The sequence below is a fragment of the Scyliorhinus torazame genome, chromosome 3, assembly GCF_047496885.1.
Source record: "Scyliorhinus torazame isolate Kashiwa2021f chromosome 3, sScyTor2.1, whole genome shotgun sequence".
NCBI classification, from domain to species: domain Eukaryota; kingdom Metazoa; phylum Chordata; class Chondrichthyes; order Carcharhiniformes; family Scyliorhinidae; genus Scyliorhinus; species Scyliorhinus torazame.
In genome coordinates this window covers 139,767,760-140,866,540 of record NC_092709.1, presented here as the reverse complement: position 1 = coordinate 140,866,540, position 1,098,781 = coordinate 139,767,760, and the positions used below count along the sequence as shown (strand labels likewise).

At 48.4% G+C, this 1,098,781-nt stretch overlaps 3 protein-coding genes and 1 non-coding gene across 26 annotated transcripts; 3 read left to right on the top strand and 1 right to left on the bottom strand.

The window, feature by feature from the left end:
* The first annotated feature begins 323,067 nt into the window (after positions 1 to 323,067).
* On the top strand, positions 323,068 to 425,837 carry LOC140408707 (sodium-dependent organic anion transporter-like). The gene is made up of 6 exons (XM_072496293.1): positions 323,068 to 323,866; positions 371,577 to 371,725; positions 399,730 to 399,818; positions 404,897 to 405,072; positions 417,474 to 417,628; positions 425,178 to 425,837. Exons 1-6 carry the CDS (start codon positions 323,481 to 323,483, stop codon positions 425,246 to 425,248), a joined length of 1,026 nt encoding a protein of 341 aa, XP_072352394.1. The 5' UTR covers positions 323,068 to 323,480; the 3' UTR covers positions 425,249 to 425,837.
* Positions 425,838 to 452,369: 26,532 nt separating this feature from the next.
* On the top strand, positions 452,370 to 616,895 carry LOC140408705 (transmembrane protein 144-like). 8 transcript variants are annotated; one of them, XM_072496288.1, is made up of 14 exons: positions 492,095 to 492,168; positions 492,801 to 492,874; positions 510,637 to 510,896; positions 510,985 to 511,158; positions 538,447 to 538,569; positions 539,997 to 540,096; positions 543,808 to 543,888; positions 545,712 to 545,808; positions 564,792 to 564,880; positions 572,764 to 572,882; positions 576,097 to 576,216; positions 583,615 to 583,700; positions 608,921 to 608,974; positions 614,512 to 616,895. In XM_072496288.1, the coding sequence occupies exons 3-14, from the start codon at positions 510,797 to 510,799 to the stop codon at positions 614,605 to 614,607; spliced, it is 1,239 nt and encodes a 412-aa protein (XP_072352389.1). In that variant the 5' UTR covers positions 492,095 to 492,168; positions 492,801 to 492,874; positions 510,637 to 510,796; the 3' UTR covers positions 614,608 to 616,895. The 8 variants fall into 8 exon arrangements, with proteins under 8 accessions (XP_072352388.1, XP_072352389.1, XP_072352386.1 ...); XM_072496285.1 differs by having other exon boundaries at positions 583,603 to 583,700; XM_072496287.1 differs by lacking the exons at positions 492,095 to 492,168; positions 492,801 to 492,874 and adding an exon at positions 452,370 to 452,433 and having other exon boundaries at positions 583,603 to 583,700.
* On the top strand, positions 575,530 to 575,600 carry trnag-gcc (transfer RNA glycine (anticodon GCC)). Its single transcript has one exon. It is a non-coding gene; the product is annotated as a tRNA-Gly (tRNA).
* A 3,966-nt stretch (positions 616,896 to 620,861) lies between the features above and the next one.
* Positions 620,862 to 1,032,108, bottom strand: ptpn13 (protein tyrosine phosphatase non-receptor type 13). 16 transcript variants are annotated; one of them, XM_072496268.1, is made up of 49 exons: positions 1,031,794 to 1,032,105; positions 973,891 to 974,013; positions 942,859 to 943,028; positions 938,054 to 938,119; positions 917,450 to 917,635; positions 916,935 to 917,022; positions 895,845 to 896,381; positions 858,768 to 858,863; positions 856,482 to 856,581; positions 850,350 to 850,569; positions 845,679 to 845,753; positions 843,903 to 844,077; positions 833,916 to 834,066; positions 827,176 to 827,314; positions 822,397 to 822,549; positions 819,166 to 819,348; positions 817,979 to 818,141; positions 815,581 to 816,013; positions 810,676 to 810,785; positions 806,559 to 806,615; positions 804,343 to 804,432; positions 803,364 to 803,474; positions 801,119 to 801,268; positions 798,014 to 798,480; positions 795,132 to 795,275; positions 792,887 to 792,980; positions 786,929 to 787,014; positions 781,330 to 781,513; positions 759,079 to 759,290; positions 752,323 to 752,418; positions 747,461 to 747,837; positions 742,522 to 742,732; positions 742,085 to 742,243; positions 725,669 to 725,840; positions 719,410 to 719,620; positions 715,359 to 715,450; positions 712,278 to 712,339; positions 711,674 to 711,829; positions 697,614 to 697,788; positions 694,817 to 694,930; positions 689,467 to 689,597; positions 675,870 to 675,955; positions 672,320 to 672,423; positions 655,561 to 655,709; positions 649,175 to 649,265; positions 645,769 to 646,106; positions 644,133 to 644,348; positions 626,914 to 626,976; positions 620,862 to 621,651 (listed from the first exon to the last, which is right to left on the bottom strand). In XM_072496268.1, exons 2-49 carry the CDS (start codon positions 974,003 to 974,005, stop codon positions 621,565 to 621,567), a joined length of 7,845 nt encoding a protein of 2,614 aa, XP_072352369.1. In that variant the 5' UTR covers positions 974,006 to 974,013; positions 1,031,794 to 1,032,105; the 3' UTR covers positions 620,862 to 621,564. The 16 variants fall into 16 exon arrangements, with proteins under 16 accessions (XP_072352369.1, XP_072352368.1, XP_072352374.1 ...); XM_072496267.1 differs by having other exon boundaries at positions 973,891 to 974,010; XM_072496273.1 differs by having other exon boundaries at positions 747,461 to 747,798; positions 973,891 to 974,010.
* Positions 1,032,109 to 1,098,781: the final 66,673 nt, after the last annotated feature.

Here is a 1,098,781-nt window from a genome sequence, read left to right as displayed (position 1 = left end):
GCTGGAATACGGAGACTGGCAGTGTTCAGGCTGGAATACGGAGACTGGCAGCGTTCAGGCTGGAATACGGAGACTGGCAGTGTTCAGGCTGGAATTCGGAGACTGGCAGTGTTCCGGCTGGAATACGGAGACTGGCAGCGTTCGGGCTGGAATACGGAGACTGGCAGCGTTCAGGCTGGAATACGGAGACTGGCAGTGTTCAGGCTGGAATACGGAGACTGGCAGCGTTCGGGCTGGAATAGGGAGACTGGTAGCGTTCGGGCTGGAATAGGGAGACTGGTAGCGTTCGGGCTGGAATAGAGTGGCAGCGTTCGGGCTGGAATACGGAGACTGGCAGTGTTCAGACTGGAATACGGAGACTGGCAGTGTTCAGGCTGGAATACGGAGACTGGCAGCGTTCGGGCTGGAATAGGGAGAGTGGTAGCGTTCGGGCTGGAATAGGAAGACTGGTAGCGTTCGGGCTGGAATAGAGTGGCAGCGTTCGGGCTGGAATACGGAGATTTGCAGCGTTCGGGCTGGATTACGGAGACTGGCAGTGTTCAGGCTGGAATACGGAGACTGGTAGCGTTCAGGCTGGATAAGGGAGACTGGTAGCGTTCGGGCTGGAATACGGAGACTGATGCGTTCGGGCTGGAATAGGGAGACTGGTAGCGTTCGGGCTGGAATACGGAGACTGATGCGTTCGGGCTGGAATAGGGAGACTGGCAGTGTTCGGGCTGGAATACGGAGACTGATGCGTTTGGGCTGGAATAGGGAAACTGGGAGTGTTCAGGCTGGATTATGGAGACTGGCAGTGTTCGGGCTGGCATATGGAGACTGGCAGTGTTCAGGCTGGAATATGGAGACTGGCAGTGTTCGGGCTGGAATACGGAGACTGGCAGAGTTCGGGCTGGAATACGGAGACTGGTAGTGTTCAGGCTGGAATACGGAGACTGGCAGTGTTCGGGCTGGAATACGGAGACTGGTAGCGTTCTGGCTGGAATACGGAGACTGGCAATGTTCGGGCTGGAATACGGAGACTGGCAGTGTTCAGGCTGGAATACGGAGACTGGCAGTGTTCGGGCTGGAATACGGAGACTGGTAGCGTTCTGGCTGGAATACGGAGACTGGCAGTGTTCAGGCTGGAATACGGAGACTGGCAGTGTTCAGGCTGGAATACGGAGACTGGCAGCGTTCGGGCTGGAATACGGAGACTGGCAGTGTTCTGGCTGGAATACGGAGTCTGGTCGCGTGCGGGCTGGAATACGGAGACTGGCAGTGTTCTGGCTGGAATACGGAGACTGGCAGTGTTCAGGCTGGAATACGGAGACTGGCAGTGTTCAGGCTGGAATACGGAGACTGGCAGCGTTCGGGCTGGAATACGGAGACTGGCAGTGTTCTGGCTGGAATACGGAGACTGGTCGCGTGCGGGCTAGAATACGGAGACTGGCAGTGTTCAGGTTGGAATACGGAGACTGGCAGTGTTCAGGCTGGAATACGGAGACTGGCAGTGTTCCGGCTGGAATACGGAGACTGGTAGCGTTCGGATTGGAATAGTGAGACTGGTAGCGTTCTGGCTGGAATATGGAGACGAACAGTGTCCAGGCTGGAATACGGAGACTGGTAGCGTTCGGGCTGGAATACGGAGACTGGCAGCATTCGGGCTGGCATATGGAGACTGGCAGTGTTCAGGCTGGAATATGGAGACTGGCAGTGTTCGGGCTGGAATACGGAGACTGGCAGAGTTCGGGCTGGAATACAGAGACTGGTAGTGTTCAGGCTGGAATATGGAGACTGGCAGTGTTCGGGCTGGAATACGGAGACTGGCAGAGTTCGGGCTGGAATACGGAGACTGGTAGTGTTCAGGCTGGAATACGGAGACTGGCAGTGTTCGGGCTGGAATACGGAGACTGGTAGCGTTCTGGCTGGAATACGGAGACTGGCAATGTTCGGGCTGGAATACGGAGACTGGCAGTGTTCAGGCTGGAATACGGAGACTGGCAGTGTTCGGGCTGGAATACGGAGACTGGTAGCGTTCTGGCTGGAATACGGAGACTGGCAGTGTTCAGGCTGGAATACGGAGACTGGCAGTGTTCAGGCTGGAATACGGAGACTGGCAGCGTTCGGGCTGGAATACGGAGACTGGCAGTGTTCTGGCTGGAATACGGAGACTGGTCGCGTGCGGGCTGGAATACGGAGACTGGCAGTGTTCTGGCTGGAATACGGAGACTGGCAGTGTTCAGGCTGGAATACGGAGACTGGCAGTTTTCAGGCTGGAATACGGAGACTGGTAGTGTTCGGGCTGGAATACGGAGACTGGTAGCGTTCTGGCTGGAATACGGAGACTGGCAGTGTTCAGGCTGGAATACGGAGACTGGCAGTGTTCAGGCTGGAATACGGAGACTGGCAGCGTTCGGGCTGGAATACGGAGACTGGCAGTGTTCTGGCTGGAATACGGAGACTGGTCGCGTGCGGGCTGGAATACGGAGACTGGCAGTGTTCAGGTTGGAATACGGAGACTGGCAGTGTTCAGGCTGGAATACGGAGACTGGCAGTGTTCCGGCTGGAATACGGAGACTGGTAGCGTTCGGATTGGAATAGTGAGACTGGTAGCGTTCTGGCTGGAATATAGAGACGAACAGTGTCCAGGCTGGAATACGGAGACTGGTAGCGTTCGGGCTGGAATACGGAGACTGGCAGCATTCGGGCTGGAATACGGAGACGAACAGTGTCCAGGCTGGAATACGGAGACTGGTAGCGTTCGGGCTGGAATACGGAGACTGGCAGCATTCGGGCTGGAATACGGAGACTGGCATCGTTTGGGCTGGAATACGGAGACTGGCAGCATTCAGGCTGGAATACGCAGACTGGTAGCGTTCGTGCTGGAATACGGAGACTGGTAGCGTTCGGGCTGGAATACGGAGACTGGCAGTGTTCGGGCTGGAATACGGAGACTGGTAGCGTTCGGGCTGGAATACGGAGACTGGTAGCGTTCGGGCTGGAATACGGAGACTGGTAGCGTTCGGGCTGGAATACGGAGACTGGCACTGTTCGGGATGGAATACGGAGACCGGTAGCGTTCGGGCTGGAAAACGGAGACTGGCAGCGTTCGGGCTGGAATAGGGAGACTGGCAGCGTTCGGGCTGGAATAGGGAGACTGGTAGCGTTCGGATTGGAATAGGGAAACTGGTAGCATTCGAGCTGGAATACGGAGACTGGCATCTATCGGGCTGGAATACGGAGACTGGCAGCGTTCAGGCTGGAATTGGGAGACTGGTAGCGTTCGGGCTGGAATACGGAGACTGATGCGTTCGGGCCGGAATAGGGAGACTGGGAGTGTTCAGGCTGGATTATGGAGACTGGCAGTGTTCGGGCTGGCATATGGAGACTGGCAGTGTTCGGGCTGGAATACGGAGACTGGCAGTGTTCAGGCTGGAATACGGAGACTGGCAGTGTTCGGGCTGGAATACGGAGACTGGTAGCCTTCTGGCTGGAATACGGAGACTGGCAGTGTTCAGGCTGGAATACGGAGACTGGCAGTGTTCAGGCTGGAATACGGAGACTGGCAGCGTTCGGGATGGAATACGGAGTCTGGCAGTGTTCAGGCTGGAATACGGAGACTGGTAGCGTTCGGCTGGAATACGGAGTCTGGCAGTGTTCGGGCTGGAATACGGAGACTGGCAGTGTTCAGGCTGGAATACAGAGACTGGCAGTGTTCAGGCTGGAATACGGAGACTGGCAGTGTTCAGGCTGGAATTCGGAGACTGGCAGTGTTCCGGCTGGAATACGGAGACTGGCAGCGTTCGGGCTGGAATACGGAGACTGGCAGTGTTCAGGCTGGAATACGGAGACTGGCAGTGTTCAGGCTGGAATACGGAGACTGGCAGCGTTCGGGCTGGAATAGGGAGACTGGTAGCGTTCGGGCTGGAATAGGAAGACTGGTAGCGTTCGGGCTGGAATAGAGTGGCAGCGTTCGGGCTGGAATACGGAGACTTGCAGCGTTCGGGCTGGATTACGGAGACTGGCAGTGTTCAGGCTGGAATACGGAGACTGGCAGTGTTCAGGCTGGAATACGGAGACTGGTAGCGTTCAGGCTGGATTAGGGAGACTGGTAGCGTTCGGGCTGGAATACGGAGACTGATGCGTTCGGGCTGGAATAGGGAGACTGGCAGTGTTCGGGCTGGAATACGGAGACTGATGCGTTCGGGCTGGAATAGGGAAACTGGGAGTGTTCAGGCTGGATTATGGAGACAGGCAGTGTTCGGGCTGGAATACGGAGACTGGCAGTGTTCGGGCTGGAATACGGAGACTTGTAGTGTTCAGGCTGGAATACGGAGACTGGTAGCGTTCGGGCTGGAATACGGAGACTAACAGTGTCCAGGCTGGAATACGGAGACTGGTAGCGTTCTGGCTGGAATACGGAGACTGGCAGTGTCCAGGCTGGAATACGGAGACTGGCAGCGTTCGGGTTGGAATACAGAGACTGGCAGCGTTCAGGCTGGAATAGGGAGACTGGTAGCGTTCGGATTGGAATAGGGAAACTGGTAGCATTCGAGCTGGAATACGGAGACTGGCATCTATCGGGCTGGAATACGGAGACTGGCAGCGTTCAGGCTGGAATTGGGAGACTGGTAGCGTTCGGGCTGGAATAGGGAGACTGGGAGTGTTCAGGCTGGATTATGGAGACTGGCAGTGTTCGGGCTGGCATATGGAGACTGGCAGTGTTCGGGCTGGAATACGGAGACTGGCAGTGTTCAGGCTGGAATACGGAGACTGGCAGTGTTCGGGCTGGAATACGGAGACTGGTAGCCTTCTGGCTGGAATACGGAGACTGGCAGTGTTCAGGCTGGAATACGGAGACTGGCAGTGTTCAGGCTGGAATACGGAGACTGGCAGCGTTCGGGATGGAATACGGAGTCTGCCAGTGTTCAGGCTGGAATACGGAGACTGGTAGCGTTCAGGCTGGAATACGGAGACTGGCAGTGTTCAGGCTGGAATACGGAGACTGGCAGCGTTCAGGCTGGAATACGGAGACTGGCAGTGTTCGGCTGGAATACGGAGTCTGGCAGTGTTCGGGCTGGAATACGGAGACTGGCAGTGTTCAGGCTGGAATACAGAGACTGGCAGTGTTCAGGCTGGAATACGGAGACTGGCAGTGTTCAGGCTGGAATTCGGAGACTGGCAGTGTTCCGGCTGGAATACGGAGACTGGCAGCGTTCGGGCTGGAATACGGAGACTGGCAGCGTTCAGGCTGGAATACGGAGACTGGCAGTGTTCAGGCTGGAATACGGAGACTGGCAGCGTTCGGGCTGGAATAGGGAGACTGGTAGCGTTCGGGCTGGTATAGGGAGACTGGTAGCGTTCGGGCTGGAATAGAGTGGCAGCGTTCGGGCTGGAATATGGAGACTGGCAGTGTTCAGGCTGGAATACGGAGACTGGCAGTGTTCAGGCTGGAATACGGAGACTGGCAGCGTTCGGGCTGGAATAGGGAGACTGGTAGCGTTCGGGCTGGAATAGGAAGACTGGTAGCGTTCGGGCTGGAATAGAGTGGCAGCGTTCGGGCTGGAATACGGAGACTTGCAGCGTTCGGGCTGGATTACGGAGACTGGCAGTGTTCAGGCTGGAATACGGAGACTGGCAGCGTTCAGGCTGGAATAGGGAGACTGGTAGCGTTCGGGCTGGAATACGGAGACTGATGCGTTCGGGCTGGAATACGGAGACTGGTAGCGTTCAGGCTGGATTAGGGAGACTGGTAGCGTTCGGGCTGGAATACGGAGACTGATGCGTTCGGGCTGGAATAGGGAGACTGGCAGTGTTCGGGCTGGAATACGGAGACTGATGCGTTCGGGCTGGAATAGGGAAACTGGGAGTGTTCAGGCTGGATTATGGAGACAGGCAGTGTTCGGGCTGGAATACGGAGACTGGCAGTGTTCGGGCTGGAATACGGAGACTGGTAGTGTTCAGGCTGGAATACGGAGACTGGTAGCGTTCGGGCTGGAATACGGAGACTAACAGTGTCCAGGCTGGAATACGGAGACTGGTAGCGTTCTGGCTGGAATACGGAGACTGGCAGTGTCCAGGCTGGAATACGGAGACTGGCAGCGTTCGGGTTGGAATACAGAGACTGGCAGCGTTCAGGCTGGAATAGGGAGACTGGTAGCGTTCGGATTGGTATAGGGAAACTGGTAGCATTCGAGCTGGAATATGGAGACTGGCATCTATCGGGCTGGAATACGGAGACTGGCAGCGTTCAGGCTGGAATAGGGAGACTGGTAGCGTTCGGGCTGGAATACGGAGACTGATGCGTTCGGGCTGGAATAGGGAGACTGGGAGTGTTCAGGCTGGATTATGGAGACTGGCAGTGTTCGGGCTGGCATATGGAGACTGGCAGTGTTCGGGCTGGAATACGGAGACTGGCAGTGTTCGGGCTGGAATACGGAGACTGGCAGTGTTCAGGCTGGAATACGGAGACTGGCAGTGTTCGGGCTGGAATACGGAGACTGGCAGCGTTCGGGCTGGAATACGAGACTGGCAGCGTTCTGGCTGGAATACGGAGACTGGCAGTGTTCAGGCTGGAATACGGAGACTGGCAGTGTTCAGGCTGGAATACGGAGACTGGCAGCGTTCGGGATGGAATACGGAGTCTGGCAGTGTTCAGGCTGGAATACGGAGACTGGCAGCGTTCAGGCTGGAATACGGAGACTGGTAGCGTTCAGGCTGGAATACGGAGACTGGCAGTGTTCAGGCTGGAATACGGAGACTGGCAGCGTCCAGGCTGGAATACGGAGACTGGCAGTGTTCGGGCTGGAATACGGAGTCTGGCAGTGTTCGGGCTGGAAAACGGAGACTGGCAGTGTTCAGGCTGGAATACGGAGACTGGCAGCGTTCAGGCTGGAATACGGGGACTGGCAGTGTTCAGGCTGGAATACGGAGACTGGCAGCGTTCGGGCTGGAATACGGAGACTGGCAGCGTTCAGGCTGGAATACGGAGACTGGCAGTGTTCAGGCTGGAATATGGAGACTGGCAGCGTTCGGGCTGGAATAGGGAGACTGGTAGCGTTCGGGCTGGAATAGGGAGACTGGTAGCGTTCGGGCTGGAATAGAGTGGCAGCGTTCGGGCTGGAATACGGAGACTGGCAGTGTTCAGGCTGGAATACGGAGACTGGCAGTGTTCAGGCTGGAATACGGAGACTGGCAGCGTTCGGGCTGGAATAGGGAGACTGGTAGCGTTCGGGCTGGAATAGGAAGACTGGTAGCGTTCGGGCTGGAATAGAGTGGCAGCGTTCGGGCTGGAATACGGAGACTTGCAGCGTTCGGGCTGGATTACGGAGACTGGTAGTGTTCAGGCTGGAATACGGAGACTGGTAGCGTTCGGGCTGGAATACGGAGACTGATGCGTTCGGGCTGGAATAGGGAGACTGGCAGTGTTCGGGCTGGAATACGGAGACTGGCAGCGTTCGGGTTGGAATACAGAGACTGGCAGCGTTCAGGCTGGAATACGGAGACTGGCAGCGTTCAGGCTGGAATACGGAGACTGGCAGTGTTCAGGCTGGAATACGGAGACTGGCAGTGTTCAGGCTGGAATACAGAGACTGGCAGCGTTCGGGCTGGAATAGGGAGACTGGTAGCGTTCGGGCTGGAATAGGGAGACTAGTAGCGTTCGGGCTTGAATAGAGTGGCAGCGTTCGGGCTGGAATACGGAGACTGGCAGTGTTCAGGCTGGAATACGGAGACTGGCAGTGTTCAGGCTGGAATACGGAGACTGGCAGCGTTCGGGCTGGAATAGGGAGACTGGTAGCGTTCGGGCTGGTATAGGAAGACTGGTAGCGTTCGGGCTGGAATAGAGTGGCAGCGTTCGGGCTGGAATACGGAGACTTGCAGCGTTCGGGCTGGATTACGGAGACTGGCAGTGTTCAGGCTGGAATACGGAGACTGGTAGCATTCAGGCTGGATTAGGGAGACTGGTAGCGTTCGGGCTGGAATACGGAGACTGATGCGTTCGGGCTGGAATAGGGAGACTGGCAGTGTTCGGGCTGGAATACGGAGACTGGCAGCGTTCGGGTTGGAATACAGAGACTGGCAGCGTTCAGGCTGGAATAGGGAGACTGGTAGCGTTCGGATTGGAATAGGGAAACTGGTAGCATTCGAGCTGGAATACGGAGACTGGCATGTATCGGGCTGGAATACGGAGACTGGCAGCGTTCAGGCTGGAATTGGGAGACTGGTAGCGTTCGGGCTGGAATACGGAGACTGATGCGTTCGGGCTGGAATAGGGAGACTGGGAGTGTTCAGGCTGGATTATGGAGACTGGCAGTGTTCGGGCTGGCATATGGAGACTGGCAGTGTTCGGGCTGGAATACGGAGACTGGCAGTGTTCGGGCTGGAATACGGAGACTGGCAGTGTTCAGGCTGGAATACGGAGACTGGCAGTGTTCGGGCTGGAATACGGAGACTGGTAGCCTTCTGGCTGGAATACGGAGACTGGCAGTGTTCAGGCTGGAATACGGAGACTGGCAGTGTTCGGGCTGGAATAGGGAGACTGGTAGCGTTCGGGCTGGAATAGGAAGACTGGTAGCGTTCGGGCTGGAATAGAGTGGCAGCGTTCGGGCTGGAATACGGAGACTTGCAGCGTTCGGGCTGGAATACGGAGACTGGTAGCGTTCAGGCTGGATTAGGGAGACTGGTAGCATTCGGGCTGGAATACGGAGACTGATGCGTTCGGGCTGGAATAGGGAGACTGGCAGTGTTCGGGCTGGAATACGGAGACTGGCAGCGTTCGGGTTGGAATACAGAGACTGGCAGCGTTCAGGCTGGAATACGGAGACTGGCAGCGTTCAGGCTGGAATACGGAGACTGGCAGTGTTCAGGCTGGAATACGGAGACTGGCAGTGTTCAGGCTGGAATACGGAGACTGGCAGCGTTCGGGCTGGAATAGGGAGACTGGTAGCGTTCGGGCTGGAATAGGGAGACTGGTAGCGTTCGGGCTGGAATAGAGTGGCAGCGTTCGGGCTGGAATACGGAGACTGGCAGTGTTCAGGCTGGAATACGGAGACTGGCAGTGTTCAGGCTGGAATACGGAGACTGGCAGCGTTCGGGCTGGAATAGGGAGACTGGTAGCGTTCGGGCTGGAATAGGAAGACTGGTAGCGTTCGGGCTGGAATAGAGTGGCAGCGTTCGGGCTGGAATACGGAGACTTGCAGCGTTCGGGCTGGATTACGGAGACTGGCAGTGTTCAGGCTGGAATACGGAGACTGGTAGTGTTCAGGCTGGAATACGGAGACTGGTAGCGTTCGGGCCGGAATACGGAGACTGATGCGTTCGGGCTGGAATAGGGAGACTGGCAGTGTTCGGGCTGGAATACGGAGACTGGCAGCGTTCGGGTTGGAATACAGAGACTGGCAGCGTTCAGGCTGGAATAGGGAGACTGGTAGCGTTCGGATTGGAATAGGGAAACTGGTAGCATTCGAGCTGGAATACGGAGACTGGCATGTATCGGGCTGGAATACGGAGACTGGCAGCGTTCAGGCTGGAATTGGGAGACTGGTAGCGTTCGGGCTGGAATACGGAGACTGATGTGTTCGGGCTGGAATAGGGAGACTGGGAGTGTTCAGGCTGGATTATGGAGACTGGCATTGTTCGGGCTGGCATATGGAGACTGGCAGTGTTCGGGCTGGAATACGGAGACTGGCAGTGTTCGGGCTGGAATACGGAGACTGGCAGTGTTCAGGCTGGAATACGGAGACTGGCAGTGTTCGGGCTGGAATACGGAGACTGGTAGTCTTCTGGCTGGAATACGGAGACTGGCAGTGTTCAGGCTGGAATACGGAGACTGGCAGTGTTCAGGCTGGAATACGGAGACTGGCAGCGTTCGGGATGTAATACGGAGTCTGGCAGTGTTCAGGCTGGAATACGGAGACTGGTTGCGTTCAGGCTGGAATACGGAGACTGGCAGTGTTCAGGCTGGAATACGGAGACTGGCAGCGTTCAGGCTGGAATACGGAGACTGGCAGTGTTCGGCTGGAATACGGAGTCTGGCAGTGTTCGGGCTGGAATACGGAGACTGGCAGTGTTCAGGCTGGAATACAGAGACTGGCAGTGTTCAGGCTGGAATACGGAGACTGGCAGTGTTCAGGCTGGAATTCGGAGACTGGCAGTGTTCCGGCTGGAATACGGAGACTGGCAGCGTTCGGGCTGGAATACGGAGACTGGCAGCGTTCAGGCTGGAATACGGAGACTGGCAGTGTTCAGGCTGGAATACGGAGACTGGCAGCGTTCGGGCTGGAATAGGGAGACTGGTAGCGTTCGGGCTGGAATAGGGAGACTGGTAGCGTTCGGGCTGGAATAGAGTGGCAGCGTTCGGGCTGGAATACGGAGACTGGCAGTGTTCAGGCTGGAATACGGAGACTGGCAGTGTTCAGGCTGGAATACGGAGACTGGCAGCGTTCGGGCTGGAATAGGGAGACTGGTAGCGTTCGGGCTGGAATAGGAAGACTGGTAGCGTTCGGGCTGGAATAGAGTGGCAGCGTTCGGGCTGGAATACGGAGACTTGCAGCGTTCGGGCTGGATTACGGAGACTGGCAGTGTTCAGGCTGGAATACGGAGACTGGTAGCGTTCGGGCTGGAATAGGGAGACTGGCAGTGTTCGGGCTGGAATACGGAGACTGATGCGTTCGGGCTGGAATAGGGAACTTGGGAGTGTTCAGGCTGGATTATGGAGAGAGGCAGTGTTCGGGCTGGAATACGGAGACTGGCAGTGTTCGGGCTGGAATACGGAGACTGGAAGTGTTCAGGCTGGAATACGGAGACTGGTAGCGTTCGGGCTGGAATACGGAGACTAACAGTGTCCAGGCTGGAATACGGAGACTGGTAGCGTTCTGGCTGGAATACGGAGACTGGCAGTGTCCAGGCTGGAATACGGAGACTGGCAGCGTTCGGGTTGGAATACAGAGACTGGCAGCGTTCAGGCTGGAATAGGGAGACTGGTAGCGTTCGGATTGGAATAGGGAAACTGGTAGCATTCGAGCTGGAATACGGAGACTGGCATCTATCGGGCTGGAATACGGAGACTGGCAGCGTTCAGGCTGGAATAGGGAGACTGGTAGCGTTCGGGCTGGAATACGGAGACTGATGCGTTCGGGCTGGAATAGGGAGACTGGGAGTGTTCAGGCTGGATTATGGAGACTGGCAGTGTTCGGGCTGGCATATGGAGACTGGCAGTGTTCAGGCTGGAATACGGAGACTGGCAGTGTTCGGGCTGGAATACGGAGACTGGCAGCGTTCGGGCTGGAATACGAAACTGGCAGCGTTCTGGCTGGAATACGGAGACTGGCAGTGTTCAGGCTGGAATACGGAGACTGGCAGTGTTCAGGCTGGAATACGGAGACTGGCAGCGTTCGGGATGGAATACGGAGTCTGGCAGTGTTCAGGCTGGAATACGGAGACTGGTAGCGTTCAGGCTGGAATACGGAGACTGGCAGTGTTCAGGCTGGAATACGGAGACTGGCAGCGTTCAGGCTGGAATACGGAGACTGGCAGTGTTCGGGCTGGAATACGGAGTCTGGCAGTGTTCGGGCTGGAATACGGAGACTGGCAGTGTTCAGGCTGGAATACGGAGACTGGCAGCGTTCAGGCTGGAATACGGGGACTGGCAGTGTTCAGGCTGGAATTCGGAGACTGGCAGTGTTCCGGCTGGAATACGGAGACTGGCAGCGTTCGGGCTGGAATTGGGAGACTGGTAGCGTTCGGGCTGGAATACGGAGACTGATGCGTTCGGGCTGGAATAGGGAGACTGGGAGTGTTCAGGCTGGATTATGGAGACTGGCAGTGTTCGGGCTGGCATATGGAGACTGGCAGTGTTCGGGCTGGAATACGGAGACTGGCAGTGTTCAGGCTGGAATACGGAGACTGGCAGTGTTCGGGCTGGAATACGGAGACTGGTAGCCTTCTGGCTGGAATACGGAGACTGGCAGTGTTCAGGCTGGAATACGGAGACTGGCAGTGTTCAGGCTGGAATACGGAGACTGGCAGCGTTCGGGATGGAATACGGAGTCTGCCAGTGTTCAGGCTGGAATACGGAGACTGGTAGCGTTCAGGCTGGAATACGGAGACTGGCAGCGTTCAGGCTGGAATACGGAGACTGGCAGTGTTCGGCTGGAATACGGAGTCTGGCAGTGTTCGGGCTGGAATACGGAGACTGGCAGTGTTCAGGCTGGAATACAGAGACTGGCAGTGTTCAGGCTGGAATACGGAGACTGGCAGTGTTCAGGCTGGAATTCGGAGACTGGCAGTGTTCCGGCTGGAATACGGAGACTGGCAGCGTTCGGGCTGGAATACGGAGACTGGCAGCGTTCAGGCTGGAATACGGAGACTGGCAGTGTTCAGGCTGGAATACGGAGACTGGCAGCGTTCGGGCTGGAATAGGGAGACTGGTAGCGTTCGGGCTGGAATAGGGAGACTGGTAGCGTTCGGGCTGGAATAGAGTGGCAGCGTTCGGGCTGGAATATGGAGACTGGCAGTGTTCAGGCTGGAATACGGAGACTGGCAGTGTTCAGGCTGGAATACGGAGACTGGCAGCGTTCGGGCTGGAATAGGGAGACTGGTAGCGTTCGGGCTGGAATAGGAAGACTGGTAGCGTTCGGGCTGGAATAGAGTGGCAGCGTTCGGGCTGGAATACGGAGACTTGCAGCGTTCGGGCTGGATTACGGAGACTGGCAGTGTTCAGGCTGGAATACGGAGACTGGCAGCGTTCAGGCTGGAATAGGGAGACTGGTAGCGTTCGGGCTGGAATACGGAGACTGATGCGTTCGGGCTGGAATACGGAGACTGGTAGCGTTCAGGCTGGATTAGGGAGACTGGTAGCGTTCGGGCTGGAATACGGAGACTGATGCGTTCGGGCTGGAATAGGGAGACTGGCAGTGTTCGGGCTGGAATACGGAGACTGATGCGTTCGGGCTGGAATAGGGAAACTGGGAGTGTTCAGGCTGGATTATGGAGACAGGCAGTGTTCGGGCTGGAATACGGAGACTGGCAGTGTTCGGGCTGGAATACGGAGACTGGTAGTGTTCAGGCTGGAATACGGAGACTGGTAGCGTTCGGGCTGGAATACGGAGACTAACAGTGTCCAGGCTGGAATACGGAGACTGGTAGCGTTCTGGCTGGAATACGGAGACTGGCAGTGTCCAGGCTGGAATACGGAGACTGGCAGCGTTCGGGTTGGAATACAGAGACTGGCAGCGTTCAGGCTGGAATAGGGAGACTGGTAGCGTTCGGATTGGTATAGGGAAACTGGTAGCATTCGAGCTGGAATATGGAGACTGGCATCTATCGGGCTGGAATACGGAGACTGGCAGCGTTCAGGCTGGAATAGGGAGACTGGTAGCGTTCGGGCTGGAATACGGAGACTGATGCGTTCGGGCTGGAATAGGGAGACTGGGAGTGTTCAGGCTGGATTATGGAGACTGGCAGTGTTCGGGCTGGCATATGGAGACTGGCAGTGTTCGGGCTGGAATACGGAGACTGGCAGTGTTCGGGCTGGAATACGGAGACTGGCAGTGTTCAGGCTGGAATACGGAGACTGGCAGTGTTCGGGCTGGAATACGGAGACTGGCAGCGTTCGGGCTGGAATACGAGACTGGCAGCGTTCTGGCTGGAATACGGAGACTGGCAGTGTTCAGGCTGGAATACGGAGACTGGCAGTGTTCAGGCTGGAATACGGAGACTGGCAGCGTTCGGGATGGAATACGGAGTCTGGCAGTGTTCAGGCTGGAATACGGAGACTGGCAGCGTTCAGGCTGGAATACGGAGACTGGTAGCGTTCAGGCTGGAATACGGAGACTGGCAGTGTTCAGGCTGGAATACGGAGACTGGCAGCGTCCAGGCTGGAATACGGAGACTGGCAGTGTTCGGGCTGGAATACGGAGTCTGGCAGTGTTCGGGCTGGAAAACGGAGACTGGCAGTGTTCAGGCTGGAATACGGAGACTGGCAGCGTTCAGGCTGGAATACGGGGACTGGCAGTGTTCAGGCTGGAATACGGAGACTGGCAGCGTTCGGGCTGGAATACGGAGACTGGCAGCGTTCAGGCTGGAATACGGAGACTGGCAGTGTTCAGGCTGGAATATGGAGACTGGCAGCGTTCGGGCTGGAATAGGGAGACTGGTAGCGTTCGGGCTGGAATAGGGAGACTGGTAGCGTTCGGGCTGGAATAGAGTGGCAGCGTTCGGGCTGGAATACGGAGACTGGCAGTGTTCAGGCTGGAATACGGAGACTGGCAGTGTTCAGGCTGGAATACGGAGACTGGCAGCGTTCGGGCTGGAATAGGGAGACTGGTAGCGTTCGGGCTGGAATAGGAAGACTGGTAGCGTTCGGGCTGGAATAGAGTGGCAGCGTTCGGGCTGGAATACGGAGACTTGCAGCGTTCGGGCTGGATTACGGAGACTGGTAGTGTTCAGGCTGGAATACGGAGACTGGTAGCGTTCGGGCTGGAATACGGAGACTGATGCGTTCGGGCTGGAATAGGGAGACTGGCAGTGTTCGGGCTGGAATACGGAGACTGGCAGCGTTCGGGTTGGAATACGGAGACTGGCAGCGTTCAGGCTGGAATACGGAGACTGGCAGTGTTCAGGCTGGAATACGGAGACTGGCAGTGTTCAGGCTGGAATACAGAGACTGGCAGCGTTCGGGCTGGAATAGGGAGACTGGTAGCGTTCGGGCTGGAATAGGGAGACTAGTAGCGTTCGGGCTTGAATAGAGTGGCAGCGTTCGGGCTGGAATACGGAGACTGGCAGTGTTCAGGCTGGAATACGGAGACTGGCAGTGTTCAGGCTGGAATACGGAGACTGGCAGCGTTCGGGCTGGAATAGGGAGACTGGTAGCGTTCGGGCTGGTATAGGAAGACTGGTAGCGTTCGGGCTGGAATAGAGTGGCAGCGTTCGGGCTGGAATACGGAGACTTGCAGCGTTCGGGCTGGATTACGGAGACTGGCAGTGTTCAGGCTGGAATACGGAGACTGGTAGCATTCAGGCTGGATTAGGGAGACTGGTAGCGTTCGGGCTGGAATACGGAGACTGATGCGTTCGGGCTGGAATAGGGAGACTGGCAGTGTTCGGGCTGGAATACGGAGACTGGCAGCGTTCGGGTTGGAATACAGAGACTGGCAGCGTTCAGGCTGGAATAGGGAGACTGGTAGCGTTCGGATTGGAATAGGGAAACTGGTAGCATTCGAGCTGGAATACGGAGACTGGCATGTATCGGGCTGGAATACGGAGACTGGCAGCGTTCAGGCTGGAATTGGGAGACTGGTAGCGTTCGGGCTGGAATACGGAGACTGATGCGTTCGGGCTGGAATAGGGAAACTGGGAGTGTTCAGGCTGGATTATGGAGACTGGCAGTGTTCGGGCTGGCATATGGAGACTGGCAGTGTTCGGGCTGGAATACGGAGACTGGCAGTGTTCGGGCTGGAATACGGAGACTGGCAGTGTTCAGGCTGGAATACGGAGACTGGCAGTGTTCGGGCTGGAATACGGAGACTGGTAGCCTTCTGGCTGGAATACGGAGACTGGCAGTGTTCAGGCTGGAATACGGAGACTGGCAGTGTTCGGGCTGGAATAGGGAGACTGGTAGCGTTCGGGCTGGAATAGGAAGACTGGTAGCGTTCGGGCTGGAATAGAGTGGCAGCGTTCGGGCTGGAATACGGAGACTTGCAGCGTTCGGGCTGGAATACGGAGACTGGTAGCGTTCAGGCTGGATTAGGGAGACTGGTAGCATTCGGGCTGGAATACGGAGACTGATGCGTTCGGGCTGGAATAGGGAGACTGGCAGTGTTCGGGCTGGAATACGGAGACTGGCAGCGTTCGGGTTGGAATACAGAGACTGGCAGCGTTCAGGCTGGAATACGGAGACTGGCAGCGTTCAGGCTGGAATACGGAGACTGGCAGTGTTCAGGCTGGAATACGGAGACTGGCAGTGTTCAGGCTGGAATACGGAGACTGGCAGCGTTCGGGCTGGAATAGGGAGACTGGTAGCGTTCGGGCTGGAATAGGGAGACTGGTAGCGTTCGGGCTGGAATAGAGTGGCAGCGTTCGGGCTGGAATACGGAGACTGGCAGTGTTCAGGCTGGAATACGGAGACTGGCAGTGTTCAGGCTGGAATACGGAGACTGGCAGCGTTCGGGCTGGAATAGGGAGACTGGTAGCGTTCGGGCTGGAATAGGAAGACTGGTAGCGTTCGGGCTGGAATAGAGTGGCAGCGTTCGGGCTGGAATACGGAGACTTGCAGCGTTCGGGCTGGATTACGGAGACTGGCAGTGTTCAGGCTGGAATACGGAGACTGGTAGTGTTCAGGCTGGAATACGGAGACTGGTCGCGTTCGGGCTGGAATACGGAGACTGATGCGTTCGGGCTGGAATAGGGAGACTGGCAGTGTTCGGGCTGGAATACGGAGACTGGCAGCGTTCGGGTTGGAATACAGAGACTGGCAGCGTTCAGGCTGGAATAGGGAGACTGGTAGCGTTCGGATTGGAATAGGGAAACTGGTAGCATTCGAGCTGGAATACGGAGACTGGCATGTATCGGGCTGGAATACGGAGACTGGCAGCGTTCAGGCTGGAATTGGGAGACTGGTAGCGTTCGGGCTGGAATACGGAGACTGATGTGTTCGGGCTGGAATAGGGAGACTGGGAGTGTTCAGGCTGGATTATGGAGACTGGCATTGTTCGGGCTGGCATATGGAGACTGGCAGTGTTCGGGCTGGAATACGGAGACTGGCAGTGTTCGGGCTGGAATACGGAGACTGGCAGTGTTCAGGCTGGAATACGGAGACTGGCAGTGTTCGGGCTGGAATACGGAGACTGGTAGCCTTCTGGCTGGAATACGGAGACTGGCAGTGTTCAGGCTGGAATACGGAGACTGGCAGTGTTCAGGCTGGAATACGGAGACTGGCAGCGTTCGGGATGTAATACGGAGTCTGGCAGTGTTCAGGCTGGAATACGGAGACTGGTTGCGTTCAGGCTGGAATACGGAGACTGGCAGTGTTCAGGCTGGAATACGGAGACTGGCAGCGTTCAGGCTGGAATACGGAGACTGGCAGTGTTCGGCTGGAATACGGAGTCTGGCAGTGTTCGGGCTGGAATACGGAGACTGGCAGTGTTCAGGCTGGAATACAGAGACTGGCAGTGTTCAGGCTGGAATACGGAGACTGGCAGTGTTCAGGCTGGAATTCGGAGACTGGCAGTGTTCCGGCTGGAATACGGAGACTGGCAGCGTTCGGGCTGGAATACGGAGACTGGCAGCGTTCAGGCTGGAATACGGAGACTGGCAGTGTTCAGGCTGGAATACGGAGACTGGCAGCGTTCGGGCTGGAATAGGGAGACTGGTAGCGTTCGGGCTGGAATAGGGAGACTGGTAGCGTTCGGGCTGGAATAGAGTGGCAGCGTTCGGGCTGGAATACGGAGACTGGCAGTGTTCAGGCTGGAATACGGAGACTGGCAGTGTTCAGGCTGGAATACGGAGACTGGCAGCGTTCGGGCTGGAATAGGGAGACTGGTAGCGTTCGGGCTGGAATAGGAAGACTGGTAGCGTTCGGGCTGGAATAGAGTGGCAGCGTTCGGGCTGGAATACGGAGACTTGCAGCGTTCGGGCTGGATTACGGAGACTGGCAGTGTTCAGGCTGGAATACGGAGACTGGTAGCGTTCGGGCTGGAATAGGGAGACTGGCAGTGTTCGGGCTGGAATACGGAGACTGATGCGTTCGGGCTGGAATAGGGAACTTGGGAGTGTTCAGGCTGGATTATGGAGAGAGGCAGTGTTCGGGCTGGAATACGGAGACTGGCAGTGTTCGGGCTGGAATACGGAGACTGGTAGTGTTCAGGCTGGAATACGGAGACTGGTAGCGTTCGGGCTGGAATACGGAGACTAACAGTGTCCAGGCTGGAATACGGAGACTGGTAGCGTTCTGGCTGGAATACGGAGACTGGCAGTGTCCAGGCTGGAATACGGAGACTGGCAGCGTTCGGGTTGGAATACAGAGACTGGCAGCGTTCAGGCTGGAATAGGGAGATTGGTAGCGTTCGGATTGGAATACGGAGACTGGTAGCATTCGAGCTGGAATACGGAGACTGGCATCTATCGGGCTGGAATACGGAGACTGGCAGCGTTCAGGCTGGAATAGGGAGACTGGTAGCGTTCGGGCTGGAATACGGAGACTGATGCGTTCGGGCTGGAATAGGGAGACTGGGAGTGTTCAGGCTGGATTATGGAGACTGGCAGTGTTCGGGCTGGCATATGGAGACTGGCAGTGTTCGGGCTGGAATACGGAGACTGGCAGTGTTCGGGCTGGAATACGAAGACTGGCAGTGTTCAGGCTGGAATACGGAGACTGGCAGTGTTCGGGCTGGAATACGGAGACTGGCAGCGTTCGGGCTGGAATACGAAACTGGCAGCGTTCTGGCTGGAATACGGAGACTGGCAGTATTCAGGCTGGAATACGGAGACTGGCAGTGTTCAGGCTGGAATACGGAGACTGGCAGCGTTCGGGATGGAATACGGAGTCTGGCAGTGTTCAGGCTGGAATACGGAGACTGGTAGCGTTCAGGCTGGAATACGGAGACTGGCAGCGTTCAGGCTGGAATACGGAGACTGGCAGTGTTCGGGCTGGAATACGGAGTCTGGCAGTGTTCGGGCTGGAATACGGAGACTGGCAGTGTTCAGGCTGGAATACGGAGACTGGCAGCGTTCAGGCTGGAATACGGGGACTGGCAGTGTTCAGGCTGGAATTCGGAGACTGGCAGTGTTCCGGCTGGAATACGGAGACTGGCAGCGTTCGGGCTGGAATACGGAGACTGGCAGCGTTCAGGCTGGAATACGGAGACTGGCAGTGTTCAGGCTGGAATACGGAGACTGGCAGCGTTCGGGCTGGAATAGGGAGACTGGTAGCGTTCGGGCTGGAATAGGGAGACTGGTAGCGTTCGGGCTGGAATACGGAGACTGGCAGTGTTCAGGCTGGAATACGGAGACTGGCAGTGTTCAGGCTGGAATACGGAGACTGGCAGCGTTCGGGATGCAATAGGGAGACTGGTAGCGTTCGGGCTGGAATAGGAAGACTGGTAGCGTTCGGGCTGGAATAGAGTGGCAGCGTTCGGGCTGGAATACGGAGACTTGCAGCGTTCGGGCTGGATTACGGAGACTGGCAGTGTTCAGGCTGGAATACGGAGACTGGTAGCATTCAGGTTGGATTAGGGAGACTGGTAGCGTTCGGGCTGGAATACGGAGACTGATGCGTTCGGGCTGGAATAGGGAGACTGGCAGTGTTCGGGCTGGAATACGGAGACTGATGCGTTCGGGCTGGAATAGGGAAACTGGGAGTGTTCAGGCTGGATTATGGAGACTGGCAGTGTTCGGGCTGGCATATGGAGACTGGCAGTGTTCAGGCTGGAATATGGAGACTGGCAGTGTTCGGGCTGGAATACGGAGACTGGCTGAGTTCGGGCTGGAATACGGAGACTGGCAGTGTTCAGGCTGGAATACGGAGACTGGCAGTGTTCGGGCTGGAATAGGGAGACTGGTAGCGTTCTGGCTGGAATACGGAGACTGGTAGCGTTCTGGCTGGAATACGGAGACTGGCAGTGTTCAGGCTGGAATACGGAGACTGGCAGTGTTCAGGCTGGAATACGGAGACTGGCAGTGTTCAGGCTGGAATACGGAGACTGGCAGTGATCTGGCTGGAATACGGAGACTGGTAGCGTTCTGGCTGGAATACGGAGACTGGCAGTGTTCAGGCTGGAATACGGAGACTGGCAGTGTTCTGGCTGGAATACGGAGACTTGCAGTGTTCTGGCTGGAATACGGAGACTGGTAGCGTTCGGGCTGGAATACGGAGACTGGCAGTGTTCAGGCTGGAATATGGAGACTGGCAGTGTTCTGGCTGGAATACGGAGACTGGTAGCGTTCGGGCTGGAATACGGAGACTGGCAGTGTTCCGGCTAGAATACGGAGACTGGCAGAGTTCAGGCTGGAATACGGAGACTGGCAGTGTTCGGGCTGGAATACGGAGTCTGGCAGTGTTCGGGCTGGAATACGGAGACTGGCAGTGTTCAGGTTGGAATACGGAGACTGGCAGCGTTCAGGCTGGAATACGGAGACTGGCAGTGTTCAGGCTGGAATACGGAGACTGGCAGTGTTCCGGCTGGAATACGGTGACTGGCAGCGTTCGGGCTGGAATACGGAGACTGGCAGCGTTCAGGCTGGAATACGGAGACTGGCAGCGTTCGGGATGCAATAGGGAGACTGGTAGTGTTCGGGCTGGAATAGGGAGACTGGTAGCGTTCGGGCTGGAATAGAGTGGCAGCGTTCGGGCTGGAATACGGAGACTTGCAGCGTTCGGGCTGGAATACGGAGACTGGCAGTGTTCGGGCTGGAATACGGAGACTGGCAGCGTTCGGGCTGGAATACAGAGACTGGCAGCGTTCAGGCTGGAATAGGGAGACTGGTAGCGTTCGGGCACGAATAGGGAGACTGGTAGCATTCGGGCTGGAATACGGAGACTGGTTGCATTCGGGCTGGAATACGGAGACTGGTAGCATTCGGGTTGGAAGACGGAGACTGGTAGCGTTCGGGCTGGAATACGGAGACTGGCAGTGTTCGGGCTGGAATACGGAGACTGGCAGTGTTCAGGCTGGAATACGGAGACTGGTAGCGTTCAGGCTGGAATACGGAGACTGGCAGTGTTCGGGCTGGAATACGGAGACTGGCAGTGATCGGGCTGGAATACGGAGACTGGTAGCGTTCGGGCTGGAATAGAGAGACTGGCAGCGTTCGGCTGGAATACGGAGACTGGCAGTGTTCTGGCTGGAATACGGAGACTGGCAGTGTTCAGGCTGGAATACGGAGACTGGCAGTGTTCCGGCTGGAATACGGAGACTGGCAGCGTTCGGGCTGGAATACGGAGACTGGCAGCGTTCAGGCTGGAATACGGAGACTGGCAGTGTTCAGGCTGGAATACGGAGACTGGCAGCGTTCGGGCTGGAGTAGGGAGACTGGTAGCGTTCGGGCTGGAATAGGGAGACTGGTAGCGTTCGGGCTGGAATAGAGTGACTGGCAGCGTTCGGGCTGGAATACGGAGACTGGTAGCGTTCGGGCTGGAATACGGAGACTGGCAGCGTTCGGGCTGGAATACGGAGACTGGCAGTGTTCTGGCTGGAATACGGAGACTGGCAGCTTTCGGGCTGGAATACGGAGACTGGCAGCGTTCGGGCTGGAAAACGGAGACTGGCAGCGTTCGAGCTGGAATATGGAGACTGGCAGCGTTCTGGCTGGAATACGGAGACTGGCAGCATTTATGCTGGAATACGGAGACTGGCAGCGTTCGGGCTGGAATATGGAGACTGGCAGCGTTCGGGCTGGAATATGGAGACTGGCAGTGCTCGGGCTGGAATACAGAGACTGGCAGCGTTCGGGCTGGAATACGGAGACTGACAGCGTTCGGGCTGGAATACGGAAACTATCAAGATGTGAAGACTGGCAGCATTCGGGCAGTATGTGAAGACTGGCAGCTGCGCATGAATCCCTCTGACACCTTTAGTGCATGTGGTGGGGAATTGGTGAAGGGAAGGTCTCACTCACACCGGACACTTTTGATTTGTTTTTATGACGTTAAGGGATGCCTTGCTGATACTGCTGAGAGTTTGAATGGATGCTTTCTTTCTCAGATACTAGGAGAGCAAAAAACACACTGAAGTCAGATAATAATAATCTTTATTATTGTCACAAGTAGGCTTACATTAATACTGCAATGAAGTCACTGTGAAAATCCCCTGGACGCCACACTCCGGCGCTTGTTTGGGTACACTGAGGAAGAATTCAGAATGTCCAATTCATCTAACAGTACGTCTTTCGGGACTTGTGGGAGGAAACCGGAGCACCCGGAGGAAACCCACGCTGACACGGGGAGAATGTGCAGACTCCGCACAGACAGTGACCCAAGCCAGGAATCGAACCTGGGACCCTGGCGCTGTGAAGCAACAGTGCTAACCACTGTGCTACTGTGCATAAAGTGGTTAATTGTTAACTTCAAGTTCCAGCTCAGCTATGTTTAAATTGATGCTTGGACTTATTGACAGAGGTACCCAAGCTGACTGCAAACGTTTATGAAAGACTTTCCAATCCCCTTTTTAACTGGAGCATCAGTAGAAAGAGTGGCATGTTTTCACCTAATAACCCATTTATTGGCTCAGTGTTATATTTTCGTAAAGAGATAGGAACTAATTGTTGTGCAAATATGCACCCACTGTGATACATGTACTGCTTCACTGAAGTCAGGTGTTGAGCAACACTGTCTCAGGCTATCAACCACATGGAAAGTGTAAGAAATACACCAAACTTCAGCATTTTAACTCGAACTGTGTTATTTTTTTTAACTTATGGGAACCAGAAGACAACCTGGTACCAGCAGGTGTCGGTCTGCAACACACACATTTAAAAAAAATTTAGAGTAGCCAATTATTTTTTTTTCCAATTAAGGGGCAATTTAGTGTGGCCAATCCACCTAACCTGCACATCTTTGGGTTATGGGAGTGAAGCCCACGCAGACAAGGGAAGAATGTGCAAACTCCACACGGAGAGTGACCATTCATACCCTAAGTTTGAGAATACGTTTGACATGAAATGAAATGTCACCACAGTCCCAGAGGACCATTGGCTGCTCTCCCCTCTGAGAGAGAGTTGACTGGCCGTGATTCAACCAGTGTCACCACACCTCAAGTGAGGGGCAAGGCTGAGAAGACGGGACCTTCATGAATAACCTCAGCCGGTATGGGAATTGGCGCCGCTCCGTATCATGACCCAGTTGTCCAGCTGACTGACCCCTACATTTGACACAGGAACCATACAACTGCACAAAATGTCTGGAGGTGACCAGAAAATAAATTCACGCAAACATTCAGACTAGTAAGTGGGTGAGAGATAAGCCCACAACCATAAATCTGAAGCTGAAGATTGATACTGGAGAACAGAGTAACATCAACCCACTCAGATTCTGCCAGAAGATCTCTCCAGAAAATTTGGAAGAAAATGGTTACGCAAGGATAGTTGGTCTGAAACCGAACAACATCATACTAACAGCATAGGGGGAAACTGTGATTAATACCTGGAAACATCCAAAGTCATAGTGACAGACAAAGAAAAATATGTTAATTGTAGATATTTCATGACTGAAACAGGTGGTCCCTGGGGTTAAGCATTTGCAAAGGGCTGCATCTCATCTCAGTAAACCAATGAGATGAAAGAGGCAGATCTGAAGATTGAAGGTATAGGTACATGGTCCCAAATCCAGCACCCTCGGCAATGTAAATGTGCCAGATTTCAGATTTTCCCAGATGACCAACCTGTACAGTGCACTAATAAAGACCCTGAATATAATAACAAAAACATGAAGCAAATACTGAAGATATTGTGATCCCGATTAATCCAAAGTAGATGCTGCCCTCCAAAGCTCCCTTGAGCCCTGGGCCCTACCTCGCCAGAAATGTCTTACTACAGACAAAGCAGCAGTTCCATGAAGCTGATCACCCTCCCTGGGCAGTGCTGCAAATGCCAGTAGTGATCCTGAGGCTGGCGAAGCCACATCACATTATTCAGCAGTTGTGCATTTCTCGCACCCAATCGCCATCTATTCACCCACATTTGTGTGCTGCCTGGTGGAGAAGGACAAAAACCAAGCAAAGCCAAGGAAAAGATTCCCATGTAAGACTGGGCGAACAATTCTGTTGCACAACAGGAAACAAATGGTAGCTCCTCTTTCTGAGAGACTGTCTGGACACAGCAAAGGGGAAGGAAGTAGACCACCCATTCCATGGCATACTGTGGGAACCAATGTATTCACAAATAGTCAAGAATGTTGTTTCATTGTTGTAAACTACTACTGAAAGGTGAAAGATTTGAGAGCTACAAGAATCAATGCAGCAATACATGTTCAGTTCACTGTGCAAGGGCTTCCCTGTGACACTAGAACCCAACTCTTCTCCAGAGAATTGAAGTGATTCACTGAACTGTATGAATTTAACATCATCACCTCACCTCTACACTACCCATGGAGACACAGATTTATGGAAAGACACATCCAGACGATCAAAATAACTCTCTTGCAATGTTGGGAGTCAAAGGATCACCCAAACCCTGCCTTATTGTCACTCCGATCTATACCTCTCAAGGCTGACATGAAATCACCTACAGAGCTGTTGAAATGGAAGAAAAGACCACACCAGCAAGCACGATACTCCCTCCAAGTGCCCGAGAGGAAGTGAATCAACAACTCACTGATGCACTGAGGCTAACACTTCAACAAGCATACTAAATCTCTGCCTGAACCATTGAAAGGACAAACTGTACATGTACAGGAACCAATCATGAAAACCTGAACCCAGAAGAAATGGTTGCTGAAGCTGAGACTCCAAGGTCATACATACAAACATATGCTTTAGGAGCTGAAGCAGGTCGGAATGCCCCTCAAGCCTGCTCATCCATTCAATAAGATCATGGCTGATCAGCTATTTGTGTTTCAAATTCCACATTGCCATCTACCCCTGATAACCTTTGATTCTCTTGCCAAACAATAATCACTCTACCTCAGCCTTAAAAACATTAAATGACTCCCCCCCGCCCTCCTCCCGCCACCATCCCCCGCCGCCTTTTGAGGTAAAGAGTTCCAAAGTTGCACAGCCCTCTGAGAGAGAAAAAATCTCCTAATCTCTGCCTTAAAATGGTGACCTCTCATTTTAAAACAATGCCCTTTAGTTCTGTATTCACCCACAAGAGGAAACATTCTTTCTGCATCATCTTAGTCGGGAACCATTCAGAATCTTGCACATTTCAATCAAGTCACCCCAAGTCTTTAACAATTTGCAGAATCACAGGTTTGGGCATGCATGCTGCTGCTTACATGTAGATAGGCTGCTTCAAAAGTGTTCTCTTGGAGTCTATGACCATGCGTCACCATACACCATACCATGGGTGGTGCTATTCTCCAGACCCATGTTAACCCTTGCTGTGCCGAGCACTTTTACAGTATACTGGCTTAAAGGCACCACCACAATAGGCATGGTTGGATCTCTGATCCTGTCCACTCATTTCATGGGGAATCTTTTCCTGCCAGCAGAATGCACCCATACTGGATTCGAACTTTACCCTTTGTTAAAAGTTAGTGTTTTGGGCAGCACGGTGGTGCAGTGGTTAGCACTGCTGCCTCACGGCGCCGAGGTCCCAGGTTCGATTCTGGCTCTGGGTCACTGTCCGTGTGGAGTTTGCACATTCCCCCTGTGTTTGCGTGGATTTCGCCCCCACAACCCAAAGATATGCAGGGTAGGTGGATTGGTGACACTAAATTGGCCCTTAATTGGAAAAATGAACTGGGTACTCTAAATTTTTTTTAAAAAATAAGTTAGTATTTTGTCACATGTAATGTTCTGATTCTTTAAATACGTACTGGCATTCACATTCATAATGATATTAAAATATAATTCCTACACACATATTTTGTAGATCAGCTGGAACAACCACTTTAACTATGACCAGTATGTGGCTATTTCTTCTTCTCTGTGAACACAGTGGAGTGAAAGCATGCTCACTACCCTGTAAATAATTTACTCACACATAAAGCCAGCTGCACTCAGTTGAACAATATGCCCCAAAATTGATTATTTTGCACAGCAATACTCACAGTGAAGATTTTTGGCCCTGGTCAATAGAGGAGGAAGGGGAAACGTTCTGTCTTGCAATAGCAAAGTGATGCTATGACAACATGTGTGATGTTAACTTCTTGAGGAGAGGGTCAGCGGGTCACTGACATCAAAATGACAACAATTGATCTTGCGTGTTACTGTAGAAAGATCTGATTCTTTTTGCAGGATGTGCTGTGCTACAGACTACGGTTGGATCAACATGTAAATAAACAAAAAAGAAAGGTTTGTGTTTAATAGGTTGTACCTCTCACAACCTCAGGATATCCCAAAGCACTTTACAACCAATGAAGTGTAGTTGCTGTTGTAATGTAGCAAATGTGGCAGCCAATTTGCACATGGCAAAGTCCCACAAACAGCAATATAATAATGCCCAAATAATCTTTTTCGGTGATGTTGGTTGGTTGAGAGATAAACACTGGTCAGGACACCTGGCGGGACCTCTCCGGCTTGTTATCTAATAGCAGCACGAGGATCCTTTGCATCCACCATGGAGGGCAGATGAGGCTTCAGTTGAACATCTCATTCCATTGTACTGCGCTGGAATGTCAACCTGCATTATGTGCTTTAAGCCTACAGACGGAGATTTGAATCCATAACTTTCTGACCCTGGGTGGAATTTTCTGGCCTCACCCGCTGTTGGGATCGTCTGGTCCCACTGCAAGTCAGTGTACTTTTGGCTGGGCCACCAAATCTCCCAAGGTGGATCCTGGGTGTAGATTGGGGAAGGAGATCCTTAGGGGAGTGGAAGAGTTTTCAATTTGCATCACAGAAATAACCTTTTGTGGCATCATCTTAAATTACATCACAAAGAATGTGTTTTGTGGGCAACACGGTGGCGCAGTGGTTAGCACTGCTGCCTCATGGCGCCGAGGATCCAGGTTTGATCCGGGCCCCGGGTCACTGTCCGTGTGGGGTTTGCACACTCATGTCTGCGTGCGTCTCATCTCCACAACCCAAAATAATGTACAGGGCAGGTGGATTGGCCACGCTAAACTGCCCCTTAATAGGAAAATAATAATTGGATACTCTTAAAAAAAAATGTTTCAAATAAATAAATGAAAAGAATGGATTTTTAAGCTCTGAAGCATCTCCAATGTCTTCCTAAATTATAGGTGTCACATAAATGAAAGTTGTTATTAATTGTTAGCAGAAGTCCTTCCATAAGGGGCTGGCAGGGAGGTTGGGGGTGGAGGGCACAGAGGAAGGGATGTCTTAAGATTGTCCCAATCACACAAATCTCAGTCCAATAAAAATAATTACCCACTTGCCTTCATTGTCATATTCTTTCTGAAGTCCCACCTTAAGGTTATATCGAATTCCATTCACCCCACCATCAATTCTGTTCTTGTTCACATTTACACAGCTGTTAGTTAAATGGGAATTCTAGAAATATTAAATAAGCCAGAAAATACCAAATGCATACAAAAGGTCAGTTAGCATATGAAAATGAGAAGAGGGGGAGGGAGAGTAACCTTTTGTTTCGACCGTTGTATCTTCTGCACCTGGTGTTCAATTGTGCAGAATTATTGGTGAAAATGTGTAAGCGGATGCCCTAAAGAATGGGAGCCTTTCAACATTTAAATCCCTGAGAAGAAGCATTTAAACCACTAATATTTGTATATTTAAACTTGTATTAACCCTCATGAGAGGGGCGGCATGGTGGCCCAGTGGTTAGCACTGCTGCCTCATGGCGCCGAGGTCCCAGATTTGATCCTGGCCCCGGGTCACTGTCCGTGTGGAGTTTGCACCTTCTCCCCCTGTCTGCATGGGTCTCACACCCACAACCCCAAATGATGTGCAAGGCAGGTGGATTGGCTACACTAAATTGTCCCTTAATTGGAAAAACAAATAATTGGATACACTAAATTTAAATAAAAACTCTCATGAAGGCCACAGGGGATCACAAATTGATCTCCCCGTGGGGCTCGTGGAGTATGGGTTTCTGTGGGTGGAGACGAAGACCCGCTCAGCTGGGATTCATTAGTGAGGCCTTTAATTGCTACTCCCAGACCCACTCTGGGGTTCCAATTGCCCCGGGCTGGGACATTTGTGTTGAACGCTGTGGCAGTGGCAATATCATTTGAGTTAAAATAACTGTTTCGTTGCCTTCTTTGTGTCTCCTGGATTGCTACATTGGCGATGAGGATCACGTACGAGATTCTAAGGGCAGCACGGTGGCGCAGTGGTTAGCACAGCTGCCTCATGGCGCTGAGGTCCCAAGTTCGATCCCGGCTCTGGGTCACTGTGTCGAGTTTGCACATTCTCTCCGTGTTGCGTGGGTTTCGTCCCCACAACCCAAAGATGTGCAGGGTAGGTGGATTGGCCACGCTAAATTGCCCCTTAATTGGAAAAAATTAATTGGGTTCTCTAAATTTATTTTTAAAAAGGTACGAGAGTCTAGAGAGCCTTCCTTGAAACTCCGGTAAGGAATAAAGTGTGAGGATAACCCAGAAATGCCTCAATTCTGAAAACGCGAGCCACATGATGAGGGCATATAGGACTGACCCCAGTATAGAAAGTGATAACTGGCACAAGGTAATCCTTCTGAGTACTTGTGGAGCCCCGAAAATTGGCATCATTAAGAGTTTGACATACCCTTTAACAAACTGGTAGAGTTAGTGGCAAAGCACTCTGACCCAAGACCATTGATACTTCTCCAGCATTACAAATTTAACACGACTGGAAGGACCTCTGGATAATCCATGACAGAATTCCTGGCCAGGCTCAGGAAACTGGCAGAACACTGTGAGTATTGGGCCATCCCTGCCTGAAATGCTACGGGACCAAATGGAATGTGGGATAAACAACGCTGCGACACAGAGAAAACTATGAGCAGGATCCATCCTAGCCCTTAAAAGAGCATAGATCTGGTTGTTGTCTCTGGAGAATGCCAGGAAAGGAGCCAAGGAAATGCAAGGGTCAATGGACCATAGCATCCTTAGTGTATGGTCACCCCCATTGAGATCATTAACATGCCCCCACCTGCCGCCTGTTTGTCACTCAGTCAAGGCACTCATGAATATGAATGGCGGCCGCAAAATCCCAGATCTTATAAGGGAAGCTTCCCCAGTGGACTTAAGGGGCGGGATTCTCCGAAATGGAGGCAGAGTGTTCGCGCCGTCATGAACGGCGTCGAGGTTCACGACAGTGCGAAACAGCCCCTATCCTGACCGATTCAGGGCCCGATAATGGGCTAGGAGCGGTGCCACGTCATTTACGTGCGCCAGGCCTTGGCGCCGTGTAAAGGCGGCGCCACATACATGACGCGGCCGACACCGCATAACTGCCGTCATCCACGCATGTGCGGGTTGGCTGGTGCCAACCCGCGCATGCGTGGTTGCCGTCCTCTCCGAGTCCGCCCCGCAACCCGCAAGAAGATGTCTGACGGATCTTGCGGGGCTGCGGAAGAAAGGATGTCCTCCTTCAGAGAGGACGGCCCGACGATCGGTGGGCACTGATCGCAGGCCAGACCCCATTTGAGGCCCCCCCCCCCCCGTTGCAGGATTCCCCCCCCCCGCAGGCCGCCCCCCAGTGTTCCCGCGCTGTTCCTGCCGGCAGCGACCAGGTGTGGACGGCGCCGGGGGGGGGGGAACCTGCCGTTTTGGGCAGGCCGCTCGGCCCATCCGGCAGTGAGAATCGCGGGGGTACCAGTGAATCGCCATTTTGGCTGTCTCGGGCGATTCACTGGACCGTGCCACGCAAAACGCGATTGTGCTGATCTGGCCGCTTCCGTGAATCGTGGGAGGGCATCGGACCAGCGTGGCGGGAATATTTGGCGACCCAGGCGATTCTCCAAACCGGCGCGGGAGCGGAGAATCGCACCCAAGGTTACAGTCGCAAGACTGACGGCTGTAGCTGTGGCTGACGGACACACCCAAGGCAAGGCTGCCAGAATCAACATTACATGTGCCGCACAGGCCAGAAGCCAAAGCCAACTCAGACACAGGCCTTACAACTTCACCAACCCGAACAGGATGAAATGATACAGTTGAACTGTATCACTGCCTCCAAGGTTGCCCCAGTGAAAACTAAACTCCATGTCAACGGTCACTCCCTGGAAATGGAAATGGGCACAGAAGCCACCATCCCCATTATTCTGGAACAGACATACAGGTGTGTCCGAATGGGCATTGTCCCCCTGGGCCTGCGAGACACCGGAGCCAGGTTGGCCACATATACGGGGGAACCTCTATGGATTGTAGGAACCACTGTGACCCGGGTTACCCAGGAGTAGCAGACAATCTGAATCCCTCTGATAGTCGTATGAGGACCAGGGCCTAGTCTTCTGGGCAGAGCTTGGCTTCAACGGATCAGTTTGGACTGGTAGCAAATTTTCAAAATGGCTACTGGCGGTTTATACGAGATCATCGGAAAATAACCTGTGGTATTTCAGGAAGGCCTTGGTAAAATCATGGGAGCAAAGGCAAAAATCTATGTAGACCCCTACCTAAGTATTTCAGGGCATGACCAGTCTCCTATGCCTTGCTCACCAAGGTAGAGACCGAACTCGAGCGATTAGAGAGTTTTGGCATCATACACGCAATGCAATTTGTGGAATGTGCTGCACGAGGAAACCTGGTCCTCAGGCCCAACAAGTCAGTCCGCCTTTGTGGGGTCTATAAACTAACTGTTAAAAGAGTCTCTCACCTAGACTGATACCCCATGGCGTGCATTGAGGACCTCTATACAAAACCAGCTGGAGGCCACACATTTATCAAACTTGACGCGAGTCACGTGTATCTCCAACTAGAGCTCGATACGGCATCCAGAAAATATGTAACTATCAATACCCATAAGAGCTTGTATGAGTATACCTGCCTGCCTTTTGGAGACTTGTCGGTGTGTGCCATTTTGCAATGCGTAATAGAAAATATCCTTCAAGGGTTGCCTAGGGTGGCCATGTACCTAGATGGTATGTTAATCGAAGAAGCCACCGAGAAAAAACATGTAGCAAACCTGGAGGAAGTCCTACGATGATTCTCTAACGTGGGCATCGATCTCAAGCAGGAAAGTGTATGCTCCAGGTGGGTGAGGTAACATCCCTTGGGTACCACATTGTTAAAGTCAGCCTGCACCATGTAGAGGACAAAGTGAAGGCCATAAGAGGTGCACTGACTCCACAAAACATGACTGAACTGAATTCGTTCGTCAGCCTCATAAATTTCATCCCCCACTCGGCTAAGTTACTGGCACCTCTACGCGAACTGTTGGAGAAGCACCAGAAATGGTCATGGCAGTGCCACAGCACAAAGTATTCACCAACGTGACAACAATTTTCACAGTAACTTCATTGTAAACCTACTTGTGGCAATAAAGATTATTATTATAGCTGCTCTAATTCAATTTCTTGCCGCATCACGATCCCACAGGACAGCTGGTACTAACACGGGAAGCCTCTCCCATCGATGGTATGATGGCACCGCGTGATCAATTGTATATGCATCATGAACGTTGGCAAATGTGGAATGACATAATATCCAAATCGAAAAAGAGGGACTGGCCATTTGGAGCAAAGGAATTCCATCCGTACTTCTACAGCTGGCACTTTACGTTAATCACGGACCATAAACCCCTTTTGGACCTTTTTAATGAGGACAAAGTGACCCCCCCATCGCCTCAGCTTAGGTCCAATGTTGGGCACTATTGTTGTCTGCCTATGAGTAATCCTTCGACCACCGCCCTCACACACACATCACCAACGCTGATACCCTGAGTCGCCTACTGCTGCCCACAAGCTTGGCCTCTCCTCTGGTAATGGAGGAAGTCATAATGACACAAACGTCTTTGATACCCTGCCTGCACCTGCAAAACAAGTCCAGGCGTGGACTCAGAATGATGCCAAGCTGGCAAATCTGCATCATATGCTCCTAAGTGGCAGGATTCGAGGACACCCCACAGAGGATATGAAGCTCTTACTATCAAAATGGCAACAATTGAGCAAGGTAAGATGGCATCATCCTTTGGGGAGCACAAGTGGTTGCCCCCTGGCCAGATCAGCGTTCAATCTTGACAGAGCTACACAACGATCACCCAGGGTTTTCAAAGATGAAGATGTTCTGGTGGTCCGGGCTTGACACTGACATTGGGAACTTGGTGCAACAGTGCCCTTGTGTCAGGAGAACAAGAAACCTCCACCTTTGGCCTCCCTGCACCAATGGGAATGGTCAGGGAGACCTTTGGTGCAGGTACATATAGAGCTCGCCGGGTTGTTCATGGGATCGATGTTCTTTTAATAAAAAAAAAAATTTAGAGTACCCAATTCATTTTTTCCAATTAAGGGGCAACTTAATGTGACCAATCCACCTTTGGCACATCTTTGGGCTGTGGGGGTGAAACCCACGCAAAAACGGGGAGAATGTGCAAACTCCACACGGACAGTGACCCAGAGCCGGGATCGAACCTGGGACCTCGGCGTGCGTGAGGCAGCAAGGCTAACCCACTGCGCCACCGTGCTGCCCTTAGGGGATCGATGTTCTTAATCTTGGTTGATATCTATTCTAACTGGATGGGCATACACCGGATGTCCTCCACGATTTCCAACATGAGCATAGAGAAACTTCGGAAATCATTTTGTGTTCATGGGATACCGCAGGTTCCCGTGTCAGGAAACAGGAATACCTCACCAGCGCAGAATTACAGGCATTTGTGAAGTCCAACAGGATTAAACGTATCCAAACGGTGTCGTACCACCCATCCTCCAATGGCTGTTTAAGAATGGCGTTGATTCTCTAGACACCAAACTGGCCCGGTTCCTCTTTGATTACATGATGGTGCCACACAATATAATGGGAGTTGCAGCGGCAGAGCAGCTGATGGGCCGCCGACTCCGGACCAGACTCAGTCCATTGTTCCCCAATCCAGGGGGAAAGGTGAAGTCCAGATGAGAAGCCCAGAAAATAAATTGTGATACCTGCAGGCCTGACAGGACCTTCAAGACGAGAGTCACAGTCTATGTCCGCAACTTTGGAGAGGGGTCTCCTTGGATCCCAGGATTTATAGTAGAACAGATTGGCCCTGTTATGTACAAGATCAAGACTAAAGAGAAGGCCAAGAGGAAACACGTGGACTGTCTTAGGAGCAGGGAACCGTCCCTGTCTAAACAACTCTGGATAGGGCGACGCCCTCAATGTCCTATGCACTCACATCCAGGCAGAGGACTCATTCCATCGAGGATGGAGACTTGGGGGTCACCATTTGATCTCCCCATGGAGCCCGTAGAATTCAAGTTCCCGTGAGAGCGGGCAGAGGCCTGCACAGCTGGGACTCATTAGTAAGCTCTTTAAATGCTGCTCCCAGTCCCAGACCAGGAAGTGTACACCGCAGCAGCGGCTTTATCTTTTACGTTAAAATAAACAAGTTTAGCCTTCTTCTTCGTGTCTCCTGGATAACTGCATAAATAGAAAACAAGATTGGTATAAATTTCACGAATTGGTATTCGATCATGATAAACACAGTCCTTTTTGAAACATATTTCTAGAAAAGGTTTGATTTTGACTTGCCTTGTTTTGGGTGGAGAGAGAGAGAGAAAAAAGCACTTGCAGCTTCAAGCCAGATCTATTCCTTCCTGGCTTACAAAGAAAACTAGATCAGATTTCCTGCAGTTTTAATTTACCTGACAATTTAATTTACCGGGCACAAAGGAAGATGCTTGTGGTGGTTGGAGGTCAATCACCTCAGCTCCAGGACATCACTGCAGGAGTTCCTCAGGGTAGTGTCCTCGGCCCCACCATCTTCAGCTGCTTCATCAATGACCTCCCTGCCATCATAAGGTCAGAAGTGGGGATGTTTGGGGATGACTGCACAATGTTCAGCACCATTCACAACTCCTCAGATAATGAAGCAATCCATGTCCAATTGCAGCAAGACCTGGACAAGGCCTGGGCTGACAAGTGGCTAGTTGCATTTGCGCCACACAAGTGCCAGGCAATAACCATCTCCTACAAGAGAGGATCTAAACACCACTCCTTGAAATTCAATGGCATTACCATTGCTGAATCCCCCATAATCAACATCCTGGGGTTACCATTGATCAGAAACTGAATTGAGCTAGCCACATTAATACCGTGGCTACCAAGGCAGGTCAAAGGCTAGGAATCCTATGGCGAGTAACTCACTTCCTGACTCCCCAAAGCCTGTCCACCATCTATAAGCCACAAGTCAGAAGTGTAATGGAATACTCTCCACTTGCTTGAATGAGTGCAGCTCCAACAACACTCAAGAAGCTTAACACTATCCAAGACAAAGCAGCCCACTTGATTACTCCCTCTGCCACAAACATTCAAATCCTCCACCACCGACGAACAGTGGCAGCCATGTGTACCATCTACAAGATGCACTGCAGTAACTCAGCAAGGTTCCTTAGAATAGACAGCACTTTCCAAACCCGCAGCCACTACCATGCAGAAGGACAAGAGCAGCAGATACCTGGGAACCCCACGACCTGGAGGTTCCCCTCCAAGTTACTCACCAACCTGACTTGGAAATATATCGCCGTTCCCTCACTGTCGCTGGAGCAACATCCTGGAACTCCCTCCCTAACAGCACAGTGGGTGAACCTACACCTCAAGGACTGCAACAGTTCAAGAAGGCAACTCACCACCATCTTCTGAAGGGCAATAAATGCTGGCCTAACCAACAATGCCCACATTCTGTAATTGAATTCAAAAAGTAATTTTCTTTTTCCCTATCTTGGAATTACAAATGTGAGGCCATTTATGAGAATGCACTGTGCACTGCACCAATGCTGTTTTATGTTGTTGTAATGGAGCTCTCCTGATCAGACTGTGTGTGATTCTGAGAAATACAGAGCAGGAAGGTCCTTCATTGATTCCCCAAAATATCCTGAATTATTATATTCTTAAATATCCTGAAATAGCTAACCGCTGCGAGGCCAGATTGATAGCTGGGGAGAAGACATTTTAGTTGGCTGAATGTTCTTAGCCAGCTGGGAAACATTTGCTTGGAATCCACTACTATCTGCTGGAAAGTGCATGTTTGGCAATGTTGGGTGATATATGCTCAAACATGGCTGTGCTGGCTGCATAGTTGAATTGCTTGCAACTATACATTAATGTTATTATTCAATAGTCAATGCGGATGTGGAATTATGCTCCATAATTTGAGAAAAGTTATTCACGGCGAGTTGTTGAGGCAATGGTTCGAGAGCCTAAAGTAACGATCAGTAGCTGAATGTGAGTTTGGGGAATGTTTTTTATGCAAATTGAGTGTAAGAATAGGGAATTTGCTACTAGTAAAGTCACCATAGTCCCAGATGACCATAGGCTTCTTTCCCCTTTGAGGGAGAGAGCTGACTGGTGGTGGTTTAATCTGAGGGTCACCAGTTTGAGAAGGCAGGGCCTTCATAAATAAACGCAGCCAGTACGGGAATTGAATCTGCACTGTTGGCCTTGCTCTGCATCACAAACTAGTCGTCCAGCCAACTGAGCTAAGCCAGCCCCAAATAGGAAATCTGCTACAAGCAACAGGGGAAATGAATAAATATTTGAAGAACAAAATTTTGAAAGGGCATGTGGAAAGAAGAGCGTAATTGAGTAAACAGATAGCTACTCCAGAGAGCAAGAACAGCCATTATGGGCCAAATGTCTCCTTTAGTTCTGTAAAGCACAAACACCTTCAGTATAAGAAAGAAGGGGAGGTAGATTCGTACTAGGGCACTTTTATTTTTCTGGATTTAACATCGACATAGAACATGCAGTGCAGAAGGAGGCCATTCAGCCCATCAAGTCTGCACCGACCCAATTAAACCCTCACTTCCACCCTATCCCCATAACCATATAACCCCTCCTAACCTTTTTGGTCACTAAGGGCAATTTACCATGGCCAATTCCAACTAACCTGCACATCTTTGGACTGTGGGAGGAAACCGGAGCACCGGAGAAAACCCACACAGACACGGGGAGAATGTGAAAACTCCACACAGACATTGACCCAGCGGGGAATTGAACCTAGGACCCTGGCGCTGTGAAGCCACAGTGCTATCCACTTGTGCTACCGTGCTGCCCACCCAAATTAAAGTGCAAGAATTTGGGCCCATTTTGTTTTGAAGTGGTGCTGTTTGCACCAACTAAAGGGTTGAAAATCATTGCTGTGGATTAAACGTTGTAAGGCTCGCAACATGGTTTTGAAAATATACATCTGTCACATTTTGCAATTCACAATAATTTTGGCATGATACAAAAAATAGCAATAAAATCAGAGCAGGCTGGAAATACACAACAGGTCTGGCAACAGTGGTAGGAAGAGGGACGGTAACATTTTCAACTAATTCTGACACTTTGCCAGAATGGCACATATTCTGATGAAAGGTTACCAACCTGAAAGATTGGGCGGAATTTTCTAATATTTTTCGAAGTGTTGGTTTCGGTGAGAAAACCGGAGAGGAAATTCGGCGCATATTCAGCCTCTTTTAAAAAATTTTTGTTTAAAGTGCCCAATTCTTTTTTTCCAATTGAGGGGCAAATCAATGTGGCCAATCCACCTACTCTGCACATCTTTGGGCTGTGGGGTGAGACTCACACAGACGCGGGGAGAATGTGCAAACGCCACAAGGACAGTGACCCGGGACTGGGATCGAACCCGGGTATCAGCGCCGCGAGGCAGCGGTGCTAGCCACTGTGCCACCGCGCTCCTCATATTCAACCTCTTTATGGAATTTCTTTTTGACGTGGTATTGTGCCACGCCACTGACTCTCTCACCTTGCTACAACTTAATCTCCACAATCAGTGCGGCACACCATTTAAAAGCCTCCCCAGCACTTGTTCCAAGTCCAATCGGGGTGACGGCGGGGGGGTGGGCAGGGGAATGGCTGCCAGAAAGACTGCACCACATTTTACAGAGGGAGCCCTCAGCAAACTTTTCAACGGGGTTGGGTGGAGACAGGAAACCCTCTACCCACGGCCATGCAAATGTCCAGCCAGCATAGTGAACAACCCCGCCTGGGAGGCTGTGGTCGCGATTGTAAGTGTCAGCGCACTCCATAAGCGGATGGGGCAGCTTTGCCAGTGTCTCCCGCAGCATCCCTTAACACAGCCCTCACATCTCCATGGTGACCTCACTCCCACCCACCTTGAGGGGTCGCAGCACTTGTCTTGTGACCCCCCCCTCCCCACAATCCCCCCGAGTAGCTCCGGTGCTCCTCACATCGCTGCTCCCACTCTCCTCGCATGCAGACTTCATTCCCATCCAACGTGGCAGGCCTCTGCCGACACTCTCTGCACCTGTCTCATTGCAGGACAAACTCGAGCACAACAGGCATGAGTGGCACAGCCGGCTGGAGTGATACTGGAGCACAAGACCCTAACCCCATTCAAGGAACGACCCTGAGCATGCCTGTGATGAACAGGACTGTTCTTGTTCAGAGGACAAGGTCAGGGCCAAAGACACAAGTGAGAACCCTCAACATATCCAGCCACTGCCAAGCCTCAGGTGAGTGACCTTTCGCCTATCAGTGTTGCCCTGTCCCGCACCAATGCCATCGCCCTTCCATTGCAGGTCAATCAGCAGACCAGCCTGGACCATCCTCATGGCCCCTGGACACCAAGACCTGAGCATCTCTGACACCTATCACCTGCACCCTCCACCACCGCAGATACTCGCAATTCGGTGGGATTAAGAAGTAGGCAGGCTTCTGGGTCACTCACTGGTGAAGGCCTCACACCTGATAATCCACAGCTGGTGGAGGCAATGACATCCCAGGGATCTGGCACTGGGATGCCAGAGCCCAGGACTTTACTGAGCAGCAGGGTGATGGCGTGTCCCTGGGTACGGTCATCCCGGAGCTGCTGTAGCTGCAAAAGCAGAGTCGCGAGCAGCAGGAAGGGATTACAGCAAGCCTCCTCGGACTGCAAGGCCGACTGGAGGAGTCCCTTGCCTTCTGTCCGAGGAGTTGGTGCCATCACTCCAACACAAGGCCAACACTGCGAGGGTGGCGTCAACAGTGGAGACCTTGGTGCAGGACGTGCATTCCATGGCAGGGGATGACCATTCCATGGTTCAGGTCATGACCTGAGGGCATGAGCTCCATGGTGCAGGACTTCAACTGCATGGTGCAAGCGCGTGTGATAATCCATGGGTGTCAGCAGCAGAGGAGGCTCCCTCCCTCTGAATGACACACCTCCAGCCCTGCACACCGAGAAGGGCACTGCAACTGCTGCCCGAAAGCAGGCCGGGAGCCTCACCCAAGGAATGCCCGCCAAGGTCATCTCAGGCAGCAGGGCGTGGAGGACAGCAGGCCACTCAATCTCAACTGTAAATCCTGGAGATACACTTAGACGTAACAGGAGAGTGAGGAAGACTAAGAAACAATAGGCATCTAGTGGGAAAGGGTGGCACTAATAGAGAAAAGTCACCATTGTAATAACTAGCCAGCATTAAACTTCACTTTGATCACTCATAAAGAGCCTCCACATTGTCATGTCACGGTGCCATGCTTTGGAAACACTGCACTTCTTCCCTATGCAGTGTGAGAATGGCAGCGCTATGTCTCTCCCATCTAATACACTGATGAAGCAGTAATGCCACGCATCTCCTAGCGTGGGCACCCCAACCCACCCCTCCAACCCCCCCATCCATGGGAATGTTCCTCACCCCACCCAGGCCACCAACACCCAGGCCCCTCATGTCTGCCATCATTCTCTAGTTATGTGGGTGTCATCGGCTGACATCTTGTGAGAGCTTGCTCACCTCATCAGTAGGTGGAGAAACACAAAGTGACCCCAGACCTTGGAGGAGTCACTAGCAGCTGAGATGTGTCATTCAGCCTCTCTGAGCCCCAAGATAAGACCTTTCATTGGCAGGTCGCGTTCAGGTGTCAAACATTTTGCAGAGGATAAGATGAGCATCTGTCCTCACTGCAAATCACCATCATTCTCCTGCAGCGTCCAGTCAGTCGCTTTAGCGCCCTACTCATGAATGGAGCGACCATGACGATGACCTCCCGCAGGCCCCACAGTAACGAGAAGATGTGAGACTCGATGATAGGAGCGATCTTGACGCCCTAATCCTGGTCTTCCCAAACCACGAGGCAATGAGGGTGTCCACGGACCTGTGCCCATGCTGGCCCTGGCCATTGCCCGAGGTCCTTCGTCCGCCACCCTACAGGTTTCCCGTCGCCACCCTCCACAACCTTCTCCACATCCGAGGAGATGTGGCGCTCTTCCATCTTCTCTTGGTCCAGTTGCTTTCCTCACTGCAGTGCCAGGTTGTGCAGAGCGCAGCAGACCATTAGGATGCAGGATACCCTCTGGGAGGCCAACCCCGATGGGTCCAGGCACCGGAACCACATCTTAAGCTGGCCAATCACTTGCTCGACCAACACATGTTTAACGCATGAGTCTCGTTGTAGCGAGTCTCAGTTGGGTGTTAGTGGCCTCCCCACTGGCATCATCAGCCACTTTCTGAGAGGGTACCTTTGTCCCCAAGGAACCATCCCTGCAGCTGCTGCTCTCCCCAAAAAAGGCTGGGATCTGCGAGCATCCAAGAATGTAGCTGTCACAAACACTCCCCAGGAAATGGGCACATACCTGCATAATAAGTCTGGCGTGATCACACACTATCTAAACTTTGAGGGAGTGGAATCTCTTACAGCTCACGGATCTCTCCAGCATCCCCCGGGATAGACGTAGCTTTCTCTGGCACTGGACCCCTGATATCTGGAGGTAGGAAGTTCTCCGGCGGTAGACTTATGGCTGGTAATGCCTCCTCTGAGGCTCTGCCATCTGTAGCACTGCTCCCAGAAGATCAGCGGGCCCTGCTTCACCCTCCTCTATAGGCGCTGGTCCTGGCCACATGGAAAGGCACATCGATGTTGCAGCTGCTGCTGCACAGTTATCAATAGACACTGTGGCACAGTGGTTAGCACTGCTGCCTCGCAGAACCAGGGACCAAGGTTAGATTCCGGCCTTGGGTGACTGTCTGTGTGGAGTTTGCACTTTCTCTCTGTGTCTGCATGTGTTACCTCCGGTGCTCCGGTTTCCTCCCACAGTCCAACGATGTGTAGGCTAGGTAGAATGGCCATGCTAAAATTGCCCCTTAGTCTCCAAAGATGTGCAGGTTAGGTGGGGTTACAGGGATAGGGTAGAGAAGTGCGCCTAAGTAAGGTGATCTTTCAGAGGGTCAGTGCAGTCTTGATGGGCCAAATGTTCTCCTTCTGCACTGTCGGGTTTCTATGGAATAGAACTGCCAGCTTGACTTGCTCCATGATTCTCTTGAATCAATAACTGAAAGTAAGACAACATAAAAGTAAACTTTGAGCAGTCCTGACAATGCCCTGACCCATAGTCCTCTCATGATCCATGCACACCCCCCTCGTGAGCATCTTTCAATGAGCCTCACTTCCTCCCCTCAATCTCCCACAATTGTCCCTCTCAAATGCGCCTGACAAAAGTATCTATACCCTTCAGAGTGTCTTCACCCACATGCCCCTGTTAATTTGGGGCTGTTGACTGTGTTCAATCGACCAGTATTCCAACCTCATGGGTGAACGAGATGCTGCCACCCCACCTGTCCTTTCCTGAACGAGGTGCTTGATGAGCGCTCTACCTTCCCGCCTTGCGTTAGCGACGCTATGTGTGACACCTCGCTGTCATGGATAGGTGGGTGTAAGCCTTGGTGTTCAGCTCTAAGAGTGTTAACCATTGGGTGCCAATCAGTGGCACACTCAAGCATTGCAACACTGATTAAACTGGCACAATTGACTCTTCAGTGAAGGGTCATGGAAGTGACCAGGTAGCTGGCTTCCCCATGTGGCAGGCGAGGCACACTTGGTTCATGTTGCAGTTTCTCCTGTGGCCTTGTGGTCTAGGTCACTGGTAAGCCACAAACCTAGAGCAATGTTCTGGGATTCCAGGCTCGATTCCCACCAGGGTCGATGGTAAAAATTGTCCTGTGGTAGGCTTGGGGGGAGCTGAAAGATCTTAATCTTTAGATTGCACCCCATTCCTCCAGCTCTCATGGGTTATGGATTAAATTGCCTGCATTGTCTTCGATTCAAGAGCAAAAACAAAGAAATTCTCCATAAAGGAGAAAGGGCGTTGTAAGGATTAAGAGAAGGGCAAAGTACTGCATATGCTAGGGCAGCGTGGTGGCGCAATGGTTAGCACTGCTGCCTCACGGCGCTGAGGACCCAGGTTCGATACCAGCACTGGGTCTCCATGTGGAGTTTGCACATTCTCCCCGTGTCTGCGTGGGTTTCACCCCCACAACCCAAAAGATGTGCAGGGTAGGTGAATTGGCCATGCTAAATTGCCCCTTAATTGAAAAAAAAGAATTGAATACTCTAAATTTATCTTTTTATAAGTACTGCAGATGCTGGAAATCCAAAATGTAAACAGAAAATGCTGGAAACACTCAGTAAGTCTGCCAACATCTATGGAGAGAGAACTGAGGTACAGGTGGACTTTTGAGTCTGCGTTAGCCGTCAGAAAAACGGCGATGTGGGATGCAAAGTGTATCCTCAGTCCATGAGTTGTCTGGAAGGGAAAAGCCACTGGTTTTGGAGGCCTGGCCATCAAAAACTAAAGTCAGAGTGAATGGAGATCCGGCGGAGTCAGATGTCGGGATGAGGGTCCGGACATTAGGGGGGACATTGGACATCGAGGGGACATGGGAGGAGTTGGAAATTGGGTGGTGGTGGGTTCGGATGGAGATCGGGAGGGGTTCAGACATCTGTGGGGGGAAGACGAATATTGTGAGGGGTGTCATAATATACACCAGTATATTATGATGCAGACACACACACTGATGGACACACAGTGGGACCAATCAACATACACAACACCGCAGCCAATCACCAGTTAGAGCACACACACTATAAAGACAGGGGGCATCAGAGTTCCCGCTCATTCGAGCTGCAGCTTCCTAGTAGGACAGAGCTCACAGCCTGCAGCACAGACATTCACCATGTGCTGAGTGCATCGACTGGTTAGGACAAGGCAAAGGTCTTTAGTGAAATCTAGTATCGTGTTAACCCACAGTGACAGTATGTTAAACTGTTAATGACTCAATAAAATAGTGTTGCACTATTTCAACTGTTGGTGACCTGTATGTGTTCCACGGATCCAGAGCGCCCAACCCAACATGATACCAGGAGTTGAGGGCTATTAGCACTTCTTAGACCTACCTGCACGTGATCTACCTTCCGCCAGCCTTCCGTCATCCTGCAACATGGACAACATCTGCCCGCCGCTGCCGCTCCGCATCGCCGGCAACCTAGGAGCCAACTGGAAGATATTCAAACAGCGCTTCCAGCTCTTCCTTGAGGCCACAGACAGGGAGGAAGCCTCGGATACCAGGAAGATTGCTCTCCTCCTATCCACGTCCGGGGACCATGCCATCCACATTTTCAATTCTCTCACCTTTGCGGATGATGAAGATATAACAAAGTTCAAGACGGTCCTCCTCAAGTTTGACACTCACTGCAGCATAGAGGTGAATGAAAGTTTTGAGCGCTACGTGTTCCAACAGCGTTTGCAGGGTAAGGATGAACTTTCCAATCCTTTCTCACTCACCTCCGCATCCTTGCGCAGTCTTGCAGCTATGGGCCCACCTCCAACTCCATGATACGCGACCAGATCGTTTTCAGTGGTCAGTCAGACCCCCTACGACAGCAGCTCCTCAAAGTAAAGCAGCTCACCCTAGCGACCGCCATTGAGACCTGTGTCCTACACGAAAATGCCACGAGTCGGTATTCCCACATCCAAGTGGATGAAACGGCGCGGCAAGGTCCCCACGAGGCGGAACGGGTCCAAGCAATTGAGCAATTCCAGGGCCTCAGCCGGGATGAGGGCAGCCATTTTGCGAGCTTTTCACGGACTCCCGCGCTTGTGCGCACCAAACGAGGGGACGGCGATGTCGAAGAACGTAATGCGCAGTCGCGCACCACGCACGACCGCACCGCGCATGTGCGGTGGCGCAGCGAACGTGCTGACGCTACGAAGTGCGGCAACTGTGGCTCCGCCCATTTAAAACGGCAATGCCCTGCCAAATCTCGACAATGCCTAAGATGTGGCAGACTTGGCCACTATGCTGCTTTATGCCGAGCAGCTCAACCTGCCAATCCATATCGCTTCAGCCAGCCTCGCAGGAATGTCCGGGCAATTCAACCCACGGTCACCGAGTCCGATGCAGACCTCCTACACAGCAGTGACACCGTGGACCCGAAGGCGCCTTTTCGAGTCGGTATCGTGACAAAAAACAGGGTGTCCCCGAAGCAAAGACACCAGCCGCTGTCGGTATACAGCATCGATCCAGACGATGAGTGGTGTGCCACCCTGACGGTCAACTGCTCCCAAATATGATTCCGCCTGGACACTGGTGCCTTCGCCAATCTCATTTCGCGATCTGACTTCCAAAGCCTTCGGGTCAAACCAGCCATCCTTCCATCAGCCTGCCACTATTGGATTACAATGGCAATGCCATTGAAGCCAGCGGCTCGTGCCAACTTGAAGTGACGCACAGGTCACGCAAAGCCATCCTTCCTTTTGAAATCGTAGGCTCCTCGAAAGCCTCCCTGCTTGGCGCGCAGGCATGCAAGCTGTTGAACCTAGTTCAGAGGGTTCACTCTCTCTCTCCTGATGACACGTCTGCCTTTCAGGACACTGACGTCAGGGCGCAACTCGACGACATCATCAACCAGCACCATGACGTCTTCAAAGGCATGGGCATGCTCCCATATACCTACAAGATCTTATTGAAACAGAATGCCACGCCTGTGGTGCACGCACCTCGCAGGGTGCCAGCACCCCTTAAGGACCACCTCAAGCAGCAGCTGCAGGACCTCCAGGACCAAGGAGTGATTTCCAGAGTCACGGAACCAACCGACTGGGTCAGTTCCATGGTATGTGTAAAAAAGCCTTCCGGCGAATTGAGAATTTGCATTGATCCCAAGGATCTAAATCGCAATATCATGAGGGAGCATTATCCAATTCCCAAGCGCGAAGAGATCACATGCGAGATGGCTCGCGCCAACCTCTTCACCAAACTCGACGCCTCAAAAAGATTCTGGCAAATCCAGCTCGACAAATCCAGCAGGAAACTGTGTACATTTAATACCCCGTTTGCAAGATATTGTTACAACAGGATGCCGTTTGGGATCATATCTGCTTCAGAAGTGTTCCATAGGATTATGGAACAAATGATGGAAGGCATTGAAGGTGTTCGCGTCTATGTCGACGACATAATTATTTGGTCCACCACCCCGCAGGAGCATGTCAGTCGCCTCCAGCGTGTATTCAGACGTATACGTGAGCAGGGCCTCCGCCTCAACAGGGCCAAATGCTCTTTTGGTCAGACGGAACTCAAATTCCTCGGGGACCACATCTCCCAGTTGGGTGTGCGGCCAGATGCGGCCAAGGTGGCTGCTATCACAGCCGTGAAAACGCCAGAGGACAAGAAGGCGGTCCTCTGATTTCTGGGCATGGTCAACCTTTTAGGGAAGTTCATCCCTAACCTCGCCTCTCATACCACGGCTCTCAGGAACCTGGTCAGGAAGACGACAGACTTCCAATGGCTCTCTGCCCACGAGCGCGAATGGAGAGAACTCAAAACCAAACTCACCACAGCCCCGGTCTTAGCTTTCTTTGATCCAGCAAAAGAGACCAAAATTTTGACCGATGCCAGCCAATCCGGCATTGGGGCAGTGCTCCTGCAACGCGATGAGACCTCATCATGGGCCCCCGTTGCATATGCGTCACGCGCCATGACCCCCATGGAGCAGCGCTACGCGCAGATAGAAAACGAGTGCCTAGGCCTTCTAGGGCGAGGCGACAGTGGAGGATGACGTAGCGAGCGTGGAACGAGACGAAGGGTGCGTCGATTGCGGCGCAAAATGGAGCCATCCAGTAGACGAACCAGGAACGAGCGGGGGGCCACCTGCCGAAGGACAACAGCGGTTGCAGACCAGCCGCCATCCGGAAGATGGACACGGACATTGTCATCTGGAACCAGAGCAGGAAGATCAACTGCACAGGAGTCATGAGCCGCCTTGTGCTGCGCACGAGACAGCTGCATCCGGCGAAGGGCCGGAACATGGTCGAGGTCTGGGACGTGAATGGACGGCACCGTCGTCCTCAGGGTGCGACCCATGAGCAATTGGGCTGGTGACAGGCCAGTGGACAGTGGGGCGGAGCGATAGGCCAGCAAGGCGAGGTAGAAATCGGACCCAGCATCGGCAGCCTTGCAGAGGAGCCGTTTGACTATATGGACTCCCTTCTCCGCTTTGCCGTTGGACTATTCGTGTGGTTAAGTTTCACGATTATGTGTACGGACTTCCTCAATTCACCGTTGAGACCGACCATCGCCCGCTGGTCAATATAATACAGAAAGACTTGAACGACATGACGCCTCGCCTCCAGCGTATTCTTCTCAAGCTCCGGAGATATGACTTCCAGCTGGTATACACCCCAGGCAAAGACCTCATCATTGCTGACGCTCTCTCCAGGGCAGTCAACACTCCATGTGACCCAGTGGGATTCGTCTGCCAGGTTGATGCCCATGTGGCCTTCGTTGCCTCCAATCTACCTGCCACGGATGAACGCCTCGTCCAAATTCGCCGCAAGACGGCGGCTGACCCTTTGCTACAGCGTGTCATGCGCCACTTAACAGACGGGTGGCTCAAGGGCCAATGCCCTCAGTTCTATAATGTCAGAGATGACCTGGCGGTAGTAGACAGGGTTCTTCTGAAACTGGACTGCATTGTCATCCCGCATAGCATGCGCCAGCTCGTCCTGGAACAGCTACACGAGGGCCATCTTGGCGTGGGAAAGTGCCACCGGCGGGCCCGAGAGGCAGTGCACTGGCCTGGCATTAATGAAGACATAGCCAACACAGTGCTCAACTGCCCCACTTGTCAGCGCTTCCAGCCGACCCAACCACGTGAGACCCTGCAGCCCCATGAGTTGGTCACATCACCATGGACCAAGGTGGGCTCCTCTGCAAGGCTGCCGATGCTGGGTCCGATTTCTACCTCGCCTTGCTGGCCTATCGCTCCGCCCCACTGTCCACTGGCCTGTCACCAGCCCAATTGCTCATGGGTCGCACCCTGAGGACGGCGGTGCCGTCCATTCACGTCCCAGACGTCGACCACGTTCTGGTCCTTCGACGGATGCAGCTGTCTCGTGCGCAGCACAAGGCGGGTCATGACTCCCGTGCAGTTGATCTCCCTGCTCTGGTTCCAGATGACAATGTCCGTGTCCATCTTCCGGATGGTGGCTGGTCTGCAACCGCTGTTGTCCTTCGGCAGGTGGCCCCCCGCTCGTTCCTGGTTCGTCTACTGGATGGCTCCATTTTGCGCCGCAATCGACGCACCCTTCGTCTCGTTCCACGCTCGCTACGTCATCCTCCACTGTCGCCTCGCCCTCCTGCTGACCCTGCCATGGACTATGCAGAGATCCCTGTCACTCTGCATCCTCCTCACTCTGACGCATTCCAGCCCGCTCCTCAGCCGACGGCTCCCGGCCCACCCTTGAGGCGGTCATCCAGAATGCGTCGCCTGTCATGATATTCAAACACACACATCATGATGGACACACTAACAGGCAAATCAGAGTACACAACACCACAACCAATCACAGACAAGAACACCAACCACATAAAAAGCACGAGCACGACACCTGGAGGTCAGTAGGTCTGGGGAGAAGGAAACAAGAAAGAGCTGTTGAAACACCACAAGCAGGGAGCCCCCCACGTGCAGAGTGCAAAGACCAAGTTGTAAATAGTGAGTTTAAATAAAGAAGCGTTGTACCACATGCAACTGTGTTGGCTCTTCTGTGTGTCAGAACACCCAACACCACATGGTACAGGAGTGGATCGATACCTGCCTACTAACCTGCCATTCTGGACATGGACCACACCGGCAAACCGCAGCCGATGCAAGTCACGGGGAACCTAGGCACCAACTGGAAGCTCTACAGGCAGCGATTTGACCTGTACATCCGTGCCACCGAAAAACAGAATGCCTCGGATGATTCGAAGATTGCAATGCTCCTCTTCTACGCAGGCCCCCACCCAAACGATGTCTTTAATTCACTGGTGTTCGAGGAAGGCGAAAACCAGGCCAAATATGACACGGTCATCCTCAAAATGGACCAGCACTTTCAAACTGAAGTAAACGAAAGTTTCGAAAGATACATCTTTCAGCAACGCCTGCAAGGTAAGGAGGAGCTTTTTCAACCCTTTTTGACGCACCTCCGGATTCTAGCGCAGTCCTGTGGTTACGGCACCACTACAGAGTCCATGATCAGGGACCAGATTGTTTTTGGCGTTGCCTCTAGTGGCCTACGCCAGCAGCTTCTTAAAATAAAGAGCCTCACCTTAGCGTCTGCTGTGGAAGCCTGTGTCCTCCATGAAAATGCTACCTGCCGTTTTGCCCGATTTCAGGCGTCCGAGTTGGCACGGAGGGGGTCCCCAGCCGTCGAATCGGCAAGCCAGGCCGCCCACGACGTTGAACGCATCCAGGCCGTCGATTTCTTCCCGCCCCACGGCCCGGACGACAGCGGCCGCTTCCCGCGCTTTTCGCGGTCTCCCGCGCAGGTGCGCGCCAAAAATAACGGCCACAACGAGGGACGCACTGCGCAGGCGCGCCCACCGCAAGATCGCACTGCGCATGCGCAGTGGCGCAACGAACGTCGTGACGTCATGACGTGCAGCAATTGTGGAGGTCTACACTTAAAAGGGCAATGTCCTGCAAAATACCGACAGTGCAACAGATGTGCCATGGTAGGCCACTACGCAGCCCGCTGTCGTGCGGCTCAACCCATGGATCCGGCGCATCCTCGACAACCTCGCACACGAGTCAGGACCGTCCAGCCCACGCATCACGACTTCCAGTTAAGTGATGCAGATGACCAGGATGACTTCCGAGTTGCCGTCATTGATGTCAACAAGGTCAATGCCATCAATCCAGACGATGAGTGGTGTGCCACCCTGACGGTCAACCGATCGCGCGTCGCCTTCCGTCTGGACACCGGCGCATCCGCCAACCTGATTGCTTACTCTGCAGTCCAGGCCATGAAGGTCAAACCACCCATCACACCATCCCGGCTTAAGATGGTTGACTATAACGGGAACGTTATCCCGTCCGTAGGATCTTGCCAGCTACAGGTGACTCACAAGAGGTACACGGCCACACTCCCCTTCGAAGTTGTGGGCTCATCAAAGGACTCGTTACTGGGCGCACAAGCGTGTAAGGTCCTTCACCTGGTACAGCGCATCATGTCTCTCTCTCCAGATGAGATATCCGACTTCCCGGATGCTGAGTTCCACGCGAATCTTCATTCCCTCCTCGCTCACAACCAGGAGGTTTTTGAAGGCATGGGGACATTGCCACACACGTACAAGATTCGACTCAGACCGGACGCCATCCCTGTCGTTCACGCACCTCGCAGGGTTCCTGCGCCTCTCAAAGACCGCCTCAAGGCACAACTGCAGATTCTTCAGGACCAAGGGGTCCTATCCAAGGTCACGGAGCCCACGCCATGGGTCAGCTCCATGGTCTGTGTAAAGAAGCCCTCTGGCGAGCTCCGTATATGTATAGATCCAAAAGATCTGAACAACAACATCATGCGGGAACACTATCCCATCCCGAAACGAGAAGACCTCACCAGCGAGATGGCGCGAGCCAACATATTCACTAAATTGGATGCGTCCAAAGGATTCTGGCAGATCAAACTGGACCCGGCCAGCCGAAGACTATGCACATTCAACACCCCTTTTGGCAGATTCTGCTACAACCGGATGCCATTCGGCATCATTTCGGCATCTGAAGTATTCCACCGCATTATGGAGCAGATGATGGAAGGCATCGAAGGGGTACGTGTATATGTGGACGATATCATCATTTGGTCCACCACTCCGCAGGAACACATGCATCGTCTTCGACGTGTCTTCACCCGCATACGGCAAAATGGCCTGCGTCTCAACCGTGCGAAGTGTGCTTTCGGCCAGACGGAGCTGAAATTCCTCGGGGACCACATCTAAAGGTCCGGGGTCCGTCCCGATGCAGACAAGGTTAGCGCCATCACAGCCATGCCACGACCGGCTGACAAGAAGGCTGTCTTAAGATTCCTGGGCATGGTCAACTTCCTTGGGAAGTTCATTCCCAACCTGGCTTCTCATACAACAAACATGCGCCATCTCGTAAAAAAATCGACGGAATTCAACTGGCACCAGTCGCATCAGCGGGAATGGGAGGAGCTCAAGCACAAACTGGTCACGGCACCAGTGCTGGCCTTCTTTGACGCGACTCGCCCTACAAAGATCTCAACAGACGCCAGCCAATCTGGTATTGGAGCGGTACTCCTGCAAAAAGACAGCACGTCATCATGGGCCCCGGTTGCGTATGCCTCACGAGCCATGACCCCTACCGAACAGCGCTACGCGCAAATCGAAAAAGAATGCCTGGGCTTGTTAACTGGACTGGACAAGTTCCACGACTATGTGTATGGCCTGCCACGATTCACGGTCGAAACTGACCACCGCCCCCTGGTCAACATCATTAACAAAGACCTGAACGACATGACTCCTCGCCTCCAGCGCATCTTACTTAAACTCAGGAGGTACGATTTTGAACTGATCTACACTCCGGGGAAGGAACTCATAGTGGCGGACACTCTTTCCCGAGCAGTGAGCACACCACCAGATGCGGAGGGGTTCGTGCGTCAAATTGAGGCACACGTGACTCTGACAGCAGCAAATATGCCAGCTGATGATCCTTGTCTGGCCCACATACGCGCAGAGACGGCGACTGACCCTCTGCTGCAGCGAGTGATGCGCCACATGACGGAAGGGTGGCTAAAAGGGCAGTGCCCCCAGTTTTATAATGTGCGAGATGATCTCACCAATATAGACGGGGTCCTTATGAAATCGCATAGGATCGTCATTCCACACAGTGTGCGCCAGATGATTCTTCGTCAACTACACGAAGGCCACTTGGGCGTCGAAAAATGCAGACGAAGGGCCCGGGCGGCGGTATATTGGCCGGGTATTAATGAAGACATAGCCAACATGGTGCTCAACTGCACAACCTGTCAGAGGTTTCAGCCAGCGCAACCTCCGGAAACACTTCTACCACACGAGATGGTGACGTCCCCCTGGGCGAAGGTGGGTGTTGACCTATTTCACGCGCTCGGCAGAGATTACATTGTTATTATAGACTACTTCTCAAACTACCCGGAAGTCATGCCTCTCCATGATCTGACGTCGTCCGCAGTCATTGGGGCCTGCAAGGAAACGTTTGCTCGCCATGGCATTCCAAGGACTGTCATGTCAGACAATGGACCTTGTTTTGCCAGCCGTGAATGGTCGTCCTTTGCCGCAGCATATGGTTTCACTCATGTGACATCCAGCCCTCTGCATCCACAATCGAACGGGAAGGCTGAAAAGGGTGTCCACATCGCAAAGCGGCTCCTGTGCAAGGCGGCTGATGCCGGATCGGACTTTAACCTTGCCTTGCTGGCCTATCGATCGGCCCCGTTATCCACGGGCCTCTCGCCAGCGCAGCTACTAATGGGTCGCTCCCTCAGGACGACGGTACCTTCCGTCCTGGCACCGACAACAGACCATGAGGCGGTTCTTCGGAACATGCAACTGCAGCGTGATCGCCAGAAAGGTCGGTACGACACACGAGCGACGGACCTGCCCCCCCTGTCCTCCGGAGACAAAGTACGCGTCCATCAACCGTATGGTGGCTGGTCAGCACCGGCCGAAGTCCTCCGACAAGTGGCTCCCCGCTCGTTCCTGGTTCGCATGCCGGATGGTTCCGTGCGTCGCCGCAATCGGCGCGCCCTTCGCCGACTTCCACGCTCACAGCCACACAACACGCCAGATCCTCAACAGGCTTCCGAGGATGACTTTGTGGAGCTGCCGCACATCACGCCCTTTCCATCGCCACCCATGGCCATGCCTGCACAGCAGCCGGTGGTTCTTGATCCACCCTTAAGGCGGTCAACCCGAATTCGTCGCAAACCCATTAGAATGGACTTATAATACAGTTCATATGTTTAATAAGTTGGACAATTTTACATGATAACCTGTTGTTGTTTATCGTTCCAGATGTCGTCTGACTGGACAACTGTTAAATTTTTTTTTTCTTCTTCTCTCGTTCGCATTTCTGTTATGTTATGGTACAACTGGATTCATGTGACGCACTCGACATCGCCCCATGTACATAGTTCCGTCATAGACACATGCTGCACACGACACACACACACTCTTAGATGCACTCACGTCACGATCATATTTATTACCACGTAGGCACATATCTTTGTAAAAAGGGGGGATGTCATGATATTCAAACACACACATCATGATGGACACACTAACAGGCAAATCAGAGTACACAACACCACAACCAATCACAGACAAGAACACCAACCACATAAAAAGCACGAGCACGACACCTGGAGGTCAGTAGGTCTGGGGAGAAGGAAACAAGAAAGAGCTGTTGAAACACCACAAGCAGGGAGCCCCCCACGTGCAGAGTGCAAAGACCAAGTTGTAAATAGTGAGTTTAAATAAAGAAGCGTTGTACCACATGCAACTGTGTTGGCTCTTCTGTGTGTCAGAACACCCAACACCACATGAGGCGGTCATCCAGAATGCGTCGCCCACCTCAGAGACTTAATTTGTGAACTTTGTGGACTTATAGACTTCTGAATTGTTCTGTCTTCTGTTTGATCGTTTACATGGTTTGTATGTAGTGTTCATTTCGTTATTCTTGTTGCATACTGTTTTTCTGCACCAGGCACCTTCCCATGTAAATAGCTTAGTTCTCATGTACATAGTCCTGTAAATATGTCTTTCGCACACACGTAGTTAGGGACATTCTCACCATACACTATTTATTGCCACACATGTACATTCTTTTATAAAAGGGGGGGAAGTCATAATATACACCAGTATATCATGGTGCAGACACACACACTGATGGACACACAGTGGGACCAATCAACACACACAACACCGCAGCCAATCACCAGTCAGAGCACACGAACTATAAAGACAGGGGGCATCAGAGTTCCCGCTCATTCGAGCTGCAGCTTCCTAGTAGGACAGAGCTCACAGCCTGCAGCACAGACATTCACCATGTGCTGAGTGCATCGACTGGTTAGGACAAGGCAAAGGTCTTTAGTTAAAGCAAGTATCGTGTTAACCCACAGTCAGAGTATGTTTAACTGTTAATGACTCAATAAAATAGTGTTGCACTATTTCAAGTGTTGGTGACCTGTATGTGTTCCTTGGATCCAGAGCGCACAACACAACAAGAGGGTTTTGGATCTCGGGGGGAGGGAGGGAGGAGTCAGGCATTGGGATAGTGTGGTTCGGGGTGGATGTGGCCGTGTCGGTTCGGTGGGGGTGTGGGTGGTTCAGGTCAAGGGGTTGTGGAGGCAATGGAGATTTGGGCCTGGTCGGCTCGGCGGGTCAGGTTGAGGGGGGATTGGGTAATCTTGTGCGGGTGGGATTGGGGAATACAGTGGGGTGCTGAGTTGGGGGAGTTGTGGGGGATCGGGAATGTTGGTGGTGTCGCGTGTGGGCATGGTCGGAATCTTTAAATAGTTACACTCAAGTTACAAGTATTTTTATTTCTTCTACTTCTTTCAAAGTTAGTGATTTAAATCGCTTTGTCGGATGGTTCTCAACGTGGCACAATTGTCCAGGGGAAGTTAGCCCTTCTGGTCAATTGCCAGATAAACTCTTCCCTGGGTACTTTTGAGAGGGATTCCCCAGTGCATATTTGGGGTACCCCCAAATCTGACGCTGGGGAGCCAGGAAGTCACGGCCCACTAATCGTCCATTCACGGTTGCCCTGAGCACATTGAGTCAACCATGTTGAATGGGACTGTAATATAGACCAGACTAGATAGAGATGGCAGTTCACTTCTCTGAAAGACTTTAGCAAACTAGTTGCATTTCTCATATTAAGTATCATACTTATTAGTATTGTGCCTTTTAGTCATTCTGTAAATAATCAATTTATTTTAGATAAAGCTGTTCTCCAATTCACCCTAAGAAACCTAACTTTGCCTGAATAAATAGCAGATGCAGTGGACGCCTTGCATAGTCTTCACTTTATTATAACCTGGGTAAATTGTTGAATTTGGCCTCAGCTAACTCGGTGGACTATCAAGCAGTGACTCCTGTTGCCATGAGACTCTGACTGCTGACAGAAAGTGTTGTCAACTTGTTCACACAAGGAAAGGTGTTGGCGCTTGGAGAGAAATCTGAGTGCAGCTGTCACTCGTAATCATGAACAGAAATCTTGGCTGATGACTGATTTTCGCTCTCAGTAGCTTGGGGTCATTGAGGCCAACTGTTATGTCCTGAAATCAGTGATCTACGGGGGTGAACCGGGATTCATGGCCTCACTGACACATTTACTGACAGACATGAGGGTCTATGTAAACCATTCTAATCAAATGTATTGCTGAGAAATTCCTGAAGTTGCGTAGTGGAGTGCGATTTAAACTCATGCCGTCTGAAATAAGGAACACCACAGAATTTAGCTTTGTGTTATATGTACAATGTACTATCCTACCACCCACCAATCAGGCAGCTCTCCAGCACTTCAGGACACAGGTGTGCAGCATTGGATCAGGATTTGGTTTGGTGTTAACGCTGGCAGGCTCTGGTGAGGAGGTTGTGGCAAGGGGGGTAAGGGCAGTGGGGAGGGGACTAGGATATGAGAGACCACAGAGGGAGGGAAGGCTTGGTGGGGGGAGGGGTTGGAGTCAAATCTTGGGGGTTCCTTCGATAGGTTCAGCAGGCCCATTAGGGAGGCCCCCCTTCCCACCCTGCCCACCACCAGCCAGGTTGGTCACTATGTGTGGTGATGGGATGAGGCCCTTTCAGGGCACAATTGACCCACTGGTAGTTGTGTCGCCTGCCGATGCCCCTACCAGTGATAAATTTGCGCTGGGGGTATGAGTGGACAGGTAGGCCGCAGGCAGATTGATGATTCCAATACATGGGGTCTCTCAGCACATCTCAATCCTGTATTGGTACGATTTTACATTTGCATTCCAGTGTTACTGATGGAGCACAGACTGGGGCATATCCGGCACAGAACTGGTTCAAACATTCCTCACTAGAATTGGCTACCTCACATCAAGGACAGAATTTATAGGCCCCACTGGTGTCTTCGCAAGCAGGGGATGGGGTCCTGTAAAGTACTCCAGGTGGCTTTCCTGCTGTCTAACTGCATGCCCCTTGTTCTGATTGAGCCTCTTATGCTGCAAATTATTGGCCACTTATGGGCCATTTCCCACTCGGCAACAGTTTTGAAGTTGGCGAAAGGAGATCAGGAATGGTGCCAGGTGCCTGGTAGTTAACGCTGCATGGTCTTCAGATGGGGAAATGGGGGTTGTTGCTTCCATCACTGGCTCCTTTTCCCTATCAGACCCCCCCCCCCCCCCCCTGCTCCCTCAAATGTGTCCTTTCCCACCGAGGCCTTTCCAACATGAGTCCCAAAACTGTTATAACCTGCTTGCTTACCATTGGCTGGGGACTAATGACAATCCCACAATCCTGTGGGAGTATGAGCTTCCTCAATGAGGGGGGGCGGAGAAACCATTAGTAAACTCCAAGCATAAATAAAGCTGGCCAGTTTGGAACCAGCAGGAAGGAGTGTGCAGCAAGGGAAGTTGCTGCTGCTGTTACACATATATATATATATATATATATGTATGTTATTGTAAATAAATGTTATTACTTTGTATCCTTAAAACTCATGCTGGATTCTTTGTGGCCCTCACAAAAAAAACCCTCACCCGTCCTCAGGGCCTCATCTCCTGTCTATATTACAAGACCTATGATCTTTGTCCTCGGCTCGCAGCATTATTGAGGCTGCCTATAGTCCGACAAGTGGCTTCCACTCCTATTGGAGCTAAAAGGAGGCAGGACTTCCTCCCAAATAAGGGGCGGAAGTCCTCTCCCCAGGATTAAATAGCTTTGGGTCCACGAACGCATTCCTGCCAACCTCCACCTGTCACCTCCCATCAACTTCAGCTCAATCAAGATTTTGCTTCCCGGATCTTATCCTGTGCAAAACCTGCTTACCCACCCCACACTGATCAGTATTGGTTCTAATTCCCCCATGTCTCAAATTTTAAAGCCACGTGTCAATATTCAAATCCCTTCACAGCCTTGCACATTTGTACTGTGATCATGTGCTGCCCTCCAACTTGCAATGTTCCTCCAGCTCTGACCTCCTCTGCAATCCAACATCCTCCACCCCACCTTTAACAATCATGCCTTCATGTCCAAGCCCAAAACTCTGAGATTCACTCCCCAACCCTTGCTCCCATTCCTACCTCCTTAAAATGTTGATCATGAATATCTTGGCTGATCTCACCTCGGCCCTCTCCAGTTGCCTGAAGAAGCCAATTGTATTTCAGCTTTTTTGTTTACAAAAATATACTTTATTTGTAAAATATCTGAAAGAATATTACAAACATTTCAAAGTGGTCATCACACAAATTGCAATGACATTCATGTTTTCTACATAGATAAAGTTGCATTCTGAGGTGCATCAATATAATTGTGATTCATGTAATATTCACCGTATACATTCAATGTGAGTCATCCAGCCCGAGGAGGTTCCATACAATTCCACTTCCCTCAGTTCACTATGGATGAAAGATCTTAGACAGTGACCTTGCCCCATTGTGCTTCTGCGGCGGCTGCCACAAGCTTTAGTGCATCCCTCAGCACTGCCTGATAGATTTGTGGTCAAAGGTGTTTCTCTGCATACAGTTTTTGATGATGAACAGGTTGTACAGTCCAACTACCTGGAATGGTAGCATGGCCAGGCCTATCCTTTGCAGCACTGGAGACAGAGAGAACCCCAGCATGTAGTAACACTTGGTGTTTGCGTATCGAGGATCTATGTACAGCTTGATGCAACCACACACAAAGGTGGCCATCAGGATTAGGGCGATGTTGAGCACTTTTTCTCCCTTTGTCTCAAGGTTTATACATCACCTCCTTTCAAATGCGGTCTATTTTTGACCTCCACGTGAAGCATAAAATGGCTGGGGTAATCGCCACAGTGCAGGAGTGAGGAATGAGCCAGACTTGTGCCACATGCAGCAACACCAAGAGTGTCTCACACCTGATGACCAGGTGCTTACCTGCAATGGAGAAGGAGCGTCTCTGGAGGGGGTGCGGGTGGTACTTGTGAACATATATGCTCCAAATTGGGACGATGTGGAAGTTATGAGGCGGGTGTTAGGGAAGATCCCAGACTTAGTCACATAATCTGATCATGGGATGAGACTTTAACACAGTCATTGATCCAGCATTGGACCGGTCAAAATCCAGGACAGGGAGGAGGCAGGCTGCGGCAAAGGAATTGAAGTGGTTTATGGAACAGATGGGGGAGTAGACCCATGGAGGTTTGCACGGCCAAGGGCGAAGGAGTTTTCTTTTTTCTCACATGTCCACAAGGCATACTCTTGCATCAACTTCTGTGTTCTGAGCAGGGCGCTAATACCGGAGGTGGTGGATACTGAGTACTCGACAATCGCAGTGTCGGATCATGCCCCACATTGGGTGGATCTACGGGTTAGTGTGGAGAGAGGGCAACGCCCGCTGTAGAGACTGGATGTGGGGTTGTTAGCGGACGAAGCGATCTGTGGGCGGGTTAATAAGTCCATCCAGAAATAAGCCCATCCAGAACTACCTGGAAACAAATGATACGGGAGAGGTCTCTGCAGCAACGGTTTGGGAAGCTTTGAAGGCTGTGGTCAGAGGGGAATTAATCTCGATACGGGCCCACAGAGAAAAGGTGGAACGGGCTGAGAGGGATAGATTAGTGGAGGAGATACTCCAGGTGGACAGGAGATACTCGGAGGCCCCGGACGCGGGGCTACTGAGGGAGCGGCGGAGGTTACAGGCGGAGTTTGGGCTGTTGACTACAGGGAAAGCGGTGGAACAGTTGAGGAAGGTAAGGGACTTATGAGGACTTATGAGTACGGGGAAAAGGCAAGCAGAATGTTAGCGCACCAGCTCAGGAAAAGGGAGGTGGCCAGGGAGATAGGGAAAGTAAAGGGTAGAGGTGGGAATACTGTCCTGGACCCAGTGGTGCTGAATGAGGTGTTTAAGGACTTTTACAGTAAATGAGTCGGAACCCCCAGCGGGGGTGAGGGGATGAGGCAGTTTTTGGATCAGTTGAGGTTTCCGAGGGTAGATGAGGATCTGGTGGAAGAGCTGGGAGCCCCAATTGAGATTGAGGAAATAACTGAGGGGATGGAGAGCATGCAGTTGGGCAAGGCCCCGGGGCCTGACGGCTACCCGGTGGAATTCTATAAGAGGTTTTCAGAGATATTGAGCCCACTGCTGGTGAGGACATTTAATGAAGCAAGAGAGAAGGGAGTTCTTCCCCCAACAATGTTACAGGCCTCGATTTCATCCTCCTGAAACGGGAGAAGGATCTGGAGCAATGGGGGTCTTACAGGCCAATTTCTTTATTGAATGTGGATGCCAAGCTGCTGGCTAAGATACTGGCCACAAGAATAGAAGACTGTGTCCCGGGGGTGATAGGGGAAGACCAGACGGGATTTGTAAAGGGCAGGTAACTCAAGGCCAATGTTCAAAGGCTTTTAAATGTTACCATGATGCCCTCAGAAGGAGGGGAGGTGGAGGTGGTGGTAGCGATGGATGCGGAGAAGGCTTTTGATTGGGTGGAGTGGAATTACCTGTGGGAAGCGCTGGGAAGGTTTGGGTTTGGTGAGGGCTTTATTGACTGTGTGCGGTTGCTCTATCAGGCACCAGTAGCGAGTGTGCGTACGAACTGGCTGAGGTCAGGGTATTTTAAACTACGCCGAGGGACGAGGCAAGGGTGCCCCCTCTCCCCGCTACTGTTTGCTCTGGCCATAGAGCCATTGGCCATGGCGTTAAGAGCCTCTAGGAACTGGAAAGGACTGGCTCGGGGTGGGGGGTGGGTGGAGCATCGGGTTTTGCTTTACGCAGATGACCTGCTCTTGTATATTTCAGACCCGTTGGAGGGGGTGGGGGAAGTTATGCAAAACCTGGGGGAATTGGCAATTTTTCGGATATAAATTGAACATGGGGGAAAAGCAAGATGTTCGTGATCCAGGCAAGAGGGCAGGAGAAGAGACTGGGAGAGCTGCCACTTAGAATGGTAGGAAAGAACTTTCGGTATCTGGGAATCCAGTTGGCCTGGGAATGGGAGGCACTGCACAAGTTAAACCTGGTAGAACAAATGAAAGGGGACTTTAAGAGATGGGACATGCTCCCACTATCACTGGCGGGGAGGGTACAGACCGTGAAAATGACGGTCCTCCCCAAATTTCTGTTCGTCTTTCAGTGCCTCCCCATCTTCACCCCAAGGGCCTTTTTCAAGCAGGTGAATAAGGTTATTTTGGGCTTTGTGTGGGCAGGTAAAACCCCGCAAGTGAAGAATGTGTTGCTGGAGCACAGTCGGGGGGACGGTGGGTTGGCACTGCCGAACTTCTGCAATTACTACTGGGCGGCTAATATAGCCATGATTAGGAAGTGGGTAGTCGGGGAGGGGTCAGAATGGGAGCAGATGGAGGCGGCATCATGTAAAGACACAAGTTTGGGAGCACTGCTAACGGCACGTCTTCCGTTCTCGCCGGCCCGATACTCCACAAGTCCGGTGGTGGTGGCAGCTCTGAGAATCTGGGGGCAGTGGAGGAGATATAAGAGAGTGGAGAGAGCATCGGTTTGGACCCCGATTTATAATAATCATCGGTTTGTACCGGGTAGGCTGGATGGTGGGTTCCGGTGATGGCAAAGGGCAGGAATTAGAAGGATGGGGGATCTATTTATAGATGGGAACTTCCCCAGCTTGAAAGCCTTGGAGGATAAATTTGAATTGCCAGCAGGCAATGGGTTCAGATATTTGCAGGTGCGAGACTTCCTGAGAAAGCAGGTTCCGTCCTTTCCGCTGCTGCCACCATGGGGGATACAGGATAGTGTAGTCTCCAGTACCTGGGTGGGGGAGGGGAAGGTATCAGATATTTACCAGGAGCTTTCGGAGCTTCCAGTGGAGGAGCTCAAGGGCAAGTGGGAGGACGAGCTGGGAGGAGAGATAGAGGCGGGTCTGTGGGCGGTTGCCCTAAGCAGGGTTAATACATTCTCATCATGCGCCAGGCTTAGCCTGATACAATTTAAGGTAGTCCACCAGGCACACATGACAGTGGCTAGGATGAGCAAGTTTTTTGGGGTAGAGGACAGGTGTGTGAGGTGCGTGGGATGCCCAGCAAACCATGTCCACATGTTGTGGGCATGCCCGAATCTTAGAGGGTTTTGGCAGGGTTTTGCTGCGGCAGTGTCCATAGCACTAAAAACACAGGTGGTGTCGAGTCCGGAGGTGGCGATCTTTGGCGTGTCGGAAGAGCCGGGAGTTCAGGGGGTGAAAGAGGCCGACGTCTTGGCCTTGGCCTCCCTGGTATCCCGGAGACAGATCTTGTTATGTGGGGGAACCCGAAGCCCCCGCGTGTAGAGACCTGCATTAGTGACATGGCTGAGTTTCTCAGTCTTGAGAAGATAAAATTCGCCTTAAGAGGGTCAATGGTCGGGTTCACCCGGAGGTGGCAGCCGTTTGTCGACTTTCTCGGGGACAATTAAACTGTCAGCAGAAGCAGAATTCCAAAGGGGGGGCGGGGGGGGTGGAGAGGGCCGAATTGTTGTTTTATGGTTGGGGTGTGTGAAGATTGTGATGGGGGTGGAGATGTTTATTGCACCATGTTTATGTCATTGTTATTGTTGTTATTATAAAAACTTTCAAATACCCGAATAAAAATATTTTTTCAAAAATAGAGAAGGAGCGTCCTCCCACAAACCCAGTTTTTGGTTCATAAAACCTACTCGCTCCTTGCAATTTCTAATGGTCCCTTGGAACCATATCCCCAATACCTTCAGGCCGTCTGACCTGACGGTGAAGGGGACAAAGTATTGGTTAGCCTCGTTCCCAAAGAACATGGCCTCGCTCTTGCAACGATTGACCTTGGTACCCGAGGCCAATTCGAACTGGTCGCACATGTTGATCAGTCTGTGCACCGACAACAGATCCAAGCAGAAGACGGAATGTCGTCCATGTACAGAGAGGCTTTGAATTGAGTGCTTCCATTGCCAACAGTATGGGAGAGAGAGGGCAGCCCAGCCTGACTCTAGATTTAATTAGAAACTTTCCGATTCCAGCCCGTTGATTGAAAGTGCACTACTGATGTTTGTGTTGAGCAGTTGGACCAATTGCAAATGACCTCCCCAGACCAAATCATGTAGGTTTGCGATATTCCTTAAAAAATTTTTTTTTAGAGTACACAATTCATTTTTTTCACAATTAAGGGCCAATTTAGTGTGGCCAATTCACCTACCCTGCACATCTTTGGGCTGTGGGGGTGAGACCCACGCAGACACGGGGAGAATGTGCAAACTCCACACGGACAGTGACCCAGAGCCGGAATTGAACCAGGTCCTCAGCACCGTGACGCAACAGTGCTAACCACTGCGTCATCGTGCCGCCCCAGGTTTGTGATATTCTGTCAAAGGCCTTCGCTTGATCCAGGTTGATGATGCAGGCAGCACGATAGTGGTTAGCACAGTCGCTTTACTGCTCCAGGGTCCCAGATATTCCCAGCTTGGGTCACTGTCTGTGCGGAGTCTGCACGTTCTTCCCGTGTCTGCGTAGGTTTCCCCCGGTTTCCTCCCACAGTCCAAAGATGTGCAGGTTAGGTGGATTGGCCATGCTAAATTGCCCTTAGTGTCCAAAAACGTTATGTGGGGTTACGGGGATAGGGTGGAGGTGTGGGCTTAAGTGGGGTGGTCTTTCCAACGGCCAGTGCAGACTCGATGGGCCAAAGGGTCTCCTTCTGCACAGCAAATTCTATGATTCTATGATATGATTCTAGGTATCCACACCCCTGCACTACACATAGGCAATCACATCCCTGAGCAGGGCGAGACGATCAGAGATCTTCCCGCTGGGTACAGAGAAGGTCAGGTTGGGTGGATCACTGACTCCAGAGCAGACTTGGTCTGATTGGCGATTTTATAGTCCATATTCAACATTGAAATGGGTCGCCAATTTCTAATTTCTTCCCTTTCCCCCTTCCGCTTGTAATGCTGCTTATTCTCATGGACTCTGACATACTCTTGGCCAGAAGCATACTCTCAGACTCTGAACAGACCGTAACCCAAGCTGGAAATCGAACCCAGGCCCTGGCGCTGTGACGCAACAGTGCTAACCACTGTGCTACCGTGCCGCCCATCCTCAATGTTATCTGGGGGCAACAGTTTCACATTCAGCTTCCATGTTCCTCTGCCAAACCTCTGGCCCTCCTTTCAGCCAGTACGAGGCAGTTGATCTGACTGTGAAAGCTCTGGACACAAACAGGAAGTCTTTTCAAAAAAATGATGCCATCCTTAAAGTTACAAAGCCAATGCTCAGAGTGGACAGGGCAAGCCCCTAATCCACCTCATTGCTTGCCCCAAAATCCAATTCAGATTCAAATTGAATCCAATTCATGGTCTCCACAATGGAGGCATACAAGATCTAAGCTGACAAGAAAAGGCATTGCCTCCTGAGCTTGATCTGACGCTTGATCTTAACCAAAAGGCTGAGAAGCGATACAAACAGGAAGTTTATCTTGAAGTGGGCAGACCCTGCCTGAGATCAGATAGTTTCAGATACACCAGGGAGCAAAGCTGTTACTTTTTGGTCTATACTCAGTTTCTGACACACCGTAGGGTGAGACTACTTCTGAGCCTATGGGAAAATTAAAGTGTTTAATTCATGTAACCCACATTAAACAATGTATCTGTAAATGCAACGTGCCGAAGCTGTTAATTGCTCCAGATTTGCATAGATTTTTCAGGGCCTCAATTCTTGCTGCTTCCCTCTTGCAGCTGTTGTCCTGAGACTGCAAGTTTATCGGAACTTCCTTCAAATTGATCTTTTGTTGGCCACCTGATTTCAAGTTTGCATTTGCAATTTCTGTATTTGATCCATTCTCAGTCCAATTCTGCCCCTTTGCTTTGCTGCAATTTAAATGCCGTTTGCCTGAATTGAATATCCCATTCCATAAACAAAATCCATAAACATTTAACACTGTGGATTCACAAGGATAACAGCAGGAGCGTAGGCTCAGAAGAAACTCGGTAGAGGTTTCAAAAATACGGAAGGGTTGTGATGTACGGTGGAGGAAGAGACTAGACTATGGGTGGAATCTTCCTTTCTGGAGTACAAATTACGTGGCAGGAGCGGAAACGAGAGTGATTTCTGTTCAGGGTCATTTTGGCTGGCCCCACGCGATAACATGCAGTTCAGCTTATTATATATACACGCGTGAGGAGCGTGGTGAGTCTTGTAGTGGGGCAGGCAGGATGTTGCTGCCGTGCCTTTACCTCATGGGGGGGCAAAGGTCCTGGCACCATATTTAAAGGTTGCCCAGACCGCCATCCACTCACTGAAAACCAGGAGCATCTGTCGTTTCAGATCATTTTCTATTTATTTTTCTAATTAAGGGGCAATTTTAGCGTGGCCAACCCACCTACTTTACATATCTTGGGTTGTGAGGGTGAGACCCACGCAAACACGGGGAGAATGTGCAAACTCCACACGGACAGTGACCCGGGGCTGGGATCGAACCCAGGTCCTTGGCGGCGTGAGGCAGCAGTGCTAACCACTGCGCCACCGTGCCGCCCAACTGTCATCAATTTCAAACGGTTAAAACAAAGAAATATTTGCACTTTGGATGCAGGGTGAGCTCACGGCTCTCACAGTCAATGTTGTGGTCAACATGCACCTCATTTCACTTGCTCTTGCTTTACGTGCGTATCACTTCAGTCATACCGGTAGGAAAAAAACTACGCAGACAGAAATCAGTGGAATATAGCAACTCTGCGAGTGGGCAGCAGTCAACAAAATGGCTCGTGGGCTGGACTTAGAATCCAGATGAGCCGCATGTGGCCCACAGGCTCTGGTTGCCCACCCCTGATTTAAATCCATCTTTTAGCGGTCCAAATGAAGCCTCAAAAACAGCAAAGTTATCACCTGGAAACACAACTTCCAATAGCCATGATAGCAGCACTCAAGGCAGCCTGAATTGCTGAGATCAAATAAGGACCCAGCTGGCAATCTTTAACCTGCCTTTACAATCTTTCAGTGAAATAAATTACATCCCCACCTGGTGTGGTTCACACTCTCTAAACATTTTATTGCTCCCTGCATGTATTATTCCAATAAATTGCAACAGCAACAAACTTATCAAAACAATTAAATTCAATTTGAATAAGATGGGCAGCCTCCCAATTTTTAGGTCCACCCACTTACCTAATAATACATTGGTGTGGGGTGATACACGGTTCTGTGATGTCTCCTTGCAGATTCCCTTTCAGGCACTCCAGGAAGGGCGGGAGGTCCTGTTTCCCAGAGATGCTAGCAGGAGGCCCGCCCAATCAAGGCAGCCTGAAGGGCGGTCGCATCGGAGGTTTATGTCTGTGGGGCCCACTCCAGAACCGGTTGGCATTGTTGTAAAAAGATGAATGATCTGCTGAGCTCCGCCAGGGTAAGTGGAATGGTCAATCATTCAAAGTGACGCCCATAAAAGCATCAGACAGTGTAAGTGTGCAGGTGCACAGGGATATCGGGCAGCAGGTGACCAGCAGATGAGTCATGTGCTCTGAATGTGTGCCAGGCACTTCAAGCACTCAATGTTCTATTGTTTGCAGGGTATCCTGTTTGTTCATCACTTCCTGGTGAGGGCTCAGGAGCTGGCATGGGCATGCAGGCTCCTAAACTGCTCATGCATCTATTGGAATGGCACTTAAAACCTTCTGTCCGTCCGAAGGACATAAAAACTCACAGGAGGAGGTCACATAACTAGCCAGGGAGGGCTGGGACTGTGCCTGCACTGAAGATGAGACAGGACTCCCCCAAAAAGCAAGTTGTCAGATGCACTGACAGATTGAGACATTCTTTTTTTGAAAAAGTATTTTATTACAAACATGTGTAAAAACAGTAACATACGCAACAACACCTCATAATCTCACAATCCACAGTTTGAACATTTTCTCCCCTTTTTACCCCCCACCCTACCCACCCCTCCCCATCCTCTGCGACAAACAGTTCCTCAAATATTATTATGAACAACCCTCACTCAAAGCCCTCCTCCGACAGCCTCAACTCAAATTTGATCCTTTCCAACCGGAGAAAGTCATACAAGACCCCTTTATTGCAAAGTCCCTCGCCTGCACATATCTAAATTCACTCCCCCTCGGCATCTCAAACCTCTCCCACAACTCATCCAGACCTGTAAATTGCCCTTCCAGATACAAATCCCTCACCCTCTCCAGCCCCGCCTCCCTCCACTTCCCGTACCTCCCTCCATCTCCCCTGGCTTAAACCTGTGGTTCCTGCACAGTGGCGTCAACACTGACATCCCCTCCAACTGAAGTCTCTCCTCAGCTGATTCCACATCCTGTACCACCAGGCTCCCCGTATATTCCTGGAGCTAATGGCAGCGGAGTTGTCACCATGGCCCTCAGACTTGATCCCCTACAGGGCTCCTCCTCCATCCTAACCCACTCCGTCCCCTTCCTCTCCCCCACCATCACCTCACCTTCTCCATGTTCGCTGTCCAATAGTATTGCAGCAGGTTCGGGAGCACCAACCCCCCTTTCTGCATCTGCCTCTGCAGCAGGGCCCTCTTTCCCCTCAGCACCTTCGCTGCCCATATAAACTCTGAGATCACCGCTTCCAATTTCTGAAAGAAGGCCTTCGGGAGAAAGATCAGGAGGATCTGAAAAACAAACAGGATACTTGGCAGGACATTCATTTTCACAACCTGCACTCTCCCTGCCAATATCAGGTTAAGGTACCCTCAATAATGATGCTTAGAGATTAAACTGTAAAGAAGGCTTTATTAGGCTAATAACTGTGCTACAGATTTGGACGAGAGCTGACTGCTATACAGACCATGAGGCAGGCCTTTATGTATGGCTCCCAGATGGGCGGAGCCAGAGGCGGAGTCCCCAGGGTTCCAAGCCTGGTCTTAAAGGGGACATCACCTTACATGATGATAAGGCAGTAACCGTTCTCACATTCACCCCCTGTTTAAAAAGGAGTCCGGCAGGGGTGAAGTGCCATCATAGACCCCGGAGGTAGACTTCCTGGGGAAGACAAACAATCGGTTGTGAGGGGTCTCATTTGTGGCCGTGCAGAGGAGTGACCTAATGGAGTGTAGGGCATCGGGTAGGACCTCCTGCCTGCGGGTGGTTGGGAGATTTCTCGACCGCAGGGCCAGAAGGACAGCCTTCCACACGGTCGCGTTCTCCCTCTCCACCTGCCCGTTTCCCCGTGGGTTATAGCTGGTCGTTCTGCTCGAGGCGATGCCTTTGCTGATCAGATACTGATGCAGTTCATCGCTCATGAACGATGTACCCCGGTCGCTGTAGATATAAGCAGGGAAACCGAACAGGGTGAAGATGCTGTGCAGTGCCTTAATCACCGTGGCTGAGGTCATGTCGGTGTAGGGAATGGCGAATGGGAAACGGGAGAACTCATCGATCACGGTGAGGAAATAGGCATAACGGTTGGTGGACGGGAGGGGCCCCTTGAAGTCCACGCTCAGTCGCTCAAAGGGGCCCCGAGGCCTTCACGAGCCGAACCTTGTCTGGCCGATAGAAGTGCGGTTTGCACTCCGCACAGACCTGGCAGGCCCTGACCATGGCCTTGACCTCCTTGGTTGAGTAAGGTAGGTTGCAGGACTTGATGAAATGGACGAGCCGGGTAACCCCCGGGTGGCAGAGGTCATTGTGGATGGCTTGCAGGCGGTCCTCCTGCGCGTTGGCGCATTGCCGCGGGACAGGGCATCTGGGGGCTCGTTGAGCTCCCCTGGACGATACTTGATATCGTACGAGTAGGTGGAGAGTTTGATCCTCCACCTCAAAATTTTATCATTCTTTATTTTGCCCCGTTGCGTGTTATCGAACATATAGGCGACCGACCATTGGTCGGTGACGAGGGTAAACCTCCTACCGGCGAGGTAGTGTCTCCAGCGCCGCACAGCCTCCACAATGGCTTGTGCCTCCTTTTCGACTGCAGAGTGTCGAATCTCGGAGGCGGTGAGGGTTCAGGAGAAGAACGCTACTGGTCTGCCTCCTTGATTGAGGGTAGCAGCCAGGGCGATGTCTGATGCATCGCTCTCTACCTGGAAAGGGATGGTTTCGTCCACCGCGTGCATGGCGGCCTTGATGATGTCGGCCTTGATGAGGTTGAAGGCCAATTGGGCCTCAGCCGAGAGGGGAAATGTGGTGGTCTTTAGGAGTGGGCGGGCTTTGTCCGCATACTTGGGGACCCACTGGGCGTAATAGGAGAAAAGCCCCAAGCACCGTTTGAGGGCCTTGAGGCTGCGGGGGAGAGGGAGTTCCTTAAGGGGGCGCATGCGGTCGGGGTCGGGACCTAGGACCCCGTCTTCCACGACATAGCCGAGGATGGCCAGCCGGGTGGTGTGGAAAACGCATTTGCCCTCGTTATAGGTCAGGTTAAGGGCTCGGGCGGTCTGGAGGAACTTTTTGAGGTTAGCGTCATGGTCCTGCTGATCATGGCCGCAGATGGTGACATGGTCCAAGTACGGGTATGTAGCCCGCAAACCGTACTGGTCCACCATTTGGTCCATCGCCCTTTGAAAGACGGAGACCCCATTTGTGACACCAAAGGGGACCCTGAGGAAGTGGAAGAGCCGGCCGGCTGCTTCGAAGGCAGTATAGGGGCGGTCTTTTGGTTGGATGGGGAGCTGATGGTAGGCAGATTTGAAGTCGACCGTGGAAAAGACTCGGTATTGGGCGATCCGATTTACCATTTCCGCGATGCGAGGAAGGGGGTACGCATCAAGCTGCGCGAATCGGTTTATGGTCTGGCTATAATCCACGACCATCCGTTTCTTCTCCCCGGACCGGACTACCACCACTTGCGCTCTCCAAGGGCTGTTGCTAGCCTCGATGACCCCCTCTCCCAGTAAACGCTGGACCTCTGACTTGATAAAAGCCATATCTTGGGCACTGTAGCGCCGGCTCCTGGTGGCGACGGGCTTACAGTCAGGAGTGAGGTTAGCGAATAGCGAGGGGGGTGCGACTTTCAGTGTCGCAAGGCAGCACACCGTAAGGGGGTTCAAGGGTCCGCCGAACTTCAGTGTCAGGCTTCGGTGGCTGCACTGGAAATCCAGTCCGAGCAGCAGGGGGGCACAGAGGTGAGGGAGGATATAAAATTTCAAACGGGTGTATTTGGCACCCTGGATCGAGAGATCCGCAATGCAGTACCCCGTGATTTGTACCGAGTGGGACCCAGATGCGAGGGCTATGGTTTGGGATGTGGGATGGGTGCGTAGGGAGCAGCGCCTTACCGTTTCAGGGTGGATAAAGCTCTCCGTGCTCCCGGAGTCGAAGAGGCATGCAGTGTCGTGCCCGTTGACCTGGACCTGCATCATGGAGTCCTGCAGGTGTTTTGGCCGAGTTTGATCGAGGGTGACCGCACCCAGTCGCTGGTAGTCGGAGTCGTAAAATGGCCGCTGCCGTTGGTCGCATGTGTCGGGTCGAGAAGATGGCCGCTCCCATGATTCGCATGAGGCTGATGACGCGTCAGAAGAGGACGTGTCGGGTCGGTGCGCAGCAGCATTGCGAGGCCTTTGTTCTTTGTTTTTCTGGCCCCTGGGTCTGGCCAGGCAGACCCTCACAAAGTGCCCTTTCTTAACGCAGTCGCTGCAGATCGCGGAGCGGGCTGGGCAGCGTGGGCGTGGGTGCTGGCCCTGCCCGCAGAAGTAGCAAGGTGTGCCCCCATGGTGAGCGGGTCGCCGCGTGGCGCAGGCCTGTAATACGGGCGAGTCTGAGGAAGTCCGGGGGGGGCTGGCAGAGTCCGCGGGGTACGTACCCAAGTTGTGTCGGGCCACCTCCAGCGAGGAGGCGAGCGTTAGCGTCTCCTGGAGGTCTTTTGCCCCATTTTCGAGCAGTCGCTGCCGGATGTAGGTCGAGCGGATGCCAGACACGAAAGAATCTCTGATGTGCAGGTTCATATGGACTTCCCCTGTCACATCCTGATGGTCACAGTCCCTGACCAGCGCGGTGAGTTTCTCAACAAACTCGTCGAGCGATTCCCCCGAGCGCTGCCGGCAGGTAGAGAGCAGATGCCGGACGTGCACCTCATTGACGGGTTTGACAAACCACTTGCGGAGCAACTCAATCGCTTCCTCATAAATCGTCGTCTTTTCGAGCGTGGCGGAGATTCTGTGACTCACCCGGGCGTGGAGTAGACGCAGCTTGCGTGGCCCCAGGATGGGAGTCTCTGCGGAGTCCAGGTAGGCCTCGAAGCACCGCAGCCAGTATTTTAAAATTTCCTTTGCCTCCGGCATTCGTGCTTCCAGATTGAGCTTCTCTGGTTTTAGGCCTGCGTCCATCCTGAATCTAGTTTAGCCTAATAAATTGAGGTATCCTCAATAATGATGCTTAGAGATTAAACTGTAAAGAAGGCTTTATTAGGCTAATAACTATGCTACAGATTTGGACGAGAGCTGACTGCTATACAGACCATGAGGCAGGCCTTTATGTATGGCTCCCAGATGGGCGGAGCCAGAGGCGGAGTCCCCAGGGTTCCAAGCCTGGTCTTAAAGGGGACATCACCTTACATGATGATAAGGCAGTAACCGTTCATCACACAGGTGTAGTGTGTCCCACCTTTTAAAATCCCCCCTAATCTCCTCCACCAACATTGTCAAACTTGAGCATCGTATCCCATTCCCTCATCACCTGAATTTCCGAGTCCCTGAACCTTTCCCTAGCTACCTTAAATAGCAACATCCCTAAGTTGGCCCCAGCCCCGCCTCACTCACCGGAAACACCTCGCTTTTCCCAAACCTCTCCAATATTCCCATGATCCTACACATACTCTCCAGCGGGTCCGACACAAACAACAAAAAATCATCTATGTGCAGTGACACCCGGTGCTCCTTACTCCCTCTCACAATCCCCTGCAACTCCAGTGGCCCCTAAGGGCCAACGTCAAGGGCTCAATCACCAGCACGAAGAACAACGGTGACAGCGGACACCTGTCTTGTACCACTGTGCAGCCTAAAACTTGGTGAACTCGTCCCATTCGTAACTACACATGCCACCAGGGCTACATACAACAAGCGCACATACGCCACAAACGTTGGCCCAAAGCCAAACCTACCCAAGATCTCAAATAGATACCTCCACTTCACCCAATCAGATGCCTTCTCTGCATCCATAGAGACAATAACCTCCGGCACCCGCCCCACTGATGTCACCATTACTACATTTAACAGCCTCCTGATGTTACTGGAGAGATGCCTGCCCTTTACAAAGCCCGTTTGGGTCTCCGCCACCACCCCTGGCACACATCCCTCCATTTTTCCCGCCACCAACTTAGCCAGCACTTTCACGTCAGTGTACAACAGCGAAATGGGCCAATATGACCCACACTTCTACGGATCCTTCCCCTTCTTCGGATTCGATGCCTGTATCAGTGTCTCTGGCAGCTCCTCCTTTTCCATGCCTCACTAAAAGTCCCCAGCAAATGGGGCGTCAACTCTGTTGCAAACGCCTTACAGAACTCTGCATGAAAGCCATCTGGCCCCGGAGCCTTCACGACTTAATTCCCTAATGCTATCAATTACCTCCCTCAGCTTCAGCGGCTCCTCCAGTGCCTGCCTCCTCTCTTCCTCAAACCTTGGAAACTCCAATCCGTTCAGGAACCATCCCATATCCCCTTCCTCTCCACCTGTCTCCGCCCTGTATAACTTCTCATAGTACCCCGGAATACCTCGGCTCTGACACTACCTCGCCTTTCTCCGTCCGCACCTTTAAAATTTCCCTGGACGCAGCCTTCCTCCTCAGCTGATATGCCAGCATAGGGCTTGCCTTCTCACTATATTCATATTGCACCCCCCCTTGCACTCCTTAGCTGCCCCGCCTTCAACCTATTGAACTACCTTTGCAGCCTCTTAACTCCGCCATCAACTCTTTAGTGGGGGCCCCCGCGTATCTTCTGTCCACGTCGACTATCTCATCCAACAGCCGTCAATGCTCCTCCCTCCTCCTCCTGTCCCTGTGTGCCTTGAAGGAGGTAATCTCCCCTCGGACTACCGCCTTCAATACCTCCCAGAATATGGCCGCTGACACCTCACCGTTCTGATTGATTTCCACATACTCCCCGGTTGCTGACCCCACTTTTCACAGAACCCCTTGTCCGCCAACAAACCCGAATCCAGCCTCCATCCCGGCCTCTGCTCCTGCCCCTCAACTCCAACCAATGCACCGCATGAACGGATATCAAAATTCCTGCATACTCTGCCCCCACCATTCCAATGAGACATTCTTTTGACAAGGGAGTCTGCTTAGGTACCTACTAGATATTTCTCTTATCCACTCACAGGTACCAGCAAGAAAAGCAGGAGGAAATAAAGACAGCCCACCGTCAGCTCCAGCTTCAACCCCCATCTCTGTGGACGATGACTTATACTGTTCTTCCCTGTGCATCCATGTTTCAGATTCTGCCTGAAAGAGCTCTCTGCAAGGACTACTCCCCACTCAGAGCAGGTGTGAGGGTGACATACATCCCTGCCAAGATAAGAAATCATGTTGCTTTCAACGTGTCATGCATACAAACTCTATGAGGGCATGGGAAAAATGTAATTTCTACTTGCAGATGCCTGAGGTTGTGGGAGAATGGAGTGCTGTGAGGATCCTGATGTACATGCTTTGCACGAGGGGTCTGTATATCAGCACAGTTTGGCGCATGCAAAGGATCACACCACAATTTAATTTGGCTGTCATAAATTAAGGTATGTGAAAGTAAACTATAATCTGTGTTACAAATAAAGAAGGAGCCATCACCTGCCAGCCAGCCGAGAATTGGAAGCAAAATGATAATCGATCAGAATCGGCAGCTTACTCTGCCTGGAATCTGCTGGCTATTAAATTGTCATGGCTCTGTGTGCCATGCTGTACTTGCGAGACCCTGTCCCTCATCATCACCATCGCTTTCCAAACCCTGATCCAAATCCACCCTCTGACTGTCACTGTACCCTCTGCCTCCTAGTATCCTCATTCGGACAAAGATTTTTTAAAAAATTTAGAGTACCCAATAATTTTTTCCAATTAAGGGGCAATTTAGCGTGGCCAATCCACCAAACCTGCACATCTTTGGGTTGTGGAGGTGAGACCCATGCAGACACGTGGAGAATGTGCTAACTCCGCACGGACAGTGACCTGAGGTCGGGATTGAATCCGGGTCCTCAGCACGGTGAGGCAGCTGTCCTAACCACTGTGCCACCGTGCCAACCAGGACAAAGCTTTTGATATCACCAACTCCAACCTTTAGCCCCATATCTCCACGAAGCTCACTACCCAGAAAGCAACCACCTACCTACAACAGGACCAAGGCAGTGTCATGTCCATAAGACACGAAAGAGGTCATAACTGTTTAAATCACACCGTACTTACTGCTTACTTAGAAAATGGACTTTGCTGGGTCAAAAAAATGGCTGCTACCGGTCACATGATTCAAAATTTGGCTACAGTTCTGATAACCTCTAACTGCAATTACAGGGTCGGCATTGTGGCACAGTGGTTAGCACTGCTGCCTCACATCGGCAGGGACCCAGGTTCGATTCTGGCCTTGGATGATTGTCTGCCTGGAGTTTGCACATTCTTTTTTTAAAATAAGTTTAGAGTGCTCAATTCATTTTTTTCCAATTAAGGAGCAATGTTGCTTGGCCAATCTACCTACCCCGCAGATCTTTGGGTTCTGGGGGCGAAACCCATGCAAACCCAGGGAGAATGTGCAAACTCCACACGGACAGTGACCCAGAGCTGGGATCGAACCCGGGACCTCGGCGTCATGAGAAAGCAGTGCTAACCACTGCACCACCGTGCTGCCCGAGTTTGTACATTCTTCCTGTGTCTGCGTGGGTTTCCTCCCACAGTCCACAGATGTGCAGTTTAGGTGGATTGTCCATGCTAAATTGCCCCTTTGACTCCCATTCGAGTACTATACATTTTGCCCCCTTTCTCAGTATCAAGAGTTGTTTTCTCTTGAAAACACACATAATTAATGTAATAAGGATCTTGTGTGACTGAAATGCCCAAAATAATCAGGGGAAAGAAGGTGGAAAGCTGAAGTTTGTCGACGGAGTCTAAGGCCTCTCAGTTCATCGGCTGGTAAAATTGGCAGAGTCAGCCTCTGGTGCCCCGGGCATTCCACGAACGGCTTCCTAGTACCTTGATGAAGGAATTCGAAAACACTGATGAATTGTGTCAGAGGACCTTCAGAAATCAATGGAAGAGGCCTTGACCTCCATTCGAGCAGCTCAGGGGAAAACCAGTGAAACCATGGAAGCCCACGGAGCCACGGTCAAAAATATGGAGGTGGACCATTCGAGCCACTGTGATCGGATGGCCTTGTTGGAATCGGAGATATCTTCCATGGTCGAAACGAACAAATCATTGAAGGCCAAGATGGATGACCTAGAGAATAGGACCAGGAACAAAATAGTTGAATTGTGGGGCTGCCAGAAGGGGTGGAAGACCCAATACCCACAGAATACTTTGCTGATATGTTCGGTATGTTGGTGGGTGAGGGTGGATTCACATCCCCTCCTGAGTTGGACATAGCCCATTTTGCACATCGGCTGAAGCCTCCTCCTGAGGAATCACTGGCCGGGATTCTCCGACCCCGCGCCGGGTGGTGAATCCCCGGGGGGGAGGCGAGAATCGCACCCCACCGCCCCGTCGCCGGCTTCCCAATTCTCACCCGCGATTCTCGGGCGCCCGCGGGATTCCCGCCGCGCTGGTCGGGGCCATCGAAAACGCCCCCCCCCCCGGGCCCCGATGGGCCGAGTGGCCACCGAGTTTGGCCGAGTCCCGCCGGCGTGCGTTACTCACGTCCCACACGGCGGTACTTGGAAGGTGGCTCTGCGGGGGCTGTCTTGGTGAGGGGCGGGGGATCCATCCCCGGGGGGCCCCCTACGGTGGCCTGGCACGCGATCGGGGCCTATCGATCGGCGGACGGGCTGGTTCCGTGGAGGCCTATGTTCGTCTGCGCCGGGCCCCTGTAGGGCTCCGCCATATTTCTCGGGAGCCAGCACGGAGAAGGGAACCCCCCGCACATGCACGGAATGACGCCGGCCGTTCCACACATACATGGAAATACGCTGGCCAGTCTGCGCCGGCTGGAGCTGCGGGGACCACTCCGGTGCCGACCTAGCCCCCTAGGAAGGGGAGCATTCCCCAATATTGGGGACCTTTGATGCCGGAGTGGTTGGTGCTGCTTTTCACGCCGGCGTGGGGACATAGCCCCATTATTGGAGAATCCTGCCCACTGTGTCTGGTGACAGTGATGTTTCACAGCTGCAAAGAGAAAGAGAAAGAGAGAGTTCTAAGATGGGCGATGGAACGCCGTGACCTTAAATGGGAAGGCCACACCGTCAGGTTCTATCAAAATGTGGGGTGCGGAACTGGTGAAGAAGAGAGATGCCTTCAATAAAGCCAAGGCCGCCCTGTATGAAAGTGGAATTCGTTTTTAGTGATCTACCCTGCTCGGCTTAGAGTAATTTACTCAGTTACCAGACTCCTGAATGACCCTCATATGGACTGACCTGATCTCTGTATACATCTTCTCTACTGAGTAATACTACACTCCGTGTGCTTCACCTGATGTCTATGTATTTACATTGTGTATTTATCATATGTCCTATGTTTTTCATGTATGGAATGATCTGTCTGGACCGTATGGAGAACAGTACTTTTCACTGCACCTCGGTACACGTGACAATAAATCCAAATCCTAATCCAGACTTTTGAAGGAAAAGACTTTATTTGACACGGATTCTTTTGTTAAAAAATACAAGTTGGGCACGGTGTAATTGAGTTTTTGGTGCTGTTAACGGGCATGTTGACTTGTTGGGGCTTTCATGTTTGTTCTTGTATTTTCTGGTTCTTGTTGGGGTTGAATTTTTAGTTTTTGTTTCAATTTGGGGTTTAACTCTATGTGGGGCTCTGTTTGTTATGATAATGTATAGCTCCCTTTCAGAGCGCTAGGTTTTGTATTTTGTTGTCTGTAACCATTTTTCTGATCTCTAGTCGTGAGCCTCCCTGCTAACCTAAGAGTTAGTTAATAGGAACAATTTTGAAGGGTTGGCTGTAGCTCAAAATCGTAATTTTTGTTTAGATTATTAGCTTGGAGTTCTTGTTTTGTTTAGGCTTGTTAGAAGTAGATTTTAGATTCTGTGTTTGCATTGTCTCTGATTGTATTTACATTTGGGTGTGGTTGTATCAAGGACGATGGCATTGAGGGGAGGGGATAGTTCACTGATAGTGTCTGCAGATTTCCTTGTCCAGTCTTTTGATTTGGTCGAATGGCCATCTTGGGTGGGCCTGTTTGCTGCACATTTTAAGTTTCCTTTGGGTAATCTCTCTTGGTAGAAATGGCTGACTCTGGATTGGGGGGGTGGGTTGGGGGGGGGGGGGCAATTCATTTGGTCACTTGGAACATTAGGGGTTTGAATGACTCAGTGAAAGGATCGTGAGTATTTGCTCACCTTAAGTGCTTAAACTCTGTTGTGGTGTTTTTGGAGAAGACTAATTTGCGGGTCAGAGAGCAGACAAGGTTGCGAAAGGGATGGGTAGGGCAGGTCTTCCACTTGCGGTTTAAGAACATAAGAACATAAGAACTAGGAGCAGGAGTAGGCCATCTGGCCCCTCGAGCCTGCTCCACCATTCAATAAGATCATGGCTGATCTTTTGTGGACTCAGCTCCACTTTCCAGCCCGAACACCATAACCCTTAATCCCTTTACTCTTCAAAAAACTATCTACCTTTATCTTAAAAACAATTAATGAAGGAGCCTCTACTGCTTCACTGCGCAAGGAATTCCACAGATTCACAACCCTTTGGGTGAAGAAGTTCCTCCTAATCCCAGTCCTAAATCTACTTCCCCTTATTTTGAGGCTATGCCCCCTAGTTCTGCTTTCACCCGCCAGTGGAAACAACTTTCCCGCATCTATCCTATCTATTCCTTTCATAATTTTATATGTTTCTATAAGATCCCCCCGCATCCTTCCAAATTCCAATGAGTACAGTTCCAGTCTACTCAACCATTCCTCGTAATCCAACCCCCTCAACTCTGGGATTAACCTAGTGAATCTCCTCTGCACACCCTCCAGCGCCAGTACGTCCTTTCTCAGGTAAGGAGACCAAAACTGAACACAATACTCCAGGTGTGGCCTCACTAACACCTTATACAATTGCAGCATAACCTCCCTAGTCTTAAACTCCATCCCTCTAGCAATGAAGGACAAAACTCCATTTGCCTTCTTAATCACCTGTTGCAGCTGTAAACCAACTTTTTGCGACTCATGCACTAGCACACCCAGGTCTCTCTGCACAGCAGCATATATTAATATTTTATAATTTAAATAATAATCCCTTTTGCTGTTATTCCTACCAAAATGGATAACCTCACATTTGTCAACATTGTATTCCATCTGCCAGACAATAGCCCATTCACTTAACCTATCCAAATTCTTCTGCAGGTTTGATGGTGGGACCAGGGGTGCAGCGATTTTAATTAATGAAAGGGTTCAGTTTTCTGCCGCTAAGATTTTGGATGACGCTAACAGTAGACATGTTATTGTCTGTGGTTCTCGGTGATTCTGGTTAACATTTACGATACAAATTTTATTAATATCCTGCTGGCCTCCCTCTTCAATTTAAACTTGCATCTGCTCATTTTGGGGGAGAACCTGAACTGTGTATTGGGCCCTAGATTGGATCGTTCCAAGCCCAAATCACTTACTCGGTTAGGGGTGGTCAGGGCTTTCGGGGTAGATCCCTCGCGCTTCTTGCACCCAGCCAAAAAATATTTTTTGTTTTCTCACATGTGCATCAGTTTTGAATTATTTTTTGTGGTAGATAGGCCTCTATCTCCTCCCTTCATTGGTAGTGGCTGAGCACTCAGCAATTATGAATTCTGAACAAGCTCCACACTTTGTTGATTTGTTGCTCGAATCAGGTCCCTCCCAACGTCCGGTTTGGAGGTTGGACACAACATTATTCGCGGAAAGGGGATTTTGTGAACACATGTGCATTGTCATAGAGGACTAATTAAAATTGAATAAAAACAAGTCAATCTCACCTTCCACGTTGTTGGAGGCCCTTAAGGTGGTCCTCGGGGGGTTGGGTGGTTGGGGGCGGGGATAATCTCCTATAAAGCAATTTGGTGAGGACAGCGAGGGTAGAGCAGAAGAGGCCGGTGGGCTCCATTCTTGAGGTGGACCACCAGTACTCACTTGCCCCTACCACGGAGCTGTTGATGAGTAGGAAAAAGCTGCAAGCACAGTTCAAACTACTGTCGACTGGCAGGGTGGTGGGCCAGTTACTACGCTCAAGAGGCATGTTTTACGAATACGGGGAGAAGGCCAGTCGCCTTTTGGCTCACCATCTTAAATAGCAATCAGTCTCCCGGGAGATCACACAGATACGCAGATATGTGAATAGCGAGTGAGGCCAAAAACGAGAACCGCTAATCAGGTTGCAACCGGCCCATTCCTTTAGGTGAAATCGGGATCTCGCCGTAGTGTGGTGAGAAACCAATTATCACCACTTAAGCCCTATTTCCATGCAATTAACGGGAGCCACGCCATATCCAATGGCCTCCCGTCATTCATAGGCTTCCCCAGCAAGTGCTCGCGCTGGTGCCGATTAGTACTCCTTTCTAAAATGTGAACCTGGTGGAAGGGCTTCTGTGGGAGCCGAGGAAGTGAGTAGCCATCTTTGCTCGCAGGCAAAGAGCCTGGGGTGCTGGGCTTGCCACCCCAGAGCTCGGTGAAGGGTGTGGGGACCCTTGATTGGGGGTTGGGGGGAGACACCCCGGCTGGGATGGGCCGACATGGCGGGGGGGGGGGGGGGGGGAGAGGCACTGGGGGGCAACCACTCGTGGCACCGTCATGCCAACCCCTGGATCATGTTTACCCATTCCGGGGACAAATATTGTCCCTGCCGGTCAGGCCCACCGACCACCCATAACCCCCACCGATTGCTGAGGCCTCTGGCTATGCTGAAGGCTATTGCTGATAAGGAATTGGCAATCGTGGTTAAGTGAGCACTTCAAAAATGCCCAAGTCGATTCCTGGGAGTGGGTGGGCATGTGAGAGCCATTGCCTAGCAACCCCAATCAGATCTTGATGCCTGGACACTGTACCTGAGCACTGCGAGAGGCAACACCACACACGCAGCATCCAACATCCAAACACCCAGGGGGTGGGACACATCTCTGGGAGGCATGTCCACGGCCGGAGGCTGGGTGAGTGCCACTGGGAGGGGGGTCAGAGCCAGGTCCAGGTGACATTGTGAGCTGGTGTCCGGGTTACAGGGTCTGGGGTACCGTGAGGGGGGCCCGCCGTGACCGGGAGTGCATCGGCAGGGCGTTCCAGATAGAGGGGTGGGATCGATGGGGGAATGGAAAGTCCAGGGGTGGGAGCCACCACTCTTTGTCAGTCTAATACCCTCTCCCAATACCCTACAGATATTGAACAGTATGCATGCTATTTTGGAACCCGCAGAACGTGCCCTAGTGATGCTGTTGCTAGGCCAGGCGGCCAAATGCTGGAGACGGCGGCAGCAGCAGCGCCTGCAGATGCTCGAGGCAGCGGCCCATCTGTCAGATCCCATCCCACACCCTGAGGACCCGGTCAACCACTAGGCCGGGAAGGGACCCAGATGTGGAGTTCTGCATCAGCCCAGGGTGTGTACATGTCGCTGATCCTTTGAACAGATGCCAGACAGCGCATGCCACAGGAGGCTCCGCCTCAACAAGGAGACGGTGCAACACCTGTGCCATGTCCTTGCAGACTTGGCACTACGTGGAGGAGGGGGACACCCGCTCTCGGTGGCTGTCAAGGTCACTGCAGCTCTGAACCTTTACGCCTCGGGATCATTCTAGGGCTCAAGCGGGGAGCAATGTGGCATCTCGCAGGCCACAGCCCACAGGTGCATCCGACAGGTAACAGATACCCTGTTTGCCCGGGCGGAAAACGACATCAGTTTTGACATTGGCCCACCCCAGCAAGATGCCCAGGAGCAGGTTTCTCTGCCACCGCTGGGAGCCCCAGGTCCAGGGGGTAATAGATGCCATGCATGTTGCCCTGTGCTCGCCAGGCCACCTGGGAGTGACCTATATGAACAAAAAGGGGTTCCACTCCCTCAACATACAGCTCGTGTGCGACCACCAGATGCAGATAATGCACGCGTGCCCGCTTCCCGGAGAGTCCGTGACAGCTACATCCTGGGGCATTCGGTCATCCCCAGCCTCTTCAAGGATCACCCCAGGATGGGTGGTTGACTCTTGGGGGAAAAGGGGTACTCACTGAGGACCTGGCTTACGGAGTGATGTGACCATCAATTCACACAAGACGGAGAGTTGAAGTGAACAGTGGTTTTAATAAGCTAGAACTGTGCCTGTCTGCGACTGCTCTGTACTGAGTGCCGCCTACGGACTGCAGCTCTATATACCTCCCCCGAGGGGGCAGAGCCACAGGCGGAGCCCACAAGGGCATCAACATAATACAATACAATGTAATGTAATACAATGGTGATTGGTAGTAGTAATACATTCACCACATTCACCCCCTGTTAAAAATTGAAGTCCAGCAGGGGTGGAGTGGGCTCACAGATCGAGTCTGTCCAGCGCCTTGATCGTTCGCTGAAATCGCCTGAGCTCTGAGTTCCCTGCGGGCACGAGTGTTAGATTCGTTGCTGCGGGCACGGGTGTTGAGCTCGTTGACTCCGGAAGCGTGTCGTCTGGAGCTTCATCCCTGTAGGTCAGTGATGGGGGGGGGGGGGGGGGGGGGGTGTAGGTCATGTAGGGGCGGGGGCAGTGTTCTGTGTAGGGTGGGGAGGGGTAGGTGATGGTCGCAGTGGAACCAGCAGGTGCCAGGTCCCAGAGGGAGACTGTATCTTGTCGGCTGTCGTGGTTCGCCACGTAGGCATACTGGAGGGTTGGCGTGAAGGAGCTGGACCCTCTCAATCAGGAGGTCGGACTTATGGCTCCTCATGTGCTTTCGGAGGAGGACAGGCCCCGGTGTCATCAGCCAGGACTGATGCGAGACCCTGGAGGTGGACTTCCTGGGGAAGAGAAACAGGCGGTCATGAGGGGTCTCGTTCGTGGCTGTGCAAAGGAGTGACCTAATGGAGTGGAGCGCGTCGGGGAGGACTTCCTGCCAGCGGGAAACTGGAAACATGGAAACATGGAAACTCCTAGACTGTAGGGCCAGAAGGACGGCCTTCCATACCGTCACGTTCTCCCTCTCCACCTGTCTATTGTAGCTGGTAGTCCTGCTCAAAGCAATGCCCTTACCGAGCAGGTACTGATGCAGCTCGTCGCTCATAAATGAGGAGCCCCGGTCACTGTGGACTGTAGTGGGGAAACCGAACAGGGTGAAGATACTATGCAGGGCTTTAATAACAGTGGCCGCGGTCATGTCGGGGCAAGGGATTGCAAAGGGGAAACGGGAGTACTCGTCAGCGACGTTAAGAAAATACGTGTTGCGGTCAGTGGCGGGGAGGAGCCCTTTGAAATCGATACTGAGGCACTCAAAGGGCCGGGATGCCTTTACCAGGTCGGCCTTATCTGGTCGATAGAAGTGCGGCTTACATTCCGCACAGATTTGGCAGTCCCTGGTCATGGCCCTGACCTCTTCGGTGGAGTAGGGCAGGTTGCGGGCCTTGATAAAGTGGAGAAGCCGGGTGACCCCCGGGTGACAGAGGTCATTGTGGATGGCCTGGAGTCGGTTATCCTGCGCGGTGGCTCACGTGCCGCGGGACAGGGCATCTGGAGGCTCGTTGAGCTTCCCTGGACGATATACAATATCGTAGTTATAGGTGGAGAGTTCGATCCTCCACCTCAAGATTTTATCATTCTTGATCTTGCCCGCTGTGTATTGTTGAACATGAAGCCAGGTAGAGCCTCCAGTGCCGCACAGCTTCCACAATGGCTTGAGCTTCTTTTTCGACTGAGGAGTGTCGAATCTCGGAGGCGTTGAGGATACGGGAAAAAAAGGCTACAGGCCTGCCTGCCTGGTTAAGGGTAGCGGCCAGGGCAACATCTGACATGTCGCTCTCCACCTGGAAGGGGTTGGACTTGTCCACCACGTGCATTGCGGCTTTGGTAATATCTGCCTTGATGCGGCTGAAGGCCAGGCGGGCCTCAGTCGCCAGGGTGAAGATGGTGGCTTTGATAAGCGGGCAGGCTTTGTCCGCATAGTTGGGGACCCACTGGGCATAATATGAAAAGAACCCGAGGCACCTTTTCAGGGCCTTGGGGCAGTGGGGGAGGGGGAGTTGCATGAGGGGGCGCAGGCGGTTGGGGTCGGGCCCTAGGACTCCAACTTCCATGACATAGCCGAGGATAGCCAGTCGGGTTGTGCGGACAACGCATTTCTCCTTGTTATAGGTGAGATTGAGGGCTTGAGCGGTTTGGAGAAACTTCTGAAGGTTGGCGTCGAGGTCCTGCTGATCATGGCCGCAGATGGTGACGGTACGGAAATGTGGCCCACAGCCCGTACTGGTCCACCATTCGGTCCATCGTTCTTTGGAAGACCGAGACCCCGTTGGTGACGCCGAAGGGGACCCGGAGGAAGTGGAAGAGGCGGCCGTCTGCCTCAAAGGCCGTGCAGTGGCGATCTTCCGGGCGGATCGGAAGCTGGTGGTATGCGGACTTCAGATCTACCGTGGAGAACACGCGGTAGTGCGCAATTTGATTCACCATGTCAGCTATCCGGGGAAGGGTGTACGCATCGAGGTGCGTGTACCGGTTTATGGTTTGGCTGTAGTCTATAACCATCCGGTTCTTTTCCCCGGTCCTGACGACCACCACTTGGGCTCTCCAGGGGCTATTACTGGCCTCGATGACCCCCTCCCTCAAGAGCCGCTGGACCTCTGATTTGATAAAAGTCCTGTCCTGGGCACTGTACCGCCTGCTCATGGTGGCGACGGGTTTACAGTCGGTGGTGAGGTTCGTGAAGAGCGGGGAGGGGTGACCTTAAGGGTCGCAAGGCTACATACGGTAAGAGGGGGTACGGGCCCGCCGAACTTCAGGGTCAGGTTCCTGAGGTTGCACTGGAAGTCCAGTCCCAACAGGAGAGAAGCGCAGAGATCGGGGAGGACATATAGTTTAAAATTGGCGTACTCGGCGCCCTGTATCGCGAAGTTCACGACACAGTACCCCCGGATCTACACTGAATGCGATCCAGAAGCGAGGGAGATTGTTTGGGATACGGGGGAAATTTGGAGAGAACAGCACCTTACTGTGTCTGGATGTAGAAAGTTCTCCGTGCTCCCAGAGTCAAACAGGCAGGGCGTTTCGTGCCCATTGACCCGGAAGGTCATCGTCGAGTTCCTGAGGTGCTTGGGCCGTGACTGGTCGAGGGTGACAGCGCCGGTGGTCGGAGGTGATGGGGTGGCCCCAAGATGGCGGCCCCATCGGTCGCACGTGTCGGGCGGCATTGAAGATGGCGGCCAAGATGGCGGCCCCCTTCGGTCGCACATATCGGGCAGCGTTGAAGATGGCGACTAAGAAGGCGGTCCCCATGAGTCGCACGTGTCGGGTAGGGTTAAAGATGGCTGCCCCCACGGACAGCACGAGGCTGATGACGCGTCCGAAGGGGGCGGTACCGGCAGGCACGCAGCCACACTGCGGGGTCTGCGGACCTGTGAGTCTGAAAGTCAGGCCTGTGATTTCGGAGCTTTGGATCTGGCCAGGCAGACTTTGGCAAAGTGATCTTTCTTGCCGCAGTCGCTACACGCCGTGTTCCGAGCCGGGCAACGCTGCCTGAGGTGTTGGTTCTGGACACAGTAATAGCAGGGCAGTCCCCCCGGGTTGGGCGGGCAGCCGTGCGGCACAGGCCTGGGACACCCTCTGGTCGGGTGTCCACGAGGGGATCGCATAGTCGAGGGGAAAGCGTTGAGGGTCTGAAAAGCTACTTCTAAGTAGGTGGATAGTTTTACCGTCTCTTCTAGGTCGAGGGCACCCTTTTTGAGCAAGCGCTGTCTGACGTAGTTGGACCAGACTCCAGCCACATAGGCGTCCCGGCCGGCGAGTTCCATGTGCTGTGAGGCCGTGACGTCCTTGTAGTTGCAGTTTCGAGCGAGTCCCTTCAGGTCGCGTAGGTATTCCTCCAGCGATTCCCCGGAGCGTTGACGACGAGTGGTGAGGAGATGCCGCGCGAACACTTCGTTCACCGGCCTCACGTACTGCCTTTTCAGGATCACAACCGCGTCTGCGTACATGGTCGCTTCCTCGATCTGCATGGAGATTCTGTGGCTCACCCGGGCATGGAGGAGACTCAGTTTCTGTTCCTCGGTGACGGTGGACAAGGTGACGGAAGGTACTTGCTCAAAACGGTTAGGCAGCACGGTAGCCTTGTGGATAGCACAATTGCTTCACAGCTCCAGGGTCCCAGGTTTGATTCCAGCTTGGGTCACTGTCTGTGCGGAGTCTGCACATCCTCCCCGTGTGTGCGTGGGTTTCCTCCGGGTGCTCCGGTTTCCTCCCACAGTCCAAAGATGTGCAGGTTAGGTGGATTGGCCATGATAAATTGCCCTTAGTGACCAAAATTGCCCTTAGTGTTGGTTGGGGTAACTGGGTTATGCGGATAGGGTGGCGGTGTTGGCCTTGGGTAGGGTGTTCTTTCCAAGAGCCGGTGCAGACTCGATGGGCCGAATGGCCTCCTTCTGCACTGTAAATTCTATGATTCTATGATTCTATGAAACTGCAACTACAAGAATGTCACGGCCTTGCAGCCTATGGAACTCGCCATCCGGGACACCTATGTGGCTGGAGTCCGGTGAGCGAGGAGGAGGCGGCGAGGTAGACCTCAAAACAGTGGAGCCAGTGTGAAAAAATTCCTTCGGCTTCAGCTGCCTGTGGGTCGAGTTCCAGTCGATCAGGTTTGAGGGCTGCTTCCATAGCGATATTGTAGCTGATTAAATTGATGCGACAATTCACATGAGACGGAGAGTTGAAGTGAACAGTGGTTTTAATCAGCTAGAACTGTGCCTGCCTGCGACTGCTCTGTACTGAGTGCCGCCTACAGGCTGCAGATCTATATACCTCCCCCGAGGGGGCGGAGCCATAGGCGGAGCCCACAAGGGCATCAACATAATACAATACAATGTAATGCAATACAATGGTGAATGGTAGCAATAATACATTCACCACACGGTATTACAGTCCGCGGACTGAAGCTGAGACCCGGTACAACGAGGCCCATGCGGCCACTTGGGCTGTGATTGAGCACTCCAGAACACCACCCGAAGGTCGCCACTTTGTGATGGTCAGTTGTTCCCTCCACAAACCCGCACAGCAGAGGTGACCAACTATCACCTGCTGGAGGTTGGTGATGAGGATAATGTGGCCACCACCGAGGAGGAGGAGGATGAGGATGACGAGGCGGCGCCAGACCAGCAGGGGCTGGAGGGAGAGGCCAGGGAGGAATCTGAGGGCCAGCCGGAGACTGCAGGACAGGCGGCAATAGCGAAGGTCCGGCAAGCCCAGAGGGCCAAGGAGGCTCTCATACTCCCCTGATTCGCTTAGGGCGTGGTCTGGTCCATCACCTCCCCACTCCATTTCCCACCCTCCCAGGGTATGCGTCACATCACTCCAGGGTGCTGGGACTGTGTCGGTAGCAGGTCACTGTCGAGGGCAGGGGTGGGTGAGAACCCGCAGAGAGCTGAGCGCAGGTGCTCCTCGATCTATGCCATAGTCTGACCCCTGCCTGTCTGCTGTCTATACTCGCTCACACCCATTACCTGCACGCGGTGTGCCCGGGATCGGGGAGGGATGCTTGGAGAGATAGGCCAAAGGTTCAGAGGTCGGCCCGCTTTGCGGAAGAAAGTGACAGAGGCGTCATACTGGTTGTGCTCAAGGGTGCTTATTGTGTTTTACAATTCCCCACTCTCCCTAGGGACGGAGGGGCAGCTGGATTGAGCCCTGGCTGCCCCTGCATCGTCTGGCTCTGCCAGCCCTGGCGGATCCCCATGACCTGCACCATTGTGTCAACGCCCTCGGCGATGCTCCTCAGTGACTGGGACATGCTCTGCGGCGCTTTGACAATGCCCATCTGAGAGTGGGACATGACCCGCAGAACCTCGTTAAGGTCAGCCTGGTACTGGGTGACGTCCCCCAGTGATGTGGACATTCTGTCGAGACCCTCAGCCATGGTCGTCACCCTAACCTCTCCACCTGTTCCGGGAAAACCTCTACAGGCTCAGCATCAAATTGGGACCCAGCTGGGTCCTGCGATCCAGCAGACCTCCAACGACTGTCTCACCTGGTGGTTCCTGCCTCCACCAGATGTACATCAGCAGCAGTGTGGTGCTCACCAGATTGTGCCCCAGAAGCCTGACCACTAACATTGCCCTCCGAGGTGATTGTATCTGAGCTGGTGGAGGGTGACAGCTGTGACGCGACGATTATGGTGGCATCCTCGGGGGTCTCCTCTGAGGTGGTCTCATGGGACACTGGGATGTGCTGGCACTGTCTGCTGGAGGACCTGCGGGAGAATGGACATGTGGTCACTGGGAGCGATGGTTCAGTCAGTAAGGCAATAACAACTTGCGTTTGACAGGTCCTCCGGGTGGGGCCCGGTGGTTCCCCATTTCTGCGGCATCCGCCAGCCTCCGCGTTGGTAACCGCCCTGTCCTCGGCCACACCAGTCACCTCCAGGGTTCGTTCCTTGAACAAGATGAGGATTCTGGGGCTGGATTCTCTGCCCCGCCGTGCCACATTTCTGCCCCGATCCGCCGCCGGGAGTCTCCGTAACACCGGCCGGTCAATGGGGTTTCCCATAGTGGGTCAGCCCCACGCCGCCGGGAAACCCCGGGCGCCGGCAAAACCGAGAACTCCGCTGGCGGAGAATCCCGCTGCTGACATCTGGCACGCCCCCGCTAGCCTGGGCCCTTGCCCAGCGATTGTGGGAGAGCTTTTCCTGAGGAGACTCAGAGAGGGCATCGTTAACCACACTATGGTTCACAGTGGTGGGAGGGGGATGTGAAGGGAGGATTGGGGGTTTGAATGGGGAGGGGTGGAGGAAGAGTTGGGGACTGAAGGGACAAGGGGTGTAGGGAGGGTTGGGGGTCGCATGGAGAGTTGGGGGGTGGATACTCCCATGGGGGCGGAAAGATCTTGTGGGGAAGAGGGTGGGGGGGAGGGGCATTGATGGCCACTCGTGCTGCCCAGTGTAGGTGGTTGACCTTCTTCCTGCACTGAGGGCCAGTCCTCCTGGTCACACTCCCCGAGTTCACTGCTGCCGCCCTGTGACTCACCCTTTTGGACCCTTGGGGAACAAGACATCCATCCCGGCCTCCACAGAGTCTAGCAGCCTCCCCAGATCTACGTCACTGAATCTTGGGGCCGGTCTCTTCGGCTCCATTGTTGCGAGCAGGCTGGGATTGGTTGAGCAAGTGCAGCTGCTTGACCTTGTTAGCAGTGGGATGGCGAGCGTAGTGCTGGCGAACCAGCTGGCGCGCCTTCATTTGTGGCGAGAAGCCTGTGAGGCCTCGTTAAGTGGACCAATTAATGTTGAATAGCATTGCCGGCCTCGCAGGGCCGAGCGCCAGGAAGCTCGTAGCAATTCCCACTCGCTACAACACTTAGAAATCTTTCCGGAGAATCGTGTCCAACGTACGACCAACCTGCACGGGATCCACCGGCCTCCCTCGATTCTTCAGCCGCCCCAGTAAGCCTCACTCTAATGTGCAGATTTCCGAGCGTAATGACTTAGATCAGGCCTTTGAGATTGGCCAATTAGAATAAGGGTTCCCTGATTAGTGGCCCAATTAGGGAACCTCTTTCTCTGTATATAACAGGGAGTGTCAGATTCTCTGCACTCCCAGCGCAGAAAGCAAGCTGAATGCACCTGGGTGTTCGGCTGTTGGTTTTGTAAATAAAAGGAATTATGGTGAAGGGACTTCTCCCTCCATGGACGTATTACACAGAGGTACCTGAGGCTTTGGGATTCGATCCCTTTGGTTTGGGGACCTTTGGATAGCGCTGTTCAGCACTGGTCCACACAAACAGGGACCAGACAGAACGACACCCATGGGGGTCTCCCAGGGGATTGGAAGCCTCCAGCTGCATGCCCTTTGGGCAGGGTGGTGCTGTGGCACAGCTTGTGCCATCTGGGTACCCTGGCAGTGCCACCTGGGTGCCTGCCTGGCACTGCCCAGGTGGCACTAGCAGGGGTGGTGCCAGGTTGGCCTCTTCTGCACGTGTGCGATTGGGCCAGGGTTGCTTAGTGTTGCGAGCGGGGGCACCTCCCCAAGAGAGGTGTTGCATTCCATATTGCGTTCGGGCTGGGGGAGAGGTCGGGGATTCTTTTGGGGGCCTCGGAGATCGCGACAATGGGGAGTTCCGGAGTTCCCAAAAGGGAACAAAGTTCTCCAGCACTTGTAGTGCCAAGAAACACGTGGCTACTCAACGCTATTTGTGGCGTTCCCCTGAACAGGGAACGCGTGGCTGAGGCCACACATAACCGGTTTTTACAACTTGGAGCTTAGCTCGCCTGAACTACCCGTTGTAGCGAGGGATCATTTTTAAATAGAGTCGCGATCTCCGAGACCAACGGAAACACGCGGCTAAATGCGCTTGCGAGAACACTTTGTTCCCTTTTGGGAAGATCACGCCCAAAGTCTCCTAGCATTACCGAGAAACACATGGCTATTCAACGTTACTTGCTTTGAATAGGGGCCTGAACAGGAAACGTGCAGCCGAGGCCGCACATTGCCCCGTTTGGTGCCTTGTGCCATTTGCAGTAAAGAAGCCCAAGATATTATATCATTATAATAACACGACACACCCTTCCCCACTGATCCTGCCTCCCATGTCCAGCCTCCATGCAGCTTGGACAATTGACACTTGACCTCAATCAAGATGCTGACATTTCTCAGAGGTCCCCTAAGAAGGATGAATTAGTGACTACTCATTCTAAAGCCCAGGAAGATGTCTACCTCACCAGGTACACGACACTCCTATACAGTCGTAAAGCTGAACACAAGCATTTGTCGCTGGTGGAAAACCTCATTTAGAAGGGGCACTGTTATAACCTGCCTACTGACGATTGGCTGGGGACTAATGACTATCCCACAATCCTATGGGAGTATGAACTTCCCCAATGAGGGGGGCGGAGAAACTCCTACTATAAATAAGCTGGCCAGTCCAGGAACCAGGAGGAAGGAGAAGGTAGCAAGGGAAGTTACTGCTACTGTTATGTATATATTGTTATAGTAAATAAACGTTATTATTTTGTATCCTTAAAACTCGTGCTGGATTCTTCGGGGCCCTTACAAAACTGGCGACGAAGGTAAAAGTGAATAGCTGTCTACACTGCTGAAGCCACCTCCCTGGATTTTTGTTGGATACAGGTTGGAAGTTGTTTTCTATTATACCATGCCTCTGTACGGACATTTGGATGTTTTTGATGCTTCACTGGAAAGCTGGAACCAGTACACACAACGGATGCGTTACTATTTCCGGGCAAACAATATCACTGAAAACGAGCGCCAGGTGGTCATATTGCTCACCGCCTGCGGCCCGCATACGTTTGGGGTGATTTGGAGCCTTACGTACCCAGCTGCGCCGGACACCAAAACGTTTGACGAACTTGTGAATATAGTGGGGCAACACTTTAACCCAACCCCGTCCACGATAATCCAGCGTTACCGGTTTAATACCGCTGAGAGGACCCCTGGAGAATCCCTTGCCGATTTTTTATCCAGGCTACGCGGGATTGCGGAATACTGTGACTACGGTGAGACCTTGTCAGAAATGTTACGCGACCGTTTGGTTTGCGGTATTAACAATGCGGCCACCCAGAGAAAGTTGTTAGCGGAGCCAACATTGACTTTTCAACAGGCAATACAAATAGTCTTGTCCCGAGAGAGCGCAGAGCGAGGAGTACAGGAGCTACAGGGAATGGAAGTGCATGCCTTGGGGCGCAACCCTTTCCGCCCAAAAACGTCCCCCCGCACTCCTGCGGTACCCTGGGCGAGGCAACGACCAGACCGACGCCAGTGGCCATCGGACATTCCTCCCCGAAGGGAGCCTTCTCCAGAGCCAATGGATGAGGAGCCATGTCCGTGTCAGACTTGTAGGCGCCGACCCCGTCGCGGACGGCGGTCCTGGGGACGCCAGAGGCGCCGTCGTTCCGACCGAAACTGGGAGCAGCCCAGGGGCCGTAACTGGGACCAGCCCAGAGGCCGTACCTTCCATGTTATGAACCTGTGGCGACCACTCCTGAGGACGTGGAGACGGAGGACGACTGCCTGCAGCTGCATTGTGTGGCAGCTCCCCGTGTGGCCCCCATTAAGGTGACAGTACAGGTCAATGGCCACCCGCTGGAGATGAAGTTGGATACTGGCGCAGCGGTCTCCGTGATCGCCCAGAGGACATTCAACCGCATCAAGCAGGGTATACAGACCCTTACATTAACTGACTCACAGGCCAGGTTGGCCACCTACACGGGGGAACCACTGGACATTGCAGGAACTACAATGACCCCTGTTGTCTATGGATGCCAGGAGGGGCGTTTCCCACTTATCGTAGTGCGTGGCCATGGGCCCAGCCTGTTGGGTCGGGACTGGTTGCGCCATTTGCGGTTGCAATGGCAGCACATCCTCCAAACAGTTTCTGGAGGGTTGACTGAGGTGCTAGGACGATACCCAGAGGTATTCCAGCCTGGTTTGGGGAAAATAAAAGGGGCCGTAGCCCGTATCCAAGTTGAACCAGGAGCCACGCCGCGCTATTTCCGGGCGCGCCCAGTGCCTTACGCCTTGCTCGAGAAGGTAGAAGGGGAGCTCACTCGTTTGGAGAGTTTGGGTATTATCAGGCCCGTCCGTTTTGCTGACTGGGCAGCACCAATTGTACCAGTAATGAAGCCAGATGCCACAGTTCGCTTGTGTGGCGACTATAAACTTACAGTGAATACAGTTTCCCGACTCGACCGATACCCAATGCCTCGCATAGAGGATCTCTACGCGAAACTTGCAGGCGGACTCTCATTCACAAAATTAGATATGAGTCACGCCTACCTGCAGTTGGAGCTGGACCCTGCCTCCCGACCATATGTAACAATTAACACACACCGGGGCCTGTATGAATATACACGGTTGCCCTTTGGAGTATCCTCTGCTTGCGCAATTTTTCAACGTGTTATGGAGGGCATTTTGAGAGGTTTACCACGTGTGGCTGTCTACCTAGATGACGTGTTGATTATAGGGACATCGGAGCAAGAGCATTTGGAAAATCTGGAGGCTGTCCTTAAACGCCTTTCGTAGGCTGGAGTCCGTTTACGTCACACAGTGCGTATTTCAGGCAAAAGAAGTAGTCTACCTAGGTTATCGGGTGGACCACGAGGGTCTGCACCCCGTCGCAGAGAAGGTGCGTGCAATTCAACATGCCCCCACCCCGACTGACACTTCGCATCTTCGTTCTTTTCTCGGTCTCGTAAACTATTACGGGAAGTTCCTCCCCAATCTGGCAACTACGCTGGCCCCCTTACACCTGCTGCTAAAGAAAAATCACACCTGGGTTTGGGGTCAGCCGCAAGAAACCGCTTTCCGGCGGGTAAAGCAACAATTGTCGTCGTCTGGGTTACTAACCCACTATGATCCGGGAAAGCCTTTGCTCGTCACATGTGATGCATCCCTGTATGGTATTGGGGCTGTCCTGTCCCACAAGATGGAGAACGGGGCCGAGCGACCGATAGCTTTCGCCTCCCGCACATTGACTGCAGCAGAGAAAAAGTACGCGCAGATCGAGAAGGAGGGCCTGGCTGTTGTTTTCGCGGTGAAACGCTTCCACCAATATGTGTACGGCCACCATTTCACTATCGTGACTGATCATAAGCCCCTGCTGGGACTCTTCAGAGAGGATAAGCCAATACCGCCCATTGCTTCTGCACGGATCCAGCGCTGGGCTTTGTTGCTTGCTGCATATGAGTATTCTCTGGAGCACAAACCAGGTACGCAGATAGCAAATGCCGACGCACTGAGCCGATTGCCTTTATCAACCGGTCCCATGTCGACCCCCACGACCGGTGAGGTGGTCGCAACCCTAAGTTTTATGGACACCTTGCCTGTCACGGCATCACAGATCCGTGAGTGGACCCAGACGGAGCCAGTCCTGTCAAAGGTTCGGCACATAGTCCTGTATGGTGGGCAGCATAGACAGCTCCCAGGCGAGTTGCGGGCATTTTCCTCCAAGCTGTCAGAGTTCAGCGTGGAAGACGGCATCCTCTTGTGGGGGACGCGTGTGATTGTCCCGGAAAAAGGCCAGGAGCTGATATTATCAGACTTGCACAATGGGCATCCGGGCGTGACCAAGATGAAAATGTTGGCCCGGAGTTATGTCTGGTGGCCAGGCCTTGACACCGACATTGAGAAGGTGGCCCAAAACTGCTCCATTTGCCAGGAGCATCAGAAGCTTCCGCCGGCCGCGCCCCTACATCACTGGGAATGGCCAGGGCGGCCTTGGGCGCGCTTACATGCAGATTTTGCAGGCCCTTTTCAGGGATCCATGTTCCTTCTACTAATTGACGCCCAGTCCAAATGGCTGGAGGTGCATAAGATGCAGGGGACAACGTCCTGCGCAACAATTGAAAAGATGCGTTTATCATTTAGCACGCATGGCCTCCCCAAGGTGCTGGTCACGGATAATGGCACTCCATTCACGAGTGAGGAGTTTGCTAGGTTTACAAAGACGAACGGCATCCGCCATATCCGCACTGCCCCTTACCACCCGGCTTCAAATGGGTTGGCAGAGTGTGCAGTGCAAACATTCAAAAGAGGCCTAAAGAAGCAGTCTTCCGGATCAATGGACACGAGACTGGCTCGGTTTTTGTTTACGTACAGGACCACCCCCCATACAGTGACTGGGGTAGCTCCCGCAGAACTCCTAATGGGCCGGAGACTTCGCACCCGCCTTAGTATGGTCTTCCCGGACATTGGCGCAAAAGAACGCCGCATACAAGAACGGCAGGGACCGGGATTGTCTCGGCATCGTCCGATTCGGCAGTTTGCGCCCGGTGACCCAGTATTCGTGCGGAATTTTGCTGGTGGTGCCCAATGGGTTCCGGGGGTAATCTTTCGCCAAACGGGCCCTATATCGTACCAAGTGCAAGCCCAGGGTCGTCTTCAGCGAAAACATGTAGACCACATCCGGTCCAGAAGATCATCCCCGCAAAAGATTCCCCGCCCCCGGAGCTCAGTTCAACAGCGGCAAAGACCAGAAACAAGGGAAGGTAGTCCTCCAAATCTTCCACTGGTGCCTCACTCGAAGCCTGCGCAGGTCGTGACGGGACCGAATGGGGATAGAGACACTGACATGACGGAGGCAGCAGACTCTGACTCCGAGATGGAGACACAGGATGAATCAGAGGGGGAATCCTCGGGTCCACAGGCCGTGGATGTACAACCGCGCCGTTCATCACGGAAGCGCCGGTCTCCGTCTCGTTATACGCCGCCTGATCCAGCGCCGCGTGCAAATGGCGTCCAGCCTGCGGCCAAACGAGTTCGACGCCTTCCTTCGCCAGGGCCTACGGTGGATTCCTTGGACTTTGGGGGGGAGGGATGTTATAACCTGCCTACTGACGATTTGCTGGGGACTAATGACTATCCCACAATCCTATGGGAGTATGAACTTCCCCAATGAGGGGGGCGGAGAAACTCCTACTCTAAATAAGCTGGCCAGTCCAGGAACCAGGAGGAAGGAGAAGGTAGCAAGGGAAGTTACTGCTACTGTTATGTATATATTGTTATAGTAAATAAACGTTATTATGTTGTATCCTTAAAACTCGTGCTGGATTCTTCGGGGCCCTTACAAAAGGCACTAATTCTGACGAGCAGGCTTTTTAATGAGCAGGCACGACATGCAAATGCCTGCAAAAGGATTTCCCAATGCAGTTTGTCGGGGAGCTCGACCCACCTTTGTAGATCTGAGAACTCAATTGCAAAAGTTAATCTCGCCATCGGGAAACAGAATATTTCTTTGCCTTCCACTAAATTAAGTTGCCCATTTAAAATGCTAAACTTAAGTCGGCACTGAAGTTACTTAAAAGTTTTGTTTCATTTAGGATTCCTGGAATAAAAACATCAATTGCAGAGCTTCATGACTAAGCCACATGCTTTTTATTCCTAGTCTTATGCCTCCATTAAGCCCCCTCCACGTAAATCTTGCAGCATGCTTATGTTAAGCCATACTCTAATTGAGTATGCAATCATTCAATCTCTTTAACTACTTCGGAAAAAGTAATTTTTGGTGCAGAGAGCAAACTCTGGAACAAGGGGTGTGTTCCTATTCATGTCAAGATAGATGTTGGTTTTGGCATTTACTAAATAACTTGATGTGGCTTTCGATTCAAATTTGATTGTTTAATCTGTTACAGAGGTGTGCCGATATCAAATTTAAATTTAAATTTAATCCACTGGACTCGCATATGGAACATTTTATAAAGGGAAGTTTCAATTATTAAAGCGCAAACACTGACCTAAAATGGCTACCAGAGATCACCTGGCACATCAGCAACTGCATGTTGGTCAAGTTTCTGGAAGTTTCCGATGTGGATTGCAACTCAGACATGTCCAGGAAATACTCCAATGAATTTCACTCCTACTGATTGTGGTATTATCAGGTATTGCTGTACCTAAGAGGCTGATGACCATTGGTTAAACCTAGGAGTTTACCATTGGCTGTTAATACGTAGCTCCGCCCTGACAGGCGGAGTATAAGAACCGGTGCCATCCCAGCAGCCTTCACTTTCTGTACCGAAGCTGCTGGGGAACAAGTTCTAGTCGATTAAAGCCTTCAGTTATGAAATCACTTCGTCTTGAGTGTAATTGATCGTGCATCAATTTAATCTACTAGACTTAAGCTGGAAGGATGGATCTCCGAATCAAACCGGAGTGCCTACAACTCAGCCCCCACGCGGAGAACTCGGCTGCAATATTTAAACACTGGCTGGCGTGCTTTCAAGGCTACCTTGAGCCGGCCGGAGGGACCCCCTCCAGAAGGACAGAAAATGAATCTCCTGCGCTCAAGGGTCAGCCATGGGATCTACACCCTTATCGAGGAGGCGGAGGACTATGATGCCGCCATCGAACTGTTAAAAGTACATTATATCCGCCCTGTAAATCAGGTCTACGCACGTCACCTGCTTGCAACTAGGCGGCAAAGCCCCGGGGAATCATTGGAGGATTTCTACCAGGCGCTACTGGTGCTGGGCCGAAACTGTGGCTGCCCGCAAGTTTCGGGGAGCAAGCACACGGAACTTTTAATCAAGGATGCCTTTGTAGCAGGTATGAGCTCCTCAGAGATTCGCCAAAGACTCCTAGAAAAGGACACCCTGGGACTTAGAGAGGCACGGGCCCTGGCAAGGTCCATGGACGTAGCCTCCCAAAACGCGCAGTCCTATGCGCCCGACCTCGCGGTGGCCCCCTGGGCTGCGTGGCACCCTGCAGCGGCAGCCCCACAGACCTTCACCCTGAACCCGCAGGCCTGCGGGCAGGCGAATCATCCCCGCCCATGCTGCCCGGCCTGCACCGCAACCTGCAAAGGGTGCGGCAAGAAGGGCTACTTTGTGGGGGTCTGCCAGGCCCGCGCCGTGGCCGCGGTGTCCAGCGACTCCGGACCGCCGCGACAACCCCCCCCTTCAGGCCCCGACCGGCCAGCGCTCACCGCCACCCCCCCTATCCTAGGGCCACGTGCGACCCACAGGCGCAGCGATCTTGCCTCCCGGACACCACGCTGGACGGGTGGGCGCCGCCATTTTGTCCAACCCCGCCGCCATCTTGTCCATCCCGGCCACCATGTGCGACCCATGGGAGACCACGGCCGACTACACGCTGCCCAATCAGAACTCGCATCTGCTTCATCTGGCCTCGGTGACACTGGACCAAAGTCGACCTCGGACACTCGCGACAGCAACAACGACGGTCTTCATCAACGGCCACGAGACGTCTTGCCTGATTGACTCTGGGAGCACGGAAAGCTTTGTTCATCCCGACACGGTAAGGCGCTGTTCACTTGTTACCCACCCTGTAAACCAAAGGATCTCCCTGACCTCCGGGTCACACTCGGTGGAGATAAAGGGGTTCTGCCTAGCGAACCTCACTGTCCAAGGCAGGAGATTCAACAATTTCCGCCTTTATGTCCTGCCGCACCTCTGCGCGCCTACACTCCTGGGGTTGGACTTCCAATGTAACTTGCAAAGCCTGGCCTTTATATTCGGCGGCCCTATAACCCCCCCTTACTGTCTGCAGCCTCGCGACCCTTAAGGTCGACCTGCCTTTCCTGTTTGCGAACCTCACACCGGATTGCAAATCCGTCGCCACCAGGAGCAGACGGTACAGTGCCCAGGACCGGACCTTCATCAGGTCAGAGGTCCAAAGGCTGCTGAGGGAAGGGGTCATCGAAGCGAGCAACAGTCCCTGGAGAGCTCAAGTAGTGGTGGTAAAGACCGGGGAGAAACATAGGATGGTCATTGACTACAGTCAGACCATCAACAGGTTTACGCAGCTGGACGCGTACCCTCTCCCCCGTATAGCCGACCTGGTAAACAGGATCGCGCAATACAAGGTCTTCTCCACGGTGGATGTCAAGTCCGCCTATCACCATCTACCCTTCCGTAATAGTGACTGCAAGTACACTGCCTTCGAAGCAGATGGGCGGCTCTATCAATTTTTACGAGTTCCCTTTGGGGTCACTAATGGGGGTCTCGGTCTTCCAGCGAGAGATGGACCGAATGGTTGACCGGTACGGCTTGCGTGCAACGTTCCCGTATCTGGATAACGTCACCATCTGCGGCCATGACCAGCAGGACCACGACACCAACCTCTGCAAATTTCTCCAGACCACGAAAATCCTTAACTTAACGTGCAATAAGGATAAATGCGTATTTAGCACCGACCGTCTAGCCATTCTAGGCTACATAGTGCGAAATGGAGTTATAGGCCCCGACCCTGAGCGCATGCGCCCCCTTATGGAGTTCCCCCTCCCTCATTGCCCCAAGGCCCTGAAGCGCTGCCTAGGGTTTTTCAGTTACTACGCCCAGTGGGTCCCTAACTACGCAGACAAAGCCCAACCCCTAATCCAGTCCACAACCTTCCCCCTGTCGACGGAGGCCCGCCAGGCCTTCAGCCGCATCAAAGCAGACATTGCAAAGGCCATGATGCGCGCCATCGACGAGTCCCTCCCCTTCCAGGTCGAGAGTGGTGCATCCGACGTAGCTCTGGTGGCCACCCTCAACCAAGCGGGCAGGCCCGTGGCCTTCTCCCGTACCCTCCATGCTTCCGAAATTCGCCATTCCTCGGTCGAAAAAGAGGCACAAGCCATAGTTGAAAGTGTGAGACATTGGAGGCATCACCTGGCCAGCAGGAGATTCAGTCTCCTCACGGACCAACGGTCGGTTGCTTTCATGTTCGATAATGCACAGCGGGGCAAGATAAAAAACGACAAGATCTTGCAGTGGAGGATAGAACTCTCCACCTTTAACTATGAGATCTTGTACCGTCCCAGGAAGCTAAACGAGCCTCCTGATGCCCTGTGCCGCGGCACTTGTGCCATTGCACAAGTGGACCGCCTCCGAGCCCTCCACGAGGACCTCTGCCACCCGGGGGTCACGCGTTTCTTCCACTTCATCAAGACCCGCAACCTAGCCTACTCCATCGAGGAGGTCAGGACAGTCACCAGGGGCTGCCAAATCTGCGCGGAGCGCAAACCGCACTTCTACCGGCCAGAGAGGGCGCACCTGATAAAGGCTTCCCGTCCCTTTGAATGCCTCAGCATGGATTTCAAAGGCTCCCTCCCCTCCACCGACCGTATTTCCTGAACGTGATTGACGAGTACTCCTGGTTCCCATTCGCCATCCCCTGCCCAGACATGACCGCAACCACCGTCAGCAAGGCCCTCCAGGGTATCTTTACACTGTTCGGTTTCCCCGCGTACATACACAGTGATGGGGGTCCTCCTTTATGAGCGACGAACTGTGTCAATTCCTGCTCAGCAGGAGCATTGCCTCGAGCAGGACGACCAGTTACAGCCCCCGGGGAAACGGACAGATAGAGAGGGAGAACGGAACGGTCTGGAAGACTGTTCTACTGGCCCTACGGTCCAGGAATCTCCCAGTCTCCCGATGTCAAGAAGTCCTCCCGGAGGCCCTCCACTCCATCCGGTCGCTGCTCTGTACAACTACCAATCAGACACCTCATGAACGTCTCCTTGTTTTCCCCAGGAAGTCCTCCTCCGAGACCTCGCTCCCAACCTGGCTAGCGACACCCGGACCCATCCTGTTTCGGAAGCACGTACGGGCGCACAAGTCGGACCTGTTGGTCGAGAGGGTCCAACTGCTGTATGCTAACCCCCAGTACGCCTACGTGGCGTTCCCTGACGGCCGGCAAGATACAGTCTCCCTTTGGGACCTGGCGCCCGTCGGAACCCCACGCGCACCCGAACCATTACCACCCCACCCACCCCCCCCCCCCCCCCCCCCCCCACCACAGCACCTCACTGGAGGGTCAGTACTCCCGCCGCTCCTGCCTAGGCCCGCCCACCCACCGACCCCCCCGACAGGCCCCCACCGACCCCGTGTCAACCGTTTGCCCCAACAGCGCCGCCTAGGGGTGACGAAGCTGCCAGGGAGGCCGAAACCAAGCTCCCGGAGTCGCAGCCACCTGGACCCCCAACAGAATCACCACCGAAGCACTGACGATCAGAAGGCTGACCAGGCCACCCGATCGACTAATTGCTTCGCTGTGCCTTTAACCGTGAACGAACAGTTTGTAAATATTCTCGACAGCCCTGTAAGGAGGTATCACGGTACCTCCATATCTGATCATACCATGTTAAAGGTGACTGTTACCACTGGCCACCACCCCCGCCGGACTCTCTTTTTAACAGGGGTGAATGTGGTATTATCAGGTATTGCTGTACCTAAGAGGCTGATGACCATTGGTTAAACCTCGGAGTTTACCATTGGCTGTTGATACGTAGCTCCGCCCTGACAGGTGGAGTATAAGAACCGGTGCCGTCCCAGCAGCCTTCATTCTGTACCGAAGCTGCTGGGGAACAAGTTCTAGTCGATTAAAGCCTTCAGTTATGAAATCACTTTGTCTTGAGTGTAATTGATCGTGCATCACTGATGTCATTAATTTCAAAGATTCACTGAAACTTAAAATACCTGTCAGCCATTTACATCGCTGTAATAGCCACATTCCATTCCTTTTAATTGGAGTGGAGAGTCTACCTTGGAGATGTTGATATGCTGTTGTTCCTGCCCCATTACATAGAAGAACGAATCAATCAGAAGTGAGGACTTGGATATTAAAAATTAATCACCTAGACCATAACACAATAGTCAACAAAAACAGACACTGTGAGAACAACTCAGCAGGTCTGGCAGAACCTGTAGAGAGAGAACTGTTGATATTTTGAGTCCCAATAGCAAATTCAAGTCACAATCGCCAAGTTCTGTCCAGGCATAAGCTAATCAATTACCTTCTGTGAAATAGTCAATCATCGTGGAGAGTGCGGTCATGTGATCTCAATCACCATTTTGAAATGTCTTTTATTCCAAAATCCTGTTTGTTTTGGAGCAGTCTGGAGAAAGAACATCTGAAAGCACCAAAAAGGCTGCTTGCCTTTCTTCCTCTTGCAACGATGTATTTGCTGACCACGAACAGCAGACAAAGAGATCGCAGAGAAAACTTAACTATCACAGCAGCGTTTCCAGGAGAGGTTGCCCCAGGTGTGTGTGTGTGCCAACCTGTGGTGATACACCACTGTACTTCCCTAGCATTGTACATAGTTATATAATAGTTGTGTGTAACGTGGCCCTGTAATCCTGTGTACTGTGTATTGTACTGTAGCTCTGTAGAGGTTCGGTCACCTGTATGTAACCTGACCTGGCCACGGAGAGCTCCGCCTTGGCCACTCCCCCGGGAGTAGGTATAAGACTTCTGAGACCTGACCCATTTTGTCTGGGGTCGTCTGTGTCGGGTAAGCTTCCTATGTAGTGTATTAAAGCCTTGGTTAAAGTCTCACATGTCTTTGTGGTTCTTGATGCTTAGTGCACCACAACCGTCAGGACATATGTGTACATTATTTCCATATTGTTACCTGGATGGGTTTGTAGCAATAAAAACCAACCCCTTATGTGTTTAAACTCAAGAAGTCTTGTCAGACTGAGTTCTTTGCAATCAGTACAATTAACTGCAGACTCTGAATTGCCGCATTCATCCTTTTAAATTTCAGCTTGTCAACTGAGGAATAGGAAGAAAAGTGAGAGTCCTTGCACCTTTCCCCACTTGATCAGAATGAATGCTTAATTACTGACACGCTTTTACACTTGGCCAGCAGCACTACCATATTTTGTAAATGAGCTTCAGAAATAAATAATAATAATAATCGCTTATTGTCACAAGTAGGCTTCAATGAAGTTACTGTGAAAACCCCTATTCGCCACATTCCACCAATAGAGCTGTTGTAACAGAGGTCAAAATTATATTCATGTCAGATAGCAGCTGTGTTAGAGAGTAGGTGTTTGAAATATAGAAGGATTGAGTGGGAGGTCAGTCCTCTTGATTTTGAGTGAGGCTGAATAGTAAATGCAAGAATCGAACTGCAAATCAAAAAATTCTTATGGAATCTTTAAGGCAAATTACTAAAATTTTCATTTGGATTTATGCCTGATGTTAAGAACAGTTCAGTGAGACAGAAAATGGACCTGCATTTTCAGGGAGGCGAGCGTTTGGTGCCCGTCATCTCGAGAGTTGGCAGAGAACGCAAACCCACCGACTCCAATAGGCCTGCTGCCATTTTACATTCTAATGAACGGCCATCTAATGATTGGCAGCAGGCAGGGTACTTCTGACTCCACTTGGAAGAAACTCCAGCCTTGGAGAGCTGTTGGCTAATCAGATGGACCGACAGCTCTCTACCCCATCCAGGCACAGCGCTGCACTGGCTGGAAGAGGTAATGCACCACCTTGCCTGAGACTAAGCTCCGGGAACTGCAGTGCTGGTAAGTACCGGGATTCCCAGGAAGGCGCAGGCAGGGTTGGAGATGGCCTGGTGGTCACTGGGGGGGGTTGGCGATCTTGCTGCCGGGGGTAGACAGGTGGGGAGGGTGGTCTCTGGTCCATGAGGGGAAGGTGCCACTAGTCTGAAACGACTTTCTGATGGAGGCAGCCCCCCACCACTTTATGATCAAGGGTGAGAACTTTCTTTGTCTCCCACTTTCAGTCACCAGGCACTCGCTAGTCTAAAATTGATGCTGGGCAGGAAAGATCCTTAACTGGCCAATAGTGGCCACTTATGGGACTATAGCTGGTCATGAGTTGGCTTCCCGTCTGAGACCCTATCTGCTCCAGTGTTCAAGCGCGTCTGGGATGGGATACCGGAGAGAATCCCGTCCACGCTCCGCTCAGAACCCACCTGGACGTGGAGTGGAGCAAGACTGTTACAATTCAACTCATAATGTTTATATATATCTGTGAGATTGAACACCTTAAATTAGTGTTCCTGTAGGCTTCATGCCTCTGTGTGAGGTATCATTCACAGTCGATGGAGTTAGAAATTTCTTTGCGAGCCAATCCATAGTCAACACAACAGCATATGGTCATGACATATTAATAGTATATTTTAATTCAGAAACTATTTGTGTTGATCTCACAAGAATATTATCAGCACAGCTATCAGTCTATTCGAAAGCAAAATGTTGTGGATACTGGAAATCTGAAATAAAAACAAATGCAAATCTTCAGCAAGTCAGGCAGCATCTTGTGGAGGGAAAAACAGAGTCAATGGTTAGAAATCTTCCAGAAAATGACCAAATGTCACTTGGTGGGGAGGGGGAAGTGTGGGGGGGGGGGGGGGGGGGGGGGGGGAGGACTGGTGGGAATCCCGTGAGCTGTTCCGGCACGATTCCCATCGCGATCCGGCCACACTCAGTCATTTTTTTGCAGCTTGGGGAGATTACAGCTGGAAAGAGATGTATGTGCAGGACCTAAGGACACTTGCCAGGCCGGCTCCTCGGGGATCACGGTGCCATTTTTAAAGTGCGTCCCACTCACCAGACAACCCTTCAGCCCCTTCCTACTCTGGGACTGAGACCCCCCCACCCCCTGCCATCAACCCCCAACCCCCACTCACAGGCATCAGGCCCACCTCATTCATTGATATCAGTGTCAAGTGACCAGCACCACACTATGGGGGTCACCAAAGACCGCCCTTTTTAGACCCTCCTGCTCCATGCTTCCCTTCAGGCCCCCATACATGTCCCCACGTAGGCTCTCCCTTCAAGCCGCCCCCTGCATGCCCCCCAACCCTGCTTTCATAGCCATGTCCAGTCTCAGGCCCCATCCTTTGACAGAGCCACTTGGCACCACGACACTGCCCTGGCACCCCAGTACCTGGGCAGTGACCTAGGCACCCTGGCGGTGCCAACCTGGCAGTGAAACCTGGTTGGCAAGACTGTCACTGCCAGGGTACTACCATGCCCTGTCCTGTCCCCGACCACCCGGGGTTCCAATGGCCTCCGAGTCCCCCGGTCGACTGCACCATTTCTAGATGGTGGAGGACATGAGTTTGGAAGGTGCGACATAAGGAGCCATACAACCATAGCATTCCTACAGTGCAGAAGGAGGCCATTCAGTCCATCGAGTCTGCATCAACCCTATTAAAGAGCACCCCAGCCAGGCCCATCACCCACCCTATTCCTGTAACTCCACCCAACCTACACATCCTTGGACATTAAGGGGCAATTTAGCATGGCCAATCCATCTAACCTACACATCTTTGGACGGTGGGAGGAAACCGGGGCACCCGGTGGAAACCTACGCAGACACAGAGAAAGAGCAAACTCCACACAATCATCCAAGGCCGGAATTGAACCCGGGTCCCTGGTCCTGTGAGGCAGCAATGCTAACCACTGTACCACCGAGCCTTGGTGAGCTGCCGCAGTGCATCTTATAGATGGTACACACTGCTCCTGCTTTATGTCAGTGGTCAGAAGGAATGGATGGGGTGCCAATCAAGTGGGCTGCTTTGTCCTGAATGATGTTGAGTTTCTTGAGTCTTGTTGGAGATGCACTCATCCAGGCAAGTGGAGAGTATTCCATCACACTCCTGACTTGTGCCTGGTAGATGGTGGACAGGCTTTGAGGAATCAAGGGTGAGTTACTTGTTGCAGAATGATGCCATGGTGGGATTCAAAACTGGGTCCCTAGAGCACTAGCCTGGTCCTCTGGATTCCTAGTCTGATGACATTACTACTACCCCTGCCTTCCCCATGCACATAAGACCAACTTATTTTGTGAAAAAAGTGCCTTTGCCACAGTAAAATAAATTCAGCTCATTGGTTGTGCAATTCCATCTCAGCGCCTTTCTGCTGGCAAATGTGTCCATGTTTGCACATGAGCAACACCCAGCACGGTAACAAGCCTTTACCTGTACTGTGCACACAATTTGAGTAATGTAAGTGCAAAATATTCCATTTCACCACTGTGTCAATATCTAAACACGTGCTAACATCAGTGAGTTTGTAGAACAAAGTAAACAGCAACAGAATGATAGCAACAGGCATGATATCTAAACTAAATCATTGAGATAATCAGCCACTTTGTAGAATAAAATGAAATCAATATAGCCTTTGTACAGCGGGTGCTCTTGCTGTTGCCTTGAAAATCCAGGACTCTGACTAAATGTCTCAAGTAGTTGTCTGAACAAATCTAAATCTAATTAGGATCGTGTATCAGCCGAGTTTAGTACAAACTGGATTAGATCCAAAAGATTATAAATGCAGTCTTTACCATCTTTTTCTTTGGACATTTATACTTTATTTACTGTATGCTTTCTAATACAAAGATAACAAATACTTTCATCTTTATATATTAATTCTTTTGTTTATTCCTATTGTTTGTTCATATCATTTGCCTTTTATTCTCTTGTTCATTCACAACGCTAATTTTTACTATCCTTCGTCGTCTAGCTTGCATTTTGGTTTGCTGTTCATATTACCTTAAAGGTATATCCTTTGCTGTGCACGTGATCGTTGACCTTTCCAATCTCTAAACGGTTCAGCTTGGCAACAATGTCACGAGGCACAGTGTAATGCACACTGATGATTTGGTGCATTTTACAAAGAGTTTCAATTTTACTTCCAAATATTAGATTTATATTAAGACCGTAACCAGCAAAATAACATCAGCATTTTGTTCTACTTTATTATATTTTTATTATAATGTAGATATTTACCAGCTGTAATTTACCAGTATTGTCTCGACTGTGGGCCATGGACTTTGAGGTTTCACATGTTTTATTGTTTTTAAATCAAACTTAAGTTTTCTTTTTTGAAGACAATAGCTGTTTCCCGTGAAGATTTACTACCTGTAATCTGATAGTTTACATTTCTCAATGACAAATATAATAGAAATACAGGAAATTGGAGCAGGAGTGGGCCATTTGGCCCCTCGAGCCTGCTCAGCCATTCAACCAGATCATGGCTGATCCTCTATGTTGGGAACAGTGACCATAGGACCATTGTCGACTGTTGCAAAAACCTACCTGGCTCACTAATGTCCTTTCGGAAGGAAAGAGGACAGTCTTACCTGGTTAAGACTTCATTTTACTGCACTACCCATATCCCATGATCCCTTTGATATCTAAAAATTTGTCAATTTCTGCCTTGAACATACTCAATAACTGAGCCTCTACAGCCCTCTAGGGCAGAAAATTCCAAAGATTCACCACCCTCTGAGTGAAGAAATTCATCTTCACCTTAAATTTTAAAAAAATTCATTGATGAGATGAGGGCATTGTTGGCTAGGCCAGCATTAATTGCCCATCCCTAGTTGCCCTTCAGAAGGTGGTGGTGAGTTGCCGCCTTGAACTGCTGCAGTCTCTGAAGTGTAAATACATCCACGATGCTGTTAGGTAGGGAATTCCAGGATGTTCACCCGAGAGTGAAGAAAAGGTGATATAATTCCAAGTCTGGATGGTGGGTGACTTGGAGGGAAACATCCAGCTGGTGGTGTTCCCATGTATCTGCTACCCTTGTCCTTCCAGATGGTTTAAAAAAAATTGTTCCTGGGATGTGGGTGTCGCTGGCTGGGCCAGCATTAATTGCCCATCCCTTTTTAAAAAAAATTTAGAGCACCCAATTATTTTTTGTCCAATTAAGGGGCAATTTAGCGTGGCCAATCCACCTACTCTGCACATCTTTTGGGTTGTGGGGGTGAAATCCACGCAGACACGGGGAGAATGTGCAAACTCCACACAGACAGTGACCAAGGTCCGGGATCGAACCCGGGTCCTCAGTGCCGTAGACAGCAATGCTAACCACTGTGCCACCGTGCTACCCCTATTGCCCATCCCCGAGAGCTTTTTAAAAAAATAAATAATATTTATTAAAGGTTTTCATAAAATATCAATAACAAAATGAGAAAGAAAAAAGAACCCAACAGGGTTAAGTACAAAACACAATCTAAAAAAGCAACCCCCCAAACTCCTCCCCCCCTGTACATAAATAATAAATTAACATTAACACCCCGACTTAACACAACAGGTATATACACCCCCTCAGACCCTCCAGTGTAAATAACATAAACAAAAATAAAGTAAACCCCCCCCCCGAGCTGCTGCTGTCATTGACCAATGTCTATCGTTCTGCCAGAAAGTCCAAGAACGGTTGTCACCGCCCAAAGAACCCTTGTACCGACCCTCTCAAGGCGAATTTCACCCTCTCCAATTTAATGAACCCTGCCATATCACTGATCCAGGATTCCACGCTTGGGGGCCTCGCATCTTTCCACTGAAGGAGAATCCTTCGCCGGGCTGCCAGGGACGCAAAGGCCAGAATTCCGGCCTCTTTCGCCTCCTGCACTCCCGGCTCCTCTGCCACCCCAAATATCGCGAGCCCCCAGCCCGGTTTGACCCTGGATTGTACCACCCTCGACACCGTCCTCGCTACACCCTTCCAAAATTCCTCCAGCGCTGGGCATGCACAGAACATATGGGTGTGGTTTGCTGGGCTCCCTGAGCACCTAACACACCTGTCCTCACCCCCAAAGAACCGGCTCATCCTTGTCCCGGTCATGTGTGCCCTGTGCAGCACCTTAAACTGTATGAGGCTGAGCCTTGCGCACGAAGAGGAAGAGTTCATCCTCCCGAGGGCATCTGACCACGTCCCCTCTTCGATCTCCTCTCCCAACTCCTCCTCCCACTTATCTTTCAACTCCACCACCGAGGCCTCCTCCTGCAACACCTGGTACGTTTCCGAGATCTTCCCCACTCCCACCCACCCCCCCGAGAGCACCCTGTCCTGTACTGTGTGTGGCAGTAGCCGCGGGAATTCCACCACCAGCCGTCTGACAAACGCCCTTACCTGTATGTACCTGAAGGTGTTCCCCGGGGGGGAGCCTGTACTTCTCCTCCAGCTCACACAAGCTCGCGAACTTCCCGTCCACAAACAGGTCCCCCAACTTTCGTATCCCTGCCCTGTGCCACCCCGAAAACCCTCCACCTGTTCTTCCTGGGGCGAACCGGTGGTTCCCCCGTAATGGGGTCCACGCCGAGGCCCCAACTTCCCCCCTATGCCGCCTCCACTGCCCCCAAATTTTGAGGGCAGCCACCACCACCAGGATCGTGGTATACCTTTTTGGAGGGAGCGGAAGCGGCACCGTTGCCAGCGCCCCCAGACCCGTATCCACACAGGACGCCGTCTCCAGCCTCTTCCATGCAGCCCCCTCCCCCTCCATCACCCACTTGCGCACCATCGTCGCATTGGCGGCCCAGTAGTACCCACAGAGGTTGGGCAGCGCCAGCCCCCCTCTATCTCTACTCCGCTCCAGGAACACCCTTCTCACCCTCGGAGTCCCTCGCGCCCACACAAACCCCATTATACTCCTGTTAACCCGTCTGAAAAAAGCCTTCGGGATAAACACGGGGAGGCACTGGAACAGGAACAAAAACCTTGGGAGCACCGTCATTTTGATTGACTGCATCCCCGAGAGCTTTTAAGTGCTCCACCTTGCTGTGGGTCTGGAGTCACATGTAGGCCAGACCAGGTAAGATTGGCAGATTTCCTTCCGTAAAGGACATTAGTGAACCAGATGGGTTTTTATGACAATTGCCAATGATTTCAGGATCATGATTAGACTTTTAATTCCAGATTTTTATTGAATTCAAATTCCACCAACTGTCCTGGTGGGATGAAACCCAGGTTTGCAGAGCATTGCCTTGGTCTCTGGAATACTAGTCCAGTGACAATTGTTGCTAACTTTTGGTTGGCTCTTTAATGTTGCTCGTTGTGTCTTTACTTAATTTGCTCTGTTTCTATAACCTTTGCTCTAGAGTCACCAGGTATCTTTATGATACCACCACGAGGTTCAAGTTCAAGTGCTGATCAATAACTCAATACACCAGTTAGTAAGATTCGAATCAAAACACATTTATTATACACAGTTTAGCCACCTGAGTTGGCCACTTCCCGACTTAAAATGGAGAACCGCAAAGGCTGAAGGGAAATTCAGCCAACACAGGCAAAAACTAGCAGGTGCACGTTTACTGTGTATTAGACTCTGCAGAAACCCAGACAGCATCGATACAAGCAGCCATCTGCATAGTAATGTAGCAGCCATCTACATAGTAATGAGCGATCCACGGGAACAATCAAAACATTTTAAGGTAAACAAAGCCAAGCCAGACTCCTCGGTGCCAGCAGGAGCCAACACAAAAGAGCTTAACGGAAACTTAAAGACCGCCCAACGATCAGGAAACAGCTCCAGTATTGGAGAAATCGAACCAGGCGATTGGAACAAAGTCAAATCACTTGAAACCAGGTACGGGGTCCGCCCCGAAGGGCGGGAAGCCCCTGGGGACTATAAAGTAAAGCCCCCAAGTTCAAATCGCTCTTCTTGACAGGGTCACTCAGCAACGCGAAGCAACCCCTGAGGGTGAACTGTCCGGCGGCCTCCAAGAAAATATGCCTCAAGTCAACGCTCACAAAGAGCGAACTTTTTGTGATGCACCCCGGGGAAAAGGGCAGGGGGATAGATGTTCTGCCGCTGAGGAGAGTAGCAAGGAATTTCCGATGCCTGGGGATTCAGGTGGCCAGGAACTGGGGAACCTTACATAAACTTAACCTGACGCGATTGGTAGAGCAGATGGAGGAGGACTTTAAGAGGTGGGATATGGTGCCCCTGTCATTGGCGGGCAGAGTACAGGCGGTCAGGATGGTGGTCCTTCCGAGGTTTCTTTTCGTGTTTCAGTGCCTCCCCATCCTGATTACAAAGGCCTTTTTCAAAAAAATAGACGGGAGCATTACGAGCTTTGTGTGGGTGGGAAAGACCCCGAGGGTAAAGAGGGGGTTCCTGCAGCGCAGTAGGGACAGAGGGGGATTGGCACTGCCGAGTCTGAGTGACTACTATTGGGCCGCCAATGTGTCGATGGTGTAAGTGGATGAGGGAAGAAGGTGTGGCGTGGGAAAGGCTGGAGATGGCGTCCTGTAAGGGAACAAGCCTAAAAGCGCTGGCGACGGCGCCGCTACCGTTCTCCCCGAAAAGGTACACCACAAACCCAGTGGTGGTGGCGACTTTGAAGATCTGGGGACAGTGGAGACGACACAGGGGAGTGACGGGTGCCTCGGTGTGGTCCCCGATAAGGAATAACCACAGGTTCGTCCCGGGGAGGATAGATGGGGGATTTCAATGTTGGCAGCGAGCAGGAATTAGGAAGCTGAAGGACCTGTTTGTGGACGGGACGTTTGCGAGTTTGGGAGCATTGGAAGAAAAATATAAGTTGCCACCAGGAAATGCTTTCCGATACATGCAAGTGAGGGCATTTACGAGGCAACAGGTGAGGGAATTTCCGCAGCTCCCGACGCAAGGGATCCAGGATAGAGTGATTTCGGGGGCATGGGTTGGAGAAGGTAAGGTGTCCGAAATATACAGGGAGATGAGAGACGAGGGGGAGGCGATGGTAGAGGAGCTGAAGGGAAAATGGGAAGAGGAACTGGGGGAAGAGATTGAGGAGAGGCTGTGGGCAGATGCCCTAAGTAGGGTAAATTCCTCGTCCTCGTGTGCCAGGCTTAGCCTGATTCAATTTAAGGTTCTACACAGAGCGCATATGACGGGAGCAAGACTGAGCAGGTTTTTTGGGGTGGAGGACAGGTGTGGGAGGTGCTCGGGAAGCTCGGCGAACCACACCCACATGTTCTGGTCGTGTCCGGCACTGCATGAGTTCTGGGAGGGTGCGGCAAGAGTGATCTCAAAGGTGGTGGGGGTCCGGGTCAAACCAAGCTGGGGGTTAGCTATATTTGGGGTTGCAGAAGAACCGGGACTGCAGGAGGCGAAAGAGGCCGACATTTTGGCCTTTGCGTCCCTAGTAGCCCGGCGAAGGATTCTACTTAAGTGGAAAGAAGCGAAGCCCCCGGGCGTGGAGGCCTGGATAAACGACATGGCAGGGTTCATAAGACTGGAGTGAATAAAATATGCGTTAAGAGGATCGGCCCAGGGGTTCACCAGGCGGTGGCAACCGTTCCTTGACTATCTCGCGGAACGATAATGGAAAAACAGAAAAGACAGCAGCAGCAACCCAGGGGGGAGGGGGGGGGGGGGAGTATTATTTCGTGTTTTTGTTTTTTTCTTTGCTAAGTTGTTGATATTCGCTTCTTGTGTATTTCTTTTTTTATTTGTTGTTAGTTTAATATATTATTTAAATAACGTTTAATGTATATTTCTTTATTAAGTTGTAAAAATGGAAAATCTTTGTTTGAAAAACTTCAATAAAATATATTTTAAAAAAAAAGTCAACGCTCGCTACGAGATAGGCGCTCCTAGCTACCAGTCCATACCAGCTTTTGAATCCTGCAGACTCAGGACCTGAACGAAAGGCCATTTGTTCCCCTGACCTGGTGGGCCAGTCCGAAGCTAAGTCTAGGCCTGTTAGTTATAGAAATAGCCTAGAAAGTAGAGTTTATGCATGAGTAGCGATTTACTGTGTATAATAAATGTGTATTGAATTGAATGTTACTAATTGGTGTGTTGAGTTATTGATCAGTACTTGAACTTGAACCTCGTAGCAGTATCATAAAGATACCTGGCGACTCCAGAGCAAAGGTTATAAAACAGAGCCAATTGAACCACCCAAAAATTAGCAACATATTACTGGCGACATCCTGACAGGACCCGATCTAGAAGTGGCTTAACCACTCCGGGAGAACTAAAATTTGAATTAGAAGTCCAATTGGGAACAAAAAAACCACAAGTGTTCAAGCAGTTCTGATCAATCCTCATAATTCGGAAATGTGTTAATGCATGCGTAACTAACAGGGCGATAAGGTAATACTGATAGATTTTTTTTGTTGCGAAAAAATTGTCGGGAGTTTGTATTCCGGAAAATAGCGAAAGCCGTACCCGTAATTACAGCACCGCCTTAATACCCCTTGTTCCAAATTTCAAGAGAAGTATTCAGAGAGGAAAGATGGCAATGCAGGCAATGCAATGCCTCATGAACCCCGAAGAATTTGTGGTCGCAGCGACCAGCAGGAGAGTAGGACAGTGTCCCATTTGGGAAGAGGAAATCAGAAAGTACCTCAAAGGGAAAGGATGGCCCCTTTGGAGCGAATTCTGTGAAAATGAGGAAACAGGTCCCGGGAGTATAGGACATACTTGGTGGGAGAACATGAGCGAGATTCACAAGAAGAGCTTAGGAAAAGCTCGCAAGCCGATGGCAATCGTGTCCTGTTTGGCACAATTGCGAGGCACAGAGGAGGTCGTTAGGACGCTCCGAAGAGAGATAGAAGGCATACATCGAATGAGCAAGGTCGATGTTAGTGAGGTAGAGAAAGAGAATGTAGAGTTAAGGAGGAAGTTAGCAGCAAAGGATGGAGAGGTGGATGATGCCAAGAGGGCACACCAGTCTTGTTTGGCGCACCTAAGCAGCTTCCAATCCCAGTACGAAAAGACCTATCAGGACACGCAACGTGCAGTCCTGGTACGAGAGGAAACCGAGAAGCAGGTAGAGGCATTGCAGAGGTAGTGTAGTGACCTGAAGGCAGCGTTAAGAGCACTCCATGCTGCCACCACAGAGCAAAGACAAAGCTCATTAGATCATGCAAAGTGCCGGAAGCAGATTGCAGAACTGCAATCTCTGCTTTCAGTTCAAAAAGGATTCCAGGAATCCTTTGGATCACAGTTAGATGAGGAAGACGGCCTTGATTGGGAAGAATTGAGTGAGACAGCGCAGAGATATGTTCAGGGAACATGTGCGCAGGGAAAGCCCCAGAAGAGAAAAGCACCTCAACCCGCCACAGAGCAGATAGTCCAGGCTCCAATGAACCCAGTCACCACCCACCACACAGCCTCATCGGACGACACGGAATTTCTGTACACCACCTTCTGAACAGTGACCCAATTATGGGACGCGTGCGAGAAAATCACACCGTTCCTCCTCACCTCACACCCCCACCACTTCTTTGCCAGAGTAAAACAGCAGGCCACCATGTACGGCCTGGATGAGCGAGAGCAAGTAAAGCTCACAGTTTTGAGTTTAGACCCTTCGGTCGTAGCAGCCCTTCCTGACCCACAGAATGTAGGAGGAGGCACCCTTGCAGAAATGCAAGGGTGCCTCCTAGACACGATCAGGTATAACAGGGGTGACCCCGTAGATGGTCTCAATAAGTGCAGGCAAAAGAAAACCGAGCACCCCACAGCATTTGCCTATCCCCAGGCAACAGGACTCACACCCAGCAAATCTGACCACGATTCGAGTGATCCCTTCCTCATCACGATCCTCAATAAACCCCAACACCGACCACCGACCTACGATTACGACCCCGATTCCATCCCCACAGACCTAGACACCACCTTTTGGCACCGAGATAATTCATACAGACTCGTCCGGAATGACGGGATGGACCCCAAATCGCACCATGCAGCCCTATCAGCCCTGATCCATTCCAGAGTTTGGCATCCTGGAGAAGATGACGACTTTGAGTCTGACTCCCAAAACGAGAACCCCTTTGCGACCCTGTTCGCAACCGATAACTGAGGTGTCCAGATGATGTTTTAAAAAGGAACCGCTTGGGAGAAAACGGTGTCCTTTCTGATGGAACCTGCAGCATGTTTAATGTTGTTTGTAGTGGTATTGTTAAGTGTTGTTTGTAAGATCGAAAAAAAAATTTCACGGCCCCACGCCACCACCCTTCTGACGCTCACTGGCAGTCAGAGAACTAGTTTGTCCCGAACGCTAGTTCAGAGGAACTAGTTTGTCCACAGAGACTTGTTAATGTCCCAGACACCAGTTCCGAGGAACTCGTCTGTTGACAGAAACACAGACCCCCGTTCATTTTTGCCCGTTCTTGTCGGTTGCTCAGGCAGTGGAGACATGGCATTGGGACCCGCCCTGCCTGAGGACCCCCCCTCTGATCAGCTACGCTCGGGTAGAGTACACACGGCATTGGTCGCCGTCCTGCCCGGGGACTCCATCCAAATCTTACCCGTCGCAGCCCATTTGCACCTCATTTCACCAAGTTTTGTTCAAAAAGTTTTGTTTTGTTTTCAGGCGACCCTTAGGTTGCCATCCCTATGCTATTTACATCCTCAAACATTTGGATGGTAAATCGCTCAGCCTGCGAGACGGCTCGCACTGTTTCAGTATTTGTTAAGTGTGTCTTGTCCGGAATATTCGGTTTAAAAAACAAATGAGGGAGTCACACATGGTGACAAATTGTAAAGGGAGAATTGGCACTGAAGGACAGAGGACAGACATACTAACTGACGAGATATTAAACCAAGATAGTAACAGACACTATGCTTGATCCCACAGAACTCCAGAAGCTCCAGCGAAGGGAAGAGAAAGAAGAAGAACCATGAGGACATCCTCCGTGTTGCTCATCACCCTAATGAACATTTGGTTGCGCGCGAACGCGAACCCCCTGACCCCAACACCCCCCAGACGTTAATGATTCACTTCCCCATAGTACCCAGAGCCCAGTCACAAGCGACACCACACCATCTTGGTGTGACAGGCTTATAACCTGGTACTCCCTGTCCTACTTAATGGAATCCCTATTAGTGTTGACGATACTCTGCAGCATCGTGCAGACTATCTGCATGAGGAAATGGAGAAGGACCGCCTACCGCGCTCGCACCCCGGTATATAGGATAAGATCCCCTATTTTCAGTTATGACCAGACCCCCGACCCCCGCGATCTATAATAAAGAACATTCGTTTGCGTTCTTTTTGTGAATAAAGAAATGTGTTTCATGAGCGATTGTACAATCCTGAGCTTGACTGCCAAGCCAGGAAAAATGTGAATAATGCTGCTATGATTTTGTTTGTATTGTTAAGGAAGTTAGTATGATTGAATGAGTGAGTGTAGTTTAGTGAGGACAGTTAGAGGTACCGTTTTTTTATTTTGGAATGCATGTCCCTGTTTTGACCTAGCGCCACTTACAATGTTAGTTAAAATTTTTCTTGCACAGTTATGGTCAGTGTAGAGGCCATAGAAGAATGCCCGCCGGGTCAGGGAATGAAGACAACGCAGTTATGTGATCCTTCACACTTCGCGTTAGGATCACAAGGAGGGGGTGTAGCCGCCTGAGTTGGCCACTTCCCGACTTAAAATGGAGAACCGAAAAGGCTGAAGGGAAATTCAGCCAACACAGGCAAAAATTAGCAGGTGCAAGTTTACTGTGTATTAGACTCTGCAGAAATCCAGACAGCATCGATACAAGCAGCCACCTGCATAGTAATGTAGCAGCCATCTACATAGTAATGAGCGATCCCCGGGAACAATCGAAACATTTTAAGGTAAACAAAGCCAAGCCAGACTCCTCGGTGCCAGCAGGAGCCAACACAAAAGAGCTTAACGGAAACTTAAAGACCGCCCAACGATCAGGGAACAGCTCCAGTATTGGAGAAATCGAACCAAGCGATTGGAACAAAGTCAAATCACTTGAAACCAGGTACGGGGTCCGCCCCGAAGGGCGGGAAGCCTCTGGGGACTATAAAGTAAAGCCCCCAAGTTCAAATCGCTCTTCTTGACAGTGTCACTCAGCAACGCGAGGCAACCCCTGAGGGTGAACTGTCCGGTGGCCTCCAAGAAAGTAAGCCTCAAGTCAACGCTCGCTACGAGATAGGTGCTCCTAGCTACCAGTCCATACCAGCTTTTGAATCCCGCAGACTCAGAACCCGAACGAAAGGCCATTTGTTCCCCTGACCTGGTGGGCCAGTCCGAAGCTAAGTATAGACCTGTTAGTTATAGAAATAGCCTAGAAAGTAGAGTTTATGCATGAGTAGAGATTTACTGTGTATAATAAATGTGTATTGATTTGAATCTTACTAATTGGTGTGTTGAGTTATTGATCATTACTTGAACTTGAACCTCATGGCGGTATCATAAAGATACCTGGCGACTCTAGAGCAAAGGTTATAAAACAGCCAATTGAACCAACCAAAAGTTAGCAACAACAGTCAATCACTACTCATGTAAAGAACTCCAATTACTAGACTATCTCTAACACTAAGAGGCCTATACTTAGCTTTGGAACTGGCCCACCAGGTCAGGGGAACAAATGGCCTTTCGTTCGATTCTGAGTCTGCGGGATTCAAAGCTGGTATGGACTGGTGGCTAGGAGCACCTATCTCATAGCGAGCATTGACTGGAAACTTACTTGGTTGGTGCAGCTACTAGGCAGGTCACGGTCAAGGGTTGTTTCGAGCTGCTGAGAGACCCTGCCAAGAAGGACCAATTGAACTTGGGGACTCTATTTTATAGTCCCCAGGGGCTTCGCGCCCTTTTGGGCGGACCCCATACCTGGTTCCAAGTGATTGGACTAAGTTCTGATCACTTGGATCGATTTCTCCAATACTGGAGCTGTTCCCTGATCGTTGGGCGGTTCCTAAGTTCCGTTGGCCTTCCTTTGTCTTGGCTCCTGCTGGCGCCGAGGAGTCTGGCTTGGCATTGTTTACCTTAACTGTTGCCAATTGTTCCCGGGGATCGCTCATCAGTATGTAGATGGCTGTTAGTTTCAGTGCTGTCTGGGTTCCTGCAAGTTCTGATATACAGGAAACTTTGCACCTGCTAGTTTTTCCTGAGTTTGACTGAATTTCCCTGCATTCTTAGCGGATCTCCATTTTAAAGTCGGGAAGTGGCCAACCCAGGTGGCTACACAACACACCACTGCCTCCCCAGGTGCAGCTTTCCAAAATGGCCAATTTCTTATTCTGAACTATGGCTCTTGGTTCTAGATTTCCCAGCCAGGGCATACATCCTTCCTGTATCTACCATGTTGAACCCTGTAAGAATTTTATACATTTGAATGAGGTCACCTCTCTAAACTCTAGAAAATACAGGTCCATCGCCACAATCCCTCCTCATAAAACAATCCCACCATCCAGGAATAAGACTGGTGAACATCCGTTGTACTTCTTCTATAACAAATATATCCTTCCTTAGGTAACAAGATCAAAACTGTATGCAATACTCCAGGTGTGGTATCACCAGGGCTTTGTACCAGTGATGGGCAGCCTAGGCTAGTGAGTGGGCTGCATGAGTAGCCCTCCTTCGCCTTAGTGGGCTGCAATATTGAAATCTAAGCATGTTCACTAACTATGACCCTTGGATAAGATTGAATACATTTAGTACATGCCAAATATTTCATAACAAGTTATAGAAAATGCTTAATCATCCGTATATTAATAGAACTGTCATCAACTTTACCTGGTAAAAAGTTTGGATGCAGTGTAGGGCTTTCACAGTCAATGGTGTGTACGCCTCACTTCACTTGGCCTTGCTTTATGTGCAAATCACTTCAGTCATACCGGTAGGAAAAAAACTACATGGATGGAAATGAGCAGAGTGTGGCAACTTGCGCGTGGCCAACAATCAACAAAATGAATCGTGGGCCAGACGCAGAACCCTGGTAGGCCGCATTTTCTCCCGGGCTGCAGGTTACCCACCACTGCTCTATACCGTTGCATTAAGACCACTTTACTCCGTACTTAAATCCTCTCGCAATAAAGGCTAACATACCATTTTGCCTTCTTAACTGCTGATAATAGATACAATATTGTTGAACTGAATGAATGCTGAAGAGCTGGCAAATAGGTGCAGGCACGTGGCTTCTTTCTATGCTGTAAATTCCAAATATTTCTGCGATCTTTCAATGAATACTGTACTAATGCCTCAGATTACATTGTCCAAACAGATCATGACTGACTGGCCAAACTGCTTTATTTATTATAACAACAATGCTATAAAACTGAGGCTAAATTCCTTCAATATCCTTTCTTTTCTTTTGGAAAATACAGTTTGGTTTTATTCAGCAGCTAATGGAATTGGTCTGAAAAAAATGTCCATGTGGCAATTCATGGTTTGTGGATCCTTTCCAGCTGTTCTGTGGCAGTGCATTGGGTTTAGAGAATACACAATCACACATTAAATGAAAACATTTATTAAAAACTGTTTTATTTCAATGAGAAACAGAATTGTTAACAATATAATTCAATAGAGCATCAAATTTGATTTGTTTTACCATTGGGCTTATTCTTCTCATGAAAGAAAATTGGGTTATTAATAGTAATAATAATCTTTATTAGGGTCACAAGTAGGCTACCATTAACATTGCAATGAAGTTACTGTGAATAGCCCCTAGTCGCCACATTCTGGCGCCTGTTCAGGTACATTGAGGGAGAATTCAGAATGTCCAATAACAAGCATATCTTTTGTAATTTGAAATAAATTCTGCCAATGGAACAGCAGATAAATGATTTGCTTGTTGCTGATGCAAGCTGACCAAGTTCCACTTCTGGGCCTGGATTTTCCATTCTGGAACCTAAGATTTTTTTTGGGTTGTGGGGGCGAAACCCACGCAAACACGGGGAGAATGTGCAAACTCCACACGGACAGTGATCCAGAGCCGGGATCGAACCTGGGACCTCGGTGCCTTGAGGTAGCAGTGCTAACCACTGCGCCACTGTACTGCCCTTCATTGCCCATTTCTAGTTGCCCTAAGAAACCGGTGGTGAGCCTTTTTCCTGAATTGCTGGCTTCCATATGGTGAAGATACTCCCACACTCCTTGGGTTGGGTATTCCAGCATTTTGATCCACTTAAGATGAAGAATTGATGATGACAATATGATACACAAACAAAAAATAATGGATAATCTCAGCAGGTCTGACAGCGTGTGTGGACAGAGAAAGGAGCTAACATTTCGAGCCTGGATGATTCTTTGGTCAGTATGATATCTGACTAGGTGGTAATGGTTAGTGTTCCTCTGTACCTGTTCTTATATCCTTCAGTGAAAATTGTGGGTTTCAGAGGTGCTGTCAAAGAAACGTTGTTAGGTTGTTGCAATGCTCTCTATGGTTTACCAATGGTGGAGGGACTGGCTGCTGATCAAGTGGATGGCTCTGTGGGAGATCAATTGGGGAGTATGGAGTGAGGCACTGCGTAGTGTAAACGGGATCTCCTCTTGTGCAAGGATGAGCCTGATGCAGTTTAAGGTGGTGCACAGGGTGCATATGACTCGGGCAAGAATGAGTGGGTTCTTTCAGGGGGTAGCAGATGAGTGTGAGAGGTGTGGGCGGGGGCCAGCAAATCATGGGCACATGCTTTGGGGTTGCGAAAAATTGGGAAGATTCTGGGCGGGGGTGTTTGCGGTTTTAGCCAGGATAGTGGAGGAGGAGGTGGACCCGAACCCTTTGGTGGCGATATTTGGGGTTTCAGGGAAGCCAGAGCTCATGGAGAGGAGGAAGGCCGATGTCTTGGCCTTCGCCTCTCTTGATTGCCACCGTGGCAAATTTTGCGGGAGTGGCGGTCGGCATCACCACCGGGGGTAGCGGCCTGGTTAGGTAACCTGTATGACTTCCTGCGATTAGAGAAGATAAAATATGAGTTAAGAGGCTCTTCGGGGGGTTTTGAGGAAAGGTGGAGGATGTTTGTGACTGTGTTTGAGGGGCTGTTCGTCGCGGGGGAGGGGAGTAGTGAAAAAGAGGAAAAATCTGTACAGACTGTATGGTTGATTGTTGGAAAGTATATTTCCCAGGGTGTTTATTCGCTGTAACCTGTTTTGATACATGTTTGTAATAAAATACATTTTAAAAAAAGTGGTTGGCTCTGTCCTGGACGGAGGAAAAATGGTGGCTTCCCGATGACGGGATGAAAGTTGGTTATTAATTCGGTGGTGGATTGTGGTTCCCGATGGTAAGTGGCAGGAATTTCTTTTTAATACATTAGCATCTCATTTAAACACAGCTTTACTAGATTAAGGGATACTTTTGGAATTGATTATGCAGTAAACGAGAAACATGTGTCCTTAGAGTCATGACTGGTTAAAGATGGTGTGCAGCAGGCGAAGTCGGGAGAGAAATATTGGGCCCTTTATTCCCAATACCCCCCCCCCCCCCTCCCCCCCACCCCCCACCACCCAAGCCCTGTTACCCTTCAATTTTCTTTCCAATTAAGGGGCAATTTAGCGTGGCCAATCCATCTACCCTGCACATCTTTGGGTTGTGGGGATGAAACCCACGCAGACACAGGGAGAATGAGCAAACTCCACATAGACAGTGATCCGGGGCCGGGATCGAACCCAGATCCTTGGCACCGTGAGGCAGCACCTGTCCCCCAATCATGCATGACATTCTTTCCCTTTTCAAGATTCATTAATCACAGAAAGTTCCGAGTTAAATAACAATGCCCAATATCTGTTTACAAATATTGCCTGATAAATATATATATGCAGTATGGGTCATTAATTTTAAAAGGAGCTATGATATATTGCAGTGTATGATTGTGTGCACCTTATAGTTGATCCCACCATGACTGTTGCGCTGGAGATCGCAAGGTTGGCCAAGGAGAGAGCAGTGACTGACAGCGAGGGTGGCCTGCACAAGAGAAATGAGGACCAACTGCACTTTCATTCAGGTGACCTGTCTCAAGTGAGTTATTGCTGTCCCAGACAATTATCCTTCCCTTCACTGAACCCATGTCCATTGCCTTGCAGGATCACCATCGGATGAGGCAGAGCCATCTGGAGTCACTGTTTCCCTGACAAGAGAACAAGAACACTGGTGCCGCACTGTTGCCCTGCTGAGACGCAGTCTTCTGCGGCACATGGTATCCGTCGTCTCATTGTAGGACCATTGACTCCTGTACACCCCTGCTGATCATTGGTCTCCCCTTCTGGCGCCCTCTTCAGTCTGATGGGTGGCCGCGTCTTGAGGATGTGTGGTGGCCATCTACAGAGGTGGTGCAGGCTCCAGTTTGCATTGGCCTTGATGCCTTTGGCGACATCCGCTGGCCACGGATACAACAAGTAGAACAAGGGCAATCTCTATGCGATCGACACCAACATTCATTTTTGTATTTGGAATGATTTGGAGAAGGAGAGCGACCGGCTAGCAGTTAGGTCTTTCATTCCGGGACACTCAAATCTCCCAAGCCTCCGCACCCTTACCATGGCTGTCCCGCCTTCTCTCAGAGTGTCATCAGCAAGTCAGTTGTGTTGGCAAATTTCGCCCGGCACACCCACTCCCAGTCAGAGCCCCTGGTGGGGAGAGCTCCGAGAGACCATTGAGGCATCACGGTTGTCACCCCCACCTTCCACCAGCGCAGAGACACACACCTCGGTGGGCAACATTAGTGGACAGGCTTCTGGGGCACAATCTGGCGAACACCACACAGTTGATGATGCACATCAGGTGGAGGCAGGAACATCCAAGGGTGTCAGCAGTCGGAGGCCTGTTGGATCCAAGGACTCAGCTGGGTCCAGTCAGATGCTGACAATGTTCTCCCAGAGCTGCTGCAGGTCGAGGGGGAATTACTCCGGATGGCCCAACCTCATCAGTTAGCGATCCTGCGAGACAAAGGAAATATGGTCAGTGAGAGGGAAGGATCATTTTGTCTGACATGAACAATTCACTTGTGGCAGGTCATCTGGTGAAGGGGCAGTGGATCCTCATCTCTACGCACAGGCCAGCCTCACTGTCAGTGGCTGCTCTCTCCTCAGTCAACCCCACAATTTCCAAGATCTGTTCTTCATCGGCTGTGAGGACTCGAATCTCTGGTACTCCGTCCCCATCTTGACCCTTTCCTGCTTATTATGGGTTATGTTCTCCTGCGGGGATAAAGAGCGGGCATTGTGAACCCCAAGCTTGATAGGTCGGGGGGTGGGAGTCTATAGCAGGTGGCATGTGAGGCCACCGCACCTGGACATGAAGGAGTTATGCTGGTGGATGCCAGTGGGTTCTGAGGAGCAAGCACCAAGATCGGATGTGGGGAGGGTGCGAGTTGTCAGCCAGTGATTGGGGGGCGGGTTGGGAATTTGAGGGGTGGCAGGCAGAACTGATGCCAGGATAGAGGTGGTAACTTATACTTGCAGCTTGGTGGAGATCGTTGGATGTTGGTCCTCCTGGTCACGCTGCCCGCACTGACAGCCGCTGCCACTGCCTCCCAGGTGCTATCAGTGATCCTGCGGCTGGTCTTCCAACCCCTTGGGGGGGACAGGATGTCTCTTCTCGCATCAACGACGTTGAGAAGCCTGGCGAGGCCAGCCTCCCCAAAGCGAGGTGCAGATCTGCAGGTTGCCATGTTTGTGTGTAGACTGGGAGTAATTTAAAACTAAGAGAATGAGTGAGAAGTTAGGAGATTTATTTTTCTACATAAGAGTTTTTGGAGTATGGAAATATTTGTCATATTGAATGGTTGAGGTACAAATCAGTGCACCCTTTCAGGAGAGTTTGGATAAATATTTAATGTTTTGTATTGATAATTATTTTTTTTTTTACAAATTTAGAGTATCCAATTAAATTTTTCCAATTAATGGGCAATTTAGTGTGGCCAATCCACCTATCCTGCACATCTTTGGGTTGTGGGGGCGAAACCCATGCAGACACGGGGAGAATGTGCAAACTCTACACAGACGGTGACCCAGAGCCAGGATCGAACCTGGGACCTTGGCGATGTGAGATAGCAGGGCTAACCCACTGAGCCACCGTGCTGCCCTTGCATTGATAATAATAATAAACACTTATTGTCACAAGTAGGCTTCAATGAAATTACTATGAGAAGCCCCTAGTCACCACATTCCGGTGCCTGTTCGGGGAGGCCGGTATGGGAATTGAACCCGCGCTGCTGGCCTTGTTCTGCATTACAAGCCAGCTGTTTAGTCCACTGTGCTAAACCAGCTCCTAATAACCCCTTATCACTGATTCCCCAAGCACTAAAATTTTAAATACTGACTATTGAATCTTCCCTCTGCCTCATGTGCCCAGTGGAAAAAATCCCAATGTCTCAAATTTCATCTCAAAACTGTAGTTTCCTCCTTGGCGTGCTGCAGGTTTACAACCCTTTTAATGCCATTTCTATAATGGAACATGTAAAATTGCACACAGCGCTGTACAACTGTGTGTCCTTGCCAATGTTCTGCACCAATTTATAATTACTTCTTTACTCTTATGGTCCTATTTATAAATTTCATGCTGTTGGCCTCATATCTTTGTCTCCCACTACTAGCAGTTTCAGGAAATTATGAGTTTGCATTTCAACGTTTTTTATTTATTCACACCCTTTAGTACCTTTCTATTGAAAGCATATTCCCATTTCTTGTTTTTTTCCTCCACAATTGCATTGCATCATAGCAATCCAACTTGAAATGTAGGGCGCTATTCTCCCCCCCCCCCCCGCGCCGGGTGGGAGAATCGCCGTGCGAATCGCGGCACGCTGCCCCGACCCCTGCACGCGATTCTCCCACCCCCCGGAAACCAGCGGCGCACAATTCGCACCGGGCCGCTCGGAGAACCGGCGAGCAGCGATTCTCCGGCCCGGACGGGCCGAGCGACCGCTAGGACATGACAGGTTCCCACCGGCGCCGTCCACCCCTGGTCACTGCCAGCAGGAACGCTGCGGGGGGGCGGGGGGGGGGGGCTGTGGGGGGGGGGGCAGGGGGGGAGGGGGGCTCCTTCACCGGGGTGGCCTCCGATGGGGTCTGGCCCACGATCGGGGCCCACTGATCGGCGGGCCGCCCCCCCCGGCCTACCTCCTTCCGCGTGCAGCCCCAGAACACCGGCTCCATGTTGGTGAGCGGCTGGCGTGCGTAAGACATACCCCGCGCATGCGCAGGATGGCGCGGCCCAACTGCGCATGCGCAGGATTGGGCTGTACCAACTGGGCATGCGCGGATTGGCGTGGTGCCCATTTGGCGCCGCGTAAGGACGCTGGAGCTGCATGAACCGCTCCAGCGCCGTGGGGACCAGTATAGGTCGTGTCCGGGCCCTGTTTGCGCCGTCGTGTAATGCGACGGCATTCACGACGGCGCGAACACTTGGCCTCAATATCGGAGAATCGCCCCCACAATGTCCACCTTTTGCCTGTTCCACTAAACTATCTATGCTGCCTGAAGTATTTTGCTTTGCCATTCCCCAATCAAACTTTCAGTAAATTTAAGATTATGCTCTCTATGCCCGTCCAAATTATTTATATAAACTAAGAACATCGGTGGACTCAACACTGACTGTCTCCTTTTGAGCACTGCGTTTTATTCTAACTTTCTCATTACCACTTTAAAAACCTCATTCCCTACGAAAACAATTTGCTTTACTGTTGCACCTTTAGCATCACAAAATATCCCGAGGGACTTCAGAGGAAAGTAATCAGACACTGAGCCTGTTATGTTCTTTGTTGTAGCTGCAAAGAGAAAGAATCAGAGGTGGCATGCGTCACGTTCGTATAACTTAGTGCAAGGGGTTTATTTACGAGAAGCTGCTCAAACAGGGTTCAATAGTGAACTCCACAAAAAAACAGCGAAACGCTCCAATGACATCATTGCACAACACGTGACATTACAACAGCCAATAGTGTTACTCTGATACATAACACCCCTCCCTCGTTACTCCTTTAGAATCCCAGGCATTTTTATTTAATCAAACACTTTAACACAGATCCGACACATTCTGCCATAACTAACATTGTTATTTTAAGGATATATATGCGCATTAGCAAGACAGTCTCTTGGGTGGATATCTGCCTCGTTTTAACAGAAGTCGACGTTCAGGAACTTGGCTCTTAGGGGTACTAGGAGTGTCTTCCTGCATACCGGTGGGTGTTACATCTGGTGAAACAACTCAGGAACTGTCTCTGGTTGTGTGGATGACTGTCGTAACAGATTCTGTCATTTCAGCAGGTGTAGTCTTCAAGTCTGCATGTCACTATCCACACTCTCTGTGGTGTAAACATCTGGTACAGATTCTCTCACTATGTGCAGACAATAATTGGTCAGCGTGCCAATGTCAAATTCATTAATCGTCAATTGTCTTTGGAAATTATTTTTATTACATTTTTAATATTTCATACTAAAGGATCTAAAAAAACATGAACCATTACAAACATTCTTTAACAAGATTCCATTAATAAACACTTTTTACAAAGACTCTCACCTTCAACCCCTCCCTCTGCCTCACCTGAGCTACCCCCTGTAAACAAATAAGTCCCCCACCCCGCCTAAACTCCAGCAGTGACCAATTCTTTGAAATAAACTATGGGCAGTTGCCATCTTCAATAAAACCCCTCAATTGACCCTCTCTTTTTTTAAAATTTAGAGTACCCAATTATTATTATTTTCCAATTCAGGGGCAATTTAGCGTGGCCAATCTACCTAGCCTGCACATCTTTTGGGTTGTGGGGGTGAAACCCACGCAAACACGGGGAGAATGTGCAAACTCCACACGGACAGTGACCAGTGACAGCGCCATGAGGCAGCAAGACTAACCACTGCACCACCATGCCATCCTTGTGGGCCCCAAAACTAAACAGACCCTTCACAGAGGCCCCTTAACTACAGGACTCCCCCAAAGACCCCCCAGAAAAAAGCCCCCAGCCTGGAACCTAGAGAGCTGTCCAGACGGAAGCAGTGACAGAAACTACAGCTGTAACACTTACCTGGAGGCACCACATGCCCATTCCTGGAAAGAGAAAAGCTGTGACGTGTGTTTAAACCCCTCAGATCCTGGAGCTGCAAGTCATTCATTCATTCCTTGTAGTGGGCTGTGATTGACAACTTCCACAAACAGCTGCAGTCTTAGAGTCACTCACCTATGAAAGGAGATGAATGAATCAAGGCTGCAAAAGTCTTTTTTCTAGGGCTCTGTGGGGGGTCCCTCTAGTTAGGGGGTCCCGTGGGGGCGGGGGGGGGGGGGGCTTCTAGTTAGTGGGTTCCTGTGGTGGCATTCCCTATTAAGGGGGTCATTTGGGGGGGTCCCGCTATTAGGTGGGTCCCTGTGGGGGGGGGGGGTCTCCCTAGTTAGGGAGTTCCTGCAGGGGGGACTGGGTCACCCCCATTCTTGGGGGAAGGAGGGCACCCAGAAAATCTGGGTGGGGGGGCCTGCTTTGCAATGTGGGGGGGCCTGCTTTGCAATGTGGGGGTGTGCTGATTTGCGGTGTGGTGGGGGGGGGGTGCTGATTTGCAATGTGGGGGGGGGTGCTGATTTACGGTGTGGGGGGATGCTGATTTGCAATGTGGGGGGGTGCTGATTTGCAATGTGGGGGGGTGCTGATTTGCAATGTGGGGGGGGGTGCTGATTTGCAATGTGGGGGAGGTGCTGATTGGCAATGTGGGGGGGTGCTGATTTGCGGTGTGGGGGGATGCTGATTTGCAATGTGTGGGGTGCTGATTTGCAATGTGGGGGGGTGCTGATCTGCAATGTGGGGGGGGTGCTGATTTGCAATGTGGGGGGGTGCTGATTTGCGGTGTGGGGGGGGTGCTGATTTGCAATGTGAGGGGGTGCTGATTTGCAATGTGGGGGGGGTGCTGATTTGCAATGTGGGGGTGTGCTGATTTGCAATGTGGGGGGTGCTGATTTGCAATGTGGGGGGGTGCTGATTTGCAATGTGGGGGGGGTGCTGATTTGCAATGTGGGGGGGTGCTGATTTGCAATGTGAAGGGGGTGCTGATTTGCAATTTGGGGGGTGCTGATTTGCAATGTGGGGGGGTGCTGATTTGCAATGTGGGGGGGTGCTGAGTTGCAATGTGGGGGGTGTGCTGATTTGCAATGTGGGGGGGGGTGCTGATTTGCGGTGTGGGGGGATGCTGATTTGCAATGTGTGGGGGTGCTGATTTGCAATGTGGGGGGGGGTGCTGATTTGCAATGTGGGGGGGGGGTGCTGATTTGCGGTGTGGGGGGGTGCTGATTTGCAATGTGAGGGGGTGCTGATTTGCAATGTGGGGGGGTGCTGATTTGCAATGTGGGGGTGTGCTGATTTGCAATGTGGGGGGGTGCTGATTTGCAATGTGGGGGGGTGCTGATTTGCAATGTGGGGGGGTGCTGATTTGCAATGATGGGGGGTGCTGATTTGCAATGTGGGGTGGGTGCTGATTTGCAATGTGGGGCGGTGCTGATTTGCGGTGTGGGGGGTGCTGATTTGCAATGTGGGGGGGGTGCTGATTTGCAATGTAGGTGGTGTGCTGATTTGTAATGTGGGGGTGCTGATTTGCGGTGGGGGGGGGGTGCTGATTTGCAATGTGGGGGGGGTGCTGATTTGCGGTGTGGGGGGGTGCTGATTTGCATTGTGTGGGGGTGCTGATTTGCAATGTGGGGGGGTGCTGATTTGCAATGTGGGGGGGGTGTTGATTTGCAATGTGGGGGGGTGCTAATTTGCAATGTGGAGGGGTGCTGATTTGCAATGTGGGGGAGTGCTGATTTGCAATGTGGGGGGGTGCTGATTTGCGGTGTGGGGGGTGCTGATTTGCAATGTGGGGGAGTGCTGATTTGCAATGTGGGGGGTGTGCTGATTTGCAATGTGGGGGGGTGCTGATTTGCGGTGGGGGGGGGGTGCTGATTTGCGGTGTGGGAGAGGTGGCCAGCTGCGGGACTTCGCTATTGAGACTTGCAAGAGTAGCTTCTAGGTTCTTTATTTACTCTACATCGTTCAAACCTGGAATCAAAATGTCATTCAGGTAGCATTACACATCCACTCAAGATTTGATCCATAGATCTTTGGAAGAGAATTTGAGCTGACATTGTTCCAAAAGGAAGCCTACGATACCGAAACAGACCCCTGTGTGTTATTTTGGTCAGTAAGGGTTGATGCTCACTAGCTACATTCATTTGCAGATAGGCTTGGGTGAGTTTGACAAAGAGTCATCGGACTCAAAACGTTAGCTTTTTTCTCTCCCTACAGATGCTGCCAGACCTGCTGAGATTTTCCAGCATTTTCTCTTTCGTTGGGAGAGGTAAATTTGGCTAAATGTTTGGCCACCTGAGAGTCCTGCAAGAAGCTCTTCGATAAGTGGTAAAGGGCAATGATTAGCACATAATTCAGGGTTGATAGTTGTTTTGAAATTCCCGCATATTCGAACTGAACCATCCCTCTTTAAGAAGAAGATGATTGAGGTTGTTCAATTGCAGGTGGTGAGTCTCAGTGACTCCTCTCTTCAGTAACCTCTCAGTTCTTCTTCCACTTTAGATCAAATAGTATCGGGGACAGTTCGTGCTTTCTAACACTTCGGCACGCTGTCCACCTTTATCTTCAGTTTCACTTCAACCCCAGTCATGGATCCAATGACGCCTCAAATACCTTTGCATACTTTATCAGAAATGGTTGAAAATCATCTGTAGAATCAACAAGTTGGTTCACGATGGCCCAGTTTAGCTTAATCTTCCTTAACCAAGATCTTCCAGAAGTTTTACAACACCAGGTCAAAGTCCAACAGGTTTGTTTCGAATCACTAGCTTTCGAAACACAGCTTGTGAGGAATTCACCTGAGGAAGAAGCTGTGTTCCGAAAGCTAGTGATTCGAAACAAACCTGTTGGACTTTAACCTGGTGTTGTAAGACTTCTTACTGTGCTCACCCCAGTCCAACGCCGGCATCTCCACATCAAGATCTTCCAAACAATGCTGCAAATTTTCCTTGAACAACATGAAGAGGCAACTCCACTTTCTGCTTGTGAACTTCCACAGTCACTAGGGATGGCACGGTGGTGCAGCGGTTAGCACTGCTGCCTCACGGTGACGAGGACCCAGGTTCGATCCCGGCCTCGGGTCACTATCTGTGTGGAGTTTTCACATTCTCCACGTGTACGCGTTTCACCCCCTCAACCCAAAGATGTGCAGGGTAGGTGGATTGGCCACGCTAAATTGCACTTTAATTGGAAAAAAATTATTGGATACTCTAAATTTATATTAAAAAAACTTCCATACACACCTTGATGAAGCCTTTCAGTGGCATTACTCAGTATTTGTCTTCAAGGCCACATCAGTGGCGGGATTCTCCGTTTCTGAGACTAAGTGTTGATGCCAACACAGAATTCGTGGACTTTCACGACAGCAAAACTGGCACCACACCTGGACCGATTCCATTACTGTTAAGGGGCTAGCACTTGGTGGACGGGGGGGGGAGGGGAAGTTCCACACTGGGGGTGTTCGATGGAGCAGCGGGAGTGGCCTGGGTCAGCAGGAGTCAGCTGACTTACGGGAGTGCAATGATGTGGAGATGCCGGCGTTGGACTGGGGTGAGCACAGTAAGAAGTTTTACAACACCAGGTTAAAGTCCAACAGGTTTGTTTCAAACCACTAGCTTTCGGAGCGCTGCTCCTTCCTCAGGTGAATGAAGAGGTATGTTCCAGAAACATATACATAGACAGATTCAAAGATGCCAGACAAGGAGTGCAATGGGGGGAGCAATGCAGCTAGTGGGGGACCGGGTTGCTGCTGGAATGGCCAAGGGGGACCTGGAGTTGGTAGAGGAGGTCGGGGTGGGGGTCTGACGCTGTGGGGAACGGGCCGTGCGGGGGGCGCGGGCACGTGGCTGGCCTAGGAAGGGATATGGCTAGTCGGCGGGGGAGAGGGGTGAGTAGCCCCCTGATCCGGCTGATAACCTGGAATGTAAGGGGACTGAATGGGCCGGTCAAGCGGGCCTGGGTGTTCGAGCACCTGAAGGGGCTGAAGGCGGATGTGGCCATGCTTCAGGAGACGCACCTGAGGGTGGCGGATCAGGTAAGGTTGAGAAAGGGGTGGGTGGGGCAGGTGTTTCATTTGGGTTTGGATGCAAAACATCGGGGGGTGGCGATCTTGGTGGGGAAGAGAGTGTCGTTCGAGGCGTTGAGCATTGTGGCAGACAATGGCGGTAGGTATGTGATGGTAAGTGGCAGGCTGGAGGGGGAGCGGGTGGTGTTGGTCAATGTATATGCCCCGAATTGGGACGATGCGGGGTTCATGCGGCGTATGCTGGGCCGGATTCCGGATCTGGAGACAGGGGGCCTGATAATGGGGGGGATTTCAACACGGCGCTGGATCTGACTTGGATCGCTCTAGGTCTAGGATGGGCAGGAGGCCGGCGGCGGCCAAGGTGCTGAGGGGGTTCATGGACCAGATGGGAGGGGTGGATCCGTGGAGGTTTGCGAGACCGGGGGCTAGGAAATTTTCATTCTTCTCCCATGTTCACAAGGCCTACTCCCGGATTGACTTTTTTGTCATGAGTAGGGCGCTGATTCCGAGGGTGGAGGACACAGAGTACTCGGCGACAGCCATTTCTGATCATGCTCTGCACTGGGTGGACCTCGAGTTGGGGGAGGAGAGGGACCAGCGCCCGTTGTGGCGCCTAGAGGTGGGGTTGCTGGCGGACGAGGAGGTGAGCGGGCGGGTGCGGAAGTGTATAGAGAGATACCTGGAGGCTAATGACAATGGGGAGGTGCAAGTAGGGGTGGTCTGGGAGGCGCTGAAGGCGGTGGTCAGAGGAGAGCTGATCTCCATTAGGGCGCACAAGGAGAGGGGGGAGAGAAGAGAGAGGGAGAGGGTGGTGGGGGAGATGGTGAGGGTGGAAAGGAGGTACGCGGAGGCCCCGGAGGAGGGATTGCTGAGGGAGCGGCGTAGCCTCCAGGCTGAGTTTGATTTGTTGACCACAAGGAAGGCGGAGGCGCAGTGGAGGAAGGCGCAGGGGGCGGTATATGAATACGGAGAAAAGGCGAGCCGGATGCTGGCGCACCAGCTTCGGAAGCAAGAGGCAGCTAGGGAGATCGGGGGAGTTAGGGATGGAGGGGGGAACACGGTGCGAAGTGCGGTGGGTATCAATGGGGTCTTCAGGGACTTCTACGAGGAACTGTACCGGTCTGAGCCCCCACAGGAAGAGGGAGGGATGGGTCGCTTTCTGGACCAGCTGAGGTTTCCGAGGGTGGAGGAGGGGCAGGTGGCGGGGTTGGGGGCGCCGGTTGGGTTGGAGGAGTTGGTCAAAGGGATAGGGAACATGCAGGCGGGGAAGGCACCAGGGCCGGATGGGTTCCCGGTTGAATTTTACAAGAAGTATGCGGACCTGCTGGGCCCGCTGTTGGTAAGGACCTTTAACGAGGCAAGGGAAGGGGGGGCTTTGCCTCCGACGATGTCTAGAGTGCTGATTTCCCTGATCCTGAAGCGGGACAAGGATCCCCTACAATGTGGGTCATACAGGCTGATCTCACTCTTAAATGTAGACGCAAAGTTGTTGGCGAAGATTTTGGCCTTGAGGATAGAGGACTGTGTGCCGCAGGTCATACACGAGGATCAGACGGGGTTCGTGAAAGGGAGGCAGTTGAATACCAATGTACGGAGGCTCTTAAATGTTATAATGACACCGGCGATGGAAGGGGAGGCGGAGATAGTGGCGGCGATGGATGCGGAGAAGGCTTTTGATAGGGTGGAGTGGGGGTACCTGTGGGAGGTGTTGGAAAGGTTCGGGTTCAGGGAGGGGTTCGTCAGGTTGTGAGGCTGCTGTATGAGGCCCCGGTGGCGAGTGTGGCCACGAACAGAAGGAGGTCAGAGTATTTCCGGCTACACCGGGGGACGAGGCAGGGGTGTCCCCTGTCCCCCTGCTCTTTGCACTGGCGATTGAACCCCTGGCCATGGCGTTGAGGGAGTCGAGGAACTGGAGCGGGCTGGTGCGGGGTGGGGAGGAGCATCGGGTGTCGCTCTATGCGGATGATTTGCTGCTATATGTGGCGGACCCGGTGGGGAGGATGCTGTAGGTGATGAGGACCCTTAGGGAGTTTGGAGATTTCTCCGGTTACAAGCTTAATATGGGGAAGAGCGAGTTGTTCGTAGTGCACCCGGAGGAACAGGAGAGGGGGATTGGTGAGCTCCTGCTAAAAAGGGCGGTGAGGAATTTCAGGTACCTGGGGGTCCAAGAGCTGGGGGGCCCTGCATAAGCTGAACTTCACGAGGCTGGTGGAGCAGATGGAGGAGGAGTTCAAGAGATGGGACGTGCTGCCACTCTCCCTGGCGGGTAGGGTGCAGTCAGTTAAAATGACGGTGCTCCAGAGGTTTTTGTTCCTGTTCCAATGCCTCCCCATCCTGATCCCTAGGGCCTTCTTCAGGCGGGTTAACAGGAGCGTTATGGGGTTTGTATGGGCACAGAAGACCCCGAGGGTGAGAAGGGTGTTCCTGGAGCGGTGCAGGGATAGGGAGGGGGGTTGGCGCTGCCTAACCTCTGTGGGTATTATTAGGCCGCAAATGTGGAGATGAGGCGGCATGGAAGAGGCTGGAGATGGCGTCCTATGTGGGCACGAGCCTGGAGGCGCTGGTGAGGCACAGCTGCCGCTTTCTCCAACGAGGTACACCATGGGCCCAGTGGTGGCGGCTACCCTCAAAATTTGGGGGCAATGGAGATATCACAGGGGGGAGGTGGGGGCCTCAGTGTGGTCCCCAATTCGGGGGAACCACCGGTTTGTCTTAGGGATGATGGACGGAGGGTTTCTGAGCTGGCACAGGGTAGGTATTAGAAGGATGGGGACCTGTTTGTGGACGGGAAGTTCGCGAGCCTGGGTGAGCTGGAGGAGAAGTTCAGGCTCCCCCCGGGGAACACCTGCAGATATATGCAGGTAAGGGCGTTTGTTCGGCGGCAGGTGGTGGAGTTCCCACTGTTGCCACCACGCAGGGTCCAGGACAGGGTGCTGTCGGGGGTGTGGGTTGGCGAGGGAAGGATCTCTGCAACGTATCAGGTGATGCAGGAGGAGGAGGAGGCCTCAGTGGAGGAGCTAAAGGGTAAGTGGGAGGAGGAGTTGGGTGAGGAGATTGACAAGGGGAGGTGGGCGGGTGCCCTGGGCAGGGTGAACTCTTCCTCTTCGTGCGCGAGGCTCAGCCTCATACAGTTTAAGGTGCTGCACAGGGCACACATGACCGGGACAAGGATGAGCCGGTTCTTTGGGGGTGAGGACAGGTGTGTTAGGTGCTCAGGGAGCCCAGCAAATCACACCCATATGTGCTGGGCCTGCCCAGCGCTGGAGGAATTTTGGAAGGGCGTAGCGAGGACGGTGTCGAGGGTGGTAGGATCCAGGGTCAAACCGGGCTGGGGACTCGCAATATTTGGGGTGGCAGAGGAGCCGGGAGTGCAGGAGGCGAAAGAGGCCGGAATTCTGGCCTTTGCGTCCCTGGTAGCCCGGCGAAGGATTCTCCTTCAGTGGAAAGATGCGAGGCCCCCAAGCGTGGAATCCTGGATCAGCGATATGGCAGGGTTCATTAAATTGGAGAGGGTGAAATTTGCCTTAAGGGGATCGGTACAAGGGTTCTTCAGGCAGTGGCAACTATTTCTAGACTTCCTGGCAGAGCGGTAGACAATGGTCAGCAGCAGCAGCAACCTGCGGGGGGGTTTGGTTAATTTTTCGTTTTTTCTTGAGTGGCCGTGTATTTTTGCCTTTGTGTTGATGAAAGCTGTTAATTTATTATTTATGTATACAGGGGGGGGGGGTTGTTCTTTTCTTTCTGTATTTTGTTGTTGATATATTGTGAAAATTTGAATAAAAATTATTTTTTTTAAAAAATGGTCTAGCACTGGCACCATGTGGAACACAATTGATTCTAATGAGAAACGGTGCTGGATTCGCTGGCTTCGCAATTGACAATCAGGAGGCTGACAAGCTGAAACTGCATATACACACTGCACTCCCCACACACACCACCTGGCAGATGTGTCGCATTGCCTCTTTGCTCAGCCACAGTCTAGGCCCAGTCCAGCAGGTCCTCGAATGACAGGCGGTGCCGGTACACACGAGGCCTCATGCGGCATCTCCTTTCCACCTTCTCCTCCTTGGCCTGCCTGGCAGCTCGCTCTCCATCCTGGGCGGCTATCTCCTGTTCCTCTGTGGCATGCTCTGCTGCTGCATGCTCCGTTGCTGCAGCTTCCTCCTCCTTGAGCAGCTCCAGCTCGTACAGCTACAGGGCATCTCCCAGGGCTGCGGCAACTAGCAGGAGGGCCACCATTGCTGGTGAATTCCAATATTCATTGTCTACAGGGGGTGAAAGGCAAGCATGTTACCGTGGTGCTTACCCCCGTGCCCGACCAGGTCCACCGGGCTACATCGTAGCCCAGATGGCACGGTGGAATCTGCCCTCACATGTCCCCTACCCCCACCCACAACCCCCATCCCTGCACTCCTGGCCCCACCGGTGGCCGGAACCATAGAGGCTTCTGGCCCTGGTGCCTATTCCTGATGCCAGAGCTACCATTGGCTGGCATTGCCCTCACCAACAATATGCACCGTGGCCTCCGTAGGGGCTACTATAGGTGTTGCCTGGGTCGGGTGGGCGGCGGGTGATGGCCAGGTTGGGGGGGGGGCGGGCGACGGTAGCGGATGTGCGGGAGTTGGGGGTTGGGGGCACCCATATGGCTGGTGTCACTCTGCAGAACCAGGGGCCCAGATGGGCTGTCAGTGGAGTGCGCAGCAAGATGGCCGCGGTAATGGCAGCCCGTGCCTGGACACCGCTCCAGTCCCGTGAGGGGGGTCACCCCAGCTGCTCGGCCATTTCCCCCCATCCATCCCCCTCCCCGGGCCCCCCCCCCCCCCCCCCACCCTAGCCAGCTCGGCCAGTGTCCGGACCGGCAGCCAACAGTCGCCCCTCTCTGTGTCCTACCTCCTCCCTCTCCTTCATCAGCCACAACGCTGGTTTCACCATTTTTGAAAGCACAAGAGAATTGTTCCATCAGGAACTCGGCCCATTGGAGGCGGAGCATCATGGAGGCTCCGGAGAATACAGGGTTGAGCCTGCTAATGATATGCAAATGGTGTTTACTGTCTGTGCGTTCTGGTACACATTGATGCCGCTGTTGATGTGATGGAGAATTGTGACTTGGCATCAAATTGGCACCCACTGTGATTTTTGCGTTGGAACCAATTCTCCGCCCAATCACGTTTTGCGATTTCGGCATCAGCCAATGCAGTATCCCGCCCCAGATGTTTGCAATGGCAGATATATCAAGTTTTGACAGTATATCGATTCAGGCATAAGTGATACCACAGTGGCCGTATCCACTTCCATCCGAGTAGTATTCCCATTTAATTTTGGAAAGACCAAAAATCATTGCTGGTCTCCTTGTCCTGCTTGAACGCCGAGCTTAAATTCCTTCAGCTGACTTGACACTTTGGTACTCAGTAAGTCTTCAGTTGGATCACTTAACTGGTAAACTTGTAGACTTTGCAGTATTTTTCTTGGTACACTTCATTTGTGCTGATGAAGGTTGACGTGACCAAGGGGCCTTGGCAATGTGACCAACGTTACCCCAGCTTTTGCATTTGTCCTCCAATAATCTCCAGTCCCACTTGATTGCAGCGATGACACGGTAGGTTCTTCGTGAAGCTGCTTCTCACAGACTCCATCAGGTGGACTTCAGCTCGAAATCCAATCAGCAAAGCCTCTCTTGCAGCAAGTTCCACAGTTGCGATTTCTATCACAAATTTTAGGGTGAATGCACCTACAGTCAACAATTTCCTGGCTTCATTGCTAGGCCACAAGCTAATTGGCCACAAAGTGTAGCATCCAAAGTCTGGCCAAATTCGCAGTGCTTTGCTCGCTTTCGGAGTGATGCAACAAATTGCAAAATGTTTTCCCCTTCCTCCTGTGCATGACGGTGGAAGTGGAATCGTTCAGCTATTAATAGTGGATGGAGAGAGAAATGTTCTTGTAAGACAGTCATTAACTTATTGTATGCCTTGTCTCCAGGTTTAGTTTTTAAAAAATAAATTTAGAGCACCCAATTTTATTTTTCCAATTAAGGGGCAATTTAGTGTGGCCAATCTACCTAGCCTGCACATCTTTTGGGTTGTGGGGGCGAAACCCACACAGACACAGGGAGAATGTGCAAACTCCACACAGACAATGACCCTGGGCAGGGATTCAAACCTGGGTCCTCAGCGCCGTAGGCAGCAATGCTAACCACTGTGCCACGTGCTGTCCTTGTCTCCAGGTTTAGTTGAGTGTGCGGAATTCTGTCGTAATATGAATGTGTTCCTCCCAACTGAGCTGATTTCCCACCATTTTGGGATTGCAGCTCCTTGATCTGTGCTCCTCACTCTTCAGCGTACCTTCCCTGTTGTTTATTTTCTGTCTGTTTAAAGCGGACAAACTCGCAGCACACATGCAGACTAGCTGTTTCTGTGCCTCGCTCTCGAATCCCAGGCGTAGGTTTGTGTTCCCGTGGCCCATTTCAGTGCCTCGGTCTCCACAGCTCTACCCACTCAACGGTATGTGTGTACTGAAAACTTTAAAAAAATATATATAAATTTAGAGTACCCAATCCACCTACCCTGCACAACTTTGGGTTGTGGATGCAAAACCCACTCAAACATGGGGAGAATGTGCAAACTCCACACGGACAGTGACCCAAGGCCGGGGTGGAACCTGGGACCTCGGCGCCGTGAGGCACCAGTGCTAACCACCGTGCTGCCCGTGTGCTGAAAACGTCTTTCCTCAGTTTGGAGTAAGCCCCAGTAACTCGCATTTGAAAGAGGTGAAAACCCTTTTACTAACACTAGCGGCTGTCACGATCAACCGGATGACTCACTACACACTGTACTGTGTCCCAGTATTTACTTGAGTTACTTTTACTTGCCACACTGATGGTTTTGCCTTGGAAATCGATGATTTTTTCCCCGACTCCACTCCCAATGGTGTGGCTCTCCATGGAAGATTCTTTCTTCTCGCTCACAAAATCATCGTCGAGAGTTGCTATTCTCCCTTTTTTTAACGGCTCAGAATCTCATCGCCTGTTTCTCTTTTGTTATGCTTTGTTGTAGCTGCAAAGAGAAAGAATCAGAGTTGGCACATGTTGATTTCATGCAACATAGTGCAAGAGGTTTATTTACAAGATGCTGCTCAGACAGGCTACAATGGTGAACTCGACAAATGCTCGCAAAATGCTCCGATTCCATCAGTGAGTAACACGTGAGATTGCACCAGCCAATGGTGTTTCTCTGATACGTAACAGAGCCAAAGGAAGTGACATTAGGACAGGTGACCAACTCATTGGTGAAAGAAGTTAGTTTTAAAGCAGGATCTTTAAAGATGGAGTGGTGAAGATTATTAGCGAGGAAGTTACAATGCCCAGCGCCAGGACAGCTGAAGGCACAGGGTCAATGGCGGGACAGAGGAAGGAGAGGCCAGAATTAGAGGAGTGAGGCTCAGGCCCCATCCTGTGGAAATCCCTTCCTGAACACCTACACCTCTCTCTCTCCTTTGATGCCCCTTGAAGCCCATATATTTGATCAAGCTTTTGGTCGCCCATTATAATAACTTCTATCTTTGGGCAGGCAGCTATTTATTGGGCTTTGCTTCTAAGAAGCACTTTGGAATATTTTACTATTTGTCAAAGGCACTATATAAATGCAAATTGTTATTGTTGATCTCAATGGCAAACCTTGGTTGCAAATGTTATAAATGTACTCATGGGGGCAGCATGCTGGCGCAGCGGTTAGCACTGCTGCCTCACGGCGCCGAGATCCCAGGTTCGATCCTGGCTCTGGGTCACTGTCCATGTGGAGTTTGCACATTCTCCCCGTGTTTGCGTGGTATCGCTGTCACAACCCAAAAGTTGTGCAGGGTTGGTGGATTGGCCAGACTAAATTGCCCCTTAATTGGAAAAAAAAAAGAATTGGGTACTTTAAATTTATTAATAAATAAATAAATAAAGTGCTCATGGGAATATTGAATAATATTAAACATCACGGGTGGATGGCACAGTAAATTAAAACTCTCTGCTTTCTTTTCTTAAGCCTTGATTCAAATTTAACCCAAACTGATGTTTTAATGATAGCCAAAGTAAGTTGAATCTACAACAGAAAACCATCAATCTTTCTAAATTAGTCATTAATAGCAAATTTGCGCAGGGAAGATTAGGCTGGCCGATTATGATTAGTTGAAACGTTCACCTAAACCCAGTCAGATGTGTTCTGCGATAAAAGCAAATTACTGCGGATGCTGGAATCTGAAACGAAAGAGAAAATGCTGGAAAATCTCAGCAGTCTGGCAGCAGCTGTAGGGAGAGAAAAGAGCGAATGTTTCGAGTCCGATGACTCTTTGTCAAAGAGTTGTTCTGTGAAAGTTGGGTTTAAAGGACTTGGGGTCTGAGAACAGGAAGCTTTACTCTATCTCCGACATGGTTATATTTGATCTAGAAATACTGAATTCTCACAAACTATGCTGAGAAAATTAAATAGGGTCTAACTCCCAAGAATACACATCTTTTACCTTGTTTTTCAAATGAATAAACACGTAAGCAGGAAGTTGATTTAGTTGAAGATCATGCCTTGAGGTAACACTGTAACAACCCAATAAATCCCAATGACCTGCCATCTGTAGTAATTGTAGCAGAAACATTGAAGTACACTGTGTGCACAAGCAACTCGGCTCACAATGACCTGGAATGATTTTTAATGAGGTTCCAGAATTGCCTTCCATTATGTAAAACCTTTACATCGAGAAAGCAAGATTAATGTAATGACTATATCTGATAAAGTGTACAGTTTTAAATTAATTTCCACCCATGTATTACATCCATTATTACATTATATGATGCTAATTTCACCGATATTTCAAAAGCTAAAGCTATTAACATTCTGTAGAAGGATCATTTAGATCCAAAGCATTAACTCGGTTTCTCTCCACAGATGCTGCCAGACCTACTACTGCGTTATCCAGCATTTTCTGTTTTTATTAACTTTAAATTGCGCTCAATCTCTTTTCCTCTTCCACCTAATTTTCTCCTGAAGGCAGAATGCTACAGGGAGTGACAGCTATCTGCTATTTTGTTTAACTAGATATCCTTAATGAATAACCCGATATAATGAGTGTCAGCAGGCTGTATTGGTCAGCCAGCCACTCAGTATATAACCTGAGCTGAAGAAGCCTCAATAAATATCTTTTGACTTTCTTTCTATTCCTCTTCTTTTTTAAAATAAATTTAGAATCCCCAATAATTTTTTTTTACCATTAAGGGGCAATTTAGCGTGGCCAATCCACCTAGCCTGCACATCTTTGAGTTGTGGGGGTGAAACCCACGCAGACACGGGGAGAATGTGCAAACTCCACACAGACAGTGACCCAGAGCCAGGATCGAACCTGGGTCCTCAGCGCCGTAGGCAGCAGTGCTAACCACTGTACCACCGTGCTGCCCCTGTTCCTCTCAGATAATGTGTTTTAACTTTAAAAAATGAGTGCGCTTCTTAAAAAGGTCTATATCATTCTTTGTTCTAGCTGCGAGTGCTCAGGAAGGTACACTCTTTTCTAGAATACTGAGGGTCGACGTTCCTGAGATATTTGGCGAAGGAAATTATTATCATCGAGCTAGTGCTGTGAAGACCAAAGGAAAGGGCCTCAGGAAAGTCCATGGGTCAGATTGGAGTTGTGGGATCAAGATCAGAGGTCGGGGAAACTGGAGTTGCGATTGCCAGGAGGGAAATTAGGGGTTGAGTGGATGATTGGGAATGGCTTCACAAAGTGCAGATTTCACAACAACTCTGTCGATAAGGAGCTCAACGCTATCTGCAGCAAACGCTCCATAAACTATATTTAGAGTCATCATCAATTGCTTTCAGATTAGTTGCTGATTGGTTTCTACTGGTTGTTGCTACAATTGTACAATTGCTCCTTTCTGGGGGAGGCTGCAGGCAGCTGTGTGACAGGAGCCCAGTGACTTTGCCCTGCCCTAAAGGCTTCTCACAAACCACTTACTCCCAGTCATGGTTACAGTAGCTGGCATTTCTCCTGGAAAGAAGCATGACTGGGAGAATGAGCAGAGGGCACAAGGAACGGGACAAGTTGCTCAGAAAATGAGGACGAGGACAGGGAGGAAGATGTAGGGGAGAGGACTCTCAGCAGCAAGCCACATCCATCCAGTTGTTCAGCAAACATTTTTCCTCCATGAATCTGTTTGTAGAGTCAGCATTTCAGTAAGGATGTCCTCTCTAAAATCTGGCACATATTACAGACACAACTGCAACCTCCAACAGGGCGAGGATGGCATTGCTGAGAGTGGCCATGCACTTTTATGTGCAGACTCCATCCATGCTAAAGCTGGCGATATTTCCAACAGCAATTTGTCACCCACTGTTGGAAAAGGATGGGGGGTCTGTATTGAAAGTGAGGAGATGACATTTAATCCCCTATTGCAACGCAGGCGGCCCCTTTCTGGCCGGGCTGTCCATGATTGGCACTTCAATAACAACACCAGTAAAGACAATCCCAATTCCCCATTCCTTACTTTGCTTTGCTACATACCATCGCAGTGTCGGCTTGGCTACAATGCAAAAATAAAAGTCACCACAATATAATTAATTCCAAATCAAAGTTGCAAATCAAGTTATATATTCCATACCGGGATTCTCCGAAATCCCGGCGAGGTGTTGACGGCGGCGTCAAAACCGGCCCAGTTATTCTCCCCGTCCTCGGGAGCTAGAATGATGAAAGCCGACTCGCCACAGCTGGCGCAGGTTCATGCATGCGTGCCACGGCTGGCGCGGGTAGGCGCATGCGCGCCACAGCTGTCTCCACGCCGGCCCGCGGGTTACATGGCGGAGCCCTACAGGGGCCCGGCGCCAGAATTAGCACGCCCGCCGATTGGTTGCCCCCGATCGCGGGCTTGGCCACTGTGGAGGCCCCCCCCCCGCCCCCCCCGGAGTCGGCTCCCCCCTGCCCCACCACCAGGACGGCCCCCCCAGCCAGAACACTGGGATCCCGCCAGGTAGGACCATACGCAAACGACGCTGGCGGGACTCGGCGGATCTTGGCGGGCACTCGGCCCGTCAAGCGTGCAGAACCACTGCGGGGGCCGCTGTCAACAGCTCCCGACTGGCGTGGAGGCGGCGCGATTGGCGCCAATTCTCCAGTCCCAGGAGAATTGGCGGCCCAGCGTGGCACGATTCGCGTGCCCCCCCCCTCCCCGGCGATTCTCCGACCCGGCGCGGGCTCGGAGAATCCCGGCCCTGCTCTCTCTTGTGCATTGCAGTACCTGTCTTCTGAAAAACAATGCCTGTTCCCGTGCTGCTACACAGTGCTACCCTAACATCTGCAACATGACTGATGGAAGGTTTTCCTTGAGGCAGAATGCAAATGGCCTCGGAGGGTGACCTTGTAAGTCCATCTTTGTACTGCGCCATTTCATTCTGGGCAACAACAAATACTCAGTGGGTTGGACAGCATCTGCAGAGAGAGAAACAGTTTCAACGTCACAGGTTAATGATCTTTCATCAGAACTGAGCTGATAGCAACAACAGCATTGGTGGACTGACAGCAGTGGGAGGACAAGTGCTTTCATCCTGAGAAGGAAGCAGGTTTGTGCGCCATGGGGTTCCTGCCACTCTTCCAGAACGTTGTTTGCAATATAGCATACCTTTATTTGTAACATCAATTGTAGTAGACCGATTACTAGGCAGCTGGGACACCTTGCAAGCCCCTTGAACTTGGGTATCTGCAGTTATGATGGCTGTAGTCTGCACTTGGATGACCTCAGGCACCGCAGGACCCAGGCGTTGATTGGCTTCTACTTGTTTACAATGGAAGCTTGAGATATTAATCATCAGATGCTGATCAAGGTTGGGTCCACGGTGTGCTGATAGAGTTGGGCAGCAGTTCTAAGCTGACAAGGATGTGTGCCAAGCTCTGCGCAAAGCCCAGTGCCAAGTTAGTGCCGGACTCCTCTATGCTATTCAACATTGCATTGAAGGGCTGGAAGCTTCACAGAATTCTCTCCGCCCCAGCACACATATATTAACCCCCATGGGCCTCCCTCTAGGGCCCACCCTTGGTACTGCCCCCCTCAGAGGTGGGCACTGACAGGTTTGCACTGCTAAGTTGGCACAGTGCCAATCTGGTCGTGCCAAGGGCAGTGCTAGGACACGGCCTGGTTCTCTCCCCTCACCCCCCTCCCCGGGGTCTGTATTTACCTCTGCACCCCCAGAGCGATCCCCTCGACTGATTCTCATTAGGCCAAATATTTTGTTATGTCGGTGAGGTATTCATATTTAATGAGGGGGGGAACATGTGGTGGGGGAGAGCCATTAGTGATATTTAAAAGAATTAAAATCCATTTGAGGGTTGGTGGGATGAGGGGATTGGTGGCTAGGGGATTGCCATTGTATTTGTTATTGTTAAATATTTGTTGTTGTAAATATGATGAAAATGTGAAAAAGGAGGACAATAAAAATATTTATTTTAAAAAATCCATTTAAATGAGGCTCCTGCCCTTTGCGGGTGTAAATCCCAAGGCATTGCCGGTGAGGTGTGAAGTGTAATATCCCACATTGGGCCTATGGGGTGGGGAATGCTTGTCTTCCACGTGCTCCTTGCTGAATACGAGCTCCCCTGCTAGGGGCGTGGTACCTCCAGTGTATATTAGGTCAGCCAGTAAGGCAGCGACCCAAGAAGCACCCGGTAGGGGTCGCCTGGGAGTGTAAATATACTGTTTGTAAATAAAACTTTGTTCTTACTTTTACTCGGTTTGAACTCTCCATGTCCTTATTTAACTGGCGACGAGGAGTACGCTGGCTTGCTGTAGATGCTGTGACATACTCGCTGAGCAACCTCCCTGAATTTCTGGACCCAGGTTCGGGTTTTTTGATTCACCATGCCTCTGTTTGGGCGGCTAGAGGCATTGGACACCGGTGTTGAAGGCTGGAACCAATACGCTGAGCGAATGTGTTATTTCTTCCAGGCCAATATCATGGAGAAATGGCATACTGTTGACGGCCTTGGGACTGCATACATTCGGGTGATTTGGAGTCTCATGTACCGGGCGACACCAGATACGCAAACATTCAACCAGCTCTTGACACTTGACCCAAACCCGGCGATAATCGTTCCAAGATAACGGTTTAACACGGCAGAGAGATCCACCTGTGAGTCCGTCTTCGAGTTCACATCTCGGCTATGGAAGGTAGCTGAGTCTTGTGAGTATGGAACTATTTTCCGATATGCTCCTCTACTGCTTGGTCTATGACATCAGCAAAATGGAAATCCAGAAAAAGCTTTTGGACGAAGTGTCCCTAACTTTTCAGCAGGCGTTGCAGATCTTCCTATCCCAAGAAAATGTGGAATGTGGCATCAAAGAGATACAAGGGACGGAGGTGGACGTTTTGGGGCGTCATCCCTCATGTGGTAACCCTGCAGCGGGACCAAACATTACTGCGAGTCTGGATTCTGGGTGAAGAGGCTGAAGGCCAGGCCTTACATCTGGATGACCCAGAAGAGGCCGACGATGAGGCTGAAGTGAAGCTGAACTCTTTGGCAGTGCCCCTATTTATGTTCTGATAAGGACATAAGAACTAGGAGCAGGGGTAGGCCAACTGGCCCTTTGAGCCTGCTCCGCCATTCAATGAGATCATGGCTGATCTTTTGTGGACTCAGCTCCACTTTCCCGCCCGAACACCATAACTCTTTATTCCTTTATTCTTTAAAAAACTATCTATCTTTATCTTGAAAACATTTAATGAAGGAGGCTCAACTGCTTCACTGGGCAGGGAATTCCATAGATTCACAACGCTTTGGGTGAAGAGGTTTCTCCTAAGCTCAGTCCTAAATCTGCTTCCCCTTATTTTGAGGCTATGCCCCCTTGTTCTGCTTTCACCCGCCAGTGGAAACAACCTGCTCGCATCTATCATAGAATCATAGAATTTTCAGAAGGAGAAGGAGAAGGAGGCCATTTGGCCCATTGAGTCTGCAGCGGCCCTTACAAAGAGCACCCTACTCAAGCCCACATCTCTACCCTATCCCCATAACCCAGCAACCCCCACTTAACCTTTTTGGACACTATGGGCAACTTAGCGTGGCCAATCCACCTAACCTGCACATCTTTGGACTGTGGGAGGAAACCGGAGCACCCGGAGAAAACCCACGCAGACATGGGGAGAACGTGCAGACTCCGTACAGACAGTGACCAAAGCGGGAATTGTGCCTAGGACCTTGGAGCTGTGAAGCAGCTGCGTTAACCACTCTGCTACCCTGCTGCCCATCCTATCCATTCCCTTCATAATTTTATATGTTTCTATAAGATCCCCCCCCGCATCCTTCTAAATTCCAATGAGTACAGTCCCAGTCTACTCAACCTCTCCTTATAATACAACCCTCTCAACTCTGGGATTAACCTAGTGAATCTCCTCTGCACACCCTCCAGTGCCAGTACGTCCTTTCTCAGGTAAGGAGTCCAAAACAGAACACAATACTCTAGGCGTGGCCTCACTAATACCTTATACAATTGCAGCATAACCTCCCTAGTCTTAAACTCCATCCCTCTATCAATGGACAGAACTCCATTCGCCTTCTTAATCATCTGTTGCACCTGTAAACCAATTTTTTGCGACTCATGCACTCAGACACCCAGGTCCCCTTGCACAGCAGCATGTTTTAATATTTTATCATTTAAATAATAATCCCGTTTGCTGTTATTCCTACCAAAATGGATAACCTCACATTTGTCAACATTGTATTCCATCTTCCAGACTCTAGCCCATTCACTTAAACCATCCAACTCCCTCTGCAGACTTCCCGTATCCTCTGCACTTTTTGCTTTCCCACTCATCTTAGTAATGATACAAGTTAATGGTCACATGCTCCAGATGGAGGTGGATACGGGAGCAGCCGTTTCGGTCGTGGTGCCGAGCTTATCACGCATACTTTGTCTTTGTCCCACACGACGGCTGGTTTGGCCACTTACCCAGGGGAAAGGTTGAATATCGTGGGGTCCACCCTCACTACAGTGGTTTATGGGCATCAGTCAGTGAGCCTTCCTCTCAGTGTTATGCAAGGAAATAACCTGTTGGGCCATGGTTGGCTGCACCAGCTGCGGTTGGATTGGCAGCATAGCCTCCAAGTGGGGTCTGACGAGTCGTGTACAGTTCTGAGCAAATTCCCGGAGATTTTCCAGCCTGGATTGGGCACCATTAAAGGGGCCGTGGCTAAAGTCCAGGTGAACCCGGAAGCCTACCACCATTTCTGTGCTTGCCCGGTTGCCTATGTTCCCGACATCCTCCGGTTGCTCCTCCTTCTCCGTCTCATCACTCATCGAGGGGGCCTTCGGACTTTGGAGGGAAAGAATGTAATATTCCACACAGGGCCTACAAGGTGGGAATGCTTGTCTTCCCCATGCTCCTTTCGGAGTGCGGGTTCCCCCGCTCGGGACGGGGTATCCCCATTACCCAATGTATATAAGGTCGGCCAGTAAGGCACCGACCAGAAGGAACCCGGTAGGGGTCTATCGGGGAGTGTAAATATACTGTTTGGGCATTGTTCTTTTACCCGGTTTGCTCTCTCCGTGTCCTTAATAAATGGGGAAAATCAGGAAACGCAATCTCTCCGGAGAGAATCGTGTTTCCTGATTCTCTCAAAATCGCCTGCAGACTTTCTGACAGGTTCGCTCAAACACCAAACATTTCATTGTCCACACCCATCAGCCTTCCAGTGTGCCCTCCGGATGAAGTGCTCATCGAATTATAGAATCCCTACAGTGCATAAGGAGGCCATTTGCCCTATCAAGTCTGCACCAACCATCTGAAAGAGCACCCTACCTTGGCCCACACCCCCGCCCTAACCCCGCAACCCCACCTTTCCTTTAGACACAAAGAGGCAATTTAGCATTGTCAATCCACCTAACCTGAACATCTTTAGACTGTGGGAGGAAACCGGAGCACCTGCAGGAAACCCACGCAAACACAGGGAGAAAGTGCAGACTCCACACACTCAGTAACCCAAGCCTGGTATCGAACCCGGATCCCTGACACTGTGAGGCAGCAGTGCTAACCACTGTGCCACCGAACTGACCTTAATACTACTTAATTACTATTTAATAATAATTTTTTGAATGCCTACAAACTATAAGTGCTGATTTGTAGACTGTATTTGCAGATTTAATATTTACATATGTGCAGCATGAATGCTCTTGTGTATATCCAGATCCGGCTCGGTCTGACAGGCAATCACAGTAATAGCTTTACTCTATCAGGCACGATAATACAGTAAACACTTCTCTGGTTGCTTACTACCAAGAAAAGCGCTTTGTGATGTTAAGCTGCCGACTGAGAATTTCAAATGTGACTGCTCTAAAATTAATAACCCTACCTGCCAGCTCAGGAAAAGGAGTACAGAAACACAATAGACCAGAATTGGAGGTGGTGGGAATAACATACCTAGGTCAGGGTGACCATCAGAAAGAGGCAAGGAGATGATTTGAATATGAGAGCAAGCAATTCAAACATATAAAGCAGCACATAACTGTCAAATGAAAGAAGTACTCAAGGCTGTACTTAAACATTTTAAGACTGCAGCTCTTAATGTATATCCGTGTATTTATTTTTAAAACTAAATCTCCACTGGAGCACCTATCAATGACAACATTTAATTGATTATTTTACAATTTATCGCAAAGGTAGAGATCTGAAAATATCAGTGTGATATTTGACAAGTAATTCAATGTAAATGTGATTGATCATTAATAATTGGATTATAACTGTTATTTCAATATTTCAATTCAGATCACTATATCATGTCAAAGAAACAGTTAAATGCAAACAAGCAAGGTGACTATAATAGTAAAAATAACATTTAAGGGTTGAGAAAGGCAATGGGTGAAATAAGGTGCGATAAATTATGGGGTAAATCTATGTTCCAGTAATGGGATCTGTTCAAGAAGGTAGTTAGTGGATTACAAAATATGCCCATGGTCTGAAAGGCAAGAAGAGGCGATGGAAGTGTGATCTATAAGAATAGTTGGAACAATATTAAAGAAAAGAAGAAGACAAATGTAATGACAAAGAACAATGACAGGAGTAACGACCAGAAAGATGATAAAAAGCAGCACAAGGAGATCAAGAAGAATAATGAGACCAGATAGAGTTTGGAAAGAGAAAATCCATGGGTGGTATCAAAGAATAATAGCAAAGATTTTCATAAGAACATCCAAAAAACAGCTGCTTTAGAAGGAGGCTGTCTATTAAAAGAGGTTTATGTAGGACAGTACTAGAAGACGATTAGTGTGAAATAAACACTTAGCTTTGGTCTTCAGAGTATAGTAGGAGAATACAGTCAGAGAGATACATGAAGCCTCGAGGTTAGTGAGCGGGTGGAATTTACAACAATTTGTATTTATATAACACCTTTAATGCAATAAAACATCCCAAGGCTCTTCACAGGAGTACCATAAAGCAAATTTTGACCGTAAGCCACATTAGCTGATACAGGGGCAGATGACCAAAAGCCTGGTAAAGAGGGTAGGTTTTAAGGAACACCGTAATGGAATAAAGTGACATAATGAGGTGTACAAAATTATGAGGGACAGCAAATAGAGGAATGCAGACCAAGAAAGGGCAAAATGTTTTTTTTTTTAGTTAGGGCATCATGATCGGCACAGGCTTGGTGGGCGGAACGACCTATTCATGTGCTGTACTTTTCTTTGTTATTCTTTGTTCTAAAAGGGATTGGTAAAGTAAAAGTAGACCAAATGTTCCCCATGTGGGGCAATCTAGAACGAGACGTCACAGATCTAGGTTGAGAGGCAGTAGATTTGGAACTCAGATGAGGAGGAACTACTTCTCGCAGAGGGTGGTGAATTTGTGGAACTTGCTGCCCCATAGTACGGTGGAATCTGAGTCCTTAAATGGTTTCAAGAAGGAGATAGATATATTTCTGATAAAAAGGAGTTAAAGGGATATGGGGAACAGGCAAGGAGGTGGATTTGAGGCCATGAAGCGATCAGCCATGATCTGATTGAACGGCGGAACAGGCTAGAGGGTCTGAATTGCCTACTTCTACTCCTAATTCCTATGTTCCTATGTCAGAAGTATCATTTTGGAAGGTCGGATGGGGGTGATTTTGGAGGGAACTCGACGATGGGCATTGGTTTGCAGAATGGAGGAATTAGGGGTCGTTTCTTTGAGGAGAGATGTAATGACGGGAAATTTAAAGGAGGGGGCAACAGATGAAGAGATGTCGCTGAAAAAATGGTAAAGTAGAATTTAATAGGTTAGTTTTTGTGAAAGGTTGATCATGTATATCAATGTGGATGATAATAATATGCTCTTTAATCGTTAAAAGTTAGCTGGCTGGTGCAAAAAAGTATCAGAACGGCTGATGGGATGGTGGGTTTTATTGTAAAAAAGTATAGAATATTGCCAGAATTATACAGAGTGCTACTCAGGTCTCATTTCAAATAAACATTGTTTTGAATGCCCACCCCTAAGAAGGATGTCCAGTGGCAAATTATTTAAATGAATAAATTGAATTTCTGAGGAGAGATTGAGTAACTAGGAAGAAGCTTCTGGTGTGGTGGAATGCAAGAGGGGCGTGGGGTCAGGAAAACACTGGTATAGGCATCTTAAATCATGAAAGTCGTTGTCAAGGGTGGGAGGGAAAGATTCTTCGCTCTGGTAGGTGAGTCCAGAATACAACTTAAAAAAAAAAAAATCTAGAGTACCCAATTCATTTTTTACAATTAAGGGGCAATTTAGCGTGGCCAATTCACCTACCTGCACATCTTTGGGTTGTGGGAGCGAAACACACGCAAATGTGGGGAGAATGTGCAAACTCCACACAGACACTGACCCAGAGCCAGGATCGAACCTGGGACCTCGGCGCCGTGGGGCAGCAGTGCTAACCACAATCCACCGTGCTGCCCCAGAATACAACTGATATACTTTCAATTCACCGAGAGGCAGAGAGAGCGAGTGAACATTAGGCTTTATTAGTCATGAACTTGCCTAGCCAGAGTCGGTTGTACAGATGAATGCCGCCAACAGGCGGCCGGTCTATATATGGCCCCGGTGAGGGCGGAGACAGAGGGGGAGCCCACCGGGGTTACAGTACAGTACCTGGAAGCAGCTCGTATTACCACTTCCAGGTCATAGGTCATAGGTTACAGTATCGTGCATGCATTAGGTGAATACATTCACCATAACAACTTAACTAGAGAACAACCAAAACAACTTCCACGAGAATCTGTTAAATTTGTCTACAAACAAATCGTTGCCGGAATGTGGAAGACCATAGATGCAAAGTCAGTCAGTGTGCATAAAATAAAGATAGATGTTTTGGAGTTGGGGCACTGTAGGAAATGGAAAAAAGTCAGGTACTGATATTAAAAGACTCGAGGGGGCAAGGATAACAAATAAGTGGGACAGGCTCAATGAGTTATGTTATGAGGATGCTAATTTTAGGGTGGGATTCTCCGACCCCCTACCGGGTTGGAGAATCGCTGGGGGTCATCGTGAATCCCGCCCCCGCCGGCCGCCAAATTCTCCGGCCCCCAAAAAATCCCCCCGACGTGAATCGCGCCGCCCGCCTCGGGGAATGGCGAGGACCGGCGCGACGCAATGGGCCCCGGTGCCGCCCGAATTCTCCGGCCTACGATGGGCCGAGCAGCCGCCCGTTTTAGGCCCGTCCCGCCGGCATAAATTAAGGTAGGTACTTACCGCCGTGACCCGGCTCTGCGGGTGGCCTCCGGGGTCCTCGGGGGGGTGCGGGGGATCTGGCCCCGGGGGTGCTCCCACGGTGCCTTGACCTGTGATCGGAGCCCACCAATCCGCGGGCAGGCCTGTGCCGTGGGGGCACTCTATTCCTCTGCGTCAGCTGCTGTGGACCTCCACGATGGCCGATGCGGAGAAGAACCCACTTGCGCATGCGCTGTGATGACGCCAGCACACGCTGGCGCCCCTGCGCATGCGCCAACTCGTGCCGGTCGGCGGAGGCCCTTCGGCGCCGGTTGTCATTGCGCCAAGCCCCTTTTGCGCCTACCGGCATGGTGCAAACCACTCCGGCACCGGCCTAGCCCCTGAAGGTGCGGAGAATCCCACCCATGAAGTCTTAACAGTGGAGCACTGCTGCTGCCTGTGATGTATTCCTTTGACAATTTTTTTGTTGCAAAAATATACTTTATTTATAAAATATATGAAAGAACATTTCAAAAAGGCCATCTCAGAAAGTGCAATGATATCCAAGTTTTTGCATAGATCATTTTGCATTCTGAGGTGCTTCACTACAATTGAGATACATGTAATATTCACTGTATACATTCAATATGGGTCATACAACCCGAGGAGTTCTATACAATTCCTTTGGCCATTTTACTCAGAGGAAGATAGGTAAAAGGAGAGTCTACCTTTGTTCAGACAGTGAATACTCAAGTTTGGAGAATGGGGCTGTTACCTGGCGTATAATGTGGTTGCTGCGCCAGAGGGGAGTTTTCTGACACTGGTCTCCTCGCGTTTTATAATAATAATCTTTATTGTCATAGTAGGCTTACATTAGCACCGCAATGAAGTTACTGTGAAAATCCCCTAGTCGCCACATTCCGGCGCTTGTTCGGGTACACAGAAGGAGAATTCAGAATATCCAATTAAGCTAACAGCACGTCTTTTGGGACTTGTGGGAGGAAAACGGAGCACCCACAGAAAACCCACGCAGACACGGGGAGAACGTGCAGACTCCACACAGGCAGTGACCCAAGCTGGGAATCGAACCTGGGACCATGGAGCTGTGAAGCAACAGTGATAACCACTGTTTTTGGGCTCAAGGCCTGGCACAATTCAAGTCGCAAGGATTTAATCTTTCAAATGAATTTTGTTCTCCTTGTGACGGAACCAAGGCCTGGCATAGCATAGATGCAAAATAAAGCTTATGCTATCCTATCCCAATGTTTATCAGTACCAACCTAAGAAGAGCACTCCCCCCTGCTGTACTAGTATGGTACTTATTTCCATTTTCAATCCCAGTTCCACCTGGGATGCTGCCAAAAAAAATAGGAACAATTTCTGTTGAGGACCATCATGTTTCCTTGAAACTATATTGGGATGCCACAAATTCAGCTCAAATAGAACTATTAGAGCCAGTAAATAATGAACACTTGCAACTCAGTCCTCAATTGAAAGCCCAGTGTCTATCCCACTGCACCACTCAGTTTCTCCTTGATTTTCTGGTTCGAAAACAGGATAGCCCGTTCCTGTAGTGAAGTTGGCATTAGCTAATCTCTGGAACTTTGTAGGTTCCATTTTATTGGTTCCATTTTGAAAAATCTCAGTAGGAGGTCCTCCATTTTGAGACACTCTCGCTGCAATATTAACAGTTTCACAGTAAAAAAAATACCTCATTAGGTTATACTTAATAAGCAGGCAGCACTTGATGGACTGCACATGGTCTTTACTTCTCTTGTATTCTGCTACTTCTGGTTTCCTCTTTCTCTTTTCTTCTTTCTTCTGTAAGGTAAAACTGTGCATAGAACTTCCCTGGAGGGCCCTTCTTATACTTCTTTAATTCTCACTTCCAGGATCTCCCCGACCATATTTGTTAAAGGTAAACAACTCTCACCTTTCAACTTAAATTTGGCAGGGGAATGGGAACCGGATTTGTAGTCCAGCAACTAAGGTAGCCGATATTCAGGACGCCAAAGCATGTAATGAGGCAGTGGGGAAGGGAACACTGACAAAGGAGAGTATTTGCAGGCACGGAGATGGGTTGAAGTGTGTATACTTCAACGCAAGAAGCATCAGGAATAAGGTGGGTGAACTTAAGGCATGGATCGGTACTTGGGACTACGATGTGGTGGCCATCACGGAAACTTGGCTAGAAGAGGGGCAGAAATGGTTGTTGGAGGTCCCTGGGTATAGATGTTTCAATAAGATTAGAGAGGGTGGTAAAAGAGGTGGGGGGGGTGGCATTATTAATTAGAGATAGTATAACAGCTGCAGAAAGGCAGTTCGAGGAGTATCACCCTATTGAGGTAGTATGGGTTGAAGTCAGAAATAGGAAAGGAACAGTCACCTTGTTAGGAGTTTTCTATAGGCCCCCCAATAGTAACAGAGATGTGGAGGAACAGATTGGGAAACAGATTTTGGAAAGGTGCAGAAGTCATAGGGTAGTAGTCATGGGCGACTTTAACTTCCCAAATATTGAGTGGAAACTCTTTAGATCAAATAGTTTGGATGGGGTGGTGTTTATGCAGTGTGTCCAGGAAGCTTTTCTAACACAGTATGTAGATTGTCCGACCAGAGGAGGGGCAATATTGGATTTAGTACTGGGTAATGAACCAGGGCAAGTGATAGATTTGTTAGTGGGGGAGCATTTTGGAGATAGTGACCACAATTCTGTAACTTTCACTTTAGTAATGGAGAGGGATAGGAACGTGCAACAGGGCAAGGTTTACAATTGGGGGAAGGGTAAATACGATGTTGTCAGACAAGAATTAAAGTGCATAAGTTGGGAACATAGGCTGGCAGGGAAGGACACAAGTGAAATGTGGAACTTGTTCAAGGAACAGGTGCTACGTGTCCTTGATATGTATGTCCCTGTCAGGCAGGGAAGAGATGGTCGAGTGAGGGAACCATGGTTGACAAGAGAGGTTGGATGTCTTGTTAAGAGGAAAAAGGTGACTTATGTAAGGCTGAGGAAACAAGGTTCGGACAGGGCATTGGAGGGATACAAGATAGCCAGGAGGGAACTGAAGAAAGGGATTAGGAGAGCTAAGAGAGGGCATGAACAATCTTTGGCGGGTAGGATCAAGGAAAATCCCAAGGCCTTTTACACATATGTGAGAAATATGAGAATGACTAGAGCGAGGGTAGGTCCGATCAAGGACAGTAGCGGGAGATTGTGTATTGAGTCTGAAGAGATAGGAGAGGTCTTGAATGAGTATTTTTCTTCTGTATTTACAAATGAGAGGGGCGATATTGTTGGAGAGGACAGTGTGAAACAGATTGGTAAGCTCGAGGAAATACTTGTCAGGAAGGAAGATGTGTTGGGCATTTTGAAAAACTTGAGGATAGACAAGTCCCCCGGGCCTGACGGGATATATCCAAGGATTCTATGGGAAGCAAGAGGTGAAATTGCAGAGCCGTTGGCAATGATCTTTTCGTCCTCACTGTCAACAGGGGTGGTACCAGGGGATTGGAGAGTGGCGAATGTCGTGCCCCTGTTCAAAAAAGGAACTAGGGATAACCCTGGGAATTACAGGCCAGTTAGTCTTACTTCGGTGGTAGGCAAAGTAATGGAAAGGGTACTGAAGGATAGGATTTCTGAGCATCTGGAAAGACACTGCTTGATTAGGGATAGTCAGCACGGATTTGTGAGGGGTAGGTCTTGCCTTACAAATCTTATTGAATTCTTTGAGGAGGTGACCAAGCATGTGGATGAAGGTAAAGCAGTGGATGTAGTGTACATGGATTTTAGTAAGGCATTTGATAAAGTTCCCCATGGTAGGCTTATGCAGAAAGTAAGGAGGCATGGGATAGTGGGAAATTTGGCCAGTTGGATAACGAACTGGCTAACCGATAGAAGTCAGAGAGTGGTGGTGGATGGCAAATATTCAGCCTGGATCCCAGTTACCAGTGGCGTACCACAGGGATCAGTTCTGGGTCCTCTGCTGTTTGTGATTTTCATTAATGACTTGGATGAGGGAGTTGAAGGGTGGGTCAGTAAATTTGCAGACGATACGAAGATTGGTGGAGTTGTGGATAGTAAGGAGGGCTGTTGTCGGCTGCAAAGAGACATAGATAGGATGCAGAGCTGGGCTGAGAAGTGGCAGATGGAGTTTAACCCTGAAAAGTGTGAGGTTGTCCATTTTGGAAGGACAAATATGAATGCGGAATATAGGGTTAACGGTAGAGTTCTTGGCAATGTGGAGGAGCAGAGAGATCTTGGGGTCTATGTTCATACATCTTTGAAAGTTGCCACTCAAGTGGATAGAGCTGTGAAGAAGGCCTATGGTGTGCTCGCGTTCATTAACAGAGGGATTGAATTTAAGAGCCGTGAGGTGATGATGCAGCTGTACAAAACTTTGGTAAGGCCACATTTGGAGTACTGTGTACAGTTCTGGTTGCCTCATTTTAGGAAGGATGTGGAAGCTCTGGAAAAGGTGCAAAGAAGATTTACCAGGATGTTGCCTGGAATGGAGAGTAGGTCTTACGAGGAAAGGTTGAGGGTGCTAGGCCTTTTCTCATTAGAGCGGAGAAGGATGAGGGGCGACTTGATAGAGGTTTATAAGATGATCAGGGGAATAGATAGAGTAGACAGTCAGAGACTTTTTCCCCGGGTGGAACACACCATTACAAGGGGACATAAATTTAAGGTGAAAGGTGGAAGATATAGGAGGGATATCAGAGGTAGGTTCTTTACCCAGAGAGTAGTGGGGGCATGGAATGCACTGCCTGTGGAAGTAGTTGAGTCGGAAACATTAGGGACCTTCAAGCAGCTATTGGATAGGTACATGGATGACGGTAAAATGATATAGTGTAGATTTATTTGTTCTTAAGGGCAGCACGGTAGCATTGTGGATAGCCCAATTGCTTCACAGCTCCATGGTCCCAGGTTCGATTCCGGCTTGGGTCATTGTCTGTGCGGAGTCTGCACGTCCTCCCCGTGTCTGCGTGGGTTTCCTCCGGGTGCTCCGGTTTCCTCCCACAGTCCAAAGATGTGCGGGTTAGGTGAATTGGCCAATGATAAATTGCCCTTAATGTCCAAATTGCCCTTGGTGTTGGGTGGAGGTGTTGAGTTTGGGTATGGTGCTCTTTCCAAGAGCCGGTGCAGACTCGGGGGGCCGAATGGCCTCCTTCTGCACTGTAAATTCAATGCTAATCTATGATTAATCTAGGACAAAGGTTCGGCACAACATCGTGGGCCGAAGGGCCTGTTCTGTGCTGTATTTTCTATGTTCTATGTTCTATGTTCTTTCATTTAAGATAAAAACAAATTACCGCAATGTGGTGGTCTGTATTAGGGGTATTAAGGTACCCTGTGATGCCGAGAGGCTATTGGTGGATAGACACTGGGTCCCGATTGGATCAGCCGCCTGCTGGCTCCACCCAGTAAGGCGGAGTATAAGAGCCCGGGTTCTCCCAGCAGCCGCATTCTGTAACTGTGCTGCTGGGGAACAAGTCTGCGTAATAAAACCATCGTTCGACTCCTTCTCATCTCGTCTCGTGAGTGATTGATTGTGCTACAATTTATTACGCAAACTTTAAAGGACATGGAGCTCTGAATCATTCCGGAGTGTCTGCGAATCAGCCCCCACGCGGCAAACTCAGCGGCCACTTTTAAACGTCGGTTAGCGTGTTTTTAGGGATACCTACGAACGGCCCCCGGCGTACCTACAGAAGACCAGAAAATGCAGGTCCTGCATGCCAGAGTGAGCCCTGAAATATACACTCTCATAGAGGATGTGGACGATTTCCAGGCGGCGCTCGCCATGCTGATAGGAATCTACATTCGGCCCGTCAACCAGGTCTATGCACGCCACCAGCTCGTGACGAGACAGCAAATCCCCGGGGAATCGCTGGACGAATTCTTTTTTTTAAAAAAAATATATTTTATTCAAGATTTTTGGCCAAACATAACAGTACGTAGTGTTTCTTTTACACAACAATAAAGCACTATAAATAACAGTGGCCAGTTTTAAACAAATAGATAAATAATATATAAACAAAAACAAAACCAAAACTGAATGGCAACTGCCTTGTCCAAAATAAATACTCTCCAAAAATACAATCCAGCAATCCAATACACAATTACCTATAACAACTACCTAGACATATTATACATATACAATAACATCTCTGAGAGTCCGTTCGATTCCTCCCCCCCCCCCCCCCCCCCGCCCTCCCCCCTGGGTTGCTGCTGTTGTCTACTTCTTTTCCATTCCCTCTATCTTTCTGTGAGGTAATCGACGAACGGTTGCCACCGCCTGGAGAACCCCTGAGCCGAACCCCTTAACACAAACTTAATCCGTTCTAACTTTATAAACCCTGCCATATCGTTTATCCAGGTTTCCACACCCGGGGGTTTGGCTTCCTTCCACATTAACAATATCCTGTGCCGGGCTACTAGGGACGCAAAGGCCAACACGTCAGCCTCTCTCGCCTCCTGCACTCCCGGCTCTTCTGCAACCCCAAATATAGCCAACCCCCAGCTTGGTTCGACCCGGACCCCCACCACCTTTGAAAGCACCTTTGCCACCCCCACCCAGAACCCCTGTAGTGCCGGACATGACCAGAACATGTGGGTGTGATTCGCTGGGCCTCTCGAGCATCTCGCACACCTATCCTCTACCCCCAAAAATTTACTGAGCCGTGCTCCTGTCATATGCGCCCTGTGTAACACCTTAAATTGTATCAGGCTTAACCTGGCACACGAGGACAATGAGTTTACCCTACATAGGGCATCAGCCCACAGCCCCTCCTCAATCTCCTCCCCCAGCTCCCCTTCCCACTTCCCTTTCAGCTCATCCACCATGATCTCCCCCTCGTCCCTCATTTCCCTGTATATGTCCGACACCCTACCATCCCCCACCCATGTCTTTGAGATCACTCTATCCTGTACCTCCTGCGTCGGGAGCTGCGGGAATTCCCTCACCTGTTGCCTCGCGAAAGCCCTCAATTGCATGTACCGAAATGCATTCCCTTGGGGCAACCCATATTTTTCCGTCAGCACTCCCAGACTCGCAAACGTCCCATCTACAAACAGATCTCTCAGTTGTACTACCCCAGCTCTTTGCCATGCTCCAAATCCCCCATCCATTCTCCCCGGGACGAACCTATGATTGTTTCTTATCGGGGACCCCACCGAAGCTCCCGTCCTTGCCCCATGCCGTCTCCACTGCCCCCAAATTTTCAATGTAGCCACCACCACCGGGCTTGTGGTGTATTTCTTTGGTGAGAACGGCAACGGTGCCGTCACCATTGCTTGTAGGCTAGTCCCCCTGCAGGACGCCCTCTCCAATCTCTTCCACGCCGCTCCCTCCCCTTCTCCCATCCACTTACACACCATTGAAACATTGGCGGCCCAGTAGTACTCACTTAGGCTCGGTAGTGCCAGCCCGCCCCCTGTCCCTACTACGCTGCAAGAATCCCCTCCTCACTCTCGGGGTCTTCCCAGCCCACACAAAACTCATAATACTCTTCTCGATTCTTTTGAAAAAAGCCTTCGTGATCACCACCGGGAGGCACTGAAACACAAAAAGGAATCTCGGGAGGACCACCATTTTAACCGCCTGCACCCTACCTGCCAATGACAGGGACACCGTGTCCCATCTCTTAAAGTCCTCCATCTGTTCCACCAACCGTGTTAAATCAAGCCTGTGTAATGTACCCCAATTCTTGGCTATCTGGATCCCCAAGTACCGGAAGTCCCTTGTTACCTTCCTCAACGGTAAATCCTCTATTTCTCTGCTGTGCTCCCCTGGATGCACAACGAACAACTCACTTTTCCCCATGTTCAGTTTGTACCCTGAAAAATCCCCAAACTCCCCAAGTATCCGCATTATCTCTGGCATCCCCTCCGCCGGGTCCGCCACATATAGCAACAAATCATCTGCATACAGAGATACCCGGTGTTCTTCTCCCCCCCCTGAGTACTCCCCTCCACTTCCTGGAACCCCTCAATGCTATGGCCAGGGGCTCAATCGCCAGTGCAAACAATAACGGGGACAGAGGACATCCCTGCCTCATCCCTCTATGGAGAGGAAAATAGTCAGACCCCCATCCGTTCATGACCACGCTCGCCATCGGGGCCCTATACAGCAACTGTACCCACCTGATATACCCATCCCCAAAACCAAATCTCCTCAGCACCTCCCACAAATAATCCCACTCCACTCTATCAAATGCTTTCTCGGCATCCATCGCCACCACTATCTCCGCTTCCCCCTCTGGTGGGGGCATCATCATTACCCCTAGCAGCCTCCGTATATTTGTATTCAGCTGTCTCCCCTTCACAAACCCAGTTTGGTCCTCATGAACCACCCCCGGGACACAATCCTCTATCCTCATTGCCATTACCTTGGCCAGAATCTTAGCATCCACATTCAGGAGGGAAATTGGCCTGTATTGCAGCGGGTCTTTTTCCTTCTTTAGGAGGAGTGATATTGTTGCCTCTGACATAGTCGGGGGCAGCTGCCCCCTTTCCCTCGCCTCATTAAAGGTTCTCATCACTAGGGGGGGGGGGGGGGGAGGGGGGGGGGGGGGAGGGGGGGGGGGGGAGGAATCGAACAGACTCTCAGAGATGTTATTGTATATGTATAATATGTATAGGTAGTTGTTATAGGCAATTGTACATTGGATTGCTGGATTGTATTTTTGGAGAGTATTTAATTTGGACAAGGCAGTTGCCATTCAGTTTTGTTTTTGTTTTTGTTTATATATTATTTATCTATTTGTTTAAAACTGGCCACTGCTATTTATATTGCTTTATTGTTGTGTAAGAGAAACACTACGTACTGTTATGTTTGGCCAAAAATCTCGAATAAAATATATTTTTTTTAAAAAAAGGTTCTCATCAGTAGCGGGGCCAGCAAGTCCATATATTTCCTATAGAATTCAACTGGGAATCCGTCTGGTCCCGGGGCCTTCCCCGCCTGCATACTCCCAATCCCTATCACCACTTCCTCCGTCTCAATCTGTGCTCCCAGTCCCACCCTCTCCTGCTCCTCCACCTTGGGAAATTCCAGCTGATCCAGAAAGCACATCATTCTCTCCTTCCCATCCGGGGGCAGAGCTTCATATAATCTTTCGTAAAATGCCCTGAACACTCCATTCACTCTCTCCGCTCCATCTCTCACCCCCCCCTATCTCCCTCGCTGATCCCCTTTTCCTCAGTTGGTGGGCCAGCAACCTGCTCGCCTTCTCCCCGTATTCGTACTGTACACCCTGTGCCTTCCTCCATTGTGCCTCTGCCTTACCCGTAGTCAACAAGTCAAATTCTACATGTAGCCTTTACCTTTCCCTGTACAGTCCCTCCTCCGGTGCCTCCGCATATTGTCTGTCCACCCTCAGAAGTTCTTTCAACAACCGCTCCCTTTCCTACCCTCCTGCTTTCCTTTATGTGCCCTAATAGATATCAGCTCCCCTCTAACCACTGCCTTCAGCGCCTCCCAGACCACTCCCACCTGTACCTCCCCATTATCATTGAGTTCCAAGTACCTTTCAATACACCCCCTCACCCTTAAGCACACCCCCTCATCTGCCAATAATCCCATGTCCATTCTCCAGGGTAGACGCTGTTGTTTTTCTCCCCTATCTCCAGGTCCACCCAATGTGGAGCATGATCCGAAATGGCTATAGCCCGTCACCTTTGGGATCAGTGCCCTTCCCAGAACAAAAAAGTCTATCCGTGAATAAACTTTGTGGACATAGGAGAAAAACGAAAACCCCTTATTCCTAGGTCTACTAAATCTCCAGGGGTCTACTCCTCCCATCTGCTCCATAAAGTCCTTAAGCACCCTAGCTGCAGCCGGCCTCCTTCCGGTCCTGGACCTCGATCTGTCCATCCCTGGGTCCAGCACCGTATTAAAATCTCCACCCATTATCAACTTCCCCACTTCTAGGCCCGGGATTCGTCCTAACATACGCCTCATAAAGTTGGCATCATCCCAGTTCGGGGCATACACGTTCACTAATACCACCGCCTCCCCTTGCAATTTCCCACTCACCATCACGTGTCTGCCCCCACTATCCGCCACTATAGTCTTTGCCTCAAACATTACCCGCTTCCCCACTAGTATGGCCACCCCCCTGTTTTTTGCGTCTAGCCCCGAATGAAACACCTGCTCCACCCATCCTTTGCGAAGTCTAACCTGGTCTATCAGTTTCAGATGCGTCTCCTGAAGCATAACCACATCTGCCTTAAGTTTCTTTAGGTGTGCGAGTACCCGTGCCCTCTTAATTGGCCCATTCAGCCCTCTCACATTCCACGTGATCAACCGGGTTGGGGGGGCTCTTTACCCACCCCCCCCCCCCCCCCCCCCTTGACGACTAGCCATCTCCTTTTCCAATCCAGCTCCTCACCCGGTTCCCACGTAGCCGTATCTCCCCCAAGCGGCGCCCCCCCCGCCCCGACCACCTCCCCCATACCAGCTCCCCCTTCTCCCCAGCAGCAGCAACCCAGTTAACCCCCCCCCTCCCTCGCTAGATCCAAAACTAGCGTAATTGCACCCCCCATGTTGCTCCCAGAAGTCAGCAAACTCTGGCCGCCCTCGGCTTCCCCCCGTGACCTCGGCTCACACTGTGCAAGGCACCCTCCTTCCTGCTTCCCTGTTCCCGCCGTGATTACCATAGCGCGGGAACAAAGCCCGCGCTTCCCTTTTGGCCCCGCCCCCAATGGCCGGCGCCCTCAGCTCCTCATCCTCCCTCTCCCACGACATGGGGAAGAGAGAAAAGTTACAGGGTCGCAGGATTAACAACTTGGGAAATCATCTCTTCCCTCTTTTTCCCCCCCTTCATCCCACATATTCACCCCCCCACTTTGTCCCAAACGTTCTTTTTATGGCCAGCTCACTCCAGTTTCTCCTCGACAATAAATGTCCACGCCTCATCTGCCGTTTCGAAGTAGTGGTGTTTCCCTTGATGTGTGACCCACAGTCTTGCCGGTTGCAGCATTCCAAATTTAATCTTCCGTTTGTGCAGCACCGCCTTGGCCCGATTAAAGCTTGCCCTCCTTCTCGCCACCTCCGCACTCCAATCTTGATATACACAGATCACCGCGTTCTCCCACCTACTGTTCCGAGTTTTCTTTGCCCATCTGAGGACCATCTCTCTGTCCTTATATCGGAGAAATCTCACCACTATGGCTCGAGGGATTTCACCAGCCCTCGGTCTTCGCGCCATAACTCGATAGGCTCCCTCCACCTCCAGCGGACCAGTCGGGGCCTCCGATCCCATTAACGAGTGCAGCATCGTGCTCACATATGCCCCGACGTCTGCCCCTTCTACACCTTCGGGAAGACCAAGAATCCTTAAATTCTTCCTCCTCGCATTATTCTCCAGCACCTCCAGCCTTTCCACACACCTTTTATGTTGTGCCTCGTGCATCTCCGTTTTCACCACCAGGCCCTGTATGTCGTCCTCATTCTCAGCAGCCTTTGCCTTCACGACCCGAAGCTCCTGTTCCTGGGTCTTTTGCTCCTCCTTTAGCCCCTCAATCGCTTGTAATATCGGGGCCAACAGCTCCTTCTTCATCTCCTTTTTGAGTTCTTCCATGCAACGCCGCAGGAACTCTTGTTGGTCAGGGCCCCATATTAAACTGCCTCCTTCCGACGCCATCTTGCTTTGTGCCTGCCTTCCTGGCCACTGCTCTAGAGGATCCACCGCAATCCAGCCACCTTCCTCTCTTTTCTCCATCTGTGTCCAGGGGGGATTCCCTTCTGGATTACAGCACAGTGATTTTTGCCGTTAAAATTGCCGTTGGGGCTCCTATTAAGAGCCCAAAAGTCCGTTCCACCGGGAGCTGCTGAAACGTGCGACTTAGCTGGTCATCGCCGCACCCGGAAGTCCCCGCTGGACGGATTCTACAGTGCGCTGTTAATACTGGGGAGAAACTGCAACTGCCCATCGGTTTCGGCCAACGAACACACAGAGCTACTGGTCCCAGATGCGTTCGTGGCAGGTATGCTATCATCCCAAATTCGCCAGCGATTGCTGGAAAGGGACACTTTTTAGCAGTGTGCCAGGCCCGGGGGGTAGCCGTAATCTCTGGGGGAGAACCCCAAACTCAAACCCCCCAGCGATCCATATGTGGCCAACGGGCGCCGCCATCTTGGGACCCGGACTCCATACGGGAGGGATGGGCGCCGCCATTTTGTGCTTCTTCGGCAACGTGCGATCCATGGGCGGCGCCATCTTGTCAACTCCCGACCGTGTGCGACCCGTGGATGCCACCATCTTGGCTGATGGCTAAGGACCCCAGGATGAACGGCCCCACGGGGCCTGAAGAAAACACCCCGATGCAGCAACTACGACTGGCTTCTGTGACCCTGGACCAGTCGCGGCCCCGAACGCTCCAAACAGCAACAACAAAAGTATTTATTAACGGGTACGAGACGCCCTGCCTGATCGACTCTGGGAGCACGGAGAGTTTTATACATCCCGATACGGTAAGACGCTGTTCCCTTCCGATCCACCCGAGTAATCAAAATGTTTTTCTGGCGGCAGGGTCCCATTCGGTAGAGATGAAAGTGTTCTGCATCGCGAACCTCACAGTGCAGGGGAGGGAGTTCAAGAACTACCTGCTTTACGTCCTTCCCCACCTCTGCGCTGCTACACTCTTGGGATTGGATTTTCAGTGTAACCGCCAGAGTTTAAAGTTTAAATTCGGCGGCCCTATACCCCCACTCACTATCTGCAGCCTCGCGACCCTCAAGGTCTATCCGCCTTCCCTGTTCGCGAACCTCACCCCGGATTGCAAACCAGTCGCCACTAGGAGCAGACGGTATAGCGCCCAGGACCGATCTTTTATCCGGTCAGAAGTCCAGCGGCTGCTGAGGGAAGGCATAATCCAGGCCAGCAATAGTCCCTGGAGAGCTCAGGTGGTAGTTGTAAAGACCGGGGAGAAGCAGTGGATGGTCGTAGACTATAGTCAAACCATCCCGGGGTCCTTAGCCGTCAGCCAAGATGGCGGCGTCCACGGGTCGCACACCGTCGGGGGTGGACAAGATGGCGCCGCCCATGGATCGCACGTTGACGGAGGAGCACAAAATGGCGGCGCCCATATCTCCCGCATCGAGTCCGGGACCCAAGATGGCAGCGCCCGTTGGCCGCACATGGATTGCTGGGGCAGCACGGTAGCATTGTGGGTAGCACAATTGCTTCACAGCTCCAGGGTCCCAGGTTCGATTCCGGCTTGGGTCACTGTCTGTGCGGAGTCTGCATATCCTCCCCGTGTGTGCGTGGGTTTCCTCCGGGTGCTCCGGTTTCCTCCCACAGTCCAAAGATGTGCAGGTTAGGTGGATTGGCCATGATAAATTGCCCTTAGTGTCCAAAATTGCCCTTAGTGTTGGGTGGGGTTACTGGGTTATGGGGATAGGGTGTAGGTATTGACATTGGGGAGGGTGCTCTTTCCAAGAGCTGGTGCAGACTCGATGGGTCGAATGGCCTCCTTCTGCACTGTAAATTCTATGATAATCAATAGGTACACGCAGCTGGATGCGTACCCTCTCCCCCGCATATCCGACATGGTCAATCGGATTGCACAGTACAAGGTCTTTTCCACGGTGGACCTTAAATCCACCTATCACCAGCTCCCCATCCGCCCGAGCGACCGCAAATACACTGCTTTTGAAGCAGCTGGGCGGCTCTATCACTTTTTAAGGGTTCCATTTGGCGTCACTAACGGGGTCTCGGTCTTCCAATGGGAGATGGACCGAATGGTTGACCGGTACGGTTTGCGGGCCACATTCCCGTCCCTCGACAACGTCACCATCTGCGGCCACGACCATCAGGACCATGACACCAACCTCCGCAAATTCCTCCAGACCGTGAACGCCCTGAATCTCACATACAACAGGGAGAAATGTGTGTTTAGCACCGACCGTCTAGCCATCCTCGGCTACGTAGTGCGAAATGGAGTGATAGGCCCAGACCCCGAATGCATGCGCCCCCTCATGTAGTTCCCCCTCCCCCACTGCTCCAAGGCCCTGAAATGCTGCCTGGGCATTTTCTCTTATTACGCCCAGTGGGTCCCCAACTACGCGGACAAGGCCCGTCCGCTAATCCGGTCCACGGTTTTTCCCCTGTCAACAGAAGCCCGCCAGGCCTTCAGCCGCATCAAAGCGGATGTCGCAAAGGCCACGATGCACGCGATCGATGAGTCCCTCCCCTTCCAAGTCGAGAGCGACGCGTCCGACATAGCTCTGGCGGCAACCCTCAACCAAACGGGCAGACCTGTGGCCTTTTTTTCACGCACCCTCCACGCTTCAGAAGTCCGCCACTCCTCAGTGGAAAAGGAGGCCCAGGCCATAGTGGAAGCTGTGCAGCATTGGAGGCATTACCTGGCCGGTAGGAGATTTACTCTCCTCATTGACCAACGGTCGGTTGCCTTCATGTTCAATAATGCACAGCGGGGCAAGATCAAGAACAAGATCTTGCGGTGGAGGATCGAACACTCCACCTGTAACTATGAGATCTTGTATTGTCCCGGAAAGCTGAACGAGCCTTCCGATGCCCTATCCCGCGGCACATGTGCCAACGCACAAGTGGACCGTCTCCGAACTCTCCACGAGGACCTCTGCCACCCGGGGATTACTCGGTTCACTTCGTAAAGACCCGCAACCTGCCCTATTCCATCAAGGTGGTCAGGACAGCCACCAGGAACTGCCAGATCTGCGCAGAGTACAAGCCGCATTTCTACCGGCCAGATAAAGCGCACCTGATAAAGGCTTCCTGTCCCTGTGAACGCCTCACTCTGGACTTCAAAGGCCCCCTCCCCTCCACCGATCGCAACACGTACTTCCTGAACGTGATTGACGAATACTCCCGGTTCCCTTTCGCCATCCCCGTCCCAACATGACCGCGGCCACGGTCATTAGAGCCCTCGGCACCATCTTTACACTGTTCGGTTTCCCCGCCTACATACATAGCGATAGGGGGTCCTCCTTCATGAGCGACGAATTGCGTCAATTCCTGCTCAGCAAGGGCATCGCCTCAAGCAGGACGACCAGTTACAACTCCCGGGGGAACAGTCAGGTAGAGAGGGAGAACGGAACGGTCTGGAAGACCGTCCTGCTGGCCCTAAGGTCCAGAAGTCTCCCAGTTTCCCGCTGGCAGGAAGTCCTCTCGGATGCCCTCCACTCCATCCGGTCGCTGCTGTGTACAACAACGAATCAATCACCTCACGAACGCCTCCTTGTCTTCCCTATGAAGTCCTCCTCCGGAACGTCACTTCCGACCTGGCTGGCAGCCCTGGGACCCATCCTGCTCCGACGCACAAATTGGACCCATTGGTCGAGATGGTTCATCTCCTCCACGCGAACCCTCAATACGCCTACGTGGCGTACCCCGACGGCCGACAGGACATGGTCTCCCTGTGGGACCTGGCACCCGCCAGAGCTCCACACACCCCCCCAACACCAGTCACCCCCTCTGGAGCTCCACACACCCCCCCAATACCAATAACCCTCTCCCTCCCACCGGCGCACCCCACAGCCGCCCCCTTCCCGGGTGGATCAGTCCTTCCCCCGGCCCAGAATAGGGGTATTGGAGCTGGAAGAGGCATTGCGACGCTCCCAGAGACGACGGAGCCCGAACCAGCGCCTGCATCACCACTGGAGCTAAAACGATCGGCGAGGATGACCAGGGCACCCATTCGACTCATTGAATCAGTATAGTAAAGCAAGAAATGCCTCTGTAAATAATTTTTTTGGGTTGCCCAGTAAAAGCGGCATTGTAAGTAGTACTAGTAGTTGATATCGGAGCATAGCCACCGTGTTAGCGGCATCCTAGGTACCGACTCTGTAAACTCCTACCACCATACGGCCCACTACCCCGCCGGGTTCCCTTTTAACAAGGGGTGAATGTGGTGGTGTGTATTAGGGCTATTAAGGTACCCTGTGATGCCGAGGCAGTATTGGTGGATAGACACTGGGTCCCGATTGGATCAGCCACCTGCTGGCTCCACCCAGTAAGGCGGAGTATAAGAGCCCGGGTTCTCCCAGCAGCTGCATTCTGTAACTGTGCTGCTGGGGAACAAGTCTGCGTAATAAAGCCATCGTTCGTCTCCTTCTCATCTCGTCTCGTGAGTGATTGACTGTGCTACACGCAATTGCTTGAATCTGAAACAAAAGCCAAAACTGCTGGGCAATCTCAACCGGTCTGACAGCATCTGTGGAAGGAGAACAGAGCTAATGTTTTGAGTCTCAATTATTCTCCGTCAGAGTCACACCGTCTGTCCCTCGATTTGAGGATGACATCTATTCAGGGTTGTGAGCTTCTGCTATGGGTCTTTGTATGACCGAAGAGACTTATTTAAAAAAAAAATTTTTTTTTTCCAATTAAGGGGCAATTTAGCGTGGCCAATCTACCTACTTTGCACATCTTTGGGTTGTGGGGGTGAAACCCACACAGACACGGGGAGAATGTGCAAACTCCACATGGACAGTGACCCGGGGCCAGGATTGAACCTGGGTCCTCAGCGGCGTGATGCAGCAGGGCCAACTGTGTAATCTGCAGCAGACTCAATCATTTTAAACTGTTCTTGTTTTCATTAAATCTTTCTGAATTTCTGGGCGAGATTCTCCGACCCTTGCCGGGGGCTGGCGTGAATCCTGCCCCCGCTGGTTGCCGAATTCTCTGGCACTGGATATTCGGCAGGGGCGGGAATCGCGCCGCGCCGTTTGGCGGGCCCCCCGGCGATTCTCTGGCCCGGATGGGCCGAAGTCCCGCTGCTGGAATGCCTGTCCCGCCGGCGTGGATTAAATCACCTCTCTTACCGGCGGGACACGGCGGCGCGGGCGGGCTCCGGGGTCCTGGGGGGGTGCGTGGGGCGATCTGGCCCCGGGGGGGTGCCCCCACGGTGGCCTGGCCCGCGATCGGGGCCCACCGATCCGCGGGCGGGCCTGTGCCGTGGGGGCACTCTTTTCCTTCCGCCTTCGCCATGGTCTCCACCATGGCGGAGGCGGAAGAGACCCCCTCCACTGCGCATGCGCGGGGATGCCGTGAGCGGATGCTGACGCTCCCGTGCATGCGCCGCACGGCAAAGTCAATTTCGCGCCAGCTGGCGGGGCACCAAAGGCCTTTCCCGCCAGCTGGCGGGGCGGAAATCAGTCCGGCGCGGGCCTAGCCCCTCAAGGTTAGGGCTCGGCCGCTCAAGATGCGGTGGATTCCGCACCTTTGGGGCGGTGCGAGGCCGGACTGATTCGCGCCATTTTTGGCGCCGGTCGGCGGACATCGCGCCGATTGCGGAGAATTCCGCCCCAGATCTTTGTTTCTATAAATGTCTAGATTCATGCTACCTGCTATCTCTCACTCATAATCAAAATATTGGGGCTGCAGAAAATTTGAAATAAAAAAAACATAGAACGCTTGAAGAACTCAGCAGATCAGGCAGCATCTGTGGAGAGAAAGAGTCAATGTTTCAGGTCGGTGATCGTCCATCAGTTCTCTCCACAGATGCTCTCTGATCTGCTGAGCTTTCCCCACATTTTTTGTTTTTTATGCAATCCTCAATCATCATGTGACATTCTTTACTTATGCCTAACCTAGTCAATGCAAACAGCTCTTCACATACCAGTGGTTAACTCTTTGCTTACCAACTGCCCAAACAAATATTTATAAAGTACAGTAACAAAAATATACAGAAAGAAAAATATATACATATAAAACCCATATTTCTTACAACATTGGGGTGCTGAAGCAATGCTTATATTGTCTGGACCACTCTGCAGGATTCGCCAGAGCTTTTGTCATGATCTACTTCACCCTGCACAACGTCACCACCATGAGGGCACAACCCTTGCCAACTGCCACATGGTGAGCAGCTAAGGAGGAGAAGGGAGATGAGGAGGAACGTAGGAACCAACTGACACATTTGCTTTTTGCCCGGGCTGTACGCAATCCACTTTTGTGACTGCTGGGCTTTGGACTGTATCACTTGAATATGGGTGACAGGTGTCTGGGCTGGTTGGCTGATGGGCAGCAGCAAGGCGGAGAGGAATGGGAACATTCTGAGAGGGGACAGCAGTATCATGCAGCATGGAGCCACTGCCACTCCAATAGGATGGTAGCAAGCTCGACTGGCATGACCAGTAGTCTGGGTCCCCACGGTAACAAAACTATCTTGCATGACGTCAGCCTGAGCTTTCAGTGCAGCACCTAGACATTGATTGGGTAGCCTCTGCTTGTGCTGCAGCGAAGCTGAGAAGCAGATACCACATCATGTTGGCTAATGGAGTTGGCCACCACTTCCACACCTAAAATGATAGTCTCAAAACACTGTGTAAAGCACGGTACCAAACCTGTTCAGACTCCTCCATGTTTCTTTACATCGACTGCAGCCTCGCAGGCTTTCTGGCAAACCTGCCCTAGTACACCAACCATTTTGTCATGCATCCCCCATCGGTCTTTTTACTGTATGCTGCCCCATTGGCTGCAGCAAACGTGTGCCTGATATCTTACCACATGCACAGTTATCCACTAAAGGGTGCACGCTTTTGGGCTGTGCCAGTGTCTGAGCTGGTGGTTGCCCGGCCGGGTTGTAGTCCTTGACTATTTTGGAAGGTGGAATGTTAGGTTTGTGGTGAGGAGAGTGATGGTGGGGTGGGGAGGGGGAGGAGGTGTGAGGAGAGGTAATACCTGCATGCTGACACCATCTGTAGTTTGTAAATCAGAACAGATGGTGGGTTGAAGAAAGCGTGGGACGTGAGAAGATTGTTATCTTCATGGTTTCAATGGCGCTGTTGGCCATGACTTCGACGTGGCTACTGCAATGATGGAGAGTGACTACTGCAATGATGGAGAGTGACTACTGCAATGATGGAGAGTGACTACTGCAATGATGGAGAGTGACTACTGCAATGATGGAGAGTGACTACTGCAATGATGGAGAGTGACTACTGCAATGATGGAGAGTGCTGTCTCTGCCTTCTGGCTAAGGACAAACAGCTGTGCCTACCCCCACTGGTTATGTCCTCTGGTTCATAGAATTATAGAACACAGTGCAGAAGGAGGCCATTCGGCCCATCGAGTCTGCACTGACCCTGGGAAAGAGCACCCTACTTCACCCCACACCTCCACCCTATCCCTGGAACCCAGTAACCCCACCCAACCTTTTTGGACACTAACGGCAATTTAGCATGGCCAGTCCACCTAACCTGCACGTCTTTGGACTGTGGGAGGAAACCGGAGCACCTGGAGGAAACCCACGCAGACACAGGGAGAATGTACAAACTCCGCACAGACGGTGACCCAAGTCGGGAATCAAACCTGGGACCCTGGAGCTGTGAAGCAACAGTGCTAACCACTGTGCTACCGTGCCGCCAATATACAAGAAAACTGTTGCAACTTTAAAATGGTTCTGCACCATCTTATCCTGCAAGAGAGATGGAGGTGTATCCGTGAAAGTGGCGCAATTGGGCAGCACGGTGGCACAGGGTTAACACTGCTGCCTCACAGTACCAGGGACCTGGGGTTGATTCTGGCCTTGGGTGGCTGTGAGGAGTTTACACATTCTCCCCGTGTCTTTGTGGGTTTCCTCTGGGTGCTCCGGTTTCCTCCCACAGTCCAAAGATGTGCAGTTTAGGCGGGGTTACGGGGAAGAGGAATGAGTCTCTGTAGGGTGCCCTTTTGGAGGGTTGGTGTAGACTCAATGGGCCGAATGGCCTCCTTTTGAATTGTAGGGATTCTATGGAGTGATGTTGCTGTCATGGGTGAACAGCTGGTAGCATGTGCCAGCTGCGAGATGTAGATGTGAGGCTCCCACACTGCTAAGTGTATTGTTACCATCAGGGGAGGAGAGGTGAACTGACTCTCTTTTTCCACTTCCACTTTGTTCTAATAGAGGTTTGAATTGAAAATGGATGGGATATTGCCAATTGAGTAGGTATTTCGCTGTGTTCAGTTTGTAAGAATTAAGCCAGACTGGTATTCTTGAGTTAAAATGTGAAGGGTTAGTTTAGAACCCACCCAGCTAAAAATATTTAAAATACGCAAATAAGTCCTTCACCTCACGAATGTGTGCAAACAAATACTCAAACTTCAAGTATGCAGAAAAACATACAACTTTATCAAGTATCAGATGTGACTTAGCCAGGTTAAAGTGCAGATTTAAATAAAGGAAAGTTGATAAAGATTCATTGATTGTGTCCGGACTCTGGTTCTTCACCGAAGCAGTGGCTTTTTCCAGTTGTGGCTGGTAGATGGATCCCCTTTTCTCTTGTTGAAAAAAATCCAACAGCTTTTTAGTCGAGTCTCTGTTTGCGGCAGGGATGTGAACACTTTTCTCAGCAAAACAAGGTGCAAACTTAAATGAAATGTTGGAAAGAAAGATGGGCATCACGGTAGCATTGTGGATAGCACAATTGCTTCACAGCGGTTCGATTCCGGCTTGGGTCACGGTCTGTGTGGAGTCTGCACGTTCTCCCAGTGTCTGCGTGAGTTTCCTCCGGGTGCTCCGGTTTCCTCCCACAGTCCAAAGATGTGCAGGTTAGGTGGATTGGCCATGCTAAATTGCCCTTAGTGTTGGGTGGGGTTTATTGGGTTATGGTGGAGGTGTTGACCTTGGGTAGGGCGCTCTTTCCAAGAGCCGGTGCAGACTCGATGGGCCGAATGGCCTCCTTCTGCACTGTAAATTCTATGAATAAATTCTATGAATAAATTCTATGATTAAATTCTATGAAAAAGATGGATACCTCATTACGGTAACCTGGGTCTCAGTTCAAGCATCTACACATGACCTGTCCCCATGTCAGTTGCGTATTCTAAAGAATAAAGAGGATTAGCTAACGCCTCATATTAACTTCCCTTTAACTGTGCTTAAAGCCCACTGTAATTATTTTGATTTAATGTCCCAGCCATTACCTTCTGAATGATCCATCTTCCATCTTGATGAGATAGGAATGAGTAGTTCACACCTCCAGTGGTGCCCTTATCTCTGTTAGTGCCTCGGTAGACTTTGTGTCCCCATGGAATAGAATGTCACTTCACAGGTGCAAATTAGAATCATAGAATCACAGAATTTACAGTGCAGAAAGAGGCCATTCGGCCCATTGAGTGCACCGGCCCTTGGAAAGAACAGTCTACTTAAGTCCATGCCTCCACCCTATGCCCGTAACCCCACCCAACCTTTGGACACTAAGGGGCAACTTAGCATGACAAATCCACCGAGCCTGCACATCTTTGGACTGCGGGAGGAAACCAGAGCACCCGGAGGAACCCATGCAGACACGGGGAGAAAGTGCAAACTCCGCACAGACAGTCACCCAAGGCCGGACCTGGGACCCTGGAGTTGTGAGGCAGCTGTGCTAACCACTGTGCCACCGTGCTGGCCCTTACTTCAAAACAGTGGTCTTTCAAAAGGGTATTTTTCTTCTAGAAGACTCTAGGAAGATGGGAACGCATGGTGGCACAGCGGTTAGCACCAGGTTTATTCCAACGTTGGGTGACTGCGTGGAGTTTACACATTCTCCCTGTGTCTGTGTGGGTTTTCCCGGGTTCTCCAATTTCATCCCACAGTCCAAAGATGTGCAGGATACACCTTCGGAACAGTGTGATGAGGTGAAGCTATGAATGTTCGATTTGAGTCCTGATTAATAGATAGGGCCATGGTGAGCAGAGTGTGTGGCTAGCGCTGCAGTTATGGCACTTGACGGTGCATTTACTGACCTTGACCACTTTTGTGAGGACATTGAACTTCTTGTCGTATTACCCAGGGCTTCACTCCTGACATGAACTTTTCTTACTCCCTTCTGAGAGTTTGTCCAGAGAGCCTCCCGGTCCACTGCTGGGGTAGGTGACATTTCTCCCCCGCTGTACCTCCTTGACCAAGGCTTCCAACACAGTTGGAAAATATTGGAACCCACCTCTGTCATATTGGGTGCGATTCTTTGGAAAAATTTCTAAATGTGGTAGCAAACAGAAATTGCAGTGAGCTTCCCGGCGCTGCCGTCCCGGCAATGCTATGGAAGGCTCGTCCGCTGATTCGCCGGGACCGTGCTCGCCAGCCCCCCCCCCCCCCCCCCCCCCTAACAAGGTCGAGCAGCATTTAAGCTGCACTTGCTCAGCCAACTCCAGCCAGCTCACAACAATGGCGCCGAGGAGACCAGACCCAAAATTTGGGAATGCTGACCTGGGTAGGCTCCTATACGCAGTGGAGGCCGAGAGAAATGTCCTGCTCCCCCGAGGGTCCCGGAGGGTGAGCCACAAGGCTGCCAGTGCTGCCTGGAATGAGGTGGTGACAGCTGTGACATTGGGGTGTGTGACCAGTAGGCCTCCAGTGCCGTACGAAGGTCAACGACCTACACCGGGCAGCACAAGTGAGTAGACACCGGTAGTTTGACTCCGGACATACTCTCAGAAAGGAGTAAGAAAAGGTAGCTCATGTCAGGAGTGAAGCCCTGATTAATACAACAAGAAGTTCAATTTTCTCAGAAAAGTGGTCAAGGGCAGTAACAACACCCTACAATCCTCGATACCCCCAGAGTTTATGAGCATGATTTGCTGGCTCCCTCCCACACTTCTCACACCCGTCTGCTACTCCTGGAAAAAACCCTGACGGGGTCATAATTACATTCAGTATCGACTCCTTTTGGTCTATAATTACATTCAGCAACTTCCTAATATTACTAGAGTGCAGCCTCCCCTTCACAAAGCCCGTTTGGTCCTCCAAAACCCCCCTCCGGCACACACCCCTCCAACCATCTCGCCAATACTTTTGCCAGGAGTTTCACGTCCGTATTTAGCAGCGAGGTGGCCCTTCGGCCCGGCCCTATACGGCCCATCATAAAATGCTTTGAACACCTTGTTTATCCTCTCCTGATCTTTTGTGAGGGCCATGAAGAATCCAGCATGCGCTTTGTTATGGGCCAGGGTTTAGAGAACCCCAAAATGTGTCATGGAGTTCACCTGACCCACAACTTTTAATAGATTGTGGTATGGGGAGCACACGGCCCACTCTACAGGTGTGGTACAGCGGAAATGGAAAAGTATTTTTTAAAGCAAAACAATGTTTATTCTATGAACTCAAGTTCATAGAATAAAATAGAATTTTTAAAACATACAGTAATCATCTTAACAACATCGATTCAAATACAACCACCAAAGAATACAACACTAAGTAATCCTTTAAGCTTCCTTTTAACATCCAGAAGACTTAAAAAAGCCCTTTAAAACAGAAGCACATCAGGTTAAAGACACTACTGAGAGCAGTTATTAGTTTTAAATCACCAAAGGATCGATTTACAGTCTTTAGATTACAGAGAGAGAGACTCATACACCTTCTGGCTGTGACTGCAGCTATCCAGATCTGGAAACGAAACTAAAACACACCCTGTAGCAAACAGCCTAAAACGAAAGTAAAACGCTGACAGACAGCCCAGCTCCACCCACACTCTGACATCATTAATAAACACCCATTTCTTAAAGGTACTCTCACATGACAGCTTGTAGAGTCAAACAGAAAGTAACTTTGTTTACAACAACATATACACAGGACCAATACTTCACCACTGGTTCCATCTCTAGCCGGTGCCACACTGGCCAAATCTATTTATACAACTGCACCTCTAATGATTGCCCCACTCTCCTCTCATTGGGGGAGCTCATATTCCCCAAGTATCGGCCTTTTGGCTAAGATGAACGTGAGATCAGGTGTAATGCCTGGATCTATATGTCTCTCTGGTGGGGGCCATAAATTGGATTCAATTTGAATTGGTTTTGGAGCAGGCAAGGAGCTGGATTAGGTGTTTGCCACTGTCCACACCCTGAGCTTTGTCTTTGTAACTCTGATAAACTAACACGGGGTAACCAATTGTCCCCAGCCAATTAGATTTGGGTAGGTTAAAACATGATCTGACACCACGACGCTGCCTGTCACTGCAGATGGTGAGCCAACATGCGACCCGCCTTGTCACCATACCCTTACTGCATCCCTCTAGCCCGCCATAACTGACCCACTGCCCTACCCGTCGTCAATCGGTCAAACCGCCCCTGCAACTTCTTTCTTTCCACCAATACCTCCTTCGTGGGAGCCACAGATGACCTCTTATCCACCTTCACTATCTCATCCAATAGTCGCTGATACTCCTCCCTCCTCATCCAATCCCTATGGGCCTTGAATGAAATAATTTCCTCCTGGACCACCGCCTTCAAGGCCTAACTAACGCGCACATCTGTGGGCTTTGAGAGGAAACTTGGAGCACCCAGAGGAAACCCATGCTGACATGGGAAAAGCATATAAATTCCACGCAGACAGTCAACCAAAACTGGAATTGAACTCGGGCCTTGATGCTGTGATGTAGCAGTGCTAACCATTGTGCTGCTCATGTTGCTCACACCCTTCTGCAACCATTTCCAGCACCTACTTCAGCCAGAATGCACTCCCCCTTAAAAGGAGCAAGCTGACTTTATAAGCAGTGCGAACCAGCTTTTAGTGGTGCTCGCCTGTCACAGTTTTGTACCCATTTCTCATGCATGCAGCTACTCAACAATGTGCTTACTACTGGCTGCAGTTTCCTCACACAGTCCAAAGATGCGTGGGTTAGGTGGATTGGCCATGATAAATTGCCCCTTTGTGTCCAGGGATGTGCAGGTTTGGTTATGGGACTACCGGTATATGGCGTGGTGGATGGGTGAGTGGGCATGGGTAGTGTTCTTTCGAAGGGTGGGTGGAGCATCAATGGGCCAAATGGCCTCCTTCTGCACGGTAGGGATTCGATGACTCAGTGATGTTGTACAACCCTATCTGGTTCACAAATGTCCTTTAGGGAAGGAAATCTGCTATCCATAACTTGTCTGGCCGACAGCATGGCCTGTGGCTGACTTATAACAGTTCTCTATAATGGCCCAGTAAATCAATCAGTTTAAGGGCAATTAGGGATTGGCAATAATCCAAAGTTCTGAGGAACAAATGGACCTTGGCATGCTTATCCCCAGATCTCTGAAGGCAGGTGGAGAAAACGGCATATGGGACACTTGCCTTTATCAATCGAAGCATAGATTACAAAAGCAGGGAGGTCATGTTGGAGTTGTATAGACTTTGCTGAAGTCACAGCTGGGGTACTGTGTGCAATTCTGGTCATCACATTATAGGAAGGATGTGATTGCACTGGAGCTGCAGAGGTGATTCGTCAGGATGTTGCCTGGGATGGAACATAGAACATAGAACATACAGTGCAGAAGGAGGCCATTCGGCCCTTCGAGTCTGCAGCGCCCCACTTAAGCCCTCACTTCAATCCTGTCCCCGTGACCAATAACCCCATCTAACCTTTTTGGCCACTAAGGGCAATTTATCATGGCCAATCCACCTAACTTGCACGTCTTTGTACTGTGGGAGGAAACAAAACCCACACAGACACGGGGAGAACGTGCAGACTCCGCACAGACAGTGACTCAGCGGGGAATGGAACCTGGGACCCTGGCACTGTGAAGCCACAGTGCTAGTCACTTGTGCTACCGTGCTGCCCATACCTTGCTGAAATTTAAGTTCTGAAGAGAGGTTGGATAGGCTTGGGTTATTTTCATTGGAGCAGAGAAGACTGAGGGGCAACCTGATCAAGGTGTATAAGATTATGAGGAACATGGACAGTGTGGATAGTGAGCAGCTGTTCCCCTTAGTTGATGGGTCAGTTAAGAGGCGACACAAGTTCAACGTGAGGGGCAGGAGGTTTAGGGAAGATTTGAGGAAAAAATGTTTTATCCAGAGGGTGGTGATAGTCTGGAACGCACTGCCTGGGAGGGTGGTTGTGATGAACGGTTACTGCCTTATCATCATGTAAGGTGATGTCCCCTTTAAGACCGGGCTTGGAACACTGGGGACTCCGCCTCTGGCTCCGCCCATCTGGGAACCATACATAAAGGCCTGCCTCATGGTCTGTGTAACAGTCAGCTCTTGTCTCCAGCTGTAGTATAGTTATTAGTCTAATAAAGCCCTCTTTACAGTTTAATCTCTAAGCATCATTATTGAGGGTACCTCAATTTATTATACTAAACTAGATTCAGGATGGACGCAGGCCTAAAACCAGAGAAGCTCAATGTGGAAGCACGAACGCCGGAGCAAAGGAAATTTTTAAATACTGGCTGCGGTGCTTCGAGGCCTACCTGGACTCCGCAGAGATTCCCATCCTGGGGCCACGCAAGCTGCGTCTACTCCACGCCCGGGTGAGTCACAGAATCTCCGCCACATTCGAAAAGGCGACAACTTATGAGGAAGCGATTGAGTTGCTCTGCAAGCGGTTTGTCAAACCCGTCAATGAGGTGCACGCCCGGCATCTGCTCTCTACCTGCCGGCAGCGCTCGTGGGAATCGCTCGACGAGTTTGTTGAAAAACTCACCGCGCTTGCCAGGGACTGTGACCATCAGGATGTGACAGGGGAAGTCCATATGAACCTGCATATCAGAGATGCTTTTGTGTCCGGCATCCGCTCGACCTACATCCGGCAGCGGCTGCTCGAAAACGGGGCAAAAGACCTCCAGGAGACGCTAACGCTCGCCTCCTCGCTGGAGGTGGCCCGACATAACTTGGGTACGTACCCCGCGGACTCTGCCAGCCCCCCCGGACTTTCTCAGACTCAACCGTATTACAGGCCTGCGCCACGCGGCGACCCGCTCACCATGGGGGCACACCATGCTACTTCTGCGGGCAGGGCCAGCACCCACGCCCACGCTGCCCAGCCTGCTCCGCGATCTGCAGCGACTGCGGGAAGAAAGGGCACTTTGCGAGTGTCTGCCTGGCCAGACCCAGGGTCCAGAAAATCAAAGAACAGCCGGTCCGAAAATCAGGCTCTCAGGCCCGCAGGCCTCGCAATGCTGCTGCGCACCGACCTGACATGCCCTCTTCTGACGCGTCATCAGCCTCGTGCGAATCATGGGAGCGGCCATCTGGTCGGTGGCCATCTTCTCGACCCGACACGTGCGACCGACGGCAGCGGCCATTTTACGAGTCCGACTCGGCTGACGACTCCGACTACCCGCGACTGGGTGCGATCACCCTCGATCAAACTCGGCCAAAACACCTGCAGAACTCCATGATGCAGGTCCAGGTCAACGGGCACGACACTGCATGCCTCTTCGACTCTGGGAGCACGGAGAGCTTTATCCACCCTGAAACGGTAAGGCGCTGCTCCCTACGCACCCATCTCACATCCCAAACCATAGCCCTCGCATCTGGGTCCCACTCGGTACAAATCACGGGGTACTGTATTGCGGATCTCTCGATCCAGGGTGCCAAATACACCCGTTTCAAATTTTATATCCTCCCTCACCTCTGTGCCCCCCTGCTGCTCGGACTGGATTTCCAGTGCAGCCACCGGCCCTGCCTAGTTCCTCTGCCCCGACCCGGACCGAAGCTCCGACCGCTGTGCTCCTGGATGTGCCCTCAACCGGGACGTCCGTGCCCGCCGCACCACCGCCCGAATAGAGGAGGTCGAGGAGGACGATCCGGCCACCGAGACGGATGGACCTATGATGGCACTTCACCCCCGCTGGACTCCTTTTTAAACAGGGGGTGAATGTGATGAACGGTTACTGCCTTATCATCATGTAAGGTGATGTCCCCTTTAAGACCGGGCTTGGAACCCTGGGGACTCCGCCTCTGGCTCCGCCCATCTGGGAGCCATACATAAAGGCCTGCCTCATGGTCTGTGTAACAGTCAGCTCTCGTCTCCAGCTGACGTATAGTTATTAGTCTAATAAAGCCTTTTTTACAGTTTAATCTCTAAGCATCATTATTGAGGGTACCTCAGTGGTAGAGGCAGGTTGCCGCACAGCCTTTAAAAAGTACCTGGATGAGAACTTGGCACATCATAACATTCAAGGCTATAGGCCAAGTGCTGGCAAATGGGACTAGGTAGGTAAGTCAGGTGTCTTTCATGTTTTGTGCAGACTCAATGGGCCTAAGGGCATCTTCTGCACTGTATTATTCTGTGATTCTGTGAATAATGCTGACCTGGCCAGCAACGCCCATAAAATAATAAATTTAAAATTAATTAGTTGCCATGGGAATTTTGATGGGTGAATACTCAGCGCCTGGTTGAGGTGATGCAGGTACCACACAAAGATCATGCTCCGTGCTCATTGCCATGACTACGATGTTCAGTCCAGTACTAACTGACTGTCCGTATGCTCCACAGGAGCCCAGGTTTGTGCGAGGTTACCTTGTACTTGAAGCCTGCACTTCTTAAAAGCAGCTTGCACCTTTTATAGAGGAGGTGCATCCTGCTGCAGTAGTTGCTGGATGTGGCTGGGAAAGGCTTTCTGAGACTGCAGAAACCACAGTAATGGAGTAACTGGTGACAGAGAGAGAGTTCCTAGCTTCTCAGATGTCACTCTGGTAGTCTTAGTATTGAAATTGGAGAGGAGAGAGTTCATTTTTCCACTTGGGCCAAGAGGCCTTCGAGATATACTTTTAGTAGGGAGTTAGAACAGGTGGATATGAATGTTAATGTCAGCAGCCTGGCGCCACAGACCTGGATATCGGCCTCACACAAATGGTCAAGATCAATAAATACATCTTTGAACGCTGAATTCTATTCAGCGCACCACCAACCTCACATACTGTTCACCACACCCTCGCACTCACCCAACAACAATCTCTCGCAATCAGGACTCATGCTCAACATTCATATGTTCTACGTTACTTCAGAAACTTTTAGCTGCTGTAAGCCTCTTATCTTGTGGCTTCCACACATTGCCATTTGTTCAGCTGTGATAAACACATCATCCAAACTCATTGCGAAACACCCACTGACACTCGACACTCTTTTGCAGAATAATGTAGCACATAACTGGAGGCAGAGCAAAGGACAGATAGGGGAAAGGAATTATTACTGCCTTTGGAGGAGAATGTGCTCCAAATTATTGGCCCAGTAATCATTGACGTTATGGCCCGCAGCATCGCTGAAATCATCCAGGGGGATGGGATCATCGTGCCTTATGCACCATCTCAAATCCCACTTCATCCTCCGCCCTCTCATATGAAGTACTAACGGCTGACAGTGTAACTGAGCACTGCTTACTGACCACCCAAACCCTCCTTCCCTCACCCCAACTTACCCCTTCTGCATTTTAAATATTTTTCATGAGTATTGCTGGAATTTATTACTTGTTCCTAATTGCTCTCGAGGAGGTGGTGTTGAGCCAACTTCTTGATCCGCTCAGTCCACATGTCCACAGTGTAGGTGCACTCACACTGTTTTAGGGAGAGAGATCCATGAGTTTGACCAAGCGACACTGAAGGAAAGTGTTATAACCTGCCTACTTACCATTGGCTGGGGACGAATGACTATCCCACAATCCTGTGGGAGTATGAGCTTCCCCAATGAGCGGGGCGGAGAAACCACTAGTCAACTCCTAGTATAAATAAAGCTGGCCAGTTCAGGAACCAGCAGGAAGGAGTATGTAGCAAGGGAAGTTACTGCTACTGTTATGTATATATGTTATAGTAAATAAATGTTATTACTTTGTATCCTTAAAACTCGTGCTGGATTCTTCGTGGACCTTACAAAACTGGCGACGAAGGTTAAAGTGAATAGCTGTCTACACTGCTGAAGCCACCTCCCTGGATTTTTGTTGGATACAGGTTGGAAGTTGTTTTCTATTATACCATGCCTCTGTACGGACGTTTGGATGTTTTTGATGCTGCGCTGGAAAGCTGGATCCAGTACACACAACGGATGCGTTACTATTTCCGGGCAAACAATATCACCGAAAACGAGCGCCAGGTGGTCATGTTGCTCACCGCCTGCGGCCCGCATACGTTTGGGGTGATTAGGAGCCTTACGTACCCAGCTGCGCTGGACACCAAAACGTTTGATGAACTTGTGAATATAGTGGGGCAACATTTTAACCCAACCCCATCCACGATAGTCCAGCTTTACCGGTTTAATACCGCTGAGAGGACCCCAGGAGAATCCCTTGCCGACTTTCTATCCAGGCTATGCAGGATTGCGGAGTACTGTGACTATGGTGAGACCTTGTCAGAAATGTTATGCGACCGTTTGGTTTGCGGTATTAACAATGCGGCCACCCAGAGAAAGTTGTTAGCAGAGCCAACATTGACTTTTCAACAGGCCATTCAAATAGTATTGTCCCGAGAGAGCGCAGAGCGAGGAGTACAGGAGCTAAAGGGAATGGAAGTGCATGCCTTGGGGTGCAACCCCTTCCATCCGAAAACGTCCCCCCACACTCCTGCGGTACCTTGGGCGAGGCAACGTCCGGACCGACGCCAGTGGCCGTCGGACATTCCTTCCCGAAGGGAGCCTTCTCCAGAGCCAATGGATGAGGAGCCATGTCCGTGTCAGACTTGTAGGCGCCGACCCCATCGTGGATGGCGGTCCTGGGGGCGCCAGAGGCGCCGTCGTTCCGACCGAAACTGGGACCAGCCCAGGGGCCGTAACTGGGACCAGCCCAGAGGCCGTACCTTCCATGTGGATGAACCTGCGGCGACTACTCCTGAGGACGTGGAGACGGAGGACGACTGCCTGCAGCTGCATTGTGTGGCAGCTCCCCGTGTGGCCCCCATTAAGGTGACAGTACAGGTCAATGGCCATCCGCTTGAGATGGAGTTGGATACTGGCGCAGCGGTCTCCGTGATCGCCCAGAGGACATTCGACCGCATCAAGCAGGGTATACAGACCCTTACATTAGCCGACTCACAGGCCAGGTTGGCCACCTACACGGGGGAACCACTGGACATTGCAGGAACTACAATGACCCCTGTTGTTTATGGACGCCAGGAGAGGCGTTTCCCACTTATCGTGGTGCGCGGCCATGGGCCCAGCCTGTTGGGTCGGGACTGGTTGCGCCATTTGCGGTTGCAATGGCAGCACATCCTCCAAACAGTTTCTGAAGGGTTGACTGAGGTGCTAGGATGATACCCAGATATATTCCAGTCTGGTTTGGGGAAAATAAAAGGGGCCGTAGCCCGTATCCAAGTTGAACCAGGAGCCACGCCGCGCTATTTCCGGGCGCGCCCAGTGCCTTACGCCTTGCTCGAGAAGGTAGAAGGGGAGCTCACTCGTTTGGAGAGTTTGGGTATTATCAGGCCCATCCATTTTGCTGACTGGGCAGCACCAATTGTACCTGTAATGAAGCCAGATGCCACAGTTCGCTTGTGTGGCGACTATAAATTTACAGTGAATACGGTTTCCCGACTCGACCGATATCCAATGCCTCACATAGAGGATCTCTACACGAAACTTGCAGGTGGACTCTCGTTCACAAAATTAGATATGAGTCACGCCTACCTGCAGTTGGAGCTGGACCCTGCCTCCCGACCATATGTAACGATTAATACACACCGGGGCCTGTATGAATATACACGGTTGCCCTTTGGAGTATCCTCTGCCTGCGCAATTTTTTCAACGTGTTATGGAGGGCATTTTGAGAGGTTTACCACGTGTGGCTGTCTACTTAGATGACGTTTTGATTACAGGGAAGTCGGAGCAGGAACATTTGGAAACTCTGGAGGCTGTCCTTAGATGCCTTTCGGAGGCTGGAGTCCGTTTACGTCGCACAAAGTGCGTATTTCAGGCAAAGGAAGTAGTCTACCTAGGTTATCGGGTGGACCGCGAAGGCCTGCACCCCGTCGCAGAGAAGGTGCGTGCAATTCAACATGCCCCCGCCCCGACTGACACTTCGCAACTTCGTTCTTTTCTCGCTCTTGTAAACTATTACTGGAAGTGTGGTAGTATGTATTGGGGGTCATGTGGGACTGGAAGCCCTAATGTCATTGGCTGACAGATCCCGGGTCCTGGTTGGCCGTTGACCTCATACTCCGCCCTGAAGGCGAAGTATAAGAAGCCGGTGCCTTCCCCGCAGGCCAGTTTACTATCGGGCTGCTGGGGAACAGACACGCTTAATAAAGCCTCATCGACTTCACTCTTTTCGTCTCATGGAGTCTTTGTGTGCTACAATTTATTAAGCGTGCCTAAAAAGGACTATGGAGCTCAGGATCATTCCAGAATGCCTGAGGATCAGCCCCCACGCAGTGAATGCGGCAGCAGCCTTCAAACACTGGCAGACTTGCTTCGAGGCCTACCTCAGACCGACCACTGGCCGGGTCTCAGACGAACAAAAACTGCAGGTCCTGCACTCGAGGGTGAGCACGGAGATTTTCACCCTCATTGAAGACAGCGACAGGGGGTCCTCTTTCATGAGTGACGAGCTGCGCCAGTTCCTGCTCAGCAAGGGCATAGCCTCAAGCAGGACGACCAGCTACAACCCCCGGGGGAACGGGCAAGTAGAAAGGGAGAACGGCACGGTCTGGAAGGCCGTCCTACTGGCCCTACGGTCCAGGGATCTCCCAGTTTCACGGTGGCAGGAGGTCCTCCCGGACGCTCTCCATTCCATCCGGTCGTTATTATGTACAAGCACTAATCAAACGCCGCACGAGCGTCTCCTTGTCTTCCCTAGGAGGTCCTCCTCTGGAACGTCGCTGCCAACCTGGCTGGCGGCCCCAGGACCCATCCTGCTCCGAAAGTATGTGCGGGCACATAAGGCGGACCCGTTGGTCGAAAGGGTTCACCTCCTCCACGCAAACCCCCAGTACGCCTACGTGGAGTACCCCGACGGCCGACAGGACACGGTCTCCCTGCGGGATCTGGTGCCCGCCGGCACCACGCACACCCCCCCGACACCATCAACCCAACCGCCCCCCTTCCTGCCACCGCCGCACCCCGCGACCGCCCCCTTCCCAGGAGGATCAGTCCCCCTCCCCTTTGCACCGACAGCTGAAACCGTGCGGCTCCCGGAGGCGACAACGCTGGTACAAGCACCACCACCACCGCGGGGGCCGAGGCGATCGACACGGACGACCAGACCGCCCGACCGACTCGTGGCGTCGATGTAAAATAAATATGGACTGTTCAATGAACATTTTGTTTTTCCTATACCCTCTGTAAATAGTTGTAACAGGACGATACTGTCCAATACTGTACTACCATGTAACGGTTCTATCCTCCCAGGACCAGCCCTGTAAACCCTTACCACCATACAAAGCATCACCCCGCCGGGTTCATTTTTGACAAGGGGTGAATGTGGTAGTATGTATTGGGGGTCATGTGGGACTGGAAGCCCTAATGTCATTGGCTGACAGATCCCGGGTCCTGGTTGGCCGTTGACCTCATACTCCGCCCTGAAGGCGAAATATAAGAAGCCGGTGCCTTCCCCCGCAGGCCAGTTTACTATCGGGCTGCTGGGGAACAGACACGCTTAATAAAGCCTCATCGACTTCACTCTTTTCGTCTCATGGAGTCTTTGTGCGCTACAGGAAGTTCCTCCCCAATCTGGCAACTACGCTGGCCCCTTTGCACCTTCTGCTAAGGAAAAATCTCACCTGGGTTTGGGGTCAGCCGCAAGAAACCGCTTTCTGGCGGGTAAAGCAACAATTGTCGTTGTCTGGGTTACTAACCCACTATGATCCTGGAAAGCCTTTGCTCGTCACATGTGATGCATCCCCGTATAGTATTGGGGCCGTCCTGTCCCACAAGATGGAGAACGGGGCCGAGCGACCGATAGCTTTCGCCTCCCGCACATTGACTGCAGCGGAGAAAAAGTACGCGCAGATCGAGAAGGAGGGCCTGGCAGTGGTTTTTGCGGTGAAACGCTTCCACCAGTACGTGTACGGCCGCCATTTCACTAGCCATTTCACTATCATGACTGATCATAAGCCCCTGCTGGGACTTTTCAGAGAGGATAAGCCAATACCGCCCATTGCTTCCGCACGGATCCAGCGCTGGGCTTTGTTGCTTGCTGCATGCGAGTATTCTCTGGAGCACAAACCAGGTACGCAGATAGCAAATGCCGACGCACTGAGCCGATTGCCTTTATCGACCGGCCCCATGTCGACCCCCACGACCGGTGAGGTGGTTGCATCCCTAAACTTTATGGACACCTTGCCTGTCACGGCATCACAGATCTGTGAGTGGACCCAGACGGAGCCAGTCCTGTCAAAGGTTCGGCACATAGTCCTGTATGGTGGGCAGCATAGACAGCTCCCAGGCGAGTTGCGGGCATTTTCCTCCAAGCTGTCAGAATTCAGCGTGGAAGACGGCATCCTCTTGTGGGGGACGCGTGTGATTGTCCCGGAAAAAGGACAGGAGCTGATACTAACAGGCTTGCACAATGGGCATCCAGGCGTGACCAAAATGAAAATGTTGGCCCGAAGTTATGTCTGGTGGCCAGGCCTCGACACCGACATTGAGAAGGTGGCCCAAAACTGCTCCATTTGCCAGGAGCATCAGAAGCTTCCGCCGGCCGCGCCCCTACATCACTGGGAATGGCCAGGGCGGCCTTGGGCGCGCTTGCATGCAGATTTCACATGCCCTTTTCAAGGATCTATGTTCCTTCTACTAATTGACGCCCAGTCCAAATGGCTAGAGGTGCATAAGATGCAGGGGACAACGTCCTGCGCAACAATTGAAAAGATGCGTTTATCGTTTAGTACGCATGGCCTACCCGAGGTGCTGGTCACGGATAACGGCACTCCATTCACGAGTGAGGAGTTTGCGAGGTTCACGAAGATGAACGGCATCTGCCATATCCGCACTGCCCCTTACCACCCGGCTTCAAATGGGTTGGCAGAGCGCGCAGTGCAGACATTCAAAAGGGGCCTAAAGAAGCAGTCTTCCGGATCAATGGACATGAGACTGACTCGCCTTTTGTTTATGTACAGGACCACCCCCCATGCAGTGACTGGGGTAGCTCCCGCAGAACTCCCAATGGGCCGGAGACTTCGCACCCGCCTTAGTATGGTTTTCCCGGACATTGGCGCAAAGGTACGCCGCACACAAGAACGGCAGGGACAGGGATTTTCTCGGCATCGGCTGATTCGGCAGTTTGTGCCCGGTGACCCAGTGTTCGTTCGGAATTTTGCTGGTGGTGCCCAGTGGGTTCTTGGTGTAATCTTTCGCCAAACGGGCCCTATATCTTACCAAGTGCAAGCCCAGGGTCGTCTCCAGCGAAAACATGTAGACCACGTTTGGTCCAGAAGACTATCCTCTCAAAAGATTCCCCGCCCCCGGAGCTCATTTCTACAGCCGCAGAGACCAGAGACAAGGGAAGGTAGTCCTCACAATCTTCCACTGGTGCCTCACTCGAAGCCTGCGCAGGTCGTTACTGGACCGAATGGAGATAGAGACGCTGACATGACGGAGGCAGCAGACTCTGACTCCGAGATGGAGACACAGGATGCATCAGAGGGGGAATCTTCGGGTCCACGGGCCGTGGATGTACAACCGTTGCGCCGTTCATCACGGAAGCCCCAGTCTCCGTCTCGTTACACGCCGCCTGATCCAGCGCCGTGTGCAAATGGTGTCCGGCCTGCGGCCAAACGAGTCCGACGCCCTCCTTCGCCAGGGTCTTCGGTGGATTCCTTGGACTTTGTGGGGGAGGGATGTTATAACCTGCCTACTTACCATTGGCTGGGGACTAATGACTATCCCACAATCCTGTGGGAGTATGAGCTTCCCCAATGAGGGGGGGGGGCGGAGAAACCATTTGTAAACTCCAAGTATAAATAAAGCTGGCCAGTTCAGGAACCAGCAGGAAGGAGTATGTAGCAAGGGAAGTTACTGCTACTGTTATGTATATATGTTATAGTAAATAAATGTTATTACTTTGTATCCTTCAAACTCGTGCTGGATTCTTCATGGCCCTTACAAAAGAAAGACAATTTATTTCCAAGTCAGGGTGGTGTACAACCTGGAGGGGCACTTGCGTGGTGGTGGTGTTGCCATGTATCTGCCGTCCTGTCCTTTTAGGTGGTAGAGGTCATGGGTTTGGAAGGTGCTGTCGAACGTTCCTTGGTGAGTTGTTGCAGCATATCTTGTAGATGGTACACAATGCTGTCACTGTGCAGCAGTGGTGAAGGGAGTGAATGATCAAGGTGGTGGATGGGGTGACAATCAGGCGGACTGCTTTGTCCCAGATGGTGTCAAGCTCCTTCTGTGTTGTTGGTGCTGCACTCATCCAGGCAAGAAGGGAATAATTGATCACACGCCTGTCTTGTGCCCTGTGGATGCTGAGCAGGTTGGAGGGAGCCAGGGAGTGAATTACTTGCGGCAGAATTCCCACTCTCCATTCTGTTCCTGCAGCCACAGTATTTATATGGCTTGTTCAGTTCAGTTTCTCATCAATGGTAACCCACAGGATATTGAGAGTGGGGGAATTCAGCAATGATCATGGAATTCCTACGGTACAGAAGGAGGCCATTCGGCCCATCCAATCTGCCCCGAACCTCTGCAAGAGCACCCTAACTAGGTCTACTCTCCCACCTGTAACCGTGTAACCCCACCTAACCTTTGGGCATGAAGGAGCAATTTAGCATGGCCAATCCACCAAACTGTACATCTTTAGACTGTTGGAGTAAACCGGAGCACCTGGAGGAAACCCTCGCAGACACGGGGAGAAAGTGCAAACTCCACACAGACAGTCACCCAAGGTTGGAATTGAACCCGGGTCCCTGCCGCTGTGGGGCAGCAGTTCTAATCACTGTGCCATCGTGTCATCCATAATCTTCCATTGATTGTTTAGGGGAGATGGTTGGATTCTCTCTTGTTGGAAATGGTCATTGCCAGGCACTAGTGTGGTGAAATGTTACTTGCCACTTATCAGCCCAAGCCTGGATATTGTCCAGGTCACAAATAGTGCTGAACATTGTGGAATCATCAGTGAACATTCCACTTCTGATCATATGATGGAATTACGGTAATTGATGAAGCAGCTGTAGATGGTTGGGCCTAGGACACTACTCTGAAATGCTCCTGCAGTGACATCCTGGAGCTGAGATGATTGATCTCCAAAAACCACAACCATCTTCCATTGTCCAAGGTCCAACTAATCGAAAGTATTCCCCTGACTCCCATTAACTTCAGTTTTATTAGGACCCCTTAAGGACACACTCAGTCAAATGCTGCCTTGATATTAAGGGCAGTCACTCTCACAGCACCTCTTAGATGCCCAAGGACTGCCGCTTGTCTAGCCAATGGTGCTAGGTGGGAATAGCAGGCACCTGGGGAAGAAGCACCGTCACATGATCTGACATTTGCAGCCACCAGCTCACATACTGGCCTGCACATACGTCAGAGGGCAGGAGGGAGATAGGATCTGCATGTGGTGAGTCAATGGGCACGAGTGGGCTGCAGTTTGTCCGGGCGAAAGGTGAGAGTGTGCGAAAGGTGAGATTGTGCAGGTCAGGGTATCGGAGGGCAAAGTGACAGATGAGTTGTGCACAGAGGATTTAGATGTAGACTTCAATGAAGTGGTGTTTGGAAAATGCACACGTTGGTGCATTGGTAGGCCTGTCAGAGGTCCTCTGTCAGAATTACGCAGTCAGACTCCAACTTCGCACAGGGCTTCATGCAGAGACTGAAGCCTATTATTTCCAGCATGGAGATGGTGATCAACTCCATGACAGCACTTGTGGACCCAACTGTGATACAGAGTCCGGTGGTCGCTGCCTCAGCTTCTCCTGCAGCACAGGCAGAAGCCACACCCATGTGCTGCCGTAAAGGTCCATCAGAGGTCAGGAGATCCATACTTATTGCCATGCAGGCTCAGACTACCACCTTCTGGTTACCAGTGTTCAAACAAATTTGCAGGTCCTCACAACAGTCTGCAGTCAACACATTCAGAAATCTGTGGCCATCAACAGCAACTGGAATTTTTGTGCATCTGTGGATGGCCTGGAGGAGGGTATGCAGTGACCCCTTGTTAAACCAAGGTGGGATCCGCTAGCTGGAGTCTGACATCTTAGACTTCTACGGTTTCCCTGTTATTCCCACAGAACGAAGGGATGACAATGGGCTCTTCTCCCCGGACCCTTGTGTTGGAGAACAAAAGATTTGCCTGCATGCCAAAGATTGAAATATCAACGTTTGCCTTAAATGTCTTCCAGACACAATGATGCAATCATCCATCTTGCTTTTTAAAAAAAATATTTTTATTTGAATCTTCACAATTAAACATATACCACACATAACATTTAGCAAATAACACTAACCCAAAATAAAACAAAACCTCTGGCATCTGCCCTCCCTCACCCCCCCACCCCCCGCACCAACACCCCCCTCTCCCCACTAGCAGCTCCCCAAAATGCAATATAAGCAAACCCTGGGCTGGATTCTTCTGCTCCGCCCACCGTAAGAACCCCACGGGCGAGATACCGACAATGGAGAAATCCACCTCAGGTGGGATTCTGCTGTCGCCGGACGGATGCGGCCGGAGAATCTTGTCCCCAACTCTCGTGGAACCCCTCACTCACCCCCCCTCAGAGCAAATTTCACCTTCTCCAAATACAAGAGTTCCTTTAGATCTCCCCGCCACACCGAGGCACAGGGTGGAGAAGCAGACCTCCACCCCAACAGGACCTGCCTGCGAGCGATCAACAAGGCGAAGACTAAAATATCTGCCCCACTCCCATCTTCAACTCTGGAAGTCCGACATCCTAAAAATGGCCCCCAGGAGACTGGGCTCTAAGTCCTTGTGTATAATTTCTGACATGGTGCTGAAGGACGACCCCTAAAACTTTTCTAACATCAGGCAGGACCTGAAAATATATACATGATTGGCTGGGCCTCTCCCACACCGTTCACAAATATCCTCCACCCACTCAAACAACCAGCTCATCCTCGACTTCATCAGGTAGCAGGGGAGCATCCATTAGCAGGGGAGACTAGGACCCGGGGGCACAGCCTTAGAATAAAAGGGAGTCACTTTAGAACCGAGATGAGGAGAAATTTCTTCAGCCAGAGAGTGGTGGGTCTGTGGTATTCATTGCCACAGAGGGCGGTGGAGGCCGGGACGTTGAGTGTCTTTAAGACAGAAGTTGATAAATTCTTGATTTCTCGAGGAATTAAGGGCAATGGAGAGAGAGCGGGTAAATGGAGTTGAAATCAGCCATGATTGAATGGTGGAGTGGACTCGATGGGCCGAATGGCCTTACTTCCGCTCCCATGTCTTATGGTCTTATGGTAGTGCTCTGTGCACTACCTTTAGCTTTATCAACCCCAGTCTCGCACACAAAGTTGAGGGATTCACTTCACAGCAAAGTCCCTCCTCCAGCGCCATTCCCAGCTCCTCTTTCCACTTGGCCTTAACCCCATCCAGAGACGTCCCATCATCCTCCAAAAACCTCCCATGTATTGCCGAGGTGACCCTTCCCTCCAACTCCACTACCGACAACACCCCTTCCAGCAACGAGGAGGGCGGTACCACCGGAAAGGTCGGACAGACCTTTTTCACAAAATCCCACACCTGCACTTGAAACTCTCCGCTTGCGGCACCCCAGACTTCGCTCTCAACTCCTTCAGACTCGCAAACCGTCCTTCTAGTGACAGATCCTTTATTTCCATCACCCTCGCTCCTCCCATCCTGGAAATCTTGCATCCATCCTCCCAGACTCAAACCCATGGTTCCCCCGAATCGGCATCAACTTCGACCCCGCCCCCAACTTAAAGTGCTGCCGAACCTGCCTCCATATTTTCAACGTGGACTCCCTGGGACAAATGGAAGCTGTTGCCAGTGCCCGCAACCTCGACCCCTTACAAAAACCTACCTCCATCTTCATACATGAAGCCTCTGTCTCCCTATTCCAGCTCTGCACCTTCTCAGCATTCGCCACACTGTAATAATACAACAAGTTCAGAAGGGGCAAGCCCCCCAACTGTTGCCCTCTCTGGAGCAGCGTCCTCCTAATTCTTGCTACCTTACCTGCCCTGACAAGCGGTGAAATCAGCCTCTCCACCCCCATAAAAAACATTTTTGGTAAAAAGATCAGCAGACACTGAAACAAGAATAAAAACCACAGCAAAATGTTCATCTTAACCTGCCAATGATAGGGGAAGGCTATCCCACCTCAGCAAATCCGCCTTAACCCTGTCCACCAAACTCATGAAGCTCAACATACGGAGCAAGCCCAGTCCTGAGCCACCTGCAGTCGCAGATACATGGGTGGGATTCTCCGACCCCCCGCCGGGTCGGAGATTCCCTGGGGGGCGGTGCGAATCCCGCCCCGCCGCCCCCACGCCGCCAGCCGTATTCTCCGGGCGGGGGCAGGATTCACGCCACACCGGTCGGGGGCCTTTGGCAGTGGCCATCCCGGCAATTCTCCAGGCCCCGATGGGCCGAGCGGCCGTCCATTTTTGGCCTGTCCCGCTGGCGTGAATCACTCAACTCAGGTACCAGCGGGACCTGGCAGGTAAGCTGGCTGGGGCGGTCCTCAGGGGGGCGCAGGGGGATCCGACCTCGGGGGGCTCCACACGATGGCCTGGCCTGTGATCACGGCCCACCGATCTGCGGGCGGGCCTGTTCCGTGGGGGCACTTCTTCCTTCCGCGCTGGCCCTGTCGGGCTCCGCAAATGGCCAGCGCGGAGAAGAGAACCCCCTGTGCATGCGCCATAATATGCTGGCCGGCCTGCGCATGCGCGGAACCACACAGGTGGTTTCATGTATGCGCGAGATCACACCGGCCCTTTGGTGCATGCGCGAACTCGCGCTGTCCCTTTAGTGCAGAGAATGCCGCACTTTCGGGGGCTGTTGACGCCAGAGTGGTTGCCGCCGGTCCTCCCGCCGGCGTGGGGACTTAGTCCCCAGAAGGGAGAACCCCGGCCCTAATGTGGGTTGTTGCCACCTTAAATGGCAAACCCACCACCCCAACTCCTGACCCTGGAGAAGATACCACAAAACTCTCGGATTTTCCCAAATTTAACTTGTATCCTGAAAACGCCAGGGCGCCAGGTTCGATTCCCGGCTTGGGTCCCTGTCTGTGTGCAGTCTGCACATTCTCCCCGTGTCAGCGTTGGTTTCCTCCAGGTGCTCCGGTTTCCTTTCACAAGTCCCGAAAGGCAAGCTGTTAGGTCATTAGGTCATTCTGAATTCTCCTTTGGTGTACTCGAACAGGCGCTGGAGTGCGGCTTAACAGTAACTTCATTGCAGTGAAAATGTAAGCCTACTTGTGACAATAATTAAGATTATTAAAAAAAATATTATTATTAAATGTCTTACTGCGTTTTCTATTTCAATTTCAATGCTTGCCAGTATTTTTAACTAAATCTTTTTTTCTGGACGTAGAGAGACTGATTAATTTGCGTGGGAATAATAGCCAGAATCCAGAAAACGGTTCTCCAGAAAGATCGCAGTCAGGAGACCTTGCACAAGCGAATGTTTTGTAATATTATTGGGCAGCAAATAATGAGAAGATGCAGGGATGCTATGGAGATTTGGAGGTATGGGTGCAGATGGAGTGAGGATTGTGTAGGAGGTCAGGGCTTTGAGTATTAGTAACAGCTGCCTTACCTGTATCTCCCAATAAGTATTCTAGAAACCTGATAGTAACCTCCACATTAAAGATATGGAGACAGTTTCACCAACACTTTAAATTGGGTGTGGTATCCAATCTGATGCCAATGAGTGCGAACCATATGTTTGAGTCGAGGAAACTTGACAGTAGGTTCTAGAGATGGGAGGAGAAAGGGGTGGGTGTAATGACAGATTTGTTTGTGGAGGGCTGATTTACGAACTTTTAAGAATTGGTAGCATAATCTGGGTTTTCACGAACAGAGAAATCTTTCCAGGTGTGTGACTTTGCAAAAAAGATTTTTCCATCTTCTCCGGGGTTGCCGCCTTCCTTGTTATTGGACAAGAGTCTATCGTTAACAAGGAAGAAGGAAGGCAACACGTCAGGGGTTTAAGGTCGAGGAGGCTGCATCCTTGATTGGGATCAAAACCAAGTGGGAAGAGGAACTGGGATTCGAACTGGAAGATGGGGTGCGAAAGGTGCAAATTTTTATGAAGTATAAATGCAACATCATCATATGCTAGATTAGGATTAATACAATTGAAGATTGTGCATAGAGCCCATTTGACCAAATCCAAGTTGAGTAGGATGTTTGTGGAAGTGAAAGATGAGTGCAAACAATGTGGAATCGGCCTGGCTGATCATGTACATATGTTTTGGGCATGTCATAAGCTTCTTTTTAAAACATATTTTTATTCTCCTTTTTCTCATTTTCTCCCAAATTTACACCCAACAATAAACAACTATCAGTAACAAATACAATGTCAATCCCCACATCAAAAACAACAATCCCATCCTCCCACCAAACCCCCAAACATTAGTCCGCATGTTAACATAAACAAATGATAAAAAGGAATCAGGAATCACCCATAGTCACCATTAACACAGACAGTTCCCCTCCCTCCATCCTTCCCAGCGCCCCCACTAATGTCCGATGTAATCCAATTCTCGAAAGTGCATAATGAATAATGCCCATGAATTGTAGAACCCCTCCATCCTTCCCCTCAGTTCAAACGTAACCTTCTCAAGAGTCAAGAATTCCAGCAGGTCCCCCCTCCATGCCAGGGCACAGGGTGGAGAGGCTGCTCTCCATCCCAACAGGATCCGCCTTCGGGCGATCAACGAGGCGAAGGCTACAACATCTGCCACCCGTTTCCAACCCCGTCTGGTCCGACACCCCGAATATGGCCTCCTGAGGGCCTGTGTCCAGTTTCACGTGCACCACTTTAGAGATTACCCTAAAAACCTCCTTCCAGTAATCCTCCAGCTTTGGACAGGACCAAAACATATGAATGTGGTTTGCAGAGCCCCCCGGCAACGTTCACACACATGTTCTCCCCCTCAAAGAACCTGCTCATCCTCGCCATTGTAAGGTGTGCTCTATACACCACTTTCAGCCGTATCAGCCCCAACCTCACACTTGAGGTGGAGGCGTTCACCCTCCGGATCACCTCACACCAAAACCCCTCCTTCATACCCCCTCCCAACTATTCCTCCCACTTTGCCTTGATCCCTTCCAGCGGTGCATTCTCCTCTTCCAAAATAGCCCCGTAAACTGCCGATACTACCCCCTTCTCCAGTCCCCCTGTCGTCAGCACCTCCTCCAGCAATGTGGAAGCCGGGTCTACTGGGAAGCTTTTGTGAGGGCCACGAAGAATCCAGCACGAGTTTTAAGGATACAAAGTAATAACATTTATTTACAATAACATACATACATACATACATACATACATATATATATATATATATAACAGCAGCAACTTCCCTTGCTGCACACTCCTTCCTGCTGGTTCCAAACTGGCCAGCTTTATTTATACTAGGGGTTTACTAATGGTTTCTCCGCCCCCCTCATTGGGGAAGCTCATATTCCCACAGGATTGTGGGATTGTCATTAGTCCCCAGCCAATGGTAAGCAGGCAGGTTATAACATCCCTCCCCCCCAAAGTCCAAGGAATCCACCGAAGACCCTGGCGAAGGAATGCGTCGGACTCGTTTTGCCGCATGCCGGACACCATTTGCACGCGGCGCTGGATCAGGCGACGTGGAACGAGACGGAGACCGACGCTTCCGTGATGAACGGCGTAACGGTTGTACATCCACGGCCCGTGGACCCGGGGATTCCCCCTCTGATGCGTCCTGTGTCTCCATCTCGGAGTCAGAGTCTGCTGCCTCTGTCATCTCGGCGTCTCTATCTCCGCGCGGTTCTGTAACGACCTGCGCAGGCTTTGAGTGAGGCACCAGAGGACGATTGTGAGGATTACCTTCCATTGTCTCTGGTCCCTGTGGCTGTAGCAATGAGCTCCGGGGGCGGGGAATCTTTGGAAGGGATAGTCTTCTGGACCGAACGTGGTATACATGTTTGTGCTGGAGACGACCCTGGGCTTGCACCTGGTAAGATATAGGGCCCATTTGGCGAAAGATTTCGCCAGGATGTGCTGCCATTGCAACCGCAAATGGCGCAACCAGTCCCGACCCAACAGGCTGGGCCCATGGCCGCGCACCATGATAAGTGGGAAACACCGCTCCTGGCGTCCATAAACAACAGGGGTCATTGTAGTTCCTGCAATGTCCAGTGGTTCCCCCGTGTAGGTGGGCAACCTGGCCTGTGAGTCGGTTAATGTAAATGTCTGTATACCCTACTTGATGTGGTCGAATGTCCTCTGGGCGATCACGGAGACCGCTGCGCCAGTGTCCAACTCCATCTCAAGCGGGTGACCATTGATCCATACTGTCACCTTAATGGGGGCCACACGGGGAGCTGCCACACAATGCAGCTGTAGGCAGTCGTCCTCCGTCTCCACATCCTCAGGAGTAGTCGCCGCAGGTTCATCCACATGGAAGGTACGGCCCCTGGGCTGGTCCCAGTTACGGCCCCTGGGCTGGTCCCAGTTTCGGTCGGAACGACGGCGCCTCTGGCGCCCCCAGGACCGGAGTCCGCGTCGGGGCCGGCGCCTACAAGTCTGACACGGACATGGCTCCTCATCCATTGGTTCTGGAGAAGGCTCCCTTCGGGGAGGAATTTCCGACGGCCACTGGCGTCGATCCAGACGTCGCCTCGCCCAAGGTACCGCAGGAGTGCGGGGGGACATTTTTGGACGGAAGGGGTTGCGCCCCAAGGCATGCACCTCCATTCCCTGTAGCTCCTGCACTCCTCGTTCTGCACTCTCTCGGGACAATACTATTTGAATGGCCTGTTGAAAAGTCAATGTTGGCTCAGCTAACAACTTTCTCTGGGTGGCCGCATTGTTAATACCGCAAACCAAATGGTCATGTAACATTTCTGACAAGGTCTCACCATAGTCACAGTACTCCGCAATCCTGCATAGCCTGGATAGAAAGTCGGCAAGGGATTCTCCTGGGGTCCTCTCAGCAGTATTAAACCGGTAACGCTGGACTATTGTGGACGGGGTTGGGTTAAAATGTTGCCCCACTAAATTCACAAGTTCATCAAATGTTTTGGTGTCCGGCGCAGCTGGGTACGTAAGGCTCCTAATCACCCCAAACGTATGCGGGCCGCAGGCGGTGAGCAATATGACCACCTGGCGCTCGTTTTCGGTGATATTGTTTGCCCGGAAATAGTAACGCATCCGTTGTGCGTACTGGTTCCAGCTTTCCAGCGCAGCATCAAAAACATCCAAACGTCCGTACAGAGGCATGGTATAATAGAAAACAACTTCCAACCTGTATCCAACAAAAATCCAGGGAGGTGGCTTCAGCGGTGTAGACAGCTATTCACGTGTATCTAAATATTTCCCACTGCTCCAGCCAATACTTCGCTCCCAGCTCCTTCAATCCTGCAAACCGACCCCCAAGAAATAAATCTTTTAGTGTCCTAATTCCTTTCTCCGCCCATCTCCGAACATTTCCATCCCACTTCCCTGGCTCAAATCTATTGTTGGGCATGTCATAAGCTTGTGGGATTTTAGGTTTCCATCTTCAGCCCAATGCCAGCCATTCTACAAGTCAATTTGAATTCCCAGTTCTCTAGTAGCCATAGTTGGGATGTCGGACTTGCCAATGCTGCGGACAAGCATGGGGTCAGATGGTTCTGCCTTTGCCTCACTGATTGCTTGAAGGCTGATACTAATGAGGTGGAGGCCATCTTCTCCGCCCAGTGCCTCAATATGGCTTGGAGATCTTATGGAATTTTTATATCTCAAAAAAGCTAAGTATACCATGAAGGGCTCAATATATGGGTTATACCGGAGATGGCGGCCATTCAGCCTACACATTAAAGAGGTGATAACCATTAGCTGTTAAATGAATGGGGGGAGGTTTGTTGTTACTGTGAAATAATTTGTTGTTGTTTGTGTTGATCAGTAATTTTTAAAGACTGGTTAAAAATATTTTTTGTAAATTTGCTTTAAAAGCCTTACATGATAATAATCTTTATTCGTGTCACAAGTAGGCTTACATTAACACAGCAATGAAGTTACTGTGAAAAATTTGGTTTAAAGATTAGGCTGGTTGCCTTTGAAATCTGGTGCCTGTTCCCGAATAGTCAGGAGATGGTGTGGACTTCCCAAACTGGAACAAAGTTACCTTCCTCTTATCCTCCCTCAGTCTCACACTGGAGCTAAACAGACATGAAAGAGGGAAGGGGAAGACAGAGAGATCATGAGGGGAAGAGAGAGGAGGGGGAGGAAAGGTGATTGGGACAGGGAAGGAGTTGGGGGAGAAGCAGTGAGTCCCACCGGGAGTCAGCTGGGAGGGAGGGTGGTTCTTTTTAAAGTGGAATTTGTCCATCTTTATTACCGACCTGGCTGAGAACTTTCAGCCCGTAAGGTTTAAGGCAATGTGCGGGTCATGGTTCTTGCGCCATCTAGTGTTTAGGGTGTCAATAAATGTTGTCATTCTCCTATCTGGAAAATAATGCCTTCTTTAAAATGTTTATATACAAAAAGTACAGACAGAAAAATAAAGCTCAGGTTCCCTCTTTCCAAAACCAGTAACACTGGTTGCATTGCTTCTCTCTCGCTGGTTACATTCTATCTCTCGGGTTACATTGATCTCTGTCTCTCTCTTTCCCTCTGGTTACTTAGCTATCTATCTTCCTCTCTCTCACTCTGGTTACATTGTTCTATCTGTCCCAATCTCTTGGGTTACATTGCTCTCTATCTGCCTCTCTCTCCCTTTGGTTACATTACTCTCTATCTCTCTCTCTCTGGTTACATTGCTCTCTATCTGACCCTCTCTCTCCTTCTGGTTATATTACTCTCTCTCTCTCTGGTTACATAAGAACGTAAGAACTAGGAGCAGGAGTAGGCCATCTGGCCCCTCGAGCCTGCTCCGCCATCCAATGAGATCATGGCTGATCTGTTGTGGACTCAGCTCCACTTTCCAGCCCGAACACCATAACCCTTAATCCCTTTATTCTTCAAAAAACTATCTATCTTTATCTTTAAAACATTTAATGAAGGAGCCTCTACTGCTTCACTGGGCAAGGAATTCCATAGATTCACAACCCTTTGGGTGAAGAAGTTCCTCCTAAACTCAGTCCTAAATCTACTTCCCCTTATTTTGAGGCTATGCCCCCTAGTTCTGCTTTCACCCGCCAGTGGAAACAACCTGCCCGCATCTATCCTATCTATTCCCTTCATAATTTTATATGTTTCTATAAGATCCCCCCTCATCCTTCTAAATTCCAACGAGTACAGTCCCAGTCTACTCAACCTCTCCTCGTAATCCAACCCCTTCAGCTCTGGGATTAACCGAGTGAATCTCCTCTGCACACCCTCCAGCGCCAGTACTTTCTCAAGTAAGGAGACCAAAACTGAACACAATACTCCAGGTGTGGCCTCACTAACACCTTATACAATTGCAGCATAACCTCCCTAGTCTTAAACTCCACCCCTCTAGCAATGAAGGTCAAAATTCCATTTGCCTTCTTAATCACCTGTAAACCAACTTTTTGTGACTCATGTACTAGCACACCCAGGTCTCTCTGCACAGCAGCATGTTTTAATATTTTATCATTTAAATAATTATCCCTTTTGCTGTTATTCCTACCAAAATGGACAACCTCACATTTGTCAACATTGTATTCCATCTGGCAGACCCTAGCCCATTCACTTAGCCTATCCAAATCCCTCAGTAGACTTCCAGTATCCTCTGCACTTTTTGCTTTACCACTCATCTCAGTGTCGTCTGCAAACTTGGACACATTGCTCTCGATGAACAATTGTGAACAATTGTGGGCCCATTGCTCTCGATCTGTCTGTCTGTCTGTTTCTCTCCCTGGTTACATTGCTCTCTATCTGTCTATCTCTCTCTCTCTCTGGTTACATTGCTCTCTATCTGTCTGTCTCTCTCCCTGGTTACATTGCTCTCTATCCGTCTCTCTCTCTCTCTGGTTACAATTCTTCTCCCTCTCTGATTAAATTCCTCCCTCTCTCTTTGTGATGCACCGTCAATTACCACAAGACGAGAATGGTGGAACAACTGAGGCTTTATTGAACGAGACGTTGTGCCGCCTGTAGCTGGAACCAGAATGGCTGCAGCGCAGGAGAGCACACACATTTATACGCTGCCTGCTGCAGGGATTTACCCTTGTACCTCTAATATACGGGCAGTGCCGTAATACAGATAATATACTACTAGGGGTGACTACCACATTCACCCCCTGTTAGAAAAAGAGTCCGGCGGGGGTGGTGGAAAACATTACAAATTAAGTCTGTCGGGGGCCGACTTCTGGTTGCGGCTATGCCTGGGTAGGTCGCACGTTCGGCAGCTCCCGCGTGAACGGACTTTTGGGCCCTTTTAAGGAGCCCCAGCAGCACTTGGACGATGATTCCCGGTGTGGGAAGGCAGCAGTGAGGTTCCCCCAGCACTGTATGGAGTGGACCAGGAGCGGAGCGGTCAAAAAAGCGGCACTGGAAAAGAGAGGAGAGCGGGTGCGGAAAAGCAAGATGGCGACGGGTGGAGATCAGTGTTCTCGGGAGCAGCAGGAATTTTTGAAAAGCTGCTTTGCGGAGTTGAAGGCGGAGATGTTGGCCCCTATGAAGGCGTTGATTGAGAGGCTGGTGGAGACCGAGAGGGCGCAGGGGACGGCGATTAAAGAGATGCAGCAGAATGCCTCTGACAACAAAGATGAGATCCTTGGCCTGGCGGTGAAAGTGGAGGTGCACGAGGCGCTGCACAAAAAATGGCAGGAGAAGTTCGAGGACCTGGTCAAGGTCAAGGAGGTGGAATCTATGGATTCTGGGTCTCCCTGAAGGCGTGGAGGGGTCGGATGTCGGGGCGTATGTAGCCACGATGCCGGGCACGCTAATGGGCGCGGGAGCCTTCCTGAGGCCCCTGGAGCTGGATGGGGCACACAGAGTCCTGGCAAGGAGACCGAGGGCGAATGAGCTGCCGAGGGCGGTGGTGGTGCGGTTTCTCCGTTTTACGGACAGAGAGTGTGTCCTGAGGTGTCCGCATCTACCAGGACTGGAGTGCAGAGCTGGCCAAGAAGAGGGCAGGATTCAACCGGGCCAAGGCGGTTCTCCATCGAAAGGGGGTGAAATTTGGGCTGCTGCAGCCGGCGTGGCTGTGGGTCACTTTTCAGGACTGACGCCATTATTTTGATAGGCCGGATGAGCCTGGACCTTCATCCAAAATGAAAAGCTGGACTCTAATTAATGGTTTGCTGCAGGTTGTGGGGATGCTGGGGAGTGGGAAGGGGCGATTTGATTTGATGTGTGTGTTTCCTGGGCATGTGTATCGATTTGGAGGGGCTGTTCCCCACACTTGAAGGGGGCAGGGGGGGTCCGGAGGCCATGGGCCGTTGGGAATTGGGGAGAGGCTGCAGGAGAAAGGAGCTGCGCCACAGGGGGCGGGGCCGGCCCTGGCAGAAAACGCGGGCGTTTTCCCACGCAAAAAGGGAGGGGGGGCGGGGCCCGACGGGTGGGCGGTGCCAGAGGGGAGCCCGCACTGGCTCGTAGGGGGAAGGGGTGGGGGGGACTTTGAGGGGGGAATTCAATTTTGAATAAACATATTTTTTTTTTAAAAGCCTGTCAGGGGCCTTGAACCTCCTCCGCGATCGCCTCTGTCCTGGTGGTGATGTGGGCACCGACTTGGTCACCTGCTACTCCGGGAGCATGTTGTCCTCGTCTTCGTCACCCCTGAGTGGATCCAGTGGGGGGACGAATCCTGCTGGGGTGGGGGCTGCGGTGAGGTTCGCTGGAGGGAATGTGAGTGGCGCAGGGGTGAATGAGGCAACTGGGAGGGGGGGGGAACTGTGTCAGGTCGGGGGTCGTGGGTGGGGGTCCAGCGGGTGCCAGGTCCCGGAGGGAGACTGTGTCTTGGTGCCCGTCGGGGTGTGCCACGTAGGCGTACTACGGGCTAGCATGTAAGAGGTGGACATTTTTGACCAAGGGATCCGACTTATGGGTCCGCACATGCTTCCGGAGGAGGACGGGTCCAGGAACTGTCAGCCATGTTGGGAGCGAGACCCCGAGGTGGACTTCCTGGGGAAGGCAAACACATGTTCGTGAAGGGTCTCATTAGTCGTGGTGCAGAAGAGCGATTGGATGGAGTGGGGCGCGTCGGGGAGGACCTCCTGCCAGCTGGAGACCGGGAGATTTTTAGACCGCAGGGCCAGCAGGAAGGCCTTTCAGATCATCCTGTTCTCCCTCTCCACCTGCCCATTTCCCCGGGGGTTGTAGCTGGTCGTCCTGCTGGAGGCAATGCCCTTGCTGAGCAGGAACTGACGCAGCTCATCACTCACAAAAGAGGATCCCCGATCGCTGTGGCTATAGGTGGGGAAACCGAACAGAGTGAAGATGCTGTGCAGAGCTTTGATTATCGTGGCAGAAGTCATATCGGGGCTTGGGATGGCGAAGGGGAACCGGGAGTACTCATCAATCACATTCAGGAAGTACGTGTTGCAGTCGGTGGAGGGGAGGTGCCCTTTGAAGTCCATGCTGAGGCCCTCAAAGGAGCAGGAGGCCTTCACCAGGTGCGCTCTATCTGGCCGGTAGGAGTGCAGCTTGCATTCTGCGCAGACTTGGCAGTCTCTGGTGACGGTCCTGACCTCCTCAATGGAGTAGGGCAGGTTTCATGGAAGAACCGGGTGACCCCCGGGTGGCAGAGGTCATAGTGGAGAACCTGGAGTCAGTCCACTTGTGCGCTGGCACATGTACCGCGGGATAGGGCATCAGGGGGCTCGTTGAGTTCCCCGGGCGATACAAGATCTCATAATTATCAATGGAGAGCTCGATCCTCCACCTCAAGATCTTGTTATTTTTGATCTTGCCCTGCTGTGTATTATTAAACATAAAGGCAACCGACTGTTGGTCAGTGAGGAGAGTGAATTTCCAATGTCGCACAGCTTCCACAATGGCTTGGGCCTCCTTTTTGACAGAGGAGTGCCGAATTTCGGAGGCATGGAGGGTGCGGGAAAAGAAGGCCACGGGCCTGCCCGCCTGGTTGAGGGTGGCGGCTAGAGCTACGTCCGATGCATCGCTCTCCACCTGAAAGGGGAGGGACTCGTCGATCGCGTGCATCATGGCCTTAGCGATGTCTGCCTTGATGCGGTTGAAGGCCTGGTGGGCCTCAGCCGTCAGGGGAAAAACTGTGGACTGAATGAGTGGGCGGGCCTTGTCTGCATAATTAGGGACCCACTGGGTGTAATAGGAGAAAAATCCCAGGCATCGTTTCAGGGCCTTGGGGCAGTGGGGGAGTGGGAGTTCCAGAAGGGGGCGCATGCGGTCAGGGTCGGGCCCTAGGACTCCATTTTCCAGTACATAGCCAAGGATGGCTAAGCGGATGGTGCGGAACACACATTTCTCCTTGTTGTATGTGAGGTTAAGGAGTTTGGCGGTATGGTGAAATTTTTGGAGGTTAGCGTCGTGGTCCTGCTGATAGTGGCCACAGATGGTGACGTTACCTAGGTAGGGGAAGGTGGCCCGCAGTCTGTAACGGTCAACCATTCGGTCCATCTCTCGCTGGAAGACCGAGACCCCATTGGTGACGCCGAAGTGAACCCTAATGAAGTGATAGAGGCGGCCATCTGCTTCGAATGCAGTGTATTGGCTGTCCTCCGGGCGGATGGGTGCTGGTGGTAGGCGGACTTCAAGTCTACTGTGGAAAAGACTCGATACTGCGCAATCTGATTGACCATGTCAGATATGCGTGGGAGGGGGTACGCGTCAAGCTGCGTGTATCGATTGATGGTCTGACTGTAGTCAATGACCATCCTGTGCTTCTCCCCAGTTTTCACTACCACTACTTGAGCTTTCCAGGGGCTGTTGCTGGCCTCAATGACCCCTTCCGCAGAAGCCGTTGGACCTCCGACCTGATGAAGGTCCTGTCCTGTGCACTGTACCGTCTGCTCCTAGTGGCGACGGGTTTGCAGTCCCGGGTGAGGTTTGCAAACAGGGAAGGTGGATCGACCTTAAGGGTCGTGATACCGCAGACGGTGAGGGGGGGTAGGGGTCCGCTGAATTTTAAAGTCAGGCTTTGGAGATGGCACTAAAAATCTAGGCCAAGTAACAGGGCAGCGCAGAGGTGGGGGAGGACGTAGAGCCGGACGTTGCTGAACTCTACGCCTTGGACGTTGAGGGTCGCGATACAGTACCCCCGGATTTCAACAGAATGGGATCCGGAGGCCAGGGAGATTTTCTGGGTGACGGGGTGTACCGGGAGGGAGCAGCACCTTACCGTAGTGGGATGGATGAAGCTCTCTGTGCTCCCGGAGTCAAAGAGGCAGGTCGTCTTGTGCCCGTTGATCTTCACCGTCGTCGTTGCGGTCGCGAGGTTGCGGGGCCGGGACTGATCCAGGGTGATAGAGGCGACCTGCTAAAGATGCTGGGAGGTCCCGGGTTGGTCAGCGGTGATAGCGGTAGGCAATGAATGGCCAGACGAGCAGTGGTCCTGAGACACGGTCCAAAATGGCGCCGAAGATGGCGGCACCCACGGGGCGCACATGGCGGGCGGCATCAAAGATGGCGGCGCCCATGGGCCGCACGTGGCTTGCGGTGAGGAAGATGGCGGTGCCCACGGGCCGCACGTGGCTTGCGAAGGGGAAGATGGCGGCGCCCCTGGGTCGCATGTGGGGGGCGTAGAAATGCCGGGCCTGGAAACAGCGGTGACCGACTGGGCCTGGCAAACAGAAACAAAGTGTCCTTTCTTCCCACACCCGTTGCAGGTTGCACTCCGCGCCGGGCAGTGTGCCTGGGGTGTTTGTTTTGTCCGCAAAAATAACACTTGGGCCCCCCAGAGTTGGCTGGCTGCCACGCGGCACAGGCTTGCGGTGAGCTGGAGTCGGCAGCTTGTGGGGCCCACGATGCCCATGAGGGTGCTACGCAGTCGGGGTGTAGGACTGAACGTTACGGGAGGCCACTTCTAACGAATTAGCGAGCTGCCTAGTCCCCGCAAGGTCGAGCGTACCCCCTTCCAGTAGCCGCTGGTGGACGTACGCAGACTTCATGCCCGTGACATAAGCGTCTCTAATTAAAGGTTCGGTGTGCTGGACTGCCGAAACTGCCTGGCAGTCACAGTTCCTACCTAGGACGTGCAGGGCACGCAATAAATCATCCAGAGTCTCCCCGGGGAGTTGCTGTCTCATGGCCAGGAGGTGCCTGGCGTACACTTGATTCACCGGTCAAACGTAATGTCCCTTCAGGAGTGTCATCGCTTCGGAGTAAGTGGGCGCATCCCAGATGAGGGGAAGAATGTCAGGGCCCAGCCGTGAATAGAAGACTTGGAGCTTCTGCGAGTCCGAGGGTTCTTCAGCGGCTGCTCTGAGGTAGCCTTCGAAGCAGGCTAGCCAGTGGTCGAAGGTGGACGTGGTGTTGGCTGCTTGAGGGATCAGCTGCAGCTGATCAGGCTTGATGCGGAGATCCATCGTTTAAAAAATCTCATTCAATAAATTGATGCACCGTCAATTACCACAAGACGAGAATGGTGGAACAACCGAGGCTTTATTGAGCAAGATGTTGTGCCTCCTGTAGCTGGAACCAGAATGGCTGCAGCGCAGGAGAGCACACACATTTATACGCCGCCTGCTGGGTGGAGCCAGCAGGCAGGGATTTACCATCATACCTCTAATACACGGGCAGTGCCGTAATACATATAATATACCACTAGTGGTGTTCACCACACTCTGGTTACATTACTCTCTATTTGTCTATCTCTCTCTCTCTGGTTACATTGCTCTCTCTCTCTCTCTCTCTGGTTACATTGCTCTCGATCTTTCTCACTCTCTCTCTGGTCACATTACTCTCTATCTATCGCTCCCTGTTGCTAACTTTTGGTTGGTTCTTAATTTGGCTCTATTTAATCATGTTTGCTCAAGAGTCGCCAGGTATCTTTCGACACCGCCACAAGGCTCAGAAACCGAATATTGATCAATGACTCGATACACCAGTTAGTAAGTTCAAAAGCAATGCTCATTTATTTACACACAGTCAAATCTACTCATGCATAAACTCTACAAACTAAACTACCACTATTACTAAGGCCTATACTTAGCTTCGGCGCCCACTCAGTCAGAGGAACAATGGCTGTTGCTCGGTTCTGAGGCTGCTGGGTTGAGCTGTTTACAGGGTAGCAACTAGGAGCGTCTATCTCGTAGCGTGCATGGACTTGGAATTTACTTGGTCTGCTGTAGCTGCTAGACTGGTCTCTCTCTTCGCTGAGAGCCAAAGCCAAAGGAGGAAGATTCTCCCTTGGGTGATATCTCTTGTACTGCAAAGGGCTTCGCGCTCTTTTGGGCGCGCCTTGAACTTGGCCTCAACTAATTGGGTCTTATCCAATCATCGGTTTCGATTTTCCTCCAATAGAGGGGTGGTTCCCTGATCGCTGGGCGTGTCCTGGTGACTGTCAGTCAGCTTTTTCTTAGCTTCTTCTGGCGCCGAGGAGTCTGTCCTAACATTGTGTATCTAAATGTTTCCCTTTTGTCCCCGGAGATGGCTCATTAATATGTAAATCGTTTGGTAGTTTCTGTCCTGTCTGAGTGTTTGAGGTTCTAATCAACAGACAGAGCTTGCACCTGCTTGTTTCTTAGCATTGTTCAATTTTCCCTGCAGTCTTTGCAAGTGTCCATTTTGTAATCGGGACGTGGCCATCCCAAATGGCTACATGCCCTCCTTGTGATCATCAACGCGAAGCGTGAAGGATCACATTACCATGGCGTCTTCATCCTCTGATCCCCAGGGCACCCATGCTTAGGCTCTACACTGTCCTATCCTATGCAACACAATTTTACCTAAACCATTTTAAATACATTAATTATCAAAAAATTCTACGGGGCATTATGACATTAATACATGCATTACAGAAAAATAAAAAACTGGAACCTCTAACTATTCTCAATAAGCTATCCTCATTCAAACAATCCAAAAATACAAACAATCCAAAAATAATCTGTCCAAAATAGCAGCACACAAATTTATCTTGCCTTGACAGTCAGACACAGAGGTTTACATCTCTTTATTCCATAGAATACATTAAACAAAATGGATGCTCTTTAATCCGTCCCAATGGGTTCGGGGGTCTGGTGAAATCCGAAAATGGGGACTCTAAATCTGTATACCGGGGTGCGAGAGCGATATGCTCTCTTTCGCCATTTCCTGACTCTAAACGTTTGCACGACACTGCAAAGTATCGCCAGCACTAAGAGTGCTTCGACTACATATGAGACTGAGTACCAGGTGATAAACTTATCACACCAGGTCGGGGTATTGCTAGCTGTCGCTGGGCTAGTTATCTCGGGGTTCCGTGTATTGTAGGGGTGAGAGTCATTTACGGTTTGTGTGTTAGGGGTCAGGGGGGTAGCGTCTGCGCGCAACTGAAGGGATCCTGCTAAGATTCATGTGAATACAAAGGCTGTCTTCATCTTTGTCGGACTTCTTCTTGTCTTCCTCTGGGGTTCCTGGGGTTCTGGAGTTCTGTGAACACAAGCATAATTTCTGTTATTATCTTGCTTAAGATCTTGTATGTCTGTCTGTCTGTCCTTTACTGCCAATATCCCTTTCTAATTGGTCACCATCTGTGACTCCCTCATTTAAAAAAAAACAAATATTTGGACAAGACATCTAAGAAAATACTGCCATACTGCGAGCCGTCTCGCAGCCTGTGTGATTTACCATCCCAGTGTTTGAGGATGTAAATAGCATAGGGAAGCAACCTAAGGGTTGCCTAAACCAAACAAAAGAATTTTGAAAGTAACGAGCCAAAATGGGGTGCGTATGGGCCGCGGTGGGTAAGAAATGGGTGGAATCCCCGGGTATGACGGTGATCAATGCTGTATGTGCTCTACCCGAGCATAGCTGACCAGAGGAGGGTCCTCAGGCAGGGCGGGGACCAATGCCATTTCTCCACTGCCTGAGCAACCGGCAAGAACGGGTAAGAATGTGGTTGTCGTGGGGGGCTGCCTCTCGAATTAGGAGAGCAACTATGAGTTGGATTCTGTCGACAGACTAGTTCCTCTGAACTATTGTCTGGGACAAACTTGTACCTTTAACAAGGTTCTGTCGACAAACTAGTTCCTCTGAACTATTGTCTGGGACAAACTTGTTCCGTTAACAAGTTTCTGGGGACAAACTAGATCCTCTAACAGCCATTGGGCGTCAAAGGGGGTGGCGACGTGGGGCCGTGAAAAAACTTTCCGAGTTTACACACAACACTTAATGATAACACGAACGAACAAACATTCAACAAACATGGTGCGGGTTTCATCAGAAAGGACATCGTATCTCTCCATCGGTTCCTTTTTTCTCCATCATCTAGACACCTCACTGCTCAATAGCGAACAGGGTCGCAAAGGGATTGGTTTGGTGGGAGTCAGACTCGAAGTCATCATCTTCTCCCGGTTGCCAAACTCTTGTCTGTAGTAACCGTGCTAAAGCTGCTTGGGGCGAATTGGGGTCTATCACATCATTCCGGATGAGCCTGAACGAATTGTCTCGGTGCCAGAATCGAGTGTCGAGGTTGGAGCTACTATGCTTCAATCCGTAATCGTCGGGCGGTGGGTCTGGGTCAGGGGCTTTGATATAAGTGATCTCAAATGGGTCGGTAGAATCATGCTCAGATTTGCTGGGAGTGGGGCCTGGTGCAGAGGTGTAGGCGTAACGTGGTGTGCTGTGGCTATCGTCATCTTGATCGCTATCACTGTCACTGTCGCTGCTGGTTGAGGGAAGGGAGAGGCGGAGTCGTGCCTCTGGGGGCGGAGTTGAAGTGTCTGAGGGCGGGCTGGAGTTGTGGGGGAGGGTAGGAATACGTCATCTGTGGGCGGGGTGTGTTCATTTGCTGCTGCGAGCAGGATGTGGTGTGTGTGGTTATTCTGTGAGCCGTAAGCCTTGAGCTGGTTTATATGAAACCACGTAGACTTACCATTGGGATAGGTTATTTTGTATACTGAGGGGCTGACTTTGTCCGAAATGGAGTACGGTCCGGAAAATTTTGGGGAGAGGAATGAACTGGGGTTGTAAAGGGAAAGCATAACTTGTTGCCCTACTGTAAACTCAGTGGCGTGTACTGTTTTATCGAAACAAGCCTTGCTCTGTTTCTTCCTGGTTCCAAGTCTCACTGCTGCGGCGAGTTGGGCTGTCTTTATGTTCTGTATTATTTGTGTAACCGCATTTTTCATGCGTGAGGGCTGTAACTGCGGGGCTGGCCAAATCCAGTTCGGATAAATACTCAATGCCTTTCATGGGGCGTCCGGTCATGAGGGTATGGGGGGTGTAACCTGTGGATGTAGATACCGTGTTTCTTAAAAACATCATAGCAAATGGGAGTACTGAATCCCAGGTGCTATTATTTTGCTGTACCATTTTCCTGAGGGTGGCTTTCAATGTCCTATTCATTCGTTCTACAATACCACTTGACTGGGGATGGTATGCAATATGGAACTTTTGTGTAATTCCGAAAATCGTGAGGACGTTTTTCATTACACGTCTGGCGAATTGGGAGCCTTGATCAGACTCTATACTGCGTGGGAGGCCCCATCTTGTAAAGATGTGGTGTGTTAATATTTTAGCCGTCACCTTGGCCGTATTAGTTCTTGACGGAAATGCTTCCACCCATTTTGTGAAGGTCTCTATGACCACCAACATATACTTGTAACCATTTCTGTACGGGGTAGGGGTCCGATATAATCTATCTGGAGATTTGTCCAGTGTCCATTAACGGGGCGGGTATGGCTAAGTTGAGCCTTTTTCGCATATCTGTCCGGATTGTTCTGGGCACAGATTAAACAATTCTCTACTTAGTCTGTGACATCGGTTTTTAAATCAGGCCATCAGCAAAGCGGTCTGAGGTGGGCTAGGGTGGGTTCAATTCCTTGGTGTGCATGATTGTCATGAAACTGACAAATTATTTGGTTCCTGTCCTGGGTGGGAACTATATAAAGGCCATCCTTTAAAATCACACCGTCATGTGTGGTGATTGAGTTTTTAAACTTGTCATACGGGGCTGGGAAGGTTCCCTTTAAAACTTCCCTGAGTTTCTCGTCCTCATTCTGGGCCTTCGCTAAATCCTGAATGTTGGTCTGTGACACCTGAACTGCGTGTACTGGGGTGCTTTCGGGGGGGTTCCAAAAATAACCATGCCTGGAGCCTGCCTTCGCTAGGGCGTCTGCTTTAACGTTTACAGGGGGGGGGAAGAATGGTGATGACTGCGAACCTTAATTATTCCGTATTTCCTATCCTTCGCTGTCTCTAAGATATGGCAGAGTAATGGGGCTGAGGGTAGGGATTTACCGTCCGCGGAAACAAATCCTCTTGTCTCCCAGAGTGGTAGGAACTCTGTCAAACTATTGCAGACATACTGTTTGAGTAGATGTCTGCTGGGGTCGGGAACGAGTCTGGGTGGTCTACAATATACGCAATTGCTGTCAGCTCTGCTGCCTGCGAGCCTAAGTGTACTGGTAACTTCAAGGAAATTTCATCTAGGCCGTATTAGTCCCTGCATGTCTTCCACATATACACCGCAACAGGTCATTCTTTTTCCGTTTAACACTGTGGATGAGCCATCCACATATATCTTCAGGGGTGTCTGTGGGCTGAGGTCTCTGGGGTGTACTACCTGTTTTCCTGGGGGGGGGGGGGGTTTGGGAATAAATGGGCCTGTGTTGTGTTTAGTGGTGATGATCTCACATTCGTGAGGGGTGCCTGCATACTGCAAGTTATCGGCAAGGAAGGTGTGGGTTTTGGTTCTCTTTATCGTGATGTCCCGTCCCTGCAAAAGAAGGGTCCAATGGGCTGCGTGGATTTGGCTGACTGTGCCATCTTTAAGTCGGCCGTCTAACGATAGCTGTGTCGGTGTGTGTTCTGTGAGGATGGTGAGGGGGTTGAGTCCTGTAATGTAGGCGAAGTATTGTACTGCCCAAAAAACTGCGAGCAGGTGCCTTTCACAGGCAGAAAATCCTTACTCTACGGGGTCTAACATGCATGAGGCGTATGCTACGGGGTAACTGGTCATGGCGTTCCTGAAGGAGCACGGCTGAAAGGGTTCGGTCGGTGCTGGCTACCTCTATAGCATAAGGGGAATGTGGATCTGGGATCTGTAGTGCGGGGGCTGTGCTGAGTGCTCTTTTTAAAGTGCCCACGGCATTTGTATGCTGTGGAAGCCATTCCCAAGGTGCCTGCTTCTTGAGAAGTTCGGAAAGGAGCGCTGCTTTAGTGGCGAAACCGTCAATATGGTTTCGGCAGTAACCAACTAGTCCTAAAAATGACCGGAGGGCTGAGACATTGTGGGGAAGGGGCAATTTGACGATCGAGTCAATTCTCTTGTGCTCAATCTCGCGTTTACCATGAGTGATCACTGTTCCCAAGTAAATCACTTTTTCTTTCAGAATCTGGGCCTTCTTGGGGTTGACTTTACAACCAATTTCATTTAGGAGTGCGAGGAGTTTGGCGAGAAGCAAAATGTGCTCTCCCTTTGTGTCTGTCTGTAGTAACAAGCCATCTACATACTGGATCAGACAATCGGGGCGGGAAAATTTGCTAATCCATTTGCCAGCTGTCGGTGGAAAATGGAGGGGGAGTTGTGGAAGCCTTGTGGAAGGCACTTCCACGTGTATTGTTGCCCTCGGAATGTAAAGGCAAATTTGTACTGGCACCCTTTCGCCAATGGAATGCACCAAAAGCCGTTACTAATGTCCAAAACCGAAAACATTTTGACTGGAGTCCCTGTTTGAGCATGGTCTCGGGACTCGTGACTATGGTGGGGGCTGCTGCTGGGGTTACTTTGTTCAGTTCCCGGTAATCAATGGTCAGTTGCCATGATCCATCCGGTTTCCTGACGGGCCAAATCGGTGCGTTGTTTGTGGAAGCAACTGATCTGAGTACGCCTTGATCCAAAAAACTCTCTATTACTTTGGAGATTTCTCCCTCTGCTTCCTGGGGAAATCCGTACTGCTTCTGGGGTTTAGGGTCGGGACCTGTAATGTTCACAAAGCCAGCCAAACTGCCACAGTCGTGCTTGTGCTGTGCAAATGCTGCTTTGTGTTCCTGCAGGACTGCCCTAACCTGTTTGTCTGCACTAGTGGCACGAGGGTCGAACCCGAAGTCTCCTACTGAGCTAATCCTATTTACGTATTCTCCTACTGTGAGCGTGGTGGGGGCTCGTGTTGCCTTTGCCATTTTCCATACACACTTGTTCACTGGGTCGAAAGAAAGGTTATGGGAGCTCATGAATTCTATCCCAAGGATATGTTCTGCTGTCTGGGGCAGATCAACTAAAACTATGGGGTGCTTGGTTGCGATGTTCCTTATCTGTATTGCTATAGGTGCCGTGATGTGCCCCTGTTGCAAATGGCCTGTAAAGCCGCCGAGTGTGATGGTGTCTGTTGTGGGCCACGTGCCTCGCTGGAACATTGTGGAGGAATCGAGTGTGGTGCGGGACCCTCCTGTGTTCCAAACAAATTCCACGGGTTGTCCCCGGACTTTGCCTGCTACTACCGGTCTACCGGACTTGTCCCAAAGTGTGTCGCAGACCCAAGTTGGGGAGCTCGAACACAGTCAGTCGGTGCCGTTCATGTCTGTACTCTCTGAACGGGCGCTAACGCTATGGATTGGCTTTGCCCTATTCTTGTTTAGGGTGCCTGTCTGTTGGTTTCTCTGCTGCTTCTGGGGCGCGTTGCACTCTCGTGCAAAGTGTCCTAGCTGTCCACAATTATAACATTCCTGAGCTTTGGGCTGCAGTTGGCTGTTCCTGCCCTCATTTACCCATGCGGGGTTCTGGTGTGCCTTAACTGGGTTAATTTCTACCTGCTCTTCATCGGGAGTTATAAATGCGGTTTTGCCTGCAATTGATTGCTCCCAAGCACGGGACAATCCCTTCAAAACCCATTTTTCATTGTGGGCCTCATCTGAGGGGTCATAATTTGCGCAAGCTTTTCGTTCTGCTTCTGTCGCGTGGGAGACTAGAATTCGGGTCCATTTGGCCATATTATCTGGGGACAAATGGGCGCAGGCTAACTCTCCAAAAACTGCGGTGAAGTGAATCCACAAACGTCCAGCAAACGCTGTGGGGTGCTCTGTCTTCTTTTGCCTACACTTATTTAGGCCTTCTACGGGGTCTACTCTGTTAAAGCCGATTGCATCAAGGATCGCAGTGGGCATCTCTTGGAGTGTGTCTCCTCCTACATTCTGTGGGTCGGGAAGGGCTGTTATGACTGAAGGGTCGAGGCTTAAAACTGTGAGCTTCACTTGCTCCTTTTCATCCAGGCCGTACATGGTTGCCTGTTGTCTGACTTTCGCAAAAAATTGGTGGGGGTCTGAAGTGGGAAGGAATGGTGTAATTTTTCCACACGCATCCCGTAATTGGGTCACGGTTAATGGGGTTGTGTAAAGGAAGTCTGCTTCTCCTTCTCCTGCAGCCCTGCGGTGTGTGGTCACAGGATTCATGGGGGTGTGTTCTGCCTGTTCGGTTGGGGGTTGGGGTGCTTTCCTTTTCTGAGGTTTTTCCTGCGTACATGTCCCATGTACGTATCTATGGGCAGTCTCGTTCAATTCCTGCCAATTGGGGCCGTTTTCTTGATCTAATTGAGGTCCGAATGTACTCTGAAAGCTATTTTGCACGGACAGCAGAGATTTCAATTCTGCAATTTGTTCCCGGCACTTTGCATGGTCTACGGAGCTCTGCCTTTGTTCTATTGTGGAAGTATGGAGTGCTCGTAGGGCTGCTTTTAAATCATTGCACTGCTTCTGCAATTTCTCAACTTGCTGTTCTGTTTCTTGTCGTACCAAGACCGCACGTTGCGTGTCCTGCTAGGCCTTATTATATTGTGTCTGAAAGCTGTTTAAATGCGCGAGACAAGACTGATGTGCCCACTTGGCATCTTCCACCTCTCTGTCCCTTGCCGCGAACTGCTCTTTCAAATCTCGATTCTCTTTCTCTACCTCACTCACATCTACCTCACTACTTCTGTCTCTCTCCTCTATCTCTCTACGGAGCGTCCTAATGACCTCCTCTGTGCCTTGCAATTGTGCCAAACAGGACACGATTGCCATCAGCTTGTGAGCATTTCCCAAGCTCTTGTGTGGATCTCTGACAGGTTCTCCCACCAAGTATGTCCTATACTCCTGGGTCCTGTTTCCTCATTATCACAGAATTCACTCCAAAGGGGCCATCCTTTCCCTTTGAGATATTTCCTGATCTCTTCTTCCCAAACGGGACACTGTCCTACTCTACTGCTGGTCGCTGCGACCTCGAATTCCTGGGGGTTCATAAGGCGTTCCATTGCCTTCATTGCCATTCTCTCTACTAGGATCTCTAACGAATTTGGAACAGGGGGTGATAAAGCGGTGATGTAAACTCGGCTTACGCTAATTTCTGGCCTACAAAACTCCCGACAGATTTTTGCAACAAAATCTCTCAGGTTTACCTTATATCCCTGTTAGTACACATGCATTAACACACTTCCGAATCTCAGAGGCTTGATCAGTATTGTTTTGACGCTTGTGGTTTTTCTTTCTGTTCCCAATTGGATTCTCAATTCAAATTTTGGGTTCTCTCGGAGTGGTTAGGCCACTTCTAAATCGAGTCCTGTCAGATGTTGCCAGTAAATGTTGCTAACTTTTGGTTGGCTCTTAATTTGGCTCGATGTAATCATGTTTGCTCAAGAGTCGCCAGGTATCTTTCGACACCGCCACAAGGCTCAGAAACCGAATACTGATCAATGACTCGATACACCAGTTAGTAAGTTCAAAAGCAATGCTCATTTATTTACACACAGTCAAATCTACTCATGCATAAACTCCACAAACTACACTACCACTATTACTAAGGCCTATACTTAGCTTCGGGCGCCCACTCAGTCAGAGGAACAATGGCCGTTGCTCGGTTCTGAGGCTGCTGGGTTGAGCTGTTTACAGGGTAGCAACTAGGAGCATCTATCTCGTAGCGTGCATGGACTTGGAACTTACTTGGTCTGCTGTAGCTGCTAGACTGGTCTCTCTCTTCGCTGTGAGCCAAAGCCAAAGGAGAAAGATTCTCCCTTGGGTGATACCTCTTATACTGCAAAGGGCTTTGCACGCTTTTGGGCGGGCCTTGAACTTGGCCTCAACTAATTGGGCCTGTCCCAATCATCGGTTTCGATTTTCCTCCAATAGAGGGGTGGTCCCCTGATCGCTGGGCGTGTCCTGGTGACTGTCAGTCAGCTTTGTCTTAGCTTCTTCTGGCGCCGGGGAGTCTGTCCTAACATTATGTATCTAAATGTTTCCCTTTTGTCCCCGGAGATGGCTTATTAGTATGTAAATTGTTTGGTAGTTTCTGTCCTGTCTGAGTGTTTAAGGTTCTAATCAACAGAGAGAGCTTGCACCTGCTTGTTTCTTAGCATTGTCCAATTTTTCCTGCAGTCTTTGTAAGTGTCCATTTTGTAATCGGGACGTGGCCATCCCAGATGGCTACATCCCTCCCTAGTTAAATTGCTCTCTATCGGTCTCTCCCTGATTACATTGCCTTCTATCTGTCTCGCTTTCTCCCTGGTTACATTGCTCTCTCTCTCTCTCTCTGGTTAGATTGCTCTCTATCTTTCTCACTCTCTCTGTGATCACATTACTCTCTATCGATCTCTCCCTTCCTAATTAAATTGCTCTCTATCTGTCTCTCTTTCTCTGGTTACATTGCTCTCTCTCGCTCTCTCTCTGGTTACATTGCCTTCTATCTGTCTCGCTCTCTCTCTGGTAACATTGCTCTCTATCCATCTCTCTCTCTCTGGTTACATTCCTCCCTATCTCTCTCTCTGGTTACATTGCTCTCTTTCTCTCTCTCTGGTTACATTGCTCTCTCTCTCTCTTTGGTTACATTGCTCTCTATCTGTCTCTCTCTCTCTCTCCCTCGGGTTACATTGCTCTCTATCTGTCTTTCTCTCTCTGGTTGTTACATTGCTCTCGATCTGTCTGTCTCTCTCTGGTTACATTACTCTCTATCTCTCTCTCCCTGGTTACATTGCTCTCTATCTGTCGCTCTCCCTCTCTGGTTACATTGCTCTCTATCTGTCCCGCTCTCTCTCTGGTCACATTGCTCTCTATCTGTCCCGCTCTCTCTCTGGTTACATTGCTCTCTATCTGTCCCGCTCTCTCTCTGGTTACATTGCACACTCTCTCCCTCTCTCTGGTTACATTGCTCTCTATCTGTCTCTCTCTCTGGTTACATTGCGCTCAAACCATCTCTCTCTTTCTGGTTACATTGCTCTCTATCTGTCTCTCTCTCTCGCTGGTTACATTGCTCTCTATCTGTGCCTCTCTCTTGTTGGTTACATTGCTCTCTATCTGTCCCACTCTCTCTGGTTACATTGCTCTCTATTTCTCTCTCCCTGGTTACATTGCTCTCTTTCTGTCCCTCCCTCTCTGGTCACATTGCTCTCTATCTGTCCTGCTCTCTTTCTGGTTACATTGCTCTCTATCTGTCTCTCCCTCTCTTTCTCGTTACGTTGCTCTCTATCTGTCTGTTTCTCTGGTTACATTGCGCTCAAACCATTCTCTCTCCATGGGTCCACTGCTCTTTATCTGTCTCTCTTTCTCTGGATACATTTCTCTCTGTCTGTCTGGCTCTCTCTGGTTACGTTGCTCTCTATCCAGCTCTCTCTCTGGTTATATTGCTCTCTATCTGTCTCTGGTTACATTTCTCTCTATCTTCTCTCTCTCTGGTAACATTGCTCTTTATCTCTCTCTTTCGTGTAGCCACCTGGGTTGGCCAATTCCCAATGTAAAATGGAGAACAGCAAAGGCGGAAGGGAAATTCAGCCAACACAGGCAGAAACTAGCAGGTGCAGGTTTACTGTGTATTAAACTCTGCAAAAGCCCAGACAGCATCGATACCAGCGACAATCTGCACAATAATGTAGCAGCCATCTACATACTAATGAGCGATCCCCAGGAACAATCGAAACATTTAAGGTAAACAAAGCCAAGCCAGACCCTCGGCGCCAGCAGGAGCCAACACAAAAGAGGTTAACGGACACCTAAAGACTGTCCATCGATCAGGGAACCGCTCCAGTATTGGAGAAATCGAACCAAGCGATTGGAACGAAGTCCAATCACTTGGAACCAGGTACGGGGTCCGCCCCGAAAGGTGGGAAGCCCCTGGGGACTATAAAGTAAAGCCCCCAAGTTCAAATCGTCCTTCTTGACAGGGTCACTCAGCAACGCGAACCAACCCTTGACAGTGACCTGTCCAGCTGCCGCCAAAAGAACGCAAGTCTCAAGTCAACGCTCGCTATGAGATAGACGCTCCTAGCTACCAATCCATACCAGCTTTGAATCCCGCAGATTCAGAACCCGAACAAAAGGCCATTTGTTCCCCTGACCTGGTGGGCCAGTCCAAAGCTATGTATTGGCCTGTTAGTGATAGAAGTAGCTTAGACAGTAGAGTTTATGCATGAGTAGATTTGACTGTGTGTAAATAAATGTGCTTTGATTTCAATCTTACTAATTGGTGTACTGAGTTATTGATCATTACTTGAACCTGAACCGCGTGGCGGTATCATAAAGATACCTGGCGACTCTAGAGCAAAAGTTATAAAACAGAGCGAATTGAACCAACCAAAAGTTAGTAACACTGGTTACATTGCTCTCTATCTGTCTCTGGTTATATTTATCTCTATCTTCTCTCTCTCTGGTAACATTGCTCTCTATCTCTCTCTCTCTGGTTACATTGCTCTCTATCTGTCTCTCACTCTGGTTATATTTCTCTCTATTTGTGTCTCTGATCACATTGCTCTCTATCTGTCACTCTCTCTCTGTCTTCTTCTCTGTCTCTTTCTCTCTCTCTGGTCACATTGCGCTCTATCTGCCTCTCCCACTCTCTCTGGTTACATTGCTCTCTATCCATCTTCCACTCTCTGGTTACATTGCTCTATCTCTCTGGTTACATTGCTCTCTGTCACTCCCTCTCTCTCATTACATTGCTCTCTATCTGTCTCTGGTCACATTGCTCTCAATCTGTCACTCTGTCTTTCTCTCTGGTTACATTGGTCTCTATCTGTCTCTGTCTCTCTCTGGTTACAATGCTCTCTCTCTCTCTCTCTCACTGATCACATTGCTGTCCACCTGTCTCTCTGGTTACATTGCTCACTGTCTGTCTCTAGCTCCCTCTGGTTACATTGCTGTCTATCTGTCTGTCTGTCTGTCTCTCTCTCTCTCTGATTACATTGCTCTCTATCTCTCTCTTTGGCCACATTGCTCTATCTCTCTGTCTGTCTCTCTCTCTGCCTTGCTCTCTCTGTGGCTACATTGCTCTCTATTGGTCTCTCTCTAACTCTGGTTACAATGATCTCTATCGGTGTCTCTGGTTACCTTGGTCTCTTTCTCTCTGCTGTTGTCAGAATGCTCTCTCTCGCTCTGGTTACATTGCTCTCTATCTGTCCCAATCTCTCTGGTTACATTGCCTCTCTATCTGTCTCTCACGCTGGTTACATTGCTCTCTGTCTCTCTCTCTCTCTGTCCAGTGGTCTATCTTTCTCTGATTATATTGCTCTCCATCTCTCTCAGTTGACAGTGCTCTCTATCTCTCTTTTTCTCTGTCTCTGGTTACTTTGCTCTCTCAATCTCTCTCTCGCTCTGTGATTCCAGTGTTCAGCATCTCTTTTTTTACATCCATCTATCTTTTTATCTATCTATCTAGCTACATTACTTTGAGACTATGTTACACACTGTCTATCTGGTTACATTACTATCTCTATTTCAGTCTCTCTCTAGTCACATTCCACTCTGGTCATGGCTCTCTCTCTCTCTGTATCTCTCTATCTGGTTACATTACTTTCTCTCTATTTCACTATCTATCTGTTTTTGTCTCTCTATATATCTGGTTACATCTTTCTTTCTGGTCATACTACTCTCTCTCGCTCCATGTATCTCTCTGGTTACATTACTCTCTATGTCGCTCTCTATCTGGTTCATTACTCTCTCTCACTATGTATCTCTCTGCTTACATTACTCTCTATGTCACTCTCTTGTCTGTCTCTATATCTGATTCATTACTCTATCTCTCTCTGCTTACATTACTCTATGCCACTCTCTCTCTCTGTCTCTATATCTGACTCATTACTCTATCTCTCTCTACTTACATTACTCTCTATGCCACTCTCTCTCTCTGGCGCTCTATCTGATTCATTACTCTATCTCTCTCTGGTTACATGTCTCTCTTCCGAGAATTGCAAGTCTGAAGAGTCTCACTGCCTGGGGACGCATGCGCGGATCTCTACTGCTGGGGGACGTACCGGGCTGGAGCTGGAATGTGAGACGAGAGTCATGGAGAAGGCGGCAGCCATATCGCCGCCAGAGTGAGGGAATGTACTCACAGAAAAGGAGCATAACCCCGTCAGCAAGTGTATCCGGGAATGAGGAGTTCCTACAATGTACAGGAGAGGTGGCAGGAGGCGCGCCTGGTGCCTATTACTCTGCTGTACTTTTCTCTCTCTGGTAGGTGAGATTGAGCTGCCGGAATCAGTAACTCACCTCCACTTCTTTGTGGTTCATATTTCATAAAGGACAGTTTCAGGCTAACACGTAAGCTTGATTTACCAATAACCCTTGTCATTGCTGCGAAGTTGGGCTAGTTTTGCTGCGGGTGAGAAGATAACTGTGGACCATTCACACCAAATGCTCTTTTAATCCCTCCATGAACCTCCCACATTTGTCGTCCATCTCTAATTACCCTCGGACAGAGTGGCTTGTTCACTGAGCATCAACCACATTGCTTTGGTCTGGGGTCAAATGTAGGTCAGACCAGGCAGGGATGGCAGATTTCCTTCCCGAAAGGGGCATTCGTGAACCAGATGGGTTCTTGACCATAATCACTGATTGTCATCATGTTTATATTCCATATTTATTAATTAAAATCCAAAGATTGGTGCGGTGGTTAGCACTGCCGCCTCACTGCCGAGGACTTTGGTTCGATCCCGGCCCCGCATCACTGTCCGTGTGGATTGGCCACACTAAATTGCCCCTTAATTGGAAAAATATAATTGGGTACTCTAAATTCATTTAAAAAATCCAAAAATTACTTACTGGTTTGCTGACACCACAACACCACCATTTTCAATGTGTTAGATTTCAATTTTAGAGCATATTATCCCCCCCCCCCCCATCATCATCATGTCAACAGCTGTTGCTTTTGTTAGACTGTGTTTGATCACAAGTTAGATTTAAGAATTTGTGTTTCTTTACCCCACAGCAGTGATAACAATTCAAAATGACTCCACGGGTTGCAAAGGGCTATGGGACATCTTGAGGAGGTGAAACGTGCTCTATAAATGTGCATTTGTTTTCTGATTGTTTACCTCCGAACCATTTTCAGCCAATTGCTTGTAGATATCAATCAGAAAACATTCCAGCTCCAAAGGAAAAGTAAGGAAACTTCCAGTGTTTGATTTTTTAAAATTCATTTATTACGTGATGTGGGCTTTGCTGGCTAGGTCAGCATTTGTTGGCCATCCCTAATTGCCCTTGAGACGGTGGTGGTGAGCTGCCTACTTGGACTGTTGCAGCCCATGTAATATAGGCACACCCACTGTGCCAATAGGGAGGGCATTCCAGGATTTTGATCCAGCAACACTGAAGGAACAGCATTATATTTCCAAGTCAGGATGGTGAGTGGCTTGGAGGGGAACCTCCAGGTGGTGGGCTTCTCAAGTATGTGCTGCCTTTGTCCTTCTAGATGGTAGTGGTCGTGGGTTTGGAAGGTGCTGCCTAAGGAACCCTGGTGAGTTCCTGCAGTGCATCTTGTAGATGGTACACAATGCTGCTATTGTGCATCAGTGGTGGAGGGAGTGAATGTTTGTGGAAGGGGTGCCAATCAAAGGGACTGATTTGTCCTGGATGGTGTAGAGCTTCTTGAGTGTTGTTGGAGCTTCACTCATCTAAGCCAGTAGGGAGTATTCCATCACACTCCTGACTTGCGCCTTGTAGATGGTGGACAGGCTTTGGGAGGTCTGGAGGATTCCTCGCCTCTGACTTGCTCTTGTAGCCACAGTGTTTATATGACTTCCAGTTCAGTTTGTGGTCAATGGTAACCCCCGAGCTGTTGGTAGTAGGGAAATCCAGTGATGCAGGGCAGAGGATACCGGAAGTCTGCAGAAGGATTTGGATAGGTTAGGTGAATGGGCTAGGGTCTGGCAGATGGAATTCAATGTTGCCAAGTGTGAGGCTATCCATTTTGGGTGGAATAACAGCAGAATGGATTATTATTTAAACGGTAAGATGTTAAAACATGCTGCTGTGCAGAGGGACCTGGGTGTGCTGGTGCACGAGTCGCAAAAAGTTGGTGTGCAGGTGCAACAGGTGATTAAGAAGGCTAATTGAGTTTTGTCTTTCATTGCTAGAGGGATGGAGTTCAAGACTAGGGAGATTATGCTGCAATTGTATAGGGTGTTGGTGAGGCCGCATCTGGAGTATTGTGTTCAGTTTTGGTCTCCTTACCTGAGAAAGGACATATTGGCACTGGAGGGAGTGCAGAGGAGATTCACTAGGTTGATCCCAGAGTTGAGGGGGTTAGATTATGATGAGAGGTTGAGTAGACTGGGACTGTACTCATTGGAGTTCAGAAGGATGCGGGGGGATCTTATTGAGACATATAAAATTATGAAGGGAATAGATGGGATAGATGCGGGCAGGTTGTTTCCACTGGTCGGGGAAAGCAGAACTAGGGGGCATAGCCTCAAAATAAGGGGAGGTAGATTTAGGACGGAGTGTAGGAGGAACTTCTTCACCCAAAGGGTTGTGAATCTCTGGAATTCCTTGCCCAGTGAAGCAGTTGAGGCTCCTTCTTTAAACGTTTTTAAGAAAAAGATAGATGCCTTTCTAAATAATAAAGGGATTCGGGGATATGGTGTACGGGCCGGAGAGTGGAGCTGAGTCCACAAAGATCAGCCATGATCTCATTAAATGGCGGAGCAGGCTCTAGGGGCCAGATGGCCTACTCCTGTTCCTAGTTCTTATGTTCTTATGATAATGCCATTGAATGTCATGGGGAAATGGTTTGATTCTCTCTTATTGGAGATGTTCATTGCCTGGCACTTGTGTGGCACTTGCCACTTATCAGCCCAAGCCTATATATTGTCCAGATCTTGCTACATTTGCACGTGGACTGCTTTAGTGTCTTAAGGAGCCACGAATGGTGCTGAACATTGTGCAGTCATCTGTGAACAACCCCACATCTGACCTTTTGATGGAAGGAAGGTCGTTGATGAAGCAGCTGAAGATGGTTGGGTCTAGGACACTACCCTGAGGAACTCCTGCCGTGATGTCCTCGGACTGAGATGACTGACCGCCAACCACCATAACCATCTTCCTTTGTGCCAGGTATGACTCCGATGTAATCAGATCCCATCGAAGTTGTGTTACGAACCCTGCTGATGTTAAATGCGAGAGTATCCCAAAATCCAGAAGGGTAACTTGGAAGCGGTCTTAGTGGTTTATATTTTCAATTTGGTACACTGTGAGAAAAATATGTGAACCAGGGAGGAGTAGTTCACTCATTGGGAAAACCATCTTCAGTTTCAGCAAAGGGCAAAACCTGCTCGATTTGGGTTTTTATCTTACCTGGCTGCATGTTTAGCAATAACTTGTTTGCAGGAGACTATTCCTGCAGCTGGGTGTAGCTGATGGTAGTTGTGGCTGTGTTTGTCTCTTTCTTCCTTTCCCCCCAGATGTCCTATGGATATACCATTTTCCCTTTGATGTTATCTACCCTGTGAAGTCAACTTTTTGCATATACGTGTCAATTTCCTTGCCCCTCCAAATTGAAATTACCTTTTTCCTTATTGTTTTCCTTTAGTCACCTAGCTAAATAATTGCTTTTCTCACTAATATGCTAATTTGCATCTCAACATCCCATCAGGCACCTCCCCGTTTATTTTCTTTTATCCAATTTTCTTTTTCAATCTTAATTTTCCCCAATTCTTAACCGTTGGTGTTCCGCCAATTAATTATCCCCGCTCTCGATTGCTCCTTGTCCTTTTCCATGGCCAACCTAAAACTTAAGATACTGTTCCTAAATGCACTCCCACTGTTACTTGATCCATTTGGGCCAACTCATTCCCCAGAACCAAGTCCAATCATGCCTGCCCTCTTGTGGAATGAAAACACATTGCTGGAGAAAAGTATTTTGAACACACTCCAGGAACTCTCACCTGTTGCAATATTCCCTTCCCAGTCTGTATTTGGATAATCAAGTCCTCCATTATAATTACTCTATAATTCTTGCACCTCTCTGCAATTTCTTTGCAAATCTCTTCCACTAGTTGCCAGTATATGTACTGTACTGATCACTGTTGTTGCACCTTTTTTTCATTTTTTTCAATTAAGGAGTAATTTAGCTTGGCCAATCCACCTACCCTGCACATCTTTTGGGTTGTGGGGGTGAGACCCACTCAGACTCCACACGGGCAGTGACCCGGGACGGGGATCAAACCCGGCTTCTTGCTGCCATGAAGCAGCAGTGCTAACCACTGTGCCGCCCTTTGCACCTTTATCATTCCTTACCTCTAGTTAGAGAAATTCCATCCTCGACCCCTCTGGAACATCCTCTCTCTCTAATACTGTAATACCATCTTTAATCAATATTGCCACTCGCCTGTCCCCCCAACTCTTTTTCTTCCTTTTCTGTCTCTCCTAAATATTTTGTACCCAGGAATATTTAACACCCAGCCCTGCCCTTCGTTGAGCCAGCCCTCTGTTATAGCAATAATATCATAATTCCATGTGTCAACCTGTGCCTGTAGTTGACCAATTGTATTAACCTCAAAGTATTCTATTTACCTTGTCTTTAGTTAAGTGATAGCATGCTTCAAGGAGTTGTAACATAGATCCAGTGTAATGTTTACTTCTTACTATGACCTTGCATGTGCTGTGATGCATACACTCCTGCTATTACAGAGGACAGAATGAAACACACTCATGTAAGGTACTGTTTTTTAAAAAAGAATTATGGGGCTCTGCTACTTTCCAGGCAAATTTCTCTTCTAACGTAGCTGGTTCTGGATTTGGGTTGCAAGCATTATGGAAGCTTTTGTATGTGTCGACTGGAGAGGGGGGGATCTCTGACGCCTATGTGTGTTTGGACAAAAACTTTTTTTGGGAAAATTAGTAATCAGTGCAAATTTCATCCATTTTGACAACTGAAGTAAATCGAACTGTATGATGCAAAATCAGAACTATATAAACTTCAAAAATTCTATTGTTTCTGTAATGGTTCCCACAGATAGGAAATAGCAAATGTAACCCAATATTTCAGAAAGAAGGGTGAGAGAAAATGGGGAACTACATATATTGGGAAAATGTGCGCATCCATTATAAAGGGTGTGATAACTGGACACCTAGAAAATAATGGTACGATTAGGCAGAGTCAACATGGATTTATGAAGGGAGAAGCATGTTTGACAAACCTGTTGGAGATTTTTGAGACTATTACTGGCAGAATAGATCGGGGGAACTAGTGGATCTGCTGTATTTTAATTTTCAGAAAGCTCTTGATAAGATCCCACACAAGAGGTTAGGAAGCAAAATTAGAGCACATGGGGGTAATATACTGGCATGGATTGAGAATTAATTAACAGACAGGAAACAGCATGAATAAATAGGTCATTCTCAGGTTAGTAGGCTTTGTCTAGTGGAGTACCACAAAGATCAGTACTTGGGCTTCAACTAATGATTTAGATATGAGGATCAAGAGAAATATTTGCAAATTTGCTGTTGACATACAACTAGGTGGGAATGCGAGTTGTGAAGAGAATGCAAAAAGACTTCAAGGGGATTCAGACAGGATTAGTGAGTGGGTAAGAACATGGTGGTTGGATTATAATGTGGAAAAATGTGAAATTAGCCACTTTGGTCGGTAAAGCAGAAATGGTGTTTCTTTTAAACAAAAAATAAATTTAGAGTACCCAATTCATTTTTCCCAATTAAGGGGCAATTTAGAGTGGCCAATCCACCTCCCCTGCACATCTTTGGGTTGTGGGGGTGAGATCCACGCAAACAAGGGGAAAATGTGCAAACTCAACAAGACAGTGACCTGGGGACGGGATCGAACCTGGGACCTCGGCGTCGTGAGGCAATGGTGCTAACCACTGTGCCATCGTGCTGTCCAGAAATGGTGTTTCTTAAATGGTGAGAGATTGGGAAGTGTTGATGTCCAAAGGGACCTGAATGTCCTTGTTCATAAGTCGCTGAACACTAGCATGCAGATGAAGTAAACAGTTAGGAAGGCAAGTAGTATGTTGGCCTTTATTGGAAGAGGACTTGAGTACAGGAGTATAGATGGCTTGCTGCAATTTGTATAGAACCTTGGTGTGACTACACCTAGTGTACTGTGTATAGTTTTGGTCCCTTTACCTAAGGATTGCCATAAAGGTAGTGCATTGAAAGTGCACCAGACAGATTCCAGGGATGGTGGAATTGTCCTATGAAGGGTATTGAGCCTATATTCTCTAGAGTATGGGTGACCAAGAGGTCACTTCATTCAAACATATAAAATTCTGACAGGGCTCGACAGAGTAGAGGTTGGAAGGATGTTGCCCCTGGCAGGAGCATCTGGTACCAGGGGACATAGCCTAAGAGTAAGAAGTAAACTATTTAGGACTGAGATGAGGAATGTCTTCACTCAGAGGGTTGAAAATCTTTGGAATCCTCAATACCAGAGGGTTGAGGAGGCTCAGCCACTGAGTATATTCAGGACAGGGTTTGACAGATTTTTAGATATTAATGGCATATAGGGGTATAGGACAATGTGGGAAAATGGCATTGAGTAAGTTCAGCCATGATCTCTTTGAATGGTGGAGCAGTCCTGAGGGGCCAAATGACCTACAACTGCTCCTATTTCCTATGAGCTCTAAATGTGTAATCTCTGCCTTTCCATTTGATTGTGGATAGCTTGGTGAGCTGGTGACAGGATTGAGATCATAATGTTGAATGAGGGATTGGAATTCTCTCATGTTAAGTGTTGGTCTATTGTCCCAACTAATCTCATTCAAAGTGCCATGAAGTGCAAAGTGAGCTTTCATGGTAGCTATGCCATTTTCATATTTGTAATCTGTTTATTATAAATGAAATCCAGTGAGATAAAACAGACACTCAGCCTTCTATGGAGCATGAAAGACCCCATCCCCCGTCGATTCACACCATCCTGAGACTTTAAAAATGTTTCTGAGATGAGACCTCAGAATGCACTTGCCTGTTCTGAAATACTAACTGCAGTAGACATGAACGAAGAATTTCTCTGGAATATACAACCAGCAAAGTACTTCAAGGGCCCCCTTACAAAGGAGGAGGTAGAGAACAAAAAACATGGCTGTACTGAACACAGGCTGTTTGAATCTGTGTGCCTTTTCTGCCTCTCTCGCTCCCTTTTAGAGGTACTTTGCAAATTAACCATCCTAAAAAGAGAAACCAACTCCAGGCTGCTATTCAGAAAAAACTAGGAAAACTGCTCCATACAACACATCAGGGAAGGCAGCTAAATTAAATGGCTGCAGCGTGGAACCACTGCATTAAGACCAGACAAGCTAACCTTTGTTACAGCTAAGTGAGGAGTGGTAAGAACGATTCCCGTAGTATCCAAGGCAGACCATAACATGGTTTGTTGTGAACTGGCAAGCTTTCTTGAGTTAAAAGCAAAAAGGGGTTAATTTTTACTGAGTTTAAAAGCCCACCTAGCTAAAGATATAAAATATTTTGAAAAGGTAAATCCTTGACTAACGCTTGCTCTCTTCCCCCCCCCCCCCCCCCCCCCCCGACACACACACACACACATGCGTTTGCAAAATTACAAGATATGCAGTTGGAAATTTCTTTATTAGCCAAATTAAGGTTCAATGCTAAAAGCTATAAAAAGAGAGTTCACGGTCATAAATCGTTTGCTGGTATCTGTGTCTCCAGCATATTTTTCTCCATGGTGACCTTGAAATTCCAGGAATTGAAACCCATGTAAATTAGAGACAATTGCTTTTCTAAACTGGATCTATCTTTTCCAGAAGTCGATGATTTTTTTTGCACCTGAGGTATCTTTCGATTGAAATTCTCTGGGTGCGATTTACTGGCTGTGTTGCGCTTAAGCGAGAGCGCGATACATCATGGGAGAGGCCAAAAATGAGAACCACGCTGGGCACCGATCGGTTTACGATCTAACCATTCTACTTCCGTTGGCAAAATCTGGAACCCGTGGTGGCATGGTGAGAAACCATTAATTACCACTTAAGGCCAATCTCCATACAATTAACGAGAGCGACTCCTTATCTAACGGCCTCCTGTGATTAACAGCCTCCCCAGCAAGTGATCACGCGGGCACCGATTAGTACACCTTTCTAAAAACTTGAAGCTGGTAGCAGGACTGCTGTTGGGATCCGGGGAGGTGAGTAGCCATCTTTGCTCCTGGGAAATGGGCCCGGGGTCACAGGGGCTGCACACCTGTGCCATGTTTTTGCGGACGTGGCACCATGTGGAGGAGGGTGATGCCCACTCCCAGTGGCCATCAAGACCACTGCAGCCTTAAACATCTACACCTCAGGATCATTCCAGGGCTCGAGTGGGGACGTGTGTGGCATCTCAAGCTACAGCCCACAAGTGCATCCATGAGGTGATGGATGTCCTGTTTGCCTGGGCAGCGAACTTTATGAAGAATGTTGGTATTGTAGGGACCGCTTCTGGGGATGTTCGTGAAGCTGGCCTATGGGGCCTGCAGTCTGATTAAAGAAGGCTAGAGATGCGGCTGTGATGATCTGGGCTGGGCTGGGCTGGTGAGGCAGCTCTCTGCAGTCTATTTGCTCTTGGCCTGCAGCTAGTGCTGTCGCAAGGCCAACATGGTGAGTTGAAGGGGAAGAGGATCCGTGAGAACCCTGAACGGGCTGTGAGGAAGGGGAAAAGGCCAGGTGGTTGGCGTTGGGAACCAGGGTCGGGGAACAGTGTGGCAGGAGTCGGTTGGCGGCGACTGGGTGATTGGTGGCTGGCTGGTGAGGGTCCTGTAGTGGGGCTTGGTAGAGAGATGAAGTGTTGGGGGCAGATGGTGGGACCGGCTGGTGGAGGCCGGGAGATAGGATTGGTGGACCAAGTGCCATGAGGGCTGGATCGGTAAGCTGATTAACCTGCTGTAGGTTAAACGTATCACCTGCTGTAGATAAACGTATCACCCTCCCTCTGCAGCTTCGGATACATTTTATTTGAACTGAGTGATCTTTTGAGCATTGCCAACCTTTTTAAGGACTTAATTTATCCACATTTATCTTGTCCAATATCTCTGCTACCTCCTATTTTACTGTGGCATTGGCCGCATCGTCATTAATGAGATTCTTTGTTGCCCACCCTTCTTTTGACTACCATTTTATTAATTACAAGTGACTTTTGGGTTCCCTTTTATGTTACTTGCCAATTGACTCTCGTATACTCTCTTTGGCCTTAATGCATAGTTCTGTTCTTCCCAGTACTTTTTCTATTCATTTTGGTTCTGTACTGTTTTATGAATCCAACATTTACGATAAGCTTCCTTTTCCTATTTCTTTTCAATCTCTGAAGCCATCCAGGGAGCTCTAGCTTTGGATGCCTTTCCTTTACTGTAAGCGTTTAATCTGTGCTCAAACCACAAGCTCTTAGAAGACCTTCCATATATATATAAATAAAAGTGGCAAGATACCTGTACTTGATTTGAATGGCTTGGGCACCTCCGTTGGATTTGTGGCCAAATGTAATGTCACTATTACACAGATATAGCTCTTGGGCTAAAGGGATCAAGGTATATGAAGGGAGGGGGGAGGGGGGGGGGGTGGGGATTGGACGGCAGGCTGGATCAGGTATTGAACTTGATTATCAGCCATGATAATGAATTGAGGAGCAGGCTCGCAGGGCCGAATGGCCTCCCCCAGCTTCCATTTTCTATGTGTATGTCTCTGTATGACCAAATCTGTAAATAACAATGCTCCTGCCCCTGAGCCTCCCATCCTCTACCCTCCATAATTGCAACTCATCTGAAATGCTGCAGCTCCTACTCCATCCACCCCAAGTTCTGCTTACCTCTTATCATTGTCCTCGCATTCATGGTAATCGAGGGCCATTCGGTTTTGTAGGGCTACGGTTCTTATTGCCACCATTTCATTATTTATCTCAGTCAATGCTTCAGTGGTGTCGTTTGCTACCTCCTCCAGGATTTTTGCTATCTTCCTTATTTCCTTTATTGCAAGAGCTACATCGATAGGGGGAAGCAGGATCCCAAAGTATCGTTGCGTTTTGGTTATTTCTCTCTTTTGTCGCTTCATCATTTGGTAATGGTCGCCTAAATTGGCGAGGTGGTGTATAAAGGGGACTACATACCCCAGATAACAGGATCCCGTCCAATTCTCTGGCAGCCAGGGATATGCCTTGTGGCCACAAATAAAGTACGCCCGATTGTATGAAGTGAGTTTGTCCACATCAAACCCTTGGGCCATCAGGGAGTACTTGAAGGTGCCTGTCCCATTTGCGTATGGGACGTCCAGTGTACACCCATAAAACTGAGGAGACGTATATACGGGATAGACCTCGGATATGTTGGCCACCACAAATCTGTGCTTGCATTGACTAGCACCTACAAATATCCCTTTAACCACATTCCTTACCAAACATATTATTCCCAGTGGTCTTCCCATGTTGGTGGTATTAGTGAGGGTAAGAAACGGAGGCTGGTGGGATTTGTTATAACTTGGTTGGTACCACATCTCAAAGGTGTTCATTGGATAGTCCCCCTCTTTCCAAGGTCTTGGGGATATGGGGATAAACTAGAAGCTGCCCCGCCGTCTGGGTGTCTTACCATAGATGCAATTCTTATAGTCCTGGGGGATTGCCGAGTACCATCCTGGTAAATATACCATTCTACTGTTTCTGACAGGTTAAGTGGAGCAGGTCTGAGGGGGATCCCTTCCTTAGCATGGGACGGGATATGTGTACATACCCAGCAACCAGAAACATTCATGTCCTTTGCGTACACATGACATATACAGATACGTGTTTACATGTAATTCCCTTTTCCCCCGCAGCCTTACCCTCCCTTGGTCAACGCATCCCAAGGGTAAAATCTTTTTTTTGTTTCTGCAGCTATAGTCCCATTTACAGTTGACCTGATGACAGGGTAGGTTGCCCTTCGTCACTCCACTGATGAGTATGGTCCGATTGCATCGTTGTACGTAGGCCGAACATCCGTCCGCAAGGGTCGTGTTCCAAGGTCCTTCTCCTGAGCCTTGACTGGTGCATTGTAAGGTGTCTCCTCGACAGAGGTGATGAGTCCGTCTTCCCTTGGGGCCACAGGTTCTTCGCTTGGCCTCTCCTCTCGTTTCCAAAAGTCCCAGCAGGGTTACGATAATAAGGCTGTCCATCATCCTTTAAGTGATGTCGGAGTTATTACCTAGGGCTTGAAACAGAGGGTTATTCTCTATTGCATTTTCACAACCTTACAATGGTGGATGTGAATCCAGGCATTTCTGCCTTCCACTTTTACAGCAGTGGGAGTAGTGAGTAGGGCCTGGTGTGGTCCTTCCCATCGGGGTTCTAATCCTTTCCTAACCCAATTACGAATCAGAACATACTCCCCCAGATTAATAGTGACAGAACTGGACAAGGGAGGTATCTCCTCCTAAGCGTCTCGTACCCGTGAATGGAGGCCCTTTAGTACTTTAGTCAAGGCTATCACATAGTTGGCCATTTCAGTGGTCATATGGTGAAACTGTACTTCCTTATGTTTCCCTTGATCCCAAGGAGTACGCAAGGGTTTTCCGCATAAAATTTCGGCGGGACTCTGTCGCGTCTTTCCAGCTGGGGTTGCACGTATTTGGAAGAGGGCAATAGGCAATAATTTGAGCCAAATGGCTCCAGTCTCTGCCTGTAGTTTTGCCAGTTTTGTTTTTAATGTCTGATTAGCCCTTTCTACTATTCCCGCTGCTTGGGGTCGGTATGCGCAATGTTATTGTTGTTTTATTCCCAGCTGAGTACAAAATTCCTCATTGATCTGTCCCACAAAATGAGGTCCATTATCAGAGCTTAATCGATATGGAATCCCAAATCTAGGAACAATTTCTCGCATCAAAACTTTTACTACCGTGGAAGCTTTGTTATCTACAGTGGGGTAAGCTTCTATCCATTTACTAAATACATCAACAATAACTAATACATGTTTATAACATTGGCACCTTTCCAACTCAATGTAATCCATCTGGAGTGTCTCAAAGGGACCTTCCGGTAGCGGGGTTTTACCCTTTTCGCAGGGTATTGCTTTTCCAGGATTATACTGCTGACATACTAGGCAATGACTGCTAATATTTTGCGCTATATCTTGCAGTCTCGGATGCCACCAAGTTTTGAGCAATACATCACCCGTAGCTCGCGCACCACAATGAGTTGCAAAGTGAACACATTTGGTGACCCAGGCTGCTAATGCATTGGGCATACAAGATTGCCCTGCCGGGGTGACCCACAATTTGTTTACAGGATCATAACAACATCCCAATTCTTCCCATAGTCTTTTTACACAAGCAGGAGCGTCCTCCTGTAACTGAATGACGTCAGTGATGGTCGGCATTGGCTTTTCAGAGGGAGACTGACCCTTAGAGCTTTTAGTCTGGCTCATCATTTTTGGTACCACCATGTCTTTTAAGCGAGAAGCCTCTTTGGCTTGGTGGTCCGCTTGCCAATTACCCGCGTCCACCAGTGTTTTGCCTGTTGTATGGGCAGCGCACTTTTTTACGGCTATTTGTTTAGGGAGCATTAAAGCCTGTAGTAATTGTGTAACTAACTGTTTGTGGGATATCTGAGTGCCTGCAGATGTAAGAAATCCCCTGTTCTTCCATAATTGACCGAAGTCATGTGTGTCTCCAAATGCATATCTGGAGTCTGTGTAAATGTTTATTTTCTTTTTTCTCTCCTAACACGCACGCTCGGATAAGTGCAAATAGCTCGGCTTGTTGGGCAGAGAACGGTGTTTCAAATGCTGCTGCTTCCAAGGTTTCTCCCTGCTGATTAACTATAGCGTACCCTGATAATCTATCCCACCCCTTTCGCCGACGGAAGCACTGCCGTCGGTGAAAACAGTTACGTCTACATCGGGCAGGGGAGTGTCGGAGGCTTCCTCTCTGAGGAGCGTCAGGCAATCGTGGCCTGGCTGTGAGCATTCCGAGGGTGGTTCAGAGAGAAAACTTGCTGGATTGATAGTGGTGCAGTGGTGAAATTGGAGCTTGGGATTATTCAGGAGATAAATCTCGTATGGAAGCTGTTGTAAATAGAAGCATGGATCTGAGTGCAGGCGGGATAGTCAAGAACTGTCAACTTAAGAGAACTGTCATTATTCTGAATATTGCTTTATTAATTTTAAGAAATTAACATATCTTGTTACTAGTGCTTTCTTTAATGGAATCGACAAATTCATCTACAGAAAACCAAGAGACAGCATAAGATTGGTTCAGTTATATATGTTTAATAAGTTATTGTGTTTGATATTTTAAAATAAATGTTTAGAATTAGCCTGGGAATTAAAATTTCAAACAATGTGGAAGCTGGTTTTAAAAAACCCAAAACAACTCTGATTAAAAAGAACAGATCGTTCAAGGACATTTGATAACGGGAATTTGGCAGCAATCCAACTTTTACGCCAAGTCCATTTGAGTGACAAATATTTTTAAAAAAAAGTTTAGAGATGCGAATGGCATCATTCCAAGCTATACGCCTCTTTTTGTCTCTGCAAGAAAATTAACCCTTTCAACAAGCTTTTGTGTACAATCCAGAAGATGTCAAAGTGCAGAATGTTGCACTTTCATTCCCAATAACTCTAAAGAAGTTAAAGATTATCCAAAAAGAAATCAAAAAACTTGATCCACCCCAATTTATCTCTCTCTGGGATAAAATTTGTGGGTGGCTTGGACACACTGGAATGTCCACAATAAGAATAATCCTATTCTCCTGTGTAGCTGTATTCATCATTTACATAACATACCAATGTGTTAAGTGCATAAAAAACTATTCGCTAAACGCAGGGGACCAACTATTAGAATGATTCAAACTAACCCAACTGTACCCCCAATCGATGAATTTGAGCTGAAATACTATTATTGAAATGTTACTGATCAATCAACTGTTTGACTATTATTAACATATTGTATAATTTATTAATACTGAATCAGTAGTATTAAATTTGATTAATTTATTAATTATAATAATTATTTTGAAATGCCTGGTTGTTGGGCCCCGGGGGTTGGCAGGGTTGTATGCTATATTGGGAACTTGCCGGACAGGGAACTGACACCGCGGCTGATAATCGTCTGGGTAATCAGGGAAATCCACCTCTGGTGCCCCCTCTTTTCCCAGGACTAACTCTTGATTCATCTGTGGGAATTGATTGGCATGGGTTTTAGAACGAGTGCGAGTCGTCGGACCTCCTTGCGACGGTGGAGGTGGTGATAGTGGCGGGGGTAGCGGTGGATAAAGGGCTTGAATGTAAGGTGGAGGCGGTCGTAGTGGCGGTGTAACGGTCGGTCGTCCCCTATATTGCCAATTTTCAGGGTCATCCTCATCGTCTCCCTCGGTCAAGGCAAGGCCGGCCATTTGACCGTATGGTCCTGATTTAGAAATGGGGGGTTTTACAGACTTAGGTCTTTTTCTATGGTGGGCACATTCCTTATTCAAAACCTCCGCAGTCTTAACAATTCCCCCTTCTGTTAATTCAATACCCAATTTTAAAGCGTTAGCCTGCCAACTAGCCAATAAAGATGTATCTTTTAATTTTTGGCAGTACTCCCGCCATAACTCAATCAATTTCTTAGCCGTGGAGCTACGGTTATGTTGCCAAATAATCTGCTGTGCCTCTATAACCGTAGGCTATTCCTTTGATCCTCCCAGGGGCCATTTCCCCTTTCCCAAATCCTTATGCAATTTTCCCGATAACTGCCGCAGCTGCTGAGAATGTTCCGGATACTGTTCACAAAGAGTTTGAAGCGCGCTTCCACTATCAGAGGTGCTATCCAGAGTATTACCCATTGTCTCCTATCCTCGGATGATCCTTGTGGTTACCTATTTAATTTTGGTAGCGATCCTAAATCGCCTATTCAATCAAGAATTTAAACGGGTTTATCCTGCCCCGTTACCCAATCAGGAGGCTTAGGAAATTGTTCGAAAGTGACGTTTAGAAGGTCAAAGTCTGGAAATGAAACATGAAAAGAGAGAGAGAGAGAGAGAGAGGACTGATTTAAACAGACTGACAGACTCAGGGAATCAAAGACAGAACTAACAGATTTAAGAAATTGTTCGAATGTTCCGACAGGGTACGGAACGGTCAAGCCCTGTTTATTATGTTTCCTTTAGGTGTTATCCGCACCACCATTAAAATTTTATAATATATAATTTGGACAGAGTTATCCGTACTCCGTAATATTCAATCTGATCAACCCGAAGTGTCGAACAAGTCTAGACACCGGTTGCTATACTTATTTATCGAAAACCACCTTTTAACGCGAAGGTGTTAGGCAACCCTAAGGATCATCGTCATTCAATCATCTTACTAATTTGGAGAGGATTCTAACCTCTCACGGGCTATTTACCCAGAGATTTAAGGAGGACTCTAACCTCCCAAGGTTTCCAACCCGGGACTTTAGGAAGGACTCTAACCTCCCAGGGACTCCAGCCCTGGACCTTTTAGGGAGGACTCTAACCTCCCAGAGTTTCCAACCTGGGACTTTAGGAAGGACTATAACCTCCCAGGGACTCCAGCCCTGGACCTTTTAGGGAGGACTCTAACCTCCCAGAGTTTCCAACCTGGGACTTTAGGAAGGACTATAACCTCCCAGGGACTCCAGCCCTGGACCTTTTAGGGAGGACTCTAACCTCCCAGAGTTTCCAATCCGGGACTTTAGGAAGGACTCTAACCTCCCAGAGTTTCCAACACGGGACTTTAGGAAGGACTCTAACCTCCCAGGGACTCCAACCCTTTCAACCCTTATTCGTAACGGGTTCGCCGGACTGTTTTGATTTCGTCAGAGTCTCCTCCGAAACCGAACAGCAGGGCGTGGCCACACTCTGGACAGCAGAGGGGGAAACCAAAGTGGTAACAAGGGTACTCGCGTTTGGTGGCCCATTCCCTCCTCCGCGTCCGAATGCGATCAGTCTGTTACGCTGTCAGGTTCCAGGGAGGCTCCTTGAAATCCCACTTCTGACACCAAATGAGGATTCTTTGCTGCCAGTCCGGATGAAATGATCAGTCGAACACCTCGTTACTTTAACATATGTTTATTTCTCGGCCGGTGCTAAGACCACTGTATCTCTTGAGAGTTACAACAGTAGCCAAAGTCAATACATCTAACAGCAGTTCATATACATTTTTGGTTCATTGCTGACGGCAGCCCCCTCGCATTCTATCTGTGCTTTTAGCTCAATTATAATTCAGCCCCCTCAATTATAATTATCTTTAAGGCTAGCGCAACCATTCGCAAGGCCGTTACTGCAATTTGTCTGGTACAAAAACAAGTGATTACAGCTTGCTACCAAAAAAGCCTGTCTTGACATTCCTTCACACAAAGCTTTATCTAACATTTTGTTTTCCCATAAAATTCCAATCCATCTTGAGCCAAACTCTCATTTATCCATCATCAGCCAAACTCTCACTGACTACACTTTTGGCTATAAAATGCTTTGAGATTCCCTGAGGTTGTAAAAAGGCGATCTATATATGCAAGTCTTTTATTTGTGTGTTTTGCCTCAGTTGCCTTGCCTGACTGACTATTCCAAATATTTATCATTGTACTTTAACATATGAGGTTGATAGTGGGGAGATGGAGGATGACAATTACAAGTGTGACAAGTTTACACTGTCAGGTCTCAGCATAAATGTGTCCATAGGAATATATATTAGAAAAAAAAGACAGTTTGTGAAAAGATGTGGGCTAGGATTCGTCATTTGAGCGACTCGAGTGCTGATGCCGGGACTGAATCGAGAGAGTTATACATTGACGAAAGCAGTGCCGGTCCCGGAGTCATTCAGGGCATGTTAATGGGCTAGTATCAGCGCCACGTGGAACTAGTGTAATTCCAACGAACGCCGGTATCTGATTCGCTGGGGCCAGGATTGGCATTGGAGAGCCTGTCAGGCTGCAGCCGCATATAACTATCCCACTCCCCACACTCACAGATTCCAGCTAAGGTGAAACCACCCTGAAGAGCGACCCCGAGATTTGCAGATGCGGAGCTGGTGACATTGTTGAATACCGAGGAGGAGAGGCGGGATACGCTGTTCCCGGGTGGGAAGAAGACTGCCACCTTTGCCCACAACTGCCCGCCCGACCTGTGTCCCCTCAGAGCAGAGGGCGTTGAACTTGGTCGGTGAGCCTGCCCGAGGCAGAGGTCTAGCAGGCGGCAGGAGTGGCAGCCCACAGCTGCATCTTTGGGAACATGTCTTACCTCCTCTCTCTCTCTCTCTCCTTCAACAGCCATGGTGCCTGTTTCCCGATTTTAAATACCACAAGTCAACCTTGCCATTGGTAATTCCTCCTGGCATAGGCAGAGCATCGTGGGAAGACCGGAGAATGCTGGAGCATGATATGGAGAATGATATGCCAACAGTGTTAACTGTGCAATCTGCGTGCCCACCTGGAGTGTGGCGTGGAACGCTTTCATGCCGCTGTTGCACTGGAGATGGCATTCTGTGCGACGCCTGGCGCTGGCCTCTATTTTTGGCTGACATGCGATTCTCCTCCCGATCGTGCTTCATGATTCCGGCGTAGCTGGACGGGAAGTCCTGCCCATGATATCAGTATACCAAGTGACCCAAAGAAGTTTAAAATGTTCACTAATGGGCTGTGGGTGTCGTTAGCTAGGCCAGCATTTACTGCCCATCTCTAATTGCCCTTGAGAAGGTGGTGGCGAGATGCTTCTTGAACCGCTGCAACCCATGTGGTGTGGATACACCACAGTGCACATAGATGTCAGATTTTTAATATAAATGGGCAGATATATGTGGTCATTATTGCTACAGTAGTTTCATTTGGGAGTACAGTGGTGTTCCCATGGAGTAGGTTCATAAACCTAAATGAGATTCTTGTCTTGTCATAAATCCTGAGAGTGTGTCGTTCCACCTTTAATATGCTTAGCAGAATGAATGTAGTAAAATGTTGGTGTGTCAGTATTTTTGCTCTTGATTTATATTTAACCTTGATCTGTCATGCAGGTTTGCTTACAGTTTTTTTTAAATGAGGTGTCCACTCCAATCTTACCTGGTCATGTGTACAAGAAGGACAGGGCTATTGTAAGTATTAGAGCTGCTTGGCGTATGAATTGCATTATTCATGAGTTGTCTAGTCATGAATGTCTATTAATGAAGTGCGTACATATTTAAACTAATGTTTATCTCTATCACTTGTAAGCAATCCACTTTGTGTCAAACACTTTTGTGAGTTTCCGAGAGATGTGATAAGGCACTGAAAGTGTAAGTTATTTTCCTCCAGGTTTCATTTGATGAGCTTTGATTTCCAAGGCAAATTGCTTAATTTTACAAGATTAATTCGCTTGAGTTCAACTTGGCTCTGTTGTATATAACAATGCAAAAACAATGAACATCCCCCACTACCCCACTTCACAGCATTACCTTGCTTGGCTTAAACTAATTTTCTAAATACTCTGTATGTTAATCAAAGTCATATGTGGCTCACTCAGTTTTCTTCAAACGTTTGTCCTTTGTTATCCATCTCTAAGGGACTGCTCTCTCCTGCTTTCTCTCCTATCTATTGTGCTGTAGCTACCTCATAAGCCTGAAAAGATTTCTTCCTGTGTTCTGTGAGGTAGGTCCTGTTTCCAGGCTTGGCTCCACTCTTTATTTACATAATTCCTCAGTGCTGTGATCTGGAAGTATGGAGTACCATTCACATGCTGTGCCTTGCAGTCTCCCCATTAACCCAGTGCAGATATTGTAACTGCCTGTTTGGAACTGAGCTAGATGAGATTAAACCTATTCCAAATTAATGTTAACAAAACTGAAACCATACTCTTCCATGCACACTCGTATACTGAGTATCCCCCCTCCACCATCCCCACCCATCTAACACCACTGGTTGAGCCCTGGCTTAACTTTGAACTTGACTTCCTTTCCATATCTGATCTGTCACCAAAACCATTTTCTGTCACCTCTGCAAGGTCTGCTCTGCCTCTACCTCCTGCTGCCATTTTGTACCATGGAGTGATTTGAAGGTGAGGATGAGAAAATTAGATGACTTTCGAAGGTACTGGAAACCAGTGAACTTGAGCGCAGAAGTAATGAGTTGGCACCTCACGTAATATAGATTTATTCAAATTAAATTTTTTTACCTTAAAATGAAAAGCAAAAGAGAGTTGGAAGATCAGCTGACATTTTCTTTTCTATCATGATACATGGAACTCCACAAGGTGGTGGAAGCTCACCTACATGTCCCAACCATTCTTTAAAATGCAGCAAATCTTTCCTGTGGATTAATGGCTGCCATTATCCAAATAATTATGGAAACCAGTTCATAATAGACTTTCAGACTTCTCAGCTTTGGAGTGGAACTCCATAGAATTGGTGTGAAGAAATCGTATTCTATCACAAGGATGCATGAACACTGTTATGCACTAGAGACCATTTGTGAAAACGGTGAAAAATAGATCTCTGTTCACCTGGAAGAAACCAGATTTCTGATGGGGAGCTTTTATAAGACATCAAAACATGGGGGCATGATGTCATTGCTGTCACCGAGATACGGTTATGAGAGGGGGAGGATTGGCAGCTCAATAGGATATAGATCTTCAGGCGAGACAGGGAAAGTGGCAACATAGGAGGGGGTGTCTCAATTTTTTTGGAAAATATTTTTATTATCCATTTTCACATTTTCTTCACAATTTACTCCCCACCAACAAACAGTAAACGAGAATGAATACAATGTCAACCCCCCAATCAACAACAACAATCCCATCCTCCCACCAACCCCCAAACAACGGCCCATCTGACAATATAAGCATCAAATAAAACTAAACCTCCCAAGGAGGAAAAAAGAAAAATGAATCGGGAATCGCCCCTGGTCATCGTTGACACATAGTCCACCCCCCCCTTAATATTCAAGGCCATCCAATCCCCGAAAGAGTACCGTGAATGGCACCCATGAATTGTAGACACCCCCCCCCCCCCCCTCCCAGACTCCTCCCCTCCACTTCCTCTTGTAAACTCCTCTCCCCCAACCTCGGTTCCTTCCCCCAACTTTTTACCCCGGCTAGACTCACCGAAACCTGTTCTACCAGGCTCTGATGGCCTCAGCCCCTCCCCCCACCTCACTCCCATTCATTGGCCGGCCTAAACCGGCCAACATGGATGCTCCTGCCCGGGACTCCTTCCCCCTTGCCCGGTCCCAGGAAAACCAAGAAATCCCCTTTAGCACACAACCGCAGCATACACACCCAAGCCCCAAAGAACCATCATTGCAAATGAAAATCGCAACTCTTCCCTTGTCCAAATATACAGCATCGACTTACTTAGTACATACACCAACACGCAGTGAAAAAAATAAAGTTACATGAGGCTATATCGGTACACGACGCGCTCTTAGTCCCATTTCTCAATTCTGCCACAGTCCTTCTGCCTTCGCAAACTCCTCCGCCACTTCCGCCGTCCCAAAATAAAAATCCTTGGATTTGTAGGTCACCCTCAACATTAAAAAATATATATTTTTATTCTCTTCCTTTTTCACATTTTCTCCCACATTTACACCCATCAACAATAAACAATAATCAGCAAGATATGTCAATCCCCATAATAACAACGATCCCATCCACCCACCAACCCCCAAACATCAGCCCGTATGTTTACATAAACAAAAGACAAAAAAGAATCAGGGATTACCCGTAGTCACCCTTAATCTACACAGCCACCCCCCCCCCCCACCACCCCTCCCCACCCCCAAACCCCCCAAACTAATGTTCGATGTTATCCAGTTATTGAAAGTGCATAATAAATAGTGCCCGTGACTTGTAGAACCCCTCCGAGCTTCCCCTCAGTTCGAACTTAACCTTCTCAAGGGTCAAGTATTCCAACAGGTCCCCGTGCCACGCCAGGGCACTGGGTGGGGAGGCTGCTCTCCATCCCAGCAGGATCCGCCTTCGGGCGATCAACGAAGGCTATGATAATATCTGCCTCCGCTCCCGTTTCCAATCCTGGCTGGTCCGACACCCCGAATATGGCCTCCTGGGGACCCGGGTCCAGTTTCACACGCACCACCTTGGAAATTACCCTAAACACCTCCTTCCAGTACTCCCCTAGCTTTGGACAAGACCAAAACATATGAACGTGATTCGCGCCCCCCCCCCCCCCCCCCCCGCAACGCTCACACATCCTCTACTCCTTCAAAAAATCGGCTCATCCTCGCCCTCGTGAGGTGCGCTCTATATACCACCTTCAGCTGTATCAGCCCCAACCTCACACATGAGGTGGAGGCATTCACTCTCCGTAGCACCTCAAACCATACCCCCTCCTCTATAACCTCTCCCAGCTCTTCCTCCCACTTTGCTTTGATCCCTTCCAGTGGTGCCTTATCCTCTCTTCCCCCTCCCCTCCCAAGAACCCCCCCTACAACAACATCCCCCAACATCCATCCCTCCACCCCCTCTTGCTCGCCTCGTAGGTCCATTGAAGCCTACTATCCAGGCTCCAACGTCCGCAATCCTCCTCTCACCTCACCCCCATTCACTAACTGACTTTAGTTAGCTAGCGCGGGTGGCTCCCCCCGCCAATACCTCTCGCCCCCTTTCGCCCAGTCCCAGAGAAAGAAACACCAAAACAAACCCAACAATCCAACCCCTACAATTCACTAACATAACATTTAACCGTCGCAACACAGAACGCCATTAACTTGAACCCTGTAACAATGCAAAGAGAAGTAAATTTCAATACAAATCAGTAAAAAGAAAGTTGTAACATTTGTACATTTTCCAGCAGCTCAAACACAGTCTACAGTCTCTCTTCCAGTTCCGCTCTTCACGTCTGTCCCAAGCCTTCTGCCCTCACGAACGCCTCAGCCGCCTCCGCTGTTGCAAAATAAAAGTGGCGTTATATGTTACTCTCAAACGTGGGGTGATAAATAGTGAGGAGGATAACCTTAGATTCCAGGAGGAGATAGATGGCTTTGTCAGATGGACTGATTAGTGGTAAATGGAATTCAGTCCGGATAAGTGTGAGGTGATGCACCTGGGCAGGACAAAAAAGGCAAGGAAATACATGATGAACGGTAGGACTCTGGGATGCACTGAGGATCTGAGGGACCTTGGTATACATGTGCACCAATCCCTTAAGGTGGCAGAGCAGGTGGATACAATGGTTTGGAGATTGAAATTATCTGAACGTAGTGAGTGCCACGTAAGTGTTGATTTGTGTACAAGATTGCTGATGGTAATGCACCTAAAATACAGCAGAGGGAGCACAATATCATTAAGGCATTCTGGATAATCAGTTTGCCACTTGGATTCAATTATATTTGTGCATTTATTATGGAAGATACTATTCTTCAGTTATTTGGGTTTACCTCCAGCTCAGACTGGATAGGATTTTGTTTTCTCTGCTAGTTTCATGAATTATTTTGCAGATGATTTGGATTGCTATAGTCTACTGAGGTGTGTTAATGGGGCATTTAATTGGAATTTTCCTGTATCAAGTCATAGACTTAATAATGGATGTAAAAGGCATGTCAAATAGATTACATTTCTTGCACTGAGATATCTCATTGGATTAACAGATTATTGTCCACCAACACCATTATGAAAATGACACAAAGTTTTTGAAAATATACTTTAAAACAATAACATAAAACTAGGATTATGCAAATAAATAGTTCTGGAAATTCAAAAGAAAATTGGAATTTTATTAAAATAATTGAATTTCTCAGACATTTAAGACAAAGCTGGTATTATATTTTTACAAACTAATATACATGCTAGTAAGAAAAATTAACCTTTCCAGTTGTAAAATTTGTACATTTAATTTCTTCTCAAATTCTGAGGGAAACATTTCCAAATCTTTTATTCTGAAGTATCAGCGATAGTTTCAGGAGTAAATTAGCACAAATTTTTCGTGTTTTATTTTCACCCCTGCTTCTCAAAGTTTTTGACAAATGTTGCTTGCAGTTCCATGGACACCAGCAATGCTGTGGCCACTTCCCCTACTGGCAGTTTTATGAATGATTCTATTTAATTTGATTCTATTTATTGCTCATTTAAGATGCATTTGAGGAAGAATTTCTTCTCTCAAAGAGTGGCAAATGTTTGGAATTCGTTACCCCAGGAAGCTGTGGAGTTCGAGGGTGCAATTTACAATGGGTCGGGACCCAGACTGGCATTGCTAAAAGTGATTTAATAATAATCTTTATTATCACAAGTAGGCTTAACACTGCAATGAAGTTACTGTGAAAAGCCCCTAGACGTCACATTCCGACACCTGTTCGGGTTCACTGAGGGAGAATTCAGAATGTCCAAATTACCTAACAGCACGTCTTTTGGGACATGTGGGAGGAAACCGGAGCAGCCGGAGGGAACCCACGCAGACACAGGGAGAACATGCAGACTCCGCACAGGCAGTGACCCAAGCCGGGAATCAAACCTGAGATCCTGGAGCTGTGAAGCAACAATGCTAATCACTGTGCTACTGTGCTGCCCTGCTTAAAATCTCACTTAGCTATGCTGCCGGCAGATCAAACGGTCACCCAGCACCTATTGGCCTCGCCGAGGAGACCACAGCCTGACGCTATTTAGCACTGGTCCAGACTAACGGGGACCAGGCGGAATGCCACTTGGGGGGGGTCTCCCAGTTGATTGGAGGCCCCTGGGTAGTCCGCCTTTGGCCAGACTGACAGCCTGGCACTGCCACCTTGACACTAGCACTGCCAGCCTGGCATCCTGACAGTGTCAGCTGGGCACCCTGGCAGGGGAACTGCCAGAGTGTCAGGCTAGCAATGCTAAAGTGCCAAGCTGGCTTTTTGTTTGTGCCGTGGATCGGGCCTGTGGGTGCCCTGCCGGTATGTGGTGGGGTGCGTAGGGGCTCAAGGACCGGCCAACAGATGACTGGGGGGTTTGGGGGGAGGCTCTGGGGGTCACGTTGGGAGGGGATGAGAGATCGGGGCGCCATTTTTAAATGGCGATCTGATCTCTATCTGCACCGAGGAGCACCGCCCGTCAGAGCACCTGAGTGCAGGATATGCGGTTGAGTGCAGCCTTGGCGAGGCATTCCCCGCCAGGGGTCAAAAAAGCCCCTGTACCGTTAGAAAGCCCTGAGATTCTCATCCAGCAGGGACTCTGTTTTATTTTAGTTAAATCGCACCCTGAGTCCTTGAACATTTTCACGGCTGTGGTCGATACGTTTTTAATCAGTAGGGGAATTAAAGGTTGCAGAGAGAAGGCAGGAAAGTGGACTTGATGAGTGTTTGATTAGCTATGCTCTTATTAAATTGTGGAGTTGGCACGAAGGGTTGAATGGCCTACTCCTGTTCCTATGTCTTATGGTCTATCTGAAATCTCTGCACTATTCCAATTGACTTCTTCCATACCCATTTTTTTTCGCTCCACTATTAATGACCATGCCTTTCGCTGCTTAGGCTTAAGGTTTTGGGACTTTTCACCCTACCTTTTACTTTTAAGTTGCTCCTTAAACCTACCTCTTTGATCAAACTTTTGGTCATCTGCCCTAATAACTTGCCAAATGGCTCGATGTCAAATTATGTCTGTTAACGCTCTTATGAAATGCATTGGGGCATTTTACTATGTTAAAGGTGCTGTGCAAATGCAAGTTCTTGCTGTTATTGCCTTCGCCTGATTTTAATGCACATAGACTTTCCATCAGAGGATAAGGAATATTACATAGGCTCAGCATTACTTTTAGATTTGATCCAAGAGATGGTCAGGACTGCGAATGGACTTGGGACTTCTGCTACTAAATGAATCCAAATACTAAATTATTTACTGTTACATTTTAGACAGAGACCCAATAAATATTCTAATTATTAGAACTGATTGTAAATAATTGTACAAAAGTGTTAGTAAGGAGAGTAAATCTAATAAGTGTTAAAGAATCATCCATTAGAACAGGGATTTTTCAATTATTTTGTCTTATCATCAGCCCTTCAGGAAGGGAGGTAAGGAATAACATTTATAGAGGGATACTTCTGATCTCCTGCCATAGATTACACTTTCTTCAGGATTTATGCCAATCTCCTACTAAAACTTCAGAGGATCAGGAGAAGCCATGGGGAAATTCCATGCCTGTTGTTGAAGCTGTTGGACTTTCCATTCCCACCCACATGTCCATTATTTTCTGGATTTGTCTTTGGATGTCAGCCTTGAGCTTTTGGAATGCTCCTGTCTTGATTTGCAATCTTGTTTTGTTCTGCCAGGCAATGAATGCTGCTTGTTTTTCTTTTAGGAAGTCACATATTTCATGTGTTGTTTTCATCAAACCAGCCATGGAGATCATGTTGCTAGAAACCAGTATTCTGGACATAGGAGACTAGTTCAACTGACTCTTTTTTTATATTTATTCATAGGAATGTAGGCATTGCTGGCTAGGCCAGCATTTATTGCCCATGCCTAATTGCCCCTGAGAAGCTGGTGATGAGCTGCCTTCTTGAACCACTGCAGTCCATGTGGTGTAGGTACACCCACCTTGCTTTTAGAGAGGGAGTTCCAGGCTTTTGACCCAGCGACACTGAAGGAATGGCGATATATTTCCAAGACACCCTGCCCATTCCTGATATTAGTCGAGTAAACCTTCTCTGAACTGATTCTAATGCATTTACATCTTTCCTTAAATATGGAGACCAATAATGTACACAATACTCCAGATGTGATCTCACCAGGGGCAGCACAGTGGCGCAATGGTTAGCACTGCCGCCTCAAGGCGCCAAGGTCCCAGGTTCGATCCCGGCTCTGGGTCACTGTTCGTGTGGAGTTTGCACATTCTCCCCATGTTTGTGTGGGTTTCGCCGCCACAACCCAAAGATGTGCAGGGTAGGTGGATTGGCCATGCTAAAATGCCCCTTAATTGGAAAAAATGAATTAGATACTCTAAATTTATTTTAAAAAAAAGGTGTGGTCTCATCAATGCCCTGTGCAACTGAAGCAAAACTTCCCAACTTTTGTGTTCAATTCCCCTCACAATAAGTGACAGCATTCTATTAACTTTTCTAACTACTTGCTGTACCTGCATACTGACCTTTTGTTATTCATGCAGTAGGACATCCTCTGCACCTCAGCGTTCTGCAATCTCTCACTATTTAGATAATATGCTTTTTTATTCTTCCTGCCAAAATGGACAATTTCATATTTGTCCACATTATACTCCATTTGCCAGATTTATCACCCTCTTGCACCTAATTTACAGTCCTACTTATCTTTGTCAGAAAATTTAGCAATCGTACCTTCAGTCCATTCATCCAAGTCTTTTATATAAATTGTAAAACGTTGAGATCCCAGTAGAGAGCCCTGTGGCACACCACTCATCACATTCTGCCAACCAGAAAAAGATCCATTTATGCCAACACTTTTAGCCAATCTTCAAGGCAGGTCTCACTGTGGGCAGCAATGTTAATTTGGAGTAAGTTCTTATCAGTCTTGGTCGATTATGTGATATGTTGATTATTCTTTCAGGACTGTCATTCTTGAGATTAGTCATGAGGGTTCTAACATTTCAAGTTGCAAAATTTAAAATTTTCTTCTGAGAATCACAAAGATAGTGGTCCCTCTGTGTGTGGTTCCCCCACCAGGGGACAGTGGGACAACCTATTTTTAGGACACCTTTTCTAGCCCCCTACCCATTTGGGGTGAGTAGAGGACAGCTCGGGTTTCGATTCTGCTACCCAAAGACAGTTCTGTCCCAAGACAGGTATCCCTGACTTTCATGCAGATTCTTGACTCCAAACGTCGCAGTCTTGTCCCTGCCGCCAATTCTCCAAAACCACAAAACTTGAAAAATAGATCCTGCTGGAAGGCTGCACTTGAATTTATTTAGCATGGAGACATTGAGGCACTGTCATTGCACACATGATTCTAATGGGTTGGTAATCAGATTTCATTGACATGTTGAACCACAATGATGGGAACCACATTGCTGCTGCTGCCACCTTCTTTCGTCCCAGCTGAAAGAAGGGTTTTTTTCAGAATGGAGATGTGTAATAGTGGTGTTCCACAGGAATCAGTGCTGGGACCACTGTTGTTTGTAATATATATAAATGATCTGGAGGAAAATATAGATGGTCTGATTAGCAAGCTGATGAGTCTTCCTTCGCCTATTCGGCTGTTGAGGAGTTTTTTGGATAGCGCTATGTCTGGCACCTCCCCATGACCTTGTTGCCATAGGTGGCCCTACGCAGAGCAAGGAGCTCCCAAAGGCATTGGTGAAGGAATCGGGGGGGGCGCACAAGCATCTTTCCCCCATGACCAGGCAGCGATCCACAAAGGGATGCTTGGATATACCTGCACAAGAACACTGATGTATCAAAACCTGAATCTTTATTGCCATTTACTCAGTAACCACTGGAGGCCAGTTTAGCTCAGTTGGCTGGATAGCTGGTTTGTGATGCAGAGCGAGGCCAACAGCGCCAGTTCAAATCCTGTGACGGCTAAGGTTATCCATGAAGGTTACCAATGTCTTCTCAACCTTGCCGGTTGCCTGAGGCGTGGTGATGCTCAGGTTAAATCGCCACCATTCAACCCTCTCTCTCAAAAGAGAAAGTAGCCTTTGGTCATCTGGGAATATGCCAACTTTACTTTCCTTAGTATGCTGTGAGTCAGTGGGTGTGTAGTCTTAATTGAGTTTTCTGATTAGGAGGGAGAGCTGGAATGAGCATAATCATTCTTCAAAACCTATCACGTTGTTTACTGACTGTCAAAGCGGGGCTGGAGGTTTTGTTGACTGGTACAAAAGGTAAAGTCACATGGGTGAGAGGGGGAGATTTGTGGGGAATGTTTTTCACGCAGAAGGTGGTTGGTACCTGGAACGTGTTGCCAGTAGAGGTGGTGGAGGAAGACACGATACCACATTTAAGAAATATCTTGATAGATACACGAATGGGTGGGGAATGGAGGGATACAGATCGCTTGGGCAATAAGTAGTAGGTCTAAATAAGGAATCTGGATTGGCGCAGGCTTGGTGGGCCGAAGGGCCTGTTCCTGTGCTGTAATGTTATTTGTCATTAAGGAAATTATACTGAAATATTAACGTTCAATAATTGCATTTAAGTTGTGGTATTTTGCATTCTTTACAGTACAAATCAAACCTCAGCCGTGTCAGCACCAGGCTGAAAACGCCCCAGTATGATGACACCTGCCCAGTTTTCAGGTTGCAGTCAGACAAAGAGAGACCCCAGGAGCAGGCTGCATGTCGTCGAATAGATTTTGTACCAGGTTCTTGCCGCATCATGAAAGAGTTGTTTGCTGACAAAAGAGCTGCTAACTGTTCATTCCAGTTGTCGAATGTGATTTGTGAGATTAAGGTAGGTATTTTTAATCGAGCATTTCAAAACCCTGTGGGTGCACCCACAAGAAATGTTTGAAAATAATATTTGTGTGGTAAAACTAATAAAATAAATAGTCAAGTTTGTATCGAATTTATTTTAGTCTTCGTGCAGGACAACAAAGATTGAAAATACTAAAAGAGTAGCTAAATTAATGGTTGGGCTGTATTGTAAATTTCTGAGAGTTTTAAAATGAAATGAAAATCGCTTATTGTCACAAGTAGGCTTCAAATGAAGTTACTGTGAAAAGCCCCTAGTTGCCACATTCCGGCGCCTGTTCGGGGAGGCTGATACGGGAAATCATGAAGATCACAGGATGAGAAACCGCTTAATGGAGTTATGTTCAGATGTTCTGGGGAAAAGATTAGTGGAGAGATTATACAACAAAACTTGATTTTGATATAAAATTCCCATCAGTGTTTGCTGCTGTGTGTCTGTGCAGACTGCATAGATGCACTGACCAACCTTTGGCTGCATTGTATTTAGTTAGAATGCACAAATGTGTAAACCCAGCTTTCGCAACACTGAGTGCACTGCCTGTGTCCACAACATTGTAAGAATCACCAGAGCCCTCAGATCCTTGATCTGTGCTGATCTTATCAAGGCCTTTAATAAGGAGGTGAGACAATTTCACCCAACATTCAGGTTAGAGAGGGCGCCACAAACCAGAGATTTCCCCCCTCTCTCTCTGCCTCTTGCTGCACCTGTTCCCATTTGCTGCCCACTATTTGGAATTGTGTGTATGTTAGGGTAAGTACAGGATTGCCCCTGCCATGTTCACCTGCAGGCTTATACATGAAAATTGACCATTTGACCTGCTGGTTGCCTCCACAGCCATAGGAGTGGAAATGAAAGTGGGATAAAAGTGTTTTCTCATGAAATATCTTTTCATGGTATTTGGTATGTTTCAAAACCAGTATATTAATTTAAGATGCGTGTTCTCCTTGCTCACAATCACATATTTTTTACCAATTTGCGCCACCTTTTTTATTCTCCTGAAATGATTGCTATCCCTCTGGGGTATGGCCCTCCCTCAAGTGGCTACTTGTAATGCATGAACTTGAAAGTGAGCCTGTAATATTTGGCTGCAGGGGCATCACAGTGTGACTCTGCTCTTGCCCTCCGTTTGGCATCCACATACATGTAAAGTATAATTTCTGTTGTCTGGCACTCTACGAACTGGAATACTCCATTTACTGGAACTCTGGGGTCAGGTCTTTTGGGTCTTGTTTTTTGACTGGAGATGTCAAACTCACCAGTGCTTGTTATCGATGGCTGTCCTCTCTCCGGTCACAATTCTCCACTGCTCTGTAGCACCATCTCCCCTCAGTGTTGCTCACTCAATTTGTGTGCTCCACATCTCTCTCAACCTCAACACCTATGTGATCATCCTGGAGCTTTCTGATTGAAGAAGAAAACTTGGAACTCACCTTGCATCTTAATTAACTGGCATAGTTGATTAACTGGCATAACCCATTCCCAGTTGCTGGAAAACAGATTTTCCTGTACTATCCACTATCTAGATTGGCACGGGCAGCAGGAACACCACCACCTGGAAGTCCCCTCCAAGCCACTCACTATCCTTTTTTTTTCTTTTAAAATTAGAGTATCCAATTCATTTTTTTTTCCAATTAAGGGGCAATTTAATGTGGCCAATCCACCTAGCCTGCACATCTTTGGGTTGTGGGGGCGAAACCCAGGCAAATACGGGGAGAATGTGCAAACTCCACACGGTCACTGAACCAGAGCCGGGATCGAACCTGGGACCTCGGCGCCGTGAGGCAGCAGTGCTAGCCACTTTGCCACTGTGCTGCCTTGGCCACTCACTATCCTGACTTGGAAATATATCGCCGTTCCTTCACTGTCACTGGGTCAAAATCCTAGAACTCCCTCCCTAACTGCACCATGGGTGTACCTACACCCATGGACTGCAGCGGTTCAAGAAGGCAACTCATCATCGCTTTCTCAAGGACAATTAGGCAATACATTTTGGCCTGACCAGTGAAGTCCACATACCATGAACGAATGAAAAACAAACAATGGGTAATGTTAAGGAATGGGAACAGTGGCTAATTTTAAATTCCACAATTTGAGGGCTCACACATTAAATGTTGCATCCCAACTGCTGTCCCACTGAGTTCAGCCAATTAAGCACAGAATGGGAACTAAACACTGGATGTTTCTGGTCTGCACAGCTCAATTGCTGTCTGCTTGATTTTTCGCAGAGTAACTTTGGAGTATTGATTATAATTCTTGTACTTGATTTTTTTTTTGTTGCTTTTTGTAAGAACTACGATCCAGAAAAACCCCAAATGACCTGTCGCCATGATCTATGCAATGAGTTATTCTCTGTAGCGATTGGATTATACAGTGAAGACATGGGTGTTAATCAGTGGAAGAAGTTTAAATCCACAGTGGAAGCCATGGTGTTCATTAATCAAGAACTGCTAACAGATTGGCGGACCTATCACCACGGTTACTGTTTTATACGCTGCCTTAGCCGCGATGGAAGAAAGATATCGCAGCTTCTCATTCTGCCTCCGGTGTTACGAGCTGATGTTAATTCTCCAAACAAACCAGCAAATGAACATGCACTGAATGTGAATATTTTACTTTTAGATTCTGTGTCCAGGCATCATTTTTACAGAGTTTTGCCAAAAACTATTGCTACGTTCATAAAGCTGAACACTAATGTGTTTAAGACTGGGCAAGTGTTTGATTTTGAGTTGGTTCAAGGCCTAAAAAGCAGAACATTTGAGTCTCTCCAAGCTCTCTTTGGTGGGGAGTCATTCAGTCCACATAAACCATTTAGTTCATTTGTCCTACCACCAAAGTCTGTGGATTTCAACAAGACATTTGGACATTTTAAAAAATGTGGATATGAGGTTTTATATTTGGAGGACATGTGTTGGAAGTGGGAATGGGGTTTGGTGAAGGAGCTGAGAGCACTTAACAAAAAGGCAACCTTTTCAAAAAGAATCAAATTGTTCTTGGAAGCGATCAAAAGAAGTGGAATTGATAGGGTGGATGTTTCATACTCTAGTTGTGATATTCTTCAAGAAAATGGGGTGAAGGATATGTTCCATGGACCTGCTGCTGTGTGTTACAATGGTATCCATCAACATACCTACCTCCTGCAGTACATTAAATACTTTATCACACGTTTCTCTTTTCTACAAAAGCCTCTGTTCAGTTTTCTCATGTTGGATACCAATCACGAAGATACAGGCCTTCGGTTAAAGCAAGTGGATGAAGATCTAGCCAAACATGTATCTTTCTTATCTGATCAACCAAACACTGTGTCCTTCATTCTTTCAGATCATGGCAATAATTACGGGCAGTTTGTGTCAATGACCACAGAATCCCAGGTCGAGGTATTCCACACCGCACTATTCATGATTGTCCCAGATACAGCAGCCGTTATACTGGGTGAAAAGAAGATTCAATCTTTGTATGCAAACCAGCACAGGCTGATCAGCCTTCTCGACATTCATCATACTTTACAAGGTCTATTGCCATCTGTTGGGGCTGAAAAAGGGAAAGATTTGAAATATGGAATGAATGCAGATGGGTTACTGAGCCCAGTTTCCCTAGATAGGACCTGCAATAGCATTCCCAGGATACCGCCAAGCTTTTGCATTTGCCAAGACTTTGAAAAGCCAGCGGTAAGCGATTCTAGTTTTGCACTATATGCTGAATTTGCACTTGGTCGGATGAACCATGAAATCCTTCAACAACAGAGAACTGGTAAAAACTCTCACAAAGGCTACAAGGCCTGTCAAAGATTAATTGGTGTTAGATTTGAAAATGTAAAAATTCACGAAGAACACAAAAATGAGACCATTGTGAAACTTGATCTCTATGTTAAGGCATCGGAAAGTGCAGGTCACTATGAAGAAAAGTATTTAGTGGTCATAGATTTTCGTTCTCAAGTGGATACTGCAATGACTTTAGTAGGCTTTGACCGCTTGACCCCGTACAGTCCTTATGAGGTTTGTGCTGATAATGACGTTGATTTGAGGTTATGCATCTGTGATTTAGAAAATGGTCATGAAGCATCAACTTCAGTTTGGAAGAATGTTTTGACCTCCTCAATCACTTGGACTGATACTAACTTCAGCTCAATTCATGAATCTTGTCTGTATCTCATCAAAAGACAGTATACTTCAGGCATTGTTCTGGCAGTGGGTAATGCTTGTCCACATATGCAGTATGACATTGAATTTGACTTCCTCACTGTTAATATGCACTCTTCATCTGTAATGCCTGTAAATGTGACACTTTGGCCAGGAACAGAAGAGCTCCTTACTGTTGGGTTTCAGAAAACTAAGCAAAAACCTTGGAAATATAAGTATTCTTTGAATTATCGAGCATTCCCGTTGTAGGAAAAGAACACATCGAGGTTAGGAAAAGAGCACATCGAGGTTAACTCTATACCTTCACTAACATGACAAGCTTCACTGCAGTCAAGTGATTGCCTGCAATGGCTATTGCGGGTCAAATGTGAATTCTAATGACTAATAGCTAGGGTTACCATTGGAACTATTGTATGATGTGCATTCTATCTTGGTGTTGAAGAAAAAATTCAAAGGCAAGATCCATGATATGGCAGGAAAGATTAAATGACAAGGGATGATAGTGTAAGACAAAAGAACATGGCAATAGTAGATACCAGACCTGGACTAAAGGTATGGATGTGCCCTTAAATAACGTAGAGCTTGGTTTTCTGAGATAGAGGCTGTAATTTTCTGCCCTGTTTTCGGTGGGTGGGAATGGGGGCAGGGCAGAAAATCCAACGGGGGTCCCAGATGCTTTTACACGGTCGGGATTTCTCATTCCAATTGTCCCCACCTCAATGGTGTAAAGGGGTTCCCACCATGAAGGATTGGGAACCCCACTACATACATTTTAATATAATTAGTGGGCTTTACCGCTCTATTATCCCCTCAACCCAACATCAGTTACTTTAGTCACCAGCCAAGCCTAATACTGTGTTCTTATGGCAACCCTCATCCCATGACCGAAACCTACTCACTGGCAACAGTCGATGCAAATGCTAGCTGCCTAGCAAGTGCCCTACCCCTAAATCTCTGTCCTGACAAATGTGCCCAACAAGTATTAAATGTCAATTGCTAATCCTTGGCAAATGCAAAGACCTCAGTGATCCAACCCTATTTTTATACCCCTTTAGCAGGTAGCTTGCAACATGTAGCCCAAGTACACATACCTGTCTCAACACAACCAACTCCTTCTGACCCAATATTTACAACTCCTGAGCATGGGAAGCATGCATCTCGCTTCCCCACATACCTCTTAACCTGAGATCCTCGAAACATCTAGTCCATAGAGTGTAAACCAATCAGCTTTGCACCTTTGGCCTCCCTTCTAACTGCTAAACTAAAAATTGTAAACTATAATCTGAAACCACCGTAGGCCAGATTCCTGGTCAGTCAACATAGCTGGATTCACTCAAGCCCAAGTGTGCAAATGTGTCTTGCCTATAACTCCAGTTCATTCAATTCTTAGAGCTATATCACGGTATTTGTCACTTAGAGATGCCAGCTTTAAGACTTTCTTAACATAGAATCATAGAATAGTATAATAGAATCCCTACAGTGCAAAAGGAGGCCATTTGGCCCATCTAGTCTGCACCAACCCTTTGTTTTGTTGAAAGATCAACCTACCTATGCCCAATCACCTGTCCTAATCCTGCAAACTCACCCTAAGGGGTAATTTATCATGGCCAATCCATCTAACCTGCACATCTTTGGACTGTGGAAGGAAACCGAAGCAGCCGGAGGAAACCCACGCAGACACTGGGAGAATGTGCAAACTCCACACAGTCACCCGAGCTTGGAATCGAACCCGCGTCCCTGACGCTGTGCGGAGCTGCGCTAACCACTCTGCCACCATGCCGCAGATGATATCTCAAAATTCACAAATCATCTGTAATATATACAAAATAAAAATTTTCAGACTGTACAATTTGACAAATTAAGTCTTAATAATTACACAAATGTGGCAACAAGATAAAATCTAAAGATATATTGGTATAAAATATTAGCCCTCGAGTGTTAGTTTCTACAACCCAGAAATACCTCTACAAAGTGGAGATATTTCAGTTTCCAAGTACCAGAAAAGTAATTTTTAAGCAAAGAAATCAGGACCAGGATCTTCTTAGTGTATCAGGGTGTCAAGTAATGACACTCTGGTGTCATTTGTAATCTTTAAAATTTCACATTCTGAGTTGGTTAAACTGAAACTGTTTACTTTGTGTGGAGTGACGTTCCATGAGAAAGTTCAAAAATCTCTAGTTACTGCATGCAGTGTGATTTGATACCTGCATCCCACAGTTTACATGGTACTCCTGAAGGCAGCGAGATACTTCAGAGTGGACCAATTCTCCCAAATTCCACCCCCCATAGCACTTGAGCTCATCCAAAATTCATACCAAGTCCCATTCACCCATTACCCCTGTGCTTGCTAATTGACAGTAGCTCCCAGTTCAGCTACACCTCAATTATCAAACAAAATCTCAAAATTATTTTCAAATCCTTCCATGGCCTTGTACCTTCTCTATTTATGTAACCTGTTCCAGCACTAAAACCCTCCGAGATATCCTTGCTCCATTGCATGCCTCCAGCTGTCGAGACTCTGAACTCTTTTTGTAATTTATCCAATTAAGGGGCAATTTAATGTGGCCAATCCACCTACTCTGCACATCTTTGTGTTTGTGGGGGTGAGACCCACGCAGACAAAGGGAGAATGTGCAAACTCCACACAGACAGTGACCCGAGGCCGGGATTGAACCTGGATCCTCAGCGCCGTGAGACTCTGAATTCTGCAATTTCCTACTTAACCCTCTGTCTCTCTACTTTGTTTTTCTCCTTCAAACCTATCTCTTTGACCAAGGTTTAGGTAATCTGTCCTGATATCACTTTATGTGGCTCGCTGACAAATTATATTTGTTAAAATTCCTTTGAAACACCTTGAAACATTTTACTAAATCAGAAGTGCTATATAAATACCATTTGTTGATATTGTTGTGTGGGCAAGGACACATTGGAGGGCAATTTGGATCAACTCCATAAAGAGCTCCCAGCAGCTGATAATTCAAAACAACAATTAATAGTCGATCACAAAACTGGAAGAGGAGTTGGCAAAACATAGTTTCACTCAAGCGAGAGCGCAACGAGGCCGGAGAATCGCGCCCTGAGAATTTCTTTCAGCACTGGGGAGCTGAATCAGAGATCGGTCCGCCATTTTGAAAGGGTGTCCTGATCTTTAAGAAAGTTTGTGGGTCCCCCACACCCTATATCCATGGGCAATGTCACCCCTCACACATATGGGAAATATTCCACAGCTCCCCAAGCCACCCCGCTATGGGGTCCATCCTCTTCAGGCCCCCCCCCACCCGTCCCCTTCCAGCCCACCCTTCCAGGACCCCCACCCATCACCCCCCCCCTCCCAAACCTCCCAGAGGCCCCTACTTGCCTGCCATGAACCGGGGGGGGGGGGGGATTCACCCTTCAAACCCCCCTTCCATCCTCCATCCTTCCATCCTCCTTTCATGGGCATGGTCCTCCTGAGCCTTGGCAGTGCCACCCAGGCACCTTTGCACTGCCACGCTGGCACACAGACAGTGCTCCTGCCAGTTTGACAGTGCCTAAGTGCCAGTTGGGCAGTGCCAAGCTGCCCACGTTCCAAGTGGTGGGTTAGGTAGCCACACTGGGATCACTGATAGCCTGGGAGACCACTCGGGTACCATACTGCTTGGTCCACGTTTGTGCAGACCAGTGCTGAATGGCGCCTGGCTGCGGCCTCGCTAGGGAGTCCGGTAGATCCCGGGAAACTGGTGGGTACCGGGTAAGCTCGCCGAAGTCGGTTTCAAATGGACTTCGGCAAGCACTTTTGGTCACCCTCTTTTGGGTGTGATTCTGACTCTGTGATTCTGACTCTAAAGCCTCACAGGATTTGGGTAGATCCCACAAAGCGTGAAGGCTGCCGGGAAACCCGCGGGAGGCCTCTCCTGGCATCCACCAGCCACACTGGAAATCCAAAGGAAGAGGCCAAAAATGCTACACAAAACATCTGGAATAAACAATAGTTGAATGTTTACATGTGAGCACTAAAGCAAGCCAGACGTATATCAGTTGCAACATCTTGATTCCCAATTATTTCTTGTTCTTCCGACATCCTTTCAAATAAGTATTAATAAATTTTATTGCTTAGATGTCCAGATAGTTGGCTATATAGAGTTTGTGAAGTAAAAGTATTAAGAGAACCAAAGGTGGAGCATTGAGAAAATGTTCGGACAATGGAGGCATTTTTACTGACCTGATCTGCAGGGAACGGGTCAGTCAGAAAGTCACGGGAAACCTAAAATTCCGGATTCCCTCACGCTATGTGGAGCTAATACCCGGCCTCCTTCTCGTGCAGGGAGCTGGTCAGTGAAGGCTGGGACAGGTAAGCCTGCACTGGTGAGGATGTGGTCATTGGGGGATTTGGGCAGTGTGGGGGGGGGGGGGAGGAGGGAGGAGGAGGGTGATCGGTTGGAGGTGGGACAGTGTGGAAAGAGGGTATTCAAATGGAGGGGGGTGTTTGTGAAAGGAGGTCTGATTGAAAGAAGGACTTGGATCAGAGGGATCGTTGATTGGGAGGAGAAGCCTCCTTGGTCTTTCCGGCTTTCGATAAAGCCAGAAATGGGTGGGATTGTGTCTAGAGGGATTTAACCCCCCTCCCACCCAACCCAGAACCGCCATTTTGTAGGTTTAAATTTTGCCCAATGTGTTTGCCAGATCTATGAATGTTTTTAAAGTAAAAACTGTAGTGAACAGTTGTTAAGCAAAAATTCAGGAAGGACATTAACCTGTTCACTTTCCATTTTGCACAGTTGTTTAGTGTTGCTCCTGGATGTACACTTCAAACAATGTTCCTCGGTTTTGGGTTCAGTGATACTTTATTTTTACCAACATTGTGTGCATAGATAACAAATTGAACATTCAAACAGTGCACATAAAGTCATTTTTTGATGACCATGCCCCAGTTCAGGCTGTTTAAACAGATTGCAAACTTCTATTCCAGTGTTTCAAAATTTTAATTGTCCACACTCCAACTTGAGGACTGAAATGGAAGTTGTACTATAGCCCTCCATGTTTACACCTTACGCTTTTGTGACAAATGTTTTCCGGGACAAATTTAAGAAAATCTCTTAAAGCAAGGTATATATTTTTTTGTTTTTGGAGGTTTCCAGTTGTGTATGGGGGGAGTGGGGGAAGAACCGAAAATGAGGGGGGAACTTGTAGGCACAGTGGGACTGGTGCTGAGGGGTGTGGGGGTGGCCCACCGATACTTCCGCGATGGTGAGGGGAACCCCCCATGATTGTCCATGGTGGGGGCCATTCAGATCTGATTGGGCGGCCTTTAAAGATAGCTCCCTGATCTCAGTGGAGTCGGGTGCCTGCTCCATCAGGTCCCGCCCTGCCAACGTGACAGGGTAAACCACACCCACTTATTTTTCTTTCTTTAAAATTGCTCAATAACTGGAGAGAAAACTGGAGTGTGCAGCTGAGGACTTATACGCCGGTTTTCATTCTGAGCCTGACACTTTGACAAAATGTGATAAGATTCTGTCCTGTGTTTTAATAATAATAATACTCTTTATTAGTGCCACAAGTAGGCTTACATTAACACTGCAACAAAGTTACTGTGAAAATCCCCAGTCGCCACACTCCGGCGCCTGTTTGGGTACACGGAGGGAGAATTCAAAATGTTCAAGTCACCTAACAAGCACACCTTGAGGGGGAAAACCGGAGTGCCCGGAGGAAACTCACACAGACACTGGGAGAACGTGCAGACTCGCACAGACAGTGACCCTGTAAATGCTCCACTCACCCACTGTGGTGGTGGTCTAGAGTCTGGGATTCCCGTTGGCCTGTATCCTGAACTCTGGAGGCAGCACCAGGCATTGTTCAGAAGAATCACAACATCTGTATGCTACATTGTTGAAATTGGAGGCATTTTTACTGACCTGATCTGCAATTGACGTGCTTTACCACTGGCGATGCAGAGAATTGTGTGGGTGGCTTACCCTTCAGCTGCATCCTATTAGTGGGATGCAAATGAGGTTCATGCCGGCCTCTAGTGGGTTTTTCGGTCTGCCAAGGCAGACGCCAATGGACGATCGTGTTGTAAGTTAACGCTGGCGTAAAAACAAACTTTTAGGCCTCCCAACAAATCCCCCCCCACGCAAACACCAGGACTTTGGGAGAATTCAGTACACTGACCTCAAACTGCCCCATTAACAAGTTTTCCACTCCACCCGCCCCACCCTATGCCCTGCCAGACCTTTCTCCAGCCCAAGCTCTGTGATCCTCTTGCACGTCCCTTCTCCACCATCTTGTAGCGCTCCCTGTTGGCAGAGCTTTTATCGAAGCCCCATCCTCTGGAATTGCCACACAAAATCTTATAACTTTTCTTCTCAATCTTTTCATTCATTTTGTTTTCTCCTGTCACCTTGGGATGTTTTGCTGCTTTGAATCATTCTGTCATCCCCAATCCTTGGCCCCCTCCAGTTTCTCATCTAAATGTTACCCTTCAGTGATGTAATCTTTAAAGAAAGGTCACTTTCCATAGTATGCTGATGACACCCAGCTCTGCTTCACCATCACGTCTCTCACTCCTGTTTATAAATTGTCAGCTTGCTTTTCCAACATCCAGTACTGAATGAGCAATTCAGCAATGAGCAAAATTAAATCTTGGGAAGCTAATGTCTTCAGTCCCCATCACTTCCCCTAACTGTCTGAAGCTGAAGCAGACTGTTTGCAATCTTGTTGTCATATCTGACCCCGAGTGTCTGACCACAAAGCTATGCCATCACTAAGATTGCCGATTTCCAACTGCATTACATCCCTACTCTGCCACTGCCTTAGTTAATCTGCTGCTGAAGCCCTAATCAATGCCTTTGTGTTTCCTCTAGATTTGTCTTTTCCAAAGTACTCTTGGCAGGCCTCCCAGGTCTCTTCCCCCATAACCTTGATGCCATTCAAATATCTCTGCTATTCATGTCCTAACTCACACTTTAAACCAGTTCACTTCTGATCCTGGTCATCACTGACTTGCGGTTAAACAAGGTCTCAATTTTTTACATTTTCATCTTGTTTTCAAATATCTCTGAGCTTGCCCCTCGATGTCTCTGTAATTTCCTCTGTCAAACAGCGTCTCTTGAGAACCCCAATTTTAATTGGTCCACCACTGGCTGCCTTGCCTTCTGCTGTCCATGCTATAAGCTCTGGAACTCCATCTCTAAACCTCTCCGCCTTTCTAACTCGCTCTCCTTTTTAAGGCACTCCCAAATCTTTAACTGTTTTGGCCATCTACCCAAATATCTCCTTACATAATTTGCTTTGTAATGATCCTGTAAAGCACCTTCGGACATTTTATCATGTTCAAGGAGCTATGTAAATATAAGTTGTTGTTGGTGAAGGTGCTATACAAATGCAAGTTTCTACATATTAAGAAACTTGTTTCATTAGGGGTTATCAATGTTAATTTTTACAAAATCAATGATGAAAGAATAAAACTTTAATGCTATTTGTGATTTTGTACAAATTACTTAAATTATTTTTCTTTTGGAAAAAGTATTGTATTTTTTCAAATGTAATATCAAATTTGGCTAGTGACTCCTATAATTGTACAACTGTTACAAACTGTTCTGTTGAAAATCTATTAACTTTTTATTGAAATTAAAGTTTGACTCATTGGACATATTTGTGAATAGTATCATTATTTGAAACATATAACAATTGTAAGCATTTGATTTTGTAAGTCAATACTCCATTCTGCAGAGCAGAAACCGTTTCAACCCTAATCTATCATAATGCTCAAATTATCGTTTAAAAAGTTCCAAGGAAACTTTTGATTGTTCTGGTAAACAAGCTGGGAACTCTCTAAAGCAAATATAGATACTACTTACTGCACAAGTCTATTGCCAAACAAACCATGCCATTTTATATACTTTACACTGAGACTGGTTATTCTTTTTATTGCAATCAAAACTAGAAAGCAGATTTGAAAGATTGCAGCATTGGCAATTGGCTTTTGCAGGAAACTAATTATCCTGTATATGCCAAAGATGCGAATGCAAAAACTAAGTCAGCAAAACATCACAAATTAGGTCTCCTGACTTCCGGGTGCGGCGATGACCAGCTGAGTCGCACGTTTCGGCAGCTCCTGGTGAAACGGACTTTTGGGCTCCAACGGCAATTTTGACGGCTAAAAACACTGTGCGGTAAACCAGAAGGGAATCCCCCCTGGATACGGATGAAAAAAGGAGGAGAAAGTGGCCTTTTGCAGTGGATCCTTTAGAACAGCGGCAAGGAAGGCAAGCAAAAACCAAGATGGCGTCGGAAGGTGGCAGTTTAACATGGGGCCCTGAACAACAAGAGTTCTTGAAATGCTGTGTGGAAGAGCTCAAAAAGGAAATGAAGAAAGAGCTGTTGGCCCCGATACTACAGGCGATCGAAGGGCTAAAGGAGGAACAAAAGACCCAGGAGCGGGAGCGTCGGGTCGTGAAGGCAAAGGCAGCCGAGAATGAGGACGACATACAGGGCCTGGTGGTGAAGACGGAGACGCATGAGGCACATCAGAAACGATGTGTGGAAAGGTTGGAGGCACTGGAGAACAACGCAAGGAGGAACAACCCGAGGATTCTTGGTCTTCCTGAAGGTGTGGAGGGAGCGGACGTTGGGGCATATGTGAGCACGATGCTGCACTCATTAATGGGAGCGGAGGCCCCGGCGGGTTCGTTGGAGGTGGAGGGAGCATACCGAGTGATGGCGCGAGGGCCGAGAGCAGGAGAAATTCCCAGAGCCATAGTGGTGAGATTCCTCCGTTTTAAGGATAGAGAAATGGTCCTTAGATGGGCAAAGAAAATGGGAGAACGCGGTGATCCTCGTTTATCAAGACTGGAGTGCGGAGGTGGCGAGAAGGAGGGCGAGCTTTAATCGGGCCAAGGCGGTGCTTCATAAAAAGAAGATAAAATTTGAAATGCTGCAACCGGCAAGACTGTGGGTCACATATCGAGGGAGGCACCACTACTTTGAGACGGCGGATGAAGCGTGGACTTTTATTGTGGAAGAAAAACTGGAATGAGCGGGTTATTAAAAAGAACGTTTGAACAAAGTGGTGGGGCGAATGTGGGGGGGCAAAGAGGGGGGTTAAAAAGGGGAGAAAGAGGAGTTTTATGTATTAATCCTGCGATGTGGTAACTTTTCTCTCTTCCACAGGTGGTGATGGGGGGAGGAGGGGAGGTGGAGGAGATGGGGCGTTGGCCATTGGGGGCGGGGCCAAGGGAGAAGCGCGGGCTTGGTTCCCGCGCTATGATAATCATGGCGGGAATAGAGAAGCAGGAAGGAGGGGGCGTCGCACGGTGCGAGCCGAGGTCACGGGGGGAAGCCGAGGTCGGCCAGAGTTTGCTGACTTCTGGGAGCAACATGGGTGGAGTAATTACGCGAGCGGGGGATCTAGCGGGGGGGGTGGGAGGGGGGAATTACTGGGTTGCTGCTGCTGGGGAGAGGGGAGAGCTGGTATGGGAGGGGATGGGCGGGGGGGCACTGCCTGGGGGAGATACAGCTGCGTGGGAACCGGGTGAGGAGCTGGAAAAAGGTGATGGCTAATCGACAAGGGGGGGGTAGGAAGCCCCCCAACCCGGCTGATCACGTGGAACGTGAGAGGGCTGAACGGGCCGATAAAGAGGGCACGGGTACTCGCACACCTTAAGATACTTAAGGCAGATGTGGTTATGTTACAGGAAACGCACCTGAAACTGATAGACCAGGTTAGGCTACGCAAAGGATGGGTGGGGCAGGTGTTCCATTCGGGGCTAGATGCGAAAAACAGGGGGGTGGCTATATTAGTGGGGAAGCGGGTAATGTTCGAGGCAAAGACTATAGTGGCGGATAACGGGGGCAGATACGTGATGGTGAGTGGCAAACTACAGGGGGAGACGGTGGTTTTGGTAAACGTATATGCCCCGAACTGGGATGATGCCAATTTTATGAGGCGGATGCTAGGACGCATTCCGGACCTAGAGATGGGAAAGCTGATAATGGGGGGAGATTTTAATACGGTGTTGGAACCAGGGCTGGATAGGTCGAAGTCCAGGACTGGAAGGAGGCCGGCAGCAGCCAAGGTACTTAAAGATTTTATGGAGCAGATGGGAGGTGTAGACCCGTGGAGATTTAGCAGACCTAGGAGTAAGGAGTTCTCGTTTTTCTCCTATGTCCATAAAGTCTACTCGCGAATAGACTTTTTTGTGCTGGGAAGGGCGTTGATCCCGAAGGTGAGGGGAACGGAGTATACGGCTATAGCCATTTCGGATCACGCTCCACACTGGGTAGACTTGGAGGTAGGGGAGGAAACAGGAGGGCGCCCACCCTGGAGAATGGACATGGGACTAATGGCAGATGAGGGGGGGTGTCTCAGGGTGAGGGGGTGCATTGAAAAGTACTTGGAACTCAATGATAATGGGGAGGTCCAGGTGGGAGTGGTCTGGGAGGCGTTGAAGGCGGTGGTTAGAGGGGAGCTGATATCAATAAGGGCACATAAAGGGAAGCAGGAGAGTAAGGAACGGGAGCGGTTGCTGCAAGAACTTTTGAGGGTGGACAGACAATATGCGGAAGCACCGGAGGAGGGACTGTACAGGGAAAGGCAAAGGCTACATGTAGAATTTGACTTGCTGACTACGGGCACTGCAGAGGCACAATGGAGGAAGGCACAGGGTGTACAGTACGAATATGGGGAGAAGGCGAGCAGGTTGCTGGCACACCAATTGAGGAAAAGGGGAGCAGCGAGGGAAATAGGGGGAGTGAGGGATGAGGAAGGAGAGATGGAGCGGGGAGCGGAGAGAGTGAATGGAGTGTTCAAGACATTTTATAAAAAATTATATGAAGCTCAACTCCCGGATGGGAGGGAGAGAATGATGGGCTTCTTGGATCGGCTGGAATTTCCCAAGGTGGAAGAGCAGGAAAGGGTGGGACTGGGAGCACAGATCGAGGTAGAAGAAGTGGTGAAAGGAATTAGGAGCATGCAGGCGGGAAAGGCCCCGGGACCGGATGGATTCCCAGTCGAATTCTATAGAAAATATGTGGACTTGCTCGCCCCGGTATTGACGAGGACCTTTAATGAGGCAAAGGAAAGGGGACAACTGCCCCCGACTATGTCTGAAGCAACGATATCGCTTCTCTTAAAGAAGGAAAAGGACCCACTACAATGCGGGCCCTATAGACCTATTTCCCTCCTAAATGTAGATGCCAAGATCCTGGCCAAGGTAATGGCAATGAGAATAGAGGAATGTGTCCCGGGGGTGGTCCACGAGGACCAAACTGGGTTTGTGAAGGGGAGACAGCTGAACACGAATATACGGAGGCTGTTAGGGGTAATGATGATGGCCCCACCAGAGGGGGAAACGGAGATAGTAGTGGCAATGGATGCCGAGAAAGCATTTGATAGAGTGGAGTGGGATTATTTGTGGGAGGTGTTGAGGAGATTTGGTTTTGGAGAGGGGTATGTTAGATGGGTGCAGCTGTTGTATAGGGCCCCGATGGCGAGCGTGGTCACGAATGGACGGGGATCTGCATATTTTCGGCTCCATAGAGGGACAAGGCAGGGATGCCCTCTGTCCCCATTATTGTTTGCACTGGCGATTGAGCCCCTGGCGATAGCGTTGAGGGGTTCCAAGAAGTGGAGGGGAGTACTTAGAGGAGGAGAAGAACACCGGGTATCTTTGTAGACCCGGCGGAGGGGATGCCAGAAATAATGCGGATACTTGGGGAGTTTGGGGATTTTTCAGGGTATAAATTGAACATGGGGAAAAGTGAGTTGTTTGTTGTGCATCCAGGGGAGCAGAGTAGAGAAATAGAGGCCATACCGTTGAGGAAGGTAACAGGGGACTTTCGTTACCTGGGGATCCAGATAGCCAAGAATTGGGGCACATTGCATAGGTTAAATTTAACGCGGTTGGTGGAACAAATGGAGGAGGATTTTAAGAGATGGGATATGGTATCCCTGTCACTGGCAGGGAGGGTGCAGGCGGTTAAGATGGTGGTCCTCCCGAGATTCCTCTTTGTGTTTCAGTGCCTCCCGGTGGTGATCACAAAGGCTTTTTTTAAAAGGATTGAAAAGAGCATCATGGGTTTTGTGTGGGCCGGGAAGACCCCGAGAGTGAGGAAGGGATTCTTACAGCGTAGCAGGGATAGGGGGGGGGCTGGCACTACCGAGCCTAAGTGAGTATTATTGGGCCGCTAATATTTCAATGGTGAGTAAGTGGATGGGAGAGGAGGAGGGAGCGGCGTGGAAGAGATTAGAGAGGGCGTCCTGTAGGGGGACTAGCCTACAGGCTATGGTGACAGCCCCATTGCCGTTCTCACCGAGGAACTACACCACAAGCCCGGTGGTCGTGGCTACACTGAAGATTTGGGGACAGTGGAGACGGCATAGGGGAAAGACTGGAGCCTTGGGGGGGTCCCCGATAAGAAACAACCATAGGTTTGCCCCGGGGGGAATGGATGGGGGATATGGAATGTGGCAAAGAGCAGGAATAACGCAACTGAAAGATCTGTTTGTGGATGGGAAGTTCGCGAGTCTGGGAGCGCTGACCGAGAAATATGGGTTGCCCCAAGGGAATGCATTCAGGTATATGCAACTGAGGGCTTTTGCGAGGCAACAGGTGAGGGAATTCCCGCAGCTCCCGACACAAGAGGTGCAGGACAGAGTGATCTCAAAGACATGGGTGGGGGATGGTAAGGTGTCAGATATATATAGGGAAATGAGGGACGAAGGGGAGACTATGGTAGATGAACTAAAAGGGAAATGGGAAGAAGAGCTGGGGGAGGAGATCGAGGAGGGGCTGTGGGCAGATGCCCTAAGCAGGGTAAACTCGTCGTCCTCGTGTGCCAGGCTAAGCCTGATTCAGTTTAAGGTATTACACAGGGCGCATATGACTGGAGCACGGCTCAGTAAATTTTTTGGGGTGGAGGATAGGTGTGCGAGGTGCTCGAGAAGCCCAGCGAATCATACCCATATGTTTTGGTCATGCCCGGCACTACAGGGGTTTTGGATGGGGGTGACAAAGGTGCTTTCAAAAGTAGTGGGGGTCCGGGTCGAACCAAGCTGGGGGTTGGCTATATTTGGGGTTGCACAAGAGCCGGGAGTGCAGGAGGCGAGAGAGGCCGATGTTTTGGCCTTTGCGTCCCTAGTAGCCCGGCACAGGATATTGTTAATGTGGAAAGAAGCCAAGCCCCCGGGGGTGGAGACCTGGATAAATGACATGGCAGGGTTTATAAAGCTAGAGCGGATTAAGTTCGTTCTAAGGGGGTCGGCTCAAGGGTTCACCAGGCGGTGGCAACCGTTCGTCGAATACCTCGCAGAAAGATAGATGGAATGGAAAAAAGAAGGCAGCAGCAGCAGCCCAGGATCGGGGAGGGGGGGGGGGGAAACCAGAAGGACTCTCAGGGTTGTTAATATATACTGTATAATATGTATAAGTCGTTGCGACAGATAATTATATATTGGACTGTTAAATTATATTTTTGGAGAGTGTTACTTGTGATAAGGCAGTTGCCAATTAGGGTTAGTTTTCATTTTTGTTATTTATTATTTATTCATTTTTTGTTTATAAAATAGGTCATTGTTATTTGTGTTGTTATAATATTGTGTAAAGGATGCACAATGTACTGTGTTGGTTGACCAAAAATTTTCAATAAAATATTTATTAAAAAAAAAACAAATTAGGTGTCCTATATTCATATGTTGATGCTTGCTTGGAAATTTCTGAAAATGGTGAATGCATGAGAAAGACGCCTCTTCCATGTGTTATACAGGGTATATAATAATAGATAACCTTTCTACTTTGGGTAATCAAATTAACAATGATTTCAAGATTGTCTTCAAGTTGCTGTATTTGGATTTCTTTGATTTTGTATTGTTTTTCTACATTAAAACAAAAGGGCATATGTTTTTTTTTTGTCTGCCTGAATTTGTTTTATTTCCTTTTAATATTTATATTTTCATGGTTAATTATGGTCTAGAAATCCAGAGGACTTGCTCATGTTTCAGCCTCATTGATTGCATGTTTTATTGTCAAATGGAATCATTAGGTACGGTTCATTAGTTATGGTAGTTAAAATCACTCGTGCCTTTTTAAAATAAATTTAAGTACCCGATTCTTTTTTTCCCCCCCCAATTAAGGAGCAATTTAGCACAGCCACTCCACCTACCCTGCTCATCTTTGGGTTGTGGGGCTGAGACCCACGCAGACACTGGGAGAATGTACAAACTGCGCACGGACAGTGACCCGGAGCCGGGACCAAACAGTGCGAACCATTGTGCCTCCATGCTGCCCTGTCTCTCGTGTCTTAACTTAAAGCAGGTCCCATTTCCTTATTGTTGACCTACATTGGCTCCCAGTCGAACAACATCTTGATTTTAAAATTCTCATCCTTGTTTTCAAATCCCTCCATGGCTTTGCCCCTCCCTATCTCTGTAATCTCTGCAATACCGCAACTCTCCATGATATCTGCACTCTAATTCTGGTCTCTGGCATTCACAAACATAATGGGCGGGATTCTCCGCCTGCAGGATTCTCCATTTTGCCTGGCGCCCGGGGGTTTCCCAACGGCGTGGTGCTGCCTCACAATGGGAAACCCCATAACCAGCCGGCGTAATGGAGAATCCTGCCGGCGGGTCGGGGCAAAAACATGGTGCCGCGGGACGGAGAATCCAGCCCAATTACTCCACCATTGGTGGCAACGCCTTCAGTTTCTGAGCTCTAGAAACGTACCCCTTTCCTACCTTGCTTTTCTCCTTTAAGAGACTCATTAAAACCTAACCCTTTGACCAAGCTTTTGGTAATCTGACTTAATACCTCCCTAGGTAGCTCGGTGTCATGCTTTTGTTTTGTAATGCTCCTGTGAAGCACCTCCGGATGTTTTATTATATCAAAGGCACTTTATAAACTCACTTCCACCAAAGAAAAGGTGTGACTATGAGTACCCGCATGGGCCACAGTTACACCTGCCTTTTGATGGGGCATATGGAACATTCCTTGTCCCAGTCCTCCTCAGATCCCCTCGCACAACTTTCTTTCTGGTATATCGTTGACTATATCGGTGCTGCTTCCTGCTCTCCTTCAGAACTGCTAAAATCAATCGATTTTGCTTTCAATTTTCATCCTTTTCTTACCATCTGATGATCCCTCCCTGATATATCCCGCCTCTGCATTTGCTTTTTTTTGTGAAAAATATTTTAATTCAAATTTTCAACATTTTAACACTTTTACAACAAATAAACCCAACCCCAATGCCCCCCCCCCCCCCCGCCCCTTGACGGCAACACCAGATCCCCAAAATGTAAGACAAACAAACCTCATCTCCGGTGGAACCGTCACCTGCCTTCTCAGAGCAAATTTCACCTTCTCCAAATACTGGGACTCCATTAGATCCCCCAGCCATGCCGAGGCATGGTGGAGGGGGGGGGGGGGGGGGGGGGGGGGCAGGTGGAGAAGCTGACCTCCATCCCACAGGACCCGCCTGCGAGCGATCAAGAAGGCGAAGGCTAAAACATCTGTCCCGTTCCCGTCTGCAACTCCAGCAGGTCTGACACCCCCAAAATGGCCCCCAGAGGACCCGATTCCAATTCCACGTGTAGAACCTCAAACATGGTGCTGAAAACAACCCTCAAAATTTCTCCAACTTCGCACAGGACCAGAACATATGAACATGATTGGCTGGGCCCCTCCTGCACTGTTTGCAGCTATCCTTCATCCCCTCAAACAGTCGGCACATCCTCACCTTCGATAAGTGCGCCCAATGCGCCTCTTTTAATTGAATCAACTACAGCCTTGCGCACGAGGTTGAGGCATTGACCCTTTGCAGCACTTCACACCATAATCCTTCCCGCAACACCATCCCCAACTCTTCCTCCCACTTGGCTTTAATACTTTCCATAGATTCCTTGTCCTCCTCTGTGAGCCTACCATAGATAGCTGAATCAACCACACTCCCAGTGACAGCACTTCCTCCAACAACGTGGAGGACGGTGCCACTGGAAAGTTCGGGAAGACCTTTCTTGTGAAATTACGCATCTGCATATACCTGAAACTCTCCTCAGGCTGGAGCCCACACTTCACCTCAACTTCTCCAAGCTTGCAAACCACCTCTCCAAAAACAGAAATCCTTCATCTCTTTCACCCCTTTCTCCTCCCATCCCTGGAACCTCACATCCATCCTCCCTGGCTCAAACCCACGATTCCCTCTTATCGGCATCATCCTCGAACCTTACCTCAACTTGAAGTGCTGTCAAATCTTCAGCATGGTTACTACTACAGGACTACCTGAGTACAAACCCGGGCGAAAGGTAGTGGCGCCATTGGCAGCACCCACAATCCTGATCCTTCGTAAGTACCTGCATCCATCCGATAACCACTCTAGCCGCGCACCGTTTCTGCATTCACCACCCAGCAATAGTGTAACAAGTTCAGAAGGGCCAACCCCCCCCCCCCCCTTTAGGAAGTCAGGTCCTTGTATAACAATTTCACCCATGCCATAAATTTAGGCCTAATCGCAAACTTCTCCAGCACTACAAACAAATAACTCCACTCTGTCAAACGCTTTCTCCACATCTAATGCCACCACCACCTCCAGCTTCCTTCCCTCTGCCGAGTCTGCTGGAGAAAGCACCACATTCAGCAGCTGCCCCACATTTGATGACAGCTGCGTGCCATTGACAAACGTCGCCTGATCCTCCCCCACCACCTCTGGAAGTCACTCCTCCAACACCTTCACCAATACCTTGGTATCCATGTTCAGTAGAGAAATGGGCCTGTACGACCCACATTCCATTGGATCCTCCTTTTTGAGTAATAATGAGATGGATGCCAGCCCCATCGTCTCAGGCAATACTCCCCTAACTATCGTGTCCGCAAACATTTCTACTATCAGGGGTTCCAACTTATGCCTCAATTTTAAAAATTCCATCGGGAATCCATCTGGCCCGGTGCCTTGCCCGACTGCATCTTCCCTATTGCTGCCTGCACTTTCTCCACCCCCATTGGTTCCTCCAGTCCTGCTCTCTTCTCCTCTCCCAAATCTGGACAGTTCAGTCGCTCCAGAAATTCCCTCATCTCCGACTCGTCCTCCGGCTGCTCCGACTTATACAAGCCCCTTATTCACCTACTCTGGCGCCACCACCAACCTGCCCGTTCCATCCCTAATCCGCACCATCTCCCTCGCTGCTGCTTGCCGACGGAGCTGGTCTTCTCACCATACTCATAGACAACCCTCCTTGCCCACCTCAACTGCCGAACCGCCCTGCCCATGGACAGAAGATCAAACCTCGCCTAAGTCCTTCCTTCTCACCAATTGTCCCGGCTCCGGGTCCTCTACATATCTTCCATCCACCTCCAAAATCTCCTCTATCAGCCACTGCCATTCCTCCCGTCCCTCCCTATCCACCTTTGCCTCGAATGAAATGACCTCACCCCTCATTACCGCCTTCAATGTCTCCCAAACCCACGATGGCAAGAGCTCCCCATTCTGGTTAAACTCCATATATTCCTCACTCACCTTCCCCATCCTCGTGAAAAAATTTGGGTCTGTCATCAAACTCACATTTAGCCTCCACGCTGGCTACTGGGCTGGACCCTTCTCCACGTCCACCCAGTGCAGAACATGGTCCGATATCATGATCGCTGAATACTCTGCCTTCTTTAGCCCAGCTAGCAACACCTTCCCCACCACAAAAAGGTCGATCCTGGAGTACACCTTATGCACCGGCAAAAAGAACAAATATTCCCTATCCCACGGAGTCAAAAACCTCCACGGATCCACCCCTCCAATCTCTCTGATGAGCCTGGCCAGCAACCCCCCACCCCCCCACCCCCTGAAGGGACCAGCGAGCATAGCCGGGACCTGTTCACCTTTGGGTCCAACATCAAATTCCAACCCCCCCCCCCCCCTCCAATATCAAATGGCGAGTATCCAAGTTTGGTATGGCCGCTAGCATTTTCTTCACAAACCGAGTGTCATTTCAGTTTGGGGCTAACCAGCACAACTAGCCTCCCAATGTCCCCGTCACTATCACGTACCTGCCCCCCTGGTCTGCCACCACCTTCTCCATTTGGAAACTCACCCGTTTACCCACCAGTATGACTACACCCTGCGCCCTGCAGTCGAAGCCCGAATGGAACACCTGAATCACCCAGCCCTTCCTCATCCTCATCTGGTCCTTTACCCATAGCTGGGCCTCCTGTACTAGCACGGCATCCGCTTTCAGGCCCTTTAAATGCGAGAAAACTCATGCTCTCTTCACCCGTCCCCCCAGCCCTCGCACGTTCCACGTCACCACTCTGACCACGGGTCTCTCACCCCACCCGTCCTTCCTACCCGCCATGACCATTCCCCCAGGCCCTGCCTAGCAGGTGAGACCCAGCACAAGTCACTGTCACCCCTCCCCAGAAACCCCTTCACCACTTCCTCTTGAAAACACCTCACCCAGTATCACGCCCACCCCACCACCATTCACACCTCCCAGGCCCATCGAAACCTGCCCATGCAGGTTCCAATGACCGTGGCCCCTCCCCCCACCTCGCTCCAATTCACTATGTTTGCTAGCGCAGCAGTTCCTGCCAGAGCCCCCTCCTCGACATTGAAAAAGCACACAAGCTCCAAAGCCCTCCACACCCACCTCTTCCAAACTCCCAAAACTCTATGTCCAAACAACCCCCAAAACCCAACCATCAATTCCAAGCGTTGTTCCCAACCCACCCTAGCTGAAACATCTAAAACACAAAATCATGAACCATAACATCCATAAAGGGAAAGAACAACATAAAGAAAACACCTAGTCAAAAACCGTCAAAGTTCAAATTCAGTCCAGTCCCAGGCCTTCTGCCTTTACAAATGCCTCTGCCACTGTCTCAAAGTAGTAGTCCTGCCATTGTGCATGACCCTCAGCTTTGCCGGGTAGACCACATGAAACGCACGTTACGTTTATACAATGACGCTTTAGCTCGACCGAAGGCCGCTCGTCTCCTCGCCAGCTCCGTCGTTAGATCCTGGTATATACATATACCATTGCCGTCCCACTCCAGCTCCCTCTTCTGCTTCACCCACCTCAGCACCTTCTCCTTCATTTGAAAATTGTGAAAGCAGATCACAGCTATCGGCGCTTCATTTATTCCCGGTTTCGGCTGGAGCGACCATGTGGGCCCTGTCCAATTAATACTGGGAGGGCCCCTCCACTTCGCCAGCATGTTGGCGAAGTACTCTGTAGACCTCTGGTCCTCGACTCCCTCAGGCACGCCCACAATCATTAGATTCTCCCTTTGTGACCTGTTCCCCAGGTCTTCTACTTTGGCTCTCAGCTCTCTGTTGATCTCTGCCACCTTCAGCAACTCCTCACCCATCAAGGTGAACTGGTCACTATACCGTGACAATGCCTCCTCCACCCCCTTCATTTTCTCTCCTTGCTCCTGCACTGCTGTCGAAGTATTCACCAACTCCTCTCTCATTGGGGCAAGGGTCTCACCAGCCCACTCCTTAAGCGAGATCATCATCTTTGTCCAATGCCTTTCAAAATGTTGTGAGAATAGCTGCTCAAACTCCCCGACCATCACTTCATCCATCTTTTCCACCGTGATGGGCGCGGCCCACCCGATGGGCTCTCTCCGGCCATCTTTATTCCCGCTGAACTCCTCGCCATGCTTGATGTGGACTTTTGCTCACTCCCTTTTCCCCTGGGTTCTTTTTTACAGTTTCTGATATTCTATAAATGCCTCAGACCTTCCCACAGATTTTCTCAAAGGATCTTCTCCAAAACTTGGTGTAAAGGGCCTAAGACTACTCTGGCAGGAGCCACCAAACATGCGACCTCCACATACATGCCACAATCGAAAGTCCTTTGACTTCATTTCCCGGGATAAACTGTCTACTAATATTCATTACAAACCCGACAACTCCCAACAGAGACCTTGACTGTACATCCTCACACTCTGCCCTCTGTAAAGATTCCATTCTATTCATCCAGTCTGTTGCTTCTGTTCTAATGATGTAGCCTTCCCAAAAGCACCTCTGAGGTCCTTTCACCACAACCAGGAATCCCCCTCCCCCTCCCCCTCCACCCCACCCACTGTGGTTGACAGGGCCATTCAGCCATGTCTGGCTCATTTCCTGCACGTCTATCCTTCCCACTTTGTTTAAAAAAATATATTTTTATTAAGGTTTTGCAGAACTTTTCATAATAAAATAGTAACAATAATAACAAAACAAACTAGAGTGAACATTAACATAGTGCAAAAAGAGAATATACAATAACAATTAAATAGACATTACCCCACGCGACTCAGTCTTCCCACACCATCCCATTGAAGCACTCACTCCCCGCTCCCCCTACGGATTGCTGCTGCTGCTGACATTTTAATTTTCTCCGAGAAAGTCGACGAACGGCTGCCACCTCCGAGAGAACCTCAGCGTGGGCCCGCTTAAGGCAAACTTTATTTTCTCGAGGCTGAGAAAGCCAGCCATGTCGTTAACCCAAGTCTCTACACTTGGGGGCTTCGAGTTCCTCCATATTAATAAAATCCGTCTCCGGACTACTAGGGAGGCAAAGGCCAAGACGTCGGCCTCTTTCGCCCCCTGAACTCCCGGGTCTTCTGACACTCCAAAGATCGCTATCTCTGGACCCAGCACCACCTGCGTGTTAAGCACCTTGGACATTGCCCTCGCAAACCCTTGCCAGAACTCTCCAAGCTCCGGACATGCCCAAAACATGTGGACATGGTTTGCAGGGCTGCCCTTGCACCTCATACAACTGTCTTCTACCCCAAAAAACTTGCTCATTCTCGCTGCCATCATGTGTGCCCGGTGGACCACCTTAAATTGAATTAGACTGAGCCTGGCACATGATGAGGAGGAATTAACCCTGCCCAGGACCTCTGCCCACAGACCCGCTTCCAACTCCTCACCTCGCTCCTCCTCCCACTTGCCCTTGAGCTCCTCCACTGGGGTTTCCTCCGCCTCCTGTAGTTCCTGGTAGATATCCGACACCTTCCCCTCCCCCACCCAGGTGCTGGAGACCACCCTGTCCTGTATCCTCAGTGGTGGTATTCTTCCCACTTTCAAGAACCATGATAGGGTTCCCGTTGTCACGCCACCAGCCTCCGCATGCAAAGGATCACCATTCCCCATTTCCGCCATTCCAGTATGATGCCACCACCAAACTCATCATCCCCTCCCCTGTCAGCATTCAATAAGACCATAAGATATAGGAGCAGAATTAGGCCACTCGGCCCATCGAGTTTATTCTGCCATTCAATCATGGCTGAGATTTTCTCATCCCCATTCTCCTGCCTTCTCCCCATAACCCCTGATCCCCTTATTAATCAAGAACCTATCTATCTCTGTCTTAAAGACACTCAGTGAATTGGCTTCCACAGCCTTCTGCGGCAAAGAGTTCCACAGATTCACCACCCTCTGGCTAACGAAATTCCTCCTCATCTCTGTTTTAAAGGATTGTCTCTTTAATCTGAAATGGAGTCCTCTGGTTCTAGTTTTTCCTACAAGTGGAAACATCCTCTCCACGTCCACTCTATCCAGGCCTCGCAGTATCGTGTACATTTCAATAAGATCCCCTCTCATCCTTCTGAACTCCAACGAGTACAGACCCAGAGTCCGCAAACGTTCCTCATATGACAAGTGCTTCATTCCAGGGATCATTCTTGTGAACCTCCTCTGGTCCCTTTCCAAGGCCAGCACATCCTTCCTTAGATATGGGGCCCAAAACTGCTCACAATACATGAAATAGGTTCTGACCAGAGCCTTATACAGTCTCATCAGTACATCCCTGGTCTTGTATTCTAGCCCTCTTGACATGAATGCTAACATTGCATTTGCCTTCTCAACTGCTGACTGAACCTGCACAAAGGTGATTTCCCTCTGTGATGGCTCACTCCGCTATCACCTCCCAACATCTCACCCCATTTCCACGGCACCATCGCCTGCAATTCCAGAAGGTGCAACATCTTCCCCTTTTACCGCCTCCCTCCTCACTGTCCAATGCCAGGTTGCCCAGTTGGCACCAGCCATGCCAGGATACCACCCTGCCCAAAGGGTATGCATCTTGGGCCTCCACCTCCTTGGGAGACCCCCTTTGTGGAGTATTGAACGGCGCTCACCCGAGATCTCCGCGGCAAGCGAGATTGATCCCATGATTCCGGAATCTGCACATTAAAGTGAGACTGGCGGACTTGCTTAAATATGCAGATTTGCTAAAACGTGATCCCACCCACAATGGGTGGGATTCACATTGTAACGGCTCACGAGGTCAAGTTAGATCTCGCAAGGCATTACGAGCCGGGTAGATCCCAGCAGCCATCTTCCATCCTGTGCAAATGCTCAAGCCAGTGAACTCATCTATGCGTGATGAAAAATAGCATGCATGGCATGTTTGCCTCAGAACAGGCAAGAACACAAGAGCTAGGACAGGAGTGGACTATATGGTCCATCAAACCTGCTCCACTATTCAAAACGATCTTGACTACCTCATTGGGGACTTTGTCTTTCCATGTGACGTCAAGGATGCTTTGTGGACACCAGGATGGCTGTTTTTGAGCCTTTGCTAAGTTGCCAGGTTTCATTGTCACTTGGCAATGTGCTCAATGATATAAGCATTGTAGATAAACTGTGTTCTAGCCAACACCACACAAAAATGATTACATTGCTGTTTCTGGGACCTTGGGCGCGATTCTCCACTCCCACGCCGGTTGGGAGAATCGCCTGGGCCGCCAACATTTCCGGGGACACCAGTCCGACGCCCTCCCGCGATTCTCCCAAGCGGTGGGAACGGCCCGGTCGAGTTTCGCGGGCCGCAGGCCGGAGAATCGCCGGAGACACCCAAAATGGCGATTCTCCGGGCTGGGGGGGGGGGGGGGGGGGGGGGGGGCGCGGCCTGTTGGGGGGGCGAGGGGGGATCCTGCACCGGGCTTCATCTGGAATGTGGGGTGGCCCGCGATCGGTGCCACCGATCGTCGGGCCGTCCTCTCTGAAGGAGGACCTCCTTCCTTCCGCGGCCCCGCAAGATCCGTCCCCCATCTTCTTGCGGGGCGGATTTGGACAGGACGGCAACCATGCATGCGCGGGTTGGCGCCGGCCAACCCGCAGATGCGCGGATGACGTCCGTTATGCGGCGCCGGCCGCGTCATCTATGCGGCGCCGCTTTTACGCGGGCGACAAGGCCTGGCGCGGGTAGATGACGCGGCACCGATACTGGCCCATTGTCAGGGCCTGAATCGGTCAGGACCGCGGCTGTACCGCGCTGTCGTGAACCTCGACGGCGCGGCCACTTCGGCGTGCGGGTGTAGAATCCCGCCCATTGTCTTTATTCCTACATTACAACAGTGACTAAAATTAAAAGTACTTAATTGGCAGTAAACTATTTTGGAATGCCTCGAGATTGTGAAAGCATAATATGAACATAAGTTTGGCCACTAACACTAAAGCAAAGTGCCTTGGGCGCTGGAAGTATGAAATAAAAACAGAAATGTTGAAATACTCAGCAAGTCAGTTCTAATGAATAGTTCTTGACCCGAATTATTTTTTTTTAGCTGGGATTACCTTTCCACAAACCTTGCCTGACCTACTGAATCGTTCCAACTTTTTCTGTCTTTTTGCATTTGAGCTCGGATCACAATGGGGCCTTAAAACCAAATAGCACAGGGCACTCCATCAACTTCTGTCTGGAATGAACGACGTGCACACATTATATCTATCTCTAGGTATAGATGATATATATTTAACACAATCTCAGCAACAGAGGTCCCCTGAAACGTCACAAGAGACCAGACTTATTGCGTTTGCTGTCCTAACTGAGGTAAGTTGTGGTGAAACAGGAGCTACCTCACACCACCTTAACAGATCATTCATTACTCTCCATGTACACACAGAAGCAGGGCAATGCTGGAAAATGTTACAGACACTTTTAAAGTTGCTTAGATACAGGAACAAAAGCTTTTCTGTTTTCCAGCGGCGCCGGAGCGTGTTGAGGAGATTAGCGAGGAGACCGAGAGACATGTCGATGCTCAGGGAGGAGATCCGAGTGTGAGCGGCGCCGGGATCGGAGGCAGAGAGCTCGGGGCTGGCCTGGAGGACCGGGCTCAGGGCCACACCGGGACAAGGTAGAGAGAGCCTGACGTCCAAAGTCCCGTGAAAGAAGCCACTAACTTTTCTGATTATTCCATTTAAACAGAAGGGAATTTGATAATGTCAAAACAGTGCCTAATAGTAATTTCCGCCCCTCCCCGTGCCCAGCGTTTTGTTCTTCTATTTAGTTGATTGCGCCCTAAAATTCAACAAGGCCTTTTCACCAGCTCCTCATATCCACCTTTAGTGCAGCAAACATGGACATTGTCAGGGGGGACAAATTGGGTGAATTAGTTTCATTTCCTGACATTGGAATTTTTTTCCTGGAATGCCTAATAGTAATTTCCGCCCCTCTCCCCGTGCCCAGCGTGGTAACCAGAAAATAGCTGAGCTAATCTGTGACATACCCATCTTCATTGCCCTCTGTCGCCCTCCCTGACTTGCATTGGCTTTAATCGGCCGGTTATGAATTTGGCGAGGAGTTTTCCTTCGGCTCATTTAATCTTGTGTTCCTCAATTTCCTCCAAGGACATTTGTGAGCATGTTGTTTTACTGTCGACTTCTGAGAAAACTAGATTTCTAAGAAATGGAGCCCCCCTCCCTGCCAGTGGTGTGTTGATTTTCTCTGGCTTTCTTTGGTTCGTAATTGCCTTGTTTGTTTCTGTGGGATGATTGGACTTTGGCAATGCACAGAATTTAAAAATAAACTCTTGATAAACGCTCGCTAATTTTGCAAGGCCCTTTTGGAGACACAGGACCTCGTGTGGAATGGGCATGGGCAGGAAAATGGATCAAAAGATGCAATCAACACACACTTTTCATTTGACCCTCAGTTGAGTTTTGGATCACATCTGTTACATCACTGACTTGACTACGCCCACCACTGGATTCCAACTTCACCTCAGCTCATCTGCCGCTCCATCTGTCATCCATCTGTTCCATTGGCAGCTCTCGACTTGATTTTTCCAATGCTCTCCCATCCCATCTCCCATTTTCCACCCTACATAAACTTGCGCTCATCCAAAACTCTGCTGCCCTTCTATTCATCTTATCTAAGTCTCACTCAACCATCACACCTTAATATAGAAGCAAAATACTGCAGATGCTGGAAATCTGAATTAAAAACAGAAAATGCTGGATAGACTCAACAGGTTTGGCAGCATCTGGAGGGAGTCACAGAGTTAACACTTCGGGTTCTAGATCTGTAGAAGGTGGACCAGAAATGAGTATTTTCTGTTTCTATCACACCTGTGCTTGCTGATCTGCAGGACTCCTGATCTGACAATGCCTCAGTTTAAGAAGCTTCGTCCTTATTTTCAAGTCCTTCGTGATTTTGACCCTCCCTTTCTCTGCAATCTCCTTTAACTGTACAGCTCTCCCATTCTGGTCTCTTTCACATCCCCAATTTTAATCATTCCACCATTGATGTTTGTGCATTTGGCAGCATTTAACCCTAAGCTGTGGAATTCCACCCCCCCCCCCCCAAAAAAAAACCCAACCTCTCCACCTTCCTTTCACCATGTAGCTTAAAGCCAACCTTTTTGACCAAACTTTTAGCCATGTGTCCTGATTTGGTCTGTGGTTAAGTTAAAAATCGAATATTTTTATTTTGCTTCTGTGAAGGCAGGTGATTAGATTTAAAATAAATGAAAGTTGTTAAATATTAACATTGCCGTTTTGCTGAGCATCATGACATTAGATATCTCCAAGTTATATCAGTGCAACCCAGATGGAATTGGCAAAACCAAGCCAAAAATCAGGGAATTTTAAACATGAATTAACCCCACTTCTGCTCATGGTTTTCTCAATTTCTTTGCTCAACATACACACACTCTCTCACTCACAACACGCTCTCTCACTCACAACACACTCTTTCACTTACAACACACTCAACAAGCTCTCTCACTCACAACACACTCACTCACAACACATACACTCACAACACACATTCTCTCTCAACACGCTGTCACTGACAAGACACCCTGTCACTCACAACATGCTCTCTCACTCCAACACACTCTCTCACTCACAAACTCACTCACAACACATCCTCTCTCACAACACGCTCTATCACTGATACACCCTGTCACTCACAACACACTCTCTCTCTCACAACACGCTTTCTCACTCACAACATGCTCTCTCACTGACAACACACTCACTCCAACACACTCTCTCACTCACAACACACTCACTCACAACACACCCTCTCTCACAACACGCTCTATCACTGATACACCCTGTCACTCACAACACACCCTGTCACTCACAACACACACTGTCACTCACAACACACTCTCTCACTCACAACACACCCTGTCACTCACAACACACACTGTCACTCACAACACACTCCTCACTCACAACACACCCTGTCACTCACAACACGCTCTCTCACTCACAACACGCTCTCTCACTCACAACATGCTCTCACAACACGCTCTGTCACTCACAACATACCCTGTCACTCACAACATGCTCTCACAACATGCTCTCTCACTCACAACACACCTCTCACTCACAACACGCTCTCACAACACACTCTCTCACTCACAACACACCCTCTCTCACAACACGCTCTGTCACTGACAATACACCCTGTCACTCACAACACACCCTGTCACTCACAACACGCTCTCACTCACAACACACTCTCGCACTCACAATATGCTCTCTCTCACAACACACCGTGTCACTCACAACACGCTCTCTCACTCACAACATACTCTCTCACCCACAGCACACTTTCTAACTCACAACACACTCTCACCCCGCACACTCTCTCACTTGCAACGTGCTCTCTCACTCTCAACATGCTCACTTGCAACCCGCTCTCTCACTCAACACGCTCTCTCACTCAACACGCTCATTCGCAACGCGCTCGCACTCTTAACACGCTCACTTGTAACACGCTCTCTCACTCACTTTAAAAAAAATATATATTTATTAAAGTTTTTTAACACAATTTTTCTCCCTTACAAACAATAACCCCCCCCCCACCCCGTAACAAAAAAAAAAATGAGAAATCGCGCAGAGCAAGATATATACATGGCAAAATGATATATTTACACAGCTTTGTACACTGGCCCTCACCCGTACGTGCCAGTTTCCCCAACCCTTCATGTTATCTCTTGCTCATCCACCCTCCCAGGCAGTCCCCCCTCTTCCCCCCCCCCCCCTCCCAGGACGTGTCCCCCCCCCCTCCCAAGGTTGCTGCTGCTGCTGACCGACCTTCCTCTAGCGCTCCGCGAGATAGTCTAGGAACGGTTGCCACCGTCTGTAAAACCCCTGCGCAGACCCTCTCAAGGCGAACTTAATCCTCTCCAACTTTATGAACCCAGCCATATCATTTATCCAGGCCTCCAGGCTGGGGGACTTCGCCTCCTTCCACATTAGCAAGATCCTTCGCCGGGCTACTAGGGACGCAAAGGCCAGAATGCCGGCCTCTTTCTTCGCCTCCTGCACTCCCGGTTCGTCCACTACTCCAAATATTGCTAGCCCCCAGCTTGGCTTGACCCGGACTTTCACCACCTGAGATATTGCTCCCGCCACTCCTCTCCAGAACCCCTCCAGTGCCGGGCATGACCAAAACATATGGACTTCTTGTGCCGGGAGCAACGGGAATTCCCTCACCTGTCGCCTCACAAAAACCCTCACCTGCATATATCTAAAGGCATTTCCCGGGGGTAACTCGAACTTCTCCTCCAGTGCCCCTAGGCTCGCAAACGTCCCGTCGATGAACAGGTCCCCCATTCTTCCAATCCCCACCCGATGCCAGCTCTGGAATCCCCCGTCCATCTTCCCCGGGACAAACCGGTGGTTACCCCTGATCGGGGACCACACCGATGCTCCCATTGCACCCCTGTGCCGTCTCAACTGGCCCCAGATCCTTAGCGTTGCGGCCACCACCTGGCTCGTGGTATACTTTGTCGGCGAGAGCGGCAGCGGTGCCGTCACCAACGCCCCCAGGCTCGTTCCTTTACAGGACGCCATCTCCATCCTCTTCCATGCCACCCCCTCTCCCTCCATAACCCACTTGCGGATCATCGCCACATTTGCTGCCCAGTAGTAGCTCCACAGGTTTGGCAGCGCCAACCCTCCTCGGTCCCTACTGCGTTCCAGGAACCCTCTCCTTACTCTCGGGGTCTTATTCGCCCACACAAACCCCATAATACTCCTGCCTACTCTCTTAAAAAAGGCCTCAGTGATCACGATGGGAAGGCACTGAAACACAAACAGAAACCTCGGAAGGACCACCATTTTGACCGACTGCACTCTACCCGCCAGCGAGAGCGGTAACCTGTCCCATCTTTTGAAATCCTCCTCCATTTGCTCCACCAACCTCGTCAGATTCAGTTTATGTAGGGTCCCCCAACTCCTGGCTATCTGGATCCCCAGATACCGAAAGCTCCCCTCCGCCCTCCTCAGCGGTAGGTCCCCTATCCCTCTTTCTTGGTCCCCCGCCTGTAATACAAAGAGCTCACTCTTCCCTACATTGAGCTTATAGCCCGAAAACTCCCCAAACTCCCTTAGAGTCTGCATGACCTCCACCACCCCCTCCATTGGATCCGCCACGTACAGCAATAGGTCATCCGCATATAGCGACACCCGATGCTCTTCTCCCCCTCGGACCAGCCCCTTCCATTTATTAGACTCCCTCAATGACATGGCCAATGGTTCGATCGCCAATGCGAACAACGGGGACAGGGGGCACACCTGCCTTGTCCCCCGGTACAGTCGAAAGTACTCCGACCTCCGCCGGTTCGTCACTACACTTGCCATCGGGGCTCTGTAAAGGAGCTTAACCCAATTGGTAAACCCGAACCCAAACCTGCGCAGCACCTCCCAGAGGTACTCCCACTCTACTCGGTCAAAGGCCTTCTCCGCGCCCATAGCTGCCACTATCTCCGCCTCTCCCTCCTCCGATGGCATCATTATCACGTTTAAGAGCCGCCGCACATTGGTGTTTAGTTGCCTGCCCTTTACAAATCCCGTCTGGTCCTCGTGGATTACCCCCGGGACACAGTCCTCGATCCTCGGCCAGCACTTTTGCCAGCAACTTTGCATCCACATTGAGGAGCAAGATCGGCCTGTACGATCCACATTGCAGTGGGTCCTTGTCCCGCTTTAGGATCAAAGAAATTGTCACTTCCGACATTGTCGGGGGCAGGGTCCCCTCCTCGCTTGCCTCATTAAAGGTCCTCACCAGTAGCGGGGCCAACAGGTCTGCGTACTTCCTGTAGAACTCCACCGGGAATCCGTCCGGTACCGGGGCCTTCCCCACCTGCATGCTCCCCAAACCCTTGCTCTGCTCCTCCAACCCAATTGGTGCCCCCAAACCAGCCACCTCTTGCTCCTCCACCCTCGGGAATCTCAGCTGATCTAGGAATCATCTCATCCCCTCTTCCCCCGCTGGGGGCTGGGATCTGTACAGCCCTTCATAAAAGGCCTTGAATACCTCGTTTATTTTCGTCGCACTCCGAAACGTGGCTCCCCTTCCATATTTGACTCCCCCTATTTCCCTCGCTGCCATCCTCTTACGGAGCTGGTGTGCCAGCATCCGACTAGCCTTTTCACCATACTCGTAGGTCGCCCCCTGCGCTTTCCTCCACTGTGCCTCCGCCTTCCCTGAGGTCAACAGGTCAAACTCTGTCTAGAGCCGTCGTCTTTCCCCAAGTAATCTTTCCTCCGGGGCCTCTGTGTAACTCCTGTCCACTCTCAAAATCTCCCCACTAACCTCTCCCTTTCCATACCCTCTGTCTTCTCCCTATGAGCCCTAATGGAAATTAGCTCTCCCCTGATCACCACCTTCAACGCCTCCCATACCACCCCCACCCGCACCTCCCCGTTGTCGTTGGCCTCCAAGTACCTTTCGATACACCCCCTCACCTTCCCGCACACCACCTCATCCGCCAGCAGTCCCACATCCAGCCGCCACAACCGGCGTTGGTCCCTCTCCTCTCCCAGCTCCAGTTCCACCCAGTGCGGGGCATGGTCTGAAACGGCTATAGCCGAATACTCCGTCCCCTCCACCCTCGGGATGAGCGCCCTACCCAGAACAAAGAAATCTATCCGGGAGTAGGCTTTGTGTACATGGGAGAAGAAAGAAAATTCCCTGGCCTGTGGCCTTGCAAACCGCCATGGGTCCACTCCCCCCATCTGATCCATAAACCCCCTAAGTACCTTGGCCGCCGCCGGCCTCTTTCCAGTCCTTGATTTGGAGCGGTCTAGTGCTGGATCCAACACTGTATTGAAGTCCCCTCCCATTATCAGGCCTCCTATCTCCAGGTCCAGAATGCGCCCCAACATGTGCTTCATGAATCCTGCATCATCCCAGTTCGGGGCATATACATTTACCAACACCACCCACATCCCTTGCAGCCTACCGCTCACCATTACATATCGCCCTCCATTGTCCGCTACAATAGTCTTGGCCTCAAATGACACCCGCTTTCCCACCAATATTGCCACCCCTCTATTCTTTGTGTCCAGTCCCGAGTGGAATACCTGTCCTACCCATCCCTTTCTTAGCCTGACCTGGTCCGCCACCTTCAGGTGTGTCTCTTGGAGCATGGCCACTTCCGCCTTCAGTCCCTTTAAGTGCGCGAACACTTGAGCCCTCTTCACCGTCCCATTCAGGCCCCTCACATTCCACGTTATCAGCCGGATTGGAGGGGCTCTCACCCCCCCCACGCCCCGCCGACTAGCCATCTCCTTTTCTGTCCCGTGTCCACGCCTCCCTCACCCTCCAGTCCCCCAGAGGGGGGATCCCCATCCCGACCACCTCTTCTGTGTGTCCCATTCCCTTTCGGCCAGTGCAGCAGCAACGCCCCCCCCCCCCCCCCCGCTAGAACCCTGACTAGCTTTTTTGCTCCCCCCATGTCACTCCCGTAAGTCAGCTGACGCCTGCTTCCCCCGGCTTCCCCCGCTGTCCCATTGACCTCCCCGCGTGGGAGTCTCCCAATCCATATGCATTCCTTCGTTCCCCTTCCCGCCTTTTATCCCGCGCGCGGGAAAACACCCCGCACTTTCCAAAGCCCGCTCCGCCCCCTCTGGCGCAGTTCCTGTCGCGGCTTTGTCTCTCTCCCCCAGCCCATGTAACATTTCCTGCGTGTGATTGACCCCCTATATACAACAACCATCACACATCAAACCTCAAACATCCCCCCTACCCTCACAAACCCTCAGTTAGAGTCCAACTTTTCGGCTTGTACAAAGGTCCACGCCTCCTCAGGCGTTTCGAAGTAATAGTGTTGGCCCTTGTATGTGACCCACAGTCGCGCTGGCTGCAGCATTCCGAATTTCACTTCTTTCCGGTACAACGCCGCTTTGACCCGGTTGAAATCCGCTCTCCGCTTTGCAACCTCCGTGCTCCAGTCCGGGTATATTCGGATCTCTGCATTGTCCCACTTACTGCTCCGCTCCTTCTTGGCCCATCTCAGGACCCACTCTCTGTCCGTGAACCAGTGGAACCTCACCACCATCGCCCTTGGCGGCTCATTTGCCTGGGGCTTCTTCGCCAGCACCCGATGTGCCCCGTCCAACTCCAGCGGCTTCGAAGGGGCCTTCGTGCCCATCATCGCCTCGAGCATCGTGCTCGCGTATGCCCCGGCATCAGCCCCCTCCACTCTCTCAGGGAGACCCAGGATTCGCAGATTCTTTCTCCTCGACCTGTTCTCCAGGTCTTCGAGTCTTCCCGCCCACCTCTTGTGTAGCGCCTCGTTCTGCTCCACTCTCACCGCCAGGCCCACAAGCTCATCCTCGTTCTGACTGACTCTTTTCTGTACCTCCTGTACCTCCTGGATCTTAGCTTCGTGGACCTTCTGGGTGATCCCGAGTCCTTCAATTGCCGAAAGCATAGGCGCCAACATCTCCTTGCGCATCTCCTCGCGCTGCTCCTCGAAGCAGCGCTTGATGAACTCCTGCAGCTCCCCTTTGTCCGTGGCCACCGCCATTTTGTTTTCTTTCCCTCGCTTCTCCCGTTGCTCCAGTGCCGCTCCTTTGGCCGTTACACTTCTGGTCCGTTTAAAAAGTCTATGGAGTCAGTTCCAGACGGGAGCTGCCGAATGCGCGACCTACTCCTCCATGGCCGCCACCGGAAGCCTCGTCCCTGCTTCTTCAATGGCCTTTGTAGATCTTTTCACAGTTGTTCCCTCTGCTGCTAGAATTCACCTTTGATAGAGTCAAGTCAGATTGCAGCTTTAAGCTTGCCCTTCCCCCGCCTGCATGCTGGAAGAGGCTTTTGTCTAAACCTGCAGCCAAAGCCAAATCTTTTACTGTTTCTGCCGGGTCTGGTAGCCAAAAGACAGAACATTCCTGGGGGACACTGCCAGGGGAATGCTGCAGTCTTCTTCCCACACCGGGAAATGTCAAACAAATGCCGTGGGGGTCCTGTAAAAGAGCCCAAAAGTCCGTTCCAAGCGGGAGCTACCGAATATGCGACCTAGCTCTGCATAGCCGCACCCGGAAGTCCCGCTCTCTCACTCATAGCACGCTCACTCACTCTCAACATGCTCACTCGCAACACGCTCTCTCACTCGCAACTCACACTCTCATGCACAATGCACGATCTCTCACTCGCAACGCACGCTCTCACTCGCAACGCACGCTCTCACTCGCAACATGCTCCCTCACTTGCAACTCCCACTCACAACACGCTCTCTCACTTGCAACACGCTCTCTCAATCGCAACACGCTCTCTCACTCGCAACACGCTCTCTCACTCGCAACACGCTCTCTCACTCGCAACGCACGCTCTCTCACTCGGCAACGTATGCTCTCTCACTCGCAACACTTATTTTTCCTTCTGCAGTCAAAAGCAACCAAACTGAAACTGAAACTGAAACCTCCTCTCACCTCACAGCCACAGCCCAGTTCCACCCACAAATGACATCACTGAAGCCATGCTACAAGTCGTGACAAAACAAAATCTTCCTTAAAGGGACACTCCCATGACAAGTGACAATACCACTACGCCACTGCCTACCTGTTGGAGGCCATGTCCAAAGTGGTGGAGGTGAAAATGGAGCCATGCCCTTTAATGTGTGTCTTTGCGGTGTTGAAGCATCCAGAACTCCTGGTGGGGAGAGGGGCAGATGGCCTGGCCTTTGCCTCCCTGATTGCTCGGCAGAGAATCCTGCTCAGATGGAGATCAGCAGCACCACCCAGGGTCACAGACTGGCTATCCGACCTATTGGTGTTCCTAACACTAGATAAAATAAAATTTGCCATTGGGGGATCAGAGGAAAGGTTCAACCACACATGGAAACAATTTGCAAGCCTCTTTGTAGAACTGTTCATGATCAGCAACTTGCGGAGGAGAACAGGGGATGGGGTTGGTGGGAGAGGAGGAGTAATTCGAGAAGGGAGGAGTGAGACGGGGGGTGGGGAGGAAATAGCTTCGACCTGGGGGAGGAGGGAACACCCACACCACAGTGAGGAGAAGGTGAAATATTCACAATACAGTGGGTGCCCATAAATGGCAACACAGCAATACTGTCATGTAAAGGGCGTAGCCACCGTGCTAGATCTCATCTGTTTTGCTTCTTCCTGGGGTGCGGTACTTGATGGGTATCCTCTGCCTCCGGCTGCAAAGGGGCAGCTCTGACTATATCTTTACCATGCTGGTTGCTACAATATAAATAGACCACTTTTTTCACACAAGCATAAATATCAACCCCATTTCGGGTATGTATTGCAAAACCTTCCTTAAAGGGACACTCCCATGACAAGTGACAATACCACTACGCCTCCGTTGGAGGCCATGTCCAAAGTGGTGGAAGTGAAAATGGAGCCATGCCCTTTATTGTGTGTCTTTGGGGTGTTGAAGCCAGGGGGGTGGGAACCAGAATGTGAGCTTAGAAGGTGTAATAACTGAAGGGGAAATAGAGAACTAAAATAAAAGAACAACATCATCCTCAGGCAGAGCAAAAAAAGTGACAAGTGTGAGAAGGGAGGTGGTCAATGCAGGACCGAGGGTGTTGTACCTAAATGCGCGCAGAATATGGAACAAGGTAAATGAGCTTGTTGCGCACATTTAAATTGCCCGGTACGATGTTGTGGGCGTCACAGAGACGTGGCTGCAAGGGGATTAGGGCTGGGATCCAAATATCCAAGGATATGTGTCCTATTGAAAGGACAGACAGATGGGCAAAGAAGGCAGGGTTGCATTGTTTGTAAGGAATGAAGTTAAATCGACAGCAAGGAGCGATATAGGATCAGAAGGCATAGAATCTCTGTAGGTAGGGTTGGGGAATCGCAAAGGTAAAAAAGACCCTGATGGGAGTTACGTACAGGCCCCTAGCAGCAGTCAGGATGTGGGGCAGAAAATAAATCAGGAGATAGAAAAGGCGTGTAAAAAAGGTAATATTACAATAATCATGGGGTACTTCAATATGCAGGTGGACTGGGAAAATCAGGTTGATAGTGGATCCCAAGAAAAGGAATTTGTGGAATGCCTAAGTGATGTTTTTTTGGAGCAGCTTGTGAGAGAGCCTACTAGGGAACAGGCAATTCTGGATTTGGTGATGTGTAATGAGGCAGACTTGATTAGGGAACTTAAGGTGAAGGAACCCTTAGGGAGCAGTGACCACAATATGAAAGAATTTACCCTGCAGTTTGGGAGGAGAAGCTGCAATCAGATGTAACGGTATGACAATTAAATAAGGATAACTGAAAAGACATGAGGGGAGAGGTGGCCAGAGTTGATTGGAAAAGGAGCCTAGCAGGGAAGACAGTGGAACAGCAATGGCAGGAGTTTTTGGGGGTTATTCGGGAGGCACAACAGAAATTCATCCCAAAGAGGAGGAGACATGCTAAGGGGAGGACAAGGCATCCATGGCTGACGAGGGAAGTCAAGGACAGCATAAAAGCTAAAGAAAAAGCATACAAAGTGGTGAGGAATAGTGGGAAGTCAGAGGATTGGGAAGCCTTTAAATGTGAGGAGAGGACAACTAAAAAAGCAATAAGGGGGGGAAGATGAAATATGAGTACAAACTAGCTAGTAATATAAAGGAAGATAGGAAGATTTTTTCAATATATAAAAGGTAAGGGAGAGGCAAAAATAGATATTGGACCACTGGAAAATGTGGCTGGAGAAGTAATAATAGAAAACAAAGAAATGGCAGACGAACTGAATAGTTATTTCACATCAGTCTTCATGGTGGAAGACACCAGTGGGATGCCGGAGCTCCAGGAGAACCAGGGGGTAGAGGTGAGTGCAGTAACCATTACTAAGGGGAAGATTCTGGGGAAACTGAAAGGTCTGAAGATGAATAAATCACCTGGACTGGATGGACTACACCCCAGGGTTCTAAAAGAGATAGCTGAGGAGATTGTGGAGGCATTGGGGATGATCCTTCAGGAATCACTGGAGGCGGGAAGGGTTCCAGAGGACTGGAAAGTCGCTAATGTAACACCATTGTTTAAGAAGGGAGGGAGGCAGAAGATGGGAAATTGTAGGCCGGTTAGCCTGACTTCAGTCATTGGTAAGCTTTTAGAGTCCATTATTAAAGATGAGATCGTGGAGTACTTGGAAGTGCATGGTAAAATAGGACTGAGTCAGCACTGCTTCGTCAAGGGGAGGTCATGTTTGACAAATCTGTTCTTTGAGGAGGTAACAAGGAAGTTAGACAAAGTGAACCAGTGGATGTGATTTATTTAGATTTCCAGAAGGCCTTTGACAAAGTGCCGCATAGGAGACTGTTAAATACGTTAAGAGCCCATGGTGTTCAGGGTAAGATCCTGGCATGGATAGAGGATTGGCTGACTGGCAGAAGGCAGAGAGTGGGGATAAAAGGGTCTTTTTCCAGGTGACTAGTGGTGTACCTCAGGGGTCGGTGCTGGGACCACTGAAGTCTCCTGAAGTCCAAAATATATTATACTCATGCCCAGAGACTTGCCTTCGCTTCTTTCATTGAATTGGGTATAACAATCATCCACAAAGTTATGGTGGATGATCAAGAGATCTTGTGTGTAAATTCAGCCTCATTGCCAACTCCAATTGAGGGAAATTGCTTGTTTGCAAGCCGGAGAAGTTGATTAAGATGTTTTGCTGTTGCATGAAATCTGAGCTGACATTTAGCTTTCTTTCCTGCCTAATGCAGATGCAAGTCATGCGATAAATATGCAAAGCTGTAGTTCTAGAAAACTTGAAATGTTTCCTTAGTATGGGAAAGTCAAATGCATTAGGATGATGCCAAATATTGTTATACTGTTTATCCGGGTACATAGGGACAGTTCATTTGTAATCCTTAGACTTGATATAGTGAAAAGCCATTCAAACGAACTGACTGAGAATTGTCTACTTCACCTTAACACACGTGGATAGAGTGCCCTCTCACTCGAAAATCAAGATCGGACCAAACGCTCAGAAATGGTAGGAAATTAGATTAATTGAAGCTGCAATTTCACTTCAGTGTCAATGAGACCATCAGTTTGGAATTTATTTAACATAGCAGCAGTGAACTGCACTTTCTGCCAATGAAAGTCTCAGAGGATTGCCTTGAATTCCTAAGCTCGTATGAAGAATTGGATGAAGTTAATGACCACTTGGATGATGCATGACGCTTTAATCGATAAATCGTCTGTTGTTTAACAATAAAAGTGTTGCGGTGCATATTTCTTAATCTTTGTCTTGAATATCGTTTAGAAACAGGTGGGTTGAAGAAAGTCAGAAGTGAGCATTGCCTGGCTGTGATTAGAGTGAGATTCAGTGCTACCACCACATGAATCGTGCAGCCGATTTGCTGCCATCTAAGACAAAACATGTCCTTTCAACACCTGATCAATTCAAATTGTAAGTAATAAACAGCATTAGAAATAAAGAATGTTGATAAAATTAATGTGACTATTGTTTAAAAAGGAAGAGAATTGTCCTTGACCAGACCACTTCACTAATTTATGCTGTTTATTGGGGAATCAAGGACATGGAGGCATTTACGTCTGCAATGAGCCAAACACTGGAGCTCTTCTTTTTTTTTTAAAGCATTTTTATTAAGGTTTTGCAAAATTTTTCATAATAAAACAGTAGTAACAATAATAACAAAACAAATTACAGTGAACATTAACATAGTGCAAAAAAAATACACAATAACAATTAAATAGACATTACCCCACACGACTCAATCTTCCCACACCATCCCAATGAAGCACCACCCCCCCCCCCCCCCCCCGCCCCCTACGGATTGCTGCTGCTGCTGACACTTTAATTTTCCCCGAGAAAGTCGACGAACGGCTGCCACCTCCGAGAGAACCCCAGCGTAGACACTCTTAAGGCAAACTTTATTTTCTCGAGACTGAGAAACCCAGCCATGTCACTAACCCAGGTCTCTACACATGGGGGCTTCGAGTCCCTCCACATTAATAAGATCCGTCTCCAGGCTACTGGGGAGGGAAAGGCCAAGACGTCGGCCTCTTTCGCCCCCTGAACTCCCGGGTCTTCTGACACTCCAGAGATCGCTATCTCTGGTCTCGGCACCACCCGTGTGTTAAGCACCTTGGACCACCTTAAATTGAATTAGACTGAGCCTGGCACATGATGAGGAGGAATTAACCCTGCCCAGGACCTCTGCCCACAGACCCGCTTCCAACTCCTCACCTCGCTCCTCCTCCCACTTGCCCTTGAGCTCCTCCACCGGGGTTTCCTCCGCCTCCTGTAGTTCCTGGTAGATATCCGACACCTTCCCCTCCCTCATCCAGGTGCCGGAGACCACCCTGTCCTGTATCCTCAGTGGCGGCAGCGTCGGAAAGGCCACTACCTGTTTTTTCAGGAAGGCTCATAGCAGCAGATTAAATTTGTCCTCTAGCGCCTTCAAACTGGGAAAGCTTCCATCTATTAACAGATCTCCCATCCTTCTGATGCCTGCCCTCTGCCAGCTCTGGAACCCACCATCCATCCTACCCGGGACAAACCTGTAGTTGTTACATATCGGGGTCCAGACCGACTTATACCTTTACATGACGCCGCCTCCAGCTGCTCCCGCGCCGCCCCCCCCCCCCCCCCCCCCCCATCGCCCACTTCCTAATCATGGCTATATTGGCCGCCCAGTAGTAGTTGCGAAAGTTCGGCAGCGCCATTCCCCCCCCGACTGCGCTCCAACAGCGATCTCCTTACTCACGGGGTCTTATTCACCCACACAAAGCACGAAATGATCCTCTTACCCGCTTAAAAAAGGCCTTAGGGATGAAGATGGAGAGGCACTGAAAGACAAACAAAAATCTGCGGAGGACAGTCATTTTCACAGTCTTCACTCTCCCTGCCAATGACAGCGGGAGCATGTCCCACCTTTTAAAGTTCTCTTCCATTTGCTCCACCAACCGGGTCAGGTTGAGCCTGTGCAGGGCATCCCATTTCCTGCCTACCTGTAACCCAGGTAACAAAAACGTTTCTCTACCATCCTGAGCGGCAGCTCTTTCAGTCTCTCCTCCTGCCCCTTGGCCTGGATCACAAACAGCTCGCTCTTTCCCATGTTCAGTTTGTACCCTGAAAAACTACCAAAATCCCTCAGGATCTGCAGAATCTCCCCCATCCCCTCCACAGGGTCCGAAATGTACAGGAGCAAATCATCCGCATATAGCGAGATCCGGTGTTCCACCCCCCCGAACCAGTCCCCGCCAGTTCCTCGAGGCTCTCAGCACCATAGCTAGTGGTTCTATAGCTAGGGCAAATAGTAATGGGGAGAGGGGACATCCCTGCCTCGTTCCTCGGTGAAGCTCGAAGTAACCCGACCTCAGCCGGTTTGTACATACACTTGCTACAGGCACCAGGTACAGCAATTTCACCCAGCCAATAAAGCCCTCACCAAACCCGAACCCCCCCAGTGTTTCCCACAGGAACTCCCACTCCACCCGGTCAAAGGCTTTCTCTGCGTCCATCGCTGTTACCAACTCCGCCTTCCCTCCCTCTGAGGGCATCATAATAATATTCAAAAGTCTCCGGACATTGGTATTGAGTTGTCTGCCATTAGCAAACCCAGTCTCGCCTTCCGCTGTCACCCCTGGGACGCAATCCTCAATTCTTGTGGCCAGAATCTTTAGCTAGCAATTTGGCTTCCACGTTTAAAAGCGAAATCGGCCTGTAAGACCCGCAATGTTCCGTCCGGGTCCTTCCCTCGTTTAAGAATGAGTGAGATCAAGGCCTGTGACATTGTTGGGGGGAGGGTTCCTTTCTCTCTAGCCTCATTGACGGTCCTCATCAGGAGTGGGCTCAGTATTTCCGAAAATTTCTTGTAGAATTCTACCTGGTAACTGTCCGGCCCCGGGGCTTTACCCGATTGCATGCCCTCTATACCCTTGACAATTTCCTCCAATTCAATCGGGGCCCCCAACCCTCCACCAGGTCCTCTTCCACCTTTGGAAACCTCAACTGGACCAAAAATTGCCTCATCCCTTCCGCTCCCGTCGGGGGCTCCGACTCGTATAGTTTACTATAGAACTCCTTAACAACTCCGTTCACCCCCCTGGATCCAAGACCATGTTACCCTCCTTGTTCTTTACTCCCCCGATTTCCCTGGCCGCCTCCCTCTTTCGCAGGTGGTGTGCCAGCATTCTGCTCGCTTTCTCCCCGTACTCATAGATTGCCCCGCTTGCCTTCCTCAGCTGTGCTACCGCTCTCCCTGTGGTCAGCAGTTCAAATTCCACCTGCAGACTCCGCCGCTCCCTCAGTAGCCCCGCCTCGGGGCCTCCGCTTATCTCCTGTCCACTCGGAGTATCTCCTCCACCAGTCTCTCCCTCTTCGCTCTTTCTCTCTTTTCCCTATGGGATCGAATTGAGATGAGCTCCCCTCTGACAACTGCCTTCAGAGCCTCCCAGAACGTTGCCGCTGCTACCTCACCCGTATCGTTTGTTTCCAGGTAATCCTGGATGTTCCTGCTAATCCGCCCGCAAATCTCTTCGTCCGCCAGCGGCCCCACATCCAGTCTCCAGAGTGGGCGCTGCCCTCTCTCCTCACTAAGCCGCAGGTCCACCCAGTGCAGGGCATGGTCCGAGACTGTGATTGCTGGGAAAGTTCTAAACCTCACACCAGTTGCAGTTTTACTGCGGTTAGTGTTAAGTTGAAGCAGTCCAAGTTTATGTCGAGGTGGTCTTGCATCACGTGCTTAATTCTGGTTTGGGGGACTTCAAGCTTGGATGACACCACAGTTTCTTCAATGTGTAGCCAATGGATCCATGCATGCTTTCTGGCATCACTTAATATTAAGAGCTAAAGAGAACACATTTGGTTTGCCACGTGCCGGTTTGGAGGTCATTCACTGCTTTTTATGTGTGGCCCATGCTGCCATCCATTCCCTTTTTAAAAAATATTTTTATTGGCATTTTCCAACACTAACAGTATAACAGTTTAACATATAAAGCACATGATATTTACAAAGTAGTAGCTCAAGTGTGTCTGATCTTTACAAGCAAGTTTGTGTCTTATGTACAGCGGGTTTTACAAGCGGTCCACCCCCCCCCTCCCCATTTTGGAAACATGTTCTGCATTTTTCCCTTTCCCCCCGCTGGTTTTTTTTTGTTGTTTGGTGTTGGGAGGGAGGAGCCTGCGTGGCCCTGCCCCTCCCCCCTTGCCCTCCCGTGCTTCGTTTTGTGCGTTCTTTGGGATCCCTTCCCTCCTCTCCACCCCCCCCCCCCCCTCCCCCTGCCCAAGTCTCATGTACGTGCCCTCCCTTGTATTTCTCTCTCTCCTTCACCACCACCCCCTTCACTTCCTAGTCACTATTTGCCTCAAATAGGTCTTGGAACAGGCTGATGAATGGCCCCCACACTTTGTGGAAGCCCTCGTCCGACCCTCGGATGATGCACTTGATCTTCTCCAGGTGGAGAAATTCCGCCAGGTCTTCCAGCCAGTCTCCAGCTGTGGGTGGTGCTGCCGATCGCCAGCCGAGCAGGGTTCTCCGGCGTGCGATTAAGGAAGAAAAAGCCAGGAAGTCGGCCCTCTTCTCCATGTGAAGATCTGGTTGATCCGATACCCCGCAGACTGCCACTCTCGGGCACGGTTCCACCCTCACTCCCACAACTTTGGACATCACCTCGAAGAAGGCTGTGCAGAACCCGACAAGTCTGGGCATGCCCAGAACATGTGGGCATGGTTGGCCAGACCTCCTTGGCACTGTTCACAATTGTCCGGGAAGAAACTGTTCATTCGGGTTCTGGTTAAGTGCGCTCTGTGCACACTTTAAACTGCATGAGGCTTAGCCTAATGCAGGAGGAGTTGGCCCTGCTCAGTGCTTCGCCTCAGAGTCCCCAACACATTTCCGTCCCAATTCGTCCTCCCATTTCACTCTATTTTCATTCAGTGGTAGCCTTGCCCTATCTAGCAAACACCCATATATGTTCCCACAGTTCTCCCCCTTATTGTCCGTATTTATTCTCCTTAAGGAGAGTGTCTCTCTTGGCCCGTGGGTAGTTTGCCATCTCCTTATGGAGAAAGTGCTTAATTTGGAGGTGCCTGAGTCCCTGTGCCGTCGGTAGGTCCAGGTTCTCCGTCAGTTCGCACAAGTTCGCAAGTCTGTCCCCTATGTAAAGGTCCCTAACCACTAGCGTTCCCCCGTCCTGTCTCGATTTTGTTACGGTGGCCTAAAGCATGCCAGGCGGGAATTTGTGGTTGCCGCAGATGGGGGCCATGGAGGATATCTCGGTTAGACTGAAATGCAGCCTCATTTGGTCTTCAATGTGACTACCACCACTGGGCTGGATGTGTGCGTTGATGGGGGGGATGGGAGCGCTGCTGTGACAAGTGCGCGGAGGGTCGCTCCCTTGTAGGAGGACTCCTCCAGCCCCACCCATTTCCACGTTGGGTTCTCGTATCCATCCCCTCACCCTCTCGGCTATGGCCGCCCAGTGCTAGTACTGTAGATTTGGCAAGGCTAGAACGCTCATGTTTTTCGTCCATTGCAGTGTCGACATAGGGATCCTCTGCTTCTTGCCCCACACACAAACGTCATAATCATTTTGTCTACTTTGTGGAAATAGGCTTGGAGATGAAGATCAGTATGGATCTCAACAGGAAGAGGAAGCTCAACAGTATGTTCATTTTGATCGTCTGCACGTTCCCGCCAGGGAAAGCGGGAGTACATTCCATCTCTGCAGGTCACTTTTTAACTTCCTCTGCCAGAACTGGTCAGAGTGCATTTGTGGATCCGTGACCAGTCATGGGCTATCTAGATCCCCAGCTAGCGGAATTTGTTTCGGGCTAATTTGAATGGTAATCCCTCCAGCTCTGTCCCTCCTCCGTTCGGGTTCACCGGGAATAACTTGCTTTTGCCCAAGTTGAGTATATAGCCCGAGAAGGCTCCAAACTCTCTCAGAAGCTGCATGATTGCTTTCAGGCCGCTCTGTGGGTCCGAGACGTACAGGAGCAGGTCATCCGCAGAGAATAACACTCTGTTCTCTCTGCCCCCTCTTTGTATACCCTTCCAGCTTTTTGCGTCTCGCAGAGTGACCGGCAGTGGTTCAATTGCCAGGGCGAACAGGAGTGGGAACAGTGGGCATCCCTGCCTTGTGCCTCTGTGCAGCTGGAAGTATTCAGAACTGATGGTATTGGTCCAAACCCTTGCCTTGGGGGCGTTGTACAAGAGTTTCACCCACGAGGTGAATCCTGTCCCTAGCCCAAACCGCTCCAGCACCTCAATGAGGTACTTCTATTCGGCTCGGTTGAAGGCCTTTTCCGCGTCCAGGGAGACGATCACTACTGGTGGCCTGATTTTCGCAGTTAGCTTCCTATCCTTGAGAAAACATGTCTGGTCCTCTGCGATCACGTCTGGTACGCAGTTCTCCAGTCTCTTGGCCAGGACATTTCCGAGTATCTTCACATCTACATTCAGCAGTGAAATGGGTCTATATGACCCACATTCCGTTGGGTCATTGTCTTTTTTGTATATCAACGATATCGTGGCCTGTGTTGCAAAGGAGGCAGGATGCCCCTCGCGAGCGAGTCTGTAAACATGTCCCGTAGGTCAGGGCCAGGCCAGTGCTGGTGCAAATTTCTTACAGAAGTGGGCCGGGAACCCATCGGGTCCCAATGCCTTCCCTGCCTGCATGGAGCTGATAGGCTCCATGATCTCTCCCAGTCCTCTATTGGTGCTTCCAGCTCCCCCTGCCTATCGTTCCCCCATGACTGGCATGTCCAGTCCATTAAGGAACCATTTAATCTTCGCATCCCTGTCGAAGGGTTTGGTGGTGTACAGCTCTTGGTAGAAGGGATCAAACTAGCCTTCACCTGCTCTCTCTCCCTCATGGCTGCCTGTTTTCTCAGCTGGTGAGCCAGTAGGTGGTTAGCCTATAAGGTCCCCCGTGTCTGGCGGAGTTGTTGCACTGGTGGATAGCAGATTAAAGTCCATTTATAGCTTTTTCTTCTCTACGGGGTATTTTCTGTTGACCTCCAGGATAGAGTCGATCAGTTGTTGCCTGGCCACCCTCTTATCCCTATCTCTATGTGCCTTGTTAGCTATAATCTCTCCCCTAATCACCGCTTTCAGTGTCTCGCAGAACGTGGAAGGTGAGACTTCCCCGTTCCGGTTATTTGAACATATTCGCCTATGGCTTGCGATATTTTTTGGCAGAAGACCTTATTGGTCAGTAGGTCTGTGTCCAAATTCCACGTGGGGTGTTGGTAACGGCCTGTCTCCTACCTCACATCCATGTAATGTGGAGCGTGGTCAGAGATAGCTATCGCGGAATATTCCGCTCTTACTATTCTTGGAAGCACCGCTTTTCCCACTGCAAAGAAATCTATTCTCGAGTATGCTTTGTGGACCGGTAAAAAGAATGAGAATTCCTTCTCCTGTAGGAACCACCATGGATCCACTGCCCCACCTGCTCCATAAATGTTTCCAGCTCCCTAACCATGCCTGTCCTTTTCCCCGATCTGGGGTTCGATCGGTCTGTCAGTGGGTCCTGTACACAGTTGAAGTCGCCCCTCATGATCAGCCACTGCGTGTCAATGTCAGGGATTTCCGCCATGGTCTATTTATAAAGCCAGTGTCATCCCAGTTGGGCTTATACACATTAACCAGAAACCGGTGCCCCGTCTAGAACATCGCTGACCATGACCTACTGTCTCCCTTGGTCCGTAACTGTCCTTGTAGCCTTGTCCTCTTCCTGATAAATATGGCTGCTCCCCTAGCCCTTGTCCCGTAACATGAGTGATGAGTGATATGTCTGTCCCACCCAGCCCTTTCTTACCCGCAGTCGGACCTTCTCTCTCAAGTGTGCCTCTTGCAGGTAGACTATGTCGGCTTTCAAGCTTCTCAGATGGGCTAAGACTCTGGACCCTTTCCCAGCTCATTTTTCCTACTCTGTTTCTTTTGTGTCCCTTTCCTCCCCCTTCCCTGCGTCATCCTTTCCCCATTTCCCCCTGTGCCCTCCACCCAGTGACCAGGCGCTCCCTCCGTGCTATGTGGTGATCCACTGTAAGAGGAGATGTAAGGTCGGACCTGCATTACAGGTTCGCCGGTATCTCCTGCCGGCTGGCTCCGCCCACGGAGAACCGTATAAATATGCATGACCTCCAGTGCCCTGCCATTTCGCCAGCTGCAGCAGGAGGCCACGCATCTGACTGTAATAAAGCCACAGTTGTACCCAACTTTAGTCTTTGTGCAATTGATCGTGCATCAATTTATTACAGTCAGATTTTCCACAGAACGGACTTCCGAATTAAGCCCGATTGCCTGCAGCTGGATCCGCACTCGCCCGACGCCAGAAAAGACTTTACTCACTGGCTAGCATGTTTTGAGGCTATATCAATGCGGCGGACCCCGCGCCAACGGAGGCTCAGAAGATAAACGTCCTGTACTCCAGACTGAGCTCCAGCGTGTTCCCGTTGATTCAAGACGCCTCGAATTACACAAAAGAAATGGAACTCCTTAAGGAACACTACACACAGAAGGCAAACACGCTCTTCGTCAGGCATGTACTCGCCACTCGCTCACAACTACCTGGTGGTGAGTCCATCGAAGACTTCTGGCGGGCCCTAACTCCACTTGTCCGGGACTGTGACTGTCAGGCCATTACGGCCGCCAAACACGCAAATCTCCTCATGCGCGATGCCTTCGTGACGGGGATTGCATCGGACTGCATCCGAGAATGATTACTGGAAGGGGCCACGCTTGAACTGGCGGAGACGAAAACCTTGGCGCTCTGCACGACGGTCGCATCCCGTAACGTACAATCGTACCCCTCCCGCCGCGCTGCCCACCCTTTTACTCCTTCCTACCCCTCCTGGACCCCACCGACGACCTCCTCAGCCGGGGCCCTGCCTTCACAATACGCCTGCGCCGCACGCCGATCCCCGCTGCTACTTCTGCGGTCAGCAGAAGCACCCCCACCAACACTGCCTGGCCCGCACTGCAGTTTGTAAAGCCTGCAGTAAAAAGGGTCACTTCGCGGCTGTGTGCCAGACCCGCGCAGTCGCTGCGATCGCACCCGCTATCGCGCCCTCCCCGATTCCAGACGCACAATGGGAGCCGCCATCTTCTCCTCCCGGGTCCATGTGCGACCAGTGGTCGCCGCCATCTTGTCCCCCTTCGGCCACGTGCGCCCCATGGGCGGCACCACCTTGTCCCGACCCCGCAATGTGCGCACCATGGCCGCCGCCATCTTGTCCCCCACAGGGTCTCCGGACATCCCGACATCGGAACCGCACACGCTTGCCACCCGAAGCATCCGATGGCTACCCGCAGCTCGCTTTGATGACGCTGGACCAATCTCGCCCGCACAACCTGGCCACCACGTCAATGACGGTTAAAATGAACGGCCACGCAACCTCGTGCCTGCTGGACTCCGGGAGCACCGAAAGCTTTGTTCACCCAGATACGGTAAGGCGCTGCTCCCTCGCGGCCCACCCTGCCAATCAAAGGATTGCCCTAGCATCCGGATCCCAATCCGTCCCGATCCGAGGCTTTTGCACAGTCACCCTCACGGTCCATGATGTAGAATTTAGTAACTTCCGCCTCTATGTCCTTCCTAATCTCTGCGCTGCACTCCTGTTCGGCCTGGACTTCCAGTGCAACCTCCAGAGCCTCACCCTCAAATTCGGCGGCCCTTACCCCCCCCTTACCATTTGCGGCCTCGCGACCCTCGAGGTTGATCCCCCCTCCCTTTTTGCCAGTCTAACTGCGGATTACAAGCCCGTTGCCACTAGGAGCAGACGGTACAGCACCCAGGACAAGACCTTCATCAGGTCCGAAGTCCAGCGGCTGCTTAAGGAGGGTATTATCGAGGCCAGCAACAGCCCCTGGAGAGCCCAAGTGGTAGTGGTTAAAACTGGGGAGAAACACAGGATGGTCGTGGACCACAGCCAGACCATCAATTGGTACACGCAGCCCGACGCGTACCCCCTCCCACGCATATCTGATATGGTCAATCAGATTGCGCAGTACCGGGTCTTCTCAACAATTGACCTGAAATCCGCCTACCACCAGCTCCCCATCCGGAAGTCGGACCGGCCATACATGGTCTTCGAGGCGGACGGTCGCCTCTACCACTTCCTTAGGGTCCCTTTCGGTGTCACAAATGGGGTCTCGGTCTTCCAAAGAGAGATGGACCGAATGGTCGACCAGTACGGTTTGCGGGCCACCTTTCCGTACTTAGATAATGTCACCATCTGCGGCCATGACCAGCAGGACCACGATGCCAACCTCGATAAATTCCTCCGCACTGCCACTCTTCTCAACCTGACCTATAACAAAGAGAAGTGTGTGTTCAGCACGACCCGGTTAGCCATTCTTGGCTATATAGTCCAAAACGGACTTCTCGGGCGCGACCCCCGACCGCATGCGCCCCCTCATGGAACTTCCCCTCCCCCACTGCCCCAAGGCCCTCAAACGCTGCCTGAGGTTCTTTTCCTGCTACGCTCAGTGGGTCCCAAACTATGCGGACAAGGCCCACCCACTCATTCAGTCCACCCAATTCCCCCTCGCGGCCGAGGCACAACACGCTTTCGCCCGCATCAGAGCAGACATCGCCAAGGCCGGGATGCGCGCAGTGGACGAGTCACTGCCTTTCCAAGTAGAAAGCGACGCTTCAGACGTCGCCCTTGCCGCCACTGTAAACCAGGCAGGCAGACCCGTGGCATTCTTTTCCCGCACCCTTCATGCCTCTGAAATTCGACACTCATCCGTCGAGAAGGAGGCTCAAGCTATTGTTGAAGCTGTGCGGCATTGGAGGCATTACCTGGCCGGTAAGAGATTCACTCTCCTTATGGACCAATGGTCGGTAGCCTTCATGTTCAATAACACACAGCGGGGCAAGATCAAAAATGATAAAATCTTGCGGTGGAGAATCGAGCTCTCCACCTATAATTACGAGATCTTGTATCGCCCCGGTAAACTCAACGAGCCCCCAGATGCCCTCTCCCGAGGTACATGTGCCAGCGCACAAGTGGACCAACTCCGGGCCCTACACGACAGCCATTTGTCACCCGGGGGGTCACTCGATTGTACCATCTGGTCAAAGCTCGCAATCTGCCCTACTCCGTCGAGGAAGGACAGTCACCAGGGACTGCCAGGTCTGTGCTGAGTGCAAGCCGCACTTCTACCGGCCAGACCGTGCGCGCCTGGTGAAGGCTTCCCGCCCCTTTGAACGCCTCAGCGTGGATTTCAAAGGGCCCCACCCCTCTACCGACCGTAACATGTACATTCTCAGTGTGGTCGATGAGTACTCCAGATTCCCCTTAGCCATCCCATGCCCCGATATGACGTCTGCCACCGTCACCAAGGCATTCAGCACCATCTTCGCTCTGTTTGATTTCCCCGCCTACATCCACAGTGACAGGGGATCCTCATTCATGAGCGATGAGCTGCGTCAGTTCCTGCTCAGCAGGGGTATAGCCTCCAGCAGGACAACCAGCTACAACCCCCGGGGAAACGGGCAAGCAGAACGGGAGAATGGGACGGTTTGGAGGGCCGTCCAGCTGGCCCTATGGTCCAGGAACCTCCCAGCCTCTCGCTGGCAGGAGGTCCTCCCTGACGTTCTACACTCCATCCGGTCACAATTGTGCACCGCCACTAATAACACACCCCATGAACGTGTTTTTACCTTCCCCAGGAAGTCCACATCCGGGGTGTCGCTCCCGATTTTGCTCGCTGCTCCAGGACCGGTCCTTCTCTGTGTTTATCAGGTCGGATATGCGGGGGAGAGGGTACGCGTCCAGCTGCGTAAACCTGTTGATGGTCTGACTGTAGTCGATGACCATCCTATGCTTCTCCCCAGTCTTTACCACCACTACTTGAGCTCTCCAGGGACTGTTGCTAGCTTCAATGACTCCTTCCCTCAGTAGCCGTTGGACCTCTGACCTAATAAAGATCCGGTCCTGGGCACTGTAGCGTCTGTTCCTGGTGGCGACGGGTTTGCAATCCGCGGTGAGGTTCGCAAACAGGGAAGGCGGATCGACCTTGAGGGTCGCGAGGCTGCAGACAGTGAGGGGGGTATAGGGCTGACGAATTTGAAAGTTAGACTTTGGAGATTGCACTGGAAGTCTAACCCTAGGAGTGTGGCTGCGCAGAGGTGGGGAAGGATGTAGAGCCGGTAATTTTTAAACTCCCTTCCCTGGACCGTGAGGTTTGCTACACAAAACCCCTTTATCTCTACTGAGTGGGAACTGGAGGCCAGGGAGATTTTTTGATGGACGGGGGGGGGGGGGGGGGGGGGGGGAACAGCGCCTTACCGTGTCAGGGTGTATGAAACTCTCCGTGCTCCCAGAGTCGTGCCCGTTGATTAGTACTGTTGTTGTAGCAGTTGGGAGTGTTCGAGGCCGGGACTGGTCCAGGGTCACCGAGGCTAATTGCGGCAGCAGTTGAGTTTTCTCTTCGCGCGGTGTGTGGTTAGCCGAACTGGGGTCCTGGGAGTCCATCCAAGATGGCAGCGCCCATGGCTGGGGGTGCACAAGATGGCGGCGCCTATCCATCGCACGTGGTGTCCGCGGGACAAGATGGCGGCACCCTGGGGCCGCACATGGCCCTGGAGGAGGAAGATGGTGGCGCCCGCTGACCGCACGGGGACCGTGGAGAGGGTTGTGGGTGGCGGTCCGCATTCTCCACCGGAGACCGCAGCGACCGCCCAGGCCTGGCATACCATCACGAAGTGGCCCTTTTCACCGCATCCGTTGCAGGTGGATGCGCGGGCTGGACAGCGCTGCTGGGGGGTGCTTGGCCTGCCCGCAAATGTAGCAGCGGGGCCCCCCGGGTTTGCGAGGCTGCCTTGCAGCACAAGCTTGTGGGGGGATGGGAAATGTCTCGGGGTCAGCCGCGGAGGGGTTCCATGCTGCCCAGGGGGCTGCTACGCGGTCGGGACGTAAGCGCGGGCGTTTCGGGAGGCCACATCCAGGGAGCCTGCAAAGGCCCGTGCCTCCTTGAGGCCTAGGGTGTCTTTCTCCAGCAATCGTTGGCGGATGAGGAGGACAGCATACCTGCAACAAAAGCGTCTCGGATCAAAGGTTCTGTGTGGTCGCTCCGCCGAAACGTGCGGGCAGCTGCAGTTTCTCCTCAACACCAGGAGCACACTGTAGAATGCTTCCAGCGATTCCCCAGGTATTTGTCGCCTCGTTGCTGGCAGATGTCGGGCATAGACCTGGTTTACCGGGCGAATATAATGTCCTTTTAGCAGCTCCATTGCTGCATTGAAGTCGACCGCGTCCTCGATGAGGGTGTAAATTTTTGGCTCACCCTCGAGTGAAGGACTTGCAATTTCTGTTCTCCCGTGGGTGTGTTTTCGGCCATTCCGAGATATCCGTTAAAACATGCCAGCCAGTGTTTGAAGGTTGCTGCTGAGTTTGCCGTGTGGGGGCTGAGTTGCAGACATTCCGGCTTGATTCGGAGCTCCATCCTTTTAAATCTAGCTTATTAAATTGATGCACGATCAATAACCACTAAAGCGAGGTTGTAGTCCAACTGAAGGCTTTAATAAGCTAGATGTTTCCCCCAGCAGCTCAGATACAGAAAGAAGGCTGCTGGGGAGGCACAGGCTCTTATACCCCACTTTTCAGGGCGGAGCTACCATATAGCTTGACCAATAGGAAACATACAATATCTACCAATGGTGTTCCAGCATTACCAGGTACCGTAATACCTCTACGCAGCCTACCACACTCTGGTCCGCCAGATCCCCGCACTTCTGTGACAGAGGCCGTGCCGTGCATGCGCACGGCGGCGGCCTCCAGCGGCCGTGCCGTGCATGCGCACGGCGGCGGCCTCCAGCGGCCGTGCCGTGTTCCATGGCGGACTCGGACCGCGGAGCCAAACTGAAGAAAGAGACCCCCGACCGGCCACTCGCCCGAGCCTCAACCCCTGCACATTAAATCCCCGGCTGGCTATAAGGCCACCCCTGGCCTCCGATCTGCCCACCCCCGACCAGGACGGCCACGGACTGAGTCCGCAGCCACCACGCGAGCATCCCGACCGGCAACAGGGGGTTAGTTCCATGCTGTCTGGAACCCGGCCGGGTCGGGAGCGGAGGATTGCTGAGCAGGCCTCTGGCAATGGCCGCCCGGCGGCGCGGTGCCCAGAGAGTCGCTGGATCGGCGCCGGGCACGATTACGGTGTCAAACTGGATTCTCCGCGCCGGCCGCGATTTCAGCATCGGGCTGCAGAGAATCCAGCCCAAAGTACGTGCTCGTGTTCTCAAAATGCCCTATTTTCAGAATGAAGAGTTCTGAAATGTGCAATTAATGTTGTTGTATCTTTAAAACCTCCGATGCGTTTGACCAATTTACTTAAACGTTTTACTCAGGTGCCCTTATTTGCAAGATGAACAAAGGACTAAACAGGTTCAGTTTAACACAATTTTATTCACAATTCTATGACTCAAGAAAATCTGACTCAGACTCACGGCTGAGCTTTGGGTTTTACCCACACTTCGTAAAGGGGGCTGGCAGGCTTCAATCACTCAATTTTGATGTCTTCTCTGGGTTTGAAATCCAGGGTCCTTTCTTCTTGCGGTGGTTGTGCCTCGGCAACTCCTAGGTTATCGCTCAAGATCTGTTTGATGCTGCTTTCTTTATACTGGGAAGCTTGGATTGAGTTATATGTATATGCCCACCACCGGCCATTGTCCTAGCCAGACCCCAACTGGTTAATCGGAAAGACTGTTTATCCATGGTGGTTTAATCAAGACCTATCGTCCTCTGAAACTCCCTTTGTCTGACCAGCCATCAGCTCATTAAGGAGTCTGATGGCTTCTTTGGTCTGTTTATCGTTATAGCACCCTCAATAACGACGCAAGAGTGTAGAACGGTAAAAGAAGGCTTTAGAATAAGCTGAGAACTAGCGTGATGCCGAGACGGGTGCTTACTGGGTGCCGCCTACAGAGCGGCCCCTTATATACGACTCCCTGGTGGGCGGATCCGAGGCAGAGACCCCCAGGGTTCCAAGCCCGGTCTTAAAGGGGCATCACCTACATGATGATAAGGGTACAGTAACAGTAATCATTCATCACATTCACCCCCTGTTTAAAAAAAACGCAAAGTCCGTCGGGGGTGAAGTGGAATCACATGTCTATTCATTTCGACGGCCTGATCGTCCTCGTCGACCTCCTCAGCTTGGGCGGTGGTACGGTGGACACGGACGTCTTTGGTGGGGGTACATCCGGGAGCACGGTGGTCGGAGCTTTGGTCCGGGTCGGGGGTCGGGGCGCAAGGGGAATAGCTGGGGCTGGGGGTAGCGGTGCCGGCGCCGGCGGGGAGTGTGGAGGGGGTGGCGCCAGGGGGCGCGCGCCATCGTGTCCACCGACAGAGAGGGGGACCGGGGGGGGGGGGGCATCGGTGGGTGCCAGGTCCCACAGGGAAACCGTGAGAGGTGGAGCGTCTGTCGTGGGGGAACTAGCGGGTGCCAGATCCCGGAGGGAAACCGTCTCTTGCCTGCCGTCGGGGTGCTCAACGTAGGCGTATCGTGGGTTTGCATGTAGTAGTCGGACCCTCTCGACCATGGGGTCCGTTTTATGGCTCCTCGCGTGCCTCCGGAGAAGAACAGGTCCCGGAGTCATCAGCCAAGGTGGAAGTGAGACACCGGAGGTGGACTTCCTGAGGAAAGACAAACAAGCGGTTGTGAGAGGTCTCATTCGTGCAGTGGAGCGACCTAATGGAGTGTAGGGCATCGGGTAGGACCTCCTGCCAGCGGGTGGTTGGGAGACTTCTCGACCGCAGGGCCAGAAGGACAGCCTTCCAAACTTTCGCGTTCTCCCTCTCCACCTGCCCGTTTCCCCGCGGGTTATAACTGGTCGTTCTGCTCGAGGCGATGCCCTTGCTGAGCAGATACTGACGCAGCTCATCGCTCATGAACGATGTACTCTGGTCGCTGTGGATATAAGTGGGGAAACCAAACAGGGTGAAGATTCTGTGCAGTGCCTTTATCACGGTGGCCTTTACAAGCCGAACCTTGTCTGGCCGGTAGAAGTGCGGTTTGCACTCCGCACAGATCTGGCAGGCCCTGGTCATGGCCTTGACCTCCTTGGTGGAGTAAGGTAGATTGTGGGACTTGACAAAGTGGGCGAGCCGGGTGACCCCCGGGTGACAGAGGTCATTGTGGATGGCCCGCAGGTGATCCTCCTGCGCATTGGTGCACCTGCCACGGGACAGGGCATCTGGGAGCCCGTTGAGCTTCCCTGGACGATACTTGATATTGTACATGTAGGTGGAGAGTTCGATCCTCCACCTCAAGATTTTTAATCATTTTTAATTTTGCCCCATTGTGTGTTATCAAACATGAAGGCTACCGACCGTTGGTAGCCACCGACTAGCCATCCTCGGCTACGTCGTGGAAAACGGGGTCCTAGGTCCCGACCCCGACCGCATGCTTCTGGTGGTGATGGGCTTACAGTCGGGGGTGATGTTCGCGAATAGAGAGGGGTGTGTGACTTTCAGTGTCACTAGGCTGCATACCGTGAGGGGGGGCAAGGGTCCGGCGAACTTCAGTGTCAGGCTTCTGTGGCTGCATTGGAAATCCAGACCGAGCAGCAGGAGGGCACAGAGGTGAGGGAGGATATAAAGTTTGGAATGAGCATATTCGGCGCCCTGAATCGAGAGATCCACGATACAGTACCCTGTGGTAGTCTGTATTAGGGGTATTACGGTACTTAGGTTGAGGCTGTGAGACCATTGGTGTGGGAGGTACCTGAGACATGAAGATCATTGGTGAAGCCTGCCTGCTGGTTCCGCCCAGTAAGGCGGAGTATAAGAGTCTGTGTCTCCCTAGCAGCTGCATTCTGTACCTGCGCTGCTGGGGGAACCATCTAGTCCAATAAAGCCTTCAATTGTCATCCAATCTCGCTTCTGGAGTTATTGATTGAGCATCATACCCCTTGATTTGGACTGAGTGGGACCCGGAGGCGAGGGCTATGGTTTGGGACGCGGGATAGGTGCGTAAAGAGCAGCGCCTTACCGTTTCTGGGTAGATAAAGCTCTCCGTGCTCCCGGGGTCGAAGAGACATGGAGTGTCGCGCCCGTTGACCTGGACCTGCATCATGGAATTCTGCAGGTGCTTTGGCCGTGTAGTCCGAGTCCTCAGCCGAGTCGGATTCACAAAATGGCCGCCGCCGTCGGTCGCACGTGTCCGGTTGAGAAGCTGGCCGCCGCCAAGATGGCCACCCCCATGATTCGCACGAGGCAGATGACGCGTCAGAAAGGGGCGTGTCCGGTCGGTGCGCAGCCGCGTTGCGAGGCCTGCCGGCCTGTAAGCCTGATTTTCGGGTCTGGTGATCTTTTTGTTTCTGGGCCTTGGGCCTGACCAGGCAGACCCTTGTGAAATGCCCCTTCTTCCCGCAGTCACTGCAGATGGTGGAACGGGCTGGGCAGCGTGTACGTGGGTGCTGGCCCTGCCCACAGAAATAGCATGGTGTGCCCCCGGTCTGGGCAGGTCGCCGCGCGGCGCAGGCCCGTAGCGTGGCCCAGCAGGGTCTGCGGGGTACGTGCCTAGATTGTGGCGGGCCACTTTCAGCGAGGTGGCGAGCGTTACTGTGTCCTGGAGGTCTTTAGCTCCATTTTCGAGGAGTCGCTGCCGGATATAGGTCGAACGGATGCCGGACAAGAAAGTGTCTCGGATGTGCAGGTTCATATGGACTTCCCCCGTCACATCCTGATGATTACAGTTCCTGGCGAGCGCGGTGAGCTTTTCCATGAACTTGCCTAGTGTTTCCCCTGAGCGCTGCCGACAGGTAGAGAGCAGATGCCGGGCATGTACCTCGTTTATGGGTTTGACGAATTGCTTGCGTAGGATCTCGACCGCCTCGTCGTAAGTAGTCGCCTTCTCAATCATGGCGGAGATTCTGTGACTCACCCGGGCGTGGAGTTGATGCAGCTTGCGTGGCCCTAGGACGGGAGTCTCTGAGGATTCCGGGTAGGCCTGGAAGCAGCGGAGCCAGTACTTAAAAATTTATTTTGCCTCTGGTGTCCGTGCTTCCAGGTTGAGCTTCTCTGGCTTGAGACTTGCGTCCATTCTAACGTAGTTCAGCTTATTAAATTGTAGTACCCTCAATGATGACACAAGTGTGTAGAACAGTAAAAGAAGGCTTTAATAAGCTGAGAACTAGCGTGATGCCGAGACGGGTGCTTACTGGGTGCCGCCTACAGTGCGGCCCCTTATATACGACTCCCTGGTGGGCGGAGCAGGAGGCGGAGTCCCCCAGGGTTCCAAGCCCGGTCTTAAAGGGGCATGACCTACATGATGATAAGGGTACAGTAACACAGTAACCATTCATCACAATCGTCCTGATGCAAAGTTGATCACCTGTGTCTGAAAGTTTGTTACATATTCATAGACTTGAAGTGGATAATCAAACTCCATATCGCAATAACAGGTCTATGCTTTGACATGAGTGCTTTTGCAGATGGCCAGTATCGATTCCAGCCAGGGTTTCATGAGGCAGTTTCTGTCCCAGGCCTCTATGTATCTTCTCAGCCTGTTTCAGTACCATATGGTGATTGAATGAATTCCTATGCCTAGCTCCACCTTTTCCCTTGATGTCTTGTCAATTTGCCTATTACTAGGCAAATGATGTTGGGTTGGAATTTTGACATCATCTTGTCTGCTTCTGTGTTTTGCTGTGGTCGGAACAAAGGTGAATGGGAATTTCCTTGGAACTGTCTGTCAGGTGGTTACCATATGCAAATAGTTAATTAACTGGTGTTTGAACAACCGTTGAGTCAATACACCTATTTCCCGAGCTGTCAGCAATTCACCAGTGTAATCATGTGAGTGCTCAGTAGGCAACTTTGTTTGTACAGTAAAAGTTAACAGGCTGGGAAGCTTTTGATCAGTGACACTGAAGAGCTGCAGCCATGGCCAAGTGGAAGGCCGCTGCTCCCAACACTCCTCAGAGAGTTGTTTCAATTCTTGATTACCAACTTTGCTTGTCTTGAACTTCATTCATTTTGATGAAAAGAAAGAGGTGCAGCAATATCAGCAGCACCTGCAGCGGGAGCAACAGACCCATCCCCCCCCCAACCCCCCAAAGGCTTCATTCACCTGAGGAAGGAGCAGCGCTCCGAAAGCTAGTGATTTGAAACAAACCTGTTGGACTTTAACCTGGTGTTGTAAGACTTCTTACTGTGCTCACCCCAGTCCAACGCCGGCATCTCCACATCATTAATAAGCTATTGAGCTTGTTGACCACCCAGCCGTCTGCAATTTTCCATTGCCATTGAATTTTCCCGGCGTCAGACATAAAACTGTTTGGCAATGTTTGACAGCAGCAATGTGAGGAGGCACAAGGGTGGAAGAAACTTCCTCACTGGGATCGAGCACAATGTAGCAACAGATTCTGCTGGTGAATGTGGCAGCGTCTGGATGATTTTTTCAAACTTCTGTTTTAGTTTTTTGGAGCATGTCATAAGAAATAAAGATCAAGAGACCAATCACCTTTTAAATTTGTATCCACGAACGACTTCTTGTTGACAGCATAATTCTCCCCCACCGCCCCACTAGCCCCGCCCCACTGAGTAATGTCCTTGTCTAGATTCCCAGTTGGGCATGGTGCCCCCCTTCACACTGTTAATTGACCACCGTCCTGCTATCGGGTAACTAACTGGCCGTCTGTTGCTTGATTTGACAGTCTGAGATGGTGGGCGAGGTAATTCAGTTTCCCGTCAGACTCCCTCACCCCGCCAACAAACAGAAAATCCAGCCCATGTTGCTCCACGGGACAGAGGGGATGGGCACGAAGATCCAACTCCAAGAAGATGAGACCCCCTAATACAGGGTTTACAGGCAGAGGATCAGCTCTCTCAACTTGTCTGAGCACCAGTACCTCTGGAGACGCGAGGCTTTTATGACAGTTTGGTGCTGACATCCACAGCCTCCTGCAACAAGGTCACTGCACTGTTCTGTGAGTGGAGTGGGCCGGGTGTGGACAGAAGACAGCTGTGCGAGCAGCTGCCCAAGGTAGAAAGGAGATTGGAAAGAACAAAACACGGGAAACAACCAACCAAGCTTGAATTTATTTCTCCCAGGTTTCTCATGGAAATCTCTGTGAATGAATTCTTAATTCCAGGAGATTCCCGAACAATCCAGTGAGGTTTACACCTTCCCTCAGAAACGGTTTCCTCAGAGTTCATCCAGATTTCACCATGTGATTCTTGTCAGCAAGTGAGAGTTTACCATTGCCCAGAAGCTGGAGGTGCCAGATTGGCATATTGGCAGGGTAAGTGAGTCAGGGAGAGGGAGTTGAGGCTGGTACAAAGCCCTCTGTCTCTGAAAAGGGGATCCCAGCGCTGTTAATGCTGCTGTGTACAAACAATTACAGATACCAATTCAACTTCAATTAGGCTGGGCAAAAGAAGGAGAGGTTCGTGGGAACATGGTGCGATGGTGCGAAGCGGTTTTCTACAACAGAGTGGGTTGCTAGCTCGCTTCACAAGGAAGGTAAGAGTCAACAACATTGAGTGTGAGAATGGAGCGACATAGAGACCAGACTGGGTACGGGTGACTGTTATCACCTTGAGGATATTAGTGAACAACTGAATTTCTACGACAGTTGACAGCATCATCCCACCTTACTGATGCCAGCTTTTACATTGAAGATTTTTTTAAAAACGTAGTCAAATTCTCAAACTGCAGTGTGGGATTTCAGTTTGTGTATTTGGATCACATGACCAGTGATATAACCACAACCCAAGTGCTTCAAACCCCAACTGCCATCCGTCCCATGACGGCCCCATGAAGTGACAGTATCAAGGGTGAGAGGGAAACCCCTTCGAGATCCGGTTCCCCCTCAGAGATCCGGTTCCCCATTTCCCCATCCCCTCCCACCACAATTTGCATTACAAACGAGGAGGGAGAAGCCATTGAAGAGTGAGGAGAGGGGCAGTGTAGGTAATGTAGCGATTCAGTTGTAGGCTTCACTGGTGAATTTTCCATCCCTCTTTGACGCTTTCTTGCATCACTTTAAACAGACTTCAGCCTCAATGCAGCTAAAGTTTAATGTTGAGTTTTATCACTTTATCCTTCTGGTTTTAAACTATTATTTCCTCTCCCTTTGTTAGCAATTCAGCTAATGATGAAACACGTTTTTGATGTCTGGCTTGAGCATGAAGTTGGATTAATATTAGCTGAAAATATAATTTAGATTGTACATTTTCTTGCAGTCAGAATCCGTGGGATATGGCGATGATGACAAAGTCCATAAAAGATGCAGATACTGCCAGGATGGAAGGATCAAAATTTCTAAATGAGATAACATTTTTCAATATTTGCTCACTCAAACATGTGGAAATTGAGAAAAAGCCCACAGTTCCTTTGCAAGGTCAGTTACCCATCTCATTTAGGATCGTCCCTGATCTTTATTAATAGTATACAACTTTTAGTTTGAATTCAATTTTCAAAAGTTCACATACAAACAGATATTTTGTGATGCTGTTGTTCATTTTGATTGCATGCTAAGAATGCATCGATGAATCAGCTTTCTTTGTACTGTGAGAGCAAAGAATATTTGAAGGTTGAGATAACGGGCCAAGCTTCTGATTTGTACTCTGGACATTGGGGTTCAAATATCAGAAATTCAGACATGTGCTCTGCGTGATTTTCCAACTACTTACTAGAAGGGTTCCAGGGATGAAAGATTACAGTTATATGGATAGGCTGGGGAGGCTGGGATTGTTTTCCCTATAGTAGAGAAGATCATGAGGGGATTTAATAGAGGTTTAAAATTATGAAGGGTTGAGATGGGGGAAATAAAGAGAAAATGCGAGCAGTGGGTGAGGGGATTGATTTAGGTGAGTGACAAAAGAACCAGACATTACAGGAGGAAAACATTCTTCTGCAACAGGTGATCAATACAGATTTATAGAATTGTTGAATAGTAACAGTACAGAAAGAGCTTCGGCCCCCACGCCATTGGGGACTATGGCCCATCATGTCCATGCTGACTCTGTGTAAGACCTATACATCTAGTCCTATTCCCCTGCCTTTTCCCCATTGACCTTCAAACGTTTTTTCTTCATTCAATTATCAAATTCCCTTTGAAAAGCCAAGATTGAATCTGCCTCCACCATAGCCTCAGGCAGTGCATTCCACTTGCCGTCGTGCAATCTGCATCCAACTCACGGGTTTCATCTCCAAACTCAATCTGGAGTCAGCATGGGTGTCGCCCTTCATTCTCATTTATTTCTCTAAATAGCACTTGAGATCCACCTTCCAGGCTTGATTCCTGCTGGAATCTGAATGGTTCCAAGGCTGAGGAATCTTTAACTCCAACGTTAGGTTAGAAATAACATATAAATGACTTGGATATTGGAATTTGGAATAAAATTTCAAAATTTGCCGATGCTACCAAACCTGCAGGTGCAAACAGTGAGGATGATACCAGTTGACTGTAACAACACAAAGGCTAGCAGGATTGACAGACATATGACATCTAATACAGGGCGGTGTGAGGTGCTGTTTCTTTGGCAGAAGGGGAGGTAAAATAAATTTAATTGCACAGTTTTAAAGAGAGTGCAGGGGTAGACCTGGGGGTTCATGTGAACAGATCTTTTAGGCAGTGGGACAGTGGGAATGGGCCACTGCCAGGAGTAATTCTGGCCCCTACAGGGGGCCAGCACGGTGCTGGGGCGGTTCACGTGAACTGTGCGCCGCGGGCTCCGCGCATGCGCAGTGGTGCCAACGCACACATGCACAGTGGCGCCAGTGCAACATGGCGCAGGAGTACAGGGGCTGTCGCGTAGGAAAAGAGGCCGTGGGACAGAGAGGCCGGCCTGTCGATCGGTGGGCCCCAATCGCAGTCAGGCCGCATCGGAGGCCCCCCCAGGGTCGGAGCCCCCCTCCCCACAGGCCGCCACCCGACCCTTGCACGCAGAGTTCCTGCTGGCTGTGTGGATGGCGCGCGGGACTCGTTTTTATTTTTACCGCCGCTCGGCCCATCCCAGCCGGAGAATCGGTGGGCCGGTCGTGTACAGCAGCCCGCGACTGGTGCCTCGCCAACCACGCCGGTGCCAATGGCGCCGATTCTCCGCTCTATGGAGAATCGGATGCCGGCGTCGGGGCAGCGTGGTCCAGTCGCGGGGATTCTCCGGCCCGGCCCAGGGCTGGGAGAATCCCACCCATTGAAAGAGTAATTGCAAAGCATGTGGAGCCTTAGAAAAATTGAGTGTGTCACCCTTGCAAAGTGGGTCGGGCCAAAAAGAAATAAAAGGTAGAAGAATCCAGAGGGATTTGGTAAGGGTTATTGAAATTTGCATTCCTTTACATCTAATAAAGAATGTTTTTGTTAATATATTAGATGCGATGAAGAATATATTGGAACAGTAGATCAGGAAACTCTGAAAGAGTGAGTTGATGCTGCGGAAGAGAGCTTGAGAATGCTCATGTGGCAATGCACAGGGTTGAACATGGTGTTGTCCAGAAATGATCAGACACATTGACTAGTTTATTATTAAAATATTTACCGAGGTGCCCTTACTTATGAGACGTACAAAGAACAGAAACAGGTTAATGGTTCAACCTGATTTTATTCACAATTCCCCGATTATTTTACTGTAACTCTGTTTTATTTGGGTATTACAATCTTCAACATCACCCACACAAAATATGACTCAGACTCACAGTCGAGCTCTAGATATTACCCACACTTAGTGAAGGAGGCTGGCCAGGTTATGATCACTCGATGTGGATAGCGTCTCTGGGCTCTGAGCCCAAGGCCCCTTCTATTTGTGATGGTTGTGCCTGGGGGATGCCCAGGTTATCGCTGATGATCTGTTCCAATATTCCTTCTTTTATATTGGTTCTGTTAGCACTGAGTCATAGGTGTATGCCCACATCTGGCCTGAGTTCTATTGTCCCATCTAGACTTAAACTCATTAATGGGAATGAACTGTTCAGCCACGGTGATTCAATCAAGATCCATTGTCCCCTGAGACACTTTTGTATGACCAGCTATTAGCCCATTATGGAGTCTGATGACCTCTTTGTTTGCCGTCTGTCCTGCTGCACCTCTGTCTGGAAGTTAGTTACATTTTTAGAGTATGGCCTTGTTCTTTTGTGTAAATGTGATACCTACTGTGAGTGAGTAACCACAAAGTCCATACAGCAATAATGGGATTCTGTGTTGACTTGAGTGCTCTTGCAGATGGCCAGTATCGATTCCAGCCAGGGCCCCATTTGGCAATTTCTGTTTCTGGCCTATGTGTTTTTTCCCCTCTTGCCAGCCTGTTTCCAGTGCCACAATGGATTTCAGGAATCCTTTGTCTAATTACCGATCTTTACACTCAGGAATATTTGGTTTGGCTATCATGATCATTGTCATATTTATGAAGAATGTAATTTATTTTATCCTCATTTATTTATTCAAATTTAATTGAGGTGCATACAATTATGAAGGGTACAATTATGAAGAGTCTAGAGGGAGTGGAAATGTAGGGCCTATTTCATTGAGCAAAGAAGTGTTATAGATTTAAAATAATTTGCAGAAGAGTTGAGAGGGTGGTGAGGAATCTGGAGCTTGCTGCCTGAAAGAATAGTGAAGGCAGAAATCCTCAATAATTTGGAAAATACTTGGATTTGCGTTTGAAATTCTGTAACCTGCAGGGCAATGGACCAAGAGCTGAAAAGTAGTATTTAAGCTAAATAGTCTAATTTTGTTTGATGGGCCACATGGCTTTCATCTGTGCTGGGTATCTTCTATGTTTCTAAATAAAGGAGTGCTTAATTGTTTTAAGTTTTAACTTCACATGGAATATGAACTCAAGATCCTACTTACCCAATCAGCTGCATGGTTATATTTTATTAGTACTATACCACTTGAAAGAAAGGGGCTATTTTCCCAGGGTCCTGACCAACATTCTTTTCTTAGCTAATACCACCAAAAGCAAAGACTCGATTGAAGTACTTAAAAAGAAGGAGGTATAATCAGCACGTTATTCCAGAGGGGGCATGCATCTTTCTTATAAAAGGATAATTCTTGCTTGGATGTTAGAGAGACGTTGACTTTGGAACAATTGTCAGTGTTTGCAATGGGTACAGATAAATAGTCAAATATCAACCTGCAGGAATTTGACTAGCTATTTTTTTGATTGTACTTCCTGAGGCATGAATGAGGTGTTGCTAGGAGCTCTCCAAATAAGTTTTTTTAAATAAATTAAGAAAATGTATGCTTTATTGGTGACCAGTGTGGGATGCTGAATGTTCTCGAGCAGGCTAGAGTGGTGGAAGCAGATTCAGTGGTACATTTTTGAAAAGGATTTAGGTGGATATTGAAAGAGAAATATTTGCAGATCCTCTTGTGCAAGGATGAGCCTGATAGTTTAAGGTGGTGCACAGGGTGCATATGACTCGGGCGAGAATGAGTGAGTTCTTTCAGGGGGTAGCAGATGAGTGTGAGAGGTGTGGGCGGGGGTCAGCGAATCACGGGCACATGTTTTGGGGTTGCAAAAAATTGGGAAGATTCTGGGCAAGTGTGTTCGCGGTCTTAGCCAGGATAGTGTAGGAGGACGTGGACCCTTTGGTGGGGATATTTGGGATTTCAGAGAAGCCGGAGCTCATGGAGAGGAGGAAGGCCTTCGCCTCGCTGATTGCACAGTAGCGAATTTTACTGGAGTGGCGGTCGGCATCGCCACCGGGAGTAGGGGCTTCGTTGGGTGACCTGTGTGACTTCCTGCGATTAGAGAAGGTAAAGTATGAGTTAAGGGGCTCTTCAGGGGGGTTTTAGGAAAGGTGGGGGATGTTTGTGACCGTGTTTGAGGAGCTGTTCATCACGGGGGAGGGGGGTGTGAAAAAGGAGAAAAATTTGTACAGACTGTATAGTTGATTGTAGGGAAGCATGTTTCCCGGGGTGTTTATTCGCTGTAACCTGTTTTGATACATGTTTGTAATAAAATACATTTTAAAAAAAGAAGTATTTGCAGGGCTATGGGGGAAGAGTGGGGTGTGGAGTAATTGGATAGTTCTGTTAAAGTGCTGTCACAAGCACAATGGGCTGAATGGCCTCCTTCTATTCCGTGTGGTTGTATGATTTAGTGAAGAGAGTGTCGGAAAGACAGAAACAAATACAGGGAGCAAGAGAGGTGGAAATGAAGGATGAAAGGGACAAAGTTAAAGAGTGAAGTGAAGGAGGAGCTGGTAGTTGAAGGTGAGTATAGAATACAGAAAAATAATAGCTTTTTTGGGAGTGAAAAGCCATATAATTGCCCAAATGGTGCAAGCCCACTCATTAGTTCCATTATAGGGATCCAACACAGTACTGCAAATGTTTGAATACTTATGTAGTGTTATAGCCTATAACCAATGTGTTACCAGACCAAGGTACCTTCCTGTGCTGGAGCTGCCCCCCCCCCCCCCCCCCCCCCCCCCCCCCCCCACTTCAGCAACCTGTAATCCATTGACACAAATTAACCTTTCCAATACTAATGTCCTGCACAAATTCCACTTAATCCTAACCAATGAAAATAAGAACTGGACGCAATGGAAAAATCAGGATTGAAAAACCTTCACTGGGCTTTGTGGTGGAGGATGTACCAGTGACCTCTGCTCCTGACTGCCAACAGAGTATTTAGAGTTGGAATGGGGTCACCTGAGTTCCACGCAAGTAATAGATTCGGGGGAGGCAGTGGCGTAGAGGTATTGTTGCTGGACTAGTAATCCAGAGACCCAGAGTCATGCTCTGGGGACCCGGGTTCGAATCCCACCATGGCAGATGGTGAAATTTGAATTCAATAAAAAGCTGGAATTAAAAGTCTGAAGGTGACCATGACTCAATTGTCGTAAAAGCTCATCTAGTTTGTTAATGCCCTTTAGGGAATGAAATCTTACATGTGACTTCAGGTCCACAGCACTGTGGTTGACTCTTAAATGCCCTCAGGGAAGGGCAATAAATGCTGTCCCAGCCATGAGTGAATGACCCCCCCATTGAGTGTGAAGACAAAGGACAGGATTGCTGGCGAGGAAGGCAGTGCAGACTCATCACTCTTTGGCAAAGCTCCAAACCTTTTAAGATTGCTGTCTAGTTGCTCTCTTTAATTTTAGTGAATGCAGCCAGAATTCTTCTGAGGCTTCTACTCCATGTGCACTTGCACAATTGAATAGATATGTATGTGGAATTCATTTTGTTTGGGGTCTTTGGATCAATCCAACAGCCATCCAAAAAAAGCTCAAGACACTTCTTCTTGGTCCTATCTCTTGCGGCTTATCCCCCATCCTCCTACCAGAACTGGGCCGAGCATAGGGTCTATGTGGCATTTCTTCTGGATTGTCCTCCAAAATGGCTGCTCGCCCTCTAGAATGATACTAGAATGAGTTGGAAGAGCTGGTTGTTTCGCATTGGCCCCCACACACCCCAACACATTGTTATAATTGTGCTTGATGTGGGTCAAGCTTCTCTTCCCACTCAAAGGACCCCCCAGACAAGGTTGTAAAAATGAATACGGTTACTACGTCAACTAAATGTAAAACTTGAAGTGCAATCCTGTCTTTGTATAAGTCATTGATCTTATCTCATCTAGATTACTGTGTCCAATCTTGGCCTTCTTACATAGCAAATGATATTAAGACTCAAAATGTCCAAAAGAAGACCACTGGATTGATACCTTGCTTAAGGGCCTTTACTTATGAGGGCAGACTTAGAGAACTTGGGCATTTTACTTTGAAAAGCATTTATTTTAAGGAGATATATTTGTGGTCCTAAAATAATTAAAGGATGGAAGTCTGTTTATCTAGATGGGTCATTTGAGTTTCTCAGACAGTGGTGGACAAAGAGGATTCAGTATAACTTACAAAAGTATAAAGCTAGATCAGATGTCAAAACACCTATCTTTTCATAATTGTCAGTCATTAATTTGGTTACTACTGTGCAGAGTAAATGTGGCTCTTAAAAGAGGGCAAGATGAGTTCTTGCGACCGGATGATAATCTGAGTTATAGGTGGTAAGTGGGTTTGTTGGGACAATCAGACACTTGGGCCTCTTTGCTTGATTGCCTTCCAGGTCCAGTAAGAAATGTTCCAGGAGATTTTGACGATAGGCAAGGCAGAGGCAGACAGAGTCAATGGTGTGTGTGTAGACAGCACTCCATCAGGCTTTTTACTTTTTACTTTACCCCGTCAGGCTTGATTGACTTGCTGCTTCTTTTCCTATTTTGTCTGATTTGGCTTAGCGAGCGTGTTTTCTATTGAAAAGAGGCACTGTGCTTACACCTTCCAGTGGAGAACAGCGAAACTTAACAACTTGTCACCTAAGGAGCACAGTTACATGTTGACAGTGTAGTAGATAATTTGGTGACGCACATTGTATCAAAGTCTTGGGACTGGATTCTCCGATACTGCGGCTTTGTCCGCCGGATCGGTCTGGTCCGACCAGACAGTCGACGCCGCCCCCGCTCCGATCCTCCACCTGGATACCGAGGTATCTAAAGCTCACCCCCATCATCCTGAACGGCAACTCCCCTAACCTTCTTTCCTGCCCCCTAGCATTAATTAGGAATGCCTCACTCTTTCCCATATTCAACTTATATCCCAGTGGGGGGGGCCTAGCAGCCACGCAGCATGAAGCGCCCGGCTTTACCCGTGGACACGGCACGAGAATGGCCGGGTCCGTGGCCACATATGCGCACGGCGGCGGCCTGCATGGCCACACCGTGCAACATGGCGCCCGCCGCGCGTCAACCCGGCCTGTCACAACTGCCCCCCTGTGATCAGCCTCGCCACCCCCGAACCATCTCCCACCAGTCCCTCCAGCCCCTGACAAAGGCCCCCCTGCCAGCAGAACGGCTCCCCCTGGACTGTGGCAGCATTGGACTCAGTTCACAGCTGCCATGCGAGGTCCCCGACACCCGGTGTCAGCACACGTGTCCCACGCTGACGAGGACTCGGCCCATCGGGGCGGAGCATTGGGGAGGGCCTCAGGTGACGTACTGAGGCCACCCATATGGCATCTAGTACGCCGCTTTTGAGGGAGCGGAGCATCACAAAAATGGCACGGCCCCGATACCGGCATAAACGGGGATTCTCCGGCCGATTGCCGAACGCAATTTCAGCATCAGTGATCGGAGAATCCCGCCCATAGTATTTATAAGATACGTTTTAAAGAGACGGTCCTTTCCATTACCATGCAGGATTTAATTCAATGCCATCCAATTTTCCTTTTCAGGTTGTTTGAGGTATGCAGTTTTTGATGATTGATAATTGTGCAGGCATGATTAATTATCAATGCTGAGAACATACCAAAAATATAACCAAAAACATTTGCTTTTTTTTATCAGCGATTGAAATTGAAAAAAACATCAACAGTCTGAGACTGGGGAAGATTTTCATAATGCGGAATAACCAATGGATTGAAACCCCACCAGCAGCGGTACCGGGGACAATCACAAGACACCCAAAACAGAAAAAAACAGAAGGAGAAGTAGCACTGCTGGAAACACATTAACTAAATGTGCAGCTTTAGTGAGTTGCCGCAGTGGATTCTTGATGCCTTTTCACATGTGCAACTGGAGAAGGACAAACAGGCTCAAGGCAGAGCAGCTCTTCTAGCTCCAGATTGAGAACTGACCTGGCTCCTGTTGGAACATTGTTTTGTACGTTTGGCTATTTTCCTCATTAAACCTCAGTTCTGAACTTCAATCTATGGTGCTTGATTCAGAGGTAGGTCTGCTTCCTCTGAACCCAAGTTGTGACCTATCCAAATGCCACTGCACTTTGAGTGCAGCCTCTCGTCTTCGTGTTTCCTAGGGAGTTTGCCCGGTGCCTGAGTCAGCTTTTTATGAATATTCTAGTTCGGCACATAGGATGCTGGACAATATCCACATTTCGAAAACCTCTTCCATCACAGGAGATTTTTTTTAGATTTCCTTCAGTTGTTTCCGAGACTTGGACAAATATTTTATATTTTTCCTATACCACTTTAAAGTACAGTCACCAGCAATCCAAACTATCATGCTGATCAATATCTGTGGTGGGATAGATTTTGCAGACTGTAATTTATGATGAAATTACCAGATATTTAGATAAAAACAGATAAAAATAAATTGGGAATTTTGAAATGGACCCTGCACTTCATGGTTTAAATACAGTGAATGTAGTGTATATAGAATTTAGAAAAGCCTTTGCAGAGGTACAATATCCTTTGCCAATCCCTCAGAGTCAAGGATGACTTGCTTCCCCTCTGGAAAAGTAGTTCCATTGTGGCTAAATAGACCAGAACTGTGGGAACATCTACGGACAGTTACTGGATAGGGCAAGACTGCCACTGGACGAAGCCAGCTGAAAATGGGAGGACGAACTGGGGACGGAAGTGGGTTGGGGACTCTGGGGCAAAGCACTGAGCAGGGCCAACTCCACCTCCTCCTGTGCAAGGCTCAGCCTCATGCAGTTTAATGTGGTGCACAGAGCTCACCTAACCAGAACCCGAATGAACAGGTTCTTCCCGGAGGTGGAGGATAGATATGAATGATTCCAGGGAGGCCCGGCCAACCACCTGGCATGTTCTGGGCCTGCCCCAGACTTGTCGGGTTTTGGACAGCCTTCTCCGAGGCAATGTCCAAGGTTGCCACCCAGGTTGATAGGGTTGTGAAGAAGGCCTATGGAGTGTTGGCCTTTATTGGTAGAGGGATTGAGTTCCGGAGTCGGGAGGTCATGTTGCAGCTGTACAGAACTCTGGTACGGCCGCATTTGGAGTATTGCGTACAGTTCTGGTCACCGCATTATAGGAAGGACGTGGAGGCTTTGGAGCGGGTGCAGAGGAGATTTACCAGGATGTTGCCTGGTATGGAGGGAAAATCTTATGAGGAAAGGCTGAATCACTTGAGGTTGTTTTCGTTGGCGAGAAGAAGGTTAAGAGGAGACTTAATAGAGGCATACAAAATGATCAGGGGGTTGGATAGGGTGGACAGTGAGAGCCTTCTCCCACGGATGGAAATGGCTGGCACGAGGGGACATAATTTTAAACTGAGGGGTAATAGATATAGGACAGAGGTCAGAGGTAGGTTCTTTACGCAAAGAGTAGTGAGGCCGTGGAATGCCCTACCTGCTACAGTAGTGAACTCGCCAACATTGAGGGCATTTAAAAGTTTATTGGATAAACATATGGATGATAATGGCATAGTGTAGGTTAGATGGCTTTTGTTTCGGTGCAACATCGTGGGCCGAAGGGCCTGTACTGCGCTGTATTGTTCTATGTTCTATGTTCTATGTTATGGGAGTGAGAGTGGAGCTGTGCCCGAGAGTGGCAATCTTCAGGGTATCAGAACAGCCAGAGCTACACCTGGGGAAGACTACCGGGGCCCTAATTGCACACTGGAGGATTCTGCTCGGTTGGCGATCGGCAACACCACCCACAGCTCCAGATTGGCTGGCAGACCTGCCGGAATTTCTCTATCTGGAGAAGATCAAGTTCACCATCCAAAGGTCGGAAGAAGGCTTCCTCAAAGCATGGGGAGGGGAGGTTCGGGTTCAGACAGGGGTTTGTGGTTTGGGTCCGGTTGCTATATAAGGTGCCGTTGGTGAGTGTGCGGACGAACCGAGTGAGCTTGGGGTACTTTGGGTTACACCGTGGGACGAGACAGTGGTGCCCGCTCTCCCCATTGCTTTTCGCCTTGGCGATAGAGCCACTGGTAATGGCGCTTCGGGTGTTGAGGGATTGAATGCGTGGAGGGGTGGGGGGGGGGGGGGGCGAGCATAGGGTTTCGCTGTATGCTGATGATCTGTTATTACATAATTCAGATCTGTTGGGCTGCATTGGGGGATTCTGGGGGAATGTGGCCAGTTTTGGGGATACAAGTTGAATACGGGAAAGAGTGAGGTGTTCCTAATCAAGGTTAGGGGAGTTGCCGTTCAGGATGGTGGGGGTGAGCTTTAGATACCTCGGTATCCTAGTGGTGTGGAGCTGGGCCCAGCTGCATAGTTTGAACTTGGCCCGATTGGTAGAGGGGATGAAGGGGGATTTTAGGCGATGGGCTGGTTTGCTGTTGTCGCCGGCAGTGCAGGTGCAGACAGTAAAAATGTCGGTACCGCCTCGGTTTTTATTTGTGTTACAGAACCTCCCTATCTTTGTCTCTGAGTCATTCTTCAGGAAAGTTAATGATCTCGGGTTTGTGTGGGCGGGGAAGGCCCCATGGGTGCGCTGAGCTTTTCTGGAACGAGATGGGAGGGGCTGGCGTTGCCGAATTTGATAAATTATTATTGGGCTACAAACATTGCGCAAGTGAGGAAATGATTTGGAGGTGGGTGGACATCGTGCAAGGGAACGAGCTTGAGAGTTTTGTTGTTGGTGCCACTGCCGTTCTCACCAGCCAGGTATTCTGTTAGTCCAGTGGTGGTGTTGGCGTTGAGGGTGTGGGGGTAGTGGAGGCAGCACTTGGGATTAGAGGGTATGTCGTTGTGGCCGCCTATTTGTGATAACCATAGGTTTATGCTGGTGAGACTGAATGGGAGGTTCCGGGGGTGGCGACAGGCGGACATTGAGTACTTCAGGAACTTTTTATAGGGGGCACATTTGCGGGGCTGGAGGCGTTGGGAAAGTGTGAGTTGCCTGAGGGGGAATGGGTTTTGGTAGCTGCAGGTTCGGGATTTTGTGAGGAGAGAGTTGCCGTCTCTCCTGAGATTGCCACAAGATAAGCTTCTGTCGGAGGATGAAATAGGGGAGGGGAAGGTGTCGGATATTTTCAAGGAACTGATGGAGTGAAAGGACGCCTTGGTGGAGGATGTTAAGCGCAAAAGGGAAGAGAAGTTCGGAGAGGAGGTGGGGGCTGGGACATGGACTGAGGCTTTGCGGAGGTGAATGCATCCTCATCGTGTGTGAGGTGAAGCCTCACCCAGTTTAAAGTGATGGTTGAGAGGAGGCTTTTGGAGGGGGTGGAGGATAGGTGTGGATGGTGCGCAGGGTGGGGGGGGGGGGGCGGTGGTGCATGAAGATTAAGTTTGCTCTGCGGGTGTCAGTGGAACGGTTTACTCGGAGGTGGAAACCGTTCATCTACTTCTTTAAGGGAGATTGAGTGGTCACGAGGAGTGTGGGGGGGTGGGGTAAGGGGGTTAAAATGAGGAAGGTGGGACGTGGTTGAGGATCGGTGTCAGGGAGGCTGTAGGGTTGGGGTTGTTTGCTGGGTTGATGTGATGTTCGTCTGATGCTCTTTGGTTGCCCTTTGGCTATTTTGTATGTTTAGATTTTGTTGAAAAGCCTTGAATAAAAATATTTTAAAAAAATAACCTGCCCATTCCAGGTATTAGTCTTGTAAACCTTCTCTGAACTGCTTCCGATGTATTTACATCCTTCTTTAAATTGGGTCACTGTCTGTGTGGAGTCTCCACATTCTCCCTGTGTTTGTGTGGGATTCCTCCGGGTGCTCTGGTTTCCTCCCATAAGTCCTGAAAGATGTGCTGTTAGGTAATTTGGACATTCTGAATTCTCCCTCTGTGTACCCGAACAAGTGACGGAATGTGGCGACTAGAGGCTTTTCACAGTAACTTCATTGCAGTTTTAATGTAAGCCTACTTGTGCCACTAATAAAGATTATTATTATTAAATAAGGAGACCAATACTGTATACAGTACTCCAGATGTGGTCTCATTAGTGCTCTGTTCAACTGAAGCATAACCTCCTTACTTTTGTATTCCATGCCCCTTACAATAAATGATAACCTTCTGTTAGCTTTCCTAATATAAGCCTACTTGTCATAGATCTCAGCCTGGTGTCATAGAATTTATAGTGCAGAAGGAGGCCATTCATTCCATCAAGTCTGCACCGGCTCTTGGAAAGAGCATCCCACTTAAGCCCACACCTCCACCCTATCCCCGTAAACCAGTAACCCCACCTAACCTCAGGGCAATTTAGCATGGCCAATCCACCTAACCTGCACACCTTTGGACTTTTGACAACAAAGATTATTTATTTATTTATAATTGTTTGCTGTACCTGTACAGCCTTTTGTGATTCATGCACTAGGACACCCAGATCCCTCCCTAGCCGAGCCTGAGCTCAGAATCTGAGCCATTTGTTCGTCTTGCAAACTTGATGCCGAAATGGGTACATCAAAACTATGCTGTGGGATAATGGCTACCCCAATCAGATCAGTATTTGCGCAAACTCACAAATGGCCCGAAGACTGCCATTTACGGTCCTGAAAAGTGCCCAGTCTGCCTCAGATTACCCTGAAAGAATTGCGTACCTCAAAAAATTGAGCAACAATGTGAAATCTGGGGCGAAATTCTCCCCCAATGGCGGGATGCCCGCCGACTGGCGCCAAAGCCGGCGCAAATCAGACGGGCATCGCGCCGGCAAAAAGGTGCGGAAGTCTCCGCATCTTTGGCGGCCTAGCCCCAACATTGAGGGGCTAGGCCGACGCCGGAGGGATTTCCGCCCCGCCAGCTGGCGGAAATGGCGTTTGTTGCCCCGCCAGCTGGCGCGGAAATGCGGCGCATGCGCGGGAGCGTCAGCGGCCGCTGTCAGTTTCCCCGCGCATGCGCGGGAGCGTCAGCGGCCGCCGAAAGTTTCCCGCGCATGCGCAGTGGGGAGAGTCTCTTCTGCCTCCGCCATGGTGGAGGCCGTAGCGGAGGCGGAAGGGAAAGAGTGCCCCCACGGCACAGGCCCGCCCGCGGATCGGTGGGCCCCGATCGCGGGCCAGGCCACCGTGGGGGCACCCCCCGGGGTCAGATCGCCCCGCGCCCCCCCCCCAGGACCCCGGAGCCCGCCCACGCTGCCTGGTCCCGCCGGTAAATACCAGGTTTGATTTACGTCGGCGGGACAGGCAATTCCTGGGCGGGACTTCGGCCCATCCGGGCCGGAGAATCCAGCGGGGGGTCCCGCCAACCGGCGCGGCTGGATTCCCGCCCCCGCCCAATCTCCGGGAGCGGAGACTTCGGCGGGGGCGGGGGCGGGATTCACGGCGGCCAACGGCCATTCTCCGACCCGGCGGGGGGTCGGAGAATGACGCCCAAGCTGTTTCACACTGCCATTGTGCAGTGGCAATAAAGCAGTATTCTCCACTAACAAGATGCTGCTGTCAAGCAAAAAGGATATACGAGATAAATGTATCTCATTTTTCAATGAAACTAAAGCTTGGGGGACAGCCATCCCCTAGTTCACTCCACATAGCATGCCTTTATCAATCAGAGTCGGCTTGACTTGCTTGCTTTGATGCCCTTCCACGGTCAGGATGCAAGAGAACAGCTGGTCACAATCTTTGCGTAAGTGACAGGATCGTGACAGGCATTTCAAGAGCACTGAGAAAATTGGAGATGAAATTCTTGAATCTTTATTTCAAGCGCTTAACATTTTAAATGTAATTCATGACTTCCGTTTTATTACAAACAACTTCATGTCTATTTGAGAAGGGAAGGCATGCGTGACCCGACATTTATGTGGGCAGCTGCCAATTAGGCAGGGACTCAAGAATTGAAATTTAAATTCCAGATTGGCTTCCCTATCCAAAGAATTTTCCGTGAAGAAAATGAATAAATCGATACTCAATTAAATAATCTGTGTAGAATTTTACCCCAGGTTCTTCCAACCTTTGGTGAATGATCATAGGAAACCCCCAAAGTGTAAATGGCCTTTGACGTTGGTGCGTTGGGTTTCTAAAAGATCTTAGTGAACCCACCAATACTATCACAACATGGCACCTCAAGCCTCTGAGACCTCTTCCCCAATCCTCCTCAAGCCTGTGCCTCAGGACTTCCCTAAATTTGCTGCAATATCCCAGAAGGTCCCCCCATCTCAGTATTTAAAAATCCTCTAGGCCACACTCCAATTGTTACCAGAGCCAAGACACCCCCAATGCACCCAGATTCCAGGGTCCATGCCATTTTACTTGAACACAGAAGTCAAGATTTTCAACCTACCAGTATCTATTACTGTGGAAGTAGGCAAGATGCAAGCTTCATGCTGCCTCCTCACCTACATGGTGGTAGTGTACAGCCCCACGCAACCCACAGTGCTGCTGCTGACTGCCCACACAAGAGGGAGCCAAAAAATGTGCAAGGTCAGAATGTGTTCCAGCTCTGAAAGGCACTCTGCACTTTTTAAAGGGAAGGAACAAGTCTGTTGCATATTGATCTTGGTTGCATGGAATATGGAGCACAAGGCCAGGGAGAGGGTTCATGGGTTCATAGACATTGGAGGCAGACAACAAGGTCATGTTTTTACTGAGGTGGGGTTAGGGAGTTTAATGGCGGTGGATAGGGTCCAGAAAGTCATCAAGACAAACCCACCAAAGGGAAAGGAAGCAGGTTGAAAGGTCTTTCCCAAGATGGCTGCCAATCAAAACTGCCGTTTTCTGCAGTTGCAAGCCTACCTTCGCCTCGTGGTGAGTATTAGCAGCTCTTTTACCGTTCTCTCTTGTGTTTTCCTCGTAGTAGTCTTCAAACTTGTCCAGGACTGTCTAGAAGTCTCTCTTGTCTTGCCCTTTGAATATTTGAAGGTCTGGAAAATTTCTGCTGCACTTGCACCCGCAATGGTGGGCAGAAGCTTTATTTTCTCTGCATCCGCCACGCCATCTAGGTCGGACGCTACCAGGTGGATCTCAAATCTCTGTTTGAATGCACGCCAGTTTGCACTGAGATTGCTGTGGTGCCTGAGCTGCTGTGGAACCAGAATCTCGAACATCTTGCCTGGGTGCTGTTGCTGGTAGTCATGGATCATGAGTTGAACTATGTAGATTTAACAGGCACTAACTGGTACCATGTTGTGTTATGCTTCTTCATGTAGAATAAGCTGCTTCCTTGATGTATGCTCTGACAAAGAAGGTTCAGACTTGGAGATAGGTTTAACACATTTATTAAACAGTTAACAATTCTCCGACTTGAGTTTGACTCTCCTGCTAATCTTGCTATAGTAACTCAATCTAACTAACCAGTCTGCTCTAAGCCACGTGGCGGGTGTGATGCTTCTGAGCTGCCCCTGTCCTACTCTCTAAGTGTCGCCTGTGGAAAGAGACAGAGCATGTGTGCCCTGTCCTTTTATATGGGTTGTGTAATGCCCCCTTGTGGTAGTGTCACCTCTTGACTGCCCATTGGTAGTGTCCTATCTTACTGACCTATTGGTTGAATGTCTGTGTGTCATGATGTCTCTGGTGCTCCCTCTAGTGTTTACTCAGTCCTAGTGTATCTACATTAACCCCTTGTGTATTTACAGTGATGCATATCACCACAGCAAGTAGGTGTTTAGTCTCTCTTGAAAAGAAACTGCACAGGTGAATCGAAAGCTACAAGCAACTGATATTGAAATACATTAGTCAGAGTGGGGGAAAATCAAACATCAGGCCAAGAATAGGGCTCCAAGATTTTCAGATGCTGCACGGATAGAGGCATAGATATTGGAGGTGGACTTGAATGGAGGGGTAATGTTTCCCCGGGGGTTATCTGGAAGCACTCGGTCCAGAGACTCAGAAGGGAATGAGAGCAGGTGTGCCAAAGGATGTCAATGTCCCTAGGCCATGACAACAACATCTGAGGACATTTAATGATGTTACAGCATGGTTAAGGTCAGTGAAGCATCTCCACATCGTCTCTCATAGTCATCACACAGCCTCTCAGACTTCTCAATGCACCGCACCCACGTCACTCATGTAGCAGCACTCGTTACTCATGTCTAACATTCACATAGTCAACCTCATGGACATACACTGGGTGGGATTTACCGGCTGTACATGCTGGCGGGAAATACCGGTCCTATGCCAAGGTATGGGTTTCCCGGCAGCGAGTGCTTCCGTTGACAATGGCGTGACCGGTAGATCCCGCTGGCAGGCTGCCTCCCCCACCGTAAACCCCTGGCGGGGTGGTTGGTAAATCTCGCCCACAGTCTTCTGGCTAGGCCAGCATTTGTTGTCCATCCCTAATTATCCTTGCGAGGTGTGGTGAGCCAGCTTCTTGAACTGCTGCAGGTCCATGTGGTGTATCTACACCCACAGTGCTGTTACGGAGGGCGATCAATCTCCAACACTGTCAGCATCACACTCACCTTTTGCTACCTACACATACCCCCAGCTAACTATACCTCCAGCTATTCAGCAAATGCAGGTGCACCACCCAAATACAACGTCACACAATCACTGTCTGTAAGGCCTCTGACTTGCAGGATCTGGTTGATATAACAGGTCAGAGAACTAGAGAAACAGAGCGGGTATGGCTGCAACTACATCCAATCAGTCCAGCGGATGAGCTGGTGATCGGGACTATGAGACCTGCTGCCACAGAGCCCAGGACATTCTCCTCCGCTGAGACTGTTGCACGTTCTGCCCCTTCTCAGCTCCCTGCTCACCCTCAACCTGAGATCTGACAAAAAGTGAAACCTGCAGAGGGTGTGACCATGGCCACCTCCTATTTTCCTCACCATCACCATTCACTCAATCCAACACTTGTTCTTTGCTCTGATGTCCTATGGAACAAGTTAAAACTCTGGGAGATAAAGGACATGGGTGAGTACTCTGATTGGATTGGATTTGGGTTTATTGTCACGTGTCCTGAGGTACAGTGAAAAGTATTGTTCTGCGTACAGTCCAGATAGATTGTTCCAAACATGAAAAACATAGAACATACGATACACAATGTAAATACGCAGACACAGACATCGGGTGAAGCATACGGAGTATAGTACTACTCAGTTGAGAAGATGCGTGGAAAGATCAGTTCAGTCCATAAGAGGGTCATTCAGGAATCTGGTAACAGTGAGGAAGAAGCTACTTTTGAATCTGTTAGTGTGTGTTCTCAGACTTTTAGTATCTCCTGCCCGATGGAAGAAGTTGGAAGAGTGAATAAGCCAGGTGGGAGGGGTCTTTGATTATGCTGCCCGCTTTCCCAAAGCAGTGGGAGATGTAAACAGAGTCAATGGTTGGGAGGTGGGTTTGTGTGATGGACTGGGGGGTGTTCATGACTCAGTATTTTCTTACGGTCTGGGCCGAGCAGTTGCCATACCAGGCTGTGATGCAGCCAGATAGGATGCTTTCTATGGTGCATCTGTAAAATTGGTAAGAGCCAATGAGGACAGTTTCCTGAGGAAGTATAGGCAAGAATGTTTGAAGTTTTCATTATGCACATATTTCATTGGCTGTTGATATCAAGTCAACATGAGCTCTGTATGCCATGTGGCTGTCTGCTGTTTAATTCTATTACCAGGTGGCTGGTAGGACCTCAATTCTCCATCACTGAAGGCGAGGTACATTGAGATTCCACCAAGCTCCGGTGCTTCTTTCCCTGCAAATACCACTTGCTGCAGGGCCATCTCTGGTTCTTTGTCTCTCTCTATGGGGTGTTTTGTGTTCTCTTCACCTGCAAGAAGGGAAAAGAAGAGACCACCGAGTGAGAGGAATGGGATATGTTCTCCTGATGGGATGGACGGTTATTTTCAAAACTCCTTTTATCAACCCCAAGCCTTTGACAAACTATGGCACATTTGCTCAGATCAAATTCAAATGGATTTAAGAGCAATCAGCGGAAGATCCTTCAGATCACTCCGGGAAGAATAGTGGTTCTCAAGTCGTTCTTCCAGTGTAGACAGCGTGTGTATGTGTACTGATGGATTATATTCATGTCCTTTATTAGAGTGTTTTCCCAGCATTTTTTTTTTCAGATGTAGGAAGTGAGTGTAGCCATATGAATGAAGGTAACTGAGTGGACATTAACTGCAGGCGACGTACAGACTTTCTTACATTAACAACTAGCGTATGCAAGAGGTGATTTATACCCTGCAATGACTTGTTTCACAAGTTCAGGTGACAACTGATGTCAATGAGGAAAGCCACATCCAAACCCAAGCTTACATCTTCTAACTCTGGGTATATTTGAGATTTCTGTGCAAGAAGCTACAGGATGTCGGGTAGAAGGGCCCAGGACTTTACCACGGCTTAACCAGTGCACTTTAGTGTGTCTGACAAGGTCTCCTTCAGTTTCAATTTGGTCCATAAGTTTCATGAATTGACAGTGATGCAGGACGCAAGCACATATGAAGCTAACTATCAGTAGCACTTTGTCCATTACACCTTTCAGTCTGTCTCCCTCGTCACATTTATCGCAGAGCACGTTTTGGTGTATTACGCGATGCACACTAAATATGTCAGGTACACAAGCTCTCAACCAAGCTACACATCCATGGTGTATTCCTGTCATGGAGGGGCACCCATCTGTTATAACTGAAACATTTTTCCCCAAAATTAACCTATACTGTTTAAGAGGGTGGCACAGTGGCGCAGTTGTTAGCACTGCTGCCTACGGCGCTGAGGTCCCAGGTTCGATCCCGGACCCGGGTCAGTGCCTGTGTGGAGTTTGCACATTCTCCCCGTGTCTGCGTGGGTCTCACCCCCACAACCCAAAGATGTGCAGGGTAGGTGGATTGGCCACGCTAAATTGCCCCTTAATTGGAAAAAAATAATTGGGTACTCTAAATATATAAAAAAACATAGATCAGAAAATCACGTAAAAAAACTTGTGCTGTTTAAAATAATCAGTAAATGCCTCACAACATACTGAGCCCCGTGCATTCCCGAGATCTAAAGCTTCTTTCTGTCACGTTCAGATCATTGTCAACACAATGAACCCAAATGCAGAGCTGAGCAACATTGTTAACATCTTCACACTCATCCAGTGCCACACTGATTGTCTCACTTGAATGTACAAGTCTGAAAAGCTGCTCTGCCAGATCCGTGGTGATTGTTTAAACTAGTGTTCTTCAAACTCTTTTTACGGGGACTATTTTTACCAACTGGCCAACCTTCGGGACCCAACCCGGCCGACCTTCGCGACCCACGCCGGCCGACCTTCGCGACCCACGCCGGCCGACCTGCGCGACCCACCATTTTCTCTTACCTTGTTTGCTGCTGACAAAAATGGAGGAAATGGTTTTGGGTCCCTTTGGCCCTCGTACACGCTCCTCCAATGGAACCTGTTGGATGAAGGTGAAGCCTTCTGGTGTCAGAAAGTATGGAGTCTCCAACCGTCCAAAGTTCTGCATTTGTTTCCTGTAAACTTTCATCAGATAAAACCCCCCCCGAACTTGTAAAAATAAATAAAAATAAAATGAATAAAATAAATGAATAACCCCCCCCCCCGAACTTGTAAAACAAAAAGCGGCGACTGTTTAAAAAAAAGCGGCCGAACTGCACATGCGTGCCCGATCATCGGAGTGCATGCGCATAGTTTTGCGCATGCGCGCCGATGATCTAGCACGCATGCGCAGTGCGGCCGTTTTTTTTTAACATGTTCGCGGCCATTTTGAAGGCCGTTTGCAGCCGCCGTTATTAACAGCCGGCTGCTGCGCGCAGATTTGCGCGATCGGGAGCGCCACGACGGATAGCTCCGCAACCCTCCCGACACCCGTGGGTCGCGCTCCCGAGTTTGACAATGCCTGGTTTAAACAGAAAAAAACTGAGCATCATGATCCTGGCATCAACTCTGGGCGTGTGATCCTGGTGGGAACTGTAGAAGCGCGTTCTGGTGTCAACTCGTATCAGCGTGTCCAGGCGTCAAATCAGGGTAGTGTGATCCTGGACCCAGAATGAAGGGTAGGAGTGCGATTCCTATGCATCGTAGCAATAGTCAATGGGCTGCACTCAGAGTCCTGACGGGCTGCAGGCGGTCCGCAGTTTGCCCACCACTGCCCAAGACCATATAGTTCATTAATATACATCAAAAAAGAAAAGAGAGCTGTCTGCCAAATTGTAAATTACTGAACAATGCAATTCTTTGTTTTAGAGATTTGAATCATCCGGCATAAATTGTGTTGATTAAAAACACCAGAAACTGGCAAGAATGTCATCCAGGTGACTAACAGTATTGAAGGTAACTGCAATGGATTCACACTGGTGTGAAATGCAACCAGATATTGAATAGAAAACAGAAAATGCTGGATAAACTCAGCAGGTCTGGCAGCATCTGTGGAGAGAGAAACAGTTAACATTTCGAGTCCAGTCGGATTCTTCGTAAAGCACAAAGCACAGACAGTTGAATAGGTTGTTGTGGTCAGCATAACTGATACCTGCCCATTTTTACACTTGGTTATACCCTCTTTAATCGGTTCCAATGTTTTGGTTCAGAGTTCATCATAAGTACAGTGTTTTTAGTCCTTAACAGGTTAATCGTATCATAATCATGTTAAATTTACTCTGTCCAATACCAACATGCACACCAGTCTTACGTAGAATGTCACCCTGGGGTGTTTCCATATAAGTCTCAAAGCCAGATTACACTGCTCCAGACAGTCAGTGCAAGTTGCAAAGCTGTGAAAATGAAAATGGAAAATTTCACAGACAGTCCAAAACTCTCCAGGAATACTACAAACAGGAGTGAAGAGCTGTACCAAAACAACATTGATAATGAGACTTTGTTGAACATTGTTAGTGTACCACTCTTTGCAGCACTCCTTTTGATTATGATTTCCATGGGCTGCACTGTTGACCTGAAGAAGCTGTGGGCTCATTTCAAAAGACCCGTGGCACTAGCTGTGGGCATGGTTTGCCAGTTTGGGCTTATGCCACTTGTTGCATTTACCCTTGCAATTTCTTTTGCGTTGGAACCTGCTTCAGCAATCGCTGTGCTTATTATGGGCTCATGTCCTGGTGGATCTATTTCAAATGTAATGAGCTACTGGACTGATGGGGACATGGATCTCAGGTAAAAATTTATATTGTTTCCCCTTGACATGTCGCTTATCAAGTTAAGCATTCTCTGTGCATCCTTTCAACATAACAAACTATTTAATTGTGGATTGAGAAAATCTATCTCTTCTTTGTTTCTTAATAATTCAAAAATGACCTGGATTTACTTTGTTACCATTTTCACAAGATGCTTTGAGTGACCCTTTTTCAAGCTTGTCTAACACTATGTATGCTCACTCCCTATATCACCTTCGCATTTAACCCAAGATCATTATACAAATGAATGCATGTAGGTCAAAGATCAGTGCTTATATTGTAAACTGGTCAGAAATATAGAGGAATATGGCTATACTTCAAACGTGCACATTTCTGAAAAGTTTTTTGTTTCATAACTTTCAAATTCATGTTAATTTATTTTGTCTTTAAAATGTTAAAGGATAGAAGCAGCAAAAATGTAATAACTTTATCTGAAGTTTTCCTGGTATTTCTTAGCTGCCTTCAATTACTGTGTTCATTATTCAAAGTGAAACTGAATGTCTTGTGTCAGGATTATTTTTTGCTTTTCTTGTGTTTGCCTTCAACTGTATTTGCAGCAATTTTCAACAAGAAAGTACTTAGTAACTCAATAATACCTAGCCACTGGGTTGTTCAAACTCCTTCACAAAGAGCTGAATTAGGTTCAAAACAATCTGACCAATTCTCTGTAAGCACTGCTGTACTCAGTGGACCTGTTACCTCCTGCAAAGTATATTGGAACCTGATCTCTCACCTCCTTTGCCATTCCAGGGGAAAAGAACCTTCATTTTCACCTGCAATTGTCACAGCATAACATCAACATATTATTAATCCTCTGTCCCTGAAACCTGTGACCTCATCTTCAACTTCTCTTTGCAGACTAAAGTCATTGAACGTGATTCAGTCAAAATATTTCCAGGTGTCATTTTGAGCGGGTTTGGCAGGGTGCTTCTCGCTGACTTTTTGGATGAGATCCAGACCTGGATTCACCCACACTTAAGACGTGATTTACCAGTCGCTTCCTGCTGGAATCAGAATGGATGCAGCCGGCAGACTCCAGGAAATAATTTCTGACAGCTGTCATGCCTCACAAGATTTAACCAGATCTTGCGAGACGTCGCAATCCTGATCCTGCCCACAATGGGCGGGACCCAGCCTTGCATGTTTTTTTACAAAAAATTTTGAGTACCCAATTAATTTTTTCCAATTAAGGGGCAATTTAGCATGGCCAATCCACCTAGCCTGCACATCTTTGGGTTGTGGGGGCGAAACCCACGCAAACACGGGGAGATTGTGCAAACTCCACACGGACAGTGACCCAGAGATGGGATCGAACTTGGGACCTCAGCGCCGTGAGGCTGCAGGGCTAACCCTCTGCGCCACCATGCTGCCCCCAGCCTCGCACGGTTAAGTGAGTTTAAAAACCCACTTAGCCGTGCTGGCGCTGGATCGAATGGTCACCCGCCATATTTTGGCCTCGCCGAGAAGACCCAAGCCCGGCGACCCAAGACCCATTTGTGGGGACCAGTACTGAATGGTACTTGGGGGCGGGTTCCCAGGTGATCAGAAGCCCCGGGGTGGTCAGGAGGCAGTGCCAGGCTGACAGGGACACTTCCAGGCTGGCAGTGCCAGAGTGCCAGGCTGCCATTTTTCCCACTCGGGATAGGGCCCAGGGGTGCCCTGCCCATGTGAAGTGGGGCACGGGGGGGGGGGGGGGGGTGGCCTGATGACCCCCTTATAGGTGAGTTGGAGCATTGGGGTGTCCTGCACCGGGGGCAAGTTGGGGAGGGCGGCGGTTGAGAGATTAGGGCACAATTTCTAAATGACATCCCAATCTCTTCCTGCACTGAGAAGCTCTGCTCGTTGGAGCTCCTCAGTGCAGGAAATGACCCTGAAGTGTAGCAGTGGTCGCTGGTGGGGCCTGAAATAGCAGCAGAGTGCTGTTAGATAGCGGCCCCGTTCCCGGCGCTATGTGCACGGAATGACCCCGCTAATCATGCCCAGAATAGACTATACTGTTTTGGTTAGATCGTGATCTTAGTCATTTTCTTGGGACTTGGGGAGTTTCTCCCCAGTCCAGCCCACACTGAGAAATGTTTGTGAACAATTTGTGAGCCCATTAATCAGAATTGAATGTTGCCAGAGGCCTCCAACACAAACGAGCACTTCAAATCCAGACCCTCCATTATACTGCAGTGGTATAAATTTAATTCGCCCATCAGGGACCCAGAGGGACAATTTTAGCATTTGTTGCCAGACTTTGCCAAATGAATTCAGCTCGCCATTAAACAACATGTTGCGCGGCCGCCTGATATGTGGTAGCAAAAACATCACAATGTACAAAGATGTTAGCCAAAATGAAAATATCCCATGATAAAGCGATAGAAATAGCTCAAGCCACTGAGTGTTTTGAAAAAGGCTCTTCAGAGCTAAAGTGTGGGCAGGAAGGCAAGTTAGATCAACTTTGGAGGTTAACGGCTGTCAGGCAAGCATCCAGAGTGACTGGCAGAGAGGAGGCTGAACAGAAATTCCAGGAACAGGATCGCAGTCAGAAGCAAAGAAGAAAAATGGGACGTCAGCCCAGGAATTCTGGTGAGTGTTACAGATGCAGGGGAGACCACACTCAAGAGAAGTGTGATTGTAAAGAATTAATCTGTTTTAGGTGCAATAGGAAAGGCCACATTCAAGCACATTGCTGTGCCAGTCTGAGTGCATCCACTTTTTAAAAAACACACCGCAACTCTAGTGCATAAAGTAGAGAAGAATCCCAAAGAGGAATCTTAGATTTACAGGTTAAATATGGTTAAAGTAAGCAAGACAGCTCCCATAGAAATAGTCCTTCTGGTTAACAGGTGACCATTAAACATGGAGGGCGACACAGGGGATTCGGCCCCAGTAATGGGTGAACAAACCTACAAATATCTTCGAGGAGGTGTCTAATTCTTGAGCCTAAGCAGCACGACTGCTACGTTGACAACAAACTCAGGGGAGGCCTTAATGATTGTGGGTACAGTGATGACTCAGGTGTCGTACCAACAAGAGTCTGCCCAGTTACCCATGACCGTTGTAGAAGGACAAGGACCAAACCTCATAGCACGAGATTGAATACATCAGCTAAAGCTAGAAACTAGAAATTCAGCCCTTTGAGCCTGCTCCACAATTCAATCAGATCATGACCAATCTCTTCCTGGTTTCAAATCCACCTCCCTATCTGTTCCCCCCCAAAATCTGTTTTTTATCAGAAATATATCAGGGACGAAATTCTCCTGAAACGGCGCGATGTCCGCCGACTGGCGCCCAAAACGGCGCCAATCAGATGGGCATCGCGCTGCCACAAAGGTGCGGAATGCTCCGCATCTTTGGGGGCCGAGCCCCAACATTGAGGGGCTAGGCGACGGCGGAGGAATTTCCGCCCCGCCAGCTGGCAGAAACGGCCTTTGTTGCCCCGCCAGCTGGCGCGGAAATGACATCTCCGGGCGGCGCATGCGCAGGAGCGTCAGCGGCCGCTGACAGTTTCCCACGCATGCGCAGTGGAGGGAGTCTCTTCCACCTCCGCCATGGTGGAGACCGTGGCAGAGGCGGAAGGGAAAGAGTGCCCCCACGGCACAGGCCCACCCGCGGATCGGTGGGCCCCGATCACGGGCCAGGCCACCGTGGGGGCACCCCCCGGGGTCAGATCGCCCCGCGCCCCCCCAGGACCCCGGAGCCCGCCCACGCCGCCTTGTCCCGCCGGTAAGGTAGGTGATTTAATTTACGCCAGCGGGACAGGCAATTTATCGGCGGGACTTCAGCCCATCCAGGCTGGAGAATCGAGCGGGGGGGCCCGCCAACGGCGCGGCGCGATTCCCGCCCCCGCCGAATATCCGGTGCTGGAGACTTCGGCGACCGGCGGGGGCGGGATTCACGCCAGCCCCCGGCGATTCTCCGACCCGGCGGGGGGTCGGAGAATGTCGCCCCTGATGTGTAATGTTCTTGTCGGATGGCCTGATTTATATTACAAGAACACTTGTAGCTAAAGCTTTAAACAATTTATTAACACTAACTGTGGGTAAACTATATACAAAACAACATAAATAACAGTAAGATCACGCACAAGCAACCTCTTTCCAGCTTCCTCCAGCTAGTCTGAGGCGTCACCTGACTCTAACATTCACTTATATACAAATGAGATTCCTAGTGGTCAGTCAGGGAATTACAACAGAACCATGGCATCACTACAGGCGGCGTTTTTCAAGAAGTCTTGTGCAAGTACAAAGATGTGTTTCAAAATGACCTTGGCTGAATACTAAGAGTAAAGGCCTAAATTTACATGAACCCTGAATCCACCCAGAAATCCTTCAGAGCTAGGCTTGTTCCACATGCACTACACCAGAAAGTCAAGGCCAAGTTAACACATTTGGAAGAATTGGGGATCATAAAACCTGTGCAGTTGTCTGAGTGGGTGGCCCCATTGTCCCTGTTTTAAAACCTGACTGCTCTGTCGGGATCTGCGGTGACTACATACTCGCCATAAACCAAGCAAGCCCAACTCAATAAGTATCCAATCCCTTGGATAGAAGACATTTATGCAAAGTTGGTGGGGAGCCTCACATTTACAAAGCTTGACTTCAATCACACTTATTTACAATATGAACAGGACGAGGACACCCGAAAATATGCAACCATCAACACGCACAAGGGACTTTTCCAATATACTAGGTTGTCCTTTGGTATATCGTCTGCTTGCACAATATTTCAGCAGACAATGGAGAACTAACTCCAAGGAATTCTGAAAGTCATGTTGTACTTAGACTCCGTCTTGATGGTGGGGACTTCGCATGAGTAGCATCTGGCGAGCTTGGAAGAAATCCTCAAAATGTTCAGAGATGCTGGCATCAGACTATAAAGAACAAAATACATATTTTGGGCCAGTAAGGTTATGTACTAGCGATTTGAGGTGGATTCAAAAGGCCTGCACCCTTCAAAAGACAAGGTGGAAGTCATCAAAGAGATCCCTGCGCTGAATAATGTTGCAGAATTGAAATTGTTTCTGGACATGGTAAATCACTATGGTCAGTTCATTCTTAATTTGGCAACTACATTAGCACTGCTGCACTTTCTTTAAAAAAAAAAGCACCAATACTGGTATTGGGAAAACCCACAACAAGCTTTCCATCAAGTCAAACAGGCCCTTCAGTCATCCATTTGTTGGTCCATTTCGATCCAGGCAAACAAATAATTTTGACCTGTGACGCTTTGCTTTATGAGATAGGAATAGTCCTGTCTCACAAGATGGTGGATGGTATAGTCAGGCCCACTGCCTTCGCCTCCCGAACACCCACCGATGCAGAACAAAAGTATGCACAAATTCAAAAAGAAGGCCTTGCTCTGATATACGGTGTTAAAAAATATCCACCAGTACACGTATGGCCGTCTTTTCACCATTGTAACAGACCGCAACCCGCTATTGGGGTTACTGCGCAAGGATAAACAAATTCCACCTATCGCTTAGGCCGGGTGCAGCAGTGGGCTTTGATATTGGCAGCCCATAACTACATTTTCCAGCATCGGCCAAGATGCAGATCTCCAATGCCGATGCCCTGAGGCAGCTCCCACTTCCTCAAAGTCTGGCACCGCCACCTGTGCCACAAGAGAATGACCTGGTGGTCGATTTTCTGGTCCCCTTGCTGGTCTTATCGACCCACATCAGGAACTGGACTCAACGTGACATGGTCCTCTTCAAAGTTAAATGAATGGTTCTAAGCGGATGGCACCAGGACTAGTCAGAGCATCTCAGACGTTACCAGTCGAGAGAGGATGAACTCACTTGTGAGGATGGAATTTTACTCTGAGGCTCCTGGGTGGTTGTGCCCCCAGCAAGCAAGTCCCTTTTGCAGGAGTTGCACAGTGCACACTCTGGCCAGACTAAGATGAAAGTGTTGGCCAGGAGCTACAGGTGGTGATTGGGTATTGACAAGGATATTGAGAATCTAATTGGTCAGCGCGACTTCTGTCAGCCACAGAAACCTTACTGCCTGCAGCCCACCTGCATCCATGGGAATGGCCTGGCTGTCCATGGACATCATCCATTGATTTTGCGGCTCCTTTCCTGGGCAGAATGTTCCTGATACTAGTGGGTGGAGCGGGCGGAAAGGTTAAGACTGATGGAGGCCATTTTGGCAGTAGGTCAAAAATTCTGTGTGAGGCCAAGGAGGTGCTGCTTAAGGAGCGACAGGGACTCCAAATGGGGTTTGGACTTGTGTCAACTGAGAAGGCGATGAGGCACTGCGCAAGGCGAGAGAGAAAGCAAGTAGGATGCTTGTGCATCAGCTGAGGACAGGCGGCAGCGAGTAAGATTGGTTGGATGAGAGATGGGGGAGGGGCAAACTGGTAATGGGACCAGAGGGAATTAATGGAGTATTTGAGGCCTTTTAGTCCTAACCAATGGTATCAGTTTGGAATACTTTGCATCGCAACGTGGGATGAGGCAGGGGTGCCCACTCTCCCCACTGATCTTTGCCCTGGTGATCAAGCCATTGGCGATGGCCGATGGCTCTTCAAGCCTCAAGGGAATGGAAGGGCATTGAGCGAGGGTTGGGGGTGGGGGTGGAGCTTGATCAGCCAGCAGCCCTACATCCATCCTCCACTGGGATCTCTGAGGGAACGCCGTCCCCATATGTGGATCCACCCAGTGCGACGTATGGTCTGACACCACGATTGGCGAGTATTCCGATCCAACCACCCTCATCAACAATGCCTTGTCCATGACAAAAAAGAGAATTCCCTCGCCCTTGGCCTCTCAAACCCATTTGCGCCATAAACCCCGACGGCGCCTTAGCCATTGTCGACAACTTCCTGGGGCTGGGGCATGACCGGGAGTCCAGCACCATATTGAAAATCCCCCCCCAGGATCAGCCTCTGCGTGTCCAAGTCCGGGATCTTCACCAGAACACGCCTCATGAACTCCACATCAACCCAGTTTGGGGCATAAACGTTGCCCAAAACCACTGAGATACCTTCCAGCCTCCTGCTCACCATAGCGAATCTACCACCCGGATCAGCCACAATCTTCCCTCTGCAAAGGCCACTCTCTTAGTAATTAGCCACCCTATCGTTTTCATCTCGCCCTAGTGGAAGACCTGGCCCACCCAACATTTCCTCAACCTCGTCTGATCCGCAACTTTCTGATGGGTTTCTTGCAGGAACACTACGTCCGCCCTTAATTTTGTTAAACGTGCGAATATGTCACCAACCGGGTCGGGGGCACCTCTCCCCCCCCCCCCACCACCCCACACACACACACTCAAATCTATCTTAGCCAGCTTCCCCAAGACATTATCAAAACGCAAACTTCAGATGGTTCTGACTGCGGTACATCTACAGTTACCCAGAAAATGTTAGAATTAGAATCATTTCTAGTTTTTGGCACTATTGTACATACCAAGGTGACGACCACTACACCCCCAAAAGTCCAGAGTCTCCCCTTCGCAAGGATTCCCGCCCAATCGCCCAAACACCAGCCCCCGCCCCGCGGCTACAATCTCCCCCGCCCCCTCCCTGTCATGTTGGGTGTCCTGATACACAAATGAGCCAACACGGCTGTAGATGGTACAACTTGATTTTATTATGTTAACTAACAGATGCAACAAACCATAGACTTGGGTACGTTCATTACCAGCTAACCTGTGGACCCAGCCCTATCACTAATGTTGGTGAGGCACTCAGCACATGGTCTATGTCTGAGTGTCACGCTGTGAGCTCTGTGTCCCGAGCTGTCTCCTACCAGAATGAGCGGGAACTCTCGTGTTCCCCCTTTTATAGTGCGTGTGCTCTTACTAGTGATTGGCTGCGATGTTGTGTGTGTGCTGGTTGGTCCAAATGCCTGTCCATCAGTGTGTGTGCGATTGCACCATGATATGCTGATCTGGATATCATGACATTCCCCACACCCCATAGGTTACCCCACCACACACCAACTGTCTCCCTCATGGGATTCCCCTGCCAAGAGAAACCCACATGCCAGCCCTAGACTGCCGGCCTCTCCCACCCCCCAAGGCCCCGTCACCCACCCCCACCAGGTCCAACTCCCATCCCCACCCTCCCCAATACCTGATCCCACCAGATAGTCCACCCCCAAGGTCTGCCCTGACTCTGATGAAATGAAATGAAATGAAAATCGCTTATTGTCACAAGTAGGCTTCAAATGAAGTTACTGTGAAAAGCCCCTAGTCGCCACATTCCGGTGCCTGTTCGGGGAGGCTGGTACGGGAATTGAACCGTGCTGCTGACCTGCCTTGGTCTGCTTTAAAAGCCAGCGATTTAGCCCAGTGTGCTAAACCAGCCCCAAATTCCGACCCACCCCCAGTTCTCCAGTGCGCAAACTGGCAACCAGCCTCCCATCGCCCCCGACCCACTCACAGGGCCCGACCCAACACTATCACCACCACCCCTAAAGGCCCAACCTGACACCACACCGAGCCCCTACCCTCACAAACACACATACAGGGCCTGACTTGACACCCTCATCCCTCCCCCACTTCCAGGAACAGGCCTGTTCATTGATTACTCCTGGGAAGATTGTACATGTAGGTGGAACTCAGACATCTTTGGTGTTGGGGCCTGCATATGGTCCTGAAGCCTGGGCATCTTCGATGACAAGATTCCACCCAACGTGCCAGCTTGTGTGTGCAGGTCTGTGGAATGAAATGAATTCACAACCTTCTGATTGAGAGAGAAGAGTACTGCCACTAAGTCACGAATGTCACTGGAAGATCAAAGCTATCATTTTGGGTCTTCACCACAAATTCCGTTATGTCACACCCTGATGCACTAAGCGTCAAGAACCACAAAGACATGTGAGACTTTAACCAAGGCTTTAATACACTACATAGGAAGCTTACCCGACACAGCCGACCCCAGACAAAAGGGTCCGGTCTCAGAATCTGGGTCTTATACCTAACTCCCGGGGGAGTGGCCAAGGCGGAGCTCTCCGTGGCCAGGTCGGGTTACATACAGGTGACTGAACCTCTACAGAGCTACAGTACAATACACAGTACAATACACAGGATTACAGGGCCACGTTACACACAACTATTATATAACTATGTACAATGCTAGGGAAGTACAGTGGTGTATCACCACACACCCTATTATCTCAGGTTGATCTAGACTGTTTGGATTTCAGTATTTTCTTTGATTATGGGCTGAATTCCCAACTCCACATTCACATCCAAGCTCCTGTGGCCAAACCCATATTTTTTTAAATTTTAGAGTACCCAAATATTTTTTTCCAATTAAGGGGCAATTTAGCGTGGCCAATCCACCTACCCTGCTCATCTTTGGGTCGTGGGGGCGAAACCCACACAGACACGGGAGAATGGGGCTGTTTAGCACAGGGCTAAATCGCTGGCTTTGAAAGCAGACCAAGGCAGCACGGTTCGATTCCCGTAACAGCCTCCCCGAACAGGTGCCGGAATGTGGCGACTAGGGGCTTTTCACAGTAACTTCATTTGAAGCCTACTTGTGACAAGCGATTTTCATTTCATTTTTTCATTTCATGTGCAAACTCCACACGGACAGTGACCCGGGGCCAGGATCGAACCCGGGTCCACAGCGCCGGAGGCAGCAGTGCTAACCATATTAATTTCCAATCAGCATGCATTGACCAACATTGGCTCCTGGTCGGCAATGCTTTCAGCTTCAAACAACGGGTCCTGATGGAATTCCTGCTCATACATGCAGATCCTGCATTATCAGCCAGGACCTCAGCGGGTACCCCTTGTCCTCCATGCACCAACCCGTGATCATGGAGTGGTCTTCGAAGACATTGGGGATCTCCGAGTGCCCCAGGGTGTAGTTGTCATGCATGCTCCCTGGATAACGGGCAAACACGTACATGATACGGAGGCGCTGGTCGCATACGATCTGAACATTTAGTGATTGGAACCCCTTCCTGTTAATCTAGGACACTCCCTGATGCCTCAGTGCTCGCAGGGTGACATGCACGTCATCGATTGCCCGCTGGACATGGGCATCCGGCGATTGCAGTAAATCCTGCAGCCCCGGCATGTTGGTGGGCCTGGTCTAGCTGGAAGTTGATATAGTTGGATGCCTTGCCATACAGAGCATCTGTCACCTCCAGGACGCACCAATGGGATGTAGATTGTGAAATGCCACACAGGTCCCTGCTCAAGTCTTGGAATGATCCTGTGTTATAATCTTTGAGGCCTGCGATGACCTTTAAAGCCATCGGGAGCGGGTGCCGCACTGTCTCCCTGCTGAGACGGAGTCTTTCGCAGCACATGGTATCCATCATCTCATTGAATGACCAATGACACCTGTACACCTTGGGCTGTCGCTGATCTTCCCTTCTGGGTCCCTCCTCAGCCTGATGGGCAGCAGGTGTTCAGGGTATGTGGCATCCCCCTGCATATGGAGTGCTGCCCATTGCTTGTGTGTCGCTGCTGCCTTCTCTGGTGACTGCTCGCCTTGGCTTCCACCAGCAACACGAGGGCAGCCTCTGCAGGATCGACACCATCAAACATTGTTTTATCTTGAACAAATTGGAGAAGGAGAGAGACCGACAATCTGTGAGGGCTTCCATCGCAGAACCCTCAAATCTCCCAAACCACCTCATCCTTACGTGTCCCACCTGCGCCCAGAGAACCATCCAGCGAGCCAGTTGTGCTCGCAAACCTTGCTCTGCACACTTACTCCCACCACAGCAGGAGCCCCCAGACCCAGACCCCAGACCTCTGCCGGGAACATTAGGGAGGCTGTGCTCAGCTGTCCTACCCTGATCCACACACTGACCCTTTAGTCTCGAGCAGACCCACAGTACTGAGCCCTGCTCGTTAGTGTTTGATTGTTGGCAGCTGCCTCTATGGTGCTGACGTTCCTTAATGTTCAGGCACACAGTTCAGGACTAAAGCCTGCTTGGCATGCTATGCACTAATCATCCTCTGAGACATGGTGGGCGGGATTCTCTGATCCTGAGGCCAAGTGTTGACGCCGTCGGAAACGCCGTTTCCGCAATTCTGGCCCCTACAGGGGGCCAGCAGGGCACTGGAGCAGTTCACTTCACTCCAGCTGCTGATCCGGCCATGGAATGGACGCCGGGGGATGCGCGCATGGGCAGTGGGTCCGGCGCGAACCCATGCATGCGCAGTCCCACTGGCGCGATTTCCACGGTGTCTCCCTTGTCCGCGCCTGCCCCGACCCAACATGGCGTAGGAGTACAGGCGCCGGTGTGGAAGAAAGGAGGCCAGGAGACAGAGAGGCAGGCCCGCCGATCGGTGGGTCCCGATCGCGGGCCAGGCCACATCGGAGGCCCCACCCGGGGTCGGACCCGCCCCCCAACAGGCCGCCACCCGTCTCTTCAATGCTGAGGTCCCGCCGGCTCAGAGCAGATTACAACGGTGCTGGCGGGACTTGTTTTTTTTATGGCCGCTCGGCCCATCCGGGCCGAGAATTGCCAGGGGGGGCCATGTAGAGCGGTCCCCGACTGGCGCCACGCTGACCACGCCGGCCCCAATGGCGCCAATTCTCCGCTCTGCAGAGAATCGCGTCCCGGCGTCTGGGCGGCGTGGCGCGATTCGCGCGGCCCCCCCGGCGATTCTCCGACCCGCGCGGGGTTGGAGAATCCCGCCTGGTATGTGAGCTCTTGAGGAGGCACTTGAGAGTTGAGGAGTGTGAAGAGCTATCACAACTAACAAGGCTAATTCCTCATTTTAAACAGCCTTCAGCTGTGGAGCTAGAGGCTGCTCATTGTCAAAGGGGGTGAAATTGAATTTCAGGATAGAAGCCATGGCTTGGCTTTGTCATGTAAGTGTTTGGTAGGACAGACAGGCTGCAACTGTGGTTGCCACTGATATGGGTCTCCACAATATTTAAAGATGGCTTGAAGGCCTCACAGATGCAAAGCCCCCCCCCAGGGGCAATCACCGACCTAGAATGCTTCAGCCCCCTGAACAACCCCAAACCCTCGTGGGCAGAGGCAGAAGGCCGCTCACATCAGAGGGGAAATCCTCTCAAAGGGCTGCAGGAATGGCCATTCATACCTACGACCCCCCTTTAGACATAATCACAATCAAACTGCTGGCAAGCTGGTACAATTGCCCCCTGATTATGACCTGGGTGATATAAATTGGCTGCTTGCTTCTATGATACAGGCACCCAACCAGCTTTCCTACCTGCCCTAGAAGAGTGCTCTGGTGCACCAGGGAACTGTCCTGACATTGCTCCTGGTAAATTTCCTGGGCTTCCCATTAGTCGGTGGAGATGTTTGACCTCTTTAGGGATGCTTTCAGGGCATGCTAAAGTGGTTCTGCTGTCTTGTTGGGAATTTCATGCCTCAACTGAGTTCCGAGTAGAGCTATTGCTTTGGGAGTCTGGTGTCAGACATACTAACAACATGGCCTGGTTTTGAGTGATTGGGCATGTTGGCCTGGGATAGGATGTTGCTGTTGGAACCATCTGTCTTGCCATTGGATTTAGAGGATTCTGTCACCACTGATGGTACAAATCCAGTGCTTTGAGATGCCAGTTCTGGGCTGTCCAAGCTTCTGAAGGATCCAGGAGCATGGAGATCAAAGATACACGGTAAACCTTTTTGAAAAAAATCTGGATTAATTGCTGATTGCAATCATTTGAACTTGCCTGGAGATGCATAAACAGACACCTTCAGGTTTGTGCTCAAATGTTGATGACATGACATTTACATGGAGCAGACTCCACTCAGCCACTTCCATTGAAAGGATGACCTGTGCTGGTTAGTATAGAACAATGCTGGGTGGCTCAGGGACTGAGAAGGGGGAGGGGGTGGGAGCAAGATCTTGGATAGGGCCCTGCAGGTCCTGTTGGAGAAGACCCAAAGAAGGAGAGATGTTCTGGCCCCATAGATGGTAAGAATATCACTGCACCCTCCTTGTCCTCCTCTCCTGCAGCAGATCATGGTGCACCCCTGCTGATTCTGCAGCCACCTAGCAGCATCTTCAAGGAAGTGCTGAGGGTTTTGGCCAAGGTTGGTATCATAACCAGTACAGGCTTGGAGGGCTGAAGGGCCTATTTGTGCTCTGTATTGTTCTTTGTTCTTCGTGGATGGCCAGAAAGCATGATGAGTAAGGTAACTTGGCTTACTTCCAGGGACTTGTCACGACATGTTAGATATCAGTAATGTAGCAGCAGCAAAAGAGAATCGAAATACACAAAAGCAAGGGCATGTGGAAGGCTAAGAATTTCAGTGTTTAAGAATTTTAAATGTTGCCCGAAGAAGTCCCATTTTGACATAAAGCTGAAACTTGAAAGAATTAAGAATTATGCTCATCAGTTTCAAAAGTCAAGGCTATTTACTGCTTTATGAAGGGAATACAGGGAAATATACGTCATAGGATTAGTTTTACAAAATGGCTCTCCTCAAGCAAATTAAATGATTGGTCTGAAATTAATGGTCCAAATGCATGTTTTTTTCAATGTGTATTCCATTCCAGTGGGCAACACTTACTGCTGGGACAGCAAAGGCATGACGTTTATCATGTAACGCGAATTCCTCGTCTGAGAGGTTTAATGGTCTTGGCTGTTATTGTTCCATTCTTGCTGTTGATTGCTTTTTGCCAGAATGAGAAGTGTAGTTAATCTGTGAAGGGTCAACAATGAAGGGCAAGAAATGGGGGTTCAAAAACATAATTCCCTGAAAGTGCATGTTGATAAAGTCAAATAAAGACCAATAGAATTTTGGTTTTATAAATCGAGATATTGGGCGAGATTCTCTGACCCCCCCCGCCGGGCCGGAGAATCGCTAGGGGCTGGTGTGAATCCCGCCCCCGCCAATTGCCGAATTCTCCGGCACCGGATATTTGGCGGGGGTGGGAATCGCGCCGTGCTGGTTGACGGCCCCCCCCCCCCGCGATTCTCCAGCCCGCATGGGCCGAAGTTCCGCTGCTAAAATGCCTGTCCCGCCGGCGTAGATTAAACCACCTACCTTACCGGCGGGACAAGGCGGTGCGGGCGGGCTCCGGGGTCCTGGGGGGGACGCAGGGCGATCTGGCCCCGGGGGGTGCCCCCACGGTGGCCTGGCCCGCGATCGGGGCCCACCGATCCGCGGGCGGGCCTGTGCCATGGGGGCACTCTTTTCCTTCCGCCTTCGCCACGGTCTCCACCATGGCGGAGGCGGAAGAGTCTCCCTCCACTGCGCATGCGCGGGAATGCCGTCAGCGGCCGCTAACGCTCCCGCGCATGCGCCGCCCAGAGATGTAATTTCTGTGCCAGCTGGCGGGGCACCAAAGGCCTTTTCCGCCAGCTGGCGGGGCGGAAATTCGTCCGGCATGGGCCTAGCCCCTTAAGGTTGGGGCTCGGCCCCCCAAGATGCGGAGCATTTCGCACCTTTGGGGCGGCGCGATGCCCGACTGATTTGCGCCGTTTTGGGCGCCAGTCGGCGGACATCGCGCCGATACCGGAGAATTCCGCCCATTGTGTACGAGAGTAAATAAGTTGTTTGTTAGCACAGATCTTGAGAATTAATGAAAGAAGAGACATGGGGCGAAATTCTCCGTTATCGGCGGAAAGTCCGCCGATCGGCGCAAAAAACGGCGCAAATCCCACTTGCGTCACGTCATAAAAATGGGCCGATAGTCTCCGGTCCGAAATGGGCTAGCAGCGACATGACGGGATCCGCGCTTGCGCAATGGTTCACGCCGTGCAGCGTCATACGCGCTGCACGGCGTGACGGCTCATAAGGCCGCGCAGCTCCCCCCCACCCGACCGGAACACCCGACCGCAACACCCGACTGGATGGCTAGCCGTCGCTCAGCCCCGAGGTTCGAGTCACGCGATGTGGAGGCGCTCCTGGACGCGGTGGAGCAGAGGAGGGACGCCCTGTATCCCGGGCACGGCCGCAGAGTTGCCCCACGCCACAGCCGGCGTCTGTGGAGGGAAGTGGCAGAGGCCGTCACCGCTGTGGCCATAACACCACGGACAGGCACCCAGTGCCACAAGAAGGTGAACGACCTCGTCAGAGCAGGCAGGGTGAGCCTCCCCCATATCCCCCATATCCCCCCTCCCCATATCCCCCCTCCCCCATATCCCCATATCACCCCCTCCCCATATCCCCCCTCCCCCATATCCCCATATCACCCCCTCCCCCATATCCCCCATATCCCCCCTCCCCCATATCCCCATATCCCCCCTTCCCCATATCCCCCCTCCCCATATCCCCCCGTCCCCCATATCCCCCCTCCCCATATCCCCCCTCCCCCATATCCCCCCTCCCCCATATCCCCCATATCCCCCCTCCCCCATATCCCCCCTCCCCCATATCCCCCATATCTCCCCTCCCCCATATCCCCCCTCCCCCATATCTCCCCTCCCCCATATCCCCCCTCCCCCCATATCCCCCATATCCCCCTCCCCCATATCCCCCCTCCCCCATATCCCCCATATCCCCCCTCCCCCATATCCCCCCTCCCCATATCCCCCATATCCCCCCTCCCCCATATCCCCCCTCCCCCATATCCCCCATATCCCCCTCCCCCATATCCCCCCTCCCCCATATCCCCATATCCCCCCTCCCCATATCCCCCCTCCCCCATATCCCCCATATCCCGCCCTCCCCCATATCCCCCCTCCCCCATATCCCCCATATCTCCCCCTCCCCCATATCTCCCCCTCCCCCATATCCCCCCTCCCCCATATCCCCCATATCCCCCTCCCCCATATCCCCCCCTCCCCCATATCCCCCCTCCCCCATATCCCCCCTCCCCCATATCCCCCCTCCCCCATATCCCCCATATCCCCCCTCCCCATATCCCCCATACCCCTCCTCCCCCGTATCCCTCCTCCCCATATCCCCCCTCCCCATATCCCCCCTCCCCCATATCCCCCATATCCCCCCTCCCCCATATCCCCCCTCCCCCATATCCCCCATATCCCCCCTCCCCATATCCCCCTCCCCCATATCCCCCACATCCCCCCTCCCCCATACCCCCCCTCCCCATATCCCCCCTCCCCCATATCCCCCCTCCCCATATCCCCCCTCCCCCATATCCCCCCTCCCCCATATCCCCCCTCCCCCATATCCCCCCTCCCCCATATCCCCCCTCCCCCATATCCCCCCTCCCCCATATCCCCTCCTCCCCCATATCCCCCATATCCCCCACCCCCATATCCCCCACCCCATATCCCCCTCCCCATATCCCCCCTCCCCCATATCCCCCCTCCCCCATATCCCCCCTCCCCCATATCCCCCATATCCCCCCTCCCCCATATCCCCCTCCCCATATCCCCCCCTCCCCCATATCCCCCCTACCCCATATCCCCCCTCCCCCATATCCCCCATATCCTTCTCCCCCATATCCCCCCTCCCCATACCCCCATATCCCCCCTCCCCCATATCCCCCCTCTCCATATCCCCCATATCCCCCCCTCCCCCATATCCCCCCTCCCCCATATCCCCCATATCCCCCCTCCCCCATATCCCCCATATCCCCCCTCCCCCATATCCCCCCTCCCCCATATCCCCCATATCCCCCCTCCCCCATATCCCCCATACCCCCCCACCCCCATATCCCCCCTCCCCCATATCCCCCCTCCCCCATATCCCCCATATCCCCCCTCCCCCATATCCCCCCTCCCCCATATCCCCCCTCTCCCATATCCCCCCTCTCCCATATCCCCCCCTCCCCCATATCCCCAAGTGAATCCAGCCCTAACCTTAACCTCTGCAATGCACGCGCAACCGATGGCGTGCATTCATATACCTGCCTAACACTGTTGCCTTTTACCCCTGCCACCACCCCCCCCCCCCCACAGGAGAAGCGCGCACACAACAATAGGGAGCATGTGAGGACTGGAGGAGGGCCCGCTGATGAGAGGCCACTGACCGTACACGAGGAAAGGGCCCTGGAACTGGCTGGCAGACCTGAGGACCGGGAGGTTGCTGATGCAGAGGTCGGGGCCCCACGAGCAAGTGAGCCACCAACAGCCCGTCCCCATATCCCCCCTCCCCTATATCCCCCTCCCCCGTATCACCTGATCACTGCCTGATGTCTAACCATGCATGCTTCATTGTGTATCGCAGGACCAAACGTCCAGGCACCCATCCCCACAGATGCACACCGCCCGCAGGATGCCCCTCGGAGACCACAGGAGACGGAGAGACCCGCACCCTCCAGCATGCGACGCCCGCAGGATGCCCCTCGGAGACCACGGGAGACGGAGAGACCCGGACCCTCCAGCATGCGACGCCCGCAGGATGCCCCTCGGAGATACGGGGGACGGAGAGACCTGGAGCAACAGGGAGACGACACCCCCGTCACGTGCGGGAGCGACCACCCAGCGATGAGGGGGGCAGCCACAGGCCCCCGTCACATCCGAGCCAGGACACCACTACCCAGGACACCACTATCCAGGACACCCCTACCCGGGACACCACTACCCAGGACACCCCTACCCGGGACACCACTACCCAGGACACCCCTACCCGGGACAGCACTACCCGGGACAGCACTACCCGGGACAGCACTACCCGGGACAGCACTACCCGGGACAGCACTACCCGGGACAGCACTACCCGGGACAGCACTACCCGGGACAGCACTACCCGGGACAGCACTACCCGGGACAGCACTACCCGGGACAGCACTACCCGGGACAGCACTACCCAGGACACCCCTACCCGGGAAGACGAAATACCGGACAGTGACTCAGAGTGGATGGGTGGAGACGAACCCCCACCCCAAAGTGCCATGGACTCAGAGTGGGACGAAGAGCACGACACAACGCCACTGCTGTCACCAACACCCTCCACCATCGCAGAAACACTCACCACGGTTGGGCACTTTAGTGATGAGGCATCTGGGACACTCACTGGTGCGCACAACACAGCCGTCCCGGTACAGCAGGTGGAGGTAGGAGCAGCAGAGGGACCGGGCGGTCGGAGGGCAGCCCAGGCCAAGCGAACATCTGCCCCCCAGATGGATCCCGGGTTCCTGCAGTTACCGCACCCACACATAGATCCGATGCAACCACCGACACGGAGACGAGCGAATAGGGTGACGGGTGGCTTGCGGCGGCTGCGGTCGCAGGTGGAGGAGTCCACCCGCGTCCAGGAGCTGGGAGTGGTCCCGGTCATGCGTGCCACCCAGGCTGACACCGCACGGGTGGCGTCCGCGGTGGAGGCAATGGGTGCGACGGTGTCAGACATGGGGAACGGTTTGCGAGGCCTGGGGCCTTCCGTGCAGGCGGCGTCTGTGGCCCAGGAAATGGCTGCCCTCTCACAGGAGGCCATGAGCCAGTGCCAGCGCCAGATGGCAGAGGCGCTCAACGCCATAGCCCAGTCTCAGCAGGCCATGGCCCAGTCTCAGCAGGCCATAGCCCAGTCTCTGCAGGCCATGGCCCAGTCTCTGCAGGCCATGGCCCAGTCTCAGCAGGCCATCGCTGAGGGCATCGGCGCCAGTGGCCATGTGCGAGCCGGCGTCGCACTGTCACAGACAGGGTTCGACAACCCCCTGGGCTCCATGGCTGCAAACCTGCAGACCCCTGTCGATACCAGCACGGGCCTCCAGGACTGGCAGCGCCAGATGTCGGGGGCGCGTCGGATGGCCAGTCCGTTCGCATCCCCCACCCATGTAGAGGCCTGGGGGCCATCGGGCACCCCGAGGGAGGAGGAGGTGGTGTGGTCCGTCCCGGCTCCCTCTGTAGGGGAGGTCCCGGTACACCGCGACACCTCGGACTCCCCCCCTTCCGTCCCAGGTGCATCGGGTGGGCAACGGGCAGGACAGGCTGGCAGCTCGCCATCCCAGTCGCCCGGGCCGCAGCCTGGCCCATCTAGGCCAGGACGCCCCAGGAAACGGCCGCCAAAGGGATCCAGTGTCAGAGGGCAGGAATCACAGGAGTCCACCTCCAGTTCTGCTGTACCGTCTGGGGAACCACGTAGACGTAGTCAAAGGGCCCGTAAGGCCAAACAATTAGACACTGAGTAAGTTGGCACGGGTGCAGGGCACAGATGAGTTTTAGGGGCTAGGGCACGTGCATGAACTCCTTTGGTTATTAAAGTCAATGTTACACCTACCGAAGCTGCCTTTGTGCTCTGTCCAAAGTGTGCGGGCGTGTCATGTACGTTGAGCGCAAGTGTGTGTGTGACGGGTGGTCTTACCTCAGCCCCAGGTGAGTCTGCCCCCTTCCCCCTGGGCCGCCATAAACATCCCCCGGGCAGAGGACGGGACCGTGCGCTGCAGTGTCACAGCCGCATGCAGGGATGGTCCGGGTGGATGGTGGTACTGTGGCCATGGGTCAGACATAGTCCAACGATGTAGAGCCAGGAGCTCATCGGAGGCGGGTTGTCATTATCCTCCATGGCCTGCGATAGACACGCGTCCACCCGCAACTGGGTGAGCCCGGCCCGTTGTGCCGCCGGTGGATCGGCAATTGGGGGGGGGGTGGTGTGCATGCGGGTGGGGTGTGTGGGGTTGGGGAGGGGGGTGAGGGTGCTGGGTGGGTGGATGGGTGGGGGGTGTGGGTGGTCGGCTGTTGTCATGGTGTGCGGTCTGTGGCCATACTACCCGATTCCCACGCCCATCTAGTCAGTGAAGCGGGCGTCTATCAGTCTGTCCCGTGCCCGCTGGGCCAGCCAGTAACGGTGGACAGCCACCCGCCTGTGTCTACCCAGTCTGCCCTGACCATTGCCCCCATCCCCCTCATCTGGGAGGACTGGGCCTCTTCCTGCTGCTCCTCCACTCCGCCCTCCTCTGCCTGCGGCACATCGCCCCTCTGCTGGGCTATGTTGTGCAGGACGCAGCACACCACAATGATGCGGCCGACCCTATCTGACCGATACTGGAGGGCGCCCCCAGAGAGGTCCAGGCACCTGAAACGCATCTTCAGCACGCCAAAGCACCTCTCGATCACTCCCCTTGTCGCTACATGGGCATCATTGTAGCGGTTCTCCGCCTCATTGCGTGGCCTCCGTATAGGCGTCATCAGCCACGATGGCAATGGGTAGCCCCTGTCGCCCAGCAACCAGCCCCTTAGCCAGGGATGGCGTCCCTAGTACATGCCGGGGATGGATGACCCGTGACAACACGAATGAGTCGTGTACACTGCCTGGGTGACGGGCGCAGACGTGCAGGATCATCATGCGGTGGTCGCAGACCACCTGTACGTTCATTGAATAGGTCCCCTTCCTATTAGTGAACACGGCCCTGTTCTCTGCAGGTGGCCGCACGGCGACGTGCATCCCATCGATCGCGCCCTGGACCATGGGGAACCCGGCAACGGCAGAGAAGCCCACGGCCCGGGCATCTTGGCTGGCCCGGTCCACGGGGAAGCGGATGTAGCGGTGCGCCATGGCATAAAGGGCATCTGTCACTGCCCGGATGCACCGATGCACCGATGTCTGCGATATGCCGGACAGGTCCCCACTCGGTGCCTGGAATGACCCCGTTGCATAAAAGTTCAGGGCCACCGTAACCTTGACGGACACGGGGAGAGGGTGTTCCCCCGCCAGTGCCACGCGGTGACAGGTGTGCCAGCAGGTGGCAGATGTGTGCCACGGTTTCCCGGCTCATCCGGAGTCTCCTCCTGCATTCCCGTTCCGTGAGGTCCTGGTATGACTGCCGGGGCCGGTACACACGGGGCGCCCTCGGGTGCCTCCGTTGCCGTGGGGCCGCGACGTCCTCCTCCCCCTCCTCATCCTGTCGGTCAGGTGTCCCTCCAGCCTGGGCGGCTGCCGCCTGCCCCTCTGCGCCGCCTCTCTGGCACGCTCCTCCTCCTCCTCATCCAGGGCAACATAGACATGAGCGGCTGCCACCACGGCGGCCAACATCGCTGGATGGTCTGAAAACATGACGGCCTGGTGGGGGGAGGGGAACGACGACATGTCATCATTGCCCATATCCCCTCCTCCCCCCAGCCAGGTGGCATGGACCGCATGGGTCCAACTGTTGGAGGCTGGCACCTGGCCAGGTGGACCAACTCATTTGCCCTCCCATCACCCACCCCGGCACGGACCCCCTCCCCAACCCTCAACCTCCACCCCAGCACGGACCGCCCCCCCAACCTCCACCCCAGCACGGACCCCCCCCCAACCTCCACCCCGGCACGGACCCCCCCCCCAACCTCCACCCCGGCACGGACCCCCCCCCCCAACCCCCAACCTCCACCCCAGCACGGACCCCCCCCCCAACCTCCACCTCGGCACGGACCCCCCCCAACCTCCACCCCGGCACGGACCCCCTCCCCAACCTCCACCCCAGCACGGACCCCCCCCCCAACCTCCACCCCGGCACGGACCCCCTCCCCAACCCCCAACCTCCACCCCAGCACGGACCCCCCCCCAACCTCCACCCCGGCACGGACCCCCTCCCCAACCTCCACCCCGGCACGGACCCCCCCCCAACCTCCACCCCGGCACGGACCCCCTCCCCAACCTCCACCCCAGAACGGACCCCCCCCCAACCTCCACCCCGGCACGGACCCCCTCCCCAACCCCCAACCTCCACCCCAGCACGGACCCCCCCCAACCTCCACCCCGGCACGGACCCCCTCCCCAACCTCCACCCCAGCACGGACCCCCCCCAACCCCCAACCTCCACCCCAGCACGGACCCCCCCTCCCAACCTCCACCCCGGCACGGACCTCCCCCCCAACCTCCACCCCGGCACGGACCTCCCCCCCAACCTCCACCCCGGCACGGACCCCCTCCACAACCCCCAACCTCCACCCCGGCACGGACCCCCTCCCGGCACTCCCCCGGAGCCCAGCCTACTCTAACCACCCCCCCCCCCCCCCCCCCCCCGCCGCACACACACACAAGCCGAGACACACCTCTCCTCACGCAATCAGTCTGCGGCCACGCCATTTCCTGCCCAGAGCCAACCCCCCAGGCCGTCACTCACCTCCTCGCTGGTCGGCGTGAGCCTGGAGCACCGGGTCACGCCGATGAAAAGGAGGTTTGATTCACGTCGACGTGAACGGTCATCACGTCGACGGGACTTCGGCCCATCCGGAAGGGAGAATATCGGCAGGCCGAAAATCGGCTGCCTTGCGCAGACCCGTGACATTCTCCGCAGCAGCGGCGCCATTAACGCCCCGCCGACTTTTCTCCCTTCAGAGACTTCGGCGGGGGCGGGGGCGGGATTCACGGCGGCCAACGGCCATTCTCCGACCCGGCGGGGGGTCGGAGAATGACGCCCATGTTGTCTACCGCCTTGCACCCATCAGGACAGAACTCAAAGTTACCAATAATGCAGGGAACAACAATTTATATTGCATGAGAGGAGAGTGTTGATTGGTTGTAAATAGACTCTGATTGGCAGAGGAATTATCATAGAGAATGCTGCAGGGAATAATTAACTGTCAAGCTTCTGTTCAAATCCAAACCTGGCAGGTTGATTATCGAATTGGTGAAGGCATTGTCTTGGGGAATGAACCAGAGGATGGTTGTCCCCCAAGTTTTTGTTCAGTTGAAAAAAGGTGCAATTTGTGGCCATGCTCCTTCTGCCTGCAAAGACCAGGGAGCAGTGCGTGGCTTCTGCCATGCATAAGTGAGCATTGCTGTAAGCTCGATTGATAATCTTATATTGGTTTTCAGTAGATTTCTTCGCACAATCGAGATTGTTGAGCAAGTATTGTCCAATCATGGAATCCCACCTAATATTGGAGACTATGTGATTTTCTGCTCCCATTTTTCTGAGGCAGGTTTGGTGATGGGAGCGGAAAATCTTGAGAGGCTCAAGTCGCGTTTTACATTGGCAGGAAGTCAGAAGTCTTCCTGTGATTGATCCCGTCTCCTGCCAGTGAGATAACTGGAATCCCGATGTTCAACATTGGGAAACTTTTATCATAAGCTAGAAGACAATTATCATTCCTCTACACCTGATCATCCCCCCCCGTTAGATAATTTATTCACATCAGCAGGAGAACACTTTAGCGTGAATAATGACTAGTCTTCTACGCAGTGCACCTGGTGGGCAGACATGCTGGAGGAGCTCAGGTGAGTGCATCACTCAGGGGGGAGAGGATCATGACCGGGCAGTACCACTAGTCCAGTGACAATACCACTGTGCCACAGCCTCCCCTACCACTGTATAGATTTCCCGTTGATGACAGTCAAGGGCATGGGGCTCAATAGCACAACCTCTGGAGAAGTGTGAAATCACTTGCAGCACCTTCAGGATTTCCATACTTTTCTGCATCTGGACAGACTCCAGAAGTTGTCCATTTCAATGAAGTAATAGCACGTTTCACGGTCATTACCAACGTACAATCTGGGCCATTGACAAATATGTTACAAAATTATTTGTTTTATATGTTGTGGTTTTCTTTGATCTTGGAAGTGACAGTCTTGTTGGTCCAGTGTTCATAATAATTACATTTATTTTGGAAAATTAGATACTTATGACATGGAAAGAACCACGGCATTTTAACTCCTCTTTTCAATCTAATCGGAGAAAATAGGAGATAACATATGGGTAATGTTCCAAATTTAGACCACATTGTCAGTCAAAGAGATGTACAGAGACACAGAAATTATCTGTTGATGTTTCCTGGTGATGTTCATATCTATGAAACAATGGTTGAAATTCCATGGCCTTGTCAGAATTTTAGGCTGTTATCTGGACATATGGTTCTATAATCTTTACCCAAGCAGCGTAAACCTACCAGTCAAACTTATTATTAGCTTAAAACATCAATTAAGAAAAACTTTTGATTATTAAAGGCACTTAGCTTTACCAGACATAGACTGGATCCTGAAATGAAATGTCCTCCCTCGTAGGAGTTTTCAAACCAGCAAAATTATCTCAGGGTAGAATATATCTGCAGGTATATTATAACAGAAACAATTCTTTTTAAGTTAACCAACATCACAACTTCGAATGCTAACTTAAGAATTCTAGGATATTGTTATCTATCTGATAACGATAGAGGTAAAAAAATGGGATGAGGTCCTACAAGCTGAATTCAGGGAGTTAGGAGTTAAACTAAAAAGTAGGACCTCAAGAGTAGAAATCTCAGGATTGCTACCAGTGCCACGAGCTAGTCAGAGTAGGAATGTCAGGATAGATAGGATGAATGCGTAGTTTGAGAGATGGTGCAAGAGGGAGAGATTAAAATTGCTGGGGCATTGGAACCGGTTCTGGGGGAGGTGGGATTAGTACAAACCGGAAGGTCTGCACCTGGGCAGGACTGGAACCGATGTCCTAGGTGGGATGTTTGCTCGTGCTCTTGGGGAGAGTTTAAACTAATGTGGCAGTGTGATGGGAACCGATGCCGGAGGTTGGAGGAAGTAAAACGGGGCCAGAAACAAAAAGCAGTAAGGAGAAAAGTGTAAGGCAGAGAAGCCATAGTCAAAAATCAAAAAGGGTCACAGTACAGGGTACAGTGACTGAGGAGAGTGTGAAAAGGGAGGTGGCCAATGCAGGATTGAGGGTGTTGTACCTAAATGCATGCAGTGTACGGAACAAGGTAAATGAGCTTGTTGCGCACATTGAAATTGGCCGATACAATGTTGTGGGCATCACAGAGACGGGGATGCAAGGGGATCAGGGCTGCGATCTAAATATCCAAGGATATATGTCCTATCGAAAGGACAGGCAGCTGGGCAAAGGGGGCGGGGTTGCACTGTTTGTAAGGAATGAAGTTAAATCTAGAGTGGAGGTACCTGTGGGAGGTGCTGAAGAGGTTCAGGTTTGGGGAGGGGTTTGTCTGGTGGGTTAGGCTGTTGTATGAGGTCGCGATGGCGAGTGTGGCCACAAATAGGAGGAGGTCCGAGTACTTTCAGTTGTACCGAGGGACGAGACAGGAGTGTCCCCTGTCCCCCCTGCTCTTCGCACTGGCGATCGAACCCCTGGCTATGGCACTGAGAGTCGAGGAACTGGAGGGGGTTGGTGCGGGGTGGGAGGAGCATAGGGTGTCGCTTTATGCGGACGACCTGCTGCTGTATGTGGCGGACCCGGTGGGAGGAATGCCAGAGGTAATGAGGATCCTTAGGGAATTCGGGGACTTTTCGGGCTACAAGCTCAATATGGGGAAGAGCGAGCTGTTCGTAGTTCAGCTAGGGGACCAGGAGAGGGGGATTGGCGAGCTCCCACTAAAAAGGGCGGAGAGGAGCTTCAGATATTCGGGGGTCCAGGTGGCCAGGAGCTGGGGGGCCCTGCATAGGCTTAACTTTACAAGGCTGGTGGAGCAAATGGAGGAGGAGTTCAAGAGGTGGGACGCGCTGCCGCTGTCCCTGGCGGGTAGGGTGCAGTCAATCAAAATGACGGTGCTCCCAGGGTTTTTGTTCCTGTTCCAGTGCCTCCCCGTGTTTATCCTGAAGGCTTTTTTCAGGCGGGTTAACAGGAGTATAATGTGGTTTGTGTGGGCGCGAGGGACTCCGAGGGTGAGAAGGGTGTTCCTGGAGCGGAGTAGAGATAGGGGGGGGCTGGCACTGCCCAACCTCTGTGGGTAATACTGGGCCGCCAATGCGACAATGGTGCGCAAGTGGGTGATGGAGGGGGAGGGGGCTGCATGGAAGAGGCTGGAGATGGCGTCCTGTGTGGGTACGAGTCTGGGGGCGCTGGCAACGGCGCCGCTGCCGCTCCCTCCAAGGAGGTATACCACGAGCCCGGTGGTGGTGGCGGCCCTCAAATTTTGGGGGCAGTGGAGGCGGCATAGGGGGGGAAGTTAGGGCCTCGGCGTGGAGAACCACCGGTTCGCCCCAGGAAGAACAGGTGGAGGGTTTTCGGGGTGGCACAGGGCAGGGATACGAAGGTTGGGGGACCTGTTTGTGGACGGGAAGTTCGCGAGCTTGGGTGAGCTGGAGGAGAAGTATGGGCTCCCCCCCGGGGAACACCTTCAGGTACTTACAGGTAAGGGCGTTTGCCAGATGGCAGGTGGTGGAATTCCCACGGCTACTGCCACACACAGTACAGGACAGGGTGCTCTCGGGGGGGGGGGGGGGGGGGGGGGGGGGGGGGGGGGAGTGGGGAAGATCTCAGAAACTTACCAGGTGATGCAGGAGGGGGAGGAGGCCTCGGTGGTGGAGTTGAAAGGTAAGTGGGAGGAGGAGTTGGGAGAGGAGATCGAAGAGGGGACGTGGGCAGATGCCCTAGGGAGGGTGAACTCTTCCTCTTCATGCGCGAGGCTCAGCCTCATACAGTTTAAGGTGCTGCACAGGGCACACATGACCGGGACAAGGATGAGCAGGTTCTTTGGGGGTGAGGACAGGTGTGTTAGGTGCTCAGGGAGCCCAGCAAATCACACCCATTTGTTCTGGGCATGCCCAGCGCTGGAGGAATTTTGGAAGGGCGTAGCGAGGACGGTGTCGAGGGTGGTAGGATCCAGGGTCAAACCGGGCTGGGGGCTCGCAATATTTGGGGTGGCAGAGGAGCCGGGAGTGCAGGAGGCGAAAGAGGCTGGAATTCTGGCCTTTGCGTCCCTGGTAGCCCGGCGAAGGATTCTCCTTCAGTGGAAAGATACGAGGCCCCCAAGCGTGGAATCCTGGATCAGCGATATGGCAGGGTTCATTAAATTGGAGATGGTGAAATTCGCCTTGAGAGGGTCGGTACAAGGGTTCTTTAGGCGGTGGCAACCGTTCTTAGATTTCCTGGCAGAACGATAGACATTGGTCAATGGCAGCAGCAGCTCGGGGGGTGGGGTTTACTTTATTTTTGTTTATGTTATTTACACTGGAAGGGTCTGAGGGGGTGTATACACCTGTTGTGTTAAGTCGGGGTGTTAATGTTAATTTATTATTTATGTACAGGGGGGGGAGGGGTTTGGGGGGTTGCTTTTTTAGATTGTGTTTTGTACTTAACCCTGTTGGGTTCTTTTTTCTTTCTCATTTTGTTATTGATATTTTATGAAAACCTTTAATAAAAATAATTTTTTAAAAAAAGGAATGAAGTTAAATCAATAGAAAGGAGCGATATAGCATCAGAAGGCATAGAATCTCTGTGGGTAGAGTTGAGGAATTGCAAAGGTAAAAAGACCCTGATGGGACTTATGTACAGGCCCCCTAGCAGTAGTCAGGATGTGCGGCAGAAAATAAATCAAGAGATAGAAAAGGCATGTAAAAAAGGTGATATTATAATAATCATGGGGAACTTCAATATGCAAGTGGACTGGGAAAATCAGGTTGGTAGTGAACCCCAAGAAATGGAATTTGTGGAATGTCTAAGAGTTGGTTTTTTGGAGCAGCTTGTGACAGAGCCTACTAGGGAACAGGCAATTCTGGATTTGGTGATGTGTAATGAGGCAGACTTGATTAGGGAACGTAAGGTGAAGGAACCCTTAGGGAGAGTGACCACTATATGATAGAATTTACCCTGCCGTTTGAGAGGGAGAAGCTGCAATCAGATGTAACGGTATTACAATTAAATAAGGATAACTACAAAGACATGAGGGAGGATCTGGCCAGAGTTGTTTGGAAAAGGAGCCTAGCAGGGAAGACAGTGGAACAGCAATGGCAGGAGTTTTGGGGAGTTATTAGGGAGGCACAACAGAAATTCATCCCAAGGAGGAGGAAACATGCTAAGGGGAGGACAAGGCATCCATGGCTGACGAGGGATGTCAAGGACAGCATAAAGGCTAAGGAAAAAGCATACAAAGTGGATTAGTGGGAAACCAGAGGATTAGGAAGCCTTTAAAAGCGAGCAGAGGACAACTAAAAAAGCAATAAGGGGGGAGAAGATGAAGTATGAGTGCAAGTTAGCTAGTAATATAAAAGAAGATAGGAAGAGATACTTTTCAATATATAAAAGGTAAGAGAGAGGCAAAAATAGACATTGGACCACTGGAAAATGTGGCTGGAGATGTAATAATAGGAAACAAAGAAATGGCAGAGGAACTGAATAGTTACTTTGCATCAGTCTGCACGGTGGAAGACACCAGTGGGCTGCTAGAGCTACAGGCGAACCAGGGGGCAGAGCTGAGTGCAGTGACCATTACTAAAGAGAAGGTTCTGGAGAAACTGAAAGGTCTGAAGCTGGATAAGTCACCTGGACCGGATGGACTACACCCCAGGGTCCTGAAATTGTGGAGGCATTAGTGATGATCTTTCAGGAATCACAGGAGACAGGAAGGGTCCCAGAGGATTGGAAGGTGGCTAATGTAACACCACTATTTAAGAAGTGAGGGAGGCAGATGATGGGAAATTATAGGTTGGTTAGCCTGACTTTGGCCATTGGTAAGATTTTAGAGTCTGTTATTAAAGATGAGATCGCAAAGTAAAATAGGACTGAGTCAGCACGGCTTTGTCAACGGGAGGTCAAGTATGACAAATCTGTTAGAGTTCTTTGAGGAGGTAACAAGGAAGTTAGACAAAGGAGAACCAGTGGACGTGATTTATTTAGATTTCCAGAAGGCCGTTGACAAGGTGCCACATAGGAAACTGTTAAATAAGTTAAAAGCCCATGGTGTTAAGGGTAAGATCCTGGCATGGATAGAGGATTGGCTGCCTGGCAGAAGGCAGAGAGTGGGGATAAAGGGGTATTTTTCGGGATGGCAGTCGGTGACTAGTGCCTCAGGGGTCTGTGCTGGGACCACAACTTTTCAGAACATACATTAATGATCTGGAAGAAGGTACTGAAAGCACTGTTGCTAAGTTTGCAGATGATACAACGATCTGTAGAAGGACAGGTAATATTGAGGAAGCAAGGGGGCTGCAGAAGGACTTGGACAAGCTAGGAGAGTGGGCAATGAAGTGGTTCATGAAATACAATGTGGAAAAGTATGAGGTTATGCACTTTGGAAGGAGGAATTTGAGCATGGACTATTTTCTAAATGGGCAAATGCTTCGGAAATCAGAAGCGCAAAGGGAATTGGGAGTTCTTTTCATGACTCTCTTAAGGTTAATGTGCAGGTTCAGTCGGCAGTTAAGAAGGCAAATGCAATGTTAGCATTCATGTCAAGAGGGCTAGAATACAAGACCAGGGATGTGCTTCTGAAGCTGTATAAGGCTCTGGTCAGACCCCATTTGGAGTAATGTGAGCAGTCTTGAGCCCCGTATCTAAGGAAAGATGTGCTGGCCTTGGATAGGGCCCAGAGGAGGTTCACAAGAATGATGCCTGGAATTAAGAACTTGTCATATGAGGAACTTTTGAAGTCTCTGGGTCTGACCTTTAGAGTTTAGAAGGATAAGAGGGGACCTTATTGAAACGTACAAGATACGGCAAGACCTGGATAGAGTGGACGTGGAGAGGATGTTTCCACTTGTAGGAAAAACTAGAGCCAGAGGACACCATCTCAGACTAAAGGGACGATTCTTTAAAACAGAGATGAGGATGAATTTCTTCAGCCAGAGGGTGGTGAATCTGTGGAACTCTTTGCTGCAGAAGGCTGTGGAGGCTAATTCACTGAATGTCTTTAAGACAGAGATAGATAGGTTCATGATTAATAAGGGGATCAGAGGTGATGGAGAGAAGGCAGGAGAATGGGGATGAGAAAATATCAGCCATGATTGAATGGCGGAGCAGACTCGATGGGCCGAGTGGCCTAATTCTGCTCCTATGTCTTATGGTCTTATGAGAGCTTGTGAGGATAGAAGAGAGTACAACTTTTTTGTACTTATGAATATTTATTATAACAATCAATTATAGATTACATTATAGTAATTATATCATATTAATTAAAGATAGTTATAACATGATAATTCTACTTGAAACTTACATAATTTTTAAATCCACCATAAACATTTTGAATATTCATACAAATATGAATTTGAGGATGATTATACTCACGATCCGCTATAATTTCTTAATAGCATGGATTGCCTTTGTCTCGATCTTTAAGGAGAGTTAATGGCAACCTCAACCCTTTGTCCGAAAGATGGCTGACCTACATCTCTGTTTTTGTGTTTGTGTGATTTTTAAAAAAAATATCTGGGGTGGGATTCTCCCTTACCCGGAGGGGCGTGGGGTCCCGGCACCGAGGAGTGGCATGAACCACTCCGGCGTCAGGCTGCCCCAAAGGTGAAGAATCACCCGCACCTTCAGGGGCTAGGCCGGCGGCGGAGTGGTTTGCGCCACGCCAGCAGGCGGGGAAGGGGCTTTGTGCCACGCCAACCAGCGCCAAAGGGCCTCCGCCGGCAGGCGCGAGTTGGTGCACGCGCGGGAGCGCCAGCATGTGCTGGCATCATCCCAGCGCATGCGCAGGGGGGATCTTCTTCGCGTCGGCGATGGCGGAGAACCACAGCGGCCGATGTGGAAGAATAGAGTGCCCCCACGGCACAGGCCCGCCCATGGATCGGTGGGCCCCGATCGTGGGCCTGGCCACCGTGGGGACACCTCCCAGGGCCAGATCCCCCCACGCCCATCCGAGGACCCCAGGTCCCGCCGGTAAGGACCTGCTCTAATTTACGCCGGCGGGACCAGCCAAAAACGGGCGGCCACTCTGCCCATCGCGGGCCAGAGAATCACCGGGGGGGGCGCTGCTAGCGGCCGCTGACCAGCACGGCGCGATTCCCGCCCCCGGCAAATCCCCGGCGCCGGAGAATTTGGCAGTTGGCGGGGGCGTGATTCATGCCGCCCCCCCGGCGATTCTCCGACCCGGCGGGGGGTCGGAGAATCCCGGCCATGGTCTCTACCTCTGTGAATGTTACAAAACAAACTGCTATTGTTCATTATTTCCTAATATCCCTGAGCCTGGTATTACTGACAGAGTCAAGGGTTAATCTATGGAACACCCATAGCTGAGTGAGATATCCTACAATACAAAGTTAGTTCACTTAAATATTTTTCTGATATTTTTGGCATTTAGTGGTTAACATCCTGGGAGTCCAGCCATGGTAGGTACAGTACGGAGTTCCCAGGAGCCAACAGCCAGTGATTGGTTACTCCACTAGTGGACCACTGACCTTAACTTCCTCATTAATATATATGGCATTGATTTGATTCATTGTGTCTTTAAAAGTGGATTGTGATGCATTGATAAGTTATGCTAGCTTCAAGGGTAGGGCAGCCGATACAGTATAGCACTTTATGATTGGTAATGGTCACACAGTGATCATGTTACAGGACAAGTGATCTGGTGACATGAGTTCAAGTCCCACAGCAGTTGGGGAATTTAAATTCAATTGATCAAATATGGACTAAAGAAGTAGCAGTAATCGTGACCGTGATACTGCTGGGTTGTCATAAGAATCCACCTGTTGCATTTGTGGCCTTCGGAGAAGCAATTTGACTGTCTTTAACTAGTCGGGCCAATGCAACTCCAGACCAACAGCTTTGTGGTTGACTGGAACTTGTCCTCTGAAATGATCTAGCAAGCTACCAGTTATTGAGAGGAAGGTTCACCAATATCTTCTCCATGACAATTAGGTATGAACAATAAATGCTTGCCTTGCTAATAACACCCACATCCTGTAAATTACTGAAACAAAAATAACTTGATTTCCAGCAACAATTCCTACTCCTTTATAGGTCCCAGAAATGTTTCTAACTTTGTTGTTGGAGATGACACAGAAGAGCATATCTAATCATCACCAACCTGGTCAGATAGAAAATGATTTGTGCAAAATTGAGTCTTAATTGCAAATCATTGGAGACAGTAGAGGATTGAGACCCATTTGCATTCATTTACACCCCCCCCCCCACTGGCACACAAACTACACCACACAATTCCCTAATTTTATCTTTAGCACAATTGAAAAACAAACTTCACAGCTACAGTTAAACTGTCCTTTGACATACAATTCTCCTGAAATCAGTCCAAAGTAATTATTAGCTCCTGAGGGTTTTTTCTGTTCTTTCCCTTTCTCAACCTGATAACTTACCAATAACCGTCCTTCATGATGAGATTATTCATGGAGAACCTCCCTCTAGTACAAACTAGGTGAATCTACCAGCCTCTTTTTAACACCTCACAAATTTAGCCTTTTCAATCCGAGTGCAGTCTTCCACCCACATTCTGGTGCAGTGAACTATCGGGACTTCTGGCCTCTAGCCACTCCCTCTCTTTCCAGGACCCTAGCAGACTAACTGTGTCTGTGAATTTCCAGGAGCATTCTCGAAACACTTCCACTCTCAGGGCTCATTTCCATGACAACATAAACCATTTGGATCTTGTGTCCAGGTAGAAATATTCCAAATTGACTGCATCAGCATTCAAAGAGATGTTCAGAGACACAGGAACTATTTGAGAGGATTTCCTGATAATTTCCATGTCTACGAAACAATGGTTGAAATTCCATGACCCTGTTAGCATTTTGGACTGTTATCGGGACATATGAAACGAGGGGCAACATAAATCATTTTTAAAAGTACCGTGGGCCAATTTAGTTCAGTTGGGTAGACAGCTGGTTTTGTGGTGCAGAACGAGGCCAGCACCGAGGGTTCGATTCCCGTACCGGCTGAGGTTGTTCATGAAGGCTTGCCTTCTCACCCTTTCCCCTTGCATGAGGTGTGGTGACCCTCAGGTTAAGTCACCACCAGACAGCTCTTCCCTCAAAGGAGAGAGTAGTCTATGGTCATCTGGAACGATGGTGACTTTTTTTTAAAGATTAGAGTACCCAATTATTTTTTTCCAAGTAAATTTAGTGTGGCCAATCCACCTACCCTGCACATCTTGGGTTGTGGGGGTGAGCCTCACACAGACACGGGGAACTATGGTGACTTTACCTTTACTGATTAGCTATCCTTGAGAGTCATAGCCTCTTTCATTTTTGCAATAAATAGGCAGTTTAAAGCACAACTGTTTCCAACCCAACATTCTCAACACTGTTCTCGGATTTTGGAGACTCCAATATTAGCACATTAGGGTGCCGCCATTGAGTAGAAATGTCTTGCAGCTTAGAATCATAGAATCCCTACAGAGCAGAAGTAGGCCTTTCAGTCCATCTAGTCTGCACTGACTGTCTGAAAGAGCACCCTACCTTGCCCACGCCCCCACCCTATCCTGGTAACGCCGTAACCCCACCTAACCTTCTGGGCGCTAAGGGGCAATTTAGCACAGACTTTGGACTGTGGGAGGAAACCGGAACATCCGGAAGAAACCCACCTTCTTCCCAGTAAAACCATAGTTTAACAAAAAAAATATTTTTATTCTCCTTTTTCACATTTTCTTCCAAATTTACTTCCACCAATAAACAATAAGCAGTAACGAATATACTGTCAATCCCCATATCAACAACAACAATCTCATCCTCCCACCAACCCCCAAAACAACTGCCCGCATGTTAACATAAACAAGTAATAAAACGGAATCAGGAATCATCCATAGTCACCATTAACACACATACAGTCCCCCTCCCGACGCCCCCCCCCCCCCACCCCACCCCCAATGTTCGATGTTATCCAATTCTTGAAAGTGCATAATGAATAACGCCCATGAATTTGTCGAACCCCTCCATCCTTCCCCTTAGTTCAAACTTAACCTTCTCAAGAGTCAAGAATTCCAGCAGGTCCCCCCGCCATGCCAGGGCACAGGGTGAAGCGGTTGCTCTCCATCCCAACAGCATCCGGCTTCGGGCGAACAACGAGGCGAAAGCTGCAACACTGCCTCCGCACCCGTTTTCAACCCCGGCTGGTCCGACACCCCGAATATGGCCTCCCGAGGGCCCGGGTCCAGTTTCATGTGCACCACTTTAGAGATTACCCTAAAAAACCCCTTCCGGTAATCCTCCAGCTTTGGACAGGCCCCAAAACATATGAACGTGATATGCGCACCCCCCCCCCCACCCCCCGCAACATTAACACACACCTTCTACCCCCTCAAAGAGGAGGCTCATCCTCGCCCTTGTGAGGTATGCTGTATATACCACCTTCAGCTGTATCAGACCCAAACTCGTGCACAAGGTGGAGGCGTTCACTCTCCGGAGCACCTCACACCAGAACCCCTCCTCCATACCCTCTCCCAGCTCTTCCTCCCACTTTGCCTTGATCCCTTCCAGTGGTGCCTTCTCCTCTTCCAAAATAGCCCTGTAGACTGCCGGCACTACCCCCTTCTCCAGTCCCCTTGTCGTCAGCACCTCCTCCAGCAATGTGGAGGCCGACTCCAACAGGAAGCTCTGTATCTCCTTCCTGGCAAAATCTCGAACCTGCATGTATCTAAACATTTCCCCGCTGCTCCAGCCCATACTTCGCTCCCAGCTCCTTCAGTCCTGCAAACCGACCCCCAAGAAACAAATCTTTTAGTGTCTTAATCCCATCTCCTCCCATTTCCGAAAATTCCCGTCCCACTTCACTGGCTCAAATCTGTGGTTCTCCCGAATTGGCATTTCCCTTGACCCTTTCCCCAACCCAAGTGTTGGCGAAACTGCCTCCAAATTGGTAAAATCATCTTAGCCCCCTTTAAACTCTAACAATTAAACCACCCATGCTTGGTGTCAGGTAGACCGCAGAACAGTTTGCTTGGCCTCCTTTATTTTACTTTAAGGACATAGTTCCAAAACATAACAACCATATAAACTTCATAATTGTAACACAATGGATGCTTCAGGAAAGGCCCATGAAATATTGATAAATTTTGCTCCCTCTTGGAGGTCCATCTATGAACATCGGAACATTAGGATCAGGCAGAGTAGGCCGTTCAACCTCTCAATCCTGCTCCACCATTCAATTAATCACGGCTAATCGCCGCCTCAACTGCACTTATCTGCCTATGATTCATATCTCTTGATGCCTTTACCTCAATAAAATCTATCTTGCTATGCTTGAGCAGGTTAGATGGCAAAGTGCCCTATCTTTGTTTTGAATTTTTTAGGGGCGGCGCATGTCGAAATGAAAATGAAATGAAAATCGCTTATTGTCACAAGTAGGCTTCAAATGAAGTTAATGTGAAAAGCCCCTAGTCGCCACATTCCGGCACCTGTTCGGGGAGGCCGGTACGGGAATTGAACCGTGCTGCTGGCCTGCCTTGGTCTGCTTTCAAAGCCAGCGATTTAGCCCTGTGCTAAACCAGTGGTTAGCACTGAGACTACGGCGCTGAGGACCCGGGTTACTGTGTGGAGTTTGCACATTCACCCCGTGTCTGTGTGGGTTTAAATTGCCCCTTAATTCGAAAAGAGAAATAATTGGGTACTCTAAATTTATTTTTAAAAAATCCTTGTTTTGAATTTTAAAAAAAATATATATTTTATTGAAAATTTTTGGTCAACCATCACAGTACATTGTGTATCCCTTACACAATAATATAACAGTATAAATAACATTGACCTGTTTTATAAACAAAGAATAAATAATATACAACAAAAACAAAAACGAAAGCTAAATGGCAACTGCCTTGTCTCAGATAAACACTCTCCAAAAATATGATTTAACAGTCCAAAATACAATTATTTATAGCAACGACCTATACATATTATACAGATATATTAACAACCCTGAGAGTCCTTCTGGTTCCTCCCCCCCCCCCCCCCCCCGCCCCCCTGGGCTGCTGCTGCTGCCTTCTTCTTTTCCATTCCCTCTATCTTTCTGTGAGGTATTCGATGAACGGTTGCCACCCCCTGGTGAACCCTTGAGCCGATCCCCTTAGGACGAACTTAATCCGTTCCAGCTTTATAAACCCTGCCATGTCATTTATCCAGGTCTCCACCCCCGGGGGCTTGGCTTCCTTCCACATCAACAGTATCCTGCGCCGGGCTACTAGGGATGCAAAGGCCAAAACATCGGCCTCTCTCGCCTCCTGCACACGCGGCTCTTGTGCAACCCCAAATATAGCCAACCCCCAGCTTGGTTCGACCTGGACCCCCACTACTTTCGAAAGCACCTTTGTCACCTCCACCCAGAACCCCTGTAGTGCCGGACATGACCAGAACATGTGGGTGTGATTCGCTGGGCTTCTCGAGCATCTCGCACACCTATCCTCTACCCCAAAAAATTTACTGAGCCGTGCTCCAGTCATATGTAACACCTTAAATTGAATCAGGCTTAGCCTGGCACACGAGGACGATGAGTTTACCCTACTTAGGGCATCCGCCCACAGCCCCTCCTCAATCTCCTCCCCCAGCTCTTCTTCCCATTTCCCTTTCAGCTCATCTACCATAATCTCCCCCTCGTCCCTCATTTCCCTATATATATCTGACACCTTACCGTCCCCCACCCATGTCTTTGAGATCACTCTGTCCTGCACCTCATGCGTCGGGAGCTGCGGGAATTCCCTCACCTGTTGCCTCGCAAAAGCCCTCAGTTGCATATACCGGAAGGCATTCCCTTGGGGCAACCCAAATTTCTCGGTCAGCGCTCCCAGACTTGCGAACTTCCCATCCACAAACAGATCTTTCAGTTGCGTTACTCCTGCTCTTTGCCATATTCCAAATCCCCCATCCATTCTCCCCGGGGCAAACCTATGGTTATTTCTTATCGGGGACCCCACCATGGCTCCTGTCTTTCCCCTATGCCGTCTCCACTGTCCCCAAATTTTCAAAGTCGCCACCACCACCGGGCTTGTGGTGTATTTCTTCGGTGAGAACGGCAATGGGGCCGTCACCATAGCTTGTAGGCTAGTCCCCCTACAGGACGCCCTCTCCAATCTCTTCCACGCCGCTCCCTCCTCTTCTCCCATCCACTTACTCACCATTGAGATATTGGCGGCCCAGTAGTACTCACTTAGGCTCGGTAGTGCCAGCCCCCCCCCTTTCCCTACTACGCTGTAAGAATCCCTTCCTCACTCTCGGGGTCTTCCCGGCCCACACAAAACTCATGATACTCTTTTCGATCCTTTTGAAAAAAGCCTTCGTGATCACCACCGGGAGGCACTGAAACACAAAGAGGAATCTCGGGAGGACTACCATTTTAACCGCCTGCACCCTCCCTGCCAGTGACAGGGATACCATGTCCCATCTCTTAAAGTCCTCCTCCATTTGTTCCACCAATCGCGTTAAATTTAACATATGCAATGTACCCCAATTCTTGGCTATCTGGATCCCCAAGTAACGGAAGTCCCTTGTTACCTTCCTCAGCAGAAAGTCCTCTATTTCTCTGCTCTGCTCCCCTGGATGCACCACAAACAACTCACTTTTCCCCATGTTCAGTTTATATCCTGAGAATTCTCCAAACTCCCGAAGTGTCCGCATTATCTCTGGCATCCCCTCCGCCAGGTCCGCTACATATAACAACAAATCATCCGCATACAGAGATACCCGGTGATCTTCTCCTCCTCTAAGTACTCCCCTCCACTTCTTGGAACCCCTCAATGCTATCGCCAGGGGCTCAATCGCCAGTGCAAACAATAATGGGGACAGAGGGCATCCCTGCCTTGTCCCTCTATGGAGCCGAAAGTATGCAGATCCCCGTCCATTCGTGACCACACTTGCCACTGGGGCCCTATACAACAGCTGTACCCATCCAACATACTCATCTCCAAAACCAAATCTCCTCAGCACCTCCCACAGATAATCCCACTCCACTCTATCAAATGCTTTCTCGGCATCCATCGCCACCACTATCTCCGCTTCCCCCTCTGGTGGGGGCATCACCATTACCCCTAGCAGCCTCCGTATATTCGTATTCAGCTGTCTCCCCTTCACAAACCCAGTTTGGTCCTCATGGACCACCCTCGGGACACAATCCTCTATCCTCATTGCCATCACCTTGGCCAGAATCTTAGCGTCTACATTTAGGAGGGAAATAGGTCTATAGGACCCGCATTGCAGCGGGTCCTTTTCCTTCTTTAGGAGAAGCGATATCGTTGCCTCAGACATAGTCGGGGGCAGCTGTCCCCTTTCCTTTGCCTCATTAAAGTTCCTCATCAGTAGCGGGGCGAGCAAGTCCACATATTTCCTGTAAAATTCAACTGGGAATCCATCCGGTCCCGGAGCCTTCCCCGCCTGCATGCTCCTAATTCCTTTCACTACTTCCTCTATTTCAATCTGTGCTCCCAGTCCCACCCTTTCCTGCTCCTCCACCTTGGGAAATTCCAGCCGGTCCAGAAAGCCCATCATTCTTTCCCTCCCATCCGGGGGTTGAGCTTCGTATAATTTTTTATAAAATGCCTTGAACACTCCATTCACTCTCTCCGCTCCCCGCTCCATCTCTCCTTCCTCATCCCTCACTCCCCCTATTTCCCTCGCTGCTCCCCTTTTCCTCAATTGGTGGGCCAGCAACCTGCTCGCCTTCTCCCCATATTCGTACTGTACACCCTGTGCCTTCCTCCACTGTGCCTCTGCAGTACCCGTTGTCAGCAAGTCAAATTCTACGTATAGCCTTTGCCTTTCCCTGTACAGTCCCTCCTCCGGTGCCTCCGCATATTGCCTGTCCACCCTCAGAAGTTCTTGCAGCAACCTCTCCCGTTCCCTACTCTCCTGCTTTCCTTTATGTGCCCTTATTGATATCAGCTCCCCTCCAACCACTGCCTTCAGCGCCTCCCAGACCACTCCCACCTGGACCTCCCCATTATCATTGAGTTCCAAGTACTTTTCAATGCACCCCCTCACCCTTAGACACACCCCCTCATCTGCCATTAGTCCCATGTCCATTCTCCAGGGTGGGCGCCCTTCTGTTTCCTCCCCTATCTCCAAGTCCACCCAATGTGGAGCGTGATCCGAAATGGCTATAGCCGTATACTCCGTTCCCCTCACCTTCGGGATCAACGCCCTTCCCAAAACAAAAAAGTCTATTCGCGAATAGACTTTGTGGACATAGGAGAAAAACGAAAACTCCTTACTCCTAGGTCTGCTAAATCTCCACGGGTCTACTCCTCCCATCTGCTCCATAAAATCTTTAAGCACCTTGGCTGCTGCCGGCCTCCTTCCAGTCCTGGACCTCGACCTGTCCATCCCTGGTTCCAACACCGTATTGAAATCTCCCCCCATTACCAACTTTCCCACCTCTAGGTCCGGGATGCGTCCTAGCATACGCCTCATAAAATTGGCATCATCCCAGTTCGGGGCATATACGTTTACCAAAACCACCATCTCCCCCTGTAGTTTGCCACTCACCATCACGTATCTGCCCCCGCTATCTGCCACTATAGTCTTTGCCTCAAACATTACCTGCTTCCCCACTAATATAGCCACCCCCCTGTTTTTCACATCTAGCCCCAAATGGAACACCTGCCCCACCCAACCTTTGCGTAGTCTCACCTGGTCTATCAGTTTCAAGTGCGTTTCCTGTAACATAACCACGTCTGCCTTAAGTTTCTTAAGGTGTGCGAGTACCCGTGCCCTCTTTATCGGCCCGTTCAGCCCTCTCACGTTCCACGTGATCAGCCGGGTTGGGGGGCTTTTTACCCCCCCCTTGTCGATTAGCCATCCCCTTTTTCCAGCTCCTCACCCGGTTCCCACGCAGCTGTGTCCCCCCAGGCGGTGCCCCCCCGCCCATCCCACCCCATGCCAGCTCCCCCCTCTCCCCAGCAGCAGCAACCCAATAATTCCCCCCTCCCACCCCCCCCGCTAGATCCCCCACTAGAACATAGAACATAGAAAATACAGCACAGAACAGGCCCTTCGGCCCACGATGTTGTGCCGAACCTTTGTCCTAGATTAATCATAGATTATCATTGAATTTACAGTGCAGAAGGAGGCCATTCGGCCCCCCGAGTCTGCACCAGCTCTTGGAAAGAGCACCCTACCCAAACTCAACACCTCCACCCAACACCAAGGGCAATTTGGACATTAAGGGCAATTTATCATTGGCCAATTCACCTAACCCGCACATCTTTGGACTGTGGGAGGAAACCGGAGCACCCGGAGGAAACCCACGCAGACACGGGGAGGACGTGCAGACTCCGCACAGACAATGACCCAAGCCGGAATCGAACCTGGGACCATGGATCTGTGAAGCAATTGTGCTATCCACAATGCTACCGTGCTGCCCTTAAGAACAAATAAATCTACACAATATCATTTTCCCGTAATCCATGTACCTATCCAACAGCTGCTTGAAGGTCCCTAATGTTTCCGACTCAACTACTTCCACAGGCAGTGCATTCCATGCCCCCACTACTCTCTGGGTAAAGAACCTACCTCTGATATCCCTCCTATATCTTCCACCTTTCACCTTAAATTTATGTCCCCTTGTAATGGTGTGTTCCACCTGGGGAAAAAGTCTCTGACTGTCTACTCTATCTATTCCCCTGATCATCTTATAAACCTTTATCAAGTCGCCCCTCATCCTTCTCCGCTCTAATGAGAAAAGGCCTAGCACCCTCAACCTTTCCTCGTAAGACCTACTCTCCATTCCAGGCAACATCCTGGTAAATCTTCTTTGCACCTTTTCCAGAGCTTCCACATCCTTCCTAAAATGAGGCGACCAGAACTGTACACAGTACTCCAAATGTGGCCTTACCAAAGTTTTGTACAGCTGCATCATCACCTCACGGCTCTTAAATTCAATCCCTCTGTTAATGAACGCGAGCACACCATAGGCCTTCTTCACAGCTCTATCCACTTGAGTGGCAACTTTCAAAGATGTATGAACATAGACCCCAAGGTCTCTCTGCTCCTCCACAATGCCAAGAACTCTACCGTTAACCCTGTATTCCGCATTCATATTTGTCCTTCCAAAATGGACAACCTCACACTTTTCAGGGTTAAACTCCATCTGCCACTTCTCAGCCCAGCTCTGCATCCTATCTATGTCTCTTTGCAGCCGACATCAGCCCTCCTTACTATCCACAACTCCACCAATCTTCGTATCGTCTGCAAATTTACTGACCCACCCTTCAACTCCCTCATCCAAGTCATTAATGAAAATCACAAACAGCAGAGGACCCAGAACTGATCCCTGCGGTACACCACTGGTAACTGGGATCCAGGCTGAATATTTGCCATCCACCACCACTCTCTGACTTCTATCGGTTAGCCAGTTCGTTATCCAACTGGCCAAATTTCCCACTATCCCATGCCTCCTTACTTTGTGCAGAAGCCTACCATGGGGAACTTTATCAAATGCCTTACTAAAATCCATGTACACTACATCCACTGCTTTACCTTCATCCACATGCTTGGTCACCTCCTCAAAGAATTCAACAAGATTTGTAAGGCAAGACCTACCCCTCACAAATCCGTGCTGACTATCCCTAATCAAGCAGTGTCTTTCCAGATGCTCAGAAATCCTATCCTTCAGTACCCTTTCCATTACTTTGCCTACCACCGAAGTAAGACTAACTGGCCTGTAATTCCCAGGGTTATCCCTAGTTCCTTTTTTGAACAGGGGCACGACATTCGCCACTCTCCAATCCCCTGGTACCACCCCTGTTGACAGTGAGGACGAAAAGATAATTGCCAACGGCTCTGCAATTTCATCTCTTGCTTCCCATAGAATCCTTGGATATATCCCGTCAGGCCCGGGGGACTTGTCTATCCTCAAGTTTTTCAAAATGCCCAACACATCTTCCTTCCTAACAAGTATTTCCTCGAGCTTACCAATCTGTTTCACACTGTCCTCTCCAACAATATCGCCCCTCTCATTTGTAAATACAGAAGAAAAGTACTCATTCAAGACCTCTCCTATCTCTTCAGACTCAATACACAATCTCCCGCTACTGTCCTTGATTGGACCTACCCTCGCTCTAGTCATTCTCATATTTCTCACATATGTGTAAAAGGCCTTGGGGTTTTCCTTGATCCTACCCGCCAAAGATTGTTCATGCCCTCTCTTAGCTCTCCTAATCCCTTTCTTCAGTTCCCTCCTGGCTATCTTGTATCCCTCCAATGCCCTGTCTGAACCTTGTTTCCTCAGCCTTACATAAGTCACCTTTTTCCTCTTAACAAGACATTCAACCTCTCTTGTCAACCATGGTTCCCTCACTCGACCATCTCTTCCCTGCCTGACAGGGACATACATATCAAGGACACGTAGCACCTGTTCCTTGAACAAGTTCCACATTTCACTTGTGTCCTTCCCTGCCAGCCTATGTTCCCAACTTATGCACTTCAATTCTTGTCTGACAACATCGTATTTACCCTTCCCCCAATTGTAAACCTTGCCCTGTTGCACGTACCTATCCCTCTCCATTACTAAAGTGAAAGTCACAGAATTGTGGTCACTATCTCCAAAATGCTCCCCCACTAACAAATCTATCACTTGCCCTGGTTCATTACCCAGTACTAAATCTAATATTGCCCCTCCTCTGGTTGGACAATCTACATACTGTGTTAGAAAAGCTTCCTGGACACACTGCACAAACACCACCCCATCCAAACTATTTGATCTAAAGAGTTTCCACTCAATATTTGGGAAGTTAAAGTCGCCCATGACTACTACCCTATGACTTCTGCACCTTTCCAAAATCTGTTTCCCAATCTGTTCCTCCACATCTCTGCTACTATTGGGGGGCCTATAGAAAACTCCTAACAAGGTGACTGCTCCTTTCCTATTTCTGACTTCAACCCATACTACCTCAATAGGGTGATACTCCTCGAACTGCCTTTCTGCAGCTGTTATACTATCTCTAATTAATAATGCCACCCCCCCACCTCTTTTACCACCCTCCCTAATCTTATTGAAACATCTATACCCAGGGACCTCCAACAACCATTTCTGCCCCTCTTCTATCCAAGTTTCCGTGATGGCCACCACATCGTAGTCCCAAGTACCGATCCATGCCATAAGTTCACCCACCTTATTCCTGATGCTTCTTGCGTTGAAGTATACACACTTCAACCCATCTCCGTGCCTGCAAATACTCTCCTTTGTCAGTGTTCCCTTCCCCACTGCCTCATTACATGCTTTGGCGTCCTGAATATCGGCTACCTTAGTTGCTGGACTACAAATCCGGTTCCCATTCCCCTGCCAAATTAGTTTAAACCCTCCCGAAGAGTACTAGCAAACCTCCCTCCCAGGATATTGGTGCCCCTCTGGTTCAGATGCAACCCGTCCTGCTTGTACAGGTCCCACCTTCCCCAGAATGCGCTCCAATTATCCAAATACCTGAACCCCTCCCTCCTACACCATTCCTGCAGCCACGTGTTCAACTGCACTCTCTCCCTATTCCTAGCCTCGCTATCACGTGGCACCGGCAACAAACCAGAGATGACAACTCTGTCTGTCCTGGCTTTCAACTTCCAGCCTAACTCCCTAAACTTGTTTATTACCTCCACACCCCTTTTCCTACCTATGTCGTTGGTACCAATGTGCACCACGACTTCTGGCTGCTCCCCCTCCCCCTTAAGGATCCTGAAGACACGATCCGAGACATCCCTGGCCCTGGCACCCGGGAGGCAACATACCTTCCGGGAGTCTCGCTCGCGACCACAGAATCTCCTATCTATTCCCCTAACCATTGAATCTCCTACAACTATTGCTTTTCTATTCTCCCCCCTTCCCTTCTGAGCCCCAGAGCCAGACTCAGTGCCAGAGACCTGGCCGCTCGGGCCTTCCCCCGGTAGGTCATCCCCCCCAACAGCATCCAAAACGGTATACTTGTTTTGAAGGGGAACGGCCACGAGGGATCCCTACACTGTCTGCCTGTTTGTTTTTTTCCCCCTGACTGTAACCCAGCTATTCTTGTCCTGTACCTTGGGTGTGGTTACCTCCCTGTAACTCTTCTCAATCACCCCCTCTGCCTCCCGGATGATTCGAAGTTCATCCAGCTTCAGCTCCAGTTCCCTAACACGGTCTTTGAGGAGCTGAAGTTGGGTGCACTTCCCGCAGGTATAGTCAGTGGGGACACCGGTGGTATCCCTCACCACCCACATCCTACAGGAGGAGCATGTAACTGGCCTAGCCTCCATCCCCTCTTACCTTACAGAATATAGCTGCTGTGTGGACTAACTAGATCTCCGCCCTCCGACTCTGCTACACTTCTTGTAAACTCCTGGCTCTCTTCGCACTCTTTGCGGAAACGTCGGAAACAAAATGAAAGGAGCACCTTACTCCCTCCTCACCTAACTCCCTCGGTCACCAAACTCTCACTATCGCACTCAAATGCACCAAATTCAGCACTCCCTCGGTCACCAAACTCTCACTATAGCACTCAAAAAGCACCAAATTCAGCACTCAGTGCAAACAAAGTCTGCACTGTAGGGGATCACTTTTATACTGTGAATCTAGCCTCTGAAAAACTGGCCTAATCCAATTAACTAATTAACAAGCTCCAGCTGCAAGTGCCTAGAAGTAGAAGCCTGTTTAAAGCTGATTGAAAATTCACCTTCTTCTAAATCAAACAGCAACTTTTAAGTTAATTAACTAAATAAAAGAAAGACTAAACTTTAGATAAAAATGAAGCCTTATACTCCCTCGGTCACCAAACTCTCACTATAGCACTCAAAAAGCACCAAATTCAGCACTCAGTGCAAATAAAGTCTGCACTGTAGGGGATCACTTTTATACTGTGAATCTAGCCTCTGAAAAACTGGCCTAATCCAATTAACTAATTAACAAGCTCCAGCTGCAAGTGCCTAGAAGTAGAAGCCTGTTTAAAGCTGATTGAAAATTCACCTTCTTCTAAATCAAACAGCAACTTTTAAGTTAATTAACTAAATAAAAGAAAGACTAAACTTTAGATAAAAATGAAGCCTTATACTCCCTCGGTCACCAAACTCTCACTATAGCACTCAAAAAGCACCAAATTCGACACACTAGCGTAGTTACACCCCCCATGTTGCTCCCAGATGTCAGCAAACTCTGGCCGACCTCGGCTTCCCCCCGTGACCTCGGCTCGCACCGTGCGACGCCCCCTCCTTCCTGCTTCCCTATTCCCGCCATGATTATCATAGCGCGGGAACCGAGCCCGCGCTTCCCCTTGGCCCCGCCCACAATGGCCAACGCCCCATCTCCTCCACCTCCTTTCCTCCCCCCACCACCTCCTGTGGAAGAGAGAAAAGTTACCACATCGCAGGATTAATAACATAATACTCCTCTTTCCCCCCTTTTTCCCCTCCTTTTTACCCCCCTTTTCGCCCCCATACTCGCACCACCACTTTGTTTCGAACGTTCTTTTAAAAAAAAAATAACCCGCTCATTCCAATTTTTCTTCCACGATAAAAGTCCACGCCTCATCCGCCGTCTCAAAGTTGTGGTGCCTCCCTTGATATGTGACCCACAGTCTTGCCGGTTGCAGCATTCCGAATTTTATCTTCTTTTTGTGAAGCACCGCCTTGGCCCGATTAAAGCTCGCCCTCCTTTTCGCCACCTCCGCACTCCAGTCTTGGTATACGCGGATCACCGCGTTCTCCCACTTACTGCTCCGAGTTTTCTTTGCCCATCTAAGGACCATCTCTCTATCCTTAAAACGGAGGAATCTCACCACTATGGCTCTAGGAATTTCTCCTGCTCTCGGTCCTCGCGCCATCACTCGATATTCTCCCTCCACCTCCAGCGGACCCGCCGGGGCCTCCGCTCCCATTAACGAGTGCAGCATCGTGCTCACATATGCCCCGACGTCCGCTCCCTCCGCACCTTCAGGAAGACCAAGAATCCTTAGGTTGTTCCTCCTCGCGTTGTTCTCCAGCGCCTCCAGCCTTTCCGCACATCGTTTATGGTGTGCCTCGTGCATCTCCGTCTTCACCACCAGGCCCTCTATGTCGTCCTCATTCTCGGCAGCCTTTGCCTTCAAGACCCGAAGCTCCCGCTCCTGGGTCTTTTGCTCCTCCTTTAGCCCTTCGATCACCTGTAATATCGGGGCCAACAGCTCCTTCTTCATTTCCTTTTTGAGTTCTTCCACGCAGCGTTTCAAAAACCCGTGTTGTTCAGGGCCCCATATTAAACTGCCACCTTCCGACGCCATCTTGGTTTTTGCTTGCCTTCCGTGCCGCTGCTCTAAAGGATCCACCTCAATCCGGCCACCTTCCTCTCCTTTTTTCATCCGTATCCAGGGGGGATTCCCTTCTGGTTCACCGCACAGTACTTTTAGCCGTTAAAATTGCCGTTGGGGCTCTTATTAAGAGCCCAAAAGTCCGTTCCACCGGGAGCTGCCGAAACGTGCGACTCAGCTGGTCATCGCCGCACCCGGAAGTCTTGTTTTGAATTTTTGATTAGAATTTTAAATGTTTGCAATTATCCATTAGGAAATGTAGATTGATGTGAGAGATGCTGCAAGAAACTAATTTAAGAGTAACTGCGGATGCCATTCATTTGCCTCTGATTGTAAAATCCAGTGTGATGAATATAAGAAATTGTCATATTTTACCTGTGCTGTATTGTTCTTTGTTCTTTATAATGTTATTAATGGATTAAAATGCACACAGACAGTATGACTGCTAGAGCAGTGACTAAAAGTGAAGTATTAGCATTCATTCAGCCATCTTGTCATGCCCGACTTTGTTTTGGGACGAATCTTGAGAGATTTGTGATGCTCGAAACATCTCACAAGATTCAATGAATCTCGCGAGACATCATGATTTAGATCTCGCCCTCACTGGGATTGACCCAAATCAGCATTTTTAAATGAGCTGTATGGGTCATTTAAAGATACGTTCACCGGATTCATCTGGCACTCGGGACTCAACAGCTATGCCTGAGAACTCGCCAGGGCGCCGTTTAGTATTGGTCCGCACAAATGTGGACCAGTTACAACGGCACCTGGGGAATCTCCCAGGCCATTGTAGACCTCCAGGTGGTCGGGAAAGGGCTGGGTGGCACCTTGGTTCTCCTGCAAGCAGTTGGGCACCATACTGGCACTACCAGGGTGTCTGGATGGCATTGCCAGGCTGGCAGGTGCACTGACAGGGCTCCAGGCTGGCAGTGCCAGGGTGCCCACATGCCAGGGTGGCACTGTCATGAATTGGGCCCGGGGGGGGGCCCTACTGGGTAGAGGGGGGGTGAGCGCGGATTCCCGGGGACCTTCCAGAGGTTGGGGGGATGGAGGTTAAAAGGTGGGGGTGGAGATTAAAAGGTGGGGGTGGAAGAACAGTGCAGCCTTCCAAAATGGTGCCCCAATCCGCGAGGAGCCTTTCCTTCTGGAGAACGTCAGCTGAGCTCGCCACCAGGAAATCCCTGTAAATGCGGCCTTGGCAGAGAGAATCTCCCTGAGGCCAAAAAATCATCAAAGTGCCATTGAATTTTAGTGGGTTGTTTTTCAGCCCTGCAGGCGCCAAGAAACACCTTGCCATCCAGCAGACTTTAACTCATGTCTGCTGAATCGCACACCTTATGTTTGGCCCTGGCTAAACAAGTCAGGGCACATCCTGTATCAAAAGAATGCTGTGTGCTTTGAATGTAATAAAATAGCTAATGGGAGATGTCAGATCTGTCCGAAAAGGCAGCTACCAACAGGATTCGAAACTGAGCAGAATTCTTTTTAGCTCGGTTCTGAAAGCTTTCTTTCTCCAAGGACTCTGCACCAAGATAAGCAAGTAAAACCTGGTTGTTCAGTGTATACATAAGTAGTACTTGAAATATAAGGAATTGCTTAATTGGAATGTCGAAGCAGTCTTCAGGAAGCAGTTAAGGTGCTGTAACTGTTAACTGTAAACCTATTTCTTTGTTGCTAATACGCCTAATTTTGTTTCCAAATTAAAGTTTGTTTTAAAATACAAGCTGTCTACTGGTTGGTGCTATTACTCCTGTGGTGCAGTAATATTCCCTCTCAGTTTTACCAAAAGCAAATAGCTGGGTTCTATTCCGGGATTTTAACAAAAATTGGGGTTCTGGTCCAGACCCATAACAGCAGCCTAATATTTTTTAACACAACTTGGTTACATGACACAGGTCTGTTTACTCATTCGCTTAATGGTTATTCTGATGGTCACTTGTGTGTCAAGCTATCCGTTTAAATGGGTAATATCTCAAGGTCAATTCTCTGCCTGTAGGGCATGATCACTTTGTTTGTTAGTTACTCACTACAAAATCCAGCCTTATATTCTTTAAATCAACATTCTTAAACAGGGATTGATCATCAGTATTTTCCTATTTTAAAAATAATAACCACTTTATTCTTTTCAGTGTCTCCATGACTGTCTGCTCCACAATCCTGGCCATTGGTTTCATGCCATTGAGTCTTTACATTTACTCAACGACCTGGACACAAGAATCGAACAATTCCAGTATTGCAACACACGCAAGCAACATCACAGTGCCTTATAAAGTGATAGGTGATCAAAAATATTTATTCATTCTTCTTCATCAAATGTTATGGGGCGTGGAATCATGTTGCTCTAATTTATTTATTGCACAACAGCACAATTTATTGATAACAGCAAGGGGCAAGGAGCTGGGGACAGGCAACTTGCTAAGTGACCTCGATGGCTGCTGGGGCATTTTGAGACTCCACGCTTCAGTTGGTTTTGTAAACATCTGAGCCATGTCTTGCTCTGTGCTGGGGATAATTAACCATCAAAGGGGAGAGGGCGGGAATGAATAGCTTTAGATTTGCCCATACTTTTATTTTGTTTTTAATTCTAAAATGAATGTAATTGGTTTTGATGTATTCATTAATTTGTCCCATTGGATTCAGACAGGATTTAACCAGAATTGTTTGGAAATGATTCACTGTAAGTCGGCATAAATCATTTAATGTTGTATCAGCTCAATGCAATTTTCTCTGCTTCTTTGGCTGGTTTGGAGCTATGTTTGGCACCAAATGGTGTTGGCTAAATGCCCGGATCTGTGTTGGAAACCAGCAATTTCACATTCCTTAAGGTCTTTTTAGTGTGATAGGAAATCTAATACTCTTTACTTCTAAAGAGCAGGCAGAATCCTTAATGGTTTTGAGAAATTAAACAAGCTTAAAAGAATAGTGTGAGGTTTCTCCTCTTTAGCCATTACTCTCACTGTCCTGTGACATGCATTTGGTAGACCTTCAACCCGATTGATTTCAGCTTAACTTATTGGAAGAGCCTAACTTATTCATTCAGCAGTATAAATGGGAAGGGGCTGGGGAGGGAAGTACACTATGTAATAAAATATGAATGGGAAGCGACTGGAGAGGGAGGTACACTATGGGTGCGATTCTCTGGGAAGATTCCTAAGCGTGATAGCAAGTGGAAACTGCCATGAGATTCCCGCCGCTCGGCCCAGCAAGGCTGTCCTGACAGATACCAAGGCTCGGTTAGCCATTTACACTGCTGAGTCATTGAAGATTTCACATATCACCATGACTCTGGTGATTTATGGACACCAAATGGTGCGCCTCCCGCTTAGTGTGGTCAGGGGCAGTGCCCAGGCTTGTTGGGCCGTGATTGGTTGAGCTTTATACAGCTAAATTGCCAATGCATCCTCCAGATGGGATCCGGGGCCAAAGCACTGTGCTGGGCAAGTACCCTAAAGTATTTAAACCTGGAATGGGAAAGATAAAAAGGACCATAGCTGACATTCATGTCAACTTGGGAGCCCAATCTTGGTATTTCAAGGCATGCCCAAGTCCCCTATGGGTTGTTGGAAAAAGTGGAAACTGAACTCAGTTTCGGCTAGATGAGTATCATCAGGCCTGTACTTTCTCAGATTGGGCAGCGCTCGTGGTGCCTGTGTTAAAATCAGACAAAGCAGTTCTGTTATGTTAGGAATATAAGCTGACAGTGAATACGGCTTCAAGGTTGAATCACTACCCCATGAAGATTGAAGCATTGAAGACCTTTATGCGAAGTTGGTGGTTAGACGCTCGTTCACTAAACTCGATATGTGCCACGCATATTCACAACTCGAGTTTGATGTGGCCTCCTGGGAGTTGAGGAAAAAAACTTTTACCCAGAGGCTGCCCGTGGGGCAGCATGGTAGCACAAGTGGATAGCACTGTGGCTTCACAGCGCTAGGGTCCCAGGTTTGATTCCCTGCTGGGTCACTGTCTGTGCGGAGTATGCACGTTCTCCCCGTGTCTGTGTGGGCTTCCTCCGGGTGCTCCGGTTCCCTCCCACAGTCCAAAAACATGCAGGTTAGGTGGATTGGCCATGATAAATTGCCCTTAGTGACCAAAAACAAAGTTGGGAGGGGTTATTGGGTTACAGGGTTAGGGTGGATGTGAGGTCTTAAGTGGGTCGGTGCAAACTTGATGGGCTGAATGGCCTCCTTCTGCACTGTATGTTCTAAGATGGTCTGGAACGCACTACCTGGGAGGGTGGTAGAGGCGGGTTGCCTCACACCCTTTAAAAAGTATCTGGATGAGCACTTGGCAATTCTTAGTTTTCGAGGCTATGGGCCAAGTAAGTGCTGGCCAATAGGATTAGGATTGGCAGATGAAATGAAATGAAATGAAAATCGCTTATTGTCACAAGTAGGCTTCAAATGAAGTTACTGTGAAAAGCCCTTAGTCACCACATTCCGGCACCTGTTTGGGGAGGCTGGCAGGGGGATTGAACCCGTGCTGCTGGCCTGCTTGGCCTGCTTTAAAAGCCAGCTATTTAGCCCTGTGCTAAACCAGCCCCATTGTGCTCAACCAGCCCCATAGATCAGGTGCCTTTCATGGTGGTGCAGACTCGAGGGGCCGAAGGGCCTTTTCTTCACTGTATTTTTCTGTGAACTATGTTGTAATCAATACACACAGCGGCCTTTACAAATACACCCGGCTGCCTTTTGGTGTGTCCTCTGCATGTGCTATATTTCCACGGGCAATGGAGAATATGGAATGGTTAGCACTGCTGCCTCACAGCACGAAGGACCTAGGTTCAATTCCAGCCTTGGGTGTCTATCTACGTGGAGTTTGCAAGTTTTCCCTGTGTCTGCGTGGATTTCCTCCAGATATTCCGGTTTCCTCCGATAGTCCAGAGATGTGCAGTTTAGGTGGGGTTACAGGGATGGAGCTGTGGCGTGGGCCTAGGTTGGGTGCTTTTTCAGAGGGTCGGTGCAGACTCGATGGGCCGAATGGCCTCCTTCTGCACTGTAAGGATTCTAATATCCTGTGAGGGTTGCCGTGTGTGATGGCACACGCAGATGATGTGCTGGTCATAGCAGTAACTGATCAAGAGCACCTGGACAACCTTGAAGCAGTGCTGAAATGGTTCACCGTGTATGGTGTCCATTTGCAGTGGGTGAAATGTGGCTTCCATGTAAGGGAGGTGGTCTATCTCGGTTACCAGGTGGAACGCAAAGATTTACACCCCGTCGCCAAAAAGGTGCCATTCAGCAGGCCCTCAGCCCAACAGATGCCACAGAGCTTGATTAATGTTTAGAACTTGTTAATTATTACAGCAAGTGGGCTTCTGGTGGCGGCCATGGAGTGAACGGTGGCACATTTGGTAGCTCCAGCTCAAGGTGGAATCTTTCAGTCCTTTCCCTGTCTGAGGGGGGAAATCTTTGGACGGAAGAGGTGTAGGAGTGCCAGGAGAAGGTGTAACTCCTCTGTGTGGCTAGCGGATGAATCCACAAACTAAGAGTGGGTCGAGAAGAAGGGAGTTGTTGGAGCAGGAGAGTGCGCCACAGGTTAAGATGGGGAGGGCAAAGGGCTTGTTCTTCCCACCCAATGGTCAACGGAGCAGCTGGTGGACTTTTTAAATGATAAGTTTAGCCAGCAGAGAAGGGAAGCCCTGGAGGACCTGGCCAAAGGGGTGGAGCCGCTCAAAGCAGAGATTGTGAGAGTGGAGCAGAGGTTGGAGTCCCAGGGCCGGGTGATCCAGAAAGTGGAGGAGGCGGTGGGGGAGCATGAGGAATCACTCGCCTCATTGGTGGCCGAATTGGGGGTGATGCGGATAACCCAAAAGAGGCTGAAGGAGAAGGTGGAGGACCTGGCGATGGTGGTGCTGTTACACTGCTTCTTCGGCAAGAGAAAATTCTTCGGTGGGCGCGGCAGACGAGGAGATGCACCTGGGAGGGGAACGAGGTGTGAAGGTACCAGGACCTGGGTGCAGAACTGCCGGAGAGGAGGGCCGGGTGTAACCGCCCTCTTCAATAAGAGGGTGAGGTTTGGAGTGCTGTACCCGGCCCGCCTCTGGGTGACTTTCCAGAACCGAGAATATTATTTTGATACGCCAAAGGAGGCGTTGGATTTTTTGAGGGACAATGGACTGGCAGGAGAAAGATGACATTGAACCTTTGAGTCAGTGTGAGGTGTTTTCTTTATCCAAGATCCCCCAAATCCCCCAATGGGCCCGAAATATATAACAACAGGTCATCTGCGTACAGTAAAAAGTTTGCTCGACACCCCCTCCTCCCTGCACAATCCTTCTCCAGTCCTTCATTGCTCTAACCGCCATTGCCAATGGCTCTATACCCAAGGCAAAAAGCAACGGGAGGAGCAGACACCCCTGCCTCATCCCATTTCTTTCCCTTTTGGTGGGTTTGGTGGCTGGATATTTGGGGGGCATCAAGGGTGAGAGCACCTTTTTTCTGTTTCTTTGTTTCTTGGGGGAGTGTGGATGGAGGGGAGGGGAATCAACTCATAGTTTGGCGGAGCAGGAGGTGCAGACGTTCAAAAGAGGTCTCAAGATCTTCCGAATCGGTGAACACAAGGCTGGCTCGTTTCTTATTTTGCCATAGGGCCACCCCATACACAGTGACTCGGGGCGTCCTGGCTGAAAGGGTGATGGGGCGCCGGCTGTGAACCCACCCTCGTGTGATTTTCCCTGACATAGGTGGAAATATGCACCACAACCAGGAGCTGCAAGAGCGTTGATCATTATCGAGTAAAATTCCAAGGTCGGATCATGCAAAAGCACCTTGATCACATTCTGTCCAGGCGACAAATGCTTCGTAAAAGTTTTCAATACCACAGCAGCCACCAGCGGAGCATCCACTGCGACGTTCCAGTCGGAAGCAGCGTTCGCCTTCCAGATTCATGACGCCTATCCGGCGCCTGGAGTGTGCAATGCCCAGTCAGATGTGAAGATAGTCCGCTGCCCTCCTTCTCAGCAGATGTCAGAGGATTCTTCGCATTTGGGGGGAGGAATGTTATAACACACAAGTATTTTACTGGGTGGGATCAATTAACTTCCCATGAACTTTGCGGAATATGAGCTGCCCCATTAAGGGGGCAGGGGACTTCTAAACAATGTACAGTTGTATGGTATATAAAGCCAGCTTGTTTGTCACCGGCAAGGCAGACCCAGTTGGAATCTGCCGTGTGATGTATATAATAGTTATTGTAAATAAATTAAGTTTTTTTGAATTGCTCGGTGTGGACTTCTTTGTGGCCTTAGGAAACTATGTAATAAAATATAAATGGGAAGGGTATGGAGAGGCAGGTACACTATGGCCGCGATCTAGCAGCCATGTTGGCTGTGATCTAGCGGCCATACTAGCCACATGCGTAAATCCCATAATGGCCACTAAATCCTACGGGAGCTCCAAAATGGGATTTACACCGGCGAGACCTTGGTTTGCTGAGATGAGTGCAGCTGGAACAAAACTCAAGAAGTATGACAGCATCGAGGTCAAAGTAGTCCACTTAATTGGCGCCTATGTCCACCACCTTCAGCATCCACCCCCGCCATCATCAATGCATAGTGGCAGCAGTGTGCCCCAGTGTGTCCCATCTACAAGATGCACTGCAGCAACTCACAAAGGCTCCACTGACAGCACCTTCCAAGCTTGCAACCTCTACCACCTGAAAAACAAGAGCGACAGACAGATGGGAACACCACCCACAACAAGGTTCCCTCAAGACCACAGATCATCGTGACTTGGGGCTATATTGCTGAGTCAAAAACCCAGAACTCCCTTACAGTGGCTGTACCTCCACCACAGGGACTGCAGAAGTTCAAGAAGTCAGCACAGTGGTTAGCACTGCTGCCTCACAGCTCCAGGGACCCAGGTTCGATTCCGACCTTGGGTGACTGTGTGTGTATATGTGTGTTTCCTCCGGGTGCTAAACGGTTTCCTCCCACAGTCCAAAGACGTGCAGGTTAGGTGGCTTGGCCATGATAAATTGCCCCTCCTTGTCTGGTTAGATGGGGTTATGGAATTGGGGTGGGGAATTGTGCCTTAGTGGGGAACTCTATCAGATGGTCGATGCAGACCCATTAAGCTGAATGACCTCCTTCTCTACTGTAGGGATTCTACGATCTTCCCCCTGCAACATGGCCCAAAACCTTGAATCTCCTCATCCTTGTACCATCAAGTATTGGAAACAGCTTTTAAAAAAAAGATATTTTATTCCAAACATATTCAACACAATAACACAACCCTAACATCCAACAGAGTATACAGTTTGTACAATTTTTCTCCATTTACTCCCCCCTCCCCCGTGACAAACAGCTCCTCAAATATAGCCATGAATGGCCTCCACCGACCACTTTAGGACAAATTTGATTTTCTCCAACCTGAGAAACATACAAGCCTCCCAACCATGCTGCAACCCCCGGCGGCATGGCCGACCTCCAATTCAAAAGTATCCACGCCAGGCAATCAGAGAGGCGAAGGCCATGACATCGGCCCCCTTCCCCTCCAGCAGCTCTGGCACCTCCGACACCCCAACAATCGCCACCATAGGGTCCGGCTTCATCTCATCTCTTGCAATCCTCAATAAGTTCCTGAACACTGCCTCACAAAAGTTATGCAACTCCTCACATCCTCAGAACATATGGGCATGGTTTGCTAGCCCCACCCACACCTCTTGCACCTGTCCACTACCTCCGGAAAAAATCCACTCATCTGAGCCCGAATCATGTGGACCCTGTGCACCATCTTAAATTGTATAAGGTTCATCCTTGCGCAGATGGCGGTTGAGTTCACCCGGCACACTTCTTCGCACCACAGTCCCCATCCTATCTCCCTTCCCAACTCTTCCTCCTATTTCCTCTTTATCTACTTCACTAAGGCTGTGCCTGGCTCTCCCAACTACCCATATATATCCCCACTCCTCGCATCTCCCCTCATCCGGGAGCAACATCTTCTCCAAAAGTGTATACTCTGGAACCCGAGGGAACAAAGGCAGCTCCTTGCGAGCAAATCCCCACACGTGTCAATATCTAAACTCATTCTCCCTTGGTAGCTCGAACCTCACCCACAGATTCTCTAGCCCAGTGAACTTCCCCTCTGAAAACATTTTTTCAAATTTAGAGAACCCAATTTTGTTTTCCAATTAAGGGGAAATTTAGCATGGCCAATCCACCTACACTGCACATCTTTGGGTTGTGAGGGTGAAATCCATGCAGTCATGGGGAGAATGTGTAAACTCCATATGGACAGTTATCCGGGGTCGGAATCAAACCAAGGTCCTCAGCGCCATAGGCAGCAGTGCTAACCACTGCAGCACCATTCTGCCTCCTCTCCAAAAACATGTCCCTGACCCTTACTAATCCCTCCTCCCATCATGTCCTATACATCGCATCCATTCCCTGGCATAAACCTAGGATTCCCACACAGAGGAGTCATCACCAACATGTACCCCAGTTAAAATGCTTCCTCAGCTGGATCGAAATTTTTATAGACGACTCCTCCACCGGACTCCTTGTATACTTCCTGAGGGTGAACGGCAGGGAGGCTGTCACCAGAGCCCTCAAGCTCGTACCCTTGTAAGACTCCTCCTCTAACCTGACCAATCTGCCCCTCCCCCTCCCACCTTTGTCTCACCTTCTCCATATTCACTGCCCAAAATTAGTGCAACAAATTCAAGAGCGTCAGCCCCCTTTCCCGCCTCTGCCTTCATAACAAAGCCCTCTTCACCCTCGGCACCTTCCCTGCCCACACAAATTGGCACTTCCATCTTCCAAAGAAAGGCCTTGCGGAGGAAAATCGGGAAGGACAAACACGAACAGGAATCTTGGCAATCTGTTCATCTTCACCACCTGCACCCTTCCCGTCAATGTCAGGTGCAGCGTATCCCACCTTTTAAGATTTCCCATAACCTCCTCCACTAACCCTGCCAAATTCCACCAATGCATCGTGGCCCACTCATGTGTTACCTGAATCCCCAGGTACCAGAACTGCTCCCTTACCACCTTAAATGGCAATGCACCCAGGTGTCTGTCCGTCCCACCACCCCCCTCCCCACACGCCCGCTGCATTCACCGGGAACACCTCATTTTTTCCCACATTCAATTTATAGCCTGAAAATGCCCCAAACCTCGCCAGTAAGCCCATAATTCAGCCCATGCTTTCTAACGGGCCCGTCCCGAACAGCAACAGGTCTTCGGCATACAATTACACCCGGTGCTCCCTGCCCTCCTCACAATCCCCAGACACTCAGCCGAAGCCCGAGGTGCCATCACCAACGTGAACAATAGCACCACTCCCCCAACCCCCCCACCCCCCCCAGACAGCGTCATAATTACATTCAACAACCTGCTAATATTACTAGAGAGGTGCCTGCCCTTCACAAACTCTGTTTGATCCTCCGAGACCTCCGGCACACACGCCTCCAACCTTCTCACCAATACTTTTGCCAGGACTTTCACATCCGTATTCAGCAGAAAGATGGGCCTATAGGACCTGCACTCCAATAGATCCTTCCCCTTTATCAGGATCAGCAAAATCGACGCCTGTGCCAACATAGCCGGCAACTCCCCCGTTTCCCCACTTCACTAAACATGCCCAAAAGGTGGGAGGCCAATTCCATCAGGAACTGCTTACAAAATTCCGCCAGGAAGCCATCGGCTCCGGTGTCTCACCCAATTGCATCATGCCAATGCACCACCCATCCCCTGAACATCTCATTTATCTTCTCCAGATCTGACACCACGTCCCCCCTCCGTCCATCTTCACCTGAACAATTTCCCTCACTGCTGCTTGTTGGAGTACCTGGTGGACCAGCATGTGACTCTTCTTCATAACCATACCCACCTCCCAGCCCCGCGCACCCTCCGCAACTGACCCACTTCGCCATCCCATCATCAACCTTGAACAAAATAATTTATCCCCCCACCCCCCCCACCCCAGACCACCGCCTTCAAGGCCTCCCAAAACGTGGCTGCCGATACCTCCCCATTCTGATTAAGGCCAACATAATTCTTAATCGTCACTGCCACCTTCCCACAGAACTCCTTGTTTACAAAAGCCCCGAATCCAACCTCCACCCCGGCCTCTGTGCCTGACCAGAATGAGTGCTCACATCTAGATAGTGCAGGGCAGGGTCCAAAATCACTATTCCCACATATTCTGCACCTTCTACCCCCATCAGCACTGCCCAGCTCACCACAAAAAAGTCAGTCCGGGAATATACTCTATACACATTCGAGAAGGAGGAGTACTCCTTCTCTCCTGGGTGCCCAATCCTCCACAGATCCACCATTCCCATCCTCTCCATAAACCCTCTCAGCTCTTACGCCATTCCTGACCTCCCAATCGATTTAGTGTTTGACTTGTCCACTCTCGGTTCCAATACACAATTAAAATCCCGCCATAATCAGTTGGTGAGAGTCCAAATCCTGGATCGCCCCTAATAGCCTCTTCATAGGCGAGATTCTCCGACCCCCCCGCCGGGTCGGAGAATCGCCGGGGGCTGGCGTGAATCCCGCCCCCACCGGTTGCCAAAGTCTCTGGCACCGGATATTAGGCGGGGGCGGGAATCGCGCCGCGCCGGTTGGCGGGCCCCCCCGCGCGATTCTCCGGCCCGGATGGGCCGGAGTCACGCCGCTAAAATGCCTGTCCCGCCGGCGTAGATTAAACCACCTACCTTACCGGCGGGACAAGGCGGCGCGGGCGGGTTCCAGGGTCCTGGGGGGGGCGCGGGTCGATCTGGCCCCGGGGGGTGCCCCCACGGTGGTCTGGCCCGCGATCGGGGCCCACCGATCCGCGGGCGGGCCTGTGCCGTGGGGGCACTCTTTCCCTTCCGCCTCCGCCACGGTCTCCACCATGGCAGAGGTGGAAGAGACTCCCTCCACTGCGCATGCGCGGGAATGCCGTCAGCGGCCGCTAATGCTCCCGCGCATGCGCCGCCCGGAGATGTCATTTCCGCGCCAGCTGGCGGGGCACCAAAGGCCTTTTCTGGCAGCTGGCGGGGCGGAAATTCGTCCGGCGCGGGCCTAGCCCCTTAAGGTTGGGGCTCGGCTCCCAAAGATGCGGAGCATTCCGCACCTTTGGGGCGGCGCGATGCCCGACTGATTTGCGCCGTTTTGGGCGCCAGTCGACGGACATCGCGCCGTTTCCGGAGAATTTCGCCCCATGAATCTGACATTGTCCTATTAAATCGCATAAACATTCGCCACACCACTGGAGTCCCCACTGGCACCCACTTGTAATCACAAACCTCCTCCCCCGCACCCTCCCCCCCCACCCCGGGTCCCGTACCCCCTTGCCCCCGTTTTCTTGTTCAACAGTATGGCGACCCCTCGACTTGGAGTCAAATCGCAACTGGAACACTTGCCCACCTACCTCTTCCTAAACCTCACCTGAGTTTTCACACGGAGGTGCGTCGAGTTTGGTAAACCTCAGGCATGCCCATCCAGGGGAGAACTAATCCCCCTCCACTGTCCACACAACTTTTCCACCGAAATTTCCCAAAGTTCCCGTAAAAGGGGCCAGAACGAACGCCTTCAAGCACGAGCCACCCTGTGTCCACTCACATCACCGCCATCGCTGGTCGTCCCGGGAACAGCTTTTTTGTTGTCCATCTTATCTTTACTTGTCATAATCTTGCACACCTCTAGAAAATCTCCCCTCAACATCATCTGGTCCAAGAACAATCGCAGCTCCTCCAACCTAAACTTGTCGTTAAAATCCCTCATCCCAGGTGTCAACCTGCTAAATCTCTTCTCAACAACACTCACTTTCTTCCTGAATTCTAATGACCAGAGCTGGCATAGTTGTGGCCGAACCAGAGTTTTATAAAAGTTCAACATAACCTTTCTGTTTTGTACTAAATACCCCTATTTCAGAAGCCCAAGATCCCAAATACTTTGCCAACTATTCTCAAATGTCCGACCACCTTCAAAGATCAATGCAATGAACTCCAGGTCTGTCTTTCTCGATCCTCTCTTTAGAACTGTTCCAGTAAATCAATGTTGTTTCTCCCTATCCCTTTTGCCAAAATGCGTTATCTCACACTTCTCTGCATTAAATTAATCTGTCTCTTATCTGCCCATTCTGCTAGACTTTCCTTGTCCTGTTACACCCAATTGGTATCATCCCCATTGTCAGTCACGCTTGCAAGTTTGGTGTAAGTGACAGATTTTCAAATCTTACTCTGTATTCCAGTAACTAAATCATATATGTATAAAAGCAATGTTCTTAGCATTGAGCCACGGGGAATAACATTTCTACCATCCTCCAGTCTGAAAAACAACCATTTATTATCACTGTTTTTTTCTGTACTTGAGCCAGGTTTTAACAATCCATGTGGACACTGACCCTCCTGTTTCTTTTTATGTGGTACTTTGTCAAATGCTTTCTGTAAACCTCGATATAATAATAATCTTTATTGTCACAAGTAGGCTTACATTAACACTGCAATGAAGTTACTGTGAAAAGCCCCTCGTCACCAAACTCCAGCACCTGTTTGGGTACACTGAGGGAGAATTCACAATGTCCAATTCACTTAACAAGCACGTCTATCGAGACTTGTGGGAGGAAATCAGAGTACCCAGAGGAAATCTACGCAGACATGGGGAGAACGTGCAGACTCCACACAGATAGTGACCCAAACCGGGAATCGAACCCGGGTCCCTGGCGCTGTGAAGCAACCTTGCTAACCACTGTGCTACCGTGCCGGGGATAGTACAGACAATGAAAATGAACGTGCTGCACAGGTTCCTATTCCTGTTCAGATCCCTCCCAGTATTCATCCCCAAGGCCGCTTTCACCAAAGTTGACATGTCGATCATGGCGTTTGGGTGTGTGTGTGTGAGTGGCGGGAGCAAGGAAGAGCCATAGGATCTGCAAGAGAATCCTACAGAAAAGGAGGAACATAGGAGGATGGCCCTTCCAAACCTTCAACTCAACCACTGGGCAGCCACCGCAGAAAGAGTATGGGGATGTGTCAAGGAGCCGGGAGCAGAATGGGTAAGAACAGAGTAGATCTCCTGTACAGGAATGTCATTCCGGCACCGACCACGGCCCCACTCTCATTTCCCCAGCCAAGTACTCAAGAAGCCCAGTGGTGGTGGCCACACGGCGAATGTGGAACCAACTCAGGCACCACTTTGGACTGGTAACAATGGCCCCCATCTGCAAGCACCATACATTTACCCTGGCGGAGTAGCGACCCTTGAGAAACTGACGGACAAGCTTCAGCTCCCAAAAGGGAAGGCGCTGCGATGTATACAATTAAGGAACTTCCGCCGCAAAGAGACAGCAATGCTCCCCCAGTTACCAGGACACTCACTACTGGGCAGTCCTCTCGGGGACAGTAACTGGGGGATGGTAACTGCGCTGACATGTACGGACAGCTGCTAACGGAGGTACGGCACCACTGGATAAGACATGAGACAAGAAATGGGAGTAAGCCAGGCATGATGGAGATAGGGGGAGGATCTCGAGCCAAGCATTGTATAGGGCAAACTCCACCGTCTCATGCGCAGGGCTGAACCTAACACAGCTGAAAGATGTGCACAGGACGCACTTGACAAGATCACGCATGAGTGCGTTCTTCCCGAAGGTGGAAGACAAATGTGAACGGTGCCAGGGACGCCCGGCCAACCACACTCACATGTTCTGGTCTTGTCCCAGACTTGGCGGGTACTGGACCGCCTTCTTCAAGGCTATGTCCAAGGCTGTGGGAATGAGGATAGAGCCATGCCCACTCATGGTGGTCTTTGGGCTACCGGAACAGTCAGAACTCTTTTCAGGGAGAGATCCCCGTAGAACAGCACTAGTCACACCTTTCCATTCATAAAAACACCCTTCTATTACTACCCTCTGCCTTCTGTGACCGAGCCAGTTCTGTGTCCATCTTGCCGTCTTACCTCTGTACCCATGTGACTCCACCTTTTGTACCAGTCTGCCATGAGGCACCTTGTCAAAGGCTTTACTGAAGTCCGTGTAAACAACATCCGCTGCCCTCCCCTCATCAATCATCTTTGTCACCTCCTCAAAAAACTTGATCAAGTTAGAGAGGCACGACCTTGCCTTCACAAAACCATGCTGTCTATCGCTAATGAGTCCATTTGTTTCTAAATGGGTATAAATCCTGTCCCTGAGAATTCTCTCCAATAATTTACCTACTGCCGGCATGAGGCTCACCGGCCTATAGTTTCCTGGGATATCCCTGCTACCTTCCTTAAACAGCGGTACCACATTAGCTATCTCCAGTCCTTTGGGTCCTCACCTGTAGCCAATGAGGATACAAAGATGTCAGTTAAGGTCCCAGCAATTTTCTCCCTTGCTTCCCTCAGTATTCTGGGGTAAATGCCATCCGGCCCAGGAGACTTATCTACCTTAATATCTTTTAAAACACCAATACCTCCTCCTTTTTGATGTCAATATGTCCCAGACTGTCCACACACCCTGCCCAAGAATCATCTTCCACAAAGTCCTTTTCTTTGGTGAACACTGATGCAAAGTACTTATTTAGTACCTCGCCCATTTCCTCTGCTCAACACAGATTCCCCCCACTGTTCTTAAGTGGTCCAATCTTTTCCCTGGCCACCCTCTTGCTTTTTACAGATGAATAAAAAGCTTTGGGATTCACCTTAATCCTACTTGCCAAGGACATTTCATGACCCCTCCTAGCCCTTCTAATGTCCCGCTTCAGTACCATCCTACTTTCTTTATACTCAATGGTCTTGCCTGTCCCCTCCCTTCTAGACCGTACAAAAGCCTCCTTTTTCTTTTTGACGAAGTTCACAATATCCCTCGTTATCCAAGGCTAAACTTCCCCTACGTATCCTTCGTTCTCTCAGGAACGTGACTTTCCTGAATCCTAATCAACTCGCTTGAAAGACTCCCACATATCCGATGTTGATTTACCTTCCAACAGCTGCACCCAATCCAAATTCTTCAATTCCTGTCTAATGTTATCGTAATTTACCTTTCCCCAGTTTAGCATCGTAACCCTATCCAAAAGTACCCTAAAACTTACGGATTTGTGGTCACTACTCCCAAAATGTTCTCCTACTGAAACCACAACCACCTGTCCAGGCTGATTCCCCAAAACCAGGTCCAGTACTACCCCTTCCCTCATAGAACTATCTACATATTACATCAAGAGGCCCTCATGGATGCACCTTACAAACTCTGCCCCATCCAAGCCCCTAGCCCAAGTCCCAGTTAATATAGGAGAAGTTAACTCCCCTACCACAAGAACCCTGTTTGTTTTGCACCTATCCAAAATCTCTCTACCTATCTGCTCCTCTATCTCTCACTGGCAGTTGGGGGGCCTGTAATAAACGCCCAACATTGTGATTGCCTCTTCCTATTCCTGAGCTCTACCCAGATTGCCTCATTGTATGAGCACTCCGTGGTGTCCTCCCACAGAATGGCTAGAATATTTTCCTGAACCAGTAATGATACTTCCGCCCCTCCAGTTTAAGTGGAACCCATCCTTCTTGTACAGGTCCCACCTGCCCCGGAAGAGATCCCAATGGTCCAGATATCTGAAACCCTCCCTCCTACACCACCAGTTTAGCCACGTGTTTAGTTGCACTATCCTCCTATTTCTAGCCTCACTGACATGTGACACAGGGAGTAATCCTGAGATTACAACCCTAGAGGTTCTGCTTTTTAGCTTACTGCCTAAATCCCTGAACTCCTTCTGCAGGACCTCATCACTCTTCCTGCCTATGTCGTTCATATCTATGTGTACTACGACCTCTGGCTGTTCACCGTCCCCCTTCAGGATGTCCTGTGTTCAGTGACTTCCTTGACCCTGGAACCAGGAAGGCAACATACCATCCTGGAGTCTCTTTCACTTCCACAGAAGCACCTATCTGTGCCCCTTACTCCAGAGTCCCCTATAACTATTGCTTTCCTGCACTTTGCCCTTCTCTGCTGAGCAACAGAGCAGTTGTGCTGCCACTGTTCTGGCTGCTGTTGTTTCCCCCTGATAGGCTATCCCCCACAACAGTATCCAAGACAGTATACCTGTTAGAGAGGGGGATAGCCACAGGAAATCTCTGCATTGACTACCTGCCCCTTCTAGTGGTCACCCATCTGTCTGCCAGCACTTTGGATGTAGCTACATCTCTAAAACCTCTATCTATGACGCCCTCCACTGCCTGCATGCTCCTAAGTGCATCCAACCAAACCACACAGTCTGTGAGGAGCTGCAATTGGGTACACTTCTTGCAGATGTAGTTGTCCAGAATGCCTGCAGCATCACAAATCTCCCACATCTGGCAATTGAAGCACTGCATCCCACTAATCCACATTTCTAGTTCTAATTAATTAATTAATTATTGACTAACCAGTAATTTAACACAGATTCAAATTTAATACAGACACAGATTCAAAGTTAGCAGATTCCCTCTTAGTCAATTAGATCACAGCCTTCCTATGAAGTCACCTCCCCCCCGCCACCCCCACCCCCCTCCCACAGTGCCCTCTGAGGGTCCCTGAGTGCCTTGGTGACCAAATCCAAAAGGGAAACTTGGCAATCTATCAGGACTGCTTTCAATTTGAAGATATGTGTACTGAAGTCAGGAGCCACACATTCCAATGCAATTTTGGAGATTTTAAATAGAAAACAAAAACGTTTATTACCAAAAGAAGAGAAAACTTAAACGCACAAGATTACACGTTAATCTTACGGAACTTCCTCCAAACGTCTCACACTTGGTTAGACTCACAAATAAGCACCCATTTAGGAAACAGTCCTTATTGATATTTCACCTTTAAAAAAAAAATCCAGTAATATTACCACAAGGCACCCACCATGGTTACTGTAGGAAAGAGGCATCACAGGGCTTCCACTTCTCTCCCACTCAGCTGTAGCAATTCAAGACTTTAGAATAACACCCTGCTTTCTGAAAGAACAGCCACTTTTCTGGATTGCTTGAAACTGCTTACTTTGCTTCTTTTCACAGCTCTCTCTCAGCACAGAGCACACTGCAGGAGGTCTTATATAGCCACTCCGCAACACACAGCTCCCAACCTCTCTTTAAATATACTTTTACTCTTTCATCTTTTCCTATTGTCCTTATCCTGCCCTGAAGTTTCCCTCTCCCAGGATATAGAACCCTTTATGTTGTCATTATGGCTGCCACCTTTGGGGGAAATAAAATGTAATATCTTTTCTTACTTATTCATATCTTCCCAGCTGTGAATCCCTTTTTACTCTCCTTTGAAATTTAACAACGGAACACAACAAACCTTTTTATCTCCTAATGCAAATTTTTACCATGTCTTATTTACCTGTGCAACATCCAACTTATCCCTGTTTTTCTTCAAGTGGCTGCCTTTCACACCTAGCCCCTTTGATATCTTTACCTTCGCAGACATTTAGTCCCTAGGTCAATTAGATTTGTCATGCACATACACACACATATACACAGCCCTCACAAGCCTGCTTCACAAAATATCACAGTAAACCCCCAAACTACTAAAAATTAATTACCCTTTCTTCACAATATCCAAGTGTGATGCTGTTGCAAAGCTAGGTGGGAAGGTAACAAGAACACAAAGAGCTGGAATTTATCAGTCCTCCGCGAATGGGCTGGGTAGCGGTGACGGTAGCAGGCCTGCAAAATGGAGAGTGCAGGAGGTGGATGAAGTGCCTGTCATCTTCTTGCCACCATGCAATGTTGGGGGAAAAGGGGAATGGCCATACCTCCCAATGCCCAATTGAGCCAGTTAAGTGGCCGATAAAAGGCCTCTTCCCATCTCTGCTGGGATTTAGCCAGGTTTGACTTTGATGATGTTGCAATTGCTGAGACCACACGTCACAAAAATCTAGTTGCATTTCTTGTGATGTTAAAGCCAGTGACACCCTAGCGATGTCAAAACAATGTCAAAGATGGTGCAGATCCTGACAAAGACAGAAGGAGGGAATGAGAGGGTCTGCCTGGTCAGAGATTGAGGTGCCAGATCCCGGGGGAGTGCAGTAACTGGGTTAATTCTTCTTCAACTCAAGCAGAAACGCTGTTTATAGATATCTTTGCTTAAATTCTCTGTTTTGCAATTTGATGACTGGGTCACAGTGGAAAAAAAAGAACCTTGAACTGAAGACGCAAACAATGCTTCATCAGTTTTCAGTGTCTGGAAATTTAAGCCTGCCAAATCAGCTATTGTAGCTCCAAAATATGATCCATGCATTATGACTGCTGTAGTCTTATTGCAGCTGCATGAAATGGGATTTGCAATTTCGAACTCGGATTTAAACCCAGAATGTGTTGGCCCGGGTAAAAGAGTCAGGTGCCCAGGCCAGGGGAAGTGAGGTGGAACCCGATAGATCGTGATTGGAAATAGTCAGAAATTGGAGCACTATGGAGGACAGACTGGGGGAGCTAGAAGCACCAATAGATCTGGGAGAAGTTATGGAGAGCATCAGCTCCATGCAGGCGGGGAAAGCACCAGGACCCGATGGGTTCCCGGCGGACTTCTATAAAAGATTTGCACCAGTCCTGGCCCCACACTTCAGGGACATGTTCGTGGACTCACTGGCAAGGGGCACCCTGCCCCCCCCACGCTAGCGCAGGCCACGATCTCACTTATACCTAAAAAGGACAAAGACCCGACAGAATGTGGATCATACAGACCCATGTCGCTGCTGAATGTTGATGCAAAAATACTTGCAAAGGTCCTGACCAAAAGGCTGGAAGGTTGCGAACCAGAGGTGGGCGCAGAGGACCAAACGGGCTTTGTCAACGGTAGGCAGCTCGCTGGGAACATCAGGCCGCTGCTGATGATAATGATCAGCCCCCGGGGAGAGAACACCAGAGGTGATCATCTCCCTGGATGCAGAAAAGGCCTTCCACAGAATCGAATGGAAGTACCTCCTTGAGGTACTGGAACGGTTTGGGCTAGGAGTGGGGTTCAGTGCCTGGGTGAGACTCCTATACAACGCTCCCATGGCGAGCGTTCGAACCAACACCACCAGCTCTGAATACTTCCAGCTACAAAGAGGCACAAGGCAAAGCTGCCCCCGTCCCCACTCTTGTTTGCGCTCATGATCGAACCCCTGGCGATAGCCCTGCGGGACACGAAAAGCTGGAATGACATCCAGAAAGGAGGCAGAGAGCATACAGTTTCACTCTTTGCGGATGACCTGCTCCTCTATGTCTCAAAGCTACAGGAGGGACTGAAGGCAATACTGCAGATCCTGAGGAGTTTGTAACCTTGTTGGGCTACAAATGTAACCTGGGCAAAAGTGAGGCATTCTCAGTGAACCCAAATGGGGGAGGGGCAAAGCTGGAGGGGCTCCCGTTTAAAACGGCCCAGAACAGATTACGTTACCTGGTAAGTGTGGTGATATACATCACTGTAAGTACACATAGGGTTAATGTACATACACTACACCTACCTAGACACTAGAGGGAACACCAGAGACATGACACACAGACAGTCAACCAATAGGTCAGTAAGATAGGACACGACCAACGGGCATTCACGATACACACAGAGGTGACATTACCACTGGGGGGCATTACACCAACCCATATATAAGGACACTGCACACATGGGGCGAAATTCTCCGGAAACGGCGTGATGTCCGCCGACTGGCGCCCAAAACGGCGCCAATCAGACGAGCATCGCGCCGCCCAAAGGTGCGGAATGCTCCGCATCTCTGGGGGCCGAGCCCCAACATTAAGGGGCTAGGCCGACGCCGGAGGAATTTCCGCCCCGCCAGCTGGCGGAAAAGGCCTTTGTTGCCCCGCCAGCTGGCGCGGAAATGACATCCCCGGGCGGCGCATGCGCGGGAGCGTTAGCGGCCGCTGACAGTTTCCCATGCATGCGCAGTTGAGGGAGTCTCTTCCACCTCCGCCATGGTGGAGACCGTGGCGGAGGCGGAAGGGAACGAGTGCCCCCACGGCACAGGCCCGCCCGCGGATCGGTGGGCCCCGATCGCGGGCCAGGCCACCGTGGGGGCACCCCCTGGGGCCAGATCGCCCCGCGCCCCCCCCAGGACCCCAGAGCCCGCCCACGCCGCCTTGTCCCGCCGGTAAGGTAGGTGATTCAATTTACGCCAGTGGGACAGGCAATTTATCGGCGGGGGGGGGCCCACCAACTGGCGCGGCGTGATTCCCGCCCCCGCCGAATCTCCGGTGCTGGAGACTTCGGCAACCGGCGGGGGCGGGATTCACGCCAGCACCCGCCGACTCTCCGACCCGGCGGGGGGTCGGAGAATGTCGCCCAAGATCTTCCTCTTTCCAATGGAGACACTCTGAGTACAGACACAGGGATGATTGAACATCACTCCCATCACATGGATTGTAGCAGACTGGTTAGTCAGTCTGAGTTGCTATAGCAGGATTAACAGTAGTGTCGAATCCAAGTAGGAGAATTGTTAATAGTTCAATAAACGTGTTGAAGCTATCTCCAAGTCTGAACCTTTATTTGTCAGAGTGCACATCAAGGAAGCAGCTTATGCTACGTCAAGAGCATAACAAAACAATAAGAACCCGAGAATTCCCAAACCGACATTGCAAAGAAGGAAAATCAAAGGGGGCTTGGCATTACTGAACCTACAATATTATCACTGGGCAGCAATGGCGGAAAGAGTGAGGGGTTGGGTACACAAACCCGTCTCAGAGTGGGTATGGATGGAGGAGGCCTCCTGTAAAGGAACAACCCTCTGGGCCCTGGCCACAGCAGCACTCCCATCCTCCTCAGCAAGATACACAACAAGCCCAGTGGTAGCGGCCACACTGAGAATGTGGGCCCAACTAAGAGTACTTCGGGCTGACTAACATGGCCCCCATCTGTGGCAATCACAAATTCCTCCAGCCATGCCAGACACCATCTTCAAGAGATGGAGACGGGATGGGACGGTCAGGGACTTTTACGTAGGACACAGATTGGCGACACTGGATGAACTGACAGAGAAGTGGGGACTGCCGACAGGACAAGAAATGAGACTCCTGCAAATAAAACACTTCCTACGCAAGGAGCCAGTAGGGTCCCCCGGGGCCCCAGAAACCACACTCTTAGAGGACCCGATAGGCACAAGCAGCAAAGAAGTGGGACTATGTGGGAATTTGTATGGGCAGTTACTGGACAGAGCGCGAACATCACTAGACGAGACCTAGGAGGAAATGGGAGGACGAACTGGGGACAGAGGAGGGATGGGGACTCTGGAGCGAAGCGCTGAGCAGAGTCAACTCCACCTTCTCCTGCTCAAGGCTCAGCCTCATGCAGCTCAAAGTGGTGCACAGAGCGCACCTGACCAGAACCCGAATGAGCAGGTTCTTCCCGGAGGTGGAGGACAAATGTGAGCGGTGCCAGAGGGGCCTGGCCAACCACACCCACATGTTCTGGGCTTGTCCCAAACTTGCTGGGTTCTGGACAGCCTTCTCCGAGGCAATGTCCAAAGTTGTGGGGGTAAGGGTGAAGCCATGCCCAATAGTGGCAATCTTCGAGGTATCAGAGCTACACATGGGGTAGGGGGCCAACACCCTCGCTTTCGCTTCCCTAATCGCACGCCGGAGAATCCTGCTTGGCTGGCGATCGGCAGCACCACCCACAGCTGCAGACTGGCTCGCTGACCTTTCGGAATTTCTCCACCTGGAAAAGATCAAATATGCCATCCGAGGGTCGGAGGAAGGCTTCCGAGATGCATGGGGGCAGTTCGTCAGCCTGTTCCAGAACCTGTTCGAGGCCAGCAACGAGGAGTAAGAGAGGAAAACGGGAGGAATAGGAAGAAAATGAGAAAGGAGAAAGGGGAAAATAAAGACAAGGGGTTGAACCATAGGAATACACAATCAGGGGTGGGGGGGGAGAGTAAGAGGAAAGGCTGGAATGTCACCAAAAAAGGGGAACAATGCCGGAGGGAGGGGGCAATATTTCCCCCCCCCCTCCCCCAAATCACAGGGCACACACAGCCAAAGTTGACGGGGAAGAAAAGAGAGGGAGGGAGGAGAGAAAGGGGAAGGACACAAAGGGGGGATGGGGGAGACGGGAGGGACTACAAGCCGAGCCAGAGGACGGCAAAATGTAGATAAAGTAAATTAAGGGAAGGACAGGATAAAGCTTTCTGGATACTACAATAAATTAACGCGGCAAACAATGTATAGAAGTGTTGATAAATGTGGAAAATGCCAATTTTAAAAAAATTGGAGCACCATACAGCACAGTGTGCAGGAGAGAGGCAGCAAAGGCTGGGGAGAGGGGCGAACAGGAATCAGAGAGAGAGTGGAACAGTGCAGCCTAGGTTGGCTCCATAAACTGCAGACAGCGAAAGGTGCAGGTGGAGTGACTGGCTGGCTGTTACCCAGTACCAGAAAGAGAGGGTGAGTGAATGCCCACACCACATACTGGTGCAACCAGCACTGGCAGCAGCTGACGGACAAACACCAATCACATCAGCAGGTAGAAGAAACTGCATGGTGGCTGGATCCACTTAATCATAAGAGAGGCCATGCACCAGCCTTTTAACAGAGGTGAAACCTCCCATGAGTAAGTCAGAGGGCAGAAGGGACTGATGTGAGAGGCTCACCCGCTTGTGGCAGGATGCCAATTAGGCTCCTTATGAGCCAACTGACACCAATTATCCCTGAGCCCACTGGAATGTTGCGGTGTCTCGGGGATTAAATGTGAGTCTCGCAGCTCTCTGATGTCTCCCAAAGGCTGCCGAGTAAACCATTTCAAGTCTATTTGCAGCTTCGGTGGGGGGCGTCTCTCATTGTCAGGTCCTCTGTTCCCGATTGAGAGACCCAGCAGTGGAGAGAGGAGGCCGCTGAAGACCATCTCCCTATCCTCATCTCCGACACCCCTGCCCTTTCTCCCGTGACGCCCATTTCGCCCTCGTGCACCTGCGCCCTGTGATTCAGCAATGATCATAGATTATCATACAATTTACAGTGCAGAAGGAAGCCATTCGGCCCATCGAGTCTGCACCGGCTCTTGGAAAGAGCACCCTACCCAAGGTCAACACCTCCACCCTATCCCCATAACCCAGTAACCCCACCCAACACTAAGGGCAATTTTGGACACTAAGGGCAATTTATCATGCCCAATCCACCTAACCTGCACATCTTTGGACTGACAAAGTCCTTGGAAAATGAATGGCAGCAGCCACCAGTCCCATGGACCCTGTCAGCAAAAGAGAGTTGTGGGCCAATTAGAGACTGGCAGCTATCGGGGTTAGGTTTTCCATCCCCGACTCCTTAATCCCAGGGAAGGCCCAATGCTGGCCAGTTCATTGGTTTGGACATTCACACTAGAAGCAATGGTGGTTCACCAACCAGTGAACAATACCCCCCCGCCACCCCCCCCCCCCCCCCCCCCCTCCCCACCAAGCAGGTTTCAGTGCAGCTATATTGCACCGTATCATCACAGCCCTTCGTAATTTTGCAATGCTCTACTAAAATTCCCTGTAATCTGCTCTCTCCGAAGGAGAAGAATCTGAGGCCTAATCAATGATTTATAAAGGTTTGACATAATGTCCTGGCATTTGTGCCGTATGCCTCTGATATAAATCTTGTTCTCCATACGTTTTTTGTTGAAAGTAGATGGAAAGTAGTTGAGCTGGCCTATCTGGCAAAATATAACTGCTACTAGCTTTAGAAACTTGGCACAGATCACGCAACAGATTTTTAAATGAGTCATACGGACTCGGAATATGAACTCTGTTTCTCACTCCACACATGTTGCAAGCCCTGCTGAGTTTATCCAGCATTTTCTGTTTCTATTTCAGATTTTTAGACTACAATTTTGGGGCTTATTATAGATTACCATGATTCACATGACTGGAGGCATTAAACAGATTTGTATATTTAACGCTGATGGTTGCTTGATATGACAGAGCTTGAGTACTGTTGAAACAAGAAACATATTGCTGGAACCTCTTGTTTTGTACTCATTGTACAATTCTTGCCAATCTGTCCTGATGAGTGCAAAATGAGGGGCAGTACGGTGGCACAGTGGTCAGCACTACTGCTTCACAGCACCAGGGACCGCGTTCGATTCCGACCTCAGGTCACTGCCTGTGTGGAGTTTGCACTTTCTCCCCGTTAGTGCGTGGGTTTTCTCCGGGTGCTCCGGTTTCCTCCCACAGTCCAAAGATGTGCAGGTTAGGTGGATTGATCATGCCAAATTGTCCCTTAGTGTCCAAAGGTTAACTGGTTGCAAGATTATGGGGATAAGGTGGGGGATTGGGCCTAGGTCTGGTACACTTTCAGAGGGTCGGTGCAGACCCGATGGGTAAAATGGTCTCCTTCTGTACTCTAGGTATGCTATGATTCTACAAAATGCTCCAACAACATGTCTCTTTTCTCAGCAATATTTACCATTGAAGCACTGCCTCAAAGTAATTCTCATGGAGAAAAGAATGTCACTTCCACCAATGTATTTCTGCTGAAGGTGTGAGGTGCACTAGCTGACAGACAATGACACCTATCAGATTGGTTCAGGGACCAAGGAAGTGGACCCACTGATTTGTAGAGGCAGCTCGGGAGGTTCCAGGGCCTAAATCATTGGTCAGGCCTCAGCTGGAGTATTGTCTACTTCTTGACAGCACGCTTTAGGAAGGATGTTAAGATCTTGGAGAGAGTGTACAGATACTGAGGAAGGTGGAGTTCTTCTTTGTATACAAAAGGTTACAGGGAAATTTAATAGAGATTTTCAAAATTATGAAATGTTGTGACAGAATAAATAAAGAGAAACGATGAGAGGAGGGTTGGCTTGGTAACCAATGGATACATATTTTAAGGCCATTCACACCTGAGGGGAGATAATAATTTTTTCATGTAGTGAGTGGCTTATGATCAGGAACGCATGGTCTGAAAGAGTGGTGGAATTTATACTTGGAAAAAAAAGATGGAGGGATTTGGGGAAAGGGAGGATTGCTTATTCAAAGAGCCGACACTGATGTGATGGACTGAATGGCCTCTTTCTGAGTTGTAAGATTCCATGACCTGGATGTTCTGGCCCCATCAATGACGGCAGGACAGGGAAATGTGGAGTGCGGTCCATCCCGCCCATAACTGTGTCAGCCTTTGGCGGGACTGGAAAATCCACCCCCCGCCACCATGATTCAAAAATAATTGCATGGTATCAAACTGGGTTCTGTTACTGTACAACTCACCCATGTGAACACCAAGGCTGCAGAATAGTTCAGGCACACCTCATCTGCCTTTCTCTGCAGGTGAATGATTACTGAGACATAAAGGAATGAGTAAAATTTTTAACAAGCTGCTATTTAGCAAACATATTCTCGCTTGTTTTCTCCGCATGGTGAAGGTTTATTTTGTAGCATTGCAACACCTAGCGCTGAATGTTAGGCAATAGATTTGGATGTGCTTGGTGGAGCGTTAAACTGTTTCAATAGTCCAAATTGCTGCATATGCTGAAAACATTATAAAAAAAGAATTACTGCAATCAAATGTGATTCTAAAAATTCAAAAACATTGCTTTTGATAAATAAGTCTTTGACTTGCACAATAGGTCCAGATAATTGGTGAGCAGCCCAACACTCATTATCGCACAATGAAACCGGCATTTAACCCAGAAGAAAACAAAAACAGTCCTGCGGGTTATGATGCAGCGCTCCTTCTGTACCAGATTAAAGAATCTGTACTGATTCCGCCTCCCACCACCCCCAATGGTATTACTGCATGATTGCACAGTAAACACCGTTTGCATATCTTTAGCAGGCCTGATCCGGTGTTCTCCGGGGCCTCCGCGATTCTCCGCCTCCGATTGGCTGAGATCTCTACGACGCGGTTCACTTGTGCTTTTAAAAATCATGAAAGCGGCCTGCACCCCCGCACCCCATCCTCCGCCATACTTTAGCCCCCCCACCCCCACCCAGCCGCCATCCACGCATCACGCCGCCCACTCAGAGGCAACGCGCACTGTAGCCCCTATGGGGGCACCGGACGAGGGCAGTGGCGCGTACCCCTGGCATGGGCACCACCAGCCAAAGGTTTCCCTGGCATCAGGGATGGGCACCAGGCCCAGAGGCTCCCATGGTGCCGGGCACCAATGGGGCCAGGGGTACTGAAATGGGGCGGAGGGAATGTGGGGACAGAGTCCGCAGTGCCAACCTGGGGCCACCATGTAGCCCAGTGGACCTGGTTGGGCACGGGGGTATGCACCATGCTAACATGTCGGCCTTTCACCTCCTGCAGACAATGGATATTGGAATTCAGCCAGTAATGATGGCCTTTCTGCTAGTCGCCGCAGCCCTGGGGGATGCCCTGCGACTGTACGAGCTGGAGCTGCTCGTGAAGGAGGAAGCTACAGCAGCGGAATGTGCCTCAGAGGAACAGGAGCCAACTGCCCAGGATGGAGAGCCAGCTGCCCATCAGGCTGAGGAGGAGAAGGTGCAAAGGAGTGCCGCATGAGGCCTTGCATGTACCTGCAGTGTCTGTCATTCGAGTACCTGCCGGACTGGGCATGCCGTCAAAGACACCTGTTGAACAGGGAGACATATCTGCCAGATCATGGCACACCTGGTACCATGGGGGTTTGGGGGAGGACACCCGCTCTCAGTGGCCGTCAAGGTGACGGTCGCCCTAAACATGTATGTGACGGGGTCCTACCAGGTGCCTAGTGGGGACCTGTCCGGGATTTCACAAACCTCGGGACACACATGTATCCGCGCCCAATATGCCCAATCGGCTCAATACATCCATTTCAATGTGGACCGAGCCCACCAGGATGCCCGGGCAGCATCGGCGGCATGCCCTTGTTCCAGAGGATGATCTACGGGATGCATGTCCCCCTTCGAACAACTGCAGATGACAGGCCGCTCTACACAAACTGAAAAGGCTTCCACTCGATGAACGTGCAGCTGATATGTGACCATCAGCTGTGCATTATGCACGTCTACGCCCAATACCCGGGCAGTGTGCATGACACCTTCATCCTTGCACATTCGACGCATCCTGACATGTTCGAGATGCCCCCCCCACCCAACTGGGGTGTTGGCTCCTGGACGACAGGGGTTATCCACTGCGGTCATGGCTGATGATGCCTATCCAGAGTCCACAGACTGACGTGGAGACCTGCTACAACGATGTCCGTGCAATGACCAGGAGCTTGATCGAGCGGTGCTTTGGCCCCCTGTGCCTGCACCACTCAGGAGGGGCCCTCCAGTATGATGCTGAGAGGGTCGCCTGCATCATAGCGGCCTGCTGCGTCCACAACATCGCAAAGCAGATGGGCGATGTGCTGGAGGAGGAGAATGAACGCAAGGAGGATGCAGGGGAGAGGGAAGGTGGGCAGGTCATGGTGCTCATGCAGGCACGGAGGCCACAGGACGTGTACGGCAGGGCGAACGCAGAAGGGATGCTCTGGTTGCCTCCAGGTTTACCGACTTGGGGGCGTGGGGGTACTGGCCAGAGGCACAGACATGCTTTCTGACCTTACGAGCCCTAACGCTACATCTAGGTGGATCCCCAGACGGTACATCAGGAATGGAGGTGGCCTGCTGTGATGCCCACCCTGTGACCTGTCCCCCACTACCTGGCACTGCCAGGCCTGACGCCCGCTCTGGTCTCGACCAGAGTCTGCATGCTCACGGCCATGGAGCACAAGGAGTGGACCATCGCTGTCTGGGACACTGCCACATGATGTTGCGACTGTGCCACCACCCTCTAGGTCTGTGCTACATCAGCCAGTGACTGCGCCATCTCCCTCTGCAACTGTGCCACCACCTCCTGTGCCTCCACTACGTCGGCCAGTGCCTGGGCAATGCCGCCAATGCTCTCAGCCACTGCCCGCTGTGACTGGATCACGCTGCAATGTCCAGGTGGCTTTGGCACATAGATGCCGCTGAGAGAGCAGCCCTGGCCTGGGCCTCAGCCGCTGCCTGCACAGATTGCCCCAGGCCTTGGACACGTTGATCGATAACTGAAGCTCTTGCCCTCAAGGCCTCCACCTTGGAGCCACCCGTGCGGAGTTGGCCTGGGCCGAAACCACCTCCTGCTCCTGCACGCGGTTGGACTCCTCCATCTGCACCTCCATTTATGTCGGACGGTCTAACCATGTTAGACTGTCCGATTCCCCATGTCCTGTCAATCCTCGCCCTCCCACGCATCCTCTACGTCGGTCAAAGCCTGGCATTCATCCTCCTCCTCCAGCACGTTGCCCCTCTGCTGTGCGATGTTGTGGAGGATGCAGCAGGCCACCACGATGTGGGCGACCTTCCCAGCACCATACCGCTGGGCCCCTTCAGAGCTGAAACGCATCTTCAGGATGCCAAAGCACTGCTCGATCATCCTCCTTGTCGCTGCATGGGCGTTGGTGTAACGGATCTTCACGTCGGCCTGTGGCCTCCGGATGGGTGTCATCAGCCATGACCGCAGTGGATACCCCCTGTCGCCCAGGAGCCAACTGCGCCTCGAATAGGCCGGGATTCATTGAGTGTGCCAGGATGAAAGCGTCATGCAAACTGCCTGGGTATTGGGTGCAGACGGGCATGATGTGCATCTGATGGTCACACACCAGCTGCACGTTCATGGAGTGAAACCCGTTTCAGTTTGTGTAGAGTGTCCTGTCATCTGCAGGTGCTCATTGGCCAACATGTATTCCATCGATCGTCAGAACCAATTCTCCACCCAATCACGTTCCCCAATTCCGGTGTCAGTCGAGGAGAATCCCACTCACTGCTTTTTGTGAACAAAGAAATCGCGCAGCATTACAATCAGAAAATGTCAATTCACATTATAACCCTGGTAAGTGAAACTCCGCATAGGAACTGCTACCTGGAAGGGGCGAAAGGGGAAGATCCAAAACTGGCCATAAACACTTTGGCATGTCCAGTGGAGAGTGAAAGGTGCTATATTAATGCAATTTAAATCATCTCTGAATGAACTCTCCCCCCGGCCAATGGCAAAGCTTGGCAGGCAAAGTACTGATCTTCGAGACTCCTGCTGAAACTGGGAGGGTTTGGGAGGGCACATCTGCCCCTGTGCCCTCCCAAAAATAGGAGCGCCCAAATTTCTGCCTGATCGTAATGAAATTTAAGAGGCAGATGAATATTTTGATATAGTGATCAGAAACTGTGAGGAAACAGGAAGTTTTGTCAGAACCTGATAGAAGGAAATTACAGGCCTAAATTGGATTCATACAAAACTCCTTCAGTATTGCAAAATTATACATATCGAGTGCATGTTATCTAAACATATATAGGGTGAAGAATATGACACAGAGCAGAAAGGAAATTGGAACAAAATATGTAATCATCTTCCACAACATGTGAATACAGAATTAAATGTTGACAAGTTACTTTAAACTGTTATTTTTGTTTCTGGAACAGGTATGTCATTGATTGGTTTGATCATCCCAATATCATTTGGAATTTGTGTGGCAAGGAAGTGGCCAAAACAATCAAAATTCATTGTGAAAGTAAGTGAGCACGTTTCTTCTGTTTGTCTAAAATATGTAGAATGCTCTCAAGTGAACAATGGAACAGGCCTGTGGGCGAGATTTTCCGATATTTACTCTAAATGCTGGCTCTGGCGACAAAACCAGCATGCAGCTCCCCGGCTGCACAGCCAGCGTTTAACACCAGATAATACAGCACTTAGAATGAATTGAAATGAGGTTCCCGAACCATTACGTCACCGGTGAGGGCCGGGAAAATCAGGAAAAGAGATCTCGCCCGTTGCAAACTCCATAATATTTCTTCTTCACAACAGGCTTTCCTTCCTATCTTTGTGTCATCTGAAATTTAGCTATATGTCTTCACTCCCCTCATGATGTTAATTGTAAAAAGTTGATACCCCAATGGGACTCCACTTGGCAAATACTGACAATCAGACAAAGACCCATTTTGGCAACTTACTGCTTTCTGCCAGCCAACCAAACTACTCTCCATGCTATTCATGTTACCCCCTATATCATGAGCCTTTATGTTTTGCAACAACCTTTGATGTGGCACCACATCAAATGCTTTCTGGAAATCCAAGTACTGCACGTCTACAGTACTGCCGGCCCCCGCGCAACACGGTGGAGCCCTACAGGGGCTCGGCGTGGTGGAACATAGGCCCTCCCGGAATGAACGCGCCCGCTGATCGGTAGCCCCTGGAGTCGAATCACCCTGCCCCCCCCCCCCATCAGACGGCCCCTGCAGCCAGAACGGCGAGGTCCCACCGGGTGGGACCACATGTGAACCAGGCTGGAGGGACTCAGCGGGCACTCGCCCCGTCGAGCGTGGAGAATCGCTGTGGGGGCCGCTTTCAATGGCCCCGACTGGCACCGCGTTGACCGCACGCGGAAAATCGCAGAAGCGCCATCTCACTGGATTTCCGGCATGGGCAGCTATTCTCCGGCCCCGCGCCTGGCACGATTCCGGCGCGGAGGTCGGAGAATCCCACCCAGGATTTTGTGCAAGAGATGCAGGGGGAACGTAAGGGAGAATGTCTTTACACAATATGTGATAACGACCCAAAATTCACTGTTCACTAGGGTGGCCAAAGCAGAGACAATCAATGATTCCAACTGGAAATTAGATAAGCACTTGAAGGAAATAAACTTTTAAGCGCGGGAACGGGATTGACTGGATTGCTCAACAAAGCCTTCTGTGCCGTAAATTACTCTATGGCATTATGATGACCTTTTGTCAGAACTGGAGCCATCAACATAAAACAGTAACTCTTCTTCACTCTCCACAGATGCAGTTTGACCTGCTGAATATTTCCAGTACGTTCGGTTTTTGTTACAGCAGTATTTTGCTTTTATATTGGGAAAATTAGAATTTTGTTTCCATAAAGTGCACAGCATAATATCAACAATAACCACAATGAACATGTTCAGACTGAATAACATCTGCTTAGCATGAACTTGGCCTGGAGTCTCTCTATGACTTCCGTATGAGTGTCACGATAGCCTGGTGGAAACAGTTTAAATATTTTTTTAAATCAAAGGAGTTTAAATATAAGTCAGCCGCAGTAATAAACATTTTTCACCGAAGCGTCCACATCTTTTCTGCTCATTCAAAAGCAGAACACACCCAGAAAACTGGCCGCACTTCCAAGTTGGATAGATGAGAATCTGCCGATTGTGCAGTGAAACTGCCTTTGGTGCACATTTTGGCAGATTACACTGCAAATCCTGAATGGAGTGTGGGGAATAGTGTGGAGGCCGGGAACACATGTCTTCCAAATCTCCCTTTGCCTTCCAGTTGTCTTGGAGCAAGCCTGAACTTCCCCAACGATTCACCCCACTTTGGTCTCTGAAGCCCACTAGATCCCACTAGGAGTAGGTGTTAGGATGGTTCCAAGCCGTTAGCAATCTCCAAAAATGGTAAGCAAAAGGAACCAACCTAAAAGAGGTCAATCAGTTTATGAATGCAGGCTCTAGGTTCATCGTAAAAATTCTTTTTTTCCCTGCTTTATTGAATGATAAAGACCTTGGGTTCCCCCCCTGCATTTGCTGTTCTCCAACCCGAACCCTAACCCTAATCCCCCCCACTGTTTCCACGCTGCCCCCCATCACTAGCCTCATTAGCTTCCTTTTTGCAGAAAGCACTTAGCTCCTTTGATGTGGTGAGGAGTTGTCAATCATAGCAAGAGTATCAAAGCAGGGTACCCACAGCCCTAGCACACCAACCCCATGTCCCTTGGGGAGCACCCCCCCACAGCCTGGCAGCAGCAGAGGGGCACATTATCAATGCCCAGACCGGACTTCTGGTAACAGTAATGTGCTGAACAGACGCACATCAGGTGGCTCTCCTCCAGAACACAACCGAAATCGGCATTTTTAGTCGAAATTAGCCCAAATATTTGGACTTATCTCACCCACAATTAAGAAAGGGAGAGGATAGGAACAACATGCCAGCAAATGGGAGCTTGAGAGGCCGCAGAGACAGCAGGTGCAGAGGGAAAAGCCACGTGCAGCGGCTGGACGAGTTGGTGGACTCACGAGGCGAGGGGTGCATGGCCACCCCAAAGAGAGGGAGACAGACAGCCCGAACAACGGCCTCCCCCGGCCCCTCCGGAGATGGATGGAAGAGTTTCCTGATGAAGGAACTGATGGCAATGAAGGAGGCGATACAAGTGGAGGTCCAGGTGGCAGTCAAGGTTGCAGTGATGGAGGCGTTGGTCGCCTTGCAGACAGCGAGGGATTGGGGAGGAAACTGGAGGCACAAGGGAAGACGATTATTGAGCTGGAAAAGGTGTCGACGGTCCAGGATTGTCGCTCTGGAGGCCGAAATCAAAAGGTTGGGGGCGCCCCAGGAGAGCCTGAAGAGGAAGTCGAGGATCAGGACGGGAGGTCACATTAGGTCCCGGCGGTAGAACATCCGGATCGTGGGCCTGCCGAATGTGATCGAGGGCAGGGTCCTGACGGACTATATGGCTCAGATGCTGGAGGGACAGCGTCCCCAAAACACAGAAGATCGAGAAGGCACACAGCTCACTCCGACCGAAGCCCAAGGCAGCCAAGGGCAATAATTGCCAAACACACACACATTAACTGTGTACAGGACCCATTGACAGACCGATCAAACCCCAGAACTGCGAAAAAGACAGGCATGACCAGGGAGCTGGGAGCATTCATGGAGCAGATGTGGGCAGTGGACCCATGGCGGTTCCCACCTGCTGAGAAGTAATTATCATTCTTTTCACTGGTACACAAGGTATACACCTGTATTGACTTCTTTGCAGTAGGGAAAATGCTTCCAGACATAGTAAGAGCTGAATACTCCGTGATTGTAATCTCCGACCATGCTGCACATTACATGGATATGAGATTGGAGACGGGCCGTGCGCGCATTGAGGTTGGACACAGACATCTTGGCCGACAAGGTCTTTTGCCAGAAAACATTACAGGCCATGGGCGACCACATTACTAACAACCAGAATGGGGAAGTCTCACCTTCCACGTTCCGGGAGGCACTGAAGGTGGTGTTTCGGGGCGAGATTATAACCTACAAGGCTCATAGAGACAGGGAAGAGAGGGCAGCCAGGCAGCAATTGATCAACTCCGTCCTGGAGGTCGACAGAATGTACTCCGAGGCCCCAACTATAGACCTTCTGGCAGATAGGAAAATGCTACAAAAGGACTTTAACCTGCTATCCACTAGGAAGGCAGTGCGCCAAGTCCTCCACACACGGGGAGATTTTATGAACACGGAGAGATGGTTAGCTGCCTGTTCGCTCACCAGCTGAGAAACTAGGCAGCTATGAGGGAAATAGCCCAGGTTGGACGGCATGGCAGCTCACTGGTTAGCACTGTTGCTTCACAACGCCAGGGTCCCGGGTGCGATTCAAACTTGGGACACTGTTTGTGCGGATTTTGCACGCTCTCCTCTTGTTTGCGTGGATTTCCTCCAGATGCTCCTGTTTCCTCCCACGAATCCCGAAAGATGTGCTGTTAGGTGAATTGGACATTCTGAATTCTCCCTCAGTGTACCCGAACAGGTGCCGGAGTGTGGCGACTAGAGGATTTTCACAGTAATTCCATTGCAGTGTTAATGTAAGCCTACTTGTGATTATTATTAAAAGACAGCAGAGGCGGACTGGTAGCCGAACCAAAAAAGGCCAAGCATTTGAGGCCTTCGACCGGGGACTGTACATGGTACTCTGAGCTCCCCCCGATGGGGACTCGGGGATGAAACGGTTCCTCGATTGACAAGACATGCCAATCATGAGGGACGATAGACAGAGGGAGCTGGAAGCACCAATAGGACTGGGTCAGGTCATGGAGAGCATCAACTCCATGTAGGCGGGGAAGGCGCCGGTACCCGATGGATTCCCGACAGACTTCTATAAAACATTTGCATCAGCTCTGGCCCCGCACATAGAGGAGGTGTTCGCCGACTCGCTAGCAAGGGGCCCCATGCCTCCTATGCTAACACAGGCCATGATATCGCTGATACCCAAGAAAGCCAAAGACCCAACAGGATGCAGATCATATAATCCATTTCGCTCCTTATGTAGATGCGAAAATACTCACTGAAGTCCCTGCCATGAGAAGAGAAAAAGGCAATGCTGGGAGCACCTTTGCATGTTCCGGGATGTGGTTTCTCATATCTGTCAGCTTCTCTAGTGCAAGCTGAAGCTGCAAAGACTCTGGAGGAATAATGCGGAGCTCCTGGCCTGCACTGAGTGAATGGTTGTCCAGGTTCCGTTTAAATATGGTGCCTGAACCTCCAATCCCATGAGGCAACAGCGGGGCGGATGACTTTCTGCCCATCCTGCCATTAAATGTGCTGAGCTCCTCAGTCATGCATAAATAAAAAGCTGACAAGCAGAAGATCACACATGTTCACCCAATAGGGATCACACCAACATCTCTGCCTGCCACAGCTCTCAGTCTCCACAATAGAAAATTCCACCAGTAAATCACGGATGCAAACTGCTTTTCCCACTGCTTCCTCTCATTTGTAATGTGATTGGTGATACAATGCACACTGCGCTGCCTTTAGAATGCTCTTTAATGGTGTGCTGACTTAAATAACCAATGTTTGTGTTTCTTCATAGATTGGAACAGTTGCAGGTGCATCCATATTAATTGTTATAGCAGTGGTAACCTCACTACTGTACAAAGGCTCGTGGAATGCAGGTTTACCATTGTTAATTATTGGAATCATCAACCCACTGATTGGTTACACAATTGGTTTTATTTTGGCTGGGCTTGTACAGCAATCATGGACCATGTAAGTTAACATTCTAACTCTGTATCTTTACAGTCTCACAGTCCTCATGCTGCAGACGCACCATGTTAGCTTGTTGGACTGCTCTTTCCAGTGATGTTCTGGCAATATTCAGATTCCCCTTAATAAATTGTGCTAAATGTGGCAAATGAATTATTGCTATTTTACGATCCCAGTTGATGTTTTAAATGGACAGGAACAGGGCAGCACGGCGGCACAGTGGTTAGCATTGCTGCCTACGACGCTGAGGACCCGGGTTCGAATCCTGGCCCTGGCCTACGACGCTGAGGACCCGGGTTCGAATCCTGGCCCTGGGTCACTGTCCGTGTGGAGTTTGTACGTTCTCCCTGTGTCTGCGCGGGTTTCACCCCCACAACCCAAAGATGTGCAGGTTAGGTGGATGGGCCACGCTAAATTGCCCCTTAATTGGAAAAAATAATTGGGTACTCTAAATTTTTTTTTTTTTTAAATGGACAGGTAGATTCCTGGCTGAAAAGACAGAAATGTTTACTTTTTTTAGAAACGTGGAGGAACTCAGTTTTTAACAAGAAACATTTTTTTTTTAAACATGGTAAGTTTATAATAATATATGGTAAACCACTGTATTGCGTTGTGTTGTGTTGTACATGCCTGGGCTTGTCCCGGCTGGCTCCGCCTGTGGCTCCTCCCCTCGGGCTCATGTATAAAGACGGCTAGTCTCCGCCTCTGATCCAATTCGGGATCCGAGGCCAGGAATCTTGCTGTTTAGTGTATTAAAGCCTTAGTTACGTTCATCACTCGTCGTGTGTTTATTGATGGCATATCAATTTAATACACTAAACTTCTAAGATGAACTCATCACTCAAGCCTGATCGCCTGGAGCTGGACCCACAGGCAGCCGACGCCACGGCAACATTCGAGCACCGGCTAAGCTGCTTCGAAGCGTAACTCGGATCCTTCACCGACCTCCAAAAGAAGCAGATCCTCCACGCACGGGTGAGCCCGCAAGTCTTTCTTCTCATCAGGGACGCCCCCTCGTATACGGAGGTGATAATGCTGCTGAAAGGACAATATGTGAAGTCTGTAAACGAGGTGTATGCTTGCCACGAGACGACAACGCCCTGGGGAATCACTAGCAGAATTCCTGCGTGCTTTGCGTGTACTCTGCCGGAACTGTGATTGCCAGGTGATATCGGCTACCCAGCACGCGGAGCTGCTGATCAGGTACGCTTATGTCACAGGCATGAAATCAAACTATATCCACCAGCGATTGCTGGAAGGGGGTATACTCGGTCTCCCAGAGACATTGCAACTCTCCAACTCTCTGGAGGTGGCCTCCCAGAACATGGAGGCCTACACCTCCGACCACGCAGCACCCTCGTGGACTTCGTGAGTGCAGCCATCATCCGACCCGGGTGCGACACAAGCCTGTGCCGCACAGCGATCCGCCAATGCCGAAGCCCGAGGTGCTACTTTTGCGGCCAGGGTAATCACCCCAGACACGGAACGTGACTTGCAACGGGTGTGGGAGGAAGGGCCACTTTGCAAAGTCTGCCAGGCCCGATCTCTCCCTAAAACTTCTAGGCCCAACAGCGCTGCCTACTGCCTGTTGGGGCCGCCCCAGCCGCCACGCCACCCGCCATGTGCGACCCGTGGGCGCCGCCATCTTCGCCGCAATCTTCAATTCCGGCCGCCATGTGCGACCCATGGGGGCCGCCATCTTTAACGCAATTTTGTTCTCCACCCGCCACGCGCGACCCATGGGGGCAGCCATCTTGAACGCCATCGCTGCTGCCACCCGCCACGCGCGACTCATGGGGGCCACCATCTTGGGACCACTCCGCAGCCTCCCGGGAGCCCAGCTCACCCGATCGTACACTGGCCGCCGCTACCTCCGACCAGCCTACCAACCGCCTTCCGAAGCTCGCCTCCATCACGCTCGACCAGTCCCAGCCCCATCACCTCACAAAGTCTACGATGACTGTCCGGATCAACGGGCACGAGGCGGCCTGTTTTTTCGACTCCAGGAGCACAGACAGCTTCATACACCCAGATATGGTAAGGGCTGCTCCCTCCCAATTTTACCCATGACCCAGAAAATTTCCCTGGCTTCCGGATCCCATGCAGTAGAAATCCGGGGGTACTGTGTTGCGACCCTTGCTGTACAAGGCATAGAGTACGCTAACCTCAAACTCTATGTCCTTCCCCATCTCTGTGCTGCCCTATTACTGGGGCTCGACTTCCAGTGCCACCTCCAAAGCCTTACTTTAAAGTTCGGTGGATCCCTGCCCCCCCTCACCGTCTGTAGCCTCGCGACCCTTCAGGTCGCTCCACCCTCGCTCTTCGCAAATCTCACCCCAGACTGTAAGCCCGTCGCTACCAGGAGCAGACGATACACTGCCCGGGACAGGGCCTTCATCAGGACGGAGGTCCAGCGACTCCTGCGAGAGGGGATCATTGAGGCTAGTACCAGCCCCTGGAGAGCCCAAGTGGTGGTCGTCAAGACTGGGGAGAAGCACCGGATGGTCATCGATTACAGTCAGATCATCAACTGGTACACGCAGCTCGATGCGTACCCCCTCCCCCGCATATCTGACAGGGTCAACCAGATTGCGCAAGTCTTCTGCACAGTTGACTTGAAGTCCGTGTACCACCAGCTCCCTCTCTGCCCGGAGGACCACCAATACACTGCCTTCGAGGCAGGTGGCCGCCTCTACCACTTCCTCAGGGTCCCCTTCGGCGTCACCAATGGGGTCTCGGTCTTCCAAAGAGAAATGGACCAAATGGTTGACCAGTATGGGCTGCAGGCCACGTTCCCGTACTTAGATAATGTTACCATCTGCGGCCATGACCAGCAGGACAATGACGAAAACCTCCGGCACTTCCTCCACACCGTTAAACTCCTGAACCTCACCTATAATAAAGAAAAATGCGTTTTCCGCACAACCCGCCTAGCCATCCGCGGCTACGTCGTGGAACACGGAGTCCTAGGGCCCGACCCCGACTGTATACCATAAGACCATAAGACATAGGAGCGGAAGTAAGGCCATTCGGCCCATCGAGTCCACTCCACCTTCAATCATGGCTGATTTCAACTCCATTTACCCGCTCTCTCTCCATAGCCCTTAATTCCTCGAGAAATCAAGAATTTATCAACTTCTGTCTTAAAGACACTCAACGTCCCGGCCTCCACCGCCCTCTGTGGCAATGAATTCCACAGACCCACCACTCTCTGGCTGAAGAAATTTCTCCTCATCTCTGTTCTAAAGTGACTCCCTTTTATTCTAAGGCTGTGCCCCCGGGTCCTAGTCTCCCCTGATAATGGAAACAACTTCCCTACATCCACCCTATCTAAGCCATTCATTATCTTGTAAGTTTCTATTAGATCTCCCCTCAACCACCTAAACTCCAATGAATATAATCCCAGGATCCTCAGACGTTCATCGTATGTTAGGCCTACCATTCCTGGGATCATCCGTGTGAAGTTCCGCTGGACCCGCTCCAGTGCCAGTATGTCCTTCCTGAGGTGTGGGGCCCAAAATTGCTCACAGTATTCTAAATGGGGCCTAACTAATGCTTTATAAAGCTTCAGAAGTACATCCCTGCTTTTATATTCCAAGCCTCTTGAGATGAATGACAACATTGCATTTGCTTTCTTAATTACGGACTCAACCTGCAAGTTTACCTTTAGAGAATCCTGGACTAGGACTCCCAAGTCCCTTTGCACTTCAGCATTATGAATTTTGTCACCGTTTAGAAAATAGTCCACGCCTCTATTCTTTTTTCCAAAGTGTAAGACCTCGCACTTGCCCACATTGAATTTCATCGGCCATTTCTTGTACCACTCTCCTAAACTGTCTAAATCTTTCTGCAGCCTCCCCACCTCCTCCATACTACCTGCCCCTCCACCTATCTTTGTATCATCGGCAAACCTAGCCAGAATGCCCCCAGTCCCGTCATCTAGATCGTTAATATATAAAGGGAACAGCTGTGGCCCCAACACTGAACCCTGCCGGACACCACTCGTCACAGGTTGCCATTCCGAAAAAGAACCTTTTATCCTAACTCTCTGCCTTCTGCCTGACAGCCAATCGTCAATCCATGTTAGTACCTTGGCTCAAATACCATGGGCCCTTATTTTACTCAGCAGTCTCCCGTGTAGGCACCTTATCAAAGGCCTTTTGGAAGTCAAGATAGATAACATCCATTGGCTCTCCTTGGTCTAACCTATTTGTTATCTCTTCAAAGAACTCTAACAGGTTTGTCAGGCACGACCTCCCCTTACTAAATCCATGCTGACTTGTCCTAATCCGACCCTGCACTTCCAAGAATTTAGAAATCTCATCCTTAACAATGGATTCTAGAATCTTGCCAACAACCGAGGTTAGGCTAATTGGCCTATAATTTTCCATCTTTTCCCTTGTTCCCTTCTTGAACAGGGGGGTTACAACAGCGATTTTTCAATCCTCTGGGACTTTCCCTGACTCCAGTGACTTTTGAAAGATCATAACTAACGCCTCCACTATTTCTTCAGCTATCTCCTTTAGAACTCGAGGATGTAGCCCATCTGGGCCTGGGGATTTATCAATTTTTGACCTCTTAGTTTCTCTAGCACTTTCTCCTTTGTGATGGCTACCATATTCAACTCTGCCCCCTGACTCTCCGGAATTGTTGGGATATTACTCATGTCTTCTACTGTGAAGACTGACGCAAAGTACTTATTTAGTTCCTCAGCTATTTCCTTGTCTCCCATCACTAGATTATCAGCGTCATTTTGGAGCGGCCCAACGTCAACTTTTGCCTCCCGTTTGTTTTTAATGTATTTAAAGAAACTTTTACTATCATTCCTAATGTTACTGGCTAGCCTACCTTCATATTTGGTTCTCTCTTTCCTTATTTCTCTCTTTGTTATCCTCTGTTTGTTTTTGTAGCCTTCCCAATCTTCTGACTTCCCAATACTCTTTGCCACATTATAGGCTTTCTCTTTTGCTTTGATGCATTCCCTAACTTCCTTTGTCAGCCATGGCTGCCTAATCCCCCCTCTGATAACCTTTCTTTTCTTTGGGATGAATCTCTGTACTGTGTCCTCAATTACTCCCAGAAACTCCTGCCATTGCTGTTCTACTGTCTTTCCCACTAGGCTCTGCTCCCAGTCGATTTTCGTCAGTTCCTCCCTCATGCCCCTGTAGGTACCTTTATTTAACTGTAACACCTTTACATCTGATTCTACCTTCTTTCTTTCAAATTGAAGATTGAATTCTACCAGATTATGATCACTGCCTCCTAAGTGCTCCCTTACTTTAAGATCTTTAATCAAGTCTGGCTCATTACATAACACTAAGTCCAGAATGGCCTGTTCCCTCGTGGGCTCCATCACAAGCTGTTCCAAAAAGCCCTCCTGTAAACATTCAATGAATTCCCTTTCCTTGGGTCCACTGGCAGCATTATTTACCCAGTCCACCTGCATATTGAAGTCCCCCATGATCACTGTGGCCTTGCCTTTCTGACATGCACTTTCTATTTCATGGTGCATTTTGTGCCCCCGGTTCTGACCATTGTTAGGAGGCCTGTACAAAACTCCCATTGTGGTTTTTTTTGCCTTTGTGGTTCCTCAACTCTACCCACACAGACTCCACATCATCTGACCCTATGTCGTTTAGTGCTATTGATTTAATTTCATTCCTAATTAACAAGGCAACCCCGCCCCCTCTGCCCACCTCTCTGTCTTTTCGATAGGTTGTGAATCCCTGGATGTTTAAATGCCAGTCCTGAACCCCCTGCAACCATGTTTCTGTGATGCCTACCGCATCATACCTGCCAGTCACAATCTGGGCTCATCTACCTTGTTCCGTACACTGTGCGCATTTAAATATAGCACCTTTAATTCTCTATTGACCGTCCCTTTTTGTTTTCTTAGTGTGGTGGACCTTGGTTTACTGAGCCTTTCCATACACTGTGTCATATTTTGTGGGATGGGGACTATCGTAACCTCTCCTGAGTTTTGTCTTTTCGTGCTTTTTTGTATTCCTAAGCAGCTACGCTTCCCACTGATTACTTCACCTCTTGGTTCCCTGACTTTCGCTTCCACCCCAATTTTAGTTTAAAGTCCTATTGACCACCCTATTTACTCTTTTCGCCAGAACACTGGTCCCAGCTCGGTTCAGGTGGAGACCATCCCAACGGTATAGGTCCCCCCTGTCCCAAAACTGATGCCAGTGTCCCATGAAAAGGAACCCCTCTTTCCCACACCACTCTTTCAGCCACGTGTTAACTTCCCTTATTCTTGCCTCCCTATGCCAATTTGCACGTGGCTCGGGCAGTAATCCGGAGATTATGACCCTTGAGGACCTGTTTTTTAATTTGAATCCTAGCTCTTTATAATCTCTAAACAGGTCCTCTTTCCTAGACTTGCCTATGTTGTTGGTACCGACATGGACCACAACAACTGGATCCTCCCCCTCCCTCTCCAGTATCCTTTCAAGCCTGTCAGAGATGTCCCGCACCCTAGCACCGGGCAGGCAACATACCATGCGGGACTCTTTATCCTGCTCACAAAGGATACTATCTATCCCCCTGATAATAGAATCCTCTACAACTACAACTTGCCTATTTACTCCCTCCCCTTGAATGGCCTGCTGAACCATGGTGCCTTGGTCAGCTGACTCATCCTTCCTGCAACCCTGTTCGCCATCCACACAGGGAGCAAGTGCCTCATACCTGTTGGACAGAGTCAAGGGCTGAGGCTCCTGAGTTCCTGACTGCTGGTTCCCTTTACCTGCCTGACTTGCAGTCACACCCTGCTGTCCCTGGCCACTAGCAGGATTTAAACTACTTACTCTGACAGGTGTGACTGCCTCCTGAAACACAGTGTCCAGGTAAGTCTCCCCCTCCCGGATGTGCCTCAGTGTTTGAAGCGCAGACTCCAGCTCATCAACTCTGAGCCGGAGCTCTTCGAGCAGCCAACACTTACTGCAGATGTGGTCGCTGCAGCTCGCAATGGGATCTGCCAGCTCCCACATCAAGCAGCTCAAGCACATCACCTGACCAGCCATCACTAATTAATTAATTAGTTTAATTTAAGTTTACGAGTTTAGCTGTGTTTTTTAAAAATTTGAGGCAGATTTGCTATCAACCACTCAGATGTCACTTTTGGAAAACAAAACTGGAAAACAGGAAGTTACCGTTAGGTTTTTATACTCACAGAGACTGCTCCTCCTCCTCCGAACGGCTCCCGAAATCAGGCCCGAAGAAAGAGAGAGAACAAAACAGTAGGGAAAAAGCACCTTCCCTCACTCTTCACCGAATTACCTCAGCGCACCAAATTACCAAATTCTCACTCTGTCTGTGTCTCACTCACTCAGGGGCCCTGGAACTCCCCCTCCCTCACTGCCCCAAGACCCTGAAGAGATGCCTGAGGTTCTTCTCATACTATGCCCAGTGGGTCCCCAATTATGCAGACAAGGCCTGCCCACTTATTAAATCCACCATTTTGCCCCTGACGGCTGAGGCCCGCATGGCCTTCAACCACATCAAGGCAGATATTGCCAAAGCGGCGATGCACGCTGTGGACGGGTCCATTTGATTCCAGGTGGAGAGCGATGCGTCGGACTTTGCTCTGGCCGCTACCCTCAACCAGGCGGGCAGGCCCGTGGCTTCCTTCTCCCGCACTCTCCATGCCTCCGAAATTCGACACTCCTCCGTCGAAAAGGAAGCCCAAGCCATCGTAGAAGCTGTGCGACATTGGAGGCATTACCTGGCCTGCAGGCAATTCACTCTTCTCACTGACCAACAGTCGGTTGCCTTCATGTTTAACAACACACAGCGGGGCAGGATCAAGAATGACAAGATTCTGAGGTGGAGGATCGAGCTCTCCACCTACAACTACGATATCTTGTATCGACCTGGGAAGCTCAATGAGCCCCCAGATGCCCGATCCCGCAGTACATGTGCCAGCGCACAAGTAGACCGACTCTGGGCCCTCCACAATGACCTCTGTCACCCGGGGGTCACCAGTTTTTTTCACTTTATCAAGGTTCGCAACTGCCTTACTCCATCGAGGAGGTCAGGACCGTGACCAGGGACTGCCAGGTCTGCGCGGAGTGCAAAATGCACTTCTATCGGCCAGACAGAGCGCACCTGGTAAAGGCCTCTCGCCCCTTTGAGCGCCTCAGCATCGATTTCAAAGGGCCCTTCCCCTCCACTGACCGTAACGTGTACTTCCTCAACATGGTTGACGAGTACTCAAGATTCCCCTTCGCCACCGTCATCAAGGCCCTGCACAGTCTTTTCACCTTGTTTGGGTTCCCCACCTACATCCATAGCGATCGGGGTTCCTCCTTCATGAGCGACGAGTTGCGTCAGTTCCTGCTCATCAAGGGCATCGCCTCCAGCAGGACGACCAGCTACAACCCCCGGGGAAACGGACAGGTGGAGAAGGAGAACGCGACGGTCTGGAAGGCCGTCCTCCTGGCCCTACGGTCTAGAGGCCTCCCAGTCTCCCGCTGGCAGGAGGTCCTCTCCGATGCGCTCCACTCCATCCGGTCGCTCCTGTGCACTGCCACCAACGAGATTCCTCACAAGCGTATGTTTGCCTTCTCCAGGAAGTTCAGCTCTGGGGTCTCGTTCCCGTCCTGGCTGGCAGTGCCAGGGCCCGTCCTCCTCTGGAAGCATGCGAGGAACCATAAATCAGACCCACTCGTCGGGAAGGTCCTGCTCCTCCATGCCAATCCACAATATGCCTACGTGGCACATCAGGACTGGCAACAGGACACAGTCTCCCTTCGGGATTTGGCACCTGCAGATTCCTCAGCGACCATCACCACCACCCCCGACCCAATACTGTCTTCCCCCACCTCTACCAACCTACCTCAAGAACTGGCACCCGCAGGCCCACCGGCGACCATTACCACCATCCCCGCCCATACACAGCCCCTCCCTCCACCGACTCAAAAACTGGGTGAAGAAGAGGACGACATGCTCCCGGACGCGCAGGTCTCGACACCGGTGCCCACACCACAGTCGCGACTGAGGCGATCAAGGCCCCCGACAGACTTGACCTTTATGCCCACTTCGCCCCCGCTGGACTTTTTTAACAGAGGGTGAATGTGGTAAACCACTGTATTGCATTGTGTTGTGTTGTTACGTGCCTGGGCTTGTCCCGGCTGGCTCCGCCTGTGGCTCCTCCCCTCAGGCTTATGTATAAAGGCGGCTAGCCTCCGCCTGTGACGCATTTCGGGGCCAAAGGCCAGGAGGCTTGCTGTTTAGTGTATTAAAGCCTCAGTTATGTTCATCACTCGTCGTGTGTTTATTGATGGCATATCAAAATACAAACTCCTTTGCTCCAACTTCACAAATATACACAGATTTTAAGGTTAACGTGGGTTCAAAGTATATCTTAGGCTATAACGTTCTCAATAGCACAAAGTTCCGTTAAACACATAGGCTGGATTTGGTCAGATACACTGCGCCCAGAGTGATTTTTTGTGGACTCCTCCTCAAAATTCCCCCATGTGATTCTTATACTATGAGCCATCTTGTCACACTGAACTCCATCTTCAACGCGAGCGATTTAAAGTTCCGCTTTCAAAAATACTTTCAAATCTTCTGCTTCCATCAAAGATTCGCTTCCAGGTTTTGTACCTCTACTTTCAGGATTCTTTTGGCTTGTCTGTTAAACAAACTCTTCACGATTGCTTTAAGTAGCGATTTCAAGACGATTTAGATGGCACCAAAATTTAGATTTACCTCTGAAGTCTGCTTTTCCACTTTAAATCTGGTTTCTGCCTCTGTCTCCTTTCTTTGCTTTTCCCTTGAATTTCCCTGAATTGTACCTTGTTCAACTTTTTGGTCTCTGTTCCCTTAACTTCAGTCTTCGTAAGACATTTTTTCTGTCCCAATTCCCTGGTTGCCTGGACTTTATCTGTTTTTTTGTGATGTCTGCCTTTTTGCAGCCCACATGTCCTGTCGAGCTTTTCTTCCAGCAGAACTCAGAGATGTTCCTCTCCGGCTTCCTATCTTCAACTGCAATATATCCATCTAAGAACTAAACTCAAACAGCCTTCTTAGTCAAAAGATGCTCCCAGTTGCTGAGCAATGACTTTATATTTCAGCCAAAGCTTGTTTGCTTTTCTTTTCTTCACTTTTCTTTTTAAGCACCTTTAGCTAAAGCCAAAACCCCGATGCAAACACCTTTGTCTAGCATGAATCCTTACACAGAAACACAAATTAAACCCACATAAACTATACCTCACCTCGAATATTTAAAAATACAAATATAAATCCCTTAAGACTACCTCTGTTTTCCTGCCTGTCTTTGTGCTTGTTCTCAGTGGGGATAACACTGGTCAGACTGTACTTATTGCTCAGGCTTAGTTGCCCAAAGAAGCTCCAATGCTCACAGTAATGGTGATCCTACAATAATATTAGGTAGGGAATTCCAGGGTTTTGACCCAACAACAATGATCGAACAGTGTTCTATGTCCAAATCAGGATGGTGTGTGAATTGGAGGAGATGACGTTATAGCTCTTGGTCCTCTTGATGATAGAGGTCACAGAAGAAGGAAGTGTTGCCCTTTGTTATTCCTTAAAAATGGCAGGACAATTTGAGGAGATTTGAGCAGATGGAATCCTAGGCTTTAAAACAGAGCCATATTGTACAAAAACAAGATTTCATTGGTTAGACACCAACTTGGGTAACATATACCAATACTGGACACCATCCTTTAGGAAGGCTATTCGGAATTCTGAAAAAGAATCATAAGGGCTCAAAACGTTAACTCTGTTGCTCTCTCCTTGGATGCTGCCAGACTTGCTTAGTTTTTCTAGCACTTTCTGCTTTTGTTTCAGATCTCCAGCAGCTGCAGTATTTTGCTTTTATTTCCACCTCAATGGTAGAAATGCCAGATGCTGCTCCTGCCATCCTCTCCTGCACTTGTCATTGAACCAGGGTTGCTTGTGTCTTGATGATAATGGTAGAGTGAGGAACATGCTGCACCGTGAGTTTACACATTCTGGTAGAGTATGGTTCTGCTGTCGCTAAATGGCTCATGGTGCCTCATGGATGCCCAGTTTTGAATGGCTAGATCTGCTCTGTGCCTATCGTAATTAGCACAGTGGTAGTACCACACAACACAATGAAGAGTGTTGTCAGTGTGCAAATGGTACTTTATCTCCCCAAGGATCATCTAGTGGTCACTCCTAACAATACCTATGATAGATGATTGGCGAGGATGATGTCTAGTAGATTTTTCTACTTCGTTGGTTTCCTCACCAACTGCCGCAAGTCCAGTTTGGCAGATATGTCCTTCAGGACTCAACCAGCTTGGTCAGTGGTGGTATTACCGAGCCACTCTTGGTGATAGACATTGAAGACCCCATCCAAGACCCCATCCAGAGTACATTCTGTGCACTTGCTAACCACAGTGCTTATTCCAAGTGTCCAGCTGGTGGGCCTGTTCTGCCAGTGGGACAAGACATATCCAGATGTCATGTGAGAGTACCTTTAAGAATGGGTGTTTATAAATGGAGGTCTATAAATATCTGTAGTGAGAGTGCCTTTAATAAATGGGTGTTTACCACTGCAGTGATGTCAGAGAGTGGGTGGAGCTGGGCTGTCCTGTCAGCTTTTTACTTTTGTTTTTGAGCAGGCTGCAGAGTGTGTTTTAGTTTCGTTTTCAGATCTGGATAGCTGCAGTCACAGCCAGAAGGTGTATGAATCTCTCTCTGTAATCTAAAGACTGTAAATCGATCCTGGTGATTTAAAACTAAGAACAGTAGTGACTTTAACCTAATGTGCTTCTGTTGAAAGGTGTTTCTTCTGTCTTCTGATGTTGTTTGGGAAGTTATGAAGCATTACTTAGTGTTGTATTCTTTGGGGGTTGTATTTGAATTAATGGTTGCTAAGATGTTCACTGTATGTTTTTAAAAGGTTAACTTGAGTTCATAGAATAAACATTGTTTTGCTTAAAAAAATACTTTTCCATTTCTGCTGTACCACACCTGTAGAGTGGGCCGTGTGCTCCCCATACCACAATCTATTAAAAGTTGTGGGTCAGGTGAACTCCATGATACACTTTGGGGTTCTCGAAACCATGGCCCATAACACAGATATGATGATGGAAATGACTAGGGTGTGGTCCAACAGACTCCATTCTTTGGGATGACCACGATAAGCTGTTTCTTGATTACCTTTCTGACTGAAAATATTATGAATTCCAATGAATATTTTACAAGGAAATAGTTTATTGGTATATAGTTTATTTAAGATTTTGGCTAACAAATATATTTAGGTGCATAGATCAAATAACTTAACCAGTTATTTAATAAACATGCTGTATAAATAAGAATGGTTCTTTCATTTTGAAGTTAGCTTAATTACATATTCAATCACTATTCTAATTTTATTTTTGTTTTGCTTTCTCTGACAGATGTCGAACTATAGCTTTAGAAACAGGAGTACAAAATGGGCACCTATGTTCAACAATCCTGATGCTATCCTTCAAGGACCAGCTTTCCTCCATGTTTGCATACCCTTTCATTTACATTTGCTTTCAAATCTTCCATGGATTAATGTTTGTAACAGGTAGGTGCACTTGCGAAATAATAGATGTGACTGTAAAGGTTTGGGCATGATACCCACCTTAGCAAGCATTTCCTGTTCGGCGGTATTACTACTCCTGACAGGACAGTTGTGTAGGGTGCAGGGAGGGGAGGAGGCCCAGGCGAAAGGCCATAGGGGGAGGAATTTGGCTGTGAAAAATTGAAATGTTCAGATTGTTATGACTCCCTTAAGGGCCAAGGAATATGCTCTAAATGACCCCCCCCCCCTCCCCCCCACCCTTCACCTCAGAATATGAACTCCCTCAGTAATTGGGGGCAGGGTTCCCCCTTAATAAGGGGGAACCTCTCAGTATAAAAACTCCGACCTGGGTGCAGATTGGGGAGGGTGGCCCTTCGAGGAAAGGAATTGCAGCTTTTATAATTATTGTGTATACCATAATAAACCTTTGTTCATTCTTATCCTACTGTGCATTCCTGCGTTTCTTCCGTTGGATTCTCTACTGGCGAAGTGGAGCTGCCGCAGCAATCGTGCATTATACTGCCAACCCACTTCGTCCAGGCACAGAGAGTTCTCCACTCTGAATGTGAGATGCCGCACAACGGAAACTTGATGCTGGTATAGATGACTGGATCCAGTACGTTGAACGGGTACGGTGTTTTTTTCAGTCCAACGCAATTGTTGGGGATGTCCACAGTCAGGGGGCCCGCCTATGCGCTCAACAAAAGCCTCACCCACCCGGACAGGCTGGACTCCAAGTTCTTTGCCACATTGGTGGCCCTGGTTGACGCACAACTTAACCCACAGCCCCTGATAATGGTCCGTCGGTTCTGTTTCCATATGGCCTCGCAGGCCCAAGGGGAATCCAATGGCGATTTTTTGGTGGGCTTGAGGATGCTCACCGCCCGTGGGTTCGGGGCCGCACTGTCCGTATCACGAAGGGGCTGTTTCGTCTATGGACTCCGAGACGCCAACACCCAGAGGAAACTCCTTATGGAGGTCCACTTAAACCTCCAACGGGCATTGGACATCACCATTTTCTGGGAGAGCGCGGAGCGTGGGGTCCAAGAGCTGCAGAGCTTGGCAGTTCTGAACCTCGGTCGCCGAAGCGACCTCCAACCAGCTGCAACTAGGCCCCAAAGACTTGAGTTTCCGCAAAGTTGGACCAACCGCTGGACCCAAAGCCGACACTATGGCGTACCCGGGCGCAACCAGGGAGACTCCCCTGAACCGGAGCAGCAAAGTGATGATCGTAGGCAGAGTGCCATAACCAGGGCCGGGAGGCCAGGTGGGCCGTGAAGGCGTTGTTCCATGCCCATCCCTCAGGCGTTACCGCCCCCCTAGAGGCCAAGCATATTATGTCGAGGACCAGGAGGACGTATACCAGCAACTGCATTGCATTACAGCCTCCAGGGTCGTGCCCATCCAGATTGCATTGCTCGACACCGGAGGAGCAGACTCAGTGATCAGCCACCGGACATTCGCCATGATCCATGCCGTTCTCCAGACCTTGTGCCTTTGGGACAGGATGCCTGGTTGGCTACAAACACTGGTGAGCCTTTGGCTATTGAGGGCACCACCTACGTGACCATGACATTTGGGGACAAGTCAGCATGTTTGCCCTTGGTGGTAGCCTATGGTGGAGGACCCAGGTAAGTGGCCACGATTGGCTACGCCTTTTAAAATTGGACTGGAAAAGCATCTGCCGCATGTACCCCCACAGCTCAGAAGTAGTGCTGGCAAAATTTCCTGGAGTCTTCACAGAAGTCCATAGCACGATAAAAGGCACAGTGGCCAAATTCAGTGTGGACGAAAATGCACAAACTCATTATTTCCGCACTCGCCCACTACCATATGCGCTCAGCCCCAAGGTTGATGCAGAGCTGGATCGCTTAGAGCACTTGGGCATCATCCGCCTTGCCCACTTGGCCGATTGGGCTAGGACAGAGGTCCCGATGTTTAAACCTGACGGGTCCGTGCATCTGTGTGTGAACTACAAGGTGACATTGAACTGGGTTTCTAGCCTCGACTGTTACTCGGTCCCTCGCATCGAGGACCTGAACACCAAACTCAGCGGGGGAACAACGTTCATAAACCGTGACATGAGCTATGCGTACCTACATCTGGTCCTAGGTCCAGACTCCCGGAGGCTCATCGCCATCAACATCCACAGAGAGTTGTACAAATACACCCAGCTGCCATCCGGGGTTTCATCGGCCTGTACGATTTTCCAGCGAGTGATGGAAAACATCCTGCGGGGCCGACCCAGGATGGCCGTACACCTGGTTGATGTACTCAACACCACGGCATCAGCGAAAGAGCATTTGGAGAACCTGGCAGAAGTCCTCCAGCGTTTTGAATGAGCCAGCTCCTGCCTCCACAGAGAGAAGTGTGTTTTTAACACCCCAAGCTCACCTATTTAGGGTACCAGGTAGACAGGCAAGGCCTTCACCCAGTGGAGGACAAGGTGCCGGCCATCCGGCAGGCTCCTATGCTTCGAGGCCTGACTGAGCTGCACTCTTTCTTCGGGCTCATAAATTACTCCGGGAAATTCATCCCAACGTAGCCATGCTGTTTAGCCCGCTCCACCAATTGTTGAAGAAAGGGAACCAATGGGAATGGGCTCCCGCACCAGGAAGTATTCCAAGAGGTCAAGCTGCGGTTGCCATTCGAGAAGCTGCTGACAGACTTTGAGCCTGAAAACCCACTTCTCCTAACATGTGACACTTCCCCTTACGGTGTGAGGGTAGTTCCCGCACACCGGATGCCCAACATCGGAGCAGCCGATCGCTTTCGCGTCTCGCACATTCGCCAACGCCGAATGGAACTGTGCCCAAATTGAAAAGGAGGGCCTGGCTGTCTTGTTTTGAGTGAGGAAGTTCCATCAGTAGGTCCATGGCTACGCATTCACGATCTCTACAGACTACAAGCCTCTGCTTGAGCTGTTCAAAGAAGACGAGTGATTTCCCCCGATTGTGTCCGCCAGGGTCCAGAGGTGGGCGTTACTTCTAATGGTGTATGAGTATACACTGGAACACCACCTGGGCACACGGATCCCACATGCCATTGAATTGAGCCACCCGCCCCTCTTCACGAGGCCGCTGGTATCTGACTCGGCCCCAGAAGTAATAGCGGCCCCCCACCTCATGGACTCTTTGCCGGTCACTACGGCTCGCATCAAAGAGTGGACCTAGACAGACCTGCAGTTATCCCGGGTCCGGTGCATGGTCAAGTAGGCACCCGAAGACAGAGCCCTGCCTGACGATCTGCGGACCTGTACGATGCAGCTCCTGGAGCTGGGCGTGGAGGACGGCGTTTTGTTGTGAGGGACACGGTGTTTTGTTGTGGGGGACACGGTGTTTTGTTGTGGGGGACGCGTTGTTTTGTTTGGGGGACACGGGAGCGGTTGTGCGCCTTTACTACAAGACCGTGGCCTGCAAAACCTTGACCCCACGTCTGCATAGACTTCACCGGCCCATTCCAGGGAGCAACATTCCTCGTCATAGTGGACGCCCACTTAAAGTGGCTCGAGGTCCACAAAGTGCAGACTGTGACCACGAAGGTGACCATAGACAGGCTGCGGCACACATTCAGTACCCATGGAATATCCGAAGTGTTGGTGTCCAATAACGGAGCGGCATTCGCCAGCAGACAGTTCAAGACGTTCGTGGCCTCGAACGGAGTTCAACACGTGTGGACTGCCCCGTATCACCAAGCCTTAAACGGGTTGGCTGAACGGGCAGTCCAAACCTTCAAAATGCCATGAAGAAACTGACCACCGGATCTTGGAGACACAGCTGGCCCAGACGACCCCTCATGCCACCATGGGAGTGGGAGCAGCAGAGTTGCTGATGGGACATCAGCTCAGGTCCCGCCTCAGTCTCGTCATCCCAGACATAGGTGGATGAATCTGCCAGCGACAGGACCACTCTGGACGGCGTATACAGCTGTGCGACTTCAAGCCGAGGGATGCTGTGCAGGTTCGAAATTTCAGCGCCGGCACCACATGGATCCTGGGCTTGGTGCTCCGGGCAGCTGGTCCAGTTTCCTATTCGGTCCGGGCACAGGGACATGATGCTAGTCCCCACCTGGACTACATCCGCTGCCACATGCAGGAACCTCCGTAGCAGGCTCAGGGTGCGGCAGTCCAGGTCCGCCTGCAGCCTCCATCAGAGCCTAGATTGGCCCCTAGCACATCACCCAGATCACCGCACTGATCAGCGCCGTCTCCACCCGTCGAGGCCCAGGAGGCTGTGATGCCCGACGCCTCCTTGGAAAACAACGACACCAATTCCGACATGGACACTGGCCCACCAGATGTAGTTGTCAGTCAGCCTTACCGACCACACTACTCCCGCCTCAACGCACTGCTCACAAATGGTGGCCACTGGTGCTCCCCAAGTGAACAAGAGGGCCTCTGCCTTGGCCAGTGGACATGGGTGTATCTCTAAGCTTGGCGGCGGGGGAGGTCCCCCTCGGAGGCCAAGGACTGTGCTTTATATGCTTCCCCCTCCTTCACCTCAGAGTATGAACTCCCTCCGTAATTGGTGGCGAGGTTTCCCCTTAACGAGGGGGAACCTTCAATATAAAAACCCTGACCTGCAGGAGGGGGCCCTTCGAGGATAGGAGTTGTAATCATTGTGTATATCGTAAAAACCGTTTGTTCATTCCTATCCTACTGTGCGTCTCTTCCGTTGGATTCTACAAAGAAAATCTCAAAACTCAAAATTGCAATACTAAATCGTACATGAGAAAATACATTTTTACTGGGGGACTAAAGCAAAGTTGCACAGTAATCTGACTATCAGTCAACAAATGGAATTTTAGTTGATGTGATTTTGAAACAAAAACGCTTTCAGCAAGTAAGAAAACCAATCTTGCTAGTCACCACATGATGCAAGATGACGCATTTTGCAAATAACACATATACACAAACTTAAACAAATACACATATACATAAATATACATACCTATATACATATAATTCAAGTTTCGCTGTACAGATCACTATGAATGCAAGCTAAAAGGAGGAGGTTTTAATGATTTTAACTCAAAGTGACGAACCAAATCCAGATGACTGAATTTGACATACCTCAAATTAAATTGGAAAACGAGGATGTTCTTAAAAATTGGGATAAATTGTTGAGTTACCTTCCAGAGGAAAAACAAACTGACCTGAAAGAGTTATTGATATCACATGGGCAAGTTTGTAGAGATACATTGGGAAGTACTAAAATGGCTATACATGATGTAGATGTGGGAAATGCTGTTCCAATCAAACAACATCCATACAGCCTTAACCCTTGAAAATTGGCACAGATTAACAAAGAGATTGAGGGTATGCTTAAAAATGGCATAATTGAAGTGGGTTGCAGCCAATGGAGCTCACCCTTGGCGATGGTACCAAAACCAGACGGTACCCAACGGTTGTGTGTGGGCTATAGAAAGGTTAATGCAGTTACAAAAATGGACTCTTATCCTATTACACGTTTGGAGGATTGCATTGAGAAGTTGGGACAATCAGCTTTTATTTCCAAACTGGATTTACTTAAAGGTTACTGGCAGGTGCCTTTATCCGAAAGGGCAAAGGAGATTTCAGCTTTTGTGACTCCAGATGGTATATACCAATTCAAAGTTATGCCATTTGGGATGAAAAACGCCCCAGGCACATTTCAACGGTTAACTAACAAATCGTTTCAAGATTACCCAATTGTGAGGTATACATCGACATCTGGTAATTTTCAGTCAGACATGGAAAGAACATTTAAAGCATCTGATGGAGTTATTCAATCGACTTCAGGAGGCGGGTTTGGTGGTAAAACTAGCCAAAGGTTAATTTGGAAAAGCCCAATTCCACTTTCCTTGGCCATACAATCAGACAGGGTCGAATGGTCCCACGGGATGTGAAAACAAAAGTTATTGGGGTGTTTCCAAAACCCTCGACATGAAGGGAAATAATGCGATTTCTTGGCATGAGTGGATTTTACCGGAAATTTGTGCCGAACTTTAGCAGTGTGGTCGCTCCACTGACGGACTTGCTAACAAAGCGTAGCAAAGTTCAGTGTACAGCGGAGTGTCAACAGGCATTTGACTGCCTGAAGGCTGTGGTAACCAATGCTCCTGTGTTGGAGAATTACAAGGGGCTCTGTGATCAGATTGAACTGAAGTATCTGACCTAAAAGAGAAATGCTGAGGCGTAGAGAAATGGATGGATCGTGCAGAGACCTTCTTGTCCAAAGAGACTGTCAATCAAGAGGGATTCCAGTTGGAGGAAGAAGATCTAAAACGGACTATGTTATTATAAATGTTTGCGTGTTTTGTTTTGTTAAACAAAAAAAGCATATTTACAGTCACTGTTGTTTAAAAGGAAAGTGAAAAGGTGAAAAATGAAACCATCTTGAAGTTGATGGTTTATTTGTCATGTGAGAGTCCCTTTCAGAAAACTGTGTTTTATCAAATGGCTGCAGTGATGTCATTGTGTGGGTGGAGCTGGGTTCTGGCTCTGCTTTTACTTTTGTTTTGAGCTGGAAGCTCTTTTTGGCTCAGCGTTTTAGTTTCGCTTTCAGTTGGAGAGCTGCATTCAAACCAAGCAGATGTATACTGGTCACTCCCTGTATGTTAAACAAGGTGTTCAGATCACTTGATAATTTAAAATTGATAACTGTTCTCTGTAGAGAATTCAAACCTACTGTCTTTGTTAAAAAGTGTTTTGGCTTATGGATGTTGTTAGGAAAGTTACTAAGGGTTACCTATAGAGTACTGCATCTTTATTTGGGGGGGGGGGGTTATCACTGTTGGTAGTTGGTAAGATGTTTACTGTGGGTTTATAAAATGTTAACTGGATCCATAGAATAAACATTGTTTTGTTTTAAAAATACTTAAGATCTCTGTTGCATCACACCTGTAAAGTGGTCCATTGTGCTCCCCATAACCAACATCTATTGTAAGTTGTGGGTCAGGTGAACTCCATGATATACTTTGGTGTTCTCTAAACCCTGGCCCATAACAAGACAGACACACAGGGTGAGATTTACTGATCACCCCGCCGAGAAACACGAGGAGGGGTAGGCGACCCGCAAGTAGGATCTACCGTCCCGTCATTGTCAACGGGATTTCTCTTGACAGCACCCCTCGTCACCGGCAAACCACACCCCCCCCCCTCCCCACTCCACTCAGTCAGTCTGCTAAGGTGTGCAAGTAACTCAACAGAGCATTTAAGCATGGGCTGCACAATACTATCATTTAAATTCTCAGGCAGCATAAAGTTTGCATGCTGCCTGCTGCCTATATTGCAATGAATGGGCATGGGGTAATTCCCTGGTTAACTGGCCTTAGCCAATTTTTCTCCCAAAGTCTTTTCAAGGCAATTATATTGTAGTTAAACTAATCATCAGTTGAGTGGAACAGCTGGTTCTGCTCAAGTCAACTTTCCCTTTGCTCTCAGAAGGCACGTAACTTTCAGAACGGGAATGTACAAATGCTAACAGATGTGCGGGCCCGTTGACAGCTGAAAATCATTTGGGGGTATGTTGTTGTATTTGCTTCTAATAATAGATTGTTTTGTTACAATCAGCTTACCAGATATACAAAAGATTTAAGAAGCCCTCTGCTGGACATATGGATTCACCTCAGTTGACAACATAGAAGAAGAATATCAAAGTCCAAAGCAGGGAAGACATGGCCTTGAGTCAATACACCAGGCAGATTCAAACGCTTCAGAGATCAGCAGATAATATAGACTGAGTAGATATCTTCCTGTAATACCTGCTGAGTATTTTCCAAGTGCCTTATGATTTCTGATATACTCTGTAGCCTCCTTTATCTTTTGCAACTTTGCTGGTATGATGCACAAGGGCTCTTGCCCTTCAAATTGCATTGCATTTCTAATCAAAAATGAACATTCAAACATTTTCCACCTCAAGTGGCAGTGTTATCGATGAGGTCAACTAGAAGTTCAGCAACTTAATATGCCAAATAAGTGATTGAATTAAACAATGACATAAAGTAAATCAGTGATTTTCCTAAATTTCTGAGAAAGATATTTGACATTTGCACATTAAGAGTTTGTACAAAAACATCTCTCCCCCCTGTAATTTGGGGGCTTATGACACATTGGCCTAATTTTGTAAGTATGTACTGGTGGCATAGAAAGTATGTACCAAGAAAAATTAGGCTAATAATAACATTTCTAAAATATATTATCCCTAAATCAACATGAGCTTAATGATAGAATAAATAATACCATCTATTATATGTCAGAAATATTGGACAGCATTTAGGGGAGCAGACAGGCAACTCACCCACTGGCTGGAGAGCCTGCAAAAGCCCCATGTCACTTTTTTTAGGCAAGGTCTGCCATATTAAATAACACTCAGGCACTTAACTTTGAAAAGGACCAGCCTTTGAAAAGGACCTTATATGTTTGCATGATCTTGCATAGTGAGCCCTCTGCTTGCCACTGGATGGATATCAGCACTGGGATGAGGCCCTTCAATGAGTATTAATTGCTCACTTGAGAGCCTCAATTAATGGTGGGGTAGGAGGCCCATCCATTTTAAAAAATGTATTTTATTCCAAAAATATTCAAATATACAAAAACATAAATAATCTGGGGAACATTCTCCCCAACTCATAATAATACATTCTGTACAAGTTTTCCCCTTTTTCACCCCCCCCCCCCCCCCCCCCTGCCAATGATGAACAATTCCTCAAACATGGTCACAAACAATCCCCACTGTGCCTCAAAGCCCTCAATTCAAACTTAATCCTCTCCAACCGGAGGAAGTCGTACAGGACCCCAAGTCAGGCCGCCACCAACGACAGCGTTGTCGACCGCCATTCCAGCAAAATCCTTCACCGGGCAACCAGAGAGGCGATTTCCATGACATCGGCCTTCCTCCCCTCCATCAGCTCCAGCATTTCGAATACCCCCAAAATCGCCACCCTAAAGTCAGCCTGACCTCTACCCCCACAATATTTGCTAGCATCCCGAACACACCTGCCCAGTATCTCTCTAACTTCTCACCCCGCCAAAACATAGGCACGTGATTTGCTTGCTGGTCCTCGCCCACACTCACACATGTCTGTTGCCCCCTGGAAGAACCCACTCATCCTCGCCTGAGTTATGTGTACCCTGTGTACCACCTTAAACTGAATCAAACTCGTCCTTGCACACAAGGAGGTCGAATTCACCCTGTGCAGCGCCTCACGCCACACTCCCCAACCTATTTCCCCCTCATTTACTCCTCCTATTTCTCCTTGATCCTCACCACTTGCGTTCCTCCTGCACCCCCAAGCCACCCATATATGCCCCTAATCTTACCCTCCCCTTCCATGTCCGGAAGCAGCAACCGTTCCAAAAGGGCATATATTGGCAGCCTGGGAAACCCTTTCCACACGTTCCGTGCGAAGTCCCTCACTTGTCAGTACCTAAATTTGCTTCCCTTCATTAGCTCTATCCTCTCCCACACCTCTTCCAGACTTGCCAACCTCGTCTCCAAATATAAATACCTTTCCCTCACCAACCCCACCACTCTCCACCTCCTGTACATGCCATCTGTCTCCCTCAGTTTGAACCCGTGTTTCACACACACCGGTGTTAACACCGACATCCTCTCCATCCTAAAGTGTCTCCTCAGCTGGTTCCGCACCCCAATCATGGACTGTACGACCAGGCTCTCCAATACACATTTGGGGTATTGTGAGCAGTTTTGGGCCCCATATCTAAGGAAGGATGTGCTGGCCTTGGAAAGGGTCCAGAGGAAGTTCACAAGGATGATCCTTGGGATGAAGAGCTTACGTATGAGGAACGCTTGAGGATGCTGGATCTGTACTCATTGGCGTTTAGAAGGATGAGGGGGGATCTTATTGAAACCTACAGGATACTGTGAGGCCTGGATAGAGTGGACGTGGAGGGGATGTTTCCTAGAACCAGAGATCACAATCTCAGACTAAAGAGACGGTCCTTTAAAACAGAGATGAAGAGGAATTTCTTCAGCCAAAGGGTGTTGAATCTGTGGAACTGTTTGCTGCAGAAGGCTGTGGAGGCCAAATCACTGAATGTCTTTAAGACAGAGTTAGATAGGTTCTTGATTAATAAGGGGATCGGGGTTATGGGGAGAAGACAGGAGAATCGGATGAGAAAAATATCAGCTATGATTGAACGGCGGAGCAGACTCGATGGGTCGAGTGGCCTAATTCTGCTCCCGTGTCTTATGGTCTTAAATGAACATTGAGCAATTGAGAAATAGATCACAGAGAAAGAGCTGTCAATTGATTCATGTTTTCCCTTGGGCGTAGATGATTCAACAGACAAATTAATGTCTGGACTCTCAGCCTAGAATACATACATTTGCACACATGACCTTGTTATTATAGGGTTAATAATAATAATAATCGCTTATTGTCACAAGTAGGCTTCAATGAAGTTACTGTGAAAAGCCCCTAGTCGCCTGTTCGGGGAGGCCAGTACGGAATTGAACCCGCGCTGCTGGCATTGTTCTGCATTGCAAGCCAGCTATTTAGCCCACTGTGCTAAACCAGCCCCAGTGGCTCTGTACAGAATGTAAACCAGGTAAATAGACATTGCAGTGTCATAGGTTGGCATGGAGGATATAAGAGGCCATTATGGGTGATTGGAGAGGCAGAGGCAGAGGATGGCATGAAGGGTGTGAGGAGCCATCAGTGATGGATGGGGGCATAAAACGGCTTGAGTTGGCATAAAGCGGGCATGGAGAATTTGGCAGTGAAGATGTATGAGGAATGAGGGCTAGAGAGCTGTTTTCTATTTCATTGTTTTTACTGTAACTGGGATGAACTCCTTGAGCACCAAGGTGCGTCTTTTAAACAACTCACCTCCGCACACGGCAGCCCCTGTGGCTGCCTCCATACTGTTTCTGGGGGCAATGGACCTGACTCCCATTAGCATCTCAGAATGAAAATCCCGCCTTTGCAGGCACTTTCCCTAAAAGTGGGCAGGCTTTTCCTAAAAGTGGACAGAAATTTCCCAACTCGTGCTACCCGCCCCTAGGATGAAATCCATCCCATGGTATAAAGACACGGTATCAGCACAGGATCATGTGGCCACTAGTATTTTATCAGCAAGGGCGACCCACATCACATGGCGAAGCTGTCAAGCATACCCTACCTGCAGGCTCAGGTGGTGCCCCCCTTGGCTTGAATGGCCCTGATGAGCCTCCCGGTTCGTGTCTATTGCAGTCCTAGCTGGGACTATTGCTCTTGGTGACAGTGAAGAGCTGCCAAACCCTTGTTTGGCTCTTGGAGGCAGGATATCCTGGGCGGGATTCTCCACTCCCACGCCAAAGTAGTTGCGCCGTCGTGAACGCCGTCGAGGTTCACGACGGCGTGGAACGGCCCCGGTCCTGACCGATTCAGGCCCTGACAATGGGCCAGGATCGGGGCCGTGCCATCTACATGTGCCAGGCCTTGTCGCCCACGTAAAAGTGGCGCCGCATAGATGACGCGTCCGGCGCCGCATAACGGGCGTCATCTGCGCATGCGTGGGTTGCCGTCCTCTCTAAGTCCGCCCCGCAAGAAGATGGCGGACGGATCTTGCGGGGCCGCGGAAGGAAGGAGGTCCTCCTTCAGAGAGGACGGCCCGACGATCGGTGGGCACCGATCGCGGGCCACCCCACATTCCAGGTAAAGCCCAGTGCAGGATTCCCCCTCGCCCTCCCACAGGCCCCCCCCCCCCCCCCCCCCCCCAGCATTCACGCACCACCCACGACTGCAGCGACCAGGTGTGGACGGCGCCGGGGGGAGCCCGCCGTTTTGGCCTGGCCGCTCGGCCCATCCGGGCCTCAGAATAGCGGAGGTGCCGGAGAATCGCCATTTTCGGTGTCTCCGGCGATTCTCCGGCCTGCGGCCCGTGAAACTCGACCGGGCCATTCCCGCCGCTTGGGAGAATCGGGGGAGGGCGTCGGACCGGCGTCCCCGGAAACTTTGGCGGCCCAGGCGATTCTCCCAACCGGCGTGGGAGTGGAGAATCGCGCCCCTGGTCTCAGTGCGGTGGAATACATGACTTCAGGCAATTTATTGCCTAAATCCCGCCCAAAGTTTTAATTTGACTGGGTCTCATTAGTGCACACTTAGCTTGGTCTTAGAGATTTAAAATAACATTTAGTTAATGTACTCCCAGAATGGGACTAAGTAAAGATAACAAAAATAAACAAGATTCACGAGCTGAGCTTTCAAGCCAACATGTTATTAATAAGAGATGTTAATTACCTTTTAGAAATCGTGGTTTGTTTAATAGTAATTTTTAAAAATGTTTTTCACTGACGAATGCACCAAGCCTATCCTCTATTAATGTAACTGCAATAATGCTTTTCTTTTATTTTCCGGACAGAGTGGAGAGAAAAAAAGAGAAAAAAGGGGAGAGTAGCCCCCCCCCCCCATTTCTTGTGGTTTCCCCACTTTCCTTCGCCCCCCCCCCCCAGGGTGGAGGGGGGGGGGGGAAGGGGGGGGCAACGGGGTAGGGGAGGAACCACAGACCGATCCAGAGGCAATGAAATGCACATGGGGTCGGTTAAACGAAGGACAAACTAAACCTCTCTGCATAATAAAGGAAATTAGCGCGGGCGAGAAAATGTGATGTGTATATATACAACTGTTTATGAATATGGGAAATGCAATAAAAAGCTGTATGTTAAAAAAAAACTGCAATAATATTCAATGTACAAATACTACCACTTGAGATTTTATGTGAGCCCATCTGTTAAGTCAGATTGTTTTTATCTGTGAATTATTTTACATTCCACATGTTTATGTCAATATTGCGACATTGGAAGAATTTCATTGGAATAAACATTTATTTTAATCTTGGATTTTAATTTACCGTGATGGCTGTGTCTTCAACTCTCAAAGCCAAAAGCACTGGAATTGGGCTGATTGGCAAAGATAAAATTAGAGCAGTGGAGTCTAGAGCTAGAATTCCAGGATCCGAGGTCTGAAAGAGAATTTCAGGAATGGGAGCAAGGCAGAACTTTCCAGATGGAGAGGCAGGAAAGGGAATTAACGCAGCTCAAAGTAAGGGCACCTCTTGTGAGGGAATTGACCCTCGCTCACGAGCGGGTGTTGAGCTCTTAAAATATTCCTAACTGATACTAGGGTTCAATTAGAGGGATGCGGAAGAATTTTTCATCTTATTTATAAAGCTCGGAAAGCAATTGAAATGGTCCGCAGAGTTTTGAACGCTTTTATTGCAAAGCAAATGAACAGGAAAGGCCCATGAGGTGTATTCCTTATTGTGTGACGAGAGTTCATCAAGCTATGAGATGACCAAAAGAGCTACATGAGCTTGCACCAAAGGCATACCTCTAAAAATTCTGAACTTTCTGAAAACGCCCCAAACCAGCTTGCATTGAGTTTGAAAGGATTAAGCAACTTGCTTTCGACTGGTGGGTATGGCCGCTTAAGATCGATGTTAGATACCACCAGATGTTAGTGAACAGCTGGATCTCCTAGATGATACCTAACGGGGATTTTGAAGGAAAAAGTCAGAAGCCTGAGGTTCTGAAACAACGCCTTCCTTATGCCAGACTCCCAGCCCACAAAAGAATTTAAAATTATGCCTCATCCAAAATTGGGTGAGGAGAAAATTTGAAATAAAAAGAGCAAAGCTATAGCAGTATGAAGTGCGTTTTTGAAGATGAATGTGTGTGTAAATTTTGTTTTATTAAAACCTTATAATAAAATTCTCCTGTAGTCGCATTTCATTCTGCATGGCGTGGAGGTGTTTCCTGTCAAATATTGATTTTTGATCCATCAGCTAGAAACCCAAACTTTAAAAAATAGAAGAGACTATTTAAAACAGAGTGTGATTGAGCTTGCAGTCAAAGATGACTACCCAATTTGCATCACTGCATCCTCCACATTCTGATCCATGGATTTAGAGATACAATTTCTGCAAAGCCTCATCGAGGACAGTGACATCAGGAGAATATGAACGAGCCTGTCCTCATTACCAATGCATCAAAGCAATCACTTAGGATATTCAACAGGGGTTTTTTAGACATGAACACTTCAAGCTCCAATGGAATACACGTTAAACCCAATCACTTGAACAATGGCTGAGAGAGGACATTCTCAGACAGGAACTGGTTAAATTGGAAGGGGGAATACACTAATAACAACCATGGGCAGGGATTCTCCGGTCCGTCAGCCACGTTTTCCGGCATGGCGCATCCACGCCGGCAGCAGGATTTTCCGTTCCCGCAGTCGGATGATTGTCTTTCCCCATTGTGGCCACCTCACGCCGTCGGGAAATCCACGGGAGAGGATCCCGCCTACAGAGAATCCCACTGCAGTCTGAATCACTGTGAGTTTATGTGACAGGTCCACACTTTGTGCAGTTAAGCTTCTGCTTTCTTTGCGTCAACAGGCCAAGCAGCTGAGACAGCGGATGAGATCTTCCAATTGTAGTCGCCAATTAAATGGGGCAGCACGGTAGCACAGTGGTTAGCACAGTTGCTTCACAGCTCCAGGGTCCCAGGTTCGATTCCCGGCTTGGGTCACTGTCTGTGCGGAGTCTGCACATCCTCCCCGTGTCTGCGTGGGTTTCCTCCAGGCGCTCCGGTTTCCTCCCACAGTCCAAAGATGTGCAGGTTAGGTGGATTGGCCATGATAAATTGCCATTAGTGTCCAAAAAGGTTAGGTGGGGTTACTGGGTTGCGTGGATAGGGTGGAAGTGTGGGCTTAAGTGGAGTGCTCTTTCCAAGACCCGGTGCAGAGTCGATGGGCCGAATGGCCTCTTTCTGCGCTGTAAATTCTATGGTTCAATGGGAGGCTGCGGCGGAATCTTCTGGTCCAGCCGATGGCAAACTTCTGCTGCGGGTCTCCCCGGCACGGGGTGGATTCAATAGGAAATCCCATTGACAGGAGCAGGACCAAAAGATCCCACCACCCCCAATGGCGGGCCACCTCCCACCACTGAGAAACAATGGCAGGGAGACCAGAGAATCTCAGCAATGATGAGACAGGACCCGAATGGGGTTGCTCCTTCCTCTCTCTCCATCTCATCTTTCAAGTTTCAAACCCTGTTTGCTGACCATATTACAGCATGCAAACAGTTAAACTCTCACTGAATTGGCAAGTATACGCTTTTCACAAAAGCCCTGGGCCGGATTCTCCAGTCTCGTCCATGGCATGTCCAGTTGCGAGCAAGAACGGAAAATTTGACGTTCCAGCCAAAGCCCCATTCACTCTCACTGGCACCAGAAAATCTCAGCCGCAAAAGAGGACATAAGGGGCGCGATCTACCAGCCATGCTGCGTCCTGAAGGCAGCGCAATGTGACCGGTAAAGGACGGGAGATCCCACTCCCGGGAACTACCCAGCTCGCCACGCCTCGAGGGATCTAAGGCGATCTTACAAGACAGCGCAGCGTGAAGCTGCCCATTGTGGGCGGGATCACTTTTTGGCAAATCTGTATATTAGGGCGAGACAGTTAGTCTCACTTTAATATGCAGTTCCCTGAGGTACCCAAGGTGTTGGGATCCATCCCCTTCGCCTTGGAGATCTTGGGTGAGCGCTGGTCATTCCTTAACTCCAAAACTGTGGGCCAGATGGGTTTTTTCTCTGCAGAGGAAGTTCTTGACCAGAGGGGGTCTCCGGGCAGGGTGGTACCCTGGCACTGCTGATGCTACCTGGACACCTTGGCAGTGCCAGCCTGGGATTCTGGCAGTGCCACCTGGGTTCTAGCCTGGCATGGCCCAGGTGTGCAGATGGCACTGCCAGCTGGGTGGGGCGCTGTCAGGGTGCCAGGCTGGCACTGCCAAGGTGGCATTTTTTGCTCAATGGTCATCGGGCCTGGGATGCTGTGCGTGGGTGTTAGGGGGGGAGGGTGTCCACTGGGACCCTCTTTCAGTGGGTTAGGGCTTTGGTGGGGGTTCAGGGATTGTGTCGGGGGCTTGAGAGATCATTTTCCCTAGGTTGCCCGCATCCAGCAGTTCTACTAGTGAGTGTCCTGGTATCTGGAGGTACGTCGTTGTTTCTCTGCTGAGGAAGTTCTTGACCTGAATGAATCTCAGATTATTTCCTCTTAGTAATTGGGAGCTCTCCGTGAGTTCCCCCGGGGGCACTACTCTATCGTCCGTGTATATGTCCCTAACCATCAGAGTCCCCTCATCTTATCTCCACCTTTTGAAGGTGGTGTCCATTATTGTGGGAGTGACCCTGTGGTTGATGCAGATGGGGGGTCATGGTGAACATTTTGGTTAGGCTGGAATGTTGCCTCATTTGGTACCACGTCCTGAGTGTGGTTACTTCCACTGGGTCCCTCAGGTATTTGGCTGGGGGGAGGGGATGGGGGGAATGGGAGAGCATTCCCCCCCCCACCCCCACCCCGCCCGCGTACACAAATGCCATGATTAGTTTGTTGTCTGTGTTGAAAAAGGCCTTGGGGATGTAGACCGGGAGGCATCTGAACAGGAAGAGGAACCTGGGCAGCACGTTTATTTTGATCTTCTGCATTCTCCCTGCGAGGGAGGGTGGGCGTGGGCCCCATCCCTGCAAGTTTTGACTTCCTCCACCAGACTCATCAGGTTCTATTTGTGGATCTGTGTCCAGCCGTGGGCTATTTGGATCTCCAAGCAGCAGGTCTGGACTTGCTTAAACAGTAGTCCTCCCAACTCTGTGCCTCCCCCCCTCGCTCTTGCTCAGGTTACGTTTGTAACCTGAGAAGGCTCCAAATTCCAAAGAATAGTTTCACTATCTGTTCCATGCTGGTCCAGGGATTTGAGATGTAGAGGAGCAAGTCATCTGCGTAGAGTGACACTCTATGATCTTAGTCCCCCCTTTAGATACCTCTCCACCTCTTTGCTTCTCTGAGGACAATCGCCAGTGGCTTCATCGCCAGGGCAAACAGCAGCGGGGATAGGCGGGCATCCTGCCTCGTGCCTCTGTGCAGCCGGAAGTATCTAGAGCTGGTGGTGTTTGTTTGTACACTCGAGATGAACCCAGGCCCAATCACAAACCATTCCATTAGCTCTATGAGACACTTCCATTCAACTCTGTCGAAGGCCTTTTCCTCGTCCAGGGAGATGACCACGTCTGGTGTTCTTTTCCCGGGTGGGGTCATTATCACATCCAGCAGGCGCCTGATGTTCGATGTTAGATGCCTGCCCTTGACAAAGCCCGTCTGGTCTTCCATGCCTACCTCTGCCCCTTGAAGGCATTCAGCTCCCTTGCCATATTCATTAGTTGCCCTGATTTTGGGCTGGATCTGTCTGTTCGTGGTTCTGTATGCAGTTAAAGTCCCTCACTATGATGAATCGATGCGCATCTGTGTCAGGAATTTGTGCCATGGTTTTCTTCATTAAATCCGTGTTGTCCCAGTTGGGAGTGTACACGTTTTCCAGGATCACTGGTACCCCTTCCAGGACACCACTAACCAAGATATACCGTCCCTCTAGGTCTGTAACCGTCTTTGTCGCTATGAAGCTGCCTTCTTGTTCCGTAGTATGGACACCCCCTAGCGCTCGTCCCACAACACGATTGGTACGGCTGACCCACCCAGCTCTTCCGTACCCGCAGTCGGTCCTTCTCGCTCAGGTGTGTATCCTGACCCAAATGAGCAGGTTCTTCCAAGAGGTGGAGGACAAATGTGAGCGGTGACAGAAGGGCCCGGCCAACCACACCCACATATTTGGGCTTGCCCCAAGCTTGCTGTGTTCTTGACAGCCTTCTCCGAGCAATGTCCAGGGTTGTGGGGGTGAGGGTGAAGCCATGCCCAATTGTGGCAATCTTCGAGGTATCGGAGCTACACATGGGGTAGGCGGCCAACGCCCTCGCTTTCGTTTCCCTAACCGGAGAATCCTGCTCGGCTGGCGATCGGCAGCACCACCCACAGCTGCAGACTGGCTCGCTGACCTTTCGGAATTTCTCCACCTGGAGAAGATTAAGTAGGCCACCCGAGGGTCGGAGGAAGGCTTCCTGGATACTTGGGGGCAGTTTGTCGGTCTGTTCCAAAACCTGTTCGAGGCCAACAATGAGGAATAACCTAATAAGAACTGAAAAAAAAACACCAAGATAGACGAGGTACCAAAGGACTGTGCAACCCGGCGTGGGGGGGGGGGGGGGGGGGGGGGGGGGGGGGGGGGGGAGGCGGAAGGAAGGTGGGGAAACCACGAGAGATGAGTGGGGGGGAGATGCCCCCCCCCCTTTTTTCCCATTCTGTCCGGAAAATAAAAGAAAAGCACAGCGTGATTAACACTCAGGAGGCTGACAAGCTGCAGCCGCATATACACACTTCACTCCCCACACACACCACCCCAGCCCACAAGATGGCTGGAGTACGCCCATCCCGCTGATGCGTCGGCTAGGGCCAGGGGGCACCTGGGGGGGAGGGGGGCTGGCCTGAGGGGACACGCAGCTGACCTGTGGCCCTAAGTTCACAGTGGGCAGTCACTTACATGGCTGCCTTGCAGGCTGCGGCAATGGTATTCTATGCCTGTCCACAATGACCCCACAGCCCAAATCCTGGCCACCCCTTGCTACTCCCCCCGGCCCTGGCAGAGGCTCCCTGGCCAGCGGCGCAACTGTCAGCAAACTATGGTGATGTTAGACACTTTCAGTACCCTCTCTCTCTCTCTCTCTCTCAGCAGCCACGGCACCTGTTTCACAATGTTTAATTACACAAGTGAACCTCACCGTCGGGAATTCCCCCCAGTGGAGGCTGGGAGTCGCGGAGGCCTCTGAGAATACTGGGTCAGGTCTGCTAATGTTATGCAAACAGCGTTTACTGTACATGCGGAGTGGATCGCACTGATGCCAGTGTCGAGGCATTGGAGATTGCGATTTGGCGTGAAACTGATGCCCGCCACGATTTGGGTGTCAAAACTGATTCTCCGCCCAATCGCATTTCCCGATTCCAACATTAGCCGATGGAGAACCCTGCCAGAGCTTTTCACTAGTCTGTTAAGGACGTTCCAGGTGAATATCCTGATAGGGGGTTTCTGCCCCTGCCCTCCTGTGGGGTCAACCATACTTATCCCGTGAATGCACCCCTGCACTCTGGGGTTTCCTTTTGTTTGGGGGCCATCCAAGATGGCCGCCTATACCGTATTCCCCCATGTAGCAGCATCCCTCTGCGTCAGGGTTTCCCTATGTCCAGGGGCCATCCAAGATGGCTGTCTTTACCATTGACTCTATGTGGCTGGGCCCCTGCACTCCAGGATTTCCCTTTGCTTTGGATCCAGCAAGATAGCCACTCTTGTTGTCATTGTTTTCGCTGCCACCATGTGTGACCTTCCGTTGTCAACTTTCTAGACATCCCGCCTCCTCCCCTGCCCTCCCCGGTTCCCCTTCTTGAGTCTGTCCTTCCCTCTTTCCCCCCCCCCCCCCCCCCGAACACCCATGCCCTAGTGGGCTCCCTTCCCCTCCCGCTCCCTCCTCCTGTCTTCCCCCCTTACCCCATTTTCTAATGCTCCCCCCTCTTCTGCTAGGCACTCACTCCCTGTCGAGTGCTGTGCCGCAGCCCTCCCCTTCACCGGTACTTCCCTGCACTGGCTTGCCTGCTAGCGTTGTCCTCCTGGGAGCGAGGCCTGTCTTCCTGCCCCCATTGTGTGTCCCCCCCCTCTCTGCCCTCACCTTTTTCTGCTCCTCTCTGCTCCCAACTCCTCCTTCCTGGGATTCAAACCTATGTCAAAAGTGAGGCAGTTTGTCCCATGCAAATGTCTTTCTTTTTAAACTGAGTTTGCCTTCACTGTTGGTGCAGTTACTGCTGCCTTCCTCGCATAAACCCATCCACCTCGGCCGTGCGGTAAAGTAGAATTCCTTCCCCTGGAAGGTTACTCACAGTTTGGCCGGGTACAGCATACCGATAGCACCCCACTCTTGTACATGGCCACCTTGGCTGTGTTATATTCAGCATGGTGCTTGGCAAAGTCTGCCCCAATGCCCTGGTAGACTCAGATTGAATGGCCCTCCCACTGTTAGGATCCAGTGTGCCTTGCCCAGTTCAGGATGTTCTGCTTCTACAGCCCTTGGCTGCTGCCCCGCTTTCAGTTTTGGCCGGAGTGACATGTAGGCTCTGTCTATCTCCAGGGGTTTGGCAAAACTCTCCCTTCTGACCAGGTTACTCAGCATCCGGGCTACATATTCCGTGGGGTTCCTGTCCTCGATGCCCTCTGGCAGGCCCACAATATGGAGGTTTTGGCAGTGAAAAACCCCTAGTTGCCACATTCCGGCGCCTGTTCGGGCAGAATTCAGAATGTCCAATTCACCCAACAAGCATGTCTTTCGGGGACTTGTGGGAGGAAACCGGGGAACCCGGAGGAAACCCACGCAGACATGGGGAGAGCGTGCAGACTCCGCACAGGCTGTGACCCAAGCTGAGAATCGAACCTGGGTCCCTGGCGCTGTGAAGCAACAGTGCTAACCACTGTGCTACTGTGCCGCCCTGTATTGTACCTTGATGAGGAGCACATCAGCTGTGAGTAGTTGCTGGTGACACAGTCAGCTCTGAGCTCTGCACAGTTAGACAGATTCTGCAGCCTCACAAGTCAAGGGAACCTTTGGAGCAGTAAGAGGAAATATTTGTGCTTCTGTCAGCATTTCAATGGGGTAGTGCACACGCTTGGATAGAGACTGAAGGTTTTAGCCTCTAGCGTGAGCGCCATGACATCTCAGAACTTTGCAACGGTGTTTACTTCCATACAAAGAGTGATCACCCTGCTGGTGTATGGAATGTGACGGGTAACTGAGTGCGTACTGGCTCCTGCCAATGTCCTGGACACTTTAACTGCCAGTTTTCACAGGTTGGAGAAAAGCCCATCTTGGTGGCTTGACTCCTCTTCATGCAGCTCGCCCACTCTGGGCTAGTAGGGGAGTGAATGTGGGCCATGACAAGGAAGATGGCAGCTAAGGTTATGCTCAAGGCTCTCCTACATTTCAGCCCTTACCCCCTTCAGGGAGCATCCTGCCTCCTGCTCCAATTATGAGGCTGCCCCTGTGCAGTTGCACGTCAGGCATCCTTTGGCTGAGCCCTCATGGGGTCCAATACCCAGGGGGCATCTGCCACAAGTATTATTACCACAAGTATCATTGCCACAAGTGGGAGCATAGTGGTTAAGGGGCAGCACGGTAGCATAGTGGTTAGCACAATTGTTTCACAGTTCCAGGGTCCCAGGTTTGATTCCCAGCTTGGGTCACTGTCTGTGCGGAGTCTGCACGTTCTCCCCGTGTCTGCGTGGGTTTCCTCCGGGTGCTCCGGTTTCCTCCCACAGTCCAAAGATGTGCAGGTTAGGGGATTGGCCATGCTAAATTGCCCTTAGTGTCCAAAATTGCCCTTAGTGTTGGGTGGGGTTACTGGGTTATGGGGATAGGGTGGAGATGTGGGCCTGGGTAGGGTGCTCTTTCCAAGAGCCGGTGCAGACTCGATGGGCTGAATGGCCTCCTTCTGCACTGTAAATTTTATGATTCTTAGATTCTATGAAGTACTGTGCCTCAGCACAGTGGCATGAGCAGCCGGCCTCCAGCTCAGCTGAAGCCACAGGGATCGCACCACGTAGGAATAGGAGGAAGCACATGAGATGCACAGGGAGATTCACATGGCTGCTGATACCAATGTTATTGTTTTACTGATGATCATTTCTCAATGACTTGATTTGAACTCCTTAGCCCTCCTCCCTCCCTCCGGTCAGTTTCCTTCCAGTGAACAATATAATCAACCTTGATAAAGGGGAAAGTGTGTTTTCAGGGTGATCGGTGCCTGTGATTAAACCTTGAACTCAGAGCACTATGATCAGCAACATCTGGAGAGCAGCCAGGGATACTCCAGCAGCTGCAGCTTGCAGAGCCCAGAAGGAAAGAACAGTTTGGACGAGTATTCCTAATTCCCCCTTTTCCTGTTTTTCCCTTCTGGTTGATGACCAGGGAAGCCATTGAACTTCAGCTCTTCCTTCTCTGCAGTTGTCAATTGTTAGATCTGTGGAAGATCATCTCTGGTTTCTTTTCGCTCCCTTGTGTCTTGCACTCTGTTCTGCGATGGGGAGAAGAGTGGGCCCATGACAATGAGGTCCATTTATCTGATGGATGCAATGTGTTTGGTGTGGGGTGCCTATGAGGGAGAGGCAAGGAATTTAAGAAGAACGAAAGTGAGCAGAAGCAGTGGATGGATTGATGGCGATTTGAGGAAGTTCATAGAAAGGGAAGGATGAGTATGCTTACAAGGTGAGTGGGTGTGAGGCCTAATGAGGATGAAGTGTGCTTGACAAGGCAGAGTGAGGGGTGAGGGTGTGATGCATGCAGCTGAATTTAAGTGAATGTGCAACTGTACTCACCTTTCCTTACCGGATTAGATCATTAAAGTAATGCCTGCACCAAATCCAGGAGCACGGCTGACTTAGAGCCTCCCCCAGTCACACCTATTACAATCCCAGACCAGTGGCTAAGTACTGGACAGAAAACCCAATATTGTATTATAATTTTGTAAGTCTGTGAGGAAAGGATACTTTCCTCTAAGAGTGATTTCACACAAAATAAGGATATGGTATATTAAAACAAACTTTATTACCAATGCAATATTAAATTATATTTAACACCACTCAAGAAAATAGCTTAGAATTACCCCTTCTACAATACTAATCAATACAGTGACACTATAACCCTTAACTGCTATCTTTATTTCCACTCAAACAACAAAACCATCTCAGCTCTTAATCCACTTTCAAATACAGTTAACACTCAAGTATACCTGCTGTACATGAGATGTTCTTTGTATGCTCTACTTTGAGAAAGAGAGATCTTTTGACACTGTTTTAAAGAAAAGACCTGAATCCTGTCAGAACCATGCAGAAACTCTGGCTGTATTTCTTCAGAAGCTGCTTCTTAGCTTGTTTCAGCTACCTTCTAACCACACATTTCTGAACTGCTTGGAAAGAAACTGCTAATATCTTTACAGACATATCTTTAACTGAACCGCAGTGAGGGCTTCTGCTCCATCCCAATCTAAAACTTAACTAAACTGCTTTTCTGCAAAATTCCTTCTTCCTTAGCTCGTCCCATTAATAACATTGTCTTACCAAGCTGAAATCTAATTAACTTCACAGCGAACCCCCTTAATCCAAGCAAAACTCCATTCGTCCAAAGTTTTACGATGCCCTAATTGCACCTCCGGCCCCAAAATCTTTTAAACAAGGATTATTGAAAAACACTACTGCAGCAGTCATACACATACTAATCCAGGCGTTTAACCCTTACTGTACAAGTACCTATAATACAATATATCTGAAATTCCTACATTCACCACACACCCTCTATGGAGCATTTTCTTGTTTCCCCTAGCTGAGGGGTCAATTACTAGGGGGAATAGATTTGAAGTGATTGGTAGAAAGTTTAGAGGGGGCAAGAGGAAAAGCTTTTTCACCCAGAGGATGATGGGCATCTCAACACACTGCTTAAGTTGGAGGTTGAAACTGAAATGCTCAATTCATTTAAAAGGTATCTCGGTCTGCATCTGAAGTGCACCTGCAAGGCTACGGAGCCAGGTGCTGGAAAGTGAGATTGAAATGAGTGGAGTTATAACTTGCATGGGATACATCCAGCTGGGGATGATTATTTCCCAGTACTCCTTAGTGCTTCAAGCGCCCCCCTATATGCGGGGTAGCTTAATAATTAGCACTGATATAAAAGTTCAGCCAGTGAGGGGCTGACCAGAAAGGCGAGGGGACCCGGTGAGGTGTACCGGGCCTCGGGTAAGTAATGTTGTTTGCTGAATAGAAAGACTTTTAAGAAACTTGCCAAACTCCCCTCGCTTTACTAAAAGTGGCTCGGTTCCTTTTCCTCTTTTTAGGCCGGTGCAGATATGATGGGCTGAATGGGCTCTTTCGGCACCATAACATTTCTATGTTTCTATGGAGCAGCTGCAAGCTCTTTCCTGCTATTCCTGGGGGACAGCATATCACTCTCTGGCTCATCGCTGCGCCCAACAGAACTTCAAGGGTGAAGGGATTTGACGTATTGACCACCCTGAATCCATTCTCAGTTTCCCTTCTCTTGCTTCCATCTTCCAGTCCCTCTGAATTCCATTCTCGGGTCAGTCCTTTAACTACTCTCGCTCAGTATACCTCCTCAACAGGCACTGGCTCCTGCCGTCAGCTGAAGCCTGAAGGAGCCATGTGTAATTTAACTTTCCACGTTTATTTAAAGTATTTAATTGGAAGCATAATTCATTAATTTGCCTCATGCGGTTGCTCAATTCTTCTGCTGCCATGGAATCAACACAACTCCTGAAAATAAGTTGATATGAGGGGCGTCATTCTCCGACCCCCCGCCGGGTCGGAGAATGGCCGTTGGCCGCCGTGAATCCCGCCCCCGCCGAAGTCTCCGAAGGGAGAAAAGTCGGCGGGGCGTTAATGGCGCCGCTGCCGCGGAGAATGTCACGGGGGGGGTGGGGGGTGGGGGGTGGTTAGAGTAGGCTGGGCTCCGGGGGAGTGCCGGGAGGGGGTCCGTGCCGGGGTGGAGGTTGGGGGTTGGGGTCCGTGCCGGGGTGGAGGTTGGGGGTTGGGGGGGGGTCCGTGCCGGGGTGGAGGTTGGGGGGGGGGGGTCCGTGCCGGGGTGGAGGTTGGGGGTTGGGGGGGTCCGTGCCGGGGTGGAGGTTGGGGGGGGGGTCCGTGCCGGGGTGGAGGTTGGGGGTTGGGGGGGTCCGTGCCGGGGTGGAGGTTGGGGGGGGGGGGTCCGTGCCGGGGTGGAGGTTGGGGGTTGGGGGGGGGTCCGTGTTGGGGTGGAGGTTGGGGAGGGGGTCCGTGCCGGGGTGGAGGTTGGGGAGGGGGTCCGTGCCGGGGTGGAGGTTGGGGGTTGGGGGGGGGGTCCGTGCCGGGGTGGGTGATGGGAGGGCAAATGAGTTGGTCCACCTGGCCAGGTGCCAGCCTCCAACAGTTGGACCCATGCGGTCCATGCCACCTGGCTGGGGGGAGGAGGGGATATGGGCAATGATGACATGTCGTCGTTCCCCTCCCCCCCACCAGGCCGTCATGTTTTCAGACCATCCAGCGATGTTGGCCGCCGTGGTGGCAGCCGCTCATGTCTATGTTGCCCTGGATGAGGAGGAGGAGGAGGAGGAGGAGGAGCGTGCCAGAGAGGCGGCGCATGCTGCCGCAGAGGGGCAGGCGGAAGCCGCCCAGGCTGGAGGGACACCTGACCGACAGGACGAGGAGGGGGAGGAGGACGTCGCGGCCCCACGGCAACGGAGGCACCCGAGGGCGCCCCGTGTGTACCGGCCCCGGCAGTCATACCAGGACCTCACGGACCGGGAATGCAGGAGGAGACTCCGGATGAGCCGGGAAACCGTGGCACACATCTGCCACCTGCTGGCACACCTGTCACCGCGTGGCACTGGCGGGGGACACCCTCTCCCCGTGTCCGTCAAGGTTACGGTGGCCCTGAACTTTTATGCAACGGGGTCATTCCAGGCACCGAGTGGGGACCTGTCCGGCATATCGCAGACATCGGTGCATCGGTGCATCCGGGCAGTGACAGATGCCCTTTATGCCATGGTGCACCGCTACATCTGCTTCCCCGTGGACCGGGCCAGCCAAGATGCCCGGGCCGTGGGCTTCTCTGCCGTTGCCGGGTTCCCCATGGTCCAGGGCGCGATCGATGGGATGCACGTCGCCGTGCGGCCACCTGCAGAGAACAGGGCCGTGTTCACTAATAGGAAGGGGACCTATTCAATGAACGTACAGGTGGTCTGCGACCACCGCATGATGATCCTGCACGTCTGCGCCCGTCACCCAGGCAGTGTACACGACTCATTAGTGTTGTCGCGGTCATCCATCCCCGGCATGTACGAGGGACGCCATCCCCGGCTGAGGGGCTGGTTGCTGGGCGACAGGGGCTACCCATTGCGATCGTGGCTGATGACGCCTATACGAGGCCACGCAATGAGGCGGAGAACTGCTACAATGATGCCCATGTAGCGACAAGGGGAGTGATCGAGAGGTGCTTTGGCGTGCTGAAGATGCGTTTCAGGTGCCTGGACCTCTCTGGGGGCGCCCTCCAGTATCGGTCAGATAGGGTCGGCCGCATCATTGTGGTGTGCTGCGTCCTGCACAACATAGCCCAGCAGAGGGGTGATGTGCCGCAGGCAGAGGAGGGCAGAGTGGAGGAGCAGCAGGAAGAGGCCCAGTCCTCCCCAGATGAGGGGGATGGGGGCAATGGTCAGGGCAGACGGGGTAGACACAGGCGGGTGGCTGTCCACCGTTACCGGCTGGCCCAGCGGGCACGGGACAGACTGATAGACGCCCGCTTCACTTACGAGATGGGCGTGGGAATCGGGTAGTATGGCCACAGACCGCACACCATGACAACAGCCGACCACCCACACCCCCCACCCATCCACCCACCCAGCACCCTCACCCCCCTCCCCAACCCCACACACCCCACCCGCATGCACACCACCCCCCCACCCCCAATTGCCGATCCACCGGCGGCACAACGGGCCGGGCTCACCCAGTTGCGGGTGGACGCGTGTCTATCGCAGGCCATGGAGAATGATGACAACCCGCCTCCGATGAGCTCCTGGCTCTACATCGTTGGATTATGTCTGACCCATGGCCACAGTACCACCATCCACCCGGACCATCCCTGCATGCGGTTGTGACACTGCAGCGCACGGTCCCGTCCTCTGCCCGGGGGATGTTGATGGCGGCCCAGGGGGAAGGGGGCAGACTCACCTGGGGCTGAGGTAAGACCACCCCTCACACACACACTTGCGCTCAACGTACATGACACCCCCGCACACTTTGGACAGAGCACAAAGGCAGCTTCGGTACGTGTAACATTGACTTTAATAACCAAAGGAGTTCATGCACGTGCCCTAGCCCCTAAAACTCATCTGTGCCCTGCACCCGTGCCAACTTACTCAGTGTCTAATTGTTTGGCCTTACGGGCCCTTTGACTACGTCTACGTGGTTCCCCAGACGGTACAGCAGAACTGGAGGTGGACTCCTGTGATTCCTGCCCTCTGACACTGGATCCCTTTGGCGGCCGTTTCCTGGGGCGTCCTGGCCTAGATGGGCCAGGCTGCGGCCCGGGCGACTGGGATGGCGAGCTGCCAGCCTGTCCTGCCCGTTGCCCACCCGATGCACCTGGGACGGAAGGGGGGGAGTCCGAGGTGTCGCGGTGTACCGGGACCTCCCCTACAGAGGGAGCCGGGATGGACCACACCACCTCCTCCTCCCTCGGGGTGCCCGATGGCCCCCAGGCCTCTACATGGGTGGGGGATGCGAACGGACTGGCCATCCGACGCGCCCCCGACATCTGGCGCTGCCAGTCCTGGAGGCCCGTGCTGGTATCGACAGGGGTCTGCAGGTTTGCAGCCATGGAGCCCAGGGGGTTGTCGAACCCTGTCTGCGACAGTGCGACGCCAGCTCGCACATGGCCACTGGCGCCGATGCCCTCAGCGATGGCCTGCTGAGACTGGGCCATGGCCTGCAGCGACTGGGCCATGGCCTGCAGTGACTGGGCTATGGCCTGCTGAGACTGGGCCATGGCCTGCAGAGACTGGGCTATGGCCTGCTGAGACTGGGCCATGGCCTGCTGAGACTGGGCCATGGCCTGCTGAGACTGGGCTATGGCGTTGAGCGCCTCTGCCATCTGGCGCTGGCACTGGCTCATGGCCTCCTGTGAGAGGGCAGCCATTTCCTGGGCCACAGACGCCGCCTGCACGGAAGGCCCCAGGCCTCGCAAACCGTTCCCCATGTCTGACACCGTCGCACCCATTGCCTCCACCGCAGACGCCACCCGTGCGGTGTCAGCCTGGGTGGCACGCATGACCGGGACCACTCCCAGCTCCTGGACGCGGGTGGACTCCTCCACCTGCGACCGCAGCCGCCGCAAGCCACCCGTCACCCTATTCGCTCGTCTCCGTGTCGGTGGTTGCATCGGATCTATGTGTGGGTGTGGTAACTGCAGGAACCCGGGATCCATCTGGGCGGCAGATGTTCGCTTGGCCTGGGCTGCCCTCCGACCGCCCGGTCCCTCTGCTGCTCCTACCTCCACCTGCTGTACCGGGACGGCTGTGTTGTGCGCACCAGTGAGTGTACCAGACGCCTCATCACTAAAGTGCCCAACCGTGGTGAGTGTTTCTGCGGTGGTGGAGGGTGTTGGTGACAGCAGTGGCGTTGTGTCGTGCTCTTCGTCCCACTCTGAGTCCATGGCACTTTGGGGTGGGGGTTCGTCTCCACCCATCCACTCTGAGTCACTGTCCGGTATTTCGTCTTCCCGGGTAGTGGTGTCCCGGGTAGGGGTGTCCTGGGTAGTGGTGTCCCGGGTAGGGGTGTCCTGGATAGTGGTGTCCTGGGTAGTGGTGTCCTGGCTCGGATGTGACGGGGGCCTGTGGCTGCCCCCCTCATCGCTGGGTGGTCGCTCCCGCACGTGACGGGGGTGTCGTCTCCCTGTTGCTCCAGGTCTCTCCGTCTCCCGTGGTTTCCGAGGGGCATCCTGCGGGCGTCGCATGCTGGAGGGTCCGGGTCTCTCCGTCTCCCGTGGTCTCCGAGGGGCATCCTGCGGGCGTCGCATGCTGGAGGGTGCGGGTCTCTCCGTCTCCCGTGGTCTCCGAGGGGCATCCTGCGGGCGTCGCATGCTGGAGGGTGCGGGTCTCTCCGTCTCCCGTGGTCTCCGAGGGGCATCCTGCGGGCGTCGCATGCTGGAGGGTGCGGGTCTCTCCGTCTCCTGTGGTCTTCGAGGGGCATCCTGCGGGCGGTCTGCATCTGCGGGGATGGGTGCCTGGACGTTTGGTCCTGCGATACACAATGAAGCATGCATGGTTAGACATCAGGCAGTGATCAGGTGATACGGGGGAGGGGGATATAGGGGAGGGGGGATATGGGGACGGGCTGTTGGTGGCTCACTTGCTCGTGGGGCCCCGACCTCTGCATCAGCAACCTCCCGGTCCTCAGGTCCGCCAGCCAGTTCCAGGGCCCTTTCCTCGTGTACGGTCAGTGGCCTCTCATCAGCGGGCCCTCCTCCAGTCCTCACATGCTCCCTATTGTTGTGTGCGCGCTTCTCCTGTGGGGGGGGGGGGGGGGTGGTGGCAGGGGTAAAAGGCAACAGTGTTAGGCAGGTATATGAATGCACGCCATCGGTTGCGCGTGCATTGCAGAGGTTAAGGTTAGGGCTGGATTCACTTGGGGATATGGGGGAGGGGGGATATGGGGGATATGGGGGAGGGGGGATATGGGGGATATGGGGAGGGGGGATATGGGGGAGGGGGGAATATGGGGGATATGGGGGATATGGGGGAGGGGGGATATGGGGGAGGGGGGATATGGGGGAGGGGGGATATGGGGGATATGGGGGAGGGGGGGATATGGGGGAGGGGGGAATATGGGGGATATGGGGGAGGGGGGATATGGGGATATGGGGGAGGGGGGATATGGGGGAGGGGGGATATGGGGGAGGGGGGGTATGGGGGAGGGGCGATATGGGGGATATGGGGGAGGGGGGAATATGGGGGATATGGGGGAGGGGGGATATGGGGGATATGGGGGAGGGGGGGATATGGGGGATATGGGGGAGGGGGGATATGGGGAGGGGGGAATATGGGGGATATGGGGGAGGGGGGATATGGGGAGGGGGGAATATGGGGGATATGGGGGAGGGGGGGATATGGGGGAGGGGGGGATATGGGGGATATGGGGGAGGGGGGATATGGGGGAGGGGGGATATGGGGGAGGGGGGGATATGGGGGATATGGGGGAGGGGGGAATATGGGGATATGGGGGAGGGGGGATATGGGGGATATGGGGGAGGCTCACCCTGCCTGCTCTGACGAGGTTGTTCACCTTCTTGTGGCACTGGGTGCCTGTCCGTGGTGTTAGGGCCACAGCGGTGACGGCCTCTGCCACCTCCCTCCACAGACGCCGGCTGTGGCGTGGGGCAACTCTGCGGCCGTGCCCGGGATACAGGGCGTCCCTCCTCTGCTCCACTGCGTCCAGGAGCGCCTCCACATCGCGTGACTCGAACCTCGGGGCTGAGCGACGGCCAGCCATCAAGTCGGGTGTTGCGGTCGGCTGTTCCGGTCGGGAGGGGGGGAGCTGAGCGGCCTTATGAGCCGTCACGCCGTGCAGCGCGTATGACGCTGCACGGCATGAACCACTGCGCAAGCGCGGATCCCGTTACGTCGCTGCTAGCCCATTTCGGGCCGCAGACTATCGGCCCATTTTTATGACGTGACGCAAGTGGGATTTGCGCCGTTTTCTGCGCCGATCGGCGGACTTTCCGCCGATAATGGAGAATTTCGCCCGAGGTGTCTAAGTTAAAACGTCAGAGGCAAATGCGCTGAATTTGCTTCTCGGTTTCTCACATGATAACAGACACCACCCCCCCTACTCAAACTGCCTCAGTTATTATTGGGGCCAATTTCGAGCTGGCAGATTATGCAGCAAAAAAAACCCTCTGAAATTGGGAAAATGGTGTTAGCCCAAGTGCCTTCAGTAATCGGAGAAAATTTCAAGTTTATCTGAGAACATAAGTAATGAGACCTTACATGATCAAGAACTTGCCGCAAACCAAATCCCTCATTCTAATCTATTGGATTCATTTTATTTCCAATTCTGCACTGCTGGTCACCTTATTCTGGTAGGAAATGTGTTTGAACTTCCAAATTCCAAGCAGACCCATACCGTTAGGTGAAACCCTGGGAATTAGAGCAGGACTTGGATACATATACCACAGTTATCCTGGAGAACCTCAAAGAGAAGTACAAAGAACAAAGAACAAAGAAATGTACAGCCCAGGAACAGGCCCTTCGGCCCTCCAAGCCCGTGCCGACCATGCTGCCCGACTAAACTACAATCTTCTACACTTCCTGGGTCCGTATCCCTCTCTTCCCATCCTATTCATGTATTTGTCAAGATGCCCCTTAAATGTCACTATCGTCCTTGCTTCCACCACCTCCTCCGGTAGCGAGTTCCAGGCACCCACTACCCTCTGTGTAAAAAACTTGCCTCGTACATCTACTCTAAACCTTGCCCCTCACACCTTAAACCTATGCCCCCTAGTAATTGACCCCTCTACCCCAGGGAAAAGCCTCTGACTATCCACTCTGTCTATGCCCCTCATAATTTTGTAGACCTCGTAGGGAAAGGCGAGGGAAAGTCCGGACCAGTAAAGCTGTCTGAAGGACCCTTTCAGATTATGCCCCCTAGTAATTGACCCCTCTACCCCGGGGAAAAGCCTCTGACTATCCACTCTGTCTATGCCCCTCATAATTTTGTAGACCTCGTAGGGAAAGGCGAGGGAAAGTCCGGACCAGTAAAGCTGTCTGAAGGACCCTTTCAGAGTCATTAATTACTTCTGCGTCCCTTACAGAGTTTACTTATTACTCTGGTAGTAGAACGTTGTATATCTTCTCAGCATTGCTCCTTGGAAAGTGTGCCATGGCCGTGGCTACAGAAGATAGCATCCTTCTTGTCTAACAGCCAGCCACATATACCAGCAGGACTCAGGAATTTGGCTGGCACAGATCATGAGAGCTGAACATTCTGCCATTCTTGGTAAGGCAGCTCTCCTATTGAAGTCAATAGTCATCTCATGCTTAGATTTGCAGTCCATTGCAATTTTAATACAGTTTGATGCTATTGCATCTGTAACATTTGATATGCTTCCTTATGTCAGCTATGTCTCAGTTGGGCTCTTTTGCACTCAGAAGATTTGGGTTCAAGTCCCGCTCCTGAGATGTGAGCAGAAAAAAATCTAAGCTGACTTTCCGGCATGGTTCTGTGGGATGCTGTATCATCAGAGATACCATCCTTTATAATGAGATGTTTAATTGGGACCCAGTCTGCCCTCTCAGGTGGATGTAAAAGATCTATTTTGAAGAAGAGCAGGGGGCTATTCTGATGTCCTGGCCAAGATTTATCCCTCAATAACATCACCAAGAAAAATGATTACCTGGTCATTATGACATTGGGTGTGATTTAATGGAAAAGAAACAGAATCCTGCTAGTAAACTGGTCTCTGCTTAATTTTTGGGCCTCGCCGAGGAATGCCTCGCCAAGGCCGCACTTAAACTCACAAAAATTAACGGCCTCGTCGTGTCCTGAGTTCGGCGTGACAAGGCCGGTATCTCGCACCCATTGCTTTTGCTGGGCAGCACGGTAGCACAGTGGTTAGCAATGTGGCTAATTTAGTGGAATTTTTTGAGGACATTACCAGTGCGGTAGATAACGGGGAGCCAATGGATGTGGTATATCTGGATTTCCAGAAATCCTTTGACAAGGTGCCACACAAAAGGTTGCTGCATAAGATAAAGATGCATGGCATTAAGGGGAAAGTAGTAGCATGGATAGAGGATTGGTTAATTAATAGAAAGCAAAGAGTGGGGATTAATGGGTGTTTCTCTGGTTGGCAATCAGTAGCTAGTGGTATCCCTCAGGGATCAGTGTTGGGCCCACAATTGTTCACAGTTTACATAGATGATTTGGAGTTGGGGACCAAGGGCAATGTGTCCAAGTTTGCAGACGACACTAAGATGAGTGGTAAAGCAAAAAGTGCAGAGGATACCGGAAGTCTGCAGAGGGATGTGGATAGGCTAAGTGAATGGGCTAGGGTCTGGCAGATGGAATACAATGTTGACAAATGTGAGGTTATCAATTTTGGTAGGAATAACAGCAAAAGGGAAATATTATTTAAATGATATAATATTAAAACATGCTGCTGTGCAGAGAGACCTGGGTGTGCTAGTGCATGAGTCGCAAAAAGTTGGTTTACAGGTGCAACAGGTGATTAAGAAGGCAAATGGAATTTTGTCCTTCATTGCTAGAGGGATGGAGTTTAAGATGAGGGAGGTTATGCTGCAATTGTATAAGTTGTTAGTGGGGCCACACCTGGAGTATTGTGTTCAGTTTTGGTCTCCTTACTTGAGAAAGAACGTACTGGCACTGGAGGGTTTGCAGAGGAGATTCACTAGGTTAATCCCAGAGCTGAAGGGGTTGGATTACGAGGAGAGGTTGAGTAGACTGGGACTGTACTCGTTGGAATATTTCTTATATAGAAACATGTAAAATTATGAAGGGAATAGATAGGATAGATGCGGGCAGGCTGTTTCCACTGGCGGGTGAAAGCAGAACTAGGGGGCATAGCCTCAAAATAAGGGGAAGTAGATTTAGGACTGAGTTTCGGAGGAACTTCTTCACCCAAAGGGTTGCGAATCTATGGAATTCCTTGCCCAATGAAGCAGTTGAGGCTCCTTCATTCAATGTTTTTAAGATAAAGATAGACAGTTTTTTGAAGAATAAAGGGATTAAGGGTTATGGTGTTCGGGCCAGAAGGTGGAGCTGAGTCCACAAAAGATCAGCCATGATCTCATTGAATGGTGGAGCAGGCTCGAGGGGCCAGATGGCCTACTCCTGCTCCTAGTTCTTATGTTCTTATGTTCACAGCGCCAAGTCCCAGGTTTGATTCCTGCCTTGGGTCACTGTCTGTGCGGAGTCTGCACGTTTTCCCTGTATCTGCGTGGGTTTCCTCCGGGTGCTCCGGTTTCCTCCCACAAGTCCCGAAAGACGTGCTGTTAGGTAAATTGGACATTCTGAATTCTCCCTCTGTGTACCCGAACAGGTGTCGGAATGTGTCTCCTGAATGATTTTCTTTTGCGATCTGAACATCCAGAGACATTACTCATCTATGAAACTTTAGAAGCTTGTCTCTGTACTTCTGGAGTTGTAGGAGAGGGAGATGTGGGTGTATGCAGATGCCTCTCTTGCTTCTTTCTCTTCAATTCTCGTCTTCCATATCCTCTGTAACAGTCAGGAATAATGGCATTCCTGCGGAAAGTTGTAATTGATTGGTTTCCTGGAAATGTTAGGGCGAGATAGGAAGCAGTGAGTTGAGGAGTCCAGTCCAATGATTGATCCTTTATAGCAAAACACCTAACACTGAATCTTCATTGTTAATGAGTCATCTATCGTGAAACTAAACGTAGGTGTAATCATGAGCTACACCCACAAACAATTGCACACTTTCTGGCCTCAGTATAATCATTCTTCTGTCACTGAGGCAATCTAAATCTAAATCTAAATATAAATAAAACATAAATAGGCACTGTAAATTCTATGATAATTAGTGAGTAATTTTCTGACATCACCCTTCCAGGAACCAGCTTCGCTTATTGAGAATTGTGATAAACATTTCGCCTGGAGAAAAAGAGAGAATTGTTGGCCAGAAGATTACAAATGCTTTCGGTTTATCATCTTGGGACAGATTTAAACCAGGATACCACAGATTAAAAACATCACCTCATAAACTTCACTCTGCCACCCCTCACCACCCTCCCTTGACCTAGAATTGACTGAAGGAATAGTATCATGCTTTTAGATTGGAGGCACTCAATCTTTCCAGGTTCACACACGAATATTAGGCAGTGGAATAAGACGGATGGAGGATGGACCATCAAACCCCCTTCTGCCTGAAGAAAGTTGATTCACAACAGGGGATGATGCTGTCCTTGACCAGTGTGTTCATGGGTTTTTCCCCCCCACCCTCACCCCCCATGCGCTCCCTCTGTTGGGATTATTCCGTGGGGAAAACCTTCCGAGGCGAGTTGGTGTGTGATGTTAGTTTGAAGCTGTGGTTTGACTCTGACTGAAGCAGCAGAGGTTATTGTGATGTAACAAGGGAGTGCTGAGATCAGAGCTGCTGTTGTGACATCATAAAAAAGTGTTACCCACCTGCGATGAGTCATCAAGAAGGGCTTCAATGGTTCGGACTGCCACAGCTGCATTATGAATGGCAGCAAGAGAAACAAAATACTGGAATAAATACAGGGGCTAGCTACAGTTCTTGTTGCTTCCAAAAAGCATTACCAACGTTGTGAGTATAAAATAATACTGGTAGAAAACATTTGTGCATTTTCATTAAAATGCAAATGCAGCGCAATTGAGTTGCCCATTAATGTAATTCCTCGAATTAACTTTTTCATGCTAAATTCTTTAGCCTCTGCACAGTGGCATTGAATTTTCTGATTTCCAGTCTGTAGATAATTTAGTGCATTGACTCTCTATTGCATGGCATTCCTGAGCAGTAAGGTGTAGGTTTGTGCTGCAGATTTCTCAGGCCATGAGTTCCCGTTCTCTGCGGTGATGCTGCACAATGTGAACTCATTCCAAATTGAATTAAAGAAATATTGCTTTTGGGGGGGGGGGAGTGGTAAAAGTGCCAATCATTTCAGCTCAGCAGTGGCACTGGTTTAAAAAAAAAACCATTGCAGTAACTGGACCGGAGCAGAATATAAAACAAACTGAAACTTTTACATCTAAATCATTACACCTGAACCTTTAACGTACTCTGAACAGCAGAGATTCCAAAGCAGGAACAGATGGTGCCAGCTTCAAAATTCTAACACTTCGGCAAAACCCCATTTTTATTGACCTTACTTTCATTGCTGCAGCAACTGCTATGTCCAACTGAAATGTGCTGCCAACACACTTCAGTGGCAATAACTGCGGTTGACTAATCAAAATAAGGCAGTTCTTTTAACATTTCCTCACACAGTCACAATGCATGTTAGATTCTTGTCCACTGCACCATCTGTTAATCAATCAAATTAATTTAATCAGCAGTGAACTTTGGTCATTTTTCTTATGATGTGCATTTGATAGTTATAAAGTGGAATAAACCAAAAGGCCGAACACTCAGGTGATATCTCGTTTGGTTTTTGCTGAGCATGTACTTTTATACATATGTGCACTTTAAGATATTAAAAGTGACTTGAACATGTTAGTTTTAATGGAGAGAATCATGGACTACCTTCTGAATATGAAGACAGGAATTACCAATGTAAGATACAGCTATAGTTGTAAGGGGCAGGGATCATCTTGTTTTTTAGGACTAGGGTGAATATGAACACATTTTCAATAGGGCAAGATAGATATGGAGTAAGATAACTGAAGTAGCATATACCCGGGGGACAAAATTCAGGCCCATGGCCTAATTATCGTCACAATTAGTGATATTCAACAACACTGGCATGGATAAAACTTACTGTCAGTTTTCATCAAAGAATAGAATTAGAGCCTTAGGTTTGAAAATGAGCAAATTAGCAGTGAAATTAGACCGAACCATTTCACCCAAAGGGAACCCATTGTAGGGAGAGGCATAAACAAGTTCATATCTTTTTGAAGAGGACATAGATGAATGAATACGGTGAGAAGATGTATAGCTGACATTTAAAAAAGAGGATACACTTATTCTTTAAAAAAATATTGTATTGAAGCATTTGTAATTTTAACAATTTAACATATTGACATTTCTAAAACAATCGCGCGGGTGGATGCACAAAATGCCCCCTAAAATAACAACATACAATAAACCACGTACCCCACTTCTCCGGCCCGATCCCCAATTACCCGTATACTAAATTCCCTGAGCTTATTTAACATTACCATGTCTCCTATTTTCCTCCCCCCCCCACTTTTTCCCTTGCCCCCCTTACTGCTGACATTCAGTTTTTGATGAAGAAATCGATGAACGGCCGCCAACTCTGGGCAAATCCCTATATTGATCCTCTTAAAGTAAACTTGATTTACTCCAGACTGAGAAACTCTACCATATCGCTGACCCACATTCCTGATTTCGGGGGCTCCGAGGCCCTCCATCTCAGCAAGATCTGTCGGCCACCAGGGAGGAGAAGGCCAGAATATCGGCCTCCCTCCCCACCTTTGCCCCAGGATCTTCCGACACCCCAAGTATTGCTAATTCTGGACTCGGAGTTACCCTACTTTCCAGGACTTCTGACATAACATCTGCAAATCCCTGCCAGAATTCCCTCAGTTTTGGACATGCCCAAAATATATGAACATGGTTTGCTGGGCTACCCCCACACCGCCCACATCTATCCTCCACCTCCTTGAAGAACCTACTCATCTGGGCTACTGTTCTGTGGGCCCTGTGGAAACCTTGAACTGAATCAAGCTGAGTCGAGCACAGGACGAGGATGCATTTACCCTTTTCAAGGCTTTTTCCCACAGTTCAGTTTCCAGCTCCCCTCCCAACTCCTCTTCCCACTTCCTCTTCATCTCTATGATAGGGGCTCCTTCCTACTATAACAATTCCCTGCATATGTCCGAAACCTTCCCACCTCCAACCCCTGTTTTTGACAGCACTTTATCCTGTAGTCCCCTCAAGGGGAGGCGAGGAAAGCTTAGGACCTGTCTCTGTACAAAGACCCGCACTTGACGATACCGAAACCCGTTCCCTCCCGGAAAGTCAAACTCCTCCTCTAAGGTCTCCAAGGTCGGGAAGCCCTCCTGGATGAATAGATCCCGAACCTCTCAATCCCTGCCCACTGCTATACCTTAAAGCCTCCATCCAGCCCCCCCAGGACAAACCGGTGATTGTCACAGATCGGTGACCACACTGACGCCCCCTCCAGTCTCATATGCTGCCTCCATTGCCCCCACACCCTCAGGGCTGCCCCAACACAGGCCTTGCGGATACTGAGCCGGCGAGAATGGCAGGGGCGCCATCAGTAAAGCCTCCAGACTCGAACCTTTGCAGGATGCTGCCTCCACCTGCTCCCAGACCGACCCCTCCCCCACTACCCACTTCCTGACCATCGATATGTTGGCGGCCCAGTAATAGTTAATAAAACTCGGGAGAGCCAATCCCCCTTCCCTGCAGGCCCGTTCCAGGAGTGCCCTCTTTACTCTTGGGGTTTTCTCCGCCCATATAAACCTCGATATCGCCACATTCATACTTCTGTAAAAAGCCTTTGGGTCAAAGATCGGGAGACATTGAGAAAAGAAAAGCAGTCTCGGAAGGACAGTCATCTTCGCCATCTGGACCCACCCCGCCAGCGTCAGTGGGAGCATGTCCCATTAACAAAAATCCCTTCTCATTTGATCCACTGCTTTGCCCAAATTTAACTTGTGAATCTGCCCCCAATCCTTGGCCACTTGAATCCCCAGTTACCTAAAACTCTTCCCAACCACTTTTAAAGGTAGCTCCTTCAGCCTCCTTTCCTGCCCCCATGCCGGAATCATGAACATCTCGCTTTTTCCCATGTTTAACCTACAGCCTGAAAATCGTCCAAATTCTCCTAATACCTCCATGATTTTGGTCATATCCCTCACCGGGTCCGTGATATAAAGCAGCAAATCGTCCACATAGAGAGAAACCCTGTCCTCCACCCCCCTCTCACTATTCCCCTCCAGGTATTCGCTGCTCTCAGAGCCATTGCTAAGCGTTCTGTGGCCATGGGAAACAGTAATAGGGAGAGCAGGCATCCCTGCCTTGTCCCCCGACGAGACTAAAGCGTTCTGACCGAACTCGGTTAGTTCTTACATTTGCCACCAGGGCCTGGTACAGTAGCCAGACCCACTCCACAAATCCCTGCCCAAATCCAAACCTGACTAAAATATCCCATAGATACTTCCACTCCACTCGGTCAAAAGCCATCTCCACGTCCATGGCAACTACCACCTCAGCCTCGCGCCCCTCCGCTGGCATCATAATTACATTAAGAAGCCGTCTAATGTTGGATGTCAGGTGCCTGCCCTTTACAAATCCCGTCTGATCCTCCCCAATTATCTCCGAGACACAATCCTCTATTCGAGTGGCCATCCTTGTCACGCTTCAGGATGAGAGAAATTGATGCCTGTGATAACGTTGGGGGGAATACTCCCAGCTCCTTGGACTCGTTGAAAGCCTTAACCAGGAGCGGCCCCAATAACCCAGAACTTCTTATAAAATTCCACTGGGAACCCATCAGGTCCCGTGGCTTTACCCGATTGCATCGCTCCGAGTCTATCTAACACCTCCCCTAGCCCAATCGGGCCCCCCAGGGCCTCCACCAGCTCCTCATCCACCTTCGGGAACCCTAGCCTCCGCAGGAATTGCTTCATGCTCTCCTCCCCATCCAGGGGGTTCCGGCTCATATAGCTGACAAATACATCTTGACAAATACACTTCATTCACTGCCCCCGGGTCTGTCACCGTCTTCCCCCTCAATTTATTTTCCCTATTTCTCTCGCCGCCTCTTGTTTCCTCAGCTGATGTGCCAGCATCCTGCTAGCTTTCTCCCCATGTTCATATATTACCCCTTTTACCCTCAGCTGACACTCCACCTTACTGTGGAAAGGAGCCCAAACTCCATTTGAAGTCTCTGACGCTCCTTCAGGAGCTCCTCATTTGGAGACTCCGAATATCTCCTGTCCACCTGTAAGATTTCTCCTACCAACCTGTCCAGCTCCGACTGCTCAGTTTTATCCCTGTGGACTCGAATCGAAATACATTCCCCTCTAATAACCGCTTTCAGTGCATCCCAGACCACCCCAGCCGCAGTCTCTCCCGTGTCATTGACCTTTATGTACCCCCGAATGGCCGCTCTCACTCGCTCACAGATCTCCTCATCCACTAACAGTCCTGTATCTAGTCTCCACTGTGGGCGCTGGGACATTCCCGTGTCTGCCCATAGGTCTATCCAGTGTGGTGCATGATCTGAGATCACAGTTGCTGAGTACTCAGTGTCCTCAACCCCTGCTAGCAGTGTTCTATCTAGCATGAAGAAATCTATCCTGGAGTACGCCTTATGTACATGGGAGTAGAATGAATATTCCCTGCACCTTGGTCTCTCAAATTTCCACGGATCCACCTCTCCCATGCGCTCCATGACCCCACGCAGTTCCTTTGCTGATAGCTTCCCCGAGCCAGCACTCGACCGGTCTAACCTTGGGTCCAGTTCCGTATTAAAGTCACCCCCCATGATCAGCCGGTGCGAGTCAAGGTCTGGGATCTTCCCAGCACGTTCCTGATAAACGCGCCATCATCCCAGTTTGGGGCATATATATTCACCAACACCACTGCCATTCCCTCCAGCTTCCCCCTAACCATAATAAATCTGCCTCCCGGGTCTACCTCTATCTTCCCCACCTCGAATGTCACCCTTTTGTTAATCAGGATAGCCACCCCTCTTGTTTTAAAGTCCAGTCCTGAATGAAACACTTGCCTGACCCATCCCTTCTTTAATCTAATTTGGTCTCCCAGCTTCAAGTGTGTCTCCTGTAACGTAGCCACGTCCGCTTTTAACTGTCTCAGGTGGGCAAACAGACGAGTTCTCTTAACCGGCCCGTTCAGTCCATGAACATGCCATGTAACCAGTCTGGTCGGGGTGGCTTTTGCTAGGCCAGCTTCTAGCCCGTGTTCCACACCTCGCTTGATCCGCCCTGCGGCGGCGACTGCCATCTGATCTCCATCTCCAGTCTCCTAACTGTCCCTTACCCGTCAGCAGTTCCTCATCTTTCCTCAGCTCTCCCCCCACTCTGCTCCCGTGAACCAGCTATCCAGCTAGCTCAGCCTCCCCCACCCTCTGGCGTCAAAAAGCCTGCTGACTGCCAGATTCTATCACACCTAAAAATAACACACGCACTCAACACAGTAACAACAATCCCAAAAAGCAAACATACCCTCCCCCAACGTGCAGGCAAAGAGGCAAACCCCTCCCCCTTTAACCAATTCTTATCAGTCCTATCACCTTCAAACAGAATCCAACACAAAGGAAGAAGCTTGAAGCAGCTTAAGTGAAATTATGCATGCAAGAATCAACCAGCATTCTTGCAGAAACTAAAACACCCCATCGCATCTTAAAAGTTCTTCCCTCTGTGATATCATACATAAAGCAGTAAATCAAAATCAAATTACACAAGAAGAGAGAAAAAAAACATTAAAACACCAAAACCCTTTTCTTCCCGAACATCGCAACTTATCTCACAGAATTAAAAGACCAAAATTTTAAACAAGACATAGCAAAACACAGAACCATTTTTCTCACCACCCCGCCATCCTGTCTCCTCCTCAAAATTCAGACCCCCACAGTTTGAGTTTAAAAGTCGCTACACCAGATTGCCAGGTTCTACCCCTCCCCCTCTGACCGATTCTTATCAGTCCCATCACTTTCAAAGAGAATCAAACAGAATAGAAGAAGCTCCAAGCAGCTTAATCAAAGTTATGCATGCAAGAATCAACCATCTTTGTTACAGAGACTAAATCAAAATCAAATTACACAAGACAAGAGAAAAGAAGAGAGAAAAAAATAAAAAATAAAAATAAAACACCCAAACCCTTTTCTTCCCGAACATCGCAACTTAACTCACAGAATTAAAAGACTGAAATTTTAAACAAGACAAAGCAGAACAGCGGGGGCGGGATTCACGCCAGCCCCCGCTGGTCGGAGAATCGCCGGGGGCTGGCGTGAATCCCGCCCCCGCTGTGTCCCGAAGTCTCTGCCACCAGAGATTCGGCGGGGGCGGGAATTGCGCCGCGCCGGTCGGCGGGGGCGGGAATCGCACCGCCGCCGATTCTCCGGCCCACTATGGGCCGAGGTCCCGCTGCTGGAATGCCTGTCCTGCCAGTGTGGATTAAACCACCTTTTGAACGGCGGGACAAAGCGGCGCGGCCGGGCTCCGGGGTCCTGGGGGGGGGGGGGGGCACGGGGTGATCTGGCCCCGAGGGGGTGCCCCCACGGTGGCCTGGCCCGAGATCGGGGCCCACCGATCCGCGGGTGGGCCTGTGCCGCGGGGGCACTCTTTTTCTTCCGCCTTTGCCATGGTCTTCACTATGGCGGAGGCGGAAGCGACCCCCTCCCCTGCGCATGCGCATGATGACGTCAGCAGCCGCTGATGCTCCCGCGCATGCGCCGACCGGCGTCGCCCGGCAAAGACCTTTCGGCCCCGACTGGCGTGGTGCCAAAGGCCTTTCCCGCCCGCCGGTGGATCGGAAACCGCTTTGGCGCGGGCCTAGCCCCTCAAGGTGAGGGCTTGGCCCCTAAAGGTGCGGAGACTTCTGCACCCTTGGGGTGGCCCGACGCCGGAGTGGTTCCCGCCACTTCATTACACCGGAACCCCCCGCCACGCTGGGTAGGAGAGAATCCCGCCCTAGGTTTCTCTCCTCCCCGCCACTCCATGCCGTTCCTCAAACTCAACCCACCACAGTTAGAATTTAAGAGTCCTTAATTTAAAAGTCCTTAAGCCAGATTATTGTCTTTCATGAAAGTAACCACCTCTTCCGGAGAATTGAAGTACAGCTCCAGGTTCTCGTAGGTCACCCAAAGACGTGCCGGGTATAACAGTCCGAATTTAATGTCTTTCTCAAGCAGGGCCGCCTTAACTTTTTTGAAACTTGCTTTCCTCTTTGCGAGTTCTGGTTCCCAGTCTTGGTACACCCGGATCTCTGATTCTTCCCACATGTACCGTTTCGTCTGCCTGGCCCACTTCATGATACGCTCTTTGTCGAGGAATCGACGTAGCCTCACCACCGTGGCCCTCGAGGGCTCACGACCCTGGGGTTTACGTGCGAGCACCCTATGCGCCGGGTCCACCTCCAGCGGCTCGTCAAACACATCGGCCCCGACCATCTCCTGCAACATCTTCCCCATATACGATCCCGCATCTGACCCCTCCTTCCCCTCTGGCAGCCCGACGATTCGGATATTTTGCCTGCAAAACCGGTTCTCCAAGTCTTCCACTTTATCTAGCAGTCAATTCAGGCTGTCTTGTAGTATGCTAATTTCCAAAGCCATTGCAGTGGACTCCTCCGCTCGTTCAGTCGCCAGTTCCTGCAACTTTAGAATCGCCTGTCCCTGGGTCGTCATTTACTCCTCCACCCGGTCAACCACCTCCTTAATCGAGGCTATCGCCTGGGTTACATCTTCTGCACACTCCTTACGATGCCGGGTGAACTTCTCATCCAGGTATTCGACCCATTGCTCCATCGACCAGTGAGCTGGTGTGGACACGCTTTGTCTCGTTTCCATTGCGCTCGATGACCTCTGATTCTTGCTTTCACTCATCCTTTGGTTTCTCCTTTTTCAACTCTTATTTGGACACGATTCCATTAATTGAGGGTCACCTCCTTTTCCTCCCCCTTCGATCAACTTATGTTAAGAAATTTTCTGAAAAATCCGGCTTAAACACCATTAAAAAAAACACTCAAGGTGAGAGCTGCTGAATGTGCGACCGTTTACTCCATGGCTGCCACCGGAAGTCCAGGATACACTTATTAAGCCAAATGGCCAACTCTCATTCCACAAATATTCTTGTATGTTTGTTGTATGTTTTTCCACCAAACTGCAAAGAGCCAACTTATGGGTAGTTTTCTGGTTTCATGCTACCAGTGAGGGCCACTCAACTGATGGACGTTGCATATTGGAAATTCAAGGAATTCAAAATATTGTTTGGAAAATCATGCGTCAGATGGAACGTGGGTATGCTAATAGTTAGAGGCTTCCACATGGGGGAAAGACTAGCGACACTGAACAAACTGATGGAGGACCTGGAACTACCGACAGGAACTTTGGTCTCCAGGTAAAGGACTTTCTCTGCACGGAGACAGTAGGATACCCCAGGGCCCCGGGAACCACATTACTTGAGGACCTGATAAACGCGGACAGTAAGGAAGGGGAAAACTGCTGGAAAATCTATGGACAGCCACTGGACACTGTGAAACTGCCACTGGATGAAGCTAGACGAAAATGGGGAGATGACCCGGGGACAAAAGTGGGCTGGGGAATCTGGAGCGAAGCACTGAGCAGGGCAAACTCCACCTCCTTGTGCGCAAGGCTCAGCCTCATGCAGTTCAAAGTGGTGCACAGAGCGCACCTAACCAGAGCCCAAACAAACATGTTCTTCCTGGAGGTGGAGGCAATGAAAGGCCCGGCCAACCACGCCCACATGTTCTGGGCTTGCCCAAGACTTGTAGGCTCCTGGACAGCCTTCTCTGAGGCAATGTCCAAGGTTGTGGGGGTGAGGGTGGAGCCATGTCTGAGAGTGGCAATCTTCGGGGTCTCAGAACAGCCAGAGCTACACCTGGGGAAGAGGGCCGATGCCCTTGCTTTCACTTCCCTAATCGCACGCCGGAGAATCCTGCTCGGCAGGCGATCGGCAGCACCACCCACAGCGGCAGACTGGCTGGCAGACCTGGCGGAATTTCTCCACCTGGAGAAGATCAAGTGCATCATCCGAGAGTCGGAAGAAGGCTCCTTTAAAGGAGCTCCTTTAAAGAACGGGGGCAGTTTGACGGCCTGTTCCAAGACCTGTTCGAGGCCAAAAACAACTAGGGAAAAAGCGAGAGACGGGAGCAAACAGACAGAGATACACAACTCTAAGGGGAAGGGGGATGGGAGAGCCAAGGAAACTTAGGGGAACTACAGGGATCAGCGTGGGGGAGGGGGGGTGAGAACCCCCCCCCCACCCCCGACTCCGAACCCACAAGTTAGGCAACAGAAAACACAAAGGGAAGGAGGGGACGGGGAGGGGTAGGAGCTAGGGGACAGAATACCCAGAATGAAAGAGGGGGATGCCAAGGAGGGGTCAGGGAGGGGGGGGAAGGGGAGGGCCGGAGGAAACATCAAGATCGATTGTATGTACATAAGAACTGCACAAGTGGTAAATATTGCGTGCAAAGATTTATTATGTATAATTGAAAATGCTAATAAAAATATTCCAAATAAAAGAAGAAAGTCATGCGTGTCATCTTCCTGAATAACCAGAATTAGTTGCTGGTAGGCAGGTCTTGTCCCCACTGGTACCACAAAGTCACAAAACTATTCGGTGAAAGTGATCATAATGAACTGTGTGGAACAGCTCTGGTATAACAGTGCCCTGCACAAGGTCACAGGCACAGTTTAGTTTGACATATTTGCAATTGCAAAGTAGGCACCCAAGTTGTAAAATGTTACAATTTTGAAGGATGGTTCAGTGGTGTCGTGGAGCAAAAGCAGATTTTGTCAAACCAGCAAGAGGGAAAAGGTCCTTCCTGCCACAGAGTTCTCTTTCAGGGAGAAAGTTGCAGCACGGTAGCACAGGGATTAGCACCAGGGTTACAGGTTCGATTCCCGCTTGGGTCACTGAATGTGCGGAGTCTGCACATTCTCCCCGTGTCTGCGTGGGTTTCCTCCGGGTGGTCTGGTTTCTTCCCCAAAATCCCGAAAGACGTGCTGTTAGGCAAATTAGACATTCTGAATTCTACCTCAATGTGCCTGAATGTGGCGACTGGGGGATTTTCACAGTAACTTCATTGCAGTATTAATGTAAGCCTACTTGTGACAATACTAAAGGTTATTATTAAATATTATCCATGTCATGTAACAATATCTCTTTGTTGATTAATGTAGTTATTGTAAGATGTTGTATGTAGTTCAATAGGTCTCACAAAGAGGTTCTGGGTGTTATGTAGTTTAACAATAAGCATTTCTTAACTACGAGTAACCATTTAGATATATACAGTATGTTTCCATGGCAGCCATGGTCACATATTTTGCGGCTCCCGCTCAAGGTGGATTTTTTTGGTCCTTTCCCGCCCAAATTGTGTGGTCTTTGATGGCAAAAAGGTTCACGAGTGCTGTGGGAATGTGATCCTCCTCTGGTGGGACTGGTTTATGGCTCATCAGTCGAGAATTACAACGAGGTAGAGACAGCAACTTTAGCAAGAAGGTTTTTGTGGTGCGACACAGGAGAAGATGGCGGAGAGCGGGGGGGGGGGGGGGGGGGGGGAGGGGGCAGTGCTGCCCGCCCAGTGGTCTACGGACCAGCTCGTGGAATTCCTCAAGGGAAAGTTTCCACAGCAGAGGAAAGAGGTCTCAGAGGACTTTGCCAAAGTGGTGGAGCCACTTAGAGCGGCGATTGAGCATATAGAGCCGAGGCAGGAGGCTCAGGGCCACCCTCAGGTGGAGGGGTCGGTGGGGGAGTATGAGGATCGGTTGACCTCGCTAGAGGCAGAGATAGGGATAGTGAGGAGCAGCCAGAAAAAGCTGAGGTGGAAGCTGGAGACCTCGAGAACTACTCCAGGAGGCAAAACCTGAGGATCGTGGGGTGCCTGAAGGCACTGAGGGCACGCTAGCCGGCAAGTATGTGGCGAGCATGCTGGAGAAGTTGATGAGGGAGGGGGCCTTGGGCCGAACTCTTGCGTTGGACCGAGCGCACAGGGTGCTCAGGAGGAGGCCAAAGGTGTGTGAGCTGCCGAGGGCGATGTGGTGAGGCAGCATCGGTTCCTTGATAAGGCCAAGATTTTGAGGTTTGGGATCAGAGTTGGCCAATTAGAGGGCTGGGTATAACTTGGTTAAAGCTACCCTCTTCAAGATGAGGTTCGGGGTGTTGTACCCACCTCACTTGAGGGTTACGCACCAGAAGCAAGAATTTTATTTTGACTCGCCGGGGGAGGCGATAGACTTTATGAGGGACCATGGACTGGGAGGAGTGTGAGGACATTGAACTTTGGAGTGGAGTTTTTTATGTAAAATGTGAAGCATATTGGTGGGTGGATTGGTGCAGGTTACGATGGGGGGAGCGATGATGGTGAGTGTGCCTTTTGTTTTTATTTCTATGTTGGTTGTTTGGAGGGAAGGGGAGAGGGGCGGATTGAGGAGATGGGGGGTCGTCAGAGGCCCCAGGCAGGGGCCGCCATGCTAGCTGGTTGGGCTGGTTAATGGGAGTGAAGTGGGATATTGTCAGGAGGAGGGTATGGGGGAGGGGGTAATGGGTTGGTTCTTTGTTTGGGTATGGGAGGGTTGCTGACATGGGTGTGGCTGGTGTAGCGCTATTGGGTAAGGAGGGATGGCGGCGGACATCTTGGGGCGGGCCTGGAAAAGTGCGAGATGCAGGCCAGGGGGAGCTGCTTAAAGAAAGGTTACGGTTGATCGGCAGGGGATGGGGCGGTGTGCTGGTTACGTGGAATGTGCCAGTGCTGAATGGACCGGTTAAGCGGTCTTGTGTTTTCCCGTACTTGAGGAGTCTGAAGGCAGACGTTGTGTTCTTGTAGGAGACGCACCTGAAGTTGGGAGATCAGACGAGGCTGAGGGAAGGATGGGTGGGGAAAGTTTTTCCACTTGGGGTTGGACATGAAGACGAGGGACTGGCGGTGCTGGTCAATACAAAAGTGGCTTTTAATGTGGGTAGTATTTTAGGCGACCGCAGGGGAGGTATGTGATGGACAGTGGGAAACTGGAGGGGATGCCGGTGGTCCTGATGAATATTTATGCCCCGAATTGGGACGACGTAGGTCCCGAAGCTGAAAACGCACCAGTTGATAACGGGGAGGCGATTTTAACACAGTTCTGGATCCGAGGATGGACTGGTCGTGTTCCACGTCGGCAAAGGTGTCAGCGGTGGCTAGGGAGTTGAGGGGTATCATAGAGCGCAGGGGGGGCGGGGGGCAGGGGACTGGTGGAGGTTTGGGAGGCCATGGGTGAAGGAGTTCTCGTACTTCTCACATGTGCACCGGCTATACCCCCAGATCTATTTTTTTCATGATGGATAAGGTGCTGCTGGCAAGGATGGCCGACTCTGAGTATCCGGCGAAAGTGGTTTTTGACCATGCGCCGCACTGGGTGGATTTGCGGGTGGCTCAGGGGGAGGCCGAACGGCCGCAGTGGAGGTTGGACTTGGGGTCGTTAACAGATAAGGGGGGGTGCAAGTGAGTGAGGGCTACTATTCAGGGCTATGTGGACCAGAATGACATGAGGGAGGTCTCAGCCTCCACACTGTGGGGGACACATAAGGCGGTAGTTAGGGGCAAATCTATCTCGATCCGGGTGTGTAGGGAGAGGGTGGAGTGAAAGGAGAGATCAAGGCTAATCGATGGGATTTTGAGGGTGGCTTGGATGTACTTGGTTGCGCTAGAGGAGGAGCTATTAAAGGAGAGTTAGAGACTCCCGATGGAGTTTGGGTGGGTGAACACAGGGTACGCAGTAGGGCAGTGGCAGAGGGCCAGAGGGGCAGTGTACGAGAATGGGAAAAAGGCGAGTAGGATGTTGGCCCACCAACTGAGGGAGCAGGCAGCGGTGAGGGAGATTGGTAGGGTCAGGGATGAGAGGGGCAAAGTGGTGTCAGACCCAGAAGGTGTGAATGGGGTATTTGAGGCCTTCTACAGAAGGGTTGGAGGAGGCGAGGGTGCCCCAATTGGACTGAGAGAGGTGATGGATGGCATTGGATTGAGGCAGGCAGGATAGGCCCCGGGCCAGATGGGTTCTTAACGGAGTTCTACAGGACGTTTGGCGCAGAGTTGGGGCTTCTGTTCGTGGGGATGTACAATGAGACAAGGGGTAGAGGGGAGCTCCCCACCCACATTATCCCAGGCATCCGTTTAGCTGATTTTGAAGAAAGATAAAGACCCAGAACAGTATGGGTCGTACTGCCCGATATCACTGGTTAATGTGGATGCAAAGTTGTTAGCGAAGGTGTTAGCGTCACGGATAGATTACTGTGTGCCGAGACTGATAGGGGAGGACCAGACAGGATTTGTGAAGGGGCTGCAGTTGTCAGCGAATGTGCATAGACTGCTTCATATTATTATGATGCTCTCGGAGGAGCAGGAGATAATAGTAGTGGCTATGGAGATGGAGAAGGCTTTTGATCGGGTGGAGTGGTCTTATCTGTTAGAGGTGCTGTGCCGGTTCGGGTTTGGTCAGGGGTTTGTGGATTGGGTTTGGCTGCTGTACAGGGCGCTGATGGCTAGTGTCCAGGTAAATAGGACAAGTTCCAGGTACTTTGTGCTGCATTGGGGATGAGGCAGGACAGCCCACTCACCCCACTGCTTTCCGCTTTGGCGATAGAGTCATTGGCAATGGCATATAGAGCGGCGAGGTGCTGGAAAGGGATTGAGCGGGTGGGGCCGAGCACAGAGTCTTGTATTTTGTTATACACCCGGTGGGAAGTTTTGAAAGGATCATGGAGATCCTGAGGGAATTTGGCTGGTTCTCAGGGTATAAACTGACCTTGGGGAGAGCGGGGTGTTCTGGATTAATGCTAGAATACAGGAGAGGAGGCTAGGGGAGTTGCCGTTCCGGGTGGTGGGGCGGGTTTTTGGTATCCAGGAATGCAGGTAGCACAGAACTAGGCGCAGTTGCATAAATTGAACTTGGCACGGCTGGTGGAGGGAATGAAGGCGGATTTGAAGAGGTGGGATGTGCTGCCGCTGTCACTGGCTGGGTGTGTGCAGACGGTTAAAATGACAGTGCTGCCCAGGTTCTTGTTTGTGTTCCAGAATCTTTGTTCACAAATCCTTTTTCAGAAAAGTGAACGTGATACTTTCAGGGTTTGTGTGGGCGGGGAAGATCACGTGGGTGAGGAGGGGTTTTTTGAAGCGAGGGCGCGGGGGGGTGGGGGGGGGGGGAGGGGGGGGCGCTGGTGTTGCCAATTTTGATGAACTATTATTGGGCAGCGAATATCGCAATGGTGAGGAAATGGGCAGTGGAGGAGGTATCGGTGTGGGAGTGGATGGAGGCAACGTCGTTAAGGGGGACAAGTTTGAGGGCATGGCTGTTAGCACCCCTTCCATTCTCGTCGGTCCAGTACTCTGTGAGCCCAGTGGTGGGATCAGCGTTGCACGTGTGGAGTCAGTGAGGGCATCACTTAGGGTTGGAGGGCATGGCGTTGTAGGTGCCAATATGTGATAACCACAGGTTTGTGACGGCGGGGCTGGATGCGAGGTTCTGGCGGTGGGGGCAGATGGGGATCGAGTACTATAGGGACTTGTTTATAGGGGGCAGGTCCGCAGGACTGGAAATATATGAGCTGTCGAAAGGAAATGATTTCAGATAACTGCAGGTGAGGGATTTTGTGAGGAGAGGGATGCCGTCCTTCCCTGGGCTGCCGCATCCAGTGTTGAGGAGGATGACATTGGGGAGGGGAGAGTCAAGTCCACATGTTCTGGGCGTGTCCGAAGCTAAGGGGGTTCTGGCGGGGGTGCTCGGATGTCATGTCCGAGATTCTGGGTGTGGGGATGGCACCGAGTCTGGAGGTGGTGATGTTCAGTGTGTCGGAAGATCCGGGAGTCCAGGTGAGGAGAGTGGCCGATGTTTTGGCCTTTGCCTCCCTGATAGCCCGGAGATGGATCTTGTTGTGCTGACGGGACTCGGAGCCACCAAAGGCAGGGGAGTGGATTCCTGCATTTGGAGAAAGTCAAGTTCTCCTTACAGGGGGCAGAGAAGGGATTTACCTGCAGGTGGAAACCGTTGATTGATTTCTGCAAGGTTAATTGAGGTGTGTGATAGGATGTTGGTACCAGGGGCTGCTGGGGGCCTCGTTCTCTGTTCCTGTTGATGTTTGGTCTTCTGATATTTTAATTTACATATGCAAAATGCCTTTAATGCTTCTACACACATCTCATCTCGGCCCTGTCCAACATTGCTTTCTAGACTTGGGTCATGTACTCCTTTACTTTATACTGTTTAATCCTTTCTTTTTTTTAAAAGTATGTTTAATAAGGTTTTACATTTTTGCAAACAACGCAACAAAACTTATAAAATGATACAGTACAGCAAGCAAAGGAAAACGGATCAACATACATGAATATAGAGGGGAACAGGAGAACAGCAGTGTAACTGGCTCGGTACAATCATTAGACATACCTGGATGCATCTAAAAGCCCCACCAGAGAACAAGGAGGACACTCAGGTAACCACCGTTTAGCGCCGCTGTGAGGAAGGCGCCTATCATGATATGCAGACACACACATAATGATATACAGACAAGCAGCTAATGGACACAGAGAACAGGACATGACCAATAAGCAGGCAGTACACTCAGGGGTGGGATCTGACTATAAAAGACACGAGGCACTCACACTCCGCCTCTTTCCACTGATGAACATCTAGAGAGTCAGTCATGGGTGTTGTTACAATCTCACACCTCCACCATGTGGCTAAGAGCTAGTCTGGTTCAGTCAGACAGAGTAACCACACTTATGTTAGCAGAGAGTCGAACTTACAGAGAACTGTGCTAACTGTGCTATTAGTTCAATAAACCTGATTGAACTAACTTCAAGGTCTGGAGTATCTTTCTGATCTAAGCTGCATCCAGTTGCAGCCAGTGTTAGACCAGTGGACCTAACACAACATGATACCAGGAGACTACTAATTTAAGGTGGCTTACCTCAGTCCGTTCCGTGACGACCAGCAAATGTATCCCAGCACCATGGAGAAGATTCAGGCTCCTCACCAGCTCAAGGACCTCCGGAAATCTCAGTTCCAACTGGCGGATATTCAAGAAAAGTTTCTGCTATACATCGAAGCCTCAGACCTCGAGGGTGCGTTTGATGCAAGAAAGATCGCGCTTCTCCTCTCAACAGCGGGTGATCAAGCCATCGAACTCTTCAACTCGTTTAACTTCACCGAAGGCCAGGACAAGACAAAGTTTCAGACCATCCTGGACAAGTTCGATAGTCACTGTGAAGTGGACACCAATGAAATCTTTGAGCGCTACATATTCAAACAACGTCTTCAAGGTAAAGATGAATCTTTCAATGCCTTCTTAACTAGCCGCCGCCTGCTAGCGCTGTCCTGCAGCTTTGGTGATATTGCTGACTCCATGATCAGAGACCAAATCGTGTTTGGAGTTCACTCTGATCCTCTGAGAGAGCAGCTCTTAAAAATCAAGCATATGACCCTGCCAGTCGCGATTGAAACATGTAAATTGCATGAGCACACAAAAAATCGGTATTCCCAATACAAATTGGCTGAAAATGAGAAACATGCCTCCCACGAGGCAGTGAGTGTGCAGGCCATCTCCCGGATGCAACGCCTCAGCATTGAAGACAGCGGCTTTTCCTGGAGCCCCACGCATGCATGATGCGAACGGGATAACAAAGCGGCTGACACCCACACTGCGCATGTGCGACAACGTACACCGCGTCACGACGCCGACGTCATGACTTGCCGTACTGTGGCAACGCCCACTTAAAGGGATACTGCCCTGCAAGAGGCAGGCGATGTTTAAACTGCGGGAAGCCTGGACACTATGCAGCCTTGTGCAGGTCTGCACCACCAGTCAGAGGGCAGCGCTCCCAATTCCGACGACGGCGCGTCCAGAATGTGCAACGACGATTACAGTTTTCTGATCCTAGCAGTACAACGGATCCAGAGGACGAGTGCCTGGAGTCCGCCTATCGAGTGGGCATCATTACCACACATGAACATGCCACACCTAACTCATCTCGCATTCAGTCCATCCTCGCTGTGGATTCGGAGGACGAGTGGCGTGCGGTGATGCAGGTCAACTGCTGCTCCATCCAGTTCAAGCTGGACACAGGTGGTTCTGCCAACCTCCTCTCACAGGCAGATTTCAAACGCATCAAGAAGCCCCCCAAGGTCCTTCCAGCAGCCTGCCAGCTCCTGGACTATAACGGTAATGCCATCACAGCACTGGGGTCCTGCCATCTACCCATCTCCAACCGGAGTACCCATGCACAGCTAAGGTTTAAAGTTGTCAAGCCGGACAGGGCATCCCTACTGGGCACGCATGCCTGCAAAAAGCTAAACCTGGTACAGCGGGTTTATTCAACGACATCCTCCAACGTGGATCTTCAAGCTGGCATTGACGACGTCCTCGCTCAGTATCCAGATGTGTTTGACGGGATGGACACTTTGCCATATCGGTACAAAATCCGACTGCGACCTGATGCCAAGCCAGTGGTCCATGCACCACGCCGGGTCCCGGCTCCGCTGAAGGAGCGCCTGAAGGAATAGCTCAAGGAGCTGCAGCAGCAGCATATCATTCAACACACCGTTTGGCAGGTACTGCTATAATCGTATGCCCTTCGGCATCATCTCGGCATCGGAGATATTTCATCGCATCATGGAGCAGATGATGGGGGACATCGAAGGGGTTCGTGTGTACATGGACAATGTCATCATATGGTCCACGACCCCTGACGAGCATGTTTCCCGTCTCCAGCAGGTATTCCGCCATGTCCACGCCAATGGCCTGAAGCTGAACAGGGCCAAATGTTGCTTTGGCATGTTGACTCTCAAGTTCCTAGGAGACCAGATCTCTCAGCAGGGCGTGTGCCCCGCCACAGACAAGGTCAAGACCATCGCAGCCATGAAGGACCCGGAAGGCAAGAAGGCGGTATTGCGCTTCCTGGGCATAGTCAATTTTCTGGGCAAGTTCATCTCAAACATGGCCTCACACACCACGGCCCTACGAAACCTAATGAAGAAGTCCACTGCCTTTGAGTGGAAGGCGGCCCATCAGGCAGAGTGGTTGGAGCTGAAAGCCAAGCTCACCACTGCACCCATATTGGCATTTTCCGACCCAGACAGGGAGATGAAAATCTCGACAGATGCGAGCCAGGATGGCATCGGTGCGGTCCTGCTGCAACACGATGACACTTCGTCCTGGGCACCGGTTGCCTACGCATCAAGGGTAATGACGCCCACCGAACAAAGGTATGCACAAACCGAGAAGGAATGCCTGGGCCTTCTCACTGGCATTCTCAAGTTTCACGACTATGTCTACGGCCTGCCGACATTCACAGTCGAGACGGATCACAGGCCCCTGGTCCACGTTATCCACAAAGACCTTAATGACATGACGCCTCGGTTGCAGGGCATCCTCCTCAAACTCAGAAGGTATGACTTTGACCTGGTCTACATGCCTGGCACGGAAGTTCATCATTGCCGATACACTGTCCCGCTCCATCACCGTGCCTAGTGAACCCTGAACGTCATCCGGCAAATTGAGTCACAGGTTGTGTCACATGTGCAGCTGTGTGCTAGCACCCTCCTGGCATCTGATGAGAAGGTGATTTGTATCCATGAGGAGACAGCCAAAGACTCCCCTCTTGCAGCGTGTTATGCAACACATAGCCAATGGCTGGCAAAAAGGGCAGTGCCCTCAATTGTTCAATGTAAAGGATGACCTGACGGTGATTGATGGTATCCTCCTCAAACTGGACCGGATTGTAATTCCACACAGTCTCCAGAGCTTGGTGCTCCGTCAAATCCATGAGGGCCACCTGGGTGTGGAAAAGTGCAGACGCAGAGCCAGGCAGGCTGTCTACTGGCCCGGGATAAGCCAGGACATCGCGAACATGGTCCTTAACTGTGCAACCTGTCAACGCTTCCAGCCAGCGCAGATGAAGGGTACACTTCAGCAGCATGAAATCGTAACCTCTCCATCGTCCAAGGTTGGCATCGACCTCTTTCATGCAAATGGTCGTGATTACGTGTTAATCATTGATTACTTTTCCAATTACCCTGAAGTCGTGAAGCTCTCAGACCTCACATCTCATCAAGGCCTGTAAGGAGACGTTCTCCAGGCATGGTATCCCACTCACGGCCATGAGTGACAATGGCCCGTGTGTCAGCAGCCATGAATGGTCTCTGTTTGCCCAGTCGTATCAGTTCAAATACGGTATTCCAGCCCACATTATCCGCAGTCAAACGGAAAAGTTGAGAAAGTGGTGCACATAGTGAAGCAGCTCATCTGCAAGGCCGCGGATTCTTTGGCATGTTGACACACGCTGCTTGTGTACAGGGCGACCCCACTGTCCACTGGCATGTTGCCGGCTCAACTCCTGATGAACAGGGACCTGCGAACAACACTTCCAGCCATACACGTGCCCGACCTGGATCACCTCCCAGTGCTGCAGAAGGTGCAGCAACTCTGAGACCGGCAAAAACAGGGCTACGATGCTCATGCCACCGATTTGCCAGTGTTATCCCTGTCAGACACTGTCCAGGTCAAGATCCCTGATGAAGGCTGGTCAGCTCCAGCTGTCATTGTTCAACAGGCTGCCCTCGCTCGTATGTCGTGCGTCTGGCTGATGGTTCTGTTGTGCGACGAAACAGACGGGCACTGCGCAAAGTTGCCTGCCCGCAACCACATTCTTCTCCGTTTCCTTCTGTTGTTTCGCCACCTCCTGATACCTCGACTCACGAGACCACCAGTCAGGCTTCAATCCCGCCCATCAAGGTGTCGTCCCCACCATCACCTTTCCGGCGGTCGACCAGGATCAGACGCAAGCCACAGAGACTGGACTTATGAACATTTGTTCTGTTTGCTATGTTCTGTGTTCTCGCATTAGACAGCTGTTTTCACATGTACATATGTTCACATCCATTGCATGTTTATATGTTAATATTGGCCTATTCTTGTAAATACGTTCACATATGTCATCCAAACATTAAAAAAGGGAGATGTCATGAAATGCAGGCACACACACACATAATGATATACAGACAAGCAGCTAATGGACACATTGAACAGGACATGACCAATGAGCAGGCAGGACACTCAGGGGTGGGTTCTGACTATAAACGACACGAGGCACTCACACTCCGCCTCTTTCCACTGATGAACATCTAGAGAGTCAGTCAAGGGTGTTGTTACAATCTCACACCTCCACCACGTGGCTAAGAGCTAGTCTGGTTCAGTCAGACAGAGTAACCACACTTAAGTTAGCAGAGAGTCGAACTCACAGAGAACTATGCTAACTGTGCTATTAGTTCAATAAACCTGATTGAACTTCAAGGTCTGGAGTATCTTTCTGATCTAAGCTGCATCCAGTTGCAGCCAGTATTAGACCAGTGTACCTAACATGACAGTGCCTATCTCCCCCATCAAACCTGTCCTTGCTGAGGGAAGGTCTCCAACAGCATAGAGGCCTGGCAAACAATCTCTCTCTTCAACAAACCAGCCAAGGATTAACTGAGCCCACCTTGGTGTGCGCACCATTCAGTTCCTCCCATTCTAATAACTCTAAAGAGAAAGACCCAAAGAAAAAACTCCAAGCTCAAGGAAACCTTCTGCAGTGTAGGAATTCATTGGTTCTATAGTTCCATGGAAAGGTCAGAAACAACCCAGTCTTCCACAGGACACATAGTCTGTCTTTGCCATCGAAAGATATTGCCACGGATTCTTAAAGTCAAAATAACAAAAAACAAAATAAAGACCTGGTCCAGTTAGCTGTAACTGGGGGGGGATGTCCTCAATCTCAGTTAGAACTGAACTAACCCTATCATCCAACTCTACCCCAACCATCCAACCACCACCCTGCCTTGGATCCACCCACCTTCATTATAAACGAGATAAGGGGTGTCAAACAGCACTCCCTTCCCATGACCACAAGGATTACTGCACATTGTGACAAAGAAACAAAGTAAAACTGCACAGCCCACATGCCACATAATTGATTCAATATGATTTTTGCTAGAACAGGGTCACAGACAGCACTCGCCCTTGTGCTCACACCTCACAGTCAATGCAGGAGAAAAGACAACAATAAATCGTCAACGACATAATCACAAGGGAGTGTAAGGTCCAGGATTATAGAAGATTTGCAGGATAATAACACCACCTATGATGCTTGAAAAGGCCAAAGTCAAGCCAGGATCAAAGAACACTCCTTAGGACCTCTCAAGGATTCCAATGAATGAAGGGCCATCACTTCCACCATGCCGCTGCTCCGGCACCCAGGCAACCACAGCCTAGGCACTGGCCAAGGGGATGACTCGGCCTGATCAGCCACCGCCAACTCCTCATGGCAAGCATCGAGAACAGGATAATATAGGGCCAGTGGGCGGGGAGACACAATCAACCCCAGGCTTTGAAGATCAGATACTCTATGCTCCATCAATGTCGATGCACCCAGCCTCCAAATCAACACAACCAAAGCATGATAACCAATTTTCAAACTCAATTGGGAACTCGCCCTTCAGATCTTGCCAGGCACCGGGCTCAACAACACTTCTTCTCCGGACCCTACCTCCCAATCCATGAGGATAGAAGACATGTCATGCAGCAGGATCCCAATGAATCAAAGGCGGGTCCTTAGCAGAGAAAGTGCTCCTTCGAATACAAAGATTCTCTCATGCATCTCCACTATTGCCCAAGGATATCTCGCAGATCCTCAGAGTGATCTCCAGTAACCTGCACCACAGAGCCGAGATCCTCACCCAAGAACAACATTCTCACTGGCGGCCATCATCCAGAAACACACAGCACTGCAGAGGCGAAAGCCCGCTCACCAGTGACAATGCCACTGCATGCTGGGCCCCAACCCAGCCCACTCTGACTGCCATGGTCAAATGAGGAATCTCTACGATTTATAATAACAATCTTTATCAGTGTCACAAGAAGGCTTACATTAACACTGCAATGAAGTTACTGTGAAAATCCCCTAGTCGCCAAATTCCGGTGCCTGTTCTGGTACACGGAGGGAGAATTCAGAATGTCCAATTCACCTAACAAGCACGTCTTTCGGAACTTGTGCGAGAAAACCGGAGCACCCGGAGGAAATCCACACAGATACAGGGAGAATATGCAGACTCCACACAGATAGTGACCCAAGCTGGGAATCGAACCTAGGACCCTGGAGCTGTGAAGTAACAGTGCTAACCACTGTGCTACCGTGCCCTTTTTGCAAAACTGCAGTCAGGGCCCTCCAGAGAAATAGCGCAAGACATATAGTCCAAAAAAAGGCAAGTATGAAATGTGCACCAGGATAAATTGAAAGATTAAAAGATGAGCAGAGCCAGAGCTCGTGGAAACACATCATGTGACCCCCATCTTAACCATTCTATGCCGGACCCTGATATCACACCTCCTCCCCACTCTCATTCCAACATATTTACAATGCATCCCTGCTGAACCAACATATTTACATTACTTCTACCATCCCTTCTCCTCCAATTCTCAAAGCTTATGGGTTCAGGCAGTCTGGAGGCTTTATGTTTCTCTCAGATCTTGGGCGGGATCTCCGTCTTGCCAGCCCCATTTTTAGGTGCAGCGAGATTCTTCGTTCCCGCAGCTGGCCAATGGGGTTTCCCATTGTGGGCCACCCCGCACCATTGGTAAACCCGCAGGCGTGTGTGAGCTGCCAGCAGGGTGAAGGATCCCGCCGACGGAGAATTCCGCAGATTGTCTTTACAGCAGTTGGAGGAGTTATAGATTCTGTTGAGATGGGTAAACATTGATAAATAGGAGGTTGTTTTGGATGTGGTTGGACTGGCATTTGGTTGTCTTCTTCAATATCTCTCCAATGTATAGTGGGAGGGCCACCTCGAGGGACAAGGTGAAGGCTCCTCTTGTTCCCCCTGACTCTAACTTCTGGAGCACTTGCCAGGTAGGAGGGTGGCTGGGTAGCATCTCTCTGGACAATAATGCCCTCTCTATCAAGGTCCTTAATATCAACTTGGTCATCCTTGTGTAAACGTGGCAAGTGTCTGATGTGGTACCTTATGTTACAGATGGAAGCCTGCTCCTGTCTGTAGAACTATTCTCTATCCTGGATGTTTTGGAATATTTGGCTGCCAACCCTGGTATCAGCTTCTTTGGCAGGGCAGGGTCCGAGCTTTCTGCCCATCAGATGTTCAGATGAGGCTAAGCCACATTGTAGCGGCTGTCGGTCAACAGTGTTGTTGGGAAGTTGTCAGTCTTCCTCGGGAGGGCTTTTAATCTGCAGACGATGCTTTCTGTCTCACTGTTCGGCTGTAGGTATCTAGGGGAGCTGGTGCAGTCCTGGAGCCGTAGGTGGTGGCAAAATGGGTGAACTATTGGTTTGTACGTTGTGGACTGTTATTTAGTCTGGGTTCTTCTCACCAACACCTCTGTGGGTGTCATGCACAATTTCACCTTAATCCATCAGAAGAAGTAATCCACACCAATGAGGAAGGCCACTGAAGACGAGTAAATTGATGGTCAACTGCTCCCACTGCCTGGTTTGGAACTGTGTGGGGATAAGGATGGGATTGGAAACTCATTGATAGCTTTTGATTCCTGTCAGTCCACCATATGATACCTTTATGGCTGATGTAGTGTCCTAAGATTCAAATTGAGGTCTTGGAGAATTTATGTTTCTCATTCAGTGTTAGCCTTCTTTCCTGCAGGCAATCTGGAGCTTGTGAGCCTTTTGTTGTGCCCTGGACCAAAATATCGTCCATATGGCAGATGACATCCCTTAGGTCTTGCAAAGTGGCCGAAACGTGCATTGAAAGACTTCCAGTGCGGAGGTGATACCAAATGGTAAGCGGTTGAAGCAGAATACTCCGAAGTGGGTGATGAATGTGGTCAGAAATCGTTTCATCGTGTGGAAGTTGCCAGAAGCTGCTGTTAGTGCAGAGCTTTGAAAGCACTGTGCTTGTAAAGAGTAAGGCTGTCATCCACTCTGGCCATCCACAAGGGCAACATGGTAGCATAGTGGTTAGCACAATGGCTTCACAGCGCCAGGGTCCCAGGTTCGATTCCCACTTGGGTCACTGTCTGTGCGGAGTCTGCACGTTCCCCCTGTGTCTGCGTGGGTTTCCTCCGGGTGCACCGGTTTCCTCCCACAGTCCAAAGATGTGCAGGTTAGGTGGATTGGCCATGCTAAATTGCCCCTTAGGTTAAATGGGGTTGCTGGGTTACGGGGATCGTGTGGAGGTGTGGGCTTAAGTAGGGTGCTCTTTCCAAGAGTCGGTGTAGACTCAATGGGCCGAATGGCCTCCTTCTGCACTGTAAATTCTATGATTCTATGACATCAGGTGGACTTCTCCCCCCCTGGCATTATTGAGCTGTACCAAATTGACACAGATATGGATGGACCCGTTCGGTTTTGGGTGTGGGGCCATCCCAGAACACCATTTAGTTGTCTGAATGATGGCGGAGATGACACTCATTTTTCTCATCCTGACCAGCTATTGCTGCACTTGTTTCATGAGTGAATGTGGCATTTTTTGTGGTGTGAACAGGTCCTCAGTCTTCACATCCTCCCTCAGTGTAATCTCAGTGTCGATGCTCCACAGTCAATGTACTCTGTCGATTATTCTTTTGTCTACTATGTACGTACTGTGTACGTTCCCTTGGCCGCAGAAAAATATTTTTCACTGTACTTCGGTACATGTGACAGTAAATATCAATCAATCTTGTATGTTGATCTCAGTGCCCCGAATCGAGTCGAGTTCCCAGAACGTTTAATAAAATGTGGAAGCAAGCCCTGGCTGGCTAGCCTCATCAATTTTATGTTGGACCCTGAGTTCGATGGAGGAATTTTGGCTTAAAAGGAAGCTTTCTTAGTTGTAGCCAACAAACAGGGTCTCTTGTATTCTTTGTCTGTGTACTCAAGTGTCACCTGCAGAGTACACTTCACCAGGAGCTTGATGCCTGATAGCTGTGTGACATCCGCCATTGGGTCAGAAGCCATGGTTCCTTGCTCAAGAGGACCATAACACTAGCTCCTGTGTCCAATTTAAAGTTTAAAGGTGACTATTGACCAAGATATCTGTGTTACGGAATGAAAATCCAAGATCCTTGACCTCACCCAAGAAGTTTGGGTGTCTTTCCTTTTGGTCTGGTACTCCGGTCTTGTGAATTATCTTGCAATCATCTGTCTGGTTATTTTATCTTTGCAAAGCTTTCTGAAGTGCCCTATGCAATTGCAATTAAAACACTGCACTGAAACTGCTGGGCATTGGTCACATTTGTGGGGTCGCTTGGCTCCACAGAGCTGGCATGGTCACCCACTCTCTAGTGGTCAGTTAGGGTATTGCTTCCTTTAGCCTGGAGTGTCCCTGCTCCACTGCTATTTCATTAGCTGGACAGTGGGGTTTACTCTGTCCCATGACTTGCTTTCACCCCTTAAGATGGATCTGTGCTGTAAACGGATTTTGGGTTGCCTGACAATCTGAGTTTAATTTTCAAGAATCAAATCTTCCTTAGTTTGAAACATGTCTGAGAATGCATCATCCACTGCTCTAAAAACATTCTGTCCTTGGTTAGCTCAGGTTGCAGGTCACAATAGTCACAGCCTTCAGTTGTTCTGTATGGCTCATTAATGAAGAACGGACAGGTTCTCCTGGCTCTTGGGCACTTTTGTTAAACTTTGCTCTTTCAAGGATCATGTTACAGCTCAGATTAAAGAATGTGTCAAATGATTTTAAAAGTTTGTTTCATTTTGCTGAGGAGTAATTTATTACTTGTCTAGCTATTATATCGTTGGCCATTGCACCTACCAAATAAAGCAGTGCGTTAGCCTGTTAAGCTTCTGTCTTTTGGTCTAGACCTGAACAGATCATGTATCTAAGAAATCTCTTCAGTCAAAGTACCCAATTCTGTGACTGGTCTGATCTTCGGATGAGTCCAAACTGATTTGGTATCAGTAATGCACTTCTGACATTTACAGTTTCTGTCCTTTAAATTGTCAGCAGTGACTCTTTGTCCAAACTTTCTAAGTCTTTCCCGCAATATCTGAGCATTCTCGGGTCTTGTAAGCATCAATTTCCAGTTTTGGCTGGAGTTTAAAATGTTGATTTCTTTTATTTAATATTTTTTAATTCAGAGCATGCTCAGTTTATTTGTGCCCAAGTGCTGACTTGGAACTCGGGGCCGTTACAGTGCTTTATAAATGGTAATTCTGTCTGCTGCTGACTTAAAAACTTTTTAAAGAATTGCTCTGGCCAGGATCATAAGTTTTTTAAAACTCCCGCTGCTAGGTCTTTTGACTGCATTCTCTGGATATTGAAATTGGACTTCCTCGAGATTCAACAGTTTTCCACAGCAGTGGAGTTTTATTTCTGCCATCTGTACCTGTTTCCAATCCTGCTTTGGAGCTTTCCTCTGACAACCTCCTTCTCACTTCTGGTGCTTTTCTGCCAGATCAGAATGCTGCTTTTTCAATCTGCCAGGTTTTAAATTTCTGCTCCAGCTTCTGTGAGGTTCTGGGTTGTTCCATTATGTACCACCATGTTGTGAGATGTTGGGTAGCTGTGAAGAGGTTCTGAGTCTTGTGCAGTCTAACAGTAAGTGTGAACTAACTTCTAGTAACTATAGACATACATACATACATATACAAATAAATATATCATAAGGTCTAAGTTAAAAACTGCTTCCAGGCTTGCCGTTATACATGTCTCTGTCCAGCCCAAGACTACCCTATAGATTCAGGTCCTGTGTTCTTTTACATCATAAATTGGGCAGTACTGTACCCAGTCTTTCATTAACCCTTGTGATGAATGTATGAATTTTATACATATATATATTATATATATATAGAATTCTATGTCTGTTGCAGTAATGTTATTAAAATATTTTTATCTTTTAATGCTAAAGATCTTAATGCTAAAGCTTTGATTAAGGGGTTAACAGCTAGGCAAGCTGGGATTTCATCATGGGAGGGTCTGGGTCTGTTCTTAGTTTCATTTTCAGCCCTGCCCTCTGCCTGTTGCTTTTAGATTTATTTTTAGAGTTCTGCTCTGGATTTTGAGGAAAAGAGGTCTGTTTCTCAGACTGACTTCTGAAAGCGTCTCTCCGAAAGACTTTGTGAATAAATCTGTAAACCAGTGAGTGTTAACTTTATTAATAGGTAGCAAATGACCTGTGTGTGTGGATTTTGCTTAATTGAAAGTTTAGAAGTAGACAGGAAAGTAAGCTCGAAGGCTTTTATTTTTTTTTAGAACTGTTTAACTGTTAATTGAAAAGCTGTTTTTCTCTTAATGGGACACATTCTGTGTCAATAAAAAGTTTGCTTCAATATAAAAGATCGGTAGGTGTCACTGCATCATTCTTGGATCAAAATATCCTTTCCTCACAGTTTACAAATTGCAAAATTGTTGGGGTCTTATCCGGTTTCCTAATATAGATTGGGGTCTGGTCAGGGTACCATAATACCCTTCCTATGCCAGACTTTTTTGTTACAATTGTCACTGAAAAGTGGTCTGTAAGACACTAACATAGATACTGGGCTGGATTGTCCGTTTTTGGGACTATGTCCCCATGCTGGCGTCAGAACTGTGGACTTTCACACCAGAAAAACTGGCATGAAAGGGCCACATATTCCTAGCCCTGCAGGGGGCTAGCAGGGACCCAGTGTAAAACTAGCAGTTTTTGCTGAAGATACGGCCCCCCACACTTCCGGGTCGGAGGCCGCGCATGCGCATGGCGGCAGCCTCCAGTGGCCGCGCCGTGCTCCATGGCGGACTCAGACTGCGGAGCCAGACCCTACAAATAACCCCACCCCCCGCAATCGGCTGCATGCCCGACCTGACCATCTGCACAAACATTGCCTGGCTACGAATAAGGCCCCCCCCCCCCCTCCCGGCCTCCGATTGGCTCGCCCCAGACCAGGGCAGCTGTGGACTGAGTCCGTAGCCACCACGCTAGTTTCCCGGCCGGCTGGACCACATTAGTTCCTGCTGTCGGGACTCGTGCCAGTTGGGGGCGGAGAATGGTGGGGCGGGCCTACAGCAATGGCCCCAGGTAGGTGCTGGGCAGCGCGGTGTACTCTCCAAGTACGCTGCTTTTCGACGCCCACAGATCGGAGAACCGGTGCCTGTCCCGATTTTGTGCGAGGAAATGGATTCTCCACCCCCGCGCCGGCCGCGATTTCCATGTCAGGGTGCGGATAATTCAGCCCACTTTCTATAAAACTAGATATGTGGTAAGGATAATAATCACATGAATGTGAAGTGATAATTTTTTATTATAACCTGCCCGGATCCTATTGGCTGCAGTCAATTGGTTATCCCTTGGTTCTTGAGGAATCTGAGCTCTGCCGATAAGGGGGCGGGGCAATCATTAACCTTTCAGCTGTATAAATAGAGCGGACAGTATGGTATTGGCTAGAGAGCGTTAGCCAGTAGTGAACTACTGGTGCTGTGTAAATATTGTTGTAAATAAAAGTTCCTTTCTGTTTAACTATACAAACTCATGCTGGACTCTTCGTGGCCCTCACAATTTTGTTTACAGCAACTTATGAAAATAGATCAATAGTGACATTTTGAAGCATCTGTAAATGTAGCTTGGAGAGGAAAAGAAAGATGTTTGTGGCAGAGAAAATGGCCATGCGCCAATTGTTAATGATGAAAGGATGATGTTGAGGAAATGAGAGGGAGAGATGGTTACGATATTGACCTTCAACCAACTCCCTGCAAAAGGCACCACAGCTTACAAGGCACTACATAATTTAAAGAAACAGGATATTAAATGATGTCTTCTGTTAGTTAGAATCGCCCCTGCCCATTTAGGCTTTTTAACGTTTTGCGTACTGATTGCTAAAACAGCAACTGATGACATGATGGAAACTGAATATCCTGGAGCTGAGTGAACAGAGCAAGCAACTATGTAACACTTTAATCAACCAGATCAAAGGATTAAGGAATAGAACGTACATGAAAATCTGAGTTGGAATGAATGAATTCAATGTCAAATCAGGTACAGAAAGAGAACTGCGGGATTTGAGGAGTATGTTATTCTCTAAGTCAGAATAAAGATTGTAGACTTCCAGTTAACACAAATACTTTATTCAGTGGGTTCGTTCTGTTTCCAGAGCTCAACTAGATATAATACAGTCTAGAGGTATGACCAGCCCTGTGCTTCTGAAAGAGGCGGATCCTCCCTTGGGCTGGACCCTTTATACCCGTCTCTGATGCTGCCCTCTAGTGATGCTGTGGCTGATATATCTGTGCTTTAGTCCCTGGTGTATGTGCAGATGTATGTACAGATGTACAGATCACTACATATATCACTACATACCTTTTATTTGACATGTTTTCTAGACTGGCCTCAAGAAAACTGTACAAGTGGTGAGAATATGCAAATCTGCACACTGTGAAAATGATAAAAGTAACACAGAAATAATTAACAGTGTTGTGAGTCCATCATGAGAAATGTCCATATTTGTCTTGTGCGTGTTGAAGTGTCGTTACAAATCTAGCCGGTCGGGTGCCTTACGGCTTCTGCTGGAGCGTTTTAACGGTGATAGTAGGGATGATGGTTTTATGTCATCAAGAGTACTGTCTGGCATTGTGTGGCAAGGAACGTCCTGTGGACAAATGGACTCAGTCAAGTCCAGTGTGGGAAATACTGGCGTTGTAGGTCGAATCTCTAATAGATCCCGGCGGTTACGGCGAAAAAGTACATCCGCTGACGAGTTGACAATATAGGACCGTGGTGGCTCCTGCCTGATCACCGTGGCTAGCTCAGACCATCCGCCTTCTGGGTCCCTGATCCTGACGATGTCACCTATTGTCAGTGGCTTGAATGGGATCGCATGTTGATCGTAGTATCGTTTTTGTTTGGAGCGGAGTGCCCGCATTTTGTCGAGAACCAGTGCGTTGCCGGGGTCTCGGAATTGCATTGCAGGTAGGGTTGTCTGGATGTCTTTGCCAAAGAGCATTTGCGCTGGCGACAGTCCTGAGCTCAATGGGGTCGCTCAGAATGATAACAGAGCTAGGTTGATGTCGGAACGTGACTCGGTTGCCTTGCTGATGAGTCGTTTAATGATGTCGACACCTTTTTCCCCTGTTCCATTTGATTGTGGGTAGCGATTCTGTGTCGCACCGTTGTCTGACCTCAACTTTTTCCTGTGTTTGTGGTATTGATGCTGTATGTCATCGTTCGTGAAAGCTGTTTTGCTTGATTGTTCTGGAGCAGATGTGAATTCGTGAGATTCTTTACCATGCCATGGCATGTTTGTAGTCTTGTCATTGTTTCGCAGTGTGCTGTGGCATTGTCCTTCACGTGCAGAGTTGTACCATGTTGCACAGGTCGTTGTTTCATTGTTGTTGTTTCTGTCGTTTCTGTCGTTGTTTTCGTTGTCGTTCTTGTTGTTTTTGTCGTTTCTGTCTTGGTTGTTTTCATTGGCTTTCTTGTTGTTGTCGTTATTGTTGTTCTTTTTGTCGCGCTTGTTGATTCTGTTTTCGTTGTTTTCGCTTTTATTCTTGTTCTTTTTCTTGTCATGCTTGTTGTTTCTGGGATGCTTCTTGTTGCTTTTGTCATTTTTGTTGCGCTGCATGTTGTTTTTGTTGTTGCTGTTGTTGTCCTTGTTTCTGCTGGGTTCTAGCGGTTTTTGTTGTTCTTGTTGCGCTCAATGAGTGTGCCATGTGGATGATTTGAGTCATTGTCACAGTTATTGGTGTCAGTGCCCTTTATGGTATCTGCTACATTGAGCATTTCTTCTTGAGAATTGTGAGAATGATCTGATGTTGCATTGATGTTGGTGACATCAGTCATTTGTGGTGGATTTGATTCCTCTTCTTTGCGTCCTTGGTACTCCTCTTCTTGAGTCATTTCTGGTTCACTTGAAGCATCATTGATTTCTAGGTGCTCCTCTTTTGGAGTTATCTCTGGTTCACTTGAATCATCATTGATCTCTTTGTGCTCCTTTTCTGGAGTCAAAATCTTCATGAGTTCATTTTGTTGTGGGTCGTGGTGCTCCGTTTCTGGAGTCAAAATCTTCAGGATTTCTATTGACGTGGTCTCTCTGGACTCTTGGTGCTCCTCTTCTGGAGTCAAAATCTTCACAATTTCATTTGACGTGGTCTCTCTGGACTCATGAGTCGCCGTCCTCTGATTGTTGAGTGCTTCTGCGCAGACGAGCTGAGATATGTCAAACTCGCTGTGATCCTGCACAGCCTGTATGGGAATTGTGATTTATTCGTCACTTGTCTCACATACAGTGGATAGACATTCAGTGTCTTCTTGTTGGTTAAATGAGCTGGGTAGACTTTCATAGTCTTCTTCTGGTGGCTCAAATAAACTTGATAGATCTTCATGGTCTTGTTCATGCATGGCGTTCACTATGGAATGTTTGCTTGCTTCCATTTTTGAATCTGTCACCAAGCTGTCTGTGGAGGCTTGCGTCACTCTTTTTGTGGAGGCTTGCGTCGCTCTCTTTGTGGAGGCTTGTGTCGCTCTCTTTGTGGAGTCCTGCATCGCTCTCTCTGTGCAGTTTGTCATCGCTCTCTCTGTGGAGTCTGTCATTGCTCTCCGTGTGGAGTCTGTCATCACTCTCTTTGTGGAGTCGTGCAGTGTTCTCGCTGTAGAGTCGATATGTGCTCTCTCAACGGAGTCATTCTGTGCTCTCTGTGTGGCGTCGTCTTCTTCTTGGGTATTGCTGTCATCCAATGTATCGACGATCTGCCATGGCACCGTGGTATTTGATTCATCTACCATGAGAAGAGTCGTGTTGCGCGTTTCAACCGTGTTGCTGATGCTGTGATCAGGATCTCCGAATAACGCAGCCATGTCTGAGCAGTATTGTGTGTATTGTTCGATAAACAAATCATCGCTTTTTGTTTCGGAGTTGTGATCATTCTCTTCATGTTCTTTTTTTTTAATTTTTAAAAAATTCTCCTCCATTTTCACATTTTCTCCCACATTTACATCCATCAACAATAAACAATAATCAGCAAGATACGTCAGTCCCCATAATAACAACGATCCCATCTACCCACCAACCCCCAAACCTCAACCCGCATGTTTACATAAACAAATGACAAAAATAAATCAGGGATTACCCGTAGTCACCCTTAGTCTTACACAGCTCCCACCCCCCCAAGCCCCCCCCCCATCCCAGGCCTCCAGCTCCTCCCGTCCACTGCCTCTTGTAAAACTCCTCCCCCTACCCTCGGTTCCTTCCCCCCCAACTTTCCACCCCGGCTAGACCACTCGGTCCGTGTTCTGCCAGGCTCCGATGGCCGCAGCCCCTCCCCCCACCTCACTCCCGTTCACTGGCCGGCACACACCGGCCAGCGTGGAGGCCCCCGCCCGGGTCCCTTTCCCACTTGCACGGCCCCAGGAAAGCCCAAGGATCCCCTTTTAGCACACAAACCCCGCATATCCACCTACACCCCAAAGAGCCCTCATTTCGAGTGAAAGTCCCGTCCCTTCCCTCGTCCAAATATATACCACCTTGGCTCCTTTAATCTCTACACCCGCGCGCAGTGATACAAAAAAGAAGAAAATACAGTCATGAGGTTACATCGGCACATGGCCATTCCTCAGTTTGTCAGTTCTGCCACAGTCCTTCTGCTTTCGCAAACTCCTCCGCTGCTTCCGCCGTTCCAAAATAAAAGTCCCTGAGCTTGTAAGTCACCCTCAGCTTCGCTGGATATACAATGCCGCACCACACCTTGCTAATGTACAGTGCCCTCTTCACCCGGTTGAAGGCAGCCCGCCTCCTTGCCAGCTCCACCGTAAAGTCCTGGTATACACGTATACCAGCTCCAGCCCACTGCACCACCCGCTTCTGGTTGGCCCAGCTCAGGACCTTCTCCTTCACCCTGTACTTACGGAAGCACAGAGTCACTGCCCTTGGCGGCTCACGCGCCTTTGGTACAGGCCTCCACGACCGGTGAGCCCGATCCAGTTCATATCGGGAGGGGTCCTCCCCCTCCCCCAGTAGTTTTGCCAGCGTCGCGGCAAAATACTCAGTCGGCTTCGGTCCTTCAACTCCTTCGGGCAGCCCCACAATCCTCAAGTTCTGTCGCCTGGATCTATTTTCCAGGTCTTTCATTTTTCCTCGCAGATCCTTGTTAGTATCCATCACCTTCTGCATCTCTTTCCCCATCGAGGCAAGTTGATCACCGTGCTGCAATAACGTCTCCTTCACTTCCTTCAGCGCCTCCCCTTGCTCTCGCACCTCCGCCACTGCGCTCGCCACCTCCGTCCTCACCGGGGAAACCGCCTCCCCCACCAGCACACTCAAAGCCTCCCTCATCTCCTTCCTCACCGTCTCCATGCATTTCGCAATCTGCGCCAACTGCTTTTCAAATTCCGCAGCCATCACCTTGGTTATTTCTTCAGCCATAAGCAGTGCGGCCTTCCCTGGTGCTCCAGCCTCCATTTTTCCTGGTGACCCCGTGGTGACCTTTCCACTCCCCGACGGACCTCCAGCTGGTTTTTTTTCGGCCGTTTTTCTGCTCACCCTCGACATTTTTCTTTGTTCTTTTTTTCCTCCTGTGTCTTCTCAGTGCCTCCTCCGTGCCTTCTCCCTTCTTCTGCCGCCTCCGCGGACCCTGGGACCGGGCTTAAAGCCCCGAAAATGCCGTTCCCAAGCGGGGGCTCTCCATTGTGCGGCCGCCTCCCGCCCGCCGTCACCGGAAGTCATCTTCGCTTCATGTTCAATGAACAAATCATCTTCTTGTGTGGAGGCTGGGACCCTTCGTGGTGCATGGACCACTCTCTGTTTCTTGGCGTCAGGCTGCAGCATAATCCTGCACTCACGAGTCGGGATGTCATATATGCTGGGCTGAAGATTCCCCAATCCGAAGAACTCATCGTCGGGGTCTTCACGGTACAACACGTCTAGTTGTGCTTCGGATTTGGTACTGCGGTAGCCATCTCCCAAGATGAAATCTTCGTCTGAGTCATAGTCTATGAGGACCATATCATTTTCTAGGGCGGTGCTAACTGCTTGTTCCAGGGTGTTGTGAAAGTTATTTTCAACTGCTGGAGTACGTTCGGGCATTGTTCTGACTTTTGAGGCAAGAAAATTGGGTTTTGCAGCTTTAAATTGTTTTTTGTTCATTTTTGTGCATTTCCCTTTTAAGTGGGCGTAGTCCTGGTCCTCTGACGTCATGGCACCCGTGATGTCATGCGTAGGACTCGATTGCCCATGCACACTCTGAGTTTCCTGTACTGTGCAACTGCGTATGTGCGGCTCCTTTCTCAAGATGGCTGCCAATCACAAAGTGCTGTTGCATCGAGTGAGATCCTGCCGCTGCCTACTGATGAGTTTTCGCGCCATTTTTACCGATTTTGTTTTCTAAATAATGATTCTGTGTTTGTAGAGACTCAAAGTATTGATTTTGTTTTTGTTCATAAGCAAGGCATTTTTGTATAGCGATTTCTAGAGTTAGATACTTATTTTGTGATAGTTCTTCCCTTAAATTTTTATCAGATAGTCCAGAAATGAATTGATGCATCATCACAGTGTCTCTGAAATCAGCATAATCACAGCCTTGTGGTATTAACTTGAGATTTGTAATAAAATCAGTGATGGGCCCTCCGTTTCTCTGGCATTTATGACAATTGTTAAATCTTTCCAGCATCTCACCAGAGTGATTCTTACAGCAAATGTTTTGAGTATTACTTCTATTTTGGTGTTGTCCTCACCTTCTAAGTAATTAAAGCAATTCTAGATTTCTCTAACTTCATGCCCTCCTGTTGAGAGTAGTAGGGCTACTTTCATTGCCTCAGAGGCAGTGCTTAAATCATTAGCTGTGATAAATATTTGGAACAGCTGTTCAAACATTTTCCAGTTATAACATAAATTACCGGTTGTTTCCAGCTGCCATGGAGTTCCAACACATTCCATCGAATCAGTTAGTCATTGAGGATCCATTTGCTGCGAAGTCTTCCCCAGTTGAATATACGGTTTTAGTTTTTCTTCTCTTGCTGGTGCCTAGCTAGCTTCTGAAATCACACCTGGTACCATATGTTATTCTCTAATTCTGAATAAAGATTGTAGACTTCCAGTTAACACAAATACTTTATCAAGTGGGTTCTTTCTGTTTCCAGAGCTCAACTAGACATAATACAGTCAAGAGGTATGACCAGTGAAGCTAAGGTAAACTGCCTATGCTGAGCTGTCTCTGTCTGCTGCTGCTCACTAGCCCTGTGCTTCTGAAAGAGGTGGATCCTCCCTTGGGCTGGACCCTTTATACCCGTCTCTGATGCTGCCCTCTAGTGATGCTGTGGCTGTTACATTTGTGCTTTAGTCCCTGGTGTATGTGCAGATGTATGTACAGATGTACAGATCACTACAAGGAGGACTTGTTCCAGTACAGCTACAACACTGGCATCCACCCGGCAATGTGGAAAATTGCCCAGGTGTGTCCTGTACACAAGAAATAGGACAAATCCAACCCAGCCAATTACCGCCCTATCAGTCAACACTCCATCATCAGCAAAGTGATGGAAGGAGTTATCAACAGTGCTATCAAGTGGCACTTACTCAGCAATAACCTGCTCAGTGACGCTCAGTTTGGGTTCCGCCAGGGTCACTCAGCTTCTGACCTCATTACAGCCTTGGTTCAAACATGGACAAAAGCGCTGAATGCCAGAGGTGAGGGGAGAGTGATTACCCTCGACATCAAGGCAGCATTTGAGTATGGCATCAAGGAGCCCTAGTTAAACTGGAGTCAATGGGTGTCAGAGGGAAAACTCCCACTGGTTGGAGTCATACCAGGCACAAATGTTTGGGCAGCACGGTAGCATTGTGGATAGCACAATTGCTTCACAGCTCCAGGGTCCCAGGTTCGATTCCGGCTTGGGTCACTGTCTGTGCGGAGTTTGCACATCCTCCCCGTGTGTGCGTGGGTTTCCTCCGGGTGCTCCGGTTTCCTCCCACAGTCCAAAGATGTGCAGGTTAGGTGGATTGGCCATGATAAATTGCCCTTAGTGTCCAAAATTGCCCTTAGTGTTGGGTGGGGTAGCTGGGTTATGGGGATAGGGTGGAGGTGTTGACCTTGGGTGGGGTGCTCTTTCCAAGGGCCGGTGCAGGCTCAATGGGCCGAATGGCCTCCTTCTGCACTATACATTCTATGATAATCTATGACAAATGAAGATGGTTGTGATGGTTAAAGGTCAATCATCGCAACTCCAGGACATCACTGTAGGAGTTCCTCAGGGTAGTATCCTAGGCCTAACCATCTTCATCTGCTTCATCAATGACCTCTCTTCCATCATAAGGTCAGAAGTGGGGATGTTTGTGGATGACTGCACGATGTTCAGCACCATTTGTGACTCCTCAGATAATGAAGCAATCCATGTCCAAAAGCAGCAAGCCCTGGACAAAATCCAGGCTTAGGCTGACAAGTGGTAAGTTACATTCATATTACACAAGTGCCAGGCAATGACCATCCTACAAGAGAGGATCTCACCACTGCCCCTTGACATTCAGTGGCATTACCATCACTGAATCCCCCATAATCAACATCCTGGGGGTTACCATTGATCAGAACCTGAACTGGACTAGCCATATGAATACTGTGGCTACCAGAGAAGGTCAAAGGCTAGGAATCCTACGGCGAGTAACTGATCTCCTGATACTGCCCCCCCCCCCCCATCCACCACCACCACCACCACCAAATGCCTGTCCACCAAAATGTGGGCTTGGGAGCAGGTGGGAAGTTAAAAGTGGCAAAATTGACAGCTCATGGGAGGCTATCTCTAACCTATCGATTTCCACACTTCACCCATGCATGTCAGCCTGAGTGCAGCAACCCCTTTAGGAAACGCAGATTGTCATTTATTATATGTCAATCGCTCAATTAGCATGGTATTGATGTGTGTTTAACTGTAACGTTGTGACTATGGGTTTCCCGGGCTTTTTGAAGCAAAGAGAAAACAAAGAGAGAGGGGTTGAAGCCATAGCAGAAAAAAGTGACAGGAAGTTGCCAGTACTCACAGCTACTTTCTTACTTGCTGCCTGTGGAAAAGGGTTTATTCCGAGTACTGAGAAGTTACTTTGCACACTTTGCATGTGTTATCTGGGGGAACTGATCAGCATGGGGCCTTATACTGCCTTAGATTGGCCATCAAGTGCAGATCAACAGCAGCAGCATCAGCAGACTATTGATGACAGGCCTGTAGTTCCAGAGGAGAGGTCCAGCTCACAAGGTGTACAGGAGAGAGGAAGATTCCTCAACAGTTCTCAGCACCAGTGCCCCAGGATGTTGTGTCACATGGCATTTGCTGCCAACTGGAGCTGACGGCCACACTTACCAGCGGACGTCCAAATCAGGGTCACCCTCAGCTTTTTTTTGCCCATGGACTCTTTGATGGCTCCTCTGGAGGCATTTGCCGGATTTCGCACTGGTGTCCACAAATGTATAAGACGTCTTCTTTGCCAGACCTGACAATGATATACCCTTTCCTGTGATTATTCCAGTCAGAATGAGCAGGTACCTGTGTTTGCAGATCTGGCTGGCTTCCCATGGGTACAAGATGTTATTGAGAAGGTACATTGCGATTAAAAGAGCCACAGATCACTGACCACAAGGATTTTCATTCCATCAATGTGAAGCTGCTGTCCAACCACAAAAAGAGCTTTATGCAGGTCTGCACAAGATTCCCAGGCAGCCTATTGTCTGTAAATTATCAGGCACTTCGACCGGTGGTTTATTATTGAAACGTTTACCCAGGTGCCCTTACTTACGAGACAAACAAATGGCAGAAACTGGTTCGCAGTTCAATCCAAATTGAATTCAATAAATGTTAACAAACAGTTACTATCCCCAAATGATCTTAACCTTATTTGCCCAAGATTCTAATACTACGCGTGCCGATGAACTGGATCGAATCACGGGTCCAAATTTCTGAGCCTCTCCCCTCTCTTCGAAGGTGATTCTTGTACGCCCTCTTCCGCCCATCTCTGGGTTGCTGCCATGTCTTGTCTGTCGTTTCCTTCTTTACGGGTCGTGCCGAGTCTTCACTGGGGATGGTCTTCAGGTGTCCCTTCTTACCCTCCTCTCTTTGCGCCATTCTCGAAGATTTTCTGACCTTCAGCCAATGAGGTCACTGGGTGGGGGTTGCAACACCCAATAGAGTTGCTGATTCCAAATCTGCAGGACATCAAGAACCCCTCCAGGGGAGCATCTTCAGATGCATTGTCCTCATGTAACCCTATTCCATATCAGATAACGTTGGGAATGTGAGGTGCCACAGAGTTTGCTGAAAAAGCAAGTGAACAAATCTGAATACGATAATCAGTAACATACCAATTAATAGAAGGTTATGACAGATATAGCCATCATTAAATTGTCTAAGAGAATAGAATCCTTGTCCACAGATTTTGACATCCATCACTTTCTCTGCAATGCCTTTTTCATCGGGGTGACTCAGTTTGGATTGTTCTGATTGATACAGAAAGTAATTGCGACATGATTCTCTCTTTATTAATGCGCCCCTGGGGAAGTTACGGGTTGTGAGCATGGAGGCGGCTGTTTACTTGGGCTATTTTATTACAAGTGAATGATTTGCCACATGTTTTCTTCGAATCCTAACTTGAATTATTGGCTGACTTCACAGCAGCTGGGATGCTCTTTAAATCCGTCTTTTCATCCTTTTGCACAAGAAAAAATGGGTGTCACGGTGGTTAGCACTGCTGCCTCACAGCACCAAGGACCCGGCTTTACTTCCAGCCTCGGGTGACTGTCTGTGTGGAGTTTACACTTTCTCCCCGTGTCTGCATGGATTTCTTCCAGGTGCTCCAGTTTCCTCCCACAGTCCAAAGATATGTAGGTTATGTGGATTGTGAGCACGGGGGCAGCTCTGTTTTTGTGGGCTATTTTATTACAAGTGAATTATTTGTCATAGATTTTCTTTGAATCCTAACATGAATTATTGGCCATACTAAAATTGTCCCTTAGTGTCCAAAAATGTGCAGGTTAGACATGATTATGAGGATAGGATGAGGGAGTGGGCCTAGCTAGGGTGCTCTTTCAGAGGGTCGGTGCAGACCCAATAGACCAAATGGCCTCCATCTGCACTGTAGGAATTCTATAGGTCTATGGCTCTATTAGAAATGTTGGAATATAGTTTCAATAAAGCAATGGAGAACAAAGACGGAGACTGTCTCAGACATGTCTACACATGAATCATATAAGAAAAGCTGACACTGCCAATTAAACAGAATTCTGTGGTGATGATCTCGCTGCCCATTGCTCACAGCATCCCAGTTGCTGTGAGATCAAACAATTATTCATGTACGGATTCAAAGAAAACTTATGACTACTAATTCACTTGTAACAAAAGCCAGAATTTTGTGCCTGTCTGGCCCACGAGGTCAACAGGTGCAGAAGAGGGTGTAGAATCATCTCCCAGGCGAAACGCAATTTCACATTGGGTGGCCAATTAAGGCCTGCCCAGCACATAGTCTGTCCTCCAATTGGCCTGACGGTGCAGGTAGGAGTGGGAACAAGTCGACTGCTGGATCCAATGGGGACTTGACAGGGATTTTAAAAAGCGTCCAGGCAGCTCCTTGAACACTGTCAGGCATTGTGGAGAAGCTAAGGGAGCTGGCAGCAACAATATAAGAAGGATTCTGTTCAGTGGCAGTAGCCTCAGCTACTCATGGAAGGTAGGCGAGCAAACCCGGTGGGCATTCTGTCCCCTGTTCCTGTGATGAGGTCAGTGGTAGGCGTGAAGCCCTGATGCCTATGGATGGTAAGAGGTGGCCACCACATCTAACAAAGGAGGCATGCACAGAGATGGCTGCCCCGGTCAGGGGGCACACTGTGGTGCGCCACAATTGGATACAGTGCCGAAAAAGGTTTAATGATTTCCAAGGGCAAGGGTGAGTTGGCATGGAACTGTGTGGAGACATGTAGTCAGGTGTTAAGTAATGGGTTAAGAGACATTCCAATTAGTTGTCTCATTTATGTTAAGTATCCAATAATTGACACTGATATATAAAGAGGCTTCAGGTGGCCTCTGTCAGGTGATGCGAAAATATACTTTTGTGCAGAGTCTGTTAAAGTGAAATAAAGGTGTTTGTAAAAAGGAGCAGTACCTTTGCCTCTTTATACAACAGCAGCTAAACTTCTAACAAATGGTAGCAGAGGATGGTTGCTGTGCAAATGTGAAGGGTTAACAACTTTTCCAGACCAAACCAAGGAGTGAGTGAGAAGAAAAAAAAAAGAAGATATATGGCTGAACCTAGGATAAAGATGACCAGATATGACTAACCCCCCCACCCTTATTTTCTGAAAGGGGATCGCACACCCAATGGAGAAGTGCAGCAGTTATGTGGACTAAAGTAACTGCCTTGGGAAAGAGAAAACAAGGTATGGCATTGGCTCTTTCTCTACCTTATGACAGTAAAATCCGAAGCAAAGTGTTTTCTGAGCTGGAGTTGGAAGAGTGAGACTGAAGAAGGTCTGGAGACTCTATTACGTGAGACGGATAAGATTTATAAAAAGGATGACTTGTTAAGTGCTTATGAAGCATGGTCAGATTTTGATAGGTTCTGGAAAATAGAGGATTTCTCCATGGAAGACTATATAATGGAATTTGACAGACTATATAAAAGGCTGCAAAAAAACAACCTGGAATTTCCACAGTCTGTGTTGCCTTTAAATTACTTGACTGTGCTAGAGTGAGCAACATGGATAGGCTCCTGGTTTTGACAGGAGTTCAGCTTGTGGATAAAGATACCTTATTCGATCAGATGACAGAAGCTTTAAAAATGTTTCTGGGGAAACATTTGATTCCGATGGCTCTGATGACCCAAATAGGTCAGTCTGTAATAAATTAGAATATGGAAGATACACTACTGATAGGATGGCAAAATCGCACGGCTACAAACAGGTTCCAATACTATAGGGTGGGAATCTCCGACCCCCTGCCGGGTCGGAGAATCAGCACGGGCGGCATGAATCCCGCCCCCGCCAGCTGCCGAATTCTCCGGCGCCAGGGATTTGGCGGGGACGGGAATCGCGCCGCGCCAGTCCCCGGCGATTCTCCGGCCTGCAATGGGCCGAGTGGCCGCCCATTTTCGGCCGGTCCCGCCGGTGTAAATTACAACAGGTGCTTACCGGTGGGACCTGGCTGCGCGGGCGGCCTCGGGGGGGGGGGGGGGGTGCGGGCAGATCTGGCCCCGGGAGATGCCCCCACCGTGGCCTGGCCTGCGATCGGAGCCCACCGATCTGCGGGAGGGCCTGTGTCGTGAGGGCATTCTATTTTCCCGCTTCGGCTGCTGTGGACATCCGCGATGGCCGGTGCGGAGATGAACCCCTCCTGCGCATGAGCTGGGATGACACCAGCACACGCTGGTGCTCCCACGCCTGCGCCAACACTCTCCGGTTGGCGGAGGCCCTTCGGCGCCGGTTGGCGTGGCGCCAAGCCCCTTCCGCGCCGGCCAGCGCAAACCACAAATCACTCCGGCGCCGGCCTAGCCGCCAGAGTGATTCATGACACTCCTTCACACCAGAGTTGCCTGCCCCACAGAATCCCACCCATAGAAGGAGATAGGGACCCGGAAATTATGAAGACAGAAACCCAGTTAGATCCTACAATAGGAAGATGAACCCCAGAAATGCACGGGGCATGATAAATCGATGTTTTCGATGTGACTCTCAATACCATTATGCTTTCAACTGTCCAACACGTTATAATAGAGTGTTTGAAGCGACACATGACATGGAAGAGTCAGAAGAGGAAAAAGATAGTGACCAGAAAGAAGGCATTGTCCTATTAACAAGCAGTTTTACGCCGGCAATGAGAGTGTCGGTTGCAGAATCCTTCAATTGTGCTGTATTGGACAGTGGCTGCACAGGTACTGTGTGTGGAATTGACTGGTTGAAATGTTACCTGGACTCTTTGAATGCTGAAAATCGTAACAAGGTTAAGGAATTTGAAAGTTCCACAAGTTTCAGGTTTGGGGATGATAATACTCTGAACTCGCTGAAAAGAGTGGTGATCACTTGCAATATTGCCGGAGTGAATCAGTTCATTAGCACGGATGTTGTATCAAGTGAGATACCTTTGCTTCTGAGCAGACCATCGATGAAGAAAGCACACATGAAACTGGATATGGAACAGGATAAGGCAACAGTTTTTGGAAAGACGGTGGACTTACAATTTACACAGTCGGGGCACTATAGTATTCCATTACTGACAAATAACATTTCAAGTACAGTTGTTTTTTTTTTAAGTATATTTTATTCAAGTTTTTTGGCCAAACATAACAATACGTAGTGTTTCTTTTACACAACAATAAAGCAATATAAATAACCGTGGCCAGTTTTAAACAAATAAATAAGTAATATATAAACAAAAACAAAAAACAAAAACAAAACTAAATGGCAACTGCCTTGTCCAAACTAAATACTCTCCAAAAATACAATCCAACAATCCAATGTACAATTACATATACCAAATACCTATACATATACAATAACATCCCTGAGAGTCCGTCCGATTCCTCCCCCCCCCCTAACCCCCCCCCCCCGCCTTCCCCCCTGGGTTGCTGCTGTTGTCTACTTCTTTTCCATTCCCTCTATCTTTCTGTGAGGTAGTCGACGAACGGTTGCCACCGCCTGGTAAACCCCTGAGCCGAACCCCTTAACACAAACTTAATCCGTTCTAACTTTATGAACCCTGCCATATTGTTTATCCAGGTCTCCACACCCGGGGGTTTGGCTTCCTTCCACATTAACAATATCCTGCGCTGGGCTACAAGGGACGCAAAGGCCAACACGTCAGCCTCTCTCGCCTCCTGCACTCCCGGCTCTTCTGCAACCCCAAATATAGCCAACCCCCAGCTTGGTTCGACCCGGACCCCCACCACCTTCGAAAGCACCTTTGCCACCCCCACCCAGAACCCCTGTAGTGCCGGGCATGACCAGAACATGTGGGTGTGATTCGCTCGGCCTCTCGAGCATCTCGCACACCTATCCTCTATCCCCAAAAATTTACTAAGCCGTGCTCCAGTCATATGCGCCCTGTGTAACACCTTAAATTGTATCAGGCTTAGCCTGGCACACGAGGACGATGAGTTTACCCTACGTAGGGCATCAGCCCACAGCCCCTCCTCAATCTCCTCCCCCAGTTCTTCTTCCCATTTCCCTTTCAGCTCATCTACCATGATCTCCCCCTCGTCCCTCATCTCCCTGTATATGTCCGCCACCTTACCGTCCCCCACCCATGTCTCTGAGATCACTCTATCCTGCACTTCCTGCGTCGGGACCTGCGGGAATTCCCTCACCTGTTGCCTCACAAAAGCCCTCAATTGCATATACCGAAATGCATTCCCTTGGGGCAACCCATATTTCTCCGTCAGCGCTCCCAGACTCGCAAACGTCCCATCTACAAATAGATCTCTTAATTGTACTACCCCAGCTCTTTGCCATGCTCCAAATCCCCCATCCATTCTCCCCGGAACGAACCTATGAGTGTTTTTTATCGGGGACCGCACCGAAGCTCCCGTCCCTCCCCTATGCCGTCTCCACTGCCCCCAAATTTTCAATGTAGCCACCACCACCGGGCTTGTGGTGTATTTCTTTGGTGAGAACGGCAACGGCGCCGTCACCATTGCTTGCAGGCTAGTCCCCCTGCAGGACGCCCTCTCCAATCTCTTCCACGCCGCTCCCTCCCCTTCTCCCATCCACTTACACACCATTGAAACATTGGCGGCCCAATAGTACTCACTTAGGCTCGGTAGTGCCAGCCCGCCCCCTGTCCCTACTACGCTGCAAGAATCCCCGCCTCACTCTCGGGTCTTCCCAGCCCACACAAAACTCATAATGCTCTTCTCAATTCTTTTGAAAAAAGCCTTCGTGATCACCACCGGGAGGCACTGAAACACAAAAAGGAATCTCGGGAGGACCACCATTTTAACCGCCTGCACCCTACCTGCCAATGACAGGGACACCGTGTCCCATCTCTTAAAGTCCTCCTCCATCTGTTCCACCAACCGCGTTAAATTAAGCCTGTGTAATGTACCCCAATTCTTGGCTATCTGGATCCCCAGGTACCGGACGTCCCTTGTTACCTTCCTCAACGGTAAATCCTCTATCTCTCTGCTCTGCTCCCCCGGGTGCACCACAAATAACTCACTTTTCCCCATGTTCAGTTTATACCCTGAAAAATCCCCAAACTCCCCAAGTATCCGCATTATCTCTGGCATCCCCTCCGCCGGGTCTGCCACATATAGCAACAAATCATCCGCATACAGAGATACCCGGTGTTCTTCTCCCCCCCTAGGTACTCCCCTCCACTTCCTGGAACCCCTCAGTGCCAAGGCCAGGGGTTCAATCGCCAATGCAAACAATAACGGGGACAGAGGACATCCCTGCCTCGTCCCTCTATGGAGCCGAAAATAGTCAGACCCCCGTCCATTCGTGACCACCCCCGCCATCGGGGCCCTATACAGCAACTGTACCCACCTGATATACCCGTCCCCAAAGCCAAATCGCCTCAACACCTCCCACAAATAATCCCACTCCACTCTATCAAATGCTTTCTCGGCATCCATCGCCACCACTATCTCCGCTTCCCCCTCTGATGGGGGCATCATCATTACCCCTAGCAGCCTCCGTATATTTGTATTTAGCAGTCTCCCCTTCACAAACCCAGTTTGTTCCTCATGTACCACCCCCGGGACACAATCCTCTATCCTCATTGCCATTACCTTGGCCAGAATCTTAGCATCCACATTCAGGAGGGAAATGGGCCTGTATGACCCGCATTGCAGCGGGTCTTTTTCCTTCTTTAGGAGGAGCGATATCGTTGCCTCTGACATAGTCGGGGGCAGCTGCCCCCTTTCCCTCGCCTCATTAAAGGTTCTCATCAGTAGCGGGGCCAGCAAGTCCAAATATTTCTTATAGAATTCAACTGGGAATCCGTCTGGTCCCGGGGCCTTCCCCGCCTGCATGCTTCCAATCCCTTTCACTACTTCCTCCGTCTCAATCTGTGCTCCCAGCCCCACTCTCTCCTGTTCCTCCACCTTAGGAAATTCCAGCTGATCCAGAAAGCACATCATTCTCTCCTTCCCGTCCGGCGGCTGCGCTTCATATAATCTTTCATAAAATGCCTTGAACACTCCATTCACTCTCTCCGCTCCCCGCTCCATCTCTCCCTCCTCATCTCTCACCCCCCCTATCTCCCTCGCTGCTCCCCTTTTCCTCAGTTGGTGGGCCAACAACCTACTCGCCTTCTCCCCATATTCATACTGTACACCCTGTGCCTTCCTCCATTGTGCCTCTGCATTACCCGTAGTCAACAAGTCAAATTCTACATGTAGCCTTTGCCTTTCCCTGTATAGTCCCTCCTCCGGTGCCTCCGTGTATTGTCTGTCCACTCTCAGAAGCTCTTTCAACAACCGCTCCCTTTCCCTACCCTCCTGCTTTCCTTTATGTGCCCTAATAGATATCAGCTCCCCTCTAACCACTGCCTTCAGTGCCTCCCAGACCACTCCCACCTGTACCTCCCCATTATCATTAAGTTCCAAGTACCTTTCAATACACCCCCTCACCCTTAAACACACCCCCTCATCTGCCAATAATCCCATGTCCATTCTCCAGGGTGGAAACTGTTGTTTTTCTTCCCCTATCTCCAGGTCCACCCAGTGTGGAGCATGATCCGAGATGGCTATAGCCGTGTACTCCGTCCCCGTCACCTTTGGGATCAGTGCCCTTCCCAAAACAAAAAAATCTATTCGTGAAAATACTTTATGTACATAGGAGAAAAACGAAAATTCCTTACTCCTAGGTCTACTAAATCTCCAGGGGTCTACTCCTCCCATCTGCACCATAAAATCCTTTCGCACCCTAGCTGCAGCCGGCCTCCTTCCGGTCCTGGACCTCGATCTGTCCAGCCCTGGGTCCAGCACCATATTAAAGTCTCCACCCATTACCAACTTCCCCACTTCTAGGTCCGGGATTCGTACTAACATACGCCTCATAAAATTGGCATCATCCCAGTTCGGGGTATACACGTTCACTAATACCACCGCCTCCCCTTGCAGTTTGCCACTCACCATCACGTATCTGCCCCCACTATCCGCCACTATAGTCTTTGCCTCAAACATTACCCACTTCCCCACTAGTATGGCCACCCCCCTGTTTTTTGCATCTAGCCCCGAATGAAACACCTGCCCTACCCATCCTTTGCGAAGTCTAACCTGGCCTGTCAGCTTCAGATGCGTCTCTTGAAGCATAACCACATCTGCCTTAAGTTTCATTAGGTGTGCGAGAACCCGTGCCCTCTTAATTGGCCCGTTCAGCCCTCTCACATTCCACGTGATCAACCGGGTTGGGGGGCTCTTTACCCCCCCCCCCCTTGACGACTAGCCATTTCCTTTTTCAATCCAGCTCCTCACCCGGTTCCCAAGTAGCTGTATCCCCCTCCAGGCGGCGCACCCCCGCCCTGACCCCCCCCCTCCCATACCAGCTCCCTCTTCTCCCCAGCAGCAGCAACCCAGTTAACCCCCCCACCCCCGCTAGATCCCAAGCTAGCGTAATTGCACCCCCCATGTTGCTCCCAGAAGTCAGCAAACTCTGGCCGACCTCGGCTTCTTCCGTGACCTCGGCTCACACTGTGCGAGACCCCCTCCTTCCTGCTTCCCTGTTCCCGCCATGATTACCATAGCGCGGGAACAAAGCCGCGCTACCCCTTTTGGCCCCGCCCCCAATGGCCGCCGCCCACAGCTCCTCATCCTCCCTCACCCCCTCCCCCACGACATGGGGAAGAGAGAGAAGTTACAGGGTCGCAGGTTAACAACCTGGGAAGTCCTCTCTTCCCCCTTTTCCCCCCTTCATCCCACAAATTCACCCCCCCACTTTTGTCCCAAACGTTCTTTTTCTGGCCCGCTCACTCCAGCTTCTCCTCGACAATAAATGTCCACGCCTCATCTGCCGTTTCGAAATAGTGGTGTTTCCCTAGATGTGTGACCCACAGTCTTGCCGGTTGCAACATTCCGAATTTGACCTTCCTTTTATGCAACACCGCCTTGGCCCGATTAAAGCTTGCCCTCCTTCTCGCCACCTCCGCACTCCAATCTTGATACACGCGGATCACCGCATTCTCCCACGACTGTTCCGAGTTTTCTTGGCCCATCTGAGGACCATCTCTCTGTCCTTGTATCGGAGAAATCTCACAACTATTGCTCGAGGAATTTCTCCAGCCCTCGGTCTTCGCGCCATAACCCGATAGGCTCCCTCCACCTCCAGCGGACCCGTCGGGGCCTCCGATCCCATTAACGAATGCAGCATCGTGCTCACATATGCCCCGACGCCCGCCCCTTCTGCACCTTCAGGAGTCGATTTCGGCGGCGTGAGAACAGCTGGTGAGTGGTGAGTCAGTTTCAGCGGGAGCATTGCGGAAGGAGGTTGCTGGGAGGTAAGTCAACCTTTAAAAGCACTTGTCTTTGCAGGGGCAGGCCAGTCGATTTCGGCGGGAGAACAGCTGGTGAGTGGTGAGTCAGTTTCAGCGGGAGCATTGCGGAAGGAGGTTGCTGGGAGGTAAGTCAACCTTTAAAAGCACTTGTCTTTGCAGGGGCAGGCCAGTCGATTTCGGCGGCGTGAGAACAGCTGGTGAGTGGTGAGTCAGTTTCAGCGGGAGCATTGCGGAAGGAGGTTGCTGGGAGGTAAGTCAACCTTTAAAAGCACTTGTCTTTGCAGGGGCAGGCCAGTCGATTTCGGCGGGAGAACAGCTGGTGAGTGGTGAGTCAGTTTCAGCGGGAGCATTGCGGAAGGAGGTTGCTGGGAGGTAAGTCAACCTTTAAAAGCACTTGTCTTTGCAGGGGCAGGCCAGTCGATTTCGGCGGCGTGAGAACAGCTGGTGAGTGGTGAGTCAGTTTCAGCGGGAGCATTGCGGAAGGAGGTTGCTGGGAGGTAAGTCAACCTTTTAAAAGCACTTGTCTTTGCAGGGCCAGGCCAGTCGATTTCGGCGGCGTGAGAACAGCTGGCTGGTTAGTCAATTTCAGCAGGAGCTGAGAATTTTTCTTTTTCTTTTTTTAAATTTTATTTTAAATTAGTTTTTTAGGCGGGAACAGGAAGTCGACCCGCGGACGTCTGGGAAGACCCTCCCCAATAAATTCTGGTGGAGAGGAAACCCGAGACATTACACGTGTAGTGTCTCCCACCCGCCCTCCTCCTCTAACCTAATAATAAAACCCATTGGTCTGAGGTAAGTACCATATTTTATTATATTATTATTATTTTTTAGCCAGATCTTGGTAGAAAGTTAGAGGAATGGCAGGGAAGGGAGTGCAATGTTCCTCCTGCAGGATGTTTGAGGTGAGGGATGCAGTTAGTGTCCCTGCTGATTTTACCTGCAGGAAGTGCTGCCATCTCCAGCTCCTCCAAGACCGAGTTAGGGAACTGGAGCTGGAGTTGGAAGAACTTCGGATCATTCGGGAGGCAGAAGGGGTCATAGATAGCAGCTTCAGGGAATTAGTTACACCAAAGATTGGAGATAGGTGGGTAACTGTAAGAGGGACTGGGAAAAAACAGTCAGTGCAGGGATCACCTGCGGTCGTACCCCTGAGAAGCAAGTATACCGCTTTGGATACTTGTGGGGGGGGGGACTTACCAGGGGTAAGCCATGGGGTACGGGTCTCTGGCACGGAGTCTGTCCCTGTTGCTCAGAAGGGAAGGGGGGAGAGGAGCAGAGCATTAGTAATTGGGGACTCTATAGTCAGGGGCACAGATAGGAGATTTTGTGGGAGCGTGAGAGACTCACGTTTGGTATGTTGCCTCCCAGGTGCAAGGGTACGTGATGTCTCGGATCGTGTTTTCCGGGTCCTTAGGGGGGAGGGGGAGCAGCCCCAAGTCGTGGTCCACATTGGCACCAACGACATAGGTAGGAAAGGGGACAAGGATGTCAGGCAGGCTTTCAGGGAGCTAGGATGGAAGCTCAGAACTAGAACAAACAGAGTTGTTATCTCTGGGTTGTTGCCCGTGCCACGTGATAGTGAGATGAGGAATAAGGAGAGAGAGCATTTAAACACGTGGCTCCAGGGATGGTGCAGGCGGGAGGGATTCAGATTTTTGGATAACTGGGGCTCTTTCTGGGGAAGGTGGGACCTCTACAGACAGGATGGTCTACATCTGAACCTGAGGGGCACAAATATCCTGGGGGGGAGATTTGTTAGTGCTCTTTGGGGGGGTTTAAACTAATGCAGCAGGGGCATGGGAACCTGGATTGTAGTTTTAGGGTAAGGGAGAATGAGAGTATAGAGGTCAGGAGCACAGATTTGACATCGCAGGAGGGGGCCAGTGTTCAGTAAGGTGGTTTGAAGTGTGTCTACTTCAATGGCAGGAGTATCCGAAACAAGGTAGGGGAACTGGCAGCGTGGATTGGTACCTGGGACTTCGATGTTGTGGCCATTTCGGAGACATGGATAGAGCAGGGACAGGAATGGATGTTGCAGGTTCCGGGGTTTAGGTGTTTTAGTAAGCTCAGAGAAGGAGGCAAAAGAGGGGGAGGTGTGGCGCTGCTAGTCAAGAGCAGTATTACGGTGGCGGAGAGGATGCTAGATGGGGACTCTTCTTCCGAGGTAGTATGGGCTGAAGTTAGAAACAGGAAAGGAGAGGTCACCCTGTTGGGAGTTTTTTATAGGCCTCCTAATAGTTCTAGGGATGTAGAGGAAAGGATGGCAAAGATGATTCTGGATATGAGCGAAAGTAACAGGGTAGTTATTATGGGAGACTTTAACTTTCCAAATATTGACTGGAAAAGATATAGTTCGAGTACAATAGATGGGTCGTTTTTTGTACAGTGTGTGCAGGAGGGTTTCCTGAAACAATATGTTGACAGGCCAACAAGAGGCGAGGCCACGTTGGATTTGGTTTTGGGTAATGAACCAGGCCAGGTGTTGGATTTGGAGGTAGGAGAGCACTTTGGGGACAGTGACCACAATTCGGTGACGTTTACGTTAATGATGGAAAGGGATAAGTATACACCGCAGGGCAAGAGTTATAGCTGGGGGAAGGGCAATTATGATGCCATTAGACGTGACTTGGGGGGGATAAGGTGGAGAAGTAGGCTGCAAGTGTTGGGCACACTGGATAAGTGGGGCTTGTTCAAGGATCAGCTACTGCGTGTTCTTGATAAGTATGTACCGGTCAGACAGGGAGGAAGGCGTCGAGCGAGGGAACCGTGGTTTACCAAGGAAGTGGAATCTCTTGTTAAGAGGAAGAAGGAGGCCTATGTGAAGATGAAGTGTGAAGTTTCGGTTGGGGCGATGGATAGTTGCAAGGTAGCGAGGAAGGATCTAAAGAGAGAGCTAAGACGAGCAAGGAGGGGACATGAGAAGTATTTGGCAGGAAGGATCAAGGAAAACCCAAAAGCTTTCTATAGGTATGTCAGGAATAAGCGAATGACTAGGGAAAGAGTAGGACCAGTCAAGGACAGGGATGGGAAATTGTGTGTGGAGTCTGAAGAGATAGGCGAGATACTAAATGAATATTTTTCGTCAGTATTCACTCAGGAAAAAGATAATGTTGTGGATGAGAATGCTGAGCCCCAGGCTAATAGAATAGATGGCATTGAGGTACGTAGGGAAGAGGTGTTGGCAATTCTGGACAGGCTGAAAATAGATAAGTCCCCGGGACCTGATGGGATTTATCCTAGGATTCTATGGGAGGCCAGGGAAGAGATTGCTGGACCTTTGGCTTTGATTTTTATGTCATCATTGGCTACAGGAATAGTGCCAGAGGACTGGAGGACAGCAAATGTGGTCCCTTTGTTCAAAAAGGGGAGCAGAGACAACCCCGGCAACTATAGGCCGGTGAGCCTCACGTCTGTAGTGGGTAAAGTCTTGGAGGGGATTATAAGAGACAAGATTTATAATCATCTAGATAGGAATAATATGATCAGGGATAGTCAGCATGGCTTTGTGAAGGGTAGGTCATGCCTCACAAACCTTATTGAGTCCTTTGAGAAGGTGACTGAACAGGTAGACGCGGGTAGAGCAGTTGATGTGGTGTATATGGATTTCAGCAAAGCGTTTGATAAGGTTCCCCACGGTAGGCTATTGCAAAAAATACGGAGGCTGGGGATTGAGGGTGATTTAGAGATGTGGATCAGAAATTGGCTAGCTGAAAGAAGATAGAGGGTGGTGGTTGATGGGAAATGTTCAGAATGGAGTACAGTCACAAGTGGAGTACCACAAGGATCTGTTCTGGGGCCGTTGCTGTTTGTCATTTTTATCAATGACCTAGAGGAAGGCGCAGAAGGGTGGGTGAGTAAATTTGCAGACGATACTAAAGTCGGTGGTGTTGTCGATAGTGTGGAAGGATGTATCAGATTACAGAGGGATATAGATAAGCTGCAGAGCTGGGCCGAGAGGTGGCAAATGGAGTTTAATGTAGAGAAGTGTGAGGTGATTCACTTTGGAAGGAATAACAGGAATGCGGAATATTTGGCTAATGGTAAAGTTCTTGAAAATGTGGATGAGCAGAGGGATCTAGGTGTCCATGTACATAGATCCCTGAAAGTTGCCACCCAGGTTGATAGGATTGTGAAGAAGGCCTATGGAGTGTTGGCCTTTATTGGTAGAGGGATTGAGTTCCGGAGTCGGGAGGTCATGTTGCATCTGTACAGAACTCTGGTACGGCCGCATATGGAGTATTGCGTACAGTTCTGGTCACCGCATTATAGGAAGGACGTGGAGGCTTTGGAGCGGGTGCAGAGGAGATTTACCAGGATGTTGCCTGGTATGGAGGGAAAATCTTATGAGGAAAGGCTGATGGACTTGAGGTTGTTTTCGTTGGAGAGAAGAAGGTTAAGAGGAGACTTAATAGAGGCATACAAAATGATCAGGGGGTTGGATAGGGTGGACAGTGAGAGCCTTCTCCCGCGGATGGATATGGCTGGCACGAGGGGACATAACTTTAAACTGAGGGGTAATAGATATAGGACAGAGGTCAGAGGTAGGTTCTTTACGCAAAGAGTAGTGAGGCCGTGGAATGCCCTACCTGCTACAGTAGTGAACTCGCCAACATTGAGGGCATTTAAAAGTTTATTGGATAAACATATGGATGATAATGGCATAGTGTAGGTTGGATGGCTTTTGTTTCGGTGCAACATCGTGGGCCGAAGGGCCTGTACTGCGCTGTATTGTTCTATGTTCTATGTTCTAAGACCAAGAATCCTTAAGTTCTTCCTCCTCGCATTGTTCTCCTGCACCTCCAGCCTTTCCACACATCTTTTGTGTTGTGCCTCGTGGATCTCCGTTTTCACCACCAGGCCCTGTATGTTGTCCTCATTCTCAGCAGCCTTTGCCTTCACGACCCGAAGCTCCTGTTCCTGGGTCTTTTGCTCCTCCTTTAGCCCCTCAATCGCTTGTAATATCGGGGCCAACAGCTCCTTCTTCATCTCCTTTTTGAGTTCATCTACGCAACGCCGCAGGAACTCTTGCTGGTCAGGGCCCCATATTAAACTGCCTCCCTCCGACGCCATCTTGCTTTGTGCCTGCCTTCCAGGCCGCTGCTCTTGAGGATCCACCGCAATCCGGCTACTTTCCTCTCTTTTTTCCATCCGTGTCCGGGGAGGATTTCCTTCTGGATTACCGCACAGTGTTATTTGCCGTTAAAATTGCCGATGGGGCTCCTATTAAGAGCCCAAAAGTCCGTTCCACCGGGAGCTGCCGAAACGTGCGACTTAGCTGGTCATCGCCGCACCCGGAAGTCTCAAGTACAGTTGTTAAGGATGTGTTAATGGCAGTTGAAAATGGGACTTTAGCGGATAAAAAGCTTGTTGTATTAAAACTGCATAAGCAATTTGCGCATCCGTCTCCTCGGAGGCTGAAAAAATTATTAAAGGATGCAGGGGTAAGGGATGAAGACTATATTAAACTGATAGAACAGGTTAGTGATCGCTGTGAAGATTGTAGGAAGTACAGAAGGACACCAGCACAACCGATAGTAACCCTAACTTTGGCCAGAGATTTTAATGACATCGTGGCCATGGACCTTAAGATCTGGGATAAAGCCAATAATATATTTATTTTGCATTTTGTAGATTTAGCAACCAGATTTAGTCAATTAACAATTGTACGAAGTAAAGAAAAGAGAGTAATTCTGGATCAAATCGTGGAAAAATGGATAGGGACAGGAATGGGCCCACCGGCAAAATTCCTTACGGACAATGGGGGAGAATTTGCTAATGATGAGTTTAGGGATATGTGTGAAAAAGTGAATATCACAATTATGAATATGGCTGCAGAAAGCCCATTTAGTAATGCTGTGTGTGAAAGAAACCATGCTTTGGAAAATTTTGGCAGATCGACCAAACTGCAAGCTAAATTCAGCTTTAGCATGGACAGTACATGCAAAGAATTCATTGCAGATGGTTGGGGGCTATAGTTCCTATCAATTAGTGTTTGGTAGAAATCCTAAAATTCCATCCATTTTATATGACCAGCCTCCAGCTTGGGAAGGGACTACAATTAGCTCTGCCTTTGCTGAGCATTTAAATGAATTACATAGCAGTAGAAAAGCTTTTTTGAAAGCAGAAGTCTCTGAAAGAATTCACAGAGCTTTAAGACATAATGTACGGCCATCAAATACCGTTTTTCAGCAAGGAGACATAGCATACTATAACGAATGGAAAGGCCCAGGGGAGATCATAGGCATAGATGGCAAAACTATTATTTTGCAACATGGCAATCAAACTGTTAGGGTACATTCATCAAGGATACAGATTACAAATTTTCAAATTTAGACAGAGCAGACAGAAATGACGAGGAACCAGAGTCATCTGGTACGCACACGTTACAGAACTAAGAGGACCAGTTAACTGATATAGACAGGGTTTCTGTAGAGGAACACAACAATTCTGATGAATTAGAACAGGCCATTTTTCCAAAAGGACAACTGGCAAAAGTTGGTACAAAAGTGACATACTTGCCTGAAGGGTCTAGTCAATGGAAGGATGCAACTGTTATTAGTAGAGCAAGGAAGGCCACTGGAAAATATAAACATTGGTTGAATGTACAGCATTCAGGGGAAGAATTTAAGGCAATGGATTGGGAACACGAAGTTCAGAAATGGAGGGCACAGAAACGCAGTGCCAGTTCTGATAGTACATTGGATAGTGAACAGGTCTGCAGGAAAAGGTTGAGAACTATTAAAAGGACATCCCACAGCAGAAGGGAAAGATCAAGCAGTAGCAGTACAGAACGAGATACCAGGCGGGAGAGGGGACGTAGTTTATCAAGATCTCAGAACATGAGTAAGACTACGAATACTAATAGGAGTAGAAGCCTACATGCACGTGAGATTTTGCTGGCTTCCAATAAATTAGATAAGAAGGTTATCAAAGATGCTAAACAGCAAGAACTGCATAGTTGGAGTGAATTTGGGATATATACACAAAAGTACCGGATAGGGGACAAAGAGCTCTATCCCACAGATGGATTTGCACAGAAAAGGTTCTTCTGGGTGGAACTTATAAATAAAGGTCAGGCTCTGCCATTCGGAGGACAACTGCCAAGGACATCATGACAGCAGAGTCAGCAGGCTGCCTCCAATGGCGCAACCAATGAGGGAGGGTTAGGGGGGTGGGGTGCAGGGGTGGGCGCCAAGATGCAGCACCTGCAAATGTAAGTTTAAGACACCTTGAGCATCACAGGGGATTCTGGCAGTTGGCATTTCTGTTCATCATTGTAAACGTTTTTTACAGTGTGAATGTGAAAACAAAAACATGCTAGGTTTGTTTTTCTTACTTTGATATGGGATAAAGATCAATTTAGATTCAATGGTATGAGTATGCTTAATGATTGTCATCGGTATAGGCAGAGCAGGGGCTTGAAATGAATTCCATAGGCTGTGAATGGACTTTGGGATCTGCCACTGGCTCATCACAAGTGTCTGGTAAGGAGGCTATGCCCTTGGCATGAAGTAGATTTGATATTTTGACAACTTAGCTCAAGGTGCGCAATATCACAGCCTCCCTGATTGTTCCTCACATCTGCCTCCACGTCCTCTCCCTGTGCCTCCCGAGACTCCCCAGATCCATCAGTATAATCATCTTTCGCAGCAACGAGAGCTGCCTCATTATCCTCAGCCTCCAGGGGTTTTGCCAGAGCCAGGTTGTGCAGAGCAATGATTATAAGTGACACACACTCTGGAGGATAAGGCAGGTATCTGAACCTCATCTTCAGCAGCCTAATGGTTCTCGCTACCACTGCCCTTGGGGAGGCATGTCTCCTGCTATACCTCTCCTCCGCCTCTTCTTGCATGCTGGTGTGGGGACCTGAACCACCTGTTCAAGGGTTTGCCCTTGTCATCCAGGAGCCATCCATCCAAACAAGCAGAAGCAACAAACAGCCTTGGCCCCTGTGAGTGTTGCAGGATTCACGACCTGGGCCTTGTGGTCGTAGATGATCTGCATGTTGAGTGGAACCCCTTTTCACTCAGGAAGGGTCCTGGTTCACTCACTGGCATTTTGATGGCCACGTGAGTCTGGCTGTTCAGGAAGGAATGTCAAGACCCTTCTGAAGAGGGTGTCAGTAATGAGGTCCATGTAACTGTGCGCAGCAGATTGTAACACACCTCACAGATCCTCAACTGACCCCTGGGAAGAACCAGTGGCAGAGAGGCTGAAGACCACTGTGACCTTCAGAGGCACAGGAGTATCATTTTTGATGCCGAAATCGTGGCGGGCGGCGGTTTCGCGCGAAATCACAATTCTCCGGTGCCTTGACAGCGGCGTCAATGCGTTCCGCATGTACAGTAAACGCCGTTAGCATATCATCAGCGGACCTGACCCGGTATTCTCCAGGGCCTCCGTGATTCTCCACCTCCACTGGGGCGAATTCCCGATGGCGATGTTCACTTGTGCTTTTAAAAATTGTGAAACAGGCGCCATGGCTGCTGAGGGAGAGAGAGGGGGTACGGAAATTGTCCAACATCATCATAGTTTGCTGAAAGCCATGCCACGGACTGGGGGGGCTTCTGCCAGGCTCGGGGGGAGTAGCAGGTGGGTGGCCAGGAGGTGAGCTGTGGGGTCGGGTTGGCTGGGCACGAAGCACCATTGTTGCAGCTGGCAAGGCAGCCATGTAGCTGAGCACTTTACTAACAGCCCACTGTGAACCTAGGGCCACAGGTCATATGGATGTCCCCCCAGGGCACCCCTCTAGGTGTCCTCTGGTCGCAGCCGACTCATTAGTGGATGAGTGCACTCCAGCGCAACCAGTGCCATTTCATTGGCTGGGATGGTGTGTGTGGGGAGTGAAGTGTGTGTATGCGGCTGCAGCTTGTCAGCCTCCCGAGTGTCAATCACGGACCCGGCGAATCCGACACCACTTCTCATTGGAATCAATTGTGTTCCACGCGGCGCCAGTGCTAACCCCTCCAAGGTCGCTGAATTGGTCCAGGTTCGTCACCAGTTTTGCTGTCCTGGAAGTCCACCAACCCTGCCCCGGTGTCAACACTTAGTCCCAGGAACGGAGAATCCTGCCGTATAAATTTAACAGCACTAAGCTGTCACCTAAACTGACCGTGACCATGCTCCAGAGGCCTTTTAATGTACCCTTGGATGAGAAATTAATGGAAACGTGTTTACCCGTAAATCGCTGTCAATAGAATCTTTAGTGGCCTTAATTGGCCCATTAACTGTCGGCGGACATGGTTCCGCCTCCCGCAAGGGCTGCCCGCTTTAATATTACACGCATGAAGGATAAAGCCAGGATGCACACCCAACACCTTCTCGCCACTTTCATGTGAGTTCAGGTTGGGTCGGGTGCCTGTTTGAATTACATCAAATTCTGGTCATAGACTTGACACGCAATTCAGGATGTTGTCCCTGTCATAAGTGTGTCGTATCAGCCAAATCTGAACTTTGACAGTTTCTGTCCTTCAAACTTAACTCTGCCCCTGCTGGCCAAGATCTTTTGGAAATCTATGTCAAAGCACAGCAAACTTTACATGGCAGTGTCCCTTAAATTGGAGTCCATCTTTTCACAGCTAGTGGACCACTACAGCAATTGTATGGTTTTGTAAAAAAAAGGATATGTTTCTTATCCATTTCCTATTTTGATGAGAACCTGTTTTCCTGGAGATGGTAAGTAACATTTTGGGCCGAGTAAGCCTTTATTACAAAATATGAATCATATGCGAACCTTGGTGGCTCGCTGGCACAATGGTTAGCACTACTGCCTCACAGTGCCAGGGACTCTGGTTCAATTCTGGCCTTGGGTGACTATCTGCATGGAGTTTGCATGTTCTCCCCGTGTCTGCGTGGGTTTCCTCCGGGTGCTTCAGTTTCCTCCCACAGTCCAAAGATCTGCAGCTTAGGTGGATTGGTCATGCTAAATTGTCCCTTAGTGTCCAAAAGGTTAGCTGAGGTTATGGGGATAGGGTAGGGGACGTGTACCAAGGTAGGGTGCTCCTTCGGAGGATTGGTGCAGACTCAATGAGCCGAATGGCCTCCTTCTGCACTGTAGGGATTCTATAATTCGGATCTATATAATCTACATTTGAACTTATTTCCTGCTCCCATTTAATGGATAATATAAATTATGCAGGCAAGTTGGTAACTGGGCAAAGGATGACCTTTGTAACAATCATACTTTGGTTGTATTTTGCAATTTTTAAATAAATTTCGAGTACCCAATTATTTTTTTTTCCAATAAAGAGGCAATTTAGCATGGCCAATCCACCTAACCTGCACATCTTTGGGTTGTGGGGGTGAGACCCATGCGGACACGAGGAAAATGTACAAACTCCACAGGGCCGGGATTCGAACCCGGGTCCTCAGCACCATGGGCAGCAGTGCTAACCACTGTGCCACATGCCACCCTCTTGTAATTTTATTTTTTGATGGGCAAGTGCTTAAGGGTCTGGGAGTAAATTGGTCAATGCCGATCATCACTTTACGAGGATTTTTCAGGTGTAACAACAAAGCTTAGCTCCAGGCTGCAATTTTCTAATTGAAAAGAAAGTTCAATTTTAGCATGGTTTCATTCAACCGTATAATTAAATTCAGCCTCGGGTCTGGATTTATTTTCATTTGTACTTATGAGCAACATCTTCTGTAAGATACAATTCAGCGTGAATATGCTTACAGCTTTAAAGTCCAATGGGTATTTCTTTGGCAGGTAATTTGCAAATAACCAATGACACCATAGGCTGAATAAAGACCCATATCAACACCTGTGAAAGGAGCACAACATTAGTTTTCCTCATGCCTGGTCACACCGTGAATCTCAGCTGCTGCGAGACTGATCGCTCCGGAACCGTGGCTCTCTGTCAGCCAGCATGTTCTTTAGCCTGAGATGGTCCCTGGTATCAATCTGCGTTGGGGCAGTGTATGTCATTGGATGCGATTCAGCAACCCACAAAAACAGTCTCAGCAACAGTAAGTTACATGTTGCACTCCTCTGGGTAAAAATTAACAGCGGTCGGGCAAAATATTCAAATTGTTCATCGCAATTTTCTTCCACAAGACAGGATACTGAAAAATGGCACTCTGGAGGAGCGATTTACTGATACAAAAGAAGCGATACCACAGAATGTTACTGGCACCTTGCCACTGGTTAAAGGCTTTGTAGCTACAGCAATTGCTGTGATTTGTTTTGGCAGCAATTTTGTTCCAGTGAAGAAAATTGATACAGGAGATGGTGAGTTTCCTTCCAATAAATTATTTTAGGTACTGATCGTTCGCAGATACCACATTGTTTGCTAAGTAAATCTCGGTTGCAATATACTTGTCATCACTTGAACATTCACATTGTGTTTATTTTTAATGAGCACTTTAACATTTTTTTGGAACAGATGTAATTGACTTCACATCATTGATCAACTCAGTGCATACCTTTTTTTCACGGAGACTTCGTTAAAATGTCACCTCTGTTGTTTTTCATTAAGAAGTCTTACAACACAAGGTTAAAGTCCAACAGGTTTGTTTCGATATCACTCGCTTTTGGAGCGCTGCTCCTTCCTCAGGTGAATGAAGAGGTATGTTCCAGAAACATATATATAGACAAATTCAAAGATGCCAGACAATGCTTGGAATGTGAGCATTAGCAGGTGATTAAATCTTTACAGATCCCCAGTCGGGGAACACTTCAGCAGTCAAGGGCATTCAGCCTCTGATCTCCGGGTAAGCGTTCTCCAAGGCGGCCTTCAGGACGCGCGACAACGCAGAATCGCTGAGCAGAAACTTATAGCCAAGTTCCGCACACATGAGTGCGGCCTCAACCGGGACCTGGGATTCATGTCGCATTACATTCATCCCCCACCATCTGGCCTGCAAAATCCTACCAACTGTCCTGGCTTGACACAATTCACACCTCTTTAACCTGGGGTTACCCCATCTCAAGATCTGTGAAGATTTAATCACCTGCAAATGCTCGCATTTCCAAGCATTGTCTGGCATCTTTGAATCTGTCTATATATATGTTTCTGGAACGTACTTCTTCATTCACCTGAGGAAGGAGCAGCGCTCCGAAAGCTAGTGACATCGAAACAAACCTGTTGGACTTTAACCTGGTGCTGGAAGACTTCTTACTGTGCTCACCCCAGTCCAATGCCAGTATCTCCACATCGTTGTTTCTCATAGATAACATGCAGGATGTTTTCCCATTGTTCAGCCTGCTCTACTGATAGCTGAAAGGCATGCTTACTGAGGATTGTCACCCTGGACTGTCATCCAGGTTGACCATTCTGGATGTCACACGCCAGGCAATAAGTGACAGTTAGCTTCTAAATTGATTGTTGTCCACGTGTATTGCACTAATCTTTGTACATCCAACATATTTAAGGGCCCCAGGAACAACTAAAGCAAGTGAGACCACTCTGTATTCATTTTTGCCTGGATTTGGCTAACTCTTATCTCCTGGATGGGCCCTCTGCATTTCGAGACCATGTGCCATGTACCCTGTTGGGTGTACACAGTGCTCCTTCTTCCGAAGTGGCAATAGTGGAGCCCAGATGTAGCACATGTGCCGTGGATCTCTGCACAGGTAACAATAAAACTTCAAGCAAGAGGTGTGTAAAATATTTCAGGAGTGCAAGTCAAGGTAATGAATTCCACAAGCTTTGTTCCTTCTTCCAATGTGTTCCGTACATTGGGCCGATTTTAAATACCGCCCCTGTGGCATATTTGTTGACAAGGTGGGCATTTGATCAGGCAGGAGGTTGCAAGGTGGGGATGCAGCTGCCTTCCTACCTCTGCCTGTGCCTGTGGGTGGCTTTGCTGCCCACTGCCAATTCAACCAGTGCAGGGCGGGACAGTCATCATGTGGAATCCTGAAAGTTACCTGGCATCAGCAGTGGGTGAGGAGGGGTGTGTGCAGGGACTGCCAAGAACCACTCCTTGTTCTTGCTGCCAACCCCCTCCTGTGCCTCTCTCACTCTCACTCACCTGCTTCCTCAGATCCTGGGCCTCTTGTGGGTTCATTGGTGGCAGCTACTGTTCCCACTTGCTCTGCCTGTAATGGACAGCTGCCAGCCTCTGAATGGCAGGCAGCCCCACGGGGAAGGGCTTGTTTTGTAGCCCTGAGGTCCTTAAGCCCTAGGAAGGTCTGCTGCTCGCCACATAGAGACCCCCATCACCTGCATTAAATACCACACAATGTATTTGCTCAGGGACATCAAGGTTCTGTCCTAGTACCACTACTCTCTTCTGGTAAATGATCACAAAAAAGATATTAGAACAAGAGAGAATGGCTTGAATTTATATAACACCTTTTGCGACCACAGGCCATTAAAAAGGTGCTTTGCAGCCAAAGAAATGCTTTTGAAGTGTGGCCGCTGATGTAATGTCGGAAGCATGAGAGCCAGTGCACTTAGCGTCTCCGAAACAGCAATGAAATGCTAACCATATAATCTGTTTTTTTACATTGGTTGAAGAATAAACATTGGCCAGGACTCTGGAGAGAGTTCCCCAGTGAAATATCCACCTTCTATGTCTACCATATAGGGCAGAAGCGACATTGGTTTTACATCTCATCCTAAGGCCTCACAACTGTGGGCGGCAGAATAGCACAATGGTTAGCACTGTTGCTTCACAGCTCCAGGGTCCCAAGTTCGATTCCTGGCTTGGGTCACTGTCTGAGCGGAATCTGCACGTTCTCCCAGTGTCTGCGTGGGTTTCCTCCAGGTGCTCCGGTTTCCTCCCACAAGTCCCTTAAAGACATGCTGTTAGGTAATTTGGACATTCTGATTTCCCCCTCAGTGTACCTGAACAGGTGCCGGAATGAGGCGACGAGGGGCTTTTCACAGTAACTTCATTGCAGTGTAAATGTAAGCCTACATGTGGCAATAATGATTATTATTAATTGCTAAATGTAGATACTAGTGTGTGAACATTTAACACATATTTGTATGAAAATGTCTTTGCCTGCTTTTAACAAAGATGTTAGACCTCTTTAAAATAACAATCGTTATCACACATGAGCATGTTTTTTTTACTCACTCATGGGATGTGGGTATTGTTTGCAAGGCTAGCATTTATTGCCCACCCCTAATTGCACTTGAGAGGTTTGTGGTGAGTCACCTTCTTGAACCTCTGCAGTTTATGTGGTGGTTACTCTCACAGCGCTGTAAAGAGGGGAGTTCCAGGATTTTCAGCCAGTGATGACAAAGGAACAGTGATTAGAGTTGAAAGTCAAGATGGTGAGTGACTTGGAAAGGAACTTGTTTGCAGGTGGTGGTGTTCCCAAGCACCATATTCTTCTGGATGGTAGAGATAGTGTGTTATGTATCTGGGAATACGTTCTGCTGATTATGCGTCACGCGATGTCTAATGACATCAGCAGAGTGTTTGCGCGGGCTTTGGACAGATCATCATCTTGATTGTAGGAGCGGGGGCGGCACGGTGGCACAGTGGTACTGGTTAGCACTGCTGCCTCACGGTGCCGAGGACCCGGTTCGATCCCGGCCCCGAGGACCCGGTTCGATCCCGGCCCCGTGTCACTCTCCGTGTGGAGTTTGTACATTCTCCCCATGTTTGCAATGGTTACACCCCCACAACCCAAAGATGTGCAGGTTAGATGGATTGGCAATGCTAAATTGGCCCTTAATTGGAAAAAAATGAATTGGGTATGAACAACACATCCTAATTCTTGTGTTTTACAAGAATCCAGAGTGTGGGCACCCCTATACCTTTTCTCTTTGCGGCAAACAAAGAAGTCTAACAGAAGAGAAAACTTGCGATGAGGATTGAGGCCGAAAATCGCTGGAAAGGAGATTTCATCGACTAACTGTGGGGTGGCATCGGGAGCAAAGGAAGATTCTCGAGAACGGACTCTCACACACAGACATCATGTGAAGCACTGTGGCCAATGCAGACAGTTTAAACACATTTTGACCCTAACCGTGAGTAAGAAGACCAAAGGTCGAGGAAGACTTGCTTGCGTTGAAGTGAGTGGCGTCTTTGATGCACGACACTTCTCCACTCAGTTGGCTGTAAAACATTTATGCTGATACAGAATCTAGTTCACCCTGAAAGATTTTGGTCCCACCGCAGTAGTCCGGAAGAAGGTGAAAACATTTTACAGTTTCTTTAGCATCTTTACGAAGATTAGCTGGATATTGTGAATTTGGTACAACACTTGATGACACACTTTGAGACAGGCTGGATTGTGGACTCTGCAGTGGAGCTATTCAGAGGAAGCTGTTTACTATAAGTGATTTAACTCTAAAAGCTGCTGTGGAAGTTGCCACATCTATGGAGCTGACTATGAAAGAAACTTCACAGATAGGAGCTGAAACGAAGATTCACAAATTGGATACCTCAAGGAACAAGGCTGCAAAGGTGCAACCATGTCACAAATACATACAAGAACTGTGGCAGAAGGCCCACGTTGCCAAGGTATGTTCAACTAAGGAAACTTCTTCTACACTCAGAAGGTGCAAGAAGAACAACACAGTTAAACAATCTAGTCGTAATGAAGCTCAAGATCACTCAAAAGGCAACACAACTGAGCTACTGCAAGGGCTGAAACTAGGTGTTTTGTCAATGCAGGACGATCAACAATGTTTTGGGGCATAAACAAAACTTGAAGGTCTTGATATTAAAATGGAGGTGGATACGGGCCCAGCAGTATCGCTAATACCTGAGAACAGGAACACTTGGAGAATTTGGAAGCTACCCTGAAGTTGTTGCATAGCCACAATCTGAGAGTTCGAAAGGAAAGGTGCGAATTTTTCAAGTCATCCATAAATTACCTTGGTCATATTATCGCCAAAGATGGTTTACACTTGGAACCAAAGAAAATGTCAGCAATCTTAGAAGCACCACATCCTCAAAATGTGACACAATGTTTCTTCTAAAAAAAATTTATTCGAATTTTTCCATTTTACAATAAATGTTACACCAAAACTCATTCACAAAACCAACATAATAAAAAAACAACAACTGTGCACTCTTCATCCACCCAGAGAAGAAGGAAAACAGAAAACAAGAAGAAACAAACCCACCCCACCCCCACAGTCCCCCTTTCCCTAGCAACTGATTGTGACTAATTCCTTAAAGTAGGTAAAAAATGGCTGCCATCTCCAGTAGAACCCCTCAACCGGCCTCCTAACGGTGTACTTGACTTTCTCCAGGTAAAGAACTCCAACTAGCCTCGAGGCAATCAACGAGGCAAAGGCAAGGACATCTACCTTCAGTCCCATCTGCAACATTGGCATGTCCGACACCCCCAAAAATAACCACCAGAGGGCAAAGCTCCAGATCGATATTCAGAATCACTGACATGGTGCTAAAGAAGGAGACCCAAAAGCACACCAGTGTGGGACAAGACCAGAACATGTGTGTGTGGTTGGCTGGCTCCGCAGAACACTGGTCAAACCTATCTTCTACCTCCGGACAGAAACCACTCAACTTAGCTTTGATCAGGTGTGCCCTATGCACCACCTTCAACTGGAATAGACCTAGCTGCGCACATGAAGACGTGGAGTTCCTCCTATGCAGTGCCTCACTCCACACCTCCTCATCCACTATAGGTCCCGAATCTCTCTCTCACTTCACCTTCACCTCATCCGCAGAGTCCGAATCCTCAGATAGAATTCGCCCGTAAATACCGGATGTGCTACCCTCCTCCAACCCTGCCAGCGAAAGGTTCCTTTCCATCAGAGACATCAGCCGAGGCGCGGAGAATGTTGGGAAGGCCACTCGTACAAAATTCTTTATCTGGAGGGTACCTGAACAAGTTTGACCCCACAAGCTCAAACTTCGTTGACAATTCCTCCAAGGTGGCAAACCGTCCCTCTACAAACAAATCCCCAAATCTCTCAAGCCCCTTCCCTTCCTACATCCCGAACGTGGCAACCAGTCTCGATGGCTCAAGTAAGTGATTAGCACAAATATTAGTCAATTTTGACTCGGATCCAAGCCTAAAGTAATGCCTGAGTTGTCTCCATATTATTGGAGAGGACACGACCACCGGGTTCGAGGAGTTCGGAGCCAGAGAAAACGGAAGTGAGGCTGTCACCAATGCACCCAGTCTAGACCCCCCAATCAACCTCACCTCCACCTGTCCCCATGTGGAATCCGGGTCACTGCACCACCACAGCACCTTCTCAGCATTGGCTGCCCAATAATATTAAAGCAAATTTGGCAATGTTATGCCCCCCAATTGACTATCCATTTGAAGAACTACCCGACGGATCTTTGGGTCTGGCCCACCCAAATAAAGGATGAGATCAACCTATTAATCCCCACAAAGAAAGATTTATGGAGAAAGACAGGGAGACGTTGAAACAAAAACAAAAACCGTGGAAGAATATTCATTTTAACAGACTGGATTCTGCCTGCTAGGGACAGGGGAAGATTGCCCCATTTTTGTAAATTGGACTTAGCCTTGTCCACCAGACTTGCAAAGTTCAATTTATGAAGCCGGTCCCAAACATGGGCCACCCAAAGACCCAGATACCTGAAGTTAGAGCTGGCCAAGCGAAAAAGCAATACTCCCAAGCTAGATCCCCTCTCTGGGGGGTTAACTAGAAAACACTTGCTCTTTTCTAGATTCAACTTGTACCCTGAAAATGAACCAAAGCTCCTCAGTAGCTCCATTATATTACCCAGGTACCAGGTCCATAACATGGAGCAATAGATCATCAGCATATAGGGACATCGTGGGCGGGATTCACTGATCCTGAGGCTAAGTGTTGATGCCTTCGTAAACGCTTTATGACGGCATCAACAGGCCCCCAGGATCAGCGATCCTGTGCTGCACAGGAGGCCAGCACAGCACTGGAGTGACTCGCGCAGCTCCAGCTGCCGATACTGGCGTCAAACGGGTGCCGTGGGTCTGCGCATGCGCATTACGACCGGCGCGAACCCGCGCATGCGCACTAGTTGCCTTCTCCGCGCCGGCCCTGACGCAACATGGCGGAAAGCTACAGGGGCCCGACGTGGAGTAAAATAGGCCCCACCAGGAGAAGCCGGCCCGCTGATCGGTAGGGCCAATCACTGGCCAGGCCATGGTGGTGGCCCCCCCCCCAGGGTCGGATCCCCCCACCGCCCCACCAGGCTGCCCCCCACAGAATGAATGGCGAGGTCCAGCCGGGTAGAACCACATGTGAACGGCACCGGCGGGACTCGGCCTATCTTGGCAGCCACTCGGCCCAATGCGCGCGGAGAATCGCCGGGGGAGCTGCGTAGAGTGGCAATGGCGCCGATTTGCCTGTCACCGGAGAATCGTCGGAGTGGCGTCGCGTGAATCATGCCCCCTCCCGCCGATTCTCCGACTCAATCGGGGGTCAGAGAATCCCACCCTCAATGTTCAGGGAGACAGGGCTCCAGCCTCAACACCAGCACCTTAGCCAGTATCTTAACGTCAATATTCAATAGCGAGATAGGCCGGTATGACCCACACTCCATGGAGTCCTTATCCTTCTTCAACAGAAGTGAAATAGAGGCCTGCGAGAGTGTAGCAGGCAGGGACCCTCTGGACAAGAATCATTAAACATATCTGCCAGCAATGGGATCAACCCATCAGCAAACATCTTATCGGTCTATCAGGCGCAGGAGCTTTATCCGATTGCATCCTCCCAATATCTATCAAAATCTCCTCAGGGCCTAACGGGGTCTCAAACTCTTCTTGTCTCTCATCCCCCACCACTGGGTGAAACTCCAACCCATCTAAAAAAGCCAACATGTCCATCCCCTCACCGAGGGCTCCGACCTATAATGATTCTTGTAAAAAGCCTCAAACGCAGCGTTAACTTTATCTCGGCCGGAAACCAAGCTACCACAAGAACCTGAATAATCTCACGGGAAGCTGCCTGCCGCCTCACAAGATGAGCTAACAGATGATTGGCTTTCTCCTCATAGTGGTAAAAGATCCCTCCCAAACACCGCCACCTTCACAGCTGAGGCTCGATGCAAAGCCTTTGAGTCGGTTGCAGAATTTCCATCCGCAGCCTTCTTAATTGTTGTCTTGATCGTTATATTTCTGCGATAGGCCACTTCTACTTTGTCATGGAATTTGTCCACCAAAAAAAACCTGGGGCAAAAAGGGGCAAAAAACAAGTACCCTGGCGGAAGTTCCTTGTGCACGACCTCCTCCTACTTGCCGCCACCGAATGTCAAAATGTGACACAACAAATGTCGCTTTTAGGTTTGATCAATTATTATGGTAAATTCATGCCAAATTGAGCACACGATTGAAGCTTTGCACACTTTGCTGTGTGTCAGGCAGGCATGGCACTGGGTCAGAAGAATGAGCATTAAGTGAAGTGAAGGAAGTTTTATTGAAGTCAGAGCTGTTGCCTCATTATAATTCCAAGCTGAAGTAGCAACCTTCTTGCGATGCCTCACCCTATGGGGTTGATGCAGCCGTCTCGCACATTGTGCCTTCAGGATAGGAATGAGCGATAACTTTTGCTTCACACACTTTTACTAGCGTGGAAATGAATTCCTCTCAGCTAGAAAAAGAATCCTTGAGCATCACTCTCTGTGTAAGAAGATTGCACCATTATCTTTATGGGTGTCTTTTTACCCCTTTGATGGATTATTGACCCTTGACTAGAATCTTTGGACTGTATAAAGGTGCACCTTTTTTGGCAGTTAGTTGATTGCAAAAGATGGTCATTGGTATTGTCGGTACATAAGCTATCCAATATCACAAGTCAGTGCAGAATGCTAATTCTGATGCTTTACCACGATTTCCGTTGCAAGTCAAGCATGACGCAAGAGAACATTTTGTCAATATTTTGTATTTCTCGCACGTGGATGGTGTACCTGTAACTTCATCTCAAGTTCAAAGGTATATAAGAGCCGATCCAGTGATGGGGAAAAGGTGATGGATTTGGCCCAAAAAGGAACACTGTCAGATGTTCATTGGAAAAATCCAGGCCTCAAGCCCTACATCACATGGAGACTTGAGTTGATGGTACAGAATGGAATTCTATTATGGGTAAAACATGTGATTATTACAGATGGACGATGAAAGAGTTTGGTGACATCATGCTGACCATGCACGAAGTGAGTTTGCAGAAACGTCTCCAGAGGTTCTACCTTTGGAAGATCTAAAGAGTTATACTTTGTAAGACCAGAGACAGTTGTAGTGATCTCTGTGTGTGCATGTACATAAGGGGTTAATGTGTAATCAGTAGCACCACGTGATCACTAGAGGGCCGGACCAACAGGGGTATAGAAAGCAACCACATTGTGTCTCTCTCTCTTTTTGGATGAACTGTCTCTCTTTTTGGATGGACTGTGACCAGGACAGGAGTATCAGATTAGCTCAGATGGTTAGTGGAGTTACGTATAGTTACTGTAGTTAGATCTTGTTAACCTTATCACGAGTATCAATATTAAAGTAAAGACCTCACACAATTACTGTTATAATTACTCACTAAACCTTTTGTTAATACTGGACGAGTTTGAGTCTTCTTCATCGAGATTCAGAAGACCTCAACAGTAACCAAGGTTTGAGTAACACAGATTGCACTCCGTAGTATATCAAAACACACAGAGAAGTGTAATCAAAGATAATACAGGAGCATAATAAAAGATGGTACCAGACGTATTGGCTTTAAAAGAACTAGTTCGATTAGGTTCGACAAAAAGAGAAGAAAATTCAAACCGGATATTCGACTGTGGAAGACTTTGCAGCAAATGGATCCTCAACGACTAACTGATTCGATGGAACTCGTTGGAGCTCCATGGCAGCTGGAAACAACCAGTAATTTAAGTTATAACTGGAAAATGTTTGAACAGCTGTTTCAAATATATATCATAGCTAATGATTTGAGCACGGCCTCTGATGCAATGAAAATAGCACTGCTACTCTCAACAGGAGGGCATGAAGCTAGAAAAATCTATAATTGCTTTAATTATTTAGAAGGTGAAGACAACACCAAATTAGAAGTAATACTCAAAATATTTGATGAACACAGTAAAAGTCAGTTTGGTGAGATCCTGGAAAGAGTTAACTTTTGTCATAGATGCCAAAGAAATGGAGAGCCCATCACTGATTTTATTACAGACCTCAAGTTAATAGCACAAGGCTGTAATTATGCTAATTTCAGAGACACTATGATAATGGATCAATTAATTTATAGACTATCTGAAAAAGATTTGAGGGAAGAACTTTCACAAAATAAGTATCTAACTCTAGAAATCGCTATACAAAAATGCCTTGCTTATGAACAAAAACAAAATCAATACTTTTGAGTCTTTACAAACAAAGATTCAGTATCTAGAAAGCGAAATCTGTAAAAATGGCACGGATACTCACCACGAGGCAGAGGCAGGATTGAAACAGAAGAAGACGGAAGTTTTGAGCGGCAGCCATCTTGCGCATGTGCAGTCTGACCAGCCCGCACATGCGCACTTCCCTAAAAGACACAAACCGGCAAAACAGTTGCGATAAGAGCGCACAGTAAAGGAAGCTCGGATTGCTCCTACGCATGACGTTGCGAGCATCATGACGTGAGAGGACCAGGACCGGCACTTAAAGGGGAAATGCCCAAAAATTGAACAAAAGAGTTTTAAAGCTACAAAACACAATTTTCTAACCTCGAAAGACAGAACAATGACTGAACTTCTACCAGCGGTTGAAAATAACCTTTGCAGCCCCCTGGAACAAGCAGTTTGCACCACCCAAAGTGAAGAGCACAATGACAAATCTGAAACCAAAGAAGATGATTTGTTCATTGAACATGAAAATGAAACGAAAATCGCTTATTGTCACAAGTAGGCTTCAAATGAAGTTACTGTGAAAAGCCCCTGAAGAGCATAATAACGAATGCAAAACAAAACAAGATGATTTGTATATTGAAGAATTCTACTCAGACATGGCTGAGTTCGGCTGAGTTCTTCGGATACGATGATCATAGCATCAGCAACACGGTGGAAAAGCTCAAGACGAATCTACTCGTGGTAGATTAATCCAATAACATGATGCAATGGCAGATTGTTGAAACATTGGATGACAGCAACCTGTTAATCAGCCAAGAAGAAAGCGACGCCACATGAGAGAACAGAACGACTCCGTTGAGAGAGCACAGATCGACTCCAAAGAGAGAACACTGCACGACTCCACACAGAGAGCGATGAAAGACTCCACACAGAGAGCGACGCAAGCCTCCACAGAGAGCTTGTAGACAGACTCCAGATTGAAAGCAATTAAAGACTCCAGAGCGACAACCGTGCATGAAGAAGACTATGAAGGTCCATCCACCTTGCCTGAGCAACCAGCAGCAGACTATGAAAGTCTACCAAGATCACATGAACAACAAAAAGACTATGAAAGTCTACCCAGCTCATTTAACCAACAAGAAGACACTGAATGTCTACCCACTGTATGTGAGAATAGTGACAACATGATCATGATCGACATGCAAGATCACAGCGAGACTGACAGATCTCAACTCATCTGTACAAAAGTACTCACCAATCAAAGTGAAACTACTCTTGAATCCAGTGAGACCAAGTCAATTAAAACCTCATCTACTCTAAACTACCTACAAGAAAATGAAATCTTGAAGATTTTGACTCCAGAAGAGGAGCACCAAGAAATCAAAGATGAGTTAAGTGAACCTGAAATGACTCCAAAAGAGGAGAACCAAGAAATCAAAGATGATTCACGTGAACCTGAAATGACTCCAGAAGAGGAGCACTAAGGAATCAAAGAGGAACCACATCAACCACAAATGACTGATGTCACCAAGATCAATGCAACATCAGATCATTCTCACAATCCTCAAGAAGAAACGCTCAATGAAACATTAGATACCAAAAAGGACACTGACACAAATAACTTTGAGAATGTATTGAATTATCCACACGGAACCGCATTGAGCGCAACAAGAACAACAAAAACCACAAGAAGCACAACAGAAACAAGAGCAACAGCAGCAACAACAAAAACAACAAGAAGCACAATAATACAACAAAAACTACAAGCACAACAATAAAAGCTACAAGAATAACAACAAAAACAACAACAATAAGCATAACAAAAGTGACAACAGCAACAACAAGCATGACAAAAACAACAACAAAAATAGAAACAACAAGCACGACAAAAACAACAATGGAAACAACAAAGACAATGGACAGAAACAAGAAAGACAACAACAATGAAACAACGACCTGTACAATATGGCACAACTCTGCACACGAAGGACAATGCAACAGCACAGTTCAAAACAATGTCAAGAGTACAAACATAACATGGCATGACAATGAATCTCATGAATTCATATCTTCCCTACAGCAAACAAGCAAACCAGCTTTCAAGAAAGATGACATGCAGAATCAATACTGCAAACACAGAAAAAAGTCCAGGTTAGACAACAAAGATGACATACAGAATCAACACCGCAAGTACAGGGGGACTTCCGGTGAGGGCGGGCGGGAGGCAGCCGCACATTGGAGGGCCCCTGTTCGGGAACGGTATTTTGGGGTTTAACGCCCGGTCCCAGGGGCAACAGAGGCGGCAAAAGCAGGGAGAAGGCACAGTGAAGGTAAATGTTGAAAATAAGTTAAAAAACGGCCATGGAAAAAGGCGGCTGAAAGTCCATCGGGAGTGGAAAGGTCACCGTGGGGACGGCAAGAAAAGTGGAGGCTGGGGCACTAGGGGAGGCCGCATTGCCCATGGTTGTAGAAATCACTCAGGTGATGGCCGCGGAACTCGAAAGGCAGTTCACAAAACACATGGAGGCGATGAGGAAGGAGATGGGGGCGGTATTGAAAGTGCTGATGGAGGAGGCGATTGCCCCGGTGAGGGTGGCGGTATTGAGCGCAGTGGCGGAGGTGCGGGAGCAAGGTGAGGCGCTGAAGGAAGTGGAGTAGACATTGTCGCAGCACAGTGATCAACTTACCTCGATGGGGAAGGAGATGCGGAAGGTGATAGAGATCAACAAGGATCTGCGAGCCAAAATGGACGACTTGGAAAACAGATCCAGGTGACAGAATCTGAGGATTGTGGGTCTTCCCGAAGGAGTGGAAGGCCTGAGGCCGACTGAGCATTTTGCCACGTTGTTGGCGAAACTATTGGGGGAGGGGGATGATCCCTCCCGATACGAACTGGATCGGGCTCATCGGTCGTGGAGGCCTGTACCAAAGGAGAGTGAGCCACCAAGACTAGTGACTCTGTGTTTTCGTAAGTACAGTGTGAACAAAGAACAAACAAGAACAAAGAAATGTACAGCACAGGAACAGGCCCTTCGGCCCTCCAAGCCCGTGCCGACCATGCTGCCCGACTAAACTACAATCTTCTACACTTCCTGGGTCCGTATCCCTCTATTCCCATCCTATTCATGTATTTGTCAAGATGCCCCTTAAATGTCACTATCGTCCCTGCTTCCACCACCTCCTCCGATAGCGAGTTCCAGGCACCCACTACCCTCTGCGTAAAAAACGTGCCTCGTACATCTACTCTAAACCTTGCCCCTCTCACCTTAAACCTATGCCCCCTAGTAATTGACCCATCTACCCTGGGGAAAAGCCTCTGACTATCCACTCTGTCTATGCCCCTAATAATTTTGTAGACCTCTATCAGGTCTCCCCTCAACCTCCTTCGTTCCAGTGAGAACAAACCAGGTTTATTCAACCGCTCCTCATAGCTAATGCCCTCCATACCAGGCAACATTCTGGTAAATCTCTTCTGCACCCTCTCTAAAGCCTCCACATCCTTCTGGTAGTGTGGCGACCAGAATTGAACACTATACTCCAAGTGTGGCCTAACTAAGGTTCTATACAGCTGCAACATGACTTGCCAATTCTTATACTCAATGCCCCGGCCAATGAAGGCAAGCATGCCGTATGCCTTCTTGACTACCTGAAGGAGAAGGTCCTGTGCTGGGCAAAGCAGAAGCGGATGGTGCAGTAGGCTGGAGCTGGTATACGCATATATCAGGACTATACGGTGGCGAGGAGGCGGGCTGCCTTCAGTCGGGTGAAGAAGGCACTCTACATCAGAACGATGCAGTGCGGCATAGTATATCCAGCTAAGTTGAGGGTGACCTACTAATTAAAGGATTTTTATTTCGGGACGGCGGAAGCAGTGGAAGAGTTTGCGAAGGCAGAAGGACTGTGGCTGAATTGAGAAATGGTCATGTACCGATGTAGCCTGATGTAATTGTATTTTTCACTGCGTGCTGGTGCATGTGCTAAATGAGCCAACGTTGTATATATTTGGACAAGGGAAGAGATGGGACTTTCACTTGCAATGATGGTTCTTTGGGGCTTGGGTGTGTATGCGGGGTTTGTGTGCTAAAGGGGATTTCTTGGTTTTCCTGGGACCGGGCAAGGGGGAAAGAGACCCACGCGGGGGCCACCATGCTGGACGGTTTAAGTCGGCCAGTGAACGGGAGTGAGGTGGGGGGAGGGGCTGTGGCCATCGGAGCCTGGCAGAACAGGTTCCAATGAGTCTAATCAGGCTGGAAAGCTGGGGGGGAAGGAACAGAGGTTGGGGGGAGGAGATTTGTAAGAGGAAGTGAAGGGGAGGGGTGGTTACAATTCATGGGTGTCATTTACGGTACTCTTTCGGGGATTGGATGGCATTGAATGTTAGCGGGGGGACTCTATAGGTCAATGGTGACCATAGGCGATTCCTGATTACTTTTTCTTTTTTTCCTTTGTTTTTCCCACCGTGGGAGGGTTTGTTTTATTTGATGCTTATATTGTCAGGTGGGCCGTTGTTTGGGGTGGTGGGAGGATGGGATCGTTGTTGTCGATAAGGGGATTGACTTTGTATTTGTTACCGTTTACTGCTTGTTGGTGGGGGTGTAAATTTTTATGAATATGTGAAAATGGAGAATAAAAATATTTTACAAAAAAAAAAATACCTCAAGCACAGGAAAATGTCCAGGTCAGACAACAAAGATGTAACACAGAATCGCTACCACAAGCATAGAAAAAAAGGTCAAAATCAGACAACAAAGCGATTTGACCAGTCGAACACCTCATGATGACTTCTTGGTTACTTAAACACAAGGACACTGATGATGTTCACAAAGAAATGACAACATCAACGACACCACTTCAACAACAGAAGAAAGCAACTCAACCGAATATATTCATAAAGTTTGGACTCATACATTTTCTTATTTAAGATTGGACATATAAGTATTATAATCATCACAACTTCTACATATCATCATTTATCTACCTGTTTCAAGCAAGAAAATAAAACCTAAAAGACTAAATGTATTAACATTTGACTGATTAACTCATTGATTTTATGTAATGCATTTGCAAACTGCATCCATTATGTTTGTTCAATTTTCTTTACAACATACAGAAAATATGTAACACAAGAAAAAAGGGGGATGTAGTGATCTCTGTATGTGCATGTACATAAGGGGTTAATGTGTAATTGGTAGCCCCACATGATCACTAGAGGGCCGGACCAAAAGGGGTATAAAAGGCAACTACATTGTGTGTCTCTCTTTTTGGATGGGCTGTGACCAGTGTCATGATATTTAGATCAGCATATCATGGTGCAATCACACACACACTGATGGACATGCAGTAGGACCAACCAGCACATACACACAACATCGCAGCCAATCACCAGTGAGAGCACACGCACTATAAAAACAGGGGACACTACAGTACCCGCTCATTCCAGCAGCAGCCAGCTCAGAGCAACGAGCTCAGGGACTGCCACTCAGACATTCACCATGTGCTGAGTGCTTCACCCAGATAGTGATAGGACAGGGTCCACAGATTAGCTGGTAATGCACGTACCCAAGTTAGCAGTGTGTTGTTACAGTTATGTAGTTAATAAAATCTCCAGCCGTGTTGGATCGTTTGTACATCAGAACACCCAACACAGGAGTATCAGATTAGCTCAGATGGTTAGTGGAGTTATGTATAGTTACTGTAGTTAGATCTTGTTAACCTTATCACTAGTATCAAAGTTAAAGCAAAGAACTCACACAATTATTGTTATAATTACTCAATAAACCTTTTATTACTATTGGACAAGTTTGAGTCTTCTTCATCAAGATTCAGAAGACCTCATCAGTAACCAAGGTTTGAGTAACATATATTACACTCCGTAGTATATCAAAACACACAGAGAAGTGTAATCAAAGATAATACAGGAGCGAAATAAAAGAAGAGTGACAAGTTCCGATTCTGAGAACTTTCCAATGCCTCTCGTGACAGAAACTGAAATAACTATTCCAGAAGTAGCCTCTGCATAAAGGAACAAGGACAATTCCAAGGTCTCAAGTAGCCAAGTTGAAGAATGCCAAATTCTACCAAAAAGGAATAGACCACAGAGCCATTTATGGTATATGTATAGAAATAATACATAAGATCTGTTGTATAAATGTGAATTGTTGTTGTTGCACTAATGAAGTAAAGGGGGAGGAGTGTTATGTATCTGGGAATACATTCCTGCTGTTTATGTGTCATGTGATGTCTTGTAACGTCAGCGGAGTGTTTGCTCGAGCGTTGAGCAGATCACCATATTTGATTGTCCAAGCAACACCTTTAATAAACCTCTCATCATGTTTTACAAGGATCCAGAGTGTGGGCACCTCCATACCTTTTCTCTTTGCGGCAACAAGGAAATATAACATAATGGATTTGGAAGATGCTGTCAAAGAGTTGCTTGGTGAATTGTTGCTGTGCATCATGTAGATGGCAGTGTCATGGTACCCCAGTGGTGGAGGAATGAATGTTTAAGGTGGTGAATGGGGTGTCAATCAGTAGGATTACTTTGTTTTGAATGGTGCCATACTTCAAGTGTTATTGGGGCTGTGGACTTCCAGGCTAGTGTGGAGCATTCTGTCACATTTCTGACTTGTGTCTTGTAAATGATGGACAGGCTTTAGGTATCGACCCAGGCACCGGAAATCACAACAGCAAACCCAACCCTGACAATTCTGTAAAGCCCTCGTTATGGACATCTGGGGGCTTGTGCCAAAGTTGGGAGCGCTGTCTCACAGACTAGTCAAGCAACAGCCTGACATAGTCATCCTCACAGAATCATACCTTACAGACAATGTCTCAGACACCACTATCACCATCCCTGGGTATGTTCTGTGTCGCCAGCAGAGGTGGCAGTCAGGAGGGAGTTGCCCTTTGATTCTTCAACATCAAATCTGGAGTCCATGAAGTTTCATGGCACCAGGTCAAACAGGTGCAAGGAAGCCTCCTGCTGATTACTCCTGTCAGCTGATGAATCAGTACTCCTCCATGTTGCAGGGTGCAGAATGTACTCTGGGTAAGAGACTTCAAAGGTCCATCACCAAGAGTGGCTCAGTAGTACCACCACAGCCTGAGCTGGCCAGGTCCCAATGGACATAGCTGCTTGACCGGATCTGCGGCAGGTGGTGAGGGAACCAACTAGAAGGAACAACATACCTGTCCTCATCCTCACCAACCTGCCTACCATAGTATCGGTAGGAGTGACCACCGCACAGTCCTTGTGGAGATGATTGTAGTGATCTGTACATCTGTACATACACCAGGGACTGCAGCACAGATGTAACAGCCACAGCATCACTAGAGGGCAGCATCAGAGATGAGTATTAAAGGTTGAGCCCAAGGGAGGATCCACCTCTTTCAGAAGCACAGGGCTAAGGAGCAGCAGCACACAGAGACAGCTCAGCATCGGCAGCTTACCTTAGCATCACTGGTCTTGCCTCTTGACTGTATTATATCTAGTTGAGCTCTGGAAACAGAACGAACCACTGAATAAAGTATTTGTGTTAACTGGAAGTCTACAATCTTTATTCAGACTTAGAGAATAACATATGGTACCCGGAGTGATTTCAGAAAGCTAGCTTGACACCAGCAAGAGAAGAAAAACTTAAACCGGATATTCGACTGTGGAAGACTTCGCAGCAAATGGATCCTCGACGACTAACTGATTTAATGGAACTTGCTGGAACTCCATGGCAGCTCCATGGCACCCGGTAATTTAAGTTATAACTGGAAAATGTTTGAACAGCTGTTCCAAATATTTATTACAGCTAATGATTTAAGCACTGCCTATGACACAATGAAAATAGCCCTGCTACTCTCAACAGGAGGGCATGAAGCTAGAGAAATCTATAATTGCTTTAGTTACTTAGAAGGTGAGGACAAATCCAAATTAGAAGTTGTACTCAAAAAATTTGATGAACACTGTAAGAGTCCGTCTGGTGAGATGCTGGAAAGATTTAACTCTTGTCAGAGAAACGGAGGGCCCATCACTGATTTTATTACAAACCTCAAGTTAATACCACAAGGCTGTGATTATGCTGATTTCAGAGACACCGTGATAATGCATCAATTAATTTCTGGACTATCTGATAAACATTTGGGGGAAGAACTATCACAAAATAAGCATCTAACTCTAGAAACTGCTTTACAAAAATGCCTTGCTTATGAACAAAAACAAAATCAATACTGTCAGTCTTTACGAACACAGAATCAGTGTCTAGAAAAGAATCTCGGAAAAAACGGCGCCAAAACTTACCACGAGGCAGAGACAGGATTGAAGGAAGTTCTGAGCGGCAGCCATCTTGAGAAAGGAGCCGCACATGCGCAGTTCCGAAAAGAGCGCACAGTACAGGAAACTTGAAGTGTGCATGGGCAATCGAGTCCTACGCATGACGTCACGAGCTTCATGACATCAGAGGACCAGGACCATGCCCACTTAAAAGGGAAATGCACAAAATGAACAAAAAGATATGTAAAGTTGCTAAACCCAATTCTCTTGCCTCAAAAGACAGAACAATGCCCGAACTTACACACCAGCAGTTGAAAATAACTTTCACAACACCCTGGAACAAGCAGTTAGCATCGCCCTAGAAGATGATATGGTCCTTGTAAACTACGACTCAGACGAAGATTTCATCTTGGGAGATGGCTGCCCCAGTACCAAATCCAAACTGCAACTAGAGGTGTTGTACCGTGAAGACCCCGACGATGAGTTCTTCGGATTGGGGAATCTTCAGCCCAGCATATATGACATCCCGACTCGCGAGTGCAGGATTATGCTGCGGCCTGACACCAAGAAACAGAGAGTGGTCCACGCACCACGGAGGGTCCCAGCCTTCACACAAGAAGATGATTTGTTCATTGAACATGAAGAGAACGATCACAACTCCAAAACAAAAAGCGATGATTTGTCCAATGAACAATACACACAATACTGCTCAGACGTGGCTGAGTTATTTGGATATGATGATCACAGCATCAGCAACACGGTTGAACAGTTCAATATGACTCTTCTCATGGTAGATGAATCCAATACAATGGTGCCATGGCAGATCGTCGATACATTGGATGACAGCAATACCAAAGACTAAGACAACGCCACACAGAGACCACAGAATGACTCAGTTGAAAGAGCACAGATCGACTCTACAGCGAGAACACTGCACGACTCCACAGAGAGAGCGATGACAGACTCCACAGAGGGAGCGATGACAGACTCCACAGAGAGAGCGATAACAGACTCCACAGAGAGAGCGATGACAGACTCCACAGAGAGAGCGATGAAGGACTCCACAGAGTGAGCGATAACAAACTCTACAGATAGAGCAATGAAGGACTCCACAAAGAGAGCGACGCAAGCCTCCATAAAGAGAGTGACGCAAGCCTCCACAGACAGCTCAGTGACAGACTCAAAAATGGAAGCAAGCAAACACTCCATAGCGAACACCATGCATGTACAAGACCATGAAGATCTATCAAGCTTATTTGAGCCACCAGAAGAAGACACTGAATGTCTACCCACTGTATGTGAGACAAGTGACGAAGAAATCACAATTCCCATACAGGATGTGCAGGATCACAGTGAGACTGACATATCTCAGCTCATCTGCACAGAAGCACTCAATAATCAGAGGACGGCCACCCATGAGTCCAGAGAGACAACGTCAATAGAAATCCTGAAGATTTTGACTCCAGAAGAGGAGCACCACGACCCACAACAAAATGAAATCGTGAAGATTTTGACTCCAGAAAACGAGCACAAACAGATCACAGAAGATTCAAATGAATATGAAATGACTCCAAAAGAGGAGCTCCAAGAACTCAATAATAATTCAAGTGAACCTGAAATAACTCCAAATGAAGAGCACCTAGAAATCAATGATGCTTCAAGTGAACCAGAAATGACTCAAGAAGAGGAGTACCAAGTAAACAAAGATGAGGAATCGAATCCACCACAAATGACTGATGTCACCAACATCAATGCAACATCAGATCATTCTCACAATTCTCAAGAAGATACGCTCAATGTAGCAGATACCACAAAGGACACTGACACCAATAACTGTGACAATGACTCAAATCATCCACATGGCACATTCATTGAGCACAACAAGAACAACAAAAATTGCAAGAAGCACAGCAGAAACAAGAACAACAACAGCAACAACAAAAACAACATGCAGCACAACAAGAACGACAAAAGCAACAAGAAGCATCCCAGAAACAACAAGCACGACAAGAAAAAGAACAAGAATAAAAGCGAAAACAACAAAAACAGAATCAACAAGTGTGAGAAAAGGAACAACAAGAACGACAACAACAAGAACGACAACAAAAACAACAAAGACAGAAACGACAGAAACAACAACAATGAAACAACTATCTGTACAACATGGTACAACTCTGCACGTGAAGGAAAATGCCACAGCACACTGCGAAACAATGACAAGACTACAAACATGCCATGGCATGGTAAAGAATCTCACAAATTCACATCTGCTCCAGAACAAACAAGCAAAACAGCTTTCACGAACGATGACATACAGCATCAATACCACAAACACAGGAAAAAGTTGAGGTCAGACAACGGTGCAACACAGAATCGCTACCCACAATCAAATGGAACAGGGGAAAAAGGTGTCGACATCATTAAACGACTCATCAGCAAGGCAGCCGAGTCACGTTCCGACATAAACCTAGCTCTATTATCGTACCGAGCAACCCCATTGAGCTCAGGACTGTCGACAGCGCAAATGCTCTTCGGCAGAGACATCTGAACAACCCTACCAGCAATGCAATTCCAAGACCCTGGCAACGCACTGGTTCTCGACGACATGCGGACAATATGCTCCAAAGAAAAACTATACTACGATCAACATGCGATCCCACTCAAGCCACTGACAATAGGTGACACCATCAGAATCAGGGACCCAGAAGGCGGTGGGTCTGAGTCAGCTACGGTGATCAGGCAGGAGGCACCGCGGTCCTACATTGTCAAATCGTCTGCGGGAGTACTTTTGTGCCGTAACCACTGGGATCTATTAGAGATTTGACTTACAACACCAGTGTTTCCCACACTGGACTTGACCGAGTCCATTTGTCCACAGGACGTTCCTCGCCACACAACGCCAGACAGTACTCTTGATGACATCAAACCATTATCCCGACTACCACCGTTTAGACGCTCCAGCAGAAGCCGTAAGGCACCCGAACGATAGATTTGTAACGACACTTCAACACACACACAAGACGCATATGGACATTTCTCACGATGGACTCACAACACTGTTAATTATTTCTGTATTACTTTATCATTTTTGCAGTGTGCAGATTTGCATATTCTCACCACTTGTTATGTACAGTTTACTTGCGGCCAATCTAGAAAACATACCAAATCAAAAAGGGGGGGATGTAGTGATCTGTACATCTGCACATACACCAGGGACTACAGCACAGATGTAACAGTCACAGCATCACTAGAGGGCAGCATCAGAGAAGTGTACAAAGGTCGAGCCCAAGGCGGGATCTGCCTCTTTCAGAAGCACAGGGCTAGGGAGCAGCAGCACACAAAGACAGCTCACCATAGGCAGTTTACCTCAGCTTCACTGGTCATATCTTTTGACTGTATTATATCTAGTTAAGATCTGGAAACAGAATTAACCTACTGAATAAAGTATTTGTGTTAACTGGAAGTCTACAATCTTTATTCAGACTTAGAGAATAACATAATGATATCCCGCCTTCACATTGAAGATGCCTTCCATCATGTTGTGTGACACTACCATCGTGCTAAATGGGACAGATTTCAAACAGATCTGGAAACCCAAGACTGTGCAACCATGTTGTACTGTGAATTATCATCAGCAGCCGAATTGGACTCAACCACCATGTCTTGGCCTGGCACATCCCCACTTTATCATTACTATCAAGCCAGGGGATCAAACCTGGTTCAAGAAAGAGTGCAGGAGGGCATGTGAGGAGCTCCACCAACCATGTGTAAATTCAACGTGTCAATCTGCCAAAGCAGGACTAGAGTCAGAGACATAGAATCCCTTCAGTGCAGAAGGAGGCCATTCAGCCCATCGTGTCTGCACCCCACCTAACCTTTTGGACAATCAGGGCAATTTTTAGCATGGCCAATCCACCTGCACATCTTTGGACTGTGGGAGGAAACTGGAGCATCCGGAAGAAACCCATGCAGACACGGTGGGAAAGTGCAAACTCCACACACAGTCATCCAAGGCCAGAATTGGACACGGGTCCCTGGCGCTGTGAGGTAGCAGTGCTAACCATTGTGCCACCCTGCCGCCTATTTGCATCCAAACAGAATAAACGGAGCTAAGTGATCCCACAACCAGCGGAACAGATCTAAGCTCTGCAGGCCTGCCACATCCAGTCGTGAATGGTGCTGGACAATTAAACAACTCACTGCAGGAGGAGGCTCCACAAATATCCCCATCCTCAATAGTGGAGGAGCTCAGCACATCAGTGCAATAGACAAGGCTGAAACATTCGCAATAATCTTCAGCCAGAAGTGCCGAGTGAATGCTCCATCTCGGTCTCCTCCAGAGGTTCCCAGTATTACAGATGCCAGTCTTCAGCCAATACAATTCACTCCATTTGATATCAAGAAACGGCTGAAGGCACTGGATACTGCAAAGGCTAGGGACACTGACAACATCACAGCAATAGTATTGAAGACTTGTGCTCTAGCATTTGCCGCACCGGCCAACCTGTTCCAGTATAGCTCCAACACTGGCATCTACCCGGGAATGTGGAAAATTATCCAGGTGTCCTGTACACAAGAAACAGGACAAATCCAACCCAACCAATTACCGCCCCATCAGCCTACTCTCGATCATTAGTGGCAGGAATCATCAAAGTGCAATCTCCCCGTGTCTGCGTGGGTTTCACCCCATAACCGGAAAGATGTGCAGGTTAGGTGGACTGACCACGCTAAATTGCCCCTTAATTGGAAAAAAATAATAATTGGGTACTCTAAATTTTTTAAAAACACTCACTGTGAGGGGCTAGGACCACGCCAGAGTGGTTTCCGCTCCACCGGCTGGCGTGGAAGGCCTTTGACGCCTTACCAGCCGGGGCTGAAAGGCCTTTGCTGAGCGGCGGAAGTCCGTGCATGCGTGGGAGCGTCAGTGGCCGCTGTCGTCATCCCCGCGCATGTGCAGGGGGAGGGGTGTCTCTTACGCGTCGGCCATCGCGGAGGCTGTGGCCGAGGTGGAGGGAAAAGCGTGCCCCCACGGCACAGGCCTGCCCGCGGATTGGTGGGCACCAATCGCGGGCCAGGCCACCGTGAGGGCACCCCCCCGGGGCCAGACCGCCCCGTGCCCCCCCCCAGGACCCCGGAGCCCGCCCGCGCTGCCTAGTCCCGCCAATAGAGAGGTGGTTTGATTCTCGCCGGCGGGACCGGCATGAGAGCAGCAGGACTTCAGCCCATCGTGGGCCGGAGAAACTCCCGAGGGGCCCGCCAACCGGCGCGGCGCAATTCCCACCTCCGCCGAATATCCAGTGCCGGAGAATTCAGCAACTGGCGGGGATGGGATTCACGCCAGCTCCCGGCGATTCTCCGACCCGCGGGGTCGGAGTGTTTGCACCAATCTGCAGCAATAGTGAATTGAAGGATAAATGGACAATGTCCTTTAAGATAAATGGCACAGGGATAACAGTCAAGTTCGACACCGGTGTGAGGGTCAACATCATCAACCTGCCCGACGCAAAAAAGCTGCGAATTGAACGAAAATAGTTAACAAAACTGTATAGTTAAGAGATTACAATGGTAACAAAATCTCATCGTTAGGAGCATGTGAGCTTGATGTTGATGTAAAAAAACAACATTCTCAAGTTGATATTTTCTGTGGTGGCAGCGGACGGGGAGTTTTTTATTAGAGGTGAGGCATCTTAAGAGCTACCGCTAGTCTAATGCGTCTATAGTGCAGACAGCACTGCAACTGGCCCTCATCCCACAGGAGACTCCACACTGAATGATTTCCCTGAAATTGTCCAAGGTTTTGGTATGTTACCATACAAGATTCAATTGAAGGAAGATGCAAAGCCTGTGATTCATACACCGAGATGTGTGTCTGCTCCATTAAAGGATAAACTAAAGGCAGAGCTAGAGAGAATGATTGCTATGGATGTCATTAAGCGTATTGAACTCCCTACAGACTGGGTTAATTCCATGCTATGTGTAAAGAAGCGCAATAAAAGAACTCTACAATGGATGACCTGTATTGATGGTGTAAAGCTAAGAGAAAAAACCAAGAAGGACCCAATGTTGCAGAAGGTGAGAAGATATCTTCGTGAAGGATGGCCCAGAGGATCCTTCTCTGGTTTCTACAACGTGAGAGCAGAGTTGAGTTTTGCAGATGGAGTTTTGCTGAGTAAAAGGAGAATAGTAATTCCGAAATCTTTAAGATCGGTCGTTCTGAGCCTTCTCCATGCAGAGCACAATGGAAAGGAAAAATATAAAAAGAGAACCAAAGACACGGTCTATTGGCTGGGTATCCTCCGGGATATAAGGAACTCAAAAATGGACGGAGGAGAGCAAGAAGGGGGCATGAAAAAGCCCTGGCGGGAAGGATTAGGGAAAACCCCAAGGCATTCTATACTTATGTGAGAACGAAGAGGATGATCAGAGTGAGAGTAAGACCGATCAGGGTTAGTGGAGGAAACTTGTGCCTAGAGTCTGAAGAGATGGGGGAGGCCCTAAATTAATACTTTGCTTCAGTATTCACTAGAGAGAGGGACCTTGTTGCCCATGAGAACAATGTGAACCAGGTTAATAGCCTCGAACAGGTTGATATTAAGAAGGGGGATGTGCTAGAGCTTTTGAAAAGCATCAGGATAGATAAGTCCCCTGGGCCTGACAGGATATACCCAAGGTTACTACGGGAAGTGAGGGAGGAGATTGCCGTGCTGTTGGCGATGATTTTTGTGTCCTCACTCTGCACTGGAGTAGTACCAGATGATTGGAGGGAGGCGAATGTTGTTGCCCTGTTCAAGAAAGGGAATAGGGAAATCCCTGAGAATTACAGACCCATCAGTCTTACGTCTGTGGTGAGCAAAATATTGGAAAGGATTCTGAGAGATAGGATTTATGATTATTTAGAAAAATATAGTTTGATTAAAGATAGTCAGCATGGCTTTGTGAGGGGCAGGTCATGCCTCACAAGCCTCATTGAATTCTTTGAGGATGTGACGAGACACATTGATGAAGGTCAGGCAATGGATGTGGTGTATATGGATTTCAGTAAGGCATTTGATAAGGTTCCCCATGGTAGGCTCATTCAGAAAGTTAGGGGGCATGGGATAAAGGGAAATTTGGCTGTCTGGATACAGAATTGGCTGGCCGAAAGAAGACAGCGAGTGGTAGTGGATGGAAAGTATTCCGCCTGGAGGTTGGTGACCAGTGGTGTCCCGCAAGGATCTGTTCTGGGACCTCTGCTCTTTGTGGTTTTCATAAATGAATTGGATAAGGAAGTGGAAGGGTGGATTAGTAAGTTTGCCGATGACACAAAGATTGGTGGAGTGGTAGATAGTGTTGAGAGTTGTTGCAGGTTACAACAGGACATTGACAGGATGCAGAGCTGGGCTGAGAAGTGGCAGATGGAGTTCAACCTTGATAAATGTGAAGTGATTCATTTTGGAAGATCGAATTTGAATGCTGAATACAGGGTTAAAGGCAGGATTCTTGGAAGTGTGGAGGAACAGAGAGATCTTGGGCTCCATGTACATAGATCCCTCAAAGTTGCCACCCAGGTTGATAGGGTTGTTAAGAAGGCGTATGGTGTGTTGGCTTTCATTAACAGGGGGATTGAGTTTAAGAGCCGCGAGGTTTTGCTGCAGCTTTATAAAACTCTAGTTATACCACACTTGGAATATTGTGTTCTGTTCTGGTCGCCTCATTATAGGAAGGATGTGGATGCTTTAGAGAGGGTACAGAGGAGATTTACCAGGATGCTGCCTGGACTGGAGGGCATGTCTTATGAAGAAAGGTTGAGGGGGCTAGGGCTTTTCCCACTGGAGCGAAGAAGGCAGAGAGGTGACTTGATAGAGGTGTACAAGGTGATGAGAGGCATGGATAGAGTGGATAGCCAGAGACTTTTCCCCAGGGCGGAATTGGCTGTCACGAGGGGACATAATTTAAAGGCGATTGGAGGAAGGTAGAGGGGAGATGTCAGAGGGTAGGTTCTTTACACAGAGAGTGGTGGGTGTGTGGAATGCACAGCCAGCAGAGGTGGTGGAGTCAGAGTCATTAGGGACATTTAGACGACTCTTAGACAGGCACATGGACAGCAGTAAATTGAAGGGGTGTAGGTTAGGTTGATCTTAGATTAGGATAAATGGTCGGCACAACACCGTGGGCTGAAGGGCCCGTACTGTGCTGTACTGTTCCATGTTCTATGTTCTATGTTCTATATCGGCACATTGGTACGAAACTGCACAAGGTGCAGGAGAGTGAACAGTGCGGGAAGCAAACAAAAGGCACACGGTGCTAACTGCTTCAGTTCCAAGTGCTGCGACAATCTCCTCATCCAGAAGCAGAGAGGCAACTACTCAGTCAAAAAAGGAGGCAAGGGAGAGATTTCAAGACAAATCCAAAAAGAGATTTGACGATGAATCTACCAAATGCCTCAAACCATGGTAATGCAACCACCAGAAGAAGCATGCAACAGTCCGAAAACATCTGAAGAACATATGGCACAAATACAGCATGAAGATGACAACAAGAGGGTGATACATCAATAAATGGAGATCATCAATTTCAAGCTACAAACACTGAAGTAAATGAAGAACCTTTTCAAGTTCAGGAGACACTGAGAATGTCTCCGAGGATAAGGTACAAGCCAGAAAGACTGAACTTGTGACAGACTGTAAAAAATTCTGAACATGCATATCCTGGTGAAATGTAAAAAATAATTGAATGTATGTAAATAATTTCATTTTCCAAAGGAAAGAGGATGTGATGGTACGCGTAAGCAAATCTGTACATAATGTTATGCATAACCTCCGACTACTAGGTGGCAGTGTAAACCTACCATGTGATCCTGTAGCTGGGGAGTTGGGAGTAGGTTGTGCTGGAGGATAGATGCATTTTGCAACAGCTCTACAATAGTTGTTAACTAGTGTTAGTAGTTTATTATTTTATTTTATCCTAGTTATCTTTATCATGCGTTTGTTATTTAAACTAAATGTTCAGTAGTCCATCATTCACTTTGGCCAGTCGAGAGAACATGACAGTCCTGAACTCTGTATTTTACAGGCCTATTTTTCCAGTGGATCTTTTGTACTGCAATATGGGTTGTCTCACTGGTGGTCCACCTAATCCAACAGTGCCCACAGTTCTGGCCCCTCACGATGCTGGGTGGATTTCTGTGGGCTACAGGTACGAGTAATTGCTAATTGATTTACTTACATGGATGGAACAAAAAATTATTTCCTTATGTGACAGGGATGTGGATGTGTTTCGAGATTGTGAATGGAAAGAAGAGAATGTTCTGTGTCCTTCTGAAACTATGGCTATCCATATAGAAGCTTGAAGTGTATAGATGCAGCAGTAAACAGGAAAGCGTGCTTTTCTTTGGAGCCAATGTAATAACTAACCCCTTGTGGCATGAGGAATTGGGTGGTAGAATACTGAAGTGACACATCACTGAGATAGGATTAAACACAAACTAGAGGGATAGGTTGAACATTTATTTTCTAAGTGCTGGCCGCAAAGCTTATTAGTGAAATATGTTTGGACAGTCTGACATCAGTTTAAATAAATTACCCATAAATCAGCACAAACCTAGTCGTCTGGGACACTTTTTGTACAAATTGGCCGCATTCGATGCAGGCTGTCTCTCACTGTAGATTGTGAATGCGTGGCTGTCATGAGATGCCAAGAGTGGAGACCCATTCCATTTCTTCAGCCCCAATGCTGCTTATTTTGATTTGTCACAGCCCCCAAAAGACACTCTTCACATTTGTTCATTTTGAACCCACATCTAATTTATCCACTTAACGTGGTTGGAAAATGAATGTCTGATTACAGAGTCGCTCAAATTCAGCGCCGAGAACATATGTGGTCACAAAATTCATTTTGACTGGGGAATGTGTGAAGCACATTTTGGAAAAAGACAGAATTTCCTCCTAAACATAGGTGAGATTTCATGACCCCCCAGCAATTGGGGGCAGCACGGTAGCATTGTGGATAGCACAATTGCTTCACAGCTCCTGGGTCCCAGGTTCGATTCCGGCTTGGGTCACTGTCTGTGTGGAGTCTGCACATCCTCCCCGTGTGTGCGTGGGTTTCCTCCGGGTGCTCCGGTTTCCTCCCACAGTCCAAAGATGTGCAGGTTAGGTGGATTGGCCATGATAAATTGCCCTTAGTGTCCAAAATTGCCCTTAGTGTTGGGTGGGTTTACTGGGTTATGGGGATAGGGTGGAGATGTTGACCTTGGGTAAGGTGCTCTTTCCAAGAGCCGGTGCAGACTCGATGGGCTGAATGGCCTCCTTCTGCACTGTAAATTCTATGAATTTTCTCTCCTTGAGACCAGCTGCATATCACGCGCAGAAAGCTCTTTAGCCCAGGCGATTCCTAATCCATTATTTATACACACGCACTTTCCAACAGGAGTCACTTACTTGTGGCCTGGAGTGAAACCACAGGTGAATTTCTTCCCTTCCTAGGACACTGAGGCCAGCAGTGACACTCTCATCTCGACATAGGGAACCAAATGAAGACTAATAGCAGCATATCAGAAATCTAGAATGAGTCATGTTTTTAAAAAATATATTTCCGATTCAAATTTGTCCATTTTATTTTAGGAAATATCACGGTTATTCCCATATTGAAAACAGTCGGGCTTGGCATGGGAGTTTTAATCTGGGCTACCTTTAGCCTTTTAATGGGCTGGGCGAGTTCAAGGTAAGTAAATGTCTTTATTTGTAACTAATATTCACTTTGCGCATCTTGTAATAAACAAGTTTTGAAAATGTATCTTATTGGCAAAGAATTCTGCAGTAACTACAGTACTCAATCATATAGGAAATTTAAAAAAAATACAATTTCAGAATGGCTTCAACTTGAGTTCAGCAACTTTAGACTGTGAACCTTTCTCTTCCATCTTAATCCCTTTTTAACAAAATACAATATATGATTTCCTCAATACAACCCCCCGCCCCTAGACACACACTACACACACTAGGTCACCTGTCTTCTGTTCTTAAGGTGGCTACATCTTGTTGCAAGCTCTCACAGTTACAGTTTAATACCTAGCATATTTCTCCTCTTTAGCTCTGATAAAGAGTCAAATGGACTCTAAACGTCAGCTCTGTTTTCTCTCCCTACGGATGCCGCCAAATCTGCTGAGTTTTTCCAGTATTCTCTGTGCTTGCTTCAGATTCCAACACTCACAGTATTTTGCTTATTTAAGAGTGGCTTTGACAGTGGGCAACAAATTAGGAACTGGTTAGGTTTCATGTAAGGCTCAAGGTTAGAAGTTTATTTTTCCTAAAAGAGTGATAGGCATGAGAAATGTACGTCCAGTTGAAGCTGTGACAAGGTGCTACTGTGAGGAAGCTTAGAGATCAGGAAATGGGTAGGCTTTCATTTTGATTCTTCTCTGCTCCACTTGTGAAAGTGGTCTTTTTAATCTCACCGCACCCAATCTAATTACCTGTCTGAGTCAGTCGAACACGCAGATGCACCAATGTAGATCAATTCCTTTCATACAAAATAATGGAGACAAAATTCCGTTGGCTAGCATTACTATTCCTAATTGTATAATTTTCTGCCACTGATCTTTGTCCATATCTCAGTATCTGGAGGCAGGTATTTGACCTATTTCACGGTATCTATGATCATGTAGACAAACATTGTACTCTGACTAGAGGGAAGGGAGATGGGAGCAGAAAATGGTATCATGCAGCTATTGTAGTATTCTGCCGATGGACCCACACCAAATGTTCCAGCACTCTAGGTAACCAGCCCTTAATGGCAAAATATTACTGAGGAGAAATTCAGGACAGTCCAGGTCATGACAATAGCCTGGAACCCTGGTGGGACCCAGGGTGGCATGGTGGCCCAGTGGTTAGCACTGCTGTCTCACAGCACCAAGGGCCTGGATTCAATTCCAGCCTGTCTGTGTGAAGATTGCACGTTCTCCCCATGACTGCGTCGGTTTCCTCCGGGAGCTCTGGTTTCTTACCAAAGTCCAAAGATCTGCAGGTTAGGTGGATTGCCATGCTAAATTGCCCATTAGAGTCCAAAGATGTGCAGGTTGGGTGGGGTTATGGGAATACACTGGGGGGGTGGGGTCTAGGTAGGCTGATCTTTCAGAGGGTTGGTGTAGACTCAATGGACTAAATAACCTTGATGTCAATTGCTGTTAGGCATTCTGATTGTTGGTGCATGTCGGTGGGATCGGGGTGTGGAGGCAGTGGATATTCAGGCTTGGCTTGGGTGGGCGGTGAGCCTCCTCACTGGCCTTGCTGAAGTTACAGCAGCTGATCAATGGAACATCGATGGAAAATTCTATCCCTAAGATAAAACTAAATGATAAACACTGACGAGCTGAGAAATGAGGAAAAGTGAAAAAGAATCACAATACACTTCAAATATGTTGGAAAGTACAACAAAATATATATGATTACATATCATTAACAGAATGCTAGGCAACTGCTGGTGCAAATAAACACATTGAAGCAATTGTATTTGCGGTATTTTTATATTATTTTTTGACAGGAAGAGCTGAAACAAATGTTTAACTACCTTGCCATTCTGAGTCAATATCAGTAACAAAGCTTAGCTTAATGCTGCCATTTCATACTTAAAAAGAAGACTTTTTTAAAATATAAATTTAGAGTACCCAATCATTTTTTCCAATTAAGGGGGCAATTTAACGTGTTCAATCCACCTACCTTGCACACCTTTGGGTTGTGGGGCCAAAACCCCACGGGGAGAATGTGCAAACTCCACACAGACAGTGACTCAAGAAGACTTCTCTTAACTGAAGAAGATTCATACGGACTCAAAATGTTGACTTTGGGTGGGATCTATCACACAACCCACCACATATTTCATGTTGCTGGAGGCGGTTCACTGTTGGCTGGCAGCTGGATCATCTGGTCCCGCTGTTGTCAGCGGGATTTCACATTGAATATAAACTTTGTTGCCGGGAAGCCCAGGCAGGGGTACACCATTGAAGGGACTGGAAGATCCCGCCAGCGTGAACGCCCGGAAAATTCCAGCCTCTGTCTCTCCCTCCGCAGACGTTGCCACACCTGCTGAGTTTTCCCAGCATTTTCTGTTTTTATTTCAGATGTCCTGCATCCGCCATATTTTGCTTTTATATCCTTACTTTAAAAAAAAAGTTTAGTGTACCCAATTCATTTTTCCCAATTAAGGGGCAATTTAGCGTGGCCAATCCACCTATCCTGCACATCTTTGGGTTGTGGGGGCGAAACCCATGCAGACATAGGGAGAATGTGCAAACGCCACACGGACAGTGACCCAGGGTTGGGATTGAAGGTCCACAGTTTTTACGACAGCCTGGGGACTTCCTCCCAAATACAGAGAATCCAGCCACTGAACTGCATCTAAAGAGCCCAATGGTTCTATTATTGTCTTGGTGGTGACGTGGCTCCTGTTGTGCCTCAACTGTGCTTCTCTGGTAGGGTTCCTCAGTTAGATCATCAACCAAGTCTTTAGTGGCTATCTCATGTGCTCCAGAAGCTAGCCACTGAGGCTGGTTGACGAAGGGAACACCTTCAGAAGTTGAAATTCTCAAAGGATGAAGAAGTCATGGCAGCTATCGGGGTACCTGGTGCAGATTTGCATAGTGTCCCAGCAGTACCCTTTTGGCATCACTGCATGAGCTTCCTCCATGCTCCTTTTTATGTGTAATACTTTACACTTGGCTTCATTAAATATCATCTGGCATTGTTCAGCTCACTGATGTACTTTGTTTCACTCAATCTGTAGTTTCTGAGTCTGGGTATTGGGTACTGAGAGTGTCCTGGAGTGAAGCCATCTCACACGATGGCGCGATGTGCCTAAAAAGACCTGTACAATGCCTCAATATTAATAGCTTATTTCAGAAGCAGGTCTGTAAAATTAATGCCACGGAATTCCCCATGGGCGGGATCCTCCGCTTTGTTGGCAACACACCCTCGCCCGTGGGTTTCCCAACGGCGTGGGATAGCCATAATTGGAAACCCCATAGGCTGGCTGCCGGAATGGAGGAACCCGCTGTGGTGGGGGCCCGCCACATCAGAAAACGGGGAAGGCAGGACGGAGAATCCCGCCCTGGTCTGTTTGGGTCCCAAGATATTACATTCATAACAGTCCAACAACAGTCTGTAAAGATAGGAAGATGATAAAATTCTAACATTTTTTTGGTTAATACCATCCTGAAGGCTATTTCTGGGAAATTGAAATGTTTAAATATTCTATGTTGACGATGTTTACGTAGAAATAGATTGCATTGCTTTCAAAAGTTTGCTTTTACATTAAACTGCTGGTTGCTTTTCTTTAACTAGATATATTATTATCTTTATTATATTGTGATTCAGTGATATACAAAAGAGGATACCGACTGTTTAATGCGATCAGATGTCTATAATGGTCTTTCTTCAGGTTTGGCTGGTTTGGATTGGATGTACAAAAAGTTCCAAGTCCCATCCTAAACTATATTGGAACAGCATTGGCAGCTTTAAGGTAATGACTCGCAGGTTCAGAGATATACAGAGCTGTATTGGCATTAAAGGGATATTTGTCCCCGCACAAAGCTGTCTGCATAGAGGTTGGAATCTATTTTAAACAGAACGGCGTGTAACCAAAGTGGCAATGGCAATTTACTAACAATGATCAATAGTTCAAATAGTATAACGAATCTGTTTGTATCAAGTTGAAATGTAAGATGCTTTTCTTCCTTTAAAGCTTCACCTTGAAGGTACTTTAGTGATGTTCTTTCAGATTCTTTTGTCCCCTAGTTACTGGCCATTTGCAACAATGGATCTTTGTTAACTCTTATCAAAAAAACCATCCATGATTTTGAACACCTATCAAATCTTCTCTTAACCTACTTTGTACACAGAGACAGCTCCAGATTCCTTAGTCTCTCCAAATAACTAGATGAAACAGAGGTCGCTTTCCTCTCTGTCATTTTTTGTATCATCTTTACATTCAGTGCTAGTGTATTTGGGCTTCTATTCGTTTAAAATAAGTTTTCCATCCTGTGACTTGGGGGTGTGATGGGGTGTGTGGACGAGGGGAGAGGGGGGCGATGAAGGGGACTTACGCAGGTGAAGGTTATATACTTCCTGTATGTACCCACCATGTCTTCTGGTGGAAGAAAGGTTTGTATTTATATATTGCCTTTTGTGACATCTGAAAAAAGTGCTTTACAGCCAATAAGTATTCACTCTTGTAATGCAGGAAAAATATGAAGAAAGTGAAATTAAAATATTTCCAGACCAGAGATTTCCTATCTAGATACCTCTAAAGTTTAAAAAAAAGACCAAGAGCTGTCAATATTAGCAAAATGCTTTTCATAATATGAACAGACTGACGGAATTAGTGCCTTTATCATTTTGCTTTGATAAGTTTCAAAGTAGTTCACAGCCAGTGCAATTAGTGTGCGTTGTCGTGTAGGCAAATCAGATTGTAAATCAATAAAAAAAATATGGAGATTGTTAATATTAAAAATGACATTATCAAAGTAAGTCATGCCTTGGAATTGATAATGTATGTTTGCTACATTCAATGAGGGAGAACGGCCTGGATTTTGCAGTCAGCAATGAGCAACCTGCCCTAGCTATTCATTACATGTCCAGAGACCCTTTATGGATTCTTGCACTGAAACCCACCGTGATTAGAAATCCACTTTGGTGCAACATCGCTCAATGATGGATCTGGACTGTGTGAACAGAGAAAATCAACCATCTCATTAACCAATTGAATTGATGAATCCTGCACCACTCAGAATCTGAACTGGGAAGTGTACATTTTAGATAGTTAATGCAAAATCAAATTGTGTACAGAAAGTAAAATAGAGGGAAGGAAAGAAAGGAGGGAAGGCAAGAGAGTGAGATAAAAGATACAAAAATAAATAATAATTGAAATGTGAATGAATGAGAGTCCACAATTGTAAACATTAATTTTCAAGGCCAGAGAAGTTGTTTATCCTTGACTTATCACACCACTAACAATTCACCCACATTGGAATGAACCAGCCTTAACGTTTTTTGTATCTTTAGTGGGCAAGTACCACAACTTCAGGTATTTCCATTTATTTGAATACAAAATCTACCAGCGAGATACTGATGTAGCGAAGCTTGTGGGGCAGTGTGGCAACTAGGACAGCAACCTCCCGATTTCTGTATTTAACTGCACATGTGCAGTTATCAGAACCCGCTGTCACTTTCAATCTTTAATAACAGCATTAGCCTCACCATAATTCTTACTGCAAAATCCAGGCCAAAGTCTTTGCAGGAGCAAATAATAGCAGGTTTCAATCCACTTATTCTATCTCATTTCAGTGCTGGAATTCTTATTTTTGTGAAAACTGAGAGTAAAGAACCAACGGCAGAAGAAAAATCGCCCTTAATACAGGACAAGGAAATGGAAGCCTTACAGGTTTGGCAAATGGACAAAAGTATGAGTGAGCAGCTTGTCAGATTAATTTTTGAATGCAAAACAAAAGAAGTTATGAAATAAAAAGCCCCAGAATTTCTTCAGGAAGCAGTGCAGGCAGATATAACAGGATAATGCTGTTCTGGTGCCTTCCAGTGCTGATTCCAAATCGCGAAGTGGACCCGAAGCTCGATGAGCAGCACCTCATTTTTCAAATAAGCACTTTACAGCCTTTCGGACTTAACTTTGAGTTCACCGATTTCAGACTCTAAGCTCGGGTCCCCCCCCCACCCATTTCGGAGACATGGATAGAGCAGGGACAGGGATGGTTGTTGCAGGTTCCGGGGTTTAGATCAGGGAAGGTGGTAAAAGAGGGGGAGGTGTGGCATTGTTAGTCAAGGACAGCATTACGGTGGCAGAAAGGACATTTGATGAGGACTCGTCTACTGAGGTAGTATGGGCTGAGGTTAGAAACAGGAAAGGAGAGGTCACCATGTTAGGGGTTTTCTATAGGCCTCCGAAAAGTTCCAGAGATGTAGAGGAAAGGATTGCAAAAATGATTCTGGATAGGAGCGAAAGCAACAGGGTAGTTGTTATGGGGGACTTTAACTCTCCAAATATTGACTGGAAATGCTATAGTTCAAGTAATTTAGATGGGTCAGTTTTTGTCCAATGTGTGCAGGAGGGTTTCCTGACACAGTATGTAGATAGGCCAACAAGAGGCGAGGCCACATTGGATTTGGTACTGGGTAATGAACCAGGCCAGGTGTTAGATTTGGAGGTAGGTGAGCACTTTGGTGATAGTGACCACAATTCGGTTACGTTTACTTTAGCGATGGAAAGGGATAGGTATCTACTGCGGGGCAAGAGTTATAGCTGGGGGAAAGGCAATTATGATGCGATGAGGCAAGACTTAGGATGGGGAAAGAAACTGCGGGGGATGGGCACAATTGAAATGTGGAGCTTGTTCAAGGAACAGCTACTGTGTGTCCTTGGTAAGTATGTACCTGTCAGGCAGGGAGGAAGTGGTCGAGTGAGGGAACCGTGGTTTACTAAAGTAGCTGAATCACTTGTCAAGATGAAGAAGGAGGCTTATATAAAGATGAAACGTGAAGGTTCAGTTAGGGTGCTCGAGAGTTACAAGTTAGCTCGGAAGGACCTAAAGAGAGAGCTAAGAAGAGCCAGGAGGGGACATGAGAAGTCTTTGGCAGGTAGGATCAAGGATAACCCTAAAGCTTTCTATAGGTATATCAGGAATAAAAGAATGACTAAGGTAAGAGTAGGGCCAGTCAAGGACAGTAGTGGGAAGTTGTGCGTGGAGTCCGAGGAGATAGGAGAAGTGCTAAATGAATATTTTTTGTCAGTATTCACACAGGAAAAAGACAATGTTGTCGAGGAGAATACTGAGATACAGGCTACTAGACTAGATGGGCTTGAGGTTCATAAGGAGGAGGTGTTAGCAATTCTGGAAAGTGTGAAAATAGATAAGTCCCCTGGGCCAGATGGGATTTATCCTAGGATTCTCTGGGAAGCTAGGGAGGAGATTGCTGAGCCTTTGGCTTTGATCTTTATGTCGTCATTGTCTACAGGACTAGTGCCAGAAGACTGGAGGATAGCAAATGTTGTCCCCTTGTTCAAGAAGGGGAGTAGAGACAACCCCGGTAACTATAGACCAGTGAGCCTTACTTCTGTTGTGGAAAGTCTTGGAAAGGTTTATAAGAGATAGGATTTATAATCATCCAGAAAGGAATAATTTGATTAGACATAGTCAACACGATTTTGTGAAGGGTAGGTCGTGCCTCACAAACCTTATTGAGTTCTTTGAGAAGGTGACCAAACAGGTGGACGAGGGTAAAGCAGTTGATGTGGTGTATATGGATTTCACTAAAGCGTTTGATAAGGTTCACCACGGTAGGCTATTGCAGAAAATACAGAGGCATGGGATTCATGGTGATTTAGCAGTTTGGATCAGAAACTGGCTAGCTGTAAGAAGACAGAGGGTGGTGGTTGATGGGAAATGTTCAGCCTGGAGTTCAGTTACAAGGATCTGTTTTGGGGCCACTGCTGTTTGTCATTTTTATAAATTACCTGGAGGAGGGTGTAGAAGGATGGGTGAGTAAATTTGCAGATGACAGTAAAGTCGGTGGAGTTGTGGACAGTGCGGAAGGATGTTGCAGGTTACAGAGGGACATAGATAAGCTGCAGAGCTGGGCTGAGAGGTGGCAAATGGAGTTTAATGCAGAAAAGTGTGAGGTGATTCATTTTGGAAGGAGTAATAGGAATACAGACTACTGGGCTAATGGTAAGATTCTTGGTAGTGTGGATGAGCAGAGAGATCTCGGTGTCCATGTACATAGATCCCTGAAAGTTCCCACCCAGGTTGAGAGGGTTGTTAAGAAGGCGCACGGTGTGTTAGCTTTTATTGGTAGAGGGATTGAGTTTCGGAGCCATGAGGTCATATTGCAGCTGTACAAAACTCTGGTGCGGCCGTATTTGGAGTATTGCGTGCAGTTCTGGTCGCCGCATTATAGGAAGGATGTGGAAGCATTGGAAAGGGTGCAGAGGAGATTTACCAGGATGTTGCCTGGTATGGAGGGAAGATCTTATGAGGAAAGGCTGAGGGACTTAAGGCTGTTTTCGTTAGAGAGAAGAAGGTTAAGAGGTGGCTTAATTGAGGCATACAAGATGATCAGAGGATTAGATAGGATGGACAGTGAGAGCCTTTTTCCTCGGATGCTGATGGCTAGCACAAGGGGACATAGCTTTAAATTGAGGGGAGATAGATATAGGACAGATGTCAGAGGTAGGTTCTTTACTCAGAGAGTTGTAAGGGCGTGGAATGCCCCGCCTGCAACAGTAGTGGACACTAAGGGCATTTAAATGGTCATTGGATAAACATATGGACGATAAGGGAATAGTGTAGATGGGCTTTAGATTGGGTTTCACAGGTCAGCGCAACATCGAGGGCCGAAGGGCCTATACTGCGCTGTAATGTTCTATGTTCCATGTTTTGTTCCTATTCCTGCCCCATTTCCATTCCTGTAAGATAAAGTCTTCTGTCATTTAATCACCCTTCAGACCTTTTATCTTTGTCCCATCCACTCCTTTTTCAAAAACTACTTCATTTCTAAAATTCCCCAGTTCTGATGGAAGTTCACGACCTGAAATATTGGGCACAATTCATCCCAAAAATTTCTAAGGTGTCATTTTGGGCGGGTTTGGCGGCGCGTTTCCTGCTGGGTTTTTGGGTGAGTTCCAGACCTGGATTCACCCACACTTAGGGTGGAATTCTCCGGCCGCACCTGCCTGGCAACCGGAAATTCCCATCCGATGTCAATGGACATTTACACGGTCCATGTCGCACCCATGGCGATCTTGTGGTGGACGGAGTGGAAGAATCCAACCCTTTGTCATTTTCTTGGGGCCTTGGAGAGTTTCTCCCTGGTCCAGCCCACACCTCAAAATGTTTCCAGCAGTGGGGAGCTGAATGTGCCGGTGGCACTGGCTCCTCAGAAACCGTGCACCATTTTGAAAGCATGCCTCAATCTCTAAGTGAACCTGAAGGTCCCCCACACCTCCCACCATGGGCATTGACACCTCCCGCAGACATGGGCATTACCCCCACTCCTTCCAAGTGAGAACACCGTGCTATGGGATCGCTGAGGTGCCCCCCCCTTTTCAGGCCCAACCGTCCCCTCTTTCGGGCCCCTCTTTCAGGACCCCCTTCTCCCCCCAACCTTTATTAGGCCCCATCATATCCCCACTTCACCCCCCCCTCATACCACCTTCGCCATCCCTTTCAAAGGCCTGGCCCCCACAGGCCCCACGCTTGGCAGTGCAAACCTGGCACTTGGGTACCCTGGCACTGTCAGTTAGTTACCTGGGAAGTGCTCCTGGCACTGTCACTAGGCACCCTGGCACTGGCAGGATGGCACTGCCAGGGTACTCAGGTGCCAGGGGAAGTACCATGGTACAACCCCACCCTGTCCCTGATCACCCAAGGAACTCCAATTGCTTCTGAGATCCTCCAAGCTGCCATCATGCCTAGTCCACGTTTGTGGAAATTTGTACTAATCGGCACCCGGTTGAGGCCTTGCTATGCAGTCATTGACACCTGGACGCCAGGTGAATGCAGTGTCGGGATATTTAAATAAGCCTGATGGCTCACTTAAATATCATTATCTGGATCACGCCCGGCGAGGGCGCAGTCCATATCGCACCGTGCATAGTGAGTCGGTTGACTTGTCAACGGCCCGACTCCAGTCACAAAACCCAAATTGGGGTTCTCCTGGGATTCACTCGTTGCACCCGGCTCTGCACCAGGCACAATGCGGTGGCTGAATCACGCCCATAACTCTGGTTCTCTCTCTACAGATGCTGCCCGACCTGCTGAGGATTTCCAGAACTTCTTGTTTTTCTGTCAGATTGCCAGCATCCGCAGTAATTTGCTTTTTGACCTGACATTATAGTACATTGGGGCGAATCATCTCCATTACCAGCAACAAATATTAGGCTGATATCTGCTAATCAAATAATTAAATATGTCTCATAACACAAGACGGTCATATTTTGAGGGACATCCAGTGACTGCTCGCTTTGCACAGACCAATTTATACCAATTTACAATTCACAACTGGAGTTATCAATATAAAAGCAAATTACTGCATTTACTGGAATGCAAAACAAACAGAGAAAATGCTGGACCAACTCAGCATCCGACAGCATCGGTGGTGAGAAAAGAGCTAACACTTCAAGTCTTCTTGGCTTTTTTGTCAAAGAATTATCAATCCTCTGCCCAGGAGTCACCTGTGTTGATAATTGGCTTGCTGGGTACGGCTCTCCTAACTCAAAAGAAGCACTTAGAAACCCCCCTGATTTTCACCCACCTGTTGATCACTGCCTGTCTGCTAATCACTGCATGTCTGCTGATCACTGCCTGTCTGTTGATCTCTGCCTGCCTGTTGATCAGTGCCTGCATGATCACTGCCTGTCTGCTGAGCAGTGCCTGTCTGCTGATCTCTGCCTGCCTGTTGTTCACTGCCTGTCTGCTGATCACTGCCTGTCTGATGATCACTGCCTGTCTACTGATCTGCGCCTGTCTGCTGATCTCTGCCTGTCTGATCACTGCCTGTCTGCTGATCACTGCCTGTATGATCACTGCCTGTCTGCTGATCACTGCCTGTCTGCTGATCACTGCCTGCCTGCTGATCCCTGCCTGTCTGCTGATCACTGCCTGCTGATCACTGCCTGTCTGCTGATCACTGCCTGTCTGATCACTGCCTGCAGTTCACTGCCTGTCTGCTGATCACTGCCTTCAGATCACTGCCTGTCTGCTGATCACGTCCTGCAGATTACCACCTGCTGACCACTGCCTGTCTGCTGATCACTGCCTGTCTGCTGATCACTGCCAGCCTGCTGATCACTCCTGCATGCAGATCACTGCCTGTCTGCTGATCACTGCCTGTCTGCTGATCTCTGCCTGTCTGATCACTGCATGACTGCTGATCACTGTCTGTCTGCTGATCACTGCCTGTCTGATGATCACTGTCTGTCTGCTGATCTCTGCCTGTCTGATCACTGCATGACTGCTGATCACTGCATGACTGCTGATCACTCCTGCCTGCTGATCACTGCCTGTCTGCTGATCACTGTCTGTCTGCTGATCACTGCCTGTCTGCTGATCACTGCCTGTCTGATGATCACTGTCTGTCTGCTGATCTCTGCCTGTCTGATCACTGCATGACTGCTGATCACTGCATGACTGCTGATCACTCCTGCCTGCTGATCACTGCCTGTCTGCTGATCACTGTCTGTCTGCTGATCACTGCCTGTCTGCTGATCACTGCCTTTCTGATGATCACTGCCTGTCTGCTGATCACTGCCTGTCTGATCACTGCCTGTCTGATCACTGCCAGTCTGCTGATCACTCCTGCCTGCAGATCACTGCAAGCCTGCTGATCACTCCTGCCTGCTGATCACTGCCTGTCTGCTGATCACTGCCTGTCTGCTGATCACTGATAATCTGATGATCACTGCCTGTCTGATCACTGCCTGTCTGATCACTGCCTGTCTGCTGATCACTGCCTGTCTGCTGATCACTGCCTGCTGATCACTGCCTGCCTGCTAATCACTGCCTGTCTGCTGATCACTGCCTGTCTGATCACTGCGTGTCTGCTGATCACTGCGTGTCTGCTGATCACTGCCTGCCTGCTAATCACAGCCAGCCTGCTGACCACGCCTGGCTGCTGATCACTGCCTGTCTGCTGATCACTGCCTGTCTGCTGACCTCTGCCTGTCTGATCACTGCCTGTCTGATCACTGCCTGTCTGCTGATCACTGCCTGTCTGCTGATCACTGCCTGTCTGATCACTGCCTGTCTGCTGATCTCTGCCTGTCTGCTGATCTCTGCCTGTCTGCTGATCTCCGCCTGCCTGCTGATCACTGCCTGTCTGCTGATCACTGCCTGTCTGCTGATCACTGCCTGTCTGCTGATCACTGCCTGTCTGCTGATCATTGCCTGTCTGATCACTGCCTGTGTGCTGATCACTGCCTGTCTGCTGATCACTGCCTGCTGATCACCACCTACTGATCACTGCCTGTCTGCTGATCTCTGCATGTCTGCTGATCTCTGCCTGTCTGCTGATCTCTGCCTGTCTGCTGATCTCCGCCGGTCTGCTGATCTCCGCCTGTCTGCTGATCACTGCCTGCCTGTCTGATCACTGCCTGTCTGCTGATCACTGCCTGTCTGCTGATCACTGCCTTCTGATCACTGCCTGCCTGCTAATCACTGCCTGTCTGCTGATCACTGCCTGTCTGATGATCACTGCCTGTCTACTGATCTGCTCCTGTCTGCTGATCTCTGCCTGTCTGATCACTGCCTGTCTGTGATCACTGCCTGTATGATCACTGCCTGTCTGCTGATCACTGCCTGTCTGCTGATCACTGCCTGCTGATCACTGCCTGTCTGCTGATCACTGCCTGTCTGATCACTGCCTGCCTGCTGATCCCTGCCTGTCTGCTGATCACTGCCTGCTGATCACTGCCTGTCTGATCACTGCCTGCAGTTCACTGCCTGTCTGCTGATCACTGCCTGCAGATCACTGCCTGTCTGCTGATCACGTCCTGCTGATTACCACCTGCTGACCACTGCCTGTCTGCTGATCACTGCCTGTCTGCTGATCACTGCCAGCCTGCTGATCACTCCTGCATGCAGATCACTGCCTGTCTGCTGATCACTGCCTGTCTGCTGATCTCTGCCTGTCTGATCACTGCATGACTGCTGATCACTGTCTGTCTGCTGATCACTGCCTGTCTGCTGATCACTGCCTGTCTGATGATCACTGCCTGTCTGCTGATCTCTGCCTGTCTGATCACTGCATGACTGCTGATCACTGCATGACTGCTGATCACTCCTGCCTGCTGATCACTGCCTGTCTGCTGATCACTGTCTGTCTGCTGATCACTGCCTGTCTGCTGATCACTGCCTTTCTGATGATCACTGCCTGTCTGCTGATCACTGCCTGTCTGATCACTGCCTGTCTGCTGAGCACTGCCTGCTAATCACTGCCTGTCTGCTGACCACTGCCTGTCTGCAGATCACTGCCTGCCTGCTGATCACTGCCTGTCTGCTGATCACTGCCTGTCTGATCACTGCCTGTCTGATCACTGCCAGTCTGCTGATCACTCCTGCCTGCAGATCACTGCAAGCCTGCTGATCACTCCTGCCTGCTGATCACTGCCTGTCTGCTGATCACTGCCTGTCTGCTGATCACTGCCTGTCTGCTGATCACAAATAATCTGATGATCACTGCCTGTCTGATCACTGCCTGTCTGATCACTGCCTGTCTGCTGATCACTGTCTGTCTGCTGATCACTGCCTGCTGATCACTGCCTGCCTGCTAATCACTGCCTGTCTGCTGATCACTGCCTGTCTGATCACTGCGTGTCTGCTGATCACTGCGTGTCTGCTGATCACTGCCTGCCTGCTAATCACAGCCAGCCTGCTGACCACGCCTGGCTGCTGATCACTGCCTGTCTGCTGATCACTGCCTGTCTGCTGACCTCTGCCTGTCTGATCACTGCCTGTCTGATCACTGCCTGTCTGCTGATCACTGCCTGTCTGCTGATCACTGCCTGTCTAATGATCACTGCCTGTCTGATCACTGCTTGTCTGCTGATCACTGCCTGTCTGCTGATCTCCGCCGGTCTGCTGATCTCCGCCTGTCTGCGGATCACTGCCTGCCTGTCTGATCACTGCCTGTCTGCTGATCACTGCCTGTCTGCTGATCACTGCCTTCTGATCACTGCCTGCCTGCTAATCACTGCCTGTCTGCTGATCACTGCCTGTCTGATCACTGCGTGTCTGCTGATCACTGTGTGTCTGCTGATCACTGCATGCCTGCTAATCACAGCCAGCCTGCTGATCTCTGCCTGTCTGATCACTGCCTGTCTCATCACTGCCTGTCTAATGATCACTGCCTGTCTGCTGATCACTGCCTGTCTAATGATCACTGCCTGTCTGATCACTGCCTGTCTGATCACTGCCTGGCTGCTGATCACTGCCTGCCTGCTGATCACTGCCTGCTGATCACCACCTACTGATCACTGCCTGTCTGCTGATCTCTGCCTGTCTGCTGATCTCCGCCTGTCTGCTGATCTCCGCCTGTCTGCTGATCTCTGCCTGTCTGCTGATCTCCGCCTGTCTGATCACTGCATGACTGCTGATCACTGCATGACTGCTGATCACTCCTGCCTGCTGATCACTGCCTGTCTGCTGATCACTGTCTGTCTGCTGATCACTGCCTGTCTGCTGATCACTGCCTGTCTGATGATCACTGTCTGTCTGCTGATCTCTGCCTGTCTGATCACTGCATGACTGCTGATCACTGCATGACTGCTGATCACTCCTGCCTGCTGATCACTGCCTGTCTGCTGATCACTGTCTGTCTGCTGATCACTGCCTGTCTGCTGATCACTGCCTTTCTGATGATCACTGCCTGTCTGCTGATCACTGCCTGTCTGATCACTGCCTGTCTGATCACTGCCAGTCTGCTGATCACTCCTGCCTGCAGATCACTGCAAGCCTGCTGATCACTCCTGCCTGCTGATCACTGCCTGTCTGCTGATCACTGCCTGTCTGCTGATCACTGATAATCTGATGATCACTGCCTGTCTGATCACTGCCTGTCTGATCACTGCCTGTCTGCTGATCACTGCCTGTCTGCTGATCACTGCCTGCTGATCACTGCCTGCCTGCTAATCACTGCCTGTCTGCTGATCACTGCCTGTCTGATCACTGCGTGTCTGCTGATCACTGCGTGTCTGCTGATCACTGCCTGCCTGCTAATCACAGCCAGCCTGCTGACCACGCCTGGCTGCTGATCACTGCCTGTCTGCTGATCACTGCCTGTCTGCTGACCTCTGCCTGTCTGATCACTGCCTGTCTGATCACTGCCTGTCTGCTGATCACTGCCTGTCTGCTGATCACTGCCTGTCTGATCACTGCCTGTCTGCTGATCTCTGCCTGTCTGCTGATCTCTGCCTGTCTGCTGATCTCCGCCTGCCTGCTGATCACTGCCTGTCTGCTGATCACTGCCTGTCTGCTGATCACTGCCTGTCTGCTGATCACTGCCTGTCTGCTGATCATTGCCTGTCTGATCACTGCCTGTGTGCTGATCACTGCCTGTCTGCTGATCACTGCCTGCTGATCACCACCTACTGATCACTGCCTGTCTGCTGATCTCTGCATGTCTGCTGATCTCTGCCTGTCTGCTGATCTCTGCCTGTCTGCTGATCTCCGCCGGTCTGCTGATCTCCGCCTGTCTGCTGATCACTGCCTGCCTGTCTGATCACTGCCTGTCTGCTGATCACTGCCTGTCTGCTGATCACTGCCTTCTGATCACTGCCTGCCTGCTAATCACTGCCTGTCTGCTGATCACTGCCTGTCTGATGATCACTGCCTGTCTACTGATCTGCTCCTGTCTGCTGATCTCTGCCTGTCTGATCACTGCCTGTCTGTGATCACTGCCTGTATGATCACTGCCTGTCTGCTGATCACTGCCTGTCTGCTGATCACTGCCTGCTGATCACTGCCTGTCTGCTGATCACTGCCTGTCTGATCACTGCCTGCCTGCTGATCCCTGCCTGTCTGCTGATCACTGCCTGCTGATCACTGCCTGTCTGATCACTGCCTGCAGTTCACTGCCTGTCTGCTGATCACTGCCTGCAGATCACTGCCTGTCTGCTGATCACGTCCTGCTGATTACCACCTGCTGACCACTGCCTGTCTGCTGATCACTGCCTGTCTGCTGATCACTGCCAGCCTGCTGATCACTCCTGCATGCAGATCACTGCCTGTCTGCTGATCACTGCCTGTCTGCTGATCTCTGCCTGTCTGATCACTGCATGACTGCTGATCACTGTCTGTCTGCTGATCACTGCCTGTCTGCTGATCACTGCCTGTCTGATGATCACTGCCTGTCTGCTGATCTCTGCCTGTCTGATCACTGCATGACTGCTGATCACTGCATGACTGCTGATCACTCCTGCCTGCTGATCACTGCCTGTCTGCTGATCACTGTCTGTCTGCTGATCACTGCCTGTCTGCTGATCACTGCCTTTCTGATGATCACTGCCTGTCTGCTGATCACTGCCTGTCTGATCACTGCCTGTCTGCTGAGCACTGCCTGCTAATCACTGCCTGTCTGCTGACCACTGCCTGTCTGCAGATCACTGCCTGCCTGCTGATCACTGCCTGTCTGCTGATCACTGCCTGTCTGATCACTGCCTGTCTGATCACTGCCAGTCTGCTGATCACTCCTGCCTGCAGATCACTGCAAGCCTGCTGATCACTCCTGCCTGCTGATCACTGCCTGTCTGCTGATCACTGCCTGTCTGCTGATCACTGCCTGTCTGCTGATCACAAATAATCTGATGATCACTGCCTGTCTGATCACTGCCTGTCTGATCACTGCCTGTCTGCTGATCACTGTCTGTCTGCTGATCACTGCCTGCTGATCACTGCCTGCCTGCTAATCACTGCCTGTCTGCTGATCACTGCCTGTCTGATCACTGCGTGTCTGCTGATCACTGCGTGTCTGCTGATCACTGCCTGCCTGCTAATCACAGCCAGCCTGCTGACCACGCCTGGCTGCTGATCACTGCCTGTCTGCTGATCACTGCCTGTCTGCTGACCTCTGCCTGTCTGATCACTGCCTGTCTGATCACTGCCTGTCTGCTGATCACTGCCTGTCTGCTGATCACTGCCTGTCTAATGATCACTGCCTGTCTGATCACTGCCTGTCTGCTGATCACTGCCTGTCTGCTGATCTCCGCCGGTCTGCTGATCTCCGCCTGTCTGCGGATCACTGCCTGCCTGTCTGATCACTGCCTGTCTGCTGATCACTGCCTGTCTGCTGATCACTGCCTTCTGATCACTGCCTGCCTGCTAATCACTGCCTGTCTGCTGATCACTGCCTGTCTGATCACTGCGTGTCTGCTGATCACTGTGTGTCTGCTGATCACTGCATGCCTGCTAATCACAGCCAGCCTGCTGATCTCTGCCTGTCTGATCACTGCCTGTCTCATCACTGCCTGTCTAATGATCACTGCCTGTCTGCTGATCACTGCCTGTCTAATGATCACTGCCTGTCTGATCACTGCCTGTCTGATCACTGCCTGGCTGCTGATCACTGCCTGCCTGCTGATCACTGCCTGCTGATCACCACCTACTGATCACTGCCTGTCTGCTGATCTCTGCCTGTCTGCTGATCTCCGCCTGTCTGCTGATCTCCGCCTGTCTGCTGATCTCTGCCTGTCTGCTGATCTCCGCCTGTCTACTGATTTCCGCCTGTCTGCTGATCACTGCCTGCCTGCTGATCACTGCCTGCCTGCTGATCACTGCCTGTCTGCTGATCACTGCCTGTCTGATCACTGCCTGTCCGTTGATTACTGCCTGTCTGATCACTGCCTGCCGATCACTGCCTGTCTGCTGATCACTGCCTGACTGATCACTGCCTGTCTGCTGATCACTGCCTGTGTGCTGATCACTGCTTGTCTGATCACTGCCTGTCTGCTGATTACTGCCTGTCTGCTGATCACTGCCTGTCTGATCACTGCCTGTCTGCTGATCACTGCCTGTCTAATCACTGCCTGTCCGCTGATTACTGCCTGTCTGCTGAACACTGCCTGTCCGCTGATTACTGCCTGTCTGATCACTGCCTGTCTGCTGATCACTGCCTGGCTGATCACTGCCTGTCTGTTGAACACTGCCTGTCTGATCACTGCCTGTCTGCTGATCACTGCCTGACTGATCACTGCCTGTCTGCTGATAACTGCCTGTGTGCTGATCACTGCTTGTCTGATCACTGCCTGTCTGCTGATCACTGCCTGTCTGCTGATCACTGCCTGTCTGCTGATCACTGCCTGTCTGATCACTGCCTGTCTGCTGATCACTGCCTGTCCGCTGATTACTGCCTGTCTGCTGAACACTGCCTGTCCGCTGATTACTGCCTGTCTGATCACTGCCTGTCTGCTGATTACTGTCTGTCTGATCACTGCCTGTCTGCTGATCACTGCCTGGCTGACTGGCTGATCACTGCCTGTCTGTTGAACACTGCCTGTCTGATCACTGCCTGTCTGCTGATCACTGCCTGTCTGATCACTGCCTGTCTGCTGATCACTGCCTGTCTGCTGATAACTGCCTGTCTGATCACTGCCTGTCTGCTGATCACTGCCTGTCTGCTGATCACTGCCTGTCTGATCACTGCCTGTCTGCTGATCACTGCCTTTCTGATCACTGCCTGTCCGCTGATCACTGCCTGTCTGCTGAACACTGTGTGATAGTACCAGCTATTGCGGTACCTGAGAGGCTGATGACCATTGGTTAGACCCAGGAGTCTACCATTGTCTGTATTACGTAGCTCCGCCCTGAAGGCTGGGTATAAGAGATGGTGCCGTCCCAGCAGCCTTCACTTTCTGTATCGAAGCTGCTGGGGAAAAGGTTCTAGTAGATTAAAGCCTTCAGTTATGAAATCACTTCATCTTGAGTGTAATTGATCGCGCATCAATTTAATCTACTAGACTTAAGCTGGAAGGATGGATCTCCGAATCAAACCGGAGTGCCTTCAACTCAGCCCCCTCGTGGAGAACTCAGCTGCAATTTTTAAACACTGGCTGGCGTGCTTTAAAGGCTACCTCGAGACGGCCGGAGGCACCCCCACAGAAGGACAGAAAATGCATCTCCTGCGCTCAAGGGTCAGCCCTGGGATCTACACCCTTATCGAGGAGGCGGAGAACTATGATGCCGCGATCGAACTGCTAGAAGGACATTATATCCGCCCTGTGAATCAGGTCTACGCTCGTCACCTGCTTGCGACTAGACGGCAAAGCCCCGAAGAATCATTGGAAGATTTCTACCGGGCGCTACTGGTGCTGGGCCGAAACTGTGGCTGCCCGCGAGTTTCGGGGAGTGAGCACACGGAACTTTTAATCAGGGATGCTTTTGTAGCAGGTATGAGCTCCCCTGATATCCGCCGAAGACTCCTGGAAAGGGACACTCTCGGACTTAGAGAGGCCCTGGCAGGGTCCATGGACGTTGCATACAGAAACTCGCAGTCCTATGCGCCCGACCGCGCGGCTGCCCCTGGGCTGCGTGGCACCCCGCAGCGGCAGCCCCACAGACCTTCCCCCTGACCCCGCGCTACGAGACGGCCCGCTAACGCCGCCGGGCCCCGCTGTCTCTTCTGCGGGCAGGCGAATCATCCCCGCCAGTGCTGCCCGGCCCGCACCATCACCTGCAAAGGGTGCGGCAAGAAGGGCCACTTTGTGGGGGTCTGCCAGGCCCGTGCATTGGCTGCAGTCTCCAGTGACTATGGCCCACCACGGCAACCCCCCCTTCAGGCCCCGACTGGCCACCGCCCACCGCTCACCGCCACCCCCCTATCCGAGCGCCACGTGCGACCCACGAGCGCGGCCATCTTGCCCCCCGGACACCACGCTGGATGGGTGAACGCCGCCATTTTGTCCATCACCGCCACCATCTTGTTCGTCCCCGGACTCCATGTGTGGCCCATGAGTGACGCCATCTTGGATGGGGCCCCAGGCCCCCAGCACGGCCGACTACAAGCTGCCCGATCAGAACTCGCAATTGCTGCATCTGGCCTCGTGACGCTGGACCAAAGTCGACCCCGGACACTTGCAACAGCTACAACGACGGTCTTCATTAACGGCCACGAGATGTCCTGCCTGATTGACTCTGGGAGCACGGAAAGCTTTGTTCACCCCGACACGATAAGGCGCTGTTCACTTGTAACCCACCCTGTAAATCAAAGGATCTCCCTGGCTCCCTGGCCTCCGGGTCACACTCGATGGAGATAAAGGGGTTCTGCCTAGGAACCGCACTGTCCAAGGCAGGAAATTCGACAATTTCCGCCTGTATGTCCTGCCGCACCTCTGCGCGGCTACCCTCCTGGAACTGGACCTCCAATGCCATTTGCAAAGCCTGACCTTTAAATTCGGCGGCCCTATATCTCACCTTAACTGTCTGCGGCCTTGCGACCTTAAGGTCGACCCGCCTTCCCTGTTTGCGAACTTCACCCCGGATTGCAAACCCGTCGCCACGAGGAGCAGGCGGTGCAGCGCCCAGGACCGGGCCTTCATCAGGTCAGAGGTCCAAAGGCTGCTGGGGGAAGGGGTCATCGAAGCGAGCAACAGTCCCTGGAGAGCTCAAGTAGTGGTGGTAAAGTCCGGGGAGAAACATGGGATGGTCATTGACTACAGTCAGACAATCAGCAGGTTTACGCAGCTGGGCGCGTACCCTCTCTCCCGTATAGCCGACCTGGTAAACAGGATCGCACAATACAAGGTCTTCTCCACGGTGGATCTCAAGTCTGCCTACCAACAGCTACCCCTCCGTAATAGTTACCGCAAGTACACGGCCTTCGAAGCAGATGGGCGGCTCTATCAATTTTTAAGGGTTCCCTTTGGTGTCACTAATGGGGTCTCGGTCTTCCAGAGAGAGGGACCGAATGGTTGACCGGTACGGCTTACGCGCAACGTTCCCGTATCTGGATAACGTCACCATCTGCGGCCATGACCAGCAGGACCACAACACCAACCTCCGCAAATTTCTCCAGACCGCGAAAATCCTTAATCTGACATACAATAAGGATAAATGCGTGTTTAGCACCGACCGTCTAGCCATTCTAGGCTACGTAGCGCAAAGTGGAGTTATAGGCCCCGACCCTGAGCGCATGCGCCCCCTTATGGAGTTCCCCCTCCCTCACAGCCCCAAGGCCCTGAAGCACTGCCTCGGGTTCTTCAGCTATTATGCACAGTGGGTCCCCAATTACGCAGACAAAGCCCGACCCCTAAGCCAGTCCACAACCTTCCCCCTGTCGATGGAGGCCCGCCAGGCCTTCAGCCGCATCAAAGCAGACATTGCAAAGGCCATGATGCGCGCCATCGACGAGTCCCTCCCCTTCCAGGTCGAGAGCGATGCGTCCAACGTAGCTCTGGCGGCCACACTCAACCAAACGGGCAGGCCCGTGGCCTTCTCCCGTACCCTCCATGCTTCCGAAATTCGCCCAGGCCATAGTAGAAGCTGTGAGACACTGGAGGCATTACCTGGCCGGCAGGAAATTCACTCTCCTCACGGACCAACGGTCGGTTGCCTTCATGTTCGATAATGCACAGCGGGGCAAGATTAAAAACGACAAGATCTTGCGGTGGAGGATAGAACTCTCCACCTTCAACTACGAGATCTTGTACCATCCGGGGAAGCTCAACGAGCTTCCTGATGCCCTGTCCCACGGCACTTGTGCCACTGCACAAGTGGACCGCCTCCGATCCCTCCACGAGGACCTCTGCCACCCGGGGGTCACTCGCTTTTTCCATTTTGTCAAGACCCGCAACCTGCCCTACTCCATCGAGGAGGTCAGGTCAGTCACCTGGGATTGCCAAATCTGCGCAAACCGCACTTCTACCGGCCAGAGAGGGCGCACCTGCTAAAGGCTTCCCGTCCCTTTGAACACCTCAGCATGGATTTCAAAGGTCCCCTCCCCTCCACCGACTGCAACATAATACAGCGTATTTCCTGAACGTGATTGACGAGTACTCCCGGTTCCCTTTCGCCATCCCCTGCCCAGACATGACCATAACCACCGTCATCAAGGCCCTCCAGGGTATCTTTACACTGTTCGGGTTACCTGCTTACATACACAGTGATAGGGGGTCCTCATTTATGAGCGACGAACTGCGTCAATTCCTGCTCAGCAAGGGCATCGCCTCGAGCAGGATGACCAGTTACACCCACCGGGGAAACGGGCAGATAGAGAGGGAGAACGGAAAGGTCTGGAAGACTGTTCTACTGGCCCTACGGTCCAGGGATCTCCCAGTCTCCCGCTGGAAAGAAGTCCTCCCGATGGCCCTCCACACCATCCGGTCGCTGCTCTGTATAAACATAAATCAGACACCTCATGAACATCTCTTTGTTTTCCCCAGGAAGTCCTCCTCCGGGACCTCGCTCCCAACCTGGCTAGCGACACCCGGACCCATCCTGCTTCGGAAGCACGTACGGGACCCGTTGGTCGAGAAGGTCCACCTGCTGCATGCTAACCCCCAGTACGCCTATGTGGCGTTCCCTGACGGCCGGCAAGATACAGTCTCCCTTCGGGACCTGGCGCCCGCCGAAACCCCAAGCGCACCTGAACAATTGCACCCCCCCCCCCCCCCCCTGCAGCACCTCACTGGGGTGTCGGTCCTCCCGCCACTCCTGCCTAGGCCATCCCACCCACCGACGCCTCCTACAGGCGCCCCCCCCGTGTCAACCTTTTGCCCCAACAGCGCCGCCTAGGGATGACAAAGCTGCCGGGGAGGACAAAACCACGCTCCCGGAGTCGCAACCACCGGGACACCCACCAGAATCACCACCGAAGCCCAGACGCTCCAGAAGGACGACCAGGCCACCCGATCGTCTGATTGCTTCGCTGTGACTTTAACCGTGAACTTTGTACATATCCTCGACAGCACGGTACCTCCATACCTGGTCACACCATGCGACTGTTACCGCTGGCCACCACCCCTGACGGACTCTTTTTTAACAGGGAGTGAATGTGTTAGTACCAGGTATTGCGGTACCTGAGAGGCTGATGACCATTGGTTAGACCCAGGAGTCTACCATTGGCTGTATTACATAGCTCCGCCCTGAAGGCGGTGTATAAGAGATGGCGACATCCCAGCAGCCTTCACTTTCTGTATCGAAGCTGCTGGGGAAAAGGTTCTAGTCGATTAAAGCCTTCAGTTATGAAATCACTTTGTCTTGAGTGTAATTGATTGCACTCACACTGCCTGTCCGCTGATCACTGCCTGTCTGATCACTGCCTGTCCGCTGATCACTGCCTGTCTGATCACTGCCTGTCCGCTGATCACTGCCTGTCTGATCACTGCCTGTCCGCTGATCACTACCTGCCAGCTGATTGCTGTGTCTGTTGGTCACTTGGTTCCTGCTGATTTCCATCAAACTGTCTCTTCTTTCCCGACTCCTTTCATTTGAATTGCAACGGCTCCCATAGTCAGTCCGTCATCGACCACACAGACATCGACGCCATAGAGCAGTTTCAGCGAATTGTGGTTGCCCAGCACTATCATTGCAGCATCCATGTTTTGTTAGAGACCAGGAGGGAGTTCCGTTTGCTAGGGGAAAAAACAGTAACTGCAGTTAAAAGGTGATCAACACTTATCTCTGGCTGAAAATCAAGGACTCACATTATCTCTAACACTCCTCCTACCCAGTAAGAAGTCTTACAACACCAGGTTAACGTCCAACAGGTTTGCTTTGAATCACTACCTTTCGGAGCACAGCTCCTTCCTCAGGGGAATGAAGAGCTGGGTTTAAGAAACATATATATATATCGACAAAGTCAAAGATGCAAAACGAAACTTTGAATGTGCAACCACCTACATTCTAAATAATCCAAAAACTCACAACACTCTCACAACACTCTTACCCACATTGTCTACATGGCCGCCCCCACCCACAACAACTCAACATGTCCCTTTGCACCAAACAATTCTGTTCTATGATTCCATGAACTAATTTGCCCTCAACAGTACTCAACCAATTCCAACAACTTTGAAACTCCTCCAGACTTGATTGAACAAAAGGTTCTCCACCTGATCATTGCCTTCCCAGTGTCTGTTATGTCCCTCTCAATTCAAAATATATTCCGATACTCTTTCTCCTGCTTGCATCCTCCCTGTGCTGAAAACAAGTCTTGTCTCTAGGTGTCCCACAGACTAATTCTTTCCCAGGCCCTGATTACTCTGGCAGTTCACAGCTGTAGTTTGCACACTGTGCACTTCGTTTGTCTGCTCCCGGGTGACCATCTTATTCCCAGAACTCCCAGCTTTTAAGTAAAGGGAGCCCTCTGCATACAATATAATTTGTAAATTGGTATCATGTGACCTAATGCCAGGATTAGGTGTGATGAGAGCTGGCAACCCTAGTCACAGAACCCTAATTGCAGAAGGGAATTATCTTCAGTGTTTTATTCTATTTTAATTATGTTATTGTAACGTTTTAGAGTGCAAAGCTGAGCCGTGATCAATGGAAATCCGTAAAACAGTGACTCAAAGTGGATCTGAAATAATCTGACCTTTAAAATCTGGATATGCTCAGATCCTCAAGCCACTATTAAACAGAGCATGTATGATTTATTTGGTATGTTTGTCTACTATTTACAGTTGCAACTCTGATGCAATGGAATAATGAATTTTAAAACAGGATTCAATGCTGGATTATTATGGATATTGGAATTGGCTTTCAGTCCATTGGGTGATTTTATTTTGCTCTGGAAAAAGTGTTTTCTTGCACAGCTGTGATCTTGTAATACAAAGAAGCTTCAGTTTTATCTGAATACAGTATTAAGGAAAAAGTAAAGGAAATCTGGAATATTGGAATGGCTACCCTACTTTCATCTTTTTGACAGCCTTCGTCAACATCATCAGAGGAGACTTCGACAAAACAAGGAGATGCTTGCTGGACTGATAAACTCAATCCACTACAAAAAAAACTGGTGTAAGTAAAATAATTCTTCGGCATAATAACACACACCCGAGCCTTAAGTGAGCCCTATGTACCACCTTAAGCTGGAACAGGCTGAACCGTGTACAGGAGTACGTGGAGTTTACCCTATGAAGGGCCTCACTCCACACTTCCTCATCCAAAATAAGTCCCAATTCCCTTCCCATTTCGCTTTCACTTCATTCACTCCACCAACAGGACCTGCCCGTAGACACCTGAAATAATCCCCTCCAGACCTGGCTAGGGCAAGACTCCTCCCCAGCAGGGATGACGGCAGTGCCAAGGGAAATGAGGAAAGGCTTTTCGCATAAAGTTCCGAATCTGGAGGTATCTGAACAGATTCGACCCAGAAAGTCCAAAATTTACCAACAGATCCTCCAGACTGGCAAACCATCCCTCAATAAATCCCCAAATCCTTCATTCCCCTTCCCTCCCCACAATCTAAACGTAGCGTCTAATCTCAACGGTTTAAATAGATGGTTATTGAAGAGCGGACCCAGCAATGACATGGATTAAAGCTTAAAATGCTACCTAAATTGCTTCCATATCCTTAGCGTAGACGCCACGATTGGGTTCAAAAAATATCTCGCCAGAGAAAATGGCAGCGAGGCCATTACCAGCGCACCCAAACTAGAGCCCCTACCCATCTCGCCTCCATCTGCCCCAATATGGGATTCGGATCGCTGAACCACCCCAATAATGCCGCATCCAACCTCCACGGTGGGCGCTGACTCCGACACCAAGTCTACAAAATGCGGAGCATGGTCTGAGATTACTTCGGACGACTCTCGGATGGGACCCACTGCCTCCTTGATCAACTTTCGGAGGATTTCGGACCTCACCTTCCACTGTTTCTCACATTGTTCATCAAACTCTGTTGCCAGTACGTCGATAAGCATGTCCAACAGGAGCGCCCTCAGCTGCCAATCCGCCTTCATCATTTTTTCTACTGAGGAGCCACGTGAAGCCTCCGAGTCTGTCAATGTTTTCCTGTCCGCACCTCCAGTCTTTCTGACATTCTCCAGATACAGGCTCCTTACATCTTCGGATGGATGGGTTTTTTCCACTAGAGCATCCCAGAAAGTGGGCAGAAAGGTCCAAGAATCAAATACCCTGGCAGGAGCTACCCAATCCACAACCTCTCCCTACATGCTGCCACTGGAACGATTGGCCTTTGTTAAAATATGTAATTGAAAATAGAGTACTTCTAATTGTAATTCTGAGTTTTTATATACAAAAGTGAGGAGGCCATATTTTGTGCAAGAGGTTGCTTAGGCGCCACAACTATATATAATTTTCACACTCCATCATAGGAATGATGTTAGAGTCATAGAAAAGGTGCAACATAAATTCAAGGGACTTGAACAATGAGGACTGTATTCGCCAGACCAGAGAAAGTTAAGAGGAAATATAATAGAGGCATTCAAGGTTTTGTGGTGGGATGTTCTGAAAGATAATTTCCACTGGTTAGTTAATTAGTAAAATGGAAAACAGTTTAGGATTAGTACCAAATTCATACAAGGAAGTTAGAAGAGTTATTTTATGTAAGGAATATCAGTAAATGGAATCCATTGCTACAAGGCAGGTCAATCATGGTTTGCAAATTATCTGTGTTGCTTGGGAATAGTGGGGCTGTAGTGAACTGTGTGTGTAAAGTAGACGTCTCTGATGCTCTTGCAGCCATTCTGCTACATTTCAGGATTATGGGGGGTGGGAGGAGTTAAATACGGGCTGCGGTGAAGTTGAGAAGCAGTGGAAAGCTTGGCTCCATGTGTCAGTAGGCATCAGTTCCCTCTGCAGGAGGCTGCAGATGTCTCAGACAGGTTGCCAGTCGAAGTCAATCCTCTTGCTTCTCACTCAAATTATGCGGGGCCCCACAAGGCTGCGTACTTAGCCCCCTACTCTACTCCCTGTACACACACGACTGCGTGGCAAAACTTGGTTCCAACTCCATCTACAAGTTTGCTGACGATACGACCATAGTGGGCCGGATCTCGAATAACGATGAGTCCGAATACAGGAGGGAGATAGAGAACCTAGTGGAGTGGTGTAGCGACAACAATCTCTCCCTCAATGCCAGCAAAACTAAAGAGCTGGTCATTGACTTCAGGAAACAAAGTACTGTACACACCCCTGTCAGCATCAACGGGGCCGAGGTGGAGATGGTTAGCATTTTCAAATTCCTAGGGGTGCACATCTCCAAAAATCTGTCCTGGTCCACCCACGTCGACGCTACCACCAAGAAAGCACAACAGCGCCTATACTTCCTCAGGAAACTAAGGAAATTCGGCATGTCCACATTAACTCTTACCAACTTTTACAGATGCACCATAGAAAGCATCCTATCAGGCTGCATCACAGCCTGGTATGGCAACTGCTCGGCCCAGGGCCGCAAGAAACTTCAGAGAGTCGTGAACACCGCCCAGTCCATCACACGAACCTGCCTCCCATCCATTGACTCCATCCACACCTCCCGCTGCCTGGGGAAAGCGGGCAGTATAATCAAAGATCCCTCCCACCCGGCTTACTCACTCTTCCAACTTCTTCCATCGGGCAGGAGATACAGAAGTCTGAGAACACGCACAAACAGACTGAAATACAGCTTCTTCCCCACTGTCACCAGACTCCTAAATGACCCTCTTATGGACTGATTTCATTAACACTACACCCTGTATGCTTCATCCGATGCCAGTGCTTTTGTAGTTACATTGTATATGTTGTGTTGCCCTATTATGTATTTTCTTTTATTCCCTTTTCTTCTAATGTACTTAATGATCTGTTGAGCTGCCTGCAGAAAAATACTTTTCACTGCACCTCGGTACACGTGACAATAAACAAATCCAATCCAATCCAATCCAAATCAGGAAAGTTACTGAGGACTTATACAACCTGTTTGTGAGGAATAGCTTCCCACCATCAACCCCATAACCTGGCATCTTCTAAGATGTGCTGCTTCTTGAGGACCCATGCCCCTAGCTTTCCAAGCTTCCCAAGGCCCCTGAAGGTCCTGATGCCCCTGAGCCACTGAGCTTTCTGATGTTCCTGGGGCCCTCCATCTAGAAGTGGCTGGACCCATGATAATTAGAGATACGTTTCTGTGATAAAATAAGAGGATTTGGCAGGGCGAGTGATGAGAGACTGTTTCCGCAGGCAGAAGAATTTAGAACAAGAAATTATAGTTTCAGGAAGAGGGGTTGACCATTTAGGGTAAAGTTGAAGAGAAATTTCTTCTCGGGTTGTGAATCTTTGGAATTCTCTACCCCAGAGGTCTGTGGAAACTCAGTCGCTGTGTATATTCACGACTGAGATGGATAGACTTTTGGATGCTAATGGATTTCAGGAATATGGGGATAATGCAGGAAGATGTAGCCGAGGTGGAAGGTAGGCATGATTTTATTGATTGCCAGTCACCACTGAATGGCCGCATGTGCTACTCCAGCTCCCATTTCTTTGCTCTTAAGGAAAAACATTGTGAAAAAGCATTGGACTAGATGGAAATACTTCTGACATTTTGATTCATTATTGAAGTTTTCTTTCCTTTCTTATTTCACCATGGGTTAACCTGTCCTGAATTCCCATTGTCTCCTGATGATACTGATCTAATATACAACTGCATCACTCTCTCAATGGCAGCAACTTAGAAGCCCACATTTGGTACTTCAAACTCAGTACGAGGAACAAAGGAACTTCAACTTCACTCATTTGTTGCTATGATAGCAGAGCTGTTTTATTTCAATTCAATGAGTTGGCTCCTAGCATCATCAGCAATAACAATTTGCACTGATAAAGCGTCTTTTTTTAAGGGTATTTTATTCCAAACAAATGTAACAACAGCAAAATATAAAATACACAATCCATAAAATCACAGTCCACAGTTTGTACAATTTTTTCCCTTCTATCCTCTCCCCTCCCCCCCCCCCCCCCCCATGAAGAACAGCTCCCCAAACAGCATCATGAACAGCCCCCACCGCAACTCAAAGCCCTCCGCTGACCCCCTCAACTCGAACTTAACCTTACCCAGCTGGACAAAGTCGGACAAATTCCCCAGCCAAACCCGGCAGTGTATCCGATTTCCCGTTCAACAGGATCCTTCGCCAGGCAATCAGAGAGACGAAGGCCACAACGTCGGCCTTTTTCCCCTCTAGAAGCTCCAGCACTTACAAAACCCCCAAATCCGCCACCATTGGGTCCGGCCTGACCTCCACCCCCACTATGTTAGATAACGTCCCAAACACCGCTTCCCAGTATCTCTCCAGCTTTTCGCAATCCCAGATCATATACGCAGGCTTGCCGGCCTCCATCCACACTTCTCACACCCATTGGTCACCTCCCCTCGAAGAACCCACTCATCCTCGCCGGAATCATGTGTACCCTCAGACCTTGAACTGAATCAAGCTCATCCTCGTACAGAAGGAGGTTGAGTTTATCCTCCGCATCGCCTCGCACCACAGTCCCCAACCTATTTCCTGTCCCAACTTCTCCTCCCATTTAGTCTTGATCCTCACCATCAGCTCCCCCAACCACCCATATATATCTCCAATCCTGCCCTACCCCAGCTCATCCAAGAGCAACAGTGCTCCAACAGTGTGTACTCCGGCAGTTTGGGACGCCCTCCACTCTTTCCGCATAAAGTCCCGCACCTGCGTATATCTAAACTCACTCCCCCTTGACTACTCAAACCTCTCCTGTAGCTCGTCCATCCAAATTCACAAATCCCCTCCTCCCAAAATAACACGGCAAAAGGTAGGGGAGGGAGAATGTGATTGCCCCCCTCCTACAAACTTACAACTCTCAAATACATTCCCACCCTTTGGTGACACAAAACAGCAATAATATCCAACTTTTGCAGACCGAACCCCTCCATCCCACACCAACCCTCAGTTCTCCCCCAGCTTATGGTCCCTTATAAAGTCATTTGCCTCCTCTGCAGTCTCAAAATAGCACTCCTGGCCATTAAAGCCTCGCCGTGCACAGCACCTCAAAGCAAATCTTCTGTCAATGCAACACCGCCTCGGCCCTATTGAGTCCCTCTTCGGCAGCTCCGCATCTATGTCCTGGTATATCTGTAGTTGATTACCCTCCCATTCGCAGTATCGTTTCGCCCTGGCCCAGCTCGGAATCTTCTCCTTATCCATGAACTTGGGCATCCACACAATCACCGCTTGTGGCAGCTTCCCTGCTCTCGGCTTTTGCCTCAAGGACTTGTGGGTCCTGCGCACTTCTGGGGCCTTGTCCAGCACCTTCTCCTCAACTAGCGCAGCCAACATCCTCGAAACGTTGTGGTACTCATTCCTTCCACGCCCTCTGGCAGACCCACAATTCGCATGTTCTGCCGTCTGGGCCTGTTCACCTGCTTCTCCACCTTCACCCGCAGCAATCCCCGCTTCCGCCTCCAGAGACACAATACGATCGCTCTGGCCGGACACCACCTTCTCCACCTCATGTATCACCGCCCTTGGCACGTTGAGGCAGTTCTCCACCCAGTGCAGCGACCCTTGCAGAGGTGCCACTGCTCCCTCAATCGCCTTCGACCAGTCGCTGTGCACCTCCTTCCTTTGCTAGCAAAATTCCTCCTTGATGAAGCTCAATAACTGCTCCATCTGGGGCTTTCCCACCGACAGCAACCCTTCCCCCCTCCACCATTCTCAAAATTGGTGCTGCGCCACAGGTCTCCCCCAACTCCTTAGCCAGGTCTTTAACTGTCTTCTGCCAGGTCTGATAGCTAGTAGACATGCCAATCCTGTGGAAAACCTCTTCTCCTGCATCTTCCGCACCACGTTTCTGCTGGAACTACCCAATTAGCGGGTGTAAAATATCCAAACAATGCCTTTGAGCCAGAGCTGCCTTGTGCGTGACTACTCACTCTATGGCTGCCATCGGAAGTTCGATAAAGCATCTTTAATGTGGTATAATGTCCCAAGACATATCACAGGAGCGCCATCAAACAAAACCTGACACTGAGCCACATACGGAGCTATTAGGACAGATGGTGAATGAGGTGCAGTTGGTTTTAAGGACTGTTTGAAAAGAAGAGAGAGTTGTGGAGTGGCAGAGACAGCTCTGGGTGCATTTCAGTCCTTCGGGGCTGAACAGCTGAAGGCACAATCACTATTGCTGCAGTTTGGAAACTGGGCATGCACAAGAGGCCAGGACTATAAGATTGCAGGCATCTCAGAGAGCTGTACAACATCTTCAAAAGACTGTGGACGTTTGATTAACTACTTGAGATTGGATAGTTTTTTGCTCGGTAGGGTTAATAGGGGATATGGAGTAAAAACTGATAAATGGCTGGGATAGTGGTAGAGGCGCAATGCCTCACATTATTTAAAAAGTACCTGGATAGGGCTGCATGGTGGCGCAGTGAGTTAGCACTGCTGCCTCATGGCGCTGAGATCCCAGGTTCGATCCCGGCTCTGGGTCACTGTCCGTGTGGAGTTTACACATTCTCCCCGTGTTTGCATGGGTTCGCCCCTCACAACCCAAAAATGTGCAGGGTAGATGGATTGGTCACACTAAATTGCCCCTTAATTGGAAAAAATGAATTGGGTACTCTAAATTTATTTTTAAAAAGTACCTGGATGAGCACTTGGCACGTCATAACATTCAAGGCTATGGGCCAAGTGCCGGCAAATGGGATTAGGTAGGCAGGTCAAGTGTTTTTTATGTGTCAGTGCAGATCCGATGGGTCGAAGGGCCTCTTTTGCACCGTATTATTATTCTGTGATTCTGAAATGCAGTTAAAGTACACATCAGCCATGACCTAAATGAATATTGGAGCAGGACCAAACAGCTCCCTCGGGTTCCTATTGTGACATTATACAAATGTATAGCATGTGAAGAGTTAATGTTATGTTAAGCCTAGCCACTAGAGGGAGCTAAGGAACAGTACTATGAATTGCACTGGCTCATCAGTTAGGGGGAGGAGTTTAGACTGGAGCTGAAGAAGATAAGGGGCGGGATTCTCTCAGCCCAAGCCGGGCTGGAGAATCGCCGGGCCAGGCGCGAATTGCGCGACGCCGGTCTGCCGATTCTCCGGAGAGCGCCACCCCCCCCCCTCCGATTTCCCGCCAAGGATGGGCCGAGAGGCCGCAAAAAAAATCCGAGTCTAGCCAGCGCCGTCCATGTGTTGTCTTACCCGGCGGGACCTCGGCGTGCTTCCATCCGGGGGCGGCCAGGTGGGGCAGGGGGGAAGGGCCTACCGATCGCCGGGCCGGCCTCTCGGGCCGGGGTACTCCTTTGCTCCGCGCCGGTCCCTGTAACCCTACGCCGTGTTGTGTCGGGGCCGGCGTGGAGAAGGGAGCCACCGCGCATGCGCGCAATCGCGCCGGTCGCAGCGCGCAGGCACAGACCCACGGCGCCCATTTGACGCCGGTGTCGGCACCTGGAGTGGCGTGGGTCGTTCCAGTGCCGTGCTGGCCCCCTGTAGGGGCTCGGAATCGCTGCTCCTGGGGGCATGTTGACGCCGTCGTGAAACGCGACGGCGTTTACGACGGCGTCAACACTTAGCCTCAGGATGAGAGAATCCCGCCCAAGATTCATGGAGCATTGCAGAGCTAGTTAAGATATAATAGTTAGAATTAGTAAATAGAGTTTGTGTTAGTGAGTGTAGTTTAATTCTTACATGTATGTTTGCTATTCAGAATAAGTGTGTATCTTTGTGATCACTACACCTTCCATTCTGGAAACCCCTCACAAAGATCACCACGCCTATGTTCCTACAACACTGCTAAATCTGTTTCACATAACCTGGCATCAAATTAAGAGACCCCCAAATCAAAGCTGAAGCAAGAGCTGGTATAACAGTGTATGCTATGATGTAAATAAGACAGTTTGTTTTCAGATCCTTGCCTAATTTGTTTTCTTATATTATTTCTCAGTGGCTGCAGTCTTGCTATGTGTGCAGGTTTACTGTACGGCTCCAGCTTTGTACCAGTCCTCTACATTAAGAACCATGCTGAAAGAAATGAAACCGAGTTTTTTGGTGCAAGTCAGTTTGGTAAGAAATTATTTCAAGCAGACTCAGTGATCAAACTGAAGAAACATCAATGCTACAGCAGAAGCTACACAGCAGAGGGAGACAGCCACACAGGTGTCAAGTCAGTGGACAGGTCAGTTTGCTGATGGGGCCATCAGGTCTTTGGAGGGAGTCAGGCTGGATTGGGGGGTGTTGGGCTATGGGGTGGGTGTTGGGCCATGGGGGTGTGTGGTCAGATTGGAAGGGGGCTGGGTCAGATCAGGATGGGAGGCAGTGTGTGGGGCGATCTGCTTAGGGGGTTCTGTATGTGCGGGGTGTCCTGTGCGAGGCTCAGTCTGCATGTTTAAATAGTTACTCTGAAGTTGGTGCTGATATTTTCCTTCTAGCTCCTTCAGAATGACTATCAGGATAAAACTGGCAGAACTTCAAAGTTAGTGATTTAAATCTCTTCCTCAAATGGTTCCCAGCCCAGCACAATTGGGCAGGGGAAGTTAGTGATACTGGACAATTGCTGGGGTATCCATGGGAACTTCTTAGAGAGATTCCCCAGTGCAGCATTGGAGTACCCACTAAATGTGACGCTGGGGAATCAGGACGTTATGGGCCAATGTGATAATCAGCCTCAAGTCTGTTGCTGTGATAATACTTCTTATAAAGGTGGTGGTACTGTGTGGCTGTCTCCCTCTGCTGTTTAGCTTCTGCTGTAACATTGATGTTTCTTCAGTTTGATCACTGAGTCTGTTTTGAGTCTAAAGCTGTGTGTAGTTTAACAAAAACAGGTTTAAAAAAGGACCTCAAAATGAAGAATATGCGGCATCCCTACCATTCAGATCTCTGAAGGCAGAAGGGCAGGTTAATAGGGTGGTGAAAAAGGCATATGGAACGCTCGCTTTTATCAAACGGGGCATAGATTACAAAAGCAGGGAGGTCATGATGGAGCTGTATAGAACTTTGGTGAGGCCACAGCTGGAGTACTCTGTGCAATTCTGGTCGCCACATTATAAGAAGGATGTAATTGCACTGGAGGGGGTGCAGAGAAGATTCACCAGGATGTTGCCTGGGATGGAACTTTTAAGTTATAAAGAGAGGTTGGATTGGTTTGGGTTGTTTTCCTTGGAGTAGAGAAGACTGAGCGTGACCTGATTAAGGTGTACAAGATTGTGAGGAGCATTAACAGGGTGTTAGGGAGCAGCTGTTTCCCTTAGTTGAAGGGTCAGTTACGAGGGGGACACAAGTTCAAAGTGAGGGTGGGAGGTTTAGGGGGGATTTTATGAAAAACATTTTTACCCAGAGGGTGGTGACGGTCTGGAACGCACTGCCTGGGATGGTGGTAGAGACGGGTTGCCTCACATACTTTAAAAAGTACCTGGCTGAGTACTTGCAACATCATGGGCCAAGTGCTGGCAAGTGGGATGAGGTGGGCATGTCAGGGCCTTTCATGCTTCGGTGCAGACTCAATGGGCTGAAGGGCCTCTTCTGCATTGTAATATTCTGAATTCTGTGATTTTGTTCTGGTCTCCTCAAGAGGTGGAGAGTAGACACTGTGTACAGGCTGCAATTACTGTATACAAATATTTACAGGTGAAGTGTAGAAAAGCCCTAAGATTGTCAAGATGTATTCAGAACAATATAAAACCTACACATCCATTGGCCTAATGTTGGCACATCAAGCTGTGTCAAAATATCTGGACCGGGATTCTGCAAAAATGCGGCTATGTGTTGACGCCAGCGTCAACACCGGAGTGTTTCATGCCGGCGTGAACGGGCCTCTTGGCCCAGCAATTTTGAAGCCCACAGGGGGCCAGCACAGCACCGGAGTGCTCCACGCAGCTCCGGCACTGATAGGCGGCCCTGCACTGCCAGCCGGGCCTGCGCAACATGGCGGAGCCACACATTGGGCCGGCGCGGAAGAAGGTAGGCCCCCCCGGAATGCGTGCGCCTGCCGATCGGTAGCCCCCGATCGCGGGCCTGGCCGTCGTGGAGGCCCCCCCCGCAGTCTGATCCCCCCGCCCCCCCACCAGGATGGACAGCACGGCCGCGAGTCCGAGCTCCCATTGGGTGGAACCATTCGTGAACCACGCCGACGGGAACTCAGCCGGTCGACTTCGGCCTCTTTCAACGGCCCCCGACTGGTGCCCCGTCGACCGTGCGCCGCGACTGGCGGCAATTCTCCGGTCGCCGGAGAATCGTGTCCCGGCATCAGACCCAATCACGGGTCTGAGGCCCCATTCTCCGCCACCGCGCTCGGAGAATCCTGGCCCTGATTTTATTTTTATTATATTTTTATAAAGAGCTAGGATTGTAATGGATTGTCCTTCACTAAGCTTCAGAACAGTAGGAAGTCTTACAACACCAGGTTAAAGTCCAACAAGAGTGTTTCAAATCACTAGCTTTCGGAGCACTGCTCCTTCCTCACCTGGGATGCTCGCCCCTGTCCAACACCGGCATCTCCACATCAAGTTTCAGAATGGAAGACAGGAGTCCAAATTTTTAAAGTTATTTGTCTCTATGAGGATCGTAACTAAGATCCCCTTACCTAAAGCTATTATGGTATCTAAGAAACCCTATCCAGGGCAGATGATTTAACTGCTTCTAATTTACGTTCACAGAACTTTTATTTAAATCAAAGTGAACTAAATGTAGCTTTATAACACTTTAATATAAATTTGCATTGGTGGTTCAGTGGTAGAATTCTCGCCTGCCACGTGGGAGGCCTGGGTTCGATTCCCGGCCAATGCATCGCAGCTCTTTGGGACTGGTTTAGCTCACTGGGCTAAATTACTGGCTTTTAAAGCAGACCAAGGCAGGCCAGCAGCACGGTTCAATTCCCGTACCAGCCTCCCCGAACAGGCGCCGGAATGTGGCGACTAGGGGCTTTTCTCAGTAGCTTCATTGAAGCCTACTCGTGACAATAGGCAATTTTCATTTCATTTCATTTCATTTTCTCATAAATTGTTTAAAATACCCTCCTTGCCAAAGAGTGAAAGACCTCAAAACCTTGACAGCTTTGAAAAGATAGAAAACATTTTGAATAGGTTGTTGTGTGGAGATTGTGTTACAAAGCTTTGCTATTTTTTAACCAATATGAGAACATAATCAATGTCATTATATAAATTTAAATATTATATAAAGGAGCTTTTCACAGTAACTTCATTTGAAGCCCACTTGTGACAATAAGCAATTTTCATTTCATTTCAAATACTCACATCTGACACTGTCTTCTCTTCTATTTTAGACATGGACTATGTTTTTGCATACTGCAGTGGGATTATTCTAACCAGTACAATCTATTTTCTCATATACTGTGCAGTGAAGAAAAACAAACCAAGTGTTTATTCAACAGCAATATTACCCGGTAAGGTGAATTGATGAACAGTCATAATGCCTGTAGAATGCTGTTAGTGAGGTAACTTTTAGCTATTTGGGTAATTTCAATAAAGTAGTTTTCGTGGTCCTTAGTAATGACTGTAAGGGTTCCCATACAATGTACCAATACTGCAGACCTTGGGCCAATCAACAGTAATTCCCAACTACCTGCACTGAATATAAAAAGATTGATTATCTGTTCGAAGTTTGCTGATCCAGGGGTATTAGTTTGCCCCTTTTAATGCCAGCAGTTAGCTGACGAGGAACTTTGAGTTCAGAAGGAGATATAGCTTAACTGTAGTTATACAGGGCCTTGGTGATACCACACCTGGAGAATTGTGGGCAGATTTGGTCTCCCTTCCTGAGAAAGGATATACTTGCCATAGAGGGAGTGCAGCAGAGGTTCACTAGGCTGATACCGTGGATGGCGGGACTGCTCTATGAGGAGAGTTTGGTTCAACTGACCTGTATTCACCAGAGTTTAGAAGGATGAGAGGCGATCTGATTGAAATGTATAAAATTTTAACAGGGCTCGATAGATGCAGGGAGAATGCTTTCCCTAGTTGGGGAATCTAGAACCAGGTACATAGTCTCAGGATATGAGGTAGGCCATTTAGGACTAAGATGAGGAAATATTTAGGGAGGGGGGCAGTAGCGTAGTGGTATTGTCACTGGACTAGAAATCCAGAGACCGAGGATAATTCTCTAAGGACCTGGGTTCGAATCCCAGCATGGCAGATGGGGAAATTTGAATTCAATAAAAATCTGGAATTAAAAATCTAATTATGACCATTGTTGATTGTCGTAAAAACCCACCTGGTTCACTAATGTCCTTTAGGGAAGGACATCTGTCACCCTTACCTGGTCTGGCCTATAAGTGGCTTCAGATCCACAGCAATGTGGTTGACTCTTAATTGCCCTCAGGAATGGGCAATAAATGCTGACCCAGCCAGTGACGCCTACATCCCATGAATGAACAGAAGTAAAATTTCTTTACTCACTCAAAGGGTCGTGAATCTGTGGAATTCTCTACCACAGAAGCCTGTGGAGGACAAGTCACTGAATGTATTCAAGAAAGAGATAGATAATTTTAAATATTTAAGGGAGAAAGCAGGAATATAACATTCAGATCGAGTATCAGGCATGATCATATTGAATGGTGGAGCAGGCTCGAAGGGGCAAATGGCCTACTCCTAGTTTCCATGTTTCTCGGTGAGGTCTTCCGGTGTTAAAAGAGTGTTTTTGATGGAGCATGAATTTTCAGTCAGCTGTGTGAATTAGCTAATGTGATGGAACTATAAGCAAAGAGCTTGAGCACAGCATTCAAGAGCCTTCGCAGGATGAAAAACTGGGGAAATGTTTTCCTCAAGTGTGATGTCAATCAGACTCTCAACAAAGTGTACCAACTGCCTCCTTCAGAAAAGAAAACATCTCGATCAGGAAAAATGTAAGTATATGGATAGACTGAGATGATCAAATATTGCACAGTACATGACCATTCTTATTCATGTGATGAATACGCTTCATTTGTTTTTTGCCATTTTTGGGGATTATTGGATCATTTATTTTTCACTGAAAGGGTTTGGGGTTGTGTCTTGTTTGCATTTTATTATAAAATATAATTTTTTTGAGGTTTTAAAAATGTCATAGTCTGCAAGAATGAAAAATGTGTATTAAAGCCGAATGGATCATTTGTAGAATGTTATTGTAATGATGCACATTCACAAACTTCATTCGAAACATGAAAGACATTTATTAATAAGAAAAATTGTACAGAGGCCAACAGCCCTACAGCTGCCCGAGAGCAGTCCATTAGCTGCACCAGTCTCTACATGTCTTCTGCCTAAGGGAGGACTCCACCCCCTGTGGTCATGACCCACTCTCAGTCCCAATTGGTTCCTCAAGCCAGGTGACTAGCCTCTGCCATGTTGCTCTTAAAGGGGCAATCACCACCATCCTCCCCCTTTAACTCCTTTATACAATCTGCAATAACCAAGTTACTGAAGTCCAAATTCTAACTTAAGATTATACACACGAGTTGAAAAATTATAAATCGAGTCTTTGAGGGTTTTTTCTGTTTCTTGTACAGCGGTATAATTCTGTAGTCTGAGATGTTTCCACCTGATCAACATTAATAGGAACTGCAAATACAGGGTACCTCTTCTGGTTTAGGCAGTTCATTCCTACTTGCTTTCATGTAGACATCAGTTAAGTCGATAACAAGGCAATCAGATACTCAGATACTTCGGTGCTTATAGGTTCAAACACATTTCTTGATGGCAACACTGACTTCTGGAGCACCGCTCTACCCTTGAAGTAATCCACATGTTTACAAGTGCTCCATCCCTCTACATCTATTGGGTGCGACAGGGGTGTGGTCTCAGAGACAATAATTCCAGGGATCTAACTTGATCCACTACCTAAGTTTCGTATTATTACACCATGCCAGATTATGTACTTAATTTGTTTTTTTATTGTTGCAATGGTGATGGCTCATTGGTGAGATCTTGAGACTTGTGCTTTTAAACATGAACACTTTTATTGGTGGCTTTAACTGTGTACAGTTACAAATATAGTTTTGCATGGAGCTGTTCCATGCAGGCTTGCTGTTTACTGAGTTCTGTCCCAGACTGTTCGCTGATCATGTGACTACACACTTCACTCTGTGGCCGCTGCCACTCCCCAGTCCCAGGTTGACCCTTGCTCTGCCGAGCACCTTACATTACAATGCCTGCAGACACAAATCAGCACAAGACAACAAAGTTTTAGGTCATGTCAATTCTTTCACAATCCTGGTCTGCCTGGTGTGAAGGATTGGTTATGGTACTCTGTTTCTGGTACTTAGGTCATGTGATACAGTTTCTTCTCTTTCCAGCATTTCAATTCAGCATATTTTTCTTTTTTTTAAATAAATTTCGAGTACCCAATTTATTATTTCCAATTAAGGGGCAATTTAGCATGGACAATCCACCTACCCTGCACATCTTTGGGTTGTGGGGGCGAAACCCACGCAAACACGGGGAGAATGTGCAAACTCCACACAGTGACCCAGAGCCGGGATTGAACCTGGGACCTCGGTGCCGTGAGGCAGCAATGCTAACCACTGCGCCACCGTGCTGCCCTTTTCAGCATCTCTTTCATTGACTATTTTATCATATTGGTTCTTGTGCCTTTCTACTAGTCTGACCATTTCAGCAATCCTGTTCTGGCACGGAATCTCACTTTCTTTCTCTGCCTGAAGTGCTGATTCTGCTGTCAATTGAAGTGATTTTACCTCTGTAATTAATTTCGCATTCCCAAGCTTCCCTTCTTCAAGCTCTTATTTCCTTTTTCATTGAACTTGGTCTTATTTTATCGTTGTTTTTGCACGGAGTTCAGCTGTACTCCATTGCCTCATTCAATCCTCCTGAACTTCCTTTTGTAGATTATTGCAGCTTTTTTTCCAAGTATATTGTCAGTCAGTTCAACTTGTTGTTTCCATGTCTTCTCGAGAGCTTTAATTCCTTTTCCTGATTTCTCTTCATGTTCAATATTTCCTCGTTTCATTTGAAGGCTTTAATTTCTGCATTTTTTCTGAGAGCGAGCCATCATGGCCGCGATTCTCCAGAATCCATTTAAAGTGTTGCCACCAGGGGGAAATCTGTGGGGTTCCCACTGGCGCTGGCAGTGCTGCTGCGGAGGGATTCAATGGCAATTTGAAACATTTATGGAGAGAGGCATATTTAACGTTGGCCATGAGAGGGGCGGGGCCTAGACTCGCTGACATGTTCCGCTCCTCAGGGATTGGTGTGCCATTTTTAAGGGCACCTGGGTCTCATAATAACATGGCCCCAATCACTGGCAAACCCACCCCCTGAAACACTTGCAAGCGATGCCCCTCCCCCCGAAGTGAGCAAAACCCTATTATGGCCTCGCCAAATGTCCCCCCCCTCTTCAGGCCCCACTCCCCTACTCCCCTTCAGGCAACCCCGTCCTCAGTCGTCCCCCCCCCCCCCCCCCATTCAGGCCCGCTCCATCCCCCATCCCCCCTTCCGGTCCCGCCCCCTGGTTGTGCTAAACTGCGTCTGTGGACTCTGGGGGAAGAGGGGGGTGACAATCCTCACTGCACTTACCTCCAAGGTGCCAAGGAGGGCCCTTCGGGGGGGGGCTTGGGTTGGGCTGGAAGGGCTCAGGTCAGGGGTCTTTCCCAGGAAGAGGGGTCATGTCGCAGATCTTCCCCCTGTAGCATTGAAAATAATTAAACTGTCTACGAGTATGGGGAGAAGGCGAGTAGGATGTTGGCGCACCAGCTGCGCAAGAGGGAGGCGGCTAGAGAGATTGGGGGAGTGCGAGATAAGGAAGGCAACATGGTTCTGAGCCCAGAGAGGGTCAATTAAGTCTTCAGGGAGTTCTACGTGAAGTTATACGAGTCGAAACCCCCTGGGGAGGGGGAAGGGATGAGGCAGTTTATGGACCGGTTGAGATTCCCGAGGGTGGAGATGGAGCGGGTGGAGGGATTGGGGGCCCCAATTCAGTTGGAGGAGGCAGTCAGGGGGCTGGCAAGCATGCAGTCGGGCAAGGCCCCGGGTCCGGACGGCTTCCCTGTAGAATTTTATAAGAAGTTCTCGGGGCTACTGAGCCCGCTCCTGCTAAGAACCTTCAATGAGGCAAAGGAGAGAGGGACCCTCCCTCTGACGATGTCGTAGGCATCGATTTCACTTATCTTGAAGAAGGAGAAGGACCCGCTTCAGTGTGGGTCCTACAGGCCGATTTTGCTCCTGGATGTAGACGCCAAACTGTTGGCAAAAACTCTGGCCACCAGAATAGAGGACTGTGTCCAGGGAGTGATTTGGGAGGACCAGACGGGTTTCGTTAAGGGCAGGCAGCTGAACACGAATGTGAGGAGGCCCCTGAATATTATCATGATGCCCTCGGAGGAGGGGGATGCGAAAGTGGTGGCTGCAATGGACGCTGGTTGAACCAAAATGGTTATCAACCCTTTACCCCTCGGATGGTCGATCTGCTTTCTGATGGTCTTCCCGTTAACATCGACCACATATTGCGAAATCCTACCAACTGTCCTGGCTTGAGACAATTCACACCTCTTTAACCTGTGACTTTCCCTCTCTTCAGTTGCTCCGCCTGGACCTGTAAAGATTTAATTCCCTGCAAAGACTCACATTCAAAGTATTGTATTGCATCATTGACTTTGTCTATATATATGTTTCTGGAACCCACCTCTTCATTCACCTGAGGAAGGAGATGTGCTCCGAAAGCTACTGATTCAAAACAAACCTGTTGGACTTTAACCTGGTGTTGTAAGACTTCTTACTGTGCTACTTTTTCATGGCATTCTTGAAATTTTCATCAGCCCTCTCAACCAGACCATTCAACGATGGGTTAGAGGGAACTGTCCTTGTGTGTTGTGTGCCATTTGCGATCATAAAATGCTGGTGATCATCACAGGTGAAGGGGGCGTCCAAAACAATTAACAGGGAAGTCCATAAATGGCAAACATTCGGCGCAAAGCATCTACCGAGGCTGCCGAGGTAGTGGTCCCCATCTCCTGGGCTGTTACCCACATAGAGAGGGCATCTACCAGCAGCAAATATCTGGTGTAATGGTGCCAATGAAGTGGCTAGATCCAAAATAAATCTTCTATAGTAATCGACCATAGCAAGGAAGGACTTAAGCTTGCTGATATTTTTGGCTGCAGTGACATTTCATATGGCCTTGATCTTTTCTTCCCTTAATCCGGCCCAATTCTTTGTGTATGACATCCTCAAACCTCCTTAAGACATCTTGCGGGATGCAGTCAGATTTGTTGAGGATTTCCAGCCAGTTGAGCTTAATCTTCTGCAACCAGTCTCTTCCCAACAGACTAGCTCTATGTCCTCCATGACAACCAAAGACAAATTGGCCCCCTGCCCTCCAAATGTCACCGGGATATTTTGTCTGTTTCGAGGCTTTTCAGAATCTCCCCAGTGTATGTCAAAAGCTTGGCTGTGGTACTCTTCAAGTATAAAGACCGTGTTCCTGCCCAAAGATACTGAAAGGTCTGCTCATCCACTATGGTCATCAAAGCCCCGGAGTCAACTTCCATTTTGAGGGTCTACCATTTATCCTTGAGCACCTTCAATCAGAGCTGTCTTATTCAATTGGGCTGCATTCTACTGATGCATTGCATGCTTTTCTTCAGAGCTCTCCTCCACTATGTTCAATGGTACTGTTGACTACTGCTGCTGTTGTTGTCTTGTTGTTGCATTGGTGCATTTTGCCTCGCGCAGTAACGTGTTTGAATGTGCGCCCTTCGGTTATAAATATTGGCTCAATAACAGGAAACAGAGTAGTGATGAATTTGGTTTTAGAACTGAAGGAAGGTATAAAGTAGGGTTCCCCAAGGGTCGACGTTAGGACGCCTGCTTTTCTTGATATATATTAATGACCCAGTCTTGGGTGTATTGGAAACAGGTTCAAAATTTGTGGATGACACAAAATGTGGAATTGTTGTGAATTGTCAGCAGGATAGTGATACACCTCAAGAGGACATAGATAGGTTTGTGGAATGGGCAGAAAAGAGGCAGATGAAATTTAAAGCAGAGAAGTGTGAAGTGATTCGTTTTGATTGGAAGAACGAGGAGAGGTAATATAAAAAGAACAGCATAAATACAAAGTGGATGAAGGAGTAGAGGAACTGGATATATACGTACATAAGTTTTTGATAATGTCAGGGCAGGTTGAGAAAGCGGTTAATAAAGCATACGGGATTCTGGTCTTTATAAATTGAAGTATTGTGTTCAGTTCTGGGCGCCATACTTTAGGAAGGAAGTGAAGACAATTAGAGAGGCTCCAGAAAAGATTCACGGGAACGGTTCCAGGGATGAGGAGGGAAGGCGATTGGCAAAAGAAGCAGCAGCAACATGAGGAAAACATTTTTACGCAGCGCATGGTTAGAATCTGGAGTGCAGTGTGTGAGAGTGTGGTGGAGGCAGATTCAAACAAGACTTTCAAATGAGAATTGGATAATTATTTGAAAAGAACAACATTGCTCAGTCATTCTGGTTATAAATGCCTAATTCTTTAAATTTGGTGAGCAGGCTCTACACTGGGAGCAGAGTCTCTCAAAATTTAGCTACTTATCAGCTACTGACACTAAAATCACAAGCAGCTCACACAGCCTTGGCTCTTAGCAATGTTGACACTATAAATATAACTGCTCACAACACCATTGTATTCCAAGGAGACACAGAGAATTATTTTTAATTCATTCTCAGGACATGGGTACCATTGGCAAGCTGCTCTGAGGAGGTGGTGGTGAGTCTTCTGGTATTTCCTTTACAGAAATCAGTTGTCCGCATGCAGACAATTAATGCTTCCCAATTTCTTTCATTCTTAGCTTTCTTTTCAGGCCTCCTGTGGGGGATAGCAAACAGTGCGTGGTTCCTGGCAAACTATTTCCTTGGTGCAGTTATCACCTTTCCTCTTGTTACTGCTGTGAGTATTGCTTATGTTTGTAACAGTGTCAAAGATAATGTAAAACAAAATGGAAAAATCTGAATTATTGTCGAACTTGGATTGGAAAGGCTTTGGGAATGCTGATCAGCTGCCGACATTAAAATCACAAGCAGAACACACAGCATAGGCTCTTTCAGCAAATTTCACCATATAAATATAACTGCTCGCAACATCATTCTAACCCCAGGTTTCACACAAGCGAGTGGTTTGCTAAGAAACGTCAGAGAGAGGTTATCCATGTCGGTGGAGGCTGGAATCACATTTGGTCAAACTGGGTAATAACGGCAGGCGTCTTCCCTAAAGGACATTAGTGAACCAGTTGGGTTTTTACCACAATAATTCCATTGCCACAACACATTCTGCCTTCTTGGTCACTGCTTTAAGGAAATTCATACAGGAGGAGAGAGAGAGAGGTTGTGAGGCTGAACGGCTTAGGGATGGAATTCCTGAAATTTGGGCCGAGGCAACAGAAAGCATGCTTGCCAATGATTGGCAAGAGGGAAGTTGGGATTATCCATGATTAGTTGTAGGATAACCTCTTGGGTTTCACTGAATGTGCTCCTGACCTTCTAACCTCTGACATCCATTCATGCACTTACGGAGTAGCCCACATCAGAATATAACAGCTACATACTAAAGGGAACTGATCAACATTCTTGAATACATTCCAATGTTCTCCCTCCCCAATCATTGGGCCAGATGGTGGAGTGCAGTTGAAGGCCTACTCTCAATATCCCTTCTGTGTACGGGGCTGCGTGTGCACACATCTTAAAGGGAATGTCGCTGTAAGATGCCTGTTTTTCCAATGTTCAATGAAATGAAAATCACTTATTGTCACAAGTTGGCTTCAAATGAAGTTACTGTGAAAAGCCCCTAGTCGCCACATTCTGGCGCCTGTTCGGGGAGGCTGGTACAGGAATTGAACCGTGCTGCTGACCTGCCTTGGTCTGCTTTCAAAGCCAGCGATTTAGCCCAGTGTGCTAAATCAGCCCCAATAACACTGATTTTGTTACACTCCTGGATGAGGAGGAATTAGCTATTTTATTCAACCCCTCACCCTCTTTGGTTGGTCGCAACAAGGTTAATTTAAAAGGGATCCCATCCCCATGGATACCGTTTCCCAGTCCAGATGTATTTACTTTTTAGAAGGAGATACATTTTCTGTGATTCTGTGAGGATGTATAAACTTAAGGATGCACCAGCAGATATGGTCAGACTTTGCACAAATGGTTAAAAGTCAGAAGGGGACTTCCGGTGGTGACATGTAGGAGGTGGTCGCATGTTGAGTAGCTCCCGCTACAGTTGTCGGTTTTTGGCCCTTTTCACCCCATTTCCGGGAGAATTTGTCAGCAAACTTGTCCCAGTTGAGACGTGGTTATTAAAGGATATCCAAAAACCAAAAAAAGAATATTGGGAAGAAAGCAGCGAACGCTAGCCCGCTGGCAGAGTCGAGCACAGTGGGGAGCTCATTGAGAGGGAAGATGGCGGGGGCAAGCTCGCAGGGTGGGGTGGTGCCCATTATGATGGATATGCTGGCAGAGGTGATGGTGACTGAATTTGAACGGCAATTCACCAAGCCTTTCAAACGACAAGGGAGGGAGATGATGGAGACTCTCAAACAGACGGTGGAGGACACACTAGTCCCAATGAAGGAGGCTCTTGAAAGGATGTTGGAGACAGTGCAGGAGCATGGTGAGGTGTTGAAGTGGGTGGAGGAAGCACTGTCGAAGCACAGTGACCAGTGCACCTTGCTAGAAGCAGAGTCCCTGAAGGAGGAGGATAGAAATAAGAGCCTGAGAGTGAAGGGTGTGGACCTGGAGACTAGGTCGCAATGGCAGAACCTTAGGATCGTGGGGATGCCTGAGGGAGTGGAGGGCCCGAGGCTGACAGAGTATTTTTGCGCTGTTTACGAAGCTGCTGGGGAAAGAGGTCAACGATCCCCTTCTGAGTTGAATAGGGCCCACCGGTCCCTCTGGCTGAAACCACAAGCAAATGCGCTACCAAGAGCAGTGATAATTTTCACAGCTATCAGATAATGGAGAAGGTTTTGAGATGGGGCAAGCAGAACGGAGAGGTGAGGTGGGAAGGCAGCGGTATTTCGAATATACCAGGATGTCACGGTGGAGCTGGAAAGAAGGCGATGGCCTTTCATATAATAATATAATAATCTTTATTGTCACAAGTAGGCTTACATTAACACTGCAATGACATTACTGTGAAAAACACGTAATAAGAGTGGAGTGTGTTTTGGGGTGGCCTACCGGGCGAGGCTGAGGGACCATTTCTTTGAGACGGCGGAGGAGGCAGAAGCATTCGTGAAGGCTGAAGGACTTGGACTGAACTGACATTGGAACAGGAGCTTTGTTGTTGTGGCTGGGGTGGGGTGGCTGAGGGACATTGTTATAACAGGTTATGTGTTTTCTTTTGGGGTGGGGTGGCTGAGGGACATTGTTATAACAGGTTATGTGTTTTCTTTTGTTTAAATTTTTGGTGCCCTTTATTCTCTTTGTACATAGTTGTGGTCAAATTCAAATTATGTTTGGGGTTCATCCTCTTTCTGTTTTGGTTGCTTCTCTCCTCCTCTTGAGTTTTAATGGGTTGGAGAGGGCTCATGAATACGGGGAGGGGAGTAGCATTTTCAGGATGGGGTAGGGGGCGGGCGAGTTTTGATACTTGAGGTGGATGGTTTGGGTGGGGAGGTTTCTTCGTGGGCTGTTGTGGATTTAGGTTATTCCGGACCTGATAATACTCAATTACTAACCTATGCCCTAGATTAACCTATTAAAAGAGGGAAACCTGTTTTCCTGCCAAGACTCAGAATAGATCTCACGAAGGGAGAATGCTTTTCCGGGTCTCAGACAGTTAAACAGGATTTCAGTTACTTTCTATAGGGAGAGTTCAGATACGTCACTCATAACTAAATCGATACCTCTTGAGGTCGTGGGTCCTATCGCCGACTTAGGCTTCCTAAATGAGTGTCTAGGAAATCAACCTCGAGATTAATTTTCACACAGTATGATTTTAATTAAAGTATCTTTATTGTGAAAATACTACCAATAGATACATACTGAATTGCAGAGTTAAAGTATAAGTGGACTAAACAGTCCTTCTAGCTATCTACTAATATATTAACTTCTCTCAATCGAATGAGATATCTAAACATGGAAAAATCCTGAAAGCATCTCTATCAGTTTCTTAGTACATTTCTAAGAAGTTATTGCAAAACCATACTTACAACAGGTTTTGTCCGATGAGACAAGCTTCCTGAGAACAGAACTGACTCTCGCCCTAAGAGGGGAGTCAGAATCAGAGAGATACTTCTGCTAAAATGCCTTCTCTTTTTATACATTAAACTTGCTTATCGGTTCAGGAAGGCATTTGTTACCTTGGCATTTATTTTGGTTAATTACCTGTAGCCAAATGGCTAATTGGATGTACTATTACTGATAGGTCTTATAATGGTTGTAGTGTCTGTGTAATTGTCCAGGGTTCTAAGATATATTGGCAAGGGAGGGACTGGTTGGTGCCTGCCTCTTGTCAGGGTGACATTCTTTCCAGATATCAAAACAGACACTTTTGTGAGGGTGTTATCCTAAGTGTCAAGAGGTATAGTTAGGGAAAGATTTGTGTATCTATTTATCTGGAGAATTCCCTGTCCTTATATTTTGAATACTTAAAGGTGCAGGGAGTGATCCCAAAGAATTTTATGTCTGTCAAAGAAGAGCTTCTAATTGTTTGATACTAATGAGTCCTTGGAACCAGCTTGGAGTCTCTCCCATCAGGTGGTAACCTCTATCTGACCTTTAGCTGGAGTGGTTTTATTCCATCTTGAATTAGAATGCTGTGTGTATTACTGCCTTATTTTTAATCCGAATTCTGCGGTGAACGTGATATCCATCATAGGGCGAGGGGGATTCTGCCAGGGGGACTGCCTCGCTACCAAACTGCAGTTGGCCAGTGAACAGGAGTGAGGTTGGGCGAGTGGCTGCGGCCCGTGTAGGCAGGTTTCCATGTGCCTAGCAGATGTGACTGGCGAGGGGGGGATAATGGAGAGAGGAGCCGTTTCAAGAGGAAGTTGCTGGGGGGTTTCTGGGATAGGGGAGGGGGGGGGGGGGGGCGGGCTAATTGAATGACAGTGACTGGGATTGTTCTTTGTCCCATCTGTTTGGTGGGGCTGGGTGCCATCTTGGGTGGGCTCTGGTTTTAGGAGTTTGGTGGGGGGATGGGAACATCCCTTATGGTGAAAATTGCTGATCTGAGGGAAGGGGTGAGAGACCCCCGATTTGGTTGGTAACATGGAATGTATGGGGCTGGGGAGGTCTGGTAATATGGGTGAGAATTTTTGCTTGGGTGAAGTGCTTGGGGCTGTTGCAGGAGACCCACTTGCAAGTGGTTTGCAGGTAAGGTTTCATTAGCATTGGGTAAGCCAGGTGTTCCACTTGGGTTTTGATAGTAGCGTCGGGAGGGGGAGCAATACCGATTAACAAGAGAGTTAAATTCCAGATGGAGAAGGTGGTGGCAGATCAGGAGGGTAGATTGGTCATAGTTATGGGATCATTGAAGGGGAGGCCGGTGGCTTTAGCTAATGTACATGCTCCTAATTGGGACGATGTAGCCTTTATGAAGAGGATGTTGGTGGTCATTCCGGGCATGGACATGCACCGGTTGATCTTGGCGGGACATTTGAATACAGTCTTGACTCCGAAAGTGGATCGTTCCAATCTGAAGTCACTGACCCCTTCGGGGGGTGCTTAAAGATGCTGGCAGCGTTCATGAAAGAGATAGGGGGAGCAAATCCATGGTGCTTTTTGCACCCGGGGGGCAGTGAATTTTCCTTCTTTCCATCTGTACATAAGGTTCACTCGCAGATCGATTTCATTATAATGGGGAGGTCTCTGTTGCCGGGGGTGAGGAAAGCGGAGTATTCTGTGATTGTTTTCTCGGACCATGCTCTGCATCTGATGCATGTGGTTTTGGAGAGGGGGCCAGTTCAATGGTCAGCATGGAGTTTAGATGTGGGGCTGTTAGTGGATCTGGGATTCTGTGTGAAGGGGGCAAAGATGATTGATGAATATGTGGCTTTCAATAAGAATGGGAGGTCTTGCCTTCAGTGTAGAAGGAGGCCTTGAAAGTGATGATAAGAGGAGAGATAATCTCGCATAACGCACAGGTCGATAGGGAGGCAAGGGTGGAATGCCAACGGATGGCAGATGACATTTTGGAGGTGGACAATAGCCTCATTCCAGAGCTTTTGGCCAGGAGGAAGAAACTGCAGATGCAGTTTGATCTTTTGTCCACAGTTAAGGATGGAGGTGAGCAAAGGGAGCAATGTGTAAATATGGAGAGAAGGCCAGTTGTTTATTGGCTGGCCAGCTGAGGCAGCAGGCTGCCTCCTGAGAGATTGTTCCGGTTTGGAATGGGGAAGGTGGGCTGAAGTCTGCACCGGATAAGGTGAATGGGGAATTTGAGGTGTTTTATAAAATGTTGTATAGGTCGGAGAAGCCGGAGGATGAATGGGATATAGCGGAGTTTTTGGAGGAATTTGCATAGAATTTACAGTGCAGAAGGAGGCCATTCGGCCCATCGAGTCTGCACCAGCTCTTGGAAAGAGCACCCTACCCAAGGTCAACACCGCCACCCTATCCTCATAACCCAGTAACCCCACCCAACACTAAGGGCAATTTTGGACACTAAGGGCAATTTATCATGGCCAATCCACCTAACCTGCACATCTTTGGACTGTGGGAGGAAACCGGAGCACCCGGAGGAAACCCACGCACACACAGGGAGGATGTGCAGACTCCGCACAGACAGTGACCCAAGCCGGAATCGAACCTGGGACCCGTGAAGCAATTGTGCTATCCACAAGGCTACCGTGCTGCCCACAGTGGAGGAGGAAGATAGGGGGGGTTACAAGAGCCATTGGGGGTTGAGGAGATCCTGATGGCTATAGGGAGAATGTAAACTGACAAGGCACCCGGGCCAGATGGTTTCCGGTGGAGTTTTATAAAAAAGCTTGCTGATCGGCCGCTACCATTGTTGATGGAGATGTTAGACGATTCGGTAACAAGGGGACGATTCGGTAACAAGGGGATGATGCTGACATCCATCTCGCTCCTATTAAAGAAAGATAAGGACCCAGTGGAGTTTGGGTTATAACAGCCGATCTCTTTATTGAATGTGGATGTCAAGATCTTAGCTAAGGTGTTGGCGCTCAGATTGGAGGAGTGTCTCCCTCAGGTTGTTGGTGAGAATCAAACAGGCTTCGTAAAGGGTCGGCGTTTGTCCTCTAACAGGCAGTGCCCATTGAGTGTGGTGCTATCCCCAGAGGAAGGGGGAACACAGGAGGTTATTGTGGTGTTGGATGTAGAGAAGGCTTTTGACAGGGTAGAGTGACGCTATTTGTTTGCGGTGTTGGAAAGGTTTGGAATAAATTTGTGTCGTTGGTCAAGTTGCTATATAAGGAACAAGGGGAACAAGGCAGTGATGCCATAAGTCCCCCTCCCTTTTGCGTTGGCGATAGAACCTTTGGCCATCGCATTGAGGAATTCAGATAAGTGGAAGGGAATAGTAAGGGGGGAGTGGAGCATAAGGTGCCCCTGTATGCCAATGATCTTCTCTTGTATATCTTGGATCTGGTTCCCACAATAGGGGATATAATGGGGTTTCACAGCATATAACTGAATTTGGAGAAAAGTGAGTGTTTTTCGATCTCTCCACCAGGGAACGGAGCTGATCTGGAAGTGTTGCCGATCTGTTTATCGGGCACTTACTTCAGGTATTTAGGGGTGCAGCTGGCTCGGGATTAGGCCCAGCTTTGTACATTGAACTTTACGAGCCTGGTGAGTAGGGGTAAGGCCGATTTACAGAGAAGGGACAGCCTCCCTCTGTCGTTGGTGGATCGACTTCAATCAGTGAAGATGAACATCCTACCACAGTTTCTTTGTGGGAGTAGAGAGATTGATCTTGTTTTTTATTTAGCTGGGCAAGATAGCCAGGATTCGGAAAATGGTTCTCCAGCGGGACGGGCAGTCAGGAAGCTTGGCGTTGCCGAGCGTGATTTACTACTGTTGGACAGCGAATGGGGAGAAGGTGATGGGCTGGTGTGGAGATCAGGAGGCAGTTTGGGTAAAGATGGAGTCAGGTTCATGTAGGGGGTCAGGGCTGCGGCCTTTGATGACGGCCTCACTTCCGTTCTCCCCAGAGAAATACTCGGGTAATCCGGTGGTGGTCGCCACATTGAAGATATGGAGACAATTTCGGCAGCACTTTAAATTAGGGGTGGTGTCAAAGCTGGTGCTGATTTGTGCAAACCATATGTTCGAACTGGCAAGATTAGGTGCCAAGTTTAGGGGCTGGAAGGACAAGGGGGTGGAAAGATTGAGATTTGTTTTTGGAGGGGCGGTTTGCGAGCTTGGAGAAGATGTCAGAGAAGTTTGAGCTGTTGCAATCAGAACCTTTTAGGTATATGCAGGTGCGTGATTTTGCAAGGAAGATTTTTCCGATGTTTCTGGTACTGCTGCCATCGTCATTGCTGAAGGTTCTGTCACTTGCGGGGATGGAGGAGGGGAGTACTTTGGGAATTTATCGGAGTGTGGTAAACCACTGTTGCACCTCTATTAGGTGATGTATGGTAGGACCTGTACTACAGGTACGTTGGTAGTCCCTGCCAGCTGGCTCCGCCCAGTAGGCGGAGTATAAATGTGTGTGTTCTCCATGCTGCAGCCATTTCGCTAGCTGCTGTGGGAGGCCACACATCTCAGAGCAATAAAGCCTCAATTATATCCAACTCAAGTCTTTGTGCAATTGATCGTGCATCAATTTATTGCTCTAAGATTTTCAAAAGATGGACCTCCATATCAAGCCGGATCGCCTGCAGCTGGATCCGCATTCAAGCGACGCCAAAAAGGACTTTAATCACTGGCTAGCTTGTTTCGAGGCGTACATCAACTCGGTGCCCAGCCCTGTTCCGGAGGCTCAGAAGATACAGACCCTATACTCAAGGTTGAGCTCCAACGTGTTTCCGCTGATCCAGGACGCCCCGAACTACACCGAAGCCATGACGCTTCTCAAAGAAAATTACGCTCAGAAGACAAACACGCTCTTCACCAGGCACGTACTCGCCTCTCGCTCTCAACTCCCTGGTGAGTCCATAGAAGACATCTGGCGGGCCCTAATCCCACTCGTCCGGGACTGTGACTGTCAGGCCGTTACAGCCATGGAACATTCAAACCTCCTTATGTGGGACGCGTTTGGGTCGGACCTCATACGCCAACAACTGTTAGAAGGGTCCACGCTCGACCGAGCAGAGACAAAGAAGCTAGCGCTCTCTATGACGGTCGCCTTTCGCAACGTTCAGGCCTACACCCCCAGCCGTGCGGCCCACCCCTCCTACGCATAGTGGATCCCACAGATGGCCGCCCCAGCGGGGGCCTTACCCAGCCAATACTCCTGCGCCACGCGGCAACCAGCGAACCCCAGGGGTCCACGATGTTACATTTGCGGCCAGCAGAAACACCCCCACCAACGCTGCCCGGCCCGCGCTGTTCTTTGTAAGGCTTGCGGTAAGGGGCACTTCGCTGCGATGTGCCAGGCCGTGCAGTCGCCGCTATCGCCCCCACCCCACTCGTTTACAGACAATGGGCGCCGCCATCTTTACCTTCTCGGACCACGCGCGGCCAGTGGGCGCCGCCACCTTCTCCCCCTCAGACCACGCGCGGCCAGTGGGCACCACCATCTTCCCCTCCGTGCAACACGTGCAGCCCATGGGCGCCGCCATCTTGTTCAATCACCGCCATGTGCGGCCCATGGGCACCGCCATTTTGTCCTCCTCAAGATCTTCAGGCGCCACCATCTTGTCTCCCCCATGGCACATGGGCACCGCCAGCATTCCAGGACCTGCGCCCCCCGGGCTCCCCATCATCCGACACCAGCGACGACCGACCACGAGTCGCCTCAGTGACCATCGACCAGTCTCGTCCGCACAACCTGGCCACCGCATTGACCAGCGTTAAAATCAAATCAACGGACACGTGACCTCTTGCCTGCTGGACTCCGGGAGCACCGAAAGCTTCACCTACCCGGATACGGGAAGGCGCTGCTCCCTCGCGATACACCCCGCCAACCAAAGAATCTCCCTGGCCTCCGGATTCCGTGGCGATCCGGGGGTACTGTACGGTCACACTCACGGTCCAGGGCGTAGAATTCAGCGGCTTCCGCCTTTACGTCCTCCCTAACCTCTCCGATGTCCTACTACTCGGCTGGACTTCCAGTGTAACCTCCAGAGCCTAACCCTGAAATTCGGCGGGGCCCTACCACCCCTTACTGTGTGCGGCCTCGCGACCCTAAAGGTCGATCCGCCTTCCCTCTTCGCCAATCTAACCTCGGATTGCAAACCCGTCGCCACCAGGAGCAGACGGTACAGCACCCAGGACAGGACCTTCATCAGGTTCAAGGTCCAGCGGCTGCTTCGGGAAGGCATCATCGAGGCCAGCAACAGCCCCAAGTGGTAGTCGTTAAAACTGGGGAGAAGCACAGAATGGCCGTGGACTACAGCCAGACCATCAATCGGTACACGCAGCTCGCGCGTACCCCCTCCCACGCATATCTGATATGGTCAATCAGATTGCACAGTACCAGGTCTTCTCAACGGTAGACCTCAAATCCGCCTACCACCAGCTCCCCATTCGTAAATCGGACCATCCATACACTTCCTTCGAGGCAGACGGTCGCCTCTATCACTTCCTCAGGGTTCCTTTCGGCGTCACCAACGAGGTCTCGGTCTTCCAAAGGGAGATGGACCAAATGGTCGACAAGTACAGCTTGCGGGCCACCTTTCCGTACCTAGACAACGTCACCATCTGCGGCCATGACCAGCAGGACCACAATGCCAACCTTGCCAAATTTCTCCACACCGCCACTCTCCTAAACTTCACCTACAACAAGGAGAAGTGTGTGTTTAGCATGACCCGCTTAGCCATCCTTGGTTTTATGGTCCAGAACGGAGTTCCAGGGCCCGATCCCGACCACATGCGCCCCCTCATGGAGCTCCCCCTTCCCCACTCCCCCAAGGCCCTCAAACGCTGCCTGGGGTTCTTTTCATACTACGCCCAGTGGGTCCCAAACTATGCGGACAAGGCCCGCCCACTCAAACAGTCCACCCATTTTCCCCTGAAGGCTGAGGCACAACAGGCCTTCACCCGTATCAGAGCCGATATCGCCACGGTCAGGATGCATGCAGTAGACGAGACACTGCCCTTTCTAGTAGAGAGCGATGCATCAGACATCGTCCTAGCCGCTGCCCTCAATCAGGCAGGCAGACCCGTGGCATTCTTTTCCCGCACCCTTCACGCCTCAAAGATTCGGCACTCATCCGTCGAAAAAGAGGCCCAAGCTATCGTTGAAGCTGTGTGGCATTAGAGGCATTAATTACCTGGCCGGCAGGAGATTCACTCTCCTCACTGACCAACGGTCGGTAGCCTTCATGTTCAGTAACGCACAGCGGGGCAAGATCAAGAATGATAAGATCTTGAGCTGGAGGATCGAGCTCTCCACCTACAATTACGAGATTTTGTATCGCCCCGGCAAGCTCAACGAGCCCTCAGATGGCCTATCCCGAGGTACATATGCCAGCGCACAAGTAGACCGACTCTGGGCCCTGCACGATGATGTGTTGGGTACTCTGGAACTGTGGAGACTGCGTTTACCTTAGCAGTAACATAGACAGGCTACCAACACTTGTAATAGTACAACTCTATTTTATTTAACTAAGAGCTGTTAAACATACTTGCACTGTGGGTCGACACTATGTTAGATTGACTGAAGACCTATGCCTAACCTGACCAGCCTATACTGCTAGCACATGGTGGATGTTTGTGCTACTGACTGCGGGCTCTGTCATCTCAGAGGCTGCATCCCGAATGAGCGGGAAAACTAATGCCCTCTGTCTTTATAGTGACCGTGCCCTAACTGTTGATTGGCTGCTGTGTTGTGTGTTGATTGGTCTTGCAGTGTGTCCGTCAGTGTGTGTCTCTGCACCATCATATACTGATGTGTATATTATGACACACGACAGCCTTTGTCACCCAGGAGTCACACGGTTGTACCATTTTATAAATGCCCACAATCTGCCCTACTCCGTCGAGGAAGTACGGACAATCACCAGGGACTGCCAAGTCTGCGCAGAGTGCAAGCCGCACTTCTACCGGCCGGACTGTGCGCGCCTGGTGAAGGCCTCCCGCCCCTTTGAGCGCCTCAGCGTGGATTTCAAAGGGCCCCTCCCGTCCACCGACCATAACACGTATTTTCTCAGTGTGGCCGATGAGTATTCCAGATTCCCCTTCGCCATCCCATGCCCCGACATGACGTCTGCCACCGTCATCAAAGCCCTCAACACAATCTTCGCTCTGCTCGGCTTCCCCGCCTACATCCACAGTACGAAGTCTTACAACACCAGGTGAAAGTCCAACAGGTTTGTTTCGATGTCACTAGCTTTCGGAGCGCTGCTCCTTCCTCAGGTGAATGAAGAGGTATGTTCCAGAAACATATATATATAGACAGATTCAAAGATGCCAAACAAAGCTAGGAATGCGAGCATTAGCAGGTGATTAAATCTTTACAGATCCAGAGATGGGGTAACCCCAGGTTAAAGAGGTGTGAATTGTACCAAGCCAGGACAGTTGGTAGGATTTTGCAGGCCAGATGGTGGGGGATGAATGTAATGCGACATGAATCCCAGGTCCCGGTTGAGGCCGCACTCATGTGTGCGGAACTTGGCTATAAGTTTCTGCTCGGCGATTCTGCGTTGTTGCGGGTCCTGAAGGCCGCCTTGGAGAACGCTTACCCGGAGATCAGAGGCTGAATGCCCTTGACTGCTGAAGTGTTCCCCGACTGGAAGGGAACATTCCTGCCTGGTGATTGTTGCGCGATGTCCGTTCATTCGTTGTCGCAGCGTCTGCATGGTCTCGCCAATGTACCACGCTTCGGGACATCCTTTCCTGCAGCGTATGAGGTAAACAACGTTGGCCGAGTCGCACGAGTATGTACCGCGTACCTGGTGGGTGGTGTTCTCACGTGTAATAGTGGTATCCATGTCGATGATCTGGCATGTCTTGCAGAGATTGCCATGACAGGGTTGTGTGGTGTCGTGGTCACTGTTCTGAAGACTGGGTAGTTTGCTGCAAACAATGGTTCGTTTGAGGTTGCGCGGTTGTTTGAAGGCAAGTAGTGGGGGTGTGGGGATGACCTTGGCAAGATGTTCATCGTCATCAATGACGTGTTGAAGGCTGTGAAGAAGATGACGTAGTTTCTCCGCTCCGGGGAAGTACTGGACGACGAAGGGTATTCTGTCGGTTGTGTCCCATGTTTGTCTTCTGAGGAGGTCGGTCCGGTTTTTCGCTGTGGCGCGTTGGAACTGTCGATCGATGAGTCGAGTGCCATATCCCGTTCGTACGAGGGCATCTTTCAACGTCTGTAGATGTCTGTTACGCTCCTCCTCGTCTGAGCAGATCCTGTGTATACGGAGCGCTTGTCCATAGGGGATGGCTTCTTTAATGTGTTTAGGGTGGAAGCTGGAGAAGTGGAGCATCATGAGGTTATCCGTGGGTTTGCGGTAAAGCGAAGTGCTGAGGTGACTGTCCTTGATGGAGACGAGTGTGTCCAAGAATGCAACTGATTTTGGAGAGTAGTCCATGGTGAGTCTGATGGTTGGATGGAACCTATTAATGTCATCGTGTAGTCGTTTCAGTGATTCTTCGCCGTGGGTCCAAAGGAAAAAAATGTCATCGATGTATCTGGTGTATAACGTCGGTTGAGGGTACTGTGTGGTGAGTAGGTCTTGTTCAAACTTGTGCATGAAGATGTTGGCGTATTGGGGTGCGAATTTGGTCCCCATGGCTGTTCCGTGCGTCTGGATGAAGAACTTGTTGTCGAAGGGGAAGACGTTGTGATCCAGAATGAAGCGGATGAGTTGCAGAATTGCGTCTGGAGATTGGCAGTTGTCGGCGTTGAGTACTGAGGCTGTTGCAGCAATGCCGTCGTCATGGGGGATGCTGGTGTAGAGTGCCGAGACGTCCATTGTGACGAGGAATGTTCCTGGTTCAACTGGTCCATGGGTGCTGAGTTTCTGTAGGAAGTCCGTCGTGTCGCGACAGAAGCTGGGTGTACCTTGTACGATGGGTTTCAAGATGCCCTCGATGTAGCCAGAGAGGTTCTCACACAGGGTCCCATTGCCTGAAACGATAGGGCGGCCTGGTGTGTTGGCCTTATGTATTTTCGGGAGGCAGTAGAGATCTCCAATGCGGGGAGTACGTGATCGCCGAGCAGAAACTTATAGCCAAGTTCCGCACACATGAATGCGGCCTCAACCGGGACCTGGGATTCATGTCGCATTACATTCATCCCCCACCATCTGGCCTGCAAAATCCTACCAACTGTCCTGGCTTGGTACAATTCACACCTCTTTAACCTGGGGTTACCCCATCTCTGGATCTGTAAAGATTTAATCACCTGCTAATGCTCGCATTCCTAGCATTGTTTGGCATCTTTGAATTTGTCTATATATGTGTTTCTGGAACAGACCTCTTCATTCACCTGAGGAAGGAGCAGCGCTCCGAAAGCTAGTGACATCGAAACAAACCTGTTGGACTTTAACCTGGTGTTGTAAGACTTCGTACTGTACATCCACAGTGACAGGGGATCCTCATTCATGACTGATGAGCTGCGTCAGTTCCTGCTCAGCAGGGGTATCGCCTCCAGCAGGACGACAAGCTATAACCGCCGGGGAAACGGACAGGTAGAGAGGGAGAACAGGACGGTATGGAGGGCCATCCAACTGGCCCTACGGTCCAGGAATCTCCCGGCCTTCCGCTGGCAGGAGGTCCTCCCTGATGCACTACACTCTATTCGGTCACTACTGTGCACCGCCACTAACAACACACCCCACGAACGTCTTTTTGGCTTCCCCAGGAAGTTCACATCCGGGGTGTCGCTCACGACTTGATTCGCAGCTCCAGGACCCGTCCTGCTCGATAGACATGTCCGACCCCACAAGGCAGACCCGTTGGTGGAGAGGGTGCAATTGCTCCATGCAAACCCCCAGTATGTCTACGTGGTGTACCCCAACGGCTGCCAGGATACTGTCTCTGGCCCGGCGCCACCTTCCCCTCCCCCGGCGCTCCCAGCAGCAATCCCCCCAGGACCATCCGTCCTCCCCCTGCCCACGCCCAAGAATGAAGAGGATTTTGGCACACTCCCGGAGTCACCGAACATCAGACCAGCATCTGCATCGCCGCCACCACTACGCCGCTCCCAGCGGCACATCAAGGCCCCGGACCGGGTAAACCTCTAACTGGTCCACTGGACTTCAAAAGACATTTTTTGTTCTCTCAAATATTGTAAATGTAAAACCCATTTGTTGTATAAAGTTCTCCACCACACCTGCCGGACTCAATTTTAACAGGTGGTGAATGTGGTAAACCACTGTTACACCTCTATTAGGTGATGTACGGTAGGACCTGTACTACAGGTACGTTGGTAGTTCCTGCCTGCTGGCTCCGCCCAGTAGGCAGAGTATAAATGTGTGTGTCCTCCATGCTGCAGCCATTTCGTCAGCTGCTGTGGGAGGCCACACATCTTAGAGCAATAAAGCCTCAGTTGTATCTAGTCTTTGTGCAATTGATCGTGCATCACGGAGGATCCTGGGGAAGATGCTGTGTCTCTGGAGAGGGTTAAGGCTAAGTGGGAGGAGGAATTGGGAGTGGAAGAGCAGGAGGGGGGGATGTTATGTGAAGTGGTGAAAAGGGTGAATGTCGCATTATCATGAGCGAGACTTGGGCTTATGCAGTTAAAGGTGATGAGTGTGAGGTGTAGGATGAGTCAGCTGTTTACAAGAGTTGAGGACAAGTGTGAGCGGTGTGTGAGGGGCCCTGCCAATCATAAACATATGTTCTGGTCATTCCCTGAGCTGGTGAGGTTTTGGGCTCCTTCTTCAGCGCTACGTTGTGATTCTACAAATCGATTTGGAGCCCAGTCCCTCAGGGGCCGTATTCAAGGTGTCGGACCTGCCGGAGCTGCAGATGGGAGCAGAGGCAGATGACTTCACTTTTGCCTCGTTGATTTGCTCGAAGGCAGGTTCTGTTAGGGTGGAGGTCAGCTTCCCCTCACTGTCCCTCAGGATAGCTGGGGGATCTTATGGATTTTTTTACACTTCAGGAAAGTTATGTTCACCATGAGGGGGGCAATAGAGGAGTTCTACAAAAGATGGCAGCTGTTTATTTTGTACTTCAAAGAGCTGGTCACTGTCAGCTGTTACGGAGGGTGGGCTGGGATGGGTTTTTTGAGGGTGTGGGGGGTGTGGACACTGTTTTTTTTCTTTGTTTTTCTGTTTAGTGTTGTGTATTTATCAAAAATTTATGAAATAAAAATATATAAGTCAGAATTATAGATCCTGTATCTGAATGTGCCCAGTGTTTGTAACAAAATGGTTGAATTGAAATAAGACTACAAATGTATTATCTGCTAATCAGAGACATGGCTGCAAGGTGACCAAGGTTGGGACCTAATTATTCAAGGCTATTTGGATAGGAAGCTGGGAAAAGTTGGTGGGGTAGCTCTGTTAATTAACAGTTAATTTTGCGTAGTAGTGAAAGATGACCTTAGTTCAGAGGATGAAGATGTAGAATCAATTTGGGTAGAGGTAAGAAATAGCAAAGCTAAGAACTCACTTGTAGAAGTAATTTATAGACCTGCTAACAGTAGCTACACTGCAGGATAGAGTATACAGGGGAAATAAAAGGGGCTTGTAAGTAGGCAACTACAAAATGCATGGATGATTCTAATCTTCATAGAGATTGGATGAATCAGGTTATTAAAGGTAACCTGGAAATGAGGTCTTAGAGTGTACTTTGAACAATTTCTTAGAGCAGTACTTTCTGGTATCAACCAAAGAATAGACTATTTTAGACCTGGTCATGTTCAATGAGACAGGATTAACTAATGACCTCATGGTAAAGGAGCCTCTCGATAACAGTGCTCATAACATGATATAATTTAACATTTGGTTTGAGGGTGAGAAGTTAAGACTAGTGTTTTAAACTTAAATAAAGGCAATTACAAAGGTACAAGGACAGAGTGAACTGGGAAATAGTTTAAAAAGTAGAGCAGTAGAGAAACAGTGGCAGACATTCCATAACTCTCAACAAAGATATATTCCATAAGTAAGAAAGACTCTATAAGATGGATACACCAACTATGGTTAATTCAGGAAGTTAAGACATGCATGAAAGTGGAAGGAAAAGTTTACAATGTTGCAAATATTAAAGGCAGATCAGAAGATTGGACAGATTTTAAAAATCAAAGAATGACTAAAAAATAATGAGGGAGAAATGAAAATATGAGAGAACGCTAGTTCAAAATATAAAATCAGATGGTAAGAGTTTCTAGAAGTACATAAAAAGGAAAAGGGTAGCAAAAGTGAGCATTGACCCTTACAGTGTGAGAATGACGATTCAATAATGGGAAACAAGGAAATGGCCAAAACACTGAACAGATGTTTTGGATGGATTTTCCAACCCTTCATTCCGGCGGGATCAGCCTATGTGAATGGAAATTTCAATTGCTCGCCAGCCCACCACAGAAGAGCCCACGGCGAGGGAGCTGGAAAACTCCTATCTTTGTGTCTGTGTTCACTGAAGAACACACAGAAAACCTACCGAGAATCAGCAGGGGGGGTTGGCGTTGCCGAACTTGCTTCATTATTATTGGGCGGCGAATGTGGATATGGTGCGGCGGTGGTGGGAAGGAGAAGGGGTAGAGTGGGTTAGGATGGAGGAGGAATCTTGTAAGGGGTCTAGTTTGAGGGCTGTGGTGACAGCAGCGTTGCCAATGGCTCTGAGTAGGTATTCAGGGAGCCCGGTGGTGCAGTCCACAGTGAAGATATGGAATCAGCTGAGGAGGCATTTTAGGGTTGAAGGGATGTTGGTGCTAATGCTGCTGTGCAAGAATCATGGGTTTGAGCCGGGAAGGATGGATAGTGTGTACAGGAGATGGAGGTAAGTGGGGCTGGTCAAGGTGAGGTATGTGCAGGGTTTCTTTTTAATTCACATTTTCACAAAATATCAAAAACAAAATATAGAAAGAAAAGAACAACCCCCCCCCATATACATAAATAATAAATTAACAGCCTTCATCAACACAAAGGCAAAAATACACGCCCACTCAAGAAAAACGACCCCCCCCCCGCCCCCCCCCCCCCCCCGCGGCGGGTTCCTGCTGCTGACCATCTTCTAACGTTCTGCCTGGAAGTCCAGGAACGGTTGCCGCTGCCTGAAGAACCCTTGTACCGATCCCCTTAAGGCGAATTTCACCCTCTCCAACTTAATAAACCCCACCATATCGTTGATCCAGGATTCCACGCTTGGGGACCTCGTATCCTTCCACTGAAGAAGAATCCTTCGCCGGGCTACCAGGGACGCAAAGGCCAGAATTCCGGCCTCTTTCGCCTCCTGCACTCCCGGCTCCTTTGCCACCCCAAATATTGCGAGCCCCCAACCCGGCTTGACCCTGGAATCTACGACCCGCGACACCGTCCTCGCTACACCCTTCCAAAAGTCCTCCAGCGCTGGGCAGGCCCAGAACATGTGGCCGTGATTTGCTGGGCTCTCTGAGCACCTAACACACCTGTCCTCGCACCTTGAACCAGCTTATCCTTGCCCCGGTCATGTGAGCCTTATGCAGCACCTTAAATTGTATGAGGCTGAGCCTCGTGCAAGAGGAGGAAGAGTTTACCCTCCCCAGGGCATCCGCCCACATCCCCTCATCAATCTCCTCACCCAACTCCTCCTCCTACTTACCCTTTAGCTCCTCCACCGAGGCCTCCTCTTCCTCCTGCATCACCTGATACGTTGCAGAGATCCTCCCCTCTCCAACCCACACCCCCGACAGCACCCTGTCCTGGACCCTGCGTGGTGGCAACAGTGGGAACTCCACCACCTGCCGCCGAACAAACGCCCTTACCTGCATATATCTGAAGGTGTTCCCCGGGGGGAAGCCCAAACTTCTCCTCCAGCTCACCCAGGCTCGCGAACTTCCCGTCCACAAACAGGTCCCCATCCTTCTAATACCTACCCTGTGCCAGCTCAGAAACCCTCCGTCCATCCTCCCGGGACAAACCGGTGGTTCCCCCGAATCGGGGACCACACCGAGGCCCCCACTTCCCCCTGTGGCATCTCCATTCCCCCAAATTATGAGGGTAGCCGCCACCACCGGGCTCGTGGTGTACCTCGTTGGAGGAAGCGGCAGCAGCGCCGTCACCAGCGCCTCCAGGCTCGTGCCCACACAGGACGCCATCTCCAGCCTCTTCCATGCCGCCTCATCCCCCTCCATCACCCACTTACGCACCATTGCCACGTTGGCGGCCCAATAATACCCACAGAAGTTAGGCAGCGCCAACCCTCCCCCCATCCCTGCACCACTCCAGGAACACCCTTCTCACCCTCGGGGTCTTCTGCGCCCATACAAACCCCAAAACACTCCTGTTAACCCGCCTGAAGAAGGCCCTAGGGATCAGGATGGGGAGGCATTGAAACAGGAACAAAAACCTTTGGAGCACCGTCATTTTAACTGACTGCACCCTACCCGCCAGGGAGAGTGGCAGCACGTCCCATCTCTTGAACTCCTCCTCCATCTGCTCCACCAGCCTCGTGAAGTTCAGCTTATGCAGGGCCCCCCAGCTCCTGGACCCCCAGGTACCTGAAAATCCTCTCCGCCCTTTTTTAGCGGGAGCTCACCAATCCCCCTTTCCTGGTCCTCCGGGTGCACTACGAACAACTCGCTCTTCCCCATATTAAGCTTGTACCCGGAGAAATCTCCAAACTCCCTCAGGATCCTCATCACCTCCGGCATTCCCCCCACCGGGTCCGCCACATATAGCAGCAAATTATCCACATAGAGCGACACCCGATTCTCCTCCCCACCCCGCACCAGCCCCCTCCAGTTCCTCGACTCCCTCAACGCCATGGCCAGGGGTTCAATCGCCAGTGTAAAGAGCAGGGGGACAGGGGACACCCCTGCCTCGTCCCCCGGTGTAACCAGAAATACTCTGATCTCCTTCTGTTCGTGGCCACACTCGCCACCGGGGCCTCATACAGCAGCCTCACCCACCTGACGAACCCCTCCCCGAACCCGAACCTTTCCAACACCTCCCACAGGTATCCCCACTCCACCCTATCAAAAGCCTTCTCCGCATCCATCGCCGCCACTATCTCCGCCTCCCCTTCCATCGCCGGCATAATTATAACATTCAAGAGCCTCCGTACATTGGTATTCAACTGCCTCCCTTTCACGAACCCCGTCTGATCCTCGTGTATGACTTGCGGCACACAGTCCTCTATCCTCAAGGCCAAAATCTTCGCCAACAACTTTGCGTCTGCATTTAAGAGTGAGATCAGCCTGTATGACCCACACTGTAGGGGATCCTTGTCCTGCTTCAGGATCAGGGAAATCAGCACTCTAGATGTCGTCGGGGGCAGAGCCCCCACCCTTGCCTCGTTGAAGGTCCTTACCAACAGCGGGCCCAGCAGGTCCGCATACTTCTTATAAAATTCAACCGGGAACCCATCCGGCCCCGGTGCCTTCCCTGCCTGCATGTTCCCTATCCCTTTGACCAACTCCTCCAACCCAACCGGCGCCCACAACCCCGCCACCTGCCCCTCCTCCACCCTTGGAAACCTCAGCCGGTCCAGGAAGCGACCCATCCCTCCCTCTTCCAGTGGGGGCTCAGACCGGTACAGTTCCTCGTAGAAGTCCCTGAAGACCCCATTGATACCCACCGCACTTCGCACCGTATTCCCCCCTCCATCCCTAACTCCCCCGATCTCCCTAGCTGCCTCTCGCTTCCGAAGCTGGTGCGCCAGCATCCGGCTCGCCTTTTCTCCGTATTCATATACCGCCCCCTGCGCCTTCCTCCACTGCGCCTCCGCCTTCCTTGTGGTCAACAAATCAAACTCAGCCTGGAGGCTACGCCGCTCCCTCAGCAATCCCTCCTCCGGGGCCTCCGCGTACCTCCTATCCACCCTCACCATCTCCCCCACATCCTCTCCCTCTCTCTTCTCTCCCCCCTCTCCTTGTGCGCCCTAATGGAGATCAGCTCTCCTCTGACCACCGCCTTCAGCGCCTCCCAGACCACCCCTACTTGCACCTCCCCATTGTCATTAGCCTCCAGGTATCTCTCTATACACTTCCGGACCCGCCCGCTCACCTCCTCGTCCGCCAGCAACCCCACCTCTAGGCGCCACAACGGGCGCTGGTCCCTCTCCTCCCCCATCTCGAGGTCCACCCAGTGCAGAGCATGATCAGAAATGGCTGTCGCCGAGTATTCCGTGTCCTCCACCCTCGGAATCAGCGCCCTACTCATGACAAAATAGTCAATCCGGGAGTAGGCCTTGTGAACATGGGCGAAGAATGAAAATTCCCTGGCCCCCGGCCTCACAAACCTCCACGGATCCACCCCTCCCATCTGGTCCATGAACCCCCTCAGCACCTTGGCCGCCGCCGGCCTCCTGCCCGTCCTAGACCTAGAGCGATCCAATGTCGGATCCAGCACTGTGTTGAAATCCCCCCCATTATCAGGCCCCCTGTCTCCAGGTCCGGAATCCGGCCCAGCATACGCCGCATGAACCCCGCATCGTCCCAATTCGGTGCGTATACATTGACCAACACCACCCGCTCCCCCTGCAACTTGCCACTTACCATCACATACCTACCGCCATTGTCTGCCACGATGCTCGACGCCTCGAACGACACTCTCTTCCCCACCAAGATCATCACCCCCCGATTTTTTGCATCCAAACCCGAATGAAACACCTGCCCCACCCACCCCTTTCTCAACCTTACCTGATCCACCACCCTCAGGTGCATCTCCTGAAGCATGGCCACATCCGCCTTCAGCCACTTCAGGTGCGCGAAGACCCGGGCCCACTTGACCGGCCCATTTAGCCCCCTTACATTCCAAGTTATCAGCCGGATCAGGGGGCTACTCACCCCCCCCCCCCCGCCGACTAGCCATATCCCTTCCTATGCCAGCCACTTACCCGTGCCCCCTCACGGCCCGTTACCCACAGCGGCAGACCCCCGCCCCAACCTCCTCTACCAACTCCAGCTCCCCCTTGGCCATTCCAGCAGCAACCCCCCCCCCCCCCCCCCCCCTCACCCCTGTCCCATCTAGGTCCCTCCCTAGCTGCATTGCTCCCCCCAATGCACTCCAGTAAGTCAGCTGACTCCTGCTGACTCCGGCCTCTCCCGCCGCTCCATCGACCCCTACCAGTGTGGAACTTCCCCCCCCCCCCCCCCCCGTCCACCAGCGGAATCTCGTCCATTCCACTCCCAGCGCGGGAGAGAAAGCCCGTGCTTCCCAGCTCCGGCCCCGCCCCTTCAGCCCTAAACGCGGGAAAAAATACCCGCGCTTCTCACTCGCCCGTCCCCGCCTCCCCTGGCGCAGCACCCTTTCCAGGCCCGGTCCCACTACCCCCAACTCAGGCCTCTTCCACCCCCCCCCGCGGGGCCCCATCTCCCCTACCGACCATCAACCCCCCAAGCAGCTTACCTACCCCCTCCCCCCACGACGGTCATGATGAAAACAATGCCCCATCAACCCCAAAAAACAAAGAACCCCCCTCGAACACAACCCAACAATCCCCAACCATCCCTCCACCGCGACCCCTCATCCCCAACCCTTAGTCTGAGTCCAGTTTTTCATCCTGAACAAAGGCCCACGCCTCCTCCGGGGACTCAAAATAGTGGTGTCGATCCTTATAGGCGACCCACAAATGCGCCGGCTGCAGCATACCGAACTTCACCCCCTTCCTGTGCAGCACTGCCTTCGCCCGGTTGTAACCGGCCCTCTTCATCGCCACCTCCGCACTCCAATCCTGGTAGATCCGGAACTCCGCTTCTCCCACCTGCTGCTCCGCTCCTTCTTGGCCCACCCTAACACACACCCTCGATCAGCAAACTGGTGGAACCGCATCAGCACCCCCCGGGGCGGCTCGCTGGTTTTGGGCCTCCTCGCCAGCACTCGGTGGGCCCCCTCCAGCTCCAAGGGCCCCTGGAAGGACCCCGCTCCCATCAACGAGTTCAGCACGGTGACCACGTAGGCCCCCACGTCCGATCCCTCCAGCCCCTCCAGGAGACCCAGGATCCGCAGGTTTTTCCACTTCGACCGGTTTTCCATCTCCTCGAACCTCGCCTGCCATTTCTTGTGCAGCGCCTCATGTGCCTCCACCTTCACCGCCAGGCCCATGATCTCGTCCTCGTTCTCCGAGACCTTCTGCCGGACCTCCTGGATCGCCGCCCCTTGGGCCGTCTGGGTCTCCAGCAGCTTATCGATTGAAGCCTTCATCGGCTCCAGCAGCTCTGCTTTTAGTTCCTTAAAACAGCGCTGAAGAAACTCCTGCTGCTCTTGCGCCCACTGCCTCCACGCTGCCTGGTCTCTGCCCGCCGCCATCTTGGTCCTCCTCCCTCGCACCTTTCTTTGCTTCAATACCACTTTTTTAAATCACCCCACTCCTGGTCCACTCCATCGGGGGAATGTTGCTATCCCCTTCCCACACCGGGAAACATCGAGCAAGCGCCGTTACGGGCCCTGAAAAGAGCCCAAAAGTCCGTTTTTAGCGGGAGCTGCCGAACGTGCGACTTAGCTCCGCATAGCCGCAACCGGAAGTCCCGTATGTGCAGGTTAGGTGGATTGGCCATGCTAAATTGCCCTTAGTGTCCAAAAAGGTTAGGTGGGGTTCCTGGGATAGGTGTCGGCTTAAATAGGGTGCTCTTTCCAAGGGCTGGTGCAGACTCAATGGGCCGAATGGCTTCCTTCTGCACTGTAAATTCTATGATAAATGTTAGCATTTATTGCAAGAGGAATCAAGTACAAAAGTAGGGAAATGTAGCTGGAGCTCAATTATTTTGTGCAGTTTTAATTTCCTTACTTAAGTTAGGATGCATAAGTAGTTCAGTCGAAGTTCACATGACTGTTTCCTGGGATGAAGGGATTATTTTATGAGAAAAGGTTGAGCAGATTGGGCCTATACCCATGGAATTTGGAAGAATGAGAGGTGATCTTATTGATACATTTACCAGCCTGAGGGGATATGATAGGGTGGGTTCTGAAAGCATGTTTCCCGCTGTGAGGGAATCTAGAACTGGGGGGTACTGTTTGAAAATTAGGAGTCTCCCAGTTAAGACAGAGATGAGGAAGAATGTTTTCTCTCAGTAGATCATTCAGCCTGCGTAATTCTCTTACACAGGAATCAGTGGAAACTGGGTCATTGAATATATTCCAGGTTGAGTGACATGGATTTTTGATCAACCAGTAAGTTAAGGGTTTGGAGGCAGACAGGAAAGTGGAATTAAGGCTACAATCAGATTAGCCATGACCTTATTGAAGGGCAGAGCTGGTTTGAGGGGCTGAATGGCCTTCTCCTGCCCCTAGCTCTTGTGCATTCTTGTGAGGCAGGGGTGAAATGAAGTGATGATATGGAGGTGATCATGGTGATGGAGTAGTTATGAGATCAGAAGCTCAACTCATGGTCAAGTCAGTCACCAAGGTCGTGAACAGGTTGGTTCAGCCTCGGGCAGTGCCATGCTTTAGCCAAAAGCTTTTGCCTCAGCAGCTTTGTTCAATTTAGAACGCAGGGGACAAGAGGCTGATTACTTAGGACTGAGATGAGGAGCAATTTCTTCACTCAAAGGCTTGTGAATCTTTGGAATTCTCCACCCTGGAGAGCGGTGGATTCTCCATCGTTGAATATATTGAAGGTTCAGAAAGCCAAACCGCGATTCTCCATTACCTTGATAGCAGCGTCAATTCGTACCGGAACGCACATACAGTGGACACCGTTTGCCTATCATTAGCGGGCCTAACCCGGTATTCTCTGGGGCCTCTACAATACTCCGCCTCTGATGGGCCGAGTTCCCGACGGCGAGGTTCATTTATGCTTTTAAAAATTGTGAAACCGCCTCCGTTGCTGCTGAAGGAGAGAGAGGGGGTTCAGAAAGTGTCCAACATCGCCATAGTTTGCTGACAGTTGTGCCGCTGGCCGGGGGCTTCTGCCAGGGCCGGGGGGAGTAGCGGGGGGCGGCCAGGAGGTGGGCTGTGGGGTTGGGGTGGACGGAAACGGAACACCATTGCTGCAGCCGGCGTGGCGGCCATGCAGCTGCACACTGACAGCTCACTGTGAACATAGGGCCACGGGCCGTATCAGTGTCCCTCCCGCATTCCATCCCCCCATGTGCTCTCTGGCCCCAGCCAATCTATCAGCCGTAAGGGTTGCAGCACAACCAGTGCCATCTTGTCAGCTGGGAAGGTCAGTGTGGGGAGTGTAATGTGTATATTTAGCTGCAGCTTGTCAGCCTCTCGAGAGTCAATCACAGACCCGACGAATCCAGCACCGTTTCTCATTGGAATCGATTGTGTTCCACATGGCGCCATGCCCTTTAACAGTAGTGGAATCGGTCCAGGTGTGCCGCTGATTTTAGTGTCGTGAAAGTCCACGAATTCTGGGTTGGCATCACACTTCGTCTCAGAAATGGAGAATCCCGCCCTATGTCTCTCAGCTGAGCTTATTGAAAGATGTTACAGGTTGAGTTTGCAGTTACATCGCCATCTTGTGTAGCCAGAAGTAATAACAGGTATTACTGTGCCGTAGCAGCAAACAATAACTCAAAATGCTAGAAACCCTCAGAAGGTCCAGCACTATTATTGATTTGAAACTCTAAATGCGCCTGATTGTAATTCTGTACGAGTGAATGGGTTTTGAGTGAAAATCTCACTCATTAACTCGGTTTCTTGCTCCGCAGGTGGCCCTCAGGCTGCAAGCTTCCAACATTTTCTGATTTACTTGTGATGTCCAGCATCCAGTGTTTTGCTTTAGTATTACCATTCCAGTGTTACCCAGTGATTTCAGTGTATTGTGGGAATGATGGTAGTATTATCAACTCAAGGATTTTAATGTGTTACAGATATGAGTTTAATGACATTTTAATGTCAAGGTAATACTTCAATGCTTTTTTCAGATGTGGAAGGTGTGTTGTGAGTGTTGGTCTGTTATGCAGTAATTGGATTTGAAGGATTAACTTCTACTGCTACAGTAAAAGTATAATTGCATTTTATTGTTAAAAAGATTATCCTAATTTTCTTTTTCACTTTTCAGGGTCCTGCTGTCATCTCTCTAACATGGGGAGTGTTTTACTTTAAAGAGATAAAGGTCAGTTCATATGAATTTTGAAGATAGGTTGAGAAGTCATGAATTGTTCAGTCTACAATAACCAGGAACTGGAACTATAGCGGCGAAAGGGTTATCACAGCATTACAGAAAAGTGGGCTGCAGGTTTAATCATCTCCAACATCATGTACAAGCTCAGCCAGACTGCCCCAGGTGAGCAGCAGTTCAAGGCTGCACTGTGGTGGCTCGAGACATACACAGGAGGCTTCCGGCAGTTACCAAAGGGGTTTATTGGTGGAAGGCAAAGGCAGTTAAATAACAAGCACAGGGCACAATATAACACATCTGAACATTTCAGCTCAGGGTCCACACTGCCAAGGCTCCTGCTCCCAGGGCCCTGCTCACACTCCCTATTGGCCGGGCTTCACATGTTCCCACATGACTGGCCCTGAGCCAGTAACATGGTCCATCAAGCCCGCCCCCTTAAAGGGGCTGCGCTACCACACATTATTTTGAGCACTATGGCTTGAAATCAAACCTCTGTCTCAGAACAGACTATAGAGAAATTATTTTTTTTTTAAATGACATATCACTCTTAAAAAAAATTGTTACAGACCGTATCTGCACTTCATAACCTTGTATAATTCAAAAGCAAATAAGTGATGAAAAAACTGTACAGAACTTTAGTTAGACCACAAGGTGAGCCCATTTCTGGGCTCTATGAGACACTGGAGAAGGTGCAAAATAGAGACACTGGAGAAGGTGCAAAATAATTTATCGAGATGATACCAGAACTATTGGCAACAATTGAAGAGGCTTGAGTTTGTTCCTCTGGAAAATAGAAAACTGACTTGATAAACTTTAAAATTTTTATAGAGCTTAATTTTGAAAGGGTTTTCATTCGTAGGGGAGTCCAAAGCTAAGAGCCATAAATATAAGACAGTCATTAATGAACCCAGTCAGGAATTCAGGAGAAATTTCATAACTTTCGGCTGTGGTGCAAATGTGGAACTCAACTGCTACATGAACAAGTCAGACATAGAACATACAGTGCAGAAGGAGGCCATTCGGCCCATCGAGTCTGCACCATCGAGATACTAAATGAATATTTTTCGTCAGTATTCACTCAGGAAAAAGATAATGTTGTGGAGGAGAATGCTGAGCCCCAGGCTAATAGAATAGATGGCATTGAGGTAAGTAGGGAAGAGGTGTTGGCAATTCTGGACAGGCTGAAAATAGATAAGTCCCCGGGACCTGATGGGATTTATCCTAGGATTCTCTGGGAGGCCAGGGAAGAGATTGCTGGACCTTTGGCTTTGATTTTTATGTCATCATTGGCTACAGGAATAGTGCCAGAGGACTGGAGGACAGCAAATGTGGTCCCTTTGTTCAAAAAGGGGAGCAGAGACAACCCCGGCAACTATAGACCGGTGAGCCTCACGTCTGTAGTGGGTAAAGTCTTGGAGGGGATTATAAGAGACAAGATTTATAATCATCTAGATAGGAATAATATGATCAGGGATAGTCAGCATGGCTTTGTGAAGGGTAGGTCATGCCTCACAAACCTTATTGAGTTCTTTGAGAAGGTGACTGAACAGGTAGACGAGGGTAGAGCAGTTGATGTGGTGTATATGGATTTCAGCAAAGCGTTTGATAAGGTTCCCCACGGTAGGCTATACGGAGGCTGGGGATTGAGGGTGATTTAGAGATGTGGATCAGAAATTGGCTAGCTGAAAGAAGACAGAGGGTGGTGGTTGATGGGAAATGTTCAGAATGGAGTACAGTCACAAGTGGAGTACCACAAGGATCTGTTCTGGGGCCGTTGCTGTTTGTCATTTTTATCAATGACCTAGAGGAAGGCGCAGAAGGGTGGGTGAGTAAATTTGCAGACGATACTAAAGTCGGTGGTGTTGTCGATAGTGTGGAAGGATGTAGCAGGTTACAGAGGGATATAGATAAGCTGCAGAGCTGGGCTGAGAGGTGGCAAATGGAGTTTAATGTAGAGAAGTGTGAGGTGATTCACTTTGGAAGGAATAACAGGAATGCGGAATATTTGGCTAATGGTAAAGTTCTTGAAAGTGTGGATGAGCAGAGGGATCTAGGTGTCCATGTACATAGATCCCTGAAAGTTGCCACCCAGGTTGATAGGGTTGTGAAGAAGGCCTATGGAGTGTTGGCCTTTATTGGTAGAGGGATTGAGTTCCGGAGTCGGGAGGTCATGTTGCAGCTGTACAGAACTCTGGTACGGCCGCATTTGGAGTATTGCGTACAGTTCTGGTCACCGCATTATAGGAAGGACGTGGAGGCTTTGGAGCGGTTGCAGAGGAGATTTACCAGGATGTTGCCTGGTATGGACGGAAAATCTTATGAGGAAAGGCTGATGGACTTGAGGTTGTTTTCGTTGGAGAGAAGAAGGTTAAGAGGAGACTTAATAGAGGCATACAAAATGATCAGGGGGTTGGATAGGGTGGACAGTGAGAGCCTTCTCCCGCGGATGGATATGGCTGGCACGAGGGGACATAACTTTAAACTGAGGGGTAATAGATATAGGACAGATGTCAGAGGTAGGTTCTTTACGCAAAGAGTAGCGAGGCCGTGGAATGCCCTACCTGCTACAGTAGTGAACTCGCCAACATTGAGGGCATTTAAAAGTTTATTGGATAAACATATGGATGATAATGGCATAGTGTAGGTTAGATGGCTTTTGTTTCGGTGCAACATCGTGGGCCGAAGGGCCTGTACTGCGCTGTATTGTTCTATGTTCTATGACCCACTTAAGCCCTCACTTCCACCGTATCCCCGTAACCCAATAACCCCACCTAACCTTTTTGGACACTAAAGGCAATTTAGCATGGTGAATCCACCCAACCTGCATGTCTTTGGACCGTGGGAGGAAACCGGAGCACCCGGAGGAAACCCATGCAGACACAGGGAGAACGCGCAGACTCCGCAGAGACAGCGACCCAAGCTGGGAATCGAACCTGGCAGCCATATCCCACCTACCCAACCATTTAACGAATAGCACAGATCCATTTAAGGAGGAACTATATAATTACTTGTGGGCGAAGGAACAGGAGGGTATGTTGAGGATAATCATAGAAGCATAGAATCTACAGTGCAGAGGAGGCCATTCGGCCCATCGAGTCTGCACCGGCTCTTGGAAAGAGCACCCTACTTAAGTCCACACTATCCCCGTAACCCAGCAACCCCATCTGACCTAAGGGGCAATTTAGCATGGCCAATCCACCTAACCTGCACATAAGGTGAGATAAAGTCGGATGGGAGGTGTGCCATATAAGCACTACTTGGAGCAATTGGGCTGAATGGTCCTTCCACTGTTAGAAAACTCAATATAATTCTATTCAATGTGATAATTGTATACAATGGTGTCTGACACCTTCCACAGCACAATAATATGCCAAATGATATTGATCAGTGCTGCCCAGTTCATGTGAATATTATGCAGTCATGTTACTTGAGTATTTGTTTTCAAAAGTTATATTTTTCAGAAAACTACTGTAATTGGACCCAAAACAACTCTCTCCTCTGGAACATAAGCTTTCAAAATAATTTACAGCTTACTCATATAATTATATCATATCACTGAAAGATACAGTGAAAATAATACTCTGTAAATTCGACAAGACCATTCCATTTACCCATCACTTATGGGGTCTGCTGCAGACTGAGTGGAAATCCAAATTAATGCTCTCTGCTCCTCCTGGTGTTGGGTCTTCATAAACTGCTGGCAGCTATTTGACTTTGATGATACATTGTAGTTATGCGCACATGAATGTATTGACAATAATGGCAATGTTGTAACAGAATTACAATGCAGATTATGGATTATCATGGCAGGTAAGAGAAGGCACTAAATTGACTGAGCTGCTTAAGAATTATAACATTTACAGAGGGGAAATTGAGAAATGGGCTTTTGGATGTTTTATGTGACTCAATCTAGATTGTTAAAAGAAAATTAAGGGTCTTGTATAGAATGAGTTTGGACAGCCCCATTTGAACGGATTGGTTATTTCTGGGATGTGGCCTAATAACTGAAAGCTATTCAGTTAAGCCCATTTTTAAAGAAAATTATTATAATTGGCTTCAAGTAATTTTCTCCATCATGAGATGATCAAGGCTCAGTCAAGTGTCTTTGGTTCCTGCCTCAGTACCAAAATGACTCTGATCAATGTCACAAGTGATTGTCTATGTTATTATGATTAAGGTAAACTATCGTTCATCATTCTTCACAACTTGTCTGCAGCCTTTGAGATGCTTGACCACACCATCCTCCTCCAACACCTGCACCGTTATTAGCTGGGTGAGATGGCCCTGGCCCATCTTTATTCTTAACTATCCAACTGTAGCCATAGAATTACCTGCAATGGCGTCTCATGTTGCTCCAACACCCATTGCCTCTGGTGTCTCACAAGGATCTCACCTTGGCCCCGTCCTTTTTCTCATCAACATGTTGTTTCTCAGCTATATTATCTAAAATGGGCCAGAACACACGTGTACATTGATGAAATCCAACTCTACCTCATCACCATCCTTCTCAACTCCTGCATTGACTCAGATTTGTCAGGCTGCTTGTTTGACACCCTCCACTGGATGAACAGAAATTTGCTCGAACTAAAAAAGCAGTTTTTCAGCTCACAGCTTCCAGGAAGCTAACCAAAACTGACTGCTACAGACCTGGCTGCTCCCATTACTTATATCATTACTTGATATAATGAGTGGAATATTTATCTTTATTCCACTCAAACCCCATGATCTACTTAAGTTTAAACACAATGTCCCTAATGATCTACTCCCCAGGAATCTCCAGAAATTACAACAAAATCCCATTAGGCCTCTCCTTGTAAACACATGCATGACTTGAAAGAAAAATGGCCTCACTTTTAGGACATCGTAATTGCACATATTATAGCCACATAATCTTGTCTTTTAAACCAGGATTTTACAAACTATTACTGCAGCAGGTATATACTCACCCTAACAATTCAGCTGTCCAAGAGAGGGCAATTGCAGTAGCACATTGTACATTTCAGTAAACCAACATACCGTGTCAAGCATTTGCTGTTTGATCTTTCTTGGTTTCCCTTAATTTCGGAATGTTTCGGACATACTCCAGTTCATAGTGGATGCATGGTCAATTTACTGGATTACTCTATGATACTAAATCAAATGAAAATTCTTGCATAATGCGCCCAAAAATTACCTTTTATTTTTTTACAGAGTGAGTAACTGCATGAAATAGTCCGTCATTTTACTAGGCCGAAAAAGCACAACCAATCACGTCTACTTAACAGGAGCTATGCTTCGGACATATTTACAAAATATACTACTTGTGAAGCTGTGCTGGATAGATACACATTTAATGGAATGAATGATTTAACATTTAACCATGCAAACTCTCCTCCACTACCAGAACTTTAAGAAAAGCAATTTAAAAAATATATTCATCTGTTTGGTGTAATTGCCTACCAATCACTAAATTCTCAGTAATTTAATCCGATGCATTGCTTAATTAAGATTTATTTTCTCCTTTTTAAAATAAAACCTATTCTGCCTCACAGGGTTTACAGAATTTCATAATACTGGCTGCTGTGCTTGCTGTCGCTCTTACTGGAACAATACTCATAGGCTTATCCAAAATAGAGGGAATCGCCTGATGCATATTGTGGAACAAAATAACAGAGTACCTACCATTTCTCAGAAGGAACAATAACCCTTCCGTATTGTACCTGATAAAAATTATAATAAATATTTGATTAGATCTTTATGTGCAATAGTATGTCATACTTCCAATTTGAGACGATCATAACATGGCGTCTCATACAGTTGAAGGACATTGATTTATTGATTACATAAAGTTTATTGGGTTAGAATGAAGTGAATTGTAAGCCAGTAATCTGGTAGCAAAGTATTGGTGTTATAATGGCGAGAGTTGTTCTCAGTTTGTTATCTGGGCTCCGATCCATGTTGCCCATGCATTTCCTTTCTAAATTAATATTTTTTGAGAGTTGTACTGTAGACAAATGAAAGGGGGCAATTTGAGTCTCAGCAGGATAGCAAACAATGACAGGAATTTGCTTACTATTAATATAGTGTACAAGAAATACCCCAAGTGCCCTTCTCTTTATGCCCTATTTAGCCTTTTTTGGGCTATCATTTTGGCTCCAATTTTGTGGGTTAAAACAATGGTGAAACTGATTACATAAGCCTCAAATACTCTGTGAAACTCTGTGCGGAGTCTGCCCATTCTCCCTGTGTATGCGTGGGTTTCCTCCGGGTACTCCGGTTTCCCCCCACAGTCCAAAGATGTGCAGGTTAGGTGGATTGGCCATGCTAAATTGCCCATTCGTGTCCAAAATTGCCCGTAGTGTTGGGAGGGGTTACTGGATTATGGGGATAGGTGGAGGTGTGGACCTTGGGTCGGGTGCTCTGTCAAAGAGCCGGTGCAGACTCGATGGGCCGAATGGCCTCCTTCTACACTGTAAATGTTATGACACTGAAGACAATATCTGACATCTGCACACGTGCAGAACCCAGAAAACGCTGCTGGTCATTTCCCACATCTCGCATGATGTTCCATTGAAGTCCCTGCAGATGGAAATGATCCAGAAATCACAGATTTGGTGTGAACCTTTACTTCTAATGCTATAAACCCTATGCTTGATTGAGGTATGGCTACGCTTTTAATGATGTGCTAAATCATAATGACTGAGGAACTTCTCTGGCCCTGAAAATCTAATCTTACATTTGTGCATTGCCAAATTTCTATATCATGATTAAAAAAAATTCAACTTAAATTCATTTTTAAATTTATGATATTTCACGTTTCCACCTCAATCCCATGTGTATTTCCCAATCATTATTTTGCTCCCTGTAAAATAATTAGAAGTGAAAGGAAATTAGTGCCTCCTATTTCCTGAGACTCCTTTAAAATGATTGCCTGTTCAGACTGTTTGATGATATCATTGCTGCTGGGTACTGGCGATCCCTGGTGCCAAAACGAGGGTAGCATTGAGAAAGGTGAAATTCATATCAGTGATTGCTGGATTGTTTCCGGGCAGCTTTCTTCGAGATCATGGTAAAACCACTAAATCAGGCCCTTTTGTAGTAATTCATTTCCTTCATTCCATTAGTCTTAAGCTAAGAGAGGGGCCACCGTAAATGAGATGGTATTAGCAGGTGAAAGGAAACAGTCACAAAAATAGAGCAGAGAGAATAACGGACACAAGATGACATTCAATAAAATTCAAAAGGGTGCTTCTAGCTAGCTATTAGGTTCAGGAGATTCCCATACATAGACTAGCAGTCCCCTAAAATATTGAATATTCTAACATTAACCAATCGCTGATAATATCAGATTATAAACACTACTGGATGAGGTCAAAGTGTTAATCAATTGCTGTTGAATTAGAATCTTAATCAGGAACTGATAGAATCTTGAGGGAAAACAGCTGAGATTAATTAGACAAATCATAGGAGACTTATCACAGGACCATGCACCACTCAATCTTGCACAACCTGGTGCTTTAGGCATTAATTTATTGATACAAGACAGATGCAAAAGGTTTAATAGGTGGACCAACATTCCCATTTAATGATGGTTAGTAAGAGACAGTGCAAATGCAAATTAATAACTAGGCCAAAGTAATGTCAAATGGTATTAAAAGGATAATTAGATGCTTTTATCACAGCAAATGAAGAGATAACAGAGCTACAGGGGATAAATAGTATTAGTGAATGTTTTATTTATGAAATGCAATGTCACCAATCAGAAGTGATGGTCTGTCTTCAACATGCAAGGTTTTACTGGAGAATATTCTTATTCAGAAATAATGCATTTAGATTGTAAGGTGAAACACCAGGGAATCATTAGAGCAAGTTTGATAGTTATATGGTAAATTGTTGTGTAGAAATGAAAATGTAAATAAAGATTACTTGAACATTTGATTATGCTGGAGTGTATTTATGTCATGGCTGTTCAAAGAAATGTTAACCCCTCCACATTGTTTAACATAAACAGTGAAGTGCAGTAGAACATTCTAGAATAGCTATACTCCTTTGAGTGAAGCAACAAGACACAATTAAATATCTATCACCATCATGAAGTATTTGCCTTGGTCATTTGGACCAGTATGCATAATTCCTGATGTAAAAGTAAAGCCAATAAATCAATATGGTTAGTCACACACAATTTAATTGAGACCTAAATACTGCAGGACAATAGTTATTCTTCTCTGAGGAGCTTACCTCAATCATCACCAGTGTGGCTCCTATGACCACAGGCATGATTTAACGAAAAGGGAGTCCTGCTTTGGATGTGAATAGCGTGGTGTTTCTCGGATACACCCCAGCGCCAAGAACGACCCCCACTGTCAAACGGGACTTTTTTTGGAGTTCTGTGGGGGAAAGCCTTGACAAGGCTGCACTTACATTCCCTGCACTGATGAGCTGAGCTCGTTTTTAAATGCCCATTTTTAAATGTCTCCCAGATCTCCTGACCCTTCGCTGTGGCCTCCGGACACCCCAACTTACCGATTAGGGGTACTCAAGCCCCCCATCACCCTACCTCATAAAGCAGGGCACCCCTGTGCCCAATCCCCGGTATGGGCAGCCTGGTAGTACCCCTACCAGTGACACCTGGGCATCCTGGCAGTCCCAGGCTGGTAGTGCCAAGGTGCCCAGGTGGCATCAGGGGTGCTAGGGTACCACCGTGCCCAGAGCCCGACTACCCAGAGGCCTCAGGTCACTCGAACATCTGGGAGAGGCCTCTCACGAGATTTAAGGGCCTCGACGCGCCACCGAGTCGGGCTCAACGATCGCACCCTACATTTGAATGTCAGATCACATACAAACTATAAATGGGGGATATCTGTAGGTGTGCATTTCTGAAGATTAGCACCCTTCAGAAGTGATGTAATAGACCATGTATTGTAAACCAAAGCTTAGATAATGGCACTGCATACCAGGGGGCCGGGAGTCCAAGTATGACAATGGAAAGATTCCTGGAAACTGGGAGAAATTGAGATTTGGTTGCATGCATGACCAGCGTGGTTATGATGGCTGATTAATTCGACCACTTGACCTCTTTTGTTGTTATGATTTCTGCAATTATCACCCATCAATAAAAATCAATGAGAAAGCACACCAAGTCCAGATTTATTTGAAGTTCTGGAATTTCCATTTGGTCGGGCCATCATAAACAAAACCTCTAAATGTGGCCTGGCAGTTCGATGGGTCTCACTGCATAAAAGCCTTAATGACCAGACCACCTATCGCTGACCCTCCACCAACCGCCCCCCCCCCCCCCACAACAGTATAAATCTAACCCATTTCCAGTTCCTTCCAGCTTTGAGAAAGGGTCATCCAGACTCAAAACGTTAGCTCCCTTCTCTCTCCACAGGTGGTGTCAGATCTGCTGCGATTACCGAGTATTTTCTGATTTTTGTTTCAGATTCCAGCATCCGCAGTAATTTGCTTCTATCTAAATGATCAGAATTGTCCACTTCCAAATGTTCCAACTGCAGTTATTGAAGAAGCAAGTGGATTTAAATAATTCCAACGTACAAGTTTGAAGACTTTCTTTTCTTTTGCTTTAAATGGATTACATGCAGACAAGTAATACTAATTGGCCACAACTTTAGGATTTAGCAGAAGGGCATATTTGTGCTGAATTGCTCAAGTTTCAGTCTGTCTGGTGAGAACTTTCCCTTTTTCCTCTCTCCTACATTTAGAAACCCCATAAAAAATAAGCCTTGTTGAATGAAGTGTAGCTGGGTATTAATGGTGATTTGAGTAATAACTACTGCGAAACAACTGAGCTGGCCCTGAAAAAAGTAAAATGGTGGTTAATATCTCCATTATGAATATTGACTAGATTTTTTAAAATTACAATTTAAAAAAAGGCTTTTTCATGGCATGACAGCTTCTGTCTTTACTTCATGTATATATTCTAATCCTTACTCTGCTCTCTGTTAAATTAAGTGATATGTCCCTGCTTTTCAATTTCTTTAATTGAATGCAACAATGCACATCACCCCTTTCCTCTGGCTCCTCTGGAACCCATCACCCCATCTAACAAAAACCCACATATTTGTTGAAACGATCTTCTTGAACACCACTTACCATTCTATGGTGACCTATTGAACCCACCTGACATCTTGGTGCCCCATATGGAGCAACCTTCCTGAGCAGACATCCTTTCGACAAGGATTGGGAAACACAGGAAGTTACTTACAATTTCCTTGTGACATACTATATCTGTTGAATGACAGACTTTGAATGGTCCTTGCTAATTCGGTTCAGGATCAGTCAAGGCCACTGTGCACCAAACCTCCACCACTAGGGCCTCAGTACAAACCCGTATGCACTTGCGGAGAGACACAAACAACGCCGCACATTACTGAGGAATGTACCCTCTTTAGACCAAGTGGTGGACTAATCACCTTAAACTCAGCAAATAAGAAGGCTATCACTTGGCTTTGGGGTCTTCCATTCGCTAAATTTCCTGGTTGGCTCTCTGGGAGAATTCTTTAATGTGTTGTGTTTGGATGGCTTGACAATATCGTTGCACCTCAATGCTGGGAATCCCCAATACAAAAACACTACAATCAGTTATATATAAAAAGAGAGTTAAAATTCTCACAGCATGGATCACTATATGTCTCGGTAAGGAAAAGCTCTTTACCAACAGTGCAATATATGGGTCATTGTTAGTATGTAATATGCTGCAAGTTCAACCTGACTGTGGCCAGAAAAAGTGTGACATGAGGGATTGAGTAACATTGGTGAGGATTCTCCATCGTCCATCACTGTTCTTGCTATGATTGACAGTCCTTTACCACATCAAAGGCAGCTAAGTGCATCCTGCTCTGAGAAAGAGGAACTCAAGTACATAGTTGCTTTTGATGTGTTGGGGGCTGTCAATTACAGCAAAAATGTTTATAAACATTGTGGCTAGCACCAAAGCAGGGGAATTCAAGTGTGATGGGAAAGATCAATGGACAATCCACCAAGCAGCTGTCTCGGGAGTAATAAAACTGTCAATCACTAGCTAATGATATGTATTGGTGTGTGAAATTGAATTGAAGATTTGCATTTCAAAGACTGTCAAGGGATTTCAAGCCCTTTGAAGTGTACTGGGCTTTCGAAGAAGCCTCTGACACTTGGAATAGCGGCTGCTTTGAACACGTTTTTCTGAGGGAGCAGATGTTAGGAAAGGATAAGTGAAAATGCAGTGATTTTTCAACTTACTGCCTGGACTGCTCTACAGCTTTCAAGCTGGGGTCTCTGATGGGGGTCGGGTCACTGTCACGCATGTGTGCTGTTGGGGAGGGGGGGGGGAGAAAGAAAGAGTGGGCAGCCAACGACCGTACCTTGGTATCAGGTCGTCCGCTCAAACTGGTGGCCTGATACCAGGATTCCTGCAAGCTCTCCTCCATGCATAAATTTGTATGGAGAAGGGAGTGAATCACTCTTGGGCGCTGCTCCTGGTGTCAGCGGAGAGCAGGAGTGATTCTACTCCGGTGGGAGCATTCAGTCTCCAGAATGGAGAATCCAGCCTGTTGTCTCCATTCAACAGCAATGGAACTAAACAGGCATTTCTTTCTTCAGGTAGTCTCTGCAAATGGAAATAGGTGGTTACTTGATTTTATTACAGCTTTGCTAGAGTTGGGTCTGGTTCCAGGAGCATTTCTGCAACTTAAATGCATGCAACTGGTAGAGCAGAACAGAAATGCAGCACTTCTCGTAGAATGGTCCATGTTTAAACTCTGACTAAAGAACTTAAAAACAACTAGTGTGCATTACTAATTTCAGAAAGAACCACTTATCCATAGGTCTCTTTGATCTATATGCTTATATCCTGTACAAACTGCAAATTAAGAAAAAAATAATCAGATTCCTTTTCAGCAAATATGATCCCAGAATAATAGATTTACAGATTATACTTTTTTTTTTTACAAGAAAGCACCCCCATTGGGGCATTTCCATATTTTATTTACAATTTTCGAGTATCCAGTTAATACATTTAGATATATCCAGATAGATTTGTTAAACATAATTATGTACAAGAAACATTATAGATGAAAAGGAATTTTAAAATTGTACATTATACAGGAACCCTTTCACTACCATTGTGAATAATTCTAAAGGCAAAAGATCAATACTGTTTTCATTTTTGTCTATACAGTGGTAACCGTACAATAATCAAGAAATAATGCATTGAACAGATCCAAACATATATTGCAATCTGTACTGTAAGCATTTATAACATGGTCAGCATTAGCAATTTATTTTTCAAATGCAGTTGCTGTCATAAATTCTTAAATATTACCACAGATCAACATCTGCATGAGGCATACTGAATTTGTAAGTTTGCATTTCCAGTTCGTAACAGATACCAGCAGCTACAAAATATTTAACTTTTGATAATGTTTTGCTTAATTCTGTATTTTGTCCTGAAGGCTGTTCTTTAGACATATTCACATTGTCTTTGTGGTCAGAATAATGACAATCATATATTTGTAGAATAAGGCTGATTGGTTGGTGATAAAGCAGTTTTGTTTTCTTCCTGTAGTAAGGAGACAACTTTCCAGTTATAACCATTTTGAAAGTCTTTATTGCGCCGTTGCCATTTCTTTTTCCTTCAGTTGAAGTTGTGTGAGAACATATAGGATGACTTGATAGCAGAATACATACTGAGCCTACACAAAGAAACAGTCTTTTTAAAAGGTTGTACTTTCTTGAACAGATAATTACTGAATTTTAAAAAAAAAAACTGATGTGGAGATGCCGGCGTTGGACTGGGGTGAGCACAGCAAGACGTTTTACAACACCAGGTTAAAGTCCAACAGGTTTGTTTCGAATCACTAGCTTTCGGAGCACTGCTCCTTCCTCAGGTGAATGAAGAGGTAAATGATACCTCTTCATTCACCTGAGAGCAGACACTATGCCCATCCAAGATGGCCCTGCCAAATCCCCCATCAAAACAGAAGAAAAATTTATAGCCACCGTCAGAGAACTAACCCTCCCTCTTCCCTCCCCACCTCCCACCAATGCCTCACCCAAATAACCCAGCAAACAATAACAAGAAAAACAAAGACTCCTACCCTTCCCCTCCCAACCAAAAAACAAAAATTCTAAGCTCATGCTTAAAACTCCCCCCATAGCATGAGTTAACAGGTACCCTCATTGCTCCGTTAACTAGCTATACAGCTAGCAATCGGCTCCACGCAAAGTAATAAACAAAACAAAAAACCATAACACCAACCAGCTCCCCGCTCAAATCCAACTTTTATTGTTCCAGAGAAAAAAAAACAAGAAACGAGAACACCCATCCCACAAAACCCACAGTAAAGATCTAAGTACAAAACCAAAAACCCCCAATACAGACTCCACAAAATTCCCCAAAACACACTCCCACCCCTTGACAGAGGGGGTGTCAAGGGGGTATCACCCAACCAATATAATTAACAGTTATATCGATTCCAGCCCATGCTTCTGCATAAATGTCTCTACCTCTTCCGAAGCCTCAAAGTAATAAGATTTTGATCAATAAGTCACTCTGAGACATGTCGGGTAAACCAAGTCAAATCAAACATTGTTCCTATATAGCACGGCCTTGGTCTTGTTGAATGCTGCACGCCTCTTGAAGGGAAACTGGAAAGAGCTGAAGACAGCCATCATCACAAGCTGTGAAGAAACCATCGGCTACAAGACCAGGAATCACCAAGACAGGTTCGACAAGAAGAGGAAAGCTCCCTGCGCCAGGCAAAATGACATAACCAGTAAGGTAAAGTGGAGAGCTCAAAAATCAGCCAAGGTGGATGTACAAAGAACTAGGGAATGCAAAAACCTATTATGGATTGAGAAAGCTAAGGAGCTGCAACGCCTCACTGACAAGCCTATCACCCTAGGCTTCTTCAGGGCCACCAAGGCAATATGCGGACCCAGCACCCTAGGCCTCAAACCGGTGCAGAGTAAGGATGTAACCCCCTTGAGAGACAGAGAAAATATCAGCCTTTGATGGAGAGAGCACTTCAAAGAACTCCGAAGCTGTAATACAATCATAGATGAGGACGTGTTTGAGGAAATCCTCCCAATTCTCCATCAATAGAACATAGAACATAGAACAATACAGCGCAGTACAGGCCCTTCGGCCCACGATGTTGCACCGAAACAAAAGCCATCTAACCTACACTATGCCATTATCATCCATATGTTTATCCAATAAACTTTTAAATGCCCTCAATGTTGGCGAGTTCACTACTGTAGCAGGTAGGGCATTCCACGGCCTCACTACTCTTTGTGTAAAGAACCTACCTCTGACCTCTGTCCTATATCTATTACCCCTCAGTTTAAAGTTATGTCCCCTCGTGCCAGCCATATCCATCCGCGGGAGAAGGCTCTCACTGTCCACCCTATCCAACCCCCTGATCATTTTGTATGCCTCTATTAAGTCTCCTCTTAACCTTCGTCTCTCCAACGAAAACAACCTCAAGTCCATCAGCCTTTCCTCATAAGATTTTCCCTCCATACCAGGCAACATCCTGGTAAATCTCCTCTGCACCCGCTCCAAAGCCTCCACATCCTTCCTATAATGCGGTGACCAGAACTGTACGCAACACTCCAAATGTGGCCGTACCAGAGTTCTGTACAGCTGCAACATGACCTCCCGACTCCGGAACTCAATCCCTCTACCAATAAAGGCCAACTCTCCATAGGCCTTCTTCACAACCCTATCAACCTGGGTGGCAACTTTCAGGGATCTATGTACATGGACACCTAGATCCCTCTGCTCATCCACACTTCCAAGAACTTTACCATTAGCCAAATATTCCGCATTCCTGTTATTCCTTCCAAAGTGAATCACCTCACACTTCTCTACATTAAACTCCATTTGCCACCTCTCAGCCCAGCTCTGCAGCTTATCTATATCCCTCTGTAACCTGCTACATCCTTCCACACTATCGACAACACCACCGACTTTAGTATCGTCTGCATATTTACTCACCCACCCTTCTGCGCCTTCCTCTAGGTCATTGATAAAAATGACAAACAGCAACAGCCCCAGAACAGATCCTTGTGGTACTCCACTTGTGACTGTACTCCATTCTGATCACCTCCCATCAACCACCACCCTCTGTCTTCTTTCAGCTAGCCAATTTCTGATCCACATCTCTAAATCACCCTCAATCCCCAGCCTCCATATTTTTTGCAATAGCCTACCGTGGGGAACCTTATCAAACGCTTTGCTGAAATCCATATACACCACATCAACTGCTCTACCCTCGTCTACCTGTTCAGTCACCTTCTCAAAGAACTCAATAAGGTTTGTGAGGCATGACCTACCCTTCACAAAGCCATGCTGACTATCCCTGCTCATATTATTCCTACCTAGATGATTATAAATCTTGTCTCTTATAATCCCCTCCAAGACTTTACCCACTACAGACGTGAGGCTCACTGGTCTATAGTTGCCGGGGTTGTCTCTGCTCCCCTTTTTGAACAAAGGGACCACATTTGCTGTCCTCCAGTCCTCTGGCACTATTCCTGTAGCCAATGATGACATAAAAATCAAAGCCAAAGGTCCAGCAATCTCTTCCCTGGCCTCCCAGAGAATCCTAGGATAAATCCCATCAGGTCCCGGGGACTTATCTATTTTCAGCCTGTCCAGAATTGCCAACACCTCTTCCCTACGTACCTCAATGCCACCTACTCTATTAGCCTGGGGCTCAGCAGTCTCCTCCACAACATTATCTTTTCCTGAGTGAATACTGACGAAAAATATTCATTTAGTATCTCGCCTATCTCTTCAGACTCCACACACAATTTCCCATCCCTGTCCTTGACTGGTCCTACTCTTTCCCTAGTCATTCGCTTATTCCTGACATACCTATAGAAAGCTTTTGGGTTTTCCTTGATCCTTCCTGCCGAATCCTTCTCATGCCCCCTCCTTGCTTGTCTTAGCTCTCTCTTTAGATCCTTCCTCGCTACCTTGTAACTATCCATCGCCCCAACCGAAACTTCACACCTCATCTTCACATAGGCCTCCTTCTTCCTCTTAACAAGAGATTCCACTTCCTTGGTAAACCATCAATGATGACCTTGGACTCCCACCAAGAATGGATGAAGTCAAAGCCACCATTAAACACGTAAAGAATGGAAAAGCTGCAGGGGTAGACGCGATTCCAGCAGAGATTTTCAAACTTGGAGGAGAAGAGATCTCCTAGCCCCATCAGCTGTTCCTGAAAATCTGGGACAGAAAAGAAATTCCTACCCACCTCAGGGATGTGTCATTGCCACCATCTTCATGAAAGGAAATAAAGTGGACTGTGCGAACTACCGAGGAATCTCCCTACTCTCCATCATCTGGAAGATCATCTCCCGAACTGCCGCGAGCCGCATTAACCCAGTCTCTGAAGAAATCCTTCTGGAAAGACAATGCGGCTTCTGACTAAACCGTGGAACAGCTTTCACTGCTCAGCAACTTCAATAGAAATGGCAGGAGCAACATCAACCACTCTACATGGTCTTCATTGATCTGACCAAGGCTGTTAACTCAGTCAATCGAGAAGTGCTACATTCTCAGACTCCTCTACGACAAGGTATCCGCGACAGTCCTCAACAATGGAAATAATACAGAAATCTACGACATCAAGACTAGAGTAAAGCTGGGATGTGTCATTGCCCCCACCTTTTTCTCCACTCTTTCACTACCATCTTTCACCTTGTTGAGAAAAAGCTTCCATGTGGAATGGACATCGTCTACAGGATTGATGGAAAACATTTCAACCTCATCCGGTTTAAATCCAAGAAGAATATGACACTGACGTTGCATGTGGAACTTCAGTATACAGATGAGATCGCCATCTTCACTGAATCTCCAAGCTATGTTTGGCACCTTCACAGAGGCATACCAAAGAATCGGACTTGGACTCACCCTCAAGAAGACACAAGTCCTTTGCCAACCCACCCTAGGGCATCTCCGTTCTCTCCCCTCCATCAAGATCAATGGAGAAACCCTCCCAAATGTGGAACATTTCTCCTACCTGGGGAATGACCTCACATCTAAGGCCGACATTGATACGGAGATCCAACATCATATCCAGTCCACAAGAGCCTCCTTCTGATGCCTGAGGACAGTCTTTGATGACCGCGACATCCCTGCTGACACCAAGGTCCTTGTGTACAAGGCAGTCATCCTACCAACTCTACTATAATGTTCAGAAACATGGACTTCGTCCAGATGGCACCTCAAGGCCCTGGAGAGGTACCACCAACGCTGTCTGAGATGGATTCTCTGCATCAGCAGGGAGGACAGGCATACTAACATCAGTATCCTTGAAGCAGCCAAGAGCACCAGCAGAGGCCATGATCATCCAAAACCAACTCTGTTGGGCCGGCCATGTGCTTAGGATGTCATGTCCCGACTGCCAAAGCAAATCTTCTTTGCTCAGCTCGAGGAAGGTTCCTGGACAAGAGGAGGGCAAAGGAAGCGCTTCAAAGACACCCTGAAGTTTACCCCAAGAAATGCAACATTGATATCAATGCCTGGGAGACCCTTTCTCAAAAGAGACCTACTTGGAGTAATCTCCTGATTGAAGGGACAATTCTTCAAGGACACACGATGGCAAGAGGTGGCCCAGAAATGGAGCCTGAGAAGAAGCAACAATGATCTAGAGTCCAAGAACTGATTCCACCTCCCAGAAACACCTGCCAAGTGCGCTATGGAAAATGTCGCTCTAGGATTGGGCTCGTAAGGCATGCAAGAACATATCACCAGTAACACGAGTTTCTTAAGTGGATAATCAGAAAAGAACTCTTGTTGCACACTTCCTCAAAATTAGTAGTTGTGTTCTTTCCTCCGGCAAGAAATTTCACCAGTTAAGGAGGTGGTATTGCAATGCACTAAAGAGTCTTTTCAACTCCGCAACAAAATGGATTTAATGTTCCAAAGAGCTTACCTCAGTCTGGATCATCCCATGTCTTTGGCATCTCATAGCTTCAACAATATGAGAAATGTCAAACTGTTGGCAAACAAAAGGCAGAATTAGAAAGTATGTAGCAAACAAATGAAAACAGATGCAATTACGGCCCATGCAACTTACAACAAGTTGAAGCCAACAAAAATCCATCCAAGGGAGCATTATCATCAAACTCTTGCTCAACTCTTTAATTTATGCTGGCCTTACATCCCATATATGAAAGCTACCTTCCAGTAGATCAGCCAAGCTGTCATATGCTCATGTCAAGTCAGGATGGTTGGCAGGTTGATTAACCATTCAATGCAGTTTCACAAGTATGGTGATCAGAAGCACAAACCCATGTGAATTCTCAAGAGGCAGCCCAGTAACTTTGATTGTTTATTTCAAACAATACAATAACCAAAAATTGAGTTCATTATATAATTTAAGACAAGCATGGTCAACTCAAGCCATTGCTCAAACCTAGATTTCACAAATGCATATGGCTGAGGTTCAATAGATGCTGAAAGGCAGGTAAGGATCAAAGGTAAAAGCAAATTACTGCGGATACTGGAATCGGAAACAAAAACAGAATACACTGGACAATCTCAGCAGGTCTGACACCATCTGTGGAGACAGAAGGGACCTAACGTTTCAAGTCTGGATGACTCTTTATCAAAGCTCAAAAGGTGCTTCTGCTTTTTTCCCAGTTTCCCTGTGGAGAACAAAGTGATTGGTAGAAATCTTAATTTCTTCCAACCTTTGCATTCATGCCATATATAATAAATGGAATGCACATTGTGGCTTTCATTGGCAATATCACACGGATTACATGACATACTTGTTGATTTTGGGTCCACTTTTGTGATGAAGTCCGAGGTTCTGAAATGCATTTCCTAATAACGTGGCATCAAAATATCTTGTGTTAAGTTAATGCCTTTAATGTAGTGATACATCCCAGACACATCATAGGTGAGATTATCAAACATAATTTGACTCTGAGTGACATAAGGTGATATTATGACAGATGCCCAGCAGCTTTGTCAAAGAAGTAGGTTTTAAGGAGCATCTTAAAGGGGTGGCGAGGTTTATGGTGGAAGTTCCACAATTTAGAGCCTCAGTGTAAGGCAATGCCACCAATGGTGGAGCAACTTCAATCGTGTTCGCTAAAGAGACTAGAGTTGGAGAGGCATGGGTAGATCAGAGGATTATAAGGCTGGAGGAGATGATAGGGAAAGGGAAGGATGAAGTCCCAGAGGAATTTGAAAACAAAGGATGATCATTTTAAAATCACAAATTTACCAAACTGGGAGACAGTGGGAGAATTGAGAAATCAATCAGCACTGGGGCGATGGGCGATTGGGATTAAGTGTGAGTTTTATACAGGCAGCAGAGTAATCAAATTGTTTTGGTGCAGTAATGAAACTTTTTCTATTTAAGTTTGAATTGCCACACAATAAACCAACTTTGAACCAAAAAATGTAGATTGAAAATCTCAGAATAATTGAATGGTTACAGCCCAGGAGGAAGTCATTACGTTTGGCTGGCTCTCTGCAGGAGCAATGCAGCTAATCCCACTCCCCCACTCTTTTCCTGGAACACTGATAAACCCAACTGTATACCTTTCTCCAGTCTACAAAACAACTATTCATCACTACTTTCAATTTTTTAAATCACTCAGCCAACTTTATATCTATGCTGCCACTTTCCTTTTGGAAGTCCATATGGAACATACCAACTGCATAACCGTCGCTAAGTATCTGTTACCTCAGTAAAAATAGTCAGTCAAGTTTGTTAAACTCAAATTGCCTTCGATAAATCTGTGCTGACTATAGCTAATCAATCCACACATGTCCAAGTGATTGTTTCCAAAAGCTTTTCCACCATTACATTTAAACTGACTGGCCTGTAGTGATGGGTTTAGCCGTACATCTTTTTAAAACCAGGGTATAATATTTGCAATTCTCCTGTCCTTTGGCATCATCTCCGTAGCGAAAGAGGACTGGAAGTTTATTCCTTGGTAAACACAGAATGCAAAGTACTAATTTAGTACCTCAGCTCTGCCCACTGCCTCCATGCGTAGGTCTCAGCTTTGGTCCGTAATCAAACCTCCCCATCTGCTCTTACTGTACTATTTAGATGGTTATAGACTTTTGGATACCTTTTATGTAAGTAAGCTGCCAGCCTCTTATGCTCACTCTTTGCCTCTCTAATTTATTTTTCAATTTCTCTTTGACATTTCTGAAATCAGCCTGGTTCTCACTTGCATTATAACTCTTTTTTAAAAAGAATTTAGAGTACCCAATTCGTTTTTTCCAATTAAGGGTCAATTTAGCATCGCCAATCGACCTACTCTGCACATCTTTGGGTTGTGGGGTCGAAACCCACGCAAACACGGGGAGAATGTGCAAACTCCACATGGACAGTGATCCAGAGCTGGGATTGAACCTGGCGCCGTGAGGCAGCAGTGCTGCCACTGCGCTACCGTGCTGCCCGTATTATAACTCTGACATCGGTAATAGCATCCCTTTTCGTGCTTCATCCAACTCTCTGTCTCTTATATTCCTGGGATCTCTGGCCTGTCCTGCCTTCCGCCCAGACTGCGCGAATGTACCTCGACTATACCTGAACCATATCCTTGTTTCTATTCATTTAATTGGTGCAAGATTAGATTGGATATTGCAAAGTACAATTTCCCTAACGTAAAGTACACTGACAGTAGGCAACAGAAACACACCACCTAATTACATCCAGATTTAATCTGCTGACCGGAAAAAAAAACTTTTTATAGTTGGCCGTTTGTTAAATTATGAGTTTGTCCCTCGTTCTTTAGAACAAATGCTTTTGCAGGTGGGAGGGAGCAGAGAAATTATTAAAGTAAGAAAAAAAAATTCCTGACCATTTGAACGAATTGTAAACATTATATTGTGAAGAGCTTGAGGATTTATTTTAAGGTGAGGGATTCAATGTGTTGAATTAGTTACTTTACTCACTACATCACCTTCCCTGAGCTTGTCACTGCTAAACTTAATCTTCATAATTACAAACTGTTGAAAATTAAAACATCTCGACATATCCTTGTATTCAGGGTCTACAGTAGAACTTGCTACAATGTTTGTTTGAGTGATAATAAATAAAATGGTCAATTTTTTTTATTGCTGTTGGAAGAACGCTTTTTACTGCTGAATGTAAGCATCAAAGCATCATATGCATACCACCTGGATCGTTAAGCTCCTTTTGAAGTAGACATCTACCAGACGAGAGAGTGCCAAGGACCAGTTCGAATCAAAACATGCTGTCGTGTTCAAGATATAATAAGAAACATGCTTTCTGCAGGTATAGTCAACCAAATTAAACACAGAAGAAAAGGTAAGGTTTCCATTTATCTTCCTCTGGAAGACTTCATCGCTTGCTGGGATAATACAGGCACCAGCAGTCCTCAAGAACGCATATACGGGGCCAAATTCCAAACAACAGCTCAGTTCGTGAATGTCTGCAGACAATTTGAATGCACTAAACAGGCAAGCCAGATCTTATTCTAAAAAAAAATCATTTCTATAAACATCTTTCACAACTGCAGGATATCCAAAAGCGCTTTACAGCCATGAGGTCCAGCAGATTCCCACAATCAGCAATGTAGCAGTGACCTGATTATCTGTTTCATGATTTTGATTGAGGGATAAATATTTGTCAAGACACCAAGGGTAACTCTCCTTCGAAATAGTGCTCTGTGATCCTTTACATCCAACAGAGATCGGATTGTTCGAAGTCTCATCCAAACGATGGCACTTCTGGCATTATAGCACTCGTCATCCTCGATCTTTCTGCTCATGTCAAGAGAGTGAGAGATGTATCGATGGCCTTCTGAATTAGTGGCCAAGATGCTACCAACTAAGCCATGGTTGACACTGCCTGATATATCGCCTGATATTTATATTTGTGTAGTCACATAAAGTGCTTGGGAGTTAAACGTTGGCTGAACTTTCCCTTCTCTAGCTTAGAGGCGCCAAAGTCAATTATAGTCTGCAACTGCTGCCATGACTTACCTCAGCTAATGCATCACAGTCCAGGGAGCAAACCTGGTTTGCATAGTTCATTAGCACATTGAGCTGTTCATTTCATTCATTGACCACAATAGACCCATTGAAGAGTCACCAGTTTAGCTGAAGATAAAAACATTCTCTTTTGTACCTGTCCTGAATGACAGGATGAGCAAATAGCTTTAATTTCCATCAAGTTTAAAGACAACTATCTAACAGGAATTCTACCTGTCAATATTTTCTATTACTGTTCTATTTTCTATTCTAAAGCATCTACTAGTGACAATTAACTTCAGTTTCACACCATCTGCTCATGTGCAGATCTATTGTATAACTGCCTTGAGGTTTCATTTTAGTCACACCTCCCATTGGAGAACGTAGCAACTATTTTCTGAAAGTCAAAGTATACTACGAACAAGTATTAATAATTGATGTTTCCGTTCTTGGTCAGCTGATCCTTATGCACCAGAGGGAAGAAAAAAGATGCCATACTTACTAACCATTAGGCCCAGTAATTCTGCTGAGTACATTGAATTAAACCGTAAATTCCTAAATATAATTTGGATTTATTTCCAAAGTCAGTAAATTTAAGGAGTCAGACAGGTTTTTAATTAGTCATGGGGTGAAGGGTTATGGAGAATGGGCAGGATGGTGGAGTTGAGGCTATGGTGAGATCAGTCATGATTGCATGGCCGTATTGAACGTTGGAGCAGGCTAGAGAGGCTAAATTGCCTACTCTTGCTCCTAGTTCTCATGTTCTATGAAAGAACTATTCTGCTAATTCCACCTTCCAGCTCTTGGTCTGTAGCCCTGTAGGTAACAGCACATCAAGCACAAAATGGTGTTCTTGATTAATAAGGGGATTTCTTTATTCAGCCCGATTTGTCCCAGTGTCACTTTCCTAACCATAGTCTGCATCCCAATAATGGCTTGGGATGTGGGAACTCTTTGAGCTCATGCAACCTCTTACGATGATGGCTTTGTAAAAGGTGCAAATGCATGCCCCACAGGGCAAGTCTTTGGCGTAAGCTGAGATAGTCCATTAAAAATTTTTTTTTAATAAATATATTTTATTCAAAACTTTTGGCCAACCATAACAGTACATTGTGTATCTTTTACACAGTAATATAACAATATAAATAACAATGGCCAGTTTTTTAAACAAGAAATAAGTAATATATAAACAACATCAAAATTAAAAACAAAACTAAATGGCAACTGCCTTGTCCCAAATAAATACTCTCCAAAAATACAATTCAGCAGTCCAGTATACAATTACCTATAGCAACAACCGATACATATTATACTTATACACAAACATCCCTGAGAGTCCTTCTGGTTCCTCCTCCCCCCCCCCCCCCCGCCCCGGTTGCTGCTGCTGTCTTCTTCTTTTCCATTCCCTCTATCTTTCTGTGAGGTATTCGACGAACGGTTGCCACCGCCTGGTGAACCCTTGAGCCGATCCCCTTAGGACGAACTTAATCCGTTCCAGCTTTATAAACCCTGCCATGTCATTTATCCAGGTCTCCACACCCGGGGGCTTGGCTTCCTTCCACATCAACAGTATCCTGCGCCAGGCTACTAGGGACGCAAAGGCCAAAACATCAGCCTCTTTCGCCTCCTGCACTCCCGGCTCTTCTGCAACCCCGAATATAGCCAACCCCCAGCTTGGTTCGACCTGGACCCCCACCACCTTCGAAAGCACCTTTGTCACCCCCACCCAAAACCCCTGTAGTGCCGGACATGACCAGAACATGTGGGTGTGATTCGCTGGGCTTCTCGAGTATCTCGCACACCTATCCTCTACTCCAAAAAATTTACTGAGCCGTGCTCCAGTCATATGCGCCCTGTGTAACACCTTAAATTGTATCAGGCTTAGCCTGGCACACGAGGACGATGAGTTTACCCTACTTAGGGCATCAGCCCACAGCCCCTCCTCAATCTCCTCCCCCAGCTCTTCTTCCCATTTCCCTTTCAGCTCATCTACCATAATCTCCCCCTCGTCCCTCATTTCCCTATATATGTCTGATACCTTACCGTCCCCCACCCATGTCTTTGAGATCACTCTGTCCTGCACCTACTGCGTCGGGAGCTGCGGGAATTCCTCACCTGTTGCCTCGCAAAAGCCCTCAGTTGCATATACCGGAATGCATTCCCTTGGGGCAACCCATATTTTTCGGTCAGCGCTCCCAGACTTGCAAACGCCCATCTACAAATAGATCTCTCAATTGTGTTACTCCTGCTCTTTGCCATGTTCCAAATCCCCCATCCATTCTCCCCGGAGCAAACCTATGGTTACTTCTTATCGGGGACCACACCGAGGCTCCCGTCTTTCCCCTATGCCGTCTCCAATGCCCCCAAATTTTCAGAGTAGCCACCACCACCGGGCTTGTGGTGTATTTCTTCGGTGAGAACGGCAACGGCGCCGTCACCATAGCTTGTAGGCTAGTCCCCCTGCAGGACGCCCTCTCCAATCTCTTCCACGTCGCTCCCTCCTCTTCTCCCATCCACTTACATACCATCGAGATATTGGCGGCCCAGTAGTACCCACTTAGGCTCGGTAGTGCCAGCCCCCCACTATCCCTACTACGCTGCAAAAATCCCTTCCTCACTCTCGGGGTCTTCCCGGCCCACACAAAACTCATGATACTCTTCACAATCCTTTTGAAAAAAGCCTTCGTGATCACCACCGGGAGGCACTGAAACACAAAGAGGAATCTCGGGAGGACTACCATTTTAACCGCCTGCACCCTCCCTGCCAGTGACAGGGATACCATGTCCCATCTCTTGAAGTCCTCCTCCATCTGTTCTACCAACCGCGTTAAATTTAACCTATGCAATGTACCCCAATTCTTGGCTATCTGGATCCCCAAGTAGTGAAAGTCCCTTGTTACCGTCCTCAGCGGTAAGTCCTCTATTTCTCTGCTCTGCTCCCCTGGATGCACCACAAACAACTCACTTTTCCCCATGTTCAGTTTATATCCTGAAAATTCTCCAAACTCCCCAAGTATCCGCATTATCTCTGGCATCCCCTCCGCCGGGTCCGCCACATACAACAACAAATCGTCCGCATACAGAGATACCCGGTGTTCTTCTCCTCCCCTGAGTACTCCCCTCCACTTCCTGGAACCCCTCAATGCTATTGCCAGGGGCTCAATCGCCAGTGCAAACAATAACGGGGACAGAGGACATCCCTGCCTCGTCCCTCGATGGAGCCGAAACTACGCAGACCCCCGTCCATTCGTGACCACGCTCGCCACCGGGGCCCTATACAGCAGCTGTACCCATCTAATATACTCATCTCCAAAGCCAAATCTCCTCAACACCTCCCACAAATAATCCCACTCCACTCTATCAAATGCTTTCTCGGCATCCATCGCCACCACTATCTCCGCTTCCCCCTCTGGTGGGGGCATCATCATTACCCCTAGCAGCCTCCGTATATTCGTATTCAGCTGTCTCCCCTTCACAAATCCAGTTTGGTCCTCATGGACCACCCCCGGGACCCAATCCTCTATCCTCATTGCCATTACCTTGGCCAGAATCTTAGCGTCTACGTTCAGGTTGGAAATAGGCCTATAGGACCCACATTGTGGCGGGTCTTTTTCCTTCTTTAGGAGAAGCGATATCATTGCCTCTGACATAGTCGGGGGCAGCTGTCCCCTTTCCCTCGCCTCATTAAAGGTTCGCATCAGTAGCGGGGTGAGCAAGTCAACATATTTCCTGTAAAATTCAACTGGAAATCCATCCGGTCCCGGGGCCTTCCCCGCCTGCATGCTCCTAATTCCTTTCACTACTTCCTCCATTTCGATCTGTGCTCCCAGTCCCACCCTCACCTGCTCCTCCACCTTAGGAAATTCCAGCTGGTCCAGAAAACACATCATTCTCTCCTTCCCATCCGGGGGCTGAGCTTCATATAATCTTTCATAGAATGCCTTGAACACTCCATTCACTCTCTCCGCTCCCCGCTCCATCTCTCCCTCCTCATCCCTCACTCCCCCTATTTCCCTCGCTGCTCCCCTTTTCCTCAATTGGTGGGCCAGCAACCTGCTCGCCTTCTCCCCATATTCGTACTGTACACCCTATGCCTTCCTCCACTGTGCCTCTGCAGTACCCGTTGTCAGCAAATCATATTCTACGTGTAGCCTTTGCCTTTCCCTGTACAGTCCCTCCTCCGGTGCCTCCGCATATTGCCTGTCCACCCTCAGAAGTTCTTGCAGCAACCGCTCCTGTTCCCTACTCTCCTGCTTTCCTTTATGTGCCCTGATTGATATCAGCTCCCCTCTAACCACTGCCTTCAGCGCCTCCCAGACCACTCCCACCTGGACCTCCCCATTATCATTGAGTTCCAAGTACTTTTCAATACACCCCCTCACCCTTAGACACACACCCTCATCCGCCATTAGTCCCATGTCCATTCTCCAGGGTGGACGCCGTTCTTTTTCCTCCCCTGTCTCCAAGTCCACCCAGTGTGGAGCGTGATCCGAAATAGCTATAGCCGTATACTCCGTCTCCCTCACCTTCGGGATCAACGCCCTTCCCAAAACAAAAAAAGTCTATTCGCGAATAAACTTTGTGGACATAGGAGAAAAACGAAAACTCCTTACTCCTAGGTCTGCTAAATCTCCATGGGTCTACTCCTCCCATCTGCTCCATAAAGTCTTTAAGCACCTTGGCTGCTGCCGGCCTCCTTCCAGTCCTGGACCTCGATCTGTCCAGCCCTGGTTCCAGCACCGTGTTAAAATCTCCACCCATTACCAACTTCCCCACCTCTAGGTCCGGGATACGTCCTAACATGCGCCTCATAAAGTTGGCATCATCCCAGTTCGGGGCATATACGTTCACTAAGACCACCGCCTCCCCCTGTAGTTTGCCACACACCATCACGTATCTGCCCCCACTATCCGCCACTATGGTCTTTGCCTCAAACATTACCCGCTTCCCCACTAGTATAGCCACGCCCCTGTTTTTCGCATCTAGCCCCGAATGAAACACCTGCCCCACTCATCCTTTGCGTAGTCTAACCTGGTCTATCAGTTTCAAATGTGTCTCCTGTAACATAACCACATCTGCCTTAAGTTTCTTAAGGTGTGCGAGTACCCGTGCCCTCTTTATCGGCCCGTTCAGCCCCCTCACATTCCACGTGATCAGCTGGGTTCGGGGGCTCTTTAACCCCCCCCCCCCTTGTCGATTAGCCATCCCCTTTTATCCAGCTCCTCACCCGGTTCCCACGCAGCTGTGTCCCCCCCAGGCGGTGCCCTCCCGCCCCGCCCACCCCACACCAGCTCCCCCTTCTCCCCAGCAGCAGCAACCCAGTAAATCCCCCCTCCCACCCCCCCCGCTATATCCCCCACTAGCGTAGTTACACCCCCCATATTGCTCCCAGAAGTCAGCAAACTCTGGCCGACCTCGGCTTCCCCCCGTGACCTCGGCTCGCACCGTGCGACGCCCCCTCCTTCCTGCTTCCCTATTCCCGCCATAATTATCACAGCGCGGGAACAAAGCCCGCGCTTCCCTTTTGGCCCCGCCCCCAATGGCCAACGCCCCCAGCTCCTCCAACTCCCTTCCTCCCTCCCCCACAACCTGTGGAAGAGAGAAAAGTTACCGGGTCACAGGATTAACAACATAAAAATCATCTCTCCCCCCTTTTCCCCCCCTCTTTGCCCCCCATATTCGCCCCACCACTTTGTTTCAAACGTTCTTTTTAATAACCCGCTTATTCCAATTTCTCTTCAACAATAAATGTCCACGCCTCATCCGCCGTTTCAAAGTAGTGGTGCTTCCCTTGATATGTGGCCCACAATCTTGCCGGCTGCAGCATTCCAAATTTAATCTTCTTTTTATGAAGCACTGCCTTGGCCCGATTAAAGCTCGCTCTCCTTCTCGCCACCTCCGCACTCCAGTCTTGATATACGCGGATCACCGCGTTCTCCCACCTACTGCTCCGAGTTTTCTTTGCCCATCTGAGGGCCATCTCTCTGTCCTTAAAACGGAGGAATCTCACCACTATGGCTCTGGGAATTTCTCCTGCTCTCGGTCCTCGCGCCATAACTCGATAGGCTCCCTCCACCTCCAACGGACCCGTCGGGGCCTCCGCTCCCATTAACGAGTGCAGCATCGTGCTCACATATGCCCCGACGTCCGCCCCTTCTGCACCTTCAGGAAGACCAAGAATCCTTAAATTCTTCCTCCTCGCATTATTCTCCAGCACCTCCAGCCTTTCCACACATAGTTTATGGTGTGCCTCGTGCATCTCCGTCTTCACCACCAGACCCTGTATATCGTCCTCGTTCTCGGCAGCCTTTGCCTTCACGACCCGAAGCTCCCGCTCCTGGGTCTTTTGCTCATCTTTTAGCCCTTCAATCGCCTGTAATATCGGGGCCAACAGCTCTTTCTTCATTTCCTTTTTAAGCTCTTCCACGCAGCGTTTCAAAAACTCGTGTTGTTCAGGGCCCCATATTAAACTGCCACCTTCCGACGCCATCTTGGTTTTTGCTTGCCTTCCTTGCCATTGCTCTAAAGGATCCACCGCAATCCGGCCACTTTCCTCTCCTTTTTCCATCCGTATCCAGGGGGGATTCCCTTCTGGTTTACCGCACCGTGCTTTTAGCCGTTAAAATTGCCGTTGGGGCTCTTATTAAGAGCCCAAAAGTCCGTTCCACCGGGAGCTGCCGAAATGTGCGACTTAGCTGGTTATCGCCGCACCCGGAAGTCGAGATAGTCCATTTACCAGCCATCCTAATATATTCTTACCAAGGTTATGGTGGACATGGGTGGCATGGTGGCACAGTAGTACTGCTGCCCAACAGCACCTGGGACCTGGGTTTGATTCTGACCACAGGCGATCGTCGGTGTGGTGTTTGCACATTCTCCCATGTCTGCGTGGGTTTCCTCTAGGTGTTCCAGTTTCCTCCCACAGTCCAAAGAAGCGCAGGCGAGGTGGATTGCCATGCTAAATTGCCCCTTAGTGTGCAAAAGGCTATGTGGGATGACGGGAATAGGGCAGGGGAGTGGGCCTATGTAGGGTGATCTTTCGGAGGGTTGGTGCGGAATTGATGGGCCGAATGGCCTCCCTCTGCACTTTAGGGATTCTATAATATATACCAATGCTCCCTGCAAATTGCTCATGCAACCTATCCAAGTCATTAGAAGTTGGTCCCTTTAAGATACTGTGTGTGGCGTTGCAAATAAATTGAGGGTATCATGCATTCAAATATGTTGTGTACAATAAAATATATTTAGTGCTGACATAGGCGTAACTGCAAAAGAATGTGAATTTTCAGCCACACATGGCAAGGCTGAGGGGTTTAAGACACTTTTGTAGTGATTTTAATTAATGTGCAACCCATGGCATTCAACTTGATTTTGACTCTATTCTTCACTTTTATTAAAACATTAGCACTACCTCACTGCTTAACAAAACCAAAATACCACTACCAATTTTTCCCAGTTTGCATGTGGATTGCAGAAATCAATTTTGCCAAATTATTCAATAGCCAGATTCATGTAATTCTTTTGCATATCATGTATCTTTGCATAATATGCACCTGAGATTGAAGATTTTTTCAATGTAAAATGGTTTGTTATATGCAAAATGGTGGCATGCCTTTGCATCAAGATTCAGTGCTGATGATTTTGCTGGACAAAAATATAAAGAAAGAAAGAAATTGTATTGCGATAGCACCACCTGTCACATTCTCAGGAAATCTAAGTGTCAATGAGTTACTTTTGAATTGCTGTTTTACAGGCAAGCATGCAGCTAATTAGCACACAGCCAAGCCCCCACAAACAACAATGAGATAAATTACCCATTAATCTGTTTTAGAATGTGCTAATAGAGGGATAAACGTTAATTCCCAAAATAAGATAAGTGTTCCAAGTGTTAGCCAGGGCACCTCTTCCTTGAATAGTGCCATGGTGTTTTTTATGTCCAAAAACTTTGGGCCCTCAGTTTTCTGTCTCATCTTAAAGATAATGAGGGGATTTAAAAAAAAAAGACAAAGTATCATTTTTGGCAAGATAATCCATGCGATTCCTGCCGACCCTGGCGGTGTGATCCGGACAGCAATTTTCAGGCATTTAGAAAATATATTTTTTCCAAATGTGAAAAACTCTGCGCCTGAGGTGCAGAGCGTCTGATTTTCCGCCCCGTGGGTCATCTGAGCACTTCAGAGAAGGGGGCGCTACATCAAAACGGCTCCTCAGTACTTGCTCTCATTCAAGCCAGGGGGATGGCAGCAAGGTGTAGCCACCTGGGTTGGCCAACTCCCGACGTAAAATGGAGAACAGCAAAGGCTGAAGGGAAATTCAGCCAACACAGGCAAAAACTAGCAGGTGCAAGTTACTGTGTATTAGACTCTGCAAAAGCCCAGACAGCATCGATACCAGCAACCATCTGCACAATAATGTAGCGGCCATCTACATACTAATGAACGATCCCCGGGAACAATCGAAACATTTGAGATAAACAAGGCCAAGCCAGACTCCTCGGCGCCAGCAGGAGCCAACACAAAAGAGGTTAACGGACACCTAAAGACCGCCCATCGATCAGGGAACCGCTCCAGTATTGGAGAAATCGAACTAAGCGATTGGAACAAAGTCCAATCACTTGGAACCAGGTACGGGGTCCGCCCCGAAAGACGGGAAGCCCCTGGGGACTATAAAGTAAAGCCCCCAAGTTCAAATCGTCCTTCTTGACAGGGTCACTCAGCAACGCGAAGCAGCCCTTGACAGTGACCTGTCCAGCTGCCGCCAAAGAACGCAAGTCTCAAGTCAACGCTCGCTACGAGATAGGCGCTCCTAGCTACCAGTCCGTACCAGCTTTTGAATCCCGCAAACTCAGAACCCGAACGAAAGGCCATTTGTTCCCCTGACCTGGTGGGCCAGTCCGAAGCTAAGTATTGGCCTGTTAGTGATAGAAACAGCTTAGAAAGTAGAGTTTATGCACGAGTAGATTTGACTGTGTGTAAATAAATGTGCTTTGATTTGAATCTTACTAATTGGTGTACTGAGTTATTGGTCATTACTTGAACTTGAACCTCGTGGCGGTATCATAAAGATACCTGGCGACTCTGGAGCAAAGGTTATAAAACAGAGCCAATTGAACCAACCAAAAGTTAACAACTAAGGAAACCAGTTCCACGGTTTACAGAGGGGGCCCTCACTATTTTGCTGGATACCGTGGAGGAGAGGCGGTTTACAATATACCCTCGGGCTGGCAGGAGGCCCTCCAGCAAGCCAGGGTACCTCTCCTCTTTGAATAGTACCATGTTGTTTTTTATAGCCACCTGAACAAACTCTGACCATATGCTGCACTGGGTGGATTTGTGGGTGATGCAGGGGGAGGCTCAGCGGCCGCAGTGGAGGTTGGATGTAGGTTGCTGGTGGACAAGGGGGTCTGTGAGAGGGTGAGGGTGGCCATCCAAAATTATGGTGAGCTGAAGGGGGAGGTTTCTGCCACCATGTTGGCGCTGAAAGAGATAGTAAGGGGCGGGGGGGGGGGGGAATTTATATTGATTTGGGTGCAGAGAGAGAGAGAGAGAGAGAGGAGTGGGTTGTGAGGATGAGGTTGATGGAGGACATTCCGAGGGTGGACTGGAGATATGCGGTGGCGCCTGAGAAGGCGTAACTGAGGGAGAGGCAGAGGCTCCAGATGGACTTTAGGCTTGTGTCCACTGGAAAGGCAGTGGGACAATTGTGTAGAGCCAGAGGGGTTTATGAAAGCGAGTAGGATGCTTGTGCATCAGTTGAGGAAGCAGGCAACGGCGAGAGAGATTGGGAGGGTGAAGGATGAGAGGAGTACTGTGGTATCAGAGCCAGAGGGGGTGAATGGGGGTTTTGAGGCCTTTTATCGGAGGTTGTATGACACCCAGTCTCCTGTGAGAGATGAAAGGATGAAACTGTTTTTGGACGGGTGGGAGCTCGCGAGGTTTGAAAGTGCAGGGTTTGGGGACCTGATTAGGCTGAGGGAGGTGATAGATTGCGTTGGGTCAATGCAGTTGGGTAAGGCCCGGGTGCCGGATGGATTCCCAGTCGAGTTTTATAAGATGTTTGGGTTGGAGCTGAGGTCCTTGCTCGTTGGGATGTATAATGAGTCGATGGTGAGGAGGGAGCTCCTCCCAATGCTGTCACAGGCCACTATATTGCTCATTTTAAAGAAGATCAAAGGCCCTGAGCAGTGTGGATTGTACTGTCCAATCTCAATGTTGAATGTGGACGCAAAGTTGTTGGTGAAGGTAGAGGGTTGCATGCAGGGGGTGATTGGAGAGGACCAGACGGACGGCAGCTATTGGCAAATGTATGGAGGCTGCTTAATGTTATTATGACACCCTTGGAGGATCATGATGTGGAAGTGGTGGCGGCAATGGGTGCGGAGAAGGCGTTCGATCAAGTTGAATGGACATATCTGTTTGAGGTGTTGGGTTGGTTCGGGTTCGGGCAGGGCTTTGTGGATTGGGTTCGGCTGCTGTACAAGGCATCTAAGGCAAGTGTTCGGACAAACAGGGTTAGTTTGGATAACTTTGGGTTACCCAGGAGACGAGACAGGGGTGCACACGCTCCCTGCTGCTCTTTGCCCTAGCGCATTGGCGATGGCACTTAAGAGGATTGGGGGGGGGGGGGGGGGGGGGGGTAATGGTTTGAGCCCCGAGTTTCTTTGTACGCAGATGACCTCCTTTTGTATATTTCGGACCCGGTGGGGAAAAGCAAGGTGTTCCCAATTAATGCACCAGGCCAGGGGAGGAGGCTGGGGGAATTGCTGTTTTGGATGATGGGGGTGAGCTTTCACTATATTGGGGTACAGGTGGCGAGGAGTTATAGTTCAGCTGCATAAGCCGAACTTGGCGCGGCTGGTGGAGGGAATGAAGGCGGACTTCAAGGTGTGGGACGTGCTGCCATTGTCTTTGGTGGGACGGATGATGATGGTGAAGATGGTGGTGTTACTTAAGTTTTTGTTTGTATTTTAGAACCTCCCGATTTCTGTTTCCAAGTCCTTTTTTAGGAAGATGAATGGGCTGATTTTGAGATTTGTGTGGAACGTTCCTCGGCTGAGGTGGGTGCTCTCAGCGAAGGACTGACAGGGGAGGGGAGATTATCTTTTGTCCTGGGATAACATTGGGTTGGGCAGGGTGGTGGACATGTATGGAGTGCTGATAAAGAAGGCGTGCGCTCCCGTGAACGTCAGGCGCAAGTGGGAGTAGGGGTAGGGGTTGGGGGGCGTTGTGGGGCCGGAGTGTGAAGGGAAGCTTTCCAGAGGGTGAATGCATCCTCATCATGTGCTAGATTAAGTCTTATCCAATTTAAGGTGGTGCATAGAGCCCACATGACAGTGTCCAGGATGAGTCGGTTCTTTTTGGCGGGTGGAGGATAGGTGTGGGCGTCGTGCACATGTTTTGAGTATCCAAGGTTGAGGTAGTTACGGAAGGGATTTTTGGACGTAATGTCAAAGATTTCAGGGATAGAGGTAGCTCCTCTGGGGTGTCGAAGGATCTGGGAGTTCAGGTGGGGAGTGAGGCTGGTGCCTTGGCCTTTGCCTCCCTCATAGCCCGGAGACGGATTTTGCTAGTTTGGCAGGACTCTGAGCTGCCAAGGACAGGGGTATGGGTCAGTATTTTGGCAGAGTTTCTGCATTTGGATAAAATTAAGTTTGTTATGAAAATGAAATGAAATGAAAATCGCTTATTGTCACAAGTAGGCTTCAATGAAGTTACTGTGAAAAGCCCCTAGTCGCCACATTCCGGCACCTGTTCGGGGAGGCTGGTACGGGAATTGAACCGTGCTGCTGGCCTGCCTTGGTCTGCTTTCAAAGCCAGTGATTTAGCCCTGTGCTAAACAGCCCCATTCAAGGGCTGGTACTGGGGTGTCAGGGGCTGAGTGGGGGTTGTGGTTGGAGGGGGATGCGGGGATGGAAGGATTTTGTTACCTGTTGCCGGGGTTCGTTTTTGTATTTTTGTGAATATGTATATATTTAAAATGCCTGCAATAAAGTTTTTTTTTAAAAAAAGGGTCAATGAAGCACCCTAGACACTGTGCTCCTTGAGTTTGAGACTGTGGACAGCTGACAATGTTAAGGGTAACTCTTGATGGCCAATTAGTTTGACGAGCACAAGTTTCAGGAATGTTCGAGGGCACAATTGCTTTCTGCTTCAGCGATGGGCAAAACGTATAGGCACCCTTCTTACTCAGGCTGCATCATTCCGAGATCTCATCGATGTGTCACGCCTCGACACAAGACTCCTGGGCAGCCACCCGCCCACGCAGGCTGGGTACGCAGTTGCCTTCTCTTTGGGGGGAGGGGGGTGTCTCACCCAGCCAACGCATTAGTCCCGGCAGTTTGACTCACATCACACCTCACCCCATACCACAGAGATCAGACTAACACAGCCCTCTAAGAACTTATAAACAACAGTCAGCAGACTACACGTCTAATAAGAACTTTTAACAACAGACAGCAGACTTCAGGACCACCCACACCAACTGCTGCCCCCATCCCGGGACCCCCCAGGTCACGGACCGCCCCGTCCCCCCCACCCCACCCCCTCCCCTCTCTCAGAGCTGGCCAGTGGGCTCTGACTCCCTGGTGGTAGGTGGAGACCATGGTGCTCACCTCCTTCCTCCTTCTCAGAGGTCATAGCTTCTTTTTCTAGTTTTTAAATCTGTCTATATACATGTTTCTGGAACATACTTCTTCACTCACCTAAGGAAGGAGCAGCGCTCCGAAAGCTAGTGACATCGAAACAAACCTGTTGGACTTACTGTGCTCACCCCAGTCCAACGCCGGCATCTCCACATCCTAGTTTTTAAAAAGTAGCAATTCGTGCTGTCGTGACTTTGCGTCGGTGGGTGGGAAGATTCAATGAGAGCTGAAGATGCGACATTAAGATGCGCTACGTATATTATAATGGATTCAAATTCCGATTGGGTCATCGGGGAGGGCCCGGGAAGACCGCACTCCAAAATCTCATCAGAGCAAATCCCGTTTTTGGCTTCTCGCGAGATTTAGTGGCCATTACGGGATTTGTGCCTGCGGTAACGGGCCCGCTAAATCACACCCAACAACTTCAACAATGCAGCAATGTCTTGGAAATGCACTGATGTGCAAGCCAAGATTATGTGCTCAAATCCCTGGAATGATACATTGAGGAGGAGTTCATATAAATTAATACAGTGGAAAATACTTACATCAAGTCCTTTGCTGATGAATGTCAACACTGCATCTAGACAAATAAGGGTCCCAGAACGACCAATTCCTGCACTGCAGTGAGTAATTATGGGGCCAGAACGTTTGATATGCCTCATGTAGCTGAGAAAAATGACTAATTGTTCTGGTTGTTCTGGAGTCCCATGGTCTGGCCAGGCAGTAAAGTTCAGATGGGTTACTTGTCGTGACTCGCCACTCTGTACAAACAAAAGAATGATTTTTGTCACAGAACATAAACCGCAACAATCCCTGCCCTGAAATATTAAATAAATACTCAGATGGAGATGTGAAGACGGATTTTCCTATAGTTCCTGAGCCTGGGTGTGCTGCAATTGCATTAGTCTAAACCCATTCCAGGGCCAAATGCCCAGAGGTAGGGGAGGAAAGTCAGTTATTGAGGTTGTCATTAAACAGCAGACAGAATTCTGTCACCGTCAACCCTTGAGTTGATGGCCTTGCAAAATCATTAAAAACAGATTTTCCTAACTGTTTTGCTCCCTACCCATTTCTAATCAGAAATGGGCGAGCAAAGGATCCAAGGACTACTTTTTCCATGTACTCTTCAAAATCAGAGACAATTTGGAGGATATTGAGGCAGAGGATGAGGAACACCTCCTTCCACCTCAATAAAATGACTGTCCAGAATCAGTGCCTTTTGCAGCCAGTTGCACAAAAACATTTTTTTGCAAGAAATATTTTATTTAGGAATTTGCATAAACAAACAACACGAATGAAAGCAGAACTAAAGTTATACAACGTAACAAATAACCAAGACCCAGTCCACCCCCCTCACCCTCCATACCCCCTCCTCCCATCCTGCCTTCCCCATTATTTTAACCCCCTTACCCCCTCCTCTGCTGACACCTCAATCCTTCTTAAAGAAGCCAATGAACGGCTTCCACCTCTGTGCGAACCCATCAGCCGACCCACTCAGGACGAAATTGATCATCTCCAGTCTCAGGAATTCCGCCAAGTTACTCATCCAGACCCCTTTTGGTGGCTCCGAGTCCCTCCACCCAAGCAAAATGGGTCTTCGAGCTATCAGGAAGGCAAAGGCCAAAACATCAGCCTCTCTCGCCGCCTAGACTCCTGGGTCTTCTGACACCCTAAATATCGCTACCTCTGGACTCGGAGGCACCTTTACCCCCAACATCTTGGACATTACGTCCACAAACCCCTGCCAGAACCCCTTCAGCTTTGGACATGCCCAAAACATTTGGACATGATTCATGGATTTCCCTGCACATCGCCCACACATATCCTCTACTCCCTCAAGGAACCTACTCATCCTTGCCACCACCATATGCGCCCTGTGAACTGTTAAATTGAATAAGACTGAGTCTAGCACACGGTGAGGATGCATTCACCCTCTGCAGAGCCCCCCCCCCACCTCCTACTTGCACTTAATGTCCCCCATCACGGCCCCATTCCAATCCATCAGCTCCATAGTTGCACACACTGACCAATTGATCCCTCTGCCAATGGTCTAGCCAACAGTGTGACATAAATATACAAATAATTATATATTTTAGCACTTTGTGGCATAGTATCTATTGGCACAGTATACCAATTGTACCGTTGAAAATATCATAATTTAGCTAATCTAGTTGCACGTACCTTTATGTCAATCATCTCAATTTTCCGAATAATGAAGTCTTCCAATGGCTGACAACTTTGAAGGATTATCTTAATCTTGTCATTTACTATTATTGACTTTCCCTGAAGTTCTGGCCAGTATCTTTGACATTTGATCTTTCCTCCTTCGACCTCCAGAGTCATCATAGCAATGACATTACACTCCTGTTCCCAAACCATTTGCCAAAAGTCTGCCTGTGTATGAGGTAGAGGTCCTTGACATGCAATGTATGTATAGTCTTTCTTATCCACTGGTATTTTTATAAAGCTGGCATTAATGTATCCTTGCTCTTCTCCGAGAGGAACTCGTGTGCCATCATCTGCAATTAATACATAATTAATTGTGTATCTACATTAACTTTCACATCTAATATCCATCTGTCATATCGTTATATTTATGTGAATACTCAACAGGAAGCATAGAAAATTATAGACATCCTGGTTTTAAAAAGTGGTGTAAAAGGATTGCCAGAGTTATGAATTAAATACTGAACTCTACATGTTTCCTTCGACATGAGGATTAAATAAGTATGCTGCTCTTTAAAAGCAATGCTTTTGTGAATAGAGGATGAAACTGAGACCAGAGGCCGAGCTATAAAAAGGTTGTTTTCATACCTAACCTCGGACATGTATTAAGTATGCAAGTAACAATCAACATTTGCTCATTTATTTTGTGTGTTCCATCCAGAAATATGCTTCATCACCTGATTAATTGAAAATGGGATTAAATATTTTGATGACACACCCTAACTTCCAGAGGTAACCTTGCAATACTCCAGGTAATGAAACATTGCAATGCACGCTATTCATCCTCTTGTCTTACTGAAGACATTTCTATGGTTTAAGAGCACAGAAGCAGTAATGATCCAGTGTGTCAGGAAGCTAGTGATTCCCAGTTAGATCGTTAGTTGCCTAAATTTCATGCTTTAAATGAACGATACAGGGCATTGACCTTACATTACAGCCAGTGCTGTCTAAATATGTTAAGACCAATAAGAAATAGGAGCTGGGTTGGCCATTTGACCTTTCAAGTCTGCTCTGCAATTTAATAAGATCATGACTGATCGTCTACTTCAACTCCACCTCCTTGCACTATCCTCATATCCCGCAATTCCCTTTGTACCCAAATATCTGGCAACCCCTTTCTTTGAAAATACTTAATGACTGAACATTCATAGCTCTCTGGGATAAATAATTTCAATGATTCACAATCAACACCTTCCTAATTGTTTGCTGTACTTGCATGTTAACTTCATGTACAAGGACACCCAGGTCCCTGAAAACTTTCCCCAGTATCTCACTGTTCAAAATGATTTCTGCGTTTCCATTTTTCCTCCCATAATGGACAACTTCACACTTTGCCACACTGTATTCCATTTGCCATATTCTTGCCCACTCACCCAAAGTATCGATATTCCTCTGCAGCGTAATTGCATACAATTTCTCACCTAGCTATGTATTGTCAGTAAACTGGATACGTCACATTCGGTCCCCTCATCTCTGTCATGAATATAGATTGTAAATAGCTCAGGACCAAGTATTCAGCCTTGTGGTACCCTACTAGTCTTCCAACATAAAAATGTCTCATTTCTGCCTACTCTGTTTACTATTAATCAATTCCCAATCCGTGCAACGTATTACCCCCGAACCAATGATTCTTTATTATTTGTAATAGCCCCTTGTGTGACACCTTATTAAATACTTGATAAAAATGCAAATAAACTATATAATTATCCGTCTTACTAGCCACATCTTCAAAAACCTCTTGACAGGTTTGTCAAACACTATTTCCCTTTCATAAATGATAGTGCCCGTTACCATGCCCCTACTGACAGATTCTAGTACCTTGCCTACTACTGATGTTAGGCTAACTGGCTTATAGTTCCCAGTTTTTTCTCTTCTTACTTGCTTACATAGCAGGGTTATATTTGCTACTTTTCAATCCTTGAGAACTGTTCTAATATCTAAGGAATTCTGGAAGATCAAAACTAGCATGCCCACCGCCTCTGCAGCTTCCTCTTCTAAAACCCCCACTGTCTGCGTGGGTTTCCTCCGGGTGCATCGGTTTCTTCCCATAAGTCACAAAAGACGTGATGTTAGGAAGTTTGGACATTCTGAATTCTCCCTCCGTGTAACCCAAACAGGCGCCGGAATGTGGCGACTGGGGGATTTTCACAGTAACTTCATTGCAGTGTTAATGTAAGCCTACTTGTGACACTAAAAGAGATTATTATTTTGGACTTGACCAAATCACTTTCAACTCAATATAAAATTCTATCACACTATGGTCACTCTTTCCTATCAGGCCCCTTTACTGCAAGGTTATTAATTAACCCTTTCTGACTGCATAATGCTAGATTTGAAATAGCTTGATTTCTAGTTGGTTCCTCAACATCCTGATCGAGAAAACTATCTTTTGCACTTTCCATGAACTCACTGTTCGCACGATTACAGCAAATCTGGGTTGTTAGGTATTACCCTTAATTACATGCACTTCTAATGTTCTATTTCTACTCTGCCTTAAACTAGAACCACTGTTGAGGAATCTAGAAGCAGCTCCCACCAATGTTTTCTGCCCCACTGCGGTTTCTTAGCTCCACTCCAATAGATTCTACTTCTCGATTTTCTGAGCTATATCCTTTCTCTCCACTGTCTTTATCCTATCCTTTATCATCAGGACTGCCCCTACCCCTCTTTCATTTTGGATATCTCCTCTAAAAGTTAGAAGAGGTGTCAGGGAATATTTGATTCTTATTACAACTACAAAGAAAGATTGAAGAAATGTTGTTTATTTTTGTTCTCTACCATGTTATTCCTGTAAATTGGACCAGCCCAAGCTGCAGGCGGGTGAGGGGGCAGTTGTCTTAGCCATCGCCGCGCTAATCACTCGTAAGTGGCTCTTGTTGGGGTGGAGGTCAGCATCCCAACCTGTGCCTCAACATGGCGGGGGGACCTACTGGAGCTTTTGATCGTGGAGAAGGTGACGTTTTGAGCTGAGGGAGGTGAAGGAGTGGTTCTACAATTGTTGGGGTTTGTTCATCATTCACTTTTGGGAGTTAGTTACTGTTGATTATTGTTGTGGGAAAGTGTTCTTTAGTTGGGTTGTTTTTGTATTGTGAAAATGGTGAAAATCTGTCGACAAAAATACTTTAAAAAAAATTCTTCTTGTTTTTAAATATTGAAATTAAATTAAAGTGAACACAATTTGCTTTCTTTTTTTGAGACATCAGCCTTTTGACATTTTAGTTTTACCAAGCATTGAATGCCGGCATGCTTCGAGATGCAACATCTTTGTTGTGTTTCGAACAAGAGCATTGTAGGAATGTTCAATTAACATAAATAAAATGAAATTGCTTCTCTTAAAAAAAACTTACATCATAGTACTTACAAGGGAGTATATTTTTATATCTGTTCTTCCTCCGATTGTCTTTTGTTTGTCCAATCAAACATTCATCCAAAGGTTTTAGATCTTGCAGATGCTATTAAATCATATACATTATAAAACTAGAAGAACTGGCTGGCTCTTGTACAAAACATTGCCATACACCTTGAGATACACATGATGAAAAAAAATCAAATGCAAAATACTGCAAATATTGGAAATCTGAATTAAAAACAAAGGTTAGAAATATTAAGCAGGTCTGGCATTACTTATGGAGATAAAAACCAAGGTAACTTTTAAATTGATTCCCTTCATCAGAACTGGAGGAAGTTAGAGCTGTACAGGTTTCAAGCAAATGTAGAGACAGCGAAAGGTGGGTGGGTGGATGGAGTGTGGTGCGTGTCGTGTTGGGTGCTCTGCTACACAGACGAACCAACACGGTTGCGGAAGGTACAACTCAGTTTTATTACTAACAAATATTAACATTTGTAAACTGGTTTCTGTGGTTCGTTCATTACCCTCTAACCTGTGAACCCAGCCCTAACACTATCTTGGAGAGGCACTCAGCACATGGTGGATGTCTGAGTGGCTTGCTGTGAGCTGTGTGCCCTGAGCTGTCTCCTGCTGGAATGAATCGGAAGTGTCATGTTCCCCGTTTCATAGTGTGTCTGCTCTTGCTTGTGACTGGCTGTGATGTTGCGTGTGTATTGATTGGTCCGTTGATCTGTCCATCAGTGTGTATGTGTGTTTGCACCATGATGTTTATCTGAATATCATGAAATCCCCCCTTTTTTTACAAGAATATGTGCCTATGTGGTAATAAATGTAGATATGTACTGAGTGCAGCTGACTGTGTGTGTGTGCACAATATCTACAACATGTACATGAGGCTAAACTATATACATAGGAAGGTGTCGGGTGCAACATAGCAACGAGGTTGTACCATCAACAAAACAAGTGTAAACATCAATCATCAAAGCGAACTCCTGTAACGACAAAAGAGAAACTTATTAACATAGTGGCATAAAACTTTTAGTGAGTCCAATGTTCAAACAGGCTCATAAGTCCAGCCTAGTAGGTGGGTGACGAATTCGGGTTGACCGCCTCAAGGCCCCTCTGGGGCAGCACGGTAGCCTTGTGGATAGCACAATTGCTTCACAGCTCCAGGGTCCCAGGTTCAATTCCAGCTTGGGTCACTGTCTGTGCGGAGTCTGCACATCCTCCCAGTGTGTGCGTGGGTTTCCTTCGGGTGCTCCAGTTTCCTCCCACAGTCCAAAGATGTGCAGGTTAGGTGGATTGGCCATGATAAATTGCCCTTAGTCTCCAAAATTGCCCTTAGTGTCCAGAATTGCCCTTAGTGTTGGGTGGGGTTACTGGGTTATGGGGATAGGGTGGCAGTGTTGACCTTGGGTAGGGTGCTCTTTCCAAGAGCCGGTGCAGACTCGATGGGCCGAATGGCCTCCTTCTGCACTGTAAATTCTATGAAAGGGTGGGTCAGGAACCACCGGCTGAGGAATGGCCCTGGCCACAGGCAGCAGAGGAATGGGCATGGTGGCAGGAAGCTCCACGAATTCGACATCAGGAACAACAGGAGGGCGTGGCACCGTTGTATGATCGCGTAGCGAGCGTGGAAGCAGGCGAAGAGGCCGGCGATTGCACCGGCGAATGGAGCCATCAGGCATGCGAACCAGGAACGAGCGGGGAGCCACGCGTCAGAGAACTTTGGCAGTTGCCGACCAGCCACCCTCTGGTAGGTGGATGCGGACGTTGTCTCCAGACGCCAAGGCAGGAAGATCAGTTGCCAGAGTGTCGTGTGCCACCTTCTGCTGAGCACGCTGCTGTCGCATCCTTCGCAGTACTGGAATGTGGTTGAGTGGAGGGACAAGAATGGATGGCACAGTGGTCCTGAGGGCGTGACCCATCAACAGCTGGGCTGGTGAGAGGGCAGTGGCTAGTGGGGCCGAGCGATAGGCCAGCAGGGCAAAGCAGAAATCCGATCTGGCATCAGCAGCCTTGCAGAGGAGCCGCTTGACGATATGAACGCCCTTTTTTGCCTTGCCATTTGACTGGGGATGCAGAGGGATGGACGTTGCGTGTGTGAAGCCATACGAAGCAGCAAAAGAAGACCATTCTTGGCTTGCAAAACAGGGCCCATTGTCCGACATGACAGTAATCGGAATGCCATGTCGAGCGAAGGTGTCATTGCAGGCACTTATGACAGCGGATGATGTTAAATCGTGCAGGCGTATGACCTCTGGATAATTTGAAAAGTAATCTATGATGATTAATTACTCCCTGCCAAGCGCATGAAAGAGGTCCACACCCACCTTCGCCCAGGGGGACGTCATCAACGCATGGGGCTGAAGCGTCTCGGGGGGTTGCGCTGGCTGAAACCTTTGGCAGGTGGGGCAGTTGAGCACCATGTTGGCAATGTCATCGCTGATGCCCGGGCAGTATACAGCTTCTCGGGCCCGCCATCTGCACTTCTCAACCCCGAGATGGCCTTCGTGCAGTTGGTTGAGGACCAGCTTGTGCATGCTGTGTGGAATCACAATCCGGTCCAGCTTTAGGAGGACACCGTCAATGACGGCCAAGTCGTCCTGGACATTGTAGAATTGTGGGCACTGTTCTTTGAGCCACCCTCCCGTCATGTGGCGCATCACACGTTGTAGAAGGGGGTCAGCCGCAGTCTCCCGGCGAATACGGGCCAGACTTGAATCGTCAGCTGACAGATTGGCCGATGTGAAGGCCACATGCGCTACGACTTGACAGGCGAACCCTTCCAAATCGGGCGGTGTGCTTACTGCTCTGGATAGGGCATCTGTAATGATGAGGTCCTTACCCGGGGTGTCGACCAGTTGGAAGTCGTACCTCCGGAGTTTCAGCAGGATGCGCTGGAGGAGAGGGGTCATCTCGTTCTGTTCTTTATGTATGATGCTGACCAGGGGACGATGGTCGGTTTCCACGGTAAACTGGGGGAGACCATACACGTAATCGTGGAATTTATCTATTCCGGTCAACAAACCCAGGCACTCCTTCTCGATCTGCGCATAGCGCTGTTCTGTGGGGGTCATGGCCCGCGAGACATAGGCGATGATGCAGTGTCGTCCCGTTGCAGGAGTACCGCCCCAATGCCGGACTGGCTGGCATCAGTCGAGATCTTCGTATCCCGAGAGGTGTCGAAGAACGCCAATACCGGGGCGGTGGTGAGCTTAATTTTGAGCTCCTCCCATTCCTCCTGGTGTGCGGACAGCCACTGGAACTCTGTGGACTTCTTATCTAGGTGAAGAAGAGCCGTTGTGTGGGAGGCAAGGTTGGGAATGAACTTCCCCAGGAAGTTGACCATGCCTAGAAAGCGTAGCACTACTTTCTTGTCTGCCGGCTGCGGCATGGCTGTAATGGCGCTCACTTTGTCTGCATCCGGACACACTCCCAACCGGGATATATGGTCCCCCAGAAGATTTAGCTCAGTTTGGCCAAAGGAGTACTTTGCTCGGTTGAGGCGTAGGCCGTGTTCCCGTATCCGCGCGAAGACACGCTGGAGACGACTGATGTGCTCCTGTGGTGTGGTGGACCAGATGATGACGTCGTCAACATAGATGCGCACCCCTTCAATGCCCTCCATCATCTGTTCCACGATTCTGTGGAATACCTCGGATGCAGAGATGATGCCAAACGGCATTCTGTTATAGCAGAACCTGCCGAAAGGAGTGTTGAAGGTGCACAGCTTTCGGCTGGACTGATCCAGTTGGATCTGCCAAAAACCCTTCGAGGCATCAAGCTTTGTGAAAATGTTAGCCCGGGCCATTTCGCTCGTGATCTCCTCCCGTTTGGGTATGGGGTAGTGTTCCCTCATGATGTTGTTGTTCAGGTCTTTCGGGTCGATGCAGATCCAGAGTTTGCCAGAGGGCTTTTTAACGCACACCATGGAGCTGACCCATGGCGTGGGCTCCGTGACCCGGGATAGCACTCCTTGGTCCTGGAGATCCTGCAGCTGCTGCTTGAGGCGGTCTTTGAGTGGTGCTGGGACTCTACGAGGTGCGTGAATGACCGGGGTGGCATCCGGTTTGAGCCGTATTCTGTAGGTATAGGGCAGTGTGCCCATGCCTTCGAATGCCTCCTGGTTGTGGGCGAGGAGCGAGTGGAGCTGTGCCCTAAATTCAGCATCCGGGAAGTCTGACATGCCTTCTGGAGACAGAGCGTGTACCCGCTGAATGAGGTGGAGAACCTTGCACGCCTCGCAGGGAGTCCTTTGATGAACCAACAATCTCGAAGGGCAGTGTGGCCGTGTACGCATTGTGCGTCACCTGGAGCTGGCAGGATCCCTTGGCCGGGATAACGTTTCCGTTATAGTCGACCATCTTACAACGGGATGGCTGAATTGGTGGTCTGACCTTCGAGGCGTAGAAGGCTGACCATGCTATCAAGTTGGCGGAGGCACCAATGCCCAGACGGAATGTGATTGGTGATCGGTTGACCGTTAGGGTGGCACACCATTCATCATCCGGATTGACACTGTTCACTGGCATCGGCTGGTGGGTGCTGCTTGGAGACATCCGGTTCCTGTCGATGACCACAACGCGGAAGGCTTCCCAGTCGTCGTATCGCCGGTCTCTATATCGTCCGTGTATGATTCGGAGTACGGAGGCTGAATGGTCCCTGCGAGGCTGTCGGAATTGGGGAGCGTCGGCAGGTTGAGCTGCTCGGCAGCAGGCAGTATAGTAGCACATCTTGCCACAGCGGAGGCATTGTCGGTTCTTTGCTGGACATTGCCGCTTTAAATGTGCGGATCCACATTTGCCGTACGTCGTGACGTCATGGCGTTCGTTGCGCCATCGCGCATGCGCAGTTCTGTCCTGCGTAGAGCGCGCCTGCGCGTCACGTCCCTCTGCGTCTATTTCTCTTTTGGCGCGTACAAGCACGGGAGGCCGCGAAAAGCGCGCGCAATGGCCGCCCTCGTCCGGGCCACGGGCCGGGAGGAACTCGATGGACTGGACTACTCGGCCTCGTAGGACCCCTGCCCTGCCGATTCGGCCGCTTGGAATTGGGAGTAGCGGCTGGTTGCGTTTTCATGGAGGACACAGTCTTCGATGGCGGTGGCTGGGGTGAGACTTTTTAATCATGAGGAGCTGCTGGCGTAGGATGCCCAAGGTGACCCCAAAAACTATCTGGTCCCGAATCATGAAATCGGAGGTGGCCTCGTAACCGCAGGACTGTGCAAGGATACGGAGGTGTGCAAGGAAAGATTGAAAAGGCTCATCCTTACCCCGCAGGCGCTGCTGGAAGAGGTACCTCTCGAAACTCTCATTTACCTCGACGCTGAAATGTTGCTCGAGTTTGAGAAGGACCGTCTTGTACTTAGTCTTGTCCTCACCTTCCGTGAACACCAGGGAGTTGTAGATGTAGATGGCGTGTTGCCCTGCCGTGGAGAGGAGGAGGGTGATTTTCCTGGTGTCCGAAGCATTCTTCCTTTCTGTGGCTTCTAGGAAGCACTGGAAGCGCTGTTTGAACAACTTCCAGTTAACGACGAGGTTTCCAGCGATTTGGAGCGGCTGCGGCGAGCTGATGGTGTCCATGGCGCAGGATGGCGGATTCTGAGGATGCGTAGGTAGGTCTCACAGGTACTGGGTTCCAATCCTGGTACTATGTCGTGTTGGGTGCTCTGCTACACAGACGAACCAACACAGTTGCGGAAGGTACAACTCAGTTTAAATACTAACAAATATTAACATTTGTAAACTGGTTTCTGTGGTTCGTTCATTACCCTCTAACCTGTGGACCCAGCCCTAACACTATCTTGGAGAGGCACTCAGCACATGGTAGATGTCTGAGTGGCTTGCTGTGAGCTCTGTGCCCTGAGCTGTCTCCTGCTGGAATGAATCGGAAGTGTCGTGTTTCCCGTTTTATAGTGTATCTGCTCTTGCTTGTGATTGGCTGTGATGTTGCGTGTGTATTGATTGGTCCGGTGATCTGTCCATCAGTGTGTATGTGTGTTTGCACCATGATGTTTATCTGAATATCATGACAGTGCACATCAAGGATAAAGTCTGTGATAGTGTGGAAGACAGGAGAGATTAAATGACAAAAAAGATGTTACAAGGCAAAAGGAGATGATATGAGATAATTATAGAAATAAAAACAAGAAACGAGGGTAAGTGTAAATGGGAATAGCTAAATTATCAACACAAAGAAAAGCAACATTTAAGTGCAGGCTTAAATGCATACTGCAACATCTGATTAACATTATATTTGGGAAATGGTCTATTTTGGATTCAATAAATTATATAGAGCAGTTTAGCTGTAAATCATTGCATCATAATTAGTATACAGTGCAGCCAAGAACTAAATTTTCTGCATTTACTAATAGCTGAACACACAATTTTAGCATATACCTCAAACTCCTGCGATGGAATGTGCTGTTCCAGTAGTCCTTGCAATGTTTTAATAATTGCATCCAGTTTGGTGCCTGTGTACTGGCTTGCTGGGGGCACCTTTACAACCAAAAGTGTGGCAAGCTTCTCTTCTGTTACTGGCCATTCATCTACAATGGTTAAAACATTAAAATCGATGAATAAAACAAAATACATTATTGATTAATAATAGATATTCAATAATAAGACATAATTAAACTAGAACTCAGATCAAAACTATATTCCCACCAGTTTTTAGTGCAGTTCTCAAGTACTAGGCAAAATAATTGAACTTCGAACAATTTAAAGTTTGCTGTATTAAATCAAACACAATTACACAAACTGACACGCATACATTAAACTACATCATTATTTGCCAGCTATGGGCTTGAAATCCCTCCCCAGCCACTTGTGCTGCTCCTCGTCTTACTGGGGATAAGTAGAGGCTCTGCCTCTTACAAGGCCTCAACGTGAGGGCATTATCCAATAAATCCCATGTGCTTGATCTAATTCCCACCAGAGTAATGAAGGAATGCACTGCCAGGGCGCAAAACTTTCACCCGTTATGGTCTACCAAGACAGTATCTCAGTAATTATTTGTAGAATGATTTGGATTAAACTCAGACTGCACAGTAAAATAGAAGACTGACATGAATATAAGTCAAACTCATTTTTAGAACTATTTAGTAGAATATCTTCAGTTTCCATGTGAAGCTTGCAAAAAAAATCCTACCCATAAACTTCTCACTGATTTATAGACATTTGTCGTACAGAAGAAAGCCATTTGGCTCATCATGTCCATCCATGACGGTCAACAAGGATCTGAATAATCCTGTTGTCCAGTGCTTGGCCCACAACTTTGGAGTTTATGGCAGTGCAAGTGAATATCTAAATGTTTTTTAAATATTACAAGAATTTCTGACTCAATCACCTCACTCTTTAAGCAGTGAGATCAGACTCCCACAACCCTCTGAGTAAAAAGATTTGTCCTCAACTCCCCTCTTAGTCTTCTACCTTTTACATTAAATCTATGCCCCCTGGTTATTGACCCCTCTACTAATGGAAAAAGTGCCTTCCTATCCATGTCCCTCATAATCCTATATAGCTCAATGAAATCCCCTCTCAACCTCTGCTGCTCCAAGGAAAACAGCCCCAGCCTATTTAATCTTTCTTCATAGCTCAGACCCTCAGGTCCAGGCAATATCCTGGCAAATCTCCTCCTCATAGTAATAATCTTCTCAGAACTAAACATTACCTCTAAAATTTTAACATGATCTAGATGTTCACAACATCAAATACATTACATAAGAACTAGGAGCAGGAGTAGCCTATATGGCCCCTCGAGCCTGCTCCGCCATTCAATGAGATCATGGCTGATCTTTTGTGATCTTTTCCGACCCGAACACCATAACCCTTAATGTCTTTATTCTTCAAAAAACTATCCACCTTTATCTTAAAAACATTTAATGAAGGAGCCTCAACTGCTCCAAAGGGCAAGGAATTCCATAGATTCACAACCCTTTGGGTGAAGAAGTTCCTCCTAAACTCAGTCCTAAATCTACTTCCCCTTATTTTGAGGTTATGCCCCCTAGTTCTGCTTTCACCCGCCAGTGGAAACAACCTGCCCGCATCTATCCTATCTATTCCTTTCATAATTTTATATGTTTCTATAAGATCCCCCCTGATCCTTCTAAATTCCAACAAGTACAGTCCCAGTCTACTCAACCTCTCCTTGTAATCCAACCCCTTCAGCTCTGAGATTAACCTAGTGAATCCCCTCTGCACACGCTCCAGCGCCAGTATGTCATTTCTCAGGTAAGGAGACCAAAACTGAACACAATACTCCAGGTGTGGCCTCACTAACACCCGATACAATTGCGGCATAACTTCCCTAGTCTTAAACTCCATCCCTCCAATTGCGGCATAACTTCCCTAGTCTTAAACTCCATCCCTCCAGCAATGAAGGACAAAATTCCATTTGCTTTCTTAATCACCTGTTGCATCTGTAAACCAACTTTTTGTGACTCATGCACGAGCACACCCAGCTCTCTTTGCACAGCAGCATGTTTTAATATTTTATCATTTAAATAACAATCCCTTTTGCTGTTATTCCTATCAAAATGGATAACCTCACATTTGTCAACATTGTATTCCATCTGCCAGACCCTAGCCCATTCACTTAACCTATCCAAATCCCTCTGCAGACTTCCAGTATCCTCAGCACTTTTTGCTTTACCACTCTGTTATAACCTGCCTGCTTACCATTGGCTGGGGACTAATGACAATCCCACAATCCTGTGGGAGTATGAGCTTCCCCAATGAGGGGGGTGGAGAAATCATTAGCAGACTCCCTATATAAATAAAGCTGGCCAGTTTGGAACCAGACAGGAAGGAGTGAGCAGCAAGCGAAGTTGCTGCTGCAGTTGTATATATATGTTATTGTAAATAAATGTTATTTCTTTGTATCCTTAAAACTTGTGCTGGATTCTTCGTGGCCCTCACAAAACTGGCGACGAGGGTTAAAGTGAATAGCTGTCTACACTGCTGAAGCCACCTCCTTGGATTTTTGTTGGATACAGGTTGGAAGTTGTTTTCTATTACACCATACCTCTGTACGGACATTTGGATGTTTTTGATGCTGCGCTGGAAACAATATGCACAACGGATGCATTACTATTTCCTGGCAAACAACATCACTGAAAACGAGCGCCAGGTGGTCATATCGCTCACCACCTGCGGCCTGCATACGTTTGGGGTGATTAGGAGCCTTACGTACCCAGCTGCGCCGGACACCAAAACGTTTGATGAACTTGTGAACTTGGTGGGGCAACATTTTAACCCAACCCCGTCCACGATAGTCCAACGTTACCGGTTTAATACCACTGAGAGGACCCCAGGAGAATCCCTTGCCGACTTTCTATCCAGGCTACGCAGGATTGCGGAGTACTGTGACTATGGTGAGACCTTGTCAGAAATGTTGCGCGACCGTTTGGTTTGCGGTATTAACAATGCGGCTACCCAGAGAAAGTTGTTAGCTGAGCCAACATTGACTTTTCAAAAGGCCATTCAAATAGTATTGTCCCAAGACCGCACAGAACGACGAGTGCAGGAGCTACAGGGAATGGAGGTGCATGCCTTGGGGCGCAATCCCTTCCATCCGAAAACATCCCCCCCGCACTCCTGCGGTACCTTGGGCGAGGCGACGTCTGGATCGACGCCAGTGGCCGTCAGACATTCTTCCCCGAAGGGAGCCTTCTCCAGAACCAATGGATGAGGAGCCATGTCCATGTCAGACTTGTAGGGGCTGACCCCGTCGCGGATGCCGGTCCTGGGGGCGCCAGAGGCGCCGTCGTTCCGATGGAAACTGGGCCCAGCCCAGGTGCCTTCCATGTGGATGAACCTGCGGCGACTACTCCTGAGGATGTGAAGACGGAGGACGACTGCCTGCAGCTGCATTGTGTGGCAGCTCCCCGTGTGGCCCCCAATAAGGTGACAGTTACGGGTCAATGGTCACCCGCTTGAGATGGAGTTGGACACTGGCGCAGCAGCCTCAGTGATCGCCCAGAGGACATTCAACTGCATCAAGCAGGGTATACAGACCCTTACATTAACCGACACACAGGCCAGATTGGCCACCAACACGGGGGAACCATTGGACATTGCAGGAACTACAATGACCCCTGCTGTTTATGGACGCCAGGAGGGGCGTTTCCCACTTATCGTGGTGTGCGGCCATGGGCCCAGACTGTTGGGTCGGGACTGGTTGCGCCATTTGCGGTTGCAGTGGCAGGCAGCACATCCTCCAAACAGTTTCTGGAGGGTTGACTGAGGTGCTAGGACGATCCCAGATGTATTCCAGCCCGATTTGGGGAAAATAAAAGGGGCCAATGCCTGTATCCAAGTCGAACCAGGAGCCACGCCGCGCTATTTCCGGGTGCGCCCGGTGCCTTACGCCTTGCCCGAGAAGGTAGAAGGGGAGCTCACTCGTTTGGAGACTTTGGGTATTATCTGGCCCGTCTGTTTCGCTGACTGGGCAGCACCAATTGTACCTGTATTGAAGCCAGATGCTACAGTTCACTCGTGCTGCGACTATAAACGGAGTGAATACGGCTTCCCGACTCGACCGATATCCAATGCCTCGCATAGAGGATCTCTACGCGAAGCTTGCAGGCGGACTCTCGTTCACAAATTTAGATACGAGTCATGCCTACCTACAGTTGGAGCTGGACCCTGCCTGCCGACCATATGTAACAATTAATACACACCGGGGCCTGTATGAATATACACATTTGCCCTTTGGAATATCCTCTGCCTGCGCTATTTTTCAACGTGTTATGGAGGGACATTTGAGAGGTTTACCACGTGTCGCTGTCTACTTGGATGACGTTTTGATCACAGGGACGTCGGAACAGGAACATTTGGAAAATCTGGAAGCTGTCCTTAGACGTTTTTCAGAGGCTGGAGTCCGTTTACGTCGCACAAAGTGCGTCTTTCAGGCGAAGGAAGTAGTCTACCTGGGTTATCGGATGAACCGCAAAGGTTTGCACCCCGTTGCAAAGAAGGTGCGTGCGATTCAACAGGCCCCCGCCCCGACTGACACTTCGCATCTTTGTTCTTTTCTCGGCCTCGTAAACTATTACGGGAAGTTCCTCCCCAATCTGGCAACTACACTGCTAAAGAAAAATCACACTTGGGTTTTTGGTCAGCCGCAAGAAACCGCTTTCCGGTTTGTAAAACAACAATTGTCGTCGTCTGGGTGACTAACCCACTGTGATCCTGGAAAGCCTTTGCTCGTCACATGTGGTACATCCCCATATGGTTTTGGGGCCGTCCTGTCCCACAAGATGGAGAACGGGGCCGAGCGGCCGATAGCTTTCGCCTCCGGCACATTGACTGCAACGGAAAAAAAGTACGCGCAGATCAAGAAGGAGGGCCTGGCAGTGGTCTTTGCAGTGAAACGTTTCCACCAGTACGTGTATGGCCGCCACTTCACTATCGTGACTGATCATAAGCCTCTGCTGAGACTTTTCAGAGAGGATAAGCCAATACTGCCCATTGCTTCTGCACGGATCCAGCGCTGGGCTTTGTTGCTTGCTGCATACGGGTATTCTCTGGAGCACAAACCAGGAACGCAGATAGCGAATGCCGACGCACTGAGCTGATTGCCTTTATCGACCGGCCCCATGTCGACCTCCACGACCGGTGAGGAGGTTGCAACCCTAAATTTTATGGACACCTTGCCTGTCACGGCATTACAGATCAGTGAGTGGACCCAGACAGAGCCAGCCCTGTCAAAGGTTCGGCACATAGTCCTGTATGGTGGGCGGCATAGACAGCTCCCAGGCGAGTTGCGGGCATTTTCCTCCAAGCGGTCAGAATTCAGCATGGAAGACGGCATCCTCTTGTGGGGGACGCGTGTGATTGTTCCGGAAAAAGGACAGGTGCTGATACTAAGAGACTTGCACAATGGGCATCCAGGTGTGACCAAAATGAAAATGTTGGCCCGGAGTTATGTTTGGTGGCCAGGCCTCGACACCGACATTGAGAAGGTGGCCCAAAACTGCTCCATTTGTCAGGAGCATCAGAAGCTTCCACCGGCCGCGCCCCTACATCACTGGGAATGGCCAGGGCGGGTGTGCTTCGCCGGCCCTTTTCAAGGATCCATGTTCCTTCTATTAATCGATGCCCAGTCTAAATGGCTAGAGGTGCATAAGATGGTAGGCACAACTTCCTGCGCAACAATTGAGAAGATGCGTTTGTCTTTCAGTACGCATAGACTCCCTGAGGTGCTGGTCACGGATAATGGCACTCCATTCACAAGTGAGGAGTTTGCGAGGTTCATGAAGATGAACGGCATACGCCATATCAGCACTGCCCCTTACCACCCGGCTTCAAATGGGTTGGCAGAGCGTGCAGTGCAGACATTCAAACGAGGCCTATAGAAGCGGTCTTCCGGGTCAATGGACACGAGACTGGCTCGCTTTTTGTTTTCGTATAGGACCACCCTCCATGCGGTGAGGGGTAGCTCCCACAAAACTCCTAATTGGCCGGAGACTTCGCACCTGCCTTAGCATGGCTTTCCCCGACATTGGCGCAAAAGTACGCTGCACACAAGAACGGCAGGGACATGGTTTTTCTCGGCATCAGCCGATTCGGCAGTTTGCACCCGGTGACCCAGTGTTCGTTCGGAATTTTGCTGGTGGTGCCCAGTGGGCCCCTGGCATAATCTTTCGCAAAACGGGCCCTATCTCTTACCAGGGTCGTCTCCAGCGCAAATATGTAGACCACGATCGGTCCAGAAAACTATCCCTTCCAAAGATTCCCCGCCCCCGGAGCTCATTTCTACAGCCACAGAGACCAGAGACAATGGAAAGTGGTCCTCACAATCTTCCTCTAGTGCCTCACTCAAAGCCTGCGCAGGTCGATACAGAACCGCGTGGAGATAGAGACGCCAAGATTACGGAGGCAGCAGACTCTGACTCCGAGATGGAGACACAGGACGCATCATAGGGGGAATGCTCGGGCCCACGGGCCGTGGATGTATAACCGTTACGTCGTTCATCACGGAAGCGCCGGTCTCCGTCTCGTTACACGCCGCCCGATCCAGCGCCTCGTGCAAATGATGTCCGGCCTGCGGCAAAACGAGTCCGACACCCTCCTTCGCCAGGGTCTTCGGTGGATTCCTTGGACTTGGGGGGGGGGGGGGGGGGGGGGATGTTATAACCTGCCTGCTTGCCATTGGCTGGGGACTAATGACAATCCCACAATCCTGTGGGAGTATGAGCTTCCCCAGTAAGGGTAGGGCGGAGAAATCATTAGCAGACTCCCTGTCTAAATAAAGCTGGCCAGTTTGGAACCAGCCAGAAAGGAGTGAGCAGCAAGCGAAGTTGTTGCTGCTGTTGTACATATATGTTATGGTAAATATATGTTATTTCTTTGTATCCATAAAACTTGTGCTGGATTCTTCGTGGCCCTCACAAAACATAGAACATAGAACGATACAGCGCAGTACAGGCCCTTCGGTCCACGATGTTGCACCGAAACAAAAGCCATCTAACCTACACTATGCCATTATCATCCATATGCTTATCCAATAAACTTTTAAATGCCCTCAATGTTGGCGAGTTCACTACTGTTGCAGGTAGGGCATTCCACGGCCTCACCACTCTTTGCGTAAAGAACCTACCTCTGACCTCTGTCCTATATCTATTACCCCTCAGTTTAAAGCTATGTCCCCTCGTGCCAGCCATTTCCATCCGCGGGAGAAGGCTCTCACTGTCTACCCGATCTAACCCCCTGATCATTTTGTATGCCTCTATTAAGTCTCCTCTTAACCTTCTTCTCTCCAACGAAAACAACCTCAAGTCCATCAGCCTTTCCTCATAAGATTTTCCGTCCATACCAGGCAACATCCTGGTAAATCTCCTCTGCACCCGCTCCAAAGCCTCCACGTCCTTCCTATAATGCGGTGACCAGAACTGTATGCAATACTCCAAATGCGGCCGTACCAGAGTTTTGTACAGCTGCAACATGACCTCCTGACTCCGGAACTCAATCCCTCTACCAATAAAGGCCAACACTCCATAGGCCTTCTTCACAACCCTATCAACCTGGGTGGCAACTTTCAGGGATCTATGTACATGGACACCTAGATCCCTCTGCTCATCCACACTTCCAAGAACTTTACCATTAGCCAAATATTCCGCATTCCTGTTATTCCTTCCAAAGTGAATCACCTCACACTTCTCTACATTAAACTCCATTTGCCACCTCTCAGCCCAGCTCTGCAGCTTATCTATGTCCCTCTGTAACCTGCTACATCCTTCCACACTGTCGACAACACCACCGACTTTAGTGTCGTCTGCAAATTTACTCACCCACCCTTCTGCGCCTTCCTCTAGGTCATTGATAAAAATGACAAACAGCAACGGCCCCAGAACAGATCCTTGTGGTACGCCACTTGTAACTGAACTCCATTCTGAACATTTCCCATCAACCACCACCCTCTGTCTTCTTTCAGCTAGCCAATTTCTTTTTTAAAAAAAAAATATATTTTATTCAAGATTTTTTGGCCAAACATAACAGCACATAACGTTTCCTTTACACAGTAATAAAACAATATAAATAACAATGGCCAGTTTTAAACAAGTAAATAAATAATATATGAACAAAATCAAAAATAAAACTAAATGGCAACTGCCTTATCCAAGATAAATACTCTCCAAAAATACAATCCAACATACAATTACATATACCAAATACCTATACATATACAATAACATCCCTGAGGGTCCTTCTGATTCCTCCCCCCCCCCCCCCCCCCCCGGTTGCCGCTGCTGTCCTCTTCTTTTCCATTCCCTCTATCTTTCTGTGAGGTATTCGACGAACGGTTGCCACCGCCTGGTGAACCCTTGAGCCGACCCCCTTAGAACGAACTTAATCCGTTCCAACTTTATAAACCCTGCCATGTCATTTATCCAGGTCTCCACACCCAGGGGCTTGGCTTCCTTCCACATTAACAATATCCTGCGCCGGGCTACTAGGGACGCAAAGGCCAAAACATCAGCCTCTCTCGCCTCCTGCACTCCCGGCTCTTCTGCAACCCCGAATATAGCCAACCCCCAGCTTGGTTCGACCTGGACCCCCACCACCTTCGAAAGCACCTTTGCCACCCCCACCCAAAACCCCTGTAGTGCCGGGCATGACCAGAACATGTGGGTATGATTCGTTGGGCTTCTCGAGCATCTCGCACACCTATCCTCTACTCCAAAAAATTTACTGAGCCGTGCTCCATTCATATGCGCCTTGTGTAACACCTTAAATTGTATCAGGCTTAGCCTGGCACACGAGGACGATGAGTTTACCCTACTTAGGGCATCCGCCCACAGCCCCTCCTCAATCTCCTCCCCCAGCTCTTCTTCCCATTTCCCTTTCAGCTCATCTACCATGATCTCCCCCTTGTCCCTCATTTCCCTATATATGTCTGACACCTCACCGTCCCCCACCCATGTCTTTGAGATCACTCTGTCCTGCACCTCCTGCGTCGGGAGCTGCGGGAATTCCCTCACCTGTTGCCTCGCAAAAGCCCTCAGTTGCATATACCGAAATGCATTCCCTTGGGGCAACCCATATTTTTCCGTCAGCGCTCCCAGACTCCCAAACGTCCCATCTATGAACAGATCTCTCAATTGTGTTACCCCTGCTCTTTGCCATGCTCCAAATCCCCCATCCATTCTCCCCGGAACAAACCTATGGTTATTTCTTATCGGGGACCGCACCGAGGCTCCCGTCTTTCCTCCGTGCCGTCTCCGCTGCCCCCAGATTTTCAGTGTGGCCACCACCACCGGGCTTGTGGTGTATTTCTTTGGTGAGAACGGCAACGGCGCCGTCACCATAGCTTGTAGGCTAGTCCCCCTGCAGGACGCCCTCTCCAATCTCTTCCACGCCGCTCCCTCCTCTTCTCCCATCCACTTACACACCATTGAGATATTGGCGGCCCAGTAGTACTCACTTAGGCTCGGTAGTGCCAGCCCCCCCCCTGTCCCTACTACGCTGCAAAAATCCCCTCCTCACTCTCGGGGTCTTCCCGGCCCACACAAAACCCATAATACTCTTCTCAATTCTTTTGAAAAAAGCCTTCGTGACCACCACCGGGAGGCACTGAAACACAAAAAGTAATCTCGGGAGGACCACCATTTTAACCGCCTGCACCCTCCCTGCCAGTGACAGGGACACCATGTCCCATCTCAAAGTCCTCCTCCATCTGTTCCACCAACCGCGTTAAATTTAGCCTATGCAATGTACCCCAATTCTTGGCTATCTGCATCCCCACGTACCGAATGTCCCTTGTTACGTTCCGCAACAGTAAGTCCTCTATTTCTCTGCTCTACTCCCCTGGATGCACCACAAACAACTCACTTTTCCCCATGTTCAATTTATACCCTGAGAAATCTCCAAACTCCCCAAGTATCCGCATTATCTCTGGCATCCCCTCCGCCGGGTCCGCCACATATAACAACAAATCATCCGCATACAGAGATACCCGGTGTTCTTCTCCTCCCCGGAGTACTCCCCTCCACTTCCTGGAACCCCTCAATGCTATTGCCAGGGGCTCAATCGCCAGTGCAAACAATAATGGGGACAGAGGACATCCCTGCCTCGTCCCTCTATGGAGCCGAAAATATTCAGAACCCCGTCCATCCGTGACCACGCTCGCCATCGGGGCCCTATACAGCAGCTGTACCCATCTTATATACCCATCTCCAAAGCCAAATCTCCTCAGCACCTCCCACAAATAATCCCACTCCACTCTATCAAATGCTTTCTCGGCATCCATCGCCACCACTATCTCCGCTTCCCCCTCTGGTGGGGGCATCATCATTACCCCTAGCAGCCTCCGTATATTCGTATTCAGCTGTCTCCCCTTCACAAACCCAGTTTGGTCCTCATGGACCACCCCCGGGACACAATCCTCTATCCTCATTGCCATTACTTTGGCCAGAATCTTAGCGTCCACGTTCAGGAGGGAAATAGGCCTATAGGACCCGCATTGCAGCGGGTCTTTTTCCTTCTTTAGGAGGAGCGATATCGTTGCCTCTGACATAGTCGGGGGCAGCTGCCCCCTTTCCCTCGCTTCATTAAAGGTCCTCATCAGTAGCGGGGCCAGCAAGTCCACATATTTCCTATAAAATTCAACTGGGAATCCGTCTGGTCCCGGGGCCTTCCCCGCCTGCATGCTCCGAATTCCTTTCACTACTTCCTCCGTTTCAATCTGTGCTCCCAGTCCCACCCTCTCCTGCTCCTCCACCTTAGGAAATTCCAGCTGGTCCAGAAAACACATCATTCTCTCCTTCCCATCCGGGGGCTGAGCTTCATATAATCTTTCATAGAATGCCTTGAACACTCCATTCACCCTCTCCGCTCCCCGCTCCATCTCTCCCTCCTCATCTCTCACTCCACCTATCTCCCTCGCTGCTCCCCTTTTCCTCAGTTGGTGGGCCAGCAACCTGCTCGCCTTCTCCCCATATTCGTACTGTGCACCCTGTGCCTTCCTCCATTGTGCCTCCGCATTACCCGTAGTCAGCAAATCAAATTCTACATGTAGCCTTTGCCTTTCCCTGTACAGTCCCTCCTCCGGTGCTTCCGCATATTGTCTGTCCACCCTCAAAAGTTCCTTCAGCAACTGCTCCCGTTCCCTACCCTCCTGCTTTCCTTTATGTGCCCTGATTGATATCAGCTCCCCTCTAACCACTGCCTTCAGCGCCTCCCAGACCACTCCCACCTGGACCTCCCCATTATCATTGAGTTCCAAGTACCTTTCAATACACCCCCTCACCCTTAGACACACCCCCTCGTCCGCCAATAGTCCCATGTCCATTCTCCAGGGTGGACGCTGTTCTTTTTCCTCCCCTATCTCCAAGTCCACCCAGTGTGGAGCGTGATCCGAAATAGCTATAGCCGTATATTCCGTCCCCGTCACCTTCGGGATCAGCGCCCTTCCCAAAACAAAAAAGTCTATCCGTGAATAAACTTTGTGGGCATAGGAGAAAAACGAAAACTCCTTGCTCCAAGGTCTACTAAATCTCCAGGGGTCTAACCCTCCCATCTGCTCCATAAAGTCCTTAAGCACCCTAGCTGCTGCCGGCCTCCTTCCGGTCCTGGACCTCGATCTGTCCAGCCCTGGTTCCAGCACCGTGTTAAAATCTCCACCCATTACCAGCTTCCCCGCCTCTAGGTCCGGGATACGTCCTAGCATGCGCCTCATAAAGTTGGCATCATCCCAGTTCGGGGCATATACGTTCACTAAGACCACCGCCTCCCCTTGTAATTTGCCACTCACCATCACGTATCTGCCCCCACTATCCGCCACTATGGTCTTTGCCTCAAATATTACCCGCTTCCCCACTAGTATGGCCACCCCCCTGTTTTTTGCATCTAGCCCCGAATGAAACACCTGCCCCACCCATCCTTTGCGTAGTCTGACCTGGTCTATCAGTTTCAAATGCGCCTCCTGCAGCATAACCACATCTGCCTTAAGTTTCTTTAGGTGTGCGAGTACCCGTGCCCTCTTTATCGGCCCGTTCAGCCCTCTCACATTCCACGTGATCAGCCGGGTTGGGGGGCTCTTTACCCCCCCCCTTGTCGACTGGCCATCTCCTTTTTTTATCCAGCTCCTCACCCGGTTCCCACGTAGCTGTGTCCCCCCCAGGCGGCACCCCCCCGCCCCGCCCACCCCACCCCATAGCAGCTCCCCCTTCTCCCCAGAAGCAGCAACCCAGTTAACCCCCCCCCCCCCACTCCCCCCACTAGATCCCTCACTAGCGTAACTGCACCCCCCATGTTGCTCCCAGAAGTCAGCAAACTCTGGCCGACCTCGGCTTCCCCCCGTGACCTCGGCTCGCACTGTGCGACGCCCCCTCCTTCCTGCTTCCCTATTCCCGCCATAATTATCATAGCGCGGGAACAAAGCCCGCGCTTCCCTTTTGGCCCCGCCCCCAATGGTCGACGCCCCCAGCTCCTCCACCTCCCTCCCCCATAACATGGGGAAGAGAGAAAAGTTACAGGGTCGCAGGATTAACAACTTAAAAATCATCTTTCTCCCCTTTCCCCCCCCCTCTTCGCCCCACAACTTTGTCTCAAACGTTCTTTTTTATAACCCACTTATTCCAATTTCTCTTCGACAATAAATGTCCATGCCTCATCTGCCGTTTCAAAGTAGTGGTGTTTCCCTTGATGTCTGACCCACAGTCTTGCCGGCTGCAGCATTCCAAATTTGACCTTCCTTTTATGAAGCACCGCCTTGGCCCGATTAAAGCTCGCCCTCCTTCTCGCCACCTCCGCACTCCAATCTTGATATACGCGGATCACCGCGTTCTCCCACCTACTGCTCAGAGTTTTCTTTGCCCATCTGAGGACCATTTCTCTGTCCTTATATCAGAGAAATCTCACCACTATGGCTCGGGGAATTTGCCTTCACGACCCGAAGCTCCTGCTCCTGGGTCTTTTGCTCATCCTTTAGCCCTTCAATCGCCTGTAATATCGGGGCCAACAGCTCCTTCTTCATCTCCTTTTTAAGTTCTTCCACGCAGCGCTTCAAGAACTCGTGTTGTTCAGGGCCCCATATTAAACTGCCACCTTCCGACGCCATCTTGGTTTGTGCTTGCCTTCCTTGCCACTGCTCTAAAGGATCTACCGCAATCCGGCCACTTTCCTCTCCTTTTTCCATCCGTGTCCAGGGGGGATTCCCTTCTGGTTTACCGCACAGTGTTTTTAGCCGTTAAAATTGCCGTTGGGGCTCCTATTAAGAGCCCAAAAGTCCGTTCCACCGGGAGCTGCCGAAACGTGCGACTTAGCTGGTCATCGCCGCACCCGGAAGCCAGCTAGCCAATTTCTGATCCACATCTCTAAATCACCCTCAATCCCCAGCCTCCGTATTTTCTGCAATAGCCTACCATGGGGAACCTTATCAAACGCTTTACTGAAATCCATATACACCACATCAACTGCTCTACCCTCGTCTACCTGTTCAGTCACCTTCTCAAAGAACTCGATAAGGTTTGTGAGGCATGACCTACCCTTTACAAAGCCATGCTGACTATCCCTGATCATATTATTCCTATCTAGATGATTATAAATCTTGTCTCTTATAATCCCCTCCAAGACTTTACCCACTACAGACGTGAGGCTCACCGGTCTATAGTTGCCGGGGTTGTCTCCGCTCCCCTTTTTGAACAAAGGGACCACATTTGCTATCCTCCAGTCCTCTGGCACTATTCCTGTAGCCAATGATGACATAAAAATCAAAGCCAAAGGTCCAGCAATCTCTTCCCTGGCCTCCCAGAGAATCCTAGGATAAATCCCATCAGGTCCCGGGGACTTATCTATTTTCAGCCTGTCCAGAATTGCCAACACCTCTTCCCTACGTACCTCAATGCCATCTATTCTAATAGCCTGGGTCTCAGCATTCTCCTCCACAACATTATCTTTTTCCTGAGTGAATACTGACGAAAAATATTCATTTAGTATCTCGCCTATCTCTTCAGACTCCACACACAACTTCCCATCCCAGTCCTTGACTGGTCCTACTCTTACCCTAGTCATTCGCTTATTCCTGACATACCTATAGAAAGCTTATGGGTTTTCCTTGATCCTACCTGCCAAATACTTCTCATGTCCCCATCTTGCTCGTCTTAGCTCTCTCTTTAGATCCTTCCTCGCTACCTTGTAACTATCCATCGCCCCAACTGAAACTTCACACCTCATCTTCACATAGGCCTCCTTCTTCCTCTTAACAAGAGATTCCACTTCTTTGGTAAACCACGATTCCCTCGCTCTACACCTTCCTCCCTGCCTGACCGGTACGTACTTATCAAGAACACGCAGTAGCTGATCCTTGAACAAACTCCACTTATCCAGTGTGCCCAACACTTGCAGCCTACTTCTCCAACCTATCCCCCCCAAGTCACGTCTAATGACATCATAATTGCCCTTCCCCCAGCTATAACTCTTGTCCTGTGGTGTATACTTATCCCTTTCCATCACTAACGTAAACGTCACCGAATTGTGGTCACTGTCCCCAAAGTGCTCTCCTACCTCCAAATCTTGGGGATTGGCGAGCTCCCACTAAAAAGGGCAGAGCGGAGCTTCAGGTATTTGGGGGTCCAGGTGGCCAGGAGCTGGGGGGCCCTGCATAGGCTTAATTTCACAAGGCTGGTGGAGAAAATGGAGGAGGAGTTCAAGATGTGGGACGCGTTGCTGCTGTCCTTGGTGGGTAGGGTGCAGTCAGTCAAAATGGCAGTGCTCCCAAGGTTTTTGTTCCTGTTCCAGTGCCTTCCCGTGTTTATCCCGAAGGCCTTCTTTAGGCGGGTCAACAGGAGCATAATGGGGTTTGTGTCGGCACGAGGGACTCCGAGGGTGAGAAGGGTGTTCCTGGAGCGGAGTAGAGATAGGGGGGGGCTGGCGCTGCCCAACCTCTGTGGGTACTACTGGGCCGCCAATGCGACGATGGTGTGCAAGTGTGTGATGGAGGGGGAGGGGGCTGCATGGAAGAGGCTGGAGACGGCGTCCTGTGTGGGCACGAGTCTGGGGGCACTGGCAGCGGCGCCGCTGCCGCTCCCTCCAAGGAGGTATACCACGAGCCCAGTGGTGGCGGCTGCCCTCAGAATTTGGGGGCAGTGGAGGTGGCATGGGGGGGGGGTTAGGGCCTCGGCGTGGACCCCAATACGGGGGAACCACCGGTTCGCCCCAGGGAGAACAGGTGGAGGGTTTCAGGGTGGCACAGGGCAGGGATACGAACGTTGGGGCACCTCTTTGTGGACGGGAAGTTCGCGAGCCTGGGTGAGCTGGAGGAGAAGTACAGGCTCCCGCCGGGGAACACCTTCAGGTACTTACAGGTAAGGGTGTTTTTGCCAGGCGGCAGGTGGTGGAATTCCCGCGGCTACTGCCGCACACAGTACAGGACAGGGTGCTCTCGGGGGGGTGGGTGGGAATGGGGAAGATCTCAGAAACTTACCAGGTGATGCAGGAGGAGGAGGCGGCCTCGCTGGTGGAGGTGAAAGGTAAGTGGGAAGAGGAGTTGGGAGAGATCGAGGAAGAGACGTGGGCAGATGCCCTAGGGGGGGGGTGAACAAAACACTCACCTTAGTGTCGTCTGCAAACTTGGACACATTGCCCTTGGTCCCCAACCCAAATCATCTGTGTAAATTGTGAACAATTGTGGGCTGAACACTGATCCCTGAGGGACACCACTAGCTACTGATTGCCAACCAGAGAAACCCCCATTAATCCACACGCTTTGCTTTCTATTAATTAACCAATCCTCTATCCATGCTACTACTTTACCCTTAATGCCATGCATCTTTATCTTATGCAGCAATCTTTTGTGTGGCACCTTGTCAAAGGCTTTCTGGAAATCCAGATATACCACATCCATTGGCTTCCCCGTTATCTACCGAACTGGTAATGTCCTCAAAAATTCCACTAAATTAGTTAGGCACGACCTGCCCTTTATGAACCCATGCTGCGTCTGACCAATGGGACAATTTTCATCCAGATGCCTTGCTATTTCTTCCTTGATGATAGATTCCAGCATCTTCCCTACTACCGAAGTTAAGCTCACTGGCCTATAATTACCCGCTTTCTGCCTACCTCCTTTTTTGAACAGTGGTGTCACGTTTGCAAATTTCCAATCCGCTGGGACCACCCCAGAGTCTAGTGAATTTTGGTAAATTATCACGAGTGCATTTGCAATTTCCCTAGCCATCTCTTTTAGCACTCTGGGATGCATTCCATCAGGGCCAGGAGACTTGTCTATCTTTCACCCCATTAGCTTGCCCATCACTACCTCCTTAGTGATAACAATCCACTCAAGGTCCTCACCTATCATAGCCTCATTTCCATCAGTCACTGGCATGTTATTTGTGTCTTCCACTGTGAAGACCGACCCAAAAATCCTGTTCAGTTCCTCAGCCATTTCCTCATCTCCCATTATTAAATCTCCTTTCTCATCCTCTAAAGGACCAATATTTACCTTAGCCACTTTTTTTTGTTTTATATATTTGTAGAAACGTTTACTATCTGTTTTTATATTCTGAGCAAGTTTACTCTCATAATCTATCTTGTGGGCAGTTACAGAGAAAAAAAAACTTTGGAAACTTGTGTCATCTCTCAATGATATCTATTTATAATCCTAAGCAATTGCTGAAAATTAAATATCTTGATCAAATTTATTTTTTTGTTTTACCTATGGGTGAAGGATTCTGCTGCAAAGTATCGATCGGAAGTTCATCATTCCCCCAAGTAATCTCACCCTCCTCGGTGTTCGCCATGTGTGGCAGGCTGGATACCCTGTCAGAATTGAACAAATATACTGCCGCTATTTAACATGGTATTGTCAGCACAAATCTGTACTTAGCACGTAAATAAATAATTAAATAACCATATTATAGGAATAGGTGTAGATGTTAAATTGGCAACACAAATTTGTGGATTTGAGCTATTACTGAAGTACTATCAACCGACCGCAGCAGGAGCATAAATCATAGTCTATAAAGGCCAGGTATTTTTCATTCAAACAATGGGCTTTCATAACCAATCATTCCTGGCATATAATGATTGCAATTGATATGGATGTTAAATATGAAGGTTATGCTATTTGTACTGAGGTCAACATTCAGACAAAAACTCTTTAAGAATAAAAATAAGAAGGTCAATTAAGTGTTAAGTTTATCATAGATTACGGTGTATAAATCTCTATTTGGTGCTTTAAAAAATCCTTCCAAAATGTGGGGGGGCGATCTACGAGCCCCACGCCGGGCCAGAGAATCGCCGCAACACGCCATGAAGCCCCGACGCCGGCGCGCGATTCTCCGAGGTGCGGAGAATCGGCGCCATTTGTGCCGGTGCGTTTGACGCGGCGCCGGCTGTGGGCCGCTAGAATTGGCCTGGCCATCGATTCTCCAGCATTGATGGGCCGAGCGGCCGCGCGGATATGACAGAGCCCGCCGGCGCCGTTCACCCCTGATCGCTGCGAGTGGGGACTCTGTGCGAAGAGTCGGGGGGGGCGGCCTGTGGGGCGGGGAAAAGCGATCCTTCACCGAGAGGGGCCTCCGATGGGGTCTGGCCCGCGATCGGGGCCCACCGATCGGCTGGCCGGCCTCTCTCTCCACCCCCCCCCCCCCCCCACCCCGGGCCTACATTTTTGCGCAGCCGGCCCCTGAACCCGGCGCCATGTTAAGTCGGGGCCGGCGCGCTAAAGAAGTTCTCCGTGCATGCACAGGTTGGCGGGGCCCAACTGCGCATGCGTGGGTTGGCGCGGCGCCGGGAAAGGAGGCTGGAGCGGCGTGAACCACTCCAGTGCCGTGCTGGCCCCCTGTGGGGGCCAGAATCGTTCGTCCCTGTGCCCGTTTCACGCCGTCGTGAAACGTGACGGCATTCACGACGGCGCCAACATTTGGGGTCCATTTTGGAGAATCGCCCCCGTGAGTCGGCTTATAGGCCAAGCATAAAATGTGAGCCCTGTGTTAGTGCAGGGGGACCCATTACGGTTTATGGACCGCCGTGTGCGATCGGCTCTGTCTTAATCTCAGATTAATCTTCTTGGCAACACATCCCACATCATCAGCTTGATCCCATGTGCCAACTTATAAAATGAGTAACCCTAATCATACAATTCCGAGCTGAAAACTTGAGACCAACACCCAAACAGAGTAAATCCTCAGTCAACTTCCTAATGCGTTCTTTAAAGGGCGACTTTAAACGAAACAATATTAAGCAAATCAGATTTTCCATGAGAATTAATGTATAATCTAGAGTTAGGTTTCACAATGGGTTTCCAGCTAGCTCTCCTCTCATAAGATCATAACAGGAGCAGAATTAGGCCACTCGGCCCATCAAGTCTTCTCCGCCATTCAATCATGGCTGATATTTTTCTCATCCCCATTCTCCTGCGGATCCTCAGCCACGCTCCCCCCACCCATCTCCTCAATCCTCAGCCAGGTTCACTGGCCCTGTGCCTTTCCCACACCCCTGATCCCCAGATAGAGCCTCCCCCCAATTCCCAGTCAGGTGGTGACCCCCCAGCCCACCTCGGATCCCCAGCCAGGCTCTCCCGCGAATCCCCAGATGGCCTCTCCCGATGGATCCCCAGCCTGCCTCTCCCACCGGATCCCCAGCCGGCATCTCTCACCGTGCTGAGACAGCCTCTCCTGTAGATCCCGAGCCAGGTTCTCCCCCTCATCCCAAGGCAGGCTCTCCTACAGCAAGTGGGGCAGAAGCGGCAAGCAGGGTGGGTGGGAATAGGTGGTGAGCAGAGTGGGTGGGAGTGAGGCAGTGGGCAAGGCGGTAGCGTGGGAGAGACGGCGAGCAGAGTGGGAGAGAGGCGGCAGAGTGGGAGAGAGGCGGCAGAGTGGGAGAGAGGCGGCAGAGAGGGAGAGAGGCGGCAGAGAGGGAGAGAGGCGGCAGAGAGGGAGAGAGGCGGCAGAGAGGGAGAGAGGCGGCAGAGAGGGAGAGAGGCGGCAGAGAGGGAGAGAGGCGGCAGAGAGGGAGAGAGGCGGCAGAGAGGGAGAGAGGCGGCAGAGAGGGAGAGAGGCGGCAGAGAGGGAGAGAGGCGGCAGAGAGGGAGAGAGGCGGCAGAGAGGGAGAGAGGCGGCAGAGAGGGAGAGAGGCGGCAGAGAGGGAGAGAGGCGGCAGAGAGGGAGAGAGGCGGCAGAGTGGGAGAGAGGCGGCAGAGTGGGAGAGAGGCGGCAGAGTGGGAGAGAGGCGGCAGAGTGGGAGAGAGGCGGCAGAGTGGGAGAGAGGCGGTAGAGAGGGAGAGAGACAGCAGAGAGGGAGTGAGATGATGAGCAGAGTGGGAGAGAGACGGCAGAGAGGGAGTGAGACGGTGAGCAGAGTGGGAACAGGGCTGATCTGGGCAGCTCTCAAGCCAACTCTCGAGTTTGCAAGGCAAACCTCCCAACAATGTTGTTCCATTGCTCTGGCAACAGCGATGTTGATGCATAATTCTGATACCAACGACTCACGGAAACATTGTAAAAATGAAATTGGCAATGCAAATCGAAAAAAGGGCCTTACAGAATATACTACTTTAAAATGAAACAATGTTAACTGGAGTGACTTTAAGCAAAGACTTACTGTATAGCCCTAAATATACATGTATTAGTTGAAAACTGAGGGGGGTTTACTTTATATTGAGTAGAGTCCCTAACATGCATTGTGGTGGTCCAAAAATGCAGTTGTCGTAAGACCCAGTCTAATTCCAATCCACAACCGTAGTTGACATTTGCCTAATGAATCGGTGATTGTATTCCTGTAATGTTGTGAATGGTGTTATTTTGAGGGCCAACTTGTAAGTAAGAACATTCATACAAATATCACACCAAAAATGTCATGTGGCTTTGAAATAGTTCCTGAAATGTTATTGCGACAATATCTGCGTGTTCACTTCACTGATATGTAATTGCATTGTGCAAAGGTTACTGGACTCGGAGGACAGTAACCGCAAGTTCAGAAATTCATCTATAAAATAGGTACGTTCTTAAATTAAAAATAGCAAGCACCTCCAGTGAATTTGCAGGTAGCCTTTAACTATTACTCATCTAACAATTATTCACCATTATTTTTGAGTCATTAAATGCACAAAGCATATTAATTTACAATAATGACATATTCAAGAATCTGAACCGACTATGTGTAGTATTACAATTTAACTATTTTGAGCAGATGGGTGTGGCCAGGATCCATATTATCCAGCAGTTTAGCTCATAATATTCTTCATATCTGTTGGGGCAGATTACCTTTCGGATGTTGTATCTTCAACAGAGAATGCTTGAATTGCTTTCTCTATGTTAGTTGAGAAGTGGTAACCATTCTTTCTGGACAGCTGTATAATTAATAAAAAATATTTTTTTTATTATTGACCAGTAATGACAAATGGCAAAGAAAACTTTAACAACAGGCAGGATTCTATAAAGAAAGATGCCTTGCATTTTCAATATCAAAAGATGCTGACAATGTACTGTAAATTAATCTTTGCAAGTGCAGCAGGTATAATGAACCGATCACGTGGGCGAGGCTCAACTATTGGTGCCTGATTTTAAAGGGGGTTCCAATGACATCATCTGGCATATCTGAATATTTAAAGAGGAATTTTGTATCCTTCCTGTAGGTGCCTTGCTCGCCAACTCAAAAAAAAACAGCTTAGCGTTGGGACACAGTGGGAAAGCAAAGGGATAAGAGGGAGTAAGCAACTAGATTCATTTTAGCTGTTCCCTCTTGTCTTTGTCAGGTAGGGAAGTTAAAATCACTGCCGTTGCTTTTAATGTACGCAAGTTCATAAAATTTAACTGACAAATCTTTCAAATTATACCTCACATTAACTGTGATAACTATCTGAATTGATTTGGCTCACACATACGGCATTATTGCCATGTGACCACACAGCTCAAAGAGTAGAATGGTATGAACCTCGTATAGCCTGAGAAAACAAAGGAAACAAGCAGGTGTCTCCAGTCTAAGCAGTATGAACATGCTTGCAATGTAAGGGGCATGAACAAACAAGATTCTATTTAAATTTAACTGGGCTCATTCTATTGAGGAGGCTGGGGTAGGGACCGGGCCAGACTATGCTCGTTTAACAACAATCAGTGCCACGGCACAAAAGCTGTAGTCAGTGGTGTAGCCAGCTGCCCAAGCGCTCAAGGGACAGGATTTTCATTCTCAGGGCTTGATCTTGCCATCAGGAAGAAATGTGGTCGGTGGGAGCCAGAGGACAATTTTGGAGATATGACCAACAAAGTAGTTGTCTCCGAGTGGCCCATTAAATTCGGGACGGTGGGAGGGCTTTTGACACTGAAGGGCCAACAGGAGGCTGTGCAGCATTGAAGAATTGACACCCCCGCCACCATCAGAAGTGGGCGCTGCTGAACAATATAAGCGGCATCACAAATGGGGTAAAATGAGAGGAGCAGAAGTGTTGGGGCTATCGGACATGAAGTGGATGGCGTCCTGCAGTAATAGACACTGCTGCGCTTACGGCCGTAAAATGGAGCGGTCTCATCCGTGCTGAATGGAGCTTCTGGCTCCAATTCCGACCCAGCATGCCACCATTTCACAGGTGGCCACCTGGCCCTGTCTGCCACCTCTATACCCACTCCCATTAGGCCTAAAAATTCAGTCCCTTGCTTTGAGAGAGAGTTTTCTTCAAGTTATCCCAAAGCACCTCACAGCCAATGAATTATTTTGAAATGCAATCACTTGTGTTAAGTATACTAGCTGCATAAATTACACAGAAACAGGTCACAAACATCAACAACATAAATGATTAAATCATCTGTTTTTATAGTTTTGTTTGAGGGGAAAAATACCAATCACTACACCAGAACTGAAAGCCTTTCTTTGAATAGTGTTGTGGGATTTTCACAGTAACTTTATTGCAGTGTTAATGGAAGCCTACTTGTGACACTAATAAAGATTATTATTAGGACTTGAAGCTACATGTTTTTAAACTCGGGGACAAGAATGTTGCCATTAAGTCAAACAGATACAGCAAATATGAACAGCTGTGATAGCCCACAATGAACTTTGGCCATATGTAGATTGAGCACTCACCATGCTGTTTGGGGGAGACAACACAGAAGCAAGGGAAGGGCTGGAGGGCAAAAGCTTCACTGGGGAGGGGGGGGGGGGGGGGTATACTCCTCCAGGAAGCTGGGATGAATTTCCACAGACACACAGGGAGGATTGAAGCTGGTCTGGGAATAAAACTGGAGCACTACCATTTTACAGAAAGAGATCCTTTGGAGGCTGATGTCAATCATGTCTTTCCTTCAATGTTTCTGCAGAGAGGAAACCTTCAGGAAGATGGAGGATACATTTAATGGATTGGATTGGTTTATTGTCACGTGTACTGAGATACAGTGAAAAGTATTGTTCTGCGTACAGTTCAGACAGATTATTCCATACATGAAAAAAATACATAGGGCAAACTTAAATACACAATGTAAGTACATAGACACAGGCATCGGGTGAAGCATACAGGAGTGTTGTACTATTCAGTAGAGAAGATGTGTGAAGCGATCAGATCAGTCCATGAGAGGATCGTTTAGGAGTCTGATAACAGCGGAAAGAAGCGGCTTTGAACCTGTTCGAGCGTGTTTGCAGAGTTTTGTTTCTCCTGCCTGATGGAAGAAGTTGGAAGAGTGAGTAAGCCGGTGGGAGGGGTCTTTGATTATGCTGCCTGCTTTCCCAAGGCAGCGGGAGCTGTAGATAGAGTCAATGGATGGGAGGCCGTGTGATGGACTAGGCTGTGTTCGCGACTCTCTGTAGTTTCTTACGGTCTTGGGCTGAGCAGTTGCCATACCAGGCTGTGATGCAGCCAGACAGGATGCCTTCTATGGTGCATCTGTAGAAGTTGGTAAGTCAATATGGACATGTTGACCTTCCTGAGTAAGTATAGGTGCTGTTGTGCTTTCTTGGTGGTAGCGTCGACATGGGTGGACCAGGACCGATTGTTGGTGATGTGCACACCTAGAACTTTGAAGCTGTGATTCATCTCCACCTCGGTTCTATTGATGCAGACAGGGGTGTGTACAATACTTTGCTTCCTGAAGTCAATGACCAGCTCTTTAGTTTTGCTGGCATTGAGGGATAGACTGTTGTCGTTGCACCACTCCACTAGGTTCTCGGTCTCCCTCTCCTGTATTCTGACTCATCGTTGTTCGAGATCCGACCCACTGCAGTTGTGTCATCAGCAAACTTGTAGATGGAGTTGGAACCAAATTTTGCCACGCAGTCATGTTTAGTAGGGAATATAGTAGGCGGTTCAGTATGCAGCTTTGCGGGGTCCCGGTATTGAGGACTATCGTGGACGAGGTGTTTTTGTTTGCTCTTACTGATTGTGGTCTATGAGTCAAAAAGTCAAGGTTCCAGTTGCAGAGTGAGCAGTCAATTCTTAGGTTTTGGAGTTTTGATATGAGCTTGGCTGGGATTATGGTGTTGAAGGCGGAGCTGTAGTCAATGAATAGGAGTCTGATGTAGGAGTCCTTGATGTTGAGATGCTCCAGGGATGAGTGTAGGGCCAGGGAGATGGTGTCTGCTGTGGACCGGTTGCAGCAGCATGTGAATTGCAGTGGATCTAGGTATACTGGGAGTATGGAGTTGATGTGCCTCATGACCAACCTCTTGAAGCACTTCATTATGACCAATATCAAGTCCACCGGACGATAGTCGTTGAGGCATGTTGCCTGGTTCATCTTTAGCACTGGTATGAAGGTGGTCTTCTTGAAGCAGATGGAGCCCTCGGAACGGAGTAGGGAGAGGATGAAGATGTTTGCGAACACATCTGGAAGCTGATCTGCGCAGGATCTGAGTGCACAACCAGGGACCTCGTCAGGACCTGTTGTTTTCCGAGGGTTCACTTTCAGGGAGGCCAATTTGACTTTGGAAGCTGTGATGGCGTTTGTTGGTGTGTCCGAGGCTGTTGACAGCAGTTTGATGGTTTCCTTCTTGAACAGAGCATTGAATGCATTGAATTCAATGGGGTAAGCTGCTGCCGGAGATTCTACTCGGCTTCGCTTTGTAGCAATGGCAGGGGGAGATGTGGAGAAGAGTGCTACGGGGGCGCCAAGCTCGCAAAAGGGAGGAGCCACACCCTGATGAGCATCAGGCAGCAGGGCCCGGCCAAACCCAGAGGATGAGGCTCACACAAACGTTGCATGTCGGTGCCTCTCAAGACCGAGGGCGCACAGGAGATACATGCCTTTTCTGCAGATGAGGGAGACACAATGTCAACAATGCCTCTGCATGTCCAAGGATCTGGTGTCTCAGATCTGCGACATTCTCCACGAGTTGATGCTGTGGGGACTGAGAGGTCTTTTGCCAGAGGCTTTGAAAGTCACCATCACTCTTAACTTTTACACAAGTGTAAAGCCTCTATGTCCACTGTAAGCACTAATGCATTGAGTTCAGGATATTTTCCACTGGGTAGGGGTGCATGGCAGGGGTACCTATTGTCATCGCTCCCCTTCGCGCTAGCAATAGAACCTTTAGTTATAGCGCTGAGGTCTTCAGACGAATGGAGGGGCAGAGATAAGGCAGAGGGGGAAGGGAGCATAGGGTATCTCTATATGCCAATGACCTGTTCCTCTATGTCGCGGACCTGGCCTTCTCTATGGATGAAGTTATGAAGCTACGGAGGGGCTTTGGCTCCTTTTCGTGCTGTAGGTTGGACCTGGGGAAGAGTTAACCCCCCCCCCCCCCTTCCCCGGGAGGGGAGCCAATGTGGGGGCACTGCCTTTCCATCTTGCCATAGGCAGCCTCCGGTATCTGGGTATCCGAGTGGCCCACTATTGGTCCATGCTTCATAGATTAAACTATACAAGTCTGGTGAGTAGGGTGGGACAACCTTTCGCTGTCCCTGGTGGGCTAAGTTTTTTTTTTGCCATGGTAAACAAGTTGGTGACTGCTTTTATTTGGGAGTTAAGTCACCAAGAATTCATAGGGTCCACCTTCAGAGGGACTGTCAGTCATGGGGCCTGGTGCTACCCAATTTTCTCCTTTATTATTGGACGGCCAATGTTGAGAAGGTGCTGGGGTGGTTAGGGGGTCAGACTCCATATGGGGAGGGGATGGAGATGAATTTGTGTAAGGGTTCAGGTTTGTGAGCTTTGGTTATGGCTTTGCTCCCATTCTCCCCAGCGAGATTATCCTCGAACCCAGTGGTAATGTCCACGTTAAGGATATGGAGGCAATTTAGGCAGCAATACAAGCTGAATGCCATTTCATTTCTGGCCCCCATAAGTGGTAACCATTTGGTTGTGTCGTCGGGGTTCGATGCGAAGTTTAAGTCGTGGGAAGGAATATTATGGATTTGGAGTGCTTTTGGGATCTGTTCATGGAGGGATGGCTTGCCAGTTGGGAGGAGTTCTCGGCAAAATTACAAGAGTCAGGGGCATACTTGTTTCGATATCATCAGCTACGTGATTTTATCTGTAAACCTTGTCCTACACTTCCCTTAGCGCTGCAACCCTCCCTGCTGGGGAGAATTCTGGGAGGTAATTTTCTCCTTTAAAAACACTTACCTTCACAGGAGCAGGCCTTGGGAATTCGGAGGGAGCGTTGCGCAAGTGATTTCTGGGAGGCAAGTTTCTCCTTTAAAAACACTTACCTAGTCCCGTTTCTGTTCTTCTTTTCTGTTTTATTTTTTATTTTATTTTTTAATATAAGGCGGGAACCGGAAGTTCGACTTCTGGGAAGGCACCCCCCCCCCCCCCCACCTAACCAATAAATTCTGGTGGAGAGGAAACCCGAGACACTACACATGTAGTGTCTCCCACCCACCCTCCTCCTCTAACCTAATAATAAGATCCATTGGTGTGAGGTAAGTGCCATATTATATTATTATTATTAGCATTATTATATTATATTATTAGCATTGCGCAGGTCAAGGAGACACAGCCTGAGTGAGAGAGATACAGACAGTGAGAATTTGGTAGTTTGGTGCAGTGAGGTAACCAGGAAAGGTAAGTGGTTAATCTAATTGTGCTGTTTTTCAGTTAAAAGTGCAGTGTAGATTAGTGTCTGATTGGCTGAAGCTGCCCCCACCATAAACTTAAATTAAACTAATTAATTAATTAGTGATGGCTGGTCAGGTGATGTGCTTGAGCTGCTTGATGTGGGAGCTGGCAGATCCCATTGCGAGCTGCAGCGACCACATCTGCAGTAAGTGTTGGCTGCTCGAAGAGCTCCGGCTCAGAGTTGATGAGCTGGAGTCTGAGCTTCAAACACTGAGGCACATCCGGGAGGGGGAGACTTACCTGGACACTGTGTTTCAGGAGGCAGTCACACCTGTCAGAGTAAGTAGTTTAAATCCTGCCAGTGGCCAGGGACAGCAGGGTGTGACTGCAAGTCAGGCAGGTAAAGGGAACCAGCAGTCAGGAACTCAGGAGCCTCAGCCCTTGACTCTGTCCAACAGGTATGAGGCACTTGCTCCCTGTGTGGATGGCAAACAGGGTTGCAGGAAGGATGAGTCAGCTGACCAAGGCACCATGGTTCAGCAGGCCATTCAAGGGGAGGGAGTAAATAGGCAAGTTGTAGTTGTAGGGGATTCTATTATCAGGGGGATAGATAGTATCCTTTGTGAGCAGGATAAAGAGTCCCGCATGGTATGTTGCCTGCCCGGTGCTAGGGTGCGGGACATCTCTGACCGGCTTGAAAGGATACTGCAGAGGGAGGGGGAGGATCCAGTTGTTGTGGTCCATGTCGGTACCAACAACATAGGCAAGTCTAGGAAAGAGGACCTGTTTAGAGATTATAAAGAGCTAGGATTCAAATTAAAAAACAGGTCCTCAAGGGTCATAATCTCCGGATTACTGCCCGAGCCACGTGCAAATTGGCATAGGGAGGCAAGAATAAGGGAAGTTAACACGTGGCTGAAAGAGTGGTGTGGGAATGAGGGGTTCCTTTTCATGGGACACTGGCATCAGTTTTGGGACAGGGGGGACCTATACCGTTGGGATGGTCTCCACCTGAACCGAGCTGGGACCAGTGTTCTGGCGAAAAGAGTAAATAGGGTGGTCAATAGGACTTTAAACTAAAGATTGGGGGGGGAAGGGAAAGTCAGGGAACCAAGAGGTGAAGTAATCAGCGGGGTGCGTAGCTGCTTAGGAATACAAAAAAAACACGAACAGACAAAACTCAAGTGTGGTTACGATTGTCCCCATCCCACAAAATATGACACAGTGTATGGAAAGGCTCAGTAAACCAAGGTCCACCACACTAAGAAAATAAAAAGGGTAAATAGAGAATTAAAGGTGCTATATTTAAATGCGCGCAGTGTACGGAACAAGGTAGATGAGCTTGTGGCCCAGATTGTGACTGGCAGGTATGATGTAGTAGGCATCACAGAGACATGGTTGCAGGGAGTTCTGGACTGGCATTTAAACATCCAGGGATTCACAACCTATCGAAAAGACAGAGGTGGGCAGAGGGGGAAGGGGAGGGGGAGGGGGAGGGGGAGGGGGAGGGGGAGGGGTTGCCTTGTTAATTAGGAATGAAATTAAATCAATAGCACTAAACGACATAGGGTCAGATGATGTGGAGTCTGTGTGGGTAGAGTTGAGGAACCACAAAGGCAAAAAAACCAGAATGGGAGTTATGTACAGGCCTCCTAACAGTGGTCAGGACCGGGGGCACAAAATGCACCACGAAATAGCAAGTGCATGTCAGAAAGGCAAGGTCACAGTGATCATGGGGGACTTCAATATGCAGGTGGACTGGGTAAATAATGCTGCCAGTGGACCCAAGGAAAGGGAATTCATTGAATGCTTACAGGAGGGCTTTTTGGAACAGCTTGTGATGGAGCCCACGAGGGAACAGGCCATTCTGGACTTAGTGTTATGTAATGAGCCAGACTTGATTAAAGATCTTAAAGTAAGGGAGCACTTAGGAGGCAGTGATCATAATATGGTCGAATTCAATCTCCAATTTGAAAGAAAGAAGGTAGAATCAGATGTAAAGGTGTTACAGTTAAATAAAGGTAACTACAGGGGCATGAGGGAGGAACGGACGAAAATCAACTGGGAGCAGAGCCTAGTGGGAAAGACAGTAGAACAGCAATGGCAGGAGTTTCTGGGAGTAATTGAGGACACAGTACAGAGGTTCATCCCAAAGAAAAGAAAGGTTATCAGAGGGGGGATTAGGCAGCCATGGCTGACAAAGGAAGTTGGGGAATGCATCAAAGCAAAAGATAAAGCCTATAATGTGGCAAAGAGTAGTGGGAAGTCAGAAGATTGGGAAGACTACAAAAAGAAACAGAGGATAACAAAGAGAGAAATAAGGAAAGAGAGGATCAAATTTGAAGGTAGGCTAGCCAGTAACATTAAGAATGATAGTAAAAGTTTCTTTAAATACATTAAAAACAAACGGGAGCCAAAAGCTGACATTGGGCCGCTCCAAAATGACGCTGGTAATTTTGTGATGGGAGACAAGGAAATAGCTGAGGAACTGAATAAGTACTTTGCGTCAGTCTTCACAGTAGAAGACATGAGTAATATCCCAACAATTCCGCAGTGTCAGGGGGCAGAGTTGAATATGGTAGCCATCACAAAGGAGAAAGTGCTAGAGAAACTAAGAGGTCTAAAAATTGATAAATCCCCGGGGCCAGATGGGCTACATCCTAGAGTTCTAAAGGAGATAGCTGAGGAAATAGTGGAGGCGTTAGTTATGATCTTTCAAAAGTCACTGGAGTCAGGGAAAGTCCCAGAGGATTGGAAAATCGTTGTTGTAACCCCCCTGTTCAAGAAGGGAACAAGGAAAAAGATGGAAAATTATAGGCCAATTAGCCTAACCTCGGTTGTTGGCAAGATTCTAGAATCCATTGTTAAGGATGAGATTTCTAAATTCTTGGAAGTGCAGGGTCGGATTAGGACAAGTCAGCATGGATTTAGTAAGGGGAGGTCGTGCCTGACAAACCTGTTCTTTGAAGAGATAACAAATAGGTTAGACCAAGGAGAGCCAATGGATGTTATCTATCTTGACTTCCAAAAGGCCTTTGATAAGGTGCCTCACGGGAGACTGCTGAGTAAAATAAGGGCCCATGGTATTCGAGGCAAGGTACTAACATGGAATGACGATTGGCTGTCAGGCAGAAGGCAGAGAGTTGAGATAAAAGGTTCTTTTGCGGAATGGCAACCGGTGACGAGTGGTGTCCCGCAGGGTTCAGTGTTGGGGCCACAGCTGTTCTCTTTATATATTAACGATCTAGATGACGGGACTGGGGGCATTCTGGCTAAGTTTGCCGATGATACAAAGATAGGTGGAGGGGCAGGTAGTATGGAGGTGGTGGGGAGGCTGCAGAAAGATTTAGACAGTTTAGGAGAGTGGTCCAAGAAATGGCTGATGAAATTCAACGTGGGCAAGTGCGAGGTCTTGCACTTTGGAAAAAAGAATAGAGGCATGGACTATTTTCTAAACGGTGACAAAATTCATAATGCTGAAGTGCAAAGGGACTTGGGAGTCCTAGTCCAGGATTCTCTAAAGGTAAACTTGCAGGTTGAGTCCGTAATTAAGAAAGCAAATGCAATGTTGTCATTCATCTCAAGAGGCTTGGAATATAAAAGCAGGGATGTACTTCTGAAGCTTTATAAAGCATTAGTTAGGCCCCATTTAGAATACTGTGAGCAATTTTGGGCCCCACACCTCAGGAAGGGCATACTGGCGCTGGAGCGGGTCCAGCGGAGATTTACACGGATGATCCAAGGAATGGTAGGCCTAACATACGATGAACGTCTGAGGATCCTGGGATTATATTCATTGGAGTTTAGGAGGTTGAGGGGAGATCTAATAGAAACTTAGATCATGAATGGCTTAGATAGGGTGGATGTAGGGAAGTTGTTTCCATTAGCAGGGGAGACTAGGACCCGGGGGGACAGCCTTAGAATAAAAGGGAGTCACTTTAGAACAGAGATGAGGAGAAATTTCTTCAGCCAGAGAGTGGTGGGTCTGTGGAATTCATTGCCACAGAGGGCGGTGGAGGCCGGGACGTTGAGTGTCTTTAAGACAGAAGTTGATAAATTCTTGATTTCTCGAGGAATTAAGGGCTATGGAGAGCGGGTAAATGGAGTTGAAATCAGCCATGATTGAATGGTGGAGTGGACTCGATGGGCCGAATGGCCTTACTTCCACTCCAATGTCTTATGGTCTAATTCTATTGCTGGCGTGGTCTGTGGAGGGGAGCATTTCAAATATTTATGGGCAGATCATGTCAATGGAAGCTGCACCGCTGGAGCGGGTGAGGGCAAAGTGGGAAGAGGAGCTGGGACCCCTTCTGGTTGAGGGTGTGGGGAATGAGGCCCTTTGTAGGGTGAATTCCATCTTCTCCTGCACGTGGCTCAGCTCGATTCAGATAAAAGTGGTTCATAGGGCTGACCTAACCAAGGCTACGCTGTGTAGGTTCTTTGAGGAAATGGAAGGTAGGTGTGAGCTGTGCTCTCATGGGCCCATTCACCACACCCACATATTCTGGTTGTGCCCAAGGATGTAAGCTTTTGGGTCTCCTGTGAGGCATTAGCAGCCACCAGATTCCAGGATGATGATGGGGAGTGACAGTACTTACCCTGTTAGACCAGTGCCCTCCATGATGGGCCCACATCACCACCAGCATGGCTAGTCTTCGCAACCATCCCCATCGTTCTGAGATTGAGTATTTACAAATTCGACTCAGTATGTCCTCATCCTTTTTAGGATGATGAAGCCTCAGGGATATGTATTCTTGCTGGGTGAGGTACCAACTGCAGGAGGTTGTTCTGGCATCACACGGGCCGAGGGTGCTGCCTCTCCGAGCACCTCTCCAGCATCCCTGGCACTAAGCACACGAGTCAAGAGTTGTTCTCACTGGACCAGTGGTTGTGTGCCTTCAGTCTGACAAAGCGCCAAAAGCAGATCTATCTCCAGTACGGATTAACACCTTTGTGTGCAACTTGGATCGTTCTATTGCTAAGTGAGACTTAGACCAAGGCAGATCAGGACATTCAACTGGTGTTAAAATGTGTTCAATGCATTCAGTCCTCAGCATTACCCTAATCCCCAATACACTGAGATTCTCCATTCTTAGTTAGGGCTCCAGTTAGCCTGATCTTTCAATGGAACACCTCACATTGGCCATCTTCACTAATTTGCCTGAGAGATGAAAACGCCTCCTTTCCACACCATCAGTTTCCCATAATGGCCTTTGTGATGTTGAAAAGGCAGACATAACATGGAACCCTCAAGGTTCCATTTCATTGAGAAGAAGGAGCACGCATCAGCTACGCCTAGCTCCTAGCCAATTTCTGCCCTCAGCATTGTATTGCCATCAAGCTAACAAAGGAGGATCAAGACCATGCTCAACATTTCGACTGACCGCAACACATAACCACATGGATGTAGCATCACTGAACTTGGCAGGTGTTCAGGGAAGAGCAGTCTAAGCAGAATGAATAGGCTAGCACTGCAGCCCTTCTTTTTGATGTTTGCTATGTGCGCCTTATGCAGACAATTGCAAGGTGGAAAATGGTTAAAGCTGTAGCTTTGAGTGCCAGGACAAAATTGTGCTCGTGTGGGTCAGAGCACTGGCACATTGAGGTGGAAAGGTGTGCAAACATATTAGTCAGCTTAGCAGATGTACAGAGTCAACAATGCGCAAGGCTGGTAGGAGTGTACATGGTCTCAGAGAATGGGCATATAGATTGTAAAACTCGTGGATGGCAGGCAGAGAGATGCCTGGCGTAACCACTTCTTGCATGGTAGGTGAGGCATCACTGATGCCGGAAATGAACTGAGAAGGGATACACACTGTGATAAGATAGTTGAACACAACATCAACCAAAGGCAGATGGTACAAAATCAATGATATGTGGGGGGAGGGAACATGGTGTAACAACTGATCAAGCATATCACAACTCAGCATACAGAGGAGGCATCCACAAGAGGATATGTGGAATGGCTGTCATTTTAATAACATTGGTGCAAAGTACACATGTGGTGAACACCCATGCCACCATTATACTCCATCTTTGGAGTACCGGATCTTTGCCCACTCACTTAACCTATCTTTGTCCCCGTGTAGTCTCCTTATGTTCTCTTCCTATCTAACTTGTGTCATCAGCAAACTTAGCAACTATACTTTCGGTCCCTTTATCCAAGTTATTTGTATAAAATTGTAAAACGTTGAGGCCCCAGCACTGATCCCTGTAGCACACCACTTGCTACATCTTGCCAATCAGAAAATGGTTGTCCAGATGTTCTTAGTCAAAAACAGTCGGCCCCTTATCTGGAGACTGCGCTCCGTGTCTTGGATTTTATTTTTGCTCTTCTCGATTGCAAGAATTTCTGGGCTATTATCTGCTGCTACAGTGCAGTTTTCACCCTCATACGAGTGATAACCATCTCCACTATGATTCACGATACCACAAACACCATGTTGTCGCACTGTTTATCGTAAGCTGTAAATGAGCTACAATTTATGATTAAACATTGGGAAAACTGAAACCATCTTATTCAGCTCCACTGAAAACTGTAAGTGTAAAGTCACCATAGTCCCAGATGACCACAGATTGCTTTCCCCTTTGACAGGGAGAGCGGACTGGTGGTGATTTAACCTGAGGATCACCACACCTCAGGCGAGGGGCAAGGTTGAGAAGGTGGGGTCTTCATGAATAACGTACAAGTATGCTTTAGCCCTCACACCCTATCCATCATTAACTGCGTATTCCAGCACTGCAACATTATGACCCTTTTCACTCCATCGTCACATAATGTTCAGATTTCTAAACATTCTACTCCCAAGATAAACCCAACTCATCACCCTTAGCTGCTTTTGCTCATTCATAAGCTGCACCTTCAAGATCCTTTGTTGGTTGTCCATTTCCCAACAAGAATATCCTTCTCATTACTCACAAATCTCAATGGCCTCAACTTCCTCCAGCCTACACATTTCAAGTGAAATGTTAAATTCTCTGGCCTCTTACGTGGTTATAACAATCCCGTGGTACTAAAGAAGAGTAGGAGAACAGTTGTCCCTTCTGTCCTGGCCAATATTCGTCCCTCAGCCAATATCACAAAAACAAATTATCTGATCATTACATGTGGCTGTTTCTGGCTGCTTGCTGCACATAAATTGGTTGTTGCACTTTCTACATTACAATAGCGACTAAGCTTCAGAAATATCTCAATGACTGTAAATTGCTTTGAGACTTCTGGTGGTTGTAAAAAGGCACAATACAAGTTATTTTTTCTTTTTAACTATTATCAATGATGAATAACAGTACTTGATAAGAAACAATGCCATAAGAAAGGAAGAAGAAGTAACTTGTATTTAAATGACAACCTCGGGTCTTCCCAAAGCACTTCATAGCCACAAAGTAATTATGAAGTCTAGTCATTGTTGTAATGTGGAGAAACTTATCAGCTATTTTTTATACAGCAAAGTACCAACAACTGTAAGATAAATGACTAGATAATCTGTTTTCATTGATGGATACATGTAAGTAAGCCATTTGGCTAATAGAAGTACCCTGCTCTTTTTTGAAAAGTAGCACGAGGTAGCAGATAGGCCTTGGCTTAATATATCATCTGAAAGGCTGCAAATCTTAACAGGACTTTTTTAGTACCTATAAAGAAATGTCAGCCTAGATTGTGTGTTCAAGTCCAGGAGTTGGGCTGGAACCTAAAGTTTTCTGACTCCAGCACCGAGTGTTACACGGAGGTAAATCTGACATTCATCTGCCTCCCAGAGGTCAAAGTCTAAAGACTTTTTTTACATCTGAGTAAAGTGTGCTAGATGTAGCCTGTACAATATGTTATCACTGCTATCAGTCTCATTTGTACGAAATGGGCTCAAACTGATTTGTTAATTACCTGAGGGGAGTCTTCAGGCAATGAAAAATCTTCACAGTCTGTATCCTCGGATTTAACAGACTGCTCTTCTTTGTTCAGTTCATCTATGCATTGAGTAGTATCAGGTCCCTTCACAAAATTTGCATCTTTTTCTGTCCAAGAAATATAAAATTATCAGTGTTTCCATTGAAACATCAATATTCAGTACAATGAGGCTTTAGACACTCTTAATTGCCCTTTCATTTCTGTGGCATGTCCAGATTAAAAGGACAGGTTTCACTCCTCTGATAGCTGCAGTCCTACAGTTAACTTCTTTTGAGCAGTACACACCTGCTAATCAGAATGGCTATTCCACATTTATTTGGATGAGAGTAAAAGGCTACTTTCCCACTAAACTTTCTTGCTTTAATTGTTCTGATAGCTATTTAAAAAATGTAAGGGCTGTGAGAATGCCCTTGAATATCTTTAAAAAACATTTTTTATTCTTTATCTAAAGATTTTTGAATACATTTTAAACACGGAGGCTAAAATCTTTTCATAATATATTTAGCTTGTATATTATATATTTCAAAGCACTGTACACAATTTTTCACCCAACAAATGCTGGCCTCTTGACATGCATTACTTGTATTTTTAAACATACAAGTGAGGGGCAGCAAAGTACTAAGCACATTCAAGCTTCTGACAAGCATCCATTAAAGCAAAGGAACTATTACACAAAGAGCATTCCATGACGCAATAACATTTTAGAGTGCAGCATCACTAAGATTCTGAAGGGAAAATATTGCCGTTCAAACATTTTTGAGCTTTTTGTGCTTAGTCAGTTAAAGAGTTTTTAGTGGGTACCTGAAGCATATTCTACTTTCTGCAATAATTGTGCAGTCCTTGGTCAAATTTAGGGTAAGCTAACTACAGAATGAAACGCTCCTTTCCATTCTCACAAATGTGACTCAGCCACAATCTGGGAAGAGCTATTTGTATATTTGTATTGTACCAGTGCAAATTTTCAATTCAATTTTCAACAGCTGATTTATGCTTTGGACCCTCATCCAGCAGGTTTACACATAATCCACAACACAGATATAGGCTTTTGATTCAACTGTGTTGATCTTAATGCTCCAAATCAGCCTCCCATTCTTCCCACCATGACACTATTTATTTTAATAGCTTCTGCCTTGTATATCAATCAAACCTCTCTAGAGGAGAAAATTCGAATGTGCTTTATATCTGAAAGCAAAATAACACAATTTTGAAACTACCAGGCCCAATCTCCTCACACTTCAATTTTGCCCCTCTACAATCTACTTAAATATATTCCTAGGATTTTGTCCTGCAGTATAAAATTCAATAGTAACATGACTTTACGTTTCCAGAATCCGTGTATTTGCACCATTATGGGAATCACATTTAAAGTGGGTGGTACAGTAGCACAGTGGTTAGCGCTACTGCTTCACAGCTCCAGGGTCCCATGTTCGATTCCCGGCTTGTATCACTGTCTGTGTGGAGTCTGCACGTTCTCCCTGTGTCTCCGGTTTCCTCCCACAGGTCCCGAAAGACATGCTGATAGGTAATCTGGACATTCTAAATTCTCCCTCTGTGTATCCGAACAGGTGCCGGAATGTGGCAACTAGGGGCTTTTCACAGTAACTTCATTGCAGTGTTAATGTAAGCCTACTTGTGACAATAAAGATTACTAAAAATTAAAGGGATGATTCAGACTAGGCAGTTTGTTCTTCACAAAGCACAAAATGAATGTGAGACCTACCATTCCAACCAAACTCTTTAAAGACTGATGTACAATGGAACTTGTGATGCATTAATCAATGAATAAGACTGCTCCTAACAAGAGAAATGAACAACATTTTCAAAATGACAGTGTCCCATTTTCCCTTAAGTCCCTCCATTGGGGCTTCCTCTGCCTCCTGTAGTTCCTGGTAGATGTCCGACACCTTCCCCTCCCCATGTGCCGGAGACCACCCTATCTTGTATCCTGCATGGGGGTAGCTGCGGAAATGACACCACCTGTTTTTTCAGAAAGGCGCATACCTGAAGGTATCTGAAATCATTTCCAGGGGGCAAACTGAATTTCTCCTCCAGCGCTTTCAGGCTGGGAAAGGTCCCGTCTATGAACAGGTCCCCCATCCTTTTAATGCCTGCCCTATGCCAGCTTTGAAACCCTCCGTCTATCTTGCCCGGGACAAATCTGTGATTGTTACGTATCGGGGTCCAGACTGAGACTCCCTCCACCCGCCAGATCTTTAATGCCGCCACCACCACCGGACTGAAGGAGTAGCGGGCCGGCGAGAACGGCAGAGGTGCCGTTACAAGTGCCCCTAGGTTGGTACCTTTACATGAGGCCGCCTCGAACTGCTCCCACGTTGACCCCTCCCCCAATACCCATTTCCTAATCATGGCTATGTTAGCCGCCCAATAGTAGCTGCAAAAAGTTCGGCAGCGCCAGCATCCCCCCCCCCCCCCCACTGCGCTCTAGATGGTCTCTTTACTCGCGGGGTCTTATTCACCCGCTTAAAGGACTTGGGAATGAAGATGGGAAAGCACTGGAAGACCAACAGGAATCTGGGGAGAACCGTCATCTTAACGGTCTGCACCCTCCCCGCTAAAGATAGCCTTATTCTGGTCATATCCTCAGTTCATTTCTCTTGTTAGGTGCAATCTTATTCATTGATTAATGCATCACACCTTTTGAAGTCCCCCTCCATCTGCTCTACCAGCCGAGATAGATTAAGCTTGTGGAGTGCATCCCACTTTCGAGCCACCTGTATCCCTAGGTACCGAAAGCTCTTCTCGACCATCTTCAGCGGAAGCTCTCCCATCTCTTTTCCTGCCCCTTAGCTTGGATCACAAACATCTCGCTTTTCTTCTCGTTTAGCTTGTACCCCGAGAAATTGCCACAGTCCCTCAGAATCTGCATGACCTCCCCCATCCCCTCTAGTGGGTCCGAGATGTACAGGAGCAGTCATCTGCGTAAAGCGAGACCCGAAGCTCCTCCCCCCCACGAACCAGCCCCCGCCAGTTCCACGAAGTCCGCAGCGCTTTAGCCAGCGGCTCTATCGCAAGGGCGAATAGTAACGGGGAGAGGGGGCACCCCTGCCTCATCCCCGGTGGAGCCTAAAGTATTCCAACCTCACCCTGTTCGTGCACACACTTGCCACGGGGGCCTGGTAGAGTAGCTGGACCCAGCATCTGAACCCCTCACCGAACCCGAACCTTCTTAGCGCCTCCCACAAGTTCTCCCATTCCACCCGGTCAAAGGCCCCCCCCCCGACTCTCCCTCTGTTCCCCCATGTTGGCTCCTTTTCTGTCAGCAAAGCAGCATCCCATTCCCCCCCCCCCCCTTAGCAGCCCCGTTATCCCAAACCCCCAAGTTAAGCACCCGCTTGACACTGGCTCTCCCCCCATTACGCTTCCGTGAGTCAGCTGACCCATGCTGACCCCGGCCGCTCCCGCCTCGGTCTCCGATTATTCAGATGCCTAATTTTTTCGGGCCCCTCCCTCCCTGTGGAAAGCCCAACGTGTCTGCTTCAACGGCCCCCAAAGAACATTTCCCGCCCCCCTCTCCCCATGAAACAAACAACAAACCCCGGCCACAAACCCAACCCCACAAAAGAAACGGCTCCGGCTGCCAGGAGAGCAGCCCGAAGTGTAGGCCCCTCTCCTCCCTCTGCGGTCGAGCTCTACAAAAGCCGAAAACATGGCCGAAGACACAGGGAACAAACAAAAATAAGAGGGAACAACATAATGTCGCTTCTTCCGGCTACTCAGCAATTACCATCCCCACCAGAATAACGTCCCAGCGTGGCTATCCTTTAGGTTGAGTCCAACTTTTCTTGCTTGATAAAGTTCCATGCCTCATCCGGTGTATCAAAGTCATGATGGCAATCTTGATACGTGATCCACAGCCTCGCCGGATGCAACAGCTTGAACTTCACCCCTTTGCTGTGGAGGGCCGCCTTAGCCCGCTGGAATCCAGCGCGCCTCTTGGCCAGTTCTGCTCCCAGGTCCAGGTAGATGCGGATTATGCTGTTCGCCCACCTGCTGCTCCACTCCTTTTTAGCCCATCGCAGGACTCGTTCCTTATCCGAGAAGCGGTGGAACCGTACCACCATGGCCCTCGGCGGTTCATTCGTTTGGGCCTCCTTGCAAGGACTCTGTGCGCCCCATCCAGTTCATAGATAGATAGAATTTACAGTGCAGAAGGAGGCCATTCGGCCCATCGAGTCTGCACCGGCTCTTGGAAAGAGCACCCTACCCAAGGTCCACACCTCCACCCTATCCCCATAACCCAGTAACCCCACCCAACACTAAGGGCAATTTATCATGGCCAATCCACCTAACCTGTACATCTTTGGACTGTGGGAGGAAACCGGAGCACCCGGAGGAAACCCACGCACACACTGGGAGGATGTGCAGACTCCGCACAGACAGTGACCCAAGCCGGAATCGAACCTGGAACCTGGGACCCTGGAGCTGTGAAGCAATTGTGCTATCCACAATGCTACTGTGCTGCCCCTCCAGAGTTCCAGAGGCCAAGGGAATGCTCCTGGCCCCATCAGGGTCCCCAGTAAGGTGGTCACGAATGCGCTCGCGTCCGACCCCTCCGCACCCTGAGGTAGGGCCTAAATGCGCAGGTTTTGCCTCCTGGACCTGTTTTCAAGGTCTTCCAGCCTCTCCTGCCACCTCGTATGTAGGGTGTCGTGCGCCTCCACCCTGACGGCCAGGCCTATTATCCTCGTCCTCATTATCCGAGACCTTTTTCTCAATCTCCTTGATCGCCTTCTCCTGCATTTTCTGGGTCTCAACCATTTTCTCCATTGAGGCCTTCATTGGAGCCAGCATCTCCATTTTCAGGTCAGCAAAGCAAGTTTGAAGGAACTCCTGCTGTTCCCGCGACCACTGGGCCCACGCTGCAGATCCGAGCCGGCTGCCATTTTCTGTTCCCGCGCCCGTTCCTGCCGCTTCTCGTTGCTCATTTGTTTGGCCGTCCTGCTCCTGGTCCCATCCATAAACTACTGTGGGGAGCCTTCTAGCGCCGTTTGCCTGCCGATTTGTGCCGAAAAGGGGCGTCAAAGCTCCTTGAAAGTTGGTCTGTTAGCGGCGGGAGCTGCCGAAAATGTGACCTACACACGCATGGCCGCCACCGGAAGTCTGCAGAATACTTCTTAAAAGTAGAAAAACCCTATCAATGGTACTTAATAACCCATTTCCTTTTCTAGAAATGGACAAATATAATACCAGATCTGAACTAAACAGGACTTGGAATGAGCTGATGTGTATTATAGGGGAAAAAAAGACCGAAATTGTAAAAAAAAAAAAAAAAGTAAATGACTGCCCCACAACCTCAAGAGGTTACCTGGAGTATCTTGTGGTGTAGAGTTTGTTGGATTCAAAAAAATATATTTATTGACTTCCTGCTGAACAATATCACTCAGAGACTGCAGAACGTCAGCTTCTCGGTCAGTAATATCTGCAATAAACACATTTGAAGAAAAAGACAGATTTAGTAGACCTAGTGGTAGAATAGTACTGGGCTATGCAGTGGTTTTGTTTTATGGCTACATCCCAGTCCTGCTGCCATTAAACCAAACGGTTCATGTCACAGTTAAAACAGCTGCCCATCCTGTGTACAACTACCTTACTCAGTGCTGCTATCTTCCCCACAGGATTGCCAATGATATATAATGGGTAAATGTAAGGAAACATTGATATTTCCCTTATGGTTTTGACTATGTGACTCACCAATGGGCCTGTTTTTTGACTGTCTGTCGCCAGATGCATTTACTTCATGAAGCGCAGCTCAGCAATTCTGCCTGAAGAGGTGTTGCAGCAAAGTGATAAATTTAAGCAGAGGCGAGGATTTTAACAATGATTGAAGGGATACTTTAGAATGAGAATGTTGAAGATCTGACAGGGATAAAATCTGATGTCACAGTGGGAGAATAGAACAAAGCAAGAAAGGTTCTTTACCCGAATCATCAAGATTAGAACTGGGGGTTAAAAATGAAACAAAAATAGCACCTCTTTAGTACAGCCAACAATTGAACTATCAAATATAAAGGGAGGGAGGAAGAAAGGAGTATCAGAAAGTCGGGCAGAATTTTACTGTTTTACGCAGCAGGGTTGCAAGGTGGAGTGACTAGTAAAATGCAGTATCTGGCCTGCCTGAAGAGAAGATGAGGGAGAGGTGGGGTGCAGTGGGACTGATGAGCTGGACTTCATAAAGTAAATGTGCCTGGCCGCTTAAGTACCTCATTCCACCCTCCATGCTATTTTACCCACAACGGGAGAGAGCTGTGCCAACTGTGTGGGGTGGTATCAGGCAAGAGGGAGGGTACCTTCTTTTGGGATCGCCTATGCTTTTTGGAAGTACTGAATGACTTGAAACTAAAGGAACAATTCCCTTGGTGCTAGGAAACAGAAGGAGTGCAACTTTTTCATTTGTCCCAGGATTCTGCTTCATGACCGCAACTTCGATTGGCTATTCTACTGCTCGGTTAGATTTGGAATCTGGCTTCTATTGCATTTCTGGGCTCTGCTGTTTATTGCAGAAAGCCAGAGTACTGACATAGACCATGGAAAAAGGCTCCTTTATCCAATGGAACATTGGTCTAAAATTGCAAAGACGTCCAGAAATATTGCCGCTTTATAAAGTGCAGTTTGAGGACGTTGAATTACACAGATGTCGGCATATAAGACAATCCTTGAAGCCTTCAAAATTCCTTCTAAAACTGGGGGATTGATGCACTGACTATGAACCACTGTGAAGTGGTCTCCATTTTGAAATGTGAAGAAAAAACATAATACTGGTAATTAATATTAATGTGGCACATTTTATTGAATAAATCAAGTGTAAAATGATAACTTTAAGCACATTGAAAGGTTTTAAAACGCATCAAATTGTTATTCTCCTTTGACCTTTAAACTGTCCATCAACTTCCAAGAAAAAGAGAATAGGGTTCTCAAGCATAGCTAATCAGAATTTCTACCTGGATACAAAACCTCTGCTGTTTGCATGGAGATAGCCTTTTGAAACAGAAGAGTTTCTAACTTATCTCTGGAATTCAATCACAGGCAGTCTGTCAGCATCTGGGAGAGGGCGAAGGCAGGGACCAAAAGTCTCTATGGTTCACTGCATAGGAATGAGTTGGGCCCGACCTGTGCTTGGGTTGAAAAGTGCATATTTGAGAGGACTTGAAATAAGTTTAAAAGATTTGCCTAGCTTGAACTAGAGGGAAAAGCTCCAAGAAAAACCCTCACCATGGAAGACAGTTTTGGGATTAAAAGTTACCAGACTGGAAAAGGAAATGAACAGAAGTAAATCCTCAGAGTTAAGAATCACTTTGGGCTGGGTTCAAGATTGGTCATTGGTCAGGAAAATCACAGAATACCTACAGTTTAGAAGAAGGCCATTTCACCCATCGAGTCTGCATCAACCCCTCAAATGAGCACTCTATTAATACCCATTTCCCCCTATCACAGTGTGCTAATTTGCACATCCCTGAACACTAAGGGACATTTTTATCATGGCCAATCCACCTAACCTGCACATCTTTGGACTGTGGAAGGAAACTGGAACACCTGGAGGAAACCCACGCAGACACAGGGAGAATGTACAAATTCCACACAGATAGTGACCCACGCCGGAATTGAACCCAGGTCCCTGGTGCTGTGAGACAGCAGTGCTAACCACTGTGCCACCATGCCGCAGCCGCCCCCGACCCCAATCGAGGGATAGTGTAACATATACCGGTGAAGTGGTTTCTTTAATGGTGTTAAAAGTTGGAAGCTCAAATTTATTTTGAAAGGTCAACAGTCACTCTGGAGATCATATCAAAGTACCTAGCTGCTTGTTTGATTAGGTATGCACAGTACCATTTTTGAGTTAGTTAATATGAAGCGTTCAACAAAAATAAATTACAAACACAGATCTTCACTGTGGCAAATGTGAATCAAAAATCATTCCAACTCACAAAATTTGATCAGTTTACCTAATAGCATGCTAGTTTAACATTATACAATTGGTTCCAATAATGCTTTCAGTTCAGTCAGTAGGGTCAGTAGTTACTTGTAACATGTTTGTGCAAAAACAGTAGTGTTTAGATCAAAGAATTTCATAAATTGAACTCAATCACGCTTGGTTTTACTCATACCTGCTTCACACTGCACTTTGGTGAAAGAGCGCATGGTATCAGCATCCTCATTTGTTCTTTTCACTTTGCTGGAAGCTTTAGTTCTAGAGACAGTTAAATTCACCAATCCTTTGGCTCTGCGGGTGGTTGTCACTGCTTTTGTGTGGGAAACTCCAAATACACATTCCCCATTTACCTGTGATTGAAGAATATAGATAATGGCAGAAATCTGCAAGTTACTGCTGCTGCTGTTCCCGTACCAGCCTCTCTGAACAGGCACCGGAATGTGGCGACTAGAGGCTTTTCACAGTAACTTAATTTAAAGCCTACTTGTGCCAATAAGCGATTTTCATTACATTAAGACCGTTGATCACGAGCAGACGTTTTACTGTTTTATATGGTTACTTTGTACAAGAATAAGCAAAGGTTGAAAAAATTGTGATGAAGTGTGACTCTGTGAACGCAACAGTATTATTAAAGGCAATTAATTTTTTTTAAAGTGCTAAATATGCACTACAATTTTGCATAATGTTTTTCTATTTCAAACTGCACTCAAAGAAAAAGGATACATTGGTATCCATATCTTTACAAATAGATTGGGTAAAATCGTTTGCCCTTTATTGCAAGGGGATGGAGTATAAAAATATGGAAGTCCTGCCACACCTGTACAGGACATTGGTGAGACCAACAGGTAGATTTTTGATCGCTAAAGGATTTAAAGGTTGTGGGAGGAAGGCAGGCAAATGGAGTTAATGCCATAATCAGATCAGCCATGATCATACTGAATGGCAAACCAGGCTCGAAGGTCCAAATGGCCTTCGCCTGCTCATATTTTTATGTTCTCATGTTAAAATTGTTTGTCATTTAACAATTCACCCCTTCCCCCAGCAACAATACTACTTGCTTCCCGGAAATAAAGATTACAAAAAAAACATACAAAATTTGTGTGATTTGATGTCAATCATTTCCCTTTTTTTTAAACCTTGAAGAGAAATGTAGAACTACTGACATAGGGTAAAAAACAGGTTGCAACATAATGATGCATTCTATTTTGCCCTGTCTTAAGGCAATTAAGTTGTTAATATTCGTTATATATTTGAATGAAAAAGCTTTCATAACCAATAGTAATTTATTTGGATCATTAAACAGTTGTGTCAGTCCGATATATATCGACTTAGTTTAACCCAATTGGTGGGAAGCATGTTGTATTATTGGTTACTGTGAGCTAATCAGATCATATTACAAAACAGCCACATTTGATCCTACACCAGCTTCCCTGCTCCTTGCAACTATCCTAACACTTTGTCTTTTTCCAGCCCAATTGTACTATCATCCACTTTCCCCTTCTCTCAAGACAAGTCAGCAGACACCCTCTATATTCACCAGCTGACCATCCCTCCCAAAACCCAGTGAATCTCAGAGCGAGTCTACTACCTCGATTCCAATCCGCCACACTTACACCAACCCAGATCGGAGAAATATTTCCCACCGCCTATTTGCATCCCACTGTTGCCCCAACACTTGGAACATGCCACGTCACAAACTGGGATCCAGCCTCAATCTCTCCACCATCCCCCTCGCCACTCCCCCTCTCCCCCACCCCCTATCTCACCCTGAATTGTAGTCAATTCCTCAACCCCAGCTGAAGGTGAACCCACTCAAGAAAACAAGCCTGAGGGAGTAAAAATTGCAAATGCAAATTAGTTATATCTAGCATTCAAACATAAAAGCTGAAAAAAAAAGAGAAATGTATTTATTTTGCAATACGAACAGAGTAGAACCAGGGTAGGGTGGGTTACAGGAGCATACGTCACAATGAACTGCATGGAAGATAAGCCAACATTATCAATCTCAGAAATTGTAACTTATATTTATGTCAATATGTTGCTACATAGAAGTGCAACTCGACTTGCTGAATAATGAGCATGGAGGTGACCTAAAAATACAAGAACATTTGGGATACTGCAGCCACAATATAATTATGCTTGGTTTAAGAATAAAGGAAAAAAATATAGAAATGACGTAAAGAGGGACCTTTTCCAAATTAAATGAAAGAAAATTGACAAGGGAACCATAAATCAGCAAAAGGGAATAATTAAACTGGAAATCAAACGTGTACGCCAGCAGCAACAAAGTCCATCGGAGGCTAGAGTTTCATGGATTAAAAAAGGATATTAGATTCAACTTCAAATTAAAATCAATTATTTGGCATTTACAGGACAGATGAAAAATAAGAACAGAAATAGATTGCACATCAATTAGAAATCAATTAGATTATGTTAGGAAAGCTAAAAGGAAGTATATGAAAAAATTAGCCAAAGGCAAAGGGCAATAATAAAGCACTCTAAAGGTACTTTGTACAAATGTATTCAAAGGCTAGGACGACTGGAGATGAAGGCAGCAAGCTTATATTGGTGAGCAAGTGCATGGCAACCAGACCAACTCAGCACTTTGCTACAATTTTCACAGAGGATATATATTTTGGGACTAATAGGGAAGTATAAACTGCAGTTAATGGAGGTCAGATTTCAAAGAAATTATACAAGAGATGAATCAAACTTAAAAGGTACAAAGAAAAGCCACCAGGCATTGATGGCTTACTACCAGGGTCCTGAGGGAAGCTATGATAGAAACTAGCAGAGCATCCGACTATAATTTCTGCAGAAAGGAACCTTGTACCAGAGGGCACCAAATTTGACAGCCTTCCTCGAAGAAAAAAAACCAATAAGCCAATTATATTGTAGTTTGTCAGTTAGTCAGCTATAGCTAACCAGTTAGTCTTTACTGGTTGGGTAAGCAAGCTACTGCAGTCTCCAATGTGAGAAAGTTACAAAGCATTTTCAGAAATATCTCAACCCTTGATTTTGTAGCTTGTTCCATAAAATACAGTGACAAGTAGATAGTGCTGACCTTGTAAAAGATTTTTGTTATGTCACAGTTGGAGCATTATGTACAGTTTGGGGCATTTTATTAAAAGAGAGGACTATAAAAGCAATGGAAATACTGCAGTGTGAATTCACTGGGATATTGGGTGGAGCTTACCAATTTATTTTCCCAAAGTGTCAGCTCGGGTGGGAAAAGTGGAGTGTAGCCTGTGACTGTTCCAGTCATATTTTTGGACTCTTTTGGGAAAATAAAAATGAAGCGGCAGGCCCAATGACGGCTTGCTGGCAGAACCCACCCCGCCAGCAATTTAGGCTTTTAAAAGATCTTAAATTTTTAAAAGACCAAAATAAAAAAAGGAACATCCCATAGAACTACCCCGGAACTCTCTCTCCTCTGCCGCCCCACCACGGAACCCCCTGACCGCCACCATGGAATCACTCCCTGCACCACCCCTTGGCAATGTGAGCACTGCCTGGACATGACCCCCATGTCCCGGGGGTTGCATGCGTCTGTGCGTAAGCAATAGGAACAGGAGTAGGCCAGTCGGCCCCTCAAGCTTACTCCGATAGGATCATGGCTAATCCGATATTCCTCGCATCCAATTTCCTGCCCTTTTCCAATAACCTTTGATTCCCTTGCTGATCAGGAATCTATCTATTTCAGTCTTAAATATACACGGGTACTCAGTCCCCACAGCTCTCTGTGGCAAGGAGTTCCAAAGACACAACCCTCAGAAGAAATTCCTCCACATCTCAGTCTTAAATGGCACTCCTTTATTTTGAGACAATGCCTTCTGGTCCTAGACTCGCCCATGCGGGGAAACATCTTCTCATCATTTACACTGTCAAGTCCCTTAAGAATCTTATGGCTGTGATTCTCCCAAAAGAGAACAAAATTTCCTAGCGAGCGCGTTTAGCCATGTGTTTCCTGGCACCCGCAGTGCCGAGAAACACATGACTGTTGAACTCGACTCGCGTTGATTACGGGGCCTGAATGGGGAACGCATGGCCAAGGCCGCACATAGCCCCATTTGGTACAGAGGGGAGCTCTGCTCATAGGAACTCCCCAATGTAGCAAGTGATCGGGATGCCATTTTTAAATGGCGCCCCGATCTCCAAGGCCTCCGAAACAATCCCCTTCCACCACCCCTCAGCCCGAACGCACTACAGGAGGGTCCCTGGCCCCCAACATGCACGTCAGGCAACCTCGGCCCGATCACGTGCGTGCAAAAAAAATGTCAGCTTGGCAGTGCCAACCTGGTACCACCCATGCCAGCTGGTAGTGCCACCTGCAATATCTTTCCTTAAATAAGGAACCAAAACCACTCACAGTACTCCAGATGTGGTTTCACCAGTATCTTGTACGGTTGCAACAAGACTTCCCTACTCTTGTGCTCCAATTCTGTTGAAATAAGGGCCAACATTCTATTAGCCTTCCTGATTACCTGCTGCATCTGTATGCTAGCTTTCTGTGTTTCGTGCACAAGTACCACCCAGTCTCTGTGTCATGGCTTTCTGCAGTTTTTCTCCGTTTAAATAATGTTCTTTGTTTTCCCTTCCAAAAATTAACAACTTCACATTTTCCCACATTATACTCCATTTACCTACTTTTTTGCCCACTTATTTAGGGACCGTCCCTGAAGCGACCCCTGGACGTGGAAACTCCCCTGTTGTGGTGGTGGTGGGGGGTCCTTGTGCCTCCTGCACCCCACCTCAAATGGGCAGGGCAGCCCCGTGCCCAATCCTGGACCAAATGCTAGCCGGGCACCATGGCATTGCCAGCTTTGAACCCTGGAAGTGCCAGGCTGGCACCCAGATGACTGCCAGGGTGCCAGGCTGGCAGTACCATGATGCCTGGGAGGCATCAGCAGTGCCAGCGTGCTACCCTGCCCAGGTAACAGCCACCCAGGGGAATCCAATCGCCTGGGAGACCCCGCCCCCACCACCACAAATGCAGGTACGCCTGGTCCCTGTTTATGGGGACCAGTTTTAATTTGCACTCGGCCGGGGTCTCCTCGGCAAGGCTGGTAGATCCTGGGGGTCAGTTCAATCTGGTGAAGGCAGAGTTAAGTGAGTTTTTACTGAGCGAGTCTGGGTCCGCCCATTGTGAGCGGGACCCAGATCGCAATGTCTCGCGAGATCTCGTGATGCATAGCGGCCATCAGGAATCCAGGGAGAAGCCACTACCGGGATCTACCGGCCATGTCCCGTCCCACCTCTCCCAGAACCGATTCCAATATCTCAGGAAATCAGAAACCCTTCCCCTTGCATCAGCTTTCCACCCATGTATTCATCTGATATATCCTGCTGTTTCTACACTGACTAGCCCCTGGCACTGCTAGTAATCCAGAGATCACTACCTTTGAGGTCCTACATTTCAACTTCTGCCCAACTCCTGATATTCGTCTTTTAAGACCTCACTCTTTTTCTAAACCTATGTCATTGGTACCAGTGTGTTCCACCACCACTGGCTGTTCACCCTCCTCCTTCAGAATGTCCTATAGTTGATCTGAGACATCCTTGACCCTAGCACCAGGGAGGCAACATACCATCCTGGAGTCTTGTTTGCAGCCACAGAAACACCTATCTATGTTCCTTACAACTGAATCCCCTACATTCCCACACGTTTTACTCTACTCTATGCAGCAGGATCAACCCTGATGTAACAAATTTGGCTGTTGCTGCTTTCCTTGGAGAGGCCATTCCCCTCAACAGTATCTAAAGTGGTATATCTGTTTTGCAGGGAAACAGCCACAGGCGATAACTGCACTGCCTGCCTAGTCCTCTTGCTTTGCCTGGTGGTTATCCATTCCATTCCTGCCTGTAGACTCAGCCTGTGGTGTGACCACCTCTTTTTGTGCTATCCACGATACTCTTTGCCAGCGGATGCTGCACAGAATCACCAGCCACCGCTCTTGCTCTGAAACCGGAGTTTCCAGGACCTACAGCTGGAAACACTTACTGTATGCATTCTAGGCTTGGGCACTAGAACTGTGCCCAGCTTCCCACATAGAACAGGATGAGCAAACCAAGATTTTGAGCTCTCCTGCCATGACGTACCACTTTGGATTAAACCTTTAAAGGGCTCTTCAATCAAATAAGATCAATCACTTTAGGCCCTACTTTCCTTGACCTCGTTAATCCAGAATATAACCCATACAAACTATAAACCACAAAATAAATGTGTGGCACGGTGGCACAGTGATTAGCACTGCTGTCTCGCAGCTCCAGGGATCCACATTCAATTCCAGCCTTGGATGGCTGTCTGAGTGGAGTTTGCACATTCTCCCCGTGTCTGCGTGGGTTTCCTCCGGGTGCTCCGGTTTCCTCCCACAGTCCAAAGATGTGCAGGTTAGGTGGATTGGCCATGATAAATTGCCCTTAAGAGGGGTTATTGGGTTACGGGGATAGGGTGGAAGTGGGGGCTTACGTGGGTCGGTGCAGACTCTGTGCATATTCTATGTTCTATGCTGGGTTGCTCCTTTTAAGGTTTCCCCACTGCTCTGCTCAGCTGCTCCTCACCAAACCCACTCTCCCCTTGACCTCCGGTGCTCTGTACAGTCAGGGCTATTTAAAGTCCCTCTTTCTCCTTATGCTCCAAATTCTCTATGACCGTGGGCTGGATTCTCCCAAAATGGTGCTCTGTCCCCATGCCGGCGTAAAAACGCTGGTGTTTCACTCCCGAGTTTCCTCTAAAAAATATAAGCTAATTCACTCACCTTCAGGGGGCTAGCAGGGACCCGGAGTGATTCACGCACTTCCGGTCTGGAGTCCGTGCATTCCCAGGGCGGCGGTCTCCAGCAGCCGCGCCGAGCGCCATGGCGGACCCGGACCACGGAGGCAGCTGGAAAATGTAGGCTCCCCCGATCGACTGCGTGCCTGAAGATCCGCCTGGCCCAATCTGTCGCCGCCGGGAGCTCGGCCGGCTGGAAGAAAATCGCTGGGCAGGCCTCTAGCAATGGCCCCCCCAGCCGCGCGGAGTAATCCGCAGGATCGCCGATTCTCGGGTCCTGGAGAATCACTGGACCGGCACCGGGCCTGATTTCGGCTCGAAAGTTGATTCGCCGCCCCCGTGCCAAACGTGATTTCTGTGCGGGGCTGCAGAGAATCCAGCATTTTACTTTCATTTTCAAGAGCAAGTATACTCACCAATCCTACTCATCAATTAGAGAAAATAAGGGACTGATCACCACCTCCCTCTTTCACCTAACTCCGTGATGTGTTAGGCCGGTTGGTTCGACGTGGACTGCACTCGATGCAGGGAAGTTAAAAACAGAGAAGATCCAACACTGTTTTATTCAGCTAGATGAACTGTTGTACATATTCAGCTGTGGGTCGACACTATACTGATCTGACTAGTGATCTTGTAATAGCCTGACCAGACTTACTAGTTAAGTCTACAGATTCAGTCTTTGTGGCAGGCGACAAATTCTTGTCGATCGCCGCAGAGGTGGATCAGGAGCCGCCTGCATGTGGAGGTGGGATCGCTGCCATTGCGGTTGTCGCATGGGCCAGCAGGATCGCTGGCAGATGGGTGGCCTCGTGGCAGGGTACGTCCAGAGGAAGCATGATAGCCGGCGGAGCACTGCGGTCAGGTGGTGTGCATTGAACTCTTCGCAATGCCCATCTGTTGCGCCGTAGCAGGGAGCCATGAGCCACGCGAACAATGAAAGACCTCGGGTCAACTTGTTTGACAACAACAGCTGTGGCTGACCAACCGCCCTCAGGCAACTGGATGCGAACATGATCAGCTCAGGTAATATGTGGCCTTCTGTTGGGCCCGGGACTGCTGCACCTTTTGTAGTACCGTGAGGTGGTCAAGGTCTGGAACATGAATGGCTGGAACTGTGGTCCTCAGATAGCGGTTCATGAGCATCGGCGCTGGAGACAACCCAGTGGACAATGGGGTTGCCCTGTATGCCACCATTGCCAGGTTGAAGTCGGAGCCTGAGTCTGCAGTTTTGCACAGCAACCGCTTGACAATATGGACTCCTTTCTCGGTCTTCCCGTTTGATTGTGGGTAGTGGGGACTGGAGGTAACGTGACGGAAGTTGTAGGACTGTGCAAAATCAGACCATTCTTGGCTGTAAAAGAATGGACCATTGTCGCTCATTACCGTGAGTGGCATCCCGTGCCTGGCGAATGTTTCTTTGCAGGCTTTGATGACCGCCTTCGACGTGAGGTCGGACAGTTTCACCACTTCTGGGTAACTGGAGAAGTAGTCGACGGGGAGTACGTAGTCACGCCCCTTGGCGTGAAAAAGGTCTACACCTACTTTGGACCACGGAGAGGTCACGATCATTTGCTGTTGCAGTGTTTTCTTGGGTTGAGTCGGTTGGAACTTCTGACAGGTGGGGCAGTTGAGGACCGTGTTGGCAATATCCTGGTTAATGCCGCCCCAGTAAACCACCTCCCGAGCTCTGCGTCGGCATTTCTCGACTCCAAGGTGACCCTCATGGAGTTGACCCAGCACCATAGCCTGCATGCTTTGAGGAATAACGATCCTGTCGAGTTTCAGAACGATTCCTTCCACAACCGTCATCTCGTCTTTAACATTAAAGAATTGGGGACATTGTCCCTTCTGCCAACCATGGGTAAGGTGCTGCATCACATGCTGCAGTAAAGGATCCTTGGCCGTTTCTTCACGAATTTGGACCACCCATTCATCAGAGGCTGGGAGTTTGGTGGCACACAATTGCACTTTCGCTTCTATGTGGCAGATAAAGTCACCTTGTTCACACGGTGTGGTGATGGACCAGGATAGGACATCTGCAATGATCAGCTCTTTGCCTGGCTTGTAGACAAGTTTGAAGTCATAGCGGCAGCATCGAAGAAGAATTCGCTGTAACAGAGGTGTCATGTCATTTAAATCCTTCTGGATTACGTGGACTAGAGGCCTGTGGTCCATTTCCACCGTGAATTTCGGCAGGCCGTAAACGTAATCATGAAACTTGACTATTCCTGTCAGGAGACCCAGACACTCCTTTTCGATTTGGGCATACCGTTGCTCAGTGGGCATCATGGCCCTGGAGGCATACGCCACTGGAGCCCAGGACGAGGAGTCATCTCGCTGGAGGAGCACCACCCCAATGCTGTCCTGGCTTGCATCAGTTGATATCTTGGTTTCCTTGGTTGGGTCGAAGAATGCTAGAACTGGGGCTATGGTGAGCTTTGCCTTCAGCTCACGCCATTCCGTTTCATGTGTGGGCAGCCACTGGAATTCCATTGACTTCTTGACGAGAAGGCAGAGGGCCATGGTGTGGGATGCCATATTGGGAATGAATTTCCCGAGAAAGTTGACCATCCTGAGGAAGCGGAGGACTGCCTTCTTGTCCTCCGGGGTCTTCATGGCGTTGATCGCCAAGACCTTGTCGGCGTCTGGCCGTACACCCTGCCGCGAGATGTGGTCGCCTAGAAACTTTATATCAGACTGACCAAATGAGCACTTGGCCCTGTTGAGCTGGAGATCATGTTCATGAATTCGCTGGAAGACCTGCTTGAGGCGAGCGATGTGTTCCTGGGGCGTTGTGGACCAGATGATCACGGCGTCCATGTTTACTCGTACCTCCTCGATGCCCTCCATCATCTGCTCCATGCTGCGATGAAACACTTCGGAGGCAGATATGATACCGAAAGGCATGTGGTTGTAACAGTAGCGGCCGAACAGTAGTGTTGAACGTGCACAGCTTGCGACTGGACGCGTCCAGCTGTATTTGCCAAAAACCCCGGGAGGCGTCCAGCTTAGTGAAGAATTTGGCATGCGCCATATCACTGGTTAACTCGTCACGCTTCGGGATCGGGTAGTGCTCCCGCATGATGTTGCGGTTTAGATCCTTGGGATCAATGCAAATGCGGAGCTCCCCTGATGGCTTCTTTACGCATATCATGGAGCTGACCCAGTCTATTGGCTCCGTGACCTTCGAAATGATGCCCTGGTATTGGAGGTCCTGTAGTTGCTTTTTCAGACGATCCTTGAGGGGCGCTGGCACCCAGCGTGGTGCATGGATTACAGTGGTGGCGTTCGGCTTGAGCAGTATTTTGTATCGGTACGGGAGCGTACCAATTCCATCGAATACACTGTGGTACTGCGTGATAATGTCGTCTGTGTCGGCTTGCAAATTTCCATCGGGCGAGGCCGTTGCTGGTGACGATGGCATGGTGTGGACTCGCTGAACCAGGTTCAGGAGCTTGCAGCTGCGAGCACAGAGCAGGGACGCCCGGTCAGGCCTGACGATTTCAAATCGTAACGTTGCCTTGATCGCCTTGTTGGATACCCCTAGTTGACACAAGCCACTGGCAGCTATGGCATTGCCATTGTAGTCAAGGAGCTGGCAGGCTGGTGGAGGAATGCTTGATCGGGCCCGGATGGTGTCGAGGTCGGATTGTGAGATGAGGTTCGCAGACGCGCCAGTCTCCAGTTTAAATCGGATGAGAGCCTTGTTAACTGTGAGGACAGCACACCACTCGTCGTCGGGATCCACACTGAGGATCGAGAGGTGTTGCGCAGGTGTCGTAGACGCCAGCTCAGGTGTGGTTATGATGCCCACCGAGATGGAGACTTGAGGCAGTCAGCATCAGAGTCCGGTGGGCTGTCAGGATCAGAATCTGGCATGCCTTGTTGTATAGAGCGGATACTTCTGCGCCGCAGCTGGGATCGCTGGCTGCTGAGCGGTGGAGCGGATTTGCAGAGGACTGCGCAGTGGCTAAACTTGCCACACTAGAGACATCGGCGTCTTGCCGGACATTGCCGTTTTAAGTGGGAGGAGCCAAAATTCGGACACGTCATGACGCTGACGTCAGCGCGATCCGTGCGCCATCGCGCATGCGCAGTGCGGTCGGCCAACGCACGCACCTGCGCAGTCGGGTTCTCGGTCTCGTCGTCCACTCGGTCGTGGCGCGCATGCGAAGGGATCCGAGAAAAGTGCGTGAAACAGCCACTCTTCTCGATGCTTAGGCCCTGCATCTGTGCAATGGCCTGCACCCTTTCTGCCTCGTGGGAGGACAGCTTTGCAGTTTCTGCCGCCCTGACGTGGGAGTAACGATTCTTGGCATGCTCATGGACAACGCATGTCTTGATAGCGACAGAGAGGGTCAACTGTTTGATTTTAAGGAGCTGCTGCCGCAGGGAGTCGGAGTGGAGCCCGAAAACCATCTGATCCCAGATCATGGAATCAGCCATTGAGTCATAGTTACATGACTGCGCTAGGGTGCGGAGATGGGTCAAGAAGGACTGAAAAGGTTCATCCTTACCCTGAAGCCTCTGCTGGAAGATGTACCGTTCAAAGCTCTCATTCACCTCAATGTCGCAGTGGCTGTCGAACTTCAGCAGGACTGTTTTGAGTTTTGCTTTGTCTTCGCCGTCGGCGAACGTAAGGGAATTGTAGATATGGATGGCATGGTCCCCTGTAGTGGAGAGAAATAGCGCGATCTTCCTTGCATCCGATGCTGCCTCGAGGTCGGAGGCCTCGATGTACAAGAGGAACTTTTGCTTGAAGATTTTCCAGTTGGCGCCGAGGTTGGTGGAGATGCGGAGTTGCGGAGGAGGCTGGATGTTTTCCATTTCGCTGGATGGCTGCTTGCTGGTCGATGCTGATTCACTTGAGGTAGGTCCGTCAAGATCAATATCACTCTGGTACCATGATGTTTTAGGCCGGTTGGTTCGATGTGGACTGCACTCGATGCAGGGAAGTTAGAAACAGACGTCTAACACAGGAGAAGATCCAACACTGTTTTATTCAACTAGATGAACTGCTGTACATATTCAGCTGTGGATCGACACTGTACTGATCTGACTAGCGACCTTGTAGTAGCCCGACTAGACGTACTAGCTACCGCATGGTGTTTGTGCTTGCTAGCTCGTGGACTGTCTCAGTAGCTGGGTCCCGAGAGAGAGCGGGAAACCTAGTGCCCTCTGGGTTTATAGTGGTAGTGTCCTATCTGGTGATTGGCTGTGCTGTGTTGTATGCTTACTGGTCATCCTGTGTGTCAATCACTGCCTGTCTGCATCTCATTATATACATGAGTGGATATTATGACACCCTGTTTCACCAAACACCAGCTTCACTTGTAATACAACAAGATAGCACTCCAGTGCTCTGTTCGCCAGGAGCATGTCGTGGTGAACATGTCGTGATTACGTGGTGTGATGTGAATGGACAGCCTAATGTGGGGGTCAATTAGGTGTAAATGCCTGATGTACATACTGAAGTAGATATAAATGGGGATCCTGACTCAGTTACCTCAATGGCAGGGACAACTGAGCAGGGAACTCCCCCGGCGTAAAAGCCATTTTGGGTCTCGCGCTCGATTCTCTGCCTCCTCCGCTGTGGGGGCGGAATATCCTGGCTGTTACCAGAGATATGTGGGGTGGGTGTTTACAGTTATGAAGAGACACCAGAAGTTGGTGATTTCTCATGGATCTGTTACAGGTATAACAAGATTATGGAGGATTATAATAATGGAAATCGCAATATATTATTTCCACTGGTACATGAGATAATAAGTGAAGAGGGCATAATAAGGCTATGAGGTGACATAGATAGGTTAAGTCAGTGGCAAATGCAGTATAATGTGGGGAAATGTGAAATTGTCCATTTTGACATGAAGAATAAAAAAGCATTTACATCTAAATTGTGAGAGACTGCAGAACGCAGATTCAGAGGGATCTGGGTGTCCTGGTGCATGAATCACAAAAGGTTAGTATGCAGTACAGCAAATAGTTAGGAAAGCTAATAGAATGTTATAGTTAACTGCGAGGAGAATCAAATATAAAAGTAGGGAGGTTATGCTTCAGTTGTACAGAATGTTGGTGAGATCACATCTGGAGTAGTGTGTACAGTATTGGTCTCCTTATATAAGGAAGGATGCAAATGCATTAGCAGAACTTCATGTCAGGAATAGGCAGGTTTTTCTTAGGAGGAAAGATTGGACAGGCTATTCTTGTATCCACTGGAGTTTAGAAGAGTAAGAGGTAACTTGATTGAAACATATCCTGAGGGGTCTTGACAGGGTGGATGCGGTAAGGATGTTTCCTCATGGGTAGAATCTAAAACAAGGGGTCATTGAGAGATGAGAAAAAAAGGTTCTCTGAGGGTAGTGAGTCGTCACAACCCCTTTCCTCAAAAGGCACTGGAAGCTGAGTCTTTGAATGTTTTCAAAGCAGAGCTAGACAGATTCTTGATAAACAAGGGGGTGAAAGGTTATCGGGAGTAGGCAGGAGGTTATTCAGGTCAACCATGATCTTATTGAATGGCAGATCAGGCTCAAAGGGTCCAGTGGCCTACTTGGCTCCTAACTTGCAAGACAGAACTAACTTAAGATGTTTGCAAACAAAGGTTAGAAAGTAAAAGCTTTAGACAGATGATTGTTAAAATGTAGAATTCTCTGCCATAAACTTAACTAACGCAAAGTTCATGGTTTGCTTAAAAGGAAACTCAATGGCTGTGTGGTTATTTTCAAAATCATACTGCAGTCAAACCGTAGGAGGTCTGTTGTTCGTAGACCAGATCGAGACAGACTTTCCGTCACCGAGTATCTACTGTTCCTAATATGGGAACAGGTCATGTGCAGCCTACTCCACCAGAGATGGGACACCTGGGCGGGCTCAGGTGGCCTGTCAAACGGTCATCAACCGGACCATTGGCTGCTGGGAACCCCACCTGAGACCTCATTGGCCAGAAGCCAGAGAAGTTTCCGGAAAAGGCGGGGAGGGGGATAAAAGTAGGCATCTCAGAGACACCAGTAGCAGAAGACTCGCAGAAGACTACCTGGTGTGTGAGGTGACCCTGACCAGACCAGACCAGAAGGAAGGAAGCAAGTAAGCAACAGCCAGCGAGAATCACCTTTGCAAAGGGGAACCAGAGGGACTCAGGGATCGGATTTACAACTTACCAAACCACCTTTGCGGGTAGTATAGTTGAATCCTGGGTGTTTCTCGTATGTATAGTGGGTAATTTGCAGGTTAACTATATTTAATAAAAGGTGTAGCATTATCTCCCTGACTGTACTTGGTTCTACTCATGAATAAAGATATCTGGGTAAACTAATTCCGGAGCTGGTTGAAGTATCTGAATTGGACAGATACAACAGCTACTTGACAAAGGAAGAACGCAATTAGATTTGTGGAGAAAAAGGAGGCCAGATGATGGGCATTATTTTTGCGTTGCAATGTTCTACGATTCTAGGAAGCAAACTTGCCTGAAGTAATCGGTCACCAACTTGCAGCCTTCCATCCATTGCAGCTGCACCGCCAGGATGTACACTCTTAACAAAAATGCCACTCTCGCCACCTATTAAGGAGAATCCTAATCCTCCTGAGAGGGGCTTCTGTAGATTAAAGTGCATCACATGATTCTATGGAGAGAGAGAAATAAAGGATCTGAATTTCCCTATGCAACACTGATTGCATTTGAAACTTATTTACTGTAAGTGATTCTATAAAAGATCCTATAAAATTGCAATTCTTTTTCATTTGTTGAGTTTTGATGTTCCCCTGGCACTTGCCATTGCACAAACTAATTCCTAAGATATCAGAAGTTGCAAGAGCAATTAATGTCCCAAATTCTTAATTTTGAGAAAATACATTTCAGCCAATCTCACATGAATATAGTTGCTCTGTTTTTTACTGGATGTAATATTCACAGGAAACCAAGTTCCACAGCAAAATTATCTATAAAAAGCTTAATGATCAAAAAATGATTTTATGTTGATCAAATATAAAAATAATTTGTACTTCATAATCATTAATTTCTACAAAAATGATTTTCCCACTAATGCATATAGTGATAAAATTTAATCTTACCTCTGATATCTTTACGTCAGACAGTGGATTACATTCACTTGGCCTATTCCCATACAGATGCCCTGTAGACAAAGTGATACTTGGATATTAAACTCAAATCAGGTTCACAACATCAAAAAGAAAAATCAGAATAGAACAGGAAACTACATTCGATGGAGAAAAAGCATCTGGACAAATCTATTCTTTGGAATTAGCTTCAGTGGATCTGAAATTTGACTGAATAAATTCTGGATTAAGGAACCGTCAAATAAAAACAAAGTGCTGGAAAACTTTGCAGGTCTGGCAGCATTGGTGGAGATAGGACAGGGAACGATCGGCACTTGCTTCACAAACTCTTACTAGTGCTGAAACAAATTATGCTCGGCTACATAAATATACTTTGAGCATCATTTTCAGGGTAAGAAGGTGCCACCATTCCTTTTATGGGTGTCATTGTACTCTTTTGATGGATCATTGACCACTTGATGACAATCTTTGGGCCGTATAAAAGGTATTCCTTCTTTAGCAGCCAGTAAGTTACAAGGTTGGTCTTTGATATTATTGGCTCAGGGTGCTGTAAGACTGTGGAGCTGTTGGTAAGGGTCCTCTTTGCGGTTATCGACATAGTACACCCTTATTTCATGTATGATATCCAACATCATAAGTCACTGCAACACGTAAATGCCAATGCTTTGTCAAGATTGCCGTTACAAGTCAATCTCAGAAGAATATGTAATCAACATCCTGCATTTCTCACTCGTGGATAATGTGCCTGTGACTTCAGCTCAAGTTCAGTGATGCACAAGGACCAATCCAATGATGGGGAAGGTGATGGACTTGGTCCAAAAAGGAATGCCGTCAAGACTTTCATCGGAAAAATCCAGGCCTCAGAGGCCTACATCACATGGAGACTTGAGTTGACAGTCAGAATGGGGTTTTATTATGGGGAATACGAGTGATTACTTCTTGGTGCTTGTGTAGTAAAGTCCTTAACCAACTACACGAGGGACATCCTGGTGTGGAAAGGATGCATGTGTTTATGGTGGCCAGGATTAGATACACAAATCGAAGAGAAAGTGGAGCAACATCAGTCCTGTGCAGCACTAAGAAACACTCCACCACTGTAACCATTACATCCGTGGGAATGGCCGTCACAGCCATGCCAGAGAATGCACATAGACAATACTGGCCCAGCGGAGGGTCACATGTTCCTTTTGATTGTGGATGCACACTCCAAGTGGCCAGAAGTCATGATCATGAAATCTAGTGTGACAGGACAAACCATTGAGAAGCTAGATGAAACATTTGCAAGATTTGGAACTTCGGAGCATATCGTAAGTGACAATGCTACTTGGTTCACTTTGAAGAAGTTTGAGGACTACCTGAAGAAAAGTGGTATACACCACATTAAGTCAGCTCCTTATCACCCTGCAACAAATGTGTTGGCCAAACATTTATCCAATCATTGATGCATTCCTCAAGACATAGAAGGACACAGATTCAATTCCAGCCTTGGTTGACTGTGTGGAGTTTGCATGTTCTCCCAGTATCTGTGTGGATTTTCTCTGGGTGCTCCAGTTTCATCCCACAGTCCAAAAGATGTGCAGATTAGGAGGGGTTACAGGGCTATGGGGATACAGCTGGCCTAGGGAGAGAGTGTTCTTTCAGAGGATCCGGACAGACTCAATGGGCCAAATGGCCTCCTTCCGCACTGTAGGGATTCTTTGGTTCTATGATTCTATACATTGGCAAGAGTGAACAAATTCTTAAATGTCCCATCGGAAAACCGTGCACGAAACACCATAGAGTTCACCACCAATGCTGCTGTTCAAAAGGAAAATGCGAACACAGTTTGCTTTGTTAATTTCACCTGATACTTCAGAGATTATCAACTGACAACAAGTACAAATTGCTAGGGGTAAAACTTTTCGAAGTGAGTATTGGATCAAACCAGAAGCTACACCACAAATGAGAAATGGGCACCTGCTCTCATCCAGTCTAAGATAGGTCCAATATCATACACACTGTGCAGACAAATGATGAGAGAGCTGACAACATCATGCTGACCAGCTACTGTGAAATCAAAGTGAAATCGCAGAAACGTCTCAGGAAGTATTTCTCTTGAAAAATCCAGACAGCAATACTTCGGAATGAGACCAGACACAAGTTCAGATTCTGCTGCTGAGGACTTTCCACTACCTATAGAGAAGAATACTGGAGTAAACTCTCAGGAGGTACCACCTACTGAAAGGAAAGTGAAGACTTTCAAGGTCTTGAGTAGCCAGGCTCCAGAACTTCAAATAAAACCTAAAAGGAATAGACGCCCACTTGAGAGAGTGCCCTATTAAGTTGTATATATGTATAGAGATAATGCGCAAGTGGTTCTATTGTATAAAGGATAAGTCATTTTCATTGTAATGAAGTAAAGGGCGGGTGGTGGTGTTTTATGTATCAAAGAATACATCCCTGCTGGTGAAGAGTCACATGATCTGGACTGATATCAGCAGTGTGTCTGAGCGGACCTCAGTTACAATCTTAGATTGCATGAGCAACACCCTGAATAAAACCTCTCATCGTGTTTGTAAGAATCCAGAGTATTGACACCTCCAAAACCTTTCTCTTTGTGGTAAATAACACGGGCTGGTTTAGTACAGTGGGCTAAACAGCTGACTTGTAATGCAGAACAAGGCAGCAATACGGGTTCAATTCCCATACCAGCCTCCCCGAACAGGCGCCGGAATGTGGCGACTAGGGGCTTTCCACAGTAACTTCATTGAAGCCGACTTGTGACAATAAGCGATTATTATTAAATTAAGAGATATAACACACACTTGATGATCTCACTGAACAGATTGATACAATCAGAGCATCTTCTGACAACAATTGAATAAAACTAGTCACCTACATTCAAAAATATTTTAAACAGCTTGAATTCAAATTTCTAAATGAGGTTGCTCTTTGCAAAAGTCTTGTGTATCCTTCTATGCTTGATTAGCAGCTATCAGCATGATTTTAAATCAATCAGTAATCAAAAACAAAATTGGAGTTTCAAATCAATAAAGGATCCAGAGTAGTTTAACGTTATTTAATTAAAAAGCTTACCATTAATTGCAACAGATTCATCAAGTTTTATACATTTGTCATTGCACTGAATGGTAGAGTCCACTACTTTTGCAAATACAGGCTCTCCATCCCTGCAAAATAAAGAAACAAAATCCCCAAGATTAAATAGAGCAAACATTTTGGAGATTTATCTAATGCCTGTCCACCACATTAAAAAACACACCTATTCAATTACATGTTTTTTTATTGGTGTTGAGTAAGGTTACATTGAACATGGCACAGCAAAAACTACATTTACTCTGTATTTGCCAAAACAAATATACTTTTCTGCAACAAATTTACCTTTCCTGGTTGATAAATCATTTTGTTTTGGATAGCTATCTTTTTGTTCAGGGGTGACCGATTTAAGATTTCTGACCCGGATGGCTAATCTCAACAGACTGCTTCTGAATAAGCCACCGAAAGAATGAAAGCAATCTTCCTAGATGGAACAATGAGTGCTCTCACTGTGGGGAGATAACCTTCAGTGTCCTGAATAGTTAAAACGCTACCAGTTACGTTCTCGTGGGGATTGTTCAGGTAAGTCACTCAAACTAAATTGTTAATTTTTCATTAAAAAAAAATCTTATTCTCCTCATTTTCAAGACTTTCATCAAATAAACAACAAAACAAAAAACAAAAACAAATACAATAACAATCCCCCAAACAAAAACAGCACCCTGCTCACTATACAGACCAAAACATCCAACTGTACATTCCAGGTAAAAAAAAAAAATTAACAGTCAATCAGTAAACAGTGTAATCAAAGACAACACTAACCCCAACCCCCCACCCTGTACCCCTCCCTAATGTTCGATGGCAACCAACCAATTCTCGAAAGTGCACAATAAACAATCCCTGTGAATTGTAGAACCCCTCCTGCATCCTCCTCGGATCGAATTTCAACTTCTCAAGGGTCAAAAATTCAAGTAGGTCCCCGCCAAGCCGAGGCACAGGGTGGAGAAACTGACCTCCACCCCAACAGACCCGCTTCTTGGCAATCAGGGAGGCGAAAGCTAAAACATCTGCCCCTGCACCCGCCTACAGTCAGACACACTGACAATGGCTTCCAGGGGCCCTGGTTCCAAGCTATGTGCACTACCCTCGCAATGACACTGTAAACCTCCCTCCATAACACCTCCAGCTTCAGCAGGACCAAAACAGGTGTACGTGGTTTGCGGGGCTCCTCCCACAACGCTCATATAAGTCCTCCACCCCCTCAAAGAGTCGGCTCATCCTCGTGAGGAGCGCCGTACATAAGAGTTTCAGCTGTATCAGCCCCAACCTCTTGCATGAGGTTGAGGAGTTCACCATCTGGAGCACCTCACACCACAAACCATTTTCCATAGCCTCCCCCAACTCTTCCTCCCACTTGGTTTTGACCCCCGTCCTCCCTCAATATCCTCCTGTAGATCGCCGAGACCACCTCCTTCTCCATTCCCCCTGCCATCAATACCTCATCCAACAATGAGGTGGTCGGCGCTATCAGGAAGCTCTGAACCTCCTCCCTAACAAAGTCTCGGAACTGCAGGTCTAAACCCTTCCCCTAGCCGCAGTCCATATTCTGCCTTCACAAACGCCTCTGCCGCTTCCACCGTCTCAAAATAAAAGTCTTTGGAGTTGTAGGACACTACGCCGAACCTCACACCGCTGTTATACAGTGCCATCTTCACTTGGCCGAAGACTGCCCGCCTCCTCGCCAACTCCACGATTTAAGTCCTGGTATATACATATACCAGCTCCAGCCCATCACACCTTCTGCTTTGCCCCACTCAAGACCTTCTCCTTCATGTGGTACCTATGGAAACACATAATCACCGTTCTTGATGGCTCATTTGCCTTTGCTCTAGGCCTCAATGACCGATGAGCCCGGTCCAGTTCGTACCAGGAGGGATCTTCCCCCTCCCCCAACAGCTCCACCAACATCTTGACAAAGTGCTCCATCAGCCCCGGGCCCTCCACCCCTTCGGGCAGACCCATGATCCTCAGATTCTGCCACTTAGACCTGTTTTCCAGGTCCTCCACCTTCGCTCACAATCCTTTGTTGGCCTCCACCCCCTCTGTAACTCCTCATCCATTGAGGTGATCTGATCGCTGTGTTATGACAAGGCCTCTCCACTCCCTTCAGTTTCTCACTCTGCTCCCACAACTCGGCTGATGTCTTCGACACCGCCACCTTCACTGGGGCAATCGCCTCCTCCACCAGCACCTTCCATGCTGCCATCATTTCCTTCCTCATCACCTCCATGTGTTTAGCAAACTGCTTTTCAAATTCCAAAACCATCACCACAGTCATTTTTTCTGCCGTGAGCAGTGCAGTCCCACCCAGCGCCATTTTTCCAGATACTGAAATCGCGTTCGCCGATCGATCGGAGAATATGAGTTCCCGGCCAAGTCAGGGGCGGCGCCGCTTTCACGATGCTCGGCCCCCTCCAAAGCTACGCCATGTATCGACGGCCTCAGGACATTGCCTGAGGCCCGTCCCCCGATGCTCCGCCCCGAACCGGCTGAGTTCCCGGAGGCGTGGGTCGGGTGTGGTTTCACCCGTCGGGAACACAGCATGGAGGCTGCGGACTCAGTCCAGCGCCGCCACAGTCGGGGGAGGGCCAATCCGCAGGCAGGGGGGACATTCCGGGGCGTATCGGCAGCTAGACCCGGGTACTTTACGCTGCCGGCCTACTAGCCCCCAGCAAAACAGGGAAATCAGTGGCCGATTTGCTCCATTTATTCTGGCGTAAAACGCCACTGTTCCCACACTGGCGTGGGGACATAGCCCCAGAATCGGAGATTCCAGCCGATTCTCTTTGTTATGTTTGTTGTTTTCGTGGTTTGAACTATTTAAGTCTTATTTATAATTCTATTTGTTATGTTTCTTTCCCAATGAGTAGTAGGGATTCTGGAAGACACTTGTATTATATTGATTTTACTTTACTTGTGTTGCACACGCTGTGTGCCAGTTTCAACTCCTGGCCATGAATTTGATTCTTACAATCTTTTATCTCATACTGGGTAGCTACCCTTCTAGCTTCTTCACAGTAAAAAATTTAGGAGGTGCAGTCATGGACACTGTGCGGTGAAACATTTGAACTGCAATGTGAAGGCTAAAATTTATTCCACATGTTAGATAGTGACATCTCAAAAATCCAATAACACTCCCAATTTCTGAGAACAACTATAACCGTGGCTGGAAAACAGGCATGAAATGAGAATACAGGGACACAAAAGAAAAGCCAGAAAAGATTAATCGATCCAGCAAACCTGCCAGATCCCAACACGCTGTTACCTTCATACACCACCAATCTTTTCTCTGGCCTCTCCCAGATGATAGTGAGACAGTTAATAAATGGTGACTATGTGGGGGCGGGGGAGGGGCAGCAGTTATACAATCTCTTCGGTCAGTGGAGGAAAAACATCTATGGATAATTTTGACTTTGGGTAATGGTGTAAAATGGAGGATATGGATTCAGCCACTTGTGATACAACTCTCTTGATTTTGACTTGTGTTGCAATGTATGATTTGGAAGATGCACAGCAATGGAGATAGCAGAGGAGAGGGATTAGCTTTCGATTGCAGTAGCACTGACACAATGGGCCAATATTTTCCTTCTGTTTAGTAAATTCCTTGTGCGATATGTTTCTTGAGCTTAGGATGAAGGCAGCCATGACATAGTGGAGGAATACAGGTGGAAGGTGACAGGGAGGGGCAGTGGAAGGCAGCAATGAGGAGGCAGAATCTGGAGTCCAACTAATGGAAATCCAAGCTAGAGGATACTATTACCCCTCTTGCAGATACAGCTGTTACAACAGAGAGGCAACAGTGCCATCTACCTAGCATGGCAGAAAATAGGTGGAGTAGGAAAATGTTAGAGGAAGTATCTGACATTGAACACAACATGCTCCACAAGAGTTAAATGTGGTTATGGTGTAGAGTTCCTTCCAGTACAACGAAAAGAACATAAAAGAGGAGCCGTTAAATTATTACGATACATTTTGCAATGCTACAATGTGCAACAAGAGGACCAATTGTACTATGTGAACAACCTCACAGTACCTTGTAACTTTTAAGGTGATGGCAGGACCTGCATTTTGAAGAGTTTTCCTTGCCTCATCTGTTGTCATTCCATGTGTGCTAATGCCATTAATATGATGGACAATGTCCAGTGGTTGCAGACTTCCTTCCATATCAGCAGCCGAACCTGGGGCGATGCCACTTATGTAAATTGTCTGATAAGCAGTGTCACTGCCTCCTGCCACAGACAGGCCTGCATAAAAAAGCTTTATTTAGTTATACACTCAACTGCTCAATGCTGGGACGTATTTACCTCTACGATTGTCTACATTATGTAAAATACATGTTTCAAATTAATACATTGTGATTTTTAAAAGATCGGTTATTTTGACGAATATGCAATAGTGGAAAATGGGCAGCAATAAATTTTACGTCCCCCACCCTCAATTATTGTTTCATTTGAAATCAAACTGACCCCATTTATATAAAGTGCCCGGCACCTGATCTCTGATGCGAGTGGACAGCAGCCAATACGGCTTAAAGTGAAAGTGCATTTTTGTAAATAATAATTTTGCTAGCTATTTCAAATTTTTTCTTATACATACATGACATTACATATATTTAACTAACATTTACTAATCCCTTCCTCAACCCGAAAATAATTAATTAACTAACTACTCCCCTCCCATTTTAGTTGCTGACTGAGGTAAATTCCTTAAAGTGAGATATAAGACACCATCTTTTCATTCCCTCAAATTAAATTTAACCTTCTCTAGGCTTAGAAACTCCATTAAATCTCCTGGCCATACTGAGGCACAGGTTGGAGAAACTGACCTCCACCCTAATAAGATCCACCTCCTCACCACCAATGAGGCAAGGAGCTCTGGCATTTCCGCCATCCCGAAAATGGCTCCAAGGGACTGGGTTCTAGGTCCAACTGTAATACTGCCGACATGGTGCTAAAGGTGTTCCAGAATTTCCTAAGATTCAGGCATGACCAAAATGTGTGCATATGATTGGCCGGCCCCTTCTGCCACAAATGTCCTCAACCCCTCCAAATCTGAAACTCATTCTCTACCTCATTAAATGTGTTTTGTGAACTACCTTCAGTTGTACTCGTGCCAACCTCATACACGAGGTTGATGCATTTATCCTCCGTAAACGTTTGTAGCAAAGTCCTTCTTCCAACATCTCCACCAATTCCTCCTCCATTTGGCCATAACCCTATCCAGAGATTCTGATCTTGCTTCCATAATTTTTCTATAAATAGCAAAGGTAACTCTCCCTTCTAACCCCAACATCATTACCTCCTCCAGCAAAAAAGGCATAACATTGGAAACGTCATAGAGGTTTACAGCATGGAACCAGGCCCTTCAGCCCAACCTGTCCATGCAGCCTAGTTTTTAACCACTAAGATAGTCCCAGTTGCCTGCATTTGGCCTATATCCTTCTATACCCATCTTACCCATACAACGGTTTAAATGTTTTTTAAAAAAAACAAAATTGTACCCGCCTCTACTACTGCCTCTGGCAGCTTGTTCGAGACACTCACCCCCTCTATGTGAAAAAATTGCTCCTCTGGACCCTTTTTTATCTCTCCCCCTCACCTAAAACTTAGGCCCTCTAGTTTTAGACTCCCCTACCTTTGGGAAAAGATGTTTACTATCTCCCGTATCTATGCCCCTCATTATTTTATAGACTTCTATAAGATCACCCTTAAGCCTCCTACGCTCCAGGGAAAAAAGTCCCTGCCTATCCAGCCTCTCCTTATTACTCAAACCATCAAGTCCCAGTAGCATCCTAATATAATAATAATCTTTATTGAGGGCAGCACAGTGGCACAGTGGGTTAACCCTGCTGCCTCACGGCGCCGAGGTCCCAGGTTCGATCCTGGCTCTGGGTCACTGTCCGTGTGGAGTTTGCACATTCTCCCAGTGTTTGCGTGGGTTTCACCCCCACAACACTAAAGATGTGCAGGGTAGGTAGATTGGCCACACTAAATTGCCCTTTAATTGGAAAAAAATAATTGGGTACTCTAAATTTAAAATAATAATAATCTTTATTGACACAAGCAGGCTTACATTAACATTGCAGTGAAGTTACTGTGAAAAGCTCCTAGTCCTAGTAAATCTAGTACAAAAAGGGTTAAAATATATATTAAAATCTAACTATCAAATCCTTAGCTAAAGAAGAGTTTTCATATGGAGACAAATGCACTGGAAGGTTAGTTAACTCATTATATTCCTCTATTTTTGGTATCTGGTTCAAGGATGCCACCTAAAGAATAGTGCATATTAGGAGCGACTCTAACATAGCGAAAAAACAAGTAACAAAATTATGGTGAAAAGGGAAAAAGTTTAATGAAACATGTTAAGGATATCCTTTACGAAAGCCTGTAGCTGTTTATATCTGAAGGCCTCCCTTCCTTGCGAGTTTATATTTCTCTCTCAATTCTTCAAATGTTGCAAAATGACCTTAAAGAAACAAGCCTTTCAATGTGGTCACACCTTTTTCCTCCCAGTCTTCAAACCTAGCATCTATTCTTGCAAGTTTAAACAGATGTTTTTCTCAGACTAGCATTAGTTTCGACCCTGCCCCCAATTTAAAACGTTTGCTGCTTCCATATCTTCAGTACTGACACTGCAACTGGGCTCTTTGAGTATTTCCGTGGCATTAATGGGAGTGGCGCTGCAGCCCCGAACCTTTACATGCCCCTTCCTTCATCTGCACCCATACCGTATCGGGTTCCCTAACCAGCATCCAACCTGCTCAGCACTTGCCACCCAGTAATAGTGCCCCTAAGATTCAGCAGTGCTAGTCCGCCCGATTGTCTCTCCCTCTGAAGTAACGATTTACAAATCCTAGGAACCCCACCAGCCCATATAAACGAAGAGATCAATCTTTCTACCCTCATAAAAAAAGCTTTAGATAAAAAGACCGTGAGGCGCTGAAATAAAAACAAAAACCGTGGCACAACATTCATTTTTACCTCTTGCAGTCGGCCCGCAAGCAATAGAGGCAGACTATCCCATTTTTGTAATTCTTCCAGAACACTTGGTGTTAGGGTTGTAAAATTTAATTTATGGATCTGAGCCCAGCCTCGAGCTACCTCTACCCCGAATTACCTAAAGTGGTTTGTTTGATATATCTAAATATATATATATATATATTCTGAGCTCATTTCATTCATTCGCAGACTCGCTCTCAGATCTGCGTACAATAATTTGACCCAAGCAGCGTACTTAGGCCCAATTCCAAACTGTTCTAATAGTGGGGAGGTCTTGCCCTCACTGGTTTGGGAATTATGGAAACAAATATTTCCATTCAACTCTATCGAACGCCTTCTCTGCATCTAATGCCAGTATCACCTCCTGTTCCTTCCCCTCTGCTGAAGTCAAAACCACATTTAACAGGCGTTCTATATTTAAAGCTAACCATCTCCCCTTTACGAACCCAGTCTGGTCTTCCCCTACTATCCGCGGCAGGAATTCTCCAATCTAAGAGCTCATACCTTTGTCAATATATCAACATCCACATTTAATAATGATATTGGTCGATATGACTCACTCCATCGGATCTATATCTGTTTTCAACAATAGTGAAATTGAAGCTTGCTTCATCGTCTCTGGAAGCATCCCCCTCTTTACTGCATCTTCAAACATTATTACCAATAGTGGAGCCAGCTTATCCATAAATTTCTTATAGAACTCCACCAGGAATCCATCCTGTCCTGCTGCCTTACCCGTTGCAATATGGATTTCCTCAACCTCTATGGGCCCCTCCAGTCCGGCCTTATCTTAATCTAGAATAGGAAATTTCAATTCCTCGAAAATATTTGCATATCCCACACAATCCCCATTTCTATAAAACTTTTCAAACACCTTATTCACCTGTTCTGGTGCTGACACCAACCTCTCTGTTTCATCCCGGACCTATATAATCTCCCTCGAGGCCGTCTGCCGCCTAAGTTGGCTTACCAATATCCGACGAGCTTTGTTCCCATATTCAGACACCGCCCCTCTAACTCGTTTTAACTGTCGTATCGCTTTCCTAGTCATAACAAATTAAACTTAATCTGACAGGAGAAGCCTTCCACTTCCCATTTAACTGCTTCAACCATTACATTATATTTAATCATATCACTTCCTCCTCACACACAACAGTTGTTTAATACATTTTTCTTCACCACAAATAAATATTTGCAGTGAAATGAGGGCAAGATTCATAAAATTGGACTGAAGTAAGACAACCAGATGGCAATAGTAAGGGCAGTGGTGAACTCACAAGGCTCCTTAAGCCGCACCTTCCAAACCCACGACCACTATATCTAGAAGGACAAGAACAGCAACTACATGGGAACACCAACACCTGGAAGTCCCCTTCAAGTCACTCACCATCCTGACTTGGAAATACATTACCATTCCTTCAGTGTCACTGGGGCAAAATCATGGAACTTCCTCCCTAATAGCACAGTATGTGTACTTGCATCATCTGTACTGCAGCGGTTTAAGAAGGTAAATCACCACCAACTTCTCAAGGGCAATCAGGGATGGGCAACAAATGCTGGCCTACCCAGCAAAGCCAACATCCCGTAAGAAATGAATTTTTAAAAAAAGATAAGGGTTGTAGAACTGTTGGTGTCTTAGGAATTGTTCTTACTCTTCATGCTGCTCAGGTGGTGGTAAGGCTGGTCACCCAGGAGGGAAAGGTTATGGAGCATACAGCAGAGGATTGCAAATCTGGATACCCTCTAAGGGCTGTACTGTATAAATCCCGCCAATTGGCCAGGCAGTAGTGCAGTCGGACTGGAAGGAGACTGTAGCATAAAATGTCAGGTTCATGGTCAGCTCGACAGCTAGAGTGTGCTGTGTATGCCTTGGTGTGTGATTTGTGCTTTGGATACTGACGGAGCAGCCCAATCCAGTAAGGCAGATAGCATACTTCCACTTGGTAATAAGCCCACCATGTTTGATGCATAGTTGCCTGTTTTGCACTCAGTGCCATCGGGTTTCTAGATTTCCGTGATTCATCAATTTAAAAACTCCAATCAAATTGGTAAGACAACAGTTCCTCTTCCAGAGAACATAACTGCGTCAGCTGTGGCTCAGTTGGCTCTTACCTCGGAGTCACAAGCTTCCAGGTTCAAATTTCACTTCCGGATTTCAACATTACCACAAAGGCTGACACTCCAGTACACTAGTGGGGAGTGCTTTACTGCCAGAGAGGCTGTCTTTCAGATCAGTCATTTAAGGTCCTGTCTGCCATGTGGGAATAAAAGTCCCATTGGCATTATTTTGAAGAATAGAGGAGTTACCTCCAGTGCCTGGGCCAATCTTTATCCCTTAATTAACATCACAAAACAGATTACCTGGTCACATCTCATTGTGGTTTGTGGGAGCTTGTTGTGCACAAAATGGCTACCTCATGTCCCACGTTACGACAATGGCTACACTTCCAAAATACTTAATTGGCTGTAAATTTCTTTGAGACACCCAATAGACGTGAAAAGTCATGAAAAATAAATATGATTTTTTTTTTCTAATATATTCTAAGCAAGTTAAAACACGAATCTATAGCTTCTTGATTCTGACTTGCTGCCCTTTCTAAACAGAGACACCACTTGGGCCTCTCGCCAGTCAATGGGAACAATCAAAGACTTGCCGAATTTCTTGCCTGTTATTTTTGACTCTCCGCAATGTATCAAAATAGAAACTGACATTTTGGCAACTTTCTCTGATTTTGCCTAGGTTTACTGGAGTCCAATTTCCCCTCTTAATCTCCCTTGGTTTGACAGGGAGGAAAAAAACCTTGTAAAATACTCAAACAACAGGCTTTAAATTGGCAAGAAGCTTTAATGATCCCTAAACTTATATTAAAAAAGACTTTTTTCAACTTGGTTTTAATTTTGGATCCAGCATGTATCACAGGAAAATCTATAACAAAACACCCTCATAACAGGTTGCACCTTTTTATCTAAATAAAATTTGTTTAGTCACTCTACCATTATTATTTTAACACATGCATTTCTTTTGAAGTCTTGTTTTTAATTTACAGTATTAACGCTAGACAACCAAGTTTGTGGCACCATTCTAAATTACAAACCAGCATATGCTAAGGTAGCGGTACACATTCCCTATGACAGGCTCAGATCCAGGTCCAATCCACAGTTTGAGAGACAGAAAGGACAGATGTCTTAGTAACATTGAGAGTATCTCAATTAAGTTTGGTCACCATATATGCTGTTCAAATCGTGAACTACTATTACAAATATAATAAAGCAGAATAGCTTAAAAAGCTTTACCTAGTTCATGCTCGTGGCACTTCATTGTGATATCTGGGAGCATACGAGCATTTGCTGGAAACTCTGGTACTTCCAGGATCCGTCCAATTACTAAACTGACTGTGTCTGGGATAGATCGAAGAAAATCCACTGCTTCTGTATGACTCATGCTGGTGATGTCAAAGCCATTCACCTAAGACGAGCAGTGGCAAAAGAACTAAAGCTATTATCATGTAGGACACATCTTCCAAATAAATGAGTCATCCAACTGAACTCCCATTCGCACGCTTACTGTATCTCTGTTTGTGCTTGGACTCGTTTTGTCTGAAAGGTTTTGCTCATATGAAGCCAAATTTGCAATCTTATTCTGTTGGATATTCAACTGAGAATATGAAACATTGTACCTATTAATTGTTAAACTCTAATTGGTTCAGAGATACCTTAAGACTATCAGCACATCAAATGCGGTATAAAAATGTCCATCAATGTTTTTTTATGAAGTACTTTGTTGCATTTTTAAAAGTACTGCCAGTATAGACTTGCTCTGGCAAAATAGTTGAAGCCATTAGGCCACTTTACGGGCAGGGTATCCAGGAATTAGCACACTAATCATTTGGGTTTTAACCATTTATAGGAACGCTACTATATACTGGGTGAGGGATTTGGAAATCAGGCTATTCTTATTTTCATTCTTTTTAAATTGCACTGAAAATAAAACAATTGAACACTTGGATCAATGCCATAACATAACACTGCTAGTTCAGTCATTATGCTGCAGAGAAGAAAAAAATAACTGGGACAAGCGGAGATGATGGACCAGTCACTTAACACAATCATTGAGTCTTGTTTTACCAGGTCACAAGATAATTACAGAAAACAAAAGCAAAATACAGTTGAGATTAAAATAAAAACAAAAAGCGCTGAAAAAATTTAACAGGTCTGGCAGCACCTGTAGAAAAAGTAACATTAATGTCTTGAGTCCAATATTTCCAATATCCGAAGAAGAGCCATACTGGACTCGAAACGTTACCTCTTGTTGCTCACTTCACAGATACTGCGAGACCCGCTGAGTTATTACAGCATTTCCTGCTATCATAAAAAATTACACATTGAGAGGTCGTCTGACTCAAGATAATTACAGATTAGATGACTGTTGACTCATCTTAGTTCATCTGTATAGAAAAACTCCGATCTCTCCATTTCATCACTGTAAATGATTCTCAGATTTCACCCTTCACTACTCTAGTGAAATCTATTCCAAATGCTCCCTTATGCCAGTCATTTATGCTTTACTACTTTTGAACTTGCATTCACATGTCCCACAGTTTTTAATATTCCAGATTTATTTTTTCCAATTTCCTTAGCTAACTTATACAATGTTGATGTGGCGATGTCGGCGTTGGACTGGGGTGAGCACAATAAGAAGTCTTACAACACCAGGTTAAAATCCAACGGACTTCCGGTTGCAGCGATGACCAGCTAAGCCGCACGTTTTGGCACCTCCCGTTTCAACGGACTTTTGGGTTCTTATCGGGAGACCCAACGGAAATTTTTTACGGCCAAACCCAGTGTGAGGTGACAAAAGAAGAAGTCCCCCCGGGTGTGGATGGAAAGGAGTGACAGCAGTGTCCAGATTGTGGAGGATCCTCTGAAGCAGCGGCAGGGAAGAGAAGGGAGAAGCAAGATGGCGGCTGAGGGAGCCCAGATGGTATGGGGCCCGGAACAGCAGGAGTTCCTCCGACGATGTGTGGAGGAGCTCAAGAAAGAGGTGCTGGCGCCGATGTTACTGGCAATCGAGGGATTGAAGGAAACACAAAAGGTCCAGGCGATGGAGCTCTGTGGAGTGAAGGCAAAGGCAGCCGAGAACGAAGACGAGTTACAGGGCCTGGTGGTAAAAACGGAGATGCACGAGGCACTACATAAGAGGTGCATAGAAAGGCTGGAAACCCTGGAGAACAGCTCGAGGAGGAAGAATCTAAGGATTTTAGGTCTCCCTGAAGGGACAGAGGGGGCTGATGCTGGGGCGTGAGTGAGTACAATGCTCCATACTCTAATGGGAGCTGAGGCCCCAACGGGCCTCCTGGAAGTGGAGGGAGCGTACCGGGTCCTCGTGAGAAGACCAAAGGCAGGGGAAACACCACGAACAATAGTGGTGAGGTTCCATCGCTACAGGGACAGGGAGATGGTCCTGAGTTGGGCTAAGAGGACACGGAGCAGCAAGTGGGAGAACGCGGTGATACGCGTATATCAAGATTGGAGTGCGGAGGTGGTGAGAAGGAGGGCGAGCTTCAATCGGGCCAAGGCGGTGCTCCATAGGAAGAAAGTCAAATTTGGGATGCTGCAGCCGGCAAGATTGTGGGTCACACACCAGGGCAAACACCACTACTTCGAGACGGCGGAGGAGGCATGGACATTCATTCAGGAAGAGAAATTGGGCTAGACTTGAGAAATTGATAATTGATGTCTGGAGAGAGGTAGCGAGGTGGTGGCACAGAAATGTAAAGTGGGGAGAGGGGAGGGCTAATACGTAAGAATGTTGGACGGGGAATTTTTTCTCACCCCCCCCCCCCCCCCTTGGGGGGGGGGACACACAAAGAAATGTGGGCGCCGGTGGAAAAGGGGACAGGGAAGGGGAATGAGGGAACTGCGCCATTCGGGGCAGGGCCGAGAGGGAAGCGCGGGGTTTTTTTTCCCCCGCGCTATGGAAATTGAGGCGGAAAAAAGGGCGCAGGAAGGAAGGGGGCCTCACACGCAGGGAGGTCAAAGGATAAAAGGGGGAAGCCGAGGTCAGCCAGAGTTAGCTGACTCCCAGAAGCAATATGGGGGAGCAATCAAGCTAGAGGGGAATCTAGCGGGGGGGGGGGAGAATTAACTGGGTTGCTGCTGCTGAGGGTAAGGGGGAGCTGATACGAGACGAGGTGGTCGGGACGGGAGGGCGCCGTCTGGGGTACAGACGGGTGCGTGGGACCTGGGTGAGGAGCTGGCTTAAAAAAGGGGACGGCTAGTCGACGGGGGGGGGGGGGGTAAATGGCCCCCCAACCCGGCTGATTACGTGGAATGTGAGAGGTTTAAATGGGCCGATTAAGAGGGCAAGGGTGTTTGCGCACTTAAAGAGACTGAAGGCGGATGTGGTTATGCTCCAGGAGACGCACCTGAAATTGGCGGATCAGGTTAGACTGAGGAAAGGATGGGTGGGACACGTATTCCACTCAGGGTTAGATGCGAAAAACAGAGGGGTGGCAATACTGGTGGGGAAACGGGTATCGTTCGAGGCCAAGACCATAGTGGTGGATAGTGGGGGCAGGTACGTGATGGTGAGTGGCAGATTGCAAGGTGAGGCGGTGGTACTGGTGAACGTATTGTAGCGCACAAAGACTCCGTGAGACGAATAGAGTGAAGTCGATGAGGCTTTATTAAGCGTGTCTGTTCCCCCGCAGCTCGATAGTAAACTGGCCTGCGGGGGAAGACTCCGGCTTCTTATACTCCGCCTTCAGGGTGGAGCTTGAGGTCAACGGCCAACCAGGACCCGGGATCTGTCAGCCAATGACATTAGGGCTTCCAGTCCCACATGACCCCCAATACATACTACCACATTCACCCCTTGTCAAAAATGAACCCGGCGGGGTGATGCTTCGTATGGTGGTTAGGGTTTACAGGGCTGGTCCTGGGAGGACAAAACATTCACATGGCAATACAGTATTGGACAATTTCGTCCTGTTGCAACTATTTACAGAGGGTATAGGAAGAAAAGCAAAATGTTCTTGTGAACAGTCCATATTTGTTTTACATCGACGCCACGAGTCGGTCGGGCGGTCTGGTCGTCCGTGTCGATCGCCTCGGCCCCGGCGGTGGTGGTGGTGCTTGTACCAGTGTTGTCGCCTCCAGGAGCCGTACGGTTTCAGCTCGGGCTTGATTCTTGGTCGGTGCTGAGGGGAGGGGAACCGATCCTCCTGGGAAGGGGGCGGTCGCGGGGTGCGGCGGTGGCAGGAAGGTGGGGGGGTTGGGTTGATAGTGTCGGGGGTGTGTGCGTGTTGCCGGCGGGCGCCAGATCCCGCAGGGAGACCGTGTCCTGTCGGCCGTCGGGGTACTCCACGTAGGCGTACTGGGGGTTCGCATGGAGGAGGTGAACCCTGTCGACCAACGGGTCCGCCTTATGTGCCCGCACATGCTTTCGGAGCAGGATGGGTCCTGGGGCCGCCAGCCAGGTCGGCAGCGACGTTCCAGAGGAGGACCTCCTAGGGAAGACAAGGAGACGCTCATGAGGCGTTTGATTAGTGCTCGTACATAATAACGACCGGATGGAATGGAGAGCGTCCGGGAGGACCTCCTGCCACCGTGAAACTGGGAGGTCCCTGGACCGTAGGGCCAGTAGGACGGCCTTCCAGACCGTGCCGTTCTCCCTTTCTACTTGCCCGTTCCCCCGGGGGTTGTAGCTGGTCGTCCTGCTTGAGGCTATGCCCTTGCTGAGCAGGAACTGGCGCAGCTCATCACTCATGAAAGAGGACCCCCTGTCGCTGTGGACGTATGTATGCGGGGTAACCGAACAGTGTGAAGATGCTGTTCAGGGCTTTAATGACTGTGGCCGCAGTCATGTCAGAACAGGGAATGGCAAAAGGGAAGCGGGAGTATTCGTCCACTACATTCAGAAAATATGCGTTGCGGTCGGTGGAGGGGAGGGGCCCTTTGAAATCGAGGCTGAGGCGTTCAAAGGGGCGGGAAGCCTTAATCAGGTGCACTCCATCTGGCCTGAAAAAATGCGGCTTGCATTCCGCGCAGATGTGGCAGTCCCTTGTGACTGTACGGACCTCCTCTAAAGAGTATGGGAGATTGCGGGACTTTGATGAAGTGGTAAAACCGAGTGACCCCCGGGTGGCAGAGGTCCTCGTGGAGGGTTTGGAGGCGGTTAATTTGTGCGTTGGCACATGTGCCGCGGGATAGGGCATCGGACGGCTCGTTCAGCTTTCCGGGACGATACAAAATCTCATAGTTGAAGGTGGAGAGCTCGATCCTCCACCTTAAGATTTTGTCGTTTTTGATTTTGCCCCGCTGTGCACTATCGAACATGAAGGCTACCGACCGTTGGTCCGTGAGGAGAGTGAATCTCCTGCCGGCCAGGTAATGCCTCCAATGTCGCACAGCTTCCACTATGGCTTGGGCTTCCTTTTCTACTGAAGAGTGGCGGATTTCTGAGGCGTGGAGGGTCCGGGAGAAAAAGGCCACGGGTCTGCCCGCTTGGTTAAGGGTGGCCGCTAGAGCTACGTCGGAGGCGTCGCTCTCGACCTGGAATGGGAGGGACTCGTCGATGGCGCGCATCGTGGCCTTTGCGATATCCGCTTTGATGCGGCTGAAGGCCTGGCAAGCCTCTGTCGACAGAGAGAAGGTCGTGGTCTGTATTAGGGGGCGGGCCTTGTCTGCGTACTGGGGGACCCACTGGGCGTAGTACGAAAAGAACCCCAAGCAGCGTTTCAGGGCTTTTGGGCAGTGCGGGAGGGGAAATTCCATGAGTGCGCGCATACGTTCGGGGTCGGGGCCTATTATCCCATTGCGCACTACGTAGCCCAGAATGGCTAGCCGGTCGGTGCTAAAAATGCACTTGTCCTCGTTGTACGTGAGGTTCAAGGCTTTGGCGGTCTGGAGGAATTTTTGGAGGTTGGCGTCGTGGTCCTGCTGATCGCGGCCGCAGATGGTTACATTGTCGAGATACGGGAACGTGGCCCGCAACCCATGTTGATCAACCATTCGGTCCATCTCCCATTGGAAGACCGAGACCCCGTTTGTGACGCCAAAAGGGACCCGTAGGAAATGGTATAATCGCCCGTCTGCCTCGAAGGCTGTGTACTTGCGGTCACTTGGGCGGATGGGGAGCTGATGGTAGGCGGACTTGAGGTCCACGGTGGAGAAGACTTTATATTGGGCAATCCGATTGACCATGTCGGATATGCGGGGGAGAGGGTACGCGTCTAGTTGTGTGTACCTGTTGATGGTCTGGCTATAGTCAATGACCATCCTTTGTTTCTTTCCTGTCTTCACTACTACCACCTGCGCTCTCCAGGGACTATTGCTGGCCTGGATTATGCCCTCCTTTAGTAGCCGCTGGACTTCGGACCGAATGAAGGTCCGGTCCTGGGCGCTGTACCGTCTGCTCCTAGTGGCGACGGGTTTGCAATCCGGGGTGAGGTTCGCAAACAAGGACGGGGGTTGCACCTTGAGGGTTGCGAGGCCGCAGATAGTGAGTGGGGGTATGGGGCCACCGAATTTGAACGTAAGGCTCTGTAGATTGCATTGGAAATCTAATCCCAGCAAGTTGGGGGCACAAAGATGGGGAAGGACGTTTAGTTGGTAGTTTTTGAACACCCTCCCCAGCACCGTTAGGGTAACTATGCAGAATCCCTGGATCTGTACGGAGTGGGATCCTGCAGCTCGGCAAATCTTTTGTGCGCTGGGATAGGTGGTCAAGGAACAGCGTCTTACCGTGTCGGGGTGTATAAAGCTTTCCGTGCTCCCGGAGTCGACTGGGCATGGCGTCTCGTGGCCGTTTATTAATACCGTTGTCGTCGTCGTCAGGAGTGTCCGGGGCCGAGCTTGATCGAGCGTAATCGAAGCGAGCCGTGGTTGTAGTAGTGGAGTGGGGTCCGTTGTTGCCGTCCAAGATGGCGTCGGGGATGAACAAAATGGCCGCCCCCATACATCGCACGTGGCTGGGGGGTCACAAGATGGCGGCGGGGGTGGACAAAATGGCCGCCCCCATGCGTCGTACAGGTCTGGGGCGGTCCAAGATGGCGGCGCCCCTCCTCCCCTCGTGGTGGCCGGGACCCAAAATGGCGGCGTCTGCGGGTCGCACATCGGCGCCCCTCCTCCCCTCGTGGTGGCCGGGACCCAAAATGGCGGCGTCTGCGGGTCGCACATGGTGTGCTGGGGGGGCTGGGGAGCGCTAGGACTGCGAGCGCTAGGACCGCGAGCGCTAGGACCGCGCGGAGCTCCCTCACCGGGGACAGCGGTGGTCGGGGCCCAAGTAGGTGGCGCCGGCGGGTCAGGCGTGGGGCGCGGGGTGGGGGTTAGGGTGGCGTTAGGGACGCGGAAAACTCCCTCCTCTCCGTGGAGAGTGTTGGCCGGGACCCAAAGCGGTAGCGCCGGCGGCGGGTCATACATGGGCTGCGGGGAGGGGGGTTGGGGAGCGTAGGCAGCGTGCAGGGCTCCCAGTTCTCCAGGGACCGCGGTGGTCGGGACCCAGAGCGGCTGCGCCTGCGGGTCGTACATGGCGTGCTGGGGGGGTTGGGGCGCGTAAACTGCTTGCAGGGCTCCCTGTGCTCCCGGGACGGCGGCGACCTCGCGGGACCGGCTCACAACCGCATAATGGCCCTTTTTCCCGCAGCTTTTGCAGATAGCTGCGCGGGCCGGGCAGCGCTGTCGGGGGTGTTTCGCCTGGCCGCAGAAGTAACAGCGGGCGCCCCTGGTGCGACTCAGCGTTTGGACCGCGCGCAAGCCTGTGGGGTGTCCAGGGGGGGTAGGGGGTTTGCCGCGACGGGTACGTACGGGGCCCAATGAGTTGCCGCGCGGTCGGGGCCGTAGGCGCGGGTATTACGCGCGGCCACGTCTAGGGAGGCTGCTAGGGCCCGGGCCTCTGAGAGTCCTAGCGACTCTTTTTCTAGAAATCTTTGGCGGATTTGGGAGGATTGCATACCTGCCACAAAAGCATCGCGCATTAACATGTCCGTGTGTTCGTTTGCGTTCACCGACGGGCAGCTGCAGGCTCGTCCCAAAATCAGCAGCGCGGCGTAGAACTCGTCCATCGATTCTCCGGGAGCTTGCCGTCTCGTCGCGAGCTGGTAGCGAGCGTAGATTTGGTTAACAGGGCGGACATAGAGACTTTTCAGTGCTGCGAATGCCGTCTGGAAATCATCCGAGTCTTCGATGAGGGAGAAAATCTCCGTGCTCACCCTCGAGTGCAGGACCTGCAGTTTTTGGTCTTCTGAGACTCGGCCGGTGGTCGTTCTGAGGTAGGCCTCGAAGCAAGTCTGCCAGTGCTTGAAGGCTGCTGCTGCGTTCACTGTGTGGGGGCTGATCCTCAGGCATTCCGGAATGATCCTGAGCTCCATAGCCCCCTTTTTTTTTTAGGCACGCTTAATAAATTGTAGCGCACAAAGACTCCGTGAGACGAATAGAGTGAAGTCGATGAGGCTTTATTAAGCGTGTCTGTTCCCCCGCAGCTCGATAGTAAACTGGCCTGCGGGGGAAGACTCCGGCTTCTTATACTCCGCCTTCAGGGCGGAGCTGGAGGTCAACGGCCAACCAGGACCCGGGATCTGTCAGCCAATGACATTAGGGCTTCCAGTCCCACATGACCCCCAATACATACTACCACACGTATATGCCCCGAACTGGGATGACGCGGGATTCATGAAGCGAATGCTGGAACGTATCCCGGACCTGGAGGCGGGAAGCTTGGTAATGGGGGGGGGGGGGGGATTTTAACACAGTGCTGGGCCCAGGGCTGGACCGGTCCAGATCCAGGACCGGGAGAAGACCAGCAGCGGCCAAGGTGCTTAAGGGATTTATGGAGCAGATGGGAGGGCTAGATCCGTGGAGATTTGCTAGTCCGATGAGTTTTCCTTCTTCTCCCATGTCCATAAAGTATACTCCCGGATGGACTTTTTTGTCTTGGGAAGGGCGCTGATCCCGAAAGTGGCAGGAACGGAGTACTCGGCTATAGCCTTTTCAGATCACGCCCCACATTGGGTGGATCTGGATCTAGGAGAGGAAAAGGAGCAGCGCCCACTTTGGAGATTAGAAATGGGACTACTGGCGGACGAGGGGGTATGCGGAAGGGTGAGGGGATGTATCGAAAGATACCTGGAGGTCAATGATGGTGGGGAGGTCCAGGTGGGGGTAGTATGGGAAGCGCTGAAGGCGGTGGTTAGAGGAGAGCTGATTTCCATTAGAGCCCACAAGGGGAAACAAGAGGGTAAAGAAAGAGAGAGATTGGTTGGGGAAATTCTGAGGGTAGATAGGCAGTATGCGGGGGCCCCAGATGAAGGGCTATACAGGGAAAGACGAAGACTACAGACGGAGTTTGACCTGCTGACCACGGGAAAGGCTGAGACGCAGTGGAGGAAGGCACAGGGAATACAATATGAATATGGGGAAAAGGCGAGCCGGCTGCTGGCCCAACAACTTCGAAAGAGGGGGGCGGCGAGAGAGATCGGAGGAGTTAGGGATGAAACGGAAAAGATGGAGCAGAGAGCAGGGAAAGTGAACGAGGTGTTCAAGACATTTTATGAGAGGCTGTATAAGTCCCAACCCCCGGAGGGGAAAGAGGGAATGATACACTTTTTGGACCAGCTGGAGTTCCTGAGGGTGGAGGAGCAGGAGGTGGCAGGTCTTGGGGCGCAGATTGAGGTGGAGGAGGTGATCAAAGGAATTGGGAATATGCAAGCAGGGAAGGCCCCGGGACCAGATGGGTTCCCGGTGGAATTTTACAGGAAGTATATGGACCTGCTGGCCCCGCTTCTGGCGAGAACCTTCAATGAGGCTAAGGAAAGGGGGGCACTACCCCCGACAATGTCGGAGGCGACGATATCGTTAATTCTGAAATGAGACAAAGACCTGCTGCAGTGCGGGTCATACAGGCCCATCTCCCTCCTAAACGTAGACGCCAAACTGCTGGCCAAAGTGATGGCGACAAGGATAGAGGAGTGCATCCCAGGGGTGGTACATGACGACCAGACAGGGTTTGTTAAAGGGAGACAATTGAACGCCAATATACGAAGGTTGCTGGGGGTGATGATGATGCCCCCACCGGAGGGGGAGGCAGAGATAGTGGTGGCGATGGATGCAGAGAAGGCATTCGATAGAGTGGAGTGGGACTATTTGTGGGAGGTGCTGAAGAGATTTGGGTTCGGGGAGGGGTTCATTAGAGGGGTTAGGCTCCTGTACGGGGCCCCGGTGGCAAGCGTTGTTACAAATAGGCAAAGATCGGGGTACCTCCGATTACATAGGGGTACAAGACAGGGGTGCCCCCTGTCCCCGTTACTGTTCGCTTTGGCAATTGAGCCATTGGCCATAGCGCTGAGGGACTTTAAGAAGTGGAGGGGGGTGCTTAGAGGGGGAGAGGAACATCGAGTGTCACTATATGCAGACGATTTACTGCTATATGTGGCGGACCCAGTAGAGGGGATGCCAGAGGTAATGCAGATATTCAGGGAGTTTGGAGAGTTCTCGGGATATAAATTAAATATGGGAAAGAGCGAACTTTTATGTGATGCACCCCAGGGAACAGGGCAGGGTGATAGATGCTTTGCCGCTGAAGAGAGTGACAGGGAATTTTCGATACCTGGGGATTCAGGTGGCCAGGAACTGGGGAACCCTACACAAACTTAACCTGACGCGACTGGTAGAGCAGATGGAGGAGGACTTTAAGAGGTGGGATATGGTGCCCCTGTCATTGGCGGGCAGAGTACAGGCGGTCAAGATGGTGGTCCTTCCGAGGTTTCTTTTCGTGTTTCAGTGCCTCCCCATACTGATTACTAAGGCCTTTTTAAAAAAAATAGATAGGAGCATTACGAGCTTTGTATGGGCGGGAAAGACCCCGAGGGTAAAGAGGGGGTTCCTGCAGCGCAGTAAGGACAGAGGGGGATTGGCACTGCCGAGTCTGAGTGACTACTATTGGGCCGCCAATGTGTCGATGGTCCGTAAGTGGATGAGGGAAGAGGAAGGTGCGGCGTGGAAAAGGCTGGAGATGGCGTCCTGTAAGGGAACAAGCCTGAAAGCGCTGGCGACGGCGCCGCTACCGTTCTCCCCGAAAAGGTACACCACAAACCCAGTGGTGGTGGCGACCTTGAAGATCTGGGGGCAGTGGAGACGACACAGGGGAGTGACGGGTGCCTCGGTGTGGTTCCCGATAAGGAATAACCACAGGTTCGTCCCGGGGAGGATAGATGGGGGATTTCAATGTTGGCAGCGAGCAGGAATTAGGAAGCTGAAGGACCTGTTTGTGGACGGGACATTTGCGAGTTTGGGAGCATTGGAAGAAAAATATAATTTGCCACCAGGGAATGCTTTCCGATACATGCAAGTGAGGGCATTTACGAGGCAACAGGTGAGGGAATTTCCGCAACTCCCGACGCAAGGGATCCAGGATAGAGTGATTTCGGGGGCATGGGTTGGAGAAGGTAAAGTGTCGGAAATATACAGGGAGATGAGAGACGAGGGGGAGACGATGGTAGAGGAGCTGAAGGGAAAATGGGAAGATGAGCTGGGGGAAGAGATTGAGGAGGGGCTGTGGGCAGATGCCCTAAGCAGGGTAAATTCCTCGTCCTCATGTGCCAGGCTTAGCCTGATTCAATTTAAGGTTCTACACAGGGCGCATATGACGGGAGCAAGACTGAGCAGGTTTTTAGGGGTGGAGGATAGGTGTGGGAGGTGCTCGGCGAACCACACCCACATGTTCTGGTCGTGTCCGGCACTGCATGAGTACTGGGAGGGTGCGGCAAGAGTGGTCTCAAAGGTGGTGGGGGTCCGGGTCAAACCAAGCTGGGGGTTAGCTATATTTGGGGTTGCAGAAGAACCGGGAGTGCAGGAGGCGAAAGAGGCCGACGTTCTGGCCTTTGCGTCCCTAGTAGCCCGGCGTAGGATTCTACTTATGTGGAAAGAAGCGAAGCCCCCGGGCTTGGAGGCCTGGATAAACGACATGGCAGGGTTCATAAGACTGGAGTGAATAAAATATGCGTTAGGAGGATCGGCTCAGGGGTTCACCAGGCGGTGGCAACCGTTCCTTGACTATCTCGCGGAACGATAATGGAAAAACAGAAAGGACAGCAGCAGCAACCCAGGGAGGGGGGGGGGGGGGGGGGGGGGTATTATCCTGGGTTTTTGATTTTTGCCAGTTGTTGATATTTGCTTTGTGTTTATCTCTTTTTTCATTTGTTGTTAGTTTAATATATTATTTAAATAACGTTTAATGCATATTTCTTTATTATGTTGTAAAAACGGAAAATCTCTGTTTGAAAAATGTCAATAAAATATATATTAAAAAAAAAAAAATCCAACAGGTTTCTTTCGAAACACTAGCTTTCGGAGCACTGCTCCTCCCTCAGGTGAATGAAGAGGTGGGTTCCAGAAACATATATATATATATATATATATATATATATAGACAAAGTCAAAAATGCAAGACGCCACTTTGAATGCGGGACTTTGCGGGTAATTAAGTCTACAGGTCCAAACAGGTTAAAGAGGTGTGAATTGTCTCAAGCCAGGACAGTTGGTAGGATTGTTGGTAGGATTTCGCAAGCCCAAGCCAGATGGTGGGGGGGGTGAATGTAATGCGACATGAATCCAAGGTCCTGGTTGAGGCTGCACTGATGTGTGCGGAACTTGGCTATACGCTTCTGCTCGGTGATTCTGCATTCTCGTGCGTCCTGAAGGCCTTGGAAACGCTTCCCCGAAGATCAGAGGCTGAATGCCCTTGACTGCGGAAGTGTTCTCCGACTGGAAGGGAGCATTCCTGCCTGGCGATTGTCGCGCGATGTCCGTTCATCCGTTGTCGCAGCGTCTGCATGGTCTCGACAATGTACCATGCTTCGGGACATCCTTTCCTGCAGCTTATGAGGTAGACAACGCTGGCAGAGTCGCACGAGTATGTACCACGCACCTGGTGAGTGGTGTTCTCACGTGTAATGGTGATACCCATGTCAATGATCTGGCATGGCTTGCAGAGATTGCCATGGCAGGGTTGTATAGTTTCGTGGTCGCTGTTCTGAAGGCTGGTAGTTTGCTGCTAACAATGGTTTGTTTGAGTTTGCGCGGTTGTTTGAAGGCAAGTAGTGGGGGTGTGGGGATGACCTTGGCAAGATGTTCAGCTTCATCGATGACGTGTTAAAGGCTGCGAAGAAGATGTCGTAGTTTCTCCACTCCAGGGACGTTCTGGACGACGAAGGGTACTCTGTCGGTTGTGTCCCGTGTTCGTCTCCTGAGGAGGTCGGTGCGGTTTTTTTGCTGTGGCGCATCAGAGCTGTCGATCGATGAGTCGAGTGCCATATCCCGTTCGTACGAGGACATCTTTCAGTGTCTATCGATGTCTGTTATGCTCCTCCTCGTCTGAGAAGATCCTGTGTATACGGAGAGCTTGTCCATAGGGAATGGCTTCTTTAATGTGTTTAGGGTGGAAGCTGAAGAAGTGGAGCATCGTGGGGTTATCCGTGGGCTTGCGGTAAAGTGAAGTGCTGAGGCGACCATCCTTGATGGAGATGAGTGTGTCCAAGAATGCAACTGATTCTAGAGAGTAATCCATGGTGAGTCTGATGGTGGGATGGAACTTATTGATGTCATTGTGTAGTAATTTCAGTGATTCTTCACCGTGGGTCCAATGGAAAAAAAATGTAATTGATGTTCAATGTACATCGATGGTCAAGCAAATTCACACTGGGGAGAGGCCATTCGCCTGTGCCAAGTGTGTAAAGGGATTCACTCAGTCATCTGCCCTGCAGAACCACCAGCAAATTCACACTGGGGGGAGGCCATTCGCTTGCTCCAAGTGTGGGAAAGGATTCACTCAGTCATCCAACTTGCAGAAGCACCAGCGAATTTACACTGATGAGAGGCAATTCCAATGTCCAGACTGCGGGAAATGTGACAACATTTCTGGGGAACTGATGCTCCATCAACGTGTTCACACTGACGAGAGACCGCTTAGGTGCTCTCACTGAGGGACTGGGTTCAGACGATCATCTGACCTCACTGTATTGTACATCAGCGAATTCACACTGGGGAAAGGCTATTCGCCTGCTCCTGTTGTGGGAAGGGATTCACTCAATCATCTGACCTGCAGAAGCACCAGCGAATTCACACTGGGGAGAGGCCATTCACCTGCTCCAAGTGTGGGAAGGGATTCACTCAGTCATCCGCTCTGCAGAGGCACCAGCGAGTTCACACTGGAGAGAGACCGTTCACTGCTCCAAGTGTGGGAAGGGATTCACCGCTTCATCCCACCTGCTGACACACCAACGAAGCCACAGAGCAGATACATTAACGGCGTTCAAAAGTCATCTTGACAAACACGCGGATAGGATGGGTATAGAGGGATACAGCACAAGGAAGCGTTGGTGCTTTTGGCCAAGGTTAGTATCATGACCGGTACAGGCTTGGAGGGCCATATGGCCTGTTCCTGGTCTGTATTGTTCTTTGATGTATCTGGTGTATAACGTCGGTTGAAGGTCCTGTGCGGTGAGGAGGTCTTGTTTAAACTTGTGCATGAAGATGTTGGCATATTGTGGTGCGCATTTGGTCCCCATGGCTGTTCAGTGTGTCTGTATGAAGAACTTGTTGTCAAAGGTGAAGACGTTGCGATCCAGAATGAAGCGGATGAGTTGCAGAATTGCGTCTGGAGATTGGCAGTTGTCGGTGTTGAGTACTGAGGCTTTTGCAGCAATGCTGTCGTCATGGGGGAGTGCCGAGACGTCCATTGTGATGAGGAATGTTTCTGGTTCAACTGGTCCATGGGTGCTGAGTTTCTGTAAGAAGTCCGTCATATCGCGACAGAAGCTGGCCGTTTCTTGGACGATGGGTTTCAAGATGCCCTCGATGTAGCCAGAGAGGTTCTCACACATGGTCCCATTGCCTGAAACGATAGGACGGCCTTGTGTGTTGGCCTTGTGTATTTTTGGGAGGCAGTAGAGATCTCCAACGCGGGGAGTAAGTGGGATGAGAACACGTAGGGTGCTCAGAATCTGGATCCAAGGTCTTGATCAGTCTGTTATGTTGGCGGATGTGTTCCTTGGTCGGATCTGCGAGTAACTGTCTATAGTGTTCCTGGTTGTCGCATTGTCGGTACAATTCTTTGCAGTAGTCTGTTCTGTTCAGTATGACAGTGGTCCTCCTTTATCTGCTGGTTTGATAACGATGTTGCGGTTGGACTTGAGAGAGCGGATAGCGTTGAGTTGTTCTTGAGTGATGTTCGGGGCTCGTGAATGCAACTGATGAATCTGGCATTGACGCGACTCCCGACAGCTTGAGCATGCATGTTCCGCACACGTGAGTACGGCCTCAACCGGCACCTTGGATTCATGTCGCATTACATTCACCCTCCACCATCTGGCCTGAGCTTGCGAAATCCTACCAACTGTCCTGGCTTGAGACAATTCACACATCTTTAACCTGTGATTATCCCTCTCTCCAGTTGCTCCGTCTGGACTTGTAGACTTAATTACCTGCAAAGACCCGCATTCAAAGTATCATCTTGCATTTTTGACTTTGTCTATATATATGTTTATATAGTGTTGTCAGACCACCTCTCGGACACATCTTTCAGTAGAGGAAAAGCACAGATTTTCCCTAGTCCTTTTTCATAATCAGAGAATTTACAGTGCAGAAGAGCCCATCAAGTCTGCACCAGCCCTTGAAAAGAGCACCCTATTTAAGCCCACACCTCCACCCGTAACCCAGGAACTCCACCTAACCTTGTTTTGGACACTAAGGGCAATTTAGTATGGCCAATCCACCTAACCTGCACATCTTTGGACTGTGGGAGGTAACCAGAGCATCCGGGGGAAACCCACGCAGACATGGGGAGAACGTTCAGACTCCGCACAGACATTGACCGAAGCCGGGAATCGAACCCAGGTCCCTGGCGCTGTGAAGCAACAGGGCTAACCACTGTGCTAGCGTGCTGCCCCCGGTCTCTGACACCAGCAATCAGCCTCATGGTGCACCATGGCACTTCCTTGCGCACTTGAATGTCTCCTTTAGATCTCAAAAATAAAACTGAGCACTCATGGTGTGGGCCAACTAAAAAAACTGTGCAAATTGACCAGGACATCCACTGATTTGGCTATGCAGTTCACTATGTTATTGGCTTTATTGTTTGTTGTTCTGTAATGCTTATGCCTGTTGAGAACTGAATCTACCAAGACTCCTCTGTCACTGTCAACTTATTTCCTGAGCTATTTTCAACAACATTCATGCAGTAAATGTGCCTCTCACGTTTCCCTCCTAGATGTAATAAACTTGCTCGTCAGCATTAAATTTCATCTGTCATTTTTTTTACGCATGTATCTATTCTCTCAGTCTCGTTCTTCAATTTCCATGCTGCTTCCTTTGATTCCCCTGCTCCTTTCCTTTGGAATCATCTGCAAATTTTACTAATCTGCATGCAGTTTCTGAATCCAAATCAATTAGAAACAGGAGTAGTCTTGGTTACAGATTTGATTTCAACAGATAACCACATGTGTGAAGCCTTCTTGATGTTAAGGTACATCATGTTGCACTTTGAGGAAAGCTCATGAACCTTAAACATGAGCTGTTTCTCACTCCACAGATACTGCCTGATCTGCTAAATATTTCCAGCATCATTTGTTTTTATTTCAGGTTTACAACATTCGCAGTATTTTGCTTTCTGACGTTATGCCAATACCTATTTAGGGTAATTACTTCTGTTGGGCTTACCGTTATCAATCTGTCACCAGGTCTTAGTCTTCCATCACTTTTTGCAGGGTCCTGGATTATGTCATGTATGTAGCAACCAATGTTCGCATCCCCTTTCGTGACAGTGAATCCCAGACTCCCCTTTTCTGATTTCTTCAAAGTAACATGCATTTCTGCTTCCTGTGACAAAGGAAATTGTTGATTACGTTACAGCAGACACTGACACAGAAAAACAAAAATCTACCTGAATTCTCACCAGACTAACCTATCTTGTACATTAAAAAAAGTCTGAAATTAAACAAGTGAACACATTTTAATTGTAGTGAGTTTTCATTCTCTGTTCAAACAACAAGATGGTAATGGACAAATCAACCACAAATTAAACCCATTGTAGTCATTACTTCAAACTGATTATTCTGTCAAAAAATTGTAGCAAGTAACCAATCATTAATATTTACAGGCTGTAATTCAGCTTCTTCCTCCTCCCCTTCAAGGTCCTGATGCGGTGCTGACGCAGTTACTCTATCTAAAGAGGCTGAAGATTCCATTTCAGATCTCGAACTGGAACTAATGCACTTCTCGTCCACTGGGGTGGGAGAGGGAACCTCAGGTTCAAGTCTGAAGCCTTGCGGCGGCACAAGGTCTAGAAGCATTGGTGAAGGTGGCTTTCTAGAATATAAATAGGATCAAAAACAACTTAAACAGGGGAAGTCTACATTAATCATCAAAATCACAAGTAAACTTTATTCAATAAAAGGTGCATCTTTAGTGTTATATGTCTTGTTATTTTTCTAATTGCTTAGATTAAATCAGACTTTTTTGAAAAAAATGACATGTAGAGATGTCTATTGATGACCTGATCATTCGATACATTAGCACTAAATTCCACCTTCCAATAATCTAATGGAAACATTAACCTATTAAGTGTTCATATTGTCTGATCCCACATCTGTTCCGACACCAAGTAATATCTTTGTTGCTGGTGCAGAAAAATAGTTGACAATTTCCACCCAATGGATAACGGATAACAAAATCTTGGATAGAAATGAGAGCCGAAGAGTAGAATTAGCCCCACCACTCTTGTGGCCCTGGGACCGTGCGCGGCCCCGGCATCTTGCGTGGCCCCGGCATCTTGCGTGGCCCCTTCCACAAGCTAATTGTACCTGAACTGTGTGTACCTTTGTGTTGGTGAACATGAATATCTATCTTCCTTTATCACCTTTTACACAGGAACAGAATAGAGTTTACTGCTTTTCACTTAGAAATAAAAGGATTTTCCATTCAAAAAACACCTTTAACAATCCTGAAAATGCCCCAAATTTTCCAATTAAGTATAATTGAGGTGCTTTCAATGTGATAACATAGGAAAACACAACAGCCAACTCGCACAACAACCCTTCAAATGGCAATGAGGTACCCTGATTCATTCAGTGATACAGGGTGACTGGTTCAAGTTGGTGAGGTCACTAATAGGACTTTCCTGCATTTCTTAAAATCGCACTGTAGGGTCTTTTATGTCTACCTGGGACAGCAGATGGGATCTCTGTTAATTATCTCATGTGAAATATTCTAGACTTGAAAGTTTTAGGCTCAAATCCTGCTTCAAGATCTCGGCACATATTTTAGGCTTAAACCTCAGTGGGGTAAAGAGGGGATGTTGCATTGCCAAAGCTGCTATCTATTAGCTGAGATGTCCATCAGTTGTAGGGGATATAAACAATCTCAGTGAAGGGAATTCGCCCATTGCCCTGGTTCAATTTTCTTTAGCAGAATCATTATCACCACCAAAAACAGATTATTTGCTTATTCATCTCAATTAGCATACATAATTGATTATTGCCTACAATCACCAATAGAGAGAAAAGCAAAACTGTACGACTGCATTTTGTTTTTAGTTTCAATGAAATTAGACTAAAGTAGAAAAAACAATATTAGACAAAATGAAGTTGGTTTCATACTTAAATTGAGAATGAACCAGGAGGCCTTCAAACAAATCAAAAATCCTATTCAATACAGAGACACTGAATGAAGCAGCTAGTTAAGGCAAACTGCACTAAAATTCAATGAGGGTGCTTCCAGCTCCTGCTGTAATAGCATGGGAAACTGGCAAAAACTTAAGAAAAAAAGGTCTGGAAATGATTTATACCACTTTAATGAGGGCTCTGCAGACCACCTGCTGAAATTATGACAAACAATTTAGGTAAAATTTCCAGACCTCTCCCCTACATCCAGACTGGAGTTCAATCCAAAACAAATTAAATGAAAAGCATTCATCACTCGGTTGGTTGCAAAGTTATCAAGAATAATAATTATATGCAGTTTCAACCCTTGTAGGTAAGGTGCCGTAGCAATAGCTCAAAAGAACTAGACTCAACTTGCAATTCTACAGAGAAAAGTTATAAGCATGGATGGTATGAAGTGGCAAACTCAAACTGCTGCCACTCCATGGCTTCATCCCTCCCAATCGCTAATCTCTTTCAGTTCTATAACCCTCTGAAACGTATGTGATAGAGATCCCTCAACCAATGGATTAGATCTAAGCTCTGCAGTCCTGCCACATCCAGTTGTGAATCGTGATGGGCAATTAAACAACTGATGGGAGAAGGTGGCTCCAGAAATATTCCCATCCTCAATGATGGGGGAAACCAGATGTCAGTGCAAAAGTCAAGGCTAAATTTGCAACCATCATTAGCCAGAAGTGCAAAGTGAATGTTCCATCTTGGCTTCCTATCAACATCTCCACGATCACAGATGGCAATTTTCAGCTAATTTGATTCACTCCACAAGAAATCAAGAAACAGCTGCATGATCTGGATTCTGCAGGATTTGGCCCTGACTACATTCCAGCAATAGTATCAAAGACTTGTGCTCCAGAGCCAGCTGCGCCCATAGCCAAGCTGCTCCCATAGCCAAACTGCTCCAGAACAGCTACAATGCTGCTTCTACCAAAGAGAGTGGCAATTTGCTCTCTGTTAAGTCCTGAACAGAAAAAGCAGGACAAACCAAACTAACCAATTACCATCCCACAATCTACTGTCAATCATCAGCAAAGCAATAAGCGTTGTTGTTGACATTACTATCAAGTGGCACTTGCACAGCAGTAACCTTCGCATTGATGCTCAGTTTGGGATCTGCCAGGGCCACTCTGTTTCAGACCTAATTACAGTCTTGGTCCAAACATGGACAAAAGAGCTGAATTCAAGTGGTGTGGTGAGAATGATTGTCCTCGACATCAAGTCAGCATTTGATGGAGTCTGGCATCAAGAGTCCCGAGCAAAACTGGAGTCGGAAGAATTGTTGGCGGGGGGAGAAAACACTTCAGACTGGTTATAGTCATATCCAGCATGAAAGGAAAATGATTGTGGTTGTTAGAGGTCAATCATTGCAGCTCCAGGACATCACTTCAAGGATAGCATCCCAAGTCTCATCATTCAATTGCCCAATCATACGGTCAATAATGGGGACGTTTGCCAATGATTTTACAGTTTTTAGCACCATTTGCAACTCCTCAGGTACTAGAACAGTTAGTGACCACTGTTGCAAGATCTGACAACATTCAGGCTTGGGTTGATAAGTGGCAAATAACATCCAAGCCACACAGGTGCCAGGTAATGACCATTTGCAATAAGTGAGAATTAACCAATTTTCCTTGACATTCATTGACACAACCATTTCCGAATCCCCCACCTTCAACGTGATTGTGGCGGTCATTGACCAGAACCGGAACGGTTCAGATTCAAGAGCAGGTGGAAGGCTGAGAATTCTGAAGCAACTATCTCACCTCCTTACTCCCCAAACCCCGTCTACCATCTACAAGCTACAATCAGGAGTGCTGGATACTCTCCACTGGCCTGGGTGATTGCAGTTCCAACAACACTCAAGAAGTTCAATACTATCCAGCACAAAGACCACCACTTAATCAGCATCCCATCCACCCTATTTAAATATTCACTCCCTCCACCACCGACAGACAAGTGGTAGCACTGAGTACCAAAAACAAAGGGTGGGATTCTCCCAGCCCCGCGGCGTGCTGGAGAATCCCCACAACCGCGCCATGCCGCCGGCACGCGATTCTCCGCGCAGTGGAGAATCGGTGCCATTGGCGCGTTTGCTCTGGCGCCGGTCGCAGGCCACTCTACACGGCCGGGCTGCCGATTCTCCGGCCCGGATGGGCCGAGAGGCTGCTCTAAAAAGACAGAGTCCCACCGGCACCGTTGACACCTGGTCGCAGCCAGCAGGAACTCTGCGCGCAGGGTCGGGGGGCCTCCGAATGGGGCCTGGCCCACCAATTGGTGGGCCGGCCTCTCGCTCCCAGAGCCTATTTTCTTACGCGCCGGCCCCTGAACTCCTGTGCCATGTTGCGTCGGGGCCGGCACGTTGAGGGAGGCCACCGCGCATGCGCGGGTTGGCACCGGCACCACTGCACATGTCTTCGTTGACGCCGGTGCCACTGCGCATGCGTGGATCCCGCGGCGCACAGTTCGCACCAAGATGGGAGGCTGGAGCAGCGTGAACTGCTTCAGCGCCGTGTTGGCCCCCTGTAGGGGCCAGAATCGGTACTCCCAGCGGCCCGTTCATGCCGTCCTGAAACGCGATGGCGTTTCCGACGGCGTGGACACCCTGCCGCCGATGAGAGAATCCCGCCCAAGATTTACTGCAACAAGTTGCCAAGCCTCCTTCAATAGCACATTCCAAACTAGTAGAGTATACCATCTAGGAGGAGAAAGAGTGTAGGTGCATGGGAACACCACCACCTGTAAGTATCCCACCAACCGACACATCACCCTGACTTGGAACAACATCACCATTCCTTCACCGTCACTGGGTCAGAAACCCAGAACTTACATCTGAACAGTACCTACACTTAATGGACTGCAGCAGTTCGAGAAGGTGGCTCACCATCACCTTTTTGAGGGAAATTAGGAATCGGCAACAAATGCTGGTCCAGTCAGCGACACTCACACCCCATAAAGAATAAAAAATGATCCTCCAATTCTGGCTTAAGTACCCCTGATTTTAATTGCTTCCATTGGAGATCCCAAGTTCTGGTATTGCCTTCTTAAACTTTTCTATCTCTCTTTGCATCTTTAAGGCATGCCTTAAAAACTATCTATTCAACCAAGTGTTTGGCATCTATCCAAATATCTCCTTTGTGGTTTGGTCATCAATTTTTCTTTGATAATGTTCTCATGAAATGTCTGGGCCTTTTACTACATTAAAGGTGCTATATAGATGTTATTTCTGCTCTTGCAAGGATGTTTGGTCATTATACCACAGAAACTTTAAACCCTGATACTTTTAATTTGACCATATAGGTTGATCATTTAATCAAAATGAAACAGAAAATGTTGAGAGGAGATAAAATGCTGAATTCAATGTTACAAAACCAACACCAACCTGTTGATTAGTTCATGTTTAGAAGAGCTTTGTGGAGAAAAGGAAATATCTTGGATGGTTTCCTCCTGGCTGCATGGCATTTCATACTGGTTCCTGGAGAAAGATATCGAAGCCCCGGATATTTGGCAAACGGCGATCATTTTGTTGTGACTCGCATCATCTTTTAACATGGAATGCTTATCAACATTATCACAATCTGAGCTGTCACTATAGCTATCCCTTCGAGAAGGAGACTTCAATCTTGGATTTTGAAATTCATTTTCAATTTCTACGTCATCTGTATCCGCAGTACTGTCATTCATTGTTCCAGATATCAGCGAGCTGCCCAAGCACGGTTTCTGTAATTTAGTCCCATAAGTCAGGGAATCATCTACACTCTGTAACAATCAGACTGTCCTTTAGTCAAATTACATTGATACACTTTCAAAAGCATTTTCCAACTTTTGTACAATATAAAACTTTTAAGAGATTGCATTCTCTTGTAATTTTTTTGCCATCCACATGATTAAATTTAAGGCAGAAATTCCTTAATTTCAAATGCTTCATGGATACAATTGTAGAGAAGTCTCCTTATCTACAAGCATTAGCTTTTTTTGGCGAGAAGACTTATAAAGAAAAATGGGGAAGGGATACTTATGAAGCAAAATACTGTGGATGTTGGAAATTTAAAATGACAAGAATCGCCCGCACAAGGGTCCCTGGCTGCAGCATCCAGCGCAACAGCATGTCAATTTGGCCAATTGTTGGGAGAGAAATGAAACAAAATAATAATTGGGTCCGATCCTTAAATCTGGCAGGGCCCATATGCCCTCAACCTTGCAGGATTTTGTCCATGCTACTGCACAATCTTCCCAACTCCCTGTAAATATCAGGTCCTAGGAACACATACATTCAAAATACACCTTCCATTCTACCATTCATGCAGAAAATGCATGCCAAAACCTAATACAGAAAGAGAGCTGCTGGTTTGTCTGGAAGCTGCGAGGGGAGGGATAGGTGTATTTGCTGATAGCACCATGCTGGAAGTGGTGGAATCAAGAATGATCCATTGCATTAGGTAGCTGGTGGGTGGAAGGTGAAGACAAGGGGAACACCACTGGAGTTCTGGGAGGTGGGCAGATGGGTGAGTGGAGGAAGCAGGGAAAGCATTTGGCCAAACACCCCGGCAAATATACTGGGGGGAAATCTTTGATTGAGGAAATAGGAAGACCTATCAGAAGCTCTAGAATGGAAGGCTGCACCATCAGAGTAGATGTGATAGAAACAGAGAAGCTGGAGAAAAGAATGGAGTCCTTACAGGAATCAGGGTGTCAGCAGTGTAGTGGAGGTAACCGTGGGAGTCATAAAGCTGATAGTGAATTGTTGCTGAAGGCCTATCCCCAAAAATAAACACCGAAAAGTCGAGGAAGGGAAGTTGCCTTCAAGTTGGACTGACTGTCTTGGGGTATCGTTTCAGCCTATTCTTGCTTCTCATGCCCTTTTGTTGTCTTGTCTCTATTTTCCGTACTTGACATTTTCCATTACTTTGGTGGTTTCTAAACTTTTGATTAAAGGGGAAAAAAATGCCCGTTCCATTTTAATTGAACATTACATGGAACTGCTGAGGTACACATTGACGTCTAAGATGCCCAGGCAAACATGCCCAGGCAAACAAAGTAGTTTATTTACCAGCTTTAGAAAAAAAATGGAATCCTATCTCAAGCACAACCCGAATGCCACTCTTTCAAAAAAACTGCAGTTCACAGCAATAGAAAGCTGGTGTTCAGCAGTGTCACGAAGCAAATGCAATTCCAGGTTCAGCACAAGGCTTCCATATAAAACTGTTTAAAGACTATTATTCCTCATCAAATTGAATGTAATCCCTTTGGAATTGCCATATAAATAAAGCATAAAACATTTTTGAACCTTTTGGAGTTCTCTGTGGTGAGCAATGATTCAGTGCTCCAAAGGGGCTGTTAAGCATGCAGAAACATGTGCTGGACTTACTGAATTGCGTTATCATCAGATAGTTTAAAGTAATAAGTGCTGACGGACTTGATAGCAAATTATTTTTTCCAGGCACAGGTATGGTTGTGGGATCAATATACTGATTGTTTCCTATATTTTCTGCTGATCTCCAAAAAGAACCACAAGTCTAATAAGTTACTTAACAATTTTAGCAAAAATCTAATTTTCTTTTCCAAAAACCAATTCAAATTGAATCCAATTCATGGTCCTACAAGAGAGACACATCAGATCCAGGCATTACACCTGACCTCACGCTCATCTTAGCCAAAAGGCCGAGAAGTGCCCACGCAAACTGGAGGAACAACACCTTGTCCTCCAATTAGGCACTTTACAGATATCTGGGCTCAAACAAAAGAGAAAATGCTGGAAAATCTCAGCAGGTCTGACAGCATCTGTAGGGAAAAGAGCTAACGTTTCAAGTCCGATGACTCTTTGTCAAAGCTAACAGACAGAGAAAGTGGGAAATGTTTATACAGTGGAGTGAGAATGAAAGATGAGTCATAGCCACAGAAACCCAGGGAAACCGGGTGCGAATGGCCACAGAGACCAAGGGGAACGAATGTTAATGGCAGTCCCCAGAGCCAACAAAAGATGTGAAAGGCCAAACAGCAGAGAAACTAACATCAGAGGATGAACTGTAGATGTGTGGGAGGGGAAGGGGGAAACAAAGAGGAGAACGGGTAAAGAAAGGTGGATAAGATGGGGGGGGAGTTTAACATATATTAAGAAAGACAAGAAAGAAAGAAATGGTAAAAGACAGTTAAAATGAAATAGGATGGGATGAAAACAAATGGGTCGAAGTGGGGTAGAGCTAATCATCTGAAGTTGTTGAATTCAATGTTGAGACCGGAAGGCTGTAACGTGCCTAACCGGAAGATGAGATGTTGTTCCTCCAATTTGCGTTCAGCTTCACTGGAACATTACAGCAGGCCAAGGACAGACATGTGGGCATGGGAGCATGGTCTTTTATTAAAATGGCAAGCAACGGGAAGGTCAGTGTCCTGAATGCGCACAGACCGAAGATGCTCAGCAAAGTGATCACCCAGTCTGCGTTTGGTCTCTCCAATATAGAGGAGACCGCATTGGGAGCAGCGAATGCACTAGACCAAATTGGAAGAGATGCAAGTGAAACGCTGCTTAACCTGGAATGAGTGTTTTGAGTCTGGGATGTGAAGCTTCTGGGTTCAACATTGAGTTCAACAACTTTTGACTGTGACCGTTTCCCACACATCTCCCACATGGCCACCTGTCCCTTGTTGTTCAGTTTTGCTCCCATTAACGCATTCTGCTATCAAACCTTATGCCACTATTAGCACTCATTATCGCCTTAATAGCACCATTAACACTCCTTTGTTTGACATCTAAGACATCTTTGTTAATCTCTCCTTTGCCTCGACCTATCCCTGTTCCTCTATTCTGCCCCACCTCCTCCAACCACCTCCCCTATTGTATAATTCTTTCCATTTTTACCTTTGTTCAGTTCTATTGAAGGGTCATTTGGACTTGAAATGTTAACTGTTTCTCTCCACAGATGCTGCCAGACCTGCTGCGTTTATCCAGTATTTTCTATTTTTATTTCAGAATACCAGCATCCACAGTATTTTGCTTTTATTTAAATAAAAATGTTGCTTTACCCCAACATGAAAGTTGGGACATATTTACAAGGTCTGAATATTTAAAGCTGACACAGAAGTGCACATTGATTCACTGCTCATGTGGCAACATTAACCAGCTCAGATTGAGGACTCATGGGGGGGAAATCGAGTTCTGAGGGAGATCGGGAGATAGGATCAGAAGCAGCAGCGATCAGTTCCTACATTGTGGGGTCAGGAAAAGAACTGCTGCTCCTCTGAGCCCCACATTCAGCCAAGTTACACCCTATCTAGGTTGTGCAGGTTATCTCTCAGCTTCGACTCTAACAACGCAAATTCCCTCAGGGCCAACCAATTTCATCGAGGTGAGCTTAAACAGGCGCTAATATAGAAATCTTCAAGGTGCATCACAAATGTTGGCTGTGATCTAATGGAGAAGTTTCTAAGTGCCATTTGTGTCAGGTATTGCTGGGAATTTCACGGCGGCTCTGTCGGCGAATTCCCCACCACTATGCAACCACACTTAGACACTTTTCTGGGCCCTAGGGCAATTCAACACGTAGAATTCTTTTTATCACTGGGGAGCTGAACTCACTGGCTTAATCGGTTCCTCAGAGATCGGACCACCACTTTGAAAGGGCGCCCCGATCTCCAAGAGCTTGTGGATCCCTCACACCCCCAACCATGGGCAGGGGTGCATTGCGGGTAGAGGTCAGGATTGTACAATTTGGAGGTTACATGACAGGAAGACGAGAAGCCATTAACAAATTTAGTTTTGAACTTGAGATGCTTAGGGACCAGGAGGCATGGGCTGCATGGTGGCACAGTGGTTAGCACTGCTGCCTCACAGCGCCAGGGACCCAGGTTCAATTTTGGCCTTGGTTGACTGTGTGGAGTTTGCACTTTCTCCCTGTGTCTGCTTGGGCTTCCTCCAGCTGTCCAGTTTCCTCCCACAGTCCAATGATGTGTAGGTTAGGTGGATTCACCATGCTAAATTGCCCCTTCGTGTCCAAAGATCTGTAGGTTAAGTGGGGTTACAGGATAGGGCGGGGAAGTGGGCCTGGGAAGGGTGCTCTTTCAGAGGGCCAGTTCAGACGTGATAGGCTGAATGGTATCCATTTGCACTGTAGAAATTCTGAGATTCAAAGAAAGTCAGTCAGGATATCAGCGATAGGCGAGTGGGACTGGATAGCATATGCGCAGCAGGGCTTTGGATGAACAGTTCTGCAATTGCAACCGTGAAGTTCTAGCAGTGGAACTCACCAAAGAGGAATCAATATCTGGCAACATACCAGATTCAGGTCTGAAAAGTGACAGAATGACTTCTTGAGATGTCCGTCTGAGAACAGACACTATTTCCTGCAGAAAGAGGAAAACATTAAAATCAATAGGAGCAAATGTGTGCTCATCAAGATCAGAAGTGGCTTCGTTAACCCACCGCAACAACGCACCTCAGCCTCAAGAGCACCCTGAGCAGTTTGTTTTATGCTTTCTAGCTAAATAAATTTCTTAAAGATCTCTTGCAGCAACTAAGTGGCAGAGACTTTCATCCCATTACAAAAGGACAGTGGGCGCGATTCTCCGACCCCCCACTGGGTCGGAGAATCGCCGGGGGCTGGCGTGAATCCCACCCCCGCTGTGTCCCGAATTCTCCGCCACCAGAGATTCGGCGGGGGTGGGAATCGCGCCGGTCGGCGGGAATCGCGCCAGTCGGCGGGCCCACCCCCGGCGATTCTCCGGCCCGCGATGGGCCGAAGTCCCACCGCTGTCAACCCTCGCCCGCCGGCGTGGATTAAACCTCCTTTTGAACGGCGGGACATGGCGGCGCGGGGGGCAGGCTGCGGGGTCCTGGGGGGGGGGGGGGGGGGGCGGCGCGGGGCAATCTGGCATCGGGGGATGGCCCCACGGTGGCCTGGCCCGCGATCGGGGCCCTCCGATCTGCGGGCGGGCCTGTGCCGTGGTGGCACTCTTTTTCTTCCGCCTTCGCCATGGTCTTCACTATGGCGGAGGCGGAAGAGACCCCCTCCCATGCGCATGCGCGGGGATGCCGTGAGCGGCCGCTGACGCTCCCACGTATGCATCGCCCAGCGAAGACCTTTCGGCGCCGGCTGGCGTGGCGCCAAAGGCCTTTCCCGCCAGCCGGCAGAGCGGAAACCACTCCGGCGCGGGCCTAGCCCCTCAAGGTGAGGGCTTGGCCCCTAAAGGTGCGGAGAGGCCCGATACCGGAGAGGTTCCCGCCACTCCATTACGACAGAACCCCCCCCGCCCCGCTGGGTAGGGGAGGATCCCGCCCAGTATCTCAACCTACTCTAGCTTAAACCGTCAAACTAGACAGGCTTTAATATGCCCCAGCAATACATGGATATCTCTTCCCTTATAGCAATGATTCTAGAGATTGGGGACTCACTGGAACTCACCACATAAAATGACACAATGCCTATGCTATTAATAATCTTGGAACAGACATGCAAGTTCAAACACAACATGCACATTCAGTCCTCAATATAAGCATTTATACATTCCAGAACTCTGGCTTTGGACCTGTTCTAACTTAGAACAAAGTTAGATGCATTTCTAAACATCATATGAACCAATGATTATATTGCAGTCACCATTTTCTTGATGCAGGTTAGGTTAGCTTGACGACAGCAAAAAGCTGACCTGACCAAATGAGACAAGGAAATTGGATGGGTAAATCTTAAAATTGTTGCATCTTAGAGGTATATATTTCTATTTCGATTCCCAATCATATTTGAAGGGAATTTTTTTTTTAAAAAAAAGCTACTTTCGATATCTTTCATAGAATTTACCGTGCATTCGGCCCATCGAGTCTGCAACAGGCCTTGGAAAGAGCACCTTACCCAAGCCCACACCTTCACCCCATTCCTGTAATCCCATCTAACTTTTTGAACACTAAGGGGCAATTTAGCACATCAAATCCACCTAACCTGCACATCTTTGGACTCTGGGAGGAAACTGGAGCACCTGGAGGAAACCCACGCAGACACGGGGAGAAAGTGCAAACTCCACAAAGACAGTCACCCGAGGCCTGAATTGAACCCGGGACCCTGGAGCTGTGAGGCAGCAGTGCTAACCACTGTGCCACCGTGCTGCCCTAATGTTAAAATGGAAATTATACTTGCAGCTAAGGATGGAATACTTGAGTGACACAACAGTTCATGTTCGCATTGCATATTCAACATGAGGATCGGCATCAGAAATGGAATTGGCTGACAAACCAGGAAGAGCGGTGACAGAAAACTTAATGAAAAGATGGGTTTTGAAAGCATAACTAAAATATCTTTTGAAAAGGTACAGAGTTCCAGGAAGGGAATTATAGAAGGGTGGTTCAAGGTAACAAATATGGACGGCCTCGGGAGCACAGTGGTTAGCACTGTTGCTTCATAGTGCCAGGGACCCAGGTTCAATTCCAGGCTTGGAATTCCACTGTCTGTGTGGAGTCTGCATGTTCTCCCCATGTCTGCGTGGGTTTACTCTGGGTGCTCCGGTTTCCTCCCACAAGCCCGAAAGACGTGCTGTTAGATGATTTGGACATTCGGAATTCTCCCCCGGTGTTCCCGAACAGGCACCGTAGTGTGGCAACTAGGGGATTTTCACAGTAACTTCATTGCAGTGTTAATGTAAGCCTACTTGTGACAATAATAAAGATTTTAATGGTGGGACAAAGAGGAGAAAGGCAGACTCAGAGTAAAGGAATGTTTGGAGGACATTCCAGACCTAAGACGGAGCAACACCATGAAGAGATTTACAAGAGGGGCTGTTTAGCACAGGGCAAAATCGCTGGCTTTGAAGGCAGACCAAGGCAGGTCAGCAGCACGGTTCAATTCCCGTAACAGCCTTCCCGAACAGGCGCCGGAATGTGGCGACTAGGGGCTTTTCACAGTAACTTCATTTGAAGCCTACTTGTGACAATAAGCGATTTTCATTTCATTTTTCCCCCAGATGTTTTAAGTCAACATACTGAGTGATGGGGAGATCATGTGTATTGGTGAAAATGTGGATGGTCGATGAATAGGAGATATTGTGGGGCATAATATGAGCTTGAATTTAGATACTTTGGAGTTTGGAATAGCTGTCTGGAAGGGAAAAAGGCATTAAGGTTTCAGTGGTGGAATGCTTGACATCAGGTAAAACACCTGGCAGAATGGAAGCAATTGAATGGTAATCAAAAGCAGTGGAGAGAGCTGGGCGTCATCAGCATACATGTGGGAGCTACCCCTGTGTGATCTATGACCTTCAGAATAACTTTAAATTAGCAATGCTTTTGGCCGGATAGTGAGGCATGGTTTTGCTGGATTTAGTCACATCAGTACTAACGATTGGCGCCTGGCCACTTATGCGTCCCTGACATCAGGCAGTCACTAACAAATATTATTATTATGGGGGTTGGGAAAATGCCTAATAGAAAGGCATAGAGACATTCCACAAGGATGTGTTGAGCTTCAATGGAATGGTGTAGGGGGTCAAGGCAGAGGGGTAAGAGTGGAAGTGGGGCACAGAATTAAAAAGGCAAATGACTAGAAGCTCAGGTACAAACTCAGGCTGAATGGAAGTGTTCAATAAAGTGGACATACAACATGTAGATGTTTTCTGCAGTGTAGAAGGGGCCACACTGCCCAGCAAATAAAAGTAAACTAAATTGATACTGGCATAAGTAAAACAATGTTTCACCTGGAAGGAATGTTTGGGCCCCTGAACGGAGGGAAATCTTGTTGTGGTATCAAAAAGGGAGGGAGGCAGAAAGCAGGAACATACAGACCAGTTAGCTTATATCTGTCATCGGGAAAATGTTAGAAACCACTGCTAATGATGTTTTACCAAGGCACTTGGGGAAAAAAAAAATCAGGATAATCAGGCAGAGTCAACATTATTTCTTAATGCAAGAGAAACTATGTTTAACCAATTTATTGGGGTTCCTTTGAAGAAATAACGTTGTAGATAAAGAGGAACCAGTGGATGTTCTGTATTTAGATTTTCAGAGGGCATTTCATGAAGTGTCACATCAAAGGTTATTGCAAAAAATAAAAGTTCATGGTGTAGTGGGTAACATATTGGTGTGGATAGAAGGTTGGCTAGCTAACAGGAAACAGAGGGTAGTGTCATGTGAGAGTACCTTTAAGAAATGGGCGTTTATAAATGGGTATGTATATAAATATCTGTAGTGAGAGTACCTTTAAGAAATTGGTGTTTACTACTGCAGTGATGTCAGAGTGGGTGGAGCTGGGCTGTGTCAGCTTTTTACTTTCATTTTAGGCTGTTTGCTGCAGGGTGTGTTTTAGTTTTGATTTCAGAGCTGGATACCTGCAGTCACAGCCAGAAGGGGTATTAGTCTTTCTCTCTGTAATCTAAACACTGTAAATCAATCCTTTGGTGATTTAAAACTAATAACTGCTCTCAGTAGTGACTTTAACCTGATGTGCTTCTGTTAAAGGTTTTGTTTTTAAGTCTTATGGATGTTAAAAGGAAAGCTTAAAGGATTACTTAGTGTTGTAGTCTTTGGGGGTTGTATTTCAATTAATGGTTGCTAAGATGTTCACTGTATGTTTTATAAAGGTTCACTTGAGTTCATAGAATAAACATTGTTTTGCTTTAAAAAATACTTTTCCATTCCTGCTCTACCACACCTGTAGAGTGGGCCATGTGCTCCCCATACCACAATCTATTAAAAGTTGTGGGTCAGATGAACTCCATGATACACTTTGGGGTTCTCTAAACCCTGGCCCATAACAGTAGGCATGAAGGATGTTTCTGGTTGGCAAGATGTAATGAATGGTGTATCAAAGAGATCAGTGCTGGGACTTCAAACTTCTTACAATTTATTTAAATGACTTGGATGAAAGAATCAAAGGAATAGTTGCTAAATTTGCTGATAACAAAGTTAAGAAGGATATTAAGATATGAAGAGGACATAAAGGGATTGATCAAGGTGTGGCAAATGCAGTATAATGTGAAAAAGTGAGAAATTGTCCATTTTGACAGGAAAAATGAAAAAGAAGCATATTATGTAAATAGTGAGAGATTGCAGCGGGATCTGGGTGTCCTAGACAATGAATCCCAAAAGGCCAGTATGCAGGTACAGAAAGTAATTAGGAAAGCTATTAAATGTTGTTATTTGTGAGAAGAGTTGAATACAATAGTCGGAGGCTATGCTTCGGTTATACAGGGCATGGTTGAGACCACATCTGGAGTATTGTGTACAGTATTGGTCTCCTTATTTAAGGAAAGCTATAAATGAGTTGAAGTAGTTCAGAGAAGGTTTACTAAACACAAACCTGGATTGGGCCGGTTGTCTTTTGAGGAAAAGTTGGATAGGCTTGGATTGTGTTCCTCGGGAGTTTAGAAGAGTAAAAGGTGACTTGGTTGAAACATACAGCATCCTGAGAGTTCTTGACAGGGTCGATGTCGAGGGGATGTTTCCTCTTGTGGGAGAATATAATAATTGCATGGAATGGTTTTCGTCCAGAATCCTAACCGCCCCAACGCAATCTTAAGGTAGGGCAGACAGGGCCTCGGATAGGAAGCCCGCCCCTATTAAGGCCAAGAGCCTTTTCCCGCCCCGCCTCAATTTTTAGGCTGCTTGGCACCACGCTGAATCAGGGTGCTGAATAGAAAAAGTAAACATTCTTGATCGTGGGTGGGAAGGGGAGGGGATGTCCCTTAATCTGAAGGCTTCTTCAGTTTTGGTGTGCCCTTCCCTCAGGAATCTGGGAGCTCTGCCCCTTGCTCCCCCCCCTCAACCCAGCACCAAGACGACCCACTTATGGACCCCATAAGTGCATCGCCTACTCTCCTTCTCCCAGGATCCTTGGTACTTACCTGAAATGTGGTCCTGGGGCTTAGGCTCTTCTAGCCACTGCAGCGCTATGCCTGGCGGGGCTGAAGAGCTGTCAGCCAATCTGACAGACTGACAGCCCTCTAAGGCGAGACTTCCGTCCAAGTGCAGATGGAAGTTCCATCAGCTGCCAATAAATGCTCAATTGAGCGTAAAATAACACCGACCACGCGTCACGCTGAAAATTCAGGCCTTGGAATTCAACCTCAGTAAAGTACATGGGCAGCACGGTGGCGCAGTGGGTTAGCCCTGCTGCCTCATGGCGCCAAGGTCCCAGGTTCGATCCCGTCCCTGGGTCACTGTTCATGTGGAGTTTGCACATTCGCCTCGTGTCTGCATGAGTTTCGCCCCCACAACGCAAAGATCATAGATCATAGAATTTACAGTGCAGAAGGAGGCCATTCGGCCCATCGAGTCTGCACCGGCTCTTGGAAAGAGCACCCTACCCAAGGTCAACACCTCCACCCTATCCCCATAACCCAGTAACCTCACCCAACACTAAGGGCAATTTATCACGGCCAATCCACCTAACCTGCACATCTTTGGACTGTGGGAGGAAACTGGAGCACCCGGAGGAAACCCACGCACACACGGGGAGGATGTGCAGACTCCGCACAGACAGTGACCCAAGCCGGAATCGAACCTGGAACCCTGGAGCTGTGAAGCAATTGTGCTATCCACAATGCTACCGTGCAGGGAAGGTGGATTGGCCACGCTAAATTGCCCCTCGATTGGAAAAATGAATTGGTATTCTAAATTTATGAAAGAAAAGTAAAGTACAGCAACGTACAACAACAGCGCCACCTTTGTCAGCAGATTTAATGACAAAGCTTTGTCACACTTTTATATTAATATGTATAAAACATGATGAGTATTACTGGCTACGTATTAAAAACATTACAAAATGTTCGTCCTGCGTTAATGCAAAACAACACTATGATGAGCAATTCTTACAATAGTAAAACTAAATTGGCACGATTTGACTCTGTTCACATGTCTTTCATTGATATTTGTATCCAGGTGAATTTCAGGTCATCAGTTTACAAATTAGATACTTCCACTTCACTATTCAAAACACACCCAAATAGTAACAAATTATTTACATTATTAAAAAGTCAACCAGTTCATATCATATCTGATTAAAATTATTTCCAGTTTTAACATACCTGTTTTGACAGTCCTTTCAAAGGAATGTCATTCACCTGCAATATGACATCTCCAACATTAATCTTCCCACATTCTGCTGCTGGTTGCCCAGGAAATAGTTTCTTTATTTTCACTACAGTTTTGCATCGTTCAGGATCAGAGTCATTACCTTCAGCAAAACTAAAACCCAACCCAGAGGAATTTTTGATTAACTTCACCTTAAATAGGTTATCTGCAAAAGATGAAAAATAATTTTTATTTAAAATGGCTTTGAAATATCAGGTCACGGGGTAAATTTGTATTCTAAAAGGACTGAACTACACTTATAGAATTAAAGAAGAGTAGCCCCCAGGATGTCATTTGGCCCGTTGAATCTGCACTGGCTCTTTCACAGAGCAATTCAGTTAGTCTCACTCCTCTATTGTTTCCCCCACATCACTCCAATTGTTTCACGTCAGGTATTTATCCATGTTCCTTTTGAAGGCTATCTTTGTATCTGCATCCTCAACCCAATCATCCAAATTCTAAACAATCAAAGTGTAAAATGTTACCCTTCTATGTTTCCTCTACTGCTTTTGCCAATTAGCAGATATCTGTGACCTCAGATTATCGACCCTTCAGCCATTGGAAACAGACTCCCCTCATATACTTGAAATCTTTCATGATTTTAAACACCTCTATCAAATCTTCTCCTGGTCTTCTTTGCTCTAAATGTAACTAACGTCGCAGTGCCGAGAACCATTCAAGTCAATGTTTTTTGTACCCCTCCGAATCCTTCACATTCTTCCTAAAGTGTAGCGTTGAGAATTGGAAACGATACTCCAGCAGGGGCCAAGCTGCTGTTTGAAATCGGAGTTTAGTAAAACTCCTTGGCTTTTTGCACTCTGCACCTCTAGGTATAAAGCCCAGGATTCCAAATGCTTTTATTAGCTGCTTTGATTAACCGGTCCTGCCACCTTCACCGATTTGTGCACAAACAGTCCCCTGGTTTCTCTGCCCTTGCACTTTAAAATTGCACCATTTTGCCTGGCAGATCATGGTCCGAGGGGTCTAGCCGGGGTGGAAAGTTGGGGGGAAGGAACCAAGGTTGGGGGGAGGAGTTTTACAAGAGGAAGTGGAGGGGAGGAGTTGGGGAGGTTTACAACTCTTGGGTGTCATTTACAGTACTCTTTTGGAGGTTGGATAGCATGGAGTGTTGTCGTGTGGGGGGGGGGGGGGGTGGACTCTATAGGTTAATGATGGCCATGGGCGATTCCGGACTCCTTTCTCTTTTTTGCCTTTGTTTTTTTTCCCACCGTAGGATGGTTTGTTTGATTTGAGGCATATATTGACAGTTGGGTGGGGTGGTGGGAGGATGGGATCGTTGTTGATGTTAAAGGTATTGACTTTGTATTTGCTCCCATTTGTTGCCTGTTGGTGGGGTATAAATTTTGAAGGAAAATGTGAAAATGGAGAATAAAAACATTTTTTTTTTTAAATAAAAAAATTGCACCATTCAGCTTGAATTGCCTCTCCTTGTTCCTCCTTCCATAATGCATCACCTCACACATTTTTACATTGAACTTCATCCCCCATTTGTCCAACTATTCCACCAGCTTTATCTCTTACATTCTTTTGTATATCAGCTGTTACTACTCCTTTTATTCCAAGAGCTTCAATTTCATCAGAAAGGCTAATATGTGGTATTTTATGGAATATTTTTTGAAAGTCCGTATACACAACACAAACACGAGAATGCCTCCATTTCAAGGTGCTCTCACAGGGTGGCACAGGGTTCTTTTTCCTTGTTGAGGGCTAATAGGCTGGGCCTGATGATTGGAATAGAAATCCAGCAGCTTTGCTGAATATCTCTATTCAGTCCACAAGAATGACCCTGAGCTTCCAGATGCCTATCATTTTAATTCCTCACGAGCAGCAGTGGTCATTGTTACTTGTGGTCCCCTCCTGGGGCCATGGATTCTCTGTCTCCAATGGTCCCTCTCTGGAAAGCCACTTCATACATATGCTGGCCTCCCCACACAGAGGGGCACTGTTCTGCCACTAGTAAAACCTCGGTGGCCTAGGACATGGCCCATAATTAGGTTTTTAATTATTCAAATTGGCCATCTGCCTCTGGTCAGCAGGCATCCAGGTTGCTGCCAATCCTGCTGTTGGGAAACCTCCGCAGCAGCACAACTGCATTGGAGGTCCGCCCGGACCGGGCTGCTTGGTATTTTACTGGTTCACTTACTTCCCGGCCCGTTGCCTCAGGGCCAGTAAAATCCTGTCAATGTTTCACATTTGTAACCTTCCATCAGCATTTGGAAAAATTGTAAATGGCTTTGAGCAAGTGAAAGAGTGGAGGGTGATAAGAAGAACAAAAGGGGATATCTGTGCTAGGGTAGAGATCAGGAAACATTAAAAGGACAAAAGATTTCATGGTCCAAGGCGAAAGGAAGTGGTAATGGGACAAGTAAAGAAACAAATAATGTGCCCAGAGCAGGTACGAATGAAAGAATATGTGCTGGTCAAATTGAAGAGATAAAGAGGGTAAAAAAATAAACCAGCAAAGTAACATTTTTTAAAAATAAATGTTTGTTATTGGGTTTTTGAACAAAGTACATTTACCGTTATGTACACAGGATAAGAAATATATATACATACACATATATAGAAGAGAAGTGCACACCCAAACATACCCCCAAAAAAATGTAATAATAAAAAATAAAATAGAATAACTGGTAGGTATAGTGCACCAGCTCAACAGCAGCAACTCTATACAACTGGCAAAATTATTTGCAACACATAAGTAGGCGACTGTTTGTGTGTGTGTGTGTGTGTGTGTGTGTGTGTGGGGGGGGGGGGGGGGGGGGGGGGGGAGGTAAATATACATTTGGGTGCCGGAGAAACAATTACAGTGGGCAATACTCAAATGGGTTTGGTGTTGGTGTTGTCACTTGCTTCTCTCGGACGGGTCTCGCTGCCGTTGTCGTCTCGCGCTCACCTCCGCTTCAGCCGTTCCTCCCATCTTTCACGTGTATTCTCCTTGTTCTCTGTTCCTGGAGATGCCAAGTTTGTTATCGTATCCCGTGCCCTCCTTCCGGCTGTCATTTCCCTGTCTCCCCCCCACTTCCCTGGTTCTCCTCTCTTGTTCCCGGTCCCTTCCCTCTCCTCTCTCCCCTACCCCCCCCCCCCCCGTGGGTGGGTCGCGGAGCCGTCCTTTGCGGCGCTCCCGATCGCGCAAAACCCCGCACAGCAGCCGGCTTTTAATAACGCCGGCTGCAAGCGGCCTTCAAAATGGCCACGAACATGTAAAGAAAATTAGGCCGCATTGCGCATGATTGGCGATTGACATGGATTGACGATTGGCTGCCAGGCAGAGATTTGGGATAAAAGGTTCTTTTTCGGAATGGCAACCGGTGACGAGTGGTGTCCCGCAGGGTTCAGTGTTGGGGCCACAGCTGTTCTCTTTATATATTAACGATCTAGATGACGGGACTGGGGACATTCTGGCTAAGTTTGCCGATGATACAAAGATAGGTGGAGGGGCAGGTAGTATTGAGGAGGTGGGGAGGCTGCAGAAAGATTTAGGCAGTTTAGGAGAGTGGTCCAAGAAATGGCTGATGAAATTCAACGTGGGCAAGTGCGAGGTCTTGCACTTTGGAAAACAGAATAGAGGCATGGACTATTTTCTAAACGGTGACAAAATTCATAATGCTGAAGTGCAAAGGGACTTGGGAGTCCTAGTCCAGGATTCTCTAAAGGTAAACTTGCAGGTTGAGTCCGTAATTAAGAAAGCAAATGCAATGTTGTCATTCATCTCAAGAGGCTTGGAATATAAAAGCAGGGATGTACTTCTGAAGCTTTATAAAGCATTAGTTAGGCCCCATTTAGAATACTGTGAGCAATTCTGGGCCTTACACCTCAGGAAGGACATACTGGCACTGGAGTGGGTCCAGCGGAGATTCACACGGATGATCCCAGGAATGGTAGGCCTAACATACGATGAACGTCTGAGGATCCTGGGATTATATTCATTGGAGTTTAGGAGGTTGAGGGGAGATCTAATAGAAACTTACAAGATAATGAATGGCTTAGATAGGGTGGATGTAGGGAAGTTGTTTCCATTAGCAGGGGAGACTAGGACCCGGGGGCACAGCCTTAGAATAAAAGGGAGTCACTTTAGAACAGAGATGAGGAGACATTTCTTCAGCCAGAGAGTGGTGGGTCTGTGGAATTCATTGCCACAGAGGGCGGTGGAGGCCGGGACGTTGAGTGTCTTTAAGACAGAAGTTGATAAATTCTTGATTTCTCGAGGAATTAAGGGCTATGGAGAGAGAGCGGGTAAATGGAGTTGAAAGCAGCCATGATTGAATGGCGGAGTGGACTCGATGGGCCGAATGGCCTTACTTCCGCTCCTATGTCTTATGGTCTTATGACCATCGGCGCACATGCGCAAAACTATGCGCATGCGCGCCGATGATAGGGCACGCATGCGCAATGCGGCCGCTATTTATTTTTTTTAAACGGTCGGAGCTCTTTGTTTTACAAGTTCAGGATTTTTTTATTCATTTAATTTTTATTTTTTTCATTTATTTTATTTATTTTATTTTTTACAAGTTCAGGAGGTTTTATTCATTTAATTTTTTTTTTCATTTATTATATCAATATATATTTTTTTTACAAGGGGGAGTTTTATTTGATAAAATTTTACAGGAAAAAAAAAAATGCAGAACTTGGGACAGATGGAGACGCCATACTTTCCGACACCGGAAGGCTTCACCTTCATCCAACAGGTTCCATAGGAGGAGCGTGTACGAGGGCCAATGGGACCCAAAACCATTTTTGTCAGCAGCAAATAAGGTAAGAGAAAATGGTGGGTCATACAGGTCAGCCGGCGTGGGTCGTGAAGGTCGGCAGGGTTGGTTCCCAAAGGTTGGCAAAAATGGGTCCCCGGAAAAAAAGTTTGAAGAACACTGGTTTCGCTGTTCCCCCCCCCCCCCCCCCCCTCTCCCGTTCTATCCCTCCCTCTCATGCTTTGGCTACTTTCCCCTGATTATTGGCTACCTGGCTATTCTTCTGCTTGTTCGTTGGCCACAAACAATTGGTCCCAGAACAATTGGGTGAATGGCTCCTACGTTTTGTTGAAGCCGTCGTCTGACCCTCGGATGGCGAATTTGATTTTCTCCATTTGGAGAGATTCCGAGAGGTCGGACAGCCAGTCTGCAGCTTTGGGTGGTGCTGCTGACCGCCAGCCGAACAGGATTCTATGGCGGACGATCAAGGAGGCAAAGGCAAGGGCGTCCACCTTCCTCCCCAGGAATAGATCTGGCTGGTCTGAAACCCCGAAGATCGCCACTTTCGGGCATGGCTCCACCCTCATCCCCACCACTTTGGACATTGCCTCGAAGAAGGCTGTCCAGTACCCCGCAAGTCTGGGGCAAGACCAGAACATGTGTGCGTGGTTGGCCAGGCCTCCTTGGCACCGTTCACATCTATCCTCCCCCTCCGGGAAGAACCTACTCATACGGGTTCTTGTTAAGTGGGCTCTATGTACCACTTATAGCTGAGTCAGGCTGAGCCTTGCGCACGTGGAGGTGGAATTGACCCTATGCAGCGCTTCGCTCCAGAGTCCCCACCCTATTTCAATCCCCAGGTACTCCTCCCATTTCTTTCTTGTTGCGTCCAGTATGGTGTCGACCCTCTCTACCAGTCGGTCATACATGTCGCTACAGTTTCCTTTATCTAGTATGCTAGTAACTCTTCCAGTAGTGTCTGTCATGATGGTTGTGGGTACGTCCTTGTCTCCTTTCGTAGGAAGTTTTTGAGTTGTAGATACCTTAGCTCGTTCCCCCTGGCAAGCTGGAATTTCTTTGTCAGTTTGTCCAGTGTTGCGATCCTGCCGTCTGTGTACGGGTCCCTGACTGTCAGTGTCCCTCCGTCCTGCCCCCACCTATTGAAGGTGGCGTCTGTCAGTGCTGGTGTGAACCTATGGTTGTCGCAGATGGGAGCTTTGTCCGACATTTTGGTCAGGCCAAATTGCTGCCGTAGTTGGTTCCAGGATTTGAGGGTGGCTATCACCACCGGGCTGCTGGAGTGTTTTTTGGGTGGGGATGGGAGTGCTGCCTTGGTGAGGGCCCGGAGGGAGGTCCCCATGCAGGAGGCCTCTTCCGCGTGCATCCACTCGACTTCTGGTTCCTTGATCCATCCCCTTATTCGCTCGGCCGTCGCCGCCCAGTGGTAGAATTGTAGGTTTGGGGGTTTGGGAGGGCCAGCCCCCCCCACACTGGATTTTATTTTTTGTAGGACCTTCTTCGGGATCCTAGCATTCTTCCCGCCCCCCCCCCCCCCATACGAACGCCATGATTTGTTTGTCCAGCGCTTTGAAAAAGGCCTTGGGGCTGTAGATCGGAATGGATCTAAGTAGGAAGAGGTACTTGGGCAGGATGTTCATTTTGATCATCTAGACTCCCCGCGATTGAGAGTGGGAGTGTGTTCCATCTTTGCAGGTCCTTTTTTACTTCCTCTGTCAGACTGGTGAGGTTCCATTTGCGGATCCCTTTTCAGTCATGGGCTATTTGGATCCCCAGGTAGCGGAATTTGTCTCGGGCTTGTTTAAACGGCAGTCCCGTTAGTGTTGCCCCCCCCCCCTACTTGTGGGTGTACTGGGAAGATCTCGCTTTAGCTCATGTTGAGTTTGTAGCTCGAGAAGGCACCAAACTCTTTCAGGAGCGCAATGATTCCGCCCATGCTGCTTTGTGGGTCCGAAATGTAGAGGAGCAGGTCATCCGCATAGAGTGAGAATCTGTGCTCTCTGCCACCCCTTCGGATCCCCCTCCAGCTTTTTTGCTGCTCTGAGCGTGATTGCTAGTGGTTCGATCGCTCGAGCGAACAGCAACAGGGACACTGGGCATCCTTGTCTGGTGCCCCTGTGCAGCTGGAAGTATCGGGAGTTGGTGTTGTTGGTCTGTACGCTCGCCATGGGAGGGTTGTATAGCTTTACCCAGGAGGTAAATCCTGTTCTAAGCCCGAAAGGCTCCAGTACCTCTAGGAGGTATTTCCATTCAACTCTGTCGAAGGCCTTTTCTGCATCTAGGGAGACAATCACCTCTGGTGTTTCTCCCCGGAGGGGGTCATTATCACGTTCAGCAGGCACCTGATGTTCGAAGTAAGCTGTCTACCTTTGACAAAGCCCGTCTGGTCCTCTGCGACCATCCCTGGTACACAGTCTTCTAGCCTTTTGGCTAGGATTTTGGCCAATAGTTTGGAATTTGCGTTCAGCAGTGAGATGGGTTTGTATGACCCACATTCCGTTGGGTCTTTGTCTTTCTTAGGTATCAGCGAGATTGAGGCCAGTGCTAGCGTGGGCGGCACTGTGCCCCTAGCTAGCGAGTCTGTGAACATCTCCCGCAGGTGCGGGGCCAGTGCTGTCGCAAATTTTTTGTAGAAGTCCACCAGAACCTGTCTGGTTCCAGCACCTTCCCCGCCTGCATGGAGCTAATGCTGTCCATGATCTCTCCCAGTGCTAGTGGTGCTTCCAGGCCCCGTTTTCTGCCCTCCCCCACGACTGGAATGTCCAGTCCATCAAGGAACCGTTTCATCCCGGACTCCCCCATTGGGGGCTCTGAGGTGTACAGCCCTTGGTAGAAGGTCTTGAAGGTTTTGATGATCATTTCTGGTTCTGTTTCTCATGTGCCTCTGGTATCCCTGATTTGTGCAATTTCTCTTGTGGCTGCCTGCTTTCTCAGCTGGTGTGCCAACAGGCGGCTGGCTTTGTCTCTGTGTTCGTATAGGGTCCCATGTGCCTGGCGGAGTTGGTGCACTGCTTTCCTGGTGGAGAGCAGATCAAAGTTCCTTTGTAGCTCTTTCCTCTCCCCCAGGAGCTCTACGGTCGGGGCCTCGGAGTATTTACGGTCTACCTCCAGTATGGAGTCGACCAGCTGTTGCTTAGCTGCCCTTTCCTCCCTATCTCTTTGTGCTTTGAAAGCGAAGATTTTCCCCTCTTAGTATGGCCTTTAGCGCTTCCCAGAACGTGGAGGGAGAGACCTCCCCGTTCTGGTTGTTCTCCGTGTACTCTGCTACAGCCCGCGATATCTTTTCGTTGAAGGCCTTGTCAGACCAGCAAAGAAACATGAAGCGAAATGGGAGAGATGTTATGAATGAAAAGTGTTACACTCAGTGTTGAGTCCAAAAGACTGTTCGGTGTCCAGTCGAAAGATGACGTGCTGTTCTTTGAACTTGCACTGACCTTTACTAGAATTTCAGGAGTCCAAAGATAGTCAGAGTGGAAAAAGGAGAAGAATTCAGCTGGAAAACGGGGGCCATAGATGGTGAGAATGAAGGACATAAAAGGGCAATGATGTTGCAATGAAGTGAGGAGAGCTGTTTTTCCTGGCAGCTTTGCACTGGAGGTGGCGGAAATGACAGCGGATGATGAACTAAGTCAATAGGAATCAGGGCAAAACGCTCCATTGGTTGGAGTCATACCTAACACAAAGAAAGATAACTGTGGTGGTTGGAGATCAATTATCTCAGTCCTGGGACATTGCAGTAGAGATTCCACAGGATAATATCCTAGGCCCAACCATCTTCAGCTGTTTCATCAGTGACCTTCCCTCCATCCCCTTAAGGTCAGAAATGGAGATGTTTACCCATTGTTCAGCACATTCACGACTCCTCAGATACTGAAGCCATCGGTGTCCATATGAAAAAAACCTGGACAAGATTCAGGCTTGGGCTGATAAGTGGCAAATTACATTTACATCACACTCGTGCCAGGCAATGACTATCTCCAACAAGAGAGAATCAAACCATCTCCCTTTGGCTTTCAATGACATTACCTTCGCTGAATCCTCCACTGTAAACATCCTGGGGGTTACCACTGACCAGAAACTGAACTAGACCAACCATATAAATACTCTCCACTTGCATGGATGAGTGCAGCTCCAACAACATTTAAAAAGCTCAACATCCTCCAAAGCAGCTTGCTTGACTAGCACCCCATCCACAACCTTCTAGGTTCACTCCTTCCATCACCGATGCAGAGTAGCAGCAGTATACCGTCTACAAGATGCACTGAAGTAATGTACAAAGACTACTTTGACAGCACCTTCCAAATGTGCAGCCTCCATTACCTCGAAGGACAGAGGCAGTAGATGTATGGGATTACCCCGCCTGTAAGGTCTCCTCCAAGCCACACACCATGCTGACTTGGAACTATACTGCCATTCTTTCATTGTTGTGGAGTCAAAATCCTGTAATGCCCTGTTGCTAACTTTTGGTTGGCTCTTAATTTGGCTCTCTTTAATCACGTTTGCTCAAGAATCACCAGGTATCTTTTGATACCGCCACAAGGTTCAGAACCGAATACTGATCAATGACTTGATACACCAGTTAGTAAGTTCAAAAGCAATGCTCATTTATTTACACAGTCAAGCCTACTCGTGCATAAACTCTACAAACTAAACTACTGGTAATTGACTTCAGGAAGCAAAGTACTGTACACACCCCTGTCAGCATCAACAGGGCCGAGGTGGAGATGGTTAGCAGTTTCAAATTCCTAGGGGTGCACATCTCCAAAAATCTGTCCTGGTCCACCCACGTCGACGCTACTACCAAGAAAGCACAACAGCACCTATACTTCCTCAGGAAACGAAGGAAATTCGGCATGTCCACATTAACTCTTACCAACTTTTACAGATGCACCATAGAAAGCATCCTATCAAGCTGCATCACAGCCTGGTATGGAAACTGCTCGGCCCAGGGCCGCAAGAAACTTCAGAGAGTCGTGAACACCGCCCAGTCGATCACACGAACCTGCCTCCCATCCATTGACTCCATCTACACCTCCCACTGCCTGGGGAAAGCGGGCAGTATAATCAAAGGTCCCTCCCACCCGGCTTATTCACTCTTCCAACTTCTTCCATCGGGCAGGAGATACAGAAGTCTGAGAACACGCACGAACAGACTCAAAAACAGCTTCTTCCCCACTGTCACCAGACTCCTAAATGACCCTCTTATGGACTGATTTCATTAACACTACACCCTGTATGCTTCATCCGATGCCAGTGCTTTTGTAGTTACATTGTATATGTTGTGTTGCCCTATTATGTATTTTCTTTTATTCCCTTTTCTTCTCATGTACTTAATGATCTGTTGAGCTGCTTGCAGAAAAATACTTTTCACTGTACCTCGGTACACGTGACAATAAACAAATCCAATCCAATCTTACTAAAGCCTATACTAACCTGCTGGGTTGAGCTGTTTACAGGGTAGCAACTAGGAGCGTCTATCTCGTACCGTGCGTTGACTTGGGACTTACTTGGTCTGGTGCAGCTGCTAGGCAGGTCTCTCTCTTCGGTGAGAGCTAAAGCCAAAAGGAGGAAGATTCTCCCTTGGGGGATACCTTTTATACTAAAAAGGGCTTTGCGTGCCTTTGGGCGGGCCTTGAACTTGGCCTCAACTAATTGGGTCTTTCCAATCATCTGTATCGATTGTCCTCCAATAGAGGGGTGGTTCCCTGATCGCTGGGTGTGTCCTGGTGTCTGTCAGTCTGCTTTGTCTTAGCTTCTTCTGGCGCCGAGGAGTCTGCCTTAACATTGTGTATCTAAATGTTTCCCTTTTGTCCCCGGAGATGGCTCATTAGTATGTAGATTGTTTGGTAGTTTCTGTCCTGTCTGAGAGTTTAAGGTTCTAATCAACAGACAGAGCTTGCACCAGCTTGTTTCTTAGCATTGTCCAATTTTCCCTTCATTCTTTGCAAGTGTCCATTTTGTAATTGGGACGTGGCCATCCCAGATAGCTACAGCCCTTCCCAATGGCAATGTGGATGTGCCTGATGTGTTAGCTGAGTTGGTTCAATATTGATTGCAACTGGATGCAGTGAAACTAGAAACAGGCTTCCGACACAGAAGATGGTCCAACACTGTTTTGTTGAACTTGCTGATTGCTGTACATAATCTGCTGTGGGTTGACATTCTATTAATCTAACTGATAACTTCCTACTGGCTTGATCAGACTAACTCTCTACCACATGGAGATGGTGCTTACTGGCTTGTGCACTCTAACTATCTCAGTAGCTGTGTCCTGTGAGAGAGAGAGAGTCTTAATGCCCTGTGGGCTTTATAGTGATGGTGACCTGTCTGGTGATTGGTTGTTCTATGTCGTGTGTGTTCATTGGTTATCCTGTGTGTCAATCACTGCCTGTCTGCATCTCATTATATACATGAGTGGATATTATGACATCTCCCCTTTTTAAAATAAATTTTGGAACGTGGCGGTATATACATGCATGACTATGTACAAGTGGTGAATGAATGAACAAATGTACACGGGAAGGTGTCTATCGTGCCGATACAGAGCAAACTGAACAAAATTTACAAGATTTAAGTCTATAGATTCAGTCTTTGTGGCGGGCGCCAAATTCTTGTTGATCGCCTCCGAGGTGGAGGGGGGGGGGACGCCGGCACCTGGACAGGCGGGATTGCTGCCATTTCAGTGGCCTCGTGGACAGGTGGGATCGCTGCCAGATCGGTGGCCATGTGGGGCAAGATGTCCTGAGGCGGCATGATGACATGCGGAGAAGTGTGGTCAGGTGGTGGGCAGGGAACTTTGCGCAGCGCCCTCCTGTTGCGCCGTAGAATGGAGCCATCAGCCAGTTGAACAATGAAAGACCTGGGGGCAGCCTGTCTGACGACAACAGCTGGGGATGAACAGCCTCCCTCAGGCAACTGGACGCGAACAACATCTTCTGGAGCCAGCGCAGGCAGATCCGTGGCATGAGCATCATACGTGATCTTCTGCTGGTCCCTGGATCACTGCACTTTCTGCAGCACCGTGGAGATGGTCAAGGTCCGGAACATGGATGGCTGGAACAGTCATCCTCAGGTTGCGGTTCATGAGCAGCTGCGCCGGAGACAAACCAGTCGACAGAGGGGTTGCCCTGTATGCCAACAGCGCCAGGTTGAAATCTGAGGCTAGTCTGCAGCCTTGCACAGCAACCGCTTGACAATATGGACACCTTTTTCGGCCTTCCAGTTTGATTGCGGGTAATGGGGACTGGATGTGATATGCCTTAAGTGGTAGGATCGTGCAAAGTCGGGCCACTCCTGGCTGTAGAAACATGGACCGTTGTCACTCATTACCGTGAATGGTATCCCCTGCCTGGCAAATGTCTCTTTGCAGGCTTTGATGACTGACTTGGACGTGAGGTCCGACAGTTTCACCACTTCCGGGTAGCTGGAGAAGTAGTCGACCAAGAGCATGTAATCACGCCCATTTGCGTGAAAGAGGTCTATCCCCACCTTGGACCACGGAGAAGTCACGATCTTGTGCTGTTGCAGTGTTTCCTTGGGCTGAGCTGGTTGAAACTTCTGGCATGTTGTGCAGTTGAGGACCGTGTTGGCAATGTCCTGACTGATGCCAGGCCAGTAAACTGCCTGCCGAGCTCCGCGTTGACATTCCTCGACCCCAAGGTGACCCTCATGGATCTGTCTGAGCACCATGGTTTGCATAGTTTGGGGAATGACGATTCTATCTAGTTTAAGAAGGATCCCCTCAACAACCGTTAACTCGTCCTTAACGTTGAAGAACTGGGGGCACTGCCCCCTTTGCCAGCGATGGCGAGGTGTTGCATCACGCGCGGCAGTAGAGGATCTTTGGCAGTTTCTTCGTGTATTTGGACAGCTCGTTCATCAGTGGCTGGGAGGTTGCTGGCACACGACTGCATCTGTGCCTCAAGGTGGCGAATGAAGTCGCCCTGTTCACACAGGCGTGGTGATGGATCGGGATAGGGCATCTGCGATGATCAGCTCCTTACCCGGTGTATAGATGAGTTCGAAGTCATATCGGCGGAGACGAAGAAGAATTCGCTGCAGCCGAGGTGTCATGTCATTTAAATCCTTCTGGATTATGTGGACTAAAGGCCTGTGGTCTGTTTCCACCGTGAACTTTGGCAGACCGTATACGTAGTCATGAAACTTGACTATTCCTGTCAGGAAACCCAAGCACTCCTTTTCGATCTGGGCATACCGTTGTTCGGTGAGAGTCATGGCCCTGGATGCATATGCCACTGGAGCCCAGGACGAGGAGTTGTCTCGTTGGAGGAGCACAGCCACAATGCCATCCTGGCTTGCGTCTGTGGATATCTCGGTATCCTTGGTTGGGTCAAAGAACGCCAGTACTGGGGCTGTGGTGATCTTCGCCTTCAGCTCAAGCCAATCCGCTTTATGTGCGGGAAGCCACTGGAACACTGTCGACTTTTTAACGAGATGCCGGAGGGCCATGGTATGGGATGCCATGTTGGGAATGAATTTTCAGAGAAAATTTACCATCCCAAGGAAACGGAGGACCGCCTTTTTGTCCTCTGGGGTCTTCATGGCATTGATTGCCAGCACCTTGTCAGTGTCAGGTTGCATACCCTGCTGTGAAATGTGGTCACCCAGAAACTTGATAGTGGACTGCCCAAATGAGCATTTGGCCCAGTTGAGCTGGAGGCCATTTTCATGAATGCTCTGGAGGACCTGTTTGAGGTGATCAATGTGATCCTCGGGCGTCGTGGACCAGGTGATCACATCGTCCACATAGATTCGCACCCCCTCGATGCCCTCCATCATTTGCTCCATTATGCGATGAAATACTTCCGAAGCTGAGATCATACCAAAACCTATGCGGTTGTAGCAACACCTGCCGAACGGAGTGTTAAATGTGCACAGCTTTCGACTGGAGTCATCCAGCTGTATCTGCCAGAAACCGCGGGAGGCGTCCAGCTTGGTAAAGAATTTGGCATGAGCCATCTCACAGGTTAATTCTTCACGCTTCGGGATCGGGTAGTGCTCTCGCATTATGTTGCGATTCAGGTCTTTGGGATCAATGCAAAGGCGGAGTTCACCAGAGGGCTTTGGCGCAGACCGTGCAGCTGACCCAGTCTGTTGGTTCCGTGACGTTTGAGATGATGCCCTGGTCTTGGAGCTCTCGTAGCTGCATTTTCAGACGATCCTGGAGGGGAGCCGGCACCCGGCGTGGTGCATGGATGACTGGGGTGGCATTCGGCTAGAGTAGTATCTTGTAGCGATATGGGTGCGTGCCCATCCCATCAAACACATTGTCGTATTGCGTGAGAATGTCGTCTATCTCAGCCTGGAGATTCGCATTGGGCGAGGCAGTCGCCGGTGTCGAGGACATGACATGGACTCGCTGGACCAGATTTAGGAGTTTGCATGCACGAGCACTGAGCAGGGATGCCTTGTCAGGCTGGACGATCTTGAATCTTAAAGTCGCCTTGATTGCCTTGTGAGATACACCTAGCTGACACGATCCACTGGCAGCTATGGCATTACCATTGTAGTCAAGGAGCTGGCAGGCTGGTGGAAGAATGCTAGGTTGGTCTCAGATGATGTCGAGGTCCGATGGTGATATGAGGTTTGCAGACGCGCCAGTGTCCAATTTGAATCGGATGCGAGATTGGTTGACTGTGATGACAGCACACCACTCGCCGTCAGGATCCACACTCAGGATTGAAAGGCGGTTTGCAGGCGCGGTGGAGACCAGCTCGCGTATGGGGATGATGCCCACCCGATATGGAGACTCGAGGCAGTCCGCATCGGGGTCCGTTGGGCTGTTGGGATCAAAATCCTGCATGCCTTGTTGTACGCAGCGGACACGTCTGTGCTGCAGTTGGGATCGCTGACTGCTGCTCGGTGGAGCGGACCTGCAGAAGGCCGCGCAATGCCCAGGCTTTCCACACTGTAGACATCGCCTTCCTTTGACTGGACATTGCCGCTTTAAATGGGCGGAGCCACAATTTGGACACATCATGACACTGACGTCAGCGCATTCTGTGCGCCGTCGCACATGCGCAGTGCGGTCGGCTGACGTTCGCACATACGCATTAGGGTCTTCGGCCTCATCGTCCACCCGGTCGTGGCGCACATGCGTAGGGACCCGGGAAAAGCGCGCGAAGCGGCCACTCTCCTCGATGCTCAGGCCTTGCATTTGTGCGATGGCCTGTGCCCTTTCTGATTCGTGGGAGGCCAGTTTTACCGTTTCTGCCGCCCTGATGCGGGAGTAGCGATTTCTGGCATGCTCATGGACAACCCACATTCCGACGGCGACGGAGAGGGTCAACTGTTTGATTTAGAGGAGCTGCTCCGCAGGGAGTCGGACTGGACCCTGAAAACGATCTGATCCTGGATCATGGAATCAGCCGTCGAGTCATAATTACATGACTGCGCTAGGATGCAGCGATGGGTCAAGAAGGACAGAAAAGCTTCATCCTTACCCTGAAGCCTCTGTTGGAAGATGTACCGTTCAAAGCTCTCACTCACCTCAATTTCGCAGTGGCTGTCGAATTTCAGCAGAACTGTCTTGAACTTCATCATGTCTTTGCCATCGGCAAACGTGAGAGAGTTATAAATATGGATGGCTTGATCCCCGCAGTCGACAGGAACAGCTCGATCTTTCTGGCATCCGATGCCTCGAGGTCGGAGGCCTCGATGTACAGGAGGAACTTCTGTTTGAAGACTTTCCAGTTGGTGCCGAGGTTGTCGGAGATCCGGAGTTGCGGCGGAGGCGGAATCTTTTCCATGCTGCTGGATGGCTGCCTGCTGGTTGTTGCAGATTCACTCGAGGTAGGTTTGTTAGAATTAATAGATCCCTGGTACCATGATGTGTTAGTTGAGTAGGTTCAACGCTGACTGCAACTGGATGCAGTGAAACTAGAAACAGGCTTCCGACACTGGAGATGGTCCAACACTGTTTTATTGAACTTGCTAATTGCTGTACATAATCTGCTGTGGGTTGACACTCTATTAATCTAACTGATAACCTTCTACTGGCTTGACCAGACTAGCTCTCTACCACATGGAGATGGTGCTCACTGGCTTGTGCACTCTAACTATCTCAGTAGCTGTGTCCTGTGTGAGAGTGAGAGAGAGAGAGAGAGAGAGAGAGAGAGAGAGAGAGAGAGAGAGAGAGAGAGAGAGAGAGAGAGAGTGAGAGTGAGAGAGAGAGAGAGAGTCTTAATGCCCAGACATATAATGCCTGCTGAAATTCAATGTGCATTTCCACAAAGGCGAACAGAAACTAATTGACAATGGTTTTCATAGAATTTACAGTGCAGAAGGAGGTCATTCGGCCCAACGAGTGCACCAGCCCTTGGAAAGAGCAACCTAACCAAGCCCACACCTCCACCTTACCCCCCGTAACCCAGTAACCCCACCCAACCCAACATTTTTGGACACGAAGGGCAATTTATCATGGCCAATCCACCTAACCTGCACATCTTTGGACTGTGGGAGGAAACCGGAGCACCTGGAGGAAACCCACGCAGACACGGGGAGGATGTGCAGACTCCGCACAGTCAGTGACCCAAGCCGGCAATCGAAACTGGGACCCTGGAGCTGTGAAGCAACTGTGCTAACCACTGTGCTATTGTGCTGCCCCTTTTATACCTTTATATGGAGGTATACCTGTTCCTATCTCACCAAACCTGGAACAATAGGAGTCATTCAAGTTAATAGTTGAGACATTTAAAAGGTTAATTACCTCAGCTAAAAGACAATGGATGGGGCTATGCCCCTAGATCTGGGCTAACCCAATATCTAAAATGGAAGCCTGATTCGACGTTTGGGATAACAGCCATTTTAAGTTTGAACTGTATAAAGTCTGGCTGAGAACAGCCACCTTGTGCAGAGAACCAAGGCAACCTCTGTAAGACAGTTCTAGCCCACCGCCCTCAGTAAATTAACTGTGGAACGCATGCGAGAGCTGGGATTCTCCTGTACTGGGAGTCACAGACGAAGTTGTCCAGACATCCTCATTGTTTTGCTGAAAAATGAATCCAGGCAACCTTTGAGTGCCGTGCTGCAGACCCAGTAAAGAAAAGGGACCTCCACTTGTTCCCAAAGCTACTCTACCTGCTGAGTCCGTCTGAAAAGGCAAACACCGACCATTCAACTACAGAAGCCATCAGCTGCTGAACGCAACTCTTTAACTTGAACCCTTCACTCCAGATAACCAACAGATCAACTGTGAGCTACAGACCCGCAACAATATCTTAAAGGACTGAACTGAATTTCACCTTTAGAAGAAATAAGAACAGAAAGTGCTGGAGAAACTCAGCAGGACTGGCAGCATCAATTGAGAGAAACTGAGTTTCTGTTTCGAGTCCAATATGAGTCTTTGGGACCCATCTATATAAGTATCTTTTATTAATCTGCATTTAATTAGTAACTTTATTATTTCTATTTAAGTTACTTTTGGATAGTCAGAGGCTTTTCCCCAGGGTAGAGGGGTCAATTACTAGGGGAATAGGTTTAAGGTGAGAGGGGCAAGGTTTAGAGTAGATGTATGAGGCAAGTTTTTTTTTTTTTTTTTTTTTTTTTTTTTTTACACAGAGGGTAGTGGGTGCCTGGAACTCGCTACCGGAGGAGGTGGTGGAACCAGGGACGATAGTGACATTTAAGGGGCATCTTGACAAATACATGAATAGGATGGGAAGAGAGGGATACGGACCCAGGAAGTGTAGAAGATTGTAGTTTAGTCGGGCAGCAAGGTCAGCACGGGCTTGGAGAGCCCAAGGGCCTGTTCCTGTGCTGTACATTTCTTTGTTCTTTGTCTTTTGTTACAGCAATAATTTTGTAATAAGTGAACCTTTATCTTGTTTAAGATTAAAGCTTTGCTACTGGGTATTTTTAAATTGAACCATTCGCAAATTAAAAGTGGGCGACATATAAACACACATAAAAAGTTAACTCATGGACCACTTTGAGGAAATGCCTTTTTACACGGCCGTGACAGAGTGGGTGGAAAGGTCAAGACTAGAGCATACCGATTTAAAGTGATTAGCAAAAGAAGCACAAGTGACACGAGGAAAAACTTTTTATACAGCAACTGATAAGGATCTGGAATTCACTGCCTGAGAGTGTGGTGGAAGCTGATATAACCATGATTTACAAAAGGGAATTGGTGAAGCACTAAATGGAAAAGAAATTGCAGAGCTAAGGGGAAAGTGCGGAGGAGTAGGCCCGGACTCGATGGGTTGAACAATTTCCTTCTATGGTGTACCGTTCTATAGTTTTAAGGCAACAACTGAATTCCATTTTAAACAAGTCTCCAATCCTCTCTCAGTCACTTTGCCTGACTTATTTCCTCCTCTTACACTTTTCAGTGTTTTTTATCTTTATCATGATTCGCCCTTATATTTTTAAGCTGGTTGTCATGTCATATACCCTTAAACCTATTAACTCCTTCATAATCCAACAACCATTGTTTTAATGATCCTTCCCTTTCCTGTTGATAGGTATAGAACATAGAACATAGAAAATACAGCACAGAACAGGCCCTTCGGCCCACGATGTTGTGCCGAACCTTTGTCCTAGATTAATCATAGATTATCATTGAATTTACAGTGCAGAAGGAGGCCATTCGGCCCTTTGAGTCTGCACCAGCTCTTGGAAAGAGCACCCTACCCAAACTCAACACCTCCACCCAACACCAAGGGCAATTTGGACATTAAGGGCAATTTATCATTGGCCAAGTCACCTAATCCGCACATCTTTGGACTGTGGGAGGAAACCGGAGCACCCGGAGGAAACCCACGCAGACACGGGGAGGACGTGCAGACTCCGCGCAGACAGTGACCCAAGCCGGAATCGAACCTGGGACCCTGGAGCTGTGAAGCAATTGTGCTATCCACAATGCTACCGTGCTGCCCTTAAGAACAAATAAATCTACACTATATCATTTTACCGTAATCCATGTACCTATCCAATAGCTGCTGGAAGGTCCCTAATGTTTCTGACTCAACTACTTCCGCAGGCAGTGCATTCCATGCCCCCACTACTCTCTGGGTAAAGAAACTACCTCTGACATCCCTCCTATATCTTCCACCTTTCACCTTAAATTTATGTCCCCTTGTAATGGTTTGTTCCACCCGGGGAAAAAGTCTCTGACTGTCTACTCTACCTATTCCCCTGATCATCTTATAAACCTCTATCAAGTCGCCCCTCATCCTTCTCCGTTCTAATGAGAAAAGGCCTAGCACCCTCAACCTTTCCTCGTAAGACCTACTCTCCATTCCAGGCAACATCCTGGTAAATCTCCTTTGCACCTTTCCAAAGCTTCCACATCCTTCCTAAAATGAGGTGACCAGAACTGTACACAGTACTCCAAATGTGGCCTTACCAAAGTTTTGTACAGCTGCATCATCACCTCACGGCTCTTAAATTCAATCCCTCTGTTAATGAACGCGAGCACACCATAGGCCTTCTTCACAACTCTATCCACTTGAGTGGCAACTTTCAAAGATGTATGAACATAGACCCCAAGATCTCTCTGCTCCTCCACATTGCCAAGAACTCTACCGTTAACCCTGTATTCCGTATTCATATTTGTCCTTCCAAAATGGACAACCTCACACTTTTCAGGGTTAAACTCCATCTGCCACTTCTCAGCCCAGCTCTGCATCCTATCTATGTCTCTTTGCAGCCGACAACAGCCCTCCTTACTATCCACAACTCCACCAATCTTCGTATAGTCTGCAAATTTACTGACCCACCCTTCAACTCCCTCATCCAAGTCATTAATGAAAATCACAAACAGCAGAGGACCCAGAACTGATCCCTGCGGTACGCCACTGGTAACTGGGATCCAGGCTGAATATTTGCCATCCACCACCACTCTCTGACTTCTATCGGTTAGCCAGTTCGTTATCCAACTGGCCAAATTTCCCACTATCCCATGCCTCCTTACTTTCTGCATAAGCCTACCATGGGGAACTTCATCAAATGCCTTACTAAAATCCATGTACACTACATCCACTGCTTTACCTTCATCCACATGCTTGGTCACCTCCTCAAAGAATTCAATAAGACTTGTAAGGCAAGACCTACCCCTCACAAATCCGTGCTGACTATCCCTAATCAAGCAGTGTCTTTCCAGATGCTCAGAAATCCTATCCTTCAGTACCCTTTCCATTACTTTGCCTACCACCGAAGTAAGACTAACTGGCCTATAATTCCCAGGGTTATCCCTAGTTCCTTTTTTGAACAGGGGCACGACATTCGCCACTCTCCAATCCTCTGGTACCACCCCTGTTGACAGTGAGGACGAAAAGATCATTGCCAACGGCTCTGCAATTTCATCTCTTGCTTCCCATAGAATCCTTGGATATATCCCGTCAGGCCCGGGGGACTTGTCTATCCTCAAGTTTTTCAAAATGCCCAACACATCTTCCTTTCTAACCAGTATTTCCTCGAGCTTACCAATCTGTTTCACACTGTCCTCTCCAACAATATCGCCCCTCTCATTTGTAAATACAGAAGAAAAGTACTCGTTCAAGACCTCTCCTATCTCTTCAGACTCAATACACAATCTCCCGCTACTGTCCTTGATCGGACCTACCCTCGCTCTAGTCATTCTCATATTCCTCACATATGTGTAAAAGGCCTTGGGGTTTTCCTTGATCCTACCCGCCAAAGATTGTTCATGCCCTCTCTTAGCTCTCCTAATCCCTTTCTTCAGTTCCCTCCTGGCAAACACATCAGTTCCCTCCTGGCAAACACATCTCCCTATGTGTTTAGACTTGTACCCAAACCAACTCTTCTTTGCAGGACACCCATTGCTTCATTGGCAAATGGAAATTTAATCTTTTATTTCAAATTACTCCAGGCAGATATCCCTTCAATTCACCGAAAGGATTCCTCATGCAGTTTTAATATTTGTTTTTAATCTTCGATTTCTCTTAATCTGGACCATATTATACTATGATCATTATTTCCAAGATGCTCCCTCACTGTGAATTCCTCTGCTTGAGCCACATCATTCCCCAGAGCTAGATCCAGCAATGCCTCCACCCCCGGTGGGCAGGAAACATACTGATCAAGAAAATCCTTCAGGGGTCTTTACCCTCACTAGCATTGAATGCTGAATAGCACTTTGAAAATCCTGCACTCCTGGAGGAGTCCTGCACTGCCTGCCTCTTCCGACTCTTCTGGATGACCACCCCCACTTATAGTTCAGAGGTCAAGCTGTTTGTGCGGTGACCACCTCCTGCAACCCTGGAAATATTCAGCCACCCCATAATGCCCTGGAGGGAACCCCAGATTCCTTAATGATGCATCCATCGTTATATTATGATGGAGTTGAGTCTTGCATCACTGCAATGGCAACTGTATTTGGCAGGTCAAAGTTTACCATGTTAAAATATCCAATAGCTCATTAATGTGTGTTTTTGTTTATTCACAAATCATATGGGAATGGGGACAAAATGAACTCACATAGAACAGGGGAACTTCGGAGAGCATGGGCAAGATTCTCCGCAGCCTGACGGCGAAATTGTGATCGGCAATCGGACAGAAAATGGGCTCCGACACGGAAATCAGGGTCACCGCCGGTTTTGACACCAGTCTGCCATGCTACGCCCCGTCCAAAATGGTGTCATCGTGACACGCGCCGTTGGCCGGCCCACCTGCGATGCTCTGCCCCCGATGGATCGAGTTCCCAATGGCACGGGACACGTGGTCTGAGCCAGCGTGCCAGCTGCGGTCTGTGTCCAGCACCACCACAGTCGGCTGGGATCCATGCCGCTGGCAGGGTGGGGGGGGGGGGCATCTGCTAGGGCTGAGGGGGGTTACGCGCACGGCCAGCGCCATGTTGTACGGCGCAACTGGTACAGGTCGTCAGCCGTGCGCATGTGCGGCCTGGGACCCGCCCATTCTCCGCCCGTTTTCGGTGCGGGCGACGGGGGGTTTCAGTCAGCGCCGGTGCTAGCCCCTCACCGGTACCGGAATCGGTGAGGGGTCGACGCCGAATTTCCTGTTGTGAAAGTCGACACATGCTACACTGGTGTCAGCACTTAGTCTCCAGAACGGAGAATCCAGCCCCATGTTATGTCTAGGATTGAGATACATGGAAAAATTTGTCTTTAAAGCCACTAAGAAAATGGAAGAAAAAAAACATACCCTTGCTTCTTCAACAGCATGTTTTAATTTAGCCTCAGTAAAATATCACATAACTGCACCTGCAAACAATTTTCCAACCTGAAGAGCCATATTCAAAGCTACTATTCCCTTCCTAAGCCAAATATATTGACCCAATTGGCACTCCATTAAAATCAGCTACAGGATACAATAGAGGCCAGAGACCATTATTGTTGCTTTTGTTTTAACTGCTCACTACCTTAATTGGCTGAACCATCAGCCATATCTGCAAATGTTCCTTTTACAACACAGCTATGTCTCAACAATTTTAAACATCACAGTTTCTAAAAAATGTTAAACATCATAGTTTCTTACCATCATTGTCAGAGGTGTAATCTTTAGCAATTGATGACATGGGTTTTGAGCCTTGCTCTTTTTTGTCAGGTGACTCACATGGTTCGTTTGGATTGGCTGCACTTGGAGGTGTGCACTGTGGAGTGACTGGAGCATGAACATTGGCTGCAGGGAGCTGGCCCTTCTCCAGTAACAGATTAACAACCTGGAAAGAAGGATATGCTCGATACATTTTTGATTTAATATTTAATTTACAATGCAGTTTGTATGCAGTGAGTGTGCCTGTAACACAATAAACAAAAAGTTTGAACCCCACTCCCCCAACCCAGACATTCCCAGGTAAGAATTGTATCGCAAAGGCAAATGGCTGGGAAGTTCAAACCTTTGACGGGCTGTACTGGGACACGCAATTTAAATCGCAAAGTGCGGATAGTTCTGACTGTCTTACAGCAACAGTTACCCAGAAAAAGTTAGAAGACTTAAAACCACTTCTAGCTTCTGGTTAACTATTGTACTGACTTCCCGGGACTCCACATGGGACCTCCGCCTAATCCCCACAACCTCTCTACACACAGCAACTCCATGGTGCATCCCCACACTCCCAAGGGATCCCTGATTACCCAATTCCTCACTAGTCCCATCCCATCCCGCACAAGACCCCGCCTGACTGACAATGGGACCCCACCCCTGAATGTCCCCCCTCAATCAAAACCACCCATTGATGACTCAGCCTCCAGCCCCTGACTGTGCGCCCCCCGAGAAAATGGAAGAAAAAAACATACCCTTGCTTCTTCAGCAGCATGTTTTGACATGCCGAACTGCCCACTCCCACGCAAATGTCCACCCACCATCCTGCCCAGTCTGGCCCCCACCCCAATGACCACCTGGCCCCAACCCAACAATTTACCACCAAAACACTGACCCCAACACCTCCAGACCAACTTACCTCCCTCCACCACCACCATTGGTCACTTCACCAATCCTGACTGACAGCACCACTGACCACCTAGCCCCCCAACACTTACCACTCCACCACCCCACTCCCCCTCTCCACTGACCATCCTAACCCGAAGTGACTACCTGGCACCCTGCCCCAAACAAACAGACCCCACTGATGATTACCTGACGAACCTACCCGATCCCTAGCTCAAATACCCATGTGATTCCCTCCACTCCCTGAAGATCAAACTCAAGGGATGTACCCCCCGCCCCCGAACCCGGTGATTTCCCCCAACCCCAGGCCTGACTCAATTTCCCCTAATCTACCCACCCAACTAACCACCCAATTACCCCATTCTGACTGTCCGATCTCCTCCCCGTTCTCTCCCCAAACTCTAACCACCTACCGGACTAGCCTATATTCTCCCTGGCTTGGAAGTGGCTGGACCTTTAAACTTACCTGATTTACAGCCAGTGCTGTTAAAAAAAAAAGGGGTGGCTCTCCTTAAGTCTACTGTGCAGACTTTGACTGAAAGCCCCAGGACGTCACTGGTCTACAAAATTCTCCCCCGGCCTGGACCTGAGCATCAGGCGAGTAAAGGGATAGCATGGAGGCACAATGGTTAGCACTGTTGCAAGGACGAGGGTTCAATTCTGGCTTTGGATGACTGTGTGGAGTTTGCATATTCTCCCCATCTTCAAGGGTTACCTCTAGGTTCTCCGGTTTCCTACCACAGTTCAAAGTTGTGCAGGTTAGGTGGATTAGCCATCATAAAATTGCCACTTAATGTGTAGGGATGTGCGGGTTAGCTGGGATTACAAGGAGAGCTCGGCGTGGGCGGGGAGCTCGAGGCGGGGGGGGGGGGGGGGAGCTCGAGGCGGGGGGGGGCTCGAGGCGGGGGGGGGGGAGGAGGTCGACGGGGGGGGGGGGAGGAGCACGACGCCGGGGGGGGGGGGGGGGAGGAGCTCGACGCGGGGGGGGAGGGGCAGGGCGCGGGAGGAGGGGCGGGGCGCGGGGGAGGGGCGGGGCGCGGGGGAGGGGCGGGGCGCGGGGGAGGGGCTGGGCGCGGGGGAGGGGCTGGGCGCGGGGGAGGGGCAGGGCGCGGGGGGAGGGGCAGGGCGCGGGGGGAGGGGCAGGGCGCGGGGGGAGGGGCAGGGCGCGGGGGGAGGGGCAGGGCGCGGGGGGAGGGGCAGGGCGCGGGGGGAGGGGCAGGGCGCGGGGGGAGGGGCAGGGCGCGGGGGGAGGGGCAGGGCGCGGGGGGAGGGGCTGGGCGCGGGGGGAGGGGCTGGGCGCGGGGGGAGGGGCTGGGCGCGGGGGGAGGGGCTGGGCGCGGGGGGAGGGGCTGGGCGCGGGGGGAGGGGCTGGGCGCGGGGGGAGGGGCTGGGCGCGGGGGGAGGGGCTGGGCGCGGGGGGAGGGGCTGGGCGCGGGGGGAGGGGCTGGGCGCGGGGGAGGGGCTGGGCGCGGGGGAGGGGCTGGGCGCGGGGGAGGGGCTGGGCGCGGGGGAGGGGCTGGGCGCGGGGGGAGGGGCTGGGCGCGGGGGGAGGGGCTGGGCGCGGGGGGAGGGGCTGGGCGCGGGGGGAGGGGCTGGGCGCGGGGGGAGGGGCTGGGCGCGGGGGGAGGGGCTGGGCGCGGGGGGAGGGGCTGGGCGCGGGGGGAGGGGCTGGGCGCGGGGGGAGGGGCTGGGCGCGGGGGGAGGGGCTGGGCGCGGGGGAGGGGCTGGGCGCGGGGGAGGGGCTGGGCGCGGGGGAGGGGCTGGGCGCGGGGGAGGGGCTGGGCGCGGGGGAGGGGCTGGGCGCGGGGGAGGGGCTGGGCGCGGGGGAGGGGCTGGGCGCGGGGGAGGGGCTGGGCGCGGGGGGAGGGGCTGGGCGCGGGGGGAGGGGCTGGGCGCGGGGGGAGGGGCTGGGCGCGGGGGGAGGGGCTGGGCGCGGGGGGAGGGGCTGGGCGCGGGGGGAGGGGCTGGGCGCGGGGGGAGGGGCTGGGCGCGGGGGGAGGGGCTGGGCGCGGGGGGAGGGGCTGGGCGCGGGGGGAGGGGCTGGGCGCGGGGGGAGGGGCTGGGCGCGGGGGGAGGGGCTGGGCGCGGGGGGAGGGGCTGGGCGCGGGGGGAGGGGCTGGGCGCGGGGGAGGGGCTGGGCGCGGGGGGAGGGGCTGGGCGCGGGGGGAAGGGCTGGGCGCGGGGGGAGGGGCTGGTCGCGGGGGGAGGGGCTGGTCGCGGGGGGAGGGGCTGGTCGCGGGGGGAGGGGCTGGTCGCGGGGGGAGGGGCTGGTCGCGGGGGGAGGGGCTGGTCGCGGGGGGAGGGGCTGGTCGCGGGGGGAGGGGCTGGTCGCGGGGGGAGGGGCTGGTCGCGGGGGGAGGGGCTGGTCGCGGGGGGAGGGGCTGGTCGCGGGGGGAGGGGCTGGTCGCGGGGGGAGGGGCTGGTCGCGGGGGGAGGGGCTGGTCGCGGGGGGAGGGGCTGGTCGCGGGGGGAGGGGCTGGTCGCGGGGGGAGGGGCTGGTCGCGGGGGGAGGAGCTGGGCGCGGGGGAGGGGCTGGGCGCGGGGGAGGGGCTGGGCGCGGGGGAGGGGCTGGGCGCGGGGGAGGGGCTGGGCGCGGGGGAGGGGCTGGGCGCGGGGGAGGGGCTGGGCGCGGGGGATGGGGCTGGACGCGGGGGATGGGGCTGGACGCGGGGGGAGGGGCTGGACGCGGGGGGAGGGGCTGGACGCGGGGGGAGGGGCTGGACGCGGGGGGAGGGGCTGGACGCGGGGGGAGGAGCTGGACGCGGGGGGAGGAGCTGGACGCGGGGGGAGGAGCTGGACGCGGGGGGAGGAGCTCGACGCGGGGGGAGGAGCTCGACGCGGGGGGAGGAGCTCGACGCGGGGGGAGGAGCTCGACGCGGGGGGAGGAGCTCGACGCGGGGGGAGGAGCTCGACGCGGGGGGAGGAGCTCGACGCGGGGGGAGGAGCTCGACGCGGGGGGAGGAGCTCGACGCGGGGGGAGGAGCTCGACGCGGGGGGAGGAGCTCGACGCGGGGGGAGGAGCTCGACGCGGGGGGAGGAGCTCGACGCGGGGGGAGGAGCTCGACGCGGGGGGAGGAGCTCGACGCGGGGGGAGGAGCTCGACGCGGGGGGAGGAGCTCGACGCGGGGGGAGGAGCTCGACGCGGGGGGAGGAGCTCGACGCGGGGGGAGGAGCTCGACGCGGGGGGAGGAGCTCGACGCGGGGGGAGGAGCTCGACGCGGGGGGAGGAGCTCGACGCGGGGGGAGGAGCTCGACGCGGGGGGAGGAGCTCGACGCGGGGGGAGGAGCTCGACGCGGGGGGAGGAGCTCGACGCGGGGGGAGGAGCTCGACGCGGGGGGAGGAGCTCGACGCGGGGGGAGGAGCTCGACGCGGGGGGAGGAGCTCGACGCGGGGGGAGGAGCTCGACGCGGGGGGAGGAGCTCGACGCGGGGGGAGGAGCTCGACGCGGGGGGAGGAGCTCGACGTGGGGGAGGAGCTCGACGTGGGGGAGGAGCTCGACGTGGGGGAGGAGCTCGACGTGGGGGAGGAGCTCGACGTGGGGGAGGAGCTCGACGTGGGGGAGGAGCTCGACGTGGGGGAGGAGCTCGACGTGGGGGAGGAGCTCGACGTGGGGGAGGAGCTCGACGTGGGGGAGGAGCTCGACGTGGGGGAGGAGCTCGACGTGGGGGAGGAGCTCGACGTGGGGGAGGAGCTCGACGTGGGGGAGGAGCTCGACGTGGGGGAGGAGCTCGACGTGGGGGAGGAGCTCGACGTGGGGGAGGAGCTCGACGTGGGGGAGGAGCTCGACGTGGGGGAGGAGCTCGACGTGGGGGAGGAGCTCGACGTGGGGGAGGAGCTCGACGTGGGGGAGGAGCTCGACGTGGGGGAGGAGCTCGACGTGGGGGAGGAGCTCGACGTGGGGGAGGAGCTCGACGTGGGGTAGGAGCTCGACGTGGGGTAGGAGCTCGACGTGGGGTAGGAGCTCGACGTGGGGGAGGATCTCGACGTGGGGGAGGAGCTCGACGTGGGGGAGGAGCTCGACGTGGGGAGGAGCTCGACGTGGGGGAGGAGCTCGACGTGGGGGAGGAGCTCGACGTGGGGGAGGAGCTCGACGTGGGGGAGGAGCTCGACGTGGGGGAGGAGCTCGACGTGGGGGAGGAGCTCGACGTGGGGGAGGAGCTCGACGTGGGGGAGGAGCTCGACGTGGGGGAGGAGCTCGACGTGGGGGAGGAGCTCGACGTGGGGGAGGAGCTCGACGTGGGGGAGGAGCTCGACATGGGGGGGAGGTGGTGACATAGAACATACAGTGCAGAAGGAGGCCATTCAGCCTATCGACTCTGCACCGACCCACTTAAGCCCTCACTTCCACCCTATCCCCGTAACCCAATAACCACTGCTAACCTTTTTGGACACCAAGGGCAATTTATCATGGCCAATCCACCTAACCTGCACGTCTTTGGACTGAGAGGGGAAACTGAAGCACCCGGAGGAAACCCACGCAGACACGGGGAGAATGTGCAGACTCCGCACAGACAGTGACCCAGCGGGGAATCAAACCTGGGACCCTAGCGCTGTGAAGCCACAGTGCTAGCCACTTGTGCTACCGTGCGGACCAGGAATACAGATAGTGCCCAATAATTAGGTGAGTTTACTTCATCTTTTCTATTTACAGATTAGAAATGAATCTGAAATGGTTGGAATACATACTTGTCCTGTGCTCCTCAGTGACTCCACAGCCTGTTTATGAGTTGCACCCTCCAGACCGATTCCATTCACAGAAATAACACGGTCACCTACCAATGAATCGACAAATGTTTAGTGAAAGGATATAATCAAAACTCTGCTAAACTGGTACCAGTATTTGGTAAGAAGTGATTGCTGAATTGGTGCCACAGCTAATGATTTTCCAGCGCATAGATAATGGGCGTGATTCTCCCTTCCGGAGTTGAAGTGCTCCCGCCAGCAGAGATTCAGGACTGGCCCCCGCTGGTGTTAAGAGTGGAGCCCACCTGAGAGTCCCAGTCCTTTGGCATGCAAATATATGCAGAAAGACAAGTGTGTATGAATCCCATCACTCTCCAGCTCAGGCTATCATTCGGAATGGGTGCCCCAATCCCAAAGTCCAGCGGTAGAGCCCCCCCCCCCTCGCAGCATAAGTATCAACCCTCCCACGCTGACAAGGGGAGCACCCCAACCATTTCGGAGACATGGATAGAGCCAGGGTAGGAATGGTTGTTGCAGGTGTCGGGGTTTAGATATTTCAGTAAGCTCAGGGAAGGTGATAAAAGAGGGGGAGGGGTGGCATTGTTAGTCAAGGACAGTATTACGGTGACAGAAAGGACGTTTGATGAGGACTCGTATACGGAGGTAGTATAGGCTGAGGTTAGAAACAGGAAATAAAGGGATTAAGGGTTATGGTGTTCGGGCCAGAAAGTGAAGCTGAGTCCACAAAAGATCAGCCATGATCTCATTGAATGGTGGAGCAGGCTCGAGGGGCCAGATGGCCTACTCCTGCTCCTAGTTCTTATGTTCTTATGAAAGGAGAGGAAAACACCCGTTAGGGGTTTTCTATAGGCCTCCAAAAAGTTCCAGAGATGTAGGGGAAAGGATTGCAAAGATGATTCTGGATAGGAGCGAAAGCAACAGGGTAGTTGTTATGGGGGACTTTAACTCTCCAAATATTGACTGGAAACGCTATAGTTCGAGTACTTTAGATGGGTCCGTTTTTGTCCAATGTGTGCAGGAGGGTTTCCTGACACAGTATGTAGATAGGCCAACGAGAGGAGAGGCCATTTTGGATTTGGTGCTGGGTAATGAACTAGGACAGGTGTTAGATTTAGAGGTAGGTGAGCACTTTGGTGATAGTGACCACAATTCGATTACGTTTACTTTAGTGATGGAAAGGGATAGGTATATACCGCAGGGCAAGAGTTATATCTGGGGGAAAGGCAATTATGATGCGATGAGGCAAGACTGAGGATACATCGGATGGAGAGGAAAACTGCAGGGGATGGGCACAGTGGAAATGTGGAGCTTGTTCAAGGAACAGCTACTGCATGTCCTTGATAAGTATGTACCTGTCAGGCCGGGAGGAAGTGGTCTAGCAAGGGAACCGTGGTTCACTAAAGCAGTCGAAACACTTGTCAAGAGGAAGTAGGAGGCTTATGTAAAGATGAGACATGAAGGTTCAGTTAGGGTGCTCGAGAGTTACAAGTTAGCTAGGAAGGACCTAAAGAGAGAGCTAAGAAGAACCAGGAGGGGACATGAGAAGTCTTTGGCAGGTAGGATCAAGGATAACCCAAAAGCTTTCTATAGACATGTCAGGAATAAACAAATGACTAGGGTAAGAGTAGGGCCAGTCAAGGACAGTAGTGGGAAGTTGTGCTTGGAGTCCGAGGAGATAGGAGAGGTGCTAAATGAATATTGTTCGTCAGTATTCACACAGGAAAAAGACAATGTTGTCGAGGAATATACTGAGATTCAGGCTACTAGACTAGAAGGGCTTGAGGTTCATAAGGAGGCGGTGTTAGCAATTCTGGAAAGTGTGAAAATAGATAAGTCCCTTGTGCTGGATGGGATTGATCCTAGGATTCTCTGGGAAACTAGGGAGGAGATTGCTGAGCCTTTGGCTTTGATCTTTAAGTCATCTTTGTCTACAGGAATAGTGCCCGAAGAATGGAGTTTAGCAAATGTTGTCCCCTTGTTCAAGAAGGGGAGTAGAGCCAACCCCGGTAACTATAGACCAGTGAGCCTTACTTCTGTTGTGGGCAAAATCTATGAAAGGTTTATAAGAGATAGGATGTATAATCATCTGGAAAGGAATAATTTGATTAGAGATAGTCAACACGGTTTTGTGAAGGGTAGGTCGTGCCTCACAAACCTTATTGAGTTCTTTGAGAAGGTGACCAAACAGGTGGATGAGGGTAAAGCAGTTGATGTGGTGTATATGGATTTCAGTAAAGCGTTTGATAAGGTTCCCCACGGTAGGCTACTGCAGAAAATACGGCGGCATGGGATTCAGGGTGATTTAGCAGTTTGGATCAGAAATTGGCTAGCTGGAAGAAGACAAAGGGTGGTGGTTGATGGGAAATGTTCAGACTGGACTCCAATTACTAGTGGTGTACCACAAGGATCTGTTTTGGGGCCACTGCGGTTTGTCATTTTTATAAATGACCTGGAGGAGGGCGTAGAAGGATGGGTGAGTAAATTTGCAGATGACACTAAAGTCGGTGGAGTTGTGGACAGTGCGGAAGGATGTTACAAGTTACAGAGGGACTTAGATAAGCTGCAGCGCTGGGCTGAGAGGTGGCAAATGGAGTTTAATGCAGAAAAGTGTGAGGTGATTCATTTTGGAAGAAATAACAGGAAGACAGAGTACTGGGCTAATGGTAAGATTCTTGGCAGTGTGGATGAGCAGAGAGATCTCGGTGTCCATGTACATAGATCCCTGAAAGTTGCCACCCAGGTTGAGAGGGTTGTTAAGAAGGCGTACGGTGTGTTAGCTATTATTGGTAGAGGGATTGGGTTTAGGAGCCATGAGGTCATGTTGCAGCTGTACCTCTGGTGCGGCCGCATTTGGAGCATTGCGTGCAATTCTGGTCGCCGCATTATAGGAAGGATGTGGAAGCATTGGAAAGGGTGCAGAGGAGATTTACCAGAATGTTGCCTGGTATGGAGGGAAGATCTTATGAGGAAAGGCTGAAGGACTTGAGGCTGTTTTCGTTGGCGAGAAGAAGGTTAAGAGGTGGCTTAATTGAGGCATACAAGATGATCAGAGGATTGGATAGGGTGGACAGTGAGAGTCTTTTTCCTCAGATGGTGATGTCTAGCACGAGGGGACATAGCTTTAAATTGAGGGGAGATAGATATAAGACAGATGTCAGAGGTAGGTTCTTTACTCCGAGAGTAGTAAGGGCATGGAATGCCCTGCCTGCAACAGTAGGGGACTCGCCAACACTAAGGGCATTCAAATGGTCATTGGATAGACATATGGACGATAAGGGAATAGTGTAGATGGGCCTTAGAGTGGTTTCACAGGTCAGCGCAACATCGAGGGCCGAAGGGCCTGTACTGCGCTGTAATGTTCTATGTTCGAACCTGTCATCCAGGAGGGGCACACCTCTCCCCGACCATGGCTTAACAGGTAGTCCCTCCCCCTCACACCCTGCTCAAGGGTGACAGCTGAAGAGCAGTCCAGGCAGTTCAGTGAAGAATCGAAGCAGAAATACCTTCACTTTCTTAACAACTGCTCCCGCGGCCCTCTGCCTTTGAAACTGCAGCATTTTGAAGTGTCAGAGCCTTCCTCGAAAACCCTCAACACTTGAAAAGGCTTGCAATCCCCGATACCTTTGAAATACTCAGCATCGATTCAATTTCACAGAGCAGTACCTTTCACTGGGCAGCTTAATGGTTTAGACACAGCTGCTAGGGGTTTATTTATCTTTCCCTCCATGCTTGAGTGCATCTCAAGTTCAGGCCGAGGAGGCCACTTCAGAGTTTATAAAGTCTGACCAGGATGATGCTGTTGAACAGAAGGCTGCCTGAGATCATCATAGTAAGAAGTCTTACAACACCAGGTTAAAGTCCAACAGGTTTGTTCTGATGTCACTAGCTTTCGGAGCGCTGCTCCTTCCTCAGGTGAATGAAGAGGTATGTTCCAGAAACATATATATAGACAGATTCAAAGATGCCAGACAGTGCTTGGAATGCGAGCATTAGCAGGTGATTAAATCTTTACAGATCCAGAGATGGGGTAACCCCAGGTTAAAAGGGGTGTGAATTGTATCAAGCCAGGACAGTTGGTAGGATGCAGCGTATGATGTAGACAACGTTGGCCGAGTCGCACGAGTGTGTGCCGCATACCTGATGGGTGGTGTTCTCACGTATAATGGTGGTATCCATGTCGATGATCTGGCACGTCTTGCAGAGATTGCCGTAGCAGGGTTGTGTGGTGTCGTGGTGCGGCCTCAACCCATGAGTGCGGCCTATACCGGGACCTGTGATTCATGTCGCATTACATTCATCCCCCACCATCTGGCCTGCAAAATCCTACCAACTGTCCTGGCTTGACACAATTCACACCTCTTTAACCTGGGGTTACCCCATCTCTGGATCTGTGAAGATTTAATCACAGGGAGGGAGGCCATTCGGCTCATCAAGTCTATTCCAACCCTCAGAGAGCACCCTACCTGGGCCCACTCCCCCACCCTATCACCATAACCCCAATTTACCTTTGGACACTGAAGGGCAGTTTAGCATATTCAATCCACCTAACCTGCACATCATTGGACTGTGGAAGGAAACCGGAGCACCCGGAGGAAACCCATAAAGTGCAAATTCCGCATGGATAGTCACCAAGGCTGGAATCGAACCCAGGTTCCTGGCGCTGAGAGGCAATAATGCTAACCCACTGCACCACCCTATATTCCCTCGGAATTGCAGTGAGGTGTCAGCTGAGATTACTTGCTCAAGTTGCAGGCATGAACTCATAATCTTCTGACTTGGAGATGAGTCTGCAACCATTGAGCAAAGGTAGACACAGCTAAAACACCCATTCTATACATTTATACATTCAGTAATTTGTGCTGCTTTAACACAGAGGATATAACAGGGCTAGTGTGTAAACTTAACGTTGGGATTTCTGTTTCTGCATCATTTCGCATCTTGTCATCGCTGTATCACGTGACCCGATCGGCGCCATTTGGACAGGTCTCTCCAACTCCCCGACTGTCCCCTTCCCACCTGTCACACTCTTTGACCATCTCAATCGCCGCCTTTCCCACTTGTCGCCTTTCCCGCTCGCCGCCCATCCTAATTGCTGAACCTCCCTCTCGCTGCTTCTCTCCCTGACCCACCCACTCAGCTTCTCTTGCTCCCCTCCGCTTGGCAAGGGTTTGGGACAGTCATGGAGCAGGAGAGGGAAGTGGGGAGCAAGAGAATTGGGGATGGAAAAGAGAAATGGAAGGGTTGGCAAACATGAGGTAAGTAGAAAGAGTTAGTATATTTCTTTGATATTTTAAAATCTATTTTATTTAAAAAGTTGTTTGATTCACAAATACAGATATTTAGGAATGTACAGTATTTCAACTTACAGGATTTTTTTGTTTCCTAATGATAACGGTCCTACAGAATCGAAGTACAGATTTTACATTGATTGTAAAGGGAAAATCGAATTAATTTAACATTGTTTCAATTAAAGTTGCGCTTTTCAGAAAATTAACACTAATTGAAGAATTACTGTACTATTTCAGCCTTTTAAAGCTGATAGTTAAATTGACCAAGAATTTATTTTTATCTAAAGTATATGTCTACAATTGTTAGACAAAAACCACAGCAACCAGTACATAAATGATTGCCACTGAAATAACCTATTATTTATGTGTAAGTGCATACTACCCAAGTATATAATTACTTCTACTTCTCCATGTAACACTACCCTATTTGTTCATTACAGCCAAAGAAAATATTTTGACATACAAACTCAAAGCCCTTTCAGAAGAGTAATAGTTGATGCACAATCATAGGCTGTTGCTAAAAATTGCCGATTAATTTGCATTAGGAAACACTTTTAAAAGTTACACAATGAATGATAATTTCTGAAAAAGCTATTTAAAATGAATCCTGACGACTATAAGATCTTTTCGACATCAATTACAGATTTCTTACCTTTCCTAATCCGTCCATCGGCCTCAGCTGCTCCACCTGGTATTATAGCTTTCACGTAAATTCCACCATGTCTCACACTTGTGTTAACACCACCCTAGAGAGAAATTCATATAATAGAAGATATCTACAGAAAGATGATCAACCTGCAAAAATATGTTTACATGGCAAAATCCTATTTCTAAAAGTCGCTTTTACAGTTTATTGCTACCAAAAGTCAAATTGCGAGGACAAACGCTGGATTAAGCACAATGGGCAGATAGACAGCACACAAAATTGCCACAGAGAATTGTGAAGTTGTGCATCTTGGGAAAACGAAAGGCTAAGGAAGATTCCCTCTAAGAAGATCTTTTAATAGAGTGAAAGAACAGAGATTGATGTTGGCAAAAATATTTTAAAGTGGAAGCGAAGGTTAATAATTATAGCCTACTGATTTTCTACATGGGGCATTGAAATTTGAAACCAAGCAATTGATGTACCTATGCAACTTATTTCACAGGGCTTAGTTGAGTACTGTTACAGCTTAATCACATAAGAGTCATAGAAATTGAACACTAAAGAGGCCACTAAAATTATTCAAATAATTAGATGTTCTAGTTAAAGGCATGAGAAATTATGGTTTGTCTGTGTTCTCACTGAAACAGTGAAGTTTTAAGAAAGGATCTAAATTTAGGAAATGTTTTGAAACGGTAGATAATGAAAGATAATTTCCACCTATAAATGGACATAAATTAAGGATTATCACTGAATAACAAAGGGGACATTAAAAATGAGAGGGAGGCAGACGTTATTCTGGGAGCAGTTCCCACTTTACTCATCAGCTGCAGGTGTGGTACAGGTCCAAACTCAAACTTACGAAACAAAAAAGGGCGGTGCCCAGTAAAAACAGCTTTAGCAAATTCAGTGCAATATATTTTAAGTCTTGAGCAAAAAGCTGTATTGCTGTATCGTAATATAACCAAAGCATACTACTTTGAAACATTTAGAAATTTCCTTAGATAATGAGAAATATTGATGTAATGTAAGTGCAAAATAATTAGTTTCACATTACTCATGATTTGTTTTCACAACATCAAACCCTTCGAATGGTCTGCATGCATGGAGATGGTAGGTTGTGAATTAGCCAAATTCTTTCAAACATACAAAAAAAGGAATGAAAATTCAAAAGGAGGTGCTGATGGTGGTGGAATAGAAATATCTAACAGGCGGCACGGTTGCACAGTGGTTAGCACTGTTGCTTCACAGCGCCAGGGTTCCAGGCTTGATTCCCGACTTGGGTCACTGTCTGTGTGGAGTCTGCACGTGCTCCCAGTGTCTGCGTGGGTTTCCTCCGGGTGCTCCGGTTTCCTCCCACAAGTCCTGAAAGACGTGCTTGTTAGGTGAATTGGACATTCTGAATTCTCCGTGTGTGTGCCCGAACAGGCACCAGAATGTTAGGACTAGGGGCTTTTCATAATAACTTCATTGTAGTGTAAATGTAAGCCTACTTGTGACACTAATAAAGATTATTAAAAATTATTATTGTCACAGGAATATATACTCACCTTGAGCAGCAGTAAAAATAGGGCAGTCGGAGGTCAACCATCTATTAGATATGCTCCCTCCTGATGATCAGTTTCATTTATATCACAAGTTGCAATTCCATTGAAAATGAGAACCCAATATAACACTGCCTGTTTAACACTCATGCCCAGATGAATTTTTATTCCTAGTTTCCTTCCAACCACAAAACTGTATTATCATCACTGAAAACTGGGGGTGGGGTGGGGGAGGAGAGTTGATTCTTCTATCAGCAGTTCCCAGGATAAGTTTATTTCCTGGTAACTAATGAATAATTGGAACAGACAAATGCAAAACGTTACCACGGAAACGAAACAGCTGGGGCTGACCCTGACTATCCGTCTTTCACTTTCTGGACATTGATCATGAAGAGCTCCTGAAGGAGCTGGTGGTCTGATTTGCTCTTGCGACTGAAAAATTGGAAGCTTTGAGAAATCGGATACGGCAAGTCACTCCAGAAAAATAAATTCACCCTTTCACTTACAGTCTTCCTAGCCCCATTCCACAAACCAATAGCTTTACTACTGCCTGTTATTTCCCAACAAGTGTAAGGTAATCCAGAGTCTTGCAGCCAGTTCCTCAGCAACAGGCCTTGAGAGGTCTGTTGATGAGGAACAGGCTGCAAGATAAAATATAAATTTTACATACAATAATATTTCATTAAGTAGAGAAAGAGAAAGTTGAAAACCTTGCAAAACAGTACCGTGACACTAATGCCCAAGCTGTTCTCCGTTTTTGACAATTCCACTTCAAAAATGTCTCCTGGCTTTAACAAAGTGCTTTGTTTAGAATCAGAACACGCTCTTCTTTTAGACTTATCTGCTGCAGAATCCTATAAGCAAATAACATTAATATTAATTTGAACAGTAACATTAGAAATAAAATTAGACATATTCCCTGTTTATGAGTGGTACAGAGACATGGAGCGAGATTCTCCGAGCCTCCGTGCCGAAATCACGCTCGGCGCGGGGGCTGAGAATGTGGGAGTGTCAGACCAGGGGGGCCAGCCCGCGATCTGGGGAGAGGCCCTACATTGTTGGGGCCGGCTTGCTGTGTGGGTCCGCCATGTTGCTCGTGGACACCACCGCGCGCATGCGCGGATCCGTGGCCGGAAGTGCAGGGCCCCGTATCGACAGCCGGAGCTGCGTGGACTACTCCGGGGCCCTGCCAGCCCCCTTCAAAACGGGGAATCACTGTGGACTTTCTCCAGGAATGTCCAAAGTGATTCGCACCCGTTTTCTCACGGGCATGGGGAAGTATCAGAGAATTCTGCCCATGCTGTTTCACCTCAAAAATGTTACTTTTCCAGCGTTTTGAACCATGCTCTTACAAATACTGTGGTAAAGTAAGTTAACACCCAACCGATAAAATATAACACAAAATTAAAGGCATGAAATTATAGAAGGTGCAGGAATAAGTTTGTAAACAATTCGGATGGGCAATTTAAATCGTAAACTGTGGGTGGTTCCAATGGTGTTACACCCCAGTAAAAGATCGAAGAATTAAAACCACTTCTATCTAGCTTCTGGGTAAATATTGTGCTGACCAACACTGACCATCTCCCTCCCCCCAAGACTGTACCACACACCCAGACCACCACGAGGCTTCTCCCAATCATGACTAGATTCAGCACCTTCATGTTATGGAGAGAGAAAGTAGAAGAACTTCATCATTATGCTTTCAGGATGCCTCAGAGCATCTCTCAAATAAGAGTCAAATTGCAAACAATTTGAGAACAGCAAGGTTCTGCACTAATCAATCCATTTTTAACCACAGTGGTTTCAGGGAGGAATATTGGCTAGGACATTGGGAGTCCTCTACCAGGAACTTATATATAAAGTCCCACATTTTTTGGCTTCCAATGTTTGAGTGTGCCGCTAACTCTGCTGTGGAATTGAAACATTGGTCGCGATCTAAAAAAATTGGATCAGAGTCCCGGACCTCGCAGCGGCAAGAAACACCATGCTATCTATCGGGACTGTTGAAATCTGGGACATCAGCGGAGAATGCCCCGCCGAGGTTGCACTCAATCCCAGTTCCTCCACTGAGGAGTTCTCAACCCCCGAACACCCAAATAAGGGGGTCCCCCTCTCATCCCATCTCACACGGTCAGGGCACCCCCGGCATTGGGAAAATACCAACATGGTAGGCTAGCAGTGCCACTATCAGCTGGCAGTGTTGCCTGGGCACCTTGGCAGTGCCAGGTTGGCAGCCTACGATCCACTGGGAGACTCTCACAAATGCCGATCCGTCTGGCCCCACTTTGTGGAGACCAGCACTGAATGACGCTTGCCTGAAATCTCCGAGGCAAAGGGGTAGATCTCAGGGCCTCGGTACATCAGTTGAGCGCATGCACCTTTGCCAACTACTGACCCGCCCAAATGAATGGGATCAGATTGCAACGTCTCGTGAGATCGCTTTAGATCTCCCAAAGTATTGCGAGCCAGGTAGATCCCAGATGAGGGATCTCCCAGCCGCACCGCTGTTAGGGCACAATGCGTCAGGTAGATCGTGCCGAATGTCTAAGTTTTCTGCTTCTAGTTGCTATTCTGTGAACCTTGCTAGAAGTGCATATAAAGAAAGAACAGAATACCCTTGGACTGCACTTGCTGTTGCCATACAAATTAATTATAGGCACCCGTTTGATTGGACATGAGCCTTCAGAAGAGGAAGGGGAATAAAATGGTTAAGGCAAAAAAAACTTTTAAAATACACAATGGTAAAGCATGAATTCAGAGCCAGATTCTGAACACAGTTTGAGGTTGGTTGAAGTGCAGCTTTATTCTGGAACCTCTGGCAGAAGTATTTTGCTTCTAACTCCAAAACTATGCCAAAGATGATTTGTTTTAAAAAAGCAGAATTTATAGATTTGCAGACATTTTTACACCACCTTCCACAACCTCAGAACATCCCAAAATGTTTTACAGCCAATAAAGTACTTTTGAAGTTTAGTCACTATTGTAATGTAAGAAATGTGGTAGCCAGTTCTCACAGAGCAGTCTCATAAATGAAATGGGGAATGATTAGGTAATCTGTTCCTGTGATGTCGACTATGGGATAAATGCTGATCAGTCCATTGGAGCTAACAACCTTTGCCCCTCTTCGAAATAGTGCAATTGGATCTCTTGTATACTAACCTGACAGGGACATTGGTTTAGTGGAGAATTCCAACATATTGCACCTACAATGCATCACACCCTCAGCACTGTACTGGAGTGGCAGCCTTTCTGAGTTAAATCATCATTTTAAACCTTCTGACTCAGAGGCTGACTGAGCCACAACTGACACATGCAGAAATAAGACCAGTAGCAAAAGAAGAGCTTCTGGTTCGGGATGTCTGATGGATTTGGTACTGTGCATACAATTCTGATGCACATTATAACCAGAAAGGACATCAAGCTGAATAGTCAAACAGAGAAGAAACAATTTAAATAATTCTGGCACTATCACTGCATTATTGAAACTATTGCAATATGTGGCTCACCTGCAGACACAAAAGTGGTAGTGCGCAGATGGGGGCTGCGGAAGGGGGAGCAAACTGGCCAAAGTTGGAAAAAAAAACACATTCACCTTTTTAGGGCTTTGCTGCTCTTGACTGCTGGAATACGTTGCTTCGTCCATGTCAGAGTCACCTCGGTCAGAGCAATCCGTTTCTTTAGGCATTTCGGTATTAATGCTGCTTAAGTGTCCTGTGCTGTCGAGAACATTTTGGATCATATCCTGCCTCAGTGCCATAAGTGCAGCGACCTCTTTGTAATTAGTACATTGTGGTGTTCTAGAGGCAGTCCGATTTCTGTAGAAACCATTCAATTGGCTTTGTGAAAGCCCGGCACTTTCAGTTCTAGAATCCTGGGAGCTCATACTGCCCCTTCGTTTTTCTTCATGTGGAACAGAAGCTCTTATTGGATGAGTTCTCTGGTGACCACGGGATCCATTATGTTCTTCTGAAGATGACATTTCTTCATAATCTCGCCTTCCTAAATTACGACAAGGGCTTCTTGATTGACTCCTTGTTCCTTTTTTATTCAGAGGAACCACTTGACGATAAAAAAGAAGACACATTGTTTGAAGCATCACTGTATTCATTATGATGATGATATTTGGTTAGGAATTTCAATCCTCCAATTAAAATACCATTGCAGTTACAAATTTAAAACATCGTTCCCCATTATGTCTGAAAGGGTAAGTTCACCAACCCTGTTTGAAAAATGTTTCCATTGGTTAATGCAGATTTCAGCTAGTTGAAAGCAGTTGAATATTCTGCAATTACATCATAATATATATTTAGCCATTTTGCTGTCCTACTCAAATGCTAAAAAACTTAAGCCCCATCTTTTTCCCTCTGTAAAAATATTAAATTGTATCATCAGTTCTTGTGTTCTGTGGCGGTGTGGTCATACATTTCCAGCACCACATATGGTTTTAGAAGTCATTTTTAATATAATAAATTATATGCCTTTCACATCTGCTCAAGATTGCTACAAAGCTGTTTAACAGATAAAGCTAACTGTATAGAAGCAGCAAAATGTTTTTTGTCACTAAAATTTAATAGAATACTTGACATTTAAGAATTCATTTCTATATTTTTAATCAAACACTAGACTTAGCCACTTTAATGATTTCAGATGTATACTCCAATCTGAAGTGTGGTTTCCTGAGTTTTGGGAGCTCCACAATGGTTCCCAGGTGGTTTAAAATCATGTTTCTTGGGTTGGTCCCAAAACTGACATCACCAGAACAGCAAGAAGGAAGGGTGTGCCTACTTAAGGCGCTCCATGACAGCAATTAAATTGGGATTTATAAACAAAGTCCAAGAAATTTTCAGCAAGATTATTTGTCTATAACAAGGAAAGCACTTTGAACCTAAAGTAACCCCTCTAGACTGCCATACTCTTATATCAACTATTGATCTCTTTCTCCACTGCAAAGCTGAAGCAGGATTATTCCATTAGCCCTGGTTTAAGAGTGCCACTCAAACCTGGTGGAAGCAAACTTCCACTGACAGCAAAAATGGCAGTCTTCACCAATGGCCTTAGTTTCTTTTTACGGCACCTTAGTGCCATCCTCAGTAACTGACTTGAACTGAGCTTCAATCACCGCTATCGACATTCAGTTCTTACATTCTTGTCTGGATCTAAGTGACATCGAAACAAACCTGTTGGACTTTAACCTGGTGTTGTAAGACTTCTTACTGGATCTAAGTGGTTCTGAAGGTTAGTTAACGGAGTATCATAGAGCAGTTTATTTGTGGATAAGTATCCTTTAATTACACGACTGATGACCCCTCCCATAATAATTAAGAAGAAGCTCATCTAAGCCTTTGAATGAATCACATTAATTCCAATGAGCAACATGAACATTTAAAAATGGGTTGTACGAGCAAGTGATTGGATGTCAAGATTGCCCACCAGCATCCACCATCAACTGGGCTCTGTACTGTTAGCAGAGATGAATACAATCAAGGTGATTTTTTTAAGTACTTAATACAGAGAGGAAAAAAGCATCTTTGTTTTATTTTGTAACTAAGAATTTAAATTTCCTGTTAAGCAGTACTCTCTCTTGTGTTCAGGTTAACTGGAGTGCCAATACTGAGCCCACCACAACTTCTAGAATGCAGTAGGTGGATGGAATCTGTAGGTACACTCAGAATCCCAACCACACATGCAATATAGAAGCTGGGTGTCATTGAACATTTACGTAGCAAATTATTTTGTAAAATTACAGCTCCTTACAGTTACAAATCTCATTAAAAAAAGTACAAGGGAATTACTGAATGCAAAAACTATTTTTTTGCTGCATAATGAATAAAACACGAGTGCAATTTAATCTGTCACTAGCTATTACCTTGCTTTCCACATGGAGTCTCATCAAATCAGACCCCTGAAACTACGGGGGTGGGGGTGTTCCAAAGATGTGCAGTGGAAATTAAATGTACTTGCCTGGTGTCATGTAAAATGGTGAGGTCAATCTTGGCGAGCCACAGTGGACAACATCCTAATTTAAGTGCTAGGATGGCAGCTAGTGAAAATTATGGGTGAAAGCTGTTCAGTAGTGTTTCTGATTTAAAGGTGGTGGCATTCTTCTTTACAGCGAGGATAATGGCATTGGTTGACAACGAGCACGTTTTTAAAAAAACTGACAGGGAATGGAGTCTATTCATAGTCACTCTTTAAAAACTGAGCCACGCGGCTACATTTGATCTTCGAGTACTGATTCAGTAGTATGGGCGAGGCTAGGATCACATGAAGTCCAACATCTGGTAACTTGTCTTACCTCCCACTGCTTTAAAACCCTGACATTGGCGGCAGTCCAAAACCTGTGCCTTAATGTCAGCATAAATTCTATCCTGAGGGATTGATTCAAAATATGGGCGGTACAGAATTAACCGGGTAGCTGCCAAATCTGTTCTTCCAACAGGCAAAATATAAGACGTGCACCATAATAAGAAAAACCTGTGACCTATAGAATCCTGCGTGGCTCTTCTTGGCGATTGTTATCAATATTCCTGCTCAAAATGTTGAAGTTGAGGGAACAAGACTCCCCTTCCATTCAAGAGTAAAAATTTAAAGGCTATAGTGCTAGATTATACTATGGTACAATAAACACATGTAACACCGTATCCCGGTGTTTATATTCAGGCTAGAAATTTTGAATCTTGAAATGCAGAATTAGTACCTGAAGTAAGTTCAGTTCCTCCATAAAGTTTCTCTTTAGGTTGAGACACCATCAGCATCACATCTTCCGGGCCAGTTTGTAAAATGTCAACTGCTCTGTCATGGGTAACGCCTTCTAAACTGATTCCATTTACAGATATGATGCGATCACCTGCAGATAGTGAAAACATAATAGTTATTCGGCATATGGTAATTTCGCAAACACTTTTTGGTGCATTTTGAAAAGAATGGATGAAATAATTTTACACTTCGCAGCAACCCAAAACAACATGGAATTTGACAACTTTCTACTTCATTGAAATGCAACAGTGCAAATGGTGGATATGTTCTAGAAGTGTAAATGAGTAACGTTATCATAGTCCCAGATGACCATCAGCTGCTTTCCCCTTTGAGGGGGAGAGACTGGTGGTGATTTAACCTGAGGATTACCACATCTCAGGCAAGGGCAAGGTTGAGAATACCCTCAGGCAGCATGGGAATTGAACCGCGCTGTTGGCCTTGCTTTCCATCATGACCGAGCTGTCCAGACAACTGAGCTAAACTGGCCCCAGTCTATTAGTGTACTCAATAAAGCACTAACTTCCTATAGGTTAACATTTTCTTTACCAGATCTATCCAAATATTCCATACGGAAATATATATAGGAGCATTTCAAGTAAAATATTGAATAAAAACTTCCTTTTAAAAAATGGAGCTACCTTAATTTAATGGACTACAGATTAAACGTTTCTGGTATTAAAATAGCTAATAAGGGAAAGGTCTACAAGAGCTCTTCTCTCCAACTGGATTTCCATTCCTCTGTTTCGCCCTGTCCACCTTCATTGTTTTCTATTTCCCTCCTGGTGCTTGACAAGGCATTTATCAAAACACGCATAATGTGCCACTATCAGCACCCTTCATAGTCTTAATAACCACCATTCTCTTCGTTTTTTGTCCAAGACATCTTTGTCAATCTCCATATATTGCTGGCCCTCTATCCTGCCCAACTTCTCCATACCCCCCCACCATAACCGTATAAATATCATCCTATTTCCAGTTCTCTCCAGCTTTGAAAAAGAGTCATCCAGACTCAAAGCGTCAGCTCCTTTCTCTCTCTCCACAGATGCTGTCAGACCTGCTGAAACTGTCTAAACTTTTCTGTTTTTGTTTCAAATTACAGCATAATTTGTTTTTGTCTACAATTTAAAACTGTTCAGGAAATGGGTGACATGGTGGCACATTGGTTAGCACTGATGCCTCACAGTGCCAGGGATCTGGGTTCAATTCTGACCTTGGGTGACTGGCTGTGTGGAGTTTGCACTTTCTCCCAGTGTTTGCGTGGATTTCCTCCCAGTGCTCCAGTTTCCACCCACAGTCCAAAGACATGCAGGTTAGGTGGGGTTATGGGGATAGGGCAGGGGAGTGGGCCTAGGGAAGGTGCTCTTTCAGAGGGTTGTTGCAGACCCGATGGGCCAAATAGCCTCCTTCTGCACTGTACGAATTCTATGGTTCTGTGGCAGCATACCTGGTAGGGGAAGGGAATTAAAATATTTCTCAAGCAAAATATCTCCAAACATTGGCACAGATTCTGGATTAAATAACTACAAGCTGCAAAAACATTCATGTTTCCAAATACTGCGAGAAGATAAACTACAGGAACACATGTAGGTCATCACTTGTTGAAGAGGCCATAAATTGGGCTAAATAAAGTGAATGACATGTAGGGGTGTAACCTCCCTAACCCTGGAAAAGTAGTAAACATGTTCCATCAGCCTCTTTGTATGGGAACCATGGAAAATAATTTTTGGGGAAAAACTCTGTTGCCTCCTCTTTCCAATCTAAGCTACAATCTAATTTGGATCTCTTCAAGGCTTTTGAGTATTAGGGCAGCACGGTAGCACAGTGGGTAGCACTGCTGCTTCACAGCGCCAGGGTCCTAGATTCGATTCCCGGAGCTCCCGCAGGAAATCCACGCAAACATGTGGAGAACATGCAAACTCCACACGACAGTCACCCAAAGTCGGAATCAAACACAGGTCCCTGGCACTGTGATGCAGCAGTGCTAACCACCGTGCCACAATGCCACGATGACGCTCGCAAAATTGCAAGTGTCAATCTTATCCACTCTTGTTCCCACTGGCTAAGGAGTTTTCACCCCTTTTGAGGCTTGCAGAGTGTCAGCAAATCTTCCTGTACATGGCTGCCAGATTATAATGGAAGGACTGAGGATTATTATTGATCATTTACAAGAGCGGCATATGCAGTACCTGGATTCAAAGATCGGTCAAGCTCTGCTGGCCCTCCTGGCATGATTGTAGTGACAAAAATTCCCAAGTCCAGTTTGCCAGTCTTTTCTCCACCAACAATCTGAAAACCTGCTTTGAAATAGTAATTTAATTTAGAACATAGAACATACAGTGCAGAAGGAGGCCATTCGGCTCATCGAGTCTGCACCAACCCACTTAAGCCCTCACTTCTACCCTATCCCTGTAACCGAATAACCCCGCCGAAACATTTTGGACACTAAGGGCAATTTAGCAGGCCAATCCACTTAACCTGCACATCTTTTGGACTGTGGGAGGAAACCGGAGCACCCGGAGGAAACCCATGCAAACACGGGGAGAACGTGCAGACTCCACACAGACAGTGACCCAGCGGGGAATCGAACCTGGGACCCTAGCGCTGTGAAGCCACAGTGCTATCCACTTGTGCGATCGTGCTGCCCAATTTAATAATCAGTCACATCAATGGCATGCTTACAATTATTCGCTTTTTGGTCTGGAAGACACAAAAGAACCACCACATTGTGATGTTGAGCATTTCAATTTTAGTTAATTATTTCACATCATGAAAAATTATACTCTTGGGACTAAAGGGATCAAGGGATATGGGGTGGTGGGAGGGGAAGGGGCGGCATCAGGGTATTGAACTTGATGATCAAACATGATCAACATGAATGACGGAACAGGCTCCAAGGGCCGAATGGCCTCCTCCTGCTTCTACTAGTTACTATGTCTGAACTTCTTTATACCTTTGCTGCCATTATCATGCAAAGAAAAACTTTTCAAATGCTTTCAATATGGAATTCACTTGCTAGCGAAAGGATTTTGGCCCAATTGTCCAGGAAACAATTACATATTTATCGTTTGGTTTTGCTATAAAATAGTGCAGATGTTACTGTCATATCAACCGCTACATCGCACTGAGTCATCTGTAGAACAATAACCAAACCCAGAGTCGACATACCTAAACCGTGTTTCACATCCTTCTTTAATTTTATAAATCTAAGCTCTCTCTCGGGTGAAGGCAAAGCACTAAATTTCTGATGAAGCGTATCTGTCAAAGACAAACAATTCAGACTCCAAATTAGTACCATTCAACAGTTACATCAATAAAAAGGTGAATTTTGAAAAATAATTGCAACCTATACAACTCATTTTCACTATGTTTACATTTTTAAAACTCATTTAATCTGTCCCAGCATTCTCTTGATTAATACTATAATTTTCCATCTATTCCTTCTCTTTTTACAATCTTACAATGTCATCCATTAAATAGAAACAAGCACTATTTCAGAACTACAGCTGTAACAATACTGATTAATATGATGTGGTCTCAACACATTTAAGAATAGATTTAGGGCCGACAATCAAAAGAGTGAGCAGCGCAAAGGAGATTTGAACACTCTTATTCAGAATTGAAATAATAGTTTGACAGATTAATTAGAAAGGTTGTAGCTTCAATTATTCTCTTAGAACTGTTGCATACTATATGCAAAGAAAGGATTATAAACTGCCCAAAACCATCGCTGGCAGAGAAAAAACTACAAAGGATGAGTGCTCAATGGTGGATTTGGTTTCTTGCTTTGGTGCTTAAAACATCAAATCAAAACATACTTAAAGTTAATAATTTAACACTTCTGGGTATGCTTTCTTCTGCAATTTGAGCATTCATGTTTGAAGTTAAACCCAATATTTACTGATTAACAGGTTAAAAATCTTCTGTTTTATCAATCATATAATTTCTCCAACACCCAATCATCAGCAAATTTATTCTAAAGTAAGACATTGCCAGAGGTGCTTACTTTACGAGACCTGCTTGGGTCATATAATCTCAGGAGTCCATTTTAACAGCTGCATGGAAGAAAGATTCAGCAAAATCTAAAAACACTCAATTTATTAAGTGAGGGTATGGATTATATCATATATTTGCAACTGGCCGCTTCCTTTGATGACGCCACAGATCCTGGGCCAGATTGCCTGCCAGGTTGCCCGATTTGAAAAAACAAAATGCACAGGGATCTTGGGAAGAAGCAAGAAGAGAGAAGTGAGAAGAATACCTTTTGAGGGGTGGGAAAATATCTTCTGAAAGTCAGTGATGGAAGAAATTATGATTACCTTTAAAGGTAATATATATTAAATCTTTATATTAAAAGTGTTTTGCAAATTGAATAATCTGGAGACATACTTCATTTTATGATAAGGACAACATATAAAAGTAACAATGACAATGGCCAAAAAGTCATTTAAGCTAAAAATTTTGCATCAATTGAAGAAATTTTGATTTTTGTAAAAATTAGTCAGTGTTGATTCAAATAGGAGTAAAATACAATCCCAGCCACAAAACCATTCTCTCACATATTTGTCTGCAAAGTGGTGAACTATATTATCACATTTTTATTTAATTTTGCATTTTAGTTTAGTACTATGCACAAACTATATTAAATGTATTCATTGAAAAAATTGGAAATTATTAACAAAATTTGATCATGCTGGGAACATAGTTCAGTCAATTTGCAACATAATTATTTCTATGTGCTGTATCAATCTGCAAATTAAACATAACATTTAAAATTACATCCAATAATTTTAAGACATGGATTTCCCCTGCCCTTTCCTAACTTATTTGACAAAGCAATTATATTAAAACATCTAGTGCTCAGCAGGCAATTGCTTACTTTTCCCATGTCACATAGTAAATTAGAAACTGTATGTAATTCCTTCATATGCTTGTGGGGCGAGAACTTTATAGAAAGCCGTGACAGTTCTTAATTCTATGGGCTCGTCGAGCAATATAAGTCATCTCAGATGGTTTCTAAATGTTTTTCTAGTTGCAAGAAGGAGGTAGATAGAACTATTTACATAGAACAAGATCCTCAAGTTAAAATAAGTGACTTTGAAAATACTCTGTGCAGTTTTCCATGTACTGGGATACAGGCTGAGATACAAAAATAAATTATGAAAGAAAACTTCAACAGCTAATCAGAAATTAGTGAAAGAAAATCAAGACCCAAACATTACCTGCTAGAAGTTTCTGTTAGATGGCAGGAAAAGTGAGAGAAACAGAGAGCAATAGAAGTAGAAAAAACAGAAGTTTGAGAAGCCGATGTTGCACAGTCACACCAAGGCTTTAAACAGTGAAGGCACTTGTACATTGTAAACTCATTTCGTTCTGCTGCCTACCATTGGCTGTCAAGGTAGCAGGGGTTGATGGGATGCCAGAACTGTGCATGCTAATCCCTGATAACAAAACATACAGTAATAAAAAATAAGGCATAAAAAATGGAAAATAAAATTTCATATGATTTTAATTAAAAAATTATAAGAGATATTTAATCTAATTCTTCCAGGGAAATTTCATGCAGTTGTACACATTTAGGTTTCGTGAACATAACCAAAAACATTTCAGACACTAGAATGCTAACAACTCCCTCAATTAATGCATACAGAAAGGGTTAATTTCTGATACACTCCTGATTGATGGGTTCCTCTGATAATACCAAATTGAATCACATGCTGAATCCAACCTTGGCATGTAATTAACCTTGGCAATCATTGAGGCATGTAAAGAGTCAGGAGATTTATCAAAAGTTATTTTTTCATTCTTTTGAGGAGTAAGAGTAGAGCACTAACATATCAAGAGATCATACTTTAGAACAAGGGATTTTACTCAAAGATAAATAAAATCCTTGGGTAGAATATTAGATGACTCGCTTTGCACCCCCCCCCCCCCCCCACCCGGCAACACACATACACAAGCCCGCACCGTAGCCACATGCAACTGGCTGGTATCAAGTATGTTATATTCCTTACAGAAATACATTAAGTGATTATAAGCAGAATGAAACTGCAGGAGTTCCACAGGCTTTGTCCTGGACTCAATTAACAGTGGATCTCAACTATCTATGCTGTTGATTATACAGCAACAATGTTGGCCCTTGAGAATTTTGGCGTGAGGTGGGTTCAGAAGAACAGTAGCTGCCAGGGCTACCAGTAATGACAACAAAAAAGGTAATTTCAACCTGCAGCAGTTATAAAACCCTCATCTCCAACCTGAATCTTTGAGAGAAATGGGGCGAAATTCTCCTACCCGCCCCGCCACATTTCTGCGCCGACCGGCCGGCGGGAGTCTCCGTAACACCGGCCGGTCAATGGGGTTTCCCATTGTGGGGCACCCCCACGCCGTCGGGAAACCCCCGAGCGCCGGCAGAACGGAGACTCCCGCCGGCGGAGAATGATGCCCATAATGTCTCAATTCCAGCCCCATAAAGCAATCAGTACCACACCAATTTTTTGCTGAGTCTGTTTTATCTCAAACAATTACAAAGCCTTATGACTACCATGGCATAAAATTAAAGAAAACGACAGCACGGTGGTGCAGTGGGTAGAACTGTCGGATCTCGGCTCTAGGTCACTGTCCGTGTGGAGTTTGCACATTCTCCCATGTTTGCGTGGGTTTCGTCCCAACAACCCAAAGATGTGCAGGGTAGGTGGATTTGCCACGCTGTTGGTACCACACTTCAGGAAGGATGTAGAGGCTTTGAAATGGGTGGAAAGGAAGAAGGCTAGCAGGGATGGACGTCTCACTCTTTAACTTTATTTATTTTAAAAAAAACATTTTTAGAGCACCCAATTAATTTTTCCACGCCCCTTAATTGGAAAAATTAATTGGGTACTCTAAAAAATAAATAAAATTAAAGAATGAGACGTTCATCTCTGCTATCCTTCTTCCTTTCCACCCATTTCAAAACCTCTACATCCTTCCTAAAGTGTGGTACCAACATTTCCTGAGAACTGGAGCAAACCAACAAAATGAAAAGCTCTCTTGGGACTAAAAACTGAATTTTCACATCTAAAACTGGAGACCAAAGGCTAAAATTCAGATCTGGTCCATTTGAAAGCACAGGGGTCACGATGCGTGATTATCCCTGTTCCCAGTTGAGATGATTCTGGAAAGCTTCATGCTTGTTGGTTTCATACTCAGTTCAACATGCTTTCCAAGTTAATACTCTTTAGTTTGAAATTCAGTCTTGCAGAGTTGAGGCTTCTCATTGAAGACTGAAAAAAGACATAAGGGATGATTAAAACTGGTGAACAACAAATGATGGAGTGCCTATCTCCCTCTTGCCTATTATACATTTCCTACAAGTGTGTGTTGATTTATAAACTTGGGGACGGCACAATGGTTAACACTGCTGCCTCACAGTGCCAGGGACTCAGGTTTGATTTCAACCTTGGGTGACTACCTGTGTGGAGTTTGCACATTCTCCCAGTGTCTGTGTGGGTTTCCTTCAGGTGCTCCAATTTCCTCCCACAGTCCAAAAATGTGCAAGGTAGGTGAATTAGCAATGCTAATTGCCCCTTAGTGTTGAAAGGTTAGGTGGGGTTACGGGGAAGGGGTGGGGGTTACAGGGAAGGGGAGTGGAACTACATAGAGTGCTCTTTTGGAGGGCTGTGCAGACTCAATGGGCCGAATGGCCTCCTTCTGCACTGCAGGGATTCTATGATCCAATGTTCTAGGTCTTTAAAACCCTTGATACAGTCCGCTGGACTACAAGTGCAGAAGTAGGGGAACTGAGGTACCTATGGAAGGTAATCAGAGTTATGAAGATGGTTGGATATTTTGAAGGTTCATTTGTTTCATCAAGATATTAAATAGTGAGCTACTGAATCTTCGTTGAAGAGCTGGACATGACCGGAGGAAGAAATAAGACCCTTGGAGAAAGGTGCTAACAATTACACTAACATCCAATTTATCATCAGTCGGCTCACAATGTGGCTCACTTACGCTTGCTAGAAGCTACATATATTCATATACCTCTTCATGCAAAAGGAATACATCCAGGCATAGAATATTTTTTGAATATACAAAAGATTAGGAAAAGTAGCTCCCTGCTGCATTTGCCACAGCAATGTCTCAAAATATCAGAGCTGACGAGCCAAATAATCAGCAGCCCTTTTCTCATGCAGTATAAATTGTTGTTCCCATTGAAATTTGGCATTCTTGTGTCTGTCCTAATGAGGGTACGATGAAAAGCTTTGACAGCATGTCTCTTTTTGCAGTAATACTCCTACTATTCCAGACTATATTAAAACTGATGTCCCCCATTATTACGATTGTAAGGTTCCTGAACACCTGTTTCTGGTACCAATGTTGCACAAATCTAAAGCCCTCCCTTCTGCACCATCCTTCCAGTCATGCATTCAACTGCCCCAATCATCTATTTTAATCTCTGGATTGCGACTGGATGCAGTCTGGAGATTAATATTTTTGAGCTTCTGCTTTTGAATCTCTTTCCTTGCACTGCAAAATCTACCAGCAAGATGTCAACCTTCTTTATAGCTATGTGGTTAGTACTCAAACAGACCACAATCTCTGGTTGATCACCACCTTGATCAACTGCCGGTCGGTGGCACCCTGGACTCTGAAAACAACGCACTATCCTAGAATTACACCTGTGGCCACAGAAACACAAGTCTGTTGACCAGCTATTGACTCCCATATAAATATTACTTTCCTGATCTTTCTCCTCCCCAGATGTTCAGTTCAGCCACCCGGGGTATCATGGGCTCAACTCTGGCTGCACGTCCCAGAGTAATCATCAGCCTTCATTAATATTTAGAACTGAATATTGGTTGGCCCAAGTTGCACTCCAGGGACTCTTTCGCTACCTGCCAGATCCTCGACTCTCTGAGGGTCACTCCTTTCTCCCTCTTTGCCTGCACACAGTTAAATTATAGGGCGACCAAATCCAGAAACATGCTATTCCCGCAGCTCTAAACCTTGCAGATACACTGCAGTGGCAGCAGCTACTGCTTGAACTCTGAAACCGGGAACTCAAGCTCCTCTGGCTGACATTTCCTGCGTAGATGAATTTCCCACATGGAACATGATGAGTGCTCCAAAGGATGGAGGTGGCCTGTCAGGCCTTGATTTAGCAGACTATTAACTGAGTTAACACAAATAAACACAGGACTAAGAAAAAAAACCACTAAACACCTACTGAATAAAAATAAAATAAAATTTAGTACCTCCTCCCCACTCTGCAGAGAATTCCCACTTGCACTAAATTCCTGACTTAATGATGCATTGAGTTCTGCAGTCACTCAGTGCTCCCAGTGAATCATTGAGGAAGAGGCTACTACATAAATATACAGGAGGAAACAATTTATAAGTGACTTGGGAGGAGAAGGCTACTAAACTGGAACTGTGCATTACAAAACTTAATTCTAGTTCATGCTAGATACTACAGTGCATATATAAACAAAATTAGTTAGACTTTGAATTTTTTTTTCTGACCTATGGCATATGCCTGGTTAAAGTCTTCTGTAGAGGATGAGTCGGACCCAGTGTTTCTTCGGGCAGGACTTCGGTGTAAGACAGCCTGGGACTTCTTTGGATTGATGACACTTGAATAGGACCATAAGATACAAGTAATCAAGCACAGAAGTGAACTGATTTCCAGGATTAAACAGTAAATTGCGACCGTACAAGAAAATAATAACTTGTACTTTACACACTTAAAACTCCACAATGCCTAGTTCCTTAATTAATTTGTGCCGGAGTAATAAAAACAAACCAACTATTACAGCCAGGGGGCAAAATTACATAAAGAACCACAACTATATTTTAATTGGGAGCTTTCAGAAAAATAGCATGTGCCAATGGGTGAATTAAAAGTTACACAGATCTTGGGTTTTCTTACGATTTGTGCCAACAGCAAGATAGCATTAGGTCTGGTGACTAAATAGTTATTGTCTTTCTGAAGGAGGAAACTGCCGATATCAATAAGCAAATGCATTTTTTTTTAAACTTAAAAAAATTGAATCCTGGACGTGAATAATATTGGCAAGGCTGCATTATCATTCTGAGAAAGTCGTGGGGGAGCATGTTCCTTGAGCTATTATAGTCCTTTTGCAAATTGTTCCCCCAATGATGCAGGACTTATTTGTCCATGTAACAAAGGTATGAGTATTGAGGAATTTGGAAGTGATGCTGTTTCCAAGATCTTGCTGTCTTGCTGCTCTTATCCTTCTTGGTGTTAAGTACCAGAACACTGCTATTGAATTAAATTTGGTGAGTTTCTGTAATACATGTTGTAGGTAATACATACTGCAGCCTGTATGTGATGGAGGGCTGGATATTGAGTACAGTGGTGTGGTTGAATTGCTCTACGTTGTATTTGGCTCGGAGTTGACTTTCCAACCACATATCTGTTCCACTATCAGGCTTGTTGCAAAACTTTAGTCCATTGGATGAAAAGGACAGTAACAAAATGGATATAACAAAGGATAGAAGAGAGAATAATGGTGAATGGTTGTTTATTGGACCGATAATAAAAGGTTTTCCCCAGCATTCAATATAGTGACCATTGCTGGTTTTGCTATACCTTAATGACTAGGGCTTAGAAGTACACGGCACAATTTCAACATTTGCAGGTGACCCGGGTCCAATTCCCGGCTTGGGTCACTGTCTTTGCGGAGTCTGCACGCTCTCCCCGTGGGTTCTCTCCGGATGCTCCGGTTTCCTCCCACAAGTCCCAAAAGACGAGCTCATTAGGTGAATTGGGCATTCTGAATTCTCCCTCAGTGTACCTGAACAGGTGCCAGAGTGTGGCGACTAGGGTATTTTCACAGTAACTTCATTGCAGTATTAATGTAGGGCTACTTGTGACGCTAATAAAGATGATTATTATTACAAGTCTGGAAAGTGCAGCAAACCATGAGCCTGATAGTTATAGTCTTCAACAGGCTGGTGGAACGGACAGGCACATGGTAGATGAAGATCAATACAGAAAAGTGAACATAAGAACTAGGAGCAGGAGTAGGTCATCTGGCCCCTCGAGCCTGCTCCATCATTCAATGAGATCATGGCTGATCTTTTGTGGACTCAGCTCCACTTTCCGGCCCGAACACCATAACCCTTAATCCCTTTATTCTTCAAAAAACGATCTATCTTTATCTTAAAAACATTTAATGAAGGAGTCATGAGGAGGAATGAAAGGTGATCATTTTTGCTACGAATATGTGAGAGACACAAAAGAAACAAAATGGTATAATTTTAACATTGCTGTAAGAACGGAGAGATTTGGGAGTATTTTTCCACAAGTAATTGAAGGTTAATAAAACATTTAACACAGCATATTGGATCCTGGCTTTATAAATAAATGCACAGGGTACAAAAGCAAGGACATTTTGCTAAACCTATGAAAACCAGGTGGAGTGAGGTTCTGATGAGTTTTCCATCACTTGAGCTTTTGTAGGAGAGGATTTGGGTGGTGGTGGTGGTAGTTTTGGGGGGGGGGGGGGGGGGGGGGCAGTATGCCGGCCGTGTTTTTGTAGATACCTTGGTAATATGAACGGTCCAGTTAAGTTTCTGAGAACTACATGAAAATCTGAAGATCCCACCGCCGGCCTATGGTGGGTTGCCTGTCCCACCACAAAACCGGATGCCTCCCCCACCACAAAAATGGGTGTGGCCCTCTGACAATCTCAGAGTCTGAGGCTTTTTCAGAGTGTCCCAGAGAGCAGGGGAATTCCTCATTGGAAGCTCAAACTTCCTGGCAATTGAGTCAGTCAAAAGTGTGTTGGGTTGTATTTCCAGTCTCTGGGCCAGTTTGGGCAGGTAGACATCAAATAAAATTGAAGCACAAAATTTGATTCATTCTTCGCCCCAAAATGTAAGATTGGATATGCTAAATTGTTTTAAAATTAAACAGAGACCTAGATGTTCAGATATACAAATCCTTAAAAAGTAAAGGAATAAGTTGAAGCTGTAAACAAAAAGGATAAGGGAACCTAGGTTTATAATAAGGGGATAAAGTCTAAAAGCAGAGATAAAGCTAAGCCAATACAAATCTCATTATACAGGTTTTCTGCTTATTTACTTGTGTTGAATGACCACAGGCTGCGCCAAAGGAAGTACTGAAGTAACCTGTTACACTGTTTTTGAAATTTATTTGATGTTAGGATGGAGTTAAAATCCATCTTTTGCAATATTATAAAAGTTTCCAAAAGGTTACAGGCCAGTTCATAGCACTGACACAGGGGGTTGTCTTTTACCATTTTGCGAAGAGTATGAGTGGACAGTATATCTGCAGCTTCACAATCAAAACTACTATTTTGGAAACTACTTTAGGCATGAGGACTAGAAAATTCACCAGATCGAATGAAAGACATTTGTTACAAGGAAGAAAAATTGGGAGCCGTATCATTAAAGCAGAAGATAATATCTGATACGGTATTCAAAATCATGAAGAGCTCAGGTTTCTCATCTAGACTCAGCAATCATTTGATTCTCACCGGAGAGGTCGCCTTGCTCAATTTTCACCACTCCTCACCGACAACATCATGAGATTCACACCTACCAATGGGGTGAACTTCATAAATACATTTTAATGCATTTAAATGCTATTAGCAGCCCGCCCTCCACCCCCGCCCCCGCGGCCAAATTTTTTCATTTTCATTTCATTTCATGATGCTCCCTCATTAAATATTCATACTATATATTCATAGTCACGGCACATCGGCAAGGTTCACAGGTTTGGGCAGGTGCGAGGCAGTCAAACGGGATCCTGCCAGGGGTGCAGCAGTCCAGGAGGCGGGGGGATGCTGCCAATGAATGTCGAGGAAGGGGGGGTGGATGCCAGCAATAAATGTCAGGGTGGGGGAGTGGATGCCAGCATGGAATGTTGGGGAGGTAGTTTGCCAGCAATAAAAGTCAGGGGGTTGGGGGGGGGGGGGAAAGCCTCCGATACCTCTGGGTTGCGGGCGGGGGGCCGTTAGGCTGCAGCACCAATTAGTGCGCCCTTTATTGATGGCGCCTCGAAAAGGGATCTGTGTAACTGGAGAGTTACATGCTCATTTTCTGTCTGAACCTGATACTTTGCCAAATCCTGGTAAGATTCTGCCCTATATTTCAAAACAAAGGATAAGCAATAAGTGCAGTCATGTCAGCAGAGCGCAGGTCCAGAGAATAAAGTTAAAGAAACTATCCAACTTATTGATTGTTATCTATTTTTTAAAAACTGGGGCAAAATTCTCCCCAAACGGCGCGATGTCCGCCGATTGGCGCCCAAAACGGCGCCAATCAGACGGGCATCGCGCCGCCCCAAAGGTGCGGAATGCTCCGCATCTTTGGGGGCCGAGCCCCAACATTGAGGGGCTAGGCCGGCGGCGGAGGGATTTCCGCCCCGCCAGCTGGCGGAAACGGCCTTTGTTGCCCCGCCAGCTGGCGCGGAAATGACATGTCGGGGCGACGCATGCGCGGGAGCGTCAGCGGCCGCCGACAGTTTCCCGCGCATGCGCAGTGGGGAGAGTCTCTTCCACCTCCGCCATGGTGGAGACCGTTGCGGAGGCGGAAGGGAAAGAGTGCCCCCACGGCACAGGCCCGCCCGCGGATCGGTGGGCCCCGATCGCGGGCCAGGCCACTGTTGGGGCACCCCCTGGGGTCAGAATGCCCCGCGCCCCCCCCCAGGACCCCGGAGCCCGCCCACACCGCCTTGTCCTGCCGGTAAATAGGTACTTTAATTTACGCCGGTGGGACAGGCAATTTACCGGCGGGACTTCGGCCCATCCAGGCCGGAGAATCCAGCGGGGGGGCCCGCCAACCGGCGCGGCCCGATTCCCGCCCCCGCCGAATATCCGGTACCAGAGACTTCGGCAACCGGCGGGGGCGGGATTCACGGCGGCCAACGGCCATTCTCCGACCCGCTGGGGGGTTGGAGAATGACGCCCCTGATCTCATGCATAATTGCAGCGGAAGCTTTTGGAACTTTGTTTAAAGACAAAATAGTCTCTCAAATTATGGTTTTATTCCACCGTAGTAATTGTCTATAATATTACAAATGCGTAATCTGCATAACACTAAATTGTAGCACTGTGATTTCATGACAAGAGCTAATGCATTCTCCAAAGAAATATATTATTTAAATGCTCTCTTTGGCTTGATATCCATTTCTTCCTTAAGGTTCCGTTGTGTCTTGGGTCTTTTTCTATATTGATGGTCCTACATAAATGCAACTTGTTTTGTTGTTCAAGAAGACAATGACATTATGGAGGAGCATTCTCAGATGCAACACTGTATTTTGAATTTTCAGACTTTTGGGACAGCAATTTTGAACATCTGTTTTCAATATCACCGACCTACTTCATATCTAAAACCATGCCTTATACACAAATAATTCACAAAACGTAAAAGATTTACCTGTTCTTGATTCGTCGCTCACTTCCCATCACAGACTCGGTGTCCGATCGAGGGCGTGGACGTTTTATTTTGCGTTCAGCTTCCGCTTCCAGCAAATTTGAAGAACGAAACAACTGGTGGATAAAGTTGGGTGTACTTCTTCGTTTCGACTCCGAGACTTGACTAAGATCATAGTAAGATTTGCTGAGGATAGGAGGACGTTGGTCCCACAGTGTACGAGATATCTTGTCTTTTGAGATGCTGTATAGGGGCTGATTCAATGCTGCCTCCGACCTGGACATGCGTTTCAGGAGTTCAGAACGCATTATCTGCGATTGATCAGTTAATTTGCTGTGCGCGCTGGTGGCAAGACTGATGCTACTATTCACCCTGCCCATGGCCAATAAACCTGCAGAGTCTCCATTGTAGTACAGGTTGCTGACAGATAGGTTTTCTTAACAGAAACGAGAGTGGAGAAAGAAGGAAAGAATTCAGTAAGCACACTGTTATATTCTCCTCCTGGGCTCCTCTGTGGCACATATCTGCCTCTCAAACTTAGTTCTGAACTATCACAAGGGAAATGAGCAAAAGCGACAAACAGTGAGGATGTTTCTATATTTTTTTTAAACTTGCTATAAGAAGGGCATAGGCTCCCATGTTGAGATTCGGCATTTAACATATGAGGAACTGCAGACAAAAAAATACACAATCTTATTTCATTGGTGGAGTGAACGGAGTGCTTTGAACAAACTGTGCCATCGCAGCTATTGCATTTTTACAGCATTATAAGTGTGCTGCTAACATCTGGATAAAAATAAACCCTTCTCCTCAATTACTCATGTAATTTGAGATCTCAATAGCCATCTTTAGCAGCTGTACTGGTAACATAAACATATTCACTAAAAGTTCCTAAAACCACAAGTACAGCCATTACAGCTAGGCTATTACTGAGCCATATAGGACAAAAATAAAGTCATAACTTAAATACCACAGCCCCAAACATAGGGGGCGCGATTCTCCCAGCCCCGCCCCGGGCCGGAGAATCTCCGCAACAGCGTCACACCGCCCCAACGCGCAATTCTCCGAGGTGTGGAGAATCGGCGCCATTTGCGCCGGCGCGGTTGGCGCAGCGCCTGTCGCGGGCCGCTACCGCGGCCGGGCCTCTACCGCGGTGGGGCCGCCGATTCTCCGGGCCGAGCGGAACGACGGAGTCCTGCCGGCGCCATTCACCCCTCGTCGCTGCCGACGGGAACTCTGCACAAAGGGTTGGGGGGCAGACGGCCTGTGGGGCGGGGGAAAGCGCTCCTTCACCGGGGGGTGGGGGGCCTCCGATGGCGTCTGGCCAGCGATCGGGGCTCACCGATCGGCGGGCCGGCCTCTCTCCCCCCCGGGCCTACTTTGTTGCGCTTCCAGCCCCAGAACCCACACGCCATGTTGCGTCAGGGTCAGAGCGTTCCGTGAGTCTATCGCACATGCGTCGGTTGGCGCTTCGCCACTGCGCATGCGCGGGTTGGCACCGCCCCCAGTTCGCGCCAGGATGCAAGGCTGGAGTGGCGTGAACCACTCCAGCGCCGTGCTGGCCCCCTGTGGGGGCCAGAATCCTACTGCCCGTGCCCGTTTTGCGCCGTCGTAAGACGCAACGGCGTTCACGACGGCACGGACACTTAGTCTCGGGCTCGGTGAATCGCGCCCCTCATTGCCAAAAGTTAGAACAACTCAACACAGGGGTACTTGGGTATAGTTTCATGTCAGCCTCAACCCACTCATTTCACTTTTCCAATATAAAGCACTGGAAAATTAAATCGGGTTTCTCATTCCGGTTATTTTAACTGATCGATTTATTTTCACACTATGGTCTTTTCCACCACTATAGTTTTGCAATACTAAAATCTGTTGCTTGCATAATTTATGGAAATGATTGGGCAGCACGGTGACGCAGTGGGTTAGCCCTGCAGCCTCACGGCGCCAAGGTCAGAGGTTCGATCCCGGCTCTGGGTCACTGTCCGTGTGGAGCTTGCACATTCTCCCCGTGTTTGCGTGGGTTTTGACCCCACAACCCAAAGATGTGCAGAGTAGATGGATAGGCATTATTGCCCCTTAATTGGAAAAAATGAATTGGGTACTCTAATTTTTTTTGAAAAAATAAAATAAATAAATAAATTATGGAAAAGGTGCTTGGAGTATAGCCATCAATGAGGGTGTGCTATCAGGGACAATCTCTTTATAATGGAACAGAGAAAAAGCAAGATAATAAGGGGAAAAGGAAATTGCTTGAATCTCCATTTTAACATTTCTTGCCCCCTAGTTCCCCCCACCCACTCTCCCTGCTAATCACCTGGTTCCAAATTTTAGGAAATACACTTCTTTCCACTGAAAAGGCTTTACAAAATACATGGGAAACAAAGGGTTACATCCGTACCAAATTCCTGCAAGTCCTGATTTTTCTTTCGTGCCCTCATCTGCAGCTGGAATTTGTGCTGGGATGAGGCCAGATGCAAGAGATACTGACAGGTCTTGCTGCTATCTGTTTGAAACAGATGCTTTATGCCATCTGAAGTATTCTGTAAGGTAATCTTCTTTTTCTGCATCAATCAAGAAGACAACATAGAGTTTGGAATAAACACATTGGAGCAAGCAGAAACTGGTAGAACATATCAGTACAATGCTCGACATATTCATTTGTCAGGTGTCTAATATTTATCTAATATGAAATACTATCAGGTTTAACATCAAGGTTGCACAGTTTCATTCATTTATATGTAAATGTTTAATCTAAATGTGCAATTTAAATCGGATGATTAATTGCTCCTCTCTGCACTCCCTGAAAGTAGCCCAACCCAAGAAAGAAAAGGGGGAATATTTGCTTCTAAATTAATGCAAGTTTAAAAAATAATAATATTTGCTTTCAATTTATTGTGACAGAATTGGAAAATAAAATGCTGGAATGGTAGATAGGGTAAATTAACAGACAAGTCCGCGTCCACTTCTTAATTTCAGGAAGAACATTACAGAAGCAAAATTCGGAAGATCTTGACTGGGATTGCGATGCCGGATAAATGGAAGAAACTATGTTAACATAGTTGTTTACCACATTGCTCTTTCACCTCTGGAAATAATTCTAGCTATTTCAGACTCTGGAAATGGAAGGAAGTCTTTACTCTTTTTCTTCACCCGACAGTTGTGGAGCCAGAATGACATGGGTTTCAAAAATACGTTCCACTACCTCAAAATGAATTTCACCCAGGGGTGGCTTAAAAAATGGAAGAAATTAAAAGACAATTTATTCTACAGATGATAACCTTTGTTAAAACCCCAAAACCAGATAAAATGCCTCCGAATTTAAAGATCCCTTATTTTTTCTGTTGTTATTTGTTAAGTTTTATGACAGTATAATTTACTTTTGCAATTTAAAAATGAGCACGTGAAAACCCTTTTAAGTATTTTTCTTGCATATTCCTGTCCAATAGATTTCAGTCTTTAAAGACCTTACAATATGTATACAAAGCTTAATTTACCAACAAATCCAAGCAAGGTTAAAATAATTGAATCATAGAACCAGCCTCAGCTGCTGTACATAATAATTTACCAGAGCCAAAACACACTTACAGTGAAAGCAATTTTTTTGGTGTCTCTCCATGGAAATCGAAGGACTACTGTTCGGACTCCATTTTGAATCTCATAAACAATTACACCTCTGGAACAAATGCCTAGATTTATTCCAGTTAGAGATTTCTTTTCTGGCTGAACTCGATAGAACAACACTCCATACTCAGGCAGCTTCTGACATACCTGAAAATAAAAACGTAACAGATAAATATACACACACTCAAAAAAAAATGGAGGAAAACATCGTGCCATTTTGAGAGTACACCGCAGCGAAATAAACACTAAATACAACATGCCCCAAAGCCTGTGAGGGTGCCCTGACGAGGGGGTGGAGGTGTGGTAGGGTGGGGGGGTGAGCGCCGAAGCCTGCGATGTGGGGGGGTGGAGTGTCCCGATGCTGGTGGGAAGGAAGACGGAGCACATCTTGTGGGCCAACGGGTCCTCAGTGTCTGTGGGGAGGGTGGGGGGAGAATTTCTGCATAGATCAGGGTGCCTTTTAAAGATGGTGCACCGATCCCAGTGCAGCGAGCCTTGCTAGCTTTATCAGACCCTGCCCCAACCAGAGTGAACCATGCCTCCAGATTCTCTGTGCAATGAGGACAAGAGGATCTGGAGAAAAACTCAGCTGTGCAGCTGGAGAGCTACACGCTGGTTTTCAGATTGAAACGACACTCTGACAAATAGTAGGATGATTCCACCCCAAAATTATACCTCAAGAGTTAAATGTCTTCAATGAAATAGAGAAATCCAAATATTCACAATCCTTTGCATGAAGAAAGTTCTCCTCATCTCAGTCTAAAATTATTATCCCCTTATCCCAAAACTGTGCCCCCTCCCCACGATCAGAGGAAACAACCTCTCAGTGTCTACCCTGTCAAGCTCCTTCAGAATCATGGGCGGGATTCTCCGATCTCCTGCCAGGTTAGAAAATCGCCGGGGAGCGGCACGAACCCCGCCCCCGGCGGCTGCCGAATTCTCCGGCGCCGGGGATTTGGCGGGGGCGGGAATCGCGCTGTGCCGGTTGGCGGCCTCTGGCAACGCCCCGCCCCCGGCAATTCTCTGGCCCGCAATGGGCCGAATGGCCGCCCGTTTACGGCTGGTCCCGCAGGCTTAAATTAGGGTAGGTACTTACCGGTGGGACCTGGCTCTGTGGGCGGCCTCCGGGGTCCTCGGGGGGGCCCGTGGGAAACTGGCCCTGGGGGTGCCCCCACAGTAGCCTGGCCCACGGTCGGGGCCCACCGATCCGCGGGCGGGCCAGTGCCGTGGGGGCATTCTATTCCTCCGCGTCGGCTGCTGTGGACCTCCGCCATGACTAGCGCAGAGATGAAACCCCCTGCGCATGCGCTGGGATGACGCCAGCACACGCTGGCGTTCCTGCGCATGCGCCAACCCGCGCCGGCCGGCAGAGGCCTTTCGGCACAGGTTGGCGTGGCACCAAGCCCCTTCCGCGCCGGCTAGCACGGCGCCAGCATAGTGCCTGAAGGTGCAGAGGATTCCGCACCTTCGGGACGGCCCGACACCAGAGTGGTTCACGCCACTCCTTCGCACCGGAGTTGCCCTCCCCGCAGAAACCCGCCCCATGTGTTTCAATGTGATCACCTCTTGTTCTTTTAAATTCCAGAGAAATAGGCCCAATTTACTCAGCCTCTCATCACAAGACATTCACAAAACTAATCAAGCGAACCTTTCCTGTTCTCTTCCAATCTAAATATAGATCATAGAATCTACAGTGCCGAAGGAGGGCATTTGGCCCTTTAGTCTGCACCGGCCCTTGGAAAGTGCACCCTACTTAAGCCCACGCTTCCACCCTATTCCCTGTAACCTCATCTAACCTTTTGGACATGAAAGGGCAATTTAGCATAGCCAATGCACCTAACCTGCACATTTTTGGACTGTGGGACGTACCGGAGCACCCGGAGGAAACTCACACGGACACGGGGAAAGAAAGTGCAAACTCCACACAGTCACCCAAAGCCGGAATTGAACCTGGCACCCTGGAGCTGTGAGGCCGCAGTGCTAACCACTTTGCCACCGTGCCATCCTTATATCCTTCCTTAAATATGCAGACTAAAACTGCACACTGTATTCCAAATGTGTTCTCACCAACGCACTGTACATTTGTAGCAAGACTTGTGTACTCCAATCCCCTTGCGGTAAAGGTCAACATGTCATTTGCCTTCCTAATTGCTTGTTGTACCTGCATGCTAACTTAGAGTTCCTTGTACATGCACATAATATCAACATTTACAAATTTCATAGCTTATTAAGAATATTCTGCTTTACTACTCTTACCACCAAAATGAAAGACCTTACAATTCTCCACATTAAACTCCATCTGCCATCTTGTTGCCCACAAATTATCTTGTCTATATATCTCTCTTAGCCTCTCAGTCCTCCTCAGAGCTTGCATTTCCACATAGCTTTGTATCAGAAGGAACCTTAGATACATTACTCTCAGTTTCTTTGCATATGTCATTAATGTAGGTTGTAAGTAGATGAGCCCCAGGATTGATCCTTGTGCCATTGCACTAGTGACAGCCTGCCAAGTTAAAAATCCCCCATTTAGGTCTACTCTTTGCTTCCTGTCTGTTAATCAATCCTCATTCACTCCCAATTCCATGAGTTCTTACCTTGCCTATCAAGATAACTTGTTGAATGCCTTTTGGAAATACAAGCCTATTACATCTACTAGTTCCTCTTTATCTAGCCTTCAATGCAAGAAAACAGTAGAAGTAAACGGACTGATAATACTGGGCCAGCAGGAGAAAAGACAAGTAAAATTCCCAGCTTCTAGTTTGCTGTTTAATCTGCTGAAATTACATTGTAAACAGTCTGATTTTATTCAACTAGTAAAAAGTTTAAAAGCTGCCCCACAGATTTTTCTTTCTTTATCGAGGATACCATCAGTACAACTTTGCATGAAAAGGTGCAAAATTAATGACTGCACCCTCTTCTTGAGAGGGCAGACAGATGGGGGAAAATTGCTTTCTCCAACAATGATCCAGAAAATGGTAACAGGGCAGGGTCAATTATTTTTAAGACAGAGGTGGATAGATTCTTACTAACAAAGGAATCAAGAATTCCAGAGTAGGTAGGAGTGTGGAGTTGCAGCTGCAGTCTGATCAACCATGATCATACTGAATGGCAGAGCAGGCTCAAGGGGCCGAATGGCCCACTCCTACTTGTAATCCGTATGTTCGTGCCCCTATTTTCCCCATCAAGATGGAGTACCTTCAAAAACTCAAGTTCAGATTCTGCTTCTGTAGCGCCACAATATGTGATGTGCAGTTTGGGTAGTTCCTCCTTCACGTAAGACTCTTCCAAAGACTCCATCACTCCAATAGGCAAATAATGCTCGAGCCTGAAATAACTCATCCCATGAAACTAATAACAGAAGTGAAACACATGAAATATTTTTTCTGAGACAGTTATTAATTTAATACTATTCGTGTGTGGAGGCGAAGCATGGGTGCATTTTATCACATAACTTTAGTTTTGCACTCAGCACAAGTGCAACAATACCAAATTTCTAATGATCATAATTTATACAACAGGAGAATAGGGTGTCGATTCATTGGCAAGTTGACTCTAATTGGCTGAGACATTGCCATCGAGAAAGCGATATGGAACTAAAGGCTACCCATGCCCAGGAAATTCAAAAAGGTGCAAGGCTTGAACATATTTCTTTTGTTTGCAAAAAATGGATCCCTGTGTATGAAAGTATGTAATTTCCAGCAAGTATAAATGAGCCATGTTGTGAGCTTGACTGATTGTCTTAAATTGGTCGTTAAACATTTTCATTTTCATGTAGCTGTTAGCACACTTAGGAAAGGACCACCCAATTGCAAAATCACATCTAACAGTAGACACTTTGTTTTGGATTTTGTAAGCACTGGCTGGTTGAGTAAGTTCTGTATTCTGCCTATTACCAGAGCCGACCCACCAACCATAGCAGCCTTTTCTCCTATAGATAAATTGTTGTGATTGTTTGAAATTTGACATTCTTGTGTTTGTCCTGAGGAGTGCAAGATAAAAAATTTCAGTAACATGTCTCCTTTTCAGCAATATTCAAGTTGAGTAGTACCATGTGACTGAAGTAAAAGTTATCAAACTTTTCTGTTAATATTGACACACTTTCAATGACTGCTTGTCCCAAATTACAAAAACGTAGGGTTATTATTGAAGCAAACATTTTATGGTATACAACATAATAATTACATAAGAGCTGGATAGTCAGCAAACAAAAAAGGATATAAAAATCTGATGAGATAGACAGAAACTCAGTGACTCCGTAATTTCTCTTGGGTCTAGGGTCCAGTATGACGTAAACATATATTTACAGATCATAAAATCTTCTGTTTCTTTTGTAACAGAATCTCTCCTGGCTTCCACAATTAACTAATATTCTTGCCAGATCAGTTTCTCTCAGACAGCTGGGTGCCCTCCAATGCATAATTGCCCTTAAATCTCTCTTAATTGAGATTTTTATATCAATTCCAGCACTGCCTATCGTCTTTGGACAGAGGCTTCTTTCAGGCAGCTTCATTATTTCACACAATCTCCAAACTGAAATTCCACAAATGCTCAGGGCATGTGGAGGTCAAACATTAAGCCTAGTTAAGAAAACCTTTTCACTGACAAACAAATGGTGTTGCCTCTCCAGCTGAGTAGTATACTTTTAAAGCATAATTCTTGAGAAAACTAACAAGATATGCAATGGCATAAAGAAATAAAAATGAATTGATGCTAAATAAGCTGCTGGCTGTGACGATGCATTTTTAAAATCATTACGTGGACTGTGGATATCGTTTGCAAGGCCATAATTTATTACTCTGCAAAAGATGCTGACAAGCCTCCTTCTTGAATCACTATAATCCATGTGGTGAGGTGCACCGAGTGCCCTGCTCCTGGGGGGAGGGGGAGGAGGAGAGAGAGAGAGAGAGAGAGAGAGAGAGAGAGAGATCCAAGTGGTGGATGGATGCCAATCAAGCGGGCTGCTTTATCCTTGATAGTGTTGAGCTTCTGGAGTGTTGGAGCTGCATTCATCCAGGCAAATGGAGAGTATTCCATCACACTCATTACTCGTGTCTTGTAGATGGTGGATAGGTTTTAGGCAGTCAGGTGTTGAGTTACTCACCAGAAAGTTCCCAGTCTCTGATCAACTCTTGTATCTACAGTACTTGCATGGCTGGTGCAGTTCATTTACAGGTCAATGGTAACCCTCAGGATATTGATGGTACCCAAGTCAGCGATGGCAATGCCACTGAATGTCAGGGGGAGATTCTTAGACTCTCTCTTGCTTATAATTGCCTGGCACATGTGGCCCAAATGTTTCTTGCCAATTATCAGTCAAGCCTGAATGTTGTCCAGGCCTTGCTGCATGCAAGTATGGATTACTTCAGCATTTGAGGTGCAAATAGAACTGAACAAATATTGTGCAATAATCAACAAATATCCCACTTCTGACCTTATGATGGAGGGAAGGGCTTTGATGAAACCATTGAAAATGGTAGGGCTGAGGACACTGCCCTGAAGAACTGCTGCTGCTGTGATTTGTCAGACTGGGTTCATTGGACTCCAGCAACCACAACCATCGTTCTATCTGGTAGATATTACACGAGCCAGCGGAGAGCTTTCCCCAAACCCACTGACTTCAATTTCATTAGGACTCCTGATGCCACACGGTCAACTTACTTTTGATTTTCAGACGAGTAACTCTCACTTCACCTCTCGAATTCGACTCTATTGTTCATGTTTGGTTCAAGGCTTCAATTGCATTCTAGAGCAAAGTGGTCCTCGCAGAACCCAAATTGAGCATCGGTAAGAAGGCTATTGCCGAGGCAATATACATACCAGGCACTGCTGAAGTCACCTTCCATCACTTTACTGATGATGGAGAGTAGACTGATGGGCTGGCAATTGGCTGAATTGGATCTGTCCTGCTTTTTTGTGTTCAGGACATACCTGGGCAATGTTCACTTTGTCAGGTAGAGATACCAGTGCTGTAGCTGTACTGGTACAAATTGGTTAAGGATGCATCTAGTTCCGTAGCGCAAGTTTTCACCACTACAATTGGAATGTTGTCGGGGCCCATAGTTGTTGCTGTACCTCATGCACTCAGCCATTTTAAAGTATCATGTGGAGTGAATCAGGTTGGCTGAAAAAATGTTTCTGTGATGTTGGAGCCTTCAGGAAATGTTTCTGGCTGAAGATGGTTGCTAATGCTGCAACCTTATCCTGTGCACTGATGAGTAGGGCTCCACCATCATTTTGGATGGGCTGTATATGGAGTGTCCTCCTCTCATTAATTGTTTAATTTCTCAGCACCATTCATGACTATGGCAGGACTGCAGAACTTTGATCTGACTTGTTAGCTGCGCAAGAGCTCAGCTTTGTTGATGCAAGGTGCTTTCGCTGTTTAGCACGTGTGTAGTCCTGTGTTCCTGTATCCGGGGGGGGGGGGGAGCTGGTTAGTTCAGTTGGCTGGATGGCTGGTCCATAATGCATAGAAACATATAAAAAAAGAGCAGGAGGAGCCTGCTCTGCCATTCATGATGATCATGGCTGATGATCCAACTCAATAGCCTGATCCCACTTTCTCCCCATTTCCTTCACCCCCAAGTGCTATACCTAACTGCTTCATGAAAACACACAGGGCACGACTCCACGTTGAGTCTGGCACGGATCAGACTGCAGTGGGTGAATAACATGAGGGTAAAATCGAGATTTGCACCAGGCGCGAAACATTTCGCGATCCACCCACCCACTCCCGATGGCGATTTCAAAAATGGTGACAATACTCAGTTTCATTCATTTCAATCTCACTAACGAGAAGTCAAATGCAGCAGCCTCCCGGGAATTATCCGACTCCCCAGTGGGAAGTCACGCAGGTGTTGTTTCGTACTCCTTCTCAAAAATATAAAGCTGACACAATGGCTGCTGAGGGGCAGTCAGGAGGTGAGTAGCCATTTTCATTTTCCGGCGCGCAACTCAAGGGATCCGGAGCTTCTGCCCCAGTGCTTGGGGTAGGGTTAGGCTTGGTCGGGGGGCTGAAGCATTCGAGGTTGGGAGTTGCCCCTGGGCTGGGATGGGGGCAAGAGGCTGTGTCTGTGAGGCCTTCAAACCATCTTTAAATATTGTGGAGACCCATAACATGGGGCAACCACAGCTACAGAATCTCCGTCTTACAATAGACTTCCAGGAGAGCGCTGCGGTTTCAGTCCTGAAATTCAATTTCACTCCCTTTGACTGTGAGCAGCCTCTAGCTTCACAGCTGAAGGCTATTTCAAATGAAGAATTAGCCTGGTTAATTGTGATAGCACTTCCTGCTCCTCAACTGTCAAGTGACTCCTTGAGGTTTGCCAGCAGAAATGGCTCGTTGGATGGCACTCAGAGAAGGTGGGACAGTCATGGCAAGGGTGGGGAGGCTTAGGGGATTTGAGGGTCCCTTGGGTGGAAGTCCGAATTGATGGTCAGTCGCTCTCCTTCTCCAATTCCTTCCAGATAAAACAATGTTTGCTGGAGTCGATCCCGTGGAGGTTCCCCTCATGTTGCTTGTGGTAGACGAGGCGGGCAGGTGCCAGAGATGGCAGCAACACCAACACAGGCTGGGGTTGGCACCACACATGCAGGGGGCCACTGCACACCTTGAAGATCCTGATGCCCATCAGGCTGAGGCGAGACCCAGAAAGGGAGGCCAGCGATGGCCCAAGGTTTACAGGCTTCGTTGGTCACTCTAAGTAGAGTGCAATTTTCACCTAACACACCTGGTGGGATTGGTTACAATGCCGGTTTTACTCTCAATTGAATTCTACGTACAGTAACATTGGGCGAGCTGAATATCCAGCGTTCTACCTGGTCCAGTCAGTTTGCCTTCAGGCATGCTAGGTTAAAATTGCCTCTGCAAAAACCTGAAAAGCCAAAATTTGGGAGGCAGAGCAAAATATTATATTAGTTCCGAACGTACATTTAGCTTACGCAAGAGTATTACGATTAAGTGTAGATCGGTACCTCTGACTGGTAGTCCCCAAATTCAGCTTGAAGAGCTAATGAAGCAAGCAGCAAGGCTGTTTCATCACTGCAGTGCAACCTCTCTTCCAATATATCCCTCCGCAACTGCAAATAGTACTGATGACTGGTCAGTGTGTGCCTGCATTAAAAACAAAAAGTAAAAATAAGTGATAAATTATCTTGAAGAAACAATATTTCAACATCGTAAAATGTTAATTTGAGATTATTTTCCTTCCTTAATTAATTCCAAAATTACAGATAGCAGAATGGAGGCACAGCAGATATCAATATTTGGTTCCATCTCTGATAAGATCAAAGTTCCCTTCCTTAGAAGCTGTAGGACCCATGAGAAACTAATTTGCACTGTCTTCATTTCAATTTGTAACAGCGTGCAAAAAGCTGCTATAATTTCAAATAAAGTGGCACATAATTGTACACAAGAACATATGCCATAAATATAGTTAGAGACCCAGTAATCACAGTGATTGAGTGGTGCAAAGCATTAGAACACCACTCTCTCATTTCAGAGTCAGACACTCCATCCCAGACATATGGAATGAAGGTCTCCCCATTTTACCAAATAAAAGGGTCTTAACTGAAATTCATTTTGTTATTCTAAACCCATATTCTACTGGATGAGACTGCACAGAAAATAAAATGACACAATTCTAAATGAGCAATCTCTGGATGGGGAGACCACAAGAAACGATGGATAGATCTACGGAAATCAATTCAACATGCTTTCCAGAGATTAAGGATAATTTAAATCTGTACCCAACCTTGCTGTATCAAATCTGAAAATACAAAAAGTACAACGGTGCTTAATTCTCTTGCACTGTATTTTGATGAGGTCAAACATTCAGCAAATTTTTTAAAAAACTTAATATAGATACCAAATATCTATTACTTAGAGGTTGGGGTGGGTGAGGAAGAGGGTATGATTGGACTGCTCTTATAATTGTAGACTAAGTTACAGTGACACCAAATAAATCCCTGCAGCTTCATTTATTTTGAAGGCAGCAATACCTAAAACTCTTTAGTATTACAATTATTTCACTGAACAGCAGGGGGTGCAAAGAACTGCATTTCAGTAACAGAACTTCACTGTGGTAAAGCTGTAACTCCGGCTCCTGTTTGGGAATGGGGAAACAGACGTGGTTGGGATTCTCCATTCACTACCGCTGAATTTGAGTATCCCGATCAGGTGGAGAACGGAGCACTTGTAGAAAAACGGGATCGGCGTCAGGCCCATTCCCATTCTACGCTCCCGCTCCACCAGCAGCTACCCACCCCAGTGGGCTACGAACATGCAAGTTGACAATTTGAATGCATTTCAATGTGATTCTCCACCCCCCTTGTTATGGTCCACCCCTCCCAGACGGCGTCAAACGGGCGCAATTTGGTGCGAGTATTTACAAGCAGGACCCCAGCGCCTCGGCCTGTGAGCGGGAGCAAGAAAACATTTTACATTAATTGGGCTTTCTATGGGGTGTGTGCCTTGAGCCCTGGGACTAGTGGGGACCAACTTGATGGCAAGTGTGTGGAGTCGGGGTGTCTCCCTTGGGATCGGGGTGCCCCCCTTGGGATCGGGGTGCCCTGGCAGAACCTCCCATAGCTGGTGTAAAGCCTTGCAACATACCCCTTAGATGTAGCTTACAGGCTCCTGACTGTTGAATGCTGCCGGTTTCCAGTAAAAGGTCCAATATCTCAGGATCCTATGGAAATCCCTTCAGCCCACCCATCTGGAGCAGTATTAGCAAGGGGATGGGCATGGTAATGAACAATCACCTGACTACTGGGTGTTGGCATTCCTCATTGCACACCGTAGATGCACAGCTGCATACCAGAGGATTAACAGAGCTAACTCCAAACAAAAAACACATGCACTGGTGCCCTGGAACACTTTGTGGCACTCAGCCACACAGGCTCACTCATGAGGCTGGTACTCTATTAGCTAACCCACTCATGTGCATCAGGCAATTTGGACAACATGATCCCGAATGGGCCGGGGAAGGGAGAGTGGATATTGAGGATCAGGAGGAGGACACCCCATGGCCGTCAAGTTGACAGTGACTCTAAATATCTGTGCCTCTGGCTCATTTCAGGGCTAAAGCAGGGACATAGAATCTCTACAGTGCAGGAGGCAGCCATTTGGCCCACTGAGTCTGCACCGACCCTTCGAAAGAGCACTCTACCCATGTCCACTCACCCAGCCCTATCCCGTAATGCCATAACCAAATCCACACATCCCTGGACACTAAGAGGCAATCTATCATGGCCAATCCACCTAACCCATATATCTTTGGACTGTGGGAGGAAACCAGAGCATCCGGAGGAAACTCACGCAGACACGGGGAGAAATTACAAACTCCACAGAGTGACACAAGGCCGGAATTGAACCCGGATCCCTGGTGCTGTGAGGCAACACTGCTAACCACATATGTAGGATCTCGCAATCGTTAGCACACAGTTGCATCTGAGATGTCATGGATGCTCTATCACCTGCGCAGCAGCCTAATTATATTTTAACCTAGACCAGGCCCAGCAGGATGCCTGGGCTGCAGGATTTGCTGCCATCATTGGACTGCCCAGGTCCAGGGAGTGCACCTGTCACCCGGAGAGCACTGGCTCGACAGGAAGGGCTTCCACTCCCAGAACATGTTGGTGTGCGATCGCCAGCTGCACATCATGCACATCTATGCACGGTACCCAGGCAGTGTTCACGACGCTTACATCCTGGCACACTCGAAGGCTCCTGGCACTTTTGAGGCGTTTGCTTGGGTGAGGGGTAGGGTAGGGGTGAGGGGGCACACCCACTAATGCCATGGTTGAGGATGCCTGTGAGAAGGTCCCATACTGAGGTGGGGAGGCGTTTTAACGATGCTCACTCAGCAACCAGGAGCCTCACTGAGCAGTGTATCGGGCTCCTAAAGATGCGCTTCCTCTGCCTGGACCGCTCAGGTGGGGCACTCCAATACAGCCCCTAGAAAGTTTCGCACATCATGCTGCGTTGTGCACAACAGTGTGTGTGTGTGTGTGTGTGTGTGTGTGGGGGGGGGGGGGGGGGGGGGGGGGGGACCCACCTTCCCTTTGGCCTTTCACCCCATCCTCAACCACAGCTCACCCCCTCCCTCAAGAGGTCATCTCATCATCAGCCTGGGTTGGCAGTATCTGCAGGATGAAGGGTGATGACGATTTGCTGTGAGATGAGCTCTGATGCTCCTCATTGTGTGCCTACGTCGGACTCCTGTATTTTAGGTAACATACCTCTGTCCGCCCAGATGATTCCTGGTTGTGCAATGGAGATTCCTTCTCATGGGCCCCAAAATCTTGGAGGAGAGGGTGCGTTGGTGAGAGATGGCGAACGGTTTGGGGATGCTGTCACACTAGGCAGGCTCACACTCCGGCTCCCATGGTCTGTCACCTTTAGGTGAGGGTGTATGCACATGGGTCATTCATGTACCCGAAGCACGGTAGCACAGTGGGTAGCACGGTAGGCCAGCATGGTAGCACAGTCGGGCAGCACGGTAGCAGAGTGGTTAGCACGGTTGCTTCACAGCGCCAGGGTCCCAGGTTTGATACCCCACTAGGTCACTGTCTGTGTGGAGTCTGCACGTTCTTCCCGTGGCTGCGTGGGTTTCGTCCAGATGCTCGGGTTTCCTCCCACAGTCCAAAGGTGTGCAGGTTAAGTGGATTGGCCATGATAAATTGCCCTTAGTGTCCAAGGTTAGGTGGGGTTACAGGGATAGGGTGGAGGTGTGGGGCTTAAGTGGGGTGCTCTTTACAAGGGCCGGTGCAAACTCGATGGGCCGAATGGCCTCCTTCTGCACTGTAAATTATATGTAGCGCCCCGAGTCGAGCCCTCCTCGGCCCTGCCCCAGTCCATCCTTCCTACCAGTGGGACAGAGGTTAGAGGCAGATCAGTGCAAGTGTTTAATGGTGTGTATTTCCAATTCTGTCCCCTTCCCCATGTTCGATCTACTATACCCGTGCCAACTTGTATCATCTATCTTTCGGCTCCACTGCTCCTTCTAGGTGTTGCCCCAGACAGCACATCAGGAGTGGAGGCTGCCTGCTGCTCGCCTCACCGTTTGCCCTGTGATGCCCTTGGCTGGTATCCTCTGGACGGCCTGGACTTGTATGGGCCCGGCCGACTTTTGAGTGTCATAGTTGACACCGTATCACCCTGTTCTACCCGTAGCCCAGCAGATGGGCCTGAGTCAAGTGGGGATGATCTCGGAAGGGGTGAAGTGATGGGTCCCATCGCTTTCTCCTCCCTCAGGCTGCTCACTGGCTCCCGGGCTACTCCATGGGAGACAGGGGAAGCTGGGTTGAGCTCAGGAGCCCTCACCATCACCGGGCTCTGCCAGTCCTGAAGGCTCACCCTCATCCGAATCATGGTGTCAATGCCCTCAGCCTTGGAGCTCTGTGACTGGAACATGCCCCTCAAGTGTGTGAGCCAGGTCCCTCACTGCCTCAGTCGTGTCCCTCCGTGACTGGCTACAGTCAGTAGCGCTCGGCCAATGCTCTCGATGCCATCAGCCATGACCCTCTGTAAATGGGGCAAGCTCTGGAGAGCCTGGGACGTGCCCACCTGTGGCTGGGCGCTATTGTCCTGGGCCTCAGCTATGGACAGCACAGTGTGCCCCAAGCCTTGGACATCCTTACACACGGCTCTGACCTCTTGCCCCAAGCCTTCCACTGTGGACGCCACCCTTTCAGTGTTGGCCTGAGTGCCATGCATTGTCGGCAAAATCTCCTGCAACTGAAGGCAATTGGACTCCTCCAGCTATTCTTGCAAGTGCTGGAGTGTTGCTGTCACCCTCTATGGTAGATTCAGGCTCTGAATCTACAACAGTGAAGGGAGCACCCTTTCCAGTTGCATGCATCTGTCTTGGCGGCAGCTCCTCCCCTGGGATTGGACTGTCCTCTGTCCGTTTGCTCCCTCACTGCTTGCCTCTAACGTGCTTCAACATGTATGTGGTGCTCATCAGAGGCTGACCCAGGAGCCTGATTGCTAACATTATCCACCAAGGTGATAGTCTCTGCAATTATGGATGGTGCAAGTGAAAGCAGAGCCAAGGAGCTGGTGTCTCCTCCAGGGTGTTCTGAGGGCCTAGATGGGGGGCTGTGACACTGGAAGGCCCGGCCTGATCTGATGGGGTTCCTGGAAGACAAAAGACATGGGATCAGATCTTGGGAAGGGCAGATCTGTGGGAGAGAATGGACTAACTTGAGATAGGGACATTGAAGTTGCAATGGACTCTCACTTCCTCGTCACATGCCATGTCAGTTACTGCCCTGTCTTCTGCCTCACCGTGGGTTCAATGGCCCTTTCTTCAAATGGGGTTTGGACCTGAATCTCTGGGATGCTCCCGCTTGCCTTGTGACCCCCTCCAATTATGGCCAGTTTTATCATTGGGGACGCAGAAACGACATAGTGAGACTCCAGCACGCCAATTTTATGGGAGGATTTCTAGCTGGTGGCACGTCTCGGCAAGGCACACCTGTCCAAAGAGGGCAGGACATGTGTTGGGGATTCCTGGAGGGTGGGTTCTGAGGGACATGCTGGCAGGAGGGGTGTTACTGGCATACAGGGGTTGGGGTGGGGTTGGCAGGGCGTCAAGGATGGGAGTGATCCATCCAGGGGCACACAGAACTGCTTGAAGGAGGTCTTTCATATTTTTCCTGCATTGGTTGCCGGTCCTCTTGGTGAGGCTGCCAGCACTCACTGCCTCTGCCACATCTTCCCAGGCTTTATTGTACCTGGTTGCTGTCTCTGCCCATCCTGGGGAAGAAGGTGTCTCTCCTCAACGGTGTCCAGCATCCTGTTGATGTCGGCATCCAGAAAGCTGGGAGGAGGTCTTTTAGCTGCCATCCTGTTGGCTGCAGTAAGAATGTGGGTTGTGTGGAGCGCGCAAATGTTGCTCCGGGTTGTCAACAGGCATTCCGACCCCTGGGGATTTGGGACTCCGGCGGAATGCACATTGCCAGGGTGCTGGCCCATTAGCATACCATGAATTGTTCCCCGCCGGCAGTCTTAGCAGCAGCGCAAACATCTCACGATTCTACACTGGAGGGTGCACTTAGACTCTGGAATGGAGAATCCCATCCATTACCTTGTATTTATTGAAATTTCGTGATCTTAAAAGGTGCATTATTTAGAAGGCGAAATTGATTCAGATCTCTACATTAAGAAGTATATATTGTGAATTGGGAATTAAGCTAATAGTAGCAAATCGGGCAAAAGTATCAGTTTCTCAAAAACTGGCAAATTGGGAATCGCTTCTAAATCTTACCAATTTTTCCCAACTGAAAATTGTGGCAAAATGTGGAATGATGGAACAAATGAGACTTATCAAACTCACTGCACCTGTACTGGCTCTTTGGATAAGCTTTCCAATTACTCCAATTCTTCTCTCCTCCCCCATAACCGTGGAAATCTTTCCACCTTCAAGTATTTATTCAGTTCCCTTATAAAGGTTATTCTTGAATCTGCTTAGGTCAGCCTTTCATACATGGCATTCCAGATCATAACAAAGTGCTGGATAATTTCCTTTCAGGTCGCCTCTGGTTAATTTGCCAATTTCCTTTAATTTGTGTCCTCTGCTTACCAAATCTTATGCCATCAGAAAAAGTTTCCCATTTCTTTACATTGTGAATCATCTTTAATTTAGTTAATCTTGACAATTTCTTTATCTTATAGGCTCGATTTTTCACAGACAAAGAAGAGTACTTACTGAATTATGCCAACATCGTCGACAAAAAACTTTATTCGGAGAAAAAGGATGAAATTTGCTGTAATTCTGTTCTTTTTCTTTGCCTCTTTCCACCCCTCTGGAGCCACTTTGGACAATTTACAGTCAGAAGCAACAAAAAAGAATTCATTCTCTACAAAACAGAACAGTTCTGATGTCAGGTTTACATGTTCATAAATGGTTTTATATATTTTTGTATAACACAGTTGATATGTTTGCATCTATTTTTAAAAAAACAATTATTTACATTTAGATTGCAACTAGAATGTGGATAAGGCACTTCACAGAAGCACAATTAGCTGTAAATGGATGATAAGAGACAAAACATTAAAAGGGGTGACCAAAGGTTTGATCAAACAGGTGAATTTTAAGGAAGGCCTTAAAAGGAGGAGAGCGAGGTCGACAGGAGGAGAAATTTAGGGAGGGAATTCTAAAGCATGGAGCCCAGATGACTGAGGCCATGGCCAGTAATGGTGATGTGAAGGGAGGGGGGGGGGGATGAAAATAGGTGGTGTACAAGAGGCTAGATTGAGAGGAACAGAAAGCTCATAGGGCAGTGGTGTTGGATGGCTGGAGAGGTTTGTTGAAAAAGGGGCAAGGCCATAAAGGAATTGAAACCAGAAGGTGAAAATTTAAAATTGGAGGTGTTGGGGTCTGGGAGTTAACAGCCAGAATTCTCCTTTTGGGAGACTATGGGCTAGGATCTCCGATTTTGCAGCTATGTCCAGCGGACAAAAGGTCGGCGCTGGACACAGTCCGCAGCTGCCACGCGAGGTTCCCAAAAACTGTGAGCACACGCGCCCCACGCAGTTCGGAATCGGGGGCAGAGCATCAGGGGAGGGCCTCAGGTGACTGAGACCGTCCCAACAGCATGCGGCGTACTCAGCGATGACGCCATTTTTGCGCGCACACCAGGAGCACAAATCCGGAAGCGATCCACCATCCCTTACTATGCAAATTTATGCGTGTTGGAGATTGCAAGGGATTCCCAAGCAAATCCCACTATCGTGCCACCATTTGGAGCAGGTAGCCCGAGAGCGAGCTTCTCTACCCCCACCCCATCCCCGGAATTATCAAGGTCACAACCCGCTCCGCACAATGGTGTTCTGAGTGCTCTCTCCCCCCCCCCCCATGAAACATGAGAGACGCCCCCTCCCCCAGAGAGGCGCCCCCTCCCCCAGAGAGATACCCCCCACCCATGAAAGACCCAACACAGCTGACTGGTTTTCTCTTTACAGAAATTGACAGGTGTTGTTTCCTCTGCCTGAGCATTGCACAGTTGAGTTTCAAAGCAGTGATTTTTTTCACTGCCTCTATTGGGAATGCTCTCTGGCTTCAAGGCAGGATATCCCGCATGGGGAACTTCCAGACAGTGGTCCCCCCTAAAAGGGGGGCTTCCTGGCATGGGATTCTCTTATGGGAGGAGGCCTCTGGCAGGGGTCTACGTAATGGGGATGGTAGGGGGGGTCTGGTGGGCAGGATTTGCATTGTGGAGGGGGGGTTGCGGAGGTGGGTTGCTCTCTGGTGGACTTTGGGGGCAACTACCCAAGGATTACCCCTTGGCCCACCATGAGCTCCACTGCATCAGGGCCATGTTGGTAAATATCTACACCAATTCTCACTCATGTGAATCCCGGACCAGAGGACCGGGGAATCTGAGGCTTGGAGAATATGATGGCCAGCCAATTAATAGGATGCAAATGGGCCTTAATGACCCAATAGCATCCTCCCGCTGGCGCGGGGCACGAACCTCAATTCCTCCATCAGCGGATGCCAATTCTGTTTTTTTACTTGATGCTGGATTCTCCACCCGATCGCGAATCGCCCTTCCAGCATCGCAAAATGGAGAATCCAGCCCAAAATAGATTAACAAAGATAGGAATGAAATGAGTGGGAATCGTTGTGGGTTAGGATGCAAGCAACAGAAATGTTGATGTGCTGCAATTTATGGAGGATAGCGGATGGGAGGCTGGCCAGCAGAGCATTAGAGATGATAAAAGGTATGGCAGGGGGTTATAGCAGACTAAAGAGATGGGCGATTTTAAAAAAGTAGAAGTAGGCAATCTTTGCATTGGGGTACATGGGGTTGACAGTCTGGCAAGTTTTGAAACAGCATCATTCAGCTCGAAACAATTACCAGGGAGTAGAATAGAATTTGGGTGACAGCACATACTATAGTAAGAAGTCTTACAACACCTGATGAAGGAGCTGCACTCCGAAAGCTAATGATTCGAAACAAACCTTTGGACTTTAACCTGGTGTTGTAAGAGTTCTTACTGTGACCACCCCGTCCAACGCCGGCATCTCCACATCACAGCACTTACTATGGCTTTGGTCTTCCAAAGGGAAGAAATTGCAAGATTGTCAACAGTCATCTGAAAGCTGAGCTCTTGTCAGCAGATGAGGTCACCATTGAGTAGTATTTGGATGCAGAAGGCACTACGTCCAGCACCATGGGACAGTCTGGAGGAACGGCGCAGGGTGGGAGAAGCCATCGCTGCAGATGTTTTAACTACAACTCAAAGAGTGGAGTCAAACAAGGAAAGTCTCAAACATCTGGACAAAGGAGGAACGGTATTGGAGGAGGACCACAGAGATTGAGGAGGAATAACAGACCATACCCACAGAGGATGTAATTTGTGATTGTGGTCAAGGCTGCTTTGGTGCTGCGGCAGGGATTGAATTGGAAAGATTCAGAGACGTCAAAATAATATCCTTTCCCTCCCCCAGGGTGCTAATCTACAGGAATTCCACATTTTTGCAAGAGAAAAAGCCAATAGATTTAGATGTGATCTAAGACATTTATGTTTACAGCACAGCCTAAAGGAACCAACTTTGTTTTGTACTTGAAGAAGTTACTACAAAATGCTTCACAATCCTAAAAGACCTATGAACAGGGGTGGATCGGCCATGTGGTACGCAGAGACATTTCCCCAGAGTTGCTAGTAAATTATTCCGTCGTGACCCCTTCATCCCATCCTCTCCTAATTTCCTCAAGAATCCATTGCAACCTTTTGAGGGTTTGTTCCTCATCGCTCCAATCAGAGGAAGGCAACAGAAACATCTGCTACAAGCCCTATAATAAAATTAGTTCAGAATATTATACAGGAGGGAACAGTCTAATGACATGAACTTTGGGTAGGGTTTAACTGTGAAGAAAATGACTAATCACAATCAGAGTCAGTTCTGGGGCGCATATTGGGAAATGCAAAGATCAGCTCTTGGTTTTGCAAGAACTTTTAATAATCTTACAAACTTGATTGGTGCCTATAACAAGCCATGTTTTCTACCAATGCATTTTTAAAAACTCATTGATGCGACATTGGTGAGCCCCCACTCATTCTGATCTTGAAGCTTAACCACAAACATTTAGTACATAGGGCACAGCATGCTGCTGGACCCAAATGCTTCCTTTTGCTGTAAATTTGCCACTCGAGAAAAAGAAGAAATTCACTACATGTCGTGTCATTTTAGAAATACACTACGCTGGCAATTTTTGTAACCAGCTAAGCTATTAAAAAAGCTTTTTTTAAAAACAGAATTAGTTACAGACGAAGGCAATATTGTGAAGCACTGGACAGTCCAATATATTATTAAAAGTCTCGAAACAATGTAGAAGATTAACTATACAAAGCGAAATACGCCATCTTTTTCTCAACAAGAAACTGAATACACTCTTTGTACAAATTAGAGTTAAGTATGAGCTTAGAGCTTAATTCATCTGTATGTTGCAGCCATACAAACCATAAGGAATCATAGTTGCCAGTCTTGTAATATTCATGGTTCCACTTTGATCTAAAAGTGGTTTCCCTTTTGCTCATTTTCAACAGTCAGTCTGCATGAGATTATAGGGCAAATATACTATTCGTGAAGTAATCCCACAAGGTAATGAGGTATGATCTATCAAATTAAATGAATGGACAACCTATATGGACAGTTAACAAAGAGTGTTTTATCATACAATTTGCAACAAGTTGCAATCAAAATATTAACAATGTTGCAATCAAAATATTAACATGTCTAAATACAGCAATTTGTCAGAGAGGTACCATGGCAATAAACCACACCTCATCTTTGAACACAAATGCTGCTGTCTGACCGACAAGTCTGTAAATTCCACTCAGAGCCTGGAGTTTAAAACTGTTACTAAAGAAGTAAACAAACAAAAAAAAAATCAGAAAAAGACAGACAAAATATCAAGGTACAGAGAAATAAATTTGCACGGAAACTGTACAGAGTTGCAAGAATGATAGAGTATTATAATGGGGAATTTTAATTAATCTAAGATAGACTGGGATACGGTGTGTTCACGAGAATTTTCGACATCAGTATGTTTGCAGTGCAATGAGAAAACAGTCTTTATTGCATCTGGTTCTGGGGAATGAGATGAGTCAAGTGAACCAAGTATCAGTCGGGGAATATTTAGGAAACTGAGATCATAAGATCTGGATCGTTCCATGTCCTTTTCCATTGCGGACCTGGAATAAAAATAATTAATTAGGGCAGAGCCAAATTCAATGGGATGAGACTGGATCTGGCCCAAGTAAATTGGAATCAAAGATTGGCAGACAAAACTGTCATGGAACAATGGGTGGGGTTAATTGAAGATCAAAAAAGAGGCATAAAGATGGAGGCAGAGGGCATGGCTGAGGTACTAAACAAGTATTTTGTATTCGTCTTTATCAAGATGGTACTGTCCAAGTCAAAAGTGAAAGAGAAGGTCGTTGAGACACTGGATGGGCTACAAATTGATGGAACAGCTATTAGATAGGATGGATGCACTTAAAGTCAATGAACCAACGGGACCAAATAAAATATATCCACGGTTAGAAGGGACGCAAGCACGGAAATCTTTCAATTCTCCTTAGATGCAGACATGGTGCCACAGGACTGGAGAATTACAAATGTTTCAAAGAAATGTGTAAGTATAAGCCCAGTGACTACAGACCAGTCAGTTTAGACTCAGTGGTGGGAATGCTATTAGAAATGTTAATTCAGGACAAAATGAATAGTCACTTAAACAAATTTGGATCAATTAAGGAAATCCAACATGGATTAGTTCAGGACAAATTCTGTTTAACTCAATTGTTTGATTTTTTGATGAGTTACTGAGAGAGTTATTGAGGACGTATGGTTGATGTGGTGTGCATGGAATTCCAAAAGACATTTGATAATTGGATAAGTTGCTACATAACACGTTTGTCAGCAAGTTGGAGCTCATGAAAAAAAGGACAAAGTAGCTTGGATACAAAATTAGCTGAGTGATAGGAATCAGAGAGTAGCGGTGAACGGTTGTTTTGGACTAGAGGAATGTATATAGTGGGTTTGGGTGAGGCAGAGTCGGGGGAGGGGGGGTGATGGCAGATGATAGAGGGTGGTGGAGGCATAAGCCTCCAGTAAGAATTGTGACATGGAATGTCCGCTAGTTAAACAGACCGGTCAAGAGGTCCCGGGTTTTTGCACACTTGAAGAGTTTGAGAGTGGATGTGATTTTCTTGCAGGAGATGAATCTCTGGTTGAAGCATCAGGTTAGGCTGAGGAAGGGATGTGTGGGACAAGTATTTCACTTGTGGTTTAACTCGAAGTTGAGGGGGGTGGCCAGAGCAAAAAAAACTAGGTTTGTGGGGGCCAGGGAGATGCGAGACCCGGGTGGGGGCAGGTATGCGATATTGAGTGGGGTGTTAGAGGGGACACTGGTACTGTTAGTCAAAGTGTATGCGCCTAATTGGAATGATGCTGGGTTAATGCTAAAGAGGTTACTGGGGGTTATTCCGGATTTAGATTCTCACCAGCTGATTATGGGAGGGGATGTTAACTGTGTTATGGAACCGAAGGTGGACAGGTCGAGCCCCAAGTTGATGGGAAGGTTGAAATGGCAAAAGAGCTGGGAGGGTTTATGGAAAGGATGGGAACGGTGGATCTGTGGAGGTTCAGGAACCCAGGAGGTAGGGAGTACTCCTTCTTCCATGTGCATCGTCTACTCTAGGATTGATTTTCTCGTGTAAGTCAGGTGGGGATGGGAATGGTAGGGGCAGAATATGAAGGAATTATGACCTCCGATCATGCGCCTCACTGGTTGGATGTGAGACTTAGTTCGGAACAGGTGCAAAGGCCGGGGTGGAGGTTGAATTTGGGACAAGGCTTTTTGTGAGAAGGTGAGAGTGGCGATTAAGAACTATGTGGAGCTTAATCAGAATGGTGATGTGTTGGCGGCCACGGAGGGTGAGGGGGGTGCAGTATAGGTATGGGGAGAAGGCGAGTCGTATGTTGGCCTACCAGTTGTGGCATCAAGCAGCATCTAGGGATATTTTGCAGTTAAGGGCGGAGAAGGGGGATCTGGTGTCAGAACCAGGAAATATAAATGAGGTGTTCAGCGGGTTCTACGAAAAGTTTATAAAGCTGAGTCGGTTGGAGAGGCGGGTGATATGGGACAGTTTCTGGATGGGTTAGAGTCCCCAGAGCTGGAAGAGGGGAAGAGGCAGGCACTGGAGGAGTTATTGGGACTAAGGGAGGTGATGGATTGTATTGGAGGATGCAATCGGGGAAGGTCCCAGGGCCGTACGGCTTTCCGGCGAGTTTTGCTAGCAGTTTGCGACAGAGTTGACCTCCTACTTGTTGAGGATGTTCAATGAGGCGGTGGAGAAGGGCAAGTTGTCAGCAACATTATTACAGGCGTCGATCTCGTTGATTCTGAAAAAGGGGAAGGATCCACTGGAGTGTCTGTCCTACAGGCCTATTTCTTTGTTGACACGGATGTTAAAGTCCTGGCGACGGTGTTGACATGTAGGTTGGAATGTGTGCTAGAGGTGGTCTCTGAGGGTCAAACGGGTTTTGTGAAGAGTAGGCCGCTCTCCAGTAATATTAGGAGGCTGCTGAATGTAATTATGCCTCCTTCGGGGTAGGCATTGGAGGTTATTGTATCCATGGTGCAGAGAAGGCTTTTGATCGGATAGAGAGGAGGTATCGGTTTGAAATTCCGGGTAGGTTTGGGGTTTGAGCTGAAGTTTGTGGCATGGGTCCGACATTTGTATGTGTCCCCAGTGGCAAGCATACATACGAATGAGACGGGTTATGGGTACTTTGGGTTACACAGAGAAATGAGGCAGGGTGCATGCTGTCACCGTTGTTATTCGTGTTGGCGATTGAGCCCTTGGCGATGGCCTTTCGGGGGTCAGCTGAGTGGCGAGGGATTGTGAGGGGGAGGGTAAGGAGCATTGGATGTCGCTGTATGCAGACGACCTGCTGTTCATTGAGTCGGACCCATTAGAGATTATGGGCAGAATTATGGGCCTGTTCGAGAGATTTGGGGCCTTCTCCGGGTATAAGTTGAAGGTTGGGAAGAGACAGGTCTTTCCAGTGAATGCGGTGGGGTGGGTGGCCAATTTGGCGGCGCACCTGTTTGAGGATCCAGGTAACGCACGAGTGGGCCACGATACACAGGTAGAATTTGACAGCATTAGTGGAAGAGGTTAAGGAGGATTTCAAGAGGTGGGATACTTTGGCGATGGCAGGGAGGGTGCAGGTGGAAAGATGATTGTGCTGCCAAGGTTCTTGTTCGTCTTTCAGACCCTCCCGATCTTTCTCCATGAGATCTTCTTCCGGAGAGTGGAGGCACTGATTTCAGAGTTCGTAGTTGAAGGTACCAACGGTGAAGAGGGCTCTTTTGCAGAGGCAGAGGCAGAAAATGGGGTTGGCGCTCCCGAACCTGATGCATTCTTATTGGGCTGCGAGAGTGGAGAAGGTGAGCCGTTGGTGGTGAGGGGCAGAGTGTATTAGGTTGGAGGAGGAGTTCTGCAGGGTTCAAGTTGGAGGGCCCTGAGGAGAGCCCCGTTGCCATTAGCCCCGGGGAAGCACACGGGGAGTCCAGTGGTGTGTAAATTATTAGGATATGGAACCAGTTGGGGAGGCATTTTAAATTGGATAAAATGTCGGTGTTGACGCCCCTGTGCGGAAACCTGGGGCTGGATTTCCGATCCTGTGGCTAGCAGCCGCGTAGCGTAAAGCCCCCGGCTTTACCTGTGGATACTGCCAGAGAGTAGCCTTGCACACGGCGGCGGCCTGTGGCGGCCACGCCATGCAACACGGCGCCGGCCGCGCACGGTCACAGCCTGCCAAAAACTGCCCCCCTGTAGCCACCCCTCAGCAGTGCCCCCAGCCCCTGCCAAAGCCCCCACCCGCAGACCGGCTCTCTTTCGCAACCCCCCCCCCCCCCCACCCCGACTGTGGCGGCGCTGAACGTAATCCGCAGCCACCAGTCTATCGGGGGAGGGCCTCAGGTGACATCCTGAGGCCGTCCATACGGCATACTCCCTGAATACGCCGTTTTTGAGGGGGCAGAGCATCGCAAAAACAGCGCCTTTACCGATTCCAGCGTAAACAGGGATTCTCCGGCCGATCGCCGAACCCGATTTCGGCCATCGGAGAATCCCGGCCCATAGGTTTAAGCCGGGGGGGTGGGTGAGGGGGTGGAGGTGGATGGAATGTATGGGAAGTGGAGGGGGATGGGACTGGAGTGGGTAAGGGATATGTTCTCGGAGGAAACTTTGCTAAATCGGACGAGCTGTGGGAGGAGAAATGAGTTTAGGTCTATGCAGGTGTGGGACGTTGCACGAAAAGAGTTGCTGACGATACCGCCAACTACCGGAGTACACGTTACTAGAGCAATTGCTGCTCCTTGATGACTTGGATAAGGGCAGGATTGGGGACATATATGGGTGGTTGGGAGAGCAGGGCAAGGCACTGGTAGTAAGGATACAGCGTAAGTGGGAGGAGTTGGGGAGGGAATGAGGCGATTTGACAAATGAACCGAACCTCCTCCTGCGCAAAGATGAGCTTGATTCAGTTCAAAGTGGTGCACAGGGTACACATGACCCAGGCACGCATGAGTGGTTTATTCCAGGGAGTAACAGATGGGTGTGAGAAGTGTGGGTGGGGACAGGCGAATCATGCTCATGATCTGGGGCTACGAGAAGTTGGAGAGCTTTTGGGAGGTGGTATTTGGGACACTATCCAGGATAGTGGGAGCTGAGGTCAGGTCGGACCCTATGGTGGAGATCTTTGGGGTTTCGGAGGAGCAGGGACTGTTGGAGGGCAAGGGGGCCGATGCCGTGGCGAAGGATCCTTTTGAATTGGAGGTCGGATACGCCACCGAGGATGGTGGTCTGGCTAGGGGGATTTGGACATTTGTCTCCGGGTGGAGAATATTAAGTTCACACTGAGGGGGTCAGAAGTGCGGTGAAGTCCATTCATGACTTTATTTGAGGTGCTGTTCGCCACGGGAGGAGGGGGGTGAGAGGGAGAGGAGAGGGATTAAAATGGAGAAAATTGTACAAACTTTTAACTATGTTTTATTTCACCTGAGGACGGAGCTCCGAAAACTAGTGATTCAAAACAAACCTGTTGGACTTTAACCTGGTGTTGTAAGACTTCTTACTATGAAGGGTCTGGACAGAGTAGACTGGGAGTAGCTGTTATGGTTGGCGGAAGGATTGAGAACCAGAGGACACCGATTTTGTCTAAATGGCAAAAGAACAAATGGCGACAGGAGGGAAACTTTTTTTTTAAAACGCAGAAAGTGGTGAGGAACTGGAATGTGCTGTAAGAGAGTATAGTGGACATTTTCAAAACGGGAACTAGATAGTTATCTGAAGAGAAACAATTTGCAGGGCTATGGGGAAAAGGCAGCAGAGTAGGACCAGGCACAAACACAGCGGGTTGAGTGGCATTCTCCTGTTCTGTAACCCTTCTATGATTTTTTTGTCATAATAACTCATCATTATTTTAAAGACGTTGGTTTACACTGGTGGAAAATTGAATATATCTCAACATCTTGCTGGTACATAAAATGTACAAGTTCTCGTTATCAAAAGAATTGCCACCCCAATACTCAAACCTCAAGTGCCTGCTGAGAATATCAATCACACAAAACTAATCATTGTAAACGGTAACTTTTAGCAGCTATCCATCTACCTTTTAAATATGCCAAGGAAAAAAAATGATGTTCCACCAGGCCAATGTGAGCAACCACCATATCAAACACATCCTTGCATGTTGACTTGGTGTCACAGGTCAATTCCAAGCACTGTCCACTTAACAACATGATGTTCACTTTTCGACGAATGTCCTCCCCCTTTCCATTCTTAGTCTGTAAACATACATTAATGAACATTTAAGAATTGATTAATATGCTGCCCATTTGCTTGGCTATAAGCAAATGTGATTTTACCTTTATAGTACCTCAATGGTGGTTATATTAAAAAAAATTCTAAATAATAATCATAATAACGCTTATTGTCAAAAGTAGGCTTCAATGAAGTTACTGTGAAAAGCCCCTAGCCGCCACATTCCGGCACCTGTTCGGGGAGGCCGGTACAGGAATTGAACCCGCGCTGCTGGTATTGTTCTGCATTACAAGTCAGCTCACTGTGCTAAATAGCAGTGGAAGTCTTAAAATATAGTCATCTAGATAGAAAAAAGCAATGTGCACACCCAATTTATATATGTAAGTCAACAATTCTCACAAAATGAACACATGCACAATGCAGCAGCCCATTTTTCTGCAAATCAAATTAATTTGTTAAAATAAACTTATTTTTAAAAAAACTTCTGGCATGCCTGTTTCAAGATCATAATATAGTTTGTAGCTGAGTTCTGGTGGAAGTCTAACAGAATTTCAGTACATGGGTTATCAATAAGTATCACCGAACACCAATTGTAACTACTTTCATGCATTTATTGCTAACTAGGAGCAGGCTAATAGGAGCTTAGTTAGATTTCTCCTACTTTTGTGGACAGGACAAAGCTGGGCAATTTCCTGCATTGTTAGGTAGTTTCCAGTGTTGGGAGTCGTACAGGAACAAATTGGCTAATAATAATAACCTTTTATTGTCACAAGTATGAAGTTGCTGTGAAAAGCCCCTAGTTGCCACATTCCAGCGCCTGTTTGGGTAAGCTGGGAATTGAACCCACGCTGCTGGCCTTCTTCTGCATCACAAACCAGCTGTCTAACCCACTGAGCTAAACCAGCCCAAGAGGCACTGCTAGGTCTTCAGCCCAGATGCTGTTGAATACCATGGCCTTTCGGGCAGCTATTAATAAATTTAATCCAAATTAAATTCCCATTACTTTAGTTCTTCCAATGTCTGCTTCACCATCACATGTTACTGCCTCCTGATGGTTCAGTTGCAAGTCAAGAAGCATTCTATCTACTAAAAAAAACTGATGCAACTGATCTGAAAAAGCAGAACAGCAGCAGCCATAACACAGCCTTTGCAGCTTGCTGACTGACGCAAGTGGCGTAATTCAGCATCAATATTTCAAGCCCTGGAGTCCTCAGTATCTAAAATATTGATGCATAACGGAACCACCCTGCCCCTGCAGAATGCATGAACTGGATATTGCTTGCCTGAGAAGCAGACAAGAGTGCACTCCTACCTCTTGCTCTTCCAATAGCTCTGCACCTTCATTCATTTCTTCCACTCTCTGACCTCTCTCCACCTCCCTACTCCACCTATCATTTTGTTTCTATCTTCTCCCTCGGCTCCCCTACTCCAACCTTCCCTGCCTGATCTACTGCATCTCTCTATCCTCCATTTTCTAAATTTGCTGAACAATATCGCTGGTCTGAATATTAACTCCCTACATGCAACACTATGGGATATTGAACAGATTTTTAAAAATAGAATTAAATTTTAAACAAATTTAGCTGATTATCGAACAGTTAATATTTTTTCCCATTAACCTTACCAGAATTGATGTCGGAAGATCCAGTAATACAGAAGGTTCACTGATCATTTTAACAAACTCAGGTCCAAAGAAATTCTGAGGGAGAAACAAAATAAAAGAATGTTTCAATTATTGCTGTACAGTAAAAAAAAAAAATTAATGAGAGAAAACTAAGCAAGCTCATCCCAAACACAAGTCATCTTTTATCTGCCTCTGAATGGCCATCCTGGGTCGGGGTAACTGCTTCCTTTCTGGAAATCTACTGTGCAAAATGTGTTCAAATTATTTATGTCATGTATATTTTCTGGAAGAGGAACGGCTGAATGCTGCTCTGGCCTAGAAACTCGGATCAGATTTCAAACCCCAACATGGCCAGTTGTGAAAATAAATTCAATAAACCTGGTAATTTGTGGCCTGGCACCAGAAACAAGAAAAAGTCCGGAAAGCAGCCAGATTGTAACAATAACAGATTTGTGAATCTCCAGCCCCACACCATGTGTTTGATTCGTAACACTTGTCTGAAATTTTGATAGATGCACCATAGAAAGCATCCTATCTGGCTGCATCACAGCCTGGTATGGCAACTGCTCAGCCCAAGGCCATATGAAACTACAGAGAGTCGTGAACACAGCCCAGTCAATCATGCAAACCCTCCTCCCATCCATTGACTCTGTCTGCACCTCCTGCTGCCTAGGGAAAGTGGACAGCATAATCAAAGACCCCTCCCATCCGGGTTTTTCACTCTTTCAACTTCTTCCATCGGGCAGGAGACACAAAGTCTGAGAACACGCTCGAACAGGTTAAAACAGCTTCTTCCCCACCGTTACCAGACTCTTGAATGACTCTCGTCACACATCTTCTCTGCTGAGTAGTACTGCACTTCATATGCTCACCCGTTGCCTGTGCCTATGTATTCACATTGTATATTTATGTATGTTGTTTGTTTTTTTTCATGTATGGAATGATATGTCTGGACTGGACACAGAAAAATACTGTACCTCGGTACGCATGACAATAAAACAAATCCAAAATGATGCAACCAACTCATTTGTAAAAATAAAGATTGCTCAGGAAGATCCATGACCACCTTTTCAATTAAACTATGAATGAGCAATAAATGCAGATTTGCAAGAGTCGGTCGGTTACATCCTGAGAATGAAAGAAAGTCACTGTTGAGAAATAATACATTTGCCAACCATTTATATCTATCAAGATTGAGTGCTCCCAGATTAGAGATAGTGGAAGATAGGAGGCTCACAAAACTATATTTTATCTAACAGTAGAAGACCAGCACTGTGACTTTTTTTATTTCACATGGCTGCTAAACTTGTGAAGCCTCCAAGTCGGTTGCCAATTTAATACCAAAGTTTAATGGACCTTTACTGCCGTGAGCCCATGCCAAGCGAGAACTTGTCCACTGGTCTGCAAAGCATTCAAAGCTGGGTTGCAGAAGTAGAACAACAGGTTATTAAAATGTAACCAGTCCCCAGCCTGCACTAAACCAGGAAGTCAGCATATTGAGAAATACAGGTACAAAACACTACATTGCTTTTATTATCACTGCAGATGCTGGAAATCTGGAATAAAAACAGAAAAGACTGGATGAGCTCAGCAGGTCTGGCAGCATCTGTGAAGTGAGAAACTGAATCCGTATTATTCTACAGAATTTAAGAGGGTCAAAAATGCAATGAATTATATAATTGGAGAAAGGAGGGAGATGGTGGAGGTGGGGCAGACAAGAAGGATAGGGATAGATCGGAGCTCAGGAGAGGTTAACAAATATATCATGGACATGAGACAAAAGGGGTGTTAATGGTGTCATTAATGACTGAAGAAAGTGCTGATAGTGGCATAAAGGTCAGATACCAGAATGTGTTAATAGGAGTGCAATGATCCATGTTCAGTGGAAGCAAAACTGAAAAACAGATGGCTCTGTGGGGGTTGCATTGGGACAAACCAAGGAAGTAAGAAACAAAAATGGGGGGGGGGGGGGGGGGGCGGAGAAGAGGAAAGTTCATAGACTAAAGTTATTGAACTCAATGTTGAGTCCAGACGGTTGTAACATCCCTAATCAGGTGTTGTTTTTCTAGTTTTCGTTGGACATCACTGGAGAATTCAGCAGTCCAAAGACGAACATGTGGGCATGAGAGCAAGATGCTGAGTTGAAATAGCAAGCAACCGGGAGGTTGGGGTCATACTTGCAATCACCCAGTCTGCGTTTAATCTCCACAATGTAGAGGAGAACTCATTGGGAGCAGTGAATACAATAGACAAAATTGAAGGAGGTGCAAGTGCTTAAGCTGAAAGGAGTGCTTGGGGCCTTGGACAGTGAAGAGGAAAGAGGCAAAGGGGCAGGTGTTGCACCTTCTCCGATTTCATGGGAAGGTGTCATGGGAAGCAGATGAAGGGTCGGAGGCCATGGATGACCGGACCAGGGTATCACGGAGGGAGCAGTCCCTGCGGAATGCTGACTGGGTGGGCGGGGGAGTGAGGAGAAGATGTGTTTAGTGGTGACATTGTGCTGGAGCTGGTGGAAATGGCAGGAGGATCCTTTGAATGTGGAGGCTGGTGGGGTGAATCGTGCTGACAGAAGGGGCCTGGTCAGGGTTCTGGGAAGGGGGGAGGGCAGAGGTGTAGGAGATGGGTCAGACATGGTTGAGTGCCCAGCCAACCACAATGGGGGGTGGGGGGGGAACGACAATTGAAGAAAGAGGCAGACATGTCAGAAGAATAAGCAAATCTTGTGGATGTTAGAACCTGAAACAGGAACAGAAAATACTGGAAAAACTCATCAGGTCTGACAGCATCTGTGAGGAGAGAAAACAGAGCTGACGTTTCAAGTCCTTTTGGCTCTTCATCAGAACTAAAAAGAGAAGAGATGTGTTAGATATTAAACTGTAGCTGTGAAAGATTGCAACAAGATGTAGCGACCTTAAGAATAGGAGACAGATGGCCTGGTGGGTGTCCTTTTTAAAAATAAATGAACAGTTGCAGCAGAGGTGGAAAAACTGAAAGAATGGGATGGAGTCCTTACAGGGAGCGGGGTGTGAGGAGTTGTAGTTAAGGTAGCTGTGGGAGTTGGTGGGTTTGTAATGAATATTGGTTGTCGGTATATTGCCAGAAATAGAGACAGAGAGGTCAAAGAATGGAGATGTCAGAGAGTTAGACCATGTGAAGGAGAGAGGGGGTTGGAAACTGGAAGCAAAAATCAGGAACATTTTTCCAGGTCCAGATGAGAGTATGAAACAGCACTAATATGATCATCCATAACGGAGAAAGAGCAGAGCAGGATTGGATCAGGGACTGTTCCATATACCCCTCAAAAAGACAGTCCTAACTGGGGCACATGTGAATACTCATTGCCACACCTTTTATTTTCAGGATGTGAAACAAGTTAAGGGGAAAATGTTGATTGAGAGGACATTTTCAGTTAGACAGAGGAGAGCAGTAGTGGATGGAGATTGTTTGGGCCTCTGCTCAAGGAAGAAGCAGAAAGCCCCGAGATCCCTCCTGGTGGGGGTGGAGGTGAAGAGGGATTGGACGCCCATATTGAAAAGGAGAGGGCCAGAAAACTAGAAATTGTTGATTTGACGTAAGGCATTAGAAGAATTAGAATGGCATCAGAATAGGAAGAATCAGGATAAGAAGAAATGAGTTTCCATGGGGCAGGAAAAGGCTAATATGATGGGTCAATCAGGGCAGTCCTGTTTGTGGATTTTGGGAAGGAGGTAGAAGCAAGCTGTGCAGGGTTGGGGGGTTGTAAAATTCAAAACTGTGGAGAGAAGGGGCTGGATTCTCCAATTTGAAGACTAAGTGCTGACGCCGGCATGGGACCAGTGGCATTTTACACCAGACAAAACTGCTCCCCTTGGACAAGGCTCGCCACCCCCACCAGTGCGCCCCAGCCACCCCCCCCCCCCCCCCACTGACTTTGGCAGCGCTGGACTCAGTCCGCAGCCAGATTCACGGAAGAAAATACCACGAATGACCCACGGCACCGGGAACTCAGCCCATCAGGGACGGAGCATTGGGCGAGCGCCTCAGGTGATGTCCTGAGGATGTCCCGATGGTGTGCGGCATACTCGAAAAATACGCTATTTTCAAGGGGACAGAGCATCGCTGAAAGCAGCACCGCCCCCCCGATTCTGGCGTAAACGGGGATTCTTCGGCCGATCGCCGAACACTATTTTGGTGTCACCGTACGGAGAATCCTGCCCAAGATCTTTAGAGGTGATGAGGTCAGTGATAGTCTTGAAAACAATGGCTTGATATTCGGTGGGGTCATGATCCAGGAAAGAGGCAGGAGGAAGTGTCTGAAAGAGTTGGTGCTCAGTCTCTGAGAAGTAAAGGTCAGTGCCCCAAACAACAACACCACCACCCTTGGCCACAGGTTTGATAACAAAGTCAGGGTTAGACTTGAGAGGACAGGGTGCAGCAAGTATACAAGGAGACAGGCTGGAGTGGGAAAGAGGAGCAGAGAAATTGAGATGACGGAGGTCACTCTGACAGTTCGCAACAAAATGATTAAGAGCAGGGAGGAGGCTTGAGGGAGGAGTCCAGGTAAAGGGAAAAGACTGGAGGTAGGTGAAAGGATCCATTGAACAGGGAGGACTCATGCCTAAAGACTTGAGCATGGAGATTGCTTTACATTAAAGCTGACAGTTTCCTGCTCAAAACAAGTGATTCTCTTACCTTCAATTTTCTTTGTGTCAGTGATGTTTCCATTGCTACATCTCTCAAAGGATCCCTGGTGATGTCTAACATAGATGCTTTGACCATATCGGCTTGGTGAAATCCTGATTGGAATGGTTTTCGATTTAGCCTGCTTTGGAGCTGCTTTAGTTCTTCCTCCTGACGTTTCAACATCAACTCCTGGCTCAATCCATTATCATCCCCTGGAACCTCATATGAACTGCAGAATTTTAAAAGGATTAATTTAGAGGGATTTATGAATGCCTTAGTTCTTCAGTCACTTTCTTCATTCACAAATTTAAAATTTCTCGTCTCCCTGAGGATTTATTTTCTCCCCTAGTTGGCATCCTTTGTGCATATGACCACTTGCCAACAGCCCGACAAGTTGGCAAAGCTGCCCCATAAGCAAGTCATGTATGAGCAACAGCACAGGATGACTCACTAACTTGTTTCCTCCCTCTCGTTTTGGAGCAGGACAACCACTGATGGCCTGGCTTATTGTGCGTGAAAATTACAACTCTATGACTCAACTGATACAACAACATACTGGGTCAGTTTATTGCAATTAACAAAGCAGAATTCCAAAACAAATACACACTTTGTGTTTATGTCAGACTGCTGTCAATAATTGATTGGGTGAGGGTATGAGGGGGGGCTGGTGGTTTGGTGAGGGCGGGGGGGGAGATGGAATGCAGGCAAAAGCTTTAAAATGTATTGCCTCTCCGAACAACAGCAATGGCAATAACAACAATGCACCAAAATGCAGCATTTGCATTTGGAAACATGAAAAAACAGCAAGGCAAAATTTCAAAACACAAAAGCACTCTCTACGATATGCACGGGTTGAATTCACGTTTTCTTCATTGCTGTGGAAACAAAGCTATAACAATCATTCTGATTGTATTAGTAATAAAATCTCTAAATTAAGATCAGTTAGTAAAAGTCACCGTAGTCCCAGATGACCAGAGGCTGCTTTCCCCTTTGAGGAGGAGAACTGACCGATGGTGATTTAACCTGAGGATTACCACCCCTCAGGTTGAGAAGGCCTTCATGGATAACTACAGCTGGTACAGGAATTGAACCTGCGCTGTCGGCGCCGCTCTGCATAGTGAACCAGCTGTCCAGCCAACTGAGCTAAACCATTAATACTTAGTGAATATTCATGGAAGCATGCAGCAAACCTTATAGTACTTAAAAGTGCATGTCATTACATTATATTAAAACATTCTCATTCATTCTCTTTCTTTGATTTTTAAAACTTTTGAATAGCTCAATTCATTTTTTCCAATTAAGGGGTAATTTAACGTGGCCAATCCACCTAACCTGCACATCTTTGGGTTGTGGGGGTGAGACCCACCCAGACACAGAGAGAATGTGCAAACTCCACACAGACAGTGACCCAGGGCCGGGATCAAACCCGGGTCCTGAGTGCTATGCTATGAGGCAGCAATGCTAACCCACTGCGCCACGGTGCCGCCCTAATTCTTCCTGAAACTTTAAAATGGGAAATTATGTATCTATCACTCCCATTGTATTGTTTTTCCAGTATTATTGTAGTGCCATAATCCACGCACAAATCTTTCAATTTTAACTTCAAATGCTAAGGCACATAAAACATTTTGCCACTTCAGAGCAGCACGGTGGTGCAGTGGGTTAGCCCTGCTGCCTCACGGCACCGAGGTCCCAGGTTCGATCCCGGCTCTGGGTCACTGTCCATGTGGAGTTTGCACATTCTCCCCGTGTTTACGTGGGTTTCGCCCCCATAGCCCAAAGATGTGTTGGCTAGGTGGATTGGCCATGCTAAATTGACCCTTAATTGGAAAAAATGAATTGGGTACTCTAAATTTTAGAAAAAAACCAAACATTTTGCCACTTTTTTTCATCGTGATCATCCAAATATGAACACAATTCTTAGTGGAAAAGGGTGAGAAGGTAAAATCAAACACTAATGTTTTGTGCTTAAACAAAGGAGATTACAATGGGATGAGAGAAGAGCTAGCTAAGGTAGACTGGGAGCAAAGACTTTATGGTGAAACAGTTGAGGAACAGTGGAGAACCTTCAAAGCGATTTTTCACAGTGCTCAGCAAAGGTTCATACCAACAAAAAGGAAGGACGGTAGAAAGAGGGAAAATCGACCATGGATATCTAAGGAAATAAGGGAGAGTATCAAATTGAAAGAAAAAGCATACAAAGTGGCAAAGATTAGTGGGGGACTAGAGGACTGGGAAATCTTTAGGGGGCAACAGAAAGCTACCAAAAAAGCTATAAATAAGAGTAAGATAGATTATGAGAGTAAACTTCTGAGAGTCTCCTGGCTCTGATGGAAGGCATCCCAGAGTGCTAAAAGAGATGGCTACAGACATTGCAAATGCACTAGTGATAATTTACCAAGATTCACTAGACTCTGTGGTGGTCCCGGCGGATTGGAACTTTGCAAACGTGACACCACTGTTTAAAAAAGGAGGTAGGCAGAAAGCGGGTATTTATAGGTCAGTGAGCTTAACTTCGGCAGTAGGGGAGATTCTGGAATCTATCATCAAGGAAGAAATAGCGAGGCATCTGGATGGAAATTGTCCCATTGGGCAGACGCAGCATGGGTTCATAAAGGGCAGGTCGTGTTGAACTAATTTAGCGGAATGTTTGAGGACATTACCGGTGCGGTAGATAACGGGGAGCCAATGGATGTGGTATATCTGGATTTCCAGAAAGCTTTTGACAAGGTGCCACACAAAAGGTAGCTGCATAAGATAAAGATGCATAGTATTAAGGGTAAAGTCGTAGCATGGATAGAGGATTGGTTAATTAATAGAAAGCAAAGAGTGGGGATTAATAGGTGTTTCTCTGGTTGGCAATCAGTAGCTAGTGGTGTCCCTTGCAGCCATCTAAGATGGCCACCTGCAAAGGACCATGGGAATTATGGCCAACCCTGGACTCGGACAGATACAGAGCCTATGTGTATCTAAAACACAGGTAACCAGACCTGATCGAAATCCCCGCTCGTTTGTATTTTAATGTCCCATTTTCCCAGGACAACAGAACTCCAATCAAGCAACCGGTACAGCCACAGACTGATCGGCACCACTCCCCTTACTCAGAAAGCGCACCTGCCAAGGTCAATGACCACTAAGGACCCGCCCAGCTACCAAGGCACCCGCCCCTTTATTGGCCGAAATCAAAGAGAGTTATCAGAGCCCTATCGAACTATTGGGTCGAAGGTTAAGGACCGCCCCAAAGAGCGCAAAATCCCAGAGGGATAAAAGAGGACACAGCCGTGTGTTCTGTCTCTTTTGGATCCAACCTATGCCAGCCCAATTGCAGCACGAACAGCCAGCTAAGTTCAAGACCAACGATCGCTACCTGACGGGTGAGCCCAGCAGAGACAGAGCCACTTTCTTCGAACCAGCCAAGTGAAATCCAGATAAAGGCCTTATCTATTTGCACAGTGCCGGTCGCCCTGAAGTTAAGTATAGGTTATTGTAGCTGATAGGTGTAGTTTAACTCACAGTAGATACTGGGCAGGATTCTCCCAGCCCCATGCCGGGCAATTCCCGCAACTGCGCCACGCCGCTGGCACGTGATTCTCCGCGGAGCAGAGAATCGGCGCCATTGGCGCCGGCGTGTTTGGTGCGGTGCCTGTCGCAGGCCGCTCTACGCGGCCGGGCCGCCGATTCTCCGGCCCGGATGGGCCGAGCGGCCACTCTATTAAGGCAGTGTCCCACCAGCGCCGTCCACACCTGGTCACAGGCGGTGGGAACTCTGCGCGCAGGGTTGGGGGGGCGGCCTGTTGGGGGGGGGGGGGGTGCTCCGACCCCTCGGGTGCCTCCGATGGAGCCTGGCCCGCGATCAGGGAGTACCGATCGGCGGGCCGGCCTCTCGCTCCCCGGGCCTATTTTCTTACGCGCCGGCCCTGAACCCCCGCGCCATGTTGCGTTGGGGCTGGCACGTTGAGGGAGGCCACAGCGCATGCGCGGGTTGGCGCGGCGCACAGTTCACACCGGAATAGGAGGCTGGAGTGGTGTGATCCACTCCAGTGTCGTGCTGGCCCCCTGTAGGGGCCAGAATCGGTACTCCCCGCGGTCCATTCAAGCGGTCCTGAAACGCAACGGCATTTCCGATGGAGTGGGCACTCTGCCGCCGAATGGGAAAATCCCGCACACTGTGTTTGCATGTTGAGATAACTCGTGTATGTAAATAAATCATCTTTGAACTAAATTACTGGTTGTGTGGTCATTTGATCGATGTAAGGGAAGGCTTGTGGTTCACTAAGATAAATTGAACTACCCACAGTATTGGCGACACTATTGGGACCGAAACAGAGCAACACCCTCAGGGATCAGTGTGGGGCCCACAATTGTTCACAATTTACATAGATGATTTGGAGTTGGGTACCAAGTGCAATGTGTCCAAGTTTGCAGACGACACTTAAGATGAGTGGTGAAGCAAAAAGTGCAGAGGATACCAGAAGTCTGCAGAGGGATTTGGATAGTTTAAGTGAATGGGCTAAGATCTGGCAGATGGAATACAATGTTGACAAATGTGAGGTTATCCATTTTGGTAGGAATAACAGCAAAAGGGATTATTATTTAAATGATAAAATATTAAAACATGCTGCTGTGCAGAGAGACCTGGGTGTGCTAGTGCATGAGTCGCAAAAAGTTGGTTTACATGGTGCAACAGGTGATTAAGAAGGCAAATGGAGTTTTGTCCTTCATTGCTAGAGGGATGGAGTTTAAGACTAGGGAGGTTATGCTGCAATTGTATAAGGTGTTAGTGAGGCCACACCTGGAGTATTGTGTTCAGTTTTGGTCTCCTTACTTGAGAAAGGACGTACTGGCACTGGAGGGTGTGCAGAGGAGATTCACTAGGTTAATCCCAGAGCTGAAGGGGTTGGATTACGAGGAGAGGTGGAGTAGACTGGGACTATACTCGTTGGAATTTAGAAGGATGAGGGGGGGATCTTATAGAAACATATAAAATTATGAAGGGAATAGATAGGATAGATGCAGGCAGGTTGTTTCCACTGGCGGGTGAGAGCAGAACTAGGGGGCATAGCCTCATAATAAGGGGAAGTAGATTTAGGACTGAGTTTAGGAGGAACTTCTTCACCCAAAGGGTTGTGAATCTGTGGAATTCCTTGCCCAGTGAAGCAGTTGAGGCTCCTTCATTAAATGTTTTTAAGATAAAGATAGATAGTTTTTTGAAGAATAAAGGGATTAAGGGTTACGGTGTTCGGGCCGGAAAGTGGAGCTGAGTCCACAAAATATCAGCCATGATCTCATTGAATGGCGGAGCAGGCTTGAGGGGGCAGATGGCCTACCCCTGCTCCTAGTCCTTATGGAAAGATTCAAAAGATGGTGCAAGTTAAGAGATGATTGCTTTCATGGAGCATAATTGCATTCAGTATCACTTGGCCTTAATCAAATAGTAATTTCTCAAGTGGTGACTAATATATTTGCATTATTGATTTTTAGCTTTTTCACCCCAAGCCCATTTTGCAAAATATGCTTTCAAACAAAGCATATACCATCTTCTCTGTAACAATGTCCCACAGTGAATCTTTTCAATAAACGGATAATGTGAGTTTTGTTACAAATTATTTACACTTACTTTCTACTTCGATTAACCAGCAAGAGGCTCCATACCTACTGAAAATTTGAACTAACGTCAACCATTGTGTGAGTGCTGTGTTACTCCTTTTGTACCATAGGTGGCATAATTATTAACTGCATGCTTTCAGGACAAATGGAACTGTCGACTCATCAGTTCTCATCCCTAGATCCCCAACCTGGTCTCAGATTACTAGCTTGCTGTGGAGAGACCACCCAAATTCATTTCTGCGAGACTTCACCTCACTGATTGCTCGCAGGTGGGTTCTGCTGAAGCGGAGGTCAGCTTCTCCACCCAGTGCCTGATGGACCTCCTGGAATGTTTGTGTTTGGAGGAAGTTAAATGCATAATGTGGAGGTGAGACCCACACAAACACGGGGAGAATGTGGAAACTCCACACGGACAGTGACCCGGGGTCGGGGTCAAACATTTTGTGACTGGGCGTGTAGTAAAGTAGGTTCTAGCATCTTAATAAATTACTGAATCTACTTGTTGAATTGCAAAAATATTACAAAATATAGTACCTGGATCTCTTGCTTGGAATGTATGAGTCTGCCAACAATCCATCTTCTCCAGCAAGTCCTGCTTGAGAACTGTACCTTCTAATATCGTCATTCCTGTGGACTGTCAGCAGGGAAAAATAAAAGAATTGTTGATCATCTCGATCACACAAATATTGACACAAACACATTTAGCTATCAAATATTTCATTAAAATAGCTTGCATTTATGTAGCATCTTTAACTTAGTGTAACATCCTAAGGCGTTATTGATCAAATAAAGTTAAACACCAAGACACAAAGAAGAGATTAGGACAGGCGACCAGAAGCTTGGTCAAAGGGGCAGGATTTGGTCAAAGGGGCAGGATTTAAGTAAAATTTAAAGAGATGAGAAGTAGAGAGGTAAAGAGGATCAGGGCGACAACTGTAGCGCTGAGGAAACTGAAGGCACAGCTGTTAATTATGGAGTAATTAAAATCAGAGATGCCAAGGAGGTCAAAGTGTGAGGAATAAAAGGTTAGAGAACACAAAGCATGGCTTTTTTCAGCATGTTTGAATGCATTCTCAAAAGTCAGTTTATGATATTTCTGTATGTGTGGGAGCATTCTTCAGATTTACAGACACTGTGGAACTTTTGACATCAACTGAGCATTGTGCACACTCTAATTGAACTACTAACTTGCAATTTTGAGAACTATGGCTGACTCACAGCCAGCTCTGTCCCTTGTGGATTTTGATCTGAAATGTCCACTAGAAACTTCCCCGAGAATCAATAATTTAATCTGGAGGTCCGAATTGTGCGAATTATAATTTGCAGATCCCACATAAAAATTTACATTACCTAGGTCAAAAAAAGACTGCTTCACTTAAACATTTTGTCACTTGTTGAGCTGAGTAAAAGCTTCAAACCAAAACACAAAACTGAGATTTTTAAATTGGAGGCATTGGGCAAGCAGGAGAAAATCCAGGTCAAAAACGATGGATCAGAGCAAAAGTGCACAGTTGCAAAAAGGCAACAGAATTTTGGTGAGCTGAAGGGAAAAGGCTGACAAAAGACGATTGGAAGTCAGTCTGAAGATGGCAGAGGTAATGATGAGACAGTGAGCAGCAGATAGGTTGAAGTAAAGGCATAGGTGGATGATGTTAAGAAGAAAGATGGTCTTTAGGGTAAAGAGGATATGGGATCAATGAATAGGTGAGAAAATGGGATATAAAGTTCCAAAAAGTCTCATTCAGACCAAGATAGCAAACAGCAATGGGGAAGGATGTTGACAAGCAGTCTGACAACATGGACAATCAATGGGCTGAGAAGAAATGGAACAGTAGAGCTGGATGTCATCAGTATATAACTGGAATTTTACCTCATGTTTGTGGATATTATCACCAAGAATAGGTGAGGAGGAGTAGGGAGACAAAGTCAGATCCTGGGGTACTTTGGAGTAACAGTGCAAGTGCAGGAAAATAATCACTGGAGATATTTTCCCGACAATTAATTATGGATGAATGGAACCTAGTTTGGCAGCCCCATTTATTTGGAGGATGAGTGTCATTGACCATATGATGCGACCATCGATTCACTCGAAGACACGTGGAGAAGTAAACCGTGGTTTTTAATCAGCTTAGAACTGTGCCTGCCCGCGACCGGTACAATACTGAATGCTGCCCCGCAGGTCAGCTGCTCTTATACTTCCTCTAAAGGGGTAGAGCCATGGGCAGAGCCCGTACATGCCCCAACATATCCCCCTGTGGGTGAAGCCACACAATGGCCCATTAGGCGGATCCCACAGGGTTAATAACGTAACATAATATAGTGCACTGGTGAATTATCAACAATTATACATTCACCACACCATATAAGGAATCTGGGAGGTACAGCAGGATTGTGCATCTTGCCAGAGGCACAGAGAACGTAATTTGTGATTTTGGTTAGAGCCACTTGGTATGGTGGCAAGATTGGAAAGAAAATCAAACATGGGTGCTTGGGAAAGATGGGAATGGGTTTTGGAGTTGATAAGGCAATTCAGGAACTTTAGAGAGGAATGAGAGGTAGGAGACAACACAAGAGTTTGCATGGAAAAGGCGAACAAGAGTGCATATTTCAAGTAGGGCGAGATGACTGCAGCTTTGGAAGGATAGAGACAGCAGCCACGGGAAGGGAATAATTATTAATATGAGCAATGGGGGGGGGGAGAAAGAGAGCAGGAAAGGGAGTTGAATGGTCAGTACCTTAGTGGGATTGTATCAAGAGACCAGGAGGTGTATAGCAATGATAATCAAGAAATACCACAAAATGTTTGTATGTTCAAGTTACCTTGTCTATAATCTGGGTCAGAGGAAATAAGAGATGGGCTTTCACTTGCTGTGCTGTATATATCACTATGGCGAGGTGAATATAATCCTGTAGGTTCTAAATAAACACATCAAAGAAATATCAACATACTACAGAAAAAATCTGGGTATGGGCTTATATAATTAGCATTAATTAAGGGGCATAGTATTAAAAAGTATACTGAAGGCTGTTCAACATAATAAATTACACTATGCTGACCAAAAAGAGATAAGACTGTAGCAGTTGGCAGAGTTAATAATATTCTCATTTTGTGACCAAGGATAAAGAAATTGAACATTCTCACGTACTATCCATTAACGATGCTAGCTGTCTCTCAGTGGATTGCAACATGTACTATTTTGTTGCCCCTTATTTTATTCTGTTTATCAGCCTGCAGGAGCAATTTATACAGAAAGCTGCACTATTCAAAAATATCTTGGCGAGAACAAGGTTATATTTTTTCCACAGAAAAACATTGATCAATTAGTACAATAGGAAACTCACCGAGGTTCCACCAAAAGATACATTTGTTGTGGAGTCAAGCAACAGCTCAGAAGATACTAAATACCAGCCCACAGACTGAGGCACTCACAGAGATTAACCATGTCCACTACAGTCTCTGAATAGTAAGACATCAGTATAAGTTACCCTTGTGCGTGCCACTAAAAATAAAGAAATGGCAGGAAGAGGGGGCGAAATTCTCCCCCAACGGCGGGATGCCCGCCGACTGGCGCCAAAGCCGGCGCCAATCAGACGGGCATCGCGCCGGCCCAAAGGTGCGGAAGTCTCCGCATCTTTGGCGGCCTAGCCCCAACATTGAGGGGCTAGGCCGACGCCGGAGGGATTTCCGCCCCGCCAGCTGGCGGAAATGGCGTTTGTTGCCCCGCCAGCTGGCGCGGAAATGCGGCGCATGCGCGGGAGCGTCAGCGGCCGCTGTCAGTTTCCCCGCGCATGCGCGGGAGCGTCAGTTTCCCCCGCATGCGCAGTGGGGAGAGTCTCTTCCGCCTCCGCCATGGTGGAGGCCGTAGCGGAGGCGGAAGGGAAAGAGTGCCCCCACGGCACAGGCCCGCCCGCGGATCGGTGGGCCCCGATCGCGGGCCAAGCCACCGTGGGGGCACCCCCCGGGGTCAGATCGCCCCGCGCCCCCCCCCCAGGACCCCGGAGCCCGCCCACGCCGCCTGGTCCCGCCGGTAAATACCAGGTTTGATTTACGTCGGCGGGACAGGCAATTCCTGGGCAGGACTTCGGCACATCCGGGCCGGAGAATCCAGCGGGGGGTCCCGCCAACCGGCGCGGCCGGATTCCCGCCCCCGCCCAATCTCCGGGAGCGGAGACTTCGGCGGGGGTGGGGGCGGGATTCACGGCGGCCAACGGCCATTCTCCGACCCGGCGGGGGGTCGGAGAATGACGCCCAGGATGTCCTGAAATGCATTGGACACTTTCTCTGGGTGTGGAAGTTTAAAAAAATATATATTTATTCAAATATTTCAACAGATTTTCAACAGACCCCCCCGCCCCCCCACTAACAAAAAGGAAAGAAACAAGAACACAACAATCAAAAATTATACATTGGATTTCCCCCATATACAATAACCCCCCATATGACATTTAAAAACACCAATAGGGAAGCCCCCCCCCACCCGCCCACCAAAAACGAACCCCAATCCCGGTTCGTCCGTTACCCCAAATAATGCCAACCCCCAGCTCGGCTTGACCTGGGCTTTCACCACCTTGGACATAGTCCTCGCAAAACCCCTCCAAAACCCATCCAGTGCCGGGCACGACCTAAACATATGGGTGTGATTTGCCGGGCTTCCCGAGCACCTCCCACATCTGTCCTCCACCCCAAAGACCCTACGCAACCTCGCCCCTGTCATAACCGCTCTGTGAGTAACTTTGAACTGTATTAGGCTGAGCCTGGCACAAGAGGAGGAAGAATTAACCCTACTCAGGGCATCAGCCCACAGACACTCATCTATCTCCTCCCCAAACTCCTCCTCCCACTTGCCCTTTAACTCCTCCACCAAGGCCTCCTCCTCTTCCTTCAGCTCCTGGTAAATTGCCGAAACTGTGCCTTCTCCAACCCATACACCCGAAATCACCCTGTCCTGAATGCCCTGTGCCAGGAGCAGCGGGAATTCCCTCACCTGCCACCTCACAAACGCCCTCACTTGCATGTACCTGAAAGCGTTTCCCGGGGGTAACCCAAACGTCTCCTCCAGCGCCCCTAGGCTCGCAAACGTCCCATCGATGAACAGGTCCCCCATTCTTCTAATCCCCGCCCGATGCCAGCTCCGAAACCCCCCATCCATCCTTCCCGGGACGAACCGATGATTCTCCCGAATCGGGGACCAAACCGAGGCTCCCACCTCGCCCCTGTGTCGCCTCCACTGCCCCCAGATCTTCAACGTCGACGCCACCACCGGACACGTGGTGTACCTTGTCGGCGAGAGCGGCAGCGGTGCTGTCGCCAGCACCCTCGGGCTCGTGCCCACACAGGACGCCATCTCTAACCTCTTCCACGCCACCCCCTCTCCCTCCATTACCCACTTACGGATCATCGCCACATTGGCTGCCCAATAATAGCCGCACAAATTCGGCAGGGGCAGGGCCAGCGCGCCCTCCCCCCCCTGTCTCGCTCTAGAAACACTCTCTTCACCCTCGGAGTGTTATTCGCCCACACAAAACCCATGGTGCTCCTACTTACCCGTTTGAAAAAGGCCTTGGGGATCGTAATGGGAAGGCACTGGAACTCAAAGAGAAACCTCGGGAGGACCGTCATTTTGACCGACTGCACCCTACCCGCTAGTGAGAGTGGCAGCATATCCCATCTTTTAAAATCCTCCTCCATCTGCTCCACCAACCGCGTCAAATTGAGCTTGTGCAGGGCCCCCCGACTCCGAGCTACTTGGATCCCCAGATACCGAAAGCTCCTTTCCGCCCTCTTCAGCGGTAGCTCGTCTATCCCCCTTCCCTGGTCCCCTGAATGCACCAGAAAGAGCTCACTCTTCCCTACGTTGAGTTTGTACCCCGAAAAGTCCCCAAACTCCCTTAGGATCCGCATGACCTCCGCCATCCCCTCCACTGGATCTGCCACATACAGCAACAGGTCGTCAGCATACAACGACACCCGGTGTTCCTCTCACCCCCCGGACCAGTCCCCTTAATTTCCTGGACTCCCTTAGTGCCATGGCCAGAGGCTCAATTGCCAGTGCAAACAACAAGGGCACCCCTGCCTCGTCCCCCGGTACAGCTGAAAGTACTCCGACCTCCGCCGATTCGTAGCCACATTCGCCACCGGGGCTCTATATAGGAGCTTGACCCAGCTGATGAACCCCTCCCCAAACCCAAACCTCCACAACACTTCCCAAAGATACTCCCACTCCACCTGGTAAAAGGCCTTCTCCGCGTCCATAGCAGCCACTTCCTCCGCTTCCCCCTCCACCGGGGGCATCATAATCATATTGAGGAGCCTCCGCACATTTGGATTTAATTGCCTACCCATCACAAATCCAGTCTGGTCCTCATGAATCACCCCCAGTCCTCAATTTTCGTAGCCAGCACCTTTGCCAGCAACTTAGCATCAACATTGAGGAGCGAGATCGTTCTATACGACCCACATTACAGTGGATCCTTGTCCCGCTTCAGAATCAAATAAATCAGCGCCCTAGACATTGTCGGGGGCAAGGGCCCCCCTCCCTCGCCTTATTGAAAGTCCTCACTAGCAACAGGCCCAGCAGGTCCACGTATTTCCTGCAGAATTCAACCGGGAACCCATCCGGCCCCAGGGCCTTCCCCGCCTGCATGCTCCCCAATCCTTTAACCAGCTTCTCCAGCCCAATCGGCGCCCCCAAACCAGCCACCTCCTCCTCCACCCTCGGGAACCTCAGCTGATCTAAGAATCATCACATCCCCTCCTCCACCGCTGGGGGCTCAGACCTGTACAGATCCCCATAGAAGTCCCTAAATACCTCGTTTATTCTCACCGCAATCCGCACCGTATTCCCCCCTCTATCCTTAACTCCACCAATCTCCCTCGCTACCTCCCTCTTACGAAGCTGGTGTGTCAGCATCCGACTCGCCTTCTCCACATACTCATACGGCGCCCCCTGCGCTTTCCTCCACTGTGCCTCTGCTTTCCCTGTGGTCAACAGGTCGAACTCCGTCTGGAGGTTCCGTCGCTCCCCGATTAGCCCCTCCTCGGGGGCCTCTGCATACCTCCTGTCCACCCTTAAAATCTCCCCCACCAACCTCTCCCTTCTCCCTGTAGGCCCTAATGGAGATTAGCTCTCCCCTGACCACCGCCTTCAGCGCCTCCCAGACTACCCCCACCTGCACCTCCCCGTTGTCGTTGGCCTCCAAGTATCTTTCAATACACCCCCGCACCCGCCCGCACACCTCCTCATCCGCCAATAGCCCCACATCAAGGCGCCATAGCGGGCGCTGGTCCCTCTCCACCCCCAACTCCAGCTCCACCCAATGCGGGGCGTGGTCCGAGATGGCTGTGGCTGAATATTCCGTTCCCTCCACTTTCGGGATTAGTGCCCTACTCAAAATGAAAAAAATCTATCCGGGAGTAGGCTCTATGGACGTGGGAAAAGAAGGAAAATTCACTGGCCAGTGGCCTGACAAACCTCCATGAATTCACTCCCCCCATCTGGTCCATAAATCCCCTGAGCACCTTGGCCGCAGCCGGCCTCTTACCCATCCTGGACCTAGAACGGTCCAGTGATGGGTCCAGCACCGTGTTGCAGCCCCCCCCCCCCCCCCCCCCCCATTATCAAGCTTCCTACCTCCAGATCCGGAATCCGACCCAGCATGCATTTCATAAACCCGGCATCATCCCAATTCGGGATATATACGTTCACCAGTACCACCCGCACCCCCTGCAACCTACCACTCACCATCACATATCGACCTACATTATCCACTGCAATATTCAGTGCCTCAAACGACACCCGCTTCCCCAACAGTATTGCAACGCCTCTGTTCTTCGCATCCAGCCATGAATGGAACACCTGCCCTACCCATCCCTTTCTCAGCCTAACCTGATCTGCCACCTTCAGATGTGTCTCCTGGAGCATAACCACGTCTGCCTTCAGTCCCTTTAAGTGCGCGAACATCCCGTCCCTCTTGACCCAGCCCGTTCAGGCCCCTCACATTCCAAGTTATCAGCCGGATTGGGGGGGCTACTTGCCGCCGCCGCCCCCCCCCCCCCCCGCCGACTAGCCATCTCCTTTTCTAGGCCAGCCATGTGCCCGTGCCTCCCGCACCCTCCAGTCCTCTAGGTGGCGGACCCCCGCCCCGCCTACCTCTCCTACTTCCAGCTCCCCTTTGGCCAATGCAGCAACAACCCTGTTCCTCCCCTCCCCCCACTAGATCCACATCTAGCCATTTTGCTCCCCCATGACACACCCGCAAGTCAGCTGACTCCTGCTGACCCCGGCCGCTCCCGCCATTCCATCGACCCCCCAGTGAGAGAATCCCCCCTCCCCTTGGCAGTCAGTGTGCGCTCTTCTCCAGCACCGCCCTTCCCTCCCCCGGCCCCACCCACATCCTTCTCTAACGAGGGAAAAAGCCCGTGCTTTCCTGAGCCGGCCCCGCCCCCTCTGGTGCCACTCGTTTTTGCGGCCTTCCCCCAACTCCCCATCCCCGGGCTTCCACCACCCCTCTTCCTCCGTGGAGGCCTGCCCCTCCAACACCGACGCCCACACTCTCCCACAGCCCCCACATCAAATCCATTCACCCATCCCCACCCAGCACCAAAACAAAAGAACATTCCCCAAACGTAATAAACACAGTAAACATCCCCCCACGACAAACCCTCAATTTGAGTCCAACTTTTTCAGTCTGTATAAAGTTCCATGCCTCATCGGGCGTTTCAAAATAGTTGTGCCGATCTTGGAACGTGACCCACAATCGCGCTGGCTGCAGCATACCGAACTTCACCCCCTTCCGATGGATCACCGCCTTCGCCCGATTGAAACCAGTTCTCTTCTTAGCCACCGCCGCACTCCAGTCCTGGTAAATTCAGATCTCCGTGTTCTCCCACCTGCTGCTCCGCTCTTATTTGGCCCATCTCAGGACACACTCTGTCCATAAAGCGGTGGAACCTCACCACTACAGCCCTTGGCGGCTCGTTGGCTTTGGGTCTCCTTGCCAGGACCCAATGAGCCCCATCCAGTTTCAGGGGCCTTGGGAAAGCTCCCGTGCCCATCAGCGAATTGAGCATCGTGCTCATGTATGCCCCGGCATCGGGCCCCTCCAGTCCTTCAGGGAGACCCAGAATCCAAAGATTCTTCCTCCTTGACCTATTCTCCAGGTCCTCAAATTTTTCCGCCTACCTCTTGTGCAGCGCCTCCACCTTCACCGCCAGGCCCAAGATCTCATCCTCGTTCTCAGAGGCTTTTTGCCGCACCTCCCGGATCGCCGCCCCTTGGGCCTTCCCAAGGGCCATAACCTTGGGAAGCTTCTCAATCACTGCCTTCATTGGCGCCAGCATTTCTGTCTTCAGCTCCTCAAAGCAGCGTTTAAAAAACTCCTGCTGCTCCTGCGACCACTGCGCCTATGCTGCTTGGTCTCCACCCGTCGCCATCTTGCTTTTCCTCCCTCGCACTTTCCGCTGCCCCAAGATCACTTTTTTCACTGCTCCACTCCTGGTCCAATCCATATAATGTCGGGGGGACCTTGCTGTCACCTTCCCACACTGGAAGCCGTCGAACAATTGCCGTTGCTGCCCCTCTGGAGAGCCCAAAAGTCCGTTCCCGGCGGGAGCTGCCGAACGTGCGACCTACCTAGGCATAGCCGCAACCGGAAGTCCTCAGTGTGGAAGTTGAAGCCTGTACACAGTGAGTGCACCATAATGAATGAGGCCAACTGCAAGGGTGCTGGAAAAGTACAGTCCTCTAATGCAGCTATGTCCCAGCAAGACTAGGGCTATTTGAAGCGGACAAGGAAAGAGTCATTAAACAAAAAAGTTGTGTAACTAGCTAATCATAATATCCCACAGTACTGAATGGACAATTTGCTAACACCATCTACAAATTTCTCCCTATCCAGAATTCCATGCCTAGATAGTAAGAAAATACAGTGGGTGAGCACTCCTGACTAGAAATGCATACATGTTTCCGGTGATCCATATTGGAGACATTAGCAAACCACATGGCATCTCGAAAGTAGGCTCTGTGCAGTTGCATTTCTCAGCCAAGAGCTTTTGGAGTCAGGCAGCAAGTTAATTCCGACACAGGGATACAGGAACAGCAGCACGTCAATTCAGAGTATGATTTGTCATTCAGTGACATCACAGCTGGTCTGTATCACAACTCCATTTGCCGACTTTGGCTCCATAATCCTCGACACCCACCCTTGCCCAACCTCCATTTTGTAATTTTCTATTGACCAGGCCTCAACAGCTTTTTGCAGGAAAGGGGTGTGTTCCAAGTTCCCACTACCCTTTGTGTGAAGTACATACTGCCATCAACTCTGATGGGCCGAGCTCCAACTTTAATGTTTCCCTTGATCTTAATACACTCATTGGATGGAAATAGCTCCTCTCTACCTTCCCTAACAAATCCTTTAGCAATCTTAAATACCACAATTAGATCATTACTTCATTGTCTTTACTCAAGGAAATACAAGCATACTGTATGAAACCGGTTGATAATTTAGGCCTTTTAGCCTCCATATCATTCCGGTACTGCACCCCCCACGAAGGCCAAGACTCCAGATTTTATTAATTGAGACTGGTGGAATTTGAACCCATATCTCTGGATTACAATTCCAGAGATTTTACCACAATCTCCCCCTATATGAAAATCTGTAGATAATTAAAAAGCAATTTAAATTAGTCTTTTTTTTTTAAAACAGGAATTTTGTAAGAATTAAGCAAGGGATTAAAAAAGTTTGAGACAAAGTCATGTTACATAATTTCTCAAGAGTAAGGTTTTGGTGCAAAGTTTAATCGCACGCCAGGTAAATTTGGTCGTTGCCATTCCAATATTAGATTATCTGCCAGTTTTCTAGCTTCTGTTCAAAAGTCAGAGTTAAAATTATACTGTTGTACACAGAGGTAAGAATTCTTAAAACATTTATATAGAATCCTTCTCAGATAGGCATGAACCTTTTTTCTTAAATAATTATTTTTTAAATTCATTTTACAGGATGTAGGCTTCGCTGGTTAGGCCAACATTTATTGCCCAATCCTAGTTGCCCTTCAGAAGGTGGTGGTGCGCTTCCTTCTTGAACTACTGCAGTTCTTGGGGTGTAGGTATACCCACTATGCAGTTAGGAAGGGAGTTCCAGGATTTTGCCCAAGCGACAGTGAAGGAACAGCGATATATTTCCAAGTCAGGATGGCGATATATTTCCAAGTCAGAGTGGTGAGTGACTTAGAGGGGAACCTCCAGGTGATGGGGTTCCTAGGTATCTGCTGCTCTTGTCCTTCTAGATGGTAGTAGTCGTGGGTTTGGAAGGTGCTGTCTTAAGGAACCTTGGTGAATTACTGCAGTGCATCTTATAGATGGTACACAGGGCTGCCAACTGTTCGTCAGTGATGGATGGTTTGAATGTTAGCGGAAGGGGGAGCAATCAAGCGGGCTGCTTTGTCCTGGATGGTGTCAAACTTCTTGGGTGTTGTTGGAGCTGCACTCATCCAGCCAAATGGACAGTATTCCATTACACCCCTGACTTGTGCCTTGTAGATGGTGTACAGTTTTGTTTTTTGTGGGGGAGGGGTCCATTACTCACCGTAGGATTTCTAGCCTTTGGCCTGCCCTGGCAGTATTAATATGGTTAGTCCAGTTCAGTTTCTCATCAATGGTAACTCCCAGGAAGTTGATTGTAGGAGATTCAGGGTAATGCCATTGAATGTCAAGGGGTGGTGGTTAGATCCTCCCTTGATGGTCATTGCCTGGCACTTGTATGGTGCAAATGTAACTTGCCACTTGTCAACCCAAGCCTGACAAGTGCTTTAGGGCACGGCCAGCTTGGTCTCTGGTGGCACTATTGAGCTATTCTTGATGATGGACATTGAAGTCCCTCACCCAGAGCATATTCTGCGCCCTTGCCACCCTCAGTGGTGCTCAACATGGAGGAGTACTGATTCATCAGCTAATGTCTGCCGGTACATGGTAATCAGCAGTCGTGCATGGTACATGCAGTCGTAAACATTGTAAAGTAATGGGTTAAGAGACATTGCAATTAGTTGTCTCATTTGTGTTAAGTATCCATTAATTGACACTGATATGTAAAGGGGCTTCAGGTGGCCTCTGTCAGGTGTTAGAGTTTTGTGCAAAGTCTGTTGGAATGAAATAAATGTGTGTTGATGAAAAAGGAACAGAACGTTAGACTCTTCATAATCACAGCAACTAAACCATCTAACAATTGGTAGCAGAGGATGGTTGCTGTGTAAATGTGAGGGGTTGAGAGATACAACTTTTCCAGATCAAACCAAGGAGTGAGTGGGGGAAAAAAAGGGATATATGGCTGAACCGAGGATAAAGATGGCTGGATAGGACTATCCTCCCTTATTTTCTGAAAGGGAATCGTACGACCAATGGAGAAGTGCAGTAGTTATGTGGACTAAGGTAACTGCTTTGGGAAAGAGAAAACAAGGTATGGCATTGGCTCTTTTTCTACCATATGGCAGTAAAATCCAAAACAAAGTGCTTTCTGAGCTGGAATTGGAAGAGGACTCAGAAGGTTTGGAGACTTTATTACATTATATGGATAAGATTTTTTAAAAAGATGAGTTCAGTTTACTGATAAGGATACCTTATTCGAACAGATGACAAAAGCTTTACAAAAGTTTCTGAGGAAACATTCGATTCCGATGGCTCTGATGACCCAAATAGGTCAGCCTGCAATAAGGCAGAATATGGAAGATACACTAGTAACAGGATGGCTACGAACAGGGCTCAAGACTATAGAAGGAGACCGAGACAAGGAAATTATGAAGACAGAAACCCAGTTAGAACCTACAATAGGAAGATGAACCCAAGAAAAGCACGGGGCATGATAAATCGATGTTTTCGATGTGACTCTCAATACCATTATGCTTTCAACTGTCCAACACATTATAATAGTGTTTGAAGCGACACATGACACTGAAGAGTCAGAAGAGGGAAAGATAAGTGACCAGAAAGAAGGCGTTGTCCTATTGACAAGCAGTTTTACGTCGGTAATGAGGGTGTTGGTTGCAGAATCCTTCAACTGTGCTGTATTGGATAGTGGCTGTCCATCTATTGTGTGTGGAATTGACTGGTTAAAATGTTATCTGGACTCCTTGAATGCTGAAAATCGTAACAAGGTTAAGGAATTTGAAAGTTCCACAAGTTTCAAGTTTGGGGATGATAATACTCTGAAGTTGCTGAAAAGAGTGGTGATCCCTTGCAATATTGCCGGAGTGAATCATTTCATTAGCACGGATGTTGTATCAAGTGAGATAACTTTGCTTCTGAGCAGACCGTCGATGAAGAAAGCACACATGAAACTGGATAAGGCAACAGTTTTTGGAAAGACGGTGGACTTACAATTTACACAGTCGGGACACCATTGTATTCCATTACTGACAAATAATATTTCAAGTAGAGTGGTTAAGGATGTGTTAATGGCAGTTGAAAATGGGACTTTAGCTGATAAAAAGCTTGTTGCATTAAAACTGCATAAGCAATTTGCGCATCCGTCTCCTCGGAGGCTGAAAAAATTATTAAAGGATGCAGGGGTAAGGGATGACGACTATACTAAACTGATAGAACAGGTTAGTGACCGCTGTGAAGTTTGTAGGAAGTACAGAAGGACACCAGCACGACCGATAGTAACCCTACCTTTGGCCAGGGATTTTAACAACATTGTGGCCATGGACCTTAAGGTCTGGGATAAAGCAAATAATATATTTATTTTGCATTTTGTAGATTTAGCAACCAGGTTTAGTGAATCAACGAAGTAAAGAAAAGAGAGTAATCCTGGATCAAATAGTGGAAAAATGGATAGGGACAGGAATGGGTCCACCGGCAAAATTCCTTACGGACAATGGGGGAGAATTTACTAATGTTGAGTTTCGGGATATGTGTGAAAACGTGAATATCAGAGTTATGAATACAGCTGCAGAAAGCCCATTTAGTAATGGTGTCTGTGAAAGAAATCATGCTGTCATCGATGACATGCTTCGGAAAATTTTGACAGATCGACCAAATTGCAGGCTAAATTCAGCTTTAGCATGTGGGGTACATGCAAAGAATTCATTGCAGATGGTTGGGGGCTATAGTCCTTATCAATTAGTGTTTGGTAGAAATCCTAAAATTCCGTCCATTTTGGATGACCAGCCTCCAGCTTGGGAGGAGACTACAATTAGCTCTGGTTTTGCTGAACATTTAAATGCATTACATCGCAGTAGAAAAGCTTTTTTCGAAGCAGAAGTCTCTGAAAGAATTTGCAGAGCTTTTAGACATAACGTATGGCCATCAGATGCTGTTTTTCAGCAAGGAGACATGGTATACTATAAGAGAGACAATTCTAATGAATGGAAAGGCGTAGGGAAGATCATGGGCATAGATGGCGAAACAATTATTTTGCAACATGGTGATCAAACTTTAGGGTACATTCATCAAGGATAATGGGTACAGATTACAAATTTTCAAATTTAGACAGAGCAGACAGACATGACGAGGAACCAGAGACATCTGGTACGCATGTGTTACAGAACTATGAGGACTAGTTAACTGATATAGACAGGGTTTCTGTAGAGGAACACAACATTTCTGATGAATTAGAACAGGCCATTTTTCCGAAAGGGCAACTGCCAAAAGTTGGTACAAAAGTGACATACTTGCCTGAAGGGTCTAGTCAATGGAAGGATGCAACTGTTATTTGCAAACGTAGTGCTAGTTGAGATAGTACGTTGGATAGTGAACAGGTCCGCAGGAAAAGGTCGAGAACTATTGAAAGGACATCCCACAGCAGAAGGGAAAGATCGAGCAGTAGCAGTACAGAACGAGATACCAGGCGGGAGAGGGGACGTAGTTTATCAAGATCTCGGAACATGAGTAAGACTACGAATACTAATAGGAGTAGAAGCCCACATGCATGTGAGATTTTGGTGCCTTCAAATAAATTAGATGAAAAAGTTATCAAAGGTGCTAAACAGCAAGAATTGCATAGTTGGAGTGAATTTGGGGTATACACGGAAGTACCGGATAGGGGACAAAGAGCTCTATCCCACAGATGGATTTGCACGGAAAAGGTTCTACCGGATGGAACTTATAAGGCAAAGGCCAGGCTTGTGGCAAGGGGATTTGAAGAAAACCTAGAAGATCAGGATTTAAGGGTAGATTCACCTGCAGCAGGAAAGGTTATTTTAAAGATCTTCTTGGCTCTATTAGCCACAAAGGCATGGGAATGCAAATCTATAGCTATAAAAGCTGCCTTTTTGCAGGGGCATCAGCTCCAGAGAGACATTTTTCTCCGTCCTCCTAAAGAGGCAGCTAACACAGAAGGGGTACTCTGGAAGTTGAACAAATGTGTATATGGATTAAATGATGCGTCTAGAGTCTGGTATTTTTCGGTAAGGTCAGTTTTGTTAAAGTTAGGCTGTTTCCAGTTGAAAGCAGATCCGGCAATGTTTTACTGGCACTATAAAGGAAATCTTTCTGGCATCTTTATGATGCATGTTGATGATTTTTTGTGGGGTAGGACTAGTGATTTTGAAGCTATTGTAATCACTGGTTTGAGGAAAGAATTCAGGGTTGGAAGTCAGGCGTCCGGTGCATTTAAATATATTGGACTGGAAATTGGACAGACTAAGTTAGGGGCAACTTTACGTCAGCAATCTTATTTGGAAAGTATCAGCCCAATAGCAATTAGTCGTGGCCGAGTTTCACAAAAAGACGCAGTGGTTTCAAAGATAGAAAAAGAGCAATTGCAAAGTTTAATTGGGCAACTGAACTGGTTAGGTAGACAGACTAGACCGGATGTGAGTTTTGAGGTCTTAGAGTTGAGTACAAAAATGAATGATCCCAAAGTGAAAGACATAATAAGAGCAAATAAAGCGTTGGCCAAACTAAAAATGCAGGAGTGTGTTTTGAAGTTTCCGGTTTTAGGTGACCGTAGGCACTTGAAACTCATAGTTTATAGTGATGCGTCCTACGCAAATTTATGTGATGGGGTTTCAAGCGCAGGAGGTTGTATAATTTTCCTTTTGGGGAACAATGGTAAACGTTGCCCGCTTGCGTGGGAAACAAAGAAAATAAGGAGAGTGGTAAAAAGCACTTTGGCTGCTGAGACGTTAAGCCTTGTAGAGGTGGTGGATATGGCCTTTTATGCAAGTCAGATATTGACAGAAATTTTGGGATTAGGGGATTTGGGTAATATACCTATTGACTGTCACATTGACAATAAATCCCTGTGGGAAAATATGCACTCTACAAAAAGTGTCAATGAAAAGAGGTTACGGATAGACATCGCAAGTTTGAAGCAGATGTTGGACAGAGAGGAAATAACAAAAATTAAATGGGTCGACGGGAGCTATCAACTGTCAGACTGTTTTACGAAAAGAGGGGCGAGGTCACAGAAACTTTTGGATATTGTTAATGAAGGGCGCTTGTTTCTGTGACTCGTCCAAACCAAAAACAAAAACTGGGGAAAAGGGGGGGGGGGGGGGGAGAATCATGTGTGTATTTGAGTTTCTTGAAATTTTGTTTTCACCGAATTATTTTTTTCTCCAAGGAAGGGGAGACTGCTAAGTAATGGGTAAAGAGACATTGCAATTAGTTGTCTCAGTTATGTTAAGTATCCATTAATTGACACTGATATGTAAAGGGGCTTCAGGTGGCCTCTGTCAGGTGTTAGAGTTTTGTGCAAAGTCTGTTGGAATGAAATAAATGTGTGTTGATGAAAAAGGAACAGAACGTTAGTCTCTTCATATCACAGCAACTAAAACGTCTGACAAACATTACAAGCAAGTTAATACCTTCTTTAAAATTGAAAGAGGAATTTGAACATGGAATAATTTTCACACTTCTAGAGAATTTTTTCAAGGCTTAAACTTTTTAAGCATATTAGCAGAAGTGTTATTTAGTTGATTATATGCTTATACTTAAAGCCATTACAAGTGAATGGCTGAAAGCAGTTAAGGCAGTTAAGAAATCTCAGTAGGTTGCAGTCCAAATTACAGAAGAACCCATTTAAATACATGAGAGCAGGGGAGGGAACATTTAAGAAATGTGATTAATAAAAGTGCTTTCCTTCTCTCCCATATGTTATCATAATTGCACTAAATGCACAATACTACTAGCACAAAATTAACAAGCGATTGATGTCATTCTCTCAACTCCCTTGCATGATAAAACTGCTTAGCAGGCACCATTGTCATAAGAGTAAGGGGTTCTCTTGGGACAATATTCTCAAAACAGAAGCAGGATATAAATGTTAAAAGGTTTACATCAACAGAAGAAGAAAACAACAGAGCTAACATCGTGATTTACCGAGATTGGCAGCAACACCAGCAAACCAGAGATTATGCAGATAATGGTCTCTGTGAATCGGCCTGTACATTCAAGATTTAGTCAAAAAAAATTCCCTCCATCATAAAATAGACGAGTTCAGTGCTTGCGCTGTAAAAGTGCAAATCAAAGCAAGATGAATGGGCCCTAGAAACACCTGCAGGCTTTGTTTGTGATTGAAAATCAAGCAAGCTTATACAATAGTTATGTTTCAGTAAGTTCTTGTCTCAAAATATACTCATCAGGACATCATGTGGATTGAATGCAGGGACCATTCAATTTGGATTGGACACCATGTTCAGGAATTTCTTGAGACATTAAGTTTCACCAAAATAAATTAATGTATTTTATCTGCTTTAGGTACACAAATCCTGATTTTTAATTTTTAAAAAAGCATCCAACCAGCCAGGTTAATCACAATTTTTCATTTTGTGTCAGGTTTGCAATATTTTTTAAAGACTTTATTTGTTCCTGTAAATGCATGACTTGAATTTTAAAGATTTTTGAACGTTTTTGATAAACACAAAACGATAAAACAGGAAAACAGACCAAACAACGAAAGTACCCAAACCTCCAGAACCAACGCTCCCCCCCCCCCCCCCCCCCTCCAGCCTCCTTGCAACAGCTGATGGTGACTAGGGGCAGGTACTACAGGTAGCGTTGCAACCAAAAAGAAGCCAGACGTGTCGCAACACGACTGTTGATATCGGTAGTTTGCTAGCAAGGTAGCACCCCTCCCCCACCCCGCTAGAGACCCCTCCCCCAGATGAACAACAAAGGAAAAATGGACCCTCAACACTCAACCCATCTACCTCATCAAAACTCCCCAACCCCTTACTCCACCTCAGCAACTATTAATCCCCTCTCTGCTTCCATATGCCTGCACAAAGCCATGGAACCTCAAGAAAAGGCAGAGAAGCAACCAAAACAAAACAAACAAACCCCCAAACATAATTTCAATTGACAATAACTATATACTGAAATGATGTGAAGGTGACAGCGTTGGACTGGGGTGAGCACAGTAAGAAGTTTGACAGCACCAGATTAAAGTCCAACAGGTTTATTTCAAACACTAGCTTTCGGAGCGCTGCTCCTTCCTCAGGTAAATATTTTTACTGTATATACTGAAAGAGTAAGATGCACCAGAAAAAAAATAATATCCCCAAACATAACTAAGAACTTTGATGTTGTCGTTGGGGTGGTTAAGTGCAAATCCTTCAGCCTTCACCAACACCATCGCCTCCTCCAACCTCTCAAAGAGGTGGTCCCTGGAGTTTAGTGTGACGCTCGGTTTTGCTGGGTCGACCACACCAAAGCGCACTCCGCTCTTGTAAAATGCTGCCTTCACCCAGTTAAATGCCGCACACCTTCTCACCAGCTTGGTATACTCAAATGTCGCTGCCTTCCCACCTACCTCTCGATTCGGCTTGGCCCATCTCAGAACCTTCTCCATTATCACAGCTCCTGGTGGCTCATTGAACCGTGATTTCGGCCGGACTGTCTGGTGGGCCCTATCCAACTTGAAGGGGAGGAGGAGACATTGTCCTCCCCCACCAACTTTGTGAACATTATCGAAAAATACTCCATCGGCCCCGGGCTCTCCACCTCTTCAGACAGCCCCACAATCCTCAGGTTCTGCCACCGCGACCTATTTTCCAGGTACTCAACCTTCGCTCTCAGGCCCTTATTTATGTCCTCCACCTTCAGCAGCTCAGCTTACGGCGATGCGCGGTCACTATGCCTCGACAATGCTTCTGCCACCACCTTCAACACCTGACTATGCTCACGCACTGTCCCAATGCCCTTCCAAGTGTCTTCTTTATCAGGGCCAGTGTGTCCTCCACTGACTGCTTGCGAGTCTCCAGCATCTCCCTCCCTTGCCGTTCAAAGTGTTTGTTGAGCTGCTTGGTTATTCAAATTCAGCCGCCATCACTTCTGCCAGCTTATCTGCTGCAATAGGAGCGGCACTACCCGATGAGCTTGCCCCTGCCATCTTCTTTCCCAACGCACTCCACAGTTGCTCGACTCTGCCAACGGGCTAACATTATCACCTTTCTTCCCGATATTCTTTCTTTGGTTCTTGGACATTCTTTAATAACCAAGTCTCAACTGGGATGAGTTTGCTTACAAATTCACCACGGAAATCGGGTGAAAAGGGCCAAAAGCCGAGGACTCTGGCGGGAGCTACCCAACGTGCGACCTCCTCCTGCATGTTGCCACCGGAAGTCCCCGTGTGAATTGAAATTTAATGCTCAGCAATATCCAGATCTAGACGTAATTGGCAGAAACAGCTTTGCAATTGGGAAAGACAAAAAAACAAACAACCAAACTAGTATGTGCAACTTTCAGCATTGGTAGCAATCAAGAGTACACGCCTTTGCTTTCGCCTCTTCAAGTCTGAGATACGGCCAATTGTAGCAAGTCTACAACTGCTCCGAAATCTTAGTGAACTTTTATTTGCATTGATAGTGTTAACATTTGAAATATATATATATATATTTTTTTTATAAATGTATTTATTCGCCATTTTCACATTTTCCTTCAAAATTTACACCCCGCCCACAAACAGTAAACGGTAACAAATACAAAATCAATCTCATTAACAATACCAACGATCCCATCCTCCCACCACCCCAAACAATAGCCCACCTGTCAATATATGCATCCAGTAAAACAAACCCTCCCACGGTGGCAACAAAAAAACAAAGGAGAAAAAGAAAAAGGAGTCCGGGACCGCCCATGGTCACCATTGACCTATAGAGTCCACTCCCCCTTCCCCCCCCCCCCCCCCCCCCACACTCAACGCCCTCCAACCTCTGAAAGAGTACTGTACATGATACCCAAGAGTTGTACCCCCCCCCCCCTCCAGTCTCCAACTCCTTCCGTCCAGTGCCTCTTGTAAAACCCCTCCCCCAACCTCAGTTCCTTCCCCCCAACTTTCCACCCGGCTAGACCACTCGGACCCTGTTCTGCCAGGCTCCGATGGCCGCAGTCCCTCCCCCACCTCACTCCCATTCACTGGCCGGCTTAAACCGGCAAGCGTGGAGGCCCCCGCCCAGGTCCCTTTCCCCCGAGGAAAGCCCAGAAATCCCCTTTTAGCACACAAACCCCGCATATCCACCTACAGTCCAAAGAGCCCTCATTTTGAGTGAAAGTTCCATCACTTCCCTTGTCCAAACATATACAACATTGGCTCCTTTAGGCCATACACCAGCATGCAGTGAAACAAAAAAAATTCAGTCATTAGGTTACATCGGCACATGTCCATTTCACAATTTCTCAGTTCTGCCACAGTCCTTCTGCCTTCGCAAACTCATCCGCTGCTTCCGCCGTTCCAAAATAAAAGTCCCTGAGCTTGTAAGTCACCCTCAGCTTCGCAGGATAAACAATGCCGCACTGCACCTTGCTAATGTACAGTGCCCTTCACCCAGTTGAAGGCAGCCCACCTCCTCGCCAGCTCCACCGTAAAGTCCTGGTATACAGCTCCAGCCCATTGCACCACCCGCTTCTGCTTGGCCCAGCTCAGGACCTTCTCCTTCACACTGTACCTACGGAAGCACAGAGTCACTGCCCTTGGTGGCTCACTCGCCTTTGGTACAGGCCTCCACGACCGATGAGCCCGATCCAGTTCATATCGGGAGGGATCCTCCCCCAATAGTTTCGCCAGCATCGCGGCAAAATATTCAGTCGGCCTCGGTCCTTCAACTCCTTCAGGCAGCCCCACAATCCTCAAATTCTGTAGCCTGGATCTGTTTTCCAGGTCTTCCATTTTTCCACGCAGATCCTTGTTAATGTCCATCACCTTCCGCATCTCCTTCCCCATCGAGGCAAGTTGATCACTGTGCTGCAATAACGTCTCCTCCACTTCCTTCAGTGCCTCCCCTTGCTCTCGCACCTCTGCCACTGCGCTCGCCACCGCCTTCGTCACCGGGGAAATCGCCTCCTCCACCAGCGCACTCAAAACCTCTCTCATCTCCTTCCTCATTGTCTCCATGTATTTTGTAAACTGCCTTTCGAATTCCGCAGCCGTCACCATAAGCAATGCCCCTGGTGCTCCAGCCTCCATTTTCCTTGGTGACCCCGTGGTGATCTTTCCACTCCCTGACGGACCTTCAGCTGTTTTCCTTTCGGACGTTCTTTTACTCACCCTCGACATTTTTCTTCACTATGCCGCCTCTGTGCCATCTCCCTGCTTTTGCCGCCTCCGTGGACCCTGGGACCGGGCTTAAAGCCCCGAAAATGCCATTCATGAACGGGAGCCCTCCATTGTGTGGCCGCCTCTCGCCCGCCGTCACCGCAAGTCCAACATTTGAAATCTAATTTTACTTGTATATCCACATGTATTTCTCTTTAAAACAGAGCGTGTCCGAAGTATTATTTTTCATATCGAGATTGTGTTCATTGAGTTTAGTGCCATGCATAACATGGACAATTTTATAAATTGCCTTTATATTCAGTGAGAATGACACACCTACTGAACACAACAGAATGAGTGCCAAACATCAAAATCAGTTGCATTGTTAAATTTATGTATATTTCTCCCTGCATAATACTTGTTGGTCTGGCACCTCTGTATTAATTAACCTCCCACTATACCACCCACTGTGCATTATCAGTAACTGTATCCTGCTCACCTCCGACTGCACAAAAGATCCGTATTCCCCTTAAAGAGGATCTATCTTTCCTGTATTCGATTTTCATTGCAAAGATAATATGCAAGTGTATTCTTGATAATCAATTCCAACGTTTTACATTCAGTGGAAGCAAGACTAATGATGTTTGCAGTTGCTAGTGTCTGTTTTGTGGCTTTTTGATAACCGTACTTCAAAAAGGTATTTGGCAATGTTCCACATAATAGTTATTAGCAACAATTGATGCCCATATAAATGAAAGAACAGTGGCAGCATGGACACAAAATTGGCCAAGAGACAGAGAGCAACAAAAAAAAGTGTGATCAGCAGTTGCTTTTCAAACTGGAGAGAAGTGTTTGGTTGCATCTCACAGCAATTAATATTAGGATAACAGCTATATGTGAATGACTGAAAATTCGGAATAGGCATAATTTTCAAGTTTGGAGAAGACAGTATTTGGAGATATAGTGAACAGTGAAGAGGATAGCAGAAGACTTCAGGAAGGTAAACACACTGGTGGTTTGAGAAGATGAAATTTAATGTAAAGCAATGTATTTAGAAAGAAGAATGAGGACTGTTAGGAAAACATAAGTAGTTTTAAGGGATTTATATTTATATTGGTAAACATTAAAAATTAAGTATAGTTTTACGTGTGTTTAATATTTCTGTGCCTGGAAAGATAAAATCTATAGTTTGGTTCATGCTGGACAACGGTGTTTGTATCTGTGGGGGTTGGTTAAGTTTAAACTGTGTTTCTACTGTGCGTAGAGAGGGCTACGGCATGAATAATAAATAAAAGGAATAAGCATTCGGGTGTTGCTTAGAAACAATGGTTTGTAAGGTAGAAAAGCATTTAAACTTTAGCTGAATTTGTGGGCAGTTGGAGACTGGACACTGCAGAGTGAACAGATCTCAACTCTGCCAGGAGAAGCTGAACAGGACAAGGGAGTTATGATGAGGCAGGAGCAAATCTCTGCCCGTTGTGCTCCTGGCACAAAGCCCGCAATGGCAGAAGAATTGCGGGGAGAGCCCGAAAAGGGATTTTCTCCGGGCACAAAACAGTTTAAGTACTCTTGCTCTAGTTGGCATGAGCAGGATCTTGCCCAGAAAGAGCAAGAAACTGATCACCGCTAATTTGCACTCATTTCAGTCTCATTAATTAAATCGAATGCAGTGGCCTCCTGGTATTCCCACACTCCACACAGCAGGATTTCCCCCGGGCGCGAATCACTACTGGTCCTTAAAAGCTGGGACCAGACACCTTGAATTCAGAGTTGAGTACCCCTCTCCACATATCTCCAGGGAGCACAACAGCCACTGGCCAGCTGCTTACGTGCGTGTGTGTGAAGGTGCCCTTCAACAAAGCTTGGGGTTGACGCGGGGGGGGGGGGGCAGATCGGGGATCGGCCCAGGATGGGGGCTGCTTTGGCTCTGTAAAGCTTTGAAGCCCACTTTCTTTCATATTCAACACCCCATAACAGGTCACAGCTGCAGCCTGCCTGTGCTAAAATCCTCCCACGGAAGAGACATTTTGCAACTTGTTTCTTGGACTCCCTTTGAAGATTCAAGGGAATCTGCACTTTCAATGTGGCAGTATGCCTGCTTTTATCCCTTTGTACTTGGTTGTTTGCCCAACTGACTTTTACAAGCCTCTTGATTGACTGCTGAAGGCGATCTCAAAGATTTTTTTTTGCACTTCATGGTCCACTAACACTTACGTGCTTCCTCTTTAAAGCAGAATTGCTGTCTGGACAAAATCTAGTCTACTCTGAAATGCTTCCAAGAAAGACCAGGAGCTCTGTCTGACAGCAATTCCTTTGGACTGGATCTTTTTAAACCTCTGATGCCTGAACAGCATGCCTACACTGGAGGTACTTTTCCAGTTCTGAAGCATCTGGCACCACTCAATCCTTGAAGTACAAGGGTTGTTCAAGGAGGACCTCCTCACAGCTAATGTTGAATTCTCCAGATAGGTGCGATGACCAAGTTGGCACTGCCGAAGGATTGGATCTGAAGGGCTTGGGCCATGAAAGGAAGGGGAGGCAGCCATGAAGGGGGGACAGCCATGAAATTGGGGGGAGGGGGGCATGAAGGTGGAGGTCAATTTCCACTGACAGGTGGTCGATAACCAGAGGAAACAGATTTTTTAAAAATTGGCGGAAGAATAAGATGGATGATAAAAGAACTTTGTTCTGAGGAGAGTTATGATGATCTGAGATATATTGTCTGAAATGATGGTGGAAGCAGAATCAATATTCATATTGAAAAGGAATTTGGATAAATGCTTGAAAAGAAAATATTTGAATAATCATGGGGAAAGAACAGGGAGTGAGAGTTTACACAGCTCTCACTGGAACATTTGGTATTGCCTTAATTGACAACAAAAGTAATGCAACAAGAGGAAGTAAAGTCTAATAGAGTCTCAATTTTAGCAAAATAGTATTTTGTACTGAAGTAAACTTATATATCTGAAAAGTAAAATGGTTTTAAAAAATGGGGACACATACTAATACTTCACTTACACAGTAAAAAGCCATTTAAAAGTATTGGCACTCTGTAAACAGCTTTGATATGTAAAAGCATTTAAAGCACCTTGGATTACCCATGGCAAGTCAAGCTAATATGTTTTAAGTGCCCACAATTTATATTTGATTAAAACCATACCTGACCACAAGGCTTGAAGTCATTCCTGACATTGGGGTGTAAACAAGTGTGAACCGAAACTACAACCAACCTCAACAAATTTAGCCAACAAGAAAATTCAATGTGGAGACTGTGCATCAAATTGCCATCCCTGCATGTGCCAATGTGGTGGAAAGAAAAAGGTCAGATGGCTTGCTGATTTGAACTGCCGCTGGGATTGAGCCCATCATTTTGATTGCAGGTGTCAGAGCAAAGCCACCATTATGTCAGCTGAGGCACCCAAATCATCACTTTGAGGCACCCACTCCCATCTCAATCTAATCAACTTTACAACCAACTGCTATGATCAGAGATTAACACCAATTATTTTATCGACTACATGACTTCAACTAAAGCACAGCTTTTCAACAGAAGCACTTATACTGTAAAGCACTGATGAAAGGCGAGATAAAATCTATATTTTGGGGAATTTGTTTGTCTGTGTGTTTCAGGTGTGGAGCCACAGTAATATTGCACCTGTGGGGCGACCTCTGGTTAACTAGAAATTTTAACATTTAAAATACAGAGTACCCAGCTTGGTTACATTAGGCCCTGTCTAGAAATAGGGGCAGAACCCAGTTGGGAGATTTTAAAAGGTCACAGGTCAGTTTAAGGGGCAGAGGATACAGTAGCCCATGGTGAGCAGTGGTTGCTCAAGGAGTCTGCAGCTGGAGGGAGGCAGTAGAATGTTGCTAGCCTCATGCTGCAAGGGAGATTGGAGGCCAGAGAGGCCCAGTGTTATCAGCCGAGTGAAGGTAGAGTGAACGGCAGCCCAAAGGACACAGATGGAAACGAAAGTAAGCACCATGCAACTGTAAGCACCATGCGTTATCTGTGCTGCTGAGGGGGCCAGAGCTCTTGGTAGTTCCGTGCTGCTGAGAGCTGGGGGCCAAGGGAAGCCCAGGAGCATTGTTGGCAGCAGCGAGGCTGGGACCGCGCCTGTGTTTAGACACTGGAGTATAGTCTGGCCAACACAGTGGGGACAGTCTTGACAAGCTAGCCATCTGGGATGGCCACTTCCAGAATAAAAAATGGACATTTGCAAAGATGGCAGGGAAAAATGGACAATGTTAATAAAGCAAGCAGGCACAGAGCCTGTCTGCATATTGGAGCCGCAGCTCCCAGACAAGACTGAAACTATAGGCCCATTAGCATATGGATAGCCCATCTCCGGGAACAAAGGAAGATATTTAAGTAACCAATCTGGCCCGAGACCTCACGGCGCCAGATCCCGAAACTGAAAACAGAAAACAAAGCAAGGCCAACGACCGCCTAGGGCACGCCCAGCCATCAGAGCACCCACCCCTTTATTGGTCAGGATCAATGAGAGTGATCAAGATGCGGTCCAATTGTTTCCGGGTGCGGCGATGACCAGCTGAGTCGCACGTTTCGGCAGCTCCCTGTGAAACGGACTTTTGGGCTCTTGATAGGAGCCCCAACGGCAATTTTAACGGCTAAAAACACCGTGCGGTAAACCAGGAGGGTGTTCCCCCTGGACACGGATGGAAAAAGGAGGGGAAAGTGGCCGGATTGCAGCGGATCCTTTGGAACAACGGCAAGGAAGGCAAGCAAAAACCAAGATGGCGTCGGAAGGTGGCAGTTTCATATGGGGCCCTGAACAACAAGAGTTCTTGAAATGCTGCGTGGAGGAGATAAAAAAGGAAATGAAGAAAGAGTTGTTGGCCCCGATACTACAGGCGATCGAAGGGCTAAAGGAGGAACAAAAGACCCAGGAGCAGGAGCTTCGGGTCGTGAAGGCGAAAGCAGCCGAGAATGAGAACGATATACAGGGCCTGGTGGTGAAGTCGGAGATACAGGAGGCACACCAGAAACGATGTGTGGAGAGGTTGGAGGCGCTGGAAAACAACGCAAGGAGGAACAACCTGAGGATTCTTGGCCTTCCTGAAGGTGTGGAGGGGGCGGACGTCGGGGCATATGTGAGCACGATGCTGCATTCGTTAATGGGAGCGGAGGCCCCGACGGGTCCGTTGGAGGTGGAGGGAGCGTACCGAGTTATGGTGCGAGGATCGAGAGCAGGAGAAACTCCCAGAGCCATAGTGGTGAGATTCCTCCGTTTTAAGGATAGAGAAATGGTCCTTAGATGGGCGAAGAAAACTCGGTGCAGTAAATGGGAGAACGCGGTGATCCGCGTTTATCAAGACTGGAGTGCGGAGGTGGCGAGAAGGAGGGCGAGCTTTAATCGGGCCAAGGCGGTACTTCACAAAAGGAAGATAAAATTTGGAATGCTGCAACCGGCAAGACTGTGGGTCACATATCAAGGGAGGCACCACTACTTTGAGACGGCGGATGAAGCGTGGACTTTTATTGTAGAAGAAAAACTGGAATGAGTGGATTATGAAAAAGAACGTTTGGACAAAGTGGTGGGGCGAATGGGGGGGGCGAAGAGGGGTTTTATGTTCTAATCCTGCGGTATGGTAACTTTTCTTTCTCCCACAGGTGGTGATGGGGGGAGGTGGGGAGGGAGAGGAGATGGGGCGTTGGCCATGGGAGGCGGGGCCAAGGGAGAGGCGCGGGCTTGGTTCCCGCGCTATGATAATTATGGCGGGAATAGAGAAGCAGGAAGGAGGGGGCGTCGCACGGTGCGAGCCGTGGTCACGGGGGGAAGCCGAGGTCAGCCAGAGTTTGCTGACTTCTGGGAGCAACATGGGGGGAGTAATTACGCAAGCGGGGGGTCTAGCGGGGGGGGGGGGGTGGGAGGGGGGAATTACTGGGTTGCTGCTGCTGGGGAAAGGGGGGGAGTGGGTACGGGAGAGGATGGGTGGGGGGGGCACCGCCTGGGGGAGATACAGCTGCGTGGGAACTGGGTGAGAAGCTGGAAAAAGATGATGGCTAACCGGCAAGGGGGGGGGGTGGGAAGCCCCCCAACTCGGCTGATCACGTGGAACGTGAGAGGGCTCAACGGGCCGATAAAGAGGGCACGAGTACTCGCACACCTTAAGAAACTTAAAGCAGATGTGGTTATGTTACAGGAAACGCACCTGAAACTGATAGACCAGGTTAGGCTACGCAAAGGATGGGTGGGGCAGGTGTTCCATTCGGGGCTGGATGCGAAAAACAGGGGGGTGGCTATATTAGTGGGGAAGCGGGTAATGTTCGAGGCAAAGACTATAGTGGTGGATAACGGGGGCAGATACGTCATGGTGAGTGGCAAATTACAGGGAGAGATGGTGGTTTTGGTAAACGTGTATGCCCCGAACTGGGATGATGCCAACTTTATGAGGCGAATGCTAGGACGCATCCCGGACCTAGAGACGGGAAAGCTGATAATGGGGGGAGACTTTAACACGGTGTTGGAACCAAGGCTGGATAGGTCGAAGTCCAGGACTGGTAGGAGGCCGGCAGCAGCCAAGGTGCTTAAGGATTTTATGGAGCAGATGGGAGGTGTGGACCCGTGGAGATTCAGTAGACCTAGGAGTAAGGAGTTCTCGTTTTTCTCCTATGTCCATAAAGTCTATTCGCGCATAGACTTTTTTGTGTTGGGTAGGGCATTGATCCCGAAGGTGAGGGGAACGGAATATACGGCTATAGCCATTTCGGATCATGCCCCACACTGGGTAGACTTGGAGATAGGGGAGGAAACAGGAGGGCGCCCACCCTGGAGAATGGACATGGGACTAATGGCGGATGAGGGGGTGTGCCTAAGGGTGAGGGGATGTATTGAAAAGTACTTGGAACTCAATGACAATGGGGAGGTTCAGGTGGGAGTGGTCTGGGAGGCGTTGAAGGCGGTGGTTAGGGGGGAGCTGATATCAATAAGGGCACATAAAGGGAAGCAGGAGAGTAAGGAACGGGAGCGGTTGCTGCAAGAACTTTTGAGGGTGGACAGACAATATGCGGAAGCACCGGAGGAGGGACTGTACAGGGAAAGGCAAAGGCTGCGTGTGGAATTTGACTTGCTGACTACAGGCACTGCAGAGGCACAATGGAGGAAGGCGCAGGGTGTACAGTATGAATATGGGGAGAAGGCGAGCAGATTGCTGGCACACCAATTGAGGAAAAGGGGAGCAGCGAGGGAAATAGGGGGAGTGAGGGATGAGGAAGGAGAGATGGAGCGGGGGGCGGAGAGAGTGAATGAAGTGTTCAAGACATTTTATAAAAAATTGTATGAAGCTCAACCTTGGGAGGGAGAGAATGATGGATTTTTTGGATCGGCTGGAAATTCCCAAGGTGGAAGAGCAGGAAAGGGTGGGACTGGGAGCACAGATCACGGTAGAAGAAGTGGTGAAAGGAATTAGGAACATGCAGACGGGAAAGGCCCCGGGACCGGACGGATTCCCAGTTGAATTTTACAGAAAGTATTTGGACTTGCTCGCCCCGGTACTGACGAGGACCTTTAACGAGGCAAAGGAAAGGGGACAACTGCCCCCGACTATGTCTGAAGCAACGATATCGCTTCTCTTAAAGAAGGAAAAGGATCCGCTACAATGCGGGTCCTACAGACCAATTTCCCTCCTAAATGTGGATGCCAAGGTCCTGGCCAAGGTAATGGCAATGAGAATAGAGGAATGTGTCCCGGGGGTGGTTCACGAGGACCAAACTGGGTTTGTGAAGGGGAGACAGCTGAACACGAATATACGGAGGCTGTTAGGGGTAATGATGATGGCCCCACCAGAGGGTGAAACGGAGATAGTAGTGGCGATGGATGCCGAGAAAGCATTTGATAGAGTGGAATGGGATTATCTGTGGGAGGTGTTGAGGAGATTTGGTTTTGGAGAGGGGTATGTTAGATGGGTGCAGCTGTTGTATAGGGCCCCAGTGGCGAGCGTGGTCACGAATGGACGGGGATCGGCATATTTTCGGCTCCATAGAGGGACAAGGCAGGGATGTCCTCTGTCCCCATTACTGTTTGCACTGGCGATTGAGCCCCTGGCGATAGCGCTGAGAGGTTCCAAGAGATGGAGGGGAATACTTAGGGGAGGAGAAGAACACCGGGTATCTTTATATGCGGATGATCTGCTACTATATGTGGCGGATCCGGCGGAGGGGATGCCAGAAATAATGCGGATACTTGGGGAGTTTGGGGATTTTTCAGGGTATAAATTGAACATGGGGAAGAGTGAGCTGTTTGTGGTGCATCCAGGGGAGCAGAGTAGAGAAATAGAAGACCTACCGTTGAGGAAGGTAACAAGAGACTTTCGTTACCTGGGGATCCAGATAGCTAAGAATTGGGGCACATTGCACAGGCTAAATTTAACGCGGTTGGTGGAACAGATGGAGGAAGATTTCAAGAGATGGGATATGGTAGCACTGTCAATGGCAGGGAGGGTGCAGGCGGTTAAGATGGTGGTCCTCCCGAGATTCCTCTTTGTGTTTCAGTGCCTCCCGGTGGTGATCACGAAGGCTTTTTTTAAAAGGATAGAAAAGAGCATCATGGGTTTTGTTTGGGCCGGGAAGACTCCGAGAGTGAGGAAGGGATTCTTACAGCGTAGTAGGGATAGGGGGGGGGCTGGCATTACCGAGCCTAAGTGAGTATTATTGGGCCGCTAATATTTCAATGGTGAGTAAGTGGATGGGAGAGGAGGAGGGAGCGGCGTGGAAGAGATTAGAGAGGGCGTCCTGTAGGGGGACCAGCCTGCAGGCTATGGTGACAGCCCCATTGCCGTTCTCACCGAGGAACTACACCACGAGCCCGGTGGTGGTAGCTACACTGAAGATTTGGGGACAGTGGAGACGACATAGGGGAAAGACCGGAGCATTGGGGGGGTCCCCGATAAGAAACAACCATAGGTTTGCCCCGGGGGGAATGGATGGGGGATATGGAATGTGGCAAAGAGCAGGAATAACGCAACTGAAAGATCTATTTGTGGACGGGAAGTTCGCAAGTCTGGGAGCGCTGACCGAGAAATATGGGTTGCCCCAAGGGAATGCATTCAGGTACATGCAATTGAGGGCTTTTGCGAGGCAACAGGTGAGGGAATTCCCGCAGCTCCCGACACAAGAGGTGCAAGACAGAGTCATCTCAAAGAAATGGGTGGGGGATGGTAAGGTGTCGGATATATATAGGGAAATGAGGGACGAAGGGGAGACTATGGTGGACGAACTAAAAGGGAAATGGGAAGAAGAGCTAGGGGAGGAGATCGAGGAGGGGCTGTGGGCAGATGCCCTAAACAGGGTAAACTCGTCGTCCTCGTGCGCCAGGCTAAGCCTGATTCAGTTTAAGGTATTACACAGGGCACATATGACTGGAACACGGCTCAGTAAATTTTTTGGGGTGGAGGATAGGTGTGCGAGGTGCTCGAGAAGCCCAGCGAATCATACCCATATGTTTTGGTCATGCCCGGCACTACAGGGGTTTTGGGTGGGGGTGACAAAGGCGCTTTCAAAAGTAGTAGGAGTCCGGGTCGAACCAAGCTGGGGGTTGGCTATATTTGGGGTTGCACAAGAGCCGGGAGTGCAGGAGGCGAAAGAGGCCGATGTTTTGGCCTTTGCGTCCCTAGTAGCCCGGCGCAGGATATTGCTAATGTGGAAAGAAGCCAAGCCCCCGGGGGTGGAGACCTGGATAAATGATATGGCGGGGTTCATAAAGCTAGAGCGGATTAAGTTCGTCCCAAGGGGGTCGGCTCAAGGGTTCACCAGGCGGTGGCAACCGTTCGTCGAATATCTTGCGGAAAGATAGATGGGGGAAAAAAGAAGGCAGCAGCAGCAGCCCAGGACTTGGGGGGGGGGGAGGGATGGGGGGGGGGGGGGGGGCGGGGGGGGGGTATAGCCTGTGACAAGGCAGTTGCCAATTAGGGCTAGTTTTCATTTTTGTTATTTAATATTTATTTATTTGTTGTTTTTTGTTTATATAAAAAAGGTCATTATTATCTGTATTGTTATAATGTTGTGTAAAGGATGCACAATGTACTGTGTTGGTTGACCAAAAATTTTCAATAAAATATTTATTAAAAAAAAATGCGGTCCAATTAATTGGGGCCAAGTTCATGGCCCGCCCAAAAGCGTGCGAAGCCCCCTTCAGGTGTGAGAAGAAGGCCCCAAGAGAGAATCGCTCTCTTGGACTTGGCTCTCACCGCGGAGAGACCCGTCCACCAGCTGCACCAGAAGCAAGTAAGTCCAAGGTCAACGCTTGCTACCAGACGGACGACCTTAGCTGTTTCCCCTCTACCACTTCAACCCCAGCAGCCTCAGAACCGACCAACGGCCATTGTTCCTCTGACTTAAGTAGGCGTCCGAAGCTAAGTATAGGCTTTAGCAGTAGTGATAGTTTAGTCTGTAGTATTTCGTGCATGAGTAGATATTAGTGTGTGTGTAAATAAATAGTATTAACTTTGAACTAACTAACTGGTGTATTGGCTCTTTTGATCAGTATTCGTGTTTGAACCTTGTGGCGGTATAGAAAGATACCTGGCGACTCTAGAGCAAACATAATTAGGATTAAGGAAGGGGACCATATTGACTGCCATATTCAGAGCGAACCAAAGAGAGCAACAAAGCGATCAACTCAGCTGGAAAAAAAGACCAAGATGTCTGGACCTGGGAGCAGATCGGAGAGATATCTGGAAAAGAGTGGACCTTTTGAGTCAAGTTTGTACACATGGAACTTAGATACAGTAGAGATGCCATTGGCTGGGGTTCGGACTAGTGCTTTGAGAGCGCGGAGCTAAAATTCCTCAAAGATGACAGAGACTTTAAAGAATTTTTATGACTCACTGACCTTTGGGTGGGTTACTGAGGAAATTTGAAGATTATATCTTATTTGTATGTGCAATTTAATGTACAGTTTGTGGCATGTTCAACCACATTTTTCCTGTTAATTCATATTTCACAGAATCACCATGTGTATTTCTGTATGTTAAGAGTATAAGATAGATGGTACTGACTGTTTGCTTTGCTGACTCTTCATATAGTAAAATTGGTTGTATTTGTTTAAAACTGTTGAATCTTGTAGCTTTATTCCTTTTGTGAGTGGATTATCAAATTTCATCTACTTTAACAAAATAAAGTTACCGGTGTAACGACAGGGAGATATTAGAAATATGGGTTCATAAATGGGGTCCAAAAATGAAGCAGACAATTTAAAGGTTTAAGCAGAATGGAAAACCGTTAACGGCGGGGGCAAAGGGATATGTGCATACCTAGCCGAGTCACAGGCTCCCATTCAAATCCAAGCTTATTAGGGAATGCATAACGAAATTCAGCAAAGACCCATTGTTCTTCAGGACATTCCTGCCGGACCAGACATCCTCCCATTAACAAAGTCGGAGGACCTAATGGTCGAGTAATGGAAATCTAGGTGCATATGAATGGCCTAGCTCTGGCCTTTGGTATAGACGGGATTAGGCTATCAACCAAATAATGGGAATAGATGCAGGTTTGAGCACTTTAAGGGAGAAGGGCTGGGCGGAGCTTAGAGTGAGAGAGAGAGAGAGATCCTTTTTGGGCACAAAGACAGAGAAGCAGGTATTCAGCCAGTGGAAGAGGTCATAACAAAAGACCTACAGAAGGAAGTCATGAATATGCAGTCGTAAAACAGTTACAGAGAAGCATGTAGAGGGCTGCCAATCTGGTCAGGAAACTGCAAGCTTAAAGATACAAGTAGCCATGGAACACATCGTAGGAAAAGCCAGAGAGAGAAAGCTTTGACAAAGGATTCTGAAAGTGATGTCCCCAACAGAAGGAAAATTGCTCCCCAAATAAGTGCTGCGGTTGCCTGAATGTGTAAGTGGAACGAGAGCAGAGTTTAAGGCCAAGTGTTAGAACATAGAACATACAGTGCAGAAGGAGGCCATTCGACCCATCGAGTCTGCACCGACCCACTTAAGCCCTCACTTCCACCCTATCCCCGTAACCCAATAACTCCCCCCTAACCCCTTTGGACATAAGGGCAATTTATCATGGCCAATCCACCTAACCTGCACGTCTTTGGACTGTGGGAGGAAACCAGAGCACCTGGAGGAAACACACGCAGACACGGGGAGAATCTGCAGACTCCGCACAGACAATGACCCAGCGGGGAATCGAACCTGGGAACGTGGCGCTGTGAAGCCACAGTGCTACCCACTTGTGCTACCGTGCTGCCCGAATGAGAATTTGTATTAAAGTCAAACTGGTTATAATCTGTTAGTGTTAGAACTGTGAAGTCTGAAAATTAAATAATGTTTTATTTTCTTTTAATAAATTTTTGTTTATAAAGTAACAAAACCCAATTTCTTATATTATAACTCCCGGAACAAATCTATCTTTTCTGCATAGTCTTAAAAAAAAACTTTATGCATCTCGTTCAGTATCTTAACCTTTGTTGAGGTCTGACTAAGCGTCCAGAACAAATGATGAGAACAAAATTTGGGGGTATCATCGAGATTGTACCAAAATTTTGGGGTCAGGTCTGGGATCATAACAAAAGGATAATATAAGCGGGCAAAGAGTATTTTGTCAAATAAGTTTATTTTGACTTATAGGACTTCAACTAACAGGTACATATCTTATTTCTTATGTGCTAAATGTTTGTCATTGGTGCAAAAATTGTCCTTGAACCTAGGATTATTAATTCTGGTGGTACGCATTCCTGCAGGTTTGGTCAAGGACATTCTGACCACATGACATCTGATCGCATTACTTCAACAAATGCTATTGCATTTTATCTTCTAGAAATAGGATCACTTGTAAATGAACGTCTTTGCTGATCGTGTTCCACAACTAGTTCAAAGAACCAGCAGGCCTCTGTGAACAGGGAAACCTGACGTGGTGAATCCAAAGATGCAGGAGCAACCTGCAGATTTGGGTGCAATTCTCCAATTTTGAGGTTAAGGGCAGTGGGGGGTGGCTCCCACAGCAGTTTTCCCGCTGACCAGATGGCAGGACCCCACGCCTGATTCTGCACTTGGAGCCCTATTAATTATGCACAGGCGAGTTCCTTCCAAGCCACCTGGTGGGCCAGCGGCTGATTGATCAGTTTGTCATCAGCAGGCAGGATAGAAGGTCCCGATGCCATATTTGAGCACCTGTCCAGCACACTCTGATCACTCTCGCCAGCCTGTGCAGGACATCAGCAACCCATAGGAGAAAGGATAGCAGCCTCAAGAAGAAGCCTGTTCCTTGATTCAACCACTATCCCCCCAGGCCCATCACCTGTGAGGTACCTATGCCCCACTTAGTCCTCTTCCCACTGCATCTCGAGTCTTCGTGCATCCCCTTCCAGTAAACCCTCTTATTTGGGTGCTTTCCATGGGACCTTGTCTGGGTCCAACGTCCTTCCCCTCAGTCTTCCATTGTTCATCTTCCTCTACCTCCTTGCCCATCTGTCATTGTGTGCCCTTACTCTCGCTCCCACTCCTTGCACAGCCCACCTTCCACACTGCCCCACTTGTCTTCTGGCCACACACACACATCCCCCGTGTCAACTTGCACTTCACTCCCAGTCAAACCTGGGACCCTTGTTGCGGTGGCTGCATGAGTCCCGCAACACAGTGTTGTCCAGAAAGACATTGGTGAGTGGCACCATGGGGAAGGAGACCCCTGTACTCCCCAACCCCAGCTGCAGTATTGATTAATCTGGGACGATAACACAAGAGGTTCCATGAGCCAGCAGCTTTGGACATGAGGGGCAATTTTTTTTAGCATGGCCAATCCACCTAACCTGCACATTTCTGGACTGTCGGACCAGAGCACGCAGAGAAACCCATGCAGACAAGGAGAGAGCATGCAGATTCCATACAGACAATCAGTAGAGACTGGAATTGTACCCGGGTCCCTGGCGCTGTGATGCAGCCGTGCTAACCACTGTGCTACCGTGTCAACAGAGTTTAGGGCCCAGGTAGCCGAAGGCAGGGCCAAAGGTGTTCAATGCCAGAATTAGTGGAGGGCAGATATCGCAGAGAGTTGTGAAGCTGAAGGAGATTACAGAGGTCTGGAGGGACAAGGTCATCGAGGGATTTGAAAACAAGGTTGAGAATTTTAAAATCAAGGTATTGCTCAACTGTGAGTCAACCTAGGTCAGTTCGCACAAGGGCGATATGTGAATAGAACTTGATGCAATTAAGGACACAGGCAGCAAATAATTGAGTGACCACAAGTTTGCAGATGGTAGACTGTGGGAGACCAGCCAGGAGTGCATTAGCATAGTCAAGTCCAGAATTACAAAGGAATGGACAGGGGTTTCTGCAGCAGATGAGCTGAGGTAAGGCTGTGTTATGGAGTGGAAAAAGGCAGTTCTTAGTGATGGCATAAATAGGAGAAGGAATTTGCATAGGTTCCCCGTTCATCTTCAAATCCACTCGTGAAACATGAAAAGGGATGTTGCGAAAATGTCTAATTTCATGATTCAAATGTTGTGGAAATATAATTTTTAGTTTTGGGAAAATTGAATCTTTAAATCTAAGATAACTAGACAAAAACATATGTTTGAGAAATTGATTAACAACGCCTAGAGTAATTGAAATTCAAAGGATGCCCCTTGGTTACATAAAGGGATTATTGGAGGTGTGAAAACAGCAAACAATAAGCGGTCCCTTTCTGAGTTTTGCTAGCGATGAGGGGCTGGAATCTCCGCCCCGCCACACCACTTTTCAGCCTCGACCCGCCAGCGGGATTCTCCTTTACTCTGGTCCGTCAATGGGGTTTCCCATTGTGGGGCAGCCTCACGCCGTCGGGAAACACCTAGGCGCCGGCAAAACGGGGAATCACGCCGGTGGAGAATCCCGCCCGAGGTGCCAACAGTTGCCTTCATATGGGGTTTAAATTATACATATGGGTCCACGATCAAGAAAAGATTGAAAGCAAAGTAACGAGGTTAAGCTCTTAAAGTAAACATACACTTTTCAGATCAGAGAACAAAGTTTGGAAATTGCAGTTAATTAATTGAAATCTCTATCTGTGACATCCCAGGTGTGCCATATTGCCATGGGAAGAAATTGGAGTCTTTAGTTTTGGGGTTTATCTGTGATTTTCTGTCAGAAAAAGTCAGTCAGCTTGGAAGTCCGAAAAAGCAGTGGTGTATTTGCCAGTAGCCAGACAATGAAGCATGAAGTTGATTAGAAACCAAGGATGCTCCTAATCTCGAGTCACTAATCAGGAATTGCAGAATAAAAAAGTTCAAATTTACGAGGAATTAAAGTTTTCAGAACTGCCTGTTGAAGCTGGTGGAAGAGATTGGTGGTTGAATCCTGAGAGAGAGAGAGAGATCTGGAAGTCTGAAGTGCCATATTGGGAAACTAAGGAGAATCAAAATGAATCCCCAAGACCCGTGGCTCACCTTGGCTTGGTCCCAGGGAGAACCCTCAATATCTTGGAAAGTTAAGGGAAACTCTTGTGGGGAAGTAAAAGCAGAACGGGAAGTGGTTTGCGAGATTTTCAGGTTTAAAGAACAAGGGTTTATGAAATACTGTGTTAGTATTTACACAGAATTTACAGTGCAGAAGGAGGCCATTCGGCCCATCGAGTCTGCACCGGCTCTTGGAAAGAGCACCCCACCCAAGTCCACACCTCCACCCTATCCCCACCCAGCACTAAGGGCAATTTTGGACACTAAGGGCACGTTAGCTTGGCCAATCCACCTAACCTACACATCTTTGGACTGTGGGAGGAAACCGGAGCATCCGGAGGAAACCCACGCAGACACGGGGAGAACGTGCAGACTCCGCACAGACAGTGACCCAGCGGGGAATCGAACCTGGGACCCTGGAGCTGTGAAGCAATTGTGCTAACCACCTTGCTACCGTGCCAAGTAGTACTTGCTTTGCTTAGTTCTTGTAAAGTCAAAGATTTTGTTTAAACTTTGAAACCTTATGGTGTAGTTCGCTTAGGTAAGAACTGGGAGTTCAATTTTTTATTGAGTTAATGGTCTCCCTTAAGATCGTAACAAGGGTCCAGTAGTATTGGGACCCCAAGCCAACATCACTTCTTTGTAAACTCTTTTCAAATATTTATCCCATTCCCTTTGAGATTATGTTGCAGTCTCCACCTCAACATCCACATGTGAAGTATCCCATGGTCCAATACCTCAGTTCAAGAGCTTTCCTCCTCCTTTTCCAGTAGTTCCTTCCAGCACTAATTCTCGTTTTCCATGCCACAGTTCCACATTCACCAATCATTAGGAATATAATTTCTTAATTTATCCCTGCCCAACCCATTCATCAGTCTCCATCTCAGCCCAATTTGTTCTCTTGTCTCCCACTATCAAGTCTCCTAATTTAAGAGTGCCACCTCTCACCGATTTCAGAGACACCCTAAACCTCCATTCCCAACTCTGCAGCCCTCCCCCCACTACATTCCAAGTAGTTGTTGCTCTCTTGCATTTGTATTCAGAGGGCATTGCCAACCCAGGGGTTCTCCAAATCGCAGCTGGTGGCATCATAAAACAGGGTGAGGGAGAACTGCAGTGGAAAATTTAAGTCACTAATCTCAGGAGAATAATCATCGAGGAGGATTGGGAATCCTATCTGAACATTCACCCATTTCAGAGAGGAGGTCATAGCCAAGGAGCTTTGGGAATGGATCCTGGGAATTGGAAGGGAGAGAGGGAATTCTGTAGAGGTGGGGGGAGGGAGTGGTCATTAAGGCTAGAGTAAGAGGGAGATATATATAATGGGCTGGATTCTCCGTTTGGGAGATTAATCGCCTCGTGCTGGGAGCAGGAATCCAGAGAAGATTCACCATCCCTAGTCATTCAAATTTATGCACAGAGAGCCTCTCCCCCAACAGAGACACCCACCCATAACAGAACCCCGCACCAGAGAAACCCATACCGGAGCCCCCATTACAGAGCCCACCACCAGTGACCCCCCCCATTAGAGCCCCCCACCAAAAACTCACCCAATTACAGTCCCGCACCAGAAACTCCCTAAATTACAGAGTCCCCAACCAGAGCCCCACTCACCAGAGACCCATTCCACCCATCAGAGAACTCCTCCCGCCAGAGATACTCGGAGTCACCAGAGAGCCCCCATTATAGAATCTCCCACTTGAGACCCTCCCCCTCCTTTGATCTGCAAGGTTTTCAGTTACATCAATGGGAAATTGATTTTACTAGGTGGTGTTTGACAGCTTGAACATAGCAGCGACCTGGATTGTTTAATTTCATTTCCCTTCATGCTTGAATGGACATCAAGTGTCCTGCTGCGAAACTAACCAATGGTTATAAACATCTAGCTATGATTGGCATCTTTTGTAACACATCAAAAGCAGTTAAGTGCTTTTTGCAGAGAAAAGGAAGTGTGTGTGTGTGTCTTATTTCCCCATGGCAGGACATTCAGCCACTGTAACCACTGGCAAAGGGGACACGTTCCCTATATTTATGTCTTTAGCCCCCTACTGTAGGCCCACTCCTGCCTATCATTGGGGGGGGGGGGAAGATTATTTTCAAGGGTTTAGTCTTTCACAGATGTGTTCTGTAAACTATGTTGTTACTTTTGGAGATATCTTGAAACATACAAAATGGCTCTCTTGATAACTATCCATTAGTGATGGAACTTTCCAATTTAAGGCTTTACGCTCCCTCTTTTCAAGATGTTTTCAGAACTTTATGCTTTATATATAAATAAAATATATACATATCAGCCCATTACATCAATATCAAACAGTCTTGTTCCACAATCACAAATAGTCTCGTTCCACAATCACAATTAGTCTCGTTCCACAATCACAATCATAAACGGTCTCGTTCCACAATCACAAACAGTCTTGTTCCACAATCACAAACGGTCTCGTTCCACAATCACAAACAGTCTCGTTCCACAATCACAAACAGTCTCGTTCCACAATCACAAACGGTCTCGTTCCACAATCACAAACAGTCTCGTTCCACAATCACAAACAGTCTCGTTCCACAATCACAAACAGTCTCGTTCCACAATCACAAACAGTCTCGTTCCACAATCACAAACAGTCTCGTTCCACAATCACAATCACAAACGGTCTCATTCCACAATCACAAACAATCTCATTCCACAATCACAATCACAATCCCGTTCAACAATCACAGTCTCGTTCCACAATCTCAATCAGTCTTGTTCCACAATCACAATCAGTCTTGTTCCACAATCACAATGTATCTCGTTCCACAATCACAGTCTCGTTCCACAATCACAATCTCAATCTTGTTCCACAATCACAAACAGTCTCGTTCCACAATCACACTCTCGTTCCACAATCACAATCACAGTCTCGTTCCACAATCACAATCGGTCTCGTTTTGCAATCACAGTCTTGTTTCACAATCACAAACAAACGGTCTCTATATTTTCATCTCTCTCAAATTAGTATGAAAATATTTTAAAATTACATACTGGACTTACCATCCATATCCATTGCTTCTCTTAGTACTCGCAATTTCTTCTGTCGTTCTTTAATCCTTTCATAAGCCCCTGAGAGGGCTGATGAGATAGAAAGCTCCGGAGTCTGGTGAGATTTTTGAAGACCTACTGTAGTTGATACTTGCCCAAAATCTGTATACTTCATATCTCTGGCTTGGATATTATTCATAATTTGCCTGCCTTTCCCCTGTGGACAAAAGCTGCCTTGATGATTATCTCCAGGTAATATAATTTTACTACCATAAAAACCCAGGTCAACTGTGGAGGTCCAGGGCTTCCTGGGACTAGAAGCTCCGTTGGAATTCGGCTTCCTATTCAAACAGTTAGGTTTAGATTGAGGCTTGTTGTACACATCTACTGTGTCTTCATGTCCAGAGGCAGTGTGGTAAGAGTCCAAATCTGAGGTCCTGTTAGTAATCGCCAAGAACCCCATAGACTTACTAAGCCTTCGATTCAGTGAGGTCTGTTCACAGAATTGTGCTTTGTGATTTTCTGTTGCCTTGGGAGCTGCACTGCATTCTGCAAAAATAAAATTAAACCAAATTGTATGTACACATGATGAGAATACGGCTAACAAATGTTTTCATAGTGGAGATGAGCATCCATGAAGGCTAGACGTCTGACTTACCAATGGAAAATGTTTGATTAAAAATAGCAACCAATTTATTTTTAAGTTAGAGTACCCAATTATTTATTTTCCAATTAAGGGGCAATCTACCTACCCTGCACATCTTTGGGTTGTGGGGGTGAGACCCACACAGACATGGGGAGAATGTGCAAACTCTACTTGGACAGTGACCCGGGGCTGGGATTTAACCTGGGTCCTCGGCGCCATGAGGTAGCAGTGCTAACCACTGCGCCACGGTGCCGTCCAAAATAGCAACTAATTTTTTTAAATATATGAAATGTGCTTCCAGATGCTGGCTATGGATTTCCGCTATGTTTTAATTTTAATGAGTTCTCCTAAAGTCACTCTACAATTGTGAGGAAAAGTGTAATGTAACCGGGAAATGGCAACGCGTTTTCAATGTAATGTACCTACCATTTCCAAATATAGAATTTTCTTCAAGAATTCAAGGTGTAATAGAAATATTTTTTTAAAAAAAAGAATTCAAGGTGTAGAACTTGTGGCAAGAAAAATAGTGAGACTATCAGCACTCACCATTATCGAAGATTAAACTGAAAAGCAATTTCAAATATCTCTTACACGCTCAGTCAAGCAACGAAAGCAGGAAGTTTCTGACTGAATTATCCTGCTTCGCCATACTGGTTATCTCGCCAAGACATTAAGCATTCAAGCGCAGTAATGACATTAAATTAAAGCACTGGATACCCACTAATTATGCCAGAGGATGTTTGTTAGGGCTGGTCCACTGAAGCTCAAGTGAATTTTTAATGTTATGATAAGTCCTAATTACTAGCAAATAAAATCTCTAACCTGAAAACTTACTTCTGTCTCGTGTATTCGGATTTTAATTATTGCTGGAGTTGCTTTAAGTTTTCCCTCTTTCTCAATCCAATATTTCCTTTCTTCTCTTCAATTTACTTTCTGTACATGATTTTATATTGAATTAAATATTCAAACTTAGACTTTCTAGTTTAGACTGCACGCAAAAGCAAAAAGAGATGTAAATCCACTATACTCCCATTCTAATGAATTTAAAAACAGCTACTTCCAAAATGGGTGTTTTAACTGGACAAAGATGCACACCTTAATGGTGGCATGGTGGCACAGTCGTTAGCACTGCTGCCTCACAGTACCAGAGGTCCGGGTTCAATTCCAACCTCAGGTGACGGTTTGTGTGGAGTTTGCACATCCTCCCTGTGTTTGCGTGGGTTTCCTTCGGGTGCTCGGTTTTCCTCCCACAGTCCAAAGATGTGCAGGTTAGGTGGATTGGCCATGCTAAATTGCCCCTTAGGGTGGGGTGGCAGGAATAAATCAGGGGATTGGGCCTAGGTAGGGTGCTCTTTCGAAGGGTCGGTGCAGACTCAATGGGCTGAATGGCTTCCTTCTGCACTTTAGGGATTCCATGGTTCTATTCTGATTCTAAATTCCAAACAAAATACAACCCATTAACAAAAATCATTGGGTTAACTGTATTAAAACTGCAATACCTCACAATGTATTGGATTACTGAAATAAAAAGTTGTCCCTGAAACTACCTCATTCATAAATAGCTGAAACGATTCACTTTAACAAAGGGCATTACAAGAACCACTTTGTTGTCATTGTGAAGATTAATTAAGCTCCAAGGCAGCAAGCTATGAGAAAAGAATGTCAATGTTTGATATTACAAGTCCTAAGTAAACATTCTTATAGGTGACATTTGTCCATCTACCTGAACCTTGCTGCCATAAACTGCTATTTACATCAATAATTAAAAGATCTGAGGAGCAGAAGGGGAAGCACAAGGCCAGTGACTTTGACTGAAAGTATAGTCATCAATGTTACAAGTTCCTTTTGTTCTCCAGTACTGCAGGTCATCAACTCTGCATCCTCATACAGCAAGGGACACAGGGCTCCACAGAAAACTTTATAAATGCAGAATATTTCAAACAATAATCATAAAAAGTACAATGGTTGTTTGTACTTATTTGTCGACTAATATACTCCTTAATTCAGCCTCCCCAAAAATAGCAATTAGACATCTAAGCTCTATCGTTATAGCAGATGCTTTTATATATGGTCACATACTTTATAACTTTTTAGAATGCAGTGGTGTACATTTTGTAGAATTGTTACAGGGCTTGAGGTCCAGATAAGTACAGCTACAAAGGGGGATCATTGACACCAAACTTAAACTGAGAAATTTGTATTCTCATTCCAGAGTAATGGATAGGAAGATAAACACAGTAAATTTGTCACAGGCCCTTTACCAAAATGATTGCTGATGTTTACATCAGAGGTATGGCAGAATGCAATTCCATAATCTCATATCCATAGCTCAGGAAAGGAAAACTAAGAAACTACCTTGACCTTAATTCAGCTCACTTTCAAAACCAGAAAAAGTTTTTAATTCTTCATGCAGGGAAAGGTTTCCCAAAGCTCAGCTTTCAACTTGAATTCGGTAACATCCTGAAATTTGATATGCAATGTCTCAAAGCTATATCCAACCTTTGTAGCTACTGTACTTCACTCACTTTGAAGCAGCAAGATGCACTTACCGGTACTCGTTTTCTGTAGGTTGCTTTCCTTACATGATTATGTTACTCTATTTTTGTCAATAGCTGAAATAATTATGTAATTTGCTGTAGAAGTAACATAGCTAACAATGACACCACCTTCATTGGTGTGGAATGTGATTGAAAAGGTGCGTGTATAAATACAACTAAACCAACAATCTTCTCAACACACAGAAATATATCAAGCTACATTTCCCAACTTCATCTGTTGTTCATCTCAATAGAATAGCTAATTATTCTGATCAGTGATAACCTTATATAACTGTTTAAACTTGGAGCCCCGCCTAATATCTTATAGGAAATCTTCATTCCTTCTCGTTCTACACTCCCTGCATGACACCATTTGACTCAGTTTATTTATTTTGTCTGTTTTCCAAGAGATCCCTATAGAATAACATTCTTCCACAGCTGTGTTTATTTCACAATGGGTTTTAAGATAAACTAAATTAATCAGTAAGATAATGATATTGCAATAAAGTTAATGATAGAATTGATTACTATGCATACGTACATAAATGCAACCCATAGAAAGCACATAAATAGAAGCAGCAAAAACCCACACATCAGCATCACCAAAGATTATTCACAAAATGTCTTACGAACAACTCCAATTGACCAGTTAAGATCCTGCTAAGTGACTTTTCATCTGTGGAACACACCAAAGAAACTCCCAAACAATAAGCTGTACAGCTATATGTTTTGCATTTCCAAAGCATACACAACCAGGGTTATTTTTATGTTTGAACACAGGTTAGAAATGCAAAAGTAAAATCATGCTATGTTGGTAGGCAGCTCATTTGCATTGATGATTCCCCTTTGCAAACCATGCCACTATTTATTACCACGACATGGCATTGTTGGAATATTTGCATTTATTATTGTGCAATTAAAAATGAGTCCTTTGCTGGTTTGAGTCTTCGAATTGAATATAAAAAGCGGTCTAACAACATTCTTAGACCTCAGATCAAATACAAGATAAAGCATAACTTGAACATTATTCTTTTCCACATAATAACTATTTTTTAGTCTAGTGTATTGTTAATGTTATTTAGATAAGACGACTATTGAATTAATTGCCCAGATCTGTTAAGTAGGTAGCAAAACAAATCAAGGAAAGTTATGTAACTGGCCTATAAAGTAAGACGTAAACCATCACGGTTTTCTCCTCAAAATCATCATTCACAACTAACTGTCCCGAAATGACCAATTCAATTGGCGAAACAATATTTCCCAAACAAAAGCAGTAAATACTGGACAATCTCAGTGGGTCTTACAGCACCTATGGAGAGAGAAGGGAGCTAACATTTCTAGCCTGGATGACTCTTTGTCAAAGGATTTCCCAAAATATTTCCCAATGTCTTTCAACAAACATGCTATTCCCCAAGTCAGTCACTGTAAATAGATCTAAAACAAAAACTTAAAGATAAAAATATGATGCAGAGATGCCAGCATTGGACTGGAGTGGGCACAGTAAGAAGTCTTACAACACCAGGTTAAAGTCCAACAGTCCTGATGAAGGAACTGCACTCCGAAAGCTAGTAATTCCAAAGACTCACCTGATGAAGGAGCTGCGCTCCGAAAGCTAGTGATTCCAAATAAACCTGTTGGATTTTAACCTGGTGTGATAAAAATGTGAAATAGCCTATTTTTTTCAAATGCTGGTAAAATGGTGGTTTTACTTTATTCGTTTATGGATGTGAGCTTCGTCAACTGGGCCAGCAATCATTGTCCAGCCCTTTGGAGGTGGTGGCAAACCAACTCCTTGAACCTCTGCAGTCCATGTGGCGTAGTTGCACACACAATACTATTAGATGGGGAATTCCAGGATTTTGAAAATGACAGAAAGGCAATATATTCCTAGTCAGGATGGTATGTAAATTAGGAGGGGAACTTGGAGGTAGTAATAATAATAATAATAACAACCTTTTATTGTCACAAGTATGAAGTTACTGTGAAAAGCCCCTAGTCACCACATTCCGGCGCCTGTTCGGGTAAGCTGGTACGGGAATTGAACCCGCGCTGCTGGCCTTGTTCTGCATCACAAACCAGCTGTCTAGCCCACTGAGCTAAACCAGCTTTTTTGGTGATCGCATTCCCATGCTGCACCTGCTGTTCAAGATGCCAGAGGTCAGAGCTTTGAAGATACTGTCAGCTGAGCCTCGGTGGGCAATGCATCCACATAGACAATACAAACTGCAGCTACAGTACATTCATGGTGGAGAGAATCAATATTTAAGGTGGTGTACGGGGTGTTAATCAACCAGGCTGCTTTGTCCTGGGTGTGTTCAATTATTTTAGAGCTGCACTCATCCAGATAAGTAGAGGGTCCTCCTGCTGGAAATCCTATTTTGATATGTTTTGGTTCTGTGCATCTGCAAGCCTTGTGAATCTCAATGCCTCTTTGTTACCACTGCACATGCTTGGCCCCTCACTGTCTTAGATTTACCAATTCTTTCAGGAGTCATATCAACAGGGAAGGCTTGGTCTTCCCAGTTCGCCACACCCACTTTGTTAGAAATGGTGGGCTCTTCGATTTAGGAGGGGGGGGGGGGGGGGGGGGGGGGGGGAGAAAGAGAGAATGCAGGATAGAGTCAGGCAAACCACTCCCAAGAGCAGATCAGAGATGGTCACAAGGGCAGCCAAGTGCGGAGGCAGGTTGCTCTCTCTGGATCCACTCTCTGGATACCACCTCCATGCCCCCCTGCAAACCCATTCACCGCCTTTGACCATACTAACTCACTCAGAATCCACCATGGACTTTCAGAAGCCATGTTGAGGTGAAATAGAATTCTAAAAATGTTATACAACCTTTACGATAATAAAAGAAAATCCTCACACCCAAATAACTTCACAACTTGACAGGTATACAGACCTTATCCACCCTGCCAAGAGCCTTTACATTTACTCCATAAATTCATGAATCCACACTATAGGCCAAGACCCTTGCAACAACCAAAAAGGGACCTGTTTGAACTCAGCACTCAGTTTAAATTACTCTCCTGCGTTTCAGTTTCACTCCTACATGGACATGCATGTCCCCTGCTCCATACCTGCAAAAATTGGTTCTATTGTAAACGGGGGTGGGATATCCGCATCTATGTCCCACCCACCATTTTGGAAACTCTGCATAATCTTCACAACTCCATGGAAATCCGGGCTTTAACCTTAACCTGGGCTGAATTAACTAGCCTTAACTATGGCAGAAATGTGTGGGAGGACCACTTGTTTCAGTGCCTCAGGATACAGCAACTTGATGAAACAGACTGGGGCCGAAAGTCTCCACTTAGAACAGAGATTACATAGAACATACAGTGCAGGAGGCCATTCGGCCCATCGAGTCTGCACCGACCCACTTTAAGCCCTCACTTCCACCCTGTCCCCATAACCCAATAACCCCTCCCAACCCTTTTGAACACTTAAGGGCAATTTAGCTTGTCCAATCAACCTAACCTGCACATCTTTGGACTGTGGGAGGAAACTGGAGCACCCGGAGAAAACCCACGCAGACACGGGGAGAATGTGCAGACTCCGCACAGACAGTGACCCAGCGGGGAATTGAACCTGGGACCCTGGCGCTGTGAAGCCACAGTGCTAACCACTATGCTACCCTGCTGTCCTTGGGAGACTGCGGGTTGACACCGGGACTGAATTGCAGGTGATTCACCTTCCCACTAAGGCCGCTATTTCTAGAGTAATTCAGGACAAGCTAATGGGCCAGCACTCTGCTGGCATGAATTCTGAGCAATTGCCAGCCCAACGAGCATTCTAACGGCTGGGAGCGCAATTAGCACTGTAGAGCCTGATAGCTGGAGCTGTTTATAAGCATTCCACTCACACACACTTGAAGAATGTGATATAAAATAGTTACTTTAAAGATATTAGTTACTGTAATGTAGATATAGGCCAGTCTAATTCTAGTGAGTTCACAGACAAAGGATTAAAGGATTTCAGAACGCATTGCAAAGGAGGGGGGTTGGGGTGTCCAGTGGAGGAGGAGAAAAGGATGCTGGGTAATAGGAGGCCAGGGAAAGGGATGAGAAGTGAGCCAATCAGGATGTATGGCCAGGTCAGGAGGGGTATAGGATGACCCATGGGTATGTGAAACTTGATGCCACTTGAATGTATTTGCAGAGATCCCTTTGTCTCCTTCCTCATTCGTTTCCCTGGAGTCCAGGAGACTGGTTCGTGTTCTGTGTCTGTGTGAAATGAGTCAGGCTTGCAAGTCAAATAAAAATAACTAATGCTATGCCTGCAAATCCATCTCGAGTTTTATTGAGGCCAGACTGACGGGTAAAGAAATTTATATTTTGTCATTTGGTGCTGGAAACCCGGGATTTCTCAAGACGGTTCCGACCAACCGCGAAATCAGAATTAGACTGATTTTGGACAAAGGAGAGTGGAAAAGGGCCCACAATGCATAGCTGGAAAATGACCGCGCATTGATTTCTCTCCTCTTCTTATGGTCTGATTAGTCTGGTCACTCGCGGTTGGTATGGAAAGATCGTCTCGACGAAATCAAAGGTCAGTCTGGGGATTAGAAATTTAACTGATGGGATTTCATAATATGATTCGGTTTTGGGTTAGGTTTTGCGATTGATGTGACAATAAAAAAGATGGTTTAATTCCAAGTGTGAGTTATGATTCGGTTTTGGGATTAATGTGACATCTAAAAAAAGATGGTTTAATCCCATGTGTGAGTTATGATTCGGTTTTGGGATTAATGTGACATCAAAAAAGATGGTTTAATTCCATGTGCGAGTGTTTTAAATTGTATCCTTGGACTGTAGTGGCGAGAAACAATAAATTTTAAAACAAACTGGATGCTGCATGTTAGTTAAAGCAGAAGTCTCTCAAAGGGTTAACAGCAGCTTGAGATAACAGGCAGCTTGTGGTGTAATTGTATAACTTTCTTTCGAGTCAGTGAAACTCCAGCAAAGTTACGTTTTGAATTAATTAAAGGAAACCAGTGGGTTTCTCCACCTCTTTGGTAAAAGTTAATTATTTTAGTAAGCAATTGATTGAAATTGCCAGAATCTTAAGTTTCAATTACTTGAAATAATGTTTATCTCATTTTATTTGTGAATTAATAGAAACTTAAAGAAACACACTGACACCATTTTAAAAAGTGTAAATCTGGAGAGGACAGTTGACTTTGCTCCGGTATAAATCACCGCAGCTAACTGCTCCCTCATTGATAGCAGCCAACATTTTTGTGAATGTAAGAAAAACTTGTTAAAAGAAAAAATTGTTACGATAAAGAATTAATTAAGTTTTAAAAGTTATACAAGTTTGTGTTAAGCAAATCGTAAATTTAGTTCTGAGTTGAGATCAGAGCCAAGCTTGCAGGTTGCAGTAATTCAATTTGAATTTTCAAACATTTTAAGTTTTAAAAGAGCACTGTTAAAACCTTTTCAATAATTTTGCCAAGTAGCAAAAATTGCCATTGGTTATAAATAGGAAAATAAAAAAATAATAATAATAAAAAAGAATGAGAGCCAAAGTATGAAAGCTAAAGAGTTAATTAGATTATGGAGACAATATTGTCAACATGAGAGGGATAAGATCATGTTATTAAGTTGGCAAGAAAATGCCCTTAAAATGGGGATTCCAATTAGTGAAGGGGGGGGGGAAAAAAACAATGGGCTACGTAGTTCAATGGCTGGCCTTGCATTGACAGAGACAGAGGATGAAGATTTTGAAAATTTGACAAGGTCGGCTAGGGTTCCGACTGCACCAGTAGCATTATCTGCACAAATTCCGGAACCACCAGAGTATCATAATTTATATCCAGTCACTGCTCCCCAGATTCAAATCATGCCAGCCCCTCCAGTACCATCTTCACTGTCTGAGAGAGGAGGGCTCTGTTCCACAAGCCCAATTAGCTCTAGGACCCGATCTCGGACAGCGAGAGAAGGGCCTGATCCTATCCAGAAACAATCACGCATACCACCTAAATCCCTTCAGACCGATAAGGAGGGACAGAAAAGTCCAAGAACAAAGGGAGAGGTTAGGGATAACTCTGAGGAGCTGGAGCTCCCTCTAGTGACAGGGAGGCACGTCAAAGTCTTGGAAGAGCCAGAGGAAACAGCTAGAGTGGCCCCTGGTGAGACTCTGACACAGTTGCCGATTAGGAAAATACCAATCCCTGACGCTGTGACGGCGGCGGCGCAGCCCACGATAGACGTTTATTTCCCATGGAGACCCAGTGAGATGATGGCTATTATGGCTGCAATCCCAGACAGAAAGAATCTCCTGGGGCTTTCGTGGATCATCTGAGAACTACCATCTCAGTTTATGAAGCTGATTATCGGGACCTCTGGGCCCTAGTCCAGCAGCTTTTAACCCCAGCAGAGCACCCCAGTTACCTCAACCACTTGAATTATGCTAGCCACGCCGCACTTCACCAAGCCCATGCGTTGGACGATGATAGACGGACACAAATCCTGAATGCGTTGAATAACACATTTCAAAAGCCCATAAACATCTCTGCTATCTTAGACCTCAAACCTAAAAAGGCTGAAGAGCCAGAGGAATTTCTGGAACGTTTTAATGAAATCTACCGTGGGCAGTCAGGCAACTTGCCATATCAAAATGGTCAGAATTCCCCTCAATATTGTGCTATGTTAATGCATTGCCTACCACCTTCCATGGCTACTGTCGTGAAATGTAATAACATGAATTGGACAGAGAACGACCCTTCCCGAATGGCAAGGGCAGTCAGATTTTATTGGAAGGAGGGGGTAGGCCAGGAAGGAGGCTCAGTTACAAAGATTAAGACTGAGTATGTAATGAAAAAGGATGATCTGAGACCCCAACCAGCAGCAGAAACGGTGGCTTACCAGCTGGAACCCCAAATATTGTGACTTTGGGTGGGTGGATCAACACGGGGGAGGATATCAAACACACCCAAATGGACCCTCAGCTCCTCTTTATGGCCCACCGTATGCACCAACAGCTTTACAACCGACGCCCCCTCTGAGGGGCCATTGGTCTACTGGGAAAAGAGGACGAGGCAGATATAGAGGGAACAATTCAGGTTTTAATGGCGGCCGTGTAGATCACTGGCAACAGGAATGCCCCTTTAAAAGACGGGCAGCAGAAGGAGACTACCCGACCCAAAGGAGGGGGTACCCACCAAGGGGAGGACAGACGAGGTATACTGACTTCTCCCAGGCAAACCCTTTCCAAACACAGGATTGACTAGCTAATTTAGTCATAAAGACTCTCCAATCGGACAGGGAACCTATTATCTCTCTGCAGATAGGAGATCAACATCACCCATTTGTAATCAACACTGGAGCAGCCATGTCTTCAGTGCAATCAGAACTTCGACTACCACTATCTGACCACACGCAGCATTTGTCGGGGTTCCAAGGACAGGTGTGTGAGTATCCTATTTCTGAACCTGTGACAGTCACTTACAAGAATAAGTCTGCAGATCATCAGTTTGTAGTGACTACTGGATTGGACTGTAACTTGTTGGCCCGAGATTTACTGTGCATATTCCAGCTACAGATAGAGTGCGGAGACGAAGGGGTAACGGTTCAATCATGGAGGATGAGACAACAGTGCTATATTTCTATCACACCCCAGTGGTGGACGTTAAGACATTGAACATTCACTGCATCACGTTACCCTGACCTATGACAGAACCGAACAAAACAGGGAGTTGGAGGACAAATACCGGCCGTTAATTGGGACCGAATGGCCAGTCAAGGTTACAGCCACAGGAAAAGAAGGTACAGCCGATTTTGTTACAATACCACCACATTTATGGCCACAGTCAGCTTCTGTAGGCCCTCATATTACACGTCAGGTCCACGACCAGTACCATGCCAAGGATCTGGGGCCTATGGGAAGGGTAGGTAGTGGCTACCAAACATTGCTGTCTATACAAAGCTGCTGACGCCTTACACTAGGGAAGGGGGGAATTTTACTGTCACCACCGAGGCACTCGAAGCCTTCCGTTGCCTGAAGCAGGCCTTGTTACAAGCACCGGCCCTCGGTAGGCCCTTGTACGACCGACCGTTCCAGATATACTGTACTGTTCTGGAAGGATGTTCAACAGCGGTACTCACCCAGCAACATGGGGACAAGCACCGGCCCGTAGCATATTACTCTTCCAAACTTGATCCAGTGGCGTTGGGCCACCCTGTTTGCACCCAGATCTTGGCAGCGATATACAATAGTTTGCAGGCTGCTGCCAATATCACTCTCCAACAGGATATTACGGTGTATAGCTCCCACTCGGTCATCGCACTACTGGAGCAATTGCAAACTCAGCATCTTACCGCAGCTCATCAGAATAGGTATGAGATATACCTTTTGAACAATCCACGTCTGACATTTAAATACTGTACCACTATCAATCCAGCCTGTTTTCTTAGCGGTCCCCCTGTCCATGAAGACGCACCTGGCCACGACTGTTTAGCCTTGATTCAGGAAACTACCACAATAAGGGACGATCGGAGTGATATTCCGTTAGAACAACCTGACATGATTATGTGTGGTCAAATATCCCACCGGGGTTTAGTTAATGACCTACTACAGGCCCTACTTATGCCCGCGCAGATTTCCGTCATTAAATGCGCTGCCCATACAAACGGTAAGACCCCAGTTGACGTTGGTAATGAACAAGCAGATTGTGCAGCGCGGACAGCCGTGCAAATTCAGCAAGTGATGGTACCTAAAATGTTAGGTCAGACTAAACGTTCTGCAAATAGGTCTGCCTCTGACAAGCCAATGCCAACCATCCAAGATGTCATAAGGTTACAGGAGGACGCTCCTGAGAGTGATAAACAAATGTGGAAACGGTTAGGTTGTACATATGATTGTTTCCTCTTTATGGACCACGCCAGCACATCAGACTTGTATGTCTGATGTACTGGCTTTATGGGTCGTTGAATGTGTACACTTTGCAACTCATTGTGGGGCTCGGGGGACTAGTGATTTGTTGCTGGACACTTGGTGACACCCTAAAATGCAGGGGTTGGCCCAGAGCATCAGCAATCGGTGTTTGATTTGTCAGCAATATAACACCGGCAAAGATATCCCTTGTGGTATGGGGCAAACCCCGATGCCCAATGGTCCCTTTGAGATGCTCCAAATGGATTACATGGAGTTAGACAGGTGTCAATGTTATACATATGTTTTGGTCATTGTGGCGGTGTTCAGCAGATGGGTTGAGGTGTATCCGACTATCGATAATAAAGCTGCTACTGTGGTTAAAGTTCTGATGCGGGAAATCATTCCCCGGTACGGTATACCAGCTCAGTTGAGTTCTGATAACGGGCCTCATTTTTTTGGACAGATTAACCTGCCTCCCTTCCCCAGTGCTATTTTACAGGTGTGGAGCCTGATGGGGTGGCTACACACTGCCCGTGTGATCTTCGGCCTCACCTCGCTTGGAGTGACATTGGGGACGGACATGGAAAAGGGCGTATTATCTACATTTGTAACCCCAACCAAACTACAAGGACATTTTGTTTATGCAGAGGTGATGTTCTTCGGTGCCCCCATATACGAGGGCATGGTATCGACTCATGGAAGGTCACCAGGTTAACGGACAATGCAGGACTCATGAAGCAATTGCACCGGTCCCGGCGATGGGATGGGAACATTACATGGACATTGCCTTGTTTTTGGAGTACATGTAAATTTGATTTTGGGATGTGTTAAGATTGGTGCCATAAAGGTAAAATCAGACCGTCAGGAGAGGGTAGGAAGAGGTTGTGAGAGAGAGAGGGGGACTAAAGAGAGGACGGGACTTGCAAGGAGGGGAGTACAATTAGAATGTAGGTTATCAAGAGATACACTTAAATCATTTAGGGCCCAGACTGAGGAAAACCCGGGTAGTATGAATCTCTTCTACCAGATTTACCACCGCTTGTATGGCCAGGGACGGGTTGTCTGCTACCCGAACCCCGCAGCGGTGTCTAGGTTATTTTCTGTTTCACCGCTTTGGGGCACTCCCCAAACGGTGGTTCATTGTCAGCATTCCGAGCCACCGCCCGAGCAAGTCACTCTTCCTTACGATCCGGGTTCAGCACCAGCGGCTATTTGCCTTCCCTTTCCTCGGGATAATTCCCACTCACAGTATGATAGGCTGCAACAGTGGAGGGCGTACATACCTAGCCACTTCACTCCCAATAGGGACTCAGGTCGTACAAGTATTGTTTCAGCAGTGACGGGTACGGTTGTTTGCTGGTAGAGGTGGAAATTAATATAACATGTCTGTTCTGCACCTGTACGGACAGGTGGTGTCATATCACCCAGGCGTCTGGTAAATGCGTTTGTTACAACACCACCTGCGTTCCATTGAACGCCGGCCTCCAGCTCCTTTGTGGCTGGGCGAATGTCTCTCACATCACTGTTGGGACTAGGGCTTTCCGCATTGCTAGGCGGCCCGAATGGGCGTTCCAAAGCTGGATAAACTGGGCTACTGGGGGATCCCAACGCAACCGATATACTGATTGTGATGCTAGCCTGTACACGGAGCAAGGATACTACTTTTTATTTAATGGCACAGCGACCAATGTTTTGTCACCCCCATTTCCCCGCCAAATTGCTATTGGGACTCTAGTCCCTACGACAGTCCCCTGCCCCTCGGCGTGGATGCTGCATAATCAGTTAGCACGCCGGGCAGTCTCAGCTGAATTCTGCAAGAACTGGAAACAACCTCAGGTTCTCGCACCCAACCTGGGCCACTCAGCCGGGTGGGGAATTCTGAGCGTCTTGTAGCTGCGGTTGTTTACAATGCAGAACCGGTATGCTCTTGACTATCTTCTGGTCCGTGAGGGTGGGGTATGGGCCATACTGCAGGGCTAGTGTATCATGGGAGTTCGAGACCTAACCGTTAACATCATTAAATTTATGGATCGCATACGGGATCACCTGGACGGAATGCAGGACCCTGGCTCTTGGGCTAACTGGGGATTTGGAGGTTGGAAGGACTGGTTGATAAATATGGCCATGTATTTAGCGGTGGATATTGGCTGCATCTTTGTGGGCCTGGCCATCCTTAAATACGTGATGGGTAGAATGCGGGGTGCACTGGAACAGATAGACGCCCCAAGAATCTTGGCTGTTAGGATCCACGAGAGTGCAGCGGACGAAGGGGGCTACAACAGGAATTGGAGCGACAAATCTTTTTAGATGAGGGGCCGTAGCTACGGATTGAATAGATAGGTTATGAAATGATAAAAGGAGGGAATGACGAATGTGATATAAAATAGTTACTTTAAAGATATTAGTTACTGTAATGTAGATATAGGCCGGTCTAATTCTAGTGAGCTCACAGACAAAGGATTTCAGAACGCATGGCAAAGGAGGGGGGATGGGGTGTCCAGTGGAGGAGGAGAAAAGGATGCTGGGTAATAGGAGGCCAGGGAAAGGGATGAGAAGTGAGCCAATCAGGATGTATGGCCAGGTCAGGAGGGGTATAGGATGACCTATGGGAATCGTGTATGTGAAACTTGATGCCATTTGAATGTATTTGCAGAGATCCCTTTGTCTCCTTCCTCATTCGTTTCCCCAGAGGTCCAGGAGACTGGGCAGCACGGTGGTTAGCACAATTGCTTCACAGCTCCAGGGTCCCAGGTTCGATTCCCCACTGGGTCACTGTCTGTGTGGAGTCTGCACGTTCTCCCAGTGTCTGCGTGGGTTTCCTCCGGGTGCTCCGGTTTCCTCCCACAGTCCAAAGATGTGCAGGTTAGGTGGATTGGCCAAGCTAAATTGCCCTTAATGTCCAAAATTGCCCTTAGTGCTGGGTGGGGTTGCTGGGTTATGGGGATAGGATGGAGGTGTGGACTTGGGTAGGGTGCTCTTTCCAAGAGCTGGTGCAGACTCGATGGGCTGAATGGCCTCCTTCTGCACTGTAAATTCTATGTATCTATCGATTCTATGGTTCTGTGTTCTGCGCCTGTGTGAAACGAGTCAGACTTGCAAGTCAAATAAAAATAACTAATGCTATGCCTGCAAATCCATCTCGAGTTTTATTGAGGCCAGACTGACGGGGTAAAGAAATTTATATTTTGTCACACTCACTTCAGCCACCAAAATGGCTCAGAAAACTGTCCCAATGAGGTCAGGAGTACTCGGGGAAATCACAACTCTGTGCCAGTGAGGGCAGAGGGACACCCTCTTCTCCAGGTTGGGCCGCAGACTCAAGCCTGCCCTCCTGAACACTGCTTGCAATGTGGTGGCAGAGGCAGTCAGCACTGCCAGTCTCACCAGGAGGAAACAGCTGGTGTTCTGGAGGGCTGGGGGTTCCTGGTGAGGCCTCTGCCCTGAGAGGGGCAGAGAACTAGGGAGGGTTCCAAAGGTTGCGGTGCAGGTGTCCTCTGGTTGGGATGAGCTCTGCTAATCCCTTGCTTCCTCTGCAGTGGGGCAGTGCTTCCGAGTAGGGCCAACACCTGGTGGGCCCCTAATTGAGCTTGGCCACGCCCATCCCTTTGACGATGCAACTGGGATATGAGGCAGCCGGGGGGTGGGCTTCCAGATGACCAGAGGTTGTCTGAGCATTAAAAAGGCACAGGCAGCACTCAGCAGTGTGAGCAGCCAAGAGCCCATAAGTAGCACAAGCGGGGTGCATGTAAAAGACAGACTGCAGCAATGGCAGTCTGAGCCAGGCCACCTCGATCCCGAGGGGGGCACCCAAGTCCACGGACCTGGCACTGTCACTACCCAATACCAACCACAGCCTGGGCAGCCCAGCCCCAACAAACCAGACAGATTTCAATGGTTGTTCAGTGTTTTTTTTCCTGCTCCCCTCCGCAGCCCACCCGACATTTGTAAATACTTGTCGCAATTCACACTCACGAGAACTATGCCCGAGAGGAGTATAGCATCGCGGTGTGGCGAGCATACGTTAATGCCGCCACAGCACGGGGTGCAAACCTTGATATCCCCACCAGTGAGGGATCAGAGCATGGCACCCGAATCGGCGGCAGGCGTGGACCTTGATTTTGGGCAGACACAGATTCTCCACCCAATCGTGGTTCACATTTGTATTGTCGCGAAATGGAGAATTTCACCCATGGTTTCCTTTTCCGATAGCTAACCTACACAACACAAGGTTTATAGGGACCATTATCCTAGCACGAATAACCATCTTGATGAGAGAAGCAGAGGAAAGTAAGGAGGCAGATATCAATGTTACTTTTGCTTCTCGGCAATAAAATGTATAGCGTAATTCCATGGATTCCTCCATTATGTTAGATGCCAAACAAACTATAATTACTGCTGACAATTGTTGTCTGATGTACCGACAAAACAGAGGCAAAACACCAACTCTCTGACACTTTGTCCTACTTCCCCCTGGGCCATGACCCCAAAAATAAACATCAAGTCATTGTACCCAGGTCTATCGCTGAATTCAATCTCCTCTATGGAGATCTTTCTCAATAGCCCCAAACTGTATAGCCCTCTAACTCCAAACAGCCTGATTTTACCTCCTTCCCAAAATCTATAAACAGGCCTTCCCTTGTACATCCATTGTTTCTGCCTCATCTTGCTCCACTGAACTGATTTCTTCCTATCTCAGCTTTATTTTTTCTGCTCCTGTCCAGTTCCTTCTATCTACATTTGTGACTCATCCAATGCCATAAGTAACTTCAACAGTTTCCACTTTCCTGGCCCTATCTGTCTCTTTTTCACCACTGACATCCAATCTCTCTACATCTCCAGACTCCATTGGAATGACCTGAGAAACCAACTAGTCCAGGTCCACCACCAGCACCCTCCTCTGCCTGGCTGAACTTGTTCTCACATTGAACAACATCTCCTTCAAATTCAGTCCTTCCTCCAAATAAAAGATACGGCTCTGGGTACCTGCATGCGTCCTGGCTACCTCTGCCTTTTTGTAGGATATGTGGAACATTCTTTGTTCCAGTCCTACTCAGACCCCCTTCATCACCTCTTATCCTCCTACATTGATGAATGTATCACTGTCACTTCCTGCTCTTGACTTGAACCAGAAAATTTCACCGACTTGTTTCCAATTTCCACCCTTCACTCAACTTTACTCTGGCCATCTCACTCTTCCCTTCCAGTTATGATCGCCCATCAACTAATATGGAGTACACCCCGTGCACTCCCACAGTTATCCTAACGATACTTCCTCACACCCTGCTCCAGGTATGGACTCCGTTACATTCTCCTAGTTTCTCTATCGTATCAGTTTAGACTAGGAAACTTTCCATACTGTCGCTTTTGATATGTCTTTCTTTTTCCTCAACTGCAGATTCCCCCTACCATGGTCGACAGGGCCCTTCACTATGTTTGATCTATTTCATATTCTATTGCTGTCAAGATTTCGCCTCCTATCAGAACCATTGTAGTGATCTCCTTGTGCTCACTTTGGACCCTACAAGCCCTCGTTTTCAAAGGACCATCCTCTGCCATTTGCTCACCTCCAGCTTGATACCATCATCAAAGACACCTTCCCCTTTTAGCACTCCAAGCAAACTGTTCATGCAGTAATACCCTGGTCCACTCTTCAGTCACTCCTAAGACACTCCTCCATTTCCAAGGCACCTTTCCTTGTAAACGCAGGAGATGCAACATCTGCCCTTTTACCTCCTCCTTTTACTAAACAAGGCCACAAACTCTTCTTCCAAGTGAAGCAGCAATTTAACGGCACACCTTTCAACTTAGTATACTGTTTCTCTGTTAACCACATGGTCTCTGTGGTCTGATTCTATTCTGCATCCTCACCACATCCTAGAGCGAAGATCCCACAATTCAAGGAGACCAAATACAGAGCAGGAAATTCTTTGTGAAATGCCTGCATTCAAGTCTGTAGGTACAACCCTGAGCGTCCCATCACTGGTCCCACTCTGGCATTTCAGTCCTTGACCTCCGACAGATCCAATGAAACTCAATGCAAACTCAAGGAATAGCACCTCATTTTTGACTCACCACTCAACATGGAGTACTACACGTTTCATAGATCAGAACTTCTGCTCCATCTTGTTTCCTGGTATTTCTACTTTTTTTTGCTCGTTTAAGTTTTTATCTTGTTTCTTTCTTAATCCTTATGCTTTACATTCAGACGGCTGCTATTCGGCCAATCACACCTTATCTCCACATATGTTTTGTTTCTTTATGCACTGCCATTCCATCTGGCTTTTGAATCATGAAAGCTGCTGAGTCTTTCCAGCATTTTCAGTTTCATTTTCAATCACCACCATCTGAAGTATATTGTTTTATATAATTAGTGTAAGATTACTCATTCTTTTAACAAATAATACTTCAACACCTCTGCATACTGCTCAGATTTGTGAATCATTTCCTGTTTTTCATCTTAATATGACTCAATTGAACGAGAAAAGGTCAGGCAAAAATACGGTGTCTGTTACATTTCACTGTGTTAATTTGCATGTGGTTAAACATATTCTAAGTGGGAAGAAACACTTCATCAAATTCTAGATCATCACAATATCATTAATTTTTCCCATTTTCTATCTCTGCTACTCCTGCAATCTATTTTGCAAGTTGGTTTAATTTTACTATCAATGAAAGCGTACTTCCTTAGAAATTCAGACAATGCTCTATTCAAGTGTGTACATGTCAGTAATTTGATTGATGCAAGAGCAACACCCATGTCTGAATGCTCAATTATCATACCTTTTTTAAAAAAAACTTTAGTCAAAGCTGTACAGAAATTTTTAAAATAGGGTTGTACATTTTATTGGAGAACAAGAAGTATTCAACAGTCCAATATACTTTCTCGCATCAGCTTCCAGTAACCAGTGGTGATCTCAGAATATATTCATCAGCAGCAATTTATTAGTATAAATTCTCATGATATATCTGTTCAAATATTGTTTTTGACAGACTAATGAATCACAGCATTTAACATTCTCAGATGATGCAATTCAATGTTTTTTTTATTAATTTAAGAAGCCAAACTGTATACATAAGAGTACCATGGCTGTGTGTGAGCATGAATCTGTCTGTTCTCTTCTACAACATCTGCACAACTCAAGAGTGTAAAATGCATTCTGCATCTCAGGTCCTCCCCGGCCTCGATATAGATTTATTGCATATTTCCCACTGAGAAATTTAGAATGTACAAGTTGTATTATGGGAAAACAGCATAAATACAACCCATCTATTTATTCCAGATTGTTAACATTGACAGTACTGATGAGATTTTGTCACTTTTTCATTGTAAATAATGTCCAACTTGCAGTTGAAAAAGATGATAGGCTTCTCAAAGGCACGTCACTTAATCTGACAATCAGCTCAGAGACTCAGACCACATGTGCATAAACAATAGGTGAATCACCAAAGTGCGCATGAGCTAGACCAAGAATACAAAGGCCCAGGAGACAGCTCAATGGAGAAAGTTAAGATCCCAAATCTGCTATAGTGGACTCAACTGCCGACTTTGAAGACACAGACTGAAGGCAGTGATTGATGATACACAGGTGCTCAATGCACTCTGCAGAATACCAGCAAGCTTGTGCACAGAGGTAAAATTCCGCTCAAACATGTGTTAGGAATTTTCACAGTGCAAAACAAGCCTTTGCTGTCAACCATGGAGTGAGAGCTCAGTTATGGGATCTTTGGTAATGGCTCGGACAACTTCAATGGCAATTTAGGATTCTGTAATTTTAGGTTTCGGGATCAGCATCGGCAGAGGGGCTTCCAAATCATCACATCATGCTGGTACTCTGTTCCCAAGCAACCCTCATTTGAGTGGCATTGGTTTCACAGAGATATGGCTAAAGTCTTCTTCCAGGAATGTCTTCCCTGTCAGTGCCCATGTCAGTGGCACACAGTTAGCTGAGCTAGATTATCACAGGAAAAACCAAGATGCTGGAGTGTGCAACCAGGTTGATGAAGTTCAGAGCTGTACAAGGTCCTTAGTTGCAAAAACTGGAGATCTGCCTCATAGTAACACTAGGGAGGTTAAACTACCACACAAGATTGGTTTTAGCATTATGTACAAAGGCAATTCTTAATTGTGTAAGTTCACAACCACCAACCATTATTTTATGGATTTGGGGTTAGTCTTAATATTTTAAGTAAAATGAGGGCAACACCCATGAGGTTGAACTGCAGGAGGGAATTCAAATGGTGACCAGCTGCTCTCCCCCTTATCCCAGTCTTTTTTCCTGATTCCTTCCTTGTTCAGACTCACAAGGCAGTCCTAAGAAGTCATCTATGGGACACAGAAAATACTTGCAGGCAGACTAGCCATCCAACGTTCTTCCCAGAAATCACAATTTATTTGTGCAACACAAAAAATTGTTACAAAAAACAAAAAGTCCAGAAGTTGAACAGCAATCTATCAGAATGACCCCTTTAATTAATACCCCCACAGAGCCCCTCTTTAGTGATAGGATTGCTGATGAGTTTATCACATGGTCAGACAGGTGCTGGGGCTTTCAGCTATCTTACAAAAGGGTGCCAGAACAAGCCAAGATTCTTATTTCATTGCACTAACATTTTCATGCCTCGATGATAGGTGATGCACTTGCAGGGTGACATGAGCGCATCACACCTATCATAATGTGACTCCAAATTGGGGAGGTATAATTGAATTCCAAAGGCACTGATTCGATCTGGCATACAGTTTCCCAACTCCTGAAATACCAAGGGAGAATTCTTCATGTGAGCCTATTTTAAAGGAAGGAGAAATTCTGTCTTCATCCAAAACTCACATTCCAGCAATGGAAACCCAAATACCATTCTGGAGCAGGAACCCTTGACAGTGTTTTTCTCATCCTTGAAGAGCACCAAGGTCAACCCTAATATAGTCCAGGGATTAAATTTAGTTCTGTGCAGCTCAATACCATGATAGCTAGTTACTCTACTCATTTAGCCAGTGCTCACATTTACCCTTATTATTAAAACATTTTTACATTTTTGTAAACTCACCTGTTAGAAGGCCCTTGCCTCGCAGTCGATCCCGAATTTCCTGGTTACGATCTAGTTTGTTGTCTGCATGTAAAGATGGCTGATTCAGCTACAAAATGGAAAATACCAGGCATTAGACCAAATGTCTTTTTTTTTATGTTTTGAAAAATTACAGATTACCAAGAAGAGTGAACTTGCATGTTTCCCATTATTAAACTAGTAGCTAATCTTAGAGGAAATCATTGCCAGCTCAGAATGTTATAACCCAACATGCATGTAATCCATTTATATTTTTCACTGAGGAACATATAACTTTATTTCTGCCTCAAACAATTTTTGCCATGGGTGTGCCTTTTTTTTTTTAAGAACTCATTCCTTGTTTAACGAATAAACTTCTCCAAAAATAGAAGATATTACGTCTGCAAGGGGGCAGTGTTCAGATTTCTAGTAACATGTTCTTGGCGTTGTTAAAAGTCCTTGACCTTATGATTATAATGAATGTACAAAATAATTGTATTCCACAGCCAAGTACTTACAGTTGTTAGGCTACCCAAGACAAGTTTTACCAGCTGTTTGATGTATGAAAAAGCTGGTGCACAGTTACTGTTCCGGATATGAGCACTGCAAGCATCTAGAATAGTCCGTATTGTCACTCGTGTGTACATTTGGTCTTCACACATATTCAGTAATATGCTATTCAGGTGCTCCCCAATGTTGATTGGCTAAAAAGAAAATAATTAAATTACTGCAGCAACAATAGTTTATCAAATAATGCACAGCTCACCTCTGATGAACCGAAGTTCACAAGAGAAAGGAATTTCAAGCATGTTACTTCATTGCCAGGATATTCAAAGTATTGAAAATGTGGAACGTGAAGCCCAAAATTCCTAATAAGAAACAAAAACCGGGACAGATTTCTAATACCTTACTGTACAAATACCCCTAAGCAAGGAATAAAAAGCCTATCACAGCAGTCAAAGATAAAAACTTCACTTCACAGGGCAACTGACTGAAATTAAAAATGAGCAAAATGTACAATTATTAAGTTGGCACACATTGCCTCCTCTAACAACACGGAGTCAAAGAGCTTTCACCTATAAATAAGAGAAATGCAGAGATGGGTCACAAAAAAAATACAAGAAAGCAGAGATAATATATTCAATAAAGTTAAATCAAAATGATTAATTTATGAATTCATTCGAAGTTTAAAAATAAGTTATTTCTAGACTGATCATCATAAAAAAATGAAGAGGTGGATTAGGAAAACAATTCTACTATACACCCACTAGTCCCCACAGCTACCTTAATGACACTTCCTTCCACTCTGCTTTCCACAGGACTTGTTCCATGCTCCAAATTTCTCCACGTCAGTCCTATTCGTTCTGATGATACACCTCCCACACACACGTCCCACACACAAGTGTTTCCGATATGTCTTCCTTTTCCCTCAACTGAGGATTTGCTTTCACCACAGTTGATTTGGTCCTTGAACATGCCCATCCCATTTCCTACACTGCTGCCATCACCATTTTCTCCTCCCTCCAAAAATACACCGGGTCCTTCCACCCCACCATTCTCCACATTCAATAGATCACCCTCTACCTCCAGCCTGATGCCACCACCAAATACATCTTCCCCTCTTCCCTCTTCCAGCATTCTGACAGGACCATTCCCTTTGTGACACTCTTGTCCACTCTCCCATGATCAACAGCCTTTCCTCCTCCCAAGATACCTTTCCATACAATTACTGGAGACGCAGTAGACACCTGCTTTTTCCTCTCCTCTTTCCAACCTGCCAGGTCCCAAACTCTCCTTCCAGGTGAAGCAGCAATTTACTTGTGCAATTTAATGCACGGGATGGAATTGTTTGGCCTCCCAGCCGCATGTTTCGCGGCAGTGGGAGGGGATCCTCCGTTCACTGGCGGTTGGATACTCTGCTCCCACTGCTGTAGATGGGAATTCCCACTGGAGCCACCCACAGGAGGAGGTGCGGGACCGGAGAATCCTGCCGGCTCAACAGTCTGAGAATTCCAAACACCATTCATATTGCCTTTAATGCAATCTCCACCTCATTGGGGAAATCAAACTCAAATGGAGTGATTGCTTTGCTGAACACTATCGTTCAGTGTGTGATTTTCAGCTTCCAGTTACTTACTATTTTAATTCTCCTACACATTCTTGACTTCTCTGTCCTTGGACTCCTTCACTTCCAAGGAAGCTCAAGGAACAACATCTGAGCTTTCGTGGTTAGCACTGCTGCCTCACTGCACCAGGGCCCCAGGTTCGATTCCGACCTTGGGTGACTGTGTGGAGTCTGCACGTTCTCCCCGTGACTGCGTGGGTTTCCTCCAGGTGCTCCGGTTTCCTCCCACAGTCCAAAGACGTGCAGGTTAGATGAATTGGCCATGCTAATATTGCCCAAAAGGTTAGGTGGGGTTACAGGGATAGGAGAGGGGCATTGGTAGGGCGCTCTATCGGAGCAAAGGCCAGTGCAGACTCGATGGGCTGAATGGCCTCTTTCTGCACTGTAGGGATTCTATGATTTGATTTTTTTTTTTCAATATAAATTTAGAGTGCCCAAATAAAAAAAAATTCCAATTAAGGGGCAATTTAGCGTGGCCAATCCACCTACCCTGCATATCTTTGGGTTTTGGGCTGAAACCCACACAGACATGGGGAGAATGTGCAAACCCCACACGGACAGTGACCCAGGGCCGGGATTCAAACCTGGTCCTCAACGCCATAGGCAGCAATGCTAACCACTGTGCCACATGTCGCCCTGGGATTCTATGATTTTATGAGACTCAACATTAAATTCAAAAGTTTCCAATCAGAACCACAGATCTCATTTTTCAGTCAGCAGTTGCTGGTAATTATCAACTATTCATTAAATCACTGCCACCCTATCACAGACCTTCCCTTTTTATCTTTTCTACAAAAGTTTAATACACAAAATATATTTAGACCTTCCCGCTTTCCCATGCCCACCATCTCTGTTACTGTTACTGTATCTGATATTTTCCAGTTCTGACAAACTGAAATGTTGGGGAGAATTTGAACGCCAAAAATCCAAGTGGGTTTGGGTAGGACGAGTGTAAAAATGACACCAGCCTACCTCCAACTTCCCCACCTCGTGTTAACAGTGCTGGGGCAGGGAACAGGAAACCAGGTTTGAGCAGGCAGTGGTTTGGTTCTTAAATTCATGATGAGGCCATCTGCTTCAGATTCATCCTGCCTTTGAGATTTAACCCTGGCCAGCCAGGTATCCCAGGCCTTGAGAAATGCAGTAGCTGAAGAGAGACCAGGACTGCGTTGTGGAAGAGGTCAATGCCTTTACAGCACAGGAGTGCTTTCTCCGAGTCTGCCCAGTTTATCTTCTTTCCTGCCTGCATTCAGTTCCCCTTCCCGGGATTGAGAATTGGCGATCAGACATTTCAATCATATTCCTACGAACCCAATCACAGGTTTTCTACCTGCTCCTGGGCTGGAACCCCCTCCAGAGCATTCCCTGCCCAATTAGGCTGACCTCCAGGCAGAGAAACTGCTGGAAAAAAAAGACATGCTGTGACATTAGAACAGTAAAACACATATGGACGTCCAAAATTCCTGCAATTACTCCGAAACCCAGTCCTGCCAAGATCATGGCCATTAACACTTTTTCCCTTCACAGATATTGCCACATCTGCTGGGTAATGAGCATTTTCAGTTTCCATTTAAGAGGAAAAAAATATAATGCAAAGGATTGCCTGGCTTAGAAAGTCCTGCCACTTGTGGAAGCAGAAAAAAATTTAAAGAAAAATTGCGAAATGTTTTGAAAGACAAAAGGAAAAGGAATAAAGAGAAATCGATAAACTAGGATAGCACCATTCATTAGTGAAACCTAATGTCCTGGAATTTATTAAATAAAAACAGAAAATGCTGGTAAAACTCAGTAGGTCTGACTGCATCTGTGGAGAGAGAAACAGAGCTAACGTTTTGAGTCTAATTTTCCGCCTCGCCCGCTCTACATAATAATCTTTATTGTCACAAGTAGGTTTACATTAACACTGCAAAGAAAGTCCTGTGAAAATCCCCTAATCGCCACGTTCCGACGCCTGATCGGGTACACAGAGGGAGAATTCAGAATGTCCAATTCACCTAACAAGCATGTCTTTCGGGACTTGAGAGGAAACCGGAGCATCCGGAGGAAATCCACGTAGACACAGGGAGGACGTGCAAACAGACAGTGACCGGGAATCTAACCGGGACCCTGGCGCTGTGAAGCACAGTGTTAACCACTGTGCTACCATGCCGCCCATCTTGTTCTTTGGGGTTGCGTTTCAATACTTCTCGCAATCAGAGTTTCAGGACAGAAACAAACGTGTTCACTCAGTCCCTGGAATCACTAATATCACAACTGCTGCTCCTTCCACTGTGCTATCCCACATAGAAATGTAACTCTCTCATCAATAAGTTAGAACCTGTAGCCTGACAAAGATAAGACCAGATATATTATGCATGCCCTTTAGTGAGCTAGTATTTGGCCCCAGGTCAATAAAATAGCTTGTTTTACAATTTGTAAAGTTGATTAAAATTCACCCCCCCCCACCCCCCCCCCACTCCTGTTGGGTTTCATTTGGCAAGAACTTTGGAATCTGAAATGACTTTGGGGGGGGGGGTATCGTACGGCCTCGTCATGCCCAACGCAGGACGAGACAAAGCCGTTAAATCTCGCGGAAGGCATCTCTGATCTCGGATGCCCTCACTGGGCAGGATCCCGGTTTGGATATTTGACTAGTTAGTCTCACTTGAATATGTCTGCGCCGTATTCTCCCAAGGCCCGGATTGAACGTCCGCACCTGGAAGACTTCACCCTGCCGCCGTTTGCCACTGGTCCACACAAACGTTGACCAGGCATGATGGCACCTAGGGGGTCCCCCCATCGAAGGCCCCCAGGTGGTCGGGCTCTGGGCAGGGTGGCACCCTGGCATTCCCACTGCCACCTTGGCACTGCTAGCGCCACCAGGCACCCTGGCAGTGTCAACCAGGGCTGGTTGCCCATGCCAGGGATAGGGCCATAGGTGCCCTGCCCTTTTGAGGAGAGGTTAAAGGGGCTCAAGGAACTCGTAACAAAAGTGAGTTGGGGTGTTGTGGGGTCTGGAGGGCGGGGGGGGGGAGGAGAGAAGAGGGTGAAATCATAGCATAATTTCCAATCTACTCCTGTATCTTGTACTGACAAGCTGAGCTCATCAGTACGGTAAATGAAGGCAAGTGTGGCCTCAGCGGGACGTTCTTCGCTGAGGCCAGAGGAAAAAAAAAATCAGAGCCACATTTGCTGTAGGCACCGAGAAACACCCCGCTAAATGCGCCCAAAACGTGACTTTTTTCCTCCGGTAAATCGCATCTATTATTTTGTACACAAACCACTACAGTTGTTTGCATGCTGGCTTAACATTTAAGTGATAGGTCTCTGATTCCTGCTGTCAAAATGCATCCTTCTCTTTTGCAATAAAAGTACAGATTTTTTCCTCATGAGTTTGCAACACACGTAGTCCAGAGTGCTGTCAAAAATCTCTGCCGATGACTCCTAAATCTTTACTACGAATAGTACATACCGTTTCACAAATAGATTTGTGATGTAGAAAGTAAAATCTATACACACCTTTCCCATGTGGAGTATGAAAAACAACTGCAATTTTTATTTTTACAGAAATAGCCATTTTAGCAGAGGATTTACTTTAGTATTTCTGACCAAAGGTAGAGAAATATAAAAGGAGGCTCTTCCAATGTAAATCACTTTCTTTGAAGTACAAGTAAAAAAAGAATGACCTCTTTTTAGGGGCAGCATGATAGCACAAGTGGTTAGCACTGTGGCTTCACAGCGCCAGGGTCCCAGGTTCAATTCCCCGCTGGGTCACGGCACTTTCTCCCCCTGTCTGGGTGGGTTTCCTCCGGGTGCTCCGGTTTCCTCCCACAGTCCAAAGAAGTGCAGGTTAGGTGGATTGGCCATGATAAATTGCCCTTAGTGACCAAACAGTTTAGGAGGGGTTATTGGGTTACGGGGATAGGGTGGAAGTGAGGGCTTAAGTGGGTCGGTGCAGACTCAATGGGCCGAATGATCTTCTCCTGCACTGTATGTTCTATGTTGTTCTAGAGATATTCATGCTCCTTGGAGCCAGAATTCCATCTTTGACGATGTTTTTAAAAACTTGCTAAGTATGAAATAGCTAATTTTGTGTACAAGTTTATTTTTAACAAAGTAAATAATAACAAAATAATCCCCCCTCTCTCTCTATGGCCCTTGACTACATCAGCTATTGGAAGAAAAGTAAAGTAAACAACTCTGCAAATCAATATCCTTTTATCTCTGGATGCCAATCAGGATGTATTCAAGCTGGGAAAATTCAGTGCTGTCTCGGTGCAGCTGCGTACTTAACTGGTATCAAATTTTCCCAGCCCCCCCAAAAAAACAATCACCACCTATGACTGGAAGGGACACTTAGCAGAATTTTCTACACTGCAACTGCAGTTGTTGATAGCAACAGAGCAAAGCTCCCTTTCATGATTGGGAGCAGGACAAATGGGGGTAGCAGCTAGTGGGGATAGAAAGTGCTTCAAAATGTCTCAATCTAGATTTGCACGCAAAGCACTTTATAAATAAAATGAATTCCTCTGTATTATTCATGTACTGCACCAATTGCAGACTAAATAGGTTCGACTACTAGTAATGATTGTCAAGATCACTGCTTGGAACAATAAATGTTAAATAAAAATTGTTACATGTTCCAAAATGGTTTGGGCCCAACAATTTGCTAGTTATATTTTTTTTAAATCTGCAATACTGTACAACCTCATCTTCAATAGTAAATTTCTACTCATAATACACTTTCCATCTGTTCAGGTTCCAAAATCATCTGTTTACAGTTAACAGTCAACAGCTGTTAATAGCAAATCCCTTTGAAGTCAAAACTTCAAGGTAATAATAAGGCAATAAGAGTGCTAATGTATATGCTGCTTTGCAGCAATATTTGGGGGAAGGAAAATTAAAGACAGGTCCTTTTTTATCCATACTGAGATAATAGTCAAAAACTCTAATGATGAAAGCGAACAGCGATCGGTTAGAAATTTGATGCATTCTAACGAATTAGCAATTAAACTCCTTCAGACTGTAAATCTAATTCAGCTTCAACCAGATGTCACAATACATCCCCATGAAACAGGTTATCGCAGTGGTCTTGTGGCGCAGTGGTTAGCATCTCTGCCCCTTGAGCCAGATATGCCTGGTTCAAGTCCCACCCCAGAACTTTCCAATCAGGTTGACTGTCAACCTTCAAATCCTTCCAATGTTCACCAATGGCATAAGCGTGGGAGAGATTCCTGGTCAGACATTCCTGGATAGGACGTTGGAGGCTTTACCACCAATAGCCCTAACTCCAGATTAAAATTGCATGAAAGAATTGCATGTAACTTGGACCCCCCACCCCCCAAAGTGAATTCTAACCCACCAAATTAAGCTGGCACAGCACTGACATCATGGTACAGCTATACTTAAAGGATCACGGGTTTCAACTCCCCACATCCTTTGTTTCCCTGATGATAAATCACTGAGAAGTATGTGATAGAGTTGCTGGAAAGAGGTTAAGTGCATTCACATATCTAGTCATGATAGAAGAGACTCTGTCAGTGCCATAATAGCTCATTTGCTTGAAGGAGGAAATCAGAAAAAAGTGAGCATGATAACCCTCGCTATCATCCAGATTCCTTTCTACAGTCCACCGTAAAAGTCAGAAATAGCAGGTCTCAAAGAAACTGCAAATTTGCCAGGATAATGGAATGCACTGGTGGAGCAAAGTGAGATAAGATAAATTAATTATCACAATCATAACTATTCAGCGGAGTTGGTAATCAACGCTAAAGTTTAGAGTTGACATGGCCAGAGATATTGAATGGGCAGTCAGGCTAATAAAAAGGGAAGATATCCTAACAGAAAGAAAAATAAGCCAGAGAGATTAATTGATAGTAGGAAGGAAGGAAAAAACATTCTTTTCATTACTTGTCAAATGATATTTACAACAAAATAGCAATCTCAGAAGTACAGTGCACTCGTGATAATTTACCAAAATTCACTAGACTCTGGGGTGGTCCCGGCGGATTGGAAATTAGCAAACGTGACACCACTGTTTAAAAAAGGAGGTAGGCAGAAAGCAGGTAATTATAGGCCAGTGAGCTTAACTTCGGCAGTAGGGAAGATGCTGGAATCTATCATCACGGAAGAAATAGCGAAGCATCTGGATGGAAATTGTCCCATTGGGCAGACGCAGCATGGGTTCATAAAGGGCAGGTCATGCCTAACTAATTTAGTGGAATTTTGTGAGGACATTACCAGTGCGGTAGATAACGGGGAGCCAATGGATGTGGTCTGTCTGGATTTCCAGAAAGCCTTTGACAAGGTGCCACACAAAAGGTTGCTGCATAAGATTAAGGGGAAAGTAGTAGCATGGATAAAGGATTGGTTAATTAATAGAAAGCAAAGAGTGGGGATTAATGGGCGTTTCTCTGGTTGGCAATCAGTAGCTAGCGGTGTTCCTCAGGGATCAGTGTTGGGCCCACAATTGTTCACAATTTACATAGATGCTTTGGAGTTGGGGACCAAGGGCAATGTGTCCAAGTTTGCAGACAACACTTAAGATGAGTGGGAAAATCCCGCACACTGTGTTTGCATGTTGAGATAACTCGTGTATGTAAATAAATAATCTTTGAACTAACTTACTGGTTGTGTGGTCATTTGATCGATGTAAGGGAAGGCTTGTGGTTCACTAAGATAAATTGAACTACCCACAGTATTGGCGACACTATTGGGACCGAAACAGAGCAACACCCTCAGGGATCAGTGTGGGGCCCACAATTGTTCACAATTTACATAGATGATTTGGAGTTGGGGACCAAGTGCAATGTGTCCAAGTTTGCAGACGACACTTAAGATGAGTGGTGAAGCAAAAAGTGCAGAGGATACCAGAAGTCTGCAGAGGGATTTGGATAGGTTAAGTGAATGGGCTAAGATCTGGCAGATGGAATACAATGTTGACAAATGTGAGGTTATCCATTTTGGTAGGAATAACAGCAAAAGGGATTATTATTTAAATGATAAAATATTAAAACATGCTGCTGTGCAGAGAGACCTGGATATGCTAGTGCATGAGTCGCAAAAAGTTGGTTTTCAGGTGCAACAGGTGATTAAGAAGGCAAATGGAATTTTGTCCTTCATTGCTAGAGGGATGGAGTTTGAGACTAGGGAGGTTATGCTGCAATTGTATAAGGTGTTAGTGAGGCCACACCTGGAGTTTTGGTCTCCTTACTTGAGAAAGGACGTACTGGCGCTGGAGGGTGTGCAGAGGAGATTCACTAAGTTAATCCCAGAGCTGAAGGGGTTGGATCACGAGGAGAGGTTGAGTAGACTCATTGGAATTTAGAAGGAGGAGGGGGGATCTTATAGAAACATATAAAATTATGAAGGGAATAGATAGGATAGATGCAGACAAGTTGCTTCCACTGGCGGGTGAAAGCAGAACTAGGGGGCATAGCCTCAAAATAAGGGGAAGTAGATTTAAGACTGAGTTTCGGAGGAACTTCTTCACCCAAAGGGTTGTGAATCTATGGAATTCCTTGCCCAGTGAAGCAGTAGAGGCTCCTTCTTTAAATGTTATAAAGATAGATAATAAAGGGATTAAGGGTTATGGTGTTCGGGCCGGAAAGTGGAGCTGAGTCCACAAAAGATCAGCCATGATCTCATTGAATGGCGGAGCAGGTTCGAGGGGCCAGATGCTCCTAGTTCTTATGTTCTTTTGTGGAACTGGTGCGGTGAATCTTTCAGTCAGATAATCTCCTTCTGAAATACGCAAATATCAGGTTTGATATTATAGGGCCTAATTTTATGGTCCCGTCGTGGAGAAGATCGGGTTGGAAAAAGCGGCGAGCCATTCAAAGGTCCATCGACTTCGGCAGGAGCAGAAAATTCTGCCGGTGGAAACTTCCACCCATAGTGCCAGAGGAGTGGAAAACACAAGTCTGCAATGCAGCTACAGAAATTGACAATCTCGGTGTACCCTTTATAGTACTAATCATCCACACAGTTGGTTACAAGGAAGGATACATTTGTATTATTATACAGTAGGGTGTAGATGTAACCAGGGACAAACAACAGTTATCTCATTAAATTAATCATCCTACCAACTGGTAACGTGTTCTTGTTGTGCTTTTTCATTTTTAGCTATTATGATATTACATCCACAAGGCACTGACTGGTTTCTGCTCTAAGGTCAGATCAATGCCAATGTGGAGACATTATTTTTATAGTGACATTAAATCTATCTTACTATATGATATTTTCCTCACAACTGTGAATACAACCATAGAAAATACTACAAGGAAGATTTGTTTTCGTTGTAAAATCTCAGATGATAAAATAAATGTAACTCTTATTTATCCTACACTGGCACTCACATTTAACACGTGTTCCAGGTTACCAAGCTACTGTTGTAACAATTCTCTAAAATTGTATCATCTTTAGTGAAATTGGGAATAATGCTCGTGTTTGTATAACTGCGGTTACACTGGCGATTTAGAGTTTAGCAAAGAGTCAGATATTTGGGCGTTTTCTTTAAAAAAAAAATTTTAAAAAATTTAGAGTACCCAATAATTTTTTGTTCCAATTAAGGGGCAATTTAGCATGGCCAATCCACTTAACCTGCACATCTTTGGGTTGTGGGGGTGAAACCCTCGCAGACATAGGGAGAATGTGCAAACTCCACACGGACAGTGACCCAGGGCCGGGATTCGAACCCGGGTCCTCAGCGCCGCAGTCCCCAGTGCTATCCACTGCGCCACATGCCGACCCCACTTGGCGTTTTCTGAAGTGCAGGTCTCTTTTGATGAACATGCTTTCTTTCTAGAACATTATGGGAAGACAGTGGTGTAATGTTAATGTCACCGGCGTAGTAATCCAAAGACCTAGACTAAAGGGTTCAAAACCCACCACCGCAGCTGGTGGAATTTAAACTCAATTAATAAAGATCTGGAATATAAAACTAGTATCAGTAACTGTGACCATTAAACTATCATCGATTGTTGTTAAAATCTCATCCAGTTCACTGATGCCCTTTGGGGAACAATGTCTGCCATCCTTACCTGGTCTTGCCTAAATGGGACGCCAGACCCACAGCAATGTGGCTGACTCTTAAATAACCTCTGAAATGGCCTCACAAGCCACTCATTTCAAGGGCAATTGGGAATATGCAACAAATGTTGGCCTCACATCCCATGAAAGGATAAAGGAAAAGTAACATTTATTTTAATATTCCTATAAGACAGTTAACTTCAATTGGTCACCGCAGATTTTAAATGTACTATTTGTGGTCAAGAAGAAGATAGTAACAGGAATCCAGACAACCACTGTAATTGTGCTGCACGGATATTTAATTGCAAAGCAGGCTCGAGAGGCTGTATGGTCTATTCTTACTCCAGTTTTTTATGTAGTCCACTCAATCTCTCCTCAAACAAACCCCTCATTTCAGGGACCAGTCTAGTGAACTTTCAATGCACTCCCTGTCAAGAAGGTTTGCCTTTCTTTACAGCAGAACTGCACACACTGTTCCAGGGGTGGCTTTACCTATGCACTGTATAACTGTGGTAGACCTCTTTACACTCGTACTCCCAATTCCTTTGCAACAAAATCTAATATACTATTTACTTTCCCTCATGCTTGCTGCACCTGTACATTAACCTTCAATGATTTAGGTAGGCGGACACACTTTGAATGCAAACGCTTCTCAGTCCAATACAATTCAAAAGATTTTAGATTTTTCCTAAGATATATAACTTCACATTTTGCAACATTGTATTCCATCTGTCATGTTCTTACCCACTTGCCCAGCCTGTCCATGTCCCACTCTAACCTCTTTTCATCTTCCTCACAATTTACTTATCCAACCAACTTTATATTATTAACAGCATTAGCATAGTGGTTCTGTTACTGGACTAGTAATCCAAAACCCAGGCAGACATAAATTCTAAATACCACCATGACAGCTGCTGGAATTTAAATTCTATTCATGAATAAATCTGGGGGGAAAAATGCCAATCTAATTAATAGTGATCATGAAATGATCAGATTGTTGTAAAAACCCTAATACAGTCAAGATGTGACTCTAGACCTACACAAATGTGATTGATGCTTCCTTACCCTACGAAATGACCTACCAAGTCACTCAGGTGTAGGTGCTTCACCACCAACCACTCTATAGAAATTAGTTAAAGGCAATAAATAATGGTCTTGCTAGCAATGCTCACAGGAATGAATTTTTAAAAATCACACTCAGTGCCCTTATCTAAATCATTAATATAAGTAGTGAGGCCTAAGTTCTGCTACTTGTGGTACTCCACTAGTTATAGCGGCCAACCTGAAAATGTCACACTTTTCTGTTGATTATCCAATCCAATCCCATAATACCTAATATAATGGTCTAACCTCTTATAGAACATCAAATATAGTGCTTTTGAACATCTAAATACATTACATCCAATGTTCCCCCATCTCTACCTTATTAGTTACATCCTCAAAAAAAACATCAACAGATTCATCAGACATGATTTCCCTTTCATAAATCTATGTTGACAGTGCTTCACCATATTATGATTTTCTAAGTACCTAGTCACCATGTCCCTAATAACAGAATTTAGTCTCCTACTAATATTAGACCAATTGGCCATTTTCTCTCCCTCTTTCTTTAATAATAGGATGTTGCTTCCTTGCAATGCTTTGAAACTGCCTTACAATTGAAGAAATTCTGGAAGTTCAAAACCAACTAAGATGCAGAACAACAGGTCTAGGGGGATTTGTCGCCAGTATTACTTCTTTACTTAAACAAAATCAGTGTAAGTTCCTCATTCTTGTTAAACTCTTCCTTCCAAATTATTTCCAGAATGTTGTTTGTGGCTTCTACTGTGTGCACAGATACAAAGTAATTGTTTAACCTTTCGACCATTTCATTATCCATTATTATAATTTTACCTATCTATGCTTCTAATGGTCCATGCTAATAAGTTCTTAAGATTATAGGAGCAGAATTACGGCATATGGCCCATCAAGTCTGCTCCGCCATTTGATCATGGCTGATTTCATCGTGGCCTCAACTCCACCATCTTGCCCATTCTCCATAACCCTTCAACCCATTACCAATTAAAAACCTGTCTAACTCCTCCTTAAATGTAATCAATGTCCCAGCACCACCACACTCTGGAGTAGCAAATTTCACAGATTCACAATCTTTTGGGAGTAGTTTCTCCTCAGTTTTAATTTGCTACCTCTTATCCTTAGACTGTGACCTCTCTTTCTGGAATGCCCCACAAGAGGAAGCATCCGCTTCACGTCTACTTTATCCATACTTTTTATCATCTTAATGTCTTCCTATTTACACACCTATAGAAAAAAGTGTATGATCTATATTTATACCTCCTGCAAGTCGACGACCACTTCCTCTTTCTTGATCAAATTTTTGGTCCACCTTTTATTTTAATTTGATACCATCTTTAACTCCTTGCTAACCACAGTTGGGTCACTTTTTCTGTGAGGTTTTCATGCTTTAGAGGATTGCATATTTATTGTTAATTAAGTATTGTGTTAAATGTTAGCCATTGCATGACTACTGTCAATTCTCTTAATCTAGTTTCCTAATTTGCCTTCACCAATATGGCCCTCATACCTACATAGATTTGAGATTTTACCATCAGTCTCAACTCAATCACTTCCAAGCTCAAATTTAACGTTCTATTATATTATGGTCACTCTTCCCTGAAGTCCCCTTTAATATAGGTTGCTAGTTAATCCCTTCTTCTTGCACAATATTAGATCCAAAATAGCCCGTTTCCTAGTTGTGGTGTAGTGACCTAGACATCTATCTTGTATGCATTTCATGAATCCAACCTTCACACTATTACTGCAAATCTAGTTTGCCCAGTCTATATGAAGATTGAAGTCCCCAAATGATTTCTAAATTACTCTAATTTTCTGATGTAAACCTGTTCTTTGCTACAACTACTTTCAGGGGCCCTATGAACAATTCCCACCAATATTTTCTATACTTTGTTTCTTTAGCTCCACCTAAGCTGCACAAATGGAATGCCATAACAGTTGGTAGCACTGGTCTCAAGTCATAAGAAGTTGGGTTCAAGTTCCACCTAGAACTTGAGCACAAGACGCAAGCCTAACAATCTGTCAGGAGTGCCATCTTTCGGATGAGATGTTAAACCATAAGACCAAGGCCCATTCACCCTCTCAGGTACACATAACATTGGCTATTTTGAAGAGTAGGAAAGTGCCCTGGCCAATCTTTATCACTTAATCAACGCCTCAGAAAGAGCTAATCTGATCATTATCACATTGCTATCTGTAGAAGGCTATGCAAATTGGTTGCCAAGTTTCCCATATTGCAACAGATTTTTTTTTTTTTTTTTTTTTTTTTTTTTTAAGTGTGTGCAGTAATCACCAAACCAGCTTCTACAGTGGTTAAATGGAGCTCTCCGAGCCCTCTGCTGAATTTTGTCAGAGGCCAGTCTTCAATTATGTAACTACACTTCAAAAGTACTCATCGCCTGTAAAGCACTTCGATGGCAGTGAAAGGCACTATATTAACACAAGTCTTTCTTATCTTTTTATTTACCTCGGAGGCCACCTCCCTCTTTTTTCCATTCAAGATGTAAAAATATATCCAGCCTATTTGCTGCAGAACTCATATCACTCACACCTTGGATTACTATGTGGCTCTTCCCTAAATTTATATATTGCTCGGATATCATGGTGATCAGAATTGAAGACTATTCTCAAGATGTGGCCTGACATAATATAGTTTGAGAATGACTGCTATAGTTTGAGATACACAGTAGAGATCTATAGTATATAGATCTATAACTGCATATTTTTGGCTTTATAATTCAGAATCTGAATTTAGATTGATGTAAATTGTACAGAGTAACAGTGCCGTTCATTACGGCAACCCTTTTGGCACCTTCTCCCCCAATACAAATTTCTCTACCATGTAACTACAGTTTTTTTGCCTTCAACTAATTTCTTGTTTCCAAACTTTATTCTGAATTCCTACAGTCTTGAGTTTAACTGCCAGTCCTTCAAATTAAATTCTGTTAAATTCATTTTAAAAGCCGAGAGACAATTCCCAGTTCAGTTAGGATATCATTTTCTGAATCACTGCTGAATGCTGAAGAGCTATTACTATTCAGATAAATGCGAAATATATTTTCAAATAAGGTAATCATTTTACACAATAATGAAGCAGACCTAATGAGTTATTGGTTGCCTATTTAGGTTTGGTCAATTTTTAAATACAGGCATCACATTAACATGTTTACAGTCTATTTGTATCTTCCAATGTACACTGTGCTCATGAGGGATTCAGCCAATGTATTACAAATTCCCTGTTTTTATCTTTTGATTCAAATAACATTTACTCTTGGGGATTTGTTTGTTTTACATTCTTTCAAGCTGTCTAGAACTTATTTTTTACTTATATCGAAGTAATCAATGGATACTTAGACAATGCTACATTGTGACTGGAGAGTATTTGGAGGAAGAAATCTCTCAGTAGATTTTACATTCCTCCCCTGCTCAGTTGGCATCTTTTAAATTTCTCAGCCTTCATTTTGTGCTCTTGCTGTTAAATTCTTCAGAGCATTCTTAACTATATTTCAAATCTCTAGCTTCTTTCTAGATCTGACAAACCTTCTAAAACATTTCAGATCATTCCCATCTACATGATCAACTTAAGAGCAAAGCCATCATCACTGGCCCTTGACAAACTCTACTCACTGGCCACCGCTCCATGCCCCTCCCCAACTATTCCCTCAAGATGAATTAGGCCACTTTGACTTCCTGTTCATCCCTCCACCAACCTTTAAAACTACTCCTTATTCATTACCAGCAATGTATACTTCTACTTCTAATTCCATTACATTGTTCATCTCTCCTTCTAACTCAGCCAGTTCACTACTGAAACACTTACATAAACCTTTGTCACCTTCAGATTCAAACATGTCAATTTTCTCCTTTTTGTTCTCAAAATCCAGCCTCCAGAAACTCCAATTTGGCCAAGACTGTCACACGTTCTGTGCTGAATCAAGTCTCACTTGCCTAGCATCCCTGTCTTCTAATATATTCAAGTCAAAATCCTCGTTTGTACCATGGCCTCACCAATCCTAGATCTGCATTCTGCTCCACCTTTATATTCTTGTGCAAATACTCCACTTTTATGGTTCTAGCCTGGTGTTCATTCCACCCAGTCTTTGCCCTGCCATTGCTATACAGTAGTCGTGATCTTACTCTTTGAAATGATTGCTGAAGATCTTTGCTCTTTACCTGTCTCACAGCCTTTAAAATCCTAATCTCTTCAAGCTGCTTTTATGGTCAGAGGGCTGCAATCTCCGCCCCACCACGCCACATTTCTGTTTCAGCACGCTGGTGGGATGCTCCGTTACGCCGGCTGGTCAATGGGGTTTCCCATTGTGGGGCAGCCCCCGGGCTGCCGGCAAAACGGAGCCGAGAATCCAGCCCGATCTCTTCATTCTTGGCTGAACATCGGTTTCTAACATACTTATTTGTCAAATTTCTTGAGGCTTTGTGTTATGTTAAAGGCAAGTTGTGATCATTGGAATGAAAGAAAAAAAAAAGGAAAAACAGTGTTGTGCTGTTTAAGAAATTCTCATATCTCTCGGTATGTATTTCTGCTGCACTCCAAATGATGTCCATTTTATTCCATTTGTCTTCTAAAGTGTTACTGAATAATTTTTCCAAGGTCCCCATCGCTATTAGGCATCTTAACCAAAGGTTTCAAGTTACTTCATCCTTTTAATGATTATGCCCAACTCCTGGTTCTCAGCATTTGAGTTTCATATTACAATACATTTGAGTACTATTGTGTTCCGTCCCATTGCATCCTTGATAGGATGGATCATGAACCAGTCAAACAATATTACATTCACCAACTTGGACTTTGCTACAATTAAGAGTACAAACTGTGCTTCACTGATGTAAAATGTATTTTAATTTCACATTTAAAAATATTCTTATCTCACTTTAGAGCACATAGCTGTCCTTTTCTGATGGGTGGTTTGCAGCAGGTGTTAGATTAATTAGTTTCACATTAAATATCCAATCAGAATAATTCATTTTGTAACTTTCAACCTCACACAGGATCGACTTTATTAATCTCTCAATTGTCCCCGACATATATTGCTCTTCAATTTATTTCCTATTTGTTTATCTTTAAGACATGTTGGGCACGACTTAAACAAATGGGAACTACGTCCCATGGCAAGTGCGATTAGCCACGTGTTTCCCGGCACTTGCAACACCGAGAAACACAACGCTATCTAACATGACTACGGTTAGATATGGGGCCTAAGCGGGGAACGTCCCTAGGACGTGCTTAGTCCCATTTCCTGCACTGAGGAGCCCCACTGGCTGAAACTGCTCAGTGCAGGGAGAGATTTAAAAATGGCATCCCAATCTCTTAATAATAATCTTTAATGTCACAAGTAGGCTTCCATTAACACTGAAATGAAGTTACTGTGAAAATCCCCCCGTCGCCACATTCCCATACCTGTTCGGGTACACGGAGGGAGAATTCAGAATGTCCAAATTACCTAACAGCACGTCTTTCAGGACTTGTGAGAGGAAACCCACAAAGGGTTCCTTGTTCTTTTTCTGGCACTAGGAAGTGCTGAGGGTTTTGGCTAAGGGTGGTATCATGATCAGTACAGACTTGGAAGGCAGAAAGGCCTGCACAGTAGCAAGCACTGTGGCTTCACAGTGCCAGCTGTTCGATTCCTGGCTGGGTCATTGTCCTTGCTGAGTCTGCACATTCTCCCAGTGAGAGTGGGTTTCCTCCGGCTGCTCAGATTTCCTCCCACTAGTCCTAAAGACATGCTGTTGGGTAATTTGGGCATTCTGAATTCTCCCTCCCATACCCGGGCAGGACACCCCCCACCCGATTGCCATGCAAGAAAATGCCAGCTTGGCACCTTGGCAGTGCCACTGGGATACCGTGGCAGTGCCAGGGGCCCACCCTGCACAGAGGGCATGCACCTGGGGGCCTCCCATCCCCTAGGAGACCTCTACGAGTGCCGTTCCGTCTGGTCCCCATTTTTGGAGACCAGTTCTGAAGACACTTGCCCGCGGTCTCCAAGAAGAGGATAGATCCAACACCTTGGTTACCTCTGGGAACTGCATATTAAAAAGAGAGACTAGCTATCTCACTAATATGCAGATTTGCCAAAAGGTGATCCCACCCACAATGGGCAGGCTTCACATCGCAAAATCGCATTAGATCTTGCAAGGCGTGGTGAGTCAGGTAGCTCCCGGGAGCCCCGTCTCCTATCATTTACCAGCCACGCAGTGCTATGGCGCACTGCTTTTCAGGCACAATGTGGCCGGTTGATTGCACCCCTAGTATTCATTGTACCCTCTGTGGTCAGTCACATTTCTGATACTCTGACTGCCACAACAGCCTCCACCTGGTAGTATATTTCTAATACCTTACGATAGGTCAGCCTTCTTTATTAGGCCCTCGTGCTGGTCAATTCCTTTCTCCCACTGTTAAGAACCTTCTGCTGTCTCAGCCCTACTCTCTGGAACTCTCTCACTAAACCACTCCAACCTCTAATTTTCACCCCAGATTAAAAACTCTTGAAAAAACTTTTAAAAGTCCCATGTTTTCAACCAAGTTTTCAGTCACCTCTGCTCATCGCTCCTGCTAGTTTCCAATCCTGTCTATTTTTTTTTTTTTATTTCCCCGCTGCAACCCTCCTCCTCCAAAGGTACTTTGGGATGCTTTGTATGTTAAGTGTGTTATATAAATGCAATTGCTGTGCCTGGTATCTGGCTCCTTTGTGTTTCTCAACTGCACCATAATGCCTGCCTTGTAGACTACATTGACTACTCCATGCGGAGTATCTTTCAGGATTTGTTTTCATTCCTATGTGCTACTGACCTGTTTAGATATTCTTGATATTTTCTTCTATAGGAATTCTAAAACACAATTGCATCTTTGGCTCCATGCATCCCAGTTCTCCTGTATCAGTTTTTGTTCTAAAATATTCCCATTTACTTCTAAAATGTAACTTCATTATTTTCACACCAGGCTGTCAATACCTTATTTACATCCTCGATCTTGCTGGAGACCGTCTCTCCTTTACTCAACACTGGAAGGACACCAAAAAACATTTCCCACGCGTCGTCTTTGATTTTCAAGGCAACGTTATGTGGGAAATTTACAAATATTATTTCTTACACAATCTTTACTCCTTTCATGTCCCCTTTCTAACCTTACAATCTGGTTTCAAAGAACTTCCCATCTTTCAACTACATCAAACATGTCTTTACATCTCTGTGCAAAAAGTCCCTATGAACTAAAATCTCCCTGTGCCACTTAGTCTGTGCCGTTGTTCTATCCACATCCTCCGGTTTTGCCTCTTCTTCCAGAATTTGTTTTTCTCTGATGCTTTGCTTTTATCTGATTATTATTAGTGTATGCTATTTCCTCATTGGTATGATTTTGAGAGTGACAAGCTTCCTTACATTTTACCATTAGCAAATATGCCCACTCCCTTGGAGTCCCCTCTACATGTCTCCTTTTTGTGGCAACAGTCCATCTGGTTGCATTGGTCTTCATTGGCCTGTGATGATTCATTTGCTGAGTCTAATTTTCCAAGTCTTCTTTTGAGTTTGTTTGTCCTTTACAGGTTCTCAAGATTCCCTCAAGCTTTAATCATTAATAAAGAATTTTCACACTTCTCCATCTATCATATCTACTTTGCTTATTTGTAAACATGACACGGCTAACCCCTTCCCTTCCAAAAGCATTTCAAAACATTTTCTATGTTAAATGCAGAATCTGAATAAATCTTTACTCTATGTTCATATATGGGTGATAGATAAATTGCAAACATGCACATAATTGTGGTTTAATAAAACATCTTTGAGGATATTTAATGTGGACTCTATAAAGCAATTGAAAAGTTAATAAGCTTAAACTGCAGTGCTAATTTCTTGGCAAACATTCATTTTGTTAGCTCAGAATTCTCTAAATTTTGTTTACCAAATGAAACTCCTCTTTAACTGTAGGGCAAAGAATAAAAAGCTTCTTCATTGCTGGTTAGTATTTCAAACCAACTCAATTCACATATAGAGTGAAAGTAAATAACTGCTACTTCTGACCAATATCGACCCAGCATTTTTACAAAAATATAAATATTTCATCATGAAATCTGAAAGATATAATAGAAAATACTGCAAAATAAAATAGACTCCTTTGTTTTATAATGCCAAAGAAATAGCTCAAAGTCTGAAATCCAGAAAAAACATCTACAGTGGCAAATAAAAAATACTGCAGTGGCGACAGTGAGGGCTGGCTAGGCATGTAGCCCAGTTGCACAAGTCAGAGACAAGGGGCGTCATTCTCCGCCGGCGGGAGTCTCCGTTCTGCCGGCGCCGGGGGTTTCCCGACGGCGTGGGGCTGCCCCACAATGGGAAACCCCATTGACCGGCCGGTGTTACGGAGACTCCCGCCGGCCGGTCGGCGCAGAAATGTGGCGGGGCGGGTAGGAGAATTTCGCCCAAGACCTCAATAATGGACTTGTACATACATATCTTGCTTGCAGTTTCCAAACGATTGAACAAGCAAAAAGCTATAAAACTCTGATCCCCTGTCTGGTGCTCAAGAATAGCATGCAGGGTTTTGTGAAGTCCACCTTTAAATAAAGATTCCTCTGAAGAGTGCTCTTTCTTGTTTATTAGTGGCCCAGGATAGTTGAAAAAATGTCTTTGTTGTGTAAGGCAATGTCTCGGTGTCTGTCTTGAATACTGGAGTTCTGTTCATTAGAATGCCATTAGAGTACACCAAAGGGAGGGTCATACATAGAAAGTCACTATATAAAAGAAAATGCATCCTTATAAATGCAGAATCTACGCAGAAGCAAGGGGGAGGGGGATTGACTTCCCCTGAAATTACAACCTTCAAGTCACAACTGTATTTGGGACATTTCCCTCAAATAAAGTACATACACTTAATGTATCTGGTTCAAAGGTACTTTACACTCACCTGGTCCAGAGGTATTTTATAATCAGCTCCCCAATACAAAGTCATGCCAAGAGAATACACATGCATCTGCAAAATTAAGTCACAAAAATCATTATTTTACAAAGTAATAAAAATCATTGTGACGTTGGGAATGTAAGTTACATTTCAATATCAATGTAATATTTAAGCATTGAGAATACACAGCTCCTATTAGCCAAAGTGCCATTGGATAGTGGCGCTGCAGCCACCAAGATACACCTCGATAAGCACGCCATTCAAGAGCAGCATGGTGGCCCAGTGGTTAGCACTGCTGCCTATGGCTCCGAGGACCCGGGTTCGATCCTGGCCCGGGTCACTGTCCGCGTTCTCTCCATGTCTGCGTGGATTTCACCCCCACAACCCAAAGATGTGCAGGTTAGGTGGATTGGCCACGCTAAATTGCCCCTTAGTTCGAAAAAAATAATTGGGTACTCTAAATTTTAAAAAAAACACCATTCAGCAGACTTTTCAGTCCACTGAATAGCGCCCATAGTCAAACAAATAGACCACAAAACAAATCTTTACCGTTCCATTTTTGTAACATTTAATCAATTTAGTTTGGCTGTTATTCTTCAACTATGGTTAATAATATAAATGTGGAATTGCTCTTCACCAAGATTTCTGTAACTCATTACCTGGAAGATGTCATATTAATGTGATCCTCATGATTCATCTTAAATTGTCACAAAGAAAGTTATTAATATATGGATTGCTCATTTTTTTTTTTTAAATTTAAAAGAGCAACTTTATTTGAGTAAATTGAAAAGCAGATACCTGTGGCGCAGTGTTAAATTTATACACCACATACAAGGTCCTATACTCCACATACAGGGCCAAGTTTAAGGTGGTGGGGGCTCAGCAGTTAACTTAAGCTTGTTTATGAACATGACTATGTCTGTTTAATCCACAAAGCAACCTGCCTTGCAAACTATGCTTAAACCTCAGCTACAAGTAATTCCCTTGCCTGACACCTACTGGAGCCTCAAACAGAGTAGTGATCCACTCCACATCAAGATAACCTGATCAATTTTCCTGCATTAAATTTTAGGCATTGATTTCACACTGGTGACTGGATAGAGTGGTAGATTAGCATATTATTTTTCCATCTCATGGACTGGGGTTTGAATCTTACTCAGCTTAATGGGATGCAAGTTCAGTCCTGTTTCTCACTTTTGTCCCTACGGCACCTTTCAGTCTTTTACTCAATGCTTTGGGTGCAAGGTACCTCCCTTCACTCTATCATTTCTGGCAGAGTCTTGACGTTTCTCTTGGAAACTGCTTCAGGTCCCTCCCCTTTTCCTTCAATGTTTAAAGATCTTCTCAAAATGCTTGGCCATATCTGACATAGCTTGGGTGTTCATTCATTCATCTGCCTCGATCTGTGCTCTATTTTAGAATATTAATAAAATTTAAAGGATACTTAGTTTGTTATTTTTGTCATTTATGTATCTCCCTCTCTCTCCCCCTTCCAAGGTTCCTATATGAATGAAATCTAAATTAGTTAAGAGTTAATGGCACAAAATTACTCAAGGCTACCAAATCACAAACTTGGAGAGGGACGACATGGTGGATGAGGGAAATGTAGAAATTACCAGTTTTACTGTAATCTTTGAAGATCAAATGTTGCTGCTAGTTGCTGAGGAAAGGGTAAAGGGAGCGTTTTATACCTGACCAAGGGACATTAGCTGAAAAAATACCCATGACATTTTAAGTCTATCACTTTAATATAAGACAATCAAATTTCACTATAAGCTACATTATTTCTTCATCTTCCGAACTTCCTCCAACTTCAGTTTTAAATTACTGTTCGCCAGACTAAGGGAACTAAGTTAGTTATTGACCAAAGATGAATTAGAAATTCACACGTTAAAGTCACCTTTTCTCCCAGGTAACTGTAAATTATTTCTGAGGCAGAGAAGAAGCAGGTCAAATTTCTGAGACTGCTGAAGACCTATTTGTTCAATGTTTAACCACAGGCACTTGAGAAAATAATCAAAGCAATACTTCAACTTCCCTTGTGGCACAGCCTGTCAGGTAGTGCATTAGCAGAGCTGTGTAAACTTGGAGAATATCAAGTTCCACCCATAGTTCGTTAGGCAATGAGTTAGCCAATGAGAATTGCGGCAGTGGTAGAGACTTCACAATTGGTTTCAGTGCCCTTCAGTTAGTTAGGGAGCAGAAATACAGCAGTGCCCCTACTCACGAAAAAAAGTAAAAGAAATAAAGAAAGGAAACCGAAAGAGAGGAGAGACACCTATTGTCCACCCTGAAAGCGTATTTTCACAATCAAAAATAACTGCTATGGCAGTCAATAAAAGTAATGCTGGAGGGATGAGTACAGACAGATGTTCAAACATATGTGCATGCTCATCCCTCCAGCAATATTTTTATTGATTGCCTTAGCAGTTATTTTCAGTCAGTTCTGTTAATCATTAACTTGTGAATCACAACACAAAAGTCTATCATAGTTACTTTAGAAAAACTGTTAAAAGCATTTTTGGCATTTGACATCTTTTACATTTTAACTAATTTTACGACTGCAACCAATGGCCAACTTCTCTGTTGTGTGGCAATCTCATTCAGTGATTGGCTAAAACAGGGGTTGCTTGATTGGGAGTCAATATAAGTCAATGAGCACAAGCGTAATAGGGGAATGGGACTGGCTGTGAATTCAGTGACGGGTGGCCGGGTTTTGCATGACCTCAAGTTTCTTCAGGGTATTATGTAAAAGACCAGCCAGGAGTGCATTGGCGTAGAACTAATGAAGACATGAAGGAGGGTTTTCAGCAGAAAATAAGCTGATGCAAGGGCAGAACTGGATAATGTTACGGAGGTGCAAATAGGAGCCATTGTAATCAAACCACCTTGCAATCCAATCTGATGCCAGGGCTATGAACAGACTGGCTTAATCTTAGACTGTCGCCAGGAAGGGAGATAGAGGGTGATATCTAACGGAAAAGTGTCATTGGGTTTTGCTGGAAGTTTCACCATGCTCTAACGGCGAGTTCCCCATCGCTATCTAACCATATTTAGTCACTTTTTGGGGCCTGGGGAGTTTCTCCCCCGTCAAGTCCACACTTAGAATTATATTAATCACTGGGGAGCTGAACTCGCTGGCCAGACCGGCTCCCCAGAGATCAGGCCACCATTTTGAAAGAGTATCCCGATCTCTAAATATGCTTGTGGGTTCTTCCCCACCCATGGCAATGTCATCTCCACACATATGGGCATTACCCGACACCCCCCAAGATGACACCCCACTATGGGCCATTGATGGTCCCTCCCTTTTCAGGCCTCCCCACGCACCCTTTTTGCCCCCCCCCCCACAACCTTCCGGGGAACCTTTCATACCTGTCCTGCACCACTCCACCCTTCATACGTCACCCCACCCTCATTCATAAGCATGCCCCCCTCCCCTCAAGCCCTGGCCGTGCCACTTTGGCACCGCCTTCCTGGAACACTGGCATTTCTCCTGCTGGCTTTGCAGTGCCACCCAGGCACCATGGAAGTTAAACAGCCAGCAAAAAGGATTGCAGCTGGAAGAAATAAAGGAAATGCCTCAACCAAACCACAGAACACCTGAATCGAAGAATCAACTACTCGCATGCAGAAGTCAACTATACAGGAATCAATTTGTGACAGCCACCACACTTCATCATTTACTGCTCGCAACTCAAAGACTGTTCCGTATAACTTTTTATTTATACTTACTTACTATTGGACTTAATTCTTACTTCTAGTCCGTATGAATGTAAATGCAGGTGTTTTATCATTTCTCCTTACCTTTTAGTTAATAAACTGACTCTATCTTAATGTAAGAAGACCCGTTAAGTAGCTCCTTTTTAAAGATAACTATTCAGTCTGGGAATGGTCTCCAAGGGAAGGAAAGCTTGTTCGATTAAACCTTGTTGCTACTAGCAGAGGGTGGGTGGATAAAGACACAGAGAATCACCCACCCTCACTTGGGTTTGTAACAATTTGTGGATAACCCAGTTGGACAGAGACAAATCCGGGGTTGGAGGGGGGGTTGTCTCTTTCGCATGGATATACAACTTTTAGGGAACCTCATCTGGGGCTGGTTGTAATATTAGATAAAAATGGAACTACTCAGCTGAACAACTATGTAGAGGTGTTGGAGGAGGATGGCATAGTCAACTGTGTCAAAGGCTGCAGACAGTTTGAGAAGGATAAGGAGGGAAAGTCTATGTTTGTAACAGTCACATAAGGATGTCACTCATGGCTTTGCTATGAGCCATTTCAGTGCTGTGACAGGGGCGGAAATTCAAACAGGATTGTCGACAGCTCCCAGAATTGCCATCGGCAAAGTTTAGAAGTGCCTCTGTTTTTGCAGCTAACTGTATCAATGCCACCTTCCCTTAACTGTGACTGTCAATTATAAACAGAACATATCCATTATTTCCCAAAGTGCACTTCTGGTGAGGACGCCCTCCCTCCACAGGATCATTTAAAGCTAAACACAATTAATTCTTGAAACAAATGCAAACATCATTCAGCAATTTAAACACAGCTTGAAACTAGATAATGTAAACTTGGATTTTAACAATTCCAAATGTTCCATTGCCTTAAATAATTTGTTTTAGTACACAGTAAAATCCTGCCTGTGGAGCCATTATTTTTTTTTACATGCAAGTTAGGGAAAGAGCCAGTCTTAGAAAGATATACTTAAATATAACATTTACAGAGCATTCACATTTCAGCTTTCTGATCATGCACATAATGAATTTAATAAACTTTAGCTTCCCACACCTGATAGTTTAGTTCCATACCTTTTCAACACGTGAAAGTGAGGATAAAGTCTGACTCTGCAAAACCTCAGGGGCTGTAAATGCTCGCAGATCCTGATTGGAAACATTCTCATCGGTGTAAGAAATATTGCCAGAGGGTAACAGCAGCAGAGACCAGGGAGAGATGATAAAACCTAGCGCAATAGGGTCAGCTATAGAAAAGAAAAAATACCAACAAATTAATTGCATAAGACATCGGACCTACCTTACATCAAGCAACCCTGCCCCTGCCATCCACCCCACAACACATGCCCTTCCTTACTAATATATGCAAGCAGCTTGCCATATCTGGAAATTATATATCCGGAGTTTGAGGAAAAGGCAAGATAAAATGACACCCGTTATAATGAGCACTACCATTCTTCAAATATTCCATTTTTTTTTTTAAAACCAATCTTTGTGAACTGTCTTATTAATTTTCATATTACGAGTGCATTTTTCTTCTAAGCTGTTCAATTTAGCTATGACTCAAACTCAGCAATATCTATTACAGTAGAAAAGCCAAAGTTAATTAAACATAAAGATGACAATATAATTGAGTATTGGGACATTATAAACCACCCAGCCAATAGTATGTCTAGTGATAGTTTGCTGGCATGTGAAAGTGAACTAACAGCACGTAACTTAATCTCCACCTACCCGCGAGTGAGGCAAACTGTCCCACCGCAAAAACATGCAAGGAAAATGAACATTGTGCGTCACTGCACTATCACAGGTCACAGAACTTTTCCAGTGCAGAAGGAGACCATTAGGTCCATTGTGTCTGCACCCGCTATCCAAATGAGCAACTTACCTAGTGCCATTCTCACCTCTTCTCCCCGTAACCTTCCACATTTTTCAATAAGTCCAGTTCCCTCCTGAATGCCTCGATTGAACCTATCTTCACCACACTCTGAGGCCCATTTCAACCCCTAACCACCTGTAGCATGATAAAGTTCTTTCTCATATCGCTTTTGTTTCATTTGCTAATTACTTTTAACCTGTGATTTCTTATTCCTGATCCTTTCACAAGTGGGAACAATTTCTCCCCATCTGTCCAGACCCCTCATGATTTTGAATACCTCTATCAGATCTCCAACCCATCTTACCTGCACATCTTTGGACTGTGGGAGGAAACCCAGACATGGGGAAAATGTGCAAACTCTGCACAGTCACCCGAGACCGGAATTGATCCCAGGTCCCTGGCGCTGTAAGGCAGCAGTGCTAACCATTGTGCCACCATGCCGATTTGGAGGGGAACCTCCAGGTGGTGGTGTTCCCATGTGTCTGCTGTCCTTATGCTTCTAGATGGTAGCGATTGTGGGGTTGGAAGGTGCTGCCTAAGGAACCTCGGTGAGTCACTGCAGTGAATCTTTTAGATGGTACAAGCTGCTGTCAATTTGCATTGTCGGTGGAGCAGTAAACATTTGTGGATAGGGTGCCAATCAAGCAGACTGCAACACTGAGCATTGCAGAAAACCGTTTCCCAGCATTTGCCAATCTGAATAACGATCTTTGACCCCTACTCTTTGTTTTTCCTTTTTTCTGACATTGTATGTTTGGATTGAAGCCATGTGTGCAGTACATATAAAAGTGCTCTAACTTTTACAAACATAATATTCAGACATTACTGTACCCTGCTTAGGTCAGAAACTACCATCCATTAAAAAAAAAGAAAAACCCAAAGACAAGTTAGAATTATGTAACAAGTAAATTATACAGCAAGAAACCACATAAACAAAAGAACATAAAAAGGCTACTTTAAACACAGCCCACGGCCTCCAACTTTTTAAATATAGACCAAAATGCCCCGAGAGGTGAAAACCACAAATAAAACTTCAAAGTAGATACACAGACATTCTCCATCCTATTCAAAAAGAAAATCAAGCAAAAACTCTCAACTAATATCTTATATCAGTCTATACCATTCAAAGCTGGACAGTTTTCCTTCACAATAAAAAGTTTCAAGTGGCAACAATTCCTGATTGAAACACACCATCAGTGCATAGAAATGCCATAATGTGAATTCCAGTCCATTAAAAGAGATTATCTTCACAAACGTTCTTTGGGGGATCAACAATGACCGAGAATTGATTGTATACTTTCAAAAACAATGACCGGGATTCTCTGACCCGCCGCCGGCTTCCCCATTCTCGGGCGGCGATTCTCAGGCACCCGCGGGAGTCCCGCCGTGCCGGTTGGGGGCCATTGACAGCGCCCCCCCCCCGGGTGATTCTCCGGACCTCGACGGGCCGAGGGGTTCGGGCCAAGTCCCACCGGCGTAGGTTACTCAGGTCCCACATGGCGGGACTGGAAGGCAAGTCTGCGGGGGCCATCCTGGAAGGGGATCCGACCCGGATGGGGGGGGGGGGGGGGGGGGCCTGGCCCGGGCCTACCGATCGGCAGGTGGCCTGGTTCCGTGGGGGCCTATTGTACTCCACGCCGGGCCCCTGTAGGGCTCCGCCATATTGCCCAGGGGCCGGCGTGGAAAAGGGAACCCCCGCGCATGCGCGAAATACACTGGCCGTAGCGCACATGCGTGGAAATACGCCGGCCAAGACCTCGCGCAAGCCGTTCCGCACCAGCTGGAGCAGCGGGGACCACTCCGGCGCCAACCTAGCCCCCTAGGAAGGGGAACATTCCCCGTTATCGGGGACCGTTGACGCCAGAGTGGTTGGCGCCAGCGTGGGGACATAGCCCCATTATTGGAGAACCCCGCCCAATGTTTTATCTTTAAAGTAAAGGTTAGTTATAAGACCTTTCAATGTAGACTTCTTAAACTACACAAGGTCTGATCTTACATAAGCTCATTATCTTCCTCATCATTTACTCTTCCACTGACTGCTGGCACATCCTCCATGCCTTGAGCAGCCATCACACACCTTTGTGACTACATTTAGTCACTTGGCCTGACACTAGTGAATATTATATGGGGCTGGAGATCCTATGCTCAAAAGAACCAATTTAACAGGTCATTTTTACGTCAAACAGCATAAAACTATTGCTACTATGTCCTGGACTTTAAGCCCCAACCCATATGAACTTAAGTTAAGACAGTAAAATGATTCTCCATTGATGATGTCTACAAAGTAAATAGGTATATACACAAACAAAAATGTTTGGGGTTCAAGAATTTGGGAAGGTCTGCAACATTAACAGATAAGTTATCACAGAAAATATAATAACATTAATTTTACAATTACAAACGTCAGCTTAATGCTGTTTTTGAAGCTACCAAAAATATAAACAATGGATGAAAAATCAACAAAACAACATCCTCAAGGTTCAAAATTACAGGGTAATGTTATTCTTCTCAGGCATGCTAGTCCTCCCAATCTATTTATGGATGCAGTGCTGGCAGGAATAAAGCTGAAATTTACTGTTCATACACAGACAACGTGGCTCCTGGAAAAATTGAAGATTCACATAGCAGCCTGCCCTGCTTTATTTCACAGAATCACAGAAAAATACAGTGCAGAACAGGCCCTTCGGCCCATCGAGTCTGCACCGCCGCATGAAAGGCACCTGAACTGCCAATCCTAATTCTACTTGTCAGCACTTGGCCCATAGCCTCGAATGTTAAGACGTGCCAAGTGCTCATCCAGGTACTTTTTAAAAAGGATGTGAGGCATCCCACCCTCTCAGGCAGAGCGTTCTGGAGCGCCACCACCATCTGGGTAAAAACGTTTTTCCTCAAATCCCCTCTGAACTTCCCGACCCTCACCTAGAAGGGAGGGTTTAAACTAGTATGGCAGGGGGGTGGGCACGGGAGCAATAGGTCAGAAGGTGAGAGCATTGAGGGAGAACTAGGGAATAGGGACAGTGTGGCTCTGAGGCAGAGCAGACAGGAAGAAGTTGCTGAACACAGCGGGCCTGGTGGCCTGAAGTGCATATGTTTTAATGCAAGAAGTATTACGGGTAAGGCAGATGAACTTAGAGCTTGGATTAGTACTTGGAACTATGATGTTGTTGCCATTACAGAGACCTGGTTGAGGGAAGGGCAGGATTGGCAGCTAAACGTTCCAGGATTTAGATGTTTCAGGCGGGATAGAGGGGGATGTAAAAGGGGAGGCGGAGTTGCGCTACTGGTTCGGGAGAATATCACAGCTGTACTGCGGGAGGACACCTCAGAGGGCAGTGAGGCTATATGGGTAGAGATCAGGAATAAGAAGGGTGCAGTCACAATGTTGGGGGTTTACTACAGGCCTCCCAACAGCCAGCGGGAGATAGAGGAGCAGATAGGTAGACAGATTTTGGAAAAGAGTAAAAACAACAGGGTTGTGGTGATGGGAGACTTCAACTTCCCCAATATTGACTGGGGCTCACTTAGTGCCAGGGGCTTAGACGGGGCGGAGTTTGTAAGGAGCATCCAGGAGGGCTTCTTAAAACAATATGTAGACAGTCCAACTAGGGAAGGGGCGGTACTGGACCTGGTATTGGGGAATGAGCCCGGCCAGGTGGTAGATGTTTCAGTAGGGGAGCATTTCGGTAACAGTGACCACAATTCAGTAAGTTTTAAAGTGCTGGTGGACAAGGATAAGAGTGGTCCTAGGATGAATGTGCTAAATTGGGGGAAGGCTAATTATAACAATATTAGGCAGGAACTGAGGAACATAGATTGGGGGCGGATGTTTGAGGGCAAATCAACATCTGACATGTGGGAGGCTTTCAAGTGGCAGTTGAAAGGAATTCAGGACCGGCATGTTCCTGTGAGGAAGAAGGATAAATACGGCAATTTTCGGGAACCTTGGATGACGAGAGATATTGTAGGCCTCGTCAAAAAGAAAAAGGAGGCATTTGTCAGGGCTAAAAGGCTGGGAACAGACGAAGCCTGCGTGGAATATAAGGAAAGTAGGGAGGAACTTAAGCAAGGAGTCAGGAGGGCTAGAAGGGGTCCCGAAAAGTCATTGGCAAATAGGGTTAAGGAAAATCCCAAGGCTTTTAACACGTACATAAAAAGCAAGAGGGTAGCCAGGGAAAGGGTTGGCCCACTGAAGGATAGGCAAGGGAATCTATGTGTGGAGCCAGAGGAAATGGGCGAGGTACTAAATGAATACTTTGCATCAGTGTTCACCAAAGAGAAGAAATTGGTAGATGTTGAGTCTGGAGAAGGGTGTGTAGATAGCCTGGGTCACATTGAGATCCAAAAAGACGAGGTGTTGGATGTCTTAAAAAATATTAAGGTAGATAAGTCCTGATGGGATTTACCCCTGAATACTGAAGGAGGCTGGAGAGGAAATTGCTGAGGCCTTGACAGAAATCTTTGGATCCTCGCTGTCTTCAGGGGATGTCCCGGAGGACTGGAGAATAGCCAATGTTGTTCCTCTGTTTAAGAAGGGTAGCAAGGATAATCCCGGGAACTACAGGCCGGTGAGCCTTACTTCAGTGGTAGGGAAATTACTGGAGAGAATTCTTCGAGACAGGATCTACTCCCATTTGGAAGCAAATGGACGTATTAGTGAGAGGCAGCATGGTTTTGTGAAGGGGAGGTCGTGTCTCACTAACTTGATAGAGTTTTTCAAGGAGGTCACTAAGATGATTGATGCAGGTAGGGCAGTGGATGTTGTCTATATGGACTTCAGTAAGGCCTTTGACAAGGTCCCTCATGGTAGACTAGTACAAAAGGTGAAGTCACACAGGATCAGGGGTGAGCTGGCAAGGTGGATACAGAACTGGCTAGGCCATAGAAGGCAGAGAGTAGCAATGGAAGGATGCTTTTCTAATTGGAGGGCTGTGACCAGTGGTGTTCCACAGGGATCAGTGCTGGGACCTTTACTCTTTGTAGTATATATAAATGATTTGGAGGAAAATGTAGCTGGTCTGATTAGTAAGTTTGCAGACGACACAAAGGTTGGTGGAATTGCGGATAGCGATGAGGACTGTCGGAGGATACAGCAGGATTTAGATTGTTTGGAGACTTGGGCGGAGAGATGGCAGATGGAGTTTAATCCGGACAAATGTGAGGTCATGCATTTTGGAAGGTCTAATGCAGGTAGGGAATATACAGTGAATGGTAGAACCCTCAAGAGTATTGAAAGTCAAAGAGATCGAGGAGTACAGGTCCACAGGTCATTGAAAGGGGCAACACAGGTGGGGAAGGTAGTCAAGAAGGCATACGGCATGCTTGCCTTCATTGGCCGAGGCATTGAGTATAAGAATTGGCAAGTCATGTTGCAGCTGTATAGAACCTTAGTTAGGCCACACTTGGAGTATAGTGTTCAATTCTGGTCGCCACACTACCAGAAGGATGTGGAGGCTTTAGAAAGGGTGCAGAAGAGATTTACCAGAATGTTGCCTGGTATGGAGGGCATTCGCTATGAGGGGCAGTTGAATAAACTCGGTTTGTTCTCACTGGAACGAAGGAGGTTGAGGGGAGACCTGATAGAGGTATACAAAATTATGAGGGGCATAGACAGAGTGGATAGTCAGAGGCTTTTCCCCAGGGTAGAGGGGTCAATTACTAGGGGGCATAGGTTTAAGGTGAGAGGGGCAAGGTTTAGAGTAGATGTACGAGGCAAGTTTTTTTACGCAGAGGGTAGTGGGTGCCTGGAACTCGCTACCGGAGGTGGTGGAAGCAGGGACGATAGTGACATTTAAGGGGCATCTTGACAAATACATGAATAGGATGGGAATAGAGGGATACGGACCCAGGAAGTGTAGAAGATTGTAGTTTAGTCAGGCAGCATGGTCGGCACGGGCTTGGAGGGCCGGAGGGCCTGTTCCTGTGCTGTACATTTCTTTGTTCTTTGTTCTAGAACTTGTGTCCCCTCATAACCGACCCTTCAACTAAGGGGAACAGCTGTTCCCTATCCATGCCCCTCATAATCTTGTTCACCTCGATCAGGTCGCCCCTCAGTCTTCTCTGCTCCAGCGAAAACAACCCAAGCCTATCCAGCCTCTTAAATATTCCATCCCAGGCAACATCCTGGTGAATCGCCTCTGCACTCGCTCCAGTGCAATCACATCCTTCCTATAATGTGGCGACCAGAACTGCACATAGTAGTCCAGCTCTGGCCTCACCAAAGTTCTATATAACTTAAATGTGACCTCCCTGCTTTTGTAATCTATGCCACGATTGATAAAGGCAAGTGTAACATATGCCTTTTTCACCATCCTATTAACCTGCCCTTCTGCCTCCAGAGATCTATTTACAAACACGCCACGGTCTCTTTGTTCCTCAGGACTTTCCAGTGTGATGCCATTCATTGAATATTTCCTTGTCAAATTGCTCCTTCCAAATTGTAACACTTATCAGGATTAAATTCCATCTGCCACTTTTCTGCCCATTTGAGCATCCCATCTATATCTTCCTGTAACACAAGACTCTCAGCCTCACTGTTAACCGTCCGGCCTATCTTTGTGTCATCTGCAAACTTACTGATCCTACCCCCCCATATAGACATCCAAGTCATTAATATAAATGATGAATGATGGGCAGCACGGTAGCATAGCGGTTAGCGCAATTGCTTCACAGCTCCAGGGTCCCAGGTTCGATTCCCGGCTGGGTCACTGTCTGTGCGGAGTCTGCACGTTCTCCCAGTGTGTGCGTGGGTTTCCTCCGGGTGCTCCGGTTTCCTCCCACAGTCCAAAGATGTGCAGGTTAGGTGGATTGGCCATGCTAAATTGTCCTTTGTATCCAAAATTGCCCTTAGTGGCAATTAGTGGGGTTACTGGGTTATGTGGATAGGGTGGTGTGGGCTTCAGTAGGGTGCTCTTTCTAAGAGCCGGTGCAGACTCGATGGGCCGAATGGCCTCCTACTGCACTGTAGATTCTATGAAATAGGGGACCCAGCACAGATCCTGTGGTACGCCACTGCTGGCTTCCAGTCACTAAAGCAGCTGTCTGTCATCACGCTGTTTCCTACAGTTCAGCCAGCTTTGAATCCTTCTTATCAAGTTCTCCTGTATCCCAGGTGTATTTGCAATCTTTATAAGTTTCCCATGTGGGACCTTGTCAAATGCTTTGCTGAAATCCGTGTAAATTACATCAACACACTTAATCGCGTGCTCCAAAAATTCAATCATACTTGTTAGGCATGACCTCCTTCTGACAAAGCCATGTTGACTATTCCTGATCAAACCTTGCTCCTCCAAGTGGAGACAGATTATCTCCTTCAGAATTTTCTCCATTAGTTTCCCCACCACTGACGCGAGACTCACTGGCCTGTGGTTCCCTGGCTTAACCCTACAACCTTCCTGAAATATTACCACATCTGTGGTTCTACAGCCCCCTGGCACCTCTCCTGTGGTCAGAGAATTAAAAATTTGGATCAGGGCCCCTACAATCCCCTCCTTCACCTCCCACAGCAACCTGGGACACAATTCGTCCAGACCTGGCGATTTGTCCACTTTTCAGCCTGCCAACATCCCCAATACCTTGCCCCTCCCGATGACAACCTGCTCAATAACCTCTCAGTCTCTCCCAGAGTTCCATATCTGTCTCTTCATTCTCTTGGGTGAAGACAGATGTGGAATATTCATTTAACACCCGAGCAAATGTCGTCTGGCTCCACCCACAGGTTTCGCCCTTAGTCTTGAATGGGCCCTACATTTTCCCCTTAGTTAGCCTCTTCCCATTGATATACTGAGAGAATATCTTTGGATGTTCCCTACTTTTACTAACTAAAGATTTATCACACCCCTCTTTGCTCTCCTAACTGCGTTCTAAAGCTCCAACCTCCACTAATGCTTCTGTTGATTTGCTCTCCTTATACTTAGTAAAAGCCTTTCTCTTCCTTCTCATTGTAACCTGAATATCCCTGGTCATCCATGGTTCTCTGGGCTAGTTACTCCTTCCTATTAACCTAGATGGAACACGTTAGGCCTCTACCCTCCACATTTCCTCTTTGAACACTGCTCTTCTGTAGATTTCCCCAACAGTAACTTGTGCCAATTTACCAAGGTCAGATCTTGCCTTATTTTACTAGTCTGCTCTCCCTCAATCCAATACCTTTTTCTGAAATTTGTCTATTTCCTGGTCCATAACAAAGTTAAATTGCACCATGCTGTGGTCGCTCTCACTAAAATGTTTCCCCACCATCACATCAACCACCTGTCCGGCTTCATCCCCCAGAATTAGGTCCGGCACTGCACCTTGTTGGACCCTCCACATGTTGAGCTAAAAAGTTATCTAGTAGACATTTTACGATCTCTGCTCCATCTAAGCCCTTAACACAACGATTATCCCAGTTTATGTTGGGAAAGTTGAAATCACTCACTATAATTACCCTATTATTATTTTTACACACTTCTGCAAATTGCGCACATATTTGCTGCAAATTGCGCACATATTTGCTCCTCAATTTCCCGCTGGCTAGCTGGGGGTCTATAATAAACACTCAGCAATGTGGTTGTCCCTATTTTATTCTTAAGCTCTATCCACAAAGCTTTATTTAATGCCATAGCTGTTATGATTGGGTGAGGAGATAAGAGTTGGTTACCCTTCTATTTAACCCTCTGGCTTGGTCACGAGAAAGGTTTTTTAAATTTATTTTCCACATTAAGGTGGTTTCCTATAGAATTCTGGAGTTGACGTTTAGCTAGCAGAGAAAGTGAGAGTGAGCAAGAATCCCCAGAAAGAAATTCAATTTGTATGTATTGCATTCAGTGGTCTGGACCAAGTCATCCCATTTGTTGATCCTTTAATCTGAGACCTTTGTACATTTCAAGATATAAAGAAACAGAAAATGGGTGTTATCCCATTTTCCACAGGGGATTTGAATGTCCGATGCGTATTTGATGAAAGCCCAACACTTTGCATCTTTAATGCCTTCCGCACACCCCAGGTGTGAAATTCCATGCAACAAGGCTGTAGTGGTAATTCATGTAGAAACCACCCAGAAATGTGATCAACGTTACAGTATCAGCCATCAGGTGACTCATGTCAGCCATTGTTGATCTATGTCCTTGTTTTGTTTTTGAAAGGTCTTTAAACAGTTGAATAAAGCTGTAGTTAACTGAAATTGAGATAGCTCTCACTCAGTCACAATTTCTTGTTAACATGATATAACACAGTTAAATATTATAATGTACTCAACCATTCCGGGACAGAGGGTGTGATTGTGAGTCAGGCAGGTATGAGGATCCAAGATGTAGTGTTGAAGGGACCTAAACCCTTGTCTTTGTCACTGAACTAGAAGGTTTGAGATACTTGCTGCCTGTGTGGTTGAGAGCAAAGACTGCAGGGAGAATGGGCAAATAGGCCACAGGTGCAGGAACCCATTCAATCCATATGTGGGGAGAGTGAAAATTGTATTCTTAGGGGACAGTATAGTTCGAGGAATATATACGGTTCTCTGCAGTTTTGAGCTCCAATGTTTGTGTGCCAGAGATTACAGGCTGAAATTGTTGAAGTCAATGTTACAGAAGGCTGTAAAGTGCCTAATCAAATGGCGAGATGCTGTTCCTCGAACTTCACTAGAACACTAGAGCAAGTGGAGAACAGATATGTCAGCATGAGAGCAAGGTAGAGAATTAAAATCTCAAGCTACTGATCCTCAGGGTCATGCCTGCAGACTGAGCAGGGGTGCTCCACAAAGCGGTCACTCAATTTACTTTTGGTTTGCCTAATGTAGAGGAGATTACATTGTGAACATTAAATACAGCAGATTAAATTGAAAAAACGGTGTGTAAATCACTGCTTCACCTGGATGGACTGTTTGGGGCCTTGGGCAGTGAAGAGAGAGGAGGGGAGATGGTGGCGTCGTGGCATTGTCACTGGACTAGTGAACCAGTGACCCAGAGTAAAGTTCTGGGGACCCAGGTTCGAATCCCACCATGGCAGATGGTGAAATTTGAATTCAATAAAAATCTGGAATTAAAAGATGACCACAAAACTATTGTCGATCATTATAAAAACCTACCTGGTTCACTAATGTGAAATCTGCGGTCCTGGCCTGGCATACATGTGATTCCAGACCCACAGCAATGTGGTAACGTGGTTGATTCTTAACTGGCCCCTCAAGGGCAATTAAGAATGGGCAATAAATGCTGTCACAGCCAGAAACATCCATGTTCCATGAACGAATAAAAAAAAAGGTAAAAGGGTAGGTGTTGCATCTCCTTCACTTGCATGGATGAGTGTCGTTGTAAGAGACCAGGATATTGGGTATGATTGAGCAGTGGGCCATGGTGCCAAAGGGAGACAATCTCTTTAGAATGCCGGCAGGGAAGAGGAAGATATGATGACATCACAACGGAGGTGGTAGAAATGGCAGAGAACGATCCAATGAATCCAGTGGCTGGTGGGCTGGAAGATGAAAATGAAGGTTTTGGGGATTGTGGTTCTGGGGGTAAGTTGAGAGCACAAATGCAGGAAATGCATGGGCCCTGTCAAGCTAGGAGGGGATGAAATGTCAAAAATGCTGGCATGGAAGGTTGCATCATCAGAACATTTGCAACAGAAACACTTTGAGAATCAAATGGGATCTGAACAAGGTGCAGAGGTGAGAAAGTATTGTTGAGGTAGCTGTGAGAATCAGCTTTGGTGAATATCTGCTGATGGTCTAACCCAGGAATGGAGACAGCAAAGTCAAGAAATGGGAAAGAGGAGTCAGAGATGGGCCATGTAAAGGCGAGTGGAAGGGTACTGCAAGGATTAGTGCTAGGGCATCAGCTATTTACTCATGTATAAACTTTGACAAAGAGACGGAGGGTAATATATCCAAGCTGAGTGGGATGCAAGTTATCAAGCCAACTGAGCTTACCAGTTCCTATTGTTCTTACATAAGCTACACATGTTGGCTTTTATTTCAAGGTGATTAGAGTGCAAGAATAAGGAAGTCTTGCTACAGGGATTTGGTGAGACTACACCTGGAGTACATGGCACAGTTTGGTTTCCATATCTAAGGAAGGATATATTGGCATTGAAAATGGTTGAATGAAAGTTCACTAGATTGGCTCCTGGAATCAGAGCGTTGGCCTAAATGAGAGGCTAAGCGAATTGTGCCGATACTTAAAAGAATGAGAGGTGATCAAATTAAAACATACAAAAGGTTCTGAATGGGCTTGTCAGGGTAGACACAGAGACTATTTCTCCTGGCTAGAGAATCTAGAAACGGGGATACTGTCAGGATAAAGGTCATGTATTAAGGACTAAGATGAGGAGAAATCTCTTCTATTAGAGGGTTGTGAATCTGTGGAATTCTCTACCTCAAATGTAGTAGATTCTCCATCATTGAGTCACGGCTGAGATTAACAATTTACTAGTTTCTCACAGAATGAAGGAATATGGAGAATGGGCGGGAAAATTAGTTGAGGCATTAGATCAGCCACAATTGTTTTGAATGGCAGCCCAGGTGCAAGGGACCATGTGATTTACTCCTGCTCCTATTTCTTATGTCTTCAATAATTTAAAAAACACAGTAGAGCTAGCTGTACACTATTTCTAATAAGTGCAGCACTGCCCAGGGATAAAGAACTTCAGTGCGACACAAGACCCTTCCTTTATGTGTTGGCAAATACCATATAACCTGCAAAACAAGCTATTAAGATAAATAATACCTTTCTGAAGGAATCAATACAAAAACAACTGCAAAAATTGTGGCTTTGACAAAAAAAAAGTGAAAATCCTTTGTCAAAGATTTTGAAGTTTCAGTTCCAGTCTGAATTACTATTTGAATTGCCCCATGATGAACTGGTTTTGTCAGTTTACGGCTAGGACACCAGAAAAAGCAATGCAATACACTAGGTGCTCCATGTATGTGAGAAATAGCCCCACCCTCCAGAAGCACATATTTTGTCAGAGTATCGTAAAGCAGCAGTGAAGTAACAACATGATGCAGACCGACCATTCCTAACCATCAACAGCAGTAGAACATGACACTTGGACAAAGCAGTACGGGCCAGTCAATTTAAATGCACACTGCAAGAGTCTTGTTTGCACCCCCAAAACATTTCCAAAACAAAGTTAATCCTCATATCTACTTACCAGACTGCTGAGCAAATTCTATGATGATTATAGATAGTTCAAGTCCTGACATGTTTAAAACAGCCATATAAACTGCTCAGCTTTCTGAAACTGGTTGGGACAGTTGTTAGCGCAATATTGACATAATCCAATCAAAGCTTATTTTTACAATGTTTACTGAGCATTTTAACATTAACTACTTTTGACATGGATTGGGAGACAGCAGAGGGGGGGGGCAAAAAGCTTGAAATTTCATTCAGTAACAAAATTTCATCAGTAGGCCAGTTGTAAAGATATCAGGTAATTTCATATTAAATCAGTGAATTTATTAGTTAACCCTTTATGATCAACTCATGTACCTGTAAGTGTACAGAGCAACCCGAATGCAGTACTTTACATAACAAGGAGACAGTTTGAAATAATGAGCTATACAATGGCCTTTCACTTCTGGTCTCAAACAGGGCATGAATGATTCTTCTTTTTTCTGGCTGCAAGGATCCTATGTAGAATGTGTTGTGCCCAAAGAGTCTTTCAAAATGACTTCTGTCATGGGGTCAAGTTTGGAGCTAAGATTTGGGCTTGAAATATAAATCACTCCCCCCAATTTTATCATCATCTGCGCTTGAAACAACAAAAAAACTCTTGGTGCCCAGTTTTTTGAGAGCTGCAAAGATCAGGGGCGAAATTCTCCGGAAACGGCGCGATGTCCGCCGACTGGCGCCCAAAACGGCGCAACTCAGAAGGGCATCGCGCCGCCCCAAAGGTGCAGAATGCTCCGCATCTTTGGGGGCCGAGCCCTAACCTTGAGGGGCTAGGTCGGCGGCGGACAAATTTCCGCCCCGCCAGCTGGCGGAAAAGGCCTTTGGTGCCCCGCCAGCTGGCGCGAAAATGACATCTCCGGGCGGCGCATGCGCGGGAGCATCAGCGGCCGCTGACGGCATTCCCGCGCATGCGCAGTGGAGGGAGTCTCTTCTGCCTCCGCCATGGTGGAGAGCGTGGCGGAGGGGGAAGGGAAAGAGTGCCCCCACGGCACAGGCCCGCTCGCGGATCGGTGGGCACCGGGGCCAGATCGCCCCCGCGCCCCCCCCCCCAGGACCCCGGAGCCCGCGCGCGCCACCTTGTCCCGCAGGTAAGGTAGGTGGTTTAATTTACGCCGGCGGGACAGGCATTTTAGCGGCGGGACTTCGGCCCATCCGGGCCGTAGAATCGAGCGGGGGCACCCGCCAACCAGCGCGGCGAGGGATTCCCGCCCCCGCCGAATCTCTGGTGCCGGAGACTTCGGCAACCGGCGGGGGCGGGATTCACGCTAGCCCCCGGCGATTCTCCGACCCGGCGGGGGCTCGGAGAATCTCGCCCCAGAGCAGAAGATGCATCTCGTCATGTGACTCATCTCTTGCTCTCGCAACTCAATTTCTATTAAACTCTGATCACCATGGCTATTATGCTAGCTGATACAGTTAACAGGCCTCCTCAGATACTGCTCCTCTTTTCTTCAAATCTGCCTTCATCAGCCTCTTCTCGGCACGGTCACACAGTGGTTAGCACTGTTGCTTCACAGCGCTAACAGGTTCGATTCCCGGCTTGGGACACTTGTCTGTGTGGAGTCTGCACGTTCGCCGTGTGTCTGCGTGGGTTTCCTCCGGGTACTCTGGTTTCCTTCCACAAGTCCCAAAAGATATGCTTGTTAGGTGAATTGGACATTCTGAATTCTCCCTCAGTGTACCCGAACAAAGTCCCTCTCCAGAGTCCTTGAACACGTTGTCTCCCTCCTAAATTCATGAACATTTGTCCCAGAACTCGTGTTTGAACCCTCCAATCAAGTGTTCCACCGAGTCACAATATTCAAATCATTCAAATAAGTTCTTTACAAAACGTCACCAGTGACATCATAGAATTCTTTCAGTGCAGAAGGAGGCCATTCGGCCCATTGAATCTGTACCTACTCTCTGAAAGAGAATCCTACTTGGGCCCATTCCCCCATAACCCTGTAACCTCACCTAGCCTTTGGATACAGAGGGGCTATTATCATGGCCAATCCATCTAACCTACACATCTTTGGACTGTGGGAGTAACCCGAGCAGACTCGGGGAGAACATACAAAGTCCACACAGATCGTCACCCGAGGTCGGAATCGAACCCAGATCCCGGGTGCTGTTAGGCAGCAGTGCTAACCACTGTGCTACCATGCCACCCTACGTAACAATGACAAAGTTAAGCTTGTCCTCTCATCCTGTCTGCAGCCTTTGACTCCTCAATACCTCCATAACATTGTCCAACTGTGGAAAACTGTATTCGGCTGCTCCCATTATTATCCATTCACTTGTAGCGAGAGAATCACCTGCAATGGATTCTTTGCCCACTCCTGCACCATTACCCTACAAGGTTCCACCCTTGGCCCCTTCCTGTTCTCATCTGCATGCTGCCCCTCAGCATCATTATTCAAAAACAAAGCATCAGTTTCCATGTACAATAACAACACCCAGCTATAACCCCGCACCATCACCTCTCTCGACCATTCCACCACCTTTTCATTTTCAGATTATTCACCCAACATTGAGAACTCAATGAGCAAAAACTTCTTCCAACTAAATATTTTGAAATCTGAAACCATTGTCTTTGGTTCCTGCTTCAAACTCTGGCCCCTAGCCACCAACTCATTCCTTCCCCCTAAGATTATTCCAGACGGTTTGCGATCTTGGTGTCATATTGGACCCCAAGACGAGCTTCCAACCACATATGCAAGCCCTTACTATGACTGCATAGTTCCACCTCCAGTACATAGTTCAACTCCAGCCCTGCTTCAGCTCATCTCTAACCTTCTTCCGGCTTTTGTTACCTCCAGACTTGACTATTTTTTTTTTTAAGTATATTTATTAATGTTTTACTTTTTTGCAAACAATGCAACAATATTACAAAATACAGGAAACAGGCTCGCTACAATCATTACACATAACTAGATGCCTCTATATGCCCCACCAGAGACCAAGGCAAAATCAAGATAAAGGCATAGAAACGACAATTACCATGAGTGTTCAAGATAGGTTTCCTGCGCCTAGGGACAGAATTAGGCCATTTGGCCTATCGAAGATGCTCCGCCATTCAATCTGGCCAATCATTCTGGCCTCAACTCCACCGTCCTGCCCGTTCTCCATAACCCTTCAACCCATTACCAATTAAAATATGTCTAACTGCTCCTTAAATTTACTCACTATCCCAGCATCCAAATTCCACAGATACACAACGCTTGGGGAGAAATAATGGGCGGGATTCTCCGCGAACCGGCGGGGCGGGCAACTCTGGCGCGAAGGACTGGCGTGAACCACTCTGGCGTCGGGCCGCCCCGTGAGGCAGGCATGGCGCCACGCCAACCGGCGCCGAAGTGCCTCCAATGGCCAGTGCGAGTTGGCACATGCGCGGGAGCGCCAACGTGTGCTGCCGTCATCCCAGCGCATGCGCCGCCTCCACCATTCTCCCAAGGATACCTCACAAATCTTCAAAGTGAGCTCTAAAGACCTGCACCACAGAGCCGAGATCCTCATCCAGAACAACAGTCTCAATGACGGCCATAATCCAGATGCACACAGCACTGCAGAGGCGAAAACGCTCTCACCAGCAACAACTGCAACTGGGCCCACCCCAACCCACTCTGACCACCACAGTCAAATGAGGATTCATCTCTGCTCCTCTTCATGAATAGAGTGTAAGACATGTATCCCAAGACAAATATGGATTGTGCTCCAGGATAACAAAAGGATTACAAGATGAGCCGAGTCAGAGCTTCACGAAAATGCAGCCGCTCCCTCCCATGCTCACAGCACGTGACCCTCCGACTTGATAATTTGAACGCATCCTTAGCTGTCCCCTACATTCTACACACCACAAACCTGAAGTCATCTAAAACTCTGCTGCCTGTGACCCAACTCGCAAAACTTGTTCACCCATCTTCCCCGTTTTCCCTGCTATCAGCTCCTAGTTAAACAATGACTGGATCTTAAAATTCTCATCATTATTTTCAAATCCTTCCAGAGCTTGGTCCCAACCTATCGCTGCAATTTCCTCCAGCTCCACAGCGCTTCAGGATGTTTGCACACCTCCAATTCTGGCCTCTTGTGCATCACATTGTAATCACTCCACCATGGCAATATTGCCTCCAGTTGCCTAGACTGGCAACTTTGGTTTTCAAACCAAAGTACAAAGTCAAAACAAGTGGTCAACAAAGAGTCAGTATACGGACGCAATATACAAATGGTTATTGATAAGTGACATGATTAATAATAGCATGAAACTAAAACATCAGAGCAAAATACTTTATTTTTAATGGAGCTCCTGCTGCTGCATCTTTTTGCACATTTCACTTTTCTTGAACTCGCAGACACCGTTTATCTTGCACTGCTTTTGAACTCTTTTTATCTGTCCCATTTGTTACACTCTCAAAAGAATGCCAACAAATGTGTCAAACACAATTTCTCCTTCAGAAAGCCAAGATGACTTCTTGACTGCATTATGATGTTCTGCTATACTTCCAGCATTTTCCCAATGACAAATGTTAGGCTGACTGGCCTACAGTTTTCGGTGTTCTTTCTCCCTCCTTTCTTGATTGGTGCCACATTTGCGATTTTCGAACCTGCTGGAACATTTCCAGAACCTAGTGAATTTTGGACAATTACAAGCAGTGCACCCACTTCTTTTAAGATCTTAAGATGCAGGGCATCAGGTGCAGGGGATGCATCAGCCTTTAGTCTCATTAATTTTCCTAGTATATGAGAGTACCGTTTAAGAAATGTACCTTTAGGAAATGGAGCTGCTCATGTTACTGGAGTGATGTCAGTGTGTGGGTGGAGCTGAGCTCTACGTCTGCTTTTTTAGTTTCAGTTTGAGAAAAAGCTTGGGGGGGGGGGGTCGGGGGGGTATGAGCTGCACTGCTGTTGATCTCTGCCATGAAAAACTGTGGTGAATGTATTATGACAGCCATTCACCACTGTATTGCATTGTACTATGTTGTTGCCCTTGTGAGTGTAGCCACCTGGGTTGGCCAACTCCCGACGTAAAATGGAGAACAGCAAAGGCTGCAGGGAAATTCAGCCAGCAGAGGCAGAAACTAGCAGGTGCAAGTTTACTGTGTATTAAACTCTGCAAAAGCCCAGACAGCATCGATACAAGCAGCCATCTGCATAATAATGTAGCAGCCATCTACATACTAATGAGCGATCCCCGGGTACAATCAAAACATTTGGGATAAACAAGGCCAAGCCAGACTCCTCGGCGCCAGCAGGAGTCAACACAAAATAGGTTAACAGATACCTCAAGGCCGCCCATCGATCAGGGAACCGCTCCAGTATTGGAGAAATCGAACCAAGCGATTGGAACGATGTCCAATCACTTGGAACCAGGTACAGAGTCCGCCCCGAAAGGCGGGAAGCCCCTGGGGACTATAAAGTAAACCCCCCAAGTTCAAATCGTCCTTCTTGACAGGGTCACTCAGCAACGCGAACCAACCCTTGATAGTGACCTGTCCAGCTGCCGCCAAAGAACGCAAGTCTCAAGTCAACGCTCGCTACGAGATAGGCGCTCCTAGCTACCAGTCCATACCAACCTTTGAATCCCGCAGACTCGGAACCCGAATGAAAGGCCATTTATTCCCCTGACCTGGTGGGCCAGTCCGAAGCTAAGTATAGGCCCGTTAGTTGTAGAAGTAGCTTAGAAGTAGAATTTATGCATGACGGTGTGGTGTTAAAAGACACCCTTTATATGGTTGCTGAACAGGACAGGAATCAGCTCATTTGTTTGTTCCATGACGGTTATGGGCATCAGGGAATCGCTCCCACATCAGGCAGCTCTGTTGGTGGCCGAGTTTAAAAGATGATGTAACTCACTACATTGAGAATTGCCTTATCTGTGCCCAGAACAACCCGGACAGATACACAAAAAAAGCTCAACTCAGTCACATCCGACCCGTTAATGGCCCCTGGACTAACCTCCAGATTGATTATATAGGGCCATTGCCCCCTTGCAGGGATGGTTATAAATATGTACTTGTGGTGATAGACACGTTTACAAAATGGGTGGAAGCATTCCCATCCAGAACAAACACGGCAAAGACCACAGCCAAGATCCGAACTCACCACATCTTTACGAGATGGGGACTCCCCCGCAGCATTGAATCCAACCAAGGTTCCCATTTTACAGGACGCGTCATGAAGAAAGTCCTCACGATATTTGGCATTACCCAAAAATTCCACATTGCATACCACCCCCAGTCGAATGGTATCGTGGAGCGCATGAATCGGACCCCAAAATCCACCCTCAGAAAAACGGTCCAGCAAAACAACACCACTTGGAATTCAGTCCTCCCTTTTGCGCTGATGTTTTTGCGAAATACAGTTTCAACTTTCACAGGTTACACCCCACACACTCTCATGACTGGACGCCCCATGAAAGGCACAGAATTTTTATTAGGATTAGACTTGACCAGCCCCGAAGTGACGGCCCTCACACACGCGAAAGCAGTAGAACAATTAGTGGAAAACGTAAAAACGGCTCAGCTAGCAGCCGCAGTGAAATTGGGCACAAGAAAGAAACAAAGCAAGGCCTGTTTCGATAAGACAGTGCATTCAACTGAGTTCAGTGTAGGACAGCAAATCATGCTCTCCGTATACAACCCCAGCACATTCCTGTCACCAAAGTATTCGGGTCCGTACTCCATTGCAGACAAAGTAAGCCCTTCCGTCTACAAAATAAAGTACCCCAATGGAAAGACTGCGTGGTTCCATATCAACCAGCTGAAGGCAGAGGAACACAGTCTAACCACGCATACTCGACGCAGATCATCACACCCTGCCCACAGCCAACGTAACCCTACCCTCCCCAACACGTTCAGTCCAGCCACGGACACAACCTCAACTCTACCCCCGAAACATACACTCCGCCCCGGAACGCCCACAGACTGCAGCAGCAGCAACAGCGACTGTGACACCTCCCTACTATCCCCATACAAACAGGACCCAGCAAATCTGACCACGATTCGAGTGATCCCTTCACGATCACTTTCCTAAACAAACCCCACCACCGACCTACAATGACGACCCCGATTCCGTCCCACAGAACTAGACACCACCTTTTGGCACCGAGATAATTTGTACAGACTCGTCCGGAATGACGAGAGCGATCCCAGATCACACCATGCAGCCCTATCAGCCCTGATACACTCGAGAGTTTGGCATCTGGGAGAAGATGACGACTTGGAGCCTGACTCCCAAAACGAGAGACCCTGTTCGCAACCGATAACTGAGGTGTCCAGATGATGTTTTAAAAGGAACCGCTTGGGAGAAAATGGTGTCCTTTCTGATGGAACCTTCAGCATGTTTGATGTTGTTTGTACTTGGTCTGTTAAATGTTGTATGTCAGACCGGAAATTTTTTCCACGGCCCCACGCCACCACCCTTCTGACACCCACTGGCAGTCAGAGAAACTAGTTTAGCCAGACGCTAGTTCAGAGGAACTAGTTTGTCCGCAGAGACTTGTTAATGTCCCAGATGCCAGTTCAGAGGAACTAGTCTGTCGACTGAAACACAGACCCCCGTTCATAACTGCCCTTCTGGTTCGAAGGAAGAACCAATGCGGCAACCCCCCACGATGACTTCATTTCTTGCCCGTTCTTGTCGGTTGCTCAGGCAGTGGAGAAACGGCATTGGGACCCGCCCTGCCTGGGAACCCCCCCTCTGGTCAGCTATGCTCAGGTAGGGCACACACGGCATTGGTCGCCGTCCTACCCGGGGACTCCATCCAAATCGTACCCGTCGCGGCCCATGCGCACCTCATTTCGGCAAGTTTTGTTCAAAACGTTGTGTTTTGTTTTCAGGTAATCCTTAGGTTGCCAACCCTCTGCTATTTACATCCTCAAATATTTGGATGGTAAATCGCACAGTCTGCGAGATGGCTCGCACTGGTTGAGTATTTGTAAGTATGTCTTGTCCTGAAATTCGTTTTTTGGAGAGAAAAGAAGAGGGAGTCACACATAGTGACCAATTATAAAGGGAGTAATTGGCACTAAAGGACACACAGGCTATCATACGAGATATTAAACCAAGATAGTAACAGACACTATGCTTGATCCCACAGAACTCCAGAAGCTCCAGGACCAGAGAAGAGAAGAGAAGTGAAAGAAGAACCAGGAGGACAAACTCTGCGTGGCTCATCACCATAATGGACATTTGGTTGCACGCGAACGCGAACCCCCTGACCTCAACCCCCCAGCCGTTAATGATTCACTTCCCCATAGTACCCAAAGCCTTGTCACAAGCGACACCACACCACCTGGTCAGTACATGTATGGAGATCTATCATTCCACATGTAACGATCGTCACACTAAATTGATAGAGAACATCCCACTCTAGTGGGCAGTACAGTGGTGCAGCAATGAGGAATTGAACTGAAGAAAAGAGCATTAGACTGGGATGACCAGTTAGAATAGTGCATTATGGACATTAATTCAGGTTGCAGGGATGAACAAAGAGATGGGCAAAGAATGGCGAGAGGGGGAGGGGTGGCGATCAGGACTGGTTCTTTGCACAAAGGATGTTGGGAGGCAGAGTCCCAGAGGAAGGAAAGGAATGAGTAATGAGCCTATCAGAATCAGTGGCAGTTAGATTATATGACCAGGTCAAGGAAAGGGCCTATCGGAATCTTGTATTTGTGTATGTGGAACTTGATACTGCATGTATGTATACAAGACCACATGTGTTGCCTCCCTTTGTCTCACTCGCTCTGGGAGTTTCAAGAGACATGGGTCTCCTGCCTTCATCAGAGGGAGTGTAAGCGTGCAAGCTATTTGAAATAAACTAAATGAATTTCTAAACCCGAACTCAGCCTTTCGATTGAGACCAGACTGGACAGAAAGAACTCAATTTCTTCATGGTTAGCACTGCTGCCTCACAGTGCTGAGGTCCCAGGTTCGATCCCGGCTCTGGGTCACTGACTGTGTGGAGTTTGCACATTCTCCAGTGTTTGCATGGATCTCACCCCCACAACACAAAGATGTGCAGGGTAGGTGGATTGGCCGCACTAAATTGCCCCTTAATTGGAAAAAATTAATTGGGTACTCTAAATCTATTTAAAAAAATGATCATCCCACGCTAAACTGGTTTTATTTGAAAAACGTTTCTGTAATTGCCTGATTCAATTGGGGCATTACAAGTTGATGTAGCTATGACTGCTACTTGTAATAGAATCTACTGTATTTTACTGCAATATATCTGTTGGAATTTATTGATCAAAAATACAGATCATTTCTACCTCAATACAGCTACGCAAATACGAAAATGTCTGTGCCCCAAAGCCTTGCCCACTCCTTGCCATGTAAATTACTTTATCAGAAGAACCAAGGAAATGGAAGCAAGAATAGGCCTTTTGACCCATCAAGCCTGTTTCATAATTCAATAAGATCATGGCTGATCCTCAAGTACACCCTCCCACACTATTCCCATATCCTTTATTGCCCCAGTACCCAAAATGCATTGGCCTTTGATTTGAAAATAAGATTTATATTCCCTATGGAAAATGAATTTACTGAAAGAAAACATGGTACACAATAAAAACCGGTGATGGGATCTTATTTTTGAAAATGCTACTAAGCTATTATTTTTATACGGTCTTTACAAAGAAGCACACTGAAACTTGAACATTAGATGTTGGGGACTGAATGGGGGAGTTATACATAACAAATAAGCAACCTGACCTCAATCCTTCCATTTATGATTCTGACATTAACAGATATCAGGAGAGGTCACCCAACCCTTTGAGGCCAATCATTCACAAAAATATTTTAAGGAGGCTGCCTGCATTTATTTTTAACTCTATTATTTTAAATCCTATAAGCCAGTACCCAGGAAATTAGTATGCTGAAGGGACTGTCCATCAGGCAAGTGCCTTTCTAACACTGCCCATGTACCAAGAGGGGCAGGAGTGCTTCACCCCATCCCACAATGCTTCCCTGTGCAGCCTCACATTACTGGCAATTGACTAAACCTCCCTCACTCCATGGTTGGCCGAGCCTCCCCACCCCTGCAATTGGCTGAAACTTGAACCTATCATCACCCCACGCCCGGCAAAGTCTGACTACCACCGGTTCCCCTGACACCCCACAATATTGGGTTTACTTCTCAGATGTTCCCTGGGTGTTTTTTGGCCCAATATCCACCTAGCCGGTCAGGTTGTTTGGTTATTAAGCAGGAAATCAGATGGAAGATTTTTAAACGGGTCCTGTTTAACAGGTTAAATCCAACCAAAAATCCCTCCATCCAGCCCAATCTTTTACTGCATCAGTGTAATTATCGGGCCCTGTATTATCGGGCAAAATACAGACATCATACGACTGTATAGGAATATACAAAAGTCATTACCTCCATCAAGCTGAAAGTAATTAGATATAAAAATATGACTACTGATAGTTAATATTGGCAGCCAATATGGTGAAACCAAGTGGGCTGAGTCACATGTTTACATTCAAAATATTGGTACACGAGCACACATTTTGCACTTAATCCCACCTTTTTGTGCTTTGTTAATTGTCATCATCAAACTACAGGGTACTCTGACCCAAATCATTTCCATGAACAAGTTTCTGATATCTGTCAGGTTATTTGCCACAATATTGGAACAGTGAAGTTGTATACAAATTAAACCATGGCAATCATATGTACCTCCAAAATGTGCAACTTAAGCAAAGCACTGGCAACAGAATCTATCAACAACGTCACCTGTGGAAGTGTAAGAATCGTAGAATCCCTACAATGTCTAAAGAACCATAGAATCAATTTGGTTCATCGAGCCTGCACTACCCTTGGACAGAGCACCCTACCTAGGCCCACTCCCCTGCCCTATCCCCTTAACCCCACCTAACCTGCAAATCCCTGGACACTATGGGGCAATTTTAGGATGGCCAATTCATCGAACATGCACGTCTTTGGACTGTGGGAGGAAAGCAGAGCATCCGGAGGAAACCCACGCAGACATGGGGAGAATTTGCAAATTCCACCCAGTCACCCGTGAGGCAGTAGTGCTAACCACTGTGCCACCATGCCACCCCTTGGATGTATTACAATCAGATGTTCTATCTACTCTTCAAAATCAATAAGGTTCTTGAAACTGTGGAATCAAGCATTCACAGATTTATTAAGTACCGGTATACAATACTTGTGCATAAACTTAAAATAGTCCAACCAGGTGATGAAAGTTGTGATTAATGTATTACAATTCAACATTCAGGTTGAATAATTCCTTGAAATCCAGAGTCCAGGGACAGTTCATTGGTTTATGTACTTCGTTCAACTCACAAATCACTAACCTAAATGCATTCAAAATCATGGAACTGTACATATCAAGTTGCAAAATGTATCTATGACCACTGGCTAAAATTATACTTTTGATTGGCATAGGTATAGATGACCTCGTTTTCCATCAGTTTGTTTCCCACATTCTTAGGTTTCTTATCTTTTCTTCCTGAGGTCACCAGTCCATTTTAATTAACTCTCAATGGGCTGGTGTCCAACAGTACCTGGTCTGGACTCTTCCCCCATGCTTCATGCCATAATAAGCATGCAGGTTTTTATTTCAAGAAATGTTTTTTATCTTGCTTTCTCCCAGGGAATTCTGCCTGTGACACACTGGCTCTAGGGGTGGCTTGGCGGTTGTGCATGCAGAGAGATGAGATCATGGAGGTGGGGATAACAACGAGAGGGAATTGTGTTGGCCAAAAATGGCTCATGCAAGTTGAAGTAGCGGGGGGATCATGGAGGTCACATGGAGGTTGGCGAGTTGCAGCAGTCCAGAGGTTGCGGAATTCTTCTACCCTTGACCCTTCTCCATTGAAACCAGGAATAGGTGGGTTTCAATTTCACCCGCCCCATACACACTTGGGGAATTAAGGAAGTGAAACACAGTGGGGTAATTAAGTTCTGGAGAGGAGTCTATTTTTCAATTCTTTCATGCTTATGCCCCCTAATATCCATAAGTTAAATACTGACCCGGATCTTCCTAGTAGTGGATATGATCACCGGATTACTGCTCCTCAACTCAACGCTACTATGCATTTCTTCTGAGACCAGTTTACCTCGAGGAAGTCTGCCAGAATGCTGTAATCTCGGGGGAAGACAAGGCTATCTGTCGTATGGTAAGTTTAATGGTCAAGTTTGAAAGTTAGCGAACGGGCAGGTGGGTGAAGGGCGAGATGCGAGTGAAGTGGGTTTGGGGGGGGGGGGGGGGGGGGTGAGGGGAGTAGGGGCAAGTCGAATCGGGCTGGGAAATCAGATGGTTGGAAAGGTAGTCGGGTCACGTTGGGGTGGGGGTGGGTAGATAGTTGGGTCAGGCCCAGAGGGGTAGTTAGTCAAGTTCGGTCAGGTCGTAGGGGTAGTCAGAACAGGGGTGGTAGTCAGGTCGGTTTGGGGATTAACAGGTTGGGAGGGTAGTCAGGTTTGGGGTTTGCGTGTCTAGTTTGAGTGGAGTTGGGAGGTGTCAGGAAGTATAGTCAAGAGTTTTGTGGGGTGGGGTCAAGAGTTCAGTGGGGTGGGGGCAAGGGTGGCATGGTAGCACAGTGGTTAGCACTGTTGCTTCACAGCACCAAGGACCCAGGTTCGATTCCCAGCTTGGGTCACTGTCTGTGCGGAGTCTGCACGTTCTCCCCATGTCTGCGTGGGTTTCCTCCAGGTGCTCCGGTTTCCTCTCAAGTCCCAAAAGACGTGCTATTAGGTGAATTAGACATTCTGAAATCTCCCTCAGTGTACCCAAATAGGTGCCATAGTGTGGCTACTGGGGATTTTCACAGTAACTTCAATGCACTGTTAGTACAAGCCTACTTGTGACACTAATAAAGATTATTGTAAGTGTGTAATTACCCAGGTGTTAGTTTGGGTATTAAGTTTCCTGGGTTACCGCCCAGGTAGATATGGTGGAACTGTCCAAAGTCAGCAACTCGACTGCAGAGTCAGAGACATTTGTGGACGGTCCCGGGTAGCAAGAGAATTGCCCATTGGATGTTGAAACTTCCCAGAAAATTCCCACGTAGGTTCATGGGTCAGGACATTGACAGAGTCCCAGTGTGCAACTTCTGTGGTACATTTGGTCTCCGATGATCCAGAGACCAGAACATTTGGCCCACTGTCCATAGCATTATAAAGGATATATTTATATTCTTGAAATTGTTCCCAGAAGTATCACTTCATTTGTTTAATTATATGCAGATGGAGGGCATTAATTGGACTTTCACTTGAGCAGATATACAGAGACACTTATTAAAACTATGGTGCTGTTGAGTAAGGAGGTATAAGCATGTCATGCTTCACCCTGTAAATAAACGTTAAACTGAGTAAACATTGGCTCCAGCACTAACCATACCAGCTCGCGGAGTGGTACAACTCACACAGAGGTCACGGGGTCCAGACCATTAGGTTCTCCCTTGGCCTCACCGGAATACCATCTTCCCCGCTGAGTGGACGGGGCTAAACCCTTAACTGGGAACCTCGGAGACCCTTCGGGGAGTGGGGAATGTAATTTGATATTTGTGTATTAAACCTTTTTGTTCCCTAGCCAATATCACTTTCTCGTGGTCGCTTGCCTGGATGCTACACTGGTGGCGAGGATCAAATGGAGCTGCCGGAGGCATCATTTCCTCAGAAATCGGCCCACTTCGCAAAGGCCTCAGGAGGCCTCTGGCCAGCCAACAGGAATGCTGCATATAGAGAAGTTAAAGGCATTTAACACCGATGCGGGTGACTGGAACCAGTACATTGAGCAGATAGACTACTTTTTCCGTTTGAATGCAATAATTGGGAACGAGAGGCAGACGATTGCCCTCCTCACACTTTGCGGGCCCGCCATGTGCAGCATCATAAAGAGCTTAACCTACCCAGGTGCACCAGATACTCAGTCATTCATGGAGCTGGTCACATTGGTGGGTGAACATTTTCATCCAAAGCCAACCATTATAGTAAGGCATTTGATTTCACACCGCCACCCAACACCAAGGGGAAATTGGTGACCGATTTTCTGGCCCACCTGAAAAAAACTTGCCAAATTTTGCAACTTTGGAACGGCACTATCCGAGACACTAAGCGACAGGTTGGTTTGCGGCAACTCACAGGAGGCTGTTGCCAAAACCCACCTAGATTTGCAAAAAGTAACCAAAATAGTTTTGTCCAGGCAAAGTGCAGAGCAAGGGATGCAATAACTGCAAGGGATGGTAGTCCGCAGTCTAGGGCACCTAATGGAGCATATAACACTGCCTCTACAAACCAAAGGTTCCGAATCCTGCCATTGGGGACACCCTTCCCGAGACCCTGACCATCATTGGCGGGCCCCAGAGGATCGGCAGCCATGGTCCCCCAATTCAAAGGGCCCAAATCAGAGGGGTCGACATTTCAGTGACCGGAAGGATTGGACACAGACGCGCAAGAAAGGAAACCCACCCACCCACCGGACCACTGGGTATAACCGCCCACAGGATAGGACGCATTTCGTAGACGATGTTGACGATCGCCAACACTTGCCCTGCATCACAGCATCAAGAGTGGCGCCAATTCATGTCACTATCCAGGTGAATGGTTTCCCAATTCCGATGGAACTAGATACTGGGGCCGCCGGGCCGCCATTTCTGTAATGAGCCGGTGCACGTTCATCCGCATCCAGTCCAGAGTCCAGCAGTTGGAGCCAAGAGACACGGGCGCATGTTTGGTGACGTATACAGGGGACTGAGCCTTACTTGCTAGGACGCTATTGGTTAAAGCCCCTCGGTTTGGATTGGCAGCACATTTGCCATATGTACCTGATGGCCCGGACACAGTGCTGGCAGTTTCCGGAAGTATTTAAGAAAGGCCTGGGACTATCCGGGCAACCGTCACCAATATGTTCATACACCAATCGGCACAACCATGGCATTTCGGTGCCCACCTTGTTCCCTACTCCCTGAAAGCTGAAGTGGATGTGGAGCTCGACCGACTGGAGCAGTTGGGCATCATCCACCCAGTATACCTGGAGGATTGGGCAGCACCAAGAGTGGCAGCCTTGAAACCTGATGGCAATGTCAGGTTATGCAGGTAAACCGTGCCTTCCATTTAGATACGGGATAGCATTCACCAGCACGGAATTTGGTGACTTCCTACAGACAAGCAGCACCCATCACCTACGGACCGCACCGTGTCAAATGGGATTGCCGAACGTGCGGTGCAGGGCATTCGGAAGCAGACCATGGGTTCTCTGGAGACCCGCTTAGCCTGTTTTGTGTTCTACAGAACGTCACATGTCACCACTGGGGTGGCACAGTCCGGACTACTGACGGGGTGACGATTGTGCATTCGATTGAGCCCGTGTTTCCCAATATCAAAGGGAAGAACTGCAGCAGGCAGCAACACTCCACCTCTGATTCGGGCAGCCACATGCCCGTTGGAGAATTTTCCGCAGGCGATGCTCTGTACATTTGGAATTCTGCTGCTGGAGCCTTGTGGATTCCGGGGGTTGTGGTACAACAGACAGGACTGGTCTCTCATTGAGTACAAGCGCAGGGCAGGGAGTTGACCGGCATATGGTTCGCCTTCTCACCTGCAACCAGGAGGTGCTCGATAGCCACCCGGCGGTTCAGCGGCTGATATTGACATTCCCTCCGGCACAGCCACCGGTGCCATCTCCTGTGGTGCACATACCCCACAATGCGGAGACACAGGATGCCAACACATCTGACCCAGATTTGGACATGGAGACCGAGCCGACTGAGGTGACCACGGATTCGGTGGCGGTCCAAGGCCCGACACATCGGTGCCACTCTGACGCTCAGCCTGGAAATGACATTCCCCAGTGCACTATACACCTCCAGATCCGGCGCAATGGATGCCCGACCGCCAGCCGAGGGCCAAAAATACTAGGTGTCCTGCTCCGCAAGCTATCGAGATGAACAACGTTTGGACTTGTGGGGGTCTTTATTACCCGCACGGACGTCACGGGGTCTGGACCATTAGGTTCCCTGTGGCCTCACCTGAATACGATCTTCCTGAATACAATTTTCCCGATGAGGAGGCGGGGCTAACCCCTTAACCGGGAAGCTCTGTGGGCATAAAAACCCCGGCCCAAGTGAGGGTCCGCACAGAAGACTCTTCGGGGAGTGGTGAGTTTAATTTGTTATTTGTGTATTAAATCTTTTCGTTCCATATCCAATATTGCTTCCTCGTGGTCGCTTGCCTGGATCCTCCACCGAGGTATAACAACTGACAAAATTATGTAATTTGCAATGTATAACTATATGGGTTAGCAGCTGAGTAAGCAGTGGAGATGAAAGGTCCTGTGCTGCAGTGGTTAGTGTTCCTTCTTTTAAACCAGAAGCTCCTAGATAGAGTACCATTCCAGGACTTGATGGCCATGGAAGGTGCATTTATTTTGTGCATAAATCCTTCTAATGTGCTTCTGGCAGGTGGCAAGAGCAGGCAGTCTCCTGATCAGCCATGCTTAATGTGGAGAGGAACCCTGAAGCTAAAGCCTCTGGCAGCAGGTTGGCCACCTGTTTCAGGAAAATCTAGCTATGCAAGCATACCATGTCGAGTCTCTCTCCCATGCTCCATGTACTTTGTCTGCGTCATTCATCTCTAAGCACGGGAAGACAATAAAGAAGCAGTGGAGTGGAGGGAAGCAAGAAGCAATTATTCAAGTAACTGTCAATCAAAGTTGTTTTATGTACAAATTAGCACCACATTGAGCTAATCCCTACTGTGGGTGTTAATATGCTGTCACCATTTCTGATCTAGATCATTTATCGTAAATGGAGCTAGGATTTAAAGCAAATCTGGTCTTCTTTAAATGATCCAGTTCTAGATGACTATCCTGCAACACAATCCCTCAATGTGACATGCTCTTCAAAACAAAAATCAGTGAAATTAAAATTAGAACATGTGGAATACCTTATTAATACTCATAAATAAGGAAATTTTAAAAATCAGATGATTCAGCTCCCGTGCAAGCCAGGAATATTAATAGACTGGCCAGTTTTCAAAGTGAAATATATTATTGTGTTCTCCATAAGCTTTTGTACCATGGAGCGCTTTGTTTATGCCAAGTTTTCTGAAATTTGAGTCCACAGTATGAGAAACATTAGCTGTCACCAGAAGTGAATTTACAGCAGTGAATTAACATATCCATTGCCAACTCTTCAAGCAGTTTTCACAGATCTATAGCCATGTCTCTTTTTTTTTGTTTAAGAGGAACTGTTTAAAAAAAAAAGGTTAACAATTTGTTCAAATTCTTTTTTTTTTTTTTAAATACACAAGAGAAACCATGGCCGGAGTAACACTAATTAAACTACTTAAAGTGCTGCCAGGGCAAAAGTGCAGCCAGGGCAAAAGTAGGAAAGAAGAATACGGTTTTGTTTAGTTGTTACCACAGTATCCTTCTTCTTCTCTTGACCCCGTGAGGTGCTTTCCCCAACAGGAAATATTTAAGGTCCATTTTCCAATGCAGCCCCATAACAAATGAGTGATTTGTCACACAAAATCCATTCCTGAGCATTAAACTAATCTGAATAACACCAACTGCAGCAGATCTAATTTACAAAATCTGTTGATGCTTAACTTGTCTATCAGACACTGAATTAGTAACCCCACTGCCCTGAATTCTCATGTTTACACTGTCCTTAAATTGTTTAATACATGTTCCAACACAAAATAAAAACAATTTTTAAAAGGAAAGATTGAAAAGGTTGAAAACAAAAAGACTCGAGGGTGACCTGGTCAAGGCCTTTAAAGGTGGTGAAACAGTTTGAGAAGGCAAATATGGAAAAGGTATTCCGGCTTGTCGGGAGCTAAAGCTAGGAACAATAAACATAAGATATGCACTAATAAAATCCAACGAGGAGTACAGGAGATTCTTTAACCCAAGACTGGTAGGATATGGAACATGGAGCAATGGAGGTAAATAGCATAGACGCATTTAAGAAAATACCAGAAAAAAGAGGGGAAAAGGAATAGAAGGGGTTAGAAGAAGAGGGGTGGGAGGGCTCTCATGTGGAGCATGAACCAGGTAGGTTGAACAACTCGCTCCCATGCTGCATGTTCTAAATAATCAATTTCACTCGACATGTTAAAATGAAACGGTTCCATACCTTTGTGAAACAGATCCTGTAGGCATTCTGCACTTCGACTTAAGACAGCCCAAATCTCCTCTTCCTCTAATGGTCCTCCCCGAACCTCCAGGGCCTCAGCCAGTGAGACATGCATTTTATCTGCTGGTCAAAAGAAAACCAGTTAAGAACTACATTGAGCTGTTTGTACTGTTGTACGATTTATACCAAAAGACAGAACAGAACGGAGAAAGAATATCAGGGATTGCTTGTGAACACATACATTTTTGAATACAGGAGCTAGACAAGACCATCTCATCCACCCAGCTCAAGATCAGTTGAGGTCTTTTTAAGGGTCTGGTCTGAAAAACTCCCATAAACCGAAGAGCCAGATTTTGCTGTAAAATATATATGGGGCTATCAGCGCTCTGGAGGATGCCCTCCTCCAGTACCTCGCTGAGACACCCAGCATTTAAATACAACATATATACCCATTAAACTCACCGGAACAAATTTGTTTAACATCAGTGGTATAAAAGATAATCTAAACCTTAATCAAAGTTGAAATAGAAAAAAAACATAGAAACTGAAAAGAAACTGAAAATATAATACAAAGCAATCAACAGAGATTGCAAAAGAGAAATTCATGCTTGATCAAACCCATTCAAATCTTTGAACAGATAACAAAGAGAGCAAATAGGGAAATACAGTAAAACTCCTCCCATATGTTCTAGAGGTTAGGATTCCTGGTTTTCCCCCAGTTGGCCTGGGTTTGACTCCCGATATGGGAAAGAGCATTTATTTTTATGGTCGGCACGGTAGCACAGTGGTTAGCACTGTTGCTTCACAGCACCAGGGTCCCAGGTTCAATTCCCAGCTTGGGTCACTGTCTGTGTGGAGTCTGCACGTTCTCCCAGTGTCTGCGTGGGTTTCCTCCGGGTGCTCCGACAAGTCCTGAAAGACATGCTGTTAGGCGAATTGGACATTCTGAATTCTCCCTCAGTGTACCCGAACAGACTCCGGAGTGTGGCGACTAGGGGCTTTTCACAGGAACTTCATTGCTGTGTTAATGTAAGTCTACTTGTGACAATAATAAATATGATTACTATAATAAAGATTATTATAGTAGACACACTATATTTGGATTTCCAAAATGCCTTTCATAAGAGACTGCATAGTAAACTCACCAGTAACATCACAACCCATCTGGAGTCAAGGGACAGATAGCAGATTGAATAGAAAGATGGCATCAAAAGAGAAAAACACAGATTTTGAGCTGAAAGGTGGGGTTGCTGATTGCAATAGCAGCAAGTGGTGTTCCACAGGGATCGGTGCTGGGGCCACCTATTGTTCACAATTTACATAAAGAATTTGGACTCTGGAATTTGAAGTACAATCAGAAAATCTGAAGGTAACACTAAATTGTGGCATGTCTTTTTGACATGACACAATACAGGAATACATTTTTAAAAAGTACAAAATTATCATGTAATTGGCAAATGAATTTCAATATGGAGGAAGAGTGTGAAGTAGGAAGGATAAGGAGGCTACATGGTCCTTGAAGTGTATGTGCTCAAATGCAGTAGTGAAACAGAATAAATAAAATAAATAAATAATCTTTATTGTCACAAGTAGGCTTACATTAACACTGCAATGAAGTTACTGCGAAAAGCCCCTAGTCGCCACATTCCGGCACCTGTTCGGGTACACAGAGGGAGAATTCAGAATTCTCAGCTGGTAGGGGAATTGAACCCACACTGCTGGCCTTGTACTGCCCACTGAACTAACCAACCCCCTAAAGTATCTGGGGGGTGGAAGTGGACAAATCAAAAACACAACTTAATTTTTCAATGTACAGATTTCACATGCAGAGCAGTTGTTCATATATAGCATAAATGCATTTAAGTGGAAATTATTATGAGGGAGAAAGTAATAGAAAAATATATAGATGGGGTTAGGTGAAGAAGAGTGGAAGTGGTTCATGTGACGTCCACCATCTGCATGAATCTGTGGGGCAAATGGTCTGTTTCTATGCAGTAGATGCTTCATTGTACATTATGAACTGTTAATGTAATTAAACTCTCAGTGAAAGTTATTTTAAAATTATATACGTCTCATTTCTTGGCACAAAGCACCACGAGTTCCACCAGTGAAAGATCAAGGAAACAGATCCCGAATCAGCTCCAGCCATAACAGGGATTAAACCCTGTTCTGTTGGCACCAATCTGATCCATACTGGCCATTCAGCCAACAAAGTCAATCAAAGTCAGTGTTGCTGTGTCAACATATATTTTTACATGCATGATGTAGCCTGGAGCTATGGATAGCGATGATAGGGGCTCCATTTTCTTTCCATCATATGACAAATCAGGAATCCTTCCCGTTCTTATCACCTGCCATTAATATATGTTGGAAGAATTTTACAAGTTGATATTCAATTTCTTGGGCCGCATTATGAATGCACCTTCCTTAGTCGTCAAGTCCTGCAGTCAGACTTCAACCCAGAGCTTCCGGCTTAGAAGCAGAGACATTATCCACTGTACCACAAGACCTCCATGTCCTACTTACTGAAGAACAAATTCCCTAGTGCTTGAAAATTAAATTTTACAAATATGGAGGCTCATTCCTCTGAACGTTTAACTATTGTTTGAAATTTTAAAAAGTTTAGTTTTTGCATTTTGTTTATGCCTCTTTTATCTTAGTGCCCTTAGTGTTGGGTGGGGTTACTGGGTTATGGGGATAGGGTGGAGGTGTTGACCTTGGGTAAGGTGCTCTTTCCAAGAGCCGGTGCAGACTCGATGGGCCGAATGGCCTCCTTCTGCACTGTAAATTCTATGAAATCTATGAAATCTCTCTCAACGACCACTCTTTCCATTTCTTTCTTTTGCATTTATAACACATTTGACATTGAATTAAGTATTCAAACTACACTCCCTTTTTCAGGCTCTGATTGATTCACTAACAATTCTTTAATCTGATGGACGAAAGATTTGTAATTACTTTCCCTGTTTGGATAGGTCTTAGATCTCCTGTAGAAGGGTGCTGTACCGGAATAGGTCCCAGATTTCTTGTAGCCACAATGGCTTTCTAAGTACAGTAAATTCCAGTTCAAACCTCACAGAAAGTCTGTGGATAAGTGCAAGTGTAATGACCATCTGGCACATTCACTCACAACTAAGTGTGGAATCTGGCTCCACATCTCAGCAATAATCACTAAAGTAAAAACGAATTCAATTTATTTTTGAATGGACTCAATATTTTTGCTGAATTATTAGTTAGAGGATGCTGAACAGAATATGCATATTAAAGCAAGCATGTATGGAACTCTACTTTCCCCAGCTGGTGCAGTAATACAAGTAGAGAGCACAACTGTAGTTGACTGCTTGTGCCTTTCTTAGCAACTAATCGCTCAATGTAATTAAACTGAGGGATTAGACTCCAGTAGCAAAACATTCTGACTAATATATAGTGAGACACCTTGTGAGAGCGAAACCCCTCCAACAAAAAGCAAATGGTACTCCAAAAACACCTCCAAACAATCAATACCTTTCTCATCTCATAATAAAGCAATTAGTTTCTTACATTAATTAAAATATGAATGCAAATGCAGGCATGCTGCACATGATCAGTTCATAGTTTTAACCCCAGGTGTAGGAAAAACAGTTTTATTATTTCTTCTAGGAGGACAATGAAATCTCAATGGAAATGTTTCGATAAGGCCAATGATGGTATTGTATTGGCATCGCTGATTTATTAGAGGATTGCAAACATTTTGATAGCTCAGTGTCTTGTGTTCAATGTGAAATTTTCCTTAGTCGTTATAATGGATGAAACACCCCCACTCCATCCAATAGGAAGAGGCATTGACCCATAATTGAATCTGTTCATTCTGGTCGTATGCACAAGATACATATTATGATCGCAGCTGATGTTACTACCGAACAAGTCAAATCCCAGAATGAAACCTGGCTAGATAGATCCTAACATTTTTTTTTAAGAAACCATGGAACAAAGTTACTGAACAAATTGACAGGAATTTCCGAATGAACTTTTAACATAAACAATAAAATATTTATTAAACAAAATGAATTATATCACACCAGACAGTAAGGTTGGAATGATCTCAATACAAAGACAAGAAAATGATTCAAACTCATACTATTCCTTTTCTCCCAGAAATACCTTTACAGACATACACAAATTCAGAAAGATTAAATAAATTTACAATATCTTTCTTATACTCTAATATTCAGGTTAAGTATGAAATGCATGTGAATTAACAGGTGAACTGGCCTGGTCAGGCATACTGCTCTCCCAAAGTAAATGACAGATGCAGCCAAAGCAGATTCCATAGATTTCTCAACAACCCATCAGATGTTTAACACAGAGCCCACCAGTCTCATTGTGACATTCTTATGAGGGGTTTTGATCGCAACATTTGAAGATCATACCTTGGAATTCTCTTCAAATGTTGCTCCCACTCACACAACCTCAACAAGGATACAGTGAGGGTTTTAATCTTGCCTTAGGAGACTCATTTCACCTGGATCTCAGACTCCGCTCAAGCTTCACCTTCCAAGCACACTTACGGATCTTCAGCCATGCCAAGCAGAACACCACTCCGCCAGAGGATACCTTTGCCCTTATGACCCATAGCACAACATCACCAACCTCAACTGCCCGCTCAGGTTTTCTGGGCTTTTCCCGAGCCCACTTTGCTTCATATCTGCTCCACATAAGGCATGATTTATTATGTTTTAGGTGTAACGTAAGTGGCTTCCTTGTGGTGCACTTGACAAAGGAAGGTTCAGAAGTGGAGATAACTTCAACACGTTTATTGAACTATTTACCCTTCTATTACTCGGGTTCGACACTACTGCTAATCCTACTATAGCTACCCAGACTGACTAACCAGTTGCTGCAATCCACGTGGTGGGTGTAATATTGAATCAACCCTGTGTCTGTTCTCACTGACTGTCTCCACTGGAAAGAGGCAGATCATGTGGGTGGTGTCCTTTATATATGGGTTGGTGTAATGCTCCCCTGTGGTCATGTCACCTCCTTGTGTATCGTGAATGTCCATTGGTCGTCTCCAATCTAACTGATCTATTGGCTGAGTATGTGTGAGAGATGTTTCTGGTGCTCCCTCTAGTGTCTAGCTAGCCTACATGTATTTATATTGATACACATCACAAGGCAGAGGAGCAAAAGTAGACCATTTTGCTCATTTGAGTCTGCCCGCCATTAAATAAGATTATTACTGATCTGATGGCATAATCCTCAACTCCACTTTCCTGCCTTATCCCCATAACCCTGTATTTCCTTACTAATTAAAACATGTCCAACTCCACTGTGTTAGCCCCAGCACCCCTTCCCCATGGCTTCCCTCCCTTCACCCACCACCCACGTTGACCCCCTCCCCCTCACACACACACACACACACAACATCTCACACAGTTCCTTTCCGCCAGCTCCATGGTCCCTTACTTCCTGTGGCACAAGACAAAGGAATGACCCCCAGCTGTCCATTCCTGTAGCAGGCAAGGCTCTGCTCACTGTTGCCATTGGGCAAGTCACTGACGGTACCTGACACAAAGAGCCAAAACGTGCAGCCTTTGAGTTGCTGCCGCTCATTATCAGCTGAGACCACCCCCGAGTGGTGGGGCTCAGGGGACAGCAGTCCTGCTGAAAGAGGGGAGGGGATAACTGGGCTGAGGCTTGGGAATCGCTCTCCAAATACAAGTAACACATCAAATGACCTACGTCAACATACTTCATGACCTTCTTCTTCTACATATCTAACCTTTCTGTTCTTCAAACAGCATACAAAAACAAATGGAGCTATTAACTTTAATGTTTCTACTGTAGACCCTCCCCACCCCCTTAGTTTAACATGACGGAGTGCAGCTATCCATGCATATATATTTGATATTAGTACTCCTTAATTTAAGTGGCAAATTTTATTTGAGGAAATGCAAGGGAATAAGCAGTACCACTGCAGATTAAATTCAAGGACTAAAGCAGAGGAACTATTTCTTGTCAAACATGTTTGAATCAAAAACTCTGCATTCTGCCTTTTATTACACCACTAGATTTTTGTTTTGAATAAGAATGCGAACACTGCCATGCATTCCCACCTTGGAGCAAGAGAGCAATTTCTGATTCATTCCAATTGCAATCTGCAACTTGTTGCATTTTCAACAACAGCACCAGCAAGCGAGAAATTATGCCTCACTCTTCCCTAGCCACCACATTTCTCAGTCAACAAGTGCGCCTACTTTTACAATTCCGCTTATTATTGAATCATGCAGACCTACAAAGTCCAGGAATTACCTTTTGAAAAGGATGAGGAAATTTCAGGTCATGAAACATAAATTGTATCAATGACTGTAAGGTGAGAAGTGGATGTGAGGCAGAAGATCAGGTGTGATTGTGTGTCAGAGCATGCTTGAGGGAACAAATTGCTCCCATTTCTTATGTTCTTATTTATTCCTCTTGAAAGACCCCATCAAGAAAATCACTGACAATAAATGGGATAGGTGCTAAGTCTGCCCTATTCAGAAATCTTCAGCAGCCCTCAAAGATCTAGCAACCCACTTGAGGTTTATGTTAGCTGGGAATGAATGGAAAAAGGAATCAAGATTACTTGTTCCACATTTGGAATACCGGTCAGGTTTGGGTCTTTTCTTGAAGAAGGATTATAATAGAACCGAAGAACAAGACACACAGAATTACTGTGATGATACCAGGGTTAAGGTCAGAATTACAAGATTTAGAGTAACTAAGGATGTATTACATATATTGTGGGAAGATTGCTAGAATACTAAAATAATATAAAGAATTACACTAAAACTATATCAGTTGCAGGCAAAAGGAAGACTAGATCCCAGGATTCCAAAATTAGCACGTTTACTTCATGGAAATTGTTTTCACACAGGGTTTATTGGAATATGAAATGTAGTGGTGATCGAGATTTAAATTGACTACAGCATTCAAAATGGTTCTGGACAATAATATTAAGATTGTAAGGGGAGAAAGCGGGAAAATCATAGTTCCTCCTAATGGATTTTGTGGAAATGTGGTTAGAAAAAAAAGTTGTCAGCATGGTTGCCTCATTAGATAAATCCTAAATTAGAACACCAAGATCTGTCAGTAACAGACACCCAGATTACGTGGAACTGAATGGAATTAAAGATTGAATATAGAGCCTCGAAGTTTCATGGTATGTGCCTATGTGGTGAACAAAGATAAATAGCTTCACCTGCTCTAAAGAGGGCAAAGAATATCGGTTTCAGTTATATGAAACCAATAGAAGATTAAATTCTTTGTTGCCTAGAGAGAAGCTAGTTAAATAGGAATATTGTTATTCTGTTCCATTTATATCAAAGTGCATTCAATTCTTTATTATCTGGCATGCGCAGGAAATGAGTGGTGCCAATTAATCAAAAATGCCAGTCAATGGAGTGTTCAATTTACCAGTGCCAGACTGGTAGCATATCAATTTGCAAGTGGTCAGGAAATAAAGAGCAGCATTCTTTTTACTTCTAATTTGCAACAGTACATTCAAATACAAAATGAAGCATAAAATAATAAAGTATACAGGCACAGGTTCCAAATAACTTTGTAATTGTTTCCAGTTGGTAAGTGACAATTTGTATTAGAGAGATCATCAGACATTCCGGTTCGTAGAGAATTCTGGTTGGTAGAGTGTCAGGTAACACTATATTTACTGTAGTGCTTACAAACATAGAATGTAAACCAATGATTCTGGAATTTAATTTTATGTCCCATGTATGAGGCCAGAAAATCCACAAACAATTCTCAGGGAATAAATTGGATTTGCATAGCACCATTCTTAATCTCCCACAAATAACGATTTACTTTGTTACTTCAAAATGCAGTATTGTTATGCAGTAACACAGTGGTTACTTTAAATACAAAGCACGAAGGGAACACATGACTATTTAATCTAGTTTTTTGAAAGAATATTAGCTAAGAAATTAGCTAAATTCCCTATTCATCTCAAATAATGCTTTGGGAGCTTAGCTGTCCGTGGGAACAGACAAAAAAGGCTTCATATTAACATTACCTCGCAGCCCCAACAGTACAACACTCCATTGGTACATTAATGAAGCATCACATTAGATTATATACCCAAATCCTGGAGTGTTGCTTGAACCTCCAACCTTCTTACTCAAGGGGCAAGAGCATGAACACAGAGCCGAGGCCAACAATGGAATTCATCATTGACCTTCGATTCATACATAAACTGGAAATTATAACTTTATGAACCAAAAACCTCCTGGTAACTGCACATGCAACAGCATTTTTTTTCTTCATCTGTTACATTAGTTATGAAAGCACATCATATTCATGGTTATGAATTAGCAATGAGTTCCCCCATAGTGTAAGTGCATAGAGGTCTGCAAACCAAGTCCAATGTTTGAACGCCAAATTGTGCCAAATTAGAATGAGAGAACAATACAATCATTACCCGATTAGTAGTATGTACCAAAAAATAACCATGTTGTATTCATCAATTAATAAAACTGCCTTTGATTTAACCAATTCTGTGATTCAGAATACATAAACTGATCAACAGGGAATTTACAGTAAACACACCATACAAGTAAGTTTATTTGTCCAGTTACAAAACTCTAAAACTATCTCAGTTACATGGGTTAATCTAAATCCAATACTCCAGTCTCCCATTGCAGCTACATTCGCCTATATTTGTGAAATAGTTTGGCTCCGATTTTACCTGCCCCCACATGGGACCTGGGGGACCAGACGCGTGTCAGTTGCTCCATATCCGTCAGGTTTTTTGAGCAGGAAAGGAGTGGTATTTGATAATGTCAGCATGATCCCATCTGCAATGTTAGGTAAAACCTGCTGGCAGCAGGATTCTGGTTCCATAGACACTCTGAAGACAAGTTTTAAATTTATTTGCACTTTTTCTTGTCGACCAGGTGTGCTCCTCCGAGCATTTTGGGACTTTCCCGATAATGGGGGATAATGATTCCCCAATTGTAGCTGGACACATGCATACTACTAATAGTTGTAGCGAGCTTTGAAACGTTCCCCAACACTGCCCAGCCTCATGCCATGGCCTCTAGTATTCCCTCCCACTAACTGCCAAACTGATGTTGAGAGGCTGTGTAAATTGGGCCCAGACGCTCTTGGAACTTTGAAGAATAAGAGATGGTCATGTTGTAACATCCAAGATTCCAAAGGGGCTAACAAAGTAGACACATGGGTTGTTTTGCTGTCTTGGGAATCTAGAACAAAGGTGGAATTTGTTCACTCAAAAGGGTTGAGAATCTTTGGCATTCTCTACACCAGAGGGTTGTGGATGCTCCATACAAGGCTGGACAGACAAATCTTTGGTCTCTCAGGGAATCAAGGGGAGCAGGCTGGTAAATGGAGTTGAAGTTCAAGACAGCAATGATCATGTTGAATGATGAAGACTTGATGGCCATTTGGTCTCCTCCTACTTCTATCTTGTGTTCTTGTGCATTCCTAGCTGCAGCTTCTCACTGCTTGTGTCTTCCAACTGTCCAGCTTGTGGAGCAGAAGTTTCCAGCATTTTATTGCAGCAAGACTATTATGTATTACACTCAGCATGGCGACTCAGTGTAAGTACCCATTATTGAACTAATTTTATTTACACCACCCAATAGAACACTTTAGTTTTGACTATCAATTCCATTTAATGGTTGGGACGGTGACATGGATTTGATATATTTAAAATCAACCCCGACTCACATTGCTCTACTGCTGGATTCTGTGATGCCAACAAGTTTTTAAGTTTCTTTTTACTTTCGCTTTGAACTGTATTAGGAAGCTGGGCTACAGGAAGGTTATCATGCTTCTTTTCTCAGGTTTCCTCTTTCAAGCAAATGATCTACACGACACTGACAGATTCTCTCTCCAATCTTCGCTAGATATATGAAGACAAATAATATCTCTTTACAACAACTCCAACCTCAGTGGTTTTTCACCATGACCATCAGTCCAGCATGATGTAACATGACTCATCTTCATTTTGCCTTGACTTTTCTTTTACCTTGCTGTTGGCATCAAAGTTAAGCAAACTAAATCTTGTCCTAGTAGTGTGTTTAAACACCAACTCAACCTGTTATAGGACTACTGGGTTATTTTAAGAAGGCAGAAAATTGTCCAGCCTGTGTCAGAGAACCATGGAAGTTACTACCTAGCAAATACTTCTGCAAAGACCTCCTCGCAATCTATGCATTTCTTTCTGAAGCACTATTTGATGGTGCTGGAGTGCGAGTGACTCCATTCTTACTCAGAAACATTTCAAACGAGAAGGCGAGTCGGATGCTGGCACACCAGCTTCGTAAGAGGGAGGCAGCAAGGGAGATTGGTGGAGTTAAGGATAGAGGGGGGGAATACGGTGCGGAGTGCGGTGAGAATAAACAAGGTATTTAGGGACTTCTATGGGGATCTGTACAGGTCTGAGCCCCCAGCGGGGGAGGAGGGGATGTGACGATTCTTAGATCAGCTGAGGTTCCCGAGGGTAGAGGAGGAGGTGGTGGCTGGTTTGGGGGCGCCGATTGGGCTGGAGAAGCTGGTTAAAGGATTGGGGAGCATGCAGGCGGGAAAGGCCCTGGGGCCGGATGGGTTCCCGGTTGAATTCTACAGGAAATAAGTGGACCTGCTGGGCCCGTTGCTAGTGAGGACTTTCAATAAGGTGAGGGGGGGGGGGGGGGGGGGGGGGACCTTGCCCCCGGCAATGTCTAGGGCGCTGATTTCTTTGATCCTGAAGCGGGACAAGGATCCACTGCAATGTGGGTCGTATAGACCGATCTCGCTCCTCAATGTTGATGCCAAGTTGCTGGCAAAGGTGCTGGCTACGAGAATGGGGACTGTGTCCCTGGGGTGATTCATGAGGACCAGACGGGATTTGTGAAGGGTAGGTCATTAAATACAAATGTGCGGTGGTTCCTCAATGTGATTATGATGCCCCCGGTGGAGGGGGAAGCGGAGGTAGTGGTAGCTATGGACGCGGAGAAGGCCTTTGACCGGGTGGAGTGGGAGTATCTTTGGGAAGTGTTGCGAAGGTTTGGGTTGGGAGAGGGGTTCATCAGCTGGGTCAGGCTGCTATATAGAGCCCCGGTGGCGAGTGTGGCTACGAATCGGCGGAGGTCGGAGTACTTTCGGCTGTACCGGGGGACGAGGCAGGGGTGCCCTCTGTCCCCCTTGTTGTTTGCACTGCCAATTGAGCCTCTGGCCATGGCACTAAGGGAGTCCAGGAAATGGAGGGGACACCGGGTGTCGCTGTATGCTGACGACCTGTTGCTGTATGTGGCAGATCCAGTGGAGGGGATGGCGGAGGTCATGCAGATCCTTAGGGAGTTTGGGGACTTTTTTGGGGTATAAACTTAATGCAAGGAAGAGGGAGCTCTTTGTGGTGCATTCAGGGGACCAGGGATGGGGGATAGACGAGCTACCGCTGAAGAGGGCGGAAAGGAGCTTTCCGTACCTAGGAATCCAGGTGGCTAGGAGTTGGGAGGCCCTGCACAAGCTCAATTTGACGCGGTTGGTGGAGCAGATGGAGGAGGATTTTAAAAGGTGGGATATGCTGCCACTCTCACTAGCGGGTAGGGTGCAATCGGTCAAAATGACGGTCCTCCCGAGATTTCTTTTTGTGTTCCAGTGCCTTCCCATTATGATCCCCAAGGCCGTTTTCAAACGGGCAAGTAGGAGCATCATGGGATTTGTGTGGGCGAATAAGACCCCGAGGATGAAGGGAGTGTTTCTGGAGCGTAGCAGGGACAGGGGGGGCTGGCGCTGCCGAATTTGTGCGGCTATTATTGGGCAGCCAATGTGGCGATGATCCCTAAGTGGGTAATGGAGGGAGAGGGGGCGACGTGGAAGAGGTTAGAGATGGCGTCCTGTGTGGGCACGAGCCTGAGGGCGCTGACAACGGCACCGCTGCTGCTCTCGCCGACAAGGTACACCACGAGTCCGGTGGTGGCAGCGGAGGCAACACAGGGGTGAGGTGGGAGCCTCGGTTTGGTCCCCGATTCGGGAGAATCATCGGTTCGACCCGGGAAGGATGGATGGGGCAGGGATTAGAAGAATGGGGGACCTGTTCATCGATGGGACGTTTGCGAGCCTAGGGGCGCTGGAGGAGAAGTTTGGGTTACCCCCGGGAAACGCTTTCAGGTACATGCAAGTGAGGGCGTTTGTGAGGTGGCAGGTGAGGGAAATCCCGCTGTTCCCGGCACAGGGGATTCAGGACAGGGTGATTTCGGGTGTATGGGTTGGAGAAGGCAAAGTTTTGGCGATTTACCAGGAGCTGAAGGAAGAGGAGGAGGCCTCGGTGGAGGAGTTAAAGGGTAAGTGGGAGGAGGAGCTGGGGGAGGAGATAGATGAGGGTCTGATGCCCTGAGTTGGGTTAATTCTTCCTCCTCTTGCGCCAGGCTCACCCTAATACAGTTCAAAGTTACTCACAGAGCGCATATGACAGGGGCGAGGTTGAGTCGTTTCTTTGGGGTGGAGGACAGATGTGGGAGGTGCTCGGGCAGCCCGGAAAATCCCGTCCATATGTTCTGGTCGTGCCCGGCACTGGATAGGTTTTGGAGGAGTTTTGCGAGGACTATGTCCAAGGTGGTGAAAGCCCGGGTCAAGCCGAGCTGGGGGTTGGCATTATTTGGGGTAACGGACGAGCCGGGATTGCAGGAGGCGAAAGAGGCCGGTATTCTGGCCTTTGCATCCCTGGTAGCCCGGCGGAGGTTTTTGCTATTATGGAAAGATGCGAAGCCCCCTAGTGTGGAAGCTTGGATCAATGACATGGCTGTGTTCATCAAGCTGGAGAGGATAAAGTTTGCCTTGCGAGGGTCTGTGCAGGGGTTCCTCAGGCGATGGCAACCGTTCCTAGACTATCTCGCGGAGCGTTAGGAGGAAGTCAGCAGCAGCAGCAGTACAGGGGTGGGGGGGGGGGGGGGTCTTTTGGGGGGGGGCGTTTGGGTGGGAGGGGGGGGCTTCCCTATTGGTGCTTTTAATTGTCATATGGAGGGTTATTGTATATGGGGGAAATCTAATGTTTAATTGTCATATAATTTTTGATTGTTGTGTTCTTGTTTCTTTCTTTTTGTTGGGGGGGGGGGGTTTGAAAATCTGTTGAAAAATTTGAATAGATATTTCAAACGCTTCTGACACCACCATCTCTGGAAACCCATAAATTGTAAACCTACGTCTCAAAACGTCAATAGTTTGGCACTTGTGGTAATGAATATCGACTCAACATTTTTCTACTTGCTATTGTTGTCAACCAAAACCAATTCTCTCCCTTCCACCTCAAGAGAAATCGATATGTATTCGTTCCCATGGTTCAGTGTTTGACCATGGAAAGAAAGGAGCCTAGGGTGGATTCATTTCTCCTTCTGAGACAGACTTCACAACTTCTCACCAATTCTTCAACATCGCTGTCTACCTTGCCACTGCTTGCATACAGGCCACACTTATGATTGAAATACATGCAAGCACAGCAGGGCAAAACAGAGTAAGATAGTACAAGAAGGTACAACGGACAGCCAAAGCGGAGGCAAATGCACAAAAACAATAATGAAAATTGACCAAGAGATGCAAGTGACATCATGGGCACCACCCGGTTTTGTTTTTGCTTGCTCTACATTAAACAAAGAAAAACAGAAGGTGGGGGGGGGGGGGAGAAGAAAGCCCCCTGCCCCAAGTGGCATGTGTAATGAAATTCTCTCCTCTTTGCTGCTCTGTATATACACTTCCCCTGTTGTTATTATCACCCCATGGGTTTTTAGTTTTGTAATATTCTTGTTATTACTTTTCGGTTTCTTTTGTGCGCACATCTATAAATGTACCATGCATAAAACCCAATAAAATCATGCTTTAAAAAAAAAAATGATTGAAATACATATTATTAAAATCTATTGAACTGAAATTGAAATGCACCCCACCATGTTTTCTGCAACACTGGTACTCTCCAATTTGTCTCACTGCAACTTTAATCTAGTTTAATTAAGGGGTAAATTGTGAATGTATGCACAACATGAGACATAGATGTTAACTACTCATTGACTGAATGGAGATGCCTGGAGTTTTGTATTTGTATTCTATGGTACTTTTAGTAACACAAGTAATTTTAAAGTAATCACCAGTATGAATATGCAACTCTAGCATCAAATTGAGACTTGTAGTTAGATGTGGATATTTTCAAGTCCATAAAGTTACTGCAGGTGCAATTTTGCCTGGACTTCAAAACTTACATCTATTTCCAAATATAACAAAATATCACATTTTTATTTCTCAACAAGTTTTCTGTATAATACTGTTCTCTACTTTGCAATCTATTAGATTTATGTTTCATTATACTACTAAGTTGTAAAAACTACAATTATTTTCACTGTTGTCATGTGAGAATACCCTTGAAGAAATGAGTGTTTAAGAAATGTACCTTTAAGAAATGGAGCTGCTCATGTTACTGGAGTGATGGCAGAGTGTGGGTGGAGCCGAGCTCTACTTCTGCTTTTTTAGTTTCAGTTTGAGAGAGCTTAGGTGTGTCTGTGCTTTTCAGGGAGCTGCATCTGAAGTCTGCCATCCAAAAACTATCTATGGGTCATTTGGTGAATTCAAAGTACAAAGAACAAAGAAATGTACAGCACAGGAACAGGCCCTTCGGCCCTCCAAGCCCGTGCCGACCATGCTGCCCGACTAAACTACAATCTTCTACACTTCCTGGGTCCGTATCCCTCTATTCCCATCCTATTCATGTATTTGTCAAGATGCCCCTTAAATGTCACTATCGTCCCTGCTTCCACCACCTCCTCTGGTAGCGAGTTCCAGGCACCCACTACCCTCTGCGTAAAAAACTTGCCTCGTACATCTACTCTAAACCTTGCCCCTCTCACCTTAAACCTATGCCCCCTAGTAATTGACCCCTCTACCCTGGGGAAAAGCCTCTGACTATCCACTCTGTCTATGCCCCTCATAATTTTGTATACCTCTATCAGGTCTCCCCTCAACCTCCTTTGTTCCAGTGAGAACAAACCAAGTTTATTCAACCGCTCCTCATAGCTAATGCCCTCCATACCAGGCAACATTCTGGTAAATCTCTTCTGCACCCTTTCTAAAGCCTCCACATCCTTCTGGTAGTGTGGCGACCAGTATACTATACTCCAAGTGTGGCCTAACTAAGGTTCTATACAGCTGCAACATCACTTGCCAATTCTTATACTCAATGCCCTGGCCAATGAAGGCAAGCATGCCGTATGCCTTCTTGACTACCTTCTCTACCTGTGATGCCCCTTTCAATGACCTGTGGACCTGTACTCCTAGATCTCTTTGACTTTCAATACTCTTGAGGGTTCTACCATTCACTGTATATTCCCTAACTGCATTAGACCTTCCAAAATGCATTACCTCACATTTGTCCGGATTAAACTCCATCTGCCATCTCTCCGCCCAAGTCTCCAAACAATCTAAATCCTGCTGTATCCTCCGACAGTCCTCATCGCTATTTGCAATTCCACCAACCTTTGTGTCGTCTGCAAACTTACTAATCAGACCAGTTACATTTTCCTCCAAATTATTTATATATACTACAAAGAGCAAAGGTCCCAGCACTGATCCCTGTGGAACACCACTGGTCACAGCCCTCCAATTAGAAAAGCATCCTTCCATTGCTACTCTCTGCCTTCTATGGCCTAGCCAGTTCTGTATCCACCTTGCCAGCTCACCCCTGATCCCGTGTGACTTCACCTTTTGTACTAGTCTACCATGAGGGACCTTGTCAAAGGCCTTACTGAAGTCCAAATAGACAACATCCACTATCCTACCTGCATCAATCATCTTAGTGACCTCCTCGAAAAACTCTATCAAGTTAGTGAGACACGACCTCCCCTTCACAAAACCATGCTGCCTCTCACTAATACGTCCATTTGCTTCCAAATGGGAGTAGATCCTGTCTCGAAGAATTCTCTCCAGTAATTTCCCTACCACTGAAGTAAGGCTCACCGGCCTGTAGTTCCCGGGATTATCCTTGCTACCCTTCTTAAACAGAGGAACAACATTGGCTATTCTCCAGTCCTCCGGGACATCCCCGGAAGACAGCGAGGATCCAAAGATTTCTGTCAAGGCCTCAGCAATTTCCTCTCCAGCCTCCTTCAGTATTCTGGGGTAGATCCCATCAGGCCCTGGGGACTTATTGACCTTAATATTTTTTAAGACACCCAACACCTCGTCTTTTTGAAGAAGTATAAATGTTTTCAGTCTTGAATGTAAACTATGATGTGCTCCTGTTTGGAGGTTTGTTAAGTCTTTTGGATGTTAACAGAACAGCATACAGATTACTTAGGTGTTGTATTCTTTGGGGGGTGTATTTGATTTACTGGTTGCTAAGATGTTCACTGTTTGTTTTAGAAAGGCTAACTTGAGTTCATAGAATAAACATTGTTTTGTTTTAAAAACCACTGGTCCCTTTTCTGCTGTACCACACCTGCAGAGTAAACCACGTGCTCCCCGTACCACAATCTATTAAAAGTTGTGGGTCAGGTGAACTCAATGATACACTTTGGGGTTCTCTAAACCCTGGCCCATAACACTGTTCAACCACAGTCTTGCATTAATTCCACAATGCAGAGAAGATTGAAGATGTGGTGCAAATAAACTTCACTACACAAGTTACAGCAACTGAGGGCATCGCTAGACACGAGTCCTGTAACCTCCCTCTGAAGACTATGAAAAATGTACCCTTCCAGATCATGGAGGCACGATTTCTCACAACAGAAAGCATAACATTCAAATCTACATTTTCACTTCAGCTACAGTGGAACAGTATTTACTTGTCTTTGCAAATGTAGCAACAACGTGCATTCATGGTCATTAAAACATCCCAGAGTGTTTCACAAAGGCGACAACGAATGCCAAATCAAAGAACCAAGATATTAGTTGGGAGGATCAAAAGCTTGATTGAACAGACAGGTTTTAAAAGGGAAATGTGTAAAAACAAAAGTGAAGTGGAGCCACAGCAGCATTCAGGAAGTGAATTTCAAACCATGGGTGTTTAATCCCAATGCAGCAAGTGATTTTCCCATCCTCGCCTTAAAAAGTGTCAATTCTCACTGAGAAACACTTGTATAGGCACAAATATTCTCCATTCCTTCTCTAGCCCAAGCCTAGCCACACCTCTTAAATAAGTTCCACATGATTCCACATCACTGACGGGGCCACATGCAGACAGCAGATCCCAGAAAAAGTTTTCCCAATACATTTAGATGAGTTCAGATCTGTAGAAGGGAAGTCAGCATTTGAGAAGTCAAATCTCAAAGATATAAAGACATATGAACTTAGGATTTCAGTGGCATAGTATGTGCACAATGTTAAAGAGGTATAAGAAAGCAATCCTAATCCTGCAGCAGACATTAGGAACATGATTCTGCTTTAAAGAACAACTCAGTATTGGGTGTGCTGAAATGGCAGTTTGGGTATCAGATGTGGGATCTTTCTGGATGTACACTCGAGTTCCATACCAGAAGTACACTTACCAAGCGAACTGGCGGGATGCAATAATAAAAACTAATCTTGTAATATAGACTAGTGCTTCAATAATTTAAACCCTGCTCTTGTTGCATGTCTTCAAACTTCAAATCTATCTGGTTTACAAATTTTGGAAAATTCTATTACTGAGTTCTAGTTTTTTTATGAGATGTGGGCATCACTGGTTAGGCCAGCATTTATTGCACATCCCTAGTTGCCCTTGAGAAGGTGGTGGTGAGTTGCCTTCTTGAACCGCTGTAATCCCTGAGGTGTAGGTGCACCCACACTACAGATAGGGAGGGATTTCCAGGATTTTGACCCAGCAACAGTGAAGGTACGATGACATATTTCCAAGTTGGAATGGTAAGTGATTTTGAGGGGAACCTCCAGGTGGTAGCGTTCCCAAGTATATGCTGCCCTTGTTCGTCGAGATGGTCGTGGGTTTGGAAGGTGCTGTCAGAGGAACCTTGGTGAGTTCCTGCCGTGCATCTCATAGATAGTACACACTTGTTCGCTGGTGGTGGAGAGAGTGAATACTGCTGCCACTGTTCGCTGGTGGTGGAGAGAGTGAATATTTGTGAAAGGGGTAGCAATCAAGCAGGCTGCTTTGTCCTGGATGGTGTTGAGCTTCAGGAGTGTTATTGGAACTGCACTCATCCAGGCAAGGTGAGAGTATTCCATCACACTCCTGACTTGCACCTTGTATATGGTGGACAGGCTTTGGGGTGTCAGGAGAGGAGTTACTTGCCACAAGATTCCTAGCTTTTGACCTGCTCTTGTAACCAAGGCATTCACGTGTGTAGTCCAGTTCAGTTTCTGGTCAATCATAACCCCCAGGATGTTGATAGTGGGAGATTCAGCAATGATAATGACATTGAATGTCATGGGGTGAAGGTTAGATTCTCTCTTGTTGGATGTTGTCATTGCCAGGCACTTGTGTGGCATAAATGTTACTTGCCACTTGTCAGTCCAAGCCTGGATATTGTCCAGTTCTTGCTGCATTTGGATATGGACTGCTTCAGCGTCTGAGGAGTTGCGAATGGGGCTCAACATCATCAGCAAACATCACCACTTTTGCCTTACGATGGAAAGTCCAACGAAGCAGCTGACGATGTTTGGGCCGAGGACGAGACTGTACAACTCTTGCAGCGATGCCCTGGAGCAGAGATGAGTGACCTCCAACGACTTTCCTTTGTGCCAGGTATGACTCCAACCAGCAGAGGGTTTCCCCCTTGATCCCCAGTTTTGCTAAGGCTCTTCGATTCTGTACTTGGTCAAATGCTGCCTTCATGTCAAGGGCAGTTACTTTCATCTCACCTCTGGCATTCAGTTCTTTTGTCCTTGTCTGAACCAAGGCTATAATGAGGTCATGAGCAGAGTGAGCCTGGCAGAACCCAAACTGAGTGTCAGTGAATAGATTATTGTGAGTAAGTGCCGCTTGATAGCGCTGTTGATGACTGCTTCCATCACTTTAGTGTTAATCGAGAATAGACTGATGGGGCGGTAATTGGCCGGGTTTGACTTCTCCTGTTTGTGTACAGGACATATCTGGGCAATTTTCAACAACGACGGGTAGATGCCAGTGTTATAGCTGTACAGGAACTGCTTCACTAAGGGTGCAGCAAATTCTGGAGCACAAGTCTTCAGTACTATTGCTGGAATATTGTCAGGGCCCATAGCCTTTGCAGTATCCACTGCCTTCAGTTAATTTGATTTCACTCCAAGTGATATCAAGAAATGACTGAAGACTGACATCTGTGATGCTGGGCTCCTCTGTAAGAGGCCAAATTGGAACATCCACTGGACACTTCTGGCTGAAGATTGTTGCGACTACTTCGACCTCATCTTTTGCACGGTGTGCTGGGCTCCTCCATCATTGAGAATGGAGCCTCCTCCTCCAGAATATGCACCACCATTCACGGCTGGATGTGGCAAAACTGCAGAGCTGAGATCTGATCTAATAGTTGTGGAATTGCTTAGGTCTATCACTTGCTGCTTATGCGGTTTGGCATGCACATAGTCCTGTATTGTAGCTTCACCAGGTTGACATCTAATTTTTAGGAATGCCTGGTGTTGCTCTGGCATGACCTCCTGCACCTTCATTGAACCAGCGTTAATCCCCTGGCTTGGAAGTAATGATAGATTGGGGGATATTCCAGGCCATGAGATTGCAGATTGTGGTAGAGTACAATTCTGCTGCTGCTGATGGCCCACAGTGCCTCATGGAGTCTCAAGTTGTTAGATCTGTTTGAAATCTATCCCATTTAGAAAGGTGGCAGTGTCACATAACACAATGGAGGATATTCTCAATGATAAGATGGAATTTTGTCTCCACCAGGACTATGCAATGTTCACATCCATCAATACTGTCATGGACAAATTCATCTGTGGCAGGGAAATTTGTCAGGATAAGTTCAGGAATGTTTTCCCCCTCTTGTTGGTTCCCTCACCACCTGTCGCAGTCCCAGTCTAGCAGCTATGTCCTTTAGAACCTGGCCAACTCGGTTTGTGGTGGTGGTACAGAGCCACTTTTGGAGTTGGACATTGAAATCCCCCACCCTCAGTACATTCTGTGCCCTTGCCACCCTCAGTGCTTCCTCCAAGTGGTGTTCAACGTGGAGGAGTACCGATTCATCAGCTGACGGGGTGCAACATGGTAGGGGGTGCAACGTGGTAATCAGCAGATTTCCTTGCCCATATTTGACCTGATGCCACAAGACGTCATAGGAGCTAGAGTCAATGTTGAGAATCCCTAGGGCAAATCCCTTCTGACTATACATTATTGTGCCACCACCTCCGTTTGATCTGTCCTGCCAGCGGGACAGGACATACCAGGAATGGGGATGGCGGTGTCCAGGACATTTTATGTACAGTATGATTCCGTGCGTATGACTATGTCAGGCTGGTGCTTGACTAGTCTGTGAGGCAGCTCTCCCAATTTTGGCACAAGCCCCCAGCTGTTAGTAAGCAGAACTTTGCAGGGTCAACAGGGCTGCATTTGTTGTTATTATTTCCGTTAGTAATCATTTTTCTTTTTACACTCTCTAAGGAACAGATGCTCCAGTGAAGGAAGCAGTCACTGCATTCCAAAAAGAATGTCATCACATGTAGCAATGAGCGGCAAAATTATTTGCAACTTGATTGTAAAGGTCAAGAAATATTATCCCTGGCAGCACGGTGGCGCAGTGGATTATCCCTGCTGCCTCACGGCGCCAAGGTCCTAGGTTCAATCCCGGCTCTGGGTCATTGTCCGTGTGGAGTTTGCACATTCTCCCAGTGTTTGCATGGGTTTCACCCCCACAACCCAAAGATGTGCAGGCTAGGTGGATTGGCCATGCTAAATTGCCCCTTAATTGGAAAAAACGAATTGGGTACTCTAAAATTTATAAAATAAAAAAAATAAATAAAAATATTATCCCCATTTTTGATTCAATTAAGAATGGAATTGAGCTATATCCAGTGTAAGAGTTTTTTTACAACAGGATGGAACTATGATTTCATACGACAGATTGTTAGTCTAATGAATCAGCAAAATTACGTGCGTGGAACAGAGTGGCAAGTTCCGCTTATTAGCTAAACATGCAATAACAATATTAGAAAAATGTTATTTCTCGCTAAAAATTTAGGACAAATGAAACTTCTTTCTTTTCAGCATCTTTCTGGCGAATGGTGACCAGAATTGGCTGTGGGAGGACACACAGCTGTTTTACTCCAATCATCATAGGCGGGTCATTGACAATGATAATTACTGATCCAATTTAAAACGTACACATGTGTGAGTCTAAGCTGGATGGCATGCCATCCATACTGAAAACGTATCAGTTTTATGACTTTTACTAGGACATGCTATACCAGGAACCTCGCTAGGGCAGAATCACCCACTGTCTGCATATTGTACACAAGATTTGAATAGCAATTCCTATTTTTGTACCTCATACGTCAACATTGGCATTCACAATGAAACAGCACTGGTCATGCACAAAGACTCAGAAATCAAGGTCTGTTAGCCTCACAAACCCAGAAGGAACCTCCATTCGAGTGCAGAATTGTACCCCTGATTTCACACTGATGCACAAACGTTACTTCCAATGTTAAGCTTTTTGTTAAATGAAAGATCTTACAAGATCAACATTGCATAGTTCACATGTGTTTGATTTTGTGGCATGTGCCGTCTGCATGAGGTTCTATGCATGATGTGAAGCCATGTGTAATTTATTTTGATCTGTAGAAAGTAAAACGTATGCGACACTCTGAAAAAAACATCCTTTCTCTTCCCCCAACCCCAAACAGAGCATAGTTGGGGTAAGTTGGAAGTTAGAAAGCATAGTAAGTTAGAAAACAAATGCCACTATAACCTAAAATTCCAGATCACATAAACATGCTTTTAAAATACTCCATTTCAACAAGAAAATTCATCAGACTATGAACCCTCACAAACTAATCAAATTCAAATACTGCTTCTCTTGACAATCTAGATGACTTGTATATTTTAAAAATAAAATATTCCTCAGATATAAATTGTTTCCCTCTCTGTACTTGGACTCACTGTGTTAGCTGTCAAAAGCAGTTCACTGTAAAGCAAGAAACCAAGTCCTAGGGTTGGGATCAATCTCTACAGGAACGGAAAAAGAAAACTCTCCCAATTTGCTCCTCTCATCAAATTAAAGTGAAAAATCTGGGAACAGGAAAATCTCCAGTCATGGATCCCTTCCCCAGCCCCAGAGTCCCATTTGCTCCAAACAAAAGTGAATCATTTCCTCTGCCCCCTCATTCATTCAGCTATCGTTTGTCACTAGATCAGATATGATGTTTATTACTGGAATACAAACCAACCCCACATTCAGTTTCTGTGCTAACTTCATGTCTGAAAAAAAAAAAGACTGCATTGTAACAGCAAAATATTTATCTGATTACACACCATGGTGCCAGGAAGACCACATTTGCTTCAACAGCGGGGGAAAGAATCCAGTAATTTCACTGTGACAATACAGAATGTACACATTTTTCATATAACAGAACTACAATTTACATAGAATTTACAGTGCAGAAGGAGGCTATTTGGCCCATCGCGTCTGCACCGGCTCTTAGAAAGAGCACCCTGCCCAAGGCCACACCTCCACCCTATCCCCATAACCCAGTAACTCCACCCAACACTGAGGGCAATTTTGGACACTAAGGGCAATTTAGCATTACCAATCCACCTAACCTGCACATCTTTGGACTGTGGGAGGAAACCGGAGCACCCGGAGGAAATCCACGCACACACGGGGAGAACGTGCAGACTCCGCACAGACAGTGGCCCAAGCCGGGAATCGAACCTTGGACCCTGGAGCTGTGAAGCAATTGTGCTAACCACTATGCTACCGTGCTGCCCCAAATATCTTTGAGCAAAATCTACATAATTAAAAATCAAGTACTGGCCACTGTAAGCAAAAACAGCTACAGGTTGTTAATATTTTTGGTTCAAGTATTAAATGACTCTTTTGGAAGGAATTAACAACTGTTGCACTAGAAGGCTGACACAGGAGAATAATGAAAGCTATGATTGAAAAGAATGGGGTGTGGATGGCATTTAAATTGCGCAGATTAGCAAATATATGAAAAGATTAACACGTAGAGCACAGAATTCATATCTGTAGATGAAAATTCTGCTGAGGTACTATAATCTTGAATAATTTCACATGCAATGGTTTTTAGTTGGACATAAAACAAGTTACAATATCAAAGGTGTGAATATTAGTGATATCAAGGCATTGCGTTTATAATATACTGATCATCTTTATGGATCAAACAAATAAAATCTTGTGTGTAGGTACAGCATTGATGGGGCTCATTTATCACTGCACTTCAAATGGTGAATTACAAAGGGGTGGCATAGTGGTCAGCACTGCTGCCTCACAGAGCCAGGGATCTGGGTTCAATTCCAGCCTCGGGTGACTCTCTTATGTGGACTCTGCATGCTCTTCCAGAGTCTGTGTGGATTTCCTCCGGGTGCTCCGGTTTCCTCCCATAGTCCAAAAATGTGCAGATTAGGTGGACTGGCCATGCTAAATTGTCCATTAATGTCCAAACATGTGCAGGTTGGGCGGGTTTATGAGGATAAGTAGGTGAGTGGACCGAGGTACGGCACTCTTTGAGGTTCAGTGTAGACTCGGTGGGCCGAATGGCTTTGTTTTGTGCTATAGGGATTCTATGAAAGGAGCATCAGATTAAATCACAAAATTCAATTGAGAGCATGCAGCACCCCAAGTGTCTGCCACAACATCCATCAACCCAAATGAAATCAGATCCCCACTTTTATAGTCTGCTTAAATACATTAAAACAATAAGTGATATCACACAAGGAGAATGGGAATAGAGAGGAGGAAGGATAGCAAGTGAGTACATGGGTGACAGAACATATATTTATATGGCACCTTTCAAAAACTGTTAAAGACAACCCAGCTGTCTTTTCCCAACAGTTTCATGGCTCTATGTTCGAGCAGGGGCGATCAGATGACATACAGAAAAGGAGCTCATAACCTATGTTGTTCCCATCTTTGTCCAGGCCAAATTACCTCCCCAGCTAAAATCAGAACAGATCATGAATAAAATTGAGGTGGATCGAGGTCTGTGTGGTAAATTATGAGCCCATTTCTTCCCCTTCTGAATATGCCGCCTATTAATTAATTCATTGGTGAAGCACGCTGTGCAGAAAATTGGGAATATCAGGACAGTATTAGATCACACAGCCCTTTGAACCTGTCCTATCATGTAACAAGATCATCGCTGCGACCTAACGCCACATACTTCCCCAAATTCCTTAATACCTTTGGTTAATAAAAGTCTATCAATCTCAGTTTGGAGATGAACAATTGATCTAACATCAATTGTCGTTTGCGGAAACTAAATAATTCAATAAATAAAATAAAATTAATCTAAATATGTTCTAAATTTTTCTGGCACCCTTCTAACTTAATTCCTAACTCTAATTTTTTAAGACTATGTCCCCAGACCTAGAATACTCAACTAGCAGAAATAGGGTGGATAGGGAAGCTCAGCTGCCCTTCATAATATTATTGAATCATTTAAGAGTTAACATTTCTATAGAGGTGCAGAATCAAATTTTCTTCCTTCTCTTACACAAAGTTTACTCATGATGACTAGATTTAAACATTTCCCATAAAGGGCTTTCAATTGCAATATTTTTTTACTTCTCACTTTGCTGGGAAGAGAGTACAACCAGATGTACGCAATCTTAGATGAAAGCCCACAAACTTTACTAGGCACAGCATTAAAGATTTTCAAAAATCGCATTGTAAACAAAATCTTGGAGGTCTCACATCCTTACCTTTCCTGGACAAGGACAATTCCATCTGTTCTTACCTCCAAATGAAGGCCTCAAGAATTTCTGCACCAACGTTAATCATCCTTGTGTGTTTAGAGTTAACCTAGTGATGAAAGTGGGTTGAAGTAACTCAAAGTCACAAATTATATTCGGTGTGATTTTAACTACAGTTCCAGAGCCTCTTTAGTTTATCTCCTCTGGATGTTTAACAATTCTATTGTCCTCTACTGCTACATTGCCTCCATAGCTTCCATAGATGGTCGAACTATGCCATGGTTCCTTCCTTTCCAATCAACTTCACAAAAGCCACCACATTTACTGCAACTAGTGCTCATAGATCTGCATGCTCACTCTCACTGTGCCAAGTTGTTATCCCAGGCCCTTTACTGCTTCTTGTCCAGTAGTAATTTTCAGCAACATCATTTGTAAGAACTGTTCAGCTTGTTTAAGTACTGTAAAATCCGACAAAGTGACCAGGCTGTTCTCCATCACTCATTGGTGTTTCCTCGGCATGCGTGATTTTCCAAACAGCAGCCAAGTGTTTTTTTATAACTCCGTGGGTGTTAACGGTGACAGAACACCAGGAAGCAGGGTCTGGGACATGCTGCAGAGCTGTTGAGCTTCGTGAATGTCTGCCCCACTGGGGACCGTGTCAAATGGGAGATATGGTTCAAAGTCATCTTGTAGTCGCCACACAGGTGGACAGAACCATCAGATTTCAGCACAGGCGCTACCAGGATGGCCCTTTCAGCGAACTGGCAGATAATGCCCAACTGCTCCAAATGGTCCAACTTGACATCCACTTTCAGTCGCAGGACATACAGGATAGGATGAGCTCTGAAATAGCGGGGTTGCACCAGCAGGTCCATGCTGATCCGAGCTACTGCTCCCTTGATAGTTCCCAGACATTCCTCGAAAACCCCGGAGAATGTTGCTAAACCACTTCGGAGCCATGCGACAGACTCTTTGCCAGTCAAGTTTTAGGTGTTGTAACCATGCACGGCCTAATAAACTTGGTCTCCCACCACGGACCAACAACTGTAGACATATCGATTGTTGGCCGTACATCATTTGGTATCCACAATGGCCATGGGTTCCCCAATGTACGTGGCCAGCCTGGTATCAGCATTGCGGAGGCCAGTGTCTAGAGGCTGGACCAGATTTGGTTGAATGTGTGTCAGCTAACAACTGAGACCGCGGACTTCCGGGTGCGGCAATGACCAGCTAAGTCGCACGTTTCGGCAGCTCCCGGTGGAACGGACTTTTGGGCTCTTAATAAGAGCCCCAACGGCAATTTAAACGGCCAAAAACACTGTGCGGTAAACTAGAAGGGAATCCCCCCGGACACGCATGGATAAAGGAGAGGATAGCAGCCGGATTGCGGAGGATCCTCTGGAGCAGCGGCAAGGAAGACAAGCTCAAAGCAAGATGGCGTCGGAAGGTGGCCGTTTGCTATAGGGCCCAGACCAACAAGAGTTCCTGCGGCGCTGTGTGGAAGAGCTGAAAAAGGAATTGAAGAAGGAGTTGTTGGCCCCGATATTACAGGCGATTGAAGGGCTAAAGGAGGAGCAGAAGACTCAAGAGCAGGAGGTTCGGGTCGTGAAGGCAAAGGCTGCTGAAAACGAAGATGAAATACAGGGCCTGGTGGTGAAGACAGAGACGCACGAGGCGCAGCACAAAAGGTGTGTGGAAAGGCTGGAAGTACTGGAGAATAATTCGAGGAGGAAGAATTTAAGGGTTCTGGGTCTTCCCGAAGGCGTAGAAGGGGCGGACGTCGGGACATATGTGAGCACGATGCTTCACTCGCTAATGGGATCGGAGGCCCCGGCGGGCCCTTTGGAGGTGGAGGGAGCTTATCGAGTTATGGCACGAAGACCAAGGGCAGGAGAAATACCTCGAGCCATAGTGGTGATGTTTCACCGCAACAATGACAGAGAGATGGTTCAAAGATGGGCGAAGAAAACTCGGAGCTGCAGGTGGGAGAACGCGGTGATCCGCGTATACCAGGATTGGAGTGCGGAGGTGGCGAGAAGGAGGGCAAGTTTTAATCAGGCTAAGGTGGTGCTTCACAAAAAGAAGATCCAGTTTGGAATGTTACAACCGGCGAGATTGTGGGTCACACACCAAGGGAAGCACCACTACTTTGAGACGGCAGAAGATGCGTGGACTTTCATTGTGGACGAGAAGCTGGAATAGTCCGGCGAGAGAAAGAACTTTTGGGACAAAGTGGTGGGGTGATTATGTGGGGCGAGGAAAAAGAGGGGGGGGGGGGGGGGGGGGGGATGATTTTTCAGTTTATTAATCTTGCGATCCTGTAACTTTTCTCTCTTCTCCATGATGATGGGGGAGGGGGCGGAGGAACTGTGGGCGCCGGTCATTAGGGGCGGGGCCGAGTGGGAAACGCGGGCTTTGTTCCCGCGCTATGGTAATTATGGCGGGAACAGGGACGCAGGAAGGAGGGGGCCTCGCACAGTGGGGTCCGAGGACAAGGGGGGAAGCCGAGGTCAGCCAGAGTTCGCTGACTTCTGGGAGCAACATGGGGGGTGCAATTATGCTAGGAAGGGATCTAGCGGAGGGGGGGGGGGGTTAACTGGGTTGCTGCTGCTAAGGAGAAGGGGGAGCTGTTATGGGATGGGGTGGTCGTGGCGGGAGGGCGCCGTCGGGGGGGGGGGGGGGCGGATACACGGGTACGTGGGAACCGGGTGAGGAGCTGGGTTAAAAAAGGGGATGGCTAGTCGACAAGGGGGGGGGGGGTAAAGAGCCCCCCAACCCGGCTGATCACGTGGAACGTGGGAGGGCTGAATGGGCCGATTAAAAGGGCACGGGTACTCGCACACCTAAAGAAATTAAAGGCAGATGTGGTTAAGTTGCAGGAGACGCATCTGAAACTGATAGACCAGGTCAGACTACGTAAAGGATGGGTGGGGCAGGTGTTTCATTCAGGTTTCGATGCGAAGAACAGGGGGGTGGCTATCTTGGTGGGGAAACGGGTACTGTTTGAGGCAAAGACCATAGTGGCGGATAGTGGGGTAGATATGTGATGGTGAGTGGCAGATTGCAAGGGGAGGCGGTGGTTCTGGTGAACGTATATGCCCGAACTGGGATGATGCAAATTTTATGAGGCGTATGTTGGGACGTATCCCGGACCTGGAGGCGGGAAAGTTGGTAATGGGGAGAGATTTCAATATGGTGCTTGATCCAGGGCTGGACCGATCGAGGTCCAGGACCGGGAGGAGGCCGGCAGCGGCCAGGGTGCTCAAAGACTTCATGGAGCAGATGGGAGGGGTAGACCCCTGGAGATTTAGTAGGCCTAGGGGTAAGGAGTTCTCATTTTTCTCCCATGTCCACAAAGTATATTCACGGATAGACTTTTTTGTCTTGGGAAGGGCACTGATTCCGAAGGTGACAGGACGGAATATACGGCCATAGCTATTTCGGACCACGCTCCACATTGGGTAGACCTGGAGGTAGGAGAGGAAAAAGAACAGCACCCACTCTGGAGAATGGATATGGGCTTATTGGCGGATGAGGGGGTATGTTTAAGGAGTATGTTTAAGGTGAGGAGGTGCATCGAAAGGTACTTGGAGCTTAATGACAATGGAGAGGTTCAGGTGGGAGTGTCTGGGAGGCGTTGAAGGCGGTGGTTAGAGGGGAACTGATATCCATAAGGGCACATAAAGGGAAACAAGAGGGGTAAAGAAAGGGAGCGATTGCTGAAAGAACTTTTGAGGGGTGGACAGGCAATATGCGGAGGCACCGGAGGATGAAACTGTACAGGAAAGACAAAGGCTACATGTGGAGTTTGTCCTGCTGACCACGGGTAAGGCGGAGGCACAGTGGAGGAGGGCACAGGGTGTACAGTGTGAGTATGGAGAGAAGGCGAGTCGGCTACTGGCCCACCAATTGAGGAAGAGGGGAGCAGCGAGGGAGATAGGTGGGGTGAGAGATGAGGAGGGAGAGATGGAACAGGGAGCGGAGAGAGTGAACGGGGTCTTCGAGGCATTTTATGAGAGGTTATATAAGGCTCAGCCCCAGAAGGGAAGGAGGGAATGATGTGTTTCTTGCATCAGCTGGAATTCCCTAAGGTGGAGGGAGCAGGAGAGGGCGGGGACTGGGAGCACAGGTTGAGATGGAGAGGTGGTAAAAGGGATTGGGAGCATGCAGGCAGGGAAGGCCCCGGGACCGGACGGATTCCCGGTGGAATTTTATAGGAAGTATATGGACTTACTGGCCCCGCTTCTGACGAGAAACTTTAATGAGGCTAGGGAAAGGAGGCAGCTGCCCCCGACTATGTCAGAGGCAACGATATCACTCCTTTTGAAGAAGGAAAAAGACCCGCTGCAGTGTGGGTCCTGTCATGATATTCAAACACACACATCATGATAGACACACCAACAGACAAATCAGAACACACAACACCACAACCAATGACAGAAAGATATAAAAGCACAGACACGACCCCCGGTGGTCAATATTAGCTGCAGAGGAGAACCAGGGACACATTGGTTACCAAACACACTCAGGGAGACAGCACGTGCAGAGTATCCAGAACAAACTGTATTATAAGAGTTATAATAAAATAGAGTTGTACCACATACAACTGTGTTGGCTCATCTGTGCACCAGAGCACCCAACACCACATGGTACAGGAGTGGATCGATACCTGCCGGCATACCTCAGTGTACACAGACAACCAGCAGTGCCCAGGCAAAATGATAGAGCTCCCGGTTCCGCAGCCGCTCCAGTGCCACGGCGACCTCCGCGAAAACTGGCGGCGATTCCGGCAAATGTTCAAGTTTTTTTTTCTCTCGCATCCAAGTTTTGTTATGGTACAACCTTGTTAGTGTGACGCACCCGACATCGCCCCATGTAAATAGTTACGTCATATACACACGCTGTACATAACACACACACACACTCTTCGATGCACTCACGACACAATTATATTTATAACCACGTAGGCACATATCTTTGTAAAAAGGGGGGATGTCATGATATTCAAACACACACATCATGATAGACACACCAACAGACAAATCAGAACACACAACACCACAACCAATGACAGAAAGATATAAAAGCACAGACACGACCCCCGGTGGTCAGTATTAGCTGCAGAGGAGATCCAGGACACATTGGTTACCAAACACACTCAGGGAGACAGCACGTGCAGAGTATCCAGAACGAACTGTATTATAAGAGTTATAATAAAATAGAGTTGTACCACATACAACTGTGTTGGCTCATCTGTGCACCAGAGCACCCAACACCACAGGTCCTACAGGCCCATTTCCCGTTTAAATGTAGATGCTAAGCTCTTGGCCAAGGTGATGGCGACGAGGATAGAGGACTGTGTCCCCGGGGTGGTCCACGAGGATCAAACTGGGTTAGTTAAGGGGAGACAGCTGAACACGAACATACGGAGGTTGCTAGGGGTAATGATGATGCCCCCACCAGAGGGGGGAGGCGGAGATAGTGGTGGCAATGGACGCCGAGAAGGCATTCGACAGAGTGGAGTGGGATTATCTGTGGGAGGTGCTGAGGAGATTTGGTTTTGGAGAGGGTATATCGGATGGGTACAGCTGCTGTATAGGGCCCCGGTGGCGAGCGTGGTCACGAACAGACAGAGGTCTGATTACTCCGTCTTCATCGAGGGACGAGGCAGGGGTGTCCCCTGTCCTCCGTTACTGTTTGCATTGGCGATTGAGCCCCTGGCCATAGCACTGAGCGGCTCCAGGAAGTGGAGGGGAGTGCTCAGGAAGGAGAAGAACACCGGGTATCCCTGTATGCAGATGATTTATTGCTGTATGTTGCGGACCCAGTGGAGGGGATGCCCGAGATAATGCAGACACTCAGGGAGTTTGGGGAATTTTCGGGGTACAAACTGAATATAGGTAAGAGTGAGCTGTTTGTGGTGCATCCGGGGGAGCAGAGCAGGGGAATAGATGACTTACCGCTGAGGAAGGTGACAAGAGATTTCCGGTACTTAGGGATTCAGATAGCCAGGAGTTGGGGAACCTTACACCGGCTTAATCTAACAAGATTGGTGGAACAGATGGAGGAGGATTTTAAGAGATGGGACATGGTGCCCCTGTCACTGATGGGTAGGGTGCAGGCGGTTAAAATGGTAGTCCTCCCGAGATTCCTCTTTGTGTTTCAGTGCCTTCCGGTGCTGGTCACAAAGGCTTTTTTCAAGAGAATTGAGAAAAGTGTCATGAGTTTTGTGTGGGCCGGGAAGACCCCGAGAGTGAGGAGGGGGTTCTTGCAGCATAGCAGGGATAGGGGGGGGGGGCTGGCACTACCGAGCCTAAGTGAATACTACTGGGCCGCCAATATCTCAATGGTGTGTAAGTGGATGGGAGAAGGGGCGGGAGCGGCGTGGAAGAGATTGGAGATGGCGTCCTGCAAGGGAACCAGCCTACAAGCAATGGTGACGGCGCTGTTGCCGTTCTCCCCGAGAAATACACCACAAGTCCAGTGGTGGTGGCAACACTAAAAATTTGGGGGCAGTGGAGACGACATAGGGGAAGGACGGGAGCCTCGGTGCGGTCCCTGATAAGAAATAACCATAGGTTTGTCCCGGTGAGAATGGATGGGGGATTTGGAGCATGGCAAAGAGCTGGGGTTGTGCAACTGAGAGATCTGTTCGTAGACGGGACGTTTGCGAGTCTGGGAGCGCTGACGGAAAAATATGGGTTGCCCCAAGGGAATGCATTTCGGTACATGCAACTGAGGGCTTTCGCGAGGCAACAGGTGAGGGAATTCCCGCAGCTCCCGACGCAGGAGGTCCAGGATAGAGTGATCTCGGGGACATGGGTGGGGGATGGTAGGGTGTCGGATATATACAGGGAAATGAGGGACGAGGGGGAGATCATGGTGGATGAGTTGATGGGGAAATGGGAAGAAGAGCTGGGGGAAGAGATTGAGGAGGGGCTGTGGGCTGATGCCCTACGTAGGGTAAACTCGTCGTCCTCGTGCGCCAGGCTAAGCCTGATACAATTCAAGGTTTTACACAGGGCGCATATGACCGGAGCACTGCTCAGTAAATTTTTCGGGGTAGAGGATAGGTGTGGGAGATGCTCGAGAAGCCCAGCAAACCATACACACATGTTTTGGTCATGTCCGGCACTACATGGGTTCTGGGTGGGGGTGGCAAAGGTGCTTTTGAAGGTGGTGGGGGTCCGGGTCGAGCCAAGCTGGAGGTTGGCTATATTCGGGGTTGCAGAAGAACCGGGAGTGCAGGAGGCGAGAGAGGCTGATGTCTTGGCCTTTGCGTCCCTCGTAGCCCGGCGAAGCATATTGCTTATGTGGAAGGAAGCCAAACCCCCGGGCGTGGAGACCTGGATAAATGACATGGCAGGGTTTATGAAACTAGAACGGATAAAGTTTGCACTAAGGGGTTCGGCTCAAGGGTTCACCAGGCGGTGGCAACCGTTCATTGACTACCTCGCAGAACGATAAAAGAAATGGGAAGGTAACATCAACAACCCGGGGGGGGGGGGGGGACTGTTTGATTTTATTTTGGAGAGTTATTATTTTTGATAGTGCAGTTGCCATTTAGTTTATATATTATTTATTTATTTGTTAAAAAAGGCCACTGTTATTTCTACTGTTTTAGTGTTGTTATAAGGAAAACCTTTGTATTGTCTTGTTTGGCCAAAAAACCCGAATAAAATATATATATATATTTTTTTTTAAATTTAAAAAAAACAACTGAGACCGCTGCGACGGTATCGAACTCCATGTTGCAGTGTACATTCACTAACCAGCATTACCTGGATTGAGGTCACTCACAGCATAATTACGCAGTGCAGTTGCTGACAGGAGTCGGCCTCGTTGTCCACACAGTATGCCCGGTCACAAGGGGGTGGTTGCACCAGGAGAGGTGACGAGCAGGCAGGGTCTTCGCGGGCCCGTCTTGTGCCCGAGTCCCGGTGTCTGGCCTGCTGCTGCTATCCTGATTTCCCCATCTGGGAGAGCTGTCCTGGTGGCCACCAGGCGCTCTGCAGTAGCAACCTCCATCCCTGCACGTGCTCCCCACTGCCAGGGATCCCATTCTTTGGGTCTGGGAAAACAGGGCTTCTCTTGTTTGGGCGGTCTAGATTCAGGATCGCCATGCCCTGAGGTTCTTTTACCCCTAGGTCAGTGCTCTCACGGGACATGTCAATGTCGATTGCCCGCTGTAAAGTCAGGCGTGTTTCAGTCAAAAGTTTACGTTGTGTGGCTGCATCACGAATGCCGCAGATGAACCGGTCCCATAAGAATTTGTTCAAGATAGGCCCAAACCCAAGTTTCGGCGAGCTTCTGTATCGCTGTTGGACTCCCCTGGAGCAGGGGTGGCCGTGTGAAAGCAGAACCTGCGGACGATAATCGGGGGTTTCATTTTGAAGTATTCCCCAACCGGGGCTGCGAGCGCGACGAAGGACCGGGAATCCGGCACACCCAGGTAGGTCCGGCTCTTGAGTGCATAGGTTGGTCCGCCAACAGCCATACTCACATCAAAGGACTCCAACTTCCCAATGTGGGATATCTCGGTCGGCTGAAAAGAAGCCTCCTGAGGCTTAGACAAAGTGGTCCGGGTATGCAATACACAGTACTGACGGCAACTCCATGTCAGCCTCGTCGCCTGTGTAGAATCCAACAAAGCTGACCACACAGGAACGCCAGTTGGATGCAAACGAATACAGATTTCTTTATTATTCCGCAACAATTCTCCACTTCCCGAAGGGTCTCCCTCCTCGACCTGCACTCAGGTCAAGGTTTTTATACTGAGAGGCTCCCCTTATGAAGGGGGAAGCCCTGCCCCATTTACGGAGGAAGTTCGTATTCAGAGGTGGTCACGGGGAACCAGATAGTGCACACCCCGTGACCTCCAAGGGGGTCATAACAAGTACATTAATGTTACCTAGCTTTATAATTCTACCAGAACCATCCATAATGGATATTGAATGCACTCTAAATTATTTTACTACATAGGTTGCCACTTCAGTCACTATGCTGCTTCCCTCGAGAATTTCCTGCCCATTTTCCTGTATCTTGCTACCACCTTTCCAGCTTTTAAAACATCTCAACATTCATCTTTACAAATCATGTCCTATCCTGTTCTTACACTTCCTGCCTATCTCTACTTTCTCCCAACCGCTGGGCACAATTTCTTTTTTTAAAATGAGTTTTTGAGATGACGCTGACTCTAGCGATTGTTTACTTTTTCCATCACTAATTACCTAGTCAACCAAATAATGGAGCTGCATGCATGCCAGACCTAGGTAAAGGTTGAGATCCTTGCACCGAACAACATTAGTGAATAAATTGGCCTTTATGACAGAACTACCAATTTCAATATAATTTTCTGGTATATTGTATTGTGTTGCTTTCCAATACAATAACCATGAGGCAAATAAACCCACTGCTTTGCATTTTAGAGCCCAAATCCAAAATGACTCTCAGCTCTTTGCTCAGGTAGAATCCAATGGTATGGAACCTTTGCCGCTGATATCATTCTCAGTTGAACTTCAAACTTCATATCTGGTTCATTCCCAAGACCACGTACTGTATGAACACAACAATAGAACAGGAAACAGCCATTTGGCCCCTCAAGCCTGCTTCACTATTCTTTTTTTTTAATAAATATTTTATTGAAAATTTTTGGTCAACCAACACAGTACATTGTGCATCCTTTACACAATATTATAACAACACAAATAACAATGACCTATTTTTTAAACAAAAAATGAATAAATAATAAATAACAAAAATGAAAACTAACCCTAATTGGCAACTGCCTTGTCACAAGTAACACTCTCCAAAAATATAATTTAACAGTCCGATATATAATTATCTGTCGCAACGACCTATACATATTATACAGTATATATTAACAACCCTGAGAGTCCTTCTGGTTCCTCCTCCCCTCCCCCCCCCCCCCCCCCCCCCGATCCTGGGCTGCTGCCTTCTTTTTTCCATTCCATCTATCTTTCTGCGAGGTATTCGACGAACGGTTGCCACCGCCTGGTGAACCCTTGAGCCGACCCCCTTAGAATGAACTTAATCCGCTCTAGCTTTATAAACCCTGCCATGTCATTTATCCAGGTCGCCACCCCCGGGGGCTTGGCTTCTTTCCACATTAACAATATCCTGCGCCGGGCTACTAGGGACGCAAAGGCCAAAACTCCCGGCTCTTGTGCAACCCCAAATATAGCCAACCCCCAGCTTGGTTCGACCCGGACCCCCACTACTTTTGAAAGCACCTTTGTCACCCCCATCCAAAACCCCTGTAGTGCCGGGCATGACCAAAACATATGGGTATGATTCGCTGGGCTTCTCGAGCACCTCGCACACCTATCCTCCACCCAAAAAAATTTACTGAGCCGTGCTCCAGTCATATGCGCCCTGTGTAATACCTTAAACTGAATCAGGCTTAGCCTGGCACACGAGGACGACGAGTTTACCCTGCTTAGGGCATCTGCCCACAGCCCCTCCTCGATCTCCTCCCCCAGCTCTTCTTCCCATTTCCCTTTTAGTTCATCTACCATAGTCTCCCCTTCGTCCCTCATTTCCCTATATATATCTGACACCTTACCATCCCCCACCCATGTCTTTGAGATCACTCTGTCCTGCACCTCGTGTGTCGGGAGCTGCGGGAATTCCCTCACCTGTTGCCTCGCAAAAGCCCTCAGTTGCATATACCTGAATGCATTCCCTTGGGGCAACCCATATTTCTCGGTCAGCGCTCCCAGACTCGCGAACTTCCCATCCACAAACAGATCTTTCAGTTGCGTTATTCCTGCTCTTTGCCACATTCCATATCCCCCATCCATTCCCCCCGGGGTAAACCTATGGTTGTTTCTTATCGGGGACCCCCCCCCAAGGCTCCAGTCTTTCCCCTATGCCGTCTCCACTGTCCCCAAATCTTCAGTGTAGCCACCACCACCGGGCTTGTGGTGTAGTTCCTCGGTGAGAACGGCAATGGGGCTGTCACCATAGCCTGTAGGCTAGTCCCCCTACAGGACGCCCTCTCTAATCTCTTCCACGCCGCTCTCTCCTCCTCTCCCATCCACTTACTCACCATTGAAATATTAGCGGCCCAATAATACTCACTGAGGCTCGGTAGTGCCAGCCCCCCCCTATCCCTGCTACGCTGTAAGAATCCCTTCCTCACTCTCGGGGTCTTCCCGGCCCACACAAAACCCATGATGCTCTTTTCAATCCTTTTAAAAAAAGCCTTCGTGATCACCACCGGGAGGCACTGAAACACAAAGAGGAATCTCGGGAGGACCACCATCTTAACCGCCTGCACCCTCCCTGCCAGTGACAGGGATACCATATCCCATCTCTTAAAATCCTCCTCCATTTGTTCCACCAACCGCGTTAAATTTAACCTATGCAATGTGCCCCAATTCTTGGCTATCTGGATCCCCAGGTAACGAAAGTCCCCTGTTACCTTCCTCAACGGTAGGGCCTCTATTTCTCTACTCTGCTCCCCTGGATGCACCACAAACAACTCACTTTTCCCCATGTTCAATTTATACCCTGAAAAATCCCCAAACTCCCCAAGTATCCGCATTATTTCTGGCATCCCCTCCGCCGGGTCTGCCACGTATAGTAGCAAATCGTCCGCATACAAAGATACCCGGTGTTCTTCTCCTCCTCCAAGTACTCCCCTCCACTTCTTGGAACCCCTCAACGCTATCGCCAGGGGTTCAATCGCCAGTGCAAACAATAATGGGGACAGAGGGCATCCCTGCCTTGTCCCTCTATGGAGCCGAAAATATGCAGATACCCGTCCATTCGTGACCACGCTCGCCATCGGGGCCCTATACAACAGCTGCACCCATCTAACATACCCCTCTCCAAAACCAAATCTCCTCAACACCTCCCACAAATAATCCCACTCCACTCTATCAAATGCTTTCTCGGCATCCATCGCCACTGCTATCTCCGTTTCCCCCTCTGGTGGGGCCATCATCATTACCCCTAACAATCTCCGTATATTCGTGTTCAGCTGTCTCCCCTTCACAAACCCAGTTTGGTCCTAGTGGACCACCCCCAGGACACATTCCTCTATTCTCATTGCCATTACCTTGGCCAGGATCTTGGCATCTACATTTAGGAGGGAAATAGGTCTATAGGACCCGCATTGTAGCGGGTCCTTTTCCTTCTTTAAGAGAAGCGATATCGTTGCTTCAGACATAGTCGGGGGCAGTTGTCCCCTTTCCTTTGCCTCATTAAAGGTCCTCGTCAATACCGGGGCGAGCAAGTCCACATATTTTCTATAGAATTCGACTGGGAATCCATCCGGTCCCGGGGCCTTTCCCGCCTGCATGCTCCTAATTCCTTTCACCACTTCTTCTACCTCGATCTGTGCTCCCAGTCCCACCCTTTCCTGCTCTTCCACCTTGGGTAATTCCAGCCGATCCAAGAAGCCCATCATTCTCTCCTTCCCATCCGGGGGTTGAGCTTCATATAATTTTTTATAAAATGTCTTGAACACTCCATTCACTCTCTCCGCTCCCCGCCCCATCTCTCCTTCCTCATCCCTCACTCCCCCTATTTCCCTCGCTGCTCCGCTTTTCCTCAATTGGTGTGCCAGCAACCTGCTCGCCTTCTCCCCATATTCGTACTGTACACCCTGTGCCTTCCTCCATTGTGCCTCTGCAGTGCCCGTAGTCAGCAAGTCAAATTCTACATGTAGCCTTTGCCTTTCCCTGTACAGTCCCTCCTCCGGTGCTTCCGCATATTGTCTGTCCACCCTCAAAAGTTCTTGCAGCAACCGCTCCCGTTCCTTACTCTCCTGCTTCCCTTTATGTGCCCTTATTGATATCAGCTCCCCTCTAACCACCGCCTTCAGCACCTCCCAGACCACTCCCACCTGGACCTCCCCATTATCATTGAGTTCCAAGTACTTTTCAATGCACCCCCTCACCCTTAGACACACCCCCTCATCTGCCATTAGTCCCATGTCCATTCTCCAGGGTGGGCGCCCTCCTGTTTCCTCCCCTATCTCCAAGTCCACCCAGTGTGGAGCGTGATCCGAAATGGCTATAGCCGTATACTCCGTTCCCTTTACCTTCGGGATCAATGCCCTACCCAGCACAAAAAATTCTATTCGCGAGTAGACTTTATGGACATAGGAGAAAAACGAGAACTCCTTACTCCTAGGTCTGCTAAATCTCCACGGGTCTACACCTCCCATCTGCTCCATAAAATCTTTAAGTACCTTGGCTGCTGCCGGCCTCCTTCCAGTCCTGGACTTCGACCTATCCAGCCCTGGTTCCAACACCGTATTAAAATCTCCCCCCATTATCAGCTTTCCCATCTCTAGGTCCGGAATGCGTCCTAGCATCTGCCTCATAAAATTGGCATCATCCCAGTTCGGGGCATATACGTTTACCAAAACCACCGTCTCCCCCTGTAGTTTGCCACTCACCATCACGTATCTGCCCCCGTTATCCGCCACTATAGTCTTTGCCTCGAACATTACCCGCTTCCCCACTAATATAGCCACCCCCCTGTTTTTCGCATCTAGCCCCGAATGGAACACCTGCCCCACCCATCCTTTGCGTAGCCTAACCTGGTCTATCAGTTTCAGGTGCGTTTCCTGTAACATAACCACATCTGCCTTAAGTATCTTAAGGTGTGCGAGTACCCGTGCCCTCTTTATCGGCCCGTTCAGCCCTCTCACGTTCCACGTGATCAGCCGGGTTGGGGGGCTTCCTACCGCCCCCCCCCCCCCCTTGTCGATTAGCCATCACCTTTTTTCAGCTCCTCACCCGGTTCCCACACAGCTGTATCTCCCCCAGGCGGTGCCCCCCCGCCCATCCCCTCCCATACCAGCTCCCCCCTCTCCCCAGCAGCAGCAACCCAGTAATTCCCCCCTCCCACCCCCCCGCTAGATCCCCCGCTAGCGTAATTACTCCCCCCATGTTGCTCCCAGAAGTCAGCAAACTCTGGCCGACCTCGGCTTCCCCCATGACCTCGGCTCGCACCGTGCGACGCCCCCACCTTCCTGCTTCTCTGTTCCCGCCATGATTATCATAGCGCGGGAACCAAGCCCGCGCTTCTCCCTTGGCCCTGCCCCCAATGGCCAACGCCCCATCTCCTCCACCTCCCCCCATCACCACCTGTGGAAGAGAGAAAAGTTACCACATCGCAGGATTAGTACATAAAACTCCTCTTTCCCCCCTTTTTAACCCCCCTCTTTGCCCCCCACATTCGCCCCACCACTTTGTTCAAACGTTCTTTTTAATAACCCACTCATTCCAGTTTTTCTTCCACAATAAAAGTCCACGCTTCATCCGCCGTCTCAAAGTAGTGGTGCCTCCCTCGATATGTGACCCACAGTCTTGCCGGTTGCAGCATTCCAAATTTTATCTTCTTTTTATGAAGCACCGCCTTGGCCCGATTAAAGCTCGCACTCCTTCTCGCCACCTCCGCACTCCAGTCTTGATAAACGCGGATCACCGCGTTCTCCCATTTACTGCTCCGAGTTTTCTTTGCCCATCTAAGGACCATTTCTCTATCCTTAAAACGGAGGAATCTCACCACTATGGCTCTGGGAATTTCTCCTGCTCTCGGTCCTCGCGCCATCACTCGGTATGCTCCCTCCACCTCCAACGGACCCGCCGGGGCCTCCGCTCCCATTAACGAGTGCAGCATCGTGCTCACATATGCCCCGACGTCCGCTCCCTCCACACCTTCAGGAAGACCAAGAATCCTCAGGTTGTTCCTCCTTGCGTTGCTCTCCAGTGCCTCCAACCTTTCCACACATCGTTTCTGATGTGCCTCATGCGTCTCCGTCTTCACCACCAGGCCCTGTATGTCGTCCTCATTCTCGGCTGCCTTTGCCTTCACGACCCGAAGCTCCCGCTCCTGGGTCTTTTGTTCCTCCTTTAGCCCTTCGATCGCCTGTAGTATCGGGGCCAACAGCTCTTTCTTCATTTCCTTTTTGAGCTCTTCCACACAGCATTTCAAGAACTCTTGTTGTTCAGGGCCCCATGTTAAACTGCCACCTTCTGACGCCATCTTGGTTTTTGCTTGCCTTCCTTGCCGCTGTTCTAAAGGATCCACTGCAATCCGGCCAGTTTCTCCTCCTTTTTTCATCCGTATCCAGGGGGGGTTCCCTTCTGGTTTACCGCACAGTGTTTTTAGCTGTCAAAATTGCCGTTGGGGCTCCTATCAAGAGCCCAAAAGTCCGTTTCACCGGGAGCTGCCGAAACGTGCGACTCAGCTGGTCATCGCCGCACCCGGAAGTCCACTGCCGCACCCGGAAGTCCACTGCCGCCTGCTTCACTATTCAATAAGATCTTGGACTTCAGCTCTAATTTCCCATCTGATTCCAATCGAGTTCCCAGAGCCAAAATCAATCTCAGCCTCCAGCACCCACAACTCCCCGCAAATTGCAAAGATTCACAACCTTCTGAATGAAGAAATTACTTATCTCAGTCTTAAATAATTGATCCCTTATCCTGAGGCTATGCTCCCTAGTTCTAGACTCTCCAGTCAAAGGAAGCAGCCTCGCAGACCCACAAAGTCCTATGTTTCTGCGAGATTATCCCTCACTCTCCTAAACTCCAGAGAATATAGGGGTATTTCTCCTAAACCTCTCTTTTAAAAAAAAATAAACATAGGGTACCCAATTCATTTTTTCCAATTAAAGGGCAATTTAGTGTGGCCAATCCACCTACCCTGCACATCTTTGGGTTGTGGGGGTGAAACCCACGCAAACACGGGGCGAACGTGCAAACTCCACACGGACAGTGACCCTGACCCAGAGCGGGATCGAACCTGGTACCTTGGTGCCGTGAGGCTGCAGGGCCAACCCACTGCGCCACTGTGCTGCCCCCTCCTAAACCTCTCATTAGACATCCCTTTCATCACAGAATAAATCTGGTGAACATTCACCACTCCAGAGGCAAGCATTTATTTTCTTCTTTTTTTAAAAAATATATTTTCGAGTATCCAATTAATTTTTTCCAATTAAGGGGCAAATTAGTGTGGCCAATCCACCTATCCTGCACATCTTTTGGGTTGTGGGGGCAAAACCCACGCAGACATGGGGAGAATGTTCAAACTCCACACGGACAGTGACCCAGGGCCGGGGTCGAACCTGACACCTCGGCGCCATGAGGCAGCAGTGCTAACCACTGCACCACCTTGCTTCCCGTGCATCTATTTTCTCAAGTACAGAGACAAAACTATACAGAGGACTCCAGATGCGATCACATCCGAGTCATTGCCTGTTTCACCTGTGATATAGGGTCCATCTTCACGACAGTTTTGTGAGCCATGGCCATTTTTAGTATTATGATCAGTGGCAATCAAGTTTGCAGATGATACAAAGATCTGTAGAGGGACAGGTAGTATTGAGGAAGCAAGAGGGCTGCAGAAGGATTTGGAGAAGCTAGGAGGGTGGGCAACGAAGTGGCAAATGAAATACAATGTAGAAAAGTGTGCGGTTACGCACTTTGGAAGGAGGAATTCAGGCATAGACTATTTTCTAAAATGGGGAAATGCTTAGGAAATCAGAAGGACAAAGGGACTTGGGAGTCCTTGTTCACGATTCTCTTAAGGTTAACGTGCAGGTTCAGTCGGCAGTGAAGAAGGCAAATGCAATGTTAGCATTCATTTCAAGAGGGCTCGAATACAAGGCCAGGGATGTACTTCCGAGGCTGTATAAGGCTCTGGTCAGACCCCATTTGGAGTATTGAGAGCAGTTTTGGGCCCCGTATCCAAGGAAGGATGATCTGGCCTTGGAAAGGGCCCAGAGGAGGTTCACAAGAATGATCCCTGGAATGAAGAACTTGTTGTATAGGGAATGGTTGAGGACTCTGGGTCTGTACTTGTTGGGAGTTTAGAAGGATGGGGGGGGGGGTATCTTATTGAAACTTACAGGATACTGCGAGGCCTGGATAGCGAGGCCTGGATAGAGTGGACATGGAGAGGATCTTTCCACTTGTGGGAAAAACTAAAACCAGAGGACACCATCTCAGGCTAAAGGGACGATCCTCTAAAACGGAGATGAGGAGGAATTTCTTCAGCCAGGGAATGGTGAATCTGTGGAACTCTTTACCGCAGAAGGCTGTGGAGGCCAAATCACGGAGTGTCTTTAAGACAGAGATAGATAGGTTCTTGATTAATAATGGGATGAGGGGTTATGGGGAGAAGGCAGGAGAATGGGGATGAGAAAATATCAGCCATGACTGAATGGCAGAGCAGACTCGATGGGCCGAGTGGCCTAATTCTGCTCCTATGTCTGATGGAATTATCAGTGCTGTGGAACACTTTTTCTAAAGCCTTTCACAATGTCCCATCATTTCCCATATCCAAATGCCTTCTGAACCAATTTGCCACCTCCTCTAAAACTTCTGTTTGGTCATCCAGTAATCTAACTTGCAATGTTTCACTATTTTTTTTTTGCTATATTTTAATAAATTTTTAGCATTTTGTACATAAGAAATAAAATAAATGCCACCCCAAACAGAACTAGTACAAAAAGGAACACCTCCCACGCCCCAAGAAAACCCTACTACTAGCCCCCCAATCGCCCCTCTCAAGATAAACTTAACTTTTTCAAGGTGCAGGAATTCCTTTAAGTCCCACAGCCATACTGAGTCACAGGGCGAAGAAGCTGACCTCCACCCCAACAGGATGCACCTACAAGCCACTAGCGAGGGGAAGGCTAAAATATCCACCCCCGCCGGCAGATCCAATAGCCCAACTATGGCCCAGAGAGGATCTGGCTCCAAATCCGGTTGTAAGATTGTCGATGGGGTGCTGAAGAATGAGACCCAAAATGATCCCAGTTCAGGGCAAGACCAAAACATGTGAACATGATTGGCCGGGCCCCTCCCATGCTGCTCACGCTGGTCCTCCACTCCCTCAAACATCCTTGACCTCTTTAAATGTGCTCCATGCACCACCTTCGACTGAATCAACCCTAATCTTGCATACAAAGTTGTGGCATTCACCCTGCGCAACACTTGACGCCACACCCCCTCCCCCAGTGCTATTGCCAACTCTTTCTCCCACTTAGCCGTAACCCACTCCAGCAGTGGCTTATCTTCCTCCAGAAACCTCCAATAAATCCCCGAGGTACCCCCCTTCTCCATGCTCACCACCGACAGCCTGTGGAAGACACTCCTCCAACCCGAGCGGCGGTACCTTAGCAAGAATCTTGGCATCTACATTTAGTAGAGATATTGGCCAATACACCCCACACTCAACTGGGTCCTTATCTTTCTTCAATAGAAGCAAAATGGAAGCCTGCCTCAGTTTCCGTGAACGACCGCTTGTCTAAGCATCTTCAAACATCTCCATCAACAACAGTACCAGCCGGTCCGTAAACTTCTTATAAAATTCCCCCAGGAACCATCTGGCCCTGGTGCCTTGCCTGTCTGCATTTTGCTTATGGCCTTGTGAAACTCTTCAATCCCCAACATCTTCTTCGTGAACCCTATATCGCGAGGCGAGCTGGTCACTCTGTCACGACAGTGCTTCCTCCACCCACTTCAGCACCTCATCATGCTCCCGCAGTCTCCGACGTTTTCCCAAGAGTCTCCTTTATCAGGGCCAGCGACTCTTCCACCCATTTAAGAGTGTCCATCATCTTGTCACTCAAAATGTTTGGCAAATTACCAAACTCCACAGCCATTACCTTGGCCAGCATATCCACTGTAATGGGAGCAGCCCCACCCAGCGAGCTTGCTCCCGCCATCTTTCCTCCAACCGCACTACATACGGTCGTCGACTCTGCCGGCGGAGTAGCTCTTGCTCCCGTGGGATTTTGGCATTCTCTTGTGCCCACAACTCTATTAGGATAAGTTTACACACAAATTCCCTTGAAAACTGGGTGAAAGGGGCCAAAAACCAAGGACTCTAGTGGCAGCCACCTCGTGTACAGCCTCCACCTACATGTCGCCACCGTAAGTCGTTTCAGTATTTCACGATATTAAAAAGGTATTATGGAAGTGGAAGCTGTTATGACAGCAGTAATTAGTGACTGATCTACTCCTACTTGTGGTGATGTCAGATAAGTAATATACCAAACATTAGTGGTATTGTTATTTGGTTAAGATGGGATGTATTTTATGTAGCTTGTTTATTTGAGGCTACAAATTGTAACCATTGAACGCAGGCAAAGCCCAGGGACAAGGGCTTAACAAACCCTGGCTCCAGGTCAGAAAAAGCTTGGAGATGCTTGCCTTTCTTTTGCATTTTTAGTTGTGTAAATTATGTAATGTGACATATATGTAAAACCTGAACCCAGCATTAATAAGTAGAAATCCAATCCTCTGTGTCATGGTCTCAGGCTGCAGACCAAATTTTGATCAAACCTGGATAAATACTGGTGCAAACTCATGCAGTTGGAAGTGAAAAGGTAGCACGTGCATCAGCAGCTGAAGTAATTCCTTCAGGCACATCATAAACTCAAAGCCTCTCTCAATTTAAATCTCAAGATTATCTTCAATTTAGTTCATCAAAATGAAAGCAGGTTTGAACATATAAAACTTTGATCGAAGTACATTGGACACTGTACTGCATTCACCAAAGATGCTCAAATTGTTTCTTCTAAGTGATGGAATGCCTACAATAAAAAGGGTTAAAATACCATTAAAAATACTAAAACTATCTTATTTCTGTCTCTTAGCAGAAATGAATAATGGAACCCTGACTAGATAATTAATAATAATCTTTATTAGTGTCACAAGTAGACCTTTTACATTAACACTGCAATGAAGTTACTGTGGAAAACCCCTAGTCGCCACACTACGGCGCCTGTTTGGATACGCCAAGGGAGAATTCAGAATGTCCAATTCACCTAACAAGCATGTCTTTCGGAACTTGTGGGATACCGTACCTCAACAAAGGAACAAATATAGTGGAAGCCGTCATATAACATAAGCACATGGAGGCTCAAAATAGTATATCAGCTTGTATCCAAAATTGCAGTTACTTTTGAGAAGAGTGAAAACTAGAGTTCAGATCACTGCAGCTTTCATGCATCACTTACTACATTTAGCTTTCCTTAGTGATGAATCTTTACAATAGGGAATCTCTAGTGGATAATTATATGCTATTCGCCATTTTACCTGGCACCGGGAAACATGCCAAACTGTCAACGGAGTAATATTTTGATATGTAGCTCACTATCAAACTAATTCTTGCCAAGCTGCACATCTGGTACAATAAAGAATAGGCATCCCACAGAAAGTGACACTGGTTGCTGCTAAAAACAGATCTGCCTAGAGAATTGGTGTTGGAGTGCTGAAGGACAAACTCCTACAGTCCACTCACTCCTCCCCATAACCTAACAAAGGCTCCAATAATTTGGGGAGATGCAGATGTTGCCTTTGAACTTCTGTATATTTGAGGCACAATCCTAGACGAAAACAACTCCACAAGCAGAAGAAATGTAAGATTAGTTGCTTCAGTCCACATTCTGCTTCGCTAATAGTGTAAGCAAGCCAGCAATGCAATGATTGCCTAAAGATAATGTATGTTCAGCTTAAGTACCTCAAGGCAACCTGGCTCCAAATGGTCACGGCATTGCCCTGAGCAATGAATCATGAAGGCTATTGGCTATTTTGTTACAGGTGCAATGTGTATACGTTCTTTCTGTCTGTAAAGAATGGCCCTGTGTATTAACATGTATAGCTCCCAGTACACAGAAATGCGTCACACTGTAAGCCTGATTGAAAAACTCACAATAGTCCGAAGGGCGTCACTTTCAGTCCTGAAAAGAGTCCAGTCTACCCAAGATTACCCTGGATGGGCAATGTATCTCAAAAATTTAAGCAACTGGTGAAGCTAGCTGTTTCACACTACTACTATGCAGTAGCAACATGAGTGGCATTCACCATTAACAGGATGCGGCCATTAAGCCATAAAGATATTTTGCCTATCACATAAATGAGTAATATGGTATATGAATTTCAGTGCTGCCAATATCGGGGGAAACAACAATTTTATACTGTATGGGAAGGGAGTGCTGACTTGTGGGCAAGTAGTTTCTGATTGGCAGATGTATATTAGGTAGATGGTATGTAGGCTGTACTTCCCAAAGACTGGGGGATTGTATCAAATGGCATGTCCCTCCACGGTTTGCAAGGGGCAAGCTACAGACTGTAGCCAAACAGCCTGTGCTTGTAAAACTCAGAACACCATATCCAACATTAGATGTGATTCTGCGTTAGGACAACATTTGTTAAATAACCCTGAATGCTAAAATTGCACTGCCAACCAATTAGGATCGTCAGTTGGGCTTGCAGTGCAGCATGTGTGTGTGTACTGGAAGCTACATATATTAATGCACAGGGCCATGTTCTTTTGTATACATATTGCGCCTGTTTCAGCTAAACAAAGTAAGTGAGAGTCATTTGTTGGTTTATTCTTCAGGGCAATGCCTTGGCCCATCAGAGTAAAGCTGCCTGGTTTAAATTTTCAAACAATGCTTGCCAGTTAATAGTCAGTCACCATTAACTGGTGAATTCTCTTTGGCAACACCTCTACCAGAGCCCACTTACCAACCAATCAGCACTCTCTTTGTAGCCAGTATAAAGTTGTTATTTCCCCCAACACTGGTAGTCATGCGATTGTCCTGATGAGTGCTAGATGAAAAGCTTCAACAAAATGTATTTTATCATCAATACTCAAGTACTTCAAGTCAAGGGACTGTTGTAGAGGCTAGATTCCAACATGGAGTTTGAGTGTTTTACCTTACCCCAGAGTCTGTTAAAAAAATATATTAATTTCCTTTCTCTGTAGCCTGCCAAATAGCAGCACAATCCTTCTGGACTCAATTTCTCCTGCACCTTCTTTGTTGGTCTCCTAAACTTCACCCTACAGAAATACCACCTCCTTTAAAACCCAGCTGGTTGCATTCTGCCCCTTATGAAGTCACACTATCACCCTCATCCTCACCAACCTTAGTTGTACCTGGCAAAAGTTGCATGACATATGCCAACAAAGAACACTACTTTAATACACCGGGAGAAACAACAAATTTGTCCAGAAAAACAGGCTAAGAGTACAGCAGTGATGGACACAACTAGACTATGAACAAAATGCTCTCGTTAGTTTTATCTTCAGCTGTTATTTCTCCCCTTTTTTGTTGGTTTTTATCATGTGGCGCCTTTTGTCATTCCACAAAAGGAACGTCCACACACACACACACCATACTGGCGAACATGCTGGCAGGCGGGACTGCAGCGCAGCTCCCGAGAGTACCTGGCAGAAGGAGGGGGGTGGGAGGACAACTAACCAGGGGGAAGGTGGGGGTGGGACCCATAGGTACATGGGGCAGGGGGAATTGGGTCCGGGGATAGAATGTTGGTTACAACAGGTCAGACATAGGAGGTGGATGGAACAAAGAAGACAATGGCAGGCATCTTGGAGGTCCCCAAACAAAAGGAAACCCCGGAGCGCAGGGGCACATCCATGAGGTATGGCTGACCCCGCAAATATTGGGGGGGGGGGGGGGGGGGGTGTAAAGAGAGAACAAAACCCCCCCCCACAGGATAGTCACCCGGAACGCCAAGGCACTCAGCGGCCTGATGAAAAATGCAGAGGCTTCGCCCACTTGAAAAGCCCGAGGGCTGACGTAGTCTTCCTCCAAGAGACTATCCTGAGGGAGAAGGGTCAACTGAGGGCAAGAAAAAGTTGGATAGGACTGACCTACCAAGCGTCTTACGGGGACGAAGGCAAGGGGAGGAGGGGGTGCGGGGGGGGGGGGGGGGGGGGGGGGGAGGGGGGGGGGGGGCAATACTGTTTAATAAGAGAACTACCTTCACGGAGACAACAATGGTAACAGACACAAGGGGAAGGTAAGTCATGGTCAGCAGGGTCCTGGATGGGGCATCAGTGGTGCTTGTAAGTGTGTACGCCTCTAACTGGGACAATGCAGACTGTGTCAATAATCTCCGACCTAGACTCATCATGGGAGGTCAAACTCCGCAACACTTGGATGTGAGGCTGGATACAGCCCTCCTCACCGACAAGGCATTCTGCGAATGAATATCACAAGCCATCGACGGATACTTAACCCGCAACCAGAATGGGGAGGCACTGAAGGCAGTGATAGGGGGGGGGAAATTAAAGCATTTAAGGCACGCAGTGACAAAAAGAGCTAGCCGCCTGCTGACTCACTAGCTGAGGAAGCAGGCAGCCATGAGGGAAAGGACAGGTGAATTATAAGAATGGCAAACTGGTCACAGAGCCAGACAAGGTCAATGAGGCCGTTGAAATTTTCTACTGGGAGCTACACACCTCCGAGCCACCAGAGGGGAACCCGAAGATGAGACAGTTCCTCGACGGACAGAACATACCAGTTGTGGGGGAGGAAGAGAGGCAGGGACTGGAAGCACCACTAAAACTGGTGGCAGTCGTGAAGAGCATTAACTCCATGCTGGGAGGGGTCCGGACGGATTCCCGGTGGACTTCTATAAAATACTTGCAGCGGCACTGGCCCGGCATGTATGGGGGATGTTCAACGACTCGCTATTGAGGGAGACCCTGCCGCTCATGCTGGCACAGGCCTCAACATCACAGATCCCTAAAAAAGACAAAAGACCCAACGGAGTGTGCGTAATATAGAGTCATCTCACTCCTGAATACTGATGCCAAAGTCCTGGCGAAGACCCTGGCAAGGCAACTGGAGTGTGTTGTGCTGGAGATAGTCGAGGAAGATCAGAAGGCTTTGTCAAGGGCAGGCAAATAATGGCAAACATCAGGCACCCGCTGAACGTGATTATCATCCCACCCGGGGAGGGGATACCAGAAATGATCATCTCCCTGGACGTTGAGAAGGCCTTAGATAGTCGAATGGAGGTACCTCATAAGAGGTAATGGAATGGTTTGGGCCAGGGTTCACCTCAAAGGTGAAACGGCTGTACAGCGCTCCCACGGTGAGCATACAGACATACGCCACCAGCTCGGAGTACTTCCGGCTGCACAGTGGCACGGGGCAGGGATGCCCACTGTCCCTGCTGCTATTTGTCCTTGTAATCGAGCCACAGGCCATCACTCTTGGATCAGTGAAGGTGTGGAAAGGCATACAGAGAGGAGACAGGGAGCATAGTCTCATCTACGCAGATGACCTGTTCCTCTACGCCTCGAATCCCCTAGCCAGCATGAGAGGAATAGTGGAATTCCTAGGGATGTCTGGGGCCTTTACAGGTGACAAACATCACCTGAGCAAGAGCGATATGTTCCCCATGACGGTTCATGACAGGGAGATAAAATCAGAACTGGGAGAGTTGGCATTCAGACTAGACCAAACCAAATTCTGATGCATGGGGATCAAAATAGTCCACGACTGGACACAGATCCACAAATGGAACCTGTTGATTTTGATAGAGGAGCTAAAGAGCGACTTACAGAGGTGGGACGTACTTCCATTCTTTCTGGCAAGCAGAGTGCAGACAATCAAGATGAACGTGCTGCTCCTAGATGTTTCAGATCTCTCTCGATCCTCATCCCCAAAGTTTTCTTCACTAAACTAGACAAACTGATCATGACATGTGTATGTGCGCGGTGGGGTGGGGGGGGTGGGCCCTTGGATCCACAAGAGCATATTGCAAAGAAAGAGAAACATGGGATGACTGGCCTATCCAAACCTATAATTCAACCACTTGGCAAACTCTACAGAGTAAATATGGGGCTGGGTCAAAGAGTTGGGAGCGGAATAGGTACAGACAGAGGAGTTCCTGCATGGGAACAGCCCTCCAGGCGCTGGCCAAGGCTCCTCCATTCCCACAGCCAAGTAGTCAAGGAGCCCTATGGTGCTGACCACGGTGAGGCCACGGAACCAGCTCAGGCAGCGCTTCAGTCAGAGAGCAGCTCAGGCAGCACTTCAGTCAGAGAGCAATGTCCACCATGGCCCCCATCTGCAACAACCATAGGTTCCCCCCGCGACACTTTAAACAGTGGAGACAGGATGAGGAGACACGGAAGGTAAGAAACCTATACATAAATGGCAGGTTAGTGACCCTAGGGAAACTCATAGACAAACTAGTTGCGATACATGTAGCTAAGAAACGGTCTCGTAAGGAGACAAAAATATTCCACCGACTACCAGGACACCCCCTACTGGACAAACTCCTGACCGCGGGTAAACTGCGTGGATATGTACGGACGACTACTGGAAGAGACATGGTCACCACTGGACGAGACATGGGAGAAATGGGTGGAAGAGTTAGGCATAGAGATAGGGGAAGGACTCTGCAGCAAAGCACTGCACACGGTGAACTTCACCTCCTCATGGAGGTGAACGCGCATAAGTGGGATCTTTCCCGAGACGGAGGATAAATGTGAACAGTGCCAAGGAGGCCCGGTCAACCACACTCGCATGTTCTGGTCCTGCCCCAGACAGATCGGGTACTGGACCACCTTCTTTGACGCCATGTCCAGGGTCATGGGAGTGAGGCTGGAGCAATGTCCACTAGTGGCAGCCTAGGGGGTCTTGGAACAGTCAGAATTGTTCAAGGAGAGTGAGGCAGAAGCCCTAATCTTTGTCTCATTGATCGCACACTGGAGACTTCTGCTTGGCTGGAGATCAACAGTGCCACCCACGGCCGCAGACTGTTAAGTAATGGGTTAAGAGACATTCCAATTAGTTCTCTCATTTATGTTAAGTATCCAATAATTGACACTGATATGTAATCAGGTGATGTGATGTTAGAGTTTTGTGCAGAGTCTGTTAAAGTGAAATAAAGGTGTTGATGAAAAGGAGCAGAACTTTTGACTCTTTATACAACAGCAGCTAAACGGCTAACAAATGGTAGCAGAGGATGGTTGCTGTGCAAATGTGAAGGGTTGAAAGATACAACTTTTCCACACCAAACCAAAGAGTGAGTGAGAAGAAAAAAACAACAAAGATATATGGCTGAACCTAGGATTAAGATGGCCAGATATGACTATCCCCCCTTATTTTCTGAAAGGGGATCGCATGACCAATGGAGAAATGCAGTAGTTATGTAGACTAATGTAACTGCCTTGGGAAAGAGAAAACAAGGTATGGCACTGGCTCTTTCTCTACCATATGGCAGTAAAATCCGAAACAAAGTGCTTTCTGAGCTGGAATTGGAAGAGTTAGACTCAGAACAAGGTCTGCAGACTCTATTAAGTTATATGGATAAGATTTATAAGAAGGATGACTTGTTAAGTGCGTATGAAGCATGGTCAGATTTTGATAGGTTCCGGAAAATAGAGGATTTCTCCATTGAAGAATATAGAACATAGAACATAGAACAATACAGCGCAGTACAGGCCCTTCGGCCCACGATGTTGCATCGAAACAAAAGCCATCTAACCTACACTATGCCATTATCATCCATATGTTTATCCAATAAACTTTTAAATGCCCTCAATGTTGGCGAGTTCACTACTGTAGCAGGTAGGGCATTAAATATATAATGGAATTTGGCAGACTATATAAAAGGCTGCAGAAACACAACCTGGAATTTCCACAGTCTGTGTTGCCTTTAAATTACTTGACTATGCTAGAGTGAGCAACATGGATAGGCTCCTGGTTTTGACAGGAGTTCAGTTTGCGGATAAGGATACCTTATTCAATCAGATGACAGAAGCTTTTAAAAATGTTTCTGGGGAAACATTCGATTCCGATGGCTCCAATGACCCAAATAGGTTAGCCTGCAATAAAACAGAATATGGAAGGTACACTACTAACAGGATGGCAAAATCGTACAGCTACGAACAGGTTCCAAGACTATAGAAGGATATCGAGACACGGAAATTATAAAGACAGAAACGCAGTGAGAACCTACAATAGGAAGATGAACCCCAGAAATGCACGGGGCATGATAAATCGATGTTTCCGATGTGACTCTCAATACCATTATGCTTTCAACTGTCCAACACATTATAATAGTGTTTGAAGCGACACATGACACTGAAGAGTCAGAAGAGGAAAAAGATAGTGACCAGAAAGAAGGTGTTGGCCTATTGACAAACAGTTTTACGCCGGTAATGAGGGTGTTGGTTGCAGAATCCTTCAATTGTGCTGTGTTGAACAGTGGCTGCACATCTACTGTGTGTGGAATTGACTGGTTAAATTGTTACCTGGACTCTTTGAATGCTGAAAATCGTAACAAGGTTAAGGAATTTGAAAGTTCCACAAGTTTCAGGTTTGGGGATGATAATACTCTGAACTCGCTGAAAAGAGTGGTGATCCCTTGCAATATTGACAGAGTGAATCTTTTCATTAGCACGGATGTTGTATCAAGTGAGATACCTGCTTCTGAGCAGACCGTCGATGAAGAAAGCACACATGAAACTGGATAAGGCAACAGTTTTTGGAAAGACGGTGGACTTACAATTTACACAGTCGGGACACTATTGTATTCCATTACTGACAAATAATATTTCAAGTAGAGTGGTTAAGGATGTGTTAATGGCAGTTGAAAATGGGACTTTAGCTGATAAAAAGCTTGTTGTATTAAAGCTGCATAGGCAATTTATGCATCCGTCTCCTCGGAGGCTGAAAAATTTATTGAAGGATGCAGAGGTAAGGGATGAAGACGATACTAAACTGATAGAACAGGTTTGTGATCGCTGTGAAGTTTGTAGGAAGTACAGAAGGACACCAGCACGGCCGATAGTAACCCTACCTTTGGCCAGGGATTTTAACGCCATTGTGGCCATGGACCTTACGATCTGGGATAAAGTCAACAATATATCTATTTTGCATTTTGTAGATTTAGCAACCAGATTTACTCAATCAACGATTGTACGAAGTAAAGAAAAGAGAGTAATTCTGGATCAAATCATGGAAAAATGGATAGGGACAGGAATGGGCCCACCGGCAAAATTTCTTAGGACAATGAGGGTGAATGTGCTAATGGTGAGTTTAGGGACATGTGTGAAAATGTGAATATCACAGTTCTAAGGCTGCAGAAAGCCCATTTAGTAATGGTGTCTGTGAAAGAAACCATGCTGTAATCGATGACGTGCTCTGGGAAATTTTGGCAGATAGACCGAATTGCAGGCTAAATTCAGCTTTAGCATGGAACATGCAAAGAATTCATTGCAGATGGTTGGTCCCTATCAATTAGTGTTTGGTAGAAATTCTAAACTTCCGTCCATTTTGGATGACCAGCCTCCAGCTTGGGAAGGGACTACAATTAGCTCTGCCTTTGCTGAGCATTTAAACGCATTACATAGCAGTAGAAAAGCCTTTTTGGAAGCAGAGGTCTCTGAAAGAATTCGTAGAGCTTCAAGGCATAATGTACGGCCATCAAATACTGTTTTTCAGCAAGGAGAGACAGTATACTATAAGAGAGACAATTTTAATGAATGGACAGGCCCAGGGAAGATCATAGGCATAGATGGCAAAACAATTATTTTGCAACATGGCAATCAAACTGTTAGGGTACATTCATCAAGGATAATGGATACAGACTACAAATTTAGACAGAACAGACAGACAGACATGATGAGGAACCAGGGTCATCTGGCACACAAGTGTTACAGAACTATGAGGACCAGTTAACTGATATAGGACAGGGTTTCTGTAGAGGACCACAACACTTCTGATGAATTAGAACAGGCCATTTTTTACAAAAGGACAACTGCCAAAAGTTGGTACAAAAGTGACATACTTGCCTGAAGGGTCTAGTCAATGGAATGATGCAACTATTATTAGTAGAGCAGGGAAGGCCACTGGAAAGTATAAATATTGGTTGAATGTACAGCATTCAGGGGAAGGAGTCAAGACAATGGATTGGGAACACGAAGTTCAAAAATGGAGGGCACAGAAACGCAGTGCCAGTTCAGATAGCACATCGGACAGTGAACAGGTCTGCAGGAAAAGGTCGAGAACTATTAAAAGGACATCCCACAGCAGAAGGGAAAGATCAAGAACAAGATACCAGGCGAGAGAGGGGACGTAGTTTATCAAGGTCTCGGAACATGAGTACGACTATGAATACTAATAGGAGTAGAAGCCCACATTCACATGAGATTTTGGTGGCTTCCAATAAATTAGATGAAAAGGTTATCAAAGATGCTAAACAGCAAGAACTGCATAGTTGGAGTGAAATTGGGGTCTACACGGAAATACCGGATAGGGGACAAAGACCTCTATCCCGCAGAAGGATTTGCGCGGAAAAGGTTCTTCCGGATGGAACTTATAAGGCAAAGGCCAGGCTTGTGGCAAGGGGATTTGAAGAAAACTTAGAAGATCAGGATTTAAGGGTAGTTTCACCTATGGTAGGAAAAGTTACTTTAAAGATCATTTTGGCTCTCTTAGCCGCAAAGGCATGGGAATGCAAATCCATTGATATAAAAGCTGTCTTTTTGCAGGGGCATCAGCTCCAGAGAGACATTTTTCTCCATCCTCCTAAAGAGGCAGCTAACACAGAAGGGGTACTCTGGAAGTTGAACAAATGTGTATATGGATTAGAGTCTGGTATTTTTCAGTAAGGTCAGTTTTGTTAAAGTTAGGCTGTTGCCAGTTGAAAGCATATCCACAATGTTTTACTGGCACTATAAAGGAAATCTTTCTGGCGTCTTTATGATGCATGTCGATGATTTTTTGTGGGGTGGGACTAGTGATTTCAAAGCTATTGTAATCTCTGGTTTGAGGAAAGAATTCAGGGTTGGAAGTCAGGCTTCCGGTGCATTTAAATATATTGGACTGGAAATCGGACAGACTAAGAGTTAGGGGCGACTTTACATCAGCAATCTTATTTGGAAAGCATCAGCCCAATAGCAATTAGCCATGGCTGGGTTTCACAAAAAGAAGCAATGGTTTCAAAGATGGAAAAAGAGCAACTGCGAGGTTTAATTGGGCAACTGAATTGGTTAGGTAGACAGACTAGACCGGATGTGAGTTTTGAGGTCTTAGAGTTGAGTACAAAAATGAATGATCCCAAAGTGGAAGACATAAGAAGAGCAAATAAAGCGCTGGTTAAACTAAAAATTCAAGAGTGTGTTTTGAGGTTCCTGGTTTTAGGTGACCTTAGGCACTTGAAACTCAGTTTATTTGCGCCCTATGCAAATTGATGTGATGGGGTTCCCAAGCGCAGGAGTTTTATAATTTTTCTTTTGGGGAACAATGGTAAATGTTGCCCTCTTGTGTGGGGAAACAAAGAAAATAAGGAGTGGTAAAAAGCACTTTGGCTGCTGAGACATTAAGCCTTGTAGAGGCAGTGGATATGGCCTTTTATACATCTCAGATATTGACAGAAATTTCGGGATTAGGGGATTCGGGTAATATACCTATTGAATGTCACATTGACAATAAATCCCTGTGGGAAAATGTGCACTCTACAAAAAGTGTCAATGAAAACAGGTTAAGGATAGACATCGCAAGTTTGAAGCAGATGTTGGACAGAGTGGAAATAGCAAAGATTAAATGGGTCGACAGTAGCTATCAATTGTCAGACTGTTTTACAAAAAGAGGGTTTAGCTCACAGAACCGTTTGGATATTGTTAATGAAGGGCGCTTGTTTCTGTGACTGTTTTTTTTTTCCAAAAATGAAAAAAGGGGGGGGGGGAAATTGAGTGTATGTTTTTGAGTTTCTTGTCATTTTGTTTTCCCCTAATTATTGTTTTTTCTCTCCAAGGAAGGGGGACTGTTAAATAATGGGTTAAGAGACATTCCAATTAGTTGTCTTATTTATGTTAAGTATCCAATAATTGACACTGATATGTAAAGGGGCTTCAGGTGGCCTTTGTGTCAGGTGATGTGATGTGATAGTTTTGTGCCGAGTCTGTTTAAGTGAAATAAAGGTGCTGGTGAAAAGGAGCAGAACTTTTGACTCTTTATACAACAGCAGCTAAACATCTAACACAGACTGGTTGTCCGACTTAGCAGAGTTGGAAAAAATAAAATTCACAATATGAGGATCGGAGGAAGGCTTCCACAACAAATGGAAGCAATTCCAAGACCTATTTGTAACCAGCAGCCAATGGGAGGGTGGAAACCAGCCCCGGTAACAGAACAAAAAGGAGGATTAGGAAGATAGGGAGGGAGGGAACAAACAACAACCAGGACACAACGAAAGTCAGGGGAACAGGAGGGAACAAACAGCAGCAAAATACACAGGTATGACCTCGCTAGAAGTACATCCAGGTGGCACCAAAGGCACCAGGTATGTCCTAATGCCACGAGACGATGCACACAACACAGGAACAGCACAGAGGGTGTGGCTGAGTTCAGGGGCCCCAACAATAATATCTTTACACCCACTGTTTTGTTCCCCGCCAAGACTTGCACATAGGTATCACATTCTCTCCCTGTACATATATAAATATATACAGTTTGTGAAGACTTCTATGTTACTGCTTTAATGTCCTCTGCAATGTAGGCATAAAATGCAATCAGATTTAAAAAAAATTTTTTTTTTTTTTTTTTTTTTAATAAATGATTTGCAGTCCAACAATGTTTGAAGGACAAAATTAAATGCAAATCCAGCATCAAGTTATCTAAGTCTGATGTGGGAATGCTCAGAAAGTTACAACACAACTTTACTTCTAATTTATTAAACAGTTCCACCTATGAGATTATTTTCCTGTCAAACTAAATTATTTTAAGTAATCAGCTATGGCCTGATTTCATAAGACATCACAGGGTACAAGACAAACCAAATAGTTCATTACTGTCTCTGTAATGATAGTTTCAATCAGAGGCTGGATATTGGGCAGATATGTTGGATTCAATCTAGAAAACAAGGAGCTACAAATACCAGAAAATCAGAATGTTAAGCAAGTGTACAGTAAAACTGAGACGCCACACATCACTGGTACAAGAAAAAAAGTCTTAACTCAGCCCACACACACACACACACACACACACATCTTCCCCCTCCTTAAAATTGGGTTTGCTTATTGTAAGGAAAATATTACATTTGTATTTACATCAACTATTCGGCTGGAAAAAGTAAGGGATTTATTTGAATTAAAATAAATAGAAGCACAACCACCTAATCACTGAAATAAGTTCAATCATTTGACTTAATTTAATGTCGCTAATTATACAGTACTTGTAATAAACGAATGCAGTGGTGTGTGGCAAACCGATTGGCACTCTTCGGGAAACTATGTAAATCACTGTTTTCTAAAACAAAATCTGGCATGTGAAGACTCATCACCAGGCCTCTTGTTCGGCAGCTCCTTCATTACGGGTTGCTATGGGGATAGTGGTTCACAGAGTATGTCATGCCTTCCCGCCCGGGTTGCAAGCTTAAAGATCAGAGCCACTGCTTTACTGACTGCCAGATTTGAAAACTCGTGACCAATTCAGTGCTACCAACAGGTATTTGTAAATTTATACATAATTGGAAAGGTGTCTGACAAGGTTCCTTCTCCTCTCCCAATCCCCCTCCCCCCCCACCAAAACACACATGAGAATTCCTCATCCGAAACACAAAAAAGTGTAATGGAGCATTTGGAAACCTCTAGCCTATTTCGATTCTAAACGTTAATGGGGTGATCTCTATGACCCATGTTTTGTAACGAGCGTGCAGCGGGACTCGTATTAACGCCAGTGTAATTTTCGAGAGAGCAATCGATTAGCTTCACACAATGGCTGAGTGGAGATAGTGCGGTCAAAAAAAGTATCTGCTTCTTCAGACAGCGAAATCACAATCTAAATGTGGTCTGAAGTGGTCTAATTTTCTAAAATTTATTTCCCTTTGTCATTCCAGGAAGCACTGAGACCAGCCCATTAACTAAACGCTTTTCGTTCAAATGAAGTTTTACCAAAACTCAAATTCTGCAGGAAAAGCAACAAGTAAACAACTTCAGAATAACGTATGGGAACAAAAAACGCCGATTCCATATTGAATGCGAGAAGGGCCATCTCATTTCCGTCATTAAACTGCAAATTAAGATCCGAGCCACTATGTTTTCAAACTAACTTAATCCATTTCCTCCCTTCTTGCTCTCTATCTCCAACCCCCAATTGCAAATAACCAAGACAAGTTCTTCTGTCGCTACCACTAGCAGGCACCGTGTATCCCCTACCGTGCAATTCTCTCCACTGAATTTCACCTCCTCCCCGCGTTCAGTTTAAATAAGCCCCTTGAGCTCCGCAGACATCTATTTAAATTCTTCCAACTTACCGGCGGTAATAGGGAGAGGCAAGACGGAGCTCTCGCGGCACTGCGGTCAAGGAGCGCACTGGAGCCCAGCCGCATCTCCGCAATGACTCGGCTGGGAGGAGAGGAACATTTCACAACAAGATTCAGGGTTTTTTAAAAAATGTTGTTGTTTACTTCAGGGATCCCGGCAACTCCTGGAGCAACCCGGGCATATCTCTTTAGAGTTGTATGTATGGGGAAGGGTGTATTTTTGGGGGTGGGGGTTGCACGGCTACAGTGTATCCTCGTCGTGCAGATGCAGCCTGTCGAACGTTGTGTCGGCCAGGCACCTCGCGCCTGCGCATCCCTGAGCGCTCCACTCTTTACTGCAGCCTGGGAGATGCAGTCTCTCCCTCTCCTTGCTCCCTTTCACCTCGGCTTCCAGTCAACTGGGCAGCTCGACAGCATCTGTCAATCCTGAAGAAAGGCACGTTAAGACTGTCTTAATGTACACAAGCAGTTTCGTTTTACTTTTCGCGTCGATAGGTTACATTTTAAAGACAAATTCGACACTCCAAGCATTACGACACTCCTTTGTCTGTAAAACGTTTTGACGCCTTACCGGCGTCTTTTCTTAAGGCACTATATAAATGCAAGTTTATATATCGATTTCAGTCAGATTTCTCACCTCCCGCAAAGCGAGAATTGAGCTGGCACTCGAACTTGTTTTTAAAGAAATCACCATGTTCAATTCGGAAGAAGTCACGTTGGATTCGAAACTCTTAACTTCTTTCTCCCTCCTGCGACCCGCTGAGTTTCCCAAGCATTTTACTGTTTTTAGTTACTCCTGAAACAAATCAGATCGAAGCAGTTGGTGTTGCTATTTTTGGAGAAAAAAATTCGGTAAACAAAATTCTGGGGAACTTGCATCCAAAAAAATATTTATAGGATATTTGAGGGTGGGGAAACACAATTTTGACCATCCTAGTTCATCGATCTAGTTCCCCGCATGGCAGAATCCGATTTGTCTCCGAGGTTCTGTTTACCTCGTACTCAGAAGTCCGTCCCACCCTTAAAGCAGAAAACGTGCGAATGTTCAGGGGATCATTCAGCATCTGTGGAGAGAACAGGCAAACTCTTGATCTTGTCTGATCTCGGAAGCTAAGCATACTCAGGCCTAGTTAGTACTTGGATGGAAGACTGCCTGGGAATTCCAGATGCAGTAGGCTTTTTCCATTCTGATCTTGAATGTTGACATAGATTCTGCTGACCCTGGAAGTGAGCAATAACATTCCAATGTATACACAAGTCTCTGTATAATACAAACACTTTGTGAAAAAGTAACAGACAAATTATACGTTTCAGTTACAGGGTGGACCTTTCATCAGATCGAAAGACGTAAGATGGTTAAATTGCTCATTCTGCTCAATTTTTGTGTGAAGAGCTAGTTCTAAATGAGGATTTACCAGTTTGCATTTATATTCCCACGTCCTAGTTTCCCAATGTAGTTGGAAGGAACTTCTGAATATACCTTTTCCATACTATTTGCTGGTTTATATTCCCTTTACAATCACCCATTGGGCACTGCTAAATGTTTTAAAGGTCCAAGTTTTTCCAATCTTTCCTAATAATTCAGATCTCTGATATTAAAATGCAGCCTTGGAGCTTGGGTGTCTCCCTGTGTCTTAGTGAATGCAACTGGACTGAAGTACTAAATAAATTGCCTGATTCCAGGGATTATGATTTTAAACTGTGAGAGGAAGTTATGCTTCTACGGGGGGAGGGGGGGGGGGTGATGATTTGGTGTGATCTAAGTGATGTTTACAAAATTATAGACAAAACTTGGAAAGTTGATCCAAGAAAATTATTCACTAGTTAAAATAATATTATTTTAATAATAATCTGTATTAGTGTCACAAGTACTAACACTGCAATGAAGTTACTGTGAAAATCCTCTAGTTGCCACACTACGGCACCTGTTCGGGTATACTGAGGAGAATTCAGAATGTCCAATTCACGTAACAAGCACGTCTTTCGGGACTTGTGGGAGGAAAATGGAGCACCCAGAGGAAACCCACGCAGACACTGGGAGAACATGTAGACTCCGCACAGACAGTGACCCAAACCGGGAATCGAACGCGGGTCCCTGGCGCTGTGAAAAACAGTGCTAACCACAGCAACGGAGGTGTGATATTATAAAGATTTATGAGAGTAAATGCAATAGGAAAGAAACGGCTGGGATGCTACTTCAAATTCAACCATAACAGAGTACCTCCTGAGGCATTCTTCTGTGCAAGCTTCTCCCAGGAGGAGCACTGGATTGTGGAAAACCAACCCCTCCCCCCACCCACCATAAAATAATGTTTTTTTCTTTATTGTAATTGTAGAAAACGTTAATAGATGGTTTGCTGAAAATTACATAGCATTTTGCATCAATTATTGATGGTATTAAAATAATTCTAGAAGGTCTGATGGGAACTAACAAATGGTATAGAATTTTCTGGATACCCTTTTTATGAAACATGGCAGTTACAAACCAAGAAAAACATTAATAGTTTATTAATTTTGTTTTATTTCACAAGCATTATTTCAAATTCACAAGCATAATAAGGAAAGACAGAAATTGCCCATCTCTTGCTCTCTCTCTCTCCTATCCTGGTGAGTCAAGCTGGGAAGTAGTCAATAAATTATTTTCTTAAATGGCAACAGCTGAACGCATGTAAAGTTAGTCATGGGTATTTTTTAAAGGACAGGGGAATGGATTGACAGGTAAGTGTGAACAGTATCCTTTCATTTTATGAGTATGGGCTGTACCAAGCACAATCTGATAGAAAGAAAGCCTCTTCTTTCTGTGAGCTATCTTGATCTTGATCCAGGCAAGTGACAGTATAAACATGTCGCTATTTGGCAGAATATCCAGAGAATACATTTATTACAGACACATTTGATAATGTAAAGTTAATGTATGTATCACGTCCATGCAGTTATACCCATGGTTTTATGGAAAAATAGATTATAAAAATAGAATTAAAAATGGAGAATTGACATTGAAACAAGTTGGAGTCAGAAGGCCAGTTCTTTCTCTCTTTATGTTTGCCAAATATACATGAAACTGTCCAAGACTGGAAGTCAGCCTGATTGTCAAAAGATTCAAGATTAATAGTGATTTTTGGACTTTTTAAAAACCTACGTGCATGTTTTTCTTTTTGTTAGTCACTTTTTTGTGTGTGTCTTTTATGCGTGTTTGAGTGGAGCTGTTATGAATGCATTCAAGTGACTTCCGGTTGCGGCTATGCTGAGCTAAGTCGCACGTTCGGCAGCTCCCGCCAGAAATGGACTTTCGGGCTCTTTTGAGGGGCTCCAGTGGCATTTGTTCAACGGTTCCCAGTGTGGGAAGGTGACAGTACGATTTCCCCAGCACTGTATGGGTTGGAACAGGAGTGGAGCGGTGAAAAAAGTAATTCTGGTGCAGCGAAAAGTGTGAGGGAGGAAAGCCAAGATGGCGGCGGGTGGAGACCAGGCAGCGTGGGCACAGTGGGCGCAAGAGCAGCAGGAGTTTCTCAAGTGCTGCTTCATGGAATTGAAAGCAGAGCTGCTGGAGCCGATGAAGGCTTCGATCGACAAGCTGGTCGAGACCCAGAAGGCCCAAGGGGGGGCGATCCGGGAGGTGCGGCAGAAGGCTTCGGAGAATGAGCACAAGATATTGGGCCTGGCGGTGAAGGTGGAGGCGCATGAGATGCTGCATAAGAAATAGCAGGAGAAGTTCGAGGACGTGGAGAATCGGTCGAGGAGGAAGAATCTGCGGATTCTGGGTCTCCCGGAGGGACTGGAGAGGTCGGATGCTGGAGCATATGTGGTCACGATGCTGAACACGTTGATGGGCGCCGGTGCCTTCCCGAGGCCCCTGGAGCTGGATGGGGCCCACTGAGTCCTGGCGAGGAGGCCCAAGTCTAACGAGCCGCCGTGGGCGGTATTGGTGTGGTTCCACCGCTTGGTCGACAGGGAGTGTGTCCTAAGATGGGCAAAAAAGGAGCGGAGCAGCAGGTGGGAGAATGCAGAGGTCCGTATATACCAGGACTGGAGCGCGGAGGTGGCCAAGAAGAGGGCCGGGTACAATCGGGCTAAGGCGATTCTGCATCGGAAGGGGGTGAAATTCGGGATGCTGCAGCTGGTGCGACTGTGGGTCACGTTTAAAGACCGGCACCATTACTTTGAGACGCCGGAGGAGGCGTGGACCTTTATTCAGGCTGAAAAGTTGGACACGGACTGAGGGTCGGTTGTGAGGGGAGGTCGCGGGGGGTTACTGTGTTTTGGGGGATGTTCTATTCTGTTCTGTATTGTTTCCTTGGGTGCTGGGTGGGGAGGGTGAAGTGGTTTGAAGTGGGGGTTTTGTGAGAGTATGTGCGTCGGTGGTTGGAAGGACGGGGCCCCGTTGGGGGGAGGGGAGATGGGAGGCCGAGGTGGGGGAGCTGGGATTAGGCCGCAAAAGGGAGCTGCGCCAGAGAGGGCGGGGCCGGTCTGATGGAAAGCGCAGGCTTTTTCCCGCGCTAGGGAAGGAAGGGGCAGGGCCGGGGGGGGAAGGGTGGTGTTGGAGAGGAGCGCCCGCTGATGGACAGGAGGGGGGGGGGAACGACTACCACACTGGGGGGTCGATGGAGTGGCCGGAGCGGCCAGGGTCATCAGGAGTCAGCTGACTTACAGGAGTGCTATGGGGGGAGCAACACAGCTAGGGGGGTACCTAGCTGGGGGGGAGGGGGGAACTGGGTTGCTGCTGCATTGTCCAAAGGGGAGCTGGAGCTCGGAGAGAGAGTCGGGGCTGGGGTCTGCCGCTGGGGGGAATGGAGAGTGCGGGAGGCGCGGGCACGTGGCTGGCCTAGAAAAGGGGATGGCTAATCAGCAGGGGGGGGGGGGCGGGAAGCCCCCTGCCCCCTGCCCCCTGCCCCCTGATCCGGCTGATAACTTGGAATGTGAGAGGCCTGAACGGGCCAGTCAAGAGGGCCCGTGTGTTCGCGCACCTGAAGGGACTGAAGGCAGATGTGGTTATGCTCCAGGAGACGCATTTGAGGGTGGCAGATCAGGTTAGGCTGAGAAAGGGGTGGGTAGGGCAGGTTTTCCACTCTGGGTTGGACGCAAAGAATCGAGGGGTGGTGATTTTGGTGGGGAAGCGGGTGTCGTTTGAGGCGCCGGACCTCGTGGCAGACAATGGAGGTAGGTATGTGATGGTGAGTGGTAAGCTGCAGCGGGTGCGGGTGGAATGTATGTGCCCAGAATTGGGATGATGTCGGATTTATGCGGCGCATGTTGGGCCGGATTCCGGACCTGGAGGCAGGGAGCTTGATAATGGGGCGGGGACTTCAACACGGTACTGGATCCAGCATTGGACCACTCCAGATCCAGGATGGGTAAGAGGCCGGCGGCGGCCAAGGTGCTGAGGGAGCTGGAGCTAGGGGAGGAGAAGGATCAACGCCCGCTGTGGCGCCTGGATGTGGGCTTGCTGGCGGATGAGGAGGTGAGCGGGCGGATCCGGGGGTGCATTGACAGCTATCTAGAGGCTAACAATAATGGGGAGGTGCAGCTGGAGGTGGTCTGGGAGGTCTTCCAACGAGAGATGGACCGAATGGTTGATCAATACGGGTTACAGGCCACGTTCCCGTATCTCGACAACGTAACCATCTGCGGCCACGATCAGCAGGACGATGTCCGTACAGTCACAAGGAACTGCCACATCTGCGCAGAGTGCAAACCGCATTTTTTCAGGCCGGATAGTGCGCACCTGATCAAGGCCTCCCGTCCCTTTGAACGCCTCAGTCTGGATTTCAAAGGGCCCCTCCCCTCCACCGACCGCAACACATACTTCCTGAACGTGGTGGACGAGTACTCCCGTTTCCCCTTCGCCATCCCCTGCCCTGACATGACAGCGGCCACAGTCATTAAAGCCCTTAACACCATATTCACACTGTTCAGTTGCCCCGCATACGTCCATAACGACAGGGGGTCCTCATTCATGAGTGACGAGCTTCGCCAGTTCCTGCTCAGCAAGGGTATAGCCTCGAGCAGCCCGCCGGCAACACGCACACCCCCCTCGACACCAATCACCCCCTCCCTGCCACCGGCGCACCCCGCGACAGCCCCCTTCCCGGGAGGATCGGTCCTCCTCCCAGGTCCGACCAGAAGTGAAGCTGAAGCAGAAACCGTAAAGCTCCCGGAGGCGACAACACTGGAACAAGCACCACCACCACCGGGCCTGAGGCGATCGGCAAGGACACCAGACCGCCCGCCCGACTCATGGCATCGTTGTAACACTAGAATGTTGTGGACTTTAACGAGAATGTTTTTTTTTTCCTTTTCCCTCTTACGAATACTGTAAATAGTTCAAAACAAAAAACCCTGTACATAGCCCAGTGTAGGGCACTGTGATGACATGCAAAAGTTTTTTTCCTCCCAGGACCAGCCTTGTAAACCCCTACCACCATGCGAAGCACCACCCCGCTGGGTTCATTTTTAACAAGGGGTGAATGTGGTAGTATGCATTAGGGGTCATGTGGGACTGTGAAGCGTGATGTCATTGGCTGACAGATCCCGGGTCCTGGTTGGCTGTTGATCTCTAGCTCCGCCCTGAAGGCGGAGTATAAGAACCAGGAGTTCTCCCCCGCAGGCCAGTCTGTTGCTGAACTGCGGGGAACAAGTCACGCTTAATAAAGCCTCATCGACTTCATCTCTATTCGTCTCTCGGGAGTCTTTGTGCGCTACAAAGGTTAAATTGGAGGAGGAGCTTGGAGAGGAGATAGACGAGGGTACATGGGCGGCGCCCTGAGTAGGGTTAATTCTTCCTCCTCTTGTGCCAGGCTTAGCCTGATACAATTTAAGGTTCTTCACAGAGCGCATATGACAGGGGCGAGGATGAGCAGGTTCTTTGGGGTGGAAGACAGGTGTGGGAGGTGCTCGGGGAGCCCAGCAAATCATACCCATATGTTCTGGGCGTGCCCGGCGCTGGATGGGTTCTGGAGGGGTATTGCGAGGACGATGTCCAAGGTGGTGAACACCCAGGTTAAGCCAAGCTGGGGGTTAGCACTATTTGGGGTATCGGACCAGCCGGGAGTGCAGGAGGCAAAATAGGCCGGTATTCTGGCCTTTGCGTCCCTGGTAGCCCGCCGGAGGATTCTGCTACAGTGGAAGGATGCGAGGCCCCCGAGCGTGGAAGCCCGGATCAGCGACATGGCAGGGTTCATTAAATTGGAGAGGGTAAAATTTGCCTTGAGAGGGTCTGTGCAAGGGTTCCTCAGGCGGTGGCAACCTTTCCTAGACTTTCTAGCGGGGCGCTAGGAGGTGGGCAGCAGCAGCAGCAACCCAGAGCTGGGGGGGGGTGTACTTTGTGTTTTCTACTGCATTTATTATTGCTTAATGGGGGGTTTGTATATTGGGGGAATTCGTGATGTAGTTGTAAGATGTTTATTTATGTGTTCTTTGTTTTTCTTTTTTCTGTAAGGGGGGGGTTTGTTGAAAATATGTAAACATTTGAATAAAAATATTTCTTTCAAAAAAATGAATGCATTCAAGTGTTGAGAAATAATCATTTATTCTTTTTTTAACTTATGAGAAAACCTTTTTTGTGTCTGCTCTTGAGAGTCACAGCGCTCAAGGGGTTAAAACACTTTCTCTTTCAAGCACATCTTGTTGTGGTCAGTTGTGCGGTGGAAAAAGGGAGGACCATCTTTCCCCCGTCCATGACATATATCTGAGATTTATCAGACTGCATAATAGCATGAACACCCCACTTCAAAAGATCAGTCATCCTTCTCCAGCATGTTCTGGATATCTGGCAGGGGTGCTGAAATCCCAGAATTGCTATCTGTGACAGATGAATTAAACTTACCATGTTGCAAAATTATGGTGATAATAACTAATACCTCCTCAGAAAGGTAAATATAATTCTATTTTACAATTCAAATTTTGTTATTAAATTGCTGGCATCAGTAGTTCAGTGGCAAAGCAGGATGGTGCACTAACATGAATTACATAATTTTACATTTTGGGATCTCTCCTTGATTTATTGTGCATTGAGTACCAGACTTCATTTAACTATGAAGATATGCTAATGTGTGGCAAAGCTTCACAGATTCAGCCCAATTAAAAGACAATCTAAAGTGTGTTCTTTATTCATTTATGGGATGTGGGTGTTGCTGGCTGGGCCAGCATTCATTGTCCATCCCTGAACATACCCTGGGTCTCTGGATTTACTAGTCCAGTGACAATGACACTATGCCACCTTCTCCCCCTATGTAAATACATTGTTATGTGAGGGAGATATGAGGAAATTGGGTCCAGAAATGGGATTGAAGATGTAGCAGGCAATTTAGAGGTTAACAGACTGAGGGAAAAACTGCTCGCAAGGTGTTAGAGGAATACCCACTCACCTGGCCTGAGTTACATTGCCCCATTTAGACTTAAACTCGTGAATAGGAATACACAGGATGCTCTTGTTCAGCAAGGGAGATGCCGTTCGAGATCCATTGTCCTTCGGGACACTCCTGTCTGACCATCCATTATACATTATATGCCCATTCAGAGTCTGTCAGTGGGAGGTTGGTTGCATATCAATAGTGTAGTTCTGTTCTTTTGTATAAACAGGAGTGGGAAATTAAACATCCGAGATGGGTGCAAGTCTGGGCACCCCAGGAGAGAACCTTTGTTTGAGGGCTGGGAGGAGCATAGAGGGAGAAAGAGAAAGAATCCTGTTTTGAACAGGTGAAGAGAAGGATTTGAAAAGCAACTGAGAGAGGTCATGGAAAAAAACTGTTCCAGAGACAGAATTTCAAAAAGGATTCTAAAGGAACGTGACTAACAGCAGAAAATTACTTTGTAAGTACAAGCATCATCTTTGCTTGCTGATGTAAGTGGAATAACAGCTGTATGTTCATTTGAAGTGATATTTACTGGGAAGTCATGTGTTAAAGTTAAGAAACTATATGTAATCTGCTTATGTTAGGGTTGAAGTTTAACATTTTAAATAGTAGTTTTCTTTTGTTTTAATAAAGTTTGTTTATAAAATAACCAAGCCTTATTTCTTATGATATCACTCCTGGAATGAATCGATCTTTCCACACCGCCTTAAAAAAATTATGGTTCTGGTTCAATCTCTTAGCCACTGTTGAGAGCTGATCAGGCATCTGTAACAAAATACAAATTTTTACAAAATGCAAGTCCAGTTTACTAATTTTTGTATGATCAGGGTGAACCTATGTCCCAATGCTGCTGCAGGGAAACATCTTGTTACTTCATGGTATTGTAACTGTTTCCTCACTGAATTGCTGTCCTTCTTGAAAGTTTAAAATGTAGCACAAACCTATACATCAGACCTGTTACTTTTCTGACCTCACAATGTACAAATAATACTGTACATCTACCCAAAGGCCAATACAGAGATAAGAACATAAAATTAGGCTTCAGAGGTTATTGAGCTGAGCACACACACGAGCCACATGTGAAGGAAAATGAAGGAAGGATACATATTCAGGCTATTGAATGTGTGCTAAGCAATCAGAGCACTTGACACAATTGGCAAAACTCTCTAGAGTCTGTCCCATACAAAGGAGGCACACCTCAGTCACAGACAACAGGTTCTGGCATTTCAATACCCTGGCTGCATACCCATAGCATGCTGGAGGAGGGTGTATGTTACACATCTTTGTCACCTTCATGTTGTTCATGAACATGTACTTGGAAAAATCAAAGTAACATAACAATGTGTTTGGACAAAGTTGACAGAACAAATATGTTATTTACATATTCTGCTCTGTGCAACAAAGAAAAACTAATACTTTCTGTCCACATACTCAATGATGTATCAATGTAAAGTTTTCCAGAGTTCTCTAAAGCCCCTTATGTGAAGTTGTGAAGCTGTTATGTTCCCAAATCCAGACTATGACCCTGTGATGAAGTCTTCTTGTGAGATGCCCTTCCAAACCTCAGCAACAAGTCTTTTGTAAATACTGTAAATGATTTCATGAATTGAGAACACGAAAGTTACAACTTATATCACTTGCAGACACCATTTGTTTATTTTTAAATCGTTGATGAACTTATTTTCAAAGCAATAAGCAGAGTACCCTTTAAGTTGAAACACTGTAAATGCACCTTACTTATTCTTAATGTTCAATATCGTACATTTGTTCATGTAAACACTTTTAAAAAGCAGGAAGATTTTTATTTACTTGTAAAACTTTGTGAAGTTGTTTAATTTGCTTTTTTACATATTACATCCCCATTTGTTTCTTTGCCAGTCCTCCCTTCCCATTTCATGTACAAACTTGTTGCTCATGAATCCTCCTTGATACAGTGATTACATTGCATGGTCTTTTAATCCATTACATCTTGTTTGATTAACTTATGTATACAGAAAGGGATCTTGTTTTACAGGTAGTGAAAATGTTGCTACAAATCTATCACTGATACTTGTGTACTTTACATGCAATCATAGATTTTTACGAAGTCTTGCAACACCAGGTTAAAGTCCAACAGGTTTGTTTCGATGTCACTAGCTTTCGGAGCGCTGCTCCTTCCTCAGGTGAAGGAAGGAGCAGCGCTCCGAAAGCTAGTGACATCAAAACAAACCTGTTGGACTTTAACCTGGTGTTGTAAGACTTCGTACTGTGCTCACCCCAGTCCAACGCCGGCATCTCCACATCATAGATTTTTACAACGCAGAAGGAGTTCTTTGTGGTTGGGCTAGTTCCTGAAACATATTGGTGAGGCAGTGGCGTAGTGGTATTGTTGCTGGACTAGTAATCCAGAGACCCAGAATCATGCTCTGGGGACCTGGGTTCAAATCCTGCCATGGCAGATGGTGAAATTTGAATTCAATAAAAATCTGGAATTAAAAGTGATACCATTGTCGAATGTCGAAAAACCCATCTGGCTCACTAATGTCCTTTAGGGAAGGTAGTCTGTTGTTCTTACCTGATTTGGCCTACATGTGACTCCAGATCCACAGCAATGTGGTTGACTTAAATGCCCTCGGGGATGGGCAATGAATGCTGGCACAGCCAGAGATGTCCACATCCCGTGAACGAATAATGAAAAAAAAAGGAGGTTGAATTCACCCTACGCATCGCCTCACACCACAGTCCCCAGCCGAGTTCCCCCCCATACACTCCAATGGGTCCGACACAAACAACAACAGAATGTCCGCAGACAGTGACTCCCGGTGCTCCCTGCTTCCCCTCACAATCCTCTGCCACTCCATAGACGCCCAAAGGGCCATTGCTAGGGCTCAAACACCAGCGCGAACAACAACGGCGACACCCCTGTCTCGTTCCCCTTTCCAGCCCAAAACTCGGTGAATTAATCCCATTTGTACATACACTTGCCACTGGGGCTACATATAGCAAACGCACCCAAGCCACAATCTTCGGGCCAAACCCAAACCTACCCAAGATCTCAAATACATACCTCCACTCCACCCGATCAAAACGCCTTCTCTGCATCGATAGAAACAATGACATCCGGCACCCATCCCACTGATGGCGTCATAACTACATTTAACAGCCTCCTAATGTTACTGGAGAGCTGTTTGCCCTTTATGAAACCCGTTTGATCCTCAACGACCACCCCTGGCACGCATCCTCCCCGTCAGCAACTTAGCCAGCACTTTCACGTCTGTGATTAACAATGAAATGGGCCTGTACGACCCACACTCCAAAGGACCCTTTCCCTACTTTGGGATCAGCGTATTCAAAGCCTGTGTCAGTGTCTCTGGCAGCTGCCCCTCCAACGCCTCACTAAACATCCCCAACAAATCAATGTCAACAAATCAATGTCTGCCACAAACACCTTGTAAAACTCCGCCAGAAAGCCACCCGGCCCTGGAACCTTCCCAAATTTCACCCCCCTACTGCTATCAATCACCTCCCTTAGCCTTAACGGCTCCTCCAATGCCTGCCTCCTATCTTCCTTCAGAAACTCCAACCCATCCAAAAACCATCCCATATCCCCTTCCTGCACCCGGCTCACCCCTGTACAACTTCTCGTATTAACCCCTGAACACCTTACTTATCCTCCCCGGCTCTGACACTACCTCCCCTTTCTCTGTTCGCATCCTTAAGATTTCCCTGGACACAGCCTATTTCCTCAGCTGGTAGGCCAGCATACACCTCGCCATCTCCCCATATTCATCTCCCCTCGCCTTCCATAACTGCCCTTCCCGTCATCAACCGATCGAACTGCTCCTGCAACCTCTTCCTCTCTGCCAACAACTCTTTAGTGGGGGCCCCTGAGTATCTCCTACCCACCTCGACTACCTCGTCCAACAACCGTCCATGCTCCGCCCTCCTGTCCCTGTGTGCATTGAATGAGATAATCTCCACTCAGACCACCGCCTTGAACGCCTCGCAGAAAGAGGCCGCCAACACTTCCCCAATCCCCGACCTCACCTTTTCACAGAACCACTTACCCGCCAAATGATCCGAATCTAGCCTCCATCCGGTCTCTGCACCTGCCCCACGCTGAGCCTCATCTCCAGCCAATGCAGCACATAATCAGATATCATAATCCCTGCATACTCTGCCCCACCACCCCCAAGAACACCGCTCGGCTCACCATGAAGAAATCAATTCTCGAGTACACCTTATACACGTGTGAGAAGAAGGAATACTCCCTCCCACCCAGGTTCTTAAACTTCCACAGATCAACCATTCCCATACGCTCCATAAACCTCCCAACTCCTTTGGCATCCTCAAAATTCCCATTGACTTGGGGCTTGACCCATCCATCCTTGGTTCTATCAATTAAAATTTCCACCCATAATCAACTGGTGCTTATTCAGGTCCGGGACTGCTCCCAGTAAACCCCTCACAAACTCCACATCATCCCAATTCGGCGCACATATATTGACAAACCCAGTATTCCCCGTCTCCGATAGGCCGAGTTCCCGACGGCGCAGTTCTCTTGTGCTTTTAAAAATCGTGAAAAAATCATGGCTGTGAGGGAGAGAGAGAAGGTAGGCACAGAGATGCGTGACTATGGGCTGCCGGGCCGGACACTGGCCGGGGTGCAGGGCCCCTGCCAGGGCCGGAGGAGAGGGTGGTGAAGGGGGGTGACCAGAGCATGGACAGCCATTGGCACGCCTTGCAAGGCAGGCATCTTGTTGCGCACCCCATTGACTACCCACCTTGTCCCCTGGTTTTGCAGAGTGACACCGGCTGTATGGGTGCCCCCCACCCCTGCACCCCACCCTCCGCCGTACACCCTCCACCAAGCCGCCACCCACCGGCAGGTCATCACATGGCCCACTCAAGGGCAGCACAGTGGTTAGCACAGTTCCAGAGTCCCAGGTTCGATTCCCGGCTTGGGTCACTGTGTGGAGTCTGCACGTTCTCCCCGTATCTGCGTGAGTTTCCTCCGGTGCTCCGGTTTTCTCCCACAGTCCAAAGATGTGCAGGTTAGGTGGATTGGCCATGCTAAATTGCCGTTAGTTTACAAAAAAGGTTAGGTGGGGTCGCTGGGTTACGGGGATGGGGTGGGGGTGTGGGCTTGGGTAGGGTGCTCTTTCCAAGGGCCAGTGCAGACTCGATGGGCCGAATGGCCTCCTGCACTGTAAATTCTATGATTCTATGAACGGCCACTGTAGCTCCCATGGGGGCACCTTGCAGGGCCACAGAGCATACCGCTGGCAAGGACAAGCGCCATCTGATGGTACCCCTGGCAGCAGGGACAGATGCCAGGGCCAGAGTCCCCCATGGTGTTGGGCAACGACGGGGCCAGCGACGTGGAAATGGGGGGCAGGGAAATGTGGGGGCAGGTGGTATGCACCACAGTAATATGTCGGCCTTTCACTCTAAGCAGACAACGGATATTGGAATTCAACCAGCAATGGCGGCCTTCCTGCTAGTCACCGCATCTCTGTGGGATGCCCTGCGACAGTACAAGCTGGAGCTGCTTGAGGAGGAGGAAGCGGCATCAGCGGAGCATGCTGCAGAAGAACAGGGGACAGCTGCCCAAGATGGAGAGCCTGTCGTCCAACAGGCCAAGGAGGTGCCGCATGAGGCTTCATGTGTACCGGCCCCACCTTTCATTCGAGGACCTGCCAGACCAGGCATGCTGTCGAAGACTACGGCTGAGGGAGACAATGCGACATATCTGCCAGTTCATTCCACACCTGGCACCACAGAGATAATGAAATTAAAATGAAAATCGCTTATTGTCACGAGTAGGCTTCAATGAAGTTACTGTGAAACGCCCCTAGTCGCCACATTCCGGCATCTGTTCGGGGAGGCTGGTATGGGAATGGTATGGGAGAGGACAGCCGCTCCCGGTGGCTGTCAAGGTGATGGTCGTCCTAATATTGAACGCCACGGGGTCCTTTCAGGCGCCAAGTGGGGACCTGTCCGTGATCTCACAGACCTCGGTGCAGAGGCCCTATATGCCCAGTTGGCTCAATACATCCATTTCAATGTCGACGGAGCCTACCAGGATGCCCGAGCAGCCACATTAGCTGCCATTGCCAACATGCCTCGGGTTCAGGGGGTGAGCGACGGAATGCCTGCCCCCCCCACGAGCACCCGCAGATGACACGCCACTCCACACAAACTGAAAGGGGTTCGACTTGATGAATGATCATGCACGCCTGTGCCCGATACCGGAGCAGTATGCACAACGCCTTCATCCTGGCACATTCGACACTTCCTATCATGTTCGAGACGCACCCCTGGATGTGGGTTTGCTTCTGGTTGATAGGGGTTATCCACTGCAGTCATGGCTGATGACACCCATCCGGAGGCCACAGACCAACAACGAGACCCACTACAACGATATCCATGCAGCAAACAGCAGTGTGATTGAGTGGTGCTTCGGCCTCCTACAGATGCGGTTCAGGGGTCTGGACCACTCTGGAGGGGCCATCCAGTATGATGCTGAGAGGGTCGCCCGCATCTTAGATGCATGCTGCGTCCTCTAAAACATTGCGCAGTAGAGGGCCGAAGTGCTGGAGGAGGAGAATGCGGGGAAGGGGGAGGATGGGCAGGACATGGATCCCAGGCAGGCACGGGAGGCTGCAAGTCATGAGCGGCAGGGCCAACTCACACGGGACGCTCTGATCGCCTCCAGGTTCACCAACCAGGTGGGGGTTGGAAACTGGCCCGCGGCACGGCACCACATTCCACCGCTACTCCCTGAGCAATACATACATGCCACACTATGGAGACGGGTCCCCGGTTGGCGGTAACACAGGATGTGGTCCATGGAATGGAGGATGATGACAACCCGCTCTGCGATGAGCTATGGTGCTCCGCATCGTTTGACAACGTCTGACTCTTGCCCACGTTAGCACTTTCCACCGTCAACCTGGGTGTTCCCTGCATGCCAGCTGGCCATTCGATCACACAGTCCCATCGAACCCCCTGGGGGCTTGTGGTGGTGGTGGGGGAGACGAGTGTTGGGAGCCTAGGCCACTCACAGCGTCCACCCATTCCTACTCCCCATCACACCCCCTCTGTGGCCAGTCCAGACCAGGCTTTAACAATGTGAACAGGGACTTCCGGGTGCGGCGATGACCAGCTAAGTTGCACGTTTCGGCAGCTCCCGGTGGAACGGACTTTTGGGCTCTTAATAAGAGCCCCAACGGCAATTTTAACGGCTAAAAGTACTGTGCGGTAAACCAGAAGGGAATCCCCCCTGGATACGGATGGAAAAAGGAGAGGAAAGTGGCCGGATTGCGGTGGATCCTTTAGAGCAGCGGCAAGGTAGGTAAGCAAAAACCAAGATGGCGTCGGAAGGTGGCAGTTTAATATGGGGCCCTGAACAACACGAGTTTTTGAAACGCTGCGTGGAAGAACTCAAAAAGGAGGTGAAGAAGGAGCTGTTGGCCCCGATATTACAGGCGATTGAAGGGCTAAAAGATGAGCAAAAGACCCAGGAACGGGAGCTTCGGGTCGTGAAGGCAAAGGCTGCCGAGAACGAGGACGATATACAGGGCCTGGTGGTGAAGACGGAGATGCACGAGGCACACCATGAACGATGTGTGGAAAGGCTGGAGGTGCTGGAGAATAATGCGAGGAGGAAGAATTTAAGAATTCTTGGTCTACCTGAAGGTGCAGAAGGGGCGGACGTCGGGGCATATGTGAGCACGATGCTGCACTCGTTAATGGGAGCGGAGGCCCCGACGGGCCCATTGGAGGTGGAGGGAGCATACCGAGTGATGGCGCGAGGACCGAAAGCAGGAGAAATTCCCAGAGCCATAGTGGTGAGATTCCTCCGTTTTAAGGACAGAGAGATGGTCCTCAGATGGGCAAAGAAAACTCGGAGCAGTAGGTGGGAGAACGCGGTGATCCGCGTATATCAAGACTGGAGTGCGGAGGTGGCGAGAAGGAGGGCGAGCTTTAATCGGGCCAAGGCGGTGCTTCATAAAAAGAAGATTAAATTTGGAATGCTGCAGCCGGCAAGACTGTGGGTCACACATCAAGGGAAGCACCACTACTTTGAAACGGCGGATGAGGCGTGGACATTTATTGTTGAAGAGAAATTGGAATAAGCGGGTTATTAAAAAAGAACGTTTGAGACAAAGTGGTGGGGCGAATATGGGGGGTGAAGAGGGGGGAAAAAGGGGGGAGAGATGATTTTTATGTTGTTAATCCTGCGACCCGGTAACTTTTCTCTCTTCCACAGGTTGTGGGGGAGGGAGGAAGGGAGGTGGAGGAGCTGGGGGCGTTGGCCATTGGGGGCGGGGCCAAAAGGGAAGCGCGGGCTTTGTTCCTGCGTTATGATAATTATGGCGGGAATAGGGAAGCAGGAAGGAGGGGGCGTCGCACAGTGCGAGCCGAGGTCACGGGGGGAAGCCGAGGTCGGCCAGAGTTTGCTGACTTCTGGGAGCAACATGGGGGGTGTAACTACGCTAGTGGGGGATCTAGCGGGGGGGGGGGTGGGAGGGGGGATTTACTGGGTTGCTGCTGCTGGGGAGAAGGGGGAGCTGGTATGGGGTGGGGCGGGCGGGGCAGGAGGGCACCGCCTGGGGGGGACACAGCTGCATGGGAACCGGGTGAGGAGCTGGATAAAAGGGGATGGCTAATCGACAAGGGGGGGCGGGTAAAGAGCCCCCCAACCCGGCTGATCACGTGGAATGTGAGAGGGCTGAACGGGCCGATAAAGAGGGCACGGGTACTCGCACACATTAAGAAACTTAAGGCAGATGTGGTTATGTTACAGGAGACGCATTTGAAACTGATAGACCAGGTTCGACTACGCAAAGGATGGGTGGGGCAGGTGTTTCATTCGGGGCTAGATGTGAAAAACAGGGGGGTGGCTATACTAGTGGGGAAGCGGGTAATGTTTGAGGCAAAGACCATAGTGACCGATAGTGGGGGCAGATACGTGATGGTGAGTGGCAAATTACAGGGGGAGGCGGTGGTCTTAGTGAACGTATATGCCCCGAACTGGGATGATGCCAACTTTATGAGGCGCATGTTAGGACGTATCCCGGACCTAGAGGTGGGGAAGTTGGTAATGGGTGGAGATTTTAACACGGTGCTGGAACCAGGGCTGGACAGATCGAGGTCCAGGACTGGAAGGAGGCCGGCAGCAGCCAAGGTGCTTAAAGACTTTATGGAGCAGATGGGAGGAGTAGACCCATGGAGATTTAGCAGACCTAGGAGTAAGGAGTTTTCGTTTTTCTCCTATGTCCACAAAGTTTATTCGCGAATAGACTTTTTTGTTTTGGGAAGGGCGTTGATCCCGAAGGTGAGGGGGACGGAGTATACGGCTATAGCTATTTCAGATCACGCTCCACACTGGGAGGACTTGGAGATAGGGGAGGAAAAAGAACGGCGTCCACCCTGGAGAATGGACATGGGACTAATGGCGGATGAGGGGGTGTGTCTAAGGGTGAGGGGGTGTATTGAAAAGTACTTGGAACTCAATGATAATGGGGAGGTCCAGGTGGGAGTGGTCTGGGAGGTGCTGAAGGCAGTGGTTAGAGGGGAGCTGATATCAATCAGGGCACATAAAGGAAAGCAGGAGAGTAGGGAACGGGAGCGGTTGCTGCAAGAACTTCTGAGGGTGGACAGGCAATATGCTGAGGCACCGGAGGAGGGACTGTACAGGGAAAGGCAAAGGCTACACGTAGAATTTGATTTGCTGACAACGGGTACTGCAGAGGCACAGTGGAGGAAGGCACAGGGTGTACAGTACGAATATGGGGAGAAGGCGAGCAGGTTGCTGGCCCACCAATTGAGGAAAAGGGGAGCAGCGAGGGAAATAGGGGGAGTGAGGGATGAGGAGGGAGAGATGGAGCGGGGAGCGGAGAGAGTGAATGGAGTGTTCAAGGCCTTCTATGAAAGATTATATGAAACTCAGCCCCCGGATGGGAAGGAGAGAATGATGTGTTTTCTGGACCAGCTGGAATTTCCTAAGGTGGAGGAGCAGGAGAGGGTGGGACTGGGAGCACAGATCGAAATGGAGGAAGTAGTGAAAGGAATTAGGAGCATGCAGGCGGGGAAGGCCCCGGGACCGGATGGATTCCCAGTTGAATTCTACAGGAAATATGTGGACTTGCTCGCCCCGCTACTGATGAGAACCTTTAATGAGGCGAGGGAAAGGGGACAGCTGCCCCCGACTATGTCAGAGACAACGATATCGCTTCTCCTAAAGAAGGAAAAAGACCCGCTGCAATGCGGGTCCTATAGGCCTATTTCCCTCCTGAACGTAGACGCTAAGATTCTGGCCAAGGTAATGGCAATGAGGATAGAGGATTGTGTCCCGGGGCTGGTCCATGAGGACCAAACTGGGTTTGTGAAGGGGAGACAGCTGAATACGAATATACGGAGGCTGCTAGGGGTAATGATGATGCCCCCACCAGAGGGGGAAGCGGAGATAGTGGTGGCGATGGATGCCGAGAAAGCATTTGATAGAGTGGAGTGGGATTATTTGTGGGAGGTGTTGAGGAGATTTGGCTTTGGAGATGAGTATATTAGATGGGTACAGCTGCTGTATAGGGCCCCGATGGCGAGCGTGGTCACGAATGGACGGGGGTCTGCGTATTTTCGGCTCCATAGAGGGACGAGGCAGGGATGTCCTCTGTCCCCATTATTGTTTGCACTGGCGATTGAGCCCCTGGCAATAGCATTGAGGGGTTCCAGGAAGTGGAGGGGAGTACTCAGGGGAGGAGAAGAACACCGGGTATCCCTGTATGCGGACGATTTATTGTTGTCTGTGGCGGACCCGGCGGAGGGGATGCCAGAGATAATGCGGATACTTGGGGAGTTTGGAGAATTTTCAGGATATAAACTGAACATGGGGAAAAGTGAGTTGTTTGTGGTGCATCCAGGGGAGCAGAGCAGAGAAATAGAGGACTTACCACTGAGGAAGGTAACAAGGGACTTTCGCTACTTGGGGATCCAGATAGCCAAGAATTGGGGTACATTGCATAGGTTAAATTTAACGCGGTTGGTGGAACAGATGGAGGAGGACTTCAAGAGATGGGACATGGTATCCCTGTCACTGGCAGGGAGGGTGCAGGCGGTTAAAATGGTGGTCCTCCCGAGATTCCTCTTTGTGTTTCAGTGCCTCCCGGTGGTGATCACGAAGGCTTTTTTCAAAAGGATTGAGAAGAGTATCATGAGTTTTGTGTGGGCCGGGAAGACCCCGAGAGTGAGGAAGGGATTTTTGCAGCGTAGTAGGGACAGGGTGGGGCTGGCACTACCGAGCCTAAGTGAGTACTACTGGGCCGCCAATATCTCAATGGTATGTAAGTGGATGGGAGAAGAGGAGGGAGCGGCGTGGAAGAGATTGGAGAGGGCGTCCTGCAGGGGGACTAGCCTACAAGCTATGGTGACGGCGCCGTTGCCGTTCTCACCAAAGAAATACACCACAAGCCCGGTGGTGGTGGCTACTCTGAAAATCTGGGGGCAGTGGAGACGGCATAGGGGAAAGACGGGAGCCTCGGTGTGGTCCCCGATAAGAAATAACCATAGGTTTGCTCCGGGGAGAATGGATGGGGGATTTGGAACATGGCAAAGAGCAGGAGTAACACAATTGAGAGATCTGTTTGTAGATGGGATGTTTGCAAGTCTGGGAGCGCTGACCAAAAAATATGGGTTGCCCCAAGGGAATGCATTCCGGTATATGCAACTGAGGGCTTTTGCGAGGCAACAGGTGAGGGAATTCCCGCAGCTCCCGACGCAGGAGGTGCAGGACAGAGTGATCTCAAAGACATGAGTGGGGGACGGTAAGGTATCAGACATATATAGGGAAATGAGGGACGAGGGGGAGATTATGGTCGATGAGCTGAAAGGGAAATGGGAAGAAGAGCTGGGGGAGGAGATTGAGGAGGGGTTGTGGGCTGATGCCCTAAGTAGGGTAAACTCATCGTCCTCGTGTGCCAGGCTAAGCCTGATACAATTTAAGGTGTTACACAGGGTGCATATGACTGGAGCACGGCTCAGTAAATTTTTTGGAGTAGAGGATAGGTGTGCGAGATGCTCGAGAAGCCCAGCGAATCACACCCACATGTTCTGGTCATGTCCGGCACTACAGGGGTTTTGGGTGGGGGTGACAAAGGTGCTTTCGAAGGTGGTGGGGGTCCAGGTCGAACCAAGCTGGGGTTGGCTATATTTGGGGTTGCAGAAGAGTCGGGAGTGCAGGAGGCGAAAGAGGCTGATGTTTTGGCCTTTGCATCCCTAGTAGCCCGGCGCAGGATACTGTTGATGTGGAAGGAAGCCAAGCCCCCGGGTGTGGAGACCTGGATAAATGACATGGCGGGGTTTATAAAGCTGGAACGGATTAAGTTCGTCCTAAGGGGATCGGCTCAAGGGTTCACCAGGCGGTGGCAACCGTTTGTCGAATACCTCACAGAAAGATAGAGGGAATGGAAAAGAAGAAGACAGCAGCAGCAACCCAGGGCGGGGGGGGGGGGGGGGGGGGGAGATGGGGGGGAGGGGGGGGAGGAACCAGAAGGACTCTCAGGGATGTTAGTATATAAGTATAATATGTATAGGTTGTTGTTATAGGTAATTGTATACTGGACTGCTGAATTGTATTTTTGGAGAGTATTTATTTGGGACAAGGCAGTTGCCATTTAGTTTTGTTTTTTAATTTTGATGTTGTTTATATATTATGTATTTCTTGTTTATAAAACTGGCCATTGTTATTTATATTGTTATATTACTGTGTAAAAGATACACAATGTACTGTTATGGTTGGCCAAAAATTTTGAATAAAATATATATTTTTTAAAAAACAATGTGAACAGGTGGTTAATCTGACAACATATATACAGATTTGTGCCCTAGCAAGTAGCGGACCTACATTTTTGGGGCCTTGAAGCTTGAACTGTTATGGGGGCCCCTTCGCAACCAACAACGAGGTCTGGGTGACCACTGTTATCTTCTTCAATGGGGTTGTTCCACGACAGATCACCACAGATTTTTAAAAACTTTAACCACTACATCTCAGATTTTGATTAAAATTACTGTACTGGATTATCTCACATGTCAAAGTCACTGGTGTGAATAAAAATTTCCTATGCCTTATAGTTTTCGAGTTATGGGGGGATGAAAATTAGGGAAATGTTATATATATGCATGCTGCATCATAGAATGATGAAATAAAACATAGAAAAGACCACAGTCAATATAATCTTTTATTTTAGACACCTATGAGAATACGTACTACATGAAGCACATTTTACAAAATACTCTTTTTTCTGTTTTTTCTCGCAACACATTCACGTACAGTTTTGTCATATGAGAGCTTCCTTGCAATGTCATTTTCTAGAGACAATATGCATAAAGAATTTAAGCGCTCTTCAGTCAAATTTGTTCTTTATAAAGGATAGCTTTGAAAATTCCTTTCTGCTTCACAGCTCGTGATAGGCATTGTCAAGTACAGCTTAAGCGCAGTAGTAATATTGGGGAACACTTCAATTAGGTGTTGCTCACAATTAAGCTGAAGAACCTCTGCGCATTGCATTTCAGATGGCGTGTTTTCTTCTGTGTTCTGGGATTTCCTAAGGTGCAAATATTCTTTGAACTGATAACAGTCGTTTACTAATTTGTGGTCAAATCATCTTTGTAATACGATATTATAAATTTAATACTGTCCTCATCAATTTCAGAATTGTTCACCAATTCTGAGAGGAACTTGAACCTTTTCGTAATCTGCTCATATGCGTCAATCCTCTTGCATAACTGGATTATCAAGCAGTCATAGAGTTGATATAGAACTTCTATCCTAAATTTGTCAGCTCCTCTCAAAGAAGCAATACCACTTGTTCCATCTGAACATTTCCTTGTAACAATGCGTTTGGAAGCATCAGAATAACTTGGAGGTGATATCTTCACACAAACATTTTGCTTCTGATTCATAGTGTGCAATCCTATCGGCTGAATTTTCTCTGAGTTCTTTAACAAACGAAAGTAAAGATGATAGCAGAAGATAACCTTCAAATACATCAAAACCAGGGGTTTGGAGTTTCTTACTTGTTTTGTTGAAACGCTCCAGCACTTCTTCCCAAACGACTGTTAAAATAGCACATTCCAGCTTTACCAATTTGTGGTATAAATTCTTTGCATCTCGTTTACATTCAGGCTTCTCTTCTGAGTCTTCAAAAATATGTTTGAAAATTTGCAAAATACCCATATATCCATTTTTTATTACCCGGACTGCTTCATAGTGTGCAGACCATCTAGTTACACTTAAGCTCTTTAGAGAAAAATGTAGATTGCCCTGTGTGTTTAAAATCCCCCATCTTCGTGGAGATCCAGAAAAGAAAACATACAGTTCCTGCAAAATGCCAAAATAGTCAACAACTTCAGGTACAGTAGACACTGCCTTTTCTCCAACAAGGTTAAGGGAATAGGCTGCACATGGTACACAGTCTGCATACCTGTTAATGTTTTTAAAGAGTGTTTGCAGCCCTTTCTCCGAGTCCTTCATGTTAGATGCATTATCGTAGGACTGACCACGGATATTTTCAAGTGAAAGCTTATGTTCACCCAGGACTTCTTGTATTTTGTTGAACAAGATCGTGGATGAATGGTTTTCTATTGGTAAAAATGTTAAAAATCTCTCACAGGGTTTTCCATTATAGCAGTATCGAACCACAATTACCAGCTGGTCAACATGTGACAGGTCAGGCGTAGAGTCAACAATAATAGAGTAGTATTTGGTGTCTAGTTGTTGATTTGATTCACAATTTCATCTTGCACATGTTTTCCCATGATTTCTATCAATTCTTCATACATGGGTTTGGATAGGTAAGTAGCATTGACTTTTTCATTTTTACATTTCTCGAGATGTTCATGTAAAAATGTGTTGAACTCTGCAATAAGTTCAATGGCCCCCATGAAGTTTCCAATATTTGGTGAGCCCCACTTCTCCTCATGACCTCTAAATGCCAAACCTCTTTCACTTAAAAACTTCATAACAGCTACAACTCTTTTCAGTACTTCAAAATAGTACTGTATGGTTTTTCTCATCTGTTCTTCAAGTTGCTGATCCACAGTATTTTTATTTGACTTTTACGTCTACTTTCTGAGAAAGGTTTTTTTTAAAAAATACCTTCTCAGAAATTAAAGTGCCATTTTTTAAGATTTATAATAAATAAGCTAAATAGGCTAAACTAAGCTATGTTCAAGCTAGCCTACGCTAGGCTAGACTAAGTTAGGCAAGACGAGGCCACCAAAACTCATAGGCTAAGGTAATGTAACACAATTTTACCATTATTTGAACACTTTTATTTAACACAAATTCACCCTTTTATTACTTTTTCATAAATACTTGTAATATAGTATTAGCCTAGGCTATGCGGTCGTAGCCTACCTTCCGTTCACCTTCCGTTCACCTATAAAAACAATAGGCTTAGGCTAATCTAACACTATTTCACCTTTATTACTTACCTTACTTTTCTAAATATAACATTTATTTTTGAGTAGGGGTAATTAAAATATTGTATCCTTATGAACACTTTATTGATAAAAATTCTTGTCTAGATCGCTATCACGAGTGCTATCACGTTGAAAATTCACGTTAGCATTGTGATTGCCTTTTCAACGGCTCCCCTTTTTTGTTACGACACGTCATCTACTGTTTGTATTTCTGTCATAAATGTTAATAGTGTATAGGGAAATGAGGGACGAGGGGGAGATCATGGTAGATGAGCTGAAAGGGAAATGGGAAGAAGAGCTGGGGGAGGAGATTGAGGAGGGGCTGTGGGCTGACGCCCTACGTAGGGTAAACTCATCGTCCTCGTGTGCCAGGCTAAGCCTGATACAATTCAAGGTTCTACACAGGGCGCATATGACTGGAGCACGGCTCAGTAAATTTTTGGGGGTAGAGGATAGGTGTGGGAGATGCTCGAGAAGCCCAGCGAATCACACCCACATGTTCTGGTCAAGCCCGGCACTACAGGGGTTCTGGGTGGGGGTGGCAAAGGTGCTTTCGAAGGTGGTGGGGGTCCGGGTCGAACCAAGCTGGGGGTTGGCTATATTCGGGGTTGCAGAAGAGCCGGGAGTGCAGGAGGCGAGAGAGGCTGATGTTTTGGCCTTTGCGTCCCGAGTAGCCCGGCGCAGGATATTGTTAATGTGGAAGGAAGCCAAACCCCCAGGTGTGGAGACGTGGATAAACGACATGGCAGGGTTTATAAAGTTAGAACGGATCAAGTTCGTATTAAGGGGTTCAGCTCAAGGGTTCACCAGGTGGTGGCAACCGTTCGTCGACTACCCCACAGAAAGATAGAGGGAATGGAAGAGAAGAAGACAACAGCAGCAACCCAGGGGGGAGGGGGGGGGGGGGAGGGGGGTGGGAGGACTGGATGGACTCTCAGGGATGTCATTGTATATGTATAGACACTTGTTATAGGTAATGTATATTGGATTGTTGGATTGTATCTTTGGAGAGTAACTATTTTTGACAAGGCAGTTGCCACTCAGTTTTGTTTTTGTTTATATATTATTTATTTATTTGTTTAAAATTGGCCATGGTTATTTATATTGCTTTGTTGTTGTTCAAAAGAAAAACTATGTACTGTTATGTTTGGCCACAAAATTTTGAATAAAATATATATTTAAAAAAATGTTAATAGTGTTTTTTTATATTAAATATATTTAGAATGAAACATCCTTAATTTGAATGTTTTTTTCATTTACGGCTAGCCTACATGATACTTTAATAACCTTTTAATTTTTATTTTAACTATTATTTTGTATTGAATTACACTATGTTAGTAATATTATTATTTTTTAAAAACCCCTTCTCATACAGTAGACCCAAAATCTTTAAGCAATGTGGACTAAAGTCGCTTCTGGGACCCCTCTGGGATTAGGGGCCCTGAAGCTTAAGCTTCATTAGTTTCATAGTAGATCCGCCCCTGGCCCTAGCCCCTATCATTAAACTGTGCCCTGCACCTGTGTCAACCTAACTGGTGTCTAACCTTCTGGCCTTACTGAGCCCTAGCGCTATGTCTTGGTGGTTCCCCAGACGGTACATCAGAAGTGGAGCTGGCCTGCTGTGAATCGCGCGCTGCGACCTGGGTCGCTGTTGACGAGCGTCTTCTGGGGTGACCGAGCCCGCTGCTGCTGCTTGGGTGACCCAGGTGACATGGGGCCACCCTGTTCTGCCCGCTGCACACCAGTTGATGCAGCAGGGACAGGGGGGGCAGCGTGGTGGGGGGGGGGGGGGGGGCGCTGCTGCAGGTTTCCAGCATGTCCCCTGTGGGAGTCACCGGCAAGGGCCCCATCATCTCCTCCTCCCTTGGGGTGCCCTCTGGCCCAAAGGCTACTCCATGGGTCGGAAGTGTGACGGGCCCTGAGCCTCCCCCTCCACCTGGTGCTGCCAGTCCTGGAGGCCGGCTCTGGTCTCAGGGTCCAGGGTCTGCACGCTCACGGACATGGAGCACAGGGAGTAGACAATCGCCGTCTGGGACTGCGCCACATCCTCCATTGACTGTGCCACCACCTTCTGGGTCTGTGTCACATCAGCCTGTGACTGCGCCATCCTCCTCTGAGACTGGACCACCTCCCTCTGTGTCTGTGCCACGTTGGCCAGCGCCTGGGCAATGCCGCTGACGTGCCCAGCCATGGCCTGCTGTGACTGGGCCACGCTCAGGAGCGCCGCTGCAATTTCCAGGTGGCTCAGTCCTGGGCCTCAACCAGCACCTGCAGAGAATGCCCCAGGCCTTGGACATGCTGCTGCATAGCCAAAACCCTCGCCCCCCCCCCCCCCCCCAATGCCTCCACTGCGGACACCACCATGGTTGGCCTGGGTGACACGCATGGTCAGCACCACTTCCTGCCCGGTTGGACTCCTCCACCTGCACCTACAGGCGCCGACAACCCCTCATGTAGTCCCTGGCTCTGCGACTGCATCTCCACATCTGATGGGACTGTCCGTTCCAGAAGCCTGAAACCCATCTGGACAGCTTCTCGTTCCTGGGGTCGGCCTACCCTCCGACCATCCTCCCCCTCGGAAGTTACTACATTCACCTGCTGTACCAGATCAGCTGTGTGTTGCGCACCAGATAGTGTCGCAGGAGCCTTTTCATTAACATGCCTAACTGAGGTGAGTGTCTCTGGAATGGTGGAGGATGTTGGAGACAGCTGCGACCGGAAATCTGTGTCAGCATCGGACTCGAGCTCCCGGGTGTCCAAAGTCTCCGGTCGAGGGCTGCCGTCTGAGCTCCTCTCCTCGTCACTGCTCGGCTTACGGGAGGGCCGGCTGTGGCACTGGCTGGGGGCGGGGGACACCGGATGGACCCAGTGGGGGTTCGGCCACCTTCCGGGATACAGGTGCATGTGACGTGGGTTGGTGCCAGGGGCACAGTGTTGCCTACTCACCCTGGCTGCCTTGAGGAGGTCGTGCAGTTTCTTACGGCACTACTAGCTGGTCCGGACGGTGTTGCTCATGGCGCCGACCGCGTCTGCCACCTGTACCCGGCACAGCGAATGGCGGCAGTTGACAGCCTCCTTCCCAGGCAGGGTCAATCGTCTCTCCTCCACTGTGTGCAGGAGGGAGTCAAGCTCAGCATCCATGAAACGGGATGCTGCTCTCCTCAGGTGCGCAAAGATCCAAGACTTGTTAATCGGCCAGTTAATCCAGTTAACTGGATGGCCTACGAGTCCCCTCTCCTCTACCATCCCCCATCAACCTCTCCTGGCTCTGCCTCCTCTAATAACACCCTAAATTGGGCCCATCCAAAGTCTCCATCCATGACCATGCTCAATCTCCAACTCTGCCATCTCACCCCCCCCCCCCCCCCAACCCCCGATAACCACCTCTTGTGACCTCCTCCACCACCTCACTTCTGTTCTCCAGCATTAACTGCCAGCATGGCACTCCTGCTCGAAGGCCCCCCCTGCACCCCCCACTGTGCACCCCCCAGCAGTACATGTTTAGCCTGTGCAAATGGCCCCCTACCAACCTGAATGCCCCTCAGGCTGCAACCCCACCATATACATCCCTTATCCGTAAAGAAAGGAGGAGTGGGGTGGTGATTTTACCCATACAAACTTATAAGTCCTGAAAGAAAAAAAAACACCCACCGGCAACACACAATTAGCATAATCTCCAGCCTTAGCAGATAAAGCTCCTCCATCTCACACCAACGCTCAGTTCTCCACCAGATTATGGTCCCTTATAAAATCGTTGGTCTTTTCTGGCATTTTGAAATAGTACTCCCGGCCTTCAAGAGTGACCCACAATTTTGCCAGGTCACAAACCGAATCTTCCTTCGGTACAACACTGCCTTGGCCCTGTTGAACCCTGCGTGCCTCTTCGCCAGCTCCGCACCAATATCCTGATATATTCGGACACAGTTTCTCTCCCATTCACCGTCTCGCTTCTCCTTGGCCCATCGTAGAATCTTCTCCTTCTCAACAATTTGTGCAACCGCACAATCACCTCCTGCTGCGGCCCCCCAGCTACAGGCTTCTGCCTTAAAGACCTATGGGAGGCCTTATCCAGCACCCCCTCCTCTACCAACCTGGCCAGCAACCTCAACACATATTTTGTGGCGCTCGTTCCAACCACACCCTCTGGCAGCAACACAATCCGCAGGTTCTGCCACCTGGACCTGTTTTCCTGCTCCTCCACCTTCAACCTCAACAACTTGCAGTGGTCCCCCAGGACCCCCACCTCCTCCTCCAAGTACATGAACTGATTGCTCTGGTCGGACACCACTTTCTCCACCTCTAAGTCTTTAACTGTTTTTTGCCGGGTCTGGTAGCCAGTAGACATGGAAATCTTGGGGAGGACCTCGCTCTCTACAGCTTCTCCACTACTTTCCTGCCGGAGCTACCCCACTAATGGGTATAACGGCAGAATTCTCCCCCCCACGCCGGGTGGGAGAATCGCCGGGGTGCCGCACGAGCCCCGCCATGCCGTCCCGACACCCACACACAATCCTCCCACCCCCCCCAAACCAGCGGCATGAGAATCACGCCTGGCCGCTCGGAGAATCGTCGCTCGCCGTTTGCAAAAGGCGAGCAGCGATTCTCCGGTCCGGATGGGCCGAGCGGCCGCCCCAACACGACAGGTTCCCGCTGGCGACGTCCACACCTGGTCGCTGCCGGCGGGAACTGCGCGAGAACGCTGGGGGGACGGCCTGGGGGGGGGGGGGGGGGTTACCTGCACAAGGGGGGGTGTCTGATGGGGTCTGGCCCGCGATCAGTGCCCACCGATCGGCGGGCTGGCCTCTCTAAAGGAGGACCTCCTTTCCTCTGCTGCCCCGCAAGATCCATCCGCCATCTTTTTGCGGGGCGGCCTTGGGGAGGTCAGCAACTACGCATGCGCGAGTGACGTCATTTACGCAACGTCGGCCGCGTCATAGATGCGGCGCCGCTTTTTACGCGGCGCCAAGGCCCAGCGCGCATAAAATTCGCGATGCCGCTCTTAGCCCCCCGGGGCCGGGAGAATAGGAGGCTGGGAGTGGGCTCCGACTCCGGAATGAAACACTCCGGTTTTCACTCCGGCATCGGGACTTTGTCTCCATTTCGGAGAATCGCGCCCCACGTGTCCAAACCAATGCCTTCGAGCCAGTGCTGCCGTGTGTGTGCCACTCACTCATGGCTGCCACCGGACGTCCATTGAACACCTTTGTAAGATCTAACTTAATCTTTTCTGTTCTTGTAAAATGAGCTCCTGGTTTGGTTCTCTCCTCAGAGTTGGTTTAATTTGTATAAGAGTAAAATTAAATTTCCATTTGTAGTTTATACTCCTGTTTCTTAAACTGCTTAAAATTGTCCGGCCACTGTGATTCTTTTTTCCCGCCCATGGGTTTTCCAGCAGTGTCAGGTGGCTTCAATGGGAAATCCCACTGACAAGCGCCAGAAAGAGAGAATCCTGCACCGCCGATACACACATAGCCGGGGACCAGAGAATCCCGCCCTTCATATTTTGTTTCTTTAGAGCTTTGTTAATTCTCCAACTTTTGAATACATGCATACTTAAGTTGTTCTGTTCCATTGGTCCTTTTAAAGTTTTACTATTTAGTGATAAACCACTGAATTCTGTTTTCTGTCCTTTTAACCAACTTTCTATCCATTTTGACAAAATCATTTGATACCATGCACCTTAATTTTATCAACAATCTTCAAAGTGGAGCCTTGTGCAGTGCCGTTCAAACATTTACACACATCGATAGTTGATCTTCATTAATTGGTATTTCTGAACATAACTCTATTTTTTTCTGACATGAGTTGATCGCTATAAATCTAAAATGATACCCCTCAAATACCCTGTGACTTTCTACAAATATTAATTTCATCCCATAGTGTAGCTATTAAAAGCTTACACAGAAACAATGTTGGGTTGACTGGTCTAGGATTATATGGTTTATCCCTTTTACCCATGTTGAACAGAGGTGTTAACATAGGTATCCGTCCAAATAATAATAATATAATAATAATCACTTATTGTCACAAGTAGGCTTCAATGAAGTTACTGTGAAAAGTCCCTAGTCGCCACATTCCGCCGCCTGTTCGGGGAGGCTGGTACGGGAATTGAACCCACGCTGCTGCCTTGTTCTGCATTACAATTTAAGTCTGCATATTTAGCACACTGTGCTAAACCAGCCAAATTCTGACACAGCTTCCGTATCCAGGAACTTTGATTTCCAGAGGTATTTTTTCAGTACTGCTTCCTTATTTACAGGTATTCTATTAAACAAATAGTATAAGGGCTTATAAATGTTAGAATTTGCAAAGATACTTCAGTTAATTGGACTCGCTTCTTGAAATATGTCATTATGGAGTAAAATTTCGAAGATCAAAATGAGAACGCTGTATATTATAAAATTGCTGGCATTTGGCCTGTGAGATTCTGTCACGCACTGGTGGTGGGCAACATACCCTGCTGCTGATACAAACTGACAATTTAGCTTGTAACACAATGTTGTCCTCGTGTCGATCTCTCAACCCACATGGTGCTGTTAAACAAGTACTTACTGTACAACTGAGTATCACTGTGTTCTAACAGCATGTCTACAGTATGTTTCTGCTACTTGCATTTTATTTTTGTAAATATTACAAATTGTACTCCCAAGTTTGAAGTCAGAGCGAAGTGCTGAAGCATGGCCCTATTTAGTAAATTTCTGAATATCATTCATTATCATTTCATAGTTATGTCTCAGCCAATGAAATCAGTGCAGGGGCAGAAGAAAATAGGAAGTCTGAGTGTGATTGTTTTGCTAAAAATACCTCAATTGTTTCCTGATTGACTAAAATGTGGAGAGAAAGCATAAACTTTAAACATTGGCTTTTCTATTAACATGTCTGAAATTCTTAAACAGAAGGTTGACTGAGTTTTATTTCCCCACATACCAAAATTGTGACTGAGCAGTGATGAGGGAGGGTATTTAAAAATATATATTTTTGTAAAATCGTGCATTGCAAAGGTTGGTTTCACTGAAGGAATTCCATATAGCAGTTTTACTATTTTTTGCAAAATTATACTTTATTCGTAAAATATCTGAAAGAAGATAATAAACATTGCAAAATGGACATCAAACAAAGTGCAAGAATATTCAGGTTCTCGACATACAACATTTTGCACTCAGAAGTGCCTCAATACAGTCAAGAACATTACAGACATTTCAAAATGGTCGTCACAAATAGTGCAAAGGCATTTAAGTTTACATAGATCAAGTTGCACTTTGGGGTGTTTCAATTCAATTGTGAAACATTTTTTAAAAGTTAGAGTACCCAATTCTTTTTTGGCCAATTAAGGGGCAATTTAGCATGACCAATCCACCTACCCTGCACAGCTTTATGTTGTGGGGGTGAGACCCTCGCAGACACGGGGAAAATGTTCAAACTCCACACGGACAGTGACCCAGGGCTGGGATCGAACCCGGGCCCTCAGCGCCATGAGGCATCAGTGCTAACCACTACACCATCATGCTGCTCTACAATTGTGATACATGTAATATTCACTGTATGCATTCAATGTGAGTCATACAAACCGAGGGGTTCCATACAATTTCCAGCCTCTCAGTTCACTATGGTTGATAGGTCTTATACAGCAGCCTTCCCCCATTGCACTTCTGACGCGGCTGGCCCAAGCTTTGTTGCATCCCTCAGCACGTAGTCCTGGGCTCTGGACTGTGTCAGTCTGTAACACTTGGTCAGGGGCAACTTTTTACACTGGAAGACCAACAAATTTCAGGCAGACCAAAGAGCATCTTTCATGAAGCTGATGATCCTCCAGCAACAGCTGATGTTTGTCTTAGTCTGCATCCCTGGGAACAGTCAGTAGAGCTCAGAGTCCTGCTTCACAGAGCTACTTGGGATGAACTTCACCAAAGGCACATTTTACAAGGAGGTGGCCAACGGTCTCTTCCCCACCATAATCACCAGTTCTATATCAAGACCTGTTTGACATTGCTACTGCTTTTAGAATGTTGCACATGATTGTTTGTTTCATTCATCTCCCTTCATGCTTCAGTGACTTTAAAGTAGTCAGCTGTGAAACTAGCATTATGTTTATAAGCATCAAGCTATGACTGACAGCTCCTGGACCACATCAAAGCGAGGTAAGTGCTTTCTGTTCGCTTCACAGCTGACTACTTCAAAGTCAGGACGCCACCATCTATTGCTCACTTTTGTTTTATTATGTGCCAGCTTTGCCTTTTAAGCATTAATTGCAATGGGAATTGAGGGAACATTTTTAACAACCAAAAAAATGGGTTTGGTTCCGATTTGGGGAAGGGTGGCTTGGTGTTAAAGGCTTAAAATCAGAATCCCAATCCAGCCCAGTCCCTAAATCATCCGCTTCTGGCTTTAAAACAGGTGGGAGGGTAGACATGTGACAAGTCATTTTCAAGGAGGCAAGTTGGTATTTTAAATAACATAACAAAGCCACAAGCTCATTGTTATTGTACATTTGGAATTTAACCATGGATAGTCAGATTTCCCAAACCTGGCAGCCAAATCCAGACCAGAGCTTGAATATCCAGGAGAAAAATGCATTTTCACTTACATGTTGAATCCACTGTGCATAGCTGGGCAGGCCATCATGACTGGGCAACCCCCCCCCCCCCCCCCCCCCCCACACACACACATACATTGCACCCACATTCCCAACAGGCTTCCCCCTACCCCTGTTTCCCAGGCCTTATATCTTCCAGTCCTCTCACCCCTGCCCTCCCCAAGGCCCTGGATAGCTCCCACCCCATGCATCCAATCCCTTCCAAAGCCTCTGGTATCCTTCCCAGGTCTTCAATCCAACTTGGACTCCAATCTTCAATCCACCCTTCCCCAATGGCTTCTGATCATCTCTCCTACCCTCTGAGACCTCTTAACTCCCCTGCCTAGAAGCCAAGAATCATTAGCCATCGATCACTTATGTTGAGGTGCCTCATCCACGATAGATACCCTTTCTTCTCCAATTCGCTCACTCCCCTCACCTCCAAGATTGACCCCTGTCCCTGGTTAAAGCCCCAGTCAAATTACTTTCCCCTGATCAACCTTCCCCAACAACTGCAACACCTGTCCCCCCTGACCACTGCAACCCCTCCCTCCCCCCACCTCAGTTGGTCTGCCCCTGTTGAGATCGCACCCAGCTCCTCCACCCCCAATCAGCTCACAGACCTAGCTTGTTTCTGTGGCCTCCGCCAACCAATTGCTTGCCTGCCTTTAAGCCAGGTCTGCTAATCAGGCTGACTACCGTGACCACATGCAGCAAGACCTTTTGGATTGATAAGTAGCAAGTAACTTTCGCACCTCACAAGTGCCAGGCAATGACAATCTGCAAAGAGACAGAATCTAACCACTGCCCCTTGACATTCAATGGCATTGCCATTGCTGAATCCCCACCATCAACATCCTAGGGCTTACCATTGACCAGAAACTGAACTGGACTGGCTATATAAATACTAAGGTGGCAAGAGCAGATCGGGATTCTGCAAAGAACTCAACCCCTGACCTCTCAAAGCCTGTCCACCATCTGCAAAGCACAAGTCAGGGGTATGATGGAATACTCTCCACTTGCCTGGATGAATGTTCACCTGGAACTTTAAATTAGCAACAAGGATGGGATGGCAGGGGCGACTGTGGTCTTGACTCCACGTGGATTTCACGGGACCTTCCCAAGGAGGCATACACTTGCTCATCGTGGACGGCCATTCAAAGTGGATGGAGGTTCACCGCATGTCCACAACAATCAATGTTGGTCTATGATTGCGAAGCTGTGATAAATTTCAGCACCCATGGGCTTCCCGAGTTGTTAGTGTCTGACAATGGCACAGCTTTCACGAGTGCAGAATTTGGCACTTTCATGAAGGTGAGCTGGTTCCGCCATATACGGACTGCGCCTTACCACCCGTCCTCCAACGGATTAGCCGAACGGGCGGTGCAGACGTTTAAGCAAGGAATGCGGAAGCAGATCTCCACTTCCCCGGAGACCCATCTGGCCCATTTCCTCTTCTATTACTGCACCACACCTCACACCACTTCTGGGGCAGCACCCTCGGTTTTGTTGATGGGCCGCTGGCTGCGCACGTTACTGAGCCTGTTCTGCCGGGCATTGGGGAGAAGGTCCAGACCAGTAGGAACAAAGCACATCAACCCAGGCCCTTGAGGGAATTCTCTGCGAGTGACGTTGTCTATGTCAGATATTTTGCCAACAGAGCATTGTAAATCCCAGGGATAGTGGTTCAGCGATCAGGCCCAGTCTTGCATTCGGTGAGCATGCAAGGAAAGGAATCAATTAGGCATGTAGACAACCTCTGCAGCCATGCCTTACAGGTCCTCGAGGGAAAGTCAAAGCCCCACGTCCAGTGATGGCTTTTCCTCCACTGATCCACCATTGATGCCAGTGGACTTTGAGATGCGGTCGCCTTGAACTTTACACCGGGGCTGAGCAACGAGTTGGATTTAGCTATCACCAGTCTTGTATTCAGCTGTAGTGGTGCACATTCTGAGTGGAGGGATAGAATCACAGTATCGTTGAGCAGGAGTGTGTGTCTGTGGGCCTGCATGTGTGTGTGCATCCCTGCACAGTCCAGCTCACTCCCAGTCTCAGGGTTCTCTTTCCCTGTGTCAATACAGCATTTATTTTACATGCTTTCCTAGCAACTTTACAGAAGAGAGGGGTTATGTTGATGGACATATTGTCATTGGTGGTGGAATTGCTGAGACTAAATTACCCTCGCACATTTTGAAAATTAATTCTGAACCTCATCCTTCTCTCCCCTCCCCCTCACCACAGCTAGAAGTAGCTAAGTAGTATTATTAATTGCAAAAGAAGAGGGATCCGGAGGTCATTAAATTAGTGGCTTTGGGTTGAAACGACCAGATCATGTCTTCCACACTTCCATCATTGCCCTTGCACTAAACAGGTTGATTCAATGCAAATATTCAAAAGGGAGCTGGATGATTTCATGACTATACATGATATCACTGTGAACAGAAGGTAGGCAGGGTATCAAGTGATGTACCGCATGGTCCCCGTTCTCTCTTGGAACTCAGTTTGAATCCCTTCAAGAGTTGGAGAGGAATTTCCCAGAATTATTTTTTCTCTGAATTGACCAAGATTTTTTTTATAGCAAGATCTACTTTTTGCCGTTCTCAGGAGATTATATGGCTTCTGGGAATATTCAGGTCAGAATGCTTAATTACGTCAAGGGACACACTCAGTCAACCAGCTGCTTTTTGTTTGTTATTTTCCAAAGTTCCGATGTTGTACCACTTCCTTTTCCCCTGCATTGAAGAATTTATATTTTCCTTTTGATGCATTTAATTTGTTTAGGAAGAAGGAAAGCAAGTAAAATAAGTATCATAGCCCTTTGTTTAATTTTGCACTTCAAAATAATAGTAAAGAATAATTCTAAACTCTAGAGTTGCTGCTTGCTGTTTATTTCACAGGAGGCAAGGAATAATAAATGTCAATTTCAGGCTAAAATTGGAAAGATTTAGCATGTGTTTTTATAGATCATGATTTAACTAGGAGAATACCTAGCAAGGTAGTAACATTCATATGAAATATTTTGTTAAGAATGAGTAGAGGGCAGCACGGTGGCGCAGTTGTTAGCACTGCTTCCTCGTGGCGCCGAGGTCCCAGGTTCGATCCCGGCCCTGGGTCACTGTCTGTGTGAAGTTTGTACATTTTCCTCGTGTCTGCGTGGGATTCGCCCCCACAACCCAAAGATGTGCAGGGTAGGTGGATTGGCCGTGCTAAATTGCCCCTTAATTGGAAAAAAATGAATTGGGTACTCTGAATTTTTTTTTTTAAATAATGAGTATAAAATGTATATTTTGTCCAATAGTTGGAAGAAATTCATGTTAGCTCTATTGTCTTTGTTATTTTAGTAAATTTTATATTGCAACATGTATATCAATAGACAATTAGTTTTCTGACCATTATTAACAACGGTTCAGCAAGATATCTTGAAGTGAACGATGCCACCAAATTATTCTGATCATAAAATGGCATCAGCCTTACTCTACCAGTCTCAAAGTATCAATGTATTTCAGTGGAGCGGTATGATGCCACAGTGGTTGACACTGCTGCCTCACAGTGCCAGAGACCCAGGTTTGATTCCTGTGGAGCTTGCCCATTGTCCCCGTGTCTGTGTGGGTTTCCTCTGGGTGCTCATGTTTCCTCCCACAGTCCAAAGATGTGTAAGTTTGGTAGATTGGTCATGCTAAATTGTCCCTTAATGTCCGAAAGGTTAGGTGGGATTGTGGGATAGGGCGGGAGAGTGGGCCGAGGTAGGTTGCTCTTTTGGAGGGTTGGTGCGGACCCTATGGGCTGAGTATAACTTCACAAAATGTATATGCATATTTGTTTCTGTGAAAACTGCTCTATGATATTATTCTTGGAGAAAAATGTTCCAGTTTATTCTCTTCAGGCACTGTGGCATCGAGATGACAACGTTTATTTACTGACTGAAAAGATGCAACATGCACTGATTTTTCTTCTTGACTTTTTTCTCTCCACCACATTGCGTTGTGTTGGAGAAGATATTATCATACCAAATTGTTGTGAACCCGCTATATTGCCAATATTTAAAAACATACAAGTGTTTGTTGGTGTTTTGTATTTATGTTGTCCCTTGCTGGAAGAAGGTCACTTCAAGAGTTAATCACATGTTGTACTGATGACATCATCGGCAGTTTAGGCAGGCTAACTGTCAATCTATTCTAGCAGCTTGTGAGTAAACACCTTTCCAATAAAGCTCTTGTTTGTTTGTACCTTTGTGGTCTGCAGGACTGTTCTTTAAAAGTACTGCAGAGAAAACTGGCGAAGAGGAGATAGGAACCGCACAGGCAGATTCCCGGAGAAATAAAAAGAATACAGAAAAATTGTCGATCCTTGCTGCAACCATCCAAAAAGGATTAAGAAGATAAAGACTTTGTTACACCAAAGCTGGTGACGGAGGGGTGCTAAAACCTGGTAGCAGCCATCAAAGGAACCAAAATTTAAACACAGAGTTTGGAGAAAACAACATCAAAAGAAGCTTGCCACGTGCTCTGCCCAGAAAGTTCTGAAAAAGTTCTCCCTCTACTGTGAGTAGCGAGAACAGTAACAAATATTCTGCAACAATAGTTTAGAGCTGGAGGTGTCTAAAACTCAGAAGGATACGGGTTGCGCTCAGGGGTACCTTGTTTGAAAATACACCGAGGTTGTGCTAAAAGGTTTGTAGCACGTTGCTGCTTACAAAAGCATTCCCATAGTAAAAATGGTGGGTATTTTTGGCATTGTGGGGCTGCATGATGAAAGCACCAAGCGTGGAGTTCGTACACTGAAAGATCGAATACTTTGTCCAGGCGAACATAATTTCGGCAGACATAGTAGTCCTGACTTTTCTGAGCATGATTGCAGGTGGTGGGAGGTGGAGGTGGGGGGTACTTTCAACTTCCTGTGAAGTCAGGTGCAACCAGAAATAACAGTCTGAAAAACATATGGTAAGATTGTGGAGATATTGCCAGGCCATTTCTCACCAAAAAACTTGGTCATTGCGGAGAGGTTCAGGTTACATAAATGTAGCCAACAGGATGGTGAATCAATCACATAGTTCATAGCTTCTTTGAAAAGATTAGCTGAATACTGTGAATTTGGAGATGTCTTGAACGACACCATTAGAGACGGACTTGTTTGTGGGCTAAGAAGTGAAGCTATCCAGAAAAGGCTGTTAACAGAAAGCAACTTAAACCAGAGGGGCAGTGAATGAGTATGGGGAGAAGGCGAGCAGGATGCTAGCCCAGCAGTTGAGGATGCAAGTGGTGGCAAGGGAGATTGGCACAGTAAAAGATGATAAGGTTAGGGTGGTGTTGGACCCGGAGAGGGTGAATGGCGTGTTGGAGGCATTTTATAGACAATATGAGTCGGAGCCCTGGCTGGAGTGGGGGGGGGGGGGGGGCATTGTTTGGATGGGCTGGTGTTTTCCAAGGTAGAGGAGGGACTGTTTCAGGGATTGGGGGCCCCAATTGGGTTGAGTGAGGTGATGGACAGTATCGGGCCTGTAGGCAGAGAAGGCCCTGGGTCCAGATGGGGTCCCGGTAGACTTTAATAAAATGTTTGGAGGGGGACCTGGGGCCACAGCTGGTGAGGACCTACAATGAGGCAAGGGAGAGGGGGTTCTCCCCCTACATTCGCTAGCTTCCACCTCCCTAATATTGTAAAAGGACAAGGATCCGGAGCAGTGTGATATTGTGTGATACTGCCCGATATTGTTAGTGAACGAAAGGAAGGGTGTTGAGGGTGGATGTAAGGAGGCTATCTAACTATGATGCCTACGGAGGGTCAGGGAATGCAGATAGTGGTGGTGATGGATGTGGAGAAGGTGTTTGATCGGTAGAGTGGGAGTCTTTGTGAGAGGTGTTGGGCAGTTCGGGTTCGGGCAGGAGTTTGTGGACTGAGTCCGGTTGCTATACAAGGCACCGGTTGCAAGTGGATGAACTGAGTGAGTTCGGGATATTTTGGGCTGCACCGGGGGACGAGGCAGGGGTGTCCACTCTCCTCGTTGCTCTTTGCATTGGCGATAGTGCCACTGGCAATGGTGCTTAGGGCGTTGAGGGACTGGAGAGGGATTGTACGGGGGGCATCAAGAACAGGGTCTCACTGTATGTGGACGACCTGCTGCTATATATTTCAGACACATTGGGTAGTATTGGGGACATAATGGGGATTTTGGAGGAATTTGGCCGGTTCTCCGGGTACAAGTTGAATATGGGAAAGAGCGAGGTGTTCCTGATTGAGACTAGAGGGCAGGAGAGGAGGTTAGGTGAGCTGCCTTTCAAGGTGGTGGGGGTGAGTTTTAGATACTCGGGCATCCAGGTGACTCGGGGCTGGGCGCAGCTCCACAAGCTGAACCGGACTCGGTTGGTGGAGCAGATGAAAGGGGACTTGAAGAGGTGCTGCCGCTAGCGGGGCGGGTACGGACAGTAAAGGTTACCAAGGTGCTGCCAAGGTTTCTGTTTGTGTTTCAGAACCTCCCAATCTTGGTCCCAAAGTCATTTTCAACAATCTGGGTTGATCTCTGGGTTTGTGTGGGCGGGGAAGACGCCGCGAGTTAGGAGAGTTTTCCGGGAGTGGGGGCGAGGAGGGGGGCTGGCGCTGACGAACATGATGAACACCTAATTAGGAAATGGGTCATGGGGGAGAGGCTGGCATGGTCAGATGCAGGCAGCATCGTGTAGGGGAACGTGCTTAAGGGCTTTGTTGTCAGCGCCTCTGCCATTCTCGCTGGCCAGGTGCTCCACCAGCCCAGTGGTGGTGTCGGCATTAAGGGCGTGGGGGCAGTGGAGGCAGCATTTGGGACTGGAGGGTGCCTCTGTGTGGGCACCGATCTGCGACAACTATAGGTTTGCGCTGGGGAGATTGGAGGGGGGGGGGGGCGTTGGACATGAGGTTTCATGGGTGGCAGTGATCGAGGCAAGGAGGCTTAAAGGAGGCAGGTTTGTGAGGTTGGAGGACCTGCAGGAAGAGTACGAGCTGCCTGGGGTGAACGGTTTTAGGCACCTGCAGGTCCGGGATTTTGTAAAGTAAGAGGTGCCATCCTTTCCTGGGCTACCTCCCCTGTGGTTGACAGGATAAGGTACTGTCGAGGGATGAGCTAGGGGAGGGGAAGGTGTCCGAGGTCTACAAGGAGTTGATTGACTGGGAGGAGGGACATAAAGCGTAAGTGGAAGGAGGAGCTGGAAGGGGAGATAGAGGCCGGGACATGGGTTGAGGCCCTGTGGAGGGTGAATGTGTCCTCGTTGTGTGTGAGGTTAAGCCTCATTCAGTTTAAAGTAATCCACAGTGCACGTATGAAGGTAGCAAGGATGAATAGGTTCTATGAGCGAGTAGAGGACAGGTGTGGGCGGTGCGCGGCGAGGCCCCCGAATAACATCTATCTGTTTTGGGCATGTCCGAAACTGAAGGGGTTCTGGCAGGGGTTTGCAGACGTAATATCCAAGGTGCTGGGGGTGGTAATATTTGGGGTGTTGGAAGATCTGGGAGCAGGGGGCGAGAGAGGCCGATGTTTTGGCCTTTGCCACCCTGATAGCCTGGTGATGGATCTTGCTCGGGTGGAGGGTGTGATGAATGGTTACTGTGTTACTGTACCCCTATCATCATGTAAAGTGATGTCCCCTTTAAGACCGGGCTTAGAACCCTGGGGGACTCTGCCTCCGGCTCCGCCCACCAGGGAGTCGTATATAAGGGGCCGCCCTGTGGGCGGCACCCAGTAAGCACCCGTCTCGGCATCGCGCTAGTTCTCAGCTTATTCTAAAGCCTTCTTTCACCGTTCTACACTCTTGCGTCATTATTGAGGGTACTACAGAGGGACTCGAAGGGACTGAAAGCGGAAATGTGGGTGAGCGACCTGGTGGAATTCCTGAGGCTGGAGAAGGTCATGTTTGTCTCGAGGGGGTGGGTCGATGGGTTCGCTTAGAGGTGGAAACCGTTTATTGATTTATTTAAGGAGGTTTGATGGGTCAGCAAAGGAGGGGGGGGAGGATTGGGGGTAAGGGGCTTAATATGAGGAAGGCAGGATTGGAGAAGGGAGCGGTATTGAGGGAGCAGGGGGTGAGTGAGTGTTGGTTGTTTATAATGTTGTTTAGCTGTTCTGCTTTTGTTTGTCTATATGAAAATGCCTTGAATAAAATATATATTTTTTTATGTTATCGACTGAAATCCGAACACCAGCACAGGTTCAAAATTACAATCGACGTGCAAAACCTGCGTGCACAGCAACTGATTGCTGGAGTAAAGATGCAAAATGCAAGAATTGTGGTAAAAAGGGGCACATCGAACATGCTTGTTGGTGAAAGAAACAACAAGTTTCAAATTAGAATTATAAAAAGCAAGAAGCAAATACATCAAATGAAAAATGGAATAGAGGGAAGAGTATCCACGTGATACGAAAAGGGCACGAGAAAGGACGAATCACGGTCAGATGACGTACTGGCCATTCTGACCTCAACGAACTGTTCCTGGGTTACTCCCTTACTGGATGAACAACCGGTGAAAATGGAGCTGGACGCAGGGGCGGCCATTTCATTGGTCCCAGAAACTGTTTACCAAGAGAAACAACGACATACCACCTTAAGACCCCCTGCGATCACACTTAAAACAGAAACTGAAGAAGTAGTGCTGTTGAGGGGCCATATTGATGAAAACATGCAGCTAAATGGATATACCGCAGACTTTGTCCCTGCATATCGTCAAAGGTAACTATCCAGCCCGAATGGGGAGAACCTGGCTGGAGAGAATCAAGCTAAACATGGCTGAGGGGAATCTCACCTCGGAGTCCGAAGTAGGCCCAACCGAAAGCCTAAAGGAACAGAAAGTAGCAGCTGCTGAGAAACTCTAAAAACAGCTGTGGTCAAGGCTCAGACTAGCAATGTTGGGACCAAGACATCAAAGGCTCAGCATACAATAACAAATGTGGTTCAGGATTGATAAACAAAGGGTAAAGAGCTCACGGAAGATGCATATGAATGCTTTGATAAAAATGAAGGTCAAAAGTATACTGAAAAATTTGGCGAGGAGCACTGGATGCATTTATGTGCTCCCTTTGTAAATTCCAAACCACAGAGGAACAAGAAATGGAGGTGCATCTCGAAACGCCTGACCATAAGGCAACTCTCGAGTTCACGGGAAAGAACATTCAGTTTGGGAAAAGAGCTGCTGACTCTCTTCATGCATCAAGACTCAACAATAATAAGATTACAGATTGCAAACAATGGCAACGACAGGAGCAAAAGGAGCCAGCACAGAAACTCATGTAGGATGTTTGAATGGGAGTTGCTCCAAATGAAAAGAGTTGGAGCTACTCGGACTGCAGTCTGCAACACCAATATTCCTTTCCTATTTCACTCTGTACAGCAGCATCTGAAGTCCAATGAACAGACCAACAGCAAGAAGAATTACTGTAACCAGACTTTGCTTAACAAATCAATCGAAAGGCTAAGTTTGACATGTTCTTAAAGGGCGAGAATTCTTTTGGAAATATTCGGGAGCGACAGCTTCAATTGGAGAATGAAACCTCGAAGGAGAGATGCAGGGTGTGACACAATCTGGAGAAGGCACCGCAGAGATTCAGGTAAAGGAGGCCCCTGTGTGCAGCCTGGAGGGTCAGTGCTTGGCAATGAGAAAATCGATAGCCTGGGGCAAGAACTAAAGAGACTGGAAGCAGAGCTTGAGTGAAGTCTGACACCTGCAGAATTCCAGCTCCACCTTACTCCAGCCAAGATCTATCCTGCATTGAGAATGAAAGTTCAAAATGGAATGAATGGCAAATGGAGGCAGAGAAGAAGAAGGGGCTAGCATCTGAAGTGAAAGATCTGAATACGCAGCCGAGTAAGGTTTTGAGATGTGAGAACAGGGCTAAATGCCGTGTTTTTCAGGAAATATTGGCAAGAAACTATAACACCCAGTGAGAAGTGGATACCTGCTATCGTCTTGGCGCAGTCAGGACCAGTCTCCTACACAGTTGACACTCGGGGAAACAACAGATGGCCAGGGAACAGGATGGGGTTAAACCATGAGCTGATAACGCAGTCACCATGCTGCTTAAAGTAAAATTCATTGGTCAAGGTAAAATCGACAAGGATTGAAACGAGTCCAACTTGAGTGGGCTACAGATTTTTAGAAATTATATAACTGTTGCACCTGAAACAATGTAAAGCAGAGTGGTTTTGGCATTTATCCAAATCACTCTCCCTCGTATGTTGACCTTGCTTGGAAAATAAAGCCGTCTTAACCAGAGTTGATGTGTCCGCAGGTCTTTGTGTTTAGCTGAGCCGTAACTAAGTGGGAGGATTCCCATATAAAAGCCAGCTCAATACTCAGTCCCTGAAAATGCTCCTACACATCACACAAAATTTATCCTGAATGTCAACAAGCGATTCAGGCGTAACCAATATTGATTTCACTTATACTCCATAGTCATGTGTTTGATCGGTCATTGGATAGTGGAGCTCTGACTAATTATTCCCTTCCCTTGGCCAATTGTAGTCCGTTACCTGTGTTCCAACTAAGTTTAATCATCTTAATATTGACCTAAATCTCCGGTCATGCTCGCTGTCGGAATTATAGCAAGTGGGATAGATAATGTGATGGACTAGTAAAGGTCCATTGACCTTTTGGGTGGGAATTTCCAGTCCCAAATGGGCGGGACTGGAAAATTCTGACTACAGGCTGTGAATCACATTTGTGACTTTCATAATCTCTATGTCTCAGTTTCATTCTGGGTCACAGTTTTACCATTCAGTGAGTAGTTAACCTAACTGCTTTAATAATTGTATGACACAGCAAACATGATTTGACTTGTTTTACCACAACATGGCATTGATTAGTGAGGTAGTGCCGGTTAAACTTCCCGTAGGCATATATGCAATTATGAAACCCAATTAATCATTGCTTTGAATATCATATAATTGTATTGAACACATTTCAGCACAAATTGAAAGCTGCCTGTAACTTTATAATAATATGCATTTGGGTTAGAGATTTTGTTTGTATAATTTAGGGATTTAGTAACACTTCGAAAATTAAAGTTAGCAAATTTAAAAAAAATCTTCTATCCTTTTGTACATTTTTCTGATAAAACATTTGTTACTTTCGTCCCCTGTTGACAGTTCAACCAGTAAACCTTGTGGATAACACCAATGCAGCCATAATTCATGTGTGAAACTCAATAATGGGTGTCACCACACAATTCGACAGTGGGAGCATCACAGTCAATTCTGATTCTGAGCTCACCTGATATTCAGACAAGCATTTTTCTGGTAGGCATTGCTGGATACTAATTAACAATAGAAATCTTGACTGATTGCTCCTCCCTAGCCTATGGTGCTGTGGCCAATGGTTGCATCCCAGTTGCTGCCATGATTGAGAGAGCTAATGCAGCTTAGGCTGGGGCTGGAATTTTCCCTTTGGTAGCAGGTAGTAGGAATTGGTATTAATCCTGACATCTCAATCCCGCCTCCATCATAACAGTGCTGGCAGGTGCGATTTACATCTCCTGGAGGGGGGGTGTGAGACGGAGAAGGAGGCAGGCTGATGCCGAAGCGGCCAGGTTAAAGGGCTTGCCTCCATTCCCAGATACATCAGCTTAGTTTTTCTGATGAGTGTAAAGCACCCCTCGGCCTCACCCCTTTGATTTACTCAGTTGGCTCTATGGCTAGTGTGTGGTTCAGAATCATACCAACAGTGCGAGTGCAATCCCTATCCTGGCTTTGGTAGTTCATGGCAGTCTTCCTCCTTTCATTGCCCCAAGCTTGATGTGGACAATATAGCCAACTGTCCTAATGGAGAGAAATGCCTATGGACCCTCATGGACTGTGGCTAATTACCTTTCCCCACACCACGTCCCTAATCTACTCAGCTAGTATCCACTTTATAAACCAAACTAATATCCCTATAATAATATATGAAAGTCACTGATATGCTTATAAGATTTGTCAAATTAAACGTCACTTCTACAGGCACTTTAAAAGTAATCACCCTCATAAAAAATCATGAATCTATCAAATCCATCAAACTCATATTCCCTGGCGCAACTGAGTAAACAAACTCTGCAGCACAGAATCCATTGGTGCTTTGGAAGGCAGCCAAAAGAGCATACATCTATCAAAGATTATAAACGGCCAAATAGATGGCTGAGCTATTCTGCAAAGAATGAATGAAAACAATGATGAAAGTTTAAGCAATTAGCTCTGGATCTCACACTGGGCCAGGCTTCCAATATTGAGATGATGCAAAATATCACTTTGCCCAGTGAATTAAACATCTGAAATCTTTTTCACCTTTACAATGTTGTTCTCTCACTCAACAGCTTCCAGTTGTCAGAATTAGCAATTTTGCAACAAAATTATTTAATGGCCACATACATTTTCCAATCACAGCACTGTCAACACTCACTTTAGTAAACAGAGACATAACTCAGGCCATAGCATTTCATGATGAACTGTAATTTTTATTTACTTTCTATTGTCTACCAGCCTCCAATCCATGATTCATGCCTCCACCTTGCAGGTGTGCTTGAGGAAGACTTTCAAAGCATTGTTGCCTTGGTGAAAATTACAAAAGTTCTGAGATGGCCACTTCTAGAATGGTGCAAACAACTTCTATATTGCAGGGTGGGGTGAGGGGGGTCCTAACCTGCTTCCTTTTTTGTGATTACCAGGGGGTTGAGGATGTATGTGTGTGTGGGGAGGGGGGAGCTTTTCATTATATTCAATGTGAAAATTATCATCGTAACTTGTGGAGCATAGCAGGGTGAGATGGGCTTGGTATTGGTCTTGCAGCAACTGGTTCCAAGCTAGTCGAGATAAATTGGAAGTTTCCAATCTGCTGCTAAATATTCACTGAAATAAGATGGGCCAGTTTCAAATGTATGGGATAGAAGGAGTTCATAATTTACATGGCAATGTCACTAAGCAAGACTATGTGTGAGAAAGAAACTTTTATTAACTTAGACATTTCCCACTTGCATTTTTCAAAAGTGAATTGAGCATTCCATAAACATTTAAGGATTATTAAGCACACTGGTGTGGTAGTCACCACTGATGTATATATTGTATATAGAGGATGTCGGTGTAGGTGCTTTACGGTAAGGCCCCTGTACTACAGGTAAGGGGGTAGTTCCCAGCCTGCTGGCTCCACCCAGTAGGCGGAGTTTAAATCTGTGTGCTCCTCGTACAGCAGCCATTTCGCCAGCTGCTGTAGGAGGCCACACATCTTACTGTAATAAAGCCACTGTGAAATTGAGGTGAATGAGAGCTTTGAATGGTACATCTTCCAACAGAGGCTTCAGGGTAAGGATGAACCTTTTCAGTCCTTCTTGACCCATCTCCGCATCCTAGCGCAGTCATGTAATTATGACTCGACGGCTGATTCCATGATCCAGGATCAGATCGTTTTCAGGGTCCAATCCAACTCCCTGTGGGAGCAGCTCCTCAAAATCAAACAGTTGACCCTCTCCGTCACCATCGAAACGTGCGTTGTCCATGAGCATGCAAAAAAATTGTTACTCCCGCATCAGGGCGGCAGAAACTGCAAAACTGGCCTCCCACGAGGCAGAAAGGGTGCAGGCCATCGCACAAATGCAAGGACTGAGCATCGAGGAGAGTGGCCGTTTTGCGCACTTTTCCCGGGTCCCTACGCATGCGCGCCACGACCAGGTGGACAATGAGGCCGAAGACCCTAATGCGTATGTGCGAACGTCGGCTGACCGCACTGCGCATGCGCGATGGTGCACAGAACGTGCTGACAGCATCATGGCGTGTTCAAATTGTGGCTCCACCCATTTAAAGCGGCCATGTCCAGTCAAAGGAAGGCGATGTCTGCAGTGTGGAAAGCCTGGGCATTGCGCGGCCTTCTGCAGGTCCGCTCCACCGAGCAGCAGTCAGCGATCTCAGCTGCAGCGCAGACGTGTCTGCTGTGTACAAGGCATGCAGGATTCTGATCCCAACAGCCCAACGGACCCCGATGCTGACTGCCTCGAGTCTCCATATCGGGTGGGCATCATCACCACACGCGAGTTGGTCTCCACCGCGCCTGCAAACCGCCTTTCAATCCTGAGTGTGGATCCTGACGGCGAGCGGTGTGCTGTCATCCCGGTCAACCAATCTCGCATCCGGTTTAAATTGGACACTGTCGCGTCTGCAAACCTCATATCACAGTCGGACCTCGACAGCATCTGAGACCAACCTAGCATTCTTCCACCAGCCTGCCAGCTCCTTGACTACAATGGCAATGCCATAGCTGCCAGTGGATCGTGTCAGCTAGGTGTATCTCACAAGCCAATCAAGGCGACGTTAAGATTCGAGATCATCCGGCCTGACAAGGCATCCCTGCTCGGTGCTCGCACATGCAAACCCCTAAATCTGGTCCAGCGAGTCCATGCCATGTCCTCAACACTGGCGACTGCCTCGCCCAATGCGAATCTCCAGGCTGAGATAAACGACATTCTCACGCAATACGACAATGTGTTTGATGGGATGGGCACGCTCCCATATCGCTACAAGATATTGCTCAAGCCGAATGCCACCCCAGTCATCCATGCACACGCCGGGTGCGGGCTCCCCTCAAGGATCGTCTGAAAACGGAGCTACGAGAGCTCCAAGACCAGGGCATCAACTCAAAGATCACGGAACTAACAGACTGGGTCAGCTCCATGGTCTGCGTCGAAGCCCTCTGGCGAACTCCGAATTTGAATTAATCCCAAAGAATTGAATCGCAACATAATGCGAGAGCACTACCCGTTCCCGAAGCAAGAAGAATTAACCTGTGAGATGGCTCATGACAAATTCTTTACCAAGCTGGACGCCTCCCGCGGTTTCTGGCAGATATAGCTGGATGACTCCAGTCGGAAGCTGTGCACGTTTAACACTCCGTTCGGCAGGTGTTGCTACAACCGCATGCCTTTTGGTATGATCTCAGCTTCCGAAGTATTTCATCGCATAATGGAGCAAATGATGGAGGGCATCGAGGGGGTGCGAGTCTATGTGGACGACGTGATCATCTGGTCCACGACGCCCGAGGATCACAAACAGGTTTTCCAGAGGATTCATGAAAATGGCCTCCAGCTCAACAGGGCCAAATGCTCATTTGGTCAGTCCGCTATCAAGTTTCTGGGTGACCACATTTCACAGCAGGGTGTGCAACCTGACGCTGACAAGGTGCTGGCAATCAATGCCATGAAGACCCCAGAGGACAAAAAGGCGGTCCTCCGTTTCCTCGGGATGGTAAATTTTCTGGGAAAATTCATTCCCAACATGGCATCCCATACCATGGCCCTCCGGCATCTCGTTAAAAAGTCGACAGTGTTCCAGTGGCTTCCCGCACATCAAGCGGATTGGCTTGAGCTGACGGCGAAGCTCACCACAGCCCCAGTACTGGCGTTCTTTGACCCAACCAAGGATACCAAGATATCCACAGACGCAAGCCAGGATGGCATTGTGGCTGTGCTCCTCCAGCGAGACAGCTCCTCGTCCTGTGCTCCAGTGGCATATGCATCCAGGACCATGACTCCGACCGAACAACGGTATGCCTAGATCGAAAAGGAGTGCTTGGGTCTCCTGACAGGAATAGTCAAGTTTCATGACTACGTATACAGTCTGCCAAAGTTCACGGTGGAAACAGACCACAGGCCTTTAGTCCACATAATCCAGAAGGATTTAAATGACATGACACCTCGGCTGCAGCGAATTATTCTTCGTCTCCACCGATATGACTTTGAACTCGTCCACACACCGGGTAAGGAGCTGATCATAGCGGATGCCCTATCCCGATCCATCACCACGCCGTGTGAACAGGGCGACTTAATTCGCCACATTGAGGCACAGGTGCAGTTGTGTGCCAGCAACCTCCCAGCCACTGATGAACGAGTTGTCCAAATACACGAATAAACTGCCAAAGATCCTCTACTGCAGTGTGTGATGCAACACCTCGCCCATGGCTGGCAAAAGGGCAGTGTCCCCAGTTCTTCAACGTTAAGGACGAGTTAACGGTTGTTGAGGGGATCCTTCTTAAATTAGATAGAATTGTCATTCCCCAAAGCATGCAAACCATGCTGCTCAGACAGATTCATGAGGGTCACCTTGGGGTCGAGAAATGTTGACGCGGAGCTCGGCAGGCAGTTTACTGGCCTGGCATCAGCCAGGACATTGCCAGCACGGTCCTCAACTGCACAACATGCCAGAAATTTCAACCAGCTCAGCCCAAGGAAACACTGCAACAGCACGAGATCGTGACTTCTCCGTGGTCCAAGGTGGGGATTGACCTCTTTCACGTAAATGGGCGTGATTATGTGCTCTTGGTCGACTACTTCTCCAGCTACCCGGAAGTGGTGAAACTGTCGGACCTCGCGTCCAAGTCAGTGATTAAAGCCTGCAAAGAGACGTTTGCCAGGCACGGGATACCATTCACGGTAATGAGTGACAACGGTCCATGTTTCTACAGCCAAGAGTGGTCCGACTTTGCACGATCCTACCACTTCAGGCATATCACATCCAGTCCCCATTACCCGCAATCAAATGGGAAGGCCGAAAAAGGGGTCCATATTGTCAAGCGGTTGCTGTGCAAGGCTGCAGACTCAGCCTCGGATTTCAACCTGGCGCTGTTGGCAGACAGGGCAACCCCTCTGTCGACTGCTTTGTCTCCGGCGCAGCTGCTCATGAACCGCAACCTGAGGACGACTGTTCCAGCCATCCATGTTCCGGACCTTGACTACCTCATGGTGTTGCAGAAAGTGCAATGATCCAGGGACCAGCAGAAGATCACGTATGATGCTCATGCCACGGATCTGCCTGCGCTGGCTCCAGAAGATGTTGTTCGCATCCAGTTGCCTGAGGGAGGCTGTTCAGCCCCAGCTGTTGTCATCAGACAGGCTGCCCCCAGGTCTTTCATTGTTCAACTGGCTGATGGCTCCATTCTACGGTGCAACAGGAGGGCGCTGCGCAAAGTTCCCTGCCCACCACCTGACCACACTTCTCCGCATGTCATCATGCCGCCTCAGGACATCTCGCCCCACGTGGCCACCGATCTGGCAGCGATCCCGCCTGTCCACGAGGCCAGCGAAATGGCAGCATTCCCGCCTGTCCAGGTGCCGGGGTCCCCCCCCCTCCACCTCTGAGGCGATCAACAAGAATTTGTCGCCCGCCACAAAGACTGAATCTATAGACTTAAATCTTGTAAATTTTGTTCAGTTTGCTCTGTATCTGCATGATAGACACCTTCCCATGTACATATGTTCATTCATTCACCACTTGTACATAGTCATGCATGTATATATATCACCACGTTCCAAAATTTATTTTAAAAAGGGGAGATGTCATAATATCCACTCATGTATATAATGAGATGCAGACAGGCAGTGATTGACACACAGGATAACCAATGAACACACACGACACAGAACAACCAATCACCAGACAGGACACCATCACTATAAAGCCCACAGGGCATTAAGACTCTCTCTCTCTCACAGGACACAGCTACTGAGATAGTTAGAGTGCACAAGCCAGTAAGCACCATCTCCATGTGGTAGAGAGCTAGTCTGGTCAAGCCAGTAGGAGGTTATCAGTTAGATGAATAGAATGTCAACCCACAGCAGATTATGTACAGCAATCAGCAAGTTCAATAAAACAGTGTTGGACCATCTCCTGTGTCGGAGCCTGTTTCTAGTTTCACTGCATCCAGTTGCAGTCAACGTTGAACCAACTTACTTAACACATCAATTTCCACCCCATGTTGATCCAAAAGCAATAAACTTGGATTGACCCCATAGTTTGCACACAAAAGGAATACACAACACTGCAAAGAAGTGATTTCGTAAATCGGTGTTGTGCCATTTTGGTTTCATTTAATATGTTCCAGAACATATGTTCCACCTTGAAAAGAGGAAATATATGTTTTGTTCCAGTTATTATGAAAGAGTAACTAACACATGGGCCAAAACCGTACCAAATCCAAGTTTGTTTGCCATTGGGACCGAAAGTGGAATCCCAGGTGAACGTTTACTGGCAGCAGCCAATTGGCATGCTGTCTATTTGAGGATAGCGGCCTAACTCTCAGAGCTACCAGCCCAATCAGAGAGATGGCAATCAACTCAGCAGCCTTGGGCAACAGCACTGACAGAGGCGATTGTTGCTGAGGCTGCAGGGAGAGGAAAAAGCCACCCCCATGTTGAGATGAACTCGGAGGCCAAGTAAGATTCTTCTACTGTGCCGGAGGCCAGACAGGCAGTCCCTCACAATCAGGGGCTCATATCCTCCAGTAGCAGTGTCAGGCCATCGGGATATCTAATCCACCAATGACCCTTCCGTGGATCACGGATTAGCCATTAATGAAGACCCTTCCCAGGACGCTGTGGCGTCCCCATGTTGGAGGGGCCTGACCCCCAATTCTTGTAAAATGCATGCAGGGCCAGGAAGTGGCCATTAATTGGCCAACATTGGCCAAGCACTATATTGCTGAATCCCATGGTGTAAATTCAATGAGACTGATTGCAGTTAGCACCTGGCTGTGCCATTGACATTCACACCATTGAAAATATCCCATGGCAACAGTGAAACTTCAGGCTCCCTTCCTAATGCCTTGGGCTGTCATTTTAAGACCTCCCATCTCCCAGCCCATCTCCAGGGGTCTGATAAAATTCTGGCCAGCTCTACTATTGACCTTAAACAGGTTCTGATGAGTCATATGTGAAGTAAACTCCAAGTCGCTAATTTTGCGATCGAATGTTTTAAACAAAAAATTCTGAACTTCAATTCAAAACCAATAATGGAAGCAAAATATTGTCCTTCTTAAAAAGAATGCAAATTACCTTCAATTTACAGCACAAATACAGCCTATTTGGCCCTCGGCTGTTTATTATGTTCTTTTAAAAATATATATATTTTATTAAAGTTTACAAAAGTTTTTACAAATCAACATAAAAATAATACAAATAACTGATAAATAACATTATTTAAATAATATAGTGAACTAACAAAGTGACAAAAAATAGTGCCCCCCCCCCGCACCTGTCCTCCACTCCGAAGAATCTGCTCATTCTTGCTCCCGTCATATGTGCTCTTTGTAGCACCTTAAATTGAATCAGGCTAAGCCTGGCACACGAAGATGAGGAATTTACCCTACTTAGGGCATCAGCCCACAGCCCCTCCTCAATCTCCTCCCCCAGCTCTTCTTCCCATTTTCCCTTCAGCTCCTCTACCATCTCCTCCCCCTCTTCTCTCATCTCCTGATATATTTCGGACACTTTGCCCTCCCCGACCCATACCCCCGAAATCACTCTATCCTGGATCCCTTGTGTCGGGAGCTGCGGAAATTCCCTCACCTGTTGGCCTCACTTGTATATATCTGAAGATATTCCCCGGGGGCAATTCATATTTTTCGTCCAGCGCTCCCAGGCTCGCAAACGTCCCATCTATAAACAGGTCCCTCAGTTTCCTAATTCCTGCTCGTTGCCAACTCTGGAACCCCCCGTCCATCCTTCCTGGGACAAACCTGTGGTTATTCCTGATCGGGGACCACACCGAGGCACCCGTCACCCCCCTGTGTCGCCTCCACTGCCCCCAGATCCTCAAGGTTGCCACCACCACTGGGTTTGTGGTGTACCTTTTCGGGGAGAGCGGTAGCGGCGCCGTCACCAGCGCCTTTAGGCTTGTTCCTTTACAGGACGCCATTTCCAGCCTCTTCCACGCCGCCCCCTCTCCCTCCCTCATCCACTTACAAACCATCGCCACATTGGCGGCCCAGTAGCAGTCGTTCAGGCTCGGCAGTGCCAGTCCCCCTCTATCCCTACGGTGCTGCAGGAACCCCCTCTTTACCCTCGGGGTCTTCCCTGCCCACACAAAGCTCATAATGCTCATGTCTATTTTTTTGAAAAAGGCCTTTGTGATCAGAACGGGGAGACATTGAAACACGAAAAGAAACCTCGGTAGGACCATCATTTTTACCGCCTGCACTCTGCCCGCCAATGAGAGCGGCAGCATATCCCACCTCTTGAAATCCTCCTCCATCTGCTCCACCAGTTGCGTCAGATTAAGTCTGTGTAGAGTTCCCCAGTTCCTAGCTACCTGGATCCCTAAGTATCGGAAGCTCCTTTCCACTCTCCTTAACGGCAGAGCATCTATTCCTCTTCCTTGGTCCCCAGGGTGTATTACAAAAAGCTCGCTCTTCCCCATATTTAGCCTGTATCCCGAGAAATCTCCAAACTCCCTCAATATCTGCATAACCTCTGGCATCCCCTCTACAGGGTCCGCAACATTTAGCAGTAAGTCATCAGCGTAGAGTGACACTCGATGCTCCTCTCCCCCTCTAACCACCCCCCTCCATTTCTTAGAGTCCCTCAACGCTATGGCCAGTGGTTCAATTGCCAATGCGAACAGTAATGGGGACAGGGGGCACCCCTGTCTTGTTCCCCTGTGTAGCCGAAAACACTCCGATCTTTGCCGGTTTGTGACTACACTTGCCACTGGGGCCCCAGATTGGAGTCTGACCCATCTGACAAACCCCTCCCCGAACCCAAACCTCCTCAGCACCTCCCACAAATACTACCACTCCACCCTATCGAATGCCTTCTCTGCATCCATCGCCGCCACTATCTCTGCCTCCCCCCTCCGCTGGGGGTGTCATCATCACCCCCAGCAGCCGTCGAACGTTGACATTCAGTTGTCTCCCCTTTACAAACCCTGTCTGGTCTTCATGCACCACCCCCGGGACGCAATCCTCTATCCTTGTCGCCAGCAGTTTGGCGTCTACATTTAGGAGTGAGATAGGCCTGTATGACCCGCATTGCAGCGGATCTTTATCCCGCTTCAAGATTAATGATATCGTCGCCTCCGACATTGTCGGGGGTAGTATCCCCCCTTCCCTGGCCTCGTTAAAGGTTCTCGCCAACAGCGGGGCCAACAGGTCCACATGTTTCCTGTAGAATTCCACCGGAAACCCGTCTGGTCCCGGGGCGTTCCCTGCCTGCATGTTCCCCAGTCCCTTAGTCACCTCGTCCACCTCGATTGGCGCCCCCAGACCTGCCACCTCCTGCTCCTCCACCCTTGGGAACCTTAGTTGGTCCAGAAAATGTAGCATTCCCTCTTTTCCCTCCGGGGGTTGGGACTTATATAGCCTCTCATAAAAGGTCTTAAACACCTCATTTACTTTCCCTGCTCTCTGCTCCATAGTTCCCGTTTCATCCCTAACTCCCCCAATCTCTCTCGCCGCTATCCTCTTACGGAGTTGGTGGGCCAGCAGCCGGCTCGCCTTTTCCCCATACTCCTATCTCATCCCCTGTGCCTTCCTCCACTGTGCCTCTGCCTTTCCTGTGGTCAGCAGGTCAAACTCCGTCTGAAGTCTTCGCCTTTCTCTATATAGTCCTTCGTCTGGGGCCTCCGCATATCTTTTATCCACCCTCAAAATCTCCCCCACTAATCTCTCCCTTTCTTTGCCCTCTCGTTTCTCCTTGTGGGCTCTAATGGAGATCAGCTCTCCCCTAACCACCGCCTTCAGCGCTTCCCATACTACCCCCACCTGGACCTCACCATCGTCATTGACCTCCAGGTATCTCTCAATACACCCCCGCACCCTTCCACAGACCCCCTCATCTGTCAATAGTCCCACATCCAGTCGCCAGAGTGGGCGCTGCTCCCTCTCTTCTCCTAGTTCCAGATCCACCTAGTGCGGGGCATGGTCTGAAATGGCTATGGCCGAGTACTCCATTCCTGCCACCTTCAAGATCAGTGCCCTACTCATAACAAAGAAGTCTATTCGGGAATATACCTTGTGGACATGGGAGAAAAAGGAGAACTCTTTGGCCAACGGCCTAGCAAACCTCCACGGATCCACTTCCCCCATTTGTTCCATAAATCCCCGAAGCACCTTGGCCGCTGCCGGCCTTCTTCCGGTCCTAGATCTAGACCGGTCTAGCCCTGGATCCAGCACCGTATTAAAGTCCCCCCCCATTACTAGGCTTCCCACCTCCAGGTCCGGGGTACGTCCCAGCATCCGCTTCATAAATCCCGCGTCATCCCAGTTCGGGGCATATACATTTACCAGCACGACTGTCTCTCCCTGCAATCTACCACGCACCATCACATATCTGCCCCCATTATCCACCACTATATTCTTAGCCTCGAACGACAACTAACTCTAGCTGACCCCGGCTTCCCCCGTTCTCTCTTTGACCCCCCTGCGTGTGGGGCTCTCTTCCTTCCTGCGCCTATCTTCCTGCCATCATCTCCATAGCGCGGGAAAAACCCCGCGCTTTCCTATCGGCCCCACCCCCTATGGCGCAGCTCCCTCATTCCCCATCCCCCCTCACTGTCCCTTTTTCCACCGGCGCCCACATTTCTTTGTGTCCCCCCATCAAGGGGAGAGAAATGCCCCATCCAACGTTACTGTACAATAAACCTCCCATTTCCCAATTTACATTTCTGTACCACAGCCTCGTTGTTTCCCCCCCAACGTCAAATTCAGTTCTAGTCCAGTTTCTCTTCTTGGATGAAGGTCCATGCCTCATCTGCCGTTTCGAAGTAGTAGTGCTTGCCCTGATGCGTGACCCACAATTGCGCCGGCTGCAGCATCCCGAATTTTCTTTTCTTCCTGTGAAGCACCGCCTTGGCCCGATTAAAGCTCGCCCTCCTTCTCGCCACCTCTGCACTCCAGTCCTGATACACTCGTATCACCGCATTCTCCCACTTGCTACTCGTACCTTCTTGGCTCAGCTCAGAACAGCCTCTCTGTCCATGAAGCGGTGGAATCTCACCACTATCGCCCTTGGTATTTCTCCCGCCTCCGGTCTTCTCACAAGGACCCGGTGCGCTCCTTTCACCTCCAGGGGGCCTGTTGGGGCCTCAGCTCCCATTAGCGTATGGAGCATCGTGCTCACATAAGCCCCAACATCAGCTCCCTCTGTTCCTTCGGGGAGACCTAGAATCCGTAGGTTCTTCCTCCTCGAGCTGTTCTCCAGGGCTTCCAGCACTTCGATACACCTCTTGTGTAGCGCCTCATGCGTCTCCGTTTTTACCACCAGGCCCTGTATCTCATCCTCATTTTCGGCTGCATTTGCCTTCACTCCACGGAGCTCTATTGCCTGGATCTTTTGTGTTTCCTTCAGTCCATCGATATCCAATAGCATCGGACCCAGCACCTCCTTCTTTAGTTTCTCCACACACCGTCGGAGGAATTCCTGCTGGTCCGGGCCCCATGTCGTCTGGGCTCCATCCGCCGTCATCTTGCTTCTCCCTTCTCTTCTCTGCCGATGCTCCAAAGGATCCTTCGCAATCTGGCCACTGCCACTGGTCCTTTCCATACACCCCCGGGGGGGGGGGGGGGGGGGGGGGACCTTCCTTCGTCAACCCACACTGGGTCTGGTCTGAAAAGATTTCCGTTGGGGCTCCCGAAAAGAGCCCAAAAGTCCGTTAGAACGGGAGCTGCCGAAACGTGCGGCTTAGCAGTGCATCACCACACCCGGAAGTCTTATTATGTTCTGTTTGAATCTCCTGTACCTTCTTCATCTCACTCAATCACCATTTCCTTCTATTCCTTTCTCCCTCATATGCTTGTCAATTTCTGCTTAAATCTCTGTGCTAGTTATTACTACACCAACCACTCTATGAATTAATAAGTTCCATATTCTCAAAATCCTTTGAGTAACGTTCTCCCGAATTCTATATTGGATTTCTTAGTCATTACCTTAAATTTATGGTCCTGCACTTTGGATTCCACCATAAGTGGAAACAGCTTCCTTTCGTCTGTCCGGATCCTGTCAAACCTTCATAATTTTAAAGTCTTCTCTTTTCTCGGGAAAGGATTTCCTCGCCCCTCTAATTGAACTTTTAATGTTGTAAGCTTTTCAACAGATTTGTAGCTAAATCTTTAAGATTATTCTTTTGTTCACATTCGGGCTTGTGTTGACCTGTCCAGCCTGTGGCCAAGCACTAAATTGCTGAATCCCATGGTGTAAATTCGACGAGACCACTTCCCAGAACAAAAACAAATGGACCAACAGCTCCCTCTGCAAACTCACAATGGTATTGTTTTTTTTTTTTAGCTCTCTGCAAATAGTTCCGGGAAACTGTTTCTTTTTGATGAAACATTACATAATTGTAAAAATAGCTTGGCCACAAAATTCGACTCTGCGGCAGGTTTTGGTGCTTTGGGAGCTCAGGGTCTGACTTCCAGCTACTAAAAATGTGGCCCCGGCTAATCGCCATGTTTAGGACGTGTTAAAACCTATGGGTGCGATTCAGCGGCATCGTTGCACCCAACTTGGTGTTAGGATGAGGTCTCTCGCAAAATTCGCTTGAAACGTCTCACGAGATTCAACAGATTCAACACACTGGGCGTGACCCAGGTCAGCGTATTTAAATTATCCATTTGGCTCCATAACAAAGGAATTGAAAGGTGGAGAATTGTGGAGCAACAATATTCAGGGGACCTGGAATCCGATGAGTGACTTTCAGATAGCCAATCCAGAGCAATGCTTCCTCCCCCTCCTCTTGTACCCAGGTTGTGTAGAACGTGGCAGATATGCTCTGGCGGGTTTTGGAGAGGTCATGCTGAACAGTCCAGGCAGTGGAACCATTGTTTGAGAATGTTGGTGGTCTACTCCATGACATTGCAGTGTCAATTTGGAGCTGGTGTTGCTAACTTTTGGTTGGTTCAATTGGCTCTGTTTTATAACCTTTGCTCCAGAGTCGCCAGGTATCTTTATGATACCGCCACGAGGTTCAGCTTCAAGTACTGATCAATAACTCAACACACCAATTAGTAAGATTCAAATCAAAACACATTTATTATATACAGTAAGTCTCTACATATGCATATAACTCTACTTTCTAGACTATTCCTATCACTAAAAGGCCTGTACTTAGCTTCGGACTGGCCCACCGGGTCAGGGGAACAAATGGCCTTTCGTTCAGGTCCTGAGTCTGCAGGATTCAAAAGCTGGTATGGACTTGTAGCTAGGAGCGCCTATCTCGTAGCGAGCGGTAACTGGAGACTTACTTGGTTGGCGCGGCAGCTGGGCAGTTCACTCTCAGGGGTTGATTCGCTTTGTTGAGTGACTCTGCCAAGAAGGCCGATTTGAACTTGGGGGCTCTACTTTACAGTCCCCAGGGGCTTCCCGCCCTTCGGGGCGGACCCCGTACCTGGTTCCAAATGATTGGACTGCGTTCCGATCACTTGGATCGATATCTCCAATACTGGAGTTGTTCCCTGATCGCTGGGCGGTCCCTAAATGTCCGTTGGCCTTCCTTTGTCTTGGCTCCTGCTGGCGCTGAGGAGTCTGGCTTGGCCTTATTCACCTGAAGTGTATCAGTTGTGCCTGGGAATCGCTCATTACTATGCAGATGGCTGCTGGTTTCAGTGCTGTCTGGTTTTTGCAAGTTCCAATACACAGGATTTCTGCACTTGCTCGTTTTTGCCTGTGTTGGCTGAATTTCCCTTGAGTCTTTGCGGTTCTCCATTTTAAGTCGGGAAGTGGCCAACCCAGGTGGCTACATTGGTAAGTCATGGGGGGTCTTTTGGATGGTGTCATGTGGGAGGAATCCCTGAAAGTCATGGTACATGTGACCTCAAGAAGGGGAGTGGTCAGATAAATATGAGGCATTGGAACTTCAACAAAAAAGGTTTCATGGAGAGAACAGGGATATTAACCTCAATGATGCTTGGCTCCAGGGTTATAGTGGAGACAGGCGAGTGATGAGAGGAAGGGGAATTTGGATGTGGTGCGGGTAGGAGGAATGTGGAGGGTAAGAGGGGGAATTGGAAACAGCCTTCAACCAGGCATTGAAGCACCACTATTTTGACTAAGAGCTGGAATTATGTCGTTTATATTAACAGTGGAAAGAAATTCACCCAGGAGTAGTCTGAGGGCATTTGAGAGGAGTTGAGGGCTACAATGTTGGGCCGATTGAAGTTGCAAGTTAATAATTTGCAGCTGAAGATATGGAGAGCAAGGCTCAGCTGAGAACTGTTAAAATGTGACAAATGCCAATTGAGGGAGTTTGGCAACTGATCTTATGAAGCTCATTCTTACGCAATCCATTAAGGCTTGGAGCAACATTTGATTTGGTCTGATTGCTCACATGTCTGCCACAGAGGAATGTAAAAAGGGAAGTGTTATAACCTGCCTACTTACCATTGGCTGGGGACTAATGACAATCCCACAATCCTGTGGGAGTATGAGCTTCCTCAATGAGGGGGGCGGAGAAACCATTAGTAAACTCCAAGTATAAATAAAGCTGGCCAGTTTGGAAACAGCAGGAAGGAGTGTGCAGCAAGGGAAGTTGCTGCTGCTGTTTTATATATATATGTTATTGTAAATAAATGTTATTACTTTGTATCCTTAAAACTCGTGCTGGATTCTTCGTGGCCCTCACAAAACTGGCGACGAAGGTTAAAGTGTATAGCTGTCTACACTGCTGAAGCCACCTCCCTGGATTTTTGTTGGATACAGGTTGGAAGTTGTTTTCTATTATACCATGCCTCTGTACGGACGTTTGGATGTTTTTGATGCTGCGCTGGAAAGCTGGAACCAGTACACACAACGGATGCGTTACTATTTCCGGGCAAACAATATCACCGAAAGCAAGCGCCAGGTGGTCATATTGCTCACCGCCTGCGGCCCGCATACATTTGGGGTGATTAGGAGCCTTACGTACCCAGCTGCGCCAGACACCAAAACGTTTGATGAACTTGTGAATATAGTGGGGCAACATTTTAACCCAACCCCGTCCATGATAGTCCAGGGTTACCGGTTTAATACCGCTGAGAGGACCCCTGGAGAATCCCTTGCCGATTTTCTATCCAGGCTACGCAGGATTGCGGAGTACTGTGACTATGGTGAGACCTTGTCAGAAATGTTACGCGGGGGGAGGGCACGGGTGGGTCCTCAGGGGTGTTTTTGTATGGATATTTTTACTTGGATATGTATATTGGCTTGTTTGACTTTATTATTTGGGAGAGTTAATATTTTGTTATAGCAGTTGCCATTTAGTTTATATATTATTTATTTATTTGTTAAAAAACGGTCATTACTATTTATATTGTTTTATTGTTGTAAAAGGGAAAAAAAAATGTTTGTACTGTTTTGTTTCGCCGAAAAAATTTGAATAAAATACATTAAAAAAAAAAAAGAAATGTTACGCGACCGTTTGTTTTGCGGTATTAACAATGCGGCCACCCAGAGAAAGTTGTTAGCTGAGCCAACATTGACTTTTCAACAGGCCATTCAAATAGTATTGTCCCGAGAGAGCGCAGAACGAGGAGTGCAGGAGCTACAGGGAATGGAAGTGCATGCCTTGGGGCGCAACCCCTTCCGTCCAAAAACGTCTCCCCGCACTCCTGCGGTACCTTGGGCGAGGCAACGTCCGGACCGATGCCAGTGGCCATCGGACATTCCTCCCCGAAGGGAGCCTTCTCCAGAACCAATGGATGAGGAGCCATGTCCGTGTCAGACTTCTAGGCGCCGACCCCGTCGCGGACGGCGGTTCTGGGGGCGCCAGAGGCGCCGTCGTTCCGACCGAAACTGGGACCAGCCCAGGGGCCGTAACTGGGACCAGCCCAGGAGCCGTACCTTCCATGTGGATGAACCTGCGGCGACTACTCCTGAGGACGTGGAGAATGAGGACGACTGCCTGCAGCTGCATTGTGTGGCAGCTCCCCGTGTGGCCCTCATTAAGGTGACAGTACGGGTCAATGGCCACCCGCTTGAGATGGAGTTGGACACTGGCGCAGCGGTCTCCGTGATCGCCCAGAGGACATTCGACCACATCAAGCAGGGTATACAGACCCTTCGTTTGGAGAGTTTGGGTATTATCAGGCCCGTCCATTTTGCTGACTGGGCAGCACCAATTGTACCTGTAATGAAGCCAGATGCCACAGTTCGCTTGTAAGGCGACTATAAACTTGCAGTGAATACGGCTTTCCGACTCGACCGATATCCAATGCCTCGCATAGAGGATCTCTACGCAAAGCTTGCAGGTGGACTCTCGTTCACAAAATTAGATATGAGTCACGCCTACCTGCAGTTGGAGCTGGACCCTGCCTCCCGACCATATGTAACGATTAATACACACCGGGGCCTGTATGAATATACACGGTTGCCCTTTGGAGTATCCTCTGCCTGCGCAATTTTTCAACGCGTTATGGAGGGCATTTTGAGAGGTTTACCACGTGTTGCTGTCTACTTAGATGACGTTTTGATTACAGGGACGTCGGAGCAGGAACATTTGGAAAATCTGGAGGCTGTCCTTAGACGCCTTTCGGAGGCTGGAGTCCGTTTACGTCGCACAAAGTGCGTATTTCCGGCAAAGGAAGTAGTCTACCTAGGTTATCGGGTGGGCCGCGAAGGTTTGCACCCCATCGCAGAGAAGGTGCGTGCAATTCAACAGGCCCCCACCCCGACTGACACTTCACATCTTCGTTATTTTCTCGGTCTCGTAAACTATTACGGGAAGTTCCTCCCCAATCTGGCAACTACGCTGGCCCCGTTGCACCTTCTGCTAAAGAAAAATCACACCTGGGTTTGGGGTCAGCCGCAAGAAACCGCTTTCCGGCGGGTAAAGCAACAATTGTCGTCGTCTGGGTTACCAACCCACTATGATCCTGGAAAGCCTTTGCTCGTCACATGTGATGCATCTCCGTATGGTATTGGGGCCGTCCTGTCCCACAAGATGGAGAACGGGGCTGAGCGACCGATAGCTTTCGCCTCCCGCACATTGATTGCAGCGGAGAAAAAGTACGCGCAGATCGAGAAGGAGGGCCTGGCAGTGGTTTCTGCGGTGAAACGCTTCCACCAGTACGTGTATGGCCGCCATTTCACTATCGTGACTGATCATAAGCCCCTGCTGGGACTTTTCAGAGAGGATAAGCCAATACCGCCCATTGCTTCCGCACGGATCCAGCGCTGGGCTTTGTTGCTTGCTGCATACGAGTATTCTCTGGAGCACAAACCAGGTACGCAGATAGCAAATGCCGACGCACTGAGCCGATTGCCTTTATCGACCGGCCCCATGTCGACCCCCACGACCGGTGAGGTGGTTGCAACCCTAAATTTTATGGACACCTTGCCTGTCACGGCATCACAGATCCGTGAGTGGACCCAGACGGAGCCAGTCCTGTCAAAGGTTCGGCACATAGTCCTGTATGGTGGGCAGCATAGACAGCTCCCAGGCGAGCTGCGGGCATTTTCCTCCAAGCTGTCAGAATTCAGCATGGAAGACGGCATCCTCTTGTGGGGGACGCGTGTAATTGTCCCGGAAAAAGGCCAGGAGCTGATACTAACAGACTTGCACAATGGGCATCCAGGTGTGACCAAAATGAAAATGTTGGCCCGGAGTTATGTCTGGTGGCCAGGCCTCGACACCGACATTGAGAAGGTGGCCCAAAACTGCTCCATTTGCCAGGAGCATCAGAAGCTTCCGCCGGCCGCGCCCCTACATCACTGGGAATGGCCAGGGCGGCCTTGGGCACGCTTGCATACAGATTTCGCAGGCCCTTTTCAAGGATCCATGTTCCTTCTATTAATTGACGCCCAGTCTAAATGGCTAGAGGTGCACAAGATGCAAGGGATAACGTCCTGCGCAACAATTGAAAACATGCGTTTGTCGTTTAGTACGCATGGCCTCCCCGAGGTGCTGGTCACGGATAACGGCACTCCATTCACGAGTGAGGAGTTTGCGAGGTTCACGAAGGTGAACGGGATACGCCATATCCGCACTGCCCCTTACCACCCGGCTTCAAATGGGTTGGCAGAGCGCGCAGTGCAGACATTCAAAAGAGGCCTAAAGAAGCAGTCTTCCGGATCAATGGACACGAGACTGGCTCGCTTTTTGTTTACGTATAGGACCACCCCCCACGCGGTGACTGGGGTAGCTCCCGCAGAACTCCTAATGGGCCGGAGACTTCGCACCTGCCTTAGTATGGTTTTCCCGGACATTGGCGCAAAGGTACGCCGCACACAAGAACGGCAGGGACAGGGATTTTCTCGGCATCGGCCGATTCGGCAGTTTGCGCCTGGTGACCCAGTGTTCGTTCGGAATTTTGCTGGTGGTGCCCAGTGGGTTCCTGGTGTAATCTTTCGCCAAACGGGCCCTATATCTTACCAGGTGCAAGCCCAGGGTCGTCTCCAGTGCAAACATGTAGACCACGTTCGGTCCAGAAGACTATCCCCTCAAACGATTCCCCGCCCCCGGAGCTCATTTCTACAGCCGCAGAGACCAGAGACAAGGGAAGGTAGTCCTCACAATCTTCCACTCGTGCCTCACTCGAAACCTGCGCAGGTCGTTACAGAACCGAATGGAGATAGAGACGCTGACATGACGGAGGCAGCAGACTCTGACTCCGAGATGGAGACACAGGATGCATCAGAGGGGGAATCCTCGGGTTCACGGGCCGTGGATGTACAACCGTTGCGCCGTTCATCACGGAAGCACCGGTCTCCGTCTCGTTACACGCCTGCTGGCTCCGCCCAGGTTCCCCTTCGCCATCCCATGCCCCGATATGACGTCTGCCACCGTCATCAAGGCCCTTAACACAATCTTCACTCTGTTCGGTTTCCCCGCCTACATCCACAATGACAGGGGATCCTCATTCATGAGCGATGAGCTGCGTCAGTTCCTGCTTAGCAGGGGTATCGCCTCCAGCAGAACGACCAGCTACAACCCCCGGGGAAACAGGCAGGTAGCGAGGGAGAACGGGATGGTTTGGAGGGCCATCCAGCTGGCCCTACGGTCCAGGAACCTCCCAGCCTCTTGCTGGCAGGAGGTCCTTCCTGATGCACTATACTCCATCCGGTCACTACTGTGCACCGCTACGAATAGCACACCCCATGAACGTCTCTTTACCTTCCCCAGGAAGTCCACATCCGGAGTGTCGCTCCCGACTTGGCTCACAGCTCCAGGCCCGGTCCTGCTCCGTAGGCACATCCAACTCCACAAGGCGGACCCGTTGGTGGATAGGGTACACTGGCTCCATGCCAACCCCCAATATGCCTATGTGGCGTACCCCGACGGCCGCCAAGATACTGTCTCCCTCAGGGACCTAGCACCAGCAAGTTCCACCCATACACACTTCCCCGTCCAGGCGCCATCCTCCCCTTCCCCGGCGCTTCCAACATTAACCCCACCAGGTCCACGCCTCCTTCCCCTGCCCACGCAAGAGGATGAAGAGGGCATGCTCCCGGAGTCATCCAACATCAGGCCGGCACCGACGTCGCCAGCATTGACATCGCCGCCACCGTTACGTCGCTCCCAGCGGAACGTCAAGGCACCAGACCGGTTGAACCTCAAACTGGCACCGGACTTTCAAGAGGATATTTTTTTCTTCTCACTTCCTTTTTAATAAAACACGGTACATCATTTTCAATACTGTATATAGTTCTACACCACCCCCGCCGGACTCATTTTTAACAGGGGGTGAATGTGGTGAACCACTGTACACCTGTATTAGGGGATGTAAGGTAGGACCTGTACTACAGGTTCGCCGGTAGCCCCTGCCTGCTGGCTCCGCCCAGGAGGAGGAGTATAAATATGCGTGTCCTCCATTCAGCTGCCATTTCACCAGCTGCTGTAGGAGGCCACGCATCTTGCTGCAATAAAGCCACAGTTGTATCCAACCTGAGTCTTTGTACAATTGATCATGCATCACTTTAGGTATTGGAAAGCCATCAAAAACAGAACCTAAATTTGCCTCAGTGTCTCGTCTCCGAAATAGTGCTCTCTAGATTTTCCAAGGGAAGAACCTCTTGAGAAGTTTCTGCGAATTGACTTTGTCAGGCAAGTAGCTGATCAGCATGATGTCACTAAACTCTTTCATTACCTGTCTGTATGGTGTATGATATTGGACCTGTGTTTGCTAGGATCACAGCAGGTACCCACCAATTTCCCATTGGTGGTGTACTCTCAGCTAGTACACGTTCTCCCTGGGTGAATGCTCGATTTTTAGAATTTTGCTCCCTCCCAGCAATCTGTGCTTGTTGTTGTCATTTGAGAATCTCTGAAGTATAGGGTGAAGTTAACAAATCAAACTGTGTTTGCCAGGGATCGGAGGATATTATAGTTAGCTATCGCATTTCTATTAGAAATCTAGTGCTAGGAAACAGATAGTTGACAGTAACTTTGTAATTTAAAAAAAAAAAAGTATTTATAAAAAAAAAAGACAAATTTTAATTTTAATTAATTGACGCAATGTCAGTTAGAGGGGTGCTGTGCTCTGACTGTGAGATGTGGCAGGTCCGGGAGGCTTCCAGCGTCCTGGATGGCTTCATCTGCAGAAAGTGCACCCAACTGCAGCTCCTCACAGACCGCATGGTTCGGTTGGAGCAGCAATTGGATGCACTTAGGAGCATGCAGGTGGCGGAAAGCGTCATAGATCGCAGTTATGTAAGTGTGGTCACACCCAAGGTGCAGGCAGAGAAATGGGTGACCACCAGAAAGGGCAGGCAGTCAGTGCAGGAATCCCCTGTGGTTGTCCCCCTCTCGAACAGATATACCCCTTTGGATACTGTCGGGGGGGATAGCCTATCAGGGGAAAACAGCAGCAGCCAGAGCAGTGGCACCACGGCTGGCTCTGATGTTCAGAAGGGAGGGTCAAAGCGCAGAAGAGTAATAGTTATAGGGGACTCTATAGTCAGGGGAACAGATAGGCGCTTCTGTGGACGTGAAAGAGACTCCAGGATGGTATGTTGCCTCCCTGGTGCCAGGGTCCAGGATGTCTCCGAACGGGTAGAGGGAATCCTGAAGGGGGAGGGCAAACAGGTAGAGGTCGTTGTACATATTGGTACTAACGACATAGGCAGGAAGAGGCATGAGGTCCTGCAGCAGGAGTTCAGGGAGCTAGGCAGAAAGTTAAAAGACAGGACCTCGAGGGTTGTAATCTCGGGATTACTCCCTGTGCCACGTGCCAGTGAGGCTAGAAATAGGAAGATAGAGCAGACAAACACGTGGCTAAACAGCTGGTGTAGGAGGGAGGGTTTCGGTTATCTGGACCACTGGGAGCTCTTCCGGGGCAGGTGTGACCTGTATAAGATGGACGGGTTGCATCTAAACCGGAGAGGCATAAATATCCTGGCCGCGAGATTTGCTAGTGTCACACGGGAGGGTTTAAACTAGTATGGCAGGGGGGTGGGCACGGGAGCAATAGGTCAGAAGGTGAGAGCGTTGAGGGAGAACTAGGGAATATGGACAGTGTGGCTCTGAGGCAGAGCAGACGGGGAGAAGTTGCTGAACACAGCGGGTCTGGTGGCCTGAAGTGCATATGTTTTAATGCAAGGAGCATTACGGGTAAGGCAGATGAACTTAGAGCTTGGATTAGTACTTGGAACTATGATGTTGTTGCCATTACAGAGACCTGGTTGAGGGAAGGGCAGGATTGGCAGCTAAACGTTCCAGGATTTAGATGTTTCAGGCGGGATAGAGGGGGATGTAAAAGGGGAGGCGGAGTTGCGCTACTTGTTCAGGAGAGTATCACAGCTATACAGCGAGAGGACACCTCAGAGGGCAGTGAGGCTATATGGGTAGAGATCAGGAATAAGAAGGGTGCAGTCAAAATGTTGGGGGTATACTACAGGCCTCCCAACAGCCAGCGGGAGATAGAGGAGCAGATAGGTAGACAGATTTTGGAAAAGAGTAAAAACAACAGGGTTGTGGTGATGGGAGACTTCAACTTCCCCAATATTGACTGGGACTCACTTAGTGCCAGGGGCTTAGACGGGGCAGAGTTTGTAAGGAGCATCCAGGAGGGCTTCTTAAAACAATATGTAAACAGTCCAACTAGGGAAGGGGCGGTACTGGACCTGGTATTGGGGAATGAGCCCGGCCAGGTGGTAGATGTTTCAGTAGGGGAGCATTTCGGTAACAGTGACCACAATTCAGTAAGTTTTAAAGTACTGGTGGACAAGGATAAGAGTGGTCCGAGGATGAATGTGCTAAATTGGGGGAAGGCTAATTATAACAATATTAGGCGGGAACTGAAGAGCATAGATTGGGGGCGGATGTTTGAGGGCAAATCAACATCTGACATGTGGGAGGCTTTCAAGTGTCAGTTGATAGGAATACAGGACAGGCATGTTCCTGTGAGGAAGAAAGACAAATACGGCAATTTTCGGGAACCTTGGATGACGAATGATATTGTAGGCCTCGTCAAAAAGAAAAAGGAGGCATTTGTCAGGGCTAAAAGGCTGGGAACAGACGAAGCCTGTGTGGCATATAAGGAAAGTAGGAAGGAACTTAAGCAGGGAGTCAGGAGGGCTAGAAGGGGTCATGAAAAGTCATTGGCAAATAGGGTTAAGGAAAATCCCAAGGCTTTTTACACTTACATAAAAAGCAAGAGGGTAGCCAGGGAAAGGGTTGGCCCACTGAAGGATAGGCAAGGGAATCTATGTGTGGAGCCAGAGGAAATGGGCGAGGTACTAAATGAATACTTTGCATCAGTATTCACCAAAGAGAAGGAATTGGTAGATGTTGAGTCTGGAGAAGGGGGTGTAGATAGCCTGGGTCACATTGTGATCCAAAAAGACGAGGTGTTGGGTGTCTTAAAAAATATTAAGGTAGATAAGTCCCCAGGGCCGGATGGGATCTACCCCAGAATACTGAAGGAGGCTGGAGAGGAAATTGCT

Coding starts and splice junctions, on each gene's coding strand:
- LOC140408707 (XM_072496293.1), top strand. CDS start 323,481: ATGAAAATGGAAAATTTCACAGACAGTCCAAAACTCTCCAGGAATACT. Junction 323,867..371,576: donor GATGGGGACATGGATCTCAG/GTAAAAATTTAT, acceptor TATTCTTTTCAG/TGTCTCCATGACTGTCTGCT. Junction 399,819..404,896: donor AATCAAAATTCATTGTGAAA/GTAAGTGAGCAC, acceptor GTTTCTTCATAG/ATTGGAACAGTTGCAGGTGC.
- LOC140408705 (XM_072496287.1), top strand. CDS start 510,797: ATGTTCTTTAGCCTGAGATGGTCCCTGGTATCAATCTGCGTTGGGGCA. Junction 538,570..539,996: donor TGGATTTCTGTGGGCTACAG/GTACGAGTAATT, acceptor ATTTTATTTTAG/GAAATATCACGGTTATTCCC. Junction 576,217..583,602: donor TTCAACAGCAATATTACCCG/GTAAGGTGAATT, acceptor TTTCATTCTTAG/CTTTCTTTTCAGGCCTCCTG.
- ptpn13 (XM_072496268.1), bottom strand. CDS start 974,005: ATGCATGTCTCACTGGCTGAGGCCCTGGAGGTTCGGGGAGGACCATTA. Junction 819,349..822,396: donor CTGAACTTGAGTTTTTGAAG/GTACTCCATCTT, acceptor TTTTATTTTCAG/GTATGTCAGAAGCTGCCTGA. Junction 742,244..742,521: donor AAGAAGCTGAATTACAGCCT/GTAAATATTAAT, acceptor CCTTTGTCACAG/GAAGCAGAAATGCATGTTAC.